General features: G+C 34.9%; 221 protein-coding genes, 18 long non-coding RNA genes, 13 other non-coding genes and 17 pseudogenes across 448 annotated transcripts, besides 2 other annotated features; 132 read left to right on the top strand and 137 right to left on the bottom strand.

Moving 5' to 3' along the window:
* Positions 1 to 2,132: 2,132 nt before the first annotated feature.
* Positions 2,133 to 2,901, bottom strand: AT5G46871 (Putative membrane lipoprotein). The gene is made up of 2 exons (NM_001036943.2): positions 2,697 to 2,901; positions 2,133 to 2,590 (listed from the first exon to the last, which is right to left on the bottom strand). The coding sequence occupies exons 1-2, from the start codon at positions 2,740 to 2,742 to the stop codon at positions 2,400 to 2,402; spliced, it is 237 nt and encodes a 78-aa protein (NP_001032020.1). The 5' UTR covers positions 2,743 to 2,901; the 3' UTR covers positions 2,133 to 2,399.
* A 694-nt stretch (positions 2,902 to 3,595) lies between these two features.
* Positions 3,596 to 5,610, bottom strand: AT5G46870 (RNA-binding (RRM/RBD/RNP motifs) family protein). Of its 2 annotated transcripts, NM_001344702.1 has the most exons (6): positions 5,495 to 5,610; positions 5,352 to 5,398; positions 4,873 to 4,976; positions 4,719 to 4,794; positions 4,558 to 4,638; positions 3,596 to 4,473 (listed from the first exon to the last, which is right to left on the bottom strand). In NM_001344702.1, exons 2-6 carry the CDS (start codon positions 5,355 to 5,357, stop codon positions 3,853 to 3,855), a joined length of 888 nt encoding a protein of 295 aa, NP_001330925.1. In that variant the 5' UTR covers positions 5,358 to 5,398; positions 5,495 to 5,610; the 3' UTR covers positions 3,596 to 3,852. The 2 variants fall into 2 exon arrangements, with proteins under 2 accessions (NP_001330925.1, NP_199498.2); NM_124058.4 differs by having other exon boundaries at positions 5,352 to 5,610.
* Positions 5,611 to 6,732: 1,122 nt separating this feature from the next.
* On the top strand, positions 6,733 to 8,822 carry VAM3 (Syntaxin/t-SNARE family protein). Its single transcript, NM_124057.4, has 7 exons — positions 6,733 to 7,232; positions 7,361 to 7,454; positions 7,534 to 7,673; positions 7,831 to 7,893; positions 8,007 to 8,164; positions 8,244 to 8,344; positions 8,436 to 8,822. Exons 1-7 carry the CDS (start codon positions 7,048 to 7,050, stop codon positions 8,499 to 8,501), a joined length of 807 nt encoding a protein of 268 aa, NP_568671.1. The 5' UTR covers positions 6,733 to 7,047; the 3' UTR covers positions 8,502 to 8,822.
* AT5G46850 (phosphatidylinositol-glycan biosynthesis class X-like protein) lies at positions 8,805 to 10,235 on the bottom strand (the record flags this gene model as incomplete). 3 transcript variants are annotated; one of them, NM_001203552.1, is made up of 5 exons in its annotated part: positions 8,805 to 9,129; positions 9,209 to 9,363; positions 9,442 to 9,811; positions 9,914 to 10,000; positions 10,061 to 10,235. In NM_001203552.1, the coding sequence occupies 5 exons, from the start codon at positions 10,127 to 10,129 to the stop codon at positions 8,833 to 8,835; spliced, it is 978 nt and encodes a 325-aa protein (NP_001190481.1). In that variant the 3' UTR covers positions 8,805 to 8,832. The 3 variants fall into 3 exon arrangements, with proteins under 3 accessions (NP_001190481.1, NP_199497.1, NP_001190482.1); NM_124056.2 differs by lacking the exon at positions 9,914 to 10,000 and having other exon boundaries at positions 10,061 to 10,129; NM_001203553.2 differs by having other exon boundaries at positions 9,914 to 10,124.
* Positions 10,236 to 11,660: 1,425 nt separating this feature from the next.
* MIR160c lies at positions 11,661 to 11,749 on the top strand. Its single transcript, NR_143332.1, has one exon. It is a non-coding gene; the product is annotated as a microRNA ath-MIR160c precursor (primary transcript).
* Positions 11,750 to 13,072: 1,323 nt separating this feature from the next.
* AT5G46840 (RNA-binding (RRM/RBD/RNP motifs) family protein) lies at positions 13,073 to 15,296 on the bottom strand. Of its 2 annotated transcripts, NM_001085253.1 has the most exons (7): positions 15,164 to 15,242; positions 14,566 to 15,105; positions 14,411 to 14,469; positions 14,253 to 14,322; positions 14,036 to 14,164; positions 13,814 to 13,942; positions 13,076 to 13,725 (listed from the first exon to the last, which is right to left on the bottom strand). In NM_001085253.1, the coding sequence occupies exons 2-7, from the start codon at positions 14,779 to 14,781 to the stop codon at positions 13,234 to 13,236; spliced, it is 1,095 nt and encodes a 364-aa protein (NP_001078722.1). In that variant the 5' UTR covers positions 14,782 to 15,105; positions 15,164 to 15,242; the 3' UTR covers positions 13,076 to 13,233. The 2 variants fall into 2 exon arrangements, with proteins under 2 accessions (NP_199496.1, NP_001078722.1); NM_124055.4 differs by having other exon boundaries at positions 13,073 to 13,725; positions 14,566 to 15,296.
* A 1,162-nt stretch (positions 15,297 to 16,458) lies between these two features.
* NIG1 (calcium-binding transcription factor NIG1) lies at positions 16,459 to 18,279 on the bottom strand. Its single transcript, NM_124054.2, has one exon. The coding sequence runs from the start codon at positions 18,122 to 18,124 to the stop codon at positions 16,589 to 16,591; it is 1,536 nt and encodes a 511-aa protein (NP_199495.1). The 5' UTR covers positions 18,125 to 18,279; the 3' UTR covers positions 16,459 to 16,588.
* A 64-nt stretch (positions 18,280 to 18,343) lies between these two features.
* On the bottom strand, positions 18,344 to 18,798 carry AT5G46825 (uncharacterized protein; the record flags this gene model as incomplete). Its single annotated transcript, NM_001344701.1, has 4 exons — positions 18,344 to 18,424; positions 18,560 to 18,629; positions 18,664 to 18,717; positions 18,782 to 18,798. 4 exons carry the CDS (start codon positions 18,796 to 18,798, stop codon positions 18,344 to 18,346), a joined length of 222 nt encoding a protein of 73 aa, NP_001332543.1.
* A 5,372-nt stretch (positions 18,799 to 24,170) lies between these two features.
* On the bottom strand, positions 24,171 to 27,210 carry AT5G46820 (carboxyl-terminal proteinase-like protein, putative (DUF239); the record flags this gene model as incomplete). The annotated part of the gene is made up of 7 exons (NM_124053.1): positions 24,171 to 24,569; positions 24,880 to 25,023; positions 25,152 to 25,205; positions 25,361 to 25,525; positions 25,621 to 25,803; positions 25,913 to 25,996; positions 27,181 to 27,210. The coding sequence occupies 7 exons, from the start codon at positions 27,208 to 27,210 to the stop codon at positions 24,171 to 24,173; spliced, it is 1,059 nt and encodes a 352-aa protein (NP_199494.1).
* A 256-nt stretch (positions 27,211 to 27,466) lies between these two features.
* Positions 27,467 to 29,679, bottom strand: AT5G46810 (carboxyl-terminal proteinase-like protein, putative (DUF239); the record flags this gene model as incomplete). Its single annotated transcript, NM_124052.2, has 7 exons — positions 27,467 to 27,927; positions 28,208 to 28,351; positions 28,444 to 28,497; positions 28,673 to 28,837; positions 28,934 to 29,140; positions 29,250 to 29,333; positions 29,668 to 29,679. The coding sequence occupies 7 exons, from the start codon at positions 29,677 to 29,679 to the stop codon at positions 27,529 to 27,531; spliced, it is 1,065 nt and encodes a 354-aa protein (NP_199493.1). The 3' UTR covers positions 27,467 to 27,528.
* Positions 29,680 to 29,975: 296 nt separating this feature from the next.
* Positions 29,976 to 32,255, top strand: BOU (Mitochondrial substrate carrier family protein). 3 transcript variants are annotated; one of them, NM_124051.5, is made up of 3 exons: positions 29,976 to 30,348; positions 31,031 to 31,424; positions 31,554 to 32,255. In NM_124051.5, exons 2-3 carry the CDS (start codon positions 31,033 to 31,035, stop codon positions 32,062 to 32,064), a joined length of 903 nt encoding a protein of 300 aa, NP_568670.1. In that variant the 5' UTR covers positions 29,976 to 30,348; positions 31,031 to 31,032; the 3' UTR covers positions 32,065 to 32,255. The 3 variants fall into 3 exon arrangements, with proteins under 3 accessions (NP_568670.1, NP_001332469.1, NP_001332470.1); NM_001344699.1 differs by having other exon boundaries at positions 29,976 to 30,572; NM_001344700.1 differs by having other exon boundaries at positions 30,015 to 30,527; positions 31,554 to 32,239.
* Positions 32,256 to 32,645: 390 nt separating this feature from the next.
* Positions 32,646 to 33,907, top strand: MSP2 (microspore-specific promoter 2). Its single transcript, NM_124050.2, has 4 exons — positions 32,646 to 32,752; positions 32,849 to 33,007; positions 33,109 to 33,273; positions 33,612 to 33,907. Exons 1-4 carry the CDS (start codon positions 32,675 to 32,677, stop codon positions 33,786 to 33,788), a joined length of 579 nt encoding a protein of 192 aa, NP_568669.1. The 5' UTR covers positions 32,646 to 32,674; the 3' UTR covers positions 33,789 to 33,907.
* Positions 33,908 to 35,919: 2,012 nt separating this feature from the next.
* On the top strand, positions 35,920 to 37,303 carry PYL1 (PYR1-like 1). Of its 2 annotated transcripts, NM_001344698.1 has the most exons (2): positions 35,920 to 37,006; positions 37,071 to 37,105. In NM_001344698.1, the coding sequence occupies exon 1, from the start codon at positions 36,115 to 36,117 to the stop codon at positions 36,778 to 36,780; it is 666 nt and encodes a 221-aa protein (NP_001331305.1). In that variant the 5' UTR covers positions 35,920 to 36,114; the 3' UTR covers positions 36,781 to 37,006; positions 37,071 to 37,105. The 2 variants fall into 2 exon arrangements, with proteins under 2 accessions (NP_001331305.1, NP_199491.2); NM_124049.5 differs by having other exon boundaries at positions 35,926 to 37,303.
* Positions 37,304 to 37,820: 517 nt separating this feature from the next.
* AT5G06880 lies at positions 37,821 to 38,050 on the top strand. The gene has a single exon (NR_142957.1). It is a non-coding gene; the product is annotated as an other RNA (long non-coding RNA).
* Positions 38,051 to 40,659: 2,609 nt separating this feature from the next.
* On the bottom strand, positions 40,660 to 41,890 carry AT5G46780 (VQ motif-containing protein). Of its 2 annotated transcripts, NM_124048.3 has the most exons (2): positions 41,779 to 41,866; positions 40,664 to 41,615 (listed from the first exon to the last, which is right to left on the bottom strand). In NM_124048.3, exon 2 carries the CDS (start codon positions 41,605 to 41,607, stop codon positions 40,894 to 40,896), a length of 714 nt encoding a protein of 237 aa, NP_199490.1. In that variant the 5' UTR covers positions 41,608 to 41,615; positions 41,779 to 41,866; the 3' UTR covers positions 40,664 to 40,893. The 2 variants fall into 2 exon arrangements, with proteins under 2 accessions (NP_851143.1, NP_199490.1); NM_180812.3 differs by having other exon boundaries at positions 40,660 to 41,890.
* Positions 41,891 to 42,596: 706 nt separating this feature from the next.
* On the bottom strand, positions 42,597 to 43,444 carry AT5G46770 (uncharacterized protein). The gene has a single exon (NM_124047.3). The coding sequence runs from the start codon at positions 43,347 to 43,349 to the stop codon at positions 42,948 to 42,950; it is 402 nt and encodes a 133-aa protein (NP_568668.1). The 5' UTR covers positions 43,350 to 43,444; the 3' UTR covers positions 42,597 to 42,947.
* An 808-nt stretch (positions 43,445 to 44,252) lies between these two features.
* On the bottom strand, positions 44,253 to 46,821 carry MYC3 (Basic helix-loop-helix (bHLH) DNA-binding family protein). The gene has a single exon (NM_124046.2). The coding sequence runs from the start codon at positions 46,610 to 46,612 to the stop codon at positions 44,834 to 44,836; it is 1,779 nt and encodes a 592-aa protein (NP_199488.1). The 5' UTR covers positions 46,613 to 46,821; the 3' UTR covers positions 44,253 to 44,833.
* A 2,040-nt stretch (positions 46,822 to 48,861) lies between these two features.
* On the top strand, positions 48,862 to 51,107 carry AGD9 (ARF-GAP domain 9). The gene is made up of 7 exons (NM_124045.5): positions 48,862 to 49,094; positions 49,195 to 49,313; positions 49,520 to 49,943; positions 50,029 to 50,289; positions 50,382 to 50,507; positions 50,593 to 50,694; positions 50,786 to 51,107. The coding sequence occupies exons 1-7, from the start codon at positions 49,026 to 49,028 to the stop codon at positions 50,891 to 50,893; spliced, it is 1,209 nt and encodes a 402-aa protein (NP_199487.1). The 5' UTR covers positions 48,862 to 49,025; the 3' UTR covers positions 50,894 to 51,107.
* A 937-nt stretch (positions 51,108 to 52,044) lies between these two features.
* On the top strand, positions 52,045 to 55,572 carry UBP21 (ubiquitin-specific protease 21). Of its 2 annotated transcripts, none has more exons than NM_124044.2 (9): positions 52,045 to 52,833; positions 52,920 to 53,040; positions 53,126 to 53,236; positions 53,330 to 53,502; positions 53,608 to 53,937; positions 54,016 to 54,138; positions 54,242 to 54,782; positions 54,998 to 55,069; positions 55,189 to 55,572. In NM_124044.2, exons 1-9 carry the CDS (start codon positions 52,351 to 52,353, stop codon positions 55,431 to 55,433), a joined length of 2,199 nt encoding a protein of 732 aa, NP_568667.1. In that variant the 5' UTR covers positions 52,045 to 52,350; the 3' UTR covers positions 55,434 to 55,572. The 2 variants fall into 2 exon arrangements, with proteins under 2 accessions (NP_568667.1, NP_001330462.1); NM_001344697.1 differs by having other exon boundaries at positions 52,091 to 52,833; positions 52,920 to 53,020.
* A 48-nt stretch (positions 55,573 to 55,620) lies between these two features.
* On the bottom strand, positions 55,621 to 56,866 carry AT5G46730 (glycine-rich protein). Of its 2 annotated transcripts, NM_001125914.1 has the most exons (2): positions 56,255 to 56,831; positions 55,775 to 56,122 (listed from the first exon to the last, which is right to left on the bottom strand). In NM_001125914.1, the coding sequence occupies exons 1-2, from the start codon at positions 56,811 to 56,813 to the stop codon at positions 55,941 to 55,943; spliced, it is 741 nt and encodes a 246-aa protein (NP_001119386.1). In that variant the 5' UTR covers positions 56,814 to 56,831; the 3' UTR covers positions 55,775 to 55,940. The 2 variants fall into 2 exon arrangements, with proteins under 2 accessions (NP_199485.2, NP_001119386.1); NM_124043.3 differs by having other exon boundaries at positions 55,621 to 56,866.
* A 4,124-nt stretch (positions 56,867 to 60,990) lies between these two features.
* AT5G46720 (AIG2-like (avirulence induced gene) family protein) lies at positions 60,991 to 61,749 on the bottom strand. Its single transcript, NM_124042.3, has one exon. The coding sequence runs from the start codon at positions 61,658 to 61,660 to the stop codon at positions 61,133 to 61,135; it is 528 nt and encodes a 175-aa protein (NP_199484.1). The 5' UTR covers positions 61,661 to 61,749; the 3' UTR covers positions 60,991 to 61,132.
* A 4,401-nt stretch (positions 61,750 to 66,150) lies between these two features.
* On the top strand, positions 66,151 to 68,240 carry AT5G46710 (PLATZ transcription factor family protein). Of its 3 annotated transcripts, none has more exons than NM_124041.4 (4): positions 66,151 to 66,421; positions 67,120 to 67,299; positions 67,381 to 67,599; positions 67,786 to 68,240. In NM_124041.4, the coding sequence occupies exons 1-4, from the start codon at positions 66,359 to 66,361 to the stop codon at positions 68,002 to 68,004; spliced, it is 681 nt and encodes a 226-aa protein (NP_199483.1). In that variant the 5' UTR covers positions 66,151 to 66,358; the 3' UTR covers positions 68,005 to 68,240. The 3 variants fall into 3 exon arrangements, with proteins under 3 accessions (NP_199483.1, NP_001331703.1, NP_001331702.1); NM_001344696.1 differs by having other exon boundaries at positions 66,952 to 67,299; positions 67,786 to 68,227; NM_001344695.1 differs by having other exon boundaries at positions 67,381 to 68,240.
* On the bottom strand, positions 67,716 to 70,000 carry TRN2 (Tetraspanin family protein). The gene is made up of 2 exons (NM_124040.5): positions 69,311 to 70,000; positions 67,716 to 68,715 (listed from the first exon to the last, which is right to left on the bottom strand). Exons 1-2 carry the CDS (start codon positions 69,806 to 69,808, stop codon positions 68,404 to 68,406), a joined length of 810 nt encoding a protein of 269 aa, NP_199482.1. The 5' UTR covers positions 69,809 to 70,000; the 3' UTR covers positions 67,716 to 68,403.
* A 3,205-nt stretch (positions 70,001 to 73,205) lies between these two features.
* bHLH071 (beta HLH protein 71) lies at positions 73,206 to 75,300 on the bottom strand. Of its 2 annotated transcripts, NM_124039.3 has the most exons (3): positions 74,848 to 75,300; positions 74,061 to 74,528; positions 73,206 to 73,567 (listed from the first exon to the last, which is right to left on the bottom strand). In NM_124039.3, the coding sequence occupies exons 1-3, from the start codon at positions 75,202 to 75,204 to the stop codon at positions 73,409 to 73,411; spliced, it is 984 nt and encodes a 327-aa protein (NP_568666.1). In that variant the 5' UTR covers positions 75,205 to 75,300; the 3' UTR covers positions 73,206 to 73,408. The 2 variants fall into 2 exon arrangements, with proteins under 2 accessions (NP_568666.1, NP_001331893.1); NM_001344694.1 differs by having other exon boundaries at positions 73,206 to 74,528.
* A 2,870-nt stretch (positions 75,301 to 78,170) lies between these two features.
* On the bottom strand, positions 78,171 to 79,940 carry AT5G46680 (Pentatricopeptide repeat (PPR-like) superfamily protein). Its single transcript, NM_124038.4, has one exon. It carries the CDS (start codon positions 79,723 to 79,725, stop codon positions 78,319 to 78,321), a length of 1,407 nt encoding a protein of 468 aa, NP_568665.1. The 5' UTR covers positions 79,726 to 79,940; the 3' UTR covers positions 78,171 to 78,318.
* A 736-nt stretch (positions 79,941 to 80,676) lies between these two features.
* Positions 80,677 to 81,996, bottom strand: AT5G46670 (Cysteine/Histidine-rich C1 domain family protein). Its single transcript, NM_124037.2, has one exon. It carries the CDS (start codon positions 81,800 to 81,802, stop codon positions 80,804 to 80,806), a length of 999 nt encoding a protein of 332 aa, NP_199479.1. The 5' UTR covers positions 81,803 to 81,996; the 3' UTR covers positions 80,677 to 80,803.
* A 501-nt stretch (positions 81,997 to 82,497) lies between these two features.
* Positions 82,498 to 85,531, top strand: AT5G46665 (annotated as a pseudogene; the record flags this gene model as incomplete). The annotated part of the gene is made up of 1 exon: positions 82,498 to 85,531.
* A 1,920-nt stretch (positions 85,532 to 87,451) lies between these two features.
* On the bottom strand, positions 87,452 to 88,662 carry AT5G46660 (protein kinase C-like zinc finger protein; the record flags this gene model as incomplete). Its single annotated transcript, NM_124036.2, has 1 exon — positions 87,452 to 88,662. One exon carries the CDS (start codon positions 88,660 to 88,662, stop codon positions 87,745 to 87,747), a length of 918 nt encoding a protein of 305 aa, NP_199478.1. The 3' UTR covers positions 87,452 to 87,744.
* Positions 88,663 to 89,530: 868 nt separating this feature from the next.
* Positions 89,531 to 90,597, bottom strand: AT5G46650 (RING/U-box superfamily protein; the record flags this gene model as incomplete). The annotated part of the gene is made up of 1 exon (NM_124035.2): positions 89,531 to 90,597. The coding sequence occupies exon 1, from the start codon at positions 90,398 to 90,400 to the stop codon at positions 89,531 to 89,533; it is 870 nt and encodes a 289-aa protein (NP_199477.1). The 5' UTR covers positions 90,401 to 90,597.
* Positions 90,598 to 91,349: 752 nt separating this feature from the next.
* On the top strand, positions 91,350 to 93,386 carry AT5G46645 (annotated as a pseudogene; the record flags this gene model as incomplete). Its single annotated transcript has 1 exon — positions 91,350 to 93,386.
* Positions 93,387 to 93,858: 472 nt separating this feature from the next.
* Positions 93,859 to 96,414, bottom strand: AT5G46640 (AT hook motif DNA-binding family protein). The gene is made up of 5 exons (NM_124034.4): positions 95,657 to 96,414; positions 95,485 to 95,540; positions 95,187 to 95,318; positions 94,942 to 95,103; positions 93,859 to 94,844 (listed from the first exon to the last, which is right to left on the bottom strand). The coding sequence occupies exons 1-5, from the start codon at positions 96,171 to 96,173 to the stop codon at positions 94,551 to 94,553; spliced, it is 1,161 nt and encodes a 386-aa protein (NP_199476.1). The 5' UTR covers positions 96,174 to 96,414; the 3' UTR covers positions 93,859 to 94,550.
* An 877-nt stretch (positions 96,415 to 97,291) lies between these two features.
* On the bottom strand, positions 97,292 to 100,509 carry AT5G46630 (Clathrin adaptor complexes medium subunit family protein). 2 transcript variants are annotated; one of them, NM_124033.4, is made up of 13 exons: positions 100,181 to 100,509; positions 99,836 to 100,013; positions 99,630 to 99,720; positions 99,411 to 99,505; positions 99,168 to 99,257; positions 99,035 to 99,083; positions 98,804 to 98,942; positions 98,612 to 98,728; positions 98,450 to 98,540; positions 98,216 to 98,358; positions 98,006 to 98,120; positions 97,873 to 97,917; positions 97,292 to 97,671 (listed from the first exon to the last, which is right to left on the bottom strand). In NM_124033.4, exons 1-13 carry the CDS (start codon positions 100,261 to 100,263, stop codon positions 97,591 to 97,593), a joined length of 1,317 nt encoding a protein of 438 aa, NP_199475.1. In that variant the 5' UTR covers positions 100,264 to 100,509; the 3' UTR covers positions 97,292 to 97,590. The 2 variants fall into 2 exon arrangements, with proteins under 2 accessions (NP_199475.1, NP_974895.1); NM_203166.2 differs by having other exon boundaries at positions 97,398 to 97,917; positions 100,181 to 100,405.
* Positions 100,510 to 101,400: 891 nt separating this feature from the next.
* AT5G46620 (uncharacterized protein) lies at positions 101,401 to 103,273 on the top strand. Its single transcript, NM_124032.4, has 2 exons — positions 101,401 to 101,990; positions 102,820 to 103,273. Exons 1-2 carry the CDS (start codon positions 101,715 to 101,717, stop codon positions 102,991 to 102,993), a joined length of 450 nt encoding a protein of 149 aa, NP_199474.1. The 5' UTR covers positions 101,401 to 101,714; the 3' UTR covers positions 102,994 to 103,273.
* Positions 103,274 to 105,063: 1,790 nt separating this feature from the next.
* AT5G46610 (aluminum activated malate transporter family protein) lies at positions 105,064 to 108,176 on the top strand. 3 transcript variants are annotated; one of them, NM_001036942.1, is made up of 6 exons: positions 105,064 to 105,392; positions 105,759 to 105,827; positions 106,048 to 106,320; positions 106,608 to 106,729; positions 106,810 to 106,953; positions 107,063 to 108,176. In NM_001036942.1, exons 1-6 carry the CDS (start codon positions 105,107 to 105,109, stop codon positions 107,726 to 107,728), a joined length of 1,560 nt encoding a protein of 519 aa, NP_001032019.1. In that variant the 5' UTR covers positions 105,064 to 105,106; the 3' UTR covers positions 107,729 to 108,176. The 3 variants fall into 3 exon arrangements, with proteins under 3 accessions (NP_001032019.1, NP_199473.1, NP_001119385.1); NM_124031.2 differs by having other exon boundaries at positions 105,687 to 105,827; NM_001125913.1 differs by lacking the exon at positions 105,759 to 105,827.
* A 1,828-nt stretch (positions 108,177 to 110,004) lies between these two features.
* AT5G46600 (aluminum activated malate transporter family protein) lies at positions 110,005 to 113,204 on the top strand. The gene is made up of 6 exons (NM_124030.3): positions 110,005 to 110,389; positions 110,995 to 111,135; positions 111,409 to 111,681; positions 111,807 to 111,937; positions 112,120 to 112,263; positions 112,353 to 113,204. Exons 1-6 carry the CDS (start codon positions 110,101 to 110,103, stop codon positions 112,992 to 112,994), a joined length of 1,620 nt encoding a protein of 539 aa, NP_199472.1. The 5' UTR covers positions 110,005 to 110,100; the 3' UTR covers positions 112,995 to 113,204.
* Positions 113,205 to 113,248: 44 nt separating this feature from the next.
* AT5G46595 lies at positions 113,249 to 113,320 on the bottom strand. The gene has a single exon. It is a non-coding gene; the product is annotated as a tRNA-Cys (tRNA).
* Positions 113,321 to 113,790: 470 nt separating this feature from the next.
* NAC096 (NAC domain containing protein 96) lies at positions 113,791 to 115,585 on the bottom strand. Of its 2 annotated transcripts, none has more exons than NM_124029.3 (4): positions 115,008 to 115,585; positions 114,642 to 114,925; positions 114,314 to 114,553; positions 113,791 to 114,229 (listed from the first exon to the last, which is right to left on the bottom strand). In NM_124029.3, exons 1-4 carry the CDS (start codon positions 115,162 to 115,164, stop codon positions 114,032 to 114,034), a joined length of 879 nt encoding a protein of 292 aa, NP_199471.1. In that variant the 5' UTR covers positions 115,165 to 115,585; the 3' UTR covers positions 113,791 to 114,031. The 2 variants fall into 2 exon arrangements, with proteins under 2 accessions (NP_199471.1, NP_001332638.1); NM_001344693.1 differs by having other exon boundaries at positions 113,852 to 114,229; positions 114,314 to 114,520; positions 115,008 to 115,571.
* Positions 115,243 to 115,365: a sequence feature (AT5G46590.uORF1).
* Positions 115,586 to 116,504: 919 nt separating the features above from the next.
* Positions 116,505 to 116,891, bottom strand: AT5G06875. Its single transcript, NR_142956.1, has one exon. It is a non-coding gene; the product is annotated as an other RNA (long non-coding RNA).
* A 4,305-nt stretch (positions 116,892 to 121,196) lies between these two features.
* Positions 121,197 to 123,398, top strand: AT5G46580 (pentatricopeptide (PPR) repeat-containing protein). The gene has a single exon (NM_124028.3). It carries the CDS (start codon positions 121,198 to 121,200, stop codon positions 123,331 to 123,333), a length of 2,136 nt encoding a protein of 711 aa, NP_199470.1. The 5' UTR covers position 121,197; the 3' UTR covers positions 123,334 to 123,398.
* A 38-nt stretch (positions 123,399 to 123,436) lies between these two features.
* On the bottom strand, positions 123,437 to 126,465 carry BSK2 (BR-signaling kinase 2). Its single transcript, NM_124027.3, has 8 exons — positions 126,081 to 126,465; positions 125,634 to 125,851; positions 125,140 to 125,275; positions 124,804 to 125,043; positions 124,633 to 124,718; positions 124,332 to 124,520; positions 123,974 to 124,246; positions 123,437 to 123,896 (listed from the first exon to the last, which is right to left on the bottom strand). The coding sequence occupies exons 1-8, from the start codon at positions 126,154 to 126,156 to the stop codon at positions 123,645 to 123,647; spliced, it is 1,470 nt and encodes a 489-aa protein (NP_199469.1). The 5' UTR covers positions 126,157 to 126,465; the 3' UTR covers positions 123,437 to 123,644.
* Positions 126,466 to 128,548: 2,083 nt separating this feature from the next.
* Positions 128,549 to 128,855, bottom strand: AT5G06855. The gene has a single exon (NR_142953.1). It is a non-coding gene; the product is annotated as an other RNA (long non-coding RNA).
* Positions 128,856 to 129,405: 550 nt separating this feature from the next.
* AT5G06845 lies at positions 129,406 to 129,840 on the bottom strand. The gene has a single exon (NR_142952.1). It is a non-coding gene; the product is annotated as an other RNA (long non-coding RNA).
* Positions 129,841 to 130,325: 485 nt separating this feature from the next.
* Positions 130,326 to 132,856, bottom strand: AT5G46560 (Man1-Src1p-carboxy-terminal domain protein). The gene is made up of 10 exons (NM_124026.6): positions 132,515 to 132,856; positions 132,304 to 132,431; positions 132,143 to 132,214; positions 131,901 to 132,040; positions 131,700 to 131,814; positions 131,527 to 131,607; positions 131,290 to 131,430; positions 131,059 to 131,146; positions 130,859 to 130,975; positions 130,326 to 130,766 (listed from the first exon to the last, which is right to left on the bottom strand). Exons 1-10 carry the CDS (start codon positions 132,780 to 132,782, stop codon positions 130,753 to 130,755), a joined length of 1,164 nt encoding a protein of 387 aa, NP_199468.5. The 5' UTR covers positions 132,783 to 132,856; the 3' UTR covers positions 130,326 to 130,752.
* Positions 132,857 to 133,882: 1,026 nt separating this feature from the next.
* Positions 133,883 to 136,625, top strand: AT5G46550 (DNA-binding bromodomain-containing protein). The gene is made up of 8 exons (NM_124025.4): positions 133,883 to 134,009; positions 134,318 to 135,158; positions 135,257 to 135,317; positions 135,417 to 135,500; positions 135,602 to 135,726; positions 135,821 to 135,887; positions 135,976 to 136,085; positions 136,186 to 136,625. Exons 2-8 carry the CDS (start codon positions 134,340 to 134,342, stop codon positions 136,402 to 136,404), a joined length of 1,485 nt encoding a protein of 494 aa, NP_199467.2. The 5' UTR covers positions 133,883 to 134,009; positions 134,318 to 134,339; the 3' UTR covers positions 136,405 to 136,625.
* A 1,755-nt stretch (positions 136,626 to 138,380) lies between these two features.
* On the top strand, positions 138,381 to 143,753 carry ABCB7 (P-glycoprotein 7). The gene is made up of 12 exons (NM_124024.2): positions 138,381 to 138,726; positions 139,316 to 139,370; positions 139,455 to 139,630; positions 139,721 to 139,942; positions 140,019 to 140,257; positions 140,341 to 140,866; positions 140,946 to 141,219; positions 141,299 to 141,917; positions 141,997 to 142,225; positions 142,303 to 142,569; positions 142,653 to 142,916; positions 143,007 to 143,753. Exons 1-12 carry the CDS (start codon positions 138,496 to 138,498, stop codon positions 143,649 to 143,651), a joined length of 3,747 nt encoding a protein of 1,248 aa, NP_199466.1. The 5' UTR covers positions 138,381 to 138,495; the 3' UTR covers positions 143,652 to 143,753.
* Positions 143,754 to 143,914: 161 nt separating this feature from the next.
* On the bottom strand, positions 143,915 to 145,461 carry AT5G46530 (AWPM-19-like family protein). The gene is made up of 4 exons (NM_124023.5): positions 145,141 to 145,461; positions 144,487 to 144,706; positions 144,300 to 144,345; positions 143,915 to 144,144 (listed from the first exon to the last, which is right to left on the bottom strand). The coding sequence occupies exons 1-4, from the start codon at positions 145,265 to 145,267 to the stop codon at positions 144,064 to 144,066; spliced, it is 474 nt and encodes a 157-aa protein (NP_199465.4). The 5' UTR covers positions 145,268 to 145,461; the 3' UTR covers positions 143,915 to 144,063.
* A 2,887-nt stretch (positions 145,462 to 148,348) lies between these two features.
* Positions 148,349 to 153,227, bottom strand: AT5G46520 (Disease resistance protein (TIR-NBS-LRR class) family). Of its 2 annotated transcripts, none has more exons than NM_124022.3 (6): positions 152,546 to 153,086; positions 151,334 to 152,456; positions 150,920 to 151,219; positions 150,410 to 150,820; positions 148,967 to 150,163; positions 148,349 to 148,884 (listed from the first exon to the last, which is right to left on the bottom strand). In NM_124022.3, the coding sequence occupies exons 1-6, from the start codon at positions 153,001 to 153,003 to the stop codon at positions 148,867 to 148,869; spliced, it is 3,507 nt and encodes a 1,168-aa protein (NP_199464.2). In that variant the 5' UTR covers positions 153,004 to 153,086; the 3' UTR covers positions 148,349 to 148,866. The 2 variants fall into 2 exon arrangements, with proteins under 2 accessions (NP_199464.2, NP_001330914.1); NM_001344692.1 differs by having other exon boundaries at positions 148,375 to 148,884; positions 152,546 to 153,227.
* Positions 153,228 to 153,827: 600 nt separating this feature from the next.
* AT5G46510 (Disease resistance protein (TIR-NBS-LRR class) family) lies at positions 153,828 to 160,609 on the bottom strand (the record flags this gene model as incomplete). Of its 2 annotated transcripts, NM_124021.2 has the most annotated exons (9): positions 153,830 to 154,145; positions 154,318 to 154,378; positions 155,269 to 155,402; positions 155,498 to 155,781; positions 155,926 to 157,549; positions 157,796 to 158,206; positions 158,306 to 158,605; positions 158,720 to 159,842; positions 159,938 to 160,392. In NM_124021.2, the coding sequence occupies 6 exons, from the start codon at positions 160,390 to 160,392 to the stop codon at positions 155,633 to 155,635; spliced, it is 4,062 nt and encodes a 1,353-aa protein (NP_199463.1). In that variant the 3' UTR covers positions 153,830 to 154,145; positions 154,318 to 154,378; positions 155,269 to 155,402; positions 155,498 to 155,632. The 2 variants fall into 2 exon arrangements, with proteins under 2 accessions (NP_001331309.1, NP_199463.1); NM_001344691.1 differs by having other exon boundaries at positions 153,828 to 154,378; positions 155,498 to 157,549; positions 159,938 to 160,609.
* AT5G06835 lies at positions 154,481 to 154,625 on the bottom strand. Its single transcript, NR_142951.1, has one exon. It is a non-coding gene; the product is annotated as an other RNA (small nucleolar RNA).
* Positions 160,610 to 162,290: 1,681 nt separating the features above from the next.
* AT5G46500 (protein VARIATION IN COMPOUND TRIGGERED ROOT growth protein) lies at positions 162,291 to 164,888 on the bottom strand (the record flags this gene model as incomplete). 4 transcript variants are annotated; one of them, NM_001344688.1, is made up of 4 exons in its annotated part: positions 162,291 to 162,668; positions 162,767 to 162,900; positions 162,996 to 163,390; positions 163,504 to 164,888. In NM_001344688.1, the coding sequence occupies 2 exons, from the start codon at positions 164,387 to 164,389 to the stop codon at positions 163,056 to 163,058; spliced, it is 1,221 nt and encodes a 406-aa protein (NP_001330778.1). In that variant the 3' UTR covers positions 162,291 to 162,668; positions 162,767 to 162,900; positions 162,996 to 163,055. The 4 variants fall into 4 exon arrangements, with proteins under 4 accessions (NP_001330778.1, NP_001318749.1, NP_001330777.1 ...); NM_001344687.1 differs by having other exon boundaries at positions 162,366 to 162,668; positions 162,996 to 163,423; positions 163,504 to 164,389; NM_001344689.1 differs by lacking the exon at positions 162,291 to 162,668 and having other exon boundaries at positions 162,780 to 162,900; positions 162,996 to 163,423; positions 163,504 to 164,389.
* Positions 164,889 to 166,946: 2,058 nt separating this feature from the next.
* AT5G46490 (Disease resistance protein (TIR-NBS-LRR class) family) lies at positions 166,947 to 170,198 on the bottom strand (the record flags this gene model as incomplete). Of its 8 annotated transcripts, NM_203165.1 has the most annotated exons (5): positions 169,538 to 170,067; positions 168,331 to 169,447; positions 168,029 to 168,207; positions 167,625 to 167,934; positions 167,000 to 167,512 (listed from the first exon to the last, which is right to left on the bottom strand). In NM_203165.1, exons 1-5 carry the CDS (start codon positions 169,993 to 169,995, stop codon positions 167,000 to 167,002), a joined length of 2,577 nt encoding a protein of 858 aa, NP_974894.1. In that variant the 5' UTR covers positions 169,996 to 170,067. The 8 variants fall into 8 exon arrangements, with proteins under 8 accessions (NP_001330258.1, NP_001330257.1, NP_001330255.1 ...); NM_001344682.1 differs by having other exon boundaries at positions 166,947 to 167,512; positions 167,625 to 168,207; positions 169,538 to 170,198; NM_001344684.1 differs by having other exon boundaries at positions 166,976 to 167,512; positions 167,625 to 168,207; positions 169,538 to 170,164.
* Positions 170,199 to 171,101: 903 nt separating this feature from the next.
* Positions 171,102 to 178,290, bottom strand: RPS6 (disease resistance protein (TIR-NBS-LRR class) family). Its single transcript, NM_124017.3, has 11 exons — positions 177,670 to 178,290; positions 176,465 to 177,575; positions 176,042 to 176,347; positions 175,555 to 175,932; positions 174,183 to 175,259; positions 173,936 to 174,072; positions 173,444 to 173,626; positions 173,069 to 173,170; positions 172,339 to 172,827; positions 172,211 to 172,260; positions 171,102 to 171,644 (listed from the first exon to the last, which is right to left on the bottom strand). Exons 1-6 carry the CDS (start codon positions 178,140 to 178,142, stop codon positions 174,034 to 174,036), a joined length of 3,384 nt encoding a protein of 1,127 aa, NP_199459.2. The 5' UTR covers positions 178,143 to 178,290; the 3' UTR covers positions 171,102 to 171,644; positions 172,211 to 172,260; positions 172,339 to 172,827; positions 173,069 to 173,170; positions 173,444 to 173,626; positions 173,936 to 174,033.
* A 73-nt stretch (positions 178,291 to 178,363) lies between these two features.
* AT5G46460 (Pentatricopeptide repeat (PPR) superfamily protein) lies at positions 178,364 to 180,647 on the bottom strand. Its single transcript, NM_124016.2, has one exon. It carries the CDS (start codon positions 180,536 to 180,538, stop codon positions 178,445 to 178,447), a length of 2,094 nt encoding a protein of 697 aa, NP_199458.1. The 5' UTR covers positions 180,539 to 180,647; the 3' UTR covers positions 178,364 to 178,444.
* Positions 180,648 to 180,784: 137 nt separating this feature from the next.
* AT5G46450 (Disease resistance protein (TIR-NBS-LRR class) family) lies at positions 180,785 to 185,238 on the bottom strand (the record flags this gene model as incomplete). Of its 3 annotated transcripts, none has more annotated exons than NM_001344680.1 (6): positions 181,113 to 181,934; positions 182,037 to 182,385; positions 182,617 to 183,024; positions 183,128 to 183,424; positions 183,554 to 184,661; positions 184,756 to 185,225. In NM_001344680.1, 6 exons carry the CDS (start codon positions 185,223 to 185,225, stop codon positions 181,297 to 181,299), a joined length of 3,270 nt encoding a protein of 1,089 aa, NP_001332184.1. The 3 variants fall into 3 exon arrangements, with proteins under 3 accessions (NP_199457.1, NP_001332184.1, NP_001332185.1); NM_001344679.1 differs by having other exon boundaries at positions 181,297 to 182,385; positions 183,554 to 184,407; positions 184,477 to 184,661; positions 184,756 to 185,238; NM_124015.2 differs by having other exon boundaries at positions 180,785 to 182,385; positions 184,756 to 185,238.
* Positions 185,239 to 185,680: 442 nt separating this feature from the next.
* On the bottom strand, positions 185,681 to 186,200 carry AT5G46440 (PPR containing-like protein). Its single transcript, NM_124014.3, has one exon. It carries the CDS (start codon positions 185,969 to 185,971, stop codon positions 185,690 to 185,692), a length of 282 nt encoding a protein of 93 aa, NP_199456.1. The 5' UTR covers positions 185,972 to 186,200; the 3' UTR covers positions 185,681 to 185,689.
* Positions 186,201 to 186,210: 10 nt separating this feature from the next.
* Positions 186,211 to 187,603, bottom strand: AT5G46430 (Ribosomal protein L32e). 2 transcript variants are annotated; one of them, NM_180811.2, is made up of 4 exons: positions 187,542 to 187,603; positions 187,325 to 187,424; positions 186,662 to 186,843; positions 186,211 to 186,563 (listed from the first exon to the last, which is right to left on the bottom strand). In NM_180811.2, the coding sequence occupies exons 2-4, from the start codon at positions 187,412 to 187,414 to the stop codon at positions 186,434 to 186,436; spliced, it is 402 nt and encodes a 133-aa protein (NP_851142.1). In that variant the 5' UTR covers positions 187,415 to 187,424; positions 187,542 to 187,603; the 3' UTR covers positions 186,211 to 186,433. The 2 variants fall into 2 exon arrangements, with proteins under 2 accessions (NP_851142.1, NP_199455.1); NM_124013.2 differs by having other exon boundaries at positions 186,279 to 186,563; positions 187,325 to 187,428; positions 187,542 to 187,576.
* Positions 186,947 to 187,023, bottom strand: AT5G06825. The gene has a single exon (NR_142950.1). It is a non-coding gene; the product is annotated as an other RNA (small nucleolar RNA).
* Positions 187,604 to 187,782: 179 nt separating the features above from the next.
* AT5G46420 (16S rRNA processing protein RimM family) lies at positions 187,783 to 191,407 on the bottom strand. Its single transcript, NM_124012.3, has 10 exons — positions 190,652 to 191,407; positions 190,334 to 190,473; positions 190,083 to 190,217; positions 189,889 to 189,999; positions 189,550 to 189,810; positions 189,249 to 189,448; positions 188,899 to 189,169; positions 188,704 to 188,814; positions 188,429 to 188,620; positions 187,783 to 188,297 (listed from the first exon to the last, which is right to left on the bottom strand). The coding sequence occupies exons 1-10, from the start codon at positions 190,842 to 190,844 to the stop codon at positions 187,950 to 187,952; spliced, it is 1,962 nt and encodes a 653-aa protein (NP_568663.2). The 5' UTR covers positions 190,845 to 191,407; the 3' UTR covers positions 187,783 to 187,949.
* On the bottom strand, positions 191,219 to 195,743 carry SSP4 (SCP1-like small phosphatase 4). Of its 3 annotated transcripts, none has more exons than NM_124011.4 (8): positions 195,604 to 195,743; positions 194,671 to 194,927; positions 194,426 to 194,547; positions 194,264 to 194,345; positions 193,691 to 194,185; positions 193,079 to 193,416; positions 192,057 to 192,845; positions 191,440 to 191,952 (listed from the first exon to the last, which is right to left on the bottom strand). In NM_124011.4, exons 2-7 carry the CDS (start codon positions 194,834 to 194,836, stop codon positions 192,687 to 192,689), a joined length of 1,362 nt encoding a protein of 453 aa, NP_199453.2. In that variant the 5' UTR covers positions 194,837 to 194,927; positions 195,604 to 195,743; the 3' UTR covers positions 191,440 to 191,952; positions 192,057 to 192,686. The 3 variants fall into 3 exon arrangements, with proteins under 3 accessions (NP_001332006.1, NP_199453.2, NP_001119383.1); NM_001125911.1 differs by having other exon boundaries at positions 191,622 to 191,952; positions 194,426 to 194,556; positions 195,604 to 195,740; NM_001344678.1 differs by having other exon boundaries at positions 191,219 to 192,845; positions 195,604 to 195,740.
* A 317-nt stretch (positions 195,744 to 196,060) lies between these two features.
* PRP39-2 (Tetratricopeptide repeat (TPR)-like superfamily protein) lies at positions 196,061 to 200,910 on the bottom strand. 3 transcript variants are annotated; one of them, NM_124010.3, is made up of 12 exons: positions 200,733 to 200,910; positions 200,511 to 200,614; positions 200,154 to 200,383; positions 199,732 to 199,899; positions 199,249 to 199,615; positions 199,016 to 199,159; positions 198,758 to 198,910; positions 198,556 to 198,675; positions 198,312 to 198,392; positions 198,017 to 198,166; positions 196,475 to 197,923; positions 196,061 to 196,386 (listed from the first exon to the last, which is right to left on the bottom strand). In NM_124010.3, exons 1-12 carry the CDS (start codon positions 200,809 to 200,811, stop codon positions 196,321 to 196,323), a joined length of 3,111 nt encoding a protein of 1,036 aa, NP_199452.2. In that variant the 5' UTR covers positions 200,812 to 200,910; the 3' UTR covers positions 196,061 to 196,320. The 3 variants fall into 3 exon arrangements, with proteins under 3 accessions (NP_199452.2, NP_001330627.1, NP_001330626.1); NM_001344676.1 differs by lacking the exons at positions 200,511 to 200,614; positions 200,733 to 200,910 and having other exon boundaries at positions 196,101 to 196,386; positions 200,154 to 200,406; NM_001344677.1 differs by lacking the exons at positions 199,732 to 199,899; positions 200,154 to 200,383; positions 200,511 to 200,614; positions 200,733 to 200,910 and having other exon boundaries at positions 199,249 to 199,658.
* Positions 200,911 to 201,087: 177 nt separating this feature from the next.
* AT5G46395 (uncharacterized protein) lies at positions 201,088 to 201,379 on the top strand (the record flags this gene model as incomplete). The annotated part of the gene is made up of 2 exons (NM_001344675.1): positions 201,088 to 201,165; positions 201,236 to 201,379. 2 exons carry the CDS (start codon positions 201,088 to 201,090, stop codon positions 201,377 to 201,379), a joined length of 222 nt encoding a protein of 73 aa, NP_001330289.1.
* Position 201,380: 1 nt separating this feature from the next.
* AT5G46390 (Peptidase S41 family protein) lies at positions 201,381 to 204,258 on the bottom strand. Of its 2 annotated transcripts, NM_203164.3 has the most exons (12): positions 203,788 to 204,258; positions 203,586 to 203,705; positions 203,351 to 203,488; positions 203,159 to 203,263; positions 202,896 to 203,064; positions 202,719 to 202,795; positions 202,571 to 202,615; positions 202,343 to 202,426; positions 202,213 to 202,251; positions 202,066 to 202,128; positions 201,845 to 201,974; positions 201,381 to 201,750 (listed from the first exon to the last, which is right to left on the bottom strand). In NM_203164.3, the coding sequence occupies exons 1-12, from the start codon at positions 204,229 to 204,231 to the stop codon at positions 201,695 to 201,697; spliced, it is 1,470 nt and encodes a 489-aa protein (NP_974893.1). In that variant the 5' UTR covers positions 204,232 to 204,258; the 3' UTR covers positions 201,381 to 201,694. The 2 variants fall into 2 exon arrangements, with proteins under 2 accessions (NP_974893.1, NP_199451.2); NM_124009.2 differs by having other exon boundaries at positions 201,498 to 201,750; positions 202,213 to 202,426; positions 203,788 to 204,239.
* Positions 204,259 to 204,411: 153 nt separating this feature from the next.
* AT5G46380 (Serine/Threonine-kinase, putative (DUF1296)) lies at positions 204,412 to 207,755 on the top strand (the record flags this gene model as incomplete). 2 transcript variants are annotated; one of them, NM_001344674.1, is made up of 11 exons in its annotated part: positions 204,412 to 204,646; positions 204,867 to 205,031; positions 205,255 to 205,298; positions 205,392 to 205,494; positions 205,589 to 205,643; positions 205,766 to 206,130; positions 206,220 to 206,400; positions 206,475 to 206,730; positions 206,883 to 206,999; positions 207,090 to 207,500; positions 207,627 to 207,755. In NM_001344674.1, 11 exons carry the CDS (start codon positions 204,484 to 204,486, stop codon positions 207,753 to 207,755), a joined length of 1,989 nt encoding a protein of 662 aa, NP_001331663.1. The 2 variants fall into 2 exon arrangements, with proteins under 2 accessions (NP_001331663.1, NP_199450.1); NM_124008.1 differs by lacking the exon at positions 204,412 to 204,646 and having other exon boundaries at positions 204,869 to 205,031.
* Positions 207,756 to 208,972: 1,217 nt separating this feature from the next.
* Positions 208,973 to 211,347, top strand: KCO2 (Ca2+ activated outward rectifying K+ channel 2). Its single transcript, NM_124007.3, has 2 exons — positions 208,973 to 210,279; positions 211,046 to 211,347. Exons 1-2 carry the CDS (start codon positions 209,123 to 209,125, stop codon positions 211,218 to 211,220), a joined length of 1,332 nt encoding a protein of 443 aa, NP_199449.1. The 5' UTR covers positions 208,973 to 209,122; the 3' UTR covers positions 211,221 to 211,347.
* A 1,271-nt stretch (positions 211,348 to 212,618) lies between these two features.
* KCO3 (Ca2+ activated outward rectifying K+ channel 3) lies at positions 212,619 to 214,280 on the top strand. Of its 2 annotated transcripts, NM_001203551.1 has the most exons (3): positions 212,631 to 213,340; positions 213,835 to 213,912; positions 213,986 to 214,280. In NM_001203551.1, exons 1-3 carry the CDS (start codon positions 212,709 to 212,711, stop codon positions 214,056 to 214,058), a joined length of 783 nt encoding a protein of 260 aa, NP_001190480.1. In that variant the 5' UTR covers positions 212,631 to 212,708; the 3' UTR covers positions 214,059 to 214,280. The 2 variants fall into 2 exon arrangements, with proteins under 2 accessions (NP_199448.1, NP_001190480.1); NM_124006.3 differs by having other exon boundaries at positions 212,619 to 213,340; positions 213,835 to 214,088.
* A 1,845-nt stretch (positions 214,281 to 216,125) lies between these two features.
* On the bottom strand, positions 216,126 to 216,226 carry U6.29. The gene has a single exon (NR_142949.1). It is a non-coding gene; the product is annotated as an other RNA (small nuclear RNA).
* Positions 216,227 to 216,786: 560 nt separating this feature from the next.
* On the top strand, positions 216,787 to 219,679 carry WRKY8 (WRKY DNA-binding protein 8). Its single transcript, NM_124005.5, has 3 exons — positions 216,787 to 217,408; positions 218,201 to 218,341; positions 219,068 to 219,679. Exons 1-3 carry the CDS (start codon positions 216,942 to 216,944, stop codon positions 219,438 to 219,440), a joined length of 981 nt encoding a protein of 326 aa, NP_199447.1. The 5' UTR covers positions 216,787 to 216,941; the 3' UTR covers positions 219,441 to 219,679.
* A 1,041-nt stretch (positions 219,680 to 220,720) lies between these two features.
* On the top strand, positions 220,721 to 225,106 carry RWA1 (O-acetyltransferase family protein). 2 transcript variants are annotated; one of them, NM_124004.3, is made up of 17 exons: positions 220,721 to 220,978; positions 221,088 to 221,150; positions 221,741 to 221,832; positions 221,945 to 222,082; positions 222,176 to 222,232; positions 222,309 to 222,381; positions 222,448 to 222,606; positions 222,720 to 222,869; positions 222,947 to 223,202; positions 223,312 to 223,427; positions 223,506 to 223,592; positions 223,681 to 223,769; positions 223,870 to 223,932; positions 224,024 to 224,080; positions 224,148 to 224,244; positions 224,327 to 224,487; positions 224,568 to 225,106. In NM_124004.3, the coding sequence occupies exons 2-16, from the start codon at positions 221,118 to 221,120 to the stop codon at positions 224,480 to 224,482; spliced, it is 1,623 nt and encodes a 540-aa protein (NP_568662.1). In that variant the 5' UTR covers positions 220,721 to 220,978; positions 221,088 to 221,117; the 3' UTR covers positions 224,483 to 224,487; positions 224,568 to 225,106. The 2 variants fall into 2 exon arrangements, with proteins under 2 accessions (NP_568662.1, NP_001331100.1); NM_001344673.1 differs by having other exon boundaries at positions 220,728 to 220,978; positions 224,024 to 224,244; positions 224,568 to 224,917.
* FLS2 (Leucine-rich receptor-like protein kinase family protein) lies at positions 224,935 to 229,268 on the bottom strand. 2 transcript variants are annotated; one of them, NM_001344672.1, is made up of 3 exons: positions 225,903 to 229,268; positions 225,382 to 225,818; positions 224,935 to 225,269 (listed from the first exon to the last, which is right to left on the bottom strand). In NM_001344672.1, exons 1-2 carry the CDS (start codon positions 229,039 to 229,041, stop codon positions 225,436 to 225,438), a joined length of 3,522 nt encoding a protein of 1,173 aa, NP_001330009.1. In that variant the 5' UTR covers positions 229,042 to 229,268; the 3' UTR covers positions 224,935 to 225,269; positions 225,382 to 225,435. The 2 variants fall into 2 exon arrangements, with proteins under 2 accessions (NP_001330009.1, NP_199445.1); NM_124003.4 differs by having other exon boundaries at positions 224,935 to 225,818.
* A 1,187-nt stretch (positions 229,269 to 230,455) lies between these two features.
* Positions 230,456 to 230,535, bottom strand: AT5G46325. The gene has a single exon. It is a non-coding gene; the product is annotated as a tRNA-Leu (tRNA).
* A 1,397-nt stretch (positions 230,536 to 231,932) lies between these two features.
* AT5G46320 (MADS-box family protein) lies at positions 231,933 to 232,757 on the top strand. Its single transcript, NM_124002.2, has 2 exons — positions 231,933 to 232,149; positions 232,436 to 232,757. The coding sequence occupies exons 1-2, from the start codon at positions 231,955 to 231,957 to the stop codon at positions 232,595 to 232,597; spliced, it is 357 nt and encodes a 118-aa protein (NP_199444.1). The 5' UTR covers positions 231,933 to 231,954; the 3' UTR covers positions 232,598 to 232,757.
* Positions 232,758 to 232,852: 95 nt separating this feature from the next.
* On the bottom strand, positions 232,853 to 233,764 carry U6-29. The gene has a single exon (NR_143331.1). It is a non-coding gene; the product is annotated as a U6-29; snRNA (small nuclear RNA).
* Positions 233,765 to 233,886: 122 nt separating this feature from the next.
* Positions 233,887 to 235,171, bottom strand: AT5G46310 (WRKY family transcription factor; the record flags this gene model as incomplete). The annotated part of the gene is made up of 2 exons (NM_124001.1): positions 233,887 to 234,354; positions 234,521 to 235,171. The coding sequence occupies 2 exons, from the start codon at positions 235,169 to 235,171 to the stop codon at positions 233,887 to 233,889; spliced, it is 1,119 nt and encodes a 372-aa protein (NP_199443.1).
* An 885-nt stretch (positions 235,172 to 236,056) lies between these two features.
* AT5G46300 (uncharacterized protein) lies at positions 236,057 to 237,258 on the bottom strand. The gene is made up of 5 exons (NM_124000.3): positions 237,078 to 237,258; positions 236,880 to 236,996; positions 236,633 to 236,800; positions 236,449 to 236,556; positions 236,057 to 236,357 (listed from the first exon to the last, which is right to left on the bottom strand). Exons 1-5 carry the CDS (start codon positions 237,177 to 237,179, stop codon positions 236,226 to 236,228), a joined length of 627 nt encoding a protein of 208 aa, NP_199442.1. The 5' UTR covers positions 237,180 to 237,258; the 3' UTR covers positions 236,057 to 236,225.
* Positions 237,259 to 239,004: 1,746 nt separating this feature from the next.
* AT5G46297 (uncharacterized protein) lies at positions 239,005 to 239,671 on the bottom strand. The gene is made up of 2 exons (NM_001344671.1): positions 239,402 to 239,671; positions 239,005 to 239,289 (listed from the first exon to the last, which is right to left on the bottom strand). The coding sequence occupies exons 1-2, from the start codon at positions 239,492 to 239,494 to the stop codon at positions 239,098 to 239,100; spliced, it is 285 nt and encodes a 94-aa protein (NP_001330911.1). The 5' UTR covers positions 239,495 to 239,671; the 3' UTR covers positions 239,005 to 239,097.
* A 966-nt stretch (positions 239,672 to 240,637) lies between these two features.
* Positions 240,638 to 241,053, top strand: AT5G46295 (uncharacterized protein). The gene has a single exon (NM_123999.3). It carries the CDS (start codon positions 240,724 to 240,726, stop codon positions 240,937 to 240,939), a length of 216 nt encoding a protein of 71 aa, NP_568661.1. The 5' UTR covers positions 240,638 to 240,723; the 3' UTR covers positions 240,940 to 241,053.
* Positions 241,054 to 244,003: 2,950 nt separating this feature from the next.
* Positions 244,004 to 246,787, top strand: KASI (3-ketoacyl-acyl carrier protein synthase I). 3 transcript variants are annotated; one of them, NM_001036941.1, is made up of 8 exons: positions 244,108 to 244,678; positions 244,770 to 244,895; positions 245,061 to 245,201; positions 245,471 to 245,644; positions 245,754 to 245,867; positions 245,967 to 246,068; positions 246,188 to 246,254; positions 246,337 to 246,757. In NM_001036941.1, the coding sequence occupies exons 1-8, from the start codon at positions 244,214 to 244,216 to the stop codon at positions 246,402 to 246,404; spliced, it is 1,257 nt and encodes a 418-aa protein (NP_001032018.1). In that variant the 5' UTR covers positions 244,108 to 244,213; the 3' UTR covers positions 246,405 to 246,757. The 3 variants fall into 3 exon arrangements, with proteins under 3 accessions (NP_199441.1, NP_001190479.1, NP_001032018.1); NM_123998.3 differs by having other exon boundaries at positions 244,004 to 244,678; positions 244,770 to 245,201; positions 246,337 to 246,787; NM_001203550.1 differs by having other exon boundaries at positions 244,101 to 244,678; positions 244,770 to 245,201; positions 245,967 to 246,116.
* Positions 246,788 to 247,136: 349 nt separating this feature from the next.
* Positions 247,137 to 251,194, top strand: MCM3 (Minichromosome maintenance (MCM2/3/5) family protein). Of its 4 annotated transcripts, NM_123997.3 has the most exons (15): positions 247,140 to 247,299; positions 247,395 to 247,495; positions 247,684 to 247,892; positions 247,992 to 248,122; positions 248,215 to 248,453; positions 248,528 to 248,764; positions 248,866 to 249,020; positions 249,134 to 249,342; positions 249,427 to 249,586; positions 249,673 to 249,869; positions 249,953 to 250,012; positions 250,100 to 250,189; positions 250,282 to 250,484; positions 250,575 to 250,794; positions 250,885 to 251,194. In NM_123997.3, the coding sequence occupies exons 1-15, from the start codon at positions 247,237 to 247,239 to the stop codon at positions 250,939 to 250,941; spliced, it is 2,331 nt and encodes a 776-aa protein (NP_199440.1). In that variant the 5' UTR covers positions 247,140 to 247,236; the 3' UTR covers positions 250,942 to 251,194. The 4 variants fall into 4 exon arrangements, with proteins under 4 accessions (NP_001332361.1, NP_199440.1, NP_001332360.1 ...); NM_001344669.1 differs by having other exon boundaries at positions 250,282 to 250,794; NM_001344668.1 differs by having other exon boundaries at positions 250,100 to 250,484.
* A 232-nt stretch (positions 251,195 to 251,426) lies between these two features.
* On the bottom strand, positions 251,427 to 251,686 carry AT5G06795. Its single transcript, NR_142948.1, has one exon. It is a non-coding gene; the product is annotated as an other RNA (long non-coding RNA).
* Positions 251,687 to 251,752: 66 nt separating this feature from the next.
* On the top strand, positions 251,753 to 256,871 carry AT5G46270 (Disease resistance protein (TIR-NBS-LRR class) family; the record flags this gene model as incomplete). Of its 5 annotated transcripts, NM_001344667.1 has the most annotated exons (8): positions 251,753 to 251,764; positions 251,981 to 252,459; positions 252,546 to 253,659; positions 253,788 to 254,087; positions 254,173 to 254,574; positions 254,808 to 255,911; positions 256,002 to 256,201; positions 256,515 to 256,556. In NM_001344667.1, the coding sequence occupies 7 exons, from the start codon at positions 251,753 to 251,755 to the stop codon at positions 256,008 to 256,010; spliced, it is 3,420 nt and encodes a 1,139-aa protein (NP_001330137.1). In that variant the 3' UTR covers positions 256,011 to 256,201; positions 256,515 to 256,556. The 5 variants fall into 5 exon arrangements, with proteins under 5 accessions (NP_001330137.1, NP_199439.5, NP_001330138.1 ...); NM_123996.6 differs by having other exon boundaries at positions 256,002 to 256,663; NM_001344666.1 differs by having other exon boundaries at positions 255,984 to 256,663.
* Positions 256,872 to 257,339: 468 nt separating this feature from the next.
* Positions 257,340 to 262,144, top strand: AT5G46260 (disease resistance protein (TIR-NBS-LRR class) family). The gene is made up of 6 exons (NM_123995.2): positions 257,340 to 257,942; positions 258,032 to 259,148; positions 259,277 to 259,576; positions 259,686 to 260,099; positions 260,311 to 261,492; positions 261,595 to 262,144. The coding sequence occupies exons 1-6, from the start codon at positions 257,485 to 257,487 to the stop codon at positions 261,739 to 261,741; spliced, it is 3,618 nt and encodes a 1,205-aa protein (NP_199438.1). The 5' UTR covers positions 257,340 to 257,484; the 3' UTR covers positions 261,742 to 262,144.
* Positions 262,145 to 262,509: 365 nt separating this feature from the next.
* LARP6a (RNA-binding protein) lies at positions 262,510 to 265,563 on the bottom strand. 3 transcript variants are annotated; one of them, NM_180810.3, is made up of 11 exons: positions 265,126 to 265,563; positions 264,809 to 264,890; positions 264,333 to 264,427; positions 264,188 to 264,253; positions 264,006 to 264,085; positions 263,826 to 263,910; positions 263,685 to 263,732; positions 263,528 to 263,596; positions 263,287 to 263,442; positions 263,052 to 263,145; positions 262,510 to 262,950 (listed from the first exon to the last, which is right to left on the bottom strand). In NM_180810.3, the coding sequence occupies exons 1-11, from the start codon at positions 265,453 to 265,455 to the stop codon at positions 262,787 to 262,789; spliced, it is 1,269 nt and encodes a 422-aa protein (NP_851141.1). In that variant the 5' UTR covers positions 265,456 to 265,563; the 3' UTR covers positions 262,510 to 262,786. The 3 variants fall into 3 exon arrangements, with proteins under 3 accessions (NP_851141.1, NP_001078721.1, NP_568660.3); NM_001085252.1 differs by having other exon boundaries at positions 262,584 to 262,950; positions 263,058 to 263,127; positions 263,283 to 263,442; ... (1 more) ...; positions 263,681 to 263,732; positions 265,126 to 265,532; NM_123994.4 differs by having other exon boundaries at positions 262,584 to 262,950; positions 263,058 to 263,127; positions 263,283 to 263,442; positions 265,126 to 265,532.
* A 7,398-nt stretch (positions 265,564 to 272,961) lies between these two features.
* Positions 272,962 to 273,235, bottom strand: AT5G06785. The gene has a single exon (NR_142947.1). It is a non-coding gene; the product is annotated as an other RNA (long non-coding RNA).
* Positions 273,236 to 273,436: 201 nt separating this feature from the next.
* KAT1 lies at positions 273,437 to 277,333 on the top strand. The gene is made up of 9 exons (NM_123993.3): positions 273,437 to 274,460; positions 274,616 to 274,831; positions 274,916 to 275,071; positions 275,167 to 275,224; positions 275,379 to 275,696; positions 275,853 to 276,092; positions 276,175 to 276,273; positions 276,349 to 276,567; positions 276,643 to 277,333. Exons 1-9 carry the CDS (start codon positions 274,282 to 274,284, stop codon positions 277,189 to 277,191), a joined length of 2,034 nt encoding a protein of 677 aa, NP_199436.1. The 5' UTR covers positions 273,437 to 274,281; the 3' UTR covers positions 277,192 to 277,333.
* Positions 277,334 to 277,765: 432 nt separating this feature from the next.
* Positions 277,766 to 278,571, top strand: AT5G46230 (hypothetical protein (Protein of unknown function, DUF538)). The gene has a single exon (NM_123992.3). It carries the CDS (start codon positions 277,819 to 277,821, stop codon positions 278,248 to 278,250), a length of 432 nt encoding a protein of 143 aa, NP_568659.1. The 5' UTR covers positions 277,766 to 277,818; the 3' UTR covers positions 278,251 to 278,571.
* A 145-nt stretch (positions 278,572 to 278,716) lies between these two features.
* On the bottom strand, positions 278,717 to 282,146 carry AT5G46220 (transmembrane protein (DUF616)). Its single transcript, NM_123991.4, has 4 exons — positions 281,758 to 282,146; positions 281,243 to 281,443; positions 280,363 to 280,926; positions 278,717 to 279,243 (listed from the first exon to the last, which is right to left on the bottom strand). The coding sequence occupies exons 1-4, from the start codon at positions 282,014 to 282,016 to the stop codon at positions 278,879 to 278,881; spliced, it is 1,389 nt and encodes a 462-aa protein (NP_199434.2). The 5' UTR covers positions 282,017 to 282,146; the 3' UTR covers positions 278,717 to 278,878.
* Positions 282,147 to 284,027: 1,881 nt separating this feature from the next.
* Positions 284,028 to 289,472, top strand: CUL4 (cullin4). The gene is made up of 17 exons (NM_123990.3): positions 284,028 to 284,436; positions 284,917 to 285,032; positions 285,118 to 285,464; positions 285,742 to 285,922; positions 286,013 to 286,135; positions 286,224 to 286,511; positions 286,881 to 287,006; positions 287,145 to 287,246; positions 287,348 to 287,401; positions 287,650 to 287,756; positions 287,853 to 287,913; positions 288,007 to 288,138; positions 288,237 to 288,374; positions 288,491 to 288,571; positions 288,683 to 288,763; positions 288,889 to 288,969; positions 289,161 to 289,472. Exons 1-17 carry the CDS (start codon positions 284,190 to 284,192, stop codon positions 289,272 to 289,274), a joined length of 2,379 nt encoding a protein of 792 aa, NP_568658.1. The 5' UTR covers positions 284,028 to 284,189; the 3' UTR covers positions 289,275 to 289,472.
* Positions 289,473 to 290,511: 1,039 nt separating this feature from the next.
* Positions 290,512 to 293,041, top strand: AT5G46200 (carboxyl-terminal proteinase-like protein (DUF239)). The gene is made up of 8 exons (NM_123989.2): positions 290,512 to 290,667; positions 290,749 to 290,832; positions 290,920 to 291,091; positions 291,434 to 291,591; positions 291,693 to 291,860; positions 291,963 to 292,016; positions 292,121 to 292,267; positions 292,422 to 293,041. Exons 1-8 carry the CDS (start codon positions 290,596 to 290,598, stop codon positions 292,791 to 292,793), a joined length of 1,227 nt encoding a protein of 408 aa, NP_199432.1. The 5' UTR covers positions 290,512 to 290,595; the 3' UTR covers positions 292,794 to 293,041.
* A 362-nt stretch (positions 293,042 to 293,403) lies between these two features.
* On the bottom strand, positions 293,404 to 294,039 carry AT5G46195 (annotated as a pseudogene; the record flags this gene model as incomplete). Its single annotated transcript has 1 exon — positions 293,404 to 294,039.
* A 554-nt stretch (positions 294,040 to 294,593) lies between these two features.
* AT5G46190 (RNA-binding KH domain-containing protein) lies at positions 294,594 to 299,091 on the top strand. 4 transcript variants are annotated; one of them, NM_123988.5, is made up of 7 exons: positions 294,594 to 294,774; positions 294,981 to 295,626; positions 295,711 to 296,448; positions 296,540 to 296,833; positions 296,909 to 296,964; positions 297,045 to 297,141; positions 297,277 to 297,727. In NM_123988.5, the coding sequence occupies exons 2-7, from the start codon at positions 295,009 to 295,011 to the stop codon at positions 297,406 to 297,408; spliced, it is 1,935 nt and encodes a 644-aa protein (NP_199431.1). In that variant the 5' UTR covers positions 294,594 to 294,774; positions 294,981 to 295,008; the 3' UTR covers positions 297,409 to 297,727. The 4 variants fall into 4 exon arrangements, with proteins under 4 accessions (NP_199431.1, NP_001330854.1, NP_001330855.1 ...); NM_001344662.1 differs by having other exon boundaries at positions 294,603 to 294,778; NM_001344661.1 differs by having other exon boundaries at positions 297,045 to 299,091.
* Positions 299,092 to 299,098: 7 nt separating this feature from the next.
* DELTA-OAT (ornithine-delta-aminotransferase) lies at positions 299,099 to 302,426 on the top strand. The gene is made up of 10 exons (NM_123987.4): positions 299,099 to 299,732; positions 300,082 to 300,190; positions 300,304 to 300,534; positions 300,612 to 300,771; positions 300,873 to 300,928; positions 301,010 to 301,162; positions 301,253 to 301,350; positions 301,447 to 301,527; positions 301,605 to 301,838; positions 301,933 to 302,426. Exons 1-10 carry the CDS (start codon positions 299,572 to 299,574, stop codon positions 302,075 to 302,077), a joined length of 1,428 nt encoding a protein of 475 aa, NP_199430.1. The 5' UTR covers positions 299,099 to 299,571; the 3' UTR covers positions 302,078 to 302,426.
* Positions 302,427 to 303,811: 1,385 nt separating this feature from the next.
* AT5G46170 (F-box family protein) lies at positions 303,812 to 305,979 on the top strand. The gene is made up of 2 exons (NM_123986.4): positions 303,812 to 305,232; positions 305,531 to 305,979. The coding sequence occupies exon 1, from the start codon at positions 304,018 to 304,020 to the stop codon at positions 305,203 to 305,205; it is 1,188 nt and encodes a 395-aa protein (NP_199429.1). The 5' UTR covers positions 303,812 to 304,017; the 3' UTR covers positions 305,206 to 305,232; positions 305,531 to 305,979.
* Positions 305,980 to 308,283: 2,304 nt separating this feature from the next.
* On the top strand, positions 308,284 to 309,992 carry AT5G46160 (Ribosomal protein L14p/L23e family protein). 2 transcript variants are annotated; one of them, NM_180809.3, is made up of 4 exons: positions 308,284 to 308,399; positions 308,500 to 308,535; positions 308,816 to 308,901; positions 308,986 to 309,992. In NM_180809.3, the coding sequence occupies exons 2-4, from the start codon at positions 308,502 to 308,504 to the stop codon at positions 309,385 to 309,387; spliced, it is 522 nt and encodes a 173-aa protein (NP_851140.1). In that variant the 5' UTR covers positions 308,284 to 308,399; positions 308,500 to 308,501; the 3' UTR covers positions 309,388 to 309,992. The 2 variants fall into 2 exon arrangements, with proteins under 2 accessions (NP_851140.1, NP_199428.3); NM_123985.3 differs by having other exon boundaries at positions 308,336 to 308,399; positions 308,989 to 309,488.
* Positions 309,993 to 310,120: 128 nt separating this feature from the next.
* On the top strand, positions 310,121 to 313,297 carry AT5G46150 (LEM3 (ligand-effect modulator 3) family protein / CDC50 family protein). Of its 4 annotated transcripts, NM_123984.4 has the most exons (9): positions 310,121 to 310,491; positions 310,662 to 310,723; positions 310,810 to 310,884; positions 310,959 to 311,075; positions 311,169 to 311,239; positions 311,327 to 311,624; positions 311,703 to 311,992; positions 312,063 to 312,148; positions 312,750 to 313,297. In NM_123984.4, exons 1-8 carry the CDS (start codon positions 310,419 to 310,421, stop codon positions 312,106 to 312,108), a joined length of 1,032 nt encoding a protein of 343 aa, NP_568657.1. In that variant the 5' UTR covers positions 310,121 to 310,418; the 3' UTR covers positions 312,109 to 312,148; positions 312,750 to 313,297. The 4 variants fall into 4 exon arrangements, with proteins under 4 accessions (NP_568657.1, NP_851139.1, NP_001330145.1 ...); NM_180808.2 differs by having other exon boundaries at positions 312,063 to 313,297; NM_001344659.1 differs by lacking the exon at positions 312,750 to 313,297 and having other exon boundaries at positions 310,205 to 310,491; positions 311,703 to 312,505.
* Positions 313,298 to 314,134: 837 nt separating this feature from the next.
* AT5G46140 (hypothetical protein (DUF295)) lies at positions 314,135 to 315,846 on the top strand. Of its 2 annotated transcripts, NM_123983.3 has the most exons (3): positions 314,135 to 314,329; positions 314,536 to 315,280; positions 315,378 to 315,846. In NM_123983.3, exons 2-3 carry the CDS (start codon positions 314,766 to 314,768, stop codon positions 315,730 to 315,732), a joined length of 870 nt encoding a protein of 289 aa, NP_199426.2. In that variant the 5' UTR covers positions 314,135 to 314,329; positions 314,536 to 314,765; the 3' UTR covers positions 315,733 to 315,846. The 2 variants fall into 2 exon arrangements, with proteins under 2 accessions (NP_199426.2, NP_001332680.1); NM_001344658.1 differs by lacking the exon at positions 314,135 to 314,329 and having other exon boundaries at positions 314,496 to 315,280.
* A 512-nt stretch (positions 315,847 to 316,358) lies between these two features.
* AT5G46130 (hypothetical protein (DUF295)) lies at positions 316,359 to 317,929 on the top strand. The gene is made up of 3 exons (NM_123982.3): positions 316,359 to 316,506; positions 316,620 to 317,359; positions 317,449 to 317,929. Exons 1-3 carry the CDS (start codon positions 316,453 to 316,455, stop codon positions 317,783 to 317,785), a joined length of 1,131 nt encoding a protein of 376 aa, NP_199425.1. The 5' UTR covers positions 316,359 to 316,452; the 3' UTR covers positions 317,786 to 317,929.
* Positions 317,930 to 317,967: 38 nt separating this feature from the next.
* On the top strand, positions 317,968 to 318,219 carry AT5G46120 (annotated as a pseudogene; the record flags this gene model as incomplete). The annotated part of the gene is made up of 1 exon: positions 317,968 to 318,219.
* Positions 318,220 to 318,812: 593 nt separating this feature from the next.
* Positions 318,813 to 318,987, top strand: AT5G00590. Its single transcript, NR_144192.1, has one exon. It is a non-coding gene; the product is annotated as an uncharacterized misc_RNA (transcript).
* Positions 318,988 to 318,990: 3 nt separating this feature from the next.
* AT5G46115 (uncharacterized protein) lies at positions 318,991 to 319,597 on the bottom strand. The gene has a single exon (NM_123980.3). The coding sequence runs from the start codon at positions 319,356 to 319,358 to the stop codon at positions 319,134 to 319,136; it is 225 nt and encodes a 74-aa protein (NP_568656.1). The 5' UTR covers positions 319,359 to 319,597; the 3' UTR covers positions 318,991 to 319,133.
* Positions 319,598 to 319,942: 345 nt separating this feature from the next.
* Positions 319,943 to 323,608, bottom strand: APE2 (Glucose-6-phosphate/phosphate translocator-like protein). Of its 4 annotated transcripts, none has more exons than NM_180807.2 (12): positions 322,960 to 323,608; positions 322,820 to 322,885; positions 322,629 to 322,694; positions 322,255 to 322,333; positions 321,911 to 322,031; positions 321,730 to 321,825; positions 321,543 to 321,655; positions 321,381 to 321,458; positions 321,165 to 321,281; positions 320,980 to 321,079; positions 320,784 to 320,884; positions 319,943 to 320,648 (listed from the first exon to the last, which is right to left on the bottom strand). In NM_180807.2, the coding sequence occupies exons 1-12, from the start codon at positions 323,235 to 323,237 to the stop codon at positions 320,631 to 320,633; spliced, it is 1,233 nt and encodes a 410-aa protein (NP_851138.1). In that variant the 5' UTR covers positions 323,238 to 323,608; the 3' UTR covers positions 319,943 to 320,630. The 4 variants fall into 4 exon arrangements, with proteins under 4 accessions (NP_851138.1, NP_568655.2, NP_001078720.1 ...); NM_123979.2 differs by having other exon boundaries at positions 320,187 to 320,648; positions 322,953 to 323,608; NM_001085251.1 differs by having other exon boundaries at positions 320,187 to 320,648; positions 320,780 to 320,884; positions 322,960 to 323,593.
* Positions 322,110 to 322,181, top strand: AT5G46105. The gene has a single exon. It is a non-coding gene; the product is annotated as a tRNA-Pro (tRNA).
* Positions 323,609 to 324,986: 1,378 nt separating the features above from the next.
* AT5G46100 (Pentatricopeptide repeat (PPR) superfamily protein) lies at positions 324,987 to 326,527 on the top strand (the record flags this gene model as incomplete). The annotated part of the gene is made up of 1 exon (NM_123978.2): positions 324,987 to 326,527. Exon 1 carries the CDS (start codon positions 325,109 to 325,111, stop codon positions 326,525 to 326,527), a length of 1,419 nt encoding a protein of 472 aa, NP_199422.1. The 5' UTR covers positions 324,987 to 325,108.
* Positions 326,528 to 326,713: 186 nt separating this feature from the next.
* Positions 326,714 to 327,358, bottom strand: AT5G46090 (transmembrane protein, putative (DUF679); the record flags this gene model as incomplete). Its single annotated transcript, NM_123977.1, has 1 exon — positions 326,714 to 327,358. The coding sequence occupies one exon, from the start codon at positions 327,356 to 327,358 to the stop codon at positions 326,714 to 326,716; it is 645 nt and encodes a 214-aa protein (NP_199421.1).
* On the top strand, positions 327,276 to 327,527 carry AT5G46085 (uncharacterized protein). Its single transcript, NM_001344657.1, has 2 exons — positions 327,276 to 327,388; positions 327,492 to 327,527. The coding sequence occupies exons 1-2, from the start codon at positions 327,324 to 327,326 to the stop codon at positions 327,502 to 327,504; spliced, it is 78 nt and encodes a 25-aa protein (NP_001329983.1). The 5' UTR covers positions 327,276 to 327,323; the 3' UTR covers positions 327,505 to 327,527.
* A 2,458-nt stretch (positions 327,528 to 329,985) lies between these two features.
* On the top strand, positions 329,986 to 331,482 carry AT5G46080 (Protein kinase superfamily protein). The gene has a single exon (NM_123976.3). It carries the CDS (start codon positions 330,122 to 330,124, stop codon positions 331,118 to 331,120), a length of 999 nt encoding a protein of 332 aa, NP_199420.1. The 5' UTR covers positions 329,986 to 330,121; the 3' UTR covers positions 331,121 to 331,482.
* Positions 331,483 to 332,020: 538 nt separating this feature from the next.
* On the bottom strand, positions 332,021 to 337,524 carry AT5G46070 (Guanylate-binding family protein). Its single transcript, NM_123975.4, has 14 exons — positions 337,109 to 337,524; positions 336,659 to 336,820; positions 336,492 to 336,557; positions 336,252 to 336,395; positions 336,064 to 336,177; positions 335,815 to 335,916; positions 335,545 to 335,730; positions 335,243 to 335,332; positions 335,022 to 335,156; positions 334,763 to 334,885; positions 334,580 to 334,665; positions 333,862 to 334,474; positions 333,699 to 333,776; positions 332,021 to 333,528 (listed from the first exon to the last, which is right to left on the bottom strand). The coding sequence occupies exons 1-14, from the start codon at positions 337,373 to 337,375 to the stop codon at positions 332,446 to 332,448; spliced, it is 3,249 nt and encodes a 1,082-aa protein (NP_199419.2). The 5' UTR covers positions 337,376 to 337,524; the 3' UTR covers positions 332,021 to 332,445.
* A 610-nt stretch (positions 337,525 to 338,134) lies between these two features.
* Positions 338,135 to 339,517, bottom strand: AT5G46060 (spastin, putative (Protein of unknown function, DUF599)). The gene is made up of 2 exons (NM_123974.3): positions 339,137 to 339,517; positions 338,135 to 338,956 (listed from the first exon to the last, which is right to left on the bottom strand). Exons 1-2 carry the CDS (start codon positions 339,308 to 339,310, stop codon positions 338,384 to 338,386), a joined length of 747 nt encoding a protein of 248 aa, NP_199418.1. The 5' UTR covers positions 339,311 to 339,517; the 3' UTR covers positions 338,135 to 338,383.
* Positions 339,518 to 341,651: 2,134 nt separating this feature from the next.
* Positions 341,652 to 345,875, top strand: PTR3 (peptide transporter 3). 2 transcript variants are annotated; one of them, NM_123973.4, is made up of 5 exons: positions 341,652 to 341,886; positions 342,510 to 342,727; positions 344,183 to 344,748; positions 344,842 to 345,240; positions 345,331 to 345,875. In NM_123973.4, exons 1-5 carry the CDS (start codon positions 341,772 to 341,774, stop codon positions 345,779 to 345,781), a joined length of 1,749 nt encoding a protein of 582 aa, NP_199417.1. In that variant the 5' UTR covers positions 341,652 to 341,771; the 3' UTR covers positions 345,782 to 345,875. The 2 variants fall into 2 exon arrangements, with proteins under 2 accessions (NP_199417.1, NP_001331060.1); NM_001344656.1 differs by lacking the exons at positions 341,652 to 341,886; positions 342,510 to 342,727 and having other exon boundaries at positions 343,960 to 344,748; positions 345,331 to 345,814.
* A 1,416-nt stretch (positions 345,876 to 347,291) lies between these two features.
* Positions 347,292 to 349,446, top strand: AT5G46040 (Major facilitator superfamily protein; the record flags this gene model as incomplete). The annotated part of the gene is made up of 4 exons (NM_123972.1): positions 347,292 to 347,406; positions 347,505 to 347,722; positions 347,917 to 348,482; positions 348,585 to 349,446. The coding sequence occupies 4 exons, from the start codon at positions 347,292 to 347,294 to the stop codon at positions 349,444 to 349,446; spliced, it is 1,761 nt and encodes a 586-aa protein (NP_199416.1).
* AT5G46030 (transcription elongation factor-like protein) lies at positions 349,382 to 350,792 on the bottom strand. Of its 3 annotated transcripts, none has more exons than NM_123971.3 (5): positions 350,604 to 350,792; positions 350,200 to 350,323; positions 350,055 to 350,125; positions 349,946 to 349,967; positions 349,382 to 349,861 (listed from the first exon to the last, which is right to left on the bottom strand). In NM_123971.3, the coding sequence occupies exons 2-5, from the start codon at positions 350,310 to 350,312 to the stop codon at positions 349,705 to 349,707; spliced, it is 363 nt and encodes a 120-aa protein (NP_568654.1). In that variant the 5' UTR covers positions 350,313 to 350,323; positions 350,604 to 350,792; the 3' UTR covers positions 349,382 to 349,704. The 3 variants fall into 3 exon arrangements, with proteins under 3 accessions (NP_568654.1, NP_001330050.1, NP_001330049.1); NM_001344654.1 differs by having other exon boundaries at positions 349,450 to 349,861; positions 350,441 to 350,737; NM_001344655.1 differs by having other exon boundaries at positions 349,470 to 349,861; positions 350,200 to 350,506; positions 350,604 to 350,726.
* A 4,454-nt stretch (positions 350,793 to 355,246) lies between these two features.
* On the top strand, positions 355,247 to 355,588 carry AT5G46025 (Ras-related small GTP-binding family protein; the record flags this gene model as incomplete). The annotated part of the gene is made up of 1 exon (NM_148096.1): positions 355,247 to 355,588. The coding sequence occupies one exon, from the start codon at positions 355,247 to 355,249 to the stop codon at positions 355,586 to 355,588; it is 342 nt and encodes a 113-aa protein (NP_680401.1).
* A 346-nt stretch (positions 355,589 to 355,934) lies between these two features.
* AT5G46020 (28 kDa heat/acid-stable phosphoprotein-like protein) lies at positions 355,935 to 358,038 on the top strand. Its single transcript, NM_123970.6, has 8 exons — positions 355,935 to 356,280; positions 356,778 to 356,818; positions 356,903 to 356,980; positions 357,064 to 357,150; positions 357,250 to 357,284; positions 357,387 to 357,472; positions 357,565 to 357,630; positions 357,734 to 358,038. Exons 1-8 carry the CDS (start codon positions 356,214 to 356,216, stop codon positions 357,766 to 357,768), a joined length of 495 nt encoding a protein of 164 aa, NP_568653.1. The 5' UTR covers positions 355,935 to 356,213; the 3' UTR covers positions 357,769 to 358,038.
* A 277-nt stretch (positions 358,039 to 358,315) lies between these two features.
* On the bottom strand, positions 358,316 to 358,588 carry AT5G06775. Its single transcript, NR_142946.1, has one exon. It is a non-coding gene; the product is annotated as an other RNA (long non-coding RNA).
* A 986-nt stretch (positions 358,589 to 359,574) lies between these two features.
* On the bottom strand, positions 359,575 to 360,304 carry AT5G46010 (Homeodomain-like superfamily protein). The gene is made up of 3 exons (NM_001344653.1): positions 360,121 to 360,304; positions 359,688 to 359,889; positions 359,575 to 359,601 (listed from the first exon to the last, which is right to left on the bottom strand). The coding sequence occupies exons 1-3, from the start codon at positions 360,257 to 360,259 to the stop codon at positions 359,595 to 359,597; spliced, it is 348 nt and encodes a 115-aa protein (NP_001318748.1). The 5' UTR covers positions 360,260 to 360,304; the 3' UTR covers positions 359,575 to 359,594.
* Positions 360,305 to 364,466: 4,162 nt separating this feature from the next.
* Positions 364,467 to 366,647, top strand: AT5G46000 (Mannose-binding lectin superfamily protein; the record flags this gene model as incomplete). Its single annotated transcript, NM_123968.2, has 6 exons — positions 364,467 to 364,673; positions 364,783 to 364,890; positions 365,115 to 365,250; positions 365,389 to 365,544; positions 365,710 to 365,990; positions 366,222 to 366,647. The coding sequence occupies 6 exons, from the start codon at positions 364,467 to 364,469 to the stop codon at positions 366,522 to 366,524; spliced, it is 1,191 nt and encodes a 396-aa protein (NP_199412.1). The 3' UTR covers positions 366,525 to 366,647.
* A 120-nt stretch (positions 366,648 to 366,767) lies between these two features.
* Positions 366,768 to 369,578, bottom strand: AT5G45990 (crooked neck protein, putative / cell cycle protein; the record flags this gene model as incomplete). 2 transcript variants are annotated; one of them, NM_001344652.1, is made up of 7 exons in its annotated part: positions 366,768 to 367,062; positions 367,142 to 367,337; positions 367,448 to 367,610; positions 367,701 to 367,919; positions 368,020 to 368,164; positions 368,248 to 368,313; positions 368,399 to 369,578. In NM_001344652.1, 7 exons carry the CDS (start codon positions 369,547 to 369,549, stop codon positions 366,951 to 366,953), a joined length of 2,052 nt encoding a protein of 683 aa, NP_001329971.1. The 2 variants fall into 2 exon arrangements, with proteins under 2 accessions (NP_001329971.1, NP_199411.1); NM_123967.1 differs by having other exon boundaries at positions 366,951 to 367,062; positions 368,399 to 369,519.
* A 428-nt stretch (positions 369,579 to 370,006) lies between these two features.
* WOX8 (WUSCHEL related homeobox 8) lies at positions 370,007 to 371,957 on the bottom strand. Its single transcript, NM_123966.3, has 4 exons — positions 371,784 to 371,957; positions 371,035 to 371,634; positions 370,229 to 370,461; positions 370,007 to 370,150 (listed from the first exon to the last, which is right to left on the bottom strand). The coding sequence occupies exons 1-4, from the start codon at positions 371,920 to 371,922 to the stop codon at positions 370,145 to 370,147; spliced, it is 978 nt and encodes a 325-aa protein (NP_199410.2). The 5' UTR covers positions 371,923 to 371,957; the 3' UTR covers positions 370,007 to 370,144.
* A 2,909-nt stretch (positions 371,958 to 374,866) lies between these two features.
* Positions 374,867 to 377,303, bottom strand: RAC2 (RAC-like 2). The gene is made up of 7 exons (NM_123965.2): positions 376,984 to 377,303; positions 376,575 to 376,662; positions 376,380 to 376,489; positions 376,196 to 376,259; positions 375,543 to 375,607; positions 375,399 to 375,464; positions 374,867 to 375,198 (listed from the first exon to the last, which is right to left on the bottom strand). The coding sequence occupies exons 1-7, from the start codon at positions 377,080 to 377,082 to the stop codon at positions 375,085 to 375,087; spliced, it is 606 nt and encodes a 201-aa protein (NP_199409.1). The 5' UTR covers positions 377,083 to 377,303; the 3' UTR covers positions 374,867 to 375,084.
* Positions 377,304 to 380,441: 3,138 nt separating this feature from the next.
* Positions 380,442 to 383,915, top strand: AT5G45960 (GDSL-like Lipase/Acylhydrolase superfamily protein). Its single transcript, NM_123964.4, has 5 exons — positions 380,442 to 380,818; positions 380,905 to 381,035; positions 381,885 to 382,118; positions 382,767 to 383,037; positions 383,473 to 383,915. Exons 1-5 carry the CDS (start codon positions 380,524 to 380,526, stop codon positions 383,667 to 383,669), a joined length of 1,128 nt encoding a protein of 375 aa, NP_199408.1. The 5' UTR covers positions 380,442 to 380,523; the 3' UTR covers positions 383,670 to 383,915.
* A 207-nt stretch (positions 383,916 to 384,122) lies between these two features.
* Positions 384,123 to 386,802, bottom strand: AT5G45950 (GDSL-like Lipase/Acylhydrolase superfamily protein). Its single transcript, NM_123963.4, has 5 exons — positions 386,415 to 386,802; positions 386,202 to 386,329; positions 385,862 to 386,095; positions 384,630 to 384,876; positions 384,123 to 384,521 (listed from the first exon to the last, which is right to left on the bottom strand). Exons 1-5 carry the CDS (start codon positions 386,686 to 386,688, stop codon positions 384,331 to 384,333), a joined length of 1,074 nt encoding a protein of 357 aa, NP_199407.1. The 5' UTR covers positions 386,689 to 386,802; the 3' UTR covers positions 384,123 to 384,330.
* A 3,334-nt stretch (positions 386,803 to 390,136) lies between these two features.
* On the top strand, positions 390,137 to 391,281 carry NUDT11 (nudix hydrolase homolog 11; the record flags this gene model as incomplete). 3 transcript variants are annotated; one of them, NM_001125908.1, is made up of 4 exons in its annotated part: positions 390,137 to 390,444; positions 390,536 to 390,678; positions 390,763 to 390,882; positions 390,977 to 391,281. In NM_001125908.1, the coding sequence occupies exons 1-4, from the start codon at positions 390,246 to 390,248 to the stop codon at positions 391,004 to 391,006; spliced, it is 492 nt and encodes a 163-aa protein (NP_001119380.1). In that variant the 5' UTR covers positions 390,137 to 390,245. The 3 variants fall into 3 exon arrangements, with proteins under 3 accessions (NP_001119380.1, NP_199406.1, NP_001331230.1); NM_123962.3 differs by having other exon boundaries at positions 390,152 to 390,444; positions 390,972 to 391,281; NM_001344651.1 differs by lacking the exon at positions 390,977 to 391,281 and having other exon boundaries at positions 390,152 to 390,444; positions 390,763 to 390,936.
* CHLI2 (magnesium chelatase i2) lies at positions 391,146 to 392,893 on the bottom strand. The gene is made up of 3 exons (NM_123961.4): positions 392,646 to 392,893; positions 392,442 to 392,542; positions 391,146 to 392,330 (listed from the first exon to the last, which is right to left on the bottom strand). Exons 1-3 carry the CDS (start codon positions 392,746 to 392,748, stop codon positions 391,278 to 391,280), a joined length of 1,257 nt encoding a protein of 418 aa, NP_199405.2. The 5' UTR covers positions 392,749 to 392,893; the 3' UTR covers positions 391,146 to 391,277.
* A 2,252-nt stretch (positions 392,894 to 395,145) lies between these two features.
* Positions 395,146 to 398,196, bottom strand: AT5G45920 (SGNH hydrolase-type esterase superfamily protein). 4 transcript variants are annotated; one of them, NM_001344650.1, is made up of 6 exons: positions 397,920 to 398,087; positions 397,493 to 397,720; positions 396,736 to 396,803; positions 396,430 to 396,594; positions 395,913 to 396,328; positions 395,146 to 395,262 (listed from the first exon to the last, which is right to left on the bottom strand). In NM_001344650.1, the coding sequence occupies exons 1-5, from the start codon at positions 398,019 to 398,021 to the stop codon at positions 396,166 to 396,168; spliced, it is 726 nt and encodes a 241-aa protein (NP_001331144.1). In that variant the 5' UTR covers positions 398,022 to 398,087; the 3' UTR covers positions 395,146 to 395,262; positions 395,913 to 396,165. The 4 variants fall into 4 exon arrangements, with proteins under 4 accessions (NP_001331144.1, NP_001331143.1, NP_199404.3 ...); NM_001344649.1 differs by having other exon boundaries at positions 395,913 to 396,594; NM_123960.5 differs by lacking the exon at positions 395,146 to 395,262 and having other exon boundaries at positions 395,829 to 396,328; positions 397,920 to 398,196.
* A 345-nt stretch (positions 398,197 to 398,541) lies between these two features.
* Positions 398,542 to 400,544, top strand: AT5G45910 (GDSL-like Lipase/Acylhydrolase superfamily protein). Its single transcript, NM_123959.1, has 5 exons — positions 398,542 to 398,825; positions 399,016 to 399,246; positions 399,577 to 399,725; positions 399,826 to 400,102; positions 400,209 to 400,544. The coding sequence occupies exons 1-5, from the start codon at positions 398,579 to 398,581 to the stop codon at positions 400,421 to 400,423; spliced, it is 1,119 nt and encodes a 372-aa protein (NP_199403.1). The 5' UTR covers positions 398,542 to 398,578; the 3' UTR covers positions 400,424 to 400,544.
* Positions 400,545 to 400,972: 428 nt separating this feature from the next.
* On the bottom strand, positions 400,973 to 401,382 carry AT5G45905 (annotated as a pseudogene). Its single transcript has 2 exons — positions 401,322 to 401,382; positions 400,973 to 401,127 (listed from the first exon to the last, which is right to left on the bottom strand).
* A 165-nt stretch (positions 401,383 to 401,547) lies between these two features.
* Positions 401,548 to 401,827, top strand: AT5G06765. The gene has a single exon (NR_142945.1). It is a non-coding gene; the product is annotated as an other RNA (long non-coding RNA).
* Positions 401,828 to 402,245: 418 nt separating this feature from the next.
* APG7 (ThiF family protein) lies at positions 402,246 to 405,668 on the bottom strand. Its single transcript, NM_123958.3, has 11 exons — positions 405,401 to 405,668; positions 404,909 to 405,120; positions 404,578 to 404,824; positions 404,393 to 404,487; positions 404,021 to 404,313; positions 403,793 to 403,937; positions 403,359 to 403,706; positions 403,109 to 403,270; positions 402,897 to 403,012; positions 402,657 to 402,819; positions 402,246 to 402,580 (listed from the first exon to the last, which is right to left on the bottom strand). The coding sequence occupies exons 1-11, from the start codon at positions 405,537 to 405,539 to the stop codon at positions 402,407 to 402,409; spliced, it is 2,094 nt and encodes a 697-aa protein (NP_568652.1). The 5' UTR covers positions 405,540 to 405,668; the 3' UTR covers positions 402,246 to 402,406.
* A 211-nt stretch (positions 405,669 to 405,879) lies between these two features.
* SAG12 (senescence-associated gene 12) lies at positions 405,880 to 407,604 on the bottom strand. The gene is made up of 3 exons (NM_123957.3): positions 407,090 to 407,604; positions 406,557 to 406,817; positions 405,880 to 406,409 (listed from the first exon to the last, which is right to left on the bottom strand). The coding sequence occupies exons 1-3, from the start codon at positions 407,541 to 407,543 to the stop codon at positions 406,084 to 406,086; spliced, it is 1,041 nt and encodes a 346-aa protein (NP_568651.1). The 5' UTR covers positions 407,544 to 407,604; the 3' UTR covers positions 405,880 to 406,083.
* Positions 407,605 to 409,676: 2,072 nt separating this feature from the next.
* On the top strand, positions 409,677 to 411,215 carry AT5G45880 (Pollen Ole e 1 allergen and extensin family protein). Its single transcript, NM_123956.4, has 2 exons — positions 409,677 to 409,954; positions 410,563 to 411,215. The coding sequence occupies exons 1-2, from the start codon at positions 409,777 to 409,779 to the stop codon at positions 410,907 to 410,909; spliced, it is 525 nt and encodes a 174-aa protein (NP_568650.1). The 5' UTR covers positions 409,677 to 409,776; the 3' UTR covers positions 410,910 to 411,215.
* A 694-nt stretch (positions 411,216 to 411,909) lies between these two features.
* SCRL27 (SCR-like 27) lies at positions 411,910 to 412,452 on the top strand. Its single transcript, NM_001036939.2, has 2 exons — positions 411,910 to 411,998; positions 412,172 to 412,452. The coding sequence occupies exons 1-2, from the start codon at positions 411,932 to 411,934 to the stop codon at positions 412,384 to 412,386; spliced, it is 282 nt and encodes a 93-aa protein (NP_001032016.1). The 5' UTR covers positions 411,910 to 411,931; the 3' UTR covers positions 412,387 to 412,452.
* A 1,279-nt stretch (positions 412,453 to 413,731) lies between these two features.
* On the top strand, positions 413,732 to 414,445 carry PYL12 (PYR1-like 12). The gene has a single exon (NM_123955.2). The coding sequence runs from the start codon at positions 413,800 to 413,802 to the stop codon at positions 414,277 to 414,279; it is 480 nt and encodes a 159-aa protein (NP_199399.1). The 5' UTR covers positions 413,732 to 413,799; the 3' UTR covers positions 414,280 to 414,445.
* Positions 414,446 to 416,165: 1,720 nt separating this feature from the next.
* Positions 416,166 to 416,853, top strand: PYL11 (PYR1-like 11). Its single transcript, NM_123954.2, has one exon. It carries the CDS (start codon positions 416,257 to 416,259, stop codon positions 416,740 to 416,742), a length of 486 nt encoding a protein of 161 aa, NP_199398.1. The 5' UTR covers positions 416,166 to 416,256; the 3' UTR covers positions 416,743 to 416,853.
* A 2,328-nt stretch (positions 416,854 to 419,181) lies between these two features.
* On the top strand, positions 419,182 to 421,097 carry AT5G45850 (hypothetical protein (DUF688)). The gene is made up of 2 exons (NM_123953.4): positions 419,182 to 420,703; positions 420,804 to 421,097. Exons 1-2 carry the CDS (start codon positions 419,408 to 419,410, stop codon positions 420,843 to 420,845), a joined length of 1,338 nt encoding a protein of 445 aa, NP_199397.2. The 5' UTR covers positions 419,182 to 419,407; the 3' UTR covers positions 420,846 to 421,097.
* Positions 421,098 to 422,935: 1,838 nt separating this feature from the next.
* On the top strand, positions 422,936 to 426,926 carry AT5G45840 (Leucine-rich repeat protein kinase family protein; the record flags this gene model as incomplete). Of its 2 annotated transcripts, NM_001344646.1 has the most annotated exons (14): positions 423,020 to 423,184; positions 423,391 to 423,721; positions 423,811 to 423,946; positions 424,023 to 424,094; positions 424,180 to 424,323; positions 424,411 to 424,560; positions 424,639 to 424,752; positions 424,815 to 424,864; positions 424,955 to 425,380; positions 425,456 to 425,646; positions 425,725 to 425,857; positions 425,947 to 426,101; positions 426,226 to 426,417; positions 426,506 to 426,926. In NM_001344646.1, exons 2-14 carry the CDS (start codon positions 423,622 to 423,624, stop codon positions 426,761 to 426,763), a joined length of 2,121 nt encoding a protein of 706 aa, NP_001318746.1. In that variant the 5' UTR covers positions 423,020 to 423,184; positions 423,391 to 423,621. The 2 variants fall into 2 exon arrangements, with proteins under 2 accessions (NP_001318747.1, NP_001318746.1); NM_001344647.1 differs by lacking the exon at positions 424,639 to 424,752 and having other exon boundaries at positions 422,936 to 423,184; positions 426,506 to 426,763.
* A 2,410-nt stretch (positions 426,927 to 429,336) lies between these two features.
* On the top strand, positions 429,337 to 431,425 carry DOG1 (delay of germination 1). 6 transcript variants are annotated; one of them, NM_001344641.1, is made up of 3 exons: positions 429,337 to 429,833; positions 430,188 to 430,598; positions 431,101 to 431,405. In NM_001344641.1, the coding sequence occupies exons 1-3, from the start codon at positions 429,347 to 429,349 to the stop codon at positions 431,172 to 431,174; spliced, it is 972 nt and encodes a 323-aa protein (NP_001318745.1). In that variant the 5' UTR covers positions 429,337 to 429,346; the 3' UTR covers positions 431,175 to 431,405. The 6 variants fall into 6 exon arrangements, with proteins under 6 accessions (NP_001318745.1, NP_001330540.1, NP_001330543.1 ...); NM_001344644.1 differs by having other exon boundaries at positions 430,188 to 430,656; NM_123951.3 differs by having other exon boundaries at positions 429,369 to 429,833; positions 431,101 to 431,425.
* Positions 431,426 to 432,050: 625 nt separating this feature from the next.
* Positions 432,051 to 433,973, top strand: CIPK20 (CBL-interacting protein kinase 20). The gene has a single exon (NM_123950.4). It carries the CDS (start codon positions 432,443 to 432,445, stop codon positions 433,760 to 433,762), a length of 1,320 nt encoding a protein of 439 aa, NP_199394.1. The 5' UTR covers positions 432,051 to 432,442; the 3' UTR covers positions 433,763 to 433,973.
* Positions 433,974 to 434,252: 279 nt separating this feature from the next.
* Positions 434,253 to 436,167, bottom strand: CIPK19 (CBL-interacting protein kinase 19). The gene has a single exon (NM_123949.2). The coding sequence runs from the start codon at positions 435,899 to 435,901 to the stop codon at positions 434,450 to 434,452; it is 1,452 nt and encodes a 483-aa protein (NP_199393.1). The 5' UTR covers positions 435,902 to 436,167; the 3' UTR covers positions 434,253 to 434,449.
* Positions 436,168 to 441,601: 5,434 nt separating this feature from the next.
* Positions 441,602 to 445,323, top strand: MEE62 (Leucine-rich repeat protein kinase family protein). Of its 2 annotated transcripts, none has more exons than NM_123948.5 (2): positions 441,602 to 443,251; positions 444,459 to 445,323. In NM_123948.5, exons 1-2 carry the CDS (start codon positions 441,871 to 441,873, stop codon positions 445,076 to 445,078), a joined length of 2,001 nt encoding a protein of 666 aa, NP_199392.1. In that variant the 5' UTR covers positions 441,602 to 441,870; the 3' UTR covers positions 445,079 to 445,323. The 2 variants fall into 2 exon arrangements, with proteins under 2 accessions (NP_199392.1, NP_001332015.1); NM_001344640.1 differs by having other exon boundaries at positions 444,020 to 445,323.
* Positions 445,324 to 446,831: 1,508 nt separating this feature from the next.
* On the bottom strand, positions 446,832 to 448,542 carry AT5G45790 (Ubiquitin carboxyl-terminal hydrolase family protein; the record flags this gene model as incomplete). Of its 2 annotated transcripts, NM_123947.2 has the most annotated exons (2): positions 448,308 to 448,542; positions 447,179 to 448,180 (listed from the first exon to the last, which is right to left on the bottom strand). In NM_123947.2, the coding sequence occupies exons 1-2, from the start codon at positions 448,368 to 448,370 to the stop codon at positions 447,179 to 447,181; spliced, it is 1,065 nt and encodes a 354-aa protein (NP_199391.2). In that variant the 5' UTR covers positions 448,371 to 448,542. The 2 variants fall into 2 exon arrangements, with proteins under 2 accessions (NP_001190477.1, NP_199391.2); NM_001203548.2 differs by having other exon boundaries at positions 446,832 to 448,542.
* A 2,394-nt stretch (positions 448,543 to 450,936) lies between these two features.
* Positions 450,937 to 454,045, top strand: AT5G45780 (Leucine-rich repeat protein kinase family protein). 2 transcript variants are annotated; one of them, NM_123946.4, is made up of 11 exons: positions 450,937 to 451,335; positions 451,413 to 451,545; positions 451,631 to 451,702; positions 451,785 to 451,928; positions 452,003 to 452,074; positions 452,174 to 452,233; positions 452,312 to 452,385; positions 452,467 to 452,613; positions 452,704 to 453,042; positions 453,124 to 453,515; positions 453,604 to 454,045. In NM_123946.4, exons 1-11 carry the CDS (start codon positions 451,218 to 451,220, stop codon positions 453,895 to 453,897), a joined length of 1,845 nt encoding a protein of 614 aa, NP_199390.2. In that variant the 5' UTR covers positions 450,937 to 451,217; the 3' UTR covers positions 453,898 to 454,045. The 2 variants fall into 2 exon arrangements, with proteins under 2 accessions (NP_199390.2, NP_001332550.1); NM_001344639.1 differs by having other exon boundaries at positions 451,000 to 451,545; positions 453,604 to 454,031.
* A 215-nt stretch (positions 454,046 to 454,260) lies between these two features.
* On the top strand, positions 454,261 to 455,851 carry AT5G45775 (Ribosomal L5P family protein). Of its 2 annotated transcripts, NM_123945.4 has the most exons (5): positions 454,261 to 454,349; positions 454,439 to 454,546; positions 454,642 to 454,684; positions 454,772 to 454,967; positions 455,364 to 455,851. In NM_123945.4, exons 1-5 carry the CDS (start codon positions 454,347 to 454,349, stop codon positions 455,560 to 455,562), a joined length of 549 nt encoding a protein of 182 aa, NP_568649.2. In that variant the 5' UTR covers positions 454,261 to 454,346; the 3' UTR covers positions 455,563 to 455,851. The 2 variants fall into 2 exon arrangements, with proteins under 2 accessions (NP_568649.2, NP_851137.1); NM_180806.1 differs by lacking the exon at positions 454,261 to 454,349 and having other exon boundaries at positions 454,373 to 454,546; positions 455,364 to 455,778.
* Positions 455,852 to 455,921: 70 nt separating this feature from the next.
* On the bottom strand, positions 455,922 to 457,510 carry RLP55 (receptor like protein 55). Its single transcript, NM_123944.3, has one exon. The coding sequence runs from the start codon at positions 457,273 to 457,275 to the stop codon at positions 455,998 to 456,000; it is 1,278 nt and encodes a 425-aa protein (NP_199389.1). The 5' UTR covers positions 457,276 to 457,510; the 3' UTR covers positions 455,922 to 455,997.
* Positions 457,511 to 457,640: 130 nt separating this feature from the next.
* AT5G45760 (Transducin/WD40 repeat-like superfamily protein) lies at positions 457,641 to 459,810 on the bottom strand. Of its 2 annotated transcripts, NM_123943.2 has the most exons (10): positions 459,615 to 459,810; positions 459,416 to 459,512; positions 459,264 to 459,325; positions 459,112 to 459,174; positions 458,967 to 459,026; positions 458,808 to 458,864; positions 458,669 to 458,711; positions 458,521 to 458,598; positions 458,008 to 458,432; positions 457,641 to 457,927 (listed from the first exon to the last, which is right to left on the bottom strand). In NM_123943.2, exons 1-10 carry the CDS (start codon positions 459,720 to 459,722, stop codon positions 457,838 to 457,840), a joined length of 1,083 nt encoding a protein of 360 aa, NP_568648.1. In that variant the 5' UTR covers positions 459,723 to 459,810; the 3' UTR covers positions 457,641 to 457,837. The 2 variants fall into 2 exon arrangements, with proteins under 2 accessions (NP_568648.1, NP_974892.1); NM_203163.1 differs by lacking the exon at positions 458,521 to 458,598 and having other exon boundaries at positions 457,648 to 457,927; positions 459,615 to 459,732.
* An 87-nt stretch (positions 459,811 to 459,897) lies between these two features.
* Positions 459,898 to 461,783, bottom strand: RABA1c (RAB GTPase homolog A1C). Its single transcript, NM_123942.2, has 2 exons — positions 461,305 to 461,783; positions 459,898 to 460,633 (listed from the first exon to the last, which is right to left on the bottom strand). The coding sequence occupies exons 1-2, from the start codon at positions 461,523 to 461,525 to the stop codon at positions 460,204 to 460,206; spliced, it is 651 nt and encodes a 216-aa protein (NP_199387.1). The 5' UTR covers positions 461,526 to 461,783; the 3' UTR covers positions 459,898 to 460,203.
* Positions 461,784 to 461,926: 143 nt separating this feature from the next.
* On the bottom strand, positions 461,927 to 461,998 carry AT5G45745. The gene has a single exon. It is a non-coding gene; the product is annotated as a tRNA-Gly (tRNA).
* Positions 461,999 to 462,436: 438 nt separating this feature from the next.
* On the top strand, positions 462,437 to 464,304 carry AT5G45740 (Ubiquitin domain-containing protein). Its single transcript, NM_123941.3, has 4 exons — positions 462,437 to 462,788; positions 463,394 to 463,516; positions 463,600 to 463,719; positions 463,798 to 464,304. The coding sequence occupies exons 1-4, from the start codon at positions 462,746 to 462,748 to the stop codon at positions 463,866 to 463,868; spliced, it is 357 nt and encodes a 118-aa protein (NP_199386.2). The 5' UTR covers positions 462,437 to 462,745; the 3' UTR covers positions 463,869 to 464,304.
* A 2,631-nt stretch (positions 464,305 to 466,935) lies between these two features.
* On the bottom strand, positions 466,936 to 469,034 carry AT5G45730 (Cysteine/Histidine-rich C1 domain family protein). Its single transcript, NM_123940.3, has one exon. The coding sequence runs from the start codon at positions 468,865 to 468,867 to the stop codon at positions 467,185 to 467,187; it is 1,683 nt and encodes a 560-aa protein (NP_199385.2). The 5' UTR covers positions 468,868 to 469,034; the 3' UTR covers positions 466,936 to 467,184.
* Positions 469,035 to 469,263: 229 nt separating this feature from the next.
* On the bottom strand, positions 469,264 to 469,584 carry AT5G06745. The gene has a single exon (NR_142944.1). It is a non-coding gene; the product is annotated as an other RNA (long non-coding RNA).
* Positions 469,585 to 473,501: 3,917 nt separating this feature from the next.
* AT5G45720 (AAA-type ATPase family protein) lies at positions 473,502 to 477,870 on the top strand. 2 transcript variants are annotated; one of them, NM_123939.3, is made up of 6 exons: positions 473,502 to 475,938; positions 476,008 to 476,227; positions 476,311 to 476,688; positions 476,761 to 477,172; positions 477,251 to 477,314; positions 477,404 to 477,650. In NM_123939.3, the coding sequence occupies exons 1-6, from the start codon at positions 474,214 to 474,216 to the stop codon at positions 477,503 to 477,505; spliced, it is 2,901 nt and encodes a 966-aa protein (NP_199384.2). In that variant the 5' UTR covers positions 473,502 to 474,213; the 3' UTR covers positions 477,506 to 477,650. The 2 variants fall into 2 exon arrangements, with proteins under 2 accessions (NP_199384.2, NP_001190476.1); NM_001203547.1 differs by having other exon boundaries at positions 473,638 to 475,938; positions 476,008 to 476,197; positions 477,404 to 477,870.
* Positions 477,792 to 477,863, top strand: AT5G45715. The gene has a single exon. It is a non-coding gene; the product is annotated as a tRNA-Glu (tRNA).
* Positions 477,871 to 477,978: 108 nt separating the features above from the next.
* On the bottom strand, positions 477,979 to 480,178 carry RHA1 (winged-helix DNA-binding transcription factor family protein). 4 transcript variants are annotated; one of them, NM_123938.4, is made up of 3 exons: positions 479,747 to 480,178; positions 479,052 to 479,340; positions 477,980 to 478,958 (listed from the first exon to the last, which is right to left on the bottom strand). In NM_123938.4, exons 2-3 carry the CDS (start codon positions 479,265 to 479,267, stop codon positions 478,137 to 478,139), a joined length of 1,038 nt encoding a protein of 345 aa, NP_199383.1. In that variant the 5' UTR covers positions 479,268 to 479,340; positions 479,747 to 480,178; the 3' UTR covers positions 477,980 to 478,136. The 4 variants fall into 4 exon arrangements, with proteins under 4 accessions (NP_001331800.1, NP_199383.1, NP_974891.1 ...); NM_001344637.1 differs by having other exon boundaries at positions 477,979 to 478,958; positions 479,052 to 479,978; NM_203162.2 differs by having other exon boundaries at positions 477,980 to 479,340; positions 479,747 to 479,983.
* Positions 480,179 to 482,424: 2,246 nt separating this feature from the next.
* Positions 482,425 to 483,604, bottom strand: AT5G45700 (Haloacid dehalogenase-like hydrolase (HAD) superfamily protein). The gene has a single exon (NM_123937.3). The coding sequence runs from the start codon at positions 483,463 to 483,465 to the stop codon at positions 482,647 to 482,649; it is 819 nt and encodes a 272-aa protein (NP_199382.1). The 5' UTR covers positions 483,466 to 483,604; the 3' UTR covers positions 482,425 to 482,646.
* Positions 483,605 to 484,526: 922 nt separating this feature from the next.
* On the top strand, positions 484,527 to 485,844 carry AT5G45690 (histone acetyltransferase (DUF1264)). Its single transcript, NM_123936.4, has 4 exons — positions 484,527 to 484,872; positions 485,001 to 485,083; positions 485,191 to 485,305; positions 485,448 to 485,844. Exons 1-4 carry the CDS (start codon positions 484,584 to 484,586, stop codon positions 485,702 to 485,704), a joined length of 744 nt encoding a protein of 247 aa, NP_199381.1. The 5' UTR covers positions 484,527 to 484,583; the 3' UTR covers positions 485,705 to 485,844.
* Positions 485,845 to 488,505: 2,661 nt separating this feature from the next.
* On the bottom strand, positions 488,506 to 490,009 carry FKBP13 (FK506-binding protein 13). Its single transcript, NM_123935.5, has 5 exons — positions 489,611 to 490,009; positions 489,425 to 489,517; positions 489,281 to 489,341; positions 488,869 to 488,937; positions 488,506 to 488,779 (listed from the first exon to the last, which is right to left on the bottom strand). Exons 1-5 carry the CDS (start codon positions 489,947 to 489,949, stop codon positions 488,715 to 488,717), a joined length of 627 nt encoding a protein of 208 aa, NP_199380.1. The 5' UTR covers positions 489,950 to 490,009; the 3' UTR covers positions 488,506 to 488,714.
* Positions 490,010 to 490,341: 332 nt separating this feature from the next.
* Positions 490,342 to 492,576, bottom strand: AT5G45670 (GDSL-like Lipase/Acylhydrolase superfamily protein). The gene is made up of 5 exons (NM_123934.4): positions 492,006 to 492,576; positions 491,790 to 491,914; positions 491,396 to 491,641; positions 490,988 to 491,243; positions 490,342 to 490,902 (listed from the first exon to the last, which is right to left on the bottom strand). Exons 1-5 carry the CDS (start codon positions 492,241 to 492,243, stop codon positions 490,679 to 490,681), a joined length of 1,089 nt encoding a protein of 362 aa, NP_199379.1. The 5' UTR covers positions 492,244 to 492,576; the 3' UTR covers positions 490,342 to 490,678.
* Positions 492,577 to 493,802: 1,226 nt separating this feature from the next.
* Positions 493,803 to 495,954, bottom strand: AT5G45660 (adenine phosphoribosyltransferase). The gene is made up of 2 exons (NM_203161.3): positions 495,231 to 495,954; positions 493,803 to 494,287 (listed from the first exon to the last, which is right to left on the bottom strand). Exons 1-2 carry the CDS (start codon positions 495,738 to 495,740, stop codon positions 494,117 to 494,119), a joined length of 681 nt encoding a protein of 226 aa, NP_974890.1. The 5' UTR covers positions 495,741 to 495,954; the 3' UTR covers positions 493,803 to 494,116.
* Positions 495,955 to 501,870: 5,916 nt separating this feature from the next.
* AT5G45650 (subtilase family protein) lies at positions 501,871 to 507,716 on the top strand. 2 transcript variants are annotated; one of them, NM_001344636.1, is made up of 10 exons: positions 501,871 to 501,884; positions 501,983 to 502,127; positions 502,299 to 502,491; positions 502,602 to 502,817; positions 503,406 to 503,517; positions 505,159 to 505,726; positions 505,822 to 505,916; positions 506,007 to 506,364; positions 506,457 to 506,670; positions 506,779 to 507,619. In NM_001344636.1, exons 2-10 carry the CDS (start codon positions 502,053 to 502,055, stop codon positions 507,321 to 507,323), a joined length of 2,376 nt encoding a protein of 791 aa, NP_001318744.1. In that variant the 5' UTR covers positions 501,871 to 501,884; positions 501,983 to 502,052; the 3' UTR covers positions 507,324 to 507,619. The 2 variants fall into 2 exon arrangements, with proteins under 2 accessions (NP_001318744.1, NP_199378.1); NM_123933.3 differs by lacking the exon at positions 501,871 to 501,884 and having other exon boundaries at positions 501,934 to 502,127; positions 506,779 to 507,716.
* Positions 507,717 to 509,226: 1,510 nt separating this feature from the next.
* Positions 509,227 to 513,354, top strand: AT5G45640 (Subtilisin-like serine endopeptidase family protein; the record flags this gene model as incomplete). The annotated part of the gene is made up of 9 exons (NM_123932.2): positions 509,227 to 509,313; positions 509,604 to 509,679; positions 509,788 to 510,018; positions 510,252 to 510,363; positions 510,856 to 511,405; positions 511,785 to 511,879; positions 512,005 to 512,356; positions 512,473 to 512,686; positions 512,807 to 513,354. The coding sequence occupies 9 exons, from the start codon at positions 509,227 to 509,229 to the stop codon at positions 513,352 to 513,354; spliced, it is 2,265 nt and encodes a 754-aa protein (NP_199377.2).
* Positions 513,355 to 514,460: 1,106 nt separating this feature from the next.
* AT5G45630 (senescence regulator (Protein of unknown function, DUF584)) lies at positions 514,461 to 515,307 on the top strand. The gene has a single exon (NM_123931.3). It carries the CDS (start codon positions 514,584 to 514,586, stop codon positions 514,926 to 514,928), a length of 345 nt encoding a protein of 114 aa, NP_199376.1. The 5' UTR covers positions 514,461 to 514,583; the 3' UTR covers positions 514,929 to 515,307.
* A 1,391-nt stretch (positions 515,308 to 516,698) lies between these two features.
* AT5G45620 (Proteasome component (PCI) domain protein) lies at positions 516,699 to 519,357 on the bottom strand. 2 transcript variants are annotated; one of them, NM_123930.5, is made up of 6 exons: positions 519,104 to 519,357; positions 518,363 to 518,809; positions 518,084 to 518,164; positions 517,692 to 517,888; positions 517,499 to 517,598; positions 516,699 to 517,160 (listed from the first exon to the last, which is right to left on the bottom strand). In NM_123930.5, the coding sequence occupies exons 1-6, from the start codon at positions 519,251 to 519,253 to the stop codon at positions 516,975 to 516,977; spliced, it is 1,161 nt and encodes a 386-aa protein (NP_199375.2). In that variant the 5' UTR covers positions 519,254 to 519,357; the 3' UTR covers positions 516,699 to 516,974. The 2 variants fall into 2 exon arrangements, with proteins under 2 accessions (NP_199375.2, NP_974889.1); NM_203160.2 differs by having other exon boundaries at positions 516,726 to 517,598.
* Positions 519,358 to 520,954: 1,597 nt separating this feature from the next.
* Positions 520,955 to 524,615, top strand: SUV2 (protein dimerization). 2 transcript variants are annotated; one of them, NM_123929.6, is made up of 12 exons: positions 520,955 to 521,571; positions 521,658 to 521,696; positions 521,784 to 521,902; positions 522,282 to 522,355; positions 522,466 to 522,752; positions 522,839 to 522,907; positions 523,015 to 523,097; positions 523,220 to 523,360; positions 523,442 to 523,548; positions 523,655 to 523,812; positions 523,904 to 524,100; positions 524,182 to 524,615. In NM_123929.6, exons 1-12 carry the CDS (start codon positions 521,170 to 521,172, stop codon positions 524,444 to 524,446), a joined length of 1,941 nt encoding a protein of 646 aa, NP_199374.4. In that variant the 5' UTR covers positions 520,955 to 521,169; the 3' UTR covers positions 524,447 to 524,615. The 2 variants fall into 2 exon arrangements, with proteins under 2 accessions (NP_199374.4, NP_001331674.1); NM_001344635.1 differs by having other exon boundaries at positions 521,106 to 521,571; positions 523,904 to 524,587.
* A 470-nt stretch (positions 524,616 to 525,085) lies between these two features.
* On the top strand, positions 525,086 to 529,927 carry AT5G45605 (annotated as a pseudogene; the record flags this gene model as incomplete). Its single annotated transcript has 1 exon — positions 525,086 to 529,927.
* A 360-nt stretch (positions 529,928 to 530,287) lies between these two features.
* Positions 530,288 to 530,523, bottom strand: AT5G06735. Its single transcript, NR_142943.1, has one exon. It is a non-coding gene; the product is annotated as an other RNA (long non-coding RNA).
* A 450-nt stretch (positions 530,524 to 530,973) lies between these two features.
* On the bottom strand, positions 530,974 to 533,045 carry GAS41 (YEATS family protein). 2 transcript variants are annotated; one of them, NM_123928.4, is made up of 6 exons: positions 532,680 to 533,045; positions 532,469 to 532,551; positions 531,871 to 532,092; positions 531,586 to 531,773; positions 531,371 to 531,492; positions 530,974 to 531,263 (listed from the first exon to the last, which is right to left on the bottom strand). In NM_123928.4, exons 1-6 carry the CDS (start codon positions 532,782 to 532,784, stop codon positions 531,177 to 531,179), a joined length of 807 nt encoding a protein of 268 aa, NP_199373.1. In that variant the 5' UTR covers positions 532,785 to 533,045; the 3' UTR covers positions 530,974 to 531,176. The 2 variants fall into 2 exon arrangements, with proteins under 2 accessions (NP_199373.1, NP_001190475.1); NM_001203546.1 differs by having other exon boundaries at positions 531,060 to 531,263; positions 532,469 to 532,548; positions 532,680 to 532,893.
* Positions 533,046 to 533,503: 458 nt separating this feature from the next.
* Positions 533,504 to 534,168, top strand: AT5G45595 (annotated as a pseudogene; the record flags this gene model as incomplete). Its single annotated transcript has 3 exons — positions 533,504 to 533,599; positions 533,690 to 533,927; positions 534,071 to 534,168.
* Positions 534,169 to 534,502: 334 nt separating this feature from the next.
* AT5G45590 (Ribosomal protein L35) lies at positions 534,503 to 536,664 on the top strand. The gene is made up of 4 exons (NM_123927.4): positions 534,503 to 534,846; positions 535,463 to 535,578; positions 535,683 to 535,767; positions 536,111 to 536,664. The coding sequence occupies exons 1-4, from the start codon at positions 534,616 to 534,618 to the stop codon at positions 536,198 to 536,200; spliced, it is 522 nt and encodes a 173-aa protein (NP_568647.1). The 5' UTR covers positions 534,503 to 534,615; the 3' UTR covers positions 536,201 to 536,664.
* Positions 536,665 to 537,798: 1,134 nt separating this feature from the next.
* On the top strand, positions 537,799 to 540,034 carry AT5G45580 (Homeodomain-like superfamily protein). 3 transcript variants are annotated; one of them, NM_001344633.1, is made up of 6 exons: positions 537,835 to 538,338; positions 538,652 to 538,728; positions 538,822 to 538,888; positions 539,038 to 539,113; positions 539,198 to 539,276; positions 539,350 to 540,034. In NM_001344633.1, the coding sequence occupies exons 1-6, from the start codon at positions 538,197 to 538,199 to the stop codon at positions 539,749 to 539,751; spliced, it is 843 nt and encodes a 280-aa protein (NP_001330443.1). In that variant the 5' UTR covers positions 537,835 to 538,196; the 3' UTR covers positions 539,752 to 540,034. The 3 variants fall into 3 exon arrangements, with proteins under 3 accessions (NP_001330444.1, NP_001330443.1, NP_199371.2); NM_123926.3 differs by having other exon boundaries at positions 538,200 to 538,338; positions 539,350 to 539,798; NM_001344634.1 differs by having other exon boundaries at positions 537,799 to 538,338; positions 538,652 to 538,888; positions 539,350 to 539,963.
* A 1,379-nt stretch (positions 540,035 to 541,413) lies between these two features.
* AT5G45576 lies at positions 541,414 to 543,847 on the top strand (annotated as a pseudogene; the record flags this gene model as incomplete). Its single annotated transcript has 1 exon — positions 541,414 to 543,847.
* A 419-nt stretch (positions 543,848 to 544,266) lies between these two features.
* Positions 544,267 to 545,085, top strand: AT5G45573 (uncharacterized protein; the record flags this gene model as incomplete). Its single annotated transcript, NM_148092.1, has 5 exons — positions 544,267 to 544,296; positions 544,346 to 544,487; positions 544,565 to 544,668; positions 544,718 to 544,900; positions 544,957 to 545,085. 5 exons carry the CDS (start codon positions 544,267 to 544,269, stop codon positions 545,083 to 545,085), a joined length of 588 nt encoding a protein of 195 aa, NP_680397.1.
* A 183-nt stretch (positions 545,086 to 545,268) lies between these two features.
* Positions 545,269 to 549,345, bottom strand: AT5G45570 (Ulp1 protease family protein; the record flags this gene model as incomplete). Of its 2 annotated transcripts, NM_001344632.1 has the most annotated exons (11): positions 545,269 to 545,964; positions 546,076 to 546,184; positions 546,249 to 546,496; positions 546,563 to 546,871; positions 546,965 to 547,234; positions 547,325 to 547,600; positions 547,685 to 548,544; positions 548,759 to 548,811; positions 548,909 to 548,954; positions 549,050 to 549,167; positions 549,280 to 549,345. In NM_001344632.1, the coding sequence occupies 7 exons, from the start codon at positions 548,540 to 548,542 to the stop codon at positions 545,269 to 545,271; spliced, it is 2,766 nt and encodes a 921-aa protein (NP_001331280.1). The 2 variants fall into 2 exon arrangements, with proteins under 2 accessions (NP_001331280.1, NP_199370.1); NM_123925.1 differs by lacking the exons at positions 548,759 to 548,811; positions 548,909 to 548,954; positions 549,050 to 549,167; positions 549,280 to 549,345 and having other exon boundaries at positions 547,685 to 548,542.
* A 553-nt stretch (positions 549,346 to 549,898) lies between these two features.
* Positions 549,899 to 555,560, bottom strand: AT5G45560 (Pleckstrin homology (PH) domain-containing protein / lipid-binding START domain-containing protein). Of its 2 annotated transcripts, NM_123924.3 has the most exons (22): positions 555,145 to 555,560; positions 554,867 to 554,941; positions 554,699 to 554,752; positions 554,531 to 554,596; positions 554,227 to 554,330; positions 553,690 to 553,757; positions 553,493 to 553,609; positions 553,271 to 553,311; positions 553,065 to 553,165; positions 552,711 to 552,806; positions 552,314 to 552,378; positions 552,151 to 552,222; positions 551,909 to 552,064; positions 551,567 to 551,793; positions 551,445 to 551,490; positions 551,202 to 551,347; positions 551,003 to 551,104; positions 550,858 to 550,902; positions 550,644 to 550,784; positions 550,471 to 550,566; positions 550,286 to 550,387; positions 549,899 to 550,192 (listed from the first exon to the last, which is right to left on the bottom strand). In NM_123924.3, the coding sequence occupies exons 1-22, from the start codon at positions 555,280 to 555,282 to the stop codon at positions 550,091 to 550,093; spliced, it is 2,160 nt and encodes a 719-aa protein (NP_199369.2). In that variant the 5' UTR covers positions 555,283 to 555,560; the 3' UTR covers positions 549,899 to 550,090. The 2 variants fall into 2 exon arrangements, with proteins under 2 accessions (NP_199369.2, NP_001332734.1); NM_001344631.1 differs by having other exon boundaries at positions 554,531 to 554,752.
* Positions 555,561 to 555,745: 185 nt separating this feature from the next.
* On the bottom strand, positions 555,746 to 558,736 carry MOB1-like (Mob1/phocein family protein). The gene is made up of 7 exons (NM_123923.6): positions 558,537 to 558,736; positions 557,678 to 557,726; positions 557,421 to 557,529; positions 557,143 to 557,236; positions 556,576 to 556,709; positions 556,310 to 556,473; positions 555,746 to 556,077 (listed from the first exon to the last, which is right to left on the bottom strand). The coding sequence occupies exons 1-7, from the start codon at positions 558,557 to 558,559 to the stop codon at positions 556,003 to 556,005; spliced, it is 648 nt and encodes a 215-aa protein (NP_199368.1). The 5' UTR covers positions 558,560 to 558,736; the 3' UTR covers positions 555,746 to 556,002.
* A 1,192-nt stretch (positions 558,737 to 559,928) lies between these two features.
* Positions 559,929 to 562,973, top strand: AT5G45540 (transmembrane protein, putative (DUF594)). Its single transcript, NM_123922.3, has one exon. It carries the CDS (start codon positions 560,138 to 560,140, stop codon positions 562,547 to 562,549), a length of 2,412 nt encoding a protein of 803 aa, NP_199367.1. The 5' UTR covers positions 559,929 to 560,137; the 3' UTR covers positions 562,550 to 562,973.
* Positions 562,974 to 563,539: 566 nt separating this feature from the next.
* AT5G45530 (transmembrane protein, putative (DUF594)) lies at positions 563,540 to 566,655 on the top strand. Its single transcript, NM_123921.3, has 2 exons — positions 563,540 to 564,008; positions 564,519 to 566,655. The coding sequence occupies exons 1-2, from the start codon at positions 563,621 to 563,623 to the stop codon at positions 566,525 to 566,527; spliced, it is 2,397 nt and encodes a 798-aa protein (NP_199366.1). The 5' UTR covers positions 563,540 to 563,620; the 3' UTR covers positions 566,528 to 566,655.
* Positions 566,656 to 567,159: 504 nt separating this feature from the next.
* AT5G45520 (Leucine-rich repeat (LRR) family protein) lies at positions 567,160 to 571,367 on the top strand (the record flags this gene model as incomplete). 2 transcript variants are annotated; one of them, NM_001344630.1, is made up of 2 exons in its annotated part: positions 567,160 to 567,228; positions 567,754 to 571,367. In NM_001344630.1, exon 2 carries the CDS (start codon positions 567,831 to 567,833, stop codon positions 571,332 to 571,334), a length of 3,504 nt encoding a protein of 1,167 aa, NP_001318743.1. In that variant the 5' UTR covers positions 567,160 to 567,228; positions 567,754 to 567,830. The 2 variants fall into 2 exon arrangements, with proteins under 2 accessions (NP_001318743.1, NP_199365.1); NM_123920.2 differs by lacking the exon at positions 567,160 to 567,228 and having other exon boundaries at positions 567,706 to 571,334.
* A 29-nt stretch (positions 571,368 to 571,396) lies between these two features.
* AT5G45510 (Leucine-rich repeat (LRR) family protein) lies at positions 571,397 to 576,236 on the bottom strand. Of its 2 annotated transcripts, none has more exons than NM_001085250.2 (3): positions 575,997 to 576,236; positions 572,088 to 575,656; positions 571,397 to 571,905 (listed from the first exon to the last, which is right to left on the bottom strand). In NM_001085250.2, the coding sequence occupies exons 1-3, from the start codon at positions 576,043 to 576,045 to the stop codon at positions 571,891 to 571,893; spliced, it is 3,633 nt and encodes a 1,210-aa protein (NP_001078719.1). In that variant the 5' UTR covers positions 576,046 to 576,236; the 3' UTR covers positions 571,397 to 571,890. The 2 variants fall into 2 exon arrangements, with proteins under 2 accessions (NP_001078719.1, NP_199364.2); NM_123919.4 differs by having other exon boundaries at positions 571,397 to 571,822.
* Positions 576,237 to 585,318: 9,082 nt separating this feature from the next.
* AT5G45500 (RNI-like superfamily protein) lies at positions 585,319 to 588,397 on the top strand. Of its 9 annotated transcripts, none has more exons than NM_001344628.1 (3): positions 585,319 to 585,470; positions 585,857 to 585,948; positions 586,012 to 588,385. In NM_001344628.1, exons 2-3 carry the CDS (start codon positions 585,892 to 585,894, stop codon positions 588,205 to 588,207), a joined length of 2,253 nt encoding a protein of 750 aa, NP_001330034.1. In that variant the 5' UTR covers positions 585,319 to 585,470; positions 585,857 to 585,891; the 3' UTR covers positions 588,208 to 588,385. The 9 variants fall into 9 exon arrangements, with proteins under 9 accessions (NP_001330034.1, NP_001330031.1, NP_001330033.1 ...); NM_001344627.1 differs by having other exon boundaries at positions 585,848 to 585,948; NM_001344625.1 differs by having other exon boundaries at positions 585,319 to 585,662; positions 585,848 to 585,948.
* A 15-nt stretch (positions 588,398 to 588,412) lies between these two features.
* On the bottom strand, positions 588,413 to 591,796 carry AT5G45490 (P-loop containing nucleoside triphosphate hydrolases superfamily protein; the record flags this gene model as incomplete). 2 transcript variants are annotated; one of them, NM_001085249.1, is made up of 2 exons in its annotated part: positions 591,721 to 591,796; positions 588,715 to 589,801 (listed from the first exon to the last, which is right to left on the bottom strand). In NM_001085249.1, exon 2 carries the CDS (start codon positions 589,777 to 589,779, stop codon positions 588,715 to 588,717), a length of 1,065 nt encoding a protein of 354 aa, NP_001078718.1. In that variant the 5' UTR covers positions 589,780 to 589,801; positions 591,721 to 591,796. The 2 variants fall into 2 exon arrangements, with proteins under 2 accessions (NP_199362.1, NP_001078718.1); NM_123917.4 differs by lacking the exon at positions 591,721 to 591,796 and having other exon boundaries at positions 588,413 to 590,126.
* AT5G45472 lies at positions 589,780 to 599,294 on the bottom strand. Of its 5 annotated transcripts, NR_143329.1 has the most exons (6): positions 596,814 to 599,293; positions 596,159 to 596,712; positions 595,807 to 595,849; positions 594,842 to 594,951; positions 591,721 to 594,715; positions 589,780 to 589,801 (listed from the first exon to the last, which is right to left on the bottom strand). It is a non-coding gene; the product is annotated as an other RNA (long non-coding RNA). The 5 variants fall into 5 exon arrangements; NR_143326.1 differs by having other exon boundaries at positions 591,721 to 593,508; positions 593,591 to 594,951; positions 596,159 to 599,294; NR_143328.1 differs by having other exon boundaries at positions 591,721 to 594,761; positions 596,159 to 599,294.
* On the top strand, positions 591,753 to 594,739 carry AT5G45480 (transmembrane protein, putative (DUF594)). Its single transcript, NM_123916.2, has one exon. The coding sequence runs from the start codon at positions 591,914 to 591,916 to the stop codon at positions 594,545 to 594,547; it is 2,634 nt and encodes an 877-aa protein (NP_199361.1). The 5' UTR covers positions 591,753 to 591,913; the 3' UTR covers positions 594,548 to 594,739.
* Positions 593,827 to 595,006, bottom strand: AT5G45475. The gene is made up of 2 exons (NR_144288.1): positions 594,842 to 595,006; positions 593,827 to 594,715 (listed from the first exon to the last, which is right to left on the bottom strand). It is a non-coding gene; the product is annotated as an other RNA (non-coding RNA).
* Positions 595,801 to 598,858, top strand: AT5G45470 (transmembrane protein, putative (DUF594)). The gene has a single exon (NM_123915.2). It carries the CDS (start codon positions 596,079 to 596,081, stop codon positions 598,677 to 598,679), a length of 2,601 nt encoding a protein of 866 aa, NP_199360.1. The 5' UTR covers positions 595,801 to 596,078; the 3' UTR covers positions 598,680 to 598,858.
* AT5G45469 (uncharacterized protein) lies at positions 598,881 to 599,139 on the bottom strand (the record flags this gene model as incomplete). Its single annotated transcript, NM_001125907.2, has 1 exon — positions 598,881 to 599,139. The coding sequence occupies exon 1, from the start codon at positions 599,097 to 599,099 to the stop codon at positions 598,881 to 598,883; it is 219 nt and encodes a 72-aa protein (NP_001119379.1). The 5' UTR covers positions 599,100 to 599,139.
* Positions 599,295 to 601,310: 2,016 nt separating the features above from the next.
* On the top strand, positions 601,311 to 604,229 carry AT5G45460 (uncharacterized protein). The gene has a single exon (NM_123914.5). It carries the CDS (start codon positions 601,578 to 601,580, stop codon positions 603,687 to 603,689), a length of 2,112 nt encoding a protein of 703 aa, NP_199359.3. The 5' UTR covers positions 601,311 to 601,577; the 3' UTR covers positions 603,690 to 604,229.
* AT5G45455 (uncharacterized protein) lies at positions 604,129 to 604,684 on the bottom strand. Its single transcript, NM_001344622.1, has 3 exons — positions 604,520 to 604,684; positions 604,302 to 604,407; positions 604,129 to 604,172 (listed from the first exon to the last, which is right to left on the bottom strand). The coding sequence occupies exons 2-3, from the start codon at positions 604,379 to 604,381 to the stop codon at positions 604,136 to 604,138; spliced, it is 117 nt and encodes a 38-aa protein (NP_001331074.1). The 5' UTR covers positions 604,382 to 604,407; positions 604,520 to 604,684; the 3' UTR covers positions 604,129 to 604,135.
* Positions 604,685 to 605,031: 347 nt separating this feature from the next.
* AT5G45450 (Oligopeptide transporter OPT superfamily protein) lies at positions 605,032 to 605,852 on the bottom strand (the record flags this gene model as incomplete). The annotated part of the gene is made up of 1 exon (NM_123913.2): positions 605,032 to 605,852. Exon 1 carries the CDS (start codon positions 605,680 to 605,682, stop codon positions 605,032 to 605,034), a length of 651 nt encoding a protein of 216 aa, NP_199358.1. The 5' UTR covers positions 605,683 to 605,852.
* A 1,373-nt stretch (positions 605,853 to 607,225) lies between these two features.
* On the top strand, positions 607,226 to 608,784 carry AT5G45440 (P-loop containing nucleoside triphosphate hydrolases superfamily protein). Its single transcript, NM_123912.3, has one exon. It carries the CDS (start codon positions 607,377 to 607,379, stop codon positions 608,415 to 608,417), a length of 1,041 nt encoding a protein of 346 aa, NP_199357.1. The 5' UTR covers positions 607,226 to 607,376; the 3' UTR covers positions 608,418 to 608,784.
* Positions 608,785 to 608,865: 81 nt separating this feature from the next.
* AT5G45430 (Protein kinase superfamily protein) lies at positions 608,866 to 613,693 on the bottom strand. Of its 2 annotated transcripts, none has more exons than NM_123911.2 (13): positions 613,299 to 613,455; positions 612,527 to 612,750; positions 611,636 to 612,131; positions 611,462 to 611,540; positions 611,311 to 611,379; positions 611,138 to 611,227; positions 610,916 to 611,054; positions 610,667 to 610,769; positions 610,452 to 610,504; positions 610,294 to 610,360; positions 610,087 to 610,195; positions 609,421 to 609,991; positions 608,866 to 609,343 (listed from the first exon to the last, which is right to left on the bottom strand). In NM_123911.2, the coding sequence occupies exons 3-13, from the start codon at positions 611,641 to 611,643 to the stop codon at positions 609,132 to 609,134; spliced, it is 1,500 nt and encodes a 499-aa protein (NP_568646.1). In that variant the 5' UTR covers positions 611,644 to 612,131; positions 612,527 to 612,750; positions 613,299 to 613,455; the 3' UTR covers positions 608,866 to 609,131. The 2 variants fall into 2 exon arrangements, with proteins under 2 accessions (NP_568646.1, NP_001190473.1); NM_001203544.2 differs by having other exon boundaries at positions 609,093 to 609,337; positions 613,299 to 613,693.
* Positions 612,581 to 612,706: a sequence feature (AT5G45430.uORF1).
* Positions 613,694 to 614,149: 456 nt separating the features above from the next.
* maMYB (Duplicated homeodomain-like superfamily protein) lies at positions 614,150 to 616,828 on the top strand. 3 transcript variants are annotated; one of them, NM_001344621.1, is made up of 2 exons: positions 614,150 to 615,181; positions 615,825 to 616,317. In NM_001344621.1, exon 1 carries the CDS (start codon positions 614,246 to 614,248, stop codon positions 615,173 to 615,175), a length of 930 nt encoding a protein of 309 aa, NP_001331471.1. In that variant the 5' UTR covers positions 614,150 to 614,245; the 3' UTR covers positions 615,176 to 615,181; positions 615,825 to 616,317. The 3 variants fall into 3 exon arrangements, with proteins under 3 accessions (NP_001331471.1, NP_568645.1, NP_001331472.1); NM_123910.3 differs by lacking the exon at positions 615,825 to 616,317 and adding an exon at positions 616,428 to 616,828 and having other exon boundaries at positions 614,168 to 615,181; NM_001344620.1 differs by having other exon boundaries at positions 614,189 to 615,181; positions 616,022 to 616,774.
* Positions 616,829 to 616,895: 67 nt separating this feature from the next.
* On the top strand, positions 616,896 to 618,935 carry AT5G45410 (zinc finger B-box protein). Of its 5 annotated transcripts, NM_148091.3 has the most exons (5): positions 617,046 to 617,101; positions 617,244 to 617,331; positions 617,540 to 617,674; positions 617,768 to 618,046; positions 618,137 to 618,935. In NM_148091.3, exons 3-5 carry the CDS (start codon positions 617,561 to 617,563, stop codon positions 618,770 to 618,772), a joined length of 1,029 nt encoding a protein of 342 aa, NP_680396.1. In that variant the 5' UTR covers positions 617,046 to 617,101; positions 617,244 to 617,331; positions 617,540 to 617,560; the 3' UTR covers positions 618,773 to 618,935. The 5 variants fall into 5 exon arrangements, with proteins under 5 accessions (NP_199354.3, NP_001332434.1, NP_001332433.1 ...); NM_123909.5 differs by lacking the exon at positions 617,244 to 617,331 and having other exon boundaries at positions 616,896 to 617,101; NM_001344619.1 differs by having other exon boundaries at positions 616,896 to 617,331.
* Positions 618,559 to 622,011, bottom strand: RPA70C (Replication factor-A protein 1-like protein). The gene is made up of 2 exons (NM_123908.2): positions 621,561 to 622,011; positions 618,559 to 621,467 (listed from the first exon to the last, which is right to left on the bottom strand). Exons 1-2 carry the CDS (start codon positions 621,851 to 621,853, stop codon positions 619,199 to 619,201), a joined length of 2,562 nt encoding a protein of 853 aa, NP_199353.1. The 5' UTR covers positions 621,854 to 622,011; the 3' UTR covers positions 618,559 to 619,198.
* A 693-nt stretch (positions 622,012 to 622,704) lies between these two features.
* On the bottom strand, positions 622,705 to 624,589 carry CLPP4 (CLP protease P4). The gene is made up of 3 exons (NM_123907.4): positions 624,098 to 624,589; positions 623,235 to 623,740; positions 622,705 to 623,044 (listed from the first exon to the last, which is right to left on the bottom strand). The coding sequence occupies exons 1-2, from the start codon at positions 624,490 to 624,492 to the stop codon at positions 623,257 to 623,259; spliced, it is 879 nt and encodes a 292-aa protein (NP_568644.1). The 5' UTR covers positions 624,493 to 624,589; the 3' UTR covers positions 622,705 to 623,044; positions 623,235 to 623,256.
* Positions 624,590 to 624,914: 325 nt separating this feature from the next.
* Positions 624,915 to 629,901, bottom strand: DUR3 (urea-proton symporter DEGRADATION OF UREA 3 (DUR3)). The gene is made up of 10 exons (NM_123906.5): positions 629,339 to 629,901; positions 628,854 to 628,961; positions 628,623 to 628,718; positions 628,442 to 628,524; positions 627,868 to 628,088; positions 627,375 to 627,637; positions 626,851 to 627,089; positions 625,996 to 626,426; positions 625,664 to 625,897; positions 624,915 to 625,418 (listed from the first exon to the last, which is right to left on the bottom strand). Exons 1-10 carry the CDS (start codon positions 629,504 to 629,506, stop codon positions 625,147 to 625,149), a joined length of 2,115 nt encoding a protein of 704 aa, NP_199351.2. The 5' UTR covers positions 629,507 to 629,901; the 3' UTR covers positions 624,915 to 625,146.
* A 491-nt stretch (positions 629,902 to 630,392) lies between these two features.
* On the bottom strand, positions 630,393 to 633,752 carry UMAMIT1 (nodulin MtN21 /EamA-like transporter family protein). Of its 6 annotated transcripts, none has more exons than NM_001344615.1 (7): positions 633,280 to 633,752; positions 632,218 to 632,475; positions 631,894 to 631,956; positions 631,691 to 631,807; positions 631,158 to 631,599; positions 630,833 to 630,984; positions 630,393 to 630,717 (listed from the first exon to the last, which is right to left on the bottom strand). In NM_001344615.1, the coding sequence occupies exons 2-7, from the start codon at positions 632,430 to 632,432 to the stop codon at positions 630,561 to 630,563; spliced, it is 1,146 nt and encodes a 381-aa protein (NP_001330972.1). In that variant the 5' UTR covers positions 632,433 to 632,475; positions 633,280 to 633,752; the 3' UTR covers positions 630,393 to 630,560. The 6 variants fall into 6 exon arrangements, with proteins under 6 accessions (NP_001330972.1, NP_974887.1, NP_001330974.1 ...); NM_123905.2 differs by lacking the exon at positions 633,280 to 633,752 and having other exon boundaries at positions 630,423 to 630,717; positions 631,158 to 631,411; positions 631,484 to 631,599; positions 632,218 to 632,552; NM_203158.2 differs by having other exon boundaries at positions 632,218 to 633,752.
* Positions 633,753 to 633,971: 219 nt separating this feature from the next.
* On the top strand, positions 633,972 to 636,354 carry AT5G45360 (F-box family protein). The gene is made up of 8 exons (NM_123904.4): positions 633,972 to 634,235; positions 634,553 to 634,756; positions 634,839 to 634,912; positions 635,026 to 635,101; positions 635,252 to 635,362; positions 635,447 to 635,621; positions 635,705 to 635,881; positions 635,990 to 636,354. Exons 1-8 carry the CDS (start codon positions 634,173 to 634,175, stop codon positions 636,058 to 636,060), a joined length of 951 nt encoding a protein of 316 aa, NP_568643.1. The 5' UTR covers positions 633,972 to 634,172; the 3' UTR covers positions 636,061 to 636,354.
* Positions 636,355 to 636,773: 419 nt separating this feature from the next.
* Positions 636,774 to 639,044, top strand: AT5G45350 (proline-rich family protein). 7 transcript variants are annotated; one of them, NM_001085247.2, is made up of 4 exons: positions 637,150 to 637,185; positions 637,560 to 637,698; positions 637,966 to 638,283; positions 638,505 to 639,025. In NM_001085247.2, exons 3-4 carry the CDS (start codon positions 637,989 to 637,991, stop codon positions 638,741 to 638,743), a joined length of 534 nt encoding a protein of 177 aa, NP_001078716.1. In that variant the 5' UTR covers positions 637,150 to 637,185; positions 637,560 to 637,698; positions 637,966 to 637,988; the 3' UTR covers positions 638,744 to 639,025. The 7 variants fall into 7 exon arrangements, with proteins under 7 accessions (NP_568642.1, NP_001332035.1, NP_001078716.1 ...); NM_123903.3 differs by lacking the exon at positions 637,560 to 637,698 and having other exon boundaries at positions 636,774 to 637,185; positions 638,505 to 639,044; NM_001344612.1 differs by having other exon boundaries at positions 637,966 to 639,006.
* A 10,777-nt stretch (positions 639,045 to 649,821) lies between these two features.
* On the top strand, positions 649,822 to 652,311 carry CYP707A3 (cytochrome P450, family 707, subfamily A, polypeptide 3). 2 transcript variants are annotated; one of them, NM_180805.4, is made up of 6 exons: positions 649,822 to 650,133; positions 650,240 to 650,558; positions 650,724 to 651,110; positions 651,200 to 651,365; positions 651,454 to 651,679; positions 651,773 to 652,311. In NM_180805.4, the coding sequence occupies exons 1-6, from the start codon at positions 649,934 to 649,936 to the stop codon at positions 651,864 to 651,866; spliced, it is 1,392 nt and encodes a 463-aa protein (NP_851136.1). In that variant the 5' UTR covers positions 649,822 to 649,933; the 3' UTR covers positions 651,867 to 652,311. The 2 variants fall into 2 exon arrangements, with proteins under 2 accessions (NP_851136.1, NP_199347.2); NM_123902.3 differs by having other exon boundaries at positions 651,454 to 652,311.
* A 1,847-nt stretch (positions 652,312 to 654,158) lies between these two features.
* On the top strand, positions 654,159 to 657,437 carry DCP5-L (decapping 5-like protein). Of its 3 annotated transcripts, NM_001344608.1 has the most exons (8): positions 654,159 to 654,497; positions 654,701 to 654,842; positions 654,931 to 655,031; positions 655,132 to 655,203; positions 655,302 to 656,180; positions 656,444 to 656,611; positions 656,737 to 656,853; positions 656,963 to 657,437. In NM_001344608.1, exons 2-8 carry the CDS (start codon positions 654,836 to 654,838, stop codon positions 657,140 to 657,142), a joined length of 1,524 nt encoding a protein of 507 aa, NP_001332425.1. In that variant the 5' UTR covers positions 654,159 to 654,497; positions 654,701 to 654,835; the 3' UTR covers positions 657,143 to 657,437. The 3 variants fall into 3 exon arrangements, with proteins under 3 accessions (NP_001332425.1, NP_199346.1, NP_001332426.1); NM_123901.4 differs by lacking the exon at positions 654,701 to 654,842; NM_001344609.1 differs by lacking the exon at positions 654,159 to 654,497 and having other exon boundaries at positions 654,818 to 654,842.
* A 224-nt stretch (positions 657,438 to 657,661) lies between these two features.
* Positions 657,662 to 658,732, top strand: AT5G45320 (late embryogenesis abundant protein). The gene is made up of 2 exons (NM_123900.3): positions 657,662 to 657,968; positions 658,072 to 658,732. The coding sequence occupies exons 1-2, from the start codon at positions 657,790 to 657,792 to the stop codon at positions 658,487 to 658,489; spliced, it is 597 nt and encodes a 198-aa protein (NP_199345.1). The 5' UTR covers positions 657,662 to 657,789; the 3' UTR covers positions 658,490 to 658,732.
* Positions 658,733 to 659,629: 897 nt separating this feature from the next.
* AT5G45310 (coiled-coil protein) lies at positions 659,630 to 661,568 on the top strand. Of its 2 annotated transcripts, NM_123899.4 has the most exons (4): positions 659,630 to 659,836; positions 660,023 to 660,310; positions 660,603 to 660,782; positions 660,856 to 661,568. In NM_123899.4, the coding sequence occupies exons 2-4, from the start codon at positions 660,047 to 660,049 to the stop codon at positions 661,468 to 661,470; spliced, it is 1,059 nt and encodes a 352-aa protein (NP_568641.1). In that variant the 5' UTR covers positions 659,630 to 659,836; positions 660,023 to 660,046; the 3' UTR covers positions 661,471 to 661,568. The 2 variants fall into 2 exon arrangements, with proteins under 2 accessions (NP_568641.1, NP_001330291.1); NM_001344607.1 differs by lacking the exon at positions 659,630 to 659,836 and having other exon boundaries at positions 659,865 to 660,310.
* A 363-nt stretch (positions 661,569 to 661,931) lies between these two features.
* Positions 661,932 to 662,055, top strand: MIR168b. Its single transcript, NR_143325.1, has one exon. It is a non-coding gene; the product is annotated as a microRNA ath-MIR168b precursor (primary transcript).
* Positions 662,056 to 663,954: 1,899 nt separating this feature from the next.
* BMY2 (beta-amylase 2) lies at positions 663,955 to 667,318 on the bottom strand. 3 transcript variants are annotated; one of them, NM_001344606.1, is made up of 10 exons: positions 666,731 to 667,318; positions 666,330 to 666,557; positions 666,165 to 666,245; positions 665,818 to 666,021; positions 665,500 to 665,694; positions 665,214 to 665,378; positions 664,864 to 665,124; positions 664,570 to 664,782; positions 664,262 to 664,481; positions 663,955 to 664,172 (listed from the first exon to the last, which is right to left on the bottom strand). In NM_001344606.1, exons 1-10 carry the CDS (start codon positions 667,247 to 667,249, stop codon positions 664,147 to 664,149), a joined length of 2,112 nt encoding a protein of 703 aa, NP_001330613.1. In that variant the 5' UTR covers positions 667,250 to 667,318; the 3' UTR covers positions 663,955 to 664,146. The 3 variants fall into 3 exon arrangements, with proteins under 3 accessions (NP_001330613.1, NP_199343.1, NP_001032014.1); NM_123898.3 differs by having other exon boundaries at positions 663,957 to 664,172; positions 666,731 to 667,233; NM_001036937.1 differs by having other exon boundaries at positions 663,968 to 664,172; positions 666,330 to 666,551; positions 666,731 to 667,235.
* Positions 667,319 to 668,205: 887 nt separating this feature from the next.
* Positions 668,206 to 671,146, top strand: AT5G45290 (RING/U-box superfamily protein). 2 transcript variants are annotated; one of them, NM_123897.4, is made up of 6 exons: positions 668,206 to 668,951; positions 669,026 to 669,934; positions 670,016 to 670,222; positions 670,316 to 670,464; positions 670,563 to 670,673; positions 670,772 to 671,146. In NM_123897.4, the coding sequence occupies exons 1-6, from the start codon at positions 668,751 to 668,753 to the stop codon at positions 670,830 to 670,832; spliced, it is 1,638 nt and encodes a 545-aa protein (NP_199342.2). In that variant the 5' UTR covers positions 668,206 to 668,750; the 3' UTR covers positions 670,833 to 671,146. The 2 variants fall into 2 exon arrangements, with proteins under 2 accessions (NP_199342.2, NP_001119377.1); NM_001125905.1 differs by having other exon boundaries at positions 668,345 to 668,951; positions 670,769 to 671,061.
* Position 671,147: 1 nt separating this feature from the next.
* AT5G45280 (Pectinacetylesterase family protein) lies at positions 671,148 to 675,309 on the bottom strand. Of its 2 annotated transcripts, none has more exons than NM_123896.4 (13): positions 675,137 to 675,309; positions 673,870 to 673,982; positions 673,414 to 673,496; positions 673,176 to 673,305; positions 672,998 to 673,077; positions 672,772 to 672,858; positions 672,554 to 672,678; positions 672,402 to 672,462; positions 672,261 to 672,314; positions 672,092 to 672,169; positions 671,895 to 672,000; positions 671,666 to 671,811; positions 671,148 to 671,468 (listed from the first exon to the last, which is right to left on the bottom strand). In NM_123896.4, the coding sequence occupies exons 2-13, from the start codon at positions 673,979 to 673,981 to the stop codon at positions 671,355 to 671,357; spliced, it is 1,176 nt and encodes a 391-aa protein (NP_199341.1). In that variant the 5' UTR covers position 673,982; positions 675,137 to 675,309; the 3' UTR covers positions 671,148 to 671,354. The 2 variants fall into 2 exon arrangements, with proteins under 2 accessions (NP_199341.1, NP_851135.1); NM_180804.1 differs by having other exon boundaries at positions 671,666 to 671,804; positions 675,137 to 675,248.
* Positions 675,310 to 679,002: 3,693 nt separating this feature from the next.
* Positions 679,003 to 679,209, top strand: AT5G45277 (inhibitor of trypsin/hageman factor-like protein; the record flags this gene model as incomplete). The annotated part of the gene is made up of 1 exon (NM_001344605.1): positions 679,003 to 679,209. The coding sequence occupies one exon, from the start codon at positions 679,003 to 679,005 to the stop codon at positions 679,207 to 679,209; it is 207 nt and encodes a 68-aa protein (NP_001331601.1).
* A 1,197-nt stretch (positions 679,210 to 680,406) lies between these two features.
* Positions 680,407 to 682,089, top strand: AT5G45276 (annotated as a pseudogene). 3 transcript variants are annotated; one of them is made up of 3 exons: positions 680,407 to 681,293; positions 681,419 to 681,558; positions 681,635 to 682,089. The 3 variants fall into 3 exon arrangements; another variant differs by having other exon boundaries at positions 680,407 to 681,338; another variant differs by having other exon boundaries at positions 680,407 to 681,558.
* A 1,357-nt stretch (positions 682,090 to 683,446) lies between these two features.
* On the top strand, positions 683,447 to 686,638 carry AT5G45275 (Major facilitator superfamily protein). Its single transcript, NM_203157.2, has 3 exons — positions 683,447 to 683,911; positions 684,878 to 685,812; positions 685,899 to 686,638. The coding sequence occupies exons 1-3, from the start codon at positions 683,603 to 683,605 to the stop codon at positions 686,365 to 686,367; spliced, it is 1,713 nt and encodes a 570-aa protein (NP_974886.1). The 5' UTR covers positions 683,447 to 683,602; the 3' UTR covers positions 686,368 to 686,638.
* A 333-nt stretch (positions 686,639 to 686,971) lies between these two features.
* On the bottom strand, positions 686,972 to 687,416 carry AT5G06705. The gene is made up of 2 exons (NR_142941.1): positions 687,290 to 687,416; positions 686,972 to 687,126 (listed from the first exon to the last, which is right to left on the bottom strand). It is a non-coding gene; the product is annotated as an other RNA (long non-coding RNA).
* Positions 687,041 to 687,375, top strand: AT5G06715. Its single transcript, NR_142942.1, has one exon. It is a non-coding gene; the product is annotated as an other RNA (long non-coding RNA).
* Positions 687,417 to 687,922: 506 nt separating the features above from the next.
* On the bottom strand, positions 687,923 to 694,640 carry RRS1 (Disease resistance protein (TIR-NBS-LRR class)). 3 transcript variants are annotated; one of them, NM_123894.4, is made up of 7 exons: positions 694,190 to 694,640; positions 692,970 to 694,080; positions 692,590 to 692,889; positions 691,579 to 692,496; positions 690,537 to 691,390; positions 689,326 to 689,448; positions 687,923 to 688,797 (listed from the first exon to the last, which is right to left on the bottom strand). In NM_123894.4, the coding sequence occupies exons 1-7, from the start codon at positions 694,564 to 694,566 to the stop codon at positions 688,614 to 688,616; spliced, it is 3,867 nt and encodes a 1,288-aa protein (NP_199339.2). In that variant the 5' UTR covers positions 694,567 to 694,640; the 3' UTR covers positions 687,923 to 688,613. The 3 variants fall into 3 exon arrangements, with proteins under 3 accessions (NP_199339.2, NP_001318742.1, NP_001078715.1); NM_001344604.1 differs by having other exon boundaries at positions 687,969 to 688,797; positions 689,326 to 691,390; NM_001085246.2 differs by lacking the exons at positions 687,923 to 688,797; positions 689,326 to 689,448 and having other exon boundaries at positions 689,452 to 691,390.
* Positions 694,641 to 694,667: 27 nt separating this feature from the next.
* RPS4 (Disease resistance protein (TIR-NBS-LRR class) family) lies at positions 694,668 to 699,079 on the top strand. The gene is made up of 5 exons (NM_123893.2): positions 694,668 to 695,293; positions 695,441 to 696,623; positions 696,710 to 697,024; positions 697,131 to 698,015; positions 698,132 to 699,079. The coding sequence occupies exons 1-5, from the start codon at positions 694,821 to 694,823 to the stop codon at positions 698,927 to 698,929; spliced, it is 3,654 nt and encodes a 1,217-aa protein (NP_199338.1). The 5' UTR covers positions 694,668 to 694,820; the 3' UTR covers positions 698,930 to 699,079.
* A 2,331-nt stretch (positions 699,080 to 701,410) lies between these two features.
* AT5G45240 (Disease resistance protein (TIR-NBS-LRR class)) lies at positions 701,411 to 707,137 on the bottom strand (the record flags this gene model as incomplete). 2 transcript variants are annotated; one of them, NM_001344603.1, is made up of 11 exons in its annotated part: positions 701,411 to 701,668; positions 701,758 to 701,980; positions 702,097 to 702,198; positions 702,326 to 702,541; positions 702,635 to 702,739; positions 702,840 to 702,978; positions 703,214 to 703,249; positions 703,977 to 704,180; positions 704,435 to 704,692; positions 704,800 to 705,553; positions 706,740 to 707,137. In NM_001344603.1, coding segments are annotated over 11 exons (2,436 nt in total). The 2 variants fall into 2 exon arrangements, with proteins under 2 accessions (NP_001330758.1, NP_199337.2); NM_123892.2 differs by lacking the exon at positions 701,411 to 701,668 and having other exon boundaries at positions 701,754 to 701,980.
* A 5,402-nt stretch (positions 707,138 to 712,539) lies between these two features.
* Positions 712,540 to 718,696, top strand: AT5G45230 (Disease resistance protein (TIR-NBS-LRR class) family; the record flags this gene model as incomplete). The annotated part of the gene is made up of 6 exons (NM_123891.1): positions 712,540 to 713,033; positions 715,134 to 716,271; positions 716,355 to 716,687; positions 716,769 to 717,665; positions 717,754 to 718,403; positions 718,513 to 718,696. The coding sequence occupies 6 exons, from the start codon at positions 712,540 to 712,542 to the stop codon at positions 718,694 to 718,696; spliced, it is 3,696 nt and encodes a 1,231-aa protein (NP_199336.1).
* A 980-nt stretch (positions 718,697 to 719,676) lies between these two features.
* On the top strand, positions 719,677 to 722,069 carry AT5G45220 (Disease resistance protein (TIR-NBS-LRR class) family; the record flags this gene model as incomplete). Of its 2 annotated transcripts, none has more annotated exons than NM_123890.2 (6): positions 719,677 to 720,237; positions 720,343 to 720,624; positions 720,713 to 720,910; positions 720,999 to 721,305; positions 721,414 to 721,592; positions 721,707 to 721,917. In NM_123890.2, exons 1-6 carry the CDS (start codon positions 719,774 to 719,776, stop codon positions 721,915 to 721,917), a joined length of 1,641 nt encoding a protein of 546 aa, NP_199335.1. In that variant the 5' UTR covers positions 719,677 to 719,773. The 2 variants fall into 2 exon arrangements, with proteins under 2 accessions (NP_199335.1, NP_001330107.1); NM_001344602.1 differs by having other exon boundaries at positions 719,739 to 720,237; positions 721,803 to 722,069.
* Positions 722,070 to 722,200: 131 nt separating this feature from the next.
* On the bottom strand, positions 722,201 to 725,406 carry AT5G45210 (Disease resistance protein (TIR-NBS-LRR class) family; the record flags this gene model as incomplete). Of its 5 annotated transcripts, none has more annotated exons than NM_001344600.1 (4): positions 722,201 to 722,705; positions 722,786 to 723,082; positions 723,156 to 724,209; positions 724,877 to 725,406. In NM_001344600.1, 4 exons carry the CDS (start codon positions 725,404 to 725,406, stop codon positions 722,409 to 722,411), a joined length of 2,178 nt encoding a protein of 725 aa, NP_001332330.1. In that variant the 3' UTR covers positions 722,201 to 722,408. The 5 variants fall into 5 exon arrangements, with proteins under 5 accessions (NP_001332330.1, NP_001332331.1, NP_001332328.1 ...); NM_123889.2 differs by having other exon boundaries at positions 722,241 to 722,705; positions 724,877 to 725,322; NM_001344601.1 differs by having other exon boundaries at positions 722,270 to 722,705; positions 724,877 to 725,404.
* Positions 725,407 to 730,364: 4,958 nt separating this feature from the next.
* On the top strand, positions 730,365 to 737,180 carry AT5G45200 (Disease resistance protein (TIR-NBS-LRR class) family; the record flags this gene model as incomplete). 3 transcript variants are annotated; one of them, NM_123888.2, is made up of 5 exons in its annotated part: positions 730,365 to 730,995; positions 733,309 to 734,485; positions 734,615 to 734,929; positions 735,004 to 735,981; positions 736,046 to 737,180. In NM_123888.2, 5 exons carry the CDS (start codon positions 730,511 to 730,513, stop codon positions 736,874 to 736,876), a joined length of 3,786 nt encoding a protein of 1,261 aa, NP_199333.1. In that variant the 3' UTR covers positions 736,877 to 737,180. The 3 variants fall into 3 exon arrangements, with proteins under 3 accessions (NP_199333.1, NP_001332395.1, NP_001332396.1); NM_001344597.1 differs by lacking the exon at positions 736,046 to 737,180 and having other exon boundaries at positions 730,511 to 730,995; positions 735,004 to 736,036; NM_001344596.1 differs by lacking the exon at positions 730,365 to 730,995 and having other exon boundaries at positions 733,280 to 734,485; positions 736,046 to 737,114.
* Positions 737,181 to 738,933: 1,753 nt separating this feature from the next.
* On the top strand, positions 738,934 to 743,763 carry AT5G45190 (Cyclin family protein). Of its 3 annotated transcripts, NM_001161291.1 has the most exons (9): positions 738,969 to 739,125; positions 740,078 to 740,334; positions 740,400 to 740,423; positions 740,526 to 740,543; positions 740,772 to 740,846; positions 741,187 to 741,321; positions 741,548 to 741,723; positions 741,813 to 741,964; positions 742,068 to 743,223. In NM_001161291.1, exons 2-9 carry the CDS (start codon positions 740,110 to 740,112, stop codon positions 743,033 to 743,035), a joined length of 1,773 nt encoding a protein of 590 aa, NP_001154763.1. In that variant the 5' UTR covers positions 738,969 to 739,125; positions 740,078 to 740,109; the 3' UTR covers positions 743,036 to 743,223. The 3 variants fall into 3 exon arrangements, with proteins under 3 accessions (NP_199332.2, NP_001329973.1, NP_001154763.1); NM_123887.4 differs by lacking the exons at positions 740,400 to 740,423; positions 740,526 to 740,543 and having other exon boundaries at positions 738,934 to 739,125; positions 740,078 to 740,336; positions 740,765 to 740,846; positions 742,068 to 743,763; NM_001344595.1 differs by lacking the exons at positions 740,400 to 740,423; positions 740,526 to 740,543; positions 740,772 to 740,846 and having other exon boundaries at positions 738,955 to 739,125; positions 740,078 to 740,336; positions 742,068 to 743,666.
* A 493-nt stretch (positions 743,764 to 744,256) lies between these two features.
* Positions 744,257 to 746,664, top strand: AT5G45180 (Flavin-binding monooxygenase family protein; the record flags this gene model as incomplete). Its single annotated transcript, NM_123886.2, has 5 exons — positions 744,257 to 744,706; positions 744,975 to 745,215; positions 745,333 to 745,397; positions 745,614 to 745,963; positions 746,391 to 746,664. 5 exons carry the CDS (start codon positions 744,257 to 744,259, stop codon positions 746,662 to 746,664), a joined length of 1,380 nt encoding a protein of 459 aa, NP_199331.2.
* Positions 746,665 to 747,579: 915 nt separating this feature from the next.
* Positions 747,580 to 750,557, top strand: AT5G45170 (Haloacid dehalogenase-like hydrolase (HAD) superfamily protein). 2 transcript variants are annotated; one of them, NM_123885.5, is made up of 11 exons: positions 747,580 to 747,973; positions 748,093 to 748,139; positions 748,232 to 748,295; positions 748,680 to 748,728; positions 748,835 to 748,903; positions 749,013 to 749,074; positions 749,180 to 749,260; positions 749,480 to 749,634; positions 749,735 to 749,819; positions 749,912 to 750,055; positions 750,186 to 750,557. In NM_123885.5, exons 1-11 carry the CDS (start codon positions 747,714 to 747,716, stop codon positions 750,286 to 750,288), a joined length of 1,119 nt encoding a protein of 372 aa, NP_199330.2. In that variant the 5' UTR covers positions 747,580 to 747,713; the 3' UTR covers positions 750,289 to 750,557. The 2 variants fall into 2 exon arrangements, with proteins under 2 accessions (NP_199330.2, NP_001330721.1); NM_001344594.1 differs by having other exon boundaries at positions 747,609 to 747,973; positions 749,735 to 750,055; positions 750,186 to 750,521.
* RL2 (Root hair defective 3 GTP-binding protein (RHD3)) lies at positions 750,547 to 756,227 on the bottom strand. The gene is made up of 23 exons (NM_123884.4): positions 756,010 to 756,227; positions 755,699 to 755,885; positions 755,416 to 755,482; positions 755,200 to 755,302; positions 754,918 to 754,988; positions 754,573 to 754,636; positions 754,417 to 754,482; positions 754,295 to 754,342; positions 754,143 to 754,205; positions 753,944 to 754,000; positions 753,695 to 753,853; positions 753,543 to 753,611; positions 753,365 to 753,456; positions 753,202 to 753,280; positions 752,923 to 753,088; positions 752,665 to 752,789; positions 752,318 to 752,580; positions 752,137 to 752,233; positions 751,896 to 752,066; positions 751,562 to 751,666; positions 751,384 to 751,478; positions 751,185 to 751,281; positions 750,547 to 751,101 (listed from the first exon to the last, which is right to left on the bottom strand). Exons 2-23 carry the CDS (start codon positions 755,850 to 755,852, stop codon positions 750,808 to 750,810), a joined length of 2,505 nt encoding a protein of 834 aa, NP_199329.1. The 5' UTR covers positions 755,853 to 755,885; positions 756,010 to 756,227; the 3' UTR covers positions 750,547 to 750,807.
* A 161-nt stretch (positions 756,228 to 756,388) lies between these two features.
* On the bottom strand, positions 756,389 to 760,530 carry RTL3 (RNAse THREE-like protein 3; the record flags this gene model as incomplete). 3 transcript variants are annotated; one of them, NM_123883.2, is made up of 8 exons in its annotated part: positions 756,412 to 756,800; positions 757,063 to 757,955; positions 758,043 to 758,186; positions 758,270 to 758,822; positions 759,116 to 759,487; positions 759,614 to 759,771; positions 759,867 to 760,019; positions 760,106 to 760,402. In NM_123883.2, the coding sequence occupies 8 exons, from the start codon at positions 760,400 to 760,402 to the stop codon at positions 756,497 to 756,499; spliced, it is 2,874 nt and encodes a 957-aa protein (NP_199328.1). The 3 variants fall into 3 exon arrangements, with proteins under 3 accessions (NP_001330579.1, NP_199328.1, NP_001330578.1); NM_001344592.1 differs by having other exon boundaries at positions 756,389 to 756,800; positions 759,116 to 759,771; positions 759,867 to 760,003; positions 760,106 to 760,530; NM_001344593.1 differs by having other exon boundaries at positions 756,497 to 756,800; positions 759,116 to 759,771; positions 760,106 to 760,439.
* A 2,115-nt stretch (positions 760,531 to 762,645) lies between these two features.
* On the top strand, positions 762,646 to 773,694 carry NRPC2 (nuclear RNA polymerase C2). Of its 3 annotated transcripts, none has more exons than NM_123882.5 (39): positions 762,646 to 762,790; positions 763,097 to 763,155; positions 763,248 to 763,344; positions 763,511 to 763,632; positions 763,842 to 763,934; positions 764,126 to 764,198; positions 764,281 to 764,371; positions 764,447 to 764,499; positions 764,793 to 764,857; positions 765,045 to 765,150; positions 765,237 to 765,347; positions 766,019 to 766,078; positions 766,473 to 766,508; positions 766,669 to 766,719; positions 766,790 to 766,888; positions 767,222 to 767,281; positions 767,385 to 767,477; positions 767,902 to 768,012; positions 768,093 to 768,203; positions 768,306 to 768,422; positions 768,498 to 768,614; positions 768,694 to 768,774; positions 769,112 to 769,216; positions 769,307 to 769,387; positions 769,482 to 769,646; positions 769,733 to 769,777; positions 769,936 to 770,013; positions 770,081 to 770,220; positions 770,319 to 770,409; positions 770,936 to 771,054; positions 771,142 to 771,277; positions 771,371 to 771,501; positions 771,870 to 771,995; positions 772,088 to 772,143; positions 772,383 to 772,453; positions 772,604 to 772,688; positions 772,863 to 772,966; positions 773,061 to 773,189; positions 773,377 to 773,694. In NM_123882.5, exons 2-39 carry the CDS (start codon positions 763,130 to 763,132, stop codon positions 773,425 to 773,427), a joined length of 3,486 nt encoding a protein of 1,161 aa, NP_199327.4. In that variant the 5' UTR covers positions 762,646 to 762,790; positions 763,097 to 763,129; the 3' UTR covers positions 773,428 to 773,694. The 3 variants fall into 3 exon arrangements, with proteins under 3 accessions (NP_199327.4, NP_001332060.1, NP_001332059.1); NM_001344590.1 differs by having other exon boundaries at positions 762,646 to 762,872; NM_001344591.1 differs by lacking the exons at positions 770,936 to 771,054; positions 771,142 to 771,277; positions 771,371 to 771,501; ... (5 more) ...; positions 773,061 to 773,189; positions 773,377 to 773,694 and adding an exon at positions 770,528 to 770,897.
* Positions 773,695 to 774,392: 698 nt separating this feature from the next.
* RHA1 (Ras small GTP-binding family protein) lies at positions 774,393 to 776,672 on the bottom strand. 2 transcript variants are annotated; one of them, NM_123881.4, is made up of 7 exons: positions 776,310 to 776,672; positions 775,916 to 775,993; positions 775,652 to 775,819; positions 775,472 to 775,520; positions 775,291 to 775,364; positions 774,982 to 775,075; positions 774,393 to 774,883 (listed from the first exon to the last, which is right to left on the bottom strand). In NM_123881.4, exons 1-7 carry the CDS (start codon positions 776,346 to 776,348, stop codon positions 774,783 to 774,785), a joined length of 603 nt encoding a protein of 200 aa, NP_199326.1. In that variant the 5' UTR covers positions 776,349 to 776,672; the 3' UTR covers positions 774,393 to 774,782. The 2 variants fall into 2 exon arrangements, with proteins under 2 accessions (NP_199326.1, NP_001330210.1); NM_001344589.1 differs by having other exon boundaries at positions 776,112 to 776,580.
* A 1,692-nt stretch (positions 776,673 to 778,364) lies between these two features.
* Positions 778,365 to 779,840, bottom strand: AT5G45120 (Eukaryotic aspartyl protease family protein; the record flags this gene model as incomplete). Its single annotated transcript, NM_123880.1, has 1 exon — positions 778,365 to 779,840. One exon carries the CDS (start codon positions 779,838 to 779,840, stop codon positions 778,365 to 778,367), a length of 1,476 nt encoding a protein of 491 aa, NP_199325.1.
* A 2,096-nt stretch (positions 779,841 to 781,936) lies between these two features.
* AT5G45115 (transcription termination factor family protein) lies at positions 781,937 to 782,832 on the top strand. 2 transcript variants are annotated; one of them, NM_001344588.1, is made up of 2 exons: positions 781,937 to 782,108; positions 782,230 to 782,832. In NM_001344588.1, the coding sequence occupies exon 2, from the start codon at positions 782,247 to 782,249 to the stop codon at positions 782,622 to 782,624; it is 378 nt and encodes a 125-aa protein (NP_001330388.1). In that variant the 5' UTR covers positions 781,937 to 782,108; positions 782,230 to 782,246; the 3' UTR covers positions 782,625 to 782,832. The 2 variants fall into 2 exon arrangements, with proteins under 2 accessions (NP_001330388.1, NP_001330387.1); NM_001344587.1 differs by having other exon boundaries at positions 782,199 to 782,832.
* An 82-nt stretch (positions 782,833 to 782,914) lies between these two features.
* Positions 782,915 to 786,937, bottom strand: AT5G45116 (annotated as a pseudogene; the record flags this gene model as incomplete). Its single annotated transcript has 1 exon — positions 782,915 to 786,937.
* A 384-nt stretch (positions 786,938 to 787,321) lies between these two features.
* On the top strand, positions 787,322 to 788,935 carry AT5G45113 (mitochondrial transcription termination factor-related / mTERF-like protein; the record flags this gene model as incomplete). Its single annotated transcript, NM_148090.2, has 1 exon — positions 787,322 to 788,935. The coding sequence occupies one exon, from the start codon at positions 787,322 to 787,324 to the stop codon at positions 788,564 to 788,566; it is 1,245 nt and encodes a 414-aa protein (NP_680395.1). The 3' UTR covers positions 788,567 to 788,935.
* A 319-nt stretch (positions 788,936 to 789,254) lies between these two features.
* NPR3 (NPR1-like protein 3) lies at positions 789,255 to 792,075 on the bottom strand. Of its 2 annotated transcripts, NM_123879.3 has the most exons (4): positions 790,991 to 792,075; positions 790,152 to 790,902; positions 789,877 to 790,077; positions 789,265 to 789,783 (listed from the first exon to the last, which is right to left on the bottom strand). In NM_123879.3, exons 1-4 carry the CDS (start codon positions 791,522 to 791,524, stop codon positions 789,509 to 789,511), a joined length of 1,761 nt encoding a protein of 586 aa, NP_199324.2. In that variant the 5' UTR covers positions 791,525 to 792,075; the 3' UTR covers positions 789,265 to 789,508. The 2 variants fall into 2 exon arrangements, with proteins under 2 accessions (NP_001330386.1, NP_199324.2); NM_001344586.1 differs by having other exon boundaries at positions 789,255 to 790,077; positions 790,991 to 792,038.
* Positions 792,076 to 795,836: 3,761 nt separating this feature from the next.
* Positions 795,837 to 797,564, top strand: ZIP8 (annotated as a pseudogene). Its single transcript has 3 exons — positions 795,837 to 796,484; positions 796,612 to 796,761; positions 797,085 to 797,564.
* Positions 797,565 to 800,795: 3,231 nt separating this feature from the next.
* BRG1 (SBP (S-ribonuclease binding protein) family protein) lies at positions 800,796 to 802,257 on the bottom strand. 2 transcript variants are annotated; one of them, NM_180803.2, is made up of 2 exons: positions 802,019 to 802,240; positions 800,796 to 801,930 (listed from the first exon to the last, which is right to left on the bottom strand). In NM_180803.2, the coding sequence occupies exons 1-2, from the start codon at positions 802,072 to 802,074 to the stop codon at positions 801,102 to 801,104; spliced, it is 885 nt and encodes a 294-aa protein (NP_851134.1). In that variant the 5' UTR covers positions 802,075 to 802,240; the 3' UTR covers positions 800,796 to 801,101. The 2 variants fall into 2 exon arrangements, with proteins under 2 accessions (NP_851134.1, NP_199323.2); NM_123878.3 differs by having other exon boundaries at positions 800,883 to 802,257.
* Positions 802,258 to 811,790: 9,533 nt separating this feature from the next.
* AT5G45095 (uncharacterized protein) lies at positions 811,791 to 813,480 on the bottom strand. The gene has a single exon (NM_180590.2). The coding sequence runs from the start codon at positions 813,000 to 813,002 to the stop codon at positions 811,818 to 811,820; it is 1,185 nt and encodes a 394-aa protein (NP_850921.1). The 5' UTR covers positions 813,003 to 813,480; the 3' UTR covers positions 811,791 to 811,817.
* Positions 813,481 to 815,842: 2,362 nt separating this feature from the next.
* PP2-A7 (phloem protein 2-A7) lies at positions 815,843 to 818,226 on the top strand (the record flags this gene model as incomplete). 2 transcript variants are annotated; one of them, NM_123877.2, is made up of 4 exons in its annotated part: positions 815,843 to 815,983; positions 816,320 to 816,597; positions 816,885 to 817,079; positions 817,706 to 818,178. In NM_123877.2, 4 exons carry the CDS (start codon positions 815,843 to 815,845, stop codon positions 818,088 to 818,090), a joined length of 999 nt encoding a protein of 332 aa, NP_199322.1. In that variant the 3' UTR covers positions 818,091 to 818,178. The 2 variants fall into 2 exon arrangements, with proteins under 2 accessions (NP_199322.1, NP_001330203.1); NM_001344585.1 differs by lacking the exon at positions 815,843 to 815,983 and having other exon boundaries at positions 816,156 to 816,597; positions 817,706 to 818,226.
* A 1,093-nt stretch (positions 818,227 to 819,319) lies between these two features.
* AT5G45085 lies at positions 819,320 to 823,153 on the top strand (annotated as a pseudogene; the record flags this gene model as incomplete). The annotated part of the gene is made up of 1 exon: positions 819,320 to 823,153.
* Positions 823,154 to 823,991: 838 nt separating this feature from the next.
* AT5G45082 lies at positions 823,992 to 826,544 on the top strand (annotated as a pseudogene; the record flags this gene model as incomplete). Its single annotated transcript has 1 exon — positions 823,992 to 826,544.
* Positions 826,545 to 827,514: 970 nt separating this feature from the next.
* On the top strand, positions 827,515 to 829,488 carry PP2-A6 (phloem protein 2-A6). Its single transcript, NM_123876.2, has 3 exons — positions 827,515 to 828,117; positions 828,204 to 828,515; positions 828,884 to 829,488. The coding sequence occupies exons 1-3, from the start codon at positions 827,636 to 827,638 to the stop codon at positions 829,266 to 829,268; spliced, it is 1,179 nt and encodes a 392-aa protein (NP_199321.1). The 5' UTR covers positions 827,515 to 827,635; the 3' UTR covers positions 829,269 to 829,488.
* A 1,831-nt stretch (positions 829,489 to 831,319) lies between these two features.
* PP2-A8 (phloem protein 2-A8) lies at positions 831,320 to 833,213 on the top strand. The gene is made up of 3 exons (NM_123875.3): positions 831,320 to 831,959; positions 832,163 to 832,360; positions 832,557 to 833,213. Exons 1-3 carry the CDS (start codon positions 831,481 to 831,483, stop codon positions 832,942 to 832,944), a joined length of 1,065 nt encoding a protein of 354 aa, NP_199320.1. The 5' UTR covers positions 831,320 to 831,480; the 3' UTR covers positions 832,945 to 833,213.
* Positions 833,214 to 833,761: 548 nt separating this feature from the next.
* On the bottom strand, positions 833,762 to 838,805 carry AT5G45060 (Disease resistance protein (TIR-NBS-LRR class) family; the record flags this gene model as incomplete). 2 transcript variants are annotated; one of them, NM_001344584.1, is made up of 6 exons in its annotated part: positions 833,762 to 834,292; positions 834,412 to 835,489; positions 835,596 to 836,408; positions 836,501 to 836,815; positions 836,916 to 838,101; positions 838,336 to 838,805. In NM_001344584.1, 5 exons carry the CDS (start codon positions 838,803 to 838,805, stop codon positions 834,776 to 834,778), a joined length of 3,498 nt encoding a protein of 1,165 aa, NP_001330960.1. In that variant the 3' UTR covers positions 833,762 to 834,292; positions 834,412 to 834,775. The 2 variants fall into 2 exon arrangements, with proteins under 2 accessions (NP_001330960.1, NP_199319.1); NM_123874.3 differs by having other exon boundaries at positions 833,872 to 835,489.
* Positions 838,806 to 838,869: 64 nt separating this feature from the next.
* On the top strand, positions 838,870 to 843,949 carry TTR1 (Disease resistance protein (TIR-NBS-LRR class); the record flags this gene model as incomplete). Of its 4 annotated transcripts, NM_123873.3 has the most annotated exons (8): positions 839,038 to 839,387; positions 839,647 to 840,763; positions 840,847 to 841,146; positions 841,234 to 841,474; positions 841,559 to 842,067; positions 842,147 to 843,030; positions 843,121 to 843,234; positions 843,308 to 843,949. In NM_123873.3, the coding sequence occupies 8 exons, from the start codon at positions 839,038 to 839,040 to the stop codon at positions 843,825 to 843,827; spliced, it is 4,035 nt and encodes a 1,344-aa protein (NP_199318.2). In that variant the 3' UTR covers positions 843,828 to 843,949. The 4 variants fall into 4 exon arrangements, with proteins under 4 accessions (NP_851133.1, NP_199318.2, NP_001332492.1 ...); NM_180802.2 differs by having other exon boundaries at positions 838,870 to 839,387; positions 841,234 to 842,067; positions 843,308 to 843,929; NM_001344582.1 differs by having other exon boundaries at positions 841,234 to 842,067; positions 843,121 to 843,949.
* A 5-nt stretch (positions 843,950 to 843,954) lies between these two features.
* Positions 843,955 to 845,472, top strand: CYTC6A (Cytochrome c). The gene is made up of 6 exons (NM_123872.3): positions 843,955 to 844,054; positions 844,142 to 844,277; positions 844,640 to 844,737; positions 844,825 to 844,856; positions 844,986 to 845,049; positions 845,143 to 845,472. Exons 1-6 carry the CDS (start codon positions 843,992 to 843,994, stop codon positions 845,275 to 845,277), a joined length of 528 nt encoding a protein of 175 aa, NP_568640.1. The 5' UTR covers positions 843,955 to 843,991; the 3' UTR covers positions 845,278 to 845,472.
* On the bottom strand, positions 844,636 to 848,433 carry AT5G45030 (Trypsin family protein). Of its 3 annotated transcripts, none has more exons than NM_001036936.2 (7): positions 848,274 to 848,433; positions 847,365 to 847,911; positions 847,035 to 847,178; positions 846,710 to 846,950; positions 846,119 to 846,625; positions 845,029 to 846,038; positions 844,636 to 844,914 (listed from the first exon to the last, which is right to left on the bottom strand). In NM_001036936.2, the coding sequence occupies exons 2-6, from the start codon at positions 847,860 to 847,862 to the stop codon at positions 845,605 to 845,607; spliced, it is 1,824 nt and encodes a 607-aa protein (NP_001032013.1). In that variant the 5' UTR covers positions 847,863 to 847,911; positions 848,274 to 848,433; the 3' UTR covers positions 844,636 to 844,914; positions 845,029 to 845,604. The 3 variants fall into 3 exon arrangements, 2 of the variants coding, with proteins under 2 accessions (NP_001032013.1, NP_199316.1); NM_123871.5 differs by having other exon boundaries at positions 847,365 to 847,900; positions 848,274 to 848,432; NR_142940.1 differs by lacking the exons at positions 846,119 to 846,625; positions 846,710 to 846,950; positions 847,035 to 847,178; positions 847,365 to 847,911; positions 848,274 to 848,433 and having other exon boundaries at positions 845,029 to 845,318.
* On the bottom strand, positions 844,636 to 848,443 carry AT5G06695. 2 transcript variants are annotated; one of them, NR_142939.1, is made up of 6 exons: positions 848,274 to 848,443; positions 847,365 to 847,911; positions 847,035 to 847,178; positions 846,710 to 846,950; positions 846,119 to 846,625; positions 845,421 to 846,038 (listed from the first exon to the last, which is right to left on the bottom strand). It is a non-coding gene; the product is annotated as an other RNA (long non-coding RNA). The 2 variants fall into 2 exon arrangements; NR_142938.1 differs by having other exon boundaries at positions 847,365 to 847,900.
* Positions 848,444 to 850,067: 1,624 nt separating this feature from the next.
* On the bottom strand, positions 850,068 to 852,696 carry AT5G45020 (Glutathione S-transferase family protein). 2 transcript variants are annotated; one of them, NM_001203543.2, is made up of 6 exons: positions 852,045 to 852,315; positions 851,425 to 851,644; positions 851,168 to 851,344; positions 850,864 to 851,088; positions 850,669 to 850,797; positions 850,068 to 850,588 (listed from the first exon to the last, which is right to left on the bottom strand). In NM_001203543.2, exons 2-6 carry the CDS (start codon positions 851,635 to 851,637, stop codon positions 850,355 to 850,357), a joined length of 978 nt encoding a protein of 325 aa, NP_001190472.1. In that variant the 5' UTR covers positions 851,638 to 851,644; positions 852,045 to 852,315; the 3' UTR covers positions 850,068 to 850,354. The 2 variants fall into 2 exon arrangements, with proteins under 2 accessions (NP_001190472.1, NP_199315.1); NM_123870.3 differs by having other exon boundaries at positions 850,192 to 850,588; positions 851,425 to 851,641; positions 852,045 to 852,696.
* Positions 852,460 to 853,945, top strand: DSS1(V) (DSS1 homolog on chromosome V). The gene is made up of 2 exons (NM_123869.4): positions 852,460 to 852,712; positions 853,262 to 853,945. The coding sequence occupies exons 1-2, from the start codon at positions 852,622 to 852,624 to the stop codon at positions 853,390 to 853,392; spliced, it is 222 nt and encodes a 73-aa protein (NP_199314.1). The 5' UTR covers positions 852,460 to 852,621; the 3' UTR covers positions 853,393 to 853,945.
* Positions 853,310 to 855,507, bottom strand: AT5G45000 (Disease resistance protein (TIR-NBS-LRR class) family). The gene is made up of 4 exons (NM_123868.4): positions 854,935 to 855,507; positions 854,698 to 854,804; positions 854,097 to 854,598; positions 853,310 to 854,006 (listed from the first exon to the last, which is right to left on the bottom strand). The coding sequence occupies exons 1-4, from the start codon at positions 855,414 to 855,416 to the stop codon at positions 853,838 to 853,840; spliced, it is 1,260 nt and encodes a 419-aa protein (NP_199313.3). The 5' UTR covers positions 855,417 to 855,507; the 3' UTR covers positions 853,310 to 853,837.
* Positions 855,508 to 856,029: 522 nt separating this feature from the next.
* Positions 856,030 to 857,715, bottom strand: AT5G44990 (Glutathione S-transferase family protein). 4 transcript variants are annotated; one of them, NM_123867.3, is made up of 6 exons: positions 857,634 to 857,685; positions 857,270 to 857,485; positions 857,027 to 857,203; positions 856,695 to 856,919; positions 856,484 to 856,612; positions 856,050 to 856,392 (listed from the first exon to the last, which is right to left on the bottom strand). In NM_123867.3, exons 2-6 carry the CDS (start codon positions 857,471 to 857,473, stop codon positions 856,075 to 856,077), a joined length of 1,053 nt encoding a protein of 350 aa, NP_199312.1. In that variant the 5' UTR covers positions 857,474 to 857,485; positions 857,634 to 857,685; the 3' UTR covers positions 856,050 to 856,074. The 4 variants fall into 4 exon arrangements, with proteins under 4 accessions (NP_001119375.1, NP_001331899.1, NP_199312.1 ...); NM_001125903.2 differs by lacking the exon at positions 857,634 to 857,685 and having other exon boundaries at positions 856,030 to 856,392; positions 857,270 to 857,627; NM_001125904.2 differs by having other exon boundaries at positions 856,069 to 856,392; positions 857,027 to 857,485; positions 857,634 to 857,715.
* Positions 857,716 to 858,578: 863 nt separating this feature from the next.
* Positions 858,579 to 860,639, bottom strand: AT5G44980 (F-box/RNI-like/FBD-like domains-containing protein). 4 transcript variants are annotated; one of them, NM_123866.3, is made up of 4 exons: positions 860,478 to 860,639; positions 859,344 to 860,245; positions 859,128 to 859,268; positions 858,579 to 859,051 (listed from the first exon to the last, which is right to left on the bottom strand). In NM_123866.3, exons 2-4 carry the CDS (start codon positions 860,241 to 860,243, stop codon positions 858,785 to 858,787), a joined length of 1,308 nt encoding a protein of 435 aa, NP_199311.1. In that variant the 5' UTR covers positions 860,244 to 860,245; positions 860,478 to 860,639; the 3' UTR covers positions 858,579 to 858,784. The 4 variants fall into 4 exon arrangements, with proteins under 4 accessions (NP_199311.1, NP_001330423.1, NP_001330422.1 ...); NM_001344578.1 differs by having other exon boundaries at positions 859,344 to 860,639; NM_001344579.1 differs by having other exon boundaries at positions 859,128 to 860,245; positions 860,478 to 860,610.
* Positions 860,640 to 862,578: 1,939 nt separating this feature from the next.
* Positions 862,579 to 863,233, top strand: AT5G44973 (defensin-like protein). Its single transcript, NM_001036935.4, has 2 exons — positions 862,579 to 862,723; positions 862,905 to 863,233. Exons 1-2 carry the CDS (start codon positions 862,663 to 862,665, stop codon positions 863,150 to 863,152), a joined length of 309 nt encoding a protein of 102 aa, NP_001032012.2. The 5' UTR covers positions 862,579 to 862,662; the 3' UTR covers positions 863,153 to 863,233.
* Positions 863,234 to 863,502: 269 nt separating this feature from the next.
* AT5G44970 (Protein with RNI-like/FBD-like domain) lies at positions 863,503 to 865,006 on the bottom strand (the record flags this gene model as incomplete). The annotated part of the gene is made up of 4 exons (NM_123865.1): positions 863,503 to 863,790; positions 863,878 to 864,018; positions 864,108 to 864,716; positions 864,875 to 865,006. The coding sequence occupies 4 exons, from the start codon at positions 865,004 to 865,006 to the stop codon at positions 863,503 to 863,505; spliced, it is 1,170 nt and encodes a 389-aa protein (NP_199310.1).
* Positions 865,007 to 865,451: 445 nt separating this feature from the next.
* AT5G44960 (F-box/RNI-like/FBD-like domains-containing protein) lies at positions 865,452 to 866,991 on the bottom strand (the record flags this gene model as incomplete). Its single annotated transcript, NM_123864.2, has 4 exons — positions 865,452 to 865,718; positions 865,854 to 865,994; positions 866,074 to 866,301; positions 866,377 to 866,991. The coding sequence occupies 4 exons, from the start codon at positions 866,989 to 866,991 to the stop codon at positions 865,452 to 865,454; spliced, it is 1,251 nt and encodes a 416-aa protein (NP_199309.2).
* Positions 866,992 to 867,678: 687 nt separating this feature from the next.
* Positions 867,679 to 869,178, bottom strand: AT5G44950 (F-box/RNI-like/FBD-like domains-containing protein; the record flags this gene model as incomplete). Its single annotated transcript, NM_123863.1, has 3 exons — positions 867,679 to 867,954; positions 868,040 to 868,180; positions 868,279 to 869,178. 3 exons carry the CDS (start codon positions 869,176 to 869,178, stop codon positions 867,679 to 867,681), a joined length of 1,317 nt encoding a protein of 438 aa, NP_199308.1.
* A 772-nt stretch (positions 869,179 to 869,950) lies between these two features.
* On the bottom strand, positions 869,951 to 871,474 carry AT5G44940 (F-box/RNI-like superfamily protein; the record flags this gene model as incomplete). Its single annotated transcript, NM_123862.2, has 4 exons — positions 869,951 to 870,220; positions 870,305 to 870,457; positions 870,548 to 870,670; positions 870,887 to 871,474. The coding sequence occupies 4 exons, from the start codon at positions 871,472 to 871,474 to the stop codon at positions 869,951 to 869,953; spliced, it is 1,134 nt and encodes a 377-aa protein (NP_199307.2).
* A 775-nt stretch (positions 871,475 to 872,249) lies between these two features.
* AT5G06675 lies at positions 872,250 to 872,540 on the top strand. The gene has a single exon (NR_142937.1). It is a non-coding gene; the product is annotated as an other RNA (long non-coding RNA).
* A 1,670-nt stretch (positions 872,541 to 874,210) lies between these two features.
* On the top strand, positions 874,211 to 878,569 carry AT5G44925 (annotated as a pseudogene; the record flags this gene model as incomplete). Its single annotated transcript has 1 exon — positions 874,211 to 878,569.
* A 114-nt stretch (positions 878,570 to 878,683) lies between these two features.
* ARAD2 (Exostosin family protein) lies at positions 878,684 to 882,068 on the top strand (the record flags this gene model as incomplete). Of its 3 annotated transcripts, NM_180801.2 has the most annotated exons (5): positions 878,684 to 879,475; positions 879,574 to 879,939; positions 880,029 to 880,294; positions 880,412 to 880,535; positions 881,422 to 882,068. In NM_180801.2, exons 1-3 carry the CDS (start codon positions 878,699 to 878,701, stop codon positions 880,215 to 880,217), a joined length of 1,332 nt encoding a protein of 443 aa, NP_851132.1. In that variant the 5' UTR covers positions 878,684 to 878,698. The 3 variants fall into 3 exon arrangements, with proteins under 3 accessions (NP_851132.1, NP_199306.1, NP_001331586.1); NM_123861.3 differs by lacking the exon at positions 881,422 to 882,068 and having other exon boundaries at positions 880,412 to 880,613; NM_001344577.1 differs by lacking the exons at positions 880,412 to 880,535; positions 881,422 to 882,068 and having other exon boundaries at positions 878,696 to 879,475; positions 880,034 to 880,045.
* AT5G06665 lies at positions 880,412 to 881,943 on the top strand. Its single transcript, NR_142936.1, has 2 exons — positions 880,412 to 880,535; positions 881,422 to 881,943. It is a non-coding gene; the product is annotated as an other RNA (long non-coding RNA).
* On the bottom strand, positions 880,653 to 882,068 carry AT5G44920 (Toll-Interleukin-Resistance (TIR) domain family protein). 2 transcript variants are annotated; one of them, NM_123860.2, is made up of 3 exons: positions 881,443 to 882,068; positions 881,376 to 881,403; positions 880,660 to 881,113 (listed from the first exon to the last, which is right to left on the bottom strand). In NM_123860.2, exons 1-3 carry the CDS (start codon positions 881,876 to 881,878, stop codon positions 880,849 to 880,851), a joined length of 729 nt encoding a protein of 242 aa, NP_199305.2. In that variant the 5' UTR covers positions 881,879 to 882,068; the 3' UTR covers positions 880,660 to 880,848. The 2 variants fall into 2 exon arrangements, with proteins under 2 accessions (NP_851131.1, NP_199305.2); NM_180800.2 differs by having other exon boundaries at positions 880,653 to 881,113; positions 881,376 to 882,068.
* A 17-nt stretch (positions 882,069 to 882,085) lies between these two features.
* AT5G44910 (Toll-Interleukin-Resistance (TIR) domain family protein) lies at positions 882,086 to 883,494 on the bottom strand. Its single transcript, NM_123859.2, has 2 exons — positions 883,020 to 883,494; positions 882,086 to 882,863 (listed from the first exon to the last, which is right to left on the bottom strand). Exons 1-2 carry the CDS (start codon positions 883,487 to 883,489, stop codon positions 882,608 to 882,610), a joined length of 726 nt encoding a protein of 241 aa, NP_199304.1. The 5' UTR covers positions 883,490 to 883,494; the 3' UTR covers positions 882,086 to 882,607.
* An 800-nt stretch (positions 883,495 to 884,294) lies between these two features.
* On the bottom strand, positions 884,295 to 885,628 carry AT5G44900 (Toll-Interleukin-Resistance (TIR) domain family protein). Its single transcript, NM_123858.3, has 2 exons — positions 884,858 to 885,628; positions 884,295 to 884,727 (listed from the first exon to the last, which is right to left on the bottom strand). The coding sequence occupies exons 1-2, from the start codon at positions 885,346 to 885,348 to the stop codon at positions 884,460 to 884,462; spliced, it is 759 nt and encodes a 252-aa protein (NP_199303.2). The 5' UTR covers positions 885,349 to 885,628; the 3' UTR covers positions 884,295 to 884,459.
* A 929-nt stretch (positions 885,629 to 886,557) lies between these two features.
* Positions 886,558 to 887,001, top strand: AT5G06655. Its single transcript, NR_142935.1, has one exon. It is a non-coding gene; the product is annotated as an other RNA (long non-coding RNA).
* Positions 887,002 to 889,717: 2,716 nt separating this feature from the next.
* AT5G44890 lies at positions 889,718 to 894,159 on the top strand (annotated as a pseudogene; the record flags this gene model as incomplete). The annotated part of the gene is made up of 8 exons: positions 889,718 to 890,575; positions 891,141 to 891,806; positions 891,888 to 892,415; positions 892,497 to 892,610; positions 892,689 to 892,769; positions 893,185 to 893,291; positions 893,369 to 893,453; positions 893,551 to 894,159.
* A 530-nt stretch (positions 894,160 to 894,689) lies between these two features.
* On the bottom strand, positions 894,690 to 895,175 carry AT5G44880 (annotated as a pseudogene; the record flags this gene model as incomplete). The annotated part of the gene is made up of 1 exon: positions 894,690 to 895,175.
* Positions 895,176 to 896,160: 985 nt separating this feature from the next.
* On the bottom strand, positions 896,161 to 899,512 carry AT5G44875 (annotated as a pseudogene; the record flags this gene model as incomplete). The annotated part of the gene is made up of 1 exon: positions 896,161 to 899,512.
* Positions 899,513 to 901,836: 2,324 nt separating this feature from the next.
* LAZ5 (Disease resistance protein (TIR-NBS-LRR class) family) lies at positions 901,837 to 906,382 on the bottom strand. 2 transcript variants are annotated; one of them, NM_123855.2, is made up of 5 exons: positions 905,714 to 906,382; positions 904,314 to 905,628; positions 903,874 to 904,188; positions 902,885 to 903,787; positions 901,837 to 902,750 (listed from the first exon to the last, which is right to left on the bottom strand). In NM_123855.2, the coding sequence occupies exons 1-5, from the start codon at positions 906,175 to 906,177 to the stop codon at positions 902,235 to 902,237; spliced, it is 3,513 nt and encodes a 1,170-aa protein (NP_199300.1). In that variant the 5' UTR covers positions 906,178 to 906,382; the 3' UTR covers positions 901,837 to 902,234. The 2 variants fall into 2 exon arrangements, with proteins under 2 accessions (NP_199300.1, NP_001331726.1); NM_001344576.1 differs by having other exon boundaries at positions 905,802 to 906,382.
* Positions 906,383 to 909,029: 2,647 nt separating this feature from the next.
* Positions 909,030 to 910,825, top strand: AT5G44860 (polyadenylate-binding protein 1-B-binding protein). 2 transcript variants are annotated; one of them, NM_001344575.1, is made up of 2 exons: positions 909,031 to 910,213; positions 910,622 to 910,825. In NM_001344575.1, the coding sequence occupies exon 1, from the start codon at positions 909,190 to 909,192 to the stop codon at positions 910,153 to 910,155; it is 966 nt and encodes a 321-aa protein (NP_001330364.1). In that variant the 5' UTR covers positions 909,031 to 909,189; the 3' UTR covers positions 910,156 to 910,213; positions 910,622 to 910,825. The 2 variants fall into 2 exon arrangements, with proteins under 2 accessions (NP_199299.1, NP_001330364.1); NM_123854.4 differs by lacking the exon at positions 910,622 to 910,825 and having other exon boundaries at positions 909,030 to 910,437.
* AT5G06635 lies at positions 910,662 to 910,863 on the bottom strand. The gene has a single exon (NR_142934.1). It is a non-coding gene; the product is annotated as an other RNA (long non-coding RNA).
* Positions 910,864 to 911,249: 386 nt separating this feature from the next.
* AT5G44850 (Protein with RNI-like/FBD-like domain) lies at positions 911,250 to 912,539 on the bottom strand (the record flags this gene model as incomplete). Its single annotated transcript, NM_123853.1, has 4 exons — positions 911,250 to 911,534; positions 911,607 to 911,741; positions 911,811 to 912,000; positions 912,154 to 912,539. The coding sequence occupies 4 exons, from the start codon at positions 912,537 to 912,539 to the stop codon at positions 911,250 to 911,252; spliced, it is 996 nt and encodes a 331-aa protein (NP_199298.1).
* Positions 912,540 to 913,702: 1,163 nt separating this feature from the next.
* AT5G44840 (Pectin lyase-like superfamily protein) lies at positions 913,703 to 916,074 on the top strand. The gene is made up of 10 exons (NM_001344574.1): positions 913,703 to 913,718; positions 913,827 to 913,946; positions 914,167 to 914,304; positions 914,393 to 914,536; positions 914,668 to 914,697; positions 914,836 to 915,043; positions 915,149 to 915,230; positions 915,340 to 915,448; positions 915,554 to 915,667; positions 915,765 to 916,074. Exons 1-10 carry the CDS (start codon positions 913,716 to 913,718, stop codon positions 915,990 to 915,992), a joined length of 1,176 nt encoding a protein of 391 aa, NP_001318741.1. The 5' UTR covers positions 913,703 to 913,715; the 3' UTR covers positions 915,993 to 916,074.
* A 2,883-nt stretch (positions 916,075 to 918,957) lies between these two features.
* Positions 918,958 to 920,763, top strand: AT5G44830 (Pectin lyase-like superfamily protein; the record flags this gene model as incomplete). Its single annotated transcript, NM_123851.2, has 7 exons — positions 918,958 to 919,071; positions 919,164 to 919,307; positions 919,594 to 919,801; positions 919,899 to 919,980; positions 920,077 to 920,185; positions 920,293 to 920,406; positions 920,488 to 920,763. The coding sequence occupies 7 exons, from the start codon at positions 918,958 to 918,960 to the stop codon at positions 920,713 to 920,715; spliced, it is 999 nt and encodes a 332-aa protein (NP_199296.1). The 3' UTR covers positions 920,716 to 920,763.
* A 2,468-nt stretch (positions 920,764 to 923,231) lies between these two features.
* On the top strand, positions 923,232 to 925,229 carry AT5G44820 (Nucleotide-diphospho-sugar transferase family protein). The gene is made up of 3 exons (NM_123850.3): positions 923,232 to 923,539; positions 923,664 to 924,029; positions 924,566 to 925,229. Exons 1-3 carry the CDS (start codon positions 923,285 to 923,287, stop codon positions 925,046 to 925,048), a joined length of 1,104 nt encoding a protein of 367 aa, NP_199295.2. The 5' UTR covers positions 923,232 to 923,284; the 3' UTR covers positions 925,049 to 925,229.
* Positions 925,230 to 925,597: the final 368 nt, after the last annotated feature.

Below are 925,597 nucleotides of genomic sequence, written 5' to 3'. Positions count from 1 at the left end.
TACTTTAAACAAAAATTAAAAGACTCCTACCAAAAAAATAAAACTGAAAGACCAAATTAAATTTTTACATCTAAAAATATATAACAATAAAATCTACTGCTATATTTAATATATCTATGCATCCCCAATTTTACAAATACAACTGAACCAATCACCCACTTAATTATATTTTATTATTTTATGATTGTGATATAATCATAGAGAGTTTACATGAAATTATACGGACTGTGTACATATTAAATAATTGTTAATATATTTTATATTATCAAATTTTTCTCTTTTGAAACATATTACCTTTGATGATTTATATGTACTAGATTGGCTGAATCTTTCTATGAAGTCAAAGAATTGAAAATAGTTAGGTGTTTGCAGTGTTCAAATATCTTATAAAATATTGACATCTACGTTGGTTTCTTGGGTAGTAGTTCACTAGAATGTATTGTTGTTTGTTTCATGAAATGCAAAAGTATCCGTTGGTTGAAACATATTCTCTGACCAAAGCTAAATTGATGAAAAGAACTCATATATATATTGGTGGAAAACATTCTCTGACTCACATATATGTTAATAATAATTGGAGTACTACTACTATCCTACATTTATAATAAAATTCTTTATATAAAAAAATCAAATATGAATTATTGTGTTAATACCGTATGCTATATATATATGTCTCAAAATAGTTTTGATAACTTTAAATTCATGTACATGGGCATACAAATTTAACTGTGTCATGAATCAATGGTTGGTTCGTGATGCGATACATGAGTTCTTGAAATAGATCTTTAAATTTCTTCGTCACCACTCTTTGAATCTTTGTGCATGTGTATCGATTGTCGATATCCTTATATATCATTGTTGAAAGACATTTGTAAATTTATTTTTCGTTATAGATTCATAAAGAATTTGTAAGGATTTTATGTTGTTGAGATATTTCTCCCATTTCCACCCTTTACCTATTTACAAAGATTTGTACAAATTATGGGATGGCCTAGTGATGACTTTTAGCGATGTATTCGTGATCATATTACAAATCGACGAAAATGTGATATTGGATTAGCAACAGATTTGTGAAAGCCCAATTCGTCACTGAAATACCGATATCATATATTGAAAACATGTTTCATAAAACCATTGAATATATCAATCATCGCTAGTTTCGTTAATAATTACCAACCATTTATACAAACCATCTTTAAAATATCACTGGGTAACGGAAATTTAAAGTTTTTTAAAAAATAAAAAAAATATCACTAGGTAACAACTATGTGCAGTAATCATATATATGAAAGAAGGCTAACTCTCTCCCACAATTTGACACATCAGCACATGAGAGCTTGCCACCTAGATTTCATAAAATAAATAATATATAAATAGTAATTAATTCAACATACAATTTAAATAGGAGGATATAATTAATCAGAACTTGAACCATCTCTCTTTCTATATTTTTTAATTTAATATATCCTCTTTCATTTTGAGATCCACTTAAGTGGCTAAAATGATCATAAAATCCAAACATGCTACACATATTCTTTGCCTAAAAATTAGACGATTATTATGAAATCCTAAAAATTAGACGATTATTATGAAAGAAACTAAATGAATATGCAGATTAAATATATCTAAGCTTTTTGAGATTTATGCTAAGAAAACAAGTAATTTAAAAGATCTTTGAGGAGTTATCCTTATAACTAATACGTAAGATATAAGATTATGACAAGAACTTAACTAAACTTTCCAAGAACATCAAGTTAAATATGTTTAGATTGAATATGCAGAGACATGGTTAATAAAGACATGTTATATTTTTAGCGTAAGAAGAAAATTTTCTAAAATTTCACCCTCTCACAATCTAAACATATAACCAAAAAAACAAGGATATATAAAATTAAAAAAAAAATTGAGAATCTAAAACAACAATAAAATTTTAATTTCTGAAATTACTTTTGTATACTCTATTCCTCCTAATTGGGTAACCGATCATGGAGATATTACTTTTTAATTAATGTGTGGTTGGAAAAAAAAAACAATAAAAAACAACTCAAACACATTCGTTTTTCAGATGAACTAATATAGTTAGACTTTTCAAAAACAGTTACAAATCATATTTATGTTTCAAAACCGATGCATTCAACTTTATTTTATATGAACAGACATTATATAAAACAATTTGTAAATAGTTATACATAAACCCGCACGTAATGCGGGTACTCATCTAGTCAGTATAATTAATTTTCTCGCAAGTTACCAACGACTTAGCAAAAAGAAAATAAGAACAAATTCACCACAACGTCATCGCTGTTTCTATCATTCATTAGCATACTCACATAAGAACTATAACTTTATTGATGAACTAGATAATATATCTCATGGATACATAGAGTCATAATCATATTTTAGTTCTTCGAACTGGAAGAAGCCGATTTGGGAATCTCGTCGTTGGTCGGAAGAGATTTTGGCTTACAATCGCAAACACGGTTAATACATTTTGGTTGAGGAACCCATTGTTTGCACCATATAGCACAATCTACCCAGTCATGGCAACGGTTCTCATGATAGCTAACTCCCATTATCATTGATGATGAGCCTATTCAAATATCATATATATGTAACATCTATCAAATATATATACGTGCACATGCATGTTTAAATTGAAACTTGTTATAAAAAAATATTGATTTGAGATTACTTACATGATAGAATGAGCAATACAGCGATGAAGAAAGCTGAGGTCTTCATTTTTCTTTTCTTTTTCTCCTTGTTTTGTGAAACGTTACACCACAAGTTTGTTTTGAGTTACTAGGTGAATCAAAGATGGTTCACTAATTTATAATACAAAATTCAAGATGATTTCATGGAAAGTTATTTATTTTTGGTTGAAGAATATTTGTTCTTTTCTTCTTTTGTTGGTCAACTTTGTTGAATTTATCTTTATAACCACCACATCTATAATTTATTATTCTTTTTTTTGGTGTGTGTATGTGTCAAACTGACTGTAATTTATTCATAAGATGGCGTTTAGACATAAAGACATTCGAATATAATCATAGTGGAAACTTTTTCTTTTGTCATCTTGTGGATAAACTTTGTAATTCGAATATACAGAATCTAATTTACAGTCAACGTTGGAATCAGTAATATACCATTAGTTAACGAAATTTATTTCTTTGTAGTTTTCCACGAATCGTTTTCACTTATCCGCATCATCTTGTCATCTTTATCTAGCTTTTGGAATTTGGAATATTAATTTTAGGTTGATTTGCATTCTGGTTTCTGAACATCTAATAAAGTTGAGAAATGACTCAGTAAACTTGATCAAACTGCAAAAAATCAAAGGATAACTTAATTCATAAATTTCTTTTAAAGTTAAGTCAATAAACTGACAATATCTTTAAATAAATAAAAACTTACAATATCATACAAAATAGCTAAACATAAATCATGATTTTTTTTTATTATATATATATAATTGATCACATCATGTTGAATTGTTGGTCTACAATTATACTAGGTACCAATCAAAATCTCGTAGGTTTTGAGTATTTTAAGCAGAATAATTAAATTTTCATAAAATCTTCTGTTGTTTTCATTTCAAAATATTTGTCATCAAAACTGAAATATTATCCAAAGAAGAGGAAATGTTCAAAAATAGAGATTCAGTTTAAACATTCTTCCAAATTTGTGTAAGGGAGAAACAACAAGAAGAAAGAAGACATAAATAACAACAACAACAAAAGAAGATTTTCAATACAATGTATTTGGAACATATAAGCCCTGTCCTAAAGAGTCAGCTTCATTGTTCCAAAAAACGTTTGGAGAAAGTTCCTTATACGTATCTCAAGGTTGAGCTCAAACAACACTTGCGTTAAGCTCCTTGTGTGGCTGTGATTTTGATTCAGGGAGTTTTGAATCTTGTTCTGATTGGTCTAAAGCCTTTGGTGATTCAGTCAGATGAACTATAGCAACTTCATCAACCACTTTCTTCTTCTCTTCTTCTTCTTCCTCAGCCAAACCAACTTTCTCTTTCGCCTTTTGTCCAACTTCTTCAGCAGCTTTACTCACTCTGTTAAACGCACCCGTAACCCACGTGGCACCGGTTAAAACATACCGGTTTTTCATTATAGCAGAACCAGCATTGCTCACTGTCTGCTCAGCAGCAGCTATTGCTGATTTTGTTTTCTCTGTGACTTGAAACTTCTGATCAACTTCTTTAACTTTTTCGCTCACAACTGTAGTCCCGGTGTTGATTTTCTCCGTGAATCCGATTCTTTTGTCGAAAGATGTAACTCTAGCTGAAGCTGTTGATGTCAACTGATGCTTCTCATCAAGACTCTTCGCTTTAGCTATAGCGTCTTTACCTAAAACAAACCCTTTTGAAATCATACCACTTACAACATCTTCAGCTTTTCTAAATACCGATACATCTTCTCGCGTAGGAGATGATGATTTATTGCTCTCTTTCAATGATTCCTAAGGAGACAAAATGTTATGATTACACACAGTGATTCTTAAAGAGAGTTTTGAGGTTAAAGAAATGGTTTATAAGGAGCTTACAATGGAAGCTAAAGCATCAGGAGGTAGTTGGTAATCTGGTGACATTGTAACTGTGACCGATGAATCAACAATCGTCGATCCCTGAAACAAAATAGACATTAAAACAAAGCATTGCAATATGACTCATTGAATTAAGGTTAAGAAAAAGTGAATTTACGTACGGTGAGGAGAACTGCGGTTTCAGCTCCTTGTAAATCCTTGAATGTGACATATGCTAATTTAGAACCATCATTCTCGCTGTAGAAACCAACTCGGAAAGTTTTAGGAATCGGTAAGAACATAATTCAGATGAAAATGTAAGTCGAAAAAACTGACCTTTGAGTCTCGAGGTAAGCAATATCGCCGGAAAAAGAGAAGAACTCCTTGAGATCTCTTTCTGTTGCTTCAAGAGAAACGTTGCTAACTTTGACAGTTACCATCTGCAATGAAGAAAAACGTTCAGACGTCTATTAACAGTTACCAGTTGTGTCATTAACAATGTTCAGACTGACATGAATTTGAAAACAGAGAGCACAAAAGTGTTAAACCCCTTACTCCTAAAGTTAACGAATTGGTTAAGTTCTGATTAACTTAAAAGTTATACATATAAGAAGCTGTGTCCAAAAATAAATTCACAAAGTTTTAACTAATTAGATAAATACTAATCACATTTATCAAACAAGTAATCCATAAGAAGGTAAAACCCAAAATTAGTGATTCTAAACGCCAATTTCAACATATCTAATCGCAGCTGGTGATCGAAATTCTACAAATACGAGACGAGAACGATTAATCGGATATGAAGGAGTACTCACCGACATTGCTAAAAACCGATATAAACCGGATTGAAACGGAAGATTTTCTGAATTTGAAACGAAAACAGAAGAGAAAATGAAAATCCTAGTAAGGAAAAATCTTTGGCTGTGAGGAAAATACAAAGCGGATTCAATTTAAATACAATTCTCCGGTACGTGTAACCGTCGGGATTATGTTTTTTTTTTTTTGTCTCGCCGGCGACTTCAAGGAAGAAAAAGGTCGTGCTTAGCTATTTCTTTGTCGGGAAAGATTCTAATTAAATTTTAATCATATAGTACTTACGTTTAAAACAAAACAAAAGACGTGACATAATCACATTATCAACCACTATCTGTCGTCCACGTGTCCAAAACCGTTTCTGCTTTTCACATGTAGTAAAGTTTAATAACCTCATCATTGGAAATCTTGCGAAAAAAATGCTGATAAAGTAATTACATTAACACTTTCCATTAGGGCTGGGCAAAATATTCGATCGATCCGCTTCGATTCGGTATTCGATTTGATTTGATTCGAAAAATCCGAATTTCCGTAAGATTTTGGACCAAAGCAAATAGGAAAATGTAGTATTCGTAAAAACCGAATCAAATAGCAAATATTGTTTTTTAAAAAATCAAATATCCGCTTCGATCCGTATCTTTTGATATATATTAGAATATATAGTTATATCTATATATAGATATCATAAATAGTTTGTGTATTGTTGCTACCTTATGTTTTTATGTTAAGATGTTTGTTTGATATTTTTTTTTATGTTATGTTTTGATCAATGACATCAAAAACTATCGAGTTTTAGTTTTTGGAATTAGTTTGATAACATTTTTGTTGACCGGTGATAACAACAAAGGTTATATTTGGTATTTAGAACTTATTTTGAAAGCATGTTAAATAAAAACTTTGAATATCTGATATGGTTATATAGTTTATATATTTTTTTAAAATATTTATACGTATCAAAGCGGATATCCGCAAATATCACAAAAAAATCCGGATATTCGAAATTCCGGATATCCGGAAAGTTTCGAATCAAAGCAAATCATAAAATCAAGTATTCGGTTAAAACGAATCGAATAACAAATATCACAATTTTTCCGAATATTCGCTTCGTGCCCAGACCTACTTTTCATTATTAAACTTTCACCTAAAATAGTTAAACTAAGGGCACCGAACCAAATTGAACTGTTTAAACCGTAGTGGAATCTTATATAAACTGATTTGATTGTATCTGAACTAAACCAAACCAAATAAATGTTTTATTAAAACTTTACATTTTAACTATTTACACATATTGAGAAAAAATATAATCATATTAATATATAAACTAACTAAAAATTATTGTTTATTAACTAAAACTGAATCAAATCAAAAATAAAAACAAACTGACCCAAACCAAAATCTCAATAAACCAAACCAATTGTTTAATTTGGCAAGAAAAACAGAAACGAGGAGAGGTTACTAAATATATAGAAATAAAAGGATCAAAAAGGAAACAACTTTATCTCAGCTTTTTCTTCTCAATTAAAATCAGTTTGGGATTTTTTCGAAAACGCTTTTCAATCTTCGTCTATCTGTCTCCACGATCCACGCCTTGACCTTCGTTTTTTTTTTCTCAGAGATTAGAGAAAACTCCGATAACCAATTTCTCAATCTTTTTGTAGATCCAATTTTTCCAGGAAAAAAAGAGGTTTCGCGAAGAAGATGAGTTTTCAAGATTTAGAATCAGGAAGAGGAAGATCAACGAGGAAATTCAATGGTGGTCGACAAGATTCGACACAAGCCGTTGCTTCTGGAATATTCCAGATCAATACCGGAGTCTCCACGTTTCAGCGACTCGTTAACACACTTGGTACTCCCAAAGATACACCGGAGCTCCGGGAGAAGCTGTATGTTGAAATTGAAATCTAAATTTCATTTGATAAAAAAAATTGAATTTTTGATTTCAATTTTGATTGCTTTTTTTTTTTTGTGGATTCTGAATTTAGAAATTATTATTCGGATTTTGTTGTGATAGGCACAAGACAAGGTTGCATATTGGACAGCTTGTGAAGGATACTTCAGCTAAACTTAAAGAAGCTAGTGAAACTGATCATCAAAGCGGTGTCAATGTAAAGTGGAATCTTTTTCTTCTTGTTTGGTTTTTAAGCGACTCTTTGTTGTGTGTTTGATTGTTGTGTAATTGTGTAGCCAAGTAAGAAGATTGCAGATGCTAAGCTTGCAAGGGACTTTCAAGCTGTTTTAAAAGAGTTTCAGAAAGCTCAACAAACTGCTGCTGAAAGAGAAACCACTTATACTCCTTTCGTGCCTCAATCTGCTCTTCCCTCTAGGTAACGTGACTGATTGATTATATGTGGTTTCATGTATGTTAAGCTCGAATTCGAATTAGAAGTGTGATTATCATAAGCAAAAAGCATCACTTTGTGAATTGTTTGTGTGGTTTTGATAATCATGTTCCTTATTTTTCTTGTCTGACTCCGTATATAGCTATACGGCGGGTGAGGTGGATAAGGTACCGGAACAGCGGGCACAACTTCAGGAGTCGAAAAGGTAGGTGATATCGAAAAAATATTCTTTTACACATCTCTTATATGATGCAACTTATTTTCTCCTTTGCTTGATTGTTGATGCAACTTATTTTCTCCTTTGCTTGATTGTTGTAGACAAGAACTTGTATTGTTAGACAACGAGATTGCATTCAACGAGGCTGTGATTGAAGAAAGAGAGCAAGGAATACAAGAAATCCATCAGCAAATTGGTGAGGTTAACGAGATATTCAAAGATCTTGCGGTTCTGGTTAACGATCAAGGAGTCATGATAGGTAAAGACAATCTATTAAACTTAATTAGAACATGCCCTTGAAGCTGCAGTTAGAGAACTCACTTTTTTCTTTCTTGCAGATGATATTGGTACTCACATTGACAACTCCCGTGCTGCAACTTCACAAGGAAAATCTCAGCTTGTGCAAGCCGCGAAAACACAAAAATCAAACTCCTCTCTGGTAAAACACTCAAAAAAGTTTTCAGACAAAAACAGTGACTGAATGTTTTTTGGAAACCTTAGGCTAATGTGTTGATCTTGTTTACACGCAGACATGCTTGCTCTTGGTGATATTTGGCATTGTTCTCCTGATCGTGATTATAGTACTCGCAGCTTGATTTCGAACAGCAAGAACATTTCGTTTGTGTGTGTTCATTGATCTTAAGGCATCAATGACTGGAACTACTTGGTATATATTATATGTTGAAGAGAACACTTAGAAGTTGGTTTTGTGTTTGTTTGGGTTGGTTCAGTTCGGTTTGAGGTTCTATTGGTTAATGTAATAGTGTGTGCGTGTGTGGCTTTTTTGTTGTGCAAACATTTTGTTGGAGATGACAGAAACTCTGTTTTGTTTGTGATTCTCCTATGTTCTCCTAAATCTTTGTTGAGAGGAAACAAAAACTATTTGCTCAATGAGTGTCACAAAGAAGTTTGAAACCAAAAGCAGAGTCATGACTGCTTCAAGTTTTTACAAGATTCACCCTTTGAGCTCAAAACCGATGCCACGAGTATTGAAAATGCAGAAAAAACCGCAGCGGCGAATGTCAAGGCGGAAACATACTCTGTATGACCCCTGATTCCGGCAGGGATATCCCAGAAAACAGACCTGGTTTCAGTCTTCGATCTGCCAATCGACAAAACCAAACATCTCCTCCGTTCACGTCGCTGGTTTTGTACATGGCTCGAGCACAAGAACAAGTCTGGCTCGCCAAACTCCACTCTAGAGTATCCACTGTCGTCCAGAGGCTGTGGAGATAACAGAGAAGTAAAGATCCAATCTTATTGACATCGACCAAAATAAGACTTAGTTCAAGTGATCATTTACCTGATACCGAGCATGTAAAGGAAGCTTAAAGCTTATTTCACCATTTTCATAATTTCTAGAGCTGATTTCAACATGAATCTCAACGACGGATCTGTTCGATCTAAACGAAGGCAGCTCAAGATTTGTGTCACCAAACACAGATACGTCACTGAAAGCTGCAAAAAAGATTCAAGACTCCATCAAATTCGAAAGACAAAAAAGCTTTCATGTGACATTTCTTGTTAATCTTTAACCTCTGCGTTGTTGAAGACTCTGAAGCTCAAAAGGATCAGCAAAAACACCCAAAGGCAACCGTTCAACGATCACGAGCTCACGAAACTGAGACTCTGAGTGATGAAGAAGAAGCTTGATGGATGTGATGAGATTACGATGTGAACCTTCACCAGTAATGTTTCTATGTTGTATAAATGAAGTTGCAGGAACAATGTTTGAATCTTGAGTAGGAACTTTGTCAGAACATTGTTGAAGAAGCAAGAAGTTTCGAAACTCTGAGTCGTCTAAGGAAGTGTATGTAGTGAAATAAGACTCCATAATGTATTGATCAGAGATACAGATTGTATCGGAATCGAAAAATTCATGAGAATCTCTATAATTTGTTCCAACCTGTACGAACATCGCAATCACAAGGTTTCAAAGATCAAAAAACCCTAAATCGTATCAGAGAGCTACCAACCAACACGAATTGAAGCACTGGAGATCTCTAACCTGATCAGATGAGGTAGAAGAAATGGCGCAGCAGATGAAAATCAAAGCTATCACCGATCTTCGTCGTTGGCTACCCATTGATTTTAGCTTATCTGATACGAGTTCTTCGATTCTCTAATCTTCTTCACGATCTATCTACACAGAGACCATTATTGCCGGCGAAGGTACTCGTCGCCGGAGATCATCTGGATGAGTTGCAGCACGAAAGAAGCCCATACTGGTTTAGTATGGGCCTGTTGAGCCCATTAAAATCCAAACTAGTAAATCTCGTTTCCGTTTTTTTTTAATATTTAACGACGTCGTTTAGTTTTCGTTTGTTTGTGTGTAATACGACGTCGTTTATCTTGTTTCAGTTTTTGTAAGACCAAAGAAGAAAATAAAACTTCATCCTAACAAGATTCTCTAATTCTAGGCCATATTTGGTCTGGACTAAATTTTTAAAACCATTATCAAAGAAAAAAACAAACGAAAGGGAAAATGAATAAAAAGAAAAGAGAAAATAATACTAAGAATGACACTAAAGAAAAAGTGTCTTCACTTATAAAAGAATGAAAAGTGAAAGTGAAAGAGCCCACGACCGATGTAGAGCTATGATGAAAAAAGCATACAAAATCTATTTTTGCAAAAGAAGAATCGAATTTTAAGCTTTAGAGAGTCTTTGAATTTGAATTCTCTTCGTTATAAAACATATATGTACTCACTTTTTGTTCACGCTCATGAATATGTTCATAGTGTGTCTACAAGTACAATGTTCATTTGTAAAGAAATGCTTATTCACATTATTTCCCAAGTTATGAAGATTTAAGATTTTGGTTATTTCAAACCCCAAATATATGTATTTGCATTGATATCATGTATAAAACCCTTTTACAATTTGACAATGAACACATTATCTTAACTTGTAAATACTAATACAAACGCATACATAAACCAACAAAAAAGAAACAAAAACAAAGCAAGACCTAATGGGATATCAATTTGATTTGTCCAACGCTAAAGTTCTGGATTGGGATGAAAATGTAGGTCCTTTATGCTGATGAAGATGATTGATCAATGGCCCATTCACTCTTTCTTTTTTATAAATTTTCCTTTGTATGATACCAAAAATCTTTATAAAAAACTCTCCAATATAACTATTTAATTAAAAGTAACTCAGCAGGTTTGCACGCTATGTAATCTTTATTACCTTTGACAAGAAGAATCCTTATTTTTGTTTCCACCTTACAATAACAATGTACATATATTGGAGTTTAAGCAAGTTTATAATATCTTAGAACTTGAATATTGAAGAAATAATACAATATGCATCACCATTGTCTTTTTCTATTATGTGCTTTAAAAAGCAAAATTCTTTGCATGATTTAACTCTCAATAGATAAATAAAATATGTGGAAAAAGGAGAAACCTTTAAGGAAAGTGAGTAAATGGGTCCTTTAATTTGTTAACAATTTTATTCATCTATCTTCACATTAAAGATTTTAAAAATCAAAACCTAACTTAGTCATGCTTTTGAATATATTTTTTTGGCAAGAACATAATTAGTTCTCTTCTCTCTTTCCCCTTTATATATTTGTACCACATATTCCTCTTCAACCAAAACTCTTCAACATTTCTCTCTGACTACTTCATTTCCTCTTCCCAACAGTTAAAAAAAGTTCTGATTCGATTCAAGCCAAGATCCACGTATAAAGATATGTTCATGCGTAGAGGTTTGGTATACAACAATATATACATATAATAGTTTGTCGTTATGCCTGGCTCCCTGTATGCCACGAGTGGATACCGATTTTGGTTTTAAAATCGGCTGCCGGTGGCGTACAAGGAGTCAAGCATGACCAGAAGCATATGGTAACTCAATTGCATCTACAACTAAATATGAAATATCTAGTTATGTATATGGTTTGTGTTCTATAAGATGTTTTCTTCGAATTTTGATTTTTGTGTTCCATTTGAATAAGCAAACAGAAATAAAACCAAGTTTTGTAGTTTTTTGCTTTCTTTCTGATTTGGTCCAGTGCTTTGATTCAGGTTTTGAGTTGATTCTTTTAAATTCATATTGATTTATATTTGAGTTATTTTTTTCTTCTTGTATTTGATATTTTATAGAAGAATCGTCTTCATTTTGTTTTGTCTTTCGGACAGTGGTTATTAAAACCATTGGTCTTAGGGTAATCATCTTGTCTATGTTCTGTAGTTTTACCGTAAAGTTCTTGAATATTTGAACTTTTGTTCTAATAATTGTACCATTTTATTTGAATTATATGTGGCGGTCAAAATTAAAGTCTTAGACGAAGAATAAAGTTTGAGAGATTTTTCGGTGATAAACAGTAAACGTACCAATCAATCAGAGTAATTATCGATTTCATATTTTCAGGATTTAGGCGTTAATCAAGTCTATATCACTTAGAAACCCTCCAATCACGGAACACTATGAATTGATAGTGAACATACCCACTGCGATAATTAACTACTGAGTCGTCATCTCTTTGATCTATACAAGGGAAACTATTTATTGTATAATTTTATGTTGATTCTTACTGAAATTTTTTGAAAATTATTAATCAGGTCTCTTAGGGAATGGTTTATTTTTGAGAAATATTTGACATATTTAGATAATTAGTAGGACTTGACTTTACTATTTAAATCTATGCTAGAGAGAGCTAGATTAGATATGTTGTAATCTGTAACATGCAGCTCGACTCAACAATATTCGTCTTGAGTTTTCAGATAGTTTGAAGCTCTTACAGATACAGATTGGTACAGAGATACATGCCTGATGCCTAGCGACTACAAGTATTAAGGGACATTATTAATTTTGAACTTAGGGGAATAAACAGCTCTTTTGTTCCGGGAAAAGTCACCATGGAGCAGTAGAGCTTTCTTGCTAAAAGATGAACACAACACGAGACAAGTCAAGCCTCTCCGTACATTACCAACTTTCAAACCAAATGTTAAACCTGTTGTTGTATCGTTTAAACACAAGTTGTAATAGTAATCATTTCACATTATTCAAGTTGCTTTGATTCATTCATACTCTAATAATAGAACTCATACGAGATGTAAAGGTATTTATCACAATAGATTATCCATGAGAAGTTAAGTTCAAGCACATAAACTCCTAATTCTGTTTTATGTGATTAAATATATCTTAACAAACAATCATCAAAATAGCTTTCCTTTTAAACTTGCACGAAAACATAATTGTTGCAACATTACAGTATATCATCATTGATTGATATAAGAGAACAATACAAAACGACTACTAGTATCAAAACTAAGGAAGAAGAAAGAGGTTCACCATTATGGTTGAAAGAAACCGTCTAAAACCGTTTTGTTTTTTTCTTCTTAGAGAAGCTTTCAGGCGTCCGGTTTTCTTGTTTACGCTTTGTCCCTGCAAACCGCTTACCACCGCTCTCTTTTGAACCTTTTGCGTTTGCTTTCGCCTTTCTTGCTGCAACAGCTGGTCGCTTCTGACTTCTTTCCTTTGAAGCACTATTATTCCCAGATTTTTTGTTGTCATTGCTGCTGCTACCTCTAGGTCTCATCTTTGTCTGCGCGGAGCTTTTCTGATAAGGTGTTTTCTTATCATCACCAGATTTTGAAGCTCGTACACCTTGATATGAAAGATTAGCCTTCCCTGTTGGAGTTGGTGTGACCACTTTGTCCTTCTGCAGTCTTTTCTGGGCCGGCGAGTAAGCTTCAGACGGATTGCTCTTTCTCTTTGATGGCGTATCAGGTTTGACTCGAGAAATCCGTAACTCTCTTTCTCTAAGCTTCAAGTATCCTTTCTTGAGTACGAGATTTGCAGCTTCCTATAGTTAACAAAATAAAAGGACTCATCAGATCTAATTAGTTTTTATTACTCAAACCTTACAAAGATCAAAGTTTACTTCAACATACCCGTGTTTTAAACAAGACGTAAGCTATTCCTTTCCCAATGTTCAAGTGAGGATCTCTAATGACACGAACAGCTTCTATACTGTTCTCCAGATTACTCTTACCCGTAAACAGTTGATACACTTCCTCGTCCTGCATTAGAAACAAACAAAACTGAGAATCTAAGATAAAGTTCGATCATCGCAAATTAAACAGAAGAAGAGCCTTAAGACTAGTACTACTAACCTTCACATCGAAAGGGAGATTACCCATAAAGACTGTCCTCTTAGGATCATACAAATGAGTATCATCATGCCCTTTCTGTTTCTTACGAGGCGGACATGCTCTATCAACGCGGACATGATTCCCATCAATCTGATTATAACATAAAACTATTAGCCAATCTACACATAACTCCTTAAAAATCAACCAGATAGAACAAAAGGCGCAAAAGTTACATTACCAGAGACATGTTATGTGCCAGAGAAGCTGCAGCAGATTGCTCTGTTTCAAACACAACATAAGCATGAACACTGCAATTCCACAAACATTGACATTAGACTTTTTCATCACTGAAACTTCAAAATCAAATGATTACTATATAGAGTTTCAAGCACAAACCTTGAAGCTTTCTCATTGATTTGTTTCAGCATTATAGCTCCTTTCCTTGTCCTCTTCGACTAAATCAATCAATAAAAATCAAACGAAATCAGAAACCAATGAACACAAAAACTCAACCTAAATTCATCTTTAGGCTTTAGCTATAAGAAACTCACATCAACAATAGGCACAGAGCGTATCCTCACAGATTCAACCTCACCAAATTTACTAAACTCCTTCAAGATGACTTTTTTCTTAACCTTCAAAGGCAAATTCCCAACGAAAACAGTTCTAAGAAGCTTACTCTCATCATCAAAACCTTCCTTTGAAACCATTGTATCAGCTACTTCATCAGCTTTCTTCCTCTTCTCACCAACCTTCTTCTCTTTCATCTCAACGCTTCCATACTTCTTCGTCTCGTATTCGTTCTCAATCTCATCTCTCTTCCTCTTCTTCCTCTTTGAAACCAACCCACTTTCTTCTACAGCCTCCGAAATCGTCTCTTTCTCGTCGCCGGAATCTGTAAGCTTTTTTTCCTTTTTAGATTTCTTCGTCTTCACAGGCAAATCTGTTTCTTCTTCTTCTTCTTCGTTCTCTGCATTTCGTTTATCCCCTTTCTTCTCATCAGGAATTGACGACTCTTTGATTTCTTGAGGTTGTTTTCGCCGGAAAGGGTTATCAGCGGAGAAGAGACTCGCAAAGCCAGAGCTTTCAACCTCGCCGGAGAAGAGAGTGGAGAAGATTGTCTGAGATTCATCGTTTTGAGATTCCGGCTCCGTTACCTTCGATTTCTTCTTCCCCATCCTCGTTCGATTTCAATGAGAGAAGAGGAAGAAAGAGGGAGAGAGAGATTGAAGAAACCCTAAAAGTTTGTATGTTTTAACCAGAGAGCGCCATAGAGATGATACCGGGTCGGGTTTAAATGATCCGAATTCAGCCCATTAGTTATTTGGTTGGGTTAAATAAGCCCATTAGTCATTGGGCTTTAAAACACACATCATTGGGCTGAATCACTTTTTGGTTTCAGAATTGATTCATTGTAAATCTCATCAGTCACTACTACACCATTATTCCATACATGTACGAGTAAGCAAGATAACTCCATTATTTTATTGAGACTTTAGTTTAGGAGTTGGACACATCACACATTAATGATACAAATTGGAACCTTACGGAGTTGTTCAATTAAGTGTTTGTGGATGATGATAGTCCTCTAATGCAACAACAAGTTTGACCCTGAAAACAAGAGCACCACAAGGATCAAAACCGAAACAAAAGCATAGGAAGATCTTCTACTCTCCATTTTATTTGTTCTTTCTTTTAATGAAGAATATCTCGCTTGTGATGTGTGTTTTGGATTTTGAAACTATATATAATAACAAGATCAGTTTTAAACCTAAGATACATGTATGCTTTAAATTTCTTCTTTGAAAATTAAAAACAAAAGGATAGCAAGAAATGTATTGTCTTACTCACCCACTTAAATTGGGATAGAAAAAATCTAAATTTTTTGATCTTCTTCAACATTTCATTCCAAAAACCCTAATTTTATCTATTAAAGGGTGTGTTTTAAAAAAGGAAAGTTGAAGATTTTTTTAAAAAGATTTTCTTCTAATTTTTATTTTGGTAGTCAAAATAAAATAATTTTAATAAAAACAACCTATCAACAAAAAATAATTTTTATTCAAATCAAATATACCATGTCAATTATAAATTAATTGAGATGGTAAGAGTAAAACTAGAATTTTGCTTTTGTTATTAGATCTTGAGTAAAATTGTAGAAATTAAATTATATGTTTTAATTAAACTATGTATATTTTCCTTCCAACCAAAAAAGTTTGGATATTAAACGTGCAATAATCTTTTTTTGGATTTTTCTCAAAAATATATTCAACCCAAATTTTTACCATTTGGGCTGAAAGTGCAAAATATAAATATTCATCTTTTTCATGTTAGTAAGATGAACAAACAAGAGGAAACAAAAAAAAAAAGAATTCAAGCACCATTTGTGTTTGTGTTCATCTCGTTCATTCCAGGGTTGACCATTTGCAATAAGTCCCCCTAATTTTGGGTCACAAGATTAGAACTGTATATTATCCAAAATCTAATAAAACGGCCATTAACTTATGAGAAAATCAACAAAACTTAATTACACTTTGACCCCATGATTAATTTTCTCAAAACACACCGCAGAAACTCTCAGCTAATTTTCGACATCAACAAATCCCTAAGCTCTTCCTGCTTGTAGATTCTCAACCCCATCTTCACGTTCGCTTGTTGTATCATAAGATCGTTCATCACAGAAATGCTCGCATGATTCACTTCTAACTCCAAATCCATCAAAGCATTCATCAATCTCGCTCCTGGATGATGATCCTTCCTTGATTCAACTCTAACCATTGCATCATCACTTTCCATAATCTTCACTTCGATCTTCATCATCTCTGATGCCTTTTCCTCGTATTTACAAACGCTAGGAATTGCGTTTCGTTGTCCTGCAATCTCCTTGAGTTCATTGAACTGAATCTCAATCGCATGTTTCTCCAATTCAACGTTTTCAGCTTTTGATTTCAGCTCGTTTATGTAACAAACCGCGTCTTCGAGCAACGACGTTTTGTCCATTTTCGATACGTTTGGTACAACCGCTCGTAATGCGTAGAATCTGTGGTTTAGCTTCTCACGTCTCATCCTCTCTGCTTCCACGTGGTTCAAAGGCTTGTCTCTACCATGCGCCGGTTTTCTCCCGCGCTTTTTTCCCTTCTTCTTCTCCAGCATCACCGTCGCGTGAGGGACGACGTTTTGAATCTGATCAGAATAAGTATTAGGGTTCCGATTTTCAAAACTCTGTTTAACATTCTCGCCAAAACTCAGTACATCGCCGCATGGAGCTCTCGCCAATGTGGAAGATGACGTCGAGAAGTTCAAATTATACCGGTTCTGTAGATAAACCGGACTAGGATTCGGGTTACCGGTTACAGTACTTGAACAACTGCTCTCTAACTGAAATGGGAAAAGCTCCGAGTTCGAATTCGGGGCTCCAGAAAAATATTTGGATCCTCCAAAAAGAAACCGGATCCTATTAAAAAGATCCGAATTTGGTCGGATCTCCTCCGTGGATGCAAGCTCCAACACTCCGTTATGTGAAGGAATACACAAGATGGTCTGTAACCCTACATCCCCTCCTTGTTTAGCCCGATCACAACCCGACCCGTAAATCAGATCCGAACCGGTAACCAAAACCGGGTTATAGCTAGCAAACGCCTTACCCGCTAACCCGGATCCGTTACCAAAACTCCACGTCATGGAAACCAAGAAGAACCACTCCATATCCGTCACTTCCACGTCATCGTCATCACTGACGTCGTCTTCAACCACCGGAAACGCTTCGCCGGAGATCATCAAGTTAAGCTCCCGAATAACATTACTCCGACGCTCTTTCTCCTCCGGAGACGACAGAATCGTCTTCTTCCTCCTCAACCTCCCTCGTGTCTTTTCCTCGTTGCCACCAGTGTAAACTCCGTCGCCCCATTTGAGAACTGCTTCACCGGAAAAGTCATCGTACGACGGTTTCCAGAAAATGGCGTAACTCCAGGGCTCGTGGGTTCCATTCAACACAGCATGTAAACGCTTCGGGAGAGTAGTCTCGAGGCTGAGATTCGCCGGAAGTAATGGTGGCGACGGATCGGAGGTCAAGAGAGCTTCGATCATCAATAAGTTATCGTCGGTATTAATCATCGTTGCCGGAGTATTAGAAGTCGTCTCAAGTCTTTGTATTTATATATCTAAACTAAACGAGAAACTATAGAGTATAGAGTGTACTCTTTATTTTGTTTCACACGAGTGCATGAAAATATTACATTTTTCTGTGGTTTTCTTTTCATGAATTTTAACGACCCATGTGCGATAGCTGATGTATCACTATCACCTATCACCAGGTAAAAGGACCACATTTTTCTAGGTAACGGGATTGTTTCGTCGTTGAACAAAATGGATTGAATGAAACACGATTATATGTCGGGAAATTTGCAAAATTGACTAACAAAAAAACTATAATTAAGAAACTAACCAACAACAAAAACAGAGATGATATTTTGTATATAAACTATAATATATACTAAAGTACTCTTATCTACACAATCACCATCTTTTTTATGCTATTACAACCATTACCCTTGCAACCGTCATCATCATCGCATCCACCATTATTTCCACAAATGTCATACCATCATCACCATCACCACTGCAATCGTCACCACCATAGAAACTACCATTACGCTGTCATCTCAACCACCATCACCATTATTGCCGCCGCAATTGACACACGACCACTGCAACCACCAACACAAATATTACTACGACCTACACCATACACACCACCACCACCTTAATCACTTCTTCCTCTCTTCCATTGCTTGTTTCACTTCTCTCGCCTCTTATCTTTTTTTTCTACTTTAACTTAATTAAAACAGAACCGAACTATAGTTTTCTATTTTACTTTCAATTTTGTACCATTCTATTTGCTAGTTAGAACGGAAAAAAATGAAAACGAAGACTCACAAGATCTTATTGAATATTTTCTGGTTTGATCAATATCTAAAATTGAAAATCCCTAACACAAATTTAAACCCAAAATCGAATCGATTTCAATTCGCTTTAGGAAAGGAGAAAAGAGATTAAAAGTATATAAACATGATTTTGTCAGATTTCTAAAAACTGATTCTTGAGATGATTTCATTTAGTTTAATTATTTTTGTTTGGGTTCCATATATAGTATCTTAGGGTTTAGTTTTCTTAAATCAATAGATGTTTTTAAATTAGAATGGATTGATATAAAAAAGTTAAATTTTCTGGAAATTTTTTGTTGGATTGGAGAGAAGAGAAGAAGCAACAAAGAAGATGATGAATGAAAAAGGTCTGTTAAAAAAACATTACCTTTAGATCAATATCTGATTCACAATCCATTACCTTTAGAACATATGGAATATTACCTTTAGATCAATATCTGATCAACAAAACGAAGAAGATGATGAGTCATGGCAAATTGGAAAATAGGGAAATAATGCAGGGATAGACTTGTAATTAGTTAGAGTTTTTGGTTACTTGCTGAATTACGTAAATTATATGGCTATATTCTTAATTTTTGTTCAATTATGGCTATACACCTAGTTCACCCATATATGTTATCACTCTTTCAAAAAAAAAAAAAAAAAAAAAAAATTATCACTCTTTCTTCTTCTTCTTCTTTTTTCTTTTGTTATCACTCTTTAATTCTATATGGATCAGGTTAACAAAACAATGTCAATGGACTTTGTTGCACTGCACTTCCTCATTTTTTTCATTATTACCTATACATTTTGATACTAATATACTCAAAAGTCAAATAACCAATGTTCGATTTCTCCCTTTTAACAATTGGGTTTAACCAAAGTAACGTAAAGAGGCAAAGTTAGCAATGCAATCCTTTAATCTCGCACCCCATCATGATGATTTTAAATAGACATTTTAGTTTTTATGTGTAATGGTGAAGCTTAACATTGATTCTGTGTTTCTATATTTTTTAATGGAGTTATTTTGTAAAATTTAAATAATGACGCAATCTATTGACGGAGCCGTGAATGCTAGATATTGACATTTGACAAAAGAGTTGCATAATTTTGAACTTAAAGTGATTAATGTAACAACAAAAATCTGAAATTACACTGTTTTGTATCTTTGTTTTTTTTTCTTTCAAATTTCATATCTTTATTGGGTTTATGTGGAAGGAAGAGCTTGCATAATGATAAGGAGACCAAGAAAAAGTGGGGAGGAGCAACTGACAAGTTAACACCACATCCTATTTAACAACATTAATGTCTTTTTCTTCATTTTTAAATGGGTACTTAATTTGTAAGATCACATCCTTAAGCTTTTTATTTTGTTGAAACAATCTTATTTGTGTTAACACAAATTATTTTTGAATTGATAGGAATTTGTTTGTGTAAGTGTAGATAGTTTACCACACTATTTTCCGGTTCGAATTTTCAGACATTTTTTCAAACCTTTTAAGAAATATAAAACAGCTTTTGGAAACTCAGCAAGTTAATTTTAAGATCCTTTCACAAATTAAAAGAAAATTCTCAAGAATGACCAGGACTGTTTTCAGTAATTTTTACAAATGTTCTGTTCTAAACACTAAACCAATAATTATAAACTAAACCCATACATACATTTTTAGAAAATCAATATTGATGTAACGGAGAAAGTATATACATAGATGTTTATATTGTTGTCTTGATCTCTTTTTTTTTGTTGGCTAGATGACAATTACGTTATACATTATTTGTGTAATTTATGATTACTCCATTTTTTGTCGTCGGCTATTGTAGATTTACAAAGAAATGTGTCTAGGTACAGAAACACTGTCGTTTTCTAATTATTTGTGATTTTTAAAACTTTTGGACCTTCTCTTCGACTGTGTTATGTACATCCACCTGTCTACTAAGTAAGACAATTGTAATGATGTAACTTTATTTCCGACAACGATATAAATAACATTTATGCAATTTTAGTCGACTTACCTTTTCAAAGAAACAACTGATGTTAAAAGGATTAAGTAACCAAAATTTGGAATATATTTAAATAAAGGTGATCAACTTACAAATACGACAAAAAAAATTACATGGTTTAACTAAAATGTTTTTCGCACTTTCACATAAACATAAATAACATGTCATAAAAAAGATATTGATATTAACGGACAAATTGGTGTTAAAAATATAAATATATTCTGTTTTATTTAAAATTTGTGCGACACTTTTAAGTCTTAACCATTAAAAATACATTTGTAATCTTACGCGGATTTATTAAATTAGTAAAATTATAATTTTGGTTACGTTATAAAATTAATATGAACTTTTCTTGAGTGTAGCAAGTGATTAAACATGTGTTGCCTTCCATGAAAAGGTGTCCGACTCTCTAACGTGGAGACTAAAAATTAAAGAGTTAAAATGGTCACTGGATCAGTGCAAAAAAATAGAAGAAGAAGAAGAAGTCTTTACTATATTCAAACAGACGTATCCGATTACAAATTCCTATATATATAATACAATTGTTTTAAAATAGAAAAATAGTGCAAGGAAAAAAACTATAATTTTAACTTAATAACTAAATAATCACCAAAATGAAGTTGATTTTATTAAAATTATTATTTCAAAATAAATCTTTCCAGTTAAATGTAATTATTTCATTATAATTAATTATTTATTAGAATAGTAACCTACAAAAAGTCCCAATTCGGCAAAGAATTAGATTACGTAGACTATTTTTGGCGATTAAAAAAGAGAGTCGTTGCTACTATTAAAAGGAGTCGCAACCAGTGAAATGAATTGTTGCGCGTAGCGTACTATTGAAAAGAATCACCGCAATCATGGCTCAAACTTCCAACGACACCTCTTCTATAACGCGGTCACTATAGTATATCTCTTTCTCTTCAACGACACTTCACCATCATTATTTTATTTTATTATTTGTTACTGTGTTTTGTTTCATCACTATTCACTTATGGCCCCCAAGATGTTGTCATATGGCAGATAACATTGCCCAGAGTATTGGATGGCTAACATTTGTAGTGGGTGATAAATTGATAGGTTATGGGATTTCACAAATTTTTTGTATTATTGCTGTCAGCAGTAAGTGTGATTGGCTGTCCTGAGAATTTTTGGGGCATTATAAAATTTGTTGATAAACATACTTTTTTAGACCTTCAATAAATAGGTTTACAAAAAAAAAAAGGAAGACCTTCAATATATAATTTTTAACTAATTTCACATTTCTTTTAAATTAAAATAAATCTTAACTCTTAAAACAATTAACAGCTATACAACTGATTTTCTTTCAAAAACATATTAAAAAGTTGCAGATTTAAAAGTTGAGCCCCAAGACATCAGCTTTTGCTTGTTCTATATATTTCTCTTTACAATAATTTACTTTCCCCCAACAATGCCTCATTATTTTCTATTTAGAAACATTTTTTGTATTTTTGGACAAAAAATGTCGACCTTCGAGAGCAAGGCACTTAGTGTAGGAGGAACATAGAAAGAGAGGAAGAGAGGTGCCGATGTGGTGTGGCTGACGGTGTGAGTTACAACAAGAACATTATTTCTTATACAATGACATGAGATAACATTTGTCCATGTATTCACAGCTATCTAGCTACTATGTTATAACTCATAAGGTTAATTGAACGCTAAAATGCTAATGCAACACGTCCCTTAATTTAATGTACGAAACAGTTTCTGAAACTTTTCTCCAACTTTCTCGACACTTACAAATGTTTGAGAACTTCAACAAGTTCTTAAAAGTTTCACATGTAGTTTTCTGAAAACTATAGTTCACTTTTTTCATTGTTAAATGACCAAAATTATTTTTGATCTATCACTAGCCATATATTTTTTCGATCCTAAACTCTATAATCTAAACTCTAACCACATATTCTTAACAACCACCACACAAATAAACTTGTCTCCATCGCCTCATCTCTCTTGTTAAGGCTTTTTGGAATTTTTGTTCAATATATAAGATTTTTAAAAATTAGTTTATAATAGCACATAAAAAGCCTTTAGATATAGGTTAAAGAATCAAAAGGTTACTCGCCTTTTTATATATCAACATTTTTCTATATTTGGCTACAAAATTTGTCAGCCATGTTTGGCCAATTTTGTTTAATTTTTTGTGATATATAAGAGAATATATGTTATTCCCTGTCTTGATTTAACAATATTTTCGATTTATTGAACATGTCAAAACATATTTTATTTTATTCGCAGCTTTGTAAAATCGTCGTCTTATTTTAGATTTCGAAAACCAACAACGCACGTGATGAAATTGTCATCCACAAAAGAAGATGTCAGATACAGAAAGGACACAATCATTTAATTGATTATTGCAACATTTTTATATCTGTTGTCCCCACTGGCCCACTATTCTACTGTCCATATAACTTAGTTTCCACTGATTACGACAATTGTTTTGGGTTAAAAACCTGATAACCAATTTAATAACATTGTGCAATTCTTGTTACACGAAAACACAATATGCAATTTTAAAGTGACTGTAATTTCGCTTTTATAGAAGTGTTCAAAAAATTCTTGACACAGAAATCATCCATTTGAATGTTTTCTATATCAGTCGTTTACAAGTCCGTCTAAAGTTATTATCGGTGTTTAATAAAACGAGTTAGACAGACGACACTATATGTTATATCGCTACTAATAAAATAAAATGTGGTTACTTCTTAGGCGATGGAATCAAAGAGAGATGAAAGTTCGCATGTAAACAGTTTAGGAAATATAGTTTCTAAATTATATACGCAAGTACTTGCTACACTAACCGCCAAAAATTTTTAGGAAAAGGGTTTTCTCACCATACCAGAAAAAATTCGAGCAATTTTAAACTCTTTCCATTGGATATCTGGCGGTTGGCATAGTAAGTAGTTGTTCGTCTAAACATACAATATAGTTTGTTTGTACAAAAAAAAATCGATGCATACAACAATTTTTCCAAATTATAGATGGAGTGACAAAAAAAAAGCTTGTAAAAGATTTTTAGAATTATAATTGTTCATCAACCCTTGCGAATAAAAGAAGGCCACATGCGAATATCTCTTGTTTTGATGTCCATGAGTTTTGGTTATAGAAAAACATTGTAAAAGAATATAAAGCTATCAAAATCGATTAGGGAATTAGGAATATAAATATCTTTTATTGAATAAAAGAGAAATATCAAAGTCTTACATAAAGGAAGATCAAACATCACAATAACCACCTGGTCCACCGAAGGTAAACGTTTGTCCATACCGCCCAAGTTTATCAAAATAAATCGCGTCGTAACATATACCTGCGTCCGCAACTTCGGCGACCTTGTTGGAATCAACATCGACACTCTTGTAATCTGGTGTCACATACTTAAGAGAGTGCATATAACAAGTATGTTTTAGATCCACTTCCTCATCCAGCGGTTTGTTCCCGTTACCCATAGGTGGGCTAACTATTTCAAAGAGTTGAATGTTATCAGATGGAGCATTCGTGAATCCACCATATATAACTGACTCCGCTCCATCATTGAAAAAAGGTAGAAGTTCCTCTGGCCAATACCCTATGTTAATCTTCTGGACTGTCAGCCACAAATTCTTTGTTTTTGGATCCTATATTTGTATCAATCCCAAAAAAAATAAAAAAAAATGTAAGTTTCTTATTTTTGGTAAATTTTACTTCAAGTTTGGGAAGTAATACTAACCGAATTGAAACTAAAGAACTGGTTTTAATATATAAAATATTGGAGAAAAAGTAAGGTTTAATCAACTTTTTCTTGAATTTTCTCACTAATTTAAGAGTAGATGAAATTATCCATATTGAACAATGACCATCCATATATAGTTTTCTTAAAAACCAGCTCACGATGAATCAATATCAAACCGAGGATTTAATTTAACTCAAAAACGTAGTTGTATATACCTGACTGATTGCAAAGAAAGCTTTATATTGGTTGCCTCCCACCACAGAGGTGTTCGAAAAACCGGTACCAAGAGCGACTCTATGGTCAGTTTGAACGAAGCCTTTACATTGTATATTGTAACATCCGTTTTCGATTTTATCCGGCTGCAAAACGATTTGCGGTTAAAGAAGAGAAACTCATATAGATACGTACCAGGAAGAACACAAAAATAAAAATAAAACCAACTTTATTGTAATAGAGATAGACAAGACATAGTGATATTGTAACTCACACTCCAGTATGCCGTAAGTCTTGTACGGTCATCGCCATATAATGCAGGAATCACCTTAATATTCATACATATAAGAAAAGGTTATTAGTAAAAAATTTAAACCATGATATTTATTCGAATGAACTAATTGCATATGCTAAAAGCTGGTTGCACTAAGTGGGTTTATCTTTGATCAAGTATATCACGAGTAAAGCAAATAAAATTCTTACAGCCCAACCAAACTGGGCATTGGTGCGTTCGCCATTATACTCAGTATTGAGCCACATAAAACTCATGCTAAATTGGTCTTTATTTGTCAATTTAGGTTGGTAAATACTAAACCATGCAGATGCTCCACGCCATGGGGTGGCATCGATTTTCTTCATTACTGCAGCCTGTATATATATACAATATGTTATAAATATACACATCAAATGGTTTGGATCATATATAGTAAAGGTATAAAATTTTAGTCACTTTACATGTTGACCAACAGTTCCATATCCATTAATAGGCTTAAAGGTTTCTCGGTGTGGTTGAGATTTCTTGGTTTATGGATTGGTACTTGTCCTTGAGGACATCCTTCTTCTGGTATATCAAACTCAGCAACCATTTCATCGTTTGCTGATGTATCTCCTGATAGCATGGCTAGAACTTCGTCGCTCGGTCTCATCTATGTGATGTATCAAAAAATATATCGATTAAATAGGGATAATTATATGATCATGATAAACATTAGGTGGAGAAAATCGACACACAAATGTAAATATATAGAAATATACTTGGATTTGGTGATTTTGGAGTTTAGGGTGTTGTAGCGAAGGTTGTTTGTAGATATCAACGCATTCGTACTCAGGTTCTTGAGGCTACAATATATGAGAATTTTAGAACTTAAGTTGTATATATTGTATAGTTAAGTTTATATTTACAAAATGGTGACAGACCTTAGTATTTTGAGACCTTCCATGGAAGCAAGGTAATGAAAGAGAGAATATGATGATCAACAACCAAGGAGAAGTCATTTGCTTAGTTTGCATATTTTCTATGTTCAGCCGTTGGTAATAACAGAGGCGGAGGCAATGTATATATAGGGAAGGTAGTCATTTGAAAATTCTTAATTATAAGGTAATTTACTTAATAATATTAACTATTAAATATTTTGGTATAAAATCTTTAAAAATATTTTGGTATAAAATCTTTAAATATTTTGGTATAAAATCTTTAAATATTTTGGTATAAAGTCTTCATTTTGATGCCATATTATCTTTCCTATCTTAACCCCATTCATAGTATTGTTTTGGGAAAAAACTATGTTGACCCAATATAGTAATATTTTTATTATTGTGAGGGTTTAATTAGTAAACTAATTCAGAAAATATAAAAGTTAATTGAGTTATTTTCATACCTAAAATACCTATTGCTTTGTTAGGAATTAACAGATTTATTATAATGTGTAACAAATTTATTTTATTAGTGGCGTCAGACATTATTTTTGACATAAATCTGCCATATAGTAACAGATTTTTCTAAGAAAAAATAATTAGTAGAATGACGTTTAGTGATAATAAATTTGTTAACGTCCTGACCGATTTATTTAAAGTTACCAAAACTCTGGCTTTTGATAGCAGATTTGAGAATGAAAGAAGAAACTACTCAAGTTAACATTATTGTGAAAACAGACTTGTATTTTGAATCCAACAATGACAAATTTATTGTTGTCGGTAGCTGATTTTAAAACTATAAGTTTTTGTCAATGGTTACAATCTTTGATTGACAGATTCCAATTGAAGCTTCAATATCAGTTTATGAAAGGCTTAAATTTCATGGCTTAGTATTTTATTTAGAACCCAATCAACATATAATTTTGTTTCCGTACGTACATGACATGTTTTACCCGTTACTCGGTTTTACATAAGGTGGAGACGTTTTTAAATTTTTATAGGTGAAGTGTAGTGTTTTGTATTATACGCAAGTACTTACTACACTAATCGCCAAAAAAATAGGAAAAGGGTTTTCACACAATATCAGAAAAATTCGAGCAATTTCAAACCCTTTCCATTGGATATCTGGCGGTTGGCATAGTTAGTAGTTGCCTGTCTAAACATACAATACAAAAACAATCGATGCATACAACAATTTTCTCAAATTTAAGTTGGAATGACAAAAAAACTTGTAAAAGATTTTTAGAATTATAATTGTTCATCAACCTAGTACTGTGTGTTTTGATGATTAAAAGAATGCGACACGCGAATATCTCTTGTTTTGATGTCCATGAGTTTTGGTTATACAAAAACATTGTAAAAGAATATAAAGCTATCAAAATCGACTAGGGAATTAGAAATTTAAATATTGTTTTATTGAATAAAAGTGAAATATCAAAGTATCACATAAAGGAAGATCACACATCACAATGACCACCTGGTCCACCGAAGGTAAACGTTTGTCCATACCCCCCAAGTTTATCAAAATAAATCGCGTCGTAACATATACCTGCGTCCGCAACTTCGGCGACCTTGTTGGTATCAACATCGACACTCTTGTAATCTTGTGTCACATATTTAAGAGAGTGCATATAACAAGTATGCTTTAGATCAACTTCCTCATCCAGCGGTTTGTTCCCGTTACCCATCGGTGGGCTAACTATATTAAAGGGTTGAATGCCATCAGATGGAGCATTCGTCAATCCACCATATATAACTGACTCCGCTCCTTCAGTGAAAAAAGGTAGAAGTTCCTCTGGCCAATACCCTAAGTAAATCTTCCCCACTGTCAGCAGCAAATTGTTTGTTTTTGGATCCTATTATTTGTGTAGATCCCATAAAAAAAGAAGTGTAAGGTTATATTTGTTTTTGGTAAATTATACTAAAGTTTGTGAAGAAATTCACTAGTTTTATCTAGTGAAAATTTTCTTCGAGTTTATCGGTTAAAGAATATTACTAACCAATTGAAACTAAAGAACTGTTTTAATAATATTTGAGAAATTTTATTTTTATTCAAATTTTTGTTTTGAATAAATCAATATCAAACCAAGAATTTAGTTTAACTCAAAAACGTAGTTGTTATATATACTTATATACCTGATTGATTGCAAAAAAAGCTTTAAAATTTTGGCCTCCCACCACAGAGGTGTTCGCAAAACCGGCTCCAAGAAAGAGTCTCCTATCAATTTGAACGAAACCCTTACATTTTATATTGTAACATCCGCTTTCGAATGTATCTTGCTGCAAAAAACGATTTGGGGTTAAAGAAGAGAAAAAAAAAATCTACTTTCTTGTGATAGGGACAGACGATAATTGGTGACATTGTTACTCACACTCCAGTATGCAGTAAGTCGTGTACGGCTATCGCCATATAGTGCAGGAATCACCTTAATATATTTCATACGTAGTAAAAAAAAAAAGTTATCAGTAAAACTTTTAACCATGATATTTATTCAAATGAACTAATTATACATATGCTAAATGATGGTTGCATTAAGTGGGTTTAATTTTGATCTAGTATATCACGATTTAAAAAAACAAAACAAAAAATTAAATTCTTACAGCCCAACCAAAGTGGGCACTGGTGCGTTCGCCTTCATACTCAGTATTGAGCCAAATGAAAGCCATGCTGAATTGCTCTTTATTTGTCAATTTAGGTTGGTAAATACTTATCCATGCTGATGCTCCACGCCACGGGGTGGCATCGATTTTCTTCATTACCGCAGCCTGTATATATATACACATCAGTTTTTTCAAAAAAAAAATACACATCAAATGGTTTGGATCATATATAGTAAAGGTATAAAATTTTAGTCACTTCACATGTTGACCAACAGTTCCAAATCCATTAATAGGCTGAAAATGTTTCTCGGTGTGGTTGAAATTATTTCTTGGTTTATGGATTGGTACTTGTCCTTGAGGACATCCTTCTTCTGGTATATCAAACTCAGCAACCATTTCATCGTTTGATAAGTTTTCTGATGATGTATCTCCTGAGAGCATGGCTAAGGCTTCATCGCTCGGTCTCATCTATGTGATGCATCAAAAAATATATCAATCAAATAGGGATAAGTATATGATCATGATAAACATTAGGTGCAGGAAATCGACAAACAAATGTAAATATATAGAAATATACTTGGATTCGGTGATTTTGGAGTTTAGGGTGTTGTAGCGAAGGTTGTTTGTAGATATCAACGCATTCGTATTCAGGTTCTTGAGGCTACAAGATATGAGAATTTTTTTTAACTTTATTTGTATTATATATTTAAGTTTATATCAAAGTGCTTACAAAATGGTGACAGACCTTAGTATTTTGAGACCTTCCATGGAAGCAAAGTAATGAAAGAGAGAATATGATGATCAACAACCAAGGAGAAGCCATTTGCTTAGTTTGCATATTTTCTATGTTCAGCCGTTGAGGCGGAGCCAATGTATATATAGGGAAGGTGGTCATCTGAAAATTCTTAATTATAAGGTAATTTACTTAATAATATTAATTCTTAAATGTTTTTGTATAAAAATTTTCATGTTGATGCCATATGATCATTTCCTACCTTTGACCCCATTCATAATATTCTTTTGAGAAAAGAACTTATTGACCCAATATATTAAATTAGTAATATTTTTAATTAGTAAACTAATTCATAAAATATAAAGTTAATTGAGTTATTTTCATACCTAAAATACCTTATATTGTTTTGTTAGGCTTATAACAGCTTCAACAATTCCGGATGAGCTTGGGCTGAACAAGAACTCCACGGCCCATCTTCAAACATAGAAACCCAATCAGCTCCAAACCAGCTCAATCCTTAAACCAAATTGGAATCCTGAACCACACATACGTTATACGTTAACCGACCGATTAAGCTGATCGAACGTCTGACCAGCCAAACTGATCTTCATTTTTCACCAACCACACTTAAAACAAAAACGTTTTCTCTTAAAGAAAATTTAAAGAGACAAAACAAACAAACAAAACTTCAGTCTCTGCAAAGCTCCATCCTTTGTGGTTGTGTCGTAGATAGCCATTCGAGTGGTTAAAAGTTAAAAACTTTTATGTCCACTTGAATCCTTTTTTGTTTCTTTTTGGATTTTATCTGATCACTCGTTTTGTGTCTCTGAATCTCTATCCCGTGGATTCGCATCTGGATTTGTTTTTTTTTCATTTTTATTCGAGCGGCTAACCTTTCTCGGATCCATCTGATATCGATTGGATTCTCTCTAATCAATCGTTGGTAAGCTAATATTTAATCACTTTTGATTGAATTTTCCTTCTGGGTTTTTGATCTGATTTCACCTCATTGTCTTATGAATCCACCATTTGAGTTCTAGGGATTAAAAGATTCAAACTTTCTCAGAGACAACTGAGGAAAAATGACATGTTTTTAGAGTTTGAGTTTGGTTACATTTTCAGGTTTTGTTAAGATTTCTCTCATTGTCTTCTGAATCCTTTGATTTGGTAATGATTGGAAATGATCATAAGATTCCTACTTTCTTGGAAGCAAAATAAAAATATCCACTTTTTATGAGAAAAACTCTTTGAAACGTCTTTGTTATATTCAAACTTGGTTTGTTTATACGTTTTGATTGGCTAAGTGGTTCAGGTCACAAGTGACAAAAGTACTGATTTTGGATGATGATATAGTTGGTTTAAGTGGTTAGGTTATAAGTTAATCTTGACTCTTGAAGGATTATTCATTAACAAAAAGTAGTGAGTTTGGTTGGTTTATGAAACATTTGGTTAGTTAAAGTGGTTTAGGTCACAAGTTAAATGACAAGTATTCATTAACAAAGGTTTTGATTTTGGTTTGTTCTGAGAAAATTGTTTCAAGTGGTGTAAAACTTATTCTTAATTAACAAAAACTTTTGATTTTTTTGGTTGATTCTGAGAAATTTGATTGATTTATTGTTTCTTAGAAATGGCGGATGCGTGGAAGGATTTAGCTTCAGGGACTGTTGGAGGAGCTGCTCAACTAGTTGTTGGTCATCCATTTGACACTATCAAGGTCAAACTTCAGAGCCAACCGACTCCAGCACCAGGCCAACTTCCAAGGTACACCGGTGCAATCGATGCGGTTAAACAGACCGTTGCTTCTGAAGGAACCAAAGGTTTGTATAAAGGTATGGGAGCTCCACTTGCAACCGTTGCTGCCTTCAATGCGGTTTTGTTCACTGTGAGAGGTCAAATGGAAGGGCTGCTTAGGTCTGAAGCTGGAGTTCCTTTGACCATTAGTCAACAGTTTGTGGCCGGTGCAGGCGCTGGTTTCGCTGTTTCGTTCCTTGCTTGTCCTACCGAGTTGATCAAGTGCAGGTTAGGTTCTTTTTACATGTATTACCAATCAGAGCCTATATATACATGTGCTTTTAACTCAAGCTCTAGACTGAAACAGAACTAAAACATGTCTCTTTGTGTGTGTGTTTAATCTTGTTTCTCCATCAGGTTGCAAGCACAAGGTGCATTAGCTGGTGCCTCTACTACAAGCTCAGTGGTTGCAGCCGTGAAATACGGTGGACCAATGGATGTAGCCCGTCATGTCCTACGATCAGAAGGAGGAGCACGAGGTCTATTCAAAGGTTTATTCCCTACATTCGCCCGTGAAGTCCCGGGAAATGCAACAATGTTTGCAGCCTACGAAGCTTTCAAGCGGTTTTTAGCCGGTGGTTCAGACACTTCAAGCTTAGGACAAGGGTCATTGATCATGGCGGGTGGAGTCGCTGGTGCTTCTTTTTGGGGAATAGTATATCCGACAGATGTTGTGAAGAGTGTTCTTCAAGTCGACGATTACAAAAACCCGAGATACACGGGGTCGATGGATGCTTTTCGGAAGATTCTGAAATCTGAAGGAGTTAAAGGTTTGTATAAAGGATTTGGTCCAGCTATGGCTAGGAGTGTTCCTGCTAATGCTGCTTGCTTCTTGGCTTATGAGATGACAAGGTCAAGCTTGGGATAAACCGGTTCGGTTTGGGTTTAACTGTTGGTTCGATTTCTGAATGTTCCATTGCGATTAACCTCTCTGTTTTTAGATTTGATTCTTAAAAAATTTCTGCAAAATTTATGTACCATTTACACAGTTTATTTCAGTATTTCTTACACAGAAGAACTAGTGGTTGACATTAACATTTTAACCGAATTGAACCGAACAAAAACAGAATCGGATGGTAACTAAATCAAACTAAACCGAACTTAGTGATTTAAGAGTTCGCTAAGGGGTTTGTTTAAGGGTTTAATCTATAAAAATTAGGTTTATATTGTGGGGTTACGAATTTAAAGTTTTTAGCCTTTTAGGTGTTTATAATATAGGGGTTTAATTTTTCTATTTTTGGTTTATAAATTGGAGTTAATATTTATATTTAGACTATTTTGTTAATTTAAATTAAATAACAGATTAGCGTATGACTCTGTACAAGTAGAGAGTGTCAACAGGAAAAAAAGGAGGGAACTCAACTGCTTTTTCCTTTATCGTCTTACATTTTTTTACTTATCTATATAACTTTTTCCACTATATAAACCAAAAAAATAATATCACATGTTAGAGAAATCCCAAAAAAATAACAAGTCTTATGGAGACGATTGAGCAACAAAAACATTCACTCTCTTCTTTGCCTATGCTCTCTAGGCTTGAACACTTGGATTTCGTTGTAAATTGTTTTTTTTGTCTTTGGTTCCTAAGTTAAGAAAACATACATTAGTACTTTTATGAATTTATTCGAGTTTTTTGTTTTTGTTTTATGTAGATAAAGAATCTAGAGAGACAACAAAACCTTCCGAAATGGAAAGACGAAAGCGCGCCTACCACGCGTGGGTTAATCGATAGAGGCACGGCGATTAGAGAAGCGTATTTCAAAGGATCGTTACTAGATCGAATCGCGGCTTTGGAGACCAGACTTTTTCAGGTATGGTTTGATCAGTTTTTCTTTCAAAATAAGTGTAATGTTTTAAGGGTTTTTTTGTATAGGAAGGTTTTAAAGGGTGTCATTTGTATAATGTGTAACAGATATGTTTGGAGTTGGAATCGAGCAGTGGATCTTCTACTTCAACTGGAGGGTCTGGTGAAACATCAAGCCAAAGGATTAAGAGAGATTTGACAAAGACATTACCCATTTTCAGTAGCAACATTAATCCTTTTCATGTCCCCTTACAACATCCACAAGACCTTCGGGTATACTATTTATTTTTATTGTCTATTTATAGACAAGAGTTTAATGTTTCAAATACAAATTACAAGAAAATAATCAAATATTGTTATGTTAGATCGTCTTGACTAAGCATTTAAGTAGCAAAATTATGTCATTTTTGTTAGGATCTTACATCGGAAATTAGAAAATGCCTAAAGTAATTTGACATACTAGATCTGTCATTTTTCATGTGTAACCTATAATAGACTAACAGTGAATTGTTTTAGGAAAAAGAACAAGTGTTTTTCATAATTTATAACAACTTAGATTAAAAACTTAGATACTTTCATAATTGTGATTAAAAATGTTTTGTGATATGTAGGAGATGGAGGAGAAGATTGAGGAAGAGAAAGAAGAAGAGATCAATGTAGAGAAGCCATTACTGGAGAAGAAAAATAAGAAGACTAAAAAGAATGATGCTAATGAAACTTGCAAACCAAAGAAGAAGAAGACAAAATCTCCCAAGAAATGGTCTCGTTTTAGCTTATTGGGCTGCTAATTTTATCTAAAATTTCATGGACTATGCATTATTTCGTATTTGTTTAAATCTAAGTTTTTCTTTACCCATCAAACTTTAGGATTGTCGAGTTTTGCTTAAACTCTTTTTTTATTGCTGTGTATCTAGATACTAGATAAGCTCGGCTTTTGACATGATCGTAGCAAACAACTGGATTAATTAGTTTCGATTTAGAGTTAACATGATTTTCTAAAACAGACCTAAAATAAAACTGAAAAGTTAGCAGTAGGGACTACAAGTATATATTAATCGACATCAACTATTTTTTTTTTTTTTGTGACAACCATAAACTATGTTTTAGCATATATATGCTCTTGAAAAAAGACAAAAGAAATATATGCTCTGCTTATCGAAACTCCAAAGCAATGTAGCCAAAATCTACTATATAATGATAAAAAAAAAATCTGTTGTTATACTAAATTTTAGGCTGGACTATTAAAGCAACCACTCTCCAAAAAAATGCAAATGTGTGGATGTAGAGATATGTATCACTCACTGTATATTCCACTACTCTTTTTTTTTTTAATCAATGTACATTCCATTATAACATGGTGAGTGGATTCTTGAAAATATTATATTTGAAAATTCTTTCAAGCCTTTTAGAATAAAAAAATTCGCAATGATCAGAATCAATATTATTCCACCAAATGGACTTTTTGATACTTTTATTATCTCTATAATGCTAAAGAATATATATAGCAATCTATCTATTCATAAATATATTAATTATTTTCTAACTTTAACTTTAGGAAAATTTAATCATACCAGTTTGAGAGCACTATTGTCCTTTTCATTTAAAATTTTGAAAAAATTAATTTAGCGTAATGATAAAATTTTATAGAAAAATCGTTTAGGTATAGTGTTTAGCAATATAATTTTACACTCTGGATATTTAACTAAATCATTGTTATAATCATCAAATTTGATATACAAGTGCAATGTGCAAGTATATACTTGACATAAAAATTAAATGTCTACAAGACGCCAAAAAAAACAGCTGGAGACTACTTTTTATGATTTATAACTTGTACCTACCGTATCTCTTGGATTCTACTTCTTACGTACCCAATTATATCTTTGTAACAAAAAATAAACTATTTACTGTAATGATTTTTTATATTTTTTTTTGGACAAAAGTATAATGATTTATAGGCTGTGAATGGTGACCAAAACCGCACTTAAAACCGTATCGCAACAGTGCTGATTTTCATTACTATTTGAACCGCACCGCACTTTTTGCGTACCGCAAAACGCAGTCACCATTCACAGCCATAATATTAAAAATAATTTTAATAGAAAAAACAAAAGTCAAGGTGATAAGAGAAAAAAGTAATTTGCCCATTTCGGTTGCAGATAAATAAACATGGCCAAAACTAGTAAGTATATGACACGGAGGCTTCATGCTCAGTTGCTCACATTTAATTATCACTTGATAAAAATTCTCTAGTACAAGTAAAATGTTTTAATCTTTACAAGTATATTTTTTTTATGTAACTGAAAATTGTTTTAATCTTTACAATTATTTAGTTTCGAGAGAAATTGGGAGTTATAGATTAAGATAAGTAATATAGGTATAGGCTTATAATAGCTTCACGAACAAAGGCTAATGGCTAACCTTTAAATGCATTCGAATAAATAATGATTCTATATTTGAGCATCTAATCAAAATTTCTACGGTTGCCAACAAAAAAATAATTCAACTCCCGTAAATAATTTTTTATTTTATAATTTAATTGCATTTCTATTACGAGTTGACCAATTTCATTTGTAATATATTTACCAAAGTGATGATTAATATAAAATAGTAGGAATTCATGAAGAATATGATAAAATGAGTTATTCTAATTTTAACTATATAGTTTAACTCGTTCAAGATATTTTTAATTAGTATCATATATATATAATTTTAACTATATAGTTTATACATTTCAATCAGAATATAGATGGATGAATAATATGATAAGTCTAACTAAACTGTGTGTTATTGTTCATTAAATTAAATCAGATTTTTCGAATTCAGCAAAATAATTCCATCTATTATAATGAACGGATATATATTTTTTTTGTAGTATTATTTTAGAATCTACAAAAATATTACGTAAATTTGTAATAGTTACTAATTTTGATGTACGTGTCTACAAATATAGTAATTATCAACTAAAAGTAGAAAGATTCAGTGCCTAATGACATTTATGTGATAGCCATTAAAAAAAACTCAAGTCTATTAAATTCCAAATATACCCTTCTTCTCTTTCTTCTTCCTTCAAATTTTCAACTTCTCTCTTTCAAGTTTCAACAAACAATATCAATGGCGAATTCAGAGTCCTCCTCCTCACCAGTAAACGAAGAAGAGAACAGCCAGAGAATCTCAACACTCCATCACCAAACCATGCCTTCCGATTTAACTCAAGACGAATTCACCCAACTCTCCCAATCAATCGCCGAGTTCCACACGTACCAACTCGGTAACGGCCGTTGCTCATCTCTCCTAGCTCAGCGAATCCACGCGCCGCCGGAAACAGTATGGTCCGTGGTGAGACGTTTCGATAGGCCACAGATTTACAAACACTTCATCAAAAGCTGTAACGTGAGTGAAGATTTCGAGATGCGAGTGGGATGCACGCGCGACGTGAACGTGATAAGTGGATTACCGGCGAATACGTCTCGAGAGAGATTAGATCTGTTGGACGATGATCGGAGAGTGACTGGGTTTAGTATAACCGGTGGTGAACATAGGCTGAGGAATTATAAATCGGTTACGACGGTTCATAGATTTGAGAAAGAAGAAGAAGAAGAAAGGATCTGGACCGTTGTTTTGGAATCTTATGTTGTTGATGTACCGGAAGGTAATTCGGAGGAAGATACGAGATTGTTTGCTGATACGGTTATTAGATTGAATCTTCAGAAACTTGCTTCGATCACTGAAGCTATGAACCGGAACAACAACAACAACAACTCTTCTCAGGTTAGGTAATGATGAAATTTGGGGGAAAGAAAAATGTTTCTAAATTGGGGGAGTTTTAATTTTTATTTTGATTTGTAAAACGTTTTTTTTCTTCTCTTGAATTGTAATTTCCTTGTTTGATTTTATGGTTATGTTTTATTTTTTAAAAAAAATCAGTCTCCTGGATAATTGGAATGGTCGAGATAGGTTAAATTTAATAACATACTTGTTATATCATAGAATTAGGAATGATAACATACTAATTATAGTAGTTCGTTTATTCAATTGGTTGACAAGATAAATTATACAGGAATGATAACATACTAATTATAGTAGTTAGTTTTCTTTAACTGTTGTGTAGATTGTACTATTTTGTAGGTTATTAGTATTCTTGTTTTATTCAATTTTTGTATTTGAAATGATATATGCATGGAATAGATTTCTAGGTCAGATGGAAAAATAATGATATTTTTTTTGTTCTTCGATACATATTTATTTATAGCGTATGTTTTAATATAGTGTTGTGTGTAGTAACTTTTCATAATAAAACGAATAAAAGCTTAATGTCTGAAAATTGGCAGTATTTATAAGTCAATTTTGGCAATTCGTAAATTCGCAAAATTATTTGTTTTCTAGCGTTAATGACAAAAAAAAAAACCTAAAAAAAAAAACCGTTGCATTAGTTTTTTTTTTGTTCAATAATTTTTTTTATTTTTTTATTTACAATTTCGTTGTAAAATTTAATTTTTGTATTTTTGTGCTAATTTTGCTTAAGTTTTCGCGCTCCAGTAACATTATTACGTTCAAAAACTAATTACTGTTGAAGGGGAAAGGGCTTTGAACGACGAAAAAGCCCATTATAATTTGAACTCTTTTATTTTTCATTTTAAAATTTGGAGAGAGCTCACCATTTTTTACATCTAATTATGATCCTCCTTTTTTTTTCTTTTTTTTTTTGTCAATACACCTAATTATAATTATGTTATGGTCATCGCTTTGTCTGATGAGCCTGAGTGGCTAAGTGCCTGACCAACAAAAATAAACTGTACTCGATTTCTTTTTCCCGATTATTAGAGACTCCAGAATTGGATGATCCATCTTTTTTTTTTTTGATCAAAAAGATTGGATGATCCATCATGAGACAACACTGAAATACTTTTGTTACATAAAATCTATTTTCTCAAATATGGTTGGACGACGACAAATTATGGGAGCCACTCCTTTTTATATACTTCCTGGCAATTGTGGGAGAACACTAGTACTACTTCTTTTGTATATGCGTTTTCTTTTGTGTGCTCTCATTATATGCTTATTTTAGTTTTCATGTTTCCAAATTGGTTTAAAAAATAAAAATCCAAATTGGTTGTTGAATGAAAATGTTTTAGTAGTTGACTAACTAAATGTTTTCTAGTAATCTATGTAAATCTTATAAGTAGAATATTCATTATAATTCAGAAACTAGTGGAAAAATATAATGATTAGTTTCGGTTTATCTATTTATTTTAAAAAGTAATTGATTGTATTTAGTAATTGAAGCAAAAAAGGTGAGGAACTGAAGATGCTTCTAGTTTTATTCCATTAGGGAAAGGGACAAATCTAGTGGGGTACTACAAGTTGCCAACTTGGTTAATAAATAAAAGTCAGAAAATTAATTTTGGGTTTATTTTATTGGAGGATAAAAAAAATAAAAAAGTGAAATCAAAGGCTCCAGACTTTAATGATGGTGAACCAACAAAAATATTTTTTCTGCCCAATTACTCTGATTGGTAACTTTTGGCAAAGAACATAATAAAATTAATATTTTTGCGCCAAATGATGTCTACGGATCAGAGCAACATGTCCTTCTGGCAATTATATCTCAGGTTCTGGAGTAATAACTAATAAGCCTGCACAATGAAGAAAAACGATCAAGACACTTGGTGTTTACCTCATATTATATCTTACTTACTGTTAGGATAGTCGAAGCTTGTGATGTTATATCTAATGATTGAGTATGCTGGATCCATCTTCCCGTCAACTGTTGAGATTTTGAATATATAGAGTGTTTTATCTTTTTCGAGTAGTCAATGTCCCATATCGTATGCACTTGCTACTTGAAAGTCATTCAAAAGAATGATTATGCCTCTAACGACGTTAGCAACTAGCAAGTTTGGTACAAGGTATAGGGGTGCGTCTATTAGGTTCAACAAATTTGAAGAATTTTCACACAAATTTAGACACATTTTCTCAAATGCGTTTTAGTGACATTTTGTACTATGTCAAAATGATGAGAGACTACACTTGTATCATTTTCCCACATGTTAAGTTGAATCACCAATACTTGTAAAACGAAATTGATCCATAACAACATTTCATTGATTGGATTTATAATGAAACCACACAATCGTGACATGACACAAAATTCACAGAACATAAGAAAAAAAAAAGAAAAAAAAATCACGAAAATGGGAATTTGTAACAAATAGCAATTCATATATATAAAAATTGAGATTATGATTTTATGCAAACAAAAATAAATATAAGACATTGTAAACATGTAGTTTGTCATTTTGGTATAGGTCTAGCTAGACTCGCATACTTTTCAAACTAAAGACCAAACAAAATGGGTTGGCTGATTTTATAGCATAAACTAATTGCATTTTCAGCTTTTACCCCAACACTTTTTGCCTCTTAAATTTTCACCATAAATTTTGATAATTCTTTAAATTACAACATGTACTTTCGGATTCATCCTTAAACATACATTTCCAATTGAACCGATCATTAAACTGGGATTAACCACAAATCCGCGTTTACTATACCACGATTGCGATTTACCCGATTAATCACCTATCTCCGTTAAGAAGGGTTGGCTGATTTTATAGCCATAAACTAATTGCATTCTCTGCTTTTCCCTCCACACTTTTTGCTCCTGAAATTTCCACCATAAACTTCGATAATTCTTAAAATTGCAACATGTACTTTCAGATTCATCCTTAAAAATATGTTTCCAATTGAACCGGTCATTAAACCGAGATTAACCACATATCCGCGTTTACTGTACCGCGATTGTGATTTACCCAACTAATCACCCACACCGTTAAGAAAACAATGTTGTTTTGTAAGCCGACAATGGAGCTTCAAGAAACACCACATGGAGCCGATACAATCACACTCACACAAAGAAGCAATCTATGTGATCAATGAGAGTAGTTCTAGTTCTTTATTGATTTAGATTGTCATTGGAACAATCTTCAACCTCTTTTGTCTATTTTGGATGATGTATTTTCGGAAGTTGATTCTCTTTAAGATGATATTATTTAGGTTGACTGATTGATTTGGAGTCTTATCTATCCTTATGATTAGAAGTTTTATCTAGTTCGATTTGTCATTTTCCTTACCAATTAACACAACACATAACATATATAGATAGATTCACATTATAAAACAAAGACAAAACGACGTCGTTTTCTTAACGGGTGTGGGATTAGTCGGGTAAATCACAATAGCGGTATAATAAACGCGGATTTGTGGTTAATCTCGGTTTAATGACCGGTTCAATTGAAATCATATTTTTAAGGATGAATCTGAAAGTACATGTTGCAATTTTAAGAATTATCAAAGTTTATGGTGAAAATTTTAGGAATAAAAAGTGTGGAGGGGGGAAAGCTGAGAATGCAATTAGTTTATGGCTATAAAATCAGTCAACCCTTTTCTTAACGGATATAGGTGAGTAATCGAGTAAATCGCAATCGCGGTACAGTAAACGCGGATTTGTGGTTATTCCCGGTTTAATGACTGGTTCAATTGGAAATGTATGTTTAAGGATGAATCTGAAAGTACATGTTGTAATTTAAAGAATTATCAAAGTTTATGGTGGAAATTTAAGAGGCAAAAAGTGTTAAGGTAAAAGCTGAGAATGCAATTAGTTTATGGTTATAAAATCAGCCAACCCAAACAAAATTGCATCTAAACTCATCATGAGGATAAAAAAAACGATTAACACATTGATGTTGAATCTCGATATTGGCCTTAGTTTATCAACAGTCAAATACATAATGAAATGAGCAATTTTCTTTCTAGCTATTTCAAATTACATAATGCTTACAACTTGGAGCACTTAATCCACCATCAGGATTATTAATACACTGCTACTATATTCAACTATTGATTTTTCCATAATGGACTAAGCAATGGAAAGAAAAAACCCGGTGATGGCGGTGGTAGCGATTCGTTACTACCGCCTAAAAACCGAGGTGAAAATGCAAAATTGGGTGAGAACAAAGGAAATGGTGATCTTGGCTGCGGTGACAAAGCAAACTGTGAAGCTGGAGACTGGAACGACATTGGATTAGGACCGGTTTGATGTGACTGAAATAAACCGGTTGATGGTTGAACCGGGTTTTGGTTTTGTGGCTGCACTCGGTTTCCGACAGGGCTTGATTCGATTAGGTAACGCATATAGGCCGAGATGGGAGATTCAGCCGGGTTACTCGAAAATTGGTTAACAGGCTGAACCGGTTCAGATGCAATTGGAACTGATTGAACCGGCGGTGGAGGTGGAGGTGGAGGTGGAGGATGGTTGAGTTGGGTCAAAGGAGCCGGTCTAACTTTAACCAACCGTGAATTTGGAGGTTTTGGATGGTTTGTTTGCGGAGGATTGACGGAAGAAGTTGAACCGAGTCCGGTTAGCTGCTGAACAATGGATCTGAAATCGGTTTTGTTGATGTTGTAAACCAAAGCTTGAGGGTTTTGTTGTTGATTTTGTTGGTTTGGTGGATCTTTACGAATGTTTTTTCCCATCTTATTCACACCAAGATGATGATGATGATGATCATTATTATGATTATCATTACCACGATTACTCTGATCATCCATTATTAAAACTGAAACAAACAAACAAAACAGAGCAAATCCAAATCTTGGGAAGAAAATATTAGAGAAACCACAAAGACTTAAACCACAAGAAGATTTAAACCAAGAACCTCTCTAAAACAAGTAAAATCAAGGGTTTTATAACAAACCCTTTTAACGAGAAAGAGAACTTACGCGTTTTCTGAATTTGACTGGAAAAATGAAGATTGGAAAAGAAGAAACAAGAGAAGAAGAACAAAACAAGAGGCTTTAAAAAAGAAACTTTGACTTTTTGTCTCTCTTTTTCTCTCCATTAAGTTGTTAAATCTTAATTTAAAACTAGTTTCTGATAACTATTCGATTTTTTACTAGATACAACCAACAAGTGGATTAAAATTAGGAATTTAGGATACATACGTAAACAAGTTGAGGATTAGTGTTTATAATATGACTAAAGACTAAAGTTGATTATTTAGGAGTCGTATTTTTTATACCATGGTTTTACTACGATTGATCAGACTAAAGTTGATTATACAAGTGTTGATAATCTAATAGATCGTCGAAAAATTGTAGAACTGTTACATCTCTTATCGTTAAACTAGCGATGTGAAATAGCTGAGAATATTGTTTTAGTAACGTTGATATTACTTTATGATTGGTGTGATTGTTAAAACCGTATATCTTGTATTGCAATGGTATAGTTTGTACTATATAGCGATATGCCGATATGGATAACGATTAAAGAAACGAAGCTATACCACAAAAGTATATGTCATGACGATTCGAAACAAAATCTGCCATGTCAATTGTGTATTAATTATTTCGAAATTACGCAGTGCGAAAGTAGGCCCAATTGTAATGATGATTTACTTAACTTTTAAGTCGAGTCATAATACTCTTAGAGAATTAGAGATAAGTTTTCTTGTTTCTCTTATGATTGATTTTTTGTTGCTTTGTTGGTTACTAATAATTTTCTGAAAGATAGCAAAAGCTTTACTGCTTATGCAATTTGGCTATTTAGATGGAATAGTATACCACCAATAAGGATGATCTCTCGTGTTACGCAAGAAACTCGAAAACAGATATGAAAACGATTTTAGAAAAGAAACAAAACACTTTAATGAAATTACGTTTTCATTCAAAGACAAAAAAGAAACATAAAAACAAATATTCAAAGAGAACAAAACGTGACAAGTAATAAATCAATGGAAACGTTTTGTCGTCCAAATAATACTATTATACATCTCACATATTCTATCACGATTATATAATCACGAATCTGGATTTGAAACTATATGTAATCAGCTTTATCCTCTCACATTTATATAAAATCTCAGAATCATGATCAATCATTGATCATATATTCATATGTTAATCTTCCTTTTTTCTTCTATTAATCCTTGATCTCTCAAATTCTCAAAACTCCAATTCCTTCGGACTCCAGTGCTCCTTACGAGCTTTGGTTGTTCCGGCCGGGTTGGTACATTGCTAGGGCTAGAACCAACAGGACCACTTAGCCTAACGTGATGAATCTTTTTCACCTTCTTCATCTTATGCGCTAAAGACGATCCTGGCCGTCCAATCTTCTCATAGATCCTAGGACTCAAATTCCCTGACCAATTTCTCCCACCAATAGGATTTACACAACATGTTTTACCTAGAACATTGTTAATCTCGACCCTTGGTGGTCCAGGACCGGAGAGATCAACATCTTTGTTGGAATCTGTTCGTGGAAGGGCTTGACATGATAGACAATTTAGGCTCATGGCTTTTTTGCGATCTCCTTACGACAATGGAGATCAATAATGAGCGAGAGAGAGACAAGGAAGAAGAAAGAGAGACTATATGGTTTTATTTAGTTAGTAATATGTTTCTTGTTTTATTTTAGTAAAAGACTAACGAGAACTAATCTAATTTTAGTGAAAAGTGTATATTTGTAAATTCGATTTTGGGTAACACACACGTTGCATGTGTAAGTAGGGATATCGCCTCACACGTTAATTAACAACTATAACCTTCATAGAAATGAGAGAGTTTTCTGTCTTTGGTCGTTGGTTATAATCAAAGACAAATTTTGTAAGAATTAACAATAGTTGTTGTCATATATATTTTCATTACAAAATTATAGTGTGAACGAATGAGTGAACAACTATTTAATATACATATACCTAAGATAGATGAAAGATGGCTATAATTTTCTAACATCCTTTAAAGAGGAGGGGTCAACTTTATGGTACTACATGAAAAGTATTTTTCAATTTATTATGAAAACTTAAGTTGGTGGTTTTTAATTAGAACTCATCAATGGTGGAGAAAAGTAGCTTATTGGCAACTTTCATTGTTGATTATGCAGTAAATGTTCTTCATGTTTGCAGAAAATCAAATGCCTTCACATTTTGGTTTAAACAAAAATTTGAGACTAAACCTACTAGCAAATTTTCGGATTTAAATTCAAATTGTGATACTACAAACTCAGTTCCAAAAAGAATATTCGGAAAATCTTGATTTTTGCGGTATATATGTTACTAAACTACTTAAAGACTAGTCGTTACTAATGTACACAAGACTATAAGAATTAAGAAACATAGGTAGATCACACGGCTCTCTAAACATAGAGATATACTCAAACTCACACATAAGATAAGATAAGATAGGCACTAAAAGACTTCCTACTCATTACTTAAAACTAACAAATCTTTGGTTTAACTTTTAGTTTCTTTTACAAACAAATCACACATGTCTCCACATTTTTGGCATTATAAACAGTTTCCTCATACCCCCTTACAAAGATAAGAGCACTATCTCTAGGCAAAACCCATTTACAACCACTTATTTTCCTCAGCTTTTTGGTACACTACAGTTCATAAATTTGGACCTTTATGTACACTACAAAGTTACAAACTAACAAAAAAATTCAATCATAGAATAAAAAAACTTCAATAGAATTTAGGATCTCACTTAATCTTACTCCATACATATATATACATACAAGTACAACCAAAGATTTTATTATTTCGCTAACTCTCTCTGGTCTTCTAGTCTCCAACTTCCTTCTCACTTAAGGCTTATGATAACACTAAGCTAAGAACTAAGCAAGTTCTCCTAATGAACAACAACATTTAACAACATGAAGCGAGTGATGCAAAATGAGTACTTACTACTTTACAAAAGACCATACATTACCCGCTAAATTCGATCCCATTTCATCGATGAAAACACTAGTTTCCCCTCTTTGATATGCCAACTTTGTTCAATAGTTTTCTCCGACTTTCGTCATCAAAGCAACTTTGAGCTGGTCATGATTGAAAAATTGGCTCCCCATCTTCACCGTAGCTTGTTGAATCATCAAATCATTCACAACGGATAAACTCGCATGATTCACTTCCAAATCCAATTCCTTAAGTGCTTCCATGAACCTAGCACCGGGATGATCTTTCTTGCCGCATTGTACACGTATCATCACATCCCAACCTATGATCTTAACATCAATCTCCATTTCTATAGAACTCGCCGTAGAATCTTGATTCGAACTTTTCCGTTCTTTTGCCCTTGACCCGCAACCTTTCCCATTATTCCCTTCCTTACTCATCCCATCTAGCTTCTTCTGAATCTCCTCTTTATCAGACTCCGCTTGCTGCAGCTTCGACTTAAGCTCATTGATATACGAAATCGCGTCTCCGAGAAGCGAAGCTTTATCCATCTTCGAAACGTTAGGAACAACAGCTCTCAAAGAGTAGAATCTCTGGTTTAACTTCTCTCTTCTCTGCCTCTCTGCTTCAACATGATTCAACGGCTCTTCTCTCCCATTCGCCGGTTTCCTCCCCCGTTTCCTCGGCTTCTTCTCCGGTGGCTCAACAACAATCGCTTCCTTAACAACAGATGCTTCAAGATCAGAATGATCCGAATCATTCGCAGCTGATCTAACCACAGTACTAAACGAAAGCATCCCTTCATCATTATTACTCCCTTTAGATACCGAAGTTCTCTTCTTACTACTCTCATTACCACAGAAACTCAAAGTCTCATTAGATTTCAACAACCCACCTTGAAAGGTCAAATCTTTCTCGACAAGACACGAACTTTGACGATTCTGATTCTCTACAGAGCTAATATCATTCTTCTCAAGCTTAGAAATTTGATGAGAATCAGACTTAGAATTAGAATTCGAGTTATTACCATTATTAACCCTCGCCGGAGATTCGATTCCGGTGTTCGTCGGTTCACTAATCCACAAAGCTGGATCATTCTCTCCTTGATCTGGATTCAGATTAAAACCCCACGAAGAAGCTTCAACACCATTGTTTCCACCACCGTTGTTGAAATTAAACAAGTTGTTAACTTTATGCATCAGATCTGAGCTTTGACTTATAACCTCCGACGAACCAAGCTCAACGACGCCGTTTTGAGTCGCGATACACACCATCGTCTTTAACCCGTAAATCTGACCTTGACCCGCTCTTTCACAACCCGACCCGGTTAAAGCACCAGACCCGGATAACCAAATCACACGAGAGTTTAAGAAAGATTCTCCGGGGAGACCAACACCGTTAACGAAGCTTTGAGTCATCGAAACTAAGAAGAACCATTCAGTATCTGTTACTTCTTCATCGTTTGATTCATCGGAAACCCCAATTCCGCCGGAGATTAACGAGTTAAGCTCACGTATTACTCTTTTCCGATGCTCTTGCTCCGCCGTGTTGGTGTTGTTCTTCTTCTTCTCTTTATCTTCCTCTCCTTTGTAGTAACCATCTCCCCAGCCGAGGATCACTGTGTTATCTCCGGTGGATGAATCGAAGTCGTGTGAGATCTGCCAGAAGATAGCGTAAGTCCAGTTTTCTCCGGCGGATTCTATTAAAGCTTGGAGACGTTGTTGAAGAGTATCTTCGTTGAACTGAGGCTGAGGTGGTTGTTGTGGTGGTGGAGGAAAGAGAGATGAGTGGTGGTTTGTTCCAATGAAAGCTTCCATAGCCGCCGCCGACGCGTCATCGTCGGAGGTCAAGAAGTTGATTGATGATGTTGTGCCGTTCATGTGAACATACGCCGGTTGAAAAGGTGATATTTTCCGGTGAAAGGTGAAGACTTTTTTCCGGTGAGAAGAAGAGAGAGGTGACGTGTAGGGAGGAAAAATCAAAAGAGGGAAAAAGCTAAGCAAATGGCGTTTAGTGATTGTTTGGAGAAGATGATTCTCTCTACAATACTATATTTTATTTTTATTGTTTTTCTAAAACAATTGTAAATAATTTTTTCTTATTTTCTTAAGTTTTTGTTGAGAGTTGCGACATATTATATGACAAAAACCAAACGATAATAATTTGGTTAACTGTTACGAAAACGTAAATAAATTATTCATGGAGTGATAATTCTCGTTTGGACACTGTTTTGTCTGAAACATAACTTAGATCCGTTTATTATCACATAGCCACTTATTGTTTTATGGAGAAAAAACTAATAAATAATCCATTTATGGTGATATAGTGACTTAGAGTTTCGAATATGGACCAATGCTATAATTCAAAATTTCATAAGTTAGAAATCTAAAATATAAATTTTATTTTTCATATAAATTAATATTTTAAACTGCAAAAAAGAATTGCATTTTTAAAAGGAAAAAAATAGATTCTACTCAATTTATATCAATTAAGTTAGGAATTTAAAATAATATTTCAACTGATTTTATGTTAGTTATAGGAAAATAAATATATATGAAAAAACTAAAAGTGTTTTCTTTCTCCAATCATCTTTTTTTTTTAAATATCATTTCATTATGTTCATTTTATTAAAAATCAGTTTGAACCGTTAATATGAAATTTACGTTTTCAAATAATTATCCGGTGTAAATTTTTTTTTGGTGTAATGGTTAACTAAATATCCATTAATACTTCATCACACCATATATGAAGTTTGATTTTCATAGATTACAAATTATTGAAGATTAATGGAAACGATTTCTATCTAGAGATTTTAGTGTGGTGCATAGAACCGTATGTCGTAGTACAGTACCATCTGTCAAACTGTAAAATTGTACAAGCATCGATGTAAAACTATCGGTTGTGGAGTTGACTACGAAAACCATAAAAAGAAAACTCAAAAAATGATTTGCTAGTCCTAAAAATTATTTGTAATATATATTCAAATAATAATGTATCCAACAACATAGCAACTTCCGTTCAATTTTTGAAAGAGGAAGAAATTAACGTATAAAATTTGTATTTTCTCTATAAAATTCATATTCGAATTTATTTTTTCTTAGACATTTTAAATTGTTTTTTTCTTTTTTTAAATATTGGAATTATGTTGTGTAGCCCACTTTAATTGTTTGGGTCCTCTGTCTAGGCATCGTCTGTCTGCTTTCCATGTTTCTGTCACCATAATTGACATATCTATTTATTAACAATCTTCATATTTTTGTCACGGTATACTGTAAGTTTTCTTTAACCACATTTTTTTCATCAAATTTTTTATCGTTTGGCTAAAACTATAATGACCAACCAAAGTATATAATTTTTTAAAACGTTACATATGATTTTTTTGTCAAAGTTACACATGATTATTGACAAAGAACTACACATGATAATGCCAACCATTACTTATAAACAAAATATCCAGAAAAAAAAAGAAAGAAGAAGAAAAGTAGTCAGTGAAAAGGACAACATGTACAATAATATTCAATGGTTAATCACGATGGCTAAAATGATCCAGCTCACGTGATTCTCGTGGATGATGTAATTACAAAACGACTTTAGACCCACTAATCGTACACTAACATATGATTATTGACATTACATAATAAAATATCTCTACTTCTTGCCAGTTTTCTTACAAGACATTGATAAACATGTTACATGTCACAGAAACATTGTATCAAGTAAAAAGTTTTACTTTATCAAAAAAGAAAGAAAGTAAAAGGTTCGAGAGGAATTAGTGAAGATAACCTAATTTAATACCTTAATGTACTTCCATAACAAGTCGATTTTTTGGATTTAACAATTATTTTGGTTTTCAATTTTTCACAATTCTGTCTTCATCTTTCAAGCGATCCTCTTTGCGCTAATAACAAGATGGAGAAAATCATGATAAAATTTAGCGATGAGGTTTTATCCTTTTTCATTTTCTGTTTTATGGTTAAGTTTTGTGATTAAAGAATTAGAAGTTTTTTACAGGATTTAGACTATGGTTAGAGTTTACATTTGATTTAGAATTGTGTGACTTTCATATAAAAATAATGACATCTACGAAATTACGAAATACAAATATGGGCTTATTCATTATTGGGCCATACAAGCCCATCGAGTTTAGTATTGATCCTCTAATCAAAAAACGTAAACAAATAAGATAACAGAAAAACAAAAACAAAAATTTCTGCTTTGAAGAAGAAGAGTCGATCCATAATCGCCACTTTCAGATTTCCAGATTCTGGGGAAACATCTCTAAACTCTTCAACGATGGCGACTGAGAATCTCACCGATAAGAATGTTGTTTTCAGAAAGCTGAAATCAAAATCCGAGAACAAGGTTAGGGTTACTCAATTTTCGATTTTGAATTTCGTTCAGATCTGGAGCTTATACGACCTAAATCTTCCGAATTGATTTATGATTTTGCTTCGGTTTTTAGGTTTGCTTTGATTGTAGTGCGAAGAATCCAACATGGGCTTCTGTTCCTTATGGGATCTTCCTATGCATCGATTGTTCTGCTGTTCATCGAAGTCTAGGTGTTCATATCAGCTTCGTCAGGTAAAACTTTGAATCTTGAGGAACACAAATTTGAACTCTTTAGGCTTAATTTTTAGCTTCATGGACTTGTAGCAATGTTTCACCTTCTGGCTAGGGTTTAAGCTGTGATTAGGAAGATGTTGACTTATTTTTTCCTGTTGACCACTCTATTTATAGCATTTCATGTTGTTGTAGATCTATTATAAGATCATATTGTTTTTGTGCAGGTCAACGAACTTAGACTCGTGGAGTCCTGAGCAGCTAAGAACAATGATGTTTGGAGGGAACAATCGAGCTCAGGTGTTTTTTAAGCAACATGGATGGAATGATGGTGGTAAGATTGAGGCTAAGTATACTTCAAGAGCTGCTGATATGTATAGACAGACTCTTGCTAAAGAAGTTGCTAAAGCCATGGCTGAAGAAACTGTTTTACCGTCGTTATCCTCTGTTGCTACTTCTCAGCCAGTGGAATCATCTGAAAATGGGTTTACTTCTGAATCTCCGAAAGAGAGTTCTTTGAAGCAAGAAGCAGCTGTTGTCTCTTCACCAAAAGCTTCTCAGAAAGTTGTTGCTAGTACGTTTAAGAAACCTCTTGTTTCGCGAAAGTCTGGGAAGACTGGTGGTCTTGGTGCTCGTAAGCTTACTACTAAGGTAACGTTTTTCGTTTTTATAAAGAATTATAGCTTAGCTTCTCGGTTCTTGGTTTTGATTAGATTAGTATTTGTTGTATATGTAGTCAAAGGATAACCTCTATGAGCAGAAGCCTGAAGAACCTGTACCTGTGATTCCTGCTGCTTCTCCAACCAATGACACATCAGCAGCTGGATCATCATTTGCCTCTCGATTTGAGTACTTTGATGATGAGCAATCTGGTGGGCAAAGTGGCACACGGGTGCTTAGCCATGTTGCTCCACCAAAGTCATCAAATTTCTTTAATGAATTTGGAATGGACAGTGCTTTCCCCAAGAAGTCAAGCTCAAGCTCATCCAAAGCTCAGGTAAAGAAAAGTTTCATTTTTAACAGAACTGAAGAAAGAGATAGAAATCAATTCTCGATTCCTCTTTGTTTACCTGTTTTCTTTTTACTTAGGTTGAAGAAACAGATGAAGCAAGAAAGAAGTTTTCAAACGCCAAATCGATTTCCTCTGCCCAATTTTTCGGAAATCAGAACAGAGATGCCGATCTTGACTCAAAAGCTACCCTTCAGAAGTTCTCGGTATGTCCTTAACCGATCAAACTCTATACTAGTTTTCTTTAGTCTCGTTGTTCATACATGCCTAATGCGATTACAAATCTATCAGGGTTCAGCAGCTATTTCAAGTTCTGATCTTTTTGGCCACGGACCAGATGATTCCAACATCGATATCACTGCAAGCGATCTCATCAACCGAATTTCTTTCCAGGTAAAGTTCTGAAGTAGAATCAAATTCTTCAGCTTTTCTTAACTCTGCTTATAAGGTTTTTTTATTTGACTTTGTTTATTATTGGGCACAGGCGCAGCAAGATATGTCATCTATTGCTAACTTAGCTGAGGAAACAAAGAATAAGCTGGGAACATTTGCCTCTAGTATATTCAGTGATCTTCAGGATAGAATGCTGTAAGAAACATACAAAGGATCTTGTCTTTTGATTTACAGAGAACAAATTGTTGGATATAAATGTCATTTTTATTTTTGGTTTGACTTTGTAGTTGAAAGAGTGATTTTTGAGGTAAATTGTTAAATGTGGAATTTGATAATTTGATGTGGATATGGTAGAATATGTTACAGTATTATGTATGGTATTGAACATCAATTTATTCCCTTGATATGGTTGCAAAAAAAAAAAAAAAAAAAAAGAACTCAGCATAAGAGGAAGAACTTATTACCAATCAAAACTTTTGTTGAAAAGAACTAATATTGAAAAAGGAGAAAAGTGAGCAGATGGATTTTCTTTGACCATATCGGCATTTCTATTAAAATAGTTCCATTTTTATTATAATATAATTAAATTTTGATTATGAGGATTTTATATTAAAAGTTATATTTATTACTGAATAAATTTAATTTATAAGACTAAAAAGGTGATTTTACAAGAAAGTAAAATATATAATTTTTTTAACTTGAAAGAAATTTGGTCAACAATATAGTAAACCGTTAAACTTGGAAAACTATATTGAAAAAGATATAGGAAAGCTATATTTGGGCAAACAATATAAAGAAAACGTAAGATCAACTTAGGCTAATGAAAACTTTAAATTGGTCAACAATATAAAGAAGATAATAATATAGAAATGTTAGTATTTCCATTATTTGTTAAAGAAATGATTTAATTTAGCTTTTAGAAACAAACTGACAAAAAAATTGATGTGGCATACAGTAACTAGAAATATTTTTACAATATTTTTTTTTGGAAAAAGTAAATAAATCTAGATTTTAGGAAAAAAATGATAAAAGTAACTGTATATATTTTTATTTTGTAAAGTATATAACACAAATAAAAGCAATATTAAATTTCAATAAATTGATAAACAAATTAACAATCAACTTGCGTTTTTCCCTATTGTTCTCCTTCCTCCTTCAACTATTTAACCCAAAAAAATAAAATCTGGTTTTGTCATTTTTTTTTTTTTTCGACAGTTCTGGTTTTGTCAATTAAACTTGTTTAAAGATAAAAAATATAATTGGTCAAAGAGTCTCTGAGAATCCAAACTTCCAAAACCAAGTGCGAACCATGGTTGAGTTAACCAAATAACCTAATCAACGTTTAATTACGCTTATTTTATCTGTGGAAAAGGTCAAAAGAAACCCTAAATCCCCAAATAAATGGCGGCTTGATTTTCCCTCCCAATTCAAACCTTCTTCTCCACTCCAATTCTCATCTTCCCTCCAAATCGTTTCGATTCGCTCTCAGATTTCGAAAATTTCCCAACTTTTTTGGAGCGAAACTCAAATTTATCTTCTTCAATTACTTACAGATCGATTTACGAGATGCAGAATTCTCCCAAAACTAAACCCTAGCTTCCACTTCTTCCCCTTTCCTTCAATTCTTCACAAAATCCGTTCTCGGTTTTGTTGTTAATGGCGGAATTTAGTGACCCACCACCATCTAATCTCTCTTCTTCTCATAAATTAACTAAACCCAACCAAACCCTAGATGAGTCTTCACCAACCGCGCCAATTCGAGACCTTGTTACTAACTCGCTCTCTCTTTCCTCACCGATTCGTCAGATTCAAGCCCTTTCTCCGGCAAAACCAGACGGGTCTTCCTCTTCTCCGCCGGACAAAACCCTAAATTTCAATCCAGAGGAAAACAGAGATGTGAACCCAGATGAGTCTTCCTCTTCTCCGTCAGATAAAACCCTAATTGCGCCACCAGCTCAGATTTCGCCTGTTAGCAACAACAATCATCTCCGGATCACGAACACGTCAGATTCGTATCTTTATCGTCCACCAAGGAGATACATCGAGTATGAAAGCGATGACGACGAGCTTAATAAGATGGAACCAACAAAACCTCTACAGTTATCATGGTGGTATCCGAGGATTGAACCCACCGGTGTTGTAAGTTTCTCTTCTTCCCTTTTTATCTGATTTTGTTTTGGTATCCGAAATTGAATCATTTTGGATGTTTTATACAATTTCTTCAGGGGGCTGGGCTATATAATTCAGGCAACACTTGTTTCATAGCTTCTGTGTTACAGTGCTTCACTCATACTGTGCCTCTTATCGATAGTCTTCGTTCATTCATGTATGGAAACCCTTGCAACTGTAAGATTTGCTTATTTGGTTTGATTTGAGTTTGGTGACTTGTTTCGTTCATGGTTTTAATCTTATAGTTTCTTTGGGTTTTCAGGTGGAAATGAGAAGTTCTGTGTAATGCAAGCTCTTCGAGATCATATTGAGCTTGCTCTGAGGTCTTCAGGATATGGAATAAACATTGATAGATTTCGTGATAACTTGACTTGTATCCTTTTTTAAGTGTTTTTTGTTTATATATGTGCATAATTTTGTGTTGGAGGTTTCTTTATATGAATTGGTTATCCTTAACCAATCACAGATTTTTCATCTGATTTTATGATAAACCACCAAGAAGATGCACACGAGTTTCTACAATCATTTCTGGATAAGTTAGAGAGATGTTGTTTAGATCCTAAGAATCAGCTTGGCTCTGTCTCATCTCAAGATTTGAACATTGTTGACAATGTCTTTGGTGGCGGTCTCATGAGTACGGTAAGATATCGTTAATTCATTACCGTACTATTAATCTAGTGTTGAAGCAGTTTCCATTTATGCATAATGACTCTTGGAAATATGTTTGATCTATTCCTTTTTCAGCTTTGTTGTTGCAATTGTAATTCTGTTTCCAACACGTTTGAACCTTCTCTTGGATGGAGTCTGGAAATAGAAGATGTTAATACCCTCTGGAAAGCTCTAGAATCCTTTACATGTGTCGAAAAACTTGAGGACCAGTTAACATGTGATAACTGTAAGGAGAAAGTCACAAAGGAGAAGCAACTTAGGTTCGATAAGTTGCCGCCGGTTGCTACATTCCATCTTAAGAGGTTTACTAATGATGGAGTTACTATGGAGAAGATCTTCGATCATATTGAGTTCCCTTTGGAGTTGGATTTGTCCCCTTTCATGAGCAGTAACCATGATCCTGAGGTATGTCAAAATTTCAGACTTTTTTGTTTTGTAAAACTTGAGATTTTTGAGTCTTAACACCCAATTTTGTATATTCAGGTTTCCACAAGATATCATCTTTATGCCTTTGTGGAGCATATTGGGATTAGAGCAACCTTTGGTCATTATTCCTCTTATGTGAGATCAGCTCCTGAGACATGGCATAATTTTGATGACTCCAAGGTAATATTATTATATAGTGCTTTCATATCATTTGTGTGGCTTAGTCCTCTCTGATTTCAATAAATTTAACTTTCTTAATGTTTTTTTTTCGAAACTATGGCAGGTCACGAGAATCAGCGAAGAGAGAGTTCTATCCCGTCCTGCTTATATATTGTTTTATGCAAGAGAAGGAACTCCTTGGTTTTCCAGTACTTTTGAACAGTTGAAGACAGTGTTTGAAGCTACTCCGTTACATTTTTCACCAGTATCTGTGCTTGATAACAGTTACGAGAGTGTTGATAATTCCAGTAAAGCCTGCAACGACTCAGTGGGAGTATCGATCCCTGATGTAAAATGGCCAGATTCTTGCTGTCAAGAGCCAAAAGAGGAAGTGTTCCATTCAGCCGAGTCTAGCAACAATGAAGATTCTTCGGCCATGATTGATGCTCTCGGGTCACCTCAATCTGAGAAACCATTTGCTGAAACCTCCCAACAGACAGAGCCTGAGTCATGTCCAACTGAAAACAAAGCTTACATCGATAAATCTGAGAAGCCATTTGCTGAGACCTCTCAACCGAAAGAACCTAAGCCATTTGCTGACAGAGCTAGCATCGATGCCCCTCTGCTCAAGGTTCAGAATCAAGACATATCTCCAAAACGCAAAGGTACTATCTCTTACTAAGTATTTTTGATAGCTTACCTTGGAGAATACTAAGAAAGATATGAGATTCTGATAGATTCAGATAAAGTATTGTCCTTTAGTAATCCGTAAATCATCTGTTGCAAGAAGTATCAATCTGAACTAGAACCTAGAACAAACTAGATAGTATTGATCTGTCAACAAAGCTCTTATACAGTGTATTTGTAACTCTATGTACAGCTGGTGAGAGAGCTACGCTCGGTGGACCTAAGCTCAAGTATCAAAAACCAAATTCCCATCAGAAACGCCAAGGTACCATGGGTTTTGATAGATTTAATCTTAATTATAGTAAAACTGTGGAAGAGTTTTATGTATTTAAGTGGTGAAAATACGAAAGATCCTTAGTCTGAGTGTGTGTGATTCTGTAACAGGAACCTTTCAGATTCAACGTGCGCATTTGCAAACTAAGAAGCAAGAAGAATCTCGTAAAACAAAGCGGCCGTTGTTTAGAAGCAATGTTGCTGCTTCTGCTCCAGATCCTAAGTACAAAAATCATGCTCTTTCATATCTCAACAGGGCCCAGACACCTCGCGCTCGAAAGCTCGCTAATGCTTTGAGTGATTCTCCGACCAAGAAAAAGAAAAGCTCTAACATGAGAAGATCTATTAAACTTTGAAGAGTTAGCTATTAGAAAATGAAAAGTTGTCCTTTAGTTTTTGTGTTTGGGGTTTTCTTGTGAATACAAACTCTGATCAATTTTGTTTTGAGACTCCAACCAACAATTCTTTAGGTTATATATGATTATTTTTCTTTTGTCATTTGAAGTGATACACTTTGAAATATTACAATAGCTGGTGGAATGACTAAGGCACAAGGAAGAATCCTTGAACTTCGACAAAGGGATACACCAATCACAACTAACTGATCAAACACTCGGACACTCGAAAACCCTGCTTTAGCCATCTATAGACACAAAGTTGAACACCTCCTCGCAAGAGATTATGCTTTCGATGATATAATGATAAGACAATAAAATATTCAATTATTAGGAAAATACAATACAACGTTCAATAATAATGGATACAAAATGTTTTGAAATAGTAGGCATTTTAATTTGTATACCCCTCCACAGATTATCTTTTATTTTTCAGCCTTTCTTTTGGCTGATCTTAAGTTGGTTTCCTCATGGGGCATAGCCTCCACCGCCGTGACCACCACCACCACCGTGACCTCCGCCTGAACCACCTCCATGTTCACCACCGTAACTACCGCCTCCTCCTTCTCCTCCTCCACCGCCACCACCATATCCTCCTGCTGCACCTCCTCCATAGCCACCTCCTTCACCACCACCACTTCCATAGCCACCTCCATGTGCTCCTCCTCCGCCGTAAGCTCCTCCTCCTCCACTTCCTCCACCGCCACCACCTCCATAGCCTCCGGCACCACCATGAGACCCTCCACCACCAGCTCCTCCTCCTTCACCGCCTCCATAACCACTACCGCCGTGAGCCCCTCCTGCTGATCCTCCACCACCTCCTCCTCCATGACCACCGCCGCCTCCATAAGCTCCCCCTCCATACCCACTTGCACCGGCGCCACCACCTTCACCAGCTCCGTTTCCATAACCACTAGCATGCTCTCCTCCAGCACCGTAAGCTGATCCTCCACCGCCTCCACTACCACCACCTCCACCACCAGCATGACCACCAGCAGCTCCACCATAACCACCACCTCCTCCTTCTCCTGCTCCACTAGCATAACCACCGGAGGAAGCAGCTCCACCACCACCTCCACCGTGACCACTACCGCCACCACTAGCATACCCTTCAGCACCTCCATATCCTCCACCAGCTCCTTCTCCACTACCGCCCCCATAACCACCACCACTCTCTCCTCCATAACCTCCACTACTCACTCCTCCAGAACCTCCACCACCACCATGTCCTCCACCGCCAGAAGCTTGGCCGTAGTTCAAAAGATTGCGGCTAGTGGCGTAGCAAATGCTAACGCCGAGTATAAGAAAAAACACAGTTGAGAAAGCTTTGAGAGAAACCATTGTGTTTAAGTACTTGATGAATAAAAATGGAAAGACTCAGTGAGGTATTTATAGTAATTGGGGTTTGGTATGTTGAGCAGCGGCCACTGTATAAAAGAGTCACATGCTGCCGACCAAAAGTGTAGATTTACTGTCCCTACCATTACTCCTAATGTAATTTGGTTTCAATTTCTTAGTTTTTCGACTTTTTTTCTCAAATTCTTAGTTGTAATATAGCAATCTCCAATGACTAGCTCAAACGTCAATCTCAATCGTCAAAAACAAGGCCGGCTCACAAATATTATGGCCTTGTTTAATATTTAAAATTTATACTCTAGACATATATTTCTATGCACATATTTGGATGAATTATGTAGAGGGTGAATATTTAAGGATGAAACTAAGAAAAAACAATAATGTGACTTATTGTAAAGAGTTTATCTCTTGTGTATATATAAATTCAATTGAATGAGAAAGAGGATACATACAAAGAGCTACACATATATACTCTCTCTCAAGATGTGTGGTCGGAACTCGGAAGCGAGTCCAATCTTGAACTAGAGGAATGAATCCGGACTTGGCTAGATTTTTTTTGTTAGATTTTCGGCTAGGTTATCTACGTACATGATGTGAGTGACATAGTTTGTTCCGGAATGGACCATATCGCATATAAAGTTGTAATAGACCGCAACGTGGTTCATAGAAGATACGCTTGACACATGGATTCATGGATATGTGGGCGTCCTGATGTTGATATCTTATGTTATGTAGACGTCTACTGTGTTTATCAAGTGATGTCCTAATAGAACTAAGCCTTAAACTAACCTCCATCTAATAAAATAAACGTCTACACAAAAACAAATGTTGTAGAAAAAAAAATCGTATTCCCTATAACAACTATATGAATGAGAGAAACGTTCAAGAAAATGTCATTGCTATTTCCTTTAATAACATGTTCTCTGTTGCCACTGGTGTAAATTACTCTAAATATCTTTAACAAAAATAGATTTGGTCCCTGAAATACAGTACTAGACATAAATTTGGTTAGTTCTATTACGGATCTTGAGCGAATGCACATCGAAGCAATTCCTCTAGAACGCTTTAGTATGAACCATACTTCTAGAGTACTTTTACACTTTTGGTAACCATTATATACTTTAACTAACAACAATTAGTTTGGTTTTTAGCATTATAAGTATATGAAGATAGAATGCCATTGACATATTCACTGTTTGGGTTATTAAAAATGGATTAAAAAGTAGTTAGAATATCATTAACAAGTCATAATATCGAGAAGTATATAGTGTTTGAGTATTTCTTTTGACTTAGCTTACTCAGCTTAGCTTCTAATTAACAACCCATTTATTTCCAAACCAAACCATCTTTTGTATATTCTTTTACTTTCACCTACTCATGCTTTGCATTGTTATATAACTAAAACTCTTACTAGCTTTTACATGAAAAGTGAATTTTGACACACAAAAAAAAAAAATCAACATACATGTTTAAACTAAATTACTCAATCAATTACGCAAATAATACACCGAATTAAGCGTTTTAATCCAAAATAGCTTATATAGCTATATTTTAAAATTAAGGTTATAAATAACAAGTCACAATCTCTTGAATTACGGTGTTGAGTAATTCCTCACCAAATCTTCAAACAACCCTATATAGTATCCAAAACCAAATGATATGTTCTTTATTATTTTAGCCTATGTCTTGCATTGCTATACAGCTAAGCTCTTATTTTGATTTACATGAATAAAATTTGCTTATGACATATGCATGACTAATCAAAATTATTTGGAACTTTCAGTAATTTAGCGAAACTGCTTTTAAATAAATTATTGTGTCGAGATTCAATACCAAATAGGCTAGTTAATAAAATAAAATAAAAGTATAAAACCCTATATAGCTAATACTATTTTGATTAGCTAAATACAGTAATTCACGTATAGAAAACTGCAGAAATATATATAAATCTTTATCAAAAATATAAGAAGCCTTATATGAATCCAACAAAAATGCATGCATTAAGAAGAACCTAATTTGCGTGTAATACCATTTTCTAATGAGAGCTTACTTCTAGAAGTCATGATTATTTTAATGCTCGAAACTTTGGTACAAAAACATTTGTATAGAAAATAATAAAGATTTTGGTAAGAAACTACTAGCTAGTAACAAATAAAAACACTTAATAATGGGTGTCTTGCGTCGTAGCATTGCCACTAAGAAGACCAATCAAGATTTCAAGTCATTGGTGCTGTCCAGCCAACGACCACTTCTCTACTTATTATGCCGTAGAGAATACACTGAAATAAAATAATATATACAAAAATAAGTCAATAAGTATATACATTATGCATATTTCTAAACAATATTCTAAAATGCTATCCACATTTTTTAGGAAATTGACTTTAAATCAATGATCAAATGTTCAACCGAATCTTTTTTACATACCTAAAAGAAATACAGATCGATAAGGAAGAATTCAACTTCTTTTTTTTATCTTTGGTTCACCGTAGTACAAATGTTAAAGTGGATAATTTGACACAAAATATTCTTACCGAACTATATTATATCATTTGAGCTAATAATATTCCCTAAAGTTGGCATTTGAGCTAATCTATTAAAAGCTGTTGACATATAAAAAAAATCTCATATGTTCGATAAGAATCTTTCGGTTAATCCAATGAAAATATATAGTACTATATTATGTCACTAGACTAAACACAAGTTTCGATTCGCTTCACTATCCTCATGGGGTTTAAGTTTAATGTCTATGAATTTCACAAATAATTCATTGGAGAAAAGTGTGTAAACCCATTGACAAATGAAGAGCTCAAGCTATTGGCATTGTCAAAAAGGATAAGCACCCAATTTACCCATAATTGGTTCCAGCAAAATACAATTTGTTCCATTGAGTGAGAGAAATAGATGAAGGTAATGATGATACAATATGTCCAAACACATACATATAAATGGCTATATGTACAGTTTTATACACAAAACACAAAGTGGGATATCACATGAAATAAAGCACACACACCGTTGCTGTTGAAGAATGGCGTGAAGAAGAAGCAGTAGGACCAGTACTAGTACCATAGTGCTCTCCTTCTTTCACTTGTCTTCCACGCGTCCCCAAAAAAACTCAATCACTTAAGTTTTGTCAATCGGATCATAGATCCCACACAATGTCCTATTAAGTTGATCATCAAGAAACTGTGTTCCTTTGAATCATCAAGTACAATGTGCAAGTTCAATCCATAAGAGAATAGTTTAAATTTCATAGAGCAACAGTTTCAAACATCGCGGTTATATCAATTATCCTAGTCATAAAATGTTGGATTAAATTTAAAGTTTTGTCACAAACTTGTTACTCGTGAATGAACCGTGTGTTAATTTACAAAATGTCAAGAATGTGATATGTTTGATGGTTTACTCTAATCCGTATAGTCCATAATAGGCATAGACATAAACGAACCGAGCTTAACCCTAACATTTTTAAAACATCGATCACAGTTTTGTTAAGATCGGCCGGGGACTAGTAAGTACACGACCATATCTACAACGATCTTTAGCTCATTTCCGACTCCTGAAGTTGCTAAATCAAATCTTTAATTGGGGATTTGGGACATAGCATCAGGTTTGTACATAAGAGTCTTAACGAAATTGCAATAATTCTAGGACAAAGCTTTTGGTCCCTCACTGACAATGGAGATCACATAGTCTGACAACAACAACAACAAAAAAGTCCACTAGTAGAAATTTGGTTTCTCTCACACATGACACCATCAAAAGAAAGAAAAAAACAAAGTGCGTAGTAGGGTTAGGCATTATAGAGCCGCAAAAGAATCTCCTTTGCCTACTTCTCCTACCACCACTTCATATACAGTAATATGTTACTGCACCACTCAGCATCAATCATCAAATTATAACAGCCCGTGACTCTTTGTAAACACAGATATAACATGTAAATAGTCCAAACACTTACCACCTGAATAAAGTCTTCGTAATATAATCACGTAAAAAGTTTAAACTCTCGTTGTATTAAAACGTGAAAATATGAAAACGTAGTGGAAATAACATTTTTTAACACCTGAAAACTTAAAAATTGGTACAACTTTCGTCATTACAATCTAAGAAACATGATGTATGAATCTTATTTGAATTCAATCAATGATTATAACTTTGAGCATTATTGAAAACTTATAACTCTGCAACTGAATTCAAAATGTTCACTAAATGACTACTAAACTTGAGCATGACCAAGAAGATTATAGGCCATAATCATCAAAGATGGAATTTTGAACATACCCATTGAATTAAATTAGTAATCAATCATTACTAGAAGACACAAAAGTTTCAATTTCATCAAGAACAGAGCTAAACATTGGCCTATCTTTAGGACGAACATACAAAACGCCATCGTTTTCACCAAATTCACACATCCCACATTTACCTTTCTTCTCCCACAATCTCTCACCAAATCCAAAGTGAGCAAAATAAGCCTCAGCCAAGACGACACCGTTTGATTCTTCTTCTTCATCATCTTCCTCAATAACTTCTATTGGTAATCTCTCGTAGTGATTAACTTTGATACCTTCCAATTCATCAAGACGTACAAGCCCACGTTTTGAAACCGAATAAAGCTCGCCTCGGATCTTTTGACCCGACCCGGATTTGTTGATTAAGTAAGGGATCCCATAGAGACCTGTAACGAGCGGGTATTGTAACCGGGTCGTGCGTTGTCCTATGTAAACGGCGTCGTTTGTTGAGATCAGATCTTCTAGGAGGAAATGGTTTCGATGGTTTCTTTTTAACGTTCCGTACACGAATATGAGGTTCTTGTTTGATCCTCCCATGGCGATGAGTTCCTGCGTTGATTTGGTGAAATTGAGCAAGTAACTTATGCATGCTCTATTATGGGCCTAAGAATAGGCCTAATTACATCTAAATTATTTCCTTTGATTCTCTATTATGGGCCTAAGAATTGGCCCAGATAGTTTTGTTCCACATGAGCCAGACTAACTCCACTCAGTGTGATATTGGCGAGTTTCATAATCTTCTCTTTTTTTTTTTGGGTTCCCCAACAAATTGTCTTTACGAGAAACAATTAATTTATCGAACAGATTATTTTTTGTCAAAGAATTTAGGGAAGATATGTTATTATATTAGCTATAAGACAAATACAAAAGTAAAGTATGAACAAAAATATATGTAAACAAAAACCCGATGCTAGTTATTCAGATTAGTAATGATCTGATCTCATTGTCTTAAACACTTTTTGTAATTTGTTTTCTAGTAAAACTTAATAATATCTGTTTGATAAGTGTGGGGCTTTAATTAAAGCATGGTGTGACACACTACTTCACCAATGAGTTCAGATTACTTTTGTGGTCTTTTTTTGTTTATCAGAAATAGTGAAGAGGTCGGCCAAATTTGCTTGGAGTTTTAGATATTTTATAATCATATAGTGGTTGAAGAAAGAAACAGATATTATTGATCATCTGTTTAACAGTAGTAGCATTTTCGCATGGATCACAAATGTGTTTGTTGATGTTTAAAATTTCTAATGACAACAATTTTTCGTTCAGCCAAAAAAGTATATATATATATATATATATATTTTCTTCAACTAATAAATAATCGATAAAAAAGTAAAATATTTAGTTGATTCAACGTTATAATATCCATAAAATTCTTACTACATTTTTTTACCCAGCTATGCCCAATGCCCATATGCACACAAAAAAAATCTTTTAAAATGTAGAGGCATTTTAGCCGAACCAAAGAATAGTGGTGTTGCATTTCCACACTTTTTTGAAACACGACAAAGAAACGTTTAGGTGAATTTTGGACCGCTTTGAACGCATGAAATTAAAACCCTACCATTTACACACTCTCCTCTCGTGTGTTTTAAATTATCTTTGCGCAGAAAAAAAAACATGCCGTGCAAAAAAAGATGTGATCCGTACACAAGACGTGAGAAATGTGAATGGTGTAAGTCAACACTGACCCCAAAAACAGTAATAGTAAGTCAACGGTCATAACATTGAAAGCCGGAAATAGCAACAACAATACACAATGCCGGTTCACTGGACCGGTTGGTTTGCTTCACATATTATAGTTTCACTAAATTTAGCAAAAAAAATCTTCATTAACTGATTGAAGTAGAAAATTACATTGATTTGATGCTGAATTTATGTTACACTAAGTCCATTTCTTCGGTTCATTGTATGGTTATAAAAAGTATTAAAATTAAAAGTTGCGGAGGCAATAATTTGGATTGGTTCCATAAGGTAATAAAACAAAATAATACAAAAGTGTGTGGGAAAGGATGGATATTTCTGGGTCAGATATGGCGTGCCGTGTCTCATTGCTTCACTTTTATTTCAATATTGTATATCCTATGTACGGTATCTAGATTTTTTTCTATAAGCCAAAGCCAGTCCATTTATCCATTATATTTTGTTATTATGCTCGATAATAGTTTTGTTAGCTTTTAACATAGGATACAAAAACCATGAAAATTAAAATACAATCTTAAATTCATATTTTTTACCTTCTTGTTTTTAAGTATATCATTTATTTTATAATTTATTGTTATCCATAATTCATATTAACCAAACGTTTTCATAAACTTGATTTTGTTTTTCCTTATTTCTCTCTTTTTTAATTAGTTTAGCAAAAATGAAAATGAAACAGAACATAACTTTAGCTATTTTCCTAATCAATGTTTTCAGGTTGGTTTGTTTTGGTTGCAACCTAGAAAATTAGTTTCTTTAGCAAGAATATTAAATTGCCACCTACAAAATTTGATTGCAACATACAAAATTAGTTATTAAAATTGTATTACATCAATGAAGGTATTAGTTTAAACACAACTTCCCTTTCAGGTGATGCATGATAGGAATAGTTAGTATTGACTTCGCAACTTAGCTTTCCTAATTAATGAATTTAAATAGAAACATCAACAAAAATCAAACACTAAACACAAAAGGGTATTGCGTAATCACTCATCTTTAAACCTAGATTTGTGCAGTAATCTCCTCCTGATTTGATTAAATTAGTGAGCAAAACATAAATGTATTAGGTTAAATTCTCCCAATTAAGAAGCTTATCTCTCTTTGTAGCTCTAGCTCAACGTACTATGCATACAAGGATACAACATCGGTCCGTTGTTTGCATCACATTCTTTCCAACTCATACTTATGAGTAAGCATATAACAAAAGTCATTAAATACGCATTTTTGTGTATAAAAGCATAAATGATGTAATAGGAATTAACTTATACAAAGATAGCTTTGCATCACTGTCACATTTGTGTGAGAGGTTAGGTTACCGGATAATTAATTTTGTTATAGTCAGATTGGATATCATTAAGAGAAAAATGTTACAACTAACAATATAATAACGTGTAATAACTAAATAAAAAATATAATATTGCTGAATTAATACGCTTCTTATTTTTTTTTTGTTAAGAAATTATAATAACGTTTTTTTTTTGGTGAGGAAATATAATAACGTTTTGATCAAAAGATATAATCAAATAATAATATCCCCTATATATTAATAGAGAAATGCACTTAAGAAATTAACTTTTAGCTATCTTGGTATGTACGCAGATGTCATATTGACGTATCGCAATTAGAGCAATTCTTAACAAACTTGATTCATTATCCATTATTTCTTAATTTACTTACAAAATTTTTCATTATTATTAGATATAAATATCTCAACAACATAAAAATAAAAAACAATTTCTAATTAAAATTAGTAAATAATTAAAAACTAAACTCTAACTAAAACAACCTAATAATTAAGCAACTAATATTTCAGAACTTAATATATAACTACCTTCATTTTTTTATATAAACATAAAAATATATGTTAACAAAGATATTAATAATAATCAATGTATGGTAACAATTATTTCTATGTAAAAAATTGTTGGTTCAGATAAAATAAAAAGGTATATTACATTACATTATACACAAATAAACTTCAGATTTTAAATAATAATCCATAAATGTTCTAATTTACTATAATACATTTATTTAATAATCATTTTATCTTGTACATAGTGCGGAAAAACTATCTAGTAATATAGTATACGCTCTTTTACATAATTAGCTGTTGATTTTCAAAATAAAATAACTAAATAAAAATACGGAAAAGAAAGATCAAATCAAAACGTGAAGGTTGATGATATTAATTCAGCATATATTTTTTTGGTTCAAAAATACTAATTCAGCTGAAGTAAGAAGCGTATATTGGTCAATACTATTTTGCGCCATTGTCAGAATGATTTGTTTCTCTTCCCACTAAAGAATTTTTTTCTCCAGCAAAAGATTCATTACAACCGATAGAACAATACCTAAAAATAGAAACAAGGTAGTGCAAAGTAAGAAACAGCAAATTGATAAATAGCAATATCTTCTTCCACACTGAAAAACTCTTGGTTTTTACTCTTGGTCTTTTTCGCCATATCATATACATCGTAGCATGGAAAACATAACGAGCAATGAAACTCTCCATTCGATCTTGCCACTGACCCGAGACTGTAGCAATTAAAACAGACCAGTTTGTAGAGTATTTGGCCTTGTAAATCTTTTTTGCTATGTTTTCTCATATTTCTGCTGCAAACCAAATTCATATATTTTCTGTACCGATAGTTTTTGTTTTTTTTTTAACCAATTTCAACTATTTTCTATTTCGGTGACAAATTTTTAACCCGAATAAACCAAAAAATTGATTACACCGATCTAAATAAACTGAACCGACTAAGTTTATGCATGAGACATAGTGTTTTGATTTTACGAGAATTTATTGATATGGCGAATGATAAAAATATATATTTTTAATAAAATGCTAAAATCTAGTTTTTGTAAATTGAAGACCTTTTGTCAAATTTTGATTTTAACACTAAATCAAATGGTAGATATGAGATATCAAATTGCAATAATGGAGCAATAACTTTCTAAACACAATAAATATACTTTTTTAAAAATATATTAAAATATCAGAACTTTTCAGCAATGGAAAATGGAAATAGTTATAAGTCTCTCACAACCAATTAATGTGATGACTATATAATAGTTTATAATACATACTTTTTGTGAAAAGAAAAACCAAAAAAGGAATAAAATTTGACGAAATTGATTAATATTTTTGGTGGAAAAATAATAGTGAAAGAGAGAGAGATAAGACCAAAGAAGGACAGAAAGATATTTTTAAAATACCAAAAAAAAGGAAATAATCAAATAAAATTAGAAAATTCCAAGAGGGTTCCTTGAACCCAACGCTTCTTCTTAGGCTCGGGGCTGGTTCGGGATTAGGTTCGGAAATATTATACATTGTCGACATTGGTAGGATAAGTAGGACTCTTTCTCATTGCTTTTCGCTTCGTCTTCTTCTCTCTAAAACTCTTTCTCTGCAAGAAAACCAATCTCTCTCTCTTTCACTTTCTTAAACCCTTTATCTCTCTAAAACCCTCCTTTTTAGGTAAAAAAGTTTTGGTGCTGACTCAAAAAAGGTTGGGTCTTTTACTGCATTTTGAAATGGCGATTGAAGATTACGAGAACCCAAATCGAGAAATCAAACCTAAGAACAGAAGATTCATGGTAAGTCTAACCATAAACCCTTTTCTACATTATCACATTGTTGAAACTCTGTTTTCTCATTGTTATATCCTCTGTTTACATTGTATGCCCTTTGTGTTCATACGAATCTTCTACTCCTTATTTTTCGATTCTAAGATATGGGTTTTGATTGAATTGAGATTTTCCACTAGAAACAAGAGAGTTTTGTGGATTTTCCCTAATTTTTGTTGTCAGATGGTCAAATTCGAGTACTTATTGAAAATGCTCTGTTTTGGTGTAAAGAACAATACTTAATTTTCTAATGTCACAAAGAACAATGCTTGAATAATGTAGTTGTTAGATTAGGGTTTTAAATTGGGGGAAAATGTTGAAGAAGAAGAAGAATCTTGTGATAAAAAATTAGGATCTTTATCGAACTAGATTCACGGCTTAATATTCGATTCCGTACTTATCGCCCTTCAAATTTGCTTCTGTTTTTATAAAAATTTATAAAAAACAGAATATATTCTGCAAGACGAATTTGTGGATTCATTATTATCTTTGGTTGCAAGATTATAAAATAAACCATTAGAGTCTCCTCAAGTCTATGTAAAGGAGGAGACTTTTTTGATAATGTATAAGACAATGGTGTCTCTGGTAGGTTAAAAAGCCAACTGTTTTTTTTTTTGTTTTTTGAGTTCTTTTGGGACAATGGCTCATGAGTTATGTTGTGTTTGCAGGAAGGAGAGAATCAGTGGCCTATATGGCTCAAACCTTTACTAAACCAACACTTTTTTGCTCAATGCAAGTTTCATGGACACTTACCTAGAACCGAATGCAAAATGTATTGCTTAGACTGTACCAATGACTCGTTTTGTTCTCTCTGTCTTTCTGAACACGAGAATCATCGTACCATTCAGGTGTGTTTCATCTCTGAATCCAAAGTTCTCGTATTGTTTAATTCAGGTTTTGAATGTTAAGAAGTTGTTGGTTTGCTGCAGATAAGGATATCATCTTATCATAATGTGACAAAGGTCGATGAGATACAGAAATACTTAGACATATCAAGCATTCAGACATATGTGATCAATAGCTCAAAGGTTTTGTTCTTGAATGAGAGGCCTCAGTCTAAGCCTGGTAAAGGTTTTACTAATGCCTGCATGGTCTGTTATCGTGGCCTTGCCGAAAACTGCTTCCGCTTCTGCTCTATTGGCTGCAAGGTACATTTACCTACTTACACTCCAATTATCTTCACACGTTAAGCATCCATTACCTCCCTTGTTTTGTGGTTACTTCTAGTTAATTACAGTAGAAAAGTTTGAAGCTTTTGACTTGCTAAAATATTGGAAAGAGTCTTTCTTCTGATAAACTTCTTATCTGTGTTTTTGTGGTGATTGAATCAAAAGGTTGCAGGAACATCTGGAGTCTTCCAGAAGAGAGTGAAGCATACAACGAATGACTCAGATAATTCAAACAACAGTTCTGGAGTGGAGAATAACAGTTCTGGAGCAGAGAATGGTAATTCAAATCTGCAGAGTCTCAGTCCACCTACACCTCAATTTCCTCCTCGTTCTCTGCGAAAGCGACTAAGGAAGGGAATTCCTCACCGAGCTCCATTTAGTTGAGATTGTGATCAAGAAAAAGAAGAAGAAGCTTGTGTTACGTAGTGCTATGGATTAGTCAAACAACTAGTAAGTGTATATATATATATACAATATCTTCTTGTAAAGTTTTGGTGTGATGCAATGAGACTAGACAGTGAGTGGTTTATGGTGTTTTTATGACTATTTCCTTGTTCTAAATTTTGTTTTTGATTAGATTATATGACAAAAATAGATAATTAGTTAAGTTTCACAAACCCAAATCAAAGATAGATATACAACATAATCTTCCAGTTACAACGAATGTTCAGGTAGTTCACACAAAAACATACTACAGGGGCCAAAACGTAGAGAAACTAAAATACAGGAATCCAGTAAATATTAAAATTCCTCGCAGTTTTGCCACTAAACTTCTCATCTTGATCAAGTATAACCCTGCTTGTACTTCCTGAAAATATCCTCAGTTTCCGCATTACGGAATGCGCAGCACCCGATAATGTAGACGATAATCAATCCGATAAGCGCCAAGAGTAGAAAGATATCCGCTTTTAACCAATCTACCTTAATATTTGCGAGCAAGCCGGCTTTACAAGAATCACAAGTGTAACACAAAGTGTTTTGGTCATTGCTCCAATTTAGACAATCCATATCAGCAGACATATCTATGGGACTTATCCAATAAGTAGGATTAACAAATGTGAATCCACATTTTGTTGGGGGCTTGCAGCAACCAGACTGAAAGTAAAGAAATGGGGTTAAATTTAAATAATATAAAATATTGGGGCCAAAAAAGTAGTTCGGCGTGACTGATTAAGTGCACATAGTGGAAGAATCTAGAAAGTTGGGACGTTTTATATTATTTTATTAAAAGGTTAAACTTTTCCAGTTTTTGGTTCCCACAAAGCCTATAATAAGCTAAGAATCATTTCTAATTTATAATTTCATTACCAATCCACCTGTTCTTTTCATGGCCATTCGATTTCCCCCTGTACTTTTTATCTATTCAATTTACACCCTAAATTTGAACTCGATGTAATAATCTTCAACTGAATTTTCAGCTTTTTTTTCTAATCAAAAGAATATATTTCTGAGTCTTTTAAGCGACAAACCTAACAAGCAAAGCACCAATTCTATCTACATTTCATTACCACCCCTTTTCTTTTCATAGCCATTAAATTTTCACCCCATACTTTCTCATATTCATTTTACACCCTAATTTTCTTCCACTAATTAACAAACTTAATGCAAAAACTAATTAACAATTACAAGCAACAAAACAACAGAGAAAAATTGAAAATGTATTTGAATAAAATGGGAAGAGGATACTTACTTGAATGGGATCAAGATGAGCATTGAAGAAATCTTGAGCCAAAGTGTATCTCTGATTTAGTTCAGGGCAAATGGTAGTTGTACTCAAACAAGTACGAATCCTTTCCCATTTATAAGATCTCTGAACTCTTCTACGTAACCAACCAGAGAAATCTTGAAGACTATACTCAAGATAAGCTCTACTTGGTTCTGGATGACCAGAGCCTCTTATGGTAACCATGTAAATAAATCCGACAAGGCAACCCAAAAGTACAATGAGAATAAGCATGGCGATTAAGTAAACAACAAGAAGCCATGTGATTCTCCAAAACCCTCCAATGAAACCAGCGAGACCCACTAAGAGGATTAAGACTCCGAGGATTATTACTGGCCATTGAAGAAGCTTGACGCATGAGTTTACTGTTCCTATGGCTAGCCAGATTCCGGCGCCGATGACCGGAATGGAGAGGAGGACGGTGATGAAGTTTATGCAACCAATTACATTGTTGCTTAAAGGCATCTTTTTTGGGAGAGATGAGAGTTTTAACTCTGTTTTTGTGTTCTTGAAATCTGTTTGGTTTGAAATAGAGAGAGAAATAGAATTGAACTTAAAGAGAGACAGAAAAAGAAAAAGATTCACATGTGTGAAAAGTGATTAATGTTTTATAAATATGTTTTTGGTTTGATGGGATTTAGGGTAATGGTAATAATTGAGAGAGAGAGACAGATTTACATGTGTGAAACTGAATAAAGCTTATATGAAAAAGAAGTAACTATTTGAGAAAAAGGTGGATTTATCATTTCTTAAATTAGGTATATTGACTTTATCTATCTTAAAAGAGAAAACAATCAAAGCTATATATTATTACACTTTTGAAAGTATATTTTAAAATTAGTGTATTGGTTTTCAATTTTGATTACCAAATGTGAGTACAAGATAATGTTGATTTAATGAGTTAATCATAAGAAAATTTTGGGAAGATGAGTAAATGACACACAAATTTACAAATACGCTAAGTGTCTAGTTTTCTTATGCTCTTCTTATCATTACTGTATTTAAGGTGAGTAAAAGATAAGTATTTAATAAATTAAACAATATAATAATAATTTACACACATATTTCTTAATTTGAAGATATCTAGATAGTTAAATTTCATTATTTTTCAACATTTCGATAACATTTATGCTTTTAGAAAATTATGAACAGCTTATAATGATTAAATTTAAAGCTTAAAAACTAACAATTCGCATAAAAAACAATCTTCGAAAATTAACCAGAAAAAATCTCTAGTAAGAATTGCAAGAAGTAGGTGAACAAAAAAAAAAAAAGAATTACCAGAAGCAATAACCGATCTAGCATTCTAAAGGCTCAAAACATTCGTCTCTTGTTTTTTTTTTTGTTCTCATGTGTTATTGAAAACCTTTGCGTTTATGTTAGATTGGAACTTCTACATGAACTCACATAAGTCTACTTTTCCGAACTTGGTTATACACGAGAACTTCTACGTGAACTTACATGTCTATTTTTAATACTCAATCACATACACGAGATTTTGATTCAAAAAATGTCATCCGAACTCGGAAACCTTATAACTACACAAACTCTTTATTACTTGCATCTTTTCTTCTAGGACACTGAGACGTGAGAGAATAAGTCTTCACCGGTCGAGATACTAGACTAGAAAAGGCACCAATAAGCGATACCCAAATCCAATTTCACAATGATAAAATCCATTTATTGGTATCAGTGGCGCATCTTCTCTAGAATGTATTCATAAGGTAAAATGGTAAACCAGAAATTGTCTATTTACCGCATAATCTGTTTTTTTTTCTAAAAAAAAATCCTTACAAACCTTATTTTGAAATTCCTTTTTATTTATGTGCAGTGGATAATACCACATGGAGGTCTCTCTTTGCTCAAGTTATCTCCTGAATTAAGACAAACAAACAGATTCATTGAACTTGGGAGACATTAACTTCCACAACAATTTGTGAACTCCATTGTGTTAGAAGATTCTATATGCAGTTGTGATGCATCTCTAGTGTGGAAGAGCCGATGCAAATATTTTGTCCCATCTCGAAGGACCATATTTAGTAATCCTCATTATTACAAACAATCTTAGCCCTGGGCACAAGTACTCGCTACTCGGCAATTACTCGCTACTCGGTTCGTACTCGTCTTGAAAATTCAAGTACTTGTCATAGGCAAGTCAAGTAACAAGTCGGTTTATTTTATTACTTGCAAGAGCAAGCCAAGTATCAAGTATCATAATTTTTTTTGATACTTGACTCGTTACTTACCTCGTTTTGATACTTATCCCGTTACTTGCCTCGTTACTTGCATCATTTTGATGCTTGTCCTTTTACTTGCTCTGTTACTCGTTATTTGTACATGTGACTTGTGGGATAACTAATAATTAGGTCTGGATTTTTTTTTTTTCTATTACTTACCTTGTTAATTGTTGAACATTGTATATTTGTTACTAACATACTAATGCTTAAATTATTATAACAAATTTATAATTTTGGTTTGGTCTATAAAAGCTAAAATTTTAAAATTTATTATAACAAAACTCATTGACCTTAAATATTATGTATGAAATAGGGTTTTTTATTCCAAATATTTTAGGTTCAAGTAAAAGTATTTAATTTTGACAAGTAACAAGGTGGGTCAAGTAACTTGCAAGTAATTAAAATTTAGACAAATACTTGGTAGACCAAGTACTCGTTTTAACAAGGCAAATAACAAGCCAAAAATCCAATTACTTTGACAAGGCAAGTCAAGTCACAAGTACCTCCAAATCGGCAAGTACTTGCCTTGTGCCCAGCCCTAAACAATCTTAGTTAAACGGGAGAGATTACGCGGGTCTATGTATATCTTTTCGTGTTCTCTCAACAAATGCAAGTATTTTTCACATAAAGGTACATATTAATAGAACAGAAAACAAAAATCAAATACATATCCTAATTTCTTTTTATATACAGACATTAATTGTATATATGCTAACAATCTAAAAACAAAATAAATTTGTTTCTATTCCCTTTATAATAAACAACAATACCCTTCTTAGAACGAACCAGTTATGTGGAAAATGTGAACATGTTGACCAAATTCGCATGGAGTCCAAAGGAGATAATGAAGAGAATCTTTATTTCGTGAAGAAAAGTCAAGATTTCCACTTCTTTATGGGTACAAAGATCGTCGGTTACGAGTAAAGTCGAATATGATAAGCATTGAACGAAAAAAAAGCAGCGGGTACCAAAAAAATTGTGTATTGTACCAAAATGATGAGCATTTATCATCCTATCGAGTATGAGTGCAAATTAAGTCGAAAGATAGCAAACAATTTTGGAGAAATATAAACCTTGTCCGAATACTAAAGTGAAGTACTCTCGCCTCTGTTGCCAGCCTTGGTGGCCTAAAGCTAGACGGATATATCAAATAAAGCCCATATCTAAAACTATTAATATGGGCCACTGGAGAAAGGTCCATAAAATAGTGTCGTGGATGTTGATGGTAATATAACAACATAAGCAACCGAACACAACAATCTCACTCGCAATGATGGCGGATGTCTTAAAATCTTCTGTAACAGAATATCCAAATTAATTTATCACAAAAAGATTTTAATACGATTACACATTAACACGTAATTGATTTCTTTAGATTTTTCCATTTGCATGTTACAACTTAGCCTCTTAAATTGACAACTATCTCCATAAAATATCATCTGTTTAGCCCTTGAAATTTTATAAACACACTTAAAAAGATTTTTAGTATATACTCTCTACTAACTAATATCCAAGATCGAGAGCCTAGCTAAATTTTTTGATGATTTGTATATATAAGAATCCAGTTATATATATAAAACAATTCAAACACTCACAAGTGTACTAATTTATAACTTAATTACTATCAGAAAATGCATAAAATTAAGAGTAAAACAACTAATATGTTATGTGCCATTATAAATTCACATTTAGCCTTTACAAAGTCAGAAAAAGAACCTAGGATTTTAAAAGAAAGCTTATGTGTTTCTTCATTCTGAAAAAAAAAAACTAAAGATGTGCTATGTGATAAAATTAAAAGAAGGAATAACAACAACAAAAAAGAGATTTCTCAGAGAGAATGAGTGACATTTGAGTGATTCAAAGAGAAGTCAAATGGTAATTCTGACATTGATGAGCAACAAAAAGGCTCCTCTTCAATGATACTTAGCATGTGGTGAACTGCTCCTGCAATGTCATCTACTGAACTTAGCTGGCAACTCTCTTCCACCTTTCAACATCCAATAAGAAAATGATTTTACAAAAATAGCATAATGTGAATTTGAAAAAAGCTTCAAATTGTTACAATTTTTATAACCCACGTGGCAATAATTGAACCTGTTTTCAAGAAATGGGTGAAAAATAAGAAAAATGACTCCACCAAGTATGGTAATAAATGTTGGACCAAATCTAGTTAAGAGCTCATAGACATTCCTTTTATATGCTCTGTCCCTTGGACCGCACATAATCGACCGTCTAGCTTTAAATTCCTAACATATATTCCCAAAATACCCCTCAAGTCGCATTTGAACAAATCCGGTTTAGCTCCGGTTTGTATCACCCTAGTTACTGATAGAGTTTTTTTTTTTTTTTCATCAGTTACTGATAGAGTAAATAGCATAAATGTCCTATCTTGTAATCTGTTTGATCTAAATACCGCACAAATTGCATTGAAACTAATCCGGTTTAGTCCGGTTCAGATGATAGGGTTTTAATTTTATTACCTTAGCGCTGATGGAGTAAATAGCATAATTGTCCAATGTTGTGACACTAAGGTGAAGAATGGAGAGGGACAGCGATTGTAGAGAAGCCACCAGCTTCGAAAGCTGCGGCGGTTTGGTGGTGGCCAACGTGCTCCACCGGAAACCTCTTCTTCTCGACAAGATTCTGATGTTAGCATGAGTTTCGATTAGAGTCACCTCAAGATCTTCCATAGGGGTTTTCACCGAGCTTGTTGAGCCGTTCCTATTCTCTTGGCTCGGATCGTATGAATGAAGAAAGAACTGCGATAGAGATAGTGAAGATGGTTGATGAGGATTCTCTTGTTCACCATTTGAGTCTTGACTTGTTGAAGAAGTAACCGACTGGTTTAATTTAGCATTATGATGTTTTTGAGCTTCAAGAGATAGTAATTTGTGTTCAAGTTCTTTGATGAAATCTATGGCTCCACCAACTATTGAAGCTTGATCACCCTTTCATGGGGAAACAAATAAATCCACCAAAACAACATATAAGTAAACAAATAAAAACCCAAATATATATTTAATAAAAAATCAATTTTTTAGAATTGGCCATAAATATTGAAAATCAAATAGATTTAAACCGTTAGAATGAATCTTTCATAAAAAATAAAACTCAAGATGAAAATTTAATCTTTTTCAGTGAATTGTAAATATTAATTGAAACCCAAATCGAAATAGTAAACCATTTAAAAAAATTATCCATAAAAATTGAAACCCTACTTGAAACTTTACAAACATTAAAAAGAATATATATCCATAAAAGTTAAACCTTGTGAGCAAAAGGTTGAGGCATGAGAGATCGCAAGACAGAGAGATGTTGATTCATTTGTCTTCTTCGATTTCTTTCGACGGCAATGTGAGTCATTCGTTGATTCTCAGCTTCTTCCTCGTTTTTGCAAACCCTAGGCTTCCTCCTCCGCCGCTTCTTCCCTCGATTCGTAGCTGGTGGTTGTCGCTGTGGTGGCGGTTCTTGATTAGATATCTCCGAAATTGTGTTCTTCGATATGATGACATCATTTTCCGGCAATGGCTCGAGATCGACGAGAGACTTGAATGGAGTTGGTGAAAGAGTTTCAGAGAGCAAAAAGTTTAAAAGACCGTTTGATGATAAAGCTTCTAGAGTCATTTCTCTTCACGAAGTTTATTCCTTATTGAATTACTAAGTATCATTGATTTATATAGCAACATTCCAAATCTTTAATTTATTGTTTTCGAAAAAAATATATAAAGGTTATAAATATTTGCGGGCGAAAACGACATTTTCGAAAAAATAAAAGGCAATGATTAAAAGGAAATTTTTTTCTTGACAAACGTTGAAGCTATGGTGCTCTGAGTGTGTGTACATGTGAGACATTATTTGATTGTGATCGGTACTATCATGGAAGGGTACTTCTGAAGAAAACTTAATTATGGACTTTGCTGAATGCCATACTTTTTCTTATTAAATCTTGTAAAAGCTTGACTATTGCTAAAAACATGCATAATCACATATATATTCATTTTCATGTTTCCACATATTATCAGTTGCAATTCGTACACTTGACTAACTTATTATCACAAACCTAAATTATGATAAGAAGAGATACAAAGATCATATGATTTCTCAATATATGTTTTTTTTTTTCTTTTTCTCGAGTCATCTATTTTGATCATATATTTTATTTTATATAAGAATTTGGAAAATGGAAACATAAACCACATGTACTCGATATAGGTTAATAGTTCAGCCAGGTTTAACCGATGAAGTTATCGACTTCGAAGAAAAGACTACGTTTACCATGCTTTGATATATGTTTAAGGAGTTGGCAAAAATAAATGACACAAGCTGTATAAATTGTAATCGTTTACCTAAAATCATAACGTACAATTTGTTTTTTGATTAACTCATAGTGTATAAATAAATATAAAATGCATATGTATATATATTCATAGATGAGAAAAGGATTAGAGAAGGAAGAAGAGCAATGGAGTGCTGGTGGCACGTGAGAGGGGTCAGAGAGAGTCTAAGGTCTTGTTCTTTTCTCGAAATCGTGGACCATTCTTTCTTTTTCACTTAATTACCCTTTTCACTACTCTAAAAACCTTTAATCTTTTTACATTTTTCAAGTTTCAACCTAAAAACAACTCTTTGCAACCCCCAAAAGGAACCATATGTAATTCTTGTTCGTTGCAAAACTCAGACTTCTATACAGAAATGTTAACGCAATTGTTTGCATAGTTGAATCTCATTTTTACGTTTGAGATCATGCGTTGGCATTTTACCGAAAAATGTTTGAAGACTTTTATAATGCAAATGCAAAAACAAAGCGTATATATGTGATATGGTATTCGATAAAAAAAAAAAAAGGAAGAAAACTCAATCATCTAAATGGAGACCAAATTCCAAATATTCGACTCAAGAAGAAAAACAAATGGGACCAAACCGGTTAGGTATTTAGCAATGTTGGACCGTGGGGACCGGACAATAACATACACGTAAAGAGACAAATGAGTGCTGGAAGAAAGCAAAATCTCACAATTGCTATTTATTTTCCTCTTGAATATATATATATCCATAAGATTTTTTTTTATAATATTGGGAAAAGTGAGTAATTATTAATTGCAATTGTATGCTTATAATTAAAAAAGGACTGTCTCCATTTCATCAGTCAGTTTTGTTTGCACATTAGAAGGACCAGAAGAAGCTATGAAGGTAAAAAACACAACCCGTGATTTAAAACAAATTTCTCTATTTATTTAAATTACTTTTTAACTATCTGCACTTTTTTGTTTTTTTCTGATACAAATTGTCAGATCTCTCAAAAACAAAAACAAAAAACGTTAACTTTCACGAATTAGACAACAGCTCCGGACACAAAATCAATCAAATATTTTCGGTAACAGAAACAAAACACTCCATGCAAAATTCTACAAGTGATAAAGTGTACAAAACCAAATTAACGACCTATAATTAGACTACAATTACTAAATTTGTTTATTCGTTTACCACTCAACAATGGCCGTTGCTCTAATACCCAAAAAGGGAAAATGTTAACTTTCACGAATTTGACAATAGCAAGCGAAAATCAAACAATACTACAATAGTATTAGTTTTAAGGTATCTAGTATGTAGACTCCTTTTATTCTCTTAATTAACCTTTTGGTTTATTTTGAGTCTTTTCATATAAGATTTCTTTGTGACGACCTTTAGGGTTAGAGTTGTTTTATCGGTTCGATTTGTTTCCACCACTAGGGTTTTTGGATGATCTCAGTATTTATAATTGCTAAATACAATTCACATTTGTTATGCTAAGTAAAGTATACACACTTAATATTAATCAGACTCTATTTGTTGGTTAATTCAAAACTATATTCTCTTAATCTCTTTGACAAGCAACAAAAACCTTTTGCTTCCAAGTTCCAACGTCTCTATCTCTCTTTTTTTTTTTTTTTGGACAAACTCGTCTCTATTTCTTATCAAGAATTTAACTTAAAAAGATTCCTGTGAATGTTTTTAAACCTAGAAAACGTGTCTACTCTAATCTGATTCGTTGCATCAACAAACAAACACGTGTTCATGTCTCTAAAAAAATTCTGAAAACATCATCTCTAACATGCAATAGATCTTTGTACTTACGTAGAGAGATTAAGAGAAGTCAGTGTAACATTTTACAAAGTCCGAGAGAGAGAGACGACAATAACAACAAAGAGGACGAAGAGCAGTAACTGTTCTTGTCAGATTTGTCCACGTCGAGAGACTAGACTCAGTCTTATCTTTTAGTCCTCTGCAAAAAAAAAAAAAAAACTTTACTGTTTTCTGTTAAAAACAAAGAAACCCAAATAGTAAAAAGTTCTAGAGAGTAGGTTCATAGTTCAAAGATTAGCTTTTTAACTGTGTTCAGAAGCAGCACATGAGTAACATGGCTTCGTTTTTGGGACCAGTGGTTTCAAAAGTGGTGTCTTTGGTCATTTTGTCTGAAGTTACTTTGGTCCCTTAATTCTTAAAAGACTCTGACCAAAACTCTAATCAAATGACTAAAATTAAACAAAGTAACTGATAAATTATCAAAAACTTAGCTATATTGAAGAGCTTGTTGCTTAATAACTCGAGTCATTGATATGGTTGATGAGACTTTGGCTAATATTACAAATATTCAAATGGTTAAGAGAGTTGTCAAATCTCGACTAGAATTTAGTATGAAAACATCCCTTATGCTCATGTACAATTCAATAATTTTTCTATTAGATACTTTTCAATGTCTTAAGGGTACATTAGTGTATTACACTCAATAGCTGCTTTGATTTTGATATGTGTCTTCCTTGCTGCTTGGTAAGATACCGTCTCCCGTATGCCGGACAACACTGCTCGTCTAGCCGATGACGGAATCTTCATTCCTTTATTGTAACACGACAAGAGCAGCTTCGAAGCACAAACAAGCCGTCCGTCTTTGCATAGATTATGCACAACAGAAGTGTAAGTGAACTCATCTCTAACTTCCATTGACGCAAACAACCTCATTGCACGATCTACATGACCTGCTTTGCACAACCCATCAATCAAACAGTTACAAGTGACAACACTCGGCTGCATCCCCATCTCTCCGATACATGCCAAATGCTTCTCGGCTCCTCCCGTATTGCCTATATTTAACAAACCATTGACTATAATCGTATGAGTATAGTCATCAGGTTTCAACCCCTTCATCTCAATCTCCTCCAATAGATCATCTACTGCATCCAAGTTCCCATCTTTAAAATACAAATTCAACAATGTATTGTACGAAACAATGTCTTGACTCCTTGTACCACTTCTCACAAGCTCGTGCATACACTCATACGCCTCCTCTGCTCTTCCGGTTTTAATCAACGCACTAACAACCGCACAATTCGCAAACCCGTCAAACGTATACCCTTCTTTCTTCATCTTCAAAAACAACTGAAGACCTTTCTCAATCCTCTTAGTCTTAAAATACATTTTAAGCATCGTTGTATACGTAACCGCATTCGGAGTATAGCCCGATTTCTTAAGCTCTCTCATCATCCAATCCACAGAACCAACCCTTCTCGATTTACAAAGACCATTGATGAGAATATTATACGTCATAAGCTCGGGTTTAACCCGACTCTTCAGATGCTTAAACAACTCAATCGCATTATCCGTATGACCGCTTTTACAAAGCGCATCAAGCAGAATGTTATAAGTATCAATCCCAGGAACCAACCCAGCTAAATGAATATCCTCATGAAGAATCTTAAACGCTTCTCCATGTCTCCCTAATTTGAAGTAACAAGACATTAAAGTATTATAACTCCACATATCAGGAGACAAACCTGAGTGAAGCATTTCGTCGAACAGTTGGAGTACACGATTCAACATCAAGTTTTTAGCAGCTCCTGAGATCAATGAATTGTAAGTAGTAACATCTGGTTCGATCCCAGCTTCTCTCATACGACGTGTTACAGCATAAGCTTCGTCGATTCCAATGAAACGAGTGTACCCTTTGATTAGAGTGTTGTAAGTGATCACATCAGGAAGAACACCTAATCTGATTCCGTCTATGAGTAATGTTTCTGCTCTCTCCAAGTTTCGAAATTTGCAGAGAGAATTAACGCTTATGTTTAATAACTTCGTTGAGATTCCTGGGAATTTCATCAATCCACGAACCATTCTTCGAGATTACTAAATAGAATCGACATAGAAGAAGAATTGTAGAATTGTTAGGGGTTTTAGGTAATTTTGAAACGTGAGGATCACGGATTTTGCCACATATGGAAAAGAAAACTCCAGAATTAGAAGAAAAAAAAAATCGAGAATTTAGGAGCAGAGAGCTTGACGACGACGAATTTTTATTTTGATCTTCTAAACGACACCGTGTATTATTAAGTTAAATGCTGTCGTTTAAGGCCATTCTCGCAAAAACGACGAGGAGTAATAATACTAACTAAAACGCTGTCGTTGATGTTTATTGACCATCCTTGCAAGTAAACGACGCCGTATAAATAATAAAGATATAATCTCTGTAATTAGGAAAGAATATTTGTTTCGAATTATGTGCTATGCTTTTCTTCTTCTCTCGTATTCTAGTTTTAAACCTGCAATAATACGGTAGTTTCATGATCTTGTTGATGTTTTAGTAGCTTTTTCTAATATCTCTTTTGCATGTTGTTATCTGAAAATGGATTGGAATTAACTAGGGTTTATGGTATAAATCGTATTATGAAGTCTTTACGATTCTTTATGTTTTCTGGATTTCATTTTTAAACCCAGAGGAGATGAAAAAAATGGACTATGGGTTTAATAATCCTGCAGCGCACTACACGGTACAGGAGAAAAGAAACATCTACGAAGACAATGTGTCTTGTTGTTGTTGGACCTGGGACACAACTCAAAAGGAGATGGAGAGAGCCAATCAAGAATTTGAATGGCAAATTATCAAAACTCCAACAAAGAACTTTAATACTATACTCTTTTAATTTAGTAGAATTCAAAACATAATATTTGTTTCCTAGCAAAGCTAGTTAAGCCATCTGACAACGATTTTCATTTATTTGTTATTAGTTAGGGTCAAGGAAATGAAAATATAAAATCACATAAACATTGTTTTTTTATTTTCCTTCAAAAAAAACAACATAGAAAGTTACAACGCACAACTGAAATTAAGAAAAACAACATATCCAGAATCTCAAAATACTCCAAATTAACAAGAAAAGAAAGGAATAAACTAGGTGGATGCTCACTTGCTCAGTCATAACCGTGCAAACCCAAGACAATACACAGAACAGTATATTCTGCCGTTACCTTTCAACTTGAAAAATATTGGGAATGGACAACGGCACATGCATTGAACGCAAATTGGTCGGGAGAGGGAACTGTTAAGAAGAGCCCTAACATCTATCCAATTGTAATCTCGATCTTCGAATGAGTACACGCCAAAGGAGAGGTAGTCATATTCTGTTTCACCGGGCTTCATGTACATGTCTCCCCCAAATAAACAATCAATATGAAGAGTGGTGCAGCAGTCATTGCATTTATAAAATCGTTTTTCCACATTTTGCATATTCTTATTATATCCAGGCTTCTTTACATCTTCTATTTTGCATTCGCACACCTCACACCAGTCTGGTTGATCATTTGCCTCTTTCCCATCACAGATTGTGAGAAAATGACTGTCATGCTTATACCTTGCCTTGTATGGGAAGGTAGCACAACGGAGACATATAGAATAATCGCATTCCATGCAAATTAACTTTGAGTTGTAGCTTTTGTATTTGCACACTTGACATGGTGTCTTTTCCTCTGTGTACCAAGGTAGGAATAAGGGATGTTGGTGGCCTTGATATTCATACGGTTCCATAATGGAGGCACACCGTAAGTCTAGCCGGAATATTTTTTGCTCTTTACGATACTCATAGAAAAAGCCATTGCCATCACGCCCACATTCACTACAACAAAAGTGACCTCTGCCACTATCATGTGTGGTGGCAACTTTTAGTGTAAGTGGATGTGGAAATAAGGGATACCGTTTCATACGTGGAGCTTCTGCACAGCTTTTATGGAGGATATAGTGGCATTCCAATTCCATGCATGAATAGAATTGACCTTCGTAGATTGGAAGCGCACACCCTCGACAATACTTCTTTTCGTCGTAATCTCTGAAGATCTCAAGTTGTAGTTGGTGACTATGAAAAGGATGGAGTATTATTCCTTCAGCTATCCTCTCGAACGGCTCACCATCATCTATCATATCATCTTCTTCTGGTACGCCTTCCAGATCTTTACCATCCCACACCTTTGGATTTAATGCACATTTTGAATGAACAAAATAAGCATCGCATTTATTGCAGGACAAATTAGAAGGAGTGCTGATTGCTGGAACAAGCCGGAAGCTGTTTCAGCAGACTAAAGTTAAGATCAAGTAATTAATGCTGACGTGGATATGCCGCCAAATGAACGAATGACGTGGAGATCACAACAGGATGAGTTCAGTTTGGAGAGGAGATATTCACGCGAAGATTTGGAGTGATCCAATATCTCGAAGGCTAACCTAGAAGACAAAAGACCTCGATGGTATAAATAGAGGTGCTAAGGTTCTTGTTAGATCTAGCTGTGATTGTGAGTGAAAAGCTAGTGCAACACTTTTCATTATTAGAGACTAAGGTTTAGTCTGATTGGAATTCTAGAGAGATCAAAAAGTGTGTTCTTGTGATCTGCTCTTGTGTGTTTAGGGAAATCTCAGGTGACAAGCTAAAGTAGTTTAGATCTTGTGTAAAACCAATTAAGGTAGTTGTAAACTTCTTAATCAGATTTCTAATAAAGTGATACTCAGTGGTTCTGAGTTTGGGGAATACGATTCTTGGTTCATCCGAAATTTCATTTGGTATCAGAGCGGGCATCTGAACCAAGTTGTACTTAACAACAGGTGCAAATCCTGCGGAGAGGATGGACTACCCCAAAGAGTTCGTTGCGGTCGGTAAAGCAATCATGTTGGAGAAAGGAAATTACGGACACTGGAAAGTGAAGATGAGAGCTCTCATACGTGGTCTAGGAAAGGAAGCTTGGATTGCTACGAACATTGGATGGAAGGCTCCGGTCATCAAGGGAGAAGATGGAGAAGATGTGCTAAAAACTGAAGATCAATGGAATGATGCAGAAGAGGCAAAGGCCCAACTAATTCAAGGGCACTGTCTTTGATATTCAACTCCGTGAATCAAAATCAATTCAAGCGGATTCAAAACTGTGAATCAGCTAAAGAAGCATGGGATAAACTTGCTAAAGCATATGAAGGGACAAGTAGTGTCAAAAGATCCAGAATCGACATGTTAGCATCTCAGTTTGAAAATCTCAGTATGGAAGAAACAGAGAACATTGAGGAGTTCAGTGGGAAAATCAGTGCCATAGCGAGTGAAGCACACAATCTAGGAAAGAAATACAAAGATAAGAAACTGGTCAAGAAACTGTTGAGGTGTCTCCCATCAAGGTTTGAAAGTAAGAGAACGGCCATGGGAACGTCGTTGGATACTGACTCATTCGATTTTGAAGAAGTAGTGGGAATGCTCCAAGCATATGAATTAGAAATCACTTCCGGAAAGGGAGGTTACTCCAAAGGACTTGCTTTAGCTGCATCGACAAAGAAGAATGAGATACAAGAATTGAAGGATACAATGAGCATGATGGCAAAAGACTTCAGAAGAGCAATGAGGAGAGTTGAGAAGAAAGGATTCGGAAGAAATCAGGGAACTGATAGATATCGAGACCGAAATTCAAAAAGGGATGAGATTCAATGTCATGAATGTCAAGGATACGGACATATTAAAGCTGAATGTCCCTCCTTAAAGAGAAAAGATCTCAAGTGCTCTGAGTGTAATGGTCTTGGACACACTAAGTTCGACTGTGTTGGATCAAAGTCTAAGCCTGATAAATCCTGCAGTTCTGAAAGTGAAAGTGACTCAAATGATGGAGACTCGGAAGATTATATAAAAGGTTTCGTGTCTTTTGTAGGAATCATTGAAGAAAAAGATGAAAGTTCAGATAGTGAAGCAGATGGTGAGGATGAGGACGACTCAGCTGATGAGGATTCTGACATCGAAAAGGACGTTAACATCAATGAAGAGTTCAGGAAACTGTATGACAGCTGGTTGATGCTGAGTAAAGAGAAAGTTGCCTGGCTGGAAGAGAAGCTAAAAGTTCAAGAACTAACAGAAAAGCTGAAAGGAGAGTTAACTGCTGCAAATCAGAAGAACTCTAAGCTGATTCAAAAATGCAGTGTGGCTGAAGAGAAAAACAGAGAACTTTCTCAAGAGCTTAGTGACACTCGCAAGAAGATCCACATGCTGAACAGTGGAACAAAAGATTTGGATAGTATACTTGCTGCTGGAAGAGTGGGAAAATCAAATTTTGGTTTAGGATACAATGGTGCTGGATCAGGTACAAAGACGAATTTTGTACGAAGCGAAGCTGCTGCTCCAACAAAAAGTCAAACAGGTTTTCGAAGCAACTATGATGCTGTTCCAGCAAGACGCGTGTACCAGAATCACGATCACTATCATTCCCGGAGAACTGTGACAGGTTACGAATGTTACTACTGTGGAAGACATGGTCATATTCAGAGATATTGCTACATGTATGCTGCTAGGTTGAATAAGCTGAAGAGACAAGGAAAACTATATCCATATCAAGGAAGAACCTCCAAGATGTATGTCAGAAGGGAGGATCTCTATTGTCATGTAGCATACACCTCGATTAAAGAAGGAATAAAGAAACCATGGTATTTTGACAGTGGAGCATCCAGACATATGACAGGAAGTCAATCCAATCTTGAAAATTACACCTCTGTCAAGGAAAGTAAAGTTACTTTTGGAGGTGGGGATAAAGGAAAAATCAAGGGAAAATTTGATTTGACTAAAGCAGAAAAGCCTCAGCTTACAAATGTGTACTTTGTCGAAGGGCTTACTGCAAATCTGATTAGTGTGAGTCAGCTATGTGATGAAGGGCTGACTGTGAGTTTCAATAGTGTAAAATGCTGGGCTACAAACGAGAAGAACCAAAACACTCTCACTGGAGTTAGAACTGGGAACAATTGCTACATGTGGGAAGAACCTAAAGAGTGTCTTAGAGCTGAAAAGGAGGATCCAGTGGTATGGCATCAACGTCTTGGTCACATGAATGCGAGGAGCATGTCAGAAATAGTGAGCAAAGAAATGGTTAGAGGAGTACAAGAGCTGAAACACATAGAGAAAATTGTGTATGATGCCTACAATCAAGATAAAGAGATTAGAGTCCAACACAAGAGAGTTGTAGGTGTTGTTGAGAGAAAGAATGAGACTTTTCAAGAGATGGCCAGAGCCATGATTCATGGACATGGAGTTCCTGAAAAATTCTGGACAGAGGCTATCAGTACAGCATGTTATGTGATAAATCATGTTTATGTGAGGATTGGAGGCACATTCGACAAGTTGGTCAAAGCGTTTGTGAAGACAATGACAACTGAGTTCAGGTTGAGTATGGTAGGCGAACTTAAATACTTTCTGGGGTTGCAAATCAATCAGATTAATGAAGGGATTGCTATCTCGCAAAGCACCTATGCTCAGAACCTGGTGAAACGCTTCGATATGTGTTCCAGCAATCCAGTTGAAACTCCTATGCGCACTACCAACCTCTGCAGCTGCTGTACTAAAATTCTTTGGATGAAACACATGGGTTTGGATTACGGTATGTCATTTTCTGACCTTTACTTGTTAAATGTGATAATGAAAGTGCTATTGCCATATCTAAGAATCCAGTACAACACTCAATCACTAAACACATAGCTATAAGACATCATTTTGTTAGAGAATTAGTTGAAGAAAAACAAATTACCGTATAACATGTGCCTACTGAAATTCAACTTGCTGATATTTTCACTAAGCCTTTGGACTTGAACATGTTTGTGAACTTGCAAAAGTCCCTGGGTATTTGGTGAAGTCTAACTATCTTCTTGATGAGTGTTTGTGCTGAAACAGGGTTGGTTGTACAGTGAGAAGCAAGTTTTCATATCTATTTTACAAAGTGTCATAACCGGTTTTCAAATCTTCTGCTGTAAAAAGTTCACCAAGAGAAAGAGCTACCCTTCATTGTTCGGAGATGCAAAGTCAGTAAAGTGTGTGACAGACATAGTGTGTAGAGCATTTAGGAAGGAATGAAATGCAGAAAGGGGCAGAAAAGAAGCATTTCATTTCATAAGATGAAGCATGAGCTTATCTAAGACACGGTGGACAAAGGAGAAATCTTGTCACTAACCCGATGAGAACAAAGGAGAAATCTTGTTCACCTACACTTTGGAGAGAAGGGATGTCAAACAAAAATATTGAGAGAACAAGTAAGAAAGAGCATCACTACACTCTGTAACAAGACAAGAAAAAAAAAAAAAAAAAAAAAAAAAAAAGGGGGGGGTGCAAAAACAAGTTCTCTCACTGACATCTCGTCTCTCTGCAGAAAGAAGCAGTAAGAAGCAACAATAAGTTCTGAATACAAAAGATCAGACTTGTAATTTATCAATAGCCTGAATGTTGCTGCACAGTCTGTCACACTCCTTATTAAAAGGACTCGCTAACACTCTGAGATATGAAGGTGTGAAGACTACTCTTGGAGAATCAACATTCTCTTTTGTGTTGTGTCAGCAGATTATGTTCTGATTTTTTTTTTTTGAATCAAGTTACAATGAGCTTAGTATTGTACAATCACCTCTGGGACAGTTCTGGACCTCAGTATGAGGGAGAGATGGTTATTACTGTGCTGATACTAATGGGGACTTGTTCTGTGTATATCAAGATGGCTTCAGAAAAATGAGTTGACTTTCAGAGGTACTTAGTTCAATTCTATAAGCTAATTGGGTTGTTCGGTTTTGTTTTATGGTGGTTATTGTGTTTTATGAGATTTGACCGGACCAAAATCCGGTTAGCACTGATTTTTGGTTTTGAGTTTCTATGGTTTGCATAAAGGGATCTATCGAATGAAACAAGTGAGAAAACCCAGAAAATTGAGCTCTCACGTCGAAACACTAGCGATGGGAGAACACGCAGCGATGCCCGGCGTATGCGAGAGATGTTTAATCCAGAGTATGTGTTTGGCACATCCTTACCTGTAGATTATAGATATGTCTCTACCTTGCTGACGACAATAACGACACATATGGAAGGTATGGTGTCTTGGTCCTGTGCTCAGTGTCTGGTTTAATTGGTAGAGTGTCTAGATAAAGTTTTTGATCAATTGTGTCATTCAAGCAGGGGGAGATTATGAACTGGTCCTTGAGAACTCTGATTCATTTGTAAACTCTCTAGATGTTGATAACGAAGAAGGCTTTGAAGATACTCAATCTTCTTAGTGTGTTTAGATCTCGTTGTGGGGGAGTTTAGGATTAAGGGGGAGTTTTTAAGCTGTGTTTGTTAATCATGTCCTTTTGGTTTTAGTAGGTCTTTGCTTCTAAGTACTCGATGATGTGTTTTGGATCTTAAAAACTTATTTATGCAATCTATGATGAGACCTTCTATTGGTTATTTCCGCTGCTTATTATCTCTATGACTTGATGTGTGCTTGTGAGTTTTCTTTGAGGGGTTTCTTGCATGATTGCTTGAATTGACAAATTGTATCAAAAAGGGGGAGATTGTTAGTGCACCCTCTGTCAGGACAAACCAGAAGGAGTGCTGATTGCTGGAACAAGCCGGAAGCTGTTTCAGCAGACTAAAGTTAAGATCAAGTAATTAATGCTGACGTGGATATGCCGCCAAATGAACGAATGACGTGGAGATCACAACAGGATGAGTTCAGTTTGGAGAGGAGATATTCACGCGAAGATTTGGAGTGATCCAATATCTCGAAGGCTAACCTAGAAGACAAAAGACCTCGATGGTATAAATAGAGGTGCTAAGGTTCTTGTTAGATCTAGCCGTGATTGTGAGTGAAAAGCTAGTGCAACACTTTTCATTATTAGAGACTAAGGTTTAGTCTGATTGAAATTCTAGAGAGATCAAAGAGTGTGTTCTTGTGATCTGCTCTTGTGTGTTTAGGGAAATCTCAGGTGACAAGCTAAAGTAGTTTAGATCTTGTGTAAAACCAATTAAGGTAGTTGTAAACTTCTTAATCAGATTTCTAATAAAGTGATACTCAGTGGTTCTGAGTTTGGGGAATACGATTCTTGGTTCATCCGGAATTTCAGTAAGCACCATAATCGTTGTCAACTTGTTGATGACAAGCTCTGCAAAACAGATTTCCGGATGGAAGAGAAGAGGTAAAAGAGATACGGTGGTTGTGACGGGATATTCTTATGACATGTGGGAAACCCATACAGTGTTCATGGATCACGAAGACACATTCGATACAGATGTATGTGGGATCAAGCTTCTTAATCGTTGCACAGAAACTGCAAATTAAAGAAGCTTGTGCGGGAAAAAAGGTAAGAGGATGTAAATGGCTTTTTGGATGGTCGACAACAAAGGGTATTGATCTCATCGCACATACTGTATGCATACTCAAATCCCAGGTGGTACAATGATAAAGCATGACCATACTGTTAAAAACTTTACAACAAAAGCATGTCTTGAAATCTTTTAGGTAACTATAAAGTCGAAGAGAGTGAAAGGGGTGGGAAGGGTGTTTGATCTCAAGTGGAGACTGGACGCATTCTTTATGGAAATTTTTTTGACACTGGAGACATGCAAAATAGTTTGTGCTGAGCACTATTTTTTCGCATGCACCGCACATGAATTCGTCAGAACTAGGACTTTTATTGTTGCACCAAAAGAGAGGGACTACAGGGAGCTTACATATACCATGTTGGTCGCAATCAAGCAAAGATCCGCCTTGCTGATCACCGCTTCTTGTGTTTGGGAAATGAGGAGAAGAATTAAATGGCCGAAACTTCTCCTTATCCTCCTCCGTAAGGTTGAGGTTCTGAAAATTGATACGGGAAGCAGGGCAGAAAAAAAGAGGTTGAAGAGGGAGGTTGTCGCTACCAGAATTTATGGCTAGTGCTCCACTAGAAGAGGTAAGGTTTTTTGTTTGTGCTAATGTGAATACCAAAAAAGGTTTTCCATCAATTTCCTCCTTAAGAAATACACCCACAGAACTCATGGCTGCTAAAAAAAGGAGGATTTAGATTGTTTGTGATATTCTTCTTCAACTTAGATGTCGTATTCTAATTTGATAGTTTACATTAATATCGTTATCGTTTCACTATCATTCAAAACGCAAACGAACGATTGTTGACAAAAAAAATTGCCAACTTCAAACCTTTGTCTTCACAACAATTTATTTCTTTTGCGATCAATCAAAATACAACTAACTTTGGGTATATTTTTTTATATTATGTTAAATTGTAAAGTCCATTCAAATACAGCTAAATTGGTTTATATGTTAATATTTTGGATGTTATAGTGTAATATTATTTTTGGTCTTTTTATATTTATTGTTATAGAAAGTCTTGAATTATTGTTTTCACTCTCTGTACGATCTTTTTCTATTGACATGTGCTTCTAACAAGGGAGATGGACGAAAGCCATCGAAGACGGGGAACATGTCCAGAAATTCATATAGGACAATGTTAATTGTAACATTAAGCAAAAAAAAAACTCCCACTTGGTAAACGTAACTATAATTACTGACATATGAAGGAATCTTCATGTTGAGAGATTCCATGACCCAGAAGCTTATCTTTTTATTATAACTATTAAATTTTAATCCGCGGTACGCAAAAGTTAAAAACCGGTTCTTCGGGGTCTGATTATTTTGTCCAAACCTACGTAAGCATGTATGCTGGCCCAAAATAATCAAAAAAAAAAATTCATAAAAGAGTGTTTGTAGATATTACAAATTAAACAAATTTTGTTTGACATTAACTATTCAACTTTTCATTTGAATATCTCTAAAATCCTATCTAATAAGAAATAAAAAACAAGAAAATGGACTAATCAAATTGATAAAATATATTGTAAAACCTCTTTTAACTTCCTGATTCCGGTACAAGTGATTGACCAGAAACTTCACCAAACCGGCCTTCTCTGTTTCTAACAAGCTCACCAAATGAAATACAACTCTCTGTTTGATTATTGTTGTGTCTTCTCGTAACCTTAATCTTAACATGATCCGGTAACCTCAAAGTATACCGATCTTCTTCCTCCGGTTTATTCCTCACAATTGAATGACCTGTCGTTTTCGATCTCGAGAATTTATCCGGTAACGTCTCAATCTTTCTCTCGTTGTTACCACTACTTTGTCTCGACAACATAACCTCGTTTGATGTTGACGTTTGTTCCTGATCGCGATTTTCATGTGCGTTTTCTTGTATGACTTCGATGATCAACTCTTTGATGTTTTCTGGCGCGTTTGGATCTAAATTCCGACGACATACAGGGCATGTTTTGTTAGATTCAAGCCATTGATCGATGCATTCTTGATGAAAAACATGGTAACAAGTTGTCAAGAGTCGTAGGAGGATGTGTTCTTCTTCGAATTCAAGTAGACAAATCGCGCATTCGAGACCGTATTTGTCTTCCCTGAGATCTTTGACGGATGAGAATGGAAACAAAGGGTAGGATTGGATGATGTGTGGCTCTAGACCAGGGTTAACCGGTGGTTGAACGGGTTCTTGTTGTGCTTGGATTTGATTTTCGGGCAATCCGTTGTGGTAATGGTGGTTCCAAGCTTCGGTGAGAGTGTGGTAGAAACATTTACAGAAATAGATAGCGAAAAAACCGATGAAAAAGACGACGAGGAGGATCACGGTTAGGATTATGACTAGAGGCGGTTTACTGTAATGTTGTGGTGGATATGGAACAGTAGTGTTTTGGTTGATCGGTTTCGCTATCGGCATTGATGAAAAGAGTATCGGAGATTGTTTATCTCCGCCGTGGGAAATTTAAAGACTGAATGTTTATTTGGTTTTGTGATATATATTCTTCTGTTTAAATTTGTTTTTTCTTAAGTGTTTTGAAATTTTTGTGTATGGTGACAATGTGAGAGTGTTTGTGTTTAGGATTTGTTTACTTAATTTAGAAAAAACGTTTTGTTAGTTGTGTGTGTGATTGCTTTGTTTGCATTGAACGAGTCTTTAGTGACAATGTTTTGACGATTAAACCACCTAATAAGCTACTTACTTAGTCTTATTTCCAAATTAAGAGTTAAAAGCGAAGAAGAAGAAATTGAAAGCTTCTATACGTGTAAATGATAACATCACTGCAATATTGGAGCTGGCTTATAGTGGTGTAGCTAAGTTATGGGAAAGGGAGCTTTAGCTTAACTCTCCACAGTTGGATGAATAGTGAGCACATTGTATCAGCATAGTTTCTGCACCTAAAAACTATGTACATACTTATAGAATACCTCTCCATTAAAAAAAAAAAAAAAAAAGAAAAAAGAAAAAAAAGAGGTATTCTAGAATACTCTCTTCCTGTTGTATACACATGTATAACTTTTTGTTTATTCAATAATATAACTTTTTTTTTATTGTATAACATGATTGAATCAATATGTTCATACGTTGAAATTTGTTGTTCATTGTCAGTTCTCTTTGACCCAGCAGATGATTCTATTAATATCCTTTTTTTTGGTCAAACTGATTCTATTCTTATTTATCATCAGATATTATTGGTTTAGCCAAACAATAAGATACATTGGACCGCCTGATAATGGAATGTGTAAAATCAATGAACTATCAAGTCTTAATTAATGGGTCTTTTTTAGAAGAAGCAATGAAAGTCTTGGATTTTGAGGAGAGATGGGTTAGTCTATAATGAAATGTGTAAAATCAGATTATAAGAATTATGGAGGAATATAGCCTTGTCTCAGGTCAGAGAGTAAATTATCGAAAGTCAAGTATCACTTTTGGCAAGAAAATTCCAGAGACCAGAAAAACTGAAATCAAAAGCAAGCTGGGCATCCATCAAGAAGGTGGGCAAGGTGTGTACCTAGGGCTACCTGAATCTTTCAAAGGGTCTAAGGTGGAGACTTTGAAGTATATTCGTGAAAGACTTCACTCCATGATTGCGGGTTGGCAGAATAACTTCTTGTCTCCAGGAGGGAAAGAAGTACTTCTCAAGGCTGTAGCCATGGCCCTACCCACATACACTATGACGTGCTTTAAGCTGCCAACCACAATCTGCCAGCAGTTATCCTCGGTAATGGCTGAATTTTGGTGGAAAAATAAACGCGACTCAAAAGGCATGCCTTGGAAAGCGCGGGAACATCTGAGCAAGCCAAAGTCAGAAGGAGGAATACGCTTCAAAGACATTGAAGCTTTCAACATTGCTTTGCTCGGGAAACAACTTTGGAGAATGGTATCTAGAAAAGACTCTCTAATGGCTAGAGTTTACAAGAGCAGGTACTTTAGTAAAACAGATCCACTAAATGCTCCCCTAGGTTCTAGACCATCTTTTGCTTGGAAAAGTATCCATGCAGCACAAGAGCTCTTAAGGCAAGGAACCCGAGCTATAATTGACAACGGTGCGTCCACTGAGATTTGGCGACACCAATGGATAGAGTCAAAACCAGCAAAGGTTGTGAATGTAGTGAAAAGAGTTCTACCATCCCATGCTAGGTCCGTTTCTTCTCTCCAATATGTTAGAGATCTATTGGATGAAAGTGGGAGGGAGTGGAGAAGGGACTTACTCTCTGCATTATTCCCTGAGGATATTACAAAACAAATCATTCAACTACGGCCAGGGGGTAGGCATACATTGGATAGAGTTGCTTGGGACTACTCTAGGGATGGACATTACTCTGTGAAATCGGGTTATTGGGTCCTAATGGAGGTGGTGAATCGTAGAACGCAGACTCAACATGTCCTTCAACCCAGCCTCAACCCGCTTTATGAGCAGATTTGGAAAGCTAAAGTCTCACCTAAGGTACATCACTTTTTATGGAGATGTTTGAGTAACATTATCTCTGTAGCGGGCAATCTATATCATCGACACCTTGTCAGGGATGGTTCGTGTCCTCGCTGCCCATCACAGCTCGAGTCTGTCAACCACCTTCTTTTCAAATGTTCTTTCGGCAGACTTGTATGGGCTATATCCAAAATTCCAGCTCCACCAGAGCGTGAGTGGTCAGATTCCTTCTACCAAAACTTGCACAAATTATTGAACATAACTCAGTGTCATCCATGGTTGGGTGATGATGGACTGGTAGCTCCATGGATCCTGTGGAGATTGTGGAAGAATCGCAATGACCTTGTTTTCAAAGGGAAACAATTTGATGCACCTGATGTAATTCGGCGGGCAATAGAGGATGAAGAGGAGTGGAGGCTGAGTATGCAGCGGAGTTTCATACCGAAGCACATAGAGAAAACTGAGCCACCTGCGGTCAAATGGAAGCAACCCCCACATGGTTGGGTTAAGTGCAACTCAGATGGAACTTGGACTGCAGACCGAAGCACCAGTAGCATTGGCTGGGTGCTTAGAAACTCCGAAAAGAATGTGCTTTGGATAGGTGTTCGGGCTATTCCAAGAGTCCAATCCGCTTTGGTTGCGGAGGCTGAAGCCTTGCGTTGGGCGGTGCTGTCACTTTCTCGCTTCAGTTACCGAAAGGTAATTTTTGAATCTGATTCCCAACAGTTGGTATCCCTCCTTGTTGATAATGGGGACAGACCTGCACTAGATCTGATTATACAAGATATCAAGCACCTGCTTCAGCATTTTGAGGAAACAAAATTCGTGTTCACGAATCGTGGAGGCAATGGAGTGGCAGATAGGATAGCAAAGGAATCTCTTTCTCTCGAGAATTATGATTCTCAGTTGTATTCTATAATGCCAAATTAGGTTAAATCCTTTGTGGAGTATGATAAGATGTAAAACTTGATTGGTTAATGATAGTTGATGTTGAGCAAAAAAAAAAAAAAAATAATAAGATACATTGGACTGTAATATCGTTTTATTTTGTATAAAGGTTAAAGGAAGAAGTTGTTTGTCAGTTTATTTAAGAAATTGTTGAACACATAAGTTCCTTTTTTTAAGTTTAGTTTTTTTTTTTCAAAATTAATAGTATAAATAATGAATTAATCAGAACTCAATAATTACTTGTTGATCAAAATGTTTGGAATTTCAACAACATCTCGGATAACTGATGACATGCATAGTCCCCATATGTGATGCGTTTCTCTAATTTTCTAAAAACATTTTGGTTTAATAGGAGTTAGACTTCACTTATTTTTGCTTTCTAAAACTCTTTATCTTGCAAATAAATTAATCAATCAATCTAACCAAATCACCTGACATCACCAATAAATATGAACGTATTAACTACAATAACTCGACAAACTGATATATCTTGTAAAAATGAAAGTTGGTTGCAGTCGTTACTCTCAGCTCTATGGTCTAAACATTGGCTGTGGTAACACATAGGCCAGAGTACGAGTAGGATCGACTGCACTTGATGATGATGATGATGAGCTTGTTGTTGATATGCATGATTCCCACATCTGAGGTACTCTGAAGTACCTTTCTCTTTTAATCGCATGGCTCGTTATATCAACACGAGGCAGCTTTATCAACAGTAGATCTCGGGAGGAGCTTATTAGCTTGCTAAACCTTCACACGTGTCATCATCTCTTTAAATCACATCCAACAGCTGAGCTCTTTCTAACTTTCTAAGGGATATAAAAACATTTTAAAATAATTTGGATTAAAGAACTACGGTATATTGAATTTTTTTAAAAATAATTACAAAATTTGTGAAAACAAATAATATTTTAATGTGGAATATATATATTGTTCTAGTAAGGAATCTCAGACTTTTATCTCTAATTCAAATCAACTCACAGAGAATTAACCCCCAAAAAAAAAAAAAAAAAATTAAAATGACCCTAATATCTAGATCTCTCTATATGTTATCTAATAAACCCCCAACAAAAAAAAAAAAAGCTACAAAAAACCATGAAGCTTGAATCTTCTTAAGATTTGCCTAAACAACAACAAGAAATCAAACCATAACCGTAACCAAAACGGAAACAAATTAATTTCCGCTTCATTTTATTGACCATGATTAGACCAAAGATGTTGGTACATTTGCATCTGATGAGGATGAAGAGGTTGTTGTTGTTGTTGTTGTTGAGCTCCATATATCCCATTATTATTGTCACGGTGCATTGCAGGAGAACCGCTCTCATTCTCTTCTGATGACTCGCTCGATGGTCCTTGAGAGACTGATCCAAAGTTCAACATGTTAGCCGGCGCTGAAGCCGGTTCAGGATTCTGCCCCCGAGCAATGTTAACACTACTTTGTTTCGGTTTCTTTGCTTCTGCAACAAAGCTTCCCACTATCACCTATATCACATTAGGACGCATATGAACATAAAAGAAACCGTCTTCTTAACCCGAACACAATATTAAGGATTCTGTAACATGAGTTCATATTCTGTACCTGGACTTGTGTTGCAGCTACTAGATTACCAACTACACTGCCACCTACGATGCCGCCATCAGGTCCAGCCAAAGCCACACTCAAGTTACCACTTCTGTTGGTGGAACCATTTACCTCATAATTCAAGACTGAGCCTGAGAGAGTAATGATCTCAAATCGTCCCTGAAAAAGCACACACATACAAATCTAAACACTTAAGACAGAAATACTAAAACTAAAGACATCAAAAGAACATAATTTTAAACCTCATAAGTAACGATTCCACTAGAATGAGAAGCTTGACGAAGCATCACTCTAGAAACTGCACCACTTGCAGAGAGAATACAAATTGTTCTTGACCCTTGATCCGAAAAAGCCATCACCTTTGACGCTATGTCCTGAATATAGTAAGTAAATTTAACATAACAACATCATTTAAAACTCATTCCTCCATCAAAATTCACTAAACCAATACATTTATTTCAAACATTTCTAACTTACCAATCCTGAAACATGAAACAAAACACATTTTCAGATAACTAAGACAGAACAACAACTTTTTACCTCTCCTGTGTTCACTTCAATGACATGAGGTGTAAACCCAACTCCTGAAGTTCCTCCTACTCACACACACACACACACACATAAACAAAACAGAACAAACCCATCAAATCAAATTGCATGTAATCTAAAACAAAACGTGTTAAGATTCAAACTTTAGAGTACTTGCTTATACCTAAAGCATCAAGCTGTTTCTTACTAGAACCAGGAGGCCTTCCTCTGTTACGTTTAACAGGTGGATCAACAGAGTTTCCATTTCCACCACTATCTCCAACACCACCCTCACCGTAAGAATTAGAAGCTGCAGAGAGAAGAGGAGACGTAGGAGCTAAACCTAAAGCAATGCTACCATCAGGAGTATACTTTCTCGGCCTTCCTCGCTTCTTCTTCACTTGCAGTTGCTGATTCTGATCATCGATCCCGAATCGCATCGGTTGAGAAGAAGGTGATCCATCACCAAATCCAAGAGATTCAAGAGTCTTCTGATCCATTTGTTGTTGTTGCTGCTGATGAAACGTTTGAGATTGTTGTTGATTGCCAAAAGGAAGACGAGGGTGTTGAATCGGTTGAGATGTGGAAGTGGGAACCATTAATGGTGAAGCGGCGGCGTTAGGGTTACGGTAATGAGACATTAACATTCCCGGTGGTGGTTGAAGCTGGTTATGTGACGGTGGGATGTCTCTGGAATCCATTAGAGCAGAGAGAGAGAAGGAAGGAAGAAGAAATCAAACTCAAAGATTGTTTCTTTCGGCTTAATTCTCGTAAAGGATGAAACTTTCTGTTTTGTGAATTCCGAGAAAATAGAGAAAGCGTGTGAGCTAACAACTCTCTCTCTCTCTCTCTCGCTTCTCGCTTCTCGCACACATACAGAGAGAGTCTCGAGGAGAGACTAGTGGGAGAGATGAAGTGTGGCGGAAAATGTAAATTTAATAGGAAGAAAAAAAATGAAATCATCTTTTTATTTATAGGATTTTTAGGAGATTTTATTTGAGTTTGTTTTGTTAATTTTATCTGAATTGATTTGGTATTTACTTACGTGAGGTTTAAGCATTCGAGAAAATATTTTTGAATCTTTAGTAGATTGTAGTTGGTTTGTTTTCATTATCATCCAAATTATAGCAGAAATATTTGTGGTCATCCGTTTTTATTAAGAGTTTATAAAAATAAAAATACTTCAGTTTGGAGATGAGAAAAAAGAGTATTTGCATTGGATATATTATAAAAAATAACACAATAACTTGTGAATGATTAATAACGAATTCTGAAGTTAAAAATCCTTAAACTTCAGAATTCGTTATTGATATTTGTGGAAGGTATCCATGTCGTCGGTTGTTGCATTCTCGTCAAACATTATAGGGAACTTTGAAAAGTAACGTGATGCAAAAACAAGACACCCAGCTTGTGGATTTCAGAATACCGACGAGGTGATCCCAATCGATGGAGAAGCAGTTCAATAGAATCATGTTTGTTGTCTTAGACCATATTTGAGTTGCATGTGAGTAGCAAAGTATCCATGATATCTGGTGTCTTGTGGGCAGAGAGCCACATGACACAGTCCAAAGAACCACCATGACCACATTTGCCATAAGCGAAGTTATAGAAATTCGATCATGCATAACCAACCACGAGTGAAAGACGTACTTGGGTGTAGCTTTGATAGTCTATTACTTTTACAATTTCCCGTTTGTTTCTGAAGAATTAGTAGACTTACAAAAGATTTTAACGATCTATGTTATGTGTAAAAACCTTCGAAGTTCGAACTATTCTCAAGTAAAATTTGTTTTCATTAACATATTACACCCGATTCTACTACTAAAAAGAATCCGACTGCTTTCACAAATACTCTATCACGTTCGATTACACCAGAATTAATCTAAACTATATCTCGTACAATTTCACAAACAGAGAAAGAAAGAAAAACAGAATTCAATACCAAATTAAGACATAAGAAATCATATTAACACAGATATCTCTAATCGACAAAACAAACATAAAACAAGGTATAAAACATATTTAACTCTTTTGTTTTTGTTTTGCATAAGGAACAAAAAACTAGAAGCCATGAAACTTTTAAGTCTGATGTCACTGAACCTGAACTGTGTTTAATGTTCAGCATCTGATCTCGTAAGATCCCGCTTTCGTTATGTATCGAACCCACTCGACCGTGTTGTAACCGCTCTTCTCCCAAACCTGCCAATCGTTCCGGATAGTCAGGTCCAAAAAAGTAGTATAGCAATCAATTTTTGAAAGACCAGAGACAGATTAACCAAAACGCAAATCACATAAAAGATTTGAACGGATTTAATGACACAATGGCTTAGAGATTCTGCTACTTAGCATTGCATTTTTTGGAAGGATGGTACTTTCAAAAGCATAGATAACAATGCGTACCTTGAGAAAACGAACTCGCAGACCAGATGCTGTGAACATTGGCACCTAGAAAAGAACAAAGCTGAGACGGTTAATAATTGCTTTAAGCAAATCTGGTTCTATTTAACAGTGCCTAAAAGAGACAAAGACTGACCTGAAATTCCATTTGGATCGGTGGCCTTGTCCAAGATTTCTTCTCTCCCATTGTTGAGATCAACTCAATTTCTGCACTTAGCGTGGACTCTGTTTGCCCTGGGAATTTTCTTATCCTAAAGAGTAAAAGAGAGAAAGATGCCGAATGATTGATAAAACACCAACAAAAGAATTATAGAGATGAATATGAGGGGAAATTATATAAACTCACTTCCAAACCAAGCAATCGATTGATGGATTGTATTTAGCGCGACCAGTTGTCACTTGGAAATTGGTCTTGGCTGTTTGTTTTGGCACTGGAATTTTAACCACGACCCCAAGGGCAAACATTTTAGCACCAAACACACTTTTGACCTGAACAGACAAAACACGGGAAGGGATTGTAAGAGAGCAAAGATCAAGCCAATTTTTTTGTATCCTGTAATCCTTGAGAAAAGTTATGTACCTTGACATTTACTTCCATACGTGTACGACCAAGTTCTTTGATTGTTGGTAATACACGGAAAGGCAGATTTACACCCTCTGTTATTCGATACCTGAGACATCATAAAGTTAATACACATTTGGTACCAGAACAATTTGCAACAGTGGACATTCGAAAACTTACTTCATCAGTTCAAACTCTCCATCCGGTGGTACAAAACTAACAGTCTTCTCGGAGTTGAATCTGGTCAGGTTCACACACTGGTGAAATGTGACATCATCAAGCTCAATGGTTTTACCACTGCACAAAACGAGAGTCAGTTAGCACAAAGAAAAGTCAGTGGCTACTGATGTTCAATGTATTAACAACGTATACCTCTTAGCTGGGCGAGATTTCATTTCTGATTCCTTCTCAAGACCAATTTTATCATTCAACCCCAACTTCAAATCAGGCATTCCCGAAAGGAAACATTTCATTAAAACCTTCCCCGTCACATCACACCGAAGAACATTGCCTAACCGTTTCCATAAAATGCAAAACCAGTCATACACAGCAAATCAACAAGAAAGACAACTTCAAAAAACTTCATAAAAGGCAATTATTTACCTTTAGAGGACATCAGAAGGTTTACACTTTCCACAATATCCAGAAACACCTGCGTTTGAGAGAATGCAAAATATCATCACTACCGCACAACCTAGCCGATCTACATACACACAGAAAGAAACTCAACACTCACCTCATTCTTTTTGTAAGCAAGGCCCTCTCTTCTCCAACCAACAGCACCTGTAACTTGTAATGTTGCATTTGGAACAGGTTTGTCTTTTGGCTGTAATGAAAAGAAGCTTATGAATGCAAACATATCTAGTGAAGAAGCAACATAATCTCTATTTATTGCGGGAAATACTGCTTAACTTCGAAGAACCACACACCAACACAATTACAAAATCTGTTGTATACACAAACAAATAGATGCCTTTACCTTCGATGAAAATGGTGACCGTACACCTTCCTGAGTGATATAAAGTTTTAAAATTTCAGGTGAGAGATTTTGTGGATAGCCAAAGTCCATAATCTCTGCAATTCAATACAAAATATCATTCATTGGTGTTACCACAAAATAGAATAACATATAACGACTAATGCAACTTTACAAGTGATAAGAAAGTGATTTGATCATGACCCTATCAGGCTTACTTACCATCCAACAATTCATAAATCAGAACAAAGTTATTTCTAATAGCGTCTTCATCAAAAGCTCCACCAAAGTATGATTTGAACAAAGCTACAGCCTGAAAATGTGAATCAAAAGCAGTATGTGTATAGAATCAATCTGACTCTCTTGAAATTTGAACAAGAATCAAAACAATTGTGGAATATTAAAATGAAACACAAAAACAAGTTTACCTCAACAACAAATTTGAATCCACAAGCAACATTAGCATTGCTACTGACAACAATGACGATGTAGACATTGCTGATTCGCATATAAACAAAGGAGCAGCCACCAATCTGACGCACAGGACAATTCCCTAACTCTTTCGTCTGCATTATATGCGTACGAAATGCATCCACCATGTTTCCCCTAAGTATCAAAATCAAATCAAAATTTTAAAATCTCAAATCTCACAGCTAAAATCCTACAAAGTACGACTACTTAGAAGCGATAAGAACAAAACATGGAGCTGAAAATGAAGCCGAATTCAAAAAATTAAAGAGATCGACGGTGAAGAAAAGGAGAAGCTCTCTTACCCGACGTCATCTCGGTAGGTGCGATTTATGAGTACATCGCCACGGAGATTCAGAAAATAGATGGCGGAAGCAGCCACCGGCATCTTCGATCTGAGATTCGAAACGCAGATCGGATAATTAGACGATCTGGTTACAGGAGATTTGAGATTTGAGGTTCGACGAGATCTCGACGACGGAGCAAAGGAAGAAGACGACGACGAAGAAGTTGAACAACTGAAATGCGATATTTTTTTAATTTCTTTTTTATCAAAAAATAGAAACAAAATTGAATTCAGTCGTCATTTTGGAATGGGCCGGTCTTATTCGATTCTGGGCCTGTGCGTCTCAATTATGGGCCTGTAGTACATTATATCCTTCATCATTTTTAATTGTTGTTTACATATGAAGAATGGTTAGGTAACAAACAATGTATAGAAGTTCTTAATTTTCAATTATTAACACTAGGTGATCACCTGCGCTACGCCGCGGTATTTTCGGATTTTTTTCGTATTGTTTAATTTAAATATAATTTTTATTTATCTAATTATTCACTTATACAATAAACAATTCCTTTTAATTTTAAAAATATTTTTTCTAACAACATTCTCAACAATGCATCATACACATAATTCATAAATAACGTTTGTATTAAACCAACTTAAGAGAGGGTAGTTTTGGATTCTAGAAACCTAAGAATTTGATGATGGAGCTCCTTACGTATTCTTCAACCTCAATGATTTATTGTATAAATATAAATTTAAGAGAATATAATATCAATTTAAGAAAATAACTTACTCAAATCATTAAATAATCCACGACTATTATATACTCATACTTTGAGTTTGGATTACAAAAAAAAATCTTCGAGTATGAGAAAACTATTAAATGGTTTTATTGAAAAATCATGTAATATTAAAATAAATTTAGTAATACTATAATTAAATATGTAAAATTAAATAATAAATATATCATTAACTTATAAATTAGAAGTTGAAGAGCTTACATTAATTACTTAATAGACACATGGCAAATGCTAAAATGATGATGTGTCAATCATTTGGAGAGAGTTAGCCAACTTTCATATATATGATTAACACGAAACTTTTCGAATTTTTTTTGTTCAATTCTCTCTGATGTCAGTGATGTGTAAAAGTAAAACTGTAAATGATCGCAATTTTTTTTTTTGTTCACTCACGAGAGAAAAAAAAAATGTGGAATATTTATTTAGTATATTAATAGAAACCGCGCCGTTAATGATAAAAAGAAGATCTTGCTCGATCCGTCTTTGATCCAAAAAAAAATTCATCTTTCTATAATTTGTTGCAGTGCATAAGAAGATTAACACAGTGTTCACGAGAGAGAGAGATTAAAGACAGAGATTTCTGGGTTTTAACAGTAGGAAATGAATATTGTTGGATTAAGAAGCGATCGGAGAAAGTAGCAAAAATCGGGAGAGGAAAGGGATATTCGAAAACCCTAATTTTGGAAGATCATTCATTTGAGAGAAAAGCTGTTAAATTTGAGGGCTTTAGATCGAATTTGATATCTGGGGTTAATGGGTTTTTTGAAGAAGTTAACGGGTATACTTGGTTTTGGTCATAACGATGGTGGTGGTGGTCATGGAGCTGTGAGAGATGAAGATGGTGATGGTGGAGATAACAACACTGGAACTGTTTCTGGTGATGGAGATAAACGTCGGGAAGAGAATCAGACGAGATTTCGTGAAACTGGACCAAGGAAAGGTTTTGGTGTACCGGTTCAAGTTGCTGTTGAACGGTCGAATCCTGGTCCTATTCTTCAGCCTTGTGCTGCTTTAGACGGTGGTGTTCAGGTCAGTTTTCCTTTTTGACTGATGATATTGGTTAGTGAAACTCTAGGGATTGATCAAATTCATGAGAATATGTGAATTACTTGTTGCTAGCTAGATAAAGAGTTATGGTTAAGTCTTACGAAGATCTGTAATGTGGTATCACATAGTGCAGTTTCATGCTAGTTCTGTAGCTGGATTGTGTATTCATACCTTTGGTTTGGATCACACTAAGTTGGATAATAAATTGGTTTGTGAGTTTGCGAAGATTCAGTCGTCTCTGTGGCCTACATTCATTTCATGTTCTGTGCGGGTGCCTTGCTTTTTTTTCACTTTAATATGGCCTCAAGATTGGCTTCGATATGCTTGTGTTTCATAAAAAGTACTTTATATGCTTCAGTAGATGACTTTACATTCGTCATTTCTTTATGGTTTTTCCAAATTCTCTGAATGATCTTATAGATTTTGATGTCTTTGTAATTGTAGTTCATTGTCTTTTCTTACTCTCTGTTCATTCATCTTTGCTCGTAAAGTTAATGTATAGTCCTTAAGATACTGCCATGTCAGGGATATGTGGTTTAGCTTGTTGTAAGATTAGTTGCGGCAGAAGAAAGTTCCTCGAAACAAGTATTAATCATAAGCCACCCATGCTAAAATAAAGACCTTAAAGAATCTTAATTAGTTATATTGGTAGAGAAAGACGATAATAAGCAAGAAGATTTATATTGCCAAGATTATTCAGTTATCTTTCTGCGATTATGTGTATCTGGTTCATTGAGTTCTTCTTGATGGCATTGACTCAAATTAGAGTCTGAGCCGAGAATTTTACTAGCGAACCTCTTATTTGGATCAGGGACTACGTTGGTACTCGATGCGGCTTAAGATTGATGAAGACGGAGATGTTGCAGATGAGTTCTTAGAAGACCAAAACTGCAAGACTTTACCAAGAAAGTGCAAAACAAAAGCTGCAAAAGTGAGAGGTTTAGTGATATCTTCTGATGGGAAACTTCAGCCATTAATGCATTGAACAATGAAAACCAAGGAGAAAGATTTGCTGAATAGTGTGTGATTGAATCAGAGAAAGGTTAGAACTTGTGTTTCATTAATTTCGATATCAATCCATTAGATTCTTGAGAACTTATAATGTTATTTAACTGTGAATTTAGTTTCTGAAAATAGACAGTGATTCTCTTTGGGATTATCTAAACACATTTGTGCAATTGTGTATTTCTACTACTACTACCAAGTTCTCTGTTTTGCACACATATGAATCCTTTTCTTATACAAGACCTCCAATTTTCGCTCGATATGATGTTTTTAGATTCTTGTTATAAATTGAATAGCAAGGAATGATTATTAATATATGATTCATATTGCATCTGAATCTAAGCAGTTTAAAGAAGTAAATAATATTTGAAAATCGTAACTGGTTATGAAACTTATAAAGATTTTGGCTATATTGTTTGCATAAAGGTAACAGAGTATATATTTGTATGCAATGAAAAAAAATGAAATAGAAAATAACATTTTCTCAAAAAGAAAGTTTAAAGTATTGATTTTCTGATAAGCTTACCTAGTTGAAAAGTATGTTAGAGAAAGTTCAAATACTATGAATCTAATTTATTTTTCTTTCTTACAAACAATGAATCTAATTGGTGATGATTTATTTTGGATTTTTAATATATAAACATACATCAACTAAAATAATAACTAAAATAATAACTACAAGACTTGTAGAAAAATACTAATATCTACAAGAATATAATTTGCCGAACGGCGTGAAAAAAAAAATTCGTATATTCTTGTAATATTTTTGTTAGTCAATCGCTAATTAACAACAGTATCTATGTGATTGAAATTAAAATGTTAATAAAATAGTTTAAAGCCAAGGACTTAGGAAAAATAAAATATCTACGATGAAACTATAACATTAGTGGGCTTAGTTTTATATTAGGTCTGTCATAATCGCCGTCATTACTCATTAAATATACATTTATTATTGGATGATTACCTTATATTATACTAGTAATTGTATGATTATTACGTCGATGAGTCATAGGTAGATCAATTAAATTAAATATTTTGATATTATTTTCTTTCTTTTTCGGTCTTCTGCTGTCACCAGGTTGTGGACAAATAGTAATATTTCAACCTAACACGACAAATTATAAGTCTTAGTCGTGTTGATAACAAATTCTCACCCACGTAATCAAATTTATTTTCACTTGTGTATAATAAAGCTTTTCAAATGTGTTAGGTTAAAAAAGGACAACGAAATTTGAAACACATCCAACTCATTTTCATTTGTCTGATACTTGAAACCACTTATAAATTTTGGTTTTATATGACTCTAGCATCATCACAATTATCTTGCCTACATTTAGATGTAGATTTGTTAATTTACTCTGTCAGAGAAAAAAAAACATAATGCAGCAAAATAAGATATCTGATCAAGATCTGCGCACAACAATGTATTTTGATTTATTTTGATGAATGAATTGAGTGACACATGCATGAATATGAATGGTGAATCTAAAACTTATTCGTTTTTTAATTTAACAAGTTCAATATGGAACGTCATTAATAGTATTTTTTAATGAACGGCCACAAATTAGTTTTAATATATCTTGACTTTTTGTTTTCCCCAATTTATGTAGCAAAAAAGAGAAAATAAAAATTTCTTTAACCACCATCATATTATTGCAAGTCATGTGAAAACCAGTCTCTCGTCACTTGTACATTATCAAGAAAATAGCTATTAAAATCCATTTGTTCTCTTTATGTTATGAATTATTGAGTTCACAAAAAAAAATAAAAAAAATAAATACAAAATGTAACTTTGTAAATATATTTATTTTTACTATCTAAATTACTATTGCTATGTTTTCAGAAAAAATATTGTGATAACTAAATAAATTATACACACATACACTGATACACATAGACAATATATAGACAGACACACAATTAAAACACACGTATTGAATTATAATTTGCTTCGTCGGGCTAACTAGTCTCGTGTCTATGCGTTGCACATAGTATACGTATATGCATACAATTATATATAGATAGTACACTAACACCTAAACTCTCTTTCATATTCAATAATTCTAATTTTGAACCCAAAAAGACAAAAAACAATGTCGGACAGGGTCCATGAAAGGAGCATGGGAATGGAGGAAGAAGGCTCTACTAAAAACATGAAGACAAAGGTTCTTGAACTTCCAACAAAGATCAAGAAGATTCTAAAGAATATATGGAAAGTTGGAAAAGATGATCCAAGGAGAGTGAAACATGCTTTGAAAGTAGGAGTTTCGTTAACACTTGTGTCTTTATTGTATCTCATGGAGCCTCTCTTCAAAGGCATTGGAAACAGTGCTATTTGGGCAGTCATGACCGTTGTTGTCGTCCTAGAGTTCTCTGCCGGTAATTATAACATTTAATTCAACTTGTAGATTTTTTATATTTTTTTTTAATTTGGATTCAATCAAGAATCCATGTGTTGTATAATATTCTCATGATCCATTTGCGAGAAATTCCTAGTTCATAGACTAGTTTATATCGGGTTTAGTCTGTCGTTTTGATGGTGTAAATAAAAAAAACGAAGGCATGAAAAGATTATTTGCTCATAACAATAGCTAAAATGATTAGAGCGTTAATATTTTGTGTATAAGCTTAAGTTATTTAAATGATGTAAATGAATGGTGTTTAATAATTCAGGTGCAACGTTGTGCAAAGGGCTTAATAGAGGATTAGGGACACTAATTGCTGGATCTTTGGCATTTTTCATAGAATTTGTGGCTAATGATTCCGGCAAGATTTTCCGAGCTATTTTCATTGGCGCCGCAGTTTTTATCATTGGTATGAATACTTTCTTAATTATTACACAATCAATCCACGTTGTAACAAACGAATAGTTTACGAAACTTAACTCTTAATTATCACATAATCAAAATAAATTAGTAATGTGACATTACTATAAGACCCTAACAAATTAATAGTTTCCAAAACTTGGGATATCTATAATTTCATTTGTTTTGGACAATTTTTGTATTAACTACTTGTTTTGTTAATGTAACAGGAGCGTTGATAACATATCTGAGATTTATTCCATACATTAAAAAGAACTACGATTACGGCATGCTTATATTTCTCTTGACGTTCAATCTAATAACAGTATCGAGTTATAGAGTTGATACCGTGATTAAAATTGCACATGAGAGATTCTATACTATAGCCATGGGTGTTGGTATTTGTCTGCTCATGAGCCTTTTGGTTTTTCCTATTTGGTCTGGTGAGGACCTTCACAAATCCACCGTCGCTAAGCTTCAAGGCCTCTCCTATTCCATCGAAGGTATGTACTTAAATATTATATATTCAAATTAAATAGATTGCTTTTTATACTTTCGGCCTCATCTTATTTTCAATGTGAAATTTTTAGCAATCTAGAGTTTTTTTTGTTTGGAATCAAGAAATAAGAAAGTAGATATATTTTCATAATTGAGTTAGTAAATCTTGCTAATTTCGATCATTTTTATATTTTGTAACGATATTGCGATATTGTTGTTTTTAAGTGCAAAAATTTATTATTATATTGTTCCAATTAGTTAAGCTGATTAAATATACGGTATTTTTTACTAGCATGTGTGAATGAGTACTTTGAAGAGGAGGAGAAAGACGAAGAAACATCAGATTTGTCAGAAGACACGATCTATAACGGATATAAGACTGTTTTGGATTCCAAATCCGCCGATGAAGCACTTGTAAGTAATTTCTATCGAAAATTTATTTCAAAACTCGAATGAAAACAAAAACTTGAATGTATATGAACATGTGTATATAGGCAATGTATGCAAGTTGGGAGCCAAGACACACACGACATTGTCATAGATTTCCATGGAAACATTATGTTAAAGTTGGATCTGTTCTTCGTCAGTTTGGTTACACTGTTGTTGCTCTTCATGGTTGCTTAAAAACCGAAATTCAGGTAACTTTAAAATGTTCTTTTGTTTTGAAACTAGAAATTATATTTAGTTATAAGCTATAGTTCAGTTTTTGTATATTGATATATAATGTTGTTTCTGTTAATTTTCAAGACTCCGAGGCCTCTCCGTGGACTCTTCAAGGATCCTTGCGTACGACTAGCTGGAGAAATCTGCAAGGTTTTATCGGAACTTGCCGCAAGCATTAGAAACCGACGTCACTGTTCCCCGGAGATTCTCTCCGACAGTCTCCAAGTGGCATTACAAGATCTCAACACAGCCATTAAATCACAACCTAAACTCTTCCTCGGCTCTAGCCAAAACGGCAACGTGTCTCAAGGAAATAGCGGTAGACATAACCCCAACGTTGCAGTTTCACAACACATTAATAAAGACACAAACGAGGCCGCTTCGTATCAAAACACTGGAACGCCACGTGGTGAACGCATGTCACGTTTTGGACCAAACGTTTCGTTTTCTAGATTGAGGGCTGATACGTTAGAACGAAGATCGGCGGCAGCGACTAACGAAAGAAAGATTCTGAGGCAACAATTGAGCAGGATTGTGGTGTTGACGAGTCTTGAATTCTCGGAGGCGTTACCATTTGCGGCTTTTGCGTCACTACTAGTGGAAATGGTTGCTAGGCTTGACAATGTGATTGAGGAAGTGGAGGAGCTAGGAACGATCGCCTGCTTTAAGGATTATGATAACAACGTTGATCAGAAGGATGTGGAGGTTCGAGTCGAGAAGCCGGCAGACCTAGTGGTTGGCGTGGAGTGAAAATGCGGTTGCGGACAGTTTTGGTTTGGACCATGTCCATGTCGCTAGTATTCAACATCATGATATCTTTAAAACTATTTTTGGTACTATACCAATTGAACTACATATTCCGGATTATATATAGTGTATGATTAGATTTAAGAAGTTAAGATCGAACCAATAGGTATGATGAGGTTTGGCTTTTTGGTTTGATTTGATTTGGTTTAGTTTTGATGTGATCTATTCTCTTTTATGCAATGATGGGAATTTTTTTTTTGGGGTACTTACTACTTATTTTCGGAATATGTAAACATGAGTGCGGTGGTGATTTTCAAGGGTTCGCTAAGAAAAAATTATGTGTATATATTTCTGCATTGTGAAAGTCGTTATTTTTGGTAAGTCATATGTAATATCGGAATTTGAAAATAAAATGAAAAAGAGGTAAAACCAGAGATATCTTGTACTCCACTCAAATGCTTTTTTTGGACCAACCTAAAATGTATTTTCTCAACGCTTACAAATACTTTATATTTCAAAATATTTACATACTAATGTAGTATTGAAGGAAAAATAAAATATCATAGATCTATAATTAGCTTCTGAACCAACTAATGAAAAAGATGTAACCTTTTTGTTTTTGGGGGTTTCTTAGATATTTTTTAGCAAGCAGCTACTTCACATTTTCCTTTTCTAAATAATTACATTTAGAACGACAAATTATATAGCATGTTATATTGGTCCCCCTTTGTATAAGTGAATCATCGATCCCACACCAAAAAAAAAAAAAAACTGTTTCAAAATTAAACTATTGCTTCTATTTATAGTTGTAGATTTTAAATGGGATACATGTAGATGTTTGTTTAAATTTTGTACTACGTATGGGTTGATTTGAATGAAATATGTTTGCACCAAAAAAAAATTTGTAGGTTTAATTTTTTATATAGTTTTTCTTATCAAAATCATTCGTATCAAAGTATATAATTCGTGAATAGGTTAATAGGTAATAGATAGTAATGTCAAAATATGTTTCAATAGTGTTTCCAACTAATCATTGTAGTAGAGAAATGAAAGCATCAATACTGTCCATTCATTTTGCGACAAATTGACGTTCATTAAATTGTCTTCAGTCCACTGCTTATTCATCAATTAAACACCGATTTTTATGGGAGAAATCCAATTAAAAATCAATAATTATACATCTAAAGGGACCGTCCAAATCTTAAAAGAATAAAAATCTCTCATAATAAGATATATTGATAGTCCGCTCTAAACATATGAAGATTTGGGATTTATCTAGAAATCAAATAATCAATACACGATATTTGTCGACAGGTAGATAAAACAAAAACAGATAAATGAGAATGAAATAAATGGATAAAAATATGGACATTATGTAAAGTTTCGTGGGCAATGAGTGAATTTGTAAATGTTGCTTATTCAGTATTGTAGTAAGTTTCATCACATTTTCAATGTGGTGTTCTAACACGCTTTCTCAAAATGGTGATTTTTAATTATATTTCGAATTGAATTCCACTCTAGAACAAAAACATAAAGTATACTTGGAACAATAAATTGAACTCGTATAATCTGTTAGGTAATATGGACTTATCATTCAAAAACTAATTATTTTAGGTTTCATAACAAGTACAATGTTTGATTACAAAAAGATAAATGGTGTAAATAATATAAAGGAAATGAACATGACTCAATGGAATAAATTTATGAAATATCTTTGTCATTTCGTTCTTTTTATGGTATGTCGGTGATGGATTTTTAAATCTGATCATAAATTTAGTTTATGAAATATCTTTGTCATTTGAAACCCATAAGTCTAATACTCTAATCTCTCATCATTTTGTAGTTTATACCGTACAAACAAGATATATATTATGTTCTTATCCTTTTAAGGTAAGTATGCAAAATTGCAAATCACATGATCGTACAAACATATTGAAATTTTAAAGTTTTTTACTTTCGCATATATATGATCTTTTTTTTTTCTTTTTTTTTTTTTGGCAAACTTGCATATATGATCATGACAACAGAATCAAGCAGAGATTAGTATATATTAGTGTGGTTTTGTGTTGTTTATTGTAACGAATACTTTACGCATTTCAATTATTAACGGCTAATCACATATTATGAAAACTATAAACTAAAATTTTGAAATAGAACTGGAATCCATTATTTAAATAAAAAAGTAAACTTATTGTCCGACTCTCTCTTAGTTCACCCACTATTCTAGATACACAAAGCTAGAGTACAAGAAAACGAAAACCCCTTTCATATTTTAGATTATTTCACTAAAGTACATTAATATATAAAAGATTTTATATATTCTTTCATCGTAAGTAAACAACAAAACATAGAACAAGAACACATCAAAGAAAAAAATGGGGTACAAGGTCGAAGCACGGAGCATGGAGATTTCCATGGAAGATGAAGATTCTAGAAAGAAGAGAAAGAAGGGTCTAAATCTTCCGAAGAAGATGAAGAAGATTCTAAGGAATCTATGGAATGTGGGAAAGGAAGATCCGAGGAGAGTGATACATGCTTTGAAAGTAGGAGTTGCCTTAACGCTTGTGTCTTTATTGTATCTCATGGAACCTTTTTTCGAAGGTGTTGGAAAAAATGCTCTTTGGGCAGTCATGACCGTCGTTGTGGTTCTTGAGTTCTCTGCCGGTAAGTATATTAACCATTTTTTGCTTGTGATCTTAATTATCTTTCTACAAGGACATAGAATTTGATCAAGAAAGATCTCTTGTTCGTATTAAAAGATCTTGTGATTGGAATCATGGATCTATTGTTCCAATCACACGATCTTAAATCAATAATTTACATTCTTTGCTTGTGAGTTGTGATCTTATCCAGAGCTGGCCAAGCAGGCCAAATGGCTTACAGCCGTTAATAATGACATTTAATTTCAGCAATGTTAAAGTAAAAGTTTCCTCTAGTGACGTTACACCATAAATGGTACTATCACTTCTAGAGTTTGAAACTCCAGTCCAGGACCGGCTATGTTATATGAAAAAACGAAATTACGAATTCAGATGGTACCATATTTTATGATTCTGATGGAAATTTTTTTGCTTAATTAATACACAATTAATAAAGCGGAATTGGAACGGCAGAAGGACAAAAACATTTGGCGTATTTCTTTGAGACTAAGTGGCTTATTGATTAGTTACTTGCATCTTGAAAAATATCTAGCCATGGTCCTCAATTGTTAGTGGCTTAATTCATTAGTGGTATTTTCATAAAACTTGGTTGGGTATATATAATTTCAGGTGCAACATTACGCAAGGGATTAAATAGAGGATTAGGGACACTAATAGCAGGATCTTTGGCATTCTTTATTGAGTGGGTTGCTATTCATTCCGGTAAAATTCTCGGAGGTATCTTCATTGGCACTTCTGTTTTCACCATCGGTACGTTTTACTTCCTTATAAATTGTTCACTTTATGTATGACAAATATTTATAAGATATAATATACAAAAAAACTTTAAACCAACATCATGACAAATCCCATGTATTAGAGTTATCCACATTTCAATAACTAAACCTCTCATTTTCTTCTGTTTTGTTATTTTATTTCCCGTCATGTAGCATTTTTGTTTGTTTCATAGTTATCCAATCTATGACTTTATTTCCATAATTTAAAGATATCTAATATCACGTTGTACATTCATATGTGTAACAGGATCGATGATAACATACATGAGATTTATTCCGTACATAAAGAAAAACTACGATTACGGCATGCTTGTATTTCTTTTGACGTTTAATCTAATCACAGTATCAAGTTATAGAGTGGATACTGTGATTAAGATCGCGCATGAGAGATTATATACCATTGGTATGGGTATTGGCATTTGCCTCTTCATGAGCCTTCTGTTTTTCCCGATCTGGTCTGGTGATGACCTTCACAAATCAACTATTACTAAGCTCCAAGGCCTCTCTCGATGTATTGAAGGTACATATTCCTTAAAACCATAAACATCAATGTATTAAACATGCAAATTATAACTATACATATATGTGTATGCATAATATAAAGTTACATAGTATAAATGGTTTTTTATTCTATATACATGTTAGCATGTGTGAGTGAGTATTTTGAGGAGAAGCTGAAAGACAACGAAACATCAGATTCTGAATCTGATGATGAAGACCTAATCTACAACGGGTATAATACTGTTTTGGATTCTAAATCCGCCGACGAAGCGCTCGTAAGACATCTTAAATCAAAATCTTTATTTCGAATCCGACTAGTTAAATTATATATCTTGAATATCTTTGTGTAAAAATGTTTCTTTTCTAATGAACATTTATAAATGTATTCATTTGATATTTTTGTATATGAATATCGTCCCAATATCTATATTGAACATATTGACACATATTTATATAGGCAATGTATGCAAAGTGGGAGCCAAGACACACAAGGCGTTGCAACAAATTTCCATCCCAACAATATATCAAAGTTGGATCCGTTCTTCGCAAGTTTGGTTACACTGTTGTTGCTCTTCACGGTTGCTTACAAACCGAGATTCAGGTAATTTATTCAACCTTTTATTTGCATTAGAAGAAATTAAAATTATAGCATATAGTTTTATTATAATGTTTTTATGTTAATTTTTTAAGACTCCAAGGTCTATCCGTGTCCTCTTCAAAGATCCTTGTGTTAGACTAGCCGGAGAAATCTGCAAAGTTTTATCAGAACTCTCCGAAAGCATTCAAAACCGACGTCATTGCTCGTCGGAGATTCTCTCCGACAGTCTCGAAGCGGCATTAAAAGATCTCAACTCCACAATCAAGTCACAACCTAAGCTCTTCTTAGGCTCTAACCTTCATAGTAACATCACTAACAAGCACCTAAACGGCCACGTTTCATATTACAACGAAACTAACTCAAACGGCACCGTTTCATATCACAACGATAATAACACAAACGGCTGCGTTTTGGGAGAAACTATAGAAGAGAACGACACCGTATCACCACTTCCGTTAAACAGCGTTGTTTCACTCTCTAGCTTAAGATCGGTGAAGAAATCGGCGGCGACCGGAGAGAAGAGGAGATTGAGGAAACAATTGAGCAAAATCGCGGTTATGAAAAGTTTGGAGTTTTCGGAAGCGTTACCATTTGCTGCGTTTGCGTCACTTCTTGTGGAAATGGTTGCGAGGCTTGATACTGTGATTGATGAGGTTGAGGAATTGGGAACAATCGCCTGCTTTAAGGAGTACGATAAGACTGTGGAGGTGCGAATTGAGAACCGGTTAATCTAGTGGTTGTGTAGATTGAATGTATCGTTACGATACGGCTTATTTTGGTTTTGTCTCGGTTTTCTACTACGTGATTTCGATTCTCTGTTGCGACCGATTTTGTTATGTTTTTAATTTCTGGAATTTTGTAACACGAGGTGTTAATTTGAAGAGTTACGTTGGTAAAAAAAAAGATTACTTTTTGATTTGTGTTGGTTACTTGGTAAATTTTGGCAAAAACTACAAAAAGTTGTAAAAAATAAAAAAAGAAAAATATCAGGGCCCAACCGGGTTCGAACCGGTGACCTATTGATCTGCAGTCAATTGCTCTACCACTGAGCTATGGACCCAATTTGTTATATGCCTACAAATAATTTTATTAATCTTAATACTTCTAGAAAATCACATTACATTTTAATACCAAAATAAAATAATTTTTTTATAAAGCTCATCCAAGTGGTCAAACGATGAGATTTTTTTTGGGAAACTTGATATCCTATAACTTCAATTATGCTCCTTTATTTTTATTATAGAGATGCAATTTTTCAATCCTATTTTTTTCTGTATTAGAGAAAAATTATGTTGTTCATAACTTCATAAGTGTTTAGTATTTTTGGTGCCATGATTCCTTTTGTTAAAAGATTGTTTTACACAGAGTCATTGTTATCAACTTATCACTTCCACAAAAGTTTATTCTAAAGGTTATATATAGTGACGTCACAAAAAGATGGTATAATAGTGTGGTGACCACACTGGTCCAATTAATCATTGTAATAGAAATGACTAATGAGAGATAGATAGTTGAAGGATGACAGTAGTGCATAATCCTATTGAGACTTTTAAGAGAATCCATATGGAATATAAAATACAGCTTCATATATATAAGATATATAACTAACGGTAAACATTTTCATATAAAATATAATAATCCCATAAAAAGTAAAAGAAAAAAAAACAGAATTATGAAACTCATTCATATATTTAGACCAATGCCAAAAGTCTTCCAATACTTAAAACGATAAAAGGTGTTTTTGTCGTAAAGAGAGACCAAATACTTCCGTCTAGGAGAAATCTGAGTAACCGAATAAACCGGTTTGATCGTATCCATAATTTGTCCAATAACCGTTTTGCATAAACTCATCCATGTTCTGATCTAAGCTTGTACTCGCTGGAAACTCCATGTTTTGGTTACCGATGATCGGAAAATCAAAGTCTTGTTGGAAGCACTGAGATGCGACATCTTGGATTTGAGGATAGTCCTACAAAAATTATAAAACCGGTATACGATTAACAAACATTGGTTTAGTTAGTTATCAGTATGTTTAGAATTGTGTACACATTACCTTTGAAGAATCGAGGATGAATTCAGGTGAAATCCAAATGTTGGAAGAATCAGTTTCAGTAGATACAGGATTGGCAAATGAGTGAAACGGCATTGTTTCATCGCGACTAGGAGACGTTACTCGGCTTGATAAACCCGAGCTTTCTCCTGATCCGATTGTTTGCTCGCTTGGAATTTTTCGGATTTTCGTATTAGTTTTGATCTCATTCTTCATAGCAACACGACATAACACAAAAGCTCCCTATAGTTAAACACATTCATTTCTTAATGGTCTCTCAATATCAAAAGAAACGAAACCATTTTAGAACTTGATCAAATTATAAAGTTACCTTTAAATTTTGTGATCCTTGTGATGTATCATCATCGCATAGTCGATATTCATGCATGATCCAATTGCTTCTATCGCCTAACGGGGCACGGCCTTTGTAGAAAACTAGAGTTTTTCTATAACCAATTATAGAAGATGAACGAGAAGTAATTTTTCGATCTTTTCCGGTTGCTTTCCAATAACCAGCCTTTGTTCCTCGATTTGTACGAAAACCATTAGGATATTTTTTGTCCCTTGAGCAGAAGAAGTACCATTCCATGTCCCGGTTTGGGAGAAACGACTTGTCTAAAAGTAACAACACAAAAATATTAAAAATTTGAAAAGTTACCTAATACTTTAAATAGATTTTTGGAAGTTAATATATTACCTGGTAACTCCCAAGGATCGAAACTATAAAGATCGATGACGGGAATGACTTCAAGCTCAATCTCGAGACCTTCGACTTTTCTTTTCAAGTAATATTCGATGAGTTCTTCATCCGTAGGATGAAACCGGAACCCTGGAGGTAAACATGAACTTCCCATTTGCAACAACAAAGTAGAATACGATGACTTGCTAGACAAAAAAAGGTTAAATAATCTTGAAATGGATATTTCTTGAAGTCACGAAGCTATAACTGTTAATATTTGGAAAATCCAAAAATAGAAACTTTTCTCGATGCTGGATTTGTTGTTTAGAAAAAATTGCAAGTCAAGTCGATTGTATTCTTTGTGTGACAAGAACATTGTCTGAAAGAAAACAAATTATTTCGTACAATAACAAAAAAAAAAAGTAACTAACAAATCTTTAAAATGAAGAGATGTAGTAAGGAAGTAATATTGGTGTGAAAGCTTCGAGAGTGATTAAGGAATGATTTTTCCTAACAAGAAGTGCTTAGCAAAGAGTTAAGAGAGTGATTGTAGAAATTAGAAGAGGTTGGTAGAGTGTTGAATGGTTGTGGTGTGATGAATATTTATAGCACAAAGTTGGTAGAATATTGATTTGTATATAAATGTAAAATGGAATTATAAAAGTTTGTTAGAATGTGGCTTTTATTTTTTACAAAATTATGGGTGACCGATAAAGTGATTAAGACATAACTTGTCTGAAGTGTTCTATGTAACAATTCCAAAGTAAATGGACCTACCTAGATTCAAAAGTTTATTTACATGTTCACACTTATGCACAAGCAATTAACAACTCATTCATATATCTTTCAAAGTTTTCTCCTTGACTAATTTTATTTTCGATAATAGGCTTATCATTTCAATCTTCAATCATACAATTATTATGTGATTTACAACATAATCAGTTTTTATGTATATTATATATTTACTAATAATTCAATGTAATCTTTTGTAAAAAAAATGCTATAGTTTTTTAAAATGTACCAATGCTATAGCCTATAGATATGTTAATGTGTGCAACTTTTACACCTCAAGTTGTAACTTTCCCAGTCATATATTACTGTGATATTGAGTTTTAAAATATTGTTACACGTCACTATGCGTAGGACAAAACAACTTTTTAGTGTAACTATATCACTTTTATGTCGTATGAAAAAAATGGAGAGAAGAAAGTGATAACGAAAACTATTTGAGTCGGAACAAGCTAGTGGACCCGCGGCTGCTTTAATCGGACCAAAACATATTTTTAACATTTTCTAATTTGTTTATATGTTCATGTCTTTAAGAACGACCAAAGAGCCACTTATATAGAAGTTAGTTGTCATATGCTTGAGATATAAAGTTTCTTCTTTAACAATTTTGGAATTACATAGTAACTTCATATTCTCGAGTTTAGTTTATTATTTCGCCTAAAATATCCCGATAATATAAAGTTGCAGTTCATGGTTTCCCATTTAGTTGGATCAATTTAGGTTTTTTCATAGCATTCGGAAAAGGGATGCCTTTATACACGATGACTCAATTTCCACATCACTAACATGAATCTTAAGTAGAGTTTTATTAGCTAATGCAGTCAACATAAACCATATGACTTCTCGAATGATACGTCACATAATCTTAAAATTTCATAGTTAACTTAAAAAAAGAAAAAAAGAAATGGAGATGTTTTTGGCCACTAATGAAGAAGAGCCTAGGGAGCTCTCCATGTGGCAACAACTCCTAAACCTAAGGAGAAATGGTTTATGGTTCCTTTTATTTCAAGCTTAAAGACGGTAATATATGCTTTTTCTGGTATTCCTTATGGACAGCTTCTAACATTGACTAGTGTTTAGCTAACGCTACTAATGAAGAGGGTTGGCAGTTTTCTGGTGCTTAAATCCACAATGTTGAGGTTTTCCTCTGCTACTTGACATTAATCCATGTCTCACAAACAACATGCAGCCACTTCTGGAAGTCCGATCCCTTGGTATCATCAAGTATGGTTCTCGGATTCAGTCCCAAAACATGCTTTCACCATGTGAATCGCCTGTTTGAATCGATTACCCCTCCTCTCCCGTTTATGCTCTTTGGGAATTGTTGGAGATAAGATAACACTTTCCCTCTTTGTAAAATATATGTGAAAACAAGAGACAAATTGTTTCAACGTTGTCCCAATAGCTATGACTTAATTGTGACGATGGTGCACATCATGATTGAGATGCCACATCATGGGACTCTCAACTTGCCTCGAGTCTCCTCGACATGATAACCAATAATCCATCCTTCGTCTTATTGCAACCCAAGCTGTTATAGTTACACCTAATGGCAAGAACGTAAGAACCGAATCTTCTGTGTTATTTGTTGAAACAAGTTGACCGAGTAATACGCAACAATTACTCTGCGAGACATTTCTTTTCGTGGTTTTGAGACTCTTTCACTCGGTAATTTTGTTGTTTTAATTGCTAAAAACCAGAGTTGCCAAACCCGAAAGTTTGATGCTCTGTTTTTGTAAGTCATTTCTTTTAAGAAGTAAAACCAAAAATTGTAACAAAAAATATAATAGAAAAGAAAGATCGATCATCCTCGATAGAATCCAGGTTTCAACTATTACTTAGAGGTCATAAAATATCTAATTTATATTAAAAATAAAATGTAATCCAGTTCTTAGTCTTCCCATGAAAAGAAATGTGAAAACATACCAAATGTAGAAAGGGATGGTATGGTATGTCCCGACATCCATATTGGTGGAACAGTAGGCCAACTAATATATTTGGTTTGACACGGTTTTAGTCTATACATAGCAAAATCATTCACGAAAGGTTGAATTTTTATAAACTATTTGTAATTGGTTATATATACGTGATTTCCATTTATTCGGATATTAGATTTTTAATTTGAATTTTGACTATTAGCATAGGTACTTGTAAATTATCGATGTAGTACTAACCAAATTTAAACTCAGATAATGCATGTTGTCAAAGAAAAAAGATACTGAAGCGTTATTATGTATTAATCTGTAAAATCATTTTTGTTGGTTTGATTTTGTTCGTAATTGAGAAATCCAAGTGGCAAAAAGCTCAAAATAGTTACTTGAGTTGACGGTAACATAGGTTCTCGTTCTATGAAAGTGTTACCTTATTATTTTGGTAGAGTGAGAATATTCCCACACTACTTTACGTACGTTCACTTTAACCCATGGTATCGTCAGCGGGAATACGATCGGAAAAGAGAATTAACCCCAAAAAAAAAAAAAAACTAAAAGCATATGTAGAGGAAAATATACTCGAAAAAGTTTGCCTATACGAATAAACGGATCTATCAATGACCACCCTTACACGGATACCTATATTAGTTTTGTAAATAATATTGTCCTTACGTGGTGAAAGCGTTTTTGGTCTAGTAAGTAGTTAGCCAATAAATTAATATTCATACGTTGATACAGTAATTAAAATTCTAAATATCTCGTCTGAATCGTAAATATCTCGTAACATGTATAATGTGTGTTAGAGATTAAGGTAGGGATTATTAGGTCATAAGATTAAGATCTATAATGTTTAGGAAGCATGTAATGAGACATTGAGTAATATATAAGAGACATAAGTCGCTGTACTTATTGCCAATTGGTTTTGGGTTAGAAATTTATGTAACTTTATTATAGTATCAGAGCTTTCAATCTTAATTTCTAAGCTGGTTCTGATGCAATGATAAATTGATAAGAGTAAAGAACACAAATATGTCTAGGATTAATTATAATAAATTCTCATAAGAATAATTGTACAAGATGCATTCTTTTATATAGAGATGAGATTGATCTAAGTTTCATAATCTAAGATAAATATAAATATACATAATATATTTAGAAATAATGCTAAATATTCTAAACTTCAATATTAACAATATATTTTTGTCATATTTTCGTCTTATCCTCTTGACCGTCGATCTTCGGTTCTTTATACGGGTTTTCTATATCCCAATAATGTGAGTTCAGTTTTTAATATACGGATATATGGATCTCTTTGTATAAACTACATCATCATTTTGATGATAAATAAAAGTCAGATAACAATGTGATAGACAGATTAAAAATTTGTAATATAACTGTTTGTATTATTAAATTTGTCTCTAAGGAAACTTTCGGGAGATGGAAGAACTTATGGATGATCTTGAAAAACTTATGGATGATCTTGAACCACAAGGAGCCATGTTCGACATGGGGGCGATTTGTAATATAACAGTTTGTATTATTAAATTTGTTACCGTATCGTAATTAAGATTTAAATATGCATGTAAAATTTATAGATAACGAAAAGATACTAATTAAGATGTATATGGTTTTATAAATTTTCAGATGATACTCTTCATAAAAAATGCTTTTTTGTAAGTACAGTTATATTATACCTAGTTTGGGTTTAAAGATAATGGAAAGTTGTTAATCATTGTTAGATAATTAACAAATGAATAAAAGCAATTATATTATGATGGTAGAAAATAAAATATCAAGTTAAGTTGAGGAACCTAATCTCTTGGACCCCAATATGTGATGCGATGTTCGGACGGCACATTGATCGGCTTGTGTTCCTTATTTAAATTTATGCCGTTGTTTTACATTATATGTGAATGAGAAAGCGAAAAGAGAGATAAAATGCTTATAGTCTTCCCAATTTTTTTTTATTATTATAGTAAAATTTACTGTAACACACAAAATAGACGTAAATCTTACATTGAAAGTAAACCACTATAACTTGTTTAATTTTTTAATAATTTACTTTAATACCGTTTTTGGTGGTTTGGTTCGAGATTTGAGATCCAAACCCTCTTCAAACGTATGATCAAAGACACATATCCAACAAGTAGTCCTAGACTTCTAGTCATAGTTCTAGTTTATGAAATATAATAATTTTGAACGTTAAACTTGTGGAGAATTTGAAATTAACTAAATTCAGAAATTGGAAGCTTGACAAAGGAAGATGGTGAAATTGGTGTCAAAGAGAAGCCATGAACGTTGGAAAAGGAGAGGACTCATCTTATCACTTAATCACACTTTGTCTCCTCACCTTTTTCTTCCTTTTGCTTTCGGCTCCCTTCTTTTCTTTCTTTACTTTATTTGCTTCTTTATTTTTTTGTTTCATCTTTTTATTTTTTTTGGTCTCTTCAAGTTTTATAACCAACTATCAACGTTTTGAGAAACGGAAGATTATTTTGATGTATCATACAAGGATGCCAAAACTATAAAAAAAAAAATAGTGTAGTTTTGTTATAAATCAGGCTTATATCCATATTTATTTTATGTAGACTTGAACGTTCCTATATGAGTGGATGTACACTTTTTAATGTGAATTTAGAGGATTTGTTTGATAGTGTCTATCTTATATGAAACTGTAATGACAAAAACAAAACATATCATTTGAAAAATCTATTAGTGATTTGACCAAACATTAGTTACGATTTTCTTTATTTGACTAGTACGTTGGCAGGATTTGTTTTGTAGTTGTTCACAATGTCAATTATGTGTATATAATTGGGTGTCATTATCATAAAGTGTGAACATCTCAAAGAAGACAATACACGAAAAGTAAAAAATAGAACAATATTTGTATGAATTTTTTTGAGTCAAACAGAATTTAACAGAAATCTGAATTATGTTTGGAATAACTTTTATATTATCATTTGAGAAACAAATACTTATATATATATATGCATCCTATATACACATGTCTATTAATTTAGCAGAGCTAACTGGAATCATAAAAAGTTTACAAAAAATGCTACTAATAATTGTTCATTTGATATATATTCTACGTTACTATATATTATAACAGTTTACGACTCGATCGAGTCATTTGTGTCTCTTTCAAAACTACAAGAGTACAAGTCGGAAACACATGCGGAAAATGTATTGATTTTGTATATATAGATGCGGAGATGATTTGATTTTGTAATCAAACAAAGTTTAACTAAAGTTGAGGAAAACTAAAATAGATTGAATTAATTTCATCGTGACCAAAGAACTACACGTCTACACTACACAAACTTTATGATGTGCCATCCGCAGGTATATATGGGCCAATCTTTATAGGCCCCATGAAGCCCATAACCTAATATTACTTTTTAGTTTTGAGCGTCATTTCAAAATCAAGATAAGATGTTCTGATAAACCATCTTCACGCTAAAACCTCTCACTCTGCGTTTCTAATGGCGACTGTTCTTACCACAGCCATTGATGTCTGCTTCAATCCCCAAAATTCAGACACAAAGAAACACAGTCTATTCTTAAAGCCTTCTCTTTTCAGACAATCTCGTTCCAGAAAGCTTAACATTTCTTGCAGTTCCTTGAAACAACCTAAAACCCTAGAAGAAGAACCAATCACCACAAAAACCCCATCTCTCTCTGAGCAACTCAAGCCTCTCTCTGCAACAACACTCAGACAAGAGCAAACTCAAATCTTGTCTAAACCGAAATCTGTCTGGGTCAATCCAACAAGACCCAAAAGGTCAGTTCTTTCACTTCAGAGACAAAAGCGTTCTGCTTACTCTTACAATCCTCAAATCAAGGATCTTAGGGCTTTTGCTCTGAAGCTCAATAGTTCTATTTTCACTGAAAAGTCTGAGTTTTTATCTCTTCTCGATGAGATTCCTCATCCACCCAATAGAGATAACGCATTGCTTGTGCTAAACAGCTTAAGAGAATGGCAAAAGACTCATACTTTCTTTAATTGGGTTAAATCCAAGAGTCTGTTTCCTATGGAAACTATATTTTACAATGTTACAATGAAGTCTCTGAGATTTGGGAGGCAATTTCAGCTTATTGAGGAGATGGCACTTGAAATGGTGAAGGATGGTGTTGAGCTTGATAACATTACTTATTCGACAATCATCACTTGTGCTAAAAGGTGCAATCTTTACAACAAAGCTATTGAGTGGTTTGAGAGAATGTATAAAACAGGTCTGATGCCTGATGAGGTCACTTACTCAGCAATTCTTGATGTTTATTCCAAGTCAGGAAAAGTTGAGGAGGTTCTTAGTTTGTACGAAAGAGCGGTGGCTACGGGTTGGAAACCTGATGCTATAGCGTTCTCTGTGTTGGGGAAAATGTTTGGTGAAGCTGGAGATTATGATGGGATTAGGTATGTTTTGCAAGAGATGAAATCTATGGATGTGAAGCCTAATGTTGTTGTGTATAATACTTTGTTGGAAGCTATGGGGAGAGCAGGGAAACCGGGTTTGGCGAGGAGTTTGTTTAATGAGATGCTTGAGGCAGGTTTAACTCCAAATGAGAAAACTTTGACAGCTCTTGTAAAGATTTATGGAAAAGCGAGGTGGGCGAGAGATGCTCTTCAGTTGTGGGAGGAAATGAAGGCAAAGAAGTGGCCGATGGATTTCATTTTGTACAATACGTTGTTGAATATGTGTGCTGATATTGGATTGGAGGAAGAAGCAGAGAGGCTGTTTAATGATATGAAGGAGTCTGTGCAATGTAGACCTGATAATTTTAGTTACACAGCAATGCTGAATATATATGGGAGTGGTGGAAAAGCCGAAAAGGCGATGGAGTTGTTTGAAGAGATGTTGAAAGCTGGGGTTCAGGTTAATGTAATGGGATGCACTTGTTTAGTACAATGCTTAGGGAAAGCTAAAAGGATTGATGATGTGGTTTATGTGTTTGATCTCTCGATTAAAAGGGGAGTTAAGCCTGACGATAGGCTCTGTGGGTGTCTGCTTTCAGTTATGGCCTTGTGTGAGAGTAGTGAAGATGCTGAAAAGGTTATGGCTTGTTTGGAGCGAGCTAATAAGAAGTTGGTGACATTTGTGAATCTGATTGTAGATGAGAAAACCGAATATGAGACTGTAAAAGAAGAGTTCAAGTTAGTGATCAATGCAACCCAAGTAGAGGCAAGAAGGCCCTTCTGCAACTGTTTGATAGATATATGCAGAGGCAACAACCGGCATGAGAGAGCTCATGAGCTTCTCTACTTAGGAACACTTTTTGGTCTATACCCGGGACTACACAACAAGACCATAAAAGAATGGAGCCTAGATGTGAGGTCATTATCAGTTGGTGCAGCTGAGACCGCTCTCGAAGAGTGGATGAGAACACTTGCCAACATCATTAAACGCCAAGAGGAACTTCCTGAGCTGTTTTTGGCGCAAACTGGGACAGGAACTCACAGATTCTCACAGGGATTAGCAAACTCTTTCGCCTTGCATTTGCAACAACTCTCTGCACCATTTAGACAGAGCGATAGGCCAGGTATCTTTGTGGCTACAAAGGAGGATTTGGTGTCATGGTTGGAATCAAAGTTTCCACCTTTAGTTACTTCTCAAGCATGAAGTATCATCATCTGTTATCCTAAACTAAAAAGCAACATTATTTTTCCCAGTAAAGTTGTTTATAATTGTAATAGCATATTGAATTTTCCATCTTTTTGTATTACCATAAGGAAGAAGGAATCAAATTAGTTATTTGCAGTCTTATTCTCTCTTTCCCCAAAAGATTTGACTTTTCATAAAGATTCATGCAAAAAAAGAAGCTCTCATTTCACAAAAGTAAACAACACATTCCATCTCTCTCTTACATGCATACACACCTTTCAGTTACAGTCTGAAAAGACCCATAAATATTTGGGACTTCCTCTAATAGCTTAGCAGCGCCAGCTATTCTGTCGCTTAGCATCATATGCAGCGCCATCGTTGAGCATATCTTGAGCATCAGTCTCCATTCCGAGCTTTGAGAGCGCTAAAGCCTGCAAGTAAAAAGCTGTTGGCCATTCTGGTATGCACACCTGTGCCTGCATTGCATCTCTCAGTGCAAGCTCCTGTTGGTCTGTCATTAAGTAGGAGAAAGCCCGTCTAGCGAAAACTGTTGCAGAAGGAACCGGCATCATCCCCACCAACTGGAAACCATAGATACAGAGGTTAGAAATTCTTTTCGAACACCGAGAATTATGGATTTGTTGCTATTTCCTCTCACCTTGGAGTAGTATTCAATTGAGTTCTTGAAATCCTTGTCTCTGAAAGCAATGTCCCCGAACTTTTTTGTGTTAAGCATCTCCTGCACTTGTTGTGTCCATTCTTGAAATGAAAGCTCATTTTCTGCACCTTCTTCATCTCTGTAACCGGTTTTAAGCAAAATGTCGTGAAATGTCGCAAGGTCCATCTTTGCACAGGCCTTTCCAAGAGGAGAAAGCATAGTTGGTAATATTACTGTGTTCTTTGGTAAGCCCATTAAGACATGAGAAGCAACCTAAGCAACAAAATCAAATCCAGGATAAACAAATTTGGATATGAAATTCATGATATGGTCGGTTTCAGGAGGGATTCTTTTAAACCTCTTCTTGCTTTTGTAGTGGTGCTACTGCAGAGAGAAGAAATTTGGTATCTGGTCGATCCTTTGCCTCTGATTGAAGGCATTTTGAAGCAAGATCAACTAATTTAGTCGCATCATCATTCGCATATTGCCCTTCAAGAGATGAATCCATAAGAAGCAAAGCATTTTTCCCTCTTATGATATCAAGGGCCTGATATGAAACATCACCACCAATTCAGATAAGAAGACCACAAATAAAATCCTCGGCAATTGACAAAAAAGTAAGATAAAATGAAGGAAATTAGAACATTGGAAGCACATACATGGCTAGGTGGAATGTGTTTGCCGCTTAAAAGATCTAAAAGAATAGTTCCATAACTGAATATCACACTTTCAGGAATGACTCTACCTGCAAAAGAAAAACCAGAGAACTTTAATCTTCAATAATGAATTGGTTTGTCTTCGACTACGATTCACAAGATCAAGAATTTTACCTGTCCGTAAAAACTCAGGTGGAGTATAAGCTAAGTTTGTGCTATAGCTTTTGCCATCTCTACTGTTCTTCATAAGACCAAAAGTAGATAGACGAGGATCACCTTCCTCGTCGAAGAGGATTCTGTATGCATTGAGGTCATGATAGATTTTTCGGTTCTCAATATTGCAGTAATCAAGTGCTTCTGCAATATAGTCTGCGATTCGAACACGCATATCCCATGGAAGTGGCTGCTTTTCCCCTGCAAACAATGCAAACAAACACAGAAAGAAGAGAGTAAATCATCTAAAGAAGACTTTAAACCAAGCTTATAACGAGAGAAAGATAAGACTATTACAGTGGAAGAGATGCTTTGAGAGAGTATCATTGGGCATATACTCTGCCACCAACAACCTCTCATCTCCTTCAGCACAGCAACCGATCAAACTAACTATTCTCTTGTTTCTAAGCTTCCCAACACCAGTCGCTTCCACCTGATTTCACAAGTCAAACAAGGTCAACACCAGGACAAAGCTCCTATTTAAAAGCAGTCAAGATATACAGTCAAGACATTAGTCGTATCCTAAGATTTAAAAGCAGCTTTAAACCCGAAGTTATCGACTTTTCTACAATTCAGTGGTAACCAAACTCAGGGACGCTTATTCTTTTATCGAAAAATGATGCCTTGTTCTTCTTCTGTAACTAAAAACTACACCTAAATCACCATTCCTTGGACTAGTCATTGATGCGGTTTGCCTAAGAGATAGTCCAACAGAATCACCCAGGGTCTAAAATCAGACAATGAATCAATGAACAACAAATCATGCATTGACCTTTTCTCAGATATCTTACCACAAACTGTTGAGCATCAGGCCAAGATTGCCTAGAGAATCGCTTGATAGCTACAAGATGATTCCCTTCAAGCTTCCCTCTGTAAACGACATTAGGAGCTTTCTCTCCACCTTCAGAGACAATGCAGCTAGGACTAAACCCATTGGTAGCTTTCCTCAACTCATTTAGTTCAAATTCTTTGAAATTTTGGATTTCCTGATCCACTTGGTCCCCATTTACTGTAACCACATAACAAAACATACCCCGAAAAGGCAAATCAATCTAAACAAGAGTTTAATTCCAAAAAGGAAGAGACTTTATAACTTTTTCTCTGCTTTAAGCCTTTCACAAACCCTAACCCCACAAATTAAAGCAAACCCATAACAAGAACAGACGAAAAACTGCAGATTTACTAAGTGAGCAAACAAAATGTGAGTTTTTTAGAATCTAAGAGATTAGTATTATTACCTGATTCTGGTTTGTTTGGAGCTGATGGATCATCAGAAGAAGGAAGATTAGCAGTTTTGGAATGTAAACAACCCATTTGTCTCACATCCAATCAAAATATTGTTCTCCACAAAGATCAGAAATTTGGATAAGAAACAGAGATTTTTGTTGTGTCTAGTGTTCTTGGATTGAGGTAATAAAACAATGGTGGGATTTGATTTGGGGCTTGGATTTGTGCTTTGTGAGAGAAGCTGAGGAGGCAGTAGAATATAAAAATTTAATAAAATTTGAAAACTTAAAGACAAAAAGAAGTAGCTAGAGAGAGAGTGAAAGATCTGAAAAATATAGCTTCAAAAAGCTGCAGACTTGAAAAAATAGAGGTAAGAAAAAAACAATAGAGTCATGTGAAGCAAAAGATCTTTAAATTTTTCTGCTCTAGATTTTGCTTGCAAATACTTTTTTTCCTCGGTACTATACACGAAATTTTAAATTTGGGTTTCAGTTTTTAGCTGTGAAATGTAGAAGTTTTTACTACATTAGAAGAGAGACTTTCATATGAATTATCCAAAAGTATAAGTTTTGTATCCAGGTAAAGATAGATATTTTTTCTTTAATTTTGCAACTTTCTCTTAATGTTTATATCTTAGATTAACTTAAATAAAAAGATGATAATTTTTTTTTTGGCCTTAAGAAATTATTTAGGTATATCTTAGATTCTAAAGTCAATAATAATAGTGTTAAGATTTGGTAATAATTTACAAGATGACAGTTTATTTTGCAAAGTTAATAAGAAGGAGTGTTAATACAATAAAATATCAATTAAGAAAAAAAATAGTTAAAAAATATATTAAAACAGATATAATTATTTACAGTTCAATAAACATGTTAAATAGCTTACATCAATTTTGTGTTTACTATTGTCTAATCTTATCTCAAACACTCGTTGGTGACATAATTGAAGGTACAAATTTGTACCCTGCTATTAAAAACTAAAAATCAAAGTCAACAACACAATAACAATAATAGTGAAAATAATTGCTACATGATCTGCTCTCTTATTCGCCTTTTACTATGTAAAAAAAGTATTTACACTCGATTGAGCATTATTGATATATGAGATAAAATGTCAAGACGATTAGGTTTGTGTCATTCATTCTTGTTAAATTTTTTATTTTTGAAATATTGCGTTTTTTGCTTATTAACTTTTGACGACTTCTAGCCTATGACAATTTGTTTTAAAAAATTGTTGGACAAAGAAAATAGGTCACATCACATGACAAGTCTATCATGGGGCACGTGCCTCGACCTTCTTGGGTCCTGAATTTTACCGAAGATAGAAAGTAACTATTCCTCTTTCCATCAATTTTATTAAAAATTAAGGGTCTTTTTAAAAAGCTAATTAAAATTTAGAAGTCTACCACCAACATAATCGGTATTTATTTTAGTATAAGTACAAAATGAATAAGTACCGTTATTACATGATTCTTTTCACACAAAAAGTCTTCGGTTTATTATATATCAACCCCTTCACCGACAAAGTTAATAACGAATAGAGATTTCGAGATTTTAATACTACACAGATCCTTAAATGATAGTACTTGGACCGAATCATCCACTAATCATATGAGAATTTCTACAAAAGAAAGGGGGATAAAGCAAACAATTTTCGATATTATTATTCTGGATTTTCTATTCCAAATATCACAGCTACACAAAAATCCTTTTTTTAATATAACTATTTTAGTTGATGCAATGCAAATACATGAACTAATTTTTTGCTAAAAGAAAAAACTAATTTATTTTCATACAAAAGGAAAATAGTTGTACAATTTCTTTTTTGTATATTCTATATATTTCAACTTGGCCCCTTATTTTCATTGAAATTAAAATTTTAATTCCTTCACACTTTTTTAATTCTTTTATCTTAATTATAATCCTGTTTCTCAAAAAGTTCATAGTAGCGTTGTGGTTCAATATGTATTTTCTGAAAAAAGAAAAACAAAGGTCACTACTAACGTACGTTTTATCTAAACCACGAAAACAAAACAATTAAGAAGAGATGCAATTCAACACTCTCACTAATGTAGGCCTTGTTGGTGCTGCCAAGATCTAAAATGTAAGGTCTCACCTGCTTCCCCAATAGAAGAGACAAGTATATACACAATGATATTAGTATTAACCTAAACTCCTTATTCTCATTAGATGCATGGTCAAGAAAATTACTATTCTCTAGAGAACTACACAACAGAATTTACCGGTACTGAATAAGATCTGCAAGAAGCGTGTTCAGTAGAAATGTCGGCGATCTTTTATTTCTCACGTCCAAAGAAATATCAGCTTTGGTAATGAAGACATTGTGGGATTATCTTTGAACATCAATACATCATAATAGAAAAAGTATCAGATCAATGAACATAAGAGAGTTATACTCATTAGGAATGGAAAACTAAGACTCACCATTGTGTGAAAACATAAATTTGGCTCATTGAAGAGGCGTGGGATACCTGAAAAAGGTTTACCAAATCAGCCTCTGTTTCACACATCCATGAAGATCATTGTAGCAAAAGTTTACATGACAAAGCGTTGCTAACAACAAAAATGCCCATACTAAAACATTACTTCTGTCTCTGTTGTGTTTGGATTGTCGAAAAAATTAAGGTCTCAGATTTTTTTTAAAAGAATTTTTATGGTAAATTATGAATTTTTTTGGTTTCATGCAATATTTGTCCCAACATATTTACTCCACCGTGTTAATTTACAGCTATTTTTGGGATAGGGGCTTTGAGGAAATGGTAATGCAGTTATATGGTCTCCTGGTGAAGTTGCTCACTGACATAATTTTGCCAAACCACATTACTCCAGCTAGTGAGCGACCTTTGTGCGTGAAACCACGTATAGAAAATGTTGTTCGATGCGGAATGTATCTTGTAAAAGATCTTTTTTTATGATCTCTTGAAAGAGAGATTACTACCAAAATCATATTAACTTACTAGAGATTATATCTCTTTGGTTTAGTGTTTACAAGATATTTTTTTATGATCTCTTGAAAGAGAGATTACTACCAAAATCATATAATCTTACGAGAGATTATATCTCTTTGGTTTAGTGTTTTAATATATAGATGATTTCTATTAAACAAAATATTATTTTGGAGAACAAAAAATACATGATGCCCTATCTTACGCTCCACAAGAGTCCAATGTTCGTTCAATTCAAAGACCCAAAAATCCTTCATCTTGTTCAAAAGAAATTACCGATCTAAATCGTATTCACTAATAAAAGTTTTCAGATATGCAAGAGTGTCACATGATGAAAGACCTAATGAACAGAGTTGGACATGTTCGTGTGACTGACGTGCAGGTGTCACTTAATGCGTGAGGATTCATATAAATTGACGTTGTTTAAAATGATCTCTCTATGTAACTTGTGGTTGAAGATTCTTTTTTAGATGATCTCTTGAAATAGACTACTACCAAAATCATGTAAAAACTGTTTCCCGTATAGATGTGTTCAAGTTTATATCAATTGTATGCTAAGCCCCGATCCAATTGTTAACATAGATCTCATGAGATTAGGATTTTTAAATGAATTAAAAGCAAAAAAATAAGGTAATTTAGATTACCTCAAGCTAGATGGTAGAACGCTAAACAACGACCCTACCATTATAGCTTTTTATATAAGCAACGTCCCAGTATCACTGCTGACGAAGGTACACCCATTCGAACCAAGGTGGCATGTTAAACTAGTTAGATGACACAACCACTTGGGAGCTTATCGAATTGGTGACATAACCTATAAGTCAATTATATTTAAACACTAAAAATAAATCGAACGGGTTCCGGTTTAAACTGGTTCGCTAAATAAACCAACAACTCAGAAACGATTCAAGGGTAAATTGCATCAATTCAAGAATGTTGGTTTTTCGTTTATTCCTGAAATTTGAATCTCCATCTTTGTTTATTTGGTTCCACGAGAGTCCAAATGTTCGTTCTTGTTGGTTTTGTGACAGTCTATATTGAATCTATTCGTCTTCGGCTTCCAAATCTCTGTTTCGTGGAGAATAGATTCAATCCCCATAAGATCGTGTTTAGGGTTTCTCTAAAGATTCAAGATTTTGGAGTTGTGGGAATTACATGAAACTATTCGACGAAAGTCCTGAAACAGACAGTGTGCGACCAATTTCGAAGCATGTTATTGCTTCTCCATGAAGGCAATACATTTGGAGATCGTCTAGAATCCACAACTCAATTCTTTGACTTATTAGTTATTTCATCAATGTAGCGTCATCATAATGAACTAAACCTAATTTACATTGTCTTTTATCACTCCAAACAAAGTTTATATGACTTTAACGTCAAAGCAAACTATTATTTAAGTCTCTATACAACTATTGATAGCTAGTACAAAATTCCATTGATGCATACCCCTACATCTTCATGATGTGGTATGCAACATTCAATCATTCTCCATGAAAGGATTCAATTCCTAATGTCAGAACTTGATCTCCTCAAACACCCTTTTTCCTCCATAACTTGGTCAGGACATGGACAAAATCTTCATATATTACAAATTCAAGCATCATCATCAACATAAAAAAAAAACATGGAAAAATCGACAATGCTTCATTCCTTGGATCTTCTGACATTACGTGAAGAATCATAGCAAGCTTCTATAATGTTCTTCTGTACATGTACTAAGAACTTGTCTCTGCAACAAAACCAGATAAAGATCAATCTTAAAAGAATGTCTATTTGACTCAATAGAAATACTCAATTAACAAAAGGTTTTCAGCTTCTAACCGGCAATTCGTCTGTTGTAATACTCTTGCAAGCTTGTGCTTGAGTCGATACTTTTTCTGACTTTCTTCTGCGTCTCTCTCTGTTTCTTCAACTTGGATAAACTAAGTGAACCTTCCACTGAATGAGGAAATAACATTCAATGGATGTAAATATAGAAATCGAAGAGTGAAAGAGGATAAAGAACTATTCCAGGTTCATACCTTGCCATTCCCATACAACTTTTTTTTCACCTTTGAGGAGTTTTTCATATCGGTCTATACGTGAATCCTCTTTTATTAACTCCTCAACCTGTAAATTAACCAAGAATATAAAGAACCATGAACCATGTCAGGCAACAAAATTGAGAATTGGTTATAAAAACATGACACCTGTAACAAATTGTTAGAGAAAGCCAGATTAAGCATCAGAGACAGAGACCAAAAACAGCATACCTTAGTCCATAACAGAGGGTCTCTTCTTTCCCTAGGCAAGAGTAGATAATCACGTAACCAAGATGCAATAACCCAAGGCTCGCAGTTACTAGTTTCTGCAGAATTTGATGCCACTGCATTCTCTTCCAGGAAGTCACAGACCTTATGAATCAATTCAAAATAAAACCCCGTTATATATTTTTACAAAAATGACAAGGATAGTTGACTAATCGAGATGCTGTGCGGATAAAGAGGTACCTGGTCGTATAACTCTTCCACTCTTCTTGAAAAACATTGCTTACGTTGAATTCTCCTACGCAACATTGCGCTGCCCACTAGCTGTACATCTCAACACTGTAAACAAGCTTGAAGATGTTGATCAAGTAAACTAAGCCACTCAAAAGACTGGCTTTTTTCTAAGATTACAATACCATTGCACAGGACGACGAGATGATTAAGATATGCCGCAAGATCCATTGATGCAAGCGACAGGTCAAAGGTTTGTAACTTTTGGCTACGGATTCAGGGCACTTCAACTCGTCAATCCTTCAAATAAATAAAAAATAACGTACGAATCTTTAATCAATAGTTAGTAACCAATAGACTAATTAACCAGTGATGAAAATACTAACCCATTAGAATTAGTCCTTTTCTCTAGTAGCTCGGTGACACCTTCAACAGCCTTTCCTTTCAAAAAATTGTAAGCAGACTCGTCTAAGTTACTCAAGAAACTGTTACTACGTAGTTCTGTCCAAACATCATTTTCTGGAACCTAAAACATCGATGAAAATAGCTCAGCACAATGCTCACTATTACCACAGTATGAACACACAAGTAAACCAAAACACAATAGTTAAAGATATCAGAAACATACCCAAATGGTTCCCGTACCATAACATTCATTATGAGCATATGATTCACAAACTTTTCTCTCAAAATACCCAACCTGAATCAACAACAGTGGCCAAAATTTAAACCAAATTATCAACAAGACAAAAAAATCTAAAAGTTCCGATTTTTCGCATAATTCAATACCAATTTCTTAGTTGATTCATTGATTTCTCCATCTTCTACACATAAATTCCTTTGATTTTTGTATCCAAGATTACATTGCAACTTCCCTTGGTAACATTCTCCATTAATTGGACAAGGTTCACAAATATCTGAAACAATGAAATTGATTAATCCAAGGAATTACATAATTCAACTATGATATAAAGGAATTGAGTATGAGTTTCGAGCTTACCCAAGTCTGAATCGATGGGATTAAAGTTACTATCGCAGAAAGATTTAGAAGGGTTTGAGCTCAGAGACTTAGAGAGGAAATTGCAGGTAAAAGCTACAGCACAAGCGACAAGCAAAACCTTCAATAGTGTGAAGAACTCTCCCTTGGAAGGAAATAAGCTTTGTGGTGGCTCGAGCATTGATCTGATCGGAGAAGAAGAAGAAGAAGATTTAGGGGTTCTGCCCGTTCTGGTTTCCGATTTGGGTCGCTTCCGTGGTATCGAATCCATGATCGGAAATTTCGCAATAATATAAATGTTTATATATTTTGAGGTGCCAAAAATGGAATAAAATTAGATGTTTTGAGCTTCTTTGATGGGTTTACGATTGATCCATTATGGGCCCAAATATAAAATTCAAAGTCCATGAGTGATTTACCGAGTGTGTTAACACTTAACACCCTTCCCAAGTTACAAGGGATAGAATTAGAATCCAGTTAATTTCATAATTTCACACTTATTCTATTGTTAACAAAATTATCAAAACATTTATGCAATATTAATCTTTTGATTGATAATACCATATCGATAGATATCGTTGGATTTTGGCTTGAGATAAGTTTTTAAAGAAAATATTAAGTTGTTAGAATTTTCCTGTTTCTATTTGCAAAAAGAATTTGATGGTAGACCTAATCTAATATAAAGAGTAGGTCTTATTTTGGCAACCTAAAAATATGATATTTCGAAATTATCCAAATATCTTATGTAATTATCTTTTAATTAAATAATCTATATTATTAAAAAAATTTAGGGTTTCGAGATGTTATTATAAATAGTATTCTTAGGCTTATCCTATCATTGAGTTGTTGTTTGCTGATATTTTATAAAAGAGTTGTTTTTTTGACCACCATTCATTCTCAATCCGCATTTTTGGTAAATTAAAAGAGATCTTAACGATCTAAAAAAAAATTGGTTGAAGGTAAAATTGTCGATGTTTAGAAACCATCAATGGTTTATGGTACGTAAAAAACAGGTTTATAAGAAAAAGAGAAGAAAAAGAAATTCAAGTATGAGGTTCGCAAAGTTTTAAGATTTAGTGAGTATAAAAAATATGATACGAGAAAAAATTAACGGTAAAAAAGTAGTACGAGAAATACCGCTACTTGTAAAGAAAAAAAGAGAAAAAAATCCGTGTATATATTATTAAAAAAAAATAGGAAATAATTTATTAAAGAAAGCTTTTTTTTATTAAATCACTTTTTATTCAACAGATTTTGTTGTCATATTTTAATTTTGACATCGTTTGAGATAATTTTAAGTAGTATTTTCAAAATAGTGAAATATATAAGTGTTTTTAACCACAAAATACGCGTTTTATCTCAAGTATTTTTAACACACAAACCCTCAATAAGAAAAAAGAAACTTCTATCGCCGCTTTGGCTTCCTCCTCCTCCTCACTCTGACTCTCACACTCGATACTCCAAAATCTCTCATACTGTTCCATTGATTCTTCCTCTGGTAAGCTTTTATCTCTGTAAAATAATACTCTTTTCGCTATATATTTCATTGAATTCGTTTCTCAAAGTACCTTTTTCAAGTTTTTTTGTTAATCGATCGCGAAATTGATAAACCCTAATTCACTCCTTCTTCATCTTCTTCCATCGTTAGAAATTTGTAACGAAATTAGTCGGTATTTAGTCGGAATTTTGTTGGGTATCTGATTGTTTTGTCGATTTGTTCGTTTTGACGTATAAACCCTAATTTCGAGTCTTGTGATGTCGCGTAGATAAACCCTAATTTCAGTCGCTTTTTATGTTTGCTTACAGGTTTTTATTTGTTCTTGTAAGAATGGTTGCGATACCCAATATTAAGATAAAGTTTGGTCCTCAAGGTTCTGTCAGAACATTCCAAACGTTGTCTGATAGTTCGAAGAAAATTGAGCATGTAGTGACTGAAGATTTATCTCAATCCTCGGAGAAATCAAAGAAGCGTGGTGGGCCTAAAGAGCTAGATGAAGTTCAACCTAAGAAGAAGCAGAGGCTGGATTGTGATTGGTCTAGTCAATGTTTGGCATTGTTACGTTTTTTGATGGAGCACCGTGGTGGATGGCTCTTTAAGGAGCCTGTTGATCCTGTTAAAATGGAGATTCCTGATTACTTCAATGTCATACAAAAGCCAATGGATTTAGGCACTGTCAAATCGAAACTTTTGAAGAATGTCTACAGTAATGCTGATGAGTTTGCAGCGGATGTTCGGTTAACTTTTGCCAATGCGATGCATTATAATCCTCTGTGGAATGAGGTTCACACGATTGCAAAGGAGATTAATGAGATTTTTGAGGTTAGATGGGAATCACTCATGAAGAAAAAGGTTTTGAGGTTATCCTGGAATGAAGTTAGAGAAGGTTATAAGAGACAGCCAGTTGAACGTGATTGTTCTAGACGGAGCAGCACTGGAACATCAGCTTCCTCTGGGGTGGGATTGACGAAACCAGCTAAAGAGAACTCCGAAAAGGGTTCTCTTTCGTCCAAGCCAGTGAAAGTGCAGAGCAAAAAGAATACTCCTGCTGTGACGCCTAAAGCATTAGCAACCTGTAAATGTGGTAGGATAATTTGCATATGCCTCAAGTCCTGTAGCTCATTTGGAAGTGACGTTTGTTCGTTAACGGTATATACAGATTCTTTCTTGATCTCTGTCAAATTTAATTTCCTTTTAGTCTTGTCACTAACAATAGGGATTTATGTTTCAATGCTCTTGTCAAACAGGATTGTCAATTAAAGAACATTTCAGGTGCACAAGCGAGCGAGTTAGATCCTCAATCTAATGGTAAGAAATCTAAAGCTATCTTTCATAGTTTCATTCGCACTTGTTATTCTATTATCACTTCTTTCTAACAGTTTACTTTTAAATTCTATATCAATGAAGGGTCTGACACTTCAAAGAAGGAGAGAAATGGTAGTCTCAAGTCTCAGCTTGATAAACCTTCAAACAGTGATCTGTTGGGTAATGGTAAGTTGTTATTATTCCTCTCTTATGAGTTTAATCGAATCTGTAGAATTCCTCTTTTTTGTATAGTTTGGTTTCTTAATACCATTTTATAATTGCTACAGAGTTGAAAACGGCTTTTCCTGCTCTGCCGCCGGTACCTCCTGAGAAAGCTCTTCGTGCTGCAATACTCAAAGCTCAATATGCAGGAACCATCATAAAAGCTAAACACAGAATAGTCCTTGGCCAGGTTTCATTACTTTCTTAATCCCAATTACCTAAACAGAGACTTTCGACAGCTTATGATGTTTTACTGAAATTGATGTCTTTTTTTTTATTGACAGAATAACAAAGCTGATCTGATTAGAATACAGATAGAAAAGGAACAGATGGAAAGAGCACAACGTGAAGGTACACTACTACGTGTTCTTATGAAAGTAAAATAAAGTCTCAAACTTTTCGATGTTTGCCTCTTACGTTTCTTTCACAAAATATGCAGAGAAAGCTAGAATTGAAGCCGAGATGAGAGCTGCTAAGGTTGCTGAACGAATGAGGGCACAAGACGAGTTGAAACAGAAACGTGAGAGTCAACGGCTTGAAATAGCAAAGGTATTTTGCGGAATTTTATAAACCGGTTTTGCAGTTTTTTAAAACCCTGATTTAACATATTGAAGAACGATGATTCTAATATCTGTAAACATGTCTACAGATGAAAAAAGGCTTCGATTTTGAACGGAACAACCACTCGAAATTGAAGAAAAAATTCGTTAAAGTCTGTGGCTGCTTTAGTCTGACAAAAGCTCGGTTGTTACTTGAAGAGTTGGGTCTGGTTTTGAAAAATGATTATTGTCCGGAACTGGAAGTGATCGGGTCAGAAAAATTTGATGCAATGAGAATGGACGATCTTGAGGAAGGAGAGATCCTTTAGAGTTTTCTCTATAAGAAAACCTCTTGGATGTAATTTTTGACCATAAGGAATGCTTTGTAACCTTAACTTTGGTTTTTTTTTTTTTTTGTGAACAACAACCTTAACTTTGTTAATATATGAAAATGCTATTAAATTTAAAACTGACATTTTCACTTGGATAATATCACTATTAAGAATCAAAAATTAAGAATATACTAATGTTTTCTACATAATTAGTTTTCTCTCTATAATTTATGTAAGTTAGACAAAAATGCCCTTATTACATATATCAAATTAGTTAGCAATGTAATAAAATAGTTATCGATATTTTTATCATCAATTTCTTCAAAAATATTATATTATGAATTAGATGATTATCTATTAGATTAACGTGATAATAATATATATATGCATGTAAGTAAAAAAAAATTATGTTAAAACATATGATATCGCGATAAGAAGAATGTTAAGAAGGTATACAATTAGTAATGTGTTAAATTTATTTTTAACATACTAAATTATACAATATATTATATAAACTTGTCAATATATTTTACTCTTTCATTCATTATGACATAAAAGTACGGTAAAAATAATTGTAACGTACTAATGTTTCATTTAGCAAAGTATCTAACGTAATAATATAGCAAAAAAAGTCTAATCCCCTTTTATTGTGTTGAATATACATAAATAAAAATATAGATTTATTATTTTAAATCGATAAATATTTTTTAACAAAGAATTTGTAAACTTATCGCGATATCATAGTTTTTAGCACGTTAAACAAATAGTTATATACTTATCATCAATATATTACAATTATTTTTATTCAATGGCATTTTTGTAATTAATTTAAAAGAAAAGGATATTTTTGGTTTAATATTATTTCTCCTTCATACTTACCTAAATAACTAATAGTTATGCATAAATTCTTAATTTCTTCATCTTCTATGCATAGATATTAATATACCCCTTTTCACTTCACCATGTTTATATTTATATGTCACATATTCATTTGTAATATGATAGCTGTCACAACTTGGTAATGAAAGCAACTAATTTATAAGTTTTTAACTCTTTCATGGTTATAAACATTCATATATTGTTTGATTTCAATTAAATGACATCACAATTATCAAAAGAATTTGGTAGAAATGCCTAAGACTATTTATGTTTTCAGTTGTAAGAAACATGCATGAAGTAATAATACACTGATTGTAGCAAAAAAAAAACATGAAGTAATACTATTTTCGGTGTAAATACATAACTTGATACGTACTATATCAGAATCAAATTTAGTTACAAAATTTAAATACGATAACCTATTTCATTTTTGCTATAGTATATATCTGATTTGTGGAATTAAAAATATTTTTTCATGTAGTTTAATCATAGAAGCGAGATGAAATTTTTTAGAAAAAATATATGTGATTCGTATTATATATATGGTTTTAGTTTGAATAATAAACTATTTTCTTAAAAGTTTTAGTTATAAAAGTTTTATAACACGGTAACTTTAGTTTCTATTTGTTTGTATCAATATTTTAAGATAAATATTAATTAATTATATGATATAGTACACATAATATAATCCTAAATCATAATTTATTCTTATGATAACTCTTTATGAATTATTAATATGCCATATGTCATTTCGTTATAAAGAGTTTCAGGATTAAGTAAAAATAATTAATTAATGAAATTAGATATACATTTGGTTGCATATTTTATAACATATTATCAATAGATATAGTGACATAGTATCTAGTACTACCATTTTCTACCAAACATAATTTGATTTATATGCAGAGGAAAAAGTTGTTGTATTCATGAAAAATCCATCAAAATGTGGAAATAATAATCACAGCTGTTGGTGATAAGATTCTTGAAATCTACCATACACAATTATAGAAAATAATATAAATTTTAAATGGAAATGTAAAATCTCTGTAGTAAAACTTATGAAACTGAGTTTATAAAGTCCAAAGGGTGAATCTGAAAAATCTCACTCTCCCTCTATAACCAAAATTTTTCGATTTACAGATTAAAAAAAAAAACTCAAATTATCTGTTTAACCAATAAATAGGTTAACCAAAGAGGCAAGAGAAACAAATGGCGGAGAAAGCGAAGAAGAAGAAAAATGGAGGAGGAGGAAATCAGAGAATAGCGTTTTACAAGCTTTTCACGTTTGCAGATCGGTACGACATCGTTTTAATGGTCATCGGGACCCTCTCCGCCATGGCCAACGGCTTAACTCAGCCGTTTATGTCAATACTCATGGGGCAGCTCATTAACGTTTTTGGTTTCTCTGATCATGATCACGTGTTTAAAGAAGTCTCCAAGGTTAGGACTTCAAATTAGTTTTTACTGTTGGTAAAATGTTACGATTCTTGTTAGTTGTTAATCACTGATATCATTTTAACTGAAATTAGAGGCTTAAAGCAGCTCCATCGTTAAAAACGATGAGAATTTTTCCAAAAAAACAAAAATATTATAATTTCTTCTTAATTGTATTTTAATAGTTTAATCAATGGTTACATGACATGTGTCATTCAATGGTTAATTTAAGAAAGGGTCTCTTTCTCTTCAATTATTACTTTTTATTAATAGAATTTGGTGAGATACATTCCTCCATCCCACCAATGGAGGTGTCCTACACCTAATTACTGTTGGTTTGTGTAGTATATGCGAAATCACTAATATATTTATATGTTTTAGTTTAAATGTAAATCATCAGGTTCACCAAAATTTGTCTTCTATATTATTGTTCTTTTAAATTTGTAAAACGTAATAGTAAAATTTTCTTTTTGTTAATTCATCTTTAAATTGTTTTCCATTTGTTTGATTTATATATTTACTTATACTCATTAGTCAGTGCATGCATGAAACAAATGTTACGGTTTATATCGATTTAATTCTTAATTAATTTCAGGTTGCTGTGAAGTTTCTTTATCTTGCAGCCTACGCCGGTGTTGTGTCCTTCCTGCGTAAGCCACAAACTATGTTTTTCTTCTCTTTTCATCCTTAGCCTAGCTAACTTGTTTACAAAGAACTTATTCGTTTCTCCGCAGAGGTCTCATGCTGGATGGTAACTGGGGAGCGTCAATCCACTAGAATCCGCCGTCTATACCTAAAAACAATTTTAAGACAAGACATTGGATTTTTCGATACTGAGACAAATACCGGTGAAGTCATCGGAAGAATGTCAGGAGACACCATTCTTATTCAAGATTCCATGGGAGAAAAGGTTTTAATGAATTCTACACTATCGGATCTTTCTTGCAGCGCAAGTTGCTTAAACTTTTCTTATTTTAATTAACGGCTTTGATTTCCTTAGGTTGGGAAATTCACACAGCTCGTTTCGTCATTCGTTGGTGGATTCACGGTTGCTTTTATAGTTGGAATGAAACTCACATTGGCTCTTCTTCCGTGCGTTCCTCTGATCGTGGGCACAGGTGGAGCAATGACCTATATCATGTCAAAAAAGGCTCAACGTGTTCAACTGGCTTACACAGAAGCTGGAAACGTAGTACAACAAGCCGTTGGGTCAATTAGAACAGTTAGTTCCGCGGTCTTTTAGAACTACATAGATTCATGTTACATTTCAATATTTTGATGTTCTTTTTCTTATTTAGGTTGTGGCTTTCACTGGGGAGAAACAATCAATGGGAAAATATGAGAAGAAGCTTGAGATAGCCTACAAATCTATGGTTAAACAAGGGCTATACTCCGGTCTAGGCATTGGGATAATGATGGTTGTGGTATATTGTACTTATGGTTTTGCGATTTGGTACGGTGCTAGGCAGATAATAGAGAAAGGATATACTGGAGGTCAAGTCATGAACGTGATTACGTCAATCTTGACTGGAGGAATGTGAGTAAAACGATTACTTGTCCTTGAAGAAATCTTGTGATACTGATAGCCCTAATTTTTTACACATGCAATTCACTTCGTAGGGCGTTGGGGCAGACATTGCCTTCTCTTAACTCTTTTGCGGCCGGAACAGCTGCAGCTTACAAAATGTTTGAGACTATCAAAAGAAAACCAAAGATCGATGCTTATGACATGAGTGGTGAGGTTTTAGAAGAAATTAAAGGTGACATTGAGCTAAGAGACGTGTACTTTCGATATCCGGCTAGACCTGACGTGCAGATATTTGTTGGATTTTCGTTGACTGTACCGAATGGCATGACCGTGGCTTTGGTGGGACAGAGCGGTAGCGGAAAATCAACTGTGATCAGTTTAATTGAGAGGTTCTACGATCCGGAATCAGGAGAAGTTTTAATAGATGGAATTGACTTAAAGAAATTTCAAGTGAAATGGATCAGAAGTAAGATTGGTCTCGTAAGCCAAGAACCTATACTATTTGCTACCACAATTAGGGAGAACATTGTTTACGGCAAAAAAGATGCGTCCGACCAAGAAATTAGAACCGCACTTAAGCTCGCCAACGCTAGTAACTTCATCGACAAACTTCCGCAGGTAGTCAAACTTTAGTTATAACCAAGTTGGTCGGTAAAACAAGCTTAGTATTCTTAATTCTTGTTCTTTTTTTGTCCAGGGTTTGGAAACGATGGTAGGAGAGCATGGGACGCAATTATCCGGTGGGCAAAAGCAGAGGATTGCGATTGCGAGGGCGATTTTGAAAAACCCAAAAATATTGCTTCTTGATGAAGCTACAAGCGCTTTGGACGCAGAATCTGAACGCATTGTTCAAGATGCTCTTGTAAAGCTAATGTTGAGCAGGACCACTGTAGTGGTGGCTCACCGACTTACCACCATTAGAACCGCTGATATGATCGCTGTTGTGCAGCAGGGAAAAGTCATTGAGAAAGGTTAGGGCTTTGAGTAATACCTTAACCACAAGTAATCAATGTTTTTTCCTGTATATATGAACAAAAGTTTTTTTATCAGGAACTCATGATGAGATGATTAAAGATCCCGAAGGAACATATTCACAGCTAGTTCGTCTACAAGAAGGATCTAAGAAAGAAGAAGCAATAGACAAGGAACCAGAAAAGTGTGAAATGAGTTTGGAAATCGAAAGTTCGGATAGCCAAAATGGAATCCATTCCGGCACTCTCACATCACCATCTGGTTTACCGGGAGTGATTAGCTTGGACCAGACGGAAGAGTTCCACGAGAATATATCTTCCACCAAAACTCAAACGGTTAAGAAAGGCAAGGAAGTATCATTAAGAAGGCTTGCTCACCTTAACAAACCGGAGATTTCGGTTTTGTTGCTCGGTTCATTGGCTGCAGTGATTCACGGTATTGTGTTCCCTGTTCAAGGTTTGCTTTTGTCTCGCACAATCAGGATATTCTTTGAGCCTTCAAATAAACTAAAGAATGATTCTCTTTTCTGGGCTCTCATTTTTGTCGCCCTTGGCTTAACCGACCTGATTGTGATTCCGTTACAAAACTACTTATTCGCTATCGCTGGAGCAAAACTAATCAAACGTATCAGATCGTTGTCGTTTGATAGAGTCTTGCACCAAGATATAAGTTGGTTCGACGATACTAAAAATTCTAGGTAATGTAATCAACCTTTTTCTTTTAGGGTAACAAGAAGTTATGGGCTTCATAATATTGTGTTTTTTTTTGTTGTCTAGCGGTGTGATTGGAGCGAGGTTGTCCACGGATGCTTCTACAGTGAAGAGTATAGTAGGAGATGTGTTAGGGTTGATCATGCAAAATATGGCGACTATAATTGGAGCATTTATTATAGCGTTTACGGCTAATTGGTTATTAGCTTTAATGGCCCTTTTGGTGGCACCAGTAATGTTTTTTCAAGGATACTACCAGATCAAGTTTATAACGGGTTTTGGAGCAAAAGCAAGAGTTAGTAGTTAGTATTCAACAACCTTGGTTAAACTCTGGTTCTATATAGTCTAACATGATTTCTTACTTCGATTTAGGGAAAATATGAAGAGGCTAGCCAGGTTGCGAGTGACGCGGTGAGCAGCATAAGAACAGTTGCATCGTTCTGCGCAGAGGATAAAGTGATGGATTTATACCAAGAGAAATGTGACGAACCAAAGCAACAAGGCTTCAAATTAGGACTGGTGAGTGGTTTGTGCTATGGTGGCTCATACTTGGCTCTCTATGTCATCGAGTCCGTATGCTTTCTCGGCGGTTCCTGGTTGATTCAGAACAGGAGGGCAACGTTCGGAGAATTCTTTCAGGTATAAAAGAGTAGAATCAGGTTCGATTATGATCCGGTTTGGTTCGGGTTTGTGATGTTTGAGTGTTTTTTTTAACATTTCAGGTTTTCTTCGCGTTAACTTTGACAGCCGTAGGAGTGACTCAAACTAGTACTATGGCACCTGACATAAACAAAGCAAAAGACTCTGCTGCTTCGATATTCGATATCCTCGATAGTAAACCGAAAATCGATTCGAGTTCCGAGAAAGGGACAATATTACCAATCGTCCACGGCGATATCGAGTTGCAACATGTTAGTTTCCGGTATCCTATGCGACCGGATATACAGATTTTTAGTGACTTGTGCTTAACTATCTCATCTGGACAGGTAACAAACATGTAAATAAAAGAAAGAATACAAAGCCGAGGTTTTCCGGTTTAATGTAATTAAATGGTTAACGATTTTGGTTTTTTTCAGACCGTTGCATTGGTTGGAGAAAGCGGGAGCGGTAAATCGACGGTGATAAGCTTACTAGAGAGATTCTACGATCCGGATTCAGGCAAGATTCTTTTAGATCAAGTTGAAATTCAATCGTTAAAATTGAGTTGGTTAAGGGAACAAATGGGTTTGGTTAGTCAAGAACCGGTTCTGTTCAATGAGACAATAGGATCAAACATAGCATATGGTAAAATCGGAGGAGCCACAGAGGAAGAGATTATAACCGCGGCAAAAGCGGCTAATGTGCATAACTTCATCAGCTCATTGCCTCAAGGCTACGAAACGTCCGTTGGTGAACGTGGAGTACAATTATCCGGTGGTCAAAAACAGAGGATCGCGATCGCTCGGGCTATTCTCAAGGATCCTAAAATTTTGTTGCTTGATGAAGCGACAAGCGCGTTGGATGCAGAGTCTGAGCGGGTGGTGCAAGATGCGCTTGATCAGGTGATGGTGAACAGGACCACGGTTGTGGTGGCTCACCTGCTCACTACCATTAAGGACGCTGATATGATCGCGGTTGTGAAGAACGGTGTGATCGCGGAGAGTGGGAGACATGAAACGTTAATGGAGATTTCAGGTGGTGCTTATGCATCGCTTGTAGCTTTTAATATGAGTGCAAACTGAGTTAAACTGTTTTTGTTGTCAATGATTTACAATATGCTATTACTTAACTTTGTAATCATAGAGACTAAAATTCTAGTGCTATAAAAAAAAGTTCAAAACGTTCCAAATGTTTTGGGTCGCTGTAGTCTTTATTACATAGATTGATGAAACGATTAGTAAAGAAAAGAGTAATACATGAACAAACCTAAAGGATTTTTCTACCAATTTCATTGGAAGTGTATTCTTAAAACATTATAATAGTATAATTATGTATATTGTAGTGAGACACAAAATATAAATGATAAAGGGTTCTAGTAGAAATCCAATCAAATAATCCAAACCACACAATTACATCTTAATAAACAAATCGGATAAGAATTTAAATTACAAAACAAAGAAAAAGAAGAAAAGAAAACAGTATGATTTCTTAGAATTATTTTCGAACGCCGTATATAGCAGCAATGTAGAGAAGTTGTGTTGCCGAAAGTATAATTAGAAATGCCTCCATTGTCCTCTGCCGAGAAATACAAAACGAATTCAATTAATTAAAGTTTGTAAAAAATAACTTATTTGGTTTTATTTTTAATTTAAATATTCATTGTATGTTTTTATCAATTTTTATGGTAACAAACTTTTACAATAAAATAGTACCATAAGAGGTTTACTCACCAGACGAGCATTTCTCATCCCAAGTTCAATTTCCTTGCAACCAAATCTACACAAGAACATTCAAGAAATGAAGGTTAATAACCACTAGATTGCTATGCTAAATTTGGTGTGAAAATTATATACGAATTTGATGAAATAATTAAAATGATTGAGTATTAAGTCAAAAGTGCTGTTTTAAAGTCTATACCCCATGGCTAAAAGTGTTAGCGACCAAGCAATAGTGGCGGCAGAGACAGCTGCCGGGAGACTAGTCGTTGTCCATGATTGGAGATGACTGATGCCGGAGATAACCGAGGCAGCTCCAGCAACTCCAGCAATTAAAGCAAACATAATGAAGAATCCGGTGGCCGCATTACCCATTGGAAAATGTATCGGCGAGAAATGAGCCGGAAGACTATAATCCGCACCTTGAATTTTATTATTGCAAGAAGGTAAAAATATTGAAATTTGGTTTATCATAATTATTCGGCTATATGGATGATTAAATAAAAAAAAAAGTTCGTTGGCAAAACAAATGGCTTGTAATAAATTCCTTTAGAAAAATTACTATTATATACAACATATGCTAATTAGAAAAATTACTATTATATTTATGAGTTTACAAAACTTTTGCTTCGTAAAGCACTCAATCACTGACGTATCATGCAAATTTAAAACGAGTTTAAAATTACTTGCATAAATACTGTTTTGCTTGTTATCAGACACTGAATTGGTGAAATAACTAAATAGAGTTCATATTAGCCGATACTAATTAAATCGATCAAGAACTTAATACCAATAGACAGGAAATTAAAAACTAGAGAACAATGGACCATGCATTAACAAAAAAAAAATCATATACCAATAAGGAAACCATGGTTGATAGCTTTGTTCATGGACCATGCGCCAATTCCAAGAACAATGGCATACATACAAAAGTTCAGGACTAAAAGAAAAGAGGCCACCGGTTTCATCTGATGTTCCACCATTTTTTCTTGGGTGTGAAATGACTTGATTAAGAGCTTATGTTTTTTTTCTTGTTAAAGCTTAAGAGCTTAGGGTTTATATAGGTTCAAGAGAGGTTAGAGTAATGGTGCTTTTCTTGGTTAAGGCTGTTTGGTTTTTCTTGATAAGGTCATTTTATTTTTTTTGTTTCCGCAGTTGTAAAGCTGAGTTGCTGTGGTTAACTTTTTCTGTCTCCATAGAATCCATATTTTGCTTCATTCATAGGGAACAATTAAATATTTGAAAAGTAATTAATATTAATTTAATAAAAACCGTTGGAAACTTCAAGATTCTTTGGTTCACTTAGTTTCTTTCGCATTTTTCTTGTTTTATATTGCTTTTAGATTTTCTTTTCTTTTGATACACGAATAAATATTCTATTCAGAAGTGTAAAATTTCAGAGACATTTTACAGATATCAAGACAAGTAAAAAAATAGAAAAAGAAACGTGTATAAGTAGTTGTTAGAGGAAAACAATGATGGATGTACCTTGTGGAGCAAGTCATATGATCCTAAGTTCTGTTAACCCGTCAGACACCTCTACACCTGGTAATTAAGGCTTCTTGATTTGAATTGAAACAGTTAGTGCAGGTGATAAATGACAACTTGGTGCAAGCATTATTGGTGTCTTTTGCTTCCTCAGGCAATTGAACTTCAGTCAATTGCTCAAAACCTGAGAAGGAAACCTCGTCAATATTATCGAGTTTGAAAATTATTGGTGAGATGCATAATTTCCTTAAAAATATGACATCTAATTTGACCGAGTGGTTTCCCAAGCATATAAGTTATGGACCATTTTGCTAGCCGTAGATTTATTAAATCTCCATAGTATTTTTGAAGTAATTTTTGTGGATGAGTTAAATAGTTTTCCGACACAAATGATACCCGACCCGATTAGAAATATTGTTCATAAAATTTGATTGGATCGGATTTTATTTAAACCGACTCTTCCACTGTTTTTTTGCCTAAAAGACGGATACAAATATTAACAAAAATGGATCATGTCCACTAATTATGTTTCTATATTTAATAAGAAAGATATTTAATAAATTTGGTTCTGATTTAAATTTATAATTCTTCTTTCCTCCTTGTTTGATTTTTTTTTTTACTTGTTTTAAATAATCATATAATAATTAAAGGTTAAAAAAATCTCAAAAAAATCTTCAATTTGGGCTTATTATAAAAGTCGAATCACGCAGCATATATATAACAAGATAACAAAAGAGTTTATGAGTGTGTCTTTTGATTTTCCTGCGATAAAAGAGTTTACTAGCAAACAAGACCTGAAAGTTTGACAAAACAAAATATGTTTCTTGGAAAGCAACCATCTAAATTCTGAAAAAGCAAAAGAATATTACTTTCTCATAGGATTAATATTTATTATCCGTAACAATACTTTTTGAATTTATGCATAATATTTTTAACTAGAGCAGGATGGTAGTCGTAGTTTTGATAATATCATACGTGTGTTTTTGGATTGCTGTAGCTAAAAGAGAGAAGAAATTGCTTGGAAGAAAAGGGATTGGAGTTAATATAATTATCTTCGTGGATTGTGGTCCATTCTCCTCCACTCACACTTTAATCATATGATGAAACATCTTTGATAAATTTCCAAATACAAACATAATTAAAATCCTATAGTATGATATATGCTTCTCCGGGAAAGTCAAAATGTTCTATTGAATGTGTTAGGCTTACTGTTTACATAAAACATAAAACTTTGGCTACTTATTCCATCATTTATGCTTCGTCTTTATCTTCGTCTTCATCTTCGTCTTCATCTTCTTCTTCTGTAGGCTTGTTAACTGTTCCAATGGAAGCGTGTTGAAGAAGGTACCCCTTTTTTTCTTACTCTGTTTCTTGTTTCTTGTGTTACAGGCTACAATTTTGCGTAGTATACAAGAAGTAGAACTGATACAAATATTCTGGACATGACTCTAAAAGACAGATTTTAAAAGTTCAACAATCAAATTATAGAAACTCCATTACTCATTTTGATATCACATAGGAAAGTAACAACAGAATATGGTTTATTCACTCTTGGGTCTTGGCCTTAATATGTTACATAGTTGCAGCTTCGTCTCTATATGCATAATCAGATTGGAAGCAAAATTGAAAATTATGCGATATCATTTCTTACATAGCTACAAAGCCATATAGCCAGAGCCGTCCCTAGGGATTTGGTTGCCACAAGCAAAAATATTTTATGGACCAACTAATTATCCCTCTACATTACCATGTTCAGAGAATCTTATACCAAATCCTTTTAATATGAAGTATCTGTTAGATGAAAGTTGTATATCAACATGACCGTAGTTGACTTCAGCTATAGAGGAGAATCCAGAGCCAAAAGAGTTTCAAACAACAGATTTCATCCAATCTCAGACAACAAATTTTTGAGAACAATTTTATTGACACTTTGTCCCTTAAATTTATTTACAAAATTCTTGTGAAGATGTGAGCTCATAATTCTCCACACCGTAGTTGAGGTGATCCTTGCTCGAGTTAGGAAAGGATTTATGGAGAAATAATCCTCAAACTGTAAGAAACAAGAAAATAAGTATAATGTGAGGATTCAGAAATTAAATTGTAATAGTAATGACATAAGCTCAAAACAAATGTGCAAGCTAAGAAAGAAACAGAGTACTTGAAAACAAATAAATGAATTCCATCTGCCAATTTTGAGAAATCTTCATTTTGTTAAAACCATTTGCGTGAATTCCATCAGTTTTTTTGTATCCACAACACGACTTGCATTTGAAACAATTGTGACGCTTTGTGTTAAAGATTATTCGGAACTAGACTAAGTTGGTTTATGGACTTTGAAAGATGCCTAAAAACTTTGCAGGTGTGGCTACAAAGCAAGTCAGTCGTTCGTTGTCTCTCCATAAACAAAAGAGAACTATTATACATCAAAAACTTAATTCAGGTCCACTTTAAAACTTTGTGCCTGACAGAAATTAAAGGAATCGTGATAGTAATGAAATAAGCTTATCACAAACGTGCAACCACAGAAAAGAAACAAAACATTTTAAAACATTCACATGAACATCAACATCTTCATCTGCCATTTGAGAAAATTATGTTCATTCAGCTTATTGTAATTAAAAACCAATGGCTTGAATTCCATCATGACTTGTTTTTGAAATAATACTAACAATCTAATTATCCCACAATTTATATAATATCAAAGTCTTTAACCAAACAGTGAACAACATTGATGGCTGTGAAATTGATCAACTGAATAAAAAGTCTATAACCAGATAATCAGAAATTCAAAAGTAACTTCGCACTCTTCAAAGTGTTCAGTCACATTGCCTATACCATCATCGTCACTATCCCCACGCTCTTCACTCTGATTACTCTCATTGCTTATATTACTGTCTTCGCACTCTTGAAAATGATCAGTCTCCCTGCCTATATCACTATTCTTATCCTCGCTCTTCGCTCTGATCAGTCTAATGGCATCCATCATTGTCTTCATCGGCCTCACAAACATGCTGCATAGTGTTTGGATTACCATGTCGGTTCTTCGATGATGACAGTCCTCTAAGTGTCGTATACCCCATCCGTTTAATATTACTCATATGAAGTGGTGTAGCTGCAAAAGAATCCAGTCGTCAATCATACAAAAAGAATGAGAGATGAATAGTCATTATGTTTAATTAATGCTTAATGCTTACCCGCATGCGCTTCTTGCTTCTCTCAGTCTCTACATTGTTATCTCCAGAGTCTTCACTATTTTCAATCTCATTAACAAGTCCTTGAACATGTGTATAATACCCCATATTGCCTTCTTCGGCTTGAGAAACATGTGGAAGAGTACTGTTTGGATTACCAAGTCGGTTCTCTGCTGATGAACCGGTCTCTAAGAGTCGTATACCCCATTCTTTTAAAACGACCGTAGATCTCCAATCTCCACTAGTTATATGAATATTTATATCCACATGATCATAGTTCAGTTGAGATAGAGGAACATTATCTTTGTATAGACGGATACGACAGTCAAATATACACAGATGAATACCCTTCTCAATTTCCATGAAATTATGTACCTCACCAAAGGAATCAAATTTGTTCCCAATTCTGCCTTTGAACCGACTATATACCCCGATATATACTCCATTGGAAGCACTTACCACTGCACAAACCCTAAATCTGAAGAATGGTTGAGAGAGTTGTGTGGGAAGTAGAGGGATGGGCAGAGAGGAAGACGTTCCAAATGGTTGAGAGTCAGATGTTCGGTAAGTGAAATATGATGGCACTTCTTCACCTGGCAATATCATGGAGTTGAAAATAATCGACTGTTGGTGAAGGACAGGTTCTCGATCCAGATTGACGCAATCCATGAAATTGACATTGAGGACGCAACTATCAGGAAGAGAAGAGGTGGTCTCCTCAGAAACTATGTCAGCATTGTCTGCCTTCATCATCTCCACCCCACTTGGATAGCAACTCAAATCAACTCTGGTCAATGCCCCGCAATTGGAAAAGCTAACTTCCCCAAGATGTTTGAGTTTAAAAATGTTTAGGGATACACATTTTAGCTCGCGGCAACCTTTCATAGTTAGCTTAGTGAGGTTAAAGAAGTTCTCGATCTGCCAAGGAACCTCTTCAATCCCAGTTTGGTCTAGATCGAGATATTTGATGTTGGTTGAGATATCAGGAAAGCGCTTCAACCGTGAGCATCCAAAGAGATTAAGGGAAACGAGAGATTCGAGGTTGATTCCGGTGGGTAGAGACTCCAGATTTCTGCAGTAACAAATGTCCAACCTCTCAAGGTTATTGAGATTCTGAAATGAGGACGAAAGCTCTACTAAATTTGGGATATTCCAGAGCTCCAAGAGGGTCAAAGTGGGAGACAGCATCGGCATGAAGGGCTGAACCAAATAAACAATTTAGAGATGTTAAACAAAAATCACCAATAATACAATTTACAGTTTGGGACTTTTCAATTAATTAATCTAAGCTAAAACAAATTCCATTACGAAACAAATTTGCATTTGTCATTTTGCATTCTTTGTTTGTTGATTGACTTGGTAATACTCAATGCAAGATTTACCTTTACACTTTGAAAAGAAAAACATATAATGGATTCTCATGATATTGGAGAGAACTACATATACCTTCACTCCTTGGCATTTATTCTCATCACTATCCGCTTTCCCCATGCTTAGCTCACGGACATTCTTGAAATACAAATTGGAAGGGTATTCTTCAATAGATGTTTCTGCCAGAATGAGATTTGAGATGTTGGTTGCGAATTCAGGAAAAGTCCTCAACTTCCAGCATTCATTGAAATTGAGGTAGTCCAGGGATTTGAGGTTGAAACCCGTAGGAAGAGTCTCCAATTCACCGCAGTATTCCATATTCAATTCCAACAGTTTATTGAGATTTCGTATAGAGGAAGGAAGCTCCACCAAACTCCAGCAATGTCCAAAGTCAAGTTTCTCAATGTTAGTGGCCTTTGAAAGATCTGGGATTTCTTTCAGGTATTTAGATGCCCACATATCCAATTCCTTTAGACATGTAAATGACTGTACTCAGACAAAAATAAACGCAGAGCTCAGTTGAAATTACACATCACGTCATTTAAAAACTACAATTAGCATTAACAATTTATTCTTAAACCTTACCATAGCTCCTTCCCACAGCTTCTCTAGCTTGCTGTCATGCATTTCGAGCTTGACGAGGTTTCGAAGAAAAGTATAAGGCATACATTTCAGTGGAAATCTATCCCAAATCAATTGTTTGGGTTGAACGGAATAATAGTTTATTTTTTCCGGTAAATGCACTTTGACTTCTTCTTCTATAAAAGTCTTCGAGGAAATATCCAAGAAAAGGAGATTACCCATCCCTTTGAAGGCATTCTCATGTACACAAAACTCACTAACCTTACTTGTATCCAATGATATTCCTAGCACCTTTCGAGTACCCTGAAAAATATGATATTAGTGAGATAGAGACAAAACCATACAATTCATGATTCATCAAATGGCACTTTCTTAACCTCGTATACTGAAAGTAGCACAACTAAAAAAAAGACTTACAATGCCTTCACTGAGTACAGTACGACTATCGTTTGAATCCACCAGAAATTCTCGTTCTCCTGGGTTGTCAGTGGACTGTGAGCGTACAATATTTCTACCCGTTTCTTGTAGCAAACGGTGCATCTCCACATGATCATTTCTGACATGAATAAGGGACTTATCAACTAGGTTTTCCAGTGCAATATTTACATCTAAGCCACTATCTGCGAGCAACAATTCAATGTCTCTGACTTTGACGTGATTGAAAAGACATGCGATAAGACGGAATAACGCTTGATCTTTTACGTTGCCTATCGCATCATAGCTGACTTTCAATGTCTCCTCAATATTGCCATCTAGATCATTTTGAAGCCTTGGCAACATCTTCACCCAGTACTCCTTTTTTCTCCCTCGTAGAGCTGAACCAAAAACAGTAAGACCCAAAGGAAGACTACCAGCAAGCCATGCAATTTCAACTACGAGCTCCTCAAAACCTTCAGGTGGAGAGTTTTCCCCGAAAGCAGACTGACAAAACATCTCTTGAGCGCGCTCTTTAGAAGGGAGACTAACTTCGTAAATATGATCAATTCCATGGGCCCTTAAGAATTGCTTATTATTGGTAATCACTATGATCCTGCTCCCACATCCAAACCAATTAGTTTTACCCACCAATGAATCTAGTACCACTAGATCATCCAAATCATCAATGATGATGAGAGTTTTCTGGTGCTTTAGCCTCTCTCCCAGTGCACCTAAATGATCAATCTTTATGTCTTTTTTCCCCAAAATTTCCGATAGGAAACATCCTTGCAAGTGCAACTTCATGTTCGGGTCGTCCGGATTGGCGCCCTTGTAAGTTTCTCTACTCTTATATACAAAAGCTCTGTCTATGAATTTGCTAACTGGGAAATGCCGAGAAAGTTGGTTAAACAGAGCTCTTGCAATGGTAGTCTTACCAATCCCCGAGGAACCCCATATACCAACCATTCTCACTTCCTCAGCTTCCAATTTCAACAATACACTCATATTTGCAATATGATCTTCAATGCCAATAGAGTTCTCAGCAGAATCCGTGGATGAAGTTAAAAGCAGTTTAGCCAAAACATCATTGGCTATTTCTTCAATCATTTTTGCTTCGTCATCCCTAATAAGGTGAAAGATAATTTAAGAAATATGAAACAACAATTTTATTTCAAGATGTATCTAATAATGAATTTGGTATAAAAATCATACCATTTGGCAGAATCAAATCCAAGCATATTAGCTACATCAGTCAACGCTTTCTTCCATTGATTTTTCACTTCCTCTGTTTGTCTCTTGCAAGTCTTTTCAAAGATACTTCCAAATTCACCGATTTGATACCTCACTTGGGAAGGATCCACACCGTAGAAAACCGGTATGATAATTTTATCATTGCAGTTCACAATCTCCAGCAACTCGTTAAGACACCAGCTCGACGAAGCGTAGTTTTTGGAGAAAACGACCACTGCGATTCTGGAGTCCTTGATCGCTTGTTCAAGATCGGGCCAAAGAGAGTGGCTTCTCTCGATCTCATTGTCTCTGAAAGCAGAGATCAGTTTCCGATCAAGCTCTTTGAGAAAGTGGCTACGGAATGTTACGCGGACGTCTTTCCCACTGAAGCTCAAGAAAACATCATAAACCCAATTGCGAGAAGAAGATGAAGAAGCCATAGAGAGAGTTAGAAGGAGGAAACTAGAAACGAAGACTTTGGAGATTGAGATTTTAAGAAGAGAAATAGAGGACAAGTAGTGAGTCTGTCTTGGTGGATATAAAACATTTAACATAACAGCTGAGAGGTAACTTGGCCATACAAGTTTTCACAATTATTTCTTAGACTTTTACTTGGCGGAAGTTTCCTCTTTGTTGACTCAATCGTCATAACCATATTTCATAGCCTCTTGTCTTTACTACTGTATATCATTCATTTACAAATTCTTAATAAAGATGTACAATACGAAGTTGCAAAACTTTTTACAAATTCTTAATAAGGATACAAGTTTTCGAAATTACCAAGCAATTCCACAGTAACAGTGAAAAGTGAAGCAACGTAATCATTATCCTACTGGCCACTGTTAAATCAGGAAACTGTGAACGAAGGAACGAGCAACAAAACATCAAAGAGTTTGATAAATATCTAAGGAGACTTTTTGGTCTTTTTAGGAGACTTGGTAGTTGGTAACATCTTAAAGCCTATGATATTTGAAAGAATTTGGGAGAATATCTATCACGAATTTTTAAAAAATGTAAATTACTTAAAGTCAGACACATCATCGTGCTTGACATAAAGAATAAGACGACATTGTCAACATTTTAGGTAGGGGAGGCAAGGCATTGAGTGGTGCGAAATTGTGCATAATATTTGTTTAATTTTCTTCCGAGTCTTTTGAAGTTTTGTGGTCAAGTCCACAAAAAACAATAAAAATACTGTGGAGGAAAACCAAATTTCTTTTAAAAAAAATCTAGTGTTAGCTTAGGACTTAGTTAAACACATGAGTTGGAAACAAAATAAAAGACTTATTAGTTCAAAATATTTAATTGTAAGATTCTCAATTCTCATATATAGACATGGTCTCAAAAGAAACAGAAAAAAGGGACAAATTGGACAATAATGGGTGTCACCATGTATATCTAAATATAGAAAGAAAAGAAAAATTAACCAATCAAATAAGAAGAACCTCTTCCAATTGATCTCCATTCTCCTCTTTTTTCGTCAGCCTGCAAAACTTTTGCAATGCGTCGTCTTTCCACCACCTAACGTGAGCCGATTAAGACTTGGCGATTTCTTCAATCATGCTTGCTTCATTATATATCCCTAATAAGAAAAAAGACCAATTCACAAACATTAGCAATTGCACCACTGTTGTCATACACCTTAACGAAAGTTTCCTCTTTTCTGCTGGATCTTGACTTAATCATCTCTTTTAGATTTGGACTTAATCGCCACCACTCAAGTAAAAACCATGTCCATAGCCTCTTATTCTTACATTAATATCTTGTCAGATCCGTAACCAACATTGGTCATCAAAGTGACTTCCTCCAGCTTTCCTGAACAATAACAATTGCAAGACAAAAGAATCATCAGAGAATGAAAGTTAAGCATATCATTAGAGAATCAAAACAAGCTTTCAAACGAATGACATAGGTGAGAAATGTCAACAGGGTTAAAGTAACAGTAAGCTTATCAAATCAAAAGCTAACTGTGTCGCAAGACCTGTAGGAGATTCACTTTCTGCCCATGTAAAAACGAAGTAACCAGAAACAGAATTTTGATTACCAGATACCACAGGGCATTGTCTAGATGCAAATTTTCATGTTCCTAACGAAGTTTGAAACAATCTAGAAAGCCTCAGACCTTTTTCAACTAGTGGAGAGTGAAATCCGAAAACGAATAAAAGAAAACTCAATTCAGGTACACTGTAAAACTTTGTTCCAGACAGCAAATTCTTGTGAACACAAATAACACAAATAGTTCTTCAGAAATTAAATCGTTATAGTAATGAAATAAGCTTATCACAAACGTGCAACCTAAGAAAAAAAACAAAAAATTATAAAACATTGACATGAACAGTACCATCTTCATCTGCCATTTGAGACAATTCCATTCCTTCAGCTTTATAATCTAATTAAAAACCAGTGGCTTGAATTCCATCAATTTTTGTAACTACATCACGACTTTTTTTTGAAATATATGCCTCATAATACTAGCACACATGTATCTAATTATCCCATAATAGATAATATCAAAGTCTTTAACCAAGCAGTGAACAACATTGATGGCTGTGAAATTTATCAATTGAATACAGCCAAATATCTATATAATAAAAAGTCTATAACCAGACAATCAGAAATTCAAAAGCATGCTACTATATATATGCTCTGTATTTACAATTGATGTGGAACTAAAATGAAATGGTTTATGAGTTTTTTTGGGTCACCTGAAAATGTCTGTCTAGCTAGGGAGACAATGAGGAATCTTGGGCTCTTCTTGTTGTTCCATAGAACCGGCAGCAAAACTACTCATTCCATCACCACAAAAGTATCTCAAAGATTCATTTCTTTTTCACATAATCTGCAAGCAAAAGAAAACAACTCAGTGATTTATAATATTAAAGATCCTGACGGCGAGATATCTGTTATTCTGTTCAGTTCTTGATTAATACTTACCTGCCATTGTGTACTGGTTCTCTCTGTCTCTACTCTCTTCATTGTATTCAATCTCATTAGTCACTCTGATCAATCTCATTGCCTATATCACTATCTTCGCACTCTTCAAAGTGATCAGTCTCACTGCCACTATCACTATTCATCACTGTCTCCTCGCTCTTCACTCTGATCAATCCCAATGCATATACCACCAGTATCGTCCATGTCTTCACATTCTTCACTCTGATCAATCTCATGGCCTATATCACTATTTCCACACTCTTCAAACTGATCAGTCTCACTGTCTATACCAATATCATCACTCTGTATCCACGCTCTTCACTCTGATCAGTCTCATAGCCTATCTCAATGTCTTGAGCCTCTTGGAACTTTTGGCACTCTCACCGTTTCACTGTCTTCACGAACATGCTACAGAGTATTTAGATAACCAAGTTGGTTCTCGGATGATGAACAGTCCTCGATGAGGCGTATACCCCATACTATTAATCTGACCGTAGAGTCACTTCTATACCTTAAATGAAGCTGTATATCCACGCGATCATAGTTCATTTCAGCTGGAGAAGCATTACCTTGGTATAGAGGGAAAGAGCACTCATATATGTCAAGGTGGTTACCATTCTCAGCTTTATAAAGCCTACGTGGTTGATTCTCAAATCCATCTTTGAATCGACAAGAAATATGGGTGACAAAATATGAAAACTGACCAGAAGATTTGCAACCAACCACTGCGAAAGCTTTAAATCTGAAGAACGGTTGCGAGGGAGAGGTGTGAGGTAGAGGTATGTTGGTTAGAGAGGTTCCAGTAGTGCGATGAGTGAAATATGAAATCATTTCTTTTCCTGACATCCTAGAGAACATGGAATCAGCTGATCGTTGCAGAAGGATAACGTCTTCATTCTGTTTACTGCTTGTCTCCGTCACTACATCACCTCTATCACCTTGTTCAGTCCCATTAACCAAATTTTCTTCATCCTCTACACAAACATGTGGAAGAGTACTGTTTGGATTACCAAGTCGGTTCTCCGCTGATGAACAGTCCTCTAAGAGTCGTATACCCCATTCTTTTAAAACGACCGTAGATCTCCAATCTCCACTAGTTATATGAATATTTATATCCACATGATCATAGTTCAGTTGAGATAGAGGAACATTATCTTTGTATAGACGGATACGACAGTCAAATATACACAGATGAATACCCTTCTCAATTTCCATGAATTTATGTAGCTCACCAAAGGAATCAAATTTGTTCCCAATTCTGCCTTTGAACCGACTATATACCCCGATATATACTCCATTGGAAGCACTTACCACTGCACAAACCCTAAATCTGAAGAATGGTTGAGAGAGTTGTGTGGGAAGTAGAGGGATGGGCAGAGAGGAAGACGTTCCAAATGGTTGAGAGTCAGATGTTCGGTAAGTGAAATATGATGGCACTTCTTCACCTGGCAATATCATGGAGTTGAAAATAATCGACTGTTGGTGAAGGACAGGTTCTCGATCCAGATTGACGCAATCCATGAAATTGACATTGAGGACGCAACTATCAGGAAGAGAAGAGGTGGTCTCCTCAGAAACTATGTCAGCATTGTCTGCCTTCATCATCTCCACCCCACTTGGATAGCAACTCAAATCAACTCTGGTCAATGCCCCGCAATTGGAAAAGCTAACTTCCCCAAGATGTTTGAGTTTAAAAATGTTTAGGGATACACATTTTAGCTCGCGGCAACCTTTCATAGTTAGCTTAGTGAGGTTAAAGAAGTTCTCGATCTGCCAAGGAACCTCTTCAATCCCAGTTTGGTCTAGATCGAGATATTTGATGTTGGTTGAGATATCAGGAAAGCGCTTCAACCGTGAGCATCCAAAGAGATTAAGGGAAACGAGAGATTCGAGGTTGATTCCGGTGGGTAGAGACTCCAGATTTCTGCAGTAACAAATGTCCAACCTCTCAAGGTTATTGAGATTCTGAAATGAGGACGAAAGCTCTACTAAATTTGGGATATTCCAGAGCTCCAAGAGGGTCAAAGTGGGAGACAGCATCGGCATGAAGGGCTGAACCAAATAAACAATTTAGAGATGTTAAACAAAAATCACCAATAATACAATTTACAGTTTGGGACTTTTCAATTAATTAATCTAAGCTAAAACAAATTCCATTACGAAACAAATTTGCATTTGTCATTTTGCATTCTTTGTTTGTTGATTGACTTGGTAATACTCAATGCAAGATTTACCTTTACACTTTGAAAAGAAAAACATATAATGGATTCTCATGATATTGGAGAGAACTACATATACCTTCACTCCTTGGCATTTATTCTCATCACTATCCGCTTTCCCCATGCTTAGCTCACGGACATTCTTGAAATACAAATTGGAAGGGTATTCTTCAATAGATGTTTCTGCCAGAATGAGATTTGAGATGTTGGTTGCGAATTCAGGAAAAGTCCTCAACTTCCAGCATTCATTGAAATTGAGGTAGTCCAGGGATTTGAGGTTGAAACCCGTAGGAAGAGTCTCCAATTCACCGCAGTATTCCATATTCAATTCCAACAGTTTATTGAGATTTCGTATAGAGGAAGGAAGCTCCACCAAACTCCAGCAATGTCCAAAGTCAAGTTTCTCAATGTTAGTGGCCTTTGAAAGATCTGGGATTTCTTTCAGGTATTTAGATGCCCACATATCCAATTCCTTTAGACATGTAAATGACTGTACTCAGACAAAAATAAACGCAGAGCTCAGTTGAAATTACACATCACGTCATTTAAAAACTACAATTAGCATTAACAATTTATTCTTAAACCTTACCATAGCTCCTTCCCACAGCTTCTCTAGCTTGCTGTCATGCATTTCGAGCTTGACGAGGTTTCGAAGAAAAGTATAAGGCATACATTTCAGTGGAAATCTATCCCAAATCAATTGTTTGGGTTGAACGGAATAATAGTTTATTTTTTCCGGTAAATGCACTTTGACTTCTTCTTCTATAAAAGTCTTCGAGGAAATATCCAAGAAAAGGAGATTACCCATCCCTTTGAAGGCATTCTCATGTACACAAAACTCACTAACCTTACTTGTATCCAATGATATTCCTAGCACCTTTCGAGTACCCTGAAAAATATGATATTAGTGAGATAGAGACAAAACCATACAATTCATGATTCATCAAATGGCACTTTCTTAACCTCGTATACTGAAAGTAGCACAACTAAAAAAAAGACTTACAATGCCTTCACTGAGTACAGTACGACTATCGTTTGAATCCACCAGAAATTCTCGTTCTCCTGGGTTGTCAGTGGACTGTGAGCGTACAATATTTCTACCCGTTTCTTGTAGCAAACGGTGCATCTCCACATGATCATTTCTGACATGAATAAGGGACTTATCAACTAGGTTTTCCAGTGCAATATTTACATCTAAGCCACTATCTGCGAGCAACAATTCAATGTCTCTGACTTTGACGTGATTGAAAAGACATGCGATAAGACGGAATAACGCTTGATCTTTTACGTTGCCTATCGCATCATAGCTGACTTTCAATGTCTCCTCAATATTGCCATCTAGATCATTTTGAAGCCTTGGCAACATCTTCACCCAGTACTCCTTTTTTCTTCCTCGTAGAGCTGAACCAAAAACAGTAAGACCCAAAGGAAGACTACCAGCAAGCCATGCAATTTCAACTACGAGCTCCTCAAAACCTTCAGGTGGAGAGTTTTCCCCGAAAGCAGACTGACAAAACATCTCTTGAGCGCGCTCTTTAGAAGGGAGACTAACTTCGTAAATATGATCAATTCCATGGGCCCTTAAGAATTGCTTATTATTGGTAATCACTATGATCCTGCTCCCACATCCAAACCAATTAGTTTTACCCACCAATGAATCTAGTACCACTAGATCATCCAAATCATCAATGATGATGAGAGTTTTCTGGTGCTTTAGCCTCTCTCCCAGTGCACCTAAATGATCAATCTTTATGTCTTTTTTCCCCAAAATTTCCGATAGGAAACATCCTTGCAAGTGCAACTTCATGTTCGGGTCGTCCGGATTGGCGCCCTTGTAAGTTTCTCTACTCTTATATACAAAAGCTCTGTCTATGAATTTGCTAACTGGGAAATGCCGAGAAAGTTGGTTAAACAGAGCTCTTGCAATGGTAGTCTTACCAATCCCCGAGGAACCCCATATACCAACCATTCTCACTTCCTCAGCTTCCAATTGCAACAAGACACTCATATTTGCAATATGATCTTCAATGCCAATAGAGTTCTCAGCAGAATCCGTGGATGAAGTTGAAAGCAGTTTACCCGAAACATCATTGGCTATTTCTTCAATCATTTTTGCTTCGTCATCCCTAACAAGGAGAAAACGATGATTATTTACCCAAACAAGAAACTACGCTCATTCACGATAAATGAAATCACAAATTACTGATGTATAGAAGCATACCAGGTCACAGAATCAAACCCAGCGAGATTTGCGACATCAGTCAACGCTTTCTCCCATTGAATTTTCTCTTCCTCTGTATTTCTCCCGCAAGTCTCTTCAAAGTTCTTTCCAAAGTCACCGTCTTGATGCCTCACATGGGAAGGATCCAAACAGTAGAAAATAGGAATCACCATTTGACCAAACTCTTCCTTACATTTCACAATCTCCAACAGCTCATTAAGGCACCAGCTTGAAGAGGCGTAGTTCTTTGAGAACACGACCAGAGCAATTCTAGAATCCCTAATCGCCTGTTTAAGCATGGGATCGAGTGATTGGCTTCTCTCCATGTTTTGGTCTCTGAAAGAATTGACGGATTTATGCAGCCCCTTGAGCAAGTGGCTGAGGAAATTCCGACGGACATCTGTTCCGCTGAAGCTCGGGAAGACATCATAAACCCAATTCCGAGAAGAAGCCATATAGAGAAAAGGAATGTAATTTTGAGAAGAACAACTTAAGACCTGGTGATACTGAGAATGCAATCAGAAGAAAAGTGAAGAAGCGTTGCCGTCGTCGTTAAGAAACCCTAAATTTGCAGGCAGCACTAGCATAGTGTGGTTTTTTTTTTTTTTTTTTTTTTGTGCGAAAGCATAGTGTGGTTTAGTAGCAATTTCTCAGACTTTTCTTATATGCAACTTGACAGAACATTTACTATTTGTTGACTTTGGTCACTCAATACTAGTCTTTGTACTTTTTGACTGATGCGGTTCCCCAAGTCTTCTTCACGCGTTAATCGTCAATTCTTTGTCTTTAGATTTTTGAATCGTCGTTATATCCAACAAGGACATTTTTGTGTGTGTGTTAATGAGCTAATAATACCACCAACGTCAAAGATAGACTGGTTTTGTAGCTAAATTTGAGAAATTACAATTTTAGAGTAAGAAGACATATATTATTGAATAAGATGACTTGCTTTTGTAACAGACTGAAAACAAAAGAAAAAATTGAAATATAAGCCCAATGGGCTCGAAACTTTAGCTCTCAATTTCATCGTATAGTCCAACATCTCACTTGTTCAGGTTCTTATTAGTACTCAAACTCTACACCCACATCTATTTTTATACCATGTCGCAGAATGAAATCCAAACATATTAGCTACATCACTCAATGCTTTCTTCCAACGATTGCTTGATCGCTTGTACAAGCTCGGGCCAGAGGGAGTGGCTTCTCTGGATCTTATTGTCTTTGAAAGCAGTGATCAGTTTAGGATCGAGCTCCTTGAGAAAGTGGCTAAGGAAAGATATGCGGACGTCTTCCCCTCGGAAGCTCAAGAAAACATCATATACCCAATTGAGAGAAGTAGACGAACAAGCCATAGAGAGATAGAGTGAAAGTAGAAAGCTAAAGACTTAACCTCCGGCGAGTTGGGCTCCAAATCTATCTTTGTGCGTCTATGGTTCTCCGATTCTGGTTTTGGCTTTGATGCGGCGTTTGTAGAATGGTCGCGGCTCCTAATGGCAGGACCATCCACATAACAAATGTGCAAGCGAAGTTACTCTATGGTTCTTACTCTGTTTCTTGTGTTACACGCTACAATTTTGCGTACTATACAAGAAGTAGAACTGATACAAATATTCTGGAAATGATTCTAAATGACAGATTTTAAAAGTTCAACAATCACAGCATGATAAAGCATCAACAACTCAGAAAGTCTCATCTTACCACGCTCCATCTTACACAAGAATGTGTTGCTAATCAACCTAGCTAAATATCTTAGAACAGGATGACGAATCTCTGAATGCACTGAATCTTTGGAATCATAAACCCCATTTCCAAATTCGCTCAAAATATCTGAGCATCTGCAAACTGTCCAGGAAGAAAGACATATGAAGTATCATTCTCAAACCCACGAATGAAGAAGATAAGGGCTCCTTCATGAGTATCTCACACCCTGTCATTCGCATAAAAAACCCTAACATAAGCCATAAACTGCCGCACTAGCTCCGGATACAAGTCATACTACAAGTCATACAAGTCAAATCGTTCCCAAACCTATATCCTCCAGCAATCCCAAAACAGACTTCTCTATCCGCATACGACGCATCAACTCCAAATCATCAAACCAAGTAGGTTGGATATCAACATTCAACCAAGCATTGTAGAACAATTGATAGTTAAGTTTTTACGCCTAACTATTGTGTGTTCAATTTCCCCTTAAACACTAACATGTCGATGCAGCAATATGGGGTGTCAATATTATAGAAACTCCATTACTCATTTTGATATCATACAGGAAAGTAACAACAGAATATGGTTTATTCACTCTTGGGTCTTGGCCTTAATATGCTACATAGTTGCAGCTTCGTCTCTATATGCACATGCATAGCGATAGGCTTAATCAGATTGGAAGCAAATTTGAAAATTTTGATATATATAGATATATTTTCTTGTACAAAACCTCTGTAAATGAAGTTATCCGATGTCATTTCTTATACCAAATCCTTTTAATATGAATTATATTAACATGACCCTAGTTGGCTTCAGCTAGAGGAGAATCCAGAGCCAAAAGAGTTTCAAACAACAGATTTCATCCAATCTCAGACAACAAATTTTTGAGAACAATTTTATTGACACTTTCTCCCTTTATTTTATTTACAAAATTCTTGTGAAGATGTGAGCTCATAATTCTCCACATCGTAGTTGAGGTGATCCTTGCTCAAGTTAGGAAAGGATTTATGGAGAAATAATCCTCAAACTGTAAGAAACAAGAAAATAAGTATAAAAGGATTTATGCTCTGTATTACAATTGATGTGGAACTAAAATGAAATGGTTTTTGAGTTTTTTCGGGTTACCTGAAAATGTCTGTCCAGCTAGGGAGACAATGAAGAATCTTGGGCTCTCCTTGTTGTTCAATAGAACCGGCAGCAAAACTACGCATTCCATCACCGTAAAAGTATCTCAAAGATTCATTTATTTTTTACGTAATCTGCAAGTCAAAGAAAACAACTCAGTGATCTATAATATTAAAGATCCTGATTGTGAGATATCTGATATTCTGTTCATTTCTTGATTAATAATTACCTTGTATTGTGTATTGGTTCTCTCTGTCTCAACTCTCTTCATTGTGATCAAGCTCATTGCCTAATCACTGTTTCCACACTCTTCGAACAGATCAGTCTCATTGTTTATACCATCATCGTCACTATCCCCACGCTCTTCACTCTGATCACTCTCATTGCTTATATCACTATCTTCGCACTCTTCAAAGTGATCAGTCTCCCTGCCTATATCACTATTCATCACTGTCTCCTCGCTCTTCGTTGTGATCAGTCTAATGGCATCCATCATTGTCTTCATCGGCTTCACAAACATACTGCATAGTGTTTGGATTACCATGTCGATTCTTCGCTGATGACAGTCCTCTAAGTGTCTACCCCATTCTTCAATATCATCATCACTATCCATTTGCTCAATATCTATATCCACATGATCGTAGTAGTTCCGTTGAGCTAGAGAATTCAGTTGTCAATAATACAAAAAGAATTGAGAGATGAATAGTCATAATGTTCAATTAATGCTTAATGCTTACCCGCATGCTTCGTGCTTCTCTCAGTCTCTACATTGTTATCTCCAGACTCTCCATTGTGTTCAATCTCATTAACAAGTCCTTGAACAGGTGTATAATACCCCATATTGCCTTCTTCGGCTTCAGAAACATGTGGAAGAGTACTGTTCGGATTACCAAGTTGGTTCTCTGCTGATGAAGAGTCTTCCTCTAAGAGTCGTATACCCCATTCTTTTAATTCAGACGTAGATCCAAAAGATCCAAGAGATTCTGTTATATGAATATTTATATCCACATGATCGTAGTAGTTCCCTTGAGCTAGAGAAGCATTACCTTCGTTTAGAGGGATACAACAGTCCAATATAGTTAACATTTGACTACCCTTCTGACTTTTCGTGAAAAGTAGATAAACGTAGAAATCATCCGAGCCAACATGAAAGCTGTTCCCAAATCTGTCTTTGAACTCACATTTTACCTTTATATTTTTTCCATGCTTAACATTAGTTACCAATGCGCCAACCCTAAATCTGAAGAATGGTTGGGAGAGAGGGAGGTGAAGTAGAGGAATGGTCAGAGAGGAGACTCCAGTAGTACGGTAAGTGAAATATGATGGCACTTCTTCTTTCCCTGGAAATAACATGTACTTGAATATAATTGATTCTTGGTGAAGGACAGTTTCTGGATCCAAGTTGAAGCACTCCCTGAAATCAAGTTCGACTTGAGGAAGAGAAGAGGAGGCTGTGTCAATATTGTCTGCTTTCATCCCACTAGAAGAACCACTCAATTCAACTCGATTTAATGCCCCACAAGCTGGAAACAAAGCGTCCTCAAGATGTTTCAGTTTAGAAATGTGTAGGGATACACATTTTAGCCTGCTGCAATGGCTCGTCAAAGTGGGAGACAACATCATAGCCAGGAAGGGCGTAAGCGGCTGAACCAAATAACAAGTTTCAGTGGCAAATTACTTTTAAAGTGTTATTATCTTAAATTTAGAAAATAAATCTTTTAAAATCAAAAGAATAACAGTATTATGGGTAAATCTCATCAGTACAGTATTAGATTGTTTGGAACTCTTTTATTACCGTTATTTTGTATATTGTTTTGGTGAAATCCATTATTTTGTATTTTTATTTTATTTTTTAAAATCAAATGTTTTCTTCTTCGTTCTTTGTAACCAAAAGTTACTTTTCAATCAAATTAAAGTATTCATAAACAAAACGAAATTAGGAGGGTGTATTGGACAAAGAATGATTTGAGTTTTACTGGGGTTTTATATGATTTTAATGATTTTAGGGAAGTTGATGTAATTTATTGTAAAATCTTTTCAAATTCCATCTAAAACCATGAGATTTGGATTTCTATATTTTTAACTAAAGAAATCTTTTCAAATCTTCTTAAATCCTTTAAAATTAATAAGAATTAAATCCACAAATTGGTTTCAATAACAGTAGATTTAAAGGTAAAACTAGATTTTGACGATTTATTTTTTAAAAGTAATATATATTAAAACTTGCAAATTTTATTTTTATAAAATATTTTTATTTTCCAGTTTATAATTGTTATTAGGTAACCCTATACCACGAATCCATGAGATAATTGTTAAAAAACTGAAGTTTTAATCCCTATTAAAACAGCATATTAATAATATTTTAAAATTTTATAAATATTGATTCAAATACATCCACCATATAACCCAATTCCAAAATAAAACCCGTTCTGTAATTTTTTTACCCGTCCCGTGATTATTTTTTTAAAGTAGTAATTTTTAAAATTTAAGAATTATTTTTTATATATTAAAGTTTTGCAAATTGTATCATTCTCTAATACATTTATATTTTATTATTTAATTTTATATATAGTAACATTATACATACCACATAACATTTTTGGTTTTATATAATCTTTTTTAAATTATGATGATTTGATATGTTTAATATTAGTGGTCTTACAAAATAATAAATTAAAGATTTAACCCGTATTGAAACGGTGGATTAATCATATTTTACTTTTTTATTAATGTTGATTCAAAAACCCGTCTCTCCAAATTCGTCTTGCCAAAAAGTCATTTAGTTTATTAATATTAATTTTATTAATGATATGACTCTGAATTATATTCTAAACATTTTAGCTAATAACATAGGAGTGCACCATATTTATTTAATAGGGGAATGTATCATATGACCCGAATACACTTTTATCCAAATCCACCAAAAAAGTCTTGCAAAAATACTATAGAGATAAGAAACGATAGTCGGTTTTGATAGGTATAAAATTAGCAAATATATTAGTTAGCTTAAATTAGTTAAAGAATACAAATTGAAAAGGTATATTACATTATTCGAATATAGTATCAAAACTTATATAACACAGAGATTTGATAATTTTTTAATTGTTGAATACTTTTTTTTGTGCTAATTTTTATGTGATTAAGATTTAATTGATTTCGTATATAAAATATTAAATTGACTTGCAGTATACCGCAGGTAGGCTTATATTTTAGTTAAAATAAAATCTTTTATTGTAAAGATGATTTAAAAATATATGATATTATTTTATTTGATTTTATATGTATAGTAAACTGTGAGTTCATGTATATGTTTTGTTGATATTATCTATATTGTTTAGTGTTTAAGATTATACACTTGTAGTTTGATTGTTAATTTAAGAGTTTCACCTGTAGTATTCCATCTTGTATTAATATCGATCTAAACCCGTCAATTCTAGGATTTTCCAGCTTTTATTAAAAATTGAATCACATCTAATATGTTATTAATTATTGTAGTATATAAGATTATAAATTTTCAATATAATATGTATGAAATTGAATATAAATATTTCAAATTATGACCCGTTACTCAGTAGAAAGTTTTCTTAAATCTATTTTTCACCCGTTATAATATTTTTTCATGTATTGAACAGTTTATATTCGTTTTTAAAAATTCAAATTGTGGCATATGCGAAATAACTCTAATTATTTTTTTATAATGATGATATTATTTTTCCGCAAAAATAAAATCATATAAAGATGAGAAGTGAACTATAATAATTAATAAAAAAATAATATGATAATTTAGATATCAAATATAATTTGTTGATTTTAATTGGTTACTTTTTTGGAAATTAATAATGTATTTCGTTTTTTTAATTAAATTAAATTAATTAAAATTTAGATATCAAATCTTATATGTTGATTTTGATTGGTTATTATTTTTGGAAAATAATAATGTATTTCGTTTTTTAATTAAATTTAATTAATTAAATTTAATTAATTAAATTAGTATTTGACTTTTAATCATTAAAAAGATAAATTAATTTACTCTTTAAAATTTTATTTCTAATGGCATACCTATGTAATTACTTACAAAAATTAAGGTTACATTTAAAATGTACTTCCCAAATAATATAGTAGGATTTTTAAATCGTTAGTTCAATAACATTAGAATTCATTAGAATTTTAAAACTTATGATTGAATAATATAAAATTTGTAAATTTTATAAAAGTCACTTAAGTTTTTAAGTTTTAATACACAAGTGTACAAAATTTGAGTCTGCGACAATAGTTTAAATATAAACAGTGATAGTAAAATAGTTTGGAGAGAATATTAAGTTTAGAACTACTCACCTTCGCTCCCTCCCATTGTATCATATTACTCTCTTCTTTTGATATGCTAAACTCGACAAGATTCTCGAGATGTAAGTGAGAAGGGTATTCTTCAATGTTTGTTCCAAAGAGATTGAGAACTGAGATGTTGGTTGAGAATTTGGGAAAAGTCTTCAACTTTGTGCATTCAGAGAAACTAAGGCGGTCCAGAGATTTGAGGTTGAAACCAGTTGGAAGAGTTTCCAGACTGTTGCAGAATGCCATGTTCAATTTCAACAGCTTATTGAGATTTCGTATAAAGGAAGGAAGCTCCACCAAACTCTTGCAATTCTCAAAATTAAGTGTCTCGAGATTAGTAGCCATGGAAAGATCTGGAATTTCTTTCAGATTGACTGATCCATCTAGATCCATTTCCTTTAGACATGTAAGTGGCTGTATTCAAACAACAATTAAACACAGAGATCAACAGAAATTACACATCACGTGGCACTGTTGTCATCCAAAAACCAAAATAATAACATAAGAAATTATTCTCAAAACTTACCACAACTCCTTCCCACAGCTTATATAGCTTGCTCTCCCGCATTTCGAGTTTGACAAGGTTTTCAGGACAAAAATCATAAGGCATACACCTCATTGGAAATTTGGGCCAGCACAATAGTTTAAGTGTAGGAGGCAAATAGTCGAAACTTGCAGGTAAATGCAATCCGTCATCTTCGAAATCAAAGCTCTTAGTTGCAGGTAAACTCATTTCAGCGGTGTGATCTTCAATGCCAACAAGTTCCTCATACTCCTTGGGAGTAGTTGAAAGCAAAAGCAAATTAACATAATTTTGAGTGATTAATCCGCGATTCCTTTTTGCGTCGTCATCCCAATAAGAAGAAAAATTATTGAACAAATATGAAACAACAATTTATTTCAAAATGTCTAATAATCAAAAAGTTATACCATTCGGTAGAATCAAATGCTATCTTAGATACATCAATCAACGCTTTCTTCCATTGACTTATGAAATCCTTAATTTCTAAGAAACGGAGATTAGACATCCCTTTGATGGCACTCTCATGTACATCCAACTCAACAATATTTCTTGTATTGAGTGATATACCTAAAACCTTTTGAGTACCCTGAAAAATATGATATTAATGAGAAAGAGACAAACTCATACTTCATTGTTTATCAGATGGCATCTCTTAAACCTTATATATTGAGTCATGAAAGGATAAATTTTTTAAAAAAAAAAAACTTACTGTGCATGCATTGAGTACATCATGTATATCATTTGGATCCACCAAAAATTCTCGCTCTCCAGGATTGTCAATGGACTGAATGCGAACAATTTTTCTACCCATTTCTTGTAGCGAACGGTGCATCACCACATAACCTTGTCTGACATGAATGAGAGACTTATCAGCTAGGTTTTCCAGTGCAAAACTAACATCACTCTCTGCCAGCAAGGACTTGATGGTTGTGACTTTCATATGAATGAAAATACATGCGATATGACGAAATATCTCTTGATCTTCACTATCTAACCCATCATAGCTGATTCTTAGTATTTTCTCAATTTTACCGTCTAGACGTAAACCATTCTCAAGCCTTGGCAGTATATCCATCCAGTACTCCTCATTCCTACCCCGCAGATACTTACCCAAAAGATTAAGACCCAAAGGAAAACTACATGCATGTCTTACAACATCAACTACAAGATCCCCAAAACCTTCAGGAGCATAGTTTTGCTTGAATGCAGATTGACATAACATCTGACAAGCATGCACGTCAGTTGGGAAACTAACTTCATAAATATGATCAATCCCATGAGCAGTCAAGAAGTGCTTATCATTTGTAACCACAATGATTCTGCTCCCATATCCAAACCATTGAGTTTGACCCACCAATGTATCTAGTACCATTATATCATCCAAATCATCAATAATGATAAGAACTTTTTGGTACTTTAGCCTCTCTTCCAGTGCAGTTGGATCATCTATCTTTATGTTCGGCATCCTTAGAATTTCAGAGAGGAAGCTCTCTTGTAAATGTAACTTCATATTGTGGTCGTCAGGATTGGCACTACTATGAATTTCTCTACTCTTATAGGCAAAAGATCTGTCTATGAATTTCCTAACTTGGAAATGCCGAAAAAGGTTGTTAAACAAAGCTCGTGCAATGGTAGTCTTACCAATCCCCGAGGAACCCCATATACCAACCATCTTCACTTCCTTAGATTCCAGATCCAACAGTGCACTCATATTTGCAATATGATCCTCGAGGCCGACAAAGTCATCAAAATCCTTCGATGTAGTTAAAAGCAGTTTACGCAAAACATCATTGGCTATTTCTTCAATCATTTTTGCTTCGTCATCCCTAATAAGGTGAAAGATAATTTAAGAAATATGAAACAACAATTTTATTTCAAGATGTATCTAATAATGAATTTTAGTATAAAAATCATACCATTTGGCAGAATCAAATCCAAGCATATTAGCTACAAGAGTCAACGCTTTCTTCCATTGGTTTTTCACTTCCTCTGTTTGTCTCTTGCAAGTCTTTTCAAAGATCCTTCCAAAGTCACCGATTTGATACCTCACTTGGGAAGGATCCACACCGTAGAAAACCGGTATGATAATTTTATCATTGCAGTTCACAATCTCCAGCAACTCGTTAAGACACCAGCTCGATGAAGCGTAGTTTTTGGAGAAAACGACCACTGCGATTCTGGAGTCCTTGATCGCTTGTTCAAGATCGGGCCAAAGAGAGTGGCTTCTCTCGATCTCATTGTCTCTGAAAGCAGTGATCAGTTTCCGATCGAACTCCTTGAGAAAGTGGCTACGGAATGTTACACGGACGTCTCCCCCTCTGAAGCTCAAGAAAACATCATATAACCAATTTCGAGAAGAAGATGAAGAAGCCATAGAGAGAGAGAGTGAGAGGAGGAGAAAACTAAGAACAAAGACTATGGAGATTGAGATTGTAAGAAGAGGAATAGAGGAGAAGTAGGGAGTCTGTCTTGGTGGATATAAAACATTTGACATAACAGCTGAGAGGTAACTTGACTTAATCACGGCCACACAAGTATTCACCATTGTTTCTCAGACTTTTCCGACGCAACTTGACGGATGTTTCCAATTTGATGTCTTAATCATAGTATACACAAGGTCACAAACAAATGTTTCATAGCCTCTTAAGTCTTATCCTGAGCATTACTTTCGGGGTCTTTGTGTTTCAAAAATAACATTTATTGGCGGATGGAGTCTTTAATTTCTTCTTAAGACTTTTCAAAGAACTCTTAAGCTTAGCAACTTTCTCGTGTGAATATGTGGATATACTACAGCAAAGAAAGGACATAATCAAACTTTATATCTTAATTTAAGGATTTAAAATTTAAGCTTATTCGATTTCGAAGAAAACATGTTTCCCTATCTTATGCGCTTAACATTTCTGAGTAGCTCTAGTCTGAAGCAGAGACTTCTATTTGGCCAAACTGTATGTAAACTTATTCAGTAATTCATTTTTTTTTTATCCTATAAAGAAACGTGTGCAACAAGCTATCAAATCAGTTTGAAAGAATGTTCAGTTCGTGACTATTGCTTATTGCTTAATAACATTGTTCAACTTCCTTCGTCTCTCTGACTCACCCACTAATCTTTCTCCTTGCAATTTTTCTGCGTAAGCTTCCAATTTATCAAATCAAGTATTTGTATGAGTTTACTCATATAATCTTAACTAAGTGTTTCAGAATCCATGTTTTTCTTCTTGAACATGTCTTCAATAGTCAATTCTTAGACTTCGACTTTTCAATTAATTACTTTTCCTCGTTTTGTGTTCTCTTGGCCTATGTAAATGTCCCAGCAAACTCTTTAAGTCTTAAGCTCTAAGCTTCATCAACATCCCCATGGGAAATCATTTCTCAGCACCAAACCTATCTTGAACTTAGTCATCGTTTATCCACAGAATTCATCGCGGCAATATGATCTTCGATGCCAACAAATTCAGAAAAATCGCTTGATGGAGTTAAATTCAGTTTAAATAAAACATCATTGGCGACTTGTTCAATCATTGTTGCTTCATTAGCCCTAACAATATGAGAAAAATCAATACTTGAGAAGCAAGAAACGTCAACTATAAAGTAGTCAAATATCAAGAATTGTACCAGTTCGGAGAATGATATCCGAGGAAATTAGATACATCGCACAGAGCTCTTCTCCACTGATATACACATGCCTCTGTTTCGTTTCTGCAAGTCTTCTCAAAATTCTTTCCAAATTCTCCGGTTTGTTTCCTCACATGAGAAGGATCCAAACCGTAGAAAATTGGTATGACCGGGAGATCCATGCTTTGGTAGCATTCATAGACCTGCAGCAATTCATTGAGACACCAGGTTGAAGAGGAGTAATTTTTGGAGAACACGACCACCGTGATTCTGGACTCCCTAATTGCATGTGTAAGCTCGGGACTTAGATTCTGGCTTCTTTCGCTCTCGTTGTCTTTGAAAGCAATGATCGATTTCCGTTCTAGCTCTTTGAAAAAGTGGTTGAGGAAAGTTCCACGGACGTCTTCCCCACTGAAGTTAAGAAAAACATCATATATCATTGTTGAAGAAGAAGAACAAAAAGTATTTGGCAATTGAGATTGTTAGAAGAAAATCAGAGAAGATCATTTATGAACACAGTAGCAGGTAATCACGGCCACACAAATCAGAACCATATCTTATCTATTACATTAGTATCTGACTTTTTGTTTTCGATATAAATTCCTAGCTGCGTCTAAAGTCTAAACAATGGTGGACCTAGACAATAGTTTGACCTAGTTATAAGTGGTCATTATGTTACCTAGTTGGAACAAGTTGTGAAGAGAAACTTTATAAGCAGTATAAAAAAAAGAAGGGGGAATGTGCTTCGGAATAGGTTTTACAGTTAATTTCTTTAACGCAACGCTTGGTCTCCAAAATGAAGTTACCAATTAGACCAACTTTGTGGTTGTGTAGTGTATTCATAATTTCTCGAGATGCTCTAGATTGAAGTAGATGTCCAAAATACTAACTCTAGCTCCAGTTTCGCTATCGGATTCAAAGTGATATCACTTTGGCTACAGAGCAACACAGCAGATTTGTGAGTTATGAAGATGCACCTTTCGCATGGTTATATGTCAGCTTCAAGGAAGTTTTGAGATAGAGATACCTAAAGAGGAAGAAAAAGTTACATGAATGAAGGATTTACAAGACTTTACAATGGTGATATATATAAAGGACCAGTTACCTTGTCCCCTGATATCCAAGTTTGACAGATAAGTAGAATGAAGATCTTTTATCCTTCATGTTAAAGGCCTAGAATGGCCTGAACTCAAAGAACATGTTTTTATACATATGTTGGGGGAAGAAGAAACGTTTCCTCATACTAAAAGAAAGAGAAGACAGACAAGAAGTGTAAAAATGCTAACCCCAAAGGATAAACTGAATGTAGACAACTTAATAGATTTCAAATAGAGACACTGTGGCTCCAGAAAACCAGCCAACGCCACTCTCCTTTGAATGGTCTGCAAGGAAGATGCCATTATAAGAGGTCAAATAAACCCATTACATAGACCAGATGCACGAGACAAACCCGTTGCATTTCACCCTCCAAATGTTTGCACACAAAATCAGTGCCATTCAAGATACTTGACCACATATTTTATCACTGGGAAACCAGATGTTTTGGAAATGGCTAAAACGGCGTCCACCGAGGAAGAGTCCAAAGGAAACTGATCTGCACAAAAAATGATCAAATAGTCCAACATAATGAGAAGAAGACACACAGGATTAAAAGAGAGTGATGATAAACAAAAAAATTGATGTACATTTTGAAAACATTACTAAACAAGGACTTTTTTGTGTTAAAATGAGCAAATACTACCAACAACGACAAAGATAATCTGATTTTGATGATATTTTTCAGACATGTTGAATCAACAAAAAATAAAAACATTGGGGGGGCTATAAAATCATACCTATCTTGGTTTGAGATGACTCGAGATAGACTTGAACTGCTTAGTCTTTGGCTCAGAATATGCAAAGCTTTTGTCAGAAACAGAGACATCCATCTTGGAACACTGTAATGTATTAAACAAGTATCAATAACTGGTGAACATTGTAATAGACTGAGATAAAGCCTGTAGGCTGAAACTATGCAATCTCTATACTACAAAAGAAGCCTACTGATTTTAATTCAATTGTGTTTAACGATCCTACTGATTTCACTAAAATCAGTTATATCAGGGTTCAGAGAGAAACAAATCCAATGTGATCTAATTCTATAGAATGCTTTCCGAATTACTCTTGGAAAATAAACACATAACACCAGAGAATGTGAAGTTCAAGATTACCTGCTTTCGCTTCCTTCTTCCCTCCGTCTTTACACCACTCTCTCCTCACTCTTCAGTATCATTCCCACTCACAAAATCTTTTGCTGACAAAAATAAAGCTTTTCCATATTCTCTGCTCTCACGAATGTCTCCATTCCTAGCTTCTTCATCAGATCTTACAACGGTGCTTGCAACTTCAGTAATCTATAACAGTTGTAGCATAGCAAAATAAGACTATGAGAAGATGCCAAGAAAAATAATAGAATTATGTTTATAACTACAGTCTAGACACATAGTAGAGCTAAAGAATTTATTCATAGTTTCTGTTTCACAATTTAATTTGTACTAGAAAAAAAAAAATTGGTTGAAACTGGACCAAGGAGGTAGAATTACCAATTGGACCAATTCCTTTGTCAGTAGCAAAACATTATATAATAGGTCCTTCAGTATGATGCCCTGTGACACGATTTATATGTAACTAACATAAGATGGTCTATGAGATTCTTGGGTTACCTTATATAAGGGGGAAGTTTCACGAAGAAGGAATACTGTAAGGGAAGTCCCACATGTGCTCAGGAGACATCCTTTTATGTATCTTGTGGATTGGCTGTCTAGCGATTCAGTAGTTTCTTCAGTAGTCTCATCCTCATCTGCAGAAAACATCCAGTCAACTATATGGTATAATAGTTTTCTGTTTGTCCTGACAATATCTAATGGGATATTAATAGTTATCTACGTACAATCTATTCCAAATGCTTACCATCCGCATTTTAGTCCGGAAACTCCTTCTCTCTAAAGCGCTATCTTCACAAACCCCTGGAAGAATATTTGGACTACAAGGTCGGTTATCCAGGGATGGGACATCTTCGGAAAGTAGAATACCGCATCCTTTTAGTTTGAGCTGAGAGTTGTCATTCGTGAGACGAAACTGTATATCCACGTGATCGTAGTTGAATTGACCATCCAGAAAAGTAGTAAATTCTTCGTTAAAGGGAAAATAACAGTCAAAGACAACCAGATGACCACCCAACTTTGTTGTTATGAAGTATCCTGGAAAATCAGTAGAATCAAAGTGGTTCCCGAATCTGTCTATGAACCGACAACATACTTCAATGTCAAATGAAACAGAGATTGTGGAAAAAGAATCGACATCAATCACGGTGCAACCCCTAAAACTGAAGAATGATTGGCATACAGAGATGTGAGGTAGGGAGATAGAGTCCCCACTGGTACGGTGAGTGAAATATGAAGGCACTTCTTCACCTGTTAGTATCAGTTGCATGAAAAATGTTTGGTTTTGAATAAGAGCTGTTAGATCTAACTTGAAGCAGTTGATGAAGTTGAGCTTGACCGTTGAGAAATTATCAGCTGGAAGAAGTTTGACCATCTCACTTGAACTACCATTCCAGCTAGCTTCAGTCAATTCCACACAGTCTGAAAAGTCAGCTCTCTCGAGATGTTTCAGTTTAGAAATGTTTGGGGATACACATAGTAAATTGCTGCATCCATTCATATCTAGGTAACAGAGGAGAGATAATTTCTCGATCGACAAAGGAACCTCTTCAATCGCTGTGTAGCTTAGATTGAGATCTGAGATGTTGGTTGAGATATCAGGAAAAGTCTTCAACTGAGAACAATGAGAGAGATCAAGTGAAATGAGAGAGTCGAGGTTTATTCCAGTGGGAAGAGTCACCAGATTTCTGCAGTTCATAATTTCCAAATGCTCAAGTTGATAGAGATTCTGAATTGAAGAAGGGACTTCCACAAAACTTGGGTTGTTCGAAAAAGTCAACCTCGTCAAAGTGGGAGAAAGCATGGTCATGAGAGGTGTACGCAGCTAAACAAAAAATGAAAGCAAAAGAGAAACAATTAAAAGATGTTAAAACTCATTTGCAAATATCAGAAATAACTATTTCGTGTAACTTCTCATCTGCAAACTGTCTTCCAAGTTTGACTCTCTAATTAAAAATAAAATCCCATGATCAATTTACATACGACCTGTACTAATATTTCGACCAGAAAACAGATAACTAGTAAATACTTATAAGGGATATTTCAAGTAATTCGACCTAGTTGGTTATATAAGTGTTAGTTAAATGTAGGTTCGAGAAAATGTTAGCAAACGTAAATACCTGCACTCTTTCGCACAATATAAGCTCATCGAGATTCTGTAGACGCAAATTAGAGGGAATGTCCGCTGTTTGGCCTATATCAAGCCATGAGATGTTGGTTGGTATGTCAAGAAAACTTTTCAACCGTGAGCATCCACTGAGATTGAGACGATCGAGAGATTTGAGGTTAACTCCAGAGGGAATAGTCTCCAAATGATCGCAGTATGACATGTCCAAATCATTCAGCTTATTCAGGTACTGAATAGACGAAGGAAGTTCCACCAAACTCGAGCAACTGCTGAGTTTAAGTGTTTCTAGATTAGTGGCCATTGAAAGATCTGGGATTTCTTTCAGGTTTCTAGATCCCCGTAAATCCATATTCCTGAGCCCTGCAAGTGACTGAATTATATGCAACTAAGTTACACAATACTTGAAAGGATGGTCATCTATAAAGTAAAACAAGTATTCCAATGTCGATATTAATCCTGGTAGAGTACTAAAAACTTACATGAACTCCGTCCCACAGCTTCTCAAGTTTGCTCTGCTGCATTTGAAGCTTAACCAGGTTTTCAGGATGAAAGTTAGAAGGAAGACATTTCGATGGGTATCTGTCAAACCTCAATAATCTAAGTCTAGAGGGCAAATAGTCGAAGCGTTCCGGTAAGTGCCATCTAACTTTTTTTTTCTGGTCCAATTTCTTAGTATAAATTTTTAGAAAAAGGAGATTGTGCATTCCTTTGAAGGAGCTCTCATGTATATGCAGTTCGTCAGTCTCATCTATATCCAATGTTATACCTAAAACCTTCTTAGTACCCTAAAAATTATAAGAATTGAAAGATACAAAACCAATTCGTTACAATTCTGCACATATGAAATGACATGCATTTAATCATAGAGTGAGGTTATGAAAAAAAAGCAGGAAAAAACTTACAGTGTTATGTTCAAGTACATCGCAAATATCCTTCAAATCCACAAGGAACTCCCGTTCTCCAGGCTGATTGGACTGAGTACGGACAATCTCCTTACCCAATTCTTGTAGCAAAGAGTGCATCTCCAGAGTATTGAATCTTTCACAGATAAGGGATCTATCAACAAGGTTTTTTAGCCCGATATTAACATCCAAGTTACTATTTGCTAGTAATAGTTTGATGTCACTGACTTTCTCACCATTGAAAATACATGCAATGTGACGAAATATTGCTTCATCTTTTCTGTTATTCAACCCATCATAGCTGACTCTTAGTGTTTTCCCTATTTTTCCATCCAAACCTTGAAGCCTCGGTAGCATATCTATCCAGTAACCTTTGTTTATGCCCCGTAAATTTGAACCCAATACGTTCAGGCCCAAAGGAAGATTACCAGCACGCAATGCAACTTCAGAAGAAAGCTCCAAAAAGTCATCAGGAGGAGAATTCTTCTTAAAAGCAGAACGACAAAACATCTCAAGAGCCAGCGCATTAGATGGGAGACAGACCTTGTAAATGTGATCAATCCGATTGGCCCTTAAAAAATGCTTATTTTCTGTAACCACAATGATTCTACTCCCACTTCCAAACCATTGAGTTTGATCCGCTAAAGCATCTAGCACATCTTGATCATCTAAATCATCAATAACGATGAGAGCTTTCCGGTGCTTTACCATCTTTTCCATTGCACCTACATGTATCTTTATGTCCTTTTTGTCAAAAATTTCAGCTAGAAAGGCTCTTTGCAAGTGCAACTTCATGTTATAGTCAACAAGATTAGCTCCACTGTAAACTTCCATACTCTTAGATATGAAAACCTTGTCAATGAAAACACTACTTTGAAACTGACAAGAGAGTCGACTAAATAGAGCTCTTGCAATGGTCGTTTTGCCAATTCCCGAGGGACCCCATATCCCGACCATCCTCACTTCCTCAGATTCCAAGTGCAGCAATGAACTCATCTTTGTGATATGATCTTCAATACCGACCAAGTCCTCAAAATCATTTGATGGAGATATATTCATTTTACCCAAAATATCATTGGCGATTTCTTCGATCATGCTTGCTTCGTTATCCCTAATAAGGAAACAGACCATTTCACAACCATGTTTGCTAAACAACAAGTAATAATGTTCGTTAAATAACCATAATATGATTCATAAAGTCGTACCAGGTAACAATATGATATCCAAGGATATTAGCTACATCGGTCAAAGCTTCCTTCCATCGGATTTTCTCATCCACTGTTTTATTTCGGCATGTCTTTTCAAAGATCTTCCCAAAGTCTCCGGTCTGTTTCCTCACATGGGATGGATCCAAATTGTAGAAAATGGGTATCACAAGTTGGCCAAACTCTTTCTTGCATTTCACAATCTCCAGTAGCTCGTTAAGGCACCAGCTTGAAGAGGCATAGGTTTTGGAGAACACAACCACCGCAATTCTGGAATTTCTAATCCCATGTTTAAGTTCGGGATCAAGTGACTGGCTTCTCTCGATCTCATTGTCTTTGAAAGAAATGATCAGTTTCCTATCCAGTTCTTTTAGAAAGTGGCTAAGGAATGTGTTGCGGACATCTTCTCCGCTGAAACTCGGGAAAACGTGATATGACCAATTGCGAGAAGAGGAGGAGGAAGAAGAAGCCATAAAGAGAGGAGATTCTGGAAAAATTTAGAGTCGAAGTGAGGGCTCGCGTGGTTGTTAAGAAACCCTATAAATTGCAGTAGCTGGTCCCTAGCAATTGCATCATTGTTTCTTGGAAATTTCCTCTTTTGGACTGGTTCTTGAGTCTTGACTTAATCACCACCACACAAGCCAAAACCCTGTATATATTCTAACATAATAATATCTGATTTTTTTTTTTTTTTGGTAAGATCAGGTATTAATGTAAATTCCCAAGTCACTTTCCACATCACAAGTGAAAGCTTGAAATTTTCCAAATCACTGTTCTACCAATAATCCCCACAAGAACACGTCCCATTCTTGAAATGATGAAACCGAATCGGATCCCTTAAAACAATCTCACGTCCCACAACTCCGGAGATTAACTTAATCACTGTGTGACAATCTTCACAAACCCGTAGATTCTTCATCACTGTGACTGCACTTCCTTCAACTGTATTAATCAACCCAAAAGCAATAGCAAGCCTCTCACTGTGGTACCACAACATCTCTTCTTTCTGTTCATCTTCAACGTCATGTAAAGCGGATCTATAATCAGGAGCATAGCCCAGTTCCTTCAACTTCTCTCTCAGAAACTCCAACTTCTCATATATCCTCGAGCAATGTGGTTGATCACCGGAGAAAAATTCGTGCTTTTTCCCTCTAATAACAACCCAACTGCTCCCGGGTTTCTTCATAATCCCATTCTTCTTCATCTTAACTCTCAATTTTGATACATTCGACCATCTACCAGCAGAAGCATATATATTTGACAATAAGACATAAGCAGCGCTTGATTTTGAGTCCAGATTAAAAATGGCTGCAGCAGCTTTCTCGCCTCTGTCTACATCAGAATGCATCCTACAAGCACTAAGTAAAGCCAACCAAACCATTTCATTAGGTTTCACAACCATTCTCTCGATAAGTTCTTCTGCTTCTTTCAATTTTCCGCATCTTCCCAAGATATCAACCATACAAGTGTAGTGTTGAATCTTTCTATCGATATGATTTATTCCACTTGACATGTAATAGAACAGCTTTCTTCCTTTCTCTAGGAACCCGCAATGGCTACAAGCAGAGAGTAAGCCAGTGAAAGTGATCTCATCTGGCTCTTTGTTTAGGCGTATCATTTGACCAAATATGACAAACGCCCACTTTCCACGCCCATGCTGCGCGCAGCCAACAATAATGGAATTCCATGACACAATGCTCTTCTTGAAGATTTTTATGAACACTGAAACGGCATCATTAACGTTTCCAGAATCGCTGTACATCACAACAAGAGAATTACCCACAAAGGCATCAGTTTCTAAACCAAGCTTCACAGCAACTCCATGCATCTCCTTACCCCAATCCAATGTTCCCAAAGCAGAGCAAGAGTTTAATCCGCTAGCAAATGTTGATTGATTTGGTAAGATACTGTTTCTTAACATCCCGGAGAATATACTCAACGCATCTTCGTGCTTTTTGTTCAGACTATAACCTGACAATAGAGCAGTCCACACAGCAACTTGTTCATGAACCTTCTCGTCAAACACCTTCCGAGAATCCCCTATTCTTTTGCAGTTTGCATAAAAAGTTATGAGCGAAGCAGATACATATTCTTCATATAAAAACCCCAACTTGATGATCAAGCCATGAACTTGTATCCCCATATGAAACGCTGGAGCATTCGCGCAAGCGGTGATTACGCAAGTGAATGGTCTTGAAGTCGATTTTATGCAACAACGCAACATGTTCTTGAACAAATCGAGAGCCTCTCCACTCCTCTCATTCTGGTCTAACCCACAGATCATTGTCGTCCACGAAATCACATTCTTCCCAGGCATTTGCTTAAACAACTTCAAGGCATCGTCTACTTTACCAAACTGTAAATACCCATGAACCATCGAATTCCACGCTGCAGTATCTTTCACAGGCATTTGATAAAACAATCTCTCCGCTTGATCAACCTTACCAGACCTAAAACACCCATTTACCATCGCTGTCCATGAAACCACGCTTCTCTCAGGCATTTCATCGAACAGCTTCACTGCAGTATTCATATCACCACACTCCACACAACCACTGATCATCGAATTCCATGATACAACATCTCTCACAGGCATTTCGTCGAACAGATTCAACGCATCAACCAATCTATTACTCCTCGTGTATCCCGTAATCATCTTTGTGTAAAGACTCACATGAGGAGATGGAACCTGATTGAAAACCTCTCGAGCCTCATCGATTCGTCGACTCAACAAGTGATTACATATCAAAACCTCGCGATTCTGAAACTCCACAGTAACTGAGAAACTTCTGTAACATTTCCCATGGATAACGTGAGATATAGAGAAAGCTCGAAACCTGAATCGTTGAAAAATGGCACGACTCCACATTTCCTACAACGGTCACATCAGCGTAAAACAATCACAAAGCCACACTCAATGTAGCTTCGTGTATAGAACGGCAAAGTTCCAGAGTCAAAAAAGTTTTGAACTTTCCGACAAAATTGGCTTCGCGATTTTGAATCTTCTGGACCGGTTTAAATTGAGTATACAGGTTTAGTAAGGACTGGGACAATGTAGGCAAACCAGGATCCTCTTTTTAAATAAGAGGCTCTCTATGTAACAAACTTGAATACAACAGAAAATCTTATCAACATTTCATGTTCCTCATTTGCGTTTAAGTTACAGCAGAGTCAGCAAGAAAATTCCCAATCGTTATATATATGGTACAAGAATTACTTCAACAAAGCATCTGCAGATGAAGTTGTAGAAAACAAAAAACAAAAAGAGAAAACTTTGTTTGAAGATGCATGTCATTAGATAAAAGTTTTCTCTAACAAGCCACATGTCATTAGATAATCTACATTCTCTCACTGCTTCCCTTTTCTCCACATCATTGTCTTCACACTCTTTCTTCACTGTGATCAGATTCTGATAAGTTTGAAGATGTGATCTCTTCTCTCTTCTCTCATCTCAATGTACAATATAATCTTCATACAAGTAGAGCTCTAGAGCATCATCTTCTCTAGCTCACTACCCTCAAATCCCACGCAGGAGAAGATGTACAACAATCAGCATGCCCGATCCAAAAGCTGTAAACAAGTTTGGCACAGATAAAAAATATCTTCTTCTTCAAGTAAGCTTCCTTCTCACGTGTCTTCTTCTGCCTCTAAATTATCAGATTCACTGCCAAGACCGCTATCGTTGCAGTCTTCCCACTCTTCACTGCCATCAATCTCATTGCCTAGATCATTATCGGCTTCAGAGAGTCTTAGACCACATCCTATTAGTTTGAGCTCATCGTTTTCTTGAGTAAAGTGAAACTGTATATCCACGTGATCATAGATAAGTTCAGCTAGAGGAGCATTGTCTTCGTTAAAAGGGAAACAGCAGTCAGATATAACCATATGACTACCCTTCTCAAGTACTGCGAAGACCTCGTGTTGATAAGGGGAATCCAAATAGTTCCCGAGTCTGTCTGTGAACCGACAAGATACCTGGACCTGGAAAAATACACTACCTATGTCCATAGATTCAGTATCAACCAAGGCGCAAGCTCTAAATCTGAAGAATGGTTGACAAGGAGAGATGTGAAGAAGAGGGATATTGGTCAGAGACGTTCCAGTAGTTCGGTGAGTGAAATATGAAAACATTTCTCCACCTGACAAGATTAGTTGCTTGAAAATTGATTGTTGCAGAAGGACAGCTTTATGATCCAAGTTGAAGCAGTTGCTGAATTTGATACAGACTGGTAACTTAGAGTGAATATTTTCTGTTGCCATCGCCACTGCACTTGGAATGGTATCCCAATTAGCATGAGACAGTGCCTCACAGTCTGAAAAGTCTACCGTCTCGAGTTTTTCCAGTTTAGAAATGTTTAGGGACACACCTTGTAAATTGTTGCATCCAATCATACTCAGGAAAGAGAGCCTATAGAAATCCTCAATCCACCAAGGAACCTCTTCAATCCCTGTTCCGTCTAGAACTAGTGAAAAGATGTTGGTTGAGATATCAGGAAAACTCCTCAACCGTGAGCATCCAGAAAAATCAAGTTGTTCAAGTAATTCTAGGTTGACTCCAGTGGGAAGAGTCTCCAGATTTGTGCATCGTGCAATGTTCAAATGCTCAAGATTATGGAGATTCTGAAATGAAGAAGGAAGCTCCACCAAACTTGGGATATCTGAGAGAAATAGCTTCGTCAAAGAGGGAGACAGCATGGTCATGAGCGGTGTAAGCGGCTGAACCAAAAACAAAAACAAAATAGAGATGTTAACAAAATCACTCAATCACTCAATCACTCAAAAAATTATTCACGTAGATTATAGATAGTAACCACAAGCATTACACAGATAGTTTTCTCAATAAACTTTTTTCACAACGTTTAAGAAATCAAACCCAACGTGACATTAACTTCTTATAATACGTGAGTTTAGAAAAAGGTTGGAGAAAACATTAGAATAAGAACATACCTGCACTCTTTTCCACAATTTCTCACTCTTCATGTCATACAAGCCAAGATAATATAGATTCTCTAAATGCAACTCAGTGGGAAATTCTTCTATGGCTGTTTCGCTTAGATAGAGCTCTGAGATAGTTGTTGAGATATCTGGAAAACTCCTCAACTTTGAGCATCCATTGAGATTGAGGCAATAAAGAGATTCGAGGTTGATTCCAATGGGAAGATTCTCCAAATTTTCGCAACGTTCCATCTGCAATTCCTCTAATTGATTAAGATTCTGAATTGTGGAAGAAAGCTCCACTAAACTTGTGCAATTGCTAACATCAAGTTTCTTGAGGTTAGTGGCCAAAGAAAGATCTGGAATTTCTTTCAGGTTTTCTGATCCCCGCAAATCCATATTCCTGAGCCCTGTAAGTGACTGAAGTATAGGTAAGTTACATATCACTTGAAAGGGTAAACATTTTATGTTTAAAAGAAGCATTCTAATCTCGATACTAGTTATAACTTTACTAAAAACTTACATGAACTCCATCCCACAACTTTTCGAGTTTGCTCTCACACATTTGAAGCTTAACAAGGTTTTCTGGACGAAAGTTAGAAGGCATACATCTCAACGGGTATTTTTCCCAACTCAGTAATCTGAGCTTAGGGGGTAAATGATCGAAACCTTCTGATAAGTGCCATGTTACATCTTTCTTCTGTTTAGTGTAAAAATTTAGAAACAGGAGATTACGCATCCCTTTGAAGGCACTCTCATGTATATACAGTCCATCAGTCTCGTTAATATCCAGTGCGATACCTAAGACTTTTTTAGTACCCTGGAATTATAAGATCAATAAAAAGAGAAAAAACATTCAGCTTAGCAAACACCTAACAACTCTTCGTTTATCAAATGACATGCTTTTGGTCTTATAGAGTGAGATTTATGAAAAGAGCACGAAACTTACAGTGTTATCTTCAAGTACATCGTAGATATGCTTCGAATCCACAAGGAATTCCCGTTCTCCAGGCTCATTTGACTGTGCACGGACAATCTCCTTACCCATATCTTGTAGCAAACGGTGCATCTCAATAGTATCCTCTCTTACAAATATGAGAGACTTATCAACAAGGTTTTTTAACCCAATATTAACATCCAAGTCACTCTCTGCTAGAAGCAACTTGATGTCATTTACTTTCTCACCATTGAAAAGACATGCAATGTGACGAAATATTGCTTCATCCTTTTTGTTGTTTAATCCATCGTAGCTGACTCTTAGTGTCTTCTCAATTTTCCCATCTAAATCATTTTGAAGCCTCGGCATCATATCCATCCAGTCCTCTATGTCCCTACCCCGTAGATACGAACCCAAAACTTTAAGACCCAAAGGAAGATTACCAGCGCGCAATGCAACTTCAGAAGAAAGCTCCATAAAACCATCAGGTGGAGAATTCTTCCTGAAAGCATATCGACAAAACATCTCAAGAGCAAGTTCTTCAGATGGGAGACAGGCCTCGTAAACATGATCAATCCCATGGGCCCTTAAGAAATGTTTGTTTTTTGTAACCACAATTATTCTACTCCCACTTCCAAACCATTGAGTTCTACCCACTAAGGCATCTAGCACATCTTGATCATCCAAATCATCAATAATGATAAGAACTTTTTGATGCTTCAGCCTTTCTTCCATTGCACCGATCTTCATGTTCTTTTTGCCCAAAATTTCAAACAGGAAATTTTCTCGCAAACGCAACTTCATGTTATAGTCATCTGGATTGGCTCGACCGTAACCTTCCATACTCTTAGATATGAAAGCCCTGTCTATGTAAACACTACTTTGAAACTGACTAGAGAGATTACTAAATAAAGCTCTTGCAATGGTAGTCTTACCGATTCCCGAGGTACCCCATATCCCAACCATCCTCACTTCGTCAGATTCCAAATGCAACAACAACCTCACCTTCTCGATATGATCTTTGATGCCAACAAATTCCTCAAAATCATTTGATGGAGTTAAACTCAGTTTACCTAAAATATGACTGGAGATTTCTTCAATCATTGTAGCTTCGCTATTGCTAACGAGAAGAAAAATCAATGCACAAACATGAAACAAATATCAGTGATCACATCTCACGTAGAAACATTTATTCAAGACTTATAAACACATACCAGTTCTTAGAATGATATCCGAGGATGTTTGAAACATCAGTCAACGCTTGCTTCCACTGATTTTTCACTTCCTCAGTTTGGTTCTGGCAAGTCTTTTTAAATGCCTCTCCAAACTCTCCCGACTGTTTCCGAAGATGAGAAGGATCCAAATAGTAGAAGACTGGTATCACTTGCTGGCCCAAATATTTGTTGCATCGCATAATCTCTAACAGCTCATTTAGACACCAGCTTGAAGAGGCGTAGTTTTTAGAGAACACAATCACTGCAATCCTTGAATCTTTAATCGCCTCTACAAGCTCTGGGGCTATTGACTGGCTTCTCTCCATCTCATTGTCTTTGAAAGTAATGATCGATTTCCGTTCCAGCTCCCTGAGAAAGTGGCTGAGGAATGTTTTGCGGACATCTTCTCCACTGAAGCTTGGGAAAACATCATATGACCAATTGCGAGAAGAGGAGGACGAAGAAGCCATTAACAGAGGAGGAAACAATCTTAGACGTTTCTGGAAAAAAATATCAGAGGAGAAGTGATTTGCCCATATATAATTTAGCAGAGGCAAAGTGGTGACTAGCAATTCCACAAGTGGTTCTCAGACTTTTCTGCCAACTTGACAGAAGGCTCCTCCTTTGGAATGGATCGTGACTTTACCACCACCACACAACTCACAATCACATTTATAGTCTCTTACCCTCTTATCCTCACATCACAAGTCAAACTTTGCAACTTTCTCAAGTACTCCTCTACCAATAACCACAAGAAAAAATCCCATTCTTAAAATGATGAAACCAAGTCGAATCTCTTAAAACAATCTCACGTCCCAGTTCCCACAACTCTTAAGATCAGACTTAATCACTGTGTGACAATCTTCAAAAAACCATAGTGACTTTACTTCCTTCAACTATACTAACCAACCCAAATGCAACAGCAAGCCTGTCACTACGATATCACAACATCTATTTTTCTTCCCAAGATATATACCTTACAAGTGTAGTGTTTAATCTTTCTAGATATGATTTGGTCCGCTTGACAAGTAACCAAAAAGCTTTCTTCCTTTTTGTAGAAACCCACGATGGATGAACTCCACGAGACAAGGTTCTTCCTCCAATTATCTATGAACACTGAAACGGCGTCGTTCATGTTTCCACTGAACATCACAACCACAGAATTAGCCACAAAGGAATCGACCCTTGAACCTAGCTTCACAGCAACTACATTCATCTCCTTACATCTCTCTCTCAGGCATTTCGTCGAACAGATTCAACGCATCAACTAATTTTTTGTTCCTCGTGTATCCCCAAATCATCTTGGTGTAACGACTCACGTGAGGAGATGGAACAAGATTGAGATTCTCTCATCGAGTCTTTCTGGACAACGTGGGGATTAAAGCACGAAATGGAGTGTGTCTCTCTCAGCTATCCTAACTTAGTTACACTTGGCAGTATCGATAAAAGTTTTGAACTCAAGTTAAATTTCGATGGTCTGAAAATTTAGGTATAAATTGAGGAATAAATTATGGTCTGAGACTGTGTCTGATTCTGAATTAATATCATAAAAACGAGAACCCAAGTTGTAATATCATTCAGCCACTCTCCAAAACGCAAAAAAAAAAAAAAAAGAAGATAATTCGGAATAGTTAACGACAGATAAAAGAAAAACCCTAGATGATATCTTTTAGGGCTTTCACTCGTCTTCCTGGCTACGCAACCTACCAAGCTTGTTGGAAACAACAACGTCTAGCTGAGAAGCTCTCTCCACTATGGCCTTTCTCTTCTTTGTTGAGATATTGTGAGCAATCTCTGCACAGTAAGTCCTGTGAAAAATCCAAAGCAAAACACACCATGAGAATCTTGCTTTAAAAAATCTATCAAATCCTTGTGGTGTATAACACCAAGGAGTCATAATAGTTACCTGTTGTGCATCATGAGTAGCTCGAGCTCAGAGGTGTTGTGAACAATGAACTTCTTGAATCCATTTGGGAGGTAGTGGCGGGTCTTCTTATCAGATCCGTAACCAACATTGGGCATCAAGGTGACACCCTTGAACTTTCTTCTCACCCGGGAGTCAATACCCTTAGGCCTCCTCCAGCTTTCCTGAACAATAACAATTGAAAAACAAAAGAACAATCAGAGAATGAAGATTAAGCATAATCATCAGAGAATCAAAACAAGCTTTTTGACGAATGAGATAGATGAGAAATGTCAACAGGGTTAAAGTAACAGTAAGCTTATCAAATCAAAAGCAAACTGTGTCGCAAGACCTGTAGGAGATTCACTTTCTGCCCGTGTAAAAACGAAGTAACCAGAAACAGAATTAGAATTCTGGCTACCAGATACCACAGGGCATTATCTAGATGCACAATCTCATAGCCCTAATGCATCATACTGAAACAATCTAGACTTAGACCTAATGATGATAGACTTAGACCTAATGATGATAGACTTAGACCTAATGATAATACAGAGGAAGCAATCATTTTTCCTCACTATCAAAGCCTAAACTCCAGAGAATAACAAACTTATACCCATGAAAAAAGTTGAATCTCTAAACCTGAAAAGGAGAAAAAGTGAGTACCTTGACGGTGATTCTGCGATCACTCTGGGGTCTGATGAATTTGGCAGACCTCTTCTTCACCACCTTCTTCGTAAGCAACGGAACCGCCATTTTTACTCCTCTTCCTCAACAAAATCAACAAAAGGTATGCGTGAGACGAAGCATCGATTTCAGTAGATATATATACATAAACTAACAGAAAGATGAGATTCAGAGAGAGTGAAAGAGAGAAGCTTACGGTGATTAGAGCTTCCTCCGCCGCAATGTGAAAGGATGTTTTTCGGAAGACTGAAGTTTCTTATAAATATATAAATTAGGGTTCTCTGTGTGATGGTCAAAAATGTAATTTTGTTAAAGATCAGAGATTGGTCAATAGAATCAACGGTTCGATCTTTTTTGGCTGCAAATCAACAGTTGGATCTTAAGTTTCCCAAAAAGAGGGATATATTTTTGAAATTTGATAAAAAATATATTTTTTTGTGCTATGAAAGAGCAATAGCTTTGGTTTGGGTTTTTGTTATCATCGATTTGTCAAAAGCTACAATGATGTTCTCTCTTGCTTGAGTAATGTGTTCGGGCATAAATTGCGTCTCTAGAAGCTTTTTAGATGTGAGGACAAACAACTAAGTAGCAAAATGTACAAGTTCTAAACGGTAATGTTCATCAAACAAATCTTAGCTGATGAAGAACATTCACTCAAGACTCTGTAAATATCAGAACGAAACTCAAACGAGTTTGGTTCTGATGGTACTGACTCAACCCACTCCTTTTCAACATTCTGAACATGTGAATTCATCTTCATGACAGCTTCAAACTCGATTTTTCCCTTTAATCTCTTCAGAAACTTCATTGAGAATGTCATTTCCAAGTTCTTGAGTTCAGATTCTTCGGTCACTTGGATCCCAATCTCTGCTCCTCTTGCGCTCACGAAACCAACAAGCATGGGATTGATGTAATGTTGTGACGGTTGTGGTTTTGTTTCAATACTGTGTACCTATAGAAAAATGCCAACATCGTAAAGCTTAATGCCTTTTACCAAATTTGAAGGAGAGAACCAGAAAGGAACAATTTCTGGATATGAGTCAAGTTCAAAGAGATTAAGCGATGATCTTTAGATATCGATACCTGAAGATAATTGATTCCCAGGGTGGAAAGAGAGTCTGTAGTTCCATGTGAAGCAAGGATGCTCAAGACTCCTCCAGAGCCAACCGGGGACTCAAGTATCTCCCATGGAGATTTCATCAAAATTTTGTGCTTTTTCGGTTCCTCTGGTGAGCTGCAAACTACTGGAAGCGTTTCTTCTTTGAGAATCCAGATCTATATATTAGTAAAGACATATACTTTGTGAGAATCTGATAGCCGAAATGCAAAACTATTCTTGGATGAATTCAAGCCTTAACCTTTTCTGACTCAAATCCAAAATGATCATTATCCTGAAATAGCTTCTGCAGAGCTTCAATGGTATGTTCAGGGGAAACTATGACAAGTGGCACGCAAGCGCGATCTTCTTCCTGCACATAACCCAACAGTTATCCTGTAAAATCATAACTAAATGACAAGAAAATCTCATAGCTTTTAAGTATGCATCAGCTAACCTTTATGAACCTCTGCTCCTCATCAAGTAGTGCGTGAAGGTACGAGACTACACCATTCTCACCTTCTGGTTCTTCATTCTCGTGATCATTGAGAACCAAACAAATAGAAACTTTACCCTCAGAGAACAGATTTTGCCCTTGTTGAAGGAAACTGAAGTTATCACCCATGTTCTCTTTGCTTGCATCAAAACTAAGGCATTCTCGTGACACACTCAGATTACATTCCGATACTCTAGCTCTCAGTGCATTGATTTCCTCAGTTACATTCCATCTAATTCATCATAATTTAAATGAAAAATGAGAAGACACACTTCTCGCAATGGTTGGGAAATTTCTTGAAGTTAATTTACCTCTTCGATGAGGTGTCAATACTTTGCAAAGCTTTCTGAAGTAGTGTGGAGTTTACGTTAAGGATATGATCAGCAAGTAAATTCCTTTGAGACTTTTCTCCAAACCTTAATCCATCAAACACATGCTTTTGCTCCATTTCACATAACTTCTTTTTAGCAGCAATAAGGCGCTTCTGCTGTTTTTTTCTTTCTTTCCATTCCTGAAATGACCAGAGCGTAGAGTTTAAGAGACCAAGAAAGATCAATCTGGAAAGTCTATAAAGACTGGTCAATATGAAGAGCGAAGAAGAATATGCCTCACAAGCTGCCGCCTTTCTTTCTTGGACCGATCATCTGCTCGCATATTCACCTCGAGGAGTCCCTTCGGTGGAGTTATATACATCTCCTTTCTTTCCAAATCAACATCAGGAACAATTGCATCTACAAAAGGTATCCAAACAAGCTGATTGGTCTTTGCATTCCCATTGCAGACTTCCATGGATGAGTCAAGCAAAACATGTAGAAGATCATTTCCTCCATTGTCGAAAATATTAGCAACAGTTCCAACAAGTTGACCGGTCTCCTGTATATGATAACTGATTTAGACCCCAGACTTTCCCATTTTCGATATATTATACAAAAGGCAAAAACCCAAATATACCTTGAGAAGAACTCTCATGCCTACAAGATCTCGAGAGTAAAATTCTCCTTCATCAAGCTCAGGACGATCATCGTCCTCAGCAAGCAGAGTTGCACCAACGAGTTGTCTCACCTGAAGGAAACGGAAACCCCATCAAATGTAACAAATCATTTTCAAATGTGTCTTTTAAAATCTCCCATGGATCACTACACTACCTGATCAACATCGTCCAACCCTCGAAACTTAAGAATCCAACTCTTCTGCGCAGGATGAGGTCTTCCTTCGACTAATTCAACCTCATCAATCTTATCTTGTCCCAACAATTGTTGTTTTAACCATCTTCTACCAGGCTAATGAAACAATCAAGCCAATGGTAAAAAAAAATGTCAAATTATACATATTTGTTTTTCAAGAAAAGAGAAGAAAAAAAACACAAACTTTCTTCAAATTTCTATCCTTTGAATACCTTAGAGAAACGTAAATCAGGAAAATCAGTGTTTGGTTTTATGCAAATCTCGCCTTGAAGGCCATGAACACCAGACAAGAATCCAACCTCAACCAAATCCAATCCACTGTTACTACTAGTTTCAACAGCTTCATCAGTAGCTGAAGATCAAAAAACAAAGAGAGCCAAAGAAACAAAAATTAGAATCAATTCAATAATACAGTTGCTAACAGCTTCTCAAAACCCAAAACTTCTTAAGTTTCCACACCTTGGAAGAGAAAAAGACAGAGACCACAGAATCACAAAACAAGGATAAACCCAATAAAAAAAACTAGTTACCGGTGCTGCGAGTGAGGAAGCTGGATTTCCCACGAGCTCTCAGGAGACTCAAGTGACATTTGGTACGAGACAAAGCCGAGACAGGACGAGATAGTTCGAATCTTGGGAAACGATGGGAACTATTGGGATTGAATAGTTGAATTGGTGTGAAAGTGATTGAGGTCGAAGAACAGAGCAGCGAAGCTCTCAGCATTATCTCTTCTCTCCCTAAGCAATGGATACGACGAATGTCGCAACAACAACCAAAAAAAATCCCAGCTTTACTGAAACAAAGAAAGACTCTATTTGATCCGGAGGGTTCTCATGTTCATGGGGGGTCCATGTCTCACGTGTGAGCACTTAAGTTTGGTGGAGTGGCTCGTTGCCTCGTGCCGTGCATTGCCTTTGGTTTTTATTAGCCTCAAAAGTTAAAAGCAGAAGTGGTAGAGATTTGATGGGCAATAACATACTTGACTGCAGTTCAACCTATGCTGCATGACATTCATGTGAACATGTCATGGTAACTTTGTTTTGTTATGTTACTGTTTTTGTAATCCCCGAGAATGTAATCGCATTGCAAATAAGATAGCTCATCATATTTTAACTTTAGAGACGGAGGCCTAGTTTTGTTTCGTTTTCAATGAAGAAGGACTGTTTGTCGAGCTTTAAAAAACAGTGTTGTCGGGTAGCCTTCATAGGTTGTAGATAGGTTCCTGTTTCCTAAGACTATCAAAGAACTTTTATATATTATACTGTAAAAGTTTCTATAGATTGTAGAATTTCTACAATGTAATACATCATTCATATATGAGCAAAGTATACTTGTATGGGAAAACAAAGAGCCCGCGAGACTGCGACTAGTTTTTAGGAGCTCTTGTTCCTAGAAAATTCACTGAGGATAACATCAAAGATCAACACACTACTTTAAACCAGTCACACAGCACATAAATGTTAAACCGAGGAGAAAACAAACCAAGCTCAGAAACTGATAAACAGCAATTACTGACATATACTTTAAACAATCATCTGTGACTAAACGTGTATAATATATTAAGACAATAACCTGTTTACTCTACATGAAACCAGGGGGAGAAACAGAGGGACAGAAACAGGTTTTGGACCAAGTTAAGCAACAAGATTGTGAAACAGCTTTCAGCATAAAGATTACAAGGTTAGAGAGGACGGAAATAAGAAACAAGAACAAAAAGAAGCTTGTTAGACCAAAAAAGGGACAAGTAAATAAGGATTTAAAACTTACCTACTGTTGTCATTTCCATAAAGCGAATAAATATAGTTAGGTTCGTTACTTCATTGGATGATATCTGCATATAAGGCATGCAAAATCATGAAAATTTTAATGAATATTATAGACTATTTGTATACCATGAGCTTGACTCGATCATTGGATATTCAGAACTCCTCCCACCTCGGAGTATGATATCTCATTGGAATGTTGCAGAGCCAAGAGACGGAAAACGTGGAATAACTTTGCTCAGAACCTTAAAAATAAACAATAGAAGCTGGTAGAAGATTCAAGATTCAGACTCAACAACTTCTGCATTATTTGATTATATTTCTGTATTTCTATGACTGGCGTTGACGCAGGTAAATATGTTCTGGATTTACCAGTCCAAGTAAGAATTTCAAGCTCAACTAAACAGTACAAGAGGAGTGCAAAGAGAGACACATGAATGCAGCTGGTGTTAACTTCCAAAATGATTTCACGCAATAGTAACTCATTTGTACACATCCATTATCTCAGCTTAACCAACTGTACATTTGTAACAAACTGCAAGATTTTCTAGGATCTATCTTGGCAGAGAAGAACCAGCAAAGTCATAAGATTTAAGCCCACAACTAGGTCTTCTATTAAAAAAAGGGAGCAAGCAAGGAAACTTATTCTCACTAGACTCAACGAGCTTATTCTTTGGTTACCTAATTAACGACCTAAAAAGAGATATGAGGAACTAATTAAGGGCCAATTTGTAACTAAAATCCAAAGGAGAGAAATCAGGATCTGCACTCGATGTATATAGAAAAAAAGAGAAGGAAACTCTTATTCCTTGTTACCAAATCTCCTGCCAATGATAGGCCGAACATCATCAGCAACAGCCAAAGTCTCTAAGAAGGGAAGTATAGTAATCAACCCATCATCAGTTGGATCATCGTACCAACTTTTGATAGGGATCCCATTATTTATTTGCAATCTGTACACCTGAAACAATTAACAAAGAAACAAGTTGGATAATCAAAACGGGTACATGTATCATTATACACCAAGAAAGTTTGTAATTTGTAATGTGACAGATATTCTTCAAACTGAAACTGATGGTGGGGCCTTTCATCAAATTAATAGTGTTCTCAGTAACAGAGTATATAAAACATCATGAAACATCAGACTTTAATGAATAATGTTGAGACCCATGAGCAGATCTTAAGATAAAGTACCTGCGGACAGTTGTCAATTATAGCCACTTTGGCCAGATCAAGACCCAGAACAGTTAAATCCTTGGTGTAAATTCCATCCAAAAGAATGCATGAATCGCGATAAAAACGCTGTGATATGAACTTTCCATCTGGGTCCAGTATATCTAGAAGTTGTGAGGCATAGATGCTGTGGCTTGCTGTGAAGATAACGACATGAAACAACTCTCCCACCCTCTCCAAGAACCTGTAAAGGTGTGGCCTTTGTCTCACATAGACCGTGTTTTCTTGCATGTTGAAAAAGACTCTGAAGGAAAAATCTGCAACATTACACGATTCCAGAGTCGAATGGACCAAAGTTTCTGCATTTAAGGAAAAGAGAATTTGGTAAGCTCAGTAGCTCATCTACCTTAGAGGTAAGAGAAACATAAAATTTAACAGTACACAGACATAAAAATGCTTAACCATATTTCCTCAAAAGGAAGAAATAAGTCAGTTCACCTTCTGTTTCTAAACATGATTCAGTATACAACATCAATTTTAAGGAACAACTGATATAATGAACGAGCACAAGATGAGAGAATAATGTAAAAGGAGAAATCAGACTCCGACAATAATTAAATTAGGGTATCATACCATCCAAATCAAGGACAAGGGTCACAGACTTCTTTCTTAGGGTATCCCGAGGCCAATAATTGGATACAACATCCGATAATTCCGGCTGATTTTTTATAAAAAGCTGAGGATCAAAGTCTTCAGCTACTTCAGATTCAGCACGATCATCTGGTTCCACATTGTACGATCTTGTCCGGTTGAATGCCAGAAACAAGTCATGGTTATCGAGATTAATCTTGTCAGTATCTGACTTAATATCATCTTTGTTGGCTGATCCATCTTCTAAGTAAGGTAGTACCATGTACTGCTCAGGAAAGATGTAATGAGGCAAGGGGCTTATTTCAGTGAACGCATCGTTGTTTCCACTCTCATCAAACGGCAAGCTCGCAATAAGAACGTCAGAAATATAGAAATCAGAAACGTTGCACGTTTGGTTGTCAAAGCAAATCTTGTTGCTGCTCTCGTCGGCTCCCCACCTGGGGGTTTCCCAGATCACAGAATTTCCTGCTGTAAATACTGAGGAAAGAAATCTATTAGCTTATTATATGTCAAACAAAGGATACCTTATACCAAAACTACAACAGGAACATGTACCTCGACCAGTTCCATCCAGTTCATCATTCAGAACAGGTGAAAATATTGTATCTGAGTTTGACATGTGATTGCAAGCATTTTCCTGCACATAAATGTTAAAACCACAATTAAAAAGTTGCTCTCCAGTATCCTTGAGAATCAGCTCCAGATATCCAATCTTACCATATTTTCGACAGATTGAGAACCATCGACCCAAGGTGCAAACCCCTGAGACTGAGAAGTATCTTCAACAAGCATTTCAGCGGGCTCATTAGTTTCACTCTCCCGAGAAAAAGTATCCAACCCTGAAGAAACTGACACAATCATCAGAGAGAAGAAACCAAAAAATGATTGATGACACAACAAACTCAGATTATCTAAATCAACAATTTGAGAACACAATACTTAAAACAAAGAAAAATCATTACCAGGGTGCTGTTTCTCATCGTCGTGGCAAGTAGTAATAGCTGCGGTTATGCTTTCCAAGTCTCCTGATATTTTGGACAAAGAGCAAGAATTTCTTGTACTTGCTTTATGTTTCTTACAGACACCAAGAACCTTGCTTATCTTGCTCTTCATTTCTATATATGGCATTGGCTCTGTACACAGAATTATAACGACCTTGGATCAAGCACATTTAGGTGCACACCGAGACTTTAGTGAAAGACCAAACCAGCAGAAGATGCTGCAAAAAAAAAAAAACAGAGCCCATCACGATCAATCATTTTAATACTTCAAACCCAAAATCCAAAATCCAAAATCCAAAAAGGAGATCAGAATCTACACAGCATGGACATGGAATCTCGGATCATGGAGACAAAATCGAGAAGACAAACAAACCACAAGTCAACCTATCAGAAATAGCTAAACCCAGAACCTTAACACATAAAAAACCTAATTATAATTCACAAATAGTTCTCTCTATTCAAACTTACATTTCTCTACCAAAAGTAAAATTCCAACTCCAAATCAAAGATACACTAACAAAAAATCAAGTCATCGTTATGCGAAATTAGAGAGAAATAAAACAAATTAGCACACAAAAACGAAATTTCGATAGAATCAAAATTCAAACATAAACTCACCACAAATAAACGAAGCTGAGAACAAAAGTCACAAAACCAGCACAAATCCAAAAAAAAAAAAAAAGGAAACTTTTTCAAAACCCAGATGAAATGGAAAGTTTTTCTAACAAATCCAACAAAATCAAAGCATAAACAACCACAGAATCAGAAATCGAAAGTCAAACAACACAGAAGAAAACAAAAAACAAAAAATGTAATAAGAAAAAAACGAAATTTCCAGGTGAAGACAAAGAAGAAGAGGAAGGAAGCGATCAAATTTGGGGGAAGAAGACGGACCTGAGAGAGAGGAGAGAAGAAGAGAGCTGTTTCGTCGTCGTCTTCTTCGTCTACTTTGTGTTTGTGTTGTGGGTCTCTCTCTCTTCTCTCTGGGCTTTTTCTTTCTCTCACACAACTTCCACGAACGGTCAATAGAGAATGATACAAGCCTTATGACGGCTCTTTATTTCATCTAATCGACGGCTACGATTTGTTCCTTTGGTGGGCGCTTCTAATCCAATACCGAACCAACACGTGTTATAATAGACCAGCTGGACGACTCACCCACATAATTTGACGCGTGTTGAAGCCCCTCGCTTTTTTGAAATTATTTTAAAATTTTAGATTTTTTTCGAGATTTGGAGCAAAACAGAAAACAGAAACTTAAAATAATCACGAAAATACACCAAATACTTTTAATTGCTACTGTTCCGTCCTTTATAAAATCGCAACCGGAAAAATAAAACCAAACGAAACCGTTAAACCAAAATCGAATTGATTTTTTTTTTACACCATATCAGTTGATTTCTTCAATTACAATCGATAACCAAAACTCATTTAGTGCACACAAACCAAATTGAACCAGATAAATAAATAAACCGAAGTGAATTAAAATTAATTGAATACTAAATTGGATTGAAAACCAAACTGAAATTGAAGTTTATGTAACATTTTTTTGTTTTGTCTCAGGCTTTTTAATAACACAATCAATTACGTGTCCATCGGCTTTCATGAGACTCATATAGAACTGATGGAAGTGTCAGAAGATAGATTTGCTTCATTGACTGCTCCAGATTCTTGACTCTACAAGAACATCTATTCTTAGTAAACAGCTTAAGTTGATATAAAATAAACAATTTTGAAGCAATCATGTTTGAATTTTTAAGCAAACCTTTTGAATATCACTGTTTGTTGTGGAACCCTGCGGCATAGAGAGTCTTTGTTCATCGCCTTTTGCTTCTCCTTGCAACTGCTGTTGCTGAATATAGAGAAGATACTGCTGTTGTTGCCATTGCTGTTGCTGTTGGAACCACTCTTGTTGTTGTTGTTGTTGCTGGAACTGAATTTGCTGCTGATTTTGTGGTTCTTGACTCTGTTGCTGTGTATTGACCTGTTCCACCTGTTGTGGTTGTAGATACTGAGTTTTGGCTTGAGACTGGTACTGTTTGGAGAGAAGTTGCACAAGATTCTGATCTAGTTGTGGCTGAGGGTTCTGATTTGGTTGAGGCTGTTCAGACATAAGCTGTTGCTGTTGCTGATAGTAATAATAGCTATAATAATACTGTTGCCACATCTGGTTATAAGCTTCATGACTCTGCATCTGACCTTCTTGTTGGTAGTTACTCTGCACTGGATTCTGAGGAATCTGAGTTTGAGGATAAGCAAAGGATGTTTGAACCTGAGATGTAGAGTTTTGACATTGGTTCTGCGGATTCTGTGACTCTGGAGGGGATACAATCATGTGCTGACCATGTATCTGAGATTGAGGATAAGCATTGGATGTTTGAACCACAGGATGCATCTGAAGTGCAGAGTTCTGAAATTGGTTTTGCGGATTCTGAGAGGTTGAGCTTTGTAGCGCTACTCGATTGTCTTGATGAGTAAAAGCCATGTGCTGACCAAGAATTTCACGACCAGTTCCGACTGGAGAATATGGCATCTGAGGAGGTCTCTCTTGAGAACGAGGTTTTGAATCTCTGTGCATCTGGTTTAAATCTCTTCTGTGGTACCTGTTCCGACCAGTTTGCCTGAGAGACTCTTGACTTTGGTAACTTTGGGGACTCTGTGAGCCACTAGGTTGGATCACTATAGCATCTGACTTCACAGTATCTACTGAATTGGACGAGAAGTGAGCTTGTTTAGTGACAAAACCATGTTCTGGTGAGGCTTGGATCGGTAGGCTAACTTCATGAGAGCGTTTACCACCTTCATTGGCTTTTAATCCCATGGACAGATCGCTCTGTGACTCACACAAAGTCTCCCTCTCAATAACATTATCGTTTCCTTCAACTAGATGTCCAGAAGTCAGACAGCCCTGATTAGGCTCAGTGTTTACATAGTCAGCCCGTACAGCATCTTTAGATTGGGTACCATAAGAGTCTAGAGATGACTCTTTCTTTTCTTTTGGTGGTGAATCGACTATACTGCTAATGCCTTTGTTTGTTAATAGGTCCTGATTCAAGCGCTCTCGAGTCTTCTCTCTTCTCTGAATCAACTCTCTAAATAAATTTCCTGAAGGACGGGACCCACGTAACTTGGCTCTAGCAGAATGTGGGAATAATTTTATGTGTCGACCCAAAGCCTTCCTCACATCATGGATGGTTCCAGAGAGATCAATAAACTGCTCAAATCCAAGAGCAATTACTATGGGGGGGAAATGAAATAGACAAGCAAAAAAGACCACAGAATCTCCTATCTGTAAGAAAAACCTCACCTCCATGTATAAATTTGATATTTCTTCTTTGTCCTCTGCGCTTAGACCATCGGAGGAATCTGCCTGATGAGATAATTCCTTATCTATGATAGGATCTAACAAATCCACTTGTCGAGACCCTCCATGCATCATCAAGAGTCTCATAAGTTCCTGTTAGCGCAAAGATTAACAGTGATTGAAGGTTAAAAAAAAGGTAACAGACGTTAACAGAAATTCAGTGGAGAAATATGATTTCCATGTGAGAAATTATGATTAGAAGTTTAAAGAGATTCAAAATGCCAGCCAATTAACACACCTCAAGAAGTAATTTGCAGTGAGGAACATTCTCATTGCCTTCTAACAGAATCTGAGCTGCATCATCAGCACTATTTGTAATCTACAAAAAGGAAGAAAACCATAAGATAATGAAAGAATTCCAAAATTGTGATACATTGAAGGTAAGGTAGTGACCCAAAAAACAGTTCCCATAGCTCTAAATCTTGACATGTTATTAACAGAACTGAAATGAAAACCTTTTTGAGTCAAGACACATTACTTACCACGTACTTGAGGCGAGAAAATTGAACATACAGCCGGGCGGTGGTTTCCAAATTTTCTTTTCCAATGAGCGTTTTATTCAGAGCTTCTCTATACGTGGTAACAGCAGCTTCAAAATTACCCTACATGGAACACTGCATAATTAGATATCTTGACCACTGAGACATCAAAACCAGATGGTACCGAGTAGTGTATCATTCTTACCAGGCGCTTTTCCATGTTAGCCTTCTTAGTTACATTTTCAACAAAACCAAAACCAAGTTCCTCACCACATCGAGACAGAGCAACTGAAGCAGCAGATGCATCTCCAACATGTTCTTTGAATCTTGCATTGAATAGATGGATAACAGAAGCACTCTACAACGAACCCACAAGGTGTCATACAAATGTATGATCCTAGTTGTTTCTCTACCTTGTATCTGATTTTTTTAGATACACTAAAGCGAACATAACCCCAGTTACCTTGACAAAAGTTTGTGACGCTCGAGCCAATGCAAAGTTTGCTAGCTCCCTTCCACCCTTGCTTTCTACAAAATCCACATAGCGGAACCAGAACTCGGTGTAATTAGCGCATGGTATTAAGCATCTCTCATAGAGATTGATAGCCTGCAATTAAAAAAAGAAACAAGTTATATATATAAACAAGAATGGAACAAGAGCCAAAACTTAATCAGTAACAAAGGAATACCTCTTACCCAGTCAAAGTCCCCATATGTTTCACCGAAGCTCAAATATGCATGCCAATTGTCGAGCTGATTAGTATCCAATGGTTTTACATGAAAATAAGGCCTGCGGATTTGTGTCTCAAAGCAGCTTATTTTCTCCATCAACTGCCGTGAGTCTTGATAGAACTGTTCTCCAATTGACAAATATGTATGCAGTGCTTTTGACACAGCTGAGCTAGAGGAAGGACCCATCAATTCTCTTACAACAATAGAGATCTCCTCATCAGTGTGACGTGTATGGACCAAATCTTCTTCCATGGGGTCTGAAGAAAGGTCTCCGTTAACATCTATTCTACATTTAATCTTCTCTTTCAAAGAAGCTGCAATCTTCCTGAAGCTGAAGAAAGTACAGGACAAGTATAATGTAATGGAGAAAGACAAACTTAAGCTACATGAACTCGAAGTACTGGAACATTGTAGTAGTCATTACAGAAAATATGTAAAAGGACATACTTTTTGTAATAGAGATCCAACTTTTTGGATGGATATTTCAAGGTCCGGAGATATACATTAGCCAGTGAACTCCATTGCTGCTGACCCAAAAGATATTCTATATATTTGTCCCAAAGAGTGCAGCAAGAATAATCTTTTCCAATAAATGAAAGCCCCCTCTCAAATAATCTGCCAGAGGTAAGAAAAACAGTTCCAAAAATTAGCCTCTAGTGCTCCACAATGAAATATAAATAGAGGAATTGAAGTAAATTATCATTATTTCTGTCATCAAATACATACGCTGCACTACTTAACAAATTTCAGCCCTATGGGGAAAATAAAGTCTACTACTTAGAACAATTGCAATGATGAGTAAGATTGTTGTTTGAGTTACACATTATAATGAAAGTTAAGAACAAAGCCTACGCAAAATTCAGAAATACCTACTAACATCATGAGGATCTTCATAAGCAGCAACAGCGAAAGCACAATAGTCGAGCCATACAGCTACAGAGTAAGTAGCTGCTTGTACTGCTCGTTCGAAAACTTCAACAGCATCTTCTAAAGTGCATAACTTTATCTTATGGTAAGCATATTTCCTCCAATAGCCATGACACAATGGAAACTCCAACAAGAAAGCATCATAAACTAAACATAGCTTCTCAATATCATCCTACAATTAGAAAGCTTAGATTTTAGTTCCTATCAAAACAAAAGTTTTGAAATTTAAACAAAGAACCCTAATTTTTTAGATCACGAAATCAGAAACGCAACTTTGCACCACACTGAGTGCGACTTACAGGGAACGAAGTCGTCTCTATTTCGGAGATTAACAAAGTCCATTCATCAAAATCAAGAGCTCCACTGGAGAATGTTTCTTTTAATCTATCGTTGTCAAGGAAATCTGCAAACGAAATCATCCCAATGATGTGACTTAAGATTCTACATTTTTTATTGAGTGATGGTGAAATTGATCTGCTATGAAACTGATGCGGAGATAGAGAGTGAGACTTAGGGTTTACCAGTGGAGCTGTCTAATTCTGGAGACCGTTGCAATGGTTCCTTATCGGAGACGGCGGTCCTAACCTCCGTCGTCACCATCGGTAGACAAGACTTAGATTTTTTTTCTTTTTTTCCAGGTGTTGGGTTTTCGTATGAAACTATGAATGCTACTTTACAAAGGGTGAATTTTCACAAATTGTTAAGATATTTATGGTTATTTTTTTAACCCCAACTCTAAAATAATTTAAATAGATTTATCCGGATTATTAGATTTGAGCATAAAATTTTACTAGATTTTAACCCGCCATCCGTTGTCAGTCTATTTTTACTTTTATGCTTCCATGATCTTCATTGTCGGGTTGAAGCTTCTTGTTTATGTTTCAGGAGTTGGTAGGGGCGCCTTTCCGTCTTTGGTGGTGTGGTTTCGTCACTGATGTAGTCGCTGCTCTGGTGGTAAGCATGTGGAGGCTCTAAGGCGTGGTTCGCGGTTGAGGACTTCGTGGAGTGCTTCGGGGTTCCACAGGGCTCAACCGTTTCTCTTGTTGTGGTTGTTATGGCGGAAGTTGGTGGCGTTTTGGTGGGTTTCGCAGTGTTGATTCAGTGGTTAACAACGGTTCCTATGAATCTGTGTGGCCGTCGTGGAGTTCGTCTTCAGAGGGTTGGGTGAGTCACCGCCCTTTTGGGATCCACTAAAAATCTTATGGCTTATCTACTAGAAAAAAATGAAATAAAAATCCGTTGGAGGTTGTCCAGAAGATCAAGAATGGCCATGAAGCTAAGTTTGTCCAAAAGATCAAGAATGACCAATATTATTATTTAGAGTCTTTAAGTTCAGCCCAAACTTAATATACACTCAAATGTTTCCTTTAGCTTTGACATACCCAATTTTTTTGCCAGATTCGATCGTGTATGCATTAGCTTTTTTTTGTTGTGGTTTGAGCAAAGAATAATAAGTACACAGCTTGATGAGTTTCATAGCATGTCAACTTTGTTGGAGAATACTGCACTTAGATAAACGTTCTTTAACTTCATCCCAAGCTGCATATTGTATATATCAAAAACAAGGTTAATGAATCACATCAGATATTCAAAAGACAAAGAAAAACATCAAGATTCAAGGGCATAACTAAACCTGGTAAATTTCTGAAATCAGGTTCAATTCCACCACCGTTGATATCCATATGGTTAGGTGTGACATATTTTCCTATTGTCACAACAACTCCTGAACCATCTCGGAGCTCATACACCGATTGAATCAAACCCTGAAACCCATTAATCAAATGACATGAAGATGATCAAAAACAATTCAAAATCGATAGATTGGTTATGAAACTAGTAAGCCTTTGGAATAACCTTTCCATAAGTTCTTTCGCCAACAAGAACTGCTTTACAGTTATCATGAAGTGCAGAGGCCACCTGGAGAAATATGACACAAATCATCCGTTTAACATCCAAAAAAAGAAGAGTTTCCCGTGGGTTAAATCTTTTGAGATTACTCACAATTTCACTAGCACTTGCTGTTCTGTTATTTACCATTACCTGCAACAATAATAAGGATTCTAATCAGTGCAAGATGCAAAATAACATAATAGTGTGAAAGATTAACTGGCTTACATGATTCATCACATACAATAAGTGGGGCAGTGATCAAAGGTTTCTTATCTGAAACAACAGTTTTTTGAGCCTCGGGGTCTCTCCCCGCTGTATATATCACCTGTTACACAATTGCAACATGTAACATAAGTTTAAGCCAATCGTTATGGAACTCATTCATGTAAGTTGAAGCAAGCTATTCTGTTTCATATTCCTGAACAACGATTGACAATGTTTTAAAAGTTCTAAATGAATGTTGATTTACCGTATCTCCTTCATCTAGGAACAGCTTAGCAGTTTCTATTCCAGCCTGAAATAAACATAACCAAGAAACGAAGGGCTAAGTGAAAAATCAAGTTCCTGTAAATTATTTGTGAGAAGAAATGGTCTTAAGTTACAATTGTAGAATGAACCTGCACAAGTCCACCAAGGTTATCTCTAAGATCCATTACAAAATAAGACGCACCCTTGTCTAGGAGTCGTTTCATTGCTGCACATAGTGAAAAGGATGTGTACTATTTAAACACAAGTAGATAAAAGGATGGGACCGAAAGTTGATAACTTTGATGTAACAACATGAAAAGGCTTACCAATCACCAAATCTTTTCTAGCCAGCGCATTGAACTCTTTTAGACGAATATACCCGACAGAGACTGTTCCATTGTCAACTTTTTCCAACCGGTAAGAAACTGGGGTCTGTGCATTAACTTGTCTCTGGATTTTCAGAGACTTAACAGGTCCACACTTCCCATGCTTCACCTGCAATATGCTTAAACTACATAAAAATCTTGATTCCAAACTTAAATCAAGTACTAATGAATTTAGTATGTATCTTATTATTAAGAATAATAACCTTGAGAACTACAAAAGTTTTACTAGGGCCTTGTAACAAAGACGATACTTCAAAGGATGATTTCCCACTGACATCCATTCCATTGACAGCCAGAATTTCATCTCCCTATCAAAGAGAGAGACATTGCACACTTTTTTAAGTGAGATCAACAGCGAACGAAACTACAAGAAAGAAACTAGACCGGTTTATAACCTGTTTCACACCAGCAATATCAGCAGCACTGTCCAATACAAGACCAAGAACCTTCAACTTTACATTTCCACCACCATCAGAAACTTCTCTAAGGTTAATTCCAATACCAGTAATGTCATACTTCGACATCCTAGAAAACTTCAAACAAGTGACACAAACAATGATATGAGTAACTGAAACAACTTAAGAGTCCTTTCTCCATCAATCAAATTCATAGAATGTAAAGAACAAAAACCTCATCTGGTGATAGGAATCGAGTGTATTGATCACCCAAACTAGCCAACATGTTCTTAATCACTTCATGAGCCTTCGATCTACTCTTAATAGGACTAGCTAATATATCATCCTTCTGTTTCTGCAAAGTAACAAAAAAAAAATTCAACCATTACATATATAAAGCTTCTTCCTTTATCTACCCAACAAGCTAATTCACACACCTGCCAAGTTTCAGGAGTCCAGCTATGGCTACGAGTATCTAGAAAGGCACCATTAACAATCTCCCAAGCTTCTTCAACAATCCCTTCATTAGTTACTAACTGAGGCTCAATGTCATCATCTTGAATCTCAGTATCAGCTTCTTCCTCATTAGGACAATCTTCAGGAGCCGAATCGAAGTGATTCAGAGAAGATTCAAACGATGACGAAGGAGGATTGACAGAGAGATAAGGATCATTAGTAGCAGCAACGGAGGAAATCGGCGACGAGAAAACGAGAGTGAGCGATAGAGCTCCGGTTAGGGTTCCGATTACCGATTTTTTAAGAATTTTAGTTAGACCCGAGTAGTCAAATTGAGACGGAGGTGGAAGTTCAGGGATAAATTGCGGCGTCGACGGTGATGACGTGGCGGATAACGGCGAGGAAAATGGAAGCAAAAGCCTCATCTTTGTTTAACGGTCAAGCTTCAAAATATACGCTTGTCTGTTATATGGTGCAATGCAATAGTATTTACGCGTATTTACATATTAGTCCTCGTATTTATGAAATCTACTAAATTGTACTAGTTTATAAATTTGTGATATTAAGCCCAAAAATTGAAAGTGAGAGAGGGAAAGAGAAAAAGAGAGCAATCGTACTCAAAAGCCAGAAGCGAGCGAGAGAGAAAGAAAGATCATCCTTTTCGTGTTGAATCAGAAATGGGTTCTTCAGACATTGACGTTAACTCAATCCCGGAGTATTCAAGACCAATCGTACGGGCTATGAAGGAAATCGTGAATTGCTCCGAACAAGAGATTTACGCAATGCTTGTTGAATGCAACATGAACGCTGACGAAGCCATTACTCGACTTCTTTCTCAAGGTTTCTTCAATAAAGTTTCTGCCTTTTTTTTCTGGGTTTTATAAAGCTTTGAAGTTGTTTCGTTGAAACTGGAAGAAGAAACAAAGATGAAAGAAAGCAGATTGCTATGTTTTTCTTGAGTTTTATGGGAACTGAAACCTTGTGCTAGTGATTATTGCCTCTGAGTTTTCTTTGCCCTTTGGTTGATTACTGACTGATAATCCTTTTCGTGTTGAATCAGAAATGGGTTCTTCAGCCATTGAAGTTAACGCAATCCCGGAGTATACGAGAGCAATAGTACGGTCTATGAAGGAAATCGTGAATTGCTCCGAACAAGAGATTTACGCAATGCTTGTTGAATGCAACATGAACGCTGACGAAGCCATCACTCGACTTCTTTCTCAAGGTTTCTTCAATAAAGTTTCTGCCTTTTTTTCTGGGTTTTATAAAGCTTTGAAGTTGTTTCGTTGAAAGTGGAAGAAGAAACAAAGATGAAAGAAAGCAGATTGGTATGTTTTTCTTGAGTTTTATGGGAACTGAAACCTTGTGCTAGTGATTATTTGCCTCTGAGTTTTCTTTGCTCTTTGATTGATTACTGACTGATAATGCTGCTTCGATTACGATTCCAGATAGTTTCCAGGAAGTGAAGAGTAAACGAGACAAGAAGAAAGAGGTTTGTGTGTACTATATTGTTTCTTGTGTCATTCCTAATGTAAAGCTTGAACCTTTTTAAGTTTTGTTGCACTTATTTGCTTATTTTTCCCAGGCCAAGGACGCATTAGAGATTCAAAGACTTAGTGGTAGAAACCAGTATCACAAATCTAAGAATGGCAGTGATCAAAATGGAGGAAACAAGCTTAACTCTTATGGTACTGAGATGCATTAAACCTATCTTTCCTTCTGTTAATAGTGGTTCTATATATCAACAAATGTCTAAAGTTATTGTCAATGGGTTTGGTTCAGGAACGAGTAATGTGCAACGAATTCGTAATCATTTGGCTGGTTCTTCATTGAACAGGTTTAATCTCTTGTAAATGCGTTAATTTTGGCAATCGATGAAATGGTATGAAAGTTAATGACATGTTTACCTTCACTAGCTTGCTTGTAAACACTACACACTATCTCTCTCTGTCTTTACAGTGCTATATCAAATGTTGAAACTAAGAGAGTGCCAACAAGCTCAGAGGAAGCAGTTCCTTCGTTATCTGTGCCATCTTCTACGTTGGTAACTGCTTTGGGATGTGGTACATCAGCTTCATCAAAAGATAGTGTAACTAAAGCTCCTGTCAAGGATGATTGCCTCTTACCTGAGAAGCCAGTTGCTCCTAATCCATTTTCTAACTCATTTAATGAGCCTGCTGCTAGAAGAGATCAACTTCAAGAATCTCCTTCGGTATCCAACCAAATATTTCGCAATGGAGGCTCACATTTGTTGCGTGACAATTACAATAACAAAAATGATGAGACTAACCAAGTGCAAAGAAGTTCTTGTGAGAACAATCGAAGTGAGATTATTTTACTCATGTATTCTGAAACCTGCGATGTTTTCTTTTCCTGATAGTGTTGTTTCATGCTCCCTTTGTTCTTATTGCAGCCAAAGATCCGTCGGTGCCTGTTAATTCAGACCAATGTAATAGCGACTTACAGAATTTGAAGTTTGGTCGTTTTGGTTCTGGCGAAGTACATATGATTATGAACAATCAAAGCTTGGCTCTCCCATCACAGTTCTTGAATGATCCTGCAGATGATTTGTCTTTCAGACACCTGAACTTAAGGTAAGCCTTTTTTTATCTGCTCTTCTAGCTTTATCCTTTTTAATGATCTAATGATCTCATAAACATTTTCACAGAGATGAAGAGGAAGAACAACAACCAAGAATGAATGTTGCTAATGAAAAAATGGCATATGAAGTCAACTCAAATGCCGCTCGTAATTACAATTCGTCCCCAAACTGTGATCATACAGAACCTACTCAAGAAAATCAGTACACGTCTTCATCTGCTACAGATTTCACATTTTATAATAGTCAGCTGTTCAATCCTGTGATGGCTCCTGCAGAACGAAGTCTTCAGATGCCAAATTTGAATACCTTTCCCGACTCTATGGTAACAGAAAAACTGCTAACTTTATTGCTTCTTCCAACTTCTCAACCTATCTATAAGAATCCTTCTCTGAATCAAACCAACAGTTTCATTTGTGTCATAGTATGAGATACTCTTCAGCTTAAATCTGTGCTTCTTTTGGCCATATGATGTAGCATCAACAAGCATTCACAAGGGAACATGTGAATGCTTGGTACTCGGCTTCTCCTCTCAATCAGTCAATGTATGCTGCCTCTTCACTTGGTCGTAGGCTACCAGTTTCCATGACCGAGGTAACTCTATTTCTCATAAAGCACCGATCTTTATCCATCTTTAAACGACTTTTTTTTACTAGACTAATCGCTTCTATCAATGCACCACAGATGAATCGACAAGCCATGAACCACCACCTTTACCCTCAGCCTAATGTTCCTTCAGAGCATTATGGTAATATGATGAACTATCCTTACTCTCTGCCAACACAGAATGATAATACCTACGACATGCCAGCATCAGCATTTCAGCAACATGGTGGTCTTAACAACGACGCCTACCATCTTCGTCCTTTAGTTGCACCGCTTCCTTTGCACAGAGACAGTTATCCATGTCCACCAACTCTCGCTGCTGGTCCTTACACTCGTAGTTCTGCTTACGGTTCCGCTAATGGTCCGGCTTACGATTCTGCTTACGGTTGTGGCATGTTAAGTGATCATAACACTGCGAACTTGAGGTTTGACGATGAAGATGACTTCCACACACGGTTTAGCAATCACTTGGCATCACTTCAGCATCAGGTAAAAGGAAAAATCCCATTACATCTCACTTAGGGGTGTGAGCATTTGAAATTTTGGTTTGGTACAACTATTCTCGGGTTTATACGAAATTTAAACCGGTATTTCTTTCTTGTGGTTCTATCTCAGAATGGGACCTCAAGTATGTGGACTCCTCCAGGGCTAAACGAATCAGGAAGCAGTTATTACCGCTTATACTCGGGTCCTCAGAATCAGCAGTCAGAGAGTTTCAGACGTAGCCAACAAGATTTACTTTGACGACTTCTTAATGGTTTTGCTTCAACTAACTATTCTTCTGTAGTATAAGCTACTTTGTTTGTTATTTGTTAATATGCCTTAGCCTTAAGAAAAGCTCGAATAATATCTCCTGATTTTACTACATTCGAATTTTTAATACGTTCGACTTCTTGTCATCAGTTTTCACTTTTACTGTTTACATTGCAACGATTAAGATACAACACATTTATGACGAGTAAAATATATATACTTAATACTTATGTGATCAGATGACAAAAGTAAACATATCTTTGATGCCGTATGAACATGTTTTCTTTATTCGAGCTCCACATGTCTACATGATTGATCTAGACTGCAACTATAATGTGTTTTTCGTTACACGTGTTGTGAAGATGACAAGTAGAGATACTAAAATAACACAATACTTTAGTGGTAAAAGTGATTACAATAATAGACCTGGTTTTGTGTCGATGATGCCATTTGAGAAAATTGATATTTGGGTTTTTATTTTTAATAGAATGATATCCAACATTTTATTCTGATATATTGCCATTAGTGCAAATTCAATCAATTTTTTTTTCGTTCACTTGAATTTTCTGATGAATTTTTCAGCGGACATAGTCCTTTTGCTTGTTTTCTGTTTCTCAAAATTCAAAAATAATAAAAAAAAATTGAAAAGGTTTATCTAAAAATCCAAATTTACGAAACCAGGCGTCATCTGAATCGGCGAAAATGACACGTCCGGCCGTTGACAAACAAAGTGACCCTTTCAATTAATTTATTTTATGCACAAATTGACAAATTGGTTAGTGTATCTAACTAATCGAGGATAGGATATATGACCCTTTCATTTCCAATAGTAATAATCTCACCCTGCAGAATTCATTAACAATATATAACGTGACAAATTTACTTTCCTGTGTATTAACTAACATTGAGTTAAATGTTACAATCATCTCTTGAGATTAAGGACAAAAAAAACATTTGATTAAAGTTCGTTTGATACGAATGTTATGGGTCCAATTTTTAATTTACCATCAACATAGGATTCGTTAATCAGATATGTACAAGTAAACTATTCATGTTATCAATCATCTTAATAAAATAAGATACATTGTAACAAACAAACAAACAAAAAAAAAAAAAAAAAAGAATTTGTCTTTTTCGAAAACTTTAATCTTATAAAATCATAGTACTATGAACGATTCTCAAGAATAAATAACACTGAATAAGCATAAAAAAAACAAAACAGATCATAACCCAAAAAAGGTACAACCTTTGGTCGGGCTTCAGACAGAAAAAGCTTCTTCCTTTATCTCCACCATTATCGGAAAACGACCCTAGTTTCAAAAATCTCTCAACTTTCCAGTTTCCCGGCGAAAACCCAGATGGCTAACGACGGTAACGGCGATAACAACGATGACCCATTACGCCAATACTTGATGAACCCAAGAATCAACCCACCACCACCGTCTCTGTTAACATTACCGGAGAACAATGACGTCACAATTCCGATGCCAATAACTCCATTGGAACTTAAAAACCGATTAATCTTCGGTTCATTCGTTCGTTCTAGAAAAGAATCATCTCTTCCCATCGATGCTCTCTCTCAAAACCCTTCTACGTCATCCTCCGCCACAACCTCATTCTCCGATTCCACAGACCTCCTTCTCCCACTTACGGAGCCTAATAAACCGGTTCGGAAATCTAAACCGACCATCAATTTCCACCGGTCTAAAACAGCTCCTGCTATGGCTGCAATCAACAATATATCTCATCCCAATGATCCCAAAACAGATCAGCAATCTGATTCGAAAACTATTGTAAACCAAGCTGTTGCTTTACTTGTTGTGTATCTATCCTTAGGTGTGCTTATCTATTGGTTGAATCGAGATAGCTACAATGTGAAGCAGACTCATCCTGTTGTTGATGCTTTGTACTTTTGTATTGTTACGATGTGTACGATTGGGTATGGAGATATAACGCCGGATAGCGTGGTGACCAAGCTGTTTTCGATATTTTTTGTGCTTGTTGGGTTTGGTTTTATGGATATATTGCTTAGTGGGATGGTTACTTATGTTCTTGATCTTCAAGAAAACTATATGTTGGAAACTGCGAGGAATGAAAGCTTGAACTTGAATGATCGGGACAAAGTGAGATCGTATATAATCGATGTCAAGAAAGGGAGGATGAGGATTAGGTTGAAAGTAGGGTTGGCATTAGGTGTTGTGGTGTTATGCCTTGGATTTGGAGTTTTGATTATGCATTTTGTTGAGAAAATCGGGTGGTTGGATTCGTTTTATTTCTCGGTTATGTCGGTTACTACGGTTGGGTATGGTGACCGGGCTTTTAATACCTTGGCCGGTAGGCTTCTTGCTGCGATGTGGTTGCTTGTTTCTACTTTAGCGGTTGCTCGAGCGATTTTGTTTTTGGCTGAATCAAGAGTTGATAAGAGGAATAGGGAGCGGGCGAAGAAAGTTCTCGGCGAAAGCATGTCTATCTCTCAGTTCTTAGATGCGGATATCGACTGTAATGGCTGCGTGAGGTACTCATTTCCTCATTTCGTTATCAAATCCTGTGCTTTTCCCCATTTACTTATATATATTTTTTCCTGTTGATTTGAAAGGTGTGATTCATGCACCAAAAGTTTATTCTTTGATATAATTAGTCCTCAAGTTTCATTCTTGTTCACGTTCTTGAAATCATTAGTTTCTAAGATTCTTGAATCTGTTGGATTCTCAGGTTTATGTGTGTTTTCTTGAACTTGAGGATTCATATTCAAAGATTTTGTTTTACAAAAGTTTTAAAAACTCTCCTCATTCCCACCATTTTATCCTTTCCAAGTTTTTGAACTAGTTCATAGGTCGATATCAAAGCATTCTCTTGAAAGGACAAAACTTATATTTATGATTTTCCGGTTGATTCTTCGCAACGTTTAATGCATTCCCATTTCTTAGAATGTATCAAAACTTTAGTTATTTGATATTAGTCGTCAAGTTTCATTATTGTTTCAGGTTCTTGGGATCATTAGCTTCACAAATTTTGGATTATCATGTTTAAAACGTGCTTTCTTGAACTCAAGGATTCACATTAATTTGCACCGTTTATTACTCGATATCAAAGCATTTCTCTCAAGGGATTCAATTCCATCAGAGATTTGTATACGCTAATTACCTAAATCACGGTTCTCCTCTATTATTTAAGATGATGCCCTGAACATCTTTGACTAGTACCATAATATTTGGTACAATGTTCTCTTAGTTTTATCAGTATCATTAAATCTTCAAATAAGCTTTTAATTCCTTTTGCAGTAAAGCAGAGTTTGTGATATACAAACTAAAGAAGATGGACAAAATAACCGAAAAGGACATTAACCCGATCGGTTTCCAGTTTGACAAGCTTGACCGAACCAATAGTGGAAGGATTACACTTTTAGATCTTTTGGAAAGCAGCACAAAAGATTTACCCACTGCAACTTCTATTTAGTAACACACATCACAACATGATTGAAGATGACAATGATAAATGGGAGGTTTTCGGTTCAGTTGAACCGGTTTAAAAAAATTGGTTTTTCTTGCTTATAGCATGAGAGGATGAAGAAGTTTGATTTTCGTGGTTCCTTTGGTTTGATGACTAGGATCAGGAGTTATAGGGTTTCGTTCATATGTGTGTATATTCTTAATTCCTGATTGATACTTTGGTTTGATCCAAATCTATTGCTCACAAATTTCGAAAGAGTGTAAATGTTATGTAAAGATTTGATATTTCTTACTCAATATTTATGCTCAAATAATTGTGTTTTAGTTTTTGAAGATTTCCTATATCTTCATCAATTTAAAAATTCAGAACATAAGAGGGTTTTTTGTAGAGTTAAGTTGCAAACTAGTCACTTTTTTAAACTTAATTGGAAAAGTAGTCACTTTACTATTCATAATTTGCAAAATAGTCGCTTTTCGCTGTTTGATTCGTACACTTATACCGTACACTACTTTTAGTGTACAAATGTATATAAAAATACACAGAGTACACTTTACATTTGTACACTAAAAGTGGTGTACAATCTAAGTGTACGAATCAAACAGTGAAAAGTGACTATTTTGCAAATTATGAATAGTAAAATGATTACTTTTCCAATTAAGTTTGAAAAAGTGACTATTTTGCCAACACACCCTTTTTTTTATGGGATATGTTGTCACATACCTACCTTTGGGTAATGACTACGGACAAAATAAACTAGCACCGACAAAACCGTTTTTTGTTTATCATTCAAAAATATTGGTCACAGTAATTTCAATTAAAAAAAAATACATTTTGAACCATAACCAATTAACCATATTGTTAGTGGAAAGAATCTACAACCAAAACAAATTAAAACGGTCTAATTCGTGAATGGATTAATTTGTTCGGTATACTGATTATTGAAGTTTTGGTCCTATGAGAATCATGACTGAGTTGCTTTCTTTGGTCATCGTAGAATCTACAATTGTAGTTTTATCTAGAAAACGTTTTTCATCATTATGCTATGCGCCTTTTCGAAAAAAACAGAATTACAATATAATTTATTATATCAGGTATTCCTATCAGCTACATGCATAATGCTTCTTCTTCTTTTTTTGTCAGATCAACATGACTACATGCATATGACTCGTAATTTGAATAGAAAACTCTAGAATCATGCCCATTAGAACTCTGATGGTAAAAATCCGAATCACCCCTGGTACAACACAAAATATAAACAAAAACATAGGGTTCGTTAATCAAATACTAGCTACAAGTCAACTATAAACCACCATCATGTTACAATCATCTCAATATTTTATCCTCGACAATATTAATCATCTCAATAAAATATGACACATTCTAATTATAAAAAAAAAACCATCCTAAGATCGTGTCAATCGATTTATCAACAACAAGGACCCATTACACCAATACCTGTTACCATTACCGGAGAACAACGACGTCACGATTTCTATGCCAATGACTCCATCGGAATTCAAAAACCGATTACTCTTCGGCTCATTACCTCGGTCATCCTCCGATCCCACAGACCTACAATTTACGGAGCCTAACGTACCACCGTCTCTGTTTTCTTTACCAGAACACAACGACGACACAGCTACTGATATGGCTCCTGACCAGGAAACAGAGCAATCAGTTTCGAAATCCATTGCAAGACAAGCACTTGCTTTGCTTGTTGTGTATCTCTCTTTAGGTGTGCTTATCTATTGGCTGACTCTAGATAGCGACAATGCGTATCAGACTCATCCTGTTGCTGTTGCTTTGTACTTTTTTGTTGTAACATTTTGTGGCTTTTTAATTGTGCATTTTGTTGTGAAAATCGGGTGGTTGGATTCGTTTTGTTTCTCGGTTATGATGGTTACTACAGTTGGGTTTGGTGATCGGGCTTTTAATACATGGCTTGGTACGTTTCTTGCTGCGGTTTGGTTGCTTGTTTCTACTTTAGCCGTTGCTCGAGCGTTTTTGTTTTTGGCTGACGCAAGAGCTGATAAGAGAAATAGAGAGCGGGCCAAGAAAGTGCTTGGCGAGAGCATATCTATATCTCAGTTCTTTGCTGCGGATATTGACAACGATGGTCGCTTGAGGTACGAATTCGCAATATTTGATTCATGCACCAAAAGTTTTGTTCTTTGATGAATTTACTCCTCAATAATCTGTTGGATTCTCAAATATATGTGTATTTTCTACTTTTCTTGAACTAGTGATGAGTGAAGACTCATACAGTACAAAAAATATCTACATTATTAGCAAGAGAGAAGAATTATTATATATCAACAATAGCGTTTTCATAAATATATATTCAAAGATTATGTTTTACAAAAGTTTTGAAATTTTCCTCATTGGCCCTTTCCAGTTTTTGAATTAGGTGGTTCGTTGATATTGAACCATTCTCTAGTTAGATTCAATTCTAATAGCTTAAGATTTTAGTAGATTCACATACCCTAATTATCTAACTAACGCTTGTGGACTATTATATTCCCTGAATGTCTTTGACTAATATCATGTGATCTTTAGTCCATTGATCCTCTTGGTTCTATCAGTGTATTATAGTTTTCTACTATGCTTTTTCTTTTTGCAGTTTAGCAGAGTTTGCAATATACAAACTAAAGCAGATGGAGAAAATAACCCAAGAGGACTTTATACAAATCTGTAACCAGTTTGACAAGCTTGACCGAACCCAAAGTGGAAGGATCACTCTTGTTGATTTAACCACCGCAACTTCTGTTTAGTAATACACATTACAACATGATTGAAGATGGCAGTGGAAAATCCGCGGTTTTGGATATAGTTGAACCAGTTTAAAATTTGTTTTTTCTTGGGCCTTTTCTTATGGCAGAAATTGTCACCTTCTCTCCCAAGATGATGAGAATAAAGAAGTTATATGATTCTTTCATGTGTATCTTATTCTGATTGATACTCTGGTTTGAACAAAATCTTTCAAAAGATGTTAATGTAAATGTTAAGATTTGATATTTGTTACTCTATTTACTTATATTTTTTTTTTAATGAATTTATCTTTCCTCCGTTTTAAAAATTTATTAAAAAATATATGTAAGATGCTTTTTATTATTTTTACTATGTTGCACATATATACCTATCAAGAAACCTGTTCAACTATGGCGTAGGTCAACAATCTCATTCTCACTTTCTCATATCTTATAGAATCATAATCATTTATGTTAGCATTTAATAGGTTTTAATATTTTCAAATAATAAATATTATGCTTTCTCAATCATGACAACTATTCAAAGTTTCAAACAAAGATAATGAGAGAAAAATCCTACTCAACAACAAAAATCTTGAAGAAGTTTGGTGTATCCGTACATATTCCACGAAAATTGGTCGTAAATTTCAACTGCGAACATATAATTTTTGTCTCTATAAAGATTCATTTTTAATTTCCTTTTTATCTCATATAGACAGAGTGGTTGTCAGGTTGACTGCATACTGAGGTAATTTACAGAAATGAAAATATACTAAACCTCTTGGATATGAAGATGCCAGATTATACACAACGGTTACAGCAAATTAAGCTGTGAACAAGTGTATCAATATACTATGGGCTGATTTTTTTTTTATTTTTTTTTAAGTTTCAAAAGCCAAATCTTTTCCAATTAAGCTTTAATTATCTTCCTAATAACAGCCCCAAAAATGTTCCTAAATGTGTTTTAAAGATGTTTGCGTTTTTGTTAAGCCAACAAAAATGTGACCTTATTATTTTTGAAATGTGTTTTTTAGAATTGACTAATTTTGTTCGGTGCATTGCCCAATTAAATTTGCATTGTATTCAAAACAACTAGCTAGTAGTTATTGAAGTTTTGGTCCTTTGAGCATCATGGCTGAGTTGCTTTAATTTCTTTGGGCCATCGAGAATCTTGAATCGTAGTTTTGTCTTGAAAACGTTTTTCATCATTATTCGCATTTTTCGGAAACATTAGAATTGCAATTTAAATCTTTATATCATTTGTTTTTTTGATAAAGGGACAAGGGTTAGCAAACTTTTTAATCAAGTATTCCTATCAGCTGCATGCATAATGCTTTTTTTCAGATCGCATGAAGCTGAGATTCGTAATTTGAACAAAAAAATCCAGACACATGAACAGTTTATAAGTATACATTATTATATAGGTATAAATCTATAAAAGGAAAATAGGTATTTGACTGTACCTATGTAAAGTCAATTTCTGTTCACTTCTCATTGTCATTTTCGGTTAGGAATCATGTCTCTCTCTCTCTGTTTTTTTCTTTTTCATTTCCTATATATTTTCGATCATGTTTCACATTTTTATCCCAAAATAAAATAATTTGTTTTGTTGACAAAAAAAAAATGTATTAAATATTAAAGCATTGATATTTGACCGTAGTTCATATATTTAGTTATTTCTATTACTCTAACGTTCCTTTAATGTTTGGGGAAAGTTCTAATGTGAAAACTGAAAAGAGATTCTGCAGCGTGAATCGTGATGACGTTGGTAAATCGTCAGTATTTCGATCATATTTCTCTTTTCAACAGATAAAATCTAAACCTATACATAATGCAAAATGATTCATATAATCTTTCTTTAACGTCCTTGCTATTAGCCAAGCTTATTACAATATGAATCACTTTAATAAAGGATTTAAGCACCTGATAAGAAATTTCATTTTGTATATTGTTTTTTATAAAAATTAAGATTTTCATGTAAATTGGTTGTAACTAAGGTCGAAATTACACGGGAATATAATGTAATGTATAACATTGTCGCATTTGCACCTTGACTTTGGTGGAATATTAAATTGATAGACTAACGTCTGATATTTATTAGGGTTTGAGAACACAAATCCAGTAGTCCACCACGTGCCAGGTAATGTGTCGGTTACGGTCAAATGCCGGTGCCAATAATTACACGTGTCATCCTAATAACCCCACAATTCTCTTTGACTTTTTGACTTGGCTCTTCCTTCTTCACATAAAGATGACCGGAGACTGACTATTTCCGGTTACCGGTTAACTATTAGTCAGCATCATCGCCTTCTTCTACAACAAAGCTTGTTCCCACCTTATTCCACAATCTAAAAAATGGTAAATAACTAAACATTTACTTTTAAGACCCAAACATCTTTAAAAAGGTAAAAAAATAACCATCTTTTCAGGTTTTACTTGGTCAGAGTCAGACTTAAAAGAAGTTTCTTTATGATGATAAAATGGCTTTTCCTTTTATGTTCATGTTCACATTAAACGTTTAAGAAACAAAATGACAAGTATATGTTTCCTCACTCGAGGCCACTTTTGTAACTCTCGATTTGGGAGGTAAAACGCATCTTGTCAACTCAACTTTATAAAAGTTATCATTATTTTAAAAATACAATAAAAGTCATTCAAACCCCAAAACTCTTTTTGAATCATTCACACTTCAATACTCTTTCATTCAACCTTAGATTTGTATATATCTAAGACAAAATAAAATATGCTAAAACGCCATTTACTATATTTATTTAGCAAGACATAAAATAATATATATTTTCAAAAGGCATAAATACGAGAAGACCCAAAAGTCTTAACACCAAATTTAGACCGACTAAAAAATTCATTAACGTAAAAAAGTTCTTGTTTCTTTCTTTCTTTTCTTCTTCTTCACGCTCCTCTCTTTGTCATTTTCTTTTTCTTTCTTTTTGGTTTAAGTTTTTTCTCTTTGTTCTTCGTCATGTCTCATGAAATCAAAGATCTTAACAACTATCACTACACTTCATCGTATAATCATTACAATATCAACAACCAAAATATGATTAATCTCCCTTACGTTTCTGGTCCATCTGCTTATAATGCAAACATGATCTCATCATCACAAGTAGGTTTTGATCTACCCTCGAAGAACTTGAGTCCTCAAGGAGCCTTCGAGTTGGGTTTCGAGCTTTCTCCATCTTCTTCTGACTTTTTTAATCCTTCCCTCGATCAAGAGAACGGTTTGTATAATGCTTATAATTATAATAGTAGTCAAAAGAGTCATGAAGTTGTCGGTGATGGTTGTGCAACCATTAAGAGTGAAGTTAGGGTTTCAGCATCTCCTTCTTCAAGTGAGGCCGATCATCATCCAGGAGAAGATTCCGGCAAGATCCGGAAGAAAAGAGAAGTTCGCGATGGAGGAGAAGATGATCAACGCTCTCAGAAAGTGTAAGTTTCATAAGTGTTATCCTAATTAAATTACTTAGTTAAGCAAGATAAATATATTTAGAATTCACATGAATCATGATCAGTTTGACTAATTTCTTTTGCTTTTATTTACCAAATAACAAAAAAAAAACTTCTCTGATCTTAATTACGAGAAAGAAAAAAAAACACATTTCTTGTTTTTCACTTTGAGGCCCATATCAAATATAATTATTTTCATTGCTTGAAAATTATTTTCATGAACTAACTAAGCAATACTGATTTCAATTTTTTTAGACTAACATAAAGTATATAGTTTGCATGCCATAAAATGACATCTTTAAGAACAACGTCGAGATTTAAATTTTGATAAAAGTATATATGTACTTGTGAATATTTAATTTTACATTAATATTTTTAGGTAGAATTTAAGTTTCATAATTGAAAGAATGACAACTCAAGTTATTTCGTTCATATTTTTTCTGTAATACAATTTAATATTTGAGATTCTATCCTGATTTTTGTTTTCAAAGATTATTTATTTCATTTGTTCGTACCTATAATTATTGATGTATAAATCTTATCCCTAAAGAAACCACTTAAACAAAAAGACGTGTCCCATTTATTTTTTGGCAGACTACACCTTAAGATTATTGTATTTCTTGTGTCATATGTCCTAACAATCATTTGATGCTTATCTTAGTTTAATATAGTTCAATGAATCAAAGTCAAATGTACGGTACGGTGCCATTAATTAAAGATGGTCCAACTTAGTTAAGTATTGATTTAATTGATCAGTAACATATGGTTCACCAGAGTTAAAACAAAGAAGAAAGAGGAGAAGAAAAAAGAGCCACGAGTCTCGTTCATGACTAAGACCGAAGTTGATCATCTCGAAGACGGCTATCGTTGGAGAAAGTATGGCCAAAAAGCAGTCAAAAACAGTCCTTATCCGAGGTAATTTATTCGGTCAATATATAATTTGTTAACTGATCGATTATTACATACGAAAATAGATTAAGTATGGCAAAATGTCGCAAAATGTAGTTTTGAGTTTAGCTTTTGGCTTTTTCAAATCTTAAGCATTATTTATCAATTTGAAAAACTAAAATAAACTGAACTTTTGTTTCTTTCACTTATCTCTCTCCAACCAAGGTCTAAGAATCCTTGAATATTGTATTTTAGTTTTGTTTATTGATGATTTGATCTTTTGTTTCAACTTAACTAATTCTGGATTTATATTTACATTTATATTTCAAACAATAATTTTCAAGTTACCAGAAATTTTAAAACAAGAACTTTTCTTATACCATCATGTGATTTGTTTTATTTTTTTGAAAATGCTATTATGATGGTTGCTCACATTCACATATACATATCATTCAATTTAATTATTCTTCTAATTATTTCAGTTTTGTTTTTCTTATATCATTTATTACACATCGATACAGATATTTCAGTTTTTTGGTCAAGTTCTTTGTGAAAAATTGTTTCCTGTATTTACCATTCATCATGATATGGACTCTAACATTGTTTGAAAAGTCCATCACTTAGCTTGTTTTATTATAACCTATAGATTATAAGTTTATAACTATATAACAAAGAAGAAAATTTAAATTTTGTAACCGACATTACAAGTCACACATGCTAAAACAATATACTATATTTCAATTACATGAACAGGAGTTACTATAGATGCACGACTCAGAAGTGCAACGTGAAGAAGAGAGTGGAGAGATCTTACCAAGACCCAACGGTCGTCATCACAACCTACGAGAGTCAACACAACCATCCGATCCCGACCAATCGTCGGACAGCAATGTTCTCTGGAACCACCGCATCTGATTATAACCCATCATCGTCTCCAATATTCTCCGATCTCATCATCAATACTCCAAGAAGCTTCTCAAATGATGATCTCTTCCGTGTGCCATACGCTAGTGTGAACGTGAACCCTAGTTATCATCAACAGCAACATGGATTTCATCAACAGGAGAGTGAGTTCGAGCTCTTGAAGGAGATGTTTCCTTCGGTTTTCTTCAAACAAGAGCCTTGATGATATAATATAATATAGAAACAATTTTTTTTCTGCTAAGAAATATAGAACAAAACTTGGATGCATAATAAGTGATGATAGTGTTATTTATTTTTTGCATGTATATATTATACATGTTTTGTTAACTAGCTATAGGATATACTGTAGTAATTAAGCATAAATATGGAGTCCCTTCGACTTATTACAATAATTTTTGTTATGGAGTAATTTTGTTACATGCATGCATATTGTATATGGAAGCAAAGATCCTTCATGGCTCTCTCTTTTCCATTCGTTGCTTTATATATTAACAATTAATGAGGAGAATGACATAACTTCATATCTAATATATAGTCGAATACTAAAGCAAATAAAACGTTTTGGGTGTTTGAAAGGAGATTTAGACTAGAAGGTATAATTAGAACGAACTGAAGAATATATGATCACAGCCTCACGTAAAATATAAAATGTATGAATGGATGTTTAATTAAAATGAATTTTGTACCTCATAGCATATATCTTAACATGCAATATATAAGATTTGTACCAAATCACTCACTCATTTCAACGAATTACTAGGTTTTTACATAGAAATTCATTTTAATTTCGTACGTCTCATGCGTCGTCCGACCACTTATTGATTATGCGTAAGAATTAAGGAACCAACCTAACGAGTGTGATCGTATATATTAGATATTCTCTCTGTTACATGAAGTTTGATTGATGTTTTGAGTTTTGCACACAAATTAAGATAAAATAACTTTTATATTATTGAATTATTACTTTCTTAGTTTAATAATATCACTATTACTTCTCTCTTTTTCTATTGGTCACAAACAAAATTAATAATAATGTTTTTATAAAACATTAAATTTGGTGGAACAAATACAAAATCCAAAACATCAAATAATAAAAAATCAGAGGGAATACAATTTAATACTTGTTAAGGACATTATCCCTTGGAGTATCATGTAAGGGATGTGACGGGTTAGTTGCTTGACAAGTCCATCTTGAGTTCAGGACATGTTGGATCCACTAACCACGATAGTTTAATTATTCCTATTGTATTACTAATTACGTTCGACAATCATTTTCCATAGTCAAAACTTAAACGAGTTACTCTCTCTATTTCAAATTATATAATACTAAAGTGTTTATGTAAATATTATTTATGTTTAAACTAAAATATCATTTGTTATGTAAGTATACGATTCAAACGATGATTAATACAGAATATAAAAGTAAAAATTGGAAGTACTATTATTATATTTTTCTAGATTTTAATAATAAAATAAGGCAAACGGAAAAAAAATTGAAACTTTACTAGTTGAGTGGAGACGGAAATATTGTCGAGTCAGTGTCTCTAACCAGAGACTCGGAAAAAAATCAGTCGCCGGCGATCGAAAACGACAACTCGCCGAACGTCTTTCTCTCTTCTTCAAGCAAACACTTTCACATCTCTCTCTCTCTCTCATATTTATGATGATCGTCTGCTACTAGAGATCACTATAACCAGATCATCTTCTTTATTCGTCGGTTAACGTCTCAATCTCTCTCTGGTAATTTCAAATCTTTAAGATTTTGCTTCTGAAATTTTTCTGAATGGTTTCTTTTAAATTTCTCTTTCGATTTACATAAATTTGCTCTTCTTATTTGGTGTGTCTGCAGTTCGGAAGTTTTGAATAGAGATCGTTAAAAATGGTGGATCCTGGACCAATTACTCCGGGCCAGGTACAATTTCTCCAGAAAACTTGACACTCGAACTGAATTTTCGATTCAATGTTGAGTCGGTTAGGTTGATTTATTCGAAAAGGTTGAGACTTTAACTGGAAGGAATTATGACTGTAGTTTAGTGAAAGACGCCACTTTTAGTAGGAGGAAACCTAAGAGAGTGACTTTTAATCTTCAAAAGTTAGCCTAAAGCATATGACAGGTTCCTTGGTCTCATCAGCATCTTTGACATAGCAAGTATAATGCCTGAATCTTTCACATTTGCATTTTTGGAGGGGATTTACTGAAATCTATATGGAATCGAGAGATTCAGAGATTGAACAAGTTGCAGAGCCTGTGCAAGTAGTATTCCTGTCAATGATGGATATGTTACCAACCCTTACCTGAAACTTTTATGTTACCATTTTTTGAACTAGTATTCCTGTCAATGTTATGGATCATAAAAGCTCAAAATGATCAAAGTTTAAGTGTAGTAAGTACATGAAAACTAAGTCTTTCTTTCTAGTTTTCTAGTAGCCATGAGTCATTTTAGAGTTGGCTTGATACTGATCTCCATCTACAAGATTTAACTTTGTACTTAAATTTTGTAGGTATCTTTTCTTCTTGGAGTAATCCCAATATTTGTTGGTTGGATATACTCGGAGTTACTTGAGTACAGAAAATCTTGGGTTCCCTTGAAACCGTAAGTTTTTGTAATGTGATACTCTCTATAATGTAGCAGAGTTTACACCCTCTCTATTGTGCTCCTCTCTTCCGACTTACTCTTGAAAAAGTGTTGCATTCTTGTTATGCAGTCACTCGGATAATAATCTAGTTGAATTGGGAGACGTAGCAGAGAAGGACGACGACAAAGCTGATCTGTTGGAGGGAGGTCTTGCCCGATCACCATCTGTAAAGTTTCATAATTCATCTATCAGAACAAACATAATCAGGTTGGTGTTACCAGCTCATAAGTTTTCTAGTTTGTTAATTGCAATTCTTCAGCAGTTCTCATGCTAGGGTGTATATAATTTATGACATAACAGGTTTTTGAGTATGGAAGATTCATTTTTGCTGGAACATCGAGCAACCTTGAGAGCAATGTAAGTGAAAATTAACCCCAAGAAGTGATGATGCATTTGTTTGTTATCTTATACTATCATTCATAATCTTGTGTAGGTCGGAATTTGGGGCAATCTTAATATATTTCTATATCTGTGACCGCACAGAATTGCTTGGAGATTCTACCAAGGTACCTATGTCTTTCACCTGCTTTTTCTGTGAACGCAAGCTCATAAGACTTGGTTTCCTATGACAGAATTACAACCGCGACCTTTTCCTTTTTCTCTACGTTCTTCTCATCATAGTATCAGCCATGACATCTCTCAGAAAACACAATGACAAGTCACCCATATCTGGGAAGTCCATTCTTTACCTTAATCGCCACCAAACTGAAGAATGGAAAGGATGGATGCAGGCAAGTTTCTCTTGATTATTCCCAATATGATCATTTCCTTTTTCTGGCCGGTAACTGTATGGAGCTCTTACTGCCGCTGGCTATATACAGTCTCATGACTTACTTTTTAACAGGTTTTGTTCTTAATGTATCACTACTTTGCTGCGGCCGAGATATACAACGCAATCCGTATCTTTATTGCTGCTTATGTTTGGATGACTGGTTTTGGAAACTTCTCTTACTACTATGTCAGAAAGGATTTCTCTGTTGCACGTTTTGCGCAGGTGATACAATTCATTCCACAAAAAGCTCTCGTCATTGTACTTGATAATCCGCATCTAAAATCTTGGTTCTCTTGCAGATGATGTGGAGGCTGAACTTCTTTGTAGCGTTTTGCTGTATTGTTCTCAACAACGACTATATGTTATACTACATCTGCCCAATGCACACTCTTTTCACCCTAATGGTATATGGAGCTCTGGGTATCTTCAGCAAGTACAATGAGATAGGATCGGTGATGGCTCTGAAGATATTTTCATGCTTCCTCGTTGTCTTTTTGTTGTGGGAAATTCCTGGAGCTTTTGAAATATTTTGGGGTCCCTTAACATTTTTGCTAGGTGGTTAGCTTATCCGAAATTGATTGAATTCCCAATGTGGAATGAGATTATTCATAATGGAATTAGAAGAAGTTTCTAATATTTGTATATTACTTGTGAATAACTCCAGGTTACAATGACCCTGCCAAGCCCGATCTTCATCGGCTGCATGAATGGCACTTTAGATCAGGCCTTGATCGCTACATATGGATCATCGGAATGATTTATGCCTATTATCACCCAACTGTAAGTTCTTACTTCCATTTTTTTCCGTTTTTTGTAGTGTCGATGTAATAAACTTCAAAACTTGGGATCATTCTCTAGGTAGAGAGATGGATGGAGAAGTTAGAGGACTGTGAAACGAAGAAAAGACTATCCATAAAGGCCGCTATTGTTACTATTACTGTGCTTGTAAGTCATTTAGTCATCTTTTAGCTTGGTAATTGCACCATTCCCATTGTACAGATTGATATAATTTTCCCGTTTGGTCACATTTTAGGTTGGCTATGTGTGGTATGAATGTATCTACAAGCTGGACAGGACCAGTTACAACATGTATCATCCGTACACATCATGGATCCCCATCACGTCTGTGCATAAAACTCTTTTTTTATTGGTCTTTATATTTGTCTCTTATGTCACTTGCTGAAACTGAAACATGACTCACCATTTGATTTCTGGGTTCCAGTGTTTACATATGCCTTCGGAATTTCACCCACCAGCTTCGAAGTGTCTCATTGACTCTCTTTGCGTGAGTCAACTCGTACTTACATTTAAACTAAAACCTGGTTTGATATGCTTGCCTCATTTCCATGTAAAACTCTTTACATTTCTCTGCGCAGGTGGCTTGGCAAGATCACTTTAGAGACTTACATTTCCCAGTTTCATATATGGCTAAGGTTTGTTTTCTGTGACTTAATCTTTTCCTGGAAGCGTATTTGTTAAATCAAAGACACCAATTTTCAGATCAAACATGCCTGACGGGCAACCAAAATGGCTTCTCTCTATTATTCCGGGATACCCTATGCTCAATTTCATGCTGACAACTGCTATATACGTCCTTGTAAGAAACCGTAACTTCTTCTCTCCCCGTATTTTCTATTAGCAAGCTTTCTGAAACATCTCTATTTGTTCTTGTTCGCCAGGTATCTCACCGTCTCTTTGAACTAACCAACACACTCAAGACGGTTTTCGTACCCACAAAAGACAACAAGCGACTCTTCTCTAACTTCATAGCTGGGATTGCCATCGCTCTTCCACTCTATTGCTTCTCATTCGTTCTTCTTCAGATTCATCGTTAGAAACCGTGAGTCCCCAAATCATTCTCATTGGCCATCCACTCATAAAAAATCTAACGAAAACTTTGTTGATTTCTGTCATTTACAGGCAAAAACAAGTGTTTGTTCTTTGTGTTTCTTCATTGTGGTCGCATCAAAGCAAAGGAAAATAAGTAAAAAGACAAGTTAGTTTTGTTGATCATTTTCTTGTGCACATTCAGCTTCAAAGGACGTTCACCAAAGGCAGAACCAAGAACCGCATAGACCAACATCGCTCAACTACTTTTCTCTATTGCCATACAAAAGCGAAGTAATTGTCTCCGATTTAAAGTTTTCAATTTTTTGTGCTATATTCTTTAGATTTTGTTTTGTAAGGATTAAGCAAACAATATGTAGTTCGTCCAAAAATGTATAGTGATGTTAAAGAATTATATGAAATTGCAAAGTTTTAAAGAAGAATTCATTCTCAACAGTCACTGACATGGTTTTCTATCAGTCTAGTCTTGCAATTTCTGCGGTTCGCTAGCCGAGAATGGAAAACATTACCCGGGGAGATGAAAATGTAATGACTCTAGTTTTCACAGCTATTACTTGGCAAGTCTACACAATTGTCTTGTGTGGCATTGATCTTTGAGTCATCTTCTGTGTTCTCGATAACCGTCGTGAGATTGCCTATTGTCCGATACTAGCAGTGGTATTGTTTCATGATTAAATGGAAGGGACAAACGTCATCTCCATCATGATGACAAAAACTTGACGAACCTTATTCCTGATCTGCCTGCAATAAGAAACTATAGTATCCATGTGTAGCCTAATGCATTTGTATATGAAAAAGTTCATCAAAACCAAATTTCAACCTTATATAAAACAGAAATACATAACGAAAAGCAAAATCAGAACGTTTTACGTCCAAAGTATTCAACCTTCGTAACAGAGTTTGGCAAAGTCGAAAAAATGTCATCAAAAAAGCTTTGCTGCTAAACTTCTCGATCCTCGTTACGATCTTCTCGAAATGAATTCGCTTTGCCTCTAAGTTTCATCAGATGTGTAAGAATCTCGTTCATATCAGGTCGATCTTCAGGTCTAGAGCTTGTACAGAACAAACAAAGCTTCAGAAAGTCTTCAATAGCCTCTTCCTGTTTCAGAGAAACAATAGAGTCCCCGAGTTCCATATCAAGAACCCTAACCATCCCTTTTCTTCCATTTCCAATCGATTTCTCCACCAATTGGCGCAAAGTCATGTCTTGTGAATCTTCATCATTCAACGAAGTTGGTCTCTGTTTCGTCATCAGCTCCATCATTATGATCCCGAAGCTGAATACATCGGCTTTTGTTGTCACTTTCCTCATATAAGCAAACTCTGTTCATGAAAAATAAGAGTGTATTTCAAGTAAGTCGATGGCATAATTAGGGTTTTGAAAATTAAGTGTTGTGAGTAATTTACCTGGAGCTAAGTATCCAATTGTACCCTCGAAGGCTGATGTTGAAGCTGTGGTGCTTCCATCTTCGCGGAAACCTAGAATCCGAGCAGTTCCAAAATCGCTTACGTGAGCAACGCGGTCACTGTCAAGGAGTATATTAGCTGGCTTCAGATCACAATGAACGATGGGAAAACCATATCCAGAATGAAGATAATCGATTCCGCTTGCGATATGAACACAAAGATCGATTTTTTCTAAAAGCGACCCAATCGGTGCTGCAGAGCCGTGAATGGTGTCCTCCAAGTTTCCATTCTCCATAAATGGAAGCACTAAAGCTTTCGTTTTGCCGCTTTCCCACGCAAACCCTAAGATCTTCACCAGGTTTCGATGTTTTAGTTGGCTCAATGTTTTAGCTTCTGTGTAGAACCACTTGTCTGATTCTGCAGAGAATTCCTTTAGATTCAATACTTTTACTGCAATCACTGTCCCATCTTCTAGCTGACCTTTGTACACTGTGCTTAAGCTGCTTGAGCCAATGATGTTGGCACTGTTGAATGAATCTGTTGCTTGCTCCAACTCTTTTGGTTCAAATCTCTTCAGTTTCAGAGCTGAATCCAAATCCGGTAATGAGGACTCTGATGAATTTTCAATCTTTTTTTCTTTTTTCTTGCAACAGGTTAGAATCAGAACAAGAAGCAGGACAAGAAGAAGAGCCGCGGCTGATCCAAGAATAATCAGGATGACTCTGGTTCTCTTCGAGAAGTGGCTCGACTTCTGCTTGATCGTACATGGCTTGAGAGGCTTCTTGCTACCACAGAGATCTGTGTTTCCCATTAGATCAGAGGCGTTGATGTTTTTGAACACCCCGGATTCAGGAACATGGCCTTTGAGGTTGTTTGAAGCTAGTTTGAGATGTTTCAGAGTCGAAAGATTGGCGAGACTCTCTGGAATTTCACCAGTGAGATTGTTACTAGAGAGATCCAAGGAGACCAAATGCGTCATGTTCCCGAAGCTCTGAGGGATTTCTCCAGAGAAACTGTTCCTTGAAAGGTTCAAGCTTATGATCATATCCATGCCTTGGAAGACTTCATCTGGTATATGACCCGAGAGATTGTTCTGCGAAAAATCCAGTGTGAACACATTTTTGCAGGCCTGTAAAGATCTTGGAATAGACCCAGAAAAGAGATTGTTTGAAAGGTCGATTTCTTGAACCATTTCAAGCTTTCCAAGCTCCTTTGGGATGGTTCCAGTCAACAAGTTGTTTGAGAAGTTGAGGTAAAGCTGCATGTTTTTCAAAGAAGCTAACAGCTCTCCAGGGATGGTTCCAGTGAGAAGATTGTCGGAGATATCGAATGTGTTGAGAAGCGAAAGCGACTTAAGGCTTGCAGGGATAGACCCGTTGAATTTGTTTCCTTGAAGACTCAAGTAGGTAAGCGATTCAAGCTTGGAGAACAAGGCAGGAATTTGACCTGAGAATTTGTTGTTGGAAAGATCAAGAACTGAGAGTAGCTTCATATCAAACATTTCTTCAGGAATTGGACCTTCAAGATCATTTGAATACATCCTTAGCCCCTGGAGGAGAGTGAGATTCGACATCTCTCTCGGGATTCTCCCTGTGAAACCATTAGAGTGAAGGTACAAGATATTCAAATCTTTCAGATTCCCGATTTCTCGAGGAATCGGTCCAGTGAGAGAGTTATATGAAACTTGCAAAATCCTGAGTTTTTGAAGCTTCCCAATTAATGGCTTGAGAGTTCCTGTTAAGTTGTTATCTGCCACACTAAGAGTTTCCAAGTTTGAACAGTTGAAGATATCATCTGGAATTTCACCGGTGAAATGATTCCTCCCAATAGAAATGAACGTAAGATTCATCCTTCCGAAACCCCGCGGGATCTCGCCAGTCATTTGGTTGTGAGACAGGTCCAGGAGTTTAAGACCGGTGCAGTTACTTATGCTGGAAGGTATTGGTCCGGTAAGAAGATTGTCGTGCGCTGAAAGGTTCCGAAGGTTTGTAAGAAGCCCTAGATCCGCCGGGAGCTCACCGGAAATATTATTGAACCCCACCGTTAGGACTGTCAAGTTCCTCAAGTTTGTGATGGACTGTGGAAACTCTCCTGTGAAGTTGTTGGAATGAAGTGTGAGGACTTCAAGTGACTCAAGAAAACCGATTTCTTCTGATATCGGTCCAACCAAATGGTTTTCTGATAACCCCAAATGGGTTAACTGAGTTAACCGGAACAATGAAGATGGAATTGAAGAAGTAAGTTTGTTCTTGTATATCCGGAGTGCTTGCAGCTGAACCAAATTCCCTAATTCAGCTGGTATTTTCCCGGTTAACTGGTTATCGTAAAGCTCAAGTTGGACCAAGCTCGAGCAGTTTCCGATCTCAGCTGGTATATCTCCTTCCAACAAGTTTTCAGTTAAAACGAGAGACTGTAAGTTCAAGAGATTTCCAAAATCTCTCGGTATTTTTCCGGTTAACTGGTTACCACTCAGGTCTAAATCCGTTAAATTAGCCAGAGTACCAATTGATACCGGAATCGAACCAGTTAAATGGTTACCAGCTGCTACAAACATTTGGAGATGAACCAAATCTCCTAAGCATTCTGGTATTTTCCCGGTTAAGTTGTTGTAATCAAACCCAATCAATACCAAAGAACTGGTTTTGCAGATTTCCTCAGGAACATCACCGGACAACAAATTATTTCTAAGATCAAGATAGAAAATATTCTTAAGCTCCCAGATTCCAGAAGGAATCGAACCAGAGAAATAGTTTAGGTACAGAATAAGCTGGTTAAGCTCGGTTAACTTTCCTATTTCAGCCGGTATTTTGCCGGTAAAACTATTTGAAGTGAGATCAAGAACCTGGAGATAGGTGAGATTCGCTATGGCTGGAGACAGAACACCTTCAAGTTGCTTCTCCAGCAAGGAAACCGAGACTACATGTCCGGTACTATCGCAGGTGATTCCGGTCCAATTACAGTGTCGTAACGAACCGATGATGGTCCAATCTGATAATACTCCTAAAGGGTCGTTGGAAATACCATTCTTGAAGGATTTCAAAGCTTCGATCTCTGGTTCAAAGCTCTGTTTCGCTAGTGCAATGCCAAAGAAGAAGAAGGTGAGAGTTAATATCAAAAAGGTCTTTGAGAGTAACTTCATGGTTTAGACTTTAGAAGAGTTGAAATTGTGGAGAAGATATTATGAGAGAATTAATTATCTGGATATAAATCTATAGACGAAGTCATATGTTTATATATAAGCATATGCCGCAAGAAGATATAGATTTGAGGGATCATGTCACGGATGTGAAAAGGCCAAGACGCAATATAAGTTTCACTATTCACATAATTGGTAATTCTGTCAAGTTGCATATAAAGGCACTAAATGTATTCCCACTTCATAGTCATGCACATGCTTATATGCTTGTATTATATATCATATTCATTTAATCTCACAATGTATGTACTATGTAAGCCATATTCATGGGACCAGAATATGTAGTGACTACTTACTTACTAGTTTGTGTTAGTATCATTTTCCATATCTTATTTATGTAGTTTTTTTCCGATTTAGTTTTGAGCGATTGATTGATAACATATACAAAGTAGTTTTGACAAGGCGAAATCACTTTAATCTGCCTCCAAACGTTCTAGTCAAACTCAGATATACCACTAGAATGAAAACAATATGTTCTAGTCGTTAATTTATATGATTTCTTATAGTATATAATACATATGAAACTCACATTCTAGCTGTTTTTATGCTAAAAACAAACAAAAATGGAGTTTGAGAAATGAAAAATAAAAACCTTTTTGTTATTGGTCAAAAGAGTAGCAATCGTTGAAACTGAAATGATTGGTACTCAACATAGTATTTGACTATTGATTAAATAACATAACAATTATCATATTTTTTTCTTTCTAAATATTTGGTTTTAGGTCTAATCAGTTTAATTCATTAACACGTCTTCAAAGCTCTGACTATCAAAAGCTCATTAGCTGTCTTGATGGAATTTGTTTTATCAACAAGTTGTGTTCTGTACAAACAATCTGCCAAACATTTTATTTATCTTTCAACAAAAAGCAAAACAAAATTCAATTTTTGTTCAGATAGAAATATTACTCCTATGATCACAATTCACAACTTCTTAATATATGATTTATGGCTTTTCACATTGGACAAATGAATGGAAAAAAATAGGCGATTTAAAATAAAAAGATTATATTTTTAAAAAAGATTATGGATTTTGTATTGACTAATGACTATTGAGGAATCTGGTCATATATGATATCAGTTGATTTGGACAACCTCATCTTGACCCATTAGTATTTCAAAATTTCCATTAATTAAAAACAAAAAAAAAAATCAATTTTGTCTTCAAGATGCATGCACTGTTCTTACTTGGAGTTGACCCATATAATTCCATATCATGTTTACTTGAAGACTTGAAAGTTGACCCGTTAGACAAATAATGAATATCATTAGGTTGGGTCAAAATATTTAGAATGTCCGAAAAGGGTTTATATTGATTTTAAAATAAAGATGAACAAAGGAGTCAAAGAAAAAAACAAATTGACAGCTGTGGGATTTGAACCCACGCCCTTTCGGACCAGAGCCTAAATCTGGCGCCTTAGACCACTCGGCCAAACTGTCACATTATTACATTAAGCATGTGATTGTATTTATACTAATGTTTTAATTATTGAAAAGAAATAATCCTCGTCTTGTTGTTTTTCTTTTTAATATTTCTTAGAGCAAAGTCTTTTGCGTTTTGACTATATCTTATGGACAATCATATAAAAGTTATTTTATTTCTTTGAATTATTCGTATCAGTTTTTTTAATAAAATGTGAATTTCTATTACCATAGGAACATTGTTCATATATAATAACTTTTATATGATTACCTATGGTAATAGACAAGTCTGCAAAGATATAAGGAGATTGCCCAAACCGAAGCATTATCATGTGCCAAATTTCCTTTGTAAAGAGACAATGTAGAAGTAAGTGATTCCTTGTTTCTTCACACAGAACTGTTACATTGCTCAATGATAGATTTAACATTTAAGATGTTAATAGCAAAAAGAAATTTTTTAAATGGGATGATTGATTAAGGTGCTCGCGAGAACAAAGTAGATTATATACAAGAAGTTTGATCACTACAAGTTATTATGATTTGTGACGGATTTTCACTACATAATATTACTTAACGATATATATCATATCTTTACATAATATAACAATGTTATTAAATACGGCTTAGGAGGTGGTTAGGCTCTATGTAGGTTACATACTCCGATTTTAAATTGTAGTGTAGTTTACGCGGTTTTAAAATTTGGATGTCTAATAACACTTACAAAATTTCATATTTTCTCTATATTCGAATTTATAGTTCAAGATTCAGTAATTTATTTTGGTTAGTTAAACAAACGTTAATGACAATTACATAGTAGGTTTTATGATGTCCTTTAGCCAAAATAAAGTTTGATGTTTTTCAGGCTTTACTAAGGAATTACGTATAATTTGTATCTTATTTTGAAAAAACAAAAAATTAGTTTTTATTTTCAAAAAAAGTTATATAGTAATTTTTGCCTCGTGGCTGGTACGCATATTTGGCGCGTGTAAATTATCATTTTAAAATAATATTTTTGTATATAGAATGAAATCCAGAGGTAATAGATATATGCCATAGTAACACCCCATTCATATTTTTTTCTTAATTTTATTTAATTCAAGATAAGTACTACTAAATGTAACATAGTTTTGACATCATGTATTACGTCGCAAACGAGGAATTATCTAAAATATTGTCCGAATTTAGTTCTAATATCATCTTTTGACAGAAAGTTTTGATAAAACATGTTGAATATGACTTTTCTAATAAAGAAATTAATGGTAATAGTTGAAAATAAATACATGTAAAAAGAAATTCAAATATTTTAGTGGAAAGAAATTACCAACATAGATAGACATTTCATTATGTATTGAACAAATTTAACCCGATCCATCTATAAAACGGAGTAAAAGTACTAACCATAACAACAAAAACAACAAAAATCTCTCTAACAAAAAAATGGTTAGGCATTTCAGGAAGACTGATACACTTGCGAGGCTATGTAGTATCGATGCTGGTGTCTTGATCAACCCCTCCACAGATGTTAGTGCTAGGAGAGTAAGATCTTCAACAAGGCAAACTAGGATTCTCAAGAATCAAGCCAAACTTGATAGTCTCATGGCAGAATTGGAACAAATCAAAGCGTATGAGAAGGTATGTGTCTCAAATTTAACATTCTTTATAAGTTACTTTATGTTAAAACTACATTTTATTATATAGAGAATGTTTACAACCTTGAAAGAATCCCGATTTAAAATACAATTGAACCAACAAATTTTAACCAACCCCTAGGACTAGGATTGGATCTTGAACCCAAATTTATCACATTATCCAATTTAGAGTTTTATTTATTGTATGACATTATTATTTAGTGCCTTTATATATTATTTTTGTTGTGTTTTATGTCTACCAAACATTATTATTATTTTGTAAATTCCAGGTTTTGAGGAAGGGGCAAGAACAGAACATCAAAAAGTACAATAGGAAGGAGATTTCAGATCTAAAGTTGGAGGACTTGGTTGTTTTTCAGAAAAAACTCGAAAATCTCCAAGATGATTTAAAGAAGAAACGTGTAGAGCTGGAGGCTTCGTTGTCTCTATAGTGTCTCTCGAAGAAGAGGGTGGAGTTATCTTCCCTACAGAAAAACAAATAAGTTTTGGCCTAAATTATTCGGAACTATTCAAATAAAAAGATATAATCCCTTATCTATTGTCGCTCTTTTTTTCCTTAAAAAAATTATCAAACAATTTTGGTTATTCGAGGTGAAGGAAGTTATGTCATTCATCTTTTCAGTCATCTTTTAATAATAAAATAAGTTTTGTTTAAATAATTTAGAATATATGCAATCATGTCCATTAAAGCTTGGCATATAAATGTCCCATGAGTTTATGGTTGGATTATGTGTTTACTACATAAATCTCGAATATATCGTTTCATATAGTTGAGTAAAAATAACTGATATAGATTTTTAGATTAACGTTCTTCTCCTCAAGGGCCAATTCACAAGCAACCTAATACATAAAGGAAAAGCCTCTTCTTTGCTGCAAAATCAAGTTAACCCTCCACCCAAAAGGTTATGAAGCTGTTTATGTGAGGGCCAAACCACAATCTGAGACAAGAACACTGGCCAACTTCTTGGATGGGACAGAGCTTCATCATATGTCCTCATTCCCTGTCATTTCAAAGACCTAATTCAAATGTGATTGTACAAAAATCCCCTTCCTATACACTTTTCTTATTCCCTAAAGCTAAAACCATTATTTTCCATCCAATGAATGTGCAGAAAATTTACTACACCCATTGGCCAAGGATCATGAGAGCTGAAACACGCAAAAAAGCTGGGAAATTCTATCCAAAAAAATTTGGACCATTTCTCGATTTATGCGTGTCATCCTTGCGCAGGGGCCATGCTAATCTTCTCTGTATCGTTCCAATTTTATCAGATGTCCCCGAAGGGACAATCTCTTAGTCGACTCTACCAATATATAAACAGAGCTTCTATTTTCAACTGAACGATGTGGGATGTTTTTGACATCGTTTACAGCTTAAACGGGCTCGTTTATTAAAAGCCCTCTTCTTTCGATCCATCAACATTATTGGCCTTAAGTAAAACAAGCCTCTTTATGATTGAGAAAACGCCGTCGTTGGTGCACCAGAGAGAAGAAACAAAACAGCTAGCGTTAGATAAACTTTAAAATTGTTTGCATCCTCATTTGTCTGTCAGGCTGCAGTAGTTTGGATTAAGAACGAAACTAACTGTAAGAGATCTTTGATATTTAATCCAACTAAACATGGATATACAATCTATCAGAAAATTTCGAAAAACCTTTGCGAGAGTAGTTGCCTTTAAAACTTCAAAATCATGTATCAAAAACAAGAACAAATAAGCTATCAAGGCTGCTCCTTTCGAACTCTACCACCGAGATGAGGCTGTGGGTGTATTTGGAGATTGAGGTTGGGAAGTGGCGGTGCATTAGGAAGAGAATAAAGCTCCTGAATAACTTGGGGAAACTCACTAAGACCAACAATACCTCCAATGGGTTGGTTTAAACGGTTTTGACCTACAAATGTAACTAAAGGCTCTGTTCCAATCCCGGAATGCTGCATCTGAATCGAACTCTGCATAATCTGATATTTTATTGGATAATGATGATATGGGTATGGAAGAGACAGCCATGTTTCTGCTTCTAATCTTCTAGGAGACACCAATACGTTTTTATTCTTCTTGTTACTTGTGCTACACGTTTTCGTCTCGTCACTTCTTCTCTTTGTTGCCATATTCTTCTGCTGTTTTTTGTCTAACACCTGCTGATTCAAGGAAGATAAATTTGCTAAGAAATCAACACAGAAGAAGCAAAACTAGTACATAAGATAGAATTATAAAGACTTTTAACAATACCGAAGAACCAATATTCACAAATGGAACTGAAGCAAGCTCCTGCAAAATTTAAACAGATTTTCATATATATTGTTTAACAAAACTTGTGAAATCAGAGCAAAGGGTGAAGATGATATTAGTAATGACCTTTGACATCGTAGCTTCTTCTGTACTCAAACTATCATCTACACTCTTATCAACGCCCTCTTTGTCCTCTTCATCATCACACTTCTTCTCTTCAGCTCTTCTACAAGACGATAGGCTCACGATTTCATCATTAAGAGTTTTCTTTTTGGCCTTCTCACCCTTATGTTTTTGATGATCATCTCTCATATTCACCTCCGTGTGACAAGAAATAGACGAATCAGATACAAATGGCTCAGAAACAACCGATTCTGACTCTTTCACGGATGGTTCAGCAGCCACAGAAACATGACGGAAAGAGCCGACGTAATTGAACGAATCTCTCAAATAAATATCAAGAGGTTCCTCGATATATCCCACAAAGTTCGGAGTTCTCCAAAACAAGTCGAGGGAATCAAAACCAGCAACAGAATCTTTAAAAGAAAGGTCAAGAAGAGGATACTTAGAAGTTTTCCCCTTTAGATCACTTTGATTAGCAACAGCAGATTCTAAATCTTTCGCTGGTGATTGATGCTCCATAGCATCAAGAGGTGTGGAGCTCACTCTGAGTTCTTCGCCAATCCCAAACCTGACTATGGAATCAAGATTATCCTTGAAAGTTTCCAACTTTGGATCACCTTCTTTGGAGGGTTTAAAAGGTGGAACCCTAACCATGGATTGAAATGAACGAGTAGAAAGGGAATGAGAAGAATCACTTTAAGGAATAGTAAACGAACGTATAAAGGCACTAACTTCGAGGTTTAGTCAGTATAACAAAATTAAATATTGCGTTGGTTAGACCGTTAGGGTTTAAGCCTGTACAGTAACTTCATTTAATTACTACAATAAAATATCTATTTTGTTCGGTTTATTCCGGTTTTGATACAGTTTATTGGACCCCCATTGATTAGTTACAGAGGTTATCCAAGATTCGATCACAACAGCAACAACAACAAAAATCTTAACCTTCGCTAATGGCTCTAAATGATTATGAAGTATTAAGAATTTAACTTTATAAAAACAAAATATTTTCGTTATCACAATAAACGAATATAAATGGACTAAGTTCATTATTGGATGTCTAATTTCTATTTGCTCTTTTTCTTCGTTCTTGTTAACCCTTTCTTCCATATATAGATGTTTGTTCAGTATGTGAAATTCATAAAGACAGTAATAATGTATTACCATGTTGTTGTTGTTCTTCGGCAAAAGTCTTTGCTATATTACATTTTCTATGTCTTTTTGACGAAAACCGCAACTAAATTTTTTCTTACCAAACTCTTTTGTATGTTATTCTTTTTATATCCATTGGATCAATTTAACGACGACTCAAAAAATTTCAAACATTTTTTTTTTGTAAAAATGCATAATCCTATGTTTGACGCATTTAAAGACACACCATGTTTTATAATTTGTAACCTTTAGGCGATCATCTCATATGTTTTTATAACTTATTTACAATAAGTTGATATAAAACAAAATTTAACATAGTAGTCGATGTACACATAAACTTTGAAAACCAAAGTATGAAATTTATGCAATAGCCATTAGAAAAAAATATCTTTTAATTATGAGAAAATCCGATTAAAATATAAAATAACAACATAAGTTCCTTCCATTGATATTAAAATAATCCCAAATTATTCTGTAAATATGTAATGGGAGAAACAAGCGACAAAGTGATCATATATGATCCATGATAATGAATTTATATGTTACTAATTTCTAATTAAAAATAATTCTGGATGATCATCGTTTTAGACGAGTTAGGATCCCTCTTCGCGATCATTTTCTTCACAATTTCTTTCATAATGAATATATCTTTAATTTCTTCTGTCATGTCGTCCAAATGCATCACGCTCTTCACGAAATTAAAAAGGGAAACTTAGAAAACAATTTGCAGACCAAAATAAACATATATAATAAGAAAAAAAATGTTAAACACTACTAACCTTTGGGTGAAGAGCTTCAAGCTTTTTACTGAACTCAATCAATTCCTCCAAGTGTATGTCTTCAGACTCCTTTTCTCCAATGAACACTTTCATCCTCATTTTCAAACCCTATATTTTTAAGAAGTTATAATTAATGTTGTGTAGACATATAAAAAGAAAAAACAAAAATTAACCAACATTTTACCTTCAAATCTTCCTTTTTTCCTACTTCCATTTTAATATCAAATTCGTCGTTTTGAGGCATGGAAATCCTAGCCTGCATTTCTCCAATCTTAAACTTGACATATTCGTTCAGAACTACAAGATCTTTGGCTGGCTGTATCATGTCTTTCCAAGGAATCTTTTCCAACTTCTACACAAATCAATTAAAAAATAGATTTTTATAAACATAAACAATAAATTTAAAGAGTGATAAAATGAGCACTACTTACCTTCAACTGTAGACTTTGGATATCTTCAAGCTTCTTCTCGAACTCAATTAATTCTGTCAAGTTTAGATCGTCAATCTCTTTTTCTCCAATAACATTTTCCATCCTCTTCTCGACAGCCTAATTTTTAACGATAATCTTAATACTTGTAGACAAAAAAAAGTATATAAAAATATAGAATCAATTCAAATAAAGACTTACCTTCAGCTCTTGTCTTCTTTGCTCGAGCTCCATCACATTTTCGTACCCGGGTATAAGCTTCAAAGTGGTAGTTTCCTTAGTGCTCATTTCTCCATGATCCATTTCTTGATTTCTTCTTGGAATGAAGAAGACACAAGAGTGGAAACTTTTATGTCTAGGTCTTTCTTTTGTTAATTTTTCTGCAAAGTTCTCCCTCTATTTATAGATGTGGTGTGTCAGGTGGGTTAATAACACACACACACGATACTTAATTTTTCAACTTGTACACAATTTATTATAATAAAACAAAAATATTTCATTTTATCTACTACCATTGATGGGGGTTTTAAGTATTTTCTTTTTGAAAGTAGTAGATATATGTATATATTATATGTGATTTTTAATGCATATATTGAAGAGAAAAATCACTTCAACAGAAAATACGTGTGGATGGACGGACTTATAATAACTTAACAGATACATTTAGCGTGAATGGATGAACTTTTTGATACATTTAGTAATTATATTTGAATACGTTGTTGTAACTGAACGTACGTGGTAAGCTTTTATTAAATAGAAAAAGAGTTTACACATTTTAAGACATTTATGAAATTGTATATATGTTGTTACTCAAACGCATATACGCTCTTATAAGCTTATTTAAGTTATGTTGGTACGTAAGCTTATATAAGTTATGTCATTTTGTGTTGATGTTGCTCTTTACATAGGTCTTTGATTTTATCTTTTGTTTTTATTAATAGTAATACCACCAATGTCCCGATTAGGAAGCTCTAGAACATTATAGTAATTTGTCACAAATATTTCAACTGACTGAATTTGATTTTCTCCATCTAATGCCAAAATTTTGGCTCTATTTGCCAAAGAGAAATGAGAAATTAATTTATTTTCATAAATATTGTTGAAATGAAGAAGAGTATTTGCTAGAGTTTACGACGATAATTCTTTTAGAGGTAGAAGATAATAAAGTGAAAACCCTTTCGACAGATGTATAATGTATTGTGCCAAGTAAGTGACAAACGCATTAAGTTAAATGTCTACTCATGAATTGGTGTTGTTCTACGTCAAAAGTCTTTGCTTTAATTTTTCACCATCTTTATTTTCTTTTTTGTTAATAGTAATACCACAAATGTCCCGATTAAGAAACTCCAGTACACAGTTTTATTGAAAAGTTATAAATCTATTTTACTACTTTATAATATATTTTGTTATGAAAACAACTGTAATTTGTTTTGCAACGGACTGGATTTAAAGTTCCATGGAGATTTGTATTATAATCCCAAATTTTCCATTTAGAGAAAGGGAAAATAAATTGGCTTTCTAGATCCCCAATTGTTTAAGTGAAGAAGAGTACAAAATCATAATTGGAGTTCAAGATCCCTAAACATTCTTGATCGTTGTTCCTCACAATTTGGTTCTACAATCTGAATACTTCTGAAATGTAACTGCTTTTGAAAGTTTTAGACTATTTGGTTCACTTGATTTCATATGTTCATTACGCATTTTACTCTTTTCCGTCTTTTATACAAGGAAATATTTTATAAAGTTTGGAAGGATGTCCCTGATGTGTATTCACATGATTGGAAGGATGATTCTGATGTTTTATACATACAAGGTATATAAACTTGATATAAATAGATACATATTCAAATTTTCCGTGTTGAAAATGAAATTCATCAACATTCTTTTAAAATAAACTTACAGAAAAATTCATTTAAAAAGACATTTCAGGACGTATATACATAATATTTTGTTCAATAAGCAAATCAAAAAGTTAAACAGTGGAGTTTGTTCAACAGACAGATGTAATGAGAATTGATGAAAGAAAACAAATTATTAATTTAATTAAGATTTATTAACTAATTATGAGAATCGTATTTTGGAAAGAAAGATAAACAACTTCCTCCATTATTACAACAATAAACCCCAAATTATATATTGCATAAAAGCTTTGAAGGAAGAAATAAACGAGAATTTGATAATATATGATCCATAATGGTTATGATCATCATAAATACATATATTACCAATTCTTCCTATCCATAGAACGTGAGATCTTCTGTGACGAGGAAGCTGGGTTGAGCATATTGTCAATATCGATTCTCTTGATCATATCCTGTATTTTTTCCATCTTTAGACGTAGAAAAACTTTTCGATATTTGGTAATGACATCTTCGTTTTTTTCAACGTAAGGGATCAACCTCTTTTCCAAATCCTGAATTTTATAGTAAAACAAACAAACTAATTATTGTTTTTTTTTGTGTACAGAAGAATTGAAAAAGACGAGAAACATATAAAGTTATTAGAGCATTAACACAAACACTTACCTTGACTTGATCTTTATCAACATTCGTTGATGTATTAACACGATCGAGTTCGGCAACAAGCTCGAGAAACTGATCAGCCTTTGTAGAAGCCATTTCTGAAAAATTGCTTTTTGTGTAGCAGAAAATATATCGAAAGAGGTTTTTGTCTAAACTTTTCTTTGCTCTTCGTCTTCCTTCTTGGTAATGTTTTCGTCTCTAGTTATAGATGTATAATGTATTGTGTCAAGTAAGTGACAAATTAAAGCATCATGTGAATGTGAAAATGCTTTCGTCATCAGATGTATAACTGACAAATTATTAAAGCATTAAGTTATTTGTCTACTCATGTTGATGTTGTTCTATATCAAAAGTCTTTGGTTTCTTACCATATTAATCTTCTTTTTTATTAATAGTAATACCACAAATGTCCCAATTAAGAAACTCCAGTACACAGTTTTATTGAAAAGTTAAATATGTTGTCTATTTGGTAAATGTTATTAATGAAAAAAATAACATGTTAATTTTTCAACGGACTGAATTTAAAGTTCCATGGAAATTTACATTCTCCATTTTAATTTGGTAAATGAAAAATAATTTGAGGTTCAAGAATCACATCTGTTAAAGTGAAGATGAATGTACAATCATGACCTTGTTAACAGTTAATCACCTTCATGAAATGAAGTTTAAGAAAAAATATTATTTACTAGTAAGTGGCAGTAACTAGAATTTTAATCAAAACAATTAAGAATAAATAAACAAACCCTAGCGACCAATCGTGTAGTTCTTCTTATTTTTAAATTCCAATTTGGTTCAGCTTTGTTTAACTGTTTGGGCCTCAAACTTTCCTTCATGGGCTTCAATTATTCCAATATTGTAATGTATGTCTTCCATTAAAAAAAACTTGGGCTGTGTGTATATAAATTTAGCAGAAATAAACAATCTTTTTCCGATCAATCTGACGTTAAAAAAATTCGTAATTTTATACATTCCTAAGAAGTAAGAATTAGGATAATCATTTGAAACTAAAAAAGAATAAATTCAGTAAAAACAACTGGTATGTATATATAAAAACAAATCTATTATCTATATAAAGGAGTTAAAAAATATATCCACGAAATTCTTTGGAGAAACAGAGTGCTCCCACGTCAGAACACCTACGTTGATATCATGGAAACGCGCTTCGAATCTATGACTGTGAAAACTACCAAAATACCCTCAACTTTAGCTTGTATAAAAAATAAACTCTTCGAAGACTTTATTATAACAACAACACCTGAAACAAAAACAGAACCCTAATTCTTTGTTACATTTTGGTTTTTGAAGCAGCTCAAAATTTTGAGAAGATGATGAGAAAAGGGAAGCTTTCGATATGGAAGACGACTAAAGAAAGGACGAGATTGAAATTTTTGGGACTTGGAGGAGGGCTAAAGTGGAAGAGATTGAATCTGAAGATGACGTTTTTGGAAACTTTGAGATACAGAATCATGTCTATCATCGAGGCTATGGTTTTGGTATCCAAGCTTGCTTTCTTCTTCCTCTGTTGTGGTTGTAAATTCTAACAAAAGTTAGTTTTGATTTTTTTGTAACTCTGTTTTTTTTTGTATATCTAGTTTATTTGTAAAATTTGTTTTTTCATTCCTTCAATTCAATATGAAAGTTTCTTATTCATCTCTGTGTTTGTGTTTTTTTAACTCTGTTAGTATAGATAACTCAAAACTGCAAATTTTATCATCATTAACAAAAGGAAGAAGAAATTGAAAATTAGGTTTTACGAGAATTGAGAAAAAATTTTTTTTTTTTTGAGAAAACCAACACGTGTTATTCACGTGACGTTCATTCATTAACTTATTTTTTGGGGCTTTGAGTTATTTTTGGGCTGATCAAATTTCATGCAATTTTTTTGTTTGTGTATGAAACTCTAAACTAGAGTTGGTAGTAATAAGTTCTAGTCATCTTGTAATGATTCCAACCAAGTCGATTCTCAAATTTCTCTCAATAGTTTATATAAAGGGTCAAAGTCTTTTTTGGCGGGCAAATTATGTTAGTATAATTTGAGTCAATGTAATGTAGAATTGACTGATACGAACGGATGTTGAATTAGTCAAAAATTCAATGTAGAGTTGTATTTGTAAAAAGTCAAATGTATTTGTACCTACGTAAATAGTGCAAGCCAGTGAGTTTTGGAAGCTATAAAACAATTCGTCGCTTTTGGTCTCAAAGTTATCGGAGAATGTCTACTTCTAGTCTCCTGATTTCGTAGTTTGCCTCAATTTTTGTATAGGAGAGACCCTACTTTTACCTTAATAGACATGAGATTAGCCAGTCGTGCACTAGATTCATTCAATAACAATTTTTTTTTTTTTTTGTGTGGAATATATTCTTTCAGATTCTCAAATTGTTTGGGTTTATAGAAATTGTGTTGGGTTTGGCCCAATAAAAACCCAATGATAATTCTCAACATCAATTTTCATTTATTCTCGTCTAATTTTGATAGTATACTTTTAAGACACAAAAGTATTACATTTGCTCAAACATGTTAAAATGCTACTTTTATATATTTCTGAAAACTATGATACATTACATATACGTAGGAGAAAACAAGATTTTCATTTCTTAAAATTTTATGTTTGTTATAAGAGAATGATGCAGGAGTCACGTAGTTGACGGCTGACGCTAAGCAAAATTGAACCAAAACGGATTTATATTTAAATGTGGATTTGGCTGCTATTACGGTGAAGCACCGAAGCAAATTTAACGAACTGGTACTTTTTGTGAATAGTGACAATTGTAAGTCAAAAATGTAAAAGTAAAATTCACATGAAAGTAAAAATACAAACACAAAAGTTACGTTTGAAACGATCAAATTATAAACCTATTTTTTGGGTGTGAATAGTGACAATTGTACATACTCATTTAAACAAGTAACATAAGACAATAAGACTTTATATGAAAGGTTAGAAGAAAAAAACTCGGGTGGTGAACAACTTATACCAGCTTTCTACTTACAACTTTGATTGTTGACTTGGCTATTGTAAGATCAATGCCCCCACGTGAATACCGGTTCACCCACCTTGCCCAACTCTATTTAACTGCATTTCCAGTATTTATTTTCCGGTTACTTGTTACATTTATAGGTAATTTGTCTACATGATTTCAACTTTAAAAAATAACAGATCTGTTAATTTTTTACTTCATTGACAATCAAACACGGTTTAAAACTACATAAAATATGAAATTTCGCAAGATTTTCTTACCTACAAATTCGAGTTGACAAATTGGCAGTTTTCGGGATGTAAAGAAAGTGATAAATAAAAATTTAGAGAGTAAATAATTGACAACATGAAATTATCCCATATATTTCATTGATTTGCAATATAACATAGTTAGGGGTTTCCAAACAAAAATTTGATGAGTTTCAATGGAATTTTATTTGATAGCATGCTACCATTCTATTTGATAGCATGTTGCCATTCTATTTTACAGAGCATCATATTTTCGTAAAACAAACACTATACAATGCATTACATATTCACGAGTCACAAAGATGCTATCGCGTTACTTTGCCAATCTTAGCACTACAATTACAATCTACCTGAAGTCAATTGTTTTTTCTACAAACCTAATACACCCAGCACAATTGTACATTTTGAAAGTGAAATGTCTTATTTTACGGGAGGCTTAAATCTTGAGGGAATAGAACTACGAGGCCAAAAAAGTGAATAGTTGTAACTTGTAAGCATTTAGGGGCTTTTAGAACAATTGAGCTTTTACTTTCCTTGATCTTGTCTTCTCCGTCTGAATTTATAATATCCAATTTTGCCCGAAAAAATAGATAAAGTGAGCCAAGAACCATAAGGCAAGTGGCTTGTCATCTCTTATCATGAACACGAGAGTTCGACTCTTGTTTTTCCTAGTGGGGCAGCAAATGGTCCCGTCGAAATAAAAAAGTTACATTGAAGTATCATTAAACTTGTTTGAAATGTTTGTGAACTACAAACAGTAAAATTACTAAATTAATTTCTAAGTAAACAATTGGGACAAAATGTTGTATTATTGTATCCACATTGTATAATTGTTAAGTATTATCATCCAATTCAAATGTAAACGTTGTTATTTAAGATTTTATTTCCTTGTGGACTATATATTCAATCCAACTTTCTACCAAAAAAAAATATATTCAATCTAACTAAAGCCAGATCACTCAAAAATGAAAACAATAAAACTGAATAATATTCTATTAATAACTAAAAAAACCAATTTACAGAAATCCGAAGCTAAACGAATGAAAACTGAAACCAAAATGTGTGTGTAAATGTTAATTTGAGTATAAGAAATCTATTTTTGAAATCTAAAAACCAAAGGTGAATTTGAGCCAACCAATACGTAAAAATCCGATCTAAAAGATATTGTAACAGTAAACGATTCTATGTTTTCGAAAAATCCAATAAAAAAATAATCGAGTTCAAGCTAAAACTGAAGACAATCGAATTATGATAGCGAATAGATCCATTCTTCGATTCGTAATTTTTGTTGAGTTACGAATTGGAGAATGGCTCAAAGCATCCGTACCTATTTTAAGTAGACCAAATAGTAGAATAACATAAACTACAAGGCTAGAACTAAAACACTTGTAAAATTAAGGGACTTAGAGAAAAATTACAGTCCAAAAATTTCCTCGAATAATTCGCTGTTTTTTTTATAATATAGTCTTGCTCCTGAAATCTGACGAACATAAGCTCTTTTCGCAAAACACACATCACACACCATTTTCACAACATCGTACTTATCGCCTTCCTCTCTCTCTCAATACCTCTCTCAATTTCTGGATCCACCATGCAAGCTCTTCAATCTTCATCTCTCCGTGCTTCTCCTCCAAACCCACTTCGCTTACCATCAAATCGTCAATCACATCAGCTAATTACCAATGCGAGACCTTTGCGAAGACAACAACGTTCCTTCATCTCCGCATCAGCATCCACTGTCTCCGCTCCTAAACGCGAAACAGATCCGAAGAAACGAGTTGTCATTACTGGTATGGGTCTCGTCTCTGTGTTTGGTAACGATGTTGATGCTTACTACGAGAAATTGTTGTCTGGTGAGAGTGGAATCAGTTTGATTGATCGTTTCGATGCTTCCAAGTTCCCTACTCGATTCGGTGGTCAGATCCGTGGGTTTAGCTCTGAAGGTTATATTGATGGCAAGAATGAGCGTAGGCTTGATGATTGTTTGAAATATTGCATTGTTGCTGGTAAAAAAGCTCTTGAAAGTGCCAATCTTGGTGGTGATAAGCTTAACACGGTAACATTTGAATTGAAATTGATCATAAAGTTTTGATTTTGAAGAGTTTAGGAGTCAAAGTTTTGATTTTTGGTTATTGGGTTTGTTGCAGATTGATAAGAGGAAAGCTGGAGTACTAGTTGGGACTGGAATGGGAGGTTTAACTGTGTTTTCAGAAGGTGTTCAGAATTTGATTGAGAAGGGTCATAGGAGGATTAGTCCATTTTTTATACCTTATGCTATAACAAATATGGGTTCTGCTTTGTTGGCGATTGATCTTGGTCTTATGGGTCCTAACTATTCGATTTCAACTGCTTGTGCTACTTCGAATTACTGCTTTTACGCTGCTGCGAATCACATTCGTCGTGGTGAAGCTGATATGATGATTGCTGGTGGGACTGAGGCTGCTATTATTCCTATTGGGTTGGGAGGTTTTGTTGCTTGTAGGGCATTGTCCCAGAGAAATGATGACCCTCAAACTGCTTCCAGGCCGTGGGATAAAGCAAGAGATGGGTTTGTTATGGGTGAAGGAGCTGGTGTTCTGGTATGTTTCACAAATTCTTAATCTCTCATTGATACTATGAATCTACATACATTTGGCTTGCTCTGTTTTGAATTGTATATAAGAGCCTGTTTTGGTCTTAGTTTATAGAATCTGATGAAACTTGTGTTCCCTAGTCTATTAGCTCTGGAAGTTTCCTTGCACTTGAATTGTACTACATTTTCAAAGTTGGTTTATCTCACCATGAGATTGGCTCATACATGTGACATTTTGTTTTGGAGAGACCCACTAATTGTTGTATGCCCTAATAGGTGATGGAAAGCTTGGAACATGCAATGAAACGTGGTGCTCCAATTGTAGCAGAATATCTTGGAGGTGCTGTTAATTGTGATGCTCACCATATGACTGATCCAAGAGCTGATGGTCTTGGGGTTTCTTCATGCATTGAAAGATGCCTGGAAGATGCTGGTGTATCACCTGAGGAGGTAAAAAACACAAACTTTTCATGCTTCCTAAGTTTTAAGGCTATCTGAAACAAATTTCTTCATTAGATTCGTGTTACTTCCCTACTTATATTCATTCCACGTTTTTCAGGTAAATTACATCAATGCACATGCAACTTCCACTCTTGCTGGTGATCTTGCTGAGATTAATGCCATTAAAAAGGTATTCAAGAGCACTTCAGGGATCAAAATCAACGCCACCAAGGTTCGTCCCCAATGCTCTATGATTGAGTGTTCTTCTTCTCCTCTATTTCAATGTATTTGTTTGCTTTGCATTTCCTGTGAATGACAGTTTCTGTTACAGTCTATGATAGGTCACTGCCTCGGTGCAGCTGGAGGTCTAGAAGCCATCGCCACCGTGAAGGCTATCAACACTGGATGGCTGCATCCTTCCATCAACCAATTTGTACGTATAACAGGAAGTCAAGAAAAGGCTTCTTTGATTCCGCTTTCAGTTTGAACTGTTGCAAGATTTGAACTTGGTCATTGTATTAGACTCTCACACTCTTTGTTTTCTCATTGTAGAACCCAGAACAAGCTGTGGACTTTGACACGGTCCCAAACGAGAAGAAGCAACACGAGGTTGATGTTGGTAAGTGACAAACATGACCGCCTTCTCATTGGATTAAACTGGCAACAGTTTCACTGATTAATGTCTTTCTGTTTTGCTGCAGCCATATCAAACTCGTTCGGGTTCGGTGGACACAACTCGGTAGTCGCCTTCTCTGCCTTCAAACCCTGATTTCTTCATACCTTTTAGATTCTCTGCCCTATCGGTTACTATCATCATCCATCACCACCACTTGCAGCTTCTTGGTTCACAAGTTGGAGCTCTTCCTCTGGCCTTTTGCGGTTCTTTCATTCCCCGTTTCTTACGGTTGCTGAGATTTCAGATTTTGTTTGTTCTCTCTCTTGTCTGCGGAATGTTGTGTATCTTAGTTCGTTCCATATTTGCGTAATTTATAAAAACAGAAACTGAGAGAATCTTGTAGTAACGGTGTTATTGTCAGAATAATCCAATTAGGGGATTCTCATCTTTTATTTCTCAACAATTCTTGTCGTGTTTTTACATTCGAAGAAATTAGATTTATACTGAATTTTTTTTCAGTTATACATATGTTGTGATACATCCGAAAATGTTCTCAAATCACACAGGTTTATTTTGGTTTTCATATATACATTTTTCGGTTTACTGGCTTGAAGGCAGTAGCAAAAGTTAAACCGAATTTACAATGAATTGATTTGGTATGTCTGGTTTTTGGTTTAGAATCTGGGTGTATTATACCGCCTTGAGGAAATCAAACGCGCCAAACAAGCGCGTAGACGTAAGTCCAAAATTGTACCGGCCCAAATTTGGTTAATCAAAAAGCACGTAGACGAAAGGCCCAACTAATATCGGCCCAAAATGACCCTTCCCGCCAAAAAGGGTACAGGTTATCTCACGAAATCCCGCCATAAGGAGAAGATCCGCCCTTTATGCCTCTCGAAATCGGAAATCGAAAATCTCTAATCAGTTTTTTTTTTTTAAGTAGAAGAAGAAAAGTTCTTACGAAGAACCCAGATTTTGTTAAGAAATGGATGTGCCAGAGGAGACGAGGCTTCGCCACAAGCGAGATTTTATCCAGTTCCTCGATAGTGTAAGTCGATTTCTATCACTTTTCTCACCAGACATTTCTCGAGCTTCTGTTCTTATCTAATTTGAAAAATTGGATTTTTTTTACGGATTGTGTAGATGTATATGGAGGAAATCAAGGCTTTGGTACATCAAAAGCGTCACCGTCTCATTATTAATATCTCTGACATTCACCACCACTTCAGGGAAGTTGCCTCTAGGTTCGTCATCTTCTCAATTTGTCTTCCTCGAATTTTTAATCGGTTCTTTAGTATAAGGTTATGAATTTACGGCAGATTTTAGGGTTTTGTTAGATTCAGTGAGGTTAATTTGGGGATTTTTAAGGATTCACTACAATTGTCATATGTTTTGTGACCTTAAAGTTGATTGCTTTGGTTTTTTTGGATAGGATACTGAAGAATCCAAATGAGTATATGCAGTCATTTTGTGACGCAGCCACTGAAGCTACTCGTGCTATTGACCCTAAATACTTGAAGGAAGGAGAGCTTGTCCTTGTTGGTTTTGAAGGTTATTTTGTTTCTCGCGTTGTTACTCCTAGAGAGCTTCTCTCTGATTTTATTGGATCTATGGTCTGTGTTGAGGGCATTGTCACCAAATGTAAGCTCATCATTTTCACTCTATTCCTCTGCTTTTCTTCTGTTTCCTTTGTGTTTTACGTAGAAGATTTTGAACCTCTGACACATGCTTTGCTTTCAGGCTCTCTTGTGAGGCCAAAGGTTGTTAAAAGCGTTCACTTTTGTCCATCAACCGGTGAATTTACCAATCGAGATTATCGAGACATAACATCTCACGCTGGTTTACCCACTGGCTCTGTCTATCCCACAAGGGTAATTACATGTTTTTTGTTTTCGTTTTGTTCATTTACCTGTACTGCTGGAAGATTTGCCTCTTACTGAAGATTGAGTTTTTTTTTGTTCAGGATGATAAGGGAAACTTATTGGTGACTGAGTATGGGCTGTGCAAATACAAAGATCACCAGACCTTGTCAATTCAAGAAGTGCCTGAAAATGCTGCTCCTGGTCAGCTTCCACGAAGCGTTGATGTCATTGCTGAGGATGACCTTGTTGACTCATGCAAGCCAGGAGATCGAGTATCTGTTTTCGGTATTTACAAAGCTCTTCCTGGAAAAAGCAAGGGTAGTGTAAATGGAGTCTTTAGGTGCGTTTTCTTACACATCTGTTAGTTCAAGATGTTTTCACTCTGATAGTCTTGACCGAGTTCTTTCTGTGTAGGACTATCCTCATAGCCAATAATATCGCTCTGCTCAATAAAGAAGCAAATGCACCTATATACACTAAGCAAGACCTAGATAACATTAAAAATATTGCACGAAGAGATGATGCATTTGATCTCCTTGCTCGTTCCTTAGCACCTTCTATTTATGGGCACGCTTGGATAAAGAAAGCAGTAGTTTTACTGATGCTTGGTGGTGTTGAAAAGAACCTGAAGAACGGAACCCACTTGAGGGGGTAAGTCTTGCTTGAAAACAGATTTCAGATTCGACTCATTGGATACTTTTTGTCTAACTCATTTTTCTTTCTTCACTTGAAAACAAATCTTGTGCTTTCAGAGACATCAACATGATGATGGTTGGTGATCCATCTGTTGCCAAATCTCAACTTCTGAGAGCGATAATGAATATTGCACCTTTGGCTATATCAACCACAGGCCGTGGTTCTTCCGGTGTTGGGTTAACTGCTGCTGTGACTTCTGACCAAGAAACAGGTAAAAAGCACACAAAAGCGTTTCCACATTTTTTTATCAAATGCTAAAATCAAAATTTGAAGGAAGGTCAAAAGTGCTATTTCTCATTAAAATCAAATTCTCATTTTCATCAGGGGAACGAAGACTAGAAGCTGGTGCAATGGTCCTCGCTGATAAAGGTATCGTGTGCATTGACGAGTTTGATAAGATGAATGATCAGGACCGAGTTGCTATACACGAAGTGATGGAGCAACAGACTGTAACAATTGCAAAAGCCGGTATCCATGCATCACTGAATGCTAGATGCAGTGTGGTTGCAGCTGCAAATCCCATATACGGAACTGTAAGTTCTCACCGAAGTTTTCCTAATCTACTTACTCTACTGACTAGTATTTTTTTGTCCTAATACCTACTCTTGCTCCTGCAGTATGACAGATCACTGACTCCAACAAAGAACATTGGACTTCCAGATTCGCTGCTTTCTCGTTTTGATCTACTGTTTATTGTGTTGGATCAAATGGATGCTGGTATCGACAGCATGATTTCAGAACATGTCTTGCGCATGCATCGTTACAAGAACGATAGAGGTAGGAAACAAATCATGCTTCTATGTTTTACTAAACATTTCACAACCCATGTCTTGAAACGCATCTGACTTTTGAGTGAACCATAGGTGAGGCAGGGCCAGATGGGAGCTTGCCTTACGCGAGAGAAGACAATGCTGAGAGTGAAATGTTTGTTAAGTATAACCAAACACTACATGGGAAGAAGAAAAGAGGCCAAACACATGATAAAACCCTTACGATTAAGTTCTTGAAGAAGTACATTCATTACGCCAAGCACCGTATTACACCAAAGCTCACTGATGAAGTGAGACAGTGAACTCAAATATATAAATTTTTATGTATCTGATAATCTCTTCCACTAAATCTCTTTTGTTATTAAATTTGCAGGCATCGGAACGTATTGCAGAAGCATATGCAGATCTCAGAAATGCAGGTTCCGATACTAAGGTAATTTATTTCATAAAATAACATTGGACACTGTATCTTTTTCGTCTTGGGAACTTGTATTTGACACAACCATCGAAATCTCTGCAGACTGGAGGTACGCTTCCGATAACAGCCAGAACTCTAGAGACAATAATTCGTCTTGCTACGGCACATGCCAAAATGAAGTTGAGTAGCGAGGTAACAATCTAACTCAAATCTTCTGTTTCCCCACCTGGTCGTGAATATGTTCTATTCAGATTCTTTCTAAAGTGATAACTTTATTTTGAAAGGTTACTAAAGCTGATGCAGAGGCTGCCTTGAAGCTTATGAACTTTGCAATATATCATCAAGAATTAACTGAGATGGATGATCGTGAGCAAGAAGAACGTCAAAGGGAACAAGCTGAACAAGAAAGAACACCAAGTGGACGTAGAGGCAACCAACGCAGGAATAATGAAGATGGAGCAGAGAATGACACTGCAAATGTCGACAGGTAAACTAATTTGATCTCCTCCATGGAAACCTATATCACAGCTTTCTCAACCCTTATACTTTTTTCTTTCTCTTTTGCTGGTCCATTCAGTGAAACAGCAGATCCAATGGAAGTAGATGAACCTTCTGTAGAGCAATTCAGCGGCACGGTCTCTGCAGCAAGGATTGAAACCTTTGAGCGAGTGTTTGGGCAGCACATGAGGACACACAGGCTCGATGACATCTCTATTGCAGATATAGAGACTGTTGTCAACAACAATGGGGTTGGAGCATCTCGTTACTCTGCAGATGAGATTATGGCTCTCTTAGAGGTAATTCACAAATTAAGAGACAAGCTTTCTCATTCTTTAACTTTTTATACAATATCTTCATAACTTTACTCTATTGTGGATTTTATGCAGAAACTGCAAGATGATAACAAAGTGATGATCAGCGATGGCAAAGTTCATATCATTTGATCATATGAAGAAATCAATATTGATTGCATCATCATCATCATATTAGAACTCAAAAATAGTGTAGTAGTAAACTCTTGGAAACCAAAATATCATTTTGTAAAATCTTTATTCATACGTTATGTTTTTTGCATTTACTAGTGAAGTAAAACTGATGATAAAATGCTTAAAAAAACGCATCTGATTATAAAATTTGGAATTTATAACGAAAAGCACAATCCGAGAATAAAATACTTTCATATTTATCCTATAATTTCTTGAGCTGTTTATGCCAAATTTTATACATATGTAATCGACATCAAGATTATAGTGTATATGTTGTTTTAACCCAATGGTAAGAATAGAGTTGTGCCATATATAAGCCAACTTCAAAACCCTAATAATCACTACCTTGGAACTCTCTCGTCTAAAAGATCCATGTTTTTCCATTTGGTCTCTATTACTTTTTTTTTTTTTTTCCAAAACATGTTTGCTTTGTCCATGATGGATCCTATACGTTTCTAAAATTGTACATATAATCAGGTTAAATTCCACAAAGACGGATTGAAATCAGTTTTGGTATACAGAGTAATACAACAAAATCTATTTTTTTTTTTGTTGCCAAATAACAAAATCTATTTTGGTAGGTTACTGCACACGTTTCTCTATCAACCCTAGTCAAAACAATTGAGTTACTAAATAAACTTACGTAGTTAGGCCATACATGTCTCTGATTCAGACCAGAGCTTCTCAGAAATGTTAAGGCCATGAGCAAGAGAAACTTGTCTCCACTCTAAGAATTCTAAATTCTTAAAGTAATCATAAAGTGAGACGTATGTGTAGTAATGTAAGGGGATAAGACATTAGAGGCTATGAAACATTTGCTTATGACCTTGTACAAAAGATGATTAAGACATCAAATTGGAAATATCCGTCAAGTTGTGTCTGAAACAATAGTGAAACTGATTAGTGAAGACTTTTGTGGCCGTGTTTAATATTTTTATATAATTAAATCACCAAGACGTACGATTACAATCTTAATCTCCAAAGTCTTTGTTCATAGTTTCCTCCTCTCATTCTCTCTATGGCTTCTTCATCTTCTTCTCGAAACTGGTTATATGATGTTTTCTTGAGCTTCAGAGGGGGAGACGTCCGCGTAACATTCCGTAGCCACTTTCTCAAAGAGCTTGATCGGAAACTGATCACTGCATTCAGAGACAATGAGATCGAGAGAAGCCACTCTCTCTGGCCCGATCTTGAACAAGCCATCAAGGATTCCAGAATCGCAGTGGTCATTTTCTCCAAAAACTACGCTTCATCGAGCTGGTGTCTTAACGAGTTGCTGGAGATTGTGAATTGCAATGATAAAATTGTCATACCAGTTTTCTACGGAGTGGATCCTTCCCAAGTGAGGCATCAAATCGGTGACTTTGGAAAGATCTTTGAAAAGACTTGCAAGAGACAAACAGAGCAAGTGAAAAACCAATGGAAGAAAGCGTTGACTGATGTAGCTAATATGCTTGGATTTGATTCTGCGACATGGTATGGTTTTTATACTAACTCATTATTAGATACATCTTGAGATAAAATTATGTCATATTCTTTAAAATTGTCCTTAACCTTATTAGGGATGACGAAGCAAAAATGATTGAAGAAATAGCCAATGATGTTTTGGCTAAACTGCTTTTAACTACACCCAAGGACTTTGAAAATTTTGTTGGCATCGAAGATCATATTGCAAATATGAGTGTATTGTTGAAATTGGAAGCTGAGGAAGTGAGAATGGTTGGTATATGGGGTTCCTCGGGGATTGGTAAGACTACCATTGCAAGAGCTCTGTTTAACCAACTTTCTCGGCATTTCCCAGTTAGCAAATTCATAGACAGAGCTTTTGTATATAAGAGTAGAGAAATTTTTAGTAGAGCCAATCCGGACGACCACAACATGAAGTTACATTTACAAGAGAAACTCCTCTCTGAAATTCTGAGGATGCCAGACATAAAGATCGACCACCTAGGTGTACTAGGAGAGAGGCTACAACACCAAAAAGTTCTTATTATCGTTGATGATTTGGATGACCAAGTGATCTTAGATTCATTGGTGGGTCAAACTCAATGGTTTGGAAGTGGGAGCAGAATCATTGCGGTTACAAATAATAAGCATTTCTTAAGGGCTCATGAGATTGATCATATTTATGAAGTTAGTCTCCCAACTCAGCAACACGCTCTTGCAATGTTATGTCAATCTGCTTTTAGGAAAAAATCTCCACCAGAAGGTTTTGAGATGCTTGTAGTTCAAGTTGCAAGACATGTGGATAGTCTTCCTTTGGGTCTTAATGTTTTGGGTTCATATTTGAGGGGCCGGGATAAGGAGTACTGGATGGAAATGCTGCCAAGGCTTGAGAATGGTCTACACGATAAAATTGAGAAAATACTAAGAATCAGCTATGATGGTTTAGGTAGCGAAGAGGATAAAGCGATATTTCGTCATATCGCATGTCTTTTCAATCATATGGAAGTCACAACCATCACGTCGTTGCTCACAGACTTGGGTATTAATATTGGGCTAAAAAACCTAGTGGATAAGTCCATCATTCATGTCAGACGGGGTTGTGTGGAGATGCACCGTATGCTACAAGAAATGGGCAGAAAAATTGTTCGCACACAGTCCATTGACAAGCCTGGGAAACGAGAATTTCTGGTGGATCCAAATGATATTTCTGATGTACTCAGTGAAGGCATTGTAAGTTCTCTTTTAATATGTGGTCCTTAATTTCATAACACAGTATGTGAGGTTAAGAGAATGTCATCCGATAAATGATGAATTGTATGGTTTTGTCTCTTTCTCATTAATATCATATTTTTTTTCAGGGTACTCAAAAGGTTTTAGGTATATCTTTAAATACAGGTGAAATTGATGAGTTGTATGTACATGAGAGTGCTTTCAAAGGGATGAGTAATCTCCGTTTCTTAGAAATTGATTCGAAGAACTTTGGAAAAGCAGGTAGATTGTACTTACCCGAAAGTTTGGACTATTTACCCCCTAGACTCAAACTATTGTGTTGGCCCAATTTTCCTATGAGATGTATGCCTTCTAATTTTCGTCCTGAAAACCTTGTGACGCTCAAAATGCCGAATAGCAAGCTACATAAGCTGTGGGAAGGAGTTGCGGTAAGTATTTTAATTTTTGTATGACAATATGTCACGTGATGTGTAATTTGTACTAAGCAGTGTGTTTAATTTTTATTGAGTACAGTCGCTTACATGCCTAAAGGAAATGGATATGGTTGGATCATCAAACCTGAAAGAAATTCCAGATCTTTCCATGCCTACTAATCTTGAGATACTTAAACTTGGTTTTTGTAAGAGTTTGGTGGAGCTTCCTTCCTCTATAAGAAATCTCAATAAACTATTGAAATTGGACATGGAATTCTGCCATAGTCTGGAAATTCTCCCAACCGGCTTCAACCTCAAATCTCTCGACCACCTCAACTTCCGATATTGCTCGGAGTTGAGGACTTTTCCCGAATTCTCAACCAACATCTCCGTTCTCATGCTTTTTGGAACAAACATTGAAGAATTCCCTAACCTCGAGAATCTTGTTGAGCTTAGCTTATCAAAAGAAGAGAGTGATGGGAAACAATGGGATGGAGTGAAGGTATGTACCTTCTAAACTTAACGTTTTCTCCAACCTCTTTAACTAACACTTTTATATATATAAATTATTGTCGATTCGTACATGAAATGATGTATATTCTTCTATATAGTACTAGATCCGGCCATAACACGAAAATAAAATCAATGTTGTTTACATTTCACAAATTATGTTTGACACTTAGATTAAATATTATGTTGTTAACATTAATTTTACAAAACTCTGTTTTCATTCAGCCGCTTACGCCCTTCTTGGAGATGTTGTCTCCCACTTTGAAGAGCTTGAAGCTCGAGAATATTCCAAGTTTGGTGGAGCTTCCTTCCTCATTTCAGAATCTCAATCAACTGAAGGAGTTGAGCATCACATACTGCAGAAATCTGGAGACTCTTCCCACAGGAATCAACCTCAAATCTCTCAATTACCTTTGTTTCAAAGGATGCTCACAGTTGAGGAGCTTTCCTGAAATCTCAACTAACATCTCAGTTCTCAATCTAGAAGAAACAGGGATTGAAGAGGTTCCTTGGCAGATCGAGAACTTCTTTAACCTCACTAAGCTAACTATGAGGAGTTGCAGCAAGCTAAAATGTTTATCCCTAAACATTCCTAAAATGAAAACTCTGTGGGACGTTGACTTTTCAGATTGTGCGGCGTTGACTGTAGTTAACTTAAGTGGCTATCCAAGTGACACACTTTCCGAGGAGGAGGATGATAGTTTGGACCCCTTTCTCGATTTCAGGGGCTGCTTCAGCTTGGATCCAGAAACTGTCCTTCACCAAGAGTCAGTTATTTTCAACTCCATGGCATTTCCAGGTGAACAAGTGCCATCATATTTCACGTACCGTACTACTGGAACCTCCACCATTCTCCCCAATATCCCTCTACTTCCAACACAACTCTCTCAACCATTCTTCAGATTTAGGGTTTGTGCGGTGGCAACCGCTTTCAATATAGTATCCATCCAGGTAAATAGTCGGTTCACAGGCAGATTTGGGAACAGCTTTGATTTCTTTGGTGAGGGACATGAACTCATGGAAATACGGAAGGGTGATATGTTGATATTTGACTGTCGTATCCCTTTCAACGAAGATAATGCTCTTCTAGCTCGAGGGGACTACGATCACGTGGATATGAATATTCATATAAGTGGAGATTCAGAATCTACGTTCGAATTAAAAGGATGGGGTATACGCCTCTTAGAGGACTGTTCATCAGTGGAGAACCGACTTGTTAATCCAACACATGCGTATACACCTGTTCAAGGACTTGTTAATGAGATTGAACACAATGAAGACTCTGGAGATAACAATGTAGAGACTAAGAGAAGCGCGAAGCGAATGCGGGTAAGCATTAAGAATGAACAAAACATAATATTGGTTATCAGGATCAACAGAACATTTTAATTGCTTATGTAGATTTGTTTTGTTTTTCAGATCACGTAAAGACTCAAGAAACCTATGACTTGCCCCTACCTCTATACCTAGGACTGGGAGGAACACATGATGTCACTTTCAATCTTTGATCTTGAATGTTGCAATGAATAGTTTTGCCGGTTATAATGGTACAACAAGATCAAAGGAGGACATGCAGCGACTGATCTCTAGTATCTCCCTAGCTAGATAGACGTTTTCAGGTAACCCAAAACTCATAAACCATGTTTCCAACAGATGTTGCCACCGACAAAAGAGTTGATTTCAATTGGTGATTATATACGATGCCCTTCAGTCTCTATTTTGGTCTTATGTGCTTATAAATTAAGTTGTTGGGTATTTCAAGTTGTCAAGTCAGATAATGTATTCATGGTCATTAACTTCCTGAATATTATCTGATTGTTTTAGGTTCAACTCAAGATAAAATTGTATGAAATCAGATTGGTATATCCGTATATTTTATATAGGGCTTTCACTGATTAGTGAACATGTTTTTGAATCCCATGAAAGCAACAGGAACAATGGAAGAAGAGGAAACAAAGCAAAGTACATGTATATAGGTGTTATTAGATCTATAAATGTACATTATTATTTTTGAAGAACTATATACAAAGTTTCTTACATAATCCATTCCACAAAAATTCGAGGAAGTCAAGTCAGGTTGGTATATGCCTCTGTTTCAGGCCCGTGAAGCCATTTTTCGTTCTATTGTGTATAGAAGTAGCCATGCTTAGCTAGTGGTGTTTTCTTAATCTTTTGTAAAATCGATTTTAAGTACTTTATCCAATGATATTTTGAGGACTTTTGCGGAATTAAATATCACATATCCAGGATTTTATTGAATCAGTCTCCACTTGTAATTTTATACTCTAGACTTTTTTTTTTCTTCATTGAGTAGATGTCGTTAGACCAAAATTTAATTGATAAATTGTAAAAATATTAAATCCAACAAGAAAATGACATATAGGTGGAAAATGTTTTAAGAGATGTCCTTGTGTCACACTCTTGTCTTCTTTCTTTTCATAATGGTGTTTTCGTCTTCTTTCGTTCAAATTAAATATGAGTCGAGAACAGACCACGACCATAATAATATTAATTTAAGTCCCTTTGAATATGCATAAAATTACCAACCATAATTGCAACTCTTGCTTAGGGTTTCAATTTCACAATAACGATGAGAAAATGAGTTGACTTCTTCTTTTTGAGTTGCTTCTTAGTTGTTCTAACTTCACAAAATAACTATATTATACAATTTAAACTATGATTTTCCTTTGGAAAACACTAAATTACAAAGCTATATGGATCCACCAATGCCTATCTTTGCTCTCGTAGCAGAAAGACTCGAAATGGTACCAAAAAGTCTACGTTAGACACTCTACAAGATTGCGACGCGACGCCTCACTAATTCTCCTCTAATTTCCTTCTTACAATCTCAATCTCCAAAGTCTTTGTTCTTAGTTTTCTCCTCCTCTCACTCTTTCTCTCTATGGCTTCTTCATCTTCTTCTCGAAATTGGTTATATGATGTTTTCTTGAGCTTCAGAGGGGGAGACGTCCGTGTAACATTCCGTAGCCACTTTCTCAAGGAGTTCGATCGGAAACTGATCACTGCTTTCAGAGACAATGAGATCGAGAGAAGCCACTCTCTCTGGCCCGATCTTGAACAAGCCATCAAGGAATCGAGGATCGCAGTGGTCGTTTTCTCCAAAAACTACGCTTCATCGAGCTGGTGTCTTAACGAGTTGCTGGAGATTGTGAACTGCAATGATAAAATTATCATACCGGTTTTCTACGGTGTGGATCCTTCCCAAGTGAGGTATCAAATCGGTGAATTCGGGAAGATCTTTGAAAAGACATGCAAGAGACAAACAGAGGAAGTGAAAAACCAATGGAAGAAAGCGTTGACTCATGTAGCTAATATGCTTGGATTTGATTCTTCCAAATGGTATGATTTTTATACTAAATTCATTATTAGATACATCTTAAAATAAAATTGTTGTTTCATATTTCTTAAATTATCTTTCACCTTATTAGGGATGACGAAGCAAAAATGATTGAAGAAATAGCCAATGATGTTTTGCGTAAACTGCTTTTAACTACATCGAAGGATTTTGAGGACTTTGTCGGCCTCGAGGATCATATTGCAAATATGAGTGCACTGTTGGATCTGGAATCTAAGGAAGTGAAGATGGTTGGTATATGGGGTTCCTCGGGGATTGGTAAGACTACCATTGCACGAGCTTTGTTTAACAACCTTTTTCGGCATTTCCAAGTTAGGAAATTCATAGACAGATCTTTTGCCTATAAGAGTAGAGAAATTCATAGTAGTGCCAATCCTGACGACCACAATATGAAGTTACATTTACAAGAGAGCTTCCTCTCTGAAATTCTAAGGATGCCGAACATAAAGATAGATCATCTAGGTGTACTAGGAGAGAGGCTACAACACCAGAAAGTTCTTATCATTATTGATGATGTGGATGATCAAGTGATCTTAGATTCATTGGTGGGTAAAACTCAATGGTTTGGAAATGGGAGCAGAATCATTGTGGTTACAAATAATAAACATTTTTTAACGGCTCATGGAATTGATCGTATGTATGAAGTTAGTCTCCCAACGGAAGAGCACGCTCTTGCAATGTTATGTCAATCTGCTTTCAAGAAAAAATCTCCACCTGAAGGTTTTGAGATGCTTGTAGTTCAAGTTGCAAGATATGCTGGTAGTCTTCCTCTGGTTCTTAAGGTTTTGGGTTCATATTTGAGTGGGAAGGATAAGGAGTACTGGATAGATATGCTGCCAAGGCTTCAAAATGGTTTAAACGATAAAATTGAGAGAATACTAAGAATCAGCTATGATGGGTTAGAGAGTGAAGATCAAGCGATATTTCGTCATATCGCATGTATTTTCAATCATATGGAAGTCACAACCATCAAGTCATTGCTCGCAAATAGTATATATGGTGCTAATGTTGGGCTGCAAAACCTGGTTGATAAGTCCATCATTCATGTCAGATGGGGTCATGTGGAGATGCATCCTTTGCTACAAGAAATGGGCAGAAAAATTGTTCGCACACAGTCCATTGGCAAGCCCCGAAAACGAGAATTTCTGGTGGATCCAAATGATATTTGTGATGTACTCAGTGAAGGCATTGTAAGTTTTTTGTTTTTTATATATATAAAAAAGTTTAATTTGTGGTCTTTCCATAAGTCATAACTCAGAATATGCGTTAAGATAATTGTATTGTTTTCTCTTTCTCATTGATATTATATTTTTTTCAGGATACTCAAAAGGTTTTAGGTATATCATTGGAGACAAGTAAGATTGATGAGTTGTGTGTACATGAGAGTGCCTTCAAACGGATGCGTAATCTCCGTTTCTTAAAAATTGGTACGGATATCTTTGGAGAAGAAAACAGATTGCATTTACCTGAAAGTTTCGACTATTTGCCTCCTACACTTAAACTATTGTGCTGGTCCGAATTTCCAATGAGGTGTATGCCTTCTAATTTTTGCCCTAAAAACCTTGTCACGCTCAAAATGACGAATAGTAAGCTACATAAGTTGTGGGAAGGAGCTGTGGTAAGTTTTGAGAATAATATATGTCATTATTGCAATGCTTATTCTAATTTTTTGATATAACAATAATCTATTTCTATTGATCTCTGTGTTTAATTGTTGTTGAATACAGCCACTTACATGTCTAAAGGAAATGGATCTAGATGGATCAGTCAATCTGAAAGAAATTCCAGATCTTTCCATGGCTACTAATCTCGAGACACTTAATTTTGAGAATTGCAAGAGTTTGGTGGAGCTTCCTTCCTTTATACAAAATCTCAATAAGCTGTTGAAATTGAACATGGCATTCTGCAACAGTCTGGAAACTCTTCCAACTGGTTTTAACCTCAAATCTTTGAACCGCATCGATTTCACTAAATGCTCGAAGTTAAGGACTTTTCCGGACTTCTCAACCAACATCTCAGATCTCTATTTGACTGGAACAAACATTGAAGAACTCCCTTCTAATTTACATCTCGAGAATCTTATTGATCTTAGAATATCAAAAAAGGAGATTGATGGGAAACAATGGGAAGGAGTGATGAAGGTATGTAGTTCTAAACTCTACGTTATCTTTTATGAAAAATGTATGAAGTTATATATAGGTTTGGGTTTGCAAGGAGGGTTAGAGTTTAGTCAATAAATAAAATTTATATTTTTTGTTGAAACTTCATAGTACTACTAGTTATGTGAAAGTAAAAAATATAAATGTTGGTGATTTTGTTAACTAACATCTTAATATTGTTTATTTGGTTTAGCCGCTTAAACCCTTACTGGCGATGTTGTCTCCCACTTTGACGAGCTTGCAACTCCAGAACATCCCAAATTTGGTGGAGCTTCCTTGCTCATTTCAGAATCTCATTCAACTGGAGGTTTTGGACATCACAAACTGTAGAAATCTGGAGACTCTGCCCACCGGAATCAACCTCCAATCTCTCGATAGCCTTAGTTTCAAGGGATGCTCACGGTTGAGGAGCTTTCCTGAAATCTCAACCAACATCTCAAGTCTCAATCTAGAGGAAACAGGGATTGAAGAAGTTCCTTGGTGGATCGATAAATTCTCTAACCTCGGTTTGCTAAGTATGGATCGTTGCAGCAGGCTAAAATGTGTATCCCTACACATTTCTAAACTGAAACGTCTTGGAAAAGTTGACTTTAAAGATTGTGGGGCGTTGACTATAGTTGATTTGTGTGGCTGTCCAATTGGGATGGAGATGGAAGCAAACAATATCGACACAGTTTCCAAAGTCAAACTTGATTTCAGGGACTGCTTCAACTTGGATCCAGAAACTGTACTTCACCAAGAATCAATTATTTTCAAGTACATGTTGTTTCCAGGGAAAGAAGAAATGCCATCATATTTCACTTACCGTACTACTGGAAGCTCCTCTCTGACCATTCCTCTACTTCACCTCCCTCTCTCCCAACCATTCTTCAGATTTAGGGTTGGCGCATTGGTAACTAATGTTAAGCATGGAAAAAATATAAAGGTGAAGTGTGAGTTCAAAGACAGATTTGGGAACAGCTTTCATGTTGGCTCGGATGATTTCTACGTTTATCTACTTTTCACGAAAAGTCAGAAGGGTAGTCAAATGTTAACTATATTGGACTGTTGTATCCCTCTAAACGAAGGTAATGCTTCTCTAGCTCAAGGGAACTACTACGATCATGTGGATATAAATATTCATATAAGTAGTGGAGGTTGGAGATCTACGTTTGAATTAAAAGAATGGGGTATACGACTCTTAGAGGAGGACTCTTCATCAGCAGAGAACGGACTTGGTAATCCAAACAGTACTCTTCCACATGTTTCTGAAGCCGAAGAAGGCAATATGGGGTATTATACACCTCTTCAAGAAGGACTTGTTAATGAGATTGAACACAGTGAAGAGTCTGGAGATATCAATGTAGGGACTAAGAGAAGCAAGAAGCGAATGCGGGTAAGCATTAAGCATTAATTGAACATAATGACTATTCATCTCTCAATTCTTTTTGTGTAAATATAATGACAACTGAATTACTTTTTCTACATGTTTGTGTAGCCGAAGAAGACAATATGGGGTATTCACCGCTTCAAGAACTTACTGAGAAGCAGGAAGCGAATGCGTGTAAGCATTAAAAATGAAAGACCACTCAAGAAATCTAGGACTCGCCCTGCCTCAATACCTAGGACTGGGAGGAACACATGACGTCGTCGTCACTTTCAATCTTTGATTGTGAATGTTGCAATGAGTTGTTTTGCCGGTTATAATGGAACAACAAGATCAAAGGAGGACATGCAGCGACTGATCTCCAGTATCTCCCTAGCTAAATAGATGTTTTCAGGTAACCCAAAAATCTTAATAAATAGATAGTTCCACAAAGAATATGTGGAGCATCTTCATTATGAATCTTTTCAATAGATTTTGCCACCGACTAAAGAGTTGCTTTCAATTGGTGATTTCATACGATGCCCTTCAGCCTATTTTGATTTCTTGTGCTTATTAAGTTGTTGAGCTTTCAAGTGGTCAAGTTAGATAATTTAACAATCTTTTACCAAATTTTTTTAATGCAATGACATGTGGTTTATCTCTTTTTATGTATTATTTTATTTATGTATTGTTCTTCTAGTTCTCTATCTATGATTTTTCTTCATGCTCTAGTTGAATTAGGCCAATTTGACTATTGCTTACAATCGAATTCATCAAGCCATCAAAAGTGGTAATGAATCGATGGATTTATCATTAGATGGGCAAATAAATCAACTCTAAAACCTATGGCACAAAACATTCCAATTTCGATCACATTCACTACCCCTTCTTGTCGGGTTCATACTTAGACCTGCCGTTAGCAAAGACGAAAGAGTAAAATCAGTTCAACAAGAGGTCGTGTCTTGAGTATGTTGGAAAAAGAAGACAATAGATAAATATGTGTGAAGTGGATATTTCGGAAATAATATCCTTCTTTCGCTTCAATGGAATGAACAAAATTTAGCTAATTAAAGGAAATAAAATTAAAATAAAACAAAATGCAAATGATAAGTGTTATTTTATAAGTTTATCAAAAGGATCATTTTTTCATTCACCAAAACTTACAACACAAAACTAATTACCAAAGTGAAGATTTGGAGGACTTGAATATGCCAAAAGGAAACCCAAATCCAAAACAACATCTCAATTCTAATTACATACAAGTTTCACATTTTTTAATGTGAAATAAAACCACACAATGATACAACCGAAGATGCGGAACCGATCAAACTTCATGACTGGTTTGAGTAGATGTGGGAGGAGGAATCGCTTTACCACGCCCCATTGTGAACCCTCTCGTCCCATCAGGCATTCTCGGGCCAGGTGGACGCTTTGAGACCTCAACAGGATGATAATTAGGATGAGAAGATGATGAAGCTGTTCCATGTCCTGTGGGAAAAATTACAAAAAAAAAATGGTCTTAAAATTTCAATTTTCCTCTCCTTAGTTACAATAAGTGGAAAGAAATGGACTTTCTCTAAGAAAAGTACCAATGCCGTTGCCGCCTTGATGATTCTGTCGTCTTCCTTGTCCTACAACTCTGCCTTTGTTTCCATTTTTATCCTTCTGATGATTGCCACCGTCCTGAAAATAGTTAAAGGACAATCCGCAATTATAAACAGCTGCTTGGGTCCTGGTTTAATGGCACATCGTAGTGTTGATCCCAAATCTTGCTTTGCAAAGATGAGATCAATCAATTAATAATAGTATTAAGATAAAACTTACATCATCAGCAGGATTATCAGAATGATGGAGACGGTGATTTTGATGTTCACGCGTCTTTTTGTTTTTCTCTCCTCCAGTTTGATCATGAACTCTGCCTGTAGTGTCCTTTTCTTTATCGACTTCCCTCCGAGCTGGTCTTCTCTGTGCAAACTTTCCCTATGATGAATAATAATCCATTGATTAATAGAAGTTCTAATCTGATTCCATATGCATTTTGTAAGTTGAAAGAAAGATTACTTACTGCTGCTTGTTCAAGAAGCTTAACTCGCAACCCATTTCTCCAGTCTTGCTCATTATTCAATGTAGCTGCCTGCACACCCAATAGTAAAAGTTGCTAACCACACACATTCCTTAAAAAGAGAAAATCTACTGCGCCTAAGACTTTTTTTTATACTAACCGCTTTTTCAGCTGCCTCCACCGTTTCATACTCCACAAAGGCATGTAACTAGCCAAAAGAAAAAGAAGCTAATTACTTACACATAAACACATATATGTGCTTGTGATTCCAAATAAGAAAGTTTTCCACAACGTTTCTTACTCTGGTTCTGATGAAATTTTCCTTCTTCCCACCCTTCTCTGATTCTTCAACAGCATTTGGATCACATATGGATACACTTTTAATACTGCAATTGCAGAAAAATGGTTTTTTAGTATGTAAAGGGATATAACAGGAGAAATGGAGTAACAAGATAACAAGATAGATAACACCATAGCCTACCTTCCAGCTTTACCAAATATCTCTCGAATATTCTCATTTGAATGATCCTCTGGCAAATTTTCTACCAAAACAGTGAAAATCTATGGGACACAAATCAGAAACGGATATATCACAAAAGAAGCAAAAGAAACAACACAAAAGTCAGACTGAAAAACAAGAGTCATGTTTGAGACGATTGATACCTTTGGATCTCTGATCTCAGGAAGAGGACTCAGCCGCTTCACCTTCTTCTCATCAGCGCTAACAACCTGCAGGTTGACCAAAAAGATACTTAACCTCTGATTTTACTCCAACAACTTCCATTCATACTACTGTAAAGAAGCTTACAAGAAACGATGACTCCTTTAAGGCTGATACTATCAAAGCATGATCTCGAGTAAGCTTCTTCATTTTGTGGAACGTAGCAATGGTAGAAATAGGAACTGCACAATGAAAAGAAAGCTATTGAAATTGTTCTTAACAGTTCCATAATCAAGTGGCTATAGATAGTCATGGAGTAATCAATACAGAACTACTTTATTTCCTCAAAATGTAATATATTTTCAGCAATTAGAGTTTAGCCACCTTAAATACTACTTTCCATGGTTCTGCAAGAATACGTTTGGTACAGGAAAGAACCCACTTTCGTATATCAGTTGCAATTTCTCTATTCAATAGACAACGGTCACAAAGTTTCATACTTTCAAAGATACATGTTTCAAGTATCAGAAAGACGTTCATAACTCCAATAGCGATTCCTCAAAGTTGGTCACAGAAAATAGCATAAACTAATGCCTATTTCCAAGTAAAAAAAGTATACTCACCAAAGCCTTTTTTGTTTCTCTTCATTGCATTCAGAAGAAATTTGTCAGTAGGCAAATTCTCGTCACTAAAGTAGTATTCAACCTGCAAAAAGTAGAACAACACTAGATTCAGCAAAAACCTTAAGATGAAGAACATACCAATAAATCCCAAATGTTAAGCATATTCGTGAAACTACTCGTTAAGATAATTAATGAAGTGCCATAACCTAAAACCAATCGACATTGATACACAAGAAGCCATTGAATCAAAGTTAACTAATTCCAAAATTGCTCGATCAATTCAGCCAATTCATCAATAGAAATTGATGATCACTTGCCTGTCTAATGATCTTCTGATTCAACTCATCGATTGGAACAACAACACCATCGGTCTCAACCGGATTCTCGCCGTGATCCTGATCGCGATCCTCGCCGCTATTTCGCTCGTGGTCAAAATCATCATCAGACGGAGATAAATTCGGTATCTCCGAGACGTTAACAACAACATCATCGGAGGATTCAGTAACTGGAAACGAATCAACTTCATGTAACGGCGATTGCGGTTGGGAAAAATCCGCGGTCGCGTCTTCTGGTGCGTGAAGTGGAACGGCGTCGGAGATGGAAGGCGATTCCATCTTCTCACCGGAGCGAAGAGGAAGAGAAGACATAAAAGAGTCGCCGGAAAAGAATCCTCCCGCCCACTTTCGCTAATTGCCGTTTTGAGTCTCTCTTCCTCTTACCTCTCAGCCGACACGTCTTCTCGCTTCTCCGTTTTTATATGTCGGAAGACTTTTTCCTGAACGGTCAAAGGGCTAGTTTCGTCATTTTCTATCAAACGACACCGTATTTGATTCCACTAAGTTCGAGGTAACATTGATGGGCTTTTGATATGGAGGCTTTTTAAGAGGTTTTGATTAGCCCGGTAAGTTTTTAAAGGAAAGCCTAGCAATAGAGGCTAAAATTGCATGAAATAATATCTAAGATCAAATCATGAAAATGTGTGTACATTTGATAATGTGTATACTGTCTACAAGAATAAATGAAGTGAATATTTTGGCAGTTAGTGGGCTTGATCTAGCCCATTTAAAAGGCTTTGACCAATAGTTTGCAGGTAAAATTGCAGGAGATTCATATATGAAGTTATGAAAATGTGTAATTTGTATACTACAGGAAGAACATGTCAATAACATGTAATATGCAAGTTTGAACATGAATGTTGACACATCGACGTACTAACACATACTACTATACTACAAATTATGGTCAAAACTAGCTAACTATAGGTGAAAAGTTGAATTATAGCTCAATATATTGTAATACTCGATATATTGAGTAGTTGTAATTTTGTGGTTCTGGTCTAAAATTGTATTTTCATTGCATACTAATTTGTTGTATTTGATTGTACATCCTTTATCAATATATCTTTTTTCCGTAAAGATATATTGATATACACATTTGTAAGTGATGTGACTAAACTCATTGGTTTGGATTGGAACCCTAAGCGATTAGGACATGAGAGAGCAACAAATCTTGAGAACACTTATATTGGAATGATGACTCGGAGATTAAAATTTTATAGTCTCTCTTATCAACCACTTAAAAGGAATGTTGATCTATACACTAACATATCATCAAATATTATTTACCAAATTGATCACTATACATGTTGAAATTGACCATTTAAGTTTAAGAGTGATTTATTCCGTATAAGTTATTGATTTCCCATTTAATAGAAGAATAATGTAAGAATTACTTTTACATTTTAGAATATAGGTCGAAATGATTGTACTGGTACAGAAAGGTTTTTAAGTAATGTTACAGTATTTTTACACAAAGGTTTTCAAAACTTCATAAATTGTTAACTAAATGAAACATAATCTCGTGGTCTTGCCACATTGAACATAATTCGATATAGCAATAAAACACTGAATGACTAAATATAGTTGTCAAAGTCAAAAGTATGATTACGTGAATTCCCTACTTCAACCTTGTCATGTACATCTAGTTTTAAAGGAATTGAAGATAAATTTGGACCAAATGAATTTCAAAATAAATGAAACAGTATAGTTGCATGCCCATGCATGTAGTTTCTTCTCGATTGCCTTAAGATGCGATTGGCTAAGTTATGTTTTGGTCCACATTTGGTCCTCCACCAAATAAATGGGGAACATTTATATTCTATCATCTCTCTTACTACAGTTTGTATGGAGTCTATATCAAGTACAAATTCTTTTACTTTTGGCTGTAAATGATAAATACATTGTTTGATCAAGATTGTTCTTGATAATATTATTATAATGAGTAAAAGGTTTGTTTTAAGGGCATCTCATTACTTTAAATAAAATAAAACTATCAATTTATATCGTACACACATGTTGTTTTCTTTTCTAAATTAGAATATTTGATGTAACAACACTAAATTATCACTAGAAATATAGATAATATTCGACATAATCAAGTACTAATTTTTGATGAAACTTCAAATACAATTTAACTCGTACATAAATGACAAATTAGAAGATTCCTATAATTCATAGTCTTATAGTAACACGGTTCATGTTACCCAAAAAAAAGTAACACGGTTCATTAAATGATTTCTGTTCAAAAAGAAAACTGTAATACAGAAACTTCAAACTCATATGTGTTGTATATAATGTATCAACGTTTCACGAGAGAATAACAGTGCTTTATTCCAATTGTTCGCGTAGATAGAAGATATGCAGTACACATTCTGATTTGCAGTACTTTTTGAGCATTTTTCGAAAAACAATTTATCTTAGAGAAATTACAAAGAAAAGGTGAGACTTTTTGCTAAAAGCCTAAAACTATAGAAAGAGACACTAAAATTCTGTATTCTCTAAAATTCCATACAACAAAAGGGTTATAGAAAATCATTAGGGTTTACTGTTTTGATCTTGGGAGACTTTTAAGAACTCTCTTTTGTCTTGGTCTCAAATCTAGTATATGGTCAAGTTGATCCATATCCAAAACCTCCACTCATATAGTTCACGTGGAAGTCACGTGAGACTCGGTGTCAAAAAAACATAACCATCGCGAGCCACGAGGGAAAATAACTCATAATGATTTTTCATGGCCATCATTTTTGTAGAACTTGCCTAATAATAGGGGTGAGAAAAGTCAGTGTCAAAATAAATAGGATGATTGGGGACAAATATAGGAGGCCATAATATTTTTCTTTTTTTGGCTATAATAATTTTTAATAAGAAAAAATGTACAATTTCGCATTTGTTCTGTTTTGCACTAATTTTGAAAAACAGAAGCTCTCTCGCTTTTTTTTTCTTTCTTTTTTTGACTAGAAAATTTAAAGATAGGTGTGAATCTTACAAGAGAACCATTAAAATGTTTTAATGAATTTCTAAATAAAAGTTGCTTCAATATCAATCATTCCCTGATAAAAACAATACCCAAAATGTAGCTTTCGTTATATAAAAATATACATAACATACCAAAGTTTATAGTGTAGCTACTTCTACTGACATTTTTACCATAGAATTAATTCATCATATTTAGTATTATTTATATATATATATATATATATATTAGTAAAATATATATTTGATATATAAAACAATTACCACGAGCTAGAAGAAGTTAATCCCTACCAAAAAAAACTAGAAGCAGTTATTCACCATGACACACAGCTAACAAAAAAATAAAGGAGCAAAGAGTAAGTTCTTTTTTTGTTTTTGTTAACTAAGAGTAACTTCTTTAATTAACAATCATGGTATCTTATGGTGAATATGTTTTTCGCTTTTCAAAAAAGCATCTTACTACCATCTACGAACACATTTCAATTAAAAATGATATCATAACATTAGTATTATATAGTCCACGTAACTTCTTTTCACCTTTTATATATCTAGATATTTTTATGATCATAACAACTTTCTAAGCATAGTTAGATTTTCCACAACTATGGCGTAAAGACTTTGATAAAAAGAGAACCAACTACGAAACAACAACATTTCTCCACTATGATCGATCGACGAATTTAAATATAAAAAATTATTGTATGCTAAAATATTCGACCTAATCAATACGACTATGTCAAAGTCATGACTTGTTAGTACGTCAAAACAAGTAAAACTTGAGATCTTCACTTTCTATGTATCATTCATCCGTTTCATTCATCCGTGTATATTTGTTCCTGTGATACTTGTTTATTATTATTTTCTACTATTCATTATGTATTCTTTATTAGGAGTACATTTTGTATAGTATTCACCAAGTTTTCACTGCCTAGAAAAAATTAAACTGGTGAGAATGTAAATGACATTGTTGTGCGCAAAAACTATTCTATATGAATTAATTTAAGTACTTTACGTGGAATTTTGTTGTTAATTTCCGTTATGGAATAAATGTCAATGTTTCTTTTAAGTTTTAAGCATCGTTCATCAAATGGTTGAATAGATGGTTAGTGATTTATATACCAAATCTTTGGTGTGCATAATTAATTTAATTTATTTTTATTGCAATAGTTTCGGAGACTTCATCATATTCTAGATTGAATCGTCCGCTAATAAAATTTACTATATATATTCATTGTGTTCACTATAGTTAATCCATTTATTGTGAATAGTAAATCTTAATTTGTAATATATTTTAGAAATTAAATAGGATGATGCAATAGCTCAAAATAGTCAAATCATACAGTGATAATTTACTCTTTCTTACTGACTGTTTATTTTAAATTTCATCAGCGTATATGTTTCAGTTAAATTGTTTATATTCTCATATTTATTGATCATACTCAAACTATGCAATTCATTAGTTAACACTTTTGATATTAGATATCCTTTAACAGAAACAACAACACTTTTGATGTTTGGGTACTTGGTTTCGTTCATCATTTGTATATGAAGTTGTTATATACATCAGAAGTTCTTATTCTCACACTTCTAGTGAAACAATCAAACTAAAAAACATCTAATGATTCTTTCGTAAGGAATATTATTTATAGGTCTCACGGGTGAAAATTTACTTTGACTCTTCGACAAAATGAAGGGATTACAATATTTCGAAACTCTACCAAATTAGTCAATCAAGCTACCATCCGTTTTTTTGTTTGTCTTGGCAGCATTTCTGATTTCTGAATTTTAACACTTGGGAATGATAGTTTAGCTTTAATAAAATATTACTAATGGGTGGGCTTAGGGTAAACAAAATTATGGACAAAAATCGATAGCGTCAAATCAATATACTTCTTTTGTACCTAACTAATCTAATTTTGTTTAGTTTTCAAACATAATAAGAAACATATTAATAATCAATGATTAATACATTATTTTGTAACTAACAATTTTCTATGTATAAACTCTACAATTCTTCATCAATAACTGATAAAAGCTATACTAAACCCCTAAAAATGTACAGTATATTTTTGAAATTTGATTATTAGGAACAGAGAGGAGTATTTTTCGAATATTTAAAAAGTGATGGTACCATATATTTCTAAATAAATGCTATTTTAGTTCTTTTGTCGGAAGGAAATGAAAGCACCTAATTATGGGGAACAAAATTAAAGAGCAAACTAACAGAACTTTATGTTCGTGTGGTTCCAAGGAAAAGAGAGATTGGAAAGGCTTAAACCGTTCTTAATTCACAGAATCACAGGCTATATATACCTACCCAACAAAAAACAAAATATTAGTGATCGATTTAATTTTTGCTTTACAACAAAAAGTTTCCCACGTTGTAGGACAATCACGAGGATCCTCCTTACGATTTTGACCCTACTCGTCATTAACTACATGAACCTAATTGCGTTAGACACACACACATCCTACAAACGTTATAATTCATCACATGTTTCAAAACCTAAGTTTATAGGCCAAACTGTAAATGACATGCTTGATTGAAGAGATAATTGCTAAATTTATTGGGAAAATCTTAATATTCTTTTTGCTATATAAATATTATTTCTTGATTTTGTACAACTCTTAGGTAATTTAGGTATCAAATGGTACATTGCGAAAACAGTAAGAAGCCTGCAAGTTTTACCCAATAAGAAATGGAAGGACCCATATATCAAGCCTAACTTTTAATGTAGACGACAAAAACAAATCTCATATAAATCATGCCGACATTACACAAACAAAATCACTTATGCAGTGTCTATGACTCGTTTATCATGTTGTTCTTGTACCGTTGATATTGTGGAAAATTATCTTGTTTTTATTTGTGTTAAATCAGATCTTTCTCCTCTTAGTAGCATGAGAAAGAGGATCAACCCGGGACGATATTCCATCCATAACGACTATAATTACAGTTAATGTTAAACTGTTTTTATTTATAAGACACAATTATAATACATCCATTAAGATTTTTAAAGTTTTCATAACAAAAAAAATAAAAAATATAATAATTAGACGCATTTTGATAATAGAAAAACTCTAAATTTTCAATAAAAGTCTCAACTGCCTTTACAGTCTAATATGATCATGAGAAGGGTTAAGAATAGAATAGTTGACTTTTAACTTAATGGAAGATTTACTGGAAAATGTCTCTATCTGTTATCTAGTATTGGACCCGTTAATAATGTGCAACGTATAATGTAGGGTACTAAATCCCAAGAAAAATCTAGATTTTCTAGATAACATATTTAACCAGAAAAGAAAAAAAATTGTAGTGGAATAGACCAGCATGGTTCAATCTGGTCGTTACTAAAACTACCAATCCAAAACCTACCAACTATAATACAATATGACTACAAATACGGTTTTGAAGATTAATTCGCGGCTAACCATCAAAAAATAATGTTTGACGATGGCTCATGGTTCCACTCGCCAACCATATACAGTTTATATTCTCTTTTGAGACCTCAAAATCAAGTTACTAGAACTCGATGATCTTACATGAATATAAAATGAAAATCAGCTCCAATGTAGTTTGAAGAAGGTATAAAACAGGTTTAGACCAACCGATTCCAAGACTTATGATGGCCCACAACAACAAAAATAACTAACAAATTTTTAGACCCTACACTACTCTTAGCATGCATGTGACAGCTTAAACTTAAATTTAAACAGTTAACATGAACAACCCCACTTGCACTAGGAAGACAGCAAATAGCAAACTTAAAGCAGTTTACGATTTCTGGTCTTTTAAGGCAAGGTTTAGTAACCCAGTAATTCCTTTTGATTTGAAATATATGAATAACCGAAATTAAAAAACAAAAAAAAAATCACAAAATACTAAAATTTGAAAGCCGAAATAATTCATTTTTCAATAGTTATAATCATCTTTTAAAAAGTAAGTTAGATCATAAAACCTAATATAAAACTTTTATTGGCAAAACTAATTAATCACGAGAAAATAATATTAAAGTTAGCTCATGTTATGTTTATATTAGGAATCTCTCATTTACTTTATTTTGTTTTGTTTTGTTTCTATAATGATATTAGGATTCAGGAAGACAATAAACAAAATATCAACAAGGAATCATGAAAGATACATTCGAACGGGCTCAGATCGACGCAGAAACAAAAAGCTTTGGAATGATTTAATAATACAAATTTGGCGGAAAGGTTTGAAGAATTTATACTTGGCATTCTATACTAGCGAACGAAAACAAAAGTTTAGTCAAATATTTAGGATTACCAAAAAATCAATATTCGTATACAAATGTGTTTTATTATAAACCATGATTTTTCATAACTTTATTCTTAGTTGTTTCAATTTGTTTTCTCTCATTTCTCGTTCCTATTGTAGAAAAAATTCCTGATTCTTTTTTCTTTTCTTTTGTTTTCCCATGTCAATTATAACCGCATTAGAAAAGGTTAGCACATGTTCATTTGCACAGAATGTAGTCAATGTACAATTCATCTATAATTTATCACCTTTTTGTTAAAAATATTTATAGCCATGTTATATATATTTTATCATGTTGTGTTTTAAACTCTAGATTTGTTCTTTCACAGTTTATGGGATTTATCATTTCATATATTTCCTCCTATGAGTAAGATGTCATTTTTAAATTCTTAATTAAGAATTTAGAAATCAAGTTTATTATTTTGTTAAAATTTATAAATTACGTATTTTTCCTTTATTAGTGAGATTAAGATATAAAGAGTCTAGCACACTAGAGAAATGAAAACATACATATATCTAGAAAGGGTTTATAAGAAATTAGTAAATGGAATCAGAACATGAAGGAGAAGGGAGGGGCCACCATACCGACGGGAATGAGAAGTATGGGACGGACAAGAAATCAAGTGTACACACATGAAAAAACCCACCACGTGAAGATCTCCTATTGGTGTGTCTTCTCCTAAGTACTAAGTATAAACCAAAGTCAAAACACAACAAAGACATATTGCTTGCGAGCCAGCGAGTGTGTCCGAGTGAGAAGAGAGTTTGGGACTTCACTGTTTAGAGAGCCTCATTCGCTACCTAGATTCGGTTTATCCACGTGGAGAGTTCACGTAGCTTCTATAATAATAATACATTATATAAGCTGTTTCGGTAAAATAATCTTAGAGTTTCACTTCCCATGCAAAAAGATTAAATGGACTACTATATTTTCTATATGAGTGTTTTGGAAATAATCTTCCAAGTTTATGGCTATTTAGTAAAACTCAATCCAAAATGAGAACAATAACTTTTTTTTTTTTTTTTTTGCAATGAGTACAATAAACTTATGATTGGTTTTGGGGACTAGAAAATAAAATAGAGACATATACTTTAAGAATAGTTGATGAGAAAATAAAACTTTTTTCGAAGAAAGAAAAAAAAATATACTCTGGCCCCTTACATATTCTGTCAAATGCCATTTTATTTTCTTTATTTTGCTTGGTCCATTTCTGGATTCCTGAAATGAACACACCATAATTTTCATGCCCATTTTTGTCCTCCCATTAACACTTACCAAACACCAAACGTACCTTCCTTCCTTTATATGTGTCTCTATGTCTATATATCACTCCCACCTTCAAATGCTAGGAAAGTGGACATCACACCATAGTCTGATAGTCATGAATCTCATCAAGTAGAAACCTCCAAAGAAACAGATTGCGTTTCCTCTTCTTCTTCCTCCTCTTTCGAATCTTATATTTTCGTGTCAAAAAAGAAACAAAATATGATGATATCTACCGCAAAAGCTCAATGTTTGCCACTTAAATTCTGTCTCATCTCTCAAGATTTTTGATCATCTCACACTTACTCCGTTCCGCATTTTACGCCTTTTCTTCACCATTGTTGCTTCTCGAATCGAAACCATATTGGTTTTGCAGCATTAATGGTGCACTGAGTCTTCTTAAAGCCGTTAACCTTTCCCTGCCAAATTCTCAACCAAAAAGAAAAAAAGATAACAAATGGGTCACAACAAGTTGCCATAAAGGTCCCAACAGAAGAAGAAAAGAGAAGTTTCCCCGTGTTGCTTTGTCACAAGCTTCATCACTATTTATAACTACCTTGCCAAGAAGAAAGCCTAAAAAGGTATAACAGTTTCTTTGTCTTTAGAGATCATCAAAAAGATGTCGATCTCTTGGACTCGAAATTTCTTCGAAAGATTCTGCGTCGAGGAATACAATATAGACACCATAAAACAGAGTAGTTTCCTCTCTGCCGATCTTCTACCATCTCTTGGAGCCAGGATCAACCAATCTACTAAGCTCCGCAAACACATAATCTCTCCTTTTAATCCACGTTACAGGTAATTTTCTCATCTACTAAACTCTGTTTTAAGTACTCTGTTTTCAACTATGTTTTCAACTATTCAGGTTATAAGTAGTTTTAACTACTCTGTTTTTACTCACGTTATAAGTATATTTAAAGACTCTGTTTTCAATCCTCTGTTTGTTGAAACAGAGCGTGGGAGATGTGGCTAGTATTACTAGTTATTTACTCAGCTTGGATTTGCCCATTTCAATTTGCTTTCATCACCTATAAAAAAGACGCGATTTTCATCATCGACAACATTGTTAATGGCTTCTTCGCCATTGATATTATTCTCACCTTCTTCGTCGCTTATCTCGATAGCCACTCCTATCTTCTAGTTGACAGTCCTAAGAAAATAGCAATAAGGTGAGAAACCTTTTTTCTTAACTTGAAACCTTTTATAAGTGAATGAGAATCTCAAAGTATGTTTTGAAATTGTAACATTTTCAGGTACCTTTCGACGTGGTTCGCTTTCGATGTTTGTTCCACAGCACCATTTCAGCCACTAAGCCTCTTGTTTAACTACAACGGAAGCGAACTAGGATTCAGAATTCTTAGCATGCTCAGGTTATGGCGTCTCCGGCGAGTTAGCTCGCTATTTGCAAGGTTTGCTTCTATGCTAACTAAGAGACCATACTCTTCTTAGGGTTTAACTAAGAAAGTGCTTACTCAAGTCTAACTAACTCTTACCTTTGCTTCAGGCTTGAGAAAGATATCCGTTTCAACTATTTCTGGATACGTTGCACAAAACTCATTTCGGTTAGTTCCAAAACAGAGCAAAACTAATCTCACTTATAATAAAGCATTTTAAGCTTAGGGCTGTCCATTTAGGTGATCTATTCTTAGGGTTTATTTGTCTTTTAAATGGACACCATATTAAAGCTAGTGACTTACACGTGCTTGTTGATCTCAGGTCACTTTGTTCGCTATACATTGTGCTGGATGTTTCAACTACCTGATTGCAGATAGATATCCTAATCCAAGAAAGACATGGATTGGAGCTGTGTATCCAAATTTCAAAGAAGCAAGTCTATGGAATAGATATGTGACTGCTCTTTACTGGTCCATTACGACATTAACGACCACGGGATATGGAGATTTTCATGCTGAGAACCCAAGAGAAATGCTTTTTGACATTTTCTTCATGATGTTCAACCTCGGTTTGACAGCTTACCTCATTGGAAATATGACCAACCTCGTCGTTCATTGGACTAGCCGAACCAGAACCTTTGTAAGTTTGATCACTTTCTTTTAGTCTAGGCATGTTCATTTCGGATAAAGGTTCGGGTAATAGCGTGGGGTTTACGTACTTTTGAGTATTTTAAGTTGACTAAAATAATATTGAGTATTACTAATCTGTAATGCTTTATTGCTTTGTGTTAAACAGAGGGATTCAGTGAGAGCTGCTTCAGAGTTTGCTTCAAGAAATCAACTCCCACATGACATACAAGATCAAATGTTATCACACATTTGCTTAAAGTTCAAAACAGAGGGCTTGAAACAACAAGAGACCTTGAACAATCTGCCAAAAGCAATCCGGTCAAGCATTGCAAACTATTTATTCTTCCCCATTGTTCACAACATTTACCTCTTTCAAGGAGTTTCTCGTAACTTCCTCTTTCAATTGGTAAAATTGTATTCTCTAACCTTTTTTCTTAACGTTTAATATGTAAGAGGTGACCAACTCCATGTACCTTTTCATGTTCAAGGTTTCAGATATAGACGCTGAGTATTTCCCACCAAAAGAAGATATAATTCTACAAAACGAAGCTCCTACTGATCTTTACATTCTGGTGTCAGGAGCAGTGGTGAGTGAAATATATCGGTTATATGTAAATATGTGAATAACAGTTAGGAATCTTGTAACATTGTGTATTGTACAGGACTTCACTGTCTACGTTGATGGACATGATCAGTTTCAAGGGAAAGCAGTAATTGGAGAAACATTTGGAGAGGTTGGAGTTTTATACTATAGACCACAACCATTCACAGTAAGAACAACCGAGCTATCTCAAATACTGCGGATAAGCAGAACATCGCTGATGAGTGCGATGCATGCTCATGCTGACGATGGACGAGTCATCATGAACAATCTCTTCATGGTATGTGAGTTATTATAGAAATGTTTCTATAGTTAAAACAAACTCTAAACTCATTTTTGGCTATAAAACTTTCAGAAACTTAGAGGGCAACAGTCAATAGCAATAGATGATTCGAATACTAGTGGTCACGAAAACAGAGATTTCAAAAGCATGGGATGGGAAGAGTGGAGAGATTCAAGAAAAGATGGCTATGGTTTAGATGTTACGAATCCGACTTCCGACACTGCTCTAATGGATGCGATTCACAAGGAAGATACTGAAATGGTTAAGAAGATACTTAAGGAACAAAAGATAGAGAGAGCCAAAGTGGAAAGATCAAGTAGTGAAACCGCTGGAAGAAGTTACGCTAACGATTCATCGAAAAAAGATCCATATTGCAGCTCAAGCAACCAAATCATCAAGCCATGCAAACGAGAAGAAAAGAGAGTTACCATCCACATGATGTCTGAGAGCAAGAACGGGAAGTTGATACTCTTACCATCATCCATAGAAGAGCTTCTAAGACTTGCAAGTGAGAAGTTTGGAGGCTGCAACTTCACAAAGATCACCAATGCGGACAACGCTGAGATTGATGATTTAGATGTCATTTGGGATGGTGATCATTTGTATTTTTCATCAAATTGAGTTTGAAAACTCGACTTCATTTATAGAGCATGTATATCTGCAGATAATGTATTTTTACCCGGTTTCATAGAAAAGTCTAGATTATCAAAAGCAGAGTATACAAAACTGACATTAATTGACACAAAAACACAATCTTATTTCACAGCTTGACTATGATACATTGATACCGTTCTGTTTGAACACAAAACATTATTCTACACGAGTCTTCTGCTTTGAACTTGTTTCACATGATAAATCAAGAAAATTTTATTTTTCTCTATTATCAATAAAGATTTTAAGAAATTTACCTATTAAAAAGACGAAATTTTTTTTTCAGAAAATTAAGCGTATATTCAGTTTGATTTATTTTAAATTTAAACACTTCAACATGTTTGTAATAAAAAAAAATCAAAATAAGAAATTCTCGAATGTATTTTATATTCAATCAACGAATAAAATAAATTATTCCACGAACATGAACTGCATGCGTCCCACCTCATTTTATACGAAATTTCCATGTTACCCTCTCTAATACTATTCTCCTTCCTCTTCCACAGACCCAATTTCGTCATTCAATTCCAAAACTCACACCTCTATATAAATCCAGCAAAAAGTCCCCAAAAAGTCACCACCACAAATCTCATCGAAATGTCGTCTCAAGAAACGAAATCAGATCAAAGAGAAGGAGCAGAGATCTGCAATGGCGAATCAAACTGCAAACAGAAAGCCAAAGAGATTTTATCAACCATGAATCTACCCAAAGGTCTTCTTCCTCTAGACAACATGACAGAGATCGGTCACAACAAATCAACCGGTTATGTCTGGATCAAGATCAAGAACAAGGTTCAACATCGGTTTAAAGCCATTGGACGAAACGTATCTTACGATTCGGAGGTTACTGCGATCCTTGAGAATCGTCGGATGAGTCAGCTCACGGGAATCAAGAGCAAAGAGATTTTGATTTGGGTTACGATCTCTGAGATCTTTGTTAATCATCAAGATCCGACTCAAATCACTTTTGCTAATCCTACGGGACTATCACGTACTTTCCCCGTCACTGCTTTTGAAGAAGACGAATGATTCATTTGTCAACGCTCACCATCATGATACTTTGCTTAGCTAAATTATCTTTTGTTTTTTCCTTATAATTCCTTTTGTTTAGCTAAGTTCTATTTTCAACATTTGTATTTCTGCATCTTTTCCATTAGAGATTTTATAAAAATAATAATATAGAAAGACAAAATGTATAATTAAAAAACAAACAAATTCCTTTGGAAAATCTGAGATAGTGGTGATGCATGTTTGCTACAACTTATAAACCAAAAATAGTAAGAAAATGAGAAGATTAAATATAATTCTCGTGTTTTTGGTTCGAAATATTATAATAGAATGAGTTTGATGTAAATATAAAACCGGTTGGTTCGGTTCAAATAACACTGGTGATGGTCTACGCGTGTTAGTGTGTCGCACTCACAAGTCACAACGTTAGATATTGAATAAAATTTTCCACATATCTACAAAAATCAAATTTTATAGTTAAATTTTTTTCCAGTTATGCTGATTAGATATCACACATGATTATGTACATACATTGATAGTTTGATACACACAACTTGGTTAACCTATCAATGAAATTATATTGACCGATTGATACATATATATGGACTTCACTATAAAGATAATAAAAGAAAAAAATCAATTATGAGTTTTAGCCCCACATATCCGTGAGATAATTCTTACAGCTACTACGATTGAGAGACCAAGATTCATGATCTAGCCATTTTCTTCTCTTTTGTATTGTCCTCAACGATTCTTGTTTCTGTTCTTCTTCTTGTTCCTCATACGTAGAGCTCTCAATCTTCTTGAGATTGTGTCTGTATTCAACAACTACTTGCTCGAACACTTCGACTTCAAACATGTTCATTTTCACCTTCGGGTTTATGTGATCCCTCACAAACGCAAACGCCAATTGGTCTCGCGGGTTAAACGCTTCTAACTCGTTGAACATGAAACACGAGAATAGGTTGCTTCTGATTCCGTGTCTTCGCAGTATCAACGCGGTATCTGGTACATCTAGTGCAAATAACAATTAACATGAGAAATCAGATTTCTTAGGAACATTATAATCCAATGAAAATAAACTTGCAGAGATAGTATCATCTATTTATCGTAAATGACGTAATAATCTTCTCTTGGACGGACCAAAACCACCAAACCACTTGTGTTTGGGACCCTAACTTGATCTTATAACATTCCTTTCACTATCTCATACTCTCATTGATGCGTTATACGGGACCACGTCGTGATTCTTTGATTGGAACTATGATTTTATTTTATTCTGTTTAGGAATATGTCCAACAATCAAACAAATAAAACAAAATTACAGCTAGAAATTAAGCAAGAAAACTAGTTTTCCTTGCTATTTTATTCTGCAAATTTTTGTTGTTTGTATATTATAATCACAAAAGTCATCTATATTACTATGAAATTGACAATAAAAAACTCTAGAATTACATTAGTATTGTTATTATTTTCTGAGTGTCTATTATATTGCCAATATTACATACAAATACTGTATAGAAATTTTAGTGTAAATTCTACAATATTTAGATATATACAAAATTATGAATTTTTGAATGGTAGATCCGAATGATAACTTATATTTCCCGATCAGCTACTAAAGGATCAATTAAGTGATCTCTCTACAAATTGAATCATTGAAAGTAAGGTTTTTCATGATTACCCGTGAATCGAATTTAAAAGCCACGGGCAAAAAGAACACATAACCTAACCAATTAAAGCCAAACTTCATGCATAAGACATGACTCTTTAGTCTTTAATGCAAAGTAATGTACACCAACATTCTAGACAAAGGAAGGTATATGTTTTTCTAAAGATTATATAGATCAATATATTATTATAACATTTATGAACTCAGACTCGAACTATGCATAAGCTTGCACGATATAATCAGAACATGATTATTGAGTCTACTATCAACTATGCATATATAGATTATAGATAAGTGCACAACTAACAATTAGTACTTTGAGATTAAACTACTAGATTTTTTATGTGTATATTGAAGCTTACCTAACTACCTATATATGGGTAAAGACAACTAATGTATCATTAATTAACCATAGAAAAATGAAATCTTTTGTTCGTTATTAGGGAATATTTTTTTATTACCTGTGGGATATGGCAACTTACTAGAGCTCCAAGGCTTCAAACCATGCTCACAATAAGTCTCCATTTGAATCCTTAGCCCGTCGACATCGCCCCATTTCTTCCACCGCGCGGTAGCCATAGCTTCCTCCATTGTATTAACAAAAAACGGATGTTTCGATATCGCCATATCGACTTCAGGCACTACTAACATTGAATGAATTAGAAGTAGCGGATCAATCATGAGCTGAATTTTCGCATCGACCCATATACTGAACTTTGAGTTTGGAAACAATCTATGAATTAGATACTTTGGTATAACCCCGTTCATAGCCGGATTAAGGTATAGATTTTCGGATTTCGAAATTTTGATGATTCTCCATGCACCAACTCTATAATCACTTGGATTGTTTTTCAGGATGACATTGTGGTGGAAGAGAGAATTTAAGGTTTTATCGTCGATGAACATGTAGAAGCAAACGGTTTCTAAGGTCTTAACTCCAAGTCCCACTGGTTGTCTTATCTTGTCATGGTCGTTAAAAATGGCTGATGCAACTACTAGTCCACATTTCTCCATCTCAACTCTATCTACCAAAATAGAAAACATTAGAGAAAAAAATAATCAAAACAGATTTTATGATATTATGAAGAAAAATAAAATTTAATAACTAATAGACAAGAAACTAAACAAGCGTTACGTACATGATTTTTAATTTTGAATAAATGCCTAAAGATTTTGCTAATTTACACAAAACAAAACAAAAATCAAACTATATTTATACCGTTATGATCCTGATTTTCTCCGGTTTACTCGGTGTATAGAGTTTTGACTTAATTAAATGTTGTATAGCTCATAAACCAGTTAACATATTTTTATTTTTTACTTGAATGATGATGATCTCACCGGAATTGCTGACCGGAAAATCTCTGAAGAAGCCGCATGGAACTTCGACGTCAATGTTCGAATGATTGAAATAAGAAAATCTCTTCTGAGTACTGAAATTTCCACCGAAACTTTCACTTTTTCCATTGATATATCTCAAATTTTCCTTTGGTGATGAACCGCTCAAGATACTCTGTATCTCTTTCAACACTGTCCAATAATCTGATTCATTAAAAAACAAGATAAACATATTCAAGATTATTTCAGGAAAAATATATATAATAAAGAATATAACAAAAAAACATAATGTGAAATTCCGTTTAGTCATAGAAATTTGAGAAAATGTAGGAATCACAGTTTGATATTTTTGCTATTTAAAGCAATTCTAGTGGCCAGCAATATTGAAACTCACATTGCGAATCCATGGCCACTGATCAAAAAGTTTATTTTATCTAAAAATCAAAATTTAGTAAAAATATTAAAAATGAAGAAATAGTTTTATTTTATTTTTCTTAAATGAAGAAATAGTTAATTACCTGAAAAGAAAATAGGGGAAGAACAAGAAGATCGATGAGTGGGAAGAGCATATTTATGTTCACCATAAGAAGAAGGATAAGAGAAAAGTTTTGCTTGAATCGGATCAAATGGCGAATATCGAAAGATGCATTGGTTTCTTGAGAGAGATACGTAGAGGAACAGAAAGATTGTACTGAATAAGTAGAGAAGTGAAAAACAGAGAAGCTTTGATCGGGCATAGAGCGGTGGAGATAGTGTGGTTGTGATGAATTTTCCCATTGGATAAAAGAGAGATTTATGGTTTATTTATTATTCATTTTTGGTGAGAGTGATTGGTGTTGAAGAGGATGAAGAAGAAATAGAAGATCTTCATAAGAGTTTGTGCTGATGATAATAAACTGAAAGTTAGAAACTCTAGCAGCTTTTTAAGGTAAAGCGTTACTAAAAACAAATCTTATTTTATTTTTTAGTAAAAGCTAAAAAAAAATCTTTATAATTTTTGCATAAGATTTCTATTTTTATTACGATGTAAATTTTGGAAGAAAAAACAGTCCACAACAATTTTATTTTTACTTTTATATCTCAGCATGACTACCGATTAGAATATATAAATGGTGAAACAGAAGCGGTTTTAATCCGCAATCTTATTAATCAGTGTTCCATGTACAAACCATTCAAAGCTAAAATTGTTCAATTGTTTGTTTTATGTCAAGCTTACAATTTTTCAATAACTCCTCATTTTCACATGTTTGCATGTGAAAATATTGATCCAACGATCCAAGAGACTTACAATTTGCTATTATTAGTATCAATTGGGATTAATTGAGAAATTCTATAGTCTTGAAACATGAATAAAGAAAAAATAAATGTGTTGACATGTTAATGAGGGATTAAAGAAATAAAAAAAAATTATTAGTAAGTTTAAGCGAGGTGAGAATGTAATGAACACCATTTTGTATTAGTAATTATACAATTCCATAGGCTAATCAACATGTAATAAAAAGTTTTAAGACCATGCAGTCGTTGAGGCTGTGGCTGTAATAATATTCATCCTTGCAATTGCGACTTAAAAACCAGCCATGTTTTTTGGCCCAAGAACCCTCACTAATCAAAACACATTCGCACAACAGCACAAGTTATATGAGTTCGCCAATTGGTACGTCTCGGTAACACTTGTAAGACCATCTCCATCGGAATATCTGATTGAGATACTCATCAATTAAATAATAATTAAAAAGAGAAAAAGTATGAGAGAAGAAGAGAAAAGTGGAGAAACTGGCAAGAGAGACTATTCTCAGCATTTATTGAGAGTTGTCATTCAATTAATAGTTCATTTACTTCAAACTAATTAAAATATATTAATTTGATTAAAATATTAATTTATTTACTTTTTGAGATACTCTCTACCACTTTTGCCGATGGAGATGCTCTAACAATCTCATCTCGTCTCTTATCTGCTTGATAGGCTTCGGTTAAACCTTTGTAATCAGGCCCAAAGTATTAACTCCTGTAAATAATTTGATAAGCCCATATTTTGTAATCAGAACCAAACCCTAAACCGGAAGTCCAAAAACCCTGTGGAGCAGCAAGTCAACACGCCCCACATTGGCTAATCCATGACATCGATCATATTATATTTATTCATATTGTCAAGTGATGATTCTTCGTTCATGTCTTTTAACATCACACAATTTTCTGCCTGAAATTACCGACTGCTAAAAGTATTTAATCATCTCTATTTTTATCTCCATTCTCCACGTTATAGGTGAGTCTATTTTATAGGCATTTTATTCTAATATATTCTTTTAAAATAGTTTTTTTTAAAAAATAAAAGAAATATATGGAAAAAAAATCAACTCAATTTTCTTTAAAATAAAAATAAAAATATATATCAAAAATGATCTAAATATCAAGCATCGACTCGTGTGATCGATTCTTTATTCTTTAAATCGTAAAATGACTTAATAAAAATTCGACTCTAAAAATATACAATAGATATGATTTATCAGTTGTCAAAAACTAAAAATAAAAAGTAGTTAAAATTTAAAAGTAGTTATAAAAAATAACCATACAAAACAGGCAACAATTGATTATTATTTTTTATTTTTTTGTTTTTCACTTTTGTGATTAGTAACCATTAAAACAACGCACATCTAATCATTGCGGTATATGTCTATTTTTATCAATAATATTTTTTTTATCATATAGTAATTATGATTTATGAATGTATAAATAAAATAATTCTGATTTTATTCAGAGTATATAAATAAACAAAAAATCTTCATTTCTCGGGTCGGGTCTAAATCGCGAGTTTTCGCGTAGGTTTGAGCAAAAAAAAAAAGAGAGAGAGTGCACAGTGCGCTTTTGGTAGAGAGAAAGGGTTGTTATTATTTAGGATTGATGTCTTCTTCTTCCTCTTCGTGATTCTCTCACACAATTTTCACCCATTTTCATGTCTCTTCCTACCAAACGCTCTACTTTCTCCGCCGCTTCTGCCTCCGACGACTCTTCTTACTCTTCTCCTCCGATGAAAAAGGCCAAAAACGACCTCCACCATTCCCCTCAACACCCTAATACCGCCGACAAGGTTGTTGGCTTTCATATGGAGGAAGATCCAACTCCCGCCGCCGCTAATCTCTCTCGGAAGAAAGCTACACTTCCGCAACCTACTAAGAAGTTTGTAATCAAGCTCAATAAAGGTTTCGCTCGATTTCGATTTCTTTCATCTTTACGATTTTGATCGTAATCTTAGGATTTGATTTGGGTCTTTTACTCTACTGTGCAATTGATGCTCTGGATTGATTTGAAATGATACAATTGTTAAGGTTCGTGATTTTTAGGGTTTTCATTGGCTTGCGATTGATGGAAGTTTTGTGTGAGTTTTGATGTTAAATTACAGTGGAAAATTGAGTGTGACTGTTGAATTTTGATGTGAATGAGTGATTTGGGTTTTTGTATTTCTTCTAAGTTGGAATCTCTTTGTCTAGCCTGATCTAGGTACTTAAGATCCGGAATCTTTGTTGTGCACAATCTAGTTGGCTTAGCTCTCACCAAACCTAATTTGTGCCATTAGAAAACATCTTGAGAATCATCTTTACTGTGACTGGCTAGCAAATTGAAGATAAAAGTGTTTTCATAATTAGGGTTCTGATTGTACCATTTGTATTATATATGTGAAGCCAAACCAACTCTACCAACAAACTTTGAGGAGAATACATGGGAGAAGTTGCAGTCAGCTATCAGAGCTATATTCCTCAAAAAAAAAATTTCGTTTGACCTCGAGAGCCTTTACCAGGTTAGGTTACGTGCAAATTTACTTACTTCCTTTCTTATTCGTATGTGTAAATGTCGTGCTGATGAGATTGTGATTGTTTTTTCAGGCTGTTGATAACCTTTGCTTGCATAAGTTGGATGGAAAGCTTTATGACCAGATTGAGAAGGAGTGTGAAGAACACATCTCTGCAGCTTTGCAATCTTTAGTTGGGCAGAACACTGATCTGACTGTTTTCTTGTCACGTGTTGAGAAATGCTGGCAAGACTTTTGTGACCAGATGCTCATGATTCGTAGTATAGCCTTGACTCTGGATAGGAAGTATGTGATACAGAATCCAAATGTACGTTCATTATGGGAGATGGGTTTGCAGCTTTTCCGGAAGCATCTTTCTCTGGCCCCTGAAGTTGAGCAGAGGACGGTTAAAGGTCTCTTAAGTATGATTGAAAAAGAAAGGTAAATTTTTAACCTTCTGGTCTTCCAAAATTAAACGAGGGTTGATTTATCACATTGAGAATATAATTTCATAAAGCCACTTTACCTCAACTTATTTTTCTGGCTTTTGAGTGAATATGGTAAGTTTGGATGGTCTATGAACTATTCCTGTCTAGCAGTGATAACTTGTTATAGGTAAAATTTCAAGGCAAATCAGGACTAGTGTATGTCATTTATATATTGGATAATGTTTTCATCTGAATCTGCTGAACTTTCTTGCATGATATTGGTCCTGCAGGTTAGCAGAAGCTGTTAATAGGACTCTACTAAGCCATCTTTTGAAGATGTTTACTGCACTGGGAATTTATATGGAAAGCTTTGAGAAACCTTTCCTTGAAGGGACCTCTGAATTTTATGCCGCTGAAGGAATGAAATACATGCAGCAGTCTGACGTTCCGGAGTACCTGAAGCATGTTGAGGTGCCTTGCATGACTTCATATAGTTTCCTTATGATTAGCTGCACTACAGGTTAATAGTCTTTCTAAGGTTTCTACTGGTGATTGGTGCAGGGAAGGTTGCATGAAGAGAATGAGAGATGCATACTCTACATAGATGCAGTAACCAGGAAACCATTGATCACAACTGTTGAAAGGCAACTTCTCGAACGTCATATACTTGTTGTTCTTGAAAAGGTTCCAATCTCCTATTATTCTTGTGTTGGCTTGCATATTATCCAATTTTAGTTTGTCGTAGTCTTACTTTATTTCTGAACATCTTCAGGGTTTTACAACATTAATGGATGGACGTCGTACGGAGGACCTTCAGAGGATGCAAACCTTGTTTTCTAGGGTCAATGCACTTGAGTCTCTGAGGCAGGCGCTAAGTTCATATGTTCGGAAAACTGGGCAGAAGATTGTTATGGATGAAGAGAAAGACAAAGATATGGTACAATCACTGTTGGACTTCAAGGCTTCTCTTGACATAATATGGGAAGAGAGCTTTTACAAGAACGAATCATTTGGTAACACAATCAAAGATTCGTTTGAGCATCTGATTAATCTTCGACAGGTATCAAATAGTGATTTTCTTGATTATTGCCTGAGTCTCTTGCTAATAATTTTACTTTCATGTAAAAGCAACATACTGATTATTGTGGAAATGTCAACCTTAAATTACAATTGTGAAATCGAGAAATTTATATTTTATAATAATCTATAGATTTCGTTACTGATTAAGCACTGTATTGCTATGATTTGGAGACATCTTTGGGCAGTGAATACTATTTTCAAACATAATTTTGAGATCAAGCTTCTTGTGGGCACTGGACCTGATCACAGTAGTGTTGTTTGCTAATATATATCACTTTGGATACCAAATACTCTGATTTAGCAAGCATCCCAAATAATATACATCTTATGCTGATAATCTTTTTTACAGAACCGGCCAGCTGAGCTTATTGCCAAGTTTTTGGACGAGAAACTCCGTGCTGGGAATAAGGGTACTTCTGAAGAAGAATTGGAGAGTGTTCTTGAAAAAGTCTTGGTTTTGTTCAGATTTATCCAGGTTATCTCTAATTTCTTACATTTAGTACTGTGTTTGTCACTGTAAATCACTGCTTCGAGGCCAGTGCATGGTCTGTAAACCAGCTATTTGATCTTCTGGATATCGGTTTTGCTGATGGATTTTTATTATTTATCAAAGGGTAAAGATGTGTTCGAAGCATTTTACAAAAAGGATCTTGCGAAGAGACTCCTGTTGGGAAAGAGTGCTTCAATCGATGCTGAGAAATCCATGATCTCTAAGGTTAAAAACTGATTTATATTCTGGGTGTTTCCCTTTCCCACAATTTGTTTTCTATATCTGTAGTTCTCACCCACTGATCCCAACCTTGGTTTTACCTACAGCTTAAGACTGAGTGTGGTAGCCAGTTTACAAACAAGCTCGAAGGGATGTTCAAGGTATCCTTTCTTCTCCTTCTCTATATTCAAAAAAGATGTTGGTCGTTTAAGTTTTACTAAGGAACAAACTTAATGATCTTATATTTTGTTACGTTTTACGATATACCCCGGTATACATATTCATTGTTAATCCAATCTAAGACAGGATTGGCGGATGATCCTGCTCCATACTTATTTTAATGAACTTGTGTACATTTACAATAATCCTAATGAGCTTGAACTCTCCGTTTTATTGAAATTTTCTCCAGGATATTGAATTGTCAAAGGAAATCAACGAGTCATTCAAACAATCTTCCCAGGCCAGAACAAAACTGCCATCGGGAATTGAGATGAGTGTCCACGTTTTAACAACAGGGTATGTACAATGTATCAATTTTATCCAGGATATAACTGCTGGAATGCGGATATCATGACATATATAAAGCTTGTTAACTTCCCGTCTATAATACAGGTACTGGCCAACATATCCGCCTATGGATGTTAAGCTTCCTCATGAACTAAATGTCTATCAGGTTTTACTAAAAGTTCTTCTTATGTATTTTTTTTTGTTTCCTCGTTGGACGTTTTCTTACAAGCTTTTTCTAAGCTATCTGTATGTTTCGTAGGATATCTTCAAAGAGTTCTATTTAAGCAAGTACAGTGGTAGGAGGTTAATGTGGCAAAATTCATTAGGCCACTGTGTTTTAAAGGCAGATTTCTCCAAAGGTAAAAAGGAGCTGGCTGTTTCCCTGTTTCAGGTCAGTCAAATTTTTTTTCCCCCCCCCCCCCTTTTAAGCTCTTTCCTGTCTTCCCGAGGTTACAGTGTTAATCAATTGCTCTTTTCTTTTTGTCTCAGGCTGTTGTGTTAATGTTATTTAACGATGCAATGAAACTTAGCTTTGAAGACATTAAAGATTCCACCAGCATAGAGGACAAGGAGCTGAGGAGGACTTTGCAGTCGCTTGCTTGTGGGAAAGTCCGTGTCCTGCAGAAGGTTTGGCCAAAATCTGGACTCTGTTAACTCTCTTTTCAGCTAATGCAGAAACTGCCGAGATTATGGCTTTGCCTTTTTCCATAAGGATAAGCCTTATTGTGTAAATATTTTTGCAGAATCCTAAGGGAAGAGATGTAGAAGACGGTGATGAATTTGAATTTAATGATGAGTTTGCAGCTCCGCTGTATCGCATTAAGGTACGTTGGTTTTTTTCTTGGTCTCTTCACTTAAAGTATCCTAGAATCTTGTGATACTGTTTTGTATGTAGCTTATAGTGAAGCAATTCTTTCTTTTGTTCCTGGGTGCAGGTAAATGCGATCCAGATGAAAGAGACAGTAGAGGAGAACACAAGTACAACGGAAAGAGTATTCCAGGACCGACAATACCAGGTTGGTTTCTGCTCTCCATTTTCCTTTACGATACTAATTTCTGAAATCGTTCTTACAACTTTGGCTTCTTAAACAAGAAAAGATTTTGACAAAATGGTTTTCCCCATCACACCCTTCTCTTACAGATCGATGCAGCCATTGTTCGTATTATGAAGACAAGAAAAGTCTTGAGCCATACTCTTCTAATCACTGAGCTCTTCCAACAGGTAAATTTCACTCCTGCTTGATGATTTTAAAATCCGAAATAACATGTCGGTTTATGAAAAAAGAAAGCATGAAATTCGTTACTAGGTCCAGTCCTATTGGTAATATACTCGTGATGATGATTAGAGTTCTCAGTAGTCTACTAAATTTAATATACCATTGCTATGAATGGATATATGTTTGTGATTTGCAGCTCAAATTCCCGATAAAGCCTGCTGATCTGAAGAAGAGGATTGAGAGCTTGATCGATCGAGAATATTTGGAGAGGGAAAAAAGCAACCCTCAGATATACAATTATCTTGCTTAGAATCTCTTTGGTAAACACACCTTTTGAATATTTTCCTTTTTGTATATTTATTGACAAACAAACGATGACCGAAATTTTCTTATCAGTTTGAAAAAAAAAAAGAACTCTCGATATTCCAATCATCTCTATTCTCGCTGTTCCGCCCGTTCTTATGTACAGCCTTAAGTTCTATTTCTTACTTTGATTCACTTTTCCTCGGTTCTCACTTTTTTTTTTTTTTTGAACATACTTTCTTGGGACTTCTTTGTTTTCAGATTTTTATACAACTTAAAAGATGTTTTTGTTTCCCTACAAAAATAACTGATTTGTTTTAAAAAAATTCAAACTTCCAATAAAGTTCCTAAGATAGGTTATATATCTTCGAGGGTTTTCTATGTGCTGATTCCATTTTGTTTTCGTTTTTGAGTTTTATTTGAATGGAGATAGTTCTTAGAGCTTTTTCTTCGTTTTTAGGCAATTAAATCTTAAGTTTAATCGGATTTTTTTTTACACTACATTATAGGCATTTCTGTTTTTACCACTACCAAATAACTAAAGAAAGAACAGAGAGAATCAAATTGCTTACTTGATGAACGTCCCTAACGACATTTAACTATGGCTGATCAATATTGTACGCAACTGAAAGACAATTGAATAAAATTCATACTACGGTTTGTGAAATAGTTAAATGTATCTACACGTACATTTAAGAAAAATGGAAATATATTGACTCATCGTCCAACTGCTTCAATCTAGTGACTCCACAGCTTTTTAGTTCGGGTTTCATACTGTAGTAGGAAAGTAAACGAACTATGTAAAGAAAATTGGATTTCAGAAAAAAATAATTATTTGATGAAAAAAAAATTGAATGAAAATGTTGTTTACGAATATTTTTGCTAGTCAAAATTAAAATATTTATAAAATTTATTTGTCTTTAGCTAAAGTTGATGAGACATGAGAGGTAGCTAGGAAGAAGGATTGTTTGCCTACATATATGATGAATGTTTGTGAGTGATTTTAATGTAGCCATATCAAAAGAAACAAAAAAACTAAAACCCTTAAATAGAAATTCAATTTTGAATGAAACTGTCGTTTACGATTGATTTAGTTATTCAAAATGGATTTTGTTAGTCAATAACAAAACTGCTAACGATTTAATTCCCCCTTTCCCTTAAAGACCCGCACCTACCTATATGGTTTAAATTTGTTTCATAGTTTGTTTAGCCGTAAAAGACGGGTATTTCCTATTTTTGTAACCAATGCAAAGCCTTTTTAATCAAAAGCAAAAAAATAAAAACAAAAGAGAAGTAAACAGAAGCTCTATAGAAAAAGGAAACAAAAAATGGCTTCTCTTTGGCTGAAGTTAATCTCCATAAGTCTAATATACCTCAATGTTATCGCTAAATCAACTCCGGTATGTTCCTTAACAAGTAATTTGGTATACTAAACTCATTAATGAAATTCTCATATTGCTATTGCTGGATTTGTATTGCAGCATCAAGAAAGCGAATTCGAATGTGTCTCTATAGACAAACAATCTGCACTACAACATCCTCTAATGAAGAATCATCGCATACAGGTATTGTTCATTTGCCATAATTAAACATACTAATCATGTTTTATAAAGAAATATGTTGGAATAAAACCTAAATTAATGTTATTGTAGACTAGACCAAGTCGAGAGCTTCTATCAATACTCTCTACGTCCAATGGTAACATACTCAGAGAGATTGATTTGAAGGGATCAGAAGAATGTCCAAAGGGACAAGTACCGATTCATAAACAAAAAACCAACTTAACCAATAGTCTTATTCATCCCCAACAAATTCATAGAGCAGGTAAGTACTCTTGTCTTAATCAACTTTGACATAGGGCTGATTTTGTTTTTACGCTTATATTGATTTCTTCGTCTAGTGTACATCTTCAATAAACATATACTTTGTAATTACTTTTATTTTTATAATTTGTAACGATGTTTGATAAAAAGATCAATGTTAACAATATATAAAACTAAATATTTGAACTAGTAATTACGAACACAAATATAACTATTTACACTTTTTTCTATTCTGAAATGGTTAGAAACTTAGAATTTCTGTATTTGTTTTTAAATCTTTAAGATATATATATATATATTTTTTTTTAACTTTTACTACAATTTGTTTTCTCGTTTATTTCAGGCCGTATCCTGAAACAAAGTCGCAGGGATAAAAAGAAGAAAAAGAACAATCGACGTAAAAAAAATAAAAATAAACTCATGATCCCTTCTGCATTGTTGTCTCAAAAAAATAAGATTCCTCACCACCAGCCAAAATTATTTACAGAGACACATCTACATGTAAGTACCCTCAAGCTGCAAAAACCACTTTACATATTTGGTGATGATGATTATCTTAATAGTATAAATAGATATATGAGTAATTGATTTTTTTTTTGTAGTATGCAATTGTTAGGACATTTGAAAACACGACAAAGAAATGGCGTGGAGCACAAGCATTGTTCAATATTAACAAGCCCCGAGTGGTGCAAAATCAATTTAGTAAGGCTTGGATTTGGCTTAATTACATTCAAGGAAGCTTAATGAGCAGCATCCAGTTTGGTTGGGCTGTAAGTATTTTACTTCAAACTCCATTGATCAATTTAACAAAACTAAGATTGTCACTTATTCAGATTTAACCCCTAAACTTCTCTCTCGATCCCTCACTACAGGTGCATACGAATTTATATTCAGACGATCGTCCAAGACTAACTACGTTTTGGATGGTGAGTGATGATGATTTCCTGTATATATTCTCGAGTTTCATGATTAACATATGTTTGGTTAATTTTGGTATGAGCATAATCAAATATTTTCTATATTATTACAGTCAGATCAGCATCCAAAAGGATGTTACAATGCGTTATGTCCAGGAGGTTATGTTCAAATTCATAAATCAATCTACCCCGGTTTGGTGTATGATAAAGTTAATGCTCTAGGAGGAAAACAGAACACTGTCCATCTTTCTGTTGCTGAGGTACAAATTAAAACCCTAATTTAAGAAACAAATGTAGTCTTACTTGTTTATCTCGTTTTACATGTTGACTTTTTGTGTACGTTGGACTTCAAAAAAGTTTTAGTTTTTTTAGTCAACATTATTTGAAGCTATGTATGTGTATGTACAAATGCAGGATCCAGTGACCAAAAATTGGGTATTGACGATAGGATCCATAATGATAGGCTATTGGCCACGTCAAAGTCAGATGGTAGATGGAGCTTCTGAAGTATACTTCGGTGGATTTGCAGGAAACACTGCATCGTCTCAACCGACGACAAGCCCACCAATGGGAACTGGAGAGTTTCCGACAAAAGATTTGAGTCGGTCTTGTTTCATGAAACAGCTTAAATATGTTCTTTCGGATTATTCAGTTGTGGATATTAATGCCAACGAGGTAGAACAGTATGTGGATAGTCGTAAGTGTTATGGTGTAATGTTTCTCAAGTATGTAGATTATGATTCCAGAGAGACTCTTACGTTTGGAGGACCTGGTGGACAATGTTGATAAGAGTATTATTCTTCTACATGCATAAATATGGTCTCTGTTTTTAATTATTTTCATGCTTAGTAGTTTTCTTAAAAAATTAAAAATATTTTAGAAAAGTGAAATTTTTTAACTTGACAAATGATTATTATATTCATGTATAGTAGTCATCATGATTATTATACTTATGTTTTAATTTATTATAATTTTGAAATTACATATGCATATCTTGACAAAAAGTTTTTATCTATATATATAATTTTTTAAACAAAAAAAAATATCCACCCAATACAAAAAAAAAAGATTGTCTTACATCATTTCTTATATATTTTGCATTAGTTATAGATGATGTAAAAAAAAATTGCATCACTTAAATAAGTGACTTTAAAGTAGAGATGCATATAATTTGCATCGATTTATTACTAATTCATGTTAATGTTAAAAAATATTTACATCAATTATTATACTCCATGTAGAGTGAAAATTTTAAAGAACTAATAATATCAGTTAGTCACTGTCTATACGCTATATGGTACTCTACCGTACGACTAACGTACAAAGTATTTTAGAACAATGCCTAAACTGAAAGAAGTTCATGTGGAGTGTGTGTTGTTGAGAAGGTGGAAGAAGTTTAAGCCTTTTCCATGTGTTCTTTGCAAAGATCCTTCAAACTCTTCACAACAACATTGACCTTTTCTTCTGAACTACTCGAATCCATCTTATTATAAGCTGATTTAAGAATCTGCATCTTCAACCTTGGATCTAGAATAGCTCTCATAGCTAGAATGATACTGTATTGATCCCAATACTTATCAAACTTTAACTACATCTTACTAACTATCTATTCCACTCCAAAATCACCATAGTTTGCGTAGTCCTTCAAAAGACACTCAATTTTCCACTTGCAGAAAATACACATTAGTTGTAGGATATTTGACACTTGAGAAGTAGGCAGTGATGGTACTAAACGACTTCAAAAGGTCACAAATTCTCTCTCCAAGATCCCACTCATACTTAGAAGGAAATGATATATAGTTTCTGTCACACTCTTTCAAACTAGCAAATGCCTTACGAAACTTTAAAGTTCTGACAAGCATATCATAAGTTGAATTCCAACGTGTAGGAACGTCTAAAGATAGTCCAGCACCACTTCTAATCCCTACACTCTCAACACATGCTGCAAATGAAGTCAATCTCGAGTCGATTATTATTAATGATCATTCGTACGAATTCGTTGATCTTTTCGAGAATCGTTGTTTCGGCTTCGTTTTTAAATTAAGATTTTGAGAGCAATCGAAGATTTAAGGAGAACAAATGGATTTTAAGAATTTTAGGAGTAAAAGTGACTAAAAGGACGTCGTTTTAGTCTCAACGAAATAAAAAAAATTTGTAAATACCCATAACCCAATCACTGTTATGTGATATGTTGTTTACGCGATTAAAATTTAAACTAATTTTTTTTTGGTGGAAAAAAAATTAAATTAGTTTTATTACATAGTTATTTTACTTATTATAGTATGAAACCGGTACACGAAGACAAGTTTAAAGTATACGAGATAAGTATAAAGTATTAATTTATACGAAATAACATGTGAAACGAAGTACTTTTTTTTGCAGAATCAAAATCTAAACGTAATTAATCAATAAATATTTAAACAAGTTTAACCGTTTAAGCCTTAAAACTTAAAAGTAGATTTTAGGTTTAACAATATTGTTTCTGAGAAAATGGGCTAAACACCAAATCTAAACAAAAGTTAGGGACTTTCTTCATATTATATTATTGTTAACTATATATAACCGAAAGAGATCAATCAAAGTAAAAATCTCTTTTAACACATCGCCGTCATCTCTCTCTCTCTCTCTACTCTGCATCAGACAATCACAAATCTTTCTCTTTCTCTTTCTCTCTCTAACACAATTTAGAACAAAAGTTTCTTCTTTCTTCTCTCCCGAGAGGCCTCTCGCTGTTCATTGAAGTTCTCTTAGAATTTTCTATCACCTTGTATGTATGTTCATCGCTTGAATTGATAATCCAATTAACGAATTTTCAAATTGAATCATAAAAATCGTTTCTTTCAGTTTTTTCTTATCCACCCAATTCTCAAATTTCTCTCTTTTTTTTTTAGGGTTCCTCTCAGATTTCTCTATCGATAGAATACATTGCTTCTGCTTTTGATCAATTGTACTTCTTTTGTCTCTCTGTTTTAGGGTTGTGTAATTTGCAAAACAGACAACAATGGTTGAGCGTGGGAAGAGGACTCACAATCGTTTCAGAGACAACAACAATGACAACAACCGGAATCAAAGGAGAAGACTTTCTTACGAATCCGAAGAAAAAAAGATCGATAACAAAGACGATCTCGTTGTTGTTTACAGAATCTTATGCCCAAGTGGTGTCATGGGAAGTGTTATAGGCAAAAGTGGCAAAGTTATTAACTTGATTAGGCAAGAAACTAGAGCTAGGATCAAAGTTGTTGATCCTTTTCCAGGTTGTAGCGAAAGAGTCATAACGATCTTTTGCTCGGTTTCGGAGAAGAAAGACATTGTTGACATTGAGTATAGTGAATTGGATTACTCTGTTCCTTTGTGTTCTGCTCAAGCTGCTCTTCTTAAAGTCCATGATGCTATTGTGGCTTCTTTAGCTACTGCTGCTGAGAACACTAAGATTGATAGAGATGACTTTAGAGAATGTCGTCTTTTAGTTCCGTCTAGTCAGTGTTCTATTGTCATTGGTAAATCTGGTTCGATTATTAAGAACATTAGAGGTAGAACTAGAGCTAACGTTAAGGTTGTCTCTAAAGATGTTTCTGATCCTTCTCACACTTGTGCCATGGATTTTGACAACATTGTTATGGTTAGTATCAGAATTCCAGTAGAATTTGTTAGCATATGTTTCTTTGCTTATTTTAATCGATGTTTCTTATTCTTATTTATTTAGATATCTGGTGAGACTGAATCCGTGAAGAAGGCACTTTTCGCTGTTTCTGCAATCATGTACAAAGTCAGTCCTCGAGAACAGATTCCTCTGGATACAACTGTCCAAGAAGTTCCCGCTAGTATTATAATTCCCTCTGATCTGTCTATCTATCCACAAGCCGGTTTATACCCAAGTCAGGATTCTATTTTCCAACATGGGGCTAATGTTTCATCGTTTATCGGTACACTACCTCAGGGTTATGGAGAAAATGCTGCAAATCCTGTGCCGGTTTTTTCTGCTTCTGCTCTTCCTGTTGTTCATGGTTTTGGTGGGTCTTCCAGATCAGAAAAGTTGGCTATAAAAGTTATTTGCTCTTCTTCCAAAATTGGTCGTGTTATCGGGAAAGGAGGATTAACCATTAAGGGAATAAGACAAGCAAGCGGGTCTCATATCGAAGTTAATGACTCGAGGACAAATCATGATGATGACTGTGTTATCACTGTCACTGCTACAGAGTCTCCTGATGATTTGAAGTCTATGGCGGTTGAAGCTGTTCTTCTACTTCAAGAGAAAATTAATGATGAAGACGAGGACAAAGTTAAAATGCAACTCCTTGTATCTTCTAAGGTAATAGGATGCATTATAGGGAAAAGTGGCTCAATCATAAGTGAAATCAGGAAAAGGACAAAGGCCGATATTCATATCTCGAAAGGAAATAATACGCCTAAGTGTGCTGATCCCAATGATGAGCTCGTTGAGGTAATGATTCTTAGATTCGTTCAGCTTTGTTTTATTCAATTCTTCAATTTCTCCAATAGTGTAAATGATTCTTTTTGCTTACTTTTATTAGATATCTGGTGAAGTAAGCAATGTGAGAGATGCTCTTATTCAGATAGTTCTGAGGCTTCGAGATGATGTTTTAAGGGATAGAGAGACTGGTTCCAGGAATCAACCTCCTGCAAGATCTGAGAATAACAATTTCTTCTCTTCAAGTAGTAGTAATACTGGTCTTGCACTTCCTCAATCTTTCATGTCTTCTGTTCCGCAAGTTGCTTCTGTAGATTTCAATAGGAGACCAGAAACCGGGAGCAGCATGAGCATGCTTCCTTCGAGTGGTGGAATCTATGGTTATGGAAGTTTTCCGGTAACATTTCCTTCTTCTGCTCAAAATGGATGATCTCAGTTTCTGTGTTTATAACTTAAGTTTTTCTAACTACAGGTGGGCAATACAAGTTATGGATCCAACTCCTCTTACTCATCCAATCTATATGGAGGGTAAGTTTGCAAGTTAGTTTCGTTTGTTCAGTATTATATTTTCAACTCTTTTCCCTGTTGATTATCTTGTGAATTCACAGATTGCCTCAGTCTACTACTATGGAGGTTCGAATCCCAGCAAATGCAGTGGGTAAAGTTATGGGCAGAGGAGGAGGCAACTTGGACAACATAAGAAGGGTTTGTTTAATTTTTATTTTTATTTTTCCTTCCTCATTACTCTCTGATTGCCATAGCTTCATTCGTCTCTTCTTCCCTCTTTCCTATATAACATTTTCACATGGTATGTGCCCTCTCTCTCTCTCTCTCTCTCAGATATCAGGAGCCATGATAGAAATTTCTGATTCCAAAAATTCCCATGGCGGTCGCGTTGCTCTCATTTCCGGGACATCTGAACAGAAGCGTACCGCAGAGAACTTGTTCCAAGCTTTTATCATGTCCACTTGAATAATTTGCTCTGCCCCTTAATCCTTTTCCATGGAAGTGTGTTCCATCAATCTACCTCTCAGTGGATTTCTTTGATCGGGTTTCTCAGGCTTTCCTCCTTCCATCAAGCTCATGTTTAGATATGGTTGCATCTCTCATCAAACATTTCGGTATCTCATCTCGACTCAGTTACTTTTGGTTTCTCGTGCTAGACATTTTATAGTCTTTCAGGACCATTCTTTTCCCCTTTCCTTGCGAGCTGTTCGTACTATAACTACTTATCTCCGTGCAATAAAACAAAATCGTTCTTATATCAATCAAACTTTGCTTATTCTCCATATGTGGAATCAGATCTGCTTTGTTCTTAGTCCAAAGCAGCAGTCCTATCAGTTATGTGTTAGTTTACCGACTCTGCAAATCCCACTTCTCAGCTTCTTATGTGATGCCAAGTGATACTCACCATATCATAGTTCTTGGTGTTTCTGTATAAATTTCTGCAGTGAACAGCCATAGGTTATTATAGCATAGTGATCTTCAAGAACAGTAGCCTTTAGATCTCCTCTTGTTAATGATCGTATTTGTTTCTGCTTCTTAGAAGTTTGAACTTGTTAGTGCTTTGATCTTACGATCTGATTATTTGAAACTCCATCGGTTTATCAGAGTATCAGTAGAGGAATTTCTCATTCTTGATGATCATCCCATTCTCTGCTACGATTTTACTATCTTTAGGTCAAACTCCACTGATTGATCTTCTTTATCTTAGCCTCTGTTACCATTTCTGATTTATTCTCTTCCCAGATAAGCTCCCCGGAACTCTGATCATCTATATTAAACTTAAATCATGATCTTATAGTGCTTGTAGCATATTTAGAACCTGCCAGGCTGCGACAAGCTTTTGTGAATGTTATGTGTTTTCTGGCCATTCCCACATATTAGGTTGTCTCTCCATGAAAATTAGCATTTGTCAAAAAGATTTTCTGATTATGCTAGCGTTTGCGCTCGAACACTTCGGGCTTGGGATTTGTCCTATAAAGCTGAGGTTCCACAACATACTAGGCTGTCAAAAACCAGCCACAATATAGTTTTTTGCGGTTTGATGATTTCTCTGATAAGCCTGACACTCGGCGCTGGCTAGGTTGGCACCGTAGGATTGTTGCATTAGAACCACAATACTTACTTCTTCAAACGGTTTTCTGATTCTGCTGTGTTTTGGCTTCAGCGTTTGCTCTATTCCCTTGAGAGTGGCATTTAGTTGACAAACCCAAAATACTAGGTTTTTGGAAACCCACAACATTTCTATATACTGTTTCTGGTTTAGCTTTTGCGGTTGAAGCCTAACATTCTAACACATCCCGGGATTTTAAGCGGGTGTGTTGATCTTTAGCAGATCCTATATTCCTATTTCGTAAAAAATGGGTTTCACGAGTGTGATGAATAATAGTTTAGTTGTTGCAATTGTATAGTACCTTGAGCATCGTTTTGATCAAAAGACCACTGAAGATAAGTTTCTTAGTAGAAAGATTGATGTTGATCCATTTGGAAGGTTTTGTATCATATATGGTCATGTAGTAGTTTACGTTACGCAACTTTAAAGTGCTTTTCCATTTTTCTAATATAAATGTGAATTTCGATCAAGTGTTTACCAAGTTCAATTCTTCTAATCTCTCTATTGCATATCACATAAGTAATTAAAGTATAGCATTAAATAGGAAGAAAAAAAAAAAAAAGAGATTATGGGGAAGTCTTGGATTAACTTAGGAGAGAAAAACAACATTTGACAATTTGTAATTTTCAAACTCATGTTATAAAGCAAAAAGGTTCACTTATATCCGATTTTTTTAATATACTTGGAATTATTCGAATAACCTAGATTGTAAGCTAGAATTTGAGAAATAAATTTCCCATATTTGGTTAATGAAAAAATAAAATAAAAAATTCCCATATTGAAAATTGAGTCTAAAAGTAGAATAAAGTTACAACATTGTTCAACCAAAAAGAAAAACCGAAATCAAACCGTAAATAAATTTTATACCATATTTTTAGTATTCGGATAAAATTTGCCCATCCCGAGAAAGTCAGAAAACGATCATTTTCTAGGAAAACGAACGAACAGAGGACAAATATATTAGATAAACAGAGGGAAACAAGAACAAAAACGTTTGCTTCATTCTCTGAAAGACTCTAATGGCAGCCACCACGAGACGGTTGCTTTACTATGTGTCCAAAAGATTCTCTACCGCCGGAGTGCGGCGGAGCTATGGCGGTCTGCCACAATCGAATTCCAAATCTCCTCCGTCTTCTTCTCAACGATTGATGGAATTGGAATCTGAATTCAGTGCCCACAAGTAAAGTCTCTTTCTTTCCTCTTTTTGGGTTCTGGGTTTTGCACGTTCCATCAAAAGTTTTGATATTTGGGATTTGTTTGGTTCGATCGGACTTGTATGTATATATGTACATGCCATAGCTGTATAGAGCTCATGATTCTGAAACTTGAGAATATATTAACTGGAGTGGTGATCTTTTATTTTTAGTTATTGATTAAGATTCATGATGATGACTAAAGCTGATAATCTTTTATTGTAACGGTTCATATCCAATTTGATTCCCATGCTTGGTTCTTTCTTTTAGAATTTGAAAATTATGAACTTTAGCTTCTTCTTAATGTAAATTTCTCTTGTATGTGTTAAAATTCAGTTACCATCCTGTTCCGGTTGTGTTTTCTCGCGCGAATGGCTCAACTATATGGGACCCTGAAGGAAAGAGATACATTGATTTTCTTGCAGCTTACTCTGCAGTTAATCAGGTAATACAATTCCAAATCCGCTTCCCGTCACTCTAAGATACAATATGCGGAGAGTTTCTACTTGTTAGACTCATTGTTTGTGTTTTAATGCTTAACTTTGTTTATTGTTGCAGGGACATTGTCATCCTAAGATCATGAAGGCATTGCAGGAACAAGTGGAGAAGCTCACTTTAAGTTCACGAGCGTTTTACAACGATAAATTCCCGGTATTTGCTGAGCGTCTCACAAACATGTTCGGTTATGATATGGTGCTTCCTATGAACACGGGTGCTGAAGGTGTCGAAACTGCTTTGAAACTAGCAAGAAAATGGGGTCATGAAAAGAAAAATATTCCCAAAGACGAGGTACAACTTTTTTTTCCTGTTAAGAGTATTATTCGCAGTAACAGGTATCAAAGATTTGATACTAGTTTCTTTGACAGGCTATCATTGTCTCTTGTTGTGGCTGCTTTCATGGACGTACATTAGCAATTGTTTCCATGAGTTGTGACAATGATGCTACTCGTGGATTCGGGCCATTGTTGCCAGGGAATCTTAAAGTTGATTTTGGTGATGCGGATTCACTTGAGAAAATCTTTAAAGGTCTGAAATGTTTCCTGCTTCAATTTTTAAATGAGAGTATTGTTCCTGAGATTAAGATTTGAGCTTGAGCCACTGAGTTGATCATGCTATTGTAATTGCAGAAAAGGGAGATAGAATAGCGGGATTTCTATTCGAGCCTATTCAAGGCGAAGCTGGAGTAAGCTTCTCCATTCAAGCTAGAATATAGGAAGATTCATGCTGGTTTTGTTGCTAAATGTTGAAAATGACTTTGGTTTAGGTTATTATTCCTCCCGACGGTTACTTGAAAGCTGTTAGAGAACTCTGCACAAAATACAATGTTTTGATGATAGCGGATGAAGTACAAAGCGGTCTGGCTAGATCCGGGAAGATGCTAGCTTGTGATTGGGAAGAAATTCGTCCTGACATGGTGGTATGTTCTTTTACATTTTCTAAGCTCTTTATTTCATTTTCTTAACGGTTTCCTCCGTGAGCAAAGCATCTTGACACTGTTTTCTGAAAGATACTTGGGAAAGCATTAGGTGGAGGAGTAATTCCAGTAAGTGCAGTGCTTGCTGATAAAGACGTGATGCTTCATATAAAACCTGGTCAACACGGAAGGTTCGTATTCATTACTCTGCTCTTTTGTTGACCTGAATTAGCATATAGTGGTTTGACTGCTATTAAGCTTCTTCTTTTTTCTGTTTGTGAAATCAGCACATTTGGTGGTAACCCTTTAGCTAGTGCTGTAGCTATGGCTTCTTTAGACGTTATCGTGGAAGAAAAACTCGTTGAAAGGTACAGTTTTGCTTTCTATATCGATTCAGGTTCTTTAGATTAAAATATTAAGTTCACGTTTTGGTTTGAATCTATAGATCAGCAAGTCTTGGAGAGGAACTGAGGATTCAATTGAATGAAATCAAGAAACAGTTTCCGAAGTACATAAAGGAAGTACGAGGAAGAGGCTTGTTTAATGCGATTGAGTTCAATAGCGAAAGCTTGTCCCCGGTTTCAGCTTACGATATTTGCTTGAGCTTGAAGGAGAGAGGAGTCTTGGCTAAACCTACTCACAACACTATTGTCCGGTTAACTCCACCACTCTCTATAAGGTAAATTAGAAACAACTGAACCGGTTTGGTTTATTTAGTAGCTTATCATAGGTTTCTTGGTTGAATCAATTATTGGTTTTCTTTCTTTTGCCAGCTCTGATGAACTCCGAGATGGATCTGAGGCTCTTCACGATGTACTCGAGCTCGATCTTCCAAATCTGCTGAAAATCAATTCCGGTAAAACTCCGGTTTCTCATATAACCGAGTGTGATCGCTGTGGAAGAAACCTCTATGCTTGAACCGGTTTGAAACTTGATTAGGTTCTGGTATAATTAGATTCTTTGTATCTTGTGATTTCCATAGGACACAGCACCGGTTTGGTATAAGAAATATATTAAAGTATAAGGCCGAACCGGATTCTACCGAGCTTGGTAGAAATAACTCTGGTTTATTTCTGGTTTGGCATTAAATAAAACCAACATAAAATAATATGATGCCTGTTTTCATAGGTGTTATACATGATATCTCAATTAACAAATAAATGTTACATAACAATATGTATGGAAGTATGGATGTACTAATTTATACGTACACGTGTTGGCATGTGTAGATAGATATTGATATGGAACATGAAATCATGAATAAACATATGCGTGTCTTCTATAATTGCTCAACCCAAACATGTTGAGGCGTGAAACCCCATATGATTGGTTGGCTCTCTAATATTTAAATTACATTATCATAACCTGATTTAAAACAACAAATACATATTTAAATAACTATCTGAAACATGTAAATTATATACCACACTAATGGCCTCATGATCTCGATTTCTTTCTAAATCTAGTGAAAGAATATTACTCATTTCTTGTTGTCAAAATGCAATAAAACTATTTAGAGGGAAGAAACTTAGATGTTTCGTTGATGAATCTGCATTTAATAGTCACATGTGTCTCCATTGTATCCTACTATCATTTTGCAACTAAGTCAAATATAATTAAGGAAAACGCCGAGGCGTGCGAAATGGGAAAACACACATGACACAACGTGCATGTTTATCGCAAAATCAACACATGACTTGTCTAGTCACTAGTGCATTATGCATATCTTCTAGTATTTTATGATTAAGGATAATGAAGTTCGGTAGAATATGCAATGGTGGACTAAACTAAGTTTGATAGTAACCGGTTGCATAAAGAAGATATTATGGACATATAATATTCATTTAGTTACTAATAATTTTAAAATTACATATATAAATTTCAAGTACAATCGGGGATGTGCCTTTAGTCAAGTGGTTACGTTCATCTGACTCTGTTTTTTCCATCGGAATTTGACTCCACTAAATCGCATTATCCCACACAATAGGAAGTGATTATGGATCGGGCCTTGTCGATCCAAAAATAAAAAAAATAAAAAATTCAAGTACAATCTTTTTACTTAAGTAATATAAGTATGCTTTTTTTTTTTAAAAATAACAAAAAGATAAGCTTTTTTCTAAGCATATAAAATAAAATCTTAGAAAACAAAATTCATGTATTTAAAAGATTAACTTCATATAGATTTTATAAAGAATTATTTGTTTTCTTTTGCGTATAATACACAAGTTTAAGCACCGAGAATGTAATACATGTGTTAATCTTAGGCTAAGAAAATGTACAAAGTGATACATACAATCTTGTGTCAACTTTGTAAATTCCTTTTGTAAACAATGAAATTGAAATGTGTCTCTAATAATAAAGCTCATTTAGAAGGAGAAAAATATAAATTACTCTTTAGAAACTTATAATCCGTTTATGTATAACAAAATATCACCTACTTACTATTTGTAAATATTGTTTTCCTCCTATGAATGAGTCTAGCATTAGGCAAATCCAATTCACTCTCATGTGGTACAGCTACCTATAAATTTCATTGTCTATTTTTATCAAAATAACGATAAATACATTTTTGGCAATGTATACAAAAATAAAACTAAAATAATTGTCACATCAATTGTTCATTACAGAAAGAAAAAAAAACAGTCCACGCGATACACGCGCTCATATTTTTTAATACACGCGCTTTAAAGTAGAGACAAAACCTCGTGGATCTATCTCCTCCGACCATTTGATTTCTTCCTCTCTTCTCTCTAGAAACATCTTTCATGCGTTATCTTCTCCAAAAGCTCTGATTCTGATTCTGAATCATCCTGAAAAAAACCTAGAAAAATTCTATCCCACAAAATCTTCAAAGATCCATGGCCGTAATTATCCCTCGTTCAGATCCACCGTCACGAATCCATCCGGAACCACCACAAACCCTAGAAATCGACCATTTCGATCATCTTCCTGACTCAATCCTCCTCCTCGTTTTCAACAAAATCGGCGACGTCAAAGCTCTCGGAAGATGCTGCGTCGTTTCCAGAAGATTCCATTCTCTCGTTCCTCAAGTCGATAACGTCGTTGTTCGTGTCGATTGCGTAATCTCCGACGACGATTCGTCATCTTTGTCATCTATCAAATCTCGCTCCGGTTCTTCCGCTGGTTCGTTCTCGGCTATATTTCGTCTTGTTGTTGGTGGCATTGTTAAGCCGTTACAAGCTTTAGGTCAATTCCTTGGTACGAAGAGATCATCATCATCATGTGGTGGTTCTGGATCTTCTTCTTCTTCGTTGTCTATTAGTGGAGATGATGATGGTGGAGAGATCGAACAAGGCGGTGTTACGCATCATTCACCTACTCAGGTTTTGAAAAACTTCGATGAGATTCGTTACTTAAGAATTGAGCTTCCTAGTGGTGAATTAGGGATTGATGATGGAGTTTTGTTGAAATGGAGAGCTGAATTTGGTTCTACTCTTGATAATTGTGTGATTCTCGGTGCTTCTTCAGTGATTCCACCAAATCCAATGAGAGTTTCTCAAGCTTGTGATACTACTACAGTCGTTGAAGCTCCCGGTTCTGGCTCCGATGATAATGGGAGTATACCGGAATCGTTTTACACAAACGGAGGTTTGAAATTGCGTGTTGTATGGACGATTAGCTCTTTGATTGCTGCATCAGCACGACATTACTTGTTACAACCGATAATCGCGGAGCATAAGACGCTTGATAGTTTAGTGCTCACTGATTCAGATGGGCAAGGTGTGCTCTGTATGAACAGAGATCAGCTAGAAGAGCTTAGGGTGAAACCATTAGCAGCTTCATCGGCTTCGAAGAGGACACTTGTGCCTGCTCTGAATATGAGACTATGGTATGCTCCAACCTTGGAATTGCCTGATGGAACTGTGTTAAAAGGTGCGACTTTGGTTGCGATAAGACCGAGTGAATCGAAAAAGGAAGTGTCTGATATCTCTTGGGTGTCTTCGGCTTTTGAGGAGCCTTATGAGACGGCTGCTAAGATGCTGGTTAAAAGAAGGACTTACTGTCTTGAAATGAACTCGTTCTAGCTTGAATGGTTTCAGTCGGAATCTGAGGTAAGATAGTGCTCATGTTCTGCATCATGTGTTTATGAAGTGAGTTTAGAATATCATTTGCCCAAGCACCGATTTTGCTTGACCTGAAACCATTAAGATTTAATCCCTTTGCATAGGTAAAGCTTATAGTTTATCATCAGCAGTAGGAACTGTCTTATGAATATCTTATAAGTAACACTATCCCTTAATGCTTTGCATTTGAAGATAAGTTAGCATTTTTTATCATTGTCTTCACAACTTTCTTTTGATATTTTAGAAAGCACAGAACTTTCTCATTGTTATGAATCTTGTTTGTCAGAGAACTGGCAACCCTGTGGCGAATTCAGGAAATTACAATTAAAAGCATATAATGGGGAGAAGCAGAGAATGAAATAAAATCGAAGTTTTGATGAATCAAGAAACAAGTTTTGCTGCCTACTACTACTGCATCTGCTAGCTAGTTTTTTCATTGAAGCATATGCCTTTGCAGGATCTCGCAATCATATATAATATATATCAACAAATTACAGATATCATGTAAGAGTTTTTCTTTTCTTTTTTCTGTCTTTTTCTTCTCCTTTGCTTGCTCTTCTCTATTTATGTGAATATTGTAGGTATTGCTTATTCCCCTGTCATTATACAAGTTATTTAAGATTGTAGTTTTCGGATTTCCTAATGGTTCTGATTAGTAATTTTGTAGAGTTGTGAGACAAAACAAAGAATCTACAGAATTATAGATTTATTATGCTTAAAAAACTTTAATGTGACTGTGTTGAGTTACATAAATTTTTCATATCTTGGTTATAAATAATGTAGAATGCAGAATTGCAGAACATATATCACTCTGTGATTGGAAGAGAAAGGTTAAAAAGAAAATTCTTATTCATTGGATTACCAATTATAACCCGCTTAATCTCAAAGTTACTTGGTCGAGAAGTAAATTTTCATGAGAGTTAAACATCATCAATTTGCCTTTGGAGAAAGTAGTGTGGTTGTTCAAGCTGAGATATAGAAAGGTTGTGTTGATGGAAGCGAAGTTAAGTGCGGTGATAATGCGGTTGCTATTATTGGTAGTCAGATAAAAGGCTGAGAAAATAGGCGAATCTGGGAGCGGTTAGCACAAGTGTTTGGTCCTAATTCCGTAGGACCTTCCCAAGATGAAACATCTCACGGTCTTTGATTTGGCTAGACATATTGCATGAGCTACCCTAAACCTTACTTATATTATTTCCCGACCAGAATCTGGTTTCGATTAATTATTTGTGTCTTAGAGAAGTAAGTGGCTTAAAACTTGAAATGTCTCCAACTTTAGGAATTTTCCGCTATAGGAGTGTTTAATCCATGTTGCAGTTTGGATTGTTGAGTTTTTAGACATTTTCAAAAAAAATCTAGAAAACAGTTACCAAACTAACAATATGATATAGCATGTATCAGTTTAGTTCAGTTTTAAAATCTCAGTTCTGATTTTAGTCAAATAAATATGAAGTCTCAATAAATAAATAAATATTAAATTGTCTCTTTTTAGATTCATATCTATCTATATTTGTTTGGATGGATATTTCACGTCTAAGATTAGATAGGTTCGATAAATTCATGAACATCTCTAGAATTGAGAAAATGTTGTAAATTTACAACATAACACAAAAAAAACTTATAAAGAAGGTAGACTAACCTATTCACTGGCAACTACTTAACAACTCCTACTAGTCTTATATAACTCTAAAACATAGATTAGTTTTTAACGACTAAAATTTGCATTCGTAGTACCATTATACTATTGGCATTGGTTGAAACATTTAACGACTTCTGTTTTCTTCATCCATAATCTGAATATGGTTAAACGCACAACGTTTTGGTGTTCTAAAGAATCAAGAGTCTAAAACTTGTAATTTCACTAATTATGGCTCTACTACTCTCTACTCTCTAGTTGTTGTTTCTTTGAGCATTCATCTGTTCTTGGTTTTGTTTAGTGTTTAGAATTGAGACAATATTGTCAATCTTAGAGGGAGTTAATACAACATCAACTTCTTCATTGTTTCCGTACACAGCCACACAACATAACACAAACAACTTACAAGGAAATTAGACTAATTATTATATTCCATGAAAACTACTTAACAACTCATAGTAGTCTTACTTAACACTAAGACATAGACTACTTTTTACAAGCAAACCCCGAGAGTAACTTAACAACTCCAACAACTTCAGTAGAATCTTCTTCTCTTCTTTAGTTTCTAGATTCTTTTGGTTTATAGTTTGAGAACCAAAATGTCATTAGTCAATACTAGTAGACTAGTACCATTCTATAACAAGGGAGATATAAGTCACCAGTCACCACCAATGACCGGTTCTGATTTTTTTTTTTTAATAACATATAGTCATATGTGTTATATATTTTCATTTATTTTAGATGATTTATGCATTATTTTCTGTTATAAATAGCTCATATAGTTTTAATTATACATATTTCCCTTAAAAAAAATTGTTAATCACCAACGATCCAATTTGTTTTTTTACAACTATTATTATCTATACTTGTGTTTATTTCCAGTTAATACTTTAATTGACGTACGTATATGAAGGTTAGTAAACACACATTAAATAATGGGTTTTCAACAAAACAAATCTTCCAAATAGTTGTTTTTATTTTATTCTACCTTCTATCTTCAAAAAATTCAGATTAATTATACGAAATAGAAAATAAAAGGTAATATAAGTTAACTCTTATAAGTATCTTCTAAACGTTTTTACAGATACATACATTATATTTTTAAGAATTAAAATGTTGATCACGAATGCTTTTATTTGATATACACCATTTTTTCGTTACTAATCTATTTTTTACGAAAAAATTTGTTTCAAAAAGATGTTTTTAAAAAAAGTTATCTATGAATTACACAATAACACAAATTTCAACAATCACTATTGGTTTATTGTCCGTTCTCTTTTCCTGTTTTGTTTCTTAAAATAACATACAACGACTTGAAGCCCAACATTCATTTGTTTGGGCCAAAAGTAGAAATTAAATTACTATTGTACCCCTAACTAAACATTGTAATTTACATTTGTTGCCACGCTTAAACCTTCCCTTGTTTCATCCTCCTCCGCCTCGATCCCTCACTCTCTCTCGCGTCAGTCGTTACTGCTGCAACAAATCTGTATTTGATTTCTCCATTAACAACGAATCTGTAAGTTTGAATTTTTATTCAATCTATCTCTCTCAATATAAGCCCTTTTCTCCTCTTTTATGTAATTATTTGCATTAAGATGGAAAATTTTCAATTGCAGAAATGGCCGCTGCTTTTGCTTCCAGATTAACCCGAGGTAAGAGACTACCTTATTCCTCTTCCTTCGATCTCATCTTGTGTATTGAATCCATAAATCCTATGTTTTAGACTGTGATGGGTTTTGGTTATTGATGGGTTTGTTTAAAAATCACATCTTTGTGAAGTTAAAGATTCCCATTTTTCAACATATTATCAGCTTCAAAATTGTTGAACTTTGTAATTGATTTAGCAAAGTTAGAGCCAAAATTTTAAAATCTGTTGTCTTTGTTGTTTATGGTTATAGTATCTGATTTGATTCATACACAAATCATGAGCAGGAGGACGTTCATTGCTTGGAGGTCTTAACAATGGTGGTTCGATGAATTCTTCTAATGGAATGATGAATGAAAGTATCCTCTCTCAGGTCAGAAACCAACCAATGAAAGTATTCTTCTAATGGTTTTAGTGTCTTAAGCTTATTCTTTTTTGTTGATGTTGGTTGAAGCAGCAGCAGCAGAGAAGGACATTTATTCAGATGGGGACTGTTCTCAAAGTCGTGGACAATTCAGGTGCGAAGAAAGTGATGTGTATTCAAGCTCTAAAGGGGAAAAAAGGAGCTAGACTTGGAGATACTATAGTTGCTTCAGTGAAAGAAGCGATGCCAAACGGTAAAGTGAAGAAAGGAGCGGTTGTGTATGGTGTGGTTGTTCGTGCTGCGATGCAGAGAGGTCGTGTTGATGGAAGTGAAGTTAGGTTTGATGATAACGCGGTTGTTCTTGTTGATAGTAAAGATAAGAATACTAAAACTGATCGCCAGCCGATTGGTACTAGAGTGTTTGGTCCTGTTCCTCATGAGCTTCGCAAGAAGAAACATCTCAAGATTCTTGCTTTGGCTCAACACGTTGCGTGAGATGCAACAAAACCGTAAACCTCGTACTGTCTTTTTTTATGTAAACTCTAGTTACCCGCATGTTTTTTTTTTGTGTGTTCTTAACGGAATTTAGAGGCTTCAAACTTTAAAAAGTCCCCACACTTTTAAAGTCTCTCTCTATTACTCTCTTCCCTACATTTCTATCTCCTTTATTATACAAGTGGTATACAGACTCAGATGAAGAACCACAAAAGAGGGAGGAGTGAGGCGGCACATTAAAGTCCCCAATTTCGAAGACGATCTCTTCTCGAGAGCCTGTCTCGGAGTATTACCCAGAGACCAGAGTATAATAAAGGCATGCTTTGGAATGCGCTGCGAGAACCAAACCACTTTGTGCCAAGAGTTAGGTGTTGAAGAAGGGTTTAGCATACACTGATTTGAAGAACAGAACTGAGAGGGTATAGTTCAGTGATGGAGTTACGCCATAAGAAGAAGTCTGGATCATAAGGTTAATCTGAAGTGGGCTGCGTTGCTTCTTGTTTTTTCTGATATCGACATATATAAATTAGTATATGTAAATATGTATTTTTAAAACTTTTAAATCATACTTTGTATAATAAAATTATTATTCATTATTAGAAGAATCAATAGTTTATCTAGTTTATTGACTATTCATTATTATATTTAATTACAACATTATCTATGTTTTTGTTTATTTGTGACTGACCTTAAACTTTAGTTTATTACATATATACCCTATAAGTAGTTAGGTAAAGCTTTCAATTTTAGTCCTCAGTTTCTGACATTTTTGGTTATTTTCTCCTTTTTTTATAGTTCAAACTTTTTTTTTCCTTTCAACTTTTTCATGTTCATATACTTTTAATTTTACTGAAGAGAGATTAATTTACAAATTCAAAAAAAAATCTTAGATCAGGTGGAATCTACCAGAGAGCACGCGATTCTAGATCGATCCACCGGTGAGAGACGCCGGAGTTTTTATCCCCGCGGCGGAGTAAACCATTTCTTCTTCCCGATGTATCAGTGAAGTTAAGTAGTCGAGAGAGGGGATAATGATGGAAGTGGAAGGATCGATGAATCGTGCTCCTGATCAATCATCCTTCTTACGATCAAGACGATCCAAAGGTTAATCATAACACTTTCTTCGAAATCTTCAATCAAAAGCCTTTAGTTTAAGCTCTCACGGGTTTAAGTAAGGGCAAAAAAAATGCTGTGATTTGGTATTCGATTTTGGCAATTGTTTATAGATTCATGTAACTTTTTGAACTGAACATTGAATCATTTGATTTTGGCAGCTCTGTATCAGTTTAAGCAGCAGAAACTCCCAGCTTGTAAGCCAGTCTTAACACCAATATCGGTTAGTAACATTAATCTTTGTCACCTGGAAAAAAGCTAAGCTTTTCTTCTGATTGTCTAAGAAGAAGAATCAAATGTTTTTTGCAGGTTATAACAGTGTTTATGTTAATGGGTTTTGTTTTCATTCCCATTGGTCTCATTACTCTTCGTGCTTCTCGTGATGTAAGTTGGAGAAGTTAACTCTTGAATTTGAGATGTAAGTTTCTGGAGCAAACTCTTAAATCCTTTAATGGCAGGCTATTGAAATTATAGACCGGTATGATGTTGAGTGCATTCCTGAAGAATATAGAACCAACAAACTGTTGTATATAACTGATTCATCTATCCCAAAGAATTGTACGCGCTACTTGAAGGTAATTCCTTTCTGCTCCATTGATTCTCAATCAGTGAATTAAGATTCTCTTCATTGTTACCTATTGGTGAGGTTTTATACTTTTCAATATCAGGTACAAAAGTATATGAAAGCTCCCATTTTTATCTACTACCAGCTTGATAACTACTATCAAAACCATCGCCGGTAAAATAGCTAGATGCCTTATTGATTTACTTTTCAAATCTAGTGATGAGAAAGTCAGCCATTTGGTAGCTGATGATTCTTTTGCAGGTATGTAAAGAGTAGAAGTGATCAGCAACTATTACATGGACTGGAGTATAGCCACACAAGTTCTTGTGAACCCGAGGAGTCATCTAATGGTCTCCCAATTGTTCCTTGTGGGTTAATTGCTTGGAGTATGTTCAATGATACATTTACGTTTTCTCGCGAAAGAACAAAACTGAATGTGAGCCGGAATAACATTGCGTGGAAGAGTGACCGCGAGCACAAGTTTGGAAAGAATGTGTATCCTATCAATTTCCAGAACGGAACTTTGATTGGTGGAGCAAAGTTGGATCCAAAAATTCCAGTATGCATTCTCAACCACTTTACAATAAAAAAAATTTAATCATATATTTTAGCTTAGGCAATGCTGTTTACTTTGTAGCTAAGTGACCAAGAGGACTTTATAGTGTGGATGCGAGCAGCTGCTTTACTAAGCTTCCGGAAATTATATGGAAGAATCGAAGAGGACTTGGAACCAGGAAAAGTTGTTGAAGTAAATTTGATGAACAATTACAACACTTATAGCTTTAGTGGGCAGAAGAAGCTTATTCTCTCCACATCAAATTGGTTAGGAGGAAGAAATGATTTCCTGGGTATCACCTATCTTGTCGTTGGTTCCTCTTCCATAGTCATATCCATCATCTTCATGTTGCTCCATTTGAAAAATCCAAGGTAAAAAAGGCTACATTCGCAGAAACCCTTTTTCTGTTCATTTTCTTATATGCATCATTCTCAATCTCAGGCCATACGGTGACAATTCTTGGAACAAGAAAAGCCTTTCAAGTTGAGAAGCTGTTACATTCTTTCTCTAACAGATTCATATTCCAGGTTCATATATATTCCTACATACTCAAGAGCCATACTTTGTCTATATATATATGATCATCTAGGTTTAAGGAGTATATAACGTATGTATGAGCCTATAGTTCTAGAAAACTGATAAGGTTCCTCTGTTTTCTTTACGATCCTTGTGTGTTCGGATTGCGGGTTCTAAAGATTCAACAAAAAGATAATTGTTTGACCCTTCTTTTACTCTTAAACCTCTAACGTGATGGGTTTATTTGGGTATATCTGTTTTTAGAGCCCTGTAAGTTTAGAAAATCTAACAAAAGCATTATAGAGAATGCATCATTGGCTATCTGCAAAGCGTACATTTATTTTCATCCATATCCCGAAAAATCCTCATGTTTTCTTTCTCATATTTCCATATTTGTCACCTTAAGTATCTCTATTTAACCTCTCCCATTTGTCTCCTCCACATCATATGCACCTCTAAGTTCTCCCATTGAAAGATCTTTCATTCATTTAGTCAAAAGCAGCACCTTTCAATCTTCCTCTGCCCTCCTCACCCGTAGAAGATCCGTTTTTTTATTTCTCAAACTAAACCCGTGTTTTCCTTCTGCTGCATTGCATTGTTGTCGGGGAAAAGAAAACTGGGTGTAAGAAAAAAAAATGACCAAGGAAATGAGGTTTGTTCAAACATGGGGAGAGGTAGCACCAAGGCTTATTGCATCTCACCAGAAACAACAACAGCAATTCTCAGACTTGCCAAAGCTTGAGACGATTTTTGAAGAAGGATGCTGCGTCGATAGTCTTACTGTTAGGGCGCCGAAGCGGATTGTAATCTTTCTTCCTCTTGCACTCTCAATGATTTTGTACATGGTGTTGCACAAGAGTATCATAGGTTATTATTGATTTGACTTTGTCTATTGATTTTTGAGACTTTTTAAATTTGTGATGATGAGAAGAAGAGAATGTTCAAGACGATAAAAGAGAGGAGGGATTGGAAATGTTGTTAATGGTGGGAAGTTGATGACAAAATCTCTCTATATGAATTTAGGTCAAGAGAGATTTGAAATTGAAAAGTCTGTTTTATTATTTTCTCCTTTTTCCATTTTCCAGCATTTTTATTCTGATTCCTGAATTGATTCGTTTGACTGAATAAACTCTGATGAGTTCCAGACAAAATATTGGCTTTAGTTCCTATTTTGTTTGGTTTAGATTCAATTCTACACATCATGACAAAACTAGCCAAATTCTATATGTTTTTGGTCCTATGTTCTTTAAGTAGCCAAATACCACACATACATATACAGTATCCTCCTTAAAAATTTTACTAATAGCAAATTTCTGAATAATAGGGATAAACTCTTGAGCTCACAAGATTAATAATAATCCATTTGTTTGTCACAAGATTAATCAAAATCAAATCATATTTATAAGTAATTGAGTTAGTTATAATTTGGAACAAACATAAATAAATTATTATTAAAAGTAAAAATAAATAACATAAAGCTGGTAGTAAAGTAAACCAACCATACAACTAATCATACAACTCGTACCACTAGACACTAGTATAGTAATTAATAGAAAATAATGAAAAGCTTACGATGGCATTTTTGAATACAAGAGCCTTCACGAGTCGGTTGAGCAGTTGAGGCATTTTGCTAAATTTTCCAAACTATTGTGGTTATTTCTTGTGTGTACCTCTCAGCCGAATTGTCAGTGACATTAAAGAAACATTATTGACAAAATAATTTTATTAAATTGACTCGACTTTTTAATTTTGTTTTGAGACCTTTTAATGTGTCATGGTGAGAATATTCGGGACAATAAAAGAGAGAGATTGGAGATGTTAGCTGATGACAAAATATATATATATATTTTTCTTATTCTGATTCCCTTAATTGAATAAGTCCTGATAGAAAGCTTCTATTTGTTTTAAATATGAACCGTTGAGTTAAATTTTATTGACTTGTTTTTTCTTTTCAATTACTTCCATCAAATATGTCTAATTATTCATTTCCTTAAAAAGATTATTCTTGTATTCACCCAAAAAAAAGATTATTCTCGTCTTTAATGTCAACTTGGTGTTCAAGATAAATCTGTCTAGAGAAGACGAGAAGATCCACGATAAAAATCATTAACTCAACATAGTTTAGAGATTTTAGAAATATGCCTCAACTTCTCAGCCAAATCTTGAAGCCTTTTGTCAACAAAAATGTCTTCGTAAGTTTTCTTTTCAATTCATTATACAAATACGTAATTATAGTTTCTATGTATATGTATAGAAGCTCCTTGTCCCTAAAGCGCATGCATATGAACAATGTTCCTCTGTTATAGAATTTTATCAACAATAAAATCAAAAATGTTGTCTATTTATCTAGTATTGGTTCTGGTTGTATGATTAGTTTAACGTACTTACATTTTGGTAGAGACACAACATAATGGTTCGGACGTGGCGTTCGTCTACGCAAAGCCACGGTTGCTACCCGATGATGATGATTGACCACATCCTTAAGGTCGGAGATTCTTCAGATGGTCGCGTAGAGAGAGGGGACGAATCATTAGGTGAAAAAGAGGTCTGGATTACAGACCCGAAACTAGCTGAAGTTGTTCGTAGTTCAATGATATCATATTAAACCAAAGGGGACAAGATATTCACATGGTGGAAAAGACAGAGTATACACTCCCCAAGTTTATTGATAATGTTCATCTCTACATGGAACACATATCATCTCGAAACATAACCGAGAATTTTTACTTTCCACCTCTTCCTAAAGGTTCTCAAATCCAAAACATAGCGATGTCCTCTTGTCCTGACATAAACAATGAAGATTGGGTTATGGCTGTCAAGTTTTCAGGATCTAAGTTGAAGCTTTATAGACATAACAAAGACTTTCGGTGGATCGATATCGAAACCACGCATGAGTCTATAAGCCCTCATTCCAGTCTCATGTATTCTAAGAAAGATCAAAGGTTCTACGTTCCAACTCCTGGATGCAATTACTTGTGCTCCTTTGATCTCAACTTCAAGGAGAAGGATAAGCTCGAGTTTGTCGAGGTGCGAAAAACAGATCTTCCTAAGTATGAATTGTTCGAGTTTATGGAGATAAATTCCTTTACCAGGACAGACCACATGGTGGAGTCATCCTCCGGTGAACAATTCCTTATCTCATGGTATATATTTCTTAAATTTGTTACACTTATATATATTTTGATATCTTAGTGTAAATCAATTTTCTTGAATTAATGGCTCTCTCATGTGTTTTTGAAGGTACTATGGGGACGAGTGTAAACTTAATTACAAAGAGTTAACAGTCATTCACAACACAAAACAATTCAAGGTGTTTAGAGAGAAAGAAGAGTTAACCGATAGAAAAACAAAATTCATGTCTTACACCGAAAACATTGGAGATCTTTGTATTTTTCTTGGACATGGTGAAGCTTTGTGTATCCCAGCGAGCACCATTCCTGGTCTAAAGCCTAATTGCATCTATTTCGCGGGACATAACTATGGTGTTTTCGATATCACCACCCAAACTTGCTATCTCTTCTCCACCGATGAAGGTCTGCTAAGCTCCACTCAATTTCCTTCGTGGCCTCATCCACTTTCGCTCACTCCTAATTAATATGATGTCATGTTGTATTTTTTATATGCTTTATTTGAAAGAACACTTTCTACGATGAAATTATTAGTATTTGAAGTTATTATGAACGAATTACGTTAACAAGGCTGTCTGCAGAAATAAAAAGATGAAAAAATCAGGTTGGTTGCATTTATTTGATGATTTGATCCATATTTTGATATGCATGAAACTGCTCAATGGTGGAAATTTATGTTGCTAGGAGCCTAGGACAATATATAATATAGGTGTATTTTAGTAGACGACTATATGGAGTAAGGGTGATAATTAATTGGCTAAAAAAAAACTATATTGAAAAATATTCATGAGATTATGTAAAAACTAATGTGTCCATTAGATAAAATATTTGATATTTACAGTTTTAGCAAAAATAATATCATATATAGAAAAAATTAATCAAAATACGTCAAGCAACACTTAAGAAATTTCAAAAACATTTTGTTCGTTCTAAATCAGAGAAGAATCTAAAAAGCAAGGAACAAAGAAAACTGAGGCCGATGGATACTAAAATATCAAAAGTCAAATTATTCTTAATATTTCCTTTCCTTTTCTACCTTAAGTATGTTTAATTATTTATTTCCTTAAGGCTTAAGAATATTATTCTCCTCTTCAATGTCAACTTGGTGTTCAAGCATAAGTCTCTATAGAGACTAGAGAAGACCCACACGAGAAATCACCTCAACATAGTTTTAAAGATTCTAAAAAATGTCTCAACCTCTCATACGAATCTTGAATCCCCTTGTCTACACAAATGTCCTTGTAAGTTTTTTCTTTCTAATTCTTATATTCTACTATAATTGTGGATTTATTTTAGGGTTTTACTAGTTAATTTCTTTTTGTATGATTAGTTCAACGTACTTACATTTTGACAGAGAAAAAACAACTTGGTTAGATGGTGTTCGTCTACGCCAATCTACCCTTTTTTGTTAATTGACCACCTCCTTAAGATCGGAGGTTCTTCAAATGGTAGCAGCTCGATATCTAGAAGGTCCGGATCAGAGGGTGAAAACGAAATCATAATTAAGAGCAAGTTTTTGGCTGGAGAAGTCTGCGAGGCAATGAGTATGGGATTGAATCAAAGTGGAGTGAATATTCACATGAAGGAAAACACATCCCTCCGTGATATGGACAACGTTCGTCTAAATATCTATTACAAGCCCTCTGACCCTAAATCAAAATCTGTTTCTGTTCATCTACCTCCTCTTCCAAAAGGCTCTCAAATCCAAAACATTGCCATGACCTCTCTTCCTGACCTAAAAAATGATGATTGGGTCGTTGCTATCAAGTTTTCGGTATCTCAGCTTATGCTCTATAGGCATAAAGACTTACGGTGGATCAATATCGAAACCACGCATGGGCATGAGTGTATATGCCCATACTCAAGTCTCAAGTACTCTAAGAAAGAGCAAAGATTTTACACTTCAACTCCTGGAGGCGATTGGATGTGCTCATTTGGTCTCAACTTCAAAGAGAAAGACGAGCCCACGTATCATATAATTGACAAAAAAGATCTTCCTCAGTATATGTTGTATGAGTTGGAGGAGATGAATTCGTTTACCAGGACAGATCATCTAGTGGAGTCACCCTCCGGGGAACAATTCCTCATCTCATGGTACACTACATATATACTTTCTTTTTCTTTTCTTTTATAAGTAAACACCTATTAGCTGATTCATTAATGGCTCTCTCATGTGTTCAAAGGTACTATGGGGACGCCTTTGAGTCAGACACAGTCGTGCACAAAACAAAGCGGTTCTTGGTGTTTAAAGAGAAAGAAAATGCTAAAAGACACAAAGATATGTATTACACTGAAAATATTGGAGATCTTTGTATTTTTCTTGGACATGGTGAACCTATGTGTGTCCCAGCAAGCTCGTCTCCAGGTCTTAAGCCTAATTGCATCTATTTCGCGGGACATAACTTTGGTGTTTACGATATCACGACGCAAACAATCACTCTCTTCTACACAGAGGAAGGTCCATTAAGATCCACTGCATTTCCTTACTGGCCTCATCCATTTTCACTCACTCCTACCTAGTTGGTATGGTGTTGGGTTTTGTATTATTCTATTTACGTTTTATTTGAAGTGAATTATAGGAAAAATCAATTATTTAAACTAAGATAATTAAAGTGTAAGGATCTTTTTACTAGTATATCAATGATACGAAACACACTTTTATTTAGCCATCTAGTAAACCATCGTGCAGCAGAACTATTTTTATGCATCATTTCATAATTAGTAAAAGTAGCAATCTGGTTCTTCCATCATGCACCGACTACTTTTTTCAAGCTACTGTCTACTCAATATGGCTTGAGCGGAACAAGAGGCGACATAGTGAACCTCCTAGCACTGCAGATCAGGTAATCAAGTTTTTGGACAGGATTATACGGAACAAAATTTCGTCAATCCACCGAACAAACCCAAGAAAACATGAAGATGGATTTCGGGTTTGGGTTGATTCAAGGAACTAACATTCTTAGCACTTTCGATACTATTTCTTTAAAACACAACATTCAATTTAAGGATGCATTCATTGTAAAAAGTTTTTTTTTTTGTTTGAATAAATTTTACATTCATTCAAAAAAAAAAGAAAAAAAAATCATGCAGAGACTTTTCTACTTGGCTACATTTAGTTTGTAAATTAGAATTAATTAACTCCATTCCAGTGCATTTTGTAACTCAAAGAATTCCCGTAAAGCTAGCTTCTAAAATGTCATTGTATATGGTCATCATTTTTTTTTGTCAATCTTATATGGTCATCATTTTTATAACGATTTTATATAACGGCCTTCCAAATCCTCATATACATATAATCAACATAATTTACGAAATAGAAAGCTTAAAATTTTGCTCAAAAGGAAAAAAGTTATGAAAGGTAAAGTTAAATACTCTTAAGACAAAAGATCAAATAAATACAAAAGAACAAGACACAAACTAGTCGCGTCACTCGTATCTGAGATTTTGCAAAAAATGATAATTAACAAGATCCGGGTTAATTTAATTTCAACGAAAGTACGAAACAATTTCAAGTAAGTATAAATAACACATAACAAAAAGACATACCACCAAGACTGATCTAGTCCAAGTGGTTGGAGTCTAGCGCGTAGATTCCACGTAAAGCTTCGGACCTTGTTTCGAATCAGTCTTGGTACCTCTTTCTCAATCTCTCTTTCGCAACTCGCTGTTGTTGATGTTGTTGTCGTTAGGAAAATGAGGTAATCCAAATTACCTTTTCTTTTTACGTCACTTCTATTATTATTATAGTATCAATAATTACAATTTATTTATTTATTGAAGGATTATCTTGTTGTAACCAAAAAAAAAAAATTGTGAAAGATAAAAGTTCTCTAAAGTAAACTACAAAAAACTTTGTTTAACATTTCGGTTACAAAACATAACTGAATTCCAAATTATCGAAAACAAAACAAATCTCAATCTCTCTACTTAAATCTACCATCGCGGTTTCCATAAGCGTCGCTTCTATAGTAAAATTGATCGTTGTCACTGTTCTTGTTTTCGTCGTTGTTGGTGTGAATCTCACGATGGCCATAGAGACCATAACCATGTCCAGTCTCTCGGACAAAGGCTGGCTCTTGCTCGTTTTCCTCATCCATCGTGCTCCGGTGATTCTCTGGCATGAATAAAATATGGTTTTTATCGGTTACTCCGGTTAAAGTTTGGCGGTTTCTTGCTTGTGTTTGCGTAAGCTAGAAAGATGAGATGAAGAAGGTGAGACAGAGAAGAGACGTAAGGTTTAGTGATTGAGCCATTTTTTTGTGGTTTATGTTGGTCAATTAGAGATTATACATATATATGGTTTTTTGCCTCTTTTTTTGTTGTAAATTACCAAACATTAGGTCGAGTTAATTGGTCAAATTAGTTAGACATATATTACCAAACGCCCGGTACAAAAACAAATGATGGGTTCACAAAAAAAGAGTGATGAGAAAGTAACGAAAAGAGACTAAAGAGTTTAATTAGTTTGGTTGCTTGATTTGCGGAAAAGCAATTCGAATGATCGACCACCGAAAGTATACATTAGAAAAAATTTATTCATAAATTCATTACACTTATTTATCTAACATTAATATCGTTACAAAAACAGAGAGAAATAAACATGGGTTACTAACTTTGTTGTGGTGTACGTCGTATACATTATATGGTGAATCATTATGCAAATTAGAGTTATAAACGGTTTTTGTGGCAGCCCATGATTCAAGAAACCCATTTCTCAAACAAAAAAAAAAACAACGCTTCATTGTTGTTAATGTGTCATAAATTTAACTTTTGTCTGTTTTAGCTTCGGGGACATACTATCACTCATCATCCGTTATATACTCATGTGTTTCAGGCTACGACTCATTCTATTTGGGGAGAACGCAACGGAAGACGACATGGTAAAATTCCACACAACCCAGACCAACTTGTTAAGTCTATTGACCGAGCAGTAACAAATTTTATAACGCATATAAATTACAAAAATAATATATAACAAATTACTAGTTGAAAAACAAAATTAGCAAGGAGAAAAATGTTATAAGAAATAAATTAAACCTCAAGCTCTACGTCACGATGATGGGTATATGCTCCAAGAGAAAGAGCAAATAAATACATTATTATGCCTTTTATCCGTTAAGATAATTGCATATCAGAAGAAATGGAAATGAAAATGTTCTCCATTAAAAAGAGAAGAAGCAGAATAAAAAATTTATATATAACTTTTCAGAAAGCAAAAAAAAAACAAAGAAAGGAAAAACTCGAAAACAATGGTTGATGGTACAATACAACATACTATTGCATTTGGTTATTTATTATATAGATATATATATATCCATCGGAGAACTTGTTTATGCAACTGTCGACCGCCGTCTTCAGCTGCTTTCTATGCTTTCTTTCCTTGCTGTAGCAAAAGAAGATCCAGTTCTCATATTAATCATCTTTTTCTCAAGATCCAAAACAATTTATATCTTTAATAGTAAGCAAAATTTCTTAAGCTATGTAATGAAAATTGAGCTAATGCGAATAATGAACTGACCCGTTTCTCTTCTTCGATCTTGGCCTTAATGATAGAGTACATTGCAACTCCAGCAATGGCTATTCCTGTTCCTATACCTGTCTGTGTCGATATCTTGTTTCCTGCAAATATTTGACAAGTAAAAGTATTTGAATTGCTTCATTCGGGATTGGTCTAATAAGTAAAAATATATGAAGAGAGGTTAGTAATCTTGTACCGAAGATAACGATGGAGAAACCGATCACGAACACACGTTTCAGAACGTTTCCAACCGCGTGAGTCAGCGGTGCAACCCTCTCCAAGGTATTGGTAGCCAGCTGCAACCGTGGTTTCCTCAATGTTTTAGTTTCCTTTATAAACGCAAGTTTATGGTTAAAGATTGTAACTTGAGTTTTACATTACCTGATTGTAGAGATGGTAAAACATTCCAACCCAGAAGAGATCAGAGATGAATTTAGTCATTCCAACTTTAGCAATCGCGTCGGCGAAACCATGGTTAAGTAGTTTAGGACCTTCAACCTAAGAACAAATTTTAACCAGAAACCCTAATTAATAACAAAAAAAAAGACATTACTTCTTTCATACGTAACTAGTGAGAAATAATGAAAGTGACTTAACGATGATGGCAGGAGGAATGCAGACGAAGAGTGCGATGATGGAGATGTAAGCGTAGACATTTGTACTGTCCATATCAGTCTGCAAAAACACAATACAGTTTCCGAAATCAAACCTTAACATGATTTAGTAGCGTAAAAAATGTAGAGGGGAAGAATGAAGAACCATGGCTTTCTTGGAGAAGATGCTTCGGTAAGTGAAAGAAATGTTTGATATCATAGCACTGATGAAACCGAGCCAGTTGAATGATAGCTCAGTTAGTGAAGCCATTGCAACACCTGCAACATTTTAAAGGTTAATCCAATAAACTTAGGACACAAGAAACATGGAAAGAGTTTGATTGAGTGTTTACCAAGAACAACAGGAGCTAGAGACAACCATAGTGTTATGGGGATGGATTGTCCCATAATGAATTGAGAAGCAGCCGCATTGAAGAATGGCTCAAGTGCTGCGTTTTCGCAAAAGTATGAATGTTAGATTTTGATTCAGTGAAATGTTATTTTTTATGTTGTATAAATTTGTTTAAAAAATACCTTTGATGGTGTGAGTGAAGGAGACAGCAACCGCAGCGAAAGAGACATTGCTAGTGACATGGCCTAAGGCGTGACAGACTGCGACTGGTATCAATACCTTGAGGAGGTTCGAGTCAATCGGCTGCAACCATCAAATCATTCACATGAGCCAATGTAAACTCAAGCGATAAGTACACTAACATTCAAAGTAATAACAATTGGGCGTTTGGTCTAGTGGTATGATTCTCGCTTTGGGTGCGAGAGGTCCCGAGTTCGATTCTCGGAACGCCCCACTATTTTTCATTTTGCTTTTATATAAACTCAAAACTGTAAAGTGAGCTATAAAGAGAGATGAACGAACTTACGGCACGTTTAGGAAGACCCACGGACCAGCTGATCAAGCAGTAAACAACTCCCACGAACAAGTGTATCACCGATACAAAACTGAAACAAAAATAACACAACATTATTATTATTATTATTTTGTAAAAAGGCATAATTAATTTATATTTAAAATTAATAAAAGACAAATGAATTCTTTTTTCTTTTTGAGATGAACAAATTTATTCTTTTGATATAATATTCAGATTCGATTCTTAATCGGACCAACAGAATAATATTTGGCCCCAAAAAAAAAAAAAAATTAGGACCACAGAATATAAGTTGTAGATCAAAATATGAAAATTTGCAATTAACTCTTAAAACATTAATCCAAAAATAAAAATGTGTAAGAACTTACTAGGGATAAGGGAAGTAATTATAGATCTTCTTGTTAAGGATGTTGAAAATCACATTCAAGAAGTACCTGTAAATACCAAATGAGGATAAAAGCGTCAATTCGCACTAAACCAAAACTTGGCGGTAAAATCATAAGAATCTGCTAAAGTGCGCAGGATAACGTTTTAAGAAAAGCGCGTGAATGATACGTACCACATGAAGAAGAAGAATCCAGTGACTAGCCATGGATACTTGGCGAGGAATCCAACTTTAGCATCCCTGCGAAATAAATGAGTTCAGATCATCCGAGTCAAATGAGTCAACACCGAGTAAGCTAGAAACGGACCTCTTACCCAGCGGTATCTCCACCTTCAGCAGCGGCGGCTTTAACCGGTTTGAGAATTTCTCTTTTCTCTCCTCCGTTGATCGCCGACGAATCGAGAAGAAGAATTGGACGAAGCTGACGACCGGAGATCAGATTCGCTCCCTCTCCGATTCCTCCGATTGGTTTAACCGAGAACGAGGAAGACGATGCAGTGCTGAATTGACGGTGGATCGCTCCGATTGGTCGTCTCAATTTCGGAATTCCAACGACATTCGCGGTGGCGCGTAACAGCACGCGTGACTCCATTGAAATCGAAATTCAGAGTTTTGATAGTGAGAGCAAAGAGGGACGGACTTATGAGGATTTCGAGTATTTCAAGAGATGGTACTTGTTGATCGGACGGCTACGATGATCTCGATTTGGTTAATCCAGTATCTCGCGGTGTATGGAGTTATGGTAGGGTTAATGGTCAATTTCATCTAACGGTAGAGAATGATGTAATTAGATAAGAATCTTGAGATACTGGTTTAGATTGGATGAGTGTAGGGTCCATCTTATCTTGATAAGTGGATGGTTTTTAGAGACACAGTGAATATTAGCCAATCGAAGTTCCATATCACCATCATCATCTGTATAATTTTGTTTTTTTGGAAGATAATAATAATTGAAATTTTGGTAGATTTTATTTTTCATTATTTACCTTGTATGTTGAGTGGTCTTCAAATTATTGAACGTGACAGATTCACAAGAAAGTAGATTTTTTATAAATGAAATTTTACTTATTTTAAAGGTATCTCTATTTAATTTCTTTTGTTTATGGTTGTCTGTCAGCATTTGACTTGCAGTTTCATGCTCATAGTCATATACGTTATTCTAGGCTTTTTTGAATATCTTATTACTTTTTTCGTAATACAATTTTATAATTTTATCAAAGTTATACAACTATAACTAAAATTAGGGTTTTCTACAAAACAAAAAAATCTTCTAATTTTTTTTTGTTGTAGCCAGTTTACTCGTAAGTTACAAAAAAATACAAATGAACCCACATGTATTATGCGTTTAACTAGGATTACCATGTACTTTCATGTACTCAATTCACCCTATACTCTTTTTTTTTTTTTTTCTAGTTCCACCCAATTTATAAAATTCTGTCCATTTGACCAAATTCAATTAATTTCTGTAATTGCGATTTAAAATTAATATTACATGTTCACTATTTCTCGATTTGAGGAAACCCGAGTTTAAATATGATAAAAATGTTGACCCATCACTACAAATATGTTATAGTTTATACTTAATAGTAGTGTTTTTGGGGATAATTGATGAATTAAGTAAACATGATTCTTCTTATGAAGTTGATTGAGTGATTATTGTATGTAAACCTATGTGATTGATGTTATTGGTTGATTGAGTGATTATTGTATTAGTATGTAAGCAAAGATGATTGTTCTTATGAGGTAATTTGTTACTCATTCATCCTTTTGCATATGAGAAATTGTGTTAGCGTACGCAAAACAATAGAGAACATAAAAGATATGTGTATTTATTTAAGGTGACTTTTGTTAATGATATTGTAGTATCTATACATTTATATATAATTTGTTGAATTTGAGTATAAGCTATCATTTTCTAATTATTGGTTGAATTTATACTTTAAAATTAGGTGCAAATATATTAGATGAGTAGTCCATTGATCTAAATATTTCGCATAATAATTTTAAGTACTAAAATATTGTTGACATATTTTATAATTTTTAAACTTTAAATTTTTTATATAAGCTTTTGTTGACACTTAATTCGTTTAAATTTGGTTAATACTGTAATAATATGTACTTTGTTGCCTGTTAGAGAGACACCCTCTAAATCGTCCAGAGACTCTTCTCTTTGCAGCTAAAGTCTCCCATTTCATAAACCCTAGCCAAAACTGGTGAGCGATTCTTCTCCGGCAATTTGATTAACCTTCTAGTTCGTAACGAGTTTCATTGTTGCTTCCTTCACTTTTGGAACTCGTATGTTTTGAAGATCAAATGATTTTTCTGGTCTGTGTTTCTTTCATTTGGTTTGAGCCTATCGAAATCGTTTATGCACACAACCTGTTCGACGTAATGCGTAGCTGAGATTCTTCTCTATAAAAAGGTGTATTCTTTGCTATTGTTGGAAGGTATCATTGTTTAGTAATGGGTAGCAAAGTGATGATGTTCAAGTGGTCAAAGAACATCACGCCTTCACAGGTTATCAAACTGATGCGAGCTGAAAAAGATGTGGAGAAGTCTATGGCAGTTTTTGATTCCGCAACGGCGGAATACGCAAATGGGTACGTACATGATCAGAGTTCTTTTGGTTATATGGTCTTGAGGTTGGTCTCTGCTAATAAGTTCAAAGCAGCTGAAGATCTGATTGTTAGAATGAAGATTGAGAATTGTGTTGTTAGTGAAGATATATTGCTTTCGATATGTCGAGGGTATGGTCGGGTTCATAGGCCGTTTGATTCTTTAAGGGTTTTTCACAAAATGAAGGATTTTGATTGTGATCCTAGCCAGAAGGCTTATGTCACTGTTCTTGCCATTCTCGTGGAAGAGAATCAGTTAAATTTGGCATTTAAGTTTTACAAGAATATGAGAGAGATTGGTTTGCCTCCTACTGTGGCATCTCTCAATGTTTTGATTAAAGCTCTTTGCAGAAATGACGGAACTGTGGATGCTGGTCTTAAGATTTTTCTTGAAATGCCTAAGAGAGGGTGTGATCCGGATTCTTACACATATGGAACCTTGATTAGTGGTTTGTGTAGGTTCGGAAGGATAGATGAGGCGAAGAAGTTGTTTACAGAGATGGTTGAGAAAGACTGTGCACCAACTGTTGTTACCTATACTTCTCTGATTAACGGTTTGTGTGGATCGAAAAATGTTGATGAAGCTATGAGATATCTAGAAGAGATGAAAAGTAAAGGCATTGAGCCGAATGTTTTCACGTACAGTTCTTTGATGGACGGTCTTTGCAAAGATGGGCGTTCTTTGCAAGCCATGGAACTATTTGAGATGATGATGGCTAGAGGCTGCAGGCCAAACATGGTAACGTATACCACTTTGATCACTGGTCTCTGTAAGGAGCAGAAGATTCAAGAAGCCGTTGAACTTCTTGATAGAATGAATCTTCAGGGTTTGAAACCTGATGCTGGATTATATGGGAAAGTAATCAGTGGGTTCTGTGCTATTAGTAAGTTTCGTGAAGCTGCCAATTTCCTTGACGAGATGATTCTTGGAGGAATTACTCCAAATCGTTTAACCTGGAACATCCATGTTAAGACAAGTAATGAAGTAGTCCGAGGTCTTTGTGCAAACTATCCAAGTCGTGCATTTACTCTATATCTTAGCATGAGGAGTAGAGGAATCTCGGTTGAGGTTGAAACACTAGAATCTTTGGTGAAGTGTTTGTGCAAAAAGGGTGAATTCCAGAAAGCTGTTCAATTAGTCGATGAAATAGTGACTGATGGGTGTATTCCAAGTAAAGGAACATGGAAGCTACTTATAGGTCACACATTGGATAAAACGATTGTAGGAGAGGCTTCAGATACTCTTCTCAGAGATTTGGATATCTAAGTTTAGTGCATGGAAGATTAGATGAAGACAGCTGAAACAAACATGTCGGATGGAACAACTTACACAAACATTGAGATATTCTAATCAAGAGATCATCTCAGAAGAAATGGTAAATCACAAAATACAACAGAGAATTTCAGAAATTCCAAAAGAATTATGAGGATTTTTACATTTTGATTCAGAACATCATTTAGCAGAGAGGGGAAAACCAATACCGTGGCGTGTAGTTGGAAATTTAGCGAACACCATACTGCAGAAGACTCCTACAGCTACAGGCAAAGTTGTGAGAAGCTCCACTACTTCAGCTGATGGTTCGGGATAGAAACAGTTAACCACATTCTGATCAAACAAAACCACGGCTCCAAAAACCAGAAACGACATAATGGCATGTACGAAGTCGATAAACCGTAGTTTGTAGCTTTTGGAAAGTTCTTGAGGAAGAGTAGCTGAGCCATCAATGATCCAGAAACCATGGATTGTTGCAAATCCATAGCAGACACTACCATTCAAATCCTTGTAAGAATCTGTGAAGCTAAGTATGAAACAAGAGAATCCGCAGATGGAAACTAGCAACGCAGTCATGAATCTGCTAGTTAGATCGCAGCGTCCAACGTTTGTGCAAATTGGCGATAAAATCTGGAATGCAAGAACTGTCCCCGTAGGTAAAAGATTAGCTAGATTAGCTGTTGTCTGAAAAGTCTTACCTATTGCCTTTTGCATCATAGTGTTCCTTTCTATGTCAGGTAAGTCCCGATTTCGATTTTGATCATCCAGGAGTGGAACTGTTTCTTCTTTGATGATCCCAGCTTCTTCATCAACATTAATCTCCATAATACTCGAGATTCAAATCTCTATTTCCAGGTGCTTTGTTGTTTTGAGCAAATGCTTGTGTTTTAATGTAACTTATGGCTGCTTACTTTGTTATGTATTGCAAGCAAGTTTGTAGTCATTTGTTTATGTGAAGGATAAGCTTTTGACCTTGTCTACAAAAGGATTATAATTTTTGGTTGCATGATTGGATTTATTAAATAGTTTGGGAATGTGATTCTGATTTTGAAATTCCCATGAACATTTTTTTTATTGATGTTTGGAAAATGTCTTCAAAGCCTTTGGATAATTTCGAGTAATTCCTTCGTGGAGGCCAAGTAAGATTATAATCTATACGTAATCATTTGCTAAAACATACTATTTAATGTAAAAATGTCCTTAACGTAATAAAATATTACACGTTGACAAAGCACTTGTTTGTAATTAAATTATTATTTCTATAAATGTTAACTAACGTCAAAATCAGTTTAGTTGTACGCATTCTTGGGTGTGTCATGCGATTAGACTTGCACGTTACATTTTTTCATTATGATATTTCAAATATTAACGAACTAATTTACGAGAAGTGTCGTTGACAAAGAAAAAAAAAGACAGAGAAACGAAATGTCTTGGAAAATATTTGGGATTATTATTTCCCAAGGAAATGTTTTGGAGCATTTTGATATGCCAACTAAAAGCCCATACAAAGAATCCTTAACAAGAAGCCCAACTATTTTGAATGGGATTCTACAGGTTTTGAATGATTTAGATTTTAGACTCTCTTTAAATGGTTTCTTTGGTCTTGCAAGAAAACTACTTCAAAAAAAAAACATGTTTGAACTGCATTATGAATCCAATATTTTTTTAGATTAGACTGGATTCAAACCAAATGTTTCTTGGTTCATACTGGATCCAGTTCAGATCCAGATAAATGTTGGATTCTGGTTAAGCTCTTTTAGTAAATGAGTATTTTGTTTAATCTTTATGTTTGAGCTAAAGATCTCTAAAGTATTTATTGTTAAAATCTCTAATTGTATAGATTGAGCCATCAGAGTAATCAGTCATGGCCCATGGGTCTCCTTGACATGAATATGAATGAAAACACTAAAATGAAAACTCTCAAAGATGGACGATACAGTGCATCTGTCTTCGTTTTTGCAACACTATTTTAGTATTACTTTTTGTTTCGAAAAGAGAGAATCTACGGACATAGGTAATGAATGAAATAAAATAATTTTATAGTTCAATGATTATTATTGGTGAGCATGGGCTTTAGATAATAAACAATATAGGTTTGGTATATCTTCACATATATCTTTAAGTAATTTTGGAATTTTTAAGGAAATTTTTGATGGTTTAACTAACGTACCAATATTATAGTAGTGGAGCATTAGTAAAATGTTTACTAAGAATTTCAGGATTTAGGGTGCTTGTATATATGGCAAACGTAACCGTAGTCCGATCCGTAGTCATCGTTTGATCTTAGATATACTACTATTTAGCTCATATTATTGTATAGTCAGAAAATGTATATAAGAATTAAGATATGTGATTACTTTACAAACAAATATTCATTTTTCAAGTAAAAAATTAAGATCTTAGAACGTAGATTATATTTTGTTCATTCTCTAGTAGTTGAAATGCTCCACTTTCTTCCAAAAAGAATCCAACATATTCTTGATGGGAAATTCGAAACACTGTACAACATAGGTTAATACATAGTAGGTAAACATTTCGTGATATGTATATATACACTTATCAAAAGGGGGAAATAAATAACTATAATTTATATAAATGGCATTAGTTATATAGGTGCGAGTTTCACCTGCCAAAGTTAGATGGGTCCTTCTTTCATTCTTATATAAATGGCATTAGTTAGATTTAATATACTCTTAATTAGCTTTTCAGTGTGTGATTTTTACAACACATTCTTTTGATCTTAATACATGTAGTATAAGTTGAACACTAGTTTAGATCAAATAATAGTAAGTCAATTTGTTTTGATATCATATGAACATTTATAAAAATATAATTTCAGCTTTCAATGAGTAGGTAATGAGTAAAGTTTCAATATCATTTATAGTTTAGGCCTTTAGGGTATGATATAATGTGTCATATTTAAAATTCGACTTCTCAACTTTTCCGGTGATTTTGTGTGGTTCTGACGATCTATCTAAACTTTTTCGATCACTTTTTTTCTTTTACGGTATGATAATTAATAATATAGTGTGTCATATTTCTGATTATTTTGTTTTTACTTTAGAATCCATTGATGAATTAAATGTTCTATCATCATGTGATAGTTTGCGTTTGCACTTTGAAATTCTTTAGGACCGACAAACTTAAGTTACACCATGAAAAAGACAATCGAAATTATGCATACTATTTTACAAATATGTTTGTTAATGTTTTTTTTTTTTTTTACGCATGATTATTAATATTATGACTTTATGAGAAATCAACATCTTAAGTAATTTCTATGATTTAATGAAAATAATACTCAAACTGAAATTAGAATTTAACAAATTTAAAAATCTTACCATGTGAAAAATAACTATATATATATATATAATATTAAAAACATATTTTTCATATATTTATGAAAAGTAAAGATTTTTCTTCCTAACCTAAAGAGTAGTCCATGAATATTTATTGACCATCTAGACGAAAATTTCTTTCCTTTTGTCTTTTTTGACCTTTATTTTATTTTATTATTCTCTTCGTATATAAATATTACACAACACCCATAATCCATAATCATACATTTATTTTCTTTGTTGAAATCAAATGGACAAATCTGAAAAAATCGCTTACGCTTCAGTTTTGTCTCTTCTCTCTCTTTCTCTTCTTCTTCTCATAATCTTCCTCTTCTTATTATGCAGAAAAAAACCAAACCGGTCCGACGACGAATATCTTCTTCCAGAAACCAAACCGGCTGGTCTTTCTTATTCGTTAACCGAATTAGACTCAGCAACCGACGGATTTAACCAACGACGAATCATCGGTTCTGGTCGGTTAGGAACGGTTTACGCTGCGATTATTCCAGATCATAAAAATCTCGTCGCGGTTAAAAGAATACATCCCGGTTTGGTTTTGAGTAAACCGGGTTTCGGTTTTTCCACGGTTATTAAATCGCTTTCTTCTTCTCATCATCCAAACGTCGTTTCGATTTTAGGATTCTCAGAAGCTCCCGGAGAAAGAATCGTCGTAACAGAATTCGTCGGAGAAGGTAAGAGCTTGAGTGATCACTTACACGGAGGTTCCAATTCAGCGACTGCGGTTGAATTTGGATGGAAAACGCGTTTTAAAATCGCGGCGGGAGCAGCGAGAGGATTGGAGTATTTACACGAAATCGCAAACCCTAGAATCGTTCACGGTAGATTCACATCATCGAATGTTTTGGTAGACGAGAAATCAACGGCTAAGATTTGCGATTACGGATTTGGGTTTTTGATTCCGATTGAAAAATCTGGGATTTTTGGGTATATAGAAGAAGGTTATTGCAAAGAGAGTGATGTGTATGGATACGGCGTCGTTTTAATGGAGATTTTGAGTGGAAGAAGAAGTGAAAATGGATTGATTGTGAAATGGGCAACTCCATTGATTAAAGAACAGAGATTTGCTGAGCTTTTAGATCCGAGGATTGTTGTTCAAAGTGAGATCAAGAGTTTGGTAATAAGATTAGCGAAGGTTGCTTTAGCTTGTGTCGGGAATTCACGGAGGAGTCGACCGTCGATTTCTGAAGTGGCGGCGATTTTGAATAGTTTGGAGAGGGAAGGAGGGTGATTTGGATAATTTTAAAACTTTTGGGGTTTTAGGGATAAAAGTTGGAATTGAAGGGGTATAGGTGTTATTAGGGGAAGAGAAACGTAAATGTTGTATTAATGCCGTGTATATTATATGGTTTTTAGTTTTTAGAGTTTAGAATTCGGTTACGTAATCAATTAATTTACATTGGGTGATTTTTAACAATTCATAATGTTTTGGGACTTTACAGAGAAAACTAAAATTAAAAGGGTGTTGTTGTAGAAAAATTTACTGAATTTTTTTCCCGCCGTATTAACTCGGTTTCATCATACAAAATCCTTAATATACTATGTAATTCAAATACATTATTGATATAAAATGTATTTTCGTGTGCTTCGTCCAAAACAATCATAGATTACGATGAATTATATTTTAATATAAGTGTGTACGAAAGAATATTTTAACTCATTCAGATGATTTTGACGAGACTTGGAAGCTAAATTTTCGTCAAATTTGGACGGTGGACCTAATAATATTGCATCTTGTGGAACAAGTCATATATTTCTTTTTTGGTGAAAAACGTTTGGTAGATTTTTTTTTTTTTTTTTTGCACCTTTGCTTAAATTCATGTAAGCTGGCATCAGTGTTAAGTGCTTGGTTAAATGTAACAGTTGCTATGACTTACAAATTTATTACAAACCAATAACTGATATGAAACCTTATCTTTTTTACAATAAGATTTGTTTTTTTTTTTCTTTTTATATAACTGACTTGTAACATTTTCTGAATTTTGTTAATAACTTTTGTAAACTGTAATTTTTGAAAATTAACATTCTAAATGAAACGTAATTTTTAGGACTACTAACAGAATCATTTATTACTTAACTAAGAATTATCAAATCCGAGTCACATCCCATGGATACAAGTCAAATATAGATGAGCCTATCACCAAGTTAACATAATCTTAGAATTATTCCTTTAAACGCAATTAGTCAATACTGCTGACTTAGGATTGAAGAGTAAAATTCAAAGCAAACGGTCGATCTCAAACGAGTAACAGAATTCTGAAAAAGACTTGAATCTAAAAATCAAAAAGTCAAAACACCAAACCGACTCAAACTCCACACAAATTAAATACCAAACACACAAAAAAAAAACACTCATAAAAAAACCTAAACCCTCAGATTCAATACAAATGGCTAATTCGGTTTACTTTCTGCAGTACCAGGTAAACCGGTAAAACCGATAAAAAGAGAGAAACAATACGAGCCTTTTCTAATTCCAACTCTTACTAAATCTCTAGAGATCGAAACCTTTTGAGATTAAACATGTTTATCTCCTTACTCTGTACAGAGTCTTGTCCTCTAAGAAGAAGTGACTTCTCTCTGTTTCTTTCTCTCTTCCTCTCTCGCTAAAGCTTTCTTGGGAAGAACATGAGCTTCATACAACGCAAGAATCTCTTTCTTGTTTTGATGGCCTCTGTTCAATAACAAATGTCCACAATCGTACTTGGTCAGCTCATGCTTTAGATTCTGCACAGTAAGCTTCCTGTAATCTTCTTCTTCTTCCTCCTCGCCATTGTCTTGATGACTTTGAAAGTCCTCGTCGCCTTCATCAGTAGGACCGTGATCATCTCCTCTCGTGCTTCGAGCTCGTTTATTAGTCCTCAAGATTCTATCACTTCCTTCTCCAATGTCCATATCAACAACATCTTCAAATCTACTCCGCTTCCCATGTGAGGAACTCGCAGCTCTGATTTTGTTGTCAAGTGCGGTTTCTTTTAACCTTGCTTGAGCTAATTCTTGCTGAAGATTATCAACGTGTGCCTGTGCAGCTTGCAGCTCAAGAGAAAGAGCTTCGGCTCTTCGATTTGCAGCTATATGAGCCTTACGCTCTTCATCCAACAGCTTTTCAAGTGACTTCACGTTATGAGCCCTCTGTGCGTTGGTTTCCTTTATCAATGACCCGATTTCTTTCTCTCGTTCTTCAACTCTTGCTTCTAAGATTGTAACTTTGGAGACAGCCTCCATCTCAGACACACGAAGTCTGTCCAGTTCATCCTCCAAGTCAGTCTTCTGTCTCTCTAAGTTTTCGACTTGCCTCTCAGCTCGTTCGATCTGAGCAAGTCTTTCCATCGCCAACCTCTGACTCTCACTTTTCTCCTTTTGCGACGTGACAGCATCAGTTCGAGCTTTGTCTGCCAGTTCAGTAGCGCGTTTAGCTTCTATTTCAGCTGCCTTACATCTCTCTTTGACTTCATCGAAGCGTTGAAACTCAGATCGATACTTTTGTTCCATACGGATTTTCTCTTGCTCCAACTTATTAGCCTCCTTTTCATATGCTAGAGCCTTTTTGTTGGCACTGTCCAACTTATCAGTCATTTCACTTAATGTTAATCTTAGTGATGCTAACTCTACCTCAAAGCTTTCAAGTTTTGACTCAGCCACCTGCAAAAGACACAACACAAGCTAAGATCCACATTCCACAAAGGTTCAACTGTTTCAGCATATTTAACAGAATGCTAGGAGTAACAAGTAATCTACTTCGCACAAACGTTTACAACATAGGAAGATAGACGAGGCTAACATAAATATACTATCATTTTGATAACGCTCACCTTCAAATCTGATCTTAGAACCGTTAGAGATTGCTCTGCCTTCTCAAGTTTTGTAGCCTTCTCCGTAATTTCTTCATCCTGCAATTGATTAACTATTGATAATATATACTGATGATTACAAGCTCAAATTCATCCCTTAAAAAAATGGGACAAAGAATGATACCTTATTAGCTAAAGTGATACTAAATTCCTCCCTAAGAGCATCTTCCCTCAACTGTGTTTCCTTGCCAGAACGTTCTTGCACTGAAGCAGCCTTTTGAAGAGCAGATCTAGCCTCTCCCACAGCATAATCATACTTCCTTTTCCATTCCTTGGTCTCTTCTGCAGCAGATTTGGCTTGTTCTCTAGCTGCAGCAACCCTAGCTTCAGAAGTAGTACTTCTTGTCCTAAGGACTTCCATTTCAGAACTAAGCTGTTCTTGAACAGCTTTCTGCTTCAAAACAATCTGGTCATAATTTCTAATCCATTCTTTGATTTCTTCTTTTTTAGATTCCACGGTTTTAACCAACGTAGAGCATCGCTCGTTCAGCGAACTATTCTCCCCCTGTAGTTTAGTTATGCGCTCTCTGTATATATCTTCCAGCTTCTTCTTGTCATTGTTGGATTCATCATAACGTTTCTGGTATTCCAACTTGTATCTCTCACTATCATCCAACTGCTGTTTTAAATGTTTCATCGCATCTTCAACAGAACGAAATTTCATTGCAAGGGAATTCTTCTCTATAGCGATGCTATCTATAAGCCTTTTGGTGAGATCATATATAGGTCCTTCCAAGCTGCATGAGTAAAAAGTAGACCACAAAGCACAAATTACATGATCAAACCTCAAAAAATACCTAAAGATAAATGAAGAACAGTGGGGAGTGGAAGTAGTAAAATACCTTTGTTGCAAAAATACAGAAAGTTTCTGCCATTTCCCCGGGCCATGGCATGATGCCTCATATTCTGCCAAACGAGCTTCTAGGACCTGAGATACAATCGATCATTACAAACAAGCCAAAAAAAAACACAGAAACTTTAAACCTAATCCTTCTATGCCAAAAATATATCCATAAATAACAAACCTTGACAACATTATCCATATTGGCATTAGAGGCATGGCAAGCTGCTCTAAGCTGCTTTTCCATACGCTGGATAGTACTCGTACATCGCAAATCTGCCTCCATAAAAGCGTTCTTCTTGTAATCCTGAATCACCAAAGTATTGTCTATATTAGCATAAGACAATGAGAGGAGAAATCTCATGTGAAAGATGCGTAAATAAACAGTCAGGATTCAAAAACAACTGCTTCCTACTGAACAACACTGTTTTAGAATCTATTACCTCAAACTTTTTCTTTAAGTCCTTGTGGAGAAGATCCTCGAATTTTTTTCTTGCTGAACCATTCCCTACAGCATTAGAGTTAAATATAGCCAAGGCTTTTCGAACTGCTTCTTCATGTTCTTCCCTCAGTGCACCCTACACATAGCAGAATTGACATGAATCATATATTACAAAAAAAGAAAAAGAAAAAAAAAACAGTAGGCTAAAGCTAAGATGCTTACTTCTTCCGGAGCTTTTGATTGGTCAAAGGCAGCCATATAGGCTTCTACACCAGAATCATATGCTCTTCGACACTCAGTTTCTTCGACACTCTACAAGAACGTAGTCAAGAAAAATAACGTTATTAATCTAGGGGAAAATAGGCTAGGGAAGGCATTGGTAAAAACATTAAAACTGAGAGACACAATGGTTTGAAGTACATAGATGTATGAATGCAATAATCAACCATATGTTTACCCATTAAGATGTAATGTATCAGACAATGTAAAGAATTGAACATCCATAGAGGCAAGAGATATCAAACCTGCCAAGATGAGGTTATTGTTGGCACGGCACCATTATTCAAAGCATCCAGATAAGACTGTGTAATACCGACAAGAATAGGGCCAGTCATCACAGTACCCCCTAATTGCTTGGGCCTCGTCTTCTCAAAAACAAACTTGGTAAATGCATCCAGGCCAGCACCGAATTCAGGTCTCAATTTTTCCAACTGCATAAGCACACAGGATATTATCCAACTAAACATTAAACAACTAAGTATTATAGGTAAAGGGCATGATAGAACAATACTAACCGAAATTTGATCCAGTCTCTGCAGGTCCTTCTCATTGTTCAGAGGCCTTACAAGGGTAAAGCACTCTCTGTCCGGAAAAAGAGCACGGATTGAATCTCGGATCTGCAAAAAGAAATTGCTTTCAGTTACACTGTGTCACTGACATACAATTATTCTACCAAAGGAATTACACTTGATCACCAAACCCGGGTTTCTCAAGAATGCCTGACTATTAAAATAAAATTACTCGAAAAAGAAATAACATAGTACCTCGTTTTTAGCACCAATATCCCCTCCCGAACCTTGAACTGGCCTTAAGGCAATTTCTAAATAGTCACGTGGGCTAATCTTCCGATTATCTTCCACTAGATCCAAATAAAAGTCCTACAGTAAATTATATCAATGTTAATACTTATCTCTAAGCAATAATTTCTACAAACAAATATAACGAGGATTACCCTCAACAGCCAGACAAAGATGGGAGAAAATTGCCCAAGTTCAGAACGTGAGCTCGTCCCTCCAGAAGCTTTTACGCGGATATGCTTTGTCATTTGAGTGACAAGAGAAAGGCGATCCAGTGAAGCTTCGTCAATGCCTCCCATCTGACACATACCAACAAAAAAACATCAGTCAACACAAGTGTGAAAATAATATCACAAAAAGCTTAAATTAAGTTTCAAACTGAAAATTTTTCAAACCTGATTATACACGAACATGCTTGACAAAAGAACAGCTAATGAGAATATTTGAGTGCTGTAGGTACCCTGTGGAAATCGAAGTAAAGGGAATCAAAACATGTTATTAAACACGAATTCTTGGATATAGATCAAATTCATGAGTAGCAAATTCGCTAAATGTGACTTACAGTTTGGTCGTAAGCATCAATTCCTTCACTATCTAATAACAAAAGATTGTATTCAGTTCCGTCAAGAGCTGTTCTTTTTATAGGAGAACTCCACAACCAAAGCCCCTTGGTACACGGCTTGTGTGTTGATGCTACTTGAAACCCATTACTGCGTCCAAGAAGCTACAAACGCACAACACCACAAAACAATTTAAGAAACACACAGAAACATAAACCCTAGACCTCAAAACAATGTACACAGAACCAAATCAAACAAACATAATTCCCCATTATTGAATCCAAAAAGCTTCCAAAACCTAACAAATCAACTCGAGGTAATACAAAAAAGAACCCTAATTTGCCAAAACCCTAGACCTCAAAACGAAGTACAAAGCACCCAATTCAAAACAAACCCCATTTTTCCAACGAAGACCCAACAACGAACTCTTGAAGAAGAAGCGAAACCCTAACCTGATTCAAAATAAAGCTCTTTCCTTGACGAGCCCTACCACAAACCGAAACAACACCAATTGGCTCCTTAACGAGTTGCAAAGTAGCAACAGCTTCAGGGTCCATACGAAACTTCCCTTTCTCATCACAATACACTAAACGAATAGGTCTCGGTGGTCCCGTCACAGCAGACGAAGACGCCGGAGACGTCGAAGGGTATGATCTCGGTGACGGAGAAGCAGAATCAGCCGGTGAATCCTTCCCTCCTCTACCGAAAAAACTCCTCATCTCTGCAAATTTTTCTTAAAATTCGAATTCAGACAATTCGTCTTCTACTTTAAGTTCACTCAAATTCTGAAAATCCAAAATTTGCTGATTTTGAAAAAGTGGGGAAAAGGAGGAGAAGAGAGAGACCTAAGAAGATCCGTCGCGAGAGAGAGAAAACAGCGATTAAAGGGGTTAAGTTTTTAATAATAGGCCCAAGAAAAGGTATTATGGGCCTTTATGGGCCTAAATGTGTGGTTTCTATTTATTTATTTTGTTATCCAGTTTTCTCTAATGAAAGGCTTTGATTGGTAGCATGAGTTTGCATTGAGTTAAAGGTCATGCTAACAAAGTGTGCTAGCAAGTAGCAATACCATTTTATAATCTGTTTTATCAAAATTTATGAACTTTATAAAACCTTATATATACAATCTTATAAAAACCTTATATAACTTTGCAAATATTTTACATTAAATGCTCTATGATTTAAAAATCTGTATTTGTGCTATTTTTGAAAATAGACACACAAAAAAAAATACCATTGAATTCACCTTCTCTTTTAAATATTTGCATTGCATATTATCTAAAAACAAATTATGTCAACTTACGTGAAAATGCATGATCAATATTCAGACATGCATTTATATACTTGCTGAGAAAAAATGTGATGTGACCATGCTGTTTTCGTAGCACAAGTGGAAATTAAATTACAGATTTACAATACTATATTAGTGAACCCAATTTATAATCATTATTTTCAAAGTTAGAGAATATGTCTAAGTAGTTGCTTCCAAGAAATGAATTAAACAGCTCATCTTTTTTTCTCTATCCGTTAATGCTTTATCGTGTGGATGATTATAAAACATAAGACGAGACGCTCCCGGAACATGCTCCGTACGGCTTTCACAAATCTCATGCAATAATTGATAAACTAAAACTTCTTACGAATTTTCCAAAGATTATTATAATCAAATATAATTCGTTGGAAAATCCCAAGTTGGCAAAGTGATTAAGAATCAAATAATTTTCTTTTCAATTACATCTAAAAGTCAACTGTTCAGGCAAAACTCCTCTCATCTTCTTGACAATTTGCTCCGCCTCAAAAGTCCGGTGATAAAGAGGCTGAGCCACCGAGTTTGAGTCGAGAAAATACAAACAAATGACCATCAAAACCGAGTTAATAAACATCGGAACCGGTCCGAAAAGCCACAACAATAGATCAAGAGCCAAATAAAGAGCCCTAAGACCTAGCGACCAATAGTTCCCGCCTCTCAAGACAAATCTCTTCACCATGTCCGGGGGAATATCTTCGCCCGGAGTGGTGATAAGATAGTTCGCATGTAGAAAACATCTCGTGGATTGAATAAAACAGCAGAATGCAACTAGGAAACATATGAGGAGCGATGTGTATTTGATGACCATTGTGATTGAACTCGTGTCTCCATAGATAAAATGTCCGGTAAAAACAGTCATACTAACCGGCGAGCTTCCGATCCACGCGCCGATAAGTGAACTCAATGTTAAAGCAATGGATGCCATAAATGTTGAAGCTGATATGCTGCTCGAAAGAACAGTTAAAGCACCACCCAATTCGTCTTTTCTTGCCTGTAATCATTCGAGCTAACCGTTATATCTAAATCCATATAGCAAAAGTAATAATTAGAAAAATGTTGGCATTACCAAATCATCATTTTTTTTATCTTGTAATAAGTTGGACAAAACATTAAATAGAAATCGATATCGATAATTTTGAAAAGATTGTCGTAAAGAGAGATGATAACTTGCCTGCATGATACGGTCGACCCAAATGGATTTATCGATGTTCATGAAACCGATAATGGTATGGTAAGGAAAGTAAAGGATTCTATAGAGAAGAAATAGATGGTAAGATAAAACTATGATTAATCCAAATGGGACAAGAACCAAATCTAAGTACTCTTTCTTCACAAATATCTCCATCTTCTTCCTTTGTTTCTCTACTTCTGTGCTAAAATGTCTGTCTTGATTTATAATATATATTCTTACACACACATAAATGTTATATATATGGATACGTTTTTATTTTTTTGCGTATAAAATAAAGAGTAAGGAACTGAGATGGATATAAAGATTTAGAGGAATCTTAGACGTATAGAATAATCCACTTTGCTTCATTTAATCTGAGTCGACTTTTATATATTAATTTCACTTATATTAATATATAATTAGATATGCCTTTGGATGTAACTGTTTTGAATAGAAAATAGTAATGAGAATTATATATACACGCTAACACTTTATTAAAATAAACTGCATGAAATAGGATGTTCTTCAGTAGTAACGTTGCGTATGCCACAAAGAAACATTGTAGAAGCAAAAAAAAAAAAAAAAAAAAAAAACGTTATAAAAGTTGCCAATTATGAGTTTGTGACCAAAAGAGTGAAGTGTGGAGAGATTTGGATATGGGCCAAGACAACGAGGCTAATAGAAACGGGCTTGGCCTATTTAAAACATTAAAGAAGAATCATTAATCCCTTAATTCTACACAAATTTTTATTTCGAACCGGTCTACCAAAAAGTTTATCCTTTTTATTCAAATACAAATTTTACAAATAAATATCTTAAACTATATCAAAATTTGAAACACATCCTTTTTCTTGATCATATAAATTTATATGATTTCCATTTAAAAATCCCTAATATCTAATAATGAATTATAAATTAAAATTAGCGCCGAGTCGCTGACTTTTTCATAATAAACCCATATGAGACTACAATGGAGACTACACAGAAATTATTTTTGGAGAAATCAAATTTAGTGTTTATTTTTGTGAGAGAGACCAAAATATGCGATTTAAAAGGTAGGAAAATGATTTTGTCGTGATCAACACGAATGACAAGATAAATTTGGTTGCATCTCGATTTATGAGTAAGTGAGTAACACTTCTTGCATAGACAAAAGATTTTTGGTCCAATAATCAAAATCCATAAAACATTTACAATTTCATAAAGATTTAATAGGAGCAGAATCAAAACTATTTTTATTGGAGATTATCGGACATAAAGGAAGAAATTTATTATAGTAGCTAGATTTCATCGAAGTCAAAGATTCGTAATGTATCTCTTTGTTCACGTCAAATATGATAGTGTGAAAATATCTCTTTGCCTTATATATCCAACAATGACAATGACACAAAGTAATTAAATACACAAAAAAATACATAAAATAAAACAAACTACAGGCAGGCAAATTTGTAAGAAGATGCAGTACTATTAAAAATATTCAAACTCATTTGTCATGTATATATATAATTGCTTCTCAAGCAATGTTTTTGGAATAATTTGTACGCACGTTACGACGAAACATAGTATAAAAATGTCAACATGGCTAATTAAGTTTCGAAAATATTTTAATAATAAATATAATTAAAAATTGAAACCTAATCAATTTACAAGTGGACATTTTAATAAGGAGTTTAGCATCACTCGTGAGATTTTTACTTCCCCAACCAAAAATAATGGAAACATAATTATGCAAATTATGTAATGACACTTATTTCTTTCTTTAAAGAATTATGAGTTATTATTGTCCATCTACTACAAAATTTAAAAGTAGATGTACTGATAATTTTTTTTTTTTTTTTTTTGTCGTCGTACTGATAATTAAAAATATCATGCCAAAACTCATACCAATGTCCAAAACCTGAATAAAGTTGAATATTATTGCCACTCAAAATATCAATTAGAAGACTCATATTTTTAGTCCATAATTCTATAGTGAATCTTTTATCTATTTGTCTTTCGTTTTCATCTGAATTATAAATGAGTTTTGGAAATAATTACCAGTTAAAATTATTTCTTAATGTCCAAAATGTTAATAGTAAGTCCTGCATTTTGTGACTCTGAATCAACAATTTGATGTGTTTTTCTTGTGTATTTTTCTAAACCAGTGTTTATATATAGATGTAGGAGGATCCGTTTGGAAAGTAAGACATATGTTCATCTGCAAATAATTTTCCATGTGAAAACACATAGATAAAAGGGTTGATCTTTGAATACATATAGCGAGCGAGGTGTATGAAAGACAAATGATGACGATAAGCTAGCACAACAATCATTTTATAGTCTCTAATAAGTCAAAAATAAACTTACTTCGTAATAACATTTCTGCATATTTTAGTTATGTTATTATTATGTACATAAAGGTTAGTATAATTTTGTAAACTCCTGGACGATTAATTACTAATTTAATAACTTTCACTTTCAGACAGTAATTATAAGTGTTACGTTGAAAGATTCGCATTATTCATGTGACCCATCATCTACTTAATATGTATATATATGAGACAAAAGTGCCGACTCTCTTGACATTAAAAAAAAAACAGAAACTACCAAACAAATTAGAGAGAGAAAAGAAAGAAAGAAAGAAGGTAGAGAGGAAATGACAGTAGAAGAGGTAGGAGACGATTACACAAAAGATGGAACAGTTGATCTTCAAGGCAATCCTGTTCGAAGATCCATTAGAGGTCGTTGGAAAGCTTGCTCTTTCGTTGTTGGTATTTATTCTTTCACTAATTTAGTTTCCTTTATATTTTATATTCTTTATCATAGAGTTTAATTACAATTAAAATGATTATTAACAGTCTTTTTTCGAAGTTTTTAAGATCTATCTTATATCTTAAAAGTTGCCATGAGTCTTGGAAACTTTTCAATGGTTACGACAGAACTAAAAGTTGATGACGTATCTTATCCTAATTAGGAAAAGAAAATTTATAAAATTGGCATAAATATTTTATTTTCCACATAAAAGTTTAAAGTCTGAACAGATTTAACACTAGGCTGATCACTAGTGTTTAAAACCAATATTAACTATCGGCAAAAAAAAAAACCAATATCAACTATGTTGGGAAAAACAATATTAACTCAAAATTAATCTTTAACGGGTAAATTAATAATTCATAATCCATTGTTTCGTATATAAATTTTTAGTTTTAATTTTCTTTCGACATTAAGTAGTACAAAATAAAATAAAAAATAAATATAAACAAAAAAATAGTATAGGAATTCCTAGGAAAATATTCTACATATTTCGACATTAGATTATTTTTTCTTTTAGTTATATTGGCACTATTTTGTTCATTTTTCTTGCATCAATTAATGATTTATTTTTTCTGATAAGTGTACGAGGTGTTTGAACGGATGGCTTATTACGGGATATCAAGCAACCTGTTTATTTACATGACAACCAAATTGCACCAAGGAACGGTCAAGTCGTCGAACAATGTGACCAATTGGGTTGGGACTAGTTGGCTCACTCCAATCTTGGGTGCTTACGTTGGAGACGCTCTTCTCGGTCGCTACATCACTTTCGTCATCTCTTGTGCTATCTATTTCTCGGTACGTTGTTTATTTCTGATTTTATAAAGTATAAAGCACACAAAAACGTCCACCATACAAAACAATTAATTTATCTATCTATTGCTATTCGAATCGGCCGATCCAAGGACACTGATGTCATTTTCTGATGATATCACGTTATCGACTGCACTACTAAATATGGTATTTATATGGTAAAGTTTCTAGTTAGTTGGAGTATGAACTAAAGATTTAAAACTATATATATATATATATATATGTTATGTATGATTTTAACATATCAAAGTCGTGACGACATATATAACTAATATTAGGTAAGTATACCCAAAAACGTGAATCTAAGCATGGGAGCCGAAAAACGTGGTGATTCATAATTGCGTTTTTTGGGTCTATAGTATGAGCATATTTTTAACTAAGTAGTAACACTCTCTTGACATTGTTTGTATGTCATAATTTAGAAATTAGAACCAACGACATGAAGGTTCATATGTAAATATAATTATTGTGTAAGCATCAAAATAACCAATAAGCCTCATGCATGACATAGTATTTAGCGTTTCTACGGTTAAAATTCAAAACTGAAGTTGCTGTTATATTATTATTGCCGATTTTCCTATAAAAAGTTTCACTGTTTTTAATGCCTAAAATCAAATGTAAAAATTATGTTTTCCTAAAAAAAAGTTTCAATGTTTTACGTTAAGCTAGAAGCGATCGGTTGTAGTGATAGATTTCGAATAAGTTTTTAGATAAGTGATATATTATCTGAAGAAAAAAGTTAAATGCGAGTCAACGAGAACTGGTAAGAGATAAGATAACGACCGATCTAAATTCCCACACTTAAAGTCAAAAATATATCACTCCAAGTTCTTATACACTAGAGACTACGCATTAGTCTTTTTGGCCTTTTGATTGAAGCGTGCAATACTTTTCTTCGAGAAAAATGTGTATTTGTTTTGGAACTATATGTGTACTTTGACCAACAGTTGACTTTGAAAGAACATTATTACAGCATTAAGTCTTTTTGTCTCGATCGAAAATCCTAGAAAGTTTTTGTACACACGAGAAAAATTGTGGATCGGAACAAACATAAAATAAACTAATTAGCTAAAGACTTATCCATTACGTACGTACATGTAAATGTCGGTTTAAGATTCGATTGTTTTCTTTTACACTTCTATTTAATGCATGTATAAATAACAGTTACAAATGATACTAAACTATTTTTGATAGTACAAAAACGTTTGCAAGTTGTAGCCATATGCATATTTATTTACTACTTGCATAAACTTACACTTATATTCATAACTCACAAGTCACAAGTTGTAGCCATATGCATATTTATTTACTATTTGCATTAACTTACACTTGCACATACACTTATACTCACAAGTCACAACTTGCATTAACAAATACTTCAATAACAAGAATGAGAACGTACGTTATCACATATAAACATCATTTTATCAATATCCACAGGGGATGATGGTGTTAACATTATCAGTAACTATACCGGGAATTAAGCCACCAGAATGTTCCACGACTAATGTGGAAAATTGCGAAAAAGCTTCGGTTTTACAATTAGCAGTTTTCTTTGGAGCGTTATACACATTAGCAATCGGTACAGGCGGTACGAAACCGAACATATCAACAATAGGAGCTGATCAATTCGATGTATTCGACCCAAAGGAGAAGACTCAAAAACTATCATTCTTCAACTGGTGGATGTTTAGTATCTTCTTTGGTACTCTCTTCGCCAACACTGTTCTTGTCTATGTTCAAGATAATGTTGGCTGGACCTTGGGTTATGGACTTCCAACATTAGGTTTGGCTATTTCCATTACCATTTTCTTGTTGGGCACTCCGTTTTACCGCCATAAACTTCCCACTGGAAGCCCATTCACCAAGATGGCTCGAGTCATCGTGGCTTCATTTCGCAAAGCCAATGCACCAATGACGCATGACATCACGAGCTTCCATGAGCTGCCTTCTCTTGAATATGAGCGGAAAGGCGCCTTTCCGATCCACCCTACTCCAAGTTTACGGTAATGTGTATATTTATTTAGTATAATCTCAATCTAAATTCATATTATATCCTAAGTATATCAGAAAGTACCTAACATGCAACTATGATGCAGATTCTTAGACAGAGCTTCACTCAAAACAGGAACAAATCATAAATGGAATCTTTGTACTACCACAGAAGTTGAAGAAACAAAACAAATGCTGAGAATGTTACCAGTCTTGTTCATAACTTTCGTCCCAAGTATGATGCTTGCACAAATCAACACATTGTTTGTGAAACAAGGAACCACTCTAGACCGAAAGGTTACCGGATCTTTCAGCATCCCACCAGCGAGTCTCTCCGGATTTGTCACACTCTCAATGCTTATTTCCATAGTCTTGTATGACCGAGTTTTCGTCAAGATAACCCGAAAATTCACTGGTAATCCAAGAGGCATTACTTTGCTTCAACGAATGGGAATTGGTCTTATCTTTCATATCCTCATCATGATCGTCGCATCTGTCACTGAAAGGTATTATTCTTAACGAAAAAGAAATATCAAATAATTTTCTTGTGTTGCATTAGTTTACTTAAACTTCTTTATTTGGTATTTATGTAACAGGTATAGACTCAAAGTCGCTGCTGATCATGGTCTCATCCACCAAACCGGAGTAAAACTACCATTAACCATCTTTGCTTTGCTTCCACAATTCGTCCTAATGGGTATGGCTGATTCGTTCTTAGAAGTTGCAAAGCTTGAGTTTTTCTACGATCAAGCTCCCGAGAGCATGAAAAGCCTCGGGACATCATATTCGACAACGAGTTTGGCGATTGGGAATTTCATGAGCAGTTTCTTGTTATCTACGGTATCTGAGATAACAAAGAAACGAGGAAGAGGATGGATTTTGAACAACCTTAATGAGTCTAGGTTGGATTACTATTACCTGTTCTTTGCGGTACTTAATCTGGTTAACTTCGTTTTGTTCTTGGTCGTGGTTAAGTTTTATGTTTATAGAGCTGAGGTTACTGATTCGGTTGATGTGAAAGAGGTGGAAATGAAAGAGACTGAATAACAAATAATGAATAATATAGATTTCTCTATATCAGTAACTTTTATTCATGGACTTTGTTAAGTAATTTATATCTTCCACAACTAGGATGGAATTGTTAGCAGAACATCCGAAGCTGAGAATTGTTGGTAATTAACTCACAGTAATGTCTAGATAATTAATATAGATGAGCTTGCAGATAATTCGACATGGCAGCAACCAAACTTGTTTTGCAACACGTTGATCCACCATAAACCGATCCAATTGGACCCATACTAGAGATAACCTTTCTTCCACGCTTGCCCCAAATCCTTGCAACACGTTGATCCACCACAAACCGATCCAAGTCAAACCCGGATCCAAGTCTGTTTGAATTAAGCAAATGGGTTGGCTTTTTTACACAAACAAAAAGGTAAAAAAAGGAGTCGTTTAAGCTTATCCTTTTTTTCTTTCTAATTGATTCGATTTCATTAGAACGGATAATTTTTAAATAGATTACCAACAACAAGTCAAACAACACATGTCGTCCAATGTTTTGTTGGTAGGCACACATGTCGCCCAATATTAAAAAAGATTAAGAAATTCCTTTCCATTTTATTTGAAAATTTTACCAAAAAAGAGAAACAAATTAAGAATTTAAGAAGTATATTCTTAATTCAAAATAACTAATTTAGTAAGAAACTGTTACATTGCCACTTGCCACCATCTGTAAATAATTCTCATTTTGGTATTACATGTTATTGTAGAAAGAAATATTTTCATTTCATGATGTGGCATTAAATATGTAGAAAACTCATTTTGGGATAGATTTTTTAATACTAAAATTTACTTTTATTTAGGTACAATTCTTTTCTTTCTTAAGGCCGGAAGGATATGCTTATGATCTATATTTTATTTTTTAAGGATAAATTTTGATATTATCTATTTTTCATGTTTTTATTTCATCTATCTTATATAAAACGAATTTTAGATAAGAAATTGTATCTTTAACCACATTTTGAACTCAAGGAAAGAATAGTAATTAATACATTAACACTTGTAAATAATTAAACAAAAACAATTGATGAAAGAGTGTTTCAAGCTTTCAATTTGTGCCTGATATACGATTTGTTTTAGTTTGATATATATGCATGAATTATACTTTAACGTGAATTTTTTCGGTTTTCGGTTTCGGCTTTCAAATAAGTTAATAATACATTCCATTCATATGAAATATTACAAAAATTGTTGAAGAGGTGTCATTTCTATGAAGCGAGCTTATCTTGGTATTACAGCTGTGATGATAACTATAATGATAATAAATTGTATATTTGACCAGTTTTGTCTACATATAAACTACTATAAATCAATTATAGTAATTAATTAAAATATAAACAATTTCAACTCTTACTTTTTAAATGGTGATGAAATGGCAAGACAGCTCATTTAACTAGCATATATATAGATGTATATTATTCTATATATTGTGTGACCAAAGTACCAACTCTCTTCAAACAAAAGATCCGTATAAAAACTATATTGAACAAGACAGAAAATGACAGTAGAAGAGGTAGGAGATGATTATACAAAAGATGGAACAGTTGATCTTCGAGGAAATCGCGTCCGAAGATCCCAAACAGGCCGTTGGAAAGCTTGTTCCTTCGTCGTTGGTAAATATCATTTTTAGTCAAACAAAATTCTCTTGTTTCAGATATTTTTGTGTATATGATTAAGAGTTGATTGATATTTTGAGTGTTGATGTGATTAGTGTACGAGGTGTTTGAAAGAATGGCGTATTATGGAATATCAAGCAACCTAGTTATCTACATGACTACCAAATTGCACCAAGGCACGGTCAAGTCGTCGAACAATGTGACCAACTGGGTTGGGACTAGTTGGCTCACTCCAATCTTGGGTGCTTATGTTGCTGATGCTCATTTCGGTCGCTACATCACTTTCGTCATCTCTTCCGCTATCTATTTATTGGTATGTACATTGACAATTTCTAATAACCACATAAATAGTTACACAAAAGAATTTAGAGTGAGTTTTGTGTTAAAGATATTTATTTACCTGACATTATGACAATTTCTAATAACCACATAAATAGTTACACAAAAGAATTTAGAGTGAGTTTTGTGTTAAAGATACGACATAACATTTTTCTAATGACATTACAGGGAATGGCATTACTGACACTATCAGTATCGCTACCGGGACTTAAACCACCGAAATGTTCGACGGCTAATGTTGAAAACTGTGAAAAAGCTTCGGTTATACAGTTAGCGGTATTCTTTGGAGCGTTATACACATTAGCAATCGGTACAGGCGGTACAAAACCGAACATTTCTACAATAGGTGCTGATCAATTCGATGAATTTGACCCAAAGGACAAGATTCATAAACATTCATTCTTCAATTGGTGGATGTTTAGTATCTTCTTTGGTACTTTCTTTGCTACAACTGTTCTTGTCTATGTTCAAGATAATGTTGGTTGGGCCATAGGTTATGGGCTTTCAACTTTGGGACTTGCTTTCTCCATTTTCATATTCTTGTTGGGAACTCGGTTATACCGACATAAACTCCCAATGGGAAGCCCATTCACCAAGATGGCTAGAGTCATCGTGGCTTCACTTCGCAAAGCCCGCGAGCCGATGTCGAGTGATTCGACGCGCTTCTATGAGCTTCCACCTATGGAATATGCTAGCAAAAGGGCTTTCCCAATCCATTCTACTTCAAGTCTAAGGTAAGTGAACGTTCGATTTGGTTCGGTTCAGTTTAAATATTTTAGATACTTGCTGCATTTTGTTAAAATACCATATGTACCTAAGATTTAACTGTGTTACAGATTCTTAAATCGAGCTTCACTCAAAACCGGATCAACCCATAAATGGAGGCTCTGTACTATCACAGAAGTGGAAGAAACAAAACAGATGCTAAAAATGTTACCTGTCCTCTTCGTAACATTCGTCCCAAGCATGATGCTTGCTCAAATAATGACTCTGTTCATCAAACAAGGAACGACCCTCGACCGTCGTCTCACAAACAACTTCAGCATCCCACCCGCAAGTCTCCTAGGCTTCACAACATTCTCAATGCTCGTCTCTATAGTCATATACGACCGTGTCTTTGTTAAGTTCATGAGAAAACTAACCGGAAATCCAAGAGGTATCACATTGCTTCAGCGAATGGGAATCGGTATGATCCTTCACATCCTAATCATGATCATCGCGTCCATAACCGAACGGTATAGGCTCAAGGTCGCTGCTGAACACGGGCTAACCCACCAGACCGCTGTACCAATTCCTTTGAGCATTTTCACATTGCTTCCACAGTATGTACTAATGGGTTTGGCAGATGCTTTCATAGAAATAGCAAAGCTGGAGTTTTTCTACGATCAAGCACCAGAGAGTATGAAAAGCCTCGGGACATCATATACGAGCACAAGTATGGCAGTCGGGTATTTCATGAGCAGCATTTTGCTTTCGTCAGTGTCTCAGATAACAAAGAAGCAGGGAAGAGGATGGATTCAAAACAACTTGAATGAGTCTAGGCTGGATAACTATTACATGTTCTTCGCGGTACTTAATTTGCTTAACTTCATCCTCTTCTTGGTTGTAATTAGATTTTATGAGTACAGAGCTGATGTTACGCAATCAGCAAACGTAGAACAGAAAGAACCAAATATGGTAGATAACTACAATGAGTAAGGAAAGACATTAGGTTTTTATTTGGTTGTAATAAAATGTATGGATTGGAACCAATTAAGCAAAGCCTTAAATCCACTTACAAATCATAATCATACACTGTTATTGTGATTAAAGATTGTTCACTTAAATGTATGTTTCTCTATCAGACACTGAGAAAACACTAAAGATTGTTCTTGTGATTTCATCAGATAGATATTACAACATAAAGCAGATAACTCTAAGACGACGACTTACATGATTTTCGATAAAACACTCGTCTCAGAAGTTATACTTCCTTTTGACAGAGACATGGTCATCTTCATCATCCTCCTCTTCTTCCTCTTCTTCTTCCTCTTCTACTTCTTCTTCCTCTTCTTGCACAACATCATCTTCCGCGGTATTAACCCTCTCGCACTCATCGATCCATTCGCTATAACTGCATTCATTTTGAAGACACCAGAGAGATTTTAGAGAAATACAAAAGCCAAAACATAATGTTGAAAATAGATGTGTAACTTACATGTCTATAGCTTCAGTCAAAGCTACAAGAACCAGAACAAAAAAAAAGAATGATCAGATACGTAAACCACAAAACCCGATTCTATATCGACTTGAAAGATCGAAGAAACCTGTGATAGTAGTACTAAAGCTTTCTTCACAGATTCTACAAGCTGCTTTACCAATCAGATGCTTCATATCACTGAGAAAACAAACAACAAAGGATTCAGTGAATGATTTCAATTGTTTTCATTCACATATTGTGATTCATCTTACATGATGCATTCGACACTAGACCCGTGATTGCAGAAAGGACAACTAAAGATTGTGTCAAGCTTATCCATTCGCTTCGTAGGAGCAGGCTTTGCTCTTGATTTCCTCTTTCCCATTGTTTAAGTACCTTTGCCACAAAACACACATAAAAATCAATACTTTTATAATGATTGAGAAAAGGTATTCAACTTCAAAGAAATCTCAATAATTGCTAAACTCAAATCAAAAGAACAAAAATCAATACTTTCACAATTACTAGATGATCAGATATTAGGGATCTTGAATCCCTAGACACACAAATCGTGAAACCCTAATTTACAGAACAAAGAAGGGATTCGTGAGATTGAACTTGAGTAGAAACAGATCGACATCACAGGAGATTGAATTGATTAGAGAATTGAGCTTACCAGGGGATGAGTGTTGTTTAGGTTATGAAGATTGCGGAGGAGACGGTGGTCTCTTTGCGGTGGCGATAGATGTAACCTGACGGCGAGAGATGTTTGTTTGTTTATATTTTTGGACGCATTTTAAAGTTGAGATCGATCTATCCATTGTTTCCAAGTATTTAAGGCCCATTTATTATTTTCTGAGGCCCATAGACCCGATTGAATAGTATTAGTCAAACAAAATTTTGAATAATGGGCTTGAATGGTATACAGCTTTGAATTGTTTATTGAGATTATTACATTATAAGACACTTTTAGAAAACTATTTACCCGTTTAGGCACTTTGAAAGGAGAAGGCACTTTACCAAATCAAAATTCCCAAATTGCCCTCTGAACCACAACGCTTTCTCCTCATTTTCTCTCTCAACTCTTTTCTCCATCGTCTTTATTTCTCTCTCTTTCCAAAATCAAAACCAATTTTTTACGGGAATCTCAATATTCCAAATCAAAACTAAAAGCCCAATTTCATATGATTTATCATCATCTTCCCTGTCTCTCAACAATTATTTGATTTGGTTCCATTTATTTCTCTCCTTGATTAAGGAATCTCTGTCATCGATTACAATGAAAAGTGAGGATGTTAACCATGATCAGTTACCTTCTAAGCAATCTGGGCTTGAAACGGTTCGTGATGTTGAGAACGCGAGTAGCAGCAAAAAGGCCATTGTCGATGTAACTTCATCTGAGGCATAGTTGTCCATTGATGAGTGTCCAAGCATTCAAGTCCAAATGGTCATCTAATAACTCACATTTGAGGCATAGTTGTCCATTGATAAGTGTCCAAGCACTCTAGTCCAAGTGGTCATCTAGTAACTCACATCTGAAGCATAGTTGTCCATTGATGAGTGTCCAAGTACTCAAGTTTAAGTATATAAAGCGTGTAAGAAGATCAATTGTAGCAGCAATGTTCTGTTGTTGATTCTTAATATATCCTTCGTTTTTAAGTTATGATAGAGAATTTTGAGATAATCTCAGAATTTCTATGATTTGTAAGAATTATAGAGAACCACCATGATTGATGATTTTGAAAAAGGAAATGAAAATGATGAAAAAAAAAAAACATGGAAGACAGAGAAGATAAAAAATGATAGTTTCTCAGACACGATCTCATCTGGAGTGAACGGCCATGACTAAAAAAGGAGAGCTTCATTTATAAGTTATTTGCGTCTGCATTACTTTAAGGGCAAATTGGTACAATTTCTTTTCATTACTTTAAGGGCAAATATAAAAGTGAACCGTTTGGACAAGTTTAAATGGACAATCTATACTGGATAAATTATTTGTTGATTTTTCTTTCAATTTGCAGAGATCTCTACCTTTAAGACAATATATTGATGCCACGAGAATATTACCATATGGTCATTAGCGCGTGGACATTAAATATGTGTTTGTATAAGAATTTCTGGAATTATAGAAGAAAGTGATACACGGTATAATCTCACGATGATCAACATTTTGTGGCCTTTAATAGTACGATGAACATTAACATTGGAGACCAACTCGATCTAAGTCGTAGAACCATCATAAAGGTCAATGTTTATACTAGAGGAGAACAGCAAAGTTTTTCACCGCTTTACAGCCACCGTTTCACAAAAACAAAATCGTAGCAAATCAACCGGATATAGCTTGTTTTTAGGATGTTAGACATGCTTCTCCAATTCTTCATCTTTTACTCTTAACATGTAAGACCAAAAGATTTACAAATCTCACCATATCAATCCATAATGTACAATCCATGATGCGTCATCCATAATATGCCATCCATGATTCATCATCCATAATGTGCCATCCATAATTTGCCATTCATAATGGACATCACCAATAACAAACGCCGTAAGAGCTACAAACACATCCTTAGCCACCAATGAAGATTTACCAAACACAAATAATTCCAATGAACAAGATTTCAACAAGAACACAAATTCTTTTTAAGAAAACACAAATAACCCTAGTCATACAGAATTACTCGCCAAATCAATGAGAACACAAATTCCTTGTAATAAATCACAAATAACCCTAATCATCTAGAATTAGTCGCCAAATCTTACTTAAATCAGATCCATCTTGATATCTCTTCTAATCTATGTTGTATGCTTAGTTGTTTCCTATTGATTCCCAACTTGATTAAAAATGAAATCACCAAACATAGCCAAAAAATTCACCAGAACTCCATGACACTCTTCCGTAGCCAAAAAATCGTTCATCATAAACAAACAATCAAATTTTTTTTATCCCTGGAAAGAAATCACAAACCTGTCCAACACAAGGAGATCCTCCTTCGTCTAGAGTAACCATAGGAAAAACCTCCATTTACTACTATTATCATGTTCCTGAGGAAAGTTGTGTGGATTAAAGAACTTCATAGAGAATAATCGATTGATTCCATGAGAAACGATTTTCAACATCTCTCTGCTTCTTTTTTAAACTACTATGGATTTATGAAAAATCGATCTTCAGGAAGGAGAAAGGGAGAAACGATTGTTTTTTTAAAGAGAGAGATTTAGTTCTAGAGACGAAGAGAGATACCTTTTTCTAATCAGATTTATAACATCAAAAAATTAATCCATTTATTGTCTTTAATCTCAGCCATAGATCTTAATTTTTACTTTTCAATCTAATGGTCTATATTAATAACTACGTATCTAAATTCTTTTGTTTTTTTAATTGTTTGGTTAAGATATATATTTAGTTATTGTTTTCGATTTTTTAGTTAAGGGGTATAAAAGTCAAGTTTTCCTTCAAAAAGAAAGAAAAGTGCCTCTAACTTAGAAAGTGTCTATATTGTCTAAACTTACGTTGAAAGTGTCTTATAGTGGAACATTCCCTTGTTTATTTTGAGTATGTCAAAGTTGAGGAAAAACCCGACAAAAAAAAAAGTTGAGGAAAAAAAAAGAGTATGTGAAAGTATTGATTGTTCTAGGGTTTTCTCGCTATGTGACAATTGAATAATTTCATTTATTTTAAAATTAAAGACTTAAGTATGTGAAAATTGTATAGTAGTGTTTTTAAAATTTTAATAATGTGTTAGAGAATTGATGGTGGTTTAACTTTAAAGAATCTCAAAAATTGCAACCTGATCCAAGGAATTGAAACCTCACAACTATACAAATCTCTATATCTAAAGAAAACCAAGACTCAAGAAAATATCCTAATTTTGTTGATAGATAATCACGCGTTTTGGAGTAAAACCATCCGAACGATTGTGAAGAAAACAATGATTCCAAATATATATTCAATGTATGGGATAAAATTAAATGAAAAACATACACATATCTAAAAAAGAGATAATGTTAAATTGGAAGTTCCGTGATGACTTATAATGTTCAAGATTTTTAAAAGGTTTGTTAAAATTTGATGTTATTAGTTTAAGATTTGTAAAAATAATTTAAAATCTTCAATAAATATAGAGTTATTGGATTCATACTTTATCAAGTTATTTTTTTTTTGTGTTATTCAATTAAAACAAAAAATCTATGATTGTTAATGAATTAAATTATTGTGTTATTAGTTTATGACTTTCTAAAAAAAAAATCACAAAATAAAGTCATGAAAAATGTCATCAAAATAGAAAGATTTTTTGGAAACCTATACAAGATTGTGAAAAATTAACCAACAAAATTATAACAAACTTTTATCAATAGTTTAGAATCTTTCATTTATTTACTTTCTATAATATCATTAAAGTCATGAAAAGAAGCGTTATTGTATAGTAATAAATTTAAAACATTAACATCTAACCTACACATGTCCAAAGATAATGTTAAGTGAAAGAAATACTTGTAATGTTCCTAGAAAATCATCTAACAGACAAAATTGTTAGAAATTTATATAGATCCTCAATTTAATATTTTTCTATGTACTTGCATGGATATGAAAGGATTGTTAAATTTTATTTATTGTGCTATATATATATATATATATATCATTCTAAATCACACCTAAATACTAACAAATATTTTTTTAGTCTTTTAATCAAATAGTTAAATTTTATTTTTCTGTCTTTTCGGATTCGAGGTTTGTGAATCATGGCAGTGAACATCCCCGGCAACAACTACAATTATCTATTCAAAGTAATGATGTTAGGAGATTCTGGTGTGGGTAAATCAAACATTATGACTCGATTCACAAAAAATAAGTTCAATGAGTTAAAATCAACTGTCGGTAGTAAATTTGAGACCCGAACCATTCACAACAATGAGAAAATTATCGCGGCTCAACTATGAGACATCGATTGTCGAGAACGGTTCGATCTATAAACCCTTTCTCTATCTTTCTAAGAGATTTATTCTAGTTTAACCAATCTCTATTGAATAAAAGCTAGGGAAAACCAAATGAAATAAGCAAACCAATTTTTTTTTCTTTTTTAAAAAAATAAGAAATCTACTGAAATTAAATTAGATTAAAAGATAAACCGAAAAACCTCATTTCTATAATATCACATTCAAAGTTTATATATAGATTTAACCACAATTGTACTAAAACTGAAACTGCATTTAAACCAAATCAAAGGTAATCCTTTGGTTTATATTATCTAAAATTCAAAAAACCAAAAACCGGATTAGGTACTCCAGTTAAGTTTTTTTTACATGCTTTTTTTTGTTTCCATGTATTCGTATAGCTATAGACATGTAAGACATGCTCGCTACCATCGAGCCATGGGAGCTCTAATTGTATACGATATTACGAGTCACACAACGTTCAAGAATGTTGAGCAGTGGCTTAAGGAACTTCGTGGATTCTTTGATACCGACAAGCTCATGATCATGCTCGTTGGTAACAAATCTGATCTTGACCATCGTCGAGAAGTATCAATGGAGGAAGCAAAGTCTTTCGCAGAGAAAGAAAAACTTTTATTCATTGAAACATCAGCTCTTGATGCCACCAACGTCGAAGAATGTTTCACAAATGTTTTGACTCAGATCTACAATGATGTCACGAGTCCATGATGATTTCATCCTCTTCTTTTTCGGTTACAACTTTGTTTGTGATGATCAATATAATATCATTTATGTTTGACAACTTTAAAATGAAACTCATCAATTGCCTTGATTTGTTAAAAATGATTTTCTTGAATCTCTCTATACAATACCATCAATATAACTTAACTTACCCTAAACCTTTACCAAGTTATTGTGGAAACCCAAAACAGCTTTGGCCTATAAACTTGGACCGCGACGACGCCGTTTTTTTGTTCTTTTACGATAAAGAGTACGCTTATCGAAACACGTCGTCGTATTTGACCATTTACAGCAAAACGAGTTAGTAACCGTTTGATCTATAAGTTGAGATGATTTTATAGTACACCGCGAAACAGAGGAATAAAAATAAAAATCCACACTCAAAGAAAGAATCCCCAAATCCACAGGTGGCTTTAGGGTTTTCGTCTCTTTCACTCGTAACCGGAAGAGAGGACAAGATCCTCCACTAATTTCACAAAAAGCTCATCTTTTTATTCGTTTTCGAATCGATTCGTTATCTGGGTTCAAGTATCAAATTCTCTGGTTTCGTTTTTCGTTTTTGATTTGTTCTCTCTCTTTCGGAAAAAGTTTGGTTTTTTTTTTGTTTGAAACAATGGGAAGAGGCAAGTTCAAGGGTAAACCTACCGGCCAACGCCGATTCTCTAGTGCTGCTGATATTCGTAAGTAATTTTGATTCGTTGCTCTGATTTTTGAGTTCGATTTGAAATCAATCTTGATTTTTTTGGAATTTTCGTGATTGCCCTAATTGGTTATTCTTGGTTGTAGCAGTTTTGGAATTGTGAGCTTGTTTAATCTAAATGGAATAAAATAGTTGATATATAAGTAACGATTGGTAAAAAATTACGATTTTTTTATTATTCTGCTGTGCAAGTCCAGATATTTGTTGTTTAGTTGATTGATATGAGTTATATGACCATTGAGTATTCAATAAGTTTAGGTTTTTGGTATATCTTCGTTTGCTTATTTGTGTTTTTGAGTATTCAATGAGTTATTTGTGTTTCGTGTCTAGGATTATTTTATGGTCTATGATCATAGGATTTGCATTACAAGCATTCAGTTTCGTGTAATCTGGTCCAGTTTTGGGTTCTCTGAAGCTGTAAAATTGAGATTTATGTGGATGAATGTTTTAAACTTATTGCCTGTGTGTGTTTTGTAGTTGCTGGCACATCTGCTGCACGTCCTCGATCATTCAAACAGGTATTTTTGTAGTTTTGCTTTCACATTTTTGTTGATGTGTGTGTGTGTGGGGGTGAATCATTGTTCTTTTAATGACATTATCAGAAAGAAGCTGAGTACGAAGAAGATGTTGAAGAAGAGTCAGAGGAGGAATCTGAAGAAGAATCCGAAGATGAAGCTGATGTGAGTGAAAACTTCTGCATTGTATGCGGCCTCATCTATTATCATTGTTGGACAATTCATCTTTACTTGGTTTATAATATCAGGTGAAGAAGAAAGGAGCTGAAGCTGTTATCGAAGTTGATAACCCTAACAGAGTAAGACAAAAGACCTTGAAAGCAAAAGACCTCGATGTAAGTCATCTAATCAGTAGTCAGTTTCTGTAAATCTGTTATATATGTTTGTCTGTATTTATAACTTGGGATTTTCTTTCTGTTCTTCCCTTTTGTTAGGCTAGTAAAACCACTGAACTCTCAAGGCGTGAAAGGTCTGTTACTACTACTAAAACACTCTTAAGCTCTATATTCTTCAACAGTTCTTGTTCAGGAATCCTCTAAATATTATTAGCGTCTTAAAATTAATCTTGTAGAGAGGAGCTAGAGAAGCAGCGAGCTCATGAGCGATACATGAGGTTGCAAGAGCAAGGCAAAACCGAACAAGCAAGGAAGGACTTGGGTAAACAAGAATATATCTTTTGTTCTCAGTTGTTTCTTTCTACGTTTCCAAATTTGCTTATCGATTATCTTGTCCTCTTTGTGTGTGTACAGATCGTTTGGCTCTGATTCGCCAACAGAGAGAAGAAGCTGCCAAGAAGCGAGAAGAGGAAAAAGCCGGTAATAACCTCTGAAGCGTTTGCTTACCTTTTGTGATGTTTTGATTTCGAATAGAAACTTCTTACTCATGTTTCTGATCGTGTAATGTTTTGGTTTGTTGCAGCAAGAGACGCTAAGAAAGTCGAAGGGCGCAAATGAGAAGTGATCACACTCAAAAGACCTGCCTACTATGCGATTAAGATGTGTTGTTTTTACTTTGTTCTTTTTCGATTGATAAAAGATAAAACCTCTGCTATTTACTCTGTTATCTCTCGATTTTAAGTTCGGTTTAAAAGGATTGGATGTAGTTCAAAATATAAACTCGTTTAAGATTTATGCGTGGAAGCTTCCTCAGTACTGATAATGATGACATTTGTGTTCTTACCTGAATTAGAAATCGGTAACTTAGTGTTACCTGCAACAAATTCAAATCATACCTACACTAGTCACTGGTAACACTACTAAGAATTTATCCTGATCGTAACATTGATCTGTAGAAGTCCTTAGAAACTGGCAAAAAAAGAAAACGTTTTGAAGTTTACATAAACTATGTTGTTTTAAGACTTGAAAACATTGGCAATCCCAAAATAAAAATCCTATACGTAGCAGCTAGTTAGGTCTTGTTTGTCTACAATCCATCACGGTCGTAAGTTTTTCAAATTTTCGATGTAAATTCTAGGAAACAACAATCATAATGATTTTTCATTTGTTGTTGTAGAAAGCAAAGATCCATGCTTGTGATCCTTGATGTTTCTTCTACAAATATAAATCTCATTTGCCTTATACAGATGTTGGTGCCTCAAGTGAATGTTTTTGACTAGAGAGATGACTGGTTAAACTTTCCAAGCCTTGGCCACCAAGATATTTGCATATTAAGCAAAACCAGCTGGCAGATTCGTCTGTGTCACTGCATGAATCCTCCTCAAGAGTTGTTAGACGCTTAAGTATCTCTGGATACAAGAGTAGGCATGAGAGCGTTAATCGATAGATATTCTTATTCGTCTAGGTTTATGTCAAAGTGTTATGCTAAATATAAATAGAACAACATGCAAGACTCTCTTACATTCATTATGATGGTCTCTTCGGAACTCTTGAACATTTGTGTACCATCTTCTCAGCTTTCTAACGTTTTGATCACAACATTTAGTTCACCGTTGGATCTTTCTTGCACTGAGTCAATTTCTTTGAAAATCGGAACCAATCTCTCCATTGTGGACGCCAGATCTTGAGATAAGGGTTTGCAATCCTTTTCACTTTCTTGGCTTCTTCGATTAACCAATTTGAAAATCTCAGAAATTGGAGCTCCTCGAGACACCTCCAACTAATGAAGCCACATCCGATATCAACATCATTTCTTCTTCTTCTTCAAGATCTCATAAAATTAAGAAGTGAGGCAGAAGATGAATTTAGCCGTGTGAACAAAATAGAAATGGAGAAAACCGCTCAAGACTACAAACTTGTTACGCACTCATGACTCATTTTCAATTTTTATTGTAAGCTCTGTTCGTGTTCTTGTCACTCAATTTCGTGGAAGTTGCGTTTTCAACAACTTTATAAAAAGAAAAAGTAACGAGAAGCGTCCACGTGGTTTCTACATGATTTTGACATATGAAATAAAGTTTTTTTTGGTCAAACATAGACAAATAGTCCAAGAGATCATATGACTATTTGTATGTTTGTATAATTCAATTGTATTTGTTCTACATAATATGAATAGTGACTTAAATTATATTTTTATGGGAAATATGAAACCTATATATTGATAAAAGCTCAAAAAAATTAGATGATTAGTTTAAGTATGGATGCTATATTTTGAATAATTATAATTAATATTTTTCAGAAAATACATTTATAGAAGTATGACAACTTATCACAGTAATTTTCTCTATCATAATTCTTAATAAATAGAAATATAAAGCGTTTATAACAAACTCCTCTTTATATATTTTGGTTTTAACCCACTGTATATCTTCAACATTTCTAGATCAGGATCTGCAAAACCAAAACATTAAAGTAAATAATAGATACCGGTAATAATACCCACAATTATTTACAAGAACATAAAATATGATACTAACTTCGGTTTGCGACTATATTTTCGGTTGTGAAACCACTTGTAGACGTCTGCGTCGTCGACTTCTTCACCATAACTTTGAAGTTTGATCGTGATTTGTTTGATACTGGTTAGAGACGGGTTAACCGTACCGCCGATGAAAAGTTCTTCGAGTATTTGAGCTTGATGTTGATTTGGTTTCCATTCTGGTTTAGGATCCGATACGACTAATTCATAAAAGGGTGAATTGTTAGATATCGTTTACTATTTAAGAGAATGTAATTACGTAGCAAAAAAAGAATGTGTTATTAATTAGTAAATGTAACAAAGAAGAGAAGAAGACATTTAGAAGTCATAGTCAAATCAAACACATGTATATAAATATATACGTACACATATTTGATGTAACTAAGAAAAATATTCATAGTGTTGTTGGATTTGTGAATACATATATATACCTGGAGAAGATGGAGAAGAAATGTTACTTATTTCAAAGGTGTGCATGAAAGACGGAGTATGGATGGTATTGTGTTGGCCTTGATCATTATGATGATCATCATGATCCTTATTAGAATTCTTGTTTGAGCTAGATGACATTTGGATGATGATAAAGAAGAAGGAGATAGATAGAAGTGCTTAGGCTAAGGCAAGAGATAGATAACAAAGTATCTCCATTTTACAAATCAATATATAGCAATTTTCATCTACCTTTAATTACGCGTTTCGTACTACAACTAATATTGACGGTAAAAATAATTAAAGAAATTTAAATGAAATATAAAGCAAGGCATATAAAACACACAAAGATAGTATAAATATACACGCATTACGCATACACACATAAAGATATTTATGAAAGAAACTTGACGAAGATGAAATTCAACTTTTTACTCGTCCACATTCTTTGATTAGATGATATACATATATAGTTAGTTGAGTTCAACAGAAAAAAAGGAAAATATACACGACGCAATGAGATTGCTAAAGGTACAACAATACACATATTCGGGTGGGAAAAAAAAAAAGAGAAAAGAAAAAGAAAAAATATGGTCTAGTGGATTAAATTGTGTAATACATAATGATACGTGTGATTGATGGATCCTTCTCTCATAACTTTTTAACTTTGCACACGAAAATTGCTTAAGATTGAAAGTCCTCTTCTCAAAACCTGTCACAATATATTTTTGAATATCTTTAATCAATAATCAAAAACAGTCACAATAATGAATTCACGTCTTCTTAAATAAGTCAAAGAGAACGAAAACCTTTGCTCGAAGAAGCATACAAACACAAGCATTCTAAGCCTAAATAAACATTAAGCCCATAAAACCAAATTCCAAATTACGAATTAGCTCGAACGTGATAAACGACACGTTCGTTTTAATTAGAGATGCGCTGCATTATATTAATTATGTACAATTAAGCAAAAAAAATAAAAAAACTATATATAGAACATTTTTACATAAAAATTTCGAGTATGAAACATATTTTCTAAATGGTTCGCCAAACTCTTCTTGGAATTGTTTGCAATAATTATGTTCCAAGATAACTCAAAACATATATCCTAAGTGGAGTTTTCACGTTATTTTAATTTGTCCATATCCTAAATTTTCACATATATAAACTGTACAACCTTCTATTTATAGGAGTCCACTTGATATCCCACCTAGAGGCTAGAACATGCATTTATCTTCACCAGTTTGTCTAAGTACCATCTTCACGCATAATGTTGAAAATAAACATATTGTCTTAACTTATACATAATTTAGATTCAAATTACTATAGTAAAAAAAAAGGAATTCAGATATCGTTTTCGATTAAGTTTCTTAATATATATATTATTTTCTTTTAAGCAAACTAATAGATATTTTAGTTGTATATATAACTGATAAACTATTAAACTATATTACGGAATATTGCCCAGTGATGTGTGGAGATTGTGTTGTGTTCATTAGGCTAAAATAAATATTATCTATAACACAGTGAAATATGTTGAAATATTTCCTTTGTATGGAAATAATTCTTTTTCTAAAAGAAATTTCAACTAAAAGATTACGAATTGTGTATGTTCAAATGTATAAACGTGGATATCTATGTGTTTATAAAATTTAAAAGACACATATGTATATGAGTCACATTCACATCCTAGTGCAATTTTGAATAAAGTGGTATGTAAATTTGAGTCGGTGGTTGATACAATGGATGTGAAAAATAATTACATACAAATTTAGGAGTAAGAACTGTGTGCAAGAGTTTCCCAATCGAAAAAAGTTGTGCTTTTAATCAAGTGAACACATAGAGGGAAATATCTTGAAGACTTTTTTAAAAGAATATCATCAACGTAGTAAACACAAAACTTAACGCACCTACTTGAACTATATATAATCGATCTATAAATAGAGGAGAGACATTAACAAGTATCCAATCAGTCAATACTTTTTTTTTGTTCATATACATTATTTCATGTATCAATAATATATATACGATAAAATAACTTAGAATAAAAAATCTCAGTAGAACAAAACTAAAAATATTGATAAATTGTAAAATGTTTCATGGAGAATGCAAATTTACCATGACATCAGCTATAAGAAAGGAAATTTCTAAAAGTAGTTAACAGAATAACAGTATGACTTTTTTTAACGTAGGTCCGTGGGATCTATATATATATATATACATATATAATATATGGTCCTTGTAAGGTATATTATAAGAAGATTATGACATTTAAATTACATGTTAATATGTTATGGACTACATGTGCATAGAAATTTGCTCTTCACTTACTTGATGAACTCTATGAGCATTATAAGCAACTTGGTTTCTTCAGGGTCGATTTTAGCAACTTCCTCATAACCTAAAACTTTACAAAACAATATAATTTAAATAGACAGAAATAAAGTAACATTTATGCTTAAAGAAATACCTAGAACTGTTTTCCAAAAAAAAAAAAAAAAAAAAATTTACCGAGAACTGCTCAGTGACGTTTAGAGATTTTGTGGTTTCCACCGTTAGGCTTAAAGAAATACAATCTATAAAACGCGGAAATATGTTGAAATGATTTCTTTTGTATGGGTCATGGGTTTTTTGTAAGGTAATTAATAAACTAATTTATGAATTAATAAACTTAATTTATGAAATTTCAACTTAAAGGCAACAGATGATCAAGCATTTGCTTGTCTTCAAATTAATGTATAAGACGTGAATATCTGTATTTTTATTATGAATACAGAATATATATCATAATGCATATAGTGTTTTTAGTAAAAGACAAAAAAAAAATGAGTTGGTAGTTACTCTAATGGATGAAAAATAAAGAACTACTATTTACTACAAATATGGGAGTTTCCTAATCGGAAAAAGTTGTGGTTTTAATCAAAAAGAAACAAAAAAAGAAAGATAATACAGATCTCAAAGACTTTTGTGAAAGAACAATTTTAACATAGTAAACAGTGGCGGATCCACGGCATAAGTAAGGTGGGCACGTGCCCTATGCTCTTTTTTCCAAGTAATTATGTTATAGACACTAAAATACTCCACATTTATAATACAAAATAAAAAACCATTAAAAATGCCTTATTAGCCAATTAGAAGTACAATGTGTAACAAGTGTAAACGTTGGTTATGAGATATGAGGTATCGTTGAGCTAAACAAATTTAAACAATTGTTCAGTTTATTTTGCTAAAACATAATTGTTCAAAATGACAAATGTGATAGTAGTGAAAATGTTTCAAAATAGTGAAGAAAGTAAGAAATGTTTTAAAAAAAATAATAATATAATGATGTAAAACTTATTGTGCCCTAAGCTAAATTAGGTTCTCGATCCGCCCTGATAGTAAACATATATGTATATATATATATATATATATAAATTAATGCGTTTTACCTACTTACGAGTAAAAGAAGTTCAAATTAGTTGAATTTTTTCTTCTCCAAGTTTTTTTCATATATATTTTTATGACCGTGTATTCGTGATGCGTGCATATTTATACAATGTATGCAAATCATAGGTCTGTGTGTTTTATATGCCTTGCTTTATATTATTTTTTTATTTTATTTTTTCCTTAGTGATTCTACCATCGATATTAATTGCAGTGAGAGAGACGCGTAATAAACTGTACGTAGATGAAAATTGCATGGTAATATATTGATTTATTGATGGACGTAGAAATTTGATGAAAATGGTAATATATTGATCTATCTATCTCCTGCATCATCATAATGTCATCTAGCTATAACAAGAATTATAATAAGGATCATAATCATCATAATCATCAAGGCAACACGATGATATCCATCTTCCATCATCCATGCAAAGCTTTAATTGCAACATTTCTTCTCCATCTTCAGAAGGTATGTATATATATATATATATATATATGTATTCAAAAATCCATCATTCTGTATATTTCTTAATACCATCAAAATATACGTAAGTATATATTTATACACATGTTTTGCATATATGATATATAAATGTCTTCTTCTCTTCTTCTATTACATTTACTGCCAATAACACTTTTTCGTTTGTCATTTACTTAAATTCACCCTATCATAATTAGTCGTAAGGATGTGTTAGAATTGACTATGATATATACCAACTAAGATATAAAACAAAACATATTGTGGAATCTGTTTGAATTGTGATGATTTACCAATTACAGTATGTGAAATATAATCTAATTTTTCTTTGAAATATAAGATTAAAAATCAAGAAATCTCGGTGCATAAAACATTTCAGTATATATACACATATACCCAAAACATTTTCCTTCACTGATCACTTTCATCAGAGAGCTAGGAATGTCAAAGAAAGTGACCATAGCTTACGGTGGTTCCAATGGAAACAAATTTGATGATGGTGTTTACGAGGGTACTTACGACGGTGTGCGTAAATTGATAGTTGGAGAAGACTTTCATGGCATCGTTTACCTCAAGATCCAGTACGTGAAAAACGGTGATGTCGTTGTTAAAGAACACGGAAGAGCAAGAGGAACACATATTACAGAGGTTTGAAATTTCATTTTTAATATTATTCATAATTCTCTCCCCCCATGATTTGTTTTTGCTCTTGCTTTTAACTGCTCTTTTTTTTCTTTTGTTTTGCTATGTTATTAAGACCGAGTTTGAAGTGAAGTGCCCAGACGAATACATTACGTCTATTTGGGGAACATGCAGAAACGATCATCACAGATACAAATCTACCGGCGGGAGAACATTTGAACAGGTGTTTGTTTGCGTTGTTTCTTTAGTCTCATTTTTTAGTTGCTCTGTTTTTTTTTCAAAAATAATTCTGATCTTTTACTTGCTCTGTTTTCATCCCGATGGTCTTGGCTATAAACATGTGGATCATATTTACCAAAAAACTGAGGTGTTTGTTGGCTCTGTTTATTAGTCATATCTTCGTTTAGTTGATTTGTTTTTAAGTACAATAATTGTTCTGTTCCGTAGCTCACTGCTGCAGACAAATACGACATAAATCTTGCTGCAAAAATGGGAACTCCAATGTATTGGAACACGGTGTCGGAGCTTCAATTCAAAACATCACACGGGAGAACATCTGAGCAGTTTCGTATGCCCGGTACTGGTAGCAGAGATTTTGTTTTGGAGTGAAAAAATGGAACGAAGCTTCTTGGTCTCCATGGACGTTCTGGTGACTTTCTCGACGCCATAGGAGCTTACTTTTACGTTGTTTCTTCTACTTTTAAGCATTTGGAACCTCAAGGAGGATCCAACGGGGTCTCTTGGGATGATGGGGCTTATGATCGTCTGAGTAAATTGTGTGTTGGAGAAGATGCTCATTGTGTGAGCTCCGTTGAGTTCCACTATGTTAAGGGAAACGACCGGATAACTCATTGTCACGGAAAGGATTCGAAAGAACGTAAAGAGGTATATATATATATGTATGTATATCAGTTTCTTGAATTCATGTTCTTTTTTTTGTTTTTTTCCCTCTCGCTCTAATTAAGAGTCCTTTTTTTTGCAGTTTGTGCTAAAGGATCAAGATGGTGAGTATGTTAAATCCGTGGAGGGAACTGTCGACAAGACGACAAAGATGGATTCATCTCGTCTTTAACTTTCAAAACATCAATGAATAGAAGTTCTGAGAAATTTGGGAAACCGGTTGGTACAAAATTCCAACTTGAGGCAAAAGGGTTCGATAAGATTGTGGGGTTCCGAGGAAGGTCGTCCGTAAATCGTATCAATGCACTCGGAGCAAATTTTGCGGTGGTGGTAGTTCCTCCGGTCAAGAAACTAAATGCAAAAGGTGGTGTCCTTGGGAACGAGTGGGATGATGGGATTCACGACGATGCTCGAATGATAACAGTAAGATACAATGACAAATTAGTGAAATCGGTCAAGTTTGAGTACATCAATGGACCTGTAATCGGAGACGCTCACGGAGATGAAGACATCCATAGAGATGATAAGGAAAAAGAGTTATATGCTTTAATCTAGAATTAAATACATACGCTAACATTATATATATATATATATATATATATATATATATATATATATATATAACTTCGTTTTGTCTTTTTTCTGTTGTTGTAGTTCAAGCTCTATTTTAACAAGGAATACATCACATCCGTTGAAGGACACTATGGTAAGAGGTTAGCAGCACCTAATGCATCCGCATCTGCCATGTCTTCATTTTTTACCGGTTATATGACGATGCTTAAGTTCAATACAAACCGTACAACATATCAAGTGTTAAGTCACAGTCCAGAATACACTTACGAGGGAACATCATTCAAGCTTGAGGAGAAAGATCACAAGATTGTTGGGTTTTATGGGAAGACTGAAGTTTCTCTCAACCAAATTGGGGTTTATGTCAAGCCAATCGCTAACGCTTAAGCTTTTAATCTTTGCTTTGATAGAATAATTGAGAGAAAAAGCTATATATGCTTATAATCTCCTTAATTTATGGTCTTATGTTGTCGTCATAGTTGTTGTTTCTACACGGTTTATAGTATCCTCATTAACACTGTCTTATGGTTCTTATGTTTGAATGAAGTACTAGTCTGTTTATACTCTCTGCTTTTATATTTTTTACTAGTTATCATTTTTTCTTCAATAAATGTGTGTTATACATAACATGCAGTGTTAATATTATCAATATTCAGGAGAGAAGAGATAATATGTTTAAATTGAGTCATAAATAAGCATACATAGATCAGATATATGTTCCTAGTATAGTTTGATAAATAAATTTGGTTATAATATTAATAACACCGCAAGAGACATCATCACCTACCTAGTACATTATGATGTTAACCACTATCAGACGCATTCCTCACCTTTAAGCTTCTTCCATTTATAAGCAGCTTCAAGAATCTTGAGATTCGTCGTCCCTGATTCTTCAGGGAACAGATAATCAAAGTATTCTTCATACCTGCCAATTTTTTTTTTTCACATTGAGCTTTAACATTCAAAAGATAATAGTCGAGAAATTATATGTATGTAATGCCTACTCTGTAGAGCCGTCTTCTCTACTGGTCATCTTTCTCTTCTTGAGCTTCTTCGGGAGCTTTGATTGAACGACACTAACATCCCCGAGCTCACCAAAGCCTGTCTCCATGTTAAGCCAATCCTCCAAAAGCGTAGCACGCTCTTCTTCAAGCTCCGGTGTGGTGTCTTTGTAGTATGTATTGGCTCTGTCGAAGATCACTGAGTAGAAGAAAGAAAAAAAAGCAGAACAAAAATAAATAATATAAGAAACAGATAACTTGTGTCACAAGAAATCATCCAAACTCTTAATATAACATGTAGCTTCAAACCTCTGGCGCTTTTGATGCCGTCTTCTTTGTGTTCTGAAGCAGAAGCTTCGAACTTTGCAAAGCTAATCCACACCTTGCAATGCTTTGTACGGTCCAAGAGTCGCTCATATAAAGCCCGTGTCTTCTCGAATTCCCCTTCTGATATCTCAAAATCAATGTACGTCTGCCACAAACAATATATAGAGAATTTGTTGATCCAATCGGTTCAAAGTACGAGAAATCTTTATGGATGCATTAGACAGTAAAATTTTACCTTCCAAAGCAGCTCAGGCATGTCTAGAGCAGGCTGAGATATTGCAAGTTCAAAGATAGCTCTAGCACGTTCTGTTTCAGCAAGCGAAATCTCAAACTCAGCATAGTTTCTCCAAGCATAGCAATTCTCAGGAGACCATTCAAGAAACCGCTCGTATAATTTTCTACATCTATCGATGTTTACCAACTTGAGTTCCATCTCAATGTATTTCTTGAATATCTGTTTTGCAGATAACAAAAAAAAAAAATCACCGCAGTAAGTAAAAAACACATTGAGCAATAATGTAAACCATTTCCAGATTACGAGTCTTCAGGCTTACCTTAACTTTTGGAGCTTTCCCAATCGCATTACCTAATATCTGCCGTGCACCGGTGAGATTCAATTGCCTGATTTCATATTCTGCAGCGAGCAACCATATTTTGGCAAAAGAAAATTTGGTGTGTGGGATAAGCTTGAGACATTCTCTGTAAGACAAATGCAAAAACAGTCAGTCTAATCCTCCACGAGCGAAACGTAGATGAATGCAACTCAAAAAGTTCAAGAATACCTGTAAACATCTCGTGTACGTTCCACATCTTTAGTTTCAATCTCTTCATACAAAGCATAATTAATCCTACAACAACAATAATTAGTCACATCAGTGTAAGTGGTTGAGAAAACAGTAGAACCATGTATGCTACCAAAAAAATAACACTCACCAAAGATAAATGTATCTTTGCCAGAATCGTTTCTCTTGGGCAGGTGGAACATTAGCAATAGCCCTCTCATAGATTTCTCTTATCCTATCTTTGTTCCCAACACTCTCTTCCAGCCTAACATAATCGAACCATGAGTCATAGTTCAAAGGGTTTTTACTCACTTCATCTTCATACTCAAACCTCTTCTTCCCAACAATAGCATCCTCAATACCTTCCTTATCTCCATACTGTTTCTCAAACGCCACAAACTTCTTGTACAACTCCTCAGCTCTTCCTTTACGAATATGATCAAGAGCAAACTTGTAGATAAACCTAGCCCGCTCTACTTCCTTGCATCGTTCTTCGAATTCAGCAAACGATACAAAGAGAATCTCAGCTTCTTCATCGTTTGCAAGTTTGTCCACTGCTCGTTCGTAAACCTCCCTAGCTAGCTTAACTTGACCACCACGCTTCATCTCAAACTTTGCATATCGAATAAAAGCAGATACTTTCGGATGACAAAGAACAAATCTCTCGTATATCGATCTCGCACGTTCGATTTCGTTATACCTAAGTTCAAACTTAATAAAACAGAGCCAAGCTTTTTGATCTGGTGACCAGTTCATCCACCGCTCGAAGATCTGTCTAGCTCCAGTAACATTCCCAAGCTTCTCTTCCATGTAAATATACTTCTCCCAAAGCTGATCAACTCGAGGGAGAAGCGTAACAGAACGATCCCAAACGTTCCTTGCATTGTTGACAAACTTGTTCTTCATCTCAAACTCTGCGTACTTGACCCAAAGCGTATGGTTCCTGTACTCTCCTTCTAAAGCTCGTTCCCACACGCTTCGAGCACGTGCGTAGTCCATTTGCGACTCTTCCCACTTCGCATATTTGACCCAAACTTGGATGTTCCATCTCGCTCGACGGATCTGGTCCTCAAACTCTTTCCGACGTCGGAGTCTGTAATCGGAAAGCTCAGTAGAATCAGTGATTTTCTGCTTAGGTGGACGGATCTCAGCTTCTTGCCTCTCTCGAGCTTCTCTTAGAATTTGCTCTGCAGTGATTTGCACAGGTGCCGGGGTCTTGTTCTTGACCCGCGTCGTCCGTGGAAGCTTTACTTCAGCATCTTTCCCGGTCATATAACCAAATTTACGGTCGCCGGAGGCCATGAGATCACTTTTTGCTCTAGGGTTTCTAGATTTTGGAAATGAGAGAAGAAAATGATTGAACGAGAGAACACAGCGTAACATACACGCACAAAATAGAATGGGTTCTTAATGGGCCTAAATAAGTTAGGCTCAGGATATCTCAATATTGGCCCAAAACCAGGAGCAATGGCCCAAACACATTAAGAAACTAAGAAAAAGCCCAAAAGCCCAAAACTAGGAGCAATGGCCCATTTATTTTCTCACATGAATGAATATCTTCCTTTTTTTTATAATGAAAAATATTATGAATACATATATAAAAGAATTAACATTTTTTAATGACATACTAGATAAGCTATATATTCAGAAAAGAAAGAAAATAGAAATGCACAAATGAACATATTACATTGGAAACAAACTTAAATAAAGCTGTAACTTAATTTCATTCTTTATTTTTCAAAGTCTCGAAAATGTAAATGTCCTGTAAATTGTTCATAAATTTAAAAGATAAGAAATGAAATTCTTATATAATTAATAACTAAATAAATCGCAGAAATCTTTTATTATTATATTAATATTTATCCATAGCACCATAACATTTGCTTTTCAATATCTTCTAAATCTGCAAAACCAAACACAAAAGCTTTCAGCAATTCATACAAGAAAAACAAAAACCTTAAGACCATTACACAAAACTCACAAGATAATAGATTGCGCCATTTTGGAGAGGTTGATAAGTAACACCAAATTCATCTGTAAGAATAGGCTGGCCAAACGAGTTGATCAAAACGGCATCGTTTCCGAAAGCTGCCTTAACGTTGAATAATCCAGACACTACTTCGATAGGCATCTCGTTAATAAACACCGTCATTCTCACCGGATAAACATTATCTCCGACGTCTTCACCACCGGATAATCCTACATCTCGTTTTTCTTGTGATCAATAGAGCACATTTTGGTAATTAATGTTAGTCAAAGTAATTAAATAATACTAATTTACCCAAAAAAATACACAGTAAATGGTCAAATCTAAAGACCAAAACGTCTTTTTCCCAAAATATCGTATGCATGCGTTACTCATTCCAAAATATGGAATAATTTAATAATTTATTTACCATAATCTATGACCTATCTAAGTATTATAATTCATATATATATGACCAAGATTCCTTTTTTTTTTTTATGACCAAGATACATATACATATATATATATATATATATACACACTAATATATGAAATATGAGAAATGAGTGTACGTACATATCTATGTATATGTGACATTGGATAACACCAGCATGCATATGGTAAGAACTATATGATATTAGATTCGATATATATATGCTATATACTAAATTTAGTATACTAATTATACATCTACGAAATATACCAAATTAAGCATTAATTATAATATTTATTTTCATGTATGTTGAGCAAATGAGGTAATAAAACTATTTCGAAAAGAAAAAAATATGAACAGTATTACTATTTCGAAATGATTAATTTACCTTGAGATTGATTGATGGTTAATGGAACAGTCAAAGGAGGAAAACAATTTCCACCGCCATTTCCATCTCCGCCGTATAAATTGATCGCCGGAATTTTATCAAAATTTTCGTTAGTCTCCAAATTAACGCCGTTATTAACGGTAGAGAATGCCATCCCTTCTTCCGTTACCACCGGTACAACAAAATCGCCAAAACCAAACGCTGATTGAGCAGCGCTCGGATCATTATGAACCGGAAATAGAAAACCGGCCGGTTCGGTTACCACCAACTCATTGTTTTGAACCGGATATAATCCGGTTTCTTGGTTAACAAAACCAAAACAATGATCAGCGTCAGTACTAGGAATAACCGTCTTGTCCTTCTTTGACATTTTAGGGCTTTTGTGATGAACACGAAGCTTGTGTTTTGCTCGAGATTTCCGGTTTTGAAACCAGTAAAACACGTTTGCGTCACCGATTTGACCATATTCTTGAAGCCGGATCCGGATTCTTTGAATCTCCTCTCTAGGTGGGTTAATAGTACCGGAATTGAAGATTGATTCGAGTATCCTAATCTGCTCCGGTTTAGGATTCCATCTCGGTTTAGGATCTGGTATCCGATCTGTTTCATAGAGCGGTTTATATCATCATGCATGCATGTCTTAACATATATACATAACATCGTTCATATAGCTTGTTTCTATAATCAAGTAAAATTAACAATATACTTTTTATAAATTTAACAGAAGAAAATGTAAATTTTGTGAGTACCTGAGGAAAAGGAAGATGATAGGTTGCAATTAGAGTAGTGCATGTAAGATGGAGTATCGATTTCATGTTGATGATGATGATTATTGTTGCAAGGTTTGGATTTGAACATGCTTGGCCAATTTTTGTTTGAGGAGGACATGATGATGGTGTAATGATGATAATCGAGAGCTAAAGAGATTACTTAGGGTTGATAGGGTAATGAGAGAATAGCAAATCTACTCTCACGTTATATATTAGCCTCTTTACCTACCCTTTGGTTTTTTTTGTTTTACTACATTTAATAACTAATAGAAATTATAAAACGTAAAATTAGAGAGAAAAGAACAAAAGAAAGAAAGGGAAATTGCATATCGTATGCATTTTTCAAGAGACACAAAATTTTCATTTTATCATGTGAACATAATCATTCATTACATTCGTTTTGTATCCTTTTAATTCGGATTACTTAAATTCCTACTCTTAAATTATTATCAGGAAATGTATCTGAAGTCATGAAATTTTAACCAATTACGTACAAAGTGTTTAAATTTTTAAAAATATATACTACGATTCATATACTCCTACTTTTAGATGAATTTTTACATCTACTTTTAGATGAATTTTTCTACTTTTAGATGAATTTTTCAACTATTGTACAACCATTTACTTGAATTCCTACTCTTAAATTATTATCAGGAAATTTATCTACTTTTAGATGAATTTTTCTAATTCTTAATTTCTCTTATTTTCATAAATGGTTGTACAAATTAATTAAGCTGGAGATTTGGATTGACTCGAGGGATCATATTTACGTTTTACTCATTAAATTTTTCTCTTAGTCAATAATAAGAGAAATCTTAAAAGAAATAAATTAAATGATATAGTAATGGATTGCCTTTAATTATGCTCTATCAATATTATTAGATGAAAAAGTAAATACTAACATTGTAACTTTAAATCCTTTTCTTTAAGTATGTCAATATGTGGAAAATAGACAGAAAAAGAACAATGTAACTGGTGCAAAAGTGGTGACTTGTCCCATTACAAATACGGCACACTTTCAGTCTCATAATCTAATTTGACTATGACGAGGAAAAATACAAATCTTCACAAACTACGAAAGACTTTGCATCAAAGTGATTTTTCTGCCGTTTCTAGATTTACTATTTGCTTTTTTCAGGTACTATTTCCTTCTTATTATTATTTTTTCCATTTTCACATAGTTTTGATATTATCATAAATATATTATCTGTTTTTTTTTAATAAATAAAAACACAAACCATATATTCCGTTACACTAAATTTCAAAAACAACCCTAAACATGAAAAATCCGACGTATAAAGAACATGAAACCCACATCAAAGAATCCGTTACAGACTTTTTTTTTCTCAAACTTAAGTTCATACATGTTTATTTATTTATTATTTAAATGTTCACATGTTTTTATATTTCACTCTAAATGATTGATATTGGTTAGTAGATTTTGTTTTCTAATGTTTTTTTCCTTCTCCAAGCATCTTTCTTGTTTGATAAAATTTTGTCATCTTTTTTCTCAAGTATGAACGCCTTGCATATAGATTTAATCTGAAACAAAACTGAACACATACAATGAATGATTAAACAAAAATGAATGTAAATATTTTAAGCTTAAATGGTTCATGTTGATATGCAATGAGCTGTTCGTAGAGTGGGCTTGTTACATAGGGAGACAAATATTTTGTTTTCTTTTTGACTTACGGTTTCTAATTTTGTCACTTTTACCATTGCTACACACTACCTTTTTTTTTTGTCCAATCCCCGCCGCTTTAATGATTATCAGATTGGACACATTTTATTTTCTTGATACTAATCCATCAAACCATCGCAGTCGTCTTTTAATAACTTTTATAACTAACTACAACAAAAATGTTAACGACGAGTTAGACCTATATAATTATTATGTATTGACTGGTGATTGTTCATATCAACGTGGTATCTTATGAAAGAACAATCTATGATGGATGCATCGTTAATGAAGCCTTTCTGCAATTATGTAACCTTGAATGTTTTTCTGCAATTACAGGGTTGATGATGATCGACTTCCTATGAAGCAATGTGTGGCGCCTCCCTATCTCATCCTATCGCATGATACATTATCTATTGTATTGTTCTAGCTCTCTAACTCTTCATTTTGTGAGTCTTCTTTGCTTTATCCTACAACTATCCAGTTAAAGTTGTGAGGTCTGGTTGCTTTCAAAATCGTATCTCGTTAACAGATAGACTTTTCTTGACAAGCTTGCTTTAAGGTTGGCGGTCTTTATAAGTTTATGATCCCTTCCATCATGGTTGTCTTTCTACACAATCTTTTATAAACAATTATTTGTTAAGTTGTTAACAAGAATGTACGACTATGTCTCAGTTTGTTGGAGAATTAGAACTCGTAATAGTATTTCTATATTTGCATTTGATTTTTTTTTTGTGTGTGGCTTTGGTTTTCTTTAATTGTAGAGTATATGATGAAGATGGTACTGAACCATCATACTCTTCAATGAAAGAGCCTCCTATCTAGCAAACAACGTTCTCTCAGTTCTTATTGTGGACTACCCCAATGTATAAAACTTTGTGTGTTATGGTATAGGTATGCTAGCTTTTGAAATCTTTTCTGAAACAGCTGAGTTTTTGCAAGGAAATGGTACCATTTTTTAACATTGAACGTAAGAGCCCTTGAGTTCTATTTTTCCCAGAAGATAGATTACTTAAAGGACAAGATCCAGCCTCAAAGTAAGACGGGTAATTAAGGTATTATAAGTGCATAAGTATATTTTGCTCAGGTTATACATTGGACATATATAAGAACTGGAGCATGAACGTCACATTTGTTTATGTCTTACTCATGTAGAAAGAGTGTAAGGAGTTTCAAGTGAGGATTAATACAATTTTCTTATCAATAAATTGAATCCACATTTTTTTAGCCAAAATTTTAAACTTGAAATTTTATTTTTCAAAGACGAAAATCTCATATTATTGATTCAAACTTGTATCCATAATTTTTTCATCAAAAAACATTACTCTTTAATTTTTTTTGCTAAAAACTAGAATTCGCAAATTGTCACCAAAAAGCGTGATTCCACAATTTATGGGGAAAAAATATCAATCCTCAATTTTCTTGCCAAATTACTACTATTTTACAAATTTCTCCCGAATAATGGTAACATGATTCGACAATACTCTCGCCAATAACGTGATGAAGCAAAGTCCACTATTTCAAGTAGAAAATATTCAAAAAAATATCAAAATACAAGTATATATAAATGTTTGTTATTTATTGAAATCTGTTCAGATATTATAGGAAAAAGCATATTCTTGATCTCTTAGTCTTCAATGGTTTTATCTTTTTCTTTGCCTTTGGTGGCCTCAAAGCTACCCTTATCGCTGTATCAAACACTGCCTTCACATTCTATTAAACATTCACAAACAAAAAACTTTTTCAGTTTATTTAATTTAACTTCATTAAGTATTTCAATTTACTATATATATATATATATATATATATATATATATTTGTGGATTCAAATTATTAGTATGAAAATTTTGGCAAAAAAACATTTGGAGCTGCACTCTAAGTACCTAAATACATGTTGAATTTACTCTAAGTACCTGTTGGGTTTTGGAGCTGCACTCTAAGTACCTAACAGCTCCAATCATTTTCCTTAATTCTTCTCCCTGTTACTCAAATCCATTCATAATTGTTTATGAATTTATTTTTGTATAGATTATTTTTTAAAGATTTGTGTATGGTACCTGAGCAGTTGTTATAGAAGCTGCTCCTGGATGATCCTTCAAGAACTGCTTGTCATCCCTCAAATCTATATTCATTTTTGTGTAACATTATTGTTTTGAATAAAAAGATATTATCAATAACACAAGAGATACCATAAATCAAATGGAGAAATGTATTAGCTTTTTCAATATAAGTTGTTGAATAAATGTTAAATTGGGCCACTATTCATGATGCCATTAACGATCCAAGTGGCTATATCTTCCTACATTTGAACATTTTTCTGCTATTAGATGAAAATCTAACTGTTTTTATACAACTATCGAATTTGAAAATGTTATTCTTTTTTCACATGTTTTTCATTAAAACTGTAGCATAACAGAACAAATAATATAATTTACTGGCCTGAATTAATTAGGTAATTTTTCAAAATACATTTACTATAGGTGTTATTTTCTAAATAACATATTATTTAGTGATATCTCAATATTATTCAGAGTGAAAGAGAGTGTATTACTATTTGACGAAAAAGTAGCTTCTTGTAGAATTTTTTTCTTTCTTTTGCAAATGAAAAACGTATGATCTGCGGATTATTACTCAAGACCATATCTAATTTGACACAAATGTTGATAAATTAAGTTTCTTTATGAACTCATAAGGGGAAAGTTTTCGTTACCTAATTTTGTTCCGACGAGCACAATGGGGATGCCAGGAGCATAATGTTTCAGCTCCGGAAGCCACTATTAATCACCAGATTAATTAATCAGTCAGTGTCAACAAATTTTTCTAGAAATACTTTATCATATAATCATAGTTTCTTATCTATAAAAAAAAACGGATGGAAAAACTTTTAAAGTTACCTTTTTGTGAATATTCTCGTAACTGGCCTTGCTTATAAGGGAAAATGCTAATAAGAAGACATCTGCTCCTCTGTAACTCAAAGGCCTAAGCCTATTATAATCTTCCTGACCTGTAATTCCACAATAATAACTTTTATCGTAACTAGCATTCATTAATAATCAGTTTTAGTATAATCAAGTAATCATACGGCGTACCGGCAGTATCCCACAGGCCAAGGTTCACGGTACTCCCGTCGACCACCACATTTGCGCTGAAGTTGTCGAAAACTGTTGGAACATAATCCTGTAAATTAGATAGTTAAATCATTTATATATCAAAAAACATACATTAAACCATGTTTCTTAAGTAAACAGATAGCAAAAATCCAGAAGCATGGGTTTGAATTCAGCTTTAGATATATTTCACGTTAATGATTCTAGGAAAAATATGCTTAAACGGATATGGAAATATAAACGCAAAAGATGAAACTAGGCTCTTATTAATTTGCCATGAACAACGTTTAAAATGAGCAAAGATCTCAGGAGCCTAACATAAATATCTTAAAACATCAATTTGAAAATATATCTGGATATATATCAAGTTTGCTAAGAAATTAAAAGTTACCGTAGGAAACGTATTGCTGGTATATGAAATGAGCATACAAGTCTTTCCCACTGCTCCATCTCCGACAGTCACACACTTAATGAATCTTGCTGTGCTCATTTTCTTTGCTTTTGTCTTCAATTTCTTTTATTTTTTTATGTTTATGAATTTTGTGAATGTGTTTGGGTTTTATGTTCAGAAGAGAAGAGAAGTGGTGGAAGGTTCTTAAGAAGCTTTTGTGATGATTATAGTTGTTTATTGGTAAGGAGGATGTCTCTGTTACAACTTTCATTGATCATTATTAGTTGCTTATTCGTAAGGGAAGGAAATTTGAAGCAAACATACTGAAACAAATACCAAATTAAAGAACTGGTTTTGTATATCATCATATATAATAAACCGAGTAAACCAAACAACTCCTCACTGAAACAATTGAATTATAATCTTCTTAAATAAATACAAATATTAAAATCATGTATTGAAAATAGTTAAATTTTATTATTACATGTACTCACTAATTTGTATTTCTTTCCAAATTTGATCTGACTTTTCTAACCAGGTCCAAAGCAAAATGATATTTAGCAGAATCGAAACAAATTTTACCAAAAAGCTGAAATATTGTTCACCTTTTGCCTTTCATATATTGGTTTGATATTTTTAGTTTAATTAAATTAATGAGTTAAAATGATTAGGAATTGAGTATTTCTTTAACTTCAAGTGCAAGATCATGCGGTCACCGAAAGTGATGTAGCCGTTTGGTGTTGGTTGTGAGTGGGTTTTTAAGTGTTGGAGAAGGAACTCTCATCTTACTTTCTCTAGTGTTTTTACATTTTCTTATAAAATCTTTTTCTTCAATATTTTATGTTTTGCCTTATTTGATTCATTTTAACAACATTCAATAATGACATGAATTGGCTTACATATTACGATTTTTTTAGTGTGTTCAAAAATACAATTTCCATCTGTCTTCTTCGTCACCTCACAGTTTTTTTGACGTCATCCAACACTTTTGTTTTACGTTATCCAACAATTTTCTTTTAAAGAGTATTATGCATGAAACTCTCATGCAGATATACGATGATTTATAATACTTTCTGAAATATGAATGATCAAACATTCATGGCGAATCCAAAAATACTTTTTTGGGACGTAAATAAAGTTTTTCTTCGAGGGGAATATATAAATAAAGGCAAATTTTTTAACTCAAATACAAATTACACTATTTATCAAAAACTGAATCAATGTATGTCCCCATATATAATGTTGATATTTACTTTCTTTAAAACCTTATTATAACATTTTTTATTATTATTATAATAACGTAGCTACTGTTACCTGAGTTTATAGAAGTACAGTTTGGTGCTTCAAGTAGTATCATACGTAAATCACTTCAAATATAAGTTACCAGTAAATTAGAGGTTATACTGCGTAGAGCAAAAGTTTAGGAGCACTAATGTAGTGAAAGTCTTTCTTTCCTAACAATTGAATTTGTGTGTCTCTTCCTCATTATGCATTTTTTATATAAAATTTTCCATTGATTTAAAATAGAGCATAATATTAATAATATTGTACTGTTCATACATTTTAAAATGGGATAAATGAAAAAATAGTCAATTTTTCAAACATATTTAGAAAACTAGTTATTTTACTATTCACAATTTGCAAAGTAGTCACTTTTCACTGTTTGATTTGTACATTTAAATTTGTACAACACTTTTAGTATACAGATGTAAGTGTACGCTGTGTATATCTATATACATATGTATACTAAAAGTATTGTACAAATCTAAATGTACAAATCAAACAGTGAAAAGTGACTTTTTTATAAATTGTGACTAGTAAAATGACTAATTTTCTAAATATGTTCTGAAAACTGACTAGTTTGCTAATTCAGGTCGATAATAGATAAAAACTTATCAAAATAAGCCCACTAAAAGCCTCAACTTGAACCTAGAAGTATCCAAAGAAGAAGAGCCCAATAAGCCTCAAGTATCTCATCTTGAGATGTAACTTGTAAGAGCAATCATCGACTTCTCCTTGATAGATCAGATTAACAAAAGGAAAATTAGAGTTGAACCATTCACTGAGCTAGCTGATTATAAGATCAGAGTGACGAGACTCTAGCTTGATCTCTCAACAAATCTTTTTTTATCCCTATTACTGGTTCCATTGTATAATCGAATAAAACAGGTTGACAAAAAAAATGCTATATAATAAAATAAACTAAGTAGTTTATCCGCATTATATGTAGAGTGAAATGATTATTATGTATAGTTTTAGTTATATGTATGTTAATGAAAGAAAAAGAAAAAAAGTCGAACGAACAAGGAATCTAACTATTCAAAGGTTTTATTTTGCGTCACAAGAAAAAATAAGATGTATCTTAACACCGTACGTATACTAGTTATGAGCTATCCATGTCACTATTAAATGTGTACCTAATACCTGTAAAAGATTGTTTGCCTGATTCCTTGATGAAATAATCAAATCACTTGATCCATTTTTAGGTATAAAGTCATGTAGTAGCGTTAATATATAGTTAGCTCGAAATAAATTATTTAAACAAAAAAAAAAAGATATATGTAGTCATAAATTTAATGAATACCCACAATATACAGCATCACAACATTTAAAGCATTACCTAAATAATTTGAGATGGAAGTTAATGTTTCCTGCAGATTAATTAGTGTTTGTTTCGTGAAAATCTCGGTTCAATAAAAGAGAATACTACGGATTTGAATGGTAACTTCGTAGAGTTTTAATAAGGAATGTACGGTTTTGACATTAACCAAATTACAAAAACGATATCAATTTTTTTATTATTAAAAACGTTATCCTCAATATTTTTTTACAGCTTTCATGTACCATTGTTTTATACAACTTTGTACTATTTGGTTAAAAATTACCAATAAAAGCTAAAACATTTGTACAACTTTATATCACCAATGGGAGCCTACATCTTCCAAAATTAAATTATACATTTGTACTATGTACTTTGTGTATCATATTTATTAAAAATGTGACTAGTTCATGTTGAGCTTCGATTATTGAATTCGTTTTTCCACCTTTGAAATATGTAAGTATAGAACATATTTTGTGTGTTTGCATATATAATTTTGGGTTCAGATGCATTAGTTTTGGATTTAAATTTTTCTGAAACAAATTAATTTGTACATTTCATGATTGTCGTTAGACATCATTTTTTTTTTAATATGACGGAAGTTATGTTTTTTTATCTATTAATAAAATCTAATAAATTAAAAAGCTATCCTGTTTCATTCTTTCTTAAATAATACTAACGTTAATGTTTTTAATCGGTTCAATTTGGAAAGCACTAATTCTTTCTAGCATAAAAAATCTAATTCCATTTTCTTTGTCGAGTTTTTTTTAATCACTATTACTTCAGCTTTTTTTAATGAACTTTTGATTGAGTTCGATCAATTAAACTGAAATAGACAACCCCTATTAATTATGACTGTATATCTTAGTATATAATGTGCTAATACACTTGAAGGTACCAACCAGACTACTCATTTGTCTCCACTCCAAACTTTCACAACAATGAGAAGTCATCACAGACATTTTTCTTCATATGTTTCCTTCATCCTCTTCCTATTCCTGTTCTTCATCTCCTTCTCATCCTCAACATCAAAACTCGAACCCGCAAAGTCTGAACCTAAAAGAAAACATTCAGTTTCAGCTATTCTCGTGTTCGGAGATTCAACAGTGGATCCGGGCAATAACAACTACATTGACACAGTATTCAAGTGTAATTTTCCGCCCTATGGACTCGATTTCAGAAACAAAACTCCGACCGGTAGATTTTGCAACGGTCGACTCGTCACAGATTTTATCGGTTAGTGTTCATATATACAACTGAAATATATTCACTATATATATTGAACCTAATAACCTAAACATCATATATATATTTATGTACAGCTTCATACATTGGTGTGAAGGAGAATGTGCCACCGTATTTGGACCCAAATCTTGGAATAAATGAGTTAATAAGTGGAGTTAGCTTTGCTTCAGCTGGCTCTGGATATGATCCTCTCACTCCAACCATAACTGTTAGTGTCCGATCTCAATCTCTTTTCTCTGTTTTTAAATTTTTGCATAAACAAGAACGTAGAAAAAACTATATCTATGCATCTGGATCGTTATTTTATTATTACTATAACTATATTACTGCTAATGGGACTTCCAAATATTTATGCTCAAATATTATGATTGTTTCATAATTGGTTTGATTGAAACTTTTTGAAATGATTATTACTAAATTCATTTGCCAACTGGTCTAAGTTACGTTCTTAAGGACAACAAATTGAGGATAATTGGTGTACGCGAATTATCAACATTTTAAAACAAATTATGGAGTACATACTTCTTTCTTTTACCGGCAAGATTACATTTTTCAATATTCCAGGATAATATATAGACGTATGAAGTTATGAATAAACCAATCATTTAATTTTCTGGCTCATAATATTTCAAAAAATAATTGAAATATTATATTTTTAAATCCAAAAGGCATAATAAAACCTCATGTTTATTTATGGTTAGGTTCTAGAATGTGATGTCTAAATCAACTAATAATTGAAGAAATTAAATATAATGACAAAAGACAAAAACTTAATTAATCACTACTACTTGAATGTCGTTCAGTCGTTGACGAGTGAAAACAGATAAAGTATTTTATTTGTTGCAGTTGATAGATTAGTCGCTACTAGGTAATTAACTCTAGTCTCTTAAAAAAAGCGCACATGTTCAAATTATCCAATTATTAAGAAAGAAAAAATATGCTAATTTTAGAACATTTATTGCAAATAACTAAACACAATTTATTCGTATACTTTGTGGAATAAATTTAATTAATTATGTTGTTGGGTGTGTTGTCGCTTTCACTGGGGATGGTACAGAACGTGATAGACATTCCGACTCAGCTAGAGTATTTCAGAGAATACAAGAGAAAATTGGAGGGTAAAATGGGAAAACAAGAAATGGAAAAACACATAGAAGAAGCTATGTTTTGTGTAAGTGCAGGAACCAACGATTTCGTCATTAATTATTTCACAATTCCCATACGAAGGAAGACTTTTACTATCGAAGCTTATCAACAATTCGTTATTTCCAATCTCAAGCAATTTATCCAGGTGAAAATTCTTATTTCCTGATTTTCCATATACCTAATCCGTTTTTAATTATGGATGTTTATGCTATGTAGATTTTGGTGTAGTCAATTAGGATATGTAGATATTCTTTTTTTTTCTTAAACACAAAATTATAACCTAACCTAATCTTTTGGTTCCAAAGATACCACAATGTTGATAAAGTTCCAAAAATACCACAAACATTAATTAGGCTTACATAAAGTTTATAAAGATTATTCTAGTATCCTAGAATTTTATGGTTTTTATTTCTTACATCTTAAATCAGTGATCTTTTGTGATTTTTTAAAACTTATCGTAGCTTTATCAAACAAAATATAAAAGTGTAGGGAAATATAATAGTATCCCACTTATAATTAACGTGTACCAAAGTTTAATTTGTTCTCTCTTTTTTCCATATACACGTTAATTTGTTCAAACGTTTGGTACAAATTAAACTAAACTTTGGTACACTTAAAATGTTAATTTGTTTAAAGTTTAAACGTTTGACTTTGGCTTTGATCTCATTCGAATTGTTGAAATCGGATTTTATAGACTGGTTTATTTCAAAATGGTCCATATTGGTTCGGTTTGGATTAGACTGGTTTAATTTCTTTTATGAAAATACTTATCATATGGTTATTAATGGTTTAGGGTTTGTGGAAAGAAGGAGCAAGAAAGATAACAGTGGCAGGTTTACCACCGATTGGGTGTTTGCCGATTGTTATAACATTATTCTCCGGCGAAGCATTGACCAACCGTCGTTGCATTGACCGTTTCTCCACTGTGGCCACAAACTACAATTTCCTCTTACAAAAACAATTGGCCCTCATGCAAGTGGGTTTGGCCCATCTTGGATCCAAAATCTTTTACCTCGACGTCTATAACCCAGTTTATGAGGTCATTCGTGACCCTCGAAAATTCGGTAAGTACAAAACATAACAAGTAATTCGGATAGAAAATTTTATTAGCTTAGTTAACATATATTTTAGTGAATATATTTTGATCTTTAGGAGTTAGGACCCATCACCCATGGTAGAGTTTAGAATTTAGGATATGTCGTTAACTATTTTATTAATTTACAAACATGTATAATATAATTTAGGGTATATTATTAATTTTCAACTTTATATAGTTTTTAGTGGCAGTACTATATAAAATGCCAAAATTATCCTACAATTCTAGAAAGGACCAATGATAAAATTATACAAAAATTGGATCTATAACTATTATTAGAGTATCCTATTATCTTATAATAAAAATAAAACTTTTAAAGAAAAAAGATTTGATCTTTTCCATTGTTACCAGTGCAAGTAAATCTGGTTTCAAAGACATTTCTGTTTTTATGTTTGTATGTTAGGGTTCGAGGAAGTCTTCAGTGGATGTTGTGGAAGTGGATACCTAGAGGCATCGTTTTTGTGTAATCCAAAGTCATATGTGTGTCCCAATACATCTGCTTATGTCTTCTTTGACTCTATCCATCCAAGTGAGAAGACTTACTTCAGTCTTTTTAGATCTCTCCGACCAATTTATGATTCTATTCTCGGTTCTTTCTGAAATTTTTAATTAATATTATGATCACTATTAGCTAATTGATAAGTTAATTTCAATTTACATACACCTCTTTCTTCCATTATGAGTGACGAAATGTAATGTTGGTCTATGTGTTAATATTTCAGTTTGAAATGCAAAATAATTAGTGTACTTGTATTTTTTGTACTGTTTCTATTTTTTTTTCTTTTGTTAAAGGTGAACTGAATTTAGTAATCATAGCAAATGAAGAAGAATGTGTGTGATGAGAAGTTTGGTTGGTACTTAATAACTTTTTGCTTATGTTTTGCTTCTTTTTTTATCGAATTGTTTTATTTTCTCCTTTTTAATAAGTAAATACTTTTGTTAAGTTATAATATTATTAACTAATGCGAATAAAATTTCAATAGAACTATATGAGTTCAAAATTGCTTCTATTAGATCATAAATATCAGTTTTGTAATTCTAATATTAGAATATTTTAAATTTTCTATCAGTAATAAATAAAATAGTGTAATATTTATTTTACAGATAATTATTCTCAGTATAAGCTTATAAGCTTCTCGTCGTTGGCCTTCTTCATCTACGTAGATGATTTGAACCATTAAATTTAACATTTTGAATGCTTTTCAATTACATCTAGAATTTTTCATAAATCATGATAGTAAAATACAAACATATAATATTTCTAAACAAGAAACTCTTCACTGATGGATGCGATTGCCTTCTTAACAATGATTTGATACATTCTTTGTGTTGGATGGACAGCGTCCCAAAAAACGTATTTGGTAGGATCTTTGCATACTTGCATATCTTTGCATGTCTCTCCATATTCGTATGTACCTGTTCCACAACAGCCTAGCGAAGCCTCGACGAAACCTTAAAATTGAAACCAAAAGTACTATAAATGAGAACCTATTTTTTTTCTTTTGATTGTCAAATTTATCTCAAAGTTATATTTTAAACCAATAAGATATATGTTCTCACCAAATTTTCTCGGATTTTTAATGGCTTCTTGGATGGTCGAATAAGCATCAACGTAGATGGTTTTCAAACCGATTTTAGACTGAAGAAGCTCTAGATTTTTGATGATTTTGGCGTTAAAGGAGAAAGCGATTTGGTTTAGTTGATCTACACAAGTTTTTTGGCCTCGTAGGTATTTAATTAAAGGCATGCATCCCATGGGAGGAACTCCCACTACCACCAACCTTTTAGCTCCAAGCCTATGCAACATCTGTAAAATAATAACAAGAAGCTCAAAAGATTTTACCAAGAAAAAAAGAAGCTCAAAAGATGCTACGAATCTTCTTCCTATAATTTAAAATGCAATTCATAGCCTTTTTAGCCGGTATACATGTGTCTATATAGTTTATCTATTTTGGTTCAGTTTACAAAATTAACCCAAAACTAAACTAACAAATTTAATTCAACAAAAAAAAAGTACAGGAGTAGTATTTAACAATTTAAAATTTATAAGGTGGACCAAATCAGAATTTAAGTTTTGGTCGCAAACCAGTTTTTCCAATGAAACATTATACATGTAATGAAACAAAATACCATTGGACACTTCTACCGGCTGCATGATTATATTTATGCTTCCCAGTAATTGGGATAAAGTTCATGACCTTATATAGTTCAAGAAAGTAAATGCTGAAAATACTTTTCAAACTAAAATAAAAATAATTTTATATACTTGTGGTTATGAGTTGTGATTCATGGACAAGTTACAGATACCCGACATGAAAAATCGAAAATTCATGATTGTAGGGTAGAAATTATGTATCGATATTAAATTCTCCCAACAACCAGATAGAATTCGTATGATTTTATTTGTACTGTTTTTTCCTCTATGTTTGTTGTAATTTATGACCTTTTTTTTGTTACACGACCCACATACATACACATCCACAAGATATTTGTAGAATTTTTCAATGCCACTAGTTACCAACGCATTTATTTCAGCAGCTACTATTAATGTCACACACACACAGAGACACGTTCTTTTTCAGTCAATTAATTCATGCAATAGTGAGAAATATAATTGGTTTTTCTTCACAAAATTATTGGAAACATGTAAATCTTTTTTTTGTTTGATAAAAACATGTATATCTTATATGATTATAGATATATATATATATATATATAGATTTATCTATAATATAGTTATCGTAATACTTAATGCATACGTATACAAGAGTTTAGTGGAGACGTAAACATACCTTGGCGTCGTAAAGCATACGGTGGGAGAGAAACTCGATGTATTGCTCAACCGTGAATTGCTTTTGTCGAGTAAAATCGACTAAGTAATTTTGAAGAAAGTCATTTGATCCCATACTCATAAGAAATATAGCATTATTTATCATTTTAGCGCTCTCTAATGGACCGACCAATTTAGTCAGATGAATCTTGTAATGTAGAAAGTAATTGGCTTGTGTAGTGAAACTCCATACGTTCTGTTCAACCAACAAAATAGTTTTAAGTTTAATTTGGTTTTGTGTGAAAAGAGTATTTCAACTGAATGTTTTTATTAGAAGGTAAAAGGAAAATGTTAAGACTTACTGATATATTAGCTGTGAGATCGTCATAGCCAGAACCAGCAGAGGCAAAACTTGCACCGCGAGTTAGATCAGCTTGGGTTAGGGATGGATCAAGAAAAGCCGGTATGGGAGGGTAACCCATGGCCTCCGCTGTAAAAAAAAAATGTAAAATAAATTCTTCAATTAACATATTGAAAATTTCTGACTTATATAAATACTATAGTGTAAAACTTACCAATATAATCGGGAGCGAGTAATCCATCGCATAATCTACCGGTGGGTTTATGGTTGATGAAATTTTCACCATAAGGTGGAAAATTCCCTTTCATTTCGGTTTTAATGAAATTATTGTTCCCTGGATCGACACTAGAATCTCCAAACACAAGTATCGATGTCACATTGTGCTTTGCGGCTAGCTGCCGAAGAAGGTGAACGTCCAAAGACAACACTGACGGTAGTGGCTGCAAAGCTACTGCTACCAAAAGAGTCACAAACGCAACAAGCAACATGTTTAATTAATAGAGAGAATGTGTGACTTTTTATATTATGTAGAAAGTTTCTTTTGAGAGAATGTAAATGTCATATGGTTTGTGTTGAGAATGTTGTTATATATATAGACTCTTGAGGGGTTTTTTTTTTTTTTTTTTTGGACAGCTTGGCGTTCTGTTGTTGGTTGAGACATAATGTAAAGTGGCCAACAGAGAAATTTAATTTGACTTCTTGTGTTAATTTTTTGTTGATATATCATATCTTCATGATTTTCTTGTCTTTCAAATAATCTATTTATGGTATCTTACATATATATGGGATTTCCTTGAGAAAAAAAAAACATATATATGGGATTTATATTCGTGAAATAATGTACAATTTTGGGCTTTAAATCCGTACTGCTCTCTTCAGATCTAAATCCGAACATATAAGTAATAATATAACAAACTTTAACTTTTAACTATATAAAAATGAAATCATGTAAGTAATTTTGGTTTGACTACAACAACAATTATTTTCACCGACTAGATGAATTGTAGCTTCTTCTGAACCAAATTTCATACTAACCTTCCAAATTTAGAAAGTCATATATATATATATATATATATATATATATATATATATAAATTACTGTCACCGTCTTTACTAATAAAGTGAAAGTAAACCACCGAACGACACTTTTGCCAAAGAACAGAATTTTATAAAATGTTAAAACATCAAGCAATCAAACATTCTCTGTTCTAAATTGTATTTATTTTGTGAGGATTGTATCCATTATTCCATATCCAACTTATCTACTATCATTTAAGTATTAGGTTTAAGTGTCGTGTTGCGGTGGAGTAATTAACGCAGCCATTTTTGGCCATGATGGGAATAAAGATACATAAATAATGACTTAAACTGGTAACAAGCTCTTTTATACTCTCGGTCTTAACATTCACAATTAACAGACTTATACATCAAATAGTTATACATATTTAAGATCCTTGCCAAATGTTTATTGGATAGAGACCAAGAAGTAATACGTCGGTGTCTAACATGTACACTAGAGGCTAATTTGTTAATAGGTGTCCAACACATCATTTATGGATAATTTGTTAAATATGAATTTCAGAACTCAGAAGTCAGATCATTCTTCCTTTTAAGTCAAGTTGGTAGATATATATGTAACCATTTTGAGAGAGTTAATTAAGTTTATGAATTTTTTTATTGCAAAAAAAAAAACACGTAATCAGAGTGCTATTTATTTGAATAACATGCCGTTGTACGCCTAGTTTGTTGTTTGGGACTATTTTATATACAAACATTTAATTTATAAAAACATAGTGTTGGGCAAAAAGAAAAGAAATATCATTCTTTTATATTTCTTGAGAAAATAAAAATGCTTTTTTAATAAGAATGTTCCATAAACATTTACCTACTTTTTGTTAAAGGATTTAATCATTCAAACCTAATTTATTCAATGTTGATGGTCATTTAGCTAAGTTGTCCTCTCTATGGTGTTGTAATTTTTACCTTAATAGAAACGAAATATTGTTCATTATAATCTACAAACAATAGATTTTCAAAAAAAGATTATAGTTGATAAATAATTTCTATCATTCATTTTTTATACAATTGTTTCATCTGTCTTCCTTCAATATTAATTACTCCTCTTAGATTTTTTCAAGTTTTTTTCTGTTTAATTTATTATATATTATATTACAGCCATAAACTTTTTAGCCTTATCTTTTTCTCTCTTTTCTTAGCTGATATCTCATCGAATTTTTTGTTTTTTTAATCTTTAAGTGTTTAATCATGTAAATATTTCTAACGAAACTTTCATCAGATAGCTAATTCATCAGGTAAGTAATATATAATAATGAGTGATTAATTAAACCAAAATGTTGGGGAAAAACACATAAAAAAGGATGTTGACATGGGCTTTGTTATTACTTATTAAGTGACATGAAAGTTTCCAAACAGTTTTAGGTCACCTAATGTGTTGGAACATAACAGTTAGAGAATGGTCATATATCCTTGCCGGAGTATTAATTAGGGTCACTAACAATTAGCATTGCCCTTTTTCAACTATTAATGTGTGTCTACTCTATACATTTACACACACAAGGTCGGGTCAGTTTATTTAATGCAGTTTCGGTTCAAAATTGGATACCATTTCTTACTTTTTAATACTTGAGGAAAAACAAAATGCGACAGATTTAAAAATAAAAAATTTAAAAAATAATACCAGGACAATAGTTATCTAAATGTACCTATCAAACAGTATAGTTTTATTTTTTCGATTTAATCCAGTACCCAAATCTCTGTATTATTCTAGAATCCAGTTCATTATGTATTAATATAGAATTCATGTTTCCATTATTATGATAAATCCCAACCTTTAGTATACAATTCTATGAATCAAGAATTAAAATTTTCAAGAATCATGGCATATTATAACCAAAAAAAAGATACGTAAGAAAATGTAGCTGACATTGATTGCTATATAACTTTAAATATGGAGAGTAGAATGATTCGTAAGATTAGGTGGTTGTGTGACCTATATTTATTAGACACATCACCCACTTTTCTATATCTCTTGCTCTCTCACGATCGACTGTTACTTACTCGTATAATTGTAATTCACTACCAAATTGAATTATTGTGGATAAGGAAACAGATCTACTCTCTTTTTTATTTTATTCATTGTAAATCAGTAGAATAATAATCTTTATCAAAATAAAGAAAATCAATAGAAGAACACTGACTAAGAAAAATTATGGGTTCGAGTTCACTTAAAAAAAAAAAAAAAAATCCAAAATAAGTTATTTTCTTGGTTTTTATATATTTTCTAATAATTTTCTTTGAATTTAATACATATTTTCACTTATATATTTGAAAAGAAAAATACAACCAAGCTACACTAAATCATCTTATTCATGATTGAGCTATTGGTTTGGTTCGGTTTCAAACCAATCTAAATCATTTGGGTTAAAGATAGGTTAATCAAATAATTTGAACATATATTCTCCTAACCGTTTGGGTCGAAGATAGGTTAATCACTCATATTTGAATTAACCCTCTTTCAAAAAAAAAAAAAGGTTAATCACATGGTTTGTACATATAATTTTAGTTCAGTTTGAATCTCTTTGGGTTCAATTGGTTCAAATCGGTCAAGATGCACACTCTTACCATCAATTTTACCGTCCCGGTTTTTTTTTGAAACTAATGTTGAGTAAACGACAAGTCAAAAAATATTTTTGTAAATTTTTTTTTGGTGAGGAAAAATATTTTTGTAAATGAATAGAATAATTAAAATTTTACAGGAATTAATTTGTAGAAAAAACTTTTATTGAAAATGAAATTAAATTCTTAACTATAGTAATTTAGTCAAATGAATTTACAATATGCCAATTTAAAATGACAATGGGCTATTGTTGTCCATATGATCTACTAAATATTTGTTGTCCACTCTAACAAATCTGATTCTTCTTTCCTTGTAAATAAAGATATGGATCTGTTACTAAAACAAAGTCGCTTTATTCAGATCTGAAGAAGAAGAAGAAGAAGAAACATAGTTGAAGTCTCTGTTAATATGTCTTCAACAACAACAGATTCTACAGAATTGCAAAATCTGATCAAACTGTTTCAAAATTGCCAAACTCATCCTCGTCAACATTTTCCTGCAAAATCTTCAGCTGTATTAGTTTGTCTATACCAAGAACAAAGAGAAGACAAAAACGAGCTACGCGTAATCTTAACCAAACGATCTACTACTCTCTCTTCTCATCCTGGTAAAATCAAAATCTCTTTTAAGACATTACTCTTTTTAGTAAAGTTTTCATCTTTAAACTAGAAACAGAGGAAATTGTTAAAAAAAAACAGGGGAAGTAGCATTGCCTGGAGGAAAAAGAGACCAAGAAGATAAAGATGATATAGCTACTGCGTTGAGAGAAGCTCGTGAAGAAATCGGTTTAGATCCTTCTCTTGTTACAATCATTTCTGTTCTTGAACCATTTGTTAACAAGGTAATAAATATTGCATCAGAACATCTGAATTCAAGTTGCTAAATAGGTTATCTTTCGGTTTTATCGAGTTTTCGGTTATTGCAGAAGGGAATGTCGGTAGCACCAGTTATCGGTTTTCTACACGATAAGAAAGCGTTTAAACAGTTACCAAATCCAGCTGAAGTGGAAGAGATCTTTGATGTGCCATTAGAGATGTTCCTCAAGGTTCTTGAACTGGAAAATCCTCTGTTTCCGTTAAACTCCATTGCTAAACCTTAATCTTTAATGGCTCTCTCTGTCGGGTTTTTACGCAGGACAGAAACAGGCGAGCAGAGGAACGAGAGCATGAAGGAGAGAGATATCTTCTTCAATACTTTGATTACTATTCCGAAGATAAAGAGAGAAGCTTTATCATATGGGCACTCACTGCTGGTATTCTGATCAGAGTTGCCTCCATTGTTTATCAGAGATTACCGGAGTTTCAAGAACGTAAACCGAGTTTCTGGAATCAGCCTAACTGATTCTTGACTTGATCTGATTGAGAAAATTGAAACTTTTATGTATAATAAGCGATACAGATTGAATCTTCTTTAAATGTGTTTCAAGAATCTATCTTTACTCTAAGTGAAAACCTCATAGAACTTCTCGGTAACGAGAATTCCCGAATCCATAGACTCCAATGGATCTTTTCTGAGTCTGTGTCTCAAACAATTCGGTATAACAATACCAACATCTTCAGCTGTAACTTGATCTCTTCCTTGGAGTGCTGCAAGCGCTCTAGCTGCTCTGTTTATCACCATGTCTCCTCTCAATCCATCAACGTCCAGCTCAGCACAGACCTTAGAGATCTTCACTTTCAAATCTTGATCAATCTGAACTGCAGAAAGATTGCTTCTTGCAGTTGTAATCTGCTCCTGAAGCTTCAGTTGTTCTTCTTGATAAGTTTCTCGAAACTCCTTTGGGTTACTATCGAAACGAGCTCGTTCTTCAACAATCTTAACTCTCAGCTCGGCGTCTCTAACCGTCCCTACTTGCGCGTGCATACCAAACCTGTCAAGAAGCTGTGGTCTAAGCTCTCCTTCTTCAGGATTTCCTGAACCAATGAGGATAAACCGAGCAGGATGAGAAATCGATATCCCTTCTCTTTCAACAGTGTTCCAACCAGATGCAGCTGAATCAAGAAGAACATCAACTAAATGATCATCCAAAAGATTAACTTCATCAACATAAAGAATCCCTCTATTAGCTTTAGCTAGTAGTCCAGGCTCAAACGCCTTAACACCTTCGGTTAAAGCCTTTTCGATATCAATAGTTCCACAAACTCTATCTTCAGTAGCACCCAAAGGAAGATCAACCATATTGATTTTGGTTTCAATAACAGACAATTCTTCTCCCTTTTGAACTTTCTCTCTTACTTCCTTTCCCATACACTCAGGATCTCTCGGGTCTGAGTTATACGGATCACCAGAAACAACAGTGATCTCAGGAAGCAAATCAACTAAAGATCTAACAGTTGTTGATTTACCAGTTCCTCTATCTCCCATTATCATCACACCACCTATCTTCGGGTCAATCACATTTAACAAAAGGCATAGCTTCATCTCATCTTGTCCAACTATAGCAGCAAACGGATAAACAGGTCTTGCACTTTCCTTTGAATCAATCTTCTTTGCCTAATACCAAAAGAACCCAACTTTGTAAATCTTTTATACTAACCAATAAATCATTCCAAAGGTTCAAGCTTTTAATCAATTACATGAACATAATGTTGAAAAGACTCATACTTGTTCAACAGAGTTGATCTCTGTAGCGACATTCATAACAGAGACATGGTAACGAGATCTGTTCTTCTTTGGATTGAATTGGATTCTTCCAGAAAGTTTCTCTGCAAAAACAACGAACACACATTTTCATTGAAATGTCAACAAGTGTATGAGCAGATAAAAATGGGTACTTTTGAGGTTTGTTAGGGTAAAAGAGTTTCGAACCTGGTCCGAAGCAGAGATGGGACATTGAAGATGTTGAGGAAGGAGAAGAAATACGAGGGCAGGTCAAGATTGAAGAAGGAGATCTTCCGAGAAGAGACGCCATTGCTAGTGAGTGAGCTCTCTATAGATTTTTCGATTTCAGTGTCTTTCTCTTCGAGAATTCGTTTTTTGTTGTTGTTGGATAAGGAGATAGAGAGGATCGTAGATTTTCCCTCTTTTACTCAGTTTAGTTTAATTATTTATTAAACATTGTATTATTATATTATGCCAATTTTGTAAAATTTGAATATATAATGGGCTTGTAGGTCCAATTAAATTTCGGTTTGGTTTGGATTTGGATAAAAAATGGTTCGAGTTCAGTTCTTGGTTTGGTTTGAAAATTGATATGGATAAAAAACAGTTACATTCATGTGAATCTTTAGTCTTTGTAACGACGCCGAACCAAATTACCTTTCGTAACTAAACGACGTCGTATTTAGTTATTGGATAAATTAATGAGAATATTACAGTGTAGAGCACTTTTTTAAAAATATTTACGTGATTAAACACTTTTCAAGGAATAGGCACTTTGTATGGACAATTTGACTTATTTACCCTTTAATTACATCGGTTACAATCTCTTGTCTCTTTCCTTTTTCTATCTCTTTTTTTTCTTTAGAAAACACAAAATCCAGCGGAAGATGATGGTTGATGGGTTTGCTAGAATTACAACTTGGTTTAAAAATCTGTACCCTGATAATTTTGTTGTCTATGTGTTTATTCATGTTATTGTAGTTTCATGCGTTCTACCTAAAGTTCATTCAATTGCTCCAAAACCTTAAAGTTTGCAGTTTTTTTCTTCCAGTTCTTCACTTGCTAGATCTTAGAATTTCAGATACCATAAAATATGGAGAACAAAAGAAAAGAAAGAATAAGTGAACGAGCGACCGAGTGAAGGATCTCGTGTAGCAGTAGAAGCCGCGATCTCGTTTCTCTGGTTTTTGGTGGCAAATCATCAGTCGTGGTTCTCCCACTTCTCTGATAATCACAGCGGCGAGAGAAAATTTTGGGCTTATTTAATCAAAGTTGTGTTCTCTTATATAGCACTTTTCTCAATTTTCAATTAGTTTTTATTTCCTTAGAGTAAACGATTTCTCATTTATTCTATATTGGTGGTTTAAGATTTTAGCTTGAGAGAGAGAGATAAAAAAAACTTGATTAGTGGATGCTTTTGCTTCTTGTGGAGTGTTTGAAGATTTTCCATTGATGGAGCAGCTTTGTATCAGGTTCTTTCCACACTGATTTATTCATATTGAGTTTTTTTTTATTGGGTGTGAATGTTATGGTGAATTGAGTTTAAACTTGTTTGAGTAGATATTCGCTTGTTATGATGCATCCGATTCCCCAAACACTTGCTTTTGTGTTGATCTTATATTCTCTTTGATTCAATTTTGCAGATGATTATTTGCATTACATTAATTTACATCACAAACTGACGTACTGTGCATCCATGAATTCAACTTGATTCAAATGATTGGTGACCATAGATGATAGTACAAACATATATGGTCAGCTGGACGCCTGCTTGTTAATGTCATCCAAGGGAATCTGTCCATTCAGACGCAAACATCGATATTATGCTCCTTTTATACACTATATAAGTAAATCTGTTTCTTGTTATATCTAGGATTAGTAGACAATTTTGGTTATAATGTTGGGAGTTTCCATACACAAGTGAATAAATGGTTAAAGAAAAATAGACGATGTACTTTGAATGGGTGTTTGAATTGGTGATTATCATTCATGTATAAACTTGTGTATTGAAATGAAACGACCTCATGAGTCACTAGATTACCACATGGACTAAACCGCTTGGATAGTCATCAATGGACAACTATGTCTTTGATTTGCTTCAAATGTGTTTTATTGGTTGGTAAAATTATCATTTTTTGTATGGTTCAGAGTTTTGTTTTATGGTTTTAGATTTAGTGGAGAAGGATCATGGGAGGGTTTGGGTTTAATTTTAGGGTAAGTAAATTAGGATTTAGTGTAAAGCGTTAAGGGTAGAGGGTTTACACACTCGTATGAACCATTTTTGAATATAATCATACGAATATTACCATAGGAATGATCCTATATTTTACAGTTTTTACATTAAAATGTTTTATCTGCACAAACAAATATACGAAAGATGAATAACACCAAATCTAAACATTGTTCACCAAATGTAAACATTGTTCACCAAAATCAAATAAAAGAATATTTCATTAGTTGGATAACATATCTTCGAAGAGTAATGGACGGATTCCTATAGCTGACAATCGGCAAGTACGTGTTCATCTATGATTTTTAGAAGTAGAGTTGTATCCATGAAACATCGACCAAATGGATATAGTGCAACAAATGAAGGTGTATCCACCTAGCGCCGAACAAATGGATATACATTTCGTGTTTTCTCGTAAACTTTTCTTGACATCCATGAGTCGACATAAGTATGGAGTTGCCAGACAAGACACTGGAGCTCACGGCGGCCACCGCAGCCTCATGGACCAAAGTTTCAAAAAAAGCTCATAAACATCAACCAATCTTCTTGCATAACCACCACATACCCAGCCTTATGCGTCCAATCACTTTTCGTCTACGCAAATGACATCCAAACATTTTTCAATTCAAAAACAAGGCAATAAATTCAACAGATCTAACAAAAATAAATTTAAATTGAAGGATAAAATCATAAAATCTAGAACCCATAACAAAAAAAAAAGTTTAAAGATTTACAATTTAAAGCCTAAGCTAGAATCAACGAATCACATGTACCATTGGCCTTTATGATTCAAAACCAAAGAAACCTTTTACCAAAAAAAAACAACGAAACCAGAAACCGTAAGTAAGACAAGAGAGAAGAGCATGGAACCAGAAAAAGAGGAAGATTAAGGGAAGAGGGAGTTCGGTAGCAGAGAGTAAGGATCTCCTTCTTCTTCGTCTCGAAAAGGAGAAATCGATGATGTTACTTTTTTTGTTGGTCACAGTCGTTCATTGATGGAGGTTGCAGATAATGAAATGGATTTGATGATGGAGAATGGAGAAAAGAATACAAAACTAAAAAAATAAAGGAAATTTAGGGTAAACATAGATTGTGATTGTGAATTTTGAGATAACCTCAGAATTTTCATAATTTTGTAAGAATTATTGAGAACGACTATGATTTGAAAGAGGAATTGAAAATGATGAAAAACAAAAGAATATGGAAAGGAGAAATGATAAAAAAAAAAAAAATTAGTTTCTCACCCACACGATCTCATTAAGAATAAGTTTAAAAATTATTGTGTTTTCATCACTTCAGGGGCAAATTGGTTCAATCTCCTCTAAAAAAAGATGGCAAAGTGCCCTCTCTCTCACAAGTGCCTCAAACGTAAAAAGATTCTCACAAAGTGCCTAATAATGTCACATTCCCTAAAATAATACATTCCCTAAAATAATATCGAAATTAAGAAGTAATCAAAGATAGAAGAACCAAACTGCATGGTAGTAATATAAAGCATCAAAACTCATCAAAGGATTTGAGAGGATCCTTAGGGTCAACATCTTCTATAAGGGGAAGATCCACAGCTAAGTCCTCAGCTCCAATGCCTTCTTCTTTAAGCTTCTTTGCTACTTCTTCAAACACTACTTTGTTACCGACCCGACTCAAATGTAACCCGTCCCTAAAACTCACGAAAACACAAAACATAGTTGATTTACTTATTCGCTTCGAATATAAAGATGCACCATAGACTAGGTGTGTAAATAAGACTTAGTGTATGACCATAGACATTCTGTTTGCCAATTTGGAATTTGCTGCATTTTGGACCAAAGATCAGTGACCGAAATTTGACATTCCTCAGCTACTGCTATACATGCTTTTGCGTATAGTCCGGCTACTTCATTCGTTCTTTCCGGCAACCCCGTTGTGTTTTCGATATAAGGATATCTAAGAATGTAAAGATCAATGTCTTAATTAGATCTAAAATTTCATGGTCAAAGTGATAAACATGAGAGTCTATGGAATTGAAAAATTCAAGGTTGATTTTGATAAAACAAAGTTTGGGATTATTGGATTAATGACTCGTACCTGAGGCGGGCCTCTTCGTCTATTGGAGGCGGAGTTATAAGAATAATGGCCGTTTGTGGCCAACGATTCTACGAAACATAACAACAAAATTTCATTTAATAAAATCAAGAAATTATAAGAATCCATTATTAATGTAGAAAGAAGGATGTATAAAAATACTTTCACTTAGTGGTTCGACAAAGTATATACGTCATGGTGCTTCTAAAGTTTTACTTTCCCAAAAAGAGATATGTGTGTACTATAGATGTGAATATGTGATCAAAGCTCTGGCCTTTTAGTAAAAAAGACAATATATTAAATAACTTTATAGATTAATGAAAATACCATTTGAAAAAACGCTAATGATAAATTTTTTAATGTATTTATACACGCAAATATGTTTATTCTCCTCTATTTTATTCAAAAATAAATTCTGTGTATATAGCAGGATCACAATTCACCACTTTACAAATTTAAAACAAATAAAGAGATTGTAATCATTTTTGGTCAAAGGAGTATATATATGCATATGCATGTCAATATGTGCAAGATTTTAATTAGATAATGAAAAAAAATTTGGTCACCTCGAAAAACAGAACTATGAAGCGAATACTCTGGTTTGTTCTCAAAAACAAAAATTACAATATGTATGCGTATTCTTCAACACTGACTCACGCATTTAATATGTATACAACAAATTTCCATATTTATATTATACTAGTACTATAATAAATATGCATGTGCAAGATTTGAATGAGATAATAAAAAAAATGATCACCTTGAGAAACGAAACAATAGAGCGAAGATTCTGCTTGTACTCGTGAAGTGGCACATGCTGAAACCCCGAGCATCTCTCCGGAAGACACGCGTCGTTCGCTCCAAAGAAAACAGTCACAGCTGCCGGAGAATCTCCGCCGTCTTCTTCTGCCACCGGAAAAACTCTCTCCACCACTTTCAGTGCCCACCTCGTGTTATATCCACTGTATCCTCGTAGCACCATATCAGCCTAATAAAATTTTATGTATCAAATTTTAAGACATAGCCGAAACTACACTATACTAGACAATAATAATATGATTTGTTTCCTGAAAAATTATGGTTTCATGAGAAACATTAATCATCTATAAAACAAATTAGCTATGGCATCGAAGAGTTATCAATCAAAACTTATGAATCTTTACTTAATATATACAACATATCTTTACCTTGCGGCGGAGAAGATCGGCGAGAGAAGCACCCCAGCCACCGTCACTAAAGGATTCTTCAGTGATGGAATCACCAAAGAGAAAAATCTTCCGTCTCATCATCTTCCACACAATCTTCTTGAGAAAATCTGAGAGATAAGATAGGTGTAGTGGTTTTGCTGAAGTGATCGTGTTTGATTTAGTAAAGAAATGCTTTATTTATTGTTGGGGGAAACATAAATAAATAAAGTAAAAGTGGATGCACTAAATGCTTTCACCCACTAATCACCGACCTTTCATGGTTTATTGTGAAATACACTCATAGATAGACATACAATACCTTATGTACGTAAATAACATTTTATTTGTCGACACTTATGTAAGTAACGCATAGATTATTTTCTATGTGATTGCCACTCTCAGACTCTCAGTTTCAACCAATAATAACAATAACTACAACAACATTAATCATAAACATATGCTCTGGTTTACAATTAAAGCTTAAATTAAGAAACTGTAACAACGTTACAGAAAAAAAATGTTATTTACGTTTTGTAAGATTAGTCTCTAGAATCATCACCGTTTTTTATATATTAATGATTCTTTCTTATATATAAAACCTTTCTCGAAATACCCATGAAATAACTGAATTTGAAAGAAAAAAAAAAAGAAATCATAAAATGAGAATCAATATGTTATTCATAGTGGCATTCTCATTTTTAGTCTCTGTTCGGTCATTACCGATGAGACCAACTCTAAAGTACGAGTCAATCTTTAATTTTGGCGATTCTTTAAGCGATACCGGAAACTTTTTATTATCCGGTGATGTTGACTCTCCGAACATTGGAAGACTACCGTACGGACAAACCTTTTTTAACCGTTCCACCGGTCGTTGCTCTGACGGACGTCTCATCATCGATTTCATCGGTTTACTTCTCATCACTCTCTCTCAAAAAAATTAAAATATAATCACTTTTATAAGTAGATTATTAAATATAAAAATTATGGATAACCGTAATTTGATGGAGCAAAACATTATATTAAAAATCAATATTTTCACAAAATGAAACTTATGAGCACAAAATGTTTATAATTTGTATTTTGTGACTTATTGCAGCTGAGGCTAGTGGACTACCGTACATTCCACCGTATCTCCAAAGCTTACGGACGAATGATTCGGTAGATTTCAAGAGAGGTGCAAATTTTGCGGTGGCTGGAGCAACAGCGAACGAATTTAGCTTCTTTAAAAACAGAGGTCTTTCAGTAACATTGTTGACAAACAAGACACTGGATATTCAACTTGATTGGTTCAAGAAGTTGAAACCTTCTCTGTGTAAAACCAAGCCAGGTAAGAAAATAAAAGAATGTATCGTAATTTTATTTTGATATTTGATTGATTTTCAATTATTTTATTTATGTTGAAACTTCAAAAGTTTAAAACAAAACCTCTGATGATAGTTTGCACATTTATTTTTGAATATACTTTATGAAAACTATATAAGAGTTTGTAAGAATATAATATTTGGCAGAAACTCTGTAGATTGCTTCTTGATAATTATAAATAAAAAAATAAAATAAAAAAAATTAAAACCAAAAAAAGGGTCATAGATTGATATATGTAATATCCTTTACGAAATGGTTTCGATATTTGCTTAATCTTAATTATTTTATTTTGCAGAATGTGAACAATATTTTAGAAAATCTCTATTTCTCGTTGGAGAAATTGGTGGAAACGATTATAACTACCCTCTTTTGGCATTCCGAAGTTTCAAACATGCTATGGATTTGGTACCATTTGTTATTAACAAAATCATGGACGTCACAAGTGTAAGTAGTAAACGTTTACATTAATTATTATCTATATAACGTTAATTAGTCCAAATATTCGTTCATTAACCAACGATTTTGGGTTTGGTATAATCTGAAGGCATTGATAGAGGAAGGTGCCATGACACTAATAGTTCCAGGAAACCTTCCAATCGGTTGTTCTGCGGCTCTACTAGAGCGGTTTAATGATAATAGTGGATGGCTTTATGACTCGAGGAACCAATGCTACATGCCATTGAACAATTTGGCTAAGCTTCACAATGATAAGCTCAAGAAAGGCCTCGCGGCTCTAAGAAAAAAGTACCCTTATGCCAAAATTATATATGCTGATTATTACAGTTCTGCCATGCAATTCTTCAACTCACCTTCCAAATACGGTAATCCGACTTCCATATTATTTCCTATAACTAGTAGACATGTTCGATATACAAATCAATTTTGATACTTTGTTCGATATGTATTGTTTTTCTTTTTGTAATATAGGTTTCACTGGAAGTGTCCTAAAGGCATGTTGTGGAGGAGGAGATGGAAGATACAACGTGCAACCAAACGTGCGGTGCGGAGAAAAGGGTTCAACCACTTGCGAAGATCCATCAACGTACGCAAATTGGGACGGAATTCACCTCACTGAAGCGGCTTACCGCCACATTGCAACTGGTCTCATCTCCGGCCGTTTCACCATGCCTACTTATAATTAATAACAATTAAGTTACTCATAAGTTGTAACTTTTTTTTTAACACACAAACTTTTCATATAACTCCTAATTGAAAACCTATAAATCGATCATATTTATATCAAGCTCGTTCGAGAGCATAAGCATAAAAACTCATAGCTTTGGGCTTCACATTATTAACGACAATTTTGGGGAAAAAAATCTATAGAAATATTTCATTAAATGTATGAAAAAGGTACAACTAGATCGGTTCTGATTCATATACATGTTAGTAGAGTATACATAAATAAATAGATTGCATTGTTTTCCCTTTCACATTTTTGTTACAGAATTAAGTTAGCAAAATTTCACTGCCCATGCTAAAATATCCACCACATTGCATCTAATCTCATCTCCGGGCGTTTTACCATACTTTCTTATAAAAACAGTTAATTAAATTACTAACTTAGAAATTGTAATTTATTTTTTAACAGAAACAATACATTCTAATGGATAATGCATATATAAAAAACATGTAAAGCAAATTACTTTAAAGTTTACATATAATTTGATTTACATAGTAAAAAATAAAAATTAAGGGCATTGATACTGGCAAGAACATATGCCCTCATTAGAGCAACTTGACAACCCCTGCCTCTTCAAAACACACATCAACCCACACTCTTGATAATCACACTTACTCTTTCGAAACAGAATTTCCGAACATTTATACTCATTTTCGACCACTCCTGTTTATTACACCAAAATATTATTTTTTATTAAAAATTAAAAAGAAAAAAGTTTTCTTTGATTTCATATATATTGATGTTTGGAAATAATATATATGAACTGATATTAAAAAAATTAACATGGCATTCACAAACATTTATTTTAGATCGTTTGTTTATAATATATTTAGTCGATTTTAGATATAGATACATACCAAGCACGAAAATGCTGAAGATAGCTAAAACGGTGAACGAGAGTTGAATAAGTTTAGTTATCGTAGTTTCGTAGATGGTAAAAATTTATTGACGGTGTTTTTCAAATGATAAAAGAAAGAACATATTGTGTCTATATAAAGAAGTTATGTTATGGCTTCTGGTGTAGTGGTGATTAGTTCTTATCTTGCTCTGCGCTGCTGACTTCGGGAAATGAACTTGGTTAGAGGGAGCTTGCATCTTTTGCTACTTTGGCGTGTGAGGTTCTGCTTTCGGGAGAGCTCATGGATTGGATTGAAGTATCGCTTTCACATGTCGCAGGGAAAGTATGTGTTTGATGCTTTTGTGTTTCGAACCGTTGACGGCTCAATGTCAGGCCTCCAACGAAAGGCTTCTAAAGCTCTTAGTCCATCGCTTTTTGGTGTATCACAATCTGTTTCAGCCCTTCTGCTTGTGCATCTCTTTCGGGAAGGATAGAATTGAACGTCATCGCTTCATCTATTCCCTTAGATTCATTGCAAGGTTGAGAAGATCGATCGAAAATTTGGTTTTAATTAACCGTTTTTTATGCGTCTATGTTTTTATTCTTTTTTGCCATAGATCCATATATATAGGTTTCAAATTTTATGTTTGTAACCTAAACTGTTTTCATTATCTATGAAATATTTACAATTTAGCAAAAAAAAAAAAAAAGAAGTTATGTCTATTTCAATTTTAAACAAATCTAATTTTATCCTTTTATCTCCTTAAATTGTGATTTGAATGGAGCTGCGTCAACGCTAACCTCTGTTTATTTGAGTGGATTTGTTCTACGCAAACTCCATAGTTTTTGCTAATGTGATATGTAAAATCTTTGAATGTATTCTTTTCAAATTTAATTATAAGCTATGATTATCTAAAATTATATATACACTGTTGGTGTGATTTTCGGTTTAGTAGATATTGAACTAATCATTCTGTGATTAAGAATTTGATTTCTTCATTTCTTTGTACTTTAATTTAGTTTAAAAAAATGCTTATCAAAAGATTCATAAAAGAAGCCACCTAGTGAATATAGTCTATGGACATTTGATACATAAATCTGTCTTTAAAGATCTACAGCTACATCGTCATCATCAGTATCATCGTCTTCCCAGTCGAGGTTGAATGAATTAGCAGCTTTCTTAAGCTCGGTTAAACCAGTAAGATCCTCCAGGTATGTAGGATGGTTAATAGCTTCAAGTATGAAACTGTTTCCTCTCTCCCTATACTCCGATATCACCTGAAAATACAAGTTTATAAACATCATCAGATTCTCGAGCGCAGTTTTCTAAGAATGATGTCATGTGGAAACTTACGGTTTCAGAGCAAGCGGTACAGCTGTTGGAAGCTTGACCAAGCAGCGTGATCTGTGAGAACTGAGAAACTGAGCCTCGTATCTGATGAGGTAATATCCCGAGAGGCGAATCATCATTGTTTCCTGTATTACTCAAGCTCGAATTGTCGCCTTTTGCATTGATACTGTATGTAATAAACATATGTAAGACGATAAGCCTGAGGATTGTATTTTCAATGTATTCGAGTTTCGAAAGGCTTACCCAAGTGGGTGTTGTAGGACTCCGACTAAGAGTTCAACGGCGAGAGCTCCTGCAATAGGAGCTAGACCCGGGCGTGTAACAGTGCATTGTTGGTCTAGAGTTCGATCAGTCATTGACTGCAAATACAAGAAAAGAGTGGGTACGACGAATCAGGACTGAACTGGAGGTAACACGAAACAAAACAATTCAAAATGAAGAAACCAGGGAATTACATCCTGAGGTGCAACCACGTCGTTGCAGAAGTAACAACCAAGTCTCTGTGTATTTGTCTTGTTTATGTCAAGATTCTGCATATCATCAGACAGAGAGGTGGGGCCAGCACCATGGCGCATTACCATGTAGCTGTCAAAACCTAAAGCCGCGTTTATAGCGATCTGAAATTCACATCAAACACCGACATATCAAGCAGATTGTTATACTTATATAACCAGTAAGAAGAAATAAAGAAACAGAGTTAGTTACCTTATTGGCATTAGCACAAAGAAGAGACGGTAACCACCTGCTTTCTCTTGTATCGGTTAACAAGAACACCGCATCATGAGATTCAATCAACTCGCTAAGGCGTTTACAATCACCGAGAACAGAATCTTCTTCTTGGCTAGAAATCGGATGTCCGGGCATCGGTATAGCCATAACAACTCCACTAGTTTCCATTGCTGGAAATATCTGTTTAAGGCTTTTAACAGCAGCAACAGCTTTAAACTCACCACGACCTAGACAATCTTCAAAATTATAGAGAGATTGCCTGACTGGATTAGACATGGCAACTTTTCCATAGTCAACAAAGGTGATATTGCGGATTCCCCAACCCTAAGAAAATAAAAGATAAACGAGTTCTTAGTTAATCAGTGAGTTTGTAAAATAATGTCAAATCTCGCATTTTCTTCAATACGTACCATAAGGGTACGAGCAACTTGGCAACCCAATGTACCAGCTCCAAGAAGAAGGCATTTGACAGAGGACAATACATTTAAGTTAAGAGACGGTAATGCTCGCCATCTCATTAACTTTAAGTTTAAATCGACAGCAGAAACAGCCAACCTGCGAAAGAACGTGATTCCGTTTGTCTAATCAGATTTTACCCATTTAGTTGAGTAGATCATTGACACAGAGCAAAAATGTACCTTGTTGGATCCATGGAATTAGCAAGGCTAATGGATCGGGGTACACGTTTCCCTTTGTTAAGCTCCCATCCCACTGAGTTAGGTACAGTCTCAGCTGATTCACCTGATGAAAGTGTAATTGAGGCTTGACCAACAAGAGAAAGGTTCAAGTCAGCGAAACCACGACTCTCTCTGTAGCAGAAGAACCAAACTGTCTCGAGGTTCCATCTTGAGCGAATCAGTGCCAAGTAGTTTCGAAGTGGCCAGCCAGGATTACTAGGAAGGTGACACGGGTCATAGAAACCGAAAAGCAACTGCAGGAAGAGAGACACATAAAGGTGAATTTTGTTTTTTCTGTATCTAACGCATATGGAAGAGTTAGTTAACACATACCTTTTGATGATCACCTTGGCACGCTTCCAAGTCTTTAAGATGTCTGATACTAGCTTTTGAATCAGAAGAAACCGAAACCAAAAAGAATGGAACATCTACAGCAAAACACGGAGAAGTAACAAAAGGTTTTCAGCTACCACTCCTTGAATTTTAATAGTAAAAAATAGAACAAGAATGTTGAGTACCAGTAGTTAAATCTGAGTCGCGCCAATCATTACAAGCAGCGGATACTGATTCAGCCTCTTCAGAACTAAAATACTCTGAAGCTGGCTTTAATTCAATCAAACTTACAGGAGGATCAAGTACAAACGCAGGGAACGCAAACCAATACCGAAAACTCCATTTCTTAAGGTCTGCAAAGGAGATAACGAGGAATCTTGGTAACACAGAAGGGTCTTCAAGAGCTTTTCCTGATTGAATATCCTCCCAAATCTAAAATTCACCAACAAAATTGTTAAAACTTCTGCAGACAAGAACCAGTAAAAACCAAGTCACGGAGCTAAGTTTTGTATTTACCTTATTTGCTTCTGCTTTTAGCAGACTTTGTTTGTCAAGTTTATTGAAGCTTTCAACGGTATTGGTGTTATACAAAATCCCAGGAACAGGACACTTATTCCTATTTCCATGACTAGTACTAGCAATCAATGATTGTTCATCTAAAGGCAATGACTCTGATAAAAGAGTCAAATGATTTGAGACTTGTGGATGTCCACATGGTCCATAGAAACCTGAAAATTTCAGTTCCAAAAAAGCACATAAATTCTAAATCTGAATAATCTCTACTAAACAAAACAGAGGCTTTTAAAGTTCTCAACTTTTTTTTTGCTTCTCTAACCTAAACGGATCATAACAACTTGCCCAGAAAACAGAGGATTTTCAAGTTTTCAACTTTTTTTTTTGCTTCTCTAACCTAAACGGATCATAAGAGCTCGAATGCATAGACTCATCGAATAATATATAAAAATCGATGCATTGGATGATTTTTTAATTCGATGATTGTGTGTTTACCGGTGATTGAAATCGGAGAATCATCGATTCCGAGTTTGTCGAGTTTCAAAGAGGAGAAGCTATGCCAGAAACCTTCGTCGACGGAACTGTTCAATGGAGCGAATTGAAGTATGATTGCTGGAGTTTCTTTCTCAGCCATGGCTGATCTTATCTTTCTGAGAGATTGCAATGTTTATTATGGAGGAGAGTCAATGAATGTGAGAAAGAAGAAGACGATGACGGAGAACGGTGAGAAAAAGGAGTCGTGCAAGGAACATGGTCAATCCGGGTCGGGTCGGCTTTATATCCAAGCAAACCAAAACCGGTTTATTTTAAAAAAGTAAAAAGCATTAACCGGACGGTTCGTCTTTTTCCATAAAAATCAAACTGAACCAAATTCGGTTTATTACAGTCTTCTCAGTAAATGGTTAAGAGTTTTCAAACTTCATTTTTTTAACAAATTTTCATTTTTACTTGGTGGAATTTGATTGTGCATATGCTTCAAATTATCCCTAGCTAATACCGTTGAAATTTGAAAGAAACATTTCGAAAATTATCAATCCTTTGCATTACATAAGCTTACAATTTCATAAAATGCATACAACAGTCTAAATACAATTTTTTTACATAAAACAATTCAAATTATTTTTAGACATCAATCCCACACAAACATACACAATTAAAAGCTTAACACGGTTTTGAATTCATATAGTTGGGTAAGAAGCTTTCATGGCAAGACCACATAGTCCTTGTTTATCCTTGACATCTTTTTGAATCCTCATATATCCACTTTCTCCCCATTTTGTTCCCCATGAATTCTTGATGATCCAATACTTTGATCCGTTAGTAGATTCGCCGTATCCAATCGCAGTTACTGCATGATCAAGATACGTAGTGCACTCTCCAGTGAACACACCAGACGAATAGAATTGGAAATCAAAACCACCTCCTTCAATTCCAACGCTAACCGGTTGGTGTGCCACTGCCTTCATCAGTGCTTGCTCATCATTAACCGGGACATCCTCATAACCTATGATATGTGAACGTACATGAGCTTTTTAAGATTCAAAATATGAATTTTATCTAGTATAGTAATGTTTATTAATTTGGATAATATGATTAAAAATCGGTTTAATCTGTTTAATTATTATATGCCAGCTCTTTAACTAAAGTGAACCTGTAATAGAAGTTGCTTTTGGATTGGTCTTTTTGGAATTGCAAGTAGCGTCTTCGCCTTTGTAAGGATAATTTGACTCAGTTGTCAAGCCGCCAGTCGCTTTTATATGCTCAAACGCAGTATCCATTAAACCGCCTTCGCAGCCAAAATCGTTTGTGTCGCAATCAACAAGCTGTTGTTCTGACAAAGATATAAGTTTCCCTTTCTTTATTTGTGTTGCTCCTTCAATAGCCGCAACCGCTGAAAACGCCCAACAACATCCTACAAAAACATCACTCATTAGTGTCACTATCATAAATATTTTCATGTGTCTAACTACATATCTCAATAAAACGGTATGAAACAAAATATATATAACTTAACATAGAAAAATTTAATAAAAATATGGTTATTCGATTCGGTCAGTTACACTATGGATTTGGTTTGGATCGGTTTGTTCACTATGAATTAACTCAAATTGATTGAATACATAAATTTCGGTTGGTTCAATTTGATTTCACTTATATATATATGAATAAAGATTTGAGTTATACCGCAGCTGCCTTGATTCTTGATAGGGGTCACAGCTCCTTTCTTCCTCCAGTCAACAGAAACCGGCAAAGCACCAGAAGAAACGTTTTGGTACCTAAACGGCGACATTTTAGTTTGGCTTTGGCTAGATAATGCCGAGACACCTTTGAAACCAGTGTACATGGAACGAAATTCGTCATTGGTTAAATCAGCAAACTGATTTACCGCAAGTTTGAAAGTTCTTCCGGCAGGAATGCTATTTAAATGTTCAATGCGTTCGACGTTGTTTTTGAACACAACGTAGCGATTGTTTTCCTCCTTCACATCCGCGTAGACACGGCCGTGTTTAGTCATCCACTCGATGTGCCTCTTTTGCATGATGAGTTCATTGTCGAGTGGACGAGAAAGAGTGATGGAGAAACAGAATGATGAAAATATAGCGACGAAGAGAAAGATTTGCATATGTTTTAAAGCCATTGTTTTAGGAAAGTTAAATGACTTTTGCTCTTAATTTGATTACTTCAGAAGGGTACTGAGATGGGGTTTTATAGTGAAAATAAGGTTGATGTAATTGCTAATGTTCACATGAAGTGATTGATCCAAATCAAAGCATTTTTGTTTTACAAGTAATGACTACATTCATTCATACATAACTAAATGATCGTTGATGTTTGATACGTAGCCATTTTAGTCCTACATCAACCTGAAATCAAGTCTTGTTCACTCACTTTGCTCGGATTTTTAGTTAATTTTAGTGGTGGGTTTAATTAGTTTTGTAAACATTTATATTTGATGATTAGGAAGTTTGTATCTAGTAAAATTTAATTTCTCTACTTGTGTACTATAGAGATTTTCGAAGTTGGATATGTGTTGATGATGTTTTGCATAAATATATTTCCTTATTTAATTAATTAAAATTAATATTTAAGAAAGCATTTTTAATTGACATTTCAAAAAAAAAAAATCTATCATGAGTATAAATTATTTGGAAAAAAATACTTTTACATGCTGATACGTAGTTACGTACATGTTTATTTTTCTTGTAGTACGTAGGTACCTTTCATGCATCAAAATCACTAATCACATAAAAACAAGGAATCTTCTTTTGTCTTTTCACTAATCAAATAGTTTGAATTCAAAGATTCTGTTTATTCACAAGAGAACCATTCGTGCAAGTTAAAAGCTTAATCAAATCAAAAAGAAAAATGATTCGACAAAATTAACTAATTTGATCAAATCATAGTCATTCACAACAAGTGAACTTCATTACGCTAAGTATTCTTTTGTAGATAAATCGATATGATTTGCTAAAAGTTTCCTGTTCAATGATGTTTCCCACCAATTTCATCTATCTGAATCTCTATGAAAGTTTCCCTGTCATTAGAATACAATATAAATGTAGCTCTGTAGTTAGGGATAATATAAGAAATATTGAAATAATCATTAGACGACAAGAGGGATACGTACGAAATTGCATTTTGGACTTAAATCCAAATCATATTTGGCTGAAGTGATAACGTCTAAAATACTAAATTCAAAATTGACAAATAACTGCATATTTACAAATATAATGATTAGAATTATTTTATTATAGTGATATAGTTAGTTTTCTTACACAAAGAAGAAGTAAGACATATTCTTGGATCTTCACATGGTATTTAAATAATTGTAAAAACGTTATAAACTTATAATTGTCAACTGGAGTATATAAATAAATAATATATGAATTCTTGTACAGGGAAAAATGCGGTGTAAATACCAAACTTTACGAAGCGTGGCAAAAATGTTATAAAAAAAAAATCTATAAAACTTTGTTATTGTGATGTGAAGGAATCGCCCTAGTCAACAAATTAAATCACAATCACCTCATGAACACAACTGATTTAACTATATCAACTTTTTCTTGAACCAAAGGTACCAAGTACAAACTAATAACGATACGAGTTGTCAGTTGTGTACCAAGTTTTTACTGGCAAATAAATCGACTTGCTACCAAAGTACCAACTAATACGAGTGTCTCTGTTTTGTTAACTTGACCCAATCTTTCTTCCTCGTCTCTTTGCAAAACGCTTAAGCCCAAATATAACTAATATGGCCCAAAATATTCTTGAGAGATCCAAACCTATAACTCGAATACCCGGTAGGACAAAACGCTTCATGTCATATTCTGACACTTTTTAACACTTCATGATCGGTATTTAAATAGCATTTTCATTTCTTGTATAACAACTGAGTTCATATATATACATCATTGATCATATATTGAGTATTGATCTAACTAATTCATAATCAACTATTCAACTGTTTTCATTAAAAAAAACAAGTTTCGTATATAAAACTTGGAAATATTGTTTTTAATTAATTTGAACGTACATTGTTATGGGTTCTTCTAATGTTAAGAAAACACCAAAGAGAGAAAAAAGGGTGGTCAAAAAACAAATTTAGAAATCAATGCTATAATTAAGCTATGATAAACTAATCATTTTTTTATCGAAACGTAATGAAACTAATTTTAAATTTTAACAATCAACGATTTTACTTTTTTGTCTCAGTCTAAAAATAACAATCGGGTTTCTAATATAAAACAAACTCGGTGCTCCACGAGAATAGTTGTCCTCTTCTCAAACATATCTCAACTTATTGTTTGAATATAAAAAGAGATATCAAAAAGAAGAGAAGACCAAAAACAAAACAAAAATCTCTAATAAAAATGGCTTCCAAAGCTATCTTCTTCTCTTTCTTTGTCGTCTCCGCCGTGTGTTTGTCTTCTCTGGCAGGTTTCGCCGCCGCTGATGCTGACGACTTCGATCGTTTCCAGATTCAAGGATCAGTTTACTGTGACACTTGCCGTGTCCAATTCGTTACCCGTCTCAGCAAATTCCTCGAAGGTAACATATTTACGCACGTATATCTATGTTTCTACACATGTATGTGTGCATGGCTAATTTACAACGTGCAACCGTTTCTTTTTAAGAGAATATTTTCGTTTAATAAAAAAACTTATCATTTTGAGATGGCCATACATGCATGCGCACGCAAACTATCTTGCATGTTAGAGCCTAGAGGATGCAAGCACTGTCATAAAATAAATATATCAGTTTCTAAATTCGAATGAGAGTATTGCAATGTCCTTGACTACATTTTTTCAAATATTTCGTAAATCAGCTTCTAAGATTAACATTGATCAGATTCAAATTTCCAAAATATATCCTTTTCTCTTAGATCAAAAAGGATATATAAAATTATAAATTAACCGAAACAAATTCTTGAGGTCTATAGCTTGTCGAATATTTTTCCATTTAAACATTTACCATGGTCATAACAAAATGACGAAAATTTCAGACATCTTAAAAGTTGATCCGTGATCTTGATCCACATGATAAATTTTCCATCCACACAAAAAAAAAATTCCATCCACTCAAGCAAACTAATTATAGTTGAACTAATTTCTATTTATTTTATCTTATTTTTTACATTTTTAATTGTGTTTGTGCAGGCGCGAAAGTGAAGTTGGAGTGCAGGAGCAGAACAAACGGAACCATAACATTGACCAAAGAAGCTGTTACCGACAAAACAGGAAGCTACAAAATGGAAGTAACCGGTGACCACGAGGAAGAAGTTTGCGAGCTTGTTTTGGTCCAATCACCAGACAGTGGTTGCAGTGATGTCAGCACAGAGGCTTACTTACGTAACGCCGCTAAGATCAGTTTAACGGCGAATGACGGAATCGTCTCCCACGAGACACGTATTGTTAACCCTCTCGGTTTCATGGTTCAGACTCCATTGGCTGATTGTCCTGCTGCTTTCAAGGAGCTTGGTATTGTCCCTGACGTAACATTCTAAGCGAAAAGAAAAAAAAGAAAAAAACATATAACATGAGAGATTTTCTATTTGCTTAACTTTATCAAGTTTATAACCATATAATGAATTAATATCATCATTAATTACCTTTTCACGTTTTGGTTTTGTTTGATTTGATGTGTGAGTGATATTTTGTTGTTCTATAGTAAAAAGAATGTAATTTGGTTACACACGATCGAGGAACTTATATATTACTATTAGTTTATTACAAAATAAAAAATAAATCAATGAGTAGAAGTTTACTGTTGAATATTGGATTTAGATCGAAAACCAAATTTAGAAGGGAAAGAGATCTGCTCGGACTCCCAAGTCCTCTAATTTTTTATATATATCTCTTGATAATTCATGCATGTGCTCATATATATGTATATAACACATTACACAACTTAACAAGGGATATAATATTTTTGGATATTCTTGTCACTTAACCTCTAAAATCATTCTCATTGATCATAAAAATATAGGGTATTTAAATATAAAGATGAATTAATGTTATAATTAAAAAGAATTTAAAGAATTAAGACCCATCCCTCCATGTATATTCTTTTAACATTTTTAATATTAAAATATTAAATACTTTAGTTTCAAGACACTCAAAAAAGTGGTTCACCAATGAGGATGCTCTAAAGCCTCTGAATGTTTATCAAACTTCCAAATGTAACATTGCTGTCTTTTCCTCGTTTCTTGGCTATCATATTGGTAATTTTTGAAGTTTTGTTAAATTTAAGTTAGGTGTAAAATAAATTTATGAAAATGTTGCATCCATTATGTCCTGTAATCAGAACGCAGACAAGCTCCTCCATCCAATTATTTTTCCTTTTAAGATTAAACAGCTAATTTTGTAGATCTGGTTGACTTGATCTTCTTACATGTCCCTTTTCTTTTCCCCTAATTTAGTTTAAATAACTATTTTTGGTGTGGGCAGTTTCCGTTAAAGAGAAGTAACACACTTGTTACAAGAGAGAGGTAACAAAGACAGTAGCTTTTACCATTTTTGTTAAATCATGAAGTCTACTACCTTGTTCATGGTTTCTTGTGTTCTCATATTTTGTGTTCTTAGTCACGTGAGAGGTACGTAATGTACACTATTGTTCTTTCGATTTAGATTAGTATCCTCGGTTTAAAAGACAAAAAAAAACTTACTGCATTATCAATTTTTATATATTAAATAATCATTTTATTTACAATTTTGACATTATTTTTGTTGTGTGTATGTATGATTGATAAAAATAAAAAACGAATAGAGGTGAAATCGGTGGAGACTAAGGCCAAGAGAGTGAAGAAGGTGTGCGAAAAGGCACAAGTATTCGAACAAAATTGTGGGTGGGACGGAAACAAAACTTGCATAAGAGGCTTTAATAAAATCAAAGAATACCCTTTTCATTGCGAGTGTGGCATTTATGATGCACCCAATAGCAGACGTATTTGCAAATGTAAATTTCCATATTCTCCTTGCTAAATTTTCATGTAGTTTTTTTTTAAATGTTAAAAAAAATTTCATGTAGTTCCAGAACCATAGTTTATCTATCTAGAAATTAATAAATTAAATGTTATTTAAGGTTTAACTAACCAGTAAGATGAACCCTTTTACTTCCTTCCATGTTATTGTGAAACATGTCTGAAGGAGTTAATCTCCAACGCCATGAATTAATCATTCCCGGTTACTCCATTTCTAAAACTCTTTATAAATATGTATTGATATAAGCCAAATTATATGTCGTACGATCTTGTAGTCTTTATCATACATTTCAGAAAAAATATAACTATAGATTAAAACCTAGCTAGCCGGAATAGTTTTTAATCTATAACATTCGATTTAATTTAACTATTCAAACTTCCTCTTCTTTCTTTACATTATCTCTCATAAGAACTCAATAGTAGATTGCAATTAAAAGTCTTGCTGAAACCAACTTAATTTCTTATATTGACTAAACTCGTAAATGTCTCCTTGATTAATTTTTCGATAATTTTTTTTTTCTTTTGACTAAAGAAACAAAATCGTCAGAGATTTTAGAATGTGAGATTGTGATTGTGATTTTGGCTCTTTTTGCTAGTCTATATCCGTGAATTTAAATTTGGAGATGGAAAAAGAAAAGTTATATTAACAGAAATCACATTTTGGTTTAATTTTTATATCGGTTTTGGTTCGATTATCGGCTACCCTGAAGGTTAAAAACTAATGTAAAAGAGTGATGCTAGTTTGGGCTTAAAATGGATCTATAAATTTTAGGCTCATCTGGCCTCTTTCTGAGCTTGCCATTTTGGATTAAGTCTAAGTTCTAATCTCTAACTTCTCATCTCTGTTCTTATTTGTTTCCTTTCCTTTTTGTCTACTTTCTTTTCTTTTAACATCTGTCAACTATTTGGTTCTTATAATACACTATAAATGTGTGATTAATAAGTGTGATTCGTGTAAACCAACGTGGAACCATTATTTGCCACTATTTTTAACACAGTCCATGTCATATAACCCGCCAACCACAACCGCAAATTGTTCCTTACAGTATTTTGTATACAATTTGCTATGCTACACTGTTTGATACTTACTCAGGCCGTTAAAGTATTTTGGTATTTATGTGCATGTATAAAATATCACAATGGACTTAAACTAAATATTTTATTCCAAAGTTAAATGTCATATAGAATATATAAATAAATTTTCGTTGTTACTTGTTATGCGTTCAGAATTTCATAATTTTAGTATTTCTTTCAGTCGGCCTTGTTCTAAAGATATTTCTCATCTTTTTGTCGACCTATAGATTTTTCTCATATATAAATACTAAAAAAAACTTGCCACTACGTAAAATATTTGAAGACAACAACCACAACTGTCGGTAGGAAAACAAAATTGTGAAACACCAAACAAACACGTATGAAAACATCTCAAGAACAGCATGTATGCGGTTCGACAGTAGTACAAACTATCAATGCTCCGTTACCTCTAGTATGGTCGATCCTACGTCGATTTGATAACCCAAAAACATTTAAACATTTCGTAAAAACTTGTAAACTACGCTCCGGCGATGGAGGAGAAGGCTCTGTCCGTGAAGTCACGGTGGTTTCCGATCTTCCGGCGAGTTTTAGCCTAGAAAGATTAGATGAACTTGACGATGAGTCTCATGTGATGGTGATCAGCATTATTGGTGGTGATCATCGTTTGGTTAATTACCAGTCGAAAACTACGGTGTTTGTGGCGGCGGAGGAGGAGAAGACAGTGGTTGTGGAGAGTTATGTGGTGGATGTGCCGGAAGGAAATACTGAGGAAGAAACTACGTTGTTTGCTGATACTATCGTTGGGTGTAATCTTAGGTCATTGGCTAAGTTATCGGAGAAGATGATGGAGCTCACTTAAAGTTGTAAAAGTCGTGGGATTGTAATAATAGTATTAGTTTTTAGAATTTAAAAGTAAAACTCTTACATTTTTACGAGGTTTTGGATATATAGCAACTAGCAAAATATGCTTATTCAACTGGGAATAATATAGGTATAATTATGTATTTATATGTCTTGTGAAATTAAAAATAATTGTTTAAGTTTCTTTCTTAAATGTCATTATTCTGTTTGCCCAAAAGTATATACAATTTTAGTTTGAGTCCATTTCTAAACTCTCCTTTGTAAATGTATTGATATAAGCCAAATTTTGAAATCATTCAAGTTAAAAAGTTAAAATCATTTTTTTTTCTTTTGATTAAAACTCTTGTTGTTGTAACAGGAATTGACTTGTGAGTACTAACGTGTCCAGCGAAATAGCTTTCTAAAGCAGACTCTGATCGTTCAGTGTCTTATACCTTCTCAGTTGAAACTTGATGCCAAAGAGCGTCTTTTAGCATGTGCAAGTGAAGAAATTAAACATAGTTCGCTTATAAAATAAAAAGTATATTTTATGATTCATTTTTTTCTTGCACAAAAAAAAAATACAAAAAGTTGAAATACAATGGTAATTAATGTAATTAACCCTTCGTCTCCAACAGCTTCTTTTTAAAGAGGAAAAATAGTTTAAATTCTGTTATATTTGGCTGTAGCTCAATTGTTCAACTTCTACTTATTTTTACACTTTTTCTCACAAGAAACTAATTACATACTAGTAGAATGAAGAGCCATTTCAAACTATTTTTACTTGAAGGTAATATTTAAAAAACATTTTGCTAATATGTTGGTAAACAATTAAAAAAAAAAATAACCTCACTTATACATATTTACTTAAGATTTTCTTAAACAAAATTAGGATTGTTCGATTATCCTACTTACATATGCTAAAATACGGCCTTGAATCTTGATAGATTGCATGCAAAAGTCTTACCGAAATTATTTTCATCTCTAATCATATTGATCGACTGAACTCGTAAACGTTTTATTCTGTTTAACTTTATTTTATTGTGTGTCTATTTTTATTTTTGATCAGATTAAAATATAAGAGTTTGAAAATGTGAGATTGCGATTACGATCGAAGGTTCAATTATTTGGTCCTTTTCAAATTGTTAACAAAAGAAAAAGGGACCCTATAAAAGTTAAACAGAAATACAATTTGGTTAAGCTTATCGGTTTCCGGTTCAATTATCTTTACCTTCTGAAGGAGTAAGTGATGCTATTTTGGGCTTCAAATGGATCTTTAATCTGTAGGCTCATTGGGCCTGTTCTCAACTTGGCGTTTAAAGATATGTCCTTCCCTCTCTCATCTGTTCTTGTTTGTTTTTTTTTTGTTTGTTTTTTTTCATTTAGTCAAGTTTTTATCAACAAAAACAATGTCTATAAATGTGTGGTAAATAAGTGTGGTTCGTATGAACGAAATCGAAAACGTGGATCTATTACATGCCACTAGTTTTTCCACAATCCATGTCATAACCCTCCAAATTTAACCGAAATACATTCTTCATTACAATGACGTTACAAAACAAATGTGCATTCTAAAGTTTACAATTTATTTAAATATATTTTACGGACAAATATGTAGCCATATGCCTATATATTGTCACCATATGCTACACATCCTACACTGATTAATCAGTCTTTCTTTTAAAGCATTTTTTTGGTTTTATGTGCATATTACAATGTATTCTTTTAAAATATATATACACTTTAAACTTCTTTTTATCATCTTATGTTATACAAATCAACAAAGTTTTTCTTACTTGATATTACATTCATATTTTGCAGAAAACACCAAAAAATGACAACTCATATTTTTTTTTAGTCGGCATTGTTCTTAGATATTTCTCGTATAAATACTCGAACACTAATGCATGGAAGCTTCAAAAAGGTTTGAAGATACTGTCACACAAAACAACGGTCGATAAAAGGACAATTTCGTCAAAAAAACAGCAATACACAAATGGAAACTTCTCAAAAATATCATACGTGCGGTTCCACACTAGTACAAACTATAGATGCTCCACTATCTCTAGTTTGGTCAATTCTACGTCGGTTTGATAACCCTCAAGCCTACAAACAATTCGTGAAAACGTGCAATCTAAGCTCCGGCGATGGAGGAGAAGGCTCCGTCCGTGAAGTGACGGTGGTTTCCGGTCTTCCAGCGGAGTTCAGCCGAGAGAGATTAGATGAACTTGACGATGAGTCTCATGTGATGATGATTAGCATTATAGGTGGTGATCATCGTTTGGTTAATTACCGGTCGAAAACGATGGCGTTTGTGGCGGCGGATACGGAGGAGAAGACGGTGGTGGTGGAGAGTTATGTGGTGGATGTGCCGGAAGGAAATAGTGAGGAGGAAACGACGTCTTTTGCTGATACAATCGTTGGGTTTAATCTTAAGTCATTGGCTAAGCTCTCGGAGAGGGTGGCTCATCTAAAGTTGTAATTTTTAGATTATAGTTTTAGTTTTTAAGAATTATAATCAGGTTCAACTAGCAATAGTCATGGTCGATGGGAAATAAGTAAGTATATGTATAATATTAAATATAAGGAGTATTTGTTAGTAACTTAATTATTAGTAAGTTAGTTAGTATCTTACGTTTGTTCTTTTATTTCATTTTAAAAAAAAGTTTCTGTAATTTTGATGTGGTAGAAATCTAGAAATAGATTCTTGGTTGGCTCAGAGCTTTTGAATGATAGGCAATGGATCTTCCACGATATCTAAGAGCAGTTGTCATGCGAAAGACAATCACTAGTTCTACCCTGTCCTTTTCACCTCCGCAAATTTAGGGTTCTTTGTTATCCGGTTAATGAAACATGCTCAACATTTAAAAGTCTATAGTCTAGTACATTAAATGTAGGGGTCGGTGACTTTTTTTTTTGGTCCAAGCCTCCAAAGTTTTTAAAAAAACACTCCATTAAGACGTTGGTCCTTTTTTTCTACATAAAAACAAAATTGCCGCTGGTGAATTGAATGAACATTTACAGACAGTTTTGAAGAGTTTGGTATTTAATAAATTATATTAAATGACAATATTAATAATTTGCTATCTTCTTCACCTTGTTTCGATGCATCTAAGGTCCACATTATTGATTACAAGAAGGTACGCCTTGTTTATTTTTGGGAGTAGTTTTTAGAACAGCAAAAGGTATTTGATGATTTTTTTGTTTGCCAATATACTTTCATGATTTCCTTTAAAATAGACCATATGTTACTATTTTTATTTTCCTCTAACTTTAAAATATAGTGCCCAAGAAAGAGACAATAAATAACGACTGCACTAAAAAACGTGCACAATTACTTGTATACTATAAGCTATATACATACATTATGAAGCTTTTGAAAGGAAATTCCACTGCCTCTTACATCCGATCTCCTCAGCTTTGGCAACTCTTGTTGCGATGAGAGTTACAACTGAATCGGCCTCTACCATTTACTTCTTTGTTTCAGATTGGAAAATTCTTATCAAAGTACTCAATTTGAAGCTGTATCACAAGGATCTCTACAAGATTCTACATGACAACCTATCTTTATTTTTTAGCTAATTTCGCGTATTACCTTTTCAATTTCATATCTCGAAATCTAAATCGTCAAGTTGATGCTTTGCCAAAAGAGGCTATTCTGTTTGTATCAAACCCTAATTAATATCTAATTAAAATTAGTTGTTGCAAAAAAGAAAAATATATAAAAATACATACATTCTGTTTATTTATAACAGCAGGAAATAGGATATTAGCAAAAGAAAAAAAAATGATTGGAGATTTTTTTTAAAAACAATAACAATGATTGGACATGATTTAAGATGAATAAATATAGCATGGTATGACATTATGCAGAGAGCTAAAAGAATTATCAAAAACGTTGCGTGGCCCTCAAAATAACGAAAGCATGTCTTACATTATTTATGAATTGGTTACTCAAGAATGAAAATGACTTACATATTTTTGAAATTTTAGGGTGTTTAGATTTGTAATAAGATGTAATTATCTGGATCTAATTAAATTTCGGCTTTGTGGAATTTAGAGTATTTGAATATTGAATATTATCAAAAGTAAAAAATCAAGTATTTTGTAGATGTCTGGACCTGATATATAAAAAAATATCAAAAGTAAACTTGTTTAAAAAATTCATAGTTTTTTAATTGATTTAGCTTTAATATATAGTTAAAATATCAAAACTATACACATTTTACAAAATCTTCTTCTAAAAATTTATTACCCGGACAACCAAAATTTTGAAGTATATTGAATTGTATTGTATATTAGATAAGACCCGCCTAATTAGGTGAATGTATGACATAAATTGAAAATTTTATTGATAATATTTAAATTTTGAATAGTAACATAGTAATTTACATTTTTTTTTTAATAATTTGATATTTTTCTGTTTTGAACAAAACTTCGGTTTTATGATCAACAATGTCGTTTACTATAAAACGAAATTTCATTTCCAATACATGTTTAGAATTCCATTCAACATAAAATAACACTAGTTAATTAATTAATAATCATCAATGGAGTTGTTCACGAGAATCTCAACCTCATAACAGTCCAACAACAAAAGTTGAATTGATCCTATCGAAATTCGAAAGTCATATTTTCTCAAACAAAAATCTTGTACCCCCCATTGTTCTGAAACAGTAAGAAAGGTGACTATATCTATTATTATTATTTATTTTTAATGTTTATCCCTATTTTTTATTATTCTTCTTTTAATTTTTAATTTGAATAAATTTATCATTCCATCCATTCTTTCGTTTCGTACCACCATTTTTTTTTATCAAAACCATAATTGAATTATCTTTTTACTGCGATAATTCTAAATTTTACCATTGAGACACTTTATTTATTGACTGACTCTTCCCCTAACATTCATTTTTCGGTCCTCCCTATGTAGATTCTTTAAATCGTCTTTATTTTTTTTGTTTTCTAATAAATGGTGTTATTTCTCTGATTGTATATAGCAAAGCAGAAACAGAAAACATCACTAACTCTTTAGATTCCTTTTCATTTATACATTTTACACTTTCTTAATTCTTGACACCTTCTTTAAAGTTTATTTTTTTTGGGGTGAAAGAGAGTTCTTGAAAGGATTTTTATCAGAAGCAAAAATGGAGGAGAAGAAACTAAATTTAGATGCTCCATTCCTATCCGTGAGGCGAGTTCCGACTAAACCTGATGATCCAAACGAATCAGAGAACACCAAGAAGAAGACGATGACGACGAGAAGGAGAGAAATCAAAGATTCATGTCAAGAAACAGAGAATGAAATTCTGATTCGATTATTACAAGACCAGAGTTTCGAGCATGTAATGGAACCATCGTCAGTTCCTTTCAAATGGGAACAAACACCTGGAAAGCCAAAGGATAAAAAAAACCTAGTCGAAGAGTCAGACCTAATCAAAGCTATGGAAATGGTTTCTTCAACCGCAAGTTTCTCTGTTAATTGCAGCTCAAGTGGAGTAAGTGAGTTCGAGAATAATGGAGATGGAGACAGATCGAGTAATGTTTCAAGAGATGACGTCATTCTTGAATATCGTGATCTCATCATGTCGAGATTTTTACCAGCCGCGGAAGCAATCTCCTTGAAAATGAAGAAAGAAGCTTCTCGAGTTAAAGCGGAGAAGAAGAAGAAACAGAGCATTGCTCTACAGAGAGTCTCCATGGCAATTAATCAAGATTTGAACAACGACGTTGATGATGAGGAGCATTGTGATCATAATCATGTGGATGGTATTGATGCATTAGTTTACTCAAATGACTCCAAGAAAGGTCAGTTAGGGTTCTTGCCATGGTTCTGTTCCAAGAACTCAGTGGATGTTCTTACCCCGGTTCTCTCTCGGATCAAGACATGTCAGGATGTTGGAGTAAAATCGGAAAATATCATAAACCCTAAATCGATAGATTCTGTTTACAAAACGAAATCAACATCACCGAGAATCTTCAAATCAAGCAAGGTTATGAGTAAGTCTCAAGAAATCGATGCAACGCCAAGATTTTCAAACGATATTTCCAGGATTTCTCTACCTAAATCCAGAGAAACACTCCAGATCCCGAGAAATCATTCGAGGTTGCAACAAACAACCGATCAGAATCAGAGACAAGAGATTAGGTTTCTTGTGGAAGAAGTAAAGAGAAGGAGCAACAGAAACAAAAACAGGTCAGAGAATCTCTCTGTTTCTCAACCTCCATTGCCTAAAACTCCTTCAGAGTCTTGGCTTTGCCGGACACTTCCGAGAAGCTCGACCACCTCCTCCGTCGTCTCTGGTCAATTCGCCGTAGTCGTCTCCGGTCAAGCAGCCCGTTTTAAGAAGAATATGGAGAAAAAGACTGACTCTCAGTCTAAAAAATGGGAGACGATTGTGAAAACATCGTATTCACACCATGATCATGTTCGCTATTCAGAGGTATGTATTAATCGGTCCGAGTTTCAAGAAATCTCTTAAGAATCTTTCTCTTTTTGGTATGTTTGGTTTCAATAAATTTGGATGACGTTCAATTGTGCAGGGGCTTATTGTTGTTCATCCTACTCGTCAACACAAATTCTGAAAACCGGAATCGTTTTTACTCCATACAGAGTTTCCTTTTTTCCGGTACATAAATATCTATTAGTACACATATATGTATTTTGTACATGAGATCATGATGTCGGATAAATTCTGTGTCGGACCGGATCGGGTTAGGTTTGAAATAGCCACATTATTTTCACACAATATCAACATCAATCCGGACAGTTTTAGAAATTGTGTTTGATCCAAACATTTGGTATGAGAAAATTGTATTCGTTTAAATATTTAGAACGAATTCCTTTAAAATTATTTCATGTTAATAAATTTACATCATTATAAATATATAATGTTATTGATATTATGTTAATGTTATTGGATGTCACATCATCATCACAAAAAAATGATATGTGTCTTTCTACATTATTTAAATTAAAAGATTAGAAAATTTAATTGAAAGAAATAAAAAATTTATTTTGTTAAATCCTCTATTAATCTCATTCTTAGCTAATTTTTTACAAACAAACAAAATCATGGTAATGTATCAATCATTACTATTATTATACTCTTCTTGTTTCGTTAAATGTTTCTATATCAATAGTCATTACTCGATAATGCCTAAAAAGGTTAATTGTGTTGTAAGTTAGATGTTTGCTACTTAATCTTTTATTAATTTAATAATTTTCTTTTGAATCTTTTTTATCATTACGTTTTATGAATATGACTTACCATATTGTCTTCTTTCTTTTCATTTATGTGTCTTATGGTAAATTGGTCATATTGACATGCAAATGTTTTCATGTAATGACATTTTAAAATGTTAGACATACTAAAAATATTCAAGACACAAAACTCTCTCTTATATGACTATATGGAAGAAGAAAGATTTAAAATGAGTACTTAAATTACTATCATAATGTAGTTGAAATAGTAGATGAGGAGAGAAAATACATAAAAAAAATTGTTTGTTTAAAATCAAGTTAGACAAGTTTCAAACCACATTATAAGTAAATACGATTGTATCAATGCATCATATATAGTTATTGTATGAATTCATGATAATTAAAAATACTAGGATCTTAGGTATATAAATAATTATATTTAAAAAACATATAATTGATATTTCGAGTTAAAGATGAATCTAATTATAAAAACCATAACTATATAAAATGAATATGACTTTATTATTTACATAATAACACACATAAATTACAACAAAAACCATAAAAATATTTTTTATATAGCAAATTTCAAAACAAAAACCCACAGATAATGTGGGTATTCACCTAATCTGATATGAATTATGAATGATTTAGGCTTCTATTTAGATTAAAGCCCAACTAAGAGTACATCAAATCATATTTTTTAAATAAGCCCAACAAATGCCCACAATTTTCATTTATAAAAAAAAAGAAGTCTAAATCATATATTAGATGAAGCATCAACTAATAACACCAATATAGAAAAAAAAAAAAAATTCATAAACAAATCAATAATTATATGGAAAAACTAATTAAGGTTGACTACACAATTAAAAATTGATTAAAATATAAAGTAGTGGGTGACATGTACTACTACTGTATAGAGCACATGACTCGAAAACTAATAATAATCTCATGTAACCTCCCTCCCTTATTATATTCGCCACGTCACTAAACAGCACCGTTGATCATCACACTAAGTAATATTTAACGGTCGTATATTGGCATCGCAGCTCCAAGTCAACTCTAATTTAGAATTAATGTTAAATATCTTAATTAATTTTTTACTAATCTTTCGCGCCATATATATGTTCACGTTATTTAACAACGGAAGGAATAAAAGACGAAATAATGAACTAATTTCTTGTTTATTTTCTTAGTTTTTTTAATAGTTTAATTTATGCGAATACAAACATTTCTATAATTATGGAAAATCTAAAGGAAGTTAATAGGGTCTTACTCATTGATAGGATATTTTTTTAAAAAAATAAAAAAACAGAGACAGTTTTGTGGGGGAAAAATTGTTAAAAAAGAATTAAAAAATAGGAAAAAAAGATTCGACAAGAGAAAGAGAGAGAGAAGAGGAAGAAAAAGGAAAGAGAGAGGAAGGAGAGAGGAAGGAGAGAGAACCCACCACCCTTTGGCCCTGGAGAGACCAAAGATGGTCGAAGAGAGAAAACTCTGAGATCATCATCTTCATCATCATCATCCTGTAAAAATAAGGGCAAGTTCTACAAGAAATCAGAAAATATCAATCCAATATTTGTTTTTAAACAGAAATTCTATCTTTTTAAAAGTTTTTTTATAATCATTTTCTATTTTCTGGGGATTTTTTTTATATTTAATTTTTCATTTCTCAAACCCTATACCCAATTCTTGGTGAAGAAGTTTCTTCTTTGAGGTAATTATTTTGCAATGTTCTTCATTTATCAAGAGAAAACAAATGTTTTTTTTTGTTTGGTGGGTTCCATGTTTTCTTCATATTGCTTCTTCAAGAGGGTTATTCTTATTCTTTATTTTTTTGGTTTAATTATTATTGGTATACATTTGTTGTTAAAGTTTTGATATATGTTTGTTTGTTTCTTGTTGGCATTTGTTTTTTTCCAGGATTAACAAGAAGAAGAGAATTAACGTACGAGTTGTTGACTCATTAGGACATGAACATTGTTTTTAGGGTTTTATGAGTTTGCAAAACTGGAAACAATGAGAGACCCTGAATGTTCAATCATCAACCTCGTCGTTCTTCTCCTACCAAGGATTCTGTGAAGTTTGTATTTTTATATTCGTTCATTTAGGAAAAAATCTGGCGATTTTGTATAGCATTGGTGTATACCTAAAATGGGTTGTCGATGGAATCCAATTGGGTTCCAATTCTCTTGCTTCATGTTCTTGATCATTACTCTTCAATCTCGTTCTTCGTTGTCCCTCGAATCCGAAGGTGAACAACTTTGAAATCTCTATCATTGTGTTCTTTTGAATGTTTTTGTTTAAAGGGTTTTTGAATTACGTATTATTGAATGTTTGTAGGATTTGTATTGTTGAAATTCCGGGCAAGAGTTGATTCTGATCCTCATGGAACTCTTGCAAATTGGAATGTTTCTGATCATGATCATTTCTGTTCTTGGTTTGGTGTTACGTGTGTCGACAATAAAGTGCAGATGCTGTAAGTAATGTTTTCTTTTGTTGTCTTTGTGATTCTTGTTGCAAGACCTAATGAGTGTATTGGTTTTGTTTTGTAGGAATCTTAGTGGTTGTTCTTTGGGAGGAACTTTAGCTCCGGAGCTTAGTCAATTGAGTGAATTAAGATCTCTGTAAGTTTGTTTCAACTAAAATTTTTGCTCTGTTTCTTGAAAGAATAAGAAAAACTAAAACCAATTCTTGTTTATTTTCTTGTAGAATACTATCCAAGAACAAACTCTCTGGTGACATTCCAAACGAATTTGCGAGTTTCGCGAAATTAGAGTTCTTGGATTTGCGAGATAATAACTTAAACGGAGTAGTTCCACCCGAGCTAAATAAAGTGTTGACACCAGAAAACTTGTGAGTTTTAAAGGCTTGTAGTAGTGCTTTTGATTTAATCCAAAACAATGTGTTGATACAAACTGTTCTGTTTTTTGGTGGATCCAGGTTGCTTTCTGGTAACAAATTTGCGGGTTTTATGACCGTAAAGTTCCTGAGACTTCAATCGCTGTATAAAGTCCAGATGAACAAGAATCGAGAGCTATCTTCGGTTTCCGCTGATGTCCTCGACTGTGTCAATAGAAAACTTGGATACTGGTAATAAAAGTTTTAGTCCTTGGATGGAGAAAACTTTTCTTTGAGTTAACTTGTTTTTAATTTGAATTTTTTTTACAGTGTTTCAAGGAGAAGTTTAATAACAAGAAACAAGGCAAAGGCATTCGTATTGCGGATTAGAGCAACTTCAAGACATTACATGAAAGCATTTTCTTTTATCTCTCAATACTTTTGGTCTGATTTGTATGTTTTAATCCTCATGTGTTACTGATTTTCTATGTTTTATGTATCTACAGGGTGCGAAGAGAATCTCATGGGAAGAATTATGTAGTGAATTATCACCCAAGTAAGGCTAAAAGATTACTACTCCAAGCTCTGCAATTGGAAACACACAAAACTCATAACTGTCAATCTTATACCTTTGTTTTTTATGCAGGTGAGAACGAAACTAGTATCTTCAAAAGACGTGAGTTACTCGAGGAAACAAGCAATTTAGCGGCTATGCCTGCGCCTGATACGCCCAGTCCTTCTCCTGAGATTATAACTATAGTGTTTCCTCGAAGCAGCGGGTCGTTTCCAGCATTAACTAATGCAAAGAAGAGAATACCTCCATTGATCCCTCCTTCTTCTCCTCCTCCTCTACCTACCAACAACACCATCGCTAGTGATCCACCGAGGAAATTCGAAGAAAAATCGAAAGGGTTTAAGGACGTTTGGTTGTATGTTGTGATCGGTGTTGCTGCTTTCGTAGCGATGCTGATAATAGTAGCGGTTATATTCTTCTTCCGGAAAAGAGCTGTGAAGAGTATAGGTCCATGGAAGACTGGTTTGAGTGGACAATTGCAGAAAGCTTTTGTTACTGGTAAAAATATTTGTTAAAACAAACTGATTTTTGCTCTGCTTTTCGGTTTAACATTAATGTGAGAAATGTTTTCAGGTGTACCTAAGCTAAACCGGTCTGAACTAGAAACAGCCTGTGAAGATTTCAGTAATATCATTGAAGCATTTGATGGTTACACTGTCTATAAAGGAACTTTGTCCAGTGGCGTTGAGATTGCGGTTGCTTCAACCGCCATTTTGGAAACTAGGGAATGGACAAGAGCTATGGAAATGACTTACCGCAGAAGGGTAATTAAAATAAACAGTTTTTCTTCGACCATTTTTACCGCAAAACTTGACTCATGTTTTGAGAGCTTATATTTGCAGATTGATACAATGTCAAGAGTCAACCATAAGAACTTTATTAATCTGATTGGTTATTGCGAAGAAGATGAACCGTTTAATAGGATGATGGTTTTCGAATATGCTCCAAATGGAACTCTTTTCGAACATTTGCATGGTTAGTAATATACATAAGTATGCCTCTACATCAAGATCTTGTTAGGCTTATTACGATTATCACCAACCAATCTATATCTTCTTGTTCAGATAAGGAAATGGAGCATCTTGATTGGAACGCGAGGACGAGGATAATAATGGGAACTGCTTATTGTCTGCAATATATGCACGAGCTCAATCCTCCAATCTCACACACTAAACTTGTCTCATCAGCAATATACTTAACCGATGATTACGCAGCAAAGGTTCTTACTTTCTTGCTTAACAAGAAAACTGTTTTAGTAGTTATTTCTTTCTTGCTTAACAAGAAACTGGTGTTCTTGATTCTTAATACAAGACCTAGTGGTAAAATAATGCTTCGTTTTGCAGGTCGGAGAGGTTCCTTTCAGCGGACAAACCGGGAGTAAACCGAGAAAACCGATGAGTGGTGATTTAGACCAATCTTTATTGCCATTACCTCCTGAACCAGAGACTAATGTCTATAGCTTTGGAGTATTAATGCTTGAGATAATCTCTGGAAAGCTCTCAGATTCAGAAGAAGAAGGATCAATTCTAAAATGGGTAAAAAAAAACTCAAAAATCAAAACCAAATCACAATATTTCTTAAACTTATATTACTAACGTAATACATTTTGTGGATTTGTAATAGGCGTCAAAGTATCTGGAGAATGATAATTTGAGAGATATGATTGATCCTACACTAACAACGTATAAAGAAGAAGAACTTGAAGCTATATGTGACGTGGCACGACATTGTCTGAAACTTGACGAAAGCCAAAGACCAAAAATGAAATATGTGGTTCAACAATTGAAAGAAGTAATAAACATATCTCAAGAACAAGCAACACCAAGACTCTCTCCTCTTTGGTGGGCAGAGCTTGAGATCTTATCCTCTGAAGCTACATAACCATGAACAAGAACGATTCTCTCTCCTCCTCTCTCTTTCTCTTCGAGTCGTCACAGGTTCACACACTCTTGCTCTCTCTGTTTACTGTAAACGTCGTCGTTCATAAATGTTCAAAAGTTGTTTTTTTCTTCTTAATTCTTTCTATTAAATTTGTTTTGGTTTTGATAGTGTATTTGGAATCCAGATGATATAACGATGTGTTTGTATAATTGTTGTATACTATATATCATACATATACCTATTACGTATAATTGTACGTATTTTGTGATGAAAAGTTGTTTATATATTGACTTCGGCTTCTTTTTAACCCATTTTATGATATTTTTTAATTTGTATTTTTTGTTTAGTCATGTCTTTTTTTTCTTGTGTAGCAAATGATCTTTTGTTAGTACAAAAGTAAGACTAATTTATTCAATTAACAACAATGGAATTAGGTAGGCTACATTTACATGTTTTAGACCAAATTGTTTGTGCATGCTTCAGCTTAAATTAAACCTATTTTTAAGTAGGAGAAGTCGAACTCATTTAGATGAGAAGAACCTATACTAGTAGATCACCACCACTACTATACCAAAAACGTTTCTCTCAAAAACATATATTCTTGTCTACATTTTTAACCCAAGTAAGAGGAGGTAGATAAGATTGAATTAAACCCATTAGATATATGACCGGATAGGTGGCCAAAGGTCTAAAAACCTAACCGCAAGATTTAAACACTAGTTGTTGTTACTTTTGCATTGACAATTGATAATGCAAATTACCCGTTAATGTTTTTTCTTTTATGAATCAATGTAAAATTTATTCGAAAAACTCTTTGATTACAATATATGCAGCTTTAAGCAGAATGTTTTTTCTGAAAAAAAGTATTCCCATTAAGTGATCTTGTGTTATCATAAAAAATAAATAAAAGATAAGGTCATATGTCATCATAACCTGAGCCTAAAGGTAACGACTAACGACAACCGTGACATACTTTTTCATTAAGCACGTTACACGACGAGACTAGCGTAGTACGTGTCGAACTATCCTCATACGTGTTTGATTCACTGCTATAAATAGAACCAATAATAACGATGTTAATATTTGGTTCTTAATCAAGATATTGTGGACCGCTTGTCCATAATTCCCTCGGAAAACCAAAACAGGTATTATATTCAAGATTCGACCTCGTGATTTTGAGGTGCATTATTTTTTGTAGAAGATTTCCATCTTCTTTTTTTCACGGCTCTCAAAGGTTTCCTTGTACACAAGTTACACTACACTGAATAATTTTCTTTATTGCATCCTTTAAACAAACTTTTGTATATTATTTTGATATTGAAATCCACCATATATATGTCTTTTTTTCTCTGTCGCTTCCTATTTGATGCATGTGAATAATTTTCACTACTATATAACCAGTTTTCTAATCATTTTCTCCGTAGTAAAAGACAAAAGTAAATTAACGAAGCTCGTTATAATAATTTAGTACTTACCAAAAAACGTCCAAAAGTTGGAGATAACTCGTTTCCAAGATATTCTACACCTCTTCTTAAGTCTCTGATCCCCAAAGAATAATAATTATTTATACGAAAATATATATAAATATAACATACTGTACAATCCGCTGTCTCAGGACATCCAAAAAAATCATTTATATCAGTAACAAAAAAAACATATCGTGAATATTAAAAAATCATCAAATAAGTGATACCAATGAATTAGTTGTTAACCACAGTGATTTAAAAGACTGATATTTTAATTGATGAATCCTAGGAATGAAAAGTTGATAATTGTATGATCTAATCTCCAATTTCTTTCCTCTTTAAAGAGGTAAAATTGCCACATGGAACATTTAACACCATTCTGAATTTCTGATTCCAGGAACGTTGTCGTATCATATCTACTCGTGTAAGTCTTAGATCGATTTAGAACTTAGAAGAACAACACTTCTTGTTTTATCCTAATTAATACTATAATATATGCATGTAAAATCTTGTTTTTTCTATATCGGGTCAATGTGAATTGATATATTAGTTTGTGAGTGTGTCGGCTTCCGTAACTTACAGGAAGGGTTTTTACTTTTCTTTTTCAGATAATTAATGAAGAAGAAGAAAATACAACCAAATTTACACAAAAATAATGGCAAATTAAACTATTTTGGAACAACAACTCGCACTCTCTATTAGTCCTCCACGTAATGCATGCATGCGTTATTTCTTTTATTTCCTCGGAAAGCACGTACTAATCTTCCAACTTTCAATACTAATACTCGTTTTAATATGTGTCCAAGTAAACATTTTCTGTCCAAGTTCATTTTCAACTTTTGAGTTGTCAATGTTTCTATTTTTCCTCTTTATTTTTGACATTTGTCATTGTTTCCCTATATTAAATTTAAACGATAATAATTTGGTTCGGTTAATATAACGCTACTAAATATATATTTAGAAGAAAATTTAATTGTTTAATCATAATTCAGTTTATTCGACATTTTTATCCATAAGTATTATAATGTATAGTATTATTTTTAGAGATAATCATTAATCAGAGAATAAAATATAATTCTGGTCCATTTAACTTTTAACTATATATAAACCCAATGAAATGAAAACAAAAACACACAAAACACAAACACGCAAACCAAAAGAGATCAAACCAATAATCAAAATACTCCTCATTATATCAGAAAAAAAAAAAAAAATGGGATCTTCATCAAAGAACATCGAACAAGCTCAAGATTCTTATCTCGAGTGGATGAGTTTGCAATCTCAACGCATCCCTGAGCTCAAACAACTCTTAGCTCAACGACGATCTCACGGTGATGAAGATAATGATAACAAGCTTCGTAAGTTAACGGGAAAAATCATCGGTGATTTCAAAAATTACGCCGCAAAAAGAGCTGATCTTGCTCACCGATGTAGCTCGAACTATTATGCACCCACGTGGAACAGTCCTTTAGAGAACGCTCTAATTTGGATGGGTGGTTGTCGACCATCTTCTTTCTTTAGGCTCGTTTATGCTTTGTGTGGGTCACAAACTGAGATCCGTGTGACTCAGTTTCTCCGCAACATCGACGGCTACGAATCTTCAGGTAAGGGTTTGGACGTTTTCGGTTATTTCGGTTTTGAGGAATAAAAAAATAGACTAAATTTAATTTTTTGGTTCGGTAGTCAGTACGGTGCGGCAAAAAATTTTATTGTCTTCCTTCCGATTTCTAAAATTTATTTATTCTGTTCATTTTGCTTATGACAAAAATAATAGATTCTTAGGTTTTATATTAAGTTGGGTTCGGTTTGAATTTGGAATTTGTTCAGTTCTATATATTATACAAATATATTATTATTTTTAAATAAAATTAATCATAAAAAATGATTCCGAACCATAGATCTATACCAAAATTCTAATGGTTTCGGTTCGGTTGGTTCAATATGGTTTGGTTTGACAGGTGGTGGCGGCGGTGCATCACTTAGCGACTTAAGTGCGGAGCAGCTAGCTAAAATCAATGTGTTGCATGTAAAAATTATAGACGAAGAAGAGAAGATGACCAAGAAAGTCTCAAGCCTACAAGAAGACGCAGCGGATATTCCCATCGCCACTGTGGCTTACGAGATGGAGAATGTCGGAGAGCCTAACGTAGTGGTGGATCAAGCTCTCGACAAGCAAGAAGAAGCTATGGCTCGTTTATTGGTCGAGGCCGATAATCTAAGGGTTGATACTTTAGCGAAGATCCTCGGGATTCTATCTCCGGTACAAGGAGCGGATTTCTTGCTCGCTGGGAAAAAGCTTCATCTTTCGATGCATGAGTGGGGAACTATGAGAGATCGTCGCCGTCGTGACTGTATGGTTGACACCGAAGGTAATGCCGGAGGAGAGGAAGGAAAGTAGTCGTTATTATATTAGATATGATACTATAGGTACGTACGTGTCATATTTAAAATTGCATAATAACAAGGTTTTCAATCTTGATATTATAAAGTTATATATTTGGCATATATTCTAGGGATATATAACCCGTATGTGTGTTACTTTTATTTTCTGAAGACTTATGGTAGCAAGGTGCAATGCGTTATGTTAGTTTATATTATAAATAATTAAGATTTTGCTTTGTATAAGATGGATCTTTTGTTTTTTATTAAATGCAGAAATATAGTTTTATATATAATCTTATATAATAATTATTGTTTCGTTATAAGATTGTAGTTTGTAAGGATAAAAAATAACCTTTTTTTTGGTTAATGGATAAGAAATCATTTATAAGTTACATTTTGATGTTTTAAATTTTATCACTTATCGAAGATATATTTGAATTATTCTATTTTTTATAGTTTATTCACGTCGTGGCATTTTGCGAAATACAGTAATATTCGATGCATGTACAACTGTGAATAGTGGCCCACGCCCCACGGAGACGACAAATAATGAGAGAAATTGAGATTTGTGTGTTTACGTGGCAGCAACATGATCTCGTCTCGACAAGTCAGCTAGGAGATTTTTATCCAAGATTGCATTGGATTTTTATATTCTTAGATTTTTCCATTATTATTTTGTGTGGTAGGGAATATTCATAAAGAAAATTGTGGAGTATCTAAATAAATTGTTGGAAGCATCCTTTTTTTTTCATTGAACGCATCCTTTTTTTTTATGGACTTGGCAGATTTGGTAAAAATAAGAGTTCTAGTTTCGAAAATTCAACTGTATCTATATTAACTTAATTTATATCAAACTTAACTCATTAAACCTAACCAAGCTCTATACTTGAGATAAGATTCCACAACATTTCAAGTATTCATAGTGGTGAAATGTACTATAGGGTTAAAGTTTGGATCGCGATTAGTAAGCTCTTTAACTTTAAAATAACATTAAACCTAAGTAACCACTTCATGGTGGAATAATGTTTACATGATTCATTCTATAAATTGATTTGAGTCTCTTCAATGCGATTTGATAACTTAAAATATCTTAATCGCCAAGAATACTAGTTTTTCTACAGATAGCAAGAGATCAAATCTAATCATTCAAATGAAAATAACACTCTAAAACCTACAAAAACACTTCTTATAACTGTAAAAATATATTGCAATCTACCTAGATGACACAATTCTAGATGCCCCCATGAACATGATCAACTTTTCTATGTTTCATATTTATTTATTCCTCAGTGATTGCCTCCCTGGGTTTGTAGTGGGTCGGGCCGAGTAAAAATTGGCCGATGTTAACAATCATATCCATATCTGTATTTGCAACTCCAAGATTTATCCTCCACTTATTTTCGTATCATGACATTTTATGCGACAACTCTTATTTTGAATCATGATTCTTAAGATTTACAGACAGGACCGGCATTGAAGTCCACATATATTTGTAATTACAAAATCTATTATATACACACACAAAAATCTGGGATATTCTAATATTTAACAACAACTAGCCTCCACTATATTTAGAAGAGCCCACTCGAAGCATCACCACGACCACACAAATCTAAGATCTTTTCCTCTTGTATTTGTTTTTAGCATTACTATTTTGATATATGCAAGGTTTAGACCCCAAAAAAAAAGAAGAAAAAATATAATTGATATTTTCAAAATTTGAGCTCCATCTCTTCTAAGCCATGGGAAACACATTCCAAGACGAAGTTAATCAATAGTTCATCCTCTGCTTTTTCATCAAGTTCCTTTGTTCCCTCAAAAGCGTCAATAAATGGATAAAAACGGCATAGTTTTGATGCGAAAATATGAATTAGGTCGTCTTCTAGGTCAAGGCACATTCGCAAAAGTGTACCACGCACGCAACATAAAAACAGGAGAAAGCGTAGCGATCAAGGTGATCGACAAACAGAAAGTTGCGAAAGTCGGATTAATCGATCAAATCAAACGAGAAATATCAGTGATGCGTCTCGTTCGTCACCCCCACGTCGTCTTCCTCCATGAAGTAATGGCGAGCAAGACAAAGATCTATTTCGCTATGGAATACGTTAAAGGCGGTGAGCTTTTTGATAAAGTCTCTAAAGGAAAGCTTAAAGAAAACATTGCTCGAAAATATTTCCAGCAATTGATCGGAGCAATCGATTATTGCCATAGCCGCGGAGTTTACCACCGCGATCTCAAACCGGAGAATCTTCTTCTAGACGAAAACGGCGATTTGAAAATATCGGATTTTGGCCTTAGCGCGTTGAGGGAGTCGAAGCAGCAAGATGGCTTGCTTCACACGACATGTGGAACACCTGCTTACGTGGCACCTGAAGTGATAGGCAAGAAAGGTTATGATGGAGCTAAAGCCGATGTTTGGTCTTGCGGGGTTGTGTTGTACGTGCTATTGGCTGGATTTCTTCCGTTTCACGAGCAAAATCTTGTGGAAATGTATCGGAAAATCACGAAAGGCGAATTCAAATGTCCGAATTGGTTTCCTCCCGAGGTCAAGAAGTTGTTGTCTCGGATTCTTGACCCTAACCCTAATTCAAGAATCAAGATTGAAAAAATCATGGAGAATTCCTGGTTTCAAAAGGGTTTCAAGAAGATCGAAACGCCTAAATCTCCCGAAAGTCATCAGATCGACTCACTGATCAGCGATGTCCACGCAGCTTTTTCCGTAAAACCGATGTCTTACAACGCGTTTGACTTGATCTCTTCGCTGTCTCAAGGATTCGATCTCTCGGGTTTGTTTGAGAAAGAAGAGAGATCAGAATCGAAGTTTACAACGAAGAAAGATGCAAAAGAGATAGTGTCGAAATTCGAGGAGATAGCAACAAGTAGTGAGAGATTCAATTTGACGAAGAGCGATGTAGGAGTGAAGATGGAAGATAAGAGAGAAGGAAGAAAAGGACATCTTGCGATTGATGTTGAGATATTTGAAGTGACAAATAGTTTTCATATGGTTGAGTTTAAGAAAAGTGGAGGTGATACAATGGAGTATAAGCAATTTTGTGATCGTGAGCTTAGGCCTTCTTTGAAAGATATTGTTTGGAAATGGCAAGGAAACAACAACAATAGCAACAATGAGAAGATTGAAGTGATACATTAAATGTGTTTTTCATCTTATATTTTTCTGGATTTGGTTGTTTTTCTTTAGATCTCCGTGTAAAAGATGAGATTTATGATAATGGCTGCAATCATCATCACATATCTTAGATTGTTGTTGATTTATTTATTTAATTAATTGGGGTCAATAGTTACACAAAGATTTGAAGTAAAGAAAAGTGACAGAAATAAATGGATTAATAAATTGTTTATGGTTAAAGGTGCATGACTAGAATATAACATATTTAAAAGAACAACACAAATTTGGATTAGCTAATGGTGTGGCTTGGATTATAATGCTAAACTTTCTTCTCAAGATTTTGTTTTTGTAAACTCTACATGTTCAATTATATATCATAAACCGTCATATTAATTGACGTTAGTAGACAAAATTTCCAACAGAAATTACACAATCTTGTTCTAAGTGAATTTCTGTCATATTTCAAACTAACAGAATTAAAATTCAAAAGAAGGAAAAAGAAAGAAAAAAAAGAAGCAAACTCATAAAGAAACTTGTTTATTCCATCTGTGTTTTCTACACATCAATGATTCATATCTCACCACTCTCTTTAGGTCTAAATTCTAATGTCTCTCACACACCATCAAAGAACAAGAACATTACAAGTCGTTAACCCCACATATGAGTCACAAAACTAATAAAACAGAAACAAAAACTTCATTTTTCATCTTCCTAATCAGTATCAGAAAGTAAAAACGATGGCAAAGAACGCGAACCAGAAACCCGTTGGCCATTTTCGGAAGACAAATTCTGCAACTTAGGTTTCAACTCCTTATTACAAAACTCATCATACTCCATTTTATCACCTCCTTTCTTCTTCACTTCAACAACAACCAAAGCTGGTGTCAGTTCAAATATCTCAGCAGCAATTGACAATGGACCTTTCATACTTCCTTCTCTTGAACCTTCAAGACTCACTTTACAATCCTTCTTTCGCACAGTAAAACTCACAATCCTCGCGATTTCCTCCAACTTAGAAATGATCTGACCAACAGGAGCACCAGACACAAACCTAGATCCTTCACCATCATCCTCAAACAAACCCGAAAGATCAAAACCTGGCGAAAACGAAATGAGATCGAAAGCATTCAAACTTGCCGGTCTAGGCATCGAACCACCTCTTCTCCTCCCATCAAAAGACTCGAAGTCTTCCGGTTCAGAAACCGTAGAAGACCTCCCCGAAACCGATTCAATCGATTCGATCTCATCATCATCAGCAACGTTACAAAGCTGATGATCATCTTCAACATAAAACTTAATATGCTTAAAACCTTTCTTGAACCAACTAGTCTCCATAATATCCGGCATTGTAAACCGTCTCTCCGGTTTAGTCTCCAACATTCGAATCAATAACCGGTTAATCTCAACCGGAAACCATCTCGGACACCTAAAATCTCCTCTGTAAATCTTCTTATACATAGCCATAACATTCCGATCATGAAAAGGAAGAAACCCTGCCATTAACACAAACAAGATCACTCCACAAGACCAAATATCGACTTTAGCTCCATCGTAGCCTTTCCGAGCAAGAACCTCCGGTGCCACGTAAGCAGGGGTCCCACAAAAAGTATGAAATAACCCATCTTGTCGAATCTGATCAGAAACAGCACTAAGACCAAAATCAGAGACTTTTAGGTTTCCATTTTCGTCTAAAAGAAGATTCTCCGGTTTCAAATCTCGATGATAAACACCACGGAAGTGACAAAACGATACGGCTGAGATCAACTGTTGAAAATATTTACGTGCCATTTCTTCTTTTAACCTTCCTTTAGCTACCTTGTTGAACAATTCACCTCCTTTAACATATTCCATTACGAAATAGATCTTAGATTTCGTCGCCATGACTTCGAATAGCTGAACGATGTTAGGATGACGAACACGGCGCAAGATCGAGATCTCGCGTTTGATGTGTGCGATTAAACCGGATTTGAGAACTTTCTCTTTGTCAATTACCTTGATCGCTACGCTTTCTCCAGATTGAGCGTTTCGTGCGAGATAGACTTTAGCGAAGGTTCCGTGGCCAAGAAGCCTACCCATTTCGTATTTGCCAAGGATCAGAGCTTGATGATTGCTCTGATCCTGCTTCTTCTTTATCGATTTCACTTTTCTTAACAAATCCGCCATTGAAAGCGAGAGATTCTCATGAAATGGTGAAGAAAAGTTTGGATTTTGAGATCAAGATCTTCTTGATCGAAGATCGAATTCGCAAAAAAAAAAAAAACACGTTTTTTTGTTTGATTATTGAGAGGTTGTAGAAGAAGACGATCTCTCTCTCTCTCTCTCTCTTTCTCTGTTTTTCTCGTCTTCCTCTGTTCTGTTTTTAGGGCTTTTTCCAGAAATAGGATTTTTCTTGTGGTATATTTGGAAATGTTTCAGAATTGGTATACAAATAAATCTCACTTTTTGTATACCACCAACACATATATATAGCCTATTGGTCAACTGTTTTTTTTTTTTTTGCTTTAAATGCTTAAAAAACTAATACTATGTTAGAAAAATTGATTGTTTCTAATACAAACAATAAAAAATAATTTGAAACCGAAGGAGAATTTTTTTATTTAGATAGAAAAGATCAATGAATTATTTTTCATTTCCATAGATATAGAAACAATGGAAATGGAATATAAGTAAAAAAAAAAAAAAAAAAAAAGTTTAAACCAAAGTGTTTTGAGTCTTGGACTCGTAATCACTGAGATCAAGAACTAATCATTTCCAAGCATCAAGATTCGAATCTAAGACCTAGAAACGCAGTCTCTTTGAAAGGTCCCTAAAACACCAAAAGAATTTTATGAAAGAGTAAGAAACGAAAATGATCACATCTTGGCATTATAGAATATTCAATTACAATCGTAAATGTCATTATCATCGTAATGTCAACATTGATCCTTCGATAATATACTACATATTAAGAAAGTATAGAGCTTTAAAAGTTTACACCACATAACTGATATATTAGTAGATTAGTAGACACGTACTTAATTCTAGCACATGACTAATTCCAAAATTGAAGTATCACCTAATTAGAAAACTCAACAATATTGTATGTAATTTCTTCACATTTTGACGTTTTCGAAATATGATTACAAATCATTCACAATCTGTTTTGCATGAAATCATAAAATTAATAAAATAATATACATAAATTTTATTTTCATTCCTTTTTGGTGTTTATTTGTCTTGAGTTACTAACTTACTAGTCAGGTCAAATTACAGTTTTTCATTAATTGTTTTTTTAATTAGAAAACCAAATTGTAAGTCAAAGGTTTACATATAAGCAAAGTGACATAATGGTCGGTGAAGATTTAAGCAAAGTGACATAATGAAAAGTTTCCACTTGTCGTGAAATTGAAATGATTTGCTGTATTAGTGTATTTGATAGATTACCCAACCCAACTAACAAATCTTATTGATAATATTTTATTTTATTTTTGATAATATTTGAATATTGAGAGTGTTACGAAATACGAATATTCAAACTCTTAAGGTTTTTTAGACGTACATATTGATAATAACGTGCACGTATCAGGTCACACATGTAGTTGGTGAATTAACCTCTTTTGACAGGTGTGAAGTAGAGCAATTTACTCAATTCTTTCTTCTTTGTTGACAAAATTATCCATGTGAACTGTTTCTCCAAACAGATTGTTAAAATTTGTCACCAAAAATAGGTCATGTAAACAGAGAGATTTAGTCAATTGGGCTGGATTGTATTTTCTCTTTTTAGACTGGGCTTGCCAAAAAAAGAGAGATTTAGGTCCATACCTAATCATGGACCAGCAAAATGGACTGGAATTTAACTCTATAATTGGCCTGAAAGTCCAAAATGAATGAATTTCGGCCTAAAAATTGTTTTTATCTATAACAATTTATCTATTGCAAAATTGAGATTTTTGCTCTATTAAAACTTAAAATGTACATCTTTACCTTAATCAGATGACTCCGGATTCAAAACTTGATTGATTTTACAAGTTGATACAACATATCAAATTATAGTTGCGCCATTGTAAAACATAACTTATATAGTCCGGTCAGTTCAGTCAATGGTTTAATTATAAATAAAGAAGTATTATTTTGTTAGCCAAAATAAAAAAATAAAATACTGACAATCTAGTTCCTCCTTAAAAACCGTCTTTCTAATTTTCTTAAAAGAAAACAGTTTGCAATTTCTTAACGTGATTGTTTATATTGAGGATAATAATCAAGTGTTGGAAGATTAATGAGAATGATTCAGTTTGAGTCGCTCTCATCGATCTCCCAACATCAAGTTAGGTAGTACGGAAATTGCATAAATTTCTTTTACGTTGCCCACAATTCACATACATATACAATTAGTTTAAATTTTGATTATCACATAGAGGCAACGCTGATACAAATGATCATCATGTCAAAGATCCAGCAGTAACATAAGAATAACCCAATAACATTAAAATAGAACAAAGAGATCGCACACACATATAAGCAAGCACATGGACCAACAATGTTGGTGTGAGTGGTTAAAATGATAAAATAAAGAATGTGGATTAACTTTTAGGTTGGGTTGCTCAAGGAGAATGTGAATGTGTTAGATACTTTGTGGAATATTAGTTGGCATTCTATGGATCTTTTTGTCTTGGGATTTAGTGGATTTGTTTGGAATTTCCCAAGATCATAATTTTCTTCATTTTAAATTAGTTGTTATGACAAGGTATTTTTAATATACAGTAAAACCATTTTGTTCTTCCATTTCCAAGCTTATTTAATACAACCCATTTGCAGCACATTACTTTCACAATAATTACGTGTTGTTAGACTTAAATATTTACACCATGATGTTCTAATTGTGAAAGTTTTTAGGAAATTCAATGCTTTACTAATGGAAAACAAAAATTGGATGGATCAGAAATAAAACCGTTTATATATAAGTGAATTGAATTTTGGAGAATTTAAATCCTGCCATCACGACAAGAAAAAATGGCCGAAGTATACGTACATCAATCATTTTGCGTTTTCACAAACACATTGTTGCAATATGTAAAAGATGAGAAAATGACTTGCTAGTTCTTATTTAATAACTTAACTTAATAGTGTTGGTCGAGTTCAATTTTTAGACATCATGAAATTTATATGTAATTAATACACAAATGTCTTGACGTAATCTAGACTTTTGTTGTAGGAGATCTAATACCAAAAGAACTTTTTTTGTTTGTCAACTAAACACCAATATCATAACAATGAAATATAAACAGGAATATGGGGGTTATTATATGTTTTTCTTAGACAACTACAAGCACAATCAACCGCATGCATTTGGATATATATTTTGACTAAAACTCTTAAAAGTTTAAGTAATTTAACTAAAGAATTATGTAACCACCAGTTTTCAATTTTGAGTGGTGAAATTGTTTTCCGGTGGTTATCAAGTCATCCAATCTACAAGTTTTATTAATTTTTTTGTATGGAAAACAATTTAAGTTTCTAAAGATGTAATAATTTTGAAAACCCGGTTTTTTGCATATTTTGGATATAAGATTTAAGTCTAAACTTCGAGTTTATGTATTAAAAACAATAAATAATGTCTTGATAAAATATGCTTCCACATAATCCGATCCAACCGATCTCCTTGGTGGATGTACCATATACTCCGGCGTATATTTAGACACTGGCTTATGTCCATTAATACATTAAACTATAGTCTTTCTCCGGCGGACATTTCTTTAATTCATTAAATTTGCAAATGTTTGAATCTTTCAAAATAGTAACACACTAACACCCCAAATAGAGTTTAATATTCATATCATTCAACGCAACTTTGAATTTTCGTGGTTTCTCATGGGAATGTTTTGGACATCTATATAACTACATACTTATCAATATAATCAAGCTTTACGCAGCTAATGTAATTAAAAAGTTAGTCCTAATGAAATAATGTAATAAAAAAGTTAATCCTATTGAAATAAGTTAAATGTAAATTTTGATATTCAATAACCGAAATGTTAGATCAAAACAGTAGACTCGAATAAATCTTTTTATTCAAAAAGTACACTGTTGTTTTGTTTGATTCAACTACACCATTATTTACTTTTCAACCAACCCCATCAACAAATAACCGATGGTAATAAATATAAGCATTTACTACAAGACATACGTAAATTTTTTAAAACACGTTTTATTTATAATTTAAGGATATGCAAAATTACACCTAGGATACAACATCGAATGAAAATAGATAATTTAATAAATTTTGTTAAAAGATAGGGTCCACGTTTCTATTTCGCATCATCTGCATCAAACTACCACACAAAGTCATCGCACCAACCATATACCTCTTTGCTTACTTCACTTGAGTTTCAAACCCATAAACAACAACAACAGAAAATATATACTGCCAATTAAAGTAGCATTTTCATCTCCATCGTAATGTTATAAATACACAAATTGTTGCATATATATGACAACGTTGATATTCATCTGTATTTTGATTTTTGCACTTTAATATCACATGCAATTATTTTCAGAAAAAAATATCACATGCAATCCTAAAATAGTGTCATATTAAGAATTTAGTTAATCCAATATAATGATTCTTTGTTGATAAATGTTTTTAGTTAATTTCTCTTATATACTGTTTCTTTACTTGTATTATGGTTTGAATGTGACTGAAGTTTTAAACACGTCTCTTGTATATAATGACAAGCTAGTAGTCTTACCTCAAACTGTAAATCAATTTCCACAGTTTACACCGATTTTTTTTTTTCATTTTCATACTAATGGACAATTATATAGTACTAGTAGTATAATGATTGATGCATGTCTTTCGTAATATTAGACTAAATTCAATATATTGCCTATCTGAGATTATCCTTTTTTGAAGTATACAGATTGTCCATGATTGAAAAAAAAGGAATTGCATGATTTATCTTTTGATTTATTGGATACCAATCATGTACTTATCATCATTATCTTTACGAGGTACTTTTTTCTTTGCCTCTCTTTTCTTTTGAAAAAGTGAAAAGTAAGAAATATAAATACTAAAGAAAAATAGTTTATCAATTATCCGAATCACTAAAATTAGTTGATTCACTAAGTTTAATCTTATATAATCTGAATATATATATATATATATATATATATTTCTTTGTTTTGATGCATATAGTGTCAATTTATCACAAAGTAAATTAATTCAATGAGTTCAAATAATTAAAATTGTTTATTTCCTATATAAACTTTAGTTATAACTTTCACTTTTACAAAAGAAAAATAAAAAGTACCGTATAAAGATAATGATGATAATAAAACATGATTACAGAATCCTATTTTCCTAAAGATAGATGATTCAGTGAAGTTCTTTTATATATTTCTACAGCTAATGTTCATGCATTAATTTTGATATTGGTGTTTACTGTTTACAATAGTGGAATTCGACGATATAGGTTATAAATGGATGTTGCGGTTACTGCGAACTAATTTATCAGCGGTTTAATCTACTTTATTTTTAAGATGGACAATAAACATAAACCGTTGTTGATTCAAATTATTTCAATATAAAAATATCTATGATTAGTCTATTTGTAATCATTTGAATCCGTAGAATAAATGAATAGTGGAAATCTTTTCACTTCAATAGTTGATCAAAAGTTTATTAATATTTATTGCTGTAAAAACAATCCCAATTAATATCTTTTAGTAAAGATGCAATTAAAAAAAAATTGATTGCTATTTTGAGTAATGCGATATAGACAAAAAATAAATTGTTAAATATATTTTAAAGGCATAAGTATATTTTGTATTTTTGAAATCTTACATAACTAATTTAAAGAAGAGAGAATTTGTCTTAGTAAAATATTATTTGCCATCACTTCACTAGATTTAATCGAGCTACAAGTTTACAACAATTTGACTTTTAGTTTTTGCATCATAATCCACGTCATCGTTGGCATATTATCAACCGTATGTAATGTATCTCCCCCTCTCTCTTCTCTCTTTTCTGATAAACCTCACCAGCTCCTCTCAAATTCTGCAACAACTAAACCCTCTCTCTCTCTCTCTCTATCTTTCTCTCTTCACCATTTCTTTATCTTCCATGGAAGAACAGTCTTCAACAACAAACTAAAAACATGTTTCTAAAGTTGTTTCTTCTCTTATCTTTGGTCTCCTTCTCACACTCAGACTCTTCTTCCACAGTTTCTTGTCCTAACGGCACAGACTTCCATCAACTAACCACAGTTTTTCGTTACGTCTCCGGTTTCAACTCTTCCTGGTTCTCCTCAAACTGCTCCGCCGTTATCACTCACGTCGTTCTTCCGTCAAGAAAACTAAACGGCACCGTTTCTTGGAACCCTATACGTAATCTCACGCGCTTACGTGTTCTTGATCTCTCCAACAACTCTCTCGATGGTTCTCTTCCCACTTGGCTCTGGTCTATGCCAGGTCTTGTCTCCGTTAATCTCTCTCGGAACCGGTTTGGTGGCTCTATACGAGTGATTCCAGTTAATGGTTCGGTTTTGTCTGCGGTTAAGGAGTTGAATCTCTCGTTCAATCGGTTTAAACACGCGGTTAACTTTACCGGATTTACCAACCTCACAACTCTCGATCTTTCGCACAACAGTCTCGGTGTTTTGCCTCTTGGTTTGGGTTCTCTATCGGGTTTACGCCACCTTGATATATCCAGATGTAAAATCAATGGTAGTGTTAAACCGATTTCCGGTTTAAAGTCGTTGGATTACTTGGATTTATCGGAGAACTCAATGAACGGTTCGTTCCCGGTTGACTTTCCGAATCTCAACCATCTCCAATTCTTGAATTTATCTGCAAACCGGTTTTCCGGTTCGGTTGGATTTGACAAATACCGAAAATTCGGTAAATCAGCATTCTTACACGGCGGCGATTTCGTCTTCAACGATTCCAAAATCCCTTATCACCACCGTATCCACCGTCTACCACACCGGCATCCGCCACCAGTGCGTCAACGAAACGTTAAAACGCACCGTACAAATCACACTCCTTTGGTGATTGGCCTATCGTCTTCGTTAGGAGCTTTGATAATCGTAATCTTCGCTGCGGCTATAATTTTAATCCGCCGGAGAATGAAATCGGCGAGAACGAAATCGAGATGGGCGATTTCGAATCCTACACCGTTAGATTTCAAAATGGAGAAATCTGGACCGTTCGAATTCGGAACGGAGTCTGGTTCTTCATGGGTCGCCGATATAAAAGAGCCAACGGCGGCTCCGGTTGTGATGGCATCTAAGCCGTTGATGAATCTGACTTTCAAGGATCTGATTGTTGCCACGTCACATTTCGGAACGGAGTCCGTTATTTCTGACGGCACTTGTGGTCCACTTTACCGTGCCGTTTTACCAGGAGATCTCCACGTGGCAATTAAAGTGCTTGAGAGAATCAGAGACGTTGATCAAAACGACGCCGTTACTGCGTTCGAAGCTTTAACTCGGCTTAAACATCCAAATCTTTTGACTCTCTCCGGTTATTGCATCGCAGGTACTAAACTAATCTCTCCCAATATTTTTAATTTCGGTTTAGTTACGACCTAAAGTTTTGAAATTGACTTAAAAACCCCAATATAGGACATGCTTTGATTCGACTAAGTAGCAAATAAATTTTATGCTATAATGTATATATAACTTTGGATAAATATGTAGTTTTAGACAAAAAAAAAAAGGATAATATGTAGTAATGTAACAAAATATTTTCCGTTTTTTTAACCAAGTTACTAAACAAAGTAAATATCTCACAAGTTAAGTATATATCAAGCAAAAAAATAGAGAATAGTTAAGTTTTATTTTTCTAAACAAAGATAAACAAGATCATATAATTTTTTGTTGCTAATTATAATTAGTGGAATACGCTAATTTAGAACAAAAATATATCAAAGATTTGACTTCTTTTTTATGTAAAATATTTTTTTGATTGGGGTTGGAATAAATCAATAAAATAGTGGAGGCGTAGACGTCATTTAATGAATTTTTGTCTCTACTTTCACGGGTTTTTGGATAAACACATTAATGAGGCATTAAATGCTGAACGGTGTCGTATTCAATAGTAGTATCTTCGTATGCGTTGTAGTACAGACGAAAGAAGTCAGTTCTGTGATGATGGTACGTCACGTAAAAAAAATCTAATGGTTTTTGTGCCATGATTACAATTTTTTTATGAATTTTCGTGACCTTAACGTAAAAATGTATAATTATTCCAAAAAGTTTCTCAGAGAAATATGTGTGATAGTTTCTTACAATGACTTGTTTTTAGGGTTGTTTCATTTGGTGTTTTTGTTAGTGGACGACTGGGACGACTTTAAAATATGTGCAGACAAGTCACATCCTTTGCTTTGGGACTCGTAGAGATTATATATAGCTTGTCGGGTTTCAATAATCGTTTTTTCTTTACGTACATGCTAAATATGTTTTCTTTTTTACCTAATTATATTTACCATGTTTACCAATTACCATAATATGTTTTGCAGTATTAACTCTGTTTAAATAGTGAATTCGAAAGTTAATAGTCTAGCATCACTGTATTAATTTCAGTATTTAACTAAGATTTACAATTTACTGAATTTATTTGGTATGGGTGAATTAGGAAATGCAATATTAATTTACATATATAATTTAAAATATTCATACTTGTGACAAAAAATCAGTATTATATTTATTTGTTCGTAACCAATATTGCGGTTTATTATTTTTAGGAAAAGAGAAGCTTATATTATATGAATTTATGGCTAACGGAGATCTTCACCGATGGCTACACGAGCTCCCGGCGGGAGAAACCAACGTGGAAGATTGGAGTGCCGATACATGGGAGAGTCACGTCGGAGACTCATCACCGGAGAAAACAAATTGGCTAATACGTCACCGTATCGCCATAGGAGTTGCACGTGGTTTAGCCTATCTACACCACGTTGGTACTACTCATGGACACTTAGTCGCTACCAACATCCTCCTAACCGAAACCCTAGAGCCGCGTATCTCTGATTTCGGTATCAACAACATTGCGAGAACCGGAGATGATACTAATAAAAACAATGTAGAATTCGATGTGTATAGTTTCGGGGTGATTTTGTTTGAGTTATTAACCGGGAAGCAAGGGAGTGATGAGAATGTTAAATCCGTTCGCCGGTTGGTTAAGGAGAGAAGAGGAGAGGAAGCTCTTGACTCGAGATTGCGGTTAGCTGCTGGAGAATCGGTTAATGAGATGGTAGAGAGTCTTCGAATTGGTTACTTTTGCACGGCGGAGACGCCAGTGAAGCGACCAACAATGCAACAGGTCTTGGGTCTTCTTAAAGACATACGTACGGTTTCACGTTGAGTTAGGAAAAAGAAAGTTGGGTTTAAGATAAATCATGTGAGTATTAGATTCGGGTGTTGTTGTCGATTTGCGGTGTGTGAGATATATGCCCTTTTCTCAAAGTGCTTTGTAATTTTTTCCTCTCTAAAATTATAGAAAAATATTCTCAAAAATTGACAACTAATGCAATTGTTAATTTTCTTCAAACAAACGTTACACAAATTGTAAAAAGAATATTTCTAATTTAAAATTACATTAGAAAAAAGAACTAAAATTGTTATTGATAACTATTGGTTTTGCACCAGTGATAAGAACCTAAAAATCACTAACACGAGATTTTGATTATTGGTTTTTGACACTTTGAAATGACTGAACTCGAAAAGGATTAGAGTTTGGCATTGACACGTTAGTTGTAGTCTCAGTGAAATTAGAGTTTAGCGTTGACACGTCAGTCATAGTCCGAATTAAATCAGGGTTCGACAATGACTTATAAAAACGCATGGAGCGTTAACAAAGAATCCGAGATATCATATCCTCGCCGTTTACCAAAATGCATTGACGATATATTAGACTATCTACAAAAATTCACTAACGATATTATTTAAAATTATCCAAAGTTAACTTTTAGAGAATTTTTGATGATATAAATTTGTCCAGACATAATTCTACTTATTGGTTTTCTTTTCGCGAGCCGTACTACTCCGCGTTATAGAATAATGAGGGAAAAATGCTAAATAGGGGAAGACAAAACAAAGTGGGTAAGGTGGAAAAGTATTGGTAAGATACTGCTGAGAAGCTGGTGAGACCATATTGGTTTTTTTGTTTGTTTTTTCTACGATGCATACCTTATTGTAGTCCATGTATTATATTCGAATTCTAGCGAATAAGCTCACTTGACAATAAGTTGTAGTTTGTTTATTCGATTTAAATTAAATAAAAAATCATTTCTTTTATAATTGCAATCTATATACTTGTGAGATATTATTTTTGTCAGATTATAATACATGATTTTCACACTAGTACAAACTATTACGTTAAAAACGTCAATCAAAATACTACATATATTATACTCTCTTGATATTTATGCATCCTCTATACTCTCTTGGCTGCCTTCATTTTGTTTTGCCTGATCCATATTTTCTTTTCTTGTTTTCTCTTTGTTTTGTTATGAATTCCACTTTATTCCGTTTATAAACTTTTTATTTTTATAAAGAAAAATCATATTTTCGATGTGGATATTGTTCTTCTTATTCACCAAAAAGAGATAAACCAAAGTACTTAAAACCATTAACACTTTCGTCACGTCTATATCTTCACATCCTTTCATTCTCTTCTTGACTTTCTTCTTTTTTCACTTTTCTTTCTTTATTTGGTTAAAATTTGTCACTTTTTATATATAATAAAGAAAACATTTTATTTGATCTCTTCACCTTTTACTTTTTAGTTTTACTAGCTAAGTTAACATTCAAAACACTTTGATATCTGTTGCAATTGCCAGAAAAATAATAGTTCTAACTTCTAAAGCATTTTTGACAAAAACATTGTTAGGATATCTATACCAAGTTAGGATGTTTATGAGCCTACGTAAATACTGTTCTCTAGTTTCATGGGCCTTATTGGCTTTTAAGTTGTACAAAACCAATACATGGAGATTTGATGGAGGCCTGATAGTACGTTGGAGGATACTCTTAACTCTTCTCTCCTTCATCATCAACCAAATTGTTTGGAGCCCATTTTGTTAAACTTAAAATCTTAGTTTCAATTGTTGTTATTACTAAATTTGTTTATGACTTTTGAGAGTTTTCACATAAAGCCAAAATGAATTTCTAATGAAGTAATCTTCATCTTGTGTTCTTCTTCCTACTCGTAAATCAAAACCCACCAAATAGTTTCTTGTTTGCTACAGTTTCATCATAATTACACTTTTGGTCAAGGACATTGCTGATGACCTTCTAGTTCTAGAGGCAGCAGAGAGTTGTTTGTGCATGACAATATCATTCTTCATCCAAGAGGTTGTTCTTGCACTGCCAGATGAAGTTTCCTTTGCAGTAAACTCGGTGTTTGAGAAAACAACTTCAATCTGATACACTTTGGGACTTGAATGGGACTTTTGCACAAACTTCATTTCCCCAAAATTGGTAAGACCCAATCTCCATCTCTCCCTCCTTCCCAATCTTCATTAGAGCTAATCAAAACATCTCTACTCTTCTCTTCTCTATGAGTTTCATCTTCCCTTTGTAACAACATTCTCGAATAACGCGTTTTCAACAACACAAGATCAAGCATTTTCCTCCTCACATTGTATATCGGGTTCGGCTCAATCAAACACCCTTTGCTATAAGCTTCTCTTAGAAACAAAGTCTGACTACTTCCTTTCGTCGACACATAGAAAATCCCGGGATGTTTCAATATAACTTCCCTCACGTTTACTTCAATACCAAGATCCTTTCGAAAATGAGCTAATCTCTCAACTTCAACCATTTTCTCTACCGTTAAGCTCAGAAGCTCATGGATAACTGCAACAACACGCTTCTCGAATCGCTCTAACCCTCGAGAAATCTCCTTTCTATCATAAGGCTTCACATAAGGAACCCTTTGCCAATTCTTTAACTCTTCTCTAAACCCTTTCTCAATCTTGAACCCTGTAGGAAGATGAATAGGAAACGCGTAATTCGTCTCAAACTTACTTAACCATTTCTCTCTATATTCAACTTCTCTCCACTCCTCAACTTTTGCCACACACAAACTCTCATCATCTCTATCAACTAACTCTAAAGTCTCCAAATCAACTAACCTGAACTCTGAACTATACTTAGCTAAAATAGAATCTCGAAAATCCTCAGGCAAACCCAATTCCTTTCTAATCAACCTCAAAGCATGTACACGAAGAACACCGTGTTTCGACAACAACAACAACTTCTTTACCCTCTTCACAGCATCAACCTCACACTCTCTAACAACATTCTCTTCCTCATCAATCAATACCTTAAACTTCTCAGTAATCTTACAACAAAGATTCTTACTAAAAGGATGTGTAAAGATCTCAAAAGCATGAGGATACTTACCGATAAAAGCTCCAACATTTACATTCAAACCAACGAGATTCTTCCATCTAGACATAAGCTGCAAAGAAACAAAAGGACCACGCTTTTTGCTAGACATGAGTTTTGAAATCTCGAGGATGATGTTTAGTTTCCTAATCTGGGGAATGATTTTGTCTAATTGATGATCTCTTGTTCGATTCTCTAACCTTGTTTGTGCTGAATCTACAGGCTTTAACCATCTTCGTTGATTGTAGAAGTAAAGTGGGCATAAAAATGAAGACTTTGTTGGGTTTTGATGTGTCAAAGCTTCTCTAATGCTACTGTATCTCAAAGATTTTAGAGAATTCATATCTTTTTTACTGTGAATTTCGGGAAAAAGGAAACATTTTTCGAACATCGATCACCATTTTAGAGAGAAAGCGGCGGAGAGAGAGCGAGAACGACAAACGAGTTTAGAGAGGGTTCGGTTTTTAAGGCTGGTCGAACCAAACGGTTTTTACCTGAACCGAACCGAAATTTATCAAACCGAATTTGAATGGTATTTTGTTGACGTGGCATCAAATCATACATTATTATCGGGCGGCGAAGCTTAGGACTCTTGTTTAGGTATTTGCGTTAACTGATCAAATGATTCAAATTACATCTGCAAAACATTATTTATAGGTGTAGAAAACACTAGTTTAATCACTTCAATAATAATAATTCACTAGGAGAAAAAAGAAATTGCTTCTCTAATAATAAAATTGTTCAAATTATAATAATTTTAGTTTAATCTCCAAATCATTTACGTAACAACATGAGAGAGAGAGAGAGGAAGAGAGAAGAGAAGTGGGTACCGAGATAGATTCAAACACTTGATCTCAAGTTTCTGTGGTAACTCAACGATTTGGACGAGATGTGATCTAATGGTTAATTTAATTGCTCGAGTTATTATTCAATACACTTAACTATTAAATTAGTCAAAACATCTATAATTCCCTAAAGCGAAATCAAAAATATAAAACTTAACAAACAAGTTTAAAAGAAAAAAATTGTAATTTACTGTATAAAAAAATGTTTTATTTGATATTTAGAAAAAATAAATAATACAATATTTATTTTATTATTTAATTTTCATAAATGATTGAAAGATGCTAACACTATAAATTTAAAAATATCTTTTATTTTAATTACAAAACTAATATTTGTAAGTTTTGTTCAAATTATTTCATGCACCTACGAAAAATGGTGGATCCACGTGACTTTACAAAATAATATATGGTTCAAAATCTTTAAATATATGAAAAAACAATCACATTAGCAAAACATTAACTTAAAAATGATAAAAATACTATATGACAATATGACATGGACGAATTGTGTGCATACACAACCTAACCAATATTCAGAAAATAATTCTATATTTTTAATGATGTCGTAAGCAGTGGCTTTGGTGAATTATGCCATAGACCGTCTTTGCCACTTTGATACCATTTCGAATTTAGTTTGGATCATCTTATCGTTCACATTTTTGCTTTATGATATATTTGCGCTTTTATTACTATTTCATAGTATAATTTTACCCACATTCTAAATGATATGTATGAGAGATTTTACAATGATTTGAGATCAGTAGCAGAAATGCAAACATACTAACATAGGTAATATAAAAAACTCAAGAAAGCATTAGATCCAAGATCAATTATATCCAAACTCAAAACTAAAAAGACCAAGCTGTTTAAGACCAATACATAAGTAATTTAAACAAGAATTTGTAAAATTTACTCTACTGAATTACAAGGTAAATTATTTTAGTTAGTTTGTAATTCTACCGTTTGAAGAGGATAGTTGTTACGCACTTGCAAAAAAGGATACCTTTTACACACTTGCCAAAAACGTTGTGTATTGGGATACCGAAAATTATGGTATCTCAAAACACGTTGACCCCGTTACGATTAAGGCGGTTGGTGACCCTAATGAACTTTTTCTCGGTACCTTCAGTTACTTTGATTCTACCTATATCGACTCTACCTCAGTCATTTCAGGTAAAAAAATTTAATATTATATTTCTAGAAAAATGTTCTTTAATATTATACTTATAGAATCTTACGTGAGATGACTTTGGTGTGGATATTGTAGATGAAAAGCAAGCAAGTGACGTTATTATCAAATCAAAGATCATTTCTTGGGCGAAGGATAGTCCTGAAGTTGCAAATGAACTATTAATTGCAGGATATAAAGGGTATCGGTATGTACAAGACCTACTAAAAACTCAAGGACATAATGTTTTTTTGGGATAGATCTCTGAAAATTCGTCGCGGAATTATTTCATGTTAAAATGGTATGAGAATGGAAGCGATTAGCAGAGGAATGAGGACCATTAACACATGAAGGAATTATATGTCCTAATTGCAACGAAAAAGTGTAAAATGAGGCTAAACAAGATTTATGGAGAAAGGGTAAAATGACTAAATCAGCCGTGCATGAGCACATAAGCATTATATTGCATGTTTTAAGAGTCTTGAAGCTTGAAGACTTTGCTATTACTCGAAATGTTATCAAAAATTAATTAAAACTTGATAATTATTTTAGTCGCAAGATAATTATTTTTTGTTATTGTTACAAAAATCATCACCATTCAAATATTGTGTCACACCATTTATTCCATACTAACCCAACTTATTACTAACCCAATATCGTTCATACGAGCATTAGTCTTGAGCATTATTGACTTTTTCAATGGTGAAATAAAGATAAATCAAGCCGTTGATCGGAATACCATATCAGATTCAAGAGTGTGCTGTTGTACCATTGTTCTCGTAGAACCGATTACAGAGGATCTAATCTCACTAACACTGTCAAAAGTCAGATATAAAAACAAAAAAAAGTCTTACAGAACAGAAGACAAGGAAACAATCGTTTGACAACTTCGAGGATTTTCCCGCTTCCATTTGCTATAATCGTCAATTTCTTTATTTGTCTTCTTCTTCTTCTTCTTCATCTCGATTCAATTTAATGCCAAAAAAAACTTATCTTTTTAATGTATTTATAATGTTTCAAATGGTCTGCCCTAGAAGAAAGGGCATACAAATGATAACTAACATTGAAGTCTAGAGAATTCTTATACTTTTTCTACGATGGAGATTTCTTTGATGAAGTTTCTGTTTTTAGGAATCTGGGTTTATTATTACTCTGTTCTTGACTCTGTTTCTGCCATGGATAGTCTTTTATCTCCCAAGGGTGTTAACTATGAAGGTGAAAAAAGTATCAAAGATCTTTCTTTTATTGTGTAAAAAGGTTTTGACTTAATCCATATTTTTGGGTTATTGTAGTGGCTGCGTTAATGTCAGTGAAGAACAAGATGAAAGATGAGAAAGAGGTTTTGTCTGGTTGGGATATTAACTCTGTTGATCCTTGTACTTGGAACATGGTTGGTTGTTCTTCTGAAGGTTTTGTGGTTTCTCTGTGAGTATCTTTTGCACACCACTTGTTCGACTAAATGTCTCTGAGAAACGTTTCTTTGCTGAGTTTATTGAAATCTTTAATGCAGAGAGATGGCTAGTAAAGGATTATCAGGGATACTATCTACTAGTATTGGGGAATTAACTCATCTTCATACTTTGTGAGTTAAATGAATTTGTGGTTAATCTTGGAATTCAAGTATGTGTTGTTGTAACTAATGGGGTTACTTGTTATTATTGTAGGTTACTTCAGAATAATCAGTTAACTGGTCCGATTCCTTCTGAGTTAGGCCAACTCTCTGAGCTTGAAACGCTTGATTTATCGGGGAATCGGTTTAGTGGTGAAATCCCAGCTTCTTTAGGGTTCTTAACTCACTTAAACTACTTGTGAGTTTGATGCAAAGATTCTTGATTTACTTAATGTTGCAATTGTTATTTTCTTACAAGGTTAAGTCTTGTAGGCGGCTTAGCAGGAATCTTTTATCTGGGCAAGTCCCTCACCTCGTCGCTGGCCTCTCAGGTCTTTCTTTCTTGTATGTCTTACTCTACCTAACATTACAGCTCCAGGAAATTTCTATTTCGTATAATGTTTCTTAGACTAATGTTTTTTTATTTATGAAAAACTTGAATAGGGATCTATCTTTCAACAATCTAAGCGGACCAACTCCGAATATATCAGCAAAAGATTACAGGTAAGATATGCGAAAAATGCATGATTATTAGCCGTTGCAACTTATGTGAAAGCTTCTTGATAAACTTTTCTGTTTTAGGATTGTAGGAAATGCATTTCTTTGTGGTCCAGCTTCCCAAGAGCTTTGCTCAGATGCTACACCTGTGAGAAATGGTATGTTGCTTCGAAAATTCTTTGCAAAACTTTATTTAAAACATGGTTTCGTTTATTTAACTAGCTGCAATCGATCTGCAGCGACGGGTTTGTCTGAAAAGGACAATAGCAAACATCACAGCTTAGTGCTCTCTTTTGCATTTGGCATTGTTGTTGCCTTTATCATCTCCCTAATGTTTCTCTTCTTCTGGGTGCTTTGGCATCGATCACGTCTCTCAAGATCACACGGTACATATCTAATAGTCTCTCTCTGTCTGTCATATACAATATATGTCAAGACTTTGCTAAAATCTGCATTACTTTTTATGGATTTCTTAGTGCAGCAAGACTACGAATTTGAAATCGGCCATCTGAAAAGGTTCAGTTTTCGCGAAATACAAACCGCAACAAGCAATTTTAGTCCAAAGAACATTTTGGGACAAGGAGGGTTTGGGATGGTTTATAAAGGGTATCTCCCAAATGGAACTGTGGTGGCAGTTAAAAGATTGAAAGATCCGATTTATACAGGAGAAGTTCAGTTTCAAACCGAAGTAGAGATGATTGGCTTAGCTGTTCACCGTAACCTTTTACGCCTCTTTGGATTCTGTATGACCCCGGAAGAGAGAATGCTTGTGTATCCGTACATGCCAAATGGAAGCGTAGCTGATCGTCTGAGAGGTTTTCAATTAACACATTTCTTGTTTTGTTATTCTTTCGATATATAACGCGAAAAGTTCCTTATAAGATTACATGTTTCAGACAATTATGGAGAAAAGCCGTCTCTAGATTGGAATCGGAGGATAAGCATTGCACTCGGCGCAGCTCGAGGACTTGTTTACTTGCACGAGCAATGCAATCCAAAGATTATTCACAGAGACGTCAAAGCTGCAAATATTCTACTTGATGAGAGCTTTGAAGCAATAGTTGGCGATTTTGGTCTAGCAAAGCTTTTAGACCAGAGAGATTCACATGTCACTACCGCAGTCCGAGGAACCATTGGACACATCGCTCCCGAGTACCTTTCCACTGGACAGTCCTCAGAGAAAACCGATGTTTTCGGATTCGGAGTACTAATCCTTGAACTCATAACAGGTCATAAGATGATTGATCAAGGCAATGGTCAAGTTCGAAAAGGAATGATATTGAGCTGGGTAAGTAAAAAAATTCTATGAGTCATTTACTCAACTTAGACTGAACCCATAAGGACAAAACTTAAATCTAAACCATTGGTTTTTGTAGGTAAGGACATTGAAAGCAGAGAAGAGATTTGCAGAGATGGTGGACAGAGATTTGAAGGGAGAGTTTGATGATTTGGTGTTGGAGGAAGTAGTGGAATTGGCTTTGCTTTGTACACAGCCACATCCGAATCTAAGACCGAGGATGTCTCAAGTGTTGAAGGTACTAGAAGGTTTAGTGGAACAGTGTGAAGGAGGGTATGAAGCTAGAGCTCCAAGTGTCTCTAGGAACTACAGTAATGGTCATGAAGAGCAGTCCTTTATTATTGAAGCCATTGAGCTCTCTGGACCACGATGATAGACTTCATAGTGTCTTAACTAGTCTTCTTGATTTTGTTGTCATTGTCATGGCATTAACTGTAAAAATTTGTTTTCTCAATAACTCTTATTTATTCTGTTCTTCCAAAAATAAATGAAGATTTGCGTTTCCACAGTCTCATAAAAAATTATCTATCGTTAATTTTAAAACTCATACATAATAAAGTGATTCGGCGAATGAAAGACTATTTGCCTTATGTAACTAAGAAGGCCAAATATATGCTTAAGATTATGCTTTTCTTATGGGCTTTATAATATTGGCCCATTAAACCATTTTAATAAATCAAAGGGGTAATTTCGTCATTGCGTTAATTCAAGAAACCCTAAGTACCGACCCATATAAGTTCTCTCACTTTGCACTCGACGCAGTTTTGGGCTTTGCAAACTCTACACTGCTTCGTCTCTTAGCTCGACATTGATCTCCTTAAAATGGTATTTGTTTCGTTCGTCTCTGTAGATCGATTCAATGAAAATGTGTTTAGTTCAATGGGTTTATTTTTCGGCTTTGTTTTGTTTCTCAGGCGTCGGAGAAGAAGCTCTCGAACCCCATGAGGGACATTAAGGTTCAGAAACTTGTTCTCAACATTTCCGTTGGTGAGAGTGGTGATCGTCTCACTCGTGCCTCCAAGGTTCGATTTTGTTTGTAAAAATCTGACCTTTACGATTATCCATCATTGATTTAGTGATTTAGATTTGAATTATTGTTTTTGGTTATTTCGTATAGGTGTTGGAGCAGCTCAGTGGACAAACCCCTGTCTTCTCTAAGGGTATGTGAATTTGAAATCTTTCAGGGATTTAAGTTTGATTTTGTGTTGATCTTGATTCTGATGTATGTTGTGGTTTTTGTTATACAGCGAGGTACACTGTGAGGTCTTTTGGTATCAGGCGTAATGAGAAGATTGCGTGTTATGTGACTGTGAGAGGTGAGAAGGCAATGCAGCTTCTTGAGAGTGGTTTGAAAGTTAAGGAGTATGAGCTTCTTAGGAGGAACTTCAGTGACACTGGTTGCTTTGGATTTGGTATCCAAGAGCACATTGATCTTGGAATCAAGTAAGTTTTCTGTTTCTTTTGCGATGAAAGTTTCCTTGAATTAGTTACATTAATGGCTTTGTATAATGGTTTTGGTACTTGGATTCTTCATGTATCTGTATATGTTTAAAAGAATTTCAGTTGCATCTAAATGTCAAGTCTCTAAATTAGGGGTTTTGTGAGGTTTAGTCAGAATGCAGACTACTTTGGTTTTCGCTGAGTGTTATAGTTTTTGTGGAATTTTAAGTATGGATTGGATTAAAAATGAGCCCTTTACTAGTTTTTGGTTGAATGCTAGATTTGGGTCTAGTAAAAGATGAATGCTTTACTGTTTTTCAAGGGTGTTAGATTCGAAACTGATTAACTGGTTTATTTGAAATGTTTACTGTTCTCATGTGTTTTATTTTGTGTATATAGGTACGATCCTTCCACTGGTATCTACGGAATGGACTTTTACGTTGTCCTTGAACGCCCAGGATATCGTGTGGCTCGCCGCCGTAGATGCAAGACTCGTGTTGGTATTCAACACAGAGTAACCAAGGATGATGCAATGAAATGGTTCCAGGTCAAGTATGAAGGAGTTATCCTCAACAAGTCTCAGAACATCACTGGTTAAAAAGTGTTTTGATCTTTAAAGATTTTTGTTGATTCTAGCTTATTTTAAGTTGTTATCTTTGGATGTTAAAGAATTTCTTGTTGTAGTAAATCTTTTGACATCAGTTTGGTAGAATCTAAATCTTCCAAGAACCTTGGAGATATGTTTCTTATTTTATTCAATGTCATCATCAAAACTAAAATCAATCAAAAGCAGCTCCTTTGATTTCATTGTCCTTATAGATGAATATGTCTCTGGACTACACAGTCCCTAAACTAACCCTATGTTTTGAACAAATTTGTATAAATAAAACTAAAGATACTCATAACCACAATTCATAAATACACTCATAACCACAATTCATAAATACTAAAACAGGAGAAAATAAAATAAAACATTTAGAAGGAGAGAAGGGTGAATACACAACCAATACAAAATTACTACGTCCCAGACTTCTCAAATCAAACGACACCTTTTAGCGAGATAAAAGAGGAAGAGGATTAAGAACACAAGCGAGAAAAGACCAATGCCGAGACCAAACAGAGTCTTGTTGGAACCTTTGTGTTCTTCTTCTTCTTCTTCCTTCGTCTTCAGATTCTCCGTCTTCTCCTCATTGCCTCCTTCAACGTCGTAATCGTTTTCTCCTGACAAAGATTCCTCCTTTTGCGACGGAGACCATAAAGGAAAACCGTATTTATCACACGGAGCAAGACCCTCCAATTTCAAGTTCGAGGAGAGAACAGTTTTGTTATAACAGAGCTCACTGTTCCTTCCAATTTCGAAAAAGTTGAGATTTTTGATGAAGCTTTCGTTGAATGGTAAAACTCCATGGAAGGAGTTATCAGCGAGATTCAAGTGTTTGAGGTTCTTCATCTCGGAGAAGAAACTTGGAACGGTTCCGTTTAGTTGATTCATACTTAGATCCAAATGTGTAAGTTCAGAGATAGATGAGAGTGAATTTGGGATTGTTCCTGATAGTTTGTTTGAAGCTAAAGATAAGTTTTTTAGAAAAGTTAAGCTTTTGATTTTGTTTGGTATTTGGCCAGAGAGAGAGTTATGAGATAAGTTTAAGGACTTGAGGTTTTTGAGACGAGTAATGGAAATGCGTATTGAGCCTTTGAGTGAGTTGTTTGATAAATCTATGTATCTGAGATTTGAGTGGAAAGATTTAGGGATAAGGCCAGTGAGATTTGAGTTTGAGATAGTGAGGGAAGTGAGTTTATGCATGTTTCCGAGGATGACATAAAGACGACGAGAGGTTTGGATTGGGGTTGAGGAAATGTAGAGGGTTTTGAGGTTTTTGAGACGAGCGAGGAAGAGGCCGGAGAGTTTGGTACGGTTGTTTTGGAGGAAGGAGGAGACGGCGGAGAAGGAGTGGAGGGAGATTGGGAGGTGGTATGGAGGAGAGAGTGAAGGGCAGTTAGTGAAAGAGAGGGAGATGAGAGATTTTGAGAGTGGTTTGAGTGTTTTGGAGGGGAGAGATAGAGTGGAGGAGCAGTTTGTGAAGGAGATTGAGGTGATGTGGCGGTAAGGAGAAGCGTCGTCGCAAGTTATGGACGAGGAGGAGGATTGGTTGTTGTTGTTGTTGCAGGGATCATTAGTTGGTGTAGAGATGTTGAGTGATTGGAGAGCTTTGAGCTGTTTTGGGTTTAGTGGATAGGAGGAGACGGTGGTTAAGAGAAGTGGGAGGAGGAGGAGGAGGAGCAATGGCGGTTGTGGTTGCTGCGGTTTCATAGTGGACAGAAGAGGAATGTTGGAAAGATTGGAATTTGAAAGAAGGGTCTTGTGAGTTTGTCACAGTTTAGAGACTTCTTTACTCTTAAAGAGGGAAGTGTTTGATTTGTTATTTTTCCCCAGTCTCTTAATTTTCTAAGTCTCCGTAGTATCCAAATAGAAATTACTTGTTGCTCTGAGTTGAGATTGTTAGAATGGTAGGTTATTTTTTGTTATGATTATAACATAATTTATTGAAAAATAAATTGGATTTCAACTTCGTAACAAAATCTTAATTGTGTAAATGGGACAAGAAGAAAAATCTGAAAGGGAGAAGTTAAATACACAAAAGTATAGAACAAACAAATAGTACGTAATGAAGTTGATGATAGTAAAAGAATTTAACAATTCAATAATTAAATGTAATCATTCTTTATAATTTGGTTATCAAACAAAAAAATAAACTAACTTGTAGATCAAGCAACCATTCTAATGTCAAAAATAAAAATGAATCTCTTAGACTAATAACAATGTCAAAAAGGATGAAGCTTTTAGACTATTTTTATGGACCCATCAGGCCTATTTAAGAGATTGAGTAAACCTTAACTACTCTTGTTGTGTCACACACTACAAGATTCTCAGAATCAGATTGATTCGTGCAAAGCCAATTCACCTGTTTAAGAAACACCAACAAATGTTCAGAATCAGACAAAAGAGAAAAGAGCAAAAAGAACAATGTGAGCTTTTAGTTACCTTCTTGCTTAGGTTAATATTCAAATGGAGGAGATCACTGTTATTGTTGTTGTTGTTTGGATCAAGACATTTAAAGCAATCCCAGATTTTGACTGTTTTATCATTACCACCAGAGATTAAGAATCTACCTTTCTCCTGAAACAGAGAAAAGGCTACACAAGAAACAGCAGAATTGTGTCCACCAACAGAGTAGTCTAAACAAACCCTTTTGACCACATTGTTGCTGCTGCTGCTGCTACTTCCTTTTGATGATGTTCCTTTTCGGGAAAGTTCTGATTCGATATTGATCAAATTGACAATTCCATCACCTCTAGCAACCGCACATATCTTGTCTAACTTATCAACCATGTCCATTTCCGGTATTGCTATTGAGTGAACAAACGCAGGGTTTAGGCATTGTCCCGAGTTATTATTTGTATCAGATCCTGAAAGATTACAGAAATGACTTGCAAAATCAGATTTGTTGCATATATATATGGCTAAAGAAACCAGAATTAGTGGCATAGTCTTTACCAAAGTCTATAATCTTTTGCGAGCGACCTTTTGAGAAATCCCATAAAACAAGCTTTGAATCAAGTCCACCAGTTATAACTGAAAGAAATTAGACACTTTAGAAGAGATGTGTATATATAATAACAAATCACAATAAGATATTAGTTACCTTCCCAAGGTCTCCATGGAATGAATTGTACAGAACTACATATCTTATATGTCTCATTAAGGTGTTGATTTGAGACATTTTTTCGAGGCTAGTAGAGTTTCATAGACGAGAATGGGTAAAAAAAACGAAGTAAGGATACACTTGTGTGACCAGCTCTAAGGGTTTTATAAAGGCATTTCTGACCAAGGTCGATGATCTGTGTACAAGCAAACTAATCAAACCGAGAACCGTCCCACCAAAATTCATGTTTATGTAATCTTTAAGAGTTTTAAGTATTAAGAACAACTATTGAGTGTACCTTAACATCGCCGGAATCATCTGCAGAAGCAAGAAAAGACGACCTTCCGTTACATACTACCTTTAACAAATCAAAAGATGTCAACATCAATGTCATAGGTAAATATGATAACTTTTTCGAAAAGTCGAGTTTTTAGTATCTCTACCTGGTTAACTTCATCTTTGTTGTAATTGTAACTCTCTAATGGCTTCCAAGAAGTAGCACTTAGCTATGAAATTGCATAAAGAGAGAAGCTTTAAAACTAAGTGAAGGATATGGTTATAGTTAGTTAATCAAAGTTTGAACATTTTAAATTACCGTATGAACATCGAAAGACTTGATTTCGTTTCCACAAGAAGCATAGAGAATGTTCTCATTACCTGAAAAATCAAATAAAAGTTATCACCAAATTGCAACAAAGAGAAGAAATTGAAAGAGAGAGAAACAGACAAAACACAAAGAGACAAAACCTGTCTTGAAACAAAGAGATGAAACTGGTTCTGTTCCAACATCGATGATGAATTGAACATCTTTACATCGCAAATCAAACCAGCAAATGCAACCATCCTATAATCGTATGATCGGAAAACTATGAATCTTGCGAAGTAACTACAATAACGAAACCTAAATTCATCGGAAAAAAGAGGTTTGAATTAGAGATTAAGAAACCTCGCCGGAAGTGAGAACAATTCCAGGCCGGTCACGAGAAGCTATACAACAAGTGGCAGTTGATTTGTGGCCTCTCAGCTTCCTTGGCTCTTCCATTGCCGTAGCCATAACTGTGAGTGAGAGTTTCTCCGGCGATTGCTCAGTTTCAAGCTCTAAATTGAGCTAAAAAAGGCTAACCGAAACAAACCAAAACTAAACCGGATATTTTGGTAATCCTTCGGTTTTGTACCAAAAAAATCGAAACAACAAAATTCCAACCTAACAGAAATCGATTTTAGTACCACTTAACCAAAATGAACCGATACGGTGAAACGAAATCAAACCGAAAATTATGTTCAACCAAACTGAAATCATCAAAGGCAGAAACTATTTTTATCTTTTCTTTTCAACAATTCTATTGTTTGAGATAAATATAATTTAGGGTTCTGAAAATTTGACATAGCATTTTCAAACAATAACATTGATAGATCAGATAAATAACAGAAATACACCAAATGGGCATTACTCAACCTAAAAGCAATCTTCATATTCGATAGAACCGTTAACAAAAACCGATCCTTAGGTTGTTAACAATAATTCTACTCTCTGATTAGTTCGAGCAGCATCCACCTTTCTTCACAGCTGAAACATCTTTACCGATATCGATCTTGTCTCCTTTCGATGGAACATTAGCGGATTCGCTCGCAGCTTCCATCGCCTTCTTGCTCACAATGTGGTGAATCTGAGTGAGGACTTCGGCGAAAGCGTTCTCAACATTGGTGGCTTCGAGAGCCGAGGTTTCCATGAAGTAGAGAGATTCTTTCTCGGCGAATGACTTAGCATCTTCAGTCTGAACAGCCACGAGATGGCGAAGGTCAGATTTGTTGCCCACGAGCATGACTACAATGTTTGGATCAGTGTGGTTTCTGAGTTCTTTCAGCCAAGTCTCAACGTTTTCAAATGTTGAGTGTCGGGTTACATCGTAGACAAGAAGCGCTCCAACAGCTCCTCGGTAATACGCACTAGTGATGGCTCGGTACCTATTGAAACAAAGTCAACGAAACAGAGAATTAAGTTAACCGAAACATCAGGAACACAAAAAAGGCAAGAAGCTTTACAGTTTCGAATTCAGACTATGCACGCTTTACAAAACTGATCAGAGAAATGGAGAATAGCAAATCATACAAAGCAAGAAGCTTTTCAATTTTGAAATTAAGACCAAGTAAAAGCTTCAAATGAAAGTTTAAGAATCCAACTAAAACCAATCAAGCTCTCTTACATAAATAAACTAAGCAAAAACAACAGAAGAAATCGATAATGATTGAAGAATCTTAGGTGAAATCTGAGAAAGAAGAGCTAAGAATCGTAGAAATGAAGTTACTGAAACCAATCAAGCTCTCTCACATAAACCTAAAATAGCAAAAACAACAGAAGAAATTTGATAAAGCTGATAACTTTATAATCATAATCATAGGATTCTCCTATCTTACACAAAACCCAAGTTGTCAAAATCACATACTAATCCAGATCTCTTCTTATAAAAGTGATCAATACCAATGGATCTAAATCAATTGATACAGATCTAACCTAAGCTGAAAATTTACTGTCTTTGGCAACCAAACAAAACCATAAACCCCAAAACTTCAATCAAAATGTTCTAATATAAGAAACCAGATCGAGAAATGAACAATGTGGTTGAAAAAGATGAGACCTTTCTTGACCAGCAGTATCCCAAATCTGAGCTTTGATGACTTTATCATCAACATTCAAACTCCGAGTCGCGAACTCGACCCCGATCGTGGATTTTGACTCGAGACTAAACTCGTTCTTCGTGAATCGTGAAAGCAAATTGGATTTGCCCACACCTGAATCACCTATCAGAACAACCTTGAATAGGTAATCGTATTCATCATCTGCTCTGTAACCCGCCATTGATTCTCTCCTTCAAAGCTTTTAACTTTACTCCTTCAGATTCGAGAAAACAAAACAAAGAGAGAGATAAAAATGGGTCCTTCTTTTCAAAATGAAAAACCCAAATGAGATTTGAAACTTGTTGCTCTTTTTTCCTTAGATTTTGTTTTGAAAATTTTTTCGATTTCAACAGAGAAAGACGCGGAATTGGAAAATATCAAACGAGAAAGACAAAGGACTTGTGTACTGTCTTTATCACAAAGAAATCTAACATTTGTGTGGCCAAATTTACTAAACTGCCCTGTTAACGCGTTCTGATCTATTACCTTGCTCGCTTCGATAAAGACGAGGACGTATTCGTCAATTCACATTTGTCTTTATCTTTTATGTTTTTCTAAACTGATTAAAATGATAAAAAAGAATGCGTCTGCCGGGAGTCGAACCCGGGTCTATTGCTTGGAAGGCAATTATCCTAACCGTTGGACTACAGACGCTGACGATTAATTCAAACAGATATAATATACTAATCCAGAATAATATGACGTGGCAAGTAAAGTGACTATAAATAAAATCGGGGAGATCTGTTTTCACTTTCTTCTCTCTAACAAACTAAGGCCTTGAATGGTACTAGTTTTTAAAGTTGATTTTGGCTTTTGATTTTACAAAATCCACTTTTTCATCCATTCATGATTTTGTAAAAAGTTAATTTCCTAAATTATAGGGAATTCAAAATTTAAAAGATTCTAGTCATTTGTTCTTAAAATCCAAAATTCACTTTTTTGGGATTTTCAACAAATTCTATCGTAAACTCTTTTTTTTTTGTTTTTAAAAATAAAAATAAAGTTTTAAATAAATAATTTTAAAACGTTTCTAAATAATAATTATATAAAAATCAAAAACTAGAAAAGTTACCATTTAAGATTTTGCAAAATCTAAAATCTCCACCAAAATCAAAAACTCATAAAATCAAAAACAAAAAACCAAAAGCCACAATCCAAAATCCAAAAACCCACCAAAATCAACAAAACATTCATGGCCTAATTTGGCAGTCAAAACAGAATTTGACCTTGAAGACGACTCTTGCAGACTTCTCCGGCGATTCTCCCGCCGTGAAACTCTTATCGGCGGCTATCTTTCTCCGTTTCGTTCCCGACGGTCGAGTTTGTACTGGCATTTACTTTACTTGTTCGAAGCGACTTCCAATTTTCACCTAATCAAACGCGACTCTCAACGGTTCGAGAATGGGTTGTATCGGATCTTCTCAGGCCAGAAATGAAGGCGGAGGTTAGTGGAATCGATACTCTCTTAAACCTTTAATTCCGCACTCCGTTTGTCTCGCTGAATTTGTTCTCAGAATTTGGGCTACGATTTATACTTGTGTTGTAATGTTTTGATTCTTGGTGATAGTTCTAGTTTTGAGGTGTTAACATGAACTAATCTTGCAAATGTTATGATTCTTGGAGTGATTTCGAAGGAAATATCAGTTTATTGTGGTGTTGACATGTTTGTGATTCGTTAAAGATTCCAAATTTTGAAGCTCAGAATTAGTTCAGCAGAGAATTAGAATGCTCTTCAACATTGTTTCTACTGCTCAGAATTAGAATGTTGGATCAGAGAAAGTTGTTATCGATGGTATGATTGAAATGAAATGGCCGTTTACTAATGTTATAACATTCCATTTTTACCAAGAAAAATTGTTCTGTGAACAATAGACAATATAATCTGATTCGTTCTGCCTTATACTGTATTTGTTGTCTTGATGAAATTGAAACTGTGATGATCTTCTGAAGTAGATGGCTATAATATTGGTGTTACTGAAAGAACTGTTTTAAAATTGGTGGTAGTTTATATTGTATCATTCTCTTATGAGTTTTGTACGTTTGACACAGCAAAAAGGAAGAAAATCATGAAACCTAAACCGTGGGCACATACTGAGCCAATCACAAGGGCACAACTTACGAACATGCGTGAGGAATTTTGGGACACCTCTCCACACTATGGTGGTCAAAGAGGTATATATATATCTCTCTTTCTTGTAATCTGCTGCATCGCACTATGTACATTTGGAAACTGAGCGAAATTTACTGAAAACCAGAGATATGGGAAGCACTTCGAGCTGCTGCTGAAGCTGACTTGAAACTAGCACAAACTATTGTTGACAGTGCAGGCGTGATTGTTCAGAACCGTGACCTAACATTGTGCTGGGATGAAAGAGGTTTGTAATACACAATTCTGATTCGTTTCTCTCGTTTCTTGTTTTGTTACCTTAATGACTTGCTCTTATTCAATGCAGGTGCTAGATATGAGCTTCCTAGGTACGTTCTAAGTGAGCCCACGAATCTGATTCGAGAGGAAGGACAGTAACTTCCAAGAACATTGACACAATACTTAGTAAGTAGTAGAAGAGGACTAGAAGTTGAAGTAAGTCTCTCATATTCAATACTTTTTGCAATTGATAGTGAATAGAAACACGGTATATTAGTAGGAGACACTCTCTGTATAGTTACTGGAATCTAAAGTGAGAGATGGTGGTTGAGGTACAAATGTACAGAGCCAAGAGTTGTGAACTTTTGTGGTCAAAATGATCTTATGAAGTCTTTTTGACAACCAGGGGCGGATCTACGTTGTGGGTAGGTAGGGCACGTGCCCTACACAAGGTTTATAAAGTTTATCTTGGAATACAACTGATATATTTGAAGCTAGCGTTAGTGGTTGTGTCCCCACACTCTTTCAATCCGTGCTTGGGTTCGAGTCTAGGTAGCAGATACCTTTTTTTTTTTAACATTGTCTTTTTCTTCTACCACAAACATTAATTTGAATTATCTAATGTTACACTTAGCTCAAACTTCCTTATTTAGTTAAAGTTTATGTTGATACTAGATAAGGCCCGCCTATTTAGGCGGGTGTACCGAAAATTTTCAAATACTTGAACGGGTCTAAACTTCAAAACCCGAAAAACTCGAACCCGAACCCGAATAGGTATCCAAACATATTTCAAATATAAGTATATATTAGTTATATTTACACTTATATATAGAAAATATTAGGATTTTTTGGATATTTTAGTTATTTTTGTGTCTTTTTAGATATATTCAAGCAAAACTACTGGTGTTGTTTTGAGAATTTTTGAAATTTTGAAGTAATTTAATAGATTTGCACACAAAATTTGATATTTCAATATATAAATAAACTCGAATCCGAACCCGAACCCGACCCGAAATCTTAAACTACCCGAACGGGTCCTAAACTTCTAAACCCGAAAACCCTAACCCGAAATACCCGACCCGAATACCCAAACGCCCAGGGCTAATAATTAATAGAAAAAAGAAATCCACAAAAATATTTAGAAACCAAACATTGTTGAAAATATATTTTCTATATATAGCGTAATCTCGTAAGTTAATTTTACATCATGCAAATTAATATTAACTGAGTTAAAATTAATAAATGAAAATAATTGAAAAGTTAAATCCTGTAAGCTAAGCTATTTTTCTCAAAATGTTCTATTTTCACTTATGACTAGATGAATTCCCACGCTACGCGTGGGTTTGTTTTGAAAATTCTTTAGATAAAAATATGTTAATTATTTTTGTCGCTAATTTATGTTTATTTTTTGTTTGTTATTTTATACTTAGTAAAATTAGACTCATCTTATGTACTTACATTTTTATTGTTAGATTCATTTTTGACTCTAAATATCAATTTTTATATATTTTCATGTATAATCTGATTATTTTTATATCCAAGATTCTAAAATTTGTTCATTATCATGAATACACACAACAAGAATATAAGATATTTTGATATCAAGAGTTTTCGTATGAAAAAAAAAGAAGCAAAAATTAAAGAGTTATTTTAGTAACACTTTTTAGATTTTATACTATTGCATATAGCCGTAAGAGACAAATGGATTTGTTTTGAATTTTGTGGTATGTTTAACGTCTCAAAAGTCTATTACTTGAAAATATTGAATGTCAATGTTACGAACTTACCTAAAGATACAAAAATGAAAATACATAATTTCATATGATAAGATATGAACCATAACGTAATAATAATTAAAAAAATCAAGGTAAAATAACTACACTAATATTAGGTAGCAAACAAATAAACTACAACACAAACAACTATTTAGTCATTATAGAGTGATGACCATTGACCATTAAATTTTTTTAAAATATAAAATAATAAAAGTAAAATAAAAGTAGTAAATGATTTATTTAAATAAGTAATTTTATTTTTATTTATATTTTGAAAAAATCATTTAAGAAATGAATTAATGGAGGATTTAACACAATATGAGACTTTTGATTTTCTCTCAATTAATTTTGCTAATTTTAATTTAATCAATATTAAATGACACATGTTATTTTCTTGTGTGATGATGTGTCACCCATATGGAGAGAGTTGGCCAACTTTCATATATATGATTACATGAGTTAAAGACAAATTTGTTAATTTTTCTTTTGTTGAATAAATGTCCCAAAACCTTAAATTACCCGAACGGGTCCTAAACTTCTAAACCCGAAAACTCGAACCCTAAATACCCGACCCGAATACCCAAACGCCTAGGGCTAATAATTAATATAAAAAAAAAAATCCACAAAAATATTTAGAAACCAAACATTGTTGAAAATATATTTTCTATATATGCCGTAATCTCGTAAGTTAATTTTACATCATGCAAATTAATATTAAATGAGTTAAAATTAATAAATAAAAATAATTGAAAAGTTAAATCCTGTAAGCTAAGCTATTTTTCTCAAAATGTTCTATTTTCACTTATGATTACATGAGTTAAAGACAAATTTGTTAATTTTCCTTTTGTTGAATAAATGTTAATTGTTTATAAATATATAGACATATAAATTAGTATATGTAAATTTGTTTACTTTTTAAGATTTTCTATTTTCTTAGAGAATTAAAAAGTTAAATTTTGAATGACACATGTAAACATCTGATCGTTTGACTTGACACGTGGCACAATCCTATGAGTTAGCAACTTTGAAAACCATACTTTATATAATAAGATTTCTTTGTGATCTGATTAAATATTATTTGTGTTATATCTTAAATGTTAATATATATATGAAAATAATTACGAAATTCTATATTCATGTTATATATACCTACATAAATTGTAAAAATTAAATTTTATGTATAATATTTTTGATAAATATATATTAAAAAAATAGTGCCCCAGACTATATATTTCTCTAGATCCGCTATTGTTGACAACTATCTTATGCAATGTATATATACACACACACAACTATAAAATTTGCAGGAATACGAATAGGCATCATATATGCTCCATCACTCTTTCTCTTACATGACTAATAAATTACTTGAGACAAAAGGGTCGCTTAAATATTTTGGAGCTTTGATTAGGATTTGCATACATGAAACTTAAAGGAACTGAAGATAATCATTCCTCTATTGTTATTATTATTAAAAAAAAACTGCATTACATAGAAGCAAATAGATCCTATTTATAAACCCCTCACACTGGTTTCTACAGGATCCGAAAACAAATTAACTCAGATTCTAGAAGAATCCCAAATACATGAAAAGAAAGAAAATAGGAGAAAGAAAAGATACAGAAGATATCAAGCAAACGTAAATATACTCTGATACATCATCATATAGCTTCCCCTTGTGGATCTTTCAGACATACTCATTACTCACAGTGAACTTTACTATACCACTCCTCCCAACGGTCGTGGCCTCGGTATGCACACTTTCTTGAACAAGCGTATACAACAGTTGAATCTGAATATGCAATACCCTTTAGAAAGAAAGGGAACATGCAACGCTTTTCACAGACTATGCAAATAGGTCTAGTCATACCATGATTGGGAACTAGTTCACCTCCCAAGTATTTGTTCCCTGGCTTTAAGTAACACATGTCTCCAAGTACACACTCGATATGGAGAGTGACCCCACATTCATCACAACCATAATACCATACGCTTGCATCTGTCTTTCCCTCACAAATATCACACCACAATTGACCGTTGGAGCTTCCAGCACCATGATGCAACGATAAGACATGATCGTCGCATCTGTGTTTTACTTTTCTTGGTAAAGTGGCACAGTCCATGCCTAAAGCGAAATCACAAACAATACAACTTAAGACATACTCCGAATCTTCACCACATGCTCCACAAGTCTTGTGCTCTTTTGAGGTACGAAATAAGGGATGGGGATGCAGTTCATGCTGAAAAGGCTCAGAAATGGAACTGCACCGGATATCAAATAAAATATTCATGTGGATACATGCGCTGTTAAAATTGCATTTGTACTTGAAGCCATCAAAATATTGAAGACAACTTGTACACTTGAAAGGTTTACCATGCCTATCACCATACTGTAGACGAAGCAGGTGGCTGTGCAGGATATTTCGTTTCTTCCGGGGAAGACTGGCACATACTTTATGAAGGAAGAACTTGCATTCCACACATTTGAAGAATGGATCAGAATCGATGGGCCTGATGCAAGCATCACACCACATCTTTTCATAATCGGCAGCATTATCATCATCACCAAGTTTTAGATTATGTTCTTCATGACTAAAATGAATGATTTCTTTCTCATTTATTACCTTGTATGGATCCTCTTCTCCCTCATCTTCAGGCTTATCTTCGAGTTCTTTTCCATCCCACACATCTTCCCTTGTCGCACACTTTGAATGAACAGCATAATTAGGACAACGCGAGCAAAAGAAAGCTCCAAGGGTCCAATCCATCTTTTGGCGACAAACTCCACATTCCCAATCACCGTGACCGAGATGATAAGTGCGAGAAATCTTGTGGTCATGACGATTTATGTTTATGACTCGAGGCAAATTGATACAACCTTTGTGCAGCATGAAATCACATTCAAGACAAACGTAAGGATTCCGGTCACCAACCAACCCACATGCGTTACAAGTGAAGGCGTCCTTTCTCGCCATGAGGGTTAATGTATGGCTGTGGCTCTTTTGCTCATATATAGTAAGCGGTGCGGGATTTAACCAGCATCTCAAATCAACACTGAAATTACAAATGGAACAATGATACATGAGATCAACAAGTGGGCTTCTACAAAACTGGCATTTACCATCAGTATAGTCAATTGTCTCTGGCGAGACTTTCTTGAGAGGATGTCTGGAGTGACAGGGGTGGTTGATGATGTCTGGCCAACCTATGCAAGCCACATGAGCTTGAATATTGCAGAGTTCACAGTAATATCCGTAGCCTGAATCATCACCGCATCCATCGCAGTTATTTGACCGACCTGTAATTACTCCCTCCTGCTTAATTCTTGCGTATCTTAACGGATGATTGCAGAATTGCTTCACTCTCTCGCTTTGTTGGTCCATTAGTGGGTCTGGGAGATCTGCTTTGAGTGTTTTGGTTGGTAAAAGACTAAAGATTGAAATATCAAACGGCACAAGTTTGTAAAGTTCCGACAGTCATTGACCTTACCGACACAACCAGCTCATCGTGTCAGATTACACTATTTATAAATTGATGATACGGATCAAGAAAATTATTGGTACCATAGTCCATTATTTTAAAATATCCCCAAATGTTCTGCTTATAACCAGGCCCGGCTCAATGTTTAACTGGTCCATGTGCGAATAATAAAAGACCCTCTTTGTACTTTTTAAGTTAAGCCCAAAATTCTTTAACAACTAAAGAATTCAATGTTATGTAGCAAAGTCGATGGGTCCATCTAGCAATGTTATCAGGTTTATTTTGGAACTTCTGCTTAGTTCAAAAGATTCGAGGAGGCTGACAATCAAACATAATCTACTTATGATCTAATTCGTTTCTCTCGTTTATTGTTTAAGTTACTTACTGGCTTATACTTACTCAATGCAGGTGCTAGATATGAGCTTCCTAGGTATTTTCTAAGTGAGCCCACGAATCTGATTCGAGAGGAGGGACAGTAACTTCCATGAACTTTGACACAAAAAGCAAAGCTTAGTATTAGTAAGTAGAAGAAGAAGAAGAAGCAAGAAGACTAGAATCTGAAGTCTCGCATATCATATTGAATACTTTTAGCAATTGGTAGTTACTGAAATCTAAAGTGTGAGATGGTGAGACGTGGTGTTTGAGGTACAAATGTACAGTTAGGATTTGTTATACTTTGTTGGGGTCAAAACGATCTAATGAACTTTTGACAGTTGACAAATTCTAAGTATTTTGGTTATTCAAAATCAGCTTTGATTTACAAAACAAGAACAAGGTGGGATTAAAATAAGTTGTGACAAGAAAATTAAAGATTTTTCTAAATTTTTTATGTATATATTTATTTAATTTACATGTCACTAGGTCTGATACAAAATGATTCCCTCCCTCCACATTTTTCTATAAAATTATCGAGAATGACAAAACTTTAAAAAACATTTGTGTCAGAAATGGTCTTCACTCTTATTCGTCTTTTTAAGTTATCATGTCTTTTTGTTCCTTGGATTTTGGAGCTATTCATTTCATTTAGTACTAGCCAATTACTAGATTCGCTTAATATTGAGTTATAGTGTTTATAGTGTTAGGGCATCTCCAACCCTACTATATTTTAGAGTAAAAATTCAAAATTTTTCTCTAACTCCACTCTATAATTGACTAAAAATAGAGATTTATACAGACTCTATATATAGAGCAACTCTATTCTCTACTCTATTTTTGAGTTCAACTTTTTTATTTATTCTTTAATCCCTCAAATTTAAACTTTTTATTTAATACATATAATCATTTTACAAACAATAATTACAACACATAATTTTATAAACTTAACAAACAATTAAGTATTAAATTTAACATAATTTTATAAACTTAACAAGAAACAAGTACCTAATTTAAAATAAACAACATAAAAAAACTAAAACATAAAATTAACTAGTGATTTAATAGTCCGGTAAATTGTTGTAGATCCGCCAAGATAGTCGAAATATTGTCCAAATGAAGTAGATGGAGGGGGAGTTTCTTGATCTTGTCGTTGGACATGTTGTTTTTGTAAAATCCGTCCTTGTTCACTCTAAAAAAATGCCCGAACATGTGAGTTTTGAAAGGAATTCAAATCACAAAATAAAATTTGTAATGTTTTATTATTGTTATATGATGTAATGTTTTTTTAATAAATAAGTAGTGTTTAATTTAAATAATATCATATTTTTTTGGGAATTTTGCAAATCTATAATATATGGGGTCAAATTGTAAATTATATAATTAAAAGGTATTAGTATATAAATTAGAAATAGAATATTTTTAAAAATATTCTTTTTTAGAGTAGAAAATGAAGATATACATTGGAGAGAAATCCACCTCTAAAATAGAGTAACTCTATTTTAGAGGTGGATATAGAGCTATACATTGGAGATGGTCTTATACTATGATCAAAAATATTTATTTTTCTTTCATATATAGGGTTTGAATGGTTATGATGTTAGGAATGAACAAATTCGTTAGTTCAATCCACAATATTTTTAGGGCATACAACAAAACATAAAGGATTAACTCTATTTGTCTGTAAAAATAGACGGTAGTTGTCTGGTTTTTTTATTCTTTTTATCTATATTATTACGAACATAATTGTGAATAGTAAATAAAAAACAGTCTAGCCCACACACAGATTTATCCGCATTAACCACTACAACCATTCATACCTATATGTCAATGTACAACATTAACAATAGTAAACTTATGGGCATAACAAGTTAACTGATGGAGTGATGGTGAATTTAATATAGACTATATAGCCCAAAGTATTTTTATAGGTCAATTGGTAATAGTTAGGTATTATGAGTCTAGATCAAAACTAATATCGTGAGGTCAGGTCAGAATGATCCACCTTGACCGTTTGTTGTTATATTTTTTAGAAAAAGACTTTGAAACGATTGGCTTATTATTACCTGATTATTAGTTCTCTTATGTTTTGGTAGTTATTTTAGGGTTTTACGGTTATTGATAATGATACTTTTGTATTGCTTATATGGTGATTATTTAGAAACTGATTTAACTACATTTGTTTATATCTTTGGGTCCCAAAAAAAAAGACGGTAATTGTCCTTATTAGGAAAAGAGATAACAGTGATTTAAATAGATCAGGTTAAAAAGAATAAGCAAACCACCCAAAATGAATAAGCTAATCATCACTAAATGTGGTCACGTGACAATGTCATTGACCATCGTACCATCATTAATATCGTCCGCAGTTTTATAGTAATTTTTCTGTTATGTTACTTTCTTAATGTTTATTGTTTCTAACAAAAATTTGAAACTAGTCGGATTTCTTGTTTCTTACAAATTTGATTATTCTATTTCGTTTTTTTGGTTCTTTGAAATTTTCTTGTTTTCCATCATTGATTTTTAATTTTTAGCATAGAGATAGAAATCACCCGTTTGATAAAATAACAATTGAACAAATAGGTATTCAGCTGTGATTCAAACACGGTCCACTCGATCATTTGCTGAGCCTAACATTAATAAGGTTGAACCTTGTCAATTTTTTTTTTCTTTTTGGTAATAAGTACCTTATATCAGTTGTATATGGGTAATTAAAAAATATTCCATAAATTGAGTAGGTTCTTACTGCTTGTTGGTGAAAGGCTAATATGATTGTATCATTTTCATTTTCCAACTTCTGTGGAGTACAAAAGATTCGACTAAGTTGACACTTGACACTTAAGTTTGTCAATAACCAATCATTGATTGGCAATCAATCATATTATAAGATTCACTCGATTTGGGGAGAACGGAACGCTAGAAGACATGGTGAACAACCATCGCCACCGGAAAAACTGGTCAAGATGATTGACAAAAATGTTTGAAACCGGTTGAATACGATTCGGAGTGGAGGGACAAACAAGTTAGTGGGAGGCATTCAGTTTTGGTTTACATCATGGCAAAATTAAGAAAATTTCATTTTAATAGAAACAATGTTGTAAAGAGTGTGCATTGAATTGTAAAACAAATCGGTTACCGCTTTTTTTGAATATAATTTACAACTATTAAAAATAAAAATCAATCGTATTATAAGAAATATAAAATTAAAAGCTACTTGAGAATCCCATGATATAAAAACAATAAAAATGATAATTCTTTCTTTTCGTCTTACTTAAAAAAGAGTTTTTATTGTAATTTGATTGAGAAATACAAAAGTGGAATACAGTTTTGATACACGAAGTCGCCAAATATCAAATCTTTCCGTAAACTAAAAGTTGACAGAAGATAAATATATCCTCGAAAACTCAATTCAAACAAGAAAAGCTAAATAGAAATAATGAAGTCAACATAATAAACAAATAATTCTAAAGATTTATTAGACTTGCCAATCAATCTCCCTTGAACCATAATGATCAAAGGCAAACCACTAAACACATCAAGCTAAACCTCCTATAGCAAATTAACACTCCCTCACTAAGCAAGTAAACCTAGACTCTTGTTTCACCAATAAAGAATCAAGACGAGTCCAATTCCTCACACTTCTACCAAAAACAGTGATGTCAAGTCAACTAAAAAGTAAAAAGAATGATACAATTAAATTATTATTGGTTTTGAATATAAGAAGTATATAGTTATATAAAATTTTAGAAAATAGAAATTTTTAAATAGACATTCACTAAAATTTCAATGAAAAATCTAAAATTAGAATACCAATTTTCTAGAAAGAAAAAATATTCTATAATAAGAAAGTAAAAAAATTATTTATGTATTATTACCATCTAAATATAATGCATAATAGACAATACAAATTGCATAGTGCCCATTTTTCTGTTTTTGTATTGTTGATGCACAATTGTACAACATCACCCATCACATCATCACTTAACAACGATAATACAAACAATGAAACAGCTCAATTCAAAGGTGCAAACTCTTTGCTCTCCTTTTATCAAAATTAAAAACAACCAAACAATTTTTTTAGAAAAATAATTTTTATTTTAAAATATGTTATTATTAAAATCTTTTTCACTTCCCGGAAACGGACAAACCGCTTTATTGGCAATGTGCTCTGCTTCTTCTCCATTGCCTCTGTGTTCGTGTCCGTAAAACAGATCTCAAAATACAAAAACCCATCAAACCTTCTCTCTCAAGATTCCCTCTCTGTCTCTCTCTCTATATATCTAAACAGTGAAAAATAAACCTCTCTCTACACTCTGAAAACAGCGTTTATCTTTGCTTTTTCCTGCCAAAAAGGCCCAAAAAACATCACTTTCTCCAGAGAAACCTCTCAGGTTCTACATGTGAATGTTTGGTAAATACAGAAAGAAAGAAAAAAGGAGAGACATCTGCGACTTCTTTCATATACGGTGTCGTTCTCATTTCTCTATTTATTCCCCCACTTGCAAATCTTTGAAACGGACCCTTCAGTTTTTTTTGTTTGTTTTCTGGTCTCTAGTTTGAATCTTTTCTAAAAAGAAACAGAGCCTTTTGAGATTTTAGCACTCTGTGTTTCTTTCAAATGGTTTCGTGTACTAGAAGAAGCACATAGCTTACATTTTTACTTAAATTTTGGGTTATTTCGAAGAGTTTTCTGATTGGCAAGTTCAGTGAATCTTGGGGGAAATTAGGGCTATTACCAAAGTTGGTGAAATCAGTTTCAAATTTGGAAACTTCAGAGATTTCTCAAAGGAAAATGAGATACAGCTTGATTTGGTTCTTCTATAGATACTTAGACAAGAGTCTAACGAAGAAAACAGAGCACTTGTGATCATATATTCATGAGTAGGGTTGCTTCTTCTCGAGTTCTCAAAGATTCAAATGGAGACATCGGTGAGCATCTTCGTAACCATATTCACTTAACCAACTGTATTCATTTGAAGAATCATATGCACAACAACAACAAACAGAGTCCGGTTTTAACTGACCGGTCTCTTCTTATGAGAGATCTTGTCGTTCTTCAGAGATCAAGATCACTTCGTGACCCATCAGCGAGCCCGAATTTGAAAGAAGATCATCAGGACTCACGTGAGGGAAGAAGAAGATCTGGTCTTAGGTTGTCTGGTTCTTCTCCAATTGTGAGTTTTGGAACATCTAAAGTTACTCCTTCTGATGAAAAGTTTGATAGGTCGAGTAGGAAGAGTTATAGAGTAGAAGAAGTTAATGAGGTTTATAGTGTTCCTTCCGTGAAGTCGGTATCGAAAGATAGGATTAATAAGAAGGTTAATGAGGCTATTGTCAAGACTCTTTCTGATCAGTTAAATGAGGTTGGTGGTGATAGTGATGATTTAGTTTCTTGTAATGTTAGACCGCGCGGTGATGGGTGTAGAAGACGGAAGTTTAGAGGGACGAGGAGAGCGGGACGGGCCGTTAATGTTAGAGACAATGCTGCTGGTAATGAGAGTGAGATGTCTATTGCTTCTAACTCAGTGCCTCGTGGTGAGAAGTATGAGGGAGAAGAAGGAGGAGGAGGAAGAGATAGAGAACAGAACATGAGTTGTGGAATACCGTTTAATTGGTCAAGAATTCATCATAGAGGCAAAACTTTTCTTGATATAGCTGGTAGGAGTTTATCTTGTGGAATATCTGATTCAAAGGGAAGGAAAGGCGAAGCTGGTACGCCGATGTTTTCTGATTCAAGCTCTTCTGATCGCGAGGCGTTACCTCTTTTAGTCGATAGCGCAGACAATGAAGAATGGGTGCATGATTACTCAGGCGAGTTGGGTATATTCGCTGACAATTTGCTCAAGAATGGAAAAGATTCAGTCATTGGTAAGAAGAGTAGCCGTAAAAATACTCGGTGGCATCAAAGTTTTACGCAGAAGTACGCTCCAAGAACATTCCGGGATCTTTTGGGACAGAATCTTGTGGTGCAGGCTCTGTCTAACGCTATAGCTAAACGAAGAGTTGGACTTCTTTACGTATTCCACGGTCCAAATGGAACCGGAAAAACATCTTGTGCTCGGGTATTTGCTAGAGCTTTGAACTGCCATTCTACGGAACAATCAAAGCCTTGCGGTGTATGCAGTTCTTGTGTTTCTTATGATGATGGTAAGAACCGGTACATTCGAGAAATGGGTCCTGTAAAAAGTTTCGACTTTGAGAATTTGCTCGATAAAACGAACATTCGTCAGCAGCAAAAGCAGCAGCTTGTGTTAATATTCGATGATTGCGATACTATGTCAACAGATTGTTGGAATACGCTATCGAAAATAGTGGACCGAGCACCTCGTCGTGTGGTTTTCGTTCTTGTATGTTCGAGTCTTGATGTTTTGCCTCACATTATCGTTTCGAGGTGCCAGAAATTCTTTTTCCCTAAGCTCAAAGACGTAGATATCATCGATTCTTTGCAACTTATTGCATCAAAAGAAGAGATTGATATCGATAAAGATGCGTTGAAGCTTGTTGCTTCGAGATCAGATGGTTCCTTGAGAGACGCGGAAATGACTCTAGAACAGCTGAGTTTGCTTGGAACAAGAATCTCTGTTCCTTTAGTTCAAGAAATGGTAATGATCAAAAACATTTCTATATTTTCCATTGGCATTGTTCTCATTATGTTCTTGTTTTCTTTTCAGGTTGGGTTAATATCTGATGAGAAATTAGTTGATCTTCTTGATCTAGCCTTATCCGCGGATACTGTAAACACCGTAAAGAACCTAAGAATAATAATGGAAACCGGCCTAGAACCATTAGCTTTGATGTCACAGCTCGCAACCGTCATAACCGATATCCTCGCGGGAAGCTATGACTTCACTAAAGATCAATGTAAAAGAAAGTTTTTCCGGCGACAACCACGTGAGCTTTTCAAACATTTCCATCATCCAAAATGAGAAGTATTTGTAACTGTAATAACCGATTTTTCTTTTCCGTTGTTCCAGTGTCTAAAGAAGATATGGAGAAGCTGAAACAAGCTTTGAAAACACTATCTGAATCAGAAAAACAGTTGAGAGTATCGAACGATAAACTAACTTGGCTCACTGCTGCATTGCTACAGCTAGCTCCTGATAAACAGTACTTGCTTCCGCATAGTTCTTCTGCTGATGCTAGCTTTAACCATACTCCATTGACGGATTCGGATCCTTCGAACCATGTTGTAGCCGGAACAAGAAGAGATGATAGTAAGCAAGGTTTCAGCTGCAAAAACCGACCTTCCGTTGAAGATATTTGGTTAGCGGTTATCGAGAATGTTCGAGTTAACGGCTTACGAGAGTTTCTTTATAAAGAAGGGAAGATCTTTTCGATTAGTATCGGCTCAGGTAAATGCATAAACGTAGTAGAACATTGTTCATATTGAAAACAAAGCTTTTCTAACTTCGTAGTTTTCGCAGCTCCTATGGTGCAGTTAATGTTTAATTCGCCAATAGCGAAATCAACGGCTGAGAATTTCGAAGAACACATTTTGAAAGCGTTTGAGGCTGTTCTTGGATCTCCAGTCACGTTAGAGATGAGAACCGAGTCGAAGAAAGACCTCGGTTTCTCGTCATTACAAGGTTTAAGCAACGGTGAGAGATTCCGTGAAAGCGGAAGAAGCGAAATCGTTGAAGTGGCTGACTCTGAATCTCCAATGACTCGAGTTAGAAGGAAACACTTGGAAGCAAGTCAAAACCAAAACCAAAATCAGAACCAGAGCATTGTGAGAGGAAAAGTTTCGTTGGCTCAAGTGATTAAACAAGCTGAAGGAAACAGTTGGTCGAAACACAAAGCTGTGGAGATTGCAAATAAGCTTGAACAAGAGAATTTGTAAGAACAAGATTAACCAAAACTTGTTCCTAAAATTTTTTTTTACAGTTTTGTTTGATAATTCGTTGGTTTTTGCAGGAAACTTGAACCAAGATCAAGAAGCTTGATATGTTGGAAAGCATCAAGAAGCACTCGTCGCAAGGTAAACACATTCAATTTCTCTCTATTCTTTATATATATGACTCTGTTTGTTGTCTTTGTGATTGAAAAATTGAAACTTTGAAATTGTAGCTATCGAGATTGAAGGTGAGAACAAGGAAGTTACGATTACATTCGTTGTTGAAGCTTGTCTCTTGTGGGAAATGTCTATCAACGAGATCTCCTCCTAGATAGTTTTGTTTCTTCTTCTTATTTTGCTTTACTTCTTTTCTTAGATCATAATGTAATCTTTGTAGCTATAGAAATTTTCTTGAATCTTTGATCAAGAAATCTTTATTTAGCTAAATAATTATGAGTTTTTATTTTTTATTAGGGCATGACAAAATTTCTTGCATTTTGTATTATTTTTGATGAAATAGTTGTCAGATAACTCAAAACCAATTGTTTCATTGATCTCCTTCGTTGGTTTGTTTGGTCCATCATTGAGTATATAGTTAATAAGAGTTCTATGAACATCAAATCCGATGTCGTCCAGCGGTTAGGATATCTGGCTTTCACCCAGGAGACCCGGGTTCGATTCCCGGCATCGGAGCTTTTTTAATTCTTTTTAGAATTTTGTTGTTTCTTTTCCTAAACTCTGTAACTCTCTCTTTGTTCATATGTTTGCTACAAACAAAACTGACTCTGTAAATTATATAACTGAAATATGAAGGCAAAGAAACCAATTCTGCATATGCATTTATGTCACTCCTGCCTCAAACAATAGAGAGATTTGTTTTTACAGAAACAGAGTAATAAATAATGAACACATACAATAATCTCAGTGGAACCAAAAGAAAACTATTTTACAAAAACCTCATTCATGTCAAGAAGCTTTCTCTGTAATGTTATTTACATTCCCTGAATTCCACCAATACGTCCTTTGATTTCCAATCTTATTACCATTATTATCATTACCGACATCTCTTCTCTCTGACTGAACTTCTTGTTGCTCGGTTGATCCAGGGTTCTCTGTCAAACATTGTTCCCAAAAGTCATCGTTAACGCCTGTTTTTGGAGCAGGCGCAGTAACGGTAACGGGCGGCTCTGAGTTCATATCAATCTTCGATGATTTGGGTCGTGTATCGCCAATACTTAGACTTGACTCAGCTGCATCATGATCCATGCTTGATGACTGCAAACCGCTCTTCTCGCATGATTCCGATACAAGATTCTCCCAAAACGTTAGCGAAGATTCTAACTTTTCGACCTGTTCTATGTGTGAACTGCTTGGAGGAAGAGAGTTCTCTTGAAATCTTCTTTTTCTTCTCTCATGGTTTTCGAGGTTTAGTGAAAGTCCTGGTTTTCCCAAAACCTGTGAAACATATGCCACTATTGATTTCTGATGTTGTTCCATATGTTGTAACCGATCTTTCAATGTCGTTACTTGCAGCTCAAACTCTTTCCGTTCTTGCTCTTGGTTCTGTAACTCCGCAAGAAGGCCTTCTTTCTCATTTTTCAGTCTTTCTATCTGATCCTCCATGCTCCGTCTTTCTGATTCCGTCAAAGGATTTTGCGCTTGTAGATTCACTAACGAGTGGCTATGAACCGGTTTTCGTCTATGAATGTTCTTCATAAGGTAAGGTCGACCTCTAACAAAATCATCATTCAAGAATTCCCATTTCTCAGGATCTACTTTTCGAAAACCCTACGCAAACAAAAACACAAAAAGGTTGTTAATCTTAGCGATGCAGCAAACACCAATCCCCAAAGAGATGAGATACAAAGACAAAAGCTTTACATATGTATTAAGCTGACGGATGAAACTTGAGAAATTCTTATGCTTGAAGAATCTCGGAAGAAGGTCTCTTGAAAACTCTGCTGGATTCTTGACGATGAAGCTTTTGTTGTTTTCGCTCCAAGCAACGACCGAGTCAGAAGAAGAATCATCAACCATTTCATATGTTTTAGTAAGGAAAGGTGGAAGTGAGCTTGAACCTCCATTATTTTCATCCATACCTTAACCACTTCGAATCCAAGACGTTTAAAACCAAACCCGAACAAAAAGTCCCTTGATTAAGTCTTATAGTCTGTTGGATAGAACAAGAAGCTGAAATCAAACTCAACTAGAGAGACTCATTGAAAACATAAACATTTAATTGCAACAATTCCAGTTTAAGACACAACTGTCAAGTGTTTGAATCAATATACGAATCGATCTCTCAAGCTTTAAGAAGCAAAGTAATAAATGACAATAAAAACCAAGACTTTTCCCTCACAAGCTTCGAAATTTATTGAATGGGAGAAACTAAAAAAGTCAAAACCCCTAATTTAGCTCCAAATCTATCCGAATCCGAAATAAGGGCAACACGAGAGAATGAATGAACCAAACCCTTTTGCTTCTACAACCAAATGATTGAAAATCAGAGAGAATCAATCAAAAATTCGAACATTTCTTGTCCTTTAATGTTTCTGATTTGGAATCATCAAACGTACCAGATGATGAGTGGAGAAGATTTCAGATTTGACTCGATCCCGATTGACGCAAATTGGGAAACAATCTTCAAAAGTCTCTTTGATTTGATTGATTAAAGGAACAAACTTTCTTACAAATAAGAATTGAGAGAACGTAAAGCAAAAGAGAAAATTTTCGAAAATTTGAGGATTGAAGGAAAGGTTTGATTTGGCTTCCAAGACCAAAGGGTTGATGGAAGCGCGTATGAATGGCAACAACAACTGTTGTGTCTAAAAGACGGGTTTGGTGGTTTATTATTATCAATCAACTCTCTTTTTCTTTTCTTTTTAATTTACCAAATATAATTTCATATAATTTGACCCAAAAAAAACATAATAAATTTGTAATGTTGTTGATCATTTTGACTTATGAAGATTGATCAAATTAAGAAAAATATGATGTTGTAGATTATAATAGGGAGAAATACAAATGAGAATCTATTTGTAATTTCTTTTAACTTCATTTTATTTTGAAAGTTGATTTCCATTACCAGTTCACTTCACTTCTTCTCCAAAAATTATTAGCGACTAAAACAAGAGAAACATCCTCCTTTAGATTCATTCAAAAATTTATCTAATTTTTTCTTAATTTTACATTCATCGAGTTTTTCTCTCTTCACAATTATTGTGGCCTCTTCCTCATCAAAATCAACAAAAGCAACTCCTAACAAAACAAAACAAAATAAAAACATTTGTAAACATTGTTTAATTTAGAGAACTTGCAGTTTATGGCAAAACATTTTTAGTGAAAATGTGTTATATATTGCCATTTTAATGTGTTGGTTATTATTCTATCCATCCATCTACAAAATATACATTATAAAATATTGGAAGTCACATACCAATTTATCATGTCCAAGTTTTTTCAATCAACAATGAATGAATGTATATTCTTGTTATTTACCAAATAAGTAAATGACTAAAATATTAAGCCTAATAAAATGATCTACATAAAATCCCTATATCTCTAACGAATGGTTTATTTTAGCTCAATACAACTACATATTTGGTTGAGTTGGTGTACCTTCACAATTAGCGATACATCGTAATGCGTCATATCTAGTCCCTTCGTCAATAGATCCAACCTTAAATTGAAGCTCCTCTTTCTGCAAACAATAAAATCCAATCAAGTCTTTTATAAATTTTTAATATACGCAATAACTTCGTCTAATATGTGTAGTTATATTTATGTTTTGTTGTACAAGTTTCTTACAAAAAGTAAAACCATTTTTCCAAAAACTAGGAAACTATAAAAAAAATTGAAAGTTTGAAAGTTGGTGATAGATGATCCAAACGAAATGTGATTGCAACTTAGTCGCTTGCTCATCAACCTCTATTTATATAGGATTATTGTAAACACAATTATTAGATATGCATTATGTAGTCTCAAAATAATTTGACATATAGTAATATTATATAATTGAGCTTTCAACATATGTTAAGATTTTACAATATACATATCTTAAAGATCTCTAAGAATATGTCCCAAAAGCCAAGTATTATAATAATTAAAACTTTAAATGGATATTAAAAATAAACATTGTTGTCCTCAAATCATGGTATAGTAAAATTTCTATAAATTAATACTCGATAAATTAATAATCTATATAAATTAAAAAATTCTTCCGATGCAAGTTGGAACCAATGTAGAATTGACACAAATCGATAAAACAATAAGATAATAAATTTTTGAAAATGTTATGTTAAAATATAGCCTTATCATTTATCATAAATTAATAATTGTATAAACTTATCAATATATATATATATGATAGTAATTTATTTATATATATATGTCATATATAGATTACTATAATTATATATAAAATATTTTAATGAAATTATGACTCTAATGTTGTTCATTTTTCTTATATTTGGATTATTTTTTGGTACAATTCATTTTTAAAATTTTTACTATATCAAAAAGTTTGTATTGTTTTCTAAACTTCATAATTAATTTTCTTTTTATAATTGGTTTTAGAAAAATATTGATTATATTGAAACCTGCTTTCAGATATAATTTTGTAAGAAATTAAAAAAATTAGTAAAATCTCTCCATAATTTAGTAATTATATATTAATGGAATTTCTAGAGAATTTACTGTAGTTTAAAAAAAAAAATCAACTTTCATTAACTTGGATCAATGTAATCTGAGTGCAACTCATTGGATATACAAGAAGGAATATGAAAATGAGATATGAAGTCTGAAACTTCTGTTTGTTGTTTCTTCGCTAAAATGTCTGCAGGTTTGATTTGTTGCTCCTAGTGTCCAATTGTCAATTGCTCAAATATTCTCTCCCATGCTCTTCTTTCATAGGTCCAGTTAACCAAATCAAATCTTGAGCTGCCTCCATTCAAGCTATTGACTAGATTTTTGCAGTCTCCTTCAAAAGTCAATTTCATGTAACCTCTTATCCATAACTTTTGTATTGCAATGATAAAGCTTTGACATTCCGCTTCTAAAGTGATCCAAAAAAATATTTAAAATATATTGATTGATCTTTTTTTGTTTTCTTTGTAATTATTCAAAACTACTGTTTCATAATATGGCTTATTAGTAAACAAAAACAACTTAAAAGTTTTGATATGTAAACACACCATTGAACAAAAAGCCCAATAAAGGCCCATAATTTAACTCTACCCACACAAAAAGTTCTCGATCTTGTCAAACTCAGTCCACTGTTCAAATTCAAAATCTTCATTAAAAACCCATTGATTCAATCACAAAGAAAAACACTAATCAAACAAATTAACAAATTGCTTATCACGAGGATGTTTTACACAAAGACAGATCGAACAAACAAAGCTATTGTTCATCATTGTCTACTTAATCAAATCCTCTTAATACAAGTAAAATCAACTAAACCGAAATTAACCAAAAATCATTCATCTCTTCCAACAAACTCCTTCAAAGCAACTCTCATATCTTCAAACTTGACACAATCACCATACAAAAACTCACCAAGTTTCTTCAACTCAACATCTTCCAAATCATCAGAAAACGGTTTAATCGGAAACGCATTCTCCGGTTGAAGCGCGTACGAGTTCGGATTATCATCAACAATCACCACGCGCCTCAAATCTCTCATCACAAACCCTAAATCCTTCACTAACCTCCCATCAATTTCGCTACACGCGTCTCTGTAAAAGCTACGCGATATCACGCGCCGCTCTGGATCCAATTTATCGAGCACTAACGACGCGTACTCTCTCAATCCCGCCGTGAAAACAACGATCTGGTACTTTTCTCCGATCTTCTTCAAAAACTCGTCGACTCCTGGCCGTTTGATCACGAAAAACGTTAAGATCTGACCGTCGATTTTGGGATTCACGACGAAATCATACGGTACTTCTGGTTTCTCCATTGATGAATGAACAAGAGTTTCGTCTAGATCTAACACGATCGTCTTCTTCGTCTCGTCGAATGATTTACCAGATCTTTCGTGAAACAATGAATACGGAGAATTCTGAAAATCTTCGCGAGGTTTGAGGATTTTGAATCCTTTTGTTGCGTGACGAGAAAACAAACAGAGAAAAGTTCGATGACATCTGTAGATCGATTTGTTGATGGTGGCGATTACGGTGGTTGTGGCCGGAGACGGTGAGCATCCGATCTGAGATTTCCGGTGACGGCGGAGGTAGTTACGTTGGTGACGGCTGATGGATTTTGTCGTTTTCTTGAGTATGAGTTTCGTCGCCATTGAAGAAGAAAGAGAGAGATTAGAGTTTGCGAGATTTTTGGGAGAGAGAGGAGAGTGATGATGTTGTATTTAAATTAGGATCGGTGTAACGGTCATGTGTTTATTTTAGGTTCGGAATCCGAAGCAAAGCTTGATTCGGAAGCAGTTTTTTTTTTTTTTTAAAGTTTGGACCTACACGGAGTTTACGTTGTATTATTACCGTTGGGAATTCTATATTAATCTCGAGATTCATTTCCTAAATTAAGAAACAAAATTCTATATATAACACAGAATAGACAAATATTATATATATATATATATTTATCTTATTATATAAATTGTGAATCATAAAAGGTGTTCAAAGAACAGACAAAATGATCTAATATATGATATGAGTTCTTAATAGTTTCTAATTTTTAATTACATAAATTCTATTTGTAGTTGTAAATTTAATGTGACAAAATATTGTCAAAGTGTTCATAATTCATATTCAAAACTATTGTATTGGAGTGAAACGACTTGAAACAAAACAAAACAAAGTCCTACATAACATCTATAAAACTTTATCTAAAAAACAATAAATAAAGTTCACAAAAATTTAATTTATATCAAAGCGAACCGCTTTAATTATGTTGCTTGGATGTCATAACTTAACACATTTTGATGTGGAGAAGGAAAAAAAAATAGATTTTGATAGTTCAATTAATATTTTAATAATGAAATAAAACTTGACTTGACATGAAAAAAATCGAAACTTAGATAAATCATAAAACCCGGCCCGTATATAGATTTTTTTTGAAAAAGACTATAACGATCTTTTTTTTTTCTATGAAGATTATACAGAGTCCAACCAAATTCAAGAATCTCAATTATAAGTGCCAAGTGGCCAAAGGTAATCACCATCATTAACATATCCACGTGTCATCCACAAAGCTCAATCTCAATATTTCTCGCCACATAACCACAAACAACGCAATGACGTGTCCTTCTCAAATCATCCACGTCACATTTTGCTCATGCAGCAATGACACCAAACACAATCACATCCCATATTTATAATAACACACAAAAGAAAGAAAAGATACATAAAATTTGTATAATAGTACGTGGTTGATCGTTTTTGTGTGTTGAAAATCAAAATGGCGTCGAGCGATGAGCGTCCAGGAGCGTATCCGGCACGTGACGGATCAGAGAACTTACCTCCGGGAGATCCAAAGACGATGAAGACGGTGGTGATGGATAAAGGAGCGGCGATGATGCAATCGTTGAAACCGATCAAACAGATGAGTCTCCATTTGTGTTCTTTCGCTTGTTATGGTCACGATCCTAGCCGTCAGATTGAAGTCAACTTCTATGTTCATCGACTCAACCAAGACTTTCTTCAATGTGCTGTTTACGATTGCGACTCCTCTAAACCCCATCTCATCGGTCTGTATCTATATGTGTATTTTCTCAAACATTTTTTGACAAACAAAGTAATTTTGAACTCGAAGTATGCATGCGTATAATTTTTGAAGAGATGTATTTTTATCATGTTTCGTGTTTAAACCTGCCAGGGATCGAGTATATTGTGTCGGAGAGGTTATTTGAGAGTCTTGATCCGGAGGAGCAAAAGCTTTGGCACTCTCATGACTATGAGGTTACTTTTTATTTTTATAACCTTTAATTAAGCACTTTATCCTCATTTCAAATGGTTTATTATGTAGATTTATGGTTTGACTAGAATTGTTGTTGTTGTTGTTGTAGATCCAAACAGGCCTTCTAGTAACTCCAAGGGTCCCTGAGCTTGTAGCTAAGACAGAGCTTGAAAATATTGCCAAAACTTATGGGAAGTTTTGGTGCACTTGGCAGACCGATCGCGGTAATTAATACTTCTTTATATATTTTTATTAATCCATATTTTGCATACATATAGAAAAATCTAGTAGGAATTGATTTTTCTTGCTTTTTTAGTAGACGGTAATTTCAGAAAAAAAATTTAAGTTATGTTTTGGTAATTTCAGGGGATAAATTGCCACTTGGTGCACCATCACTTATGATGTCACCACAAGACGTGAATATGGGAAAGATCAAGCCAGGGCTATTGAAGAAACGTGACGATGAGTATGGAATCTCGACGGAATCTTTGAAGACGTCTCGAGTTGGAATTATGGGACCGGAGAAGAAAAATTCGATGGCTGATTATTGGGTTCATCACGGAAAAGGATTAGCGGTTGACATAATCGAAACTGAGATGCAGAAATTGGCTCCGTTCCCGTAATGAAGTTGGTGTGTAACTAATAATAAAATGTTGTATATGTCGTCCTATGTTGTCTTATAAGACCATTAGTAAACATAATTATCCTATATATATATACTGTTGTCTGTGTTGAAATATAACCACCTTCAACGTAAACAAATCATGGTTCCGTATATAATATTGTATTTTCTAGTTAATGCTTTCTTTCATTTTATTTTTATTTTTTGTCGACTCTTTCATTTTTTCTTTGGTCAAAGTTTTTTTTAATCAAATTATACATAAAACATTAACAACAGCCGGCGTGGATTAAGGTCCCGGAATGAAAGTTCGGTGAGCTTGAAACAATTGGAAATTTTACTCCAAATGGAGAGATCTTTTTCTGACACAAACGAAAGAATAAAAACTCTAAAAATAAAATGTTTAGAATTTCATATAATTATAAATTTGCCGAAGTTTAAAAAGAACCTGGACCATGGACTATTGGAGGGGATTAAGAGACCTAGGCCCAAACCCTCTTAGACATTAAACGAAGATAAAGTGACAACATAAATCAAGAACATTACAGATATAAGAACATAAAAAATAGAGAGATACAAAATCATCTTCACATCTCTTCTAGCACCTTCATATATAACCAAGTCGGTCCTCCAATGGTAAATGTTGTTTGGGTTCATTCATGTACATTAAATTTCATTATCTCATTTTTTAAAAATTTTAAAAGTTTTTTCAGAATTCTTGATAATTAGTCATTTTTATCATCTAAGATATTAATCTTGACAATTAGTCATTTTTACTCGTTACTCAAATACGAATTTAAACATGTATATATATATTTTGCTAAGAAAAACATGTAATTAATTTATACTTAATTTTTGAATCACTTGTTCATATTCTTGGAGTTTCAAACTTGTAGTCCTTAGTTCTTCCTAGCACTAGATATATTTCTTTATCAATTCTTGATAACCTCATTTGTTTCTCGGCAGCTAAGTTATGGTTATCCATTTCACCTGGTAAGATTAGGTGGTGGTAAACTGACGAGTATAAAGCATCTATGTTTGAGTCCAATTTGGAATAATTGGAATAATGATTGCGAGAAAATCTAAACTTTCATGATCAAAGTTGAGAGTGACATGTATTGTATCGGACTTTGGAGTTACGAGATAAAAGCTAATGTGGTATGATAAGACTTGTATTTAAACAGAAAGAAAAAACACAAAAAAACATGTAATGAATGAGATTATATATATATGCATCATGAGATTTCATTAAAGGAGTTAGAATTCTGGCCATCCACATGAATCATCTGAAATATCCTATTGTAAAATCTTTCTACACTTAAAAGAAAGAAAATGAATTACTTATTAAACAATGATCAAAAGAATATACACGAGATATGAAAAGATACTCCTATATATAAAAATTATAAATGACTAGTGTTTTTACCATCATTTTTGAATATTATTATAACTAAACTAAGTTATTTACTATCTTTTCATTTACTCTGATTATATCTCATATCAAACTTTCCCTTCCCAAAAAATAGTGGTTTGTGCACGAGGTGTTCATTATGGAGGTGATTTTTGTTGAGGTGTTGATTAAAGTGTTCAAAGAACTTTTGTTGAAGCCACATCGGATTTCATTTTCTTGCTTCAATTGCATTTGTAGGCATGATGACTTTTTGTTGGAATACGGTTTTGAAATTAGATTTACGTTTTCGTTTGTTTTTATTTTTCTTCATATGATGTAATTAATTAGATATGATTTCGTGTTAGAATATATATATATCTTTGCATTTTATGTTGTTATTGCATTTTTTGGTTTAGAATTTGTTAGAATTCGTTTTTCATAAGAAAAATCTCATAATTATTTTTTAAGGTGGCAGCACCAATTTAAAACGGTACGTCTTCCAAAGATCTTTATCTTCTATGGTTGTTACATATATTAACCCAAATTTGATAGGAAGGAAGATTAGTCTAGGTATCATGAAAAAAATAATCTTATTACGTCAACGATTCATTCAAAACAATCAAAGTTATTCGAATGAATTTTGTTTTTGCTTGCTACGTTATAGAAATTGCATCTATAATTAGTTCTCTTTGGATTATTTTCCCAAAAAAAATTGGCTTACAAAAATTAGAACAGATGAAAGGAGAAAAACTCCAAATATTATTATAAAAACAAAATCGCCATAAATTCATATAACTACAAGCTCGCTGAACCTTAACAAGAAGAAATAAAAACCTAAAATCATAGGAAAACCTTTAAGTTAATTATTCTTTTCTGATCTTTAGGATTCGAAAAAAGCAAAAACAACATAGATCACAGTTGGATCATGTTGAGGGTTCGAGTGGAAGATACTATTACTAAGCCATCCATCGGAGAGAACAATCATTTACCTTGTGAATAGTGATCGGTAAGATTAAAAGCCATCATAAAAACTTTGGCAAAAAAGAGAGAATAAATCTGTTACAAATTATAAATAATGTAACCCGACCGACATCGGAGTTTTGGAAGCCACCCCCACAAATTTACCGGTACACTAATCTGAAACATGTAATATTCTTCAATATTTTTGCCCCCAAGAAAGTTTATGTCTAGATCTTTGATCTCCCAATGGTCTCTATTTTATGCAACTTGCTCTGTTTAACGCTCCTTTTCTTGTGTTTCTACCGCATCTACTTGCTTCTTACGTTAGCTTATCAACGTTCTACTTCTAGTGTCTGAGAAATCGGGAACTACACTATACGACGTTTGGATAGATATGTCAGAGATCTTTTGACGAATTTTTTTTGTCTGAAAATCATTTCTCTGGATTTGAGTTTGGGTTTCCGGTTTTACTTGGTTTATTGAATTTTCATATTTTAGTAATAGATAAAAGGTAGAAAACCAAACAAAAGATAGAAAAAGCTGAGATATTCACTTGATTACATAGTAGAAAAAATAATAGACATATTTTTTTCTTCTATAAGGATGATTCAAACAAGAGTATGATATGGCTCAGAAAAGGCAAAGCAAAAGCAAAAAAGCTCTCTCAAGCTTTACCTATGTACTCAATGTCAAAGAGAAGAACCGAAGCTGGAGGAATAAGGCATGAGCCTGCGCGAAAACAAGTTTAGGCTTAGTTAATTAATTAGCTTATTATCAACAATATAACATAAGATTTTGTGATCAAAATATATTTTTACCTCCTTTGCAACCTGCGCCTCGATCACCATACGCGAGTTCTGGAGGAATCCTCAATGTTCGTTTCCCACCTGAAGAAAGAAACCAAATCAAAACTGCAGATTAGACCAACAGAGTTATATGATGTAAACATGACAATATTTCTGTTGAAATCAAATTATTTTAAACACTATGTAGACTTAAACTATATACCTCTAACATAAATATCTAAATATTATGGTAGAAAGTTATAGAGATTAGGATACAAACTGATGAACACTATCTAGTTACATACAAAAGATTCTTTCAGTGTTTCTAAGGTCTTATGGTCTAAGCATAGTGATGACCACTATCTAGTTTAGTTACATGCAACTAAAGTTTCATGTTTCCTCTGTATATGCTATGTTAAATTTTTTAAAAATTGAGCATATATACCAGTAAGCATAGGAGGAATTCCATCAGAGCCAAGGATTCCTTGATCCCAACCTTTTATCACCTGTATAGTATGTTTTCTCACATAATGTTAAAAGTTTAAACAAATGGGAGGCTTTGGCAAAAGTAATGTTTATCCTTGATTACCTCACCAACACCAATTCGGAAAGTAAGAGGTTTCCCTCGATTATAGCTACTATCAAAGACTTTCCCATTCTCCAACTTCCCTACATAATGTGCCTGCAATAAACATTCAAGAATCATCAAACATTCATAAAGAAATTGCAAAAAGTCATTGTAATTTGAGATATTATTGATATACTTAAAAATCACCTTGATTAGTTGCCCTTTAACAGCTTCAGGACCATAACCAACAACTTTATCACAAAAAGCAAGACCAGAAGGAGACACAGAGAATTCACAAGAAGTTGTTTCGGCTAATGCAGAAACATTATCAAGCAAGCCAATAGAGAAACCAAAACCAATAATTGCTTCTCTTCTACCACATGAGGATAATTGGGCAAAACTTAACTCAGGATCAGAAGAAACTTTTTGCTTGTTTCTCAAGTTAATAGCCTCTGCTTTGTTTAAGCTATTATTCACAAGAAATCTGCATTTTCTTTTCTCACTTGGAGGAGAACAAGTTCCAACTGAAAACCCCAAGGAGCTCATTATCTTCTCTATCCAGATAAAGAATAATCTCAAAGAAGATAATAAAAAAGCTTTGTGTTGGACAATCAGCAATCCTTGCTGGCAAACAAAGCAACCACACAAAATTGGGCTTCATCTTTTATCATATTTTCAAGATTAAAGCCTTACAGGCCCAATATGAATAGCTTTGATGATTAGTAATGTGTTGTAGAATTTTTAGCTTTTATCATCTAAAGTCTAAACCCTCTTAGATGATTCAAAAAGAGAGTAGTAATTCATGAACTTTTCTCTAAAGCCTAAATAATGCCTCAACTTTCAAGGCATTTTCAATTAGATCGATTTTTAACATTACCATATGCTACTATCATTTAAAAATCATGGTACACTATTTTCTTCTACCTTTTCATTTTTAAGTATTTAGTCAGTTAAATTAAAATTGCAATAAATTTAAAAACCAACCAACCAACCATGAACCACCCAACGACATTTCTGAATATGTTTGGTTTGAACTTCCTTCTTTGGTTCCACTTTCTTTTGTTTTGGAGCAAAGACGAACTAACACATTTGTAATGAAAGAATCAAATTTATAAAACTGTTAAGAGAAAAAGAGATAAACAGTAACTCCAAATCATTACATAAACAGTTATGACATCACACAACACAAACCAAATCACTTCTTCTTGAGTCCAAAACTCAGCTGCCATTGAAGAACTATCAAAATACTTAGACAACCAAAAGATCTTTCTCTCTTTAGAGAGATGCTAGCTGCTGAATATCATAAGGATGAGCATCAGAAGCAGCTTCTCGCTTAAAAGATCGTCTTCCAATAACAATATTCGCAGCTTCACCGGGATGAAACGCATCCCAAAACACATACTCATTCCTATTTAGACATGGTGCTTGACCTGGAAGACAAGTTATCTGTCCATTGTTCCTCCCAACTCCACAACATCCTGCATTTGTCACTCTAAACCCTGCAAAATTTTCAACGAAACTTTGAGCAAATCATCATAAGAAAAAACGTTTACTTCAATCACAATTTGATGATTGATCTATTACCGTAGCGAGCAGGGTTTGTAATAATGTCTTGGAAGATGCCATAAGCGTTGATGTAAGTGAATTTTGCATCTGGTGTGTTCTGGTTAAAAGCGTCGACTATAGATATGAGTTTGCTGTTAAAGATTCTGTTCGCTGAGTTGATTCTTTCGTCACACGTTCTTCCGTCTCTGCTGTTTTGAGCTAGCTCGTTCGGGCTGCAACCGATTGCCCCGACTCCTATCAACGCAAACTTCCTCGCTCCATTGGTATACAGTACCTGCTCCATCACAAAAAAAAACAGACATTAAAACCTTAATCTCTCACTCAGAGGATCAAGTAACATAAAGAACCAGAGTAGAAACTATAAAACAGAGAGGCAAAACCAGAGGAAAACTAAGAAACAGAGGATATAGAAGTGTGTATACGAACCCTGAGTTGTTCGGTGTAACGGGCAACGAGATCGTCGGCATAGGATTCGGGGGAGAACTGGTTACCGGTAGAGTAAAAAGTAGGCATGAAGTAGTTGTTAAGATAATCGTTACTGCCTAATCCGATAGAGTAAATGCATTTGCTGAGGTAATTCGAGGCTTCGTTTTGATCACCAAGTATGTTCACTACTTGTGACACAGTGTTCACGTGATTTGCTACTTGCCCTGCAAATGCTATTCGACCTCCCTGAGGAACAATAACAAGAACAAGTCAAGTTTTAAGAAGCTCTAGAACAAGATAAGCCAAATTCAAATATATCAAACCAGACCAAAACCAAAACATAAACCGAATAGTAATAGTTTTTTTGTCAAAGAGAAATAGTAGTAGTAGTTACCAATTGTCTGCCGGTTTCGTCTCGGATTCCGGCAGCAGCGGAAGCATAGTTAACTCCTCGGAGAATGTCTTGTCCTCTTGCAGAAGCGTAAGGTGTAATGTAGTCCTCGAAACCCAAAAGCTGAGCTAATGTTTTGAAAGAAACAGAGCAAAAAAATAGTCTAAGTGGGAATAAAAACAGAGGAAACAGAGAAAAAATGCAGTTAGTAAGAATTACCGATAACATCGACAGTGGTTAAGCCGTTGCTAAACCGACCGGTTGGACCGGCAGCAAAGTCAATACCGTAAGGAAAGTAATTAGCTCTAGCTAATGACTGAAGCTGATTATTGTTGCCATTATCAACCAAAGAGTCACCAAATATGAAGTAACATGGTGCAATGGGATCACTCTTAGCAATGTTAATCATGGTCACAGCAACCATAATCATCATGATCATCAAACTCATTCTCGCCATCTTTTTCTAGGAGCAAGATAGTGAGTGAATGGGAGAAGAAAGAGAGAGATGTTTTGTGAATGTGAAGAAACGAAAAATGTGTTTATATAATATAGTTTTGAAGAATATGGAGAGAATGAGAAACTGTTATTTTATAAAGTTTTTTAACGGTTGAAGAAGCATTAAATGTTCACGCGGCAATGATGTTTGGATGTTAAATGTAAAAGTAAATGTGATGTGTGTTTATATATGTGAAATAATTGAGTATTTTTGGTGGAACTATGAATTGATCCATCAGAGACATATAACTAAAGATGGTGGAGAGTTATTACTTCTGTCAATGTTGTTTATTTTCTTTACTCTGAATCCCCCCAACTTGTATGCATTGTGACGGTTCGATTTTAATGTTTTGCTTTGGAAATCGAGCTGTTGACTTTGGTTCCTCAAAGTACCAATGCTCGAGAAAGTTAGTAAAAAACAACTTGTCTCGAGAAGGAAAGTGAAGATTAACTAATTACTGCATTTGTAGATTTGAAAAATGACATAATGACGATTATTAATACTATGTGATTATATAACTTTAATAACCTTAAAACTATCTTCATTTCTTCAAAACTTCTACGAAGTTGTTAATTATATTAAAAAACAGTTTCCATAGGTTTTAGGTTCAAATATCTATATACTATTCATCATATGAAAATCATCACGGTAATTTAAACCACAAGACAGTAACATGCTTAAGCTAAATTTACTCACCTTAAGTTGTTTGGTTATTTTAGTACAATGCATGTGGAAAAAGTAAAATGACTAGTCCTTGAAATGAAATTGGCATAGTGTAAGAAACATAAAAACATGACATAAAGGGTCCACATTTGCATTACATGTTCCTCTCATTCTAGGATATACTCAAATCTAACGGCCAAGCTCAATCTCACTTGGTCGAATCAACGGTGAATAATGATGTTGAGGATTTGCCATGTGTTAGGAAGGGAGTGAAATTAAATGAAAGACAGAGAGTGAGCTCCATGTCATGATGATGATGATGATCTTATGAACCAAATGTTGAGTAGTTGAAAGTATTAAGTTTCATTTGCTCTGTTTTGCATATGATCCTTAAAAGCAAAATCTACTTTGGGACCCAAAAATTTACTCAAATCAAGATTCAAACTTTCTTATTCAAGCAGTCACCACATGGATTAATAAGACGAGGGAAAGTGTGGAAAACAGAAATCCCAATAAATTTGGTTACTATAATATAAACAAAATTGATGACATTCATCAATAAATTTGGATTATGACAGAAAAATTAGTTAAAAAAGCAAACATGTTCAAACAAAGAAATATTCTGAATACTAAAAAACTAATTTTCAGATCTATTCCACCATTCACCAACCACATGGTTGTTGTATTTATGAACTCTACTATACAATAGAGGCAAAATTCCAGCAATGAGAGCTATGAAACAGAAGAATTTTGAGTTGTTTTGTCGATAAAATATTAACTATGAATGGGGAAAGTTTACCAATCACAGCAAGTGTTGGATACCTACAATGGCTCTAGATGTCGGTAGACTTGTGTGTTTTCAAAGATATTCACAAGATCATTAGGACTTTTTTCGATTACAAAATGTGTGCTTAGATTGATGAAATTACAAAAGAACCTCGAGTTTCTAGTCTACGAATGTCTTAGACTTATAAACGAACAAACAAATCGTTTTCTAGTCTATACATCCCTTGAACTTATCTAGCGAAAGTTGTAATGAACAAAATGGTTATGGAGGATTTCCTAGAGGAGTTGGCTAATGCATACAATAGTACAACGTGCCAAAAGGGTCACATCCGATGTGGAACAAAACGGAAAGAAGGAACGTAGGTGAAAGCGCTCTGCTTTGTAGCTAAAGTTCATCAGAGGAACGGCTTTGAGAAGAAAAAAACTGTACAGCCATGTCCTTTGCTATTTGAAGCAAACTCTTAACGTCGTTTCCGCCTACTTCGAGACAGTCTTGTAGTAACTCTCCATCGACTACTTCAGCTTGCACCATCTCCCAAAACTCCCTCAATGCACCCTAACAATTATAACACGAAAACACACAACAATGTCCGTAAGTTTTCAGCCTAGAGAATAACAGTAAAACTCTATTGAATGCTCGAGACAAAGAGTAACTTCAATAGCAAACAGGTCCATTAGGATCAAAGCAAAGCAAGGAACAACTTAATAATAAAAATGCAACTCTCAAGCGTACCTACTCAACACATAGATATATAACTCCAATAACAGAACAAGTAGAGAACAATCATTAGAAACAACTAAGAAGCAACAATACTCCAACAGTTCCGATGACAAATATGCAGTAATCACTAATCAGGTCTAACCTTTTACTGTAAATTCTTGACTACCAGTGCTTTAGTTTCGTAACTCAATGAATAACGTATGACGTATCATTATTTTCTCTACTTCAAGCGCAGATATTGCATTTTGTTTAGTGTACTATCCATTACGAAAAACAAAGAGAGCTTGGGACCTAACAGAAGAGACAACTCTCAAGCTCACCTACTCAACACATATATAGAGAACTCCAGTTACAGAAAAAGTAACAGAGTATCACTAGAAACTGCACCTTCCAATTGGCAGTAATCGAGAAAATACAATTTTTCACTATAATTCTTGACACCCATGCTTTCATCAAACTTTAACTAAAGTATCATTCTTTTCTCTACTTAAGCAGACTTCTGCTTGAGACCTAACATAAGAGACAACTCTCAAGCTCAGCTACTCAACACATAAATAGAGCATTTCAGTTACAAATTACCACTAGAAACTTCACATTCAATATTTGCAGTAATCAAAATCCAATTTTCTAACTACAATTCTTGACAACAACCCATGCCTTCATTTCGTATACTAATGAGCAAAGTATCACTCTTTACTTCTACTCCAAGCAGATTCTGTGATCCATAGAGTAAATGAATCTAAAAATCAATCCTTTTAAGAGTTATGATAATCCATACCGATTTAGCAAAGATTCTAAGAAGACGACGAAGCAATTTGTTCGAAACACGAAGAGCTTTGCCATAACTCCGAGCAACAGAGCTAGCTTTATCAGCATTAGATTCAGCTCTATTAAACTCAGTCACTAAACCCATAAGCTCATTGAGATCACCAATCGCACCATACATCTCACCGTAGTCAATCCCTCCCTTTCTCCAAGCGTAATTCCACATATAATCCCAACCAACAGACCAAGCTCTGCTTATAAACCCTAACCCTAATCCACGATCGATTTCATCAGCCATTGCTCGTACACGAGACGAACCCAATGCGTCTCCACGTGAAGCGCGTAGGTTTGCGACGCGGAGGAGGAGTGATCGTGAGATTGAGATTAGGGTTTTGTATTGTGTGAAGGAAAATGGGAAAGTGAAGGCGTTTACGAATTTGGGTGATGGAGATGAGATTGTGAGAATGAGGAATAGAACGGTGAAGAGCTTAATCGTCGCCGGAGAAGTTTTAATCCCGGCCATTGATTCCGGTAACGACTGTTTGACTTTTAGTCAATATCTTTGTCGAGAGAGAAAAGGTAAATTAAGGAAAGCGATGGCGGTGTTATCGTGCTGCTGACGTGGATATCTTCCCGGTTATCAAATTTCCCGGTTTAAAGTTTAATTACGATCCGGCTCACTTTTATTTAATTATGTCAGTTAGTACTAGTTTTCTGTTTCTTCTTGTTCAGTGCAAATTATAATTGTGTATATAGAAATAATGTTCAAAATGTATGTATAAAATAAAATATTATCCTATTGTATAGTCAACATTATATTCTTTTTGTGAGGTAATTCTATAATATCAATAAATTGGACCAATCTAAAGAAAGATTTGCAACTTTTGGGAAGTCATAAGTTCATAAACTAAATTGGGCCATCCCTATATGGCTATATCTTCCACTATTAACAACTTGGCCCAACCCAAACATTATCGTTTACTCTTATCCAATCCAATTTAAGCCTCGTTTTCACATTGTTACTAAACTTTACACAAGTGTTGAATATTTTTTTGATCAAACTAAGAAAATATTGTTGTAGAAAATGTATACAAATGACCTGAATTTGGAGTCTTTTGGTTTGTGTTAATATCGTCGATAATCGTTATGTTATCCCTAAATGTAAATTTACATATAATATGTTGTTGATACCGCTATATTCTTACGACTAGTTTCGTAATATGATATTCCTGCAAAAACAATATTTAGCTCACGATTTTTATGTTGTATTAATTGTTTCAGTCGTTTTTCTTATCGATTGTTGGTCCACTGTATAAGAGTTTCTCCTTTGTTTAATGGAGAGAACACTTTTAAATAAATAAAAATATGGTCAGGGATGTAGTTTTAGTTAAGTGGTTAACTCCATTTTGATTACACCTTTCCTATCAGAGTTCAATTCCATTAAGCCGTATTATCCCGTATTATAGAGATTGGTTATAGATCGGATATTATCGATTCAAAGATGTCAAAAAAAAAAATATGGGTGCAAGTAATTTATTAAATATCACTAATATGTCGATTAAATATAGGTGATCAAATTTTACATTTTTGGCTTACAATAATAAGAAGTTGATGTATTCAAAATGAATACATATCATAGGAAATTTGATACTTACCAAAAAAAAAAAAATGATATATTATTTTGAAAAATAATAATGAGAAATATTTTTTTTCAAAGAGAATACTATTAGTTGCAAAACTCAATCAGCCATACAAAGTGGATGTTCTTATCATAAGAGGCATCCAAAAATATCTTGTTAACATCTTCAAAAAACGTAACATGCCCAAGTCTTAAAGGAAAACGAATTCTATTATTTACTTAGAAAAATATTAGTTTCTGAAATAGAGGAAACTTCAAAGTATGCTTTTAAGATATAAAGGTTTCTCTTACTAATTATATTGACAAACGCATACCACATATCTTTTCTTATTTTCTAAGATATAAGAAAAATATTATCACGTTCCGATTTTCTTCATCCGTCTATGTTATGCTCAGACTGGCACCACTTTTATGGATTCAACATTCCTATAATAGCTGAGTCGCTATTCTGAAATGTTAAAAACTTGATGACCAGTTTTTTAAATACTACCAAATGTTATCGTATTTTTCATTTTAAATACTACAATAAAATAATATTGTAATGAAACAGACTTTCTATTTAAATTTCTTTATACAATTACTTTGTAAAAATTTAAATTATTCTGTAACGTGAATTATTAAAAATATTTTTCAAATTAGATCATACTACACATACATACAATATGTATGAATTAAGTTCCAACTCCAAGTAAAACAAGGAATGACATGCTCGAGCATGGGTCTTAGGCTTTGGTTTTGGGACCTTGGCATATAGGCTTTGGCAAGTCCTTGTACAATACAAACATATATACAAGCACAAAATATGTCAATTATATTGGTCAAACTAAGATTGCAAACAAGTTTATAGAATGTCCCCACCACTCAGTTTTGTTAATTGTTATTAGTATCGTGTTAAAACATCAAATTCAGATTAAAGGACATAATTTCATTTCAGTAACAAAACTGTAAGGATTACCAAAGGTGTTGTGAGATAGTGGTTAGCGCAAGAAGTTAGTTTCAAGCTTTTTTTTTTGTTAGGGATGATATATTTCATGTTCTACTATATTATCAATAGCTTCTTTCGAGGGATAGTTTTTGCAGTCTTATAATATTATCAATCGTCTCGTCCCGAATCTTGAGATTAATTAGTCGGGTTTAGGTTCACAATACTTAAATATATATTTATATTTTCTTTGATTCACAAAAAAATATCATTCTATATTTTTCACAAAAACTATTAAGAAAACTATTAAAAAGTTAGATTATACCCCTTAATTAATAATATACTAAACAAAATTATCTCTCTTATTAATACACTAAAGAAATAGGATTAAAAATGGATTTTTATTCAAAATTGTGCATTGAAAATACAGCGACAATCTTTATAAAACAGAAGGAGTATACTGTATATATATTTTATTTTTAACACACTATTAAAATATTATCAAATTAATGAAATGAGAAGAAATATTTTAGTGTCTTCAAATCATCTATACAAGAGTCTTCAAACTCGCAGCCGGGATATCTCACCAACAACAATAAAATAACGTCATTGCAGTGAAATGAATTAAGAAAAAAAAACATTGCCGTCTCTTAGTTTGATAACTTATTGCAGTGGAATCATTCATATATCATACATGTGAAATATGAAGATCTATCCATAGATATTGTAATGGTTTGCACAAAAGAAAAAGGGGAGAAAATGGCCAAAATCTTAGATTCGGTAAGAGCCAGATAATTGTTTATTTTTTCTCCTCAGTCTATCGAAGGGATGCTACTTGCTAGCTGAACCCAAAAAAAATGGATAATAAGATATGGTGATTCTTGGATGAAGACAAAAACGAAATAAAGTATTTTAAGATAAGGACAAATGAGTATGGTCGAATGAAATCTCTTATACTCCAAGAATAAACGTGCAAACAAATATTTTTTATACCCATATATTATCTTTACAAAGTGAAAGTTTTACTTTCAAAATATCTCTTATGAGTATTCAACTATAGTAGCGCGTAAACCTCAACAACATTGTAGAATATATAGTCTAGTGATTTTTATTAAAATGATTAATGTGTTGTTCTCCAGTAAAATCCACACAAGCATGTTGACATAAACAAAAATACTTCAATGGTACTTTAACATAAAAAGGTACATAGAAAATTAGAAATACATGTGTTTTTTTTTTCTGTGCAAACTGTAAATACGAATACACATATGGTCTAAAGTTACAGTAAAAAAATCAGAGCTATTCTCTGCTTGAAAATTAGCTGTCGTCTAACTCTAATTCTTGTTCTATCTTATATGATCACCTCCCAAAATGGAAGAAGATAATATATAAATCAGTTTCAGATTATCTAAATATAAAAAAAAACTCTGAATTCTGTTATGAGAGACTGAGAGTTGTCATAGCAAACAAAAAACGGGCAGGAGAGATTATATTTTCCCAAGAAAACAGAAGGCATATGATGAAACAGAATCTCCCAATCAAATGCTTAGCTACTTTTTCGTAGCCAACTATGTACGTCGATGCCTCTCAATTATTTTTCCCCACTTTTTATTCAATTTATTCGACCGAGTAGGACTTACAATACTCTTATATTCAGTTGTTATAACATAACGCTTATACATTAGATTATCTACGGCAGGACATTGTATATTTAAAATTTCCAACTTGACAAAACAGTTATCAAAATATTCTAATATTTAAAAAATCGAAAACACTAATAAAATAATATAACTTTTTGACAAAAAAATAATATTATTTTGGTTTTCGAATCATTTTAAAAATATAGTGTTTACCGTATCAATGTTGTATATACAACTATACAATTGCCAGCGTATAAAAACTTGTATAGCGAAAATGCAGTACGATTTATCACAGTACAACATAAATACGGTTATGCATACTGTACTGTATTTTAGAACATTAATTATTAATTAACCCAAAATAGGTTTTTCTAGACGATGGTCCTGTTCGTTTGCCTGTCGCTGGCGACTGAAACCAGCGACAGCGACTAAAAGTTGTTCGTTTGCTTGTCGCTGGTTCAGCGACCAAAAGTAGCGACAGTCGCCAACGACCAGCGACCGCAATTTTTGGTCGCTGAAATTTTTAGCGATCAGTTACTGGTTTCAGCGATTAGTCGACTGTTTTTGGTCGCTGGATCAGCGACATGCAAACGAACAACTTAGCGATCAAAAAATATAAATTAAAGAATAATTAAAAATAATTAAATTAAACAGAATTAAATTAAATTAAACTTAAATAAATGTCTTTCTGCACTCTGAACGGTTGTGTCTTTTAATCGCAACTTTCCGTAAAAAATATTGACGATTGTTTTTTCTCGCTTGTGTCTTTTATTGCAACCTTCCTATATTGTAATTTTCTAGTCAAAATATTTACGGTTATTTTTTCCGGTTAGTTATATATATACTATTGAATAACTACGAAATTTATAATATGCATCATTTGGAGTTAGATTTGTTTTAAAGAAATTATTATATAAACAAATTTATAATATTTTTCTCTGCGATATCACGACGGGTTTGAGTTCTAGTTTAATTAAAATAATTTTTATTAAATTAAGTTAAAATAAATTAAATTCAAATAACATAAACTAATTATAGTCAAATTAAATTTGATAAAACTAAAATAAATAAATATATTAATTTATTTTTCTCATGGTGTAGGATATATATGATTTACATTTTGATTTTAAAATATAAATTAGCACCAAAATAATTATTTTTAAAAAAATATATAGCGACTGTTTATAGCGACAGTCAAACGAACAACACAGCGACAATTATTAGCGATTGTCGCTGTAATTGGTCGCTGAGTCCAGCGACAGATAAACGAACAATGTATGTAGTCGCTGGTTGCTGTCGCTGGTCGCTGGATCCAGCGACAGAGAAACGAACAGGGCCGATGTAAATAACTTAAAATAAGAAAATTTTCTTGAAATATTGGTAATGCCTCAAGGCCCGCGACTATCACCGATCTTGTTCGCTCCCACATCTATCTTTAGTAGTTTGGTTCATGAACTCTTTCTCAATAAATGATCAGTGCTATTCAAAAAAAATAGAGACTATCTTTTCGTATCACCATAATATCTATATAAAAGAAAATAAACATACTGAAAATGTAAAAAACCAATAGAGAATGTGACACGTTTATGAACTTTTAGAGAATTTTATTCTTTTTATTCTTTCGTATCACCATAATATTACTCCAATTTTGTTTGTGGGAGACTCGAATCCGAATTTTGGGGGTCACTAGAGCAGGGGTGCTACCATCATTTTTAATGATTCCTATGCATTAAAATTTGTTTGAACATTTAACTCAGGATCAATTGAACCCCTTCTTCGAACCCCTTCTTCTTTAAGAATTAGTGGGTCTGCCACTCCAATCAACTCATTCGAGGAAGACAACATTCTCTTGGAAAGCAAGACTATTATCTCCAACGGTATTAAACGAAAAAACGCTCTACATTTATATAGATTTTATATCGTATATAACTCTTTAACTGTTATTGTTTGTAGGTTTTATATGTCTTCTTAATAAATCGGTCCTTTGATGGCCGGATCATTATTTTAGAAAATTTTAACGATTTATCGATAATTTTGCAAATTACCGTAATATTTTTTTTTGTGTTTTATACTCATTCACATATTACTAAAAGATAACTTCTAAGTAAGTTCATTCTTCAATTTCTCCAATTCAACCATGATTAACTGTGGATATATAGTAACTGTGGGTATATTTTGATAGATATCGTTTTGTTTTTCTTGGTCAACCTGATATAGTTAAATCAAATTATTATAGGCCTCTCCACGTACATATCATTTTAATTATTTCAGAAATGGGAGTATCACAATTATGTTATTTTCTAAATGTAATCCGCGACTGTAAGTACATAAAACAAAATATAACCTTAATCAGTATGTAATTTACCGAAACAAGTTTTTCAAAATATGATATGTTATAAATAAAAATAGATTTCTTACCATTTGTAACGGTTCTAGTGGTCAACATGAAGCTGTAGTTTGCAAGACGTATCCAGTCATTAGATCAACACGATTAATTAGTTAGGATAGTTTTTTAATTTCTATATATACGTTTTGATTTGTTGCTCTTTAACTATTATAAATAGCCCATCAAACCCCTACAACGGATTAGGGCTATAACATTCCACCAAACACAAAAGATACAAGTTTAAGACCATGAAGAAGCTTACTTCTCTCTTCCCTCTCCTCTTTCTCATTCCCCTCTTAGCCTCATGTGCTGAAGAAAAACAGGTTCCTATTTCTGTTTAGAGTCAAAATAATCATTCTACACTTTAATGTTCACTGATTCTTAATTCCAATTGTGCATATATTTGTTACCATATGGGGCTGCTCCATTCTGATGTCCTTAATTCTTAATCAATTCCTGACATTTTCATAAAATCTTTTTTTTTGTGTTGGTAGGTGTATATTGTCTATTTTGGAGAACATAAAGGTGATAAAGCCTTTCATGAAATTGAAGAACATCATCATTCTTATCTTCAATCGGTTAAAGAATCCGAAGAAGACGCTAGAGCATCGCTCTTGTATAGCTACAAACATAGCATCAATGGCTTCGCGGCTGAGCTAACCCCTGACCAAGCCTCTAAACTAGAAAGTAAGTAAAGAAAACAAATTTGGAATGAAACCCTTTTGATATTTTGTTATGAATGAAAAGGTATTAAGTATTAACTAAAACCAAATTTGTCTTTTTTTTTATGAAAACAGAATTAGCAGAGGTTGTTTCAGTATTCAAGAGCCATCCAAGAAAATATGAAGCACATACGACACGGTCATGGGAATTTGTAGGATTGGAGGAGGAAGAAACCGACAGTGATGTTCCACGTCGAAAAAATGATGCCGATGATCGGTTTCGTGTGGGAAGAAATTTTTTGAAGAAGGCAAAGCATGGTGATGGAATCATCGTCGGTGTTCTCGACAGTGGTAAGTTAAGCTGTCTCTACTAATTATTGTTTTCTGTTTGTTAAAAAATAGAAAATAGGTTTTTTTTTTGAGTTTCTGACTTTCTGTTGGAATATTCTAAACTAAATAACCATAACCTTTTTATTAAATTATGTAAATAAATATATTTTTTTTGGCTAATGCGTTTTTTTCCGTTAATGAAATTAGGATAAGATGAATGGAAAAAATAAAACTGTGTAACTCATGTAAACTTTTGTGTTATCCTTTCATTTGAATTTTCCTCTGTCTTCTGTTTCCTTCACGCACACACATAATAGCGCCGAGATAATAGCCATAAGATTAGTTTAATGTTAAAATAATATATTGTTGGATTCTGAGAATAATGAGTGTTTCTTTTTGATGAAAACGTACACCAAACTTAAATGGACCTAACTCCAACGTTGATAGTTGAATTATTACGTGACTAGAGAAAAAGAGTTGCGTTATGGTCAAGAATTCAAGGTTGAAGGAACTTTTTGTAGTACTAATTTATCTTTTGGAATCGTTAGGTTCATCTCATTATTATATTAATCCGTCATTATTGAGATAATGATTTGTTTAAAATAATAGGTGTGTGGCCAGAATCAAAGAGTTTCAATGACAAAGGAATGGGACCAGTTCCAAAATCATGGAAAGGAATCTGCCAAACCGGAGTTGCCTTTAACTCTTCTCACTGTAACCGGTAAGACATGTTTCCCTTTTTTCTAAGAAAATGCAAATTTTAATAGAAATTCTATGATTTGAATTGGTCAGATATTTAAAACCAAAAATGCCAAACATATAAAACCAAAAATACAAATTTTAGCCAAAACACATACACACACACAAACCATATATATGTATGAATTAAAGGTCCGAAATAGATTAAAAGTAAACTATACGTCCATATCAGCTTTGGTTCTTTAGCAAAGATCCAAAGAACCTCATGCTTGCTGCGAGAATCTTCTTTTTCTATACGATGATGTGATATATTGTTCTATATTGATCATTAAAACTCTTTATGTAAACAAAATTTAAATAATTGTGTAGAATTAAAGTGTAACTTTTGACTAAAATTTTTGTTTAATTTTATTTTTTACTGATAATCAATGAAATGACAGAATTCTGAAATTATTTAACGACTTTTAAGTTTTCTGTTATAATAGAAACCATAGGCTTTAAATAGCCAATACAATTGATATGATAATAATTTCATTCCACTCACTCATCGACAGTATCATTTGTATAATTCAATCTTGTTTTTTTTTGTATAATTCAATCTTATTATACAGGCATAATAATTTTTTTTATCATTGTAAGTACATTCAGGATATATAATGCATCATTCAATATAATCAAAATATACTATTTTTTAATTACACAACGTCTATAATCCCACAATACTGCATATTTCATTTATTATATATAAAAAAAAAATTATTTTGCCTTTTATTAAGTAAAGTTATTTCTGAACCAATCAAAACAACATAGATTTTTTTTTTCTTTTTCAAGATTTAGCAATATTCCCATAGAACTATAGAAGGCATAGTTTTTGAGTCACAGTCTCAATGTTTTGTTCGGTTGCGATAATTGATCACCAACTTTTAAGCTTGCGTATCATCATCAATCACGAGCCACCATTATTCTTTTATTATATTACTAATATAAAACTATAAATATATCGAATTATCCTGCAGCCACTGTAACTGTTCACTTATGTAAGCCTGCCATCAAAACCATACAAAGAAATTGTTTTTTTTAAAAAGACTTTATATTGGCTATTTTTATGCATGAAACCGAAACTTTGATAATTGATTGTATATGCAAGCTTTGGTGTTATATGTAAGGGACAAAAACTTATTTGCTTCTTTCTAGATAATATTGTACACCCGTGACTTCTCACTTGTTTCTTTTACCATCAATTTTCATGTTTGTTATATCAATGTGTGCCCGAGTTTACGTGTCTATATCTTTTTGTTGAAGGCATCTCAAATGTTTGAAGACATAAATAAAGAATTCAATGATATAAACGTATAAAACACTAATTATCACATTAATAAATAATTGCTCATATATTCGTTATTTTTGTTTCATGCTAAATACATTATAAGGACACAAAAAGTTCGTAATATCTACTGAATTTAATATTGCGATTTGATTAAAGTTGGATACTTATCTAATTTCGGTGTGTCATGATGTTTTTCTCAATAAATTATAAGAAATTAAAGTAGTTTGGATTTGACACAAAATAATTATTGTTGTAGTTAACCATTGTATGAATGATTGATTATTCCATGAACCGGTTATAAGTTATAACTTAATGGATGTTTTCTCTAAATTACAGGAAAATTATTGGAGCGAGGTATTACGTGAAAGGGTACGAAAGATATTACGGAGCGTTCAACGCTACAGCAAACAAAGACTTCTTGTCTCCAAGAGATCCCGACGGACATGGGTCCCACACAGCTTCTACTGCCGTTGGCCGTCGAGTTCTCGGTGCATCCGCACTTGGCGGTTTCGCCAAGGGCTCGGCATCGGGCGGTGCACCGTTAGCTCGTCTAGCTATTTACAAAGCTTGTTGGGCCAAGCCCAATGCGGAAAAAGTTGAAGGAAATATCTGTCTAGAAGAGGACATGCTTGCCGCGATCGATGACGCCATCGCTGATGGCGTTCACGTCATCAGCATTTCCATCGGAACGACCGAGCCTTTTCCATTTACACAAGATGGAATCGCGATGGGGGCGTTGCATGCGGTTAAGAGGAATATTGTGGTTGCTGCTAGCGCTGGGAATTCAGGGCCAAAGCCGGGAACTTTGTCGAATCTGGCACCGTGGATTATAACTGTCGGAGCTAGTACTCTTGATCGGGCTTTCGTTGGCGGTCTTGTTCTTGGCAATGGCTATACAATCAAGGTAACTAGTCCAACACTTATGAGAAAAAAATCAGTTACGTGTTACATTTTTGTGTACAATATATAGTTTTTCACTTTTTCTTTTGTGTTATGTAGACGGATTCGATAACGGCATTTAAAATGGACAAATTTGCCCCTCTTGTTTACGCTTCTAACGTGGTTGTTCCCGGCATTGCATTGAACGAGACATCGTAAGAATTGCTTACTTAACTAAACTTGATAATTAACTTATTTAATTTTATATTTGACTTACCAATTTTTTTTGGTTTTTTTTTTTGAAGGCAATGTTTACCAAATTCACTAAAACCGGAGCTTGTGAGTGGTAAAGTGGTCTTGTGTTTAAGAGGAGCCGGTTCAAGAATCGGTAAAGGCATGGAGGTAAAACGAGCTGGAGGAGCCGGTATGATTCTCGGAAATATCGCAGCTAACGGCAATGAAGTTCCTTCAGACTCTCATTTTGTTCCGACTGCCGGGGTTACCCCAACCGTGGTCGATAAAATTCTGGAGTACATCAAAACCGATAAAAACCCGAAGGCTTTTATCAAACCGGGGAAAACGGTTTACAAATACCAAGCAGCTCCTTCCATGACCGGGTTTTCTAGCCGCGGCCCAAACGTTGTAGACCCCAACATTCTAAAGGTAATTTTTTCTTTTTTCTGTTAACTTCAAAACCAAACCAAAATGACTCATAACCGAAATTAACCGGTTTTATTCGTTTGCGGTTTTAACAGCCGGATATAACCGCCCCAGGACTGTACATACTGGCTGCATGGAGCGGAGCAGATTCACCGAGCAAAATGTCAGTAGATCAAAGAGTTGCAGGTTATAACATCTACTCAGGAACTTCAATGTCTTGTCCTCATGTCGCTGGTGCAATTGCTCTTCTCAAAGCCATTCATCCCAAATGGAGTAGCGCTGCTATAAGATCAGCTCTTATGACCACTGGTAAACAAAACAAACTATGGTTTTTTTTTGTTGGTTCGGTTTAGCTAAACCAAAATCTTTTAAATAAAGTCTTTTTGATATTTGTTTAATTTTATTTTTTTTGGTTAGCTTGGATGACTAACGACAAGAAGAAACCGATCCAAGACACTACTGGTTTACCAGCAAACCCATTTGCACTTGGGTCAGGACATTTCAGACCAACAAAAGCTGCAGATCCCGGTTTAGTCTATGATGCATCATACCGAGCTTACCTTCTCTATGGCTGCTCGGTTAACATCACCAATATTGACCCGACATTCAAATGTCCTAGTAAAATTCCGCCCGGTTATAATCACAATTACCCGTCAATCGCGGTCCCGAATCTCAAGAAGACGGTGACCGTTAAAAGAACAGTTACAAATGTTGGAACTGGTAACTCAACAAGCACATACTTATTCAGCGTTAAACCGCCATCGGGTATTTCGGTTAAGGCTATACCGAATATATTGTCCTTTAACCGGATTGGTCAGAAGCAGCGGTTTAAAATCGTTATTAAACCACTGAAGAACCAGGTGATGAATGCGACTGAAAAGGGTCAATACCAATTTGGATGGTTTAGTTGGACAGATAAAGTCCATGTTGTGAGGAGTCCAATTGCTGTTTCCTTAGCTTGATTGTTGTTTGCTTATTTGGGATGGTTTTATTAGTCGGTTTGGATGTTATAGAGGTCAAAGTGAAAGAAATAGAAAATATTTTTCTGATCACTCTATAGACTCTCCTTATGTCATCGTTGTTACTTGTGAAGATGGTAGAAGGAAAAAAAAAAAGATGGTAGAAGAACTTGTGGACTCATGGTCATGGGCTTGGTTTGAGTCAAACAAGAAGCCATACCACTATGATTACTTGTAATTTAACAATCAAAATTAATATATAAAAATGCCAAGAAATAGTGATGCTAATCACGATGGGTATCAACAAAAGTTTCATACAGAAGAAGTGATGCAAATTTCCTCATAATTTAGATTCATATCAAATATTTTTCAACAATTTGGATACAATTAGCAGAAATTTTTGCGTGCGTTTTCAATGTATGCATTTTGAGAACATATTACACGATTATCACTCTTAACTATTTACTATTTACTATTCACAAAAGAAACATAAAGACGAACGATAGCGTTGTTATGTTTTTGTTTCAATCTGTTATACTAGGTGTAACTAGACTCGTCGACAAAGAAGAATTTTAAGATGGGCTTTAGGCCTTGCCAAACAACAAAGGGACTAATCGTAAATCCTCTCCTTGTTCGCTTAAAAAAATCAGGAAAAATATCATTAAAATTTATTGAAAATGTTGATTTACATCTTCAATTCTTAACGAAACAAAATGAATATCAAATTTATGTTGTCTTTCTAAATAAATACCAAAATTTTGTTGATTTGGCCATATTAAACATGATGTTAAATAGTTAATAGACCTTGTTAACATAGTTAAACTTTCAATTAGCAGATCCGTTAATTGAAAACAATATCATTCTACTAATAATAAAATGCTATCGTTTTATCGTAACTGCTAATAAAATTCCAAGTTTCAAATTATATGAAGATTTAGGGTAATTGAGTTTGCTCGATCTAAGATTGAATTTAGGAATTTCTTTCAGTCGTTAACACAAAACGATGTCGATTTTATGTTATAGGAAATATTGTTGTTTTCAATTAACATGCATGTTAACAGAAAATAAACTCTCTTAACGAGATATGTTTAACCCTTTAAAATCACGTTCTCTATGACCATGTCAACAAAATTTTAGTATTTATTTGAAAAGTCAATAAAAATTTAATATTTGTTTTGCTTCTTTGAAATTGAGAATTTAAATTAATGTTTCTATAAATTGGGAATTTTAATGACATGTTTCCCTTGAAAAAAAACCAGGTATGAGACAGTGAGACTGGACCGGAACCACAAAACCAACATGTTAGTGGTATGTATTCCTACGTTAGTTTTTTTAACTAGCTAGCATTGAACCGGACTCAAACCAAAAATCAAAACCGAACCAAACCAGAAGTACATCAAGTCGCTCTGGAAATCAAGTAATCACCAATTTACTTTTGAGTGCAATTAAAATTATGAATTTGAAGATTTTTCATGCAAGTATATTAACGATAAAATTATATATCCCATTAAACCCATATCTAGATTCTCGTAACAAACTAAAATTTTCTTTTATTTATTAAATATACCTAAATGCGAAATGTATAGAATATTCCTACACGCATATATAACTCATGTATACCCCCCAATCTATTAGGGTAAATAGATTTTTGTAGATCATGTTAATAATTTAAGACGATGAAAGCATCGTAAAATGATCTGTTTTCGAAGCAGCAATCTGTGTAATAATTCGATAAAATTATTTTTACACTAGCATATATCCTTTTTTTCTCAAAAATCCTATAATTTGGTTGGACCATTTTTAAATTTGATGCTCTCTGTCGAATGTAAGTAGCCAATCAAACATCTATAAATCATTAAGGTTATGACATTCGGCCAAACCAAAACAAAACAAAAAAACTAAGGCCATGAAACGGATTTTTGGTATTTTCATTTTCCTTTCCCTTCTCCTCTTTCTCGTTCCTCTCTTAGCTTCATGCACTAAAGAGAAGCAGGTTAGTTTCTATTAAAATTTACTTTGCAGAGGATATCAATTTCAAATATGCATTGAGTTGTTACCATAAGGTGTCAAATCCTATATCATTTCCAATTCATTGTTTCTTAATTAATTCCTCACATGTCCATTAACTTGGTTTTTCTTGAGTTTTTTTTTGTAGGTGTATATTGTTTATTTTGGAGAACATAAAGGTGATAAAGCCTTTCATGAAATTGAAGCTCATCATCACTCTTATCTTCAATCTGTTAAAGAAACTGAAGAAGATGCCACATCTTCGCTATTGTATAGCTAAGAGAGGAACGAGCCTCTAGCATCAATGGCTTCGCGGCTGAGCTAACACCGGATCAAGCCTCTAGACTCAAAGGTACGTAAAACCCTTACAACTAAATTTTTTGAATGAAACTAAGTATACATTTTGCTATATATGACTGAAAGTTTAGCTAAAAAACATTTTCTTTTTCTATTGGTATAGAACTCAAAGAAGTTGTATCGGTATTCAAGAGCGATCCGAGAAAGTATAAGATCCATACGACAAGATCATGGGAATTTGTAGGGTTAAAGGAGGAAGAAGGCGAAGATTATCGTAGTGACGGTGATGCCCCACGTCACAAATATGATGTAAATGACCGGTTTCGTGTCGGGAGAAAGTTCTTGAAGAATGCAAAACACGGCGATGGGGTCATAGTTGGTCTTATCGATAGTGGTAAGTTTTCTAAGAAGTTTAGTGTCCATCGACCATCGTGAACCATTTTGATTGAATAACTAGTGTACCTACTTTGTGGTTTTCTCTTTAACAAACACACATATTTTCTGTTAAACAACTTAATCGTTTCCATAAAATAGATAAATTCTGTTACCAAAATCTTTAACATATTTAGTTTGTTGAATATATGGTATAATTGGGGGAATAATTTGTTTATATTTGGGAGATAAAAGGGGTGTGGCCAGAATCAAGGAGTTTCGATGACAAAGGAATGGGACCAATTCCAGAATCTTGGAAAGGAATCTGCCAAACCGGTGTTGCCTTCAACTCTTCCCATTGTAATCGGTAACAAACAAATATCTTCACTAATTTACTAAAGGTTATCAATTTAACTATATCTTATATACGTATATATGAAATGCCCTTATCATGAGCTCAGCTCACTCCAGCTATATATCTAATTATCTATAGTTTTTTTTTTCTTTCAACATTAACATTTTCACCAAATACATCAAAAAGTGACTTTTGTCATGATATCACTACATTTTGTTCAAATTAACGTAAATTTTATGATTGAAATTAGTATATGCACACTAGTACTAGTACATACATATTATCATGATAATTGAACTTATATCTCATCTTTTCCACAAGACTTTTTTCATAAATATCAAAGAGAACAAAATTTATATGGGTACTAGTTTGATACTGCAAAATAATTTATTACGTTAATTACCTTTAGACTACGGGATATATTAGAAAGGGCTAATAACTTAATATTAATGCTTATCATCTTTATTTTATCGTCATTAATCACAAGAAAATTATCGGAGCAAGGTACTATGCAAGAGGGTACGAGAGATATTACGGACCGTTCAATGCCGAAGCTAACAAAGACTTCTTGTCTCCACGAGACGCTGATGGACATGGTTCCCACACAGCTTCAACCGCCGTTGGTCGCCGAGTAGACGGTGTTTCTGCACTAGGCGGTATTGCTATGGGTACGGCTTCAGGCGGCGCTTCACTAGCTCGTCTCGCCGTTTACAAAGCTTGTTGGGCGGTTCCAAACAAGGAAAAATACGCCACAAACACTTGTTTTGATGAAGATATGTTGGCTGCGTTTGACGATGCCATTGCTGATGGTGTCAATGTTATCAGTATTTCTATTGGAACTGTTGAACCTCACACGTATTTGGAGGATGGAATCGCGATCGGAGCGTTGCATGCAGTTAAAAGAGATATTGTGGTTGCGGCTAGCGCTGGAAATGATGGACCTGCGCGGGAAACTCTGTCGAATCCAGCTCCGTGGATTATTACCGTCGGAGCTAGTAGTCTTGATCGGTTTTTCGTCGGCCGTCTTGAACTTGGTGATGGCTATGTATTCGAGGTAATAAACCTAACATTAAAACGTTACACCTTATTAAACCATATACATTACAAGGAAAATTATGGTTCAAATCTAAAAACAATCTGACGAAGACATGTAGTTTCAAATGTTAACCATAGTCTCTTTCCCGGCTAAATTTAATTATTACTAAGAAAATTTGTGAGTTATGACTATTTTAAATTTGGTACGTAAATAGGGTACGATGTTATATATGCTTTTTGAGTTATGGTTTCGCTTGAGAGCTTTGAGGTAAGTTTTACGCTCGGATATAGATTTAGACTATTAATCATTCAATAGATTTAGTTTTAATACAAACTTATTTCTAAATATTGTGTATCATGTATATAATGAATTTAATAGAAAGTTTCATATTTTCTAGTCGGACTCATTAACAACATTAAAGATGGACAATTATGCTCCTCTAGTCTACGCTCCTGACGTGGTTGTTCCAGGCGTTTCAAGGAACGACGCAATGTAAGTTTTTTACCTTCGATATCAAAAGATGAATGGATGTTAATATTAAATAAAAAAAGGTTTTTACTTTTGTTACAAAGTTTTTTATTTTATTTGGCCTAATTAATTGTTTGTGTATGGTGAAGGCTATGTTTACCGAATGCACTTTCACCTGATCATGTGAGAGGTAAAGTGGTATTATGTTTAAGAGGTTACGGTTCAGGTTCAACAATTGGTAAAGGTCTTGAGGTAAAGCGAGCCGGAGGAGTTGGTATGATATTAGCAAATTCTCGGGATAACGATGCATTCGACGTTGAGTCTCATTTCGTACCAACTGCTTTGGTTTTCTCATCAACGGTCGATAGAATTCTCGATTACATCTACAATACTTATGAACCGGTTGCTTTCATCAAACCGGCAGAAACAGTACTTTACCGAAACCAACCGGAAGATTCGGTTTACCCATACAAACCGGCTCCATTTATGACTAGTTTTCTAGTAGAGCCCCAAATTGGGTAGATGCTAACATTTTAAAGGTAAACTCTTTTGTTCCTCTGACTTTAATCTTTTTAAATTTTAACTCAACACATAACCTTTTGGTGGATTTTCGACAGCCGGATATTATCGCGCCAGGACTGAATATATTAGCCGCATGGAGCGGGGCGGATTCGGCAAGCAAAGATTCGATAGACCGACGAGTTTTAGATTATAATCTCGACTCAGGAACTTCTATGTCTTGCCCTCATGTTGCTGGTGCAATTGCCCTTCTCAAAAGCATGCATCCCACATGGAGTAGTGCTGCTATAAGATCTGCCCTCATGACCACTGGTAACAAAAACTTTCGGTTATTGAGTTGGTTTAAAATAACTAAACCAATGGTCATCAGATTTTTTTATTTCGGTCTCGCACAGATTATCACTAAACCAATGAACCTTTGTTTTTTTGTAGCTTCGATGACCAACGAGGACAATGAACCAATCCAAGACTATGATGGTTCACCCGCAAACCCATTTGCACTTGGGTCAAGACATTTTAGACCAACGAAAGCTGCATCTCCCGGTTTAGTCTACGATGCATCATACCAATCTTACCTTCTCTACTGTTGTTCAGTTGGTTTAACCAATCTTGACCCGACATTCAAATGTCCAAGTAGAATCCCTCCCGGTTATAACCTAAATTACCCGTCAATCTCAATTCCATATCTCAGTGGGACAGTGACCGTTACAAGGACGGTTACATGTGTTGGACGAACGGGTAATTCAACAAGCGTATATGTCTTTAATGCTCAACCGCCAAACGGTGTCTTGGTTAAGGCTGAACCAAATGTTTTGGTCTTTGATAAGATTGGTCAGAAGAAGCGGTTTAACATCATTTTTACTACACAGAGATATGAGTTTACAGGTGAGGCTCGGAGGGATCGATATCGGTTTGGATGGTTTAGCTGGACCGATGGACATCATGTTGTGAGGAGTTCAATTGCTGTTTCTTTAGTATGATTATTCTTTTGTTTGCTTATTCAGAATGTTTTTCGTCGTTTTTATTCTTTTATTTTGGTGGTTTTAGTATTTTCGAATTTTAATAGGGTGGATATCATTCGTTTCAAAAAATGCCTAGGGTGTTATAATACAATGTACATTTTATTGCTTGAAACACTAAACCTGCCAAAAATGATCCATATGGTTCTACAACATTCGAAGAAACTTCTTCAATCTTCAACATGACGTGTTACTACTTCCCAAATTTGCCTCGTAATTTGTCTGTTTCATGAGATAAAAGAATATGCCGTTAACGACGCCACGTTAACGCACAAGAAAGGGACTCTCTCGAGTCTTGTGTTGTGTTGTGTTGGACAAAACCAAAACCGTGGCACGAAAGAGCCCTAAGCTTGTAATATGACACGTGTGCGGATATGAGTGGATAGAATTTGGATTTAAGCGTGTAACCGCGTACACGCGTGACGTTGAGAATGAAAACGCGTAAATGCGTTTCCTCCTGACGCGCCGCTCTGTTTGCGTTTTGTGGCTTTACCGACTCAGCTTATTTCTTAATCATTGTGATTTACTGGTTTTCTTGATGTTGGAGATACTCAATTAATCAGATGATCAGATCTTCTTTAATAATTAAGATTCTCAGTTCGTAAAATAATAGGTCATGTTTCAGTCATTCTACTAAAACAAAATTCGTTCATAAATAACCTAATATATATGAATCAAACAATATGTGTAAAATGTTAATCAATGTGTGATGATTTATTTATGGTAAAAAAGTGTAAACTTAGGATAGTTTTTCCTTTTTAAATACAATGGAAATCATTAATACTAACTAATGAATAAAATCAAAAAAATAAAATAAAAAATCAAAATAATTAATAGACACGGTAACGAAAATTTGAGTGATGATGAAGAAACATATGAAGCTACCACGTATTTCACCCCAAAGATATCCTAATGACATCATCATATGCAAATACTAGCTCGATTTGTTTATACGTACACGTATACTTTCAAACACATCTACACATACATACAGTCACATTTATATACGTAGATCTTACGTGTATATAAGACATTAGATTCTCTATTGCCACATATGTGTCTCAATCGGTCTATAAATTTCACTTTTCTTCATTGTTATCTTTTCTTCTCCATCCTCATTGATCATATCATCTCTCTTTTAACTTCAACTAGTATTCTCGAAAAAATATACATTTCTTGATATTACAATAATGTCAGAAGAATTTCAAGAATCCGACATTATATTTTCCGACCAATCCAAAATATCAACTTCTAGCCGATATACTAAACTCTATAACTCAAGAAACGACGAGAAGAAGGGTACAAGACGGCATGAGACGGCGGAGAAAACATCTCCGGTGAGAATTCCGACGAATAATTTCCGATGTTTGGAATGGGACACGACGGAGGAGGAGGATGATAAGACTCCTCCACATGTAATAATCGAACGACGAATGAAAGAGCAAATTGCGTTTTCCGCTTGTACTTTAAAAGGAAGAGACTTGAGCCGTCACCGGAACTCCGTTCTTAGGATGACCGGTTTTTTAGAAGCTTAATTTATTTAACCGGCCGGTTCAGTTTGTTTTATTTCAGTAATTGACCGGTTCTGTTGGAAGTTTTTATTTATTTTATCAACTGTTTGGGAGTTTTCTTTCGCCGGGCCTTCCTTTTACTCGGGTTCTCTATTAGGTTCTATTTTGGTTGCATCTGTTTCCTTTTCTAACTTATCCTTTGTTTAAAGATGTTGCAACGATAATGTACAAGCGACAAACTCCTATGTTTCTTTCATTACTGTCGACGACATAAATATGTGTTGTAATTTCTTCCATACCAGTAAAAATGTTTGATTCATATCACTTTGACAATGCATATGTTTATATCGTGAATTGATTGGTAGATTGTTTCGAATATACAAAATTATAATCTGTGTTTGTTAGAATTTTCTATTACTAGTTGTAGAAAATATTGTAATGTAGTCATAGCAAAATATTGTGACATATTTTTCGTTAATTCTATTATCATATTATCGATAGTCATATCATAGCAATGAAGGTTGAATAGTAGTCAGCATTTGGCAGTAGCTATGAATTGGTCTTTCTAAAGGAAAAAAAATAAGAAAAGAATGTATTGTATACGTTATGAAATAGACTAAATTAAATAATAATTATTATTGGTTTATTCTATATGATAAGTCAAAATTAATTAATTCTTTCTTAATGTAAAGGTCGACACATTTGTTCCGGCAAGTTGAATCTATATATGTATGTTGAACATTAAAGATTTGCGTATTTTTATAAATTCACCTTCATTATTCAAAAGGCCAAAAAAATAAGGGACAATAATGTAGAATCAAAATTTTATAAGAAAAAGAGTGAATCATCGTACAGACAAGACGACTCATGGCCATGTGGTTTCTGCCATTTTGATCACAAAAATTACTTTCGGGATTCTTATAATTATAAGTTCTGTTGAATAAATAAATCTAGAGATAGTACAGTTATTTTTTAATTGACAATTATATTTGAATTCATTCAAAAATTCGACTCTGTATTGATTTTTTTTTTATAATCGTTAGTAATTTGATTTATTTATATGAATTCCTAAATGTGTACAATAATTTGAATTTCATTTTCATACTCTGAAATATTAGTTATAAAAAAATTAGAAAAGTTTTAATAATGAAGAGATATGGAATGGCAGAATTTTTGTCCACATTTGCTTCTTAAACTGATGACCCTCAATGCACAAAACCAAAAGTATAATACATTTTCACTTTTAGTCTTTTAGATCAATGAAATCAACAATCTTCCTACCATAACATGAAATTTAGAATTATGTCTAGCTGTTATGGTTTAGAGCACAAATTTAGTAGTACAATACATCATCAACGACACACGCATATATACTCTCACTTCTTAGAATTCACATCTCCACAGTGGTTAACACTCTCGAAGTCACACCGGAATCATAAACGCCATCTAAAAACGTAAATCTTTTGAACCTAAAGCAATATAGCTTCCATGAGCAGGCATAGGAGGAAGAGAAGCGATAAGGATAAAGCCATTGCGTCGGAGAAAGAATATACCAACGGTAGTGACGTGTTTCAGGGTTATGAGGAGTGCATAGAGACAATGTTCTGTGCAACGTAACAATGATCGGAAACGCCTTGAAAGGAGTGAGATTGTTGGGAATTGAATCTTGGTATACGCGCTATGAGTCCAAGATGAAATCATCGGGAAGTGACGTAATCGGAGACCAGTGCCAGAAGCCGCGAGAATCCCCAAATTTTAGGCTCAAATCAACTATTCAGAGTGAGTGAGTCCACGTTTAGATCCTATCAGATGACTTTTTCTATAAACTGATTGACTTGTTATGGTTATGTGAATAATGAATGATTGTCAAGGACATGTTTTAAGAAAAAATGTATGAAAATAGTCTAAATGTAGAACTGAAATTTCGGACATCTTGAAATGGAAGTCAAAAGATTAAAAAGCAATTGTAATTTCTTCTACGACTGAAATAAAAAACTTGAATCTAATCCCAGAGAAGATGGTGTTTTACATTCAGTAGCTTCAAAAGGAGGAAGAAGGTTTTCTTTTCTCTTATGCTGCAACAAGATCTGGTGTCTCGGCTTCAACAGATAGTAAAGTGGTGTGAACTTTGTCAACCCAACTGTCTAATTGATCCCTCAAAGCCTTGATCTGTGGAATCCCTAGTACTCTCGGTTGCGCCCATGAGACATAAATTGTTCCGTTCACTTGGTCTATGATGCCCTCGATCAAATGCACCTGTATCATTCATTTTCCACTTTAGATTCTACAGAAGCATACACAATCATTCTATGTCTAAGTCAGGAACAAAACCAGTCAAGATCATTTGAGTTCTATAACAAAATTACGCAATAAGACGACAACTGCAAATACATAAACCTAGAGATACAATGCGTATGGTGATGTTTACTATGTTGTTCTTAATCAGATGACAGGTAGTTCAGTATCATTATGTTGGTCACTCAGACAAACTCTTTCCTTGGTCACCACAACAGATTTTAACCCGGAAGCTGCAGAGTTTTTTGGGTACTAAAAGAACACAAGAGAGAAAAATGCAAGGAGATACTAATACTTACAGAAAGGCTCTTCATGAGAAGGTGCTCAACATCTTCAATGGAAAGTTTAGTACGCTCAGCGATGATGCTCAAAGGAATGGTTCTATCTTCAGCGGGTCGGCTGATGTAGAGTTTAAAATCAAATGTATTAGCACATGATTTTATTTCTTTGATTGAAACGGCGTGAGGTACAATTGCCTAGAGAAAAGTTTACCTGAAGATGATCTCGATAAGGCAGAGAATGTTGATCTTTTCCAAAAGCTTCTTCTCGTTCTCAACAAGTGCTGGTTGAGCAATCAAGGATGCGTTGTGCACACGGCATAGTTCTTGATACTGAACTAAATCACCATGGTTGAATGCCTGTAGAATGTGGTAGAGCCATTCCACATTTGTTCCAAGGAGACTTTTCAACTGTCATCAGAGAAATGCTACATGTAAGAGAACCATCTACAATTCTAAGCAAAACTATAACATGAGAGTTAGAAGCCGTCTCAACTCACAAACAGTATCTATCGTAAATCCAAGCAATTAAAGATCAACAAGAAGCCTTTTATCTACACAAGAAAATATAACAGTAGTTTATGTCGAGGATGAAGGAAAACTTACAATGGGATGGGCTAACAGTTCCCCAAAGTTATAGATGTTCTCCCCAAGTAGAGCTGATAGTGACAAATCGAAAGCCAAATCCTGAAAGACACAGATATGATCTGACATTAGCAAAATTTGATCGGTGACTCTAGGGAAGCTAACTAGTACGCAACTTTTTTCTTCAGTTTCCTCTAAATTTCATCAAATTTCTGAATACTCTTATCCACTATCGCTAACAGGAAACTTAACATAAGAACAAAATATAAGAACAAGGTACATAATATTACAGGGGCATACCAGCTTAAACGATTCTGAAAGGTCCTCCACAGACGTGTATGCAAGATAAAGCAGAGCACTTTTGTAGAAATCAGAAAATTCTTGACGGCACTTATGGTACTGAGAAGACACCCAATAGAAGTTGGCATAGACTGATGGATCAATGTCAGTCATACTATCAAGAGAGCTCTTTCCATCGTCCAAGATTTTTTTGCACTCCTTCTGATCACCTTGCTCAAGCTTGAATAAAGCTTTTTGTGTTTCAATATAAATGATTGGTTCAGTAATCCTAGGCTCTTTAGTAGCTCTAAGTTTCTCAATCACGCTTTCAAGATAGCTAACTGCAGCTTCTTTCTCAGAGTACTGTCGAGAGACCACCACAGCAAAATGCGCAAGCTTCAGAAGATTGATCTTCGTCTCAAAGTCAGTGATGAAATTGTGATAGAACTGAATCAAAGCATCACCAGCCTGAAATGAAAAAAAATTATATTATAACAATGACACAGGTTAAGATCAGACACAAAAACTTGGAAGCAATCAAAATTGATCTATAAACCCTAAAACCTAACTTTCTTCGAAGAACTTAATCCGAGAAAACCCTATCATCTTCCAAACGGATCTCTAACTCGTGTTATTCGGAAGTAAAAACACAGATTCTACGATATTTGTCGAGATCTATGAACCCTAAAATCCACAAGGACCACTACTAAACCTAGATAGATATTGAAACCAATTAGTATTACGGAGGAGAAGCAAAAGTACCTGAAAGACAGCGAGAGCGATGAACTGTTCGAGCTTAAGGGTGAGTTGATGCCAGAGCTTTTTCTGATACAGATCTGCAAGGGAATTGTACCATTCGCCGAGCTCTGGATGCGTATTTTTCAGAGATTCCAAGTATTGTAGAGCAGCCATGGCGAAAGACGAAGACGAATGAAGAAACGAGTTTGCGAATTCTCTCGATCTTATGTAACTCAGCTCAGCTCTGCGTTTAAAGAATCCTAAAAAACCCTTTTCTCAGTGTTTTCACGCCCGACCCGAACCGTCCGGTCCGACCGGTTAACCCGTAACCCGAACACTTTTCCGGTTTGGGTTTAGTGCTAAAACCCAACAAGTTCAAAACCGAAAAAACCCACAAAAACTCGCAATTAACCCGTGACCCGGTGAACCGGTTGAACCGGCCGGGTGTGGGTTTTAAAAAGTTCTCTTGATTTTACAATAAAATATGGGATTTTAGACTTTATTCAATTATTTTTAGAAGTTTTTTCAGTTCTTAAATTCATTTGATGTTTTAGATTTTGTTGAAGACTTTACAATACCGCCTTAAAATTGAATCGAATGGTGAGAGAGACAACCGAGATTAGTTGTTTTAATTCACGATGTTTTATTAATTTATTTATGTCATTGATGATCTCCTAATATATTTGTTACGGTGTTAGACATTTATTGGATTTCAAATTTTTAACCACTTTATTATTATTGTTTGATTTTTTCTATATATATATATATATATTTGGGTGTAAATGATTTTATATTTTGTTAAATATAATATAATTTTATATTTGATTAAATATGATATGATTATTTTTGTTTTATATTTATAAATACTACAAATTTTTTTATTATAAAATACTCTAAATTTTCTATTAATATTAAATTTATTAAATAAATTTTAACTAATTAACCCGTGGTCCAACCCGGTTGACCCGGTGACCCGGTGACCCAGAAGGTAGTCCGGTTCATCGTCCGGGTCGGGTTTCAAAACATTGCCTTTTCTCTTCTTCTTTTTTGCTAAGCAGATAATCCTTTAATTTAAAAAGAAAAGAGAACTACCGGGACCAAAGTATAAATATGTGAGTTTTAAGGGGTATTTATGTAATTTAAATTATAATAAGGTGGATTTGTAATTTAGCATTCCACATGACCGGACAGAGTTTTGAAAACCGGAACAGAAACGAACCAGAAAGTTTTTTTCAGAAAAGAAAAATATAAATATTAGATCAATGTCATTTGATTACTAAATAATCTTATTTATGGTTTACCATAATAATTTTTATTATGACGGTATTTTACAATATTAATAAAATATTGCAAATTTTAAAAATGATTTTCAATTATTTATAAAAATAATATAAAACACATAAAGAAATCAAGTTAATAAGAAAAAGAGAATTTTAACCATAAATAATAGTAATAGTACAAAAAGTTTTTTGGATCCTAAGTTTTACCGACTGCTCCATCAAAAACTTTAAAGCGAAAGATGATTATTTACGATGGATCCGTAAATATAGATATCATAAATAGTTTGTATATTGTTGTTACCTTATGTTTTCATGTTAAGATGTTTATTTGCTCATTTTTCTTTTATGTTATGTTTTGATCAATGACAATTTAATCTATTAGGTTATGTTTTGGAATTAATTAGATAACATTTTGATAACCGGTGATAACAACAACTTGATGACCGGTGATAACAACAACGGTTATGTTTGCTATTTAAAATTTATTTTGAAAGCATGTTAAATGAAAAATTTGAATATCTGATATTGTTATATAGTTTACAGTCTTGTTTAATATTTACATGTACAATATGTCAGTATCAAAATGGATATTCGAAAATATCACATAAAAATTCAGATATCCAAATTTTTTTGAATTAAAGTAAATCACAAAATCAGATATTCCGTTAAAACCAATCGAATAACAAATATCACAATTGTTCCGGATATCCGAATTCGTGTCAGGCGTACTGCTCACTAAATGGGTATTTCGATTTCGCCTCTTTTCCCACTCACTCGCTATCAGTCATTCGAGCGATAGAGAGAAAGAGAATGAGTGGAAATGATGAAGAATTTAACGACGAATTTCTCCTCGCCATCGATTCAATCGAAACCACCCTGAAAAAAGCCGATATGTATCGCCCCCTACCTCCTCCGTATCTTCCAACGTTTCTACCGGCTCCTCCGCCATCGACGAAGATTTCATCGTCTTTATCTCACCCTATGCAGTTACAATCCTCAGCGGGACAACAACGGAAACAAATTCAAGTTCCTGATCCTTTCTTAAGCTATTCTCCGCCGAGAGAACTCTCTCAAAGAGTAGTAAGCGGTTTCAATGACGCGTTAATGGATTACTCTAACTCTACTGTTGTTACTGCTGCTAAACCTATCTCTCCGACTACTTCGAATCGTCGCTGTGATAGTGAGAAAGATCTCGAAATTGATCGCTTAAAGGTTAGGGTTTCGTTTTATTATTGCGTTCTCTGTGATCACAAAGATGTAGTTTCTCATATTGTTCTTTGTGGTATTTGATTAAACAGAAGGAGCTGGAACGTGTCTCGAAGCAATTGCTGGATGTGGTATATTCATATCTTTGAGTTTTTTAGTTCATTGGAGTTTCCATTTTCATGTATATATAGTGTTGAAATTATCTTTGATTGTTCCAGGAGCAAGAATGTTCTCAGCTTAAGAAGGGGAAAAGCAAAGAAACAGAGTCTAGAAACTTGTGTGCTGATGATAATAGAGGGCAATGTTCTACGGTTCATGCTTCTAAGAGGATAGACTTGTGAGTGAATGTTGTTCTCTTCTTGTTAGGCGAAATGACGCATCTAAATTGGATCTTTAGATTGTTTTTGATGTACTTGGATCTAATTCTTAGTTAGCAGCCTTTAAGTATGTATCTAGTTTTGTAGAATATATCATGATAGGGTTCAACCATTTGCAGGATTTTGCATTCTTATCAATTTTACCAAATTTAATTAGTGAATCGCAATGCTGGAAGGTGAAACTCTTTGTAATGTTGAGTAACTGTGGTGCAAGCGGTTACCCACACTTTTTATCTCCTGTTTGGAGAATTTGAATTTACCGTTCATTAGCTTACGTGCACTTTCCTTATCTGTTGCAAATCACCAACTGTGGTCTAATTAAGAAGTCTTGTGAAACAGGGAACCAGATGTCGCAACTTCTTCAGTAAATCATCGAGAAAACGACTCTAGGATGGCGTTAGATGATAAAAGAAGTACGTGAATGTTGATATTGGCAATAATTAGTTTGACGCTTTTGAAAGTTTTATTTTGTTCAAAATTTCTTGGTTGTCTATTCATTATTTTTTGCTTTGGCTTAAGTCAGGCTTCAAGACCACTGGTGTTCAGGCTGATGTGGCCAATCATTCTGACCTTTCAAAGAAACTGCTAGACATCTGGCGCACCTCAAATTATCAAGATCCGAGGAAAAATCTAATCTCAGAGTTGCTACTGGCTTGTTCAACAGATCTCCAGATTCTCTTTAGTTTTATGAAAATCAGTACGCCTCCTCAAGAACTTAACAAACAGGAAGCCAAAACCTCGTCAGATAGACAATCTTCTAAAGCCTTAGAATCTGAGAAAGTGTATCAATTATACTCTGCAGTAACAAAGGTGTGGCTTTTAGTTCAAACACTATACTTGTCGATGTATAAGTTATTGGTCAGACTATCTAATTGAACCGCCTATGTCTTCTGAAGATCAGCTATGGGTTTGTAAATTTGAAGACCTTGGTTGAACCACTACTTGATCTTTGTAAAGCGGAAACTGTAAGTCGGATTGAGATTCAAAGCTTTATCTGCAAGTTGTAGCTTTCTGGATGTTTTTTATATTTCTCCTCTTTTTTTGTGACTTGATTAATTCATCTGTTGTGCAGGCCGTTCTTGTTCATAGATCTCTGCGTGTACTACATGTGCTGTTGGAACATATATGTGGTGATGAAAAGAGATTTGAAGCCAGGTATCTACTCTCTCTATCTGGGATTAGTTCTCTAACTTTCTCCAATATTTCTTTACTCTAAATTCTTACATTAACCATAAATCATCATTGTAATGATTTTTTTTTTCATGATCCCTTATTAGTTGGGATGCAAACTGGCATTCTCTGTTTAAATTGATGAATCAAATTGCTAGTAAAAGAACCGAACAGGATGTGAAACAGGAAGCATTGTCGATAATGAACATAATCGTGATGAGCACCGATGCTTATACTGCTAGAGAAAGGTAAGCACTCAAAACCGTTTTCTTTGTCTGTTCATATGAACATCTGCATTCATATAACGTTAAATTCTTTTCATTGGCCAGTTTTGTCTCCAAGGAAGTGTTTGAAAGCATTTCATTACTTTTAAGAAAAGAAGGTGGCTTACATGTACGGAAAGAAGCTATTCATCTTTTTTACTTGCTACTCAACTGTAAGTACTTACTTGAAGATCATATTTCTTGGTTTTATGATGAAGCCATCTTCGCCAAAGTTGCGTTTCTTTCTTCTCTAATATATTCTTTATTTTCGGTTCAAAGGTCCTAAACTATACGATACATTTGATTCTCTCCATGAGGAAAAGAACTCCTCTGATACTGAAAACGATAGTGAAGGAAATTTCTTTGCTTTGGAAGCATTTGGTAAGATCTTTGAAGGCTTAGCAGATTGTTTGACTTCTCCCAGAAAGACATCAGAGGTAATTAAAAAACCGGAAAAAAAACCCTCGTGTTAAGTAGTGTACTGCAATTGGATTATTTAACACAGCTTTCGGTTTATTTGATTTTCAGGATCTGGAACTGTGTAGGAATGTAATAATGATCTTGGCTCTAGCAGCTTCTTCAGGAAACTCTGGCTATGAACTACTCTCAAGTCACAAGCTACCTCAAGACAGCAGCTTCTTAATGCTGATACTTCATCTTTTAGTTGCTGAAATAGACTCGGAATCAACAGAATTTCATCCAAAAGCGGAAATCTTCAAAGCAAGGTTTATTCTACACCGAGGTGATTTACAAATAGAAAATTTAATCTAGTGACTTACAAAAATCTATTTGTTTTACTGGCGCAGAACACTATTGATGAGAGAGATATTGATATTACTAAACAGACTTGTCTCTGGCTTGTCAAGCTCTGCTACTATTCTAAAGGAACTAACAACGAGCAGAGACATGGCGAGTCTAACGGTTGATGCAGCCACAAGATTATCCCGTAAAAGAAACTTACTTGGAAAACCTGAAAGCAGTGTTGAGAGAATGAGGAATACCGAAATCATGGATTTAGCCCGCATTTTCAAGAAACGGGTTTTCGCCTTCTTAGGTGACAATACTATATGAACACATACATTATCGGTGTTGTTGAGTTCATTCAGTTCTCTTTTTTGAGCGTAAATAACTGCTAATTTTGATTGAAGGAGCATAGTAGATGAGAAGCTGTCTTCAGATTAACACGCTAATATTATTACATTTTTGAGTAAATGATTACTAATTTTTCTATTTGGAGCTGGTTGGGTTATGTTCTGTCTTAAATTCATAAAATGGTGATTTTTACAAGTTGAAGTATAGATACTAGATAGGTTGTTGGGAAGCAAAAATGACTAAAATTTGGGTCCAAAAAACAAGGAAAATGGCAAACAAGGAAAACAAATAGGAGTCTATCCCTTGTTTGCCATTTTCCTTGTTTTTGGGTTTGATGCTCATATTCGAGTTAAATTTGCGAATTTGTACACCAACTCCTATTTGTCTCCGGTTCGTTGACTCAACAAGGAGCCTAAAGATCGAGTCTTGAAAACTCATCCACTTTTGCTTCAAACTTGAAATAGTTTTGGAGTTGGTCCAGCCATAACGAAATTTTCAATTAAAAAAAGTGACTTGATAGTCTCCTCCCTTCAGCATGTATCTCATGGAGGGGATTAGTCAACTCCTCAATTTTCTCCATCAATAGTCGTGAGTCCACCGCTTATTTTTGAGATCCAGCTTCTTCGGTGCGATACTTTCTTGTCAAGAGAATCCCACAACTCCTTCTAAGTCTTGACATTATGATACATATTGTTCAGCATATCGGAAAGGCGACTTTGGATGTAGAAATCACCATATTCTCAACGTGGATGCTCCCAAGCGCACGAGGGTCAGTGTTATCTGCTAGGAGAATAGGTTTATTCTCACGTGTGTATTGGCTCAGCTTAAGCACTGTAAGATAGAAAAACATCTTCTTTTGCCACATTTTAAATACATTTCCGCTGAATTTGTCGGGAAAATACCTCTTGAATTAACAAATTTGTAACAACTCACTCGTAGACCCAGTTAGAGCTGCAGCGCATCAACCCTAACTTCTCTCTTATGGGCCCTTTTGCCCCACATGTAGGTTATTGGTGCGCTTGACGTTCCTCGAACTCAAGACCTCACCCTTTAACAACCTTCCCACAAGACAAGTTGTTACCAATTAATCTGCAGGTTCCACCAGGTAGGTTATTAAGTTTGCTAATGTTCCTTATGGTTTTTGAAGAATAAAGCCCAATCGGTTTGGATTTGGGCCTGCATCTTTGTGTTGGTTCTGCAACTTTATTGGTTTTTCTAGTTTTGAATAAGTCTCCACCTTTGTAGGAGAAAGAATCGTGACATTAGTTTAGTTGCGAGAGTTTCGTAGCTTCAGTTGCTTTCTTTGTAAAGTCTATTTATTGACTAATCTGAATTCAATGCAAGTAAGAGTTTTTCAGTATCTGTTCTTGCAAATCTTTGTTTTTCCTTAAAGTGAGATTTGATAAAACAACAGTGGTATCAGAGCTTGTCACGAGCTTGGTACAAAAGAGAAACACCATGAGTGAAAAGGAGTCGGTGATCATACCAAAATTCGATGGTGATTATGAGCATTGGGCTATGCTCATGGAGAATCTGATAAGATCAAAGGAGTGGTGGGATATCATTGAGACGGGAATTCCAAGGCCGGAGAGAAACGTGATCCTCACCGGAGCGCAAAGAACAGAGTTGGCGGAGAAGACGGTGAAGGACCACAAAGTGAAGAACTATCTATTTGCATCAATAGATAAGACGATTCTCAAGACGATTCTGCAGAAGGAGACGTCGAAGGACTTGTGGGAGTCAATGAAAAGGAAATATCAAGGGAATGATAGGGTTCAAAGCGCTCAACTGCAGAGGTTACGGAGAAGCTTTGAAGTTCTTGAGATGAAGATTGGAGAAACAATCACGGGTTACTTCTCAAGAGTGATGGAAATCACTAATGATATGCGGAATCTGGGAGAAGACATGCCAGACTCCAAAGTAGTGGAGAAAATTCTGAGAACATTGGTCGAAAAATTCACATACGTTGTGTGTGCTATAGAAGAGTCTAACAACATCAAGGAGCTTACGGTGGATGGGCTTCAAAGTTCTTTAATGGTGCATGAGCAGAACTTGAGTAGACATGATGTGGAAGAGAGAGTGTTAAAAGCTGAAACTCAATGGAGACCGGATGGAGGAAGAGGCAGAGGAGGAAGTCCAAGCCGAGGAAGAGGTAGAGGGGGTTACCAAGGAAGAGGGCGTGGCTATGTGAACAGAGACACGGTAGAGTGTTTCAAGTGCCACAAGATGGGACATTACAAGGCGGAGTGTCCAAGTTGGGAGAAAGAAGCGAATTATGTTGAGATGGAGGAAGATCTGCTTCTCATGGCTCATGTAGAACAGATTGGTGATGAAGAGAAACAAATTTGGTTCTTGGACTCGGGATGCAGTAACCACATGTGCGGTACAAGAGAGTGGTTCCTCGAGTTGGATAGTGGTTTTAAGCAGAACGTGAGACTAGGAGATGATCGAAGAATGGCGGTAGAAGGAAAGGGAAAGCTGAGACTTGAAGTTGATGGAAGAATTCAAGTGATCTCAGATGTGTACTTTGTGCCAGGGTTGAAGAATAACCTCTTTAGCGTGGGTCAACTACAACAAAAAGGGTTAAGATTCATCATTGAAGGTGATGTGTGTGAAGTGTGGCACAAAACAGAGAAGAGAATGGTGATGCACTCAACGATGACAAAAAATCGCATGTTTGTGGTTTTTGCAGCTGTGAAAAAGTCAAAGGAGACTGAAGAAACAAGATGCCTTCAAGTGATCGGCAAAGCTAACAATATGTGGCACAAGAGATTTGGACATCTCAACCATCAAGGCTTGAGATCGCTAGCTGAAAAAGAGATGGTAAAAGGCTTACCAAAGTTTGATCTTGGAGAAGAAGAAGCAGTTTGCGATATATGCTTAAAGGGTAAGCAAATCCGAGAGTCAATTCCAAAGGAGAGTGCGTGGAAATCAACTCAGGTTCTGCAGCTTGTTCACACAGACATTTGTGGACCGATAAATCCTGCATCAACCAGTGGGAAAAGGTACATTTTGAACTTTATAGATGACTTTAGCCGGAAGTGTTGGACTTATTTGTTGTCGGAGAAGTCAGAAACATTTCAGTTCTTCAAGGAATTTAAGGCTGAAGTCGAAAGAGAATCAGGAAAAAAATTGGTATGTTTGCGGTCAGACAGAGGAGGAGAATATAATTCGAGGGAGTTTGACGAGTACTGCAAGGAATTTGGAATCAAGAGACAACTCACCGCAGCATATACGCCACAACAAAACGGGGTCGCAGAAAGAAAGAATCGGAGCGTGATGAACATGACGCGGTGTATGTTAATGGAGATGTCAGTGCCAAGAAAGTTCTGGCCTGAAGCTGTTCAGTATGCAGTGTATATACTGAATCGGAGTCCGTCAAAGGCTTTAAATGACATAACTCCGGAAGAGAAGTGGAGTAGCTGGAAACCATCAGTTGAGCATCTAAGAATATTTGGCAGCCTAGCATATGCTCTTGTCCCGTACCAGAAAAGAATCAAGCTTGATGAGAAAAGCATCAAATGTGTGATGTTCGGTGTAAGCAAGGAATCCAAAGCCTATCGTCTCTATGACCCTGCAACAGGAAAAATATTGATTAGTCGGGATGTTCAGTTTGACGAAGAAAGAGGCTGGGAATGGGAAGATAAGTCGCTGGAGGAAGAACTTGTGTGGGACAATTCTGATCATGAACCTGCAGGAGAAGAGGGTCCAGAAATAAACCACAACGGGCAACAAGATCAAGAGGAAACAGAAGAAGAAGAAGAAACGGTAGCAGAAACGGTTCATCAAAATCTCCCGGCTGTTGGAACAGGAGGTGTTAGACAGAGACAACAACCAGTTTGGATGAAAGATTATGTTGTTGGAAACGCCCGGGTGCTCATAACACAAGATGAAGAAGATGAAGTTCTTGCGTTGTTCATTGGACCAGGTGATCCGGTTTGCTTTGAAGAAGCGGCTCAATTAGAGGTGTGGAGAAAGGCGATGGAAGCAGAGATAACCTCCATAGAAGAGAATAACACATGGGAGTTAGTTGAATTACCTGAAGAAGCAAAGGTGATTGGGCTGAAGTGGATTTTCAAGACTAAATTCAATGAGAAAGGAGAAGTTGATAAGTTTAAAGCAAGACTGGTTGCAAAGGGCTATCATCAGAGATATGGAGTGGATTTCTATGAGGTATTTGCACCAGTAGCTAAGTGGGATACTATCAGATTGATTCTTGGCTTAGCTGCAGAGAAAGGATGGAGTGTTTTTCAACTAGATGTGAAAAGTGCGTTTTTGCATGGAGACCTAAAGGAAGATGTGTTTGTTGAGCAGCCTAAGGGATTCGAAGTGGAAGAAGAATCCAGCAAGGTGTACAAATTGAAGAAGGCCTTATATGGCCTAAAACAAGCTCCAAGAGCTTGGTACAGCCGTATAGAAGAATTCTTTGGTAAAGAAGGGTTCGAAAAGTGCTACTGTGAACATACACTGTTCGTGAAGAAAGAGAGAAGTGACTTCTTGGTGGTAAGTGTGTATGTGGATGATCTTATTTACACAGGAAGCTCGATGGAGATGATTGAAGGGTTTAAAAATTCTATGATGGAGGAATTTGCTATGACTGATCTTGGAAAGATGAAGTACTTCTTGGGAGTTGAGGTCATACAAGATGAAAGAGGTATTTTCATCAACCAAAGAAAGTATGCTGCAGAAATCATTAAGAAGTATGGAATGGAGGGATGTAATTCAGTCAAGAATCCAATTGTGCCCGGACAGAAGTTAACAAAAGCTGGAGCTGGTGATGCTGTTGATCCAACTGAGTTTAAGCAACTCATTGGGAGCTTAAGGTACCTAACCACCACTCGACCAGACTTGATTTTCTCTGTAAATCTAGTTAGTAGGTACATGGAAAGTCCAAATGAGCAACACTTGTTGGCTGTGAAGAGAATCTTGAGGTACGTTCAAGGTACGTTGGATCTCGGGATTCAATATGAACGTGGTGGTGCTACAGAGTTGGTTGGCTTCGTTGATAGTGATTATGCCGGTGACGTCGATGACAGAAAGAGCACCTCTGGTTATGTGTTCATGTTAGGTGGAGGAGCTATAGCTTGGGCATCTAAGAAGCAACCAATTGTGACATTATCAACAACGGAAGCAGAGTTTGTGTCAGCTTCTTATGGTGCGTGTCAAGCGGTATGGCTCAGAAACGTTTTGGAGGAGATTGGCTGCAGACAAGAAGGAGGCACACTTGTGTTCTGTGATAACAGCTCCACCATAAAGTTGTCAAAGAATCCTGTACTACATGGAAGAAGTAAGCACATTCATGTGAGGTATCATTTTCTCAGAGAGTTGGTGAAGGAAGGAACTATTAGACTTGACTATTGTACTACTACAGACCAAGTTGCAGACATCATGACTAAGGCTGTGAAACGTGAAGTGTTTGAAGAGCTTCGGGGAAGAATGGGAGTAAGAAGAAGAGAAGAATAAACCGAAAAGTGTGTTTTCGGTTTAAGGGAGGGATTGAAGAATAAAGCCCAATCGGTTTGGATTTGGGCCTGCATCTTTGTGTTGGTTCTGCAACTTTATTGGTTTTTCTAGTTTTGAATAAGTCTCCACCTTTGTAGGAGAAAGAATCGTGACATTAGTTTAGTTGCGAGAGTTTCGTAGCTTCAGTTGCTTTCTTTGTAAAGTCTATTTATTGACTAATCTGAATTCAATGCAAGTAAGAGTTTTTCAGTATCTGTTCTTGCAAATCTTTGTTTTTCCTTAAAGTGAGATTTGATAAAACAACAGTTTTTAATAAGTAATTGTTCCACTTTTGAAAGTTCATATCTTCGCAATGGAGTGTTAAGTGATATTAACAAGCTTGTTTTTTCTTTTTTTGTATCAATGTTAAGTATATGTAACATTTTCGAAATTTTGGACAGAAGACACAAAGATGTACTAAAAGCTAAAGAAAAGTGACAATCTACAAACAAAAGTACAAATAGCATAAGGGAAGCACAAGCGATAACCCAAACACTAATATTCTAACTTAATACTGAGATGAAATAAACACTGAAATAAACAGTGGCGTCCCGAGATGAAACACTGATATTTAAAAGCTTGTTGACTTGTATTTATTATGTTGATTGTGTTTAATGTTGCTTCAGATGTTCAAACTTAATGCCGTTCTATCGTTTGGTTAGTGCAACCGTGGCTAAATACGATGTGGTTCAACTTGTGAGAGGTGATGTTTGGAAGATTGCTCTTGGCACTGCATCAACAGCTTCCATAGACGGGAGTTAAACCTTGTGAAGGTGCTGCAATAGAATCTGGAAAGAATCTTCCTGCGGATTAGCTCTTCATGAGATGAGATAATTGAATCCGATGAAGGATCATCCACCAGCTCATTTTGCCCCCTCTATATTCCTTATTATTTCAGTTATGCCCTCTTGTTTCACATTTTTTCATACAATGTGGATAATCCTAAGTTTTGTTCTTTGTTTAGAGACCTTGTTATAAGAATGGTACGAAATCTCGAGGATTTTGGAAAGCATTCTTTATCTAATCTGGAAGAGTTATTTTGCAGTTGCAGTCTATGAAACTGGAACAGAGGAGAGAGCCTATGATAAGAACTTGACACTAATCTTTATTTGTGTTTATTAATACAAGAAAAATGGAAATCTATGCTAATACAGTTACAACATGCCAATCTCCCGCTCAATGGAAGATGATGGCTACAGAATCAGATTCACAGGTCTGATCCTGTTTTAACGGTCTGATTCTGTCCCTCTAGCAAACTTATTTGTCGCCTCAGTTTCGCAATATGAGCTTGAACCTATCCAACAAAGAACCAATCCAAATTCATCAAAACATAGACCAACAAAAATAGTCTAAACTGAGTATCAAAAATTTAGAAAACACAGTTAAATGTTTTAAAGTTACCTGTTGACGAGCAGCTGCAAGCTGTAATAACTCATCTGCTTCAGAGAAACTCATGAACCATTGTCCCAAACTATGATCTTTCGTATCACCTCTCTTCTTTTTCCCGGTATCTTCGACTTGCACTAGTCATAAGATTTGTTGTGTGAGACGACATTTTAAGGCAATGATCAACTTAAACTAAGGAATGAAAAAAGCTTTAGATAAGGAGATCATACTAGGAGCAGGCAAGTTGTAACCAGAGGGTAATCTTGGAAAGGTCAAAGCCGGATGATTCTGAACCCTAGCTAAAAAACTTTCTGAAGGATCAGGAAAGACAATCTCGTCATAAGATTCCACAACCACAGGCTTCTTCATTGTCAAAGGACCTGATTCATCTTCAGGGTATAGCTTTAAATGATGATATCTGTTGTATCCACCCAAAACAACAAATAACTCATAAGTAACTCTTCCAATTGCTGGCATTTTCCTACTTAACAACAATGCTATTGAAAGGGACTTACAAACTCAATGGCTTATCACAGACATCACTGTGGAAATGCAATGTCATTGCAATCTCGAATTCTCCCCAACCAGATTCCGATACCTCGAATGGAGGCTCCTCGATAACTCTAGTCGGGCTATTGAAACTAGAATGAAGCTGAAATACAACTTTCTTTACTACAACACTGATATCTTCATTTGTTGCCCCTCGAACATATACTGCCCACTTGTGAGATTGATACCTGCAAATTTAAGTGAAATCTTATGAACACAAAACACTTTTCTTCTTTAAGGGTATTGTCAAAATATAACCTTCCTAAGTTTCTTATAAGAACTAAAACTCTAAGTCGCTAGCAACAAACCAATAAAACTTAATGGATATTTATGTAAACTGTCTCTCTTATTAAGGGTATTGTCAAAATATAACCTTTTCCAACATTCCTATAAGAACTTCTCGTCATTATCCAAAAGAACTAAAACACTAACAACAACCAATAACCTAAACTGTCTCTCCATTATTTTAACGGTATTGTAAAAATGGAAAATTTAAAACTTTTGTGATGAAAATAAGAACTTTGCTTCACAAAAGAAGTTCAATTTCCAAAAAAGTATACTTACTCACTAGCCTTCTTGCCAAGCCAGAATGCTACATTACCATACACAATTGGAACGCTTATTTCAATGTCTTTAAGCTTCTTCTGCTGTTTAACCCAAAAAAAGGAGAGATTTTTTTTAAGTTGGTGATGATGACCAATTTATTGAAGAGGTTACAGAACAAAATAAGTGGACTTGCTCTTTTGAGTTCGATTGAAGAAAGAAAAAGACGGACCTTTTCGTCGGATTTAGTCATCTTGGTTTTGAGAGATTTGAGAGTGGGTTCGCTAGTTTCTGGCTGATCTTGAGCTTGTTTCTTCGATGACGAGCTGTTCGTCATTCTTCTTTCTGGGAATTTTAAGATTTCATTCAGAAAAAATTAAGGTCATCTTCTTCTTCTTCGTACGATGTTTTTTGCTTATCAAGAGAGACAAATAACACGAATTGATGAATCTCGGCTTAACTTCAACAGATCTGCTTCTAGTTTTTTTTTCCAATGGAGCCAGATCCAAACGGCGAATTCAACAAGACGATTTCTTTTAGGTTTATTAGTTTTATCTACTCATGTGAAAGGCCCAATTTATTTAGCTACACAGGCCCAAATGTATCAAAATTTGTCTACGTAGCTAATAAGCATAAACACTAGAATATAAAAACATTTGGAAAAAAAAAAAAAAAAACTAATTTTAATTTAAAAGTTTAATACCCAATATTTTTAAATTAGAGTAAAAATACCTCATTTAATTATTTGTAATCACAAAATATCTCAGATATAAATTATTAGTGGAATCAAACTCAACCGTTAACGGACGTTACAGAATCATTTAACGGCGTTAAATTTTACGGAATCATCTAACGGTGTCAAATTTTAACGGTGTCAAACCCAGCTGTTAACGGACACCGGAAAGAGTGCGAGTTTTTCTTTGGCTAGTTGTTCATCAGGTTATTATGACTAACACTGAGAGACAGAGAAGACACTTATGTGATACAGCTATTTGCCAAGTTTGCAAGAGTGGAGATGAAACTATTCTCCATATTCTCAGGGATTGTCCGGCGATGATGGGGATATGGAACCGTATTGTTCCACCTACTCTCCAGAGACCTTTTTACACTCAAACATTACTAGAGTGGATTTATGGAAACGTGGGAAGTCAGGTGGTTAGAGAGGGGATACCGTGGGGGACAGTGTTCAGTATGGCAATGTGATGGGCGTGAAAGTGGAGATGCGGGAACGTTTTTGGTGAGAATAGGAAGTGCCGTGATCGTACCCAGTTTGTGAAAGAGATATCAAAAGATGTGTATCAAGCACATTGTCTTGCGAATGGAGGTCAGATTAAGAGGGTTAGAGTGGAGCGTCAGATTGCTTGGTCAAGACCGGATGAAGGATGGTTCAAACTTAACACGGATGGAGCCTCAAGAGGTAACCCGGGTTTAGCCACGGCTGGTGGGGTCATTAGAGATGCGGTGGGGAACTGGGTCCAAGGTTTTGCTTTTAATATAGGGGTATGTACGGCTCCTTTAGCAGAACTTTGGGGGTTCTACTATGGGCTTTATTATGCATGGGAGAACAAGATTACTCGGTTAAAGTTGGAAGTTGATTCGAAGATGGTTGCGGGGTTTCTTAAGACGGGGATATGCGATACTCATCCCTTGTCGTTCCTAGCACGCTTGTGCTATGGCTTTTTATCAAAGGATTGGTTGGTCCAATTGTCTCATGTGTATAGGGAGGCGAATCACTTTGCGGATGGTTTGGCTAATTATGCATTTTTATGCCTTTTAGGGTTGCATTTACTAGATTCTTGTTCGGATTGTATCTCATCTTTTTTTGATGAAGACTATCGTGGGATCTCGTATTCACGGCGTATTTGTTTGTAATTTGGTTTAATTTTATAATAATATTTTGAAGGGGACTCGTTGTCCCCTTCGCCTACAAAAAAAAAACAAATTAGTTTGGTATTTTTTTGGCTTTTTTCCCAAAGACATTTTACCATTATCAAAGTAAAAGAGAATGATGACAAGAAAAAAAAAGAGTAAAAAAGAATAGAGTTATCCTAATAACCAAACACTCAAAATCATTTCCCAAAAACCCCAAAGCTTTGTCACACACACTTCTTCTCTTTTATAAAATTCGCATTTCAATCAGAAAATTGTTCTTCCCCTTGGAGACGACAATGCAGAGGTTTTGCACTAAGCTACGTTCCATTTCTCTCCAATCTAATCGGAATCTCTCTTTTTACGGTGCTTCTCCTCACCGTCTCATTCACCATTCTCCTTCTCCGAGTCGTCACTTAACAACAACAACCCTAGGTTTTGCCAATTCCACCAAATGGAGCTTCGTTCCCGCCGCCGGAGTTTTTCCGTCGAATGTTAGCTCCATGGGCACTACCTTTGTTCCTCATCACGTAAGTTTCCAGAATTTAGCTTCAATTGCTTTATATATATCTGCTGATTGAGACAAATCTTAGGAGGACAAGATCTGACGAGTGACGAGCTAGATAGTTTGAATTGGTATATAGTTTTAGCTTCTTCTGAATTTTCTATATGTTCTGTTGAAACAAAATCAACAACATGGATTACTAAATACTAATTCAAAGAATGTTAATAAGCTTACTTGCACTTTGTTTTGAATCCAACTGATACAAGTCAGTGCTTGCATATATCACTACGTTGCAAGTTTTAACCTACTAAATCTCTTTTGTTAAAAAAAAAAAAAGAGCTTACTCAATCTCATAAGATACATACATGTTTTCTTTGGAATCTTAACATTCGGATTTATTGTGTACGGTTCTTGAATTTTGTGCCCCTTGTTTGATCATAGGAAAGAAGAATCGTCATGGCTTTGATTGCGTGTTTTCCGAAAATAGAATTATTTGTTCATAGTAGCTCTTGCATTTTGATATCATGTTCGTTAAGCCAGATGATAAAGGCGGTGTGCTTGAGTATCATCACTACGAAGTACCAACATTGATTTATATCTGATTGCTTATCTTATGTACGTTTGATTCTCTCTGCCTTCAGTTTGTTCAAGTACGAAATATCACTTCTAAGGAAAAAATGGCAAAATGGAAGAAGAAGTGGAGACCTAGGACTCCAATCACATCAAAAGTCAAGAAAGTCAAGATTAAGTTTTATTCGTACGTGCTGAAACTTCTGATTCCCAGATTATCAACAAATCTTGTTAGTAATAGTTTGGGCGTCTCTCTCAACAATTTTTTTTTGTGTTGAATCTATATCTCAGGTCATTCAAAGACAGGTTTAAACCACTAAATGATGGTACCATCCGTCGCTGGAAAGAAGGCAAGCGCCACAACGCACATTTGAAGGTAACAACACCTTATTCCTCATATCGATGATAGAAAATTTTATTCATTCTTTGGCCTACGCCTCTAGAGGAACAGTATGATAATACCTAGGGATAGAACTGATCGAAAATTGCCCAACAGCTGATTCTGGTGATAGTGAACTTAAATTTGGATAGAACTAGTTTTGAACTTCGAGTCTTTAGGTGTTTCCTTGTTTAGCTAAATGGACAAATGGTAGGCAAAGTTGTATTTTACAATACCATCTCTGTTGTTGGACCTCTTCGGGGTTTCATCATTGTGTAAGATTTCTGAGTCAGGTTGAGAAATGTTGAGTGTAAAGAATTTGTTTTGTTAATTGATGCAGTCAAAGAAATCGAAGCGTAGATTGAGACAACCTGGACTAGTACCACCAGCATATGCGAAAGTCATGAAGAAACTCAATTTCTGCAATTGAGAGATAGAGCATGAAACAGTATGATTACGATGAAAGCCAGTCTCTTCCAGTTTTTACCAGATAATTTTGCTCACTGGTACTCAAAAAATCTTTATGTTTCAGTTTAACTTCATTGGAATAAATTGAGTTTTCGAAATATGGTGAAATTGGCGTTAAGACTGATCGGTTTTGAAAAGAGAAACAAGTTAGGCTTATGATTTTTTCTCAAGTACATTTTCCAGCTAAACCAGAAGAAACTTTGTTTCCCGAGTCGGTCCGGTTATATGATATTTCGGTTTAGTCAGATTGTACCGGTGTAAACCGAGCTTTGGATTGAAAAATACACCCATTCTCATGTTTGGTTAGGACAAAACGATTGCGGTCGAACGAAGCGGCCTTGGTTCCACGTGTGTATTTCTTGTGGGTCTCAATTTCAACAAACGTAAAAGACAAAAGAGTAACAAAGCCGTCCACGTGTCCTATGTTGAAATACCATTAAACCCCCACCGTCGAACATGTGAGTTTCAGATTATTGTATTTTCCTTGTCCGACGGCGAATATTCCACGCTGGCAGTCTACGTGACATGCTCGCCCCATGCACTTTGTTTTCGTCATATAAATTCCTTTTTAAAACCATTGAATTATTATTGTTATTGTTTTTAAAAAAATACAAAAAAAGGTTTTATGTCGCTCTTGTCGGAATTTGACACCGCTCATCACTCATCATGTATTGATCGTCGCCGAATACAACGATTTGTTTTTTTTTTAAAACAATTTTTAAAAGGTCACAATACAACAATGAATTTCATCAAATCTTTTATCAAAAAAAAAATGAATTTCATTTTATTTGATTATTCGGAATTGATTTATGTGTAATGTGGAATGTGTAATAACAAATTACTAATTTAGTAATTTGGTCGAAACATTTTCTATGTTTATTTTCTTCTTCTATCTCAAATTGAGACTATCCGACAACATATGAATGATAAATTTATATGATACCTAAATAAAGGAACAACATGGAGAGAGATTTTGATTCATGGATTGTATGAGAATGAGACAAAACCTTTAGTCATAAGTTATCTGATTTAAAAACACATAAATCTAACATATAAATTATTCAAATGATAAAAATGATAATTCCTAGAAACTATATATTCTTTGGACATTAATAATCTAGGTATAGTAAACAAATATCCATGATGCGGGCCATGTTCCTCTCTCCCATGTTACGATTCTGAATATACAAATACCTCTTGATTGATTACAAAAAGAAAAAAAAAAGTACGCAATCATGTATATATTTTATTCTACAACATGACATATACACGGTCTAGCATCTCATAGACACAATTAAAAACGCAAGTAATATGCGGTTGGTAATTGCGTTTGTATGCAATAAATCACTAATCAGTCATAATACAATAAAATTTTGCTATGTTTTGCTTTCATACTATTCACAAAATCGATATAAAAAACGTTAATAATTACTATTTTCTTTTTTATTATCATAATATTTCGATATGGATACAATTTGTTTTTGTATATAAACAAACTTTTAGTGTTGGATCCATAATTTGTATTATACATATATTATAATAATACTATATTAACCGAAGGTTGACGTTAAGTCACGAATAATGTCACCACTTCTCCTCCTCCATCATCATCATCACCGCGACGACTTTTTTAAGTTCCCTTTCTCTCTCTCTGAGATTTTCCTCAAAAAGTTTTCTGATCTCTTTTTCTCCATCAATCATCACACTTCTTTCTATTTATCTCGTCCTCTCGTCGCCGATTATCTCTTTACCCTAATCACTCGCATTCCCATCTTTAACAAAATTTCTTCCACTTTCTTTCCGACCAATATTTCGTAGTTCGATTGCCATTTTTCCTTTTTTTGAGTTTACGCTTCCTCTTTCCGATCACATCCTTGAGAAGAGGAAAATTTCGAAGTTATTTGATTCATTCTTCCGACTGAGTTTCCCGCCATTATTTTGTTTGATCGGAAAATTAAATGGAAAGAGTGAATCTCGGAGGTTTAGGTTACGATAATGGCGGAGTTATGATGACTAGAGATCCCAAACCTAGGCTCAGATGGACAGCCGATCTTCATGATCGCTTCGTCGACGCCGTCGCTAAGCTCGGTGGCGCTGACAGTAAGCTCCTCTTTCCTCCTCTTCTTCAATTGTGATAACCGGTTTCACTTTATAATTCCGGTTCAGTCCGGTTAAATCTACAGTTGATGTATCTGTGTAACAACATTATAGCTCTTTTACTCTTTCTTATTCTTCAATTGAGATAACCGGTTTCACATTATGATTCCGGTTCACTTCGGTTTGGTTGGTTAAGTTAATGCCAGTGATTCAATTGATTCTTCTCTATGTAGCTTGATAACTTCAAATTTAATAGGTTACAAATGTAATTATATCTGTTTGCTTAGTGACATTTGTTATTGGTTTGGTTTTGTAGAAGCAACTCCTAAATCGGTTCTGAAGCTGATGGGATTAAAAGGTTTAACACTGTACCATCTCAAGAGCCATTTACAGGTCCAAATTTATACAAATTTGAGTATATAATAATGTATAATGTCTACAAATTGTTGGTTTATATTCTCTCTTATGATGTGTTTCTATATGCAGAAGTATAGACTTGGTCAACAACAAGGCAAAAAACAAAATAGAACAGAACAAAACAAAGAAAATGCTGGTATGTATGATTATTATCAAGAATTCAAGATTTATATATAATTCAGCTTATAGTAGAGTATAATATATATATACATATGATGTATTTAAGGAATATTAATGTAGATAACATTTGAGAAACCAAAGATTGATTGATTTTTGTATTCACAGGAAGTTCATATGTGCATTTCGACAATTGTTCTCAAGGAGGAATCTCCAATGATTCAAGATTTGATAACCATCAAAGGTATATTATATATGAATTTGCCTTCTCTCGACATAATGGATTTGTAAAGCTTGAGTTTGACATAATGTTAATGAACACACGTAGACAAAGCGGGAATGTACCTTTTGCTGAGGCAATGAGACATCAGGTCGATGCGCAACAACGGTTTCAAGAACAACTCGAGGTAACAAATCTCTTCTTTCTTCTCTCACAACAATGAATAAAAGTTTTAAACCGAAGTTTTTGCGGTGTTATAGGTGCAGAAAAAACTGCAGATGAGAATGGAGGCACAAGGAAAATATTTGTTGACATTACTAGAGAAAGCACAGAAGAGCTTACCTTGTGGTAATGCAGGGGAAACAGACAAGGGTCAATTCTCGGATTTCAATCTCGCACTTTCGGGACTTGTAGGAAGTGATCGTAAGAACGAGAAGGCGGGTTTGGTTACTGATATCTCACACCTTAATGGTGGTGATTCCTCTCAAGAGTTTCGGTTATGTGGAGAACAAGAGAAAATAGAAACCGGAGATGCATGTGTTAAACCAGAATCCGGGTTTGTGCATTTTGATTTGAACTCCAAAAGTGGGTATGATCTCTTGAATTGTGGGAAATATGGGATTGAAGTGAAGCCAAATGTGATTGGAGATAGACTTCAATAGGTTAAAGAGACACTTTCTTTAATTTTTTATTTTATTTTATTATTTCTTTACATTTCTTATAGAATGTTACAAATTTGGCTTCATGGTTTCTCAGTCAAATATCAAGAACATATTTGAAGTCCAAAGTAGTTGATATCAGCTAAATACGGAATAATTGGGTTTAACTAAATAAGTTATTTTTGTGAATAATAAAGTGTAGCATCTTCTCTCGCTTGTTCTGCAAAATTCAAAACCTATTTGCTTGTTTCTTAATTCTTTTCAAAAATATGTCTATGCATCTAATTGTCTCTTTCTAAAAAATGAGGATCAAACAAAGATGAGATTTGATTCTCATGATTGATTTTCTCAGTTAAAAATAAGGGAAATTTAATAGAGTAACCCATATTTTATACATAAAGACCCAAAAGGAATGCTAAAAATATGAGTTATTTGAGTAATAATTATACCTAAATTATCCTTGTTTTCCTTTGCAGAGAAAAACAATATTACAGAAATGCCATTACTATTTAATTCCAGCAAGGCAATAAAACCACATTTATTTACGAAAATGCCATCGTCGTTTTTGATAAATCTGTGGCTCTTGTTGCGACGGATTTGTTATCGATCACAGATTTGTTGGTCAACCACAGATTTTTTACAACAGACTTGTTTTGTACCCCAGACTTTCCTGTGTTATGTTACGCCAGATTTTTTTTTTTTCGCAGATTTTTTAACCGTGACTAATTTGTTTCATATAGTCTCCACAGATTTTATTTAAATTTCAAAAGTAAGAATGTTGAAACCAAATCTGTCACTGATTTGTTTTTCGGACCACAGATTTTTCTTTATGGCGGCAACAGATTTTCTATTTGCACCCAAAAATCTGTTGTGTTATAACAGATTTGTTAACCTCGAAAAATGTTATATAGGCATGACAGAGTTGTTTTGTGTAATCACAGATTTAATTAACTTGTTAACAAATCTGGTGTTTTACAACAGATTTTTGTTAAAAAATAAAATTACTACACAGTCACATAGTGATAACAGATTTGTTTTTAGTGATGACAGTTTTTTTTTTCAGTGTCAAAACATAACAGATTTACTCATGTCAATGTTATGGCCGATTTGTTTATGACTAGAATAACCTTTTTAGTAATAACAGACTTTTTTTGGCAGATTTATTTTTAAAATTTCGAAATTTTTTGTTATATGAGATTTATTAGCTAGCCCTCAATTAAATTATTTCCGGTTTGATTGTATGTTAAATCCGGTTTGACTTGATTTTTTTTTTTTTTTTTTGAAAACGTTATGACAGACTTTTATTAGGCGACAGATTTTTCCGAAATATTACCATATTTGAGTCAAGGAATATTCTCGTAACGCCTAGGGTTTCCAATGAAAAAAACTGCCATTGTCGTTTTCTTTTTTCTTCTGTAACGCCTACCAAATCTAATTTCAATACAATCCATTATTCTTCTACCTATTCGAGATCTTAGTTGCTTCATCTTTGACACAAATTCGATTCCCTTGTTTATCGATTCTCTCTTTGGTATGGATCAAGTAATTCTCGTGTGTGGTAAATGGGTATATGAGAAAACGAGATGGATTTTTGTGGTTGATAGTACAAAAGGTTGTCGTGTACTTGAAGGTAATAGTCAAACCAGTTATGATGATTTCATCCAAATGGTGTATGAGGATTACAATATCGAGAAGAGTGTATTTGAAGTTATTTTGAGTTACAAGATCCCGAAATCAAAGCAATTACCAGCAGATACTCCACCTGTACTCATTGGTAATAATAGACAGTTTCAGTCTTATTTGGGGCAAACGAAGAATGATACTGTTCGACTTTGTGTTGAATTAAAAGAGAAAGTTCTAGATGAATATGAAGAGGAAATCATTGATGATTTAGGTAGCAGCGACTTGCCGAAGACAAAAGCAGTTGATGTATACGGTATTGTCGAAGAAAACGTTGAAAACGTTGACGTATTCACTCATACTGATAGCGTTGTTGAAAGAAAAAAATCTGAAGCAGTTGAAGATGGTGAAGATGACGGGAGTAGATTTGATTACTGTGATGATTCCGACGGAACAGATTCTGATGATGAGAACTTTAGCCTCTATGGGATTCCACCAGAAGAAGAAGATAAAACGAACGTATCAAGCAAGAAGATGAGTTTAAGTGTATACGTAGAAGAAGATAAAGGAGATGCTACATACGAGACCTTAGAACTATCGTCATTGGGATTGGCCGTTGGTCAATGTTTTGAAACGAAAGATCACTTGGAGACACGTTTGAAGATACTTACTGTGTTAGAGAAATTTGATTTTGATGTTTCGAAATCGACTCCTACATTATATTTTGTAAAGTGTTGGATTAAGGGATGTCGATGGAGAGTGCGAGCAACACCAGTTGACGAGTATCCAAAGTTTCAGGTGAGAGTGTATGTTTCGGAACATACATGTTCTGTTACTAAACGCTCATCACGTTCTCGACAAGCTACTCACGAAATACTTGGATTGCTCTATAAGAATTACGTTGGTGGAATTGGACCTAAGGTTCTCCCAATGCACGTTGCCGAAGCATTGACTAAACGATTTCAAATCAAGGTACGATTTCCAATTTCTTGGCTTTCTTTGTTTATTAATTACACCTTGTTTTCAACCAACTAATCACTAAAGTCAATACATTTTATTAGATGGATTACTGGAAGGCTTATCGGACACTAAGATCTGCCCGAGAGATGGTTAGGTATACACCAGAAAGTGGTTACGAGCAACTTCCGGTATACTTGTACATGCTAGGGAGGGAAAATCCTGGAACCTTCACGCGACTTGAAGTGGATGAAACACAGCGATTTAAGTACTTGTTTCTTGCGTTTGGTGCAAGTATTTTAGGATTCCCTTTCATGAGGAAAGTGGTGGTTGTTGACGGTACTTTTTTACAGGGAAAATACTTAGGGACACTTCTTACAGCAACAACTCAAGATGGTAACTTTCAGATATACCCGATTGCTTTTGCCGTTGTTGATACTGAAAATGATGCCTCATGGGAATGGTTTTTTAGACAACTCAGCAGTGTGATTCCAGATGATGAAAGTCTCGCCATTATTTCAGACAGGCACCAATCCATTAAAAGAGCAATAATGACAGTTTATCCTAAGTCTAGCCGGGGAATCTGTACATACCACTTGTACAAGAATATATTAGTTCGCTTTAAAGGTCGGGATGCATTTGGTTTGGTAAAGAAGGCAGCAAACGCTTTCAGATTAGTCGATTTTGAAAGGATATTTGATCAGATTTTAGCTTTGAATCCTGCTCTTCATGCTTACCTTCAAAGAGCTGATGTACGTTTGTGGACTCGTGTGCATTTTCCTGGTGATAGGTACAACTTGCTTACAAGTAACATTGCGGAGTCAATGAATAAGGTCATGTCACCCGCAAGAAGCCTTCCTATTGTACAACTGTTAGAAGAAATTAGATCCATGATGACGAGATGGTTTTCAGACAGAAGGAATGATGCATTGAATTTGTCTACATATCTTACTCGTGGAGTAGAGAAGATATTGCAGGTTTCATTTCTAATACAAACACAATTTATACACGTCCGTATATTGGTGATTATAGCTAACTAATGACATTGTCTTCTTTGTAGAGTCGTGTAGAGCACGCTAAATTGCTAAGTGTGCAAGACATAGATGCAAATCAAGTACAAGTTACGTTTGGAGCATCTCTGCATGTTGTTAATTTGAAGGACAAGAAATGTTCTTGTCGCAGGTTTGACCTAGAAAAGATCCCATGTGCCCACGCGCTTGCAGCTGCTGAAAAACGAAAACTTTCTCGGATATCATTGTGTCATCCTTACTTTCAGAAGAATTATTTATGCAAGTCCTATGCTAATGCCATCATGCCCAGGAACTTTGATATACCTGTTCCCGAGAATGTCGTGTCGAAGATATGTTTACCACCGGAAGCTCGTCAACAACCAGGTAGACCAAAGAAATCGAGAATTAAGTCTGCACTAGAGATTGCTATGGAGAAGAAGAAGCCTAGAAGACAACACACTTGTGGCAATTGCAAGCAAATTGGACACAATCGTAAGACATGCAAGGCTTAATGTCTTTTATGACTTTTTTCTTTTTATGTTCATTTCTATGATTCTGTTCTAAGACAATAAATCCCAACGATTCCCGTTTGCTGTTTACATTGCATATGTCTGAAACCAAGGGAAAAAAAATACAACGAATTCATTAAGCAGCCTTCTCCTAAACGTCCACAAAGCTTTCACTAATGCATTCAATCAACAGATGTATCCCAATGAAAACCAAAAAATCTGATTTGCAAATTTTTGATGCTTATATAAACCAAAAAATCAAAAGAACGACTTAAACCGCGCATTAAAGACCCGAATTGAAGATTCGTAACGTACGACGTTAATAACGCGAGATCCGCGGCGTGAAGTCAGCAAGTATTTTAATACGTTTGATTCGATGTATTGAGTATAAATAGGATTCGATGACATTTGTAAAGGGGACGATGGAAGATAGGCATTTTTACCTACTTCCAGTTTCGCCATGAGGTCAATATTGTTCACCTCGAGTTCCTGGACCCGTAGCTCGGCGTCTTTCATCCGCTTCAGCACCCTGCTGGCCCTCTTCACCGTATGAGCGTTCTCGTCTTCATTTCGCCTAAAGCTGTCAAGTTCGCTATCCTTGTCGGAGTTTGCTGTCTTCAAGGGTCCCCGACATCACGACCCTGTCAGACAAGATCCTGGCCTTTTCTTGATTAGCTCTTTCCCTCTCACGCTTCTTTTCAGCTCGGTACGATGGTCCAGACATCTCAGCTTTGCAAAATATACGAGGAGAAAAGGGAGGTGAAGAGATAGCGAGGTCAGGACGAGTCCGAAGTCATTTACCAGATGCTCGGATTCGGTCCGAGGTAAGAGCTTCCCAACCAAGGTCTTGACCGCAGAAGTTAGAGAAGTGAGATGCAAATGCGCGATTATCGCGGGATTCCGCCCGTCTCAAGTAGCTCGTCAGCTCGTCCGTCTCAAGTAGCTCGTCAGCTCGCCCTTCCCAAGAAGCTTGTTAGCTCGCTCCTCTTCGTCAAGCTATTCAGCTCGCCTTTAAGCTCTTCAAGCTCCTCGGCTCGTCCTCAAGCTCCTCAGCTCGTCTTCAAGCTCTTCCCATCACTCAGCGACCATCTCCTCGCCTAGCTGTCAGCTAGTCAGCTCGTCCAACTCCACGTCTAGCTATCAGCTCATCCCTCGACTGCAAAACTCATCTACCTCCTCGCCTAGCGGCAGTTCGTCCATTGACTGCATGGTCTACCTATCTCGTCGCCCAGCTCGTCTAGACCTTCAGCAAACAACTCGGTTTGTCCAACTCGTCTCTCTACCACGGTTCATCCAGCTCGTCAGCAAGTATTTTAATACGTTTGATTCGATGTATTTTATTGAGTATAAATACGAGTCGATGACATTTGTAAACATAACAAAATACGAAGCTTAAAATGGAACATGGTTCTTAATAGAAGCTTCTACTCATCCATGAGGCTTGGGAATTTGAAGGCCTTGCGACGAACCTTAGAGTGTAGTGTTCGAGCATTCTCGCCTATTTCCTCAAACATCTCCACAGCAAGTTTAGTCCGTAGGGACTGCATGTTCTCATCACACAAGCCATCAAAGGACTTGCCAAGCGCCAAGCATTCGATGTATTTTATTGAGTAGATAGCACAATCACCTGGGTCAAGATTCTCCGGGATCTTCGTAATCCTCTTCCACTCCAACTTTGAGTAGCTCCTCCTACGTTGCTTTGACGGTATAAATGAACTCAACATGGCAGGAATCATTGTCATCACAAACATGCACTGTATCGCCATTTCTGTATCCGTAGTCAAGCTCGGGATGCTATCATAAACATTGACCCGTTTATTTGTCAAGTCAATATCCAGAGCGACCCAATGATTCCCGTTGACAAAGAGGTATGCATATAGGTGATCCACATCAACAAACCATTTCTTGTTTGTCGCCGCTTCACAGTGAGCTGTACCATTGACTTGATCCTCATAATACTCCCTGAATTTGAAGCACCTATAATCTGGTTGAAACTGTTTGTAGTCTTTGAGCATTGTAGAGATCAAATCTTGGTCCAAAAAAGCTATTCTCTGGTTGGGATATTTTGACGGATCACGATTGAATCTTCGGCGAAACAATGACATTGCAGCTCCCATGTGCTGCATTATAATCAGAACAACAATTATTAGAGTTACATATAGTTTCAGCCAACCAACAGTAAATGATTTAATCAATTGAAAGCAAAAACATTTAAAATTTGCTATACTTACATAGTCTTTCAGCCATCCATATCTTTCTGTTGGCCAGTCGTTTCTTGGAGTCATTATCTGCCAATAGAACCGTGCATTAAAGTTGTTGGTGTTCAGGCCTTCTTTTTCACTGCAGAAAAAAAAAGGAATGAGTAATGATAGCATTCATATTTGAAGAAAAAATAGAGACTTACAAATCAGGTTCGAGCCAATCCTTCAGCCTATCAAATTGGTCATCAGAAACAGGTTGAAGATGTTCAGGTACCGATGAAGACGATGGTACATCAGTGATTATGCGCTTCACTGTTGAATTTCCTACATACGGATATTTCTGAGAACCCGCTAGTTGTGGCACTCGTCTCCTCTTACTAGTGATACCGTCCAAATTATCTAGTCCTTCTTGAAGTGCTCTCAATGCATCAGCCGTTGCCTTATTAGCCATCTAATCTGTAGGATTGGAGAATGTTTCTTCTGAACTTGAAGCCATTTTCAGATTGTCTGCATTAACCTTGTCAGTGACATCCACAACATCATCATCAAACGTCTTTGTTGTTGGAGCTGCAACAGACTTCTTCTGCAAGGGTTTTGGACTATCTACCTTCTCTACCTTCACAACTGTCTTCTTCATTTCAGGTTTTGGTTTTTCTACCTTCTCTACATTGACAATTGTCTTCTTCTTATCATATTTTGCAACTTTTTTCTTAGTAAGGACCTTTGTAGCAGCTTCCTTGTTCTTCACCAAATTAACAGTCTTCTTAACCACTCTTTGAATAGGCAACCCATCAACAGAACCTGGCTTCTCCTCTACAATCCAAGACTGGAAAAAAACACAGTACACATTCATTATAATAAACGTTGAATTCAAATCCAAAACAGCCAACAGTAAAATTAAAAACTGACAGCTACTTACACATTGGTTACTATTTGCCTCATATTCATCATTGTTGTTTGATGTGGCAGCTTCATTGGATACTACAGGGGGCTGAGACTCTTTAAGAACTCTCATATCAGTCTCCACAGCTTCAAACCTTGTTTTTACACTCGCTTCTAAGCAAGCAACTTTCTTCTCCAACCCAACCAATCTGCTGCTTGCATTCTTGTCCATGTCACTAATTGTGACATTCATTTTCTCCAACATATTCCAAATATCCAGCAAGCTTGTCTTCTCCTCTTCATCAACCTATAATGAAGCATATAACAATGTTAGGTAATTCACTGTCAACATATAGACCTATGTATATGGAAAACTCAGAAATGGTAAAAGCAGGACCTTTATATGAGCTTTCCCTGTTCTTTGCTTCTTATGAGATACATCATCTGCAGGCGTTGATTCAATCACTTTACTCTCACCATCCTCGTTTGATGATTCCTGATTTTGTTTCCTCTTACGCCGTGCTGCCACATGTGTCCACGCATGAGATTTTAAACGGTTGTGGATGATGTCTTTAAGCAAGTTGTCAAGCGCCGTATCATGATTCTCAGCTGAGTCACTCCATTGAGGATACATGTTTTCTTCAGATACAGGGATCATATGCCTCACACGCACCTACATACATATAATGACAAGATTAATCAGTTTCAGTTTTTTTTAAAGACAAGTAGCAGAATTGATCTATAAAACCTTACATACCTGTCCGTGGGCAGCTTTCTCCTTTTCAATGAAAGCGGTGAAGTTAAAACGTTTTCTAGAAGATCTCCAATCAAGTAGCGGAACACCCGTCAGATTTGTTTTTCTAAACCCACAAGCTTCTCCAATTCCAGGCACACTCTCATATATCCACACCAGCAAGGTCTGAACACAACCGTGAATCACATAAGAATCTCCGTCATACTTGACAATCTTCACAGACCTTGATAGAGAGTCAAAAGCCACTCGACCCCAAGGATACTTCTCAAAAGCAACAGGATCAAGCACTCTTTTAGCACTCGACAACGGGACTCTAGAACCGTGATGAATCCCATGTACTCCCACAGATAGTAAACATAATCTACCAACCATCATCCTCTTCTCCAAACTCCATGTCTTGCTAATCTCAAAGACACGTTCCAACTCTGTAAACAATGGGCCAACAGACATTGATACCCCCATTTCATTCCAGAAATCTTTGTAATCAGTTTCACCAGTGTCAGACTCGTCAAACATATCGCAATTGAGGCCCGTTATGTTCTCAAACTCGTAGAGAGAAAATCTTATTGGCCTGCGATCAATCAAACACCACATCTCATGTATGTTGTCGACTCGCAACTGATTGGTGAGGAAGAAATGAACTGTCTGGGCAGCCCATATAAAGCCACTTTCAGTAAACTTTATAAAAAGACCAAGTGTAGTTTTCTTCAACTCATCCCACACATCTGCACCTAATCCGTCTTTGATCTTCCCAATTTGAGAAACATAGCAGCTGTGGGCCATACTCCTTTTTTGCAACGGTGATTTTCCTTCTTCATACAAGCGAAGCGGATAACTGCGGGTATGACTAGAAGACGCCATTCCTAATCACAGAAAAAACAAGGTTGCATAAGCAAATAACTTATGATCTTACATGCCTTGTGAGATTGGCAAACTAAAATCATAACAAATCTGTCACCAATCTATTAAAAATTGAATAAATCTGTCATAACAACTCAGAAATTCAAAAGAAAAATCATACGAAGGCGGGAGTTTTTCTTAAAACAAAATACAGACGATATAGGCTCAAACACTTACTACAGACTTGTGTAATTAACTCTGAATCCACCGATGCAAATGAGAAAAACAATCTGCAACAATACAAATAAATCACACTTTGATTTCCATTGCAACTGAAATGCAAATGAGAGGATTTTTCTAAAAGTATTGAGTTAAAATTGTCGAAACCCTAAACCGACTTAGGACCAGTGACGCCGGCGATTAGAAAAAAGATCTGCAACAGAGGAAAAATTCATTACTCGAAAGTCCTATTCGTAAACTTCAATCGAAAAGGGAATTTATCAAAAACAGGATTCTAAATGTGTTTACCTATAACGAATGTAGAGAAGAGAAACTGCCACCACCAGAGGAGAGAAACCGTCAGACCTGATTGAGAGAAACACAATTCGCCGCCGTTTGTGTGGCCGGAGAAGAAGAACATGTAGATCTACAACAACCCAAAACCAATTTTCATTTGTCGAGAGTCGATTTCACAATCTTTAATCTGAAAAGAGGATGAATCTAAAGCTGAATTCACATCTGATTGACTCCGAATTTACCTATATCGAATCCACATACAAAAAGAACCCAACAGTTTTCGGCGGTGAATGGGAAGAACCCTAAACCAGCGGACACGAACGCCCACCGCTGTTCACAGCCGCAGGTGAAACCGGAGAAGAGGCGAACTCCTCACTGCCGTTTGTGCATCCGAAACCCACAGCGCAGTCACCACCGGAGAAGAAGTATCCGTCGTTTGAGAGAGAAGAAGCAGCAACGCCACCACCGGAGAAGAGATATCTCCTAGTCGAGCAGCGACCACCGGAGAAAGGAGCCACTACCGGAGAAGAGAAGTCGGCGTTACGAAGAGCCACCACCGGAGATTTGTTAGGGTTTCGATTTGAAATCAAAGAAGAAGAAGAGACATGCAATTTTTGGGTTTCGATTTCGAGAGTCGGGGAAAACAGTTACGCTTTAGGTTTCAGTAAAATTTTTTATTCTTTATTTCTTTATTTAATCCATTCTTTTATTAATGATTTTATTTATTTTTAATCAAAGTCACATTTTTAGTATAATTCTGGTTATAAAACTGATTAGGGTTAAAATGTCTTTAGATTTAAAATGTGAGTCATTCTAGTCAGCCATCAATTATAAGAGTCATTTAAGTTATTAATCTTATGAGGCAATCTGAGCAAAATTCAGTAAAAATAATAGAAAAATGATTTGGTAATAGCATATGTGTTGTATTTTACAAAAATTGTTTTAGATGACCCTATAAGGTAATGATAATAATTCTAAAAACGAAAGAAAGAATAGAGAGACCAAACATGGAGTTGATGTAAAGCTTTTTTGAGTTAGGAGAGAGCTTATGGACTAATCTGAATCCAAATTGGGAACTATAGCCGATGATAGCTCTACATGAGAAACCCTCACCGCCCCGATAAGCCGCTCGGGCAATTCTTCTGGTGTATTCGCCTACAAAACGTAATCTCGGGATCATCCAGAAGATTTCAAAAGGAGAAACAATCTTAAAGATCAAAGTCTTAGTTTTGTTAGATTGATTTTTACCTGTACAAGGAAAGCCATTTCGACAACCAAAGATGTGATTACGCCGATGACAAGACCAAGAACTCCATTTGCGACTGTGGATGAGCCGATATCTACATCTATCTGCATGGGAATGCAAATGTTTCTTTTTAAGTTACTTTATTTGATCTACAAGCTTTTAAAAAGGTTACAAAATGTGGACTCACTTCTAAGTATGTTGGACCACGGATATAGTTGCAATCTACTGCTTTCCCGAGGAGACACGGAGTGCTTCCCACGCTTTGCCTTACTATCCATGAACCCTGCATATGAATCAATTTGCTTTAAGATTCTACACAGAGAAAGAGAGAGGGGAAGCGAGAGAGAGAGAGATAAATACCTTTGGGACTAAAGGTATAAGCTTGAGCCTGCTATTACGAAATTCGTCATCACCATCAACAAAACGTTGGAAGAGTGATCCAGGTACAAGTTCTTTAGTCACGAAATAAAATACCATACTATAGTGTGTTGATCCAGGAACCTACCAAAAATACCGGATTATACATCGAAAATTATAGTTTGTCATTATGTTGTAATTCACAGGCAAACCTTACTTGAACATTTACTACCGTTGAGAAAAGACCTTTCTCTGCAGCAACCTGAAACGATTAATAGCAATTTAATTGGAATTTCCATGTGACAAAGAAGAGACCTCAAAGATAGATAATAGCAACGGAGCAGGGTAATAACATCTCTTACTTGTGCAGCACAGCCCTTGCGTCTAACCACATGATCCATTCTTTTAGTGTCTTTGAACCAATCGACGGCGACAAGATCCATTAGATGCTTCCCAGCAGGAATCTTCAGTAAAAGGTTAAATGAGTATCACAGATGTAATACGATAAGAATGTGCATCTTTCTAGTGCGTTCTAAATTAATTAGGTTAGATATTACTAACCTTCCTTTTATCGTCACAGAAACTCTTGCCACGGACTTTAAAGTTGTTCCCATCAGAAATCCTCCAGCAGTTACGGGCATTTTCGTTATCATCGTGTCGCAGATTACCCGAGAAACATGACAGATCAATGTTGAGAGCAGGTTCCTCTTTTGAGGTTTCATATGGCACAAGAAATTCATAAAGATTAGATACTTTTTCACCAACTCAGTAAGCATTAACGATAAAACACAACTATCAGTTCACCTGTTTTCTTGGCATCAGTCTCCTGATCCTGCTTACTCGTTTCAGGCTGAAATATAGCAAATGTGAAGAAAGACTCAACTTGATCAAATCTTAAGTTCAAAGAGAAAGCTTGATAGGCCAACCTCTGGTTCTGAATCAGGTATCTGAAACTCGTCATCGTCATCCGAGTCTTCATCCATTAGCACAGAGTTTCTGCTGGCACCATTTGTTTGATCAATAGAAAGGGAAGACTTATGGTGATGCTTTCCACCTTTACCCAACGCTAAGGAAGAAGATGCCATATTAACCATAACAGGGATCCTGATCGGTTGACCTCTATCATCTGTCTGTGAGAACCACTCACGCAAACCTGCGATGAACATGAGTCCATGAATTAGAATGGCAGATGCACAAGTGTGGTTTCAAGAAGAGCAGAAGTCATTTTCCACCGGGATCTCAGTGAAAATGAGCACAAAAGAACTTACCAGAAACACTGTTCAGCATTTGAAGAAGACAATGTTGTTGAAATGCTGGAAGATAACCTGAACCCCACCCTTTCAGATCGATTTGTATTAGATGTTGCACTTGTGTCCTAGGCCTTCCATTCCGGGGCTTTAGTGGGGCGATGTTAAATCCTCCACCTAAACAAGAGAGCATAATCTAACTTAGTTTGTAATTCATAATATATAAGAAGATTTGGTGGTAAAAGACTTGGCATTAAACTTACTCTCAAGATGAGCCCGCACAAATCCAGGTTGTGGACCACAATTTTCATGCTCCCTAGAACGAAACAATACCACTTCACAGAAAGAGCAAGATAAAGAATTACAACTAAATATCTAATAGAGGCTGTCCAGTTCTAGCATGATTATAAAGAGAAGGGAACATACCATAACTTCCATCGTCATTACGTCGCCAATAACGTACATAGCAGAGGTCACGAGGCCATACAACCCTACAGCCAGTTGGATAACGTGAGTATGACTAAACAGAGTTCTTGGAAACAACCAAGTCATATTCTGACTGAAAACGGGTGGATCACAAATGGTAACTAGTATAATGGCCCTCTAACTCCTATCTACGGGTTTTCAGTAGCATCGGATTATGGTAAGCAAAATAAGTAAAAACACATCTGCATAAGCCTTGATCTCCCCAGGATAACTGGTCTACTTCAATATGGATGTGACAGAATTTCAGTTGATTTTGAATCAAATCTATACTTTAGTTAGCAATTGAACGCGAATGTGTGATTATTACTAAATGATAATATTTCAGGTGAAATTTTACATTGGAAACCAGTCGAGCAGAAGTCTGTGATAGAGTATTGCTGTGTGACCATCGACCTCTTCCACTAATCTTCCATTATGAAAACTGCAGTCCCACCTGCCAAACCATAAGAAAAGAGGGAGAAAAAGAGCCTCAGATAGAGACCAGAACACACAGAAAAACAAACACACTTTTGCTAACATAGTATTGATAGAAAATTACTGTAGGATGTGGAAACAGAAAAGATAAAAACCACAATCGTATATCCAATAAATTTTGCCAAATAACAAAGCATATAACTATAAGAAAATGAGGGGAAAGAAAAACCAAAAAGGATGATATAAATGAGAATACAGAAGATGGAGAAACACCTACTCATATCGAGTGCCATCCATGCTCATCACAAGCTCGAATATCTCTTCACATGTGGCCTCTACAACACCAACAGCCTTCATAGCCCTGCTGCAGCTTCTTGGCTGCATGCTTAGCACCGTAAATGATGGTGCTTGACTAAATGAAATTACTATGTAATCAGGAGGAAATTATGCCATAAAAAATGAAAAAGAAAATCACTTCCATACAAGATAATCAACTTCAAGTAGCTCTTCAAAAATCCGTAGACCTGCAAAATGTTTTTAAAAGTGAGAAGATTACTCCCAAATTTAAGATGATCCTCCAGATTGTATTGTAGTGAAATTTTATGTTGACGTCGATTACAGGCACACATCATGACTTATTGTAATTTACCAGGGTAATAAGAAATAGAACTATAATGCTTGCAGACACCAGGCATATCCACTAACCATTTTGGCACTGAAGGAGACGCCAGTGTTTTCTCGAAAACGCTTGGTTGCTGGAACTCTGGTTTGACAACTCAGCATCAAACTCTTTAGTCCAGTCAAGTATAGATTCTGGAGGGCCTGCATGTTTGTTTGAGGTGGTCAGATTGCATTAAGGAAGCTGACCAAAAACGTTTGTGACGAAATGAATTAGGAAAAACCATTTCCAATAGTTGTCCTCCTTAATAAATCACGCTGAGAGTCATTTTCATCCTCCAGCGCACTGAACCTGGAGAAAAATGTAACTTTTTCGCATAAATATAGGTATTAAAACCCACCAAATGAAAACTGTGCCAGCCATCAACAGTAATGATATACCAAAATGATACTGGTCACTTTTTCTGCATGCAGCATTATTACCATCTTCTGGAATCGGTAACGTTCTCAGAAACTATTAGGATTGATGATTAACTTTACTAGTATCTACTGATATTTTCTCATACCAAGTTGATTTCCTCTTATCATATCCAGTTTTTTTTTCAATTTTATTTAAATGAATATGATAGCCACAAACGTCAACCTTCTTCTGCATATTATGGATCTACACAGGTCAGACTTACTCTCTGTAGAGATAGTACTCTATAACCAGAATTTATTATTAAGGCAGGGAAATCATATGATCAAGAAAACCTAACAAGTGAGTTGTTGTAAGATAAAATCAAGATGGCTGCAGAAATGATGTCAATTATTGCACTTACGGGCTTTCATGATCTGAAGATGAAGCGGTCCTTCCAGCGTCCATTCCAGGTTTATATTCAAAAGAAACATATTGCTGACCACTTGGAACTAGGGAGTCTTGATGCTGCAGCAGGAAAAAAACAAAGAACGGTAATCAGGTAAGCACCAATCTGCAGCTTTCAAAAGGCTACTGATAAATAACACAGGCAGATACAGAGAGCTTCTCTTTTGCAAAATATACCAGAACCTTAAAAATTGACAGTTACCATATACCCTACAGTAATAATTTTTTGATTCAGGGAATTCGAGACAGAATAAACAGACCTGATCTATGACACACTCAATTTTCTCCTTCCACATTAAAGCTTCCTGGATGTTGAAAGCTGCCATCTAGCAATAACATACTCCAAATAAACTAACAAGAAGCATTAAAATGTATAGTAACAAGATAAAACTACTACTATCTATTCTCAGAAAGAAAACACAAGATACCGTGATTCTGTGGTGCTTTTCTTTCTTGTTATAAATAGACAACACATAAACCATCTGCAAAAAAAAAGTCAAGAAGATAAGTACATTGCAAATGCATAACTGAAATTACAATTAAACCAAAAAAAAAAAAAGGTTTCACATTACAGTCAAGGAGATAATAAGACTCACATGTCCATGATGTGTCTTCAAGCCACGATCCTCAACTCTACAGTTTCCATCAATAACCATCGTCTTGATAGGAAGCTACATTGAACATGTAAAGAAGCATCTATTAAGCAAGTAACCTTATCATCCATTATCAAGCTCATACTTTTTTTCTTTCTATTTCTCTAGTTCACAACCATATTAAATCCTAAAACACCAGTTTAAGACAAAACAACACCCATTTAGACTGATCTCAAGTCTCAACACAGAAGCATAGACTAGATTCATGGGATTTTTATTACCTGATTATCTTGAGGCTTCTTCTTGTAATAAGCCAAAAGACGAGGCTCCAACACGAAATACCTCATATGAATATACGATCGTCCGATCTTTCTTCTTCCATACCTTACCATCCATCCTTCATACACAACTTTAGACATTTTCTATTGCCACTTACTCTCACAATGTCCCCAACAAAAATAGGAATCTTAGATCCAAATCGGAATCAATGTATTTCCGGGGAGATCAATGCCTTGATTTGATCACCGGCACCGTAATCTGGGTGTTAGATTCTCAGATTCCTTCGCTTCAAACCGGAGAGATTTATGAGTCTCAAAAGTTTTGAAATTCCATAAAAATTATTTTTTTGCTAACGACAACGAAATTCATCTTTTGACAGAGAGAAAAAAAAATCGAAAGTTAAATAAAAACAAGTAGAGAGAGACGCAGTGAATGTGTCCCGACTCCTGAAAAGTAAACTAATTAAAGATTAATTAAGGATTTTAATTGATTAGTTAATTGAGTAAAGTTATAACAGCTCTGTTACATTTCACGTTCCCATTGCAGGCAAAAATTCTTGAATTAATGATAGTTGTTGGTGAATGTTATAGATTCGAGATGCTTAACGGTAAATATAATCCATCACTAACATGAATTAAAATGTAAAGTTCATTTTGCTTTTCACATGAACACACATGAATAAAGAACTAGTCAAGATCGATTTCTTTTTTACATAGTAAATGTTTAAATTTTACAGAGGTTTAAGAAAGAAAAAAACTTGAAAACAAACAAGAGAGATTTATAATTAAAAATAAAACTTCTTACCGTTAATTTATTGGGGTTTTTAATCTGAAAAAAAAAAAACAGAAATGGTCTTTTGCTCAATAAGGTGAAATGATAGATTCTATGAGCTCTTGTAGAGGCGCGAGTTCTTTCTTGTCTATCAGTCCAAATTCCTGCAGAAACCAAATACCAAAAATCTCAGTGAAATGGCCAAATTGTAAAAAACAAAACCAATCTACTAAATATAAAGTGTGTTATTAAGCTGAATATTAAGCAAAATAATACTATTTTTTTAGTTTCTTAATATTAGATGCAGAATTGTGAGATTCCACAAAATCACTCTATCATTTCATTATTTCGTAGATTATGAATGAGTATACTAGTAAATTTAGAACGAGAACTCACATGAGTAAAGAGGATGAAGTGTTTGAAGCAAGTGTTGAGATGAGCTTCTTCTTTTAGGCTAACGATTTTCTGGAAATGAGAGTGGTATATGTGAGCATAAACTCGGAATAGCCGTTTAAAGATCGTTTTCACCACATCTTTGAAGTTCTGAGGAAATGGTGCTCCTGCAAGAAACCAAAAATTAGCATGAGGATGTCGATAGAACATTTTGTTTGTTGATATTGATTGATCTTCTTGTTAGATCTCATAGACATTATTATATTTACCAAGCCTTTGAGGAAATAAAGTCTCATCATCGAGTTGGGTCTCGATCCAATCCATCAAGTACTCGACATACTTTGGAGCAGAAACCTCGATGGGCTTCTTGATCTGTACACCATCTGCCCATCTATACTCGTACCTGCAAATATTTGTTCGACAATATTAACAAAAAGCATGCAAAGAAAGAATCCATAGCAACAGAAAATCAGCCATATTTTTGGTTAGTTGAAGTCATACTTTAACAGAGAATCGAAATGGAAATGGTATCTTTCAAAAAACAATTTCAGCACTTAGCTTTTGCATGATAAAGTATTTCATCAGAAAATACTACATAGATAAACTAAAGAAAACATTGCCTACATTCTTTCTAATCTTCACAGTTGCAATGACAGCATAAAAATATAACAAGCTTAATCACGAAGAACCACTTGAACACCATGGCAAAGAGAAAATATATGATATGAGCCTGTTAACAACTTTGTTTCTTAAATGAAATGTCATTATGTCAATGAAAGCATGAAGATTTTAATTGTTTGTGCGAATAACACATAGTAAAAGGAGAGAGGCTATACTTTGGGCCAGCAGTCATTGTAGGACAGTTATCAGGTGTGCAGAACTCGGTAAGGGTGCCATATAGCAAATTCACCTGATTAAAGAAATCCACAGCTGAAAAGGAAAAGCAAAAATATCAACAATTAGCAAATCCTCTCAATCTATGTGTATGTACATATATGAGTTTCAACATCGTAAAAAGAAAGAGAAATCAGTAATTATTCAACGCCTGCATTACATCCCCAAGACTAAGTACACAAAAAAGTGACCATGAGACTGCAAGCAGAGTGGTACTCACTGTTTACAGCAAGCCATTCATTTGCATCCTCTCCCGGAGGAAGTCTTACAGCTTCTCTCAAGTTCCCACTTCCTAGGGTGGCATCTATATGCTTTCGAAGCTGTGCACCCTAATTTCCGAAAGAAACAAAACGTTCAACGAGAAGAATCAAAAACTATATTTCATGTCAACTGATAAACGACTGCAAAACTCAAAACTACATACGTAGTTTCAAAGACATAAACCATAGGAAGAAGACGGTCAAATAGTTTACAAACCTTGCTTCCAGAAGGTGCACTCTTCTTAGGTCGGAAAGTCTTCTGATTTCTATTAAGAAAGCATAAAAAAGGAGGAGCAGATGTTAGTAAACGTGATCGGGTCAAAACGGCTATAAGTTCAACATAAAAATTTCAGTCTTTATCAATAAGTAAACCCTATGTATCCCAGAAATCATTGCGTATGACAGGGATGAATCACTAAAAACTCGTATTTTGATTCCATTTTTATTGCCTACAATCATGAGTTCAGAGAAACAAAACAAATCTGATCGACCACCATTGAATGTGCCTAGTATAACATGTTCCAAATCTGGGGAACATAAATATGAAGTTATGAACCATCATAACAATATTAACTGGGATCCAACTAAAGTATTTCAAGTACTGAGGACAAATCCAAAGCTCCAATAATTTTAAATCCAATCAATAAAACTCTAATCTGTGTTAAACGACCTTAAACAGCTTCAAAACACTAAAGATCAGGATACTGATCCAGATTCCCAATTCATAAAAATCATAAACTAATCAAGAGATGTATAAAACACACTCACATAATCATCAATTCACAGCAAAAAAAAAAATCAACCATGAACCTGAATCCAATAAAGTAAGATTGATACTACAGATCACAAGTTCTGATTAGCAATCACATAGAAAACCAAATTTAATCCGAGAAAAATCAGAAGAAAGCCACACGAATCCATGATCCTACACAATTACAATATCACAGAAGAAACAAGATCACTAGTTTGATGATTTTTCAAACAGATCTGAGATTGCAAACAATCGTCAAAAATTCTCTATGGGATGATCTTAGATCGAACATAAAATTACGCAGAGAAAAGAAGAAAATTCTCACCTTCCTAACCCAAAGAGACTCATGGCGACAAAAAGCAAGCGAGATTCGAAAAAGCTTTTTTCCTCAGGTGGAAATGAGAAAGAGAGTCTCTGAAAGACGGGAAAAAGTGAGAGAGTATTTATATGATGAAGACGAAAGACTCGTTGATTCTCTTTCTCTCTAACTCTCTCTTCTTATTAGCTGTCATATTTTTAAAAAACCCCTTAACTTTCAGAATGTTTGGTATTTTACCTTAAGTTTCTTAAATAATCAATTATTAGCTGGAAAATTCAAGTGACTTGACTACACACACAATAGTGAAAAACTGGAATTTGTCTTCATGGGCAAGCAAAAATACAAAGAAAAAAAAAACAGTTGCTTTCTGTCTGAAATGTTTTTATAGAACTTAGGACAAATTTCAAAGCCGGTGGTTATTAGATATATCAAAAATTTCTACTATTGTGATAAAATAGAAAAAACATCAAAACATAACTAATAATAAAATTTGTAAATAAAATGTTACATAATTATTCAAAGACAAAGAAATTTAATAGTGAAATGTTTATTACTTCATTTTAGCTCATCACCAAAAATTGCATCAAATAATTGACAAACTACTAAAAGTGAGTTTGAATTCTTAAATCTTCCAAATTGATAATATTATTACAATATTTGACTTTCTCCAGTTTGGATTGACAACATGAAATCAAATTAGGATTTTGAGAATTAACGTTAATATATAAAGGGTTTGATAATTTTATTTTTTTGTTGTTTATGTGAATTCTTTTTTAACTTGCCACCGCAAGGACCTTTTAAAATTCAGCTATTACAAATGGTTTAGAGTATTTTGGAGCAGTTTGAAATTGTCTCTATGATTAGGTTTAAATACTAGCAAGCGTTTGCGGTTAATATCAGAAGAACCAATCAAGCCCTTTAAGTCCAAAGGTAAGAAAGACATACGAAAGTACCAGCAAGATATGTCCCAATTAGCAAGTGTTTCCATCTTGGATTGACGTGGTGTAGAGAGTTTATGTTGAAGAGTGTGTAATAATGTAGGAAATGAGTATGCAACTTTTTTCCCAATGTGTTTTTTACCTATCAACTTTCCAAGTTTTAACTTCACACAATACTCAGACAACGAATATAGAGACCTTGTCACTTATCCAGAAAGCTATTAGTGTTAGAAACAAAAAACAGTGAAAGTGAAGACAAGCTTCAAGTAGAATATTTTAACTTTTAACTTTAGAGAAGCTATGAGGTAATACATTTAAATGTACATACGTTTAATACCATGTGATAAATCTACATTCGATTGCTTTTGTCTTTTTTTAGTAGTTTACTTATGGTCATAAGAAAAGAACAAAGACTAGGAATAAAAACAAAAAGCAAAAGAGATTAAGATATTATTTGTTTATAAGCAAGGTATAAAGTTACTTATAGTGTAACAATAACACTTGATGGTTTGTGTTTCTATTTCAAGTCTCAAAACAATGGAAGCAAAGAAACCCATAGACAAAAACTTAAACTTTATGTGAAAGAAACGTTCACTAACCTTTGACACTACTGTGAACATCCACAGTAAACCAAGTGCAGTTTTGCGGTCCAACGAAGAAGAAGACAAGATGACTGACATGATTCCACCACATCTGAGGAAACTTTGGGACAAATGGAACATACGTGGAGTCATAATACTCAGTCTTTTCCTCCAAACAATCCTTATTTTCTTTGCACCTAGCCGAAGACGCACCGCAAAGAAGCTCTTCCTTGTCCTCATATGGTCAGCTTATCTTCTTGCTGATTGGGCAGCTGATTACGCGGTTGGGCAAATCTCAGACAGTCAAGAAGAAGAAGCTGAATCAAACAAACCATCCAAGAACCGTGAGCTGCTAGCATTTTGGTCACCGTTTCTTCTCTTGCACCTTGGAGGTCCAGATACCATTACAGCACTTGCCTTGGAGGATAATGAGCTTTGGGACAGACACTTGTTTAGTCTTGTCTGTCAAGCGGTAGCCACTGTGTATGTGATCTTGTTGTCTATACCAAATAGGCTTCTGACTCCAACATTAATCATGTTTGTGGGAGGAGTGATCAAGTATGTCGAGAGAACAGCTGCGTTGTTCTCAGCGAGTCTTGACAAGTTCAAGGACTCTATGCTCGACGATCCTGACCCTGGTGCTAATTACGCGAAACTCATGGAGGAATATGAAGCTAGGAAGAAGATGAATATGCCAACTGATGTAATAGTGGTGAAGGATCCAGAGAAAGGACGGGAAGGCAATACTCCAGTTAGGCCCGACAATGAATTGACCGCACTACAAGTTATTCAGTATGCTTACAAATACTTTAACATCTTCAAAGGTCTTATTGTTGATCTAATCTTCACCAATCAAGAGCGCGACGAGAGCAGGAAATTCTTTGACAAGCTGACTGCAGAAGAAGCTTTACGTATCATCGAAGTCGAGCTCGGACTCATCTATGATTGTCTGTTCACCAAAGCAGAGATTCTGCATAACTGGACTGGAGCTGTGTTCCGGTTTATAGCTTTGGGGTGCCTTGTTGCATCTCTCTGCCTCTTCAAGATGAATAAGAAAGATCAATATGATGGATTCGATGTCGTCCTTACTTACGCATTGCTCATATGTGGAATAGCTCTTGATTCCATTGCTCTTCTCATGTTCTGTGTATCTGACTGGACCATCGCTAGACTGAGGAAACTAAAGGAGGACCTGGAAGAGAAAGACACCTTGACAGACAGAGTTCTCAACTGGATCCTCGATTTCAAGACGCTGAGGTGGAAAAGATCCAAATGTTCCCAGGATGGACATCAAGTGCTCAACAGAAACTTTATGTTTCGCAGATGGTCTGAGTATGTTCATGCTTACAACTTGATTGGCTTCTGTTTGGGAATACGTCCCAAGAGAATCCATTATACCAAGGGTAAGATACACAGTTTCTTTCACCAGACCGTTCACATTTTGTCCATAGATACTGCCATCGAAAATGCCACCAGAGGAACTCGCCAGTTTCATAACTGGATTGGTCGCTTTCTCAGCAATTTGTCCAAAAGAGACAATTCGGTAATCCGTACAGGTCTTAGATGGTTTCTCTTTTTCCCTCAACTCCTCGGACTTTTGATCTACAACTTCCTCGACTTTTTCGGTATCAAAGATTTGGTTGAAGAGATAAGATTCACGGTCAGTGATCGCCTCACCAGAGAACTATGGGAGTTCATATTCACAGAGGTGCAACAAAAACACCGATTTGCTGAAGACCAAGAAAGTGCAAAGGGTATATCTTCAGCTAGAGGAAACTGGACTCTACTTGAAACATCAAGCAAAAAGAAAGAAGACGGAACAGACCATACGAAACTTCTGCAGTACGTGACGGAGAAGGATTACGATCAGAGCATTCTACTGTGGCACATCGCCACAGAACTCTTATACCAAAAGCCAATAGACAAAAAAGTCACAGAGAAAGAAGAACACAGTACTAACCGAGAGAAAGAAGAACACAGTAACCGAGAGTTCAGCAAAATCCTTTCGGACTACATGATGTACCTCCTTATAGTGCAGCCAACTCTGATGTCAGCTGTTTCCGGAATCGCAAAGATACGTTTCAGAGACACATGCGAAGAGGCAAAGGACTTTTTCCAGAGGAGACATGTCGACAAATCAAGATATGTAAAAAAAAACCTCATGAAAGAAGCATGTCGAGCTATTCTCTCTGTCAACACAGAAATCGATCCAATGGCTGTGAAAGGAGACAGAAGCAAATCCGTGCTTTTCGATGCAAGCGTGCTCGCAAAAGAGCTAATGAATGAAGGTGAAAACATGTGGGAAGTAGTGAGCAAAGTGTGGGTTGAGTTGCTTTGCTATGCATCACTTCATTGTGACTCTCAAGAACATGCTTCTCAACTTAGCAAAGGCGGTGAACTTATCAACTTTGTTTGGCTATTAATGGCTCATTTTGGACTCGGAGATCAATTCCAAATCAACAGAGATGATGCAAGAGCCAAACTTATAGTCGCCAACTGATTTATCAACACAAACCTGCACTTATGTTTTACTTCCTTGAATAAATCTGCACTAATAGTGTAGTAACTTTAGTCATCATCTATGCTTATGAACATGAAAATCATATCCTTTGTTATCAATTTCATTCAGGACTTCGAATCTTTCTCAGTAATCACACAATTCATCAGATTTTTCACAACATAGAACAGGATTCATCGATTCACACAATTCTTCAATAAATAAATAAAAACCTAAATCCCCAAATTTTGATTGACTTCTTCACTACTAAACCCTACTTACTTACAATACAAAAACAGCCTCAGGGAACTAGAACGTAGTTGAAATTTCGTGATTATTGATTACCCTTTGCACTTTCATTATGCTCTCTTCCATGTTCGTCCTCTACATTGCGATTTTGGCGCGTGATTCTGAGTCTGTTTTTCTTCGGAGAGAAACAAAAAGCGAAAGAAGATAGATACGCCTTAGCTTGGGCTGAGATAATAAAATGGGCCTTAAATGGGCTTCAGCCCGACCATCTCAATAATTACTTGATTTATGTTCTGTCTGTATCTTTCTCTGTATCACCATAATGGCTGATTAACTATTAGTATTTGTATCACCCTTTTCTTATGAAACTGTATTAATTTAAAACTTTATATTAATCTAACTACTAATATAGACTCACGAATATCTCTTGTTTTAAAATATTTTTTACTTAAAGTTATAATTAAGGTTTTTGTCAGTTACATAAAATCAAGCCAAAAACAGAAAATCCTTGTACTATTTTAAGTAACGTGTGTATAAGAGTAAAGTATGGTTTTCTTGATTTTATTATCAACAAGGAAAGAATATTTTATTCTGACAAGAAAAAAGCCCTTGTTTAAAGAGTTGCCGTGGAATATAAGAATTGAATATATGAAAACATAATTCACGTGTTATTAAATAGGTTCATTTATAAATTTTTGGTCAAATAATTAACTATTAATCTATATCCCCTATATATATGTACTATGAGTAAGAGAGCATGAAATGAAACAGCAAATTTTGATACTTAAACGAGCTTAGTTTTTCCACACCAAAAGAGTAACAACGATGCAAGTGATTCCACCAGCAATAAAAAAGATATTAGACAAATGGAACATCAGAGGACTTGTGATAATGTCTCTGTTGTTCCAAACGTCTCTTATCTTCCTTGCACCAATGCGGAAACGCACATCAAAGAAGTTGCTCGCCGCGGTTCTATGGACAGCATATCTTTTAGCGGATTGGACCGCTAATTATGCGGTGTCTCAGATCACTAAGAACCAAGGAAAAGAAACAGAACCTGGCGATCCTCCAAAAAACAAGAAGCTTCTTGCTCTATGGGCACCATTCTTGTTGTTGCATCTTGGTGGGCCGGACACGATAACCGCGTTGGCTCTTGAGGATAATGCGTTATGGCAACGTCATTTGTTTGGCCTCGTCTCTCAAGCTCTTGCAGGTAAGAAACGGCTAACACGATTCATATATCTTACAAACTAAATTATATGTGCACTGCATGAAGATAGAAGAACAAGATATATACTTATCAAGTAACAAATAGTAAAATGTAATATAGGCTTTTACTAAATAGTTACCAATCAATAACATGTGAATATATATGTCACTAGAACAAATATCCACATTGATAGTACAAGAGGATAGCTCACTTTCCGTTACTGTTGTGAAAAATTGATTTTTATTTTAGTTATTATATAATAGCATTGAAAAAACGATAAGATAAAATTTAACTAAGCGGGAAGCTAAAATCACTTGTTCTCCCTATACTTAACCTAAAATATTTAGTTAAGCGTCAATACTTAGTGAAAAAACACAATAACATTTCCCTTTTACATGTAGAAAAATCAATATCCAAAATAATCAAAATATATTTTACCGTTTTATTAATTAGAAAAAATTTAAATAGCCTCATTATGAAGGTTTTCTCATAACATTTTTATGTCGTTTTCAGGTGTTTATGCGGTGGTGCAATCGCTAGAAAACGTATTATGGCCACCAATTACACTTTTATTCATCACAGGAACGATTAAGTACGTGGAGAGGACACGAGCATTGTACTCAGCGAGCTTAGACAAATTCAAAGACAGAATGCTTCAACGAGCAGACGCTGGTTCTAACTACGCTAAGCTAATGGAAGAATTCGCTTCAAGAAAAATGTCAAATCTCCCAACTGAAATCTTCTTAACCGACGAACCCGACAAGCACGAGAGACCCCCTACACTCGTTAAACCGGACCGAGATTTAACCGATCTCGAAATCGTTCAATACGGTTTCAAATTCTTCAACACTTTCAAAGGTCTTGTTGTTGATCTCATTTTCAGTTTCCGTGAGCGAGACGAAAGTAGAGATTTCTTCAAAGAGTTGAAACCTGGAGAAGCTCTTCGAATTATCGAAACCGAGCTCGGTTTTCTTTACGAATCGATGTATACCAAAACCGCAATTCTTCATACCGGAATCGGTACTCTGTTTCGGTTAATTTCCTTTGGATCACTTCTTTCTTCCTTCTTTGTCTTCCATCGTAGACCGCTAAAGTCCGAAGATTTTCATGGAGCAGATGTGGTGATTACTTACGTTTTGTTTATAGTTGGTATCGCGCTTGATCTTGCGTCAATGGTCATTTTCTTGCTCTCGGATTGGACATTCGCAGTACTAAGAAACCTTAAGGATGATCCAGAGGAAAAGAGTACTTCTATCGACTCTTTATTCAACTGGTTTCTCGAGTTTAGGAAACCCCGTTGGAAGAAGCATACATGCAACGGAAACCAAACCCACGAGGTACTCTCGACGGGGTTTTTTACACGTAGATGGTCAGGCACGATCTACGGATTTAACTTCATCGGGTTTTGTCTTAAAGCCAAAGTTTCAAGAATCCACCAGAAGAGAAACTGTAACCTATTAGTGTGGGATTACGTGGTTTCGCTATTCGATCTAGTGATAAGAAGAATCCAAATGATGATTGGATGGATCAAGAATGTTAATAGATCAATAAGAAGCGTGCTCCGGCAATGGTCTAAGAAGAATCCGATGATTCGTTGCACAGTTTACCCGTTATATCTCGTGTTCTTCGCCGGTATTCCTGAAGTATTCAGAGTCCTTTGGAAATACATTGATCGAATCTTTAGTGTTACATCTTATCTAGACGGGATTAGGTTCATTTCGAGAGAGCCTTTGACGAAGAATCAATGGGAGTTTATATTCAATGAGGTCAAGGATAAGTCGGGGTTTGCGGAAACGCCTGAAGTTGCAAAGAAAGTGTCTTGGGCGAGAGGAGAATGGGCTTTACGAGATTCGAAATTGATGGAAGTTGATACGTTGATGCGTTACATAGAGAAAGTTGATTATGATCAAAGTCTTCTCCTTTGGCACATTGCTACTGAGCTCTGTTTTCAAAAAGAAGAAGGTGGGAAGATGGAGAAGCTGAGCAGAGAAGGTTATGATGACCGAGAATTCAGCAAGATTATATCGGACTACATGATGTATTTGTTGATAATGCGACCGAAGCTAATGTCGGAAGTGGCGGGAATCGGGACTATACGGTTTAGAGATACTAAAGCTGAAGCTGAGAGGTTTTTCAAAGGAAGGCAAATCAAGGACTTGAGAGATATGAAACGAGCGAGTGAGACGGTTCTATTGGTTAGTAACGATATTGAGCCGATACTTGTGAAGGGAGATCGAAGCAAGTCGGTTCTTTTCGATGCGAGTATGTTGGCGAAAGAGCTTCAGAACTTGAAAGAGAGTAGTAATGAAGATGGGAAATGGAGAGTGTTGAGCAAAGTGTGGGTTGAGTTGCTATGTTACGCAGCAAGTCATTGTAAAGCGACGGAGCATGTGGCGCAACTTAGCAGAGGTGGTGAGCTTCTTAACTTTGTTTGGTTGTTGATGGCTCACTTCGGATTAGGAGATCAGTTTCAGATCAATAAAGGTGATGCTAGAGCTAAACTCGTTGTAGGAGAGGGATAGTTATAACCCAAAAATAAAAGTTATATCTTTTTATTTTATTTATATTTTGTGTGTGTGTGTGTGAAGAAGATTTGTAATATTTTTTTGGCTCTGTTTCTTATTTCAAGCAATGTTCACACATTTTGTTATTTGAATCTAGAAGTCTAGATTAAAGAAAGTTGTCGATCCATCAACGAAATTAAGCAGAATTTGCATTAATAATTTGCCTCATTCAGTTCAACAATTCTAAGTTTATGAGAAGATAATAATATGTCTAAGTTTTGCTCGTACCTTGTCTGACAAGGAATAACTTAGGGTTTTCAAAAAAAGTTGGGATTTTTGGAGATTTCGGGACACTTAAAAAGCTTTAGCAGAAACTGGCTCCAAGTCGATAAGATGGATTAATTTTTGGTATAACCATGAATCTATGTAAGCTTAAGAGTCATGTGTTTAACATGGATGGATATCGATACTTTGGTTCTTCTTTTCTTCCACAGAGACTTTCTTCTTCCATAATTCCATTTCTTCGCCGAATGAAGAAGCAAAGAACAGTGTATTGGATGCTTTGCCTCTACCATTGTTCGATTTCTATGGGAAGTTATCTAAAATGTTATAAAAAAAGGAAGAGCTCTTGAGTTTTTTATTCAGAAACAAAAGATTGCTCACAAGGTGTTCGATAAAATATATGAATGACATCTTTTCGGTAAAAAGACTTTAATAAGGTACGATGTTTTTTTCATATTCTTCTTTTTTATTTGGTTTGCACATATATATATATATAATCGACTGTTGGAGACATTTCACTTCTTCACCTGCATATAATTATGAAGTATCCAAAATGTAGAACACAACTTAGGATCATAAAGCTTGATTCTTTACATAAACCATATGCAGTTTTTTAGTCTTTTCATAATGGTTAGTACATGTACAAGTCTTTGTTTCGCTTCGGTTCATTCCGGTTAATAGTTCACCATTTTCTGATATATTCTTGAATGAGACCTCCACGTAGTTCACCGTAAGCAACCCTAGTCTTTTCAAAATGGTTGTGAGCATAAGGAACGTCTTCGCTTTTCCTTCGGTTCATCGGGTTAATACATCACCATTTTTCTGATATATACTTGAATGAGACCTTGATAAGGTTCTTCAAATAGTCCCCATGTGGCTGAAAAATTAACTCTTCGGTCTCAAAAACTTGGAGACAAACTAACTCCATTGTCTCTATCTTTTTTTTTTCTGTACTAAAACAGAAGAACTCTACGTTGAATCAAACACAAATTAGTTTCCATCCTTTGTTTGGAGTTGCAGGCTCTTTACCATTCTGATCATGTCGACGAAAGAATGTGATATCTATAAGATTATCAACATCTTATCTCAGTTAGACTCCGACCTGAAGAAGATACCTGTATCCGATAAAGTTATTAGCCACAAGGAACAACAAGGCGAACCAAGTGAGGAAAAAAGATCTTGGTGGGTTCGTGTCAGAGGAAGTTTGAAAAGAATTGGTAAGGCGAAGAAGGAGGCTTTCAACAATGCTAGTGACAGTGGAGGTAGTCAAGGTGGAAGCAGAAGAAGCGTGCAAAACATTGAAGAAGATCAAAAGAATGAAGACCTCGAGATCCGGAAATTGCAGAATGACATTCGTCAGATGATAGCTGCATTTAAGAATTTAACTCAGTTTCAAACTGATATGAGCAAGAATTTGGAGCGTGATCTTCGTTCAACTAAGTTAATAGCAATACTACAAAAGAAGAACTCGTTCGGATCCCGCTCTCACGTTGTCAAGGAAATCAGAAGAAAGGTCTCCGCCTTGAAGTGCCAGATCCCATCATTGCTCCACAAACAATCATCAAGAAAGATAAGCATCACGGATTCTCAAACCGCTGAGGAAAATGATGAGATCAGTGAGACCGGGATTGACATATACTTGCCGGGCCTCCACTTCTCTGAAAAATTCAAAACTTCCTCTGCTTTTGAAGAAGTTGTTGAGAAATTTCAAGGCCTTGATGACTTCACTCAGAAGCTTTGCTTGCTTTCCTTCGCCGTGTTCCCGGAAAACAGAGAGGTTAAAAGGACAATGTTGATGTATTGGTGGATCGGAGAAGGTTTTATCAGCTGTGATGATTCTGAAAACTTAGTAACGAGAATTCTTGATTCATTCTCAGACAAAAAATTACTTGAGCCGGTCGAAGATGAGAGGAAACTGCTACCAAGTAGTTATAAGATGGAGCCTCATGTGCATTCTGCAGTTATATACTTAGCCAAAGAAATGGATCTATTTGAACTATATAACAAGAATGGGAAGCTTATCATGAAGAAATCATCGAAGAAAAAGGTCTGCCTAGTAAAAGGTTCCTCGTTGCTACGAGACGCAAAAACATCTGTTATGGAACCAAAAACCTTGCAGACGGTTTTCAATTCCTCTGAACGGTACCCAGACTTCACATTCAAGTGGTTTCCATTAATGGATTCACTTAGAGTGCTTTACTTGGGAAGATGGGAGCAGACAGCTAAGCGCCACATTGAAGTTGAGAGCACAGAGTTTCTTAAAAATATGAAGTCCCTGAAGAATCTGAGGCTTGCAAGTTTTCAAGGGATCTCGAGGATAGAAAGGCTCGAGAACTCAATTTGCGCACTCCCCGAGTTAGTGATCTTGGATCTTAAAGCATGCTACAATCTAGAGGTTCTTCCTAGTGATATAGGCTTGTTTGAGAAACTGATTTACTTGGATGTATCAGAGTGCTATATGCTAGATCGCATGCCTAAGGGGATTGCAAAACTCTCCAGATTACAAGTTCTGAAAGGATTTGTGATTAGTGAGTCGGATCATGAAAATAATTGTGCAGTTAAACATCTGGTGAATCTAAGGAAGCTAAGCATAACAGTAAACAAATACTCTTTTAAGGTGGAAAGTCTGATGGAGTCGTTGACAGGACTCCAGGGACTTGAGAGTCTGAAAATTGCGTGGGGAGCTTGTGAAGAACCTAATGAAGCAGTTGAGTCTAGAGAAACAACAAACGAGAAGAAGGAGAACCAAGGAGGTCTTGCAACGGACAAGAAACTCAAAGACCTGATGGAACGAGAAGATGACCAAGTGCAGAATTATGGACAGACGAGCAAGGAGGAGAAAGGAAATGTTGAAGAAACAGGCAAGCAAGAAGATGGAGATCAAGGAGATGGAATAAATGAAGAAGCTAATCTGGAAGACGGGAAGAAGCATGATGAGGGAAAAGAAGAGAGATCATTAAAATCTGACGAGGTCGTCGAGGAAGAGAAGAAGACAAGTCCTTCCGAAGAGGCAACAGAGAAGTTCCAAAACAAGCCAGGCGATCAGAAAGGGAAGAGCAATGTGGAGGGAGATGGGGATAAAGGGAAGGCTGACCTAGAAGAAGAAAAGAAGCAAGATGAAGTAGAAGCAGAGAAATCGAAATCAGATGAAATTGTCGAGGGAGAGAAGAAGCCAGATGATAAAAGCAAAGTAGAAAAGAAAGGAGATGGAGACAAAGAAAATGCTGATTTAGATGAAGGAAAGAAACGAGATGAGGTAGAAGCAAAAAAATCGGAATCAGGCAAAGTTGTGGAGGGAGATGGAAAGGAAAGTCCACCACAAGAATCTATAGACACGATCCAGAACATGACAGATGATCAAACCAAAGTGGAAAAGGAAGGAGATAGAGACAAAGGGAAAGTTGATCCAGAAGAAGGAAAGAAGCATGATGAGGTAGAAGGAGGTATCTGGAAATCAGACAATGGTGTTGAAGGAGTTGATAAGGCTAGTCCTTCCCGGGAATCCACAGACGCGATCGAGAACAAGCCAGATGATCACCAAAGAGGTGACAAACAAGAAGAGAAAGGAGATGGAGAAAAGGAGAAGGTTAATCTAGAAGAATGGAAGAAGCACGACGAGATAAAAGAAGAGAGCTCAAAACAAGACAATGTTACCGGTGGAGATGTGAAGAAAAGTCCACCAAAAGAATCCAAAGACACAATGGAGAGCAAGAGAGATGATCAGAAAGAAAATAGCAAAGTGCAGGAAAAAGGAGATGTAGACAAAGGGAAGGCGGCTGATCTAGATGAAGGAAAGAAGGAAAATGACGTAAAAGCAGAGAGCTCAAAATCAGATAAGGTTATCGAGGGAGATGAGGAGAAAAATCCACCGCAAAAATCGAAAGACATAATCCAGAGCAAGCCAGATGATCACCGAGAAATTAGCAAAGTGCAGGAAAAAGTAGATGGAGAAAAGAACGGAGATGATTTAAAGAAGCTTGATGGGGGAGGAGAAGCAAAGACTCAGAAGTCACGCAAAACCACTAAGTTTGGTAAGAATGTGTCTGATCATCCGAAAAGAGACAACACAATGGCGGAAGATATTCATGAAACACAATCACCATCCAGGAAATCAAAGTCAAGCAAAGCAAAATGGTTAACGGGAAGGGGAAACCAAACCAAGAAATGGGGAATAGGATGGCAAGAAGATCCAGTAGTAGATGACACCTATACACTTCCTTCTAATTTGAAGAAGTTGGAGCTAGAATGTTTCCCTGAAACAAAACCTCCGAGTTGGTTAAATCCCAAAGATCTGAAAAATCTTAAAAAGCTCTCCATCAAAGGAGGAAAACTTAGCCGAATCGGTGATGAGAGTCGAATCACAGAAGATAAATGGGACGTTGAGATCTTGCGTTTGAAGTATCTGCATGAATTCAAGGTTGAGTGGAGAGATTTGCAAACTCTGTTTCCAAAAATGACACTGTTGGAGAAATATAAATGCCCCAAAATCGCATTCTGTCCCACAGATGGTAATGGAGTCTGGACGTCGTCACCAAATATGTGAAGATAACCGCAAAAGCCTTTGTAACTTCTTTAGAAATTATGTATGGTCTCTACACTCTGAATAACAAGATACACACATTCCTGCTTGTATAAATTAAATATTTATCGTAAAGCCTTAAACTGTCTTATAAGATCTTTCAAACAGAGAAATTTCAAATAATATTTGAGAAAAGAAAAACAATCAAAACAATGGTCTTATTCACCCAGACAAGAACAGAACACTATGCCTGGGATTTTACAGCAGAAAATATCTTAAAACAGAAACAGAAACATGAAACAGTAAAAATAAAACCCGCAAGATAATGTTTCAATGCCGGTCGTTATTCAACACGCAAAGCTTCAGGCACACGTAGGAAAAAAGTATGAAAATGATTAAAGAGGCAACGATCCAGATGTTTAGTACTGTGTAAGTAGATCTTGCTCCAGCCTCTTTTATGATCAGCATTCATGTGGTGGAGGTACATCACTGTGGTCAACCATTACGTAGTCCTGCAAATACACGCAGTGTAAAATGCTAAGATGAAGCTGAAAAGAGACAAGATATGTTGCAAGACGACTCAAGCACATACGACCTGCAAAACAGAGAAAAATATGATGCAACTAAATTTTTAACAATTTTGGATGTGGAAGTGTTCCTCTTCTGATGAGTTCTGAAGTGTGCTAGACTGTTTGACATGTAAAAGATAGCTACAATAATGGTCCTAAATGACAAATGTTCACAGGAGAGGTGGTAGAGTAGAAAGTTGCAACTTACCCCGAATTTTGGACAATTCTCCACTTTCAAATCCAGATTAGTGTGAGTTGACACTTCAACTCCTACAACAACTTTCTCCAGGTTCTCACAATGCTTTAAATTCAGGACTGGTAGGCTGGCAGGCATCTCCGGGAAAATCGTTTTGATTTTCGGGCAGCAATCTAAGCTTAGGTTCTTCAGATTCTCTAACTTAGCAATAAAGCTTATAGTCTCCAATGAGAGAAGGTTTGTAATCGATAAAGTCTCCAGTGATTTCAAGTTCTCCTCATCCACACCATCGAAAGGGTCTTTTATGTCAAAGCACATCCTTAGCCAGCAACCCTTCACCAATTTGGCCTTCTCAAAGATAGATTTGACCCTTTCAGGAGTACAGTCCACAAAAGACACAAACTCAGCACTAGCTAGTGCTTCCTCATCTAGCTTATTAGTTTCATTGATCTCCAAGACTTCTTCTTGTGGAATTTTGGAATCAACAAGTGATGTTAGTGCCTTCTGATATAGAGCCCTATCTATGGGGACTTTAAGAAGACGTTCCTTGTTGACATCTACTTTCTCGGTACAATCACTGGCGCGAGGTGCATTCGATTCAACCTCTCTTATTTCTACAGGCTTCTTTTCTGTGATTTCTTGAGATATAACAACTGCATCAGAGGAGCTGGCATTCTCAGACCTATCACGTTCAATGTCTTCCTTTATTTCTCTCCATGTGTCACGTTCAAAACATTTTCCATCTGCCCGAGTAAAACGCTTCAGACAATGGATTTTGGTATCCGCTGGCAACTCTGGTGTCTCCACTTGGGTTCCAGACAGATCCACTACACGTAGGTAAAACATTTTCTCAAATGATCCCTCAATCTTTGCCAGCTTGGCACTGCCGGAAACATCAATGACTTCGAGATTTTCTAGTTTCTCGATGTTTGGGATGGCATCTAGGTTGATGCAATCACGTAGGAGGAGTTCGTTGAGACTGGACAGGTCCTCGATGGTGGTAGCCAACTCGCTAAGATTAGTTCCCGAGAGATTAAGAGTTTTGAGTTCAAGCTTATCCTCGAAGCACACTTCAAGCATTTCCACTAAGCTCGTAGTGCCAGAAAGATCAAGAATTTGAAGTCCTGACAAGGGCTTCAAACTAGGCAACCTTCTCAATTTGCTACAGTTGCGCAACAAGAGCCGAGTCAAGGAGTGAAGCTTGGCGGCCACCGCAGAATCCTGGAATATTGGCAGTCGCTCTATTTGGCTCCCCGAGAAGTCAAGATGCTGAAGTTTTGTAAGAAGATAAAAGTTTTTGTTTTTGCTCTTGTTTTTCTTGGCACCATCTGCGTTGTCGAAACAAGTTCGAAGCCCACTAGCACCAGAAACATCAACAACCTCAAGATTTACTAGTTCTTGTATGTTTGGCAGATCTTGCAATAAAGGGCAGTCTTTGATGATGAGACAGTGAAGTTCCTTCAGGCCAGAAATACTGGGAGGGGAAGACTCGATCTTAAGCCCAGAGAGGTGAAGACTTCGGAGTTCAGGAAATGACTCAAAGAATTTTTCAGATATTTTGCTCAGGGAGCTAGCACCAGAAACTTCAAGAGTATTTAGCTTTGTAAGAGCCTTAAGCTCTTCAATGCTTTTCAGGAGATCACAGTCCCTGATTATAAGAACCCGGAGGAGTTTGAGCTGATCTGAAAAAGACGGGACAAATGGTTTTACTGTGGGCTCAAAAAGGCCAAGTACTTCAAGCTCTTTCAGATTCTTGAAGAACTTTTTAGGAGTTACGCGACGCAGACGATCTCCACTAACCAGAATCGTGGTAATCTTGTCTCCTTTCTTTGCTTGCACTGTTTTAATCATATCATCAAGTTGGGTGATTTTCCCTATTCCTTTTCTCTTGTTACCACCATAGACTCTAGAAAATCCAAGCCGAGATTTCCCTAAATGCCCACCACGTCGAGGATCAATTACATTTCTCATCGCCATCTCTGGTACTACCACATTGTTTTCTTGTATCTTCAGCATTCCGCGGTCTATAAGCTCCATGAAGATAGAATGACCATCCTGGTACGCCTTTTCGACAGACCTAACAGGATCAAAGTAGCCTTCAAGTATCCATTGTGTGATCAGGTCACGGTAGTAAACACAGCCACAATGCTCAAAGAAGTCCAAGCTATGCCAAAAACAATCCAATATTGTATCCTTCAATGGACCATCGGTTTTGAACAGCTTGTATGCAAGAAGCAGGATTGGATTTTCTCCACTTGCTTTCTTAGGGCTCTCAGAACTAGATTCCTGGTCGGATGGATTACCCCGCTCAGCCGAGAGAACCATTTCTATCTTTTCTTTTAGTAACCTCTCTTCTTCGTCCTTATTAAGCTTATAGGACTTGCTCTTGACAGTGTACTCTAGGGACTTGGCGAGCACGTTGATTGCAGCTGGCAAACTCTTGCTCTTTTTCAGCATGTGGTTTAACAGTTTCTCATCAGTCCCAGGAACGGGGTCAAAGAAAAAATTTGGCATATCCTTGAAAAACATGGACGAAGTAAATAAAGCCTCTGCCTCCTTTAGGTTGAATGATTCAAGTAAATCTTGTGACTCATTTGTGGTCTGGAACGTAATTTCACCATAAGTGTTTGTGCTCCCCCATAAGTCATCTATGGTAGGAGGTACAACTTTTTCATGTTTCTCCTCTGTTTTGACCCGGGCTTGAGACTCAGGTTCCTCCTTATCAGCTGATCTAATTTCGTCTTCACCATCTGTGTCCTCTTTCTTTTCCCCGGATTGCGAATCATTTGCCTCCCCCTCAGCATGCTCACCAGATTTTGTAGCCTCCTCAGTTTCTTGTCTTCTTGTAATAAGGATTTTTCGAGGTGTGTGATCTTTCAGAAAATCCTCAAGGCCTAAATGCACCATCACCTCGTACTCACTGGTCATTCCTTCATCGTCAAGAATCAAAAGAAGATACGGCTTTCTTTCAGATGATGTCTGAGCTTTATCCTCTCCTCCGGCTACTACTTGAGTCGTTTTCTCCTTTGCGGCATCGGTTGGATTCTTGTTTCCATGGTCTTTTGCTTTTTTCGCAGCCGGATCCACCAGTTTTTTCTCAGCCTCCAGTTTCTCTGCGGCTTCCTTCTCCTTCTTCTTCTTGTCATCCTCCAATTTTTTCACGACGGCTTCCTTCTTTTCCAAGAGATACTTCTCAATCTTGGGCTTCAAATCCTTGAGCAAATCTTCAACCTTCTTCTCCTCTTCCTCATCTTCATCTCTTTCACCGACTTCAGTCTCTTCAAAATCAGAGTATAAAGATAGCTGTGAAGCTATGTTCTCATAAAGAGACCATTCGTCTTCAAACTTCTTCTCCTTGATATAGTTGTCGTTGACTTTAAACTTCCTGTTGAGATGCAACCAGAGAGTCTGGTAGCAAAGAACATCCTTAGAGGCTTCTTTGTCAACCATTTGTGCCATCCTTGTCTTCCCGATCCCAGCTTCGCCAACCAGCAATACTCTTTGATCACCACCTCCTCCCAGAGTTTCCACTATCTTCTTACACAACACCACATCCTTCTTTTCTCCCATTGCTGCTGGAACTTGATCCCAACAAAAAAAAACAAATTCAGTCAAAAAAGTCAACCAAATTGGTTCTATATATCATCAGCCTGAGAAATTCACATTTTTCGTTATTCCTTCACTAATAAGTATATAAAATTCGTTTTCAAAGTAAAGAGGAGATAATTTCTTGTTCTTGAATCATCTCTCTAGACAACCTTATGATTAGTTTTTGACCCAAAAGGAAAAAAAAGACACAACAAGTTCTTAGATCAATTCGAGATACATAAAAAGATATTGGTTTACAAGATATTCTAACAAATTTCAGTATATTCATAGATCGAAAGCAGAGAAAGAGAGAGGGACAGAGAGAATAGTAACCTGGTTTAATCTCCTCCGTCTCGGCCGCCATCTTCAACGGATCAGACATTCGTCGCTGATGAGAGTTAGTCTTCTCTCTTTCGAGCTCTTTGCCTTCTCAGCAAAGCGAAGTCAACCTCTGCTTTATCTCTCTCTCTCTCTCTCACTTTCTCTCCATTTTCTCTCGTATCTTTCTCTCTCTTTTAACATCATTTCTTCTAATAATCACATGCGTATTTATATTTCTTTTCCTAGCCAGACGGGGTGAGCCAGGCGCTAAAATTAAATTATAGGATTTTTCTCGTAAGAAATTAAAATTCTAAATAACAATTTTCTTTAAATTTATTTTCAATTTGCAAATATATATATATATATATATCAAACTCATGTAATTAAATCTAACCAATAATATACATATTTAAAGAGTTTTTACAGTCACATATTAAAGTGTCTAATTCTTAAAATGACAATTGGACTATTCATTATAAGCGTGTATATCGAAGTTTCATACTATTTTAATATTCAAAAATATTTTAAAAAATTTTATATATGATATTGAAAAATGTTCAAAAGAATTTAGAAGAATTTATCTGTATTTTTTTGTTTTTTTAACAATTATTTGTTGTCAAATTACACAAAAAAATAGTTTTCATAACAAAAACAATTAAAAATAATAATTAGGGCTCAAAAAAAAAATCCTAGAGACCATAGTAAATTAGTAATGTTGAGCCGGCCTTATGTAAATGCTTCATTTTAAAAATTTAAAATAATAATTTAATAAACTTAGCAATAGTGTCAACAAGTTATATTGTAAATTAATATAACTTCAATTTCAAAATAAAATAAAAAATAATATAACTTCATGAGTTTGATTTACATTTTTGACTTTTTATAAAATTATATATAAACTTGCAACAACAAAAACTTAAATTATATGATAAAATTGGATTAAGTTTTAGTGGGGCAATGTGAACGAGTGCATGATCAAGTTGGACATCATCGTTTCTGACATGTATTGAGTTAACATATATTTATGCAGATACGTTCATGATTTAAGATAACATAAACTGAGAACACTGTAAACTGTCCTCGCTGATACCCTATTTCTTATCAATTTTTTTTTTTTTCTCTATGAATAAACACACATGGTATTTTACTTTGAGCGTTTTGTTCGGATCACATTTATAGATTAACCCACTTGGGAAAACCCAAGCTATGATCCTACAAATTTCTAGTAGCGGATCCACTCCTTCAGCTATTGTTTGAACACTACTTACTTGTCAGTAGAGTACGATTTATAACGTTTTTTGGTAAAAAAAAAAATGATTTATCTTTTGAAATAAAACTGATGCGAGAATCAGAATGAGAAAATGTGATCGGATGGAAAGCTAGGTTAGAGATGAGGAGAAGTTGTGTTAAAGTTCTAGGCTTTGGTTGACAAATGATACACGGCCTAATTTGACGCTTAATGAGATTAGGAAGGAGAAATCGAATCTTAGAGTGGAGTTAGAGATTTTGGAAGGCAATGTGAATCACGGTGAATCAAGGATTTTGGACAATTCCCCATGAAATTTTATTTACAACACTTTCTTTTTGCTTGTAAGCTCAAATTTTTATGCAAAAACATCTAAATATTTTTGAAATAATGTGAAGGAAATAAAAATTATAATGAGTTAGAAAAATAATCAAAAGAATCTAGACAGTCTCCATTTAGCTTGGATTGGTGTTTTTGTTTTCTTTTATTTGTCACTGTTTTTGTTTTGTTTAAAATTATATTTTGGATTAGTACTAATATTATTAATTTATTTTTTTAATAAGTTTATGAAACTATATAAGAACGAACTTCAAACTATTACTATTCTTTATTGTAAAAATCATTTATTAAAATATATTGTTAATCAAAATAGATTATAGATGTATAGCGAAAGTTACGGTCCGAATTCAAATATGTATGGCCCAATATGGTGGCCCAATATTATCGAAATATATGGCTCAACTTAATTAATATACACATTAAGAAGTTTGTTAAGGATAATTAGTGCTCGAAATTCATTTCAACAACATCACCATTCCAAGTTTTCAAAAAGATGACAGACAACACATGAAGATGCTGTTGCACGTATCTGATCGAGGAAAAAGTATGCAGTACCATCTTAATCAATGACACTAAAACTAGACAATACAGCTTCACCAGTGTAAAATTTAATACGCTTACAAAGATTATTTTATCCTTTGTTGTCAACTTGTCATTATTATTTGTTACAGTTGGCAAATGACTTATAAATGATGTAAACCGAGTTGGTCTTTTATTAACTTCAGTCAAAACTCTTGCAATAGTATATATTGACAGCAAAACTTGCAAATTAAACAGCTAGAAATCATGTTGTTAGTTTTGAATTATGTGCCAATTGTACTTAAAATATAATAAGAGTAACTCTATAATGTGAACGGTGTAGGATTCGCATGTGCGTAATGATATATAATCAAACTTCTACACATTTAATTGTTTGATTCAATATTTCTATAAACTAATAATATATTAAAAAATCAATTTTCTGATTTATTTTTGATCAATTAATATCTCCACAAAATTTATTATTTTTATAAAATTTTTATTAATCAAACAATATTTTCTGATTAATAAAAAATATTTTTTTAAACCAATATATAACCAATATTTTTTTTATAATTTTTCTTATTAATCAAACAATTTCTGCAAATCAAACAATATATTTTTTTTTATAAATATCTCCACAAATTGATCAAATATCATAATTTTATTATAATTATAAAAATTATAGTACAGTCTACAATACAATTAATATAACGTTGTAAGTAAGACATGATTAATTTCCTTATCTCATTATTTTTTATTTATGTTTGGTTAAACTGAGAAAATTCTGAATTTTTGGTCTATAATCTCTTTTAGTATCCAGAGTTATTATTTACTCTATTTCTATTTTTTTAAAATTATATCCAAGAAAAGTTAAATCCAGACATATAGAATTAACCCCTTGTATTGCCACTAGATCACCGTCTTTTAGTTATTTATCTTACTAATTGTAGACATATCTGTCATAAATGGATAATGGTGATGAACTGATAATTCATGTTAAGACTTTTAATACTATTAGACTGGGTAAAGCTTGTTTAGAATAATTAAGAACTCACCGGTCATTTTTGCTTGCATTCAAAAGTCTTCCCTATACAGTACAAAGTTTATAAAATGACAACCGTTGTATTCTATTTTTATTTCATAGTTTCATTATTAAATGGCCTATGACGTGCATGGTATTGGTCTAGTCAATGGCTCTCCAGGAAGATGTGTGTATGTATATATACTTTCTTGTTTTCTGTAAGAAATTTGTTTCATCGAATTTTGAATTCAACTTGTCACTTATCACAATGACAAACTACCAAGTTGCATATGATCTGATTGAGAATTTCTGTATAGAAAAATCATTTTAATTAAATGGTAATCGATAATGTATAGGGTTTCCTAATGTATATATATGAGCCATATAAAACAAAATTTTCATAGTTAACGTCATGAATAAAGACTAGGGTTAGTTTATATATTTCCTATAAAATCATAGTGCTGAAAATGTTATCTTGATAATTTATTATTAATAGCAGACTTTTGGAATGGGTCTTTCTTCTTCTTTTTTCTATTTCTTACACTCAGTCTTTGTTTAGTGAAATCAAAAGTCGTGCAAATCAAAAGTCGTGCTAATCAAAAGCCAAAATAGTGTTGATTGATTTTGATAAACAATTCATAACTGATTTTAGTGGTGGTCCATCATAAATTTGTCCTAAATAGTACCTATTTTCTTTGATTTGTTTTTTTTTTGTTAAATTATTTTATTTTCCCTATAAGACGCCAAATAATTTTTTATTATTCGTATTTTTTTTTCTAAATTTTAATAAGATAGAACTTACCATTAGGAGTTTTCAGGAATCTTTGGATAGTTTGTTGTGTCATTGCCAATACTCTAGAGTCATGACCAAGACATAGTTTATCTAAAGCATATATCCTCATAATATTTATGTTTGTTTCACCAAAATAAATCAAAATCAAAATGCAGTAATTAGAACATATATCTCATCTATAACAAAAAAATGTTATTTAATCCCTCAACTTAAAAATAGTCATTTTATACATTAATTTAATATATAACCATTTTAAACACGAATTTAATGTTAACCAACCATTTGTCTTTTTAAATAATATCACGAAGATAAAGATTTTTTCCTTTATTTATTTATAAGAAAATATCAAGCAACCAATGAAGATTGAGAAAAAACAAAAAATCAGATTTTCTATTATCTTCTCAAGTGCTAGTTGTGAATAATAAAAGAAAAGTATTTTTAGTTTGTAAAGTTGTGTATGACATTTTATATTGGGTCTAAATGATAATGGCTTAATTACTGAATATAGTAAAATTTAATAGTATTATCTGTCAAATTGAATTATGTGTCACTTATGAAGTTTACCAAAAACTCATAATCCTACACATTTAATTTTTCCACGTACCTCATGAACCATGGTGCATATAAATTCTTCTCTTCGATTGTGATACAGTTAACTATACTATATCCTCTAATTAATATAAATAAATTTGTTTTAATATCTGAAAAAATTTTAGATATGAGATTCATACCAAATTAAATTTATCTCTTTTTTAATGGACATCAATCATAATATTTCTACTTAAAAGATTTACCGTTAGACCAACACCATATTAATAACATGAGTTTTTATTTTAAACAGTATAAAAATTTTATCTATAAAAAACTATTACAGAAAATAGAAAATACCAATTATTATTATATATAATCAGACCCATTTATTGATCAACCAACCAAGATCTTTCAGTCTTGGGTACATCTCTTCTTCAATTTTGTTTTGATAGCACGAGTCGAATTATATCTCTCTATGAATAGAAAAATAAGAAAAGGTATAAAGGTAATCTGATATATGTGTGAATTGTGATGATGTCTTTGTTATATCTTATCTGTTTGGACTTGGGCCGGACCAACAGATAAAGTGACTCTAGATCGAGTCTAGATTTTTTTTTTCCTTGAAAAATTGTCGAGTAGATATCATGCCACTAATAACAGAAAACTTTTTATGATTAGGAAAAAAACACTAAGAAAATATAAATGAAAGAAATATGTATCATAAATATAACATGCCACTATCATAATGCAGATAAAATGGATTTTATAGCTAATAGTTTTTATAAATATTTTATGTTCTTAGATATAAATGTCATAGGCTCATCTCATGGAACTCGTAATAATTCGTTTAAAGTATACTCTTCAAATAATTCCTTTCAAAATATTATATTTTTTGCCATGAATTGTTAAAAAATAAAGGATCCAGTCATTTTATTTTTGAGAAAAAATGGTAACACATGGGATTCCATTATTGTTGTTTGTGCAAATGTCCGAGGAAACAAGAACAGCAACTATCTATATTCCCAACTACCGCTAGTAAATTAAACAAGAAAAAAACAGCTCTCTATTCCCAATAGGTGATAGGAAAAAGAATGACTTATTGTCATCTTAATAATTCTGGCTCCGATCCATTAAATAATTAAATCGACCATGTCTTTATTTTTTTATTTTTATCCCTTCGGGTCCTTATTTATTACAAAGACAAGTCGTGCAAATTAAAAATTATATAGTCTGCACAATTCAAGGCTTGCATGTGAAGAGTAGTACTGTCTGTTATCTTCTCTAGATCATGGTAAGAATATCTTTCATATAAATGTGTGTGGTGTGTTGGATGTAAGACGACCTGATTTGTTTTCGTCACTTAATATATACTATGTATTTAAAAAAAAATTATAAGTAATTCGCTATCAAGTGACCAGTATTATAAATGGATAATTGCATAACCAAGTCGTCTTTGTCTAGTGATAAAGAAGAAAAGAGCTTCTACTACTTGAGTTCGAGTAGTGTTAATCACCGGGATTTCGAATTCTAACATGGTTTTCCCGATTACCAGAATTTGTCTTTCGACCTAGAATTTTTTTAAGATCACTCGAGTTATATAAAAACTAAATAATTACAGGATTAAAAGTAAATTGTCATTTGTGGCACTAAATAGCTTATCAATAAATTAAGTCAATAACTAGAAAGAGTATCCAAATATTATCAAAGCAAGAAAACTAGGAAGAGTACTAGCTAATTCAAAATACTCGTTTATTATAGTCTTCTTTAAAATAAAATTTAAGACAACTGCCATTTTCTGAGTTCACTTAAAAGTCTTTCTAATTTCTAATTAACAGATTATAAGATAAAAATTAAAATACTAGCTGTCGATGACCCACTATGTACTACGTGCATGTGTTACTGTAGATTATCAAACACTCATTAGTTATCTAAATGGATGTCAAATGTAGAGCTAATTAGCTTATACTTATTATTAAATGATTTAAAATACGTGGGATTAAGTTCAATTAATACCACTACACGACATTACTATTTAAATGGGGTTAAGACAAAACTGCTGACTATTCCCAATCCGAGTCAGTACTCTAATGAGCTTCAGGTCTTTAACGACTTAAAAATTTAAATGAACTGGTCGTTATTTTATATATTTCCCCTTGGTCTTTCATTATTACTACAAAATTACAATGAAAAGTCGCGCAAATTAAAAACTAGACATAAAACAAATTACTTTTAGTTATCGAACAATTCGTATATGGTTGATTAAAGACTATAATATTTATGCCAACTGTCAAGATTATATATAAGGTGTATGTGTTACTGTGTTAGATGTAAGACTTGATAATATTGCTGTCACTTAATTTTGTGTATTTTTATAAAGATTAATGAATAAGAGTTGCCCCTACAGTCTTATATTTTGATAATTAGAATGAGTTACTTCTTTAAACACTTAGTATTTTAATAATATTCTTCAGGAGAAATTTAAGAAGACAACTGCCGTTTCGTATGATTGCACTCAAAAGTCTTCCTAATTACATGATTATACGATAATTATGTTGTTGATGACCCACGATAAACTACGTGCAATTGTCTACCCTATGCAAGTATAGATCACCCTACACGCATGCATTAATTATCTAAATCGATGTCAATCATACAGCTAACTAGCTTATAGAAAATATTAAAATGAACGAAGACTTTTTATTATTGGCAATCATACTAGGCGTTTAAACAGTCGACTTAAACCACTTTCTTGAATCTTGATATGACCTATCAAAATTATTTGTTTTTAGTTCAATCATATATGGTCCATAGTCCATACGGACCTTTATTAGTTGACAATTAAACGTTTATGATGAACTGTTAAAACTCATTATCTTCTCCACGATACAACTTGTCTATAGTCAATGCTATGTAGAAAATCATTTTATAGTTCTCTTAACCATAGTTAAGACTATAATTATAAATAATTTAACTCATACATCACGTGCGAAATGGAAGACATGATCGTTTTTTTTTTGGCCATTGACATTAATTACATTTTTTCTCTATTTAAAATGTAAGAATCTTGCTGGCATTTACTTATTTCCCTCTTATTGGTCTTTATTTATTGCAACTCACCAAAGTCTTCCCTGAGATGAAAAGTCATTCTTTTTTTCATTCAATAATTATCTCCCAACATGCACTATTCAATAAAATTTAATTTGATTAACTGTCATAAAAACCAGATTAGAAAATTTCAAACAATTATGCTTACATTTCATTTCATTTAGCATCCTTGTCTTGTGAGAGTCAAACTTTCTTTGCAATTTGTCATTTCAATTACATATCATTTTATACAATTAAGAATATTTTAGATATACTATTTTTAATTATCAATTAAATTGCAAATAAAAGTTTTAAATACGTCGTTAACAATATCACTATTAAATTGCAAACAACTTTCTTCAATTTTGGCTCGTTTGAGCTCTAATTAAAATCGGATGACAAAAACAAATATCACCATCATATCTAAGAAATTTAAGAATGCAATATATATGTCCATTTATAAACATATATTTAGCTAGCATAAACATTAATAATCACTATAAATTTAAGAACATAAAATGTAGTTAAACATCTTATAGTGATGAAAACCGTTATAATAATTTGTAGCATCATTGTCAATTTCTTATAGTCAAGTACGTATTATACAATTTACTGCATAATTACATGTATATATAGATTTTCAAAATTTTCAAATTATAAAGTTAGAGTCATTTTTGTTAGTTTGGAAAAACGTAGTGTCATCCATTTATCCCAAGATGTTGCTATTTTCTTGTAAATACTGACTCAAAATGGTGTTATTCAAGTGTAAGCTTTGCAAAGCGTGAAACTTAGCTAGGTCAACTATTAGGTTAAACTACGAACAGCATTATGACTTCAGGTTTATCAATAATTGAAAATCACTCAATCAGCTCGATGTAATATTATACGCTACTCACTAACTCTACACATCTCCAAATAAGTTAAGTCTTTAGAGGATAAATAGCCAATAAAAAGGCTAGAACGTTTTTGGTATTTTGGTCAGATGAGTAGTAACTTTCGCACCACATTCAAAGATTAATAGTCAATACACGAATTAAAGTGATTCAATTTTTTTTTGTTTTGTGCCACCTAAGAACAACTACTATATGATATGGATTGAGTAGTTTGTTGTGATATTACTAATCAAATTGTTTAAATTACAATCGGTGTACCCTTTCTAATTGCAATAAGCTCTTATTTAGATTTGAAAACGCTCTTATTTACAATAGTATAACCCTTTGTTTAAATTAGCGACTAAATTTTATAATCTAGTGACTTTTGTTGGTTTCTTTAATAGGTCTGTACTACATTGATATGAGACTTACTGTTTAAATATAAAAAATTTAATTACATAAGCAATATCAAAAGAATTACCAAAAGTATTATTCTTATATTTGTACTCTGTTTTACCACTATTTTTACCGCTTTTATATATATCACTATCATTTAATACTTATTCGACTTAGTAAGGTTGTACCATTTTTGTGTCACGAAGCTATTCCAATATCTTTATTATGTCACAATTCGAATTTAAATTATGTAGCTAGTATTTACCATGGAGTTTTTTTTTTTTTTCTTGAGCAAAACCATGGATTTTTAACTAGCATATTACATACTTATAACAAAGAAACAAAAGAAATGAATTGTTTAGCCAGTTTCTTTTTTCATAACTACGGTACCGTAAAAGGTGGAAAGTTATTTCTTAAAAAAATATTACTAAGAGAAATGAGTTTGATTGAAAAATTCTCATGTAGTCAATTGGTGGAAAAATACATTAACGAATTAGACTGCGCTTAAATCTGGAATGTAAAAAAAGAAAGGATTGTAAAAAAAATACACAAAAAGTTATAAAACTGTGGTTATTTTTAAAGACTGGTCTCATTCATAATTTGCCTATTTTGGCAATTGACTGAAGTTGCAAAGGGAAGACCCAGAGAGAGCAGAGTTGCTTCTTCTTCTCCGGAGAAACAGGTTAGAATCGCTTCTTCTCTGAAGAAATGTTCCATTTTTCCTTTTGTTGATTACTACTGAATCTCTCTACGTAAAGATCGAACCTTTCGTATAGATTATCTTTAGGTTGATTACTCTTTTGGAGACACTTTGATATGTAGAATTTTCTTTTGGAGACATCACTGTTTGACCTAGCTCTGCAAATATCTAAAGGTGTTTATTTGCTTGATTTGTTGATTTTGCTTATTCGATTCTGTTATCATCGTTTGACTTGTGTGTCTAAGAGAGAGTAGCATCTCGAGTTTGCATTTCAGATGTGTTTGGGTTATGAATTGTCCCATTATGCTGATAAACATTTTGGTTGTTTCTTGGGGCAATTTGTGCCAATTGCTTTCAAGGTTTTGCAGATTGTGTTCTTAGACGAAAAGGGTTTTGAGGTGTCATGGATTCCGGGACGCAGCCAGAAGGGTTGCAGGCAGCACAGCCAGCAGGGTTGCAGGCAGCAGGGTTGCAGGCAGCACAGCCAGCAGGGTTGCAGGCAGCACAGCCAGCAGGGTTGCAGGCAGCAGGGAAGCGGAAGCCGCCTACGACGACCGAGGATCCAAATGATCCACAGCATATAATCCACGATTTCCTCACAATAGTGAACAAATTGGAGAAGGAAGTGGATCTTCCAGGCGCTATAACCAGGGCTAGAACCTATGATGCTGAGGTTGATGGACTGATAACTGCTGACCAACCACAGACGAATCTGGGAAGAGCAGAAAGTGCCCCTATTCCTAATGCTAAGCCAGAAGGCCCAGATGATCATCATATTCCTAAGCTGCAACGAAATCTTCGTTTGCTTAAGGAGGACGTGGCTAAGCTGCAATATCTCCGCAGTGAAGTCGCAGAGGAGGTGTGGAAACATATTCGTCCACTTGAATTGCTGCTTGAAAATGTGGCAAAAGAGCAGAAGAAAAACCCTACGAAACCCCCCTTGACCTTAGGTATGAAGAAAGACTTGGACGATATCAACAAGAAGATCTTTAACTTGATGTGTCAAGTCCCCTTGTTGCCCAACAAGCGTAAAAAAGCCAAAGGATTGGATGATGACGATGGCGACGGGGATAATAATAACGGCAAAGGAATTGTTTGCCTGCCCGGGATCCATGCAAATAAAGCAGATCTTAGAAGTCGCGCGGTTTTCAGATATGTGCTACGCGAATTCGAGGAACTTAGTGATCAACGGAAGATCTGCCTGCTGACCTTCGCTGTCTTCCCTGAAAATCAAGAGGTGAATAGAACGATGCTGATGTATTGGTGGATGGGGGAGGGCATTCTGAGTACTAAAGACATATCATCACAAGAGGGCACTGAAGAGGTCATTCTCAAACCCGAAGATGTTGTGAAGGTCATTCTTAAGGATTTCACGGATAGAAACTTGATTGAACCTGTTGAAATCAAACGCAAAGTCGAGCCAAGTAGCTATAAGATGGCCCCCTTTGTGCATGCTTCAGTGGTTCTTATCTCCAAGGAGATAGGGCTTTTTGATATGTATGATATAAAGGACAAGCCAGTCATGAAGAAATCAGGAATGCACAAGGTATGCCTTGTGGAAGGGTCGTCAAGCCAGCAAGAAGCAAAAGCTAAAAAAATGGAAGATGTAGATCATATTGAAACTGTGTTCAATGTTTCGGAGAGGTTTCCGGATTTCACATTCAAGTGGTTCTCGGAGGATAAACCAACGCGAAATAAGTTGACTCTGTCAAAAGTTACGTATCAAAAGCTCAAGGTGTTCTATCTGGGAAGATGGGAGAGAACTGCCAAGCGCCACATCGAGGTGGAGAATCCTGAGCTTATGAAAAATTTGAAGCGTATGATTAAACTCAAGCTTCTGAGTTTTCAAGGGATCTCAAGAATTGAACGACTTGACGATGCTGTCTGCAAGCTTCGTGACCTGATCATCTTGGACCTCAGAGCTTGCTATAATCTGGAGAAACTTCCAGACAAGATAGATTCACTCAAGGCGCTTATCTACTTGGACATTACAGATTGCTACATGATAGATCGCATGCCCAAGAGGTTGTCATGGCTTGATAACTTAGAGGTTCTCAAGGGCTTTGTTGTCAGTGATGCTACAGATGAAGAGACGGTCTGCACACTGGCTGAGTTGGTGCACTTGAAGAAGCTGAGAAAGCTAAGTATTTCAATAAACAAAGAAAATTTCAGCATAGATGATGTGTTCGTGGCTGTAAAGAGTTTCAAAAAACTGGAAAAGTTGAAGGTTGCGTGGGGAGGTATAAATACACATCCTCAGGGCAAAGGCGTAGATAGCGAAAAGGGGGACGAAAATGTTAAGCCAAAGGAGAATATTGGGATCTTGGAAAGGGCTGCAACCATGTTCCGTAAGGAGAAAGATCCCACAGCGCCAGAGCTTCCAAAGACATTGAAGAAACTGGACCTGCAATGTTTTCCTGGTGAACATCTTCCTGAATGGCTTGAGCCTGATAATCTACTTAATGTGGAAAAACTCTACATTAAAGGAGGAATCAAACTTACTGGATTTGGAAAGTCACTACCTAGCCAGAATTCGAAATGCAAAGTTACCGTTTTACGTCTGAAGTTTCTTCCAAAACTAAAAGTGGAGTGGAGGGATTTGAGCAAAAGGTACTTTCCGGAACTCAAGTTCTTGGAGAAGTATCAGTGCCCTCAAGTTAGTCTCTGCCCCTGCGATGGAATTGGAATCTGGCGCAAGCCTGAAGAAGATGAAGTCTAAAGCATCTCAGAACTGAGAGTTTCTCGGTTTATCAAGTTTTCTTCCTCGTTGTCTTTTTCTTTTGTTGTTGTTGTTGTTGTGTGTTTGCTTCCTCATTTCCCATTGATGTCTTTCTGGTTTTGCGTGCAAGTGTTGTTGTTTGTGAACAGTTGAATAATGGAAATTTGCTTTGCTTATTATGTGATACTTGTGTTTTACAGAAGCTACGAAGGAAGAAGAAAATATATTATAATTTACTGAGAAGGTCTACAAGTGAAGAGAGGCTAAGAGCAAGAAACTCTGATAAACTGCAAATGCAAGAGTACTAAGGAAAGAAGCTCTCTTAATAGTCTCTCTGCTAATTGAAAGGTCAAGATACATTACTCAGAGATTCTGGTTTATTTGATAACAACAGTGTAACAAACAGACAACATCAAACAAGAAACACATACAAGAAATAAAAGAAGCATAAGCAAGGTTGATAATAAGCAATCTTGAGCCAAGAGGCTGAGTCAAGTTATCCACTTCTCAGGAGCTGGCCTGGTTTGCAGGTTGGCGGTTCGATGAGTCGGTTTGTCCATGGGTAGAACCAACAGGGCCAACTTCATCGTCAACAAAGACGGGATCACGCTCAGCCAACAGTCTGGCAGCCAGAGGAAGACCACGAGACTTATTCATCAGCTCATCTATACATTTCTTGTCGTTCCTTGGTGACTCTTTCTGTTTATCTTTAACCACTGCATCATATATCTTCCAGACACTCTGATGATCAGACAGCGGCCAAAGACGATGGATCTCATGTTTCTGAGCAACAAGGTTCTTCGCCAGATTCTCATCTCTGGTCGTGTATATGACTCTCCCACCAGACCCTTTAGGGAATCCATCTGAAAGATACTTTCCCCATTTCTCATCCTCCTTGAGTTTCGCATCAAGCTTTTCGTCCCAGTTATCGTTTTCCCGAACATCATCAAACACAATCAGATATTTCTTCCACCTCAGATTCAAGTGAAGTGCATAGAGCAGAGCAGAGAGCTCCTTCTCTTTCTCCGTCTCTCTATCAATTTCTCCAGCTTCCTGATTGCTTGCAACTTCCTCATTGTCCTTAAATTCTTGTTTGGCATCAGTACTGATAGTTTCGAGGATTAACTCTTCAACTCCAAGACCCTTCAAGATCTTCTTCAACACACATATCTTCCCATCAAGTCCCTCCTTAGATTCTTTGTTTTCCATAGACACCCAAACCCTGGGAGCATAAACACTCTTCACAGCTTCATCATTGAAGATCTTCTGGCATAATGCTGTCTTCCCAACACCATATTCTCCGACAATCACAAGACTCTTGAACTCCCTCCTAACCTTCTGATCCAACAAGAAGTGTTGCAATGACTTGATCTCGTTATCGAAACCGTGGATGTCATGGCCCGGAAGTTTAGACTCGGTTTTCAGACGCTCTTCTTCTTCATTATCATCTCTCTTCTTCTCCAAGTTTCCTTTAGCAAGACCATTTACGTCGAGCCAGTCCTTACAGGTCGTAATGAAGTTGGTTGTGAATTCGTTTGTGAGGACTGCCTGTTGTAGATTTTTTGAAGGCATATTCAAGGAAAAACGGAGAAATCTGCAGAAAGAAGATGATGAAGAAATGGTTAGGCAAAGGAGAGAGAGAGAGAGAGAGGTATGAGAATTAAGTAAGGAACACTTTTGAACTACAACAATTAAGTTGATTTTAGTAGATTGGACATAGAAAATTAGTTATTTAGAGACAGATTGAATCGGTAACAAAAGACATTGGGCCAAATTCATAAATTACGTCAGGTTATATTATAGTATAAATAATTATAATCTTTTCAAAAAGCTGATAAATAGACAAAAACCGATAGCCGGCAAGAAAAATTATAATCAATATTGTTTTAAAAAAATGTTTTTAGAAAAATGCGAAAATATCACATTACTAATTTTTTGTTCCAAAAATATTATCACTAGTTTATTTTCCCAATAATACCACTAATTTTTGTATAAAAATGTTTGTTTGACCAAAATAAATTACAATATTTCCACCATTCAAAAGAGTCTTCTTAATATGAATTTGTGATATTCTTGAAAAAAAAAACTAAAATATAGTATTTTTAGAACAAAAACTTTAAAAATGATATTAAGAAAAGTGCCTTTTTTTTTAAATTGATGTGATGTAAAACCTTTGAAGAACAAAAGAGTTTTTATCATTTAAGAAAGAAAAAAAAAACAATTATCTAAAATCAAATTGACGTTTTTTTCATTTTTAAACAGACGTGTTTGATTATTGTATAATCACAACTTGTTTTGCATAAAAGTTTACTAATAAATATAAATAAATATTAACGACAAGATACATCGTTCCCACGTTAATATATACACAACAATTTCGTTAGGAAAATATAATTAAAAGACCTACATCTCTAAAGTCATCGTTATATTGACATACAAAAGTCGTCGTTACTATACTTTTAAAGCTTCGATTATTAAAATGCCCGACTCTACCATGGTTAATACATCCAACCCAAGTGTAACATATTTTTTAGTTTATATCCAGCTGTGATTATTATTATATTTAATAGGTAATATTAGAATATAAAGTTGAATATCCCAACTCGCTTTCTGGAAATTTTGTCATCACATGAGAGACAAAGACGTGAGAAAATAAATATTTTCGTAAGTAAAATTAATATGGTTGGTGGGGAAATTTAATTTTGGAATTTTTTAAAATTATCTATAATTGGAGAAAATAAATGACTCTTAGACCATAGCCATAAATACTCTGTATATCCATTCGAATTTAACGTTACTGGCCACGTCATGTGATAATAATTGAATTGCTACCAAGTAAGGGAAAGTACCAAGTAAGTTCCACTAGAAAACGTGATTTTCGTTAGAAAATAACGAAGCAAGAAGTATGGTCAACAAATGGTTCGATATATTTAATTCCATTTTTGGTTGCCGGGTAAAAAAGAGAAAGTTAGAAATATTATAAAGTTTGAATATATAATTAGAAATTTTTTTAAAGAAAAACTTAAAAGTGGTTTCTTGGAGAAGTAACAAATATTGAGATGTGAAAACTTTTCCCGTTGTCACTCATTCCAATGTCTAAGGTCATTGAGATAACCTCGTAATCGTATATCTAACTACTATACTTTTGCAGTGTTATTCTTTAACCATGTGATTTTAAGGAAAAAGACGAGAAATATTTAGATAAAAAAGGGATTAAAAATAAAATATGTTTCTATAAAACCACTCAAAATAGTTAGTTTAAATAAATTTATGCAAAAAGAGGACAAGATAAACATAGCATTATAATTTTTACAAAACAAATATAGCATATATTCCCTTCATATCATTTCGTTATCAAAAGAACCAGTGGGCTCTTTGAATACTTGTTCTTCACATTTTAAAAATGAGGTAAAGAGTAAAAATTAGCAACAGACACGAATCAGATAAATTTTCGAAAATTAAACCAAAAAAAAAAGAAAAAACTTAGAGACCTGTAAGAACTGTTTGACTAACCTCAAGGTCTCCAAGTAGCCTCCAATGGCTGTCCAACCAGAATAATTCAAACCTTCACACACAACAAAAAGCCTCAAAAGCAAAAAAACTCATAGTAAAACCAGAAAAAGAAAGAAGTCAACCTCTTTAGATGTATCTGTGTTAGATCTCATAAACCATCAGTTCTTGTCTGTTTCAGCAAATCAGTTTCAAGATGGTGAACGCAATCCCAAAGCCTATCAAGGACATTTGGGACGAATGGAGCATTCGAAGTACCTTAATCTTCAGTCTCAGCCTTCAAACATTTCTCATTTTCTTTGCACCTCAAAGAAAACGCTCATCCAGAAAAGTTTTACTCTCTTTCATTTGGTCAGCTTACCTTCTTGCTGATTGGTCTGCCAATTTCGCCGCCGGACAAATCTCAGATAGTCAAGGAGATGATCCAGAACCCGGAGAACCGAAAAAGAGCGCCGAGTTGTTTGCTTTCTGGGTTCCTTTCTTGCTCTTGCATCTCGGTGGTCCAGATACAATCACTGCCCTTGCCCTTGAAGATAACGAGCTCTGGCTCAGGCACTTGTTGGGTCTTTTCTTTCAATCAGTTGCAACCGTTTACGTGCTTTTGCAGTCGTTACCCAATGCTCTTTGGAAACCTATTTTGCTGGTGTTTGCGACCGGGGTGATCAAGTATGTCGAGAGGACATTAGCTTTGTACCTGGCGAGTCTTGACAAGTTCAAAGATTCCATGATTCAGCGGCCTGATCCTGGACCAAACTACGCAAAGCTCATGGAGGAATACGCAGCCAAGAAAGATATGAAGATGCCTACACAGATTATCAAGGTTGGCGAGCCTGAGAAAGATCCAAGAGACGATGCTCCGGTAAAGCCTCCTGACGGGTTCACTCCACTCAATATTCTCCAGTACGCCTACAAGTACTTTAATATCTTCAAAGGTCTTGTGGTTGATCTCATCTTTACATTTCAACAACGAGCTGAGAGCAAGAGATTCTTTGACTCGCTGAAAGCAGAAGAAGCTTTAAGAATCTTAGAGGTTGAGCTCAACTTTATCTACGCAGCTCTATACACGAAAGCCGAGATCTTGCACAACTGGATAGGATTCCTCTTCAGGTTCATTGCCCTGGGATGCCTTGCAGCAGCTCTACGCATCTTTCAATACAAGAGCAAGAAAGATTATAGTGGATTTGATGTTGGCCTTACTTACGCATTGCTGTTAGGAGGAATAGCTCTGGATTGCATCGCTCTTATCATGTTCTGTGCATCTGATTGGACGTTTGTCAGATTGAGGAAGATGAAGGACGAAGTGGACGATCCACCCACCTGGTCCGACAACATTCTTAACTGGATTCTTGAAAACATTCTCGGGGTCAGGAAATTGAAGGTGGAGGAGTATGATGAATGCTACAAGAATACACAGTCTCATGAAGTGCCCAACACGAGTACTAAGAAAACACCATTTCTTAAAAGGATTCTTAACAGGATTCTCAGGGTGAGGGAGTTGAAGACAGAGAAGTCTCATGAAGTTCTCGACAAGAGTACCAGCAAAATACCAGGTCAGGAAGTGCCCGACAAGAGTGCCAAGACAATACCATGTCATAAAGTGCTCGACACGAGTTTCATGTATCGCCGGTGGTCTGAGTATGTACATGCACACAACCTGATCGAATACTGCCTAGGTTTAAAACCGAAGCGAATCCACCATACCAAGGGTTTCATACACATCGCCTTTGACAAGGTTATCAACATACTTTACATTGGCCCCGCATTCACAAAACTTGGAAGTGTCATTGAATCCTGTTTTAGAGTCACAAAACAGAGAATTCATCAGACTTTCAAGTGGATTGACGGTAAAGTAAGTCGTTTATGCAAGAAATACCCGAAGTTGAATGAAGAGTACATTAGGTTTAGCTTCTTCTGCATATTTTACATTCCTAGTCTACCTGGACGCTGGATAAAAAGTTTTATGGAGTTCTTTGGCATCCGAGCTCAGCTAGATGAGGTGATCTACACATCTAGTGATCGTCTCACCCTGGATATGTGGGAACACATATTCGGAGAGGTTAAAGCCAAATCCCGTTTCGCTGACGACTCTGAAAGCGCCATGAGGGTATCTTCAGCAAGAGGTGACTGGACACTGCGCGACATACAAGGTGACCCAGAAACAGAAAAAAAACGTGAGAAACTTCTACGCTATGTGATGGAAATGGATTACGATCAGAGCCTTCTTGTATGGCATATAGCCACTGAGCTCTTATACCAGACAAAAAAAGGCACTAAAGCGAATCATAGCGCCCGTGAGTTCAGTAAAATCCTGTCAGACTACATGATGTATCTCCTAATGATGCAACCCACTCTGATGTCAGCTGTTGTGGGTATTGGAAAGATAAGATTCAGAGACACGTGCGAGGAGGCTCAGAGGTTCTTCGATAGGAGGCATATCATGGGGATATCCGCAAAGAAGGCCCCTGATGCAAAGGAAGCCAGCGTGGCAATTTTATCAGTGGCAGTTCCAGCAAAAGCTGAGCCCATTGACGTGAAAGGAGATAGAAGCAAATCCGTCCTGTTTGATGGGGCCATGCTGGCGAAAGAGCTTAAGGGTTTAAGAAAGAATAAGGAGGACGACTCAGAGATGTGGAAAATAATGAGCCAAGTGTGGGTTGAGTTGCTTTCGTATGCAGCGACAAAGTGTGGCGCTATAGAACACGCAGCTCAGCTAAGCAAAGGAGGAGAACTCATAAGCTTTGTTTGGCTATTGATGGCTCATTTTGGACTAGGAGACCAATTCCAAATCAACCAAGGAGATGCCAGAGCCAAACTGATTATAGGCAAGTGATCATCATCCAATAAGCAACGAAAGTAGCAGCAATTGATTAGTTTCCCTCATTTGCTTCCATTGTGTTTTTTTTGTTTTGTTTCAAAGAGTAGTCTTCAACTGTTTGCCAGCAAAACAATCTGTTCTTGAATCATCTGCATTGTTGTAACTCATGTCCTTCTTCTGTCCCTGATAAATTCATTTATGTGAGCTTGATTGATTTCTCTGATACTCTCTATACAACCAAAAAAGACAACTCTCTCTGTAAACAAGGACTTCAAATTCCAATTAGAAGCACTAGAACAAGAATATAACCTCTTTGAATCCACCATTATGAAGCAGCAATAGTGAACATCATCCGACCAGAGAAAAACTTCAGAATCTCAGAAGTGATGCAACCAAGAATCTCGATTTAGTCCTGAACTCTGAAATAAAATTGTTGGCAACGGTAAAAACTTTTTCCATCTGTACAAAAAAGTAAATACAGTAAATAATTCTTAAGTATGTTTAAAATAAAATAACTCCAATTTTAGACTAATAATTACTGAGATGTGAACTCTTCATGTAACAAAATTATTAGTTGGACCTAATTCAAGTTATTGGTTGAAGAGATAATATTTCAAAACTCAATTTTATTTACAGATATTCATTAAATGAACCTCAAGTTCAAATTATTTATTTAGTAGACAAGTATATATACATATAGAGGTATAAAGAAGTAAATTCTGCCAGCTATAGAAGTATTTTTGAATCTTCATTATTTCTTTAGGTCAATGCCTCAATAGTCACTAAATAATGAATGACTAACTTCAGAAAAAGACTAACCCGGGACAGTCTTTAAAATAATATAAGTTATAACTATGGTTATACAGTTATACTTAATAATATTATTATATAACCATCCCAAACATAATAGTCTAACCATTCAAATCTGAGTTTAGTGGATCATTTTATATTTACTAAAACGACGCGAGCTCAACTAATGACACTTGAACTTTAATACTACTAACTATTATTCAACATACATATATTTATTACTATCAAATATGAATAGAAAAAAGACCAATAGCTAAGTCGTCTCTTCACGTCAAAAAAAAAGAAAAAGAAAAAGCTAGGTCGAAAATGACTCATTGATTGACTAAAACAAAAGAAATAAAAGAATATTTTTATGGTGTCCATACCAGCAGTAAATTTTTAATAAACAAATTGCAAGAATAATAATAATTGACGAAAATGCAAAATACAAAAACTATTATTTTGCAAAAAATAAAAAATTATACCTGAGTTGCAGAGTCGTCTTTCTTCTCGCTCCAGTGAGAGCTTCTGGTAAAAAAAGAAAAGAAAAGAAAAAGAACAACATCAATGGCGTCCCAAAAACATTCCACAAACCCCAAACTTTTCAAGTAAATCTGAGGAAAAAAAAACATCTCAATAACCAGAAGAGAGAGAGAGAGAAAAAAAAAGAAAGAAACTCAAATTTCTCAAGTAAATCCAAGAGAGAGAAAGAGAGAAGGAAAAAGATCTATCTTTTTTCCTCTGAGAGAGAGCAAAAATGGTGGAAGTGATACCAAAACATATCAAAGATGTTTGGGATAGGTGGAACATAAGAGGAGCAGTCATTCTAAGTCTTACCCTTCAAGCCATTCTCATTTGCTTCTCTCCTCTAAGGAAACGTACACCAAGAAGGCTCTTGATCGTGCTTGTTTGGTCCTCTTATCTCTTAGCAGATTGGTCTGCTAATTTCGCTGTTGGTCTTATCTCCAAGAATCAAGGTAAAGATCTCAAACCTGATGACCCTCCACAGGACAAAAAGGTAATGGCTTTATGGGCACCATTCTTGCTCTTGCATCTTGGTGGACCAGACACTATCACAGCTTTCGCGCTTGAAGATAACGCTCTCTGGCTACGACATGTCTTTGGGCTTGTCTTTCAGGCAATTGCTGGTGTCTATGTGGTTGTCATGTCTCTGCCCAATAGCCTTTGGGTGGTTATAGTCTTAGTGTTTGTTTCTGGGACTATAAAGTATCTGGAGAGGACAACGGCTCTGTATAGTGCAAGTTTGGACAAGTTTAGGGACTCTATGATTCAAGCACCAGATCCAGGACCAAACTACGCCAAGCTCATGGAGGAGTACAAGGCCAAGAAAGAGGCAAGACTTCCCACCAAGATCGTTCTGATTGATGAGCCTGACAAAGAAAATAGGCCTAAGAAGTTAGAGCATCCAGCATTAGCTTCGAAGAAAAGAAAAAAAGATTTGACCGATCTTGAGATTGTTCAGTATGCTTACAAATTCTTCAACACATTCAAGGGCCTTGTAGTCAACCTTATCTTCAGCTTCAGGGAGCGTGACGAGAGCCTAGAGATCTTTGAGAATTTAAATGATCCAGAGGAAGCTTTGAGGATCATTGAGATTGAGCTCGGCTTTCTCTATGATGCTCTATTCACCAAGATCGCGATTCTTCATACCGGTATTGGAACTGTCTCACGGGTCTTTGCTTCTGGTACCCTTGTGGCTGCATTCATCATTTTTCATAAGAAACCTAACAAAGGCACAGATTTTCATGGAGCTGATGTCGTAGTTACTTATACGCTGTTTGCAGTTGGCCTAGTTTTGGATTTCATATCCATCCTTTTGTTCCTGTTCTCAGACTGGACATGTGCTGCATACAGTAGTTTGAAGGACGATCCGGATGAGCTTCAATCATGGCAAGAGAGATGTTTTAACTGGTTACTTAAATTCAGAAAGCTGCGTTGGACGCCGCAAGAGTGCCACAAGACTGGTATGCATAAGTGTACCAAAGAAGGTTTGAAACCGTGTATCATGAAAGGTGCTGATAAGAAGGAAGGTGGCAATAAGAATGAAGGTGGCAATAAGAAGGAAGGTGACGATAAGAAGGAAGCTGCTGATAAGTGTTCATTGGTAGATAAGCATGACGTTCTCACAACGCGTTTCTTCCTTCGGAGGTGGAGTGGAAGCATCAACGTTTTTAACTTTATAGCGTACGCCACAAAAGCAGATGTAGAGAGGATCCACGACGCCAGAGGTAGTTTCCGCCGCTACTCATGGAAGATCATAACTTTTCCATTCAAAAAACTCAACTTCGTCATAAAGAAAATTTTTGGATCGATTGTCAAGTTGATCAATGAAGTGCACAGACGGATCAGCCACGAAGTCAATGCGTTATCAAGAAAGCATCTTTGGGCTCGTCGTTTTCTTTACCCTATCTATTTCGAGTTCATATCCCGCATCCCTCACTTCATCAAATCAGTGTGGGATATCCTCAGTGAGTTCTTTGACATCTCGGATACGCTTGATATGGTCCACAAGACACTATTTGTACATGGAGAGCCCATGACGAGAGAATTGTGGAAGTTCATCTTCGAAGAGCTGAAAAACAAATCAAAGTATGGAGACAGTCCTGAAAATGCCAAGAGGATATCTTTGGCTCGGGGAGAATGGACTTTAAGAGAGAACCTGCCGGTGGATGCAGAACGTGAAAAACTGGTACGCTATGTCACAAAGGTCGATTATGATCAGAGTCTTTTGATGTGGCACATCGCAACCGAGCTCTGTTACCAACAACATGAGAAAGAGACTATCCCAGAGGGTTATGATGAACAACGCAAGCATTACAGTAACCGCGAGTTCAGCAAAATCATCTCAGACTACATGATGTATCTCCTGATCTTGCAACCCGGTCTGATGTCCGAGGTTGCTGGAATTGGGAAGATCAGATTCAGAGACACATTGGCTGAAACTCACAAGTTCTTCCAGAGGAGGCATATCGAGAACGATAGAAGCGTGGAGACAGCCACCCTAAATATTCTGGACGTCGAAAGTGAAATTGAACCAATGGGAGTGAAGGGAGATCGAAGCAAGTCTGTATTGTTTGACGCGAGCAGGCTAGCCAAAGACCTTGCAGAGATGGAGAAGACACACAACAAAGATAAATGGGAGATACTGAGTAAAGTGTGGGTGGAACTTCTCTGTTATGCAGCCTGTCATTGCGACTCTACGGCTCACGTGGAGCAACTCAGCAGAGGCGGAGAGCTCATAAACTTCGTGTGGCTTCTAATGGCTCACTTCGGACTAACAGATCAGTTCCAGATCAACAAAGGAGATGCCAGAGCCAAACTCATCATAGGCAAGTGAGAGTGAGGAAGAACAACATTCCCCGTAATCTAAATTCGTTCTGCTTTTGTATTTCTTTCTACTTTCTTCTGCTCAAAACAATGAACTCTTCTTTTCTGCATAAAGATGTGACATTTGTAAGCTTTTTGTGATGAAAATTATCCCATTTATCCTTTTTATATTCCAACAAGAGTCATGACATGTATGAGATTGCCTTGAAGATCATTCTAGCTGATTCCAGATTACACAATTCCAAAAACCTGCGAAAGACAAGTGAACTATCTCAATGTACCTTAAACAATGAAGTAAATGTGAATTCTGATCAAAACTCAAGAAATCTGCGAGGGAAGAAATCTTTTGGCCGCCATTGAAACCAATAGCACACACGATGACTGTGAGAGAAGAAGCCGCATAGCCTAAATATGAGAGAAGAAGCCGCATAGACTAAATTGAAATCACTCTAATTGATCCTCGATACGACTGAAGAATGAAGAAACCACACACAATCAAATCCACTGAAATCAAACCTCATCGATACTTAAAGAGCTTCAATTTCAGACTGATTCTAGGGTTGGAACAATCGCTCTCCCTTCGATTCGATTTCAATTTCAATCCACATTTTAAGTGGGTTTCGCTGCATATAAATTTTTCTTTTTTTTATTTTTCTTGAGCTGTTCTACTTAAACGACGCTTTTTTTCTGGTCCGAATTGGGCCGGCCTGCTAACAACCGCACGTTACAAATCGAAGCTCATATCTGCTTTACAAAGCCCAACGTTTTAACGGACCGGACGCGGTCATTTAACTTAAGTAGTATTTGTGAAAGTATCACGTATGTTCAGAAATAAAGTACTGTATTTGTGTTATTTGGTTTGGAAGTACAGTTCATGTATAAATTTATGGTTGTTTGTAACGAGGTCGTAACAATAATGATTAAGGGGTTTAGGGAGAACGGAGTAACTTCTTTATTAATGACGAACGGAAAGATAGTAATTAACAGAACGGAAAACCGTAAGTACAGAACGGAGAACCGAAAGTACAGGTCGGAAAACAGATATTGATGGTCGGAAAACCAGAAAATACAGAACGGAAAACCAGAAAGTAAGAGATAAAGAGCTAGGCAGCAATTCTCTCTTAAATTCTCTGAGTGGTGACTTAGGTTCTGGACCCCTCTTCTTAGTAGTGTCTCCTCTTATTTATAGGCAAGGAGCTGATCTAGGGTTCTCTTAGTCTCTCTTGCGATTTCTCCGTTTTGCCCTTCTGAATTTATCGGGCTGGGCCAAGCCGTGATGGGCCGAGCTGTGATGGGCCGAGCAGTCATTCTGATGGGCCGTTGTTCTGATGGGCCGTTCATCCTTGTTAGGAGCTTTCTTGACTTGTTCTATTTGTGTTTGGGCCGAATTGGGCATGGAAGGCAAAGCCCGTATCCCACAATGGTGTTTTAAACCGAAACATTAAACTAAAGTATTAAACTGAAATTGAAAGCTAAAAACATGAATCTCAAACTCAAGATCCTTCTATAACAATATCAAATTTCATCGTCAACATTGATTGGAAAGTAGGTAACGTCCAATCTTTAGCAAATTCTTCGTCCGCCTCTACATATATATCACATAAAAGTAACATAATCAATACATGATTTATGATTTTGTAAGAGTAAAAATTATGAAAACTATTTACTTACCATTTTCATATGCTTCAAAACATTTTATCCAAATGCGGCACCATATTAGAAGACGGCTTTTATACTTGTTCAAAACTGAAGATCCAATACTTAAAGAGAATTCAGAAGCTACTATTGTGATTGAAATACGAAGAAGGTCGCAAGCAATGGAAACCAATTCTCCATTGCGTTGAGTATTTCTTTCCAATATTTCAAAATATCCAAACTCTAAGAAGTCTTCATATCTAATGTCGGATCATCTAGTTACATTTTCAAAGAAGACTTTCCACTACTACCAACATTTTCTTAGTGGAAAATGAAAAAACAGTAAGTCATGAACATTTAAAACCAAATCTGCATAGTTCCCAGCCACTATAGAACACGCAGCTCAGCTAAGCAAAGGAGGATAACTCATCAGGTTTGTTTGGCTATTGATGGTCCATATGAGACTAGCAGATCAATTCCAGATCAACCAAGGAGATCCCAGAGCCAAACTCATTATTGCAAGTGATCATCATCGAATAAGCAACGAAAGTAGAAACAACATTAGTTTCCCACACTAAACCAAAAAAAAAAAAAACATTAGTTTCCAACATTTTCCTCTACTGTGTTTATTTATTTATTATTATTTCATCTTGAACTGTTTGTTGCTTTCATATCATTGCCAGCAATCATCTATACTTGAATACTCATCTGCATTGTATTACTCATGTCTTTCTTCTGTCACTGATACATTCATTTTATGTGAGCTTGACTGATTCCTCTGATTCAAAAGATCATTCAAAATCAGTAAACCAATAGAAGAAATCGAATAAGAATATATATAAGCTCTCTCAATGTCTTTGAATCCACCATTAATGAAAGAGTACCAAAAACACCAAATTCATCTAAAATATATAATGAACCTCAAAATCAAATTGTTTATTTAGTGACAAGAAAACGAGCTAGGGGGAAATTTTGTTTTCTTGATTTACTAAATAATGACTCGACTGAAAGACTAATCCGGGACACTCTTTAAAATAACATAAGTCGCTCCGAAAACAAAGAAAAGAAAAGACAAGTTGCTGAGTCGTCTTTCTCACTCCCAGGTAAAAGAAAAGAAAAACAACAACAACATCAATGGCTTCCCAAAAACATTGCCCAAACCCCAAAGTTCTCAAGTAAATCTGAGAAAGAAAAGAACATCTCATGATCTGAATAACAAAGAGCGAGAGACAGAGAGAGAGGCTTTATCTCTTTTCCTCAAGTGAGAGCAAAAATGGTGGACGTGATACCAAAACATATCAAAGATGCGTGGGACAGATGGAACATTAGAGGAACAATCTTTCTAAGTCTTACCCTTCAAGCCTTTCTCATTTGCTTCTCTCCATTAAGGAAACGAACACCAAGAAGGCACTTGATTATCGTCATTTGGTCCTCTTATCTCTTAGCAGATTGGTCTGCTAATTTCGCTGTTGGTCTCATCTCTAAGAACCAAGGTAAAGATCTCAAACCTGATGACCCTCCACAGGACAAAAAGCTCATGGCTTTATGGGCACCATTCTTGCTCTTACATCTTGGTGGACCAGACACTATAACAGCTTTCGCGCTTGAAGATAACGCTCTTTGGCTCCGAAATGTTTTTGGGCTTGTCTTTCAGGCAATTGCTGGTGTCTATGTGGTTCTCCAGTCTCTGCCCAATAGCCTTTGGGTAACAATACTCTTAGTGTTCATTTCTGGGACTATAAAGTATCTGGAAAGGACAACGGCTTTGTATAGTGCAAGTTTGGACAAGTTTAGGGATTCTATGATTCAAGGACCAGATCCAGGACCAAATTATGCGAAGCTCATGGAGGAGTACAAGGCCAAGAAAGAAGCAAAATTACCCACCAAGATCATTCTGATTGATGAGCCTGACAAGGAACATAGGCCTAAGAAGTTAGAGCATCCATCCCTGGCCTCGGAGACAAAAAGAAAAGAGTTGACTCATCTTGAAATTGCTCAGTACGCTTACAAATTCTTCAACACATTCAAGGGCCTTGTAGTCAACCTTATCTTCAGCTTCAGGGAGCGTGACCAGAGCATAGAGATCTTTCAGAACTTGGAAGATCCAGAGGAAGCTTTAAGAATCATTGAGATTGAACTCGGCTTTCTCTACGATGCTCTATTCACCAAGAACGCGGTTCTTCATACTGTTTTGGGAACTGTCTCACGAGTTGTTGCTTCGGGTTCCCTTGTGGCTGCATTCATCATCTTTCATAAGATATCTAACAAAGGCAGAGACTTTCATGGAGCAGATGTCGTGATTACCTATATTCTGTTTGCAGTTGGCCTAGTTTTGGATTTCATATCCATCCTTTTGTTTCTGTTCTCAGACTGGACATGTGCTGCACTTAGTAGCTTGAAGGACGATCCGGATGAGCCTCTATCATGGAAAGATAGATTTTTCAACTGTTTACTTGAATTCAGAAAGCTGCGTTGGAAGATGCAAGAGTGCCACAATAAAGGTGAGCATAAGTGTACAAAAGAAGGTGAGAAACCGTGCATCAAGGAAGGTGATGATAAGTGTTCAATGGTACACGTGCATCACATGCTCACGACGCCATTCTTCTTCCGGAGGTGGTGTGGAAGCATCAACGTATTCAACTTTCTAGCATATGCCACAAAAAAAAGACAAAAGAGGATCCACGATGCCGGAGATGAGTTCCGCTCCTTATGGATCATCATAGCTTTCCCGTTCAAAATAATCAATCTCATAATCCAGAAAGTTTTTGGATGTATTGTCGAGGTGATCAATAATGTGCACAGATGGATCCGCAGCATAGTCAATACGTTATCAAGAAACCACCCTTGGGCTCGTTGTACTATTTACCCTCTCTATATATTGTTCCTATTCCACATCCCTAATTTCATCAAATATTTGTGGAATGTTCTCATTGAGTTCTTAGGCATCCCGGATGCGCTTGATCTGGTCGAGAAGACGTTATTTGTACACGGAGAGCCCATGACAAAAGAATTGTGGAAGTTCATCTTCGAAGAGCTGAAAAACAAATCAAAGTATGGAGACAGTCCTGAAAATGCCAAAAGGATATCTTTGGCTAGGGGAGAATGGGCTTTAAGGGACAACCTACCAGAGGATGCAGAACGTGAAAAACTGGTACGTTATGTCACAAAGGTCGATTATGATCAGAGTCTTTTGATGTGGCACATCGCAACCGAGTTCTGCTACCAAGAACATAAGAAAGAGACTATCCCAGAGGGTTATGATGAACAATGCAAGCAAAATCATCTCAGACTACATGATGTATCTCCTGATCTTGCAACCCAGTCTGATGTCCGAGGTTGCTGGAATTGGGAAGATCAGATTCAGAGACACATTGGCGGAAACTGACAAGTTTTTCGAGAGGAAACGAATCTATAATGTGGGCGTGAATTTAGCCACAGAGTATATACTGGATGTCAATAGTGAAATTGAACCAGTGGACGTCAAGGGAGATCGAAGCAAGTCAGTGTTGTTTGATGCGAGCAGGCTAGCCAAAGACCTTACAAGGATGGAGAAGACACACAACAAAGATAAATGGGAGATACTGAGTAAAGTGTGGGTGGAGCTTCTCTGTTATGCAGCTTGTCATTGCGACTCTACGGCTCACGTGGAGCAACTCAGCAGAGGCGGTGAGCTTATAAACTTTGTGTGGCTTCTAATGGCTCACTTTGGACTAACAAATCAGTTCCAAATCAACAAAGGAGATGCCAGAGCCAAACTCATCATAGGCAAGTGAGAGTGAGGAAGAACAACATTCCCCGGTATCTAAATTCGTTCTGCTTTTGTATTTCTTTCTACTTTCTTCTGCTCAGAACAATGAACTCTTCTTTTCTGCATAAAGATGTGACATTTGTAAGCTTTTTGTGATGAAAATTATCCCATTTATCCTTTTTATATTCCAACAAGAGTCATGACATGTATGTGAAATTGCTTTAAGAAGAGTGAAGTATCTCATTGTACCTAAACCAATGGAGATTCTGACCAAAACTCAAGAATTCTGTGAGAGAAGAAGCCGCTAGAAGAAAGCTTTTGGCCGCCATTGAAATCAACTACACACAGACATAGCCTAAAGATGTTGCATTGTAAAAGTTGAATCAGTCTAATTTATCTTCGATTCGACAGAAGCATGAAGAAACAACCCGCAATCAAATACACTGAAATCAAAACCCGAAACACACATTGAATCTCACAAACAAAGTAACGCTTTTCATTTTCCGACGCTGATTCTTCCATGGCTGGATCAATCTTCTCCCTTCGATTCAATTGCAATTTCAATTTTTGGGTTTTCGTTTCTTTTTTTTCGGATTATAATCTTGTTGGGCCACTGAGCTCCAAAGAATTTCTATTTAGCCCCCGTTATAAGAATACTTACTTTATTTGTTTATTTTAATCTAGATAATTTGTAAAAGACAAAATGATTTTGGATTTTTGACATATTTACGACCCAACCTTAGTTTGGATTAAGATCCAAACCTTATTTCGGATCTTTATTTCCAAATCTAAAATTGAAATCCCTTACTTTTTCAATTTTTTGTTTTCTTGTTCACGATACTCTTCTTTCTTTTCTCTTCAACACCCAACCTCCTTCTCTCTTCTCTCGTTTCTTTCGATCCTCCTCTTTCTTTTCTTTCTTGTTTATCTTAATCCTCCTTTTTCTACTACACATCAAAGTCTTTTACTTATTTGAGTTTTAAGTGGATCCTTGCAGAATGTTGTCGACTTTTGAATTTGTTTGAGAAGAGAGAAACTTCATGCAAACAGGAGGATTAACTGCGGCTACAGCGAGCACTGAGCTTGGCTTAGACCAAGTGCCATCTCTGCATATCAAACAAGAAGCCACCGCTGTCCCAAAAGCTTCAGCCTTGGCTGCATCTACTCTTTCCCAGATAAAAAGTATCAAACTTCCCACACACATTTCAATTGCAAAGTAAAGTCCCAAGAAAAACGGTATAGCCATTGCCATGGAAAGTGGAATGAACCTTCCCCATTTGCTATGGAGACTATCTTTTACTATGTTTACGAGAATCGCCACACCGAAGAACACGTAGCATAGAACGAGACATTCTCTTGGTACTCCTAGTTTAGCCATGCTTCGATATACGGTAGCAAATGGAGTATGGTATTCAGTGTTTGGGAGGCCTAAATCATCAAATGCTTTATAGAATAGCCAGAAAACGCAAGGAGATACCACACAACCCATTGCTGTTCCAATCACTTGGCTCACAAACATTGACTTTGGAGATGATAAAGTGAGGTAACCTGTCTTGAAGTCTTGTGTCAGATCTGAAGCTCTCGAGACTATGTTCATCATGAAACCACATGTTGCTAGGCCAGCCAGCATACCACCGTGCTCAGAGTCAGCCTAAGCTCCAATTGTGAATATGGCTAGCTTTCCATAAGTTGAAACCAAGACTGTAATACCATCTCAGCTGGTGGAATATGTTTCTTTACCTATTTGCTTTAGATAATGAGACTGTGTGAGTTTGTGTAGATAATGAGATTGCTTCTTTAGCTCTTTGTTGAAACATATTTGATTATTTTAGAGTTTGTGTCATGTATGAATCTAAGTTTTTAGGTACAACTGGTACACTCGTGTACAACTATGTCATTGGGCCAAAAAAACGAAATTCAATTTATTTAATCACATGGTGTCCTAATTATGCAATATCCAAAAAATCACCGAATTTTTTTATCAATCTAAATATTTTTATCAAAAAATTTACCACAAAACTATGAATCTAAGAATGTTGTTAAAAAAAAGTGTTTTGAAAAATAAAGTTTTTAATATGAATCTAAGTGTTTTGATAAAAATATAAAAAAATGAAATATCAAGAATATCTACAAATATCTGATGTGGCCTCGTTATTTTGAAAAATAATAATTAAATAACATCACAAATTTGCTCATAGTTGTACAGTTGTGCTCAATTGCACATTTTTACTCATAGTTGTACAATATCGAGAATTTAGTAAATTTAGTTGTTATCAACTTTAAATTAATTTTTACTGGTGGAACCAATAGTATTGTCTCATAAATTTAACATTACTTTGTATCGGTATATTTCTATATATAAAAATACAAGTAGTTTAAAATATTAATTTTTTTGTTCAAATATACAAAGTAACTATGGAAGTATAAGGTTGTTAGTGTATGAATATGGGCTTTCGTGATAAGAATTTCAGTAATTTAGAAAAATATGATTTTTTTTGTTAAAAACTTGTTGAGTTGTTTCATTACCACCATGTATGCATTTTTAAAGTTTGTTAATTGGGTTTTAAATTTTCGTATTTGTTTAACATAGTTGTACACATTTGTTTCAGTTGTTCCAAATCTGAAATCTCCAAATTTGTCTACAAAAAAACAGCATTTAATCTACGAATTCAACCAAGTATATTCGTCACCAACGTCATATCTTACCTATTTGCCTAAAAGTATGATGGATAAGAAGAAGTAAACAAATATCTTTAATAGTGCGTGAAGAAGAACACGGAGGGGAGAAGAGATATGTGTATATGATCCCATTTTTTGTCTTTGCAGATTTAATAGTGAACTTAAATAGTGTATGCAGAAGAAGAAAAAGAAAGAAAGTGAAAAACGTTTTTAGGGAGCAAATCGTAGGAAGAAGAAGAAAAATGAGTTTATTAAGCATTTTAGTAGATTTTGGTGGTTATGGGGAGATGAGAGATAATGAATTTGATTGGTTGATTTTAGAATTTGTTATATGTAAAATTTAATAAAGAAATAAAGAATAACAAGATAAGGGGTAGTGAGAAGAAGTGATGGTTTTTCAAAAATTGATTGCATCAAAAAGGGCTAACAACATTAAAATCCTTTTTTTTCCCTCCAATTTGGCGAAAAAAAAATAAAAAAATTAGTAGTGTTTTTTTTTTCCCTTTTTTTCTTCCTTTTGTTTTTTCTCTCCCCTGTATTCTTCTTCTGTTGCTTCATTTTCTTTTTCTGGGGAAAAGAAGAAAAACCAAAACTTAGTTTGATTTCACCTGCAAATCTTTTTTTTGTTCCAGCTTTTGCTTGGAAATGACTCAAGAAGATTCATCGCGCGGATTAACAAGTGTAGGCAGAGTTGACTTCACAAATCGGTTCGCTGATAGATACAACGAATGGCTAGGGACAACTGGTGACGAAACAAAACAGGTGGAGGATCGTGTGGAAACTGATTCTGGACTTCCAGGTCATGATATCTATGGTTTCGAGAATGAGATCAAATCATTGCAACACTTCTTGTTGGATCAAAAGTCTTACAAGCTGTTCAAGAGTCTTGTGGTTGTCGGAGAATACGGTGTTGGGAAGACAGCATTATGCCAGCAGATCTTCAATGATTATGATGTGAGGAATGCTTATGCCCCGAGGATTTGGGTATCTATGCATAGCAATGAATCTAAGGAGGGACTTGATGGGAAGATATGTGTGTTGAAGACGATCTTGAAGGGTCTTGGAGTTGAAGAGTCAATGTTCGAATCCATCCATAGAGAAGTAGTAGAAGAAGTTTCAAACAGGCAGGAAGCTGGAGAAATTGATGGAGAGACGGCTAAAGAGAAGGAGATCTCTGCTCTGCTCTATGCACTTCACTTGAATCTGAGGTGGAAGAAGTATCTGATTGTGTTTGATGATGTCCAGGAGATCGATAACTGGGACGAGAAACTCGATGCGAAACTCAACGAGGGTGAAAAATGGGGAAAGTATCTTTCAGATGGATTCCCTAAAGGGTCTGGTGGGAGGGTCATATACACGACCAGAGATGAGAATCTGGCGAAGAACCTTGTTGTTCAGAAACATGAGATCCATCGTCTTTGGCCGCTATCTGATTCTAACAGTGTTTGGAAGATATATGAAGCAATGATCCAGAAGAGAGAGAAAGAGTCTCCAAGGAACGACAAGAAATGTATAGATGAGCTGATGAACAAGTCTCGTGGTCTTCCTCTGGCTGCTAGACTGTTGGCTGAGCTTGATCCCATGTTGTTTGACGATGGAAAGGCTAACCAGAACGGTTCTAAAGATGGAAAAACCGACTCAGTCGACAACCCCAATTCAGAAGAGAGTAAAACTAAACCTCTGTAGACTTTAGAAGATTGAAGAGCCCTTTTCTATTGTGTCGTCAAGCTTGTTTGTTTCTTGTTTTGTACTGGTTTGATCTTGTCTCTCTGTAGTATCAATCAATCAATAATCCAGAATCTCCAAATATAGTTTCTTCAGTACAACACAATGTTTCTTGAATTCAGGGTCTGAAAAAATAAGAGAGTTCCTTGTGTACCTTCTCTTAAATCTGCAGTTTTATCAGATGTCCTTTACTCGTACCATCTCCGAGTCTCTGCACTTGTAGATGTAGACATTGTAGACTTCTCAGTTAATCATAATACATTTCTTATTCCTCCATAGCTTCTTTATCTACAAGTATCACAGAATAAGTAAACCAAACAACAATAACAACAACACCTGAAAGACAAACCAGATAGACATAAAATGAAGAATCTTGGGAATCTGAAACCAATGTTCGATTCCAGAACAACGGAAAATTGATGCAATGTCGAGAGCTTTTATTGCGAACTGTAAAAAGAAACACTCCATACATAATCGTCATGAAGACGGGAAGTACTACCGAACAAACAAGAGAGGTTTAAAAGAACGAAACACAAAAGAGAAAAAATCAACATAAGTTGTCTTCAAATAACTTGGACTCTCAGATAGGTGATGATGATAATCAAAAGCACAACGACGGGTGAAGGTGTTGATGAGGGCTCGTAACTTAGATGCGCCATAACAGAATCTTTCAGCTTAACCGGCGATTTTCCTAGAGTAGGGATTGGAAGGCTGTGTAGGTCTGAGGAACATGTCACCACTTTCTCCCACCCACCCTGCCTTCATCGCCGGTTGTTGTTGCCTTTGACTTTGAGTCCATCTTCCTCCAATTGTTGCATTTGCCAGTTTATTTGCAGTCTCTGATGCTCCACGGGAAAAGACCCAGTTCTTTTCCATAGATGCTGCAACTGCAGAGTTTGAATTCATTCATTTAGATGATTAAAAAAAAATCTTTGTGAAGGCAAAAGATGTGAATTTTACTTACGTGGACTCTTCCTTCCCGGTGGTCTATACTTTGAATCTTTAACGTTATAACTTCTCACAGGTTTGTTGTTCCACGCCGTGTTCTGGTTATTATTATTAGTCGTATCCACCTTCTGCTGGGTCGCACCATTGTCAAAAGGAGCATTCATCTTTGGAGCAACATAATTGTTGACACCATTGCTAAAAGGAGCATTCGTCTTTGCAGTAACATAACTGTTGACACCATTGCTAAATGGAGCATTTGTCTTTGGAGTAACATAACTGTTGACACCATTGCTAAAAGGAGCATTCGTCTTTGGAGTAACGTAGGTGTTCAACGGCTTATTAGCATTATAAGTCGGAGCCGCTGGTAAACGCTTCACGGATTGCTGCTGCTCGAGAGACCCTCTTGGTTCAGACAGCTTGGGACGGAGAGATGGGGGAATATAGTAGCAACTTTGGAAGAACGGATGCTGTAGAGCCTCTGCAGTAGTCGGTCTATTGCAGGGATCCCACGAGCAAAGGCGCTCAATAAGGTTAACCGCATCCGCACTAGCATATGGCATCACACTTGATAAATGTACACCGGGAAACTGCAAGATGAGAAACAGATCGTTTATAGTAACCTTAACTATAAAATCAGTGACGCTTTCTTTCCTCTTTAAGTTAAAAATAGAATTAAAAATACCTGAGGGAATTGGTAATTGATAACGCTGGCAAGGTTCAGCCCCTCCAACCAGGTCTCTTCGGTTGGGCTGCCTATGACACTGCAGATTTTGTATATCTCATCCGCTTCACTGCAAGGATTAATAAGGTGACATTGACCTTATGGTTTAGCATCTAAATCTGAAACATTGTCTAATTAGAACTAATTCAATCAACCATTGACAAATACCTAGCTCCAGGAAAGAGAGGGCGAAGAGACAACAGCTCCGCCATAATAGCACCCATCGCCCACATATCTGAAACACAATTAAAATTAACCATTGTTAAGCACCGCACTAGACTATCTTAAAAAGAAACTTCTGTTATTGGTATATTGGGAAGACTAACCAACTTTTGACGTGTATACATATGATTGTAGCAGTACTTCAGGTGCCCTATACCTGTGGAAAGTTCAGAACAGAATTAGGGTGAATAAGGAAAAGATATGGCACAAATCAACACATGTGCCAATCACCATCAATATATGGATCACTGAGTTATATATATATATATATATTGATTTTCTGTAATTTCGACAGAGCAATCAGGAGAGCAAATCTTACCAGCGTGTAGAGACATATTCTGTATAAGGTGGACTCGAGTCGATCTCCCGGGCCAGGCCAAGATCAGCAATCTTAATGACATCTTTCGAGACCAATAGATTTTCTGCGTCAGAAAAAAAATTACACATGTTTTATTGACAAACTAATTGAAATTGACTGTGATGAACAACCCTGAAACAGAGATACAAAACAGTCCATCTCGATCGCACATGTGCTGATGTTGATTGGAAACTCAAGGCTATTAGTTACCTGGCTTAAGATCACGGTGGAAGTATCCACGCTGATGCATATAAGAAAGGCCTTGGAAGACCTGGAAGCACCAATTTCGGATATCAGATTCTGCAAAATGCTTAGGGCGATCCTTCATAAGCTGGTAAAGATTGCACTCCTGACAGAGTATGAAAGGGAAGAAGATTTAGAGAAAAAAAAGTGTTGGCAATAAGATTAAGCAAAAAGTAGAAAGAAGTATACCATGTACTCAAACACAAAGTATAGGATATCATTTTCCCGGATGACTTCCTTCAGCTTCACAATGTTTGGATGATTCATTCTGCTAAGTGACTATAATGAGAAAAGAAAAAAATCAGCGAACATACAGTAAAAAAAAAAAAAAACAAAACCTTTCAGCTAATGAGATACAGTACCTTCACTTCTCTTAGATTCACACACTCTTCCCAAGAGAAATACTTCTTCTTCATTCTTTTAATTGCCACCTGTACATAGAAAACTTCAGTACCCTAGAAACCATACACAAATCATTATACACGTCTTTATCTCTCAATGAAAAATACTTACAACTTCATTCGTCTGTTTATTGACAGCTCGCCAAACATTCCCAAATGTTCCGTCACCAACTTCTTTGAGTAATGTATACCTACAATTGCATAAGGCATTGAGAATTAAGCACAAACTATAAACCCGGCTCGGAAGCCAAAGAATAGAGAAAAAGATGAGAGAAATCAAACCTACCTCTCCATCGCCTCTAGGTGAAGCAAAGTATCCCCTTAAGTATTTCTCTGTAAAGAACTTCTGAAATATGTCTATCACTTTAATCTTCCAGTTGTTCGTATGGCAGCAAGATCAATGATTCTCCCGCTGGGTAGACTGACCCTTATTTACTTTGAAGTTTGAACATCAATGGGTTGACCAACAAGGCAAAAGAAAGACGCTAAGAGAAAAAGACAAAACATACTGAGAATTGGAAGACGCACTAACAAAAAGTAATGTTCTGGGTAGCTGGACGAAACTTATGCTCACAACATTTCACTCAAGGGGTTCAGAGACTCGAGGAAAAGACACAGCTAAGAAAAGTCATAACTTGAAAAAAAACTGATTCATCCTTCTTCAACAAGCTCTCATAAGAACAGGATATGGAAGAAGGACCAACTAGTTTTTGAGTGCAGGGAACAGATTTAGATGACACTCTAGGACTGTGTGAAGGTAGGATAACTTGCAAACATCAGCCCTGCAGAAAACAAAGATACCATACGAACAATCATGTTCCAATTTCAAAGAAGAACTATAGTCATATAAGCCATCTATAAGTATGGAGTATTTGACGTGTTTTTCCAAAACTTATCATCTAATATTCCTTTTCGAATTTTCCTATTCTTGATAGCACTTTTTTCCTTTTTTCTAAATTTGCATATTGCGTTCATACTCTAAAAAGGCTTAGAGAAAATTGATAAATCCAATATTTGCTTATTTAGATACTGAAAATAAATTCTACCTTTACCACACAGAAACCAAAATATGTCAGAAACCAAAATAACAATTCTTACACTGAGGAATATCATCTATTCAAAGTATCTTGTGAAAGCTACGATGCAAGTGTCAACAGATTTATTCAGAAACCCATACCTGAATCAGAAATTTGCATCACACCTTCCGTAAAGATCGCAGAAGGTCTGACCACTAGGTGCAGTTCACGAAAGAGCCGATAAGGAAATCTGAGTGCACAAGAAACCGCCAATCGAGTGCTTCTTGCAATGAAAAAACTCGATACTGGTAGCACCCTGAGCAGATGTAATCTTGTTCCATATCTCAAAAGAAGAAAATCCACTAAATACGAAGCTTAATCTAACCTGATAATGAGCACAAAAGCAGTATATAAAGACATTAGAAATGCAACGAAAACAGGCAATTCAAGGTATCGTACAAATAATGTTATCTAGAACATGTCTTACACAAAGGCATATTAACAATGAAATCCAAATCCAATACTGGCGAAGGTCAAAACCCTAAGAAACCAAACTGCAAAGAGGTACAGAAAGATCCCAATTCATAATCTCTGAGAAACTATCATCATATCTAAAATTCTAGTACCTAATTTCAACTCTGCTGAAGTTTTACCATAAAAACCAACCAACCATAGACTCAATTTATCTCAGATCTGAATGAACGAAGAAATTCACAAACCGAAACGATAACATAAAAAAAAAAAAAAACCCACAAAAAAGCGTAACCCTAAAATTCAATAAAAAAACCAATCCGTATACGTTCAAATCCAAAGTTCTCAGAAACGCGACTCCAATAATAAAAATATACTCAAAGCAAACAAACGAAGAGAGAATCAAAAGCGCATCAGTCAAAACACGAGAAACAAAATAAAAAAAGGCGATCTCGATTTTACCTCAGGAGCCAATAGGCATAAACTCCGTCTCCGACGACGGGAAGAGACTGTATCCAGAGCTTCTCCCTTATCACGACTCCACCGCTTTCTCTCTCTCTCTCTCTCTCTCTCTCTATCTTTCTCTCTCTTTGCCGCGTATTTGTGTGGTTCTCGTGATAATAACAAATTAAACCCTACTTTATAATATCTCAGCTAAAAAGGAATATATTATTAAGCTATTTATTATGGTAGTGTCTGTTGGTGCTAAGCTCGAATCTCCTGCATCTCAACCTACAGTAATTATCCACAGATAAACCGTCGATATTTCATAAATGCCGTCATCTCCAATCTGAACCGTAAGCTTTTATCCTTTATTTAACTTCTCTAGCCTTTGCCTAATATATTCTCCGCTTTCCATTCCAAGTTGTAACAGGTGATAAATGGTTTCCTTGACTTTTCGTACAAGTTTATATATTTTCGTAATAGTGAATTATTGTTTCCTTCCCTTTTTTCTGGCTCCTAAAATTTCCATTTTTCCGTCAACAATATTTTCATTTTATAATATAGTTGCAATATAAAACTAACCAATAAATCGACGTTAAAAAAAAAAAATGTCGTACACAAACGTGTGATTTCTCTGCAATTGCTTCGTTGTTGAACAGAAAGGCTCAAGAGCATGATTAGTGGCACAATCTTCTCTGAGTCCTACTATCTCTATCTGCGATCTCGAGTGTACACGCTTTCCACTAAAATTTAATTAATTAAGGGTTTGCTTACTCTAAAATTAACTAATTAAAATTCGTATAACCAATTTTGTCATATGCTAAATTTTAATATATATGGGCTTTACAATACCCAAAAATCTTCGTATATGGACTTTCAAAAGCCCAAAAACACTTATTTCTGAGATTTTTTTTTCTAAGTTTTATTTATTGTTTCAGCTTCTTCTACAGTGCAACAGAGCAACAATGGATTTTTTCGACGAAGACAGGCCTAGATTCGTTTTCCAATCTCGTCCTTCTTCTTCTCACACGGCGGAGGAAGAAGAAGAAGCTAGAATCCCTAACAAGCTTTTCATTTCAATCTCCGTCTCAATCTCCCTCATCATATTATCTCTCTCCTTCTTCTACTTCGAATCTGAACCTGCCAAATCGCTACTATTATGGCTTTCCCTCTCTTTCCTCGTCGGTCCTTTCGCTCCTAGCTCGCTCACCGGAGGTAAGATTCGCGTCGGTTATGGTCAGATCTTGGAGCCAGAACAGATTCACGATGAGTCATCCACGGATAACGAACGTGAATCCAGGAGGAAATCGGTGAATAAGCGATCTAAAGGTTCGACGAAGAGCGATAATCCGCCGGAAAATGCTTCTGCGGTGACTGAAGTTTCGAGGAAAGTGGTGATTCCGCAGTCTAAGGAGAGTGGATCTGTGAATGAAACTAAAGATTGGACTGCTGAAGAGATCGAGATTTTGAAGAAGCAGTTGATTAAGCATCCAGCTGGTAAACCTGGGAGATGGGAGACGGTGGCTTCAGCGTTCGGAGGAAGATACAAGACAGAGAATGTGATTAAGAAGGCGAAAGAGATAGGTGAGAAGAAAATCTATGAGAGTGATGATTACGCTCAGTTTTTAAAGAATAGGAAAGCTTCAGATCCTAGATTGGTTGATGAAAACGAAGAGAATTCTGGAGCTGGTGGAGATGCGGAAGGTACTAAGGAGATTTGGAGTAATGGAGAAGACATTGCATTGCTCAATGCTTTAAAAGCTTTTCCTAAGGAGGCAGCTATGAGATGGGAGAAGATTGCAGCTGCAGTACCTGGGAAGTCGAAAGCAGCTTGTATGAAGAGAGTTACTGAGCTTAAAAAAGGGTTTCGGAGCTCGAAAACTCCAGCTAATTAACTAGAGGTAATTGATAAACTAGAGTCTTTTGATTGAAAAAGATACTCTTTATTAAGGTAATAAACATGCCACAAGAGCCTTATTCCATTGTAGTTGCTACAACTTTGCTGTATAAGCTTCCTAGGCTTGTTGATATCTCCATTAGTGTGAGTTACACTGAAGATGTTGATTTTTAATCTGGAGAGATTGAGTTGATGAAATGCTGACAATGTATTCTTATGCTGATGTTTTATAGGTTACTTATGAATTAGGTCGCATAACATTATAGGTAAAAAAATTACTGTCTAGAATTGAGAAGGAGATCTTTTGAAAACAGTTAGAGTAAGCTTCTAAGTTGTAACTCTAGTTATCCTACTTATAGAGTCCTGGCTCATGTTCTTGATGTTGGGGTGGCTTGCTTTTTGATCCATGAATGGTTCTATGATTAATCGTTGGTAAAAGTGTGCTGAGCCACTGTGTTTTCCATGTTTCTCAAGTTTAGAATGGAATGAAATGGTTGAACAGAATAATGCCAAAGCCCAAAGGCATACTTTAATTGGTTTGTTAAGCTTAGTACGGAGCATTATAAATTTAATATGGAAAGATTATGTTGATGAAATGCTGATAACATATTCTTTAGCTGATGTTTTATAAGTTACTTATGAATTAGGTTGCTAGTTGCTGAGAGGTCTCGTTTGAGAACAGCTAGGGGAAAGACTCTTGAGGCATATTTTCCATGTTTCTTATATGTCATGTCAAACCCCATCGGTTTTCATGAATGCTTTATGCTAGTTTCCTGCAGCTTCTTTGCTGTCTTTTATATTTGCTAGTTGCTGGTCAAATTTGGTAATGCAATGCTTTGAACAGAATAATGAAAAAGGCATGTTTGGCTAGGAGAAAGATGGCGTCAACTTGACATAGAACTGGTTTAGGTTTATAATACTGGTAATGGTGTCTATCCCTAGTAGAGTTTAATTGGTATAAATTTCCCCCTGTTGCTGAATGATCGGTTCACAAACTACTATAAAATCTTGGAGTCCTCTGTCATGTTAGATTCGATCTTAGGGAAAGTAATATGTCTGCATTTCATGATTTTCTATCTTATTTTGGTAGTCCTTTGAGATGTGCAAAAGAAACCAAATGTATGCTCAAGTATGTGATCAAATAGAGCTATACTCACAAGTTGACATTTACAGAATCGAGTCAAAATAGTCTAAAACTGCTCTAATTTATGTTTACACAATCTTTTACTGACATAAACCTTTTGACGCAGGACATCTGTACGGGATTAAGGCAAATACCAGGAGAGGAAAAACAATTTTGTGTTTGCTGCTTGAGATTATTGCTACAACGCCCAAAGTAGTGAATAGAGTTCTGCAGGAAGTTTCTTTTAGAGAGAAGAAAAGAAAGCATCTCAATATGCCAAAGAATTTAACATAAAGTTATGAGTTCTTCTTTACTTCAAGCTTTGATTCGAATTACAAGACTTGAGCATCTGTGTATCCCCTCCCCAAAGAGCACCTATTTTATTACTAGGGAAATATATAAAAAGACTATATATATTCTTAATCCAAAATTCCAAACTAGAATTTTCATATAATATTCTTAACATTTTTATCACTACAAGTCTTCAACAACAACCGCAAAAGCTACCCCACTAAATCTCAACCGTTGGATCAGATAATTAGTGACGATAAACGGCATGCGATCCATTATTATCCAACACCAAATAGTCTTCGTGGTTCAGTTTCTCCACCGAACACAACCACGTGCTACATTACAGAGTCAACTAAACCGGAAATCACCGGTTTTATAAAAAAGAGTTTCACGGGTTTACCGACTAAACCGGTAACTCTCAATAGAAACTCAAAGCACGTCTGTGTTCACCACACGTTTTATCAAAAGTCTAAGCTACTCTGCAATTCATTTGCCGGCGAAAATTCTCAGGTGATTGATTCTCTCTTTGTTTTTTTCTGATTTATCATATCGATTCTTCATAAAACTGGCATGTATTCGAAAAAGATCTCTTCTCTAGGTTTCACATGATTCAATTTTTTCATTCTATAACAAAATAGATCTTGCGATGCAGATTTTCTGCTGAGTTTTTCATACGAAATTGTTGCGGGATCTCTATTTTCCATTCGAGTTTAGGGTTTCATGGCGGAATTTGATTCATAGTACGTTTAAGTTTAGGGTAATTTTTTTTTTTTGGTTTTTTTTTTTTGCCGAATCCTAAAATTTTCAGAAAATGAAGCTCAAAGCTTGTTTTCGGTTTGATTCGAATGTTGATTTCGATTTTTTATTCTTTGATTTCATCTTGGATTTGTTTATTCTTGAATCAAGTTTTGAGATTTATTCGTTTGATCATCAATTTCAATCTCTCAGGATCATTTGCTCAGCTAAAAAATGGATCAAGAGTGTCCCTTTGCTGCCGAAAGCATAATCCAGAAATGCCCTTTCCTGAGAAACATCAACAAGCCTACCAATTTGTCCTTCTCCTCCTTGAGTTTTCCAATTCCGGTAAGAATTTCTTACCTTTTCGGTTAAAAAAACTATAAATTTTTATGCTATTTGATTCTCTGGTGATGAAGTTTATGTTTCCTTGGATAATAGGTGCAAGGAGGTAAAGGTCCTATTTTTGAAGATGGTCCTGGATTTGATTCAGCATTCAAGCTCTTCCATGGGAAAGATGGTATTGTGCCGCTTTCTGGTTTCGCTGATGATTCTGAAGATGAGGCGGGTCGTCGTGCTCTGCAATTCAATCCACTTGCTGGTAAGGTAGCTACAATAAGCCTATCAGCTTTTGGTCCTGGAGGCCCTTTTGGTTTTGGTCCTTTCTCAGAGAAATGGAAGAAACAACAGAAGAAACCTAAACCTTCCAAAAACCAACAGGTAGGATTTGATAGATTGTGTAAAACTTTAGAATTTTACAAGGAGTTACTGTTTCTGATATCTTTTTGCTTGATTGCTTGCTTATTGTAGTCTGGGGACTCTTCGAAACATGAGGCAGTTGGAGACGAATGGTTAAAAACCGGGAATTGTCCTATCGCCAAGTCTTTTAGAGCTGCAAGCAAAGTCATGCCTCTTATTTCTAAAGCATTAACGCTACCACCTGGTATGAAATATAGATGTCCAGCTCCTATAGTAGCTGCTAGAGCTGCACTTTCGAAGACTGCTTTGGTCAAAAGTCTTCGCCCTCAGCCTTTACCTGAAAAGATGCTTGCAATCGCTCTCATGGGAATGGCTGCAAATGTGCCTCTAGGTGTATGGAGAGAACACACAAAGAAGTTTTCGCCTGCATGGTTTTTGGCTGTCCATGCTGCTGTGCCTTTTATAGCAATGCTTAGGAAATCTGTTCTGATGCCCAAAACAGCCATGGCTTTGACCATTGGAGCTTCGATCTTGGGACAGGTGATTGGGTCAAGAGCTGAGCGTTACCGTCTCAAAGCAGTAGCTGAGAAAATGGTTCCTGTAACCGCTATGGTTTCTGGATACAACCAGAGCCCTGGCGACTCAGGCATTTCTGGGGGACATTGTGGTATAGGGGAGGGAGTGAAGCAGGTTTATTACAATGTAAATATTGGAGAGTCTGCTAAATCAACTGGACTCTGTTATTGAGAGAATGTTCTTATTGATTTCAGAAACTACAAATTACTATGTAAGGATTGGATATTTGTGTGTGAGGGAAGGTTTTTGTAATTCAGTGAATTGTGTAAACCATAACAATGGTGTCGTTTTATCCCTTCAAAATGGGTCTAAATAAAAGGTTAATAATTCCCTCTTTAACCTCTCTTACAATTCAAAAGAAAGTTATTGACTTTACTTCAATCAGAAAACTTAACCTCATCTAGTAATAAAGAGAGTTATACAAAGAAAACAAAAACACAAAAAAAAAAAAAAATAGAAAACAGAAACACTAAAAGACCCACGAAAAATGGAACTGAAGCATCCTAATGTTGTAGATAAGTAAAAACTTAAGACGGTCAAAACAGCATCTGACCATTGTTGATGATAATGATGAGGTGAAATAGTCACTTAAGTTTTTCAGTAGCTGCCTACATGTTGCCTTGGCATACCTCCTCCTGCATTTGTGCCACCCATGTATTGTCCTTGTGGCTCACTCATAAGGGTTGGGCAGTTTGCAGAAACATGGCTGTTGCTGCGACACACGTTGCAGCTAGTAAAACCGCCAAGAGACCTTGCATCACTACTGTACTGATTTCCATATTGACCCACTTGGTTTGCTGCAGGTAATCCAAATTCTCTGCGTGCATCGACTGATGCGGTGTCTCTAGTTCCTGAGGTTCCAACACCGGAATTAAATGCATCAGACCTGTAATTGGAACTCTCTGCCTTTATAGGGAGAGAATTTGCATCTCCTATCTTGAGTTTATCTATTGCCTCTAGCATGAACCTGGTATTTGAAGAATAATTCAGCTTTTCAGCTTTCACAACTGTTGCTTTAACCCGCTGCTCATCGCTGTAAGTTTCTTCTTTAATCTTCAGCTTGAAAATGTACTTAGTAAAAGCGACACTGCGGATGATATCTTCAAATTTCTCCTCATCCTGATTTTCATACTTCACATAATACAAATCTTTTGCAGACATTCCCATTATCTCTTCACCAGCTTCTTGGAATGCAGTTGCCCAGGTTAGGTCTGTATGGTCCTGTAACTGGATCTGTAATATATACCTGTAGTCACATTCATCCACGCATTTGTCACACTTCTCACAACGCCATGTCCCATCTCCGTTATTTGTGACCTTTTTGCTGCATGGACGATCTCCATTCATGATAGGACAAGCCGTATAGCAGAAATTTTCAACCTTCATGAATGAAATGGTGGCACAGACTGTGATCCAGTCCGGCTTCTCTGAGGTCCCTAGCTTCTCGTCCTTGATCTGTGCAATTACCTTGCGAACTTCTTGTCTGCCAACACCGGAAAACTCTCTAGATATGGAGGTAAAATGAGCATTCCTTCCTTCTCTCTCATACCATTGCCTTAATTCTCTGGCTTCAGGGAAATCTGGCTCTATAAAGAATTGACTTGCTCCAATTGTGCTCACTTGCTTCCCGTTGAATTCACCGATCCTGCCCGCTTTCAAAGCAAGAACCGGGAATACCCCAGAATCACAAAGATTTTGCAATTTCTGTCCTTCTGCGTTGCAGAAATTACCCCACATGGTTACCTCAACACTTCGGCCTGACATATCCTTCAACTGAAGAGACCTTTTCTGTACCTCAGTTAAGTTTTTCCGCATAATTGCTACTGTCGGACTGATGGACGAAACAATACCAATTACATCAGTGGTGCTGTTGTTCTCCATGTTTTCAATATCACCTATGTTACGAAAATGGAAATGATAGCGTGGAATGGTACCATCATCTTCACAAGGCTGTATCGTTGATGCAGAGTCCAAATGTATTTCATAATCATTCGGAAGATGATTAAAGTTCTTCTGAGCAGGCTTCAAATTTCCCCTTGAAATCAGATAAACATTACCAACTACAATCTTGTCAAAGAATTGATCAACCGCATCATTAAAACAAGTCACCCGTATTTCTCCACCATCAGCATCAAGAAGATCAAAACTGAACAACTTCCCTTCCCCACGCGGATTATTAAACCGCCTCAGGTCTGCCTTACTCGTGACCCTAACCTTGATGGTCCACCGACCCTGGTAAGGATTAAGAGCAGCAATCGGATTTATCCTCGGAGGAGCTTCGTTCCTAGCCACAGGTCCCCTGTTAACATACATCGGTGGTTGTTGTGGCTGATAAGCTGACTGAACCGGACGGGAATAAGCAGTTGTTGCAGTAGGAGCCCGAGGTTGGTCCTGCCTAGAGCCTCCATAACCTGCATTTGAGCTCACATACGGTCTAGTGGAAGGTGATGTTTCCGGATAACCAGAACCAGTACCATATCTTTGACTAACTTGAGGCTGTCCATATCTCCCAGCGTCGGGACTGTTATGAACAACTTGACGCTGAGGTGAATTAGCCGATACACCATATCTTCCAGCGTCGGAACTGCTATGAACAACTTGAGGCTGAGGTGAATTAGCCGATACACAGTATCTTCCAGCGTCGGAACTGTTATGAACAACTTGAGGTTGAGGCGAATTAGCCGATACACCGTATCTCCCACCATTCACATCACTCCTTCTAGCTTGTTGCTGCTCAGAACCACCATTGCTTTGTGTGTTAACTCCACCACGTTGTGGATTAATCGAGCTATGCCCAGGTTCTTTAGGATTTCCAATTATATTACATTTCTCCACAATAACCTCCAATTGCATAATAACAACAATCCTGTAACTCATCATCATCAGAACTACTTTAAAAATAAAAAAGATTGGTTCTTTAGACAATTATGAATCTAGGGTTAAGAGATTGCAATATTACCTTCGAGTCTGGATGAGATTGCAGATGTAGTGAGTGAGTCTTATAACCGAACCCAATTGAATAGTTCCTTGATTCACTAAACTGTTCAATGAAGTATTAAGCATTCCTGCTGCCAAGTCAGTCCCATCTGATAATAAAAACTTATATCGATTGCTAGATTCCTGATTTTGATGAAGCTTGCTCTGAATCAGCTTCAATTCCGTTACTTGTAGCACTGGCATCATATCTGTCTCGCTCGTCACTTCTCCGTTCAACATCTTCATTACCACTCCCTCCGTCAAACTCACCGCCATCGTTTCCGACGAACACAATTAACCTCGATTTTCGCACTGTAGAGAAACTAGATTTCGAGAAGGGAATTGGGTTTGATTCAGAAATTGAGAAGACGAAAGAGAAAGGATGATAAATTGAATTAGGGATTTTAATGATTGAACCCTAAAGATGTGTAAAGGTGGGAGCTTTTTAGAGGGAAATGGAAAACTAGAACGTTTTCGTCAGTTTTGGACTATTTACATATCGGGTCTTTGATTTTACAAGAATTATAAATAAGCCCCAAAGTACATAAAACTCCTTAAATTAAAATCCCATTTTCGTAATTGTCCGTAATGTTCAAAATTATACGTAGATTTCTAATGAACATGTAGAAAGTTTTTGTTTGATGAATAAGTTGTAAATAAATGAAGAATCAAGGGACCAAAATAATGAACTAATGCCAAATTAATGAGTAATTAAGTAGTAATGAGGAAAAAATCTTTTCAAGTTGAAAAATAATACCGGAATTAATGTTAAGCTTACCGTAGAAGCTTCTTGTTTTTGAACTGCTGACGTGGAATACATAGTGGCCCACGATGAAGCTCCGCTAAACCTTACAATTAAAAAGATGTTTCATTTTGACTACGTCGAGAAGGACTACGTCAAATGCCCAAATCCAATAAATTTTACAAACTTTGAATCCATAAAAGAAGAAATAAAAACTTATTAGTTATTAGCTAAATGATCACCGACGTATATATAGTTTAGTGGAGCTTAATATACGATTATTTATATATGTAGGTTAGTTTTGAGGTTTTTTACCAAAGTGTATGCCATAATCATGGTATTTTACAGCCTTAAAACATACTATTCGTTTGCTAACATTTTGTTTCTCGAAATCAACACCTCACATAATATATTTTGCAAATAAAAAAGTTTATGGTTGTAAAAGTTCATGGTCTTAAATATGAATACCACAAAAATACTGACTGATACTTCTTGAATCCATTAAACACTTGAAGGGATTGTCATAAACGAGATAACTACAGCTTCTTTAAGTCATTTTCCTCAAAACAGAGTGATTTAAAGAACAATTATTTTCTGAACAACTGAAATATGAGATACAAAAGCCAAGTACTACCAGCTTCGGTTTCGCAAAGCCAATACCAGTAACCGCAGAAGAAATTGAGCTTTTCCTCGAAACTGCTAGTCTTAGTCACATTTGAAGATCCCTGAAGATAAAGAAATGTCAGATTTCTCCTTTAATGGAAATCACAACAGTCTAACTAGGTTTATGTTCATTCATCTTCTTGACAATAAAGATTCAAACATTATTCAATCTTCACCACTAAATAGCAAACGATGAAGAAACCATGGGTAAATATTAACCAGAACGTAGTTATAGTCAAAATGATCAATCACCTGCTTCTAGACGAGCTTGGCTTTAGTAGATCTCATCATCAGGTATCTCGGGAGTCAAGAATTTCATCGGATCCTTGCTAATCTCCTCGTAGTTTACTCTCGGTTTCACTCTATCAGGAACAGGTTCAAGAGGAATAATGCTGTCTCCATCAATAACTCCATCAATTAAACCATACTCAACTGCTTCAATTGGAGACATGTACCGGTCCCTATCAATATCTTTCAGAACCTGCTCAAACGATCGACTAGTACATCCCGCGATAATGCTGGTGACATTGTTCTTGTTATGCATAACTTCCTTAGCTTGAATCTCAACATCTATAGCTTGACCGCTTGCACCTCCAAGAGGTTGATGAATCATTATCCTCGTGTTGGGCATAGCAAAGCGCTTGCCTTTAGTTCCCGCACCAAGAATAATCGAAGCTGTTGATGCAGCAATGCCAAGAGCAATCGTCGAAACATCAGCTCTCACAAGCTGAACCACATCGTATATAGCCATGGTTGCACTAAACCAAACAATCACAACATTAAGTCTGAAGTATAATATAAAACCAATCAAACACTATACAAACTAGTCAACAAGATTACTAATAGTCAACCACAAAGTAACATTAGCAAAATAGCTGAAGAGAGACTTCAGTGAACAGTTTCAGCTCTTACAGTTCTATCACAGCAATTTAGCAGAGAAATCACTTCATTTCAACTAAAATCTGCATATTATACTTAAATTTATCAGTCAACTGAATTACGTTTCAATGCTTACTAAAACCCTAAAATCTGACCTAAGTTACTAAAGACTGAAACTTTCGCCATTAACGCAGAAACCCAGATGAGAAAACAAAGAAACGAAATAAAAATTTAACCTGAGAGAACCACCAGGAGAATTGATAAAGAGTTTGATATCTTTCTTTGGATCTTTAGCATCTAAGAGAAGCAACTGACTCATAATAGCATCAGCGACGAAATCGTCGATACTACTACCGAGAAAGACGATTCGTTCCCTAAGGAGAAGACCCATGACGTCAGATTCAGCTCCGCGAATAGCTGATTCCTGTGTCTGCGACATCTCGATTGAAGCATTGGCGAATCTCAATGGCGATGGTGAAGTTGTTCTGAGAGGTGGTGAAATGAGTTTGGTGGGTTTGAGGTAGAGATTGTTTGGTTTAGGAAACGAAGAAGAAGATGCGGAGGAAGATGAATTGAGTCTTGATGAAACGAGTGAAGGTTTGAGAGAAGATGAGAGAGATAGGGTTCCCATGGCTGAAGCGAAGAAGAAGAAAGAAATTTGGGGAAATGTGGATTTGATAAAACAAACACCTTTGGAAGAAGAAAGAAGAAACACGGGAGTGAGTGATCCGACCCTTAATTGAAACGGGTCGGGTTATTATTCTTAATTGGTCTACCTAATCCAAGTTACGGTTTATTGGGCCCTGGCCTATTTGGCATGCGAACCAGGCCGAATTGAATCCGACGAAAGCACCCCAAACCAAACCAAACCATTTAAATGCCTATTGTACAAATTTACAAATATAATCATGTCAAATTGCACAAAACTAAATCAATTGAATTCAACAAGTGTTCGCAATTTTACTACACCTTAATTAGACGGAGGAAAAAACGTGTTAATTGTTTCACACTTTCACTGTCTGTTGAACCAATCAAACGAATTAAACCAAACCGAATAAAATAGCCAAATCCATAACTAACCACACCTACTAAATTAATCATGGTTTCAAACTTTCACTGTCTGTTGTTTGTATAATACATACACTTATCAAAGATGTTGAACACATTGTACAAACGGAGATAGCTTTGATGCGATTTCACACAAATTAACAAGAAAAGACAACCAAACAAAGCATACAAACAAAAATAGAGTATCAACCTTTTGTGTACCCAATATGATATTTCTTCAACCTTCTTCATCATTTTTCTTGGTCTTCTCAAGTTCAAGCAAATATATCTTCTCAGCTTCTGGCACAGCCATGGTTAAAGCTCGAAGCCTATGGTTCAAGTCGTCAAGCTTTTTCATCACCCTATCGTTTGTGAACATTCCCATACAAACACTCTTGATCGTGTCCCAACTTTCCACCAATGGCAAACCAATGATCACGATGGATCCTATAGTTCCCCAAGCTATTGCCACAATTGCCCAAAACCAGAAATATCCTCTGCTAAATACGCCTGCAAATTTTTAATTGATGTTCATGATCATTAATTAAGGGCTATTATATATTAGTAACCAAAATTTTATTTTAGACTGTTTTACTTTTAGAAAACGACGAAACTAGTGTTGTTTAAGAGTTAATTAATTAATTTTATCATTTTATTTTTCTATTCAAAAAAAAAAAAATAGAAAATATGGTTCGGATAAATTCTAAGTTTTGTTAGTATTTAAGCTTTATTTTCATTTGTATGGGAAGACTTACGAGCTGGGAGAGAGAGAACTGGCCAAATGACAACAATGAGGATAGTGAAGACAAGACCCCATTTCACAATCCAAGCTTTGGCTCTTCTCAGCTTCTCTTCTCTTAGCTCTTCGGCAGGAACATCAACATCTTCGTCCCCTGAAGCATACGCTTCCACTACTTTGATCTCCCTCGTCGTCGACCAATCGTAATTCTGTGGCCGGACTAGACTACACACCGCATGGATCAACCCCCCTATATGTTATTTACATGGACGGACCAAAACAAACCAAGATTAGGTCTTTGTTTATGGTTTAAACCATAATTTATTGAGTAAACTATAGGAATCTGACCTGTTAGAATCGCAACGAGGTTACCAGCTAACATAGGGCCATTTTTCCCGGTGCTATCAAGATCAACGCGTCCGTACTGTGTCTTTGCGGTAGTTAGCCAAGTAATGATCCCAAAAACACAACCCGAGGTCGCTCCAAGAATTGCACCAAAGGCATTGGCTTTACTCCACAAGAGCATGAAAGCAATGGGAATGACCGCAGAACCAATGAGTACTCCCATTGCGAGATACATCCATCCAAGTGAAACACCAGCTTTGTTCAAGACCACTGCAAGAATCCCCATGAAACAACCAAATCCAAGAACAGCGCATCTTGAGATTTTCAAGATTTGTCTACCGGTTGCTCTAGGGTTTATGTATGTTCGGTAGATGTCATATGTAAAGAGCGATGAGACTGCAATTAGCTCGGAAGAACCAGCCGATGTTACAGCCCTAATGATCAACAAATACCGTAATACATCATGATTTGGAATAAGCGTATATTTTGTATGCTAACTAGGTTTCTTGTGTAAGAAGTAACCAAGACAGCTTATAAACAAATTCTTGCTTGTAAAGAAAGAGGGCTTATGATCACAACTCATACGATTCATGCATTATATGTAGTATGCGTATTTGAACTGAACGAACCAATTTGAATTGAAATAATTGAATCAACCCGAATCAAATTGACTAGTTGGTTACTGATTAAATTTCAGACCCAAATTTTGTTAAACTAAACCAGTAATGCGTTAAAATGATTCTTAAAAATCAATTGAAAGAACTAAATAAAGCAAAAAAAGAACCAAAACATCTACCCATAAACTTTGTTATGCCAAAACTTATTTATATATATATGATCTAGAGAGAGTGTACTTACATAAATAGCATAGTGAGTAGAAGCAAGGATCCTGATTTACCCATGAGAGCAATGGCTGTGGCAGGTGGAACCAAACCTCGGTCAGCCTCGTCCTTAGATATAGGCAAGTCAAGGGCTAGTGCGCCGAGACCTAACGAGGTAGCTAGAGAGAACGGTACAGCGAACCACACGAGTCCACCAAGCAAATACCCTTTGTGGGTCGACGAAGGCCGAGCAGCTATTGCACTCACCCAATAACCCTACAAAACATTTAACATTTAACTGTGAATATTGGTACATAATCCGTAAAATAACTATTTCAACTTTTTGTTTAAGGAATCCATCCCATCCAGAGTTTATCATGATTTATTTACGACTAAATTAATAATCCATCCACTTTTTAAAAAAAATATATGCAAAAACCAAAAACTCATCAAATGGTATTTCATATTAAAATCCTATGGCAAAATGCCAAAAACTAAAACTAAAACGAAAACCAAAAGAGAATTAAACTAAAATACTTCACTGTAGAGAAATCATCTTACATTATCTACGAAGACAGTGCCGAAGTTTCCGACAATGTTGATGAGACCGAAGACAGCGCCGCCAGAGCTCAACATGGTGAGATAGGAGCCTCTAAAGTTGCCATCAACCGGACCACAAGCTTGACCGTGGTGCGAGAGTGGCTCAGTGCATGACCTTGACTTAGCGACCATATCTTTTAGTCGGTCATAGACCACGGACGGACTGCCAAGCTCTTTACTCGATGTGTAGACCAGAAACACAAAGACGACTAGAGCCACGTGAACTGAAGATAGACGAATAACACAAAGATAGTAAACAACAATTTATTGTAAGGGTCTCTCCGATTTTGTGGGGTTACATATATAAATGGATAGAAACCAATAACTCATATACTTTGATTTTTTAAGTTTAGTATTATGTTTTTTTAATTTTTTTTTGCGTCTCTAAAACTTTTACATGCATACTATGAGATTATATGACAAAGCAATATCACATTTGTCACTAATTCAATACCTATAACGGAGTGAACGTAGCTTGCGAGGAAAGTAGCTTTAAGTCCTCCAGCCAAAGTATAGACAACGACGCCGAGAGGAATGAGAAAGCTTGCGGCGTATAGATTCACTCCGGTTAGAGCATTCACCACAGCAGAGCCGCCGAGCAAGAGCATCGCCGTCACAACGACGTTTGTCGCCAAACAAAACACCAAAAACACTATATGTGTTGCGGTTCCCCAACTAATTTTATCAAAAACATACAAAACAAAGTAAAATACTAACCTAAAATTAATGCTCGAGCAATTTGGTCTACTGTTTCGGAAATGTTATCAAAAAATCAAAATTTATTGGCCCTTATACAAAAGAACAAAAACAAAATAAAACTTTCTTTTTTTGGTTAAAGGGCTCAAACAAAACAAAACTTATTCTGTTTAGTTTGGTCCACAAAATATATTTTTTGAAAACTAACCCAAAATAAATAAATTTAAGATATACTGATAAAATTAGTATTATAAATTTTAATTTTATTTAATAATCTTGACTAAGCAAATGAAAATAATTGTTGGTTTGAGGTTAGTTCGGTTTTTACGTACCGAGCCTTCACGATTTCGCAGACCGTGTGAGCATTAGGAGCCTTTCTTTTTATCTCAATCGCCATCACACCAAACAACAGCACCTACTTTGTTCATCAATCATCATCGATTATTCATTAATTATGCATACAGGTTATAGAAACAAAAATTTATATTGTATAGTTTATGTTTCGGAATTAACCTGTATGGTGGCTCCACTAGCGTACCAAAACGGTCCACTAACCCCATACTGCCATGCTACGTTTGAACTTTGCAGTATGGTCGCAGCCCATGTCCACTATTCACCCATCGACCAACATAAATCAAATTAATAACTTTAAGTAAAATTCTACAGTTAAATTATACGTCAAAGATTATGGAGTGTTTTATAACTTTATATCATCAATTATAATTATTAGAATTATAGTTTTACCTGTGATACAATGACACTTGCAATAAGTCCTGTCTTAACGTTTCTTCCCGCTGTATTGAACCATTCCGATGTATGACGAGCTCCCACATATCGTTTTTCTAACCATACCTTCATTCATTTAGGACAATATACATATTATTTATCATGGTGGACTTATTAGGACAATATACATATTATTTATAATATGATTTATAAAATTTACACACGGTCGCCACAATTTTCATACTTAATAGGCCAAAAAAGATTCTATCGAAACTTGATATATGAATTAATTTGATTAATATCTATTTTAATAAGAATGAAAATTTTAGAACAAAAAAACAAAAAAGAATAATCAACGTCTACTAAACAATGAAAATTAGCATCCTTTGTTTTATTTGTTAGCATAAACCATATGACTACTATTTTTTGTGGTCACGAGCAAATCATAGAAGTCGTCTTGCTTTTCATAAGAAAGTATTTGTAATTCAGAAACGGAAACTAACCAAAAAAGATGTGAAGACGGCAAAGAAAGCACCAAAACCAAGAATCACGGCGTAGCCAACGCCTTGATCGAGCACCGTCGTGCCTCCGAAGAAGCTGCTCTGCCTCTGGCATCCGCCGTCACCATCGTAATATTTGGTCGAGAAATCGAAAGGAGGACATGTAGCCATTCTTCCTCTTCTTCTTTACGTTTTGATTGGAAAAGTGAATTTTCTCATGGAATTTGTAGGGAGTGATAGTTGAAAGATTCTTCCCTCTTGTATATACTATTAGAAAGAATCTTCAACTTGAAAGAATCTTGATTTAGCAAACAAAGGAATCTAATAAACTTAGAAAAAGAAATTGAATCTCTTCTATGGTTAAATTACCATTCCCAAGAGTTGTCATGACGTATAAGATACTATCCACACAAATTAGAAATTGTTACCATTATTGATGATGAAATGGGAGAAAGTCAATAATTTCGTACTTCAATAAGTCAATGATTTTTGTTTATTTGCTATTAATGGTTTCCACTTGGACAATGATGTCATGAGTGATCTAAGTACTCGTAAGAAACTTATAAGTTATACCTTTCATTTTTTTACTAGGTCAGTACCTACTTGTTAATACTTTATGCACACACATAGTTTGGCAATAACTACTAAAACATCTATCTTGGTTACTCGAAATGCGTGGAATATGTTAGATATAGATAATATATATTGATTCTTGATTCTCATGAGCTCGTCTATGTGTGTATGTCGCAAAGACATACCACTCTGTTGGAATTATGGAATAGACACTATCTTCACAAATTCAAGATAATATGTTGCTAAAACTTTTGTTGTCTTCTTCCCAGCTTATATCACACTGACATGTAAGTATGTAACATGTCCGTTGACATATATAATGTTTTCCTTTTTGTTAATCGTGCTTGTCTTTAGGTACAATGACTTTTTAAGTGTTCTTGATTCCTTTTATCTAAGATTGAATTTAAAATATACGCTTCTTTGTCACCCAACTAAAAAACGTATTGAAACAACCAATTCTTAAAATAAAAATAGAGATTTGTTTCCATAGTTGAACTTGCATTACCAAAAAAGAGGCGAAGTAATTATTTTGAATTATTTACCGTTTAAAGAATCAATGTTTGAACTCGAAAAAATTGTATGATTTGTCAAGTTTTTGTCTGATATTAACTACGTACAACGGTACAAGTATCCTTTCTTTACCTTTTCTTATTTATTTACCAGTCTCATCTCTGTAAATGAAAGGTTCCGAGATTCTTACATCACTAGAAGAAGCAATCTCATTCCCAGCTGATGTTGTTTGTTGCTCTCTGTAAGATGCCCAAGTAACCATATAAAGCCCGCAAATGATGAGGATTCCACCCAAAACGCTGCGGAGAGAACAAAAACCAAGGTGTTTATATGATCCAATACAAGAAGACAGAAAGGTTTGTATGTGTCTGGATGAATCAAAGATACAAAGAAGAGTGCATAAAATTTAAAAACCTTCCAAGATAGATCGGGCTGCCGAGGAAAATTGTCGATAAAAAGGCCGATGTTGCAGGCTGAAGAGGATTGTATAGGGAAACCAAAGCAGCTCCAAGAATTTTATTGGACCAAGTCAAGAGTCCATAGTTTAGAGCTGAGGCAAACACTCCCTGAGGAATAAAAACCGAAAAGAAAACAATTAAACACAAACTAGTAAGATGAATCCGTATGTACAGAATCGAGTTCCAATCTTTTTGAGTTCAAGTTCAAATGATTTGAGCTCAAGCTCCAAAACACAAACACACCCAAATAAACATATTACATCTCGGTTGTGAAAACTTACTGCGAATATAACAGCAAGAACCTCAGATTGTGTTAAGCTCCAATCTTTAGGCTCTCTAACAAACAAGATAGCTGTTGTGATCATTATTGATGCACCGAAGAAGTATGAATACGCAGCAACCGAAAGGTAGGCAGGATACTTCTTCAAAACCGGTGCTTGGACAGCGAGAAAAGCAGCCATACACATACAGTTTCCAATCAAACATAAAACTCCAATGTGCCATTGATCAAACCCAAGACCAAGAAAACTAGAGACTAACCACCCATTAAGCTCTGGTTGACTTCTATCAATAATTACACTTTTCACTGAATCTGCTGCATCTTTACCTCCAAACAAGGCTGGACCACGAAACAAAGCCATCGCTATAGCACCCGAAACACAAACAAGAGTACCTCCAACTTTCGTTTGGCCCTCGACTTTCAACAAGTTCACTTTTTCTGTACTGTATACAAAGAAGAAGACCATCAAAAGATTGAAACTTTATATTACAAATTTTCACATTTTACAGTAATGTTGAGGAAACTCATACTCACCCCATCAAGACAGCCAAGAGAAATGTAAAGACAGGGATTGATGGTTGTATAGCAGCAGCATAAGTTGGATTCGTGTAAGATAAACCCATAAGAAATAGTAACTGGTTCCCAAATATCCTATCAAGATTGAGATTGAATGTTGTTATTAGAATCTTTCATTAGCATGATTCAAAAGATAAAGAGATACAAGCTGATTACTTTACCCTGCTAAACCAAGAAAGAAGAGTGAAAAGAAGATGCTTCTATTCATAGGAGGTCTGATCGTTCTACAAGAAATTAAAAGAGCAAATCTTTATCAAAAGACAAATCCAAGTCACACAAAATTGCAATCCATCATTAAACAATAGAACCAGAATTAACAAAGAAAAACAACCCTAATTCCAATTCCAGAGAGATCAAACTATTTGTCTGATTTTGCCGCATATAAACTCATCAAAACAATCAGAAACAGAGACTTCAGAGACTTTAGCAATTCAAGCAAAAGGATAAAGAAACAGAGAGATTTTGAGAAGAAGATAAAAAGGGACCTTTCACGGAAAAAAGCGAGAGGTGCGAGAATGGAGAGAGCAAGAAGATCGCGAAAGACACAAAAAACGAGCTGATTTACACCAACGTTAAGAGCTACTTTCGTAACCACATGGTATCCTCCATTTATGACCTGAACCAATGTCATTGCAGAGTGAGCCATTCGTGTTTCTCTCTCCGTCGCATCGCCGCCGTTTAGGATCGCCGGAGCTGCCATTTTTCTTCTCTACCTCCGAATCGAGGAAGAAGAGAAGGAACACCTGTTGACTAAAGAAATTGAGATCCTTTGATTTGCTCTGTAAATTGTAATTCTAACTTCTCTGTTTTTTCGTTCCAAAAAAAAAAAAAACTTCTCTGGTCATTGTAGTCGTTGGTCTTCTTCAATTTGTTAACTATGATTTTTTGTTAAGTTGAGGCAAAAAAAAATTTGCCAGATTATTTTCTTAAATCTTATACACATTGAAGCCTAACAGATTAACACATTTGTTAAATATGCTCATATATCCTACTTAAAAAATATGAAAATTTTCCACAAAAAATGGTGTAATATAAAAATTCGGTTTACTCGGGTTAAACGGTTCGGTTTGTTCGGTTTTCCGGGTTTTTCGGTTTTCAAAAATTCTGCCGAATTGAACCGAACAAAAATTCGGTTCGGTTCGGTTCGGTACTCGGTTTTTTCGGTTCGGTTACTAGGATTTATAATTCGCCGAAATTAAACCGAATTTTTTTTAATCGGTTAACCTAATCAGTTTAGATCACAATATTAGGCATAGTGGGCTGTTTTTAAAGCCCATATCGGCTTTTGACATTTAAAAACCCAAAACTTTTTTTTTGAGGGACAAGTAAAGTCAAAAAGCCCATGACGGTTTTTAACTTTTCAAAACCCAAATTCTTTTTTTCCAGGGACAAGAAAAGCCCATCACACCCATCTAGGGTTTTGTTTTGTTTTATTTTTTGGAAATGACGGCCGTCAAAGAAAAACAAGGGTGAGATGAAGAAGAAGAACATTGAAAACAGAGAAAATAGATTTGTATTGTGCGGTGGTGAGAAAAGATGTAGAGAACCATGAAATCATTGCCAGAGAAGATCGATGTCGCGGTGGCTTAATAGAATATTTCTGCGAACCTAAAAGGTGGAGAAGAAGAACGAAGACAAGGAGAAGAAGGAGGAATAAGGAAGAATTAGAAGGTTAAAAGATAAAAATGGGTTAGAGATGAGGAGAAATAAAGGTGTTCGTGAAGAGGAGAGTTTAGAAAACAAAGAAGATGAAGTGATAGATCTAGGATTTTTCTGTTTTAAAAGGTATCTCCCCAATCCGAACAAAACCGATCGGTTTTGATGAACCGAACCGAAAAACCCGAAAACCGAAATCAATTTAAAATTCTACCGAACGATTTACAACAGAAAATCGGTTTGAAACCGAAAACCGAAATCGTCGGTTTGTTCGGTTCGGTTTAAACGGGTTATGCCGAACTTCCAGGCCTAATTTTTACAGTGTAATACTGAAGTTGGTAAAATATGCCTTTATTTATGTCGATTAGTGGATCTAGTAATATAACATTTCCTTAAATGAAAAAACTCCTTAAAAAGTAGTTGCTGATCCAATAACAAATGTTCTGTTTTAAGAAAATTTAATTATAGTAGTAGTTCGAACGTCGTTAACTCGTAATAATAATTCAGAAAAATGTTGTTATTTAATCACGTTTAGAAAGCTAATTTGTATTAATGACGCTAACGACAAGGAGGAGGGTTAGTGTTATGGGCTTATTTATTAATATATGGCCCATTTAGGTTATTAGCCCATTTATCAAAATTATTCGGCCCGAGGTCGTCTCCAATCTCACGCCACCGATTCCAAACGCCAACCCTCTCGAGTCTTGTCTCTCTCCAATCCTTTCCTTGGCCGCATAAACGCAACCATCGTCGTCGGAGCTTTGATCTTCACCGACTGAAAAGTATGTCTGTTTCCGATGAGGAAGATGAGTGTTTCGCTCGATTCCTCGAATCAGAAGTCTCATCGGTATAAAAATTTCTCCGTTTATTCAAATTTTCGATTTCATTTAGGGTTTAGTAATTTCTTCTCCATCAATCTTTGAATTTTGTAGCTGAATCTGAAATTCTGTCGAGATTTTCCCGTTCCCCTAGTTTTTTTTTTCATTTTTGATAACTTCAGTTCCTTGATCTGTAAATTTGATCTTATATGCATACATTTGAAATTTTTGAAAAATCACATAATTTTTGTTCATGTTCTTCGATTGATGTCCATTGTGATTTTGCTCTTGTTCAGCGTTGTCCTGTGAAAGGTTAGATTATTTATTGATGCTTTGGTTTTTGTAGGTAGAGGATAAAGAAGAAACGAAAGAACCTGAGGCAAAACGGCAACGTATTGAGAAAGGCGAAACAAAGGCTCTAGAGAAGGATGAAGATCAAAAGGAAAATGGTAACAAAGATAAAACTGATGCAAAGAGAATAGAGAGTGGAGTTTTCACCAATGTTCCTACTGAGCTGTTTCGTCATATTCTCAAGTTCTTATCTTCGGAGGTATATACTATATAGTTCAAACTCGAACTTTATTGATGTTTGAGGATTGCTTTTAAACTAAATTGTTTGAATGTCATTACAGGATCTTGTATCATGCTCCTTGGTTTGTAAATTTCTCAATTTTGCTGCGGCTGATGAATCCTTATGGCGTCGCCTGTAAGCCTCTTCTTGTACCCCTTATTGTCGTTGATAATCTTGTTTTCAAAATCAATACTTTGTATTCAAAAACGATGTGATGATCTTATTGGTTGTTTTTTGTTTATATGCAGGTACTGTATCCGGTGGGGTCTAACTCTTCCAAGTAGAAAGTTACGTGAATCTGCTTGGAAGAAGCTTTATATTGATGTGAGTTTCTCCTTGGTTTTTCGTATAAACTTGTTAGATGTTTCCAAGTAGTATTACATTGCTGAAGAATATACAGTGTTAGTTTGCGTTGCTAGTAGAAGTCAGATCATATATATTTTTAAGTGATTCCTTTCTCTTGTCGAATTTTAGCGTGATGAACAGGACATGATTGAACTTGTCAGAACCTGTCCGTCGGATTTCAAGGAGTATTACGTACATATGCAAGCAGCAAAGAGAAGCCAAGCACCTCTTCCGTCCCAGGTAACTATTTATAATTATCTGTTTATGTTTTAGGACAAATCATCACGTGAAGAATTTTCTCATGTTCTTGTTTGCAATTTTTAGATGGTGGATGACCGGATAATTCTTGACAATACTGTACTTGAACAAGTTTCTCTATGGAAGAAAAGCAAAGGACTTACTGATAAGGCTGTCACTGGCCATATTTGTTTGGGAACCAAATGTTCATACCATCAGATTGACGACGTGTTCATATGCAAAGAGACGGGAAATGTTCATGGTATGTAATGAAATGCTGTAAAATGTAACTTTGTTACTGTGTTTTACTCTAAACTTACATAGTTTTTATGGTCTTTATAACAGTATGCGATGATAACTGCAAGGAAGTAATACTGAGTCCAGAGGGTGACCTCATGGTGTGTACTATCTCAGGAGTTTGTTCTGATACTTTACTTGTACAAACTGAGCCAGACGCAGATGGGTGTTATGAGGAAGAAGCTGAACTAGAAGCTGAAGTATTCACAGATAAAAGCCGATTAGGTACACATCTATCTATCTCTTTCTCATATCTCTCACACACTTCCTTTTCCAAATATTATTTTTATTTTCCAACATAAGTGAACTATTTGCGTCTTCTTTTCATCGCAGCCCGAGCTTTTGAACTTGGCTACAACTGCGATGATGAGCAGGAACTGGAACGTACCCTGAGGTTCTGCTGAGCAAAAGTCTCGACCTTTTGTCCAATTTCATAAGGCCTACTTTCTGTAAGGTCTTCTCTCTCTCTCTCTCTCTGACCTGATTCTGCCTGGGTTCTGTGGAGTTGAAATGAATCAAATGTAGCTCTTGTTTTAATCAGTCAGCTTTGTAACGTATACATATATATCATTGTATGTGATTAACATTGTCCTTAAAAAGTGTTACACCTAGTAATTACGTTCCAACTTTATCAGTAAACCTATTGGTAACTAGTAATTTGCTCCCGATATTGGTTTTCTCATTAATTTTTATAGCCATTCTTTGTTCATTTAAACCATATTACAAATTTGTCCTGGTTAGAACTGATTATGATGACAAATCGATGATTAGTTCAAAATGAAGTTTATAGCAATATATTCTAATAACTATACATCAATTATCACCACTGATGTGTTTGAATGAAAAATGAATTGATAATCTTAATAAATGTTTGATTTTATAGATAAGTATAAAGTATGAATGGATTTAGAAAATTTTAGTATTTAGTGAGATAAGCATAAGCAAAACTAGAAAAATGAAATTATTATTAAATAAATTCATTAATACACATTGGCAATGTGACATTGCCTAAAATCAAATATGTACTAATTCAATTAATGTTAATAAGAATTTTTTGGATTCGATTCTCTTGCGAAAGTGCAAATTAAAAGACATTCTTATCTCCTACGTAAACAGAATCACGCGTCCATTGCGCGTTCTCGCAACGCTAAAATATTTACGTTGGAAAATATTCTCATAATTCTCTCCTTTGCCCCCACAGTTTAATATATTTCATAAACACCCCCACGAGAAATTAAAAACCGTTCCAAATTTGAAAAAATACAACAAACAATTCATGAAAATATTCAATCTATAAGCAAAACATTGGTAGTGTTACATGTGTCGTCCTTCGTGCTGAAAATTTGGATAGCATTGTTAATTATGACAACGTAAGTGTAGCCTGTGATTCATAGTAAAATATAAGGACTAAAAATAAAAATATATCTTTTTTGGAAATCGTACCGCGTAAGAAACATGTATAAATACCTATAAGGTCTTATTTTTTTCTCTTCCAATTTCGTTTCGACATATTTCGCGATTCGTCTAAGGTAAAAAAAAACTCATCTTTTTTTCTTTTAGATCGTTAATTTTTGATCAGCGATTCGCTCTTCTGATCTGTGTTCTTTAAGCTTGTCTTCTCTCTTGATTCGATCTGCTGAAAACCTAGAAATTTTTGATTTTTTTGTTTGTTTTGCTCCATGTGTATGGGTATATTTACGATTTTAACAAAACAAAAATATGAATTGAGGTTTTTTATTTAGCGAATTGGGTTTTAATTGTTCACATTCGTTTGGCTCTCTCGAGGTGAGTGATAAAGTATAGAACTTTCTTATGCTTAGGATCTTAAATTCGAGTTCTTTGATTTACCTGTCATGTGTTATTGATTGATCTCATTTATATTGTGTCTGCTTGATGTTTAAAGCTTGGTGTATGCAATTTGATTGGGTTTACTGGAGATTGATCTGTGACCTAATCAATGAGTGATAACATTGCTGGTTCATCTGATTTCTCATCTGGTGTGTCTGCTCGATTCCCTGAAGAAAGTTTGAAACTCAGGCTTGGTTTGTGCAGTTTGATTGATTTATCTCATTACTTGACTCTGGTGTACTTGATTCTTTGATGAAAGCTTGAAGTTAATGTTTGGTTTGTGCAATATGATTGGGATTAACTGCATTTGATCTCTGACCAAAATCAGTGATTAATTACATTGCTTGGTTATCTCATTACTTGAGTTTGGTGTTCCTGCATGATCCCCTGAGCTTGAAGTTCATGCTTGGTTTGTCCAATTGTGACCTAAATTGATGTTTTCTTGTGGTATCTTTTCGTAGGTTTTGTTACTGATTGAGAAAACATGGGAGGTGACAATGATAATGACAAAGACAAAGGGTTTCATGGGTATCCTCCCGCTGGATACCCACCCCCTGGGGCTTATCCACCCGCTGGATACCCACAACAAGGTTACCCTCCACCACCCGGTGCTTACCCGCCTGCAGGTTATCCTCCGGGTGCCTACCCACCTGCTCCTGGTGGTTATCCTCCCGCCCCTGGTTATGGTGGTTATCCTCCAGCTCCTGGTTATGGAGGTTATCCTCCTGCACCTGGTCATGGTGGTTACCCTCCTGCTGGCTATCCTGCTCATCACTCAGGTACTGTGTTTCTTTTGCTAATGGTTTTTTTCTCCCATGTAGTTTGCCAGTTAAGTGTTGTAATGGTCACTGTACAAACAAGTTAAAATAGGAGAAGTTGTTTATATGTTGTTTTGTGATTGTCTGTATGTTCATTGCTAAAATCTGAGATTTAGTATCATATTTGGTGTTAAATGTCACTTTGGTTTCTTTATTCATGCTGTTATTTATACTTGTTTCAGGACACGCAGGAGGAATTGGGGGTATGATTGCAGGTGCTGCAGCTGCCTATGGAGCTCACCACGTAGCTCATAGCTCTCACGGTCCTTACGGACATGCTGCATATGGTCACGGTTTTGGCCATGGTCATGGCTATGGCTATGGTCATGGTCATGGTAAGTTCAAGCATGGGAAGCACGGGAAGTTCAAGCATGGGAAGCATGGAATGTTTGGAGGAGGCAAGTTCAAGAAGTGGAAGTGATCTAGTTAATACCTTTTGTGAATCTGTCTGGACTGACCAATGTTTCAAATAAGCCCTAAACATTATATAAGTTGACTTTCGTCGGTTAGATTGCTGGTTCGAGTTGGAATAATTGAAACTTAATTAGTATCAAATCTTATTGTGTACTTTAAAGCTATCGTTGGCTTTATAATGACAGATTCTGGTTTCGGTGTGTTGTTTTAAGATTTTTGTATATACTGTTTTTTACATTGCTTAAGCTTATAGAAGTCATGATTATGATTAATTGTTATCTTAAACAGACAAATCACTTAATTATTCTCTATACTATATACAAATATATACAATTAGAGCTAGATTAGGATGAGTTTACAACGGGTTGAATCAACTTACGTTGGTCCATCGCAACTTCTCTACTTACACTTGGCCAGAAGGAAAAAAAGAATAAACGAAGGAAAAAAGAGCTTTGATTTTGAGTGAGCTTTGGTGTTGTGGCATATGAAATGCTCTGTTTTTGTTATTAAAAATATATAAATGGCCAGACCTGAGTTGAGGGAAAGTTTTGGTGGATGATGAAACTCCATGATCCGAATTCGATCTTCTTGTAAACAAAAACACATTTTTTTAGGAAGTTTGTTAGTTGGGTTTTGTTCCAATTGGTTTACATAGTTAGAAATGCAGACGGCTTGACTAACCACTGCATTAGTTAAAAGGCGCTCCAAACTCGGATCATGCAATATGATGGCCCAATTGAGGATCTCACGGATCTCATGAATTTCATGGTCCGTTCAACCTGAGTCCGCTCGTAGATCATATCCATTGAATCGTTGAGCCACAAGAGTAGTTTACTATGTAGCATCTCGGTGCGTTCCTATTAGGGGTAACTGGATCACCTGATCTTCTTTATTTTGACACGCTTTTTATCAAAAAAAACTAATCAAAAAAAAAACTCATATAAATGGTGTTTATGATTGTTCTTCTTTATTTTGACACGCTTTTTATGTATAGCAAAAATCTAATCATTGTTCAAGAATGTGAATCACATTCAAAACGTACAAAATAGTATAACATTCATTGATTAGAATGAAAATTCGGTATACAATACTCCATGTGTTCCTAATTAATCCAAGCTTTTATACGTAAAAAAAAGTTTCAAGAAGATATAATTTTTTAAATATTTTATGCATTTTATTAGTTACTGATAATGAATACTAATGGTTTTAGAGTTACAAAAAATTGTTAATCACAAAAAATGATGTATTTATAATCAACTTCTTTGGTTTTTACTATGTGTAAAAAATCTAAAAAATTGGATTAACTAAGAATAAAGGGACTATTGATTTTTGGTAGAATTAATCAAATAACATTAAATAACTGAGGAAACAAAAATTAAGTAACAAATTAGTGAAATGGTTTCGGAATAAACCAAAGACTTTCTAAAACTAAAAATGTGGATTAAATATTTCGACACGTGGACTTGTTTAGTCAAAAAAAAAAATCAAAAGTAAAGACTTTCTGAATAGATCATTGGATTTTCCAAAGTTGGCATGTAAAAAGAAATAACCGTAGAGAAAACAAAAATCACCCAAAATAATGGCTTTCGAGAAAGCTAAGAGGTACTACAGCAGGAATATTCTTGTGATTAAAATCTTGGACTTAGAGTGTTTCATTTAATTAATTAGTGATTGCAAATTTAATCAATTAATGAGTTGGCTTCCTTGTATTGATTCGTCCTTTCGTTGTACGTATGACGTACTTTTTTGCATTATCATAATTAACCCTAGAAAATCAGATGTCTTCCACTTTTGCTTTGTGTTTAATTGTATTTTCTTTATAAAGTCAAAATATGAATCACATCATCAAGATATCAAAATGTGGAGTTCTATAAACTAATCCGTTGACATACCACTAAACTTTATTTTCACAATATATGTATGTGCAATTTATTCGGAAAACAGTCACTTTTAGTACAATAATTCAAGAATTTTGGTGACACAACGTTATTTTTTATTTCGTTTTCATCGTAATTAAAATATACATAGCGTACAAATTTAGAATATATAATCTAAAAAGATTGATTGATATCAAATATAGCTTAGCTCCAATATGTTATGATGACTATACTTCTTAATGTTTCGCTATTTTTGTTTTAACTATTAATCTTTTAGTAAATTTTTGAAAAGATTTCTGCTCAAATTATAGACCAAGTGAGATTCAAAAAATGTGTCCGAAAACAAGTTATATGAAATCGTCAGTGTCTGTAAAACTCAACGTTCATTTTTGGTATGAAGGTTATTTTAAAATAAAAATAAACTAACCCTGAAGTACTTTTTGTATTTGAACATCAAATAGACAGTGGTGAAATTATTTCTTAATAGATCATAAAAAATTGTTTCAACTCAAAAAAAAATTGTTTATTTAATTTCTTACATGATTAATACGGAAAAGATTAAGTATATATTAATCATCAAAAGAAATCTATTCAAAGATTTCTCAAATTTGCAAAATACATAAAACAGAGTAGAGAATGTTTTTGAACAGTATACGACTATTAAGATCGTTTTACATCTACTATTCTATTTAATGTAAATCTTGTTTATGTTATATATGTAAGTAAGATCCGTCAATCCAATAGAATGCAATTAGATTATAAACAACAAAATTAGCGGTGGGGAATTGGGCATGCTGAAGAAAACCACTTATTTTAAGAGGATAAGATAGTGGTTGGAAATTCATTTAAACAAATTGCTCATCAATCAATCAATAAACTAAACAAACTTAATCATGTTTTAATATTAATCATCATCCAATCACATGATTTGGCTAAGCTGGATATCTACTTATACCCGATTTGCCGCGTCAGCACTCACATTATAAATATCTTTTTTTCTAATGTTTTTACGAGGCTATCGAAAATTGAAGTACGTATAGTAGTGGCTATATTATTAAGGTGCTCTTACAAATTTCCTCAATTATAAACCATTCGTTGAAAAATCTAGATTTTATTTTTTGTCTTTTGGACAAATAAACAAAAAAAGAATATCTAGATATAAATAGAAATATCTTCTTAAAATGGCATAACATAATAGGCTATTTACAGTATCATCCTTTACCTTATCTGAAGTATGCGTCCCAATGCAATTTGTAAATTAAAAACACTCGACAACAACCAGACATTGACTAAAAATAGCATATGAGCATATGGATTTTAATATGCGCTATATTTAAATAATACACTTTTTTCCTGAAATAAACAAATAATAATAGTTTTGGTGTGACAACTGGCATCTTACGAGCCACGACTACTGAGGAAAGTCCCTGGTTTCGATCAAAACTGCTTTGACAAGCCCATTGTTCTGTTGTTCTTTATTTATTTATTTCCCCATATCCATACGTTTACTTCAATTTAATGAACAATTGATATTGATAATAAAAAATGACATTATTTTTGGTTGTTTCTGTTGTTTGTTTTTGTCTTCTTGGCTATTTTTGTTGATTGCATATTATTAATGTTTTCTTTTCTGAACGATGTTGTGTATTAATGTTATTTGTCAGATTTTATATATAAATATTTCAAATATTGTCAAGAATTTTGTTTATTAGTTAGGTCGAACGTCATTATCTCTCTATATTTATTTATTTATTGACTTTTTACACCTTTACTATGAAAATATCTTAAAATGATTTTTTTAACAAAGTGACTGACATCACATGAAAAGTATTTACAGGATGTTTATTTTGACATGTAATTTTACACTAAAATGTTTATGGATACACCTTTTATATTTGAATCTTAAGTATTTAATTTGTGATTGTAAAGCTTAAGCATCTTGATTATAAATTACAAAATTTTGGCAAAGTTTATTTATTTAAATAACTGTTGCAAATGTTATTTTTTGAATTGTTTCCCAGCTTACCTTAGTTTTTCCCTATAATAGTTTAAATTTTTTCGTTTACTATGTAGGTAGTAAGCAGCGATTCATTAACATACTTTTTATATTAAAAAGCATTTCACGGATAACTTTTCAATTTAAACTTTTGTTACCGTGAAAATCAAAGTCTATTATTTACAATTATTTTATAAAACTTTTTCTGTCAATAATTATTGGAAAAAAAAATCAATCCAAGAGTTGACTTTAATACCATGCCCAAGACTGGGGTATTCAATATGTGTTCAATATTTTGTGGAATATAATATGCATGGAGAAAATGCATAGATTGTAAAATGTAATGCATAGAAAAATATAGGATATGATTGGGTTCAGTTATTTATGTTTCTTTTTTCTTTCTTTCTTTTTTTGCTCCCGAAGCAATCAATATTCAATTATGAACCACGACGTCCGTACTCCATACATTACCTTCTTGTACGTGACCCCATTTAAAGTAGATTCCCTTTTCTTCTAGCTAACTGCTTGATAATTTGATTCTCATAGTACAGCCATGAAAAACTATTGTAATTTAGAAATTTTAATAAGTTATAGTATGTCTCCATCTTAATCTAGAGAAACAAACTTGAGTAGGATATTACAGAACCCGATATTATATGTATCGAGAAGATTGAGTTCTTGTGTTTTAGCTAAAAGATCAACCTCTCGATTACTTTATCAACAAAAAAAAGAAAAGATTCCTCTTGATGATTATCTCCCATTTTCTTCAAATATAAAATATGAATGACTTGAAATGACTTGATACATCCAACTATCAGGTTATTGCTATGCCATATTGCCATTGCTTTAGATGGCATTAAATCTACACAAAATGTTACTCTAGTGTAGCCAAAGTGTGTCACTAGTTTTCAACATGCATCTCATAAAATTAGTTTTAGGCACATTCTCATCTCTAATCTCCAAATTTGCTTCTTTTGTTATCCAAATACTAAGGTTCATAATTTTTCTTAAACCCATAACGAGAACAGGATAAAGCAAATTATTTTCTGTTGCTCACAATTTTGTCTCAGAGTCTCGCAAAATCAACTAGTAGAGAGGCTACCGAATCCATTTCCACCGTGTCTTCTCATGTGATTAATTAAAATAAGATTTACTATTCATTAGGATAAATATTAGCAATCTTTGTTGGTGAACAAAAAGAAGAATATTAATAATTTCTTATTACAGTTACAAGTTGCAGGTTTGGTACAGACAATCTAACTCATCATTGTCACATCATATTTTTATTTTTCCACTTTAATTTACTGTAACTTGATACCGTGTGGGGGCAAATACAGAAAACAAACAAGACAATAACTTTTGAATGTCTTTATAAAAGGAACCAACATAGGAAATTAGTAGTATTTAAGATTTGTCTAATTCCCCTCAACTTGTTGTCGTAACATATAATATTATTATTTACATGATATTTTTTATTTTCCTTAATGAAACTTTACTTTGCTTTTTCCTTTTAATGAGTGAAGCTTTTCATAAAACGAAAATATTCACAAGAGTGATGTTGACTGAGTGGAAAACCACGGCCACACGTTAAGGAAATGATAAAAATCGGATCATTATCCAAGCTTGTAAAGATACATCTTATTGCTCTACCTATGTCGTTATTAATTACCTTTTACAGTTATCTGGGTAGTAGGGCTAGGGTATGACTAATTGACTAGAATCACCTTATAGATGAATTTAATATACTAATTTCTCTGAATTTAGCTAATATATTACCACTTGGGTTAATTTAAAAAAATTATTGTTACTATTTTACGATTGCTTACTGTTTATCACAATGCATATAGTTATTTGTTTCAGTTTTGTTTTGTTGTGTAAAATTTAAACAGTTACTCAACCTTCATGTTATTCTTACTTTTTTTTACTATTTCATTTATCTTCACTGCTCTAATTATTATAATTACTCAAAAATTATGTCAATTACACCCATAGTTTACCCTCTACCTATTTTGATTAATTTTGTTATTACATTTGACTGTTTATTTTTGATAAAAAAAAAAAATTATTTGACAATACAAAAATTTATACGTTTGATGATATTTCGTTTGTACCATTAATTTATATCCCTTCGTTTGTATTATTTTTTGTTTAACTCCATCGGTGACCGGTGACATAGATAGAGATAAAGAGTAACAAAAAAAATCTTACCCCCAAAAAAAATAAAAAGAGTTACCAAAACGATATTTGTAGTACTTAAAAGTCGCAAGTAAGTAAACTAACCACTCTCAAATGTTAAGCTCGTATTTTTTGTTTGTAATGATGTAACTAAATATATTATCTGATATATAATAGTATTCAAATATATTGCCATATCACATTTTTTTTTTAGCTTATATTATAATTTAAGAAATTATATACCTCTAATATGGGAGATGATAAATCGAAATTATATTCAAATAGATAAGAAAAACACATCTATACAAGGTTGGTTTAGTTAACCCATTGAGCTAAATTCAAACAAGTATGAAGCATCCAAGTTAAAACCATTCTATATTCTTAAAGTAGTTTTCACATTAAAAAAATTATTATGATCTTTACGCTTCGAGGTAATAAAGAAGATACTTCTCTCTTTTCTTCAATTTTAACCTATTTCTTATAAAGTTATTTTATGAAAAACATTATTATTAAGTTGACGTCACACTTAACAAATTTGAAGAGTATATAAATTTCACATGGAAAACATATACAAGCACAAATCGTGGGGAAATTCCTTTTTTCTATATACACAGCTACATGACTACATATGTAAAAACCAGACATATATACACAATTCAAACGATTTGAATATGTCCGGAGATGTTTAAGAATAGGTTTGGAATACGAAAACCCTAAGAGGCGTGTCAAATGAGAGTTGTGGACACGTGTAAGATAAGGATACGTTTACAATTCATTGCACGACTCTAAAATGTTCACCGGCTACGGTTAGCCGGTTAGGCGTTAGCCTCCCTAATTGCTACTTTATTTCACAATTGTCTTCAACTGTAATTTACACACAAATAACATGACGTGGAAAATGAAATTTATCTATGAACAATGTATGATGTATATATGTATATACGACTATACGTAAGCCGGTTCAGAGACTTACAATTTACAAAATCAATAATTTTCAGGCGGCCTCCATGTGTGAATATTTCATTTGAATATGACGAAACTCATCATTTGTAAAGATAATAGATTTGTATTTATCGAGATTTGGTTATATTACATATACATGAATTTGTTACTACGTTAGATTTTGTATACGTGCATACGCCATATTTTGCCCAAAAAGTAAATAAATATACGCATATACGCCATTTATATAACAATTAACTATTGCTAGATGCTGGACAAGAATCAAGAAGGGAAGAGAAGATTTCCATTGCGAGAACAAACAAATAAAGAGATAAAATTTGGCACATTTATAGTATTAAAGTGAATTAACAAAATATAGTATATTGCAAATATGTTTTTTATTTTATTTTTGAACATAAGATTTCCTCATCGGGAAGTAGCCAACGTAAATCCAAGTAAAGTAAGCTTCTGTCACGCACGCAAATAAAGGCATGTTTGCACATGTTCAGAAAAGATACCGTCGGTCTAAGGTACAAAAAGCATTGAGCTTATGACATTCCTGCTATTTGTGAATATTTTCATATATTATAAAATTTCACTCGTGTATAGATTGTGAAATATACAGTACACATAGTACACTGTCCACTTCTCAAGTGGTGTTTACAGCAAAATTGGTCAAATTAAATTTGAAACTGAAAGAAAAAGTTACTAATGAACCTCCAGCTGCAAAAGAACTTAGGGAGGTCATAATGATGAGGGAGATCGATTTCGAGTCGTTAACAAATAGCTATTCGAAAATTTGTCATATAGATCTAACATATACTTCAACTTTTTATTTTTACTATATAAAAAAGAATTATTTCTACTATTATTTTAGTATGGTTGAACACTTTATATATCTATCCCATGTACGTAAAATTGTAAGATTATCCTTTTTTATATAGATTTTTTGGAAGTAAGCATTTCAATATAACTTTTCCCTTTCTAAATATTATTTATTGAGAAAACATAAAGAAATTATTCTAGTTTATATATAACTAATAAATATTAAGCCTGCTCTTACTCCACGACGGTGTTGCTAATAGCTATAGCTATAAAACACTTTTTATCAATAATTTGGAATATATATTTAAGTGTTTATACTTGTTTGGAAGTTGATGCATGAGTGTATGAATGGTTGAATTGTAATAATAATATAGGTATATATATACCAAAAACCTAATGAAAAAGTTGCATTCAAATATTCTAATAATTTTTTTAATTGTGTAGTTTTAAAAAAATAATATAAATGCAACGGAATATCAAAAGCTCATGTTTACTTTCTTTCTTTCTTTCTTTCTTTGTGTACCTTGCGCTACAATTGTTTTTGCTCAAACACAAACAAAGTATTACTTTAAATGCAACGCAAATTGTGCTTTGTCGTGAAACAAACACATAAGCGGGTTCCCTTACTTTTTTACGACAACACACTTGTAACACTTACGTACAATTAATGAAGAGAATACTAAATGTCATCAATCATGTTTTCACTTTTTAATTTTTTATGTATATCCAACATACATAATACTTTTTTTTTTTTTGGGCACATCCAACATACATAATACATATAGATTTATATCCGGATAAATTCTGGATGGAAAATAAAACAAATAATTAAAGTGTCATTCCAAAGCTGCTAGATCACAACATTTGGCTTAAAGCATGTACTTGTATTGTAATGTACCGTAAACAAATTATATTAATTTTATGAAGTGTATAATGTATCAACTAAATTGTCACTTTGAATATATTCTCTATATTAATACGATACAATTAATAATACCAGCATGATTGCACATTTGCACGCCATTCTTGATAGATAAATTCCGTTTGACAATCATATAATATAATTAAGTATCTATATACTATAATACAAAATTTAATTTGATGAAGAAGTCGTACCACGGCACTGCTACGTACAATGAGCAGCAAGAGGCGAGATCTTATGCCGCGTAACGATGCAACTTACATATTTATTCAACCGCGTATATATGTTTCTTGTTGAAAGACATTAAATTTGGAATCGTTCTATGATTAATTTCCCCAACTATATAGTCACTGAATACTTTTCAAATTTAAGATTTTTGTATTTATTAAATTATGGGGAGATGTGGATGTTTCTTGAATATGAAAAGTCACATATATATTCTTATCTTCAAAAAGATTTATATGGAGGCCACAACCTTGATAAGACAAATGTCACTAAACTATGTGTTGATCATAAGTTTGTCGATCTCTGACCGATTTTGACTGCCTCAACATTAATTTTCTTGGGTCAAAGTGTATAGTTGTATTGTGTTCGTTTGCGCTTCGTTAAAGTGAAAATATGTTATCTTTAACTTCTGGATCCATTATAAATATTATCACTATTAGATTCTAGATAAAAGTAGAATTTTCTAATTAAGCTATAAAAAAGTTCAAGATTTACACAATCCATGCATATCAGATTGTTCCACATTAACTTTACGTACTATAGTTCGTAAATTATATGTAATCATTTTTTGGGGTCAAACTTAATATGTAATCTATGGTGGGGCACATGATTCTATATATTTTAGGTGAAATAGTTGTTAAAATTAATATGTACTACTTAATGTATTAATTTTACAAGATGTTTGGTGATAGTTAGACTTCTCTAACTTCCAAAATTAATAAGGACGTAGACAAATAAGTATTCAAGTCTTTGGTCCTAGATCCCTCAAGAAATTTTATGTTTTTATTTCACAGGCAGAAAGTCAATTTGTATTATATAGATACAAAACAAAAGTCAATGAATATTAAAACTCTTATCAAAACTATAATACTTATTTCATCAATAATTTTTGTAAGTTAAACCTACTTCTATGATTTGAAAAATGAAAGTCACGTTTAGCAAAAGAAGAAAAATGAAAGTCAAGTTTTATTTTTATATGTAATCTGATTAAGTTCTAAGCACATATATAGGTTTTGATTTTTGTTGGGGTCAACCACATAGGTTTTGATTAATTCGTATAAGCTACTAATAAAGTAATAATATATGGCTGTAATGCAGGGCGAACGTGGGAGAGAAATTAGTATCTATGAATAATTAAGTTAGTATAACAAGTGGGCTTACTATTACTGACATATATAATCATAAGCTACTAGATCATAAGTAATTAGTCCTGAAAACTTGGATTATCTGTCTTTTGTTTTCAATGACCACACGTGGGTTTTCCCATTACCGTTTAATCACTAGTTTCAGTTTTTCTTTAGTGCAAAAGTAAAATTTGTTATTCAAATGACTTATTACGCATAGAATTATACCAGAGAATAATTTAGTATGAACCAAGTGAAAAACATAAGTCCTTTTAACTTAAGACATTTTTTCAGTCAAACAATTGTAATCATTTGTTAAAATGACAAATATATCTAATGCTATATAGTAATTATGAATATGTCAAATTGTCTTCCTTTAGCAACAAAAAAAGAAAAAGAATGTCAAATAGTCATTTAAATATTAATTTTAATCTTTGTAAATTCTTAAAACTTATTATTAATCTTTTTATTTTTTAACAATGGGGTTTTAATAATTTAAAAACTTTTTAGAAAACTATTTCGTTAAAAATACAACTCTAAATCTTATTTTCAAGATACTCGGACCCAAATCATACATACACTTATATCATCATTCATTAATCACTATTGAATCCTAAACAGAGATAAACACAAGAGTGTTGGACTTGGTTTTAAAGAACTAATAGTATAATTCCATGAAGTGTATAGCGTTCCATTAACATGGCAAAACATCTAATAAAAAAAAACCGCCCATTACCTCCTTTCCTTTGTCTATACTTAAGGGCCAAAATTGCCCCTTTCCTTGACTTAATCCATAATTAATTAAAGAGGCATAATTTAATTAACGGTGGCTAAATTTTTGGTCAAAATCTCACACGCTCCTTTTTTTTTTTTGCATGCTCTTGGACACGTGCTCTCGTCACTCTCTCTCAAATTAGCTGGCTCCAAAAAAGGTTCCTTTTAGGAAACTCCCTTCTCCAATTTGTTTCCTCATCCTTCTCTCTCCTCCACTGCCTATAAAACCAATTCATCTCTCCCACTTGATTTTTCATCTCCAACACAAAAACCAATCCATTAGAGAGAGAACTCACAAAACATACTTCGAATTCCCATTGTTTAAAAGACGAAGATAATGGATTTCTCCGGTTTGTTTCTCACTCTCTCCGCGGCGGCTCTGTTTCTCTGTTTACTCCGATTTATCGCCGGAGTCCGCCGTAGCTCCTCCACGAAACTCCCTCTTCCTCCGGGAACAATGGGTTATCCTTACGTCGGCGAAACATTCCAACTTTACTCACAAGACCCTAATGTGTTCTTTGCAGCAAAACAGAGAAGGTCTAAAAACAGAGTCTTCTTGAAAATCCTCAAAATTCAAACTTTGTTGTCTTACAAACAAAAAAGTTGACTTTTTTTCTTTATATAACTTGTTTTGATAAAACAGATACGGATCGGTGTTCAAGACTCATGTATTGGGATGTCCATGTGTGATGATCTCGAGCCCTGAAGCAGCGAAATTCGTATTGGTTACAAAGTCTCATTTGTTTAAACCGACTTTTCCGGCCAGTAAAGAGAGGATGCTTGGAAAACAAGCCATCTTCTTCCATCAAGGAGATTATCATTCCAAACTTAGAAAGCTTGTTTTAAGAGCTTTCATGCCTGATGCAATCAGAAACATGGTCCCTCACATTGAATCAATTGCTCAAGAATCACTCAATTCTTGGGATGGAACTCAACTCAACACTTACCAGGAAATGAAAACAGTAAGCCCCAACCCCTCTCTCTTAAAAACAGAGTGTCCCCTGTTTATTTTCTCTGTCTTAAAAACAGAGCATCCTCTGTTTTTCTCTATCACTATACTCTGTTTTATAACTGACACTTGAAAAAACTGTTTCTGACTAAATTTTGTTCATTTTTTGTTTCATCAGTACACTTTCAATGTTGCGTTAATCTCAATACTCGGCAAAGACGAAGTTTATTACCGAGAAGATCTAAAACGATGCTACTACATTCTAGAGAAAGGTTACAATTCGATGCCGATTAATCTTCCAGGAACATTATTCCACAAAGCCATGAAAGCTCGCAAGGAGCTAGCTCAAATCCTCGCTAACATCTTATCCAAAAGAAGACAAAACCCATCATCACACACAGATCTCCTCGGATCATTCATGGAAGACAAAGCAGGATTAACCGACGAACAAATCGCCGATAACATCATCGGAGTAATCTTCGCCGCAAGAGACACGACGGCGAGTGTTCTGACGTGGATCCTCAAGTACTTAGCTGATAATCCAACTGTTCTAGAAGCTGTCACTGTAAGTACACTTTTTTCAAAAGAACATTTGAGAATCTCATAAGGGAGTGGCAGTTCCGTGAATTAATGGGTTTTTGTTGGGTATTACAGGAAGAGCAAATGGCAATAAGGAAAGATAAAAAAGAAGGAGAGAGTCTCACTTGGGAAGATACAAAGAAGATGCCATTAACTTATAGAGTAATCCAAGAGACATTAAGAGCTGCTACAATCTTATCTTTCACATTTAGAGAAGCTGTCGAAGATGTCGAATACGAAGGTATGTACAAATAAACGATATGTTAGATCAATATGTTACATATGAAATAAGCTAAAGTCTTAATAATTGTATTTTACTATCTTTACAGGATATTTGATACCAAAGGGATGGAAAGTACTGCCACTATTCAGAAATATTCATCACAATGCTGATATATTTTCGGATCCGGGGAAATTCGATCCGTCGAGATTCGAAGTTGCGCCGAAACCGAATACATTCATGCCTTTTGGTAGTGGGATTCATTCTTGTCCAGGCAATGAGTTAGCTAAACTTGAAATCTCTGTTCTAATCCATCATCTCACCACTAAGTACAGGTTGGTACACCTTCAAAATGATAATAGTCCTTTTGGGAATTGACATTATTTTGAGAAGTGTTTTCTGATAAGGGGTGTTTTGGTAATTTGCAGATGGTCAATCGTAGGGCCTAGCGATGGAATTCAGTATGGGCCGTTCGCTCTTCCTCAGAATGGATTGCCTATTGCCTTGGAACGAAAACCATAGATGAATTACGAGAATACCATTTACCTTTCTTAAATTAGAAAGTGAGGAATTTTTTTTCTTATTTAAGAGGAAAATCTAATTCTTTTTTATAATAGAAATGAAAAGAAAGTAGAAGAAAAAAATCCCAAGTGGGACCCCCCAAGTGTATATAAGTTTTAGTTTATAAAATGTAGAGAATTAAATTTTCGGAGAAAAAAGAGAATTAGTTATATAAATGTTCCATGTGTATGTAACTTGGTTCATGCCTCTATATCTTTATTTTTGTAATTTTCTCAAATTGTAAATTCCTTTATTACGAATGTAATGACTGATGGAATGCTCATAGAGAATTTCAGAATTAATCTTTTAACAAAAAAAAATAAAAACAATTCAGCATTAGTCATCGTTTTAAGTAACAGAACGATATGTTTACTAGACTTTAACTAAAATCAAACGTTGAAATTTGCAGTAATCAGTAAATTAACTACTCCTGTTATCCTTTTTTTTTTGGGTCACACTACAACAATATTACTAATCTTTTTGTTTATGCTATTTTATGAGAAATAGTTGTAAAGTGAGGTGCTAAAATACGATATGATCGCATAATTTCCCACTACTTCCATAACTTTATTGTTCTTAGTTACACCCTTAATCAAATGTTTTAATTTTAACTGCAGTAGCATAAAAATATGTTCGCGATTTGATTTCTTTTTTAGTGATCAGGATCTTAGGTTATAATATGCAGTATGACGTCGCCTAATATATCATGTCTAATAGTTTACCATTCATTTGATTTCTGATGTAACAGTTTGATTCTTACGTAACAAATTATCATGAGACAATAAAAAGATATGATAACTGTAAAGAATTAAATACCTTTTGACATTCAAAAAAAGAAAATTAAAACATATCGTGAAAAGTTAAAAAATATCAAATCAAAGACAAATTTTTTTTGACTAAAATATCAATATCAAATCAAAGACATTTGGATCTTTGAGTAAACCAATTTTGAAATTATTTTATAAAATAACGTAAGAATTGGTAAAAGTCGATTCCATCTTTTCTACGGACGACTTTGACCATTTAGTCGTAAATTATGTGCCCATTCCGCCTATATTGATTAATTACTGGTGTATGAATTTTGGATCTTACATGAAGTTACTGCTACGGATATGATCGTCAGATGACTACTATAATTCTAATTAACATTTTGTTTATTTTTCTTTCGAGAATACATATTTCTAGTCTCCTCCATTGGTTGCTTTCATAATCATCTTTATTTACCAATTATATATTTATTTTACCCTTTTACTTAAATAAACCAAAAAACAAAATCAGAATTTGTAACATACTGATTTAGTGAAACTGTTAGATTATAACCCTAATTGAATGTCAGTTGGGGGTTCGTAATTAGCTTAACAGATTTTTGTTGTCATCTATAAATATTTGTATTCTTTGACTCGAACAAAGAACTCTATCCCCCAGCAAAATCAATGTATTTGACTCCTAAAAAATGTTTTTTTTCTTCCTTATAGTTTCTTTAGTTAAAGTATCTTATCAACCAATATTCAACCTCATACTTTCGTTATTAGGTAAGAATAGTATCTTTATTTTGACAACCGGAAGAATATTATCTAATTCCTAAGGATAGTATCCTTATTAGGTGATGAGTTATTAAATTTTATGGTTATATTGATTGCGAAGAGAAAACAGTGTCATAGTGCAGAAGTGACTGTACACTACAATATTAATTTGATTGGTTAGCTGTAATCCACGGTTTAATAAAAATTAGTCGGATAAATTAATTGTGATTAGCGAAGGAAGAATTGAATGAAGATACAAAATATCCAAATCGAGAGTTCACAAGAAGACATCAACTAGAATTCTATAACGAAATCAATTAGATAAACAGGTTCATCATAGAAATTCATACAATTGCATGTTCGAAAATATATTTAAAGAGTAAACTCTCTATTATAAATAGTGTAGGGGAAAATATCATCAAGAGTCAAGACTCGATCGAGAGAATGTTATATGTTGTTAATTTTGTTTTAGTTGATTCAAGAGGTATTACTACTTTTTAATTATTAACATGCATGGCACATACATACGAAAATAAGAAAATAAAAGACTCAGAAATATATGTGCCTATGTGGTTTGGGCTTGATCACTATAGAACTGTATGTGAATTTAAGAGCATAGGCCTAATTTTGGCTAAAAAAGAAGAAGAACATGGGCCTAATAAAAGCCCAAATATTATCAAAGATGGACCAACGGCACACAGATCTCCCCGCCTTTATATATCACGACGGAGATAAACTCAAGCCACGACGGTTCTCCGAGAGAGAGATTTTTTAAAAATCAAATTGCAACAGAAGAGAGATAAAAGGAAGAACCCTAATCGATTTCGCGCTCTGATTCGTTCTACTTTTTCCACTGATTAATCTCAAAAAATGGCGAGTGAGAGTTCGCAATCTTCCTCGCCGTCGTCATCTCAACCTCCGTCATCTGTACCTTCTCCGTCGCCGGGTAACAACGTCGGCGATACGTTTATAGGAAGTTTCATCAGTCTAATTTCTAAGTACGAGATCCGTTACGAAGGCATTCTCTACCATCTCAACGTTCAGGACTCGACGCTAGGTCTAAAAAACGGTACGGATTCGAAACCTATGCGATATCGAAATTCCTATTTTAGTTTTCCGAACATTGCAGAGATTACGTGTTTATGCGTTGTGTATTCGTAACCAAAACATCGAGTATATATATATTGTCATCACTTTGTTTGCGTTTGGAACTGGAAATTTGATTTTGATTCCGTTCTTGTGGTTGTTTATGTTTTCTGGATTTGGTATTAGATTCAAGGAGATGTAAGAGAGCTTGAGCAATCGTTTCTATGTAGTGTAGTTTCCAAATTTGTGTTGATATTTAGTGAAGAGTTAAAAAATTTGGTGACTCTAAGCAAAATCTGGAAACTTCTATGTTAGTGAATCATGAGAGGTGAAGTTACCAAGCAAATGTTAACTTGTATTGCTATTCAAGTGTGGCGTTCTTGTGTTCAATGATTGTCTATTGATTGGTTGTGCAGTAAGATCATGTGGAACGGAGGGGAGGAAGAAAGATGGGCCGCAAATTCCGCCATGTGATAAAGTTTACGATTACATTCTTTTTCGTGGAAGTGACATCAAGGTTAGTGTTCAGACTCTTACCTTATTAGACATTCTATGTTTGATGTATTGGAGTTGGTCTATATATAATGATTTATGTTGATACTTGTTTGTTGGTTTAGGATCTCCAAGTTAACCCATCTCCATCTGCTCAATCAAGACAAGAGATTCAAAGTGAACAAGACGTCAATCAGGTAAAGGCATTCACTTAGAACATGGAAATAAGAATTGTTTACTAAATTTATCACTTTTCATGATTTTTCAATCTGTTATTCCCCCTTTCTTTTTACAGTCCCCTCACTCTAGGCCAGCTATGACTATGAGCTCTCCGATTTCTGGCTATGATAGCGGTTATGGTTTGGGGAGAGGATCACAATGGATCAATACACCTGCTTTGAGTAGTAAACCGGTTCCTGTCACACAACATTCATCAGTCCCTTTAAGCTTCCAGCCTCCTTCAGCTAATGCTGGAAGTTTGACAGAATCACCAGTGAGCTTAATTGATTCAACTCAAAGTAATGCTGGTTCCTCGATGCCCATTCCTTCTTTTGTGCAAGGTAACAAATTTGCTTCCAGTGGTGTCCCTCTTGGTATGATGCAGAAGCCAGTTTCATCCTCCTCGACCATACCCAATGGTCCGCAGATTATTGATTATTTTTCTTCACCAATCATGGGGTTAGTGGATGATTCATCACAGGTTGTTACTCGTTCACCTGACGTCTCTTCCAATCAATCATACTCTTCCAACCCTTCTCCTCTTGGTCAAACACAACTCCATACTCCACCTGGCCTTGCTTCAGTATCCTCTAACCTTTCTCCACCTTCTGAAGCGCAGCTTTCTGCTCCAAATATTCAGAAAATTTACCCCAGTGCACCCCAGGCTATTGGTAAAGTTGTCTATGACCCTCAGTCTAATCATCCTCACCGATCTATACCTCATGAGTTACCTGCTGTGGCTTCTAATTCAGCTCCTGTGATTCCTGGTCCATTGTCAAAATCGCCTGAGTCATTTTTCGATATGGATCCGTCACTGCAATCTAGGCAGCAGATGGTATATAGGGGTCAAGAGATGTTTGCTGCAACTAACCCGGCATCAGCGAATGTGCCATCACAAAGTTTTGCTCCCAGAAATCATGCACCATTGCTGCCTCTTCCAGTTTCAGCTCATCAGGTATCTACCTATGTAATTCTTCTTCTGATGTTTTCTTGTAGATATCACACTTATGCATGATTTTCTCATGATTATCATAAAAAGCATTCATGATTGCATTGGTTCTTAAATCCATGATGTCATTGACACTAGTAGTGATACATTTAGCCTCTCTCTTTGTCTTGGAAGTGTTAAATTCAAAGCATTGCAACTTTGGTTTGTATCCTTTTCACACATTTCACTATTTCTCATTTGTTTTTCCTTTGGTTCTAAATGTGTTGCAGTCTCGGATCCCTAGTTCTAGCATTGAGTACACTGAAGAATTTGATTTTGAAGCAATGAATGAGAAGTTCAAGAAGAGTGAACTATGGGGTTATCTTGGAAGAAATAACCAGAGGAATCAAAATGATTATGGGGAAGAAACTGCGATTGAGCCAAACGCAGAAGGGAAGGTACATGTATTTTCTAAGTTTGATTAAATCTCAGCGAGATCTAGTTCAAGCTCTTAACATGACATATTTAATGATTTATATGATATTTCAAACAACGGTTGATATCTGTTTTTTGATTGTTGCAGCCTGCATATAACAAGGATGACTTTTTTGACACAATCTCGTGCAATCAACTTGACCGTGTGGCAAGAAGCGGACAACAGCACAACCAGTTTCCCGAACACATGAGACAAGTTCCTGAGGTTTGTTTCACATATTCTATAGCCACCAACCCAAGTTCTGAAACTATTCTTCTCCAATCGCAATAGTGTTTGCTGATGGAGTTTTTGCTCTCTTTATCTTTTTATTCAGGCATTTGGTAATAATTTTCAAAGGCCACCTCCACTACAACCAGGTCAGGGTGCATATCTCGCTGCACAAACCAATTACAGAGGCGGATACCATAATAACAACAACAACAACTACTACTCAAACTCGGGTTATGGTTACTACTCTGGTGGGAGAGGCCGAGGCAGAAACACACATTTCTGACCTGCTGAGTTTCTATCTTCCAAGGCTTTATTGGTCACTCGCGTACACACATTTCTACTCTTAGCCCTTCTTTAAAGTTTTAAATTCAGCTTTTTGGGTAAAAACAGTTGTATGGTTACCACATCGCGAGATGTGTAGGCATATCATATTGGCAAGTTCATGTTCCTTTTTTTAATCTGATGAACTTTAGCCTCAGGAGAGAATGTTTGTTCATGTAGAGAAAACAAAAAGTACTACGAACCTTTTTGGTAAACGCAAATCATTAAGTATATATATGCATCATATGTTCTGATATTTATTATTTGATTTACATATGTACACATTAGCGAAGTTAGTAAGACTTACAAGTTAAGAATTACGTTAGACATTATGTACAGAAGAAGAAGATTCCTTAAAATTTAGCAAGTATACAACTTTATCCAATTATGTATGTTACTTGCTAAGCCCATTTTGCCTTTACCCCAAAGTAAAGAAAGATACCAAGACTTTCCCCACCAAGTAGGGTTAAGTACCAAATCCTTCAAATTCCATTATCCTCTCTCAAACATTACCCCAAACCAACCAAAAGGCCAAGAACGTTGGTCCCAAAGCCTGAATGCTGTCTCATCGAACCCGAACTAAAATCCGATCTGGTAAACCCCATAATAATGCCCAGATTGACTTCTCGTCATGGTACCAGTCCTTTCATCTGGTGTGCAGCCATCATTTGTGCCATAATCTCTATTGTTGTAATCGTTGGTGGCATTATAGTCTTCGTTGGTTACCTGGTCATTCATCCTCGAGTTCCCATCATTAGTGTCGCGGATGCTCACCTCGACTTCTTAAAGTACTTGTTATATTTTCCGCAACTCTTCCCTTTATTGATCATGATGAATCTTGGCTCTCATTTATGATCGATATCTTTTTCTTTTCTCGGTTTGATTGATCAGGTATGATATAGTTGGAGTTTTGCAAACGCAGTTAACGATTGTGATTCGCGTAGAGAATGATAACGCTAAGGCTCATGCGTTGTTTGATGAAACTGAGTTCAAGCTAAGCTATGAAGGCAAACCTATTGCGATTTTAAAAGCGCCTGAGTTTGAAGTTGTTAAAGAGAAATCAATGTTCCTTCCTTACTTGGTTCAGTCATATCCAATACCATTGAATCCAACAATGATGCAAGCTGTAGACTATGCGGTTAAAAAAGATGTTATTACTTTCGAGCTCAAAGGTGGCTCAAGAACTCGGTGGCGAGTCGGACCATTAGGATCGGTTAAGTTTGAGTGTAACCTTAGCTGTCAGCTTAGGTTTAGACCTTCTGATCATAGTTACATTCCATCTCCTTGCACCTCTGCTCATAAGCATTAGAAACTCTATCTCTCATTTGTTTTACTTTCTCTTTCACTTAATTAGTTTTTATTTTACTTTTTGGGATTCATATATATTTTTCTTTCTAAAATAATTGCTGTAGGTAGTATTACAATTTATTCATAATGATATCAAATGAATATGAAAGAAATTCATGAAATTTCGATATTTTCGCTTACACGAAAATTTGACTTGAAGTGTATTTGATTGTTTGGAATAATAATGAAAGAGTAATATATTTTTGTAAGTTTTTTAATTTCAACTAAAATCACAAATGATGGATTTATTTTAATGTTTTGTAATTAAGAAAAATTAAATTATAGATAAAATTAATAAGTTAGGAAAAGTGGAGGGAATGAATGAAATTGAGCAAAAATGGTGAATGGGCACAAATGTTTGTTTTAAAAAAGAACTTTATGTATATTTGTATTTTGGTTTAAGCAGTTTAATGACCCCATAGCTTTTGTATATAATGTCACTTTATTTCTACATGGATTCTGTTTAACAATTCTTTTGTTTTTGTTTAATGTGTAATTCATTGATCAAAATGGGGAAAAATATGTAAAACTCAAGTGTTTTTATCGACGGCAGTAAAACAGAGACTTACAAAGATAGGAAATAGCTTTTAAAACAGAGCAAATAAGCAAAAAAGCTATTATCGTCCCATTGTGATATGTTTGAATTTTTTACAAGTAGTATGTACATTTACAGATGTAGACACTTTTGATTTTCTTACAATAGTATTTGACTATTTGGTATTGCTTTTTTTATTACAACAACAATAACGTCAGCTCCTATTATTCGATCATATTGGTGAATTGTTCAACATTCACTTATTGCACATCATTCTGCAAATGTGCATCCTCTATTTTGTAAGTGGTATTGTAATTAATGCTTTGTTGTTTGTATAACAGTGAAACAGCTTGTTAGTTATCTGAATTCAAACGATACTAGACTTGTCCTAACCAAAAAGCCTTATTTGTAAACAAAAGCACATCTTTGATAACTAAAGAAAAACGATTGACTGATTATCAATTCCGACAAAACCCATACCATTAATCTAAGTTAATCTTTTTGTTATTTTTATATTTTATAGTTAATTATTCATTTTTATTGTACTTTTTTTTATAACAGAAATGTATTTTAAGTTTTGACTTTCTCTGATAACTAGAAGAATTTCAAAGCTCTGATCTTTATCCAAATGACTTGAGAAATACACTCATCACTCAACGTGTCGTCCATTGCTTTCCTCTCTCTGCCACCTCTCTGTTTTTGTCCCTATCATTTTTCTTCTCTTCACTTCATACTCTGTTACAACTTCTGGCTCTTACTCTTACCTTAAAAAAGGTAAGCTTCTAATTTCTTCTATTATAAGATTCTATCAGAGTTTGGATATCGCTTCAATAAAAACTAGAATCATTTTGGTTCATTAGCTTTATTAAGATTGGAAATTTGAACTTTCAAAAATCTTGACCTTATTTTGGAAATTCCATTGAGCAGTGACTCAAAGTTTGTGTGTTCATATTTTTGTAGGGGAAAAAAATTTGGTTAAGACAAATGGATCTTGGAGGTTTGATTTCTGGGTTGGTCTCATCTTCATTATATCTTATGACCAGACCTTTCTTTTTCTGCATATACGCATGTGTGTTCTGTCTTAGAACAGCTCTTGTTACAACCTTTGTATCTACTGATATGGTGACTTCTGCAATTTGGTTCAACTTAAGTATGCTGTGGAGAGCTGTACGGGGCTCTATCTGGGGATCCGTTCTTCTTTTTACGTTCCCGATTCGCTTTTTCGCCTCTATACCAAGGGAAAGACTGGTTCGTTATCTTATTCACTTTGATTGAATGTGCAAAGATTTGGTACTGATCCTAAAGATTTATGAGAATTTAGTAGTTTCAGTAACCTTTGATTGTTTTGATCCTTAAGGTTAGGTAAACTTTAGTAGTTTCAGTAACCTTTGATTGGTTATGAATAAATGGAAAATTGAGGATTTTCAGTTGTTTTTATAGTTACCCTTTTGAGGAGTCATAATAATGGTTACATTTTGATTGAGCTAGATCTTTTAATGTATAATTTAACAAAAAAGAAGAAGATATTTTGTATTTCCAGCTTGAGCAGAGTATTTATGATTTGAGGTATGAGCTAGAGAGTCTTGAATGGAATAGAAAAGAGATAGAGAAGAATCTCCGGGAAGCAATAAAAGAATATCGAATCATGGAACAGGACTTAGATGAACTAGAAGATGAACATGATGAAGCCATTTCCAAAATAGAAAAGCTAGAGGCCGAGGTACAAAAACTGGTTTAGTAGACATGTTGCATAACCACATATACATATGTTCTAAACATTTGGATTTTGGCAGCTACAAGAACTAAAGGAGGAAAATCTTCAACTGATGGAAGTTAATGGAAAAGACTATAGGAGCAAGAAGGGCAAAGTTAAACCAAGTGAAGAACCAAGCGAAATCCGTAGCATACATAAGCCTAAGAATATCCCTTATGCATCAAAGGGAAAAGCCGAGTTTACATCGGTTAAATCACCTCTTTACCCGTTTGCGAAATCGACAATTCCAAAAGACGAAGAATTGACGCCAAGAGTCCTCGGTTTAGAGAAGAACATTGCGGTTTCAAGAAGCGTATTCAGCGCGATGCTCGCTCTAGTGGTGGGTATAGTAATGTATGAAGCCAAAGAACAAGAGCTGTGTACTCCACTTATAGGAGCACTCTTCACAGTGGTTGGTATCTCTTTGAAAAGTGTGGTTCAATTTTTCTCTACGGTTAAGAATAAACCGGCTTTAGATGCAGTTGCTCTTATGAGTCTCAACTGGTTTATCGTTGGTACTCTTACTTACCCGACTCTACCAAGAGTTGCTCGAATTGTGGTCCCACGAGTCTTTAACACCGTCGGCTCGGTCTTCGCTTTGCTCCATGGTGGCTCACTCCCCTCGCCACCAGAGTTTGTGAACTATGTTGGTTAAGCAAAAAATCGTCTCTAAGAATGTAATTATTAATCTAGCCAAACCGGACTGAACCGGGATTTGTATGTATTTGGTAATAAATAAAGTTTTGTTTATACAAATCCTTGTGTGATTTTTTTCCCTATGTCAATATTTATATAATCACATAGTCACTAGTAATGCTCAAAAATCTAAATAGTTGATTTAGACGCATGCACGTGACAGTCACAGGTGACGAGTTCCGACGTTAGGTCAACGTGCAGATATAGAAACAGAAGACTTTTCAAAGAGACACGCGTAGACAAATAATTGGTTTATCATTTTCATTAAATACCACTAAAGGAGGCTGCTAAAGTATTATCGATAGTTGAGAAAGACCTAAAAATCACAGAAAAAATATTTGCCGGATTTGGTAACTGTTTTCTCCTCCTTATTCTCTTTCACCTTTTTCTGATGAGAGAGAGATGCGATGATTGTTAAAGTTACCGGCGGTCTCGGATTCGCTTGGTGCAGGTCGGGAACTGATTGGCTGACACCGACACGTGTCTTGTCATGGTTGGTTTGTGAGCTCCCGTCTTGTATCAACTGAATCGGAGTCCGAGGTGAAAAAATAAGGATCCAACTATCAGATCTGACACAATTATTCTGTTTGTTGTTCGTCTAATTTTTTTGTTGAAAACTGTGTGATTTGATTGATTCGGTATTGGGTTTTATCTAAATCAAGATAATTTGTTGTTTTTTTCCTTACTTTTTAAGTCTTTGTTTTAGTTTCGAAGCTTTAAGAATAATGTTTTTGTTTTTGAAATGTTAGGATCTAGGGTTTTTGAGCTATATAGATATTGTTTTCGAATTCTTTATCAGTTATTATTTATTAATGTTTAACGGGTAAATGAATTTAGATATCAACAGATTCTGATGGAAACTCTGTAAATTTTGAAGCTTTATGGTTTACCGTTTATGGGGTTTTGAGAAAATTTTAGGGTTTATGCTGGTTTTAGGTTAGTGATGATGAGATTTATACAATTTCGTTCAGAATAGTAAACGCCGTTGATGACGTATATTTTTCTTTTGTTTATTTTGATGATGTTATTGGTTTGTGATTTAAATAGAGTTTTAGTGACTTCTAATATTATGTAAAATCTTTTGTTATTTAATCAACATTTTCATTTTTTTTTGTTTGTTAAAGTTTGATTTTATTAGTTTTAAGATTTATAAAATATAATCTAAAATATTCATACTCTTGGAATTATCAGATTCATGTTTTTATAGCTAAAATTTTGTGATATTCAATTAAAGCAAAAAAAATGTATCATTGTTGATAAACTATTGCTAGAGAGTTTTCTATAATCATGTAAATTAATTTTTCACAATCTTGTAAAGTTTTTCAAACAATATCTCTATTTTGATTATACTTTTTTTGTCAAACATTCGATTATATTTTTTATGATTTTATTTTGTTAGTAAAAATATAGAAAATCATAAACCAATAACAGAATAATTTAATTCATTAACAATCAAATATTTTTTTTGTTTTAGTTGAATAACACAAAATTTTCAATGACTTTAAAATATAATTCCAATAAATCCAAATTTATTAAGAGTTTTAAAGATTTTTTAATAAATCAAAAACTAATAACATCAAACTAAAACAGAGAAGCTAACCGTATGTATATAGGGAGGCTAACAGCCTTGCAGACGGGTTAGCGAACTATGCTTTTAATCTATCTTTAGGTATTCATTAGTTTGATTTAGCTCCCTCATTGGTGGAGGAGATTGTAAGGGAGGATGTCCGAGGAACTGCGTTTCCGAGGCTCACCCGCCTACCGTTTTGTAATTTCTTTTCAGTTTCAATAAATTGCGGGAGACGGTTGTTTCCCCTCTACTACTAAAAAAAAAACTTTAACAGAATTTAATAGAATCTTGATTAAATAATAACAGATTTTTCATATCATTTAAAGTAATTAAAACACAGTTTAAATCACACACCACCTAAGACTTTTTTTCCATCTTTTTCATTAATCATATTGGACATTTTGCCTCATTATCCCACATTTAGATATGTATAATAGAGGCTTTGTTCGTTGTGGTTAACTAACCCTATTTCTTATGCTTCTTTAGATACAAAATCAAATTTTCGTACGGACCAACATTATATTGTCCATGAATTAACACTGAATGCAAAAGGACATGTTGGTCTTTTTTTCCCCTCTTTATTTGTTCTTCAAAGATTTGGTTGGATCTAAAATGTCAAATACAATCATGAAAAATCAGGATTTTATCAGAATATTATTTGAATGATACAAAAGAAAAATGTAACTTTGAACAAAAATTATTAATACCATTAATGTAATCGGATTCGGGCATATATAGTCAAAAAGGTTATTCTAAGAATAATTTAGACAAAAAGGTATAAGAGTTAGGCAACACTTTTCGGTTGTATTCATTAGACATCAATACCTTCTTGTATTTTTCAAAATAAAACTAAACAAGTGTCTACTTTACGCGAGTCGGATTAGAATGCATTTAAGAATTTAATTAGTTAGTTCATCTTCAACTAGTGAAGTGTTAAGGTGTTTAAAGATTACAAGATCAATCGTCTTAAATATAGGCCTTGAGGAGAGAATAAACAAAACAAAACAGATTTTGAAGTTTTAAACAAAAGACACTTACTAAAAGAATCCTAAGACCATGCAAATCCTAAAACTGTTTATCTCTTATGTCGCCTGCAAAGAAACAAATATAGTTGTAAGAACAAAGATTTTGACAACGAATCTAAAGGGAAGGCACAATCAAGCGTGCGGGTAAATCTTACCATGCATGCGTTTAATGAAGTAGTCCAAATCTGGAAAGCAAGTAGATCCTTGAACCAGAGGAGAAGGTTGACGATATGTGAAGAAGGAGAAGTGATAGCCATCTGGATGGTTTCTTGGTTTAGCTATATCGATTAATCTCATACAACCATCTCTGTCGAAACAAGTAATCGCATTCTCTCCACCGATTTGAAGTCCCTTATCCCAAGCTGCGTTGATCACCTGCCACAAATAACCAAAACTTTAGGGTTAAGATTACATTTGCTGAGAAGTAAAAAAAGCTATAGTCATCAATAAAAAGTGTCATTACCTGCCAACTTAAACCTTCTGGATCAGCTAATGCTTCTTCATGCGCATTGGGAGACATTTGTGGCCCAGGGCACACAAACTTCACAGTCACGGAATATTTCTTCAGAGTTTCGAAAACAAGAGAGTACCCATCACGGTTTGAAGGGTTGTAGTATCCTGCAGTTAATTCAGCAGCATGACTAGCTGTCTTGTATGACCAGTATATTGCCGGTATCTGCATTGTTGTTTTTGGTGTATGAGTCTCATTGTTATAGGCATCACTGGGTTTGAAGGATAAGTGCCAAAAGGATTATACCTTGACAATAATCTTCGTCTCCTCAAATGCGAGATTTGCAAGAGACAGAACATTCTCAGCATGACCAATTAGCAATTGTGAGTACCAATTTAAGAAGAAGCGGCCATAATAGCTGTCATATTCACCTCTTTCTTGGAAGAACACAGTTTCATGTGGATGAGAACTGTATTGACCAGCATTCTCTGGTCCTTTACCCCAGAAAGTGAATCCTCGTGACTTTGCTTCCTTTTGCAGACTCAATTGCGAATATTTGTCATAACACTGCAATAGGAAAAATAGTAAATTGATATGTTAACTTCACTAGTCATAAGTTAGAACGTAGAAGTAAAGTTCAGCAATCTGAAAAATACCTGAAACTCACCGATACCGGGATAAATCCAACCCATCCTTTCTGGGAAAGATGGGTACTTTAGTTCACCAGAAGCTCCAAGACCAATCTCAACCGCAGTAATTAGTCCTTCCACAAACAAGTCATCAAACTCTGACCGGAAGCTTCTCATAAAATCAAAATAGACCTGGATAATCAAGTGTTGAAAAGGAAGAAATAAGAATCTAGACAGTACAAAAGAGGAGGAAATGAGACATAATATACCAAAATACTGAACAATTTCTGAGCAATGAGTGTTCTTTGAGTACCTCTATACCAGTTCGTCCATGCAATACCCGTTCCTTGTCAATGCTCCAATTCAAACACTCGAAACTTCTTCTTCCTTCACGATCAGTGAAAAAAATGTCTGGATTGTCTTTCCCAATCTTCAACACCCACTGTGGCAACGAAATCATCACATTCCCAGATGCATTCCCTCCATACTCATGAAATGCCATCACCACCTTCAAACAAACCATATACTGATTGCTAAGATATTATGAAAAAGACGGTCCTTTATAGGGAAAGTCACAGTTTGGTCACATAGGATGTATTTAACAAAGCTCTACAAGTAAAAATATTCACACCTGTAGCTTAAGTTTGAAGTCTCTGATAAGGTTAAAGAGCTCCCTATAGCCAGACCATACATATTTCTGAGGGTTCCATCCTTCAACTATTCCCCACCAACAATCTATTACTACTCCATCGACATTTAATGACTTCATGTAACTTAATTCTTGTCTTACACCTTCAGGATCAACCAACTGGCCAAAGTTGTCTATAATGCCAACCTGAAAGACAAGGTACAGAACTTTAGCACAGGAAAACTAAGGATCGCGGCAAAACTGGTAAGAAATATATGTACACTCTTTTTTATTGGGCAACATCCATATATATACACTTAAAACACAAAGTTCTCTCATCAGAAGCTCACTGGAAGCATGGCGTACACAGGGACATAAAAGCTCTCTGTGAAGTCATTACATTGCTCTGCGGAATGAACATCTTGTATAAGCTGAAAGAAAAACAAAGTGGTTAGATGAAACAACGTCCAGCTTAAAGTCAATTCTCCTAATAAGGAAATGAATTTATCATTCACCTGATTGGCTTCCAAGCATCCAACGGAGGTGATAGGACTAACACTAGTATACCTTCCATTCCCGGGATGATCACTCTCGGCAATACCAATAGAATCAAGAGACACAGGAGCAAGTTTCTCATCGTTCCTAAGAACTGAATGCTGCTGAGATTCAATTGCAGCCTTAGCACAGTTCTTCAATGTACTAGAAGAAAGTGGACTCTCAATAGATCTCGTCGGAAACTGTACCTAATCCAATAATATTAAACAATCTATGTTACATTAATAACAGAACAAAGCTTATAACTTTAAGAGCTTCACACATATTTGGGATCAAATTTATCATCTTTCCACTAAACCCTAACTTAAATAGCTTAATATGAAAGTTTGAATTTTGAGAGAGAGAGTTTCGAAGTTTGAACCACATGATTTGGTTGCTGTGATTGCCGATAAGTAGTACCATCGGCTTCAACACTCCAACCAGCTTCACGAGCCAAAGCAGCGATTACGTCATTCATATCAGCACGCGCCGGTAACGGAAAATTACCGTACTGTCTTAATCCGGCGAGCATTCTACTAGTGATTGCTCGTCTATGTCTTTCTCTAAGCTTCGTTCTCTCTTTTTCCTTCTCCCTCTCTCTCTTCCCTTTCCCTCCTCCACCTCCTCCGCCGCCGCTGCTTCCTTCTCCACCGCCGATTCCGGCGATGTTTCCGTTGTTTACATCGTTTTCCGTTGGAGCTATCGACGCTGCTGCTGCTGCAGCGGCGAATCCGCGAGGGCGGCGAGATTGTGGTTGGTTGCGGTTCCGGTTGGGAAATTGATCCGGGTCTGGAATTGGGTCGAGATTCGGATCTTGCGAACCGGTGGTGGTGGTGATGGTGTTGTTGAGAGTATGCATTTTTGTGCGGTGAAGTTGCTCGCTTCTGTGCTGTTCCCACATTTGAGATTTTTTTGTAACTTTATGGATTTACAAATCAACGTCGGTAATTATTATAAATTACGTTAAAAGTCTCTCATTATCAAAATCGTCAATATTAACCCCTCCTTTTTTTTTTTTTTTTTTGGTCAAAAACCTCTCTTTTTTTTTTGTTCAACAATAGCCAATGTGACCAGTTTTGACAAAGTGATACTGAATTACTGATGGGTTTGTTAGGAATGACACGATGGGTTTTACGGTTTTGTTTCCAATCCTTTTTTTCATGGTTTTATTAGTTTAGAAAAGAAAAACTGAATAACATAAATACATAATTTGTCTTTTGATTTGATTTTGGTTTAGTAAATCAAACCAAAATCATGTTAAAATTAGTTTACATATTTTGACTCAGGTTTTTATTTTAGGTAGGTTTTAGTAAAATTAACATTATAATTATAAATAAAATGTTAATGAATTTCCGTTTATTTGATTCGATTTTATCATGTTAAAATTAGTTTTTGTTTGGTCTTTAAATCGACTTTACAGGGCCGGTCCAACAAAAATCTTCTGAAGCTAGAATGCCACTATATCTAAATTGTAAAATACTGAAAACAATCACTTCATAAAAAAAAATGATTTGTATATTTTAGTTTATTGTGATTTACTTTTTTCAACTCATTTTTTTTTTCTATTTTTAATATATCTTTTTTCTTTCTTTCTTTGAAGTTAGTGTAGTTCAATTATATTTTAATTTTTGAGAATATAGATTCGATTTTGGTTCGATTTTGGTTCGATTTTGTATTTCTGCTTCGCAATTTATAAAACCAAAAGGCTTTGTCAACAAAATTTCAGTTTTGAGTATAGTTTGAATATTCTAGTTTGGTTTGGTTACAACTATTTTTCATCTAAGTGATCACTGTTCAATGACCATTTCAAAGCTTTTTTCTCAATTATAGTCCTCAATGAAGTCCAATTATGATTGCAAAAAAGATTAAAAAATCGAACGAAAACAAAAGAATGTTATAATAGTTTGAAAAAGAAAAGAAAGAAAAATAAAGAAATGGTGAGTTTGGTTTTTTGTTCCCTCTCGTTCGAACATCAAGACACACTCTTCCCGTAAAAGTCTCTCTCTCTATCGCAGATAGGTGCTTTGTCTCCTTCTTCGATTACTCCGATCACCTAAAAATCTTTCCTTTTCTTCAAAGCATTTCTCTTTGATTCAAAGACAACACACATAGCTTAGTTCCTACATTAATTTCTCGCAATAAAAAAAGTTCAGATTTCGAGGTATTCTTGCAATCTCGATCGAGTTTCAGATCTGGGGATTCAATAATTAGGGCTTTTGATTCTGCATTGTCAATGACGAATTCGGGTTTCAATGTAAAGATCTGAGGAAAAAGTTTCGATCTTTAGATTTTGACTTGGAGGTTTCTTCGATTGGTGGATTTGAAGAAGATGGGGAAAAGACTTGTGGGTCTTGTGTCAATGATGTAATTTTAGCAGAAAGTTGTTTGCTTTTGAGAAGAAGATGGGATCTGGCCGGAGCAAATCATGTCTAGGCTCGTCGGCGATGGCGAGAGAAGCTTCTGACGTGGCTCAACCTCCTCCGTCGTCTTCTAGTGGTGGTGGAAGGAGAAGAAGATCAAAGAGTCTTTTTTGTGGTCTTCACTCTTCTTGTCTTGCTTCATCTTCTACTTCTCATTACAGTGATGATGATAATGATGAACAGGTCTGGTTTTGATATTTAATTTATTTTGGTCAAATCTGAAATTAGGTCAAGTTCATGAGTTTTGATTTCTTCAGGTGTGTAATGGATGGATGAGGAAGAGTCATGGAAGTGTTACACGGCGTAGAATGGAATCGAGAAGAGATGCATCAGATTGCTATGATAAAGAATTGAAAGATGATAAGAAATCTGAAAACGAAAGACATTGTGATGAGCTTGAGCTTGATGATGAGTGTGGTGTTGAAGAAGAAGAAGAGGAAGCTAGTGTAAGCAATGTACAGATGAGAAATGTTAGCGGTTCGATTCAAGAATCTTCTACTCCAGGTCGAGTTTTTTCGCATTTCAAATTCATTCCTGGTAACATAAGCTCTAGACTTAGCAGAGCTTCAAGTTCAAGATCCTTCAACACGACTTATCCAGTCTCTTCTTCTCATAGAGAAGATGGTGTTACTTCACCTTCAGAATCTGCTATTAGGCTCAATGATAGAGTTGAGTCTCCGAGAATTCCTGTGATTGACAATGTAGTTAGAGATATTGATGCCATGAGATTTGGGGAAGATGGTAGCTTACGTTCTCCGAGAGTAGTTAATGGTATGGATAGTACTTATGCTGGACTTCTTGATAGAAGACATGTTGTACGAGAACCTTCTATTGAGCGCAATGTTAGATTTAGTAGAACTCTGAGTGTTGGAAGACTCCGTGATAGAGTTCTTCGCCGATCTTCACTCTCTGATTTCGCATTCCGTCCCTCGCCACATCAGGGAGAAGAAGATACTGATCTCTTCTCTGCTGAAACCGCAGCAGCAGAGGATGCTCCTGTGACTTCAACGTCTATACTAAATCGTTCCGCTTCTAGCATTCGAAGGACCTTATTCGGCATTCAGGATCATGAGACACCAGCTGCTCTTGTGAGAGAAGGGAGGTATCAAGGTTTATTAGAACACAGATCAGATTTCCTTGAAAGAAGGAGGAGAATAAGATCTCAGGTTTGAAACTCATTGATTCTCTCTTCCTTGATGTGTCTGATCAACTCAAGATCTAACTAACTGATATAACTAATTCCACAGGTTCGCGCTCTTCAAAGATTAGGAAGCCGGTTTGAGAATGTCGCAGTCCATCATGATAGATCTTGTGTCTTATCAGGTCAAGATCAAGCAGGTCGCTGCACATGCCGTGCAGTTACTAACCGTGGTTCGACAACAGCAACAACCGATGAAACAAATGCAAGAGCTAGCATCTCAAGGATAGTATTGCTAGCTGAAGCTCTCTTCGAGGTAAATACATGTTTTCGGTCTCCCTACTAACAGCTTTTTGCCACTATCTTTCTTTCTCATGTATGCTAAGGATCTACAGTGCATTCATTTTAGGTTCTTGATGAAATTCATCAGCAATCTGTTGTCTTATCCTCTCAACAACCATCAGTATCATCTATAGGATCTGTTCCTGCACCTAACGACGTTGTGGATTTATTACCGATAAAACTTTATACTAAGTCACAAAGCGAGGATCCATCACAGTAATGCATACTAAATTCTCAGATCTTTCTTTTGCCAATTGTGATGCTCAAAAGTCTCGAGACCTAATGGTTAAACATGTTTTTTCCTGGAACCTCAGATGTTACATATGCCTTGTGGAATATGAAGAAGCAGACTCTATAAGGACACTTCCTTGTCATCATGAATTCCACAAAACCTGTGTAGATAAATGGCTCAAGGAGATTCACAGGTATGAATGTGATATATAATGTGAAGTTTGGTGACAACTAATTTTCCGCCTTTTTGGTGTGTACTAGATTATCTGATGATGTTTTTATGGCGAAGCAGAGTATGTCCGCTGTGTCGAGGAGATATTTGTAGACATGATCCATCATCGGAACAACATTGATTACAGTCTTATAGACATAATGCTGAAAGATTTTGATTCTACAAGAGACCAAGAACATTCATCGGTTTTTGCCTGCAACTGAATCAATATTGTTGTGTGTTTGCTTTTTGTTTCGTAGCTTACAATGGAAAACAAAAGTGACAGTTTAAAAGATGTAAACTTGTATACCAATTTGATCCAGCATATCTGTAAGAAAGTTAATCCATTGATGTTGTGTGTTTCATGAGCATCTTTGTTTCTGTATTGCAACTTCTGTAAATGTAGTCAAACTTAGTAGCTTATGTTCAAAAACATATTAAAAAAACCTTAATTTATAAGATTGATTCTTTATTAAAAAGAATTTAAGAAATTGCGAACCCAATAATAAGAGAGATTGATTATATATAACAGCTTAAACGATTGTAGAAGGGCAAAGGATTTTATTTATTCGAATGAAATTGTATCAATTATATTATTTTACTTTTAAATTTCAAGAACAATATTCCAAAGATGAATAAATTTTAAGACATCAATGAATAAATTTTAGTCTTCAGTAGATACTGCAGGGCAAGTAGGGTTGCAATTAAGCGATGAACAATCTACGTTCTGAAACGTACTCCTCTCAAAGAACCAATCTCCAACCGCCTTAGCCATTTTCTGAAAATAACAAATCCAAAACAATAATGAAAAATATACTACATATTTATGTTTTATTTTCAGGTTTATGAAAGATTCTAAAAAGTCTTAAATGTCATAGAAACCATTTGTAAATTTTTATAAACCCTTCTTAGATCAAAAGTTTGTGGTATTTTCCAATATTATTTTTACTTTGTACAAGAAAATCAAGTGATTACCGTATTCGCGACTGTGGGACCTTTGTCGCCGGACCAAGTGGCAGCGCTTCCACCTTGGCAATGAGCATGGCACGAGTCCAAGAACAATCCGTTCGTCGTCGCGGATCGAACAGGCGCCAACGCAGCCAACACTTGGTCTCTATATCCTGAAATATTATAATAAACCAATCAGTTTAGTCTAGAAGATATTAACCAAATTTGTTCATTAGTTCCGGTAGGTAAAACATACCTTGAACGGTTTGAAGCTGAGCGGCCGTACACTTCTTAAGATCAAGCTTACAAGTCTTCCATGCTTTGCTTTTATCAACAGAGGTTGGTGCCAATACATTCTTGATCTGCAAAAAAAGGAATAAAATTTTTAAATCCAAATCATATCTAGTGTTATTATTTCTACCGAAAACAATAATCATAAAAACAAAATCGAACCTGCCAAGAATCGAAGGCGGCATTGATGACGAAAAGCGGTGTTTGTAAGGTCTTAGCAACGTATTGAGGGAAGAAACACTGTGAAAATATAAACATAAGCGTTTATACAATATAACGAACTCGGAAAAATTTATGCCTTGTATATCAAGTATGTTTTCGATAAATTTACCAAATCAGGCTTCATACTTGAGGTGCAAGAAGCAGGTAGACTCTTTGCAGATCCCTGTAAATAGTGATCGAGATTAGTCGTGATGGGATACACCTGATATATTAGAGAAATATGGCCAAGGAAAAGAGAGATGTATCCTACGTGGGTCGCTACGACTTTGGCGTAGTAGGATTGGATGTAAGATCCTCCAGTGATATCCTTACTGTTCAAACAACAAAATAACAAAGGTTGTTATTTGTTATCTAGGATGCTAGCAATTGTATGTGTGACTCTCTAGAAATTATGAATGTTACCCGTGGATGAAGTAACCAGCGTCAGAAACACATTTGACCTTAGCCGTTTTAGGGAGAGTGGACTTGAACTGGTCGCAATGTAGAATCGCAGCCAATGCTCCAGCTGAACAACCGGAGAGTATAGCCTGAAATTCATGTAACCAAACATTTTAAATTCCAACACTTCAAAAATTCACTAACAATTAGAGAAACATATTTGAAATTATCATTTTTCATACGTTTTGAGCGTTGCTCATTCCCTTAGCCATAAGATCATCGATCACCGCACGCCAAACCCTAGCACCGCGAAAGAACAGCTTGTGCGTCTGAAAATATTCAAATTACACTCTTAAAAATTTGGAACTTCAACTAAATCGTTATGTGATATTCAATATAAATGATTAAAAATCATCCATGTCCCCATTTCAAGTAGTTAAGTTTAACGGTAATGGTCAAGTGAATTACCGGATCAACAGCTTCTATATCACCGGTGAAAGATGAACCATCGCAATACCGAACTTTGATTCTATTCCAATTGTAAAAGTCTGCAAAACACCCAAAATCCGATTCAGTCTCATTGCATAAGAAAACAAATAAAAAATTCGCTGAACAAAATGAAAAGAAATAAAAAAGAATTGAAAACCTGGATTGGTGCTTTGCTTGCCACCCAAGATACCGGAGAAACCAAAGTCTTTGTTCATAAGCTTAGAAGAACCCTTCATTGTACTTTTACGTTGAACGCATGTAGCTATATCAGTGCACCATCCTCCTCCCTAATGTATTCACATAAGTATATACATATTTAATTAATATCATTATATTTTGTACGTAGTTATTTATGATAACATCTAATAAAATGAGAAAATAAAAATAATACTAACTTCCATATGAACGATCCAATTGTTCACTCCTGAGCCCGATCCCTTATCGAAATGGTATGCTGGCGCGCTACCATCCAAACACACTACAGAAAATATAATATATATACAGTAATTAGTTTTTTTTGTTTGTCAAACATAGTAGATAATTAGTTATAACAATGGTTTTATCTACCAAATTTAAAATCCAAGTTAGTCTCATGAGTAAACACCGATAAAGGTTTTATTAATCTGAAGTATCCAAGATAATGAACATTTATATTGAATACCATTTTGAAATTTGGAAGACACAATTTATTTTTTTGGATTTTTAGAAACTTGACTCAAGACCATTTCCAATGTTGGCTCTATTTTTCTTACTATAAAGCCTCATCATTAATTCGATTTTTCTATCTATTCATACTATCCATTCTCGAACCTGATTCCTAATAAGCAATTGAAAATAAAATTATTGTCTACCAGCTCCTTTAGCCACTGCAGATTCAAGATACGTGATGGGCACAGCTCTGGCTCCGATCACCACCACGGCTAGCACTAAAATGCTTGACCACATTTGTTTTAGCCACGTCATTCTATAACAAAAGAAAAAAAGTTATAACTCACAAATTAGTAAAAATGAACTTGTCCGAACCAAACATAATTTATTATGGCTATAATGACAAAATCGAATAGAATGTTAATTATCTCCCAAATAATGTAGAGGATTGACTCTAACAAAAAGCTTTGAGATCAAGCGATGTGTTCGGATCTCAAGTAATCGTACATGTGTTATGTGTAACTTGCACATGGTTTTAATATAAAGCTTATCTTTTGTTGTTTCTGTATCAAAGTAAGAACTTAATGAATTGAGAAAATATATTCTATATTGAAAATATCACCATTGGTCCATTCAAAAAGTTGGGGAAACAAAATGACCAGTCCATGTGTGTGCATTAGTATTTTCCTCGATTGATGTAATCCACCGAAAAATAATTTATAATATTATTACTATAAATACGAAATATATAAATAAATTCCCTTCAATATTAATCATATTAGGAACAACGACTTACTCATAGTTATAATCAGTGAAGACACGAACAACTATTAGAAGGATAAGTTGCAATATTCAATTAGTAATCTTTCGTCCCTATATATTTGTATTAAATGCTATTTAGATGGTACAATGGTAGCTCTATGAACAATGAATGAATTAAAATGTGAGTGTATCCGAAAATACCCTTCTAGACCAAACTTAAACAGACCGCAATTCATGGCGTCGGGAGGGCCAAAATGAGAACCATGCATATGATGAGATTACGACTTATATCATTTTAAATTCAAAAACAATTTTGTTGAAACCAAACATTGCAATTTGTTGTAAGTGGATTATTGGACCGCCAACTAATTGGGGGAAAATAAAATTAAACCACTTCTTGGAAGAAAAAAAATGCCAAAAATAGGATTGAAATCAAAACATTGCAAGATCTTTTCCATCACGATTATATGACCGTAATTGTTTCTCTACTAATAGTTACTTGGTTAAATCCAAGAAATGACTCACAATTAACATATCTAGTTTTCAAAACATATCTAATAAGCTATGGTTGAGTAAGAAAATCTGAGTTTTAACTCGTAGATCAATATGAAAGAACTGGAAACTATCAAAGAAATAATAACAGAAACTTCATTTAAACAAATTCTAATAGAGACTTCATTTTTAGGAAAAGAGACGAAGAAGATTTACCTTGAGAAAATGACTCTTCAGATTCTTATTCACGTAGAGAAGAAAAGAAGTTTTTTTTTACAATGTAAAAATGAGTAACAGAGGACTCTTCGAGAGTAAGGTTTACAAGTTCAAAGAAAGCCATTGATGTCCTCTCTGTTATATAGATGGATACAGAATACCACACGTCGAAAGAAAACCTTTTTTTTTTCTTTTTCTTTTTTGCTTCATTTAATAAAAATAAATATAAAAGTTTTATTGTTACTTTCATGTATTTGCCAGGTCACGAGAATTCAACGTTAAAGACTCTCAAGAAAACTACCTTCGTAGTAATATGACCAGTATTCACATATCGTATATAATCTAATTCCTTTAAGTATTTTGTTCAATTTATTAATAGTTTCACATAAGAATATTACAATAAATAAACAGAAAAATGAATTCTATTTTTGTTTAGTTTATTATAAAGTTTTATGATTTATTATGAGGATGCAGTATTTCTTTTATACGTAGTAGTTGGTACAATAGCGATGACCTATATCGAAATCAAAAGTTATGTCTGGATGGAATCTAAGGAAGCTGCTGTACTAGTGTCCATATCAATTCGGCTCATGAGATGATTTTTGTCTTCAAAACTTTTAAAATTTGAAATTACATGACATTGAATTATTTCTGCAAAAGGAAATTAATTTGCCACGTGTGGTATTGTGTCGGTCCTCCTCCAAATGCACCGAATCAAGTTAATGCGGAATGCCGAGAGTTTAAGACCTAATGCTAATTTACTTACATTATTCTGACTTTTTGTCTTCCTCGTCTTCATAATGTATTCAATAACTTGAATAAATGAATCATTACTTTAATTTTTTACCTTCTTTCTCCACAAATGAATATTAGGGTAGAAGTTAAACAGATTTATATCTCTTCATTATATTTTTGTAAAAAATGATTGATATTGTTTCGGTGCAGAAGTCAAATTATTAAGTAGCTTACTATAATCCTTGAATCGGCGTTCTTTATCCTCAATTAAAAAGATTCTTTATATATAGAAGAACCATATATTCTTGTCATTGAGAAGGTTGTGTGTATCTCATAACCAATTAAAATAAAATGGAAATTTACGTACCAACATGGTGAATTTTTCAATATACGTCAAAAAACCATTTATGATATGCTGGTGGAGGATGTTTCATTATGAAGGTAGATTTATGATCAAAAGAACATCAAACTTATTTAAAATTGTTTGGATATTACAATTATCTGTCTATGTCTATAGGTATATTAGTATTTATTACTATAATTTTAGCGGACTACTTCAAGAAAAGAGAAAAATTATCTCATATTGATTAATGTATAGTTGATAAGTCTGTAATTAGTATGAATCTTGATGTAGTATGTCTAACTATAAAAATAAATGAATTTGGGAAAGATCATTACCAAATGATGTAAGAGGAAGGTAGGGTCCGTGGGACTAGGAGGAGAAAGGGATAAGGAAAGTGGCCTGGAAGATCTGTCGATTACAATTTACCAATTTTTAAAATTCTTTGTTTTTTCTCTAAACAGAAAAAATGAGAATTATGTTATATATTTCCAAAACCAAAACGCGTTTAATAATACAAGTACTAAATAATACAGAGAGAGCATATAGGTTTTGACTTTGACTTTTGAGTCACGACTTTGTTACATTTATTTGAACACATGATGTTTGTATTTAAATAATCTGAAAATTTTGAATATGTGATAGACCATAACATGTAGTCTATAATATTTAAATCTAAAGAATTTCAAAATCCGAGTTTCATACTAACCTTCCGAAATGTGTAGACATTTATTAGATTTTATTTTGTTACTAAAAACTTTTTTGAATGGTCATAAATAATTAAAACTACCATGAAAATTTTTAATCTGCCAAAGAGAATATTTAGAGTAAATCATTCAATCACTAGACCACCATCATTTAATTACCTACTTATATATATTTGTATTATTGAAATCAGAAATGAGTATGCGGAAGCGAAGCATTTAAAAATATAAAAACAAGTTTTATAAAATTTTTAAAAAGTGAATAGGTGTTAAAAGCGTATACAAAAAATTAAATCAAATAATTATCATATTAAAAAATATAATGAACCACAGAAGTCTAATGCATGAATTTTAAATACCTCAACTACAAATAAAAACAAGATAGTTTAGTTTTACACAATAAATAAAAATCAAATAGTTCAAAGCCAAAATTTAGATCACGATCTTCATTCTCATCTTCTTAATTCATCAAATAGAAATGGTTTCAAATTCGGTTTTAAAAACATCATTAAATTCAAGGTTTTGAAAGTTAATTTAATTCAATTAATTAATCATTCCAAGATTTATCAAATAATGATTCATGTGGTGGTCATATTTTTAAGGATGATCTTATAAAACTAAAGTACAAAATTAGTATGCAATTAAATTGCAAAATTAGTTTTGGTTTTTTATTTGTAAAAACAACTATCAAAAATATTTGGGATATTTTCATGTTTCCTATTTATATATGACATCAAATTTTTTAAATAGAAATGCAAACTTCAAAATAGAATTGTAATCTTCAAACGAGCTTTCAAAGTAGAATTTTTAGAAGTGAAGTGACTAGTGAGATTTCAAAAACTTCTTATTCAACTAAGATTCTGAAGTGGGAAGCGGACCTTCAACAAAGCTTCCGTACTTCCTAGGTTACCATTTAATTTTGAATTCATATATTGTATTCTATTGATCAAAAAGAAGGTTGAAGGAGAGCAGATGCTCATAACTTTTAATTATTCTAATCAACATGGTTTCATGAAAACTATTAGTTTCATGAAAACCACTAAGCAAGTATATAAATTGTAGTCTTAAATTTAGAATGTTTGTACCGTTCCCGTATTATTCTTATACTGAAAAAAAATAAAAATTATCCAAATAAATTCATGTTTTAAAATGATCTTTAGTTTGGATCATATGAGTTTATATCCGTATTAAACAATTTCTTAGCTTATTTATATTAAATGGAAAAAATTACCAAAACAAGGTAAACATAGAAAATTTAGTTATTTGTTTCGAGTTATGATTTTAGATTTTATGAGGACTTTTTCTATTTTAATTAATTTATTTATTTATTAATTTTTCGTAGTTGTTATCTTTATGATGTATGTACCCGTTTTTTTAACTTTTGATTTGTTCGTTTATATTTCCGTCTTTGTATCTGCTTCCTATTTTTGTGTTTCAATTAATTTGTACAACTCCTCCATAAAAATCACCTAATTAATTATTAATGAAAGTAAATGAAAATAAAAAGATAAATCAATAATACAAGGCATGTTAATAATTGTATATCGATCAAAAGATAAACTGAATTAAATGATAAAGATATTTTTTTAGTAAATTACTAGTAACAAAACTGCGAAAACAAATATTTGTGTCTTTAAACTTAAGATATGCTCCATTAACTCTCTCTATATATATCAAGAGGTAAAATGAAAAGAAAATCATTTGAAAGATTACCAATTCCCTTTAGTAGTAAGATCTGTCGAAAGCAAAAAACACAAAATGCAAAACAATTGTCCCATCCTTGGTCCCAAATGTGACATCTGTGAATGCTCAGGCAGTGGATGCGAATCTCGCTTCTACAAATGAACTTGAGAAAACTCTACCAATCATTCTAACAAATCGATTTATATTTTCCATTTGTCAAAGTTCATGTTCTAGATGTTTTAGATTCGGTTTGGATTATATCACTAGCTAGGTTCAAAGTACGTTGGAACATTCTAAGAAAACTGAAACCAAAAACCTAATGTAACCCTAATTGACCAAATGTGTTTCTACAAACCTTATTATAATACCAAAGATTAAAGATTTGTAGTTTGGTGTGTCTAGGAATGAAGGTGGAGTGGCCAGAGCTAAGAGGAGTGAGTGGACTTCAAGCAAAGGCAACAATAGAAAGTGACAATCCACTTGTGACTGCTTTCATTTACCCTCAAGGTGTTTATTTACCATCGATCAATTGTTGCAACCGTGTTATTCTCTATGTTCCAGCCGAAGATTGTCCTAATGGTCCTGTCCAAAACCGTCTACTCGTCGGATGATCCACTACGTTGTTTTCTTTTTTCATAACTCAATTTTTCATCTTGATCAGTTTCAATAGTTTTCTTAAGTAACGTACGTTCTACTTTTCCAACTGTTCTCATGAATAATAAAAGGAAATTCTAAGAGTTAATTCTACAAATTCATTATCAGTTTCGATTCTTAATAACGTATATAATTAAAGAACGGCGTAAACTTAAAGAAATATCATTAAGAAAAAAATCATTTAAAGCAACTTTTTTTTGTTTTCACACTCTGTATAAAATGTAAAAACCAATAAATATAAATTTCTTAAAAAACTTCTCTAGTGGACAATAATACAAAAAGATAACTAAATTTGATGAAAAAAACAATGGGCCTTTAATCCTAGTAAGCCCATCACAACGGCTACAACAATTTGAGAGGCGACGCCATTAATCTCCATCGAAATCTATAAGAAAACAAGTTTATCCAAAAAAGATAAGTAAACTTGATAAAAACCCAATGGGCCTTAAATCTTAGTAAGCCCATCACAACGGCTATAACAATTTCACTAAAAAAGTATCTTCTTGGCTCCATTAATGTCCATCTTTCTTCTTTTGTCAGTCTTCTTCAGTGCAGACTCTCACTACAACACACGAAATTGCCAACTTCTCAAGTCAGCTACTTTTTCTCTTTGTACGTTTCCTTTACTCTTTCTTTCTCTCTCTAATTTGTTTTTGCTCTTTCTTTTTCTTCCTTACCTTCGTAATTTCAAAGTTAGTCTTTTTTTAGATGTTCTTCTGATCTTCTCTTCGGTGACCTATTTTGATTTCTTCCTGAATTTTGTGTTACTGCTGATGTTTAGCTTCTAGGGTATGTTTGATTCTTTGTTATTTATTCGTTTAGGGCTTAGTTTCTTACATTTGCCTAAAATCTTACTCTGTTTGGTCGGTTTTGGCTATGGAGAATGTGTTTTGTTTCTGAAGAACGTTGTGTTTTAGATCTAAGAGCTTGTTTCCTGCATTTACCCATTTTGTTTTTCTCTTGTAATCGGATTTGCAGGTTCACTGTGTTAAGGTTTTGTTGTTGTTGTTGTTACTGTTGAAGCCATTACTTGTTGCGATGGAGAAGACTTGTGTTGAGGATGAGTTAACACTCACTGTCACTAGACTCAACAGTGAGTCTAAGAGACGGAAAATCTGTAAGTCTTTGGAGAAATACAAAGCTGATTCAGCTGGGATATTGAGGAGTGTACAGGACCATCTTGATATGCTTGAAACCGATATCGAAAAGAAGTCTCGGGAAGTTGAAACCAAGGAGAACAAGCTTCAAGTTCTGAGCTTGAAATTGGGGAAAGTCCAGAAGCAGATTAAAGCAGCAGAGATTGAGTCAGGTGACAAAGAAAAGGAACTAAATTTGCTAAGGAATCAGATCAAGTCAGAGGAAAACCATATTGAGAAACAAACAGATGCACTTGAAGCTAAAAAGCGAGAGATTAAAGCAGCAGAGATTGAAGCAGGTGACAAAAGAAAGTAACTTGATTTGCTAAGGAATCAGATCAAGTCAGAGGAAACAACACTCATTGAGCTGAAGAAATCAGTGCAGAATACTCAAAGAGAACTTGAGCTGAAGAAGAAAGAGTTGAGAACGACGAGTAGTGTATTTGTTAAGCACGAGCAGCAGCCTGTTGCAGCAGAGGCTGAGCAGTTTAGTGGAGATCATCTCATGCGTTATGAAATCTCATCAGTTAATCTTGGTCACCTTGAAGTTTCCAATGTTCTTAGAGCTAAACGTAATCCAAGAGGATATGTTCTGAATTTAGTGGAGGGAGAAATTATGGATGTTCATCGAAAAAAAGAATCTGGTTTAGGGGAGTTACTGCTGAAGAATTTGGTTCTGTTTTTTGAAGAGCTAGCAGAAATTAAAAGATGGGACCAGTCTCAACTGCAGCTCAAGGCGACACAGGTTGCTACTCTTTGGAAAAGGTTGATAAACATTGAAGCTCCAAGATCATCTCTCGAGGCTTTGGCGTTTTTGTTGTTCATTGTGGCATATGAATTAAAGAGTTTGATCAATGAAGAAAAGACTGCTCTACTTGTCACATCTGTTTCTAATTACAAACAGGGTCCAAAACTCTTTCATTCCCTTGGTCTTAAACTAAAGATCCCCGGTTGGGTTCTAAGACATTTCTGATACATAAAAACAGAAGTATGAAGCAAGGTCTTCTGACTCTTTTCCTATCTTTTGCAGATTATGTTATAGGCCTCATAAACAACCGTCATTATATACCTGCAGCCCGACTTGTATCTTTGTTCGACCTTAAAGACTTCTCAGCCCAAAATCTCTTAATGAAAGCGGTCATCGATTTAAAACGCTCTGCGCTGGAAAAAGTAAGAACTGGTTCATGTGATTAATCTTGGTCATTTATGCTCACTCATGTGTATATGTTTTTGATTCATCTTTTAGGCTGATAACAAAGATGTTGGAAGATTGAAAGCCATCGTTGAACTTGCAGCAGATTATAAGCTTGACATTGATATTTCAGCGGACCTTATTGCCAAACTCATGTTTCATAAAGAAAACCCAACACCACCTGAGCTTCATTGCTCTGTTGAAGCACCAAGCCCATCAGCAAATGGTGGGTCTTCAGGTTCAAGGGTGGGACTTCAGGTTCCTAAACGAGAGACTAAAGCCTTCGTGAACCCATCAACAAATGGTAGGTTCTAATGTCAGATACTCATTATATGTTAACGCTCTAGTAGGAACCAATTTAGCTTGTACTAGGTCTCTCTCTCTCTCTCTCTCTCAATTATCAATAGGCTTGTTCCAAGTTGGTTGCTTGTCTGTTTGATAAACTTGTTCCACTTTTGGTTCTTGTTATATCTAAAGCTTGACTTATATTAGAGAGGGTAAGTATTCATGTAGCTATGTCACTGTTCTTTGGGTTGTGTTATGGTAGCGTGTCGGAGAAGGTAAATATACGTATGATTAGGGCTTTGTTTGCCATCCCAAACGTAAACGAAAAGAGTTCCCATCTGTGAGCTCTAAGCATTTTGAATCGAGACCGAGCCGCTTGAACCGAACCAAAACCAAAGCAATTGAAAATATTTGAAAGGACTTAACTGAACCAAATTTATTATCAATCATATTTACACCAGGATTTATTAACTGTTTTTTTGTAGAAATTTATTGGAAAATACTCTAAAAAACATCATTTTGAAAATTATATGCAAAAAATATTTTGCTGACTATTAAATGAAATTTCTCAAATTTATTACTATTAAGGAACATGTGATGAATTATTAATGTTCCAACGAAAAAAGCTCTCTTTTTGCTGTAAAAAAAAAGAATCTCTTTTTTGCTGTTAAACGATCCAAAATAGAGATCAATTATTGATATTAATGTAATACTATTAATAGTTCATTTTGACACCAAGATTCATTATTAAGTAAAATGTTTTTGTAGATATTTCTTGGAAAAATTCTTCAAAGAAATTACCATTTTGAAAAATTCTTTCTACAAGTTACTCATGAAATTCTCTATTCGTCTTTTGGAAAATTACACAAACTTGCTATCTTGCCAGATACATACATAGAGTTGCTAAGGTTGGATTATATATAGCTTCCAAGTTCTCCAACAAATGAATCGTCCAACTTGGTTTGAAAGGATCCGGACGATGTTTCTCACAACTTCATGTGGAACTAGAATCGTTTTTATGGAATATGAACAATAAAATGTTTAATCTCAGTTTTATTGAAAATTATAACTATAATATAACTAATATTTTTGTATATATAATTTTATTTCAGATTTTTAGATGTACTATTCGGTTTTTTAGGTTCAGATAATTGAGTAGAAACATTTATAATTTGTTCGAGTTTTATGACAATTTGATTCGGTTCGGTTTTGGAACCGCATTTTTTTGGATTGATTTCAGATTTTGGATTTTAGTTTTTTGCCCAAACCTAGCAATACTGGTTTGTAAATTATCAAAAAGTTGGTAATCTATTAAATGAAAATTTCTCAACTTTATTACTATTAAAAGAACATGTGATGAATTATGGTGAATTATTAATGTTTCCAACCAAAGAAGAGATCAATTATTGATATTAATGTAATACTACTTTATTTGATGTGACCTCGGTTTTCAACTTTTTTTCTCAATACCGAACCAAAATCATAATGAAAATCAAACAAACAAAACTAAACCGGGTAAAATTGATTCGATATCGGTTGATTTATACCTGACATGAAGATGCCACGTAAACCAACATGATTTGTTTCTCTATTTAGTCCTTTTTTTTCTCGATTCGTCGAAACAAGTGAAGAAGCTCGAATCAAACGAGTGAGAGAGAACACAAAAAACAAAATCAAAATCTCCGGTGAATCAGGAACTGTACGTCGGAGATTGTGAAAACACGGTGGTCGAAAAAGATGGCGGGACAATCACGAAAATGGATGATTCTGGTAGCGACGATTTGGATTCAAGCATTCACCGGTACGAATTTCGATTTCTCGACGTATTCGTCGAATTTGAAATCGGTTCTAGGGATTTCGCAAGTACAATTGAATTATCTCGCCGTCGCTTCGGATCTTGGTAAAGTTTTCGGTTGGTCATCGGGACTTGCACTCTTGTATTTCCCTCTTTGGACGGTTCTTTTCGCGGCGGCGATTATGGGTTTCGTTGGTTATGGTGTTCAATGGCTCGTCATCACTAACGTCATCTCTTTGCCTTATATTCTGGTAAAAATTATTTTTCTCAACATTTTCTTTGTCTCTGTTTCTTTGATCATGAATCAATTTGTGGAAAACCAAATCAGAAATTTCGAATTTATTTTTAAGATATTATTAGTATGGTTAATCATTATAGATGAAAACTAATGTAGTTTAGTTACTTTATTGCTCTAATGAATATATAATCCATTGAATAGTTTTTGTCTCTTTTCTCAAAACGGAGTTCTTAATTGAAGTTTTACACTAATGTTGTTCATGACTTAATTCATACATTTCTTTTTAATACATAGAATGAAGTATAGTTCAATTCGAGAAATGTTTGAAGTTTTATTAGTAGTTTAGTTCTACATGTTATTAAAATTCGTATTTTTTTGATATAAATATTTTCTTGGTTACTAATGGGAAGAAATCAAGCTTTGGAAGTTCAGAAGAAGAGTCGGTGATGGTTGATTGTTTTGATTAGTAGGTAACATTTCACTGGTTGGTCTCACGTGTTTTCTTTGGCTTTGTTCTGATTTGGCTTGGCTTGATGACTATCTCGAGAATCTTTATTGTTTCCTTGTGATCGGATCTTCGTTTTGTGTGTCTGTGTATAATACTACCTCTTTGTCGCCAATTCATTTAAATAGTGTTCTTTCTTGCAGAAAATGGCAGTTGGGTTTTTCTTCTGAATTATTCTTTTTGATGAGTAGGCATTTGAGGATCTTTTTCATGTGGTAAATATAATATTGAATTTTCAGATAGAAGTGTTATGTCTATATGAAATTATTTGAATTATCTTCCATTGAGACTAGGCAATTAAAAAAAATGAGTCTTTTTTCCTGGGAGGAATGATTAACTTACTTGGAGAGAAGATTGTGATCATATCTGAAATTTTGTTAGGAATTTTTTTTATTTATAAAAGTCTTGAATCTTTTAAAACTGCTGTTGCTCACTGAACTGGCGACTAACTATGAATTTGTGATGTTATTGCAGGTGTTTCTGTGTTGTTTGCTAGCTGGGCTAAGTATCTGTTGGTTCAACACAGTCTGCTTTGTGCTCTGCATCAGAAACTTCCCTGCAAACAGATCACTTGCACTTTCTCTCACAGTGAGCTTTAATGGTGTAAGTGCTGCTTTATACACTCTTGCTTACAACGCAATCAATCCTGTTTCTACAGAGCTATACCTACTCTTAAACGCTCTTGTACCTCTTTTTGTCTCATTTGCTGCACTCATCCCTATTCTTCGCCAACCGCCTCTTGAACCTCTTCCACCAGATGGAGTTCGAAGAGACTCTCTCATGTTTCTATTGCTTAACATATTAGCGGTCTTGAACGGTGTTTATCTGCTTCTCTTTCGTTCAAAGACTTCTGATGTAACTTCAGCTCGTCTTCTCTTTGGTGGATCAATACTTCTCTTGATTCTTCCTCTATGCCTCCCTGGTCTAGTCTACGCTCGCAATTGGTATCTACACAACATCCACTCCAGCTTCCGTTTAGAAGGTTCTGGTTTCATTCTTGTTGATGTTGATGAGCTTGAGATGCATAAAGGAATGGTGACACGTGAAGCCAGCCTTGAAGGCTACCAGTTGCTTAACGATGATGTAGTGCGAGCTGTCAATACTCCTGATCAGAAGAGTTTCATTGAAGATGACGACGGATGTTGTTGCACAAAGGTCATTACAAGAAATCAGCTTGGAATGTTGGGAGAGGAACATCCTCTATCTTTCCTCTTATGCAGATCAGATTTCTGGCTTTACTATATAGCCTATTTTTGCGGCGGCACGATTGGACTGGTTTACAGCAACAACCTGGGACAGATTGCACAATCTTTAGGACAAAGCTCTGAGACAACAACTCTTGTCACGCTTTATTCGTCTTTCTCATTCTTCGGTAGATTACTTTCAGCAACACCAGACTATATCAGAGCGTAAGTCCCTTGCACAAGCCTTTGTACACCTCTGGTTCTAGCGTGATGAGAAGATTATGATGTTATTGTAATGTGAATTTCTGCAGGAAGGTTTATTTTGCTAGAACTGGGTGGCTAGCCGTTGCTCTTTTACCAACCACAATTGCTCTTTTCTTGTTGGCATCATCAGGAAGCTTGGCAGCGTTACAAGCAGGAACTGCTCTAATCGGTCTAAGTTCGGGTTTCATATTTGCAGCAGCGGTTTCCATAACATCTGAGCTTTTTGGACCCAATAGCGTTGGGGTTAACCACAACATCCTCATCACAAACATACCGATAGGATCGTTGGTCTACGGTTTCTTAGCTGCTTTGGTCTATGAATCCCATAGCGTGGCTGGGTCAAAGACCGAGTCGGTTATATGTATGGGAAGAGACTGTTATCTCCAAACGTTTATGTGGTGGGGATGCTTGTCGGTGATTGGACTAGCTTCAAGTGTTGTCTTGTTTCTGAGAACCAGACGAGCCTATCAACGTTTTGAACAAGATCGGATAACTTCCAGCATGCTCTATTCTTAGTATTTCCTCCAATGAATATGGGATAATTGAAAATGGCGACCCAAACTTGTGCAGAGATGTGTTCGTGCACAGAATTTTTGATATTGTTTAGCAGAAATAAAAAGAAAGAGGGATTTGCTTTATAGCATCTTCATTAGGGTATCTAAAATCACAATAAAAAATTTCAAAAGTAATAGAAAAAAGTGAAGGATTCCTGTTTTTTTTTTTTTTTTTTTTTCACAAAGTGTAACTTTTATATATCAATCAAAGGAACCATACATTGGAATGCGAAACTCTTGTTTAGCCAAACACATAGCTACTCGATTACATATCTGTGATTTGCATTGTGAAATTCTTAATAATCTTAAACCACATAAGAGAGTAGTTCAAACACTACATGAGATACCAATAGTGCTTCAGCTTGTTGATTTTACGAGAAAGGGGCACATGAAAACCTACCATAGGCTTGAAAATATTTCAACAACCGGTGGAAGAGAGATTAACTCAATATCTCCGGTTTCAACCCACTATAACACTGCATTCCATCTGTTTTTTGCCAAAATATGAAATTAAGCCTTGAAACCATCTTAGCAAGGTCAAAAGAAATGGATCAAACTAAGAAGGATCAAAGACATAGAGGAGATATATCAGAAAGTTCAAGCAGAAAATAAAATACTAAGAGAGGACAAATCAAATCTCTCACTTAACCCCCGTCCTAGGAACCTTTACACTTAACGCGCGACCCAGCGGAGCCATGAGTGCAATCCAATCAATCCTAAACTTCTGCAAGAGTCTCAACTACTAAAATCCTAAAGCTTGAAGGAAAGGTAACCACAAAGCAAGCCAAAGATCAAATACTAAGAACTTAGAAATACACAAGTGGCCGAGTCCAAACTAATTCCGAGGTTACAAAACGCATCCTTAAACTACTGAAAGAAACAAACCCCTTCTTAATTCATTCACTATGTCACAAACGGAAGATCTAGACATCGCGTCAATACAGAAACATGAATCGAAGGGGAGTCCAGAGGAAGCCTTCGAGACCTTCCAGAAGGATCATCTTCACAGACAACAGAAACCAAAGCATAGCCGGTATATTACACATGTAACTTTTGAGAAACTTATGATTTAGAAACTCTATTTTACCCATGTCACTTGATTGTTGGGTTAATTTTGTAACAAATTTAAATTTAATTAAACAACTAAATTCTATAGAAATAATATCATTTTATTGTTAAGATACTCTTATGGAGATGCTCTTTGAAGATTTAGAGTCTTTTTTATTAATCACCTGTTATTAATTATTGATTTATGTAAAATAATTCAAAATCATTTACCATCCTTTTCTTCTATTCAATCAATGATTTGTGAAACTCAAATCAAATCCATTGTTATTCAAAAATTATCAAACCTTTTAAGAAAGGATTTTGAAAAAGATTTTAGGTAATTTTCATATACTACATCTTTAGTTGAAAATAGGGATAAAGAAATTCACCTCTTCAGACTATGGTTTTATTGAAAATAGGAAAGTTCAAAGCTTTACACAAATCAAAGAGAATAAACACATGAGAGAGATCTCTAGCTTACATACCCATTTGGCAGGCTCTTAACCGCAATGGTATATCGACACAAAACCCACAACAAAACAATTGTTGTGTTGATTGCCTCTATTTGTAATCAACGTAAGACATCTCAGCCATTTCTTTCCTTGCTTTCATAAGGCTTAATGATTTCTTAAGATCTATTCCTCTTCGAGTGCATCAGGATTGAGAAATCCTACTGTGATACATGTATCCTTGGTATTAGGCTTTCGAATTTGTCGAGATCACCATATGTTGGAGGCATGATGGGTTTACAGGTTGGGGAGGACTGGTAATTGAAATTAATGATTTATTATTGGCTGAAAATCATTGACACTGCAAAAACTAAATCCTTGGGTGTACATAAATCCTTGGATCTCACTGGTTATTTTTTCTTGTCTTGCAGTGATGAGAGTGAGCTCAATAAAAACAAAAATTATAATCATCGAAGAATGTTGACCATGGGTATTCTTCCTCCGGCTGATGTTGAAACTCTGGAAACAATGCCAGTGTACGTGTATCTACGACGTCATTATCCACCTCCATATTGTCCTGAAACTCCTCCATGTCCGTCATTTTAAACAAGACAGCCGCGTTTCCAGGAGGAGTGGAGGAGGAAGGCAAGTGGGGTTGATTTGGTTCGTCTTTGTTTTGGAAGACTCTAGATGAGGCAGAGGTAGTTATGGCTCAGCAGATGGAGGAGGAAGTGGAACGAGTGGAGTCAGCGAGAGCCTTGCGTTTAGTGGGCCGTGGATGGTTATGCTCAGATAGGTAAGTAATAGCTAACATGTTTGAATCGGTCTCGCTCCGTTGGACTTGTTTTGTAGCTTTACAACCATGCGTGAACTTGTAAGCGCACCTGTAGTAACCCCTGAGGAACAAATAATTAATTAAGTCATCAAGTGACCATCAAAAGTCATAACTAACCATAATTTGATCACTTACGCACAACTGGATTAAAAAAAAAAAAAAACATCTATAATATCCTTCAAATGGAATATTGTGATTATAAGATAAGTCTGCATCATAAAAAAGAATTTAAAGGCTTATAATTTGCGCCGTAGATAATTAAATGAACTTTCTATTTTACAAAGCTGCAGTATTCTGCTTAATGTGACTTTTTCAATGGTTAATAATTTTTGTTTTTTCTTAGAAATATTCACTTTTCCAGCAACATATGAAGGTTTACCAGGCCACCAGCAAGTTTAGGATGATTACGTTTGTGTATAAAAAATGGTGTTTTGCAAGTTGTTACAAAACTTTCCTTTTGTAAAATACTATTTTGTTTTTGTTGGATTTAAATAATTTGTTTATATGTATAACTATTTATTATGTTTGTAAAGAATATAATATATACACAAATATAGGAATATGTATATACAAAAATACATGAGTGTACCTTGGAAAACGAGAACCTAAGATGTCTTTTTGACCGTACTTTCGCCAAGTCCATAGATCTCCCTCGTCTATAGCCGGTATGGAAACCACTTTCTTTACCCTACTTTCGCTATGTTTCTTCTTCCTGCATCCAACGTCGATATAACATATATCGAAACCCATGTGATTATATATTGTGATTTATAGCTAGTTCTGTGATCAATGTTAGTGTGTGCCATGATCAGTTCGGTTTAAGATAAGGTTTTGTGCAAAAAAAAATTTTCATTCGCCAAATTTTTGCAATTTTACCCTCTACCTCTAAAATGCAAATTAATCACACAAAGTAAAAAGTAACACGTAATGTAACCCTTTTTTGCTATCGACACGGAGTTTAACCCTACTTTTAGAATTTTAAAAATCTAATGTTTTTTTTTTTTTTTTTTTTGCAAAGTTTAAAAATCTAATATATGTTACCATAAAAACGATTACAACATACGTATAAAGGTTATTTTTATGGCATCAAAAAAGTTTTTAACATGATAATAAGAAGTAAAACAAAAGCAAACATCAATTGAAAATTGAAAAAAAATAAAAAAGACTAATGATTCCCAAATCTTTGTGGGTGGGAGAGAAGTTCTATAAGGAATGTAAGAATTCAGAAAATTTCATAATGCATATATGTCTCTCATGGTTTCATGAAAGTAAAAAGATACATAGATATGGAAACGTTGAGAAGTGGGTTTTTGTTAGATAAACTAACATTTCCTTGACACATCTTATGTAAGAGTATTTTTCAAAAAGATGAAACCTTGGTGAGTAGCTCACAATCAACTTTTCTAAAATCCTCACGAAAAAAGGATTTAACAAAGAAAGCCGAGCAAAAATGCCAAATGTCTCTAGAGATTTTACCTCTGATTGTAAATTAATGTCTTTTTCACAACAAATCTAATATTTCATTAAATAAAAAATAAACTTTTCTAAAATCTTGAATGGAGTAAAAAACGGATTTTTAAATTAATCTAAAAAGTACAAACATGAAAAACCTATGTTATTAAGCAACTTGGAAAAGGTAGCATACTGGTACATCTCTAATGGCTTTTTTGTAAACTTTAGTTCAATCTAATAAATTGCACGTTTTTTCATTGCACCTAATGTGATTTTATGTACTCAAATATTTTCAAATTTATTTAAGTCTACGGTTGTATATGAAGCTGATAGAAAAAGAGAACTTACTTTTTTGGTACGTCAGACAAATTCTCGGTCATGGAACTCTCACAATCAGACAGCAGCATGGATTGTCCATGGAGGATTTCTTTACCCATTTGTCTTTGCAAACTATGCATCACTATTTCCCCATTTGATGATACACTTATGAGAGACACATCGGCTAAGACCTTGAGCCCAGAGCTAACATCCAAGTCAATACCGGCAATAAGTGGTGCCACAAAATCAACATCCTCGTCATTGAACAAAGACGCTATGTAAAGAAATAGAACTTTATCCATCTCCTGTAAATCATCATAGCTGACTCTCAATACTTCATAACCGGAAACCTCTACTGGATCCAAAGACAAAACTAGTGCTATGTTCTCAAGACTTGTATTGCCAGTTGCAACATTTATTACACGGACTCCACATCTTCTCACTGTGAACCTATCATTTAGACACTTTGTCTGCTGATTGATAGGAAAGAACTCAAATACAACTAATCCAGCCCAGATATCAGGGTCATTTCCTTCACCGGTACTTGGGCGCATGTTGACATCACTAAAGACAAACGTATGATCCTTTCGAACTTTTGGAACAACTTGCCATGGTGCCCAACAATGAAATTTTCTTTCTATCCTACAAGAGCGGCCTTCTTTGTTGCTCCATCTGCAAACACAACTTATGCCAACATCTGTAGCATCACAGTAGTCCTCGGGAAATGCAACTTCCACCAGCATACCAAATCCCACAAGCGTGTTCCTCCATGAATGATTTAGTCGTGTCATTACAGAAGATCCTGATTGCAGATCAAATGTGGCGTTTTGATTTGTATGTGAGGGCGCACTGAAGCTGAAAGTCGGAGCTTTGTTGATGAGTTCCTGTTGCAATACAAATAAGTCAGATATGATATGAGGAGGGTGTGGTTGGGTGTACATAACAGGCACTATAGAGAGCGGGAGACATAGGCGAACAGAGAAAGAGAAAGGATTGAGGGGGTGATGGAAAGAAAGAGAGCTAATGGAGAGGTAAGTAGACAAGAGAGAGGCAGAAGGAGAGAGAGTATTACCTGCGTATACCCTCTTGGTATGTGTTTTACATAAGTCAGCGTTTTCAATAAAAAATCGTTGACCACTTGTTGAGATAGATCGAAAAAATTGTTGAACTTGTAATGCATAGGAAGCTTCTCCGAGTCAGAACCATGTGCATTCAAGACCTCTAGGCTTAAAGGAAGTTGGGGCACTTCTCTTAACGTAGTGCCAGCAAAATATAACTCTTTTAGGTTCCGAGGAAAACCCTGAATAGTCTCGAGCTCTGAGCAACCAGAGAGATCAAGAACTTTGAGAAATTCTAAATTAGCCATGTTTGGCAGACTTCGCAAACAAGATCCATGTGCATTCAAGATTTCTAGACTTTGAGGAAGTTGTGGCACTTCTCTTATTGCAGTGCCACCAAGATATAACTGTTTCAGAAAACGAGGGAAACCCTGAATAGAATTAAGACTTGAGCAACCCGAGAGATCAAGAACATTAAGATCTAAATTAGCCATGTTTGGCAGACTCTGCAAACAAGAGCAATCTTTCAGCTCCAAGCAAATAAGCTTCCCAAGATCTTGACAAGATGAGTTAGATTCCAGCAGACTTGTTAAACGCTCAAGTTCCTCTGAAAGACCCGGAATTTCTGTTAGAAAATTCACAAGCTCTCTATGGTTTGGCTTAACAGTGGAAACTGGTAATGCTAATATGCCAGTTCCCTGTAGATGTAGTTTCTCAATATTTGGTGGAATTTCTAGGACACTTTTAATCTTTATGCAACCTGAGAGATTTACAACTCGTAGACGTAGCAATCGACCTGCGGCTGGGAAATTCTGCAGTCTCGTACAACCTTGGAGATCAATTACCTCAAGATTTTCAGCTTTTAAGAGATCATCGATATCAACTAGATGGTGGGAATGGCAAAGCCTGATCGTCCTCAACATCTCCAGGTTCTGAGAAGACAAAAAAAAAGCAAGCTAAATGAATAACAACAAAATTTGTCAAGTAATGATAAGGGTGAACGACGCATATCAGAGATTGCTTACCTTGGTTCCACCCCAAAGTTTCTGAAGTTGACTATACGGCATGTTGATTTCGACAAGGTGCCTTGGATCAAAATTCTGAGGCAAAGATTTCAGAGGATAGTTCTCCCAATGGAGGAGTCTTAGCTCATTAGGAAGAGAATGCAGAGAGCCTGTTGGGAAATTGATTACAGGATGGACTTCAGGATTGGAACAATAAATTTTGAGCAATCTAAGGTTCAACATATTCTTAAAGGCAGAGGGCTGCAGATCAAATCTTAAGTTTGATGTGTCTAGAAACAGGCCTTCGATCTCTTCAGAGCCCTGAAAATATTGGAAGTGGATATATTAGGCCGTTGGCTCATAAAGTAGAAAAAATATGAAACTATCAAAATATAACAAACCTGAGCACGTTTGAAGGTTGTTTTAGGTTCTCCATTTGCTTTGTGTTCATTATATTCTAATAAATATTTGATGCTCCAAGGTTCCCACAGTCTTCTGCGCCTCTCGATCTGTACTGTTTCTCCATTTATGATTTCTCGGCCGATATCCTGGGTCAGCTTATGCAACCAAACTCGGTTTTCTGAAATAGTTACCAGACACTTGTCAACAAGGACATCAATTTCAACATGTGGAAAGAAACCACAACCCTCAAGCAGTTGTATCACGTAGTTGACATTTTCTCCCTGGAAGAAACAAGCTATGTCCAAAAAAATGTTCTTTTCGTTGTCACTGAGTGTGTCATAGGTGCTTTTAAATGCATCGACAATCTTAAATGGAGGACGTCGCTTGAGTTTGAGGAATGCAGTCTCCATTTCTGAGAGTTTTTTCTTACCTTTCAGCTCTCTTCCATAAACACTGATAGCTAACGGGTTTCCATTAGCATAATTTATTACTCTCACTGACAACTCCTGGAGATTCTGCTCTCCCATATCCTCCTTTATAGACGCAGACAGCAAGAAAAGTTGACGAGCCTCTTTCTCATTTAAACCCTGGACCTCATATATTTGATTGATTCCGCAAAGGCAAAACACTTGTTTATCTCTAGAGGTTATGATGATCAGGCTTCCGGGTCCTAGCCAGTCAAACCCCTCGAGAAAGGACTCCCCAACCAGAGCATTGCGCACGTCATCGAGAACAACAAGAACTCTCTTACTGTTCAATCTGTCTCTGAGCGAGCTCAGTTTCATAATGGTTGCATCATTGCCCGGCAAAAGTTGTTCCTCCAGCAAACAATAAAGACCCTTCTCATGAATTGATTTGTCATAGTCTTCGATAAAACAAGAAGCATCAAAGGCGCTAGACATTTGGTCAAAGACTGCTTTAGCAAGTGTTGTCTTTCCTATGCCAGGCATACCCCAAATTCCAACACAACGGATGCCTATCGGTTGCTTGTTAACCATGTTTTCAATCTCCAGCAGCTTCGAATAGATTCCAATTCGTCCAACATAAAAGTGCGTCTCGTACACATCTCTCACAATCTCTTCTACAAGTATAGAGTCACTACATTCCTTCCTGCACCATATTTCATCAAATATTGAAAACACTACACTAGCCATCCAAAAAGTTTTACCAATTTTCAACATAAGGAAAAAAAAAGCAGAGAGTAGAATAAAGCGAAAACCTGGATTGGTGAATTCGTGATAAGCCTCTGAAATCCAGCTCGCTAAGCCATTGGTCCCGTAATAGACTGTCACCGTACAACACTGAAACCACCGCCTGGTCCTTGTTGTTCCTTTGGCACTCGAGAACCTTGGCGAACTTGTCAAGCCATACCTCGGAAGGATCACAGTTTCCGGGTAAAACCATCACAGAAACCCCAGCTTTCTCGATCTTTGCCTGAGACTCCTTGAAAAGCAGATCATCGATATCTACATCTACGACCACATTATTTATGCCTTTTCGACGGAGAGCTTCAGAGAGGTGGCTCACGAAAGAGTACCGTACCTCTTCTACGCAGCTGATGCACACGAATTCCTCATCCTTTTCACAATTGGTCATGATTTCGCGCTTTGATACTTTGAACTAACCTTTGATTTCGCCGGAATTTTTGTTTATGCCGACGATGCTTTTTCATTGGACATTCAACCACTCAAATCTCAGTTGTTTTTTTACATTTGATATTTTTCCAACAGCAAAAAATAACAAAAAGGTATTTAAAAAAAGAGAAAAGAATAGTCAACAATACATTCTTGCTACTCTAACGCACACCAGTGAGGAAAAGTCCAAGTACACCGGGAAAAAGCTTTTGGGCCATGGAGACATCATCTATTTCCACTGTGGAAGACAAGCCACCGCAGCATCAGGTGTTCATCAATTTCCGTGGGGCAGATTTGCGCCGGAGATTCGTCAGCCATCTCGTAACGGCCTTGAAATTGAACAACATCAACGTCTTTATCGACGACTATGAAGACAGAGGTCAACCTCTAGATGTACTGCTGAAGAGGATAGAGGAGTCCAAAATCGTTTTGGCTATCTTCTCCGGCAACTACACCGAGTCAGTCTGGTGCGTGAGAGAGCTGGAGAAGATCAAAGATTGTACGGATGAAGGAACACTCGTTGCGATTCCAATCTTCTACAAGCTGGAGCCATCCACCGTTAGAGATTTGAAAGGAAAGTTCGGTGATAGATTTAGGAGTATGGCTAAGGGTGATGAGAGGAAAAAGAAATGGAAGGAAGCTTTTAACTTGATTCCTAACATTATGGGCATCATCATTGACAAGAAAAGGTACCATTTTTTTTTATTTTTTTTGACTCAGTTACAAACCTAGACACAGTAGTGATTAGATTACAATTGTAGACAGATCTATGAATACTTCTAGAACCTTTTATGGAACTTAGGGAGGTCATGATCTCATTAGCCTTGAAATTGCAGTGTGGAGAGTGAGAAAGTCAATGAAATTGTGAAGGCGGTGAAGACAGCGTTGACCGGAATACCACCGGAGGGAAGTCACAACGCCGTCGTGGGTGCTTTAGGTAATAGCAACGCTGGAACTTCCTCAGGAGACAAAAAGCATGAGACTTTTGGAAACGAACAACGGTTAAAAGATTTGGAAGAGAAGTTGGATCGTGATAAATACAAGGGAACTCGTATCATTGGAGTTGTTGGGATGCCCGGAATTGGTAAAACCACACTCCTGAAAGAGCTATATAAGACGTGGCAGGGCAAGTTTTCGAGGCATGCGCTAATCGATCAAATCCGTGTAAAGTCCAAGCACTTGGAGTTGGATCGCTTGCCTCAAATGCTCTTAGGCGAGTTGTCCAAGTTAAACCATCCTCACGTAGACAATCTCAAAGATCCATACAGTCAACTGCATGAACGCAAAGTGCTTGTTGTACTTGATGATGTTAGTAAAAGGGAACAAATAGATGCTCTTCGTGAGATACTAGACTGGATTAAGGAGGGTAAGGAGGGAAGCAGGGTTGTCATTGCAACAAGCGACATGTCCTTAACAAATGGTTTGGTTGATGATACTTACATGGTTCAAAATTTGAACCACAGAGATAGCTTACAACTATTTCACTATCATGCCTTTATTGATGATCAAGCCAATCCTCAAAAGAAAGATTTCATGAAGCTGTCAGAAGGGTTTGTACATTACGCCAGAGGCCATCCACTAGCCCTCAAAGTATTGGGTGGAGAGCTTAATAAGAAAAGTATGGATCATTGGAATTCGAAAATGAAGAAACTTGCACAGAGCCCCAGCCCTAATATTGTCAGTGTCTTCCAAGTGAGTTATGATGAATTGACTACAGCGCAGAAAGATGCATTTCTCGACATAGCCTGTTTCAGATCACAGGACAAGGATTATGTAGAAAGTCTACTGGCTTCATCTGACCTTGGTTCGGCTGAAGCAATGAGTGCAGTCAAATCTCTCACGGATAAGTTCCTGATTAATACTTGTGATGGCCGAGTGGAGATGCATGATCTATTATATAAATTTTCAAGGGAAGTTGATCTGAAGGCATCTAATCAGGATGGTAGCAGACAACGGAGGCTGTGGCTCCATCAACACATAATCAAGGGAGGCATAATCAATGTATTGCAAAATAAAATGGTGAGACCAGAAGTTCCTCTAGAGTTTTATTGGTAAGAACTTACATTTTTTTCTCTTCACTGATCGTGTTTGTTATTGGTGCTTAGAAAGCTGCCAATGTTAGAGGTATTTTCCTAGACTTGTCTGAAGTGGAAGACGAAACGAGCTTAGACCGCGACCACTTCATAAATATGGGAAATCTCCGGTATCTCAAGTTCTACAATTCCCATTGTCCACAGGAATGTAAAACCAACAATAAAATCAACATCCCTGATAAACTTAAGCTACCATTGAAAGAAGTTCGATGCCTCCACTGGCTGAAATTCCCATTGGAGACACTTCCAAACGATTTCAACCCAATTAATCTTGTCGACCTTAAGCTGCCCTACAGTGAAATGGAACAACTTTGGGAGGGTGACAAGGTGTGTCTCTGAATAATCTGTTGATTGCTTTTGTGAATGGTTAATTTACCTGGATAGGTTTGTTTGACTGGTGGCTAAACTTTGTTTTCTTCTTTTTCTGTAATAGGACACACCATGCTTAAGGTGGGTCGATCTCAATCACTCAAGTAAGTTGTGCAGCTTGTCAGGGTTATCAAAAGCTGAAAAGCTTCAAAGGTTGAACCTTGAAGGTTGCACAACACTGAAAGCGTTTCCACATGATATGAAAAAAATGAAAATGCTTGCTTTCTTGAATCTGAAGGGGTGTACAAGTCTCGAATCTCTTCCAGAGATGAATTTGATTTCTCTGAAAACACTTACTCTCAGCGGCTGCTCAACTTTTAAGGAATTTCCGTTGATTTCAGATAATATAGAAACTCTATACTTAGATGGCACAGCAATAAGTCAGCTTCCTATGAACATGGAGAAGCTTCAGAGACTTGTTGTATTGAATATGAAAGACTGCAAAATGCTAGAGGAAATTCCAGGCCGTGTTGGTGAGCTGAAAGCTCTTCAAGAACTGATACTCTCTGATTGTTTAAATCTCAAGATTTTCCCAGAAATCGACATTAGCTTTTTAAACATTTTACTTTTGGATGGGACAGCCATTGAAGTGATGCCACAATTACCCTCAGTGCAGTATTTGTGCTTAAGCAGAAATGCTAAGATCAGCTGCCTTCCTGTTGGAATCAGTCAGCTTTCTCAACTTAAATGGCTGGACCTGAAGTATTGTACGAGTCTTACATCAGTTCCAGAGTTTCCACCAAATCTTCAGTGCTTAGATGCACACGGCTGTAGTTCGCTGAAGACAGTTTCAAAGCCTTTGGCCCGTATCATGCCAACTGAACAGAATCATTCCACATTCATTTTCACCAACTGTGAGAACCTGGAACAAGCTGCAAAGGAGGAAATCACATCGTATGCTCAAAGGAAATGCCAGCTGTTATCATATGCTCGGAAACGCTACAATGGGGTATCTCTCTATACCTATATCTATCGCTTTGCCTCTCTCTCTGTATCCCTCTCTCAGATTTTTGCATTTCAAAGAAACTCTGCAATTTTAAGATTTTACTTATTTGAACTTTGCAGGGTCTTGTTTCAGAATCTTTGTTCAGCACTTGCTTTCCTGGATGTGAAGTGCCTTCTTGGTTTTGTCATGAAACAGTTGGATCTGAGTTAGAAGTAAAACTCCTCCCACATTGGCATGACAAGAAGCTTGCCGGGATTGCTCTATGTGCTGTAGTCTCATGTCTTGACCCCCAAGATCAAGTCAGCCGCTTGTCAGTGACCTGCACCTTTAAAGTAAAAGATGAAGACAAGTCTTGGGTCGCATATACTTGTCCAGTAGGAAGTTGGACCAGACATGGAGGCGGGAAAGATAAGATTGAGCTAGACCATGTCTTCATTGGATACACCAGTTGCCCACATACTATAAAATGTCATGAAGAAGGTAACTCAGATGAATGCAATCCTACCGAAGCCTCTCTTAAATTTACTGTGACAGGAGGTACAAGTGAGAATGGAAAATACAAGGTGTTGAAGTGTGGTTTAAGTTTGGTGTATGCTAAGGATAAAGACAAAAATAGTGCTCTTGAAACAAAGTACGATATGCTTATTGGAAAGAGCTTTCAAGAAACTTCAGAAGGGGTTGATGGAAGGGTAAAGAAAACGAAAGGAAAGTACGTTATGCCTGTTGAAAAGAACTTTCAAGAAACTACAGAAGGGGTTGATGGAAGAGTAAATAAAAAGAAAAAAACAAGAATGGATAATGGACGGCCAAAGAAGAAGCAGAGATCAGGAAGAGATGATAATCAAACTAGGATGCAAGTGGAACTCCAAGAAGGAAATATAAATTCAGTGATCATGCACACGGTTAAGAATTTCTGAGTGGGAGCCCTGTCAAGTTTAAGAGCAGAAAGTTAATCTTTTGTTTTAGACCTTACTTGGCTGTTTCTGGTTTAAAATAGTTTTTGGCCCTTGTATGTATGACTCTAGTATTTAAGCTCTCTGTAAGACTCCTTTTCAGTTGTACGAAGAAAATCTTTTTCATAATTTTCTCTCACGTTAATAATCTGAAATGGTTATTTGTTCGTGCATGATGATTGTTTTAACCCCACTCATTTTGTTGAGTGCTGCTGATTTCGTTTGATGTGTAGCTTGACTATCAACTTTTAGCTCTCTAGCCGTCGTGCCAGGTAAGAATGGCCTCTTTGTTTTTTTGTTTTTTTTTGTTTATGTGTGTTTGAGTTTCATTTTGACTGTCTGGGAATTGAAACGAGGGTATTTGGGTTTGGCGTTTGTGTGTAATGGAATGATTCACCCTCGACATTGGAGGGAATGTGGGCTTCTTGGAACTGTTGGAACTGCTATATGTGCTATCGTCTCGTTTCAGGACTGCCAAATCCAAAACAACAACCTCATGTATCTTTATGCCTTTCTGACGCATGCTTGGTGGATATACCAAAAGAGATATGTGGGCTTCCGTCAGTAAACATATTGGATCTTGGCGGAAACGGTTTCAGCACAATTCATGAAAGCATCAATCTCCTCCCTAAATTAGAAAGCCTTAGATTTGCGCCATTGCAAAAACCTCAAATCCCTCTCAGAGCTTCCCCAAAGTCTAGTACATTTGAATGTGCACGGTTGCGTGTCTATGAAGTCAATTCCTTGGAGCTTCAAACGGCTTCACTGCACATTTAGTAATTGTTTTAATCTGTCTCCAGAAGTCTTCAGAAGATTTTTAGCAAAAGCTCGGGCTATTGTTAAAACCATGAACAGAGAACAACACCAGGTAATCTAACCCAACACCAGGTTTATATTTAAACATAAACTCGCATTCTTCAGCATATCTAATTTATTTTTGTCTTGCTGTAACAGAAACTCATCACAGTAACTGCTATCAGCATCTGTGGGTCTGAAATCCTCAACTGATGTGCTTGCATCTGTGGGTCAGAAATCCTCTGTGCAAAAAGGTTCTTCTGTTGTGATACAGCTAACTAACTGCTTCCCTGAGAAAGACTTTCTTAGGCCAAAAAACAAAAACAAAAACAAAATAAAATAAAAGACTTACTTAGGCTTTGCTATGTCAGTGGTAGTTTCATTCCGCGATAAGTACTACAATGCTGCTGGTTTTAGCATTAGATGCACCTGCATAAGGAAAATGAAGAATGATCTTTCTCATAGGCTAGATAGAGTTTTTCAGTTTTGGGCTGCTAAGGAAGCTTCAAAGATTAAAAAGGATCACATATGTGTCTTCTACGATGCGATAATTCCTTCTGATGCCAGCGAAGGGGATAGCCTTTACATTTTTGATGAACTAGTTGAATTTTGAATTCCGTCCTGTCAATAAACCAGAATGAGGTTTTAGCTGATAGTTGTGAAGTAAAGAATTGTGGAGTCTATGTGATTACTAATGCAAGCGGTGATACAAGTCTAGTTTAAGAACAGTTGTTCTCCTACTAAAAGAGAGAGAAGTGGAAAGAGGCCAGTTGCTTCAGCTATGGATCCAAGAGGTTTTTCTTCACACCGGGAACCACTGCCGCGATTCAAGAGAGGTCGGTATAGGAGAAGTGTTGAAGCTGCAATCCTGAACATAAGAAAGAGGAAAGATGAAGATGTGCGAATCTGAAACTTTTCTCATCTCGAATTTAACTTTGTTTGTCTTATAAAAACTAGGAATTCTTAAACACTGAACCTAGAGACCAAGAAACCAAAAATAACTAGGGTTTTGCTTTAGAAACAAGTAAAATTTTCGTCTTTCATAAGGCCTCAACCACAATCCAATTACACCGCTCTGAAGTATAAGCACATGATGAGAACCTAATTACCAGATCCTCTATTCATGATGCATCTCTTATTTATTTCGAATCTTGACTTGCTGATGCTGATGTTGCATGATGAAACATCTTACCATGATTCTAACAAATTCTTTTGTGATACAGCTCAAGCAGTAGCCTTGAAGATGTATCAAAGGACCAAGAAGATTAAAAGAGGGCACGTAATCAGTAGTTGTAACTGGGACCTTTCAGACATAAGGAAAATGACCAACACGACGATGAGCACTTGGTTAAGTATCAGGTGTTTTGAAAAAGCTAGTTAGCTGGCCAGTGTATAAGAGCAACTTGAAATATCTCGTCTCTACTCCTTTTGTCCATATACTTTCTTCATGTCTAGAAATATTTCATAGTATTTTCATCTAGTGTCATGTATAAGCAAATATAAAACATTGAAATTCATCAAAACGTTCTTCTTTATAGCAGAAAGCATAATTGATTTCTCCATTGATCAGTTACTTTCGCTCAGTGTCCACACAGTTCAGCTAATCAGCTTCACCATTTTCTAGTTTCCTATCACTTTTATCATCATCATCGTAAATCCGTAATCATTAGCTCTTTCACTCTTCTAGTTTCCTATCACTTTTGTCATTGTTCTGCTATAGCTAGATCAAACTAGAAATCTCTCCTGCAAAAAAAACTGTTGACAGAAGAGTGGCATTAAAGAGTCAGCCGTGGTATCTCAGCCATAAGATACCGCAGTAGCTAGACGCTCCCCCTAGACTGAACCGAATCTTGAAATTCAAAGTTGTGTATTCTAACCAGAAGGTTCTTGAGCTGCTCTTTATGTGATCTGCAGAAGAAGAAGAAAAAAACATTAATAGTTTTTGGGGTGACCTTGAAAAAGAGATACAAAGACACTTTAACTGTTTGTTGGATTACCAATGCTTGGTCATGCGTACACGCATTTGCTTCCTGATTCTCCTTAACTCTTCGTCGTTCTCTGCAGGCTTGTTTCCGTCTTCAGTTCCAGATCTTTTCCTACTATAAACCTCCATGAGTTGTATGCCGCATTCTTTTATCTTTATTATTTCCTTCCTGTGGTCAAGGCATAAAAACTCAAACTGCACATCGCCATAGCTCAACTCAGCTGGAGGATCATTGACTCCATCCAGAGAGAACTCAAATCCGGAATTCATCAAAGATAGTGTGTGTGTCATACAACTAAAATATTTATTATCCTTTCCACCTCTGAATTGCCAATATACACCAAAGTCAAACCAGGCCCAGGTCTTGATTCAACCACAATGCAAGCTTTATATCTCAAGATTTGTTTGGAAAGAGAGATACGAGGTAAAGAGACGGTTAGAACATTTCCATGAACTCGATGAGTGAAATATGCAGGAAGTTCATCACCAGGTAATCTGAATGTAGGATGAATTCTCTGGCTTGGTGATTCAGTTTGAAGCATTCATAAATTGGAGAGCCATCCGTAGGAAGTTAAAGAAACCGTATAAGCTCTCAAGTGATACACAATTATTTGCCGTTAGCAGAGAGAGCGTTGCAGGGAGCTCTGGTAGTGACACGAGATTTTTGCAGTTACCAAGGATAAGATCTTTTGGTTGAATGGAAGTCCATGTGTCTGGAAGTCTTTCAAAACTGTTACCAGACATGTCTACTCTCATGAGAGAAGTGGAGATCTCCTCAGGGTGGTTCTGCCAGCTATCTTCAGTCAGTGCCCTGCAATCTGAAATATCTATCTCTACGAGAAGTTTTAGTTTAGCTATGTTTGGAGAGATCTTCTTTAACTTGTTTCAACCACTCATCGAAAGGTCAGATAGCCCAGAGATATCCTCGATCCATTGTGGAACTTCCTCTATTGCAGTTTTATCAAGATAGAGATATGAAATGTTTCTTGAAATTTCTGGAAAACTTCTCAACTGTAAGCATCCATTAATTAAGATTAAGGCAATAAAGAGATACCAAGTTGATGCCAGTTGGAAGAACCTCGAGATATGAACAACCTTCCATGTTCAAATCCTTCAATTGTTGGAGATGCCCAATAGAGGGAGGAAGCAACATCAAACTCGAGCAAACGCTAAGATCTAATCTCTCAAGATTGGTGGATCTGGGATTTCTCTCAGGTATAAGGAACCCCGTAGACTCATACACTTAAGACTTCCAAGCGGCTGAACATAGATAGAAAGACAGACATCAGTATTTAATGTTAGTTTCCAGGCTTCTGGTAATATCATGGCTTGGCTTGCGTTTACTAGATTTCGACATATGCATCGAACTGTTTAAAATATCAACATGAGAAAACAAACTATAAATATTCGGATGCCTTCATCAACAACAATTTCTGTGTTTAGTGGCAACTTTTAGTCGCAACACGTACCTGAGCTCCATCCCACAGCTTCTCAAGCTTGCTAGCCTAAGCCTCCATAGTGAGTTCAACAACATCTTTTGGGCAAAAGTTAGAAGGCATGAATCTCATTGGGAATGTCTCCCAATGCAGTAGTCTGAGTTTACAAGACAGATAATCAATGCCATGAGGTAAGTGCACATTGACTTCTCTCTTAAAACGGTACAGAAAGAAATAAGGATAAGACGATGATTAGTCTTTATATTATGGACATTTTCGTCCATTCCAACTTCAAATAGTTATATTCTTTATTTTTGACTTGTTGTTTGGTTATTAGTTATTACACAATTATAGGGAGTAGAATTATTTGACCAAAAAAAAAAAAACTTTTTTTAGAGCTAAGGGAGAGACTGTAGAAGAATCGGACCAAATTGAAAACAGGTAAATTCATATATATATAAACTCACAAATACAAACAATTTTGAATTTTTTTTTCACACAGTGGTAAATAGAAACTTAAAAACGAGTTACGGAAATCAGATTTCATTTTATAGGGTTTGATCCTATAAATTACTTTTAGAAAAGTAAAAAGATTAGTATCACTTTTTAAAAAAAAACCATGAACTAGACTTTATCAACTTTAGTTCAAAATCCTTGAAATTTCGAATGCCTCTGTGCAAATTCCAAAGTTGTACGTAGTACTTTGTTGTTTTACTAATTTAGAGAACTTCGTCGTATCAGATCTTATTTCTCTTATCCCAGTGCCTTCAAGTTTTAGTTCTCTAATTGTCCTTACATTTTCTTGAAAATATTTGATCCCACTGCAATTAGAGAGATCAAGAAATTGGAGATTCTCTAGCTGATCAGTGTCTGGAAAGGTATCCAAGTTTTTGCAGTCTTGAAGATTGATTTCCTCAAGGTAACATGCGTTTGATAGTTCCACAACTTGAACTAGTTTCTCACAGTGCCCAAGATTGATTTTCCTCAACCTCGAGAACCTCTGATATAAAACGAAAGTGGTCGACATCAGATATATCTATTTCTTGTGTCACCAAGCAAGCAAATTAAAGGCATTTTCCTGAAATTTTTATCTTTGATTCATTGATTGTATATATGGACAAATTTTTTTTGAAGAACTTATTAATTAGTGCAGCACATAAATTCGTATCTAATACTATTTATTTGTCATTTGAAGTTTTGATAATAATATTTCAATTTGTAATAAGCTTTTTGTGTTCTAGGTGTTTCCCATACCTTATATCCTTCCCAAAGTTTGTAAAATTGACAAGCAAGTCCATGGAGTAGAACAAGTTGCCTTCTGTGAAAATGTTTGGGCAAGGATTGCACCTGCACGGATGGATGATGCACACAAGGACTCCTTAGGTCACTGATAGACTCAGCGACGTGGTTAGGAAGATCCAAATCCGGGTGCTCCTCCAGATCAAATATAATGTTCTGTATGGCATGCAAGACAGTCTTGTTCAAAAATATACTTTTATGTTCATGAATAGCCTGAAAACACAAAAGAGAAATCCAAACCAATGATTAGGATTTAGGAAATCATCAAAACTCGGATCCAAACGCTTAAAAGAAAATATATATGTCACAGTGTAACATACAATATTGGAGTAAATGCACATAGATGTGTTCTTCTTTGTGTTAAAAACTGCATCCTTAAACAAGATCCTCATAGAATCTTCTGTGGTCTTTCCCTTAAATTTATTCGCATATGAGCGAAGAGCAGACGGGTTCCCTTCAAAACCTTTAATAACAATCATTGGAAGATTCTTCACTATCACATCTTTCCCAAAGGCACACCTCGTGAATAGCTTCCTAGCATCTTCACCATTTAGACCGTTAAGCTCATAAATCTCGTTGAGATGGCACTTCTCAAGTACTTGTCTATCTCTTGAGGTTATGATGATCAAGCTCCCTGGACCAAACTGATCAATTTCTCCAAGAAAAGACATCGCGTCTTGCTCATTTCGTACATCATCTAGAACAATCAAAACCCTTTTTTGGCGATGGCATTGCTCGGAGCCAGAATTGTTTAGGTCAAACTCTTCGACTTGAGTCATACACAAGAAATGAGCAGGCAAAGGCTCAAGTGTCATCTCACTATATCGTGTGTGGAAATCCTTGACAAAGTGAGAAGCATCATAGCCTCCAACCATTCTGCGAAAGACCGCTCTAGCAAGTGTTGTCTTGCCAATGCCAGGCTTACCTAAAATGCCTAGAGTGCGAAGGCCCCATTGTTGCTTGCATAACAAGTTTTGTATATCCAGTTGCCGGCTGTGGATCCTAATCTCTTCCGTAGGATTAAGTAGCTCATACACATCTTCCACGATCTCTTCCACAAATTCGGATTCTTCGCTAAAATTAAAGAAGTTATTTTAAGGTTATTATTCTATGTATTTCAGAATTTACACATATAAATTTTCAACCATAAGAACTCCATCACCATGAAAAGCTCCATGTTATATCACTTTATCATATTTGACATTCGACTTTTCCCAATCCAGCTTCCTACTGGCTAGTTGGAGATTGATGGATCGAGATCCAGATTTGTTTGAGGTGATGATAAAGTGATAGAGCATGAAAGTTTCATGGTGATGGAGTTTTCACGGTGGAAAGAGAGGAAGATATATGGATCACGAAGAAGAGAAAGAAGAAAATTTAAAGATTTTAATTTTGTTTTGTTTTTTCCTTTTCAGTTTTTTTTTTTAATATCTTATATGTGATAAATTGAAATTTTTTTAACTAAAATATTGTTTTTTCCTATTTATTTGTAAATATTTCATATCTTATCAGTGGCGATTGTGGGATTTGATGAATGATGCAACAATTGGAATCGTGTGTTTGCGAGAAAATAACGACTGGATTGATTAAAGTGTTAAAAAAAAATGTAAGAGAAAGTGTTTGAAATCTAAAGGTACCAATAATACAAAACACATTTTTTTATAAAATACAAATACTGAAAAACATTTTCGTATAAAAAATTAATTCATTTATTAAAGTAAGAAAAAAAAAAATTGGATCATCAAAATGTAGTTTAAGAAGAAAAAATGTTTGAAGATTTATCAATTTAGATGGATGTCATATAGAGCATTTTGGTGAAAAAAACAATCCAGATAAATCGTTCAAAGCGTTTTTAGTGTCACCCAATCGTCCGCATATATTGTTTACCGATCAATAAATCAATCCCCAAGCGAATTTCTCAAAATCTTTAATAAAACACAGATTTCTAAATTCAGTATGAAATCCTATAGGCAAAGGTCTAGTGGCCTCTATGTTTATAATTTATGAAATTTTATAAATGCTTGGTTCGAACGTCCCATCGTGACATTTACTGATTTATAAACAATAAAACTTTTATAAATAATTTTGTAATCAAAGAGATTTTTTTTTCCAGCAATAATCGATTAGTTATGAGCCAAGTTTATACGACTATACGTTTTTATGTTGGACAACAAATTATTTCCCAAGCAAAAGTCAAATTAGGGGTTAAAAAGAATTACAGTGAAGGTTTTTTTTTTTTTTTTTTTTTTTTTTCACATACCTTAATTCTTCATCATACTCATGGCCTTTTAGTTCTGCTATTTTCGCAAACATGCGTCGCCACTTAGTCACATGATCTGCAGGATTTGACCTTTCCAGCTTTGTGAACGCATCACTAAACGGCCCCGATTGTTGCCTCACGTCCGATCGACTTACACCATAGAACACCGGAACCACCTCATAGCTCTTCTTGTCGTCACAGCATAATTCGAGGTTCTCTAGGCACAACACGGAAGATGCGTAGTCTCTAGAGAGAATCACTAAATAAATTCCGAGAAACTGCTTGATTCCTCTGCAGCCAAAACCCGCCATGAGGTAGCTGATGAAGGAAGCCACTGATGAGTCATTTTTGTCGTAGATTATGTTGTCGGGTTGCTTGGTTTCTTCTTTTTTATCCATGTTTGATTTATTGGAGCCTCAAACCCAATGTCCTCTATATAGAAGCTATCTTAATCGTAAGGCAGTTTCCTCATAACTTCTGACAAGATTATTTAAAGTAAATATGTGTATTAGAAATAGTAAACGCATGAGACGTGCGGTCAATTCCAGTTGACCAGTTCTGTTTGGTTAATTCATGGGAGATTTTGAAAACTACCCTCTTTATCAGTTTTTATTTGAAAAATACACTTTTCTTTATTTTTAAAATAAAAATTATAATTTTTAATATGTTTGAATACAATTTTGTACAGATTCTAAAATAAAAGATGTTTTCATAATAAATTAAAACAAAATTTAGAAAAAACACTTAAAAATAAAATAAATTCGAGTTCTTAATTCTCATTATGTTTTCAACTACTTTTGAGACAAAGAGTTATTTATTTTAGATATTAAAATTTAACAAAATAATATCTAAAATTATTCTAAAGTTTATCACTTAATAAAGTTTATTTATTTATTGTTTTGTAGGAATTTTTTTTAAACATATGTGAGATAAGAATGAAATTTGAATTCTTAATTATTTTTCAACTATTTCTGAAATAAAGACTTTCTTTATTTTTTCTATTAGAATTTAATGAAATAATATTTAAAAATATTTTAAACTTTATCACTTAATTAAGTTAATTTTTAATTTTTGACGAATTTTTTATTTATAAATATTTAAGATAATAATATCTTTAAAATAGTGAGTTACATCAAATTTTAGTTTATGGATGTTTTGTTCTGATTTAAGTTTAATATCATTTTAGTTATTCTTAAAAAATTTAAATGAGCCTATTTTGGTATTTTCTATATTGAAAATTAGTTTTTTAAAAAAGACAAAAAGATAGGATATTTTTTAAATGAAAATTCAAAAATAGGGTATTTTCCAAAATTATTCTTAATTCATTGAGGGAATAGAAGAACCAAAATTAATTATACCTTTTGGAACTGCGAGAGGGGTCTCGTTTTCTTTTTTTTCTCCTTTTTTTTGTTTTGTTTTGTTCTGCCAATGATTCTTCGTTCGAGGTTAGTTCTATTTTCAGTGGCGATTGGTGCAATGTCGTGCTCAAGTTTCTCGGGTTTGAGGCGAAATTGTAATTAGGGGCTTCTCCAATATTTGTTTTTGCATATAATATAAATACATATGAAAATAATTTTGAAGCAATATAAATCATTATAAATAAAAAAATAATCGTTAACTCTCCCACCCTTCGGCAGTTATCCCCATACCGAAGCCCATGATTCGGTGTGATGTAGTGTTGTTCTCGCAAATTTACAAATATAAATGGAGATATTGGGTTTTGGTGTCTTTACAACTAGTACAAACGGATCTGTTTTGGAGAAAATGGAAATCACCATGGAAAAAGAGGCAATTCGGGGATGATTGGATAATGACAATAAGCAACTATCTATGGAAGAGAATGATGAGAAGATTTTTTGTGTCATGCAAACAACAATGGGTTTTAAACACAACCAACACCAATGACATCTTATTCTATATGAGAGTTTCGATCAATCCAAAAGTTTTGCGATGTAACAGATGGATCATTGCCTATGACTTTCAACTGCATTACCGGTATTTCATCAGTAAAAAGATAATGATTCCCAAGCAAGAAAGTCATATCAGATTGACGAAAATGTAAAGATGATAAAGTACTTGAATAAGAATGCAGCGCGTATTGCTTCATCATTTTTTTCGTTACGCAAACTATTGATTGTATTTGTAATCTTATTGATAATCATGTATACTCTAATTCACATTAATAAAGTTTGTTTAGATGTTAAAAAATTGCCGATTTTGTTTTTGAAGTTTTTCTTAAAGTCAACAATGCTAGTAGGCTACAATGAATTTGGATCTAGGGTTCTTGGAGTTCTTGCCATGCATATTTGCGGGCTTACATGAATATTTGTCTTCTTCTTCTTCTTCTTCTTCTTCTTCTTCTTCTTCTTCTTCTTCTTCTTCTTCTTCTTCTTCTTCTTCTTCTTCTTCTTCTTCTTCTTCTTCTTCTTCTTCTTCTTCTTCTTCTTCTTCTTTTGTAAATGATAAAATATGTATTGGTTCTTGCTTTATTCTTAATGGTTGGAGATATTAAAGAATTTTGAAAAGAATTTTTTTTTGGATTGGTGTAATCTTTCTATTGTTCCGTGGAAATGGGCTGAATTTTTGGTTTGTAAATAATTTTACAAATCCTTTTATTTACTTTAATAAAAAGTTTGAAAAATCAAAAGAAGTACTTATTAAGGCTACAAATAATTTTGTTGCATTTTTTAATTTTAAAAATAAATTATTTATGATAGATAAAAATTTGATTTAAATTATTTTTTTACTAAAATAAAAATAATTATTAAGGTTACGTTAGTATTATGATAAAAAAAAAATATATATATTTCTGTCGATGGATTCAATTTATCTGTTAATTTTTGTTGACCAATACAAAAGCCACTTTGAAGGTCTTAAGTAGGTAACAAAAGAAGGTCTTAAGTAGGTAACAAAAGAAGGTCTTAAGTAACAAAATTGTCATGCTGATGGTTTCTTGTGAGAATTAAAATCTTGAATATTTAAAATGCAAATGGTCGTCACTTTGAAAGTTTTTTAATAGGATTTTTCGATTTTTAAATGATAATCGGGATTGATTCTCCGCATAGAAAATAGCCGTTGATTTGGTAAGTCTAATGAATAAGTCTAAAGAGACGACTCTACAAAAACCCAATAAACTAACTACTACCACAACCCCAATAATTTTCCCACGCGTTAGATTTTGAATATCCTATCCGTTTGCAAGTTTTTATTCGAAGACGCGGCAAGAAATTTGTATATGAATATTTGTATTTGCAATATACTACACCAAATATCATCTTTCTAGGTGTCAACCGTCTCAAAATTGGTTCTTTACCCAATGGAGTTAGTCAATTCAATTAATAAAATCTTGTTAGATAGGCCGTCCCCGAGAAACAAATATTTGTTGGATTTATATAACAAATGAATGACATTATGAATTTGGTTATCATGAACTATATTTGTTGGATTAGGCCCAATTATGATACATTCGTTATCCCATATTTAAAGAAAAGTTAATTAAGTAGCCATGAGCTGTAAAGAAAGAAGAAGCAATGAATATGTATAAGTAAATGGGAAAATCTTAATTAAAAGTCAATCTTTTTGCACGATTCAAATAAAATGTTATTGGTTTTTGCACATATTTGATTCAATAATGTGCTATAAATTAGATATAGTTTTTATCTGCATCATACCCATTATTGGACAGTTTTACTTTTGAGATCACAACGAACTGTTTTACCTGCAATATTTCGATCGCGCGAAACTTTGAATTAGTCTCGCATCATTAATCTGCAAGAATGTACACTCTCTAGAAATCAAACCCCAAACATGGTAGAGAAGCCTTTAAACCCTTAACTACTAGGCCAAAAGAACTTCCACATCTTTAGGGTATTTAGTTAATAATGACTTTCTTAAAAGTGATTAACCTAAACAAAAGCACTTTTAAGTCATTCTAAGGCGACATCCGCACAACGTGGGGGTTTATTCATCCATAATTTGTTAGTTATAACTATTTACATCTATTGATTGTGATTTTGGAGACCAGAAAGAAAGAGAGTTCTTCAGAAATTTCAAAATCCTGTAAAGAAAAGATTTTCTTAAACTATATTTTTTTTGTCTCTGTTTATGTAATCTTATTCAAATATGTTTTGTGCATTCATGATCATGTTTGACTAGTTCTCTTGTTAGGTTTAGGGATTCATCTCATTAGAGATTTAGATGAATCAGTAGATTGATAATCTGTTAAGATTTATCTATAAAATTCTTCACTAGTTCTAGAATACCTAACTAGAACTTGATATTAGCATAATAGGCAAGAACCGAAAGGATGCTATTATCTGAAGTATCATAGGTGGAAAGAAATAACTAGATACATGAGAAGTTGGTATAAGGAATTTTGGGAACATATCAAACATGATCTCTTTAATGCTTTCTAGTTTCTAGTTTTAGGAGTTTACACACGAAAGTTGGGACTTCCTATTGCTAGGCTTAGTTAATCGATACATGCGAAAGTTGGTTGATTATACTCTTGTGATTTGAGTTCTAGAACAGTGCTAGTAATCCTAATTAATTGCTATTCTATTGTTTATCTATTTCCTGAAAAATTCCTTAAACATGATGTTTTAATCATCTAATTTGTTTTCTTTGTTTTTAAATTTACTCATATTTGGTTTAGCTTAATTTTGAAATCAATAACTTTCTCTGTAAACAAAAAAACTTTGTGAAAATCGATCCTTAAGTGTTAGAGTGATGTCTTGTTTGAAAAAGTAAGTTTAAGGCAATTTTATCTATATCACATTTCTTATTTAATCATGTATTTTATTTCTAAAATTTCAAGCGAGTTCTTCTATCTACCTATTGTTCTAACTTCAAACACAGTTTAAATCTTCATGAATCTATTGTTTTTTTTGTTGGTATCTATAGATTTAGATTCCTTAATACTAATGAGTGCACTGGCGATATATATTAAGGTTAAAACTTATGATGTAGTTTTACAACGTTACAAGCACATTTGAGTTATTGAGTACTCAATAATTTTAGTTAGGTTTTATACCCCTTAAAGGCAAGATAATTTAGAAGAATATTGTTTTATATTTTGTTTCCTACCAATTAGACAGTGCTTTTAGAATTTTTAGTTTACGTGAACATAAAAACTATTTGTGGATTAAACTTGAATTTGTGGGTTTAACCTATCTTTTTTTTGTAAATGTAAGGTAAACTCGCAAAGAATATTTCAAGAGTTTTATTTCGCAGAAAATTATATTTTTCAACTAGTTGATCATTTTCTAAACCGATGTAGTTGATGTATAGCAGTATAGAATAACATGTAGTTAAAGATGATGTATAGAAATAGTCTCAGTTATTTATATGTTTAGTTACTAGCTAGTGTTCATTATTTTATAATAACATATAAATAACTTAATTATATAAACTTTTAGACGGCCGACTTGTTCCTGTAATTCTTCCGACTCATCACGTTGCCACTTAACATCGAATTCTACAACTCTTGAAATTTGTTTAAAGAATCTAAAGCTGGAATTTTAAAAAGGTAATAGCAAGTCAGATAGACAAGTGTTTATAGTCTAACAAAGTTCTTGAGTTTCAACTTGTCATCCAGAAGTAAATTATTAACATTGTAAGACCTTGTCTCCAAGAATAAATGATTTACTATAGTTGTACTCTTGATGAAGAACGTGGTCGAGCGAATTGGCTAGATATATATATGAGACATATTTATATGACGTCTAATCATATGATCTTTTGCAAATCAGTCGTATAATTCAATCTAAGTAAACAGCAAATTCCAAAAAGAAAATTCACGATGGTGACATCTTCCGACGTCAAAGTAGAACCACAAGTGTTTATCAATTTCCGAGGAGATGAGCTACGCAAGACCTTCATCTCCCATCTCCATAAAAGATTGCAACGCGATGGGATCAATGCTTTTATAGACTCTGATGAAGCTGTTGGCGAAGAACTCAAAAACCTTTTCAAAAGGATTGAGAATTCGGAGATCGCACTGGCGGTTTTATCGAGTAGGTACACGGAGTCACATTGGTGTTTGCAGGAGCTAGTTAAGATGATGGAATGTAGTATGAAAGGTGAAGGATGCAATAAAAAATTATTGGTCATTCCAATTTTTTACAAGCTGAAGATAGACACGGTGAAAGAGCTTGATGGAGATTTCGGTCGTAATCTGTGGGATCTCTGGAGGAAGCCGGGTTGCGGTCGTGATCGAGACAGCCGGATTGTTAAGTGGAACGAGGCTTTGAAGTACTTTCTCAGCAGAAATGCCTTGGTATTTTCAGAAACTGGGTATGGATTAGTGTTAGGAATTAACCAATATTTAATTTTACTTTTCGAATTTCATTAGTATAGATTCATAATATTTATTCCAGACGAGCACGCTAGCTATATATGTTGTAGAATTATTCTTAGGAGATATTTTACACTTATAGTTCGTTAGATGGAAATATTCGGCGATAGAAGAAACAGCTAGATCTTTTCTACAAAAACAAAAAAGAAATAGCTAGAAGATTCTTTGCAATTATTATACACCAAAAAAAAAAAATTTGAAAAAGGTCATTGAAACTTGAAAGATAAGAAAATGTAGATTATAGTCATAACTAAATAAGTCACATATCTCTTATACTGTTAAATTAACATAAAGAGTACATGCCAATTGTACAGATCTAAATATTTAACAGTACCATAAATATTTGGAAAATAAACCCTTAAATGTTTTTAGCATAAACAATTATTTCCTAAAGACGTGGGAAGAATGTAACTTATATAGAAAGTGGGAATCAGCTTGAACTAAAATATAAGGGACATGAGTTTCCAATTTAAAAATTAACGACAATAGGTGGATTGACTCCCGTTTCTTCTATATTCCAAACCTAATAAGTCTCTTCTCACTTTTGATGTGAACTATATATCTTCGTAGTAATTTTTTCGTCTGTTATTTCTTCTTCCAACCATTCAATTTATTTCTTGGTTTTGGAATTGGTCTCTTTTTTCCAACGAAATTGGTCTCTTGTTTTTTTTTTTTTTTTGTCTTTTTAGAAAGTTTCATATAGCACTATAATTATCTAAAATTCGGATCTCGATCACAATCCACATAAAATAAAAGTTAAAGTTATATTTCTCATTAAACTGAAAGTTCAAATTTTTGGGGATACAACATGTATCTTCTTAGAAAGTTTTATATAGCATTATAATTACCTAAAATTCGGATCTCGATAACAATCCACACAAAATAGAAGTTAAAGTCATGTTTCCCGCTAAATTGAAAGTTCGAATTTTTGGAGATACGACCGATGTCTTCTTAGAAAGTTTCATATAGCACTATAACTACACAAAATTCGGATCTCGATTAGAGTCCACACGAAATAGAAGTTAAAGTCATGTTTCCCCCTGAATTAAAAGTTCAAATTTTGTAGTTTGTCTTTGGTTTATTCTGCTTGACCTATGCCAAACCAAAATCCAATAGATTAAACCAAATTAAAACCTGCTTCGAGTTATCCAAACCCAAAATAAATACTAGTTTCAAGAATCCCAAATCGATAAATTTAAGGTTTTTGTAAAGATCAGGTTTTTGTTAGTTTCTCGTTTTAAGTCGTGAAATGCTTGTCAATTAAAGACATCACAAGAGATTTCTGATTTTTCTGGTGTTGGGTTTTTAGAAAGTTTTCAACTTTGATTTAATTTTTTTTTATTGAAGAAGTAAGGAGTGAAGTCATCGGTATTGCCTAACACACTACAAAATTTTGTTAGAAGAGATGCTAGATCAAATTTTCTATCTGATTAAAAAAAAAAAGAGGGTTCTTAGAATTCTCAATTTGGGAATTCTTGAAATTGGAATTTAGTTTGAGTTGGTTGGTTTAACTCGAGTCGAGTTTTAATTGGTTTAGCATTGGATTCAACAAAGTAAACCAAAGATAAACTACAAAATTCGAATATATGGAAACTAAAGGATTTGAACTTTCAATTTAGTAAGAAACTGGACTTTAACTTTTATTTTGTATGGACTGGAATCGAGATCCCAATTTTATATAGTTCTGGTACTATAGAAAACTTTCTACAAAGATACACGTCGTTTACCTCTTTTTTAGTAATAGTAACTAGTAGGAAATACCAGAAAATAACCATTTAAAAAAAACAATTTCCATAAAAATATACAATTGTTTTCGTGTTTCTTAAAATCACTAAATCAAAACATATTTCCATGTTTGTTTTTGTTATAAAAAAAAATAACTAATGAAAAATGTTAAGTGTTTTATAATCAGTTTTAGAAATTTTCTAGTTAAATGAATAAATGGACTGATTCCGTGACAAACGGAGCTGGCTTACATGTCCTGTTTTATCAACATCAAAACTTACTCCCTCGCCATTATTACTCTTTTTGTTTTGCAGAAAGGAAGAGGAATTCGTGTCTACGATCGCCACACATGTTAAAAATGCCCTAAGCAAAATTACGCCGCAAAGAGGAGAAAACCCGAAACCACAGAAAGGAGCAGGAAACCCTAAGCCCCAAAAAATTCTTAGCAGAGCAGCAAACATTACTGAACCAGAGGATCAACGCCTTAAGCAACTAGCAGTAAAGTTGAATGTGGAGTGCAATGACAACGAAACTCGTATTGTTGAAGTCGTAGGGATGCCCGGAATCGGCAAAACCTATCTCGCCAAGAAACTCTTCGCCAAGCTTAAGAAGAAGATCAACCATTGTGTGTTCATCGAGTTCAAGCGTGAGATGTCAGCGGAGCAAGGATCAGAGTGGCTACAGAAGAGACTTGTGGAAGGTTTGCTGGATATTCAAGATTGCACCGATACAAATGCACTTGAGGTTTGGAAGGATAGCTTAATCGACAAGAAAGTCGTGATTGTTTTCGATGATGTGAGTGACAAAAAACAGATATCCGAACCACTTAAGGGTATCTGCGACTGGATTAAGAAGGGGAGCATGATCGTCATCACGACACGGGACAAGTCATTGACTGAGGGATTAGTCACTGATCTTTATGAAGTCCCTGGGTTGAATGAGAGAGACGGCTTAGAGCTCTTTAGGGCTCAAGTCTGTTGTAATATTGAAGGAAATTTCATGGAGCTATCTAGAAAGTTTGTGGATTTTGCACGAGGCAACCCCTTAGCTCTCGAGGAATTCGGTAAGGAGCTTCGCGGGAAAGACGAGGCTCACTGGGAAACAAGACTTGGGACACTGGCACAGCATTCCAATCCAACGATCAGAGAGAAGCTAAGAAGCTCTTATGATGAACTAAACGAGCAGCAGAAGGATGCGTTTCTTGATATAGCTTATTTCTTTAGGTCACAAGATGAGAGCTACGTTAGAAGTTTACTTGATTCTTATGACCCTGAATCCGCGGAATCTGGTCAAGAATTTAGAGACCTCGCAGACAAATTCTTGATTGGCGTGTGTGATGGTCGAGTTGAGATGCATGATCTATTATTTACAATGGCCAAGGAGATTGTTGAAGCTACTGCAGAGAAATCAAGATTGTTGCTGTCGAGTTGTGCAGAGTTGAAAAATAAAGAGGTGAGACTGAGATGACAAAAGTTAAAAACGTTTTATGTTGGCTGATTCATATATATGTGTGTTTTTGCAATAACTTGTTGTAGTTGTCTCTTGATCAACAGGGAAGAGACAAGGTTAGAGGAATTGTTTTAGACATGTCTGAAATGGAGGAAAAGCCCTTAAAGAGAGCAGTTTTTGTCGGTATGAGCAGTCTACGGTACCTGAAAGTCTACAGTTCTCTTTGTCCTACTCACTCTAAAACTGAGTGCAAGTTACACTTACCTGATGGACTTGAATTTCCAAAAGATAATATTGTCCGATGTCTTCACTGGGTGAAATTTCCAGGGACAGAACTTCCACCAGACTTTTACCCCAATAATCTCATCGATCTTAGGTTACCTTACAGCAATATTACCACTCTATGGAGCTGTACTAAGGTTTGTATTTCTCCAGTCAATTTAATTGGACTTGCATAGTGTATGAGACTTATGGTGTTAAATTTTGTTTGGTTGTCGCAGGTTGCACCTAATCTGAAGTGGGTTGATCTCAGCCACTCGAGTAACTTGAATTCCTTGATGGGTTTATCAGAAGCACCAAATCTTTTGAGATTAAATCTTGAAGGCTGCACAAGTTTAAAGGAGTTACCTGATGAGATGAAAGATATGACGAATCTTGTTTTCCTGAACTTAAGAGGATGCACAAGCCTCTTGTCTCTACCAAAGATCACTACGAATTCCTTGAAGACTCTCATTCTTAGCGGCTGCTCAAGCTTTCAGACATTTGAGGTGATTTCAGAACATCTAGAGTCTCTATACTTAAACGGCACAGAGATAAATGGACTTCCTCCAGCCATTGGTAATCTCCATAGACTTATCTTTTTAAATTTGAAAGATTGCAAAAATCTAGCGACTCTTCCTGATTGTCTTGGGGAGCTTAAATCTCTTCAAGAACTCAAACTCTCTCGCTGCTCAAAGCTCAAAATTTTCCCCGATGTTACGGCGAAAATGGAAAGTTTGCTGGTTTTACTGCTCGATGGGACATCAATAGCAGAGTTGCCATGCAGCATTTTTCACTTATCTTCTCTGCGACGTCTATGCTTAAGCAGGAATGATAATATCCGCACCCTTCGATTTGACATGGGTCACATGTTCCATCTGAAGTGGCTTGAGTTAAAGTATTGTAAGAATCTCACATCTCTTCCCATACTTCCACCAAATCTTCAGTGCTTAAATGCACATGGCTGTACTTCACTAAGAACAGTCGCCAGCCCGCAAACCCTTCCTACACCAACAGAGCAGATTCATTCCACCTTTATTTTCACTAACTGTCACGAACTAGAACAAGTCTCAAAGAATGCTATCATTTCTTACGTTCAGAAAAAAAGCAAATTGATGTCAGCTGATCGATATAGTCCGGTATGAATCCTCTGTTTCTCAAATTATCTATCTATCCTCAAACATCCACATTTTATGATTTTCATTGTGCATTACTTTTGACTTTCAGGATTTTGTTTACAAATCCTTGATTGGTACTTGCTTTCCGGGATGTGAGATACCTGCATGGTTTAATCACCAAGCACTGGGATCAGTCTTAATCCTGGAACTTCCTCAAGCTTGGAATTCAAGTAGGATAATCGGGATAGCTCTATGTGTTGTAGTCTCGTTTAAGGAGTATAGAGACCAAAACAGCAGTCTCCAAGTGCAGTGCACGTGTGAGTTTACGAATGTATCCTTGAGCCAGGAAAGCTTCATGGTTGGTGGCTGGTCTGAACAAGGCGATGAGACACATACGGTTGAGTCAGACCATATTTTCATTGGCTACACCACTTTGCTTAATATAAAGAACCGTCAACAGTTTCCATTAGCTACTGAAATTTCCCTTCGATTTCAAGTGACAAATGGTACAAGCGAGGTCGAAAAATGCAAGGTGATAAAGTGTGGCTTCTCTTTGGTGTATGAGCCTAATGAAGCTGATAGCACATCTTGGAAGGAAACTCCAAGGATGGAGGATAATAGACAAGACCGGAGAATCTCTTTTAAAACTGGAGAAGGTGATGACTGCCCCATTGCAACTCCAACAACAGCGGATTCTAAGAAGGGCAATAGTTTGTTCAGTTACTTTCTGGGGAGAGATACATCTATTACAAAAAAAGGGTAATAACACGGTCATGAGCTTAACCGCAGTGCAACTCAAACAAAACATCACATTTTCTTTGAAGCTTTGTTTCAAGATACTTGGGTATGGAATATAAATTACTCTAAGTTTTAAGATTCCGAAGCAGATTGACGTGGGTATGAGGAAGTACAGCCAAATGAAGTTTCAGAACGAACAAGTTGAAGTAGAGCATTTTCCCGGAAATGAGCAAAAGGCTAACATTTTGAAAAATGCACTTGGAAGAATCAAATTTAAGGAGACGAGAGATGTCGTTGGAGTTCAAGATGTGTGAAAGAAGATTTCAAACTTAAGGTGGAAAATGTTGACTTTTAAGCTTAAAGATAGCTTGAGTCATAACTTATCCTAATCCTACCAAGTTATATATACTGTTTCTAAATAATTGTTTAAGAGTTATCTAAATATGTTACCTAATGAGATTAGGTATTGTTGAGACTTCTATAAGGAGATGCCAAATTGTGGCATAACTTTTGAGTTTTGAGAGATTGTGAGAATTTTAGTTTTTTTGAGTAATTTTATAAAGCAATAAAAGAGTGAGTCTTTTATAATTACAATGTTTTATTCTGTGTTTAATTCAATAATTTTGAAACGGATTTCATTAAATTCATTTAGATCGTTGAGAATTCTAGCTGTTGTTGAACTCTTATTTATCAACTAACAGTAGCTTGTCATCCACAGAGACAAATCGAGCAAGAGAAAGACAAGAGTCATATCCACAATCCAAATGGACTAAAGTCTAAAACTAACCCCATCTTCCTATACCTATCTTTTCTTATAGCATAGATAAAAAATATTATTTAACATCATTTTTTATAAAGTTTTACTATGTATTTATAGAGGCCTAGATCTAAAACTTTTTAGTTACTAAAAAAAACAAAAAAACAAAGGTATTAATGATAAAAAAAAATTAAATAGCATTTCTGTAAAATCATATTGGAAATGAAAATTTCTAACAATTCTTCCTTTGATATTAGTAAGATGCTCAAATAATCTTGTAACTTTTTGCGTTTTGTAAATAAACTCCAAAAAGTAGGAGAATGAAAAAACTCGGCAATCGAACCCAACCATGGCGAGATCGTCCACTGTCAATTTAAAAACGCATTTCTGCCAGCTAGCTCTTCGACAAAGTCTCGTTCGTTTTAGGTATTTTATTTTCCTTATGACTTTTACAACCACGTCGCTCATTCAAGTGCGACAGCCACGGATTAATGAATTAAATCTAATGAAAATATCAAGTTGCCATTTGATTAATTTGTAAAAGAAAAAAAAAAACTAATGTTGTCTTACTAGACGATTCAACTTGCAATGACCTCGGAACAACCCAATTAGGACTGTTCGCCGGCTTCTCGCCATGGCGACTTTATCCTCTTCTTCTTCGGTAGAACTGCCACCGCAACATACAGTTTTCATCCTTTATAACGGATCACGCATGGGATTCATCTACCATCTCATCATGGCCTTGGAAAAAAAGAACATTAACGTCTTTGTGGGCTTCAATGGATGCATATGCGAACCAGTAGAAAGACTATCGAACAGAATAGAGTCGATAATCGTTCTGGTTATCTTCACCAGCAGGTACACAGAATCAAAATGGTGCTTGATGAAGCTGGTAGACATCAATAAATGTGCGGAGAAAGACCATCTGGTGGCTATTCCGATCTTCTACAAGTTGGATCCCTCCACCGTCAGAGGCCTGAGCGGACAGTTCGGTGATGCATTCAGGGATCTGAGAGAAAGTACTGGATTAATGGAAAAGTGGAAGGAAGCTTTGAAGTCGATTTCCGACAGACCGGGTATCAGGGTGGATAAGAGCAGGTAACTTATTTTGCCCAAGTGGTTGAGATAGTAAACCAAATTAAGCTCGATGGGATTTCAGGAAGGTTTTGATCTTATTGGTTATTTTCCTAACTGGTGTTGCAGCCCCAAGGCCAAGAGAATCGAAATAGTTGTGAAGAAGGTGTTGAGCAGAATTCCATCGGAGGGAAGCCATAACGCTTCTGTAGATCCATTAGAAAATAGTGACACTCGACTAACTTCCTCGGGCGAAGAAAATAGGACTTTTGGAATCAAAGAAAGACTGAAAGAATTTAAAGACAAGTTGGATCTCAATAAAATGAGAAGTCAGCTAGGAATGGTAATAGGTTGTCTTTTGGTTCTCTTTTTTGTTCTGAAACAAAGTGCTTATACGAGCACACGTTTAATGTAAGTATTATTTTCTGCAAAATTCATTTGCTCCTAAAATTTATTGCTGGAATAGAGAACTTTATGTTTTCTCTCACTTTCTTACTAGAGGTGAGGGCGGTGCCATCGGTGCCATCAGTGCCATCGATAGAATTGCGGACAATGTACCAAAAATACGGGAGTACGTTCCTGAAGAGGGAACAGAGAAACCAAGAGACACATATACTGAATTTCATACTGGTAAATATGGAACAAAGCCCGAGAGATCTTCTTCTGACGTTAAAACAAATGCCGATCTCCTTGATAGGTACTTATGGAGACACTTTGGTTTTTTCTAAACCTTTTATCCTTTTTAAAACTTAACCAGACAGTATGTTGTATCTTTTGGTGTAAAGAACTTTCACTGACACGCGAATGGACGGTAAAGTCAAGCCACCGAAATTTCAAGTTTTCATCAATTTCCGCGGAGATCAGTTGCGCAACAATTTCGTCGGCTATCTCGTTGATGCACTTCGAAGAAGTGAGATCAACGTTTTCATAGATAATCAGGAGCAAAGAGGTGAAGACCTCAACACTCTTTTCAAGAGGATCGAAGATTCTGGTATTGCCATAGTTGTGTTTTCGAGTAGGTACACAGAATCAAAATGGTGCTTGGAAGAGCTTGTGAAGATTAAAGAACGTGTGCACCAAGGCCTTCTCAAGGTGTGATCAATAAACATGATGTTATTACTTACTATTAAAGGGTGCATATTATACATCTATTGATCACATATTACTAACTTTGGGAATATGGTTACTCTCTATCACTAGGTGCTTCCCATCTTCTATAAGGTGACTCCAACCAATGTGAAAAGACCTAAGGGAGAGTTTGGTGACCATTTCAGAGATAAAGAGTACATGTACGAGTCTGATGAGCCTATGATAAAGCGATGGAAAGAGGCGATCGTGTTTATCTCCCATAGGTTTGCCCTGACTTTGGATGAAAAAAGGTACTAATGTCTATCTATACTTTTAATATTATGTTTTGTTGAGAGGCGAAAGAAATCTCTAATCTATAAACAAAAGTTTGACATGTTTCAACATATATGCATTTACTTAAGTAGTTCCTCGGAAATGTTAGACACATCGTTACATATGTATGTGCACGCTCGTGTGTGGAATTTGAAAGAACTCATCTCGACCTTTTTAACAAAGTGTAGCAGCGCATTGGAGATTGATTTTGTTGAAACTATCGTCAAGGAGGTCTTGAAAATTCTACAAGCCATATGCAAAGTGGAAAGTAGCCAATCCTCTTTTTGTGCGGAGAAAGCCTGAAGCTCAATTTTGATGGTAAAGAATCACACATGAAGATCACCAAAAGGTAATTCAATACGTAAATTTTATTTACCTTTTTTTAACAGCACAAATTTTATTTTACTTAAACCGAGTAATTTCTTATCAGTAAATTATGGACTTAAGGATTCTGGTTATGTCTCTTTGTAAAAAAAAATCTTTATAAGTAAAAACTTGAGAGATCATTGTTTCTTTGTCATTTTACCAAAAGTCTGATCATTGATTCTTTAAATGATATTGGGGTTAGCTTCATTTTGAAATACCACAGTTATATCCAATAGTATATTACCATCTTCTTTAAGCTGCTCATCTTCTCATCTTCTTCTTAGCATTTGTTTTTTTTTCTGGGCTGTAAAAAGTATTTTTTGTTGCTTAATAAATTCAAAACTAAAACAAAAATTAAGTAAACAAAATAACATCTGATCTGAGTTTCTAGCACTAACATTTCCCTCCCCCCTCCCTAGAACGGAAGCTTAAGAAGATTCTTTAACATAGTATTCGAACACCATTGATTCAAATGTAGTTTCTCTTAAGCAGCCTTCTTGATTCATTCCTTTTATCTTCTTTATAGCCTCCGTACGTTTGATACTCGTGCAACCAGATAGATTCAGAAATTGAAGATTCTTTAGCCGATCCGTGTGTGGGATGCTCTTCAAGCTTGTACAACCTTGAAGATCTATTTTCTCAAGATTACACGCTTTCGCGAGTTCGTCAACTTCAAGTAGTTTCTGAGAGTGGCTAAGATTTATCATCTTTAATTTGGCTAGGCTCTGCAAAACAAAACAAAGCACATAAATAGCTTAACTAAAAAAAAAAACAATTTGCGGTTCTCTCGGAATGTAACCTTTACCTTAGTTCCAACACAGAGACTTTGAAGCTGACTATAAGGCATATTGAGTTCAACAAGGTGCCGAGTGTCAAAATCTTGAGGCAACGATTGCAACGGATACTTCTCCCAGTGGAGTAGCCTGAGCTCATAAGGCAAAGAGCGAAGTTCCTTAGTAAGACGAAGTTCTTGAGCAGTTTCGGAGTGTGTACTATAGATCTTCAACAGTCTAAGATTATACATATTCTCAAACGCCATAGGATTAACATCAAAGGTTAATTTTGTTGTGTCAAGAAAAATCCCTTCAATAACTTCATTCCCCTGAAAAACCGAATAAATCGACCTTAAACAATTTAAATAAACATTGTTATAGATAACAGAATGTATCACCTACCTTAGATTTATCATTTTCTAGTAATAATCTGATTCTTGATGGTTCCCAGTGTCTGCGACGCCTCGAAGTCTGGTTGATGAATTCACGGGCAGCATCTTGAATAAAACCTTGCATCTCCACTCTTTTTTCCTTTGAGATCGTCAGTAGAGACCGCTCAGCAAGACGGTCAATCCCAACGTGTGGAAAGAACCCACACCCTTCAAGTATTCGCATTACATCGTCACACGGTTCACCATTAAAGAAACACGCAATGTCCAAGAATATACTTCTCTCATTGTCGTTAAGTGCATCATAGCTGCTTCTGAATAAACTGAGTATTTCTTGGGGGGGACATTGCCTCATCTTCTCAAACTCCTCCTCCATTTCTTCCGGCTTCTTTTTCTTCTCCAGCTCTCTCCCATAGAAGCATAGAGCCTTAGGATTTCCACCAGCATATCTAGCAACCTTCTTTGATACGTCCATTAATTTAGCATCACTTGGCCCTTCTTTATGGAACGCGGTCCGGGCGAATAACCGTACAGCTTCTTCCTCGTTCAGACTCGGAACTTCGAATACATCCTCGACCTGGCACTGATGAAGAACTTGTTTATCTCTGGATGTTAGGATTATTACACTTCCAGGGCTAACCCCTTCAATTCCTCCAAGGAAAGACTCGAAATCCATCAGGTTGCGCACATCATCAAGAACAAAAAGAACTTTCTTCTCGCGTAACTCTTTGAATGAGAGGATTGGTCCCCTAATGGATCCACCTTTCGGAACCTTCTTCAAATGCTCTTCCCGCAGTTTGTACGGACGTCCCTTATGATATTCTTTGTGGAAGTCTTCCACAAAGAACGAAGCATCAAAGTCTTTAGACATCTGCTTAAAGGCTGCTTCTGCAATGGTGGTCTTGCCTATGCCAGGCATACCCCATAACCCTAGGTAATAGAATTTAAGAGATTGCTTGCAAAGCAATTTTTCTATCTCCAGCAGCCTCGAGTAGATTCCGATCTTACCTGTTGCATCCAGCACTTCACGTACATCAGCAACAATCTTTTCTACAAATTCGGAGTCTCTGCACAAATTTTCCAAAACAAAGGTCAACTTTTTCACAATAAAAAAAATATTTTCTTCTCTAGAAGGTACTTAAAAGATTCTACCAAAGGATGGCTATAAAAGGTTAAAAGATTCTGTTTTCTAGGGATGTTAAATTAGTTTCAATATTTTTCTTAAAAAGTTAAATTTACAGTGAAAATAGGGATGCACTAATGTACACAGATTTTTTGATGAATAAATTTTACCTTCATAAAAAAAAAAGGTCACCATAACATATAAAACTCTATAAATACAGCTAGTCACAAAAATACAATTAAAAAAAAAGTAAGCCGTTATACCTAACGCTTTTAGCTCAATTAGTCAAATTAAAAAATTTGTTCACTTTATCATCTATTAGTAGCTCTGTTTCATATTATAAGATATCTTAGCCATTTTATTTGTTTCACAATATAACATGTTTTCTAACAAAATTTGTAAGTTTCTACGCAAAAACAAAATCCATACTAGTTTGTTACTATTTATATTTCAGTAATTTTTTCATTAACTAGTTCTCTTTAACTAAACATTAAATTGTATGTAACGTAAAAAGTTATAAAAAAAATGGCTAACTAGTCTCCTCCCCACTGGCATTACTTTAACGATTCCAAACTTAATGAAAAGTGTATATTGATCAGATTTGGACTTACTCTTGTTGAAGATTTAATTCATGACCTGGTAAGCTGGCCGTTTGAATCAGACAGTCTCTCCATTTGGCTACCTGGTCGTACGAGTAGTTATTCTGATGTTGGGTAAAGGCTACACCGAATCTCTCCGTCTGTTGCTTCACCATTGATTCAGTGACGCCACCATAGTAAACCGGAACAATCACAAGCCCATCATCTTTTCGCTCCAGAAACTCCACGAGTGTATCTAAGCACTGTTTCGACAACGCGTAATCCTCTGAGAAGACCACCACAAAGACTTTACACCCTTCATTGGTTTTCCGCGGCGTCACCACGTCAGTGCAGTCTCCACCAAGGCAAACGGAAACACTCCTGCGGCGGAAAGCGGCCGAGAGATGACTCACAAAAGAATTGCGCGTTTCGATTCCACTGAAGTCGATAAATACTTCATCCGCCTTTGAAGTCGCCATTGATTTTCTTACTTTTTTCTTGTATTTTCTGTGCTTGTGATATAAGTATACAAACATGTGGGTCCCATAAATGTAAATATTCATATTATTTCTGCTTTTCAATTTTAATTTTATATTAATGTAAACATTTTTTATTTTGAATTTCGTGTTTTTCTTCTTTCCGTGACTTATAGTTTTTGCTACTCCTTTTTCCACTAGCATTGTTATATGACTAAAATTAGATAGATCAAACCAAATCGGAAAGTAAAAAAAAACGTTTTGAAATGAAGATTTCTACGGAAACATGTTTTCTCAATGCTTTATTTAGAATTACGATGGAAGTGTAAGAAATAAATAATTTAATAACATAAAAATAGATGTGCTTTTTTTATAATTTGAAATAATAATATAAATCTTTCACTGTTTTTTTTGTTACGATTGTTAACTTAGATGAAATTGGTGAAAATCAAAATGATAATTATTTCTAACTAATTATACTTATCTTTAAGTTGGTTAATTAATATTTATATATTGAAATACACCTTATATAAACTACAAGGCTCCGCATACAATGGAAGCTGATGTTGGTTAAGGAGAGTGATCGGCTGGTTCCCGGCCTCCACTTAGCTTTCAAAAGTTTTTGTTTCTAATTTTCTTCTTTCTTTCATTATTTCATTCTTTTATTCTCTTGTTTATGAAGACTTTTTGTTGGACAACAAATTTGAAAACCAAAAAATATTTATGAACTGCAAACCTACCAGTAATAAATCCTTCAGGGACCATTAAACTTTGGTCAATAAACAAGGATTTGATATCAGATTAGCAAGTGGAAGTCTTCCTCATATCCAAAATTCAACCGTAAAAGATTGTCACACACTCTTATATTAGTTTAGAAATCTTCCAATTTTTTATATCGGCTAATTTTAATTGTGTACACCCTTCTCATTCTCATGCTCAGGGTCAGGGCTATATATCAAAACATAGCGTTTATGGGACTGAACATCTATGGGTGACCCAAAAAGCAAAGTTTGACTAAAGAAAGATATTGATTTAGCAAAGTATCAGATTCACCACAAACTCATTGTTTCGCTTAATGCACTTATTTTGTAGAACGTTGCTTACTATCTAGTATCTAGTATACAACTACTTTATATCCATTTTAATACAACAATAAAAGAACCAATCATTTATTGTAAGGTTAATTAGATAGAAAAAAAATATTTATTTAGTGAAAATGTAAGATTATCACTAATCAAAATATTTGGTTAATTATCAACTCAAATAATAAATATGAAATATTTAGTAATAATCTTTAAAAAATCTGAATTTTAAATTGAGAATAATCATTCATTATAGTCAAAATTTAAAATTTGACAACTCAAATTTTTTAAAAAATTTAAAGAATAGCTTGCTACACCTAATCAGATGTCCATGAACTGATTTGTTTGTCTTGCTGAGTTGTCATAGCTTTTTGATCACGTGATAAACTAACTAACATTCGATTATACAAAACTACAACCAAAAGGTGAAATTACGTTTCATTGAACTCTGCTAAAACTGGAGCTTTAGTTGTTTTCCAAATCGGCGTGGGTTTAGTTTACGCCTAGTTTATAAAAATCGTTTAATACTTGTCCATTACTGATAAAACGTATGCATATTCGATGGTCGTCAGTGGCGGACCCAGAAATAATTCTTACCCGGCTCAATATTTTTTTAAAAATTAAATCATATAATTAATTTTATATTAATTTAATACAAACACTATAAATAAATTCATAACCAATTAAAAAAGTAATATAAAAATGTTACGATTTTTGAAAAAATTAAGTAAATATATAAAACAAAAGATATGTATTTAAGTTAAATCAGAAAAAAAAATACTAAAAGGGTCAACAATGAGATTTGAACCTGGGTTGAGGTGTCTACCCTTAAAATTACCAACTGAACTGCTGGAACTTTTAGGCAATCTACATACGAAAATATATATATCATTATTTAAGGGGGGTCAAGTGAACCCCCTTCCCCTTGAATGGGTCCGCCCCTGATGGTCGTAGGTAAAAAGTACACATGGGGAGGTTGGAATTCATCACTGACTCATTAGTCTTGATTTTTTGTTTTAATGCTTGATCAAGTGATTACCTAACTTACGTTTTATTGGACTGTCAAGAAACTGTTAAAAAATGGAGCTTTAGGTGTTTAACTTACAGTTAACTAAACGTATTAGTAATTGTCCGTTATTGAACGTATTACGAACATATTCGATGGTCGTAGGTAAAAACTACACATGCATGCACAACTTGGAGTTCATCGTCAGTACTCATTTGTCTTGATTTCTTATCATTCTTGTTTGATCACGTGACTACGTAAGTAGGTAACTCGCACAAAACGAAGTTTTATTAGGCTCTGTAAAATAAAATATTAATGATCTTATATATATATATATATATATATATATAATATTTAACTTTTGTGTACTAATTAATATAGTTAGTTCATAGGTAATTCTTTTTTTTACAATAAATAGATACTGTTCTATTTATTCTGTTATACTAGAAAATTATTAGCATTTCATTTTATGTGCTCTACATAGAATTTACTACTAATAGTTGATTATTGCGCTACGTCAGTTTTCAGATTTTTTTTGTTTGCTTTATTTAGTGTTATGTTTTGATAAATGTAAATTTAAATTATTTAATCATCCATTTATATAATCAGCAAATATTCACAGAGGATTGCCAAATAATTTCTACAGGCAAATTTGCCAGTTACTCGTTGGAAGTTCAAATTTTCAAAATAATCATGTGGTAATCTAACTAACATTCGACTATACAAAACTACAAACTAAAGGTACAAATTACATTTTCTTGGGTTCCATAAAGAGAATGTTAAACTCGCGCGCTTTTATTTTTTTTCCTCATTTCCTGGTTTTTGTTGATCAACTGAGAATTTTATAAGTGACTCTTGGTTGGATCTCAGAAATCATAGAAAAAAGGTAGAGATCGTGGAATTGAGGAAACTGCCTTATTTATTAAAAGTTTTATGTAGAGGTTGTCCATTACATATAAAACGTATATGTAACAATCACCTATGTAGAAGTCGATCGTTAGATCATTGTAGTTTTAATAGTATGTTAAGTTTCATGGGTTTTCCAACTCAAAACTAATATGTGGATTATTGTCTGTTGTATATTGTTTAAGTCGCTTCCATTTTTCCAACGTGAGATCTTTCTTTACAGTCATCCCATGAGTTTTATGTTCTCGAAACAAAAAAAAAAACTACAACTCGGCTAGAACCTACTCAAACAATTGTATTACAGTTTCAAATGAATCTCGCTCCAATTTTCAAAGATACCTCTCTCCCTCTTTAATACGACAAAGACAACAAGGTGTAATCTATAGTGGGATCTCAAATTTGCCAGTTACTTGTTGGAAGTTCGAAATTTATAATAATCACGTGGTAATCTAACTACTATTCGATTATACAAAATTACAAACTAAAGGTAAATTTACGTTTCATTGGGTTCAGTAAAGAGAATGTTAATATGGCGCTTTAGGTCTTTTTCCATGTACGGTTTTACTTTAAACGCGTTGTTATATAAATAATCGTCCAATAATTGTCCGTTACTGATAAAACGTATACATATTCGGTAGTCGTCGGTAAAAACTACACATGGATCGGTTGGATCATCGCTGACTCATTAGACTTTATTTCTTGTATTAATGTTTGATCACGTGATTACCTAACTTACGTTTCTTGGACTTTAGTTGTTGTTCGTCCCATATCTTTTGCTCGAGAAGGAGGAAAATTGCAAAACGAAAGAGCAAAGCTACGAAGGCAAAAAGCTTTAGAAGCCTTTCAAAGGAGGCCCTTTGACTGAGCCGTCAACGGCAAAATCCAGAAAACTCTCGATCACATACTCCTCCCTAGGCATTGTTACAAAAATTATCTCTTTGTAATTGTCCATTACAGATAAAAGGTATACATATTTGATGGATGGTCGTAGGTAAAAACTACACATGGACAGTATCTAAGCTCTTGTCTTCTTGATTGCTTGGGGTTCATCGTCAACTTATTTGTCTTGATTTATTGTCATTCTTATTTTATGTTTGATCATGTGACCATCTAAACTCGCCCCAATTCAAGAAGGCAAAATGACGTTTTATTGGGCTCGTATATATTATGCTCAACATATATCTATTAAATTTCGGATACTAATTATTTAAATACATTTATATATATGTAATTCTACATAGGTGATTCTTTCTTAAAGTCGATTGCATTTGTTTCATGTTTACCTTTGTATAACTAGGAAGTGCCCTTTTGGATTTGATTAGTGAACTCCTTCGAGCAGTTAGACCACAAAATATTTAAAAGGTGGTGCAAACTCCCTAGACAACTTAAGATGTTTTATTCACTTTATGTGATGTTTAAATTATGCGACAAGCCGGCATGAACACATGATGATCATATGATGTAACCGTATGGCGCACTAAAAATTTCATGACCAACCCTGATAAGCCCGCATGATGATGTAGCTAGAACCATGGAAGCTCCTATGAATTATGAGACATTATCGAGGCTGATCCACTACAAGGTTTGGGGGGGCTCTTAAGTCTTAAGGCACTGGGATTTGACTGATCAACTGATCTTAGGTTGAACTTTCTCATCGGGAGTGTTGTTAAGTGACTAGAGAGATCGTAATAAGTCCAGAAGGCAGAAGTATCTTTCATAGTGAGTCCATTAAGAGTAAGAAAGCGCATAACAAATTAATTCATCTTATGCATAGATAAGACAACTCCCAAGTAAAAACTACAAGAAACATCTATATGCCAAGTGCCAACATACTCACAGGTATGCGCTCGAGTGGAGATATCTTTATGCCAATCTACTAACCTATATGCATGAGTGACGTGTTGAAGTTAGTCGACGTAGATCTGAATATCCAATGACGTGTTGTTTTAAAAAATATAACTTTTTTATCGGAGGAATGCAATCCAAGCATATATAATCACGTGTTCCCATATTTATAAGACATTGGTGGTGCAATATCAATTGTCACTACAGTTCATAAATCATAATAATTTTAGGATTGATTTTCCTCACCAATCTAAAAGAAAGTTAGCTTTTGCCACTTTGCAAAAAGAAGTAAAAAGAAAACGTTTGTGTCCTTCATTTTGTACAAAAGAAAGGAAAAACAACTCCAACGTTGATGGCGACTTCCTCCTCAAACGTAGTGGTTCACCAGCAGCAGCCGCCGCCGCAACATAAAGTGTTCATAAATTTCCGAGGAGCTGAGCTGCGACACAAGTTCATCAGTCATCTACTGAAAGCCTTGGAGAGGGAAAGAATCAACGTGTTCATAGACACTCGAGAAACAATGGGCACAGGTCTGGAAAACCTATTCCAGAGAATACAAGAGTCGAAGATTGCGATTGTGGTCATTTCAAGCAGGTACACTGAGTCACAATGGTGCTTAAATGAGCTGGTAAAGATCAAAGAGTGTGTGGAGGCAGGGACCTTGGTGGTATTTCCAGTGTTCTACAAGGTGGACGTTAAAATCGTGAGGTTCCTAACAGGATCGTTTGGTGAAAAATTAGAAACATTAGTGTTGCGTCATAGTGAAAGATATGAGCCATGGAAGCAGGCTCTAGAGTTTGTGACCTCGAAGACAGGCAAGAGGGTGGAGGAAAATAGGTATTTATCTCTCTTTATGAAAACTTTACGTTCATAGTATAATACAATCATTCTTTGCCATTAAAACCAAAAAAACTTGACTTTTTATTTTGTCATTTTTCTTTGTAAAGTCTGTGAGTAATAATTTTAATCCGATGATCTCATATGAACATGTAGTACTCCATTAATATCCGAACGGATAAATTTGAAACGCAAGTATTTGTTTTTAGATATGCACTTCTACCATGTGATTTAATTAATTTTATTTTAATTAGAAATACATAACGAGTTTCTAATTTCACGTCTTGTTTTCACATAATTACATATGCACTTCGTTTAGAGTGTGGATATTATTAACATTTGGAAATTAACAATTTAATTAAACTTTTGATATAATTATACGTTTTCTAAAATTTGTAAACGTAATCTTAAAACTATTTACGATTTGCATAGATAAAATAATTATAAAAATATTCATTTTCCTTTATTTATGTTTCGATTTATTTGTTTAACATAATTCTAAACGTCGCATAATACAATTAAATTTCGAAGAACATAATGTCAAGTTTATAACAGTTATTCTAATTTTCGTAGAACATAGTGTTAAGTGTAGAAAACACATTCCACTTTTGGGAGAGTGTAGAGTAAACCATAGAATACTTGCATGTCTGATATTCTAATATTGGTGGTATACACAAAATATAAAATGAGAATCTAACTCGTGTCGTAACGCCGGGTTAATGATATATATATTTTGTTTAAAATGTGTAGTTATCAAAATAGAAAAATATATACAAAGAGTTTAAATATGAAAACCTAACAAAACTGGAAAATAAGGCAGCTGTTAAAACAGAGCATGGCACGAGTTAGGGAACAAAGTATATATGATCTAGTCCGTGGTAGTTCTGCAAGTATGGTCCGACCATGAGCAATCTTTAATTTGGAGAAAAACTAAATAGTTGGACGAGAGGATCAAATTTAACGAAATACAAACTTTTAAATTTATATGCTTGTTAAGTTAAATTTCCTTCTCATTTGGATTTAAATCCATTTTGATTTTATTTATAACATGATTGAACCACTATCTAAACATTTTAGTTGACATGAACGTTAAATAAACTTTTTGTTTCATATGTAATTGAGTAATAAATGTCTACTTAAAAAAAATTTTGAATCAAAATATATGCAAAAAAGTGGATTTTCAGTAATCTATATATTATATGATGATTCAAAGAAATTATAAAAACAAATCAAACAAAAATTATATGAGAACCATTATTTTAAATCTTTACAAAATCCTTTAAATGTCTTTATTATTACTTGTGGAATATCATATGGACATTTTGAATTTTATAATAATTGTGAAATTCTTTTAGTTGTGTTTGGTTGTATGTGTTTGGTTTTATTACTTTATTAGTTTAATGTTCCAAAAATACCACTTAAGTTTTCGTTTTTCAAATATACCACAAAACTAAAATTAAAACTTTTAACCTTCAAAACTAAAACTTAAACCCTAAAATAATCAACCCAAACCTAAAAAGTTAAAATTTTGGACCTTTAAAAATTAATTTATGTGTTTGTGATATTTTTGGAAAACCAAAACTTTTGGTATTATTTTAATAGTTTGTTTGGTAAAAATATCTTGAAAGTGTTATATTTTGAGGAATATAGATACACAAAAGTTGTCATGGTCCTAAATTTTATGAGAAATTCTGCAAAATACAACACTTTCAAGTTTTGTTTCCAAATATACAAATAGAAGGTTTTGATTTTCATAAAATAACACAAACACAAAAATTAGTTTTCAAGGGTTCATAATTTAAAATTTTAAGTTACGTTTGGGTTAACTTTTTCTTAACATTATGGTATTGGGAATATGGTTTAGTGTTTATGTTAATAATTTAGTTTCGAAGGTTAAAAATTTAATTTTAGTTTTGTGGTATTTTTGGAAAACAAAAACTCAAGTTTGATATTTTTGAGAATTGCCCAAATTTTATTGACCATCCAGGTTAGGTGATATGTAAAAGAGTTAGAGTATCACATGTCCACATATATTACTAACTCATTGAAAATGCATTGTGTAAATTATGGTTAATAACATTGGTACGTAAAATTTTCTGCATAATTCAAGCTAGTTATTACATGTATTATTAGTTTTCTGTATAATTCAAGCTAGTTATTACATGTATTATTAGTTTTCTGTATAATTCAAGCTAGTTATTACATCTATTAAGCATTATTACATGTATTCTTTCTTTTGTTTCGTTATTAAATAAATCTAAGAAAAATTGACTGACTATTATTATTTGTCTCTCTCTCTCTCTTATTTGGAAGCGACGAGGGTGCGGAGGTTGAACAAATCGTGGAGCATGTAAAGGAAATCCTAAGAACAATTTCAGGGGAGATTCCACGAGGAAGAGAAAGTGAATCGCCGAGAGGAGAAGGAGAAGGAGAAGCAGAGCCTAAGACTACTCCTTCAGATGATTCTCTACTCCATGGGATTGAAACAAGGGTAGAGCAACTAAAAGAGAAGCTAGAGTTGAAATCTGAAAATGTCACTCGCTTTATCGGCGTTGTTGGGATGCCTGGAATAGGTAAAACGACTCTTGCCAAGAGACTATTCAGTGAATGTGGAAAACATTTCCTGCATAAGATGTTTCTAGATGACGTGAGCCAGAAGCCAGAGCCTTTTTTAGACGAGACGCTGCACACGGACCTATTGCTCGGGTTATGGAAGAGCAAAAACAATGGGAGAGATGGAAATAGAGCCAAGTTATCGATTGACTACATAAAGACTCAACTACAAGGAAAAAAAGTTTTTGTTGTTCTTGACAATGTGGGTGACAAGAGTCAGATAGATAAGATTCTTGGTGGGTGTGACTGGATAAAAGCAGGAAGCAGAATTGTGATCACAACGAGCAGCAAATCGGTGATTCAAGGACTCAACAGCACTTATCTCGTCCCGGGGCTGAGTAGCTGTGATGCCCTAAACCATTTCAACTATCACGCGTTTTCTGCTAGTGACGGTTTCTACCAGCCAAGTTTCACGGATCTTGCAAAACAGTTTGTGGATTACTCTATGGGACATCCATCAGTTCTCAAGCTGCTTGCTCGTGAGCTTCGTAGTAAAGACGAGAGTTACTGGAAAGAAAAGCTTAGTGCTCTTGCTAATAGCCCAAGCAACACGATTCAAGATGTTTTGAGAATACCTTATGACGAGCTTAAGGAGCAGCACAAGATCGTGTTCCTCGACATTGCCTATTTCTTCAGGTTTGAGAATGAGAGTTACGTGAGGAGATTGCTTGGTTCTTCGGCTCACGCAGATGCGAGTGAAATAACTGATCTAGCCGATAAGTTTTTGATCGACATTAGTGGCGATCGTGTCGAGATGAATGATCTGTTGTATACTTTCGCGATAGGTCTGAATTCGCAAGCATCCTCTGAAAATACAACAAGTGAGCGTAGGCTCTCAAAGCACTCTGAGATTGTTGATGTTCTCATGAACAAAGCGGTTAGTAAGTTTAAGCTCTATATTATTACCAACACAAATCTGTTAAGAGTATAGCACACTCCACTAAGTCGCAACCAAACTCTTATCTTTTTTTGCCACTTCACTTATTACTATTTTACATTTTCCCAGGAAGCAACCAAGGTCAGAGGAGTTTACCTTGACATGTTCGAGGTAAAGGAAATGGGCTTAGACAGTGACACGTTCAACAAAATGGATGATCTCAGATACTTGAAGTTCTACAATTCTCATTGTCATAGAGAATGTGAAGCTGAAGACAGCAAACTAAACTTCCCCGAGGGACTCGAGTTCCTGCCGCAAGAGCTTCGATATCTTAACTGGCTTAAATATCCGGAGAAGAACCTTCCTATAAATTTTGACCCAAAGAATCTTATCGACCTCAAGCTGCCTTATAGTCAGATTGAGCAGATTTGGGAGGAGGAGAAGGTATATATAATTTTTATGCATACCAAAGATTAATGCTATAACATCATAACAAGAATGTTGCATTTTGATCACAGGATACATCCAACTTACAGTGGCTGGATCTGAATCATTCAAGTAAGCTGCACTCATTATCGGGTTTATCGCGGGCTCAAAAGCTTCAAAGTATAAACCTTGAAGGCTGCACGGGACTGAAGACGCTTCCTCAAGTGCTGCAGAACATGGAAAGTCTCATGTTCCTGAATCTGAGAGGATGTACGAGCCTCGAGTCTCTTCCAGATATAACATTGGTTGGTCTAAGAACTTTAATCCTCAGCAACTGCTCAAGGTTTAAGGAATTCAAGCTGATTGCAAAGAATCTTGAAGAATTGTACTTAGATGGCACTGCCATTAAGGAACTTCCTTCAACAATCGGAGACCTCCAAAAGCTTATCTCGCTGAAACTGAAAGACTGCAAGAATCTGTTGAGTCTCCCTGACTCTATAGGAAACCTAAAAGCTATTCAAGAAATAATACTCTCTGGTTGTTCAAGCCTTGAGAGTTTCCCAGAAGTTAACCAAAACTTGAAACACTTAAAGACTTTACTACTAGACGGAACAGCCATAAAGAAGATTCCTGACATTTTGCATCACCTATCTCCTGATCAAGGCCTGACATCTTCCCAATCAAACTGCCATTTGTGTGAATGGCCGCGTGGAATCTACGGATTATCGTCAGTGCGACGTTTATCTCTGAGCAGTAATGAGTTCAGAATCTTGCCGAGGAGTATTGGTTATCTCTACCATCTAAACTGGCTTGACTTGAAGCACTGCAAGAATCTTGTCTCTGTTCCAATGCTTCCACCAAATCTTCAATGGTTAGACGCACACGGCTGCATTTCATTGGAAACGATTTCCATCCTTTCAGATCCTCTTCTGGCGGAAACAGAGCATTTGCACTCCACATTTATCTTCACTAACTGTACCAAACTTTATAAAGTTGAGGAGAATAGCATCGAATCCTACCCTCGGAAGAAAATCCAGTTGATGTCAAACGCACTAGCTCGCTATGAAAAGGTATTCCCCTTCATTCACAACATCTTTCCTTGCATTTTCTCTTGTTGACACCAACCTTTTTCAGGGATTAGCTCTCGATGTTCTGATCGGAATCTGCTTTCCCGGATGGCAAGTGCCCGGGTGGTTCAATCATCGAACGGTTGGATTAGAGTTGAAGCAAAACCTGCCGCGACATTGGAACGCAGGCGGGCTTGCCGGTATAGCTCTTTGTGCTGTGGTCTCATTCAAGGACTACATATCAAAGAATAACAGGCTCTTAGTTACATGTAGCGGTGAGTTCAAAAAAGAAGACAAGACTTTGTTCCAGTTTAGTTGCATTCTTGGTGGTTGGACTGAACATGGAAGCTATGAAGCCCGCGAGATCAAGTCTGATCATGTCTTTATCGGCTACACCAGCTGGTTGAATTTCATGAAAAGTGACGACAGTATAGGATGTGTTGCAACCGAGGCTTCACTAAGATTCCAAGTTACGGACGGGACAAGAGAGGTTACAAACTGCACTGTCGTCAAGTGCGGCTTTAGTCTCATCTATTCACACACTAATGTTGATCATAGCTTGTGTACAGACAATTATTCTGATGTAACTACAACTACCAGTGGGGGTACAAGCTCCGGTTCAATAACGGACGTTGGAGAAAGTTGTTACCAAAATGGAAGTGAAGAAATCATAGAGGAAGCAATGCTTTTCGCAGCTTCAAGAGAAGTTGAAGAAGAAGAAGACACAGAGAGCTTAGTGACATTAAGCTCACTAATGGGAGAAAGTCCAAAGAGAAGTGAGAAGAAGGTACTGATGAGTGTCCGTAATGGTTCCACTAGAGAGGTAGCGATAGAGAGGGACGTTAACAACGCACATTGCCTTTCGTTTTTAAATGTGTTTAGATTTTGGCGGGATTGACAAGAGAAAAGGAGAGATCAAATCATGAAACAAGCACTTGCATATGTACAGAAAGCAAGAGAGAGAGGACTGTACCGGAATTGCTTCCCGGTTAATGTCCGATCGAAATTCAATTCAACGGCAAGCATTGTTGGTGTATCATCCACGGATCCGTCAAATCATAGTTTTGGGGATAATTTTGATTGGGTCTCCTGCACACAACTATCTTATTCCTTACGTCATTATCTTTTAAGTTGGCAAATATTTTTCTTAAGTTAATTAGTTAATGTTTTACGACCTTTTCAACCTAAAAAATGAAACACGAACTACGAACTGACTAGCCCTAATTCTCCCAATTTGATTGAAAGACTCTCCCTGAAACAGAGCACTTTAGGCTAGGTTTCCTACTTTGTTTCTAGCAATCGATTGCTTCGTGGGTAGGTTTTCAAAATCAAAACCTAATATTCACTTTCTTTGGGAATCTCGCGAGTTAATTTACAAGATCACATGTCTCAATGTATCGTAGGGTTTCTGTGTTTTTTTTTTTTTTTTTTCTTTTTCCTGTTGGGAAGGGTTTCTTGTTTTTTTTGCTAAGCTTATTATTTTTCTTTCTAATTTAATTTAGGATCCTTTAATTTATAAAGATAAAAAAAAATTAAATTGTTTGTTATGGAGTGTTTATCTAAATTAGTTTATAATGGTATAGATAAATATGAAAAAATAAAGATACTTATAAATTTAAAGAAGAAAAAAAAGAAAAACTTTAATATAATATTAGATATCCACATATTATTCAGATTTTACTAGGTTTTTTCGAGTTTACCCACTAAACCCGAAACCTATCGGATTTTTTGTGGGCATATTAAATTCGGGTTCGAGTCGGATTAGTTATATTTTGTCAAAAATGTATAATTGTTTGCAAAATGTAACCAAATTTAATTAATTGAAACCATTTTTATTAAAATTGAACAACTTGTAGGTTTTTTCCGACCATTCCAAATCTTACACCTACCCGAACCGAATAATCATAAAACCCCAATGGATAATAGTCTCTTCTTCTACCAGAAATATCCAAATCCAAAAAAAATCAAATCTGATCAAAGTTTCTAAAGCATAAGCCTAGACACAACTTCAATGAATTTCATAAATTTTAAGAAATTATATTTACATTGATATAATCTAATTCTTTTTTTTAAAGCATAAGCCTAGACACAACTTCAATGAATTTCATAAATTTTAAGAAATTATATTTACATTGATATAATCTAATTCTTTTTTTTAAACTACTAAAATATACATATTTATTAGTTTGAAAAATGAAAAATTGAAAAATGAGTGTGGGGCACGTGCCTCACCTCTCCTCTACCTACATCTGCCCCATGTTATAACTCTAATCTCAATATTCTCTCTAAATATTTTTAAATAACGTAATTTTTTTTGTTGTTTACTAAATAACTACTACAGTATACTATGTGATTTAAACTATAAATATTGCTAACTTGTCATAAATGTTTTACACAAACATATATATACTTAATTCTCATTCATCTTCGATACTATTGAATATTTTATTATAATCTTTATCTATACATCTCACCATTTTATATGTTTAGTTGACATCCAAATTTTGGAGTTATTTTAACAAAACAAAAGAAAAAAACAAAACTTTTGACAAAATACACAAAAAAAACATATTTGAAGAAATTTTTATATTTTTTCAAAAGCTTTAGTAGATAATTAAAATTTAATTTGTGATATATGTATATATTGTGATTTACGTATATCGCGGTCATTTTGAGTTAACAACTTTAAAAAATTTACTTTAAATAATAAAAATTATAAAGTCGCATTTTTATAACCTAGGCCTATATAAAATATAATAAGCTTTTAATATTTATTTTATCTCTTGATTTCTAATTCCTAATAACTGTTTCCTATTTTCTTTTTCTTTTTCTTTTTTTTTCCGTCGATTTTCTTTTTGTTCTTATCACATTTCAAAAAACAAATGTTAAAGATATCAATAAAGACGATTAGTGATTAGCTTATGAATTTATTTATATTCTTTTAATGTGAAAAAAGGGAAAGAAGTGAATCTGGTCTCAGCTTTTAATATCACAACTCTTTAGAATACTTCCTATCCCCTTTTTCTTCTTCTTCCCTCTTTCGTTTTCTCGCGACTCTCTAGGGTTAGGGTTTGTTGATTTTCACGCGTTATTCTTCATCTTCTTCTGCAATTCGCAACTAGAGAAGCTAATTCCATTGAAGTTAAGGTAAAGTATCCATCTTTTTGTTTCCCTCCCTCGTTCAATTACTGTCTTAAATTCTCGTTGATTTCCTTTATCCTCTCGATTTGGGTATTCTTTTTTGTCCACCGTCAAGTGAATCTCTCAACGAATTTTTCCATCTTCCGGTTAATTTCTATAGAAACCCTTTGGATCTGTTTTTTTCCTGCTCAATTACTAATTTTCTAGGTATCGTTTCGTGTTTTGAGAAAATTTTGGGATTTTGATCGAATGTATCTAATTGGTGATGAATTTTTAGCCTAATCAAGTTGTTACCACAAGTTCGATTCCATGATTTGCAATTCGTAAAGGTTCATCCTTTGCATGATTCATGTTCATAGCTTGTAGAAGATTTATCCCCTTTGACTCTCGTTTTAGACTATGTGGTTATGTTTCCTTGAAGCCATGTCACTAGTCTCTTCCCCGTTGTGCCCTTCCGTGTAGCTAATTTCTTATTCAAAGCCAAAGTTCGAATGCGGGTATAAAAAACATAGCTATCTACTTTTTCTGATGATCTCTTATCCTATCTAGTGTCGAGTATCAGACTTATTACCATTGTAAAGAGATGCCCCATTTTGGTCCGCTGCTTTTGCTAGGTTGCACAGATTGTTATAAAGTGAAGCAAATTTTGGTTCTTTGCTGTCATTTTGCTACTCTGCTTTACGACACTAATCATGAATCAGTATCTCCCCCTTTGTGCCCTTCTGTGTACTGTTAGAAACCTCAGTTGATTCCTGTTCTTAGAGTTTTCTAAATGCTTATAAGATTATCTGTTATTCAAAGATACGGTTTTAATGCAATTACAAAGATCATAGCTTCGTTTGTTGGGGAATCGATCTGGTTTTTCTTATGTTCTCTTTAATTGTCCTTTCTAGTGTTGAGTTTCAGGCTTATTATTATTTGTAAAGTGATGCACATTTTGGTTCTCTGCTTTTGTTAGGTGGGGATAATTTTTGGTTTTAGAAGATACTAATGGCTGGAGTACTAGCTGGGGAATGTTCTTACAGTGAGAGTGGAGTTTCATCACACTCAAGGAATTCCCATGAAAAGCAAGAAGAGGTTTCCCGCTGGTATTTTGGAAGAAAAGAAATAGAAGAGAATTCACCGTCAAGGTTGGATGGTATTGACTTAAAGAAGGAAACATACCTCCGCAAATCCTACTGTACATTTTTGCAGGACTTGGGCATGAGATTGAAAGTGTAAGTTCTCTATCACCTCATCTTAGATTTCTTTCTGTGCATTGTTCCTTTAACTGCTTCAAGTTGGCTTGGTTTCTTGACATTATAGTTCGTCCAATCCGTCCCATCATCATTGTGGACAGATAATAGTTACCCCTTTACATATAGGTTTCGTTTAATTGGAATTTGATGTGCTGCTGATGGTTTTAGGCATACGTTTGTACTGATGTTAGTTCTAGCACCTTTAAACGGAAAGTTGTAGAAGTTGTGTTTATTTTATCTCAATTTTTCTTTCTTTGGCATGAATACAAGGAAGAGACAGTTATTAGTGGTGAAGACATAACTGCCACACTGTCTTAATTTTGCTTTTGTAGTCATGGTTTCTGCATTGTTCAGAGATTTCAATTTTTGGCTCTCTTGGAAAGTCGCTGATATAGTTTTCCAATCAGTCCCCAGGTTACAATAGCTACAGCGATAATCTTCTGTCATCGATTCTTCTTTCGCCAATCACATGCAAAGAATGACAGAAGGGTGAGTTTATTGTTTTGCACCTGAACAAGTTGAATGCTTAAAAAAAAATGACTCTATTCTGTGTTGTTTGAACCACTATGCTGTAGTCTGGCTAGTATTTAAGGTATTGAAATGTATTGGTTTTATATATAGTGGATCCATCTCCTTGCCATTTTTCATGGTATTTATAGAGAGCTCATTATTGTAGTTTCATTTATAGTTTCGCTACCACTTTGATTTAGATTTTTCTTTTTTACTTATTCTATGCAGAATTAGTGAATTGTGATTGTTGTTATTTCTTCTAGAGCGGAAAAAAATACTCGGATCTTTACTGAGCTCTCTCTTCATGTTGTTTCTGCAGACCATTGCAACTGTATGCATGTTCCTTGCTGGAAAGGTTGAGGAAACTCCACGGCCCTTGAAAGATGTTATTTTTGTCTCCTATGAGATTATAAACAAGAAGGATCCTGGTGCTTCCCAGAAAATCAAGCAAAAGGTATTCCATCTTACTACTGAATCTTCCTAATTTCTCACCTCTGTTTTACTAGTTATAGATGAACGTATCATTTTTTCCCCATATCTTTTGTTTTATTTGACATTGAGGTTTTAGTATTAGCTACAGACTTTGCTTCGTTGTTTTGTAGAACCATGGTCCTTTGGTCCTGATTTATTGTCTGTTGGTCAGCATATCAAAATGTATTTGACCTATATCACTTTTTCAGGAAGTATATGAGCAACAAAAAGAGCTTATATTAAACGGAGAAAAAATTGTTCTTTCCACTCTAGGCTTTGACCTCAATGTTTATCATCCTTATAAACCCCTGGTAGAAGCAATAAAGAAATTTAAGGTTGCACAGAATGCACTTGCCCAAGTTGCATGGAATTTTGTTAATGATGGGTACGTTCAAGAACTATTTCCTTCTAAAGCTTCCAATAATTCTATGTGCCTTGTATTTTCGTCTTCATACAATGAAAAGTGGCTTGCAGTCTACGGACATCTCTCTGCCTGCAATTTAAGCCTCATCATATTGCGGCTGGTGCAATATTTCTTGCGGCCAAGTTCCTTAAAGTGAAGTTACCATCAGATGGAGAGAAGGTTTGGTGGCAAGAATTTGATGTCACACCCAGACAACTGGAGGGTATGTACAATATGAATTGACTTGACAATTCTTGTTTCCTTGTTTGACTTCCATTCCCTTTTTCTTTATGATTTCAAGAGTAATCGTCTTTTGTATATCTCAGATGTTAGCAACCAAATGCTTGAGCTTTATGAGCAAAATCGTGTCCCTGCATCTCAAGGAAGTGAAGTCGAGAGTAGTGTAGGTGGAGGGTCAGCTCAGCGACCAGGCTCCAGAAATGCGGTTTCAACCGATGAGCATGTTGGTTCTAGGCAAACGTCATCAGTACGTTCAACCCATGAACAATCAAATTCTGATAATCATGGGGGTTCATCCAAAGGAGTATTGAATCAGAACAATGAGAATGGGGGTGGTGAGGCAGCTAATGTCAGTGTCGATAACAAAGAGGAGATAGAGAGAGAAACAAAAGAAAGCAGCCTACATCTTGAAAGCCATCCAGCCCATAAGGACAATGTGAGAGAAGCCCCCCATAACTCTAGACCTTTAGTTGAGGGACCTGGGAAAGACAACTCAGAAAGAGAGGGTGGAGAGCTACAAGATGATGGTGCTGTTCATAAATCTCGAAATGTTGATGTGGGTGATGCCCTAATCAGCCAATCGCCAAAAGATTTGAAATTGCTTCGAGATAAGGTGAAGGCTAAACGAGAGAAAGCTAAGAAGTTGCTAGGTGAAAGAACGAGGAAAAAGGATTTGATGGATGAGGATGATTTGATTGAAAGAGAACTGGAAGATGTGCAACTAGCTGTTGAGGATGAAAAGACGAAGGAAAGGAAAGTACAGAGCAGGCCAAAGGCGGAGAACTCTGATCTCATGGGTACAGAACATGGTGAGATTTTAGATGTTAAAGGAGAAGTCAAAAATACAGAGGAAGGTGAAATGGTAAACAACAATGTGTCCCCGATGATGCATAGCAGAAAGAGAAAAATGGGAAGCCCTCCTGAAAAGCAGTCAGAAGGAAAGAGACGCCACAATAGTGAGAATGGGGAAGAAAGCCATAAGACGAGCAGAGGTAGTAGCCATCATGGTGATAGAGAGCACAGAAGACACTCACAAGAGAATAACCATTCATAAGAGAGGTAATGATTATTAAAACTGCTACTCTTTGTATTCCATCTAAATGGTCTTTTTAAAAGACCTTTGGCACTTCGATGCCCAACCATGTGAACTTGACTTCTACATGGGTCGGTTCAGTCGTTGGAACCATGCTCTCTGTATTTTATGTTGATTATATATCTATTCGTGGCATTTTTGCACAATCCAACGACTTGAACTAGGACTCATCATCCTAAAAGGATGTTGAGAAGCTAATTAGGTGTTTCTTCCTGTAACCACTCCATGCTAGGGTTCTTTAATTATGCATAATTACCTGCTTTTTTCCATCTAATCTAAACCGGGCTAAGGTTTGATTCTGCTTGGCAACTTCATAGTCACATTTACTTCGTTTCCTTATATTGATGCGCATTGTGAAAAAGTTTCCTCTAGTACGGTAAAATTAGTGTCAGGTCATAGGAAGTAATGTATAGGTTGTGGTTAAGTCCACTTGATAACTTCTTTGTTACTGTACATTGTTGAATTGAGTTTACTTTTGATGCCAAAATATTGTTACGACCAATGTTTTCTTAAGTTATATATGATGTAAAAGAGAGAAACCTTTGTATTGTACGGTATCAAAATGAACTATATGTACTTTTAAGTCTGTCAGATTTTGTTTTCTTCGAAAAGTGATATTTTGTATGACCTATCGGAGAAGTGCCATCTGATTCGGAAGCATAAATACAAAGAAAGCATGTAGAAAGAAAGAACGAAAATAACTAAATATGTAACTCTTCTGTTATCTAGAAAAGAAAGGAAGAGATCTATAGAGTAGAACATTCTGTTCCTAGACTAAATATAAAATATAAAAAAATCAACTTCCACCAACCTAGAGTTTGGCAAAAGAAGCCTGAACCTACGTAAAGAAATTATTTAGTTTTGTTTTGTTAATAGCGTGTCGCACATATCCAAACTTTAGCTTTTAAAAGGGACAAGCTATCTCGTTTCACTTAGATAACTGACGCCATTTGTAAACGTCAGAATCATGACGTCACTTTTCTTAATCTTAGCATTGGTTTTAATTGACATTAAAACTCTTATACTTTCAACTTACATGCTCCCAAATAGCTATATCCGATCCGACTAGACAAGATCCGACCCAATAGCACCTTATAAAGATGTTCTATGCAAATCAACAAATCTCAAAATATTTTCCACATAAAAAGTTTTATAATATCTCTCTATTTCATAATCTTTTTCATGGCTTACAACTACAATATGCATACTTCATCAAGAGTAGCTATCATAGGTGCGGGTGTTAGCGGTTTAGCTGCCGCTAAGCACTTAGCACGTCACCATCCACAAGTCTTTGAAGCCTCTGATTCGATTGGAGGTGTTTGGAGAAAATGTACGTATGAAACAACTAAGCTCCAGTCGGTTCGAGTAAGCTATGAGCTCTCCGATTTCCTTTGGCCGAACAGAGGCGAAAGCAGCTTCCCAACTTATGTCGATGTATTGGATTATTTGGAGGCTTATGCAAAGCATTTTAACCTTGTAAAGTTTATAAAATTCAACTCCAAAGTCGTTGAACTTAGGTTCATCGGTGATGGTAAGACTTTGCAGATGGGAGACCTCGGTGCTTACGGCAACTTGTTGCCTGGAAAACCTGTCTGGGAAGTTGCCGTTAATACCGGGGATGGAGACATCCAGGTTTGTTACATTTGATATCATCTAATCACTTATTGTATTTTTGTTTGCAAATCCATATTGTTGGGATATGTTACATATCATATGTATATGAACCATCGTTTTTTTTTTTTTTTTTTTCTTTTTTTGCGGCGTATAAATATTTTTATTAAACTTATTTCAACTTTTGAAAACATTTTGCATGCATAATGGATTCAAGTTTACTTAGATTTGTTTATTATATTGTAAAACGTTTCTTTTTAATAATATGCATTTGTGTGTGTGCATGCAGTGGCATGCATTTGAGTACGTGGTAGTATGTGCAGGAAAATATGGCGATGTACCAAGAACCCCCACGTTTCCGGTGAAGAAAGGACCGGAGATATTCAAAGGGAAAGTGTTGCATTCCATGGATTACTCCAAGTTGCAGAAAGAAAAAGCTTCTCAACTCCTCCATGGCAAGAAAGTGGCCGTGATTGGTTTCAAGAAATCAGCCATTGATTTGGCGTTAGAGTCTGCATTAGCTAATCAAGGTATAATATATATATATATATTTTTTTTTTACAGGTAAGTCTTTGATTAGTCAATCATGTAATATGATTAAAATCTCAAAAATATTTTGAACTAAATAATATATTTAAAATTTTCAGGAAAAGAAGGGAAAACATGCACAATGGTGGTGAGAACACCACATTGGGTGATCCCACATTATTGGGTTTGGGGTCTACCATTCTTCTTGTTCTACTCAACTAGAGCTTCTCAATTCATTCATGAGAGGCCTAACCAAAGCTAGTTTAGAACTCTCTTTACTATAATCTTCTCTCTTCTGGTTCGTCCTCTTCAAACACTCAATTTCGTCTCCTATATATAATTTGCATGCAATCATGCAAACTTTCTAATTGTTTTCAAACAATGTATTTGACAAACATAGCGTGCCACAGTTTCCAAATTCATCGAATCATATGTTTTGTGGAAGCTTCCGTTAGAGAAATATGGTCTTAAACCGGACCATGCATTCGAGGAGGACTATGCTTCTTGTCAAATGGCGCTCGTGCCAGAGAAATTCTTTGAAGAAGCGGATAAGGGAATGATCCGTTTCAAAAGGACAACAAATTGGTGGTTTTATGATGAAGGGATTGAGTTTGAGGATGGCACTACCCTAGAAGCTGATGTTGTGATACTTGCGACAGGATATGATGGCATGAAGAAGCTCAAAGCCATTGTCCCTGAACCTTTTCGATCATGGCTTGAGTTTCCTTGGGGTATCATGCCTTTATACAGGTACGTACACTTTTTTAATACACTTTTTTTTTTATATAGTAAACTTGTTCTAGACTATTCCGAAATGTTGTGCTAATTTGATACTGTAACAAAATATACATGTCTTTTGTTCTTGTAAAAGGCTTATATATTTAAGAAAACATGTGTTACAATTCAAAAAATTCTAAAGTTTCATTTTATGTAAAAATTGCATACACCTAAAGATATGGTTAAAACGATAATAATATATAGTTTTACAATATTTTTCTAGGCCGAAAAAAAATTATATGGCTCATACGATTGTGGCCTTACGGGTTTATAAGACTATATATTTACATAGAATTTTCAAAAGAATTGTTAATAGATAACGATTATATAATAATCGTTGCTTATATAAAATTGGACCGTTGCTTATATAATAACGATGCTAATTTACTAAAATTTTCAGGGGAACAATCCATCCGTTGATACCAAACATGGGTTTCATCGGATATGTTCAAAGCAGCTCTAATTTGAAATCATCAGAATTACATTCAAGGTGGCTCAGTCAGCTCTTGGACGGTAAATTCACATTACCGAGCAAAGAAAAGATGTTGGATCAATTCCTTAAAGAAATGCACGTTATGAGAAGATCAAGCAGATTCTTCAAAAATCATTGCTTCTCCACTTTCAGCATTCAACATGCCGATGATTTGTCTAAAGACATGAATCTCAAGCCTTAGCGTAATTCAAAAAGATAATCTACTTCATTAAAATAACTAAATAAGTGATAGATATAGGATTGTCTTTTCATCCTCAGATTAATAATGCACAAGACCCTTTCTCATCCTAATTTGTTTTTATATGTTTAAGTTTATTGTATCGTTTGCTTTTAAATAAATGAAATAATTGTTTTCTCCTTTTTCCTCCTCTATGATGGTTATATGAGAAGTGCATTGGAGGTTGTTTCCAAAATCGTATTTCAATGCCATCAAGATGCTATGAAATACGCACAACACAGCGCATCATAATCATATTAAAATCTTACCCACGTTTATATGCGTTTGTGAGTTGGCAGCAAAAGCTTAATGCAGAAAAGTAAACGTGACACCAAATTATACGTAGAGAAAACCTTTTCATTGTGAAGAGTAAAATTTACAGGACAATAGTCCACTAAAAATCCTCTATCAGCAATATACTCAAGTTTCAACTACGTTCTTCCTATTCCCACCGAACCTATCCAGAGACTAATTAAGGTTCCAAAGAACAATCTCGAAACAAGAAAACACTACAAAGAGTTTTATGGAAATCATGTTGTTCTGCAATTTTTTTTTATATGAATGTAAAATTTATTTACCAAAAATAAGACGGTTTTACAATAAATACAACATAAAGCTGAGAAATTTGAATGTACAATAGAACTACACTAAAACAGAAGAGGATGAGTTAACGACAATACTTTTTTATGCATTAACCTACAAATACTACAATTTGTTCTGTAATCTCCAATACAAGAAAACACTATAAATCCGATGCATAACTAAAAATTTATTATGCGGATTAACACGATTTTATTAGAATAAAAATCCGATTTTTTTTAAAAAAAACCATAGAAATGGATCGCTAACCATTCAAAGAGTTAAACGAGTGACAGGGACCAAAAGTCTGAAATTCGGAATAGTCCCGTAAAGTTGTGTACTTTATTTTTATGCTAATCCCAATAATCATTTTATCATTGGACACGATTTTTGTATACTAGTGTTGTGTATGAACCAGCAGAAAAAAGAGAGCCATGGAAATCGCTTCTTGTTCAATTCTTAACAATCTTCAAATTTCTTGTACAAAGACTTCTATTTTCACTCAGTATTTGAGCGAGCGTTCTTCACACGACACTGGAAGACGCAATTTCTTGCCTTTTTCAAATTTCCCTGGAAAATCTCAGATTCTCGGAAAATGCTTGCGATTGCAGAGATTCTCTTCGATTTGCTTATCAGCTAGCAGAGAAGACGTAAACCCATCTGAAGAATTCGCTGTGATACTTGAGGTTGATAGGTAAGTAAGTTCGGATTATGAAAAAGCTTCAAACTTTCTGAGTTTTGAAGCAAGTTGTTGGTTTTTGATTCAGTGATGGGTAACTTTTGTTTGTTTGCTTGGCTCTGTTTTAATGTCAGGGTTATGATTGATACATGGTCAAGTAATCGCCAAGCGTTCAATGTAGGTGCGGCTTTTAAATCACCCATTCTTTTGTGCTCAGTGATTGTTTTTTTATTTTATTGTGCTGATGTTGTTGCTTCTTATTGTGAGTACCAGCTTTTCAAAAGCTTGGGCTAGATTGTGCAAATTGGCCTGAACCAGTTTATTCAGACTTGTTGAGGTATATATATCGAAGTTTGTGACTTGTGTTTTCCGGTTGGGTTTTGGTTCATTGAAGTTTACTTTGAAATACTTAAGCATTGATTGTTTTGTTGCTATTGGTTTATAATCCATCTATCTGTGACCTTGAAGAATCTATTTGTTTTCAATCATCTCCATTTCCATCTCTTAGATTCTGTTTCTAGGGATTTAAAAAGGTCTAATTCTTTTACTAGTCTATAGATACTAACTTGATAATTTGGTTCCATTCAAACTGTTTATGCTTCCGTTCATAATCAACGGCTGTTTCCCGTTCGATTACTCTTGGTATGAGTAGACGATTTAGATTGAGTTCATTTTACAATTGCATTTCGTTGTCTGAGAGTGTTTAGTTGGTTATTACCAGAAAAGGTGCTGCTGATGAAGAGAAAATGTTGCTTTTGTATTTCAACCAGGTAAATTATCATTTTTTTTTGCCTAAACATCATTACTGAGTTGCGACCACACAGTTATCAAAATCTGACAGCTTTTCTTCTCACTTGTTTATTGACCTCTCTTCAGATTGGTTGGCCTTCGTCGTTGCCAACCAGTGAGAAAGCAAGTTTTGTAAAGAGTGTATTGCGAGAAAAGGTTCCTTGCATACTTGAACATAGTGTTATTTTCTGCTATCTATATTCTCTTTCAAGTTAAGGTTTTCGCAACTCCATCAATATATTAGATCCAACTTGTTTGTTGTCAGAAAAATGCAATGGATGAGTTTCTCATATCGAAAAGCTTACCTCTGAGATCTGGAGTGCAAGAGTGAGTCACGTAGATATCTCTTTCAAACTGTAGCAAAGAACTTTAGATTTTTTTCTTGTACTTGTAAGTTGTAAATTCAAACGATTTCACCTTTTTGAGCTGTAGATTTATCGATAATGCATACGCGGAGAAAGTACCGGTTGCTATCGTAACAGCCTACTGCAAGAGTGGAGACAAAGTAGCCCTGTAAGTACTTAAGGTCCTACTATTGTTTTCTTTTTGTGATTGTATAATCTCACATATTTAGAAAGACCAAAAAATGCAAGGTGAAAAGTAGTACTTATGAGGAAACCCTACTAAACAATCCATTAGCATAAACAAAATCCTACATTAGATTTTTATGCTAATCGTACTGTTGTTTTCTTTTTGTGATTGTATAATCTTTATGATGCGATTATTGAACAGATCCATTGTCGAGATGCTTGGGCAAGAAAGACTTCCAAATGTGAAGGTTATCGGAGACAATGAGGTAGAACAGAGTATGTATGGACAACTTGTTCTTGGGAAAGGAGTTTCTTCAAGTCTAGAGGAGCAACTAGTGAAGGAAGTAAAAAAAGCAGGTATAGAGCTCGGAGAAAATTTGCTAATCCTTATTTTATATCTAAGATCTTCCTTGTAACTGTAGTGAATATCTCATCATCTTAAATTTTGTCTGACTAGCGTCCGCTGAGAAACAGAGGATAGCAGAAGAAGTTGCATCAATGCTAAAGCTTAGTGTTGATATTGACACAACCTCATCTGAGAGGTGGGACTTTCTCTTCTTCTCTACAAAAATTCCAGTTCCATACATCAACAAGAAAAGTGATGGCTTCTCATTTTGTTTCTTACTTTCTCCAGATTGGAAAAGATTGTTGTTGCATTGCGTGCTGCTGCGGAACACATAGGATTACCTGTAAATAACTGTGTACTTGTTGCTGGTAGTCAACCTGGAGTTTCTGCTGCAAAGATGATAGGCATGCCGTGTGTAGTCATGCGAAGCAGGTATGATGTTCGGTTTCAGATGTCTCTTTTCAGATTTTTGTTCCTTATTCTACAGAACTAAAGCCTGAAATGTGCTTCTGTGGAGCATTGTTCATTTGCTCATTTTCTTTACCATTCTTTTTGCTTGAAGTTTAACGGCAAGAGGTGAGTTTCCATCGGCCAAAGGTGTAATGGATGGGTTTGGAGGTGCAGACCTAACAATCCCAAAACTTAGGAACAAGATCAAGTCTTGAAGAAACAATTCAAGAAAGTTGTCTAAAAATCAGAATCTGGAAATACTGTCGAGTTATTGTTCACTTCTCGAAGTTCTTGTGAAGTTTTCGACTTGATATATATTAACTATAGCTACGTGTTGTACAACTTGATTCTTTGTAATGAATTGGTGTGGTTAATTTTCAGACATCAACAAACCTTTACTCAATACTAATCCAATGAGCTTGAAGGAAACATGTTTTGTTTTTTTTGGAAAGCTTATCCTAGATTCCAATAACTTGAGCTACTTATATATCTATGGTTTTATTCAAAATGATATAATCAGTCAGAATTTTAAGTCATGAGGTGGATGTCTCCACTGTTGTATCTGTTTGTAATGCCTGTGATGATATAATAATACGACTTGTGAAAAAAAGAAGAAGATTTCGTTTCTGAGTCAAGACACTACCTATATATAGAACTACAGTGTGATTTTTATGAAGACCATTGTCAGAACTGACATGACTTGTTCTACGGTAGATCTTGCACTTTTAGTTGGTTTACATTTGTGAGATTTCTGATTCTTGTACATTGTTGGTGTTTCGTCTCCGAACCAGGGCCGGGCTTGGGCTTGAGTATTCTGCATCATCACCAGCAGATGATATGTTTGATGCGACAGATTCAGATATTGTGCTTGAGATGGAGTGTGATGGAGATTGCTGTCTATAGGTTTGGGAAGCTGATAAGTCTGGAACTTCCTGTGTTGTTTTTCCTTGCGCTTCTTCCGCAAGCTTTCTTAGAAGATTCATAACAGTTGGAAGAAACTTCGACGTGATGGACAGTACTCCAGCAACCTAACAGATGCAGGAAACATGGTGTTAAGATAATGTCTGAAAATAAATGTGTTTGGAACAATGGAAGCTTAGCAAGAGCTTACTGCGCCATGTTGAAATTCCCTCGGAATGTCAAGCTGCACCCATAAGGCTTTGGAGAGTAAAAACGCCACGAAGAAACCCAAAAGGTACAAAGGATTCCTGTTCCAATAATATCAAACATGCCAGTGAATCTAAATAGCTGAAACACTTGGGGAGAATCTTTGAATGAATAGTAAAAGAGTGCAAGGAAAATGATATTACTTCAAAAGCATCATGAATTCATTGAAACCAAGGACAATCATCAACACGATCGCCCAAGCCGGTGGAAGCCAGTTGTTATTTCGCTTGTGAGCCTCCTGAAAAATAAAAATGAAAACATACCGTTGACTAAATGATGCTTATAACACACATAAATTCTGAGGTAGATTTTCAAAATCACCTGTGCCGAAATAGCTTGGGTTACAGTATACTCGGTCTCAGATTTGAACTGTCTCCACAGTGACTTACACTGCACTGGCGTCAGTAGTATATTATTTGGAGGAACCTGCACACATAACAATAACAATAACATTGGTAATTCATTTGACGACAAGTGGAAGTGGTTCATCCCATGAGCCACGATGCCAAGTATGTCCTAATTTTGGCGGAACAAATAAATAATTGGTAAAGTAGACTAAATTGGATTATTTCGTATTCCATTTAGTGTGATGTCTTAATAATAGTCACATTTTTCAACCAGATTATACTAGAGACCACTTGCTTAGACTGTTTACCTCTTCCCAAGAGCTAGATGCAAGTGGATCTGTAGACGTTCCTACGCTTCTGTTGTGGGAAGATGCAGCAGAAACAGTTCCATCCATTAGAGAAGAGAAAAGAGTACTCTCAATATTGTCTGGTCTTTCATCCAAACGTATTGCAGTCATCACAGATAAAAGACTTAAAGCCTGCAGAATAGCAACAGACAGAGTGAGTTTCATGACAAGCCCCATTTCGCCATTAATTCTAAGAAGTTACCTCTGCTCGAGCATCTTTTGTGATTGCTCTAATATCCTCTTTTCCAGTCCAGACCCGTGGCATTGAGTCTTTGTCATGACTGAAGACTGTTGAGAACCTAATATGTGTTTGGAATAATATCAAGCAGAGGAAACTGAAAAAGAGGCCAATATTAGGAGTGTACTCTGTTCTTTTTTCTTACCTATCTTTCATTCGGATTAAAATTTTAGCAGCTTCTTCTCTTGCTTTTTTCTCCACTAAACTCTGAGAATAGTTCTTTAGATTCTGAACCATAGCATCAATTTTAGCGTGATCTAGCTCAAAACCAGTAACCACATCCAGAAAATCTGTAACAGCTGTTTCAGTCTCGCGTTTGAGAAGCTTCCTTATGGAAGGCCAGGTCTCTTTTCCACCAGCTTCGAACAAAGACTCAACAGGTTCACTAAGTGCTTGAGTTAGCCGTTTCTGTGAACCAGCATGAATCAAAACATTTAAATACGAGCCCTAAAAAGCTAAGATATCAAAAGAATAGAAAAACCAAAACAGAACCTCATAGTTGGCAGTTAATTCAGATAGTTTAGCACTCCTAGCAAAAAATGTGTGAGCATCAATGTCACGACAAAGTTTCTCCCTGATTTTTGATGCATCCCAAGTTGCTTGTTTAACCGCAGCATCTGAAGAGACGAACACAATTAATAAATGGAGGTATCCTTATGTAAATGTTTTGTAGTTTTTGGCCAAAACAATTTGTTTCTCATAAGGGAAACTCTACTTTTGAAGCACACAAACTGAAGTAGAAACTCTCACCTTCACATCCTTTGTCAAACACCATCAGACAAGACTGTTGGGAGTCTCGCACAGCTTTTGCGAATCCTTCACCTTGATTTAGGGACTGTTCCAGTCGGATCTTAAAGGATTCCAGTGCATTGGACCGTAGATGTCCCAACATGGTAGCATAAGAAGGGTATACGAACTGAAAATTTAGAGAAAAGTTGAAAATAAGAGACGCAATCATCATAACTCATAAGTAACCAGATCCAGAGTCAACACTGTTTAATGCAAACCCAAAGACGGAAGAAGCCATACATCCAAAGCATTAAGTTTCAGCTGTAGACGCTTCTCTTTTCTTACTCCTTCATCAAAGTATATTGCCTCTGCGTCATATCTAAGAAGGGGTAGACGAAACAAGATTAGGCAAAATTACTTTGCTTGGGAATTAAATACTTCAGGAAAAAAAAAGAGGGCTTACTCTGAGAAGTATTTTTCAAGGATAGAGCTAAGCTTTTTGCCAAAACCAGGAACTAGACCACCTTCAGCGGCTTCATGCAACTCTAACCAACTCTAAATAAGTTATATCCCCATTATGTTACAAAACATTTAAATCAGCAAGAAAAATTAAAGGAGGTAAGGAGGCCGCAGAAGCAAACCTCATTGGTTGCCAAGTCGCGCAGCTTCTCATTGGCTATCTCTTCACACCGAACAGTGGCAACCATTACCTTGCAAGCATAAAACAAAACAACTTTAGGTCACAAGATAGGTAAACAAGGTTTAACCATATAAATTTGAATGAATAGAAGACCTTGTGAGCAGGAAGGTCCAAATCTCTATTCTCTTTTATAACTTTCCAAATCTGCTGGGAGCTGAAAGAAAATCCTGAAGCAGGAACTACACCACGTCTATCACCAGCAAGTCCCCCAGGTGAAATGGAATGGAAAAACCTCTGCCTCAACTCAGCAACCTATTTGGAAGTTCCCATGAAACAAGGGAATCGGTCTTAGATTTACTTTGATGCTTCAAAAGACGAGTGTTTCACATATCAGAATAATACCTCTTGCTCAAACTGTTTTTCTTTCTCTTCATAGCTGGATAATGCAACAATCATTACCTACAAGCATATATCGAGCGAATTATCAACTAAGGAAAAGATAGACAGGACTATTCATGAACAATTTAGTAACAATCCAGCGCTAATCCAGTTGAAATTCATCATAAGAAGTATCATCTATGTTGGAAAATGATCTCCTTACATTGAAGAATTCATTTAGAGGTGTATTTTTGTGTGCTTCAGGCTTGCGAACTGAATCCCATATCTGCAACAAACCATAACCAGTACCCAAACTTCAGAGAGGAAAAAGCCGTCAAAAATAAAAGGAAACTAAAAGAGACTGCGTGCTACTACCTTCTGAATATCTTCTCTTAGAGCACGTTCAAGCAGCTCTATTGGAGTCTAAGAACAAAAGCAGAAAATCTAAGAAATATGAACTCACAATCAAGAATCATACTCAATTGCAAAAACCAAACCTTTGTTTTATCACGTATGACAAAAAGAAGAGTTGTTTTACGAGGGCTAAACAATCGCAGCATGACCTACAAAAGCAATAATGAGTAATGACCAAGTTATCAAACCTATTGGTTGAACATAACGTTCCAGTTCCATATGTAAGCATATCAGGATACCTGGAAAACTGTCTTTAGCAATGGTTTGTTGGCAGCCTGTTCCCTTCCAATGTCATGGCACCACCTGTGGAGTTCGCTAGTTCATTAATAATCTACCCAAAAAAAGTATATCCATGGCCAAAACGGCCACACCTTTTGCCTAAGATTTACATCATGCCTGTGTTGGTAGTTCATTAATAACTTATTCGATTTCAAATCTAACATAGTAAGATTCAGAAGAGATGTAAAACATAAAACTATCCAATAATAAACTGGCTTTACATCTATCACCTTCTAACACTGGCTGTTTAACTGTGTGCTCAATGTTTAAAATACATCAGTAACGAGCAAACAAAACATACTCACATGTTTATCAGTACAATATCGGCAACAGCTATAGCAAACAGGGCACTTTGTTTCTCAAATGTAGTGTCATCCTGAAAAACACATGAGCCATTGACAAAAAGAATAATAAGAAAAATGCTAGACACACATAAAGTAAAAGGATCAAGTATATGTATAAGTATCGGAAAGATATAAGTATCCATAAATATTCAAATTTTTCTGAAAATTTCATAGCTAGTTAGCCAAAAACATATTGTTGGGTTACAACTAAATATAGCTAACCGTGTGATTCAGTCATCTTACCTCGCCTCTTTCTCTCCCATCAGTACCCTCCAAATCCATAGCAATTGTGAAAGGCTCAATACCAACACACCTAGCCATCCAAATACCTTTAGTTGTTTGACTCCTGAAAATGAAAATGAAGAGTAATTTACAAAGTCAACCCAATTTCAACCCCAAAAGTGGCATTGCCACAAAAAGATTATAAAAAACAATAATTGACAAATGACAATCACTAACCTTCCCGCAAAAGCATCCATTTCCCGAAAACTGGTTTTAAAAAGATGATTCAAAAGTGTACTCTTCCCTGAAATGACATACAACAACAATAAGCATTTGAAATATCTCAGCAAGTCAAAGACTTTGCAAATGTCTCAAGCTGAAATCATTAAGTATAGAATCTAGTAAAGTTGAGAAATTCATATACCCAGATTCCAAAATCAACAAAAAACTGTAACTTTGATTAGAATTAACTTCGAACTTCAAATTAAAGAAGAACAAAAGCAAACTCAGAATATCATACCACTACTTTGAGGACCCATGATTGCAACAACAGCATAAGAAAGACCACAATCAGAAAGCTTCGTCTTTTTCACGAAATTATCCAAACCCTTAACGTTAAATTCACCATTCCCATCGATTAGCTGAGTCGAGCAACCATCATCGTTTTCCCCCATCTCTATTTTACACGAAATTCGACTTCCACGGATCTACAAAACCCACAAAAACGTCATAAAAATCCAAAATTTTGAATGATGTTGTGAAGCTGAATACATGCATCACAGCATCAGCAAGTAGGAACGAAACTACTTTGGGGTTTTTGTTTTTTCTTACCGATATATAGGTCAGTTTTTAAATTCGATTTTTCTGTGATACTTCCAGCCGAAGATTGAGAAGCAGAGATTGAGCAGGAAGAAGAGAAGAGAAAATAGAGAAGAGAAGAGAAGAGAATAGAAGAGAACCGCCTAAATAGCAGCGAGAAATATACGAAGCTTGTTTCTGTCTCTTTAGCTTTTTCTTAAGAAGAGTATACTTTTTTTTGAAGATTGTTTTTTTTTTGGTTCTTTCTATGAGATTATGATATTTTTAGTAAATATTAGATTTGATTTGTAATTTTTCTCTGAAAGAGGGTAGATTAAGGTCACACAAGGATAAAATATGAAACAATAGGAAAAAATAAATATAAAACAATATTTGGATAAGATTAAGCAAAAGACAACAGTTCAAGAGTTGTTGGGTTATACTATGACAAGAACTTATGTTAGACATGATGTGATCACAAGCAGAGGTGAGTGACTCTGGCTACAGAGACAATGGTCTTTCATAGTCTTCTCCTCCTCTTTGTTGAATGCAGCAGAGTTTTGTTTTCATTTAAACTTTCCTTCATTTGCAGATTCTTCTTCTTCCCATCTAAATTTTCATGCATTTGCAGATTCGTTATGACAAGACTCATTACAGAAGATTCCAAGGCTCTTATCATGTGGTCGGCTGAGGAGTTTTCTGCTTCCTTTTTCGTTGGTTTTGCATCTCCTTTTATGTGAAAGGTACCTTCTATATTTGGTATCTCAATCTTAACTGAACAAACAATTTTCTGCTCGTTTTGTTGCCCTCTTTCTTCCTCAACACTGGAAAACGTTTAACACAGTAACAAAAAAGTTTCAAGTTGATACAAGTATAATTTTTTAGAGCATATATGTGATTTCTCTACACAAGATTGTACGAGTTTAACCACGGATTAGCAAACACATTATCCTTCTTTGATATTATAAGACTCTAGACTACTCAAAGATATTAGTTTCACTTCGGATCATGCTCCTAGTTAAGCAGTAAGTAGTAATTAGAAAAGAAAGATTCATGCTAAAGCAAAGAAGAAAGGAAAAAATATACCTGAAAATCGGGTTCGGCCACTTATTCTTGGCGCAAATTTCAAACAACTTCCCTTTCTCATCTTCTGGTTCAACATGTGGACTATCCTTATCAACAACCATTTGTTTTGTTGTCATTTCATATGTTGACGGGTTCTCAGAGGTAGTGGGCAACGAAGATGATTCAACAGAGCAACTCTCAAACAACTTCCCTTTAGTATCTACAGGTTCAACGTATGGACTATTCTCATCAATAACCATTTGTTCTTGTGTCAGTTCATTGGTTAATGGGTTTTCAAAGGCGATGGGCAAAGAAGATGTTTCAGTGGAGCTAATCTCAAACGACTTCCCTTTCACATCTTCAAGTTCAACATGCGGACTAACCTCACCAATAACCATTTTTGTTGGTGTAATTTCACAAGGTAAGGGGTTCTCAGAGACAGTGGACATAGAAGATGATCCAGTCTGTATTTGGAGCTCTTCAGTCTCAAACAACTTCCATTCCACATCTAGACTATCCTCATCGATAACCATTTGTTCTTGTGTCATTTCTTCGGTTAAAGGGTTCTCAAAGGCAGTAAGCAAAGAAGATGATCCAGTCTGAATTACCTCACCGTCTAGATTATCTTGATGAATAATCTTTTCGATGGGCATACATTCTGAGAGCTTCTGTATCGCTTCCTCAGCAGCAAGCAACTTTGCGGTATCTATACGTTTAGCACAACCGGAAGCTATAAACATATCATCCATATATACCTGAGCAATATTTTTTCTGCTGCCACCATCTTTCGAATACCTGAAGTCGATTTGCTTGCCGTGTTTATCAGCCAAACGAAAAAGCATAAGAAATGGTTGTTTAAGTTGCATCCGTAAATCATCCAGTGTATATATTGGCTCCAAAAGAACCCTGAAGATCTGCAAAATTTCCATTCTTTCTACAATAAATTGAGTCATATAACTTCGTATTGTTTACAAATATCTAGTGAAAGAAACACAACCAACCTCCAAGAGTCGTTGTACGTTATATTTCACATCAATATAAACAGCTCCAGCTACACCAGCTAGAAGATTAACGAGAATTTTGGGGGCTTTCACAACTCTGTATGGATCATCTTCTTTGCCCATCAACTCTATGAAATCTGTAGTCTAAGAGATAGACAAAAGATGATGAGTGTATCATAACAACAGAGATGTTCTCAGTTCACAAGAAATGAACTTTAAAAATATACCATTTTTTCTGGCTTTGGGACACTGCCTATAAAGGATTGGTAAATGCCTTTTTTGACGGCGACACAAGCATATTTGTCATGACATGTATTCGCATCTCGCAACACAGACAAATCCTTGGGTTCGAGCATAGGGTAAGTGAGGTATAAGTGTTTCGTAAAGGCGAGAGAAAGAGCCGACTCACCAACGAACATAAGCCCCTGGAATAAAGGTGAATTATTGTGTGTAAGCAGTTCTTTCAGAAGAGTCTTGTTCACGAAACTGTAATTCAAGATCTTCTCCACTGCTTCCACTGAAGAATCCATCTCTGAGCTGAAGAGCAATGGATTATTCTTCTCATCTAAACTTTTCGGCTTTTGTAAATTACTTATGACAAGACTCACTAGAGAAGATTCCAAGGCTCTTATCATGTGGTAGGCTAAGGAGTTTTCTGCTTGCTTTTTCTTTGATTTAATATCTCCCTTCATGTGAAAGGTTCCTTCTATATTTGGTATCTCAATCTTTACTGAACAAACAAATTTGGGCTCATTTTTTGGTCCTTTTTCTTCCTGAACACTGGAAAAGTAACAAAAGTGTTCAAATTAATATGACACATTCGTGCTTGTTGAGCCACACAAAGTAAAACATAGCTATCTAACATTGATCTTACAAGTATAGTTTTTTCGAGCATATATGTGACTGCTCTACCTAAGATTGTAACAGTGTAACCACGGATTCGCAAACACAGTATCCTTTTCTGAGACTATAAGACTCTAGACTACTCAAAGATATTTGTTTGACTATGAATCATGGTTCTTGTTAAGTAGTAAGTACTACTTAGCAAAGAAAAATGTAGGAATAAGATATACCTGAAAATCGGCCTTGGCCACTTATTTTTGGTGCAAATCTCAATCAACTCCCCTCTCCCATTTACGGGTTCCACATGTAGACTATCCTTATCAACAACCATTTGTTTTGTAGTCATTTCATAGGTTAAAGGGTTTCCAGAGGAACCAGTCTGTATTTGGAGCTTTCTCGTATAGCAAATCTCAAACAACTTCCCTTTCACATCTTCAGGTTCAACATTCGGACTATCCTCATCAATAACCACCTCTTCTTGTGACATTTCATCAGTTAAAGAGTTCTCAGAAACAGTGGACAGAGAAAATAATTCAGTGGAGCAAATCTCAAACGACTTCCCTTTCACATCTTCAAGGTCCACATCTAGACAATCTTTATTCCTAATCTTTTCAATAGGCATACATTCTGATCTGACAACTTTCGTATCGCTTCCTCAGCAGCAAACAACTTAGCGGCATCTATACTTTAGCACATCCAGAAGCTAAAAATATACCATCAAGATATACCTCAGCAATATTTTTGTTGATGTCGTCATCTTTCGAATACCTGAAGTCGATTCGCTGCCGTGTTTATCAGCTAAGCGAAAAAGCGTAAGAAATGGTAGTTTAGGTTGCAGCAGTAAATCATCCGGTGTATATATTGGCTCCAAAAGACTCCTAAAGATCTGCAAAATTTCCTCTCTTTTTTTATTAATAACTTGAGAATCATATACCTTAGAATTGGAACCAAAGACAAAAACCACATTAAGTAGACACAGACCTCCCAGAGTCTTTTCACATCATAATTCACATCAATAAAAACAGTTGCAGCTATTGACTCTAAAGTGTCAGCAAGAATCTTTGGTGCTTTCACTAATCCACCATACGGAACTGGATCATCTTCTTTCCTCACCGCCTCTGCGAAATTTTTAACCTAATATTAAATCACTCAAATCATTCAATGACTCGAGACAGTGACACTCTGTTTCTAATGATTCTAGAAAATAAAATAGCAGAGACCTTTTTAAATAGAGAAGGATTCTGGAGTAAAAGGAAGTGGTGGAGATTGTGATTGACGGCGATACGAGCGAACTTCTCGTTACTAACATTTGCAGTTCGCAAGTCACGCAACTCCTTGACTTTGAGGTTAGGGTAAGTGTGGCAGATGTAATTAGTGAAGGCGACCTCAAGAATAGAGTCGCCGAAGAACTCAAGCCGGTCGAATAAAGGAGATTTTTGTGTGATAGCTTCCTTGAGAAGAGTCTTGTTCACGAAACTGTAGTTCAAGATCTTCTCTACTGCTTCTACTGAATTCATCTCCGACGAAAAGCTGAGTTAGTAGGTCATGTCACAAGCAGGACCTGTCCTAAATATGCGGTGAACTATTTTTTAAGGTTATAAACCCGTGACCGTTGTTAACAACATGAATTTAAACCCTTAACTTTAGTTTTGAAAAATTAAACCCCTACCAGTACCACAAACCCAATAAAGACTAAAGTAGCAAAATAAAACAAAGACATTGCTTGCGGGGAGAGTTACACTCACCAAGGCAGTGCTTTCGTCGATTCCGGTTCACACCATGAGCACCATTGCTTTGCCGAAATCAACGTTGGATGGGTTAGACAAAGTGTCTAGATCGTTCTTATGGGGCAGCTCTGTAACTCAAAGGAAGCAGCATCTTATTTCCTGGAAAAGAGTTTGTAAACCTAGGAGTGAAGGTGGGCTAGGAATTAGGAAAGCTCAGGATATGAATAAAGCTCTTCTCTCTAAGCTAGGATGGCGTCTAATTCAGGATCATCATAGCTTATGGGCGAGAATCATGAGATGTAAGTACAGAGTACAAGATGTTCGGGATGGTGCTTGGACTAAAGTTAGAAGCGTCTGCTCATCGACTTGGAGAAGTGTAGCGTTGGGTATGAGAGAGGTGGTAATCCCGGGCTTAAGTTGGGTGATTGGAGATGGTCGGGAGATTCTGTTTTGGATGGATAAGTGGCTAACAAATATTCCTCTAGCTGAGTTGTTGGTTCAGGAGCTTCCGGCGGGTTGGAAAGGAATGCGAGCTAGGGATCTTTGGAGAAATGGGATCGGTTGGGATATGGCGGCGATAGCTCCATATATATCTTCTTATAACAGATTACAATTACAATCGGTTGTTTTAGATGATATAACGGGAGCTAGAGACAGAATATCGTGGGGGGAGAGTCAAGATGGGAGATTCAAAGTGAGCACCGCCTATTCTTTTCTTACTAGAGATGAGGCGCCGAGACAAGATATGAAGAGATTCTTTGACCAAGTATGGAACGTGACTGCGCCTGAGAGAGTGAGACTCTTCCTCTGGTTAGTAGCACAACAAGCCATTATGACGAATCAAGAAAGGCATCGTCGACATTTGAGTACCACGAGCATCTGTCAAGTTTGTAAGGGAGCGGAAGAGTCTATTATCCATGTTCTCAGAGATTGCCCTGCAATGGAAGGAATATGGCTACGGCTTGTCCCGGTGAGCAAACGGCGCCTTTTCTTTGAGAAGTCTATTCTTGAGTGGTTGTATGTAAATCTGGGAGACCACGGTGAGGTGAGAGGCAGTGTTTGGTCCACAGTTTTTGCATTGGCAGCTTGGTGGGGTTGGAAATGGCGTTGTGGAAATGTTTTTGGAGAGGTTGGCCGCTGTCGGGATAGACTACGGTTCATTAAGGATTTGGCAAATGAGGTTTCAGCTGCTCACTTAAAGCTCCCCGGGAATACGAAGGAGATTGTGCGGGTAGAGCGACAAGTCTCATGGAGGAAACCAAATGAGGGCTGGGTCAAGCTGAATACGGATGGGGCGTCGCATGGGAATCCCGGAGAGGCGACTGCAGGTGGTGCGTTGCGGGATGAGGAAGGCAATTGGATTGGAGGCTTTGTGCTTAATATTGGGATTTGTACAGCTCCTTTGGCAGAACTGTGGGGGGTCTACTATGGACTTTACATAGCTTGGGAGAGGCGGGTCGCGAGGTTGGAGCTAGAGGTGGACTCGGAGATTGTGGTGGGGTTTTTAACTTCAGGGATCAGTGACTCTCACCCCCTGTCGTTCCTAGTACGTTTGTGCTATGGCTTTTTTATCAAGGGACTGGTTAGTCCGTGTGTCACATGTGTATAGGGAGGCTAACCGTCTAGCGGATGGGTTAGCGAACTATGCTTTTTCTTTACCTTTAGGTTTCTATTCTTTTAATCTTCCACCGGATATTGTTAATCCGATTTTGTTGGAAGATGCCAATGGGGTCTCAAGGTTACGTTTTGTTCGGTTATAGTTCTTTTTTCTTTTGTTATGAATAATAAAGCGGGAGACTTCTCCCGTTTTCCGGCCAAAAAAAAAAAAAAGAAAACAAAGACATTTGCCTTAAACTATACCGAGCCTCTTCTTAAATTCTAATTTGAATACACCCTCCTTAGAGGCCAATTGTGGTTATTGGCAAATATTAATCAACTTTGAAGTTTGGGTAACAATTCAAAACGTAAAAAGAAAAGAAGGACTACTAAAGTGAATTAAATACCAATAAGTAATAAACGCAAAGGATGACAAAAAAAAAAGTAATAAACGCAAAGATACTGTTTAAAACCCTTTCGCCGTCTCTTAAACCTCTTCCCTTAACCGACTTCGACTGTGTAAAATCTTCAGCCAGCGAAGCGACTGTATCAACTCCAGCTTCAATCTCCTTCGAATCGCAGGTTCTCTTCTTCGATTTTCATCTTCAATCTCCTTTTTGAAATCACACGAAAATCCCCTCACAATCTCTTCCACAAATTTCCGGTACTCGTAGAGTCGTTAGGTTTACTTCTCTTACTGTTTCTTCTCTGTAAATCACAATGCTTCGTCTTCAATTCTCAAAACGACTGGTTTCTGGGAAATTCTGGGTTTTATTTGAATTTTGATGAAATTGTGGAAAACTAGGATTCAGTATTTGGGTTTTTGTGGTTTAATTCTCTTGTGATTATGATGTGTTGATGTTAATTATATTTCTCCATGGATTTCAGATAACTGACAGCTTAATTGCAAAGTTAAGAGCGATGGGACTTGATCAAGAAGATTTAGAGTATGGTTTTTTTTTGTTAATTCTTCATTGATTTTGGATTTTAATTGAACTATTTAGATATATGTCTAATGTTACTCTTTCTATTGAAACAGCTTGACCAATGATGATCATTTCATTGACAAGGAAAAGCTTTCAGCTCCTATCAAGTCTACTGCAGATAAATTCCAGCTCGTTCCTGAGTTCTTGAAGGTACTACACAGAACACAAAAATCTTTATTTTTGCTTTATACGAATAGCTGAAACAATGCAATTGGGTTACTTTACTTTCAAAGTCTTTGATACTACTTGGAATGTATGTAATCTTGGTAGCAAAGGTAATCCATAATTTGATTGTGTAATTGTCTTGTTTTTGTAGGTGAGAGGACTTGTGAAGCAACACCTGGATTCTTTCAACTACTTTATCAATGTCGGGATTCATAAGATTGTTAAGGCAAATAGTCGTATTACATCCACAGTGGACCCATCAATCTACCTAAGGTCAAACTTTTTTTATCATCTTTTTTATCTCAATTTCTTTACATATGTATATTGATATACTTTGTTTCATAATCAGTATGTAGAACCGTTGGTGTTTTGAAGTCTTTTTTTAATCGTCCTACAACATTGATATATAAATTGAGATTGTTCTATTTATTGGATTTCTGCTCTTTCCTAAACTAACCTTTCGTAGCCAAATTTTAATGCAGGTTTAAGAAGGTCAGAGTTGGTGAACCGTCAATTATAAACGTTAATACGGTGGAAAATATTAATCCGCACATGTGCCGATTAGCAGACATGACGTAAAGAGTTCTTTTATTTACATTTTTTTTGTTGTTCGATGTTTGAGCATATGTTGGGCAGTTAGAATTTGGTGATATCTTTTGCATTTTCCACCTGTTTCTGTTGTTCTGCATTCTTCCACATCATCAATAACTTTCTTTTTTCTCTTGGCTGTGTTAAATGTCTTAAAACTTCTTGTTTTAATCATCAGATATGCTGCTCCAATATTTGTCAATATAGAATATGTTCACGGAAGTCATGGAAACAAGGCAAAAAGTGCAAAGGTAAATGGGAAAAACAAAATGTATTATACAAACTGCTGGTTATTGGAAAATTCAGGCTGAATATGATGTTTCTTTATTTCAGGATAATGTAATTATCGGAAGGATGCCTATTATGTTGCGGAGTTGCCGCTGTGTATTACATGGAAAAGACGAAGAGGAACTTGCAAGATTGGGTTTGTATTGTACTCTTATTTCAAGCATTACATCTTCTTGTTCATCATATTTATTGTATTTCATTTGGATTCTAGGTGAGTGCCCTCTTGATCCTGGAGGATACTTCATCATTAAAGGAACTGAGAAGGTGCTTCATACTTCGTATATACAATCTACTCACAGCATCTTATGGAGTCTATAGATTGCCTAGTAGTCCGCACTTTGACTTAGTGGATACATGTTCTGTGTTGTTGCATATCTTTAGTTCAGACTTGATAGTGTGTTTATTTAACTGTTAACACCGTTCTCGTTCTAATTGGCGTGTTTTGGTTTTTAGTTTCTTATGTCAATAGAGTTATCCGATTTGTCATGGAATCCTTTCCTTTTTACGTGACCTGAAGCCATGCCATTGCGTGTGTTGGTGTTTGATGTTCATTTCAGGTGTTGTTGATACAAGAACAACTTTCGAAGAACAGAATTATTATTGATTCTGATAAAAAGGGGAAGTAAGTGATCTCTTACAGTATTTTGGTCCCTGTAGTAATATTGATGGCAAGCATCCCCATATACATTAATTGTCAAGCCAAATCATTGTATCATGCTCCAGCAGTGTTCTTCCGTTATTTACCCACCACTATCCAATTATCAATTTTACTATTTACTGACTCTCTTTCTTTTACTACGTATTTTCAGCATAAATGCATCCGTCACAAGCAGCACCGAAATGACAAAAAGCAAAACAGTTATTCAGATGGAAAAGGAGAAGATATATTTATTTCTTCATCGATTTGTAAAAAAGGTGTAGATACATTATGACAACCTCCGCTTTAATTGTAGATCTTTCGGCGTTGGATTTTATTGGCTGAGCATGTGATTTTGTCATAGATTCCAATTATAATTGTCCTAAAAGCTATGGGAATGGAGAGCGACCAAGAGATTGTACAAATGGTTGGAAGGGATCCCCGTTTTAGCGCGTCACTCTTACCTTCTATTGAGGCAAGTACTATAGCCCCCTGCTTTTTATCTTGTGTCTAATTTATGGTCTTTTCGTAATGATACTGGTGTTTGAGTGAACCTTTCCATTTATAAAACTCTAGATCTAGAAGCAACTGTAGTTCTATGGATGTAAATGTTTGTTGTATGAATTTTTGAATCTCTTTCATTTGCGAAGTAAACTACGAAGCAGTGACCCTTGTGGTTGATTGTTTTGTTCTCACAATTTTAGTAGGAGGGTGAATGTCTAATTTTTAAACTCAACTCCCAATACTAACGTGTTGCCATAAAGAAGTCATAATACATAGATAATGATATTCAAATCTGATACCATGCATATTGTCTGATGCACTTGTGAGCAACGTTGGTCGGTCGGTGACGCATAAAGATATAGAAGCCACTTATGGCTCTTAGAATGGAAGGTTTTGCTTTGACATTGTTCTCCCTCTTGCTCTAGCTAATGAAAGTTATAGGTAATGTGTGAATATCATATACCTGTGTCTCACAAAAGAACCTGCCATATGAAACCAATTTCTTAGCTAGTCCTTTTTGTTGAATGTAAAAGTTGATGAATTTCTTATTCTTCCATGCTATTCTATTCATCCTGTGGGGTTTAACGAGCCTTGATCTCTGAAGCATCATATTTATCTCTCAAAATGCTTATTTAATTTCAGGAGTGTGTTAGCGAAGGTGTGAATACACAAAAACAAGCACTGGACTATCTTGAGGCAAAGGTGCAGTATTTTAGACATTTAGTTATCTTACAGAGTCATTTAATAGTTTTTCTGTTCAATATTTGTAGTGAACACAAATCGTATACTTCGAAAATTATCTAAAACCCAGAAAAGATTTTACCCCCCTGTTGAAATTGAGCTCTTTCTAGTGTTAAAAAGACCATAGCTCATATCTCACTCAGCTGAAAGAAATCTGGTATAATTAGTTCCTTCCACCTCATTCTGTGATATATAGAGAGTAAGTCTGCAATTTATTTCCATGTTTTCCATTGAGGAATAAACACTCTGAACAAAAGAGTAGACTATCAGGTTATGTTATATTAACAATAGATTTTGACTTTTGTCAATTTGCGGCAAGAATTATGTGACATTATTTTATCTGTTTATTACGTAGGTGAAAAAAATATCATACGGAACTCCACCTGAAAAGGTATTTATTCTGTATTCCACTTTTAGACTCTCTAGTTCAACTTTATACAGAATTACAGATCACAGATGGATAATATGTTTTTGACCCCCCTGCAAATTTGAATATGAAAGTTGTCTTGCTAACTGAAAATTCCGCATTGTATATTTACATGATTTACTAGGACGGAAGAGCTCTATCCATCCTCAGAGATTTATTCCTTGCGCATGTACCAGTAAGTATCTTAATTTCTTTTGGTTCTTAAAATTTTAGTCTTTACTTACTGCTATGTTCTTCTCTTTAAGGTGCCTGACAACAATTTTCGTCAAAAATGTTTCTACGTTGGTGTGATGTTGAGACGAATGATTGAAGCAATGTTAAACAAAGATGCGATGGATGACAAGGTAATATGATGGCCTTCTATCTGCAGTATATTTGAAGTCTGGTTATTTTGTACCTGTGGAACATATTTGAAGTCTGGTTATTTTCTATTAGGATTATTGCTGTATGACATGTTAGATACTTAGATTAACCAAGATTAGCCATTTGAAAAAAGGGAGGGACATGCTGAAATGGCTTACAAAATGTCTTGGCCGTCTCTTAGAGGACCATTGGTATTTAAGACTTCAACTCATTTTGATTGCTTGTTTAGTCAATCATCTGTAGACAAGTCTTATTGTAACCCGAAAGTTCATATTGCTTGTAACGTATGTTCTCAAATGTGCGTCTTCTTGTAGGATTATGTTGGTAACAAGCGGTTGGAGTTATCTGGACAACTAATATCTCTTCTCTTTGAGGTGTCGCCGGAACATATCACCAAGCACAGTACTTTTTATTCCGTTTTTTCAATAAGATTTTGTCTAGTCCTTACCTATTATTTCCCTCCCTCTCCTGCTACAGGATTTGTTCAAAACGATGCTCAGTGAGGCCATTAAAAATGTAGATCATATTCTTAACAAACCAATCCGGGCTAGCCGATTTGATTTTTCTCAGGTAAGTGCAGAAATACATTTCCCTGCTGGTTCAGGTCTTGCAATAATTTTGTTAACACAAAACATTTTTCTTTAGACACCTTCTAATATTTGCATCTGTAAATGAACTTCAGTCAAAATAACATCAAAGATTGATATTTTAAGATTTATTCTGTGTTCCCTTCATGTGTCTTGAAGTAATCTATATATATATGTGTTTGCAATGAGATCATTATTAACTAGGTGTTATCATGCAGATTACCACTTGCTTTATCAACTTACATTTCCCTTGGATATTCCATTGCAACAATTATATTTTTTATTGCTTCTGTAGCTTTTCCCTTAGAATAACATTTCCCTTAGAGTAGATTTTCAGAGATAGTTATTGTAGTCAAAGATGTCTTGGTAAAACTTTCATTTTTTCTTTTTTTGTGGTGTGCTTATAGTGTCTTAATAAAGACAGTCGTTACAGTATTTCTCTCGGACTAGAAAGAACCCTTTCAACTGGAAACTTCGATATTAAAAGGTTCAGAATGCATAGAAAAGGCATGACACAGGTCAGTCTCTATATACATCTGTGTGTAAGTCTGTATCCTCCTTCATGCTACATTACTCTCAAAGAAATCTTTTCATATAGGTCTTAACAAGGTTATCTTTTATCGGGAGCATGGGGTTTATCACGAAAATTTCGCCACAATTTGAAAAGTCCAGAAAAGTAAGTGGGCCTAGATCATTGCAACCCAGCCAGGTAATGATACTTTCTTTATCAGTGCTGAAATTTGTAAAGAAAACTACTGCTTTTGTTAGAAGTATCATTTAATCTAATTTTTGGTATTGTGATTTGTTCTAGTGGGGCATGCTATGCCCATGTGATACCCCAGAAGGCGAATCTTGTGGGCTTGTCAAGAACTTGGCTTTAATGACTCATGTCACAACAGATGAAGAGGAAGGCCCATTGGTTGCTATGGTATGGTTTGCTATTTTTTTTGCTCATATGGTCGATTAATGCAAATCTGTGTTTGAATAAATTTTCTGGAAACAGTGCTACAAATTGGGTGTTACAGATCTGGAAGTATTGTCAGCAGAGGAGCTGCATACTCCGGACTCATTCTTGGTCATATTGAATGGGCTAATACTTGGCAAACATAGTAGGCCACAGGTACTTTATATAAATACATGGTTTTGCAACAAGCACAATACACTTATTTACACCTCTTCACGAGTTTCTTTTGTTTCAGTACTTCGCCAATTCACTTAGAAGGCTGCGTAGAGCTGGAAAAATTGGAGAGTTTGTCAGTGTGTTCACAAACGAAAAGCAGGTATTTCATTGATCAGTAATTTGGGTATCTAAGTTTTGCGTTGGGCACCTATAGCTTATGTTCATTCGTCCATGAAGCAAAACCCAAATATATTTGTTAATACATGCTTTTGGTATAGCTAGAAATGAAAATTGGGATTTCTGAATTGAAAATTGTCCGTGCAAGCTTCGTTAATTAATTTGTAGTCTCCGTTTTGGTGATTTGAGTAGAAATACAGCTAAGGATGTCAATTATAAAAGCTACAACTTTGTAGATGGTTGCTAAAATTCCTGCCAATTGTTTCTATGAATTCACAAATGTTAACTGAGACTGACTCTGAAGAGAAAATGTTTATCAGCATTGTGTTTACGTTGCTTCTGATGTTGGGCGGGTTTGCCGTCCACTTGTTATAGCCGATAAAGGAATATCAAGAGTTAAACAACACCACATGAAGGAATTACAGGTACATGTATTATATTTCCTAGAGTCATGCATACTTGTCTTAGTGGTATGAGTTAAATACATTGGCTGACTGATTTCTATTTTTTTGAAGGATGGGGTTCGCACTTTTGATGACTTTATTCGTGACGGTTTGATAGAGTACCTTGATGTCAATGAGGAAAACAATGCATTGGTTTGTCTCAGTCTCCATATTTTCTAGATGTATTATATTATATTGCACCGTAGGCAGCCTAAAATGATAAACTGCTCTTTTTCCTTGTTTTAAGATCGCTTTATATGAAAGTGATGGCACTACGGAACTGGATGAAGGAGCAGAAGCAGCTAAGGCAGACACAACCCACATTGAGATTGAACCTTTCACCATCTTAGGTGTTGTTGCTGGTCTTATTCCCTACCCTCACCATAATCAGTCACCTAGAAATACATATCAGGTTTGTGTTTCTAAACAATCTGACATAAGCAGCTGCAATTTCTGTTGGTTTGCATTCCGTTATTAGTCCTGTTACATTGTGTGCAGTGTGCTATGGGGAAACAAGCTATGGGAAATATTGCTTACAACCAGGCAAGTCCGTTTATGCCTTTCATATCATTCCATTGAGGCAAATCCTGCTGCTTCCAGTTTTGTTGTGATTAGGCAAATTGTTGCCTATTATGCTATCTCTCAGGTTTTGCTTTGCTCTCTATTGGACACTGATATTGCTTTTTATACTTTGTATTTAGTTGAACCGGATGGACACATTGCTTTACCTATTGGTGTATCCTCAACGACCCCTGTTGACAACAAGGACAATTGAATTGGTAAGTTTCTTTGCTCTAACAGGAATGTGTTAATAATATGGAACTAATACATTATGCTTGTTAACAGGTTGGATACGATAAACTTGGAGCAGGTCAAAATGCAACAGTTGCTGTCATGAGTTTTAGTGGATACGACATAGAGGATGCAATAGTGATGAACAAATCTTCCTTGGATCGTGGTTTTGGCCGCTGCATTGTTATGAAAAAGTATGTAATGGATTTCTCTTTGAGCAAAGTCGTTTGCTTTGAAAAATCGTCTATTACATTAACTATTGCTTCTCGTGTTGTGTTGTTTTGTGAAACAGAATTGTTGCTATGTCCCAGAAGTATGACAACTGTACAGCAGACAGAATACTCATTCCACAAAGAACAGGCCCAGATGCAGAAAAGATGCAGGTAGTACATTTTGTCTGCATATGCCGTATCATAAAACTTGTGCAAGTCATTTATTTTTAAAAATGGGATCTTTGGGAATTAGTGTTGTTGCAAATGCTAATTCTTTCCGGATTTTTAGATGATGTGGAAACAGCCCTAGCTAAGACATTGAGGACAATATACATGTTCGGACTTTGCAATTTCTTATCAGAGGGAGCAAGCACAATATGATTGTAGCTTATTAGAATATGTGACTGTATTATTCTCAAGATAGACGCTTCATTAACAATAATATGACTGCCTAGAAACTATGACAGAACTGGCATAACCCAGAGGGCTAGTTCGTGATTATTTCCTATTCTGTGTTTGAAGATCGGAGATTTCTTAATTGTGATTATCCAAAGGGCAAGTTAGAGTGTCGGAATATAAGCGTTTTCCTTCTCTTTGTTCCATTTTGGTGTTTATTTTTTATTTACTTAACTGTGGCCTTTCCGTCTGCTGATACATGTTGAATACGTTTTCATGTTAATTATTTTTTCTTTTCAAGATACTGGATGATGATGGATTAGCTACTCCAGGGGAGATTATCAGACCGAATGATATTTATATAAATAAACAAGTCCCTGTGGACACAGTAACTAAGTTTACATCTGCGTTATCTGATAGGTATTCAGTTAACTTTTCAAAGTATATGACCATAATTGTTTCTTAAAACTGTAATCACCAATGTACAATTCGTTGTGTAATTTTCAGTCAATACCGTCCGGCCAGAGAGTATTTCAAAGGTCCTGAAGGGGAGACGCAAGTGGTCGATAGAGTTGCTCTCTGTTCTGATAAGAAAGGCCAGTTGTGCATCAAATATATCATACGCCATACTCGTCGACCAGAGGTGAGAAATTTTTTCTTCAGTACTGTTATGCTTCTAGCCCTAGCCCTCATGTTCTACAGTGTTAATCATGTCTTGGTCTGGCTTTTTTTTCAGCTTGGCGACAAATTCAGCAGTAGGCATGGGCAGAAAGGTGTATGTGGTATAATTATTCAGCAAGAAGATTTTCCATTTTCTGAGCTTGGAATTTGCCCTGATTTGATCATGAATCCTCATGGGTTTCCAAGGTTAGAAAATATTCCTCATAAGATTTTTCTCTATTTATCTGTGCATGTAGCCTTATTATATTATAACGTGGATTAAAAAAAAAAAAAACATCCTTCATTGTGCGAGTGTGTGGGTGGGTGTATTTGGAGACTTTTGTGTGGAGGTTTTGCTTCATCACGTTGCCTTAACTATAAGAATCTTTTCGATGTAACAAACAACAATGGATTTCCAGTTGGCATAAAATCTTAAATCTGTTTTGGTAGCTAACTTGAAGCAACAGTTAGCTTCATCCCTTCGTTCCAAAGCTTTCGAGTTTCATCTGAAGTTCTTGATTACTTGAGATTTTGTATTAAAACTGACGAATGTATTAACATATTTCTTGTCACAGTCGTATGACTGTAGGTAAGATGATAGAACTCCTTGGAAGTAAGGCTGGGGTTTCTTGTGGTAGATTTCATTATGGTAGTGCTTTTGGAGAAAGAAGTGGTCATGCTGACAAGGTTGAGACTATAAGGTACTCTTTTCTCTCTTATATATAAAAGTTCTTCCATATATAAACTTTTGTTTTGGCATTTAATGTCACCGTATGCTCTTCAATCATTTCAGTGCGACCCTTGTGGAAAAAGGGTTTTCATACAGTGGGAAGGACTTGTTATACTCAGGTACTGCATTATGATTCTGTACACATTTCAAAATGTGCAGTTATATGTTAAAGTGCATTCTAGTGTCTGTTGTTTATTTCTTTGAATACAGAGTTGTTTAGGATCTACACTAAAATGGGCCAAGACATTATCATTTTACATTGTTAACACCCGGACATACTCATTCTTATTCCAAAGCTATATAAGGGTTCATGATTCTTTATTTGTACATCAACCTGACGACCTTGAGAGTTTTTCAGGTATCAGTGGCGAGCCAGTGGAAGCGTACATCTTTATGGGGCCAATATATTACCAGAAATTGAAACACATGGTGAGGTTCCTCTTAACTTATTTGAACCATCTTCTACTGTTTTGTAATCACACAAAAAAAAAAAAAAAAAATTCTAAATATCAGAGTACAGTAACATTTTTTCTGAAAATGTAAAGAGAAATTCTCGTTTTTGTACATATGTTAAAATAGGTTCTGGACAAGATGCATGCGCGAGGGAGTGGACCACGTGTTATGATGACAAGACAGCCTACTGAAGGGAAATCTAAGAATGGAGGTATGTGCCTCTTGCTTCTGTATCTTCTTCACTCTGGACTTTCTATTTCTGTATTTCTTGATTTAGGAAATAATTTAGAATTCCATTTTACTCTTGTTACGTTATTGTTCTGTTTTCTACTAATATAGTAAGGTTTTTGTCAACTTCTCAATTGTATCTTTAATGCTGTTGCAGGTTTAAGAGTGGGAGAAATGGAAAGAGATTGTCTAATTGCTTATGGAGCCAGCATGTTGATCTACGAGCGGCTCATGATATCTAGTGATCCTTTCGAAGTTCAGGTAATTAAATCATAATGCACTGTTTTGAATTATGACAAACCTTGTGAGAAATGATTGCAATTTTGTGATACACTGTTTAAACGTTTGAATGCAGGTTTGCAGAGCTTGTGGTTTGTTGGGTTATTACAATTACAAGCTTAAGAAAGCAGTTTGTACAACATGTAAAAATGGCGATAACATTGCTACTATGAAACTCCCATACGCATGCAAGCTACTATTCCAGGTAAAAACCATTGGTCTATTCTTCAAATTGAAACTCTCTACTTCGTCCCATTTGGAAAATGATAAAATAATTCTGATCTCTGGATATAAATTTCTTCCTAAAATAAGTAAGAATCACTGATGTTTTCGGTTTTACTGGTTTGTTTCTCTGTTATTTCTTAATCGTTGTGCGCATTACGTGGTAACAGGAACTCCAGTCGATGAATGTTGTTCCGCGTCTGAAACTCACAGAGGCTTGATCTCAGAGAAATGTTATCAAACTGTTTTCAACTTGGATGATTGTATTTTATACGACTTCGGTTGCTTTTGGTTTGAAATTTGGTGCCTCTGTCAAAGTCCTCGAGGTTGGATCATATTTGTTTTGTTCTCATTTGTTGTACTGAAACCTTGGAATAAAATAGAATGAAAAATGTTTTTAACTTTTCGTAGAAAGAATATCAGCTGGCTTGTTACCATCTCTTTACCCAATTGAACTGTATCTCTTCAAATTTGTTCTTCCAAAATCTGACTTCATGGGTCCTTTAATATGCACCAAATTAAAGTTTTAGTCTTGTACCATTGATTAGTGCAACCAAGACTCTAACATCTCCGTCAAAGCAGACCTTTTTTGTATTAAATTAGTATTACGTTTTTTTGTCACAATTGTGTTTTATTCATAATACAGAGCCAATATGATAGGTCAATATTTCACAAATACTGAAACAAACAAGTCCAACTAAAGGAAAAGCTTGTTGTACACAACATATAAAACATGTTGCAAATGGGAAACAGGTTTGGAAGACACGTGGGAAGTGGAAGGGATGGGAGTCTCCGATCACCCACAGATCGTTGTGACGTCTTTGAGACGTTGGAAAGTTTCAATTCCGGCCAAAATTTGTTCAATCGGCAGATCTCAATCTTGGCCCAAAGATACAAAGGCGAAATTCATATTTTAGCTTTGACGAGAATATGACTCCACTTTATTCAAATTTGTGAATCTTCTTCTTCAAACAACAGCTTTTCAATCTTCAAGTTGCAGTTCATCAATTGGAAATCGAAAGCTTTGACAAGAATATCATTCCACTTAATTCATAGCCGGACGAAGATGCTATCGAAGTGAGACCAAAGTCATTGGAGAAGAACGCCGGCAAAATCTGAACGGAAAAACTTCTTTCTCTTTGAAAGATGAAAGAAGAGAAGGGAGAGAGAAGCAATGCCACTTTTTTTTTTCAAAGGTGTTTCTTTTATTGATATATACATTCATATTACAGCATTCCAACAATGGAAAAAACATTTTGGAGATTTAAGTAATACAAAAGATAATAAGCCTATAAATCTGAGCATTCACTTAAAACATAAACGAAAGATAAGCACATTTTTTTCGGACTAAGTTTTGTTTTCTAATTACAAAAGAGATATATATATATAAATCTCTCCAAATACAAATATCTTCAGATTTCACAAAGGCAGAATAAGTATCATCATGATATACACTGTTGTTGTTGTCAATGCAAGCAAAGTAAAGTAACAAAGACGAAGAAGAAGCAAACACATGAAAGTCCAGATGTTCTCTACTATGTGACTAACCAAATGAGATCTCTCTTCAGGTACGAATCTAAGCACAACACGATGAACTCACTGCCGTAGCCCCTGGCCCGTTTGGGAGAACCATTCCTGTCGGGTTTTCAGCTGGCTGTACACGTGGTAGCCTTTTCGCTGTAGCGGTTTGAACAAGAGAAACAAAAGTGAAAAAGGGATTTAATTGAAAACAACTAATTGTTGGAAATAGCTTTCTTGATGAAAGAATGACTCACCTATTTCGTAGAATATGTCTTTGACATTTGTTGCGGTCTTCGCTGAGGTTTCCATAAAGAAAAGGCTGTTCTCTTGAGCATATATCTCTGCCTCCTGTAAATAACAATATCAAGAACTACTTAACAACACAACTCAGTAATGAAAAAAACAAGTCGGTAGGTGATGTAATAGAAGATTTCACAGGCACCAGTCGAATCTCATCCCCGAGTGTTAGTTAACATTTTCTCCCGGTACTTTCGAATTTCATCAAGATTTTTGGCATTAGCAAAGCAAAATCAGACAGCAAAAGAAAGAAAGATTTAGTTTACCTCTGCAGACACCTTCCTTGCGTCTAATAAATCAGCTTTGTTTCCAGCAAGAGCCATCACCATATTAGGGTTACCTATTCACATGATCCACATTAACATATAATGATACCAAATAAACCACACCAACTATCAGAAAGTAGGAATCATAAACTAGCTAAAACCAAAGTCAGCTATTCCATACCTTGTGCCTGCAGTTCCTGAACCCATTTCTTCGCCCTCTCAAATGAGGCCTGTGGCAATAGAAAAACAAAAATTAAGCAAACCTAACTTTGCAGAGAGCCTTAAACTGCCACTAAAGTCCACTGATATTCTGTAAGTCAGTGCATTCGTGACTAAAAACACAAGGATCGTGAGTTCGTACTTGATTAGTAATGTCAAAGACAATAATAGCAGCAGCTGCACCCCTGTAGTACATTGGAGCCAAACTGTGGTATCGTTCCTGACCAGCTGTATCCCATATCTCAAACTTCACAGTCGCATCATTCACAGCCAATGTTTGAGAGAAAAAAGCTGCACCAATGGTTGATTCCTACAACAAAACGAGTATCAAAAAGTCAAGAATCAACCACAGGAACGAGAAGAAAACCTCTATCAAGATCACAGGAGGAAAATGCCACCAACCAACCTGAAATTCAACAAACTGATCTTTCACAAACCGTAGCACAAGACTTGATTTTCCAGCTCCAACATCTCCTAGTAATACCTGAAGCGCTTAACCAAGTTAACCACCAAAAACAAAATAAAGGGGGAAAAAAACAGATTTTTCTTCTGACTCGTTAGAACCCTAAAACAAAACTACCAGATCGAATAAAATCTATAACCTTTACTCCAAACCCTAGTTTTATACTGATAAACCATGCGATTTCTAATTCGATCACAATCATCCAATTTCAGATCAGAGAATTTGGTTGAAAATTCCCCAAATTGGAAACAGAACTAACTCATCGAAATCAACGATCTAATCAAAATTGACGATCATCCTTCAAAGGATAAGCAAAATCCAGAAGAATTAAACTGACCAATTTGGCGTTGATGTTCTTGTTTCCAGAGCTAGCCATGATTGACTGATTGATTGATCTGAAACAGTATTTGAAGCTCGAGAAACTTCTGCTAAAATAGAAACAAAATTGAAGATGGAACCACGCGTTGACAATCGTAAGACGGAGAAGAGAGACCGAAGAAGCTTCCGTCAACAAACAACCAAATTTCTCTCTTTGTATCTCTCTCTCTCTCTCTCTTGAAGACGAAAGCAAAAAAACAGAGAAGAAAGAAACAACTTTTTTATACGGCTCGTGAATATGACAAGAGGAGACTTATAACTAAAAAAACCACAAGATTATCGAAATTACGATAAATCCCTATATTTGTCTAAAATACTAAAAACGCCCCAAAAACAAAAATATGTTACACGCTGACCTTCATATATTGTAGACGATGTCTCTTAATAATAAAGTCGATAATTGTGTATAGTTTCGTTAGTATTTCATAGATTCTTTGTAAACCATGGTTAGTCTCCCTTTTTTCAACAAAATCCAAAAATTTTGGTGGTAGTGATGGGACAAAATGTACAACCATGTTCATTTCATAGTTAGCAATAACAACGAATAATAGCGATTACTATAAACTATAATGATTAAAAATAACGACTAAAACATGTTTTGTAATCTTTAGTCACAAGTTGTTAGTTATGTAGTCCTTGGTTCAAAAAAAATAACATTTTAAATTATGGATTAGTAGTAGTCAATTATTACTTATGATATTTGTCTTTATTAATAACAAATGAAATAAACACAAATATTGTCAATACAATAGAAGCATTGTGGCGAGTGTTTAGCCAAATCCTCAATAGTAGGTTGTTGTCTCACGCGTCAAAACTGGCCGTGTGATTTAATTTTGTCGGTCATGAAGTCGTATTGGACGGTTTAAGACGAGACTGTTTTACATGTTTTGGTACCTAACTCGAAGATACTATGAATCAAATTTCTTTGGTAGTCAAAAAGAAAAAAAACTTTCTGTGTAGTCGAACAAAATATCGCTATCTACACAAATGCTGAAATGCACGTTTTTCCATATGGGTTATGGGCTTTCATCAGTGGAGCCAATTATTTAGAATTGAAGACGAGAAATTAATTTTAACTTGTTTATTTTGAAGAACAAAATTGGATGACAAAACATTATGGATGTTCAGAATAGCTATAAGATGTTATTGCTAAGTACCATTTTTGAAGGATAGCTATAACATGTTAGTAAAAAAAACTTGTCTATAACTTATAATTATAGTGAAATGACGGAATAACTGAATAATTATTAGTGGAATGAATTGAACTGAATAAATTAGTTTAATGGATGAAAATATAGTTCTAGTGGATTAATCATGTTTTTTTCTAGGTATATTGACATGCTAGTAGCCTAGTAGTATACAGCCGAATTACTTTTCGAAAACGTGAAATCGAAAAAAATTTGATAAATATTTTGAATGTAAAAAAATAGCGTTTGAAAACGTGACTAAGCGATATACCATTCATCCTTATAGTAATTTTTTGCTTAGGGAGTTTTTTTTTAGAGGAATGTTCATTCTATTACATTTAACGTAAATGGTAAACTTTTGTCAAAATATTACAAATGTTTCATCCAATCATAATCTATCCATCTAGGCTCTAAATACACATCTATTTTCACGGGAACATCAAAAACGTTACACATGTATACTGTGTGTGTATGCATTAATTTGTGGTGTATAAACAAAGAAATTTTAACAGATCATGTTGTTTTGTCCCTTTGCACAACTGAAAGTCTAATACACCTCGTATTCCACGACGATTTGTTCCCAAGTTCCATCTTCCAACTCATTCTCTCTATATATAGTAAAGTCTCCACCTCAGGAATAATCATTAATCCAAAAGAAGAAAAGTAATTATAAAAAAAACATTACATAATCAAAAGAAAACTCCCACCATATACAAAGAGTCATCGAAACAGTTTAAACAACAACAAAACAAACATAAAAAAAAAAAAAAGATGAAGCCAAAACAATTCCGAAATCAACTCATAAGATTGATGACTTTTTTTTTTGTTCATGAGCCTTGGTTGAGTCCATGTGAAGCAGCTTCTAAGACACAATCCATAGCTTGGAAGCCAATTCTCTCTTTCTCCAAATCATACACAACTTTCACATTCTGCTGCTGAAAGCTCCCAAAAACTCCGGCCGGTCCGTAGTCTCCATCTTCCATGTTCTGAAACAACAAGCATTGCACCACGGAACCATCGCTAGGGGCGCTCATTGCGTAAAAAGAGTTACCTTGCGGGAGAAGTAAGGTTGCATTGTTCAAGAAATGGAATGTAATTGAAGGAAATATCATCATTACATCGTTTTCGAGGCTAGTGAGATTGTTGTTAGGACACGGGACTTTGTAGCAGAGATCAAAGCCTGTTCTTGATTCAGTTTCAGTGGCTCTTGGGTATGTGATTGTTGATTGGAGAGTTGTGAGGAGTTGTGAGTAGAAAGGTTCGGGTAAATGTGTGTAAGTCGTACCCGAATCGACCAACATTCCTCCATTTCCTTGTGAATCAAATTGTCTTAAGGTTAAAGGAACTTGTGTGGGAGTGATATTTGTGCCTATTGTAATTGATTCTAAACCGATGTAGTAGCTGTTGGGATACATTGGAGTATTCAACATGGGAGTAAATTGCAAAGAGTCGGTTAGATTTATCGATAAAGCAGAGGCTCCTAGGATCAAAGGGCTAGAGATGTTAGGATTGTTGACAAACTTGAAAGGCAAGAAACAATGGGAAAATCCCTTTTCAAGAAAGCCTAGTTGCGAAGGGAGAGAGAGTAAACCTCTTCCAAATCCAGCAATGCCAATAGGTTCCCGGTAAGTGGACGTTACGCAGCCAAAAGAAAACCTTGGAACATCCCTAGTTCGAGCCTTCAGTATATCCCTGGTTAGTATCCCAGAGATAAGACCACCTTCACCATAAGTATAAGCAAAGGAAGGACAAGGCCTTACGCAAGTAGACTTGAGAAGCATACTCACAGAGCAGCCGGCGACTGCACAAGGGTCAAAAGGATTGTCTGAGCTATGGATCTCGACGCAAAAGGAACTAGCACAAGAATCTCTAAAAGATGTAGATGAATGAAGAGGAGAAAAGACCGATGGTGATTTTAGATCGTTGTTCTTGAGATCATAACATTCAATGCAATCAAAACTTAGATTCCCACATGGGACCCATGTGAGATCACTTCCTGTGTCCAAGTACACTTGAACTGCTTGTGGAGGTGTTCCAATGTTTAAGGTTATCAAATAACCATCTCTCACTTCTCTCAAGGGTTCCATTACAACATCTACTGATGATAATGGCTTCTTGATCCTTTCTTGGGTTTGAGACTTTGGTGTGGGAAGAGAAACACTTGATTTGGTCAAGGTAAGGACAAGAAAGGAAGATGAGGAGGAACTAGGGTTTTTATGTTGTCTTGCTTGGGTTTTGTTGGTGGTGTTTAACAATAGAGTGATGAGTAGGAAGAGAAACAAAACGTGTGTTTGGGTTTCCATCGCTTAGCTTACAAAGATAATGAAAAAGAAAACAAATGTAAAATGAAAGGTTTGATTTTGTATATGTTTAGTGTGAAGTTAGTTCCGGTATTTATAGACATGAACGAGGGTTTCAAAACTCTTATTCAAACAATTTTGCTGTGCTTTCTAATTAAGGAAGAAGAATTAGTATTTAAAAAATGTTGGTAAACTTTTTTACTTTTAATATATTTGATCGTTTTATAACCAATTCCTACTACACGGATACTACGACTTAGTGGAATCAAACACCTATGGAAAAAGCGAATCAAAAATGGAGTTAATTAACTATTTAACTAATGTTGGTAAACTAATTAAGCTTTATATGTACTTTTCCATGTGATATTTTAAGTTACGTCATTTTTCATAAAATGGACCGCACTTCATCAATCATCACTGGAATAAAGTTAATTTTGCGAACCTAAAACTTATTATGATAGTTTGATATTATGTGATTATATTTAGGATATTTTATGCAAGTTTGAATTTGGATGATAAGGAAATGACATAAACTAATACACACTAGTAAGTTATACGTTGTAGTGTAAAAAATAAAATTTTCGGAAATATATATTGCTTTTCTGTTTTAAAATATATGATATATTGGTCGAAAAACATATTATAAGTTTTTTTATCTTCAAAAACTATCACATTTTTTAATTTAAAAATGTAACCAATTATATAAAGAGTTGCAGAAAATTATATAGATAATATTATTTTCTTTATGACGTACCAATGAGTGCACCATAGATATTGTACTCAGTAGTATATCATTTTGCATGTTGTCCAATTAAAATGTATTTTTGTGGAGCTTCACACGTAAGCCGCTCCACCAAAAAATTTATATCTTAAAACCTTGTAAAAATTAGAAAAAAATGGTGGACCCAGTGCTTTAGCACTGCCAGCACTGCCTCTAAGCCGGGCCTGAATGGATATTATATAAAATACAAAAAACGAAAATGCTAGTTTTGAATGGAAACCTCGTATTGATACTGTGTAAAGTATATTACTTTTGATAATTACTAATCACAAACGTGACATAAATTATTATTTTTAGATATTTCGTATAGTTTTCATGTACTATATTTTTTACAATTAGAAGTTATATGTTAAATCTTATCAACGTAATAATTTTTTATGCTCAAAACATTGTTTAGTTTTTTTTTTAATTTACTAGAACAACACCTCCAATCAGTTCAATTTAACTCAACTATTTATTGAAAACAAATTAAGAATTGTCGAATAAGAAATGTAGAGTGTCAAGGAGCGTTCTAGGATAATCTTTTAGGATTTAGAGGATTTGAAGTTTACCATGACGTACTTTCTGAAGGGTATTTTTCATTGTCTTAGTGATTCTAGGTATGGGAATAATTTTTATGTTAGACCTATAGCAGCGAATCGTCATCATACTAGGGTTAGTCTCCTGATTGAAGCATCTCTACTAGACTCTGAATTTGAAACTGAATTCGTCTTAGAAAATGATGAGCAGAGCGTACCATGTCAATTAGCTCATTTTAGAATCTCTATATCATGTAAGGAAAAAATATTTAGTTAACAGAATTTTTCCAATGAAAGATGCATTAGCCAACATAACAGATTATAGCATAAAATATTTTTATTATTATAAGCGGTCAAAGTAATAATTTATACGTCACATGAACGTATAGTCAGAATCTAAGACCATTTCCATTAGTAGTCTCTCAAGATAGTTTCTCACTACTAAAATAATTTAGAAAATGAAAAGAGAAGAGAGAGAGTGTAAAAAAATTTTCAAGATAGTTTCTCACTACTAAAATAATTTAGAAAATGAAAAGAGAAGAGAGAGAGTGTAAAAAAATTTTCAAGTGAAAAACTATGAGATAATCTATACAAGTCATCATAACATTTCTCTTATTTTAAATGGTTCAATTTTTTCACTAAAATAAAAATTTAATTAAGTAAATATTAATAATTTTTTTGTTTGAGAAACTTTTTAGGTTTCCGATATACGACCAATTAGACCATTTTTTCAAATACTGATAAGTAGGAAGAAAAGATATGGTCACATTAATATGACAAGGAAGAATTCAGGGGCCTATTAGTAAATTGCATCTCGGGGTTGCCTGGAAAGTGAAAAGATCACAGTCGGAGAAGTAAAGAGCCATGAGATGGAGGTTTTAGCAAAGGGCACAGAGAAATTATGTGCGATGAAACCTTAGAAAATTAGGTGAAGATGGAGGATTCAATCGCCTTATAGTCCTTAATTCTCTGGTAAATATCAATTATTTTGATGAGTTCTCAAGGAAAGAAATTATTTTTGATGAATCTTACATAGCTTTGCATTTTGTCCTTGGGTTTTAGGGTTGGTGTTTGATTCCTCTCTTTGCCTTAGTGTTTAGGGTTTCAGTGATGTTCTCAAGATTTCTGGAAAAACTAGAAAGGATTGCTCAATTCAATATCTTCTCCATTGCTCATCAAAACCACATTTCAAGGTCGAAGCTTTGTCATGTTTATAGTGCAGTGAGATGTTTTCAGAGTGGTAGATTTGTCTGTGGGGATAAATCTTCTTTACGACATTGGTCTCAGTCACCTACACGGGTTTTCGGGAATCGGGTTTCGAGAGCTATGAAGAATGAAGCTCAAAAAGCTCTCTTTGATTACTTGCATTATACTAGAACACTTAGTTTTGTTGATGCAGAGCATATTGGTAAGAATTCACCTCGTTTTGTTTTGGCTTTATTGTCCAAGATTGATGATACTCGAAAGGAGGATATATCCCAGCGTTGACTAAGTTTCTAAGTTACAATTGTTGTAAACGAACTAGTGACTCAGAGAACAAATGTGTAACTTGTGTGTTATTCTCATAGACGATAGAGATCTTAAATAGATCAAGTTACAAAGATAACAAGAATGCAACAGACTGCTAAATAAACGGAACTGAAATGCTAGTCTATCTCCTAATACTTAGGGATGTTATTTGAAAGACAAAACAAAGTCATAAGACTTATTCAAACTGAAACTGAAAGCAACGGACTTTATTCTTCAATCCTTCCCTTAAACTGGAACTCCTTTCCAGTTTACTCTTCTTTCAGACATACTCCCATCTTCTCTCTTAGATACACGAACGTCGCCAACTTAAGTGCCTTTGTCATGCCATCAGCCAACTGCTCGTGTGTAGGACAGAACTTGATTTGCATTACTCCATCATTGACAAGTTCACGCAGGAAATGATACCTGACATGAATGTGTTTGCTCCTTCCGTGCAGTACAGGATTCTTTGAGAGCTTGATAGTAGAGCTGTTATCACAGTACATAACTGTTCCTTCTTCTAGTGTTTCACCGATTTCTTCAAGTACATTTCTCAACCAGATTCCTTGACACGCTCCATGAGCTGCTGCTACAAACTCAGCTTCAGTTGTCGACAACGTTACTATGGCTTGTTTCTTTGACGCCCATGATACTGCTCCTCCTCCCAACATAAACACATAGCCGGAAGTGCTTTTCCTATCATCAATGTCTCCTGCATACTCACTGTCAGAGAAACCAACCAGCTCCTCCTTGTTACCACGCCAATACTAAATTTCAAACCCTGCTGTCCCTTGTACATACCTCAGGATTCTCTTGACTGCCAACATGTGTTGCTCATTTGGATGTTCCATGTATCTACTCACCAAATTCACAGAAGAAATGAGATCTGGTCGAGTTGCAGTTAGGTACCTTAAGCTTCCAACCAGCTGTTTGAATGTTGTTGGATCAACTTCTGCTCCAGCACCTTCCTTTGAAAGCTTGTTTCCAGGAACAATTGGATTTTTGACCGAATTACACCTCTCCATACCAAATCTTTCAAGTATCTCTGCAGCATACTTTTGTTGTTTGATGAAAATTCCTTTGTCATCTTGAATCACTTCCACCCCCAAGAAATATTTCATCAAACCCAAGTCTGTCATAGCAAACTCTTTTGTCATCGACGCCTTAAAGTCAGCTAGCATGGAGTCTGAGTTACCTGTATATATGAGATCATCCACGTACACACTCACAATCAGAACCCCTCCACGCTCTGCTTTGACGAACAAGGTATGCTCACAGTAGCATTTCTTGAACCCCTCCTTAGCAAAATAACTTTCTATTCTGCTGTACCATGCTCTAGGTGCTTGTCTCAGACCATAGAGAGCTTTTCTGAGTTTGTAAACTTTCTCCTCTTCTCCTTCTACTTCAAAGCCCTGTGGTTGTTCGATGTAAACATCTTCATTCAATTCACCATGTAAGAATGCACTTTTGACATCCAGTTGAAACACTTTCCACCCCTTTTGAGCAGCCTTTGCAAGTAGGGTTCTTATAGTATCCCATCTGGCCACAGGAGCAAACACCTCTTCGAAGTCAATTCCTTGCCTCTGGTGGTATCCCTTTGCCACGAGCCTGGCTTTAAACTTGTCTACTTCTCCTTTCTCATTGTATTTGGTTTTCTAAATCCACTTTACTCCAATTACTTTTGCACCTTCAGGCAGCTCTATGATCTCCCAAGTGTTGTTATCTTCTATGGATTTTATCTCCACTTCCATAGCTTTTCTCCATTTCTCATGTTGGGCTGCTTCCTCGAAGCTCTCTGGATCCTCTGCTGCAGTATACAGCGCCATTACCTCATCACCATCAATAACAAACAAGCTTTTTCCTCCTGTTACATAATCCTTCATCCACACAGGTGGCTGTATCGTTCTGCCACTGGTTCCTCTGACTGGAGCTTGTTCGTTTTCTGCAGGTGTATCTGTGACTGCTGCAGGTGTATCAGTGACTGCTGCAGGTTCGTCCTCTTCTGCTTCTCTCTCCTCATTTTCAGCGTTCTCTGCAGTTTTTTCAGAATCAGCATCACTCTCTTCCCATTTAGGTGAGTCTTCTTGCTGATCCTCTTCCCAATTCCACCTTAGTTTCTCATCAAACTGCACATCACGACTGATAATGATCTTCTTTGTCTCAGGGTCATACAGGCGGTATGCTTTTGACTCTTTACTCACTCCCAGCATCACACATTTTCTACTCTTTTCATCCAACTTAATTCTCTTCTCATATGGCACTAGTGCGTACCCTACACACCCAAACACTCTTAGGTGATCGATTGATGGCTTATGCTTGCTCCACATTTCTTCTGGTGTAGCATCTGCAAGAGCTTTAGAGGGACTTCTATTCAATATGTGTACTGCATATTGCACAGCTTCCGGCCAAAATCTCCTTGGTACTGACATCCCAAACAGCATACACCTTGTCATGTTCAACAGGCTCCTGTTTTTCCTCTCTGCAACTCCATTCTGTTGAGGAGTGTATGCTGCAGTGAGTTGTCTTTTAATCCCATGTTCCTTACAGAACTCCTGAAACGCATTAGAGTTGTACTCGCCTTCTCTGTCTGATCTCAAGCATATCAAACTCACTCCGAGTTCCCTCTCTGCAGCCACCTTGAACTCTTTGAACACTCTCAAAGCTTCCGATTTCTCTGACAAGAAATAGGTCCAGCACTTACGACTATAGTCATCAATAAAGTTAATGATGTACCTCTTGCCACCTTCTGATGTGGGAGTTATTGGTCCGCAGATGTCTGTGTGGACCAATTGGAGACCCCGACTTGCTCTCCATGAACTCTTCTTTGGAATGCTAAGCCTGTTCTGTTTTCCCTTCATGCATACATCACACAACTCTGCAGCATTGGTCTTTGTTTGCATAGGCATCCCTATCACCATCTGTTTCTCTGACAAACTCTGCATTCCTCCTTGATTCAGGTGTCCAAGTCGCCTATGCCACAGTTCCTCAACTTTCTCATCTGAAACAGCTTGCAGACAGTTCCCTTCTTCTTTTTCTTTGTCTCCTCTCACTGCTGCCTGTATGACAAACATCCGGTTTTTTGTCATAGTTGAGAACATGAGTAGTCTTCTCTGCTGCTTGTGCCAGATCTCACACACATCATCTTCAATGATGATTCTCAGTCCCTTCTGCTGCAGCTGCCCAACACTCAAGAGATTGTTCTTCAACTTTGGGACATAGTAAACTTTTGTTATCTTTTGTGCTGCCCCATTAATGATGAGTCGGAGACTTCCTCTTCCTTCTACACTCATCTTCCTGTTATCTCCAAGTTTAACACTATGCTTGAATGTTGAGTCAAACTCCACAAACCACTCTCTTGTGCTGCACATGTGATTCGAACACCCCGAATCTAAGAACCAGACCTCATCGTTTCCTGCTCTTTGAATATCAACATGCGCCATGAGCAGAACATCTTCCTCCAGTTCTGCATAATGAGCAGTCTTCTCCCACTCCGGGCATTCGAATTTGAAATGCCCCAGTCTGTGACATTTGTAGCACTCCACTGTTTCTTTGTTGAAGTTTGTGCTACCTCTGCCACGTCCTTGATATCCTCCTCTTCCTTTTCCACGGTTTTGGTGTCCACCACGACCTCTTCCTCCACTAGAATCCCACCTGCCCTCAATCTTAAGTGCACGCTCATCATCTCCATGTCTACTCAGCTTCTGTTCGTGCACTAGTAGTGAGCTCTGCAATGAATCCACTGAGAGTTCTGTGATGTCATTTGACTCCTCAATTGCACACACCACATATGTGTATTTCTCCACCAATGTTCTCAGGATTTTCTCAACAATCTTTGCATCCGGCATGCTCTCACCAAGGTTTCTCATGTCATTTGCCACCACCATCACCTTTGAGAAATACCCATCAATGGTGTCTCCCTCTTTCATTTCTAACACTTCAAAGTTCCTTCGCAGTCTCTGCAGTTGGGCGCTTTGAACCTTCTTGTTCCCCTGGTACTTTGTTTTCATGGACTCCCAAATATCTTTAGCTGTGTCCTTCTTTGCAATCGTCTTCAGAGTTGCCTTGTCGATTGAAGCAAAGAAGTAATTCTTTGCCTTCAAATCTTTGAGCTTACTCTCTGCAAGCTCTGTTCTTTGGGCTCCCGTCAGGATCACGTTTCTCTCTGGCTGCATAACTCCATGCTCAATGAGATCCCACCACTCCTTGGACCTCATGAGATTCTCCATGAGCATTGCCCAGTGTTCGTAATCTCCGTCGAATTTTGGAATGCTCAAACCATCTTTCTCACTCATTTCTTTGAGCGTTTAAGAACAAAAGCTCTGCTACCACTTGTTGTAAACGAACTAGTGACTCAGAGAACAAATGTGTAACTTGTGTGTTATTCTCATAGACGATAGAGATCTTAAATAGATCAAGTTACAAAGATAACAAGAATGCAACAGACTGCTAAATAAACGGAACTGAAATGCTAGTCTATCTCCTAATACTTAGGGATGTTATTTGAAAGACAAACAAAGTCATAAGACTTATTCAAACTGAAACTGAAAGCAACGGACTTTATTCTTCAACAATCCCATCAATGAGTTTGAACCATTTTTCGAGAGTTTGGGTTTGCGTCCATCTGATATTTTGCGTTTCATTCAACGGAATGTGGTGCTTTGAGTGATGGCAGTACCATGTTTGAGAACTTTCATGTTCTTTGCTATTATGGGATTCCCCGTGACAAGATTGGTCGTTTGTATAAGGAAGCAAGAGAGATTTTTGTATACGAGAATGGGGTTTTGGCATCGAAACTTGAACCTTATGAGATCTTGGTTCTTAGAAAGGCTATAGTCATTAAGCTTGTTACTTGTTGCCCGTTGCTTCTGGTTGGTGGCATTGATTGTGAGTTTGTTTCTGTGGTAAATAAGTTGAAGGGATTAAACTTAGGATGCGATTGGCTTGCGCGGTATTTGTCAGTTAGAAAAACATATAACTGGCGCCGGATTCTTGAGACAATGGAGCTCCTTGAGAAGGTGGGGTTTAAAGAGAAGAAGTTGAGTAATCTTTTAAAAGCGTATCCAGATTTGGTAGGTGAAACTTCTGGCAATAAAGCTTATATTATGTTTGAAAAGTTTCATAAAGTTGGACTTCAGATGAATGAAATTGATAAATTACTGATAGACAACTCCGAGATGTTATTAGAGAAATCTGTAAAAAGAATTTTAGAGGCGTTGAAATTCTTGAAATGTATCAGAATAGAAAAGCAGTTTGTCGTTAGGTTTTTACAGTGTCACATGAAGCATATCTGTTCATCCTCTTTGCTAGTACCTAGAGCTGTTTGGAATAGATTGAAAATCAGAAGAGATGAGTTATGTCAGATCATTAAGGAAGAGCCTTTGAGATTGTTCAGTATAGCTTCTAAAACTAATAAAGGTAGAATTGAACTTGATTCACTGGATTCGAGGAATGCAGAGAAGACGACATTCTTGTTGAAGTTAGGGTATGTAGAGAATTCCGATGAGATGGTGAGGGCTCTGAAAAAGTTCCAAGGGAGGGGAGATGAGCTACAGGAGAGATTTGATTGCTTTGTGAAGGCTGGTTTGGACTATAATGTGGTTAGCCAGCTTGTTAAGCGGGCGCCTCATATACTTAACCGGCCGAAAGATATCATAGAAAAGAAGATCATTATGCTAATAGATTATTTGGTTTATCCAATAGAATCCGTGATAGAGTCCCCAACATATTTGTGTTATAGTATGAAGAGAATACATCAGAGATTCACAATGTACATTTGGTTGAGGGAAAGAGATGCAGTAATACCGAGGCTGACACTAGGCACTGTTGTCGGTATTTCTAATACCCTTATTGTGCCATACTTTGTCAATACCCACCCGGAAGGTCCAGCTACTTGGGAAAATATAAAGAAAGCATCTACCTGATTAACTGGTCCGTTCAATGATATAACGTTATCTTCAATCTAGTGCAGATGTCTGTTGATCTATAACATTTTCTCATTGCTTAGCTCACAACCAGTGAAACCTGGAAATTCTCAGTGCGATGGAGAGGATCACAGAATATGTCGATGCATAGTGAAGTATTTCCGCCTGTGGATTTGATTGTACCTCTCTACTCATCAGTATAGATATAGATGCCAACAAACGAACAAGGAAGGACTTCGAGAAAGCTGAAAGAACAAAGGCTCTCCGTAATGTTGAAACGCCACTGAACTCAGTGAAGTGAATTTTAGACTGGACTGAACAGAGTGACAAATTGGAAAGGCACAGTCCTTCGTTGGTACAATATTCTTCTATTGCTTTACGATGTTGGAAAGGCACACTTAACATATAATGCAACTTGAAATGCTTTCTTTGTTGAAGAAGACAGATAGACAGTATTGGTCAGACAAGCCCCTGCCCCGACCCTATGCCAAAGAGAGCAGCTAACATCTACTTACTGGGACATACATGTGACAGTTCTGTTCAGAATGCATTATTACAGGTTGTTTGGAAGAATGGTTTTTGTTCTTTACTCTTAGCCACCAGTAGTCTTATCTTCTGTAATTATGTAAAGAGATAGCTATGATTGACAAATGATCATGTTTTTTCCTGACTTTTTGTGGAGTGTCTTTGTTTGTTTAAGTTTCAGGTATCTGAGAATATCTTGTAGATAACCTAAATATTAGATTTTTGTATTGAAAACAAAAGATTGCGTATAGTTAGAACGTTTTGGGTTAATCAGCACTCCTAATCTTGTACATCTATCTATCCATCTCTCTTTATTGAAACTGAACCTAAAGCATCTGTATAAAATCTGAGTAACATCCATAAAGAAAAAACCCTTTTAACAAAGATATCTAATTACATTTGACTTATGGTGCAGTTTCATGTTGTGTTGTGCAGGTCATCTCTTATGGAAGAAGAAGAAGGAGAAGATGAAGCAGAAAGACAAGACCGCGCAATCTTAGACTCTTTGTCTTTGCTATATGCCTTTTGGACATCATCCTTAAGCTCTCTATATCTCATTCTTTTCAATCTTCTTTCATGTGTAGATCCCTTCTCAAAATGGAAATCGTCGAGGATGTCGTCGTCTATATACTCAGCCATGTACTTATCTAGAACCTCTGAACCATATGGAAAAAACCTTCGACCAGTCTCAACTGCATTGTGAAACGGTAATGAAGTCAGTCAAGAGAAAATGAGCAACATAAGAAGATGAAGGGTAGACTTACAGAGAGCAAGCTTTTTGTTACCTGTTTTCATTAGAGCCACCATACGAGTAAGAAGTCTTTGGGTTTGCATATGAGGAGTTTCGTTTAAATCAACCTGACTCAAGTTTCCGGTTAACCCACTCGAAGGAGGTGACAAACCCGTGAACTCACTTGTACCTTCTACGTTACCAATGTCCATAGCAACTTTAGCTTCCGTTGGAAAGAACAACTGAGCAAGCCCCACTGCAAAAAAGGTAGAAGCTTTAACAAAAATGTAGTAAAGATACAGAAGAATTCAGTAATTTTCAGTCAATTACCTCTCTTTTCTAGGTACAACAGTCTCATCTGGAGATCTTCAGGCATAGAAATGGAACACATTGGTGTATCTAGAACCATGGGGTTCTTCCTGATTTCTCTTTCCAAGATATCGATGCATAACCTGGCTTTACTAGATTCACGCCCTTTAGCTGTTTTGGTATGATAATCCTTTGGATTTGTCAGTCTTCTTAATATATTAACTGCGCTACGTCCGTCAGATGTAAACTCAGATGCATTGGCGCCTTTATCGATAAGCGATATAATGATCGATGGCTCTCTACGCATCGCAGCAAAATGAAGAACCGTGTAACCCCGGGAATTCCTGTAGTTCACATCACCCATATCCAGAGCAAGAATCTCGGCAACAACTTTCGGATCACTATACACAACAGAATAATGCAGACCATTGGCTTGATCTAGAGTGATATCTGACTCAGTCAAAAGAAGCTTCACAAGCTCAACATCATCTGAATCCAAGGCCTTGAGAATTTTACCGATTCTTTCAAGCAATTTCTCCGAAATCTTGGGACTGGTTTCTTCGTCTTGCGGGGATATAAGTCGAAGCTGTTTAATCTTCTCTGCTACTTCGGGAGGAACTTCCTTTTCAATACAGAACCTGTAAAGATCTGACCTCGCCACTCTCTCAATACACTGATCAAGAAGCTGAGTCAACTTACAATTGAAAGCAACCATAAGAATGGGAAGAACATTCTCAACAAGGGTCTTCTCCACAAAGTTACAAAGCCGCCGCTGCAAGCACACAAACCTTTTAGTTCTCATTGAGGTCTATGAATTAAGAAACAAAGAGACCGAAGAAAAAAGAAGACTTTTCACACACCTGAAAAGATGAAACTAGCTCAGGCACTTGGAGAACAGAGGAAGCATACATCAATTGAACAACAAAATCAATGGCAGGTCGACAACAATCATGAGAACAAACTGGATCAACACAAGTCGAAACCTCCAATGGAAAAGGCTTTAATCTCCCAGTATATATATAACTCAAGAAATACAAGAAAGCTTCATGAGCAACAGCTCCATAAGGTAACATCTCTCTCAACTGATACTTTGGTTTCTCAGTTTTCGAAATTTTCTTTTCTTTCTTAAACAAATCTTGGAAAAACTTACTTCTTGCAGCTAAAATGCATCTATGAACACCAACTGGAACACCATCAACAATGATCTCTGCATCACTGTAATCACAATCTGAATTACTAAGAAGCTGCTCAAGATTGGAGCTGAGTTTGGTTAGACTAACAACTTCAGGATTAGAAGCTGAGCTTGATGAGAAGTGATTGGACCCAATAGAACCATAAGAGAAATGAGAAGATGTGAAACTCAAAGATGATGATGGCTCAGTCAAAGTAGCCATTTTCTCTTCTTCTTCTTCTTGTAGAATTATCAATCTTGCATGAAGATCAAGAAGATTACACAAGTCTGAAGATCGGTTTCAGATACAAAAGCCCTAAATTTACATTTCTAACAAGGAATCAACCAAACCCAGAACCAAAAGAGGAAAATTTGTACACTTGGGGATTTGAGTTATGAAACTATTACTCTTACACCTCTGATTCAATGTACCACAAAAAAAAGTCAAAAGGAAAGGAAGAAACTTTGGACAAGGAATCAAACAAAATTGGGAGAGAAAATAAACCCTAAGAGAATCTGACACAACCAAGGATATAGAGATTGAGATCTGCACAATCGTAAGAGATAAGATCAAAGAGAAGGCAAAAGAACCAAATTGAGATGTATCAAAGAGATAAAAAGGAAGAGAATTTAGAGGAAAAGTCAAGAAAGAAAGAGAGGTATATAAAGGATAAATGATGATGAAATTGAGAACAAACAGGACACAACAGGTGCAAGTGATGGTGAAAGAAAGAGACAGCTTCAATGTGAAGGAAGATACAGAGGAAACAAGAGAGTTAATATAATAGTTTTTTTTGTAAATTTAATAATATGAATTAATAAGCATTAGAATTAAAAACATGGTCTAATAAAGTGTATAAAGAAAGACTCAAATGAAAGTTGACAAATAGAAAACAAAGACTAGAAAAATCCGTGTATGATGCCAAAGGTTCTCCGTGTATGACGCCACTCACTAACATTTTCCACATCTTTCTCTAATTTAACAAATCTATGGATAAACACATATTTTTTTTCTCATCAAAATCACTATTTTTATTTGACTGCGATATATCACATCATTAATATATTTTTATTTACATCATATTATTCAATAGTTTTAATTTGTTTCTTAGGTGTAAATAACTTGTAATGATATGCCAATTAATGCCGTCACGAAATAGCATTAAGTCAAGAAGATTAATATTAAGAAATAGCCGTCACTATTGATGACGGAAGGAAGTGACGAAAGCAAATACGAACGGCATATGAATGACGTGGCTTGTGTGTGGATTGCTGCAATGTGATGACGTATTAAACAATTACACTTTCGGAATAGTAGATAAATCATAAAGTAATAGTAGAGATTATAATAGGCAATAGCTATGCCTATAGTGGTCCAAATTTTTATTAAATTTATAATTTTGTGATGACCAAAGTCATTCTTTGTGGCCTAGTTCCAAATTTTAAGACATAAATAACGTTTTGAAATGAATTGAATATAGATATGAGGGACGACAATTTTGTCTTGATTTTTTTTTTTAAAACAAGAAGATTCTTGGCTTCGTAACAAAGTGGTGAAGTCTCTTATGCTAGCATTCTAGTCGCGTCGGAAATTCGACTCTACCTACAAGGCTACAAATACAATCGGTGAAATGCGTTAGCTGACTATTAAAAAAAAAAAAACTCTTTAAGGATAGTCGTTGAATAGTTTATTCATCAAATTTTTATATGAAATAAAATTTAATTAGCATTATTTCGATTGGCAATGATTCCTATGATTAAATTTTCGACTTTCGGTAATGCTATCGAATATAGAATTCTAACTATAAATATATATTTTTAACAAAAAATAACATATAAGTGTAAACTTGGATAGTGACAATGCAACGTCACTAATACAAATCATATTAGTATATTACTTTGACTTAAACTATCAAATATACGCTAAGTTTTGGTCACTAGTGACGCTGCGTTACTTTGGTAAACCATATGTTAATTTGTATCTTTCGTTCACTAAGTATCACTAAATCATATATTAAACCATCAACGTCACTAATACAAATCATATTACTATGGCTTAAATCATCAAATATGCGATAAGTTTTGGTCACTAAATAATTATTTTATGTATTACTTTGGCTAAAACCATCAAATATTAACAAGACAAAAAAAAGTTTCCTACCAATTCGTTATTTAGATCAGAAGTTTTAACCCATTCAAATTTACAAATTTCTTACATAAACTAAGTATAACGATGTAACCCATAAAGCCTTGAACTCACACAAGATTGAGGACATATATATTGGTAGTTATTCAAAATTGTTATATCACTTTATGACTCAAAAACGTAATTTGTTTTGTTGATGTCAATGGATTGATTTCTTTTGTTTTCATGTTTTTTTCTTTTTTTGCCATAAGACCAAAAACTTCAGGCTTTACTTCATGAAAATCCTAACACTTTTCATTTTAGTGGAATATTTAAATTCTTAACAAAAAGACAAAAACAAAACTCATACAAGAGATAAATCATTCTAAAGAGGAGTGTAAACTAGTAAAGCGTGACCTAACACAAGAGATAAAAATCATTCTAAGAGGAATTGGAAACGAAACTTAACTTGATGAAACAATTAAAAAGAAAAATAACAAAACAAAAAGAAAACTCTTAAATTTTCCATAAAAATATATAGTCAATGCCGGCTTAACTATAGGGGCCGATAATATAAACTTATAGGGTACATAACTACATATACATAAATTTATAGGGCACAAAAAAAAAAATCTATACAAGATGGACACAATTTGTTTTTTGTATATACTCAAAAGGCACCTAATGTTTTTGTTAAAAGAAGAAGTATATAAAAAAATTATGATATTAAGGAATATATCTTTTAAATTTGTCCCAAAGCATCTAAAATGTATGAACCTGTATATGATGAACTTTTTTATATTTTGGAAGAGAAAACAACCTTGATGACTCATGTAAATGTATTACTGGAAATAAAAATTGAAGCATCGATCCAATGGGGTGGTGTGTCAGTGTCGGTGATGCTTCCTAGTTCCTGCTGAGAAGCTACGCGGAATATATGGTTTATCATACAAAGTCTCCTTATGTAATTTTTTTATAATATCGAATAATTTGATATAATATCAATTAAAAAAGTTTATATAACATGCGTTTCCACCTTTGATATTTGAGTTTTCGTGTATTAAAAGAGACTTGGCGTGGCTTGGACCGGGTCATATACAACAATGTTTTTTAATCGTGTCAAAATACTCTATGTGAAAAGGTTTGCATAAATAAAGTAAAAATAAAAGGCATACAGAGTTTTGAACAAACTATTTTCTTTGTAAAGAACCAACAATTTGGTAGGAATAAACCGCAGCTACTTGTCAATAACAACATACAACAAGTCAATTTAATGAAACTATTTATGTAAGTAACTAATGAAGCTTTCCCACTTAGTTTTGTTCCGTTCAAATATCATCGATTGTAGATTGCCATCCAATTAGAAGAGTTTATTTGTAGTCTTGTCTCTCGAAGTAGAAGTTAACAGTTGGAGAATGTGTTTGTAAATTGTAGATTTACCCGTACCATTTCACCATTCATTGGTTGTACTCTTTCCTATCGTTTACGACATATACAAACAACTCCATCCGATGTGCTAAGAAACATTGAAAGCAACCGAGATCGGACAGTTCTTGCTCAGATTAAACGTCCATTACAATGAGGATCGAGTTGAAAATGCTGTCACAGAGGACCACTGATAAGATTCTAACGTTTCTTTACTAATGGGCCCGATGCTAACCATTAATGGATCACTGATCAGATTCTAAATTTTTAACCTGAAAGAAAAGAAGATTTCGTCCATAAATGAAAAAAGAATCTAAAGCATATAAGCTCAAACAAAACTCGGCTTACAGAAATTAATGGGCCTGATGCTGTGAGGGGGGTTTCCAATTAGGTCTGGCCCAGCTTTGATAAACCTAGTTTTCATTCGGTAATATACTTGAAAATGGAAAATAAATATAATAATCATTAGCTTGATTATCCAAATTCACAACTAATAACTTTTCTTCTGGTCTGAATCAACAACTGTATCATAGTTCTTTCAAATATATGTTCAGAATTTAGAATCTAATATATTTCTAGTCTTATAGATTAACGAAACTTTATTTTAATCGTGTAACTAACGTTGACTTGTTACCGATACATCCAAAAGCATGAATGAAGCTTAAATCCTTGATCGGCGTGATCCTGGCCATGATGAAATTCCATGGAATGAAGTACACAAAGGGAATATATGATACTACATAAAAAATAATAATGTCAATTATATTTGGCATATCTATATGCATATGAAGTTTAAAATGTTCATTTTAAAGATAAGATTAGATTACATTTCACATAACTATACTTCTAATCTACATTAATATTGACTCGTGTGTCATGCGTTATTTTTTGTTCGTAGATATAAAACGAATAATATCCCATGCATGTCAATATCAACAAGCCGGAACATTATATATAATCCGTATATATATGAGTCATAAACTTCATATGATTTGAGGCAAAATAACACATTATTTTCGTTTACTAACAAAACCAAAATTGAAAAATGGCTACGACTACTCAACACATGAATCAAATCTTCCTCGTACTCCTCCTAATCTCCTTCGCAATCTCTCCGGCGATCTCAACGGTTCCAAAAGAATGCGAGACCGATTCAACAGACTCTTGCATCGATAAAACCAAAGCCTTACCTCTCAAAATTGTAGCAATCGTTGCCATCCTCGTGACAAGCATGATCGGAGTCGCAGCTCCTCTCTTTAGCCGATATGTCACATTCCTGCATCCAGATGGTAAAATCTTTATGATCATTAAGTGTTTTGCATCCGGGATCATCCTAGGAACCGGCTTCATGCATGTTTTGCCCGATTCTTTCGAGATGTTGTCCTCTCCATGTCTTGAAGACAATCCATGGCACAAGTTTCCCTTCACTGGCTTTGTCGCTATGTTGTCCGGTCTTGTAACTCTTGCTATTGACTCTATCGCTACAAGTCTCTACACCAAGAAAGCTGTCGCTGATGACAGCGAAGAAAGGACTACTCCTATGATAATTCAAATCGATCATTTGCCTCTAACAACTAAAGAACGTAGCTCTACATGCTCAAAACAACTATTGCGGTACCGAGTTATCGCCACGGTTAGTTGAGCCTTTATTACAATCTCATTTAGTTGTTTCTTTAACATATGTATACACATACTTCCGAAAACACTATCAATATTAAATATTTTATTCACATATTCAAAAATCTTATGTGTAAAATTAGGTCTTGGAGCTTGGGATAATAGTTCACTCCGTGGTCATTGGACTATCTCTAGGTGCAACCAACGACACATGCACTATTAAAGGCCTTATTGCAGCTCTTTGCTTCCATCAAATGTTCGAAGGGATGGGTCTCGGCGGTTGCATCCTTCAGGTACAATATTTTCTTAATATCCTTTTTTTTATATGTGGTCCAAAACAATACTAAACAAAACCGTAAAAGCTACAAACAACGATTTCAAAATAAAGATAAAATTATTATATATAAGCAAATAGAATCATAATATTTTGTTCTTTATCAAATCTAAAAGAATTGACCATAACACAAACATATAGATTGAAGGATATTAATCTGAATTTTATGTAAATACGCGCAACTTTTGATAAATCTATATATTTTCGATAAAAGAGTGTTGAACATATGATGATAGAAACATATAGAATTTTGAGAAATATATACAAATTCTTTTTGAACAGGCAGAATATACAAATGTGAAGAAATTTGTGATGGCCTTCTTCTTTGCTGTTACAACACCATCATGAATCGCTCTTGGTATAGCCTTGTCGAGCGTTTACAAAGACAACAGTCCAACAGCATTAATCACGGTAGGACTGCTCAATGCTTGTTCTGCAGGATTGCTCATTTATATGGCACTTGTAGATCTTCTAGCCGCAGAGTTTATGGGATCTATGCTCCAAAGAAGCGTCAAGCTTCAGCTTAACTGCTTCGGGGCAGCTTTGCTTGGGTGTGGCGGAATGTCAGTCCTGGCCAAGTGGGCATAAACACATTCACATTATCCTCTCGACTTTTATGAAATATAATTATATTTCAGTTAGCGTAAATAATATATTTTTCTGGATCATAAGTAAAAACCATGTGATTTTCAACCGATTGTGCTTTTGTTTTTATAGTTATATTTTATGTGACTTTGCAGTTGAGTTTATACTTTATCTTGAAATTTTAGGGACATTTCATCTCCTATAACCTATAACCAGTTTTATTGCCAAAATATCAAAAATTTGAGTTTATCCTCGGATTACAAAAAAATAGAGTGAGAATAAGCCAATAAGGTATGATCAAATGGTACCTTTGAGTAAAGTGATATATATGATGTTGTTTCCGAGTGAGGAGAGAGCGAATCCGATAATAACTCATGGCCATAATCATGGTCATGGCGTTACATTAACTACTAAAGATGTTCGTTCTTCACAGTTATTGCGGTACCGTGTCATTGCTATGGTTAGTCTACCAGACTACCTCATAAATAAATATTCCACTTTTAACAAATGTACTTAATTACCATTTTATTTGTTTTTATAAACACATATGATATGTGTTGGAGCTAGGAATTATAGTTCACTCTGTGGTTATTGGGCTATGTCTAGGCGCAACAAATGACACATGCACCATTTAAGGTCTCATTGCGGCTCTTTGCTTCCATCAAATGTTTGAAGGCATGAGTCTCGGAGGTTGCATCCTCCAGGTAACCGGAAACTACATCTTTATTGAGGTGTTTTGATACAATACCAAAAACAATGTACATACTAATACAAGGAAATATAAAAGTACTAATAACCATATTGGTATATAGCTTTGATTATTAATATTCATTATTAATATAATAGTGCCACATTTTGGGTGACAAAAAGAAAAAGAGGTCGGCCCCTTTACATAAACAGCCCATTGGCATTTTATAAAGGCACAAATGACGACACAAATGTACTGAGTAATAATTTACCAAGAATGTATGTTGGAGAATCGTTTTGTCTTACACATCAACCAATTACAACAGCTATACAGGTTTCAGGCTACGAGATAATCTACAAAGATCCACATTTCGAACCAAGGTAGCGCAAATCGTCATCATCAAGCGAGAGAATGAACTTACGCATCTCGTCATCATAAGAAAATCAACAAAATGATAAGACAAGTCATGTATATTTCTGGAACATATTAAATCAACAAAATCAACAAAAGAGGTTTATCCTTGCAAACACCTAAAACATTTTAAAGTACTCTAAACACCTTAACACCAAGAACAATTGTATATCACCACATTTTGTTGTTCACTAACCTAAACCATTTCCAAATCACTTCAAGTGCATAAATTTCAATAACCTACACATAAATTTAATTTGGCTTCTAGAAAATGAATACTTAAATTTTGTTTTAATATAAGTATCATTTTAGCATTTTCACGCGAATTAGGAAATAGTTTAAAACTATTATGTACTTATTACAATAAGTGAGTTTTGAAATTTTGTATCATATTATATTCTATAAATTTGATTACGGATAAAGTAGGAGTTGTGATGAAATTCTCGTGATATATGAATATCAAATCTATGAAGAATCTCACAATAGCTTACTCTGTGTTAGCACTTAGCATTATCGGAAGTTAAAATTTAACGGTAGAAGTTGTTTAAATCAACATTAAATGTAAGATAAGACGTGACATGCATATTTTTAAAGACTATATGGATATGGACGTATGACATTTATATTTGTTTGGTTCACCAAAAACCTATCCAATACTAAATCAATTTAGTAATAATTAGTGTTAATTATTAGGACCAAATTTTGGAATATTCTTAGGGAATAGGGTTTAGTGAAGATGTGAAAGCATGTGAATCATCTAACCAAATATCGATATGTCATCACCAAAAAAAGTTGTTGGACGCATTATATAATCAAGACGAAAATTTGTATAAATATTGGATAGCGACATTGTAACGTTTCTTGGACGCAATCATCGTAAATCGTGAATTCACACATCGTATTCATCGTTCTGCGTTCTGATATGTACTTAAATGGCATATATATTTGAATACATTTATTTTATTATCAAATCTGAAAATTTATGGGGGTCTTTTTTTGTCTATATGCACTGCACAAGATACGACCCCAAATTTTGAAGTTTATTACACGACAAATAATACTAATAGACTTTGAATTGCAATGTCGTTGAAGGTATCAAATTCAGACTATTGCTTTATATGACGTTTTCTTTTCTACTTTTTTATAGTTGGGATAGGGAAATTTGATTCTTCTTAGAAAACAGATTTATATACATTTTTGTTATATTAAACGTCACTAGACATTTTCATTATTAGTGATTGCGACATAATGAAATAACTTTTAGTGGGCAACAGATTTTGGGTGTTAGAATGCAGCATTGAAATTCGAATTTTGAAAGAGCAAAAGAGGACATGACCAAGAAAATTATGAATCTTTTGTTTCTTGATAATATATTGACGACACTTTGAGTAAACATAATTCCCAGCGACACTTTGGGAATTGAGACTTTGAGTAAACATCAAACATAATTTAAAATTTAGGATGTTTATTAATTTAGCTTGTTTCTTAATAACATTTTTAATAATATAGTTAAACATACATAAATAACAAGAAAATCTGACTAGAAATTGTATCAAACCAAAATAACAATAATTTTTAAAAAAATAGTTTCACAAAATAATACAATACCTTACAATGTAATATTTTGAATTTTCCAACTAATGGATAACAAGAAAAATTCTTAGATAAGTTTAATTATTTCATCAATGCTTTTAATATTTTCTAAAATTCAAGGATAATTTTCTTAGGACTGAGAATTTGTTTTTCTATTTTGGTTATATGTGATTGCTTTGGCTAGAGGAGAAGTAAAAGGCCAAGGACAACCTCACATGTTTTGGAGATATTCTTTAAAATTTCTTTCCCACATTCAATTATTATGTCGTCTTTTGCAACTTCCGTTTTTGGCTTCCACTTCTGAAGTTTCCAGGAAAATAACCAAAAGTATATATTTTAAAATAGATATTAATGACGATCAATGACGATAATAATGTTAACAGATTAATTAGACTGATATTTGATTTTCAGATTCTATCTAGAAAAAAGGTAGGACTAAGGAAGTAGATTAAGTTTTAAGCCAATCAGTAAGATTGCATCGTGATTTAACCAAAGACTAGGAAACAAAATAAGAATTATTTTCCTACTTAATGTTAATGTTGCAACAAGACACTAACTAACATTGATTTGAAAGGGTAAAATTTGGTTTAGTGCGTTCCGAAGCATGAACACACCAACACCACAAATTCTATTATGCAGTTCCGCAAATTTAATGATAAACTTACAAGGATTATAACATTCTTTAACTCTAAAATTTGAAACAATTTTTTTCGTTTAATGATCCTAATTACGTACATATTTTTAATTATCACGGTTACATAATATATTCAAAGTCAAAGAGATCGCATTGATTCCGTACGAATGAAGGAAAACAAATTGTCATTACCAAAATAAGAAATATACAAAAACTACAAACAAATAATGAATCAAATCCATCTTTATAAGTCTCCAAAAAAAGTCAAAAAAGAGTCACATTTCTTCTTCTTTTGTTTTTCACCTAATTTTTACTCTTTAATCCTCAAATCAAAACAATAAAACTAAAAAATTTAACTTCAAAATAAATTTAAAAACGAAAAAAATGGTCATGATGACATGTTAACATGTACACTAGCAGTCATGACCATATCACATACAGGACACGTCCGCAACAAAGCCGACGATCCACAAACCGTACACAAACACAAATGACGACAAGGCAACACCAACACACTCGCCGTTAACTCACCGCACCGTTTACATCCTCCGTTAACAACCGCCGTTACATCACCTCCGTCACAGCTTCCACAGCTAGATTCTGCATCATCAGCTTCTTCAACCAAAGGACGACGAAACGCATCTAAATCATCAACTTGAGCCAAAACTTGTTCGAGATTTGATCTGAGATTATTCGCAGTAGCTTCATTAGTTTGTGCTAAATCACGCCAGATCTGATTCTCTACGTAGAGATTCTTCACACGTTCTTGTAAAACCCAGTTTAATTTCCCCATTCTTATAATCTCTTCGTCTTTCGCTTTCAGCTTTTTCAATATCGCGTTTTGTACCGCTGACGCTAACATCCGCGTTTGCGTTCTTTGTCTCGCTTCTAATTCGATTCTCAACGTTTCCGTTTGTTGCGCTACGAATCTATCGATTTCTGAGTTTTGCTGTTGGATCTGTGAAACTAACTCTGCGTCGATTAATGACGCCGGAGAAAACGCGATTGCTCTGCGTTTCTGAGATGCGATTAAAGCGTCTGAATCAAACGTTGAATCTCTCTGACGTTTTGAAATAGCTGTGAGCTCGCTTTCTGATTTGTTGAAGCTGTTAATCGGATCTATGTACTGTAAATTCCGATCACCGATTGTTACCGGAAAACCACCGCCGGCGATTTGTTGTCCGTTGTTCATATTCGTTTGAGATTTAACACATTCTCTGGAAGAAAAGAAATGTAACAAAAAAAATCAATACAACTGCAAAAAAAAAATCACCGAAACCGAATCGTGAAGAGAATGAAATTTACCTGTTGGTAATGTATTGAGAAGAGAAGAGATTCATGTGTCTTGCTTCAACAGCCATTTGTAACGTTTTCTTAAGGTTCTCGAGAGAGAAAGAGAGAGTTTGGAGGCAGAAGAAGAAGAAGACTGGTGAAGAAATCTATGGAGGGAGGCTTTTTATTTAAGGAAGAGAGAGAGAGAAAAAAAGTCAAAAATGAATAAATTAAAATAAGATTATTTCTAGAAAGAGAATAAATTATCCTTTTGAAAGTTTTACATTTTTTTAAATTAATTTCCTATATATAAATATCTTAACAAACACCAGCACATGTGACTGTATATGTATACTTTTTTTTTTTTTTTTGATTGACTTGACTTGTAGTGATATGGTATAAATATTGTGTATTCCTAATTTTGTAAATTTAAAATTGATTTTTATTTGTTAGTAATGTTTAAAGAAAGAAATTGTTTAGCTATTTTTCCTTAAAATCTGTTATTTTTTCCCGTGCATAAATGCTATTTATATCTTGGTATAATATATCATAGCAAAAGGAAATAAATCTAGCTAATATAAAATTTTCTTGCAGTTTTGTTTTGACTATACGAAATTTAGGAATCATTTAAAATACCTTTTTCAGTTTTCTTTTGACTATACATAAAAACGGAATGATTTTTTAATTTTTTTTTACTATCTATAAGCATTGATATGATTGGTCAGTATATGTCATAGGTAAGAATCTTAAGGGGTATTTTGGTAAAATCAATTTTCTCAAATGTACTGGCAGAAAACAAAAACAAATCGAGAAGCATGCAAGTCGTATCTGTTATGTGTTAATTCCTCTCCACGCTTGCTACATCATGCAATTACCAAGAAGATTCGACCGTGTATATATTTTTGACAATATAATAACTCTATTGTATTGTTGTTGTTTATTTTTCCAAACATATTGATTGAGTAAGTGTGTATTTTAAATAAATGTCGTGTCTAGTTTGATTTAGGGATTGAATGATATACAATTTTCCATGTTTTTACAGTTTGAAAATTTGATTTGTTGAATACATATAATTCACAAAACTTTGCATTGAATTATAAAACGTGGAAATAATAAGTAATTTAATTTATCTAGCACTAGCACATTTTAAAATTATAACTAAATTTTAGCTTTATGGCGTTTTAAAAAAATAAAATTTGTTCGGCTTACAGTTGTTATCCTTCTATTGATTTTGTTATTCATTTGTTAATCTGATATGCCACCTTTACTATTCTTATTCCTTGTTAATCTTGAATCTCAAATAAGGTCTATAATCAAGGGTGTTTGAGTGATTAAAATCCATATTAACACTCTGTCAATCTTTGATATATTCATAGACAAAATTGTGAGCATGAGTACTCACTGAAATGTCTTCTTAATTTTTTTTAGTTTCAAAACTTTAGAATTTTAAGAAAAAAGAAATTCAAAATTTTTTGTATTTTTACAACATCGCCAACTTAAAGATAACAATGTTGGGAGTTATTTTTGATTGAAGTGACTAGTGTTGAATGAAAGAGGATTATTGCTCATAAATTATTTTCATACCAAATTACGAAAAATTTTCACAATCCAAGATTCAACTTTAACTTTTTTCGTTACAATTGCTGTCATGTAGTAAAATTGTGACGTTGAATTTGATAAATAAAAGGTAAGGAACCTGATATATTTTTGAATTGCATAGTTCAATTTTCATTTTCTTTTTGAGCAAAGAAAATATATATCGTATGCCCAATAATGGTTTTGTTGTGATTAACTCATTATTTTTATTTTTAATACCACATTCCACTATTTTTAGACCTAACATGTAAAAAGAATACAACTGAATGATGGTGTAAGGGGAAACAGTTAGCAGTTAGCATTAATCAAAACCATCTTTCACTGAAAAAAGGACTTGATGATGGTGTAAGGTGGAGGAGCACACCACTAAATATTTGATTTTTAATTTAACAGGATTTAATTTAAGATACTTTGAAAGCAAAAATCGTAAAATTATAATCAAATTATCAATCCTCAAAACTTAGTTTAAGTTTATAACCTAGATCGTATAAATGAAAAAAAAACTACTTGTAAGTTGTTTTGATTATGATTATTGTCAGATGATTCATCTATGGGATAATCAAAGTAATATAATGTGAGATGTCCAATCTCAGCTATTATTACTTGTAAAAAATGGTTATTGAAAGAAATTTGTACAATTTTTGTTCTGAATTGTAATTGAAAATATTGTATGTTAAAAGATTAGGATATATTATGTCTTTTATAAAACATAATACATAATATTAAATCAGGATACTGTGTAGTAGAAAATGAATTACGAAAAACATAATAATATCAATAAATATAAAAATATTATTGCAATCGTTTGCCATGTCACTAAAATACTTACTTTATATGTTTATTATTTATATTTTTACTAGTTAGTGTTACATTTTAAACAATTTTTTTTTTCAAATTCTATCTTATCAATTTCTATCAAAATTTTGGATTACACTTCTTCATTTCTTTTATATATACGAAGATAAAACAAATTTAGAGTCAATTATTTTATAGGGTTATTACTGTTAACTTTTTTTTTTTTTTTCGCCAATGTTTACTCTTAAAACTATAAATAGTCTATTTTGTAAGTGCGTATAGTTTTTACACATGCCAAACGTGTGAGGTCCATGATGGGGAGAAACAACATAAACCACGTTTTGGTGGAACCCATTCCTTTAAACTTCACTGTTTCCATTTTACTATTTTAGTGAATCTGAAAATATAGCTTTTGTTTTTGGTCCATGGCTTTGCTGGGAAAAAGTTTGTTGTCTCGTCGCTTTTCTTTTTCTTTTTTAAAACAATTAAAACAAATGAAAGTAATACGCTGAAATAAAACTGAAAATTATCCGATAATGTTATAACACTGTACGGACAATAAGTGATTTACATAATTGTTTTTAGATGTGGGATAAATAAGTGGACCACATGGAAAAAGTCTATTTTATGTGTCTGTGGACACATTCATGCGTGTCTCTGTGTATTTAATGTCTTGTAGTCATTGTTATATGTACAGGCGAATCTACGTACGTATCAATCTATCTTTCTCTCTCTGTCTCTCTTTATATATGTGTCATTCATATTGACGAATACGTATAGATACATGTTACCAAGAACAAATAATAGTTTTTTTATAAAAAGTTTGAAAATCTATACATATGTCATTTACCTAGATTGGAGATTAGTTGATAAGAATGCGCCACTCCATAATATATGGGATAATTAATTATATATTTTCTTATGAGAAATAAAAAATAGAAAAGAATTTTAAAATAATGGTTTTAAGTTTAGGTTTAATGGTTAAAGATTTAGGCTTTATTTTTATAACTCAAAGTTATTGATCATATCTTTGTAAATTTAGATTTAGGTTTATATTCAGAATGGATAACTGAGATTCACTAATTGGATAAATTAGTTTCATTTAATTTGTTAAAATATGACATCACTTGATATATATTTTTTTGGCAACATTTATATATTAATTGAAACGGTTCAGAAGTATATGAGATCACTTGATAATACTTCTAACCCTTTTTTTTGTTAAAAATACTTCTAACTGTATTCTAGGTTACGAAATTTTAAACCTAACTTATTAGTTGTTCACTTGTTTTACACCTGAGACCAACTTAATGACATAATTGGTAATTCGGTACAACATATATATTATTTCTCCAAATTTATGTTCATGTGCAGTTTCTGATCTAGTAAAACCAAAATCATGGTATCTCTGACAGATTAAATTAATTTCATTCAGATATATATATATGATTATCTATCTATATATATATATATATATATATATATGATGGAGATTGGAATTTGAAGCATTGTAATGAAGTTGTGGGGGAACGGAACGAAAAGAGAAAGTGGGTAGGAGTGACATATACTAGGCATAGTCATTTAAAATAGAGAAAAAAACTCATGTTAGTTATATTTTGTTAATGATGAAGAATTTAGATTTAAAAAAAGAAAAGAATTTATATTTTGAATAATTCAGCTAATTCTACCACTCATATAAAAGATAAGAATGCATGTTAAAATATAAAATATTTTAAATGTTTTATGCTTATTTTGTAAGAATTCTACTCTGCTAGTACAAGATGATATTCCATCATTTCATTGTTCATATCTAGTCTGAAACAGCAGTTAAATCTTGGGTAGTTTTTTTATTATTATTTTGCTAATTAAAGAAAATCTTGGGGAGTTTTAAATATGAAGCACAGCGAACAAAACTTATTACTAGCTAGTAATATACACAATCTACAAAAAATTATCATTTCAATATGAGATTTTAATGCATCCTTTGACTTGCAATTTCACATATAAAAATCTGCAAAGTATAACGAAAGACGTGTGATATTTAAATACAATAAGATCAAACCTCTAAATCATAGACCCAAAAACTCTTAAAACTCATTTGTCATTCGCCGAGCTAATGGCACCACCAACTAGATATATGAGCTATCAACGTAAATTTGTAGACTTGTTTAATTAACTTTTTAAATATTGATAATTAATAAGTTGATTAACTAAAAGTTTAGACAAGAACAAGACAAGAGTACTAGGGCCGTGTCCACCAAGCTCATCCTTTGTATTTCCGGGAATGCGCCCACATGATAATAAATGTGATAAAATTATTATGAATTATAATTTCAATATTTATTAGGTTCCTTCACATCGTGGATGAGTTGCTCATTACATTTATAAACAAGTTTTCATTGTCCTTTTCATTATTGAATGTTTTTTTTGTTTGTTTTTGAGTGATTTTCCAAAATTTTAATAAATTTATTCACGGGACACTTTCACGCCCATTAAACATATATACATGTTTAGGTACCATTTCTTTGTCCTTTCTCACTATTACATTTCTTTGGATTTTACAAAATTTGCATATATGATATATACACTCTTATATATAGAGAAAAGACAGATAGTGATGGAACCAAATCTGAAATTGTTGAAATAATCAAATTGGTCCCCATCACCACCCACTCCTGCACAACCTTGTTAGGTCATGGATCCTAAAGCTCAGAAAAAGGAAATAATTGAATATAAAATAATTAAAAGAAAATTTCAAAAATACAGAAGTTATGGGAACAGTGATCCCCACTACATAATGTGTCTGAGACTTGCTAGCATTGTCTTAAATTCCCTAAAGCACTGGCAAAAAATAAAGGTGCATAAAGATCCTCACACACATATACATATACCTAGTAATCTATATATCTACACATATGTGTATAAAAAATAACTATATATAATTTTTTGTAAATTTTTAATGGACAAGAGTGATAGAAAATCATAAATGGAGATGCCACCAAAAAAGGTGGCATATATTGAGATTGATGGATTCTTGGTATCCACCACCAGTTATATATTTAGGTTTATTATATTTTTTGAATGGTTTACTAGTTTATAGGCCAAATTTGCGATGTTTCCACGAAAAAGGCTAGTAAAACAAAATAACTTTAACTGAAAAAATTACTACTAGAATAAAACCACTTAACTTTAGATAAAGTTGTTTTCAATGAAATTTGCTTTTCAACCAATTTCGACTGCTTCTACCATTTTCACATTTTATTAAATAGTACTGGTAAGATAATCAACAATTAAACTTGTTCATTTTTAATAAATGTCAAATATGAAAATTTAGATTATTATGTATCGTAACCATTGTTAAGCATTTTTAGTTAAAATAACCTCTATCGGGTGTGAATGAAGCGATCTAAATAAATAAAATATGCTCCTTGTGTAGATGAGTAGAATTTTCAATCTGTACGAAGAGTATAACAATGACAAACAAATCTATATTATCATTTGGATGATAAACAAAAAAGGATTTTAATCGTTGTGATAGATTACAGAGCAATGTCGTTGGAATAAAAAGCAACTGTATAAGCTCGAATATAGATAAAGAAAAACTAAACGATAACATAAAACAATGTCGGAAGGCCAAATAATAGGAAACTATAAAATTAGTAAAGCATTTTCTTAAATTATTGAAGATATTAGGATATTATGATACTAGGTAGTAGTGATCGAGACTCTCCATTAATACTTCATGTAATAAGCTTAACATATAACAAAAAACAGTGTTTGATAAGTTGGAGAATGGAGAGCATATTAGGTAAGGATTTTGTGCACTTTTAGAAACACATGCTAAATATAAAAATAATATAATTAGTGGAGACTGATCAGAACTTAAGGCCAATTTGTCTGTATGATTGTGTCCGCATAATGTTTAATTAGCTAGATAATCAAAGGACCTATAATTCTATAAAGCTTAATCATATGACCAAATTGTCTTTAATTTTCTTATTATATTATTACGAGAAATGGAAGATTATGGATCGCTAAGATAAATAAATACTTAAGAGTATACAATAAAAATAATCATCACATTCACATGCCACCATTAACGAATGACACCGAAAACACAAATACATGGGAACTTGATCGTCTATTCATCTTACGCACACATTGTTATTATAAGAATTATTCGTTCATTGGCAACTAGGATTTAACAAAGAATTGCTCTATAAGTATCTTAAAATCAAATCAAAGCAATCTTTTCTGTATTATATACTCATTTGTCATATAATATGAAAGCAAGAAGTTTCATGTCGAATATCGAAACCAGACTAGAACTATAGCTGTAGCTAAAAATTTACATTGTTAAAACAAATGAACTATAGCTTCTCATTTTGATATGATTATTACAAGTCATGGTCATATAAATTCCCTAAAAATATTATTCTTCTTCTTAACTATTATAATTACTAATTAAGATCCGGTATTAGTTAAGCATTGCAATATTCGATATCATTGGTTACCACGTTGAAATGTTTCCATCGAAACAATCAAAACTATATGCAAAATAATATTCACCAGCCAAAAATATATTATACATTATGAAATGTATAAAAAGATATATGTACGAAGTGTGATATGGTTCGGTTTGGTATTAAAGTTTATGAAATGGTGGAGTACACTTGACAAAGCAAAAATGTACTTTACCTTTTAACATATTTTCTAGTTAATTTTCGATTCTTTCGATTTTATATTGTTTTATTATATGAAAAAGAAATAAGAGAATCGATGATAATTGCACGTCCCACTAATGACTTATTCAGCATCTCATCTTTTACTTTCCCCACTTAAATATTTCCTTTTCTTCCCTTCGTGTCCGCCAAAGTCCTCGGGACAAAAGAAGAAAGATAGAATTAAAAAAGCTAAAATTAATAACAAATCAAGTGAGTTATAATAATGATATGATTACATTAAGATTAAAATAGATAGAAGGACCCACTAATTAGTTAAAGTATCTTAATAATGTTCACATCTGTCAACTTTTTTTAATAAGATTTTCTTCTGAGTTGTTTCAGGTTTCGGTCGTTTCATTTACAATATTAATATTTTATTCAATATTCGTTTTATTTTTATTTTTTAAGTCTTTGAGATTTTAAGGTAAAACATTTCTCTTTGGACAACTTCTTTGCTTTTCTATATAGTGACATTGATTTGGTGAAGGATGGTTCTAGCTCCATTCCATCCATGAACAATATGTAAGAAATTGTTTATATTCATTTTGATTTTGTTTTTAATTATGTAGGATACATTTACTATAATGTGTTTTTAGTTTTTTACTAGTTGTAATATTATTCTGTAGATTGTTTTAATCTGTTTCTAGTTTTTTCTGTAATTATGTCACAAATCAAAAATGATATAAAATTTTATCTTTTACCAAAAAAAAATAAAAAAAATTATGTAGGATATACTTACTATAATGTACTATTAGGGCATCTCCATCAGTGAGATACCTTTTTGGTTTCTAAAAAAAAAATGATATTTGTATTTTAATAAATATTAGTTATATAATTAAATTTTAATAATAAAATAATATTTGACCAATAGATGATATATATAAATATTTTTATGAGTTTCTCAAAATTTTTCATTTGAAAAACTAATTTTACTTTCTTTCATACTTTTTGATTATATTTTAGTTTTATATTAAACAGTTATTGATAGAGATGGTCTTATATTCCTGTTACTTTTAGTTTTTCTTTTACACAAGTTACGAATAGTTGAGTAAATTTGTAGTCATGATTGGAACTTCTATTATAGACCCCCCATAAAGGAAGAAGGCAAAGTCATCGTGGAGTGGGTCTCTTACACGTCCACGTTTCAAACATCGTAAACAATGTGTTGATTGATTACTTTGTCTTTATGGACCAAATTGAGAAAATAAAAGGAAAAAAGAACGTTTGAGGTGGTTGATTGATTAGTGACTTCAACCATATCTTCTTTCATACTATACTTTTGGAAGTTGGATTACACCGTCTGTGTCGTTGCTGCCAAGTTGTAATGATTTAGCGTGACTGGAAAATTACATGTCTGTATGATTAATGAACCTGAAGCAACAATATCAAATTAATTGAGAGAATATTTCTTTGGACACTTCGACGTAACTTCGTTTGTGATATACAAAAAACATCATACGATAACATATATGATTCGGAAAAATGGTTTAAGTAATTAATTAAGTTAGTTTTAAGTTAAAACTTTTAACCATGAAAGGATACATTTGTAAATTAACATATAAATAGTTAATTAAGTTTTTAAAAATTGGAAAGTGGTCTATGTTTCAAAAATCATTGTTTTTAGTGTAATTTTACAAACTTCCCCTTTTTACTTTTTTTCTTTCTAACAATCAAACCCTATATATTTAGCTATTTGTTTAATTAAACATATTTTAAAAAACTACAAATATATGATTAAACAGATTCTAGCGAAATTATAGTAATCATATACATAAAGTGATCCAAGTATTAGCTCTAAGCAAACTTTCAATACTTTGCAAAAAGAAAAAAAAAGTTTTAGTTAAGTCCATAAAATCTGTTTTCCAAAATATATTTAATAAACATCGAAAATTTATAATCGTACAAAAACAAATGCGACATAAACTTCGACAATTTATCATATATATATATATATATATTTTTTTTAGTGTAATTGGGTTGACATTAGTTTATATTTATTCAACTCTGATTGATCGAGGAAGAACTCAACAAATTTTTATTTCAGCTACTTTCTTTTAAGCCAAATTATGTCATCTAGGCACATCCAATGTTTCAAATGAAAACTTAGAAAATTAGGCTGTTTTGCTTAACATTTTGGGATTAACGATTTTAAATTCTAAGGTAGTTTGTTATTTCAAAACATTTTCGGCTATATATTGAAATTAATTTACATAACAAATTTAGACTATTGTCAATTTTCAGTTTAAAATAAAATTATCCGTTAGTTTAGAGTTTAGGAATCATAGTCCCACCTATCTAAATGGAATGCTTTGAATACACTCCATAATCTATTTTGTCCCCACTAATCCCGCCGCCTAAGTGTTTAACCACAACACGGGTTCAGATCTAATCACTCATTATTATAAAGTCTAATACAATCTCTCATACTATATTTTATGACATAAAGTTGAAATCACTATCATTCTTTACTTGATTACTTGTTTATTTTTGCCATGACTCGGACGGACAATCAACCTCTGTGTTAATCTTGAATTCAATTTGCTTTAGTTAATGTTCCAAGGTGCATTGTTCAATCACTGTTATTTCAGACCCAAAAAAAGTATCACTATTAGTTTCACAAGACTTGAAATTTATTTGCTTTAATTATTGTTCCTGCTGGTAATCACTATTACCTAGGCTATATGTATTTTTTTTTTTGTCAAATAATTTGATTCCATTCAAACGAACAAGAAGATTACAGAGATCCATAGGAGTTCAAAGAACTCTGAATTTAGTACATCAAAGGATAAAGCATTCAAAAATGCAAAACATAGATAAATACGATAATACGACCGTAGATCCAAAAGAGCTAGAAGACATGAGCTAAAAAGCATCTTAAAACAAACGAGACATTGGAGAGTCGAAGACACATCCACGAACAAATCGAGGAGTGGATTGGTCACTAGACATTGCCATTGTGACGTTGAAAAAGAACCCATAACCTTGAGTTTCGCCGGCGCAAAACATGATACATCTTCAACTACAAAAGATAGTAACACGGTTAGGATACGCAACCGATTTCTCAGCTTAAGAACCAGAAAACGAAGATGGTCATTTGATGAGACGGTTCTCTCCATAAAGGAGGAGGGGGAAAAAAGTGATCTCTCCATAAAGGAGGAATTTAACACCAAATGTCTCTCTTTTGTGGAGGAATTTGGGTAAAAGGGACCCTTCAGATCAGATAAAGGAAGATTCAGAGCTCTAAAACGCAGATCGAAAGCTTTTCGAACAATCGCAGAAACTTTCTTTGAAATCTGAAACCAATTCAGAATGTGCACACTGCTAGATTGGGGATGCTGGTTAAAATCGATTTTGTGATGCTTCAAACGGTGGGTAATGAAGATGAAAACCGGTAGATATAAACCGGACAGAGCGAACAGGGAGACTCGAACATGCCACTGTCGGAGCCAAACCGGATCACAGAGCATTAAAATCTTCTTAACAATACGTTCTTCCAAAATTATTCGAGATGATTTCTTCAACGGGAAACTGAGCCGTTGAGAGCAATAACACACTAATAATGTCGTCATAGTTGTAGTCATTAAGCTTAAGACATTTGAAGAAATGATGCAACTTGGAGGCATGATTAATGGGTTGTAATATAGGTTGAAAGGAACAGACCTGGGCCAAGTTGAAAAAGAAATTGGGCCAAAATCCACATAAATGGGCCGAGATGAGATGCAATATGGGCCAAAGGACTGCCAGCAGAATTGTAGATCAAGCCCATGAAAGGAGACCATTGGAAGAATTAGGTTTAAGTTGCTTGCCGGCAGAATCTTCACCGGTACGGACGACGAGCATGAACTCCAGAACAACATGGCTTCTCGAAACAAAATGCAGATGATGCTTGGAGAAGTCTTCATTAAAACGCGAGGAGGTAGAAGTATTGTCGACGATATTCGGTGAGAAAGTTCTTCGGGGAGACCCGAGAGAGATCTAGATCCATTGGATCCGAGAGAAACAGTGAGACAAATCTCATATTTCAAAGATGAAAAACAGTTGGAATCAAGGGATTCCTCTTTTGACGACTTCGAAACCAACGTTGTGAACAGAGGATATGGAAGAAGGAGACTCGCCGGAACACACCTTCTTTCTCTGTCACATATCTCGGAGACGCCATGGGAAGAGGCCAAAAAGAGAAATAGATCCAAATTCGCAAAAATTGAAAGAAAACAGAACTAAAATGAGCAGGTCTTGAAAAGGAAGCTAAGAGAAGACGAGACATCCCGACGCCGGCGAGTTAAAACTCCACCGGCGTCGGAAAACATGGCCAACGATGGTGTCTCGAAAATGGTGCCTGGGAGAGAGCTAAATTATTATCTTAAGATTTCCAAGAAGAATATTGTCTTTCTTCTCTATAGGCTATATGTATAATAATAGAGATTACATATTGAAACTTCTTCACCTACTCTGGGCTAATATCCTAATATTAATCAAAACCTTATTATGAATTAATATGTGGACATTACATATTGAATCGGACTGCTTAATTAATATTTCCTTTGTCTCACACATAAAAAAAACATAAAAATCTCATTTAATTTATCTATTTTCTGTAAAACATCATTAACTACATCTAATTCTACCAATAAAAAAAATATATTGTAAAATATAATTAACCAAAAATTATTAAATACATTTAAGTTTTGAATAGATAAGTGAAAACAACACTTATTTTATAATTTTTTTTTTAAAACTATATATAATCAGAAATAGAGGGAATATACAAACTACTAACATTGAAAAAATAGTATTCGAAGTAAGAAATTTATTATTTTGTATACATGATTTTAGTTAAAGAAACAAAATAATTAACTAGTACCATTCATGTTGCGGATGTTAAAGATCTTTATCGAATAAAAGGATTGAAAAAATTAGGATTTGATTGTTTTAAACGGAAAATGATATCATTAGTTTCCATTTTCCAATGATGCTAAATCAGTTTTTAAAGATTTAAAAAAAACATCGAATATTTTAAAGCGGCCCAAGCCAAATGGAGAGAAAAACGCAAAATCTGTTTTAGCTATCGACCTTCACGTTGGGATTTCTATGTAATCATTATACATTAGACTAAAAAGAAAAATATGTTCTGGAAGAAGACTTTGTTTTTTATAATACTAAGTACAAAGAATAACACTGAGTGCTATCATCATCATTCATGTTTGGTTTATATTGGTCAGTCATGATATATTGGCCGTGACAGCAAAATCTAATCAGTTTAATATCACAATAAAATAGCAGTTGGATTAGTTATGAAATTAATTACCATTGTTTATTTTTTTGGTTGGGTGTTCTGCAAAAAAGGCTCTCCAAATCTCTGTCTGTTTTATTGCAATTTTACTTTCCGTCGTCTTCAAAAAATACAGAACAAATTTATGAAATTAAAAATAATATGTTTTATAACCTTCATATGTATATTTTAAAAGGTTTTATGGTTGCATACATTATATATTCAAAAGGGTTCATGGTAATTTTAAAAATGGATTTAAACTTGTCATCACGAGAGATTCGATTTGCTATGTTGTTTATAAAAAAGTATTTTATGTATTTTTTTATGTATTATGAAATCAAATGTACGTTATCGTAATACGTTTACAATATATATATATATATATATATATATATATATATATATATAAAGGCTAGTTTGCGTGTTATTCTTGATTTTGTAGGATTATTCTATATTTTTTAGAGTTAGAAATAAAGTTAAAAAAATAAACGATTTTGAAGATGTTTTTGTACCATACCCTTTTCTTTATTTATAGTTTTTTCAGGTACAAGTTTGCGCAAAAAAATCTTTATTCTAAACAGGCTTTTATGTCTACATCAAAACATTATGGGCTTTGATATTTGGATGGGCTTTTAAACACCCAAGTCTGCGAAGATATTTGGATGGGCTTTGAACTGGGAACTAAAGTACATTGATAAATTCTAGAAATAAGAGAAAATTGCTTTCCGTATTTTTGCACCATAGAAGAAGTTATATCTTACTCGTTTTTGCAGAAATTTAGTCAGTGAAGAAGTCAACTCTCAACTCGTTTTGGAGAGATTCTTCGAAAAGTATTTGCAGTTTCCATTTTTGGACTAACGTTACATGGAAAATTTCCAAAATGTACATTTCAGAAGATTAATTATACTAATAATAGTAATAACGACGATCAATGACGATAATAATGTCATCATACTAAGTATATATATATATCTCACAAAGATATGACTTACACATTAATTAATTTCACCAATCCATGTTGCAAATTCAAACAAGAATCGATCAAACGATCCTATTGCTTGCTCTTCGATGGTAGGAGCATCTTTAGTTTCTTCTTCTTCTTCCAATGTATTATTTATTCCAACGAGACCTCAAGTATTCATCAATTTCCGAGGAAAGGAGCTATCCCTAAAGAAAATATGAATTAGACATTATATTTAGGAAGTTGCTTAAATATATATATATTTGTGAGTTTTCCTAATGAGAATAGGAACTTATCTAATTCTTTTGTTATATAAGAAAATGCAAAGATGTTGCATAACTTATGAGTTTACTTTAGAGATTGAGAGATTAAGAGAGAGCTTTAGGTTTTTATAGTTATTTTTCTAAAGAAATAAAGAGAATCATTCTTTATATTTTGTTCTTGATCATATCCCTAAAACAAGAATTGGTATTAGAGTTTCAATGTTAAAGCAAAATCCATAGAGAAAGAAGATGAGTGAGGTTGCGGTGGTACTGGAGAAACAAGAAGGCGGAGGCGGAGGTGGACCGTCTTCGATACAATGTCCTATGCTCAAATCAACTAACTATACCGTATGGGACATGAGGATGAGAAGTACACTTAAGGTTCATAAGGTATGGGATACTATAGCGACCGGCGAGACCATACCTTAGCTTCAATGACTTAATCCAGCTTTGACTTAACCACCAAATTCTAGCTTCAATGACTTAATCCAGCTTTGACTTTCGAATATTAGTTTTAAGTTAGACTTAATCAAGTTATGACAAGTTGACAACTTAACATGTTGAATTATATTGTTTGAAGGATTCAAACAGATAATAACGTTGGAAAAATTCGTTTAAAAACTTTCTCTAAAAGAAAAAACCTTTCTCATCATGGCGGCTTCTACCTTTTCTTCGTCGTCTTCTTTTGTAGGATTGATACCATCACGGCCTTTAGTGTTCATAAAGTCGCAAGAAGAAGATGTGAGCAAAGGTCTGATCAATTTTCTCGAACCGGTCTTACAAAACAAAAATATAAATGTCTTCATAGACGAGGAAGAGGTAAGAGGCAAAGGTCTAAAGAATCTGTTTAAAAGAATCCAGGACTCAAAGATCTCACTCGCGATCTTTTCAGAGTCAAAATGTGATTTTAATGATTTACTGAAGAATAATGAATCCGCCGATGAAGCGATTCCTATATTCTACAAGGTAGATGCGACTGGAGACTTGGCCGATCTCCAAAACAGGTATTGTTTCTTTTCCTCTGTTCTTGGTGAAGGACACGTTTTACTTCTTATTTGGTCTTTTTGAATATTTGGTCTGACCCAAATGTTTAAGTAAAGTAAAAAAAGTCAGTCTCTCAGTAAAAAATGATTATAATTTCAAATTTTATTTTATATTCTAGTAAAATTGTAACTAAAAGATTAACTTTTTTTTTTTACTGATAAATACTGTATATCCAATTATCAAACATGCTTTGGTTCTAACTGGCACCCTATCGATTGAATTTTTTATTATCCGTATCGAATGACAGCGTAAAGTGCAAGAAAGATCTCATAAATTCTGCCGTGGAGGAAATGAGTAAATTGCTGGCGAATATTTCTGTGGGAGTATACAGAGAAAAAGAAGCAAATAGCAAATGTTTCATGGTCCCTGCAAGGAAACTCCAGATGAGTCACTCGGAGAAACTGATAAATTGGACATGGAGTTCTATCTACGAGACACCAAAGTGAGTGCAATATATCAGATCAATGTATTTTGTGGTTAGTGTTTAGTACATAGGTACATAACCATAAATTTAAACAAGTTAGGTAAAAACTGTTATTATAATAAAATAACAAATAATATTTAATTAAGGTGTGTCGAATAAAGTTGTAGTTGTAAAATAAGTTAGTACTCAAAAGTATTTTACTAACTTAAGGAGTTATCTTGATGTTTAACCGAAAAGATTAAGTGCACTAATTTAAGGAGTTCTCTAATGAGGGTTTGTTGGAGTTTAAAAAACTCTTAAATTTAAGGGGCTTGTTTGAGATGCTCTAACTATTTTGCTTGCCATACTACTTTTGACATACAGTCACATGGTTTTCTTCTGTCCTTTTTCTATTTTTATAAGATTGAAAATATCATTAAAGTGATAGTTTTGGTTTTACAAGAAATGAAGAAAGTAAACCTATAAGACATTTTATGAAACTAAAAGGTCCTATGCCAAAAAAAGTACAAAATATATGATAGCATAAAATTTCGAAATTCAATGTATCGAAGTAAAACTTTAACGCTTAGGTCAGCGATGTGATAACTTTAAACATCTTTTTTAATATATTTTTTTATTTTAAAAATGGTTTTATTATGTTTCAGTGACGCTGCAATTGAAGTTGCCATGTTGAATGAAGTCCACTGGCTGCACATGTCTGGAAATTTTCACACAAGAAATCTGACACCAGGGACAAAATATGAGGTTGTCTTTTTGGTGAGCTTAGATGATACATCTTCAGGATGGGAGCAGCCGGTGAATCTGAACTTGAAGGTAATTAATCCAGATGGAACTGAGAGTTTGCAGGAGCGAGAAACAAGCTTGGAATGTCACATAGGTGAAAACTGGGTGGATATTCAAGCTGGAGTTTTGGTGGCACCTCCTAGGAATGCGGCCGCAAAGATGACTTTCACCATGTATCAGTATGTGACTAGTGACCGGAAGAGCGGGCTCGTGGTCAAAGGTGTTGCTATTCGTCCCATGCAGTAACTAAAGAAAAAGTAAAACATTGGATCTTTTTATCTAATATTGTGATTGCGTGTATTGCACGAAATTATTATTTTTTATTGTATACGAGAAATCCAAATTTTCAATACTAAAGATATTTATTTTGGTTGAATAATTTAATTATATATCATATCTAGCAAACATTAGCAATACAAGATGTGTATTTAAAGTAAATTCCTACGTGCTTTTAATACTGTGGTTCAAATCCTAATATAGCTAATAAAATTTAGTTATCATATCGTATATATATGATGCATGACTTGATTCTGATATCCCCGCGTTCGAGATCTTAATTTTTCATGCATGGTCATTGATATGAAAAAGTCCACTTCTCTTGATATTTCTTGAACTTTTCGCAGTTGCAGTTTTAAGTTGACACTGTTTTTTCTAATTAATATCTACGGAAAGACTTTATGAATTGCCGAGGTCTTCGACACTTGATGTATACAACAACACTAAACCCTCGTAAAATGGTTATATATAAAATAATTTAAAACTCGGTGTGAATTTCAAAACAATTGTAGTTTAGTGGTTTATTCATGTTGATCAAGGTCATAATTTGATTATGATTATATGCATCTGTCATCAGCTACATATTTTAATCAATTATTCTGAGTTATCTCTTTTACCAAATTATCCATCACATAAGAACATACTCGGTGTTGACCTAGAGACATCCATACACTACAAGAAAACAGACAAACAACGACTACAGAAAGCGACAACAGATGTAGTCGTTGTTTTTGGCGACTACGTCACGACCGTTTTACGACGCATATACGACAACATGAACATTAGTAGTCAATTAGTCGTTATTTTACGACTAAAAATGTTAGTCGGCAAATACTCGTATAGTAACGACTATTTAACGATTATATTATAGAAGAAAAACGTTTGTTGTTACATAGTCGCAAATGGACGACTACAGTTTCCGACTGCGGAAGTTAGTCGCCCAATCGGCGACTAAAATACGACACATATCTGTAATCGTAAACTAGTCACAACTGAGTCGCAGAATAGTCGCATTAAGTTGTTGGAAAACGTTTTCCGCATTGCGAAGTAGGTACACCTAATTTGTTTGTTGTAGTCGTAAATTAGTCATAAAAATTCGTCTATATAATCAAAATTCACGACACTCTTCTTTCACAAACAAATCAAAACAACAATCAAAAGAAAAAAAAGAAAACAATGGAAATTTAGTTTATTCTATAATGGCGGGAAACTACAATTATGGCGGTAGTGGCGGTTTCTATCGAGATTGGATGTACAAGAGATTCAATGAAGTGACGGGGAATTTGTCAGCCGAATACGTCGCAGGAGTTGAGGAATTCATGACATTCGCTAATAGTCAGCCTATAGTACAGAGTTGTCGAGGTAAATTTCATTGTCCTTGTAGTGTATGCAAGAATGAAAAACACATCATCTCGGATAGAAGAGTTAGTAGTCATTTGTTTAGTCAAGGATTTATGCCTGATTATTATGTTTGGTATAAGCATGGAGAAGAATTGAATATGGATATCGGAACTAGTTACACGGATAGGACGTATTTTAGTGAGAATCATGAAGAAGTGGGTAATGTTGTAGAAGATCCATATGTGGATATGGTGAACGATGCATTTGATTTTAACATGGGGTATGATGATAACGTGGGTCATGATGATAACTATCATCATGATGGTAGTTATCAGAATGTGGAAGAGCCGGTTCGTAACCATTCAAATAAGTTCTACGACTTGTTAGAAGGTGCAAATAATCCATTGTACGATGGTTGTCGTGAAGGGCAGTCGCAGTTATCATTAGCATCTCGACTCATGCACAACAAAGCGGAGTATAATATGAGTGAAAAGTTGGTGGACTCCGTTTGCGAGATGTTTACAGATTTTTTACCAGAAGGAAACCAGGCTACCACTTCACATTACCAGACCGAGAAGTTGATGCGCAATTTAGGACTTCCATATCATACGATTGATGTTTGCAAAAACAATTGTATGTTATTTTGGAAAGAAGACGAAAAAGAAGATCAATGTCGATTTTGTGGCGCACAAAGATGGAAGCCTAAGGACGACCGTCGAAGAACCAAAGTACCATATAGTCGTATTTGGTGTCTACCTATTGCAGACCGGTTGAAGAGAATGTATCAGAGCCATAAGACAGCTGTGGCTATGCGATGGCATGCTGAGCACCAATCAAAGGAGGGAGAAATGAATCATCCTTCAGATGCGGCAGAGTGGAGATATTTCCAAGAGTTACATCCCCGATTTGCTGAAGAACCCCGTAACGTTTATCTCGGGTTGTGTACTGATGGGTTCAATCCATTTGGCATGTCTCGTAATCATTCGTTGTGGCCTGTGATCCTAACTCCATATAATTTACCCCCTGGTATGTGCATGAATACAAAATACTTATTTCTTACCATTCTGAATTCTGGACCAAATCATCCTCGAGCTAGTCTTGATGTCTTCCTCCAACCTCTTATTGAGGAGCTAAAAGAGTTGTGGTGTACTGGAGTCGATGCGTACGATGTTTCATTGAGTCAGAGTTTTAATCTAAAAACAGTACTACTCTGGACGATTAGCGACTTTCCCGCGTATAGCATGTTATCAGGATGGACTACTCATGGTAAATTGTCTTATCAAGTTTGCATGGAAAGTACAAAGTCTTTTTATCTACCCAATGGACGGAAGACATGTTGGTTTGTTTGTCACCGTAGATTTTTTTCTTATGGTCATCCATCTCGTAGGAACAAAAAAGACTTTCTCAAAGGAAGAGACGCTTCTAGCGAGTATCCACCCGAATCTTTGACAGGGGAGCAAGTTTATTACGAGCGGTTGGCTAGTGTAAATCCACCCAAAACGAAGGATGTTGGTGGGAACGGTCATGAAAAGAAGATGCGTGGCTATGAGATGGAACATAATTGGCACAAAGAAAGCATATTGTGGGAGTTGTCTTACTGGAAGGACCTCAATCTTCGACATAATATTGATGTTATGCATACAGAGAAGAATTTTCTTGACAACATCATGAACACTCTCTTGGGTGTTAAGGGTAAATAAAAAGACAATATCATGTCAAGATTGGATATTGAGAAATATTGTTCTCGGCCAGGCTTACATATTGATAGTACGGGCAAAGCTCCTTTTCCACCGTATACATTGACAGAAGAAGTCAAACAAAGTTTATTTCAATGTGTGAAACATGATGTTAGATTTCCAGATGGCTATTCTTCAGATTTGGCTAGTTGTGTAGATTTGGAGAATGGTAAGTTTTCAGGCATGAAGAGTCATGATTGTCATGTTTTTATGGAGCGACTACTTCCATTTATCTTTGCTGAACTTCTTGACCGGAATGTCCACCTTGCATTATTAGGTACAATTCTAACTATTTTTTATGGAGAAATTTTTTTATGTAATTATTTAACTTCCACATATATTTTAGGAATTGGAGCATTTTTCTGGGACCTATGTTCGAGAACTTTACAGACAAGTTGCGTTCAAATTCTCAAACAGAACATAGTTTTAATCATCTGTAACTTGGAAAAGATCTTTCCACCATCATTTTTCGATGTTATGGAACATCTACCTATCCATCTCCCATACGAAGCTGAATTGGGTGGCCCTGTCCAATATAGGTGGATGTATCCATTTGAGAGGTTTTCCAAAAAGTTGAAATGAAAAGCAAAGAACAAAAGATATGCTGCAGGCTCAATTGTTGAGTCATATATCAATGACGAGATTGCTTATTTTTCAGAGCACTACTTTGCCGATCATATACAAACAAAATCAAGGTAAATACCTTTATTTATTTAAAATGTTGCTATACTACTTCGATCTTAATTCAATTATATGTGGCAGGTTAACAAGATTCGATGAAGGTGAAGTTCCTGTATATCATGTCCCTGGAGTACCTAACATATTTATGCAGGTCGGCCGTCCAAATGGTGCAATGCATGTAGAATGGCTTTCGGAGAAAGATTACCAAAATGCACATGCATATGTTTTAAGAAATTGTGACTATTTTAAACCATTTGAGAGGTATTTTTAATCACTTTGATTTATTCATAGATAAGATCACTTTGATTTATTTGTCTTCGTTTGTTGAGACAGTATGTTCGAGGATTATCTTTCTGCGAAATATCCATCCTTGTCCGAAAAAGAACTCTACATCAGAAGAGCTGAAGAATATCATTTATGGGTTAAAGAATATGTAAGTCTACAGTAATTTTGGTTCATGAATGTAACTATTTGTCTGTTTTTTTGTAGCTAGCGTGATTTAATTTAAGATCATATTGATATTGTTTATCTATATTATGTAGGTAACATATTGGAACACTAATTCTCCATTTCCTACTTGGGTTCAAGAGATTGTGCAAGGTCCTTTGAACAAGGTTAAAACTTGGTCAATGTATTTCACAAGAGGATATTTGTTTCATACGCAAACCCACGGTGCTGGACGAAAGACATGTAACTATAGGGTATGTGTTAAAGGTGAAAATTACGCTGATTCATCTGATGAAACAGATTTCTACGGTACCTTAACTGATGTCATAGAACTCGAGTATGAGGGCATCATCAATTTGAGGATCACACTTTTTAAGTGTAAGTGGTATGACCCAAAGATCGGGAGAGGAACTCGCCGAAACCATGGTGGCGTTGTAGATGTTCTATCTACGAGGAAATACAATAAATACGAGCCATTTATTCTTGGTACGTAATTAAGTATACTTAAAATTTCTAATTCATTAATAAATAATGTTGTATATATTTTTGTTGATATATGTATAACATGTTTGAACAGCATCTCAAGCAGATCAAGTTTGTTATATTCCATATCCATATACAAAGAAACCAAAGAACATTTGGCTCAGTGTTTTAAAGGTCAATCCAAGGGGAAACATTTCTGGACAATATGAAAATAGTGATCCGACACTGTTGCAAACCGAGGATGATGAAGCTGTTTTGCAGACTACAATTGAAGATCTTGTAATAGACTATCCGGTAGTAGACGTAACCCCAATCATCCTCGATTACGATATTGGAGATGCTTAACCAGAAGATGAATTCCGATGTAATTTATCGTCCTCGGATGAAGATGAAATAGAAGACGAAGATGAATAATAATTGTGTGAAATAGATGTATAATTAATTATTTGAATAAATTTTGTAATATACGATGTATTTGAATAAGTATTTGAATAAGTATTTGAATAATTATTAAAAAATTATTAAATAATTTTAAAAGGCATAAGGTGACGAAATTACGACTATTATGCGACTACCATGTAAGATGTTGGGCTTCGAATAACAAAGCCCAAACCCAACTCAGGTGGTGATTAATATACGACTACACAGCGATTATCTTGTAAGCTGTTGGGCTTCGAAATCACAAAGCCCAAACCCAACTTAAGTGGTGACAATTATACGACTACACAGCGACACTTGTGTATGTTGTTCGGCTTCGAAATTACTAAGCCCATAACCCAATTTACGTGGTGACGATTCAGCGACTATGGGGCGACAACGGTGTAAGTTATTGGGCTTTTAATCGTCTAAGCCCAAACCCAATTGATTTAGTGACTATTATGCGACTTATATACGACTATTCCAGTGTTGAAAACCCTAATTCGATTCATTTCCCCTTCGTTCCAAACACTTAGCCACTTCTTCGATTCTTCTCTTCTTCTCTCTTCTTCTTCTTCCTCGATCTTCTTCTTCTTCTTCGTAACCCTAAATCGATTCTCTTCTTCTTCTTCTTCTTCTTCTTAACCCTAAATCGATCCGTCTTTCACCAACAAACCCTAATACATCGATCCATCTCGATTCTCTCTTCTTCGCCAAACTCTCCCTTGCCTCTTCGATCCATCTCGATTCTCTCATCTCCAAGAGGATGCCTAACGCCGGTCGTGGAGGATCTCGAAAGAGGAAGACCACACCAAACGTGACTCAAAGAGCCGGAGGTTCAACGCCTGCTGGAAGACCTTCTTCGCTACCGCAGCAGTACGATTTCACCCCGGCGGCGGCGACGGTTCAAGTTTCTGCATCGATTCCGCCTCAAGGAGCCGGCGCCGGCGCCTCATCCTCTGCCCCCCACTACCGTAACTACCCACCACCGCAGCAACTCTTCCAACACTCCACCAATCAACCACAGCGTGTAGATCCGTTGCCACCACAAGAGACTGCTCAGCAAGACCCTCCTCTTTCGCTGGATCCAGAAACTGCATCTCACAGTCATCCCTCGTCTCAAGGCAACAACTTCCAAGAGGGCATTCCTGCAGTGTTGCCAGAGCTCCAAGAAGACTCCATGGTTGCTCTGAATGACATTCTCTCTGTGCCTGGCAGAGAAGCGTGGTGTTGTTTGTTGTCTCCCATTCCCCGGCCAAAAACCGAATGGTAAGTTCACTTTAAATTCCCTGTTTTCTTGTTCTGTATGCTCTGTTGTGAATCAAACCCAAAATGTGAACCTTGTTGGCTGTTGTGTTGTGAAACATTGTTGGCTCTTGTGTTGCTAGTGTTTTCGGGTTAGCCATTTAGTCAAGTTTAGTACTAGACTCATTAGTTTATGTAGTAATGCCTGTTTTATTGTTGTTTGATGCTCTGTTGTGAATCGGTCAAACATAGATGAGTGTTCTGTTGTGATTACATTTGTTCTTGGTCATTAGTTCAGTTCAGTTCTAAACTCGTGTTATGTTGTTCTATATTACACAAATGATGATGCTTTGATTGTGAATGATGCTATATTGTTGAGACAGTACTATTGTGGAACATAGTTTATAGTCGTGTGTGACTTGTATTTCTTTTGGGAACATAACTTTGTTCACTTTTGTAACATGTTTACTTCTTTCTTTGTTGGCTTTGGAATCAAACCGAAAATGTGAACCTTGTTGGCTGTTGTGTTGTGAAACATTGTTGGCTCTTGTGTTGCTAGTGTTTTCGGGTTAGGCATTTAGTCAAGTTTAGTTCTAGACTCATTAGTTTATGTAGTAATGCCTGTTTTATTGTTGTTTGATGCTCTGTTGTTAATCGGTCAAACATAGTTGAGTGTTGTGTTGTGATTACATTAGTTCTTGGTCATTAGTTTAGTTCAGTTCTAAACTCGTGTTATGTTGTTCTATATTACACAAATGATGATGCTTTGATTGTGAATGATGCTATATTGTGAGACAGTACTATTGTGGAACATGGTTTATAGTCGTGTGTGACTTGTATTTCTTTTGGGAAAATAACTTTGTTCACTTTTGTAACATGTTTACTTCTTTCTTTGTTGCATGTGTTTGGAGGTTTACTCGAGACAGAGGATCTCGCTTGGTTAGGAAGATCACTAGAATTTTCTTACAAAAATTCGATGCTCCCTTCTATAACTGGTCATGTATGCCAGTTGATAAAAGAGAAAGATTATTTTTAAAGTTTGCGGTAAGCTTCCTCTATATCTGCTCTTGTTCAAGTTAAGTTTATGTAGTTTCATTAACTTCTTCCTTTTTTTTGTAGAAAACTCATCACTGGGATCCCTTAATAACAAGGACAGTCCAGTATTACTTCAATGAGATCGTCAAGAGGCGCTTGAAGGACATGGTTAGCACCGCAAGGACAACTCGAGAGCAGCCTCCATGGATTGGAGAAACGCTGTGGGGAACAATGTGTGCTTACTGGGACACAGAAGCAGCACAGAAAAGGAGTCGGACCTATTCCAAAGCTCGTCTCTCTGACCGTAACGGTATCGGTCCTCCAGTCCACTATTCTGGGCCAAAATCTTTTCAAGAAATCCAAGATGAATTGGTAAGTGTTTCTGCAGATTCTCATAAGTTAGAGTTTTCTGTTTTCTGTTTTCAATCCAATATAGTCTGTTTTCTTGTGAGTATGTTGAGTTCTTATGTCTAGTGACTACTGTTGATATTGATTTGTGTTTGCAGGAAGAGAAGTTGGGAAGACCGGTCCATCTTGGTGAGGTGTTCATCGAAACACACACTAAGTCGGATGGCTCATTTGTTAATCAGAAGTCGGAGAAGATTGCTCAAGCTTATCAGCAGAATGTGAGAGATAGGCTGTCAGCACTAGAGGCGTCTGCTTCTGCTGTCTCTGATGGCTCTTCACGACCTCCGGAGCTCACACTAGATGATTATACAGCCATCTTTCTCGAGGTAAGATGTTTTAGTATAATTATGAGTCTTAGAGTCCAATTAATATTCTGTCACTAATGAGCTTCTTCTCTATTTCTTGTAGTCCACAGAAAAGGATTCAAGAGGCAATCCTTTTGGACTAGGACTAGGATGTCTAAAAGACACTCTAGGCAGCGCCAACCGCCATCACTCCGGTTCCTCATCATCCTTTCAAGCCCTAGAAGAACGGCTGCAGGAAGCTCAAAGGAAAATAGAAGAGCAGGCTGCATATAATGAGAAGAGAGATGCTGAGATTGCTGCCCGAGAAGCTGAGTCATCCCGAGTCACAGCTGAGTAAAAAGACTAGCTCGAGCAATTGTCTTTAGTCGAGAAGTATCTCCGCCAAACCGATCCGCAGTTCTTGGACTTCATGGCAAGTCACTCTACCACAACCACAGAACGTCTACCAAGTCCTCCACCTAATGATCCTTAGATTATCTTTGCCCAAACTCTACTTGAACATATGTTTATTCAAATAAGTTGTTTGTGTAATAAACAAGATAATTGTATGTGTATTTGTACTTGATTTTCTATATATACAAGTCTTTTCATCTTTTTAGCATTTCAAATAAAAAAGGAGAAAACAAGAAACAAGAAAACAACAATCGATAACCAACAAACATGAAACAAGAAACCCAACAATCGATGACCAAATTCTTACTCGGACAAAACAAGTAGTCGCTCAGTAGTCGTATTTAGGTAGCAAATTAGACGTAAAATAGTCGTCTAATAGTCACACTAATTACCGATTATTATCCGACTAAGATACCTAGTCACAATATAATCGTGCACGAGACGTATAATAGTCGTAAAACATTATACGACTATTATATGACTACGAGAATTATTTCCTTACATTGATAGAATTAGTCGTCAAATCGTCGGAAACAATTATACGACCACGTGTTTCACACGCTTCGTACAGGACAATTAATCGTGCTATGGTCGTTAAATAGTCGCCAATATGATACGACTATACAACGATCATTGTTTACTGATTGTGTTATTGTCGTAATATAGTCGTCGATCAACGACTAATTCACGACTATCTCATTCAGCGACAATGTAATAATGACTAACGTCGTTAGTCGCTGATTAGTCGTATTATCATTTTTTACGACTACTATGCGACTGTCGTGTAAGTCGTTTATCACCTGTTTTCTTGTAGTGATATAAAGTCAATGGACCAATTTCAAATTTTCAAGATAAACTCTAATCTGTTATAATTAACTACATGTTGCCAAATTACATACATATTAAAAGTATATCAAGCATATAAGATTGTTGGATTAGTTTATCGTCCAAAGCATCTTGACAAAACAGAAGCTCAAACAATTATCAACAAAAACTCTCTTCTTATTTCTCAAAAAAAGCTCTCATGGCTTCTTCTTCCTCGGTTGTGAAACCCACCCCAACGGGGCCTCAGGTGTTCATATGCTTCCGGGGAGCAGATGTCCGCAAACACTTCATAAGCTTTCTTGTCCCTGCCTTGAGAGAAGCGAACATAAACGTCTTCATAGATGAGAACGAGTTTTTGGGCTCAGAAATGGCTAACCTATTGACGAGGATTGAAGAGTCTGAGCTCGCGCTAGTGATATTTTCCGTGGATTTCACAAGATCGCATAGGTGCTTGAATGAGCTGGCCAAGATCAAGGAACGCAAGGATCAAGGCCGTCTCATAGTGATTCCCATCTTCTACAAAGTTAAACCTTCCGCTGTAAAATTTCTTGAAGGAAAATTTGGCGATAATTTCAGGGCTCTGGAACGCAATAATCGACACATGCTACCAATAACTCAGAAATGGAAGGAAGCATTAGAGTCTATCCCGGGATCAATAGGCATGCCCTTGGCTGAACAAAGGTTATTTTTATGTTCTTTTGGCCTAAAGATATATATACATAATAAACAGTTTGTTTTTGATATCTCTTACTTGTATGGTATGGCAGTGAGAGGACCGATAATGACTTCATAAACTCAATGGTCATCAAGATTCAACAATTACTGGAGAATATGGCTGTGAGAAGAAACAATGAAATAGAAGCGCAACGTAAATTAGTTTCCATCGTCCCTCCAAAGAAACCGAAAGGAGAAGCGAATCCTCAAGGAGGTTCCATGGTCCCTGCAAGGAAGCCAGAAAGAGAAGCGAGTCAGGAAGGAAGTTCCGTGGTCCCTTCCATGGTCCCTGCAAGGGATTTAGACATCACACATTCTGAGAAACCTCAAAAATGGACTTGGAGTACCATCAACGAGGCACCAAAGTAATATTTTATCTCTTTTATCATTATTTTTTGAGGTCAAAAGTACTTTTCCTTTCAAAAAATATTTTTTAATGGATTCTAGAAATAACATATATGTCATTTTCTCATTTGAAATAAAAATAAATAAGAGTTTATGAAACCTAGCTAGAAATCGATATTTAGGTCCACTTTTTTAAAAAAATTGTTTTGTGTAATTTACAGAATTAGTTTTGGGTTCCCTCATCTTTTTAGTAATTACAACAATTTATCAAGTTATTTTGGTCAAATTTCGTGAAACTAGTTACGATATTTTATTCTTTGTAAAGATGTTTATTTGTTATCTGGTCCTTTCTATTTCTCATCTATGTTTGATTTAATTATGTTTGCAGCTCTGCGGAAATTGAAATTGCGACGTTGAATAAAGTTTACTGGCTTAAAATAGTGGGAACAATAACTACGGAGAATCTAACACCAGGAGCTAAGTACGAGGCTGTATTCGTAGTCAAATTAGAAAATAATGCTAGTGGATGGGAGCAACCAGTGAATCTAAAGCTGAAGGTGGTACAACACGATGGGGACGACGATCGGGTGGATCGAACAGAGAACTTGAACGATTACATAGGCCAGAACTGGGTGGATATTTTGGCCGGAGTTTTCGTGGTTCCGCCAAAAACTACTCCCGCAACGATCATTTTCACCATGTATCAGTACGAAGACAAGTATAAGAAAAAGGGACTCGTCGTCAAAGGTGTTGCAATACGTCCCACGAACTAAAGCGTACAAACGAAGGATATATGATTATTCCTATTGTTTAATATATGTATTTTTAAAAAAATGAATCGCTAGTCTGTTTAAAATAAAAATAAAAATAGATGCTCTGTTTGGTTATTAAAGTGAATTGTTTTTCCTTTTTCTTTTTGGGTACTGTTGTTTGAAATTATGATAAAATTTTATAATTTTTCTACTTGATAATAATGATGCTCCCAATCTTTCAAGTAAAGTTTACATAGACACATCATTTTTTGCTCTTATTATACTGGTGATATATATATACACATATCTTCACATTAAATTTAACAAAATTAAATTTGTATTAAATAACGTGATACTTTAGGTTTCACATAAAATTTTGTGTGGTTTAGGTTAAAACTAGGTTGTTTAGCCGCGATACTTGATACTTGCGGCTTGTTGCATACTATATTATATGTGTATATGATTATTTATAGAATGAAAAGTGATGGAAGTTACATTTTATAAATAATTAAAGTATAGGAGTTAGAATTCTAATTTGTTTGAATGACAATGGGTAAATAAGAATATAATTAATACACAATTAGTATGATGGTTACAATTTAGTTTTCAATAATGGATTAATATATATGAATAAATGTGTTGTATTGTGGGTTAATTAGTGATAAATATTAGTATTTTATTTTTATTTTTTAAAAATGAATTGCCAAGTTGACCAATTAGGATATATATATATATATATATATATGATTACTATGATATTCAAATTTACAATATTATTTGTTTATATAAAATCACACATAAAATATTTAATGGTTAAAAAATCATGTATATGAAAGTTGGCCAACTCATATACATGTTTTGTTGATTTACATGCTTTGTTGTTACTGATCAATTCCTCTGAACGAATATTGCTGGGACGATCCACATTGACTGATCAATATAAATTGTTAACCCCTTTTTCTTATGACATCCATTCTCTTTATCCCTTTTTGTTTCAGAGATTTAGCTAGCAGCCGAGGGTGAACGCAAAACCTACGTTAGATTTTAGTGTCTTTAGAAATGTACAATTGTCCTTTGTTTTATAAAGGTTTGCAATGGCTAACCAGCCTTGTTTTCGCAATTCACAGTTTTAGGAAATAATAGTACTTTCACCTAAAACCGTCTCATAATAATACGACTATGGATTGTCCGTGAAAATAAACCATCCGATGATCATAATTGTGAGAGTTGTGATCACTGGAATGACCTTTCACATGATGAATTGAACGACGGGTTTGTTTTAAAATGTCTTTAAGATGCATAGTGAAAATGTCACTGTATAATATAGTTTTATTTTAATAATTTGGTTCTTAAAAATTTGCTTTTTAATATGTTATATGTATACTCTACTGAAGTCTAATCGATTAAATAATCAGAACATAAAATTTCCATAGACGATGACATCTTTTAATGATGTAGTTTATGCAATGACATACTACACTACTTGATTATGGTCTGACCGCGTTCGAGAGCTCAGTTTCAATGACGTATTAAGGTGTGATTCACACCGTGTGAAGAAGTCCAATTATTTTATTTTAATATGGTTCGCGTTTGCAGTTGCAGTTTTTTATCTGACACTTGAGATTTTAATAATTTGGTTCTTAAAAATTTGCTTTTTAATTTGGTTATTTGATTTTATTAAAGGAACCTATAGAAAGACTTTATGAACTAGGCAAGTCCTGTTGACTTGGATTATAATTTGAGGAAGGACTTTGGCGGACGACTCATGCAAACCAATCAAAGATGCACACCTTGGTAGTGAATTTGGTTTTGTTGATCGTTGACAAAAACTAAATTACTTTAGTTTATACATGTTGATCGACGTCTTAACTAAAACTCTTATTTGATGTATCTGTAAGTGTTAACCAACTTCCATACGTTACTAGTTTTTTAATAAATAAAAACTACATACGTTACACAATTAGTTATTTAGAAAATACTCGGTCTTGACCGGAGGATTTCGATATGATTAAAAGACTAATTCAAATAAAAACTACATAGTTTTGTGATCTATATCATTAAGTAATTAACAAATTACATGTTGAAAAGTTAGATGTTACATTATTTCATGCATTTAAATCTATATAAGGACGTGTGATTAGCTTTAACATTCAAATCATCTTGAGAAAACACTAAAGGTCAAAGAACAATCAATAAAAACAAAATCTCTTACCTCAAAAGAAAAAGCTCTCTTATGGCTGCTTCTTCTTCTGTGAGACCCACCCCAACGGGACCTCAAGTGTTCATCAACTTCCGAGGAAAAGATCTGCGTAACGGCTTCCTAAGCTTTCTTGAGCCTGCCATGAGAGAAGCGAACATAAACGTTTTCATAGACAAGGACGAAGTGGTGGGCACAGATCTGGTTAACCTTTTTGTGAGGATCCAAGAGTCAAGGGTTGCGGTGGTGATCTTTTCTAAGGACTACACAAGTTCGGAATGGTGCTTAGATGAGCTGGCCGAGATCAAGGACTGCATTAATCAAGGCGGTCTCAATGCGATTCCCATCTTCTACAAACTTGCACCTTCCTCCGTGTTAGAACTCAAAGGAGGTTTTGGCGATACTTTCAGGGTTCTAAAGGAGAAATATAAAAATGATCCTGAAAGAACTCAAAAATGGCAAGAAGCTTTAGAGTCTATTCCTAAACTAAAGGGCCTGAGATTGGCAGAAAAAAGGTTGATCTCTTATCTTTTGCTTCGTTATTCAAGAGTGAAAATCTATACTAACCTCTGTTCGTTACATAGATACATCTAGAATATTATGTTCTTGGTATGACCAAAGTATGTAGCTGTTTGGCCTGAGAGAATGTATACGTAGAACACGGAACCAAGTAATAGAAAAAAGTTTATTCACATGTCTCACTCGTATTGTTTGACAGTGATAGGAACGAAAGAGAGTTCATGAATGAAATGATTCTCGAGATTCAAAAAGCGCTGTGGCAAATCGCGATGAAGGGAAACCCAAAGGTAGAATCGAATTCAAAAGGAGGATTTCTGGTCCCTGCAAGGAGACTTACCATTGCTCACTCTGATAATCCTGAAAAATGGACCTGGAGTGCTATCTATGACAGACCACAGTAAGAATTTATTCACTGGAAAAAGATGCTTTTTTCTTTTTTTTTACTTCAACTGGGAGTACTATATTTTCAAAAATTATTTCATGAAAATTCAACACAAGATATATGATGTGTAATCATTTTACATATATATATATATATATTTTTTTTTAACATAATTTCTTGTAATAATGAAACTTTCATGTAATTTTTTCAGCAAAGCAGACATCGAAATTGCAACGATGATTAACACTCACGCCTTGATAAAAATAAGTGGAGATTTTCACACGAGAAAATTGATACCAGGGAAAAAGTACGAGGTGGTGTTTATTGTGAGCCTAGATGACACATCTTTGGGGTGGAAGAATGAAGTGACCCTGACGCTGAAGGTGGTTATGAGTGATGAAGCCGCTAATGTGAAAGCGAAGAAATTGTGTTTGGACGAATACATAGGAGAAAATTGGGTGGATATTCCTGTTGGAGACTTTGAGGCACCGCAAGAGAAAGAGGACGCAAAGATCTTTTTCTCGATGTATCAGCTTTTGAACACTGAGAGGAAGAGTGGTCTTGTTGTCAAAGGCTTTGCAATTCGTCCAGCGCAGTAAGGCACAAAACCAAAGCATATTGGATCTAATTTCTGTTAACTATATTTATATAACCTCTATTATGGTTTAAAGTTTGTAATTTTTTTTTTCCTGTAAGTCAGAGTCTGTACTTTCTTGTTTTCGTATTGTTATGTTTTTAAAATGGGTTTTTTTTATAAAAATAACCTTCTAACTCATTTATTTTTACAGTTTTATCCTCAATTTTCAATAAATGCAGATTTTTCCTGTAAAATCTAAAATTATAAGTATTATAACCTTTTTCCTATTTTCTGTTACCATAAATTTTGTAAAATATTAATATATAATATGTTAAATCGAAACTTTCGCGACAAACAGTTCAACTCTAACTTCAAAATTTTTAAAAAATAAATATATGCCGTAAAAACGTTCTTAAATCCAGTTTAGATCTAGCTTGTGACTCTTGCTTAATGTTTATTTTAGCCAATATCATAGCTATTAGCTAGCGTCTTTTGTTACCGGAGTGTTCAGTGGGTACATTGAAAAACAAAGTGACAAATTGTTGATGGAATAGGCTCCATGACGAATTGATAATTTTATATTTAAATTATTTTTTTCATGTATCTTGTTTCAATCTATAGCATAAATATTAACAAAAAAAAATGCTACTCAAAACAACTTTGTATAAACCCTACAATAAAACTACTAATCATCTTGCTTCTCTTAAAAAAAGAATATGTAATCAACCAATGACTATATTATATAACATTAGTTTTTTAAGTGTTAGAGATTGAAACACCAACAGATTGTTTATTTGATTAGTTTCAAACACAATTTAAGAAAAGTGTGACACTGATTTTCTGATTAATCTACGGAAAGACTTTTTGAATTGGGGAGGTCTTTAAACACTTTGTGTATACAAATAACTCTAAACCATCGTAAAATGATTGTATATTAAAATGGATATTTCCTCAATGCCTCTAAATTCAAAGCAGGGGAACAGAAACAGTTGTTACAGGGAAACAACAATGGTTTAACTGTAACAACAGTCAAGAACAGGTTCTCTAGTAATAGCATAAACCCCTTTGAACTCTTATATCTCTTTCTATTTCTATATATGGAAAGTTGCAAATCATCACATAATAGTCCAGAAATTGAAATAGAAAAGGAAAAAGGGAGGTTTGATTCATACGCAGAATCATTCTGTTAAACATAGAAAATAGTCAAGCAACAGAGGGATCAACATTACCTGGTACAACAGTCTCAAGGCTGAAAGGTGATAGTCAAGCTAGACTTCAGACGAAGATTGCAGGACTCGACAGAATAAGAGGGGTTAGAACATTCCTCGAAAAGATAACCATCTCAGATTCTTAATGTGAGAAAGAGAATTCTGGAAATTAAAATTTATTTATTCAACAGTAAAAAAGAGTCTTACAGAGAGCTGAAAAGACTAGAGCCATAGCCGAAATATAATCAAACAAGAATCTGAAAGTCTCTATAACAGATTACCTTTCTGCTCTGTAACTTGATACTTGTCAGGACGTCTCGTGAAGTGAACCACCGAACTCACAAGAAAATAAAGTGATGGTAAAAGAGAAGCTTTTGTATACCAAAATCACTCTGCCAAATCCTTTGGCTTGAAGATAACAGAGGCGATTTTGGTTGACACATTTAGCTTTGCACACAGAGCAAAAAGAACACCAATTGCTCCAGAAGGATTTGCTCCACCAAAGTATCCCTCTCTGATGATACACCACCATGAACCAAAATTTACCAGTACAGGATCATCTTAAATACTAGGTAGCGTGTTTTGTAAGAATCTGGTTCACCTGAACCATATTCATCCCACCTTGGAGATTTTTCAACCATTTGCTTAACCAGTGACTTTATCTTCTATTCTTGCATTTACACTTGGAACACAAGTTTGAGTGACAGTGGATATTATCATAATATCATCCCTTTTTGTCTTCCTCTTCTTTTTTGGTCGTCTATCATCACTTCTTCTTTTGTTTATATATCTCTCCTCCTCCATTATCCCGTGTTCTGGTTCTTGAAAGCTCACTTCAACAGGAACATCATACTTTGCCTCAAGAGAACTGTTTTTGTTTTTGTCATTTTCATACACCAAACTCAATCCACACTTCAAAACCTTGAATACTCCAATACCACTTGTATCACTTGTCACCGTAAACTCAAGGGAGGCTTCACTAAAATTGCATTTATCAGAGTTCTTCTCTTCGAGACACCTTATTGAATGTGGGCTACTAATGTAGGCTATGAAAACATGATCCGACTCAATCCTGTCTTTCTTGTTTCCCTCTCTAGTCCAAATTCCTACCGGGCAAGTAAAGGGGACCCAAGACTTGTCTTCAGCTTTTATTTTAAAGGTGCATGTCACCGAGAAGCAGCTGAGTTGATCTTGGCTGTCAGGAAATGAGACTACAGCACATAGAGCTATTCCAGAAAGCCTCTTGTCATGCCAATGTGGGAGGAGTTTTCTTTGCAACAGAGATCCAACCGCTTCATGACCAAACCACGAAGGCACCTCACATCCAGGAAAGCAAGTGCTGAACAAAGCCTCTGAACCCTGACAAATTATAAAGAAAATCATTTTTGTGGAGTTTCCTGAAATATAAGAATCAGAGACAGGTTCAGAGAGCGACAGGAGATAGAGTTAGAATATTGAGAGAAACCTCATTGTAGTGTTTACGTGCATCTGACAGCAACTGACATTTTCTTTGAGCATACGATGTGATTTCCTCCTTTGCAGCTTGCTCCAGGTTACCACAGTTGGTGAAATTGAAAGTGTAATGGTTCTGCACGGTTGACATGATACGGGCCAGTGGTTTTGCAACATTCTTCAGTGAGCTACAGCCATGTGCATCTAAGTACTGGAGAGTTGGTGGCAACTCTGGAACATATGTAAGCTTCGTACAATACTTCAAATCCAGCCGTGTTAACTGAGAAACTTGATTGATGCCAGCTGGAAGGTAGATGAGATGATCATTTCTGCTTAAGCATAAATACTGTACTGAGGGTAACTGCGGCATCGTTTTGATGGATGTCCCATCTAGAAGTAAAATTTTTAAAGAGCTCTTGTTGATTTCTGGAAATTCCTTGAGCTTTGAACAACCTGAAAGTACAAGTTTTTGAAGAGTTTTCAGCTCACTAACACAGGTAGGGATAGTCTCCAGCACTTTGCAGTCCTTCATATTCAATAAGACAAGTCTTTTGAGGTTCCCCACGTTGTCAGGAAGTTGACTTATCGATGTCCCGTCCAAGTATAAAGCTTTTAAATTTTCTGGAATCAATGGAAATTCCTTGAAGTTTGAGCAGTTGCTGAGGGTGAGAGTTTTCAAAGACGTCAAATTCACATCTCGAAGAGATTCAAGACTTGTGCACCCTTCAAGGTTCAGTCTTTGAAGATTTTGAGCCTTTGATAATCCTGACAAGCTGCACAACTTACTTGAGTGATTGAGATCGACCCATTTTAAGACTGGTGTATCCTGAACAGTATTTTTTTTAGCAACTAGTTAGAAAAGCTACACAGGTTCATTTAACGCAAAAAGGCAACAAAACATTTTATAAAGAGACACACCTTAACACCATCCCAAAGTCGTTCAATCTCACTGTATGGCAGCTTAAGGTCGACGAGATTAATCGGGTCAAAATCGTTTGGAAGTTCCTCTAATGGGAATTTCAGCCAGTGAAGGCATCGAACCTCTTTCAATGGTAGCTCAAGTCCATCAGGCATGTTTATCTTATTATTGGTTAGACATTCGTGAGGGCAATGTGAATTGTATAACTTGAGATACCGGAGATTGCGCATATTCTTGAAGTGTTCACGGTCTAAGCTTGTTTCAACCTTCACTTCAGACAAATCTAGGAAAATACCTCTAACATTTGCAGCTCCCTGTTAATAATATATAACAACAATAACAGAACAATATTAGCGAAGAGAAAAACAATGTGAGCTTTGATCAATAAAAATATAGAGGAACTTCTACTTTCACCATTGTTTTCTGCTGTACATTAATTATGTCTTGACGGACCCATAACCTTCGTTGTTTGCTACCACCTTGAGTGGATGCTTTAAGATCAAGTTCCCTAGAAAATCTATACAGTAGATCATGCATCTCCACACGGCCGTCACATGTATCAATCAAGAACTTATTCTTGAGAGCTTTTATTGCTTCAGCAGATCCAGGGTCAGACGAAACCAGTAAACTTTCTACATAATCCACATCCTGTGATCTGAAACAAGCTATGTCGAGAAATGCATCTTTCTGCGCCAAACTCAATTCATCATAACTTACTTGCACGACTTCTCCAATATAAGTGGTGGGACTTTGAGCAAGTATTATCAGTTTTGTTTCCCAATGCTTCATATTTTTCTCATAAAGCTCTCTACCCAATATTTTGAGAGCTAGTGGATGGCCTCTAGCATAATGCACAAACTCATCAGAAAGCTTCATGAAATCCACCTTTGGAGGAGTGGCTTGATCATAATGAAAGGCGTGATAGCGAAAAAGTTGTAAGCCGTCTCTGTGGTTTAATTGCCGAACCACATAAGTGTCATGAACGAGACCCTTCAATGAGGAGATATCGTTCGTTGCAATGATGATCCTGCTGCCATCTTTGATCCACTCATGTTTACTGTGAAGATCATATTTCCCAAGAAGAGCATATATTTGTTCCCTTCTACTAACATCATCAAGGACGACGAGAACTTTGCGTTCACGCAGTAGACCCTTATGAGTTTTGTATGGTTCTTCAATACTATCTAGTTGAGGATTATTCAACTCCGGTAGTAGCTTCTCTAAAAGCAAAGTAGGCAAGCACTCTAACCTGAAGTTATTTGACTTCCCACGGATTTGATCGATCAACGCATACCTCGAAAACTTGCCCTGCCAGGTCTTATAGAGCTCTTTCACCAGTGTGGTTTTGCCAATTCCAGGCATCCCAACAACTCCAATGACACGAGTTCCCTTGTATTTAACAAGATCCAACTTCTCTTCCAACTCCTTCAACCGTTGTTTGATTCCAAAAGTCTTATCCTTTTCACCTCCTACCGAACTTAGAGTGTCAATACTTTGTGATGGATCCACAGAGACCACCTTTTGGCTTCCCTCCAATGAAACTTTCTTCAACACTTTCTTAACCTCCTTAACGATTTCGTTGAGTATTTCACTCTCAGGACTACAATACAAATGAGAAAAATAAGATCAACATGACTTTCCTAGATTCCCATGAAAGGTTCCTAAACTTATCTAGCAACTCTAATACTAAAGGGTCAAGCTTTTGGTTAATTCACTCAAATGAGGAAAATAAGATCATGACCATGAAAGGTTCCTAAACTTATCTAACAATTGTAATCACTAAAGGTTCAAGCTTTTGGGTTAATACTCAAACCAATAGAGCAAAAGCAGCTACCTTTTATCGTGAACAGTGATACCAATTAAGCCAGGAATCCACTTCAAAGCTTGTTTCCACTCTTTCTTCTTAATCACATCACGTTCCTCAAGATCTCTAAAAGCATCACCGAACTGCCCTCTAACACCTCTAACAGTGGATGGATCTACCTTGTAGAAGATAGGAATAGCAACAAGTTTACCTTTCTCCACACAATCTTTTATCATCGCTAGCTCTCTCAAGCACCATGTTGATTCAGTGTACTTCCCGGAGAAGATAGCTAGAGCGATTTTGGAGTCATGTATCTTGGTTAAAAGTGTTTCTAAAGGTTCGCCTTTGTCTGCGTAGTTGTCGATGAAGACTTTTATGTTATCGTTTTCTAAAGCTTCTACTAGATGGCTTACGAATCCGAGTCGTAAATCTTCTCCACGGAAATTGATGAATACTTGATGTTGTGGTGGGAGACCGGTGGAGGAAGAGGAGGCCGCCATGGGAGACAAGGCAGACAATTTGCAAGTTGAATCATCTAATAAGTTTACTTTTCCAACTGTTGACGTTTTTAGCTAGGAATTGAGTGGTTCTCCTTCTCCCTCAACAACTGTTTGAGAATGGTTGACTTGAGAATGGAGTGCGACTACCATTGGCCAACTTCAGTGCTTAGGGACCACAATCGTTTTAGAGAGTTGGTTTCGGGTGCGACCCAGACGCACAGTTTCTAAAATAATGACCGAGAGTGAGCAAATCGTCTACATCAGCTGCATAGAGGAGGTACGATACTCCTTCGTCAGCCACCTCTCCAAAGCTCTCCAGCGAAAAGGTGTAAACGATGTCTTCATCGATAGCGATGATTCGCTTTCCAACGAGTCTCAATCAATGGTCGAGAGAGCTAGGGTTTCTGTTATGATTTTACCAGGAAACCGTACGGTATCTCTTGACAAGCTCGTGAAGGTTCTCGATTGCCAGAAGAACAAAGATCAAGTGGTGGTTCCGGTGTTGTACGGTGTCAGATCATCAGAGACCGAATGGCTTAGCGCGCTGGATTCGAAAGGATTCTCATCAGTACACCATTCCAGGTATTCATAAACTATCTTCTTCTGTGAAGCTATTCACAGTTATATATGAATCGCAGAGCAAGTGTCTTTCACTACCTTGTTTGTGTTGATCAGTGAATTCTTCCATTGAAGTTCATGTGTAGTCATGTTAATACCTAACAGAGTTAAAACTGAGATCATAAGCTCTAAATCTTAAAAAGTGCATTACAATTTCAGTTTCAAGTTTATGTGTAGTGTTTCTATGAAGTGCATTTCTTTTTCTTGAACAAATATGACGCAGGAAAGAATGTAGTGACTCCCAGCTTGTAAAAGAGACTGTTAGAGATGTGTATGAGAAGCTCTTTTATATGGAACGAATTGGAATATATTCGAAGCTGCTGGAGATTGAGAAAATGATTAACAAGCAACCGTTGGACATCCGTTGTGTTGGAATTTGGGGTATGCCTGGCATAGGCAAGACTACACTTGCTAAAGCAGTCTTTGACCAAATGTCTGGTGAGTTTGATGCTCATTGCTTTATTGAAGACTACACCAAAGCTATTCAAGAGAAGGGTGTTTATTGTTTGCTGGAGGAACAGTTTTTGAAAGAAAATGCTGGTGCTAGTGGTACCGTTACGAAATTGAGCTTGCTTAGGGATAGATTAAACAATAAGAGGGTTCTTGTTGTTCTTGATGATGTCCGCAGTCCTCTGGTTGTGGAGTCTTTTCTTGGAGGGTTTGACTGGTTTGGTCCCAAAAGTCTAATCATCATAACCTCCAAAGATAAATCGGTGTTTCGCCTTTGTCGAGTCAATCAAATATACGAGGTTCAGGGTTTAAATGAGAAAGAGGCTCTTCAACTCTTCTCTTTGTGTGCGTCTATAGACGATATGGCAGAGCAGAATCTCCACGAGGTGTCAATGAAAGTTATTAAATATGCTAATGGCCATCCATTAGCTCTCAATCTCTATGGCAGAGAACTGATGGGGAAGAAAAGACCACCAGAAATGGAGATAGCATTCCTCAAACTCAAGGAATGTCCTCCAGCTATTTTTGTTGATGCAATCAAGAGCTCGTATGACACACTCAATGACAGGGAAAAAAACATTTTTTTGGACATAGCTTGTTTCTTCCAGGGAGAAAATGTTGACTACGTGATGCAACTGCTTGAGGGTTGTGGTTTCTTTCCACATGTTGGAATTGATGTTCTTGTGGAGAAGAGTCTGGTGACTATTTCAGAAAACCGAGTGCGGATGCATAACTTGATCCAAGATGTTGGCCGACAAATAATAAATAGAGAAACAAGACAGACTAAGAGGCGCAGCAGACTGTGGGAACCTTGCAGCATCAAATATTTATTAGAAGATAAGGAACAAAACGAAAATGAAGAACAAAAAACAACTTTTGAACGTGCTCAGGTCTGTTATCATTTAATAGTTTTATATTGAACCTATTTTATGAGCCAACATCCTACTATAATCCACTTCCAATATTCTTTCAGGTCCCTGAAGAGATCGAAGGCATGTTTCTGGACACATCAAACTTAAGTTTTGATATTAAGCATGTTGCCTTTGATAATATGTTGAACCTTAGATTGTTCAAGATTTACAGTTCCAATCCTGAAGTCCATCATGTAAACAATTTCCTCAAAGGCTCTCTCAGTTCTCTTCCTAATGTGCTAAGACTCCTGCATTGGGAGAACTATCCTCTGCAGTTTCTGCCTCAAAATTTTGATCCTATACACCTTGTTGAAATCAACATGCCGTACAGCCAACTTAAGAAACTTTGGGGTGGAACCAAGGTAAGCAATCTCAAATATGCGTTTTTCGCCGTTATCTATACTCAAAGACAGATTTTGTAATTCTTTTTTTGACATTTTTTTTCGTAGGACCTGGAGATGTTGAAGACAATCAGGCTTTGTCATTCCCAACAACTAGTTGATATTGACGATCTTTTAAAAGCTCAAAATCTTGAGGTAGTTGATCTCCAAGGCTGTACAAGACTGCAGAGTTTCCCAGCCACCGGTCAATTGCTACATTTACGAGTTGTAAATCTCTCAGGTTGCACAGAGATCAAAAGTTTCCCAGAAATTCCCCCAAATATTGAGACACTGAATCTACAGGGGACTGGTATAATAGAATTACCACTTTCCATTGTTAAGCCAAACTACAGAGAGCTTTTGAATCTTCTAGCTGAAATCCCGGGTCTTTCAGGTGTCTCAAACCTTGAGCAAAGTGATCTCAAACCTTTAACAAGCCTGATGAAAATTAGCACATCTTACCAAAATCCTGGCAAGCTTAGTTGCTTGGAGCTGAATGATTGTTCTCGTTTGCGAAGTCTGCCAAACATGGTTAATTTAGAACTTCTCAAAGCCCTTGATCTTTCTGGTTGCTCAGAGCTCGAGACTATCCAGGGTTTCCCACGGAACCTGAAAGAGTTATATCTTGTTGGCACTGCAGTAAGACAAGTGCCACAACTTCCTCAAAGTCTAGAATTCTTTAATGCCCATGGTTGTGTCTCTCTCAAATCAATTCGTTTGGACTTCAAGAAGCTTCCTGTGCATTACACATTTAGTAATTGTTTCGATCTATCTCCACAAGTGGTCAACGATTTTTTAGTGCAGGCGATGGCTAATGTGATTGCAAAACACATACCAAGAGAGCGTCATGTCACAGGCTTTTCTCAAAAGACTGTGCAGCGTTCGAGTCGTGACAGTCAGCAGGTAATACTACATCCTGCTATGTACATCTAGCCCGGTCCTTCATATATCATATCTGACTTATCATGTATTATTGCAACAGGAACTCAACAAAACTTTGGCTTTCAGCTTCTGTGCGCCCTCACATGCGAATCAAAATTCCAAACTTGATCTGCAACCAGGATCTTCTTCAATGACACGACTAGATCCTTCTTGGAGGAACACACTTGTGGGCTTTGCTATGCTGGTGCAAGTCGCATTTTCCGAGGGTTACTGTGATGATACTGATTTTGGCATTAGTTGTGTTTGCAAATGGAAAAACAAGGAAGGCCACTCTCATAGGAGAGAAATAAATTTGCATTGTTGGGCTTTAGGGAAAGCTGTTGAAAGGGATCATACGTTTGTCTTCTTTGATGTCAACATGCGTCCAGATACCGATGAAGGAAATGACCCCGATATCTGGGCTGATTTAGTTGTTTTTGAGTTCTTTCCTGTCAATAAACAGAGAAAGCCTCTAAATGATAGTTGCACAGTGACAAGATGTGGAGTCCGTTTAATAACTGCTGTAAACTGCAATACAAGTATCGAGAATATATCACCAGTTTTGTCCTTGGATCCGATGGAGGTTTCTGGTAATGAAGATGAAGAAGTATTGAGAGTCAGATATGCTGGTTTACAGGAGATATATAAAGCTTTGTTTCTTTACATAGCGGGTTTGTTCAATGACGAGGATGTTGGTTTGGTAGCACCACTTATTGCTAACATTATTGACATGGACGTTAGTTATGGGCTCAAGGTCTTAGCCTATAGGTCTCTCATACGTGTATCTTCCAATGGGGAAATAGTGATGCACTATTTGCTACGACAAATGGGTAAAGAAATCCTCCATACAGAATCAAAGAAGACTGACAAATTAGTCGACAATATTCAGAGTTCCATGATCGCAACAAAGGAAATCGAGATCACTCGTTCAAAGAGTCGCCGAAAGTAGGTTGCTTAGTTTTTAGATTACTTTTTGTAGTATATCATACATTTTGTAGATTGTTTAAAATGAGTTTTTATTGACGGTGGATGCAGGAACAACAAGGAAAAGAGAGTGGTTTGCGTAGTGGATCGAGGCAGCCGGTCCAGTGACCTATGGGTTTGGCGAAAGTATGGTCAAAAACCCATCAAAAGTTCTCCTTATCCAAGGTACACTATATATATACACAAATCTTTGATGTTTACTTAAGGATTAATTAAGTCTTTGCTTTTTACTTCTCAGGAGTTACTATAGATGTGCCAGCTCGAAAGGTTGTTTTGCTAGGAAACAAGTCGAACGTAGCCGCACTGATCCAAATGTTTCAGTAATTACTTACATCTCTGAGCATAACCATCCATTCCCCACTCTACGCAATACTCTTGCCGGCTCCACTCGTTCCTCTTCCTCCAAATGCTCAGATGTAACTACTTCTGCCTCATCGACAGTCTCCCAAGACAAAGAAGGACCGGATAAATCCCATTTGCCTTCCTCCCCTGCTTCTCCTCCTTATGCGGCCATGGTGGTTAAGGAGGAGGACATGGAGCAATGGGACAATATGGAGTTCGATGTTGACGTTGAAGAAGATACTTTCATACCCGAATTATTTCCAGAGGATACCTTCGCTGATATGGACAAGCTTGAGGAAAATTCTCAGACTATGTTTCTCTCTCGCAGAAGCAGCGGAGGCAACATGGAAGCCCAAGGGAAGAACTCTAGTGATGATAGGGAGGTCAATTTACCTAGTAAAATTCTGAATAGATAGTTACTATTATGCAATGTTAATAATAATCTGTTTGATTTTTTAACATTTGTTCGGACATCCAAACCTGTGGGACACAATTTATTACTTTAAAGATAATATATCAAACAGAGAGTGCAATGGATAATATCAAACAGTTAAAAGGAAAAAAAAAAAAATTCTTTGAGATGAGACTTGTTCTCTCTGGTGCCTCTTCTTTCACCTCCAACCTTTTTTGTTCCTCCCAACAGGTTCTCTATTTCTTTCTCTCTATGTAAACATTTTGTTAAGATAATGGTTTCATACATGAACGTGAGTTTGTATCTATTGTTCGAAAGGTCAATGGAAGAGGAAAAGAACTGAAAAACCCAATTTCTCTAAACCACAACAAAGATTTGGACTTTCTGTTAAAGAAGTTAGCTCCGCCACTCACGGCGGTTTTACTTGCTGTTTCACCCATCTGTTTCCCTCCAGGTAAACCCTTGTTTCCTCCGACCAAAAGCTTCTACCTTTAGAGTATTTGCACTTAGATTGAAATATTACAGAATAGCTCTTCACTTTAAGGAATTCGTATAGTTATAAGTTAACAGAGTATTTTTGTAGAACACTTGTCTCACCCATTGCTTGTGAAAAATGAAGAGGATTTTGAGAAATTTCTGTCTGAATTTGTTGTTTTATTCAAGAATGTTTTCTTGTTGGAACTACTGATATGGAATCTGGATTCTGTAACTGGAAACAACGATGTAATCAATGTATCGTTGAATTGCTATTGGAACTGAAGTATGTTTTGAATGTGTTTATGAAAGTTTCTTGCTTTTATGGGTATTGTGGTGTAGAATCTCTTGGGCAGACTTTGGATATACAGAGAGGAGCTACATTGTTTAATAGAGCTTGTATCGGGTGTCATGATACAGGTGGAAACATTATTCAACCTGTGAGCTAAAAACCATTCTTGATTCTCTTCTCATGTCATCTTTCATTACCTTCGAGTCAATTAGCTCATATCTTTCCACTTTTCCAGGGTGCAACGCTTTTCACAAAAGACCTCGAAAGGTAATATAACTTATGCTGGACACTCAAAGAACTGTGTGCTGTGTGCATCTATAATATTCTGACAGGAAAAATCGGTTACACAGATCGTTATCTCTTAAGATTTGCAATGGTTTATTTACTTTTCTACAGAAATGGAGTTGATACTGAGGAAGAAATATATCGTGTTACCTACTTTGGAAAGGGAAGAATGCCGGTGAGATCTCCTTGAAGAAATTCCTTGTATAAAACTGAGAATTGTCTTCCACTTAGCTAGATGATCTGAAGTATGTCTGATGATTTACTTCAGGGATTTGGTGAGAAATGCACACCGAGAGGACAATGTACCTTTGGACCGCGGTTGCAGGACGAAGAAATCAAGCTTCTCGCTGAATTTGTAAAGTTTCAAGCTGACCAAGGCTGGCCAACTGTATCTACGGACTAGCGACTAGGCATTCTTCGTCTTGTGAGCGTTTTTGTAATCCAATTAATCCATAGGGCTGTATCTACTTACACTTATAACAATTCCTTCTGGGAGGTTTCATTGCAATTGCTTATGCTCCCAGATGTTCTTAAGGTACAACAAAATTATAGGTGTTCATAAAATCACCAACACATATATGCTCATAACGTTTGACTATCCCTTGGCATTAGCCATTACAAATATGCTATTCTGAATATCTTTCCTCTGGAGAAAAAATGCAGTGGAAAAATAATAGTGATGTTACTATTGACTCCTCTGGTATGTTATGAAGTCTCATGAGCATAACCCTCACTCTTCATCTTCTTGAGAACCATCTGGTGAATCAGTTCGCTTTCTTTTCTTTGTATCTGACTCACCTAACTGCAAAGAAAAGCCTATCTCATCACCTGAGCTACTAGTCTTAAGCGAAGACAGGTTCTTGGATTCGAGATTCTCTGGTCCATTAGGTTTCTGATGAAGTGCGGATCCGTTGTTGCTTGAACTTGGAATGAACTGGTGTTCTTCGATCACAGCCACTGATTCTAACACGTCTTCTATTTGGAACTCTGGGTGAATGTTTGAGTTGTCGTCTTCTATAAGAACTTGCTGGACATTCAAGTTAATAGGCTCAAAGTTCTCACCCGTTTTACACCTGGAAATATTGCACACACCAGGAGATGATTCCACGACGGTGGAATCAACCGCAGCACACATAATACCGTTTCTCTGTTCCAGCACCGCAGCTGCACTCAGCAAAAGAGACTTTGTAGGAAACAGTGTATACTAAAAGTACTGCAAAAAGACTCTAAGTAATAACACAGACCTTGAAGACCCTCATTGGAAGTAATGAGATCAAGCTCAAGAAGATTAAGAACTCTGCCAAGATCAACTCCACTTGTCCAATTCTCAGGTTGTTCCCCCACTTTTAGCTTCAACCGTCCCCTGTTTGCTGTTCCTCCCCATATGATTCCAACAGGTCGCGGTTTCTCGTTCTTCTCATCGCCCGCAGCCAACAGAATAAGGCTTCCACTATCACCCTCAAGATCAAAAGTCTGCTGGTTTTCACCAACAACAAGAAAATCGGTTAGGAAACAAATTCCTTTCTCGTCATTGTATTCCAACGCGTAAGCCATTATGGTCCCAGTGGTCAAACCCGAGCTTCTTCCAACTTTGACAACTTTTCTTCCTATTAGACTGTTAACTGGAGACTGTAGATCAGTAGCATGGATATCACCAATCTCACCAATCCCTTTGACAGTTGTGGTTACATTGTTCGTATTGAAGTCCTCGGCAAATGGAATGAAGGCTCCATCAGCTCGAACAAATGTTTCTGCAGAAAGAGAGAAACCGATAATTAAAATCGTGCTACGCCATTATACATCAGAGTTAACTCTATACATTGTTACTAGGCTACCTGGGTTAGTTCCAGCGAAAATGCCATACCAAAGGTCATCGGTAATGAATGAAGTTGCTCTTTCCACTGCACCTAAGTAGACTCCGGGTCCGAGGCTAGGTGGCAATGGATGAAACATCTTCTGGCTTGGGTAGTCTAAATCAACTGCAACATGCCGGTTTGTTAGGAAACCAACCTGTCTGATACCAGTTTTACTCTTTACAATTGCACCTAAGGTTCCATATGTCTCTTGGCTAGCCACCTACAAGATGAGAGGCATGGCCAGATGATTATTGTAATATTGTCGATAATACAAGCGTATATGCAAGTTTAGTACACAAATTACCTGTGAACCAGATCCTATGGACGAACCACTGCCTCTCAGATCATCAACAAGCTCTGTATACACCTGCTCTTTAGGTGTTTGCGCAGGTGCACCATAATATTGAAACTCAACAACATCTACATCACACCAAACTCCTCCAGGACCCTATCAAAGCAAGATACTATGAAGTAAAAAAAGGATTCCAGAAGGCAACATAAATAGGCGGCATTAGTAAAGTTTTCTATAATAGGTTCCATGCTGTAGTACCTACATTACTAAAAGTTCCAATATACTCTTTCAAGCACAAGCAAACGATTATAAGTAAAGTATCATAGGCAAGAGATATCTCACCTCCAAGGCTGTAGGTAAACACTGAAGAGGATTAAGCCATTGCTTGTGAACTTTCCGAGCAACAAAAACAAGAATAGCCGCTATATTTGTCAAAACACCTCGTCGAATCCGAAATCCAATAGCCGTACCGAGACTAAACCTCCTTAAATTCTTACTATGAAAAGCTCTAATCATCATCAACTCAAGCAATGTAGTAGCTTTCTTCCCAGTAGGTAAACCATCAAAACTTTCAGGCAAAACACCTTTTTGAAGATTTGCAAAATAGTTTGCTCTGTCTTCCGCTGAATCATTCAATCTACTTGAAGTAGGCCAAGAGAAGTAAGCAGCAGCAGCACTAGTTTCAGGATGCTGAGCGCCTGATGGAAACGGTTGAAGCGGCGATGAAGACGCCAATTTAATATGATTGTAAACATTTTTATCCAAATCCAATGCAGCAGATTCCACAGATTGTGATGATGTAGAGTGATGAAATCTAAGATCCAATCTCTTTCCTTCCATCTTTAACCTTCTACTAATGAAGATACACAATCACCAACCTATACTAAAACTGAATCATGTACATTAGTTTTAAAAAGACTAAAATTTGAAAGTACATAAACAAGAAGAGAGCTCATCAAATAAACTTAATCTAAATATAAACAGACTGAAGCAAGCAACATTAAGAAAATAATCATCAAACCAGAGGGACTAATACCAAAGTCTCAAGAACACAAATTAGCTTATGTATCTTAAAGGTTAGAGCTTTATTGGAAAATAATGAGCAAGATTGAAAATTGTGATAAACCCAGAAAAGGAAACATGAAAAGAGCTAAAGAAATTGAGTGAAACAATGGAGTTACTAATCAAAATCAAAAGAAAAATCTTGGGAAATTTGGGGGCTTATTAGACAGAGAAGAAAGAAGTACTAACCGATCAGTAGTGTTGGGATCTTTCTCATGTCGTGAATACAAAACTCTTCGAAAAGGATTGGTGAAGAAGTGGTAATAATAGAGAGGAGGACCCAAGAACTTTGTTGAGCTTGAGAGTGGACGACGAAGACTTTGTTTTTTCTTTCTTTTTTTCTCAAAACCATAATCGGAGGAAACAGCGACACGCTTTTGTTTGCCAAATGTATTTTTACTTTTTATTTAGTTTTAATAACATTATTGTTTGTTGGTATATTATTTAGGAAAAATTATATCCTATGCCATATTTTTTAAAATCCTTATATAATGTGTCATTATTTTTCTAGGTCTTACAACTCATGCCACATTTAGATGGGAAATGTCAATTTTATCCTCACCATTTCTTCTATATTTTATCTCTATTTCCTCGAAATCCGTGCATTTTGACCATACACCATTATTTTTCCAAAGACAAAACGAAAAGCTTTTGTCTTTCTATCACTTCCCCTGACAACCTGCACATATTCTCTATATATAACTTTCAATTAAATTTGTTTCCCAATTTTATTCATCATAAATTATCTGTTGTATCTAGATCTTGTCCCCGATTTTATCATCTTTCAAAATTATCATATAAGATGGCGAAAAATAGATGGTTTCAGCATCTCTGTGAAAACAATAACGCTCAACTAATCTGTGGACCAAAATAGATGGCGAAAATCTAAATAAAATTCAAAATTCTTAAATGAGAACAATTGCATATAAGATGTATGATTCATAATAATAGAGCAAGATGATGAAATCGAGGACAAAACGTAGATGCAACAGAGAATTTCTATTCGGGGACAAGATCTGGAGACTAAAACAAAAGTCTTGCTCCAATTGTTCTCTGCTAACAGGTAATCATGTCTCCTAATGCATTATATATTACGTTGTCCCCCGATATCAGGTAATCATGTCTCCTAATGTATTATATATTACGTTGTCCCCCGCAGAATTTTGGATAACCAATTTGTTTAAACAAGTCATTTTTAAATACCCAATAACAACAGTAGAAGCCAGCTGTTCTCCACTATTCTGTCCCCTAATCCTTTATGCTTCCACCATGATTTTTCGTCTTATATCATCACATCGGCCAAAAGTTGTTATGTCACCATCTTCGTCAGAGCGCTGACCCACCTTAAGGGTAATTTCGTCCACTGAATTCCACGTGGACCAAAATGTAGCAGATTTTGAAAAAAGTTTTAGAATATGACAGAAATTGAAAGAAATAGAGTGAAATATGACAGATTTTGCAAGATTCCCTATTATTTAGTTCATTAGATATTTACATAGTTTAAGTAATATATAAATAATTGTGAAAAAATAAGGGATAAATAACTTTTTAAAATATATAGAGCCGAATAAGGATCTTATTACAGTGTATATTCCTGCACAATCTTTTGAATGTACAATACATAATTGTTCAATGATGTCTACATATATAGGTCAAAAATATACTTTTAGGGAATTTTGAGAATATTGATAAAATTTAAAATGCACACGAGTAAAAATTATTATTTTAACGATTTTTCTTAATAATAGATAAAATCCATATATAATTGTAAATTATTTTTCTTTTACCGAATAAAAAATCAACTAAAATACATAGACAAACATAAACCATTTTAAATGTATCCCTCTTTTTTTTTGGACGAAAAAGGCAAATCATTGTAAATTTACTTTATAAAGAAGCCGTTTTATCTATAGTAGAAAACCAAGAAATAGATTAAAAAAAAAAACATTAGAAAGAAATGGTTTTATTAATGGTGTGATCATACAAAAAGAAATGGTTTTATTAATCTTATTTGCAAAATGGTGTGATCATACTCAAACGTCATTTAAAAGCTTTCATGCTCACACTCTCTCTCCCTCTCTCTCTTTATCATCTTTCAACACAATAAGCATATCAACAAGCTTAAATAAAAGAGAATGATCTGTGTCAAAGTGTTTCAAAAACTAGGTTAATCTCCAAACATACATTCACTTCTCAAAATGTAGAACATAACATGACTTGAAACGTTTTCACACACACACACAAGTATTGACATTTGATGTTTGTTTCTTTCACGAGGAGAATCTGTCGCGATCATGAGGCGAAGAGTAGTCGATATTGGGGCCGTGAGGGATGATCCCGAATGGGTTTATCGTAGGGTGGCTTCCGTAGTAATGTTGCTTAATGTGTTCCATGTTTACGGTGCTACTCATGCCGTGTATTTGGTAAATGTCTTTTATGTAGTTGAAGATATTCGGGTACTCCCGTAAGAGTCTCTTGTTGCATTTGAAGTGAACTGCATAAACCTGGAACGCAGAAAAAGATGATGTCAAGAACCTGATGGATTTTCTATTTGGAAACAAAGAAGACAAGTTGACTCATATACCTCATCAAATCTTATGAGAGTGACGAATAATCGGATATCTGCTTCAGTGAAAGTGTTTCCGCAGATGTATCGTTGTTTTCCGAGTACTTCCTCACATCTATCTACTGCTTCATATAACTGGTTCACTGCCTGGAGAGAAAAGGGATCAATTTTTGAATCCCTGTTCAAATGTTTAAGACATTGAGGGATATATACCTCATTATAGGGTTCTTGTTTCCTTGCAAACCCACATTTATAAACACCGTTGTTTATTCCGTTGAAAACCCATCCGTTAGTCTCGTTGATTACGTCTCTGAGATGAGAAGGATAAAGGTCAAGTGACGGGGTTTTCGCAATACCATTGAACTCAGTGTTGAACATCCGGATTATCTCTGAACTCTCATTGTTAACAACAGTCTTAAGCTTCTTATCCCAAAGAACCTAACATAATAACAAAACAAACATTCAAGAAACAGGACAAAGAAAGATTAAAGAGTTCACCAAAGAGATCAAAACTTACAGGAACAGTGTACTTCCCTTCATAGTTTGGGCTAGCAATCTCGTAGAGTTCTCTCACACTTTTGGCACCATTAAGATAGTCAGGCTCAGCTCCAGGGAGCTCGGTATCCGAATCCGGGAAAACCCATCCTCTATGATCATCAGTTTCCTTGGTTCTTCCCCAAATGGCATGAACCGACTAATCAAATCAAATAAAACAGAAATGCTTCAGGTTAACAAAGTCTTCTAATTCGATATGAGCAATGAATTTGTACTAACCGAGAAGGTGATTGCTTCATCAAGTCCTTTGATCTTTAAGTAAGAAAGACATCTACAAGCCCATGGACAAGCATAAGATATGTAAAGATGGTATCTTCCTGATTCAGCTGGAAACTGAGAATCAGGATCTTGTGAAACAAAGTTGCGGAATGTTGATGCTGTTCTTACAAAAGCTCCAGATTCTGATGTCTCATCAACCCCAGACCTAGCCATTTTGCTACTAATAAAAAATCAAACACGAAAATTCACATGACAAACGAAAAGAATAAAAATTTCAGAATGCACAATTTTTCTTTTTCACCTCAATAGAGTGAGTAAAGTTGAAAACTTTGAGAGATTTCTTATAGATGGTCACTTGTCACATAATCAATCTCAATTTTCTCTAGGTAAAGGATCACAGGAAACGAATCAAAGCATCAAAAAGTTCAGAAATTTCGAGTAGGGTTTTACTTAATTATCTCATTAGAGCTAGAAAAAGGTTAAAATAAAATGTTCATAATTCATAGCCTTCAAATATGATTTTCAACATTTATGGATCATTGGGCCAAAATCAAACCCAGAACTCAGAAAATGTCTAACAAGAACATGATTCATGCAGAGAAGAAGATAAGAGACAAAACCTGTTGACGACGATGTTATGTATTTGGCGTCGAATGTCGCTGTTTTGTGGCGATAAGGTTAAAGAAGAAAAAGTGAGCTTTAAGGAAAAATGGTAATGAGGGATGTCATCTTATAGTGAAAGAGAAGGAATCCGAAAAAGGACTTTGCTTTGTCTTCACTGCTCTGTCACGCCTAGCGAGTTAACTCAGACTAACGAGTTGACTCAGCTGGGTTCTGTGGGGAAAGCGTGACAACTTTTGGACCGGTTTGTATGTCATGGATTTGGTCAAGACGAATGCGACTATTGGACCGGTCTAAAACAGCTTCTTTTAAACCTCAATCGGATATTTTTAATATTGGGTCGGATTCGGTATGAATCATATAAGATTCGGGTCGGATTCGGTATGAATCATATAAGATTCGGGTCGGTTATTGGAAATTGGTAATTTTCCCCTTCTTCAAGTTAGACCCAAAACGAAAAAAAGGTTCGTTTAAAGAGCTCTGGTTGGGTTTAACTTGGAGGAATTAATCGAGTTTGGTGATCTTCTTCTTAGGTTTTTTTCTCGATCTGGTTGATTTGCTTAAACATCTGTAACTATGGCGGCAGAACCCAAGGCAGCTGTCGAAGTGGTGAAGGTGGATCTATTCGAGGACGACGATGAGTTCGAGGAATTTGAAATCAACGAAGGTGATTTTTTTGTTTTATACTAATTGCTTCTTTGATTTTCGAAATTGATTCATCATCGGTTATAAAATTAATGGAGATAAGAGCAAATTTCATTAGCAACTGATTTGGTGATTGATTAGGTTTTGGTATAAATACAAATTTTGATTCTGCACTGTCTTATACAAACTAAGATAGTCTCTATTGTATGAAGTTGGGTAGTTCTGATGCGAAAACGGATCTGTTTGATATATGTTTATGATGATGAAGCTACGGTCTCATAAACTTGATGGATAATAGTGCAGTTTTATGAGCAAACTACTGGTGATTATGTTTGCATTATTAATCGGCAAGGCTTCATGAGCTAAAGGGCCTAAAGGTTATGGTGGATTTAGGAATTATTTGGGGGCATTGAGTAGCTTGGGGGAGAGTTGTACAATTCAACTTAAGCTAGGATCAGTTTCTGATTTTAACAGATTTTGCTTTGCAATGTTAGTTCAGTCTTGAGATTTAACAAATAGCTTTATTGAAAGAATTGATAAAGATGGATATTTTTATTGTTATGTTTGGCAGATTGGTTGGAGAAAGAGGAAGTGAAGGAAGTTAGCCTGCAGTGGGAAGATGACTGGGATGATGATGATGTCAGTGACGACTTCTCGCGTCAGTTAAAGAAGGAGCTTGAGAATGCTAGTGAGAAGAAATGAGGTCCAAGATTGCGAGAAAGGCAGGTCTTCTCATTTAGGGAACCTTGGCTTTTTTGTTTGAATTGCATCCTTTGGTTTATCGTAGCATGTATCGGTTCTCCTTTTCCTTTACACATTATACTCTTCCTTGGATGCAAATTTCTCGTCTTTGAAGATGATAAATTTGAGCTGATAGTAATTCTATTCTGATAATCACCATCTTCTCTCAACACAGTGCGGTGTGGACATGGATTGGTTTACTATGTACATCACAAAATAACCGTAGAGATAACATTCAAATAGACATAGCTGATGTGCGTCACAACATTACATATAGTGTTAGCGTCCACAAGCCAGAAGCGAGAAAACATCATTTTGTTTCTAATATTAACATAAAATCTTGTGCAAGACAACAACCAAAAACGGAAAGCCTAATAACAACTTACCAATTTTCAAAAAGTTCACATCAGGCATAGGCATAGGGTATATGAAGACAGCAAAGATAAATGTAGCAGTCAAAGCCCTCAAGAAAACTTCTCCAATACCTAATTTTCTTCTTCTTCTTCTTCTTTGGAGAGTTTGGTAGTAATCTTGTAACCTCTTTAACAATGGCACCGACAAGAGCAAATTCGTTCCTGCAAAATGAGTGAAAGAAACTGATTAGACGACCTTACCACAAAGTCGATCTTACTACAAAACAAGAGTTCTATTAAATATTCTATTACATGTGTGCTTCCAAGCTCAAGCCAATCCTCCCTGTAACAGTAGATGACTTCAAGGATTTTTCCCAACTTTCAACCATCATTGGTTCCATAGCAAATCTCTCTTTTGTGTTTCTAAAATGTATTCCAAACTCTCCCTCAAGTCTTCTCACTTCGTTTGTTTTCACACTGTAGAAGACTGGAATGACCACGAGTTTTCCTTCCTTGGCAAGCTCTTCCATCTTCACAAGCTCGTTCAAACACCGATATGACTCAGAATACCTCTTTGAGAAGATGGCAAGCGCGATATTCGAGTTCTCTATACTCATGAACACTTCTTGTTTTTGTCCACTTCCTATAAGCTTGAAGCTGTCTTTGAAGACATTGATCCCTGAGTCTCTCAAAGCCCACACGAGATGTTTAATAAAGTTGTCGCCAAGCTCGTCATTGCAGAAATTGACAAACACTTGTGGGCGACGTGTTGGTAGTCGGTCTAGCTCTGCCATTAGAGGCTCAAAAGATTGACCTGAAACACACACAAAAACAAAACTATTAGTACAACTTTTCAAAACTCAAATCATACTTCACAAGCAATATAACACACAATTATAATCTAAAAGACAACCTTTTATGTTAGTGGAATTTTGAGAATTGTTTCTGTCCTTTCTTGAAACATCGATTAGCACTTTCTTCACCTCCTTAACGATTGAGTCAACCAATTCAGACTCATCCCTACCATTACCAATGAGAAATGTACTAAAATGTTTAATAAATGTCTCGATATCTCTTTCTTCTCGTTCAAGCTATACACAATGACTCGGAACCCTAACTGCAAAATTCGAAATGAATTGTAATATAATACCTGTGTCCTGCCGAAGTTAAGCCAATCTTTTGGGGAATAGAGATCAAAGCTTCTTTCCATTTCTTGATCCTTTCAGGCTCGCTTCGATAGTCTCTCTCCAAATTCCGAAAATTATCGCCGAAAGGTCCCTCGAGTCTTTTACAGTTTGTGGCATCCAATCTGTAGAAGATTGGAATGACAACGAGCTCGTCTTGGTCAATCCGTTCCTTCATCTTCACTAATTCATCCAAACACCAACTCGATTCAGTGTATCTCTTCGATAAGATCGCAATGGCGACTCTCGATTCCTCAATCCTGCTCAAAAGATTCTGTATATCTCTACCTCTGACTTCGATCTCATCTGTAAAGACGTTGATCTTCGCGTCTCTCATGGCCTTCAACAGAAACCCGAGGAAGCTTTTTCGTAGCTCCTCTCCTCTGAAGTTGATGAAGACTTGGTGCTGCGGTGGGATTTCTTCACTGTAGATGGAGGGAACCGCCATGGGAAGTGGATTTTTCGTGGATCTTAAGCTTTTAATCGCTCTTTACATTCTTTTGTAAAAAGTCTTCGCTCCCAAAGTCATTAGTTCAAATTTGCATAAAGTCAACTTTATTATTCGACAGCCTCACGACGACAAATAGAAAGTTTCAAACCCTCTTTCTCCGGTAGAGAGTTTTGGTTTATTAGTTTTTATTTTTCCTGACTTTCGATTTCGGTTAGCGATTTCCTTTAATAGAAAGGCTAGTATGCAAAATATTCTAAATTGCAAAATCATATTTTTTTTTGTAAAACAAAAACTATCAAAAATAATTATGTGATTCTTATTTATTTGTGAATAATCAAAATTTAAATGGAAGCGTAAACTTCCAAAATGAAATCTACAGCTTCCAATAAGTTTTCAAAGTGTTTTTTTCAGAAGCGTTATGGAAGTGAGATTCTAAAAACTTTCAAAATTTTCGATTTCAACTCCGATTCTGAAGCGGGAAGCTGAGCTCCGACGAAGCGTTTGTGTTTTCTGTAACTTTATTTTGTAAATGGTTTTTTTTTTTTTTGTTGGACGAAACAAAACTTATTATTAAGAATGTAAAAAAGGAAAACAAAATAAGCATTAGTGTTTCACTTAAAAAAAACTACCAAAAATTTTAATTAATAGTCACTTTTTAAAGAGAATCAAAAATTTCAATTAATTTCAATTCACAAACAAAACTTGCACTCTCAAATAACTCAAGTCTGGTATAGTCACTTTCTAAAGAGAATCTGTGTCGATCATGAGGCAAAGAGTAATCAATGTTTGGTCCATGAGCGATGATCTCAAGAGGGTTTATAGAAGGAAAGCTTCCATAGTAGTTTTGCTTGATATGATCCATCTTTACTGTACTGCTCATTCCCGCGATCTGGTAGATATCTTTCGTGTAGTTAAAGAGATGATAATACTCTCTTACGAGTCTTTTATCGCATTTGAAGATCACCGCGTAAGCCTGCAAAGCAAAATTCTCAAAAGATATATGGTAAATTGAACAAAACGTATATATGAAAATCCGAAAACAGAACAATTCGAGGTAAAATCACCTCGTCAAATCTTATGACAGTGACGAATAATCGGATATCTGATTCAGTCAGAGTGTTTCCACAAAGAAACCGTTGTTTTCTGAGTATGTCTTCGCATCGGTCCAATGCTTCATACAATCGTTTCACTTCCTGCAAAGAGAGACAAATAATTAAAATGTTGGAATCAAATTTTAATTACAATATTGATAAGAAAATCGCAAAGTTACGTTACCACATCATAAGTTTCTTGATTTGTAGCAAACCCACATTTATAAACACCGTTGTTTATCCCATCGTGAATCCATTCGTTAGTCTCATCGATTATGGCTCGGAGGTTGGGTGGATAAAGATCGAGAGAAGGGTTTTCTGCAACATGATTGAACTCGGTGTTGAACATTCGGAGTATCTCAGAGCTCTCATTGTTAACTATAGTCTTAAGCTTCTTATCCCAAAGAACCTACCAAAAACAAAGAAACCAACAATATCTCTAAATATCCGAAAATGTTTAGTGACGTAACAAAATAAGACTTAAGATTAGACCACACCATGATTAAAAGAACTTACAGGAACCGTATATTTGCCCGTGTAGTTGGAGCTAGCGATATCATAAAGTTCTCTTACGCTTTTCGCACCATTGATATGATCACGTTCAGCTCCAAGAACCTCTGTATCTGAATCTGGAAAAACCCATCCCATATGCTCGTCGTTTTCTTTGGTATTTCTCCAAAGTGGTTGAACAGACTAATGAACAAACTGATCAGATTATGTTCTGTAAAAATCGAAACTAAATGTGTCGTCTTTACTAACCGAAAAGCTTATAGCTTTGTCAAGTCCTTTGAGTTTCAAGATTGCAAGACATCTAGAAGCCCATGGACAAGCATAAGAGATATAAAGATGGTATCTTCCTGATTCTGCTGGAAACTGAGAGTCAGGATCTTTTGAAACAAAGTTTCGGAACGATGTTGCGGTTCTAGCAAAATTCGGATTTTCGTTTTCCATTGGTGTAGCCATTGTTGATGTACACTGGAGAGTAAAAAAAAAACACAAAGCTTATAATATTAAAACATCATTGTGAAACTATAGATTACCCAATTAAATCTGCAGGGTACAACCTAACCAGAAACACACACAAAAACTTAAGTGATCAAGAATGAATAAAGTAAATATGCACCTAACACAAAAATGAATGCAAGATACGATTTCGATCAGAAATTGACCAGGATGATGTAGCGAGCGAGTCTTCAACTGCTTTCTTAGATGGTACGTAATTGATAAAGGTGAAAATATTTGAGTCAATATTGGCGAGCCAAAGAAGCTTCTTGGATTAGAAGAAAAGTCTTTTGACAAATGTTATTTCTAAAAAACAAAATGTTGTTTCTTTGGACAAATGTTTCGAACAGAGAACCTTGAAGTCAACCATACCAACATATTAAACAATTGACCATGGGACTTTTCGAAACCACTTTGAATGCAAAGATGATTAAACTACTCCAAGAAACAGAGATCAATACGACTTTTCAAGCATATGAGACAATCCAACTCTGTACAAGACATTATAATTAACACCATAAGATTTTTAACATCGTAAACCATAATGATAATGTTCATGCTCTCACTGACATCAGATACATGTTTAGAAATGATAACTTCAAGAACAGGACACCCTGAGATGAGATTCTTCACAAGACCATGGTTTCCGTATAAAATTATATTTTCAAGATGCTTCATCTTGAGACAAGGTAGAGAAACACAAAACTCCGGATTCTACATCCCTTCTTATAGAAGCTTTAAAGACACCAATGTCCTGCTCTTAGAAATGTTCATAGGTATTCCATCTATAACATACCTAGGACTAGGATTTTGTGTCTCAACATCTAGATGTTGAATCCCGCTATCAACGGCTGTGATGATCATTCTTCATCTTGAACTGTTAAACTCAAGAAATCTTTCAGTGAAGTTCTTAATAGCATATCTGTAGAACTCACCAAACGAATAGTAAGGAAAGCTTTTAATAAATTTCTGCCAAAAATTACACAGAAACGTAACGATCAAGGTAGGATTCTGAAGAACTCATTAAACCAACAGTAACGTAAGCTTTTAATAGCAAATAAATTATGAATCCAAAACCCAATTAGAATTTTATACAACCAGAGAAATGCAATTATTAATTAAAATGTATATAAACTACAATTATTATGTTGAAAATAAAAATTTTTATTAAAAAAAAAAGAGAAAACTATAATTAAACTGAAACTCTGTCCTGAAATTGAAATCAAAGCAACAAAAAGCCAAACTACAGGAATAACGTCACTGAAACAATGTTCAACAACCAAAGATAACTTGACATGTGGGAGAAAGCTTTGTTGATGTAAGAAGCTTCTTGTAGCTCTTTAGGTAGATAGAAGATGAATATGAGAAACGTAGAGTAAGTTTCTTGAGGACTGCTGAATTCTCAAGAAAGTAGTTCACTAGTTTAATCGTACTTTTCTCATTCGGTTCTTTAATCTCAACATACTCCAGCGTCGATATTAAACATTGAGGCACGTTGGTAAAGTCCACTTGCTCTCGATCCAATTCAACATTATATTCCTGCGAAATGAACAAGCTGAGTTTTTACGATATGTTTCAACAATGTTCTTTTGCCAAAATCACAGATTCTTCTTACCAAGATGAGGTTTTTCAGATTTGGGCAGCTCTCAAGAAACGCTTCCAATAAGTGTGTTGATGAGCTCCACATCTGTGCTTTTAAATGATACAAGTTCTGGAATTTGGGAATCAGTCCGGGTTTTGAATAAGGAGAAAACCTCTGCAAGAAGAATAAATGCAAATCAGATATGTTTCATTGAGAATTAATACATTAAATTGTTATATAAACACATACCTGGAGACTCCACAAACAGATGATCATATGTTTTACACTAGATATCCCGGTTAAAAAATCGTAGAAAACATTACGCATCCTTAGATCCTCATGTCTCAAAGGATTAAATTTAGTACCAATGTCGATGCTGAACAAGGAACTCAGGTTCTTTACCACAATGCTATCAGATTGACTCTGTTCAACAGTCATATACTTGAGTCTTGGAGCATCAATCTCAACTGAAAAATCTGTACGATCCTTATAGATCGCAAAATGTAAGGTAAAGCTTTTCAGAGTCTGAGAGCTCACACGCAGAAGCAGAAGAACTTTATGTGTCCTAATATCAAAAGGCCTAATCAGCTCAAGATCTTCAAGAACAGAACATCCTGAGATGAGCTTCTCCACAACCAAAGGACCATCCTCACCGTGACAAATATTCTCCAGTTTCAAGATCTTGAGACAAGGTAGAGAAACAACAAAGTCTGAATTCTTTAACTCTACGTTATGAAGCTTCAAAGAGACCAATGTCTTGCTCTTGTAAATGTTTTGACGTTTGAAATCAACTCTGTCAAAAGTATGCATAAAAACATACAAATGCTGAAGTCCATGATCAACCAGTGTACCGATCAACTCCATTAATCGATCTCGATAACCTTTACAATCGACATACGTTATCATGAACTTTTTCAGGCGTGACCTGCACTTAAACTCCATAAATCTGTCCATAAACCTTACAAAGATTTCTTCGCGATCAGGATATGTGAATTGAAGGGTGAATAATTCGAGTCCAGGAACGTTTAACCAAAGATTTCTCCATCTCTTCGATAACACGCTTGTCTTAACAGAATCTTTGGTTCGAAGCTCTAAGAGTATCTGAGTTAGTAAAGAATCCGGCAATTCGCTGATATAATCGCGATCCATCCCTAGAGCATGAACAACAACAACAACATCAAAATCGATTCCTAGGGCTACTGTCTATAGATTCAGAGATCATAATGGAAGAGAAATGTATTTTCGATATGTTCAGAACTGAAATTACAAGCGTTTAAATAGATTACAAACACTATCTTAGAATATCTACGGAGATCATATCTACATCACAACAAACTAAGAAAACCGAAATATATGGAAGAAACTTCTTGTTCTGTAGCTCACCACATAATCCGCTCTATTAGCTTCTCAATTTTTATCCCAAATTCGATTAAAATTTCTTACGTAATTTCGTAGGTTTGATTTGTCCACAGTCGACAGATTATCGCCGGAGATATATAGCCAAGTGACAATTGATGGATTAGGTTTTTTTTCATTTAGTTGGGCCTAAAGGAGGAGGACCAAAACAAGTTAAAACATAAAGCGTAGGGTTTTTAGTAATAAACCCCCTCAACTAAAGATATATTGTAAGAAAACCCCTCAATTCATATTTAGTAATTAATCCTTCAACTTCAAATATGCTAATGAAAATTTCCCTTTATCTATAGTATCGTTAAATTGGACGGTCTACAGTTCAAATTATAACGTAATATTTTTCAGAATCTCTCATAATCGACTTTAACACCACATAAACTTTAGAGAATCCCATTATAATAAATTAGGGTTCATCAATTTAGATTTATCACTTTGAAAACTTTAGAGCTAAAGTTTGAGAATTTATAATCGAAGAGAAGAACATTTTGCTGTTTTTGTTGACTATTCATGTGTTAAATGTATATATGTCGGTTTTAATGTCAATTTAACTGTAGTTCGTCCAATTTTCACGACAATGTAGATGGACAAGATTTATTTAACAGATTTTAAGTTGAGGGTTTTCTAATTAAATATATAGTTGAGGTTTTTTTTTAGGATTCATCTTTGTTGAGAGATTTTATTACTAAAAGTTCTAAAGTTTATGCAAAGTTGCAAATCTCTACAATAATAATGTCGGCCAAAAATTGAAACATTATAAGCAACCATGAGCCAAAGCCTATTGGTTTTTGGCTTTTTATCCCTATGAATTTGCACAAAATAATAATTAAACTATTGGAAAGAAGAGAATGACATTCAAACCATATGCTTATAAGAAACTTCATGTCAATAGTTCAATAATTTATTCTTCTTCTTTGGGTCAGAAATTGGAATCTCATTCTAAATTTCTAATGGTAATGGTTTAGTGGTTCCCAGTGGAGGATGATTTGCCATGTAGGTCCACGCAAAAAATCAATTTTCTCAAACACCAAATTATCTAAAACAATTTCATGCAATAGTTGTAATGATGAGCAGGAGAACGCAGCCTAAAAGTGATATAAGTTATGGAATTTTCTAACCGGTCCGAATTTACTTGTTGTATATAATGCATAAGAGACTTCAAATATATAGATTTCTCCAGGGTAGGATGCGAGATGATCATATGTATATTTTATACTTGAAATACCATTAAAATATTCTCGAATAATGTTTCTCTTGGTCAATTCCTCAGATTCCAAAGGACTGTATATGTCAAGGCCAAACTTGATATAAATTAATTCCAGCAGCAAGGTCTATCTTGACCAATGAACTCACATCCTTTACAACGACCCTATCGGATTTACTATCTCTTAAACTCATGTACTTAAGTCGGAGCATCTATCTCGATAAATCTGTACTACCTATTAATTATTATCTAATTAAATGTTAAACGGAATGTAAAAAGATCCCTGGATGTATCAAAGGTTTGTTTGGTTATAGAATATAAACTTAAAATGAGTTTCTTGAGCACTACATAATTCTCAAGAATATACCTCAATAGTTTCATCCAAAAAAATTTCTTGTGGTACAACACTTTCATAGAAATGGAAAGGAATTATGAAATTATGAAATGTCGTAGATTTGGAGATAATCTTTTCAAAAATAGTAGAAAGCGCAAATATCCCAAACAATTATTTTTTTGGGAAATAGACGTTCATATCTTGGATTCGAATGAGGTTCATAACTGATAAAATCTAATCTATAAAGTTAAATTTTCATAGAAAGTAAAATATGAAAACTGTTTTTCCATCTCACTATATGGAATCAAAATATAGATTTGGAAATGATATTTTCAAAAGTAGTAGAAAGGACAAATCCCAAATTAAATTGTGGATTTATTACCATAATTGTTTTTGGGGAAATAGACTTTCATATCTTGATTGAATTAGTCATAACTGAAGAAAGAAAAAAAGTTTGTTCCTATCCGATCTATGTAGAATTATAGTACTAAAATTTAAAGTTCCAGTTGTATAGAAAAAACAAATCCTGTTCTTTCATCCCATATATAAATGAACGCAAGGCTATAAAATTCTCTTTACACAACAATCATCCAACATTCAAATACAGACAATTGTTAGCTATGACCAACCTTTATTTTAAGACGGCTTTTCTTCTCTCCCTCTTGTTACTGTCCTTCTCTTGTAAGTAAATTTGAATTTTGATTTGGGAATTCATAAAATGGTGTAGTGGTTAAACTCAAGCTTTTTTTTTATTTTGCATAATCTATGTTTCCATTATATTCGTATACGCTACTTAAATCAATTTTTGAAAACATAGAGAATACTAATTTGAAATCATTGTTTTTCTTGAAATAAACTACAGATCAGAGTAAACTAATCGAGGCTAAGGAAGACAAAGAATGTAACGACAGCAAATGTCTTCCTAATCCGTCAAGGATAAATTTAGAAGAAGGGAATATAAAAAGAATCGATGTGAATCATGGAGGGATATGTGACACATACCTTGAGTGTGGAGGGTTGGCATGTTCTGATTATCGTCGGGCGTGTTGCGTAAACGGAAAATGTGTATGCCGCAAACAAGGCCAAACTCTGCCCGATTGCCCAAACTAAATTATGTATTGACAACATTCTAATTAATAAAATAAGATGTCTTAGAAACAACAAAAACATTTCATCAATCCTTTATAAATGATAGAACATATCTTGATTGAATCACAACAGATTCTACGTAACAGTCTGCGAAAATCACAAACCAATAACTGAGATTGAGATCAAAACTAGAAATGTCACTTAATCTGACCTTTAAGCATGTAAGTGAGATAACCAAATCTGAAGAAGACACTATTATTTGTGTGCCAACTACAGAATGCTAAGCCTGACTACAACTTTCATAAGATTATTCTTCTACATTGATCTTCAATGACAATGCTCATGCCCTCATTGACATGATCAGATGCATGTTAAGAAATGATAACTTGACATCTGCGAGAACGCTTTCTGGCTGTAAGATACATTTTATAGAGATGATCTAACGGTAGATTGGTCATAGTACTCATAGGAGAATCTGTGAAACTCGGCTTGAGTTTCTTAAGGATTGGTGAATTCTCAAGAAAATAATGAACTAGTTTAACCCCAGTTGCTTCCTTCCTAATCAGTTTGTTAATCTCAATACACTCCAGAGTCGATGTTATACACCGAGGCACATTGGTAAGATCGATTTCCTCTGGCTCCGCTGAAACATATAAGTCCTGCAAAATAAAAAGAGCTAATCAGCTTACAATATATGCAACAATGATCTTAATTTGCCAAATCAAAGATCAAAGACAGATTCTTACCAAGATGAGTTTTTTCAGGTTTGGGCAGCTCTCAAGAAAGGCGGGCAATAGTTGTAATGATGTGCTGGAGAATGCAGCCTTCAAATGAGATAGGTGATGGAATTTGGGAATAGGCCCGAGTTTTGAATAACGACATATGACCTGCAAAAGAGAAACAGAATGTTATTAAGTGAGGAATCATTCCATAGCTAGAAAAACTAAATTGTTAATCACAGAGAAACATTATTTACCTCTAGAGTACGTTGAGAGATGATCATCTGTCTTACACTCGATATACCAGTGAGAACGTCACGGATAATATCTCTCGGTTCCAAGGAACTGTAGCCAAATTCAGTATCAAGATTTAACTTGAACAATGAACTCAGATTCTTTACCATGATTGTATCAGAGTGCCTATTTATAAAACTCATATACTCTAGTTTTGGAGCATCAATCTCCACCGAAATAGGTATAGTAGTCATCATCTCCAAATCAAACACTAAACGTAAGATCTTCAGTGTCAGAGACTTCACATGTAGAAGAGGCAGATCTGGTATTACCATATCATGAATCCTTACCACGGTAAGATCTTCAAGAACAAGACACCCTGCGATGAGTTTCTCCACAACCAAAGGAGCATCATAACCGTACCAATTATTTTCTAGATGCATGATCTTGAGACAAGGTAGAGAAACAACAAACTTTGGATTCTCAAGCTCTACGCATACAAGCTTTAAAGACACCAATGTCTTACTCTTATAAATGTTCATAGGCATGGAATCTTTGAGAAAGAGAGAAGGATTTTTGGTCTCGAAATCTAAATGTTGAATCCCGCGATCAACCGCTGCGGCGATCCACTCCTTTAATCTGTCGCAACACACATTGTAGTTGCCGTGATTATTTGTCATCTTGAACTTTTGAAGGCCTGACGCACTGTTAAACTCAAGAAATCTTTCAGTGTAGTTCTTGATGATATCTCTGTAAGGGAAAGGGAAGTCAACGGAGTTTAAGTCTAGACCTGGAACTTCAAGCCAAAGATTTCTCCATCTGGTCGATAAACACTTGTCTTAACTGAATCTTTGGTTGGAAGCCATAAAAGAATCTGAGTTATCAAAGAATCTGGAAGTTCGCTGATTATATCGTTTCGCATTATGAGACGTAACCCTAAAAGCTTCTAAAACTACAATATCAAAAGGTGTTTTGCTCAGATTTCTCCAAATTCTAGGGTTTAAACAATCACAGGAAACGTAACGATCAAAGCAGGAATCAGAAGAACTCTCCGAATGAATAATAACGAATTGTTTTTTTTGTTTGTTTTTAATGTGAAGAACGAATTGCTTTTATATAGCAAATAAATTATGAATCCAAACCCTATTAAAATTTTCTTTAGTACAACTAGATAAATGGAAATTTCTTTTAGTTATTAATTAATAATATCTAAACTACAATTATTATATGTTGAAATTAAAATATTAATTCTTAAAGAAAAAAGACAAAAATATAATTTAACTGCGTAACTCTCTGTCCTGAGATTGAAACAAAACCAACAAAAGATGAAACAAGACCATGTGCTAACAAGCATCATCATCTGCATGTCAAACAAAGATAACTTGACATGTGGGAGAAAGCTTTGTTGATGTAAGAAGCTTCTTGTAGCTCTCGCTCTCTATAGAAGAAAAAAATGAGAAACGTAGAGTAAGTTTCTTGAGGACTGCTGAATTCTCAATAAAGTAATTTACTAGTTTAATCCCACTTTGCTCCATCATCATCAGTTTGTTAATGTGAACATACTCGAGAGTCGATATCAAACACTGAGGCACTTCGTGAAAGTCGATATTTTCTTCCTTAAATGCCCCATAGTCCTACGAAAAAATATGATTCAAACAATGTTCTGTAGCTAAATCACATATTTCAAGCAGATTCTTACAAAGCAGATGTCATAATATGTTCCAACAATATTCTTAGTTTGCCAAATTAAAGATCCATCAGATTCTTACCATGATTAGGTTTTTCAGATTTGGGCAGCTCTCAAGAAAGGTTGGCAATAGTTGTAACGATGTACCGAAGAACGAAGCCTGCAAATGATATAAGTTACGGAATTGGGGAATCCATCCTAGTTTGGAATAAGAATGTAGCTCCTGCAACAAAAAATACAAAAATTACATGTGAAGATATTTTTTTCATACAGAATTAAATACAATAAATTGTTAAATATACCTCTAGAATGCTCCCAGAAATGATCATATGCCTTACACTAGATATCACGGTTAAAAAATCACAGATAATAGCTCTCTTTCTTGGATCCTCTGCTTTCAAAAGACCGCCATACTCAAAACTAGATTTGGCTCTAATTTCGATACTAAACAAGGAACTCATGTTCTTTACCATAATCCTATCAAATCGACTCTCGTAAAATGTCATATACTTGAGTCGTGGAGCATCAATCTCAACTCAAAACTCTGTACCACTCCCATTGGTCGCAAAATATAAACGAAGGCTTTTCAGAGTCTGAGAGCTCACACGCAGAAACAGTATAACGTCCTGAGTCAAAATATCAAAAGGCTTAATCAGCTCAAGATCTTCAAGAACAGGACATCCTGAGATGAGCTTCTCCACAACCAAAGGGCCATCCTCACCGTAACAAATTTTCATCAGTTTCAAGATCTTGAGACAAGGTAGAGAAACAACAAAGTCTGGATTCTTCAACTCTACGTTATAAAGCTTCAAAGAGACCAATGTCTTGCTCTTGTAAATGTTTTGACGTATGAAATCAACTCTATTACAAGTATGCATATAAACATACAAATGTTGAATTCCACAATCAACCACTGTACCGATCAACTCCATGAATCGATCTCGATAACCATTGCATTCGAAATACCTTATCATGAACTTTTGCAGGCGTGACCTGCAGTTAGACTCCATAAATCTGTCCATAAACTTTATCAAGCCTTCTTCATGATGAGGATTTGTGAATTGAAGGCTGAATAAGTCAAGTCCAGGAACGTTTAACCAAAGATTTCTCCATCTCTTCGACGACACGCTTGTCTTAACAGAATCTTTGGTCCGAAGGTCTAAGAGTATCTGAGTTAGTAAAGAATCAGGCAATTCGTTGATATAATCGCACTCCTCCATCCCTAGATCCTGAACAACAACATCAACATCAAAATCGTGCGATGAGGAATGAAGAAATAACCGTCTCCGTCGATTTGATTTGACAGCAGATTATTGCCGGAGTTGGAGAAATCCTACTAGGCTTTGATTTGACGGCAGATTTGATTTGATTTGATTTGATAATTAGAAAGATGATCGTTAAATACTTGAATCGATCAGGTTCGAGAAATCCTACGAGGGGGTTTATCTTATTTTTGGGTTTAGGGCCAAAAGGGCCCTATAAAAAAAAACATAAACCAAAAGAGGACCAATGCAACTTACTTGCGGTTTACGAAACCTTATTGAAACCTGTACAATATATAATTTCGGCCAAAAATTGAAATAGTATAAGATATTAAGATACCTTGAGCAAAAGCCCATTATAGATGTAAATTCTTATTTTCTACTTCAACGACATACTTGTCCATGGTAGAGATATAGCACAGAACCGATTTTCGATGATGATCCAAAACAATAAAATGCATAGATAAATTGGCTTTTAACCATATGAATATTCCATAGTTTCAAAAATACAAAAAGACAATATTACCACCTGAGGTTTTAATTCCCAAGTTAAACCTAAACCACCTTGTCTATAAATGCAACTTTCTTAAGAATATAGAAACTGAGATTAAAGCAAGAAAAGTTGAATAATTTGACCTTTAAGCATTATAAGATCAAAACATGACACCCACGAGATCGTTTTGTTGATGTAAGAAGCTGCATGTAGATCTCTGACTCTTGGTTGGTCATGGGAGAATCTATGAAACTCAGAGTCAGTTTCTTGAGGACTGCTGAATTCTCAAGAAAGTATTTCACCAATTTAATCCCACTTTCCTCCCTCATAGTAAGTTGTTTAATCTCAACGTACTCCAGCGTCGAAATTAAACACCGAGGCAGATTGGTAAAGTCGATTTGCTCTGGCTCTGCTGAAATAGAATAGTCCTGCAAAGAAACAAGCTGAGTTTACACTATACTTCAACAAGGTTCTTTATTGTAAGCCAAATCACATATTCAAACACATTCTTACCAAGATGAGGTTTTTTAGATTTGGGCAGATTTCTAGGAAGGCGGGCAATAGTTGTAACAATGAGCTGGAGAACACAGCTTGCAAATGATATAAGTTATGGAATTTTGGAAGCTGTCCGATTTTGGAATAACGATAAAGCACCTGCAAGGATAATGAATATGATACATGTGAAAAATTAAAGTACATTTAATCAATGTGTTATATAATACATCAGAGACTTCAAATATATAGGTACGTACCTCCAGAGTAGGATGAGAGATGATCATATGTTTGACACTCGAAATACCGGTAAGAAAATCTCGGATAATATCTCTCTTAGTCAAGTCCTCCGGTTCCAAAGGACTGCCGAGGCCAAACTTGAGATTAAATTCAGTATCAAGGTCTATCTTGACCAAGGAACTCAAATTTTTTACAACTATTCTATCAGATTGACTATCTCTAAAACTCATGTACTTAAGTCCTGGTGCATCAATCTCGACCGAAAAATCGTTACTACCCATTCCCCAATCAAATGTTAAACGGAAGTTCTTCAAAGTTTGAGACATCACACGCAGAAAGTTAAGAAAATCCTCATGATTCCTTACAATGGTAAGATCTTCAAGAACAGGACAGCCTGAGATGAGGTTCTCCGCAATCAAAGGACTATAAAAAATGTCTTCAAGATGCATGATCTTAAGACAAGGTAGAGAAACAACAAACTTTGGAGTGTCAAGCCCTACATTTACGAGCTTTAAAGACACCAACGTCTTGCTCTTGCAAATGTTGGCAGGCATAAAATCAATGGTCCATGGAGGACAATCAGTGGCCGTAACATCTAGATGCTGAATACCGCGATCAACGACTGTAGCGATCCACGGCACAAATCTGTCCATTAGATAATACAAATTACTTTCATAGTTTAACTTGAAATTTTGTAGGCGTCCGCGGTTAACCTCAAGAAACTTGTCCATCAAGCTCTCAAATAAGTTTCCATCAGCAGGGAAGTCATGTACGTTCACGTCAAGACCAGGTACCTTAAGCCAGAGTTTTCTCCATCTGCTAGATAAAACACTTGTCCTAATAGATTCTTCGATGTGAAGGTACATGAGTATATGATTTAGCAAACCATCTGGTAATTCGCTGATCCTATCGCGCCCCATCACTAAATCATAAACAACGACGACGACATCAAAATCCGAAATCAAATCCAATGCATTGATGAAGTTTTTCAATTTTATATCTCAAACCTAGGGTTTAATCACTAAGGTAAACGTACATTCAAGGAAGGGAGTGAAGAACTTACCGTCGATTTGGTCTGACGGCAGATTATCGCCAGAGATCTTGTTTCAGGGTTAAGCAGTTAAAGACAAAAATGAATCGATATAAAGTATGGTGGAGCAATATCTTGGGAATATTTGAGCATATTTCACAAAGATTAAAAACACACAAAAATCTCATTTGATTTTTTTTCCTATAAAAAAATCAATTAACTACATTTAATTCAACCAATAAAAAAATATGCCGTAAAATATTATTGATCAAAAATTATTTAATACATTTAGTTTTTGCATAGTTCGGTTTAAAAAAAAATCCAAAACCGAACCAAAAATCTGAATCTCTAAACATTTTGTTTGCCCATGTGGATTCTTATTTTCTTCTGATATACTCCAACAACCTATTCGTTCAATGAAACAATCTAGTAACTTTACCGATTCAAGAGACAAAATAGCTTGAAACCAAAGCAATAAAAGTTACATAGGCTTGCCCTTTAAAGATCAATAGATCATTAGTTGTTAAAGAATTCAAACAACAAAAAGATGGGATAACCTAATAAACCTTATTCTAACAACGATTTTTCATGAGTACAGATAATTCATACGCTAAGGTTCAATGAAACACGCTCATGTGCTCACCAGCATCATCGGCTGCACGTCAATCGATGATAATTTGACATGTGGGAGAAAGCTTTGTGGATGTAAGAAGCTTCTTGTAGCTCTCAGGGTCTTGCTTTTTCTTAGAATGATATGTGAAACTTAGAGTCAGTTTCTTTAAGACTGCTGAATTCTCAAGAAAGTAATCCACTAGTTTAATCCCACTTTTCTCCTTCAATATCAGTTCTTCAATTTGAACATACTCGAGAGTCGATATTAAACACTGAGGCACTTTGTGAAAGTCGATATTCTTAGGCTCAAAGGGAAACTCCTGCGAGAAAAAGGAACAAGCTGATTTTACTATATGTTTCAACAATGTTCTTTAGCCAAATCCCAGATTCAAGCAGATTCTTACCATGATTAGGTTTTTCAGATTTGGGCAGGCTGGGCAGCTCTCAAGAAAGGTTGGCAATAGTTGTAACGATGAGCTTGAGAACCTAGCCTGCAAATGATATAAGTTATGGAATTGGGGAATAGGTCCCAGTTGTTTGGAGTAAGAATAAAGCATCTGCAAGAAGAATGAAAAGGATACATGTGAGAATTGTTTCATAGAGAACTAAATAGTTATATACGTATCACAGAGTGTATATATTTATACCTTTGAAGTCGAGTAACAGATGATCGTATGTCTTACACTCGATATCACGGTTAAAAAATCACCGATGATATCTCTATTCCTTGAATACTTTGGTGCCGTAAGACTGCCATAGCCAACATTATCCTTCGTATTAATGTCGATAGTAAACAAAGAACTCAGGTTCTTTACCATAATTCTATGAAATAGACTCTCATAACATTTCATATACTTGAGTCTTGGGGTATCAATCTCAACTGAAAAATCTGTAGCACCTGTACTATTAATCGCAAAATATAAACCAAGGCTTTTCAGAGTCTGAGAGCTCACACGCAGACGCAGCAAAACTCATCGAGTCAAAACATCAAAAGGCCTAATCAGCTCAAGATCTTCAAGAACAGGACATCCTGAGATGAGCTTCTCCACGACCAAAGGACCATCCTCACCGTGAAAAATATTCTCCAGTTTCAAGATCTTGAGACAAGGTAGAGAAACAACAAACTCTGGATTCTTTAACTCTACGTTATAAAGCTTCAAAGAGACCAATGTCTTACTCTTGTAAATGTTTTGACGTATGAAATCAACTCTGTTACAAGTATGCATATAAACATACAAATGTTGAATTCCACGATCAACCAGTGTACCGATCAACTCCATTAATCGATCTCGATAACCATTGTGTTCGAAATACGTTATCATGAACTTTTGCAGGCGTGACCTGCACTTAAACTCCATAAATCTGTCCATAAACCTTACGAAGCCTTCTTCATAAGGATAGGGGAAGACTGGGAAGTCAAAGGTGCGTAATCGAAGTCCAGGAACGTTTAACCAAAGATTTCTCCATCTCTTCGATAACACGCTTGTCTTAACAGAATCTTTGGTCGGAAGGTTTAAGAGTATCTGAGTTAGCAAACAATCCGGAAATTCACTGATATAATCGAACTCCTCCATCCCTAGATCATGAACAACACAAGTCAACAACAACATCGATTCCTAATTTCTATGTTTCAAAGTCGATCAAAACTTCCTAAGTAATCCAAGGATAAATGATGAACTAACCGTCTCCGTCGATTGTTTTGACTGCAGATTGTCGCCGAAGATATCGCCAACGACGCCAAGTGTTATTTAGAGAGATGATCATTAAATAGATCGGGTTCGTGACATCCTACGAGGGTTTCTTTCTTTTACCTTTTTGGGTTTGGGCCAAAAAATAAAAATAAACCTTAAACAATAAATATGTCCATAAAACTATAGAAAAATCTCTATGAATTCCTTTTACTTTTTTGGGTTTGAAAAGGTTATCGCAGTCCCAACTGTGAAGTAAGGAAGGGAGTCAATGGTGAAAGCAACACAGTCTCTAAACCAAAAACACGGAGAGTCTACATTCGCCACGTACCCAATCAGGAGGCCGATGTAGACAATGGCTTCTGCCGCCTTTTGGATAGATAAAATGCAACTTTGATAGCGGTTATACTCAAGGAAGACCCTTCACAAATACTCAAGTAATGGCCAGTTTCTCAGATCAGGATGTGCAAATCTTCAACAATCAAGCTCCCCTCTCCAAGCGGAGGCTCTCGGATTTCTCCATGCCCTTCAAGTGACTTGGACTCAAGGATTACGGTATGTGTGGTTTGAAAATGATAATGGGGAGTTAGTAAATTTGATTAATATTAGAGGTGATCATCATAAGATAAAAGCCCTTCTCTACGATATTCGCCACTGGATTGCGAAGCTCCCGTTCTCTTCATTGGCACATGTTAACCGGGAAAGAAATGCCGCTGCTGATACCTTATCCAAGAAGGCTCAATCTATTAACTCTTTGTGTTAAACTTTCTCTGTACCACCTATATGGTTGAAACGATATTTGTAACATCTCTTTACGAGTTAATAATCTGATGTTAAAAATAAAATAATGATTAAGGTATTAAACACTATTTCTCACAAAAATTAGTTTTTAACATGATTGGCACACTCCTCTATGTCATTCGGTATTGGATACTGAAGTTTACCGCACTCTCTTCTCTAAAGTAAACCAATTGGTTCCCAAACAAATATATGTTTCTGTTTTCAGAAAAGATCCAACACGGGTGTAGGAGTTTCATTCTTCATCAAAGCTTCTCCTACCACTTTGGGCATATATATACTTTGTATTTTTTGTCCAAAAAAATATATATACTTTGTATTTATCTGTGTACAGTTTAATGAAAGTTTTGAGATGTTAGAAAAAAGTTAATAAACACAATAAAAATAATAATAAAATTTTGGTTTTAAGTCGGATTAGTATAAAATTAACAAAATTTGATAAATAACAAAATAAGAAAATAATAAATCTGAATATAACTCATTAGAATCGTAAATTAATAACTATATATGAGATAAAATTACTAGTTTGGTACCTTTGTTATAAAATACACTAGGACTTAAGCCGCGGTTTACCGCGGGCAATCGGTTTATTTGGTTCTTATACTAAATATTTGAATAAATTTGATATCCTAAACTTATAAATACAATTTTTTGAATTAAACATAACTAAAAAATAATTGGGATTTTTTTTTGAATTAAATCAAATAATAACTTAGATTGAAGGAAATTAATTTTATTGAATGGTTTACATTGAATCGGATCATATAAAGTCTAAGAGATTGTTAAGACCAAATTACCCTTAATGATTTTGAATAGCAAAGAACAAAATATAAAATTGAAATCAAAATTGAGGTCAAATTAGACAAAATTTCAATTTGTACTTCACTTTTAATAATAAGGGGATTTCTGCTATCGGGCCCAATATATTTGGGGATTTAGGGCAATAAAATATTTTTAATTTCTAAGGTAATAAATTATTTTTAAGGTTTGGTGGAATAAATTGAAACTTTTTTGAAAATTTGGGCATATTTTCCCCAATTTTTAGCTTAAAATTTGTAAATGTATAAAATAGTTGGACTTAATTTTCCCTAACAAAAACTTAATTTCCATCTTTGTGGACATTTTTTGGGATTTTTTGTATTAAGTTTTTTTTGGTTGTAATTGGGCTGTTTTGTTAGACTTGTAACATTTCATTAATAAAAGTCAGTTAACGAAAAAGAAAATGAAAGTAGTAAACACACATTAACTTGTTTTAAAGCATACTATAATCGTTCGTCAACGAGAATTTATTACAGAACAAGAGATATATGTTTGGACTAATTTAATGTGATTAATTTTAATTTGAACTTCAAACGTCAATTTCCACAAACAACACAACACGCGATGTCTCGTGAAGATGAACTTTTCTATATTCCCGATAATATCTTTTACTCGAAAATACAACTTTCACGAAACTCAATCTCTTCTTCTTCCTCTGATACTGTACATCTTTAAGCTCTTTCTTCAACTGAAGAATTGGTGAAGAAGAAGAAACAAAAAAGGAATCTTTTAGTAGATTTTATAAGGAGTTGTATATATTAAGGATATAATTGTCATTAGTAGTTGTGTATACCCTAGACTAAGTACTATATATGTTGTAACACATTCATCATAATAAGACAATTCACTCTCTTATCACATGGTATCAGAGCAGTGATTCTAAAAGACCTAATTTTTTTTTTTTTTTTAAAACAAAAGAGCCGCCTCTCTCTTCGACCTTTCTTCTTCTTCTCGCTCCCCTTCTTTCTCTACAAGCTTGCTCTTCAAGCTTCATCATTTCCGGCTATGTCTTCCTCCTCAGAAACCGTTGTTGTTGCTGATTCTACCTCTCTCCTCAATGTGAACATGTCCAATGTCACAAAGCTGACATCAACAAACTTTCTCATGTGGCGTCGTCAAGTTCATGCGCTATTGGATGGGTATGACCTCGCCGGTTACGTTGATGGTTCGATCGAAGAACCTCACACCACAGTCACTGTCCATGGTGTTACCTCTCCCAATCCAGAATACAAACTCTGGAAACGCCAGGATAAACTCATTTACTCTGGCCTCATCGGTGCCATCTCTGTTGCGGTTCAACCTCTCTTGTCCCAGGCTACCACCTCTGCCCAGATCTGGCGTAAACTCGTTGACACTTACGCAAATCCTAGCCGTGGCCACAAGCAACAGATCCGTGAACAAATCAAACAATGGAAGAAAGGTTCTCGTTCCATTGATGACTACGTTCTTGGGCTCACTACTCGTTTTGATCAACTTGCACTACTTGAAGAAGCCATACCACATGAAGATCAAATCGCGTACATACTTGGCGGTCTCTCCGATGATTATAGGCGTGTCATTGATCAAATTGAAGGACGTGATATTTCGCCTTCAATCACAGAGCTACACGAGAAGCTCATTAACTTTGAGCTTAAACTCCAAGCGATGGTCCCTGATTCCTCTACTCCGGTTACCGCTAACGCAGCCTCCTACAACAACAACAACAACGGCCGTAACAATCGCTCTTCTTCTCGTGGCAATCAAAACAACCAATGGCAGCAGAATCAAACACAACAGTCTCGCTCCAACAATCGTGGCTCTCAAGGCAAAGGCTATCAAGGTCGTTGTCAAATCTGCGGTGTACATGGTCATAGTGCGCGACGATGCTCTCAGTTTCAGCCCTATGGTGGCAGTGGTGGTTCCCAATCAGTGCCTAGCGGTTATCCAACCAACGGTTATTCACCTTCTCCGATGGCTCCATGGCAACCACGAGCTAACATCGCCACTGCTCCTCCGTTTAACCCATGGGTTCTAGATAGTGGTGCGACACACCATCTCACCTCGGATTTGGCAAATCTCTCAATGCATCAGCCCTATACCGGTGGAGAAGAAGTAACCATAGCGGATGGTTCGGGTCTACCTATTTCACACACTGGTTCAGCTTTACTCCCTACACCATCTCGATCTCTTGCTCTTAAAGATATCTTATATGTTCCTAATGTTAGCAAGAATCTTATATCGGTTTATCGGCTGTGTAATGCTAACCAAGTTTCGGTGGAATTCTTTCCCGCACATTTTCAGGTGAAGGATCTCAACACGGGGGCCCGATTACTCCAAGGCAGAACTAGGAATGAGCTATATGAGTGGCCGGTTAACCAGAAATCCATCACTATCCTTACCGCGTCTCCATCACCAAAAACCGACCTCTCTTCTTGGCATCAACGGCTTGGGCATCCTGCTTTACCCATTTTAAAAGATGTTGTTTCTCATTTTCATTTACCACTTTCAAACACTATTCCAAAACAGCTTCCATGTTCGGACTGTTCTATCAATAAAAGTCACAAATTACCATTTTTCACAAACACCATTGTCTCTTCTCAACCTCTTGAGTATCTATACACCGACGTTTGGACGTCTCCATGCATTTCAGTTGATAACTACAAGTATTACCTTGTCATTGTTGATCACTTCACAAGATATACATGGATGTATCCTCTCAAGCAGAAATCGCAAGTGAAAGATGTGTTTGTGGCTTTCAAGGCTTTAGTGGAAAACCGGTTTCAGTCACGAATACGAACCTTATACTCTGACAATGGCGGTGAGTTCATTGGCCTTCGCCCGTTTCTTGCTGCTCATGGGATTTCTCATCTCACAAGCCCGCCTCATACACCAGAACATAATGGGTTAGCTGAACGAAAACATCGTCATATCGTAGAAACCGGTCTTGCGCTTCTCACTCATGCGTCATTACCCAAGACATTTTGGACGTATGCTTTTGCAACTGCGGTGTATCTAATCAATAGGATGCCAACGGAGGTCTTACAAGGCACGTCTCCTTATGTCAAACTCTTTCAAATGAGTCCTAATTATCTTAAGCTCCGAGTATTTGGCTGCTTGTGCTACCCATGGCTACGTCCGTACAACACTAATAAGCTTGAAGCACGGTCAACGATGTGTGTGTTTCTTGGATATTCGCTTACACAAAGCGCATATTTGTGTCTCGACATAGCCACCAACCGCATCTACACTTCTCGGCATGTCCAGTTTGTTGAATCAAGTTTTCCGTTTGCTTCTCCTCGAACATCGGAAACCGACTCTACACAGACAATGTCTCAACCGACCACCACCAATGTTATCCCGCTTCTACAACGACCGCCTCATATAGCTCCTCCTACTGCCTTGCCCTTGTGTCCGATCTTTCACTCTCCGCCGCACTCACCGTCGTCTCCTGCCTCTCCACCTTCAGAGCATGTGCCATTGACCGCCGCTTCATCATCGTCAAACGCCATTAACGACGACAATATTTCCTCCACAGGCCAAGTAAGTGTTTCTGGCCCAACTTCACAAAGCCCACATACTACACCTACAAACCAAAACACAAGCCCACTAAGCAAAAGCCCAAATCCAACCAATACAAATCAATCCCAAAATTCCACGCCTCCTACTTCGCCAACTACGTCCGTTCACCAACACTCACCTACTCCGTCACCACTACCACAAAATCCACCGCTTCCACCACCTCCACAAAACGACCACCCTATGCGTACTCGAGCCAAAAATCAAATCACAAAACCTAAAACCAAATTTAACCTCACCACATCTCTCACGTCTTCTAAACCGACAATACCGACGACAGTAGCACAAGCTCTCAAAGATCCAAATTGGAGAAATGCAATGTCAGAGGAGATCAATGCTCAAATGAAAAACCACACATGGGATTTGGTGTCACCGGAGGAAGCTAAACATGTTATTTCTTGTAAGTGGATTTTCACGCTTAAATATAACGTTGATGGCTCTATTGCAAGGTATAAGGCGCGACTTGTAGCTCGAGGCTTCAACCAACAGTATGGCATTGACTATTCGGAGACGTTTAGTCCGGTGATAAAGTCAACCACTATTCGTACTGTTCTAGAGGTGGCGGTTAAGCGAAATTGGAGTATTCATCAAGTCGATATCAACAATGCATTTCTTCAAGGAACTCTAAACGAAGAGGTGTATGTTTCGCAGCCCCCGGGATTTATAGATCGTGATCGGCCAAGTCATGTTTGCCGCCTCAATAAAGCTTTATACGGCCTCAAACAAGCTCCTCGGGCTTGGTATCAAGAACTACGACGATTTCTCCTACAAGCTGGTTTTGTCAATTCTCTAGCCGATGCCTCTCTATTTATCTATAATCGGCATAATACCTTCATGTATGTTCTTGTATATGTCGATGACATAATCATTGCAGGAGAAAACGCTCTTGTACAAGCCTTCAATGCCTCACTTGCCAGTCGGTTTTCTCTAAAGGATCTAGGGCCTCTCAGTTATTTCTTGGGGATCGAGGCCACTAGAACTTCACGCGGCTTACACCTAATGCAGCGAAAATATATAACCGACTTACTAAAGAAGCACAATATGCTTGATACAAAGCCCGTGTCCACACCGATGTCACCGACGCCAAAGCTCTCTCTTCTCTCCGGAACGGCTCTTGATGATGCAACGGAGTATCGCACCGTCCTTGGCAGCCTCCAATACCTTGCGTTTACACGCCCAGATATAGCTTTTGCGGTAAATCGCCTTTCTCAGTTCATGCATCGTCCAACCAATGAACATTGGCAAGCTGCAAAACGGATTCTTCGGTATCTCGCGGGAACAAAATCGCATGGGATCTTCCTCCGCTCCGATACGCCTCTAACAATACATGCCTTCTCGGATGCAGATTGGGGATGTGATCTGGATGCATATCTCTCAACCAATGCCTACATCGTTTATTTTGGTGGCAGTCCGGTATCATGGTCCTCAAAGAAACAACGAAGTGTCGCTCGCTCATCTACGGAGGCAGAATATCGAGCTGTTGCAAACACCGCCTCGGAACTACGTTGGCTCTGCTCTCTTCTTTTGGAAATGGGCATATCACAAACCACAGTCCCGGTCATTTACTGCGACAACATTGGCGCCACATATCTATGCGCGAACCCGGTGTTTCATTCTCGTATGAAACATGTGGCTCTTGATTATCACTTTGTCAGAGGTTACATTCAATCCGGAGCATTGCGAGTTTCTCATGTTTCGACTAAGGATCAGCTAGCTGACGCCTTAACCAAACCCTTACCACGTCCACGTTTTACGGAGCTCAATAGCAAGATTGGAGTTCAAGAATTACCTCCATCTTGAGGGGGTGTATAAGGAGTTGTATATATTAAGGATATAATTGTCATTAGTAGTTGTGTATACCCTAGACTAAGTACTATATATGTTGTAACACATTCATCATAATAAGACAATTCACTCTCTTATCACAGATTTTACAAGATGAACCCCAAAATCAGAAAACCCAATAATTCATCTTCGAAGAAGGTCACAGTTTCCGTTCTCTCTGTTTTCTTAGTGTTCGTCTTCGTTAATACTTTCTTCTACCCAAGTTTTTACTCTGACTCTGGCTCAATTCGACGCAATCTCGTTGATTCTCGAGAAAGTTTCCATTTTCCGGGAAATTTTCGTAAAACGAAGGTTTACATGTACGAATTGCCGACGAATTTTACTTACGGAGTTATCGAGCAACACGGCGGAGAAAAATCTGATGACGTCACCGGGTTGAAATATCCGGGTCATCAGCATATGCATGAGTGGTATCTTTACTCGGATCTTACCCGACCCGAAGTTAAACGAGTCGGGTCTCCGATTGTAAGGGTTTTTGACCCGGCTGAGGCGGATTTGTTTTACGTCTCTGCTTTCTCTTCGTTAAGCTTGATTGTGGATTCGGGTCGGCCCGGGTTTGGGTACAGTGATGAGGAGATGCAGGAGAGTTTGGTGAGTTGGTTAGAAAGTCAAGAATGGTGGAGGAGGAACAATGGGAGGGATCATGTGATTGTTGCCGGTGATCCAAATGCGTTGAAACGGGTCATGGATCGGGTTAAGAATGCGGTTTTGCTTGTGACGGATTTTGACCGGTTAAGAGCAGACCAAGGGTCGCTTGTGAAAGACGTAATCATACCTTATTCTCATAGGATTGATGCTTATGAAGGCGAGCTTGGAGTTAAGCAGAGGACCAACTTGTTGTTCTTCATGGGAAATCGATATCGCAAAGATGTAAGATTTATTGGTCTCCATTGTTCGTGATCTTGAATTTGGAAAAGGGTTTATTAACAATATATGTGCTTTGTTGTTTGTGTGTGTGTGTTTGATAGGGAGGCAAAGTCCGAGATTTGCTTTTCAAGCTGCTTGAGAAAGAAGAGGATGTTGTGATCAAACGCGGAACACAGTCAAGAGAGAATATGCGTGCGGTTAAACAAGGAATGCATACGTCTAAGTTTTGTCTACATCTAGCTGGTGATACTTCTTCTGCTTGCAGATTATTTGATGCCATTGCTAGTTTATGTGTCCCGGTGATTGTAAGCGATGGGATTGAGCTACCTTTTGAAGATGTCATAGATTACAGGAAGTTCTCTATATTCTTGAGGAGAGATGCCGCTTTGAAACCAGGGTTTGTGGTTAAGAAGCTGAGGAAAGTGAAACCAGGAAAGATTTTGAAGTACCAAAAGGTTATGAAAGAGGTAAGAAGAGTTTCTTCATTTGTCTTCTGAAAGTTTCTTTGGATTTTATGAAAACCAATTTGTGAAGTTTATGGACTTGGTTTGTGTAGGTTAGGCGATATTTTGACTATACACATCTAAATGGAAGTGTGAACGAGATCTGGAGACAAGTTACTAAGAAGATACCGCTAATCAAACTGATGATTAATCGGGAGAAGCGCATGATCAAGAGAGATGGAAGTGACCCTCAATGTTCTTGTTTATGCTCAAACCAAACCGGGATCATCCATGGTGTCTAGTAAGGTTAAATGCCTAGCAAGCTCATGCTAAGCAACAAAATGTGATCATTATTAATGATGAATCAAAGACTGGAAAGGTAAAGAAATGTGATCATTTAGTCCTTATAAATTATAACTAGAACCATTCTTTGTTCTTCGTTTTTTCCCAAATACATGACTCAGTACGCCTTTCTAAGCCTTTTCTTTTTATATAGGAACAACAAGAGAAACCACATCACTCTCTAATTCCGGGTCAAGGGTTTGATCAAGAATGCGCGTTTCCTGGTGGGTTTTGACTTTGGGAGTGTTAAATATCAAGAGAGATTCAAGCAAAGAGAGGTACATTTTATCTTTTAATTTGCTAATACTCAAAGACCACCACACAAGTGATGAAATCAACCATTTACATTATTAGCTAACCAATGGAGAAGCAAAAGACTTTTAGGGCAATGAGAATTTCTAGTCATAGAGCCTACACAGAGAACAGAAACAGAGTAATACAAAGCACAAGTTTGTTCTTTAAAATAGTAACTGACAATTACAACACAATTATTAACAAAGAGACACACAAATGTACAAAGCAACCAAATGATCTTTAACACCCCATTTAAACAACACACAAACAAACAGCATAAAGTTGCACAAAAGCCACTTATGAAGGAGGTGGTGCTTTGTTCTGGTTATTTTTGTACCAAAACCACGACGCAAGAACAACTGCCAGAGTACCTATGAACCATTCAGGAGTCTGGAAAAACTTCTGATCAGGGAGATACTTAGGGGCAATGAAGAAACTAAAGATCAAGTTGATGGTTATAGCCAAGAAAGCAACTCCTATAGCTGACCAACTGTTGTCAGTTGGTATGTTTAGCTGTTTCTTAACCTCCTTAACAATATCCAAAACAAAATCGGTATCGTGTCTGCAAAAAAAAAAATTATAACATGAGTTAGAGAAAGAAGAAGATGATGCAAGTAGGTTTTTACTTTTTTTTGGTTATATCAATAATACAAGAATCATCAAGAAAACTCGAGCGGTCAAGTTTCGGCATATATCGCTCGGTCAAGTGGGTTGGTGCCTTGGTGGATTTGCGGAAAACTCCTTACCAAAGAGATCTACTAATCAAAGATCAGTCGGGCATAGATCCAAACATAATCAAGAATACATGTATTTTGAAGTATTACTTGTACTTTGAGTTTGACCGGGAAAACCCTATTCTTTTTGTCACAGATCTCAGGGCACGCTCCCAACCCTCGACCCTCTCAGGCTCCCCTGCATGGTTTTGCTTCAGTTGCTTAAAAGGAAGGGAAAACTCTCCATCAAGATTGCCTTCTCCATCGGGATTGGCTGCTCTTTTTACATCGTCCGATCTTACGTTATAGAAGATTGGAATCACCACGAGTTTCTTTTCCTTCATCTGTTCATTCATCGTCACAAGCTCATCCAAACACCACTTTGACTCACAGTACCTCTTGGAGAAGATAGCAAGCGCGATTTTTGACTTCTTGATCCTTGTGAAGAGATATTGTAGTCTTCTCCCTTTCTGCTCTTTAGTGTCTATGAAGACGTTGATCCCTGCGTTTCTTAATTGCAGCTCTAGATGGTTGACAAAGATTTCGCGCAGCTCATCTCCTCGGAAGTTGATAAACACCTGATCAGAAAGAGGTTCTTGGACCTGCTCATCCATTGGAATGGTGTCTAGGTTCGTCTGAATAAAAAATAGTGAATATAGTTGGTGAGAGACTTTGTTGTCTCACTTTGTCCTTTAAAATACATTACAGAGAAACGATTCTTTAATTCTTCAGACCAATCAGTGGCTCGATGCCAAGTCTGCGCCTATCCTCAGTCTTTCTTTAATATTATACAACATTATTGTCTCAATGGATCCAAATACTCTAAATCCTGGGTCATGGGTCGGGTAAATAATGTTTTTGAAGACAAACTATAAAGAGTGAAACAACTAAACAGAGATGTAATCTATAGCCAAACAGTGCAAAACTGTTAAGTTTCCAATATCGATACCTCCGATTCCTTAACCAAACCAGTACACACTAACACACCATACACGAGAGAGACTAGCACATCACTAGGTCAGCTCTCAGTACACCATATGAGAGAGACTAGCACATCACTAGCTCAACTCTCAAGTCTCTCATGCAAGACTCACACAATTCAACAACAATCAACAATAAGCATAGATTCTCTAAATCGATATCTCTCCTTATTTATACTCCCAAGCCTGCAACCGCAAACCCTTTGTCATGCCCAGAGACTTTGCTTTCCTTCCCAGCTCATCACACAGTCAACACACACAGTCAACGGTGTTGACTGCCTCTGCTTCTTTCTTTTCTTTACTTGCTTCTCCAATCGTATCAAAAGCCATTTGACCACAAGTTGGTGATTAATCAAGAGGTCATCATCTGTTTGGTTGGGTCCGTAGACAGTAAAGCTGGTGCAAGATACCAGCCAAAACTGGAAACCCTAGTAAACACTTAACAGCTTTATTAACTTTCACATCAGTGCATAGTAAACGAGCTACAATGAGACTACAGATAAAAACCGCAGCTGAAGCCAAAACAAACACTTGTCCTTTAGTAATATTTTGTCTTTCAGAGTCCATTAGCTCGCTCTTAACCGCCGTGACGATTGCCCTCACAAGACCTAAACCCGTTCTGCAAACATATGTCAGGAAGAAACCGTTAAATGAGCTCAAATAAGTAGTCTTCCTAAGAACAAATTAACAAGAATTGACTAAAAAAAAAATTCATAGAAAATTCAAAACAGTTTGTGTTTTCACTACTTATAAATTTCATCAAAAGAATAATTACCCGTGGTCTTCGGAGGTTAAGCCGGTCCGCTCTACTATTGAACTCAATGAATCCTCCCACTTCAAGATCTTGAGTGGATCGTTTGCGTATTTCTCCCTCAGTTCCTCGAAATGATTACCGAATTCATCCTCGAGGTTCTTTACACCGCTTATGCTCACATCATAGAAGACAGGTATCACCTTAAGGTTGCTTTGTTCTACGTGCTCGTACATCTTTTGAAGCTCGTTCAAGCACATCTCTGACTCTGTATACCTCTTGGAGAAGATGACGACCGCGATATTCGACTCCTCGATCTTTGTGGAAATATTTCGTATGTCTCTCCTATTTGCTTCTGCTCTGTCTACGAAAACGTTGACTCTCTCGTCTCTCAATCCCCACACAAGATATTTGATGAAATTGTCGCGCGATTCGTTTCCATAGAAACTAATGAATACTTGAGGAGGACGTTGGTACGGTGGTGGTTCTGCCATGGGAGGGTTGAGAGTTGAGACTTTCTTGCTTTAATTTTTCTTCATGAATATATGGAGAAGAAGAAGCTGGAAAAGTAAAAGATTCATTTCTTGTTTTGGACCAATTCATTTCAAAAGTCAAAGCATTTATTTCTTTTTTAGGAAAAATTCATTTCAAAAGTCAACTCTTGGCAACTGTCTTCTTTATTATTTTTTATGGAAAAATTGGAAATATAGGACAAATATTTAGATATTTGTTCATCTATATTCAATGAACAAATGTAAACTATCCTTAAACTATTCTTGTATTAGATATTTAGATTTAACTACTTTTTTTTCAAAAAAAGGTCATAATAATTCATAAGAAATTGTTGAGTGTCCCTAAAAACACGAGATGTCTAATGAAGTCATCAAGCAGCTCGGTAGTCGTGGTCGTGCTGGATCCATTATTGAGCTTTGGTCAAGCACGACCACGACTACCGAGCTGCTTGATGACTTCATTAGACATCTCGTGTTTTTAGGGACACTCAACAACTTCATATGAATTATTCTGACCTTTTTTTGAGCTTTGGTCAAGCGAAGAGACTATGTGTTTCTTTGGGTTTTAACTGTTTGGAATAGAGAAGCGGAGACTTTGGGAACTTTTTGCACAAGAAAAATAAAGCAAAAGAGTGAAAAGTGGTTACTTTGAAAGAAACATTTATCTTTAGATTTGTATTTTTTCTTCTATTTCAAGATCATAACCAAATAAAACATGTGGAAGTCTCATTGATCTAGTAGTTGACCAAAAGTCTTAGGTGGTAGGTTATAAAGGAGATAGTGTTATTAATCGTAATCACTTTTATCAATAATTGATGCAAGGTCAAACTAATCGAAATCAAATTATTTCATAGAAAAAAATATCGAATGCAACAATGTGTAACCAAAATGAAACTCTCAGTCTCAGATTCTTTGCGTTTACGTATTCTCATAGAAACGCAAACGTTACCATTCACCACTCACTTTCCACAGCTCGATTGATTATCAAACGACCCACAAGAAAAGAGAAAAAAGTGAGAAGGCCTAAAACATAAGGACCAAAAACTATTGTAAAAAGAAGAAACAGACTTAGGAACCGGACAACAAGTCTAATCAATTCATCTGTTCTTGCCGCCAAATGGTTGCGCTTCTCTTCAGCAATTTGTCGTTCGATCTCGGCGATATCGTTTAGAACTTTCTTAACCTCCTCGACGATTGTGTTGACCAAATCATTCTGGCGACTGTCATAACAGAGTTCAAAAGATCTGTCAGTGAACAAGCTTATGTCCTGAACTAACCAAGAACAGAGTCAAGAAACAGAGTATTCCAAGTTTCCAACAAAGAACATAAGCAAAGGGACAAAGTCCAGACCTGTATCGTGACGAAGACAAGCCAGTTTTCTTAGAAACATACAGTATAGCATCTTTCCATCTCCGATAAGTTTCAGGCTCGCCGCGATGCGTTAACTTCAGGTCCCGGAAGTTGTCTCCAAAATTCCCCTTCAGTTTCTTCACATCGTCTGTTTTCATCTTAAAGAAGATAGGAATCACTGTAAGACTTTCTTGATCCACACATTCTTTGATCTTAGCAAGCTCATCTAAGCACCATCTTGAGTTGGTGAAGTTCTTGGAGAAGATTGTCAATGCGACTCTCGATTCCTCGATCCTACTGAAGAGATGATCAAGATCTCTGCCTCTAAGCTCATGATCATCTATAAAAACGTTGACATTCTCTTTTAAAAGAGCATCCACAAGAAACCCTAGGAACCCATCACGAAGTTTTTCGCCTCGGAAGTTGATGAACACTTGATACTGAGGCGGGATCGGTCCAACGTCGGTAAAGAGGGAGAAGGAGGCGCCCATGGAAGGTAATGGTTTTTGAGGAAACTATTTGCTGAGGAAAAACAAGAAGTATTTTTTTCTGTAAGAACGTTTGATTCAATGGTTTCATTGTGTTTTACTTAATCATAATTGATTCCATTATTAATCATTGATCTACAAAGAAGATTAGAATAGTTGACCGGATTTGAGTGAGCCTTAAATTAATCCATATAATCTTAACTGCAAAACTGGGTAGTTGGTTACACAATCAAAAAACAAAACAAAAACTAGACAAAGAGACACAGTAGTAATCCATGTCAATACAATAAAATATCATACAACTAAAACAAGAAAATCAAATAACCACTTAGCATTCTTAAAATGTCTCATATAACCAATTGCGAGGCAACAAAACTTGCTAATCACTGATCATGTATGTGAAGCTCTTTCTTAACCGCTTTTAACTCTCCACGAAAACACCAAAACCCGTTACGCAATATGCATCAGAGAAACCAACGAGACCGGGCCAACAGAAGTATATAGTACTCTTCTCGGTTATAAGACAATAAATTAATTTAATGTTCTCATAGCTAGCTGCTAGTTAGACAAAAATAATCACATATATATCAACTATAAAAATCATCAAGAAATCAATTAATACCCCACCTGTATAGTTAGACTTTACTTATATCCACACACAGATCACAAGTCATAATGGCATTCATAAGATATAAAAAAAATCATTGAGACCATCTCAATGTAATTCTAAAATAGAGCATGATTTCTTTCCAATGTATCACTCTAAAATAGAGGCAGTGTAAATAAAATAGAGTTACTATATATCTAGAACAATCCTACCATTTACTATATTTTAGAGTAACATATAGAGAGAAGTTGAAGCCAATGTATTCTAAAATAGAGTTTTAGAGAAAAAATAGAGTAGGGTTAGAGATGCTGCAAAAAACGCATTAGACAAGTGAGCCCCACTCTTGATCATTTTGCTTATGATACAATTATTCTAGCTAGGGATCATCCATGCGATTTAAAATTAAGATCAAAGACACGAAATAGTGTAAGGTACTCTAGTAACATAACACAAACAATAAAACCGAATTGGCTTTTAATGTTTCTTTACCTAAGACTTTTAAACCCTTTTAATCACATATACCGAAAAATTTGGGACCTAATTAAACCCCAAGTTTCCATCATTCATGAAGTATCACGAAATATTATCTCTGACTTTCTGAGGTGTGGGCGGTTATGTTTGCAGTCAATCTTCACTAGTTCCTCCAAGCACTATTTGACTTTGGGAACCTCTTGGAGAAGATCAAACCCGAAATTTCGAGTACATAAATTTTTTCAAGAGGTGTTGTAACTTGTAAGTTTCCCCTGTTCCGCTTGAAGCCATCTATACAGACATTGACCCCTCGAAATCTAAAGTTGGCGATAGAACGGTGGTTGGTCACTGGTCGGAGGTACCTTGCGGAAGACGTTAACACACAAAAATGCCCTGGGATTTAGAACGCATTAAATCTTTGTTAAAATATTTGTTTTAAAAAAATAGTTGAGTAGTATGCATATGTGTCCCGGGTAAAGCCGGCTATTTTCTTAATTAACTTCACGGAACTTAAGGGACACTAGTCAATCCATTGCCGGTGGCTATAGATATTCTGCAGCTCGGCCGTGTCTTGCCAATGCCCAATTCGTATGAAGATCCCAATGTAGAAGAAATAAAATGAATCAGAGAGGATCTTATTAATGATTTTTGCTTTTTAATCAATAAGGCAAGACAAACCAGTTTTAAATCTTCACATTTTTAAAGCAAATGGTTACAGTGCAAACTGACAAAATTATGATAGAACTATAATCTGTATTATCTTAAACCAGGACTTTTTACCGAAAGGTTTCATGGCCATTCGCTTCAACAGAGACGTTATCCACTTAATAGTTACCTGGTTCGGTGATAGATATGACCTCGTCGTATCACAATTTTAGTACCGAAGGTAAAAGAAAGCTTGAAAGAAAGAACAATGAGACTCAGATTTTTGGGCAATCGATATTGCCTCTTTTTGGCTTTTTCATTTCTTAAATAGAAGAACAAAACAACAATGCAATGGAGTGAACACCAGTCCTACAATTTGGGAAATAATGGGAAAGAGGTGATAATGGTTCCTAACAATTAGGGAGACCACTTCCACACTTATTTGCAGAACTTGAAAATGTGGAGACGAAGTCTCTCTTAATCCAAATACTTCTTATTGGGCTTCCTTACACGTGAGGACTGTCTCGGACGCAGCCCATTAGTAAGCCCAGTGCCTTCATCTTCTTCCTCGTCACTTACACATTCATCATTCGGCGTACACAGAGCCGTGCCAAAGGTTTTTGATGCCATAGGCAAAATAAAAATATAATTTAATGTATAAAAATGATTTTTTAACAACTATATATCACACAAAATGTAGTTCAATATTTAAGTAAGAAAACTTTACCGGAATAATTTATAAATAAATTTTTAACAACACAAATCAGATCATATATAAACTATTGTGACTGAAATTCAAAGTCTAAAAATGTATAAAGAAATGATTAAAACTGACTAAAAATAGTTAAAAACAAGTGCATGGACAATAAAAACCATAGAATAATAATCTTTGAATTATTGATGGGCAAAGACAAATAAAGTTAAAATGCATTAATATGTGTAAGTAAACAACAAAAAGTGAAAAATGAGTTATGACTAAAAATATGCCCTTCTAGATTAGAAGTATAATGAGATAAGTTGAGAACTAGGCAGTTTTTAGAGAAATAATTTGAGAACTAGACAGTTTTTTAAAAAATAGGCTGATAGGGTAGTTTCTTCTGTCCTCTCTAATACAGCCCTCCTCTAATACAGCAAATAGTCAAAGACCGTTTTACCCCTCTTGTGTTTTGATGAAAACTAATGGACCAAATTCAAACCAGCCCAATATCATTCAAAATTCAAGATTTGTCATGGGCTAATATCACAAAACTCAAACTCATTTGTCCTCAAGACATTGAAACCAAACATAAACTTATCTCCTAAACCCTCGTTGAACATAAACTTCTCTCGTCGTCGACATCTTCTCTGAAGTCGTCATTGTCAAAAGAAGATAAACCCTCATCACTTCGAAAATCATACACACATTGTCAAAATCTGTCGAGATGGAAGGTATGAGTTATCATAAGAAGCTTTACAGTTTATGAAATTGAGTGTACGGCCAACAAATAACGATGGAGACGATGACTCTGTTTTCGTTTTTTCAGGGGACGATGAATCCTGCGTCTCCATGGTCGGCCGGTGGATTTGCTACTCCAATGGTTGGTGGGATTTCAAGGTTGATAAAACTAGGCCAGGAAAGGCTATTAACTGCGAAAAAATTCAGACTTTCAAATCACTTGAACAAGTTCTCCGGCGAAGATTCTCCATGGTTGGTCACGACGTCTTTTGTTTAGTATTCTATCTTGGCTAGTGTACTAGTCTAATGTACCGAAGTGGTGTACTGTTCTAGTGTTCTCACTTTGTGTACTATCATAGTGTACGCATTTGGTGTACTAGTCTAGTGTACTAGTCTTGTGTACTAGTCTTGTGTACTACTGGTGTACTGTTCTAGTGTTCTCACTTGGTGTACTATTATAGTGTACCCATTTGGTGTACTATTCTAGTCTACTTCTAGAATGTCAAAGTATCAATCCAAATTATAATACAATATATTTCAATTCAAGTGTTATGAAGCATAATAATAATCTAGGGTTATGATTTTGAATTAGGAATTTATTTATGGGTATATGCACTAGATGACCATGAAATCAATAATAATATAGAAACTAACTATGAGTCTATAGTGTCTGTCGGAGACGTATCTGAAATTACCCGCAACCCCCTATAACTGTGTTCTTGGTTAGGGGACATATAGGTGTATAGGCGTATGATTGCAGAAATTTGAATTTTGAAAACCTTGGTAAGAGCAATGCTGTATGTGGACGCAAACGATATAGATTTTAATTTCGAGAAATCGATTTATTATCGAATTTTTTGAAATATCAGGAGCTCCAAAAAAAAACCTAGCGCCGCTTCATTTGCTGGTTTTCCGAGAGGAAACGTCTTCCGTTCTCTACCCATAGATTCTGCAAACTCTCCGAATATCTATTTCAAATCTATATTGTTTCTCATACATATCGTTTCTTTAGATTCAATCTCGCAGTTAGGCAATCAATTCCATCGGGCTACAGGTAATTTCACAAATATATGCGGTTTAAGCTATTCAACGTTCTCGATCGCCATCAACTTCTTTATTTCTCCAATCTATATTCCGATTAACTGAAATCTTAGGTACATACTGTTTCTGATTTATAAACTTCTATTTTGTGCAGAAAAGGGTTCGACTTGTAGATGATGAACAACTCTTTACCCCGTCGATTGTTTAGGTCTGGATCCGAGCCCAACGGTGAGAGAGTGCAGTCCTACAGTGAACTGTCTTTGATAGATGACATCGCTAACGCGTTAGATGCGGAGGACATGAAAATTCTCCGGGAATCTCAGTTTGGGAAATTATTTGATTTCTCCGAAAGCGCCGCGTATTCTGGGAAGCTTATTCACTTTTTGCTAACGAGGCAGCTTGTTGTTAGGAAGAAACAAGAAATTTGGGTAATTTTCTCTGGATCCCCTGTTCGGTTTTCCATTTCTGAGTTTCAAAATGTTACCGGTTTGAACTGCGACAAACCGCCTCGTATGAAAGAGAGGAAAGGGAAACGAAAATTGGCGCCTGGCAAGTATTGGTACAGCCTATTTGACCGCAGTGATGTATCTGTTGAGTGGGTTGTTGGCAGGCTGAAGAAGCGAGTGGTTCAAGATCAAGGAATTCGTTTACGTTACGCTGTGCTGGCCTTGATTGATGGCGTTTTATGCCCAACCTCGGGTAGAAGTAAAATCTCTCCGGTCCATGCGGACATGGCAGAAAATTTAGACATGTTTCTAAATTTTCCTTGGGGGACTATGTCATTCCTAATGACGTTGAAGAGTGTTACTGCAAGGGGAGCTGATAAACTTATGCGGAAATCTATCACCGTTCAAGGTTTCCCACACGCACTCCAACTTTTGCTACTGCAAAGTGTTCCTCGAATCAGAGAATTGCAATTCCCTGAAGCCGTTGAAGATAGTGACTCAGAAATGGAGGAAACAGATACGGAAATTGAGCGCTTATGGAGTTTGAAGTTGGATCTTGTTTGGAAAGTCGACCGGCAGTCTCAGGTGAGCAATGCATCTCTGCTCTCGTAAATTAATTTTCATATGCTCGTTTTTATCATGAAAACCTCTTCTTTTCCTATCAAAAACATACAATTATAGATTCATATCATTCTGTGTAAACGTGTAGCATGTGGCTTAGGTTTTTAATATGTGTTGATTTACTATTTGTTATTTATATCATGATTTCTGTATAAATTGTATGGTTTTAAATCTGATCACAGTTTCTTTAGAATAATCATAACATGGCTGTAAATGTGTAGCATGTGGTTAAGTTTTTTTTTAATATGTGCTGATTTACTATTTATTATTTATATCATGATTTATGCAAAAACTGCATGGTTTTAAATATGATCACAGTTCTTTTTAATAACCATACCCTGTTACCTTAGTAAGTCACGTATGGCGGTATGCATTACAACATCTGGTTATATGATGAAATAACATGTTGTTTTTAAGGAGCACATGGGTACATAATCTATATTTCACTGTTAGTAACAGTATAAATACTTTTAGTACATGTAATAAAACATAATATCATGTGGCTAAAGTCTAACTCTTTGTTTTTCAGATTAAAGTCGTTTCTATTTGGAGTGGAACACCGACTGGTGACGCTTTCAAGTCAGGTTGGGTCGAGGACGAAGAAGATCTATCTGTTGACTACATGTTGCAACTAATAAAAGAGGAGCACATATTCAAGGGGTCCATGTTTTCAGGTGGTGTTGTCCCTGATTCGCTACCCGATGAAAGGAATGACAACAGTGATGTATGTAGCACTTATGATTGTGTTGATGAGGATACCATACAACCTGATGCTTCCTTGCCTGGCTCTTCTAAACCCCGTAAAACTAAAGGGCAGGTTCACATACCAGATTCGATTAAAAATTACATTGACATGAAAGACAAGCGTATGGAGTCGCGTATGTTGAAGGCTATAGCTGATTCAGAGGCTAGATTGAGCAGCTTGTTGAGGGAAAGCCATGGCAGGAAGAATAAGCGTCACAGTGGTCCTAAGTCAAGAGATGTGGGTGAGGGATTAGGTGGGAAGAAGGGATCCTCCCTTGTTGTTTTGGATAATGGCAGGGTAGCCCAGTCGAAGGAGAACAGTGGTTCTGGATTTATTGATCAAGTCTTAGGTGAAGTGATGCATGATATTAACGACGCAGAACCTACACAGACTACAACCCCCATAGGTCGCTTATCCCCACCGACTAGGCCTGGATTGCGTAGTTCTCTGGTATACGTTTAACAGTTTTGTAAATATTCTGTATTTTATGAGAGTTCTTCCTAATTCAAGTATTGTTTTCATAACAAACAGAAACGGAAGAGAGGCAACAATGGCCCAACAGCAGCCACCATCCTGACGCCAGCAGTAGACAACAGTTCAGCTGAAAAGTCTGTTTCTGCTGATAAACATGTATCCCCTGAAGCTGTCAATATCAACAAAGTTGGAGGGGTGGTGACTGATACCACTGAGGATGAGTCAGCTAGAGATGGGATTCATGACATTGGCTCTTCCACTCTGCCGGCTAAAGAATTAGACGATATGTTTGCGGAAAAGTCTGTTTCTGGTGATAAAACTGTATCCCATCAAGATAATATCTTGGTTGATGCCCCCGGTGATGGGATAGGTGGAGAGGGCCTTGATGATATCCAAACTAGCCCTGATAAACCTATTCCAGCTGCAGCGAGTCATACTCAGTGTTTGCTTCCTCCTCCCACAGACGTCAATGAGTTCTTTGAATCTGAGCCCAGCCTCCCTGATCCATATGTGGTGCTTGTTGACATGGATGGTGTTGCATACAATGTAGGTCAGCCAGAGTTGCAGTACACCATCCCATGCATAGTGAGTTCAAACCTTCTCATATAGTTTTTATGTTTTTTTTTTTCCGTGTATTGGCTCTAACGTCTGTTGTTTGCCTTGCAGATAGAGTCTGATTTGACTGCCCAATGTAAGTCAACCCCCGGGCCAATGGTTGATGACGGTGCTTCAGATAAAGATGGAGAAGGACTTGCTGACCCACCTGCTACAGCCGATAATGTTAGATCATATAATTCATTATTTTTTACTCTCGTTACCACTAACAAACTAATTACATGCAACTGTTTCTTATTTTAGGCCAATTTAAGCCAAATGCCGATGATATCTGAACCGTCCCTGCCAGCCCCAACAAATGATATTGTGGACCCTGATGGCAAGGTTGCATAAATGCGTTTAGCTAGTGTTAAATATGGATTTCATAGTTTTGTGTTAGGTCTAGTTTGGGTGCATGAATGGTTAAGATATTGTTAAATATGGATTTCGTAGTTTTGTGGTAGGTCAAGTTTACTTATTCATGGTTTTTAAAAACAAAACACTGGTTTAATATGCACACGGTTATATTTTGCGATACATCATGTATTTTCAGCATGGTTCAGGGTTTTACCTAATATAACAAAAAAATATTTAAAAAGTTTTGTCATATTGTAAGTGTTTTGCCCGTACAAACATCAAGGTTTTAGAACAAATTACATGCCATTAAGTTTAACACAGAATGTTTAGGATTATGCAAACTCTAATTTCCTGATTATTAAGATAACATCTGATTTTCTAATCACGTTTACGTTGCTCACAGCTCCAACATGAATCCGTAATAGCCTCTTCCACAAGCGGTAGGTCTGTTACTTTTGGGCATGATGTTAGCCGTAAGAACAAGATAAATCGCTTATATGGCATGTCTGGGTATTAATTCCAACCTTATGCTATTTTATTTTGTTTGACTCATATTACTTAAAACTTATGCATATGGCTGTTATTAGGGACATTGATTTTGGGGCTTGTCGAACACTTTCCGCCATTGAGTTGCGTGAGATTGTTGAGTTCAAGACCGTTGTACCCAAAATGGTATGATAAATATCATGTGGGTAAAAAAGATTACATAGTGCTCTATAAACATAGGGTTTGCCTTAAACACCTAATATGCGTTCTACTCTATTTACAGGTTATGGACATCTTCATTAATAGCATAAGGATTAACTGGTGTGCAAATAATATCATTGAAAAGCACCAAGCCGTTTCATTCATTGATTCAACATTTGTGGTTGAATTATCCAAGCATTACCCAAAATTCGTCAAGTCTGCTGATAAGGGAATGTATGGGTTTGATCACGACCTACTTGAATGTACCCCTACAGGTTCTGCTGTGGTCTACATTCCATTTCTCATTGATTTACAGCATTGGGTAGGGCTTTGTGTTGATATGAGTGCAAGGATCATTAGCGTCCTCGACTGCTATACAGGATTATGGCGTGAAACAAAATTGAAGAAAGTGCTTTTGCCCCTTGCTGAAATGTTACCATATCTATTTCGATTTGCTATTAAAATGGCTGGGGAAAAGAAACTTCGTTTGAAATCTCTTGCGGTTCACAGAGAAAATGATATTCCACAGGCAGATTCTGTAAAATATTCTGGAGTCATGGCAGCTCGTTTAATTGAAGCCCATGCCAATGGTGGGATTCAGGCTTGCAAAGAAGTGAAGCATGCTGATGTGGTGACTGCTGCTAACAAATATTTCATTGCCGGTTTTGAATTAGCTAATGGGATTGTCTGACCCAAATGTTCTAGTGTGTTTACCTTCTATTACCTGACTCTGTAATATATTAGACACCTAACAGTTGAGTACCTAATGTTCTTTCTATGCACCTGTTTTGTGTAGTAAACATATGTCACTGCAATTCTAATATGTACCGTGCGTTTTATATTTACCTCATGATTCGTTTAAATATAGATGCATTCTAACTGTGGCTTAGTTGATATTTAGGACTTACCCGGTTGTAAACTTTGCAATAATAATGACCCGTTTAAAAATATTTTGGATTATACACCTTAGACAGATTAACATGATCAAAAAGTCAATATAAAACATGTAATATAGGTACATATCACGCCATTTTAATGTAATATCGTTATTTGACACCATTATCATAACGACTAACACATTAGACATAAAACATGTACTTTTTACAAACAGAATGTGATTTATAGATGCTACGCGGGTTAATATAAAATAACAGCATATTATTTTAAAGGATGCTTCCCTTCTGGTTACGAGATTTCCACGTTGGGTGCAGCTTGTACCATCTAACATCGCCGACAGAATTCTTTTGAACAAAAGAAAATGTAGCACTCTTCGCATCTATTATATATGTTGTGGATTGATACACATGGAGGATGGGCCCCATTCCATGTAAGCTTGTAAGCTGTACCATGGCGCACAGCCATTCGTTCAAGAGCTGAAAATAAAGAATCACCCATAGCTAATACTTCGGCCCAAGGTAGGGCAAACAGTTGTTCAGTGAAAAATTCACCTAGCTCCTTCTCACCACCACAAATAGACAACATAGCCATAACAAACAGCGCCTCATCTACCTTGTTTACAGCTTTAAAAATGTGTTTTTTTGCCATGACTAAATCTTTCTCCCAACAAGCATACCTTAGCCCTTCAAGATAATGTGCTTCCGGGTTATTTGCCTCCAATGCGTCGTCAAATTGTTTTCTGAACAGCCCACCCACCCGCATGAGTACTGGATTCTGACGATACTGTCTCATTTCTACCCTTGCAAGCATGTGTAAGTAGGCCGAAGGACGTTTTATTATTGACGGAGATGTTGATAGCCAATATGTATATATAGTCCAATATTGTTAGTGTATATATTCACTCATTTATGTGGCGTAGTTGGGGGGTGAAATGTGTGGTGCAGAAGCACTTATTGGGTTCTGAGAAAATAGTCGAAGTGGCATAAGGAATCCTATGTGGAACTGTTCAACTCTCGGTGCCCGGTTTTACCTCACGCAATTGCTAAACATCACATGTGGTTTTCTCGAATAGCATCTTATTTTGATTTATGGTTGGAATGATTTCATCTTGTTGGAATCCTTGACATAAAATGTCAGTTCATGATGGCTGAACATTTTTATGGACTTTAATTTGCCAGTAATGGTGCTATATCTATTCGTTATATTTGTTTCATATATTTCCTCATTTAACCCCTTGTCTGTGGATCTGAATTTTACATTACACCACGTATTAATAATTAAACACTCGCGTCTTTACTTAATATCATGAGTCTGTTTACAAAAGGGGGAACATAAAGTTTTTTTCTACACAAAAGCCAAAAAACAGAACATTATCCTTTGTCCGTAGAAGGTGGTCTTCTATACGGCACTTACTGGAATTGGGGTCCCTTGATTGCATTCTCAACGTAGCTTTTAGTTGCCACCCTAATTGCCACATCTAATTGCTAATATGTACATTATACCAAGTGACCCTTCCTTTTACATAATATCCATATGTGATGGACTTCCCCTTGCTTATATAACACAACATATAACTCATGAAGAAGACGCGAGACACAACACCCCCTGCAGATGATATTATAAAAATTGTATGAACGTTGTTTCTATCTATAGCATGATACGGTATAAAATAACATTGTACCTTTATATGGGCATTTTGCACGTGGCGCGATTATGGCCGGCGCCTGTGCAACGAGAACAACGTGTTACTTGTCGCTGGGGACACTGAGATGAAGATTGAGCAATTGTTAGGAATTTAAAACACTAAGGGTGTTACAGTAAATTCCAAATGTATAACGTTTACCGTGAATTCCCCCCTTGAAGTAATTCTTTTCTTTTTCGGCCGTCCCGATGGACGGCGCGTGGCTGGCGGGAAGAGGCGGAGAGAGGCTATTGGTTCAGGTAAAGCGAAAACGTCACCAACCTCGGGTACAGGTTTTATGGTACCTAGGTAAGACATTCTCCAGCTTTCAACAGAATATTCCGGCGCCATCAGTCCTTGTATTGGAACGCCTTCAGCCACTGCAGCCGCTATTGCGTGGGGGCAAGGCAAGTGAAGCAAATCAAATGCTCTACAGGAGCATGTGCGTTCCATAAGCTTCACGTGGTAGACACTTGCGCCTTCCTCCCTTATCTCGTAATCGTACCTGTCAAGGCGATGAACCGCAAATCGGACTGATTTTTCAAAGTTACGATGAACAACTTCTCTCATCTTTGGTGGTAGAGGCGATGCTTCGGTTCTAGCTGCCTCACGCCTCATAGCAAACCAGGAAATTAATGTGGTCCGAATGAACTCTAACAAGGAAATGATTGGTAGTTCACGGGCTTCTTTCAAGACTGCGTTCAAAGACTCCGCCACATTGCTAGTCATGACGTTGTATCTTTCCCCAAGGAAATAAGCGCGTGTCCAATGGCAAAAACCAACAGATTCCAAGTATCGTGCGCAAGCCGGATCTAGTCTTATCACCTCATTGAAATATGTATGAAATTCACAGATCCGGAAAGCCCTCGCAGCTCTTGACACGTGGAACAGCAAGTGTTTCTTCTTATATGAGGTCGCTATGTTTCGTTGCAGATGAACAATACATGCCCCGTGCTTAGCCTTTGGGTAGACCTGCATGTTAACATGTGTTATACGTATATAGCAGGGCATATTGGTAGATAGCATGTGTTCTAAAATAAATAAGAGCCATATGCTGTATATAACATGTAACATTTAAAATTATCAATTTTAAGGATTACCCTTCGAAGACCGGTATAAATGGAGGAATGTCTGTCTGAGACGAAGGTCAGGTTATCTCCATCCGGTATAGCGGTGCTCAAAACACGGAAAAACCATTCCCATGCGTCATCGTTTTCGCTATCGACCACGCCAAACGCTATGGGAAAAACCTGGAAATTAGCGTCTTGGCCGCTGGCGGTTAGGAGGCATCCACCGTATTTGCCTTTCAGGTGGGCACCGTCAATAACAATGACTCGTTTCATGCAAGAGAAACCTTGAATCGATGCGGCGAATGCTAAGAACATGTACTTAAACCGGTGATTACCCTTTCCATCAACCTCTGTCTTTAGATCAACAATTGAACCTGGATTAGCCTCGCGCAGCACATGTAGGTAGGCTGGCAACAGAGTGAAACTATTCGCAGCTGATCCTTGTGCACTATCCATCGCAATTTCTCTTGATTTCCATGCCTTCCAATAGGAAATTCTAACTGAGTAATCGGTCAATAGGATGCGTTGAAGGTCAATAGCCCTTGGCCCCCGACTGTTGCCCGCATATTTAGACTGAATTATGCTGCCTATGACCCGCGTTGTTGCTGCTCTGTGGTAATTACTCCTTTCTTCTACAGTGCAAGTGTGCTCGAGATTAGCACTTCGAATTTGGTAATTGTCAGAATCCTCCAGCTTGACGATGTATACACGCCAAGGGCATGTTTCAGAAATGCAGGTTAAAGTCATTAGTTTCTTGCAGGAACGATCACGACGGAAATGGAACCGTCTATTAAGTGCGTGAACTGCTAATTTGACATTGCAATCCTGTTTATTTTTGAATACCCGGCCAACAAACAGTTCATCACCTTCGTAGACCACATCCCGAATTGCTAATTCCATTCCGACGCGGCCTACACAACAATAAAGTTCGTGTGTTATTTACACTGTACACATGTTGTGAATGTAGAAAGCATGTATTTGTATGACTAAATAGTAACACTTTGACCAACATAATATCTATATCCCATGATGTTCAATATTAAAGCATGTTACTCTATATTTTGATTAGGGATATCTCAGGGATATCAACGTAAATTGAAACCATGTGTTGGTTTGTAAGCATATCATTATATTACATGATATTAAATACAATTTGTTATTTAAACTAAACAAATATGATGTGGATATTAAGATTGTATTCGTACGACTAATCAGGAATTCAGCGAAATTAAATTTTTATTGCATGGTATTTATACGAATAACATGTTACTCTATATGACGGTTATTATTAGAACACTCTTGCAATATGTGTTGTTCTTAAAAACAACATGCTATGTAATTGGTACCTTCTTCCCCTTGTTCGTCTAGGGTTGGCGCTGCATCCCTGTTGAAAGATGCGAAGTTAAGGCACATGTCTTCAAGAGCCTCATGCAGAGGTACCGCGAGATCCAAGTGTACACCTAGAGGTTCCACCAAGTTAGTTGCGGAAGGCCCAAAAAAATTGCACTCCTTAATTGTCTCGCCCCCGGGATAGTCGTTTTCGTCGTTGTACGCTTCCCCTTCACTGAGAGAGTCGTAAGATTCAGTGGCTAAATTAATTGACGGTAACCCCAGATTTTTAAGTAAATCTGCCTCAACAACAGTTGAGTCTTCTTCCTGCGTAAATAGATGTCTTAGTACTGTAATGGTATATTCGAGTGGCTGAATTTAATAAACGCAGAATATTTTACCTGATCTCCATCTTCAGTCGCTGTGTCCATACTTTCAGTCGTTAACATCGGGGAAGCTGCCTCAACAGCTGGTCTCACAGGGTGTTGTTGTACGTTGGTAGAAGAGTCTCCAACGTTTTGACCTTCTGTTTCCGTTGAACGCATCCAGCGGAGGACCGCCTCGTCATCCATAAGCCTTTTCCACACAACGGACTCGTAGTTAGGTGATCGTTCAGCGTTGACGTATAAAGGTGATTTGCCTTTATCTGCAAATCCGTAACTTGAAGTCTGACTTGTTCCACCATCTTCGGAACCATCATCCACCGTTTGCTTGGAGACAAACAAACTCAAGTCCTCCAACTCAAAACGCATAGCTAGAAACACTCCCATTGTCTCCTCTGAAGTTATGCTTACTGGCTTCGTGCGCCCACCAAAGGTAGTTTCCATGTCCATCCAATCAGGCCATTGGTAAGTCAGGTGTAGTGGGCCTTCAACGTATTCCTGTCCGTACGCTTCTCTAACAAGCTGGCGCACAGATGCTAACTTCTCCCCTTCCCCAATGCTCAACCTCCTCACTGCATTATTGTGATTGGATATGAATAACCATGTTCCATCAGCTCCGATTGCCCAGGAGCCACTCACCGTCCTGACATAACGATCGTCGGTTATTTCGGTTATAACCACCATCGGTACCTACACATTAATAGAGTTGCATTAAATAGAGATAAATCAACCATGAGTTTTTTAAAAATAGCAACAAACCCGACCAAAAGAACATTCATTAATTGCATACCAAAACAGAAATGATCGAGTTCTTCGATGTTGTTGGATACGTAGTGTGTGCTTTATAGGAAGAAGTAGAGGTGTGAGAGATGATATCTTGCCATCTTTCTTCTTTTATAGAAAAGGTTAACTTTGTTTTTTAGGGCTACAGTAACTAAAGATATTTCTAGTAACAGTTGCTTAACCATTTGCAGCCACGCGAATTTCAAAACGGTATGATTTCCCTCCCAACACCCGAGGGAGGCGTGAAGCGACAATTCACGAATGTCAAATCGAAGTGGTAAGCGTTCTTTATTTGTATTGCATGTTATCGTCAAAATAACCAGGTGATTTACTTAGTCTTTGCTTTACACATTTTCGTGAACCGAGGTAGTATATCTTCTGCCCCCACTTGCCTATTCGTAATCTTGACGTCATTGACCAACGTGTCAACTTAACGACCTGCCATTCTGTAGCGTATAGCATAAGCACACAAACCTTGCTTTACACAATTAACCAATGTCAAATCGAAGTGTTAAGTGTTCTTTATTTGTATTGCATGTTATCGTCAAAATAACCAGGTGATTTACTTAGTCTTTGCTTTACACATTTTCGTGAACCGAGGTAGTATATCTTCTGCCCCCACTTGCCTATTCGTAATCTTGACGTCATTGACCAACGTGTCAACTTAACGACCTGCCATTCTGTAGCGTATAGCATAAGCACACAAACCTTGCTTTACACAATTAACCAATGTCAAATCGAAGTGTTAAGTGTTCTTTATTTGTATTGCATGTTATCGTCAAAATAACCATGTGATTTACTTAGTCTTTGCTTTACACATTTCCGTGAACCGAGGTATAGATTCAGTATATCTTCTGCCCCCACTTGCCTATTCGTAATCTTGACGTCATTGACCAACGTGTCAACTTATCGACCTGCCATTTTGTAGCGTATAGCATAAGCACACAAACCTTGTGTTAAAAAGTGCTACACTAAAGAAAAGGGTTTACACATACAACAATATATTACGTTGGAAGCTGTATATCCTCTGACGCCGCATTAAATGCGTCTGATACGTATCTCCATCTCTCTTTGCTCGCGCTTTTTATTGTCACATCCGGGAATTTTTCTAATAATTTTCTCTTATGTTTTCTTTCCAAGTTGCTCCGATATGATTATTGTGATTTTAAAACATCACATGTTGTTTCCGTAGTACTTGTGCTGTTTACCAAATCGTAGTACTTCTGCTGGTCATAGATTCAAGGTAAAAGCCCATTCACCTTGTTGAATAATCAATCCAGTACAATACTCACCCGAAAAAGTTACCAGCCCAATATCGTGGTATATACTCCATTTCAATACTAATTTTTTTGTTTTTTAATGATTATTTTTTTAAAAAAAAAATGAAATAAATCCTTTCATAGTACATGCTGCTGCAGTTGTAAATTGCATGTATTTTATGAAACGTTCAGTACAAACTTAGAAAGTTGTAGTAATGAAAGCTCTAAATTGAGATCTACACTCATAAATAGTTCATGCTTTATTTAGTAGTAACTGCATAAGTAATGCATGCTTTTTTTTTTTGATACGTTGTAATCATTGCCCTACAATCTCTAGCTCCCCTACATCTACAAGTCTGCTGTCGGGAATATGGTTTTGCCGCCCATCCGTAGAGGCTATATCGGATATTTCGCATGGTAAAAAAACGTTATATACCCAACTTTTCTGGGAGAAGGTCATTCTCTTAATAAGGATGTCAAATTTGGTCATTCAGTAAATTAACCCTTTATTTATTTACTTGGAATTCTAAATTCTAGTAATCTAAGGCTTTAGGGTATAGTTTTAAACTTCATTCCATATGATATATGGTTTTCCTTGGGTTTAGTCTTCTCTCTTTGACTTTTAGTGTATAGTTTTGAATTTCACTACATTTCAATAATGTCTTTTAGTGTATAGTTTTAGGGTATAGTTTTTAATTCCATTGCATTTCCTAAATGTTTTTAGTATAATAGTAGACTAGTCTAGTGCACCAAAGTGGTGTACTGTTTTTAATTCACTTGGTTACTAATTGGTGTACCCATTTGGTGTACTATTCTAGTCTACTATTATATTCTATCTTGGCTAGTGTACTAGTCTAGTGTACTAGTGGTGTACTGTTCTAGTGTTCTCACTTGGTGTACTATTATAGTGTACCCATTTGGTGTACTGGGTTTCTCTCAAACGTCTCTCTTCTCGAACTCGTTCACCCTCGATTTGTTGTACACCGACTGTGGCTAGGGTTCGTGAAAAACCAAGAAGAGTAAAGTAACTCAATCTCAGAATAAACACGGGCTCAGAAGTTATTTGGATAAAAAACGTAATGAAACTATCGGGCTCAAATATTTGGGCTCACTTAATACGAATTGGAGTTAACGGGCCTAAAATGAGTTTTAAAACCCAATCCAATTTGTTTCGTCGAACCCAGCCGGAATGTGTGTTTTTAAAACACAAGGCTACTATTGTATTTGACACCTCTTTTGGATTTTTGCTACTTTTTTCTATCTCACATGAATCCTATTAGACAAGCCCAATAAAAAGTACTCTCTCAGCATATTTCCAAAAAAACTGTCTAGTTCTCAAATAATTTTCTAAAAACTGCCTACTTTTACAATAAACCCAAGTATAATTTAGTGAAGTTGGCGTTGACTTCTTCCTCTAACAAACAGCCACGGCTCTGGGTGTACATCAAACGGAACCCACAATCCACCACTTTACTTTTACAAGCATCAGTCAAGTGGAACTGCATTTTTACAGTTGTAGGGTGATGAATAGGTATAGAGTGGTGATCTTTCAAACGTGAGCAAGTGACATAGCCGATAAAAACATGGTCTGCCTCAATCATTCCTGGTTCGTTCAAACATCCGATATCACAATCAAAGCGAAGAGACCCATCTTCGTTTTCAAATTGCAATGTGCATTTTACTGAGAAACTGCCGATGATCGGATCTTGGTTCTCATGGAATGATACAACTGCACATAGAGCTATCCCAGAAAGCATAGTGTTATACCAATGTGGTTCCAGCCTTGGCTCTAAGACTGATCCAACTGCTTGGTGATCGAACCACGAAGGGACTATATATCCAGGATAGCAAGTGTTGAAAAAAGCTCCAGAAACTATGTCCTACAAAACAACAGCAATGAACAAAAATATGTATATATATATAGAGAGAGAGAGAGAGAGAGAGAGAGAGAGAGAGAGAGAGAGAGAGAGAGAGAGAGAGAGAGAGAGAGAGAGAGAGAGAGAGAGAGAGAGACCTGTTCGTAGCATTCAACTGCAAGTCGGTGGCATTTCCATTTCGCGTAGGTTGAGATTGAGTCCTTTGCATCTTGAAACAGATTGTGGCAATTAGTGAACAAGAAAGTGGAACGTAATTCCTCAGATCTATCAAGGAATAACGTTAACCTATCAGCAACCAGTGGATTCTCAACTGATTCTAGTCTTTCACAACCATATACGTTTAGGTACTCAAGACATTTTGGAAGCGAAGGAAGATATCTGAGATTCTCGCAGTTCTTCATGACAAGACATTTCAGATTAGAGAAATCTTTGAGATTATCTTGTAGATTGACCATTGCAATATTTCTACTTAAGCACAAACACTTTAGCGACTTTATCTTCGGGATCTTTCTGATTCTTGTGCCGTCAAGCAATAAGAGCCGTAGATGTTTCATGTCTTTTACGTCCGTTGGAACGCTCTCGAGCTTTGAACATCCAGAGAGTACCAGTTCTTGAAGAGCTTTCTGTTTTCCAAGACGTTTGGGAAGACTCTCCAGTTCTGTACAGCCTTCCATATTTAAGACGACAAGTCTCGTCAGATCCCCGGCCGCTGGAGGAAGTCCCTTTATTGCAGTTCCATCTAAATATAATTCTTCCAGATTTTCCGAAATCACCTCAAATTCCTCAAGTTTTGAGCAGTCACTGAGTATGAGAATTTTCAGAGAGCTCACTTTAATACTTTGAAGACATGTGAGACTAGTGCAACGTCTCATGTTCAGGAAGACAAGACTTTTCATGTTCTCCATCTCTTGGGGCAGTTTAAGCAAACTTGTGCAACCTTCAAGATTCAATCTTTCAAGATTTTTAGCATTTGACAACCCTAAAAGGTTAGTCAACTTACTTGAATAGCTTAGATTGGCCCACTTTAGTATCGGGGTATCCTGTAAAGAAGAAGAAGACAAAGAATTTAACACTGAATTTGATGAATGCTTCATATAAGAATTGTGGATCGTACAGTGAGACACACCTTAACACCCTCCCAAACTTTCTTAATGGAGCTATAAGGCAGTTCAAGATCAACGAGATTCTCCGGGTTGAAGTCTGATGGAAGTTTCTCCCATGGATATTTCATCCAGTGGAGATAGCGTACCTTGTCTAATGGTAACTGAATTTCCCTAACTGTGTCAAATTTGAAGATACCTTCGCCTTCCTTATGGCAAACAGAACTGTATATTTTGAGATATCGAAGATTGCACATATTGCTAAAGATGTTACCATCAAATGTCATTTCCTCCGGAACTTTAGACATGTCTAAGAAAATACCTCTGACATTTTCCATTTCCTACAACCAATAATTAATGATAAAACGTAAGCAAACCGCAGAAACAAAATAGTTAGCAATTGAAAAATGAAAATATAATACAACTAACACACGTTAGAGGTTCTAATATGTTCAAATAATCTCACCAATTCATTGTTGAGAAACCACATGATATCTTGATAGTTCCACAGCCTGAGATGAACCCTTGTATCTTCAGTCAATGCTTGTGAAGCAAGTTCCTTGGCGAATGTGCATAGTATATCATGCATCTCAACTCGACCACCAGAAATATTGACAAGAAACTTTCCTTTGAGATCTGTTATTTCATCCCAACTCTTAGTAGACTCAGAATCACATGAATTCACCACGTGTCGTACATAACTTTCATTCTCTGATTTGAAGAAACATGCGACGTCAAGAAAAATATCTTTCTGCCTCTCTGTGAGTTCATCATACCTTCTTCTCAAGACATCTTGGATCATCTTATTGGAAATTAGTGTCAATGTTTTTATTCTCTTTTCCCAATCAGCCTTGTCTTTCCCACAAAGTTCTACACCAAAAGCTCCGAGGGCTAGTGGGTTGCCTTTGGCATAATTCAGAAAGTGTTTGGACAACTTTACCAAGTTTCCCTGGGCATCATCCAAACCAAATGCATGATTAGTAAACCACAGTAGACTGTCTCTGCTGTTCAAACTTGGGACTACATAAGTATCTTTAACGAAACCCTTGAGCATTGACTCATCACTTGACGTAATAACAATCTTGCTTCCATTTTTAATCCAATTCCATTTACCAAAAAGAGTTTCGATCTGTTCCTCGCTACTAACATTATCTATGACAAGAAAAACTTTCTTTAGGAGAAGAACATCCTTACAAAACTCATGTTCATTCGTTGTATATCCTATGTTGAGATTAGTATCCTTCAACAGCTCTTCCAATAATCTCTTCTGCAGCCAACACATTCCGTGTTCATTCGCCATCTTACTGGCATCTGGGAAAAACATACTCCTCTCAAACTTGTGTTCCCACTTTCTATACAACGTTTCTGCAAGAGTGGTTTTACCAATCCCAGGCATCCCAACAATTCCAACAGTTTTAGTTTCGAGGCTATCAAAATCTAACTTTTCTTCCATCTCCTTAAGGCGTGGTTCTATTCCGTAGTTGGGTGGAGGATGTTCAATACTACCAGTTGAACTTACAGTAGAGATCGTGTTGAGACGTTCACCTTCCCTGCTTGCGGGGGGAATTGTGGCTTGGTACTGAGGCGAGTTGATACTGAGGTCGTCGTCAATGGAAGTAGATGGAAAATCACTGGAGTTTGGCGAAAATGTGTCTACATTCTTTGCCTCTGAGTCTTTTGAGATCCCGTTTAGAGATTCTGCTACTCTGCTTGCTCGTGTAATTCGGGCAAGTACTTTTTTGATGGAGTCAATGATCTTGTCAAGGAGTTCCTTCTCGTTTCTGCAAACACGAAAATGAGGAAAAAAAGAAATCAATGAAATTCACTACGATAAGAAACGGGTCAAAATAAGAACAATTTATCTACCTAAAATTCGCCAAATTCAAGCCTATCTTGCTTGGGACAGACCGCAAAGCGTTCTCCCAATTAGGTATGTTGGGTCGTTTGCTTTTACCTTCTCCGTAAAGCTTAAGTCCGAACTCTCCGTTCTGCTCTCTCACCTCCTCTGGCTTCACGTTGAAGAAGACGGGCATGATTCTGAGCTTTCCTTTCTTTACTTGTTCCATGATCTTCACGAGCTCGTCCAAACACCATTTTGACTCAGCATAATTGCTCGAGAAGATGGACAGTGCGATTTCCGATTCCTCTATCCTCTTGAAAAGGACAGTGAGATCTTCGCTCGGGACTTCTTCCGTGTCGATGTAGTATGTGATTCCAGCTGAGGTCAAAGCTCCCGCCAGATGGCTGATGAAACCGTTGCGCAAATCTGCTCCTCGGAAATTGATGAACACTTGCCACGACTCCGGGAGTATTTCGGAAGATGCTGCCATTGCAAAGTTGTGCTTCGATTGTTAGGAGACGACGGTAGGATAATGGAGTCAACTTCGATGAATGTATCCGTATTGTCCAAATGATTATTCACCACTCATTTTTAGTGATTTGTAAATGAACGTAACGCACACCCATCTTGACCGATAATTTGTATTTGAAAAGTCAGGATTCGAATGCTAGCTGCCGAGAACAAGTGAATTAGATGGAGTCGTATGGTTCAAATTAATGTCCATAGAACAGGAAAATGCATAATGCTTTAACAAATTACTTATGGAATGTAATCATCAAATTTTAATGATGTTTTCATAATATTTTGACCGAATGATAAGATGTGTATTATATATTTACTAGGTTAGGCCCGTCTAGATAAGCGGATTTATAAAACAATAGTATAAATTTTTATCGATGATATTTGAATTCTAAACAGTAAATGATAATCCCTATTTTTAAAATATTTAATTTACTAAAAAAATTTTAAATCCAATTTTATTCTTACAATTTTTATTTTGCTATACACTTAATAACTTTAACTATATCTTATTGATTATATTTAAATTTTAAATAGTTGTCAACACACCTTTTCTGTATTTTGTTTAGTAAATTTCTAAAAACTAAAATTTTAATCTTACGCATTCTATTTTGCTATACATTTTAACTATCTACTAGGATTTAACCCGCGGTTTACCGCGGACAATCGGTTTATTTGGTTTTTATACTAAATATTTGAATAAATTTGATATCTTAAACTTATAAATAAAAATTTTTAAAACAAACATAACTAAATAATAATTGGGATTTTTTTTTGTTATTTACTTATTTTTGTTGAACGGTTTAGATTGAAGGGAATTAATTTTATTGAACGGTTTAGATTGAATCGGATCATATAAAGTTTAATAGATTGTTAAGACCAAATTACCCTTAATGATTTTGAATAGCAAAGAAGAAAATCCAAAATTGAAATCAAAATTGAGGTCAAATTAGACAAAAATTCAATTTGTACTTCTCTTTTAATAATAAGAGGATTTAATCATAATAATCCGGATTTTGATTATGCACACGTTATTTTAATGGATAAGTATTAAATTTTATATCAAAATAATATGTATATCATATCAAATCAATATAATTACATCATATTAAAATAATTAACAAATAACAAAACATAATGAACAACAAAAAATTATTGGTACAAGATAATTTAACATAATATATTTATAAACTTATCGCGATACAATATGGTTTAACACAATATAGTTATAAACTTATTGCTATATATTTTGTTATCTTGTTAACATAACAGTTATCAGTTAATTCATAATATATTCTTACTTATATATTTGATAAACAATATCATCTGAATCATATAAAAGATGTCGGTAACAATTTTCTTATGTTGTTAATTAGTTTATTATGAGCGAAAGGGTATTTTAGTCCAACTTATAGAAGTTGTGGAAAGAGAACTAATTATAAAAAAAATTATAAGTTTATTTTTTATTTTTATGTTTTCTGGGTATATAAATTAATATAGCCCTATTTTCTTCTCTTCCTTTAGTCGTATTCCTCTACGTAACAAATTTTTGATAGAGATTTATTTTTATAACCGACATCGAATTTTTGCTAGGTTGAGAAGTATAAAATCAAAATTCAAAAGAAAAAAAGCCCAATTTTGTAAACATATTTTGAAAGGAAAAAATCTCATTTTTTATTTGGACGTTTAATATCTAATAGTTTTTGGTTGGATGAAAAAGATTAATAAACTGTGTAGTTTAATATTTAAACATTTAAATGTGGTTATTTTCATAATAACGATATCATAAAAAAATATGATAATTATGCACGTACTATCTCAATTAATTATTAGTTTTTAAGATGACGTGGCATTAATTTTACACTTTTGGATAAAGAAATTAATTTTATGTACATTAATTTTAAAATTTCATTTACTATTATATATTCATTTATTTTAAAATTCAACATAAAAAATTAGGAGAAAATGAAAGAGACGTTTTCTCTTAGGATTCAATTTTTGATTCTAGATTTTCTCGATTAATCGCTATGTGAATCGCCGTTAAACAATCTCCTTTTGCCCTCTTTTTCCAACATCGAATTCGATAGCCGTTCACGATTTTTTTTCGTTGTGATGGATATGATATCAACGAACATCGATATGAACTTCTTCTTCGTCGTGAGAAACTCTCTATTTGAATTTAAATTCTTCACCAATAAAAGTATTTTCGACAAAATCTCAATCCCAAAGTCATTGTATTTCTCAAAATTTATCTATTCATAAAAATGGTTAATTTGTTTTCTCTTGAATTTTAAAAATAAAATAATCTATTTTAGAAAAACAAAATCTTTTGGGATGAATACAGAAACAAAATATTAATAAACAGTAAATTTAAAAATAAAATAAAATTAATGTTGCATCACTTAAATATTAATGATTAATTGAACTAGTAAGAGTAAAATTAAAATTAAAATTTTGTTGTAAAATTATTGATATGAAAATAACATCAATTAGTTTTTTGAAGATAAAATTGCACAATTTTTATTAATATGCATATTTTTCTTCTAACCATAAAGTATTACATATTAAACGTCTAATTAATAAATAATTGTGTTTTTGTTTTGGAATTTTCCCTCTTTTTGAATAGTACCGAATTCCTACAATGCTTACGAAGAAAAGTGAGTTTTAGTTAACTGTCTCAAATTTTCTTAGCAAATAAGAAGGTAATTAACCATGATTTAATTAGTGAACTATATTTCTTTTTAAAAAAAAAAACAAAATCTTTGACCCTGTCTCTTTTCTTTCTCGTCGTGTCTTTGATGCTAAATTTAGAATTTTTAGTTCATTTTCCAACAAACTTTTTTAACCATGAAGTGACCGTCTTCCTTGTCTTTTTTCTCTCCCTGTTGAGATCTCTGAGAAAAAAAAAATCCATCCGATCTTCAAAAAAAGTCACCCCCTTTAACATTCTTCTCCAATCTCTCTACAAACCCTAATCTCAGCCATGGATCTCGCTGCAGAAGAGCTTCAATTTCTCAACATTCAAGGCATATTACGTGAATCCACAACAATCCCCAAATTTTCCCCAAAAACCTTCTACCTCATAACCCTAACCCTAATTTTCCCTCTCTCCTTCGCAATCCTCGCTCATTCCCTCTTTACCCAACCAATCTTAGCTCAGCTAGATGCAACTCCTCCTTCAGATCAATCTAAAACCAATCACGAATGGACCCTTCTTCTCATTTATCAATTCATCTACGTCATCTTCCTCTTCGCCTTCTCTCTTCTCTCAACAGCCGCCGTCGTCTTCACCGTCGCTTCGCTTTACACGGGAAAGCCAGTTTCTTTCTCTTCAACAATGTCAGCGATTCCTCTGGTTTTGAAGCGTTTGTTCATTACCTTCCTTTGGGTTTCTTTAATGATGCTTGTGTACAACTCTGTCTTCTTGTTGTTTCTCGTTGTTTTGATCGTAGCTATCGATTTACAAAGCGTGATTCTCGCTGTCTTCTCGATGGTTGTGATTTTCGTTCTGTTTTTGGGTGTTCATGTTTACATGACTGCTTGGTGGCATTTAGCTAGTGTAGTCTCTGTTCTTGAACCGATTTACGGTATCGCCGCGATGAAGAAGAGTTACGAGTTGCTTAATGGAAGAACTAATATGGCGTGTTCGATGGTTTTTATGTATCTTGCTCTTTGTGGAATCACTGCTGGTGTTTTCGGTGGTGTTGTGGTTCATGGAGGTGATGATTTCGGGTTGTTTACGAAGATTGTTGTTGGTGGTTTCTTGGTTGGGATTCTAGTGATTGTGAATCTAGTTGGGCTGCTTGTGCAGAGTGTGTTTTACTATGTTTGTAAGAGTTTTCATCATCAGCCGATTGATAAATCTGCGTTGCACGATCATCTTGGTGGATATCTTGGTGACTATGTGCCGTTAAAGAGCAGTATTCAGATGGAGAACTTTGATATTTAATCGTTAAATGGATTGGATGATGATGATGAAGAAGAAACGGTTTTTGCGGTTTGTCATTGTAAGTTGTAATGTTTGTAATTTTCTATAGTGTTTGTATTAGCTTTTGCATAATCTGAATTAATTTGGGGGATAGACTTATATTGCAGATGTTCTGTTCCTTTGTAATTTCATAGTGTTGTTTTTTTCTTCCCAAAATTGGAAGATTAATGAAATAAATTTGTTTATTAGACAATTGTTTGGTTCCGTTACAGTATTACTTGTCATATTAGTCTTGTATTGTGCGCATGAGAGCTAACTTGTTCTAAGGAGCAATTGCATTGGAGATTCAAGCATTGTGGGTTACATGTTTTCTGGTTTTTTGCAACAGAACTTTTGTGTCTTGCATATTGAATTGTATATCACAATTTGTAACGAGCACTCTCTCAAGCTTTTTTTCCCCTCTTGGTTGACTTTATCGTTTATTTAGCAACAATGGAGGATATAGATCCCTTTCGCAAGATCAGAAGCGAAGCAGACTATGCCTATGCCACACCAGAGACAGTCCTTGAAGGTAACCAGTGAGTCTTAAACTTCCCATCTTTTCTCTATAGCTCAGGATCAGGTGCTTTAACTCAATCTACAACGAAGAACAATCTGGACAGCTGGAATAAATCTCAAGAAGCTGTGAGAGACTCAGAGTGGATATTGCAGGAGCGAGCACATCACTACCGGGTCAAGTTTAAACCCCTGAAAGAGAGAAAGACCTGAATCTTTGTATTCCTCTGTATCAAGCTACTTTGAAAGGTGAATGGAAAGAGGTGAAGGTAATAATTGATCAGAACAATCATATTGGAACATCCTTGTCTTTTATTGCAGGAGCCAGCACATCCTCTTTATCATGTAGTATTACTTAGTATTAGGCATCTGAAGAGCCTTTGTTGGAAACTTATGTACGCCTATTCCTGAATCATCATGTGAAATTTGATGTGTGCATATATATGAGACATCTCAAATCACTTTCAAGAGTAGTAAGTTGCAGTAAGTATATAAACTCAAATGTAGAGACTTGATGTATGTGGCAAAATGGTAATACCAAAGAGAAACAATACAATTTTTCATTTGAGAAGAAGCTGAGATGACTTGGAAACTCTAGGAATTGAATCCAATTCCTTCATCACCTTTTGTTTCTGTTCAAGGTTGAATGCAGACCTTAGGGAGATTGTTGCTCTTTTTAAACACTTCGAGTTAGCTAGGATGTACGTGACGAATCCTAACTCTTCTACTCTTCCTCCATATTTTTCCACCCATTCAAAGATCTCGAGATGAGAAGACAAGCAACCAGGAACTGAACTCGGTTCGTTCCATGAAAGTGGGAGATCCTCGGGGTTTTCGGTTGGTCCCTGGAAACAAACAAGGGATGTATATGAAGCGATTTTAATTAGTTGTTACTAAAAGAGGAGGAAGATACCTACATAATCAACCGAAAGTTTTTTTAGCTTTGGAGATTTTCCAAGTAAAAGCATGAGTGGTTCCAACCAGTCTGATTCATCCGGACAAATTATTAACTCTGTAAGTCGAGAGAAGTTGATAGCGCTACAACGCAAAAGCTGCCATAGAAAAAAAAAACATAATTAGTAGGTTCAAAAAATGTGATCACAAGAGATAGAGAAAGCTACCATTTCATCAGCCAAATCCAACTCAAGAAACAAGACGGACGAAAGAGATCTTGGCAACTTGTCATCAGCGTACGTATGAACACTTATATATGCACGATCAAGACAAGGCATGTTCTTGATCAAGCAATACTGTTTTGAACAATTAGTGAGGTGAATGTACTTCACTGCCGGAGTATCTATAACCAAGAACCTGACCGAGTTTCCTACATAACTATAAATATCATTGTAATCAGTATACGTTAAGTCATGTAAAGAAGGCACTATCACATTGAAATTCTTGATATTGTCATTCCCTTCTCGTTCCACTCGTAGTTTCTCAATAACAGAGCAGCTTGATAAGAACCTAATGAGAGAAGCATCGTCTTTATAAACCACATTGATTAGGTTGAGCTTTTTAAGGGATGGGAGGCACGCGGGAGAAGAAGGAAAATCTGTGAGAACCTTGTCGGAGATTTTCAGTTTCACTAGCGTTTCACATGTGTAAAGGCTCTTAGGTAAGCTGATTGGATCTGCGGACCAGAGAAGCTTAAACTTTAGCTTACGCACAAAGCGATCAACGGCCTTTGCAACCCATTTGCCGACTTCAACATCAACAGGACATTGTGAACCAAGTTTGATACACAAGCTGTGTAGCACAGGTGCCTTGTGGAGTTGCAGTGACTGGTCAAGAAACAACCAAATACTCTGTTTGCTTTTCTTATCATCTTTGTACTCAAGTCTAGGCATCATTGTCCATATGAAACGCCAGCGTTTTGACAAAACCGTGGTGGCCACTGCATCTTTTGTGGAGACAAGCAATAGAATCTGCACAAGCAAGTCGTCGGACAATTTACTGATCTTGTCTTCATAAACTTCTTCTGGAATGGTAAGACCTTTTCTCTAGAACAGATAAGACGAAACTTACGAAGCAGAGTGCTAGATGACTTGCGACGGTATATTTCATGTAAGCAAAAGGAAGCCCTAATTAGTTCCGAAACTTTCTTTATTGGTTTTTAATCTTTTTTTTTTTTTCCAGACGCAGAGAGTGTTTTTTAAAAAAACAAATTTTGTTACATATATATCTTTTTCAGATTGGATTTTAAATTTAACTAACTGATAATTTTATTTTAATTTTTTGGTCAAAACTATAACAAACTAATTAATATACACTATCTTTTAAAAAAAAATGTACATCGTTAATTTTCAGAATGGAAATGATCATGATCCCATATTCTAGCACACTTTATTTTTTTCAAACAAATAAATTAAATCACATAGTTTAGAGCTTAAAATCAGAAACCTAGTGCTTGTTCTTGTCGTTGAAAGGGTTATATTGAATGTACCATGTATGCAACCCTACTAGTGGATAATTTAAAACATTTTATCGTACATCAAACCGATTAATACATTATATTAATAAGTTCATCATATCAGATTTTAGTTCAAGTTACTGTCTATATATATTGCAAATCACACTACCAAATAATTAGAAAAGCATTTTAGTTTTCAATGTCAATGGCTGTGTAGTTACACAGAATATTACTCGTATTTGTTAAATATAAGTTAATAATGCAATGAGATCACAATATCCAAATTTAATTCTATTTTTGAGTTTTCCAAAATGTTTTTTACTTAGTACCCCCTTATATTCAAGTATTTTCATTTCTATTTTAACTTGTATTTGTTTACTATTTCTTCAAATTCTATTTTATTTATTTCTAAATCTTATATAAAAGAGAGATTATATCACTTATATGCGAAATAATATCCATAATAACTAATGATTTTAGGCATAAAATATGTAAAGTTTAAAACTATATCCATGAACATGTTTTAATAAGATATACCCATGATTTTGTATGTGTATATTTAAGTGATCAACATCACATACATATACACTACATTACATCTGATCATCATCACACAATGGTAAGAGTTACATCTGATCATCATCACACAATGATAAGAAGTTAGTAAAGTTTTTTATAAAAGTTAGTATGTTTTCTTTCTTTCTAACATTGATTTTGTATGTTGTAGGAAATCATACTACGTGGTGTGTTCTTGTTGACTTTACTGCATTCTATTCTTGTAAACGGCCAAATCTATGATGTGCTTGAATTTGGTGCCGATGGAAATGGTATTACCGATGATTCAAAGGTATTATATTGCAAAATTTTATCTTGTTTTATATTATGAAAATATCTGAATTTTGTAAGTTTTCAAAAAAAAATTCAAACCAATATAATATCATACAGCCTTTGAGTATACATAACTATTATTAGGTTTTTCATTTTCCTACAACGTAGTCATACGTTTTGTCACAAAATTTGAGTTATTAAGAATTCTAATACATTTGATTTTTTGATAAAATAAATAGGCTTTTGTGAAAGCATGGAGCGCTATGTGTGGTAGTGGTGGGAATTCAAAAACATTCATTATTCCATCAAACAAAACATTTTTACTACAACCTCTTACTTTCCAAGGCCCTTGTAAATCTCCTTCCGTACAAGTTAAGGTAATTATCGATATTTTTATAAATCTTTTTACAATTTTATGTGCAAATTATCTGATTAATAAAGGTGTATATGTATTCATTTATGCAGTTTGACGGAAAGATTGTTGCACCTATAAATAAAGCAGCTTGGTCGGACTATAAGTTATTTAGATGGGTTAGTTTTAAGGAAATAATCGGTTTAACAGTCAATGGTTCGGGAACAATTCATGGACGTGGCTCGTCTTTTTGGAAGGTGAAACAATTTTATTTTTTGGCAATCTTGAAAGAAATTTATATACACAATAAAAGATATGATTTTTAATTATATATAAACAAAAGTGTTAATTTAATATTTCCTCTTTTTTTCATATTCAATATATCCAGCAAGGACTGCCTGCTTCTAAACGGCCTACCGTGAGTTTATCTTTTTCTCACTAAAATTCATTCTGAATTCTAAAATGAAAATATTTTATTTATTTATATACATTGATCGTCGTCAATATTTTGGAAAGTTCATGATGAATTCTTTTTTTCTTTCAATTTTTCTTACAGCAATTGCATTTTCAAAGATGCAACGATCTCATGATAACTGGAATAACCTCATTCAACAGTCCAAAAAACCATATATCGATTAGCGAATGCAAAAGAGTTAAAATAACGAAGATAAAACTCGTAGCACCCCACGATAGTCCTAACACTGATGGAATTAATATCTCAGAATCAAGTGATGTCGATATATACGACACAGTTATTGGAACTGGTATATATAGCTAGATATCTCTCTTGCACACTCACTAATTAAAAAGTAATCTCAAATGGTATTTTAAGATTATTTAATTTTAAAATTTCTTATAAAACTTTCCAGGAGATGATTGTGTAGCTATTAACAGCGGAAGTATGAATATCAATATCGCAAGGATGAATTGTGGACCTGGTCATGGAATAAGGTATATATGTGTGTGATTCATCAATAGCATTGTACATATACTAATTTTATATATTCTATATATATATATATATTACATTTTCTTCTTTATCTATAAAATTAAAATACAGTGTGGGAAGTGTAGGAAGAGATGGAGAAGAATCTATAGTTGAGAATGTCCAAGTAACTAATTGCACTTTCATTAGGACGGATAATGGAGCTAGAATTAAGACATGGCCGGTAATAAAAAATTTAAATAGTTTTTCAATACTAAAGCTGGATCTATTGTGACAATATTGATATAGTTTATTTAAGTGATATTTATTTTTATTTATTTTTGTTTAGAATGGAAAGGGATACGCAAAAAATATACTTTTTAAGAGTCTTACATTTAGAGAAACCAAAAATCCGATAATAATCGACCAAAATTATGTTGATAAGGGTCGCCTAGACGTGGAGGTAAATCATCTTAATATATTTTCTTCTATTAAATAAAAATATTAAAATTATAAAAGAATAACTAGATTGCAAACAAATTTATATATTTTTTGTTTAGGAATCAGCAGTGGCAATCAGTAACGTGACATTTACAGATCTCCGAGGAACATCAAAACTCGATGAGATTATAAAGATAGATTGCAGCAAAGTCACATATTGCAAAGACATTGTTCTTGATAAAATCGATATTGCTACGGTCGATGGAAATAAGCCAATCGTTGAATGCAGTAACGTATATGGAAAGTCTATCAATGCTAACGAGGCCAATGGTTGTTTCAAAACATAGTATCCATTTTCATAGAAAATATGAGAAATAGTTATAATTTTATATAGCTAATAATGTTATGTAAGAATATGATAAATTATTTTTACGCATGATCAAATAAAATAATTTTGAAATATTAGATTATTCGATATACTCAAAAATGCTAATAATTAATGAGATCATTTGAATAACCTTGGTTTGATTTTCATTTAGTTTACATCAGTTGTTTCTAATTTATGCAAATCAATAAGAACTTGCAATGAATTGTTTCTTCTTGTGTTTAATCAAATTGTATGAATTATTACTTTTAGGTTACATCTGCTCCATTACCTCGTCCATTTCTTTTGTTCCAGACATGATATATAGTTGCTTGAAAAACATACCAATTAGTATACTGAAGAGTTGTACCGATAGTAGTTTGAATTGTTTAGTAGAGCCCAATCAATAGAGTAAACATTGGCAAAGAACCAACCCATGAGAGAATGCCAAACTGCAGCTGAGTAACGACATGAGAAGAAAAGATGACTATAAGTTTGAATACGATCTCTGTTGAAAGACGATTGTTGATAGCTAACCATGTGAAGAATGAGTATTTGGGAGTTGCATAAGGACCAGACCCCCTTATATATACAATTCTTTCCGTGGATGTGTTGTTCGAATAATTTCTAAACTTTTATCGTATATCAAACCAATCTTTCAATTTTATAATCATCGATACATTATTAATAAATTCATGATATCATATTTTATTTTAAATTACTGTCTAAATATTTCAAATTTACTGTTTTTCTTTTTTTCTATTTATATTTTTCGTTTAGGTAATTCCACGGCATATTGTTTAGCTAGTTTTTCTAGTTTATTGTTTTCTGAGGTTAATTTTGTAAACTCTTCTTCTCCAAATTGGGAAACCAATTATCGAGTTACCTTTAATATATGTGTGGTTAATAAAAATAATGACACTACCTAATAATCAGAAAAACATTTACAGTAGAAACCCTATAAATTAATACTCGATAAATTAATAAACACGATAAATTAATAAAATTTGTTGGTCCCAAGTCGGGCCAATGTAAAAATTAACCAAAATCGATAAGATAATAAGATAATAATTTTTTTGAAATCCCTATGTAAAATTATAGTCCCAATAATATTATAAATTAATAATCATAGATCTTAAGTATATATTTTAAGACTCATTTTTATATGAAATTTTTGTTCAAGTTACAATTACAACTTTAAAAAAAATACAACTAGTATGATCTTTGTTGTACTCGCATAACTATTTGCATATTTGATCCGTCATAGTTGATTTTGTAAAATCTTTTATTTGAGAAAGCATTGCTAAGATTTGGGTAAAGAGAAATTGGATTAAGCTTCATGTTTACGTTCACGTTAATGTCGTAGATATACAGACACAATATCTTGCCGAAAAATAAATTTAAAAAGTCAAAGAAAAATAAAAATCTAACATAAGTATATATGCAAACAACAAAACATATAGAAAATTAAATTAATAACATTTTTAAAAAAATATAGTATTGTATTTACGTAAATATACCTATAAATTAATTTTTATTAACTTATACGATAAATTAATAAATATTAATTTATAGGATAAATTAATATCACTATAAATTAATAAAATTGCATGGTCCCAACATTATTAATTTATAGAGTTTCTACTGTAGTTGGCTATTTAGTTACACATGATATTATTACTCGTATTTGTTAAATATAAGTTAATAATGCAATGAGATCACAATATGCATCCAAATTTGATTCTGTCTTTGATCCAAAATGGTTTTTATTTATTTCCCCTTACTCAAGAATTTTCATTTCTCTTTTAACTTATATTTTTTAATTATATTTTATCTATTTGACTAGATAAAATCCACTTAAATAGGCGGGCGTAAGAAATAAATAAAAAATTTCTTATAATATTTGAATTCTAATAGTAATCCAAACTTTTTTCATTTTATCTAAATATTCTTAAACCAAATTTTAATCTTATCCATTCCATTTTGCAGTAAAATTTAATTATTTACGTCATGACAACAAACTGAATTTTAATTCTATATATTTTATCTTAATGGATAAGAGCCTCAAAAAAATTAATTCTACATATTCCATCTTCTTGTTTTTATTTTTTATGATATTTAAATTCTAAATAGTAACCCACACAGTTTTTCAATATTTAGTGTTCTAATGTTTATCTCAATTTATCTATTCTCTCTAAATATAAATAATTAATTTATATAATAAGATGCTATGATTCATTTCTAAATCTGATATAATAAGAAAGATAATATCACTTATATGCAAAATAATATCCATTATATTAACTAATGATTTTAGGCACAAAATATGTAGAGTTTAAAACTATATCCATGAACCTGTTTAAAACACATATACCTATGATTTTGTATGTGTATATTTAAGTGATCAAAATCACATACATATACACTACATTACATTTCGACAAAAAAATACAAAAAAATACACTACATTACATCTGATCATTTGATCATCAGCACCCAATGGTACATATATATATGAAAATGAAATTGATAAATTTTTGCTAAAATTTCGTATGTTTTCTTTCTTTCTAACATTGATTTTGTATGTTGTAGGAAATCATACTACGTGTTGTGTTCTTGTTGACTTTACTCCATTCTGTTCTTGTAAATGGCCAAATCTATGATGTGCTTAAATTTGGTGCCGAAGGAAACGGCATTACCGATGATTCGAAGGTATTATGTTGGAAAATATTATCTTGTTTTACTCTATAAAAATATCTGAATATTGTAAGTTTTTGAACAAAAATATTATTATATGATATCATACATCTCAGTAGTTTTTTTATTTATTTTCCTACAACGTAATCAGAATTGTTGTAACAAAATTTTAGTTATTAAGTTAAGAATTCTAATATGTTTGATTTTTTATTATTATAAAATAATAGACTTTTGTGAAAGCATGGAGCGCTATGTGTGGTAGTGGTGGGAATTCAAAAACATTCCTTATTCCTTCAAACCAAACATTCTTACTACAACCTCTTACTTTCCAAGGCCCTTGTAAATCTCCTTCAGTACAAGTTAAGGTATTTATCGATATTTTTTATAAATTCATTTACAATTTTACGCGATCAAATATCTGACTATAAAAGGGGTACATATGTATTCATTTATGCAGTTTGACGGAAAGATTGTTGCACCTATTAACAAAGCAGCTTGGTCGGAGAGTAAGTTATTTAGATGGGTTAGTTTTAAGGAAATAATCGGTTTAACAGTCAATGGTTCGGGAACAATTCATGGACGTGGCTCGTCTTTTTGGAAGGTGAAAATTTTTGGTATATACAAAAGAGAGAAAAAATTTTGGTATATACAAAAGAGAGAAAATTTTTAATTGTATATATACAAAATGTGAATCTAATATTTTTCTCTTTTCATTTTCAATATATCCAGCCAAGAATGTCACCTTCTAAACGTCCTACTGTGAGTTTCTCGTTTTCTCACAAAACATTATTCTCAATTCTCAAACAAAAATATCTTATTCCATTGATCGTCATCATTATATTGGAATGTTCATGATGAATACTTTTTTTTTTTCATTTTCCTTATAGCAATTGCATTTTCAAAGATGCAACGATCTCAAGATAATTGGAATAACCTCATTCAACAGTCCAAGAAACCATATATCAATTAGCGAATGCAAAAGAGTTCAACTAACGAAGATAAAACTCGTAGCACCCGAGGATAGTCCTAACACTGATGGGATTAATATATCAGGATCAAGTGATGTCGATGTATACGACACATTTATTGGAACTGGTATATAGCTATATCTCTCTTGCACATTCATTAATTAAAAGTAATATGAAATGGTGTGATAGTTATTTGAGTTTTAATTTTCTTAAAAATATTCCAGGAGATGATTGTGTAGCTATAAACAACGGAAGTGTGAATATCAATATTACAAGGATGAATTGTGGACCTGGCCATGGAATAAGGTATATATGTGTGTGATTGATCAATACCATTGTACATATACTAATTTTTGATATTCTATATACAATATCTGTTCTTTTTAATCTCTATAATTACAGTGTGGGGAGCCTAGGAAGAGATGGAGAAGAATCTATAGTTGAGAATGTCCAAGTAACTAATTGTACTTTCTTTAGGACAGATAATGGAGTTAGAATTAAGACATGGCCGGTAAGGATTTTTTAATTCAATTTTCTATATTAAAAACTAGATAACTTGTCACAATATTGTTATAGTTTTCTTCAAGTGATATTTATTTTTTTTTGTTTTTTTTTAAGAATGGAAAAGGATACGCAAGAAATATACTTTTTAAAGACCTTACATTCAGAGAATCCAAAAATCCGATTATAATCGACCAAAATTATGTCGATAAGGGTCGCCTAGACGTGGAGGTAAATCATCTTAGTATTCTTTCTATTAAAATTTCAAAAGCATAACTAGATTGCAAACAAATTTGTATATTTTGTGTTTAGGAATCAGCAGTGGCAATTAGTAATGTGACATTCACAGATATTCGTGGAACGTCACAACGCAATGAGATTATAAAGATAGATTGCAGCGAAGTCACATATTGCAAAGACATTGTTCTTGATAAAATTGATATTGCTACGGTCGATGGAAATAAACCAGTTGTTGAATGCAGTAACGTGTATGGAAAGTCTATCAATACTAACGATGCTAATGGTTGTTTCGAAGATTAGTATCCATTTTCATAGAAAATATGAGAAATAGAAATTATTGTATATTAATAATGTTGTAAGAATATTTGATCATTTGTTTTATATGTATGATCGAATAAAATAATTTTATATATTAAATTATTTCAATATACTCAGAAATGCTAATAATTAATGAGATAATCTGAATAACCTTGGTTTGATTTTCATTTACTTTACTTTAGCTTACATCTGCTGTTTCTTGTTTATGCAAATCAATAAGAACTTGCAATTAATTGTTTCTCCTTCTCTTTAATTAATATGCATGATAGAGGTCCCAATCACAACATAAGATCAATCAACACATGAATTGTTTTAAAGAAATACGTTTGCAAGTCCAATATTACACACATATCTAATAACAATGTTATAAACTTATATTTAATGATTTGAGTAAACTTGCAATATACAAATCGCTTATCGAGCTTAAATAGGCATGAATTATTGGTGGTAAAATATTTTCTCTGTTTGGACAACAAAATTGAGTCGTCTTTCCATTTATTTTCTGATATATATTTCTCTTTTATATCTATTACAAAGTTTTCTCTCCAAAAAGAGAGCACACCTTGTGTTTGGATGTGGTTATCCTGAAATATTCAGATTTGGATCTGAAATTCAACTATCAAGATGATGATCCATAGCTTTTACATATCATAGTTTTGGATATATGTCCAACTATCAAAGTACCCACATATATCCAAATCTTTATCAGTAAAAAAAAACTAAAAATTAATAAATAATATGTCAAAACAATTTTCTATAAATTGTTTTAGGATAAAATATAATATATTAAAATTAAATCACTACTTTATATAAAATCACTAAATATTATTTAATAATATATACTTTTTAACTCATATGAATACTGATATCAAAATCTTTAAATTAAGATACAATAAAATCAAGAGAATTTCTTGTCCAATCTCTGATCTGGAACATCTTACGTGGACAATTCAGTATAGAAGATCTTCGCAGTTACGAAAATTCGTGGAGTTTGGAAAGGAGATTTGGAGCAAAAATAAAAAGGGTGTAAGGCAATGCTGATAGAATTAGCTGTTTTGAAAGAAGAAAAAGCAAAAGTAGTATTTTACATACGTTAGTCACTTAACTAAGTGACTATGTTAGTGTCTAGTGATTGATTTGCGTGTGTTTCAAATTCAATAGGTCGGATTAAAAAATACAATATATCTCCCAAAAAAAATGAAACTCAAAATGCCAAGATATTTTCCCATTTTCCCCCACTCATTACTATCTTGATATTTACTTTTGTTTATATATTACAAAAATATGTATCAATTGAAGGCATGTCATATCATTATATCAATCTCTTACTATCATAAAAAGTTACGAAATCCAAAATTTAAATTTTATTGCTAAGGTAATGGTGCTCTGAGATTTCCTTACAATATGTAGTTGAAAGAAACAATATTGAAGTAGAGCTACTCGCATATCCCCCTGGTTAGCTTTGACCAAATTTTTTTTTCTTTGGTTAAAGGGATTTTGATCAAAACTTACAATACAATAGAAATAGCCACAATACTACAAAAGACAGCCGCTAAATTCCAAATCTCCTCTAAAATGCCACAACAAAGCTTAAAAATTCAATAATTTTACAGATGTAGTAATGTTGAAAGGTCGTCGCATATTTTTTCTTTTGTCTACATTGGAGAGAATCCAATAAACTCTTCTACTTTGGTTTAAACCTTTTTTAATTTTTTTTTTAATTTTATGGTTTAAATTTTAAAATTAGGCTTAAGGTCTCTTTTGTACATTAACTAGTAAATCACATCTTTACCCGAAAAACTCAATTCACATTTTTGTCAACTTATTGACTTATATATCTTTTGAAAAATAAGAAACGAGAGAAATAAACAAAGTCTATCATGGCAGCCACAAACATTTGTTTATGAAATTATTAATAAGTACTACTAATAGGAAACACCCACGCGTTTAGACTGTAGTGGACTAAATCGATCTAGTGATTCTAGTCAAATTATTGTATAGTCTTCTATTAATAATTAATTATAACTATTATACTAATAAAGCCGTCTTTATGAACTTTCTGGTGACATGAATCTGAAATTTTGTTCTGATATTATTGTTTGATACATGATTTTAGTCTAATTTTGTTTAATAAATAACATTCTAGTTTTTTCTTAATTGCAAAATATATTTTAAAATTCTTGCAATTTTTGAAAGATATGAGAGTGTCGTTTTGAATATAAAATTTTATTTTTCATCCACGTAATATAAGAAAATCATTTCATTTCACTCGAAAATTATTGAAAAAAATCAGCTATTATTTAAGATTCATAATATAATAGCAATGCACGATTCGACCACTTGTATTAATTTTTGGAATCAGTCTTTTTAATTAAAAAAATCATAAACAAAATAATAATAAAACATTGCACATTTTTAAAAAATAAATTAATATTGCACATTGCTGTTACAAGAATACCAATGATGACTTTTGCCTTGCTCATGTACGTTATTATAAGAACCGACAAAAAACGAAGACTAAAGAGAAGAAAAAACACTTCCAAACAAAATAATGAGTTCTTCGTCTTCCTCATCCTCTTCTTCTTCTTCTTCTCGCAGTAAATTTATGGATTCAGGATTTATAATCGGGCGAAAAGAACTAACAAGAATTTTGATACTGTTTCTTGGTTTAACCGCTTCATGTCTGGTTTTATACAAAACAGCTTATCCTCTGCAACGACTTAATGTCAGCAATCTAACCTCTCTCCAAGCTTCTCCATCTCCACTATTACCAAACCTCAACTCATCAGAGATTTCTCCAGAAACGGTTAGCTCTCATCATTATTCAGATCTGATACATACTCTGTTTTCTACTCTTTATACATACTCTGTCTCGTCTTATTTTAGGGTTTGAATCTGTAGTTTTGAGTCCAATTTTGTTGTTGTTGCAGACAAAACCAAAGTTGAGTTTCAAGGAGATTTTGGAGAACGCATCAACGAAGAACAATACAGTGATTATAACGACATTGAATCAAGCTTGGGCAGAACCAAACTCTTTGTTTGATCTCTTCTTAGAGAGTTTTCGTATTGGACAAGGAACACAACAACTTCTGAAACATGTAGTAGTGGTTTGCTTGGATATCAAGGCGTTTGAACGATGCTCACAACTTCATACTAACTGTTACCACATTGAAACATCAGAAACTGATTTCTCTGGCGAGAAAGTTTACAACACTCCTGATTATCTTAAGATGATGTGGGCCAGAATCGACCTTCTTACTCAAGTACTTGAGATGGGTTTTAACTTCATCTTCACGGTATTGTCTTAATTCTCTTAACCCTCTAAAATTTTTCTTCAAATAATGCAGAATTAATGTCTTTCGAAATGGTAGGAGAATATGATTTTGCAGTCTTTTTTTTTGGCCATTGATGCGTGTCATTTTTAGCATTTTCTTTTAAAATGTTTTTGCCAAAATGCTAGATGTTTTTTCTTGCAAACATGTAAAGTATAAAAAAAAATTACACATCAAAAGTTTTTGTAAACCACCAAAACACATTTATTATTATTATTATATAGATATTTCAACTTTTTATAATTAGAATTTGCACCATATAGCAAAAGTTTCCGCTATTTCACCTTTGCATTTTACAATTCTGCCATTTTATTCGACATTGGTTGTCACCTTTATTTTATCCCACATTTTTTCTAATTAGACCATAAGTCATTTTTTTGGTTTCCGTTTGATTGATGAATTCAACATTTTTGTTGTATATGTTCCACGATTTTGCAATGTTCTTCTCAATCGAAGCTAAAGGGATTATATAGACAATTATTGTGTGTGTTTGAATATAGGACGCAGATATAATGTGGCTTAGAGATCCATTTCCTCGGTTATATCCAGATGGAGACTTCCAAATGGCGTGTGACAGATTCTTTGGAAATCCTTATGATTCAGACAATTGGGTCAATGGTGGTTTCACATACGTGAGATCAAACAATCGAAGCATTGAGTTTTACAAATTTTGGCACAAATCTCGTCTAGATTATCCAGACTTGCATGATCAAGATGTGTTCAACAGAATCAAGCATGAGCCTTTTATCTCAGAGATTGGAATCCAAATGAGATTCTTTGATACAGTTTACTTTGGTGGGTTTTGTCAAACGAGCAGAGACATAAACTTGGTTTGCACAATGCATGCTAATTGTTGTATTGGTTTGGACAAGAAGCTTCATGATCTGAATCTTGTCCTTGATGATTGGAGAAAGTACCTGTCTTTGTCAGAACCAGTGCAGAACACGACGTGGAGTGTTCCTATGAAGTGTTTGGAAGATTGAGATTTCCTTCTTTCTTTGTTTTGTTGAGATTTGGATGAAAAGTATATTTAAAAATGAAGAGTTTATTGTTCGTGCAAGGAATATTCTTTAGCTCTCTAATCTAATCAAATATTTTTTTTGATGGTTAATTTTCTCTGTTTGTTAATGTCATTTTTTGTTTTCCGAGCCGAATGCTAGAAAGTACTAAAATAATCTTCTAGACTTTTAGTGTTTTTGGTTTGAAATGTTAATGTATTGAATAAATTGTGTTGTGAAATGATACGATTTTTGTTTCAAACTTTTTCTGAAATTTCTCAAAGTTTTTGATCTTATTTTCAATTACCGAAGCACAAGTTGTAAAAACGTATATATTTTTTCTTTTGAATATAATTTGACATTACATTAAAAAAAAGAAAGAAATGATACGATTTTGATTTTGGTAATATGAAAAATGATCAATGTAGTTTCATAAGTTCTATCAACGTAGATTTTGTAGTCATTTACCCGATTTGTAGATTTAAGTAGTTATTGGTTTGGTCAGTTATAATTTTGGTTTGGGCCTAGATTCGT

Source organism: Arabidopsis thaliana, chromosome 5, assembly GCF_000001735.4.
Source record: "Arabidopsis thaliana chromosome 5, partial sequence".
In the NCBI taxonomy this organism is placed as follows: Eukaryota; Viridiplantae; Streptophyta; class Magnoliopsida; order Brassicales; family Brassicaceae; genus Arabidopsis; species Arabidopsis thaliana.
This window is presented reverse-complemented; position numbering and strand designations above follow the sequence as displayed.

Coding starts and splice junctions, on each gene's coding strand:
- AT5G46871 (NM_001036943.2), bottom strand. CDS start 2,742: ATGAAGACCTCAGCTTTCTTCATCGCTGTATTGCTCATTCTATCAT. Junction 2,591..2,696: donor TGTATTGCTCATTCTATCAT/GTAAGTAATCTC, acceptor ATATTTGAATAG/GCTCATCATCAATGATAATG.
- AT5G46870 (NM_124058.4), bottom strand. Junction 4,795..4,872: donor GCTTACCTCGAGACTCAAAG/GTCAGTTTTTTC, acceptor TGGTTTCTACAG/CGAGAATGATGGTTCTAAAT. Junction 4,474..4,557: donor CTGATGCTTTAGCTTCCATT/GTAAGCTCCTTA, acceptor TTGTCTCCTTAG/GAATCATTGAAAGAGAGCAA.
- VAM3 (NM_124057.4), top strand. CDS start 7,048: ATGAGTTTTCAAGATTTAGAATCAGGAAGAGGAAGATCAACGAGGAAA. Junction 7,455..7,533: donor ATCATCAAAGCGGTGTCAAT/GTAAAGTGGAAT, acceptor GTAATTGTGTAG/CCAAGTAAGAAGATTGCAGA. Junction 7,894..8,006: donor CAACTTCAGGAGTCGAAAAG/GTAGGTGATATC, acceptor TGATTGTTGTAG/ACAAGAACTTGTATTGTTAG.
- AT5G46840 (NM_124055.4), bottom strand. CDS start 15,192: ATGGGGAAGAAGAAATCGAAGGTAACGGAGCCGGAATCTCAAAACGAT. Junction 14,165..14,252: donor TGGCACATAACATGTCTCTG/GTAATGTAACTT, acceptor TGTTATAATCAG/ATTGATGGGAATCATGTCCG. Junction 13,726..13,813: donor ACGTCTTGTTTAAAACACGG/GTATGTTGAAGT, acceptor TGTTAACTATAG/GAAGCTGCAAATCTCGTACT.
- NIG1 (NM_124054.2), bottom strand. CDS start 18,124: ATGATTAATACCGACGATAACTTATTGATGATCGAAGCTCTCTTGACC.
- BOU (NM_124051.5), top strand. CDS start 31,033: ATGGCGGATGCGTGGAAGGATTTAGCTTCAGGGACTGTTGGAGGAGCT. Junction 31,425..31,553: donor ACCGAGTTGATCAAGTGCAG/GTTAGGTTCTTT, acceptor TTTCTCCATCAG/GTTGCAAGCACAAGGTGCAT.
- MSP2 (NM_124050.2), top strand. CDS start 32,675: ATGGAGACGATTGAGCAACAAAAACATTCACTCTCTTCTTTGCCTATG. Junction 32,753..32,848: donor TTGAACACTTGGATTTCGTT/GTAAATTGTTTT, acceptor TGTTTTATGTAG/ATAAAGAATCTAGAGAGACA. Junction 33,274..33,611: donor AACATCCACAAGACCTTCGG/GTATACTATTTA, acceptor TGTGATATGTAG/GAGATGGAGGAGAAGATTGA.
- PYL1 (NM_124049.5), top strand. CDS start 36,115: ATGGCGAATTCAGAGTCCTCCTCCTCACCAGTAAACGAAGAAGAGAAC.
- AT5G46780 (NM_180812.3), bottom strand. CDS start 41,607: ATGGATGATCAGAGTAATCGTGGTAATGATAATCATAATAATGATCAT.
- AT5G46770 (NM_124047.3), bottom strand. CDS start 43,349: ATGAGCCTAAATTGTCTATCATGTCAAGCCCTTCCACGAACAGATTCC.
- MYC3 (NM_124046.2), bottom strand. CDS start 46,612: ATGAACGGCACAACATCATCAATCAACTTCTTGACCTCCGACGATGAC.
- AGD9 (NM_124045.5), top strand. CDS start 49,026: ATGGCGACTGAGAATCTCACCGATAAGAATGTTGTTTTCAGAAAGCTG. Junction 49,314..49,519: donor GTTCATATCAGCTTCGTCAG/GTAAAACTTTGA, acceptor GTTTTTGTGCAG/GTCAACGAACTTAGACTCGT. Junction 50,508..50,592: donor CTACCCTTCAGAAGTTCTCG/GTATGTCCTTAA, acceptor CAAATCTATCAG/GGTTCAGCAGCTATTTCAAG.
- UBP21 (NM_124044.2), top strand. CDS start 52,351: ATGGCGGAATTTAGTGACCCACCACCATCTAATCTCTCTTCTTCTCAT. Junction 52,834..52,919: donor GGATTGAACCCACCGGTGTT/GTAAGTTTCTCT, acceptor CAATTTCTTCAG/GGGGCTGGGCTATATAATTC. Junction 53,041..53,125: donor GTATGGAAACCCTTGCAACT/GTAAGATTTGCT, acceptor TTGGGTTTTCAG/GTGGAAATGAGAAGTTCTGT.
- AT5G46730 (NM_124043.3), bottom strand. CDS start 56,813: ATGGTTTCTCTCAAAGCTTTCTCAACTGTGTTTTTTCTTATACTCGGC.
- AT5G46720 (NM_124042.3), bottom strand. CDS start 61,660: ATGGGAGGATCAAACAAGAACCTCATATTCGTGTACGGAACGTTAAAA.
- AT5G46710 (NM_124041.4), top strand. CDS start 66,359: ATGGCGATTGAAGATTACGAGAACCCAAATCGAGAAATCAAACCTAAG. Junction 66,422..67,119: donor CTAAGAACAGAAGATTCATG/GTAAGTCTAACC, acceptor TTGTGTTTGCAG/GAAGGAGAGAATCAGTGGCC. Junction 67,300..67,380: donor AGAATCATCGTACCATTCAG/GTGTGTTTCATC, acceptor GGTTTGCTGCAG/ATAAGGATATCATCTTATCA.
- TRN2 (NM_124040.5), bottom strand. CDS start 69,808: ATGCCTTTAAGCAACAATGTAATTGGTTGCATAAACTTCATCACCGTC. Junction 68,716..69,310: donor CTCATCTTGATCCCATTCAA/GTAAGTATCCTC, acceptor CTTTACTTTCAG/TCTGGTTGCTGCAAGCCCCC.
- bHLH071 (NM_124039.3), bottom strand. CDS start 75,204: ATGACTCTAGAAGCTTTATCATCAAACGGTCTTTTAAACTTTTTGCTC. Junction 74,529..74,847: donor CTCAACCTTTTGCTCACAAG/GTTTAACTTTTA, acceptor TCCCCATGAAAG/GGTGATCAAGCTTCAATAGT. Junction 73,568..74,060: donor TTTACTCCATCAGCGCTAAG/GTAATAAAATTA, acceptor GGATGTTGAAAG/GTGGAAGAGAGTTGCCAGCT.
- AT5G46680 (NM_124038.4), bottom strand. CDS start 79,725: ATGGTTCGTGGATTGATGAAATTCCCAGGAATCTCAACGAAGTTATTA.
- AT5G46670 (NM_124037.2), bottom strand. CDS start 81,802: ATGATAGATGATGGTGAGCCGTTCGAGAGGATAGCTGAAGGAATAATA.
- AT5G46640 (NM_124034.4), bottom strand. CDS start 96,173: ATGGATTCCAGAGACATCCCACCGTCACATAACCAGCTTCAACCACCA. Junction 95,319..95,484: donor TTGAAGTGAACACAGGAGAG/GTAAAAAGTTGT, acceptor TACTATATTCAG/GACATAGCGTCAAAGGTGAT. Junction 94,845..94,941: donor TAGCTGCAACACAAGTCCAG/GTACAGAATATG, acceptor AATGTGATATAG/GTGATAGTGGGAAGCTTTGT.
- AT5G46630 (NM_203166.2), bottom strand. CDS start 100,263: ATGCCGGTGGCTGCTTCCGCCATCTATTTTCTGAATCTCCGTGGCGAT. Junction 99,506..99,629: donor GATTTATGAATTGTTGGATG/GTAAGTAAGCCT, acceptor ATTGAATTGCAG/AGATTATGGACTTTGGCTAT. Junction 98,359..98,449: donor GTATGGAAGTAAATGTCAAG/GTACATAACTTT, acceptor TTGTCTGTTCAG/GTCAAAAGTGTGTTTGGTGC.
- AT5G46620 (NM_124032.4), top strand. CDS start 101,715: ATGGGTTTTTTGAAGAAGTTAACGGGTATACTTGGTTTTGGTCATAAC. Junction 101,991..102,819: donor CTTTAGACGGTGGTGTTCAG/GTCAGTTTTCCT, acceptor TATTTGGATCAG/GGACTACGTTGGTACTCGAT.
- AT5G46610 (NM_124031.2), top strand. CDS start 105,107: ATGTCGGACAGGGTCCATGAAAGGAGCATGGGAATGGAGGAAGAAGGC. Junction 105,393..105,686: donor CGTCCTAGAGTTCTCTGCCG/GTAATTATAACA, acceptor TTAATAATTCAG/GTGCAACGTTGTGCAAAGGG. Junction 106,321..106,607: donor CCTCTCCTATTCCATCGAAG/GTATGTACTTAA, acceptor ATTTTTTACTAG/CATGTGTGAATGAGTACTTT.
- AT5G46600 (NM_124030.3), top strand. CDS start 110,101: ATGGGGTACAAGGTCGAAGCACGGAGCATGGAGATTTCCATGGAAGAT. Junction 111,682..111,806: donor CCTCTCTCGATGTATTGAAG/GTACATATTCCT, acceptor TATACATGTTAG/CATGTGTGAGTGAGTATTTT. Junction 112,264..112,352: donor GCTTACAAACCGAGATTCAG/GTAATTTATTCA, acceptor TAATTTTTTAAG/ACTCCAAGGTCTATCCGTGT.
- NAC096 (NM_124029.3), bottom strand. CDS start 115,164: ATGGGAAGTTCATGTTTACCTCCAGGGTTCCGGTTTCATCCTACGGAT. Junction 114,926..115,007: donor CGATCCTTGGGAGTTACCAG/GTAATATATTAA, acceptor TGTTACTTTTAG/ACAAGTCGTTTCTCCCAAAC. Junction 114,554..114,641: donor AAGGATCACAAAATTTAAAG/GTAACTTTATAA, acceptor GTTTAACTATAG/GGAGCTTTTGTGTTATGTCG.
- AT5G46580 (NM_124028.3), top strand. CDS start 121,198: ATGGCGACTGTTCTTACCACAGCCATTGATGTCTGCTTCAATCCCCAA.
- BSK2 (NM_124027.3), bottom strand. CDS start 126,156: ATGGGTTGTTTACATTCCAAAACTGCTAATCTTCCTTCTTCTGATGAT. Junction 124,521..124,632: donor AACACATTCCACCTAGCCAT/GTATGTGCTTCC, acceptor GTTTCATATCAG/GCCCTTGATATCATAAGAGG. Junction 124,247..124,331: donor CACTACAAAAGCAAGAAGAG/GTTTAAAAGAAT, acceptor TTTGTTGCTTAG/GTTGCTTCTCATGTCTTAAT.
- AT5G46560 (NM_124026.6), bottom strand. CDS start 132,782: ATGGATTCGATACCACGGAAGCGACCCAAATCGGAAACCAGAACGGGC. Junction 131,147..131,289: donor ACCCTCTGTTATGGACTAAG/GTATGCTGTTTT, acceptor GTTAATTTACAG/GTTGAGGAGTTAATAAAAGA. Junction 130,976..131,058: donor AGTTGTATGGGAATGGCAAG/GTATGAACCTGG, acceptor TTCCTCATTCAG/TGGAAGGTTCACTTAGTTTA.
- AT5G46550 (NM_124025.4), top strand. CDS start 134,340: ATGGTTGCGATACCCAATATTAAGATAAAGTTTGGTCCTCAAGGTTCT. Junction 135,318..135,416: donor GTTAGATCCTCAATCTAATG/GTAAGAAATCTA, acceptor ATATCAATGAAG/GGTCTGACACTTCAAAGAAG. Junction 135,501..135,601: donor CAGTGATCTGTTGGGTAATG/GTAAGTTGTTAT, acceptor TAATTGCTACAG/AGTTGAAAACGGCTTTTCCT.
- ABCB7 (NM_124024.2), top strand. CDS start 138,496: ATGGCGGAGAAAGCGAAGAAGAAGAAAAATGGAGGAGGAGGAAATCAG. Junction 139,631..139,720: donor AAGATTCCATGGGAGAAAAG/GTTTTAATGAAT, acceptor TGATTTCCTTAG/GTTGGGAAATTCACACAGCT. Junction 140,258..140,340: donor TCAATCTTGACTGGAGGAAT/GTGAGTAAAACG, acceptor TTCACTTCGTAG/GGCGTTGGGGCAGACATTGC.
- AT5G46530 (NM_124023.5), bottom strand. CDS start 145,267: ATGGTGGAACATCAGATGAAACCGGTGGCCTCTTTTCTTTTAGTCCTG. Junction 144,707..145,140: donor CAACCATGGTTTCCTTATTG/GTATATGATTTT, acceptor ATAAAATTCAAG/GTGCGGATTATAGTCTTCCG. Junction 144,145..144,299: donor GGATGAGAAATGCTCGTCTG/GTGAGTAAACCT, acceptor ATTTCTCGGCAG/AGGACAATGGAGGCATTTCT.
- AT5G46520 (NM_001344692.1), bottom strand. CDS start 153,117: ATGTTAAATGTTTTATATCCACCAAGACAGACTCACTACTTGTCCTCT. Junction 152,457..152,545: donor GGATTTGATTCTGCCAAATG/GTATGATTTTTA, acceptor TCACCTTATTAG/GGATGACGAAGCAAAAATGA. Junction 150,164..150,409: donor ATAAATGCCAAGGAGTGAAG/GTATATGTAGTT, acceptor TATTTGGTTCAG/CCCTTCATGCCGATGCTGTC.
- RPS6 (NM_124017.3), bottom strand. CDS start 178,142: ATGGCTTCTTCTTCCTCCTCCTCTTCTCGCAATTGGTCATATCACGTT. Junction 175,933..176,041: donor AGCTGTGGGACGGAGTTCAT/GTAAGTTTTTAG, acceptor CATATAATTCAG/TCACTTGCAGGGCTCAGGAA. Junction 175,260..175,554: donor TATTGTGCGAAAGAGTGCAG/GTATTTACGTTT, acceptor TTTTTTGTTTAG/CTGCGTACACCTCTCATGAC.
- AT5G46460 (NM_124016.2), bottom strand. CDS start 180,538: ATGTGGAGTCGTGCCATTTTTCAACGATTCAGGTTTCGAGCTTTCTCT.
- AT5G46440 (NM_124014.3), bottom strand. CDS start 185,971: ATGAATGTAGTTGCTGTGAAGCTAGGTTCAAGGGTCGATTCCTTTGTG.
- AT5G46430 (NM_180811.2), bottom strand. CDS start 187,414: ATGGCGGTTCCGTTGCTTACGAAGAAGGTGGTGAAGAAGAGGTCTGCC. Junction 186,844..187,324: donor ATCGCAGAATCACCGTCAAG/GTACTCACTTTT, acceptor GTTATTGTTCAG/GAAAGCTGGAGGAGGCCTAA. Junction 186,564..186,661: donor CTACTCATGATGCACAACAG/GTAACTATTATG, acceptor GATTTTTCACAG/GACTTACTGTGCAGAGATTG.
- AT5G46420 (NM_124012.3), bottom strand. CDS start 190,844: ATGCTGAGAGCTTCGCTGCTCTGTTCTTCGACCTCAATCACTTTCACA. Junction 190,474..190,651: donor CTTCCTCACTCGCAGCACCG/GTAACTAGTTTT, acceptor TTTGATCTTCAG/CTACTGATGAAGCTGTTGAA. Junction 188,815..188,898: donor AGGAGCAGAGGTTCATAAAG/GTTAGCTGATGC, acceptor GGTTATGTGCAG/GAAGAAGATCGCGCTTGCGT.
- SSP4 (NM_001125911.1), bottom strand. CDS start 194,836: ATGCCATATATAGAAATGAAGAGCAAGATAAGCAAGGTTCTTGGTGTC. Junction 194,186..194,263: donor ACTGGATGGAACTGGTCGAG/GTACATGTTCCT, acceptor TTCTTTCCTCAG/TATTTACAGCAGGAAATTCT. Junction 192,846..193,078: donor TAATTGACAACTGTCCGCAG/GTACTTTATCTT, acceptor TAATTGTTTCAG/GTGTACAGATTGCAAATAAA.
- PRP39-2 (NM_124010.3), bottom strand. CDS start 200,811: ATGGTGACGACGGAGGTTAGGACCGCCGTCTCCGATAAGGAACCATTG. Junction 200,615..200,732: donor AGAATTAGACAGCTCCACTG/GTAAACCCTAAG, acceptor TTTCGTTTGCAG/ATTTCCTTGACAACGATAGA. Junction 198,911..199,015: donor CGTCACAAACTTTTGTCAAG/GTAACTGGGGTT, acceptor GGTTCGTTGTAG/AGTGCTTCTGTTATCCATCT.
- AT5G46390 (NM_203164.3), bottom strand. CDS start 204,231: ATGAGGCTTTTGCTTCCATTTTCCTCGCCGTTATCCGCCACGTCATCA. Junction 203,489..203,585: donor GATTCCTATCACCAGATGAG/GTTTTTGTTCTT, acceptor ACTTGTTTGAAG/TTTTCTAGGATGTCGAAGTA. Junction 203,065..203,158: donor AAACTTTTGTAGTTCTCAAG/GTTATTATTCTT, acceptor AGCATATTGCAG/GTGAAGCATGGGAAGTGTGG.
- KCO2 (NM_124007.3), top strand. CDS start 209,123: ATGGCTAACGACGGTAACGGCGATAACAACGATGACCCATTACGCCAA. Junction 210,280..211,045: donor GACTGTAATGGCTGCGTGAG/GTACTCATTTCC, acceptor TTCCTTTTGCAG/TAAAGCAGAGTTTGTGATAT.
- KCO3 (NM_001203551.1), top strand. CDS start 212,709: ATGCCAATGACTCCATCGGAATTCAAAAACCGATTACTCTTCGGCTCA. Junction 213,341..213,834: donor GACAACGATGGTCGCTTGAG/GTACGAATTCGC, acceptor TTCTTTTTGCAG/TTTAGCAGAGTTTGCAATAT. Junction 213,913..213,985: donor TTTATACAAATCTGTAACCA/GTTTGACAAGCT, acceptor ACTTCTGTTTAG/TAATACACATTACAACATGA.
- WRKY8 (NM_124005.5), top strand. CDS start 216,942: ATGTCTCATGAAATCAAAGATCTTAACAACTATCACTACACTTCATCG. Junction 217,409..218,200: donor GATCAACGCTCTCAGAAAGT/GTAAGTTTCATA, acceptor ATGGTTCACCAG/AGTTAAAACAAAGAAGAAAG. Junction 218,342..219,067: donor AAAAACAGTCCTTATCCGAG/GTAATTTATTCG, acceptor TTACATGAACAG/GAGTTACTATAGATGCACGA.
- RWA1 (NM_124004.3), top strand. CDS start 221,118: ATGGTGGATCCTGGACCAATTACTCCGGGCCAG. Junction 223,203..223,311: donor TCCCTTAACATTTTTGCTAG/GTGGTTAGCTTA, acceptor GAATAACTCCAG/GTTACAATGACCCTGCCAAG. Junction 224,245..224,326: donor CAACTGCTATATACGTCCTT/GTAAGAAACCGT, acceptor CTTGTTCGCCAG/GTATCTCACCGTCTCTTTGA.
- FLS2 (NM_124003.4), bottom strand. CDS start 229,041: ATGAAGTTACTCTCAAAGACCTTTTTGATATTAACTCTCACCTTCTTC. Junction 225,819..225,902: donor AATTGGATACTTAGCTCCAG/GTAAATTACTCA, acceptor TTTCATGAACAG/AGTTTGCTTATATGAGGAAA.
- AT5G46320 (NM_124002.2), top strand. CDS start 231,955: ATGGTTAGGCATTTCAGGAAGACTGATACACTTGCGAGGCTATGTAGT. Junction 232,150..232,435: donor AAATCAAAGCGTATGAGAAG/GTATGTGTCTCA, acceptor TGTAAATTCCAG/GTTTTGAGGAAGGGGCAAGA.
- AT5G46300 (NM_124000.3), bottom strand. CDS start 237,179: ATGGATCATGGAGAAATGAGCACTAAGGAAACTACCACTTTGAAGCTT. Junction 236,557..236,632: donor GAAAAAAGGAAGATTTGAAG/GTAAAATGTTGG, acceptor TTAAAAATATAG/GGTTTGAAAATGAGGATGAA. Junction 236,358..236,448: donor TTGAAGCTCTTCACCCAAAG/GTTAGTAGTGTT, acceptor AATTTCGTGAAG/AGCGTGATGCATTTGGACGA.
- AT5G46297 (NM_001344671.1), bottom strand. CDS start 239,494: ATGGCTTCTACAAAGGCTGATCAGTTTCTCGAGCTTGTTGCCGAACTC. Junction 239,290..239,401: donor TTGATAAAGATCAAGTCAAG/GTAAGTGTTTGT, acceptor TATAAAATTCAG/GATTTGGAAAAGAGGTTGAT.
- AT5G46295 (NM_123999.3), top strand. CDS start 240,724: ATGATGAGAAAAGGGAAGCTTTCGATATGGAAGACGACTAAAGAAAGG.
- KASI (NM_001203550.1), top strand. CDS start 244,214: ATGCAAGCTCTTCAATCTTCATCTCTCCGTGCTTCTCCTCCAAACCCA. Junction 244,679..244,769: donor GTGGTGATAAGCTTAACACG/GTAACATTTGAA, acceptor GGTTTGTTGCAG/ATTGATAAGAGGAAAGCTGG. Junction 246,117..246,187: donor CTTCTTTGATTCCGCTTTCA/GTTTGAACTGTT, acceptor TTCTCATTGTAG/AACCCAGAACAAGCTGTGGA.
- MCM3 (NM_123997.3), top strand. CDS start 247,237: ATGGATGTGCCAGAGGAGACGAGGCTTCGCCACAAGCGAGATTTTATC. Junction 249,870..249,952: donor CACCAAAGCTCACTGATGAA/GTGAGACAGTGA, acceptor TTAAATTTGCAG/GCATCGGAACGTATTGCAGA. Junction 250,190..250,281: donor AAATGAAGTTGAGTAGCGAG/GTAACAATCTAA, acceptor TTATTTTGAAAG/GTTACTAAAGCTGATGCAGA.
- AT5G46260 (NM_123995.2), top strand. CDS start 257,485: ATGGCTTCTTCATCTTCTTCTCGAAATTGGTTATATGATGTTTTCTTG. Junction 259,149..259,276: donor ATGTACTCAGTGAAGGCATT/GTAAGTTTTTTG, acceptor TATTTTTTTCAG/GATACTCAAAAGGTTTTAGG. Junction 260,100..260,310: donor AATGGGAAGGAGTGATGAAG/GTATGTAGTTCT, acceptor TATTTGGTTTAG/CCGCTTAAACCCTTACTGGC.
- LARP6a (NM_180810.3), bottom strand. CDS start 265,455: ATGTCTTCTCTTCCTCTTCGCTCCGGTGAGAAGATGGAATCGCCTTCC. Junction 264,254..264,332: donor TAAAGGAGTCATCGTTTCTT/GTAAGCTTCTTT, acceptor GTCAACCTGCAG/GTTGTTAGCGCTGATGAGAA. Junction 263,443..263,527: donor AGCTTCTTGAACAAGCAGCA/GTAAGTAATCTT, acceptor TATTCATCATAG/GGAAAGTTTGCACAGAGAAG.
- KAT1 (NM_123993.3), top strand. CDS start 274,282: ATGTCGATCTCTTGGACTCGAAATTTCTTCGAAAGATTCTGCGTCGAG. Junction 274,461..274,615: donor CCTTTTAATCCACGTTACAG/GTAATTTTCTCA, acceptor TTGTTGAAACAG/AGCGTGGGAGATGTGGCTAG. Junction 275,072..275,166: donor GTTAGCTCGCTATTTGCAAG/GTTTGCTTCTAT, acceptor CCTTTGCTTCAG/GCTTGAGAAAGATATCCGTT.
- AT5G46230 (NM_123992.3), top strand. CDS start 277,819: ATGTCGTCTCAAGAAACGAAATCAGATCAAAGAGAAGGAGCAGAGATC.
- AT5G46220 (NM_123991.4), bottom strand. CDS start 282,016: ATGGGAAAATTCATCACAACCACACTATCTCCACCGCTCTATGCCCGA. Junction 281,444..281,757: donor TTCCCCTATTTTCTTTTCAG/GTAATTAACTAT, acceptor TTAATGAATCAG/ATTATTGGACAGTGTTGAAA. Junction 280,927..281,242: donor TTTTCCGGTCAGCAATTCCG/GTGAGATCATCA, acceptor CTATTTTGGTAG/ATAGAGTTGAGATGGAGAAA.
- CUL4 (NM_123990.3), top strand. CDS start 284,190: ATGTCTCTTCCTACCAAACGCTCTACTTTCTCCGCCGCTTCTGCCTCC. Junction 286,136..286,223: donor TACTTGTTGTTCTTGAAAAG/GTTCCAATCTCC, acceptor GAACATCTTCAG/GGTTTTACAACATTAATGGA. Junction 286,512..286,880: donor ATCTGATTAATCTTCGACAG/GTATCAAATAGT, acceptor TCTTTTTTACAG/AACCGGCCAGCTGAGCTTAT.
- AT5G46200 (NM_123989.2), top strand. CDS start 290,596: ATGGCTTCTCTTTGGCTGAAGTTAATCTCCATAAGTCTAATATACCTC. Junction 291,592..291,692: donor TTACAGAGACACATCTACAT/GTAAGTACCCTC, acceptor TTTTTTTTGTAG/TATGCAATTGTTAGGACATT. Junction 292,268..292,421: donor TCCATCTTTCTGTTGCTGAG/GTACAAATTAAA, acceptor GTACAAATGCAG/GATCCAGTGACCAAAAATTG.
- AT5G46190 (NM_001344661.1), top strand. CDS start 295,009: ATGGTTGAGCGTGGGAAGAGGACTCACAATCGTTTCAGAGACAACAAC. Junction 296,449..296,539: donor CCAATGATGAGCTCGTTGAG/GTAATGATTCTT, acceptor TACTTTTATTAG/ATATCTGGTGAAGTAAGCAA. Junction 296,965..297,044: donor TCATCCAATCTATATGGAGG/GTAAGTTTGCAA, acceptor GTGAATTCACAG/ATTGCCTCAGTCTACTACTA.
- DELTA-OAT (NM_123987.4), top strand. CDS start 299,572: ATGGCAGCCACCACGAGACGGTTGCTTTACTATGTGTCCAAAAGATTC. Junction 299,733..300,081: donor TCTGAATTCAGTGCCCACAA/GTAAAGTCTCTT, acceptor GTTAAAATTCAG/TTACCATCCTGTTCCGGTTG. Junction 300,772..300,872: donor ACTTGAGAAAATCTTTAAAG/GTCTGAAATGTT, acceptor TTGTAATTGCAG/AAAAGGGAGATAGAATAGCG.
- AT5G46170 (NM_123986.4), top strand. CDS start 304,018: ATGGCCGTAATTATCCCTCGTTCAGATCCACCGTCACGAATCCATCCG.
- AT5G46160 (NM_180809.3), top strand. CDS start 308,502: ATGGCCGCTGCTTTTGCTTCCAGATTAACCCGAG. Junction 308,536..308,815: donor TGCTTCCAGATTAACCCGAG/GTAAGAGACTAC, acceptor AATCATGAGCAG/GAGGACGTTCATTGCTTGGA. Junction 308,902..308,985: donor ATGAAAGTATCCTCTCTCAG/GTCAGAAACCAA, acceptor TGGTTGAAGCAG/CAGCAGCAGAGAAGGACATT.
- AT5G46150 (NM_123984.4), top strand. CDS start 310,419: ATGATGGAAGTGGAAGGATCGATGAATCGTGCTCCTGATCAATCATCC. Junction 310,492..310,661: donor ACGATCAAGACGATCCAAAG/GTTAATCATAAC, acceptor TGATTTTGGCAG/CTCTGTATCAGTTTAAGCAG. Junction 310,885..310,958: donor CTCTTCGTGCTTCTCGTGAT/GTAAGTTGGAGA, acceptor CTTTAATGGCAG/GCTATTGAAATTATAGACCG.
- AT5G46140 (NM_123983.3), top strand. CDS start 314,766: ATGGTGGAAAAGACAGAGTATACACTCCCCAAGTTTATTGATAATGTT. Junction 315,281..315,377: donor GAACAATTCCTTATCTCATG/GTATATATTTCT, acceptor GTGTTTTTGAAG/GTACTATGGGGACGAGTGTA.
- AT5G46130 (NM_123982.3), top strand. CDS start 316,453: ATGTCTCAACCTCTCATACGAATCTTGAATCCCCTTGTCTACACAAAT. Junction 316,507..316,619: donor TTGTCTACACAAATGTCCTT/GTAAGTTTTTTC, acceptor ACATTTTGACAG/AGAAAAAACAACTTGGTTAG. Junction 317,360..317,448: donor GAACAATTCCTCATCTCATG/GTACACTACATA, acceptor ATGTGTTCAAAG/GTACTATGGGGACGCCTTTG.
- AT5G46115 (NM_123980.3), bottom strand. CDS start 319,358: ATGAGGAAAACGAGCAAGAGCCAGCCTTTGTCCGAGAGACTGGACATG.
- APE2 (NM_001085251.1), bottom strand. CDS start 323,237: ATGGAGTCACGCGTGCTGTTACGCGCCACCGCGAATGTCGTTGGAATT. Junction 322,695..322,819: donor GGATTCTTCTTCTTCATGTG/GTACGTATCATT, acceptor TGGTATTTACAG/GTACTTCTTGAATGTGATTT. Junction 321,656..321,729: donor TCTAGCTCCTGTTGTTCTTG/GTAAACACTCAA, acceptor AAAATGTTGCAG/GTGTTGCAATGGCTTCACTA.
- AT5G46085 (NM_001344657.1), top strand. CDS start 327,324: ATGATCCCAGCTTCTTCATCAACATTAATCTCCATAATACTCGAGATT.
- AT5G46080 (NM_123976.3), top strand. CDS start 330,122: ATGGACAAATCTGAAAAAATCGCTTACGCTTCAGTTTTGTCTCTTCTC.
- AT5G46070 (NM_123975.4), bottom strand. CDS start 337,375: ATGAGGAGTTTTTTCGGTAGAGGAGGGAAGGATTCACCGGCTGATTCT. Junction 336,178..336,251: donor TCTTTGTCTGGCTGTTGAGG/GTAATCCTCGTT, acceptor AATTTACTGTAG/GACTTTTATTTGGATCTAGT. Junction 334,886..335,021: donor ACTTAAAGAAAAAGTTTGAG/GTAATAGATTCT, acceptor TTGGTGATTCAG/GATTACAAGAAGAACGCTTT.
- AT5G46060 (NM_123974.3), bottom strand. CDS start 339,310: ATGGAGATATTTGTGAAGAAAGAGTACTTAGATTTGGTTCTTGTCCCA. Junction 338,957..339,136: donor GGGTCGACCGTATCATGCAG/GCAAGTTATCAT, acceptor GAATGATTACAG/GCAAGAAAAGACGAATTGGG.
- PTR3 (NM_123973.4), top strand. CDS start 341,772: ATGACAGTAGAAGAGGTAGGAGACGATTACACAAAAGATGGAACAGTT. Junction 344,749..344,841: donor CACCCTACTCCAAGTTTACG/GTAATGTGTATA, acceptor ACTATGATGCAG/ATTCTTAGACAGAGCTTCAC. Junction 345,241..345,330: donor GTCGCATCTGTCACTGAAAG/GTATTATTCTTA, acceptor TTTATGTAACAG/GTATAGACTCAAAGTCGCTG.
- AT5G46030 (NM_123971.3), bottom strand. CDS start 350,312: ATGGGAAAGAGGAAATCAAGAGCAAAGCCTGCTCCTACGAAGCGAATG. Junction 349,968..350,054: donor CTTTAGTACTACTATCACAG/GTTTCTTCGATC, acceptor TGGTTCTTGTAG/CTTTGACTGAAGCTATAGAC. Junction 349,862..349,945: donor TTGACTGAAGCTATAGACAT/GTAAGTTACACA, acceptor AAATGAATGCAG/TTATAGCGAATGGATCGATG.
- AT5G46020 (NM_123970.6), top strand. CDS start 356,214: ATGGGAAGAGGCAAGTTCAAGGGTAAACCTACCGGCCAACGCCGATTC. Junction 356,981..357,063: donor AATCCGAAGATGAAGCTGAT/GTGAGTGAAAAC, acceptor TTATAATATCAG/GTGAAGAAGAAAGGAGCTGA. Junction 357,473..357,564: donor ACAAGCAAGGAAGGACTTGG/GTAAACAAGAAT, acceptor GTGTGTGTACAG/ATCGTTTGGCTCTGATTCGC.
- AT5G46010 (NM_001344653.1), bottom strand. CDS start 360,259: ATGTCATCTAGCTCAAACAAGAATTCTAATAAGGATCATGATGATCAT. Junction 359,890..360,120: donor TTCTTCTCCATCTTCTCCAG/GTATATATATGT, acceptor TTTATGAATTAG/TCGTATCGGATCCTAAACCA.
- WOX8 (NM_123966.3), bottom strand. CDS start 371,922: ATGTCCTCCTCAAACAAAAATTGGCCAAGCATGTTCAAATCCAAACCT. Junction 371,635..371,783: donor ATCATCTTCCTTTTCCTCAG/GTACTCACAAAA, acceptor TCTATGAAACAG/ATCGGATACCAGATCCTAAA. Junction 370,462..371,034: donor AACCATCAATCAATCTCAAG/GTAAATTAATCA, acceptor ATTGATCACAAG/AAAAACGAGATGTAGGATTA.
- RAC2 (NM_123965.2), bottom strand. CDS start 377,082: ATGAGCACAGCAAGATTCATTAAGTGTGTGACTGTCGGAGATGGAGCA. Junction 376,490..376,574: donor TGGCCTGTGGGATACTGCCG/GTACGCCGTATG, acceptor GTGGAATTACAG/GTCAGGAAGATTATAATAGG. Junction 376,260..376,379: donor ACGAGAATATTCACAAAAAG/GTAACTTTAAAA, acceptor GGTGATTAATAG/TGGCTTCCGGAGCTGAAACA.
- AT5G45960 (NM_123964.4), top strand. CDS start 380,524: ATGAGAAGTCATCACAGACATTTTTCTTCATATGTTTCCTTCATCCTC. Junction 382,119..382,766: donor ATCTCAAGCAATTTATCCAG/GTGAAAATTCTT, acceptor TTAATGGTTTAG/GGTTTGTGGAAAGAAGGAGC. Junction 383,038..383,472: donor TCGTGACCCTCGAAAATTCG/GTAAGTACAAAA, acceptor TTTGTATGTTAG/GGTTCGAGGAAGTCTTCAGT.
- AT5G45950 (NM_123963.4), bottom strand. CDS start 386,688: ATGTTGCTTGTTGCGTTTGTGACTCTTTTGGTAGCAGTAGCTTTGCAG. Junction 386,096..386,201: donor ATCTCACAGCTAATATATCA/GTAAGTCTTAAC, acceptor TTGGTTGAACAG/AACGTATGGAGTTTCACTAC. Junction 384,522..384,629: donor TAAAAATCCGAGAAAATTTG/GTGAGAACATAT, acceptor TTCAATTTTAAG/GTTTCGTCGAGGCTTCGCTA.
- CHLI2 (NM_123961.4), bottom strand. CDS start 392,748: ATGGCGTCTCTTCTCGGAAGATCTCCTTCTTCAATCTTGACCTGCCCT. Junction 392,543..392,645: donor CCATCTCTGCTTCGGACCAG/GTTCGAAACTCT, acceptor TTGTTTTTGCAG/AGAAACTTTCTGGAAGAATC. Junction 392,331..392,441: donor AGATCAACTCTGTTGAACAA/GTATGAGTCTTT, acceptor TTTTGGTATTAG/GCAAAGAAGATTGATTCAAA.
- AT5G45920 (NM_123960.5), bottom strand. CDS start 398,021: ATGATGAGACGGAAGATTTTTCTCTTTGGTGATTCCATCACTGAAGAA. Junction 396,595..396,735: donor GACGAAGAGGCCCGCCTCAG/GTACGAGTCATT, acceptor TTACATTCTTAG/ATATCCTTATATCGAAAACA. Junction 396,329..396,429: donor TGGCAAACAGAATGTCTATG/GTCATACACTAA, acceptor CGTGAGTTTTAG/GGACGGGTTACATTTGAGTC.
- AT5G45910 (NM_123959.1), top strand. CDS start 398,579: ATGAGAATCAATATGTTATTCATAGTGGCATTCTCATTTTTAGTCTCT. Junction 399,247..399,576: donor TCTGTGTAAAACCAAGCCAG/GTAAGAAAATAA, acceptor TTTATTTTGCAG/AATGTGAACAATATTTTAGA. Junction 399,726..399,825: donor AAATCATGGACGTCACAAGT/GTAAGTAGTAAA, acceptor TATAATCTGAAG/GCATTGATAGAGGAAGGTGC.
- APG7 (NM_123958.3), bottom strand. CDS start 405,539: ATGGCTGAGAAAGAAACTCCAGCAATCATACTTCAATTCGCTCCATTG. Junction 402,820..402,896: donor GTCCTACAACACCCACTTGG/GTAAGCCTTTCG, acceptor TATTACATACAG/TATCAATGCAAAAGGCGACA. Junction 402,581..402,656: donor GTACCGCTTGCTCTGAAACC/GTAAGTTTCCAC, acceptor TTGTATTTTCAG/GTGATATCGGAGTATAGGGA.
- SAG12 (NM_123957.3), bottom strand. CDS start 407,543: ATGGCTTTAAAACATATGCAAATCTTTCTCTTCGTCGCTATATTTTCA. Junction 406,818..407,089: donor CAAGAATCAAGGCAGCTGCG/GTATAACTCAAA, acceptor ATGTTTTTGTAG/GATGTTGTTGGGCGTTTTCA. Junction 406,410..406,556: donor AAAAGCAACTTCTATTACAG/GTTCACTTTAGT, acceptor CACATATCATAG/GTTATGAGGATGTCCCGGTT.
- AT5G45880 (NM_123956.4), top strand. CDS start 409,777: ATGGCTTCCAAAGCTATCTTCTTCTCTTTCTTTGTCGTCTCCGCCGTG. Junction 409,955..410,562: donor TCTCAGCAAATTCCTCGAAG/GTAACATATTTA, acceptor GTGTTTGTGCAG/GCGCGAAAGTGAAGTTGGAG.
- SCRL27 (NM_001036939.2), top strand. CDS start 411,932: ATGAAGTCTACTACCTTGTTCATGGTTTCTTGTGTTCTCATATTTTGT. Junction 411,999..412,171: donor TGTTCTTAGTCACGTGAGAG/GTACGTAATGTA, acceptor AAAAACGAATAG/AGGTGAAATCGGTGGAGACT.
- PYL12 (NM_123955.2), top strand. CDS start 413,800: ATGAAAACATCTCAAGAACAGCATGTATGCGGTTCGACAGTAGTACAA.
- PYL11 (NM_123954.2), top strand. CDS start 416,257: ATGGAAACTTCTCAAAAATATCATACGTGCGGTTCCACACTAGTACAA.
- AT5G45850 (NM_123953.4), top strand. CDS start 419,408: ATGGAGGAGAAGAAACTAAATTTAGATGCTCCATTCCTATCCGTGAGG. Junction 420,704..420,803: donor ATCATGTTCGCTATTCAGAG/GTATGTATTAAT, acceptor TCAATTGTGCAG/GGGCTTATTGTTGTTCATCC.
- DOG1 (NM_001344641.1), top strand. CDS start 429,347: ATGAAAACAAAAACACACAAAACACAAACACGCAAACCAAAAGAGATC. Junction 429,834..430,187: donor CGACGGCTACGAATCTTCAG/GTAAGGGTTTGG, acceptor TTGGTTTGACAG/GTGGTGGCGGCGGTGCATCA. Junction 430,599..431,100: donor CTGTATGGTTGACACCGAAG/GTAATGCCGGAG, acceptor TGCGAAATACAG/TAATATTCGATGCATGTACA.
- CIPK20 (NM_123950.4), top strand. CDS start 432,443: ATGGATAAAAACGGCATAGTTTTGATGCGAAAATATGAATTAGGTCGT.
- CIPK19 (NM_123949.2), bottom strand. CDS start 435,901: ATGGCGGATTTGTTAAGAAAAGTGAAATCGATAAAGAAGAAGCAGGAT.
- MEE62 (NM_123948.5), top strand. CDS start 441,871: ATGTTTCTAAAGTTGTTTCTTCTCTTATCTTTGGTCTCCTTCTCACAC. Junction 443,252..444,458: donor CTCCGGTTATTGCATCGCAG/GTACTAAACTAA, acceptor TATTATTTTTAG/GAAAAGAGAAGCTTATATTA.
- AT5G45780 (NM_123946.4), top strand. CDS start 451,218: ATGGAGATTTCTTTGATGAAGTTTCTGTTTTTAGGAATCTGGGTTTAT. Junction 451,929..452,002: donor TTAACTCACTTAAACTACTT/GTGAGTTTGATG, acceptor TAAGTCTTGTAG/GCGGCTTAGCAGGAATCTTT. Junction 452,386..452,466: donor TGCTACACCTGTGAGAAATG/GTATGTTGCTTC, acceptor ATCGATCTGCAG/CGACGGGTTTGTCTGAAAAG.
- AT5G45775 (NM_123945.4), top strand. Junction 454,685..454,771: donor AACCCCTGTCTTCTCTAAGG/GTATGTGAATTT, acceptor TTTGTTATACAG/CGAGGTACACTGTGAGGTCT. Junction 454,968..455,363: donor CACATTGATCTTGGAATCAA/GTAAGTTTTCTG, acceptor TTGTGTATATAG/GTACGATCCTTCCACTGGTA.
- RLP55 (NM_123944.3), bottom strand. CDS start 457,275: ATGAAACCGCAGCAACCACAACCGCCATTGCTCCTCCTCCTCCTCCTC.
- AT5G45760 (NM_123943.2), bottom strand. CDS start 459,722: ATGGCTACGGCAATGGAAGAGCCAAGGAAGCTGAGAGGCCACAAATCA. Junction 459,326..459,415: donor ATCTCTTTGTTTCAAGACAG/GTTTTGTCTCTT, acceptor TTGATTTTTCAG/GTAATGAGAACATTCTCTAT. Junction 458,599..458,668: donor TCCATGGAGACCTTGGGAAG/GTAACTAATATC, acceptor AATTTCTTTCAG/TTATAACTGGTGGACTTGAT.
- RABA1c (NM_123942.2), bottom strand. CDS start 461,525: ATGGCGGGTTACAGAGCAGATGATGAATACGATTACCTATTCAAGGTT. Junction 460,634..461,304: donor GATACTGCTGGTCAAGAAAG/GTCTCATCTTTT, acceptor TTGTTTCAATAG/GTACCGAGCCATCACTAGTG.
- AT5G45740 (NM_123941.3), top strand. CDS start 462,746: ATGGGTTGTATCGGATCTTCTCAGGCCAGAAATGAAGGCGGAG. Junction 462,789..463,393: donor GGCCAGAAATGAAGGCGGAG/GTTAGTGGAATC, acceptor CGTTTGACACAG/CAAAAAGGAAGAAAATCATG. Junction 463,720..463,797: donor ATTGTGCTGGGATGAAAGAG/GTTTGTAATACA, acceptor TATTCAATGCAG/GTGCTAGATATGAGCTTCCT.
- AT5G45730 (NM_123940.3), bottom strand. CDS start 468,867: ATGGACCAACAAAGCGAGAGAGTGAAGCAATTCTGCAATCATCCGTTA.
- AT5G45720 (NM_123939.3), top strand. CDS start 474,214: ATGAGTAGGGTTGCTTCTTCTCGAGTTCTCAAAGATTCAAATGGAGAC. Junction 476,228..476,310: donor GTTTTTCCGGCGACAACCAC/GTGAGCTTTTCA, acceptor CCGTTGTTCCAG/TGTCTAAAGAAGATATGGAG. Junction 477,173..477,250: donor AAGCTTGAACAAGAGAATTT/GTAAGAACAAGA, acceptor TGGTTTTTGCAG/GAAACTTGAACCAAGATCAA.
- RHA1 (NM_123938.4), bottom strand. CDS start 479,267: ATGGATGAAAATAATGGAGGTTCAAGCTCACTTCCACCTTTCCTTACT. Junction 478,959..479,051: donor TCCGTCAGCTTAATACATAT/GTAAAGCTTTTG, acceptor TTGTTTGCGTAG/GGTTTTCGAAAAGTAGATCC.
- AT5G45700 (NM_123937.3), bottom strand. CDS start 483,465: ATGGCGACGAAACTCATACTCAAGAAAACGACAAAATCCATCAGCCGT.
- AT5G45690 (NM_123936.4), top strand. CDS start 484,584: ATGGCGTCGAGCGATGAGCGTCCAGGAGCGTATCCGGCACGTGACGGA. Junction 484,873..485,000: donor CTCTAAACCCCATCTCATCG/GTCTGTATCTAT, acceptor TAAACCTGCCAG/GGATCGAGTATATTGTGTCG. Junction 485,306..485,447: donor CACTTGGCAGACCGATCGCG/GTAATTAATACT, acceptor TGGTAATTTCAG/GGGATAAATTGCCACTTGGT.
- FKBP13 (NM_123935.5), bottom strand. CDS start 489,949: ATGAGCTCCTTGGGGTTTTCAGTTGGAACTTGTTCTCCTCCAAGTGAG. Junction 489,342..489,424: donor TCCGAATTGGTGTTGGTGAG/GTAATCAAGGAT, acceptor CATACTATACAG/GTGATAAAAGGTTGGGATCA. Junction 488,938..489,280: donor AATTCCTCCTATGCTTACTG/GTATATATGCTC, acceptor TTCTTTCTTCAG/GTGGGAAACGAACATTGAGG.
- AT5G45670 (NM_123934.4), bottom strand. CDS start 492,243: ATGGCGAGAATGAGTTTGATGATCATGATGATTATGGTTGCTGTGACC. Junction 491,915..492,005: donor AACCACTGTCGATGTTATCG/GTAATTCTTACT, acceptor TCAAAACATTAG/CTCAGCTTTTGGGTTTCGAG. Junction 491,642..491,789: donor ACGAAACCGGCAGACAATTG/GTAACTACTACT, acceptor ATTGTTCCTCAG/GGAGGTCGAATAGCATTTGC.
- AT5G45660 (NM_203161.3), bottom strand. CDS start 495,740: ATGGCCGGGATTAAAACTTCTCCGGCGACGATTAAGCTCTTCACCGTT. Junction 494,288..495,230: donor TTAGAATCTTTGCTAAATCG/GTATGGATTATC, acceptor TATAATTGTTAG/GGTGCATTGAGGGAGTTTTG.
- AT5G45650 (NM_123933.3), top strand. CDS start 502,053: ATGAAGAAGCTTACTTCTCTCTTCCCTCTCCTCTTTCTCATTCCCCTC. Junction 505,727..505,821: donor GCAATGGCTATACAATCAAG/GTAACTAGTCCA, acceptor TGTGTTATGTAG/ACGGATTCGATAACGGCATT. Junction 505,917..506,006: donor ATTGCATTGAACGAGACATC/GTAAGAATTGCT, acceptor TTTTTTTTGAAG/GCAATGTTTACCAAATTCAC.
- AT5G45630 (NM_123931.3), top strand. CDS start 514,584: ATGTCAGAAGAATTTCAAGAATCCGACATTATATTTTCCGACCAATCC.
- AT5G45620 (NM_123930.5), bottom strand. CDS start 519,253: ATGGCTGCTCTACAATACTTGGAATCTCTGAAAAATACGCATCCAGAG. Junction 517,599..517,691: donor CTTATCGAGATCATCTTCAG/GTAAACTTTTCT, acceptor ACTCTACATCAG/CCGACCCGCTGAAGATAGAA. Junction 517,161..517,498: donor TTCTCATGAAGAGCCTTTCT/GTAAGTATTAGT, acceptor TGAATGATACAG/GTGCATTTGATCGAGGGCAT.
- SUV2 (NM_123929.6), top strand. CDS start 521,170: ATGAGTGGAAATGATGAAGAATTTAACGACGAATTTCTCCTCGCCATC. Junction 522,356..522,465: donor GGCGTTAGATGATAAAAGAA/GTACGTGAATGT, acceptor GGCTTAAGTCAG/GCTTCAAGACCACTGGTGTT. Junction 523,098..523,219: donor GAAAAGAGATTTGAAGCCAG/GTATCTACTCTC, acceptor ATCCCTTATTAG/TTGGGATGCAAACTGGCATT.
- GAS41 (NM_123928.4), bottom strand. CDS start 532,784: ATGACGAACAGCTCGTCATCGAAGAAACAAGCTCAAGATCAGCCAGAA. Junction 532,552..532,679: donor TGACTAAATCCGACGAAAAG/GTCCGTCTTTTT, acceptor TGGGTTAAACAG/CAGAAGAAGCTTAAAGACAT. Junction 532,093..532,468: donor CTTGGCAAGAAGGCTAGTGA/GTAAGTATACTT, acceptor TTAAATTTGCAG/GTATCAATCTCACAAGTGGG.
- AT5G45590 (NM_123927.4), top strand. CDS start 534,616: ATGCAGAGGTTTTGCACTAAGCTACGTTCCATTTCTCTCCAATCTAAT. Junction 534,847..535,462: donor CTACCTTTGTTCCTCATCAC/GTAAGTTTCCAG, acceptor CTCTGCCTTCAG/TTTGTTCAAGTACGAAATAT. Junction 535,579..535,682: donor GTCAAGATTAAGTTTTATTC/GTACGTGCTGAA, acceptor TCTATATCTCAG/GTCATTCAAAGACAGGTTTA.
- AT5G45580 (NM_001344633.1), top strand. CDS start 538,197: ATGGAAAGAGTGAATCTCGGAGGTTTAGGTTACGATAATGGCGGAGTT. Junction 538,729..538,821: donor ATCTCAAGAGCCATTTACAG/GTCCAAATTTAT, acceptor TTCTATATGCAG/AAGTATAGACTTGGTCAACA. Junction 539,114..539,197: donor AGATTTGATAACCATCAAAG/GTATATTATATA, acceptor GAACACACGTAG/ACAAAGCGGGAATGTACCTT.
- AT5G45560 (NM_123924.3), bottom strand. CDS start 555,282: ATGTCTAAAGTTGTGTATGAAGGATGGATGGTAAGGTATGGAAGAAGA. Junction 554,753..554,866: donor TGAAGACACATCATGGACAT/GTGAGTCTTATT, acceptor TTTTTTTTGCAG/ATGGTTTATGTGTTGTCTAT. Junction 553,166..553,270: donor TACTTGAAGTTGATTATCTT/GTATGGAAGTGA, acceptor CTAAGCATGCAG/CCAAGAAGCTGCAGCAGGGC.
- MOB1-like (NM_123923.6), bottom strand. CDS start 558,559: ATGAGTCTCTTTGGGTTAGGAAG. Junction 557,237..557,420: donor TGAATGGCTTGCTGTAAACA/GTGAGTACCACT, acceptor TTTCCTTTTCAG/CTGTGGATTTCTTTAATCAG. Junction 556,474..556,575: donor TTTATTTCCTCAAAGGCTTG/GTAAATATAATA, acceptor GGTTTCTTGCAG/GAGCACCATTTCCTCAGAAC.
- AT5G45540 (NM_123922.3), top strand. CDS start 560,138: ATGACTGACATGATTCCACCACATCTGAGGAAACTTTGGGACAAATGG.
- AT5G45530 (NM_123921.3), top strand. CDS start 563,621: ATGCAAGTGATTCCACCAGCAATAAAAAAGATATTAGACAAATGGAAC. Junction 564,009..564,518: donor CGTCTCTCAAGCTCTTGCAG/GTAAGAAACGGC, acceptor TGTCGTTTTCAG/GTGTTTATGCGGTGGTGCAA.
- AT5G45510 (NM_123919.4), bottom strand. CDS start 576,045: ATGTCTGATCCGTTGAAGATGGCGGCCGAGACGGAGGAGATTAAACCA. Junction 575,657..575,996: donor GACGGAGGAGATTAAACCAG/GTTACTATTCTC, acceptor GTTGGGATCAAG/TTCCAGCAGCAATGGGAGAA. Junction 571,823..572,087: donor AGAATTGTCCAAAATTCGGG/GTAAGTTGCAAC, acceptor GTGTATTTGCAG/GACTACGTAATGGTTGACCA.
- AT5G45500 (NM_123918.8), top strand. CDS start 585,892: ATGGATTCCGGGACGCAGCCAGAAGGGTTGCAGGCAGCACAGCCAGCA.
- AT5G45480 (NM_123916.2), top strand. CDS start 591,914: ATGGTGAACGCAATCCCAAAGCCTATCAAGGACATTTGGGACGAATGG.
- AT5G45470 (NM_123915.2), top strand. CDS start 596,079: ATGGTGGAAGTGATACCAAAACATATCAAAGATGTTTGGGATAGGTGG.
- AT5G45460 (NM_123914.5), top strand. CDS start 601,578: ATGGTGGACGTGATACCAAAACATATCAAAGATGCGTGGGACAGATGG.
- AT5G45455 (NM_001344622.1), bottom strand. CDS start 604,381: ATGGCGGCCAAAAGCTTTCTTCTAGCGGCTTCTTCTCTCACAGAATTC. Junction 604,173..604,301: donor CAGAATCTCCATTGGTTTAG/GTACAATGAGAT, acceptor ATCTTTATGCAG/AAAAGAAGAGTTCATTGTTC.
- AT5G45440 (NM_123912.3), top strand. CDS start 607,377: ATGACTCAAGAAGATTCATCGCGCGGATTAACAAGTGTAGGCAGAGTT.
- AT5G45430 (NM_123911.2), bottom strand. Junction 610,196..610,293: donor CCTCTCTTTCCTGGAGCTAG/GTATTTGTCAAT, acceptor TAATCCTTGCAG/TGAAGCGGATGAGATATACA. Junction 609,992..610,086: donor TCAATTACCAATTCCCTCAG/GTATTTTTAATT, acceptor CTCATCTTGCAG/TTTCCCGGTGTACATTTATC.
- maMYB (NM_123910.3), top strand. CDS start 614,246: ATGGATTTTTTCGACGAAGACAGGCCTAGATTCGTTTTCCAATCTCGT.
- AT5G45410 (NM_123909.5), top strand. CDS start 617,561: ATGGATCAAGAGTGTCCCTTTGCTGCCGAAAGCATAATCCAGAAATGC. Junction 617,675..617,767: donor CCTTGAGTTTTCCAATTCCG/GTAAGAATTTCT, acceptor CTTGGATAATAG/GTGCAAGGAGGTAAAGGTCC. Junction 618,047..618,136: donor AACCTTCCAAAAACCAACAG/GTAGGATTTGAT, acceptor TGCTTATTGTAG/TCTGGGGACTCTTCGAAACA.
- RPA70C (NM_123908.2), bottom strand. CDS start 621,853: ATGGCGGTGAGTTTGACGGAGGGAGTGGTAATGAAGATGTTGAACGGA. Junction 621,468..621,560: donor AATCTCATCCAGACTCGAAG/GTAATATTGCAA, acceptor GATGAGTTACAG/GATTGTTGTTATTATGCAAT.
- CLPP4 (NM_123907.4), bottom strand. CDS start 624,492: ATGGGAACCCTATCTCTCTCATCTTCTCTCAAACCTTCACTCGTTTCA. Junction 623,741..624,097: donor TCTCCTGGTGGTTCTCTCAG/GTTAAATTTTTA, acceptor TGTTTGGTTTAG/TGCAACCATGGCTATATACG.
- DUR3 (NM_123906.5), bottom strand. CDS start 629,506: ATGGCTACATGTCCTCCTTTCGATTTCTCGACCAAATATTACGATGGT. Junction 627,090..627,374: donor GCACTGTCTTCGTAGATAAT/GTAAGATGATTT, acceptor AATGTTTTGTAG/GGTTATTGGGTGAGTGCAAT. Junction 625,419..625,663: donor AGTTCTCTCTCTCCCAGCTC/GTAAGTCTTCCC, acceptor AAAAATTTGCAG/GCGTATTTAGCAGAGGATAT.
- UMAMIT1 (NM_203158.2), bottom strand. CDS start 632,432: ATGGCAGCTCCGGCGATCCTAAACGGCGGCGATGCGACGGAGAGAGAA. Junction 631,600..631,690: donor CTCTTGGCTGTCTTGATGGG/GTGAGTATGAGT, acceptor CTTTGTATACAG/TACAGAAAAAGTGAACTTGT. Junction 630,985..631,157: donor TTCTTGCTGTTATATTCGCA/GTAAGTTTTCAC, acceptor TTTATTCCTCAG/GGAGTGTTTGCCTCAGCTCT.
- AT5G45360 (NM_123904.4), top strand. CDS start 634,173: ATGTCTGTTTCCGATGAGGAAGATGAGTGTTTCGCTCGATTCCTCGAA. Junction 635,102..635,251: donor GGAAGAAGCTTTATATTGAT/GTGAGTTTCTCC, acceptor GTCGAATTTTAG/CGTGATGAACAGGACATGAT. Junction 635,882..635,989: donor CACAGATAAAAGCCGATTAG/GTACACATCTAT, acceptor TTTTCATCGCAG/CCCGAGCTTTTGAACTTGGC.
- AT5G45350 (NM_123903.3), top strand. CDS start 637,989: ATGGGAGGTGACAATGATAATGACAAAGACAAAGGGTTTCATGGGTAT. Junction 638,284..638,504: donor CTATCCTGCTCATCACTCAG/GTACTGTGTTTC, acceptor TACTTGTTTCAG/GACACGCAGGAGGAATTGGG.
- CYP707A3 (NM_180805.4), top strand. CDS start 649,934: ATGGATTTCTCCGGTTTGTTTCTCACTCTCTCCGCGGCGGCTCTGTTT. Junction 651,111..651,199: donor CTGTTCTAGAAGCTGTCACT/GTAAGTACACTT, acceptor TGGGTATTACAG/GAAGAGCAAATGGCAATAAG. Junction 651,366..651,453: donor CGAAGATGTCGAATACGAAG/GTATGTACAAAT, acceptor CTATCTTTACAG/GATATTTGATACCAAAGGGA.
- DCP5-L (NM_123901.4), top strand. CDS start 654,299: ATGGCGAGTGAGAGTTCGCAATCTTCCTCGCCGTCGTCATCTCAACCT. Junction 654,498..654,930: donor GACGCTAGGTCTAAAAAACG/GTACGGATTCGA, acceptor TTGGTTGTGCAG/TAAGATCATGTGGAACGGAG. Junction 655,032..655,131: donor TTCGTGGAAGTGACATCAAG/GTTAGTGTTCAG, acceptor TTGTTGGTTTAG/GATCTCCAAGTTAACCCATC.
- AT5G45320 (NM_123900.3), top strand. CDS start 657,790: ATGCCCAGATTGACTTCTCGTCATGGTACCAGTCCTTTCATCTGGTGT. Junction 657,969..658,071: donor GCTCACCTCGACTTCTTAAA/GTACTTGTTATA, acceptor TTGATTGATCAG/GTATGATATAGTTGGAGTTT.
- AT5G45310 (NM_123899.4), top strand. CDS start 660,047: ATGGATCTTGGAGGTTTGATTTCTGGGTTGGTCTCATCTTCATTATAT. Junction 660,311..660,602: donor CTATACCAAGGGAAAGACTG/GTTCGTTATCTT, acceptor TTGTATTTCCAG/CTTGAGCAGAGTATTTATGA. Junction 660,783..660,855: donor TAGAAAAGCTAGAGGCCGAG/GTACAAAAACTG, acceptor GGATTTTGGCAG/CTACAAGAACTAAAGGAGGA.
- BMY2 (NM_001344606.1), bottom strand. CDS start 667,249: ATGTGGGAACAGCACAGAAGCGAGCAACTTCACCGCACAAAAATGCAT. Junction 666,558..666,730: donor CACAGCAACCAAATCATGTG/GTTCAAACTTCG, acceptor TTATTGGATTAG/GTACAGTTTCCGACGAGATC. Junction 665,125..665,213: donor CCGGTATCGGTGAGTTTCAG/GTATTTTTCAGA, acceptor TTCCTATTGCAG/TGTTATGACAAATATTCGCA.
- AT5G45290 (NM_001125905.1), top strand. CDS start 668,751: ATGGGATCTGGCCGGAGCAAATCATGTCTAGGCTCGTCGGCGATGGCG. Junction 670,223..670,315: donor TAGCTGAAGCTCTCTTCGAG/GTAAATACATGT, acceptor CATTCATTTTAG/GTTCTTGATGAAATTCATCA. Junction 670,674..670,768: donor TGGCTCAAGGAGATTCACAG/GTATGAATGTGA, acceptor TTTATGGCGAAG/CAGAGTATGTCCGCTGTGTC.
- AT5G45280 (NM_123896.4), bottom strand. CDS start 673,981: ATGACGTGGCTAAAACAAATGTGGTCAAGCATTTTAGTGCTAGCCGTG. Junction 673,497..673,869: donor TGCAGTGGCTAAAGGAGCTG/GTAGACAATAAT, acceptor TATTTTCTGTAG/TGTGTTTGGATGGTAGCGCG. Junction 673,306..673,413: donor ATTGGATCGTTCATATGGAA/GTTAGTATTATT, acceptor TGAATACATTAG/GGAGGAGGATGGTGCACTGA.
- AT5G45275 (NM_203157.2), top strand. CDS start 683,603: ATGGCGGGACAATCACGAAAATGGATGATTCTGGTAGCGACGATTTGG. Junction 683,912..684,877: donor TCTCTTTGCCTTATATTCTG/GTAAAAATTATT, acceptor ATGTTATTGCAG/GTGTTTCTGTGTTGTTTGCT. Junction 685,813..685,898: donor ACACCAGACTATATCAGAGC/GTAAGTCCCTTG, acceptor GAATTTCTGCAG/GAAGGTTTATTTTGCTAGAA.
- RRS1 (NM_123894.4), bottom strand. CDS start 694,566: ATGACCAATTGTGAAAAGGATGAGGAATTCGTGTGCATCAGCTGCGTA. Junction 692,890..692,969: donor CAACCTTCAAACGTGCTCAG/GTTTGTTATATT, acceptor CAATATTTTCAG/GGCTCTGAAGAGATCGAAGG. Junction 688,798..689,325: donor TTAGGTTCTCGTTTTCCAAG/GTACACTCATGT, acceptor TTTGTTCCTCAG/GGGTTACTACAGGTGCGCTT.
- RPS4 (NM_123893.2), top strand. CDS start 694,821: ATGGAGACATCATCTATTTCCACTGTGGAAGACAAGCCACCGCAGCAT. Junction 695,294..695,440: donor ATCATCATTGACAAGAAAAG/GTACCATTTTTT, acceptor TTGAAATTGCAG/TGTGGAGAGTGAGAAAGTCA. Junction 697,025..697,130: donor AACTTTGGGAGGGTGACAAG/GTGTGTCTCTGA, acceptor TTTCTGTAATAG/GACACACCATGCTTAAGGTG.
- AT5G45190 (NM_001161291.1), top strand. CDS start 740,110: ATGGCTGGAGTACTAGCTGGGGAATGTTCTTACAGTGAGAGTGGAGTT. Junction 741,322..741,547: donor CCCAGAAAATCAAGCAAAAG/GTATTCCATCTT, acceptor TCACTTTTTCAG/GAAGTATATGAGCAACAAAA. Junction 741,965..742,067: donor CACACCCAGACAACTGGAGG/GTATGTACAATA, acceptor TGTATATCTCAG/ATGTTAGCAACCAAATGCTT.
- AT5G45170 (NM_123885.5), top strand. CDS start 747,714: ATGGAAATCGCTTCTTGTTCAATTCTTAACAATCTTCAAATTTCTTGT. Junction 749,075..749,179: donor CTGAGATCTGGAGTGCAAGA/GTGAGTCACGTA, acceptor TTTGAGCTGTAG/ATTTATCGATAATGCATACG. Junction 749,820..749,911: donor GACACAACCTCATCTGAGAG/GTGGGACTTTCT, acceptor TACTTTCTCCAG/ATTGGAAAAGATTGTTGTTG.
- RL2 (NM_123884.4), bottom strand. CDS start 755,852: ATGGGGGAAAACGATGATGGTTGCTCGACTCAGCTAATCGATGGGAAT. Junction 755,483..755,698: donor CATGGGTCCTCAAAGTAGTG/GTATGATATTCT, acceptor ATGTCATTTCAG/GGAAGAGTACACTTTTGAAT. Junction 752,790..752,922: donor GTTTGACAAAGGATGTGAAG/GTGAGAGTTTCT, acceptor TCGTCTCTTCAG/ATGCTGCGGTTAAACAAGCA.
- NRPC2 (NM_123882.5), top strand. CDS start 763,130: ATGGGACTTGATCAAGAAGATTTAGA. Junction 763,345..763,510: donor TCGTTCCTGAGTTCTTGAAG/GTACTACACAGA, acceptor TTGTTTTTGTAG/GTGAGAGGACTTGTGAAGCA. Junction 766,720..766,789: donor TATTCCTTGCGCATGTACCA/GTAAGTATCTTA, acceptor CTTCTCTTTAAG/GTGCCTGACAACAATTTTCG.
- RHA1 (NM_001344589.1), bottom strand. CDS start 776,174: ATGATTGTGATCGAATTAGAAATCGCATGGTTTATCAGTATAAAACTA. Junction 775,521..775,651: donor TCTTTGACATTACTAATCAA/GTACGAACTCAC, acceptor CTATTGCCACAG/GCCTCATTTGAGAGGGCGAA. Junction 774,884..774,981: donor AGACATATTCTACGAAATAG/GTGAGTCATTCT, acceptor AAACCGCTACAG/CGAAAAGGCTACCACGTGTA.
- AT5G45115 (NM_001344588.1), top strand. CDS start 782,247: ATGTTCTCAAGATTTCTGGAAAAACTAGAAAGGATTGCTCAATTCAAT.
- NPR3 (NM_123879.3), bottom strand. CDS start 791,524: ATGGCTACTTTGACTGAGCCATCATCATCTTTGAGTTTCACATCTTCT. Junction 790,078..790,151: donor GTTGTACCTAGAAAAGAGAG/GTAATTGACTGA, acceptor CCTTTTTTGCAG/TGGGGCTTGCTCAGTTGTTC. Junction 789,784..789,876: donor GGTGGCTCTAATGAAAACAG/GTAACAAAAAGC, acceptor TTCACAATGCAG/TTGAGACTGGTCGAAGGTTT.
- BRG1 (NM_180803.2), bottom strand. CDS start 802,074: ATGGCTGTTGAAGCAAGACACATGAATCTCTTCTCTTCTCAATACATT. Junction 801,931..802,018: donor TCTCAATACATTACCAACAG/GTAAATTTCATT, acceptor CTTTTCTTCCAG/AGAATGTGTTAAATCTCAAA.
- AT5G45095 (NM_180590.2), bottom strand. CDS start 813,002: ATGAAGACTTCTCCAAGCATCATCTGCATTTTGTTTCGAGAAGCCATG.
- PP2-A6 (NM_123876.2), top strand. CDS start 827,636: ATGGCTTCTTCTTCCTCGGTTGTGAAACCCACCCCAACGGGGCCTCAG. Junction 828,118..828,203: donor ATGCCCTTGGCTGAACAAAG/GTTATTTTTATG, acceptor ATGGTATGGCAG/TGAGAGGACCGATAATGACT. Junction 828,516..828,883: donor ACCATCAACGAGGCACCAAA/GTAATATTTTAT, acceptor TTATGTTTGCAG/CTCTGCGGAAATTGAAATTG.
- PP2-A8 (NM_123875.3), top strand. CDS start 831,481: ATGGCTGCTTCTTCTTCTGTGAGACCCACCCCAACGGGACCTCAAGTG. Junction 831,960..832,162: donor CTGAGATTGGCAGAAAAAAG/GTTGATCTCTTA, acceptor ATTGTTTGACAG/TGATAGGAACGAAAGAGAGT. Junction 832,361..832,556: donor GCTATCTATGACAGACCACA/GTAAGAATTTAT, acceptor TAATTTTTTCAG/CAAAGCAGACATCGAAATTG.
- CYTC6A (NM_123872.3), top strand. CDS start 843,992: ATGAGACTTGTTCTCTCTGGTGCCTCTTCTTTCACCTCCAACCTTTTT. Junction 844,738..844,824: donor GTGGAAACATTATTCAACCT/GTGAGCTAAAAA, acceptor CCACTTTTCCAG/GGTGCAACGCTTTTCACAAA. Junction 844,857..844,985: donor TTCACAAAAGACCTCGAAAG/GTAATATAACTT, acceptor ACTTTTCTACAG/AAATGGAGTTGATACTGAGG.
- AT5G45030 (NM_001036936.2), bottom strand. CDS start 847,862: ATGGAAGGAAAGAGATTGGATCTTAGATTTCATCACTCTACATCATCA. Junction 847,179..847,364: donor GTTTACCTACAGCCTTGGAG/GTGAGATATCTC, acceptor TTGCTTTGATAG/GGTCCTGGAGGAGTTTGGTG. Junction 846,626..846,709: donor TTTCGCTGGAACTAACCCAG/GTAGCCTAGTAA, acceptor CTCTTTCTGCAG/AAACATTTGTTCGAGCTGAT.
- AT5G45020 (NM_123870.3), bottom strand. CDS start 851,637: ATGGCTAGGTCTGGGGTTGATGAGACATCAGAATCTGGAGCTTTTGTA. Junction 851,089..851,167: donor AAGGGAAGTACACTGTTCCT/GTAAGTTTTGAT, acceptor TTATTATGTTAG/GTTCTTTGGGATAAGAAGCT. Junction 850,589..850,668: donor CTCTCATAAGATTTGATGAG/GTATATGAGTCA, acceptor TCTGCGTTCCAG/GTTTATGCAGTTCACTTCAA.
- AT5G45000 (NM_123868.4), bottom strand. CDS start 855,416: ATGGCGGTTCCCTCCATCTACAGTGAAGAAATCCCACCGCAGCACCAA. Junction 854,599..854,697: donor AAATTCCACTAACATAAAAG/GTTGTCTTTTAG, acceptor TGTGTGTTTCAG/GTCAATCTTTTGAGCCTCTA. Junction 854,007..854,096: donor TTGAGCTTGGAAGCACACAT/GTAATAGAATAT, acceptor CTCATTTTGCAG/GAACGAATTTGCTCTTGTCG.
- AT5G44990 (NM_123867.3), bottom strand. CDS start 857,473: ATGGCTACACCAATGGAAAACGAAAATCCGAATTTTGCTAGAACCGCA. Junction 856,613..856,694: donor ATCAAGAAACTTATGATGTG/GTAACGTAACTT, acceptor CTCTCTTTGCAG/GAAGTGAAACGATTGTATGA. Junction 856,393..856,483: donor CTGTCATAAGATTTGACGAG/GTGATTTTACCT, acceptor TTTGCTTTGCAG/GCTTACGCGGTGATCTTCAA.
- AT5G44980 (NM_001344578.1), bottom strand. CDS start 860,243: ATGGATCGCGATTATATCAGCGAATTGCCGGATTCTTTACTAACTCAG. Junction 859,269..859,343: donor TCTGTTTGTGGAGTCTCCAG/GTATGTGTTTAT, acceptor TTCTTCTTGCAG/AGGTTTTCTCCTTATTCAAA. Junction 859,052..859,127: donor ATCTGAAAAACCTCATCTTG/GTAAGAAGAATC, acceptor TTCATTTCGCAG/GAATATAATGTTGAATTGGA.
- AT5G44973 (NM_001036935.4), top strand. CDS start 862,663: ATGACCAACCTTTATTTTAAGACGGCTTTTCTTCTCTCCCTCTTGTTA. Junction 862,724..862,904: donor CTTGTTACTGTCCTTCTCTT/GTAAGTAAATTT, acceptor AATAAACTACAG/ATCAGAGTAAACTAATCGAG.
- AT5G44920 (NM_180800.2), bottom strand. CDS start 881,878: ATGGATGAGCAGGTCCAAGAACCTCTTTCTGATCAGGTGTTTATCAAC. Junction 881,114..881,375: donor CGGTCAAACTCAAAGTACAA/GTAATACTTCAA, acceptor TTTTTTTTGCAG/ACACGATACCGATTTTGTTT.
- AT5G44910 (NM_123859.2), bottom strand. CDS start 883,489: ATGGCAGAACCACCACCGTACCAACGTCCTCCTCAAGTATTCATTAGT. Junction 882,864..883,019: donor TTAACCTCCGAAGACCACGG/GTAATTATTCTT, acceptor ATATGTTTGCAG/AACGGGTTTAGGTCTTGTGA.
- AT5G44900 (NM_123858.3), bottom strand. CDS start 885,348: ATGGGCGCCTCCTTCTCCCTCTTTACCGACGTTGGACCGATCCCGCCT. Junction 884,728..884,857: donor TTGTCTTCGTCACGATACAG/GTCTGGACTTTG, acceptor CTGTTATGACAG/TCGCCAGAATGATTTGGTCA.
- LAZ5 (NM_123855.2), bottom strand. CDS start 906,177: ATGGCAGCATCTTCCGAAATACTCCCGGAGTCGTGGCAAGTGTTCATC. Junction 903,788..903,873: donor AAGTTTGGGAGGGTGTTAAG/GTGTGTCTCACT, acceptor TCTTCTTTACAG/GATACCCCGATACTAAAGTG. Junction 902,751..902,884: donor CAGTTGAATGCTACGAACAG/GTCTCTCTCTCT, acceptor GTTGTTTTGTAG/GACATAGTTTCTGGAGCTTT.
- AT5G44860 (NM_001344575.1), top strand. CDS start 909,190: ATGGATCTCGCTGCAGAAGAGCTTCAATTTCTCAACATTCAAGGCATA.
- AT5G44840 (NM_001344574.1), top strand. Junction 913,947..914,166: donor GTATTACCGATGATTCAAAG/GTATTATATTGC, acceptor TAAAATAAATAG/GCTTTTGTGAAAGCATGGAG. Junction 914,305..914,392: donor CTCCTTCCGTACAAGTTAAG/GTAATTATCGAT, acceptor TCATTTATGCAG/TTTGACGGAAAGATTGTTGC.
- AT5G44820 (NM_123850.3), top strand. CDS start 923,285: ATGAGTTCTTCGTCTTCCTCATCCTCTTCTTCTTCTTCTTCTCGCAGT. Junction 923,540..923,663: donor CAGAGATTTCTCCAGAAACG/GTTAGCTCTCAT, acceptor TTGTTGTTGCAG/ACAAAACCAAAGTTGAGTTT. Junction 924,030..924,565: donor GTTTTAACTTCATCTTCACG/GTATTGTCTTAA, acceptor GTTTGAATATAG/GACGCAGATATAATGTGGCT.